At 37.4% G+C, this 922,476-nt stretch overlaps 3 protein-coding genes and 1 long non-coding RNA gene across 4 annotated transcripts; 3 read left to right on the forward strand and 1 right to left on the reverse strand.

Moving 5' to 3' along the window:
* Positions 1-20,161: 20,161 nt before the first annotated feature.
* Positions 20,162-168,321, reverse strand: U3-55K (U3 small nuclear riboprotein factor 55K). The gene is made up of 14 exons (XM_090389983.1): positions 168,137-168,321; positions 163,795-163,886; positions 156,939-157,048; positions 146,494-146,561; positions 140,316-140,357; positions 115,662-115,788; positions 110,869-110,993; positions 95,545-95,637; positions 78,225-78,325; positions 67,126-67,260; positions 41,715-41,777; positions 33,085-33,224; positions 31,595-31,674; positions 20,162-20,314 (listed from the first exon to the last, which is right to left on the reverse strand). Exons 1-14 carry the CDS (start codon positions 168,224-168,226, stop codon positions 20,162-20,164), a joined length of 1,419 nt encoding a protein of 472 aa, XP_090246109.1. The 5' UTR covers positions 168,227-168,321.
* A 37,140-nt stretch (positions 168,322-205,461) lies between these two features.
* LOC150089444 (uncharacterized) lies at positions 205,462-279,234 on the forward strand. The gene is made up of 4 exons (XM_090389984.1): positions 205,462-205,495; positions 254,946-255,139; positions 278,697-279,162; positions 279,194-279,234. The coding sequence occupies exons 1-4, from the start codon at positions 205,483-205,485 to the stop codon at positions 279,232-279,234; spliced, it is 714 nt and encodes a 237-aa protein (XP_090246110.1). The 5' UTR covers positions 205,462-205,482.
* A 30-nt stretch (positions 279,235-279,264) lies between these two features.
* On the forward strand, positions 279,265-302,886 carry LOC150089445 (uncharacterized). The gene is made up of 3 exons (XR_016546667.1): positions 279,265-279,355; positions 297,982-298,046; positions 302,780-302,886. It is a non-coding gene; the product is annotated as an uncharacterized LOC150089445 (long non-coding RNA).
* A 34,640-nt stretch (positions 302,887-337,526) lies between these two features.
* Positions 337,527-914,768, forward strand: muskelin (muskelin 1). Its single transcript, XM_090389985.1, has 21 exons — positions 337,527-337,603; positions 428,771-428,840; positions 441,074-441,216; positions 477,490-477,578; positions 551,703-551,812; positions 561,352-561,489; positions 566,891-566,945; positions 587,955-588,035; positions 632,715-632,777; positions 669,394-669,506; positions 696,529-696,642; positions 708,243-708,400; positions 749,439-749,607; positions 765,854-765,974; positions 775,221-775,288; positions 786,137-786,210; positions 821,307-821,424; positions 832,799-832,876; positions 847,406-847,570; positions 867,127-867,184; positions 914,647-914,768. Exons 1-21 carry the CDS (start codon positions 337,527-337,529, stop codon positions 914,766-914,768), a joined length of 2,184 nt encoding a protein of 727 aa, XP_090246111.1.
* The last annotated feature ends 7,708 nt before the right edge of the window (positions 914,769-922,476 follow it).

A 922,476-nucleotide genomic window follows, 5' to 3' on the forward strand; every position in this document is an offset into this window, starting at 1 on the left:
AGAAGCAAAGAATGACTCAACACAGGACCAAAAGAAAGATGCACATATGAAGGATTACAGAAGAAAATTATGGCTACAAACTTTATATTAGGCTTAGGTTTAATGTGTGATGCTCTTCAAGAATTACCAGACTTGAGTTTGGACTTGCAGAGTGTGATATAGATCTGACCAGGGCGAATAAAAATATATAAATTGTTATACAACTTTTTCACAAGAGACAAACAGTTCTGGGACAGTATTACAGAAATGCTGCCAAAGCTGCTGAAAATCTACAATTTCAAGGAGTTTCACTTTGAGACAGTCTACAATAATTCTCCAATTGACCCAGAAGCCTTCTACAGAACTTTGAAATAATCAGTAGAAAGCAGGCTGCTTGATAGTAAATATGCAGATTTGGAAGTGGCGGCGGCACAAGTACTTGATAGGAAACATTGGCCTGGAGATATTAACACTCAAGTGACATTTGGTGAGAATGAACTTAGAAAATTGTCATTTAGGCTTCAGTTAAATGAGAGACTCAATTCATGGATTTCGGGAATACCCAATCGAAAAGACGATTTCGGAAGAATTTAAGCATTTGATGAGTACTCTGAGTATGATATCAATTTAAAGTGAATTTTCACAAATGAATCTGATTGTCAGCCCAACCAGAGCATTGTTGATGATAAAAACAAATTCTTCAGTACTATTTCTTAAAATTGTAGGCCCATCTCTGATATTCTTCGAGCCAGCATAATATGTTGATTCGTGGCTGCTTCAGAAACACCATTTAGCAAAAGACAAAAGAAAAGAAGTCGGCATATTGTGTCCGATGAGAACTTATAAAAATTTGGAATTTTCTATAAAAACTTTATTATGAAACTATACACATTTTACTTATTTTTTTTTAATAAATATATAATAAATTTCTGCTTAATAAACTGTGTTAATATACTTAATTTGTTGTTCTTATTCCAAAAACATTACTACTGAGGTACCAATATCAGGAAATAATATTTTAGTTTACTTTTCATATCCTTTTAATTTTCAGTTTTTCCTGATAGCAAAGAATGAGTACAGGCACTCCCCGACCTACATAAGGGTTGTGTTCCGTGGAACTCTGAGTAAGTCAAAATTTCCCTAAAGGCTTATGTAGCACTTGCAGCTATGCTTGCTGAATTTGATTGAAGCAAAAAAAGAAATGTTTGACAAACATGTAAATAGAATTATTTATTCATTTTTTTTTATCTCATGAGTAGAAATGATTACAAAAGTGTGCAATTATAAAATTACTAAAAAAGGGAGGAGACAGGCATAATGTCAGCAAGTTTTACCTTTTGAGATTCATTGCCAGAATCAACATCTCCAGCTGATAAGTATGCCGCTGCAGAGGTTGAGGACCGTGGAAATTTAGAAGGGGTTTTTCTCAACACATCCCAAAATTTTTTGGCTGCTGCAGAATCTGCACTGGTGATTTCACTGCATATTTTAATGTTGTGGAAACCAGCACGATGCTTGTACCTATAAAACCACCCATTGCTTGCCACAAACTTGACTTGGGGTTCACTGTACTTATCCTTAATATCTTCATAAATACTTGTTTCTTTTGCTTGAATGGGCATTAGGCTCAGGGGCACTTGCTTCTGAATCTGATTTTCCATTCATATTATTAATAGCTTTTCCATCTTCTATATAGCACCTGAATGCTGTTTTGTGATCACTGTTGATCTTAAATGCATTAATCCTTTAATATGTTCTTTTATACGTGACTGTCCTTTGAAATAGCATTCACTGTTGAAGCAGCTTGACTTAATTCCCATGCAATAGATGACAAACTTTACTCTGCTTCTTACTTCTTAATCATTTTCACAGTGCCTCCTTAGCCAGGTGGGCAGGAGCAACAGTGCGTAGCACACGCTTCTTGATTAGACCGGGGTTCGAGCCCGTGACCACCAAATACGGAGGATGCAGAAAGGTCAGGGAATGACCACCGCATATCCCTGGAGAAATATGGCATTAGTTGCTAATGCTCCTAAAAACCAAATAACAAACAAACAATCATTTTCATTTCTACATCAATTTTGTTTGGTTTCCTAGCACTGCCACCACTTGCACTTTCCATTGGTTGCTTTCCATTCATCATTGTAATAAGTAAATAGGAATGAAGAGAAGATTCTGAAAATTGATTTATGTTTCTTATGTGATTGAAGGTTTCAGTGAAGGGGAAACACATTTCACTATAATAACTTAAAAACCCACACAATTCCAATTCTCGGGATTATCAGAAATGCAATAAGATAGAGTGTACTACCCATTTATAATTAGATGGACTAACAGAAAAGCCCAGTAAACCAGATAGTGCAAATTGTTTTTATTGTTTTATGGTAAATTTTCTTTAGAAAAATATCAACAAAGCCGTTCAAAATTGATCCTTATAATGGAACATATGATAATGATGAAAGGGTAGCGCTTCATTATAAAAATTACATTTTAGAGAGATAAATAGCTTAGTTATATAGCGAAATGAATCACCAAAAAAACAATGTGTTAGTGGGTTCACATTGCGATCTTTTCACAATGCCTCTGTTAATCCCTATGGTATACAAAATACGTTTCATAATTTCTTTTAAGTTTACACCCGCCGACAAAAACTTACATAAAGTCGAATTTATGGAAGTTGAGGAGTGCCTGTACTGACACCTATTTTTAAAAAAAAAAAAGCACTGTACGTGTGTGTGTATATATATATATACAGCAGGTCCCCGTTATAACGCGGTTCGCTTTATGCTGATTCGCTATAACGCTGTCACAGATCACTATAATGCTCTTTTACAGATTACATTTTTGACATATTTAACGAAATTGTTTCATTTGATGGAGTCGATAGCTTGAAAATGAATAGCAAAACAACATTAAAACGTTTCCCAAGCCGACTTGAGAAATTTTCCCACGCTCAGTGAAATTTCTCGCACGCTAATTTAATTGCAGTACAGTGACTTGTTACGTAGTTCCAAGATCAACATTTCAAAAAATATATTGCTTGTAATATTTGCATTATTTGCATTTATCCGAAGTCTAGTCATCACTCAGTACCGTATTATACATCGTGCGAAACGGACAGTTTACTTGAACATTGTATCATAATTAATGCAACCAACGCAGTTACATTTTCAAAGAGTTAATAATGGCCGATAAGAATGAAAAAGCAACAACGTCTGAGTGCAGTACGAAGACTATAAATGTAAGAAAAAGACTGAATTTGAAAATTAAATTAGACGTTTTGAAGCGAATCGATTCCGGTCAACGACAAGCGGATGTGTGCCATAATTTAGGACTCGCAAGTTTAACTGTAAGAACAATTATAAAAAATATGAGGAATTAATTTTAGCATCGGGAAAGATAGCTGTTCCACTGCAAGCAACTAGGGCTAGGCCGGCTATTAGGATTGAAATGGAGAGATTAATTTTATTGAAGATAATATTCCAATGCAGAATTCAGTTAAGTTAAATATTAAAAAAAAAAAAAAAAAAAGAGAGAGAAAGAGATTAGCCAATATGGTGATCTGAAGAAAACTCGCCTAAAAAAATGTGGAACCATTTAAAACTGGTAAGGGCTGGTAGAATAGATTTAAAATCCAGGGAGAAGCAGCTAGTGCAGATCAAGGAGCCGAAACTTTCAAAAAAGAACTTGTTAAAATTATTGAAGAGGGGTATTATGTGTTATACTTCTCAACAAGTTTTTAACATAGATGAAGCGGGACTTTTGTGGAAACGAATGCCTAAAAGAAGTTTCATATTGAAAGAAGAAAAAAACATGCCAGGTTTCAAAGCGGTGAAGGATCAGTTGACTTTATTGTTGGGTGGTAACGCTGCGGGCCATTTAAAATTAATAATCCTTTTAGTTTATTTGGAAGAGGGCCAAAGTTCAACTCAAAATCCACACATTTTTCATGATTAAACTGATCCATTAAATTAAATCAATTAAATTCATTATTTTAATTGGAATTTTAAATTTACTTTTGATACGCAAGTAGTTACCACATAATTATACGTATGTAATGCAGAATATTTTATATGTGCAAATATTTGGATATTAAATATTTTGACCGACATTTGTGCATCTTTTCATTACCGTTTATTATTGATTAGGAAATATCCTATGTCACCGACCACAGCTCACAAATACATATGTTACCTTATGGGAAAGCGGCACTCGCTTAGCGCTCTGTTTTTCCTAAACGAAAGATCAGCTTTAAGCGGGGGTCACCTGTATAGAGGAATAACGACTGAATTCAGAATTCTAATGAATTAATAGAAAAATGCATAGAGATGGAGCAGTATAGAACACAAGGTGCCGAGGCTAATAGAAGAAGGAAAGTAAAAAAAAGAAAAGAATAAGATAAAAGGGGAAAGAATTTGAAGAACCTAAAAGGTGCATTAAATTATCTGAAATTATAGGCTAAATCAAAGAGCCAATTAAAAGTAGAGAAGCTGAAAGCAAAAGTAAAATATATGATTAATAAATAAAGAAAAATAGTGAGCAAATTGAAGGTGGGAAGATAATAATAAAAAAAAAAAAAAAAACTAATGGAAATAAAGTTTACGAACTAAAGAGGGTTCGTACATAAATCATGTATTTCATGAGGGGATTACACCTGATTATGTACCAAATAACTGCGTTTCTATACAAACTTATAGTAATAAGGAAGCAGAAAGAAAATATATATATACATATTAAAAAGGAGGGAGAAAATGATAGATCCTCTAAAAACATAAGCATGGTAGCCCCAATGCAATGTACATAATTAAAAAAAAAAAACAATACCTCTCGAATTCACGTATATTACCTAAAGGCACAACGTATTTGTAATAAAAAATACAGGTTGGCCTCGATTAACGTGATTAATTCGTCCCGCAAGCGCATCAAGAAAAATGGAAACTCGTTAATTGAATATAATAATCAATAGGAAAAATTGATTGGTCCTTGACCTTCTGGAATGTCCATAAAGAATTTTAAAAATACCTTTTAAATAACTTTTTAACTGTATACAATGTAAAAGATAATGAAAATAATTATGGAATTAAATGTTTATTGCATAAAACAGTGGTTCCCAAACTGTGCGTCACAGAATATTTAAAATTTTCGAGGGAAACACAATGATACTCGACATCTGTTGGACACGGCGCAAACTACTAGCTCGAGGTAGTTCACAGTTTCAACATTTCTTATTAAGTTGTGTGGACCTAACTACTAAATGGAACTGTTAGGAATTTCTTTTGGTCTGGGTGTGCCGTGAAAAAATTATCGAGCCCTAAGGGCGCCGTGAACCAAGAAAGTTTGGGTCACGGCGTAAAATACACAATGAAGAAATGACCATTGTGGAAATATTTGAACAGTGTTGACTTTCTCTTTTCATCAATCAATTTCCGATAGCCAACAACAATCTTCTCTGGGCCCTGGCGAAATAAACAGCGAGAGAACCTCTGCAATACAAAAGATTTCATCTAGTTCTTTTATCTCCTTCGCAGTAACATTTACATCTGACTTATTTAAAAATCTGAATTTTTAAATGCAAGTTTGCACTGACTTTATTAGCGGGAGACAAACAGGTAAAACGTCTTCTTCCGATGGTTGACGGAACACACCGCAGCAGGCAGAGGGCAACGTTTGTTTACTGCCCATCCGACGCATGCTTGTTTGTTTGTTATTTGGTTTTTAGGAGCATTAGCAACTAAGGCCATATTGCTCCGGAATATGCGGTGGTCATTCCCTGACCTTTCTGCGTCCTCCGTATTTGGTGGTGACGGGCTCGAACCCCGGTCTAATCAAGAAGCGTGTGCTAAGCACTGCTGTTCCTTCCCACCTGGCTACGGAGGCGCCCCGACGCATGTGTAAGCTTAACGCGTGATTTAAATCTTTTTCAACTATTGCATAAAAAAAAAAAAAGATCGTGTTAAGCAAACTCAAGTTATGCGAGGCCTGGCTGTATATATGTGCTAGAAGAGATGAAAGAATAAATAATACAGTAAAAATGTAGTTTTCTATGTCAAAAAAGGAAAGTATTAATTTAGCACCCCAAAACGAAGGCAAGGTGAAAATTCATATTTGAATGAGAAATTTGGTGAAGACGTAAATTTGGAAGTTAAAAATTAATTAAAGATAACAGGAAACAAAGTAGAGTAAGACAAAAGAGGCGAAAACAGCAGAGAAGGAAAATGGGAGTGTCCAAATTGCCCTCATATTACACTAATGGTTGAACAGACAGACGAAGAGTAGAAAGTAAAAAGATATAAAGCAAAGAAAAGAGTTTAAAGGGCAAGTTAGGTGTGTAAATACCAACCTCTTAGAGAGGGCCTTGGCTAAGAGAGAAACCGATACCATAAGCCTGTGATATGTTTTGGAATATTGAAAAATATATGGCCAAAAATAAAAATATTAAAAAGTAAAAAATAATGAAAATAAACAAATACCCATTAATTCAGAAAAGTGGAAATAATGAAAATAAACAAATACCCATTAATTCAGAAAAGTGGAAATAATGAAAATAAACAAATACCCATTAATTCAGAAAAGTGGAAATAATGAAAATAAATAAATACCTGGAATTCCTTAAATTGATTCATATGTCAACAAGGTGGGCATAAATGCAAAGCATTGCAATAACATGGGACGGAAATACAATATAAACAGTAGCAAAGCGCTGTGATAACTGTGGAGTTGCTCAGAGAAGGAAACTGAGTTGCTCAGTATATAAAGTATAATGCAGACCGAAACGAGAGCTATGTAAAAGAGGGAAGAACTAGTGCCCTCTATAGCAATTTTTAGTATAATATGTAAATGAGTTAAGCATTCAAATAAACATGAGCCAGTTAAACCCAGAACAAGTTTTAAAAGGTTTCAAAAAGTGAATGCGAAGAGATAAGAAAGGCTGTCATGGCAAAAACGATCTAGAGCAAAGAAGCGACATACCATAGATGAAAAGAATACATAATTATATTAATTATTGTAAATGATTACTAAATGATGCAAAATAAAAATGAAAATTAACTTAGGGAGTAAAGAAACATTAGCTTCATTCAAATAGAAGTCATATAATGTGATTACTCTCAAAGTAGTGGAACTACCACCATGAAATTTACACACTATACAAATACCAAGTTAGAGCTAGCCAAAATGAAATATATTAAATCCAAATTTATGCTTTATAAATGATGACATATTTTTGATGTTATAATTATTAGCTATATGGTGCAAGGAAGCCTGAGGCTTATGCTGCACCAGCCAAAAAAAAAGTATTCCCGAGTTACCATGTGTGAGAGAGTGAGAGTGTCAAAAGGGAATCACGAAGAAAGAGAAGAATGATGATATCCAGCTCAGGACCCTGGGTGCGTCAAGCCCATACTCACCAGATGTGAGCCCCTGGGGTTAATTAATAAAGTTAATAGGAAAGTTATTGATCAATTTGATACAGAGGCTGTTTAAAGCACTAGTAAATAGTGCTTCATTACTGATTAAGTTGGCAATTCAAATAATCTGTGTACAGATAATATTTTTATGTACTTTAATGGAAATATTAGAATTTGATGGATGCTGTTTGCCTTCCTTGCTGTCTGTGTACACTGCATCATAACTCCCAAATCTTTATTCCTCTACTGTTTTTACTTCAACCCCCACCAAGCGTATAAGTTATTCTGGGGTTGTTCTCCAAGTAAGACAGTGCATTTTTCTGCATTAAAATATAGCTGCCACTTTTCTGATCACCCTTAATGGCTACCTAAGTTGTCCTGAAGCTCTGATAATGGCAAGCATTAACTATTCTACTGGCCTTGACATCATTTACAAATTGTGGCATCATGCTTTGTATTCCTTCATTAATGTCATTTAGGAAAATCAAAAACAGCAGTGATCCCAATACTGATCCCTGGAGGAACCACACTTAAGTTAGCCCAGTCTGGTCTTAACCGTTAACCACAACCCTCAGCCTTGTAGTCACCCTCTGATCCATGTAAGGATCTCCTCTGCAACGTTCCAGGTTATACATTAACCACTTGTGAATAAAATCCTGTGCTGAAATCAAAGTAACAATGGCAAAATTATTTCATACATTCAGCTCATAAATGACTGTCAAAATAGCTAACAAGGTTGGTTAAACATGATTTCCCTTTGCAGTACTATTGTATCTAAATGATCTCGTGTCACACTACTGACTTTCACTGCCTCCACGATTTTCCCTATCAGTGACATCGTACACACTGGTTAGTAGTTATTCACTTCACTCTTCTATCTTTTTCTTTACTCTTCTATTTTTGCATATTGGTGATGCACTGGCACTTCTTCAACCTAAGGGAATCTCTTCTGAGTCCAGTGATGCTCATAATTAACTTTAATGGTTTAATGAACTCTCTTGCTACCTCCCTAAAAATTACTGTGTATATGGCGTCAATTTCCAGAAGCCTTACTTGCCTTTGGGCTAAAAAAAAAAAAAAATTCTAATAAATAATCAATATCGCTAATTTCATGCTTTTCAGCAACAATCACAGTTTCTCCTCCTCATGAAGGAACTCTTATAAATATTAATACAAAGCACATGTTCAGTTCATTTGCAACATCAGTTTAATAAATGCCATCCACACTTGCTGCTCTCTTAAGTAAATTTGTAATTGTTGCAATTACAAATTCAATTGTGCTTTAAATTTGAAAATCAATGCTGTAGCTGATATGGAAGCAAAAGAATTACCAGGAATTTCTGATATCTCATCTGTTAAGAAGATGAGATGTTCTGTTTTTTCTAATTAAGATTGCATGCTAAGATTACTTGCCAGTCAATATCTGAATTAATTTCCATGGCAAACCAGGACTTGAGCTTCTAATGAGTGAATGTAAATATGATCCAAGAATTTTTTTTTTTTGTTGTCTTTCTCCAAATCTGCACCACTTCACACTAAGCTTTTTTAATATTCAATCAATTTAGCTGTAGCTGGATAGTTTTGGCACAAATAGTCCTTGATACATGACAGCATCATTTATAGCAGGGGTGGGCAACTTTTTTCGTCAGCGGGCCGAATGAAATTTTCGTACCATGATGCGGACCGAATGAAATTTTCGCATCATGATGCGGGCCGGAATAGATTGAACGATTTAATAAAAAAAATCAGAACCTAAAAAATGTTATATTACTTGAATTACCAAATTATTAATGTATTTTTAAAAAAATATATCTGAATGTCCAATTCTCATTGAAAATGCGGCATTCGGCATCAATTTTTCTTTTTTTTTAATTGGCTCATTTTATGGGCTATAAATTATATTAAATTAAAAATTGTAATAATTAGAAAAGGCATAAAACATAAAATATCTGGCACCAATATTATTTTTTTCAATAAGAAGTCAAACCCAAAGGAACTTCGTTCGATCGATGCTACAATAATAATTAGGAAATAACTTTGACGCTGCGTAGAATCACTTGGTTACTGTTGTACTGGCCGCGATTCCCGATTGAACCGAATTAAGCAGAACGTTTACGGCGAGTGTAGTCAGGTATGGATTTTCTATATTTATGCATTTACCGAGGGGGCCGGATTCAACATCGTCGTGGGCCGGCTGTTGCCCACCCCTGATTTATAGCATAGGTAGCCAACCTTTTCTTGAAACATGCCACAAATAGTTGGAAATGTCTCGTGCTACCAAGAGGGAGTTCCAAAAGTTACCAGAATTGATATCCTCCACCCCACTGATCTGTATGTGGTGCCACCAAATGTTTTTGGTAATTATGTGAAGGAATTTTATGCTAAGTACTTATAGTAATAAAAAAACATTAAAAAAAAAAGTTATGTTCATAAAATAAATATGGGTTAACGAATAAATATTTGTTTTCACAGAATCAATGTTATGAGAAGCTCACTAGTGCCCCTACTTATTTGCATTAAATTAACACTAAAAGATAGTGGATGGGCCAGTAAACATCTTTCATGACAAAACATGAGTCATGATTTATGGGAATAAAGGTGGAATTAAACTTCAGCAGTTCATTCCAAACTTTTTTCATTGTGATGCACTTTGCTTATAAGTTGGTAATAAGCATGCAACAGTATGCAACTTTCTTTGTTTTGGGCTAAAAACATGTAAACAAGAGGAGGAAATTGCAATTACTAGGCACATGCTTAACTAAATGTCATTTGAAATAGATCATATCAGATATTAGCTTTAAGAGAGAAAGAACATGTCCAAAGTTTGCTGATCTCTAAGTGTGACGCATATGAAGAAATAAATGTAAAATTTTTATGTATTAATCAATCATTACATGAATTAAAGTCAAAGTGAAGAGAATGCTGATATGATGCAAATTTTGTTCGTACCCTTTGGGACACAAAGCAACACACACTGGAAATATCCCAGCACAGATCTTTCTGTGTTGCGATAAATTGATGGGAAATATACAGGTAACTCTCGTATAACACATTAGTTAGGTTTCTATGAAATGTGCTGTGCGAAACTGTGTTATAGGGGACTAAGAAAAAGTACAAAAAGGAGGCTTACATTCCAAAAGCTAACAAAAATAAACCATTCTAGATTTCGTGTATCTTCTACTCTTTAAAAAATCAGTAATCTGGATTTGTTTGCTTTGGCTTGATAAATTTTTGTGAATTTCATCGTATGGAACAAAGAATTTTTTGAAGCTTCCTTTCGAACTTTGGGCTAACTTTATGCCTTCCCATATGCTTTTTAGTGTAAAATTTGGAAGTTTAGAATTTTCATATGCGCTGTCATCCTATGAATTAATTTTACCTCCGATGCCATTTCCACCAAATTCACTTTGCAAGCCTCTTTTTCTACCAGTAATTCTTGAACATCTTCAGTAATCATATCCTTTTTTAATTTTTTTAGGAGCATAGGCAACAAAGGTCATGTTACTCTATGTATAGTCTATAAATTGCATGTGTCCTGAGGTTGATTTTCTGTTTTGCTGGACGAAAAACCCCGAGATTCCGGAATAAAAAAAACCATGCTACCCTTGTCTGAGCCCGACTAACTCAGCCACGTTTTGAAAAAGATCCATAAAACTTCCACCCGTCATCAACAGGAGGAGGGCGATTATATCAACTGTGCTACCCATGACTGCATCAGTAGTTGTATCATAAAAATCTTCCTCTCCTACCGACGTAGCAAGTTCTACTTTCGCACTGATTCTGTTTTCTGCCTGTTTGACTGTATTTCCTGAATGAACTGACTCTGGCCATACATTTTTCCACATGTATTTAACGTTGACGGTTTTACTTCTTTCAGCAATAAAGCTATGATTCTGATACAGTCCACAATTGAGAAATGTTTCCATGCCTCCATTACTTCAATAGATTCAGAATCAATTTTTTCCAAAATCCATTGTAACGATTTTTTGATGGAATGAGTTTTAAAGGTGGATATAATGCCTTGATCTAATGGCTGAACAAAAGTTATATTAACCTAGTAAAACTGTGGTGGTAAGAACAAAACTTCAATGTTTGGATGACTTAAATCTTTTGGATAGCCTTGTGTGCTATCCAATAGTAATAAAACTTTGAATCTAGATTTTTCCACAAGTTCAATAGCACAGAACGTAATACAGGGATTTTCCAAAAAAATAAAATACGGGGATTTCTCAATTTTTTTTTTTTTTTTTTTGACTTGCGAGTCAAGAGTGGGGATTCAAAAAGAGTGCAAATGTTGAAAAATTGCATCCAACATAATAGCAGGCCTTCCCCACACAAAAGCTCAAAAATATTCTGTTATGTGAGATTTACTGAAATTCTCTAACCGTGTTAGAGCAAAACCGAGTTATATAAGTACAGTGTTGTGCGAGGATTTCCGCAATTTATCAATCGTGTTAGAGCAAAACCATGTTATACATGCCTGTAGTCATGAATCTATTGCAGAAGTAGTATTTGTAGACAGACAGAGATGACCCAGTGTTTAATAAACTTCTGTTTTGGTCATCCAAGGTTTCAATTGTGAAGAAAACCCATGTATAAGTTTAATTTTCTGTGTTTCAAATTACAAGTTCAGTTTTCCTGTTTTACCTCGTTCACAAAAAATTGGAAATTGTGAATATTAGGGACAATTACCATGAGAGAATTCATGAAATTAACAGAAGTATATTTTCACAACACGAGGTTACATAAAATGAGAACATTTGTATTCTTTCACTAATTCAACTTAACAGTGGTTTGGATACCATTCTGTAGAAGAGTGGTGTACAATAGAATTATTATACCTTGTATTCTTTGCATAGATTTATAAATTATTAATAGCAAATGACTAGTAGGTTGACTAATAACGAGTATTGTTTCTGCAAAATATCTAACAGAAGAATAAGCATTTGTTTGAAAATCTTGTTTATGCTTTAAATTGTTCTGTGTTTTTTTAATGCTAAATTGGTATACATTAAGTAGATCACTGCATAAATTTAACAATTATTGCTTAGCTTGCCTTTGTTGCACTCTAAATAATATAATTAGTATTATTTAAACTTTATGGCATTTTATTGGGCCTCTTTTTTTTTTTTTTTTTTTTTTTAACTGTTGGACTTCTCCTTTTAACTCAAAGATTGGTTTGGTTTGTTGGTTTTAATGGCACATCAGCAACTAGGGCTATAATGCACCAAAACCACATCCCATATAAAATAACAGTAAAAATTTCAGTGACATAAATTACCTAGGTCAATATGTAACTCCAAATAGCTATGCATGAATGATGTACCATAAGCTTCAAAGCAAAAATTAGTAAAAAAAAAAAAAAAAAAAAATTAAGACATTGCACTAATTGTTACAGTAGGCTAACAAACAATACAGAGAGAGAGAGAGAGAGAGAGAGAGAGAGAGAGAGAGCACTTTCATTACACAAACACATTTTATCTAAAAAGCTAGATAAGTCCCCCCCCCCCAGATACAAAATTAGTCACCTGTGAAATTTTGCAATTAGAGACAGTGCAGTTTGCAAGAATGTATCCTTTTGATCCACAGTACAGATAGGACCTCACTGACATGTTGCCTAACAATGCCAATAATTGCTGACATTTATGTCTTATCACATTTGGTACACAGACAAATTTTGAAAAATTTAAGTAGCCTGCTCTTACTGACTGTGGTAAAGAAGGGGTAATAAAGGTAAGAATTACAAAACATGTAGGAGTGAGAACGCATCTTTTTTTTTATCATTATTCTTGCATGTATCACTTGTTCCTTCAACTCAGATTCTTCCTCTAAAACGGATTTGATCCATTCAGAGCATTAATGTTAACTTAATCTCAGTTGCTAATTCTACAGGTCTTCGTATTTAAAAGCTTCTCTGATTGATGACATTGCAAGGTTTCTATTAAAAGTTCTCTGACCAAAGTGCCTTTGTTCTTCTGAACCAAGAGGGATCATTTCCTGATAGGCAGTCATTAATGAATGTAAAACTTGTTTAGAGAAACTGATTTTTATTATTTTTGCTTAAACATAATTAGGATGTGCATCCTCTAAAGTTGTATTGGAGTCAATCACTACTCGTATATGATTGTTCTTATCCATTTTAGACTCCTTTTAATCCTGAGTTATGTCTTTTCACTCATGTCCAGCCCTGCTTTGTGGAGGAAGGAGTAGTGCTACCAAAGAGATATGTTAATAGGTTAAAAAAAAAGTTACTTTTCAACACTTCCTTATCCTTTAATGTAACACTATATTATAAAAATGAAATGAGAAAAACTTTATTTGCCAGATAAGGTGCAGGGGGGAAGACTACTTGACCTCAAGTTTTGCACTTGGGGTCATTAGTCAAAAGTAGGCTACTTGCAGATAGATAAAATAATCTAAAACTGAGCATCCCAAAACAGATCCAATAAGGGTTACAAATTTCCTGTTACCTCTTATATCAGTGTTTCCCCAACCTTTTTCGAGTTGCAACCCCCTTTTATAATAGCCAAGTAACCTGCGACCCCCGCTGTATTTGCATAAAAAGGCATTTTTAATAAGGTAAAGAAAACACATTAAAAATGGATTTTTCAGAATATAATTCTAACCTAATATTTAATGCGATGGTTGTACTTGCATCTGGGCAACCAGCTTCAAAATTTGCGGCCCAGTGTTTGTTAAAGTCAACCTCAACATTCACTCTGTTTCTTGCCTTTGTTTTGATATGAAGAAGTGTTGAAAATCCACTCTCACAGAGATATGTGGAGGCAAATGGAAATAAAACTCGAAAAGCAAGCATGGTGACATTTGGATATGATTGATACATAACACACCAGAACTGAGTCAGCAATTTTTCATAAAACAAATTACGTGCCAAGGAATTGTTCTGCAGATCCAAGGATTTATCCTGTACTTCATCGGGAATGCTGGGTACATTCAGGGAAGCAGAGAATGGGTTTCGTACCAGTGCAGCTTCTTCTGTAAGCTCAGGGAAGTACCACTGAAATTCCTTTTCAAAGTGCCCAGTAATCTCCTCCTTCAGAATCTCATCCGATTCACCTCAGATTCCTCTACCACACTGCAGAGTTTTTTCAAAAATGGCAATGTTACCAAGATTTACTTTCTGATGCCAGTTTTGCAACTTGGATACAAATGCCTGAAGTTTCAGGTTCAGCTGCTAAGTAAGCAACTCTTTTCTTCCAAGCTTCATCATTAAAGTAAGCCACAAGGTCATGTTTCCCTTGCACTTCCAGGAACAACTTGATTTCATCTTTCAAGTCAAAGACACGACTGACAACATTTCCTTTCACCAATCAGCATACAAAAAAGAAGAACCTCATGATCAGAATTCATGTCTTTACAGAGTTCTTTAAACACACAGGTGTTGAGGGCTCCAGATTTGATGTAATTCACAATTTTGATCAATACTGGAAAGAGCATATTGGTGAATCATGGCAGTGAATGCTCTTTGCTTGGGGAGAAAGTTCTTTCACTTTTGTCTGAAAGCCTGACTTTGACCCTAGCATAGCTAGTGCTCCATCTGTACAAACCCCACAGCCGTTTTTCCACTGTAGTACTTCAGTTCCAAGAAAGGTATTTATCTTCACCTTTTGTAGTAGTTTCAAGTGCACTGCGAAACAGGATCTCTTCTTTGATGTCATCTGAACGAATATGTTTCACGAAGACAAGCAACTGAGAATATGAACTTATGTCTGTTGATTCATCAACTTGAAAAGAAAACAATGGAGAAAGAAACTTTGTTTTCATTCAAAACCCTCTTTCACGTCTGAAATGTGCCTCTGAATAGTGTTATTGGACAGATATTTGCCGCATCTTTATCTCACTGGCTTCCGCAAGAATTAACTTCATCTTCAATATGCAGGGTTTGATGCCTGTTTCTCCAATCGTGTAAGGTTTTCTTATTTGGCAATTTCCAATGCGACTTCATATGATGCTCATACTGCTGCTATGCTCTGTTGCTGAAAACTTCCTGTAAGATCAAGTCTCTGACATCTGAGACCAGTTTCATGGTGTCAAAAGAACTCCAAATTTTTTAGGACATTCTGAATGCTTTGTCTCTAAGTGATGTTTCATAGATTCAGCACTGAGAACGACATTGCACAAAACGCATTGTGACTTCTCTATGCCATTGCTGATCAAGGGGTAAAGCCAAATTTTAGATAAGTCTTTTGAATATTTATGTTTTTTCTCCCTGGGTACATATTTAGCATGGACTGATGATGACCTACTGATGCTCTTTAGATTTTAGAAAGTGCAAGCAGTAGCTAACCCGCGCTCGACAGCGAGTGACTGGTTTCTATCATGGCGTCAATTAAAGGTGGTTGACTACTGCCGAACTAAGTTCGCACTAGATGGCCCATCGCGGACATTATTGAATTACATCATTGCAAACATGGCAGCATCAGCAAAACATATGGGGGTGATCTTCAACTGCATTAAAAGAGCAACTCGTCTTTATTCGACAGCCCATATTCAACAGTCTGTTATTCACACATTGAGAGACAGATTAAAAATGAATTTTGCATCATAGTGAATATTTTTTTAAGTTTACTATTTGTAACATAGAATTTTATTGTAATGATAACACTGCATTTGTATATTTTATTTTTAGGGGGTGAATCAAGGTCTGCCCCGGCGGAAATTTGTTACATAGCAAATAATTAAAATAAAATAATATGTTTAATATGTATGAACACAGCGGCCGTTTAATATTTTTTAAGTAACCGCTGTGGTGTTCCTTAAGTATTCCTTTCATTTATCAAAAATCAGTGTTACAACCACTAGTAAAATATTGCAGTGTAGCCATATGCCATATTGAAATAAGTGTTGAAAACCTTTGTGGTGAAATTTCCTATAAAAATAATTGCAACTAAAAATAACCACGGCGACCCACAGGTTGGGAACCCGGGCTTTATGTGATTTGCAGGCGAATGTGTGAAGTTGCAAGACACCTTTGTGTTAACTTCACAAGTGTAACAGGTATTATTAATTTAAAAAATAATAAATAAATAATAGGATCACCCTATATATATACTGGTGTTCAAAGAAAGCACATCACCCCTTAAAATTGTAATTGTCGTCTGAATAACGTAAGTATATGGCAATATTTCTTACAGATTGCATCAGACAAGATTGACACACATTGGTGACGATGTAATTTTTTTTTGTTATTTGTTGACGCATCGGCTTCGGTGGCCATAATGCACCTCCCAAAGTTTTTGCATTTTTTACTCTGATCCAAGCTCGAAGCGGGATTCAAACTCATAAACTACGGATAAATCCAAGCAAGACTAAAATGATGCCCTTTAAAAATAAGCTGGACCTCAGGCGGCCTCCGCAAGTTAAAGTTTCTGGGGTACAACTTCCCATTGTCACACAGACCACTGTGCTAGGGGTGGTTCTGGATCACAAATTAAGCTTTCACCCCCACCTCATCCTTCTCAGCTCCAAGGTGAAAAAATTTTCAGGCTCAATCATCAGAATCACCAGGAATGAACGGGAACTGTCCAAGCGGTCGCTTCAGCTGTACTATAAAGCCGTCTTCTTTCCGATCATGACGTATGCTGCAAGTGCTTGGTTCCACTGGGCTAGATTGGTTAATATGATAGGCAAATTAGGCCCTATACAACGGACAATGCTTCTGGCTACCCATAGGGTATGCAGGACAGTATCCACCGCTGCTATCCAGGTCTTAGCTGGGACCCTTCCACTGGACTTGTATGTAACCTTCTATGGCTTGACCTTTAGAATCAACAAGAAAATTCCAACCAAGATCTTAGACATTGAGCTAAACCTGAACACTGAGCAGAGAAAACACGCTGTTATAATGAGATGATAAATATCTGGCACACAAGATGGGACACTCCCACCAAGGGAGCAGTTACAAGGAGATTCCTGCCGGATGTGACTTTCTTTTTCTGAGCCACTTCTGGGCTCTAAGTCGGCACAGAAGTGGCTCTCTCTAACTCTTGAGACATCATTCCTAGTCACTGGGCATGGCTCATTGAACGAGAAGCTCTTCCAACTAGGCCTAATACCCATAGACGTTTGTTACTGCGGGGCCAAGGAGAATTGGTTCCACCTTCGCTTCGAGGTTGGTTGGTTGAGTTTTATTGGCGCATCAGCAACTATGGCTATAATGCGCCAAAACCTTGTCATAAAAAGTAAAAAAGTTTCAGTGACCTACTGAATTAGGTCACTACGTCAGGTTATAAAAACAAGTATAAACTGTAACAGACAAATATCAGTAAATAAGTAACAATGGAAAATCTTAAAATAATAAGATTTTTAAATATGATTAAAAAGGTTTACTGATTTTAGGAAATTAAAAATAGCAGACACATGGTCATTGTCGGATAAAATCTGACTGAGTGTATACGGCTCAGTCAGATGGTTAAAAGCGGTAAAACGAGCATTTCTAAGACTGGTTTCGCTTCGAGTGCACTCTCTATGAGGACCTGAGGCAAGACCTAGCAAATACCATCCCTCTCACTGAAAACCAACTGGACATTCTGTTACAGACACCACAGAACCTTGCTGCCTTCCAGAACTTCTTGACACAAGTATTGACGCACAGGAAAGCCTCCTACAGAATAACGCAGGCTACAAATGGGGATCCCCAGACAACAGCTTAAAAATTTTATTTTTAATTTATTTTATTTATTATTTTTTTAAATTATATTATTATTTTTTTTCTTTTCCACTTCCTCTGGAATGGGCCCCCAGAGGAACCTGGTCCACCTTTTGACAACATCAGGTGAGTCAGAGTTTCTCTTGAGACAGTACGTGTATTATTGGGACTGGCCCACCTTCCCGTGGTGTGGATGAGTACCCAGAATCATCTATCCAGGTGACTGATGCTTCTGGGTAGCCAAGAGGCCAGAACAGAACAACAGAACACACAAACCTACGTCATTCACATTCTGGCCCATTTGTAGTGATACTGTTCTTCACAGAGATACGAGGCGGAGTTGAACAGACGTTCTAGGAGCCACCCTTTACAAAACACATGTCCACATAACTTTTGGGTTGCCAGGCAGGCACTTTACTCACCTGGCTAGCCCGGTCAGCTGATGACATAATATTGCATCAGCTGTTACTTTCGGCTATATAAGCATGCTCTCCAAGAGTTGCAGTCATACCTTGCTTGTGTCAGGATAGAGAGTTACGCGCAGTTGATGCCATGAAGAAAGAGTGCTATTGTTGCTTTACGTGAGGGAGGAAGGAAATATGACTGGAAGATTCTTCCCATCATATTTCTTATAGAGTGTCTTGTAATCAGTTGACAGTGAGTAGATTTCTTTCCAAACTTAAGAATACTGGTTCTGCTGATATAGGAAAAAAGGCCAGATGCAAACGAGTCTCTAGCCCAAAACAGGACAGCCTTTTGAAGTGCTTATGGCTTAAAAACCGTAGAGCTTCTTCATCTGGGCTGAAAAGAGAATGGGAAGAACATACAGGAGTGGTAGCAAGTGTAGTAACAGTGAGAAGACGCATCTTCAAAAACAGACTTGTAGGCTGTTGTCCTAAGAAGCCTCTCCTCCCACAAAAAAAGAAAAAGGCCCGATTAATTTGGTGTAAGGAGCATGTCAAATGGACCCCCGAGCAGTGGAAGTCAGTTATTTTCTCGGATGAGAAAAAATTCAACATGCATGGCTCTGATGGCAGACAAACGATTTGCCGTAGATGTGGTGAAGAATACAATCCAGTGTATGGTGTCTACAGTGAAATTCCCTACTAGGGGTGCGTTTCGTATTGCGGAGTAGGTCGCCTGCAGTTTATAAAAGGTTCCGTAAATGCCAATGGATACCTGGCTATATTGGAAGGCAAATTGCTGTCAACCATTAGAGACCATTTCAACCTGCCCAGTAGCTGCATCTTTCAGGACGACTCTGCCCTTTGTCATTGGGCGAAAAATGTTAAGTAGGCACTTCAGTAGTTACTTTAGCTTCATTTCTGCATTAGAGGTTCGACAGTAACGTGTTTACATTTGTTACAGGTGAAAAAATGGTTGGAAGAACAATCCATTACAACTCTTAGCTGGCCAGGAAACAGTCCAGACCCGAATCCTATAGAGAACTGTTGGCATCGTGTGGAATCTGCAGTTCCAGAAAGAAAGCAAAGACCCTTTGTTGAGCTTCAGGAAGCCATAATTCTTGTTTGGAACCACAAACTATCAGTTGATTATCTTCAGAAATTGAACTTGTCAATGCCTCGACGGTGTGCTGCTGTCATCAGGGCCAGAGGCGGTTCAACTAAATATTAGTTTACACCTGGGAATTTTCATTTTGTTTTCCATTTAAAATGATAAACTGAAGCAAATTGAGGGCTTCTGATAACATTTCAGCCCTAATTGTAGTGTTTACCAAAACTGTTGTATAAACGTTGCAAATGCTCATTTTGAAATATTTTGAGAGCATTTGTCAAATATTACTTAGCTTTGCTTAACTATTAATAAATATCTTTTGTTTATATTTCTATTTGTGATGCTAGTCATTAATGTAACATACCATCATGAAAAACGGTTAGAAATGTGAAATTCCTAGGTGGTGCACTTCCTTTGAACACCGGTGTATATACTTAGTTTTGTTTCATTTATGATAATAAAATTACTGGTGTGCATTTCAATTTAGTTTATAATCTGATTTAATATTAAGCAAATAACTCATTTGCCTGGAAGCGCTTGTACGTTAAGAAAACTGCTAATCTAGGTATAAATGTAATCCATCTTCTTTTGGTTATAAACAAGTTTTATTTTGCAATGAAAATACATAAATGATATTTTTGGCTGCTTTGTCATGCCACCAACGACCAAGTCGATGCTCTTGACCAGTACCCACAATTAAGTGATGACCTGAGGAAGAGAATTCCAGAGCATTGATAAATCCTACCTGTTAAAAGAAAAAAAAAAGAAGTTAATTGACATTTTGAATGGAAATACTTTCATTTTACTATCAGGCTGTGTTTTGAAAAAAACACCACTAGTACACTGTGTTGTGTAAAGTTAGGCTTTAAAAAGTTTTTTATAAATTTTGAATTTACAAGGAACTTTTTTTTTAAACAAATTTCATTCAAGTTATGTTTTCAAATCAAATTCCAGTAAAATAAATCCCCAGGTTAGTTGCATATATTGTCTTTCCAATATTTTTTTCAATGGCAAAGATTTGGGAAGGAAATGTTATGAAATCAGATCAAGCATTGTTTTGCAAACAAAACTTTTGGTTGAAGCAAACCAGAACTAAAATCAACAATCATGTAGGCCAAACACACATATGATTGCTTGTAGATTGGTTTGGTTGTTTGCTTCACGAATAAACAGTTTCTCAAGAGATGCATAACTTTTAATTTTCATTTATAGGTCATCTTCTTGTGAATAGTCATTGTTAACTGTTTTTTTACTTCAAATATAAATAAAATTCCAGGTGACCAGAGCAAAAAGCATATTTATTATTATATATTCCTGTAGTTTAAAATCAGAAAAGGAAGTAATTACTTGACTTGGGAGAAGCAACTGTTAGAAATTTTTGGCATTGATATTGTGCCAGTGGAAATAATTTATTAATTTATTTTTACTGTACTGTGCACCTTTTCATTAATTTTATGTACCATTCTCAAGGTACACTACTATGTACAATAAGCATCACATATCAGTGCAGGTTTTTAGTCCAGTTTGTACTATATGCATAAGCACCTGTTGTCTTTACATGTCCATTCCATGTTTATAAGAAAAATAAAAAAGATGGCAATAAAAAATGGGCACATGAAGGAGCATACTGCAATTGTTTTTTTATTTCGGCCATGCACAGAATTTGTAGTGAATGTCATTTCATGTTATTTGTTGTTATGGTGGCTTAATACACAGGCAAATTAATAGAAATTTATATATTTTTTTTTCATTGAATGTTAATTTTGAATTTTTTTTTTTTTTTTTTTTTGTGTGTAAATATTGGCTTAATTTATGTTGGAGTAATGCCAGAGTTTCATGCAATTAACGTTCCACAAACTTTGACAGCGTTAGTGTTTCATATCATATTTCCATTTTATGCTAATATTTTTTTGAAAACTTATGTATAATTAATAAACTTCTTAATTCATTAATCTAATTAGTATTTTTAATGGCAAAATTCTCTATTATTAAAAAATGTGGAACGGAAATTAATAAGCATTGCAATCTACTGCTAAAGAAAGGTGAAAGAAAGTATTAGTATGCAAAAAGCATATTTCAATAAACCAAATACTTTTTTCAAATATTAAAATTAAAATCTTGGCCTGTCAGAGGGAAGGATATCACCTGTATTAAAAAGCGAATGGTACCAAAGGTTAACAGATCCTCCAACTTATTTTTTGTATAGTGGCTTAGATAACTTAAGCTATGCAGTTCATCTTTTAGCATGTATGAAATGAAAAGTATTTTGTTTCTCCAAAGTCAGGTTCACATGTCTTGCTTTTTGGAATTTTATGTGTAGGGCATTTTTCGCTTAATATGTTAGGATATAGATATTTAATAGCAATGGTTAGATGGCATTAAATTTGAAATTGGTCCAGTTCATTTCTTCTTGAAAATGTTCCATCCTCTTTTGACAAATCCCATCCTTTCATGGCAAATAATTAAGCAGCCACCTTTGTTTTCAGGGTTTAGCATTGGCCTGCTGTCAAATGATGGACTAATATTCTCAGTTTTTAGGCATGTTTATACACACACACACACTTCCTGACTATGTATCATATTTTCATCTAATTCAGATTTTGCATATTTGCCATCCCCTGATTCAACCTCTTGCTAAAATTGCCCTCCCATATCTGAATATAGTGTTATTTACTTTATTTATTTTTTGCTTCCTCAGTCCCAGTTCATTTTTGTACTAGGTTTTTCAAATTCTTTCACCTGTATAACCACTACTTCACTTCCACTTTTGACTATCCCTTAAACTTCTCTTAGTTCAGACACCATGTGTACTTTTCATTTCCATTTTCACAGACACTTTATCTATTTTACAAACCACACATGCAAAGTGCCAGTAACTAGAAGGGTGAGGAAAGTAGAAAAAGAATTGTAGTAGATTTATGAAAGGTGAAAGAATGTTAATATCCTAGAGGTTATGATGAATTAAGAAAATTATGGGCTGAATTGCCAAGTCACAAATTCAGTAGAGTAGATAAATCAGGCTTCAACCAAATGAGCAATATATCTACATGATAAAGCAATTTATAGCAGTGAAGTGGACTTGATAGTAAGCTGCGAAGAAATTCAAAATAGCAGGAAAATAGTGACCTTTATAGTCATATTTAGAATACAAGTGCATGGAGATAATTAGCATTGAAAAAGAATAAGTAAGCCATAATATTCCAACCGCATTTCTTACTATCAAGTTCACTTCGCTGCTATAAATTGCTTTATCATGTAGATATATTGCTCATTTGGTTGAAGCCTGCATGCATTCATCTACTCTACTGAATTTGTGCACTTCATCTCCCTGCCATCTCATTTTCGCTTCATATTTCTTGAAATACTCCAGGTATCATACACTTTCACTGTCTTATCATACTTTCGGTTTCATTTTAGATTCGTTTCTCGGCATGTTTCGACACATACTTTTCCTTTCAAGCATTTTTAGCTTCCTTTTATACTAACGCTTACTATAAGGTTGAGCTTCACAACTCCAGCAAGCTTAGTGTTATTTAATAACTTTTTCTATGCTTTTTATCTTTCTGCTCTAATTCTAAAGTTCTTCCTGTTTGTTAAACTATTAGTGTAATAAGAGGGTGACACGAATGTTGCTACTATCCTACTTCTATTTCTCGTCTTTGTTTATTTAAAATACTCCTTTTCCCCATCCTCAATTTAATACCTCACCTTTTCATTTGCTTGTTCTAAATCTATTTTTTAAAATAGATTGATTGATCTATACAAAATTAAATCCTACACTAAATTCTACATATTTATATTAAACATTGATATAAACCATTTTTATCCCAGTGGTCAGGAGAGGGAGTGCAGTAGCACACGCTCCTTTAGTAGACCGGGGTTCAAGCCCCTGACTGCTAAATACGGTTGATCTGCCAACCTGCACTGGTTGGCAGATCAACCGTATTTAGGTCCATTTCCCTCATCATGAATTGCTGAGGAGGCGTCCATCCTGCAGTGGGTTGATAATAGCTGCAGTTTTACCTTTTTTTTTTTTTAATCCCAACTTGATACTTATTTTTACCTATATAAATTACACTACGTTGGGACTACCTTGTCCATACTGTATTAGAAAGTGCTAATTTCATTTTCGTTGCTTTTTTGGCCTTTCACTTTTCTTCTGCTACTATGGACAAGTATAGAAATGCAGTTCCTGAAACATGGTCAGGTGTAGTCCCCTGATGAAATATCTGATCATGTATCAATATTTATTTCAGCTGACATCAAGATCAAGCATTTTTGCATTACCTATATTAGACCATTTACTAAAAATGTTTACCCCATATCTAATGACAGCTACACCATTTTATTTTTATTTTATTAGTATTTTGATGTATTAATCTTACTTTAGTTCTCCCACTTTATATTCGCTTGGCAATTCAGCCCATAATTTTCTTAGTTCATCATAACCTCTAAGATATTAACTTTCTTTCACCTTTCATAAATCTACTACACTTCTTTTTCTGCTTTCCTCACTTCTAGTTAATGACACTTTGTGTAACTTTCACATTCATTTATGCATACTTAATTCAGTATATTAATATAACTTACATATACTCTTGCATCCTGTAATGCTGCTTTGCACTTATTAATCCTGCATTCACTGAAACCATTTAATCAACTGTATACCTCTTTTCATATGTAACACTTTAAACATTACCTTTAAGGGGTTACATTGAATACCCATTTATATATATGAGTAATATGGAAAGAACATTAATAAATTGTAATAAGCTGTAACTAATACTTATGGGCCGATGCAGCTGCTAGAGCAATTATGCATTACGACCATAATGTGTATAAAATATATTGTATAATATTGAAGATAATAATATAGAAGGTAATTCAAGCAGACAATACCAAGTTGGATTTAAAGAAACGCAAGGGATATAAAAAAAATATACTATATACATATACATACAACTCATCGTTGTCTACCCACAATCTAGATGAATTCAACTGGGGCCAACCACCCAGACTGAAGGCAAAAAACGACAAGGAGTTCTCTGTTTCTGTAATGATCAATATCTGCCAAGATATATAAAATATAAAAAATCCAGAGTTAAGTAAAGGTAGTTAAAAATCTTTTGAATCAAAAGGAAGATATTATAAATGTAAGCATATATTGAACAGCGTTGACCCAACAGAGAACATAATTTAATAATTAAAATAAGAATAAATGTAAAATATAAAGCATATCTACTGTATTCAGGACATAATGTAACAACTAGTCGTTATGAAATAATAATCCCTCTAGTGAGAATATACATATTTTATTTTGTGACCCCTATGTGATGGATATGGTAAAAATAAATAAATAATTAAAGTTAAGTTAACGCAAAGAGAAACATGCAGATAGTAAGAAGAATAAAAATTAATAGAGTAGGAATAATAGAACCTGAACTCCAAAAAGGCAAAAATATAGTAGTACAAATAAGGAAGTTTCTCCTACATCCTCGGATTACCCTAATAATTTCAGAGAAATAAGAACAAAGAGTGTAGGACGGCTTAAAGGCAATACAAGATATAAGTTGTAGCTCAGGTATGCCCGGGATCGCAAACCCGTTCCTATAGTAGGACACTGAGCTGAATTTGCATGTCACCTTAGCGTGAACTTAAGTATATACAGTGTGATTATAAAATAAGATAAAATAGAATAAAATAAATGATACATTATAATTTGCAGGCCGGTGGGTACAAGTTTTCTAAGCTGTAAGACACCAAAAAAGCAAAGTGTATCCTATGTACATAATATACATGGCTCTAAATCCATAATTATATTGAAGCAATGGGTTCAGAAAATAAATTTTTGAAATTAATTATATTTATTGCATTCCTGAAGTGGTATTTCAGGTAAGTGAATAATTTTCATGCATATATATATATATAAAATTATATTATTATTTATGTGTAGAATGTAGTAGGTATATATCTATTATTTAACTAATGCTAATAAAGAAAATACGGTGTACCCTGAGAGCGATATATGTTGAATAAAGGGGGAAGAGAGGAAAATAAAAGAGTAACGTTATAAACAAGAAGAAACAAAGTGCGAATTTTGAAAAAACGAAATGCAAATTTTGAAAAGAACGACCAAGGTAGAAATAGCATTGCAGTATCTTTCATAATTTATGTGTCTTCTTCAGAGGTCATCCACCCAAATTATGAAAAAGAACAGCAATACTCTTACTTCTGTTTCTGACATGTTCTGTATGTCAAAAAACAATAAATAAATTAAACAACTGTTATTGATAACATCAGAATATTGTACAGAAAACTGACCAAAAATCTTTTTCCTATTACATACCTGCGTCATCATATCAATAAAGCCCTTAACATATTAAGGCACAAGAACTTAATAGATATCAATATAAACAGCATTATTAGTTTATAATTAATATTTATTCCCATACGCATCAAGTTTGTATATAGTGTAAATACAATACACTAGGCCTCTTTGGTGTCTTACGGTCTGGAAAACTTGTACCCACCGATTGGCCTGACATAGTGTATTTACCTTGTAATTAATTTTAAACCAATCTTGATTTATTTATTTATTTAATTGTTAATTGTAACTTAAATGTACATGTTACACTTTAAACACAACTGACTTAAGTACATGATGCGCCAACTCTCGGACATTCGTTCAGGGTCCTATCTATAGGAACGGGTCTGCAACCCCGAACTACCCTAGCCCAACTACATATCCCTAATTTAATCATCTTTTTACTTTACTAATTTCTACTTTTTATGCTCTGTGCGCCATTAGTTTATCGACCGCAATATCAGAGTACTATTTTCTTACTATACCCAATCTATTTTTTCGCCTTAACAAAGTTTAGCTGCTTTCTATTGCTACTTTGTAAGCAATTATATTTCTTTGCTATCCTGGGTGTTTGTACATCATGTACTTAACTTTAACCTAGCGTAGCTCCACCGCATACATAAATTACATAATATACAGACACCTAAATTCGTCTAACGCTAGGCGCTGCTAGCGTTTCTACGCACATATATACATGGGTTAGCCTCCGGCTCTGTCTTTTCTGTCAACCCGTCAAGTAGCGGTAAGTTCTTGTCATTTGACACTCCCTTCCTTTGTCTTCACTTTTTGGCGGGCTACTTACTTCTGTAAGGTCATCCATGTTCTGTATGTTATACTTTAGTGGCACATAATAGTTTTGCTTTACTTATATTTTATTTTTTCAAAATTTATTTTTAATTTCTACCACGTGGCTACTTACACATGTTTTTTGACATACAGAACATGTCAGAAACAGAAGTAAGAGTATTGCTGTTCTTTTTCATAATTTGGGTGGATGACCTCTGAAGAAGACACATAAATTATGAAAGATACTGCAATGCTATTTCTACCTTGGTCGTTCTTTTCAAAATTTGCATTTCGTTTTTTCAAAATTCGCACTTTGTTTCTTCTTGTTTATAACGTTACTCTTTTATTTTCCTCTCTTCCCCCTTTATTCAACATATATCGCTCTCAGGGTACACCGTATTTTCTTTATTAGCATTAGTTAAATAATAGATATATACCTACTACATTCTACACATAAATAATAATATAATTTTATATATACATTATGGTTGTAGGGTACCTTTGCTCTTGCAGTGTCCCTGATCCATAATTCATATTATCGCTATTCATATTCTATTTCTCTACTAAATTTTAATTTTATTATTCGTAATTATTATTATATATATATATATACAGGGTGTCTCAAAAATATTGGTACAAACGTTTAGGGGAGATAGGTAACATCTAAAGGAATGCGAATCGCATAGGAACCCATAACCGGAAACGTCACCATAAGTCGGTACATGGCGCTGTTCATCAGTTCGCAAGAGGGAAAATTTCTGGTTTACTCATTCAAGTAGTAGTTGCTGCACGAAGAGCATGCATCAATATACGAACTGTTGTGAGCTGGCAGACATGCACCTAGTGTATGGATTAGCAGAGGGCCCACACGGTGTGCGCCCCCATGCGGCACAACATCGCTTCGCAATAAATGTGTGGGCAGGTATGGTCGGTGACTGCTTTGTCGGCTCATACCTATTCCCATCCCGCATGAACTCCGCTAAATATCCGATCTTTCTTGAACAAGTTCTACCAGGTAGTTCTACTACCTTGACCAAGTTCTTGACGACGTTCCAGCAAATGTGAGACGCAATATGATGGGGCGTCTGCCCATTATGGAAGGTGTGTTCGTGACCATTGAACAGGTGTTTGGGCATTGATGGATTGGCCGTGGTGGACCCGTTGCCTGGCCCCCACGCTCACCTGATTTATCGAGCCTCGATTTCTTTCTGTGGGGGGACCTCAAATCTGTCGTGTATGAATTGCCTGTGGAGACGGAAATGGATCTCGTGGCAAGACTCGTCTGCGCTGCTGCTACTGTCAAAGAAACTCCAGGTGTGTTCGACCGTGTCCGCCAATCCATGTTGCGTCGGTGTCACGCATGCATTGTGTCTCATGGTGGAACCTTCGAGCATCTGTTGTAACATCATGAAATGCATCCATCTCGTACTCCATTGTTAATATTATGTCAAATAAATGTTTGCCACTAATTACTGTCTTGTGTCATTTCTGCTTCTTGTGCCTCTGCTACTACTTTCCCCGTGACGTTTCCGGTTATGGGTTCCTATGCGATTCACATTCCTTTAGATGTTACCTACCTCCCCTAAACATTTGTACCAATATTTTTGAGACACTCTGTTTATATGCACGTGTCTATTGTCTTCACCATGTCCATCTGTCTGTCCACAAGTAACAATTCCACTCTCAGTGGACAGGTTTTCGTGAAATTTTATATTTGGGCCTATTAAAAATATTTGTTGAGCTATTCCAAATTTCATTAAAATTGGACAAAGAGAAATCCAACAATTATTTTCTCAATACAATTTGTATCTAAAAAGAAACTCATAGACATAAATGTAGTTTTTTTTCTTTCTTTCAAAGAAAGAGCATGTGGACTGTGTTATACAGTTGTAATTAAACTGAATGGCTAAGTGATATTTTGTTAAGTTTTAAAGTTATAATCTTAGTAATTAATTGATAAAAGGAGGTAACTGTATTTACATTACCTTCTATTAGTCAGAGAAAAAGAAAAAAAAATTCATTTACTTGAAGAAAAAAGATTGGATGTTCTGAAATTTAATGCAATGTGTACATTAACTGACTAATTAATAGTGTGAGAGCTAATAAGCCACTACAAAATTGGTTGTCCACTTTCTCTGTATTGACAAATACATATCTTATTCACCAGCTTACATCACCTTTCCCTTTTAAAATTAGATGAATGGATTTACATTTACTCCAGACTTTTTATAAATTTTCTGAAACTTGTGGCATTCCATTGTTTATAGTTCTACATATTATGCTTTTATAAAATTGTTGATTCAGTTATGGGGTGAATATAGCAATGTTTTTTAGATTTAAAAAAACTCACCAGTTTCACATTTATTATTTGATAAATGTTTTGCTGTAGACAATTCAGTCGCTGCAGAAATCTGTTAAATTGCTTTCCTTTTCACAAAATGATCTTTCTTGACTATGTAAATCTTTAATTGTAACATTTGAAATAATCCCTTTCTCACCTATTTAACTTTAGAAATAAATCGGTGCCAACCAATTTGGTAAGAGATGTCAGAGACAAGTGGCAAAGTGAAAAATGCATGGGATTGCCAGGGGATACAAAAACCTAGAAACTAGTCTGCACACAAGTCACTAATTGAATTAAGTAAGCTGACACAGATTATGGGAAGTCTTTGGCACTAAGAATGCAAACAGAAGAAAATGGGTGAATCACATTGGTTCACTAGATACGAATGGCATCACTATTGCTGATCCGGTTAGGTTGTTGACAAATGAATAAATATCTTGTACCCACATTCATGGGCAAACAAGTTTTTAGGGATGAAAAGGTCAGAAGTATATCAAGTTATTACTGGAGCTAAATAATTTTGTGATAACTTAAGAAAAAAGTGAAAAAAAAAATTGTTGAAGCTATAAGTAAATAAGGCACCTGGAGTTGGCTGAGTCTATCCAATTATATTAAAATAAGCAAAAAAAGTGTTAACAGATTCACTACTGGTTGATCCATATGTATGTGATAGGATTTTAATCCACCTCACTTTAAGAAACATTTCCTTCTAAGTTGCCAGAAGGAAAATTAGATTTTTTTTTGTCAAGCAACTTTCACCAACAACTGACTAATTCAGCCATAGTGAGAAGAAAGCCCAAAAATGTAACAATGCAGTCCAGTTAGAAAGATGTAATACAGGATCGATGGTTGATTCAGCAATTATGGAAAAACAAAATCTGATAGGACAAATTGTGGCAGAAAAATCAAAGTTGACTGAAAGAAACCGTTGAAAAGTATTCTATCCCAAAAACATAAAAGTACTGCCCCAAAAATAACTGCAGAATTTAATGAGAGTCCCAGCAATCCAATTTCTAGCAAAACAGTTCGGCGAGAACTTAACATTGAAAATGTATGACAGAACAGCTATTGCCAAGCCACTTGTTACTGATGGTAATGCAAGAAAGAGGGTGCAATGAATAAAAAAACTGGACACGATGATTGGGAACAAGTCATATTTTCGGACGAATCGTAATTCACACATTTTCCAACATCAGGGAGAGTTTACGTTTGAAGAAGATTATCTTGACAGAAACTGCACAAAAAAAAAAAATTTTTTTTTTGGATTTTAATATTATTCCTTATGAAAGATTATGACTACTGTACAAATTGGACTGGAGTTGTTTGGCACTGGGGCAAGCTAAATGGCAGAAGATAGAAGAGAATGGTTATTAAGCCACTGCTCATCATGGACTAATATGTTATTAGTGGAGTCTCTCAGGATTCAACATTTGGCCCCCTTACTGTTTTCAACATTTATTAATGATATTGATGAAGACATATCAAGTTTAATGCCTAGTTTTCTGAAAGCAAAAAAGGTTAACATGGCAGTTAATGATGGTAATCAGAGCAAGCTATTGAACAAGACCTAGAGAAACTAGGCACACTGAGATGAGAAGTGACAGTTGAGGTTTAATATTGATAAATGCAAGGCAGGTACATATGGGTAGTAGTGACCCCAGAATAACATACCAATTGGGCACTATCACACTGAATTAGTTGAGAATGAAAAAGACCTAAGGGTAATTGTATGGTCCAACTTAAAAGTTCTCTGAGCAGTGCAGACAAGCTACTAGTACAAGTCATGGGGTTAATAATGAGAAGTAGTTTTTTTTTATGCTCTAAGCTTGCTTCCTTGCATCATATGCTAATACTAAATATGAAATGTTGAAAAAGACTGTGAGGACGACGAGAGAAAGCCCATCTCTCTTTTTAAGCAGACACTAACATTTTTTGCACAGTCTAAATCCTGGATCAGAAGAGACATTAAAACATCAAACTGCACCTCATACTGGTGGAAACTGAAGGAGGTTAACATAAGCAACTTTATGTTCAACTCTGAGGTGTTGCTGTAACCAAGGAATCTTTGCAGATTTATTTATGGTACACTGTTTCTTTGAGGAAATTCATAGAGAAAAACAGTTTTATTGTTTTCAGTCACTCCCCCAAACTAGTAGAAATAGATTAGCTATGAGATTAGGTAACCTTATTCTCTCTTTGGTGGCTAAACTTTACAAATCATCAAATCTCATTAAAAAAAAAAAAAAAAAATCAACCGTGTACAAGCCTTTGCCCTGTTGCAGCAAATGTTGTTGAGTGCATCTGTGACCAAGTGCACTTTTTGATAAGTGTGGTTGATATTTCCAGACATGTTTTTCATACATGATTTTAAGTGAAATCAGTTATTTAATAGGAAGTAATACTTAAATGGACAGAAGGGCATTTGTATAAGTTAAAATTACTATAATTTTGGACTTAGAGTACTTATTTGTAACAAAACAATTAAATACCATGCACATTACACTTTAATTTTAATCAAGTTCTCAACTTACCAGTGGGATGGTCTTAATTTGTGATAATCTTCTGTTATCACTATCCCACTTCCAGATTCTCACATTACCATCTTGTGAACCTAGATTTATAAAAGCAAGGAATTTTTACATATTTCACAAAATACTTCACTAAAAAATTTTCATTACACATTTTTGTGATACTAGATACCACTTATTTTCAGTGAACTAAATACATGAATTTTAAAATTTAAAGCATACACTGAGTGGTCAGACTACAAACAGTCTCAAATCATTGGAGCATGAATTCCATGAGGTGCCAAAAGCATTTCACAGTGGTGTTGGCCCACACAGACTTAATCACATACAGCACATTATTAAGTGACACTAGTTTATACCTGCTGCAAACATCTCAATTCACTTTGGGCCCAATGAAGTGTAGTAAAATCACTTGTACTCCTGGAACCATTCTTGATGTCTTATAATATGATGCATTTATCTTGCCGCAAATAGCCATAACATGTGGATTAACTGGAAGTGTGAAGGGATGCACCGTCAGCAAAAATGTTCAAGTAGGCTGTGACATTCTGACATTAATCCATTGGTAATCAGAGTCCCAAACACATGTCATTGAGCCACTCCTGAAAATTCCACTACTAGTCTGCAGTATTGATACCTGGCACAATGGGTCCACTCCTCAAATGTTTAATATCAGTTCATCCACAAGTATGCAACCAAAGTATCCATACATATTTGTTTTTATAGCAGAAAAACTGATATGCAGTTAATACTAGTGCAGTAATTATTTCAAACATATGTTGTCCGATTCGGTTGTGTTGCAAGTGTTTTCCATATTTTATTTTGGTGAGTCAGCAGAATAAAGTGACTTTTTCATGAATAAGACAAAACAAGGTTGTCCAAATCCCAGTGACAAGTGTACAACTAAGCCTCAGGAAAAAAAACTTTTAATATTATTTAATTTGGCTTCATTGCCACACTGAGCTAATTGTGGTAATGTAGTTCCTCAAGGATTAGTGTTATAGCTCTTTCTGTTTCTAGTCTTCTTTAATGGCACTGAGAAAGTTTTTCTGATAATCTGAAGGTAAGAAAGGTAGTTAATGACAACTCTTTTAAATAACTTACACATCAGCTGCAGATATGGTCTTAAAAATGACAACTGAAGTTTAATGCTTCCAATGGTTTTTCGGCTGGATTTCTGGTGGTGCAAATGCTATGGTTAATTTAATTTAAGAGCTATGGCTATATAAAAAAAAGTATATTATTTAGTTCATTCAAAACTGATTAGCTTGAACTTAGCTTCCCCCCCCCCTAAAAACTAGTCAGTCAATTATAACAGGCAGATATATCATTTAATTAAACAGTTACGTTCAATTATCTTTTGTTATTTTATTAGTATCATTATAATTAAAATCTGTTGGCACTACTTCACCTTGATTATTTTTAATTAACGTTAATTATATACAACTTTTTTTTTTTTTTTTTTTTTAAATTTAAACACAATTTAAACTTACCAGATGCTAACAGATCTGTATTATGAAGAGTAGATATTGCAGAAATCCAATGGCAGTTGTTAATGCCTGGATTGGATACATGAGCAGAATGCAATTCTGATATCGGTTTTTTTTTATGAATTGTCCATACTGATAGACGCCTAATTGAAAACAAAAGTTTGTAATCAGAATATGTTCTCAAAAAGAAATATGGCTTTTATAATTTTGTAATACTCATAGGCACGGTTTTCTGTTTTATCAATATATACGATAAAACAGAAAACCGTGCCTATGAGTATTTCAAAATTATAAAATAGCACAATTTGATATTATGCACAGTGCATACAGGTATAAATAATTATTAAAAGACCACTTCACTGCAATAAGTGATGGAGATAAAAGTAAAATGTAACACAGTAATCTCCCAATGCATAAATGATACAAAAAATATGGGTAATTATTTTAAACCATTTTGATAAAATACACAACAGCAGTTCTGTGTTCATGCCGTATTTGAATAAATGGAATTCTTCTGTAATTTTAGTCAAAGTATAGCATAGCTAGTCACAGTCCCCAGCAACTGATAGGAAAATGTAATTTCCTTCCATTATCAATAAATTTATGCTTATACTCTGGGATGATAAAGGCGGCTCCGTAGCCAGGTGGGAAGGAGCAGCAGTGCGTAGCACACACTTCTTGATTAGACCGGGGTTCGAGCCCGTCACCACCAAATACAGAGGATGCGGAAAGGTCAAGGAATGACCACCGCATATCCCGGAGCAATATGGCCTTAGTTGCTAATGCTCCTAAAAACCAAATAACAAACAAACAACAACAAACAACGGGATCAAAAAAATTTACAAGTTGAACTACAAGAATATTGGTATGCATAATTTATAAGAAACTATAGGAATGTGGTATGCATAACTCTATACTTTTACTTGACAATGACTGGGCAACCTGAAGGTTGAGTTAACCAGTCATTGTCAAGAAGTCCAAGTCAAATTTTGGCTGCTAAATAAGTTTAAATATTCTATTCACATTGTTAAAATAAATGATTATAAACTGTGGTTGTGTGGGAGTATAAACTGAAACAAGAAACCAGACTGTTGTAAAGGAGAAAGGTTGAAGCCAGTACTTGTGACAATGTAGTGCTTCAGAAGCGGTCCGTATATCTATAGTAATAAAAATTAGCCCTAAAATTTTGGTCCCGGCTTCAATTTTTGTAGTAGCCAAGAGGGCAGATGTGAGCATGCACATCACAAGTGTTTGAGTAAACTGTGGTTTAAGCCCGTATGGCTGCTAAATATGATTAATGATTATTCGTTATCAAAATTATTGACTGTAAACTCTAATCTAGCGTGAGAGTATAAACAGAACTTTTCCCCCAAGTTATATTAGCCCTAACCAGTAAGCTCCCTTTCTTCTAATGCTTACTTGAAATTTGCCTTTAGCCAGTGTGTAGTTGATTGCTGGAACAAACTTCCATTTTTGTTGTAGAAGTTGACAGCTTAATAAAGTCAAGGCAGAACTAGACAAATATTTGGAGCAAATGGATGGGTGAAATGGGAAGGGTTTTTTTTTTTTTTTTGACTGATGCTGTATAAGCTTGCTTTCTTGCATCACTATGCCTCTACTAATGCTAATGTTCCTTTTACCAACCCCAATAATTTGTAACTCCCATTTCTTGTTGGGAGCAGCAAATATCACAAGCTTGACCTTTCTGGTTTCCTACATTCGTTCCAAGTGGCTAAAGACACCCAATCATGCCTTGTTCAAGTGTCTAACATCTTTCCTTTTGAAAATCATCCTACTCTTTAAATAGCCTACAATACCTGCTAAGATAAAATCTCTTTCAGTACAGCACTTGGACATATTGACGTCGAGTTTTATTTTATTATTATTATTAACTATATGGTGCAAGAAGCCTGAGGCTTATGCTGCATCAGCCAAAAAAAAAAAAAAAAAAAAAAAAAATTACCGAGTTACCCTGAGAGAGAGAGAGAGAGAGAGAGAGAGAGACAAAAGTAGAAGAGAATCACCAAGAGAGAGAGAAGAATGATGATATCCAGCTCAAGACCCTGGGTGTGCCAAGCCCATACTCACCAGATGTGAGCCCCTGGGGACAACCAATATACTCCTTCCAAAATAGCCCTAGAAGATACCATAACACAGAAGTGCATCTGTGTGACTGGTACATTTTATTTTTAATGATTCTTATATATTCAGAATATTGGAAATATACTTTAGCTAACCTAAAGCCTCATTCAAAACAGAACATTATGGATCTGATCAGTCTCATGGTGAGACAGGACTATTTCCAGTTTGAAGAGAAATTATGTACAGAAGAAAGAGCTAGGCATGAGTGACCTGAAGATAGAAGTTTCTAGGAGGTGTTTCAAGTAAAATAAAATATTCATACATAATCCATTCAAAGTGAAAAAAAAAAAAAAAAAAAAAAAAATTCAATCAAGTTTGTGTTGTTTTTCAAATACAGACTGATATGGGCTCAAAGCAGTCATTAATTGTTGTGGCTCTGCTCATAAACAGTATTACAGAGCAGAGCACATGATTGGTGGCACCTCCATAGCCACACTATGCACTGCTGCTCTGGAGCAGCAGTGCGTAGTACACGCTTCTTGATTAGAACGGGGTTCGAACCCGTGACCACTAAATACGGAGGATGTGGAAAGGTCAGGGTATGACCACCGCAAATCCCCGGAGCAATATGGCCTTGGTTGCTAATGCTCCTAAAAACCAAAAAACAAACACGATTGGTATATACACACATCACACACTGTGGTTTTAGTTTGCCCAATTTCTTACTGTGTGGTCCATGCACCAATCAAAAATCAGTAAACCGGCTTGATTTTTTTTTTTTTTTTTTTTTTAAATAAAAGGCTAGATTTATTTATTTTTATAAAAAAATGTTTCTGGTGATATCTATTTGAATCCATGTCAATAACACTTCTGTAATAATAAATTAATATTATTATTTTAATAAAAAACCAAAAGACATATTGGGGGGGGGGGTTAAAGAGGAAAACCTCCCACACCTTCTCTTGGAAGTACTGTTTAATACAGATGTATTAAAAAAAAAATCTTCATTTCATACACGGAAAGTGTTGTGCATTTTCCATTTTATTTATTTTTTTTTTTGTTAAGTAATGAATAATCATCTCTTACTTGTACATGTTTTGACAGGTATATACAAGGTAGGATCAAAAGTTCCAAAAGTGAAGTTTTATTTTAATAAATACAAGGGCAATTGAAAAATAATGCCTCTTAGTTTATAGCCTTGGCATTCGCTGATGCAGCACGTTCACATGGTCTCCACATAGTTAATAGTTTCTAGTTAGTCTATTTGCAAGCAGAATTTTTGTATGGTTGTTCATTTACAAGTTACACTATTTTAAAATGGAAGCAATGTTATAGCTGTCAAAATTCATCTATGATTACTAGCTGTGTATAAGGATGCAACTATTGATGTCAATGCTGTTTGCTAGTGTGTTTTATGACAGTGAAGTTGATAAAGTCATCAGAGTCAAATCAAAGAGTGATGCTGAACGATGAAGTGGATAGAAAGCAGATGAACTTGTATTTGTGATATTCAGATCAATCAGTTATCACTCCAACTTAATGTTTACAAATTTTTAAAGATTATGTTCAAAATATTCTGTGCATGTTAGGAAACCAAAGGTACCCGTTGGATTAATCCCCAAAAGGCTTGCCAAAGAAATGAAAAGAAGACAATGAGTGTAAATGTGTCAATAACTTTTGTCCCATTTCAAATGCATTCATCTGTGAACTACAGATGAATTCTGGATTCATGCTAATTAGAAATCAAACAACATTCCACAGAATTTTGCCATAAAATATCCCCATGTCCAAGTATCTGCCAGCAGGGCTGGATTTTAATGTTTGTAGGCCCTAGGCACTTTCATTCTGAAAAGTGGAGAAAATGGAGTAAAATATTTTTTATAATAAATTATACTGTATTAACACACTGACTGCGAGTTACATCTTTTGGTGTAATGCACGTATGAGCAGTCAATCAGCACAGCAGCGTATGCATGTATGACTGTTGTCTCATGCTTATCTTGTTAAACTGACTTGTTTCATAGAAAGTTAAACTTGCATTCTCCTGTTCAAAACAGTTGTACTCACGAATATGTGCATGTGAGTTATATGTAAAGAGAGCTGTAGTAAATGGTTGAATAAGTTTGTGGTGTGACATTTTAAGAAAATAGTGTAAATTTTAAAAGACTGGCGAGCTGTATTTTCAATTTTTCATATTCTGATCCTAGAATAATTTATGTTGTTAACTGTGTTTGATGTGATTTAAAATGTCTGATGGAAATATGTGAAAACACAAATCTGGTTATGAAAAAAGAAAAAGCTTTGGGTAAAATGAAAAATTCAATTCTGAAATATATAAATGTTCCAAACCACTCCTGCAATGAGCCTACTCTTTCTCAATTTGAAGATTTCAGTGATGGCATTCATAGGCCTACCGATGAAGGAACAAATAAAGGTCAAGTTGATGGAATTAGAATCAGACCAGGTAGATTCCGTGCTGTTGACATCGACAACTGATGTAATTGAAAATAAGGATGAATCAGAGCCTGAGAAAAGTACCCAAAAAACATCTGTACCATTTCACTATCAGATTTCAGTACTGATCCAGCTAAATGGAAAATAAATACTGATCTCATTCATCATGTTGCCCAAAATGTGCCATATCGGAATTTAGAGTGCAATAATCAACGTCTAAAATTTTTAGCGAAAAAATAAGGAAAGAATTGTTTTATAGGAAAATGGGAAATGGCGAGGTCGTTAAAAGAGACTAGCTAATATTCTCAGAATCTACTGTTATGTGTGTATGTTATTTAAAGATGGACTTAATGAGATATGTAATTAATTTCAAACTGGATTCAACGACTGGAAAAATGCACATGCAAGAATCACAATGCATGAAAAATCAAAAGAGCATTTCGCTTCTATATTTAATATGTTGCAGTTCCTAAAGTCTACCCAGATTGACACAAAATTGTAAATCAAGAAGGAAAAAGCAACTAAATACTGGACTGAAGTTTTAAGAAGAGTAGTTGCAGTAGTAAAATTTTTGGCAGAAAGAGGTATAGCTTTTCATGGTGATAATGAGCAACACTATAATCCTAACAATGCCAACTTCCTTGGGTGTATTGATCTTCTATTTGAGTTTAATCCTTTTCTAAAAAAGCATATAAGAAAATACAGAAATCCAGGAAGTGGAAATGTTTCGTATCTGTCTTTAACCACACAAGAAGAATTTATCAATTTGTTAAGGTTAAAAGTGTTGCCACACATCACAACTGAAATTAAAGAAGTCAAATATTAAGTATCAGCATAGATTCAATTCCTGATATAAGTCACACACGTCAGTTGTCGTTGATTATTCGTTATGTATCAAAAGATGGCAAAGTACATGAGTGTTTCTTGATGTTTGTTTCCATTGAAAAGCATGATGCAAAATATCTTTTTAACATGGTGGCATCTGTTCTTGATAAACATGGAATAGATGTAGAAAATTACAGATCTCAGTCATATAAGGATGCTAATATGAATGGGATGTATTCTGGCATCCAAGCCAGATTCAAGGAAGTCAACAAATAGCAGTATGGGTTCCATGTGTTTCACACAGTCTTAATTTAGTAGGGACCACATCTGCATAAAGCTGTTTGGCTGCCGTTAAATTTTTTCGGAATTTTACAGTTGCTCTACACATTCTTTGCAGCCTCACCATAAAGATGGTCTAAATTGAGTACGATGGAGAATACAATCTTGGTCAAAAATCTATCAGACACAAGATGGTCATCACATTGCAATGCTGCAAGATCATTGAAAAAAAAAATTTACAGTAAAATTCATGCAGAACTCGTTGAAATCTCAGAATGTGAAGAACAAAAACCGACAGTGGTTCATGAAGCAAAAGCTTTGATAAATAAACTGAACAGGTTAGAAATAGTATTAATGTCTGTCATTTGGGAAAATCTTCTAAAAAACTTAGAGCAAACAAAGCAATTCAAGAACCTGGAATTGAGTTATGTGTAATTGTGAAATTATATGATGCTCTTTTGGATTATTTGATTGATGTTCGAGACGAAGACGAATTGAAAAAATGACAACAGAATTTGTTCCAAATTCTGATTACAGACAATATGAAGAAATCAAGTGGCTCTAAGCAAGGAAGCCAGTGGTCCGTATCCCGTTAACCCCAAACCACTTCAGAGCTTTCGAAACTGGTACCACGAGCACGTGATTCGGAGCCCTGAGAAATGAGGTACAGTTCTGTCCTCTGATGAGTTCCAGTTTAGCCTACAAATAGATTCTAGACATTTCATCTGGAGACAACGAGGAATGCAGTACTATCCCACCAACAGTAGAAAGGGGCACTTATGGTGGAGGTGGTATTCTTGTGTAGAGCAGAATAATGATCAATGGCCACACCCCTTCATGTGTTTGAAGGAGTATTGTAACTACGCAGAGGTACTGAGAACAGATCCTCAAACCCTATGTGTGACTTCTAAGGGGTGTGGTTGTCTCAGATTTTATTTTCATGCACGACCTCACCAATGCTCATAGAGCTCAAGTGGTGGAGAAATATCTTGAAACTGAAGATGTCCAATGGCTGCTATGGAAAACAATTACCAGACTTAAATCTGATCAAATGTGTGGGACATCCTTGGATTTTGCATTGCATGCTGACAGCCAACTCCTTGGTCACTTGGTGAGCTACACTAAAAATATCGGCATTTACTAACATAAGATTTTTTGCCATAGAATCTTATAGACACCCTTATATCAAGCACTGTTCACTGCTGTCATGCCCGTTTAACTGTTGGAAGGATCATGTGCCATGCTGATGTCATGTGACCATATTTTTGAGAATACTGTAACAAATTCTGTAATATGACCTTTTTCGTAATTCCTATAAATGTCCCTTATATCTGTCCAAAGTTTCTTGCTGTCTTCTCATTTCATTATTCCATACCAAATTTTGTCCTGCTTCACTGCAAGCTGCATGGGTTACACCACGTTCTCTGTGTGTTCTGTTAATTTTGTCAAGCAGTGTAATCTGTGTCTGAGTGCATTTCAATTTGTACCAGTGAACTAGCACTAGAGATTCAGAAATGTGCTCTGAATTTTTAAATTAAGATATATACTATATTGCCCAAAGTATATGGACATCCGTGCAATTTTGGAAAAATTTAACCATGTGTCAAGAATAAATATAACGAGTGGTTGCATTCATGCTAAAAGTAAGCAGGTCAATGAAATACAGTAGATAAGCTGGGCCACTGAGCTTAGTGACTTCCAAAGGGAATCATCATAGAAATGACATATTAGCAATCAATTGATCTGTTTGTACAATTTTAGCAGAACTGCAACACCCTAGAACAACAATGGCTAATGTAATCGCCATATGAGTGGTACATAAATCTCATTAAATATACTCTGAACCAAGAGTTCAGAGAGGCCACGGAATTTAATAATATTAAATAGAACAATATATAGCATTATATTTTATGGAAAAGCTGTGTTATGGAGTGACAAATCACAGCACTCAGTAGTGTAAAGTGTACTTTCCCGATCTAGACCCAAACATGATAGCCATGTTTGGGTCTAGTGGATGTCAAGAACATTATTTACCAAAGTGTATCATCCCAATGTTGTTTCAGATGCTGTCACTGTATGGGCTGTTTCTCATGGATTGTGACTGGACCATTGGTTGTTGTTCCCAAAACAATGAATTCCAAGTAGCAGAGTAGTTCTGAACATTTCTGTTCTTTTTACATTTTTGCAGAAGTACGGGGAAGGCCATTTTCTGTTTGAGCATATCATACAGTGCTTATTATAGTGACTTGGTTTGAAGATTTGGCAATGAAAAAATTTCACTGACTTGCCTAGAGTCCCAATTTAAGCCCCATTAAACACCTTTGTGATGAGTTGGAAAGAGAAATGGAACAAAACAGCTGATGTAATCAAAAATCGGTTCTGAGTATACCAATCTGATAAAGCACTGTATAATTAAGGTGGGCCAAAATGTTATTAAATAACATATCAGTAGAGTTTTTTGGAACATGTAAGTGTTTTGTTAAGTTTGCAATACAGCATATACGGTATACAGGTACTTTCTTTCTGTGACAACGTTTGAAAATCAACTGTAAAATGTCTTAGGGGTAGAGGTCCACATTAATTAATTAATAAGTAACATTACAACATATCTTATAAGAAATCTTTTTAAACTCTATATATACACACACACACGTAAAAGAAAAAAGAGAGAGAGAAAGAGCAAGCAGGAGAAATTGTTAGTATCTATTAATACCTGCATTCTTTTCATGATATCATGTACCTATGGTCTCTTATGCTAATATACCAATGATGGTGAGCATTTTCCGTCCTACAGGCTAAATGCAAGTTAAAATAAAAAATATGCCATTTGTATTCTACTAGGGAGGGGAGGGGATTAAAATTAGCATATAGATTTTACTAATATACTACCTAATGGCATGCATGCTATTATTGGTCTGTCATCATCACTGATATATGTTACAATTATTAATTCTAATAATCAACTATAAGAAATGAAGAAATATTTCACTCACCCATCATCACCACCTGAGAAAAATTCCTTTTCATTTATAAGCCGCACACAATCAATGGAAAACCTAGGTAGTGTCATTATATATCAGACATATGATTTGTCAAAATATGACATGAATTGCAAAATCCATCACACTTGAATTTTGTTTTATATTAATGTGAAAAATTCAGAACTAAATTTATCTAAAATTATATCAAGTGTTATGTTTAACAATTTTTTGACTAAAAACAATTATTTCAGTGCTCCTCTCGAGATGTTTTATTTTACTGCATATATGCTTTCAGGGCGTGTGTGTGTGTTTTTTTTCTCTTTTTGTGGAAAATTTTTACTTTCCATCAAATGGCAACAGCATTACTAGGCTTACACTAGCTGATCTACTTCTAAATTAATCTAAAAATAAACATGTTTAATTTAGTTTAGTGTTTGCTAAAGAAAAGACTCTTCAAACAAAGACTACTGTTGTGCACAACTCGTATTTCCAGAGAGCAAACTCAAATGTCCATTACCATCACAAATCCAAGTTAGTTAATGTACACATAGTGCATTACATTTCAGGTGCATTGGCAAATAGTAATGATTCATGATTTATAACAAAAAAAAAAAGACGTGTAAACCAAGAAAATTTCACTTCTGTGCATCTTCCACATTACCCTCTAATCAGTGCATGGTAATAAACATCATATCCAGGGCTACAGCTACAACACATGGTATATATATGGACAGCCTATGTGATATGTATAAAAAAAATAATAAGTAATAATTGCCAGATTTCTGTTGATTCAATTTTAATAAAATTTGGGAAGGATCAACAAATCATTCCAACAGAGTGAAATACAAAATTTCATGAAACTCATCCATAGTTGAGTTATTGCATGTGAACAGAAGGAGAGAGGAACAAAGAAATAATAATTGTTGGATTTCGATTGGCCCATTAATGTGGACCTCTACATCCATAGTTGAGTTATTGCATGTGAACAGTAGAAAGGAACAAATAAATACAGGTAATTCTCGACTTTACGAGTTAATTCGTTCCTAACGCACACTCGTAAAGCTGGAATTAAATCCCATAGACATAATGTTAAAAATAGGGGTTACGTTCTCAACAATGAAATTAGTTAGCTAATTAGTTTATTTTTAAACAATGATTGATTTATTGAAAGAAATGAAAATGTAACCTGTAAAATCAAGCAAATTATAACAATAAGGAAATTATTTACGACTTCCAAATTTTAAAGAATGGTTATTCTTCATCATCGACTAAATGCACACTCGTTGATCACTCATTATTGGCTCGGCACTCGTTGGTTTGTTGCACAAGGAGTAGTCTTCTTCAGAAATGCTTCAAGAGGCATTTGTTTCCATGATAATCTTCTCTTTTAATTATAAATTTCATGATTGCATGCAAGAAGCATTTTTTAACGGCACACACACAAATTGCAACTACCACGATTTGCGTGGAGTAACAAGTTTACGAAGCCTTAAAAAAAAAAAAAGGAATGAAGAGAAGATTCTGAAATTTTTTTTAATGTTTTTTATATGATTGAAGATTTCAATAAAAGAGAAACACATTTCGCCATAATAACGTAAAAACCCACACAATTCTAGCTATTGGTATTTTCGCGAATGCAATAACACGGAAATTACTACCTGTTTATAATTGCTTGAGTAACAGAAAAGCCCAATAAACCGGAAAGTGCAAATTGTTTTTATGTTTTATGGTCATGACCTCCAGAAAAATGCTTTAGAAAAATATCACAAAGGTGATATTATCACAAAATCGATTCTTATAATGAAACATATGATAAAGATGAAAGTGTAGTGCATTTTAATGATTTGAATTGGTAACTAATACAATTTACAAACCACACTCACGACCTTTTATATAGCCTCAAGGTCACGTTCATGACCTTAAAAATTACATTTTAGAGAGATAAATAGCTTAGTTAAACAGCGAAAATTTCAACTTCCGAGATCTTGAAATTACCAAAAAAACAGTGTGTTGCTGGGTTCACATTACGATATTTTAACAATATGATGGAACTGATTAATATCGTAAAGCGGGGTACACTGGATTGTATAGCTTAGCATGTGGTTTGGAATGCAATATTTATGAATGCTTAACATTCATTTTTTGTTATTTATTTGGTTTTTTTTTTAGGAGCATTATCAACTAAGACCACATTGCTCTGGGGATATGTGGTGGTCATTCCCTGACCTTTCCGCATCCTCCGTATTTGGTGGGATCACGGGCTTGAACCCCAGTCTAATCAAGAAGCGTGTGCTACGTACTGCTGCTCCTGCCCACCTGGCTACGGAGGCGCCATTCATTTTTTTTTTTTTTTTTTGCAATTAATGTTCATATTTTTTTATTTTGTTGATACTTAGGAAAAAAACTTGTAAACCCGGGAACTCATAAAGCAAAAACTGCCTGTAATAATTGTTGGATTTCGATTTGCCCAGTTAATTGCATGAAAACACATTTATTGGTAATCAAGTTACATGTGGATGGGATGGATAAAGAAAAAATAAGTCTGATTTCTGCTGGCCTGATTTTAATGAAATTTCACAAAATTTGAATTCGGAAATCTGAACTCAGTGAAATTTGAAAAATTGTTGTAACACAGAATAAATAAAATTTCATGAAAATCCACCCACTAGAAGTAGAGTATTGCATGTGAACAGAAAAAATAAAATAAAATAAAATAATAATAACTGCCAGATTTCTACTGGTTACTACATGTGGATGAACAGAAATAATAATAATTGTCTGATTCGTATCAGTCCAATTTTAATGAAATTTAGATGGCTCTACAAATCTTTCTAAAAGATCCAAATATACAATTTCATGAAAATTCATACACTGGGAGTGGAGTTTTTCATGTGGATTTACATGGTAAAGATAATAAGACAATAGGTGTATTATGCATAAAATGTGGTTTTTTTTTTTTTTTTTGTTAATCACAGAAAAAATGCATAAAATTACTTTTTTTTTGTTAATTATAGAACTTCTGGAATTTGGATAGGTAAATATTATATGTAAAAACTTGTTCAAAAATTACATAAAGATAACTACCTGAGTGTATAAGTAGAACAGTTGACACTCAATGTGTTAACTGTTCTACTCCAAGGCTCAAGTGTATTAAATATAACAAAGTGCTTACAAGAAGCATATTCTGATTTTAAGATATCAAGTAGAGTAAAATCTCATGAATCTAACTTGTAAATATTCTCAAAAATCCAGTACTTTCGAAAATTTTATATTAAAAGAAAAATAATAATCTAAGAAAAAAAACTTTACAAAAGTCCCACAGTTCATTAAGCACTATTGTGCACTACAGTGAAAAGACTACAAAAAATGTGGTGACTAAAGTTCCATTGAGTATGATCTGAAGAAATAAAAAAGTGAATTAAAGATATTTTAAGCAGACAGTAACTTGTTTAAACTCGTGAGTAGGTGTAAAATATTGCTGTATATATCTTGACCTTTGAAGCAAGTAAAAATCATCATCTAAAAAAAATAAAAACTTACATAAATATAAGGTTGACTTGTATGCCAAATATAAAATCCTCAACTTGAATTAAAGGCATGTGCTCACGTTGAGAAAGACATGAATTAATAATAATATATTTATAATTTATTATGCATATAATTTTACACAAATAAACAGTTGCTCATCTTTTTTAAAATCATATCATTTGTTTTTCTTTGTCAGACAAAAACAATTCATGGGATTCATCAGGAGTTATGTTTTTAGGTTTATTTGAAAAGTTAACTTCTGAGATTGTCAATTTCTTATAACAAACATGCTTCCATATTAAGGCACTGTTTGCAGAGAAAACAATGTAAAAACAATAATGTACTGAAAACAATGTTTTCAGTACACTATCAAAAGACAACAAGGAATTGCTTTGTTACAAAAAAGTCTCACAAGTACACATGTAGTACTTCCTTGTGTAGACAAGCTGTGCTGTCTACACAAGGAAGTACTGGATAAGCTTTCTTTCGGTTTATTGTACAGTGTAATAAAATTTTGCAATGAAAGCTTTTAAAATGGTAGAAATAATTGAATTAAAAAAGTAGACAGTGATTCTTAATGTAGATTTTATTGACATACAAGTTAGTGCAAACACATTATGTCTATATGAAGTAAATTAACCAAAGTTATTATAGTGGCATCGTTTCATTATGCAGATTTCACTGCAATACACCACTACTCAAGATGGCTAAAAAATTTACTAAAAAAGTGGGTGACCCCCGCTGGGAACTTAGTCAGCATCACAATCTGCACTTAGCATTAGTAGAGGCATATGATGCATCCAGTTATATTAAAGGAGGCAGCAAGAAAGCAAGCTTATGTAGCATCAGGCACAAAAAAAAAACCCTTCCACTTCACCCCTCCGTTCATTCGAAATACCTGTCCAGCTGAGCCTTAAATTTATTTAGGCTATCAACTTCCACAACAAGGGATGGAAGTCTGTTCCACCAACCAACTACCCGCTGGCTAAATGCAAATTTCCGCACATCTATCCGACATCTGTCTTTCCTCAATTTAAATAAATTTGATGAATTTGAGTTGAGGTATTGCTCAAAGCATCAAAGGCGGATATTGTTGGGATATCAGAGACGTGGTGTCACACATATATAAGTAATGCAGAACTGGAATTTGGGGAGTACAACGTCTACAGAAAGGATAGGAAGGGAGGAGGGGTTATGCTATTAGTTAAGAAACACATAAAATCCAAGGAAGTGAAGCCAGTCGACATCGCTGGACAGTGCAGTGCAGTGTCGAGTCAGTTTGGTGTGTCATAAGCATTGGGAGATCAAAATTGAGAGTAGGAGTGTGCTATAGGCCTAATGACTCTGATGAGTATAATAAGAAACTGTACAGGGAAATAGAGTGGGCCAGTAAATCAGAGAGTCTTATAATGGGGGATTTTAATTTCCCAGATACTGACTGGAATTTGTGGGTTGGTCACTCACACACTAGCAAGGCTTTTGTGGATTTATTGGATGATTGTTTTCTAAATCAGCATGTTCGGGAGGCAACTAGAGGGAGCAATACTCTTGATTTGATTATCAGTAGTGATTCATCATGCATTAAGAATCTGCAGATACAGGAACCACTAGGTGGCAGTGATCACAGTGTGCTGAAGTGAAATTTACTCAAAGAGGTAACTACCATTAGGGGTAAAGGGAAGGGTTATTGCTTTCGTAAAGGCGACTACGATGGTCTAAGACAGTATTTAAATTCTATACAGTGGGACCAACTGATGATGTTACGAACAGAAAACTCAAAATGGGAAGCATTCAAAGAACTTATCTTGGAAGCTACTAGGCTTTACATACCAACTAAGAAATATTGTTCAAGGTTCAGGCCTAAATGGATGTCAGAATAACTAATGAGACATATGGCGGAGAAGAAAAATGCATGGGACACATATAAATTAACATGTGACACAGAAGCCTATGATAGATATAAGTTGATCTGTAACCAAGTTACAAAGGAAGTTAGGCAGGCGAAGGCAGATTATGAGAAATCTTTGGCAAGGGATGCAAAGAAAAACAGCAAGGAGTTCTTTACTTATGTAAACTCTAGAAGGAAGGGGATAAATCAGATTGGTCCACTTGATATCGATGGTTCAACTGTTCATGATCCTGCTTAGGTAGCTAACAAACTAAATCAATATTTTGCATTTACATTCACACATGAGGAGTTATTCAGGAAGGGGAATTCCATAGAAGAAGTAAACACTGGCAGTGAGCTAGATGATCTTGTAATAATTGAGAGTAAAGTGGAGGAGAAATTGTTGAAGATAAATACAAGAAAGGCACCTGGGGTGGACTGGATCTATCCAGTTATATTATAGGAGGCAGCAAAGGAAGTAAGCAATCCATTAGCCATAATTATGAGAGCTTCCTTGGACTCAGGGGAGGTACCCACAGACTGGAAATGTGCAAATATAACCCCAATTCACAAAGGAGGATCAAAGGCTGACAGAAGTAATTATAGACCTGTGAGTTTAACTTCTGTTCCAGGAAAATTAATGGAAGCACTGCAGGATCATCTTGACAAGAATTCAGTTATAGATCAGACACAGCATGGTTTTGTTAAAGGAAGGTCTTGCCTGACCAATTTGATTGGATACTATGATGTAGTCACAAAAGAATTGGATGCAGGGAATAACTTTGATATTATATATTTGGATCTTAGAAAGGCTTTTGATACTGTTGCACATGGAAGACTGATGCACAAATTGGAGCAGTGTGGCACTGGTGGCAAATTGTTGCTATGGATAAAGGGGATGGTTGAGTGGCAGAATACAGAGAGTGGTAATTAATGGACACTGCTCATCGTGGACTAATGTTATTAGTGGAGTCCCTCAGGGTTCAGTGTTGGGTCCATTGTTGTTTTCTGTATTTATAAATAATATTGATGATGGTATATCAAGCTTAATGTCCAAGTTTGCAGACGATACAAAGGTTGGCAGGGTTGTTAAGGACGCTACTGATGCTATGCTACTGCAACAGAATCTGGAAAGGTTGAGCAGATGGGTGGAGAGGTGGCAAATGAAGTTTAACATTGACAAATGTAAAGTACTACATATGGGAAACAGCAATCCCAGAGCAACGTATCAACTCTGTGGTACTACACTGACAGTAGTAGAGAATGAAAAGGACCTGGGGGTAATTGTGCAAGCAGATATGAAGTTCTCTGAGCAGTGCAGACGGGCTGCAAGAATAGCTCATGGGTTTTTGTCTTTTCAGAAGGTTCTGTAATATACAGATGCTTCAAAAATGTTTTTTTGTTTTTCTATGGCCAGTGTTAATAGCCTCTTTTCAAGACGCCAATTATCTGCATCAGTAGATAAAATTAGTGTTTTGTGAAGTATTTTTTTAATTCTTTGATACCACTGTATTTATACTTTTGTTGCATAAAACTTGTTTGGAGAGGTCTAAGTTCAACTCTTGTCAACAATTGAAGGAATTTCTTAAGTCCTCATAAATCAAGACTGAGACTAACCAATACCAATCTCAGGTGGGGGGGGAGAAGAAGGGTTCTCTGCCACTGCTTATTGTAGGTTTTTCAACCTGTGAATATAAACTCCTACAGGCAAAATATACAATATGGATATGAGCAACAAACTCCGGTGCTATTAAAATTATAATTCGAATTTTTGTAATAAAAGTGGGTCAACTGAAAAGGTGTGATCAAAAAGTTCAGAAACTGACTTTGTACCTTGAAATTATAGCATCAAAAAAAAAAGAAGTGAGTTGTCACTTGTCACAACACATTCAGTAACTCAGCTATATGCAATCACACAAATCACCCATTTATCTACAGTCAGTCTGAATTAGTATACACTGTTTAAGAGATATTTAAAGTATTTGGTTAGGTCGCACTATAAAATAAGTGATCTTACTGAGCCACAAATTTGTATAAAACTTTTCCAAATTAGAGAAATAGTATTATTACCAGCCATATGGTGCAGGGAAGCCCAATACTTTGGCTGCACAAGAAAAAAAATAACTAATAAAATAAAATACTATTTAACTCCCTCATTGTAGAATTCATTGAGCATCATAGCTCTGTAAATATTTACCTTAAGTTGACATTCAATATTCCTTTGACTTCGGAACCACTTCTATTATACCCTCTTAAATTTATCAATCATGAGAGATTTTTTAGGCATCTCGGTGCATAATTACTTAAAAATTACGTTAAAATGTTCAGTCCAAAAACACTATGTATTAATTTTAAAAATATTGTCTTCATAAAAATATAATTTCGAAATTCACCAAAGTTAATTTTAATCACAAAATTCCTGTATAATAAAATTGGCTACTAATACGTCTCGCAATATTTAATTAGCTTTGAAATCTCGGTATTCTGTTAAACAGAGATATCTTGCCCAGGTTAAACAGGTTCACACTAGGCTAAAAAAAATTTTACACCCTAATGATTGGTTATCATTGAAGACTACTATTAATGTATGCTGCAAAGCTTTAGCTGCCGAAATCAGAAACCATCATATTAATAACTTGAATGCATTATTACTTACATCTATGTTCAAGCAAGATTCACAACATACTCTAATAACAGTTATAATGATTACTTCATTATAACTGTTATTAGAGTATGTTGTGAATTTTGATGTATTATTGCATAGTCCCGACTAGACTCACACTATAATTCCGAATGAACTAGTTCATCCACTACTCCCTTTCAAACTGGTAACACAGCTACATGTCAACAGGATCAGATTTCAATTCTTTCTAAGGGCTTGAACTATAACCTACCACCTCAATTTTTACCCAAGAAACAATGTGCAATTGATATTGAATTTGGACTACGAAATATTAACCAAAAATACTTAATTGTACAGCAGGTAAACCAGGTGATTAACAACTTAAGAAGTCAGAGGCTACCAAAATTAAGCAGGCACAAAAGTAAGACCTTATATCACCTACGGAAGAACAAGGATACAGCAGGCCCTCGTTATAATGCAGTTCGCTTTATGCCAATTCGCTATAATGCTGTTCTTATATTATAACCCGTATCTGACTATAACGCTGTCACAAATCACTATATATGCTCTTTTACAGATTGCATTTTTGGCATATTTAATGAAATCGTTTCATTTGATGGAGTCGATAGCTTGAAAATGAATAGCAAAACAGCATTAAAACGTTTCCCACGCCGACTTGAGAAATTTTCTCGCACGCTATTTTAATTGCAGTACAGTGACTTGTTATATAGTTCAAAGATCAACATTTTTAAAAATGACCAAGTATATTGCTTGTAATATTTGCATTATATACGTTTATCCGAAGTCTAGTCATCACTCAGTACAGTATTAGACATCGTGCATAACGGACAGTTTACTCGAACATTGTATCATAATTAATGCAACCAACACAGTTACATTTTCGAAGAGTTAATAATGGCAGATAAGAATGAAAAAGCAACATCTGGACGCAGTACGAAGACTACACATGTAAGAAAAAGACTGAATTTGAAAATTAAATTACACGTTTTGACGCGAATCGATTCCTGTCAACGACAAGTGGATGTGTGCCATAATTTAGGACTGCCAAGTTTAACTGTAAGAACAATTATAAAAAATAAAGAATTAATTTTAGCAGCGGGAAAGACAGCCGTTCCACTGCAAGCAACTAGGGCTAGGTTGGCTAATAGGATTGAAATGGAGAGACTTTAACTAATTTTATTGAAGATAATATCTAATGCAGAATTCAGTTAAGTTAAATATTATATATATATATATATATATATACACAGTGAAACTTCCCTTTAACGGACAGCCATGGGGAACGAAAATACGTCCGTTAGAGAGAGGTGTCCGCTAACAAGAAGTCTGAGGGAGAAAAAAAAAAAAAGCAAGAAAGAAAAATCGTTAAACGTTTAATGTAAAATTAAATTAAATTATATACAGATTTTGCACAATATTTTTTAAAATAATATACATACAATTGTGCTATGCATATTATGACTTTATCTTAAGAAAAATACATACAGTAATCACTTATTTTCTTCTGCACCTTCTTCCGGCTGATAATTTTGTTTTCAACATTTGTTTGGAGTGAAGAAACCATCGAAAGTCCATCAGTATCTTCTTCAGCGGAGAAAAACATTTTTAAACGATTGATTTGTATGAGCGCTTCTTCTATTTTCATCGGTGGTTCGTCGTTAATATGTTCTTCGACAGAATGACCTCCTTCCATTTCTTCATCCTCATGAGGAACTTCTTGAAAAATATCGATGATAATGTCGTTGATATCTAGAGCACCATCTTCTGTAGCGAGGTTCGAGTCTATATCTTTGTAGCCAGGGTCACTTGTAGCTGAAGTGTCGTACATTATCAATAGATGTTGAAGTTCTTGTTCTTCTTGGTGCTCCACATTGCTGTTCACAACTTCAATTTTTGCGTTTGAGAAGCCAGACTTTACAAAACAGTTCACGGCAGTTTGTTTTCTAATTGCATTTACTGAAGAGGAAATCCATTGAATCGCATCTAGGATGCTGATTTTCTTTGCAAGGTCACTCGCACATGTTACATCGTTCATGTTTGCAATGAGATGTCTTAAAACACGTTTTCTGTAGTGAAGTTTAAAATTTTTTATTATCCCTTGATCCAAGGGCTGACACTCTGCAGATGTGTTTTGTGGCAGAAAAACGATTTGAATGTTGGACAATTCAATGTGCGGGTGAAATGCAGCATTATCCCTGGAAAGAATAATTTTTCTGTTTTGACGAATCATGTTTTGGTTAAAGTGACTTATCCATTCGCTCATGATATCTCGTGTCATTCATGCTTTTTTATTAGTCTTCCAATCAACATTCAAAAGATTCAACTTTATGCCCTTGAAACAACGAGGATTTTGTGGTTTTCCTATAACAAGAGGTTGTTCAAAGTCTCCCAGCATATTTGTACACAATAGTACAGTCAAGCGTTCCTTAGAAATTTTCCGCCCTGGCACTTTTCGTTTTTTAGACTCATTGTTTTTTCAGGAAGAGCTTTAAAAAACAACCCTGTTTCGTCACAGTTGTAAATATCCTTAGCTTCAAAATCACGACATAACTCTTCCAATTTGACGGTCCACTCTGTTACAACCCCAGTATCAACAGAAAACCACTTACGGTTTTCCAATAAATTTTATGCCGAGTTTTGAACTTGTCTAACCATCCCACAGAAGCTTTGAACTCATTTACTCCCATAGATTTTGCAACCTCCAAAGCCTTTTCCCTAATAATAGGCCCATTAATGGGAATTTTTTTAGCACGTTCGCGACAAAACCACTCATACGTAACATTGTCAATTTGAAGTCCAACAGTTTTCGGAAATGGTTTTTGAACCTGATCATTTCCGTGTTGCCAAAATTGTTTGAGCAGTTCATTTTTTTCCTTTAGGATGTCGCTTACCTGCGTCTTCCCGATTTTGAATTTTGCAGCGAGATTGCGAACACTATTTTTTTGCCGATCATACGCATTAATGAGTTCGACTTTTATCTTTTAAAGTTAAATGTTTACGAGAAGACATTGTGCACTTCACACGACACTGAACAAAACTGAAAACTGAAACTCAAAAGACGAAAGGCCGGCCAAATTCACCCCGCCCCCTGCACACACACCGAATTCATCAGAAGTTTTACACGTGCCTTAAAAATTCTTGAAAAACGGTTTACAACCGCGACGTAAACCTTGATAAAATTCAGAGAATCGGAAATAGAAAATAGATTGAGGCAATATGTGGAAGAAAAGTTCCTAGAAAAAGGGCCGTGAGCTCTCCCGCAGTCCGTTATGGGGAGATCAAATTAAGTGCTAATCTAAACGAAAGAGTGTAGATTGCCTGTCCGCGTCCGTTACAGAGAATGTCCGCTAGACAGAAGCTGCAAACACGTTAAAACCAATGGAGGTGAGTTGGGGAATTTGAAAATGTCCGTTGTAGAGAGATGTCCGTTAACGAGAGGTGTCCGTTAGGAGAAGTTTCACTGTATATAAAAGAGAGAGAGAGATTAGCCTATTTGATGATCTGAAGAAAACACCTAAAAAAAAAAAAAAAAAAAAAAAATGTGGAACCATTTAAAACTAGAAGGACTGGTTGAATAGATTTAAACTCCAGGGAGAAGCCACAAGTGCAGATCAAGGAACCAAAACTTTCAAAAAATAACTTGCTAAAATTATTGAAGAGGGGTATTATGTGTCATACTTCTGAACAAATTTTTAACATAGATGAAGCAGGACTTTTGGAAGTGAATGCCTAAAAGAAATTTCATATTGAAAGAAGAAAAAAAAACATGCCAGGTTTCAAAGCGGCAAAGGATCGGTTGACTTTATTGTTGGGTGGTAATGTTGCGGGGGATTTAAAATTAAAACCCCTTTTAGATTACCAGGAAGAGAGCCAAAATACAACCCAAAATCGACACATTTTTTATGATTAAATTCATCAATTAAATTAAATCAATTTAGATCAATTAAATTCATGATTTTAATTGGAATTTTAAGTTTAATTTTGATACATAAGTAATTACCACATAATTATATACGTATGTAATGCAGAATATTTTATATGTACAAATATTTGAATACAGTAAAACCCCGCTATTCGCGGTCGCTGATTTAACATAAAATGAAACCTAAAAAAATTTGAATTTTAAAGCGCCATGAACATTTTCCGCCATAAAAAAGCATGGGCGTGGCTAAAATGATCTTTCCCAGTCAAAACAGCACTCAGTGGTGGGGGAGAAAGGGGTGACAAAATCGTGAGCGTGGATGTTTCTCGCTAATCCTTGTTCAATATGTGTTATGCGCTTGTCATGGAAGGTTTCGTCGTTTGCTTTTAATTTATATGCTTATAAATTGAATAAATTTATCCATTTATAAATTGATATGTTTACAAAAGTGATAAATCTACCGTTTTGCAGTGCAAAACACTTTTTCGAATGTGTTAACGGAAGAAAGTGACTTTATTGTGGACAAGTTCTTTCTAACCTGTATTCGTAGCCATAAAAATATGGCTACGAATAACAATGGAAATGTGAAAATATCAAAGATGATGACATTAGCGAATAAAATTGAGTTAGACAAAATTTCTAATAGTGAAAGTGTCTCCTCAGTGGCAAAACATAAAATCAATGAGTCAACGGTATGATCAATCAAGAAATCAGAAGAAAAAATCTGCCGTAGTGTCCGTGAAAACACGCTAATTGGTTCAAAAGTTTGTTCTGTAACTCGTGATGTTAAATTAGAAAAAATAGAAAAAACTTTAAATCTGTGGATAGAAGACCGAACTCAAAATAAAATTCCATTAAGTTCACTCATCATTCGTGAAAGGGCAAAACTCCTTTATCAACACTTGAGCAAAACTGGTGATAACACTGGCGGGATAAGTTTTAGCTAGCAAAGGCACTGGTTTGAAAGATTTGTTTAAAATTTCTAATAAATATTACATTTAATATTAAATTGTTTCTTATTTTTATTTCGATGCCATATGCTTGCATTTCACTATGTGCTTTCTATGTACATAGTCATATTATGAAGGTACATATAATACATACATAAATAAAATTTTAGATTAGTTTTTCTTATATATTTCATACTTTGGAACGGAACCCCTTTATTACTATGAGAGCCATAACTCAGTATTCGCGTTTTTGGTATTCATGGCATTTCTCAGGAACGTAACCCCCGCGAATAGTGGGGGTTTACTGTATTAAATATTTTGACGGACATTACTTATCGAAAAAATGATTTTATCACTGTCCCAAGTAAAAGACTTGAAAGCCAGAACTTTTAATATTCCCACTCTTTTTGGTCAAGTAAAGCTTCACAAAACAGGATTTCTCGTTCACCCTATTGTTTCCTACAGAAATTCTGCTTTCGCATCACTAGCCACCCACCTATACAATATTATCAAACCTTTTGGAAAGACGATTAAATTTGGTATTAAGAATTATGATAAGTTATTTAATAACCTGAAGGATAGTAATTTACATAACAATGATAACCTGTTCTCCCTAGATGTCACATCTTTATACACAAATGTAAACATTGGGTTTACTTTAGACTTAGTGTGCGATATGTTAAGCAATAATACCATACCTATAACCATATAAAATTGCCCATTAAAGAGATTTTTCACCTGATTAGACTCCTAATAGAAGCAAATTTTATTAAGTTATGCGATAAAGTATATAAACAAAATTTTGGATTGCCCATGGGCTTATATCTCAGCAGTCTCATATCAGAAATTTACTTTTCCACTACTGAGCACATATATCGCACTTTTTTTTTTTTTTTTTTTACCTCAAATTAGATATTATGGGAGATACCTAGACCAGTGGTCTCCAAACTCTTTTGGTCATGCATGCTTATTTTAGTTAAAAGGGCTAACATGCACCCCTGAATAAAAAATTAAATATATAAGTTTAATGTTTTCTTTATTTATAAATATTTGCATGGAAGGCATTATATCTAAAATAACATATAATTTTAAAAGATCACAAATATAAAAATACAAAACAAAATTAAATTGAAGTTAAAGTACAAAATGCATGTACTTGAACGTGCATGATCAAATAAAGCCGAGTGATCAAAGCTGCATAATGAAGTATAAAAAATATATATATATTTATTTATAATTTTTATTTTCAATTATGTTTCTAAAAACTAAAGTTTTCATAATTAATAAATATTGATTTATTGCAGATTATCTCGCGCATCGCACTTTGGAGACCATTGATCTAGACGATGTTCTCTGTATCACTGTCAGTAGTACTGTTTATGATATTTCACATTCATTCAATAATATTCAACCCAGACTGAGTTTCAGACTGAGTTGTATATCAAATAATACAAAGCATTATTTGATTTATTCTGTTATCAATCAACATGCATGTAAATATTTACTTACACATAACAGAATACTCATCTGTTATATTGCAAATTGCCTATTCATTTCCTATGTCTAAATTTGATAATAGAGAGCTATTAAATGCTCAATAATTCCTATATTCTATTATATTATAAATCAACAGGGATTACCTTTGTTTTTGATATAGGAAGCTTCTTTTCCAACTCTCCTAGTCCAACTCACTAATAATTCTTGAGGATGGCGATATCTATTTTGTAAAGTAGGTGGGACATCTTCCCCACTATCAGTACCTTAGTGTTCAGACCGTGCGGTCTCAACGATGAGCGCTCGTGGCTGCTGTCTACAAACACCATACTTCTGGCAGCATGGAAACCATTATTTGGATTGGCATAAAATTAGATTTTGAGGTCTAAACTGTTTAATAAATATATAGACCGATTATTTCTTGTAGTCCTATAACTGGACTTTAGAGTTTGATTTAGGGTTCTAATAAAATTGGATATGGGGGGGGGGGGATTATTCTCTACTTCCTTAATTTTACTATACACAGATTAGGACAAAAAGTAAATTTCAGCATATATAGAAAACCCACTAATAAGGGGATGCTTTTGCATTTCCACAGTTATCATCCCCAACCATACAAAAATCGGTCATGCTGAACCAATTTCTTAACGCCTTTAAATATTCTTCCACCCAAAATTCTCTAACCACTGAAATAAATGAATTAACTACAAGATTCGCAAATAGGGGTTACCCGCTAACCTATATAAACAAAGTCAAAACAATAGCCCGTGATAAAATAAATAACAACAACCTCGCAACAAACGTTGCACAAAAATCTGACAAGACCAAAATACATTTATCACAATTCCATATGTCGAGCACTGGTACAATAAACTTAATCAAATATGCAAGGGAACCGACATGAAAATCATAGCAAAACCCATGAACAAATTATACACATTCTTCAGAAACCGACCTTCAAACACCACATTCCAATCACAGCATGACCTTGTATACAGCATCCCATGCAAAAATTGCAACGCTGTCTACGTAGGATCTACCATGGGAGTGGCACAGCTTCGAGCAAAACAACACAAAGCTTCTGTGCGGGCGGGCCGTTCAAATGCATCGGAACTTTCGTTCCACGCAATAAATGAACGACATTCATTCAGCTTTAATGAAACAAAAATTATAAATATTCAACACAACTATCACAAACTACTTATTGCAGAAACCTTAGAGATGAAACTACATGAAACTTCAATCAATATCCGTAGGCCATTCCTATTGTCCGACGATTGGTCACTTATACGCATGCGTGAAGAACAAACACTCCAACATAAGACAAAAGTTTCGAATTAATTGTGAGTAGCTCCGTTCCTGTGAACACGATGCCTGAAAAGTTCTAGTCCGACTTAAGGAATGTAGAGAATAATCCCCCCTCCCATATCCAATTTTATTAGAACCCTAAATCAAACTCTAAAGTCCAGTTATAGGACCACAAGAAATAATTGGTCTATATATTTATTAAACAGTTTAGACCTCAAAATCTAATTTTATGCCAATCCAAGTAATGGTTTCCATGCTGCCAGAAGTATGGTGTTTGTAGACAGCAGCCATGAGCGCTCATTGTTGAGACCGCACGGTCTGAACACTAAGGTTCTGACAGTGGGGAAGATGTCCCACCTACTTTACAAAATAGATATCGCCATCCTCAAGAATTATTAGTGAGTTGGACTAGGAGAGTTGGAAAAGAAGCTTCCTATATCAAAAACAAAGGTAATCCCTGTTGATTTATAATTTCCTATGTCTATATAAAGTTGCTGATAGATTAGGTTTCCAATAGGTATGAAACCCACTGTATTTTCATAACCTAACTTCTACAAATGTAATGGGAAGATTAGGAAAATGAGTTAGGTTTTGTAATGAATATCTAAAATGTTTATTAGTGTACACATTATTATTTAAGTGCACTTAGATAATGATGATGTGCATTATCTAAGTGCACATCATCATTGCACAAGTTGCACATTTTGTTAGGTTGTGATTTGTAGGAGAATCGCCCCCTTTGGTTCTTCTCTGAGCCACAGCACTCCCACTGCTTTGCTGCTCTGGCCTGGAGCATGGAAATCATGCTCCAGCTTTAATTTCCAGCAATGAAAATTAACAAAATGAATTGATTAACTCAAAACTACACTAAGCTAATAGACTCCTAAATGCAGTGATACTTATTACACTATCAAGTTTTTTGTTATACCTTACACTATCAAATTGAAGATATACGTTATGCTATACTATTATGATTGCAGTTTTAAATTAGTTATATCCTTACTAAAAAGTAAAATTTCTTAGCTGCTAAAAAAAAAAAAAAAAAAAAGCCTAACAAGTGATTAAATAAGTTAACAAACATGACTAAGACTATTAAACTATTTGTCAAATAATTTATTTAATATGTTAATTAATCAAAAAGCTGATAAAATTTCCAAAAAACTCATCTGTTCCATTATTCAACAAGGCTTAAAACTGTTTCCTTACAAAATGCAGACAACAATCCCCAACTGATACTAACAAAGAAAGTCAGTTCACCTTTACTAATTAATTTCTATAATTATTTGAAAAAAAAAAAAAAAAAAAAAAAAAAACATAATATTTAATTGCCACACAGGTTCAATAACAAAGCATACTTCTACCTAGTAGATATGTCAGTAAACAGAATATGTATTTACGGATCAATAAAAATCTCCAAGCACAGTTATAGAGATGACTTTGCTAGTTAATGCATGCATGTGTGTGCGTGGTTCACAATTTCATTACTTGAATCATCAGAACAGTCTTCCTGGAAGACTTTTGTTTAGAACTTTACCTGAACTCCCTTTCAAGATCAATTTGCAGTGAACACGAAGAAATATTTTCCCAACAAATTCTGGCATTTATTAATAGGGTCATCTTATAGAAATCCCTGATAACCCAGTTCCTCTGTCAGAATATTTTGTACCCATTCATATAAGATGCGTAGAGCCTTCATTATTTTGTTGGCTGATAACTACTTGACTTCCATCACAATATCATAGATTTCAATGTTTTCTTGGCAATTGGCAACTGTTGACAGCCCACTGTGAAGGTCATCTTTGATACATCTCCCCCTCCCCCAATTCTGCTCAATTTTAATCAAAGTAGGTACCATTCATTGTCGGTTATTTTTTTTTTTTGGAATTAAACCTGCCTGCAAGTGTTTTATTAAGGCACAATGTTCAATTTTGTCTGTTATCTGTGAAGATAAAAAAAAAAAAAAAAAAGAGTACAAAAGAAAGAAAAAGAAAAAATATAATAAACTTATGGATCTATATTTTTCCATTTATTTATGCAAAGGGCAAAAAATAATCAACAAGATCATACTTATAATTTTATTGTCATTATTTCTATATGAGACTACTAACTTCAGTTCTTGTAATTTTATTACAAGAACTGAAACAAAATGAACAGGCCAAGCACTTAATTATTTTAATATTCACCTGGACTCTTCAACTTCAAAGATAGTATCAGAAGTGAAAACTACTCAATGCCCAGCTGAATCCACCAATACACTTTTTTTTTATTATGAAATTTAAAACTTTCTTATGATATTTTGCTGGGTGACACCAAAGCATATGACAGTTGTTACTGATAATCAGTATTTGAGCCCAAGAAACTGTGCACAAATACAAAATGCCAGAATAGTATATTTTCAAAGTGCAGGAAATAAATTCTAGCCCAAACTTATCTGGTTATTGTTGCATTTTATGTTGTTTTTGTGGTTTCATTTGAATGACTTATGTAGAAAAGTCAGGGTGCATAACAAACAAATGTATTTGAGAATTTTATTTCTTGAAGTTCCTAGAAATCTGTTCATTCAAATTTAAGAATAATATGGCAAAAATGACTTATTTTAAACAGGAATAAAAAGTCTGTATAAGGATGATAAATTAGATTATTATTATTATTACATGTGGATTACACTGAGCTATTACATAATAGCTTGTGAGATTGCCAAGAATCTCTGAATAAATTATATAAAGGTTGTAGACAAATTAGCACAAAAATTAATTATTAAAAAAAAAAAAGTTACAAAAGTTGGAAGGGGCAAAGAAAATTCAGATTGAAAACCAAAATCACAACTGGAAGGAGTTACGAATTTTTTACATCCAGGAGGAACAGTTTTTGATGAAGATGGATGATTAGACATGGAAATAAACTAAAGAATAAGCAAAGCAGGAAGTATAGAAATTGATTAAGTAAATTTATTTGGAACAGAAGATTAATTATCCAAAAGGCAAACTGAGCTATTTTAAGTCTAAACCTATGGATCTGAGACCTAGGTAAGAAATAAAGCAACTCATCAAAAATCATAATCTTTAAAAATGAGTTTTTTAAAAAATAAATGGAAGTAACGACAGGATGATATTACAACAAAGAATCATGGGATAACAGGTAATCATCAAAGCACATTTAAGGTGGCATTGGCATGGGGGGAAGGGGAAGAGAGATTTGGTTGGTTGGTTGTGTTACGGTTTAATGGCGCATGGACTACGCTGGTAATAATGTACCAGTTCATAGGGTATGAGGTGTTTCAGAGGTGCTTGCTTCGAATTTCTGTTGCTCCTTTTATTCTGATTCATACTTCATTCAGTTAGTCTGTTGCTTTTGCTTACTTCCTTAGAGGAGATTGTATAAGTTAATATCTTTAAGGAAGGTGTTGTTGTTTTGGTTTTTAGGAGCATTAGCAATTAAGGCCATATTGCTCCGGGATATGTGGTGGTCATTCTCTGACCTTTCCGCATCCTCCGTATTTGGTGGTGATGGGCTCGAACCCCGGTCTAATCAAGAAGCATGTGCTATGCACTGCTGCTCCTTCCCACCTGGCTGCAGAGGCGCCCGCTTTAAGGAAGGTGAAAACATCTGTAAGGTAGGTCATCTGTATCATTCAGATCTGCTAGGGTAATGGTGTGATGTGTCCTATAAACATTTTTGAAGGCTTGTTTGCATTCATTTGCATATTTAGGACAGTCTTAATATATGCTTTACTGTCTGGATACTATCACAAGTCTGGCATCATGGTGGTTCTTCTGCTCGCAATAAGAAAGAATGCGTAAAATAGGTATACCCGATTCTTAGTCTGGCCAGTACTGTTTCTTCTTTTCTTGACTTTCGTATGCTAGGAACCCAGTTTTCAATTTTATACTTCATTTGGTACAGTTTGTAGATTCCAAGTTTGTTGCCACTGGACCAGGCAAGTATGCCGTATCACGGCCTACTTGCCTGGTGCAGTGGCAACAAACCAGTGGTAATTGAAATAAGGGACTGGGATCTCTTCTCCTGTCTGCAGTATGGCTTCTTTTGTTGATCTGTCCGCTGCTTCATTTCTAGTAATCCCTGTATGTCCTGGGATCCAACAAAAATGTATCTCCTGTTCATTTATGGTACAGTCAGTCAGTATTTGTTGTATGTGCCAGAGGATTGGGTGTACCTCTGCTCTGCATGGCTTGTAATGAACTTAAGGAATCTGTGTATATTACACTTCATTTGTAATGTATATTTCGTATATGAGTTAAGGCTGTTTTTTGTGCGTACAATTCTGCTGTGTATACACTGCACTCTTTCGGTAGTTGTTGCGTTAATGTTATATCTGGGAAAACAGCTGCTGCTGCTCCCACTAAAGAGTTTGTTTTTGAGCCATCTGTGTATATTGGAATACAGTCAGAAAATTGAAGTCTGTGTGCTGCATGTAAATGTTGAAAGGTTGTTGCAGGTATTACATTTCTGAAAGGAGAAATCACATAATGGGATAGGTGAATCCCATGGTGGAGGGGGATGAACTGGCAAGTGTGCTACCCTGTCCACATTAAGGTTATGTACTGCTAAAAATTCTTGCATTCTGGTCCCCAGGGGTCGATTTGCTTGTTGACGATTCTGATAAATATTTCTGCAACGTGGATCAAGGGACATCTCCTAAGTGGGATGTCTAGGCATAGATTTCATTTTAAATGCATAATCCAACCCCAGTTGTTGTTGCTTAAGTGTTAGGGATGGTTCATTGGCATTGGCATAGAGACTATATATGGGAGAGGTGCCACAGGCACCAGTGGCTGTATGCAGTGCATTGTGATGAACTGGATTGATCCATTTCAGAGCTGTTTTCTGTGCTGAATCGTACACTGGGGCTCCACAGTCGAACTTTGATCTAATTAATGCTTTCTATAGGTTTAATAAGGAATATCTGTCTGCTCCCAATGTTGTTGATGAGAGGATTTTAAGTATGTTAAGATGTTTTGTACAGCTTTTTCGTAGTTGCCGGAATGTGAGTTTCTTATCTAAGATTAGCCAAAGAAATTTTACTTTTGGCTGCATTGGTATATTCTGGCCTTCTAGTTTTAATTCTGGATCAGGATGGAGATTTCTTTTGCAGCAGAAATGTACACATTGTTTTTTGTGTTGACAGCCTGAATCCGTTATCTAGTGCCCACTTACTTATATTGTTGATTGCGCATTGTAACTGCCTCTCAATTGTTCTTATGTATTGGGACTGACTAGAGATACTAACGTCGTCGACATAAAGTGCATGTGAGACTGAAGGAGGGAGTTGGTTTGTGATTGAATTAATCTTTAAGGCAAACAAAGTGGCACTTAAGACTGAGCCCTGTGGGATGCCTTTTTCTTGTAGGTAGATTTAGGAGAAAGATGTTTGCATTTTGACTTGGAAGGTTCTGTTCATAAAAAAATTCTGGATAGACATAGGAAGATTGCCTCTGAGTCCAGCATGATGCATGTCTCGTAGGATCCCATATCTTCATGTGGTATCATATGCTTTTTCAATGTCAAAAAATACGGTTACCATATGCTGCGATCTTATGAATGCAGTTCTGATGTTGGCTTCTATGCTAACCAGGTGATGTCTAAAACCACATTGCAGGTTGTGTGTAGATGTTATTTTCCTCTAAATACAATACCAATCTCATATTTATCATTTTTTCCAGTAATTTTCCTAAACAACTGGTGAGAGCTATTGGTCGATAGTTACATGGATTTGTTAGGTCTTTGTCAGGTTTAGAGAAGGCTAGTACTATTACAATGGCACCATGTGTTTGGAAATACATTTTCTTGGAATATTCTGTTATACGGTTTCAATAGCTTTTCTAATTCAGTCTTGTTTAGGTGCTTGATCGTATCGTAATGTATATCGTCTGGTCCGACTGTACTCGATCTGGGTAAGGACAAATTTCACGCAGTTCATTTATTGTAAATGGTTGATTGTAGGACTCTTTTCCCTATGATTTAAAATTGATCTTATTTTTTTCTGTTTTTTCTTTTTTTATCAGAAATTCTGGAGGGCAAGAGGTTTTTGCTGATACTTTTGCAAAGGTTTCGCCTAATGTATTTGCTATAATGGTAGGGTCAGTCAGACTAGTATTGGCGATGGCCTACTTCTATATTTACCTGTCACTTTTCTTATTTTATTCCAGACTACGTGAGCATTTGTTGACTTGTTTATTGTAGATGTGAATTGTATCCATGCTCTTCTTCGACTCTGCTTCCTAGTGAATCGTGCTATAGCTCGCATTCTTTTGTACTGATTCAGATTCTCTGTAGTTGGGTATCTACAGAATCAATTCCAAGCTCTATTTTGTTATTTTCTTGTTTCTGTACAATCGGCATTCCACCATGTCTTCAGATGGTTTGGAAAACGTGATGAAGTCTTCGGGATTGTGAGCTTGCCTGCATTTTGTATGATTTCTGTGACGTGCTAGCGCAACATCTAATGTTTCGTTCTCAATTATATTGGCATTGAAAACTGCTTTCCTCCTAAACTCTTCCCAATTAGCTTTATCTATTTTCCAGGCAGGAGCCCTGCTTGTATGATATGGATAGTCACCCACCAGTGTAGAAATTACTGGGTAATGATCACTACTAAGAGGGTCCTCAAATATTTTCCAATTAAATTTTGTATAAAGCGTAGGTGCACATATGGTGAGGTCTATTGCTGTAGTGGTCCGAGTTGGAAAGTGGAAGTAAGTGTGGTTGCCCCTGTTCACAAGCAAGAGGTTGTGGTTATCCAGTAGATGTTCAATGGCACGTCCTCTTCTATTGTAGTCTGAACATCCCCACAGGGGATTGTGACCATTCATATCTCCCATCAAACAGAAAGGGGGAGGTAGTTGTTGTTGTTGTAATAATGCATCTAAGTCTTCATAAGAGACATCTTCTCTTGGTGGAATATATACCTACTGAACATATGGTTAATAGGGACCCTGCTGCTATACAAATTGCTACCATCTCTAATCGGCTATTTACATGCACTTTTTGTGTTGGTATGCTGTCATTTACTAACATAGCAACTCCTGCATGGGTTATACCTTCAGTTATTCGGTCTCTTCTTATTCGGTTCCAGTACTTCCTCATCTAACTTTTCTGTTTTCTCAAATTCCATAAATTTGGAAGTAGGTTCATGATTATGTGGTCCTTCATTACTCTTACACTGTTGTAAGGTTGGAGAATCTGAAGAGATTACGGTCAGTGTGTTTACAGTTTTCTCATGTTTATCTTGTTTTGCTTGGAGTAAGTGTTTGACTTGTGGTGGGAAAGATTCATTTGGGGGGAACTGAGATTTCAGTTTGACATTCAACTGATTTAAACCTAGTTGCTACTTGTGCATACGTTGGTTATAGTTGGCTGGACCATTTTTCTTGCTTCTTGTTATGTAATATTGTGGTATGTTTTGTATTTTTGTATTTCTTTTTCTTTTTTCCATCTTTCACATGTTCTGGAGTAGGCAGGATGTTCTCCTTTACAATTTGGACACTTTGGAGTTGGAGCTTGGCAACCTTTGATCTGATGTTCTTTGGATCAACATTTGGCACATATTGGTATATTTCTACATGCAGTCTGTGAGTGTCCATATTTTTGACATTTGAAACAGTGCAAGGGATTTGGGATATAAACTTTTACTTGGCAATTCAAATATCCTGCTTTTACAGTTGGTGGGACATTTGGTGTGTTAAACGTCAGAATTAGGGTTTTGGTTGGTATTATATTCCCATCTCTCCGAATAGAAATTCGTCTTACATTCGTCACTTCTTGATTTTGGAGTTTGTCGCTGATTTCCTCTTCAGTAACGTGTAAGAGATCCCATTCAGAGATTACTCCCCGCGAAGAGTTTACGGTGTTATGGGGGTAACCACTACTGGTATACGTCCAAAGCTCAATACATTCAGTAACTTTTTTGAATATTTGGTACTGGACATTTCAACAAACAAATCCCCGATCAGAGTCGCCTGACCGTTTTTGGTGTTCCGACTAGTCCTTCCAAGACTTTTTGGATAAAAAAAATGGGGATTTCTTTCCTAATGTCTCCTCTCCTGTGGGAGTGAATAATTAGGAATAAGTTGGTAATGGTTTGGAACTGTCTGTCCTTTGCCTTTTGGCAGTATTTTCTGGTTATTCAGCAGTTCGATTTAGTGGGGTCTTCTCTGAAGTCCCTTGGGAAGTAGTGGCTTTACTGCTCATGTTTTGCTCTTTTTAGCCCTGGGAGTGTAGCTTCCAACTCCCAGTTTCCGGCTCTGCCATGAGGAGGCAAGAGCGGTGCCACCAAGTGACCAAGCAGTGGCTATAAATTAGTAGGGTTGGTGGTTAGTTTGATAATAAAAAAAGAAAGGTGACTTTCCTTTCTGATAATTTGCTAGGTCCTTTTCGCAAAACCTACTTATTAAGTACTGAAAAATAAAGATCGCTATAAATGTAATAAACTAAATATAATCGAGAAGCGCCCTATATAATCACTTTAAACCACTTGGAAAATGCTTGGCACTCAGGGCTGGGGGAAGAGAGAGGGAGAGATTTGAAACAAGTAGTAATCAGATTGGAGAAAAGCCAAAAGGCGGAAGACAGATCAACAGTGTTAAAAAAGCATGAAAAAAGAAGGCTTACTCTGACTAGAGCTAAAGATATAAACAGGAAATAAAATAACATCTTAAAAAATAGTGAATGGAAGGCAAATAATCCAGGACTTTGTACTACCCAAATCTGGGTATAACAGATCTGGATTATGTGATGACTGTTTAACTATACCCATATATGGGACTTGACAATTCTGGTTGCCTATTGACATTAGCAATTAAGGAGTCTGGTCTAGTGACTAGCATTGTGGCTGTGGTGTTGAACTGCATGTTTTTTTTTTTTTTTTTTTTTTTTTTTATGCTCTGTATCTTGCCAAGAACTGGCATTACTTTCAGTAAACGTTACAGCAAAATGGACTTTTGTTATGGATGCTGAACTGTTGGCAGCATTTACCTATTTGTATTGGATCAAGACAAAAATAAATATTCAAAGATTGTTCATTTGAAAAAACTTTATACTGTTTACCTCGTGGAGCTTTTTTCTACATGTATGATGACCAAAAGTTGTTTGTTCATAACTCAAAAAGAACACAGCAATTTACCATCTCCAGGGTTATTCAATGTTGCTTCAATATGTTTGTAGTAATTAATTTCCCACTGATAATTAATTTAACATACAGATCAGTAATTCACATGAAGAAATTTACAACCTTTTAATTTTCAGTTTAATTATCAACAGACTATCTAATATCATAGCATGAATTTGATTAATTTGTTATTTGGTTTTTAGGAGCATTAGCAACTAAGGCCATATTGCTCCGGGGATATGCGGTGGTCATTCCCTGACCTTTCCGCATCCTCCGTATTTGGTGGTCACAGGAATTTGATTAATAGTGACTGCTTTGGCAAGTGAATGTTCCAGAATCCCTGCTCCTTTAGTATGCTACCCCTACCCGGCAGTTATATCTTGAAAAAATTTACAGAGGCCTACCTAACCAAATATATTTGCTTTCAGATTAGCAACAAGATATTACTTTATTCTAGAAATTCATCCAATTAACAATATAGAATTGTTGCAATTAGCAAATTTCAATAATAAAACAAGTATCACATTAAAATAATAAAACTGGGTAACACTGAAAAGGAACTAACCCATCACCTTGAAAAACTAACTGAGATTCTTCAGCAATCTTCCATATCCTTATTGTTCTGTCTCTTCCACCCGCTGTGATTGCTATTTCTCTTGTAAGACTATCAATTGCAGTGATCTGATCCTGGTGGCCAAACCTGCAATTAAATACCAAATTATTTTTTCTCCTCTATTTAGGAATTTTTTTAAAGGACTAGAGAGAGAGAGAGAGAGAGAGAGAACACAGAGAAGCAAAAAGATATTAAAGATTATATTTTGTTGTTTCTATGGCAGCTGCTAAATGTTGTTTTATTTAAAATTACCATCTATTTTATAGTAATTTATTGCAGAAACAATCCAATAGTTTTATTTGTAAAAGTGCAATAAAACTTAAACTAATGTATTACCAAGTGCTGCACAACAAAACAAATTTTGCCTATAGCCCAATAAAATGAAATAAGATCAGGGTATCTTTGGGGGGGGGGGGGGGAAATCATCCAGTACGTCATTCAATTACTTGGTGCCACCAGTGATGTTATATGCTTCACCTACTTTAGACCTATAAAACATCCACAAATATAGCAAAATGAATCTGGAGATAACTTACACCTTCGTAACCACAGAAAACCGTAAAATAAATAAAAGAAATGACATTATTATTATTATTATTATTATTATTATTATTATTATTATCATCATTACTATTCCAAAGGCTATCCTGGAATGGATATCTCCAGGAAAAGAAGAGGAAGACCTAGGAGGACATGTATGGAAGGAGTACGGGAGTGCATGACAGCCAAAGGTTTAACTGACCAAGACATCTTGAACTGCACATTTTGGTAATTCTTTTTTCTTAGGTCTAGTGACATATTTCTTTGGCTTAGTAAAGAGATTTTACCTCTAAATGCTTGTTTTGCCATTGAAATTCTTGAACCGATTTCACTGTGGCAAGATGAATCTTATATTATAATTAGCATTAGTAGAGGCATTTGATGCAAGAAAGCAAGCTTATGCAGCATCAGCCAAAAAAAAAAAAAACCACTTCCACTGTTCGTTCAAAATACCTGTCCAGCTGAGCCTTAAACTTATTTAGGCTATCAACTTCAACAACAAGTGATGGAAGTCTGTTCCACCAACCAACCACCCGCTGGCTAAAGGCAAATTTCCGCACGTCTATCCTACATCTGTCTTTCCTCAATTTGAATTTATGCCCTCTCAGGTGATTATTCTGAGCTAGAGGAAGAATCCCATCAGCATTGAGCATGCTCAAACCATTCAAGGCTTTATACACCTCTATCAGATCACCTCGCTGGTGCCTAGTCTCCAGACACTGTAATTTGCAAAACTTAAGCCTTTCTTCGTAAGAGCACCTCTTTGTTCCATTCACTAATCTTGTTGCCCTTCTCTGTACTCGTTCCAGCAGCTCTACATCCTTCTTGAAATGAGGCCTCCAGGCCTGTATACAGTACTATAGGTGTGGCCTGACCATCGCCTTATACAATGGAATAATCACCTCCTTATCCCTGCTAGAAAAATTATATTTAAGTGCACAAATACTGTGACATATAAAAGCTGTGGTGTTAATATAATAATAATAATAATCTTCTTCTTCAAGAGGAGTGTTTCCATTTACAGTGGGTTTCCTCAGCCTATGAGTTATTTTTTGGTAGGAATTTTTCCTACCAAAATGGGTGCCTCCATAGCCAGGTGGGCAGGAGCAGCAATGCGTAGCACGCTTCTTAATTAGACTTCGGTTCGAGCCCGGTAGATTGTTGTTGTTGTTGTTTGGTTTTTAGGAGCATTAGCAACTAAGGCCATATTTCTCCGGGGATATGCGTTGGTCATTCCCCGACCTTTCCGCATCCTCCATATTTGGTGGCTCACAGGCTCGAACCCCGGTCTAATCAAGAAGCGTGCTACGCATTGCTGCTCCTGCCCACCTGGCTATGGAGGCACCCATTTTGGTAGGAAAAATTCCTACCAAAAAATAACTCATAGGCTGAGGAAACCCACTGTAAATGGAAACACTCCTCTTGAAGAAGAAGATTATTATTATATTAACACCACAGCTTTTATATGTCACAGTATTGGTGCACTTAAATATAAATATTGTGTATATAAATACATATAAATATTGTAAAAACAGAAACTTCAACTGATGCCAAAATACTCATGTTAGAGAAAAATCAGTGACACCATTCAGCATGTGAAATATGGAATGGTTAAATATAGACAAACCTTTTTTTGTTATACAATGTTATACATAAGAGTCTTGAAATCAACCCTTCCTATTTTCCCTTTAAAAAAAATTTTGAAAGTATCACTAACATTGTTTAAACTGTAACATATGTACCACAACCATTCAATGGTGGGTGATACACAGAAGCTATACTATTTATTGCAATGATGCTTGTAAATTTCACATGAAGAAATTTACAAGCTTTTAATTTTCAGTTTAATTATCAACAGACTATCTAATATCACAGCATGAATTTGATTAATTTGTTATTTGGTTTTTAGGAGCATTAGCAACTAAGGCCATATTGCTCCGGGGATATGCTCAAAAGACAAAGAAACTTGCCCTTTGAGCTAAAGTACAGTTTTTTGAACTTGTTGAAGCATGCTGAATAGGAATGTCATTAAATTTCATAATTAAATCTCTGTTTTGATGCTGTTTTAAGCAGAAACTGCAACAAATGTGCGATTTAGAGGAGTGTTATATTTTAATGTTTTTGACTTCCTTTCTTGGTGCGGTATAATGTTGAACATATTGTTCTGAAGAACAAGTGGGAATAAGTGAATTTTCCTGAACAGACTTACCTGTAAAGGACCGATTCTCAGGCTTCAGTTCTGGCTAAAACTGTTAGGAAACAGAGTCTAACTTGATGTTCTTAGAGACATCTGCTCTAAGAAAGATAAATCTGACCTTTGTAGAATTGACCACACTGGCATGTCAGTTTAGTATTAATATTAATAAAATGATGTGAGGAAGCTTATGTAGCACCAGCCAAATAATAAATAAACAAAACAAAGTAATCAATATCAACTTCTCTCCTTTCATGTACCTTTAATCTACCTTCAATCCTCTCTTAAGTTTAGATAAACTTTCCACATCTACAAGAGCAGGTGGGTATTAATTCCAAGTCTATCACACATAGATTAAAGGAAAATATTTGGGCACCAATCTACAATTACCTTCTCTCATTTTGAATTTATGCCCCTTGTGTATATCAAGTGAGTAAGTTAAAAATTCTCTTGCATTTAGTTTACTCAAACCTTTCAAGGACTTGAACACCTCAATCAGGTGAGCCACAGATAACTAGTTTCCAAACACTATAGCTTGCAAAACTGAAACCACTCTTAGCAAAAATAATTTGTGCTCTTAACATGTTTCCTGCCAGAATGCAAACTTGCATCAAAACAAAATACAATTTTTGTGCCTTGACACAACTATGCGTCAATTCAATTGCAGTAAATAAATGAGCACAGTAAATGGAAAGGCAAATGAAATAAACAACCATTTGACAGTGGCACACTGTTTGAACCATGGACTATTTGTATTATGGCTAGGATACTTAGCATCAATTGCACTGGCTAGAGAGTACTATAAAAGCTTTGTTCACAGTTTCATATATCCTTTGCTTACATTGAAATTATTTTATCTAGTTTAGTATTTATCACAAAAAGAAAAGGTAAAATTTTTCGCAGATTATGCTTGCTCAATTTTAATTCTTTAGTTTATGAGGGAAAAAAACATCATCCTTGGTATCTCTGTGTGTGTCTACTGATAAAATTTTGTGTAAAAAGTGTTTTCCTATTAAAATTTTCCCCAAAGGTTTGTTATAATGGATCCACAGCCTGGGACACCAGGACTGAAAAAGGAACGGAGATAGACAATATGTTGAAGCTGATGACACATTGAATTTGCTCTTCATAATATGTCATCTGATACTGAAATAGAATTCTATTCCAGTGATATGGATTCTGAATCTTGTTTAAATGCATCTGTTGATGTAAGAATGCTACAAACAACAAATGCTGGTGTTATTTGGAGTGATGATTCTTCATAAATGAAATTCCTTCCATTTACTAAAAAGCAGTGCCTACCTGTTCAAGTGCCCCAGAGAAGCACCCTAAGAAACAAGTTAACCAATATCATCATTCTTCTCTGTACCTTTCTCAACATGTCCACATCTTTCATAAAATGGAAAAATGTAAACTTCATAAATCAAACCCAATAACAATGCCCTCCACAAAAAAAATATATTTGAAATCTGTGTATGCTGAGTTTTTATCAAAACATGACAACTTTGTGATTAAAGTTTTGGAAAAATTAAATGACAGTAAATTTGGAATCTTGATTGGAATAGGTTTATAAGTTTCTGGAATTAAATGATGGTATCCTCTATAAGAAAGATCAAAAATAAAATATGTAATTTAATTTATAGGTTTTCTATAACCCAATGTAACAATGCTTCTCTCTCTCTCTCTCTCTCTCTCTCTCTCTCTCTCTCTCTCTCTCTCTCTCTCTCTCCCCCCTTCTTAAAGAACACAATATCTAGATAGACAAATTGCTATTCTTTTTCAGGGCTGATTGATGATTAGGTTATGATAGATACATAAATTATCAACCCTACTGTTCTGGCTTAAGTCCTGGACAGAACATCAAATTCTCTTCACTTCTACTCTCAACAAGTGGTGGTTGTCTGTCCCTTTTTCGACCATTCCCACCACACCTTCAGTATGGTAACCCTCAAAACAATGCCTGTGGTTGCTGAGATTCTGTCCTTATTTCCCGGCACTACAAATAATTCTCTGTTCAATCTTTGTCAGGTCCTTCCTTTTCCCCATTGCACAAACTTTATAACGATGAACTGACAGGCACTATTCTTGCTGTCACTATATTCTGTGCTGTCAGTGCCGTCATTCCTAGGTGCTGTGGGATGCATTCACTTGTGGAGACAAGGGGGTAAGCAGGTTTTGGCTCATAAGTGTGTATATAAATATATTAGATACCATTAATCCTTTCCATTTAAATTTTTTTCCTTCCAAAATTTGAATATTACACGTTTGTTAATTCTATACTGCGAGTGAATATTGTCTGTGTTTGTTTATTATTCAAAAATAATAATGACCCTTTCAGAAATACCTTATGTATACTGTTAAAACCAAGTAAAAATTTGTCTATATTTAGGAAGGTATAGAAAAATTTCAGATTTTTACCTTCAATCAACAGCTACTGTGGGCTCATTATTTTCATCAACGGGATCAACATTGCTAAGGTTAATTAAGAACGTCTTTGAGATGATAAGATATAACTCTGATGAAGAAGTTAAATCGGCCACGAAGAGATGGTTGGCATCCCAAAACTTAAGAGATGGATATAATGTAACTAGTTGGTGTGTATATATAGGGAAATAGTGAAAGAGAAATTTCTTTAATTTAAAATTAGCGCAGCATTTTTTGTAAATAGTCCTTAAACAATAAACAATTAAGGGCTATATACATATATTAATTATGCAACAATTGCACAATTATAATTTAAAAAATAATGCAGCATTCTTTTCACAACTAGAGTCTTCACATATTTTACAATTTATTTTTCTTTCCCCATTTAAAAATAGTGTAGTATTTGATGTAACTACTTCTTTCAACTGCTTTATCCCTTCTTCTCTTCACAACAATATCCACAATAATTTTAAAATATTATCAAAACTGGTCTATACAGTGGTTGAGTTATTAGAATGAATTCATGTGAGCAAACAAAATATACCCCATCATTTATATAAGGAATGCAGAACTGGAATTTGGGGAGTACAATGTGTACAGGAAAAATAGACAAAATAGGAAGGGAGGAGGGGTTATACTATTAGTTAAGAAACATAAAATCCAAGGAAGTGAAGCCAGTCGACATCGCTGGACAGTGCAGTGTCGAGTCAGTCTGGTGTGACATAAGCATTGGGAGATCAAAATAGAGTGTAGGAGTGTGTTATAGGCCTAATGACTCTGATGAGTATAATAAGGAACTGTACAGGGAAATAGCGTGGGCCAGTAAATCAGAGTCTTATAATGGGGGATTTTAATTTCCCAGATATTGACTGGAATTTGTGGGTTGGTCACTCACACACTAGCAAGGCTTTTGTGGATTTATTGGATGATTGTTTTCTACATCAGCATGTTCGGGAGGCAACTAGAGGGAGTAATACTCTTGATCTGATTATCAGTAGTGATTCTTCATGCATTAAGAATCTGCAGATAAAGGAACCACTAGGTGGTAGTGATCACAGTGTGCTGAAGTGGAATTTACTCAAAGAGGTAACTACCATCAGGGGTAAAGGGAAGGGTTTTTGCTTTCGCAAAGGCGACTACAGTGGTCTGAGATAGTATTTAAATTCTATACGGTGGGAGCAACTGATGATGTTATCAACAGCAAATTCAAAATGGGAAGCATTCAAAGAACTTATCTTGGAAGCTACTAGGCTTTACATACCAACTAAGAAATATTGTCCAAGGTTTAGGCCTAAATGGACGTCAGATGAACTAATGAGACATGTGGCAGAGAAGCAAAATGCATGGGATACATATCAATTAGCAGGTGCCATGGAAGCCTATGATAGATATAAGCTAGTATGTAACCAAGTCGCAAAGGAGGTTAGACGGGCAAAGGCAGATTATGAGAAATATAAAGCAAAGGATGCAAAGAAAAACAGCAAAGAGTTCTTTACTTATGTAAACTCTAGAAGGAAGGGGATGAATCAGATTAGTCCACTCGATATCAATGGTTCGCTTGTTGATGATCCTGCTCAGGTAGTTAACAAACTAAATGAGTATTTTGCATCTACATTCGCCCATGAGGAGTTATTCAGGGAGGGGAATGCCAGACATGAGTTAAACTTTGGCAGTGAGCTGGATGATTTTGTAATAACTGAGAGGAAAGTGGAGGAGAAATTGTTGAAGATAAATATAAAAAAGGCACCAGTGGTGGATGGGATCTATCCAGTTATATTGAGGGAGGCAGCAAAGGAAGTAAGTAGACCCTTAGCCATAATTATGAGAGCTTCTTTGGACTCAGGGGAAGTACCCATGGACTGGAGTTGTGCAAATGTGACCCCAATTCACAAAGGAGGATCAAAGGGCAACACAAGTAATTATAGACATGTTAGTTTGACTTCTGTTCCAGGAAAATTAATGGAGGCACTGGTTAAAGAAGCACTGCAGGATCATCTAGACAAGACTTCAGTTATAGCTCCGACAAAGCATGGTTTTGTTAAGGGAAAGTCTTGCCTGACCAATCTGATTGGATACTATGATGTGGTCACAAAGGAACTGGATGCAGGGAATAACTTTGATATCATATATTTGGATCTTAGAAAGGCTTTTGATACTGTTGCACATGGAAGACTGCTGCACAAATTGGAGCAATGTGGCATTGGAGGCAAATTTCTGCTATGGATAAAGGGATGGTTGAGTGGGAGAAGACAGAGAGTGGTAATCAATGGACACTGCTCATTGTGGACTAATGTTATTAGTGGAGTCCCTCAAGTCCCTCAAGGTATTGGGTCCATTGTTGTTTTCTGTATTTATAAATGATATTGATGATGGTATATCAAGCTTAATGTCCAAGTTTGCAGACGATTCGAATTGGCAGGGTTGTTAAGGACACTAATGACAGTACGCTGCTGCAACAAGATCTAGAAAAGTTGAGCAGATGGGCTGAGAGGTGGCAAATGAAGTTTAACATTGACAAATTAAATAAAGTACTACATATGGGAAGCAGCAACCCCAGAGTGATATATCAACTCTGTGGTACTATACTGACAGTGGTAGAGAACAAAAAATACCTGGGGGTAATTGTGCAGGCAGATATGAAGTTTTCTGAGCAGTGCAGACAGTCTGTAAGAGTAGCTCGCAGTGTCTTGTCAATGATATACAGGAATTTTTCTAGCAGGGATAAGGAGGTGATTATCCCCTTATATAAGGCAATGGTCAGGTCACACCTTGAGTACTGTATACAGGTCTGGAGGCCTCATTTTAAGAAGGATGTAGACCTGTTGGAACGAGTACAGAGAAGGGCAACAAGATTAGTGAATAGACACTGTAATTGCCTAGTCACGTAATGCCTAGTCTCCAGACACTGTAATTTTTCAAATTACAGTGTCTGGAGATTAGGCACCAGCGAGGTGATCTGATTGAGGTGTATAAAGCCTGAAATGGTTTGAGCATGCTCAATGCTGATGGAATTCTTCTTCTTGCTCAGAATAATCATTTAGAGGGCATAAATTCAAATTGAGGAAAGACAGATGTAGGATAGATGTGTGGAAGTTTGCCTTTAGCCAGTGGGTGGTTGGTTGGTGGAACAGACTTCCATCCTTTGTTGTGAGGGTTGATGGCCTAAATAAATTTAAGACTGAGCTGGACAGGTACTTGGAATGAACGGAGGAGTGAGATGGGAGCGTGTTTTTTTTTTTTTTTTTTTTTTTGGCTGATGCTGCATAAGCTTGCTTTCTTGCATCGTATACCTCTACTAATGCTAATCACATTGAAACACAGTAAAAGAACAAATTATCAAAACAATCAATAATATTACAAAATAAATATAATGAAACTTAATTATTAAATACAATTTTATATTTTTTAATTTGTTTCAACACATGTCAATTTTAATGAAACAAAACTTTTTAATGAAAAAGAGAAAAACATTATAAAAATGACACAATCAATCTATACCATTTTCAAATTTATTTATAAAACCTAATAAATGTAACTCAGCTGATACACTGTAAACAACTGTACTATTTAACCCAAGACTGCAACCAAACATAATTTTAATGCTTATACTCATCTACCAGCATGTTTCATTAAATTTATAACTTTATGTAAATCCCTGTCACTTCCAAAATTACTCAAGTTAGACAGATGAAAAGCCACCAATCTCAAACTTAACTGTTTAGTTAATAAATCATTGCAGCTTTGCCAGATACTAAAGATCAAATATCAAGTATCAAGGATATTTTCTTTTAACAAATTTCATTATAATTATATTTTTTCTGAGCAGGATGAAATTTAATTGCACTTAAACTGATGTTTTCATTACAGATATTTGTTAAAATGAAAAATATTTAAATAAAGATACTTTTGTAAACTGGCAGGGGAATGAGAAGTGATTTCATTGTAATGAACATGTCATTATTCTAACATTCTTTGCAATTGACATTTTACTGTAATAAGTTTTTCATTTGATGGATTTGTAAGCTGGAAAATGTACTCTAATTTCTATAAGATCAAAATTGAATTTTCTCAGCTTGATCTGCATGCTAATTTCTTAGCATTTTAGAATGAGTCAGGATCGACAGAATAACCTAGTATACTCTCCACCCTCTAACCAGATTAGTGTTCGAAAGGGATGGACATGCATTTCATGCTTAGTCTGCACTAAGCTGACAGCACTTACAAGAGTCTGAACAGATTACCTAATGTGTGCTGGTTTGGGAATAAAGTTCTCAAATGATAGAGAAACAGCACATAGTTCTCCAGAAAAGTTGCTACTTACCATTTAAAGTAAGACTGAAAAGTGATTGATTGATTTTGATTTGGTAGTTGTTGGCGCATCGGCTTCTGTGGCCATATTGCACCTCCCAAGGTTTTTGCAGTACTTTGATCCAAGCCCGAGGCGGGAATCGAACCCGCGACCTTTGGGTTGCCGGGCAGGTGCTTTACCCACTCGGCTAGCCTGGTCGGCGACTGAAAAGTGCAATGACACAAAAATTATGCAGCAACAGCTCGACCACTGTACATAATTTGGAATTGGCAACAGGAAATTCTTATATTTAGTTCTGCCAGGGAATACTTATTAATTAGGAGAGGAACAAAATACAGGGTGGGCAAAATTATCTATTTACACTTTAACAATCCATAATTCTTGAATTAGATGACCAATTTGTAATACTTCTGTTTTCAAATTGGCTGAAACCCATAGAAAAAGCTGAGAACACACAATTAAGTTTTGATGAGGAAAGGCGATTTTTAAATGGTACTGAAAATGTCATAAACACTTCATTCATGGGAAAGACAATAGGGAACAAGGGCACCTACTCATTCAACAATAACATGCCTGCATGATAAATCTGAGAAACATGGAACTGTACATATCAATAAGACAAGCAGTGGTAGGAAAAAGACATCAAGTACTACTGCATGCAATACAGGAATATGATCCAATTCAACAGATACAATTTTGTACTGTCATAAAAAAAGGTGGAATCAGCACTTGTGAGGATGCAATTGTATGGTCAAATGAAGACATGTTCAAATTAAATGGACATTTGAATCATCATATCAGTGTTCACTGAGCCAGTGAAAATCCTCACCTCACCTTGCAAAAATATGTTATCTTGCCAGGAAAAACTCTGTGAATGGGAATCTCCTCTCATAGGATTATTGGACCTTATGGATTCAGTAATACCATTACTGGAGAGAATTATCTTGAAATGTTAAGGAATTATGCAATAATTCTTTAACATTTTAAATTAAAGTAAAACATTTTTCTGATTTTGAGCTGAAGAAGTTTGAAGATGATTCTGAAGAAATTCCATGATGATTAAGAAAGAGTGCCAGTACACTCTTTCTGAGAGTCACAGACCAGAGCACCAATCAAGACGAGGTCTGATCACAGTTCAGTAGTGACAAAGTAGGTTTGAATTGAGGAAAGACAGTTGTAGAATAGATGTGTGGAAATGTTCCTTTGGCCAGTGGGTAGTTGATTGCTGGAACAAACTTCCACTTGTCATTGTGGAAGTTGATAGCTAAATAAATTCAAGGAAGAACTAGACAAACTTTTACAGTGAATGGATGTGTGAAATGAGATTTTTTTATTTTTTTTTGGCTGACGGTGTATAAGCTTGCTTTCTTGTATCATATGCCTCTATTAGTGTTAATGTCAATATGCAATTATTCATAAATGTTACATCTGCTTAAATAAAAATTCAGGAAAATTTTGATTCTACCTTATTGTAAATGCAAATTAAAAAAATCAAAATACAGATTAGTTTTCCAGATTTTTTAATAGCCATTTTAATTCCAATAAAAAATTTAATAATAAAAGAAATAAAGGACTTATACTCACAGAGTTTCAACATATGCCATCTCATCCAAATTCCACACCTTCACTGACCTGTCATGTGAAGAACTGAACAACTGATGGGTGCCTTTACGAAATGCTAAACCCTAAAGAATGAAATTTCAATAAAAAATATGAATAATATATGGAGTTATCAATTCAAGTTTCTCCATTACTCTGACATAACTATATCAAAGAAGTACACACATTGGCCAAAAAAAAAAAAAACACGAACCTTTATTCAGTATTGAATCGGGTCGCCTTTGTTTCGAATAACAGCAAGTGTGCAGCATGCCATGGATTCTATAAAGTGTTTTAGTTGAATTGTAACTATTCTTTCGGGAAAATATTGCTTAGCTGCAACAAAGTTGAAGAGGACTTTGTTGCCGAATAGCTCTCACCAGTATATCCCACACATTCTCAATATGATTGAGATCAGGTGAATTTGGGGATCAGGGAAGATGGTGGAAACCCCTGTCAAGTTCTCTGAAACATTTCTGCACAAATTTGGCACAATGTGCTGTAGTATTGTCATCCATAAAGTCCATCACCTCCTGCACTTTTATCCTGAAGGTGGTGGCCACTTTATGTCATCCATAAAGAGGCCATCACCTTCGGGATAAAAGTGTAACATTGCAGGATGCAGTAGATCTGATACAAAATTCAGTTACTCCCTGGATGACATTTGACCTTCCACCAGTATCAATAGACCAAGCCTATGCCAACAAAACATTTTCATACTACGATACCATTTCCAGATGCTCAGGGTGTCTTAACAAGGCAAGCAAAGTCTACTGCTTTGTGAGGTTCTTGCCATGCTATCAGTGCAAAACAAGGTGTATTGTGATTTGTCTGACCACATAACTTTCTTCCATTGTTCCACTGTCTAATCACGACATTCTCGGCACACTGCAAGAAAATTTCTGTTTTTCTCTGAAAAAAGTGGCTTCTAAATAGGCAGGTAACTGGCAATACCCAATTTCTTTAATTTCTTGTACATGATACTGTGTCTACGGGTTGAAATAGGACAGTTCTGGGCTTGGTTGAATTCAGATGTTATTTGTTGCACATCCTATTTTTCCATACAGTCCTCTTTGGAGTATGACGGCTTTGCTCCTTAAGTATAATTTTTCTGCCACATTTACACCTTTGAAATATGGAAGAACTGCTTAATTTCCAGTCATTAAAAACCTTTGAGACAGGTACTTTTGAGAAACCAGTTATGTCTTTTGTTTCTTGAATTGTGACTCGGGCTAAACACGTGCAACCACAATAAGACCTTTTTCAAAGTCTGACAGACCACACACTTCCCCATTCTGGCTTCTGATTACTGCAGTTGAACAGGCTTTGAAATCTTTATACTCAATTAGGAAACAAGTGATCACTCCACATCAGTTTTCTTTGCATCTATTTGCATTTCTTCTGTCTGTGACTATCTTAGTACAAAGATTCGTATTTTTTTTGGCCAATGTGCATATAAAATATTCTTCTTTTGTGCTAACATAATTTAACAAACTCCTAAACTGTTTTTACTCATTTCTCTAAAATTAAATTAATGTGAAACAGCACGATGCCTGCATAAAAACAATTTCTAAATTCATCCAGATAAATGAAGTGCATACTCGACAAAACATTTGGAATGAGGAGAAAATTCTAGTCTGGAAATGACAAACTGAACTAGTATCCACTGCATTCATGTATAGTTCAATTTGGTTTGAAAGTAGTGGAATCATGATTTATCCAATGATTATTTCTAGTAATACAAAGGTTGAAAATTATATACATTACTAGTTATGACAAGTGTATAAATGTACAGATGTATAAATGATTACACTGACAAATAAATGCTATACGTGAATGACTTTCCTACAAACTGCTTTTCTTTTCTCTCTCTCTTTTGTTGTATCACTTACTGACTTTCCCTTGTAATTTTGAGAACATACATAAAGGATCCAATATTTTGAGGTGTATAAGGCCTTGAATGGTTCAAGCAAGCTCAAGGCTGATGGGATTCTTCGTCTTGCTCAGATTATGCACACCTGAGGGAGCATAAAAACAAATTGAGGAAAGACAGTTGCAAAATAGATGTGTAGAAACTTGCCTTTTGCCAGCAGGTGGTTGATTTCTGGAACAAACTACCATCTGTCGTTGTGGAAGTTGATAGCTTAAATAAATTCAAAGAATAACTAGACAAACTCTTGGAGTGAATGGATGGGTGAAATGGGAAGGGTTTTTTGTTTTTTTTTTTGGCTGATGCTGCTTTCTTACATCTATTAATGTTAATATACTGTCAAAACATTTTAGACAGCACAAAAAAAAAAACCATCTTCAGTGAAAATGCATAAATGAATATATAAATTTCAATCATATTTAAGAAGAAATAATTTCTGGTGGATTTAACAAAAACAAGTAAATGATCTGTATTATTCTCAAGTTCAGATTTTCTGAACTTGAGATCAAACTACACTGAAATTGACACCGGATTATTTAATCATGATTTCTTTGATATTTGCTTGCCACTCACAATTCTAATATAACAGATACTGTGGACACCAGCATTTTTCTGTCTATTATTGGACTAAACTGGAAACTGCTAGTTATTTAGGACTTTAAGGTTTCAATAGCTAAAAAGAAAAGAATAATAGTATCTCATTTAGCTGCACATTAATTGGATTATGAAATATTTTTTACCATCACTACATACTTAAATTAGCATTAACTGGATTGCAATACCACCAGTAAAACTGGGACAAGAAAAGAGTCCAAAACCCTGTAATCTGAGCCAATTCACAGGCTTTCTTAGTCCTTTGGGAATGGTCCAAAAATGTTATATATTAAAATTTTAATTTTAATATACAGGTGAAGCATGTATCATGCTCCATCATATTCTTAAAAATGCCTTGCACCTCAGATGTACATCATACACACTTCAAGCTTCAGCTCAACTTATATACAGAGAAATTTCACAAGCACTCTTTTTGAACCACTAGCTCTGACAAGTTATGTGAGAGAGAGGAAAATATAAAATATGATAGTAAGGAAGCACTACCTCATTCCCACATACAAATGCAAAAAATATTGCCACAAAATCTTGCTTTTCTAGAAACTCCAGGGTCGTTGCAACCTTTTTGTACTCATATAACAGAAACCTGCAAAAAATACAAATTGTATCTGTTTCCAAAAAATATTAGTTATGCTTGCCACTCATTTTGTTAGATATAGAACAACTGACTGATCTGAAATGGAAATGTACGCAAATTTTTGGCTGCCCATTCCATTATAAAGAGGGAACCTGATGATGGTGTTGGCTGTACATTGATGGCTTGAAGGCACTTATTTTGAATTAAAAGTTGTAAAATTAACAAAACCGCCTTCTTTAAACAAAACAAGAAACTTTTCTAAATCAATCCAGTTTATACTGTAGCAAAGGGGTTAGGGGGTAGGTTGTGAACAAAATCAGAGAAATATCAATTCAATTCAATTAATACAAACAAGTCAAAGCATGTTAAAGGAATTGTGCACATAATTCAACACAATTCATAGAATTAAATGTGCTATCTCTCTTCAGAGAAAGATCTTTCACAATACACATTCCATCAAAAACAAGTTCTTGATTTAATGTTAACCAACTCTCATTTACTTCTCTAACTCAGTCACACTTCCTATTTCATTCATTATACAGAAGTATCCAAACTTTTTTGGCTAGCAGCCAAAATAGATAAAATGCTGAAGGTTAACAGGCTGCACAGGTAGTGGAGTCAAGGGTTGTAAGAATAGGAACTTACTACTAATTACACATTTTTCAAAATAGAATTTAATTTGTGTTATCAACTTTTGTATGTAAAGTTCCACTGAGTAATTAGAATACAAAAATCCAAGGTAGCAAAAATTAAAAAAATCCAAGTCACACTGTATTGAAAGCATAAATGTATAGACCTGACAGTACTCTCTAACAAGCTGTTGAGAGCGGAGGAGATTGGCACCAAACAGTTTCTAGCATCTTGTTACCCCCTAAAATCAATTCTGAAGTCAGAGCACATTACACAGATTTTTTAAACATCATCCTTCTGGCTATACCCCAAAACATGATCAAAAGTCATAGAAATATTGACAGGAACTGCTTTAGTTTCCCATCAAAGGCTTTTCATTTTCAGGGGAACAAGAAGTTTGTATAAAAGATAGAAAATCTGAAGTGAGGATCGAAAGAAGCATTACAAAAAGTTTGCACTTAAGACTGACGCATGTCTGTATTTATCACCACTACTTTTTTTTAATTTTCCTGGACCCTTTAATAAAAGGATGCAAGTTACTGACAAATATTAATAGATGATATTTTGCTGTTGAACAGTAGCTTGAGAAATCTTTTAAGAACCTACAATAACGATTGTAAAGAATTTGGCCTTAAAATTAAATACACAAAAAAGATTTGAAACTTGTTTGTAGTAGTAGAGGCATGTGATGCAAGAGAGCAGGCAAATGAGTTTATGTAGAATCAGCCAAAAAATAAACAATTTGACACAACCATTCCCCTCTAAAAGTTTGTCCAGTTCCTCTTTGAATTTATTTAAGCTATCCACTTCCACAACAACAGATGGAAGTTTGTTGCAGCAATTAACCACCTGCTAGCTAAAGGCAAATTTCCACACAGCTATTCTACAACTGTCTTTAGTCAATTTGAATTTATACCCCCTCAAGTGCGTAATCCGTGCAAGTGGAAGAATCCCATAAAAATTTAGCATGCTCAACTCAAATCAAAGCCTTATACACCTCAATCAGATCACCTCGCAAGTGCCTAGTCTCAAACCGCTGCAATTTACAGAACTTAAGCCTTTCTGGGCAAGACCCCCCCTTCACTCCCCTCACCAATCTTGTTGCCCTTCTCTGTACATGCTCAAGCAACTCTACATCCTTCCTAAAATGAGGCCTCCAGATCTGTATGCAGTACTCAAGGCGTGGCCTGACCACTGCTTTATACAAAGGGATAATCAACTCCTTTTCCCTACTAGCAAAATTCCAGTATATCATTAACAATATCCCATGACTTGCTCTGCAGCCTGTCTGCATTACTCAGAAAACTTCATATCTGATTGCACAATCACTCCCAACTCTTTTTTATTTTCTACCACCCTAAGTGAAGTACCACACGGTCGGCACGATCCTCTGGGGTTACTTCTACCCATATGCAGTAATTTGCATTTGTCAATGTTAAACTTCATCTACCACCTCTCAGCCCATCTGTCTAACTTTTCCAGATGCTGTTGCAGCAGCATACTGTCATTAACAACCCTGTCAACATTTGTATCATCTGCAAACTTTGACATTAAGCTTGATATACATTCATCAATATCATTGGTAAATATACAAAACAACAATGGGCCCAACACCGAAATCTGTGGGACTCTACTAATAACATTAGTCCACAAAGAGCAGCATTAATTGATTACCACTCACTGTTGTCTCCCACTCATTGTAGCAACTTACCCTTAATACCATACTACTAAAATTTTTACAGTAATCTTCCATGCGCAACAGTGTCAAAAGCTTTCCTGAAATCCAAGTATATGATATCAAAATTATATTTTTGCATCCAGTTCCTTTGTAACAACATCATAGTATCCAATCAAATCTGTCAGAATTATTGCTGCAGTCTTGTCTAGATGATCCTGCAATGCATCTTTAACCAGTGACTCCATTTTCCGGAACTGAAGTTAAACTAACTGGTCTGTAATTAATTGTGTTACCCTTAGATCCCTCTTTGTGAATTGGGGATACAATTGCACATCTCCAGTCGGTGGGAACTTTCCTTGAGTCCAAGGATGTAATTAAAATAATTATTATGGCTAAGGGTTTGCTTAGTTCCTTTGCCGCCTCTAATATAACTGAATAGATCCCAACCACCCCAGGCGCCTTTCTTATGTTTAACTTCAAAAATTTCTCCAACACTTTACTCTTAGTTAAGAGAAAATCATTCAGCACCCTGTTACAGTTTGATAAACTTCTGGCATTTTCCTCCCTTAATAACTCATGTGTGAATGTAGATGCAAAATATTCATTCTGATTTTCAGCTATCTGAGCAGGATCATCAACAGTCAAACCATCGATTTCAAGTGGACCAATCTGATTCATTCCCTTCCTTTTAGAGTTTATATAAATAAAGAAGTCCTTTCGGTTTTTTTTTTTTTTTTATTTGAACCCCAAACACGAGAGGTATTAGAACCTATAGTACTTAGTACCTTGCTTGGGTTGGAGGTTGAGAAGACGACAGAAGATATTTGTTGACATTGGACTTGAACTTCTGTAGACTGTAATTTTCAGGAAATATGTATGAAGGAAGGTTGTTCCAGAAAACGGCAGTTGAATGAATAAATGAGGAAGATGAAAAGTTGTTTCTGTGTGTTTGAAGTTGGACAGTAAATGGATGTTGGCTGGTGGCTGCACGTGTTCGGACTGTTTTGAAGGAGAGAGTGGGAATTATAGAAGCCAATTCAGAAGAACAGTGCCCATGGAAGTATCTGTAGATGAGGCATGCAGCAGAAACAGTGCGTCTGTGAGACAGTGAGTGGAGAGACTCTGTTAGAGATGAATCATTAATTAACCTAACTGCCCTCTTCTGAATGGAATCAAGAAGCCTGAGAGAGGTTTTGGTGGCACCACCCCAGATGTGGGAACAATATTCCATGGCAGGGCGGATTTGCGATTTATACAGAGTGAACAGCTGTTTGGAAGAAAAGTAACGCCGAGAGGGAAAGAGAAAACCAAGTTTTTTTAGATGCAGAGGAAGCAATATTTGTAATGTGCTTGTGCCAAGAGAGATTAGAAGTCAGGGTAACCCCCAAAAGAGATTTATCATTTTGCCTAGAAATCGGAGTGTCACCAAAGATAAGCATAGGATCAGAAGAATCCTTTTTGCGAGATATAAGACAAGACTGAGTTTTAGAAGGGTTGAAATCAACTAAGTTGTCTTTGCCCCACTGAAGAATTACCTGAAGATCGGCATTTAAGGAATCAGCAGCAGATTTTCGAGAAGTTGAAGCTGATTGAGCAGGTCAAGGTTTCTCAAAATGGAAAGTTGAATGCAATGTGCTATCATCGGCAAAACTATGGATAGGATTTCCAGTCAATGGAAGAAGGTCATTGATATACAAGAGGAAGAGTGGGGGAAAGAACTGAACCTTGGGGGACACTGGCATTAGTGGAGAAGTTAGAAGACAGAGCCATCTGCCATCACCCTCAGTGAGCGATCAGAGAGAAAACTGGATAACCAATTACTAAAAACAGTTGGCAAAGCATAAGATGGAAGCTTGTTTAGAAGACCTTTATGCCAAACACGATCAAAAGCCTTTGAGATGTCAAGAGCAACTACTTGTGTTTCACCAAACCTTTCCATTGTATTAGTCCATAAATGGGTAACATAAGCCAGAATATCACCAGTAGATCGACACTGACGGAATCCATACTGGTGATCGTTGATCAGACAGAAGGTTTCTAGGTAGTTTAAGAGTTGGCGGTTAATTGACTTCTCCATTACTTTAGAAAGAGTAGAAGTAATTGCAATGGGACAATAATTGAATGGTAGGGATTTGTCACCCTTTTTAGGAACTGTCTGGATATGAGCAAATTTCCAAGCAGAAGGAAAAACACCTTTGGAATAAGAAAGTGAAAAAAGGCAGCAAAAAATAGGAGTAAGTTCAGGAGCACAGGTTTTGAGAACAAGTGGAGAAATACCATCAGGACCTGGAGCTTTCTTAGCATCAAGATTCATCAAAATCCTTCTGAAATACTTTTGACGGAAGACCACAGGAGGCATTGAATGGAGCGTGTTGGGAATGGTGGGAGGTGTTTTACCAAGATCATTAATACATGAGCTGGAAGAAAAATGGGATGCTAGCAGGTCAGCTTTATCCTTGGCTGAAGTGACAACAGAACCATCTGGTTCGGACAGAGGTGGGAGCAGAGATGGGCAAAAGTTGCGGCCAATAGCTTTGGTAAGAGACCAGAATGCTCGGCTACCATTAGGGCAAGAAGCAAGTTTTCTACTCTTAGCCTGTTCAAACTCTATTGGACTGATTAATAACTGCTTTACAATTGTTGCGAGCTTTGGTGTAGGCAGAAAATGAAACCGAAGAATTAGAAACAAGCGAATTACGATATGCAACATTCTTCTCTTGGACAGCCTTAGCACATTTATTGGAAAACCAGGGTTTAGATAAAGGACGAGATTTTAAAGTGGAGTGTGGGATAAAGGATTCCATTCCTGCAAGAATAATTTCACTGACATGATCTGAGCAAACGTTGACATCAGAAGTTTTGAAACGGTAATCCGACCGAGGAAAAGAAGAAAAGAAGTCTCGCAGGTCATCCCATTTTGCATTCTTGTAATGCCAAACAACACGAGGTTGGGAATAGCCATGAGATAAAGGTTCCATTGGAGAAGAGACAATCACCAAGTTGTGATCTGAAGTGCCTAAAGGACCCCTCACTTCAACCGTGTACTTAGAAGGGTTGTTTGTGAGAAAAAGATCAAGCGTATTGGCTGTATGATTAGGATTGTCCGGTATTCTTGTAGGTAAATGAACAATCTGTGCTAGGTCATTAGTAATTGCAAAAGCTTCAGCATCTCCACCTGCTGGGTCGGTGTGACTAGAAAACGGAAGCCAGCTGGAGTTGTGAATATTAAAATCACCAAGGAAAACTACCTCACTGTTAGAAAAGTTGGACTGGAGAAAGTCAAGTTGCAATGAGAGGAAGTCAAAGAGCTCCAAGTAATTAGTGGAGTTGGGAGAACGGTAGAGACAACAGATGAATTTGACACAATAAGGTAGAGAAATTTTAAGCCAGAGAAGATCAAAGAGAGGAGATTCCAAATTGCCAAGTCCCTGACAGGGAATATTAGAACGGACATATGCACAAATACCACCTTTGAGGCGAAAGGAATCTTACAGCGAATAATTTGAGCATCTGAGATGAGCAGTAGTTGAATCAACCGATAACTGAGATTCTGTCAGAAAAAGTACATGGGGTTTGGCAGACTGCAAGTGGAAATGGACATTGTTGAGATTAGAATTGAGACACCACGTATATTTATGAAATGAATTAGGAAGTCCTTGGGAGGTTTAGATCTTTTCGCAGATAAGCTTGCTCTATTAGTTTGACAATTCATGGTGTATTCAATAGTAAGAAAAAGTGGGTGGGACATGCTGTATGAAGTAATGAAATTTTTGGATATGGCGTACATGTAGTAAGATATACCCAGATCCTTGACATAACGTGGCCTCGACAATGCTCCCCACATACACACTACTCGGACTCCCTCCAGTCACTATCTGGCAGAGTAGAGGTAGCAAGATTATACACCAGCTGATCCGGAAGCCTCCTAGAGAGTTACCAATAGGTTCGGTCCGGTGTACTAACTAGCTTCCGGCCTGCAAACACCGTTTTAGAGCTGTACCTTCGAAATGTAAGGAATATTAGATCTCGCCACGACGTTCATCATAACCTCAAAAGTCATCAATTTTACTGCATGATGGAAGAGATAGGGAAGGGTTGACCGGAACTTAGCTCTAGAGACTAAACATGGGTTCCACCACTTCAAGCCTCCAATAAGCAAAGTGGTGGTATTTCACCGGTTGATGAGAGTCATCTACCACCTAGTACTGCCTGGTAACATAGAGGGGCGGCGTTCCTTCATGTGGTATGGGCACCACACCTCGACCCCTGCTTACGTTGGTTCACACCTGGGTGGTCACCCACCATGTACTTGTGCATGGAGGTTATACCCAAGATTACTAACAGTCCCACCATCGTGAAGGTGCAAGCAGAGGATTTGGCTGTCACAGACAGTCTGGACTTCGCCGAAATTGGGTCCACCTGACTTGAGTGTCACTTGAATATCAGTTCCATCAGCGTTTTAGACTCCCAGTTAGCAAGTACAGCTTGTCTGGCATGTCTGAGAGAATGTCTGTGACAACCTCAAGGACCATCCTTTGCCAAACATTTCTCGTAATCTGCCTTTACTTGACTAATCTCCTTTGTGACTTGATTACAGACTAGTTTATATATGCTACAGGCATATATAAACTAGTCTGTAATCAAGTGGAATGCATGCCTCCCATGCATTTCACCTGATAATTTATATGCATTCCATGCATTTTTCTTCTCTGCCACGAGTCTAATTAGTTCATCTCACATCCATTTAGGCCTAAACCTTGAACAATATTTCTTAATCAGTATGCAAAGCCTAATAGCTTCCACAATTAATTCCTGGAATGCTTCCCGCTTAGAATTTGCTGTTGGTAACATTATCAGTTGATCCCACTGTACAGAATTTAAAAACTGTCTGAGACCACAGTAGTCACCTTTACAGAAGCAAAAACCCTTCCCTTTACCCCTGAAGGTAATTATATCTTTAAGCAAAACCCACATCAGTACACTGTGACCACTGCCACCAGTGGTTCCTTTATCTGCAAATTCTTAATGCATGAAGAATCACTGCTGATAATCAGGTCAAGAGTGTTACTCCTCCTTGTTGCCTCTCTAACATGCTGCTGTAGAAAACAATCATCCAATAAACCAAAAAAGCCTTGCTAGTGTGAAAGTGACCAACCCACAAAGTTCCAGTCTATATATCTGGGAAGTTGAAATCCCGCATTATAAGACACTGATTTACTGGCCCACTCTATATCTCTGTACAATTGTTCATTGTACTCATTAGAGTCATTAGGCCTATAACACACTCCTACTCTCATTTTTGCTTTCCCAGTGCTTATATCGCACCAAACTGACTCAACATTGCACTGTCAATCTATGTAAACTGGGTGCACTTCCTTAGATTTTATGTTTTTCTTAATTAACAGCATAATCGCTCCTCCCTTCCTATCCTGTCTATTCTTTCTGTACACATTGTAGCTCCCGAATTCCAATTCTGCATTCCTAATATCTGTATGTTACCACATCTCTGATATCGCAACAATATCCGCCTTTGATGTCTTGACCAGCACTTCAAATTTATTTACTATACTTCTAGCATTGGTGTACATATAAGTATACATGCACCTATTCTCATTCTTAGTTACCCTAACACAGCCCATGTATTTATTTGTTTCATGATAACTGCCATCAGTCCCTGAAACTCCCAACAACCCACCCTCCAGGCCGCTGCTCATTATAATAGAAGTAGTGCAAGAATCACCTTCACCTCTGCCTGCGGCTACCTTTAACCTTTTAGTCTGCGAATCCTCCCCCAAGCTAGCAGTTTTCAGCCCCACCTAACACTGCCTCAATAGCATTAGCAAACACTCTTGCACCCCTTCTATTTAAGTGTATCCCATCCTTATAGATGCAGTCTCTCCTGTTAACAAGCACAGATCATGCTGAGAAAAATTCTACCCCATTAGCCTTGCACAATCCCTCCTCGGCCGAATTGATTCACAAGGCTCCACCATATACTTCCTCCTATCGCGTCTGGGCAGAATTGCAGACACTTTCAAATTTAACCTTAACTCAAGACTTTTTTTCAACATTGACCTGTACTTGTTAAGTAAATTTGAAGACCTCCTACTCTTAATGTTAGTGCCAACGTGTACAACAATATCACCCTTTGTGCCCTTAAAAGATTTCTGCTCTACAACATCAACTTTTGCCCCTGGCAGACATACCTGGTCCTATTGTTCAAAGCCGATAAGCAGATTTTCTTATTTATTGATTTGAAATTATTGTTTTTCTAAAACTTTTGATTTAAATTTAGTAGTATAGCATTATTTTGTGATTTTCTGTTAATCTGGTGTATTTATTCTTTACTCGGCCTTGTAATTGCATTATTAAAGTATCGGTAAGGGTATCAAATCCACGTGTTACAAGTTGCAGCTCCGCTGAACGAGAAGTTTTTTAGCCATATTTAGCAGCTTTATTGACCAATTGTTACATCAAATTATTTTCTATAAGTAGCTTATAGACCTAGACAGGATCCTTAGTTTATTCTGAATTGCGACAGCGAGATTTGGAAGTTAATTAATACTTAAATGTCCGTAGATTTACCGTTCGTAACTTGCCACCATTGTTATACGACACAACGTTATATCCCAAACTAGACAGCGTAAGCTTAGTATAGTACAGTATATAATATAATATTGTCAATTAATCAGTAAAATCTATTAATTTTGTTAAACTTCATTGTCAATTAAATTGTACTTTTAACTAAATATATATAAAGACTTAGATTACAGATTACAAACATAACATAATTAATTAATACATAACCTGATATGGAAGTTATATAAACGGAACTCGTAGATAATACTCGATACTGAAAAATATATATAGCGTTATAACTGTGTTGGGATACAAGTTTAGGATTATAATTTTGTACTGAAATTGAAATTTTATCGAAATTAAATTGAAATCATACCAACTAAGAAATATTGTTCAAGGTTTAAGCCTAAATGGATGTCGGATGAACTAATGAGACATATGGCAGAAAAGAAAAATGCATGGGATACATATAAATTAACATGTGACACAGAAGCCTATGATAGATATAAATTAATCTGTAACCAAGTTACAAAGGAGGTTAGGCAGGCGAAGGCAGATTACGAGAAATCTTTGGCAAAGGATGCAAATAAAAACAGCAAAGAGTTCTTTACTTATGTAAACTCTAGAAGGAAGATGTAAACTCTAGATCATCAACTGCTGATGATCCTGTTCAGGTAGCTAACAAACTAAATGAATATTTTGCATCGACATTCACACATAAGGAGTTATTCAGCGAGGGGAATGCCAGAGGTGTATTCAACTCTGGCAGTAAGCCATATAATCTTGTAATAACTGAGAGTAAAGTGGAGGAGAAATTGTTGAAGATAAACACAAGAAAGGCACCTGGAGTGGATGGGATCTATCCAGTTATATTAAAGGAGGCAGCAAAGGAAGTAAGCAAACCCTTAGCCATAATTATGAGAGCTTCCTTGGACTCAGGGGAGGTACCCATAGACTGGAGATGTGCAAATGTGACCCCAATTCACAAAGGAGGATCAAAGGCTGACACAAGTAATTATAGAGCTGTGAGTTTAACTTCTGTTCCAGGAAAATTAATGGAGGCACTGGTTAAAGAAGCACTGCAGGATCATCTAAACAAGACTTCAGTTATAGCTTGGACACAGCATGGTTTTGTTAAGGGAAAGTCTTGCCTGACCAATTTGATTGGATACTATGATGCAGTCACAAAAGAACTGGATGCAGGGAATAACTTTGATATTACATATTTGGATCTTAGAAAGGCTTTTGATACTGTTGCACATGGAAGACTGCTGCACAAATTAGAGCAGTGTGGCATTGGAGGAAATTGCTGCTATGGATAAAGGGATGGTTGAGTGGGAGAAGACAGAGTGGTAATCAATGGACACTGCTCATCGTGGACTAATGTTATTAGTGGAGTCCCTCAGGGTTTAGTGTTGGGTCCAGTTTTCTGTATTTATAAATAATATTGATGATAGTATATCAAGCTTAATGTCCAAGTTTGCAGACGATACAAAGGTTGGCAGGGTTGTTAAGGACACTACTGATGCTATGCTGCAACAGGATCTGAAAAGGTTGAGCAGATGGGCTGAGAGGTGGCAAATGAAGTTTAACATTGACAAATGTAAAGTAGTACATATGGGGAAACAGCAACCCCAGAGCAACGTATCAACTCTGTGGTACTACATGACAGTGGTACAGAATGAAAAGGACCTGGGGGTAATTGTGCAGGCAGATATGAAGTTCTCTGAGCAATGCAGATGGCTGCAAGAGTAGCTCATTGCATCTTGTCAATGATATACAGGAATTTTTCTAGCAGGGATAAGCAGGTGATTATTCCCTTGTATAAGGCAATGGTCAGGCCACACCTTAAGTACTGTATACAGGTCTGGAGGCCTCATTTCAAGAATGATGTAGAGCTGCTGGAACAAGTACAGAGAAGGGCAACAAGATTAGTGAATGGAACAAAGGGTTGCTCTTACGAAGAAATGCTTAAGTTTTGCAAATTACAGTGTCTGGAGACTAGGCACCAGCGAGTTGATCTGATAGAGGTGTATAAAGCCTTGAATGGCTTGAGCATGCTCAATGCTGATGGGATTCTTCCTCTTGCTCAGAATAATCACCTGAGAGGGTATAAATTCAAATTCAGGAAAGACAGATGTAGGATAGATGTGCGGAAATTTTTCTTTAGCCAGCGGGTAGTTGGTTGGTGGAACAGACTTCCATCCCTTATTGTGGAAGCTGATAGCCTAAATAAATTTTAAGGCTCAGCTGGACAGGTATTTCGAACGAACGAAGGGGTGAAGTGGAAGTGTGTGTTGTTGGTTTTTTTTTTTTTTTTTTTTTTTTTGGCTGATGCTGCATAAACTTGCTTTCTTGCATCATATGCCTCTGCTAATTCTAATGCTATTCCATCTATCTTACACAATATATTGCTGTCTTCCTGACAATAGAGTCACCGACAATAACTAACTTCTGTGGGACCAGCACATTCTGCCTTTGAGACTGCCACTGTGTTGCCTGATGCACAAGACTGAGCACTGGTGTTGAGCTGGGCAGCTGAGAGCCCAATGGACCCCTCATATTAATTTCTTCAAGGGCATCTACCCTACACATCAAGCTCATATAGATGCCCGTCAGAACACTGAGTTGGCATCTAATTTCTAGACACTCTCTGCACCTAAATTATTTCCAAAAATGGAAATAATTTAGTAATTTTGTATATCTAGGAATAGTTTATAATGAAGATGAAAGATTACACATGGAAGCAAGCAGCAGAATAAGTAAAACAGGTGGTTTAGAAAGTTGAGTAAAGAGTAAGAGCAAATGAGTAATTATCCAATACACAAAATTAGCCTCTCATGGTACAGTTTTCATAATCTATTCTCCTGAGAGCTGGATAAGAAATAAAGGAACTGATCAAATTTTACTATCTTTAAAAATGAGTTTTCAAGGAATATAAATGGAACTAACAGATGGAAGGAATGGCAAGCACATATTAGATGTGAGGAAATAAAAAGAAAAATCTTAGATTAGGAATCAAAGATAACTGAAGACAACTTAAGATAGTACAGGCATGTAAAAAGGATGATTAGCTTAAGAGATAGTGAAAAAAAAATGAATGGATCTAGGATAGCTTTAAAGGAAGAAAAATTTGCATTATCACAGTGACTTGAACAAAGTATAACAGATTTGGATGATTAAATAATATTCTCATAGGATAAAGAAAGATAGCTTATAAACATTCAATAAAATTATAAGAAAAGAGAAAAAGTTCAATAAAAAATTTCTGATTGTAAATTAACTCTTTCCAGTATGTTTTCAGGCTTATGAATAAATTAAACAAAACTTATCAAGAAGAAAGGGCGGCTTATCTGTATTCTTTGTTTTATTTTTATGAAAAGATTCCTATTACAATCCTAGCTAATTGAGCCTTCACAGTCCTTCCATACCTTAACTTTATCTATTTTGAGTCAGCTTTTTTGAGTCCTATGGCCATTCCTTCCTACCTTGTATTGTCTCCTCTGACTCCATGATTCCCTACATCCCTTGCCAAGACTTTCCTTGTCCTGTTATGCCATCACTGCCCTTGCTTACCTTCCACCCACAAAATCCAGGATCCTATTTACAAGTTCATCCTTACTCATTATCCTTACATATCCAAACCCATGTCACTCTCCCTTCTTTTATTTTATCCCAACTGGTGACCCTTAGGCCTCCTCAACACTTTTCTCACTTTATCCTTTCTGATAACTCTACTCATTCATCATAATGTCCATGTTTCTACCATATATAATCTTTGTTCTTGTCTCTTTTTTAATGCCCAACCTTCTGACCCATATAACATAGTCTCACCACTGATGTATAAAACTTACTCTTCAGTCTGATTGGAACTCTTCAGTCACATAACATCCCACTTGCCTGTCTCCATTTCATTCACCATGTATTTTTTTTTGATGGTCACATTCTCATCAATATCCCAATCCTGTTGCATTACTGAACCCTGATATTCAAATGAATTTCCCTCCTTTACCACTGTTCACCTACCAATCCTTTCTACTCTACCTTCCTCTCTATTCCAATCTCCAAAATTGCATTTCAGGTATTATGTTTATGTCCCATTAATCCTCAATCCACTCTCTTCCAATACCTTTGTCCAATCCTCCAGTCTTCCATTCACTCCATCTCTTGATTGATCACCCAGTACACAGCAAAGGTCAGACCCTATGGCATATTCCCACTGATTGTTATCTATCAATTCATCTAAAAACAATCCAATTCAACAATTCTGTTCAGCAGTAATACAGTTCCACAAAGTTTTTTTTATGAAATTGACTATTAAATAATGAGGTAGGATGGCTGTCAAAAATTATCTTCAAGATCAAATTGAAGCGCATTGTAAAGCCTTTCATTCTGTGTTTGAAAAAAAAAAAAAAAAAAAACACAAAAGCTAATTAGTGAAGTTGTCTGAAGGAAGTTTCAACCCACCCAGGGGTAAATGGTTGAACAGATCCTTAATGATTTTTTTTTTTTTTTTTTTTGTATATATTCTGTTAATATCCATTTTCTGGAAAATGTTACAAACCTTGTCCTTACAGAGGACATTTTTGGCACACTGGCCACTCAAGCATTATATCTTATGATACTCCAGTTTTAGCATATTATATTTGTGTTCATAGATCAATTGTGCAAAAGATGTGCAACATCTGCAACATTTTGCATGCAGCTTTACAATTTAAATCTCCTTTATTGTAAGGTGCATGGTACCGTTCCTAAGTTTAAATTATTCTGAAATAATAAGAATAAGACTATAAACTATTTTTTTTACAAAAATACTTGTACATATTTATATCAACATTTATTCAAAATAGTTTTCTTACTTATGGATCACCCTGTATTTACACAATAATAAGTAGAAATATATGTGCATGTGCACATTTTAAATTGTGTTTGACAGTTTTTAAACTGGAAAATGAAAGAAGCTAATAGCTTCATCTTTATATTTTATGCCTATAACGTTTTTCTTTAAATGTTCAAATGAATAAATTTTTTAAAAATTTATTCATTATTCATAAATTTATTCATAAATTTTGTAAAAATTTATACAAGTACTGAAATCCATTAAGAAAAGTTTAAATATTAGTATTCTTCATGCAGAGTTCAAAAAAACCCATAATTTTTTCTGGAAACTAAAGAAAAAGTTTATACAGGTGTAGTAGGACCATAACAAGTAATAACAATTATGAGTGCCACTACTCCTAATTGTTATAAATGTAGTTAAATGTGTAGCCGAATCAAAATATATTTTATGATTACTTACTGACACAGAATTTTTATGTCCTTTGAACGTATGAATTAACTCTAGTGTCTCAGGATTCCAAATATGAATAATCTTGTTCTGACATCCAGTAGCCTATAATACAAGGAAGAATATAATGATCAGGAGAGTTTCTAAAGCACATTTTAATGTCCAGATTAAGATTATTATTATTATTAGTTTTTTTTTTTAGGAGCATTAGCAACTAAGGCCACATTGCTACGGGGATATGCAATGGTAATTTCCTGATCTTTCAGCATCCTCCGTATTTGGTGGGCACGGGCTCGAACCCCGGTCTAATCAAGAAGTGTGTGCTACGCACTGCTGCTCCTGCCCACCTGGCTACAGAAGCGCCTCCAGATTAAGAGAGAAAACAACTAAGAATATTGCTATAATATATAAATAGAACACTCTATTTAACCCTACCCCTCATTAACTTTCTTTTCTGGACACACACACTTCCTCAAGATTATGATTGACATTCAGGTTTAAAATGAATCTGCAAATCATCCATTAGATAGCAGACTAGACCAAACCTAATGGTAGCACTACAGAAGTCTCCAAGATTGCAAGATCAGTTAGTAAATAATTTTGTTAATGCTAATGATCATCTTCTGGGGGGGGGAGTTTTTTTTTTAAATGAGTTGTGTATACTCTGTGTGCTCAGCCTTTACACAAATTTCATTACCACCTCCACTCCCCATAAATTTTTTCTTTGTTTCCAAATAAGCCTGCTGCTTGTTGGGTAAGAATAGATCATCTTTCTATCTTCTTCTTCTTCTTGGCCTTCCTCTATTTTATTCATAAATTTATATTTATTAAACCACAACTTTAACTAGAATAAATTATAGCTAAACCAATAGAAAATTAGATAACCGGAGGAAGCAAAAAAAAAAAAAAAATTCATATCAGCCATGAGATATGCAGAAAAAAGACATGACATTATGACAATGTGTTGAATTAATCTGATTTTGTTCATTCATCTATCTATCATTCTCCTCACCTAATGTTATCAAAAATTACATTTCCAATCAACTTCGACAGATAATCTTTTTTGTCTTATTATGTAGTAGAGGCATGTGAAGCAAGAAAGCAAGCTTATATAGTATCAGCAAAAAAAAAAAAAAAAACATTTCACACATCTAATCGACAACTGTCTTTCCTCAATTTGAATTTATGCCCCCTCAGGTACGTAATCTGAGCAAAAGAAAGAATCCATCAGAATTGAGCCTGCTCAACTGTTTCAAGGCTTTATACATCTCAATCAGATCACCTTACAGGTGCCTAGTCTCCAGATGCTGCAATTTTCAGAACTTAAGGTCCTCTTTCTTGGTAAGAGGACCCTTTCGTTTCCCTCACCAATCTTGTAGCCTTTCTCTGTTCTCACCCAAGCAACTCACATCCTTCCTAAAATGGAGCCTCTAGACCTGTATGCAGTACTCAAGGCGTGGCCTGAGAATTGCCTTATACAAAGGGATAATCACCTCCTTATCCCTACTAAAACAATTCCTGTATATCATTGACAACAACCCGTGATCTGTTCTGACAGCCTGTCTGCACTACACAATTACTCCCAGGTCTTTTTTATTTTCTACCACCCTAAGTGTAGTACCACACAGTTGGTACATTTCTGTTTTTCTTTCCAGTCAAATTCATTTCCTGTCTGCAGAGATCTCCTAATTGCACTTACAAGGAAGAAAGAAAGCAAAAGAACCCTTTTCTTTTTTAAAATGCTCATATTCTTCAACCTAACTTGGAAGAAAATTTTCCTTGACCATAATGTTCATTACTCAAATGGCTTAATGCAAAGAAAGATGCTAATCCATGTGAAAATGCTAAGTTTTACTGAAATGGGGCTAAAAAAAAAACTAAATAACTACCACATTACAAGTACTTAACATGAAGGTGATATTTCAAACTCAACTGAGTAATGACATCAGGCCCATTTTTGTTACTTCTTTCACTAATAAATATTAGCATTTTTATTTGTTTTATCAGAGTTGTAATAAAAATAGGCCTATTGACATTACTCAGTTGATTGTCAAAATGTTACCACGATGTTAAGTACTTGTATTGTTGTGACTTGACTATAGAGATCAATGTGGTAATATCACTAAGACTTATGAAAAAATATAAAAACACTAAACCATGCAACGAATACAGCAAATTAATGTTGCAGTTAGGGTTGAAATTAGCTGGGTGGTTCAATTCTGCTCCTATGTACCAAGCCACTTAATATTCAAAACAAATAAAAAATAAAACATAGCAGTCAATGACTGAAATACAATCCTCAGAGTTCAAAAGTACCAATGTCCCTTGGAAGAGGCAGTGCATATGAATCCCAGTTTCTATTTACCTAATTATTATAAGAGTGACACTCATTCTTTGGTGGTTGTATGTCTCCTTAGGTGGAGGGTAGTGTATTGACATCACTGAAGGTGGATGTGGTTTTGTCTTCTCTTATTTATAATGTTTTTTATTTTAATTTTAAATTGAATTGATTTTGAATATTGGGTGGCTTGGTAAATAGCATAATTACACATTGCCAAATTTAACCATCACTGCAGCATTAATGTGTTATGCAATTCAGTGTGTTCTTGTAAATGTTTCAATAAATTTACTCTTAACATTTACACATGTTTAATAATAGCATCTTTCCTTAGTGGTAGAGCATGGCATTTCCTATCATTCATGAACTAACAAAAATTTAATTATATGCTAGGTGGTTCAATAATCTTGGCCATATCTTTAAAAAAAGTTTAAGTTTATAGGAGTATAAAACTCTAAAGTAAAGTAAGAGATAAAAATTTTATTTCTATGAGAATGAAACAAGTGATAAATTCAGAGTAAATGTTATTAATTACATATAGTGCAACCTTGATATAATGCATCTCTTCATACCACAGTTTCAGATATACTGTGGGTACGATTATGTCCCTCAAAATGAATTAGGAAAAAAAGTAGCATATTCAAAAAACTAGCAATTTCACAATGGAAACTGAAAAAGTGAATACTGTATATACTCATATCTACTGTACACCCTACCACTGTATTTTCAAGAGGGGAAATTAGCTAAACATTTGCTGTATATTCATTCAATATATTCAGCAACAAAGTAATTTTTGTAAACAACGACTCAGAGATTAATTACCCTAGACACTCAGTTTTTCCCCTCACTAGAAATGCAACAAAAGAGTATATCAGTGGAATTACAGACAGGTACCACTGCAGAGGAATATGGCTACCATTCATCAACTGCATTACATTAGTTACGAAGTAAATTTTTGTAAACAACAGCAAATGACATCCTTTCTTCAACTAGAAGTTAAAAATATGATAGCAAAAAACTGCTAGGGGCTAAACTAGACAAAAATATACATGAACTAGCAAGTCATTTGTGGAGAAATCCCGTGACTTCACTCCGGCACTATGATAGATTAGACAGTCTGGTTTGATTTAGCCTTGTCAAAACATGGTAAATTCTAGGGCAATAGAAATATATTCATGGCAAATCAGTAAGGCTAAAGTAATGGCCACCAAAATAAAAAATTATACACTTTAAGAAAAGTTAAATCTAGACTTTGTGAAAACAGTGATGTGGTCCAGTGCTTATACACGTAGTTTTTTGAAGTGTAGTGAATGAGTACCAATAAATGGGGTAATTAGGAAAGCAAAGGCACTTAAATTTCATAAACTACATTGGGTAGATGATGACACATTTAAAGCTTTTGAAGGGTGACTTTGAAGATGGAATTCATCATGGGATATCACAGTCTTGTAGACAAATCTGCATTTTGTAATATTACAGCACCAGCAGAAGCATTTCCTACATTTCTCCTGTGTAAGGTGATTCAAGCTGGTGAATTAACAGATGAAGAGTTGTACAACTGTGACCAAACAGTGCTGAACTATAAACTTCTCCCTGACAAGTCACTAGATATTAAAAAGGCACCCAACAAAGTGGACATGAACACTAACAAAGGGAGAATTACTGTGCAAGCATGACTGGAAATTGCAAGCTAAACCTACTGTGCACTGGTAAAACGAGGTCCCGGTGTTTTAAGCATGTGAACATGAACTCTCTACCTGTGATTTACAAAAATAACTCCAACACATTGGATGACGAGTGATATTTTTGCTTCATGGTTTAAAAGTTAGTTTGTACCATTAGCGAGATGCTATTTGCTTTCCAAAAAATTTTAAAATTCCGTTACTGTTGAATCACAGCCCAGCTCATCCTTCAGCTGATGTCCTGAAATCAAAAGATGGCAAGATCAGAGTTGTGTTTTTGCAACTGATGATATTACCGGCAGCAAATTCTAAATGGGAAGCATTCAAAGAAGTAATCGTGGAAGCTAATAGGCTTTTCATACTAATTAAGAAATACTGTTCAAGGTTAAGGCCTAATTGGATGTGAGATGAACTAATGAGACTTGTGGCAGAGAAGAAAAATACACAGATGCATATAAATTATCAGGCGACACAGAAGCCCATGCCAGATATAAGCTAGTCTGTAATCAAGTCACAAAGGAGATTAGGCAAGCAAAGGCAGATCACGAGGAATCTTTGTCGAAGGATGCTAAGAAAAACAGCAAAGACTTCTTTATTTATATAAACTCTAAAAGGAAGGGGATGAATCAAATAGCTGATAATCTGAATGAGTATTTTGCATCTACATTCATATATGGAGTTATTAAGGGAGGAAAATGCCAGAAGTTTATCAACTGTAAAAGGTGCTTAATGATTTTGTAATAACTGAGAGCAAAGTGGAGGAGAAATTGTTGAATTTAAACATAAGAAAGGCACTGGATTGGATGGGATCTATCTAGTTATATTAAAGGAAGTAAGCAAAGCCTTAGCCATAATTATGAGAGCATCCTTGAACTCAGGGGAAGTCCCCACAGATTAGAGATGTGTAAACGTATTCCTAATTCACAAAGGGGGTGGGGGTATCTAAGTGTGTCACGAGTAATTACCGACCAGTTAGTTTAACTTCTATTCAGGGTAAAATAATGGAGTCACTGGTTAAAGACACATTGCAGGATCATCTAGACAAGAGTGCAGTAATAATTCACACACGGCATGGGTTTGTTAAGGGAAAGTCTTGTCTGACAGATTTGATTGGATACGATGATGTGGTTACAGAGGAACTGGATGCAAAAAATTATTTTGATATCATATACTTGGATTTCAGGAAAGCTTTTAACACTGTTGCACATGGAAGACTATTGTACAAATTGGAGCAGTATGGTATTAAGGGTAAGTTGCTACAATGGATAAAAGGGTGGTTGAATGGGAGAAGACAGAGTGGTAATCAATGGACACTGCTCTTCGTGGACTAATGTTATTAGTGGAGTCCCCTTGGGTTCAGTGTTAGGCCCACTGTTGTTTTGTATATTTAACAATGATTTTGATGAAGGTATATCAAGCTTAATGTTGAAGTTTGCAGATGATACAAAGATTGGCAAGGTTGTTAATGACAATAATGGTAGTTGTTGTTGTTTGGTTTTTAGGAGCATTAGCAACTAAGGCCATATTGCTCCGGGAATATGCGGTAGTCATTCCCCTGACCTTTCCGCATCCTCCGTATTTGGTGGTGACGGGCTCGAACCCCGGTCTAATCGAGAAGCGTGTGCTACGCACTGCTGCTCCTTCCCACCTGGCTACGGAGGCGCCTACAATAATGGGAGTGTGCTACTGCAACAGGATCTAGATAATTTGGGCAGATGGGCTAAGAAGTGGCAACTGAAGTTTAACCTTGACAAATGCAAAGTACTGCATATGGGTAGAAGTAATCACAGAGGAATGTGCCAACTGTGTGGTACAACACTTAGGGTGGTAGAAAATGAAAAAGACTTTTTTCATATCTCACTGCAAAAGAGTAATTTTGCAGTGAGATATGAAATTTTCTGAGCAATGCAGACTGTGTGCCAAAGCAGGTCATGGGGTATTGTCAATGATATACTGGAATTTTGCTAGGAGGGAAAAGGAAGTGATTATCCCTTTGTATAAGGCAGTGGTCAGGCCACAACTCGAGTGCTGCGTACAGGTCTGGAGATCTTATTTTAGGAAGGATGCAGAGTTGCCTGAGAAAGTACAGAGAAGGGCAACAAGATTGGTGAGGGGGAATGAAAGGGGTCCTCTTACCAAGAAAGACTTATGCAAATTGCAGTGTCTGGAGACTAAGCACCTGCGAGGTGATCTCACTGAGGTGTATAAGACCTTGAATGGGTTGAGCAGCTCAATTCTGATGGGATTCTTCCTCTTGCTCAGATTAAGAACCTGAGGGGGCACAGATTCAAATTGAGGAAAGACAGTTGGAGAATAGATGTGTGGAAGAAATTTGCCTTTTGCCAGTGGGTAGTTGATTGCTGGAATAAACTTACATCTGGTTGTTGTGGAAGTTGATAGCTTAAATAAATTGAAGGAGAAATTGGACAAACTTTTAGAGGGAATGGATGTGTGAAATGGTTTTTTTTTTTTTTTTTCCTTTTGGCTGACGCTACATAAGCTTGCTTTCTTGCATCTACTACTACTACTACTACTACTACTAACACTGATCTCGGAGAATAACTGCACTAATTCAGCCCATGGATCAAGGCATTATTCAAGGCTTCAAAACCTACTATTGTGGTGAGCAATTTCTTGCTTGTGTTGTGAACTCAGGAATTTAAGTTCTAGAATTTCTGAAAACAATAATACTAAAAGATATTGCATACAACATTGGACTAGAGTGGTAGAAAGTAAGCTCAACAGAACTGAAAACTGCTGGAAAAAATGTATTAGAAAAAGAAGAGATTACTAATAATAAACTTGAATTAGCATCATTTTCAAAACAAGAATTTCAAAACAAGCTTGGTGCAACAGCTTGAGTACTGTATACAGTACTCAAGATTTTGCATACTGTTACAAGTCTGGAGGCCTCTCTTTAGGAACGATGTAGATCTGCTAGAATTAGTGCAGAAAAGAGCAACCAGAGTGGCAAAGGGAACAAAAGGGTGCTCTCATCTAGAAAGAGTTTCAGTTCTGCAAATTACAGTGTCTTGAGACCAGGCACCTGCAGGAAGATCTGACTGGTGTGTTAATGCTTTGACTGGATTGAGTAAACTGAATGTTAATGGTATTCTTCCACTTGCTGAGAGACTATGTACAAGAAGGGGGACATAAATTCAAATTGAGAAAGGATGGTTACAGGATAGATGTACAGAAGTTTGCCTTCAGCTAGAGGGTGGTGACAAATGCTTTGAGGGTACAGTAAGCTTGCTTTCTTTCTTTCTTTCTTTTTTTTTTTTTTTTGTTAGTATGTAAGCTTGCTTTCTTTCTTTCTTTCTTTTTTTTTTTTTTTTGTTAGTTGTTAGCACATCGGCTTCTGTGGCCATAATGCACCTCCCAAAGTTTTTGCATTTTACTCTGATCCAAGCCCGAGGTGGGATTCAAACCCACGACCTTTGGGTTGCCAGGCAGGCACTTTACCCACCTGGCTAGCTTGGTCGGCGCTTGCTTTCGTGCTCCATCATTTGCTTTTTATTACTACAAATGACCTGGCTGTCTGGATTGAAGTGGATGTAGAAGCTCCAGTTATGCATTACTTGAGTAAGGAAGAAATTGCAGCCTCCATGAACAGTGGGAAGAGAGTTGACAAACAGAAGGCACCCAGAAGATAACGTGGATGACTTGTTTAAGGAAAAAAGCACCGAAATTAAAAAAAAATTGAAAACATTAATGAGGTTAGAATGTCAGAATGAACATCTTCATTTATTGCATCTGACCAATGTTAAGAATTATGTAGTGAAAAAAAAAAAAAAAAAAAAAAAAAATGTTCAGTTCTGGCAAACTAAATTACATGACTATTTCAGAACGGATGCATAAAATCTAAGTCCATAACAGCATTGTGTATTAGTAGAATGTAAAGAGAATGATATAACCTTTTAATATGTTATGTCTTTTACTCTGTATACTCATAAAACATTAGTAAATAAAGTTTTTATTTACTAAGTAAAGTGTATTTATGTTAAAAAAAACTGGGAAAAAAATTTTTTCAGCTATTATGCACTTCGCTGTAATGCAGGTACTAAAGTTGTTGCTTGACACCCACATTATATCGAGCTTGAACTGTATTTAAAATATACCAACCAAGCAAAAGAATTTAAATTACACAGATTATTACATTTTAAATTATCTTAATCAACAATGCCAAGTAGAGAATGGTTAGGAGAAAGGAACTCTATCAAGGAAAACAACTAATTTGAAATATTTCCGCAATAAATAACTATTTTCAGTGAATGAAGTACAGAATTATCTGTACTTCATTCACTAAATGAAGTACAGTAAATAAATTCACTAAATAAATCATTCACAGAATTATCTGTACTTCAATCACGCATGAACACGGAGAAGTATAAAGACTTTGTGAAGTTCGTCTCTCTCTGAGGTAGTATCCATAACAACCTTAATATATGTTAATACAGTTTTTGTTCTCGGAAGTTTGTCATGGACATTCTTCAAAGAGGATAGCCACGGATGCCACTAATGAATCTAAAATGCTGATGAAACTAAGCTGATATTTAGGTTGCACTCGAGTCAAGCACATTCAATCCTGGCCAAGTTTGGTCATTCTCTGACAATTAAATCCTTTACTTATGCAAACACTTTCACACTGGTGGGGATATTAATACTCTAGATTATTAATATCTTCCCCAAATGCAAGATCTAAAAATATCATGAATTTCTTAGTATGCTGGAGGTGACTATCCACATACAAATGTAAGCTGTGGTCAAAGCATTACAGCCACCACTTATGGAGGAATAATTAAGCTTCTATGATGCAAGGCATATACATGAAGTAATCATCTTTGTCTTAAGAACATCTCTTTTATCCCACACAGTGAATAATCTTTTGAGATTAAGTGTGACATTGTGGCAAAATTCATGAACCTACATTTCAAGGGTACAGCTTTAAAATGGTTTTTGCAGGCTGCTGCAGGATCCACTGAACTAGACTAGCTGATAAGAGGTATTTAGATCAGCTAGAAATAATCTTGCTCTTCTATATCATCACCTGTGACTGCAGGAAATCTCAATCTTGTGTATGGAAGGAAGGGTTGGTGTGAAGGGTTGATACACTGTTGAAGCCGTGTCAAGGATATGCATACATCTTGCTCTATGTTGTAATAAAATTTTCAGCAATTAATGGGAAAAATTTATCTGAAGAATTATACCACATATTAGTGTAAATTTAAAGTTTTTTTTTTTACTTTTCTTTAAATTGCTTTCAGAAATTTAGAATCTTTATTTAAGGTCATGCCTGTATTCTGCAGATGCTAAAATAGCCACTATTTAAAAAAGCCATCTTACCAAATATGGATATATATGTAAATGTGCTGGCATATATTTACATGTTCACATTTTTGTATGCACCTACTTTTTTTTTTTTTTTTTTGTTAGTTGTTGGTACATTGGCTTCTGTGGCCATATTGCACCTCCCAAGGTTTTTGCATTTTTCTACTCTGATCCGAGCCCGAGGCGGGATTCGAACCCACAACCTTTGGGTTGCCAGGCAGGCACTTTACCCACCTGGCTAGCCTGGTCGGCATGCTCCTATTCATGCAAAAGATGGCTCTAACGAGATGTAAATATTAAACTCACATGAGTAATTGTATTAACCTGTAAGGTTGAATGCCTTATACTAATTAAAAGGCATTCGATCTTATGTTCAGTTTTATACATATTCAAGATATTCAAGCCATTCCAATTGAATATCTTTTATTTCGATGTATTGGGCTAACAATGGGTTTAGTGCCATTAAACACACAGGATATATTTTTTTTTCCACTGCTTAGTGATGCACCCCTAGTGAGAAAATTCAGATAGAATATACTACTGAGTAGCATGTTTTTGTTGTTTGGATTTTAGGAGCATTAGCAACTAAGGCCATATTGCTCCGGGATATGCGGTGGTCATTCCGTGACCTTTCCGCATCCTCCGTATTTGGTGGTGACGGGCTCGAACCCCGGTCTAATCAAGAAGCATGTGCTTTGCACTGCTGCTCCTTCCCACCTGGCTATGGAGGCGCCACTGAGCAGCATGGTTTATGTGTGAAAAGGTTTTATCAAACTGGAAGATTTGTTATAACATGCAGAGATAGAAGTTTATGACTTGGAGATCAAGTGATTGTAAACAAGCTGCAGTTAAAGTAATTGTAAACAGGAGTTTTACAGCCAAAAAAGATAAAAATAGCAGATTTTTTTACAAAATTCAGGAGATTATTTTAAAGTACACACTGCACTTTACATTCAAATACAGACATAGGATTGTTTATCAGTACAGCATGCTTTCAAACATCACTGGATTTCTGTTTATATTTGTTAGACTACAAATGATCCTGATTTGCTTCAAGAAAGATACTGTTGCAGGCTTTGCTTTCTTCAGAAATGTAAAGTCAAAGTCTTGTTCAAAACAATGGCCCTGCTGTCTAAACTTGGCTGTCAAAAGAATTTCCAGGACTTCACCAGAAAGAGAAGATCTGAACTCAGTTTTTGTTTTTCTCACCTGAGTAAATATTCTTTCCTACTCAGAATTGTTAAATGCCAAGCATGACTTGGGATAATTTGTTATATTTCAAGCTTCTTTGTACACTTGTGCAGTTCCCCAACAAAGGAACACTGCTGTTTATCAATTCTTCTTTCATAATAGCATCTGGTAAGTTCTCACACTGAACTAACATAAAGGATACTGAAAAACATCTATTTCTTTATCTTTAATGACACCAAGCACTACTGGAAACTTATCCACAAAAAAAATGTGAATTTGAAAATGGTGCACTGCCAACTGAAGAACTCATGGTACTACCTCAGCATTTATAAGAACACAATTTTTTCATGGGAACTTTTCCATGTAGTCACATGTACTTGTGCTATAAAGAAATTCCTCACTGAGCAAAGAACAGAATCTTCTTCCCTTGCTTTATGAAACTCTCTACAACCCTGGGAAAAGAAATGCCCATGAATAAGTCAGAATAATCCTTCTAGTCTGCTATTGTAATCAATTTCCAAACAGAAGTGGAAGATTTTAAAATCATTGTTAAATTTCCACATAACACTCATCAACATATCTAAAGTAACAACCTCAGTATATGGATGTGCGATGCATTGGAATGAAGAGTTATGTTCGGATTTCCAAATTTTGGCATAACATCTAAAAGAAACTAGCAAACTACTTTATTTAAGCCAGAAGAAAGAAACATAAACAGTTTCTGCACAAGTGAGAATAGCATGCCTAGAGTTTTCAGCCCACTTGGCCTGTTGAGGATTGAATTTACCAGGTTTGAAATTCAGTGGTGCTTTTTATTGAGTTTAATGTTTTCTTTCAAAAATTTTGGACTACAAACTTGTTTTGAATCTGAGTCAGGGTCACTCACTTTTCTCTTCTAACCCTTTTCTCTTCTACCAATCTAATATACACCTAACCAAAGATAGCCAACGTGCGCACACATTCTACAAAATCTTTTTTCTTTTACTTCAGTGGTATGCATTACCTGAAATTGTTTAAATCTATCTTTCAGAAGTTCTTCCTAGATAGTAGTAAATTTCCTCCAAACATTCATTCACTTTCACAGGAGAGTAAGGAGATCCTTCTCAGCACACAAATTAACAAGATAACAAGGCCAGCCTATTACCACCACCAAGTACTTAATTCTCATATTTTTTTTAACCTTGCTACTCTATTTTTAGGACTATCATAGCAAGCACCTTATCTTGCTATGAGAGTCCTAATCTTATCTACATTAGAGTTCTGCAGAGATCCACTGTATCAGACCCACACCTGCAGGTGCAGGTCTAATACATTGGACCAACTGGCATAGTTTGTACCCATAAGCCACAAAAAAAAAAAAAAAAAAAAAATTGGAATGTTGTATTAAGAAAATTTTATATTAAAATTTCTACATGTAATAAATAATAATTATATTTTTATTATTTACCTTGTTAAAATTAAAATCAATCAATAATATTAATATTTTACTATATTGTATGTAATACATAAATATAACAAAAAAAATTAAAGAATGAAACATTCATAATTAATTTTATAAATTTTTAATAAATTGCTGTATTGAAAGAGAACATCAACAGTTTCCAGCTTTACCTGTATTCGTTACTACTATTTCTGCATCTAGATAGATCAGTGGTTCTCAAAGTGGGCAATACCACTCCCTGGTTGATGGTGGGATTGATTAGAGTCAAGGGGGCAGCAGGGGTGCATTGGAGAAGCCCCCCCTCCAAGCAGATTGATCATTTATTTATGATTGAGAAGGCCTGGGGCAAAATACCTTCCTTGCTTCGTATTTAAAGTTTTATTACTCTTATTGCTTTCTAAGCTTTCCTTCGGCCAATTTGTTTGTATTTACAATTCAGAGTTGTCACAAGAGAGCAAACTATTAGTAAAAGCTATTGATTTTCTTATAAATTAGTTACCATACATCTGAGGTCAGTGAAGGCTTGTGAATGTTTGGCAAGTAGTTATATATAAATATATTATGCTGGTTTCAGTGTGGTCATTAACTTCTCTCCAAGCAAAGAAATCCAGATTACTAAACATGGTGATTTAAGACTCCTGCGAAGTGAATTTAAACTAGTCATTGGGAAACTGGTATCACTTCATTAAGCCCATCCATCGCATTAAGAATTTATTGAATAGTAAAGTAGTTACTAAATGTGGTATCGAAGACTTGCTAAATGACTATCAGACTTCGAAAGGATAGTATCGATGGATAAATTTCATCAATTTTGTTGAATTAATTAAACTAAAAAGATTTGATGTGCAATTAATTGTTACGGTTTTGAATTTTATTGTGTTATTATCTTCCTTAGTGGGTCATGCAAACCACTAGTCTGAATAATGCTTTTTATAGAGTAGGGTAGGGAGCACTGGAGATGAGTTTATGGAACCAAGGGGGGGAGTGGCTGAAAAAGTTTGGGAACCACTGATTGAGATGCTGATGACCTGGGCCTCTCTCTCAGGTGGGCATTTGCTAATGATGATTTGTCATGGGTATGTTCCTTCTCTCTCTCTCTCTCTCTCTCTCTCTCTCTCTCTCTCTCTCTCTCTCTCTCTCTCTCTCTCTCTCTCTCTCTCTCTCTCTCTCTCTGTCTGTCTGTCTGTTGTTGAGAGCTTCCAAACTACAAGTTGTTACAGTGACATTATCTCTAGGTTTTGTCATTCCCTGCCTGGGTATGTACAACTGTATCATGCTCTATTTGCTAAGTCATGGAACTTCCAGGAGTGAGAACAATGCTGACACTAAGGAATCACCTTCTTGGTATAGGATCATTCAGAAATGGGATATTTTTCCTATCATGGAATTGTTCTCTATGAGCTGAGTGCCCTTGCAGCCAATTCAATTCTGACCTTCACTTTATCTAACCATTCAGCCCTCTGAGGGTTGTCCATTCCACTCTCCTATAGCATCTCCCACTTCCTTTAGGTTCCTAATAATCACTTGCCTTGGAGATGATTTCCTGATCTATCCCTTCCTTTCTTCCCTGCTCTCAACTATTTTGTACTATCCATTCAGTTGCTGAACTGCCTTTGCTCTTGTTCTGGCCAGAACACTGGTGGTCCACAAGTTTTCCTATCTACTATAATCAGTTCAGCATCCCCATGGTGTGGATGAATGTTGGAGATCCCTTCCTGGTGACTGTGTTTCCCAGTAACTAGGTGACCTGTGGAACAACACACTACCCACAGACTGGCTTTGTGTAACATCACAAAGTAATTAACATGGATTTCTGGGGGACTACAGGAACTGATTAACAATCATATTAAGTCCAATATGTTGACCCCCCCCCAACTCAACAAGATACCATCCATCTAGAGCCCTACACCTGAACAGATGGCCATGATGTGCCAAGAGGATCACCTAACAAAAAACTAGAGTACTGCAGTTATCCAATGCCTAGTGACCTCTGCTCAGTCAAACACAAAGAAACCCAAGATACTGTATATGAGGTTAGCTGCAATATGGGAGTCATAATGAAAACTGTAAGAACCAGTAAACATGCCAGTGATATCAGACCAGGGAAAATATGTCCGATCAGAGAAGAGAATTCAAGGAGGTTTGGGCCATACAATACAGTACAAATAACAAAATAAATCAAATAGGGGAAATTACCTATTCCTATTGTTGGCCCTGTTCAACAACTTCAATACCAAACCCAGGCTGAGTAAAAATTAAACCAGATTCATTGCTGGAGGAGATGTTCCTAGTGTACATAACTCTGTTTGCACACATGCATACACACAACAGCTCTGACAATGATGGGTGATGCAGTTCCATAACACTGACCACTTCTTTGGCTCATAGAGATAAACATTAGCACTAACATGTGCTAATGTTACCGAACAACTTCTTAAAGTTAAATAAAAATCAGAGAGGACTGTGGAAAAAAAAAAAAAAATTCCAACCGATTGTACCCAAATGCTGTTAAGTCAACAACAGAGCCTACTTTTAGGTCTGTAATGAACGTAGGAATAACATATAATCCAGATGATAATATGATGTCGTTCCCTATTGAATCTGCCATTTGAAGCAAGTGGTGATATGCAGCATTAAGGTTTTATTATGAGTTTCCAGAACTTTATTTTAATATTTGCACAGCAGACTGAGGTGCCTGGCCGACCAAATTATAGTAAAAAGATGCATTTTTTGAGATTGTGATGCTATCTTTATCTAAAATTCTTTTCAATTATTTTTACATGGAAGTTCCTTTGAGCAGTTAATATCCTGAATAAAAGAAAAGCATACATGCATTTCAAACTGAGTAATATATTTCACTGAACCACCAGTATATTCCAGCATCTTGCTAAGGACATCCCCTAGGTGGGGTTGGAATGTTGATATATTGAAGTCCCTATGGAGTTTATACAGTGTTCCTTAAAGTAATATATATTTTCATTCTCCATGATATCACTTTCTTCAATTTTCTCTTTCTTGCCTTCATTTGTTTTCTTCACATTTAAAAAAATTTCAAAAAATTTTTTTTCCAGCTGGTAAATTTCATAAAAAAAAAATCAAGAGGTCATAACCATAAGTATAACTCAGTTTATTAGCATTATTCACTGCATTTCAAAAGAATATGGGTATTTATGAGAGGAAAGACACGTGTAATGGTTTTTTTTTTTTTTTTTTTACAAATGGTGCATATTAGTTTTCTTAAAAATTGCTAAAACCAAGACATTTATACAATAAAAAGGGTGAAATAAATTTTCGAAACAAGTCTCGCCCACACCCCCCTTTTTTTTTTTGTTAGAGAACACATAATAAATACTTACTAAAAACTTATTATCACATGAAAGTGCCATAGAGAGTATATGTGCAGTATGTCCTTTATGAGTTAACTCGGTTCCTTTTCTTCCTCCACTTACAACTTTTAACTTCTTTCCAGTCTCAAGTGACCCTATGAAATGAAAATAAAATCTACAATAAGAACTACAAGTTGTTTAATGTTAAGAATTTTTTTTCTTTCTTTAAATCCAAAGAGCATAGCAGAATGGCAAATTTAAGAATGTAAAGAGAAAGTAATCAGATAAGTATTACAGGTGTTAAAAAAATATAAAACTGCTTGTCAGCAGTGACATGCAGCCTTGTAGGGCCTACATTAAAGATATTTATTGCTCATTAAATGCCATTTCAAGATTAGTGAATTCCTTTGTCTAGCTTCAAACTGTAGATCGGAGCTTTACTTCAATAGTTTTGAAAGTGATTTTTGTTGTTTGGAGTGCAGAGTTAGAAAGTAAAACTGGTAAAGCATAGTAATATACACAAGTGTATCAGTTGGAAATTTTGAATGCTAATCTGTTAACACACTTTCATGTTTATTTTACCAAGCAGAATTAACAAAATTTCTATGATACTGAAAATAACAAGTGTAAAACACATTAACTTTTCTTTTTTTTGCAATTAGGCATCCATTGTCTCTCTGACCACTCACTAAAGAATGTGCAATGAATACTTAAAAACTTATTATCACATGAAAATGCCACAGAGTATATGACATGCACTATGTCTTTTATGAGTTGATGATGGTAGAGGGCTGACCTATCATACTGATCTACAAATTAGATGGCTGTCTGTCTTCTAACTTCTCTACTAATGCTGGTGATCTCCAAGGCTTGGTTCTTTCTCCTCTCCTCTCATACTGTATATTAATGACCTAATCCACTGAATGGAAATTCTATCCGTAGTTTTGCTGATGACAGCATACTACATTTCATCTTCTCGAAACTACCAATTTTTTAAATGCTGATCTCCAGATAATTCTCTAATGGGGCAAAGAAAACTTAGTTAACCTCAATCCTGTCTTATTTCTCACAAAAAAGAGTCTACTGCCCATCTTCAGTGACACTCAAATTTCTAACGAAGAGCATACACTTCTATTAAGGATTATCCTGACTTCTTAATTATCTTGACACACACACATTTTTTCCTCTGCATCAACAAAACTGAATTTTTCTTTTCTCTCTCAGTGATATTTTTCTTCTAAAAAAAATACTCACTCTGTACAAATCTAAAATCTAAAATGCTAAATTATTGTAAAAAAATTAAACATTAAATATTATTTAAAAATACTTTATCTGGAGATATTTTTAATGTGTGTAAAAAATAAAGATTTTCCATGTCTTATCAAAAACATTAGCAAGATTTTAAATAAAACACAGAAAATAAGAATTAAAAATGTTTTTGCATTTAGTTAGAAATAGATAGTAGGATGACTTTAAGGCAGGAGGAAGAGGATTGTGATAAATGCTTATTCCTCAGATTGAATTGATGTAAGAAGTGGGGTTCTCCAAGGATCAGTATTGGGATCACTGTTGTTTTTGATTTTCTTAAATGAGATCAATGAAGGGATATAGGATGTGATGTCTAAATTTGCACATGATGTAAAGACTGGTAGATTAGTCAATGATCACTGCCAAGCAGAGCTTCTTCAGAGATGGTGAGAAAACTGGCAGCTATGCTTTAATTCAACAAAATGTCTTACACCTGGAGCAGTAACCCCAAAATAACTTAAACAGTTGGTGGAGTTGAACTAAAGTCAGTAGCGGAAGAAAGAGACTTGGGAGGTATGATACAGTCAGACATTAAGTTCTTCGGGCATTGCAGACAGGTTGCAAAGAAAGCCCATGGTGTCCTATTGATGATTCAGAAACATTTTCTAGTAGAGATAAGGACATCATAATCCCTTTATATAAGGCTATTGTTTGACCACACTTGGAATACGGTGTTCAAATATGGAGACCACGCCTAAAAAAAAAGACACAGAGCTTCTTGAAAGGGTCCAAAGATGGGTAACTTACCTGGTGAGATTGGCAAAAGGGCATCTATATGAGGAAAAACTTCAAATAAGTGGGTTGCACAGCTTGGAAACTAGGCACCTTAGAGGGGACTTGATTAAGGTGCTTAAGGCTCTGAGAGGCAAAAGTAAAATGAATGAGGACGAAATTTTCACAGTTATGATTCTAGAACTGGGGGCCATAAATTCAAGTTATGGTAGGAGATGTTTAGACTGCATTGCTGGAAGTTTTATTTTAGCCAGCAAGTTATAAATTACTGGAATAAGTTACTTACTTGGGTGGTTGAGGCTGACAGTTTGGGGAAATTCAAAGGTCAGCTGGATAGTTACCTATGGGAGGAGGGAAACACATGGGTTATCATTTCTTTTAATTATTTATTTTTTTTAAATTTTCTTGTTATTTTATTCTTTTTTTTTTTCCCAATGTGAAAACATCTTTGGCGGCATCTACTAAATTTCGGACTGTAGTAAAACCAATTCGTCATGATTTTGCGATGCAGAAATGTTGTCATTCCAGTGTCACTTACTGGATCAAAGTTAGTTATGTCATATCCGGATATGATGTACCGAATCAAAGTTAGTGTGTTATCCTCATTATCCGATATATGTACAGCAGAAAGGTCTACCAATTCAAGGTTAGTGCATGATTAGCATGATTAGCTGATATATCTACAGCGGAAATGACGTCATTTTCGGAAATTACGTACCTATGAGAGGAGGGAAATGCATATGTTGTCTATTTCCTTTGCTTTTATTATTTATTAATTAATGACAGATATAATTTTGCAGCTAGGGCTTGGAGTACTGTTCGTTTATTCATCAAATCTTCCAGCAAAAGCTTATTATTTCAGTACTTACCTCTAACATCTGTGTTTAGGGTTTAAAATTCATAAAAAGCAAAAGTGAAGGTAGCGGATTAATTACATTAAATTAAATAAGAACATGCCCTGAGGAAGAAGTGCACTGCTTCCCCACCCCCTGGATGTCATCTATAAAAGAAACTGCATAAAAAGGACTAGGGTGGAGTGTCAATAACTAAGAGCCTACATAAGACTTTCAATGCTATCATTGTAAGTTGGTTATTTTGTTATTAAACCAACTTACAATGCTATCATTGTAAGTTGGTTTACTTCCCAGGATGCGTCACGTTAAACACGTGGAAATTTGAGATGTGTCAGATGCCATATCAGTGAAAGGTTTGCCAGTAATTTAGGATTTTGTGTGATGTATTCTGTGAGAACCTCTGTAGCAAGGGCTTCACACTGGAGTATTTTGTAATTACAATTTCACTTGATTAAGGTGATTGTGGAGTCTATTAATGGATTGTGCATGTTGACTGAGTTCAGTACCAGACTAGTTAGATTTCAAACTATTATTATCATTATAATATTTTAGCATATTATCATTATAATAGTTTAAAATGTAATCAGTCTGGTTAGATTTTAAACTATTATCCTGCTAATCACGTGTTTAACTCAGTGGATTTTGCTGTTCTTGATACTGCTGAAAAGGATGTGCTATTGTTTACAAAAATATATAACTGAATTACAACTGCTGCAATTAGTTGGTAGGTGGTTCTACTTTAAAGGACTAATGTTTACTTTTGTGAGTTTCCTGCATACAATTGTTTAACTGATGTACTTTTTTTATGCACCTCAAAATTAAATACAATAAAAATTAAACATTAATTGTAGGCTTTAATGTAGGAATCTAAGTCTGTGCACTTCTTACACTAATCACTGATTTTGAAAATTCATTCAATTTAAAATATTGGTAAATATAAAAGTAATTACTCTGAGATAAGTCCTCTTGTTCATAAAATTTAATGGTCTAAATTAAGAAATAATATACCACAAAGAGCACACAACGGCTCAGTGGGCTATACTTTGGAAATAAGAGGACCACATTTGTTTGATATATCTGTGATAGTTATTGTGTTTTTACATGAAATTTTTGTGTGTAAATGCTTGTAAACTTAATCTTAACTTGGGGACAGAATGTGCACACTATAGTCATGACCTTGTTATAACCAAATTCGACTGGACACTTAGTTACTAACAAAATTTCCAAATTGAGAAAAATTTTTATATGCTTTAATATAGCAATCTATGTCACACTAATCACTGATCTGAAACATTAATATAATTTAAAATATTGGTAAATATAAAAATGAAATGCAATTTACTCTTTCATAATGAAGTAAAATTGCTTTTAATCCAAAAGCAAAATAAAAAATAATCACCTGTCCAGCTATCGCTGAACATAGCTGTAAGTACCAAATCATGCAGTAGCCTATTTTATCTGAGAGGGCTGAGAGATATACAACACTAATCAAAAGAAGCAATACTGCCTGCATGTTAGGAACAATGCTCAATGAACGAATTCAAGCTCCATGAATTTGATTTAACATCTGAATAGACTAACTTGATGCTTACCTAAACTCAACATAAATTTGATATTAGTTCATTTTGTTCTGAAAATGCCTTATTTTAACATCATAAATAAAGTTACATTTTCCTAATGCATAAATATACTTGCAAAATGCTCCACTCTCCACTTTTCTGGTTAGCAGGATACCAATCCAAATCTTGCATAATTAAGGTTAACAGCTGACCAAAGTATGTCATAAATATTTTTATTAATATGTTCCAAACAGGTGATATGCTCAATCACCTGATACACAATAAAATCAGTTTTTTTATTTGGTATCACACCTTGTATACTGTAAATATACAATTATAAATAATAAACTGAAGAAAAGTGAATACTTACACTTAATAATGGAACAATCCTTAGAACCGCTAAACAGGTATTTATTATCTGCTGATAATGTCATACAAGTAACAGAAAGTTTGTGCCCTTTGAGTCTATAAATCTCTTTAACTTGAACACCTGAAAGCTAAATATGTTCTGGTGTCATATCTGTCAATTTCATAATGTTAAGTGAAATAGCTGAGTTTCATATGCTTTAATGTTTTATCCATAATAACAAAATATTAAAAAAAAAGTAACAAGTTGTAAATGACAGTTTTAATTGCCATTTTTCCAGTTAACATTTATTTATATCATTGAGTCTATTTTTATTTTATTATACCTATAAAAAATGTAACTCAAATACATAATTACTTTTGTTATTTTAGCTTATTAAATTTATTTAGAATATCGATTGCAAATTATCACAAATTATCTGGCATCATATCTTGTTTATCACAAGATATGATGCCAGATAAAATTCATTTGCAGCAAAAAATTAATTTGCCAAAAGACAAAATTAGCTGTTCATAACAGTTTTAAATTCTATTAAATTTAACCTACGGAGTAGAGCTGACAGTTGGGTAAGATAAAAAAGAATGATCAAAATTATAATCTTCTGAAATGAGAATTAAAATAAATGGAATTAATAGGAGAGGAGAGGGAGAAAAAAGAAAAGCGAAGTAATATAAATATGTTCCACTGATTGAACTAAAGAAGAAAGAATTTTTACTACAGTGGAAGTCACTTGAATCAGGAACTATAATTACAGGACAGGCAGTTCTCACTTTACGAGTTCCCGGGTTTACGAGTTTTTTCCCCCAAGTATCAACAAACTCGAAAATATGAACATTAATTGCAAAAAATGAATGTTAAACATTCATAAATACCGCATTCCAAACCACGTGCATAGCTATACAATACAATACAGTGTACCCCACTTTAGGATATTAATCAGTTCCAGACAATGTATCGTTAAAATATCGTAATGTGAACCCAATAACACATTTTTTTTTTTTTTTTTGTAATTCGTTTCAAGATCTTGGAAGTTGAAATTTTTGCCGTATAACTAAGCTATTTCTCTCTCTAAAATGCCATTTTTAAGGTCATGAGCGTGACCTTAAGGCCATAAAAAAGGTTGTGTGCATGGTTTTTAAACTGTATTAGTTACCAATTGAAATCATTAAAATGCACTACACTTTCATCGTTATGATATGTTCCGTTATAAGAATAAATTTTAAAAGCCTTTGTGATATTTTTCTAAAGCATATTTCTGGAGGTCACAACCATAAAACAATAAAAACAATTTGCACTTTCCAGTTTACTGGGCTTTTCTGTTACTGCAAGCAATTATAAACGGGTAGTAAACACCATGTTATTGCATTTGTGAAAATACCAATGGCTGGAATTGTGTGGGTTTTTACGCTATTATGGTGAAATGTGTTTCGCTTCACTGAAATCTTCAATCATATAAAAAACATAAATAAATTTTTAGAATCTTCTCTTCTTTCCTTTTTTTTAATCTTCATAAACTTGTCACTCCACGCAAATTGTGTTAGTTACAATTTGTGTGTGCCATTAAAAAATGCTTGTGCATGTAATCGTGAAATTTATAATTAAAAGAGAAGATTATCTTGGAAACAAATGCCTCTTGAAACATTTCTGAAGAAGACAACTCCTTGTGCAACAAACCAAGGAGTGCTGAGCCAATAATGAGTGATCAACGAGTGTGCATTTAGTCGATGATGATGATGAAGAATAAACATCTTGAACCTTTTGGAAGTCATAAATAATATCTTTATTATTATAAATGCTTGATTTTACAGGCTACGTTTTCATTTCTTTGGATAAATCAATTATTGTTTAATTAAACAAAATAATTAGCTGAGACTGAACTAATTTCATTGCTGAGAACGTAACCCCTATTTTTAACCTTATGTCTATGGGAAATAAATTCCCGCTTTACGAGTGCACGCTACGAACGAATTAACTCGTAAAGTCAAGAACTACCAGTATATCAAAAATGTCAGTGTTTTCAGATTATAAAAGATGGTATCTGATTTTGTAATGATATTAGTGGTCATCTGAATGAACTTGGCATTAAAATATTGCAGAACTTGGCAGAAAAAATATGAAAGTATGTCCAAGATGCTGAGTACAATAAAGTACCATGACTGTGCTTGGAATGTCTGTTGTGTTGTTAAGGTAACTGGATTACTCATTGGTCTACAGGGAAGTTTCACAAAAATACTGTTGTTTTCTATGTTTGTGGGCCAGTCAAGCAACAGAAAACAATATATTACACAGCAGCAGTTATAGAGAGAGTAATTGTTTCCTGGGAGAAGCGACATAAAATACTGTTCCACTGGGAGTGCTGTGGCTATGGAGAGAACTGAAAAAGGGCAACTCTCCTCTGAATCATGGCCTTATGAGATGTACAGCTTGTTTGATGTTTGCTGTGTTATCAGGAATGGGATATGATATTGCCAAGAGGGCTGTCTTTGTGTGTGCTTGATGTAAGGAGTGTGAGGATATTAGGTGCCAACTAAGCATTGTTATCAGCCTTTATGACAGCTTGAAGAACAGGGTGGATGTGCACAAAGAAATTAAAATGGGGGCCCCATCAAGCTCTCAGCTGCTCCCATCAATGCCAGAGCTTGAACATTAGGCAACAGAGCGGCAACCCCCAAAGCAGAATGCGCAGGTCCCAGAGAAGCTAGTTTCGTCAGTGACTCTATTATCCAGGAAATGGGAAATATACTGTGCAAAAAGGATAAGTGGAATACGACAAGATTGTATCTCTTACAGAGCAAAAGTTGACGATATTGTACAGCAGATATCTTTTAAGGACACAAAACGTGATGTTGTTCTACACGCTGGCACTAATGACATTAAGAGTATGAGATCTGAAGATTTACTTAACAAGTAAAGGGCTGTGTTGAAAAAAAGTCCAGAGTTAGGGTTAAATTTGAGTGTCTGCAATTCTGCCCAGACACGATAGGAGAGAGTATATGATGAGAGCCCTGTCAATACACTTAAATTTATTTATTTTTACACTTAAATAGAAAGTGTTGCAAGAATTTTTTTTTTTTTTTTTTTTATGAAAACCCCAAACGAGAGGCATTAGAACCTATAGTACTTAGCACCATGCATGAGTTGGAGGGTGAGAAGAAGAAAGAAGATTTTTGTTGACATTAGACTTTAACTTCTGTAGACTGTAATTTTCAGGAAATACATATGAAGGAAGGTTGTTCCAGAAAATGGCAGTTGAATGAATAAACGAGGAAGATGAAAAGTTGGTTCTGTGAGTTTGAAGATGGACAGTAAATAGATGTTGGCTGGTAGTGGCATGTGTTCGGACAGTTTTGAAGAGAGAGAGAGAGAGAGAGAGAGAGAGAGAGAGAGAGAGAGAGAGAGAGAGAGAGAGAGAGAGAGAGAGAGAGAGAGAGAGAGAGAGCAGGAATTATAGATACCAATTCAGAAGAGTAGTGCCCATGGAAGTATCTGTAGAAAAGGCATGCAGCAGAAACAGCACATCTATGAGTGAGAGAGAGACTCTGTTAGAGATGAGTCGTTAATTAACCTAACTGCCCTCTTCTGAATGGAATCTAGAATCCTGAGAGAGGTTTTGGGAGCACCGCCTCAGATGTGGGAACAATATTCCATGGTAGGGAGGATTTGCGATTTGTACAGAGTGAACAGCTGTTTGGAAGAAACGTAACGACGAGAGCAAAAGAGAAAACCAAGTTTTTTCAATACAGAGGAAGCAATATTTGTAATGTGCTTGTGCCAAGAGAGATTAGAAGTCAGGGTAATCCCCAAAAGAGATATATCATCTTGCATAGAAATCCAAGTGCCACCAAATATAATCATAGGAGCAGAACAATCCTTTTTGCGAGATATAAGACAGGACTGAGTTTTAGAAGGACTGAAATCAACTAAGTTGTCTTTGCCCCACTAGAAAATTACCCGGAGATCGGCACTTAAAGAATTGGTAGCAGATATTCGAGAAGTTGAAGCTGTTTGAGCAGGGCAAGGTTTCTCAAACTGGAAAGTGGAATGCATGTGCATTCATCAGCAAAACTATGGATAGGATTTCAGGTCAATGGAAGAAGGTCATTAATATACAACAGGAAAAGAGTGGGGGAAAGAACTGAACCTCAGGGGATACCAGCATTAGTGGAGAAATTAGAAGACAGAGAGCCATCTACCATTACCCTCAGTGAGTAGTCAGAGAGAAAACTGAATAACCAATTACAAAAAACAGTTGGCAAACCGTAAGGTGGAAGCTTGTTTAGAAGACCTTTATGCCAAACACGATCAAAAGCCTTTGCAATGTCGAGCAACTGCTTGTGTTTCACTGAACTTTTCCACTGAATTTGTCCATAAATGGGTAACATAAGTCAGAATATCACCAGTGGATCTACACTGACGGAATCCAGACTGACAACTGTTGATCAGACAGAAGGTTCCTAGAGAGTTTAAGAGTTGGCAGTTAATTGATTTCTCCATTACTTTAGAAAGAGTAATGGATAAAGAGTAATTGCAATGGGATGATAATTGGATGGGAGGGATATTACCCTTTTTAGGAACTGGCTGGATATGAGCAAATTTCCAAGCAGAAGGAAAAACACCTTTGGAATAAGAAAGTGAAAAAAGGCAGCAAAGAACAGGAATAAGTTCAGGAGTACAGATTTTGAAAACAAGTGGAGAAACACCACCAGGACCTGGAGCTTTCTTAGCATTGAGATTTGTCAAAATCTTTCTGAGATTCTTTTGGTGGAAGACCACAGGAGGCATTGAATGGGACATGCTGGGAATGGTGAGAGGTGTTTTTACCAAGATCATTAATACATGAGTTGGAAGAAAAATGGGATGCTAACAGGTCAGCTTTATCCTTGGCTGAAATGACAATAGAACAATCTGGTTTTGAATATTTCCTGATGCTACTGAGGCAGTGCAAAGTGGGTCAGAAAACTTGTATCGTGGGGGAGGATACACAGACTAATAAATTAACAGATGCAGGGAGAGGTGAAAGTGATTCTTACCCAGCTTCTATTGGAATAAGCAGCAGCCTTGAAAGCAAGATGCTGGGGATTTCAAGAAATACTGGGCGTCATCATGAAACAAATAAATACATCAGCCGTTTTAGGGGAACTAAGAGTGAGAACAGGTGCATGTACACCAATGCTAGGAGTATAGAAAATAAAATTGATATATTTGAATATGTAGAGTAGAATGTATACAGAAAGGACACACAAAATGGAGACACAAAACACAAAAGGACACACAAAATCTCCTTGAGGCTGCCGCAAACATTCTCCCAGATATGCTATGCTGTGCTGTGCTTGCAACCAGTGAGTCTAAAACTCTGATGGAACTGATATTCGGGTGACACTCAAGTCAAGTGGACCTAATTTCGACAAAGTCCAGTCAGTCTGTGATAGCCATATCCTCTGCTTGCACCTTCATAATGGTGGGACTGTTAGTTGTTGTTGTTGTTTTGGTTTTTAGGAGCATTAGCAACTAAGGCCATATTGCTCCAGGATATGCGGTGGTCATTCCTTAACCTTTCCGCATCCTCCGTATTTGGTGGTGATGGGCTCGAACCCCGGTCTAATCAAGAAGCGTGTGCTACGCACTGCTGCTCCTTCCCACCTGGCTACGGAGGCGCCGGGACTGTTAGTAACCCCGGGTATAATCCCAATGTGCAAGTCCTGAAATCCAGCACCTAGCACACTGTAGGTGACCACTGAGGTGGTCACCTATATTAGCAGGGGTTGAGGTGTGGCACCCACACCTCAAGAGGAATGCCGTCCCTCTGTTTTACCAGGCAAAACTAGGTGGTAGATGATTCTCATCAACTGGTGCAATAACACCACTTGGCTTATTAGAGGCTTGAAGTGGTGGAACCCATGTTTAGGGCAAGAGACAGGATTGTGATAAATGGTTATTCCTCAGATTGGGTTGATGTAAGAAATGGAGTTCCCCAAGGATCACTATTAGAATTACTGTTGTTTTTGATTTTCATAAATGACATTGACGAAGGGATAGAGATCACGATGTCTACACATGCCGATGCTGTAAAGATTGGTAGAGTAGTTAATGATCATCGCCAAGCAGAGCTTCTTCAGAGTAACCTAGATAGACTTCAGAGATGGTCAGAAAAGGGGCAGCTGCACTTTAATTCAATAAAATTGCAAGGTCTTACAGCTGGGGAACAGTAACCCCAAAATAACTTATACAGTTGGTGGAGTTGAACTTAAGTCAGTAGCGGAAGAAAGAGACTTGGGAGTTATGATACAGTCAGACATTAAGTTGTCCGAGCATTGTTGTTGTTATTTGGGTTTTAGGAGCATTAGCAACTAAGGCCATATTGCTCAGGGAATATGCGGTGGTCATTTCCTGACCTTTCCGCATCCTCCGTATTTGGTGGTCAGGGGCTCGAACCCCAGTCTAATCAAGAAGCCGGTGCTATGCACTGCTGCTCCTGCCCACCTGGCTACGGAGGCGCCCGTCCGAGCATTGTAGACAGGTTGCAAGGAAGGCCCATGGTGTCCTAAAGATGATTTATCAAGCAATTGCTAGTAGAGATAAGGAGATCATATTCCCATTATATAAGGCTATTTTAGACCACACTTAGAATACTGTGTTCAAGTATGGAGACCACACCTAAAGAAAGACATTGTGCTTCTTGAAAGGGTCCAAAGACAGGTAACTCACCTGGTGAGATTGACAAAAGGGCATCCACACCAGGAAAGACTTTGAATATGTGGGTTGCAGAGCTTGAAAACTAGGCGCCACAGAGGGGACTTCATTGAAGTGTTTAAGGCTCTGAGAGGCATAAGTAAAATGAATGAGGACAAAATTTTCAGTTATAAATAATTCTAGAACTACATTCCATAATTTCAAGTTACGGGGAGGGGGCTGGATAGCTGGAAGTTTTATTTCAGCGAACGACTGGAATAAGTTACCTACATGGGTGGGTGGCAGAGGCTGGCAGTTTGGGAAAATTCAAAGGTCAGCTGGATAATTACATGTGGGAAAAGGGAAATGCATACGTTGTTTATTTCCTTTTATTATTTATAAAAAAATATATAATTTTTTATATATATTTTATAAAATATCATAAATATTTTATATAAATTAAAAATTAAATTTATATAAATTAAAAATATATAATTATAACTTAAATTTTTCTTCTCATTATTATTTTATTTTTATTTATTTTATTATTTTTTATATTATTTTATTTATTTTATTATTTTTTTTTATATTATTATATTACATTATTTTTTATATTATTTTATTTATTTATTTTTTGGCTGGTGCAGCATAAGCAGCATGTGGCCATTGCTAATACTAATCTCTTCCACCAGTATGATTGATGAGGTTAGGACAGATGGACATCACACCAAGATCCTATCTTCCTTAAATTTTGAGAGTACAGCACTAAAATGGTGGCGCCTCCGTAACCAGGTGGGCAGGAGCAGCAGTGCGTAGCACACACTTCTTGATTAGACCGGGGTTCGAACCCGTGACCACCAAATATGGAGGATGCGGAAAGGTCAGGGAATGACCACCGCATATCCCAGAGAAATATGGCCTTAGTTGCTAATGCTCCTAAAAACCAAACAACAACAACAACTAAAATGGTGTTCACAGGCTGGCTGCTAAATAGTCCACAGTACTGAACCTATTGGTAACTCTCTAGGAGGCTTCTGGATCAGCTAATGTATAATCTCACTGCCTCTACTATGGCAGACAGTGACTGGAAGGAATTTGAGAACACAGGGAGACTTGACTTTGTTATTTGTATATGCAGGGAGCACTGTCAAGGCCATATTATGTCAGGAGCTGGGTACATTCTTACTATGTGTATACCATATCCAAAAATTTCATTACTTCATAAAGCATGTCCCCACCCCCAAACATTTTCTTACTACTGAAGCGTCATGAATTGTCAAACGAATGGAACAAACTTATCTGCCAAAAGATCTAAACTTCAGAAACACTTTCTTGTTCATTTCACAAATATATGTGGTCTCAGTTGTAATCTCAATGATGTCCATTTCCATTTGCAGTCTGCCAAACTTCATGTACATTTTCTGACAGAATCCCAGTTATCGGTTGATTCAACCACTGCTCATCTCGATTATTCAAATTATTGGATGCATGATTACTTTTGCGTCATAAGTAGTACTTGTGCATATGTCCGTTCTGATATTCCCTATCAGAGACGTAGTAATTTGGAATCTCCTCTTTTTGATCTTCTCTGGCTTAAAATCTCTCTACCACATTGTGTCAAATCCATCTGTTGCCTGTATCATTCTCCCAACCCCACTAATCACTTAGAACCTTTTGACTTCTCTTTGAAACAGGACTTTTTCCATTCCAACTTTCCTAACGGTGAGGTAATTTTCCTTGGTGATATTAATGTTCAGGACTCCAGCTTGCTTCCATTTTCTAGTCAGAGAGAGACCGAGCAGGTTGACATCCAGAAGCCTTTGCAATTACTAATGACCTTGCACAGATTGTTCGTTTACCTACTACTGGCGTCTCCGTAGCCAGGTGGGAAGGAGCAGCAGTGCGTAGCACACGCTTCTTGATTAGACCGGGGTTCTAGCCCGTCACCACCAAATACGGATGATGCGGAAAGGTCAAGGGAATGACCACCGCATATTCCCGGAGGATTATGGCCTTAGTTGCTAATGCTCCTAAAAACCAAACAAACAAACAAAACCAAACAAACAATCGTTTACCTACCAGAATAAAAGACAATCCTAACCGTGCAGCCAACATGCTTGATCTTTTTCTCACACACAAACAACAGATGAACTAATGAGACATGTGGCAGAGAAGAAAAATGCATGGGATACATATAAATTAACAGATGACAGAGAGCCTATGATAGATATAAGCTGGTCTGTAACCAAGTCACAAAGGAGGTTACGAGAAATTTTTGGCAAAGGATGCAAAGAAAAACAGCAAAGAGTTCTTTACTTATGTAAACTCTAGAAGGAAGGGGATGAATCAGATTGGTCCACTTGGTATCGATGGATCAACTGCTGATGAACCATCAATAGATAACAAACTAAATGAGTATTTTGCAGCTGCATTCACACATGAGGAGTTATTCAGGGAGGGGAATGCCAGAAGTGAAATAAAATCTAGCAGTGGGCTAGATAATTTTGTAATAACTGAGAGCAAATGGGAGAAGTTGTTGAAGATAAACAAGAAAGGCACCTGGGGTGGATAGGATCTATCCAGTTATATTGAAGGAGGCAGCTGTTTGTTTGTTTGTTATTTGGTTTTTAGGAGCATTAGCAACTAAGGGCATATTGTTCCAGGGATATGCGGTGGTCAATCCCTGACCTTTCCGCGTCCTCCATATTTGGTGGACAAGGGCTCGGAAACCCGGTCTAATCAAGAAGCATGTGCTATGCACTGCTGCTCCTACCCGCCAGGCTACGGAGGCACCAAAGGAAGTAAGCAAGCAAACCCTTAGCCATAATTATGAGAGCTTCCTTGGATTCAGGGGAGGTACCCATGGACTGAAGATGTGCAAATGTGATCCCAATTCACAAAGGGTGACAAGTATTACAGACCTGTTAGTTTAACTTCTGTTCCAAGGATATTAATGGAGACACTGCAGGATAATCTAGACAAGACTTTAGTTATAGCTCGGACACAGCATGGGTTTGTTAATGAAAAGTCTTGTCTGACCAATTTTATTGGATACTATGATGTGGTCACAAAGGAACTGGACGCAAAGAATAATTTTGATACCATATATTTGGACCTTAGAAAGGCTTTTGATACTGTTGCACATGGAAGACTGCTGCACAAATTGGAGCAGTGTGGCATTGGAGGCAAATTGCTGCTATGGATAAAGGGATGGTTGAGTGGGAGAAAACAAAGAGTGGTAAATGGACACTGCTCTTCGTTGACTAAAGTTATTAGTGGAGGTCCTCAGGGTTTAGTGTTGGGTCCATTGTTGTTTTCTGTATTTATTAATGATGGTATATCAGGCTTAATGTCCAAGTTTGCAGACGATACGAAGATCGGCAGGGTTGTTAATGACACTAATGACAATAAATTCCTGCAACAGGATCTAGAAAAGTTGAGCAGATGGGCTGAGAGGTGGCAACTGAAGTTTAACATTGACAAATGTAAAGTACTGCCTATGGGAAGCAGAGTAACATATCAACTGTGTGGTACTACACTGACAGTAGTAGAGAATGAAAAGGACCTGAGGGTAATTGTGCAGGTAGATATGAAGTTTTCTGAGCAGTGCAGATGGTCTGCAAGAGTAGCTCATGGTGTCTTGTCAATGATATACAGGAATTTTTCTAGCAGAGGTGATTATCCCCTTGTTTGTTTGTTGTTTGGTTTTTAGGAGCATTAGCAACTAAGGCCATATTGCTCCGGGAATATGCGGTGATCATTCCCTGACCTTTCCACATCCTACGTATTTGGTGGTCACGGGCTCGAACCCCGGTCTAATCAAGAAGCATGTGCTATGCACTGCCACTCTTGCCCACCTGGCTATGGAGGCACCTTATCCCCTTGTATAAGGCAATGGTCAGGCCACACCTTGAGTACTGTATACAGGTCTGGAGGTCTCATTTTAAGAAGGATGTAAAGCTGCTGGAATGAGTACAGAGAAGGGCAACAAGGTTAGTGAATGAAACAAAGGGTTGTGAAGATAGGCTTAAGTTTTGCAAATTACAGTGCTTGGAGACTAGACACCTATGAAGTTTTTTTTTTTTTTTTTTTTTTGTTAGTTGTTGGCACATAGGCTTCTGTGGCCATAATGCACCTCCCAAGGTTTTTGCATTTACTCTGATCCAAGCCTGAGGCGGTATTTGAACCCGCGACTTTGGATTGCCAGGCAGGCACTTTACCCACCCGGCTAGCCCAGTCCGCACCTGCGAAGTGATCTGATTGATATGTATAGAGCCTTGAATGGTTTGAGCATGCTGAATGCTGATGGGATTCTTCCTCTTGCTCAGAATAATCACCTGAGAGGACATAAATTCAAATTGAGGAAAGACAGTTGTATGATAGTTGTGCAGAAGTTTGCCTTTAGCCAGCAGGTTTTTGACTGCTGGAACAAACTTCCATTTGTCGTTGCAGAAGTTTGCCTTTAGCCAGCAAATTGTTGACTGCTGGAACATTCCATTTGTCGTTGCAGAAGTTGATAGCTTAAATAGATTCAAGGCAGAACTAAACAAACATTTGTAATGATGGATGGGTGAAATGAGAAGGTGTGTTTTTTTTGGCTGATGCTATATAAGCTTGATTTCTTGCATCATGTGCCTTTACTAATGCTAAACTCTTCTAAATGCACGTTCGAGGTGAGTGGTCCTCTACGCACCTCATATCACAATTTGGTAATGGTCTCTTCTTCAATGGAGCCTTTTTCTCGTGGCCATTCTCAACCACTTCGTGTTGTTTGACATTACAAGAATGCAAAATGAGATGATCTGCAATATTCTTTTCTTCTTTTTCTTGGTCAGATTACTGTTTCAAATCATCTGTTGCCAACGTTTACTCAGAACGTGTCAGTGAAGTTATTTTTATAGGGATGAAATCCTTTATTCCACACTCCACCTTAAAATCTTGTTCTTTATCTAAACCCTGATTTCCAATGAATGCACTAAGGTTGTTTAAGAGAAGAATGTTGCATATCATAATTGGCTTGTATTCAAATCTCCATGTTCATTTTCTGCCTACGCCAAAGCTTGCAACAACTGTAAAGCAGTTATTAGTCAGTCCAAACTAGATTTCGAACATGCTAAGAGTAGAAATCTTGCTTCTTGTCCAAATGGTAGTCGAGAATTCTGCTCTCTTGCCAAAGCTATTGGCCATCTTTTGCCCATCTCTTTTCCCACTTCCTTCAAAACCAGATGGTTCTATCGCCACTTTAGCCAAAGAAAAAAGCTGCATGCTAGCATCCTATTTTTTATGATCTTGGTGAACCACCTCTCACCATTCCCAGGTACACTCCATTCAATGCCTCCTGCTGTCTTCCATCAAAAGGATGTCAGAAGATATAAATTGTTATATTTTGCATTTCCTTGTGCATCTATTCAGTTCACACCGTACATCAATTCTTTCTTCTTTAGTAATAGTGTCTGGTTCTCTTGATAAAGCTGATAGAACCGATACTGAAATCATCCACTGCTTCATCTATTTCTTTATCTCCAATTATATTATTGAGAATTACTGAAAACCTTTTCCCCGAGTACTATTGGATGATGCATTGGTTTTTCTTTTGTTCTCAGTGCTGACTGGTTTGTTTGAGGTTCTGTATTTTTATTTGCTGAAGTATGACATTTAATTAATGTAGTGTTCATAGTTATGCTCTTAGATGCCTTTTGCTGCATTGCACTTTTTTTTTCTGAACACTGAAATGATTTCCTATTGTAAAGATTGGCTTCTCTCTCTCTCTCTCTCTCTCTCTCTCTCTCTCTCTCTCTCTCTCGCTCTCTCTCTTCGACTGAGCAACAAAGGATGTCTGCTCCCATGGTTAAGCTTAATGCTGTCTAAGGTAGTTGTGCTGTTTCATCTAACTACTGATGCATAGCATATTAAAATAAAAGAAGAAATTGTCCGTGAACTCCCATTTTCACTTCAGGCCTACCTCGAATGCACGTTTCATTTCTCCACAAATTAATGTGTGTGCTTGTCAATCCAAGATCTCAAAGCAGATGGCACCTCTCCCTTTGAATATGTCTTGTTCAGGCCAACAACACTATGGTCAATTCAAAGAGAGAAGCAATGAAATCAAAACTTTGTTATATACAATGGCTTCATGAGTTTAACTTTTGATAGGCTAAAAACTAAGTTCTCCATTATAAAAAAATTCATCTCTCAGTGCTCATTTTCATGTTATCTATTTAAAAGAAACTTGTCTATCTGATGATAATGGTGATTTATTAGCATTAGCATTAGTAGAGGCATTTGATGCAAGAAAGCAAGCTTATGCAGCATCAGCCAAAAAAAAAAAAAAAACAAACCACTTCCACTTTACCCCTCTGTTCGTTCAAAATACCTGTCCAGCTGAGCCTTAAACTTATTTAGGCTATCAACCTCCACCACAAGGGATGGAAGTCTGTTCCACCAACCAACCACCCGCTGGCTAAAGGCAAATTTCCGCACGTCTATCCTACATCTGTCTTTCCTCAATTTGAATTTATGCCCTCTCAGGTGATTATTCTGAGCTAGAGGAAGAATCCCATCAGCATTGAGCATGCTTAAACCATTCAAGGCTTTATACACCTCTATCAGATCACCTCGCTGGTGCCTAGTCTCCAGACACTGTAATTTGCAAAACTTAAGCCTTTCTTCGTAAGAGCACCCCTTTGTTCCATTCATTAATCTTGTTGCGCTTCTCTGTACTCGTTCCAGCAGCTCTACATCCTTCTTGAAATGAGGCCTCCAGACCTGTATACAGTACTCTAGGTGTGGCCTGACCATCGCCTTATACAATGGAATAATCACCTCCTTATCCCTGCTGGAAAAATTCCTGTATATCATTGACAATACTCCATGAGCTACTCTTGCAGCCCGTCTGCACTGCTCAGAGAACTTCATATCTGCCTGCACAACCACCCCCAAGTCCCTTTCATTCTCTACCACTGTCAGTGTTGTACCACAGAGTTGATACGTTGCTCTGGGGTTGCTGTTTCCCATGTGTAGTACTTTACATTTGTCAATGTTAAACTTCATTTGCCACCTCTCAGCCCATCTGCTCAACCTTTCCAGATCCTGTTGCAGCAGCATAGTGTCAGTAGTGTCCTTGACAACCCTGCCAACCTTTGTATCGTCTGCAAACTTGGACATTAATCCCGATATACCATCATCAATATCATTTATAAATACAGAAAACAATAATGGACCCAACACTGAGCCCTGAGGGACTCCACTAATAACATCAGTCCACGATGAGCAGTGTCCATTGATTACCACTCTCTGTCTTCTCCCCTTCAACCACCCCTTTATCCATAGCAGCAATTTGCCTCCAATGTCACACTGCTCCAATTTGTGTAGCAGTCTTCCATGTGCAACAGTATCAAAAGCCTTTCTAAGATCCAAGTATATAATATCAAAGTTATTCCCTGCATCCAGTTCTTTTGTGACTGCATCATAGTATCCAATCAAGTTGGTCAGGCAAGACTTCCCCTTAACAAAACCATGCTGTGTCTGAGCTATAACTGAAGTCTTGTCTAAATGATCCTGCAGTGCTTCTTTAACCAGTGCCTCCATTAATTTTCCTGGAACAGAAGTTAAGCTCACAGGTCTATAATAACTTGTGTCAGCCTTTGATCCTCCTTTGTGAATTGAGGTCACATTTGCACATTTCCAGTCTATGGGTACCTCCCCTGAGTCCAAGGAAGCTCTCATAATTATGGCTAAGGGTTTGCTTACTTCCTTTGCTGCCTCCTTTAATATAACTGGATAGATCCCATCCACCCCGGGTGCCTTTCTTGTGTTTATCTTCAACAGTTTCTCCTCCACTTTACTCCCAGTTATTTCAAGATTCTGTAACTTACTGCTAGAGTTGAGTACACCTCTGGCATTCCCCTCGCTGAATAACTCCTCATGTGTGAATGTCGATGCAAAATATTCATTTAGTTTGTTAGCTACCTGAGCAGGATCATCAACACTTGACCCATCAATATCAAGTGGACCAATCTGATTCATCCCCTTCCTTCTAGAGTTTACATAAGTAAAGAACTCTTTGCTGTTTTTCTTTGCATCCCTTGCCAAGGATTTCTCGTAATCTGCCTTCGCCTGCCTAACCTCCTTTGTAACTTGGTTGCATATCAACTTGTATCTATCATAGGCTTCTGTGTCATGTGTTATTGGTGCCTTCTCTTTCTGTTCCTTCAATTGCAGGTCTTGTGCTAGAAATAGAGGAGTAGCTACTTTGAGGTAATTTGCATTGAGACAAAGCAAGAATTGTTTGCTGCAATTTAATTAATGTATACTTTCCTTTCAACATGAATCCTGAAGTGTATAACAAGTTTATAATGTGGATTATTCCTTATGAGTTTATAAAGTGAATTATTCCTTATAATGAGTTCATAAAATGAATTATTTCTTGTAATTTAAAACTTCCTATATTGTACTGCCCATTATTAGCTTTCCCATTAGAAATAATCAATCTCTAGATTCACAAACATTAAAATATGTCACTGTGTTGTCAATGATATTTATCCTCTGACTCTGATCACTTTTCCATTATTTTAAGTTTTGGCATCGAAAAATTCACTTCTCTTTTTTGTGTATCTGAGAAGCCCTTAAACATGTTCACTGTCCAAATGCAAATGTGCTTCAAACAAACTGAGATTTTTGTGACTGCAAATATCAGTCCATTGAATTGCAGTCAATAAATGAGCTGCAGAAGGAAAAGCACATGAAATGAACAGCTGCGCAATATTGGCAAACTGGTTGAACCATGGACTATTACATTAAGGCTGGGATTTTGCTTAGCATAAATTGCACTGTCTAGAGAGTGCTATAAAAGCTATATATTTGGTTCAGAGTTTCATATGTTTTTTGCTTATTATGAAGTTATTTTATCTAGTTTCATATTTTCCACAAGAAGAAAAGGTAAAATTTTTTGAAGATTATGCTTGCTGAATATTTTAATTCTTTTTTTTTTGTGAAAAACAAACATCATCCTTAGTATGTGTCTACTGATAAAATTTTGTTTAAAAAGTATTTTCCTAGAATTTACCCTAAAGGATTGATATAATGGATCTATAGTCTAGGGCAGGGGTTCTTAACCATGCAAGCACCACTTATTATAATATAAATTTTTTTGCTTAAAGATTAAAAATGAATTTTTTCAAATAATTTTTAGCCGTATTATGCATACAAGAATTATATTTCTCAATTAAAAATTTTGGGTGCTAATATTTATTACCTTATCAGTGTGAACCTTGACTTTGAGAGATGATGCCAAACCTCTGAAATTAATTTATCCATTATGAAGAGATAATCGCAAATTTTCTTCCAAATGTGATGTCAACAATCTCGTCCTTTTTTTGTTTTTGATATTGTTCATTAATGAAAAAGCACTTTCACATGTGTATGTTGATTCCAACATAGAAAGTACTTTGACTGCTTCTCTTTGTAATAAAGGAAATTTTTTGCAGTCTGAAAACCCCCAGAATTTTAAAATAGTTTTGTGTTGGAAAATAGATTTCAGAGCTAAATACGAATATGACTGCATATCAACAAGTTCTAACTCAGCAGCTGCTACTTCATTTTGATTGAAAATTTATTCCAAGTTACTGATTTCAAAATTTCTGTAATTTATCGTTAATTCAAATTTTGAGAGGTGCTCTTTCAAGTATTCAATTCTTTCTTGGAATTGGTCACTAAGGTCTTTGATTACATTCATTACAAACATTGGGCACTCTCCAGCAGTCTCCTCCAGACATTTTTTAAGGGAAGGAAAATGAAGCAAATTTCCTTTTAAAACTTGATTCTGAAACACGAAGTTTTTTCTCAAATTCAATAATCTCCTAGTATAAAACCATCACAAATTTATCTTTTCCCTGTAGCCTCAAATTTAACTCATTTAAATGCTGAAGATGTCAACCATGAATGAAAGTGTAATCTTGAAATCTTCAGTAAAAATTTCGTTAAAAATGTTTTCTTTATTGCTTTTATTAGAAAAGCTTTGTTCTTCAAACACCTCCCAACTTCTGGAGAGTGTCTTTCCACAACTGAGCCAACGAACCCCTGTATGGGTAATAAGATCAGAATGCGGTGCTCGAAGATCTTCCAAAAATATTTTTAGAAATCGCTTATTTAGGGATTTAGCAATAACATTTTTTTTTTTTTTTTTTTGTTAGCGCATGGCTTCTGTGGTCATAATACACCTCCAAAGTTTTTGCATTTTACTCTGATCCAAGCCTGAGGCGGGATTCGAACCCATGACCTTTTGGTTGCCAGGCAGGCACTTTATCCACCTGGCTAGTCCGGTCAGCAGCAGCAATAACATGATTGATGATTTTAAATGACTTCGAGGCATCCTATAATTTCTTTTTGATCTTTCATTCATGAATACAAGGTCTCAATATGAATTAAACAGTGATAATGCACAAAATCAGGTATCCTTTCATCTCTATTAAGATAAGCAATAAGGCCTTAGTTTTTACCTATCATGGAAGGCGCATCATCAGAAACAATTGATACAAATTTACTCAATCAATTTTGTGCACTGTGAAGAATTTCATAAGTGCGTCATATACATCTTTCCCAATTGTATGGCCAGTAAGTGGCAAAATAGCCAAAAAATCTTCTTCACAGCTGCCATCATGTTAAATCAAACGAACAAAGCATATGAGTTGAGATATCCCCAAAATATCACTCGACTCATTAAGTGCCAGTGAAAAAAAATAATACACAACTTTTGATTCTACATTATAATTCATTGAATATTACATCTGCCATTTTATGAACTCTATTTGAAACTGTAACATTACTCAAAGAAATATTTTTGGTGGAGCTAATCAAGGTAGCTTTCTGTTTTTCATTAGCAAGCACTTCTAATGATGGCACTACACAATTTTTTTTTTATTTTTCCACTAATGTAAGGCAATGAATTCTTTGCAATTATATTTGATAAAATAAATGAAAATTCATTTGCTAACACTTTACTACTATTAGCTTGACCTAAATTTAAAATATTTTTCTGTCTTTCAAGTTTCTTTTTTTCTTCTTGAAGTTTAGCTTTTCTAATATCACTAAATTTGGGAAAAGCTTCGTGAATATTCCTATGGCTTATTTGGTAATGCCTTTCACAATTCGACTTCCGATAGCCAGCCTGACATAATAAGCAAATTACAGTAGTTCCACTACTATTATCTATTACCAAATAATCATATTTCCAAGAGGACTGAAATGCATACTTTTTAATTTTTTGATTCTTTGCATTTGAAATTTGAAATGTGTAGGTCTAAATTAGACGACTGTGAAGGTAGTGTTAATACATCATGTTCATTTCAGTTTCTTTTTAAAAACTTATCCATTTTGAAAGGGTTTAGTAACTTTAGTTAAATCTGTTAAAAGAAAATACATTTAAACATTTGCACACAAAATCAAAAGATTTCTTACTATAACACTTTCATCACCTTTAAACTCAGCACTATACATATACAGTAGCTACTGCAGCAGCACAAATGAGTGAAACCCAGAAGAAACCTGTTCTAACCTGTTAAAACTAGAAACTGATAATCGAATGAGACAATATCCTTGGTCTGTAGCGATGCTACGGCAAAACTGATCATACTCTCAACAGAGTATATTGTAAAAATTTTTCTTACTAAATAAATGTCAAATTAACAATAATTAATAAGAAAAAATTTTAAGAATAATGTCAAAGTGTCCAACTTTGACCGCTTTTGAGATTAAAACGTCGCGAAATATATAATTTTCCTCCAATCACTCACAAAAGAAAGGATTTTCAAGCAAAAAATGGCATGGATTTTTACAGATTATCACAGATAATCTGTAAAACTTTTTTAAACACAAAGATTTATATATAAATTTTTTAGATTAAGCGAAGGTACTCGCAAGCACCGATTTTATGATCAGTCGCAAGCAAAATTTATTTTTTAAATGGCACAATGGTGCTCATGAGCACCAGGTTAAGAACCCCTGGTCTAGGGCATCAGAGCTGAAAAAGGCACAGGAATGGACAATATGTTGAAGCTGATGACGCTGAATCAGCTCTATGTAATCTGATACCGAAACAGAATTCTATTCAAGTGATGTGGATTCTGAATCTCATTCAAATGCATTTAATGATATTAGAATGCTACAAACAACAGATGCTGGCATTATTTGGAGTTATTTGGGATTAATTCTTCATTATTTGGCATTAATTCTTCACAGATGAAATCTATTTACTAAAAAGCAGTGCTTACTTTAGCATTAGCATTAGTAGAGGCATTTGATGCAAGAAAGCAAGCTTATGCAGCATCAGCCAAAAAAAAAAAAAAAACCCACTTCCACTTCACCCCTCTGTTCGTTCAAAATACCTGTCCAGCTGAGCCTTAAACTTATTTAGGCTATCAACCTCCACCACAAGGGATGGAAGTTACTTGTTCCAGAACCCCCCCAATGCAAACAAAGGACCGAGAAAATATGAGGCAACAAATGTATTAAGCAAGAAAGCTTTGTCTTGCAGGAGGCTCTCTCCCCTAAATTCACAAATATCAGTTTGAATCTAGACTTATCCAAACTGCCCCTCCCTCAGATCTGCTTTCTTCTGCTCCTGTTGAATTCACAACTGAATCATTAAGCATGTGCTAAACTATGGCAGGACTCTGAACTTGACAAGACTTTCAAAATAAAACAAAAGTCCTTTAGGAAAAAAGTAAAAGCTTGCTACAAGGTTAAAAAAAAATTAAAATTTGTAATGTTTTTAATTTACAGTTCCCCTACAACAAAAAAATACTGCCATTAAAGAATCTTTAAGCATGGTTTGAATTTATCCATTGCACTGAACAGAATGTTAATGAGACTATGCCAATATGGTAACAAAGTTTTTCTTCTCTTTCTTAACTTTCCACGATACTTCTGAAATGTTTACGGCAGCCATTAACAGCCTTCCATTGAGCAAAGCTTCTGGGACTGACACAATTCTTATTTTTACATTAAAAGTTGTCAGCCCTTTCATCTATGAAATGTTTGCTGTTATGTTTAACAAATGTTTGGAAAAGAAACATTTTCCTGAATACATCTTTCCTGTAAAGAAAATTCCTAATTCTATACAACTCAAAGATTGGTGATCTATTTCCATTTTGTCATCCCCATTAAAACTTCTTTGGATAATTCTTCCCAGCCTAACCTGCCAAATCTTGTAATTCAACACTGATCACATCCACTATGGTAAAAAAAAAGGCATCTCCACAACTTTCAGTTTCCTTTCTACTACTTTTCTTACTACTCAAACAATTAATAGTAATACACAGTTGGATGTAGTCAATCTCTATGTATTGGCTGCCTTTGTTTATTTCCTGCACAAACTACTATATTCCATTTCTGGCCATCTTATCTCCTTTTTTTCAGAATGCTACATTTAAGAGGAAATTTGTCCTTTGCTCTGGGAAAATAATATGGTTTTAACCACATTATTTTCCCAGAGCAAAGAACATTGTATAATTTAACCACAATATTTTCGGGAGTATATCTGCTCTGCTTTCTCTTATTTAATCCACCCTACTAATTCAGAATAACTCCTCCATAATTGCCTATGCAAATTATCCAATACACTGATCTACTTCACATTCAGTGGAAGAAGTTATAGATATGTTTCTATAAATCAACATTTAGATATCATTTGAAATTTCTTTCTGTCTTTTGGCCTTGCCCTCAGTCCTCACAAGTCAAGTTAGCTTATCTCTCAATAACTAAGAAATCTTTTCCACTTTCTCTTGTTTTCTCTGTCACCGGCAGTACTGTAATTCAAAAGGTTCCAATACATAAAGATCTTGGTATATATTTTGATCTAAAGTCACTTTTAAAATTAAACTTTTTAAACCTTAAAATTAAATCTTTTAAGTGTGCTTGAAGCCTTAAGCAAAATCCATTTCATATTTCTGATTGAGCTATAATAGTGAAGAACAAAAAACTGATCTGCATCCACTGTGCTTTATGGCACTGCCATTTTGTCTACTACTGCAAAATCCAATTTTCTCTTCTATGTGCAAAATTTCACATTCTCAAATGTGACAAATATTAAAGCTGGCAATTTGTTTACCTGGTCCAGATCAGAAATGCATAACTTGCTTACCTGTACTCCTATTTCCAAATTCATTTTGCTTGACTCTCTAAAGGTCTTCTCTAAAATGTATATTTAAATTCTTCTGCTTCCATCCACATAGAATAAAGCTGGTATCAGGGTCCTTAAAAATACTACATCTAGATGTTCTCTATATCTGTTACAAAACACTGGACAGATTTTTCCTGTACCCAACTCTGAAGATTGTAAATGATAACAAAATAGATGTGTTTGTTTGTTACCAATAAAGCTTATCATTCTAGCATTGTTACCAACATTCTGAACAATAACATATACAGACCCAAATATAAAGATTTTTCTAATTTATTCTGCTGCCTACTTTGTATATTTAAATTTGAACTAATATTTATCCATTAGTGTATAAGAAAATTTGTAAATTTCAAATAATAACATTATATAATACAGTATTATGGAACTGATATTCAGGTGACGCCCAATTTCAGTAAAGTCCAGACAGTCTGTGACAGCCAAATCCTTTACTGGGCACCTTCACGATGGTGGGACTGTTACTAATACTAAGTATAACCCTGCCCCAGCGCAAGCACACTGTGGGTGACCACCCAGGTGTGAATCACAGTAAGCAGGGGTAGATGTGTGATGTCCACACCACATGGAGGAATGCCGCCCCCTCTGTGTTACCCAGCAATACCAGGTGATAGATGACTCTCATCAACCCATGCAACTCTGTGTCTCAAAGATGTGCTGTTTCTACTGCATGCCTTTTCTACGGATACTTCCGTGGGCACTGTTCTTCTGAATCGGCTTCTATAATTCCCGCTCTCTCTTTCAAAAGTCCGAATACGTGCCGCCACCAGCCAACATCTATTTACTGTCCATCTTCACACTCACAGAACCAACTTTTCATCTTCCTTGTTTATTCATTCAACTGCCATTTTCTGGAACAACCTTCCTTCATATGTGTTTCCTGAAAATTACAGTCTATGGAAGTTCAAGTCTAATGTCAACAAATATCTTCTTTCTTCTTCTCAACCTCCAACCCATGCATGGTGCTAAGTACTATAGGTTCTAATACCTCTCGTGTTTGGGGTTTTCATAAAAAAAAAAATTATTTACGTTTGTTACATTCATTTTAACAGAAGTACCTTGGCCAAGTGATGTCTTGGATGGGTTACTCTTCATTGTGAACATAATTTCTTTGATGAGTGACTAATAAATTGATATTTATTAATGTATTTATTTTTAAAACTCAGTTGGCAACTTACTATCTGTGAATTCTATTTGGAGCCAGCAGACTTTTGGCTGCCATAAGGAAACATGCTTTGGCCTTCGGAATTCAACAGGAAGTCAGCTGGCTCCCAAACTAAGTCCATAATTAATTTACTAAATTTATTTATGAAATCATACAACTTTGGCTATGACTATATTAAATATCTGAAGTGGTAACACTTGGTTGGACCATATCAACACATAAGTGGGCAAACTTGTGGTCTCACCAGATCTACACGACATCTGCACTCTGCTCCAACCAGCAATACACACTCACAGTCCACAGAGCCCATGTGCTAAAAATAAAGGTATTCCTTCATCTGTGCTCATCCAAGCATGATCACATCAACATCTCGAACATGGTTGGTTCGCGTTTGGCAGGAAGACATCTCCGTAGTATCCCTTCCTTGTGCTCAGGGCTCCAGAGGTTACAGAATATCAAGACATTTCCCAAATGTGACTCTGGACATTCTCAACTCGCACAACATCGACATCGACCTGTGGTCTATTAACAAGGCATATCGCAATAATATCTTTCTGTTTGTAAAGGACAACTGTATAAGTGCCAGTCCTAGTTAGCTGATGTCATTTTATATTCTGCTCAACTAGTAGTCCTTTTTCATTTTAATTACTATAACTTTTTTTTTTTTGTTTTGTATTTTTAATCTTTATTCGTTATTTTACATAACTTCTCAATATAGCTTAACTCTGTATATCTGTGTTCACTTGTATAGACAATGTATTGTAAGATTCCTTTGGTTTTCTGTGTAAAGAATCACTAATGTATACAATTTATGTTAATAAAGAATCTTATTATTATTATAAATCACCTAGATAGCACTAATATTTTTTTTCCCCTATCTCATTTATAAAAAACTTATGGTAAAGTTTGCCATGAATGTTGTGGTGTAATCAATTTATCATCATCAATTTGGGGCAATTTGAAAATGTTCCAATGGTTGCAGAACTTTGAAGAAAAATCCAAAATACTTTCTTGGTTCTGAGGTTACTAATTTTCAGACATTAAACTTATGTCATGTTCACTGCAAAATGATATAACTTTGTAGTAGTGCATGCTGTTTCTTTCTAGCAGTGCATGCTGTTTTTACACTTATTTGTTTGTGAATGTCTGATTATTATTATTATTAGTGTTTATCACCAATTAAAAATTATATCTACATACTCAAAACAAATGTTACTTTTTCCATACATGGAAAAATCTTACAAATGTTTTCTGAATTTTACTGAAGAACATTGTTAATTAACTTCCAGCCACACACACACACACACACACACACACACACACACACACACACACACACACACACACACACACACACACACACAAAGTGGCCACTTTATTAGCTACACCTACCTAATAGTGAAAAGTTACTACCTGGATTCACCATGGCATGGAATTGACAAGATTCATGTAAAAAAAACACCAGAGATGCCAGTCCATGTTAGCTCAACTGCTTCCCACAGTTGTTCTAATTTGGATGGTTGTAGTTCGCTACTCTGAGGAGCTTGTTCCACCACTGCACATATATGGCTTCCTACAGGCTGAATTCAAGTTCTGTACAATTCTGCCTTTGTGGCAAGGTCCATTTATCCTGTTGTTTTCTCCTTTGGAATGACTGTTATTTTTCTTTAATTCTAGGGCAATTTGAAAATGTTCCAATAGTTGCAGAACTTACAACTTTGAAGAAAAATCCACAATACTTTCCAGGTCTCTCTCTCTCTCTCTCTCTCTCTCTCTCTCTCTCTCTCTCTCTCACACACACACACACACACACACACACACACACACACACACACACACACACACACACACGGACGGACTGATCATGGGTGATATACTTTATCCATGAAAGGACAGGCCCAGTCAGAAACAATTTCCAAAAAACCTGTAGCATCAACATGCATCAAAATCACTACCCACAACGTCAAACCACCAGTTTTGTTTTACTGACAGGAGTGGAGCCTGGTTGTTCTGCATATCTCGTCAACTTCTGTTTGCCTCACATCAAGAAGCTGAGAGAGACCATTCAGCCAATGGCTGGATATTATTTCATTATTGAACCAATCTCAATACACCCAAGGCTCAGTAGAATGTAAAAATCCCAGCAGGGTTGCAGGTTCTGAGATACTGAAACTGGCATATCTAGCACTGATTACTATGCAATGTTGAAATTTGTCTTGCCTATTCCCACACTGAGTTGAACATATAAAACATCTCTATTTGGATGCCTGCCTGCTTTACATCATATGGCAAAACTAGTAATGTTGTTACTGAAGGAGCACTACATTTCATAGAGGGTGGGTAAACATAATAAAGTGGCCATTTAGTGAATGCAAGATAAATGATGCAGTCAAACAAAACAATGTTAAGTGTTTCCTCACATTCTGTGAATCGGCCAAGGATCATGTCAGCCAATTCGTGGAACTGGCTATCACATTAAGTGTAAAGGCCAATTTATTATCGAAATTATTATTAAAATTCTGAATTTAATTTAATTTTACGATTTTCTTGTGAAAAAAGGCAAAATTAAACCATGTTACAACAGTGAGACAGAAAATGCATTTATTTACCAAATAACAGAGGAGATACTTACATTATCTGCAATTTTCTTCAGTAATTTTCCTGCCTGTTCTAGCTTTGGGATTAAAAAAGATTATTAAAGATTAATGTAATAACAATTCAGCAGAAATAAAAACTACACACACACACACACACACACACACACACACGATAGGACTGATCATGGGACAGAGAATAAAATCTCATTATATCACTTTTCTTCTAGTCTCATAATCATCCTATCATGTGTTATGAATTTCTTAAAGGGACACTAAAATTAAATGCTTTTATGGTTATATTGTTTTTTTTTTTTGAAATCCTAAGAATTCTTATGTTATCTGTTTACTTAATATAAAGGATAAGAATTTTTATTTATTTATTTCATATTTGAACTCAAACGAAGTTAGATGGGTTGCTCTTTACACTCTATTTAGCTATTCATCATTGCATTTGCATGTTGTGATAATTTCGGAAAGCAGATGAATAACGTTGAATTTAAAAAATTCAACATTATTGGTATAAAAAAAATAGCCTTATCTGTGTGTGTAATAATAGTAATAGAGGCATGTGATGCAAGAAAGCAAGCATATGAGCTTCTAGAGATCGAAAGAATTGAATTCTATAGAGAGAGAGATTGAAATCAACTAAGTTATTTTTGTCCCACTGGAAAATTACCTGCAGCAGATCAGTGTTTAAGGAATTGGTAGTGGATATTTGAGAAGTTGAAGCCATTTGTGCAGGGCAAGATTTGTCAAACTAAAAGATGGAATGCAATGTGTTATCATCAGCAAAACTATGGATAGGATTTCTGGTCAAGGTAAGAAGGTCATTAATATACAATGAGGAAAAGAGTGGGAAAAAGAAATGAAACTTGGGGAACGCCGGAATTAGTGGAGAAGTTAGAAGACAGAGAGCCATCTACCATCGCCTGCAATGAGTGGTCAGAGAGAAAACTGAATACCCAATTACAAAAGACAGTTGGCAAACAATAATATGGAAGCTTATTTATAAGACCTTTATACCAAACACAATCAAAAGGCTTTGAAATGATTGAGTTTCACCAAAATTTTCCATTGAATTTGCCCATAGATGAGTAACATAAGCCAGAATATCACACCAGTGAATCGACACTGAAGGAATCAATACTGATGACCATTGATCAGTTGGAAGTTTTCTAGATAGTTTCTAAGAGTTGGTGGTTAATTGATTTCTCCATTACAATAGAAAGAGTAGAAATGCAATGGGACAATAACTGGATGGGAGGAACTGGCTGGATATGAGCAAATTTCCAAGCAGAAGGGAAAACACCTTTGGAATAAGAAAGTAAAAGAGATGACACAGAATATGAAAAGAAATCTCGCAGCTCATCCCATTTTGCATTCTTGTAATCCCAAAGATTCAGAAGCACAGATTTTGAGAACAAGAAAAATACCATCAGAAACTGGAGCTTTCTTAGCATCAAGATTAATCAAAATCCTTTTGAGGGAAGACCACAGGAGGCATTGAATGGAGAGTACTGGGAATGGTGGGAGGTGGTTTGCCAAGATCATCAATACACAAGTTGGAAGAAAAATATGATGCTAGATGGTTAGCATGATCTTTGGATGAGGTCGGAATAAAACCATCTAGTTTTGACAGAGATAGGAGCAGAGATGGGCAAAAGTTGTTGCCAATATCTTTGACAAGAGTTTAGAATACTCGACTACCATTTGGACAAGAAGCAAGTTTTCCACTCTTAGTCTGTTTGAAATCTAGTTTGAACTGATTAATAACTTCTTTATGATTGTTCGAGCTTTGATGTAGGCAGAAAATGACCCTGGAGATCTGGAACAAGCCAATTACAATATGCAGCATTCTTCCCTTGAACAGCCTTAGCAGATTAATTGGAAAACCAAGGTTTAAATAAAGGACTAGATTTTAAGGTGGAGTGTGGAATAAATGATTCCATCCCAATAAGAATAATTTCACTGACACGATCTGAGCAAACGTTGACATCAGAAGATTTGAAACAGTAATCCGACCAAGGAAAATATGAAAAGAAATCTCACAGCTCATCCCATTTTGCATTCTTGTAATCCAAAACAACATGACATTGAGACATAAAGGAGAAGAGACAATCACCAAGTTGTGATCTGAGGTGCCTAAAGGACCACTCACTTCGACCGTGTACTTAGAAGGGTTATTTATGAGAAAAAGATCAAGTGTGTTGGCTGTGTGGTTAGGACTGTTCGGTATTCTGGTATGTAAATGAACAATCTGTGCAAGGTCATTAGTAACTGCAAAAGTCTCAGCATCTTGACCAGCTAGGTCCGTGTGACTAAAAAATGGAAGCCAGATGGAACTGTGAACATTAAAATCACCAAGTTTCAAAGAGAGGAAGTCAAAGAGTTCCAAGTGATTAGTGGAGTTGGAAGAACTATCGTTCTCCCGTTATCACTAAATTTGACAGAATGTGGGATAGAGATTTTAAGCCAGAGAAGAGACTCCAAATTACTAAGCCTCTAACAGGGAATATCGGAATGGACATATGCACAAGTACCAACTATGACGCAAAAGGAATCACACATCAAATAATTCAAACAACTCAGATGAACAGTGGTTGAATCAACTGATAACTGGGATTCTGTGAAAATGTACATCATCGAGATTACAACCGAGACCACATATATTTGTGAAATGAATGAGGAGGTGATTGGGAAGTTCAGATCTTTTTGCAGATAATTTTTTTAGTTTGGCTATTCCTGATGTATTCAGTAGTAAAACAAGGTGGGGAGGCCATGTATGAACTAATGAAACTTTTAGATATGGTGTACACATTATAAGAATATATCCAGCTTCTTGACATAATATGGCCTTGACAATGCCCCCTCCCCACTACTTGGACTCCCTACAGTCACTATCTGGCAGAGTAAAAGCAGCGAGATTATGCATTAGCTGATCCAGAAGTCTCCTAGAGAGTTACCAATTGGTTCGGTCTGGTGGACTATCTAGTGGCCGGCCTGCAAACACTGTTTTAGAGCTGTACCCTCAAAATTTAAGGAATACTGGATCTTGCCATGATGTCCATCACAGCCTTAAAAGAGAATCATACTGCGTGATGGAAGAGCTTTGCTCTCGAGATTAAACAGGGGTTCACCACTTCAAGCCTCCAATAAGCAAAGGTGATAGATGATGACAGGTGCAATACCACCAGTCATCATCTATCACCTAGTGTTGCCTAGTAACACAGAGGAAAGGCATTTCTCTGTGTGGTGTGGGTGCCACACCTCGACCCTGCTTACGTTGTTTCACACCTCGGTGGTCACCTACAGTTTGCTAGGTGCCAGATTTCAGGACTTACACATAGCGATAATACCCAGGGCTACTAACAGTTCCACCATCGTGAAGGTGCAACTCTTTAATATAGCTTTACATAACTTTTTTGTGAAAAGAACAAGATGGAGAAACCCTAAGTTTTTTCAAAAAAATGGAAATTCTTTATCATCAATTATATTCAACAATAAGATCAAGTGAAAAAAGGCTTCTCTGTCATAAATCCGGAGTTGCCAGGATTTCTTTCAGCATAGAGTCCCTCAATTATGCCTTCATATTCAGACCTACCTCAAAACATTTTTTTGGCACTGTCCTATATTAATCCAACAAATCATCAGTTTGAATGATTTTACATCTTATTTTACACATTAATAATAATAATGCTCCCTTAAAATCTATCAATCTGTTGGTAACACCAACAATTATCAATTTTTGGAGATATAACTTCGCTGTAGCTTTCCTTATTAAAAAGCCTTGCTTATTTTTGCTCCAGCTTTGCTTATTAAAAAAAAAATGTTCCATTTCCCTGGCAATGGAATTTCCTAATGAAACCAATTTTTCTTGAATCGGAGCAGTATGCTCTTAATTATTATGTTGTAGGATCCTGAATCACAGGTGCATTACCGGGAAGGTCACTACATATAAGTCCTGGCTTGCTCCCAGTTTTGTCTTTAGAGCAAGCACCCATTTCTTCAGTGACTCAAAGCCATCTAGTATTATGTGGATATTTTATAATAATGTTATTCAATTTCTTGGCACATACTTATCAACCTTAAATACCACATAGTAGCAAGTAAACTATATATATATACACAAGGTGTGGCAATAAAGTTCACAGAATAGTATAATAAAAATAACATAAAGTGAAGGAGTTCAAATATGCAAGTAATCACCACATGCTAGAATGCAGTTATTATACCATTCTAAAAGTTTCTGAAAAGTCAGTGAAGGTGTCCAAAGAGATGATGCTCGGTTTGGCAGTTATGTTTTTCTTTATGTCTTCAACATCCTTTTGGCATGTACAGATCAACCAACAATAGATGGTTGAGCTATACATACCATGTTTTGTCAGAAATGTCTTGCAACAAGAATGACAGTGGGACTGAAGTGAAACAACCTGACTTTCTCTCGAAACTGCGACCATCACCTGAGAAATGCACTTCAATAGTTATTAAAGCATCTGTATGTAGAACACAGCACTGACTCTCTCCCCCCTTTTGTGCAACAAGAACCAGCTGCCTTTTGCTCAAAATTGTGGCCTCACTGGGAAATGCTCTTCAATAGTCACTGAAGCACTTGTACGTAGAGCAAAGCATTGCTTTTCCCCTTCAGGTACAAATTGCTTGTGAATTACAAAGTTTGTCATAAAAACTAGATCAGCATCGTCTTAATTCTGGACTTTCGTAAACAAAATGTTTTGGACCTTGGTGATTTTGAAGTCCACTACATGCTCTGATGCTTCATCTCATGATTTTACTGAAGCATCCAATATCCACATCCAGTAACAATACAGTCGAGGAAATTAGGATTGTCTTGACATGACGAAACTCTTTTACTTCTCATCGGTGAGGCTGTGCAGCATAAATTTTGCGCAGACTTTCCTTTTCCCTAAATCTTCATGCAGAATTTAACAAATTGTCTCCTCCCTGTCCAACTTATCAGCCATCATTCTAAGGATCAAATGACAATTTCCGAACTTTTGCATTTGAAAAGGTCGATGGCCATCCACTTCTTGGATCATCAAGAACATCTTCATGTCAGTCTTGTTTGTTATTTGGTTTTCAGGAGCATTAGCAACTGAGGCCATATTGCTCCGGGGAAATGTGGTGGTCATTCCCTGACTTTTCCATATCCTCCGTATTTGGTGGTCACGGGCTCGAACCCCGGTCTAATCAAGAAGCGTGTTCTACTCACAGCTGCTCCTGCCCACCTGGCTACGGAGGAGCCCATTTTAGTCTTATATCATTATACTTTCCATTCAAACACACACTGGTACAACTTAATGTTTTATCACCATACACAGTTTTTAATATTTCATTCATTTCTGCTGCAGAATTTCCCAGTTTAAAGCAAAGTCTGATAATCATCCATTGCTTTATTGCAAAATCATGACATGGAATATCAATACTATTAACAAAACTGGTTGCTACATGCAAGTCAGCCTACAGGGCAATCTCTGTACCAACATCTGCTGGAGGATGTTTAAACTACAACATACTACTTCTGTTTATTTTCAAATTTATTGAACACAATCACAATAGCAGTTTGGGGAACTTTATACTTAATTGCCAAGTCTCTCTCTCTCTCTCTCTCTCTCTCTCTCTCTCTCTCTCTCTCTCTCTCTCTCTCTCTCTCTCTCTCTCTCTCTCTCTCTCTCTCTCTCTCTCTCTCTCTCTCTCTCTCTGTGTGTGTGTGTGTGTGTGTGTGTGTGTGTGTGTGTGTGTGTGTGTGTGTGTGTGTGTGTGTGTGTGTGTGTGTGTGTGTGTGTGTTTTTTAAATTTCCCTACTGACAAAAAGCAACTTGCCAATTAAGCCTAACATACAAAATCTGTAGATGATTCTTATTAAAATTTGCTTATTACAAAAAATTTTTTCACCTTGTTTCTATTTTCAGCTAAAAGCTGATGTGTATAAAAACATTTGATTTCTAAGAATTGACAGATATGTATATGTGATCTGTTCACTCAAACAAACTTACTACAAATCTTTTTATCAGAGGTTTTATCATATTACTTTAAATTTCAACATCTTTATATAATCTCTATATTTTAGTAATTTTTGTTCTTTTTTAGAGATAATATTAATTTACTGTCTAACCAGGAAAACTTACAGAAGTTGGTACAACCAAAATCAAGTTTAATGTAAAAGAAAATTTTATCTTTAAAATGTGGAAAACTTACTGCATTCTGTTTTAATCTGTGAGCAATTGCACTTTGGTCAATATCTTCCGTTTCTGCATCCTCTTGCTCTATAAAATTCAAAGTTTATTTGACAATGGATTAATGCACATGATAACTGATAATTGTACAAAAAAAAAATAAATAAATAAATAATAAAAATCTATTACCACAGAAAATACAAAAGATCTGCCATCCCTAATACTAATTCCAAAGAGATAATTACAACGATGGTTAAGTGATCAAATCCATGTTTCCACAAAAAAGTGCACGAGCCATTGAAAGCTGTTGGAAATTATGTACATTGGCTGCTGTAAAAACAGTTACAATGAAGTTGTAAATTACACATGCCATTGGTCCCATATTAGGGTATAAAATGAAACTTTTCATAACTAATTTTAACGGTCTAAGAGGAGCATCAAAAAAGTTATGCCCAGTATAGTACAATACAGTAAGCCCTCAATTTCAGGGAACTTGATTTAATGGACACTTTTTTAGCATTAGCAGAGGCATACGATGCAAAAAAGCAAGCTTACACAGCATCAGCCAAAAAAAAAAAATTTCCACTTCACTTCTCCATTTACTCCAAAAGTTTGTCCAGTTCTACCTTCAATTTATTTAAGCTCTACTTCCAACAATGACCAGACACTATTGTAGCATTAGCAGAGGCATATGATGCAAGAAAGCAAGCTTATACAGCATCAGCCAAAAAAAAAAACTTTCCACTTCACTTCCCCATTTACTCCAAACATTTGTCCAGTTCTACCTTGAATTTATTTAAGCTCTACTTCCAACAACGACCGATGGAAGTTTGTTCCAGCAATCAACCACCTGCAGGCTAAAGGGAAATTTCTGCACATCTATTCTACAACTTTTTCCTCAATTTGAATTATGCCCCCTTAGGTGTGTAACTTCAGTGAGAGAAAGAATCTCATTAGTACTGAGCTTGCTTAAACCATTCAAGGCCCTATACACCTCAAGCATATCGCCATGAAGATGCCTAGTTACCAGATGCTGCAATTTGTAGAAATTAAGCCTTTCTTGGTAAGAGCAACCTTTTGTTCACTCTCACAATCTAGTTGCCCTTCTCTGTACTCATTCCAAAAACTCTACGTCCTTCCTAAAATGAGGCCTCCACACCTGTAATCAAGGTGCTTCTTGACCACTAACTTATACAAGGGGATAATCACCTCCTTATCCCTGTAGCAAAATTCCTGTATCGCCCATGAGCTGCTTTGGCAGCCTGATTGCATTGCTCAGAAAACTTCACATCTGCCTGCACAATTACCCCTAGGCCTTTTTCTTTCTCCACTTCCTTATCTGATTGTCAAGCTGTGTTGTCTACCCAGAAATTTCATCGCATTTACAGAAGTTGGATTTAGTGACAGAGAGGCTTATTTTTCTTTGCTTACCGTTCGTGCAAATAAAGTGCCTGAGATATGCATACGGACAAATTGGCATTCTGGGCCAAGTGATCGATGTGCCTGTTTCAGTCAACATAATGGTCCATCGCTTCCCAAGGAAGATCGACAAAGATCATTGTATAAACGTGCACATAAAATGCAAGAAAATACACAAGCCGAGCTATTCGATCGGGTTAGTAAGAAAGCAAGCGTTTAAAGCCTGGCTTCTATATGTGGTTGACTCTTCCCTATTGATTGTATCAAATCACAATAGATCAGTCGTTCTTTGATGAGTCACATGGAAATTAATTTGGCTAAAGATGACTTAAGCAAAGCAGTTCCGATCAAGGAAAATCTCATTGCGCAAAAGCAAATGTTTTTGTGGTGCGATGAAAAATATCTTAGAATTGCCCCATGAGAAACTAAAGTACCGTAGAGCCTACAGTTTGATGAGCACACAGAGGAACTGTCCTTTTCCAATTCAGAATGTTCAGAAAATTTACAAGTGACTGTTCATGATGGCAACGAGCAAGCTCTGATGATCTGACTGATGCTGTGTTACTCCATATGATTTCCTTTACGCAGCAATCAAGATAATGAGATTGAGAATAAGAGACTCTTTGATGGTGGCTTTCAAATACATAGGTAAAGATACAAAACTGACCCGTGAGCAAGATCAATCCAAAGAATACATTAATAGCTGTATCGAAAACAATTTGGCCTTCCTAAGGACAATCCCTAACTCAACCTAATACCGGGTTCAACATAAGCACGATCTATTTGCTATGATTAGGCAGTTTGGTAAACCTACAATGTTTACAAAGTGCCAATGTGCCTACAATGTGCCAATGAAATCAGCTAATGATGCCAACTCACTAAATTTGATTTTGTACGTCATTTCCGAAAATGAACGTCATTTCCGCTGTAGATATATCAGCTAATCATGCTAATGCACTAACTTTGAATTGGTAGGCCTTTCTGCTGTACATATATCAGCTAATGAGGATAACACACTAACTTTGATTCGGTACATCATATCCGGATTGACATAACTAACTTTGATCCAGTAAGTCACACTGGAATGACGACATTTCTGCGTCGCAAAATCATGACAAATTGGTTTTACTACAGTCCGAAATTTAGTAGGTGCTGCCAAAGATGTTTTCACATTGGAAAAAAAAAAGAATAAAATAATAAGAAAATTTTAAAAAATAAATAATTAATAAAAGAAATAGATGACCCATGTGTTTCCCTCCTCCCATAGGTAACTATCCAGCTGACTTTTGAATTTCCCCAAAGTGTCAACCTCTGCCACCCATGTAGGTAACTTATTCCAGAATTTTTTTATAACTCGCTGGCTAAAATAAAACTTCCTACAATCCAGTCTAAACATTTCCCTTGGTAACTTGAAATTATGGCCTCTTGTTCTAGAATGATTTATAACCATGAAAATTTCGTCCTCATTCATATTACTTATGCTTCTCAGAGCCTTAAACACCTCAATTAAGTCTCCTCTAAGATGCCTAGTTTCCAAGCTGTTGTTGTTGTTGTATTTGGGTTTTCTGGCACAAGGGCCTCTTGGGCCATATTGTGCCTGTTCGATATTTGCTTATCACAAATTTCTCATGTTATTGTGATCATAGGCTATTATAGAGATTTATCTGTTTCAAATAAGTAAACAGTTCCTCCAAATTTGCATCATTGCCAAGAATCTGCAATAAGGTTATCGGTTCCTTCAAATGGGATAGGGAGGTAAAGGTTGATTTTCTGATAGTTGAAAGTTGGGGACATTCAATGAGAATATGATATATTGTCAACTGCGACTGGCACAACAAACACTGAGGAGGGTTCTCTCCCATAAGCAAATACAGATGAGTTGGATGTGAGTGTCCGATGCGGAGCCTTGCTAGAATTACTTCTTGTCGCCTGCTTTTCCTGATACTAGATGTCCACAATTTTGGCTCTTTTTTTTATCTGCACCAGTTTATTATTTATTTGAGCTTTCCAGAGGTCAGCCATTGCTTCCTACTTGATGTTTCAATGATGGATTTGTAGTCGGTGTAGGGCACTGTTTGTTGCCTGGAAGTGCTTGAGTCAGGGTGTTTAGCGGCGGCGTCCACTTGTTCATTACCTGGAATGCCTGCATGACCAGGTATCCAGCAGAAGGTAACCTTTTGGTTGGCTTTTTTACAGTAAAATAACTTGGACCGTATCTCTTTAAGAATCGGATGAGAGGGCGACATGGTAGTTTGAATGGCAGTGATTGCGCTTAAGGAGTCTGTGTATATCAGAGATTGCTTTATACAGCTGTTGTGTATTCTATCTAGAGCTAGTTTAATTGCAAATAATTCTGCAGTATAGCTAGTGCATTCCGTAGGAAGAGACACAGCAACTGAGAAGGCAGAAGAAACTGCTGCAGCACCAACGGCTGCGTCTGTTTTGGAGCCATCAGTATAGATAGGTACTTTATCTGAGTTTTCCAACAAATGAGTTTTATGGAGCTGTTGATAGTTTATATTTGCCAGAAAGGATTTTCCCCATCTTGAAAAGAAATTGTCGCAGAGAGGTGAGAGTTCAGTCCAGGGAGTTTCAGGAGTAGCAAGGTCTTGGAATATGTTGTGAAATTTAAGATCCCAACTGATCGTGAGTTCTTGCAGTCGAATCCCTGAGGGGCGGTTTTCATTAGGCTTATTGTGATATAATTCAACATATTGAGGATCAAACAGGTACTGCCAGCTAGGGTGGAATGGCATGCTTTTAATTTTTGCTGCATAATTACACAATAAGGATTTTCTCCTGAGATGCAAGAGGGTTCATTTGCCTCAATATACAGGCTGTGGACCGGAGATGTTCTGAAGGCTCCCACAGCTATCCTAAGAGCACTATGCTGTATGGTGTTTAGACGTAATAGTGAACTTTTCCTAGCGGAGTCATAGACAGGTGATCCATAATCTAATCGTGATCTTATTAAAGCTCTATACAGATGAAGGAGAGAGCTTCTGTCAGCACCCCAGGACTTAGCAGAGACTGCTCTCAGGATGTTCAGTTTTTTAAGACATGTAGTTCGAAGGAAAGCAATATGGGAAGCAAAATTAAGTTTGTTATCTAAATATAACCCCAACAGACGGAAATTGTTAGTGACAGGAATCAGGTTGTTTTTTAAAAATATTTCTGGATCCGGGTGAAGTTTGCGTTTTTTACAAAAATGAATTGCACTAGATTTCTTTTCTAATAGGGAATAGCCATTCCGCAATGTCCATGATTCAATTTTAGCGATGGAAATTTGAAGTTGTCTTTCAATAGTGTTCATGGTTTGGGATTGACAAGAAACAACGAGGTCATCAGCGAACATATACGATTCTACTGTATTAGGTACATCCTGTGTCATGTTTGTAATTCTTATTGAAAATAACGTCGGACTAAGAATGGACCCCTGAGGAATACCCTCCTCTTGTTCAAATGATTTAGATAAATTGTTCATGTATCTAACCTGAAATGTTCTGTGGCATAGGAAGTTTTGTATAAAGTGGGGTAAATGACCTCTCAAGCCAAAAGAATGAAGATCTTGAAGTACACCGTATCGCCAGGTGTTATCAAAGGCTTTCTCAATATCAAGATTGATCATGACCAGATGTTTTCCCCATATGAAGGCATTTCGGATGTTTGCTTCTGCTTTTATCATTACATCTAACGTGGACCGGTTCTTTCGAAACCCGTACTGGTTGTGATTTTGCAAGTTGTTAGTTTCCAGGAACCACGTTAGCCGCCTGTGAACCATTTTTTCCAGGACTTTGCCTAAGCAGCTGGTCAGTGAAATCGGCCTGTAATTATGTGGAAAGCTGCAATCCTTTCCTGGCTTTGGAAAGGCTAGTATAATTGAGTGACGTCAGGAGTTTGGGTAAGTATTTTCCAGAAATATTCGATTGTAATATTTTAACAATGCCCTTTTTGTTCTGTTGTTTAGTTGGCTTATCATGACGTAGTAGATCCCATCTGGACCAGCAGCACTACTGGAAGTTTTATTGAGCGCCCCTAAAAGTTCTGTTAATGTAAATGGCTGGTTGTACAGGTGTGAAACTCTAGTGGAGAAATTGATCTTATGCTGCTCTGATGATTTTTTAATTTTCTGAAAGATTGGGTTGTAGGTGGATACGCCTGATATACTGGCAAATGATTCGGCTAAGGCATTTGCAATTTCTGCCGGAGAGGACAACTCCTTTCCTTTCCAGTTTAATATTGAGGCCGGGGACTGGACATATTTGCCATCAATTGTTTGTATTTTCTTCCAGATGAGTCTGATATCTGTGTCCTTGTTTATACTAGAGGAAAAGCTAATCCATGCTTCTCTTTTTGCTTTCCTTCTTATTTGGCGGAACTTAGCTTTCAATCTTTTAAAACTAATTAGGTTACTGGTTGTGGGGAATTTGTGGAACAAATTCCAAGCCCTATTTTTTTCCTGTTTAGCGAATGTGCAATCCGGATTCCACCAGTAATTATTGTGTTTGCGTTTCCCAGGCAAGGACTTTGGTATTGTAGAGTTGGCAGCTTGTAATATTTGATTAGTTATATGTTCTGTGACATAATCTATGGGTTGAAGTTGAATTATTTCATCATCTAACTGAACATTTGAAGCATATTCATTCCAGTGTGCCCTACGAAATTTCCATTTGCAGCGACCCGGCAAAGGGGAGTTTACCCGTGTTTACAGCTTGCAGAGAATTGGTAGATGATCACTATTTAGTGGATTTTCAAGAACAGACCACTCCGTATTAGTACATATGGAGGGAGAGCAGATTGAAAGGTCTATTGCACTCATGGATCCTGTAGAAAAAATGTATATAGGTAGGCTCTCCAGTATTCAAAAGGGTAAGTTGGCACACATCGAGAAGATTTTCTATTTGTTTACCTCTTTTGTCGATTGTTGGAGATCCCCACAGCGAGTGATGAGCATTGAAGTCTCCGAGTAAATAGAAAGGAGGTGGTAGCTGGTCTATTAAATTTTCTAGATTTTCTGAGGAGATTGAGGAATTTGGGGGAATATATATTGATGCTATTGTAATAGTCATGCCAATTTCTGTGCGCGTTGCCACTACCTCAAAAGGAGTCTGAAGAGCAACAGGTTTAGATGGAATATTATTTCTAACAAGAACCGCCACGCCTCCACGGGCCGGTGAGTCGATACTCCTATCTCTTCTGAACATGGTATAATTTTTAATGGCAGGACACACTTGTGGATTTAAATAGGTTTCTTGTAGGGATATACATGCTGGTTCATAGCGGTTTACGAGATCATGCAAGTCATCTTTTGCATTACGAAAGCCTCTACAATTCCACTGAAGAATTTTTTCCATTATGCGTTCTTGTTAGTTGTTTTTGCTTCTGACAGTTTTTTGGTTGTAGCTTGTTTATACCTCTCTATTTTTACTTTGTCTTTCTTAGGAAAGAAAGGACGTGTTGTGTCCATCTCGTCAGTTGCGTGGAGTTCTAAAATTCCATCATCTGAATTTTTCTCCTGATCAATATCCATTTCCGTTGAAATCCGTGGATGCACCATTGGGGTTTCTGTAGCTTTTGGTTTCATTGTTGACGCATCGGCTGGAATGGAGATTGGAGTATTGCTGGCTTGTTCAGTTGTTTGTTGTGAAGGACACTGTTTGGGAGAAGTGAGTATGGATCGTGCCCAATTCGCGATAGACGTATTAGGAGGAACTGTAACGTCCGTTTGGATACTTACTGATTGCACCTGTTTGGCAACTGTGGCATACGTACGCTTTGGCTCCATTTTGATTATTTCTCTTCTCGCCTCTGAATAAGTGACTTTGTTTTCCACTTTATATTTCTGTATTTTTTTCCCTTGCTTCCATAGTTCGCATATTTTGGAGAAAGCTGGGTGATTACCTTTACAATTTGGGCAATTAGGAGTGGTAGCATTGCAATCGGATTGGTTGTGGTCTTTCGATCCGCAGTTAGGACATATTGCCTCACCTCTACATGCAGTCTGAGAGTGTCCATATTTTTGGCACTTATAGCACCTGATTGGGTTTGGGATGTAGGGTCGGACACGGCAATGGAGATAGCCTGCTTTGACAGATGTTGGTAAGATGGGAGAGCTAAAAGTGAGGATTATGCTCCTTGTTGGAATGAGAGTACCATCTTTATGAGTCATGATTCTCCTGGCTTGGATGACTCTTTGTTCTCGTAGCTCTTTGACTATTTCCTCCTCTGATACGGTTAATAAGTCCCATTCTGCAATTACTCCCTTGGAGGAATTTAAGGTGGCATGGGGAGTGACTTTTATTGGATGTCCGCCAAAAGTTGTCAGATTTAATAACTTTGCAGAATGCTGGGATTTCATGGTCTCTACCAGAAGATCCCCAGACTGGAGTCGCCTTACTGATTTTGGTGAACCTGCCACAGCCTCTAAGCATTTTTGCACAAGGAATGGGGACAATTTACTCAAAGGCTGGTCTGATGTAGAGTGCAGTATGAGAAATGCTGGTATCTCCTCTTGAGGATTTGTTTTCAACCTCTTGGGTTGGGAGAAGTCATCATCATCAGTGTGTTTTGTCGCTAGTTTTGAGCTCGGAGGCTCTAAAGGTGGGAACGTATTATTATCCATCTTTGCTCCTTTCAGCCCCGGGAGAGTGGATTTCTTCTCCCAGGTTACCGGCCCCGCCACGGGGAGGCAGGAGCAGTGCCACTAGAGTGACCAAGCGGTATAAAAGTTAGTATATTAGTTTAAAAGGAAAAAAGAAAGGTGATTTGCCTTTCTGAAACTTAGTTACAGATCGTAAGTCTAAGTTTACTAGTATTTAATGAAAACGTAAGAAAACTTTTTTAACTGAACAAAAACTGCAGCTTCGAGAAAAACGCTCTAGAAATCACTGAGAATCGCTTGATCACTATAACGCTTGGCACCCGGGGCTAGTTTCCAAGCTCTGCAACCCACATATTCAAAGTCTTTCCTCATATGGACGCCCTTCTGCCAAACTCACCAGGTGAGTTACCTCTCTTTGGACCCTTTCAAGAAGCTTAGTCTTCCTTTAGGTGCAGTCTCCATACTTTAACACAGAATTCCAAGTGTGGTCTAACAATAGCCTTATATAATGGGATTATGATGTCTTTATCTCTACTAGCAAATGTTCGATAAATTAACAATGGGACACCATGGGCCTTCCTTGCAACCTGTCTATAATGCTCGAAGAACATTTCTGACTGTATCATAACACCAAAGTCCCTTTGCTCCACCACTGGCCTTAGTTCAGATCCATCAAGTGTGTAAATTATTTTGGGGTTACTGTTCCCCAGGTGTAATACCTTACACTTTGCTAGATTAAAGCATAGCTGCCATTTTTTTGACCATCCCTGAAATCTATCTAGGTTTCTCTGAAGCTCTGCTTGGCAGTGATCATTAATTACTCTATCAATCTTTTCACATCTGAAAATTTAGACATCACTCCCTCTATCGATTTCATTTATGAAAATCAAAAACAATAGTGATCCTAATACTGATCCTTGGGGGACTCCACTCCTTACATCAACCCAATCTGAGGAATAACCATTTATCACAACCCTCTGCCTCCTGCCCTGAAGCAATCCTGCTATCCATCCGAGGTTCCCTGTGATTCCAACCTGTTGCAGCTTATAAAGTAATCGCTCATGTGGGACTGAGTCAAATGCTTTGCTGAAATCCAAATAAACATTGTCGAAATTATTCTAAAATCGAGCTCATAAGTGACCCTTTCAAAATAGTTAACCAGATTTGTTAAACTTTTTCCATTTACAAAACCACACTGAGTATCCTCCAGAATTCCATTTCTATCTAAATAATCCTGAATTCCACCTTTGATCATTGCCTCCATGATTTTCTCTATTACTGAAGTTATTTTTTATTTTCATCATTCCAACTTTAATGGCAGTGGTAGCCTACATAAATACACCTTCAAAAACTACTATAGCGGGTTCTCGCACCACAATAGTCATTTGCTGGTACCCGCCAGCAGCCAAGGGTACCATGCAACACACAGAGAGTTGTTGTTATTTGGTTTTTAGGAGCATTAGCAACTAAGGCCATATTGCTCCGGGATATGCGGTGGTCATTCCTTGACCTTTCCGCATACTCCGTATTTGGTGGTGACGGGCTCGAACCCCGGTCTAATCAAGAAGCATGTGCTACGCACTGCTGCTCCTTCCCACCTGGCTACGGAGGCGCCCACAACACAGAGAGAGAGATCATTTTCAATTCACTTCTGGATAATCTCAGATGCTGTAAATGGAAACGTCTAGCAGAGGTCTGACAGCAGACTCCTCTGTAGTTTAGAGTAATTGTGGAAACTAAAGGCATAGTTGCAAACTCATTATTGGTATGCTGGGTAAGACTGATGTTTCCATTGTACTTTCTCTTCTTTATGTGATGAGATGCCTCTAGTGAATACCCAGAACCAACTACTTGGGCATCTAAGAGGTATGAGACACCATCCTTTACACAGAGGAGATCCAGCTTTCTCAAACCCTCTGTAGTGGTATATTCCACAAGAGTCAACTAACCTTTTTGACACAACCAGCTATTTACAAGACTTACAACTGCATCATGCCTTTTAATCCTTTTAATGCCCATACCATAGGACCGGTGCGCGCAAGGCAACATGAGCTACAGTTTCAATAGCATTACACTCTACAAGATCAAGTAATGATCTTCCTCTATGTTCTGGAGAAAGTAGGGAAGGTGTTTATACAGGTCTTGGCCAGATCAACAAAAGTGTGACCAGCCAAGAGCTGGGGGCCCATCTCCAACCAACTGATTCTGAGCCGGAATTTTCGTTGACTTTGCCAGCACCTGTCCATCAAAGGAATTGTAAAAGAGTGTCTTCTAACGTTCTCTCAAAATACCTCTACAATGATTCCATGCAGGTGGAGAGAGAGTGACACAACCATTTAGAGTGACAAATAGACATATAGGTTAATATGCATCTGAAATGTCTCCATTTCAGATGCATATTATTCTAAATAATTAGGAAGTAATTAATAAAATTAGAAATTTATTACCTTGCTTCTTTATTTCTTCAAGATACTCCCTTGTTATACGAAGTTTCTTCTCTTGCTGAGTTTCTTCTTCCTCGCTGGTGACACTGCTATATTCTTGAAATTCTCCATTACTAAACAAGTTAAACCAATTTAATTAAAAATGCATGCATTATACATAAAAAATAATAAAATTTAATTTATTCCTATATCATAAAGATTTTTTAAGTACAGTCTGTCCCTGACATACGATAAGAGATACACTCCAGGACTTCTTACATAAGTCGATTTTTACATAACTCGGGAATTACTAATAAAATATTGCTAATATATCCCTCATATACCAAAGTCACAAAAACTACATAATATCGTCAGAAGAATGACAAACAATAGTTATATACAATAACTATCTGTAAAGAACTTCGCAGGGTTTAGTTACAAGATATGCTGTCACATCTTACGACATGTGAACGAAGTGTGCACTACACAATGATAGTTTGACACAAAGTCGTTGAAAATGGTAGGACGTTGTGAATTTCAACTTCATCACAATAACCCTCCATGTGTAACAAATATTACAAAATGCAAATGAAAGCTCTCACTTCACTCTCAAACAAAACTGAACTCGCTCTACAATCCAGAAAGGAAGGAAGGAAGGAAGGGATGTAGAGACAAAGGCTAGATTATAATTCTCTGAAGAAATAGCTGATGGTACACAGTCCATGTGGCTTGAATGTTGTGGGGGGTTTCTCTGAAGCACTTTGACATAGTTCACCCATCTCAAACATGTTGAATATTTCTTCAGAATTCTTAAAAGCATTCTGAAGTGTTAACTCTAGTTACTTACCTAAATTCTAGTTATGCCGCAGGTTATTATCCAACGTAGTTTGTATGAGAACAAAAATAAAAACTTATACTTATTGTTCCTTCATTCAATTTCATTCTTAAAAATTATACAGAAAGTAGCTCTACGATTTATCAAAAAAAATTTACGTAAGTCCGAAGTTATGCTTACATAAGTGAACTCGGGCTTACATAAGTCGGGGACTATTTGTATTCTGCCATTATCTAGTCTGCCTCACTAGTACTGTAAAAACCACTTCAGCTAATATTAACAGGTTTTAACCAGCAACCTTTTAACATGACCGTGATGGCATCTGATTGTAATAAGCATGGTGGCACTTGAACTAGCGCCTACAAATTTTTTTCTGGGGGGGGGGGAGTTTTTTTTGTTTTTTTTATTCTTCTTGGAGTAAACCAATACTTGACCTTTTCTTAAAGAAATACATACTTATTAAATGCATTTTTTTGTTTACTCTTGTTATTCCTTTATTAATTCTGTTGAAAACATTAAAAAAAATGAAACCATTAATCGCTACAATTTGAGTTTATAAAACCTTTAATCAGGCTAAAATTCTAACTATTGCAAGCCTACACATTAGTACATTCTATCCATTAAATATAGTAACACAAATGTTGTCATCTCAAGATGTTTCACTTAACTCTATGTAAATCAGAAGTATCAAACTGGCAACCTGGACAATCACATTAGGCCATCAGAAATTTGTTGTGCAACTGCAACCTTTTAAGTGTTAGTCAACTCACAGTTTAACCTACTGAAAGGAACCCCAATTTCATTCCTGCAAATAGCAGTGTCCTTGAATAAATTATGCTATTTTATAAAATAAAAATATGAAAAGAAATAATTCAGAACTGTTGACTTTTTTGATGTCATCTTTTATTTTAAGATTACAGTGGACATAGCTAATGCATTTTTTATATCAAAAGTGTATATTTTTAAATTTAGACACTGACTGAATATATACATAGGTGTGCTGCTGTTCACACAATAGAACTAGTTTTGATACATAAAGTGGGCATTGCTATGGAAACAGTGAAACCTGCATGGATCAACAAATAGGGCCAGGGGATGCTGCTATTTTTCCCAAAGCATTCACAATTTTTTTTATGAGAAAAGTCTGTTGTTTGAGCAGAGAACTTTTTTTTTTATAAAGTATGCCAAAATGAAATTAAGCCCTTTATTTTAGTTTTTTATGGCCAAACTGTTTACATTCCAACACAATTAATGATGTAGATCACAAAAGGAAACACAATAACTAAAGATTAATAATAAAATTTACATTATATGATTCTATATATATATATATATATATATATATATATATATATATATAGAATCAAATTACTAAAGCGTAGAACTGGGATATTATAAGATTATATTAACCAATCAGATTAATGCCATCTGAGATAGAACATTACATCCGTCGTTAAATATATGCAGGAATGAAATAATGTTAAATTGTAAAAATGTAGAAATGTAGAAGCCGTCCTGTAGTTTAAAATACCCGAAGCAAACCAAGAACAAACCGGACCCTAGGCAACAATGGTTAAACATAAATATTGAATTCAATAAAAAATATACATAATTAGCCAACCATGGGAAAAGATACTTTGCAAGGGACTTTGTCGAGGGCTATGTTTAGCAGATTATTTGGTTCTCAGCTTTGCTTATTTACTATTTTGTTACAGCTATCGGTCGGGCTAAATGTCATCCAGCCTGTCTTCTGGAAATTTACTATTAATAAGCTACTTAATCTCTATTTTATTATATCAATTTATTTTAATACCTAACTTATGTGTCAATTTCGACATCTTTCGGTCCTAGTTATACAGGCAGATGACAACAGAAACTGATGGCACTGCCAGCTATGGGTTACGTATTTTGTAGGGGTTTAGCCCTCGACAAAGTCCCTTGCAAAGTATCTTTTCCCATGGTTGGCTAATTATGTATATTTTTTATTGAATTTAATATTTATGTTTAACCATTGTTGCCTAGGGTCCGGTTTGTTCTTGGATTGCTTCAGGTATTTTCAACTACAGGACGGCTTCTACATTTTTACAATTTAACATTATTTCATTCCTGCATATATATATATATAAGTAAATTAAATTATAATTAAAAAAAATAATAAATAAATAATGCCAGTAGCATGGCAAGACACCATGCTACTGTAATTATTATATGATGCAATTAAATTTCTATTTAATTGGCATTCAAAATTTAATTGATTATTATCTTTGCATTTAGATTTTCTAAATTATCTTGAAGAGTTTCTGCTGCAATATTTTTACTCTTGTTACCCTTCTCTTCCCTCCCTGTTGGTTTGATCGTTATGTTTAATTTTAACTATTTTCACTCTTCTGTCTTGCCATGCTACTGGCATTATTTATTTATTTTTTTTTAATTATCATTTAATTTACTTTTATATTTCAAGCATCATGTAGAGGAATATGCTTTTTGCTGCCTCTGAAGTTTGCTTTACCTTTTTATTTTTTATTATGAAAGATTCAGTTTCAAACATTATTCAAATTTATGTGTGTGTATATATATATATATATATATATATATATATATATATATATATATACATACAGACAAAAAGGTAATTATCAGTGTATTTGTGTATTTGGCAGGGGAGTTGAGCTATCAAGTGTAATAACCATGGAAGAATTGAGAGAACTTGTATGCTAAAAAACAAATTACCTGAAATAAAATGCAGTTAACATAAGCATAATTATTGTAAGTACCTAAAGTTGTGGGTCTTATGACTTTAACTACTTCGTCTGGGGTTCAGTAGCGAAAATTGTAGGAGCCACTGCAATAAGCCAGGTCTCTGTTACTGTTATGATGCACACATAAAAGGTATACGTATACATTATAGCCGACCCGACAACCTAGATTTCTGCCTCTAATGATAGCTTCATATTCATATTTATTTATTTTTATTACTTTTGCCTAACTTTTACATCACATTATATAAATTCGATGTAATGCATTACATCGAATGGGCCGTCAATCCACTCAAAGCCCCCGATGAAGTAGGGGATTGACGTCCACGTGATGTAATATAAAAATGTATAAATAATATTATATAGTTATAAAATAGTATTGATAATTGCTTATTGTTACAGATATAAAAAAAAAAAAAAAAAAAAAAAAAAAAAATTTTTCATCAATAATTATCATGAAAATTTCTTTAGCAATACGCAATAAGCTTCTAAATCCTAAATGTATAGGCCATGGGAAATTAAGATAAAGGAGATAAGGCTAGCTTAAAGACCAGTATTGTATTAACAATGATACCTATATGTAAAAAACACCAGTATTTAAGAAAATCGAACTATTGGAAACGAATATACACTGGCACGTATAATGTTCAATTGGCCAACATGGCGAAAAACAATGGCATTAACGATGCACAAAAGACGGATTAAACCACAATAGAATGATAATACAAAAGAATAATAATAATAATAATATATATATACACACACACACACATTTTTTTAAACCTATATGAAAATAATAGCAAATTGTACTTCAGTTAATGAAGTACAATAATAATAAATAAACAAAATTTATGATGCTAACCATAAATGTTGATCGTTGTGAGACTGCATGAATATGTGAAACTATTTAATTTATTTCTTTTAATGACACCAGTGTGTTTGCTGCTTGCTCAAAATCACTGCAAGAATTGTTTCTTTACTGTCTGTGCAACTAACAAGCGCTTCTAGTTTCACCCTCCCCCAGCATAAACAATATTCTCTTTCATACCATTAATACCTAAACACAGGAATATCTACAAATAACTTTTATTTACAAGAAAACTAATGTGTTTTGAAAACATTAGCCTTTATATGACAGCATCTATTCTCTGTAGAACATTCTCCATCATTTTTTTGTGCAAATATCTTCCAACGTTTTCCACTATTTGGCCTTCAAAGCGGTGGCCAGTTCAGTTCTGTTATTTGGACATTCTCTCTGCATATGTACCTGATTCATCCCTGAAGTTCTATATAGGATTGACGGGTCAGGACTCTAGGCTGGCCAATCTACCTTTATGACACTCGCATCCTCAAACCAGTCTGTCAAAAAACAAGCAGTATGACAGGGGGGGGCAACATTCCACTAGTGCAGGTAAATGAGTCTATAAATCAGTGATTACTAGCTTCCACAATCTCCTCCATTTAATGCAACAGCAGATTTATTTCCACACAGCCACAGTTTTTGCTCCCATTATAACTATTCACACAGCTATCAGCTGCATCAAGGTTTGGTGGGAACAAAAACAAAACTTGCTACCTATATTATTATCATGAGAAATTGATTGAATTTCTCCACAGTGCTGGAGGAAATAATGTTATTTTAATATTATTAAAATCAAAATGTCATGCATATCTCTCCTCATAATTAGAAAATAGTATTTTTTTTTTTTTTTTATTCTCTAATGCAAAAGAATTCTTTCTCTGATGCATACATTAATTGATATTTGCTATTTGAGTCCATACTAGGTATGCATTTAAAATTGGCATCACATTGTTTATTGTCATTTGTTTTAATTTCACAAACTGAAGTGTTCATTCTATTTGTACTACTAGCATTACCTTATAGTGATTATAAATGACTACAGTTGTAAATAAGTTCAATTGCTAGTGCTTATTCGCTGAAATGTGCTTTTCCAAAACAGCCCCAATCACCAATATAGTTAATAATCCCCAAGGGCTTAAAATCCCCAGATTTTAAGGAATGTATGGTAATTAGTTGTGAACAATTAACATTTGCCACTACTAACTACATAATAAATAATGTATTTAGACTAAGGCGCATTTAGGGCTAGAGCCTCAAGCTGCGAACAAATTTAGACTATGTATATAAAGTGCTTAGCATCATAATACACAGCCATTTCTGAATAAACAGAAAATTTTTAAGGTGGCATCGTTTTAGGTTATATCTCATATTGTGAATGCCTTCACAACGAGTTGCCATGATATTGCACTACTTCGAATAAGTAACAAATGGGTTCTAAGTTCAACACGTATAAAGAGACAAGTATTCGGGGCAAGACTTTAATAATATCATATATTTGATAAGATTCCAATCCGACTGTACAGCATCTTACATAGGAAGTACTACCGCAAAATTCGGCACTTCCAAGACATCTAATACATGTGCGTATTATCACTTCAACAGTTTTAAAACCAACCAAATGCATACAGAACTCACACACAACATGTCCATTCCTGTAATCACGATCTGTTAATTGATTCAGCAATTACAGTTATTAAATTGAATTCCAATTACAAAATCCTTCAACACGAAGCTCTCGTTATCGAATGGTTTTGGCGATACACTTCAATAAATGCGTTAAACCTGTCCCCTATTTGGAACTTAACACACGTGAAATTTCGACAAGTACTGAACTGCATCACAGGAAATAAACTTCCTTTAAATACTTTGTGTTCTCTACTACACAATGCTAACTGAAGAAGTTCGAAAGTCGCCCGTTTATGACTATTAGCTTTTTTCATCAACTACTTACCTTATCGGGGTTAACACACAGGTCTTATATATGACAACCAAAAAACGGGATGTGCATTTCCCTTTTTTTGAGGAAGCATCTCGATTCTTTTAAATTGTAATCATAATTACAACCACGCAATAGCCATGTTCCATTCATATTATTTAAGTTTCTAATTCCCACAACCATACTTCTTTAATTTTCATCACACCAAAACGAATCATATGAGGTGAGTACTGCAAATTAAGCTTTCTGCTATTTTAAAATTAAGTCTTCAAATTACAGTACATAAGGATTTCCTAAATTCACCAAAGTTTATAACCGATGCCAATGTTAAACAGATACAATTCAGAAAGTTGATACACTCAGTAATTCACTTCATAATTATTCACATGGTTTATTAGTGTTTTTCCTCTTGTTAATTACTAATATTTAAGGGTAACAGCAAATCTTTGTTTAGAAAGAGAATTTTTAAAAGAATTTTAAACTGTACTTACTTAATGTCATCATCACTTGGTATGTCATCAGAATCTATGTCATCATCAAGAGATCTCTGTTTATCAGCTTTTTCTCCTCTCTTACTAATAACCTAAAAAAAAATTATTATAAATTTTATTTTAATTTATTCTGTTTTATATACACATTACATTCTCTGAAAGCAACTGAGACTAGGAAGTATGCATGCACGCACCTGTACTGTATCACAAAAATATATATATTCAACAGTTTTCCATTTTTGAGTGTGGATATACTTGAGACATGTAGTAAAAGTACCTAAGGTATCAATATTGCCCTTCCTTCTCTCTCTCCCCCCTCCCCCCCAAAGAATAATTTTATCTATAAAAGCGTAGTGTTTTACATTGTATACCTGTACTCAATTTGAATCTATGCACCCTCAGGTTCTTAGTCTTAGCAAGCAGAAGTATCCTGTCAGCATTAAGCCTGCTCAAACCATTCAAGGCCTTATATACCTCAATCAGATCCCTCCGCAGGTGACTAGCCTCCAGATGCTTCAACTCACAGAACTTTTCTTCGTAAGTGCACCCCTTTGTCCTCTCACCAATCTTGTTGCCCTTCCTCTGTACTCATTCTAGCAACTACATCTTTCCTAAAATGAGGCCTCCAGATCTGTACGCAGTACTCAAGATGTGGATTGTCTGACCATTGTCTTATACAAAGGGATAATCACCTACTCGTCTCTGCTAGCAAAATTCCTATACATCATTGATAAAACTCCATGACCTGCTCTGGCAGCCCGTATGCACTGCTCAGAGAACTTCATATCTGACTGCACAATTACCCCCAGGCCTTTTTCATTCTCCATTTCCCTGAGCGTAATACCACACAGTTGGTACATTTCTCTTGGGTTACTGCTACCCATATGCAGTACTTTGCATTTGTCAATGTTAAACTTGAGTTGCCACTTCTCAGCCCATTTACCTAACTTTTCTAGATCCTGTTGCAGTAACATACTGTATTTATTGTCATTAACAACCCTGCCGAACTTTGTATAATATGTAAACTTGGATATTAAGTCTGATATACCTTCATCGATAACGTTGAAAAAAAAAAAAAAAAAAAAACAATAATGGGCCCAGCACTGAACCCTGGAGACTCCACTAATAACATTAGTCCAATTAGAGCAGTGTCCATTTATTACCACTCTCTGCCATCTCCCTCAACCATCCCTTTATCCTTTGCAGCAACTTGTCCTTAATGCCATGCCGCTCCAATTTGTAAAGCAGTCTTCCACATGCAACAGTATAAAAAGCTTTCTGAAATCCCAGTATATGATATCAAAATTATTTTTTGCATCCGGTTCACATCGTAGTATCCAATCAAATTGGTCAGGCAAGATTTCCCCTTAACAAATACCCATGCTATTTCTGAACTATTACTGCATTCTTGTCAAGGTGATCCTGTATCACCTATTTAAGCAATGACTCCATTATTTTCCCCAGAACAGAAGTTAAACTAACAGGTCTATAATTATTTGTCACCCTTTGAACCCCCCCCCCCTTTGTGAATTGGGAATACATTTGCAAATCTCTAGTCCATGGGGACCTCCCCTGAATCTCTAAGGATGCTCTCATAATTATGGCTAAGAGTTTGTTAACTTCGCTTGCTGCCTCCTTCAATATAACTGGATAGATTCCATCCACCCCAGGTGCCTTAAGCAATTCCTCCTCCACTTTGCTCTCAGTTATTACAAAACCACTTAGCTCCCTGTTAGAGTTTGATACACTTCTGGCATGTAGATGCAAAATACTCATTCAGTCTATCAGCTACTAGAGCAGGATCATCGATAGTCGAACCATCTATGTTAAGTGGATCAATCTGATTCATCCCTTTCCTTCTAGAGTTTAAATAAGTAAAGAACTCTTGCTGTTTTTCTTTGCATCCTTTGCCAAAGATTTCTCATAATCTGCCTTTGCTTGCCTAACCTCCTTTGTGATTTGATTACAGACTAGCTTATATCTGCCCCAGACTTCTGTGTCGCCTGATAATTTATATGCATTTTTCTTCTCTGCCACGAGACAACACATTAATTCATCTGACATCCATTTAGGTCAGAACCTTACCTTGAACAGTATTTCTTAGTTGTTATGAAAAGCCTAGTAGCTTCCAAGATTAAGTCTCTGAAGGCTCCCTATTTAGAATTCACCATTGGTAATATCAGATGATCCCACTGTATAGAATTTAAAAACTATCTGAGACCACTTAGTCACCTTTATGAAAACAAAAACCCTTCCCTTTACCCTTGATGGTAGTTAATCCCACATTAGTATACTATGATCACTGTCACCTTTATCTGCAAATCTACATTTGCAGCTAAAGGAACCTAGTGATTCCTTTACCTGAAAATTCTTAATGCATGAATAATCACTGCTGATAATCAGATCAAGAGTATTACTCCCTCTGGTTGCCTCTCAAACATGTTGCTATAGAAAACAATTCTCCAATAAATCCACAAAAGTGACCACACCACAAGTTCCAGTCAATATCTGGAAAGCTAAAATCCCCCATTACAAGACATTCTGATTTACTGGCCCATTCTATTTCTCTGCACAACTGTTCATTGTACTAGTCAGCATCATTAGGCCTATAACACACTCCTACTCTCATTTTCCTTTTCCCAGTGTTTATGTCACACAAAACAGACTCAACGTTGCACTGTCTGCCCATGTCAACTGAATGCACATCCTTAGATTTTGTTTCTTAACTAACAACATAACCCCCTCTTCTCTTCCTACCCTGTCTACCGTTTCTATACACACTGAACTCCCCAAATTCCAATTCTGCACTGCTTATATCTGTGTGACATGGACACCATATCTCTGATATCCCACCAATATCTGACTTTGATGCCTTGATCAGCACTTCAGATTCATTAAATTTATTTACTATACTTCTAGAATTGGTGTACATGCAAGTATACATGCACCTGTTCTTACTCTTAGTTACTCTAACACAGCCCATGTATTTTCTTGTTCCATGATGACTTCCAGCAGCTCTTGAAATTCCCAGCAACTTGTTCTCTAGGCTGCTGCTCATTACAATAGAAGCGGTGCAAGAATCACGTTCGCCTCTGCCCGCGGCTACTGTTAATCTTTTAGGTCTGTGAATCCCCCCAAGCTAGCAGTTTTCTGACCCCCCTAACACTGCCTCAATAGCATCGGTGAATATTTTATCGAGTTATTTAAGCTATGAACTTGCACAACAGATGGAAGTCTGTTCCAGCAATCGACTACCCACTGGCTAAAGGCAAACTTCTGCACATCTAACTGATTCCTCAATTTGAATCTATGCCCTCTCATAGATATAGATCCTAATACTATGTTTGGGGGTTATCATTTAAATAAAAAAAAAAAAAAAGTCTTTCCTGTTAACAAGCACACACCATGCTGAGAAAAATTCATTCCCCGTGTGCCTTGCACAGTCTCTACAGGGCCAAACTGATTAACAAGGACAAGGATCTCAACAAGTACTCCCACTATCGTGTCTGGTCAGGATTGCAGACACTTTCAAATTTAACCATAACTAATGTCTCTTTTTCTGAACATTATCCTATACTTATTAAATAAATCCTAAGTCTTCTCCTCTTAATACATCATTAGTGCCAATGTGTGCAACAGTATCACCTTTTGTGTTCTTTAAAGATGATATCTGCTCTATGGAGTCAGCTGCTTTTGACCCTGCCAGACATACACTGGTCTTATGTTAAACCTCAACTGTCAATTTTCACACGTTATTACACATTGGGATAGACAGCTAAAAAAATCACAGGTATTTTTAATTTGTAGTTATGTACCTCTTTCCACGTGCAGATTTAATTAAAGCTAGACATAAAAAAAAAAAAAAAAAACCGCAGAAGGCCAAACTTATGATAACGCACGGAATATATGGCTGGAAGTCATTCAAGGCTACAATAAGCATTAGAAAACACAAATAATCAGTTTTAGTTATATTTTGTGCAATCCAGATTTATTTGGCATCATAACTGAGTAGTGTTTATACCCAGTTACGATTTTTTCTTAATCCCCCCCACCCATCACATATAGTTATAATATAGTAGGACATGGTTTAAATCTTCTTATCCCGAAAAATATAAAACATGGATAGTTTTATTTCTTTTTAAATACGCTACTTATTTTTCTAATAGGAGACCATCACCAAGTTGCTATACTAATTATATTTTTAAAGCCACTTCAAAATAAAAAGTAATATGCATGCCAAAGTAAAATTAAAATACAGTAACTGGTTATATTAATATCAAATATAGGTCAATATAAAGCATGGACGAATATTTAGAATTTAAACAGTTCATAACAAGCTTACATTAACGTGCTGCTTCGCATTCTTCTTCTTCTTCTTCTCTATCTGCCGTTTACGTTTTAAGTTCCTTAACGAAAAAGAAACAGCAGACATCACTAAGAAATAAATACAAAATTGCAAGCTTTAAAAAACAATTTTGCTTATCTCTATTACCAACATTCACAAACTCAAAATGCTATACAGCATATGTAAACACGTGCAGAAATCAATTAACACCTAGCGACACCTTTTAAGATCAGAGTATCCATAGATTAAATTTTACATCAAATATCTCTATCTAAATTTTTTTTTTAATAAGCAAGTTTAACAGTTCCACGAAAAACAATATATTTAACATTTTTCATTGCGTAATAAGTAATACAAAAATAAACTAAGTTTGTGAACAAAGGACAAATAAAGCGAAGAACAGATTATTTTACACACTGTTGTTGTTGTAATTAGCACAACATTAGCATTTGTTCAGGTACATCATGCAGAAAGCAACCTTATACAGAATCAGCCAAAAGAAAAAAAAAAACAAAACTTCCCATTTCGCCCATCCGGTCAGTCCAAATGTTTGTCTAGTTCAGCCTTAAATTTCTTTAAGCTATCAACTTCCACAACAACAGATGGAAGTCTGTTCCAGCATTCAACTACCCCCTGGCTAAAGGCAAACTTCCGCACATCTATTCTACAACTGTCTTTCCTCAATTTGAAACTATGCCCCCTCAGGTTCCAAATCTGAGCAAGCGGAAGTATCCCGTCAGAATTGAGCCTGCTCAAACGATTCAAGGCCTTATACACCTCGATCAGATCACCTCGCAGGTGCCTAGTCTCGAGATGCTGCAACTTGCAAAACTTAAGCCTTTCTTCGTAAGCGCACCCCTTTGTTCCTCTCACCAATCTTGTTGACTTTCTCTGTACTCGTTCTAGGAACTCTACATCCTTGTTAAAATGAGGCCTCTAGATCTGTACTGTAACTCTTTTAGTCACAGACTAACAGATTAGCAGTAGTTACAGGCAGAGGGGAAAGTGATTCTTGCACGGGGATTTCAAGATCTGCTTGAAGTCATCATGGAACAAGAAAAATACATATGTTGTATTAGAGTAACTGAGAGTACGAACAGGTGCATGTATATTTGCAAGTACACCAATGCCAGAAGTATAGTAAATAAATTTGATGAATTTGAAGTGCTAATCAAAGCATCAAAGGCAGATATTTTTGGGACATCAGAGACATGATGTCACACAGAAATAAGCAGTGCAAAATTGGAATTTGGGGAGTTCATTGTGTACAGAAGTGATTGACAGGGTAGGAAGGGAGGAGGTGGTTATGCTGTTAGTTAAGAAACACAAAATCTAAGGACATGCATCCAATTGACAAGGGTGGACAGTGCAATGTTGAGTCTGTTTGGTGTGACATAAACACTGGGAAAGTAAAAATGAGAGTAGGAGTGTGTTATAGGCTTAATGACTCTGATGAGTACAACGAACAGATGTGCAGAGAAATAGAGTGGGCCAGTAAATCAGAATGTCTTGTGGGGTAGAACAGTTGGTAGGATCGCTGTCCTCCCAAAACCGGGTGGAAAAGACCTGAGTTCGACTGTTGTCGAAGAGGGTCCTGAGCTGGATATCATCATTATTCTCTCTCTCTCTCTCTCTCTCTCTCTCTCTCTCTCTCTCTCTCTCTCTCTCTCTCTCTCTCTCTCTCTCAGGGTAACTCGGAAATTTTTTTTCGCTTGTGCAGCATAAGCCTCAGGCTTCCTTGCACCATACGGCTAATAATAATAATAATAATATGAAAAATTTTACTCGTCTTTTTCACAACTTGTCTGAGTTCTTCGGTCACAGGCGAGGGTACCATGGTTTCTCCTCCAGGAAACTCGGTTTTTTTTTGTCCAGCAAAACGAAAGCTTCAGAACACACGAAATTTACCCAAAAAAAAAAAAAAAAAATTACTTTAGGCACAACCTGGTAAGTTAATACACATATACATATATGTGTATGTGTATGTGTATTAACTTACGGACGAAGGGATGAAATGCGAATGGTTTTTTTTTTTTTTTTTTTTTTTTTGGCTGATGCTGCATAAGCTTGCTTTCTTGCATCATATGCCTCTATTAATGCTAATGCTAATGCTAAAATCGCGAAGACTCCATCGTTCCCAATTGGCTGCAACAGCTGTAGCTGTTGCCTCAATACTTCTAAAGTTTCTTCTTAAATACGCTACTTATTTTTCTAATAGGAGACCATCACCAAGTTGCTATACTCATTATATTTTTAAAGCCACTTCAAAATAAAAAGTAATATGCATGCCAAAGTAAAATTAAAATACAGTAACTGGTTATATTACTAAAGTGCACAACAAATAAGAATAAATTATGGGAACTCTCCCAAAAAGGTACAATAACAACTGTATCAAATTTCTTCAACTGAATGCGCAGCGGGCTATTGCCGTAGCTGGTCAAATTAGACAAAAAGCTGAAGAAGAGAACCTGGACATCCTTCTGCTGCAGGAGCCCTACACCTGCGCGGGTGCTGTCCGGGGTTACCCACTCAGCTACAAAATTGTTCAGGTAGAGGGAGCCACCCCCTGGGCTGCGGTGGCTGTCAGGAATCCCGACATAACTGTGACAATAATAACACACCTGTGCTTGGAGTGGGCGGCCTGCGCTCACATTGTTACTCCACTGGGAGAGCTATATATCATCTCTCTGTACTGCCGCCCAGGAGCAGACATCCAACCAGCCATCCAATACCTAAATCAAGTACAAACAGAACTTGTGGGTTCTAGGATCCTCGTATCTGCGGGCCTAAACTGTCGATCGCCATTGTGGCATAGTGGGACTCCTGAACGTCGAGGAACTAGGAATGGCCAATATATGGAGGAATTCCTGGCTAACAGCAGCTTCGTTGTCCTAAATCGACCAAACAATCTCCCCACATTTAGTGCCACTCTCTGGGAGGTCACTATAGATGCAACAATGGCTACCAGATCCCTTGCTGGGCACCTAAATGATTGGAAGGTACAGGAAGACTGGACCTCCTCAGACCATAGGGCTATCACCTTCACGATGCACAGATCGCTTCACCGGGCTCCAACAAACAGCTACAAACTCAACAGATATGCCGTTGATAAGGCCAACTGGAACAACTTTAAAGAAGCCATAATTAGGAACACAGAGAGAACCTGTCTTCCAATAACCTCCACAACCAAACCCCCGATCAACACCAGCGTGCTGTCACTAATGCCATCCTACAAGCAGCGGACCAGTCGATCCGGAGAAGTGCCCCCCGGCCAGGCGCTGTGCCGTGGTGGTCGCAGGAACTTGACCTACTTAGGAGAGATATGAACAGGAAAAGACGTGCCTTCCAAAGAGCCAGACGGTCCTGGCCTCCTCCTGAGGTTGAACCCCTCAGACAACAATACAGGGAGGCCAGGAATAACTACACTGCGATGATCAGGCAGCGGAAAAAAACTGTCCTGGGAGCATCTGGTTTCCACAGTCGGCAATACAGACCCATGGAGCATCATATATAGAATAACCACAAACAAGTTACCAAGGGGAGAGGTCACTCCCTCCACCATCACCCCACAAGGCACCATGACAAAAAACTGGCACAACACCGTCAACAACATTCTCAATGCCACCTTCAAACCCATCGAAGAGGACAACACACCTCAACAGCATCAGCTGTGCCACGCCAACAAAACCTACCAATCGGCCCGAGTGGAACAACCATTCACCCTGCAAGATTTACAAACTGCCATACAAAAAATAAAAAACAAAAGAACCCCAGGACTGGACATGCTTGAACCAGAACTGGTAAAAAAGGTGGCCGAGTGTCCCGAACTTGCTGTTAGACTTATATAACCACTGTTTTCGTCAGGGCTGGTTCCCCTCGGACTGGAAGGTAGCCAGCATAAAATTAATCATAAAAAACCCATCAAAGCAGCAACATATACCGGAGTCCTACCGACCTATATCCCTCTTGTCTGTACTCATCAAAGTCCTGGAACAACTTCTTAGACAGAGGCTTGAAGTACATTACACCGCAGCAAATTTAACAACAGACAAACAATTCGGATTCAAAACGGGGAAATCCACTCTGGATGCACTAGAATATATCATGAATGCCGCGTCAAACTGCCAACGAAAGTACCTTCTTCTCATCTCTGTGGATTTTGCAGGGGCGTTCGACGCCCTCTGGTGGCAGAGCATCCGCGCAAGACTAAGAGCTGCCAACCTGCCATCAAACCTATATGGATGCATTCAGAGCTACCTGAACAATAGGAAGGTCCTAGTGCAGGCTCCCTACTGCAAGGTTAAACGTCAGGTACACAGGGGCTGCCCTCAGGGCTCTATACTGGGTCCCCTCCTTTGGAACTACGTGCTGGATGAGTTCCTCTCCCTGGAACTGGGGGGGGGGGTGCAAGCGCTCGCATACGCAGATGACCTCTCCCTAATCCTCTCTGCTGATTCAAGAGCACAACTGGAAACGCTTGCCAACTCAGCACTTTCTACACTAAGAGAGTGGACCGAAACTCATCACCTTAATATCTCTGCCACTAAAACTCAATCTATCCTACTAAAGGGATATCTAACTCCTACTAGACCACCGCAGATAAAAATCTACAACAGAACGATCAAGTTGGCCACAGAACTCAAGTACCTAGGAGTGATCCTGGACTGAAATTTATCATTTACACCCCACTTAAAATACATCCAGAAGAAAATGAAAAACTATGCTGCCATGCTTGCCAGGATTACCCGCCGCGACTGGGGGCTGAAAAGAAGAACCCTTGCAATACTTTACAAAGCAGCCATCATCCCTGTGATTGCATATGCTTCTGGTGTCTGGCACCATAAGGCCTCTACGGCGGTAAATCGTCGGCTACTCAACATCATTCACCGACCGATTTTATTAACCCTCACCAGAGCGTGCCGCACTGTATCTACTCATGCGCTGCAAGTACTCACTGGGACCCTCCCTCTTGATCTTGAAGTGATTCGCCTAGGCATGTTACAGCAGCTTAGACGCGGAAATCCAACTACCTTCCAGGATCACACCACAGACCCAACTGCAAATCGGACAGTGGAGAAGAAAAGACTCCAGATCTATTTGCAATCGATATGACAGCAGCGCTGGACGACCTCCACAAAAGGGGAAGTCACGCGGAGGTTCCTCCCCGATCTACAACAAATATACCCACAGTATCCGGTATGGCTTTGCCCTGAATTGTACAGCACGTATCTCCTAACAGGACATGGAGCGATCCCCCACAAATTACACCTTCTCGGACTCGAAAACAACCCAATGTGTGCATGTGGCTCTGTGGAGACCTGAAGATCTTAAGACCTGAAGAATTTTATGAAGATCTTCGTGTTGAATTAATCATCCAAGTGCGCCTTAATCCCAAAAACCGGGAACACTACTTACTGGAAGATGAAGCCTCATATATAGCGTTCACCAAGTTTGCCCAGAACCTGTATGCTAGACGCTTGACCATTCCTCTGCCTGCAAACTTCGAATAGATGTGTCAAACAAAGCTTCTCAGAGACCCCCAACCAGATGTCCGGTTTAACTGCTTGATCCTTCATGCAAGACAAAACTGGAACTCTTATGAGAAGTGAGAAAACTCCACTTCCCAGAACATTGACTACCGGACGGGACAACAGTCCCATGAATGACTCCCAACTGTGGCATTTTGCACAACCTGTTCAGCCAAACCAACATTGGATCGCCTCTGCTGGGCCTCAAGTTTTTCTGGATGGTGCAGACTTGACCCTGCGGTCCGGTTTGCTCCCACCCATGCACACAGGCCACATTGGCAACCTGAGCCAGCTCTCTTGTCTGGCTCACTGTCTCACCTCTTCCTGGCAGGTGGGGAGGGGACAGTAAACTGTCCCTTCCCCACCCTGCCACCCTATTTCTTCCCTCTGGTGGGGCATGGACATGCCCCACTGTAAACTGGAGTTGCCTTCCCTTTCGGCTCCATATTTCTGTCTATTTGCCCCCCAGTCTTCAGCCTTCACCCCATTCTATCTGATAGCAACGTGAACACGCCACACACAATCTAAAATCAGCAATCTAAATTAATTTTGCCCAACATTTTGGACTTCTAGCGCTGCCCGCGACGTGTACCCGATTTTTTTTTTAAGGTCCTAGCCACTGAAATCTTAGGAAATTAGGTGGCAGGACCTGCCAGAGTGAACTATATACTAGTGAGTACCTGGTCTGCCTCCACGGGGCTAAAGTGGGACAATCTCGGGCCTCAGTAGGGGTCTGGCGGCTAAATGACCAGATGAACAACGGTACAAGGCATCAAATATATACAAAGTCCATACGCATTTAAATCTCTGGCTTCTCCAGTCAACTGGTTCACCCACAATGTAAACTACGCGGAGATGGGGGAAACGCCTGGTGCCGCTTGACCCTAAACACACTTTACACTTTACACTTTACTTCTAAAGTGATTTGAAAAACGTTGAGCCAGTCCTCACCGAGCAGATTTTTGCAGATAAGCGTTCCCAAGTTCATTGCGCTCTTTCACTCGATAACTTACTTAGATATACAAGCTGCGTTTGATGCTGTGAATGTCCCTTTCTATTCTGGCTTTTAGAATCATACTATCACATCAAGGGAGACATGCTTTCCCTGGGCTCTCCTCGGCAAGAACTTGTTGTGATTTGACACGAGGAAGATGCTCTTTCAGGATTGTTACCGCCGGATACCCCAAAGCCAGCATCCTCTCTCAAATCTTATTCACGACAATTATAGCTCGAATGGTACGGAACAGCCAACAAATCATCTCCTACGACGAAGACTAAGATTTTCATCCCAACTGTGCCCAGTCCCAACCTCATCCTCAATGCTAACTACTTTCAGGGCCGAACCAAAGTATTTTTGCGACCCGGGCAGAAAGCTTTTTCGCATCCCCTTTACTAAGGATATATATATACAGGTGTCTCGAAAATATTGGTACAAACGGTTAGGAGAGGTAGGTAACATCTAAAGGAATGTGAATCGCATAGGAACCCATAACCGGAAACGTCACAGGAAAGTAGTAGCAGAGGCAGGAACAAGACGGTAATTAGCGGCAAACATTTATTTGACTTTATATTAACAATGGAGTACGAGATGGATGCATTTCATGATGTTACTACAGATGCTCGAAGTTTCCACAATGAGACGCGATGCATGCGTGACACCGGCGCAGCATGGCTTGGCGGACACAGTCGAACACACCTGGAGTTTCTTTGACAGTAGCAGCAGCGCAGACGAGTCTCGCCACGAGATCCATTTCCGTCTCCACAGGCGATTCATACATGATAGATTTGAGGGCCCCCACAGAAAGAAATCAAGGCTCGATAATTCAGGTGAGCGTGGCGGCCAGGCAACGGGTCCACCACGGCCAATCCATCGACGCCCAAATCGCCTGTTCGAATGGTCAGGAACACACCTTCCATAATGGGCAGGCGCCCCGTCATGTTAAAACCAAATATTGCGTCTCACAATTGCTGGAACGTCGTCAAGTAACCCTGGTAGAAGAAAGTTCAAGATCTTGTCCGATATTTAGCGGAGTTCATGCGGGATGGAAACAAGTATGGGCCGACTACGCAGTCACCGACCATACCTGCCTACACGTTTATTGCGAAGCGATGTTGTGCCGTATGGGGGCGCACACCGTGTGGGCTCTCTGCACCATACACTAGGTGCAGGTCTGCCAGCTCACAGTTCGTATATCGATGCATGCTCTTCGTGTGGCAACTACTGCTTCAATGAGTAAACCAGAAATTTTCCCCTCTTGAGAACTGATGAACAGCGTCGTGTACCGACTTACGGTGACGTTTCCGGTTATGGGTTCCTATGCGATTCACATTCCTTTAGATGTTACCTAGATCCCCTAAACGTTTGTACCAATATTTTTGAGACACCCTGTATATATATATATATTTTTTTTTTTCATGATTTGTAAAATTTGGCACCCCTTAAAGACTGGTGTCCCGAGCACGAACACTGCTATATCGTACCTTAATCCAGCACTGTTTCAGTTAAAGTTCCCCACTTGAACTGAAAATTATAGTTTGAGTTGGAGAAAAGATGAAAATGAAGGAATAGAAAGTTGTGGGTTCCTTTCTCAAGTGATGAAAATAAGATAACGTCATAGGAAGATTATAAGAGAAAAGGGGCAAGGTAAACGTACAGCATGCATTCACAAATTCATAGGTGGAGATGGTAAGCCTTACACTTGAGCGAGTGCACAGAGAAGGAGCACCGTGGGCTATAACAATTACGTTCATATTACGTATGATAGATGCTTATATATTTTTAAAATAACTGCCAAATTTTTTCTGATTGAAAGGTGTCAATATACTGTATATACGTGGGTAATTCAAAAAATAGGTTACACTTGACCATTGTAGCCCAAGAGACATTTATTGAGGTATTTCTATTATGCAATAGAAAGCACATACCTTGCACTACTTTTCCACATAGTCATCGGGTTGGTGTAAACACTTCTCGGAACATGTGACTTAACGTTCGATTCCTTGACGACAGATCTCCACTCCTTGGTCATTCAGTCATCGTCGTACTGCTGTTTGCATCTGCTCATCGCTTACAAATCGTTGGCCTCCTAGATGTTTTTTCAGCTTTCCGAAGATGTGATCGTCACAGGGCAAATGATCGGGACTGCACGACGGATGTTGCCATACTTCCCATGCAAAACTTTGGAGCCTTCCTTTTCGATCAGCATTAAGATTAAGATTAAGTACATGCATAAAATTCGGACAAATGGAGTTTTGATTGAGACGGCAACATCTCAAGATTTGGAAAAAGATTAAAAACTATACTAGATTACAGGAATGTGGGTTTAAGTTTGAAGCCCCCAGGAAATTGCGCCCAACTGTGGTGATATACGATATTCATACCTCAGGGGCTCACATCTGGTGAGTATCTCGACCCACTGGTGAGACATTGGAGCGAGTGGTGCTGTCCCCCGTATGGCTACCACAAGAGAAGGGCAAGACCATCCAGCACCACCAACTGGAAGTGCTTCCTGCACAACTGCCCTAGTGACCACCCAGGAAGGGAGAAAACACCAACGCAAGACGTGGAGCACCGAAATGAATACGTACATCATGCAAGCATACTAGGAAATAATGAAGCTGGAGACCGATATTAAAACTTACAGGGGAGACAACATACCAAGTGGTTGGAACGATTCCCGGATGTTCAGGTCACCAAGCAGCGAATAGCGGACCAGAGAAGGACCATCGTCACGAAGAACCTGATAGATCCTGCAATCTTGGAAAAAATCAAGCAGGACGAGAGCGATCAACTACAAAGGATAAAGAAAAATGGAACCAGAGGAGGAAGAACATCCCACCACCGAACCACAGGAGGAAGAGCAAGACGAAATACAACCCACAGCAGCTGAAGTGGAAAGAGGCGAGATCATGATATTCAGAATAGAGGACGAGTGGAAGAAGGCCCTAACAGAATTCGAAGGAATGGATCCCACAAAGACTCGTATGATACCGAAGCAGAGGCAGAAACCTTGTGAGAACTCACAGACCACGTGAATAGGCACATAATACCGCATTACCTAGACAGCAATGGTGCGACACTGGAAGCCATCCACACAGCCACGAGGATTAATGGAAGAAAAGCGGGAGACCAGCAGCAGAAGAACCGAAGACAGAAGGAACCACCAGCTTGGGAAAGAAGACTTCAGCAGAAGATAGAGGAATTAAGTGTCAAGATAGGCCAATTGACCCAGTGCCAATGGGGCAATAGGAGTAAGAAATTAATTGGAAAAGTGAAGAGCATCCTCAAGAGAGACACCGTCCACAGCAAACATGAGACAAAAAAATCAGAGAACTTTGACACATTGAAGCAGAACTTCCTTGCATTCAGCAACAGACTACGCCGATACAAAGAGAGGGTTCCAGACAGAGGAAAATAAACAACCGAATCTTTGATGAGGACCAAGGGGGCTTCTACAGGAGTTCAGAGAAAGATGGGAAAGAAGGGAATGGAGCACCTGAGAAGAAGACGATTGAAGAGTTCTGGGAAAACATATGGAATAGGGAATTAAGACATAACAGCCGAGCCAACTGGATAGAACTAGAACTAGAAGAAAACCAAGGATGTACAAGAAATGAGAAGGTGGGAGATTCGGGAAGAAGTAAAACAGACGATCAAGAACTCTCACAACTGGCAAACTCCAGGAATAGATAACGTCCAAAACTACTGGTACAAGAAGCTCACTTGCACACACACACAAGCACCTGGCAGAGCAGTTCACCCGAATGATAAGGCACCCACAGACAATCCCGAAGTTTCTAACACAAGGAATCACATATCTCAAGCCTAAATACAAAGATACAAGAAACCCGGAGAAATATAGGCCAACCACCTGCCTCCCAACAATGTACAAGATCCTGACCAGCTGCATAGCCACGAAGATATCAGACCACTTGGAGAGCCAGAACATTACGGCTGAACATCAGAAAGGATGCAAGCGGTTGAGCAAATGATGCAGGGAGCAATTAACCATATATGCCGCGGTTATGGAGCAAGCCTACAAGAAGCGCCGCATGTATACTGCCTACATCGATTACCACAAGGCCTTCGATTCCGTGCCTCATAGCTGGCTAATAGAGGCGCTGAACATCTATAAAGTCAATCCGATAGTGACAAACTTCCTAGGAGAAACAATGGCGAAATGGAATACCACTATTAAGGTCGAAAACATCACAACCAGGCCAATCTCCATCAGGAGAGGAATCTTTCAGGGAGATACCCTCAGTCCATTGTGGTTCTGTATAGCACTTAACCCACTATCTACCATGCTCAACAGAAGCAAATACGGAAATAACCTGATAGAAGGAAGGAAGAACCTGTACACCCTCACCCACCTGATGTATATGGATGACACAGGAATGCGTCATCCATGTACATCAGGTACTTCTCGGTTCCCACTCTACGCGGGAACTGAGAAGCACCTTCAGCAACTACTCCAGATCACCGAAGAATTCAGCGATGATATTAGAATGGAATTTGTTGTAGACAAATGCAAGACCCACGGATTGCGCCAGGGAAGATTAGTCAACCGAAACTACCAGCTGCAGAGTGGTAAAGAGATCGAAGCCATGTCAGAGGGAGAGGCCTACAAATACTTGTGGATGATGCAGACTCAGCAGTTACAGCAGAACGAAATTAAGGCCTGCCTGGCCGAAAAATACCATCAGAGACTCAGAAGCCTGCTGAAAGCAAAGCTGAACGGAGGAAACACAGTTAAAGCCATAATATGAAAAACATTTTCATTGTTTGTTTTTTTTTTTGCCCTTAAGAGGTATTCAGTACCACAAGACGCTGTTTACTTTTGCCACAGCCCTACATACTTAAGTGTCACTACGACGGAGCTTAAACTTTTACTTTCGTTTTCAATCACCCCAGGGGTGCGGTTGCCATAATAATACACTAGAGTGACGTCACCTGTTCTCCTGTGAGCGGACAAGAGCGTCGATCACGCTAGGTCCTAAGAACAGAGTAGATTATTATACGAGTAGAAATTAGCAGGACAAGACACAGCACATCTTGCGTAACGAGACCTTTATAAACATATTAGCTGTCACTTCGACACTCCGTGCATGGTACAATATCCATTTATTCCCCCCCCCACATAGTTGACTCGTGAGATCAGAATAATTCTTAGGGAGCTCAGAGAGGGGATGCAGAGATATATATTTTGGAAAGGGGGAAAGCAGGGAGACACAGATTAACAATTAACTTTGGGTGAAACATGAGAGGAAGATGAGAGCAGTGAGAGTCTTGGCCGATTTTTGTCATTGTGTGAAGAAGAAGTAAAATAATATTACTACGAAAAGATGAGAAAAGAACCATATTGACGTCTGGGTACAGATTCGCCCCCCCCCCCCCACCGAGGCGGTGCAGAATATTTTCGGGTAAGTCAACCCTTATTGTTTAAAACAAACTGTATTAAATTGCCCAAAGCCGAACCTACCATCTGCATACGTTTTAGTGCATTTATAAGACATCTTTCCTCACATGTATATATATATATATATATATATATATATACCCAGATAATTGTTGTATCATTTTCTTAGTACTTAGTTTTAATAGATAATGCGACTTATTAATTTAGTTGTCAAAATACTAATTACACTATTAAGTTAATATAATTCCCTGTTCTTGTTTTGAACAGTTATGTGTGTTGACAAACACCAATCATTTTGTACTTGCTAGAGAATTAGTGGAAAAGCCACATGAAGAACATTACAGAACTATAATATTGCTAACAACAAGATAATGCTTGTATTCAGTTAATTTACCTAACAATCACATACCATTTAATTCAAACTATGTACCAGTTCTATTGTGCTCATTTGTATACTTATATGTTTAACTTGTTTTGTTTGTTACTGTTTTGCATCCTGACCATTCCTGCTAGTTACATGCAATTCACTGAACAAACTAGTAGAAGAACCATTAATTGTGGTCACTCCAGGGACCCCTTATCTAAGAGGTTCTCTGGGTGAAAATCACAGCGCATCTAGATGTTGCAATTTGCTCTTTACTTCTCAGAGTAAATTTAGAACACTAGATTTTTGTCCTAATTTAACTGCTAGAAGATCATTCGAAACCCAGGGTTTTCTGGATTCACATGGTATTGTGCGGTCTTGCTGGAAGCCGAGTGATTCACGAGTACATTGATAGGCAAGCGCATAATATGACGGAAAACGCTGTGGAACAATAAACACCTATGCAGTCTCAGTGCTAACATGCTCCTTCGGGGTCATAGATTGGACAAAAACTGAGCTGGAGGATATCATGAGAAAGAGAAGGAAAATGATGACCAAGAGCCGCCAACACCACACGAAATCTGACGTGGAAAGACTGACAATTGCCCGAGAAGAAGGAGGAAGGGGCCTGATAGACCTCATTGAGCAACCGAAGACAACGATAGTTAACCTGAAGTATTACTTCCAGAAAAACACAGCAACACTCCATCAGGCCATAAGGAAGATAGACTAATGGTATACCCCACTCAACCTAAGCGAGGAGTTCCCCCCCCACCAACCAGGAGGTACAAACGAAGCTAGAAAGATGGGCAGAGAAGACACTCCATGGCAGCCTCTTTCTTCTGCTTATCTTCTTTCTTCTCCTCAATCTCTCACCCCTTCTCCTATTTCAAAAAAATAAAAAAAAAAATTTTTATTTATTTATTTTTTTTATTATTTTTTTTATTTATTTTTTTTTTATTTTAATTTTTTTTTTTTTGCCCTCCCTGGGAAGCTCAGGCTAACCCCAGGGTCGTCCAGCCAGAGTTCTCTTCCCACTTACCTGGTTTGGCTCCCAGTGCCAGTGACAGTAACTAGCAGTCTGTGGTGTTCCATAGACCCTAGGCTAAGCGACCAGATGAACAACATAACCCGCACTAAGCAAACAAGAACATACACTAACATATGCTATCTGGCCTTGACAGTACTGTCTTACTTCACAACAGATTCAAATGCGGAGTTGTGCGAAAGCACCGGTGCTGCCTGTCAAAAACACTATGTCACTATGTCACTCCATGGCAGGCACTGCTATGATCTCCATCAAGATCACATAGATAAAATTGCTTCCAATGCATGGCTCACGAGCGGGACGCTCTTCCCCGAGACTGAAGGATTCATGCTCGCCATCCAAGACCAGATAATCAACACCAGGAACTATAGAAAATGCATCACCAAGGAGCCCGGGGTGTACGATGACACATGTTGATGAGGCCACCTGGCCTCAGAAACGATCCAACACATTACCGCTGGATGCAAGGTGATAACCCAGACTGAGTACACTTATAGACACGACCAGGTAACCAGGGTAATACATCAGAAGCTAGCAAGGAAATAAAAGTTGATTGAAGAAAGTGTACCATACTACAAGTACGAACCCCAGGAAGTACTAGAGACCCCAACCCATAAGATGTACTGGGACCACGCCATAATAACGGATAGGATAATCCCGCACAACAGACGGGACATAACCCTGGTGGACAAGAAGGAAAAGGCTACCTATCTGATTGACATAGCGGTACCCAACACTGGCAACCTGCAGAAAACCCATGGGGAAAAAATCAGGAAGTACACGAACCTAAGACAGGTTATTGTTGTTGGTTTAGGGATTTATTAGGCACATCGGCAACTATGGGCATAGTGTGCCACCTAAGACAGGAGATCAAAGAGATGTGGCATATGCAACAAGTAACGGCCGTCCTGTTCATCGTGTCAACCACAGATATGATGCCAAAGACCCTACATTACAGCCTAGCAGCAAGAGGTCTCCCAATGAACACCTACAAGGAACTCCAGAAAGTCGCAATCAACACTTGTAGGACAGTCAGAAAGTTCCTCGACCAACAGTAACATCAGACATAACAACAATCGCCCTGTGTACTTGGTAGCAATATCCGTCACGAGGTGGAACCCCCAATCAGGGAGAAATAATATTAGAGCAATAATAATAATAATAATAATAATAATAATAATAATAATGTCAAGATTGATGAAATACTAGCGGATATCTACCAAAAGAATTTATTTGAAGGACCTTGATTTTACACTCGAGGAAATTAGTGATCAGGTTAAACAACGATTCTGAACGAAGCCTAAATCTAACAAGTCCAGTGTGAACTGGATTCTTGAAGTTACAGGTGCAATTCGTAAGATTTTTCTAACAGCACGTAGGATTTATTTGGGATGGACATCTCATACAGTTAAAGATTACGCAAATGTACCCAGGTATTTTAAATGCCTTGGATATGGTCATTCGGCAAGAGTATGCATTCAAGAATCACAAACATGTGGGCATTGTGGAAATATAGGGCATAATCTAGCTGATTGCTCGAACAAAGATAAACCGTCCGAGTGTCAAAATTGTAGGGGAAAAAAAAAGAAACTGTACATTCTTTTAAGGTCTCAAAATGCCAGAAATATCTAAAAGCCAATGAAGCGATTCGTTCCAAGACCTTTTATGCATAATAGAACACCTGCAAGTAATGATTCAGAAAGTATATAAAATTTAAATTTTAAATTTTTACAATTAAATTGTCAGTGGTGTAAAACAGTAACAAATGATCTGACTATGATCACTCAGGAGCACTCAATCCAGGTTCTTGCCCTACAGGAGCCTTATTCTTATAAGGGACTTGTTAAGGGGCTTCCGATCCGTTATCGCATTATCCAGTCTAATCCCACTACAGCTCGAACTGGTGGAAATGCTCAGTGTGGAATCTGGGCTGCAATTGACATTTTGGACCCAGCCTTAACCGTTTCAAAAATTTCTGGTCTTTTTACTACACATGCTGTGTAGTAAAAGTGTTTGTTTGGAAGGCTGGTTTGGCCAGATTTATGTAGTTTCCCCTGTATTATCAGTGTTCTCAATGTGGGGATTCTATACAGCCTTTTGTTGATTATCTTGACACAACTTTGCGATCACTTAACGAGAAACACATCATCATAATGATGGATGCTAATGCTGAATCTACGCTCTGGAATAGTGCTCACACAAATGAAAAAGGTGAATTGCTTGAAGATATTATTCTGTCTCATCGATTAACTATCTTAAACACATCAGGCCATTCTCCAACTTGTGTGACGCCATTAGGTCATTCGTATATTGATGTCACTCTGGCAACTGCAAGTGTTGCTCCCAGACTCAGCAATTGGAATTTGCATACAGGCTGGTCGACTAGTGACCATAACGTCATAACATTTCATTTTGGAGGTGATGTCGTGCGATCAAGATTGGATTCTACAGATATCCAGATTTTATACGAAAAATGCAAAATGATAGATCTTTGATGGCTACCTTAGGGAGTCTTTTACACATTAACTCTATGAAATCTCTACCTGTCGATGATCAAGTGGATTTTTTACAAACGAAAATCTCAACAGCTTGTAAAATGTCAATGCATTATAGAAAAAGGAACCTTATCATATATCCTGATGGTCCCCTGTTCTATCTCAGTTGAAATCGTTGACCAGGCAAAAAAGGCGAGAGTATCAAAGAGCAAAAAGAGATGGATCTCCTTCTTCCCTAGATGTAACTGTGGTACAGAATAGGTATAAACAGGCAAGAAGGAAATATCATCAGGAGATTTCTAAACAGAAGAAAGCCTCTTGGGAAACCTTGGTGAGTACTCAGGGAAATTCTGATCTCTGGAGACTTATCTAAAAGCTTTTGAACAATAAGATTCCACCTGGAAAGGTATTTACTTTGGTCAGAGCGGCAGATGATCAGAATACTTTGTCTTGAGCACCCACTATTAATAGGTTCCTTTCTTGATGTTATTATCCATCAGGATAATGAGGATTGTGTTCATCCCATGTAAGCAGAAATCAAAATGAAAAATTCTACCTATGCCGATTCTCCTGATGAATCCCCTTTCTCAATAGAGGAGATTTATTCTGCTATCGAATCAATGCCCTCTGGAAAATGCCTGGGTAATGATGGCTTGGAGGTTGGTGTGATTAAACGGGTTTGAAAGATTATTCCTGTTGTTATCCTTGCTTTGTTTAACTGTTGCCTTTTGCAGAGCATTTTTTCTAGGGCATGGAAGATTGCTAATTTTAAGATCTTACTAAAAATAACAGAAAAGCCTGAGTCTGATCCATCCTATTACAGGCCTATTGCCTTGCACCCTGTTTTGGGCAAGGTACTTGAGAAGGTTATTGCTGGATGTGTTTTGATTGCTTACACTAATAAAAGACTTCTGTCTCCAGTGCAATATGGATTTACACGTGGCAAGGGTACTGGGGATTCAAGGGCTTATCTGGATTAAACTTTCCCAAACAGATGAATTGGACGAAGAGGCAGTATTGAATTCCCTCCGCCTTCTTCAGATCTAACGCCATTAGTTTTTTATTTATGGGGATACCTCAAAAATAGGGAAAAACTACACTATTGACTTCGACAAAGATAACTGATGACCATGATTTTGACATATCGGTCTACGTTAACAAAAAATTTAGGTGATCAGAAAATAAATTTAATTGAAAAATTCTGGAAACTGACGGAAGATTCATTCCTATTAATATATGCTGGGAATAATAAGGGAAAGAAGATTTAACTACAAGTGACTTGTTCATTATTCTTGGCAGCTTATTAGGAAACTTCTCTAAGAGGACAATTACTGTTGATAAATTCAACACTCACCATAATGCGGAGTATCACTAAAGCGAAAAGAATGCTCTATATTCACTGAGTGATCCCTGAATTATGACAACCACTATGAAAATTGAATGCGACCCGTTGACCACGTGATGTACGCGATGTTGTTATTTGGTTTTTAGGAGCATTAGCAACTTAAGGTCATATTGTTCCGGGGATATGCGGTAGTCATTCCCTGACCTTTCCGCATCCTCCGTATTTGGTGGTGACGGGCTCGAACCCCGGTCTAATCGAGAAGCGTGTGCTATGCACTGCTGCTCCTGCCCACCTGGCTACGGAGGCACGCCAATGTACGCGAGTGCGAAGTTAATCGACCTACGTAGCATAGATAAGGTGTCAGTGGTTCAATAAGTAGTAAAATTCTGAGCGTAATGGGTAAAAGGATAGATTTATCGGACTTCTTTTTATAGTGTGCATAGTGTTGGGGGAAAGACGCCTCCGGTGGTTTCCCACATCTGCGCTGTATAAACTCTGTGGAGACAAACAGTATCACTGTGAAAGCCAGAAAAATTTTTTGTGTTGTAAATGAAGTATTGTGCTGGGTTCTGTTGGGTGTCCTGGCTTTTGGCGCAGGGCCCCTGGTTGGACCCCACGTTGCCTGCACACACCACTAGGAGGTAGCCAGGCTCCCCATAATTCTCTGGCTAGTCTCCTCAAGGTCGCCTGAGCTTCCTGGAAAGAGACAAAGTAAAAAAAAAAAAAATAGGGTATAGGGAGTACAGGATGTACCGGAGGGGGTTAAGGAAAGGAGGTATAGACAGAGCGAAGGAGGATGTAAGGGAAGGCATCCTCCGCAGGTTGAGTGGGAATTCTCCCACCTAAGCGGAAGTGGAAGAAGAGGGCCCTCGAGAGGGTGGGAAGACAATCACGTATAAAGAGAGAGACACGGATGAAACAATTCAAGCGACCCGAGTGTCAAGTTCAGTAGCTAGAAGTGGTCCCAATCTAGGTGAAGATGTTCAGTATATCAAAAAAGGGTGTTGATCAATGTGCATCAGTTCCAGGACGTTGTACCTGTGATCTTCTTCTGGTGAAGAGATCATGGGCGAAGGCAGAGAAAGCGTGGTACTGGTCTTCCTCATTGATCAGAAAATGTTCATTTCCTCGAGGCAAGGCATGTATTTTCGATGTAAGCAAAGTTCGCAGGTCCTCGTAGAGCGGGCAAACATAGAATAGGTGATCCCAGTCTTCTTTTCATCACAAAGTCAGCGAGTGTCATCCACGATGTTCATAGAGGCAAGTTTGTGATTTATGGATCCATGGCCTGTAATCAGGAAAGTGGTATATAACCCTGGGCTGTACCATGCTGGGGCTTTAGGGTAGATCTGGGCTATTTCAGGTAAGAATTTTTTAGTGATGGAACCTTTGGGGGTGGAATTCCATCTGTTTTTCCAGGTGTTAAGAAGATAGACTGCAAGGCGCTTTTTTTCTTCTTTGATAGTGTTTGCTGTGTTTGTAGTGAAATCCAGGATGGTGGTAGGCAATCCCCTTGCGAGCCGGTAGTGCACGCATTTGCGAATTATCTGCAGGTCCAGAGCGAGAACTCCTGTGAAGACTTGGAGCGCTGGGTTGCTTACTGTGCAGCAGGCACGGGTGATAGTGAGAAGGATAATACGCTGGATGGAGGTGAGCTTCCTTTGGTTACGAACAATGAGTGTACGATGATATAGTGGGAATGAATACAGCTTTGTATAGCATTTGCAGTGAGCGGCGATTTAGGCCCCAGTCATACGTGTTGATCTTCTTGATTAGACCGCGGTTCGAGCCCGTGCCCACCAAATACGGAGGATGCGGAAAGGTCAGGGAATGACCACCGCATATTCCCGGAGCAATATGGCCTTAGTTGCTAATGCTCCTAAAAACCAAATAACAACAACAACAACAACAACAACCTGCTGATCCTCACTACCATTGCCGTGTAGTTCCTGACTTTGCGATTAAGGTACTCTATATGCGGGTAAAACGTGAGCTTGGGATCGAGAATTATCCCAAGATACTTCAACTCAGTTGTCAGTTTGATGGTTCTACCAGCAATTTTAATGTGCGGCGGCCTGCTTATTTGAAGGGTTCCTCTGAGTAGAATTGAAGTAGTTTTCTCAGGGGGATATATGAGTTTATGGAGGCTGGCCCATTCTTGTAGCTTTGAAGGGCTCTGTTGGCTGTTGTTTCCAGAGAAGCTCTGGAGTTTCCAGTGACTCTCAGTAGCAAGTCGTCTGCGAAGGCTTGGGTGGAAACATCCCCCAGGTCTAGGTTCAGGAACTCGTCCATGACCACATTCCATAGGAAAGGGCCATGGACAGGGCCCTGAGGGCATTCTCTGGAGACTTGTCTATAGGCATTTCTGACTGTAACACTTCTGTTGTGAAGATAATCCTGTATGCAGCTGTAAAGATTTTCTGGAACGCTAGCTTCTCTGAGTCTTCGTAGTATACTTGACCACCAGATGAAGTCAAAGGCCCCTGCGAAATCCACTGCTATTACTAAGAACTATTTGGTGGCTGAATTTTTATCCCGTTGCTCGCACTAAGCCCCGAGGAGGCAGGTCAGGCATAGAGAATCGCATTAGAAGTAGTAAATACTCTGGAAGGCCCTGCCATCTAATTTCCTAAGATTTCAGTGGCAAGGGCTTTAAAAAAAAAATAAAATAAAAATAATAATAATAATAAAAAAAATAAATAAATAAAATGCATATTCGGTGTTAGAGTAGGGGTGAAGACTGAAGAAGGGGGGACAGATAGAAATATGGGGGTGATAGGGAAGGCAACCCCAGAAAGGTCAGTGGGGACTGGCCCTACCAGGAGAAAAAGGAGGTGGCAGGGAGAGGGAGGGGACAGACACCCGTCCCCTCCCTCTCCCTACCAGGGGAGAGGGGGTTAAAATGAACCAAGTTAGGTATCCGGTTCAGAATGCTAGTTGGCCAAGAAAAGCTGTTGACATCTAATGGCACGCCGGTGGCGTTGTCAATCTTCATCTAGGAGATTGTCTTATTGGTCACATCCGTGAGAGTCAAGTCCAGTAGTATACGAACCTTTTGTCTTTCTTAGATTGTCGTAATTTGTGGGTTGTATTCAAAGGTTCTTCACTTGGTAGTTTGGTGGGTGACATCTTTGGAGAATGTATGGTAGTTCACACCAATGATGGTGATGCTGGTCAAGTTTTGCTGCCTTGTTCCAGTACCATCAGGGTCCCTGGGTTCATTTAGTAGAGGGTTATCACGTTGCTGCGATTAGTTGTCTTCTCCTCAAGAAAATCTGCTGTGTGTAGTTGGTGAGAGCTTGATACTCTTCCTTAGTATCCAGTAGGTGGTTTTCTTTGCCCATTTGTATATAAGTCAGCTTTGTGATAATCTGGCAGCGGAGGTCACCGTAGAGGGGGCACTGAGGTGATCCCAGTCCTCATTTCCTCCACAGGAGCATGTTGGGTCCTCTTCTAGGCCAAAGGTTGTTAGTTATGCCTTTAATGCACCATGACCAGTAAGCAAATACGTGGCATACAGGCCTGGAGAAAACCATATTGGGGACTTTGGATAGACTTTGCTAATATCTTCTTCTTGGTGATTCCCTTCTACTTTTGACTCTCTCTCTCTCTCTCTCTCTCTCTCTCTCTCTCTCTCTCTCTCTCTCTCTCTCTCTCTCTCTCTCAGCGTAATTCGGGAACTTTTTTTTTCCTGGTGCAGCATAAGCCTCAGGCTTCCTTGCACCAAAAGGCTATTAATAATAATAATAATAATAATAATAATAATAATAATAATAATAATTTTTGACTGAATCCGTGAGCTATCCAAGAGCACCTTCTGCTGAACGGCCTGCCCGAAAACCAAACTGGTTTGGGGACTGGAGATTTGCATTTTTATAGTGTTTTCCAATCTGGATAAGAGAAGACGTTCAAATATTTTGCTTAAAACGGGAAGGAGTGCTATGGGTCTGTATGACCTTGGCTGCTCTGGTGGTTTACTTGGGTTCTTCAAAATTAGGCGTAGATTGGCCTCTTTCCAGTCATCTGGGAAGAGTCCAACTTCCAGACAATGGTTGTACAGGCTGAGAAGGAGATTTGATTGCGTCTCTGCAAGCTTCTTAATTACTTCTGCTTCAATGAAGTCTAACCCTGGGCTTCTTTTGTTTTTTGTCTTGCCAATGGCAAATTTTAATTCATCTAAGTTGAAAGGCTGTTCTATAGAAGTGGTTCTGTAGGATGCGTTTTCAGTACAGATTTCTTGTTTGCTGGCTGGATTGAGGATCTGTGTTTAGTGGGAACAGGGTGTCCAACTTGTGGTCTCGTTCGTAACAATGCGATACACAACTCCCCAGGGGGTGCTGTTTCCAGTCGTGGAGACCAGGTGCTCCCAAGACTGTTTCTTCTTGGCTCAAATTAAACTAGTGCAGTTATTTCTTAGCTTACGATAGTTATTGCGTAGGGCATCAACTTCATGAGGGGGCCAGGTACGTAGAGCACGTTGAAATGATTTCCGTGCAGTATGAACCTGAGTGCAGAGATGATCCAGTTGGTTGCACCACCATGGGACAGCACTCGGGAAAGGGTGTTTCTTCTTGATTGTTTTGTCACAGACATTGGCTATGATTGATGCTATTTTCCTCTGATGCTGGTTGTGGTTGAGGTTGGTGAGATTGGTGTTTCCAGGAATTTGAAGGGAAGCTTCGACCGTTAAATTAAAGAGGTTCCAGTCTGCTTTGTTAATTGTATAACGGATGATATGATATTGTTTCTAGGCGGAGGTGCTGATTCTATTAAGCTTTGTAGATTAACGTAATCACCCTATTGGTCGAAAGTTGTCCAAGCCTCGCGGACTTTCCAGTCAGTGATCTTAGTGGCAATGGATCTTGTGGCTGCTGAGATGTCTATTGTGGACTCCCATAGGGTATTACTTAAGGTAGGCATGTTGTTTGGCTTGTTAAGGGTTACAAGAGAGGACGTAGCGAGAAAGTTCTCGAGTTGCCGGCCGTTGTAATTGCACGGGCGGTCTTTCGAGTTGCTGTGCCACATTGCAAAACGGCAGCTGACGTCGGCACAGAGAATAATCTTCCAATCTGGGAGCAAGGCTTGGACTGCTTGCAGATACCTGATGGCAGGGGCTATGTCTTCGCCTGGACCACAATAAAATGAGATGACGTGGAACGATCCCATAGGTCCTATAAGCTGGGCACACATCGCCCATGGGGTACAAAGGGTGTGGATTTTGGTGGCAGTTATGTGCGGGTTCCTAACAAGGATAACCGTCCCCGGAGTGTCTTCTTCTGATTGTATAATTTTCTATAGGCGGATATTCCCTGACTTTTCTTGCATTTGTATAGGGCTCTTGGATGAACAGGACGTCTGTATTGTTTTCGTCAGAATTTATTCTTATTTGGTCCACGACAGCACGCGCTTGCTGAGCATTTAGCTCCATAAATTTCATGATTGTGCAGTTATATGTCTTATATGGGGCCATAATTGATTCTTGCTTTCAAATAAACCGGGAACTTGTTCTCCCTTATCGAATGCTTGTAATCCATTTTTGCTAGTTTACAGTTGGCGCAAACCGGTTCTTCAGTTTTGTTAGGGCAGGTGTAAAGTTATGCCCTTTCTGGGCACAGTGCCCGCACGTGGAATCGACCTGTGTACATGTGTGTGTAGGTGTTTCGACATGTGCGGTGACTGTGTCTGTCTAGTTATTTTGTGCTCCTATATTTACTTAAAATTCAAGTATAATTAAACAACGAAGTATAAAGTATTTGGGATATTCTGAAAGCTAAAGATGTCATCTACACAACAGAGACAACTATTGGACTCGAATCTTTGAGGTAAATTTACTTTTGATAACTTTAGATTGACATAATTATATGCTTTAGCAGTAGTGATCGGTAGCACTTGGAACATACCACTTAGAGTGAATACCAACCTAAAGCAGCTAAGTGGTTAATCCCTGCCTCAATCAACAAGGCACCAACCCTCTGCCTTTTGTTCTCTGAGAAGAGCAAGTAGTTAAAGCCGTTTACTGTATACTTGTTCGAGTTCCACACGGTCAAGCTAAATGGGATTGTCCACGCATACAATATGGAAATCTATTTACAGCGCGCTTACAAACTCACCCCACTTGATCAGTGTTCATATAATTTTCGAAAACATTTAAGTCAACCTGCAAAGTAATCAAAATCTCCTGCGATTCTCTAAAAGACTATAGTTGTGGAATCCCGAAAAATTGTATTGCCCTTTTCTGGAATTTTGCGCTGAACTACAACCATGTCAGATTCCGACGTTGAATATATGAACAGAGAGCGCGCAGACGCTGACAGACGCACTAGAAATGCAAATCTCCTTCATGAGAATGATGAAGCTATGAGAGAACTAAAGAGGCAACAAAGCACGCGGAAAGCTAGAAGGACAAGACATAGATATGGCACAGAGTCCACCCCCCACTGTAAGGGATATACCTGGGGACCCAGGTAGGGATACATCCAGCGGATCGGATACAGATAACACTGGTGACAAGGAAGAACCACTACAGGGGACCCCAATTGACCAATTCTTAAAACTGAGCGACATCCTCGAGAAATATATGGCCAAGAAGACCAACAGAATCACAGCTGTCACTCGCACAGGACAAGCATTATTAAAATATGGTCGAAAATGGAGGGCATTGTTTACCATCTGCATACAGATAACGAGAAAATGTCGGCCAAATTAGACTTACTCACACAAGAACGGGAAAACAAAATGCTACAACGCCCCCGTTCTTTTGCCGAGGCGTTGAGGAATGGCACTTCCTCGCTCAACGAAGAGGCCCCTGTGCAAAAAAATACAATCAGGAAATCTGACAAAAGAACAGCTAAATCGCACGTTATCCTGGTGAAGCCCACAGAGGATGCGCAACTAACAACTAGCGACGCAGTTAAGGATGTCTTAACTAGTAATCTCAAGGAGCAGATGAAAACCCAGAAGATTAAATGCATAAAAAAAAACCAGGATGCCTAGTGTTATCATTGAAACGGATACTAGGGAGGAGGCACTCACTATACTAAAGAGTTCAGAAATCTCCAACATAGGACTGAAGGCGGAAACGCCAAAACAAAAAGGACCTTCCATTATCCTCTTCGGTCTGGACAAGAGTACTACTCCTCAAGAGCTAAAGGAGGAAATATACTACAAAAACCTTAGCGCGCATAAAGCAGAGGAAGACGTTGATGCTGACATTATACCGAAACATATCACGAAGTCCAAGTCAGCTGCTACAGTTAACTGGGTAGTCTAACTTTCCCCCAGAGCGTAGAAGGTTATTAGCCAACATGAGAGAATCTACATTGGATGGGGAAGCCACCGATTCAAGGAGTACCAGTTCCCAAATGTTTGAGGTATCTGCAATTTGGGCACACATCGCACACCTGCAACCAACTGGTCCCAACGTGTTGTCACTGTGCCCAGCTGGGACATGAATTTAAAGACTGCCCTAAAAGGGAGGAACCAGCAGCTTGTGCAAACTGCAAACGGTCTAAAATACCCCACCTGCACTCCGTCAGGGATGCAAACTGCCCTGTATATATAAAATTTAAGGGAATATGCCAAGATAGAACCAATTATGGATAGACGGTCCACCCAACCACCAACACAGAAGAAGAAGAAGCTGAATTTCTTGCAGATTAATGCACAGCATGCCAGAGCAGTGGTTGAACAAATTAAATTAAAAACAGAGGAAGAAAATATTGACATAATTATGCTCCAGGAGCCTTATGCCTACAAGGGTAAGGTCACAGGTTATCCAGCTTCATACAAAATCATTCAAAGTACTACAGATGGACCACGGGTCGCAATCCTAATCAGTAACACTGAAATCTCTGTAACTAAAGTAGCTCCACTTTGTACATCCCTTAGTGCCTGTGCTCAAGTTCTTACTGCCACGGGATCCTGACATCTGCTCTCACTCTATAGCAGACCTGGTGAAGACATAGTGACATAGTGTTTTTTTGACAAGCGGCACCGGTGCTTTCGCACAACTCCGCATTTGAATCTCTTGTGAAGTAAGACAGTACTGTCAAGGCCAGATAGCATATGTTAGTGTATGTTCATGTTTGCTTAGTGCGGGTTATGTTGTTCATCTGGCCGCTTAGCCTAGGGTCTGTGGAACACCACAGACTGCTAGTTACCGTCACTGGCACTGGGAGCCGGACCAGGTATGTGGAAAGAGAACTCTGGCTGGCCGACCCTGGGGTTAGCCTGAACTTCCCAGGGAGGGCCGAAAAAAAAAAAAAAATAAATAAATAAATAAATAATAATAAATAATATAAAATAAAATAAATAAATAAATAAATAAAAAAAAAAACTTAATAATAAAAAAATAAATAAAAAAAACATCTCAATTGCGATCGCCATAATACAAACAGCACTTGATCTTCTCCCAGGGGGGTAAGCTACTCATAGCCATTGACGCGAATTGTCGCTCCCCCTTGTGTCATAGTCAAACACCTGATCGTACGGTCACTCGAAATGGGGAGGAACTTGAAAACTTCATCCTTGCCTCCAGACTACAAGTACTCAACCAGCCTGGAAATCTCCCCACATACAGTAGCACCCTCTGGGAAAGTACCATCGACATCACCCTGACCACGCCAACTATTTCTGGAAAGTTCAGCAAGTGGAAGGTTAATGAAGCATGGACCACTTCTGACCACAGAGCGATCACCTATTCTCTTGGCCGCTCTGTGGATCGCGTTCCGCCAATACCAAGGGATGTAGTGCAATTCTGCACAAAGAAAGCTGACTGGCCAGGCTTTCAAGCCGAACTTGTAAGAAGACTTCATGAAGATTCTTCACAACTGAATCACATCACCTCTGAGGACTGTGCAGTTTCTCTCTCCAAGACCATCAAAGAAGCCTGTGCTGTAACAATCCCCAAGAGAAGGCCCTTCAAAAACGCAGCCCCTTGGTGGAATGCTGAACTACAAGATATGAGGAAGAGAGTCCACCAAGCTCGTAAAACGTTTCAGAGAGCCCGTGCTCACCTACCACTCTTGGAGTTCGAAGCCGCAAAAGACAGTTACCGATTCTTTAGGAAAAGTTACACTACCATGATTAGACGCTGCAAAAAAGCCTAATGGCAGAATTTGGTCTCAATCACAGGAAATGATAACCCCTGGGGAGTTGTCTATCGTATCGTTGTGAACAAACTCCCTAGAGGTGAAGTCCTCAATACAACTGTAAACCCTGACGGTTCTTCCACCTTCACATGGGAGGACTCTGTCCACAACATGCTAAATGCCCTCTTTCCAACAGATGATGCACAGCTAACTGAAGAGCAACTACAGATTGTTAGCGCTAACGATTCTTACGCAACAGAAAATACTGAAGAACCTTTTAAAAATGACGATCTAAAAGCTGCACTGCACAAAACTAAAGAAAATAAAATTCCTGGCAATGACCTCCTCGAGGTGGATGTTATCAAGAAATTTGCAACCTACTTACCTAACACCATGCTCGCCACTTTCAACAGATGCCTAATGGAAGGCCACTTTCCTGCTATCTGGAAGGAGGAATGCCTTAAACTCATCTTGAAGAACCCAGACAAACCACCTGAAGAGCCAAAATCTTACAGGCCAATTGCTCTCTTTCCAGTCCTCGGCAAACTTCTGGAAAGGCTTCTACTCAGCAGGTTGTCAAAATGCTACTCTAAATAAAACCTCATTTCTCCACTTCAGTATGGTTTCAAAGCTGGTTGCAGCACTGAAGATGCTCTTCTTAAACTCAAAGCAAGTATGCTCTAGCCATCACAGTTGACTTTGCTGGAGCGTTTGATCGGCTGTGGTGGCCAAATATTCTCAGAAGACTCTGACAAGCCAAAGCACCACTCAACCTATATAGTTGTGTCAAGGAGTACCTGAGACACTGCACTGTCCATGGTAGTACCAGGTACAAGTCTATCACTAGCCAGGTCTCCCGAGGCTGTCCCCAGGGCTCGGTCCTGGGGCCTTTCTTTTGGTCCATCGTTCTGGACGAGTTCCTTGGGATGGACTTGGGGATGACTCAACCCCTTGCGTTTGCTCACGATTTGGTTTTGGTGGTGCATGGTGACACAAGAGCTGATCTAGAAGAACGAGCAAATTGCGCACTAACTAAGCTCCAGGATTGGGCAGCCATTCACCGACTAAAGAACTCGGGAGAGAAAACCAAATCTATATTGCTCAAGGGAACGCTCCAACTACGAAGACCACCAGTTATCAAAATTTACAACACCTCCATAAGATTATACCCAGAAATCAAGTATTTAGGAATCGTCTTAGATATGAAGTTAAATTTCCATCCTCACTTGAAATATATGTCACAGAAAATAAAACAATACTCGGCCATGATCATCCGTATAAGCGTTGCAGACTGGGGCCTTAAGCCCCGGGCTCTGGCCCTCATCTTTAATGCCATATTTTTCCCAATAGCTTGCTATGAAGCCTCAGTATGGTGTACTAGGGCCTCCCTCGACCGAAATCGCCGTAAACTAGACTCCATACAGCGTTCTATGCTCCTTGCCGTAACAAGGGCGTGCCGGAGTGTAAGCCCCAGCTCTACAGATTCTAGCTGGATGTATACCCCTACACCTAGAGGTAATAAGAAGAGGATTGTCTCAACGATTTAAGAAGAGTATTCCAACCGAAACAGCAGGCATCACTCTTAACCTTGATAACAACCCCAAACAGGAAAGGAAGAGAATCTCTGAAATTATGTACAGGACCTGGCAAGAGACATGGGACACCACCAACAAAGGATTGATAACCAAAAAGTTCATTCCCTCTGTGAACCTCATCAGTCCAAAGCCGCCTCCCTGGTACTCACCAGGCCTCCATACTACATTTCTATTGACAGGCCACGGACCCTTTAAAGCAAAGCTAAAATCCCTAGGCATTGAAGATGATCCACTGTGTCACTGGGGGGGGGGCTGAAGAAACGTGAGATCACATAATGTATGATTGCCATGAATGACGAATTCTGGCTAAGATTTGCCACTAAAATGCAAGAAAATCCCCGGCATTGTGAGCACCTGATTATGATGGACGAGCAGCACTACGCCGCCTTTACAGAGTTTGCGCAGTCTGTCTTCACTGCTAGACGGGTTCGGCACCCAAACACCACCCATTGAAGAACAAAGTAAGAAACTTCCTGGATATGACAGTCCTCTCAGGAGAAGGAAAAAAAAACCCCTCCTTCCTTCCTTCATCCCAGGAGTGACAGAACCCACCAGCACAGCTCAGCTGCGCTGCCATTAGGCCTCCCTAACCACGCTCCCTTGCGTGCTCCTTTGCCTCCACTCCCCCGGCAGGAAGGGGAGTTCATCCCTGGTGTCCTCCCCCTTCACCACCCCTCTTTTTCACTCTGGTGGGCCATGGGCCTGCTCCACTGACTTGGGGTCATCTTCCCTATGGACCCCATATCTTTTCCCCCCAGTCTTCAGTCTCCCTTCCCTTCTCTAACTTAAACCAGCGTCCAAATCAACTCCAAATTGCTTGAGTCCTACACCCAAAAACTTAACAACATCAAATCGCCAATCTAGTACTCCCTTTGTTTTGGCTTACCCTTATCTATAGCGTTTTTTTTTTTTAGGTCCTTGCCACTGAAATCTCAGGAAATTAGCTGGCAGGACCTGCCAGAGTAAATAACTATAATAGTGGTGTACCTGGTCTGCCTCCACGGGGTGGAGTGGGGCAACGTTGGGTCCCAGCGGCTAAACGACCAGATGAACAACGGTACACGACACTACACAAATACAAAATCCATATACTTTTAAACCTCTGGCATTGACAGTGTTCTGTTTCACACCCACAATGTATAGCATGCGGAGATGGGGGGAACCCCTGGTGCCGTTTGACAATAAACACACTCTACACTCTACATGTGTGTGTGTGTGTAGTATGGCCGAACTTGCAACAGCGAAAGAACTTTGGGACGACTATGTGTTCTTTCAACCTATGGCAGGTCCACTCGAGGTACACCCTGTCCTGCTGCTTAATTAGGCGCCTCCGTAGCCAGGTGGGCCGGAACGGCAGTGCGTAGCACACGCTTCTTGATTAAACTGGGGTTCGAGCCCGTGCTTACCAAATACGGAGGATGCGGAAAGGCCAGGGAATGACCACCGCATATCCCCGGAGCAATATGGCCTTAGTTGCTAATGCTCCTAAAAACCAAATAACAACAAATAACAACAGCTGCTTAATTACTTGCCAAGCTTGTGCCGAGAGGTCAATGATCCACTTTCCATTCTGGGAGGATTTTCCTTTGGTCTGGTACTTTGGTTGTATCGCTTCTTCTATGTTGGTAAATTCACTTTCACCTTGAAGGTTTCTATAATAGATTTCTTCAGCCACTTGTTCCGGTTTGAGGTTTTTATTGATGCCCATTTATCGGACTTTTAATAAAGGACAGATTGTCGGTGTTCGACGAGCTGGTGCCTCGATTTCCCAAACGACTGGACTGTGGGGTGTTCGAGAGCCGCCGTAGTTAAAGTGTACCAGGACTGGCGTCAAAATGGTCAAACAACGACCCGACGGCAAATCTGAAAGGTCAGCGAAAGGTTCATGTTAGAGATGAGCGTCGGGTCCGACAACTCGTACAGGCGAACAGGCGCAGCACTATTGAAGAGTTCACTATCCAATACAAATGGGCCAACCCGAAACAACTGGCATGACCATGCATCGCACATATGGGCTATACCAGCAGTCGACCCCTACGGCATCCTCTCCTAACCAATGTTCATCGGCGTAAAAGACTCGCCTGGTATAAAGAGCATGCAAGTTGGACGTTAGAAGACTGGAAGAAGGTGTGCTGGTCGGATGAGTCACGTTATTTTCTCCACACCGTGGATGGTCGTGTACGGATTTAGCGTCAATAACATGAGGCTCTTGATCCATCATGCATGGTATCAAAAGTGCAGGCCGGTGGAGGCGGTTGTGCGGTGCAAAGCATGTTTCACGGGCAGGAATGACCCCTGCCCGTGAAACATGTTTCACATGGACCCCTGGTGCATGTGGAACAACGTATCAGTGGTCTCCGCTATCGTCAACTGCTTGCTGACTGTGTACACCCCGCTATGTTGCACTTTTTCCTGAATGGCGATGGTGTCTTCCAAGATGACAATGCGCCAAGTCATCAGAAACTTGTTGCGCAGGAATGGTTTGAAGAACACAGTTCTGACTTCCAGCATATCGATTGGCCTCCGAATTCCCCCGATATAAATCCCACAGAACACTTGTGGGACACAATGGAAAGGCATATCAGGCGTCTGGATACACCCATCATCTCCATACCTGCATTGCTGTGCACTACACACAGCTCGGTTGGCCCTACCTCCCGAACGCTTCCGACATCTTGTTGAATCAATGCCACGTCGGATAGCTACTGTACTGAGGGCAAAAGGAGGACCTACGATGTATTAGTCATAATTCAGTGATCGCTCAGTGTACCTTAGGTGATATATGCACTTCAGTTTCTCCTCGATGTCAACAATGACTGGATAAGAAAGGAGGACAATTTGAACACTTGAGTTAATGCGTATTTTTTTCTCACATTTTTTCTTCATTATAAAATTATAAAATTGAATTTATAAAACTAAACATAGAAGTTATTAACAATCAAAGTGTGTATACATTTTTGGACGACCTGTGTATATATACATTTTTTTTTCGCTCCCTCTCTTACGATTTTCCTCATCAAGTACCAATCCAAACAGTGTTAAATGCTTCAGTACGTATAATTATGAAAAGTCCGGATGGTCTGTGACAGCCATATCCTCTACTTTTACTTCACGATGGTGGGATCGTTAGTAATCCTGGGTATAACCTCTATGTACAAGTATATGGTGGGTGACCACCCAGGTATGAACCAACTTAAGCAGGGGTCGAGGTGTGGCGCCCACACCACATGGAGGAATGCCGCCCCTCTATGTTACTGTGCAGTACTACGTGGTAGATGACTCTCATCAACCGGTGCAATACCACCACTTTGCTTATTGAAGGCTTGAAGTGGTGGAATCCATGTTTAGTCTAAAGAGCTAAGTTCCGGTCAACCTTCCATCTCTTCCATCATGCAGTATGATTGATGACTTTTGAGGTTATGATGAACATCGTGGAGAGATCCATTATTCCTTACATTTCGAGGATACAGCTCTAAAACGGTGTTCGCAGTCAGGCCGCCAGTTAGTACACCGGACTGAACCTATTGGGAAACTCTCTAGGAGGCTTCTGGATCAGCTAGTGTATAATCTTGTTACCTCTACTCTTCCAGATAGTGACTAGAGGGAGTCAGAGTAGTGTTTATGCAGGAGTCATTGTCGAGGCCACATTATGTCAAGTATCTGGGTATATTATTACCATGTGTACACCATATCTAAAAATTTCATTACTTCATACAACATCTCCCACCCACTTTTTCTTACTATTAAATACTCCATTAATTGTCAAACTAATAGAGCAAGCTTATCTGCGAAAAGATCTAAACCTCCCAAAACACTTCCTAATTCATTTCACAAATATACATGGTCTCAATTCTAATCCCAACGATGTCCATTTCCACTTGCAGTCTGCCAAAACCCTGTGTACTTTTTCTGACAGAATCTCAGTTATCAGTTGATTCAACTACTGTTCATCTCAGGTGCCCAAATTATTCGCTGTAGGATTCCTTTCGCCTCAAAGGTGATACTTGTGCATATGTCCGTTCTGATGTTCCCTGTCAGAGACTTGGTAATTTGGAATCTCCTCTCTTCGATGTTCTCTGGCTTAAAATCTCTGTACCTCATTGTGTCAAATTCATCTGTTGTCTCTACCGTTCTCCCAACTCCACTAATAACTTGGAGCTCTTTGACTTCCTCTCTTTGCAACTTGACTTTCTCCAGTCCAACTTTCCTAACAGTGAGGTAATTTTCCTTGGTAATTTTAATGTTCACAACTCCAGCTGGCTTCCGTTTTCTAGTCACACCGACCCAGCTGGTCGAAATTCTAAGGGTTTTGCAATTACTAATGATCTTGCACAGATTGTTCATTTACCTACAAGAATACCGGACAATCCTAATCATACAGCCAACACGCTTGATCTGTTTCTCACAAACAACCCTTCTAAGTACACGGTTGAAGTGAGAGGTCCTTTAGGCACTTCAGACCACAACTTGGTGATTGTCTCTTCTCCAATGGAGCCTTTATCTCATGGCTATTCCCAACCTCGTGTTGTTTGGCATTACAAGAATGCAAAATGGGATGACCTGCGAGATTTCCTTTCTTCTTTTCCTTGGTCGGATTACTGTTTCAAAACGTTTGATGTCAACGTTTGCTCAGATCGTGTCAGTGAAATTATTCTTGCAGGAATGGAATCCCTTATCCCACACTCGACTTTAAAATCTCGTTCTTTACCTAAACCTTGGTTATTCCAATAAATGTGCTAAGGCTGTTCAAGAGAAGAACGCTGCATATTGTAATTGGCTTGTTTCTAATTCTTCAGTTTCATTTTCTGCCTACACCAAAGCTCGCAACAATTGTAAAGCAGTTACAGTAAAGCAGTTTGGTGTAGGCAGAAAATTATATTAATCAGTCCAAATTAGAGTTTGAGCAGGCTAAGAGTAGAAAACTTGCTTCTTGCCCTAATGGTAGCCGAGTATTCTGGTATCTTGCCAAAGCTATTGGGCGCAACTTTTGCCCATCTCTGCTCCCACCTCTGTCCAAACCACATGGTTCTGTTGTCACTCTAGCCAAGGATAAAGCTGATCTGCTAGCATCCCATTTTTCTTACAACTCATGTATTAATGAGTTGTAAGAAAAATGGGATGCCTCCTGTGGTCTTCCGTCAAAAGGATGTCAGAAGAATTTTGACGAATCTTGATGCTAAGAAAGCTCCAGGTCCCAATGGTATTTCTTCACTTGTTCTCAAAACCTGTGCTCCTGAACTTACTCCTATTCTTTGCCGCCTTTTTTCACTTTCTTATACCAAAGGTGTTTTTCCTTCTGCCTTGGAAATTTGCTCATATCCAGCCAGTTCCTAAAAAGGGTGACAAATCCCTCTCATCCAATTATCGTCCCATTGCAATTACTTCTACTTTTTCTAAATTAATGTAGAAATCAATTAACCGCCAACTCTTAAACTACCTAGAAGTCTTCCGTCTGATCAACGATCGCCAGTACGATTCCGCCAGTGTCGATCCGCTGGTGATATTCTGGCTTATGTTACCCATTTATGGACTAATTCAATGGAATGGTTCGGTGAAACGTAAGTAGTTGCTCTTGACATCTCAAAAGCTTTCGATCGTGTTTGTCATTAAGGTCTTCTAAACAAACTTCCATCTTATGGTTTGCCAACGGTTTTTTGTAATTGGTTATCCAGTTTTCTCTCTGATCGCTCACTGAGGGTGATGGTAGATGGCTCTCTGTCTTCTAACTTCTCCACTAATGCCGGTGTCCCCCAAGGTTCAGTTCTCTCCCCCACTCTTTTCCTCTTGTATATTAATGACCTTCTTCCATTGACTGGAAATCCTATCCATAGATAGGATTTCCAGTCTATGGAAGCACATTGCATTCCACTTTCCATTTTGAGAAACCTTGCCCTGCTCAATGAGCTTCAACTTCTCGAAAATCTGCTACCAATTCCTTAAATGCTGATCTTCAGGTAATTCTCCAGTGGGGCAAAGACAACTTAGTTGATTTATGTCCTTATAAAACTCAGTCTTGTCTTATATCTCGCAAAAGGATTCTTCTGCTCCTGTGCTTATCTTTGGTGACACTCCGATTCCTAGGCAATATGATATGATATATCTTGCCAAATACCCCAAAAGACATATGTCTTTTGGGGATTACCCTGACTTCTAATCTCTCTTAGTGCAAGCACATTAGAAATATTGCTTCCTCTGCATCTAAAAAACTTGGTTTTCTCTTTCGCTCTCGGCGTTACTTTTCTTTCAAACAGCTGCTCACTCTGTATAAATAGCAAATCCGCCCTACCATGGAATATTGTTCCGACATTTGGGGTGGTGCCCCCAAAACCTCTCTCAGGCTTCTTGATTTCATTCAGAAGGGGTATTAAGCAATATTTCTAATGTGCTTGCACTCTTAGTGCAAGCACATTAGAAATATTGCTTCCTCTGCATCTAAAAAACTTGGTTTTCTCTTTCGCTCTCGGCGTTACTTTTCTTTCAAACAGCTGCTCACTCTGTATAAATAGCAAATCCGCCCTACCATGGAATATTGTTCCGACATTTGGGGTGGTGCCCCCAAAACCTCTCTCAGGCTTCTTGATTTCATTCAGAAGGGGGCAGTTGGATTAATTAATGATTATCTCTAACAGAATATCTTCACTCGCTGTCTCATAGACGTACTGTTTCTGCTGCATGCAGAAACTGTCTCTTCTACAGATATTTCCATGTGAACTGTTCTTCTGAATTGGCTTCTATAATTCCCACTCTCTCCTTCAAAACAGTCCGAACACGTGCAGCCACCAGCCAACATCCATTTACTGTCCAACTTCAAACACACAGAAACAACTTTTCATCTTCCTCATTTATTCATTCAACTGCCGTTTTCTGGAACAACCTTCCTTCATACGTATTTCCTGAAAATTACAGTCTACAGAAGTTCAAGTCCAATATCAACAAATATCTTCTTTCGTCTTCTCAACCTCCAACCCAAGCACGATACTAAGTACTATAGGTTCTAATACCTCTCGTGTTTGGGGTTTACATAAAAAAAAAAAAAAAAAAAAAGTCCTCTAAATTTCTTGCGCCACCTTAATGCTCTGAATAGATACTACAGCCTGGAACTCGGCAAGCAGTCTGAGAAAATAACAGTTCCGCTTTGCGCAGAAAACTTGCGTATATGTTATAAGCTTAAACCTTGGTTATTCCAATAAATGTGCTAAGGCTGTTCAAGAGAAGAACGCTGCATATTGTAATTGGCTTGTTTCTAATTCTTCAGTTTCATTTTCTGCCTACACCAAAGCTCGCAACAATTGTAAAGCAGTTACAGTAAAGCAGTTTGGTGTAGGCAGAAAATTATATTAATCAGTCCAAATTAGAGTTTGAGCAGGCTAAGAGTAGAAAACTTGCTTCTTGCCCTAATGGTAGCCGAGTATTCTGGTATCTTGCCAAAGCTATTGGGCGCAACTTTTGCCCATCTCTGCTCCCACCTCTGTCCAAACCACATGGTTCTGTTGTCACTCTAGCCAAGGATAAAGCTGATCTGCTAGCATCCCATTTTTCTTACAACTCATGTATTAATGAGTTGTAAGAAAAATGGGATGCCTCCTGTGGTCTTCCGTCAAAAGGATGTCAGAAGAATTTTGACGAATCTTGATGCTAAGAAAGCTCCAGGTCCCAATGGTATTTCTTCACTTGTTCTCAAAACCTGTGCTCCTGAACTTACTCCTATTCTTTGCCGCCTTTTTTCACTTTCTTATACCAAAGGTGTTTTTCCTTCTGCCTTGGAAATTTGCTCATATCCAGCCAGTTCCTAAAAAGGGTGACAAATCCCTCTCATCCAATTATCGTCCCATTGCAATTACTTCTACTTTTTCTAAATTAATGTAGAAATCAATTAACCGCCAACTCTTAAACTACCTAGAAGTCTTCCGTCTGATCAACGATCGCCAGTACGATTCCGCCAGTGTCGATCCGCTGGTGATATTCTGGCTTATGTTACCCATTTATGGACTAATTCAATGGAATGGTTCGGTGAAACGTAAGTAGTTGCTCTTGACATCTCAAAAGCTTTCGATCGTGTTTGTCATTAAGGTCTTCTAAACAAACTTCCATCTTATGGTTTGCCAACGGTTTTTTGTAATTGGTTATCCAGTTTTCTCTCTGATCGCTCACTGAGGGTGATGGTAGATGGCTCTCTGTCTTCTAACTTCTCCACTAATGCCGGTGTCCCCCAAGGTTCAGTTCTCTCCCCCACTCTTTTCCTCTTGTATATTAATGACCTTCTTCCATTGACTGGAAATCCTATCCATAGATAGGATTTCCAGTCTATGGAAGCACATTGCATTCCACTTTCCATTTTGAGAAACCTTGCCCTGCTCAATGAGCTTCAACTTCTCGAAAATCTGCTACCAATTCCTTAAATGCTGATCTTCAGGTAATTCTCCAGTGGGGCAAAGACAACTTAGTTGATTTATGTCCTTATAAAACTCAGTCTTGTCTTATATCTCGCAAAAGGATTCTTCTGCTCCTGTGCTTATCTTTGGTGACACTCCGATTCCTAGGCAATATGATATGATATATCTTGCCAAATACCCCAAAAGACATATGTCTTTTGGGGATTACCCTGACTTCTAATCTCTCTTAGTGCAAGCACATTAGAAATATTGCTTCCTCTGCATCTAAAAAACTTGGTTTTCTCTTTCGCTCTCGGCGTTACTTTTCTTTCAAACAGCTGCTCACTCTGTATAAATAGCAAATCCGCCCTACCATGGAATATTGTTCCGACATTTGGGGTGGTGCCCCCAAAACCTCTCTCAGGCTTCTTGATTTCATTCAGAAGGGGGCAGTTGGATTAATTAATGATTATCTCTAACAGAATATCTTCACTCGCTGTCTCATAGACGTACTGTTTCTGCTGCATGCAGAAACTGTCTCTTCTACAGATATTTCCATGTGAACTGTTCTTCTGAATTGGCTTCTATAATTCCCACTCTCTCCTTCAAAACAGTCCGAACACGTGCAGCCACCAGCCAACATCCATTTACTGTCCAACTTCAAACACACAGAAACAACTTTTCATCTTCCTCATTTATTCATTCAACTGCCGTTTTCTGGAACAACCTTCCTTCATACGTATTTCCTGAAAATTACAGTCTACAGAAGTTCAAGTCCAATATCAACAAATATCTTCTTTCGTCTTCTCAACCTCCAACCCAAGCACGATACTAAGTACTATAGGTTCTAATACCTCTCGTGTTTGGGGTTTACATAAAAAAAAAAAAAAAAAAAAAAGTCCTCTAAATTTCTTGCGCCACCTTAATGCTCTGAATAGATACTACAGCCTGGAACTCGGCAAGCAGTCTGAGAAAATAACAGTTCCGCTTTGCGCAGAAAACTTGCGTATATGTTATAAGCAGCTTTGAATATACAGTAAGTTTATTAGCTTTTATTCTGTCTCATCCGAGTCTAACGTTGGTGGACTATGGCGTTGTCTGGTAAGTGCGATGAGTAGACCCTTGTTATAGTGTTCACATCGTTTCGCGAATTTTTCCCACGAAAGTTGTGTATTTATTTTTTAAATGTAATGATTAATTCACTGCCTGCAATAAAGATATTAATTAAACTCCGTTAACCTCAGTAATAACTTCACGAATTTTATTATTAACCTACTGCCAGCTTAATATGGTGGTCTTGGCGCAATATAGCCTAAGTTGCTAATGCGCCAATAAAATCCAAATCAAGCTTAATATGATGTGGAAAGAACAACATTCGTACAATATCATTGAAGTCTTACATACTTCAATTTTCGTCACTATGCAGATGCTTAGTTTTCGTGGGCTGCAATTTACAGAACTCCAGTGCTATTTTTTGGAAAAATAGCATTTTGTACCGTGAACTAATATTGCTAGCGGCACAGATATATATACTTTTTAAAATGAGGTTCCAATTTCATCAGGCCTGGTCGTAGCGTTATGTATGTCTCCGCGTAAATTGAAAATGCACCTTTGAAACAGTGAACGAAAAACAAAGCGTACATTTTCTCATAATTTTAAAATAGCTGGAAGCATACGAAGAAATGCACGAAATACAATTCATGAAAAGCATGTAATTTGTAAGTGATTTTAATGTTAGTTATTCGTGTTTTAGTTTTGGAAATTTTTACGTTCATATCAGTGCTTTCCAAAATATTTAAATTGTATTATTGCAAGATCACGAAGTTCTCTTCAACAACAGTGATCTAAATCTTATTAGAGTTTAAAAAGACCTTCGGTTATAACAGAAAGAGGAAGAATAAAAAACATCACAATTCAATTGTAAATGTAGTACTGCATTTATTAAAACACTTACTGGTTTTAACAACTCTTTTCGAGCATATGTTTCGCCTTTTCAACAAATTTTTCTTCTTTCACTCAATAACATATATGTTAATTTTGCATTCTAATTACTATAATGCATTTAAGATCGGTGTACTTTTTCGTAACTGGAGTGTATCACCGTCCCTTACATTATAATCGCGCGTTAAATTTAAAAAATAAAGTCCCACGCTGTGATAAGTACTCTGGAGGGAATTCTGTTAACAAATAATTGTTCCCAGTTTGTTTTTGTTGGTATACTGTATTTTATTTCATATGTACGTGTTTTGTTTAGTACATTTTACTGTTTTCAAATGTTAGTTCGACATCCGCAACACAATTTTAAAAAATTTTTTTAGTGCTTGACTTATAAATAAAACATAACTTTATCGGCTTTATTATTTTCCAGCCGCCGCCTTTTCTGTTCAGTTTCAGTGCTTTCTGTAGTTCATCAAGCAACGAGCCCTACATAAACACGTCCTACTGTAACCAATATATTTTAACTGAATGCATAAACCACCTGTAAACGCTTTTATGGTTCTTTCTAGGCAAATTACTTCTTAAATTAGTGAATAAGTGCAAAAATTTTGAAACAATTGTTGTTCACGCCCTATTAAACAGAAAATTTTCAGAAAAAGTTAAGTTTGCCATCGCCAATTTTAAAATTGTCATGTATTAGTTAGGGGCATTCACTCACTGCAGTTAAGTTTAAAAGTTCGCTTATTCCTAGTGAGACTTTTCACAACTAAATAAATCAGACACAGTACAGTACAAACTAATTGTGTAGTTTTCGTGGAAGCGTGTCCATAAACGAAAACAGGTAACCTGTACCTGTCCAATAGGTACTGGTACCCCATATGCTTTGTCCCTAATATGGCCTGCATTAAGCCACCTAATGGCTGTATCTCATGCTACTGTTGTCTGACGTTTCCAACAGATGACAGTAACAGTATATCGAGAGCACTCTAACAATTGTGTTCATGTGAAGTCCAACTGTGCCTTCTGACCTGGCTGTGTAGATAGTCGTATTTTGTTTGAGATTAATTACGTTGACCTGATGCTTTTAATTTCAGAAAAGCAAGTAACTTATTGTTGTTGCATGTTAAATTGAATGATAATTTTGACCTTAAACGCTCTAAAGATAAATTTCTCTATTTGTTAGGAGTGTAACTGGTTTTCCAGTTCACTGTTATTTTTACTGGTTTCTTGGAAAAGTTTCGAGTTCAAGTGTACCCAATAAGGTCTAAATAAACTATTCGGAATATTGGAATATGCGACTGACATTAAACAAAGATGACATAAATTGATATTAACTTATTGTACGTTTAATAAAATTACATAAAATCTTTTTTTTGCGTTCAGAATTAAAAATATTGGAAGCTTATGTTCCTAATATCGCCTAACAGTATTGTTTTAGGAAAACTCCCAGCACATCTGACAGGGCAATAAAACTGGAAAAAACAAGCAAATTTATTTACTCAAATACATTGTCTAAGAATACATTGTTAGTTTGGCGCATCATGGCCTTAGTCGCCTATGCGCCATAAAAACCAAACATTGTTAGTTTTATATTTATCATTTAAGAAAGGGGGTTTCAAAAATTAACAAAGCTTAATTAGGTCATAAAGAATACAAATACCTTACCTTACTAATCTTATTAATTCAGTGGTTTCGCGTGCAGCTCAATATACAATGATTTTAAATACATAAACCAAAAAGTGTAAAACCTTGATTATTTCAAGGTGCTACACTAATCTAAAATCAAACACAAATCACTTGAGATTTTAATATTCTGGAGCTCTATCAATTAAATTCGAAACAGTAAAGATGTGCATGTTTTATACAGTACAACAAATGGGGCAGCCGTTCCCTCTGATTATAAAAAGAATAACCTGTGAAATTCTTGAATTAGGTATATTGAGCAACCAAAGATAAATCTAATAAAAAATAAATAAAATAAATAAATTCATTGGTACGGATTGAATTTATTTTATTAATAAAATTGTCTTTTGGTTGCTAAATATAGTTCATTTAAGAATTTAATGCCGCACTCCTTTGCTAGTCAGATCAAACGTATTCTCGATCATTTAAATGCAAAAAAATTAACAGTAATGAACTGCAATTTCTTAACTCCAGTCTGAGTGCACGCCACGCATAAACATATCTTTATGGCCCCAACTAATCCAAACATGCTACTGATAAAAGTTGTTAGTTGAGGATTGCATAATCTCCCCTCCCCTTTCGGAAAAGCGAGTTTTTCGTCCAGCAAACCGACCGAAAATACCTGAAATTACAGACGCAATATATTGATGCTTCTTACTCTAACTTGCTTTGGTGTTAACATACCTAACCTTCCCCCCCCCCCACACACACACACACCTATAAAACGTTATACATGTATTATTGATGTCAAAATGACAACCTAAGTGAATCAAGGATCCCTATGTTTAAGTGACAAATGAAAAAATAATGGTGTGTGTAATGGCTTTTACAATTAATGTTATGGATGAAAATCGCTAACACTATATACAGGGTGTCTCAAAAATATTGGTACATGTACAAATGTTTAGGGGAGGTAGGTAACATCTAAAGGAATGTGAATCGTATAGGAACCCATAACCGGAAACGTCACCGTAAGTCGGCAGACGGCGCTGCTCATCAGTTCGCGAGAGGGAAAATGACCTTCACCTAGTGTATGGATTAGGAGAGGGCAATGGACGAACCGCTCAACGAATTTATGGAGAACGCTTCCCAGACAGACATGTGCCGGACCACCATTTGTTTGCGCGTGTGCATCAAAATTTGTGCGATTATGGGTCATTTATAGGTAACAGGAGTAGTGCAGGCAGACCACGTTCGACGCGAACTCCCGCCATGGAAGAAAGTGTGTTTAATGCCGTCCAGAATAATCCTACTACCAGCACACGTGCCGTTGTGCGCAGTGGTTTCTCCAAGAAAGTGTTTAAGACTTGAATTTTCCAACCTATGTTTTGTTCACGGATGAGGCTTATTTCACTCGGGAAGGCTTATTCAATCAGCACAATGCTCATGTGTGGGCTCACGACAACCCACACGATGTGCGCACCCATGCGGCACAACATCGCTTCGCAATAAATGTGTGGACAGGTATGGTTGGTGACTGCTTAGTTGGCCCATACCTGTTACCATCCCGCATGAAATCCGCTAAATATCGGATCTTTCTTGAACAAGTTCTACCAGGCTTACTTGACGATGTTCCAGCAAATGTGAGAAGCACCATTTGGTTTCAACATGACGGGACGCCTGCCAATTATGGAAGGTGTGTTCGTCACCATTCGAACAGGCGTTTTGGGCGTCGATGGATTGGCCGTAGTGGACCCGTTTCCTGGCCCCCACGCTCACCTGATTTATCGAGCCTTGATTTCTTTCTGTGGGGGGTTCTCAAATCTATCGTGTATGAATCGCCTGTGGAGACAGATGGATCTCGTGGCGAGACTAGTCTGCACTGCTGTACTGTCAAAGAAACTCCAGGTGTGTTCGACCGCGTCCGCCAATCCATGCTGCGTCGGTGTCACGCATGCATCGCGTCTCATGGTGGAACCTTCGAGCATCTGTTGTAACATCATGAAATGCATCCATCTCGTACTCCATTGTTAATATTATGTGAAATAAATGTTTTCCACTAATTACTGTCTTGTCATTTCTGCTTCTTGTGCCTCTGCTACTACTTTCCCGTGACGTTTCCGGTTATGGGTTCCTATGCGATTCACATTCCTTTAGATGTTACCTACTTCCCCTAAACGTTTGTACCGATACTTTTGAGATACCCTGTATATTATTGCAGATGTGTATTAACCTGTTTGTTTGATTTCTAATAGTGTTGCCATGGATATGCTTAGCTAGATTGCTCTCCCAGTTGATAAGCTGGGAAGCTAAAATGGTCTCTTATCATAGTGTTGAGTGTAGACATTGTCTTTCGTGATGGTGATTTCGCTGTCGAGATAGTAAGCTGCTATCCGGGTTAGTGCGTTCTATGGTTAAATCTGTGGGATAAATTTCCTGGGCTATAATTTCGAAATTGATGACAAGGACATCAATATATCTGTAGAATATAATTTCTTCTTTGATGTTGTTTTCGAAATAATTTAGGTAAAAGTTGGCTATGGAGCAGGAACTGCTAGACCCCATGGCTACCTCCCTAGTCTATACGTAAATACTATCTCCCATAAGCACGTAATTGTTTGACATTAAGATTAATAAGGTTGTGCTAATACTGTTTATTACATTCCAGGGCTCCCACTCCTGGGTTTTTTGATTGTCATCTGGGTTGATAGGTTTTTTTCACAAAAATATCTCATTATCTGGGTTTTTTCGGTGATTTTTAATTTTAAGTCAATTTATTTTTATTTCTTGTAAATACAATAAAATTTAATACATTTAATAACAGTTTACAATTTTCTTAATTTTATATTCTAACAATACTGATCATAATTTGTAATATCTCAAGTGCTTGTACAAAATACTACAAATGTAAAAGGATTTCAAAGTTTTCACAGGGTTCTACACTATGAAATTACGCTTAGATGTTCATACATGTAAGCATACATGATCGTGTTACTAACATGTATGCGCAGCCTATTGAGCAGGCGGAAGGCGGTCTTTACTGCACAGTCTTTCGTGATCGTTCGTGGTATTATTGCATTATTTGGTGTGATTTTTACATTTATGCGTGTACTACATACAGTGATATAATAAATTTAAATTGTAGTGACTATTTCTATTTTATGTTAATGGATTAGTGATTTATTTTTTATTTTATAGAACATTTTAAATAAGATAACTGCTAATTAGTCATACCCACAAATTGCCCACAATGTCTGAAACTTGTTCCCCACAGAGAAAGATGAGTAAACGGTGGTATACTCAAAATTTTAGAAATGAATGGTTAGAAGATCCGGAATTAAAGGATTGGCTGAAAGAAGACAGTAATGAAAAAGGTGCGTCTTACTGTATTTGTTGTGAAATGAAATTAAAGAATGCCAATAAATCGATGTTACTAGCGCATAAAAATACAGTTAAACATAAAAAAAGTGCAAATGTTGCTAAGACAAGTTCAACGTTATACACGTTCTTCACAAAACGTAAACCTACGGAGAATGAAGAAGTAGCAAAGGCAGAGTTAACAATTGCTGCACTCATTTCTGAGCATAATATTCCATTTGCCCAATGTGATTACCTTATAGAAGCATGTAAGAAAGAATTTCATGATAACAATATTGCAAAACAAGTTCAGATGAAGGCGACTAAAGTCTCTTATCTTATACAAGATGGCATAGGCTATCATGAAAAAATATACATTTCTAACATATGCAGAAACAAGTTTTCAATGATAATAGATGAAAGTACAGATTTATCTTTATCGCAAGTTCTAGCTGTTGTTAGATATTTTGATATTCAAAAACTTGATGTTGTAGATGTGTTACTTGACACTGTTTGTGTCGAAAATGGTACTTCAGAAGGGCTTTATCAATCTGTAAAAGATCTTTTCATAGAAAAAAAAACATTCAAATAAGTAATCTCGTTGGCTTCGATAGTGATAATTGTGCCACTATGATGGGTACTAAGAGTGGGTTCCAGTCATTGCTAAAAAAGGATGTACCATCAGTATTTATAATGGGATGTGTTTGCCATTCTTTTGCATTATGTGCTAGTCATTCAGTCACGATACTACCATCATATCTAGAAATATTTATAAAAGATATCTCTTGTTATAAAGAGTTCTTATTTTTCCCGTAGTAGTAAAATATTAAACGAGTTCCAAATGATTCAAGATGTTGTAGATACTGCTAAGCATAGAATCCCCAAATTAGCATAAACACGTTGGTTATCCCGTGGCAATGTAATAAAAATTATTATTGAGCAGTGGGATGCGTTAGTTCTTTATTTTCAGTCTCAATCAAAAATTGACAAAATCGATGGTGCAGGGAATATTTACAATACTATGATCACCAAAGGAACTAAGCATATGTTGTTGTTTTTAGGATATGTACTGGAGAAAATAAACTGCCTGAATATTGAATTTCAATCTGAGCATTTCAGATTGCACTTGGTTGAAATTGATCCAAGCAATGCAATAAATCATAAGCCTCTGAATAAAATATATTTGGGAGGCCTTTGTATGGCCTTATTAAATTCAACACCGCTTGGTGACCGTGAAAGCAGGTTTAAAAATGATTGTTTAAAATTTCTTGTTGAATTTTGTATGGAAATCAGAAAAAGATTTCCTCTAAATGATGATGGAATTATCGCCAGTCTCAATGTTCTTGACTCAGCAGTGATACATGATCGTGCCAATTCGCCATCCATAATTTTCCATTTAGCAATGCAGTTCCCTCACCTTGTTTCTGAAGACAAACTAGATCTTCTAGATGATGAATGGAGATCATTTCGTTTAAATCAAGATTTAGATTTCTCTTACAAAACCATCCCTGAGTTTTGGTATCTCTTACATAATGTAAAAGATGGCTTTAATAATTCTAAATATGAGATTTCATCTAACTTTATGACCAGTTTAACTATTTTACCTCACTCTTCAGCAAGCGTAGAAAGAATCTTCTCCCAAGTAAACCATGTAAATACAAAAGCCACAAACTCCCTTAAACTAGAAACGGTGAAAAATCGACTAATGCCAAAATAGGCGATAAATAGATCTAATCAAAATTGCTATACATGGAAACCTAAATCAGAATTGGTAAAAGAAGTCATACAAGGAACTTGTCATAAAAGATACGAAGAACGTTTGAAAAATGAAAGAACTTCAAAAAATAAATATGGAGGGAACTGAATGGGATGAAAATTCTGATTACAATTAAATAAAAGATATTTTTGCATGGTAAGTTTCATCTTATTTGTGTTGCTATACTATATGATGAAAACTAGGTTTTTTTTGGGTTTATTTAAGTTGCAATCTAAGTTTTTTTAAAATTTGTGAGTGGGAGCCCTGTTACATTCCATTATATTTTGGTGATTTTCGTAGTAGTGTAAAAGGACTTTAATTAAATTGTCGTGGGATATAATGGTGAAAAGGTTTTTAAAATCGTAAGTGTATAGACTTCTGATACTATTGTTTTTGATGTATTCTAAATATTTTTTGTTATTGAAAATAATTTTAGTATTAGTGATTTGGTTGGCTATACTATTTAATTTGTCCATTAAATTACTGGATGGTTTCCTGTAGCTGTTTTTGCCTGAGGTGATGAACCTTTTTCCAATCGGGACTTTATGGAATTTGGGGATCCAATAAATGAATGGGTATCTTGTATTATCTATTTTTAATTTGAGTTTTTTGTGCATGGCTATAATTTTTTTGGTAATGCTGTTAGGTGTGGAGTTCATAAGCTTGTATGTATCGCAGTGGTTCATCTCTTCTTTAAGCGTGTCAATGTAGAACTTTTTCCTAATAACGCTGAAGTTGTTATTGGCCTTATCTGTATTTGTAACGACGAATTTATTTTGTAATTATTTCGTGTTGTAATTAATTCTTTTTAGGTTGTATCGCTTAACGCATTTTTGTAGGGTATGATTTCTTTGAATATTTTAGCATAAATCAGCTCATACACCAACCATGAGAAATAAAATAAATATTTACAAAAAAAACTGCTATTATATTAAATTAAATTATATACATGTGAAAAACATTAAAACTGTGATAAAATCCTTAAAATAAAAGACACTAAAATAAACCAGATTAAAAGTGATAAAAACGATAATCTCTGGAGCTTTCGGAAGCATCGGCTTCCTTCCTCAGCAGTAACAAAACTTCCTGCAGCACGTCCATATATAGATTTCTTTGAATCTAGCCAGAATACGTTCGGTGGAAGTGTTTATCCGACTTTGAAAGGCTTCTACTGGTGTGTTGAATTTGTATGCGGTTTAAAGGCAAACTGTAGTAGATCAATGTAAATAGATTTGCGTGTGTTTTTTAGGGTGGCTTGGGTGTTGGGTCTGAATTTGGTTCCGTTTTCCATAATCTCTCTTAGGGTGTGATCCTGTATAATGCTAAGGTCGCCTGTGATGACATGGTTGTAATGTGGTTCTACGTATTTTTTGTTTTCCTGGCAGAAGCAGGGTTGATCTGTGGTGTTCATATTAGCAATGGTATTTTTATAGTTACAAATGGCCATACCTATTGGTTTGTTGTTTCTGATTTTTATGTTGTTGTTTTTTATAGGAAGGTATGTCTTGGTTTTATTTATGATATCTGTGATGTTGACTTGGTCAAATGAACAATTAAGGAATTTAATAATGCAGTATTCTTTTTTGTTCTATCTGGGTAATCAATTCCGATTCTGAATTTAAAAAATATCTTCTAGAGCAGGGGTGGGCAACTTTTTTCGTCAGCGGGCCGAATGAAATTTTCGTATCATGATGCGGGCCGGAATAGATTGAACGATTTAATAAAAAAAAAAAATCAGAACCTAAAAAATGTTATATTATTTGAATTACCAAATTATTAATATATTTTTAAAAAAAATATCTGAATGTCCAATTATCATTGAAAATGCGGCATTCGGCATCAGTTTTTCTTTTTTTTTTAATTGGCTCATTTTATGGGCTATAAATTATTAAATTAAAAATTGTAATAATTAGAAAAGGCATAAAACATAAAATATCTCGCACCAATATTATTTTTTTCAATAAGAAGTCAAACCCAAAGGAACTTCGTTCGATCGATGCTACAATAATAATTAGGAAATAACTCATTGACGCTGCGTAGAATCACTTGGTTACTGTTGTACTGGCCGCGATTCCCGATTGAACCGAATTAAGCCGAACGTTTACGGCGAGTGTAGTCAGGTATGGATTTTCTATATTTATGCATTTACCGAGGGGGCCGGATTCAACATCGTCGCGGGCCGGCTGTTGCCCACCCCTGTTCTAGAGTATGGTTGAGATGTATGTTCTGGATATTGGGTTTTTGGTGTATCTTGCTTAATGCTTTTAGTTTGCTGATTTCAAGAGCAAAAAGGGTATTGTGGATGTTTTTTACATTGATGGATCCCCATCCCATTCTGTGATAAGTTTATCAAAGTCGTTAAGGTTTTGTGGCCTACTCCTGTTGCCGTCGCTGTGTTGAGCAGATGGGCTGAGAGGTGGCAAATGAAGTTTAACATTGACAAATGTAAAGTACTACACATGGGAAACAGCAACCCCAGAGCAACGTATCAACTCTGTGGTACTACACTGACAGTGGTAGAGAATGAAAGGGACTTGGGGGTGGTTGTGCAGGCAGATATGAAGTTCTCTGAGCAGTGCAGACGGGCTGCAAGAGTAGCTCATGGAGTATTGTCAATGATATACAGGAATTCTTCCAGCAGGGATAAGGAGGTGATTATTCCATTGTATAAGGCGATGGTCAGGCCACACCTAGAGTACTGTATACAGGCCTGGAGGCCTCATTTCAAGAAGGATGTAGAGCTGCTGGAACGAGTACAGAGAAGGGCAACAAGATTAGTGAATGGAACAAAGGGGTGCTCTTACGAAGAAAGGCTTAAGTTTAGCAAATTACAGTGTCTGGAGACTAGGCACCAGCGAGGTGATCTGATAGAGGTGTATAAAGCCTTGAATGGTTTAAGCATGCTCAATGCTGATGGGATTCTTCCTCTCGCTCAGAATAATCACCTGAGAGGGCATAAATTCAAATTGAGGAAAGACAGATGTAGGATAGACGTGCGGAAATTTGCCTTTAGCCAGCGGGTGGTTGGTTGGTGGAACAGACTTCCATCCCTTGTGGTGGAGGTTGATAGCCTAAATAAGTTTAAGGCTCAGCTGGACAGGTATTTTGAACGAACAGAGGGGTGAAGTGGAAGTGGGTTTTTTTTTTGGCTGATGCTGCATAAGCTTGCTTTCTTGCATCAAATGCCTCAACTAATGCTAATTTTACCATATTTTATCCCATTAATACGCAAGCTTTTAGTTAGTTGAAAGATAGTACATATGTATTCTCGACAGCGAAATCACCATCACCAAAGACAATGTCTACACTCAACACTATACGAGAGACCATTTAGCTTCCCAGCTATAAAGCTTATCAATTTGGGAGAGCAATCTAGCTTAGCATATCCATGGCAACACTATTAGAAATCAAACAAACAGGTTAATCACATCTACAATAATATAGATAACATGACGGAAGCAATTAAAAAACTTATAAATACTCTCATCAAGAATAATATACCTACCAACTACAGCAGACACCATATTAAAGCGACCATACTTACGAACCTCAACATACACCACCCTAACGCCAATCCCTATACACTTACTGAAAATACACCGAAACAGTTTAGAACTATAAATGGCCCGTAGCGTTCCATTACTAGGTTGTCTAAAAATCTGGGTCCATTATCAAAAGATAAACTTCCCTATTTTGATCCCCGGGTTTATTGTGCTCAGAAGAGGCTTGTCGTCTGACCCGACATACCAAACTTCCCCCCCCCTCTCCCTAAATCAGATAATCTAAATAATGGGAAATTATCACCGGCAACAAACTCCCAACAAAATAATTGTGACTAAGGTATACTATACACAATGTTTTATATCCCTTCATTTAAATACAGTACAAAACCTAGTGACACAGGGTGAAAATTCACATTGAAGGAGGCTGTAAATATGTACAAGCTGTCCCTCCCCCCGGACAAACAGGGTCGTTATGCCTTAGAAAAGCTATACCGGCCCTGTTCAGGGGACAGTATCCCCTATTTATTAACATACTACTTATACCAACACATTTTGGTATAATTAAACATATAAACACACCATTTCATTTATATAGGGTTCTTCCGACATCAGAAGCAACCCCCCCCCCAGGCACAAACCCTCATGGTTTTCAAAACACTCCCATTGACACAGGATATTGCCTACAGCAATTTCACAATCACACCATAATCTATGAAAGGCGTGACTGCGCAGTATAATCTAATCAACACAAAACAACCAGAAGGCGGGAATTGACCCCCTTTTCAGTCTGACCACCACAGAACATGTAGGAAGTAAGAACTTTTCTCATTTATATACTTAAACTTAAATATTTTACGAAAATTAAAACATTATCTATTCTCATTTAATTTCTATTAATTTTAGTACTATCACTTAAAAATTAATAACTGGCAAAACTGGTATGGGGACAACAGTAACGGGTAGGTATGAGACATTCCTTTAGTCTGGCTATCGTTCTGCTCAAAGCCCCCGATGAAGTAGCAGACCGATGGCCATGTGAGGGAATGTTATTTGCAATTTTCATTGTTTATTATCATTTTTATTGTTTATTTTCTTTGTTTAGCATAATTTTATTTTTATTTCCATTTCATTAATATAACGTTATATAGGCCTCCCAGGCTAAAGCTAGTTTAATTTTACTAACTTGGTAGCTTGGTCCATATACACCTAATTGCCTACAGATAAATACCATTTAATTAAATAAAATCGACCAATATAATTTCATGCACGTATGTCTAATTGCCCAATGTACAATAGCATTAACGTTTCACAACTGACAAATATCTAATACTGTAAACTTTACCAGATATCATTATTATAATTGTTAAAATGTCTTCATTTTACTTTTTATTCGCATCTAAGAACAGTTACCGCTCCAAGTCACCCTATACTTTTGCCACTGCTATATTTGTAGAACAACATCCACTTTCTGTGAAGGCTGTTTTTCTTTCGCTCTAGCATGCGCTTGTCGACGCGACGCCGCACTAGAGAAAGCAGCAGTTGAAACACTATTCCAACATAATGAGTCCGCCTGGATCACAGCAAGAGATCGTCACTCGATCGGGTCGGTCGGACGAACGTCGTGAACGTGATATTTACAAAAACGGTGAGAAAGTATGCGACTTTTGTCGGGAAAGAAAAGTAACGTTAGAAAGGAACACACTTTTAGTGTAATCTGCACCAGGTACCAACGGGGTGTTTGTTGTTTGGGAATTCCTTGTGGAGGAGCAGGCGAATTTTATGTCCAGTAACCTCTGCTAGGCAGTCTGGAGAAGCAACCCTATATAAATATGGAGTTCCTCTTACTCCTCATAAATCCGATTTTTATTGTGTCAGGTGCCCTAAATGACAGTCCCTGGCTTTTTCCCTCTTCCCGCAGAATTGACCTGTGGGCCAGTACAAGTTCGGGGAAACCAAAAAGGGGGGACATATATATGGGGACAAGGGGAAAAGAAAAGGGAAGTCTTCGTGGTGGCAGTAGTCATTGTTGAGGCTGAGTGTGGGTGATATCTTTTTTATAGGAGGAGGAGAGAAGGAAGAGAAAGCGAGAAGTAAGAAAAGACGTTCCTTAAAAACCGTAATTGATGGACTGCTGTCCTGAATTATCAACCCCTGACGATACCCAGGAATCTAATGGTAAGTCCACCCTAGTTTTGAATAGTTAACTGGGTGAAATTGTCCTACAAGGAGACTTACCCCTTTTTCCTACTGATGTCACTAGCCAACATCCCTCCTCCTAGAAACAAATCTATGATAAATGTCTATATCACGCCTAGATTCTAGAATGTTGTGTCAATATGATCCTCTGTTAATCGAAGTACTAAGTCATTATCCAGTTTACATGTCAATTTTGCACTAATACCTAAACACTTGGACAGTGAGATGTTCATCGATTCCGTAGAGTACGAGCAATGTGTCTGCCAAAGGCTACACGAAGAACGTAAACCAAATAACACACTTGTAACCTAGACACCTTAATCGACAGCTATGTTGCAAGAGAATATCTTGTTTTACTTTCTTTTACTATTAACAAAGTTACCATTCCTAATTATTCTGTAAGATGTATGCTTAAGTTTAATAAATCATGTTTTGTTTTCTCACCTGTGCCTCTAAGCCATTCTCTTGCCACACACTATCCATAGCACGAGTTTCATAAGTAAAAGAACCTTAATTTTTGTGGCACTCTGAGGCCTAACTTCAGGGAGGGTTTCAGAGTGAAAATCACAGCGCTATCTTGATGTTGCGAGGCTATTCTCTACGCCTCAGGATAGATCTTGAGAATCCTAAATTTAAACCACTAGTCGATCATAAAAATATAGGCGTCTTCTGAAACATTAATATTAGTGATTGAACTTGCTGGAAAACCTCATAGTACACATTGAACGCCGAATGATAGTAAGAGATGATTGTCTTGTGAAGAAGGTTATAACAAGCACACTATAACGGAAAAGGCCTGTGGAACATCTTCAATAAGAACCCTATATATGTATATGTTCTAGATATGTATATATGTTCTAGATATGATAGAATATGGTAAAGTAAAAATTTATCGGATTGACAATGAGGTAGCAGGTTGAGTGAGATTAGGTGCAGTCTGTGAAAGACCTGTGCGTCAAAAACGCCCCAGTAACGTGCAAAGGCCCAACGCCGGCACATGGCAAAAACCTAGAAGTACAATATGTAATATAAAGTGAGAGTAAAACAAAATGAGATAAAATGTAAAGCAAAAAAAAAAAAGGTAGTAGTGGTAGTAGCATAAATGGAAATATGATAGAGCAAAAATATATAAAAGAATAATGATCTCTATGTTAAAATTTACAAATAATTCTTCGCTTAATATATATATATATATATATATATATATATATATATATATATATATATATATATATATATATATGTCTGCAATTCTGCCCAGACACGATAGGAGGGAGTATATGATGAGAGCCTTGTCGATCAATTCGGCCCTGGAGGGATTGTGCAAGGCCCAAGGGGTAGAATTTTTTTCAGCCTGGACTGTACTTGTTAACAGGAGAGATTGTTTCTACAGGGATGGGATACACTTAAATAGAAAGGGTGCAAGAATTTTTGCTGATGCTGTCGAGGCAGTGTTAGGTGGGCCGGAAAACTGCTAGTTGGGAGGGATACAAGGACTAATAGATTAACAGTAGCCACTGGCAGAGGTGGAAGTGATTCTTGCACTGCTTCTATTGAAATGAGCAGAAGCCTGAAAAACAAGATGCAGGATATTTCAGAGACTGCTGGGAGCCATTGCGGTACAAGTAAACACATGGGTTGTGTTAGGGTAGCTAAGAATAGAAACAGGTGCATGTATACCTGCGTGTACACCAATGCTAGGAGTTTGGTAAATAAATTTGATGAATTTGAGGTATTGCTCAAAACATCAAAGGCAGATATTGTTGGGATATCAGAGACGTGGTGTCACACAGATATAAGTAATGCAGAACTGGAATTTGGGGAATACAATGTGTATAGAAAGGATAGACAGGACAGGAGGGGAGGAGGGGTTATGCTATTAATTAAGAAACACAAAGTCCAAGGAAGTGAAGCCAGTTGACATCGATGGACAGGGCAGTGTCGAGTCAGTTTGGTGTGACATAAGCATAGGGAAATCAAAATTGAGAGTAGGAGTGTGCTATAGGCCTAATGACTCTGATGAGTATAATAAGATATTGTACAAGGAAATAGAGTGGGCCAGTAAATCAGAGAGTCTTATAATGGGGGATTTTAATTTCCCAGATATTGACTGGAATTTGTGGATTGGTCACTCGCACACTAGCAAGGCTTTTGTGGATTTATTGGATGATTGTTTTCTACATCAGCATGTTCGTGTGGCAACAAGAGGGAGCAATACTCTTGATCTGATTATCAGTAGTGATTCTTCATGCATTAAGAATCTGCAGGTAAATGAACCACTAGGTGGCAGTGATCACAGTGTGTTGAAGTGGGATTTACTCAAGGAGGTAACTACCATCAGAGGTAAAGGGAAGGGTTATTGTTTTCGTAAAGGCGACTATGATGGTCTGAGACAGTATTTAAATTCTATACAGTGGGACCAACTGATGATGTTACCAACAGCAAACTTAAAATGGGAGGCATTCAAGGAACTAATCTTGGAGGCTACCAGGCTTTACATACCAACTAAGAAATATTGTTCAAGGTTTAGGCCTAAATGGTTGTCAGATGAACTAATGAGACATGCGGCAGAGAAGAAAAATGCATGGGATACATACAAATTAATGGGTGACATGGAAGCCTATGATAGATATGTTGGTCTGTAACCAAGTCACAAAGGAGATTAGGCAGGCAAAGGCAGACTACGAAAAATCCTTGGCAAAGGATGCAAAGAAAAACAGAAAAGAGTTCTTTACATATTTAAACTCAAGAAGGAAAGGGATGAATCAGATTGGTCCACTGGATATTGATGGTTCAACAGTTGAGGATCCTGCTCAGGTGGCTAACAATTTAAACGAGTATTTTGCATCTACATTCACGCATGAGGAGTTATTCAGGAAGGAGAATGATGTAGGTAAAGTAAACATTGGCAGTGAGCTGGATGATTTTGTAATAACTGAGAGGAAGAAAGATTGTTGAGGATAAACATAAAAAAGGCACCTGGGGTGGATGGGATCTATCCAGTTATATTAAAGGAGGCAGCAAAGGAAGTAAGCAAGCCCTTAGCCATAATTATGAGAGCTTCTTTGGACTCAGGGGAGGTACCCATAGACTGGAGATGTGCAAATGTAACCCCAATTCACAAAGGAGGATCAAAGGCTGACACAAGTAATTATAGACCTGTTAGTTTAACTTCTGTTCCAGGTAAATTAATGGAGGCACTGGTTAAAGAAGCACTGCAGGATCATCTAGACAAGAATTCAGTTATAGCTCAGACGCAGCATGGTTTTGTTAAGGGCAGGTCTTGCCTGACCAATTTGATTGGATACTATGATGTAGTCACAAAAGAACTGGATGCAGGGAATAACTTTGATATTATATATTTGGATCTTAGAAAGGCTTTTGATACTGTTGCACATGGAAGACTGCTGCACAAATTGGAGCAGTGTGGCATTGGAGGCAAATTGCTGCTATGGATAAGGGGATGGTTGAGTGGCAGAAGACAGAGAGTGGTAATCAATGGACACTGCTCAACGTGGACTAATGTTATTAGTGGAGTTCCTCAGGGTTCATTGTTGGGTCCGTTGTTGTTTTCGGTGTTTATGAATGATATTGATGATGGGATATCAAGTTTAATGTCCAAGTTTGCAGATGATACAAAGGTTGGCAGGGTTGTTAAGGACACTACTGACGCTATGCTGCTGCAACAGGATCTGGAAAGGTTGAACAGATGGGCTGAGAGGTGGCAAATGAAGTTTAACATTGACAAATGTAAAGTACTACATATGGGAAACAGTAACCCCAGAGCAACGTATCAACTCTGCGGTACTACACTGACAGTGGTGGAGAAAGAAAAGGACCTGGGGATAATTGTGCAGGCAGATATGAAGTTCTCTGAGCAGTGCAGACGAGCTGCAAGAGTAGCTCATGGTGTCTTGTCAATGATAAAGAGGAATTTTTCTAGCAGGGATAAGGAGGTGATTATTCCCTTGTATAAGGCAATGGTTAGGCCACATCTTGAGTACTGTATACAGGTCTGGAGGCCTCATTTCAGGAAGGATGTGGAGCTGCTGGAACGGGTACAGAGAAGGGCAACAAGATTAGTGAATGGAACAAAGGGTTGCTCTTACGAAGAAAGGCTTAAGTTTTGCAAATTACAGAGTCTGGAGACTAGGCACCGGAGAGGTGATCTGATAGAGGTGTATAAGGCTTTGAATGGTTTGAGCATGCTCAATGCCAATGGGATTCTTCATCTTGCTCAGAATAATCAGCTCAGAGGGCATAAATTCAAATTGAGGAAGGACGGATGTCGGATAGATGTGCGGAAATTTGCCTTTGGCCAGCGGGTGGTTGGTTGGTGGAACCGACTTCCATCACTTGTTGTTGAAGTTGATAGCCTAAACAAATTTAAAGCTCAACTGGACAGGTATTTCGAACGAACGGAGGGGTGAAATGGGAGTGGTGTGTGTGTTTTTTTTTTTTTTTTTTTTTTTTTTTGGCTGATGCTGAATAAGCTTGCTTTCTTGCATCATATGCCTCTACTAATGCTAATGCTAAACTACAGTAACACCTTTTTCAGCAATGGGCATGCGCATTAGTACTCTTTGGATTTTAATCTCCACGTTAGTTCAAGGGTCTGATACTCGTGGCGCTGGGAGTAAGTGAGCAAGTGTCCACTCTGTATCTTACTACTCTGTGACTGTGTGGAGAGAGACGGAACATACATTAAATTGTTTTGTGTGTTGTCGGTATTGTTGAGTCGGACGGATGTTATTGCTTATATCGCTTCATTTGCGTACTTAATACGTATTAGTGTGCATAGTATTATTGTCAGGTGCCACCTGTGGTTTCCCACATCTCCGCCATATGTTCGCTGTGAAGGAATACAGTACTACTGTAAATGCCAGAAAAGTTTTGTGTGTGTTGTATATGACATATTGCATTAGGTTCTGTTGTGTGTCCTGGCATTTGGCTGCAGGGCCCCTAGTGAGACTCCACGTTGCCCATTGTGGCACCCAGAGCGATCAGTGGTCAGGCTGTACCAGGTAGGAGAGCTACAATTTACATCTGCCCCAAGGATACACTTGCTGTTGGGAAGTGTAGCAAGGACTGTACGTAGATAATTTATTGTTGGAGTGATATCTTGGCCAAGTCTGCAGTAAGGATGGGGTAGAAGGCTCCCAAGGGGCAAATTACATGGGCACACGCTGCCCATGCAATGCATAGGGAGGAAATCCTTGTAACCATGATGTTAGGGTTACGGACAACTATGGCAGCCCAGGGTGTGTCGGGGGTATTCCCTGACTAGCTTTGAATGGGTATATGGTTCCTGTAGAATTAATATATCAGCATTTTCCTCTTTGGCTCTGATTCTAATCTGGGCACTTACTGCACGGGCTCACTGGGTGTTTAGTTGGATAAACTTTATGATATTGCTGTTGAATGATTTAGGGTGTGCTGCCATAATCGGTCTTTATTTGTTGGTTCTTCTTAGCTTTTAGATAAACAGGGCACTTACTGTCCCTGAGAGAATGTGCTGCATCAAGCTTTGCTGTTTGCGCAAACTGCATCTGTGGACCTGTTTGGGCAAGAATTATAGTCATGCACTTTTTGGGCACAGTGCCCACAGGTAGACACTGTTTGCATGCACGTGTGGGTGGTGTGCCCAAAACAGCAGCATCGGAAGCACTTCGGAACAACACGTGCTCCTTGAAGTGGTGACTGCTCCAACCCATAAAGACTGTCCTGTAGTTTGAGGATGTTCCATGCCTGTGGAGAAAGCTCCACCACCCAATTGTATAGCTGGGGAGACTTGGAGCTAGTGTGATTTTTGGTTTGATGTGTTCCTCGGCATTACTTATGTCATTTAATTCTTGGACGTTTCTGTTGAAGAGTTCATCTGTGATGTTCTCTGGAGTGATATCCTTGCCCACATCAAATATACGTATGGATGGCCTCTCTTTTAGGGATTTCTGCTGGGGGACCTAGGGTGCTGACTGTCGGATTGGTGGTGAGCCTCTTGCTTGGTTGTTGTTTCAATGATTACTCCATTTCTTGTTTTTCGGATGAACTTTATTCTTGTGGTTTTAAAGTCCATGGCCAATTTCTGGACAACGGTAGTTTTTACTGCTTCGGTACTGTTTATAGTCGAGTTTTCCACTGGCTTTATTATGACCAGATATAGTGTACTGAGTAGTGATTTCTTCTTTGTTGCTGGTGGCTTGCGGTTGTATCTGGAGTTGTCCTCAGCGCTTGGGTGTAGAATAGGGGGCGTTGTGGCATTTCTTTTCCTCTTCCTTCAAGGTAAGCTTCTAGCTTACCTTGGTTCTCATCTTCTACATGAAGATTTACCAGAACATGCTCCATTCGTGACCATACTTCAATGATTTCTCCTCTTACAATGATAGTGATTTTATTGCTGTATTCTGTCATTATCGCCTCCAGGTTTAGGTGCAGTGAATGAATTTGTTCTGTTATAGATCCATCTAGTGACTGTATGGTGTTAGCATCTGTATTCAGTGATGTAGAGCCTTTGGAGGCGTTATTCTGCTCTGCCAGCATATTAACTTCTGTGTCGGCCCTCGGGGAAGGTTTGCACTGACATTGGGCACAAACGTAACGCTCTTTAGCTACCTTTGTCATTTTAGAAATTAGTGACCGTCCCGAGCAATTTCCGCACAGAGATCGGCCGCTGGCGCCATTGCAGATTATTATTATGTAGTAGTAGTGGCATGTGATACAAGAAAGCAAGTGTATGAGCTTATGCAGCATCAGCCAAAAAAAATCACACCATTCCCTCCAAATGCCTGTCCAGTTCCTCTTTAAATTTATTCAACCTATAAACTTCCACAACGACAGATGGAAGTTTGTTCCAGCAATTAACCACCCGCTGGCTAAAGGCAAATTTCCGCACATCTATTCTACATCTGTCTTTTCTTAATTTGAATTTATGCCCACTTAGGTTCGTAATCTGAACAAGTGCAAGGACCCCATCAGAATTCAGTGTGCTCAACCCATTCAAGGCCTTATACACTTGTAAGATTCAAAATCTTACAGAATAAAAATAATAAGAAATTTGTTTTTATTAATTAAGGAATAGGAATTCTTGCTGCTAGTGAATAAGAAAGTAATATCGTCTGAGTTCAATAATAGGATTTTTCAGCATGGAATATAAATTTAATGAGTAGTAAGTAATAAAAGCAGAGCCATTAGCCATCTACTTCCGTTATAAGCGGGGAAAAACTACTGTAAAGCAGCATGGTCCAACAACAACAGACAAATTAAGCTTTATGCGGGGTCGAACCTAGTAGGTCGTCAACAGGAAGTGGGTTCTTAAAGAGCACACAAGTTTCCAAAGATAGATGCTGTGGTCACTAATGTCATTTTTGTGGTTTTGGAACGCTATGGAGACAAGCCGTTATATGAGAGGAGAAGAGTTGTTTTCTGGATGTTCGGCAAACATCAAAGGGCACACCGGATGGCAGCAGATCCAGCAGGTTGTAAAAAGGGGAGTATTGATCACTTGCTACTGGGCTGGCGGAATAAGAGTTTTCCAACAAATGGAATGAAAAAAAATCCTAAAGTAGATATAGGATTGGAAGGAGTCACCGAGAATAGGTGTGGCGAAATCGGGAGTAAGATGAAGGAAAAAGGCAGTGAAAGGATTGGAAAGGGGCACAAAGTTGAGATTTTTGTGGATGTGAGTGAAAATGGTTTTGGAGGACACAAAGTTGAGATTTTTGTGGGTGTGAGTGAAAATGGTTTAGGAGGACACAAAGTTGAGATTTTGACGGTGTGAGTGAAAATGGTTTAGGAGGACACAAAGTTGAGATTTTGACGGTGTGAGTGAAAATGGTTTAGGAGGACACAAAGTTGAGATTTTGACGGTGTGAGTGAAAATGGTTTAGGAGGACACAAAGTTGAGATTTTGACGGTGTGAGTGAAAATGGTTTAGGAGGACACAAAGTTGAGATTTTGACGGTGTGAGTGAAAATGGTTTAGGAGGACACAAAGTTGAGATTTTGACGGTGTGAGTGAAAATGGTTTAGGAGGACACAAAGTTGAGATTTTGACGGTGTGAGTGAAAATGGTTTAGGAGGGCACAAAGTTGAGATTTTGGCGGTGTGAGTGAAAATGGTTTAGGAGGGCACAAAGTTGAGATTTTAGTCGGTGTTTCTGAAGATGAGTTAGTGAAAGACACAAAGTTGAGAAGGAATTTTTTTTCCTTGAGTGAAGAAGTGGGTAGAGAGGGAGAGCGATGATTTTAAGAAAGTAAGTCGGGCAGTCCAGATGTGTAAAGAAGTGTACAAAAGTATAGGACAGTGTAGTACTGTAGCGTAGTGTAGTGTACTGGGAATCGAGTAGTAAGAAAAAATGAAGGGGAAAGAAGTGTCGATAGCAAGTGCCTGTGACAAGAAAGTGGAACATATTCAATGTTAGCTCTTTGGAAAGTCTAGGAGTTGGGAAGAAATAGTGAAAGACAAAACGAGTCTCTCACAAGAAAAAGGTAAATCAAATCTGCCGTTAAAGATCAAGATTCCTGAAATCTTGGAAGGCAAAGTGCTGAACCGGATGGAATCGGAACACCGACCGACATGAGAGTAGCCATTCTGGAACAGAAGTGCATCAAGCGGGCTGAATAAATGAAGCCGAAATCTACCTGGCAGCCCTACTACCCGTGCCAAATTCTTCGAAGATAGCAAGACGCCGCCCCAGACAGTGAAGATAAGCAGTACCTAACCGGAAAGACGAAAGGTGACGCCCCGCAGAGTTCTACAAGTAAGTGGCTATATTGTAGTAGTACCTTCACACACACAAAGAACTGTAAGAACCCCGAAATTTGATTAGCAGGACTTAAAAAAAAAAATACTGAGATATGTACTAGAAATACCTAATTGTAAAGATAGTTTAGAGAAGAATCAGGAAGGAAAGACATTAACAAAAGGGGAAATTTATTATATATATGTGATATTTTGGAAGGGATCGATATTTGTTATTTTGTTTTTAATATACTAGGATTAAACATATGTAGAAAGGAATAGAATGGAATTGATATTTCTTGTTAATGGTATTTAATTGACGCGGTATTAAATATATGTAGGAAGGAATAGGGTGGAATTGATGTTTCTTATTAATGTATTTAGATGATGCAGTATTAAACATATGTAGAAAGAGATAGAATGGAATTGATATTTCTTACTAATGGTATTTAAATGATGCAGGATGATCGCGGGTTCGATTCCTGCCTCGGGCTTGGATCAAAGTACTGCAAAAACCTTGGGAGGTGCAATATGGCCACAGAAGCCGATGCGCCAACAACTACCAAATCAAAAAAAAAAAAAAAAAAAAAAATATATATATATATATATATATGTAGGTGAGACTAAATCATGTCTTATGTATCAGTTAATTATTTTGGGTTTTAATACTCATGTAAATATGTATAATAAACTGAATTTTATATACAACATTGTGTTTTTTTTTTGTTGTTCTGAGCACAATTTGATCTTAGTGGTTGGGAAAGAAGTTATGGCCGCCGCCGATGTACGTAATTATTTCAACGAAATCATCATGAGTACCTATTTCATTAATGACAAATCCAATCTTTCTAAGAATTAAATATAACTAAATCTTAGTGAAGCGGCTTGAATCGCGCATAATGTCACACATCTAAATAGACAATAAAGTTAAACTCCTTAATAAAAAACATGTTGAATAAGGTGGACCTATATGGCGTCGCCATGCTGTGTGCCGTCATACGCTGCAAGTCAATTTTTAAATGGTCATAAGTTCTCATTACCTTTGCCGATCTTGACTCTGAAACCATCAACAGATAGATCTTGACGAATAGAACTTGCTGAACACAAAATAAATCCACTTTATATAATTATGGGTTCTCAAGAATTGAAAAGTAGAATAAAATTTAACAAACTCAAAGTGATAGAACAATTTTAAAATGGTGTTCCTGGAAAAAAAAAATTGCTGAAGAATTTGGTATTGGCCGACAGACTGTCAGATATTAAAAAACAAAACGAATCTATAAAGACATTTGTTTAAAATTCGATGTGGGAAGTGATAAAAGCATTGTATCAAATAGACAGACATGAAAAAAGCCAAAAGAAGTGTTGTTGGAAGAAGTTGTATTTAAGTCAGCGTTTCTCAAAGTTTCTGAGCCCACGCCTCCCTTGAACTGTAAAATTTTCCCGGCGCCTCCCTTGAAGTAAAACATCCATAATTATGCAATTTCTAGTTCTCTGGAAAAACTAGGTTCTCCTATTGTGTGTGGTTTTTTACATTTCGCGGTTCTGTAAGAAACTTGGTACGACGCTAGCAATGCATTTGATGGAATAGAAACTATTTTTTTTGAACGTTTGCTTTTGTTTATTAAACTCATCTAATTTTCTTTGAAAAATTCTATGGGCTTACCAACGTATTCAGAATGCATAGTTTAAGTTGCCGTTTTAATTTGCCTGGTTTCATTCTATCTGCAGCCAAAACTTTCGTACAAAACAAACACATTGGTTTTTCCAAGCCATCTATAATAACACTTGTGAATCCTAATGATAAATAGGATGAATCGTGTTTTCTTGTCTTGGGAATTCTACCTCCTTGTTCCCTGTTGCTTTGTGTTCCCACTACCTTTACTTGCATCAGTATCTTTATTATTAGTGGATTTTCTCTTGTAACCAGTCAAAAATTTATCCATTCGTCTAAAAATATTAGGATGAAATTTATATTCTTAAAAAATACAACTTTTAAATTACTAACGATAATTATCAGTAAGTAATCACGACAAAAACAATAAAAAAACACAATCACACACCGCTGAAACCATATTTTCAACCATGCAGCTAATGCTATACTATGCAATCTATCTATATATGTCATACATAGTACGCACTAAATTATATATATTACATTACATATCAATCATTCATTAATCCATTTCAGCAAAATATTTTTTCCAAATGTTTATATCAAAGTTAGAGTGAGATAGGTGGCGGTAAATGCTTTAAAAAATAGGTTATAAAATTTAATGTTATGTTATGAAAGTTTATTTATATGTATATATTTTTTTATTTATATATGTTATGAAAATTACATTTCTGTTAAACTTTTCGCGCCTACTTTTGCACTAGTTCGCGCCTCCCAGTTTGGAAATCGCTGATTTAAGTGGTATTCACTGCGTAGTAGACAACAGAGTAGTAACTTGGTTGTTGCTAAGAGATAACTTACTTCTCTGGGCAAGTGCCGTTGTCGTGCGACGCCAGTGCCACCTGATAAATGTATAAAAAGACAATACATTTATCCACAGTGTAACATATCTCACTTCTGTGTGCATTTATCCCTCTATCGGTGGATAAATGTACAGTATTGTCTTTTTAGTGTTTAAATAAAGGCTCTACAGTGATATTTCATTTATTTTCATCAGCACTACATATATTTCATTTGTGTTCTAAGTTTTTATTCTTTTAAGGCTATCTTTTGCTTTACTAATCCGGATTAGCGAGGGTTTACTGTATTAAGAAAGATATTAAAAATACTGCAAGGTGTGCATTGATCATCGTTGACCTGATAGGGAACGAATGATATGAGTTTCGAAATTAAAGTAGGAATAAGGCATATTTATCATGTCTAAGCCGACGAACCACACACACACACACACACACACACACAGATGCTTTAGCTGTTGTTTACTCTATAGTAATATAAGAAATTATGGGGATTCAGGACGGTGAACAGTTATGGTTTCAGTACAGTGAGACAACCAGTGCACTTGCTTCAATGTAAAGAACTATGGAATAAGGTCAGCAAGGCCTATAAGAGGGCTTTCTACGAAATTATTTATTTTTATTTCTGGGAAAACAAAAGGATGGCTAACGTGGAACGTTAAGAAAATATATTGCGAATATGTAGAACGTATAATACTCGAGCTTCGACCAGAGCTAAGCAGGTATGGCAATAAGGAGCAGTAAAATGAAATACATGTACACTCAGAGAATAATAAGTTGAGTAAACACAGTCAGTTAAGTAAAAACTATAAGGTATGATACTGTATATATCTAGTAATAAATTTTAATGACAAGAAAGTAGCTTTTAGGTGGCCATGGGAGTAGAGGCAGGCATAGCCATCCTCCATGAAGAAGCTGCTAATGAGATCCACTTCAAAACGGCCTCTGACGCATACGGCCCTCCTGCTCCAACTTCAACCATCGGCAGCACGCTGCTCTTTCCTCCATCACAAAGTTTAACACAATCGTCGTACTCCTCGCAGACAATGACGTCGCAGTGTCATATTAGACTGGTCAAAGTCTATGGAGAAAGCCCTCGCCCTCCTACAGAACCCCGATGTCTATGAACCTGTGACCGATCCACCCATCAATCTTCGGAAGCCTAGAGTCAAACGTCAAACTAGTTTCCACATTGTTCAAATCTGGGAAAATTTCGGAATCGACTCGGTGGCTACTGCATGCCACGGACTGCCAACTACCACAGTTTTATGGTCTACCTAAGATTCACAAGCCAGGCGTTCCTCTCCGGCCCATTGTGTCCTGCTGCAACGGGCCTACATATGAGCTGTCTAAGTACATTGCGCGACTGCTTACACCTCTAGTGGAAAATACGGCCCACACTGTCACTAGCAGCGGCGAGTTCAGTCACCTAATTGAAAAACTTTCAATCTCAGAGATCGAAAGTTTTTCTCTTCGAGATTATGGTGTCGTTCGATGTCCCTGTTTATATCGATTCCAGTCCAGCAGGCTGTAAACTGCAACAAGTGACTTCTGGAGAACGACTCAGATCTACTGAGCAGAACATCGCTATCCACAGAGGACATCTGTACTGCCCTCAACCTATGCTTCTCAGGCATCGTCATTACCTTCGGGGATTCCCTGTACAAGCAGGTGCACGCTACTGCTATGGATGCCCCTGTTAGCTCCGTCGCAGCCAACATCGCCATGGAGGAATTGATATTCATGAGCCCGCCTGTACCTATTACAATTTGGTGCAGATACGTCGATGACATCTTCACCGTCATTCCACGTGGTTCGGAGGCAAACACTGCTGGAGTACCTCAATTCTTTATCAGTATTCATCCAGTTCACTTTGGAATTAGAAGCAGATGGGTCCTTCCATTCTTAGATGTTCTGATAAAGCATGTGGGCCCATGCCTGGAGACCTCATTATACATTAAGCCAATGTGGTGCGTGCAGTTTACCAACTACAGATTGGACCCCTAGCCATCTCAACAGCACCGCCCGCACTCTATTCTCCCGAGCTTGGAACTATTCCAGCTCAGAGGAAACTAGGCACACTGAGATTCCCGGGGTAAAAACTGACCTGGTCAATTGTGGTTATCCATCCCACATATTAGACAAGTGCTTGCTACAAGCGCAAGAGGTCGCAATCCGCCCGAGACCATCACCACCACCACATGACAAGACCATCACTACCTCCTATATTCCTACTATTCGGGCATGTCGAACCAGATTTCGAAAATCCTCCGGGAATAGCATAAAATGCGTACAACTACCTGGTAGGAGCTTACGTACTCTGGTTTCTAATGTGAAAACTTCGATCGCCCCTCTTTTGCGTAGCGGAGTGGTATACCGCGTAACTTGCAAAGATTCTGGGGTTACTACACAGGAGAGAGCTCGAGAGACCTTCTAGACCGCCTTGCGGAGCATGACAGATCAATTCTCCTTGGTGATACTGACCACTACGCAATCATTGAACATTTGTCTACTCACTACGACCTTAGCGCTAAATGCCGTTAAAGTGATCGCAAATCTAGTAGTTTAATGCTCGATCTCGCTGCCATGCACGCATCACAGCGCACAAAACTAACTCTATCTATTAAATGTCTCTAACGTCATTATTCCGCTAGAATCTGTATATTGCTGATGAAGGTGTCCATTTTACCCTGAAAGCTACATTCTTTCATTTGTCATTAAAATTTATTACTGGAAATATACAGTGTCATTAATCTCCTTACACAATGGAATCCAGTACAACAGACCCATTTGTATTTATAAGTAAAAACTATGTAATGATATGAGGATAAATGAATTACAACTAATAGCTCAAGAAAGATAGGAAGAATATATAAAATAATCATAAACCAATGTACATATCTTATCAAGAAGCCACAATACGATCATGGTTTATAGCAGCACAAAGTATGCCGATTAGACAGATAAATGCAAATTTTTTTTAATAAATTATTTTATTTTAAATTTGGTAACTTTTTATATTTAAAATTTTATACACCTAAATTGCCACTTCCATTCAGTTTAGATGAACAAAATTTAAAGGGAATACCAGAAGTTTGGTAAACTAAAGAATTTCTCATGTGTGAATTTAGATGTAGAATACCTATTCAGTTTGTCAGCAACCAGAGCAGGATCATCAACTGTTAAACCATCAGTACCCAGTGTATCTTTAATCTAAATCCCACACTGTGATCACTGCCACCAGTGGTTTTTTAACAGCAGATTCTTAATACGTGTAGATTCACTTTGATACTCACATCAAGAATATTACTTTTTCTTGTTGCTTCTCTAACATGCTGCTGTTTAGAACAGTCATCTAAAAAATCTACAAATATCTTGCTAGTGTGTGCTTGACCAATCCACAAAGCCTTTCTCGAAAGTGAAAATACCCCATTATAAGACATTCTGATTTATTGGCCCAGTCTATTTCTCTGATAGTTATCCTCTTCACAGTCATTAGACCTCTAACACACTCCTACTCCAAAATTAAAATTTGTTTTCACAATCTTATATCACGCCAAACTGCCTGAACGTTGCACTGGCCACCCATATCAGCTGGATTACACTGCCTTAGAGTTGGTGCTTCTTAAATCAGAGCATAACCGGCTCCTGTCCTTTCTGTACACATTGTTCTCGTCAATTCTCCTTGGTGATATTAATGGATAACTACGTCATCCATTAATCTAAGTGATAGCACATCTCTGATATCCCCACAATGTCTGGATTTGATGACTTAACCATTACTCCAAATTCGTCAAATTTATTTACTTTGCAGCTAGCATTGGTGTACATGCAACTATACATGCACCTGTCATTACCCTTAGTTACCCTAACAGCCCATGTTATTACTGTTCTGTGATCACTCAGAGAGGGGCTTAATATCCTAGACCTTGCTTTCTGGGCTATTGAATGATGTGTCAATAGAAGCAGTGGATGTATCACTGTCACCTCTGACTGCAGCTATTGTTAATTTTTAGTTTGTGTATCTCCCAACCCACTTAACACTGCCTTGATAGCTTCATCAAATATGCTCACAAGCTTTTTATTTAAGTGTAACCCATTCTTTAAGAAGCAGCGTCTCCTGTTGATGCTGAGAAAAATTCTATCCCACGAGTCTTACACAATCTCTTCAGAGTTGAATTGATTGATAATGCTCTCATCATGCACTCTCTTCTATCTTGTGTATGTAGAATTGCAGACACTTTCAAGTTTAACTCGTGACATTTTTTCTAAACTTGTCCTAGACTTGTTAAATAAGTCAGATCTCCTACCCTTAATGTAATTAGAGCCAATGTGTACAATAGTATTGCCCTTTGTGCCCTTAAAAGATATCTGATCTACGTTATTAACTTTTGCTCCTAGCATACATACCCTGGTCCTATTTCACCTATCTTTCTGGCACAACATATCCCCGTTTTCTTCACAACAGAGTCATCAACAGTAACCACCTCCTGTAGAATTAGCGTATCCTGCCTTGGGGGTTTGCTTTCTGTTCTCTGTTTCTCAAGTGAAAGTTCCGACTTTCAGGTGGCAGCTGAAGCTTGGTGAATTCCCCAACTTATTTCCTTGAGGACATCGACTGTTCTTCAAACTTTCATAAACGTCTATCAGAACGCAGTTTATCCTTGATATCCTCACACTGTGTTCGTCGAACACACACAAAGACATCCATCTTGCCCATATGTCCATTTTTAGAATTCAAACATTAAACGAGGAGTAATTTCGCAAGTCCGTGATTCTTAAAACCCCCTCTCCTCCCGAAGCTACACCATTCCTACTGCTTTGAGCCCTTTGCTTTGCTGCTCTAGGCTCAAGCATTATTTCTGTTCAAATTCACTAAACTTTTTTTTTTTTTTTTTTTTTTTGTTAGTTGTTGGCGCATCGGCTTCTGCAGCCATAATGCACCTCCCAAAGATTTTGCATTTTATTCTGGCCCGAGGCGGGATTCGAACCCGCGACCTTTGGGTTGCCAGGCAGGCACTTTACCCACCTGGCTAGCCCAGTCGGCTTCACTAAACTAATGTCCTTATATACAATAATAATAGTCTGCGCGGGTAGCACAGTGGTATCGTCACCGTCCTCCTCACACCGGGTGGAAAAGGCCTGGGTTCGAATCCCGTCGATGACGCCAGGAACTTTAATGGGCTTTTTTCACTCCGTGGCTGAGTTAGTCGGTCTCAAGCGTAGATAGCAAGGTTTTTCGTCCAGCAAAACAGGCAAATCGAACCATAGAACATACGCAATTTACAGACACAAATACGGGTTAATGTATTTAATTACGGGCAACCCTAAAATAATAATTTGATTTTTTTTATATTCAATAATAGGACTATGCACTGGTTATGATGCAAATATGTGTTACATTGTGTTACGTTATTGCTATACCGATACCCTTCTAAATTTATATGTTAATTATAATTGATGATAAACTAACCATTAACGACACAACCTACGTGATTCGAACTTTGAGTTATCTATTTACTACAATTAAAACACCAGAAAACTAGAATTTCCCACATCAGACATTTTCAATCCACTGCAGGATGAAGGCATCTCCAGCAACTTTTCAGTTCCTTCTCTTTTGTGCAATGGCTATCCACTTATGGCCATAAGTTACCCACAAACTCATTAATTTCATCTGTCCATCTCTGTTGTTGTCTTCCAGATTTTCTTCTAGCTCCTCTTGGGTACCATTCTGTTATTTTCTTAGTCCATCTGTCATAATGTCTTCGTGCTACGTGTCCTGCCCAAGACCATTTTAGTTCTTTAGTTTTGATAAGAATGTTCTTTACTTCAGTTTTCTGCCTAATCCATGTTTCTCCCTCTTATCTAACAGTCTGATTCCCAATATAATTCGTTCCATTCTTCGCTGGTCGTTCTGTTTCTCTTCCATTCTTTCGGTGAGTGCCCAAGTTTCACTTCCATAAGTCATGGTGGGGAGTATACATTGGTTCATTATTTAACGTTTCAGACAAATTGGGATATTGCTGCTCAGTATGTTACTGTTTCCTGAATGCTGTCCATCCAAAATTTATCCTTCTCTTGACTTCCAGCCATTTATCATTATTCACTTCACCTTCTCAGTTACTGCTCCTTCAATGATTATGTCCCTTTCTGTGGCATACTTGTTTAGCCATATTCATCTTTAGTCCAAAATCCTTACTAACTCTGCATAACTGATTCAGGTTTTCCTCTAATTCTTTGGGATCATGGCTTTTGACCACAATGTCATCTGCAAATCGTAAACGGTTTAGCTACCCTCCATTCACACTGACACCTTTCTGTGACCAGTGTAATCTTCTGAAAGCTTCTTCAAGGGCAGCTGTAAACAACTTCGGAGATATTGTCTCCTTGTCGAACTCCTTTCCAATTTTAAATTTCATAGTCTTTGTCTAGTCTAATAAAGGAGGTAGCGTTCTCATATATTTTCTTCAAAACCATAATATATGGGGTATGTATGCCTTGTCTTTCTAGTGCCCGAAACATTGCCTTATGCTGTGCGGAATCAAATGTCTTTTCATAATTCACAATTGCCAGGCATAATGGTGTTTTATATTCATTTGCTTTCCATTAGCTGTGATATTACGTGAAGGTAATGCATAGTTCAGAATCCTGTCCTAAAGCCAGTTTGCTCTTTCGGTTGATTCTCATCAAGTATTCTTTCTAATCTGTTAGTAATGACCCTTGTGAACAACTTGTAGATGTGGGATAAGAAGCTAATATGGTCTAATTTCCAATTTCTGATTTATCTTCTTCCTTATGCAGCAAAACTATGATTGCATTATTCCACTCCTAAGGAGGCACACCTTTTCTAATGTATTTTGTGAAGAGTCTTGCCAGTTTTTGTGTCATGTCTCTTTCTCCCAATTTTAACAACTCTACAGTAACTTCATCTTCCCCGGGGCTTTCTGATTCTTCATTTTCTTCAACGCATGTTCTACCTCAACAGGAGGGATATCAGGTATATCGTATGCGTTACTAATTTGCGATCCATCTTCCCCACTGCTGGCATCATTCCTTCACTCCTTGTATAATTCTCTCTAGAGTAGTCTTCTGCTATTTGAATTACCGTATTTCCCCATGCATAAGACGCACCTTAATTTTGGTCCCTGAAATTTGAAAAAAAAAATGTATTACATAAAGTTATTGAACTCAAGTTTTATTCTATATAAAATTCATACAACTCATCACTGTCAAAAGTCCCATCCATTAGCTTGTCCTCATCTGTGTCTGATGACGAATCACTGTCTTCCTCAGTTCCATTTATGGCATTTGAAATGCCACACTTCTTAAATGACTTGACAACGACCTCAATCTTGATATTATCCCAGGATCTTTTCACCCAGGTACAAACTTCTTCTATAGTTGGTTTCTTCACTCTTCCTGCTGGTGTCAAATTGTCCCCAGAAGATTTCATCCATTGGTTCCATTCGTCTCTCATGTCTACTTCGAAGGGTTTGTTAATGCTGACATCAAGTGGTTGGAGCTGGGATGTCAAGGTATGACGGCAAGTTTTGTTTTTTGCTCTACAGCAATCTTCTTTGTATTTTTTTTATGTATGCCCCGAACTGATCAAGCACCAATAGGGAAGGTTTGTGTAAGAGCCTACCTGGTCTCCTGCTTCAAACTTGCTCAAACCAGATCTTCCTCCCATCCTGATCCATCCAACCCTTGTCATGAATGTGGACAACCAAGTTCATGACAGAACTGTATAATGGCTCTTTTCATATCCACTTGTCTTCACAGTTACACTTTTCACCCCCTTCTTATCACCAGTTCGGTTTCTTGGGACATCAAATTGAAGGGGGACTTTGTCCGTATTTGCAATCTGTCCCAACTCAAACTGATGTCTTCCGACATTGAATGACAAAACGATGAAATTCAAGGACCTTCTGCTCATAGCTTTCAGGCATCTTTTGGGCAAGTCTGGTTTGTGTATGCATTCTTAGTCCATTCCGTTTCATGAACCTGAAGCACTAATTGTGTCCTCCTTTGAAATCAGTAACTTTTTTCATCAGCAATTCTTCTTGCCTCATGCTGACCCATCTTTGTGGACACAGGAATTCTAATCGCTCTTTGCTGCTCAATCCATATCTTCAATTCCGGCCATTTTGCTGACTTGCCTCTAATGGCCTTCTGTCGTGGCGTTTTCAGTAGGGTTTCTTCTTCCCGTAGACAGTCTCGGATTGTTTTCTCAGTTGGATGAGGACCAAACTTCCGTTCACCAGCACGATTTCCATTCACTTTTGTAAACTGGATCACTTAACTTGAATTCAGCACTGTACGAAAATCTTTTCTGGGCAGAACGTGGCAAAACGTAACCTAATATACCGGAAACAATGAGCGCAAAGAAAACAATCGCGAAAAAGCGGGAAATGCAAGTAAAAAAATCTACAACCACTGTATAAGAAGCACCCAGTTTTTATACCCCAAATTTTTCGAAAAAAGGTGAGTCTTATACATGGGGAAATAGGGTATGCCTTCTCTGCTATTTATAAGTACACCATCGGTATTCTTCAGTTTCAGTATCATTTTTCGTTCTGTGTTACTGCTGATTTAAATCTTTTTTGTTTTCCCTTAATGCTTGTTCTACTTGTGTTAAATTTTCTTATGTCCTCTCTGAGTCTCTTGTTAATGGTTTGCATAACTCAGTATACTCATTTTTATCCTTGTCAGTGTTTATCTTTCTCTTCATTTGTCATCTTCGGTTCATCATAAGTGTTTCTTGATAAATTTTTTCTTTGGATTTATTTTTACTTATAAGTTTCTTGGGCTTTATCGCTTTCAGAAAATAATATTCCTCGTCGATATCTTGGTGATGAGCAGTCTGCAGAAGCTCAAACTTGTTCTTAAGTTCCAGTACATAGTGCTTTTTCTCCTCTTCTGTTATCTCAAAGACATTCGTATTATTTACTCAAGTCAGTTTTTCCTGTGAATGATGTTACCGTCCTGAACTAGGACGTCCTAGTTTAGGACGGTAACATCATTCACAATATCTTCTGTCCCAAAGGTCGCGGGTTCGATTCCCGCCTCGGGCTTGGATCAAAGTACTGCAAAAACCTTGGGAGGTGCAATATGGCCACAGAAGCCGATGCGCCAACAACTACCAAATCAAAAAAAAAAAAAAAAAATCTTCTGTTAGTGAGGATGAAATCGATTTCATTAGTTGTTAATGCATTTGGGCTCTTCCATGTCCACTTTCTGTTCGCCCTTTTCTTGAAAAAAGTGTTAATTAGTGACGTTCCTCTAGATTCTGCAAATTCCATAAGTCTTTCACCTCTTTCATCAATTCCAAAATTTCCTGTAATTCCCCTTTCTGCGCTGTTTTGTCTCTTTCCAACCTTAGCATTGAAGTCCCCCATAATCATAGTGCAGTGAGTTTTCTATGCATCTAGAAGACACTCAATTTCGGTGTACATTTCCTCAACTCTTCATCATGGCTCGATGTTTGTGCATAAACCATTATAAGCTTTAGCTTATACCTCTTAGAAATCATGAGTAGTAGTCTCGACACCCTTGGTGATGTACTTTTGAATTCTAAAATGTTTTTTTTTAATATCATTATGGACCAGAAAGCCAACTCCACCTTCGCTCCTTTCACTGTTTCCATTGGTATACAGCAGATTCTCTACTTGATAGACTTATAAGCGATTCATTTCTTCTCGTTTCCGCTAGACCGATGATATTTCAATTCACATTTTCTAATTCTTTTTCCAGTTCTAATATCCTGTCTTCACCGATGAGCGATCTTACGTTGTAACAGGCCATGTTCAGTTTTCGTGCACGGCATCCTGCTCTTACCCAGAGATTCTTAGCACAAATGCTTCCACTCTGATCCTCTAGCTGCCGTAAGAGGTGGATTGAAAGCTACTGGAGACTGAGGGCCATTTGTTTCGTGCTGTCATGTGCTGGAGGGTTTGGTCTTTTCCTCTTCACGCTCACCAGGCGTGTTGAAGATAACTACTCCACACGTTCGTTGCCACCTAAGTGACGTAACTTAAGAAATCCCCTACAACGTACTAACTAAAAGTTGGAATTCGATAAGCACGGCAAATCATCGATAGAACGGTTCTACGAGTATTAAATCATAACTTACAAAATCTCTAGCTAAAATTAAAAAGAAACTAACAAACGTGACTAGGCTTACAAAGCTATATATAGAATACACTTTAAAATGCTAATTAAATCAATAAAACCCGAAAAGTTTTTAAATTAACCCCGGGGGCTCACATCTGGTGAGTATGGGCTTGGCACACCCAGGGAACTGAGCTGGATATCATCATTCTTCTCTTTTTTGGTGATTCCCTCCTAGTTTTCTCTCTCTCTCTCTGAGTATTCAAATTTTTTTTCTGGCTGGTTCAGCATAAGCCTCAGGCTTCCCTGCACCATACGGCTAATAATAATAATCTCTCCCTTCCTAAAATTCTACTTTCTAGTTCATAGTCTTCAATCCAATAGTTTTCAATGGATTTCGGAAACAAAAATAAGTTGAGCACAATCAGTACGGAGCATTAGCAAAGGCACATGATGCAGGAAAGCAAGCTTATATAGCATCAGCCAAAACAACAACAAAAAAAAAAAAAACGCTTATTTCAACCATCCATTCGCTCCAAATGTTTATCAAGTTCTACCTTGAATCTATTCAGGCTATCAACTTCTACAATGACAGAGGGAAGTTTGTTCTGCCAATCAACCACTCGCTGGCTAAAGGCAAACTTCCACACATGTATCATACAACCATCTTTGCTCAAATTTGAATTTATGCTCTCTCAGGCGATTACTCTGAGCAAGAGGAAGAATCCCATCGGCATTGGCGCCTCCGTAACCAGGAGCAGCAGTGCGTAGCACACGCTTCTTGGTTAGACAGGGGTTCGAGCCCTTGACCACCAAATACTGAGGATGCGGAAATGTGAGGGAATGACCACAGCATATTCCCGGAGCAATATGGCTTTAGTTGCTAATGCTTCTAAAAACCAAATAACACAAACCATCCGCATTGAGCATGCTCAAACCGTTCAAGGTTTTATACACCTCAATCAGATTACCTCGCAGGTGCCTAGTCTCCAGACACTGTAATTTGCAAAACTTAAATCTTTCTTCGTAAGAGCAACCCTTTGTTCCATTTACTAATCTTGTTGCCCTTCTCTGTACTCATTCCAACAGCTCTACATCCATCTTAAAATGAGGCCTCCAGACCTGTATACAGTACTCACCCCGTGGCCTGATCATTGCCTTATACGAGAGGATAATCACTCCCTTATCCCTGCTAGAAAAATTGCTGTATATCGTTGACAAGATACTGTGAGCTACTCTTACAGACTGTCTGCACTGCTCAGAGAACTTCATATCTGCCTGCACAATTACCCCCAGGTCCTTTTTTGTTCTCTACCACTGTCAGTATAGTACCACAGAGTTGCTACGTCACTCTTGGGTTGCTGCTTCCCATAAATAGTACTTAACATTTTTTCAAAGTTAAACTTCATTTTCCACCTCTTAGCCCATCTGCTCAACTTTTCTAGATCTTGTTGCAGCAGCGTTCTGTCATTAGTGTCCTTAACAACCCTGCCAACCTTCGAATCGTCTGCAAACTTGGACATTAAGCTTGATATACCATCATCAATATTATTTATAAATACAGAAAACAATAATGGACCCAACACCACTAATAACATTAGTCCACGAAGAGCAGTGTCTATTGATTACAACTGTCTTCTCCCACTCAACCATCCCTTTATCTATAGCAGCAATTTGCCTCCAATGCCACACTGCTCCAGTTTGTGCAGCAGTCTTCCATGTGCAACACTATCAAAGGCTTTTCTAAGATCCAAATATATGATATCAAAGTTATGCTTTGCATCCAGTTCGTTTGTGGCTATCTCATAGTATCCAATCAAATTAGTCAGATATATCTTCCCCTTAACAAACCCATGCTGTGTCCGAGCTATAACTGAAGTCTGACTAGATGATCCTGCAATGCTTCTTTAACCAGTGCCACCATTAATTTTCCTGGAACAGAAATTAAACTAACAGGTCTGTAATTACCTCTGTCTCCCTTTGTGGATTGGGGTCACATTTGCACATCTCCAGTCCATGGGTACCTCCCCTGAGTCTAGGGTCATAATTATGGCTAAGGATTTGCTTACTTCCTTTGCTGCCTCCTTTAATATAACTGAGACGATTCCATCCACCCCAGGTGCCATTCTTGTGTTTATCTTCTTCTCCACTTTACTCTCAGGTATTACAAGATTATCTGGCTTACTGCCAGAGTTGAATACACCTCTGGGAATCCCCTCCCTGAATAACTCCTCAGGTGTGAATGTCGATGCAAAATATTCATTTAGTTTGTTAGCTACCTGAGCAGTATCATCAACAGTTGAACCATCGATATCAAGTGGACCAATCTGATTCATCCCCTTCCTTCTAGTTTACATAAATAAATAAACTTTGCTGTTTTTCTTTGCATCCTTTGCCAAAGATTTCTCGTAATCTGCCTTTGCCTGCCTAACCTCCTTTGTAACTTGGTTACAGACAAGCTTATATCTATCATAGGCTTCTGTGTCACATGTTAATTTATATGTATCCCATGCATTTTTCTCCTCTGTCAGATGTCTAATGATTTCATATGACATCCATTTAGGCCTAAATTTTGACAATATTTCTTAGCTGGTATGAAAAGCTTAGTAGCTTCCAAGATTAATTCTTTGAATGCTTTCCATTTTGACTTTGCTGTTGGTAACATCATCAGTTGGTTCCACCGTACAGAATTTAAATACTGTCGCAGTTTTACGAAAGCAAAAACCCTTCCCTTTACCCTTGATGGTAGTTATCTCTATGAGTAAGTGCCACTTGAGCCAACTGTGGTCACTGCCACCTAGTGGTTCCTTTTTTCTGCAGATTCTTAATGCATGAAGAATCACTACTGATAATCAGGTCAAGCGCATTACTCCCTCTGTTTGCCTCCCAAACATGCCGCTGCTGTAGAAAACAATCATCCAATAAATCCACAAAAGCGTTGCTATTGTGGGAGTGACCAACCCACATATTCCAGTCAATATCCAGAAAATTAAAATCCATTATAAGACTCTAATTTACTGGCCCTCTCTATTTCTCTGCACAATTGCTCATTATACCCACCAGATTCATTAGGCCTATAACAAAATCCTACTCATTTTTCCTTTCCAAGTGCTTATGTCACATCAGACAGACTCAACGTTGCATTGTCCACCCATGTCAATTGGATGCACTTCCTTAGATTTTGTTTCTTAACTAACAGCATAACCTCTTGTCCTCTCTATCCCTTCTGTACACATTGTATTCCCCAAATTCCAGTTCTGCACTGCTTATGTCTGTGTGACACCATGTTTCTGATACCCCAACAATATCTGCCTTTGATGTCTTGACTAGCACTTCAAGCTCATCGAATTTATTAACTATACTCCTAGCACTGGTGCACATGCAAGTATACATGCACCTGTTTCTACTCTTAGTTACCCTAACACAGCCCATGCATTTACTTGTTTCACTATGACTCGCAGCCATCCTGGAAATTCCCATTGACTTGCTTTCCAGGCTGCTGCTCAATTGTATTTCAATAGAGGTAGTGCAAGAATTACTTTTTCCCTGCCAGTGGCTACTGTTAATCTATTAGTTCGTGTATCCTCCCCCCCAAGCTGGCAGTTTTCCGACCCACCTAACTCTGTCTCGGTAGCATCAGCAAATATTCTTGCACCCTTTCTATTTAAGTGTATCCCATCCCTGTAGAAGCAGTCGCTCCTGTTAACAAGCACAGACCAGGCTGAGAAAAATTCTGCCCCTTGAGCCTTGCACAATCTCTCCAGGGCCGAATTGATTGACAAGGCTCTTATCATATCGTGTCTGGGCAGAATTGCAGACACTTTAAAATTCAATCCTAACTCTCGGCTTTTTTTTCAGCATTGTCTTGTACTTGCTAAGTAATTCTGCTGGTCTCCTACTCTTAATATCATTAGTGCCAACATGTACAACAATATCACCCTTTGTGCTCTTAGAGGATGATATCTGCCCTACAACGTCATCAACATTTGCCCTTGGCAGACATACCTTGGTCCTGTTCCACATATCCTTTTTTTTTTTTTTTTGTGCAATATTTTTCCTGTTTCCCTGACAATAGTCACCTACAACAACTAGTTCCTTTGGGACCAGCGCATTCTGCCTTGGGGATTGCAGCTGTGTTGCATGATGTTCAAGTGCAAGGTCTAGCATTGATGTGGGCAGCTGAGAGCTTGATGCTCCCTTCAATTTAAATCCTTCGAGGGCATCCACCCTGTCCTTTAAGTTCTCATATAAGCCCATAACAATGCCGAGTTGGCCCCTGATTTCCTCGAACTCCTTACATCGCGCACACACAAAGACATTCCCCTTGGCAATATGTCCTGTTCCTGATTGCTCCACAAGCATCAAACGAGTGGTGCATTTCAATAGACTGTGATTCGAGGACAACCGTCCCCCCCTCAATTCTCCCCTGAGCCACAGCAATTGGACTAGTTTGAGCTTTTTGCTTTGCTTCTGTGGCCTGAGTCATGATTTCTATTCAAGTTCAAATTATAACCCTAAACCTATATCCCAATGCAGTTAACACTATATATGTATTTCGGTATCGAATATTATCTCCGAGTTATGTTATACGACTTTCTTATCCCCTGTCAACTTAGATGTATTAATTTATGATGTTACGTTTTTAATAACTAGGTCACTATATTTATTTAATGAAAAAAGTACAATTCAATTGACAATGAATTTAATAAGATTAATAAATTTTACTGATTAACTGATACTACTATGCTCGCTATCTAGTTTTGCGTTAAACCTTACGCTAGCACACGTATCGTATATCAATGGCGACAAGTTATGAACGTTTAATCTAGGGACACGAGGTATTATTTAGAATCTAAATTCAAAATAAACCACGGAGCTTGACTAGGTCTATAAGCTACTTATAGAAAATAATTTAATCTAATAATTAAGTCAATAAAGCGGCTAAGTATAATTAAACTTTTCGTTCGCGGGAGCTGCAAAACGTGGATTTGATACCCTTACCGATACTAAGTAATAACCTACAAAATCTATCTAAATTCAATTTAAACTAAAGTATTGTTAGTAGGAATATAAAGCAACTCAAAAAAAAAAATTAATATGCCAATTTAAGTCAATAAAAAAGCAAAAACTTTCCTATTTGCTGGAGCCGTAAAAACTTTGCCTATTCACATGTACTCTCGCACTCAATGTCAAAGCAGTAAGATATCTTATAGTCAGCACAGAGTACTGTGTCAGTCAGAGTAGTGGCATATCTCTTACTATTGTGTTACCAGTACTCTCCCGCTGGTACTGGAAGTAACGCGTGTACTGTACGTACTTCAAAATAGACGTGCATGCCCGATGCCGATAAAGCTTTTCTTTTGAATAGAGTAATATTTAGACTGTACGTTTAATTTTAATGATATATTATTTCTTAGTTGACGAAGCAATTTTCGTTGTTTTGTAAACTGTAGAAAGTGTTATACGATAGGTATGACGTATCATTGTACCAATTTTCAATGGATCATTCAAGGTAATGTAAACCATAAGCGATACAAACTGAGAACAACAAAAGCAGTAAATGTATTGAAAACTAGTCAAAGTATTTTAAATAATATATAGCAATTAATATTAGCATGGATTGATATTATTTATTATTATTTGCAGGGTGATCAGATTTTCTGGGATGAAAACTGGTACACGATTAGGGATATACCCTGAAAAAAAAATTGGGAGCACATGTGTAAAAATAAACATGTCTTTATATATTTCTGTTTACTGTGTTATACATACATTTACAGTACATATACCTATTCGGTAAAAACAAATATGGAACAGTATTATATTAAACATGAAAAGAAAAGATACCTGGTCTTTCATGGTTGACTGGCTTAGCTATTCTGATTTTTTTTTTTTTTTTTTTTTCTCTCTTTTGATTTGGCACAACAATCTCTTATCCTTTGCCAAATTGTATAACTCTCATGGATTGCCCAAAAATTTGGGAATTCACGGCACGGAAAATTCCTAGGATATCTTCAAGATCTAAACTTCCCTTCCCCTTTATTAACTAGCCTCCGTTCGACAAAAAAGCACTTTTCCTTCAATGCCCTTTTCTTTATCAACTCATTGAACTTAGACCTTGTCTTAATAGTTCAAAACAGAACTCTTCTACCCCAGGCAGCTAAACTAATAATACTAAAGAATCTCATAACATACTAACATGATCAAAAAATAACCATGTTGCATCTTTTCTCTTTCCACCCTGACTTTATAGCTTATATTGGTTTAGTAACTTAACTTTTTCATTTTTTGTCTCTTGATATTTAAGGAGTCCTTATGTGCTGTAATGTAATAATTAGATCGCATGTATTGCTTAGCTTAATTTTCAGCACTCACAAGAGTCAATGTAACACAAATCCTTTAACTATATATTACACCTCTTCCGCATGCATCATTTTAAGAGGTGAGTGCTGAAAATTAAGCTAAGCTATATATACAATCTAGTTTGTCTTTTTGTTTAATCTATCTTTAATTACATTTAATTTTTAATAAAATTTTAAACCAATTTTTTTTTTTAAGTATCTTGAATTTTTTTTGTTTTAGTTACCTCTTTTCATTATTATTTACTTGTATTATGATTATTACTATCATTTTATTATTATATTTTAGGTTTGTTTTCTATTATCTTGTAAGTCCCAATAGCCAGTTTCATTGGTTGGCCTGGGGCATGCTTGTCATTGTCAGAGTAATTATGATTATAGGTGGTACATAGGGACAAGGCTACATAGGTCTCACTTTGACCAGTATGTTTCTGGACAAACCTACGACCAGTGACCGGTTTGTCTTTGTTGCCTCTGTATTGAATTGTACTCCTGTAGAATTTATTTTACATTTTAATAGAAATGATCAATAAATTAATACAGAAGAAAAAGTTATTGATGCATAAATACTTGTACTGTCTACTGAATTTGTCTTAGTTAAAAATTTGTTTTGCACTGTAAAATCATACATTCCAGAGCAGTTGTAATCAATTTATAACACATTCAAGAATACTTTCAATGCTTTTGTTGGTAAGGCAATTTATTTCATTGAACCACTGTATTTCCATCAATGAAAATATTCTCTTAACATTCCATTGTGTGTCCAGGAATGGAAAAAATATATTCACATATTTTAAAAATGTCTTTGTACTGTTCTGGAAATTCTGTTTCTGTTTTTAAAAATACTTATTCCCATTTTGCCGATGCTATTTTTTCTTTCCGAGCTAATGAATTTTTGAAAATTTTTTAAAATTTTTATTTTGTTTTTGACTATGATCATTTGGTAGAAAAGAAAGGTTATTTATATCAATATTTGTACTTTTAAGATATATAAACATTTTTGCTACTTCCTCATACTGGCTTCTTGGTTAAGCTCATCCAAGAAAAAAATTTTTTTATCAATTCTGTCCACTTGTCTAAATAAAGAGTCAGTTTCATAAAATTGAGCACCTTGATTATGAAATATTTCACTTTTTGAGAGATTCCCTAATGATTCCAATTTAAGCTCCTAGGCTGTATTTGAAAGAGGATAGTGAAGTTAATTAATGACTTGTTTCCTACAAAGTCTTTGCACTCTGTCTCTATTCAGTTTCTGTTGCATGCTTTTTCTGTAGATACTTTAAGGCAGTATTTTTCTGAATTTGGGATCTGCATTTATCCCACTCTTCCAAATGTGCCACAACTATTTAGCAACCATTCATCATCTAACTGTGAACTACAGAAGTATCTTTTCCTCTTCTTGATTTGTTCCTTCTTTTGCATGTATTTCCTGAAAATTACAATATACGGAAGTTGTAGTCTAATGTTAACAAGTAACTTCTATTTTTGCCTTCAACCCATGCACAGTACTAAGTGCTATAGGTTTTACTGCTTCTTGTATTTGGGGTTTTCATTAAAAAAAAAAAAAAAAAACAACCCCATTATTAATATCATTTAACTATGCAAACTGATTTTAATCAGTTTGCATAGTTAAAATGATAAAATTTTGTAATTAAAATGATAAAATTTAAACAAAAGTTTAAATGATAAAATTTTGAAACTGCACTTGGTGACACTGTGAAGGTGCAAAACTCTGCAAAGCCAGATGAGTGAGAGTTATGTTAAGCACTGTGAGTTGTGTTGTTCATCTGGCCACTTAGTTACTAGGAGGTGCAATCACCGAGGAAGGCATCTCACAGCATGAGGAGCCAGGCCAGAACAGTAACAGTAGGAGGGACATCTAATGGAGTCTCCCCTCCAGCAAACAAGGAAGGAGAGAACCCAGGAAAAGAAATGGGGGAGGAAGAGAGTTGGACGTAAAGTGGAAGGAAAGGAGGAGACATACAGGGGATGTCCCCAAGCAAGTGGGAGTGCAAAACCACCAGTGGGGAAAATAGTAGGGTAGTTAACTTAAAAAAAAGGGGGGGGGCAGTTGCCAAGTGACTCCGCAATCCTTTCCCAGAAAAGGGTTAGCAGGGGCTGGGTCAAAGACCCAATAATTCCATGCTGCAAAAATCCAGCATCAGCAGTCTAGTCCAAGGCACAGTCCTAGCAGCTGTGTGATACAATATTCACTCCAAATCACTAATACAAAAGCTCTTCAAATATTAAGTGGAAAACAAACATGAGTGGTGGCAGCAGCCAATAGCAATCTTCTCTTAAAAAGATTTGGGTTGAAGTGGAGGAGGGAAGTGAATGCCTCTTTACTTTTGATGAGGTTATGGTAGGGCTCAAGTGAAGTAAGCTGGTTTCTGAGATCAAGATAAATATTACAGTTCTGTGATGGATTCAATCCTCTGACTTTCTGTAAAAACATTGTCATTATCATCCAGTCTTTAACTTGGTCCTAATTGAACCGTGGCCATTTATAATGTAGGTGGTTGGCAAGTATGACAGAAGAGGGACCACAATGATGGTGCTTGAATGGAACATTCTGAATGTGTAGGGGCATTATGATGCGAATACCAATTTCCCAAATCCCACTTTTTTGGCTATTTTCTTCAAACAGCATTGTGCAATTATGGTTGAGCTATTTGTAGTATTCCTTGTTCACTGTTTGACCATATGGACAAATTCATAATGAAAAGTGCTGTGTGAGTCAAAAAAATATAAGCATGATCTTTATTTTTGGTTGACGTTGTCTTTCTTTTTTGGGCTATGAAGAAGACTGGCCTGATGGAAGACTGAACCTTGATGTAATAAACAGTGGATTTGTGGCTGCAAGCTGGAGGAGATGTTGTATGAGAATTTGCTGTTCTGTTAGTTAATCATTGAGAATCACAGAGGGCAGTTGACAATTCTTTTGTTAAAATTGATTGTCATGTATCATAAATACCAATTTCATTTGCAACTTAACTGTAGTTTAATGTGGATCAACTCCTGATCAGGTTACAAGTGATTCAATCATTAGCTGAAGGGTAGCCATAGTGCATATCACTTCAATGGACCAGCAACCTTATTTTTGAACCACTGAAATGTCTCTGAACAACATGTAGTATCTTCTGTTTTTTAATGTTTTGTGGGTTTCTATTGTATTTTTTCATAATTTTGATATAAATTTGCTGCTCAGTAAAATCACTCATTTTAAAATATGATAAAACATATAAAACACCTGATCAATGCTTGTCAATTCAGATTGACAGATGAATGGGTGATTCATGTATGCCATGTCTCTAGAGTAGCCAAGCATGTTGTGCAATCTGCAACTCTGTAATTACTTTGCAGTTTCTAGATAGTCAGTTCTTGAAACTTTGATCACACCTCATTTTAAATGTAGATGGTAATTAAAAACTACAATTCTTAGCTAAATTGCTTGTGAAATGTGCTACCACTGTGTTTTTTTTTTTTAATTTTTTATTTTTACTTCTAACTCTACTTTAGTACTGATCTTGAATTTTGAAAGCATTTTCAACTTTTGAAGCAACTTAGCCAAATGTATTTTGATTATATAACCAAGCACATTGTCAGCAGTTTGATTATGTAACCAAAGACTGCTTAGTGATCTTAAAGCGACAAAGGCAGGGCTGTAGTGGCAGGTATACCCAATTGATTTTTTTTTAGGTGAATACCTTCTGGTTTTTGAAAGACTTGAAAAAATATTTACTGAAAATTAAAAAATAAATTTATTAGCATTAGTTGAGGCATTTGATGCAAGAAAGCAAGCTTATGCAGCATCAGCCAAAAAACAACTTCCACTTCACCCCTCTATTCGTTGGAAATACCTGTCCAGCTGAGCCTTAAACTTATTTAGGCTATCAACTTCCACGAAAGGGATGGAAGTCTGTTCCACCAACCAACCAACTACCCGCTCGTTAAAGGCAAATTTCCGCACATCTATCCTACATCTGTCTTGCCTCAATTTGAATTTATGCCCTCTCAGGTGATTATTTTGAGCAAAGAGGCAATATGCCATCAGCATTGAGCATGCTCAAACCATTCACAGCTTTGTACACCTCTATCAGATCACCTCGCCGGTGCCTAGTCTCCAGACACTAATTTGCAAAACTTAAGCCTTTCTTCGTAAGAGCAACTCTTTGTTCCATTCACTAATCTTGTTGCCCTTCTCTGTACTCGTTACAACAGTTCTACATCCTTCTTGAAATGAGGCCTCCAGACCTGTATACAGTACTGTACTCAAGGTGTGACCTGACTATTACCTTATATAAGGGGATAATCACCTCCTTATCCCTGCTAGAAAAATTCCTGTATATCATTGACAAGACACTGAACTACTCTTGCAGACTGTCTGCACTGCTCAGAAAACTTCATATCTGCCTGCACAATTACCCCAGGTCTTTTTTGTTCTCTACCACTGTCAGTATAGTACCACAGAGTTGATACATCACTCTGGGGTTGCTGCTTCCCATATGTAGTACTTTATTTACATTTGTCAATGTTAAACTTCATTTGCCACCTCTCAGCCCATCTGCTCAACTTTTCTAGATCTTGTTGCAGCAGCGTACTGTCATTGGTGTCCTTAACAACCCTGCCAACCTTCGAATCGTCTGAAAACTTGGACATTAAGCTTGATATACCATCATCAATATCATTTATAAATATAGTTGGCTTCCACAACAAAAGATGGGAGCCTGTTCCACCAATCAACTACCCATTGGCTAAAGGCAAATTTCTGCACATCTATTCTACAACTATCTTTCCTCAGTTTGAAACTGTCTCCTCAGGTTCTTAGTCAGAGCAAGAGGAAGAATCCCATCAGCATTCAGCTTGCTCAATCCATTCAAGGCCTTATATGCCTCAATCAGATTGCCTCTCAGGTGCCCACTCTCCAGGCACTGCAATTTGCAGAACTTAAGTCTCTCCCTCTAAGAACTTAAGAGCACCCTCTTTGTTCCCCTCACCAATCTTGTTGCTGTACTTTGTACTCATTCTAGCAACTCTACATCCTTCCTAAAATGAGGCCTCCAGACCTGTACACAGTACTCTAGGTGTGGCCTGACCATGTCCTTGTATAATGGGACAATCACCTCCCTGTCCCTGCTAGCAAAATTCCTATACAGTGGTACCTTGGTTTGCGAGCATAATTCGTTCGGGAAACGTGCTCGTAATCCAAAGCACTCGTATATCAAAGCGAATTTCCCCTTAAGAAATAATGGAAACCCAGATGATTTGTTCCAAAACTCAAAAATATTCATATACTGTAAAAATGATTAATACAAAATATATACCTTTTTTATATTTTTAATATTTAAATTTAATATACATAAAGCAATCGAATTTATTAATTATTGGGTAGGACTACTTTCACTTTCTCTAATGGAATCACTGCTATCTGTTGACTTTTTCTTTTTGTGCGACTTTAACAAGGAATCTTTCCAGTGACACTTGCTTTTGCCTCCTTTTGAGGATTTCACCGAAATCAGATTCATTGCTCGCACAATTACAAAATGAAGAGGCACGCTTGATACACAAACAAAGCTGCGCGCATGTAGTAACTGAATAAACAACACCGTAAAGGCAGAGATACACTATTAACACCTCACATTTTACTAAAGCACATTTCTAGGGGTTACCACCATAAAACAATAAAAACAATTTCAGTTGCGCTCCTGCTAGTGGAATCTGTTATAAACTGGTAGTAAACTTGATCTAATTGCATTTGCGATTATACTAGCTAGAATTGTTGGTTTTTACGTTATTATGGTGAAATGTGTTTCCCCTTCACTGATATAAAAACAAATACATTTTCAAAATCTTCTCTTCATTCCTATCGTGTTGCGTTCGGTTGGGGTGATTCCGCGTTCCACTGCCATTTCTTGTAAACACAAAGGCGAATCGTGCATAAGCGAATTCGGTTCGTGTTATATAAGATATCGTTCCCATATTTATAAATCGTGTATGATCAAATTCGTGTAGCGTAAACACGTGTTATACGAGGACTGACTGTACTCGTATTGCAAGACCTTTCTCGTTTATAAAGTTAAATTTATTAAAAATTTTTGCTCGTCTTGCAAAACGCTCGCATACCAAGTCACTCGTAATCCAAGGTACCACTGTATATCATTGACAAGACTCCATGACCTGCCCTGGCAGCCCATCTGCACTGCTAAGCAAACTTCATATTTGACTGCATAATTACCCCTATGTCTTTTTGACTTTCTACTTCCCTGAGTGTAGTACCATACAGTTGGTACGTTTCTCTTTGGTTATTGCTACCCATATGCAGCACTTTGCATTTGTCAATGTTAAACTTCAGTTGCCACTTCTCAGCCCATTTTCCCAACTTATCTAGATCCAGTTGGAAGCATACTGTTGTTACTGTCATTTACAACCCTGCCAACCTTTGTATCATCTGCAAACTTGGACATTAAACCTGATATACCTTTATCAATATCATTGATAAATATACAAAACAACAATGGGCCCAACACTGAACCCTGGAAACTCCACTAATAACATTTGTCCATGAAGAGCATTGTTCAATTATTACTACTCTGTCATCTCCCACTCAACTATCCCTTTATCCAACTTACCCTTAATGACATACCTCTCCAATTTGTACAACAGTCTTCCATGTGCAACGGTATCAAAAGCTTTCCTGAAATCCAAGTATGTGATATCAAAATTATTTTTGTCATTCAGTTCCTTTGTGATCATATCATAGTATCCAATCAAACTGGTCAGACAAGACCTCCCTTTAACAAACCCATGCTGTCTTAACTATTATTGCAGTCTTGTCTAGATGATCCTGCAATGCTTCTTTAACCAGTGATTCCATTATTTTCCCCAGAACACAAGTTAAACTAACAGGTCTGTAGTTACTTGTCACCTTTTCAACCTCCTTTGTGAATTGGTGATACATTTGCATGCCTCCAGTCCAAGGAAGCTCTCATAATTATGACTAAGGGTTTGCTTACTTTTTTTGCTGCCTCCTTTAATATAGCTGGATAGATCTTGTACACCCCAGGTGCCTTTTTTATGTTTAACTTCAACAATTTCTCCTCCACTTAGCTCCCTGTTAGTGTTTGATAAACTTCTGGCACTCTCCCTCATTGAATAACTCCTGATGCATTTTCCCATATGCATTAGATATTTTGATCCTTCTAAAGGTATAGAAAATAAATTGTTAGGTGTTATTGAAAGGGCTGATGAAACAGCTATTTCTATATCTGAAATGTTAGAAAAGCTTGAGCCTTTTCACCTTAAGCCAAAATATATTTCTGCATACAGTGCTGTTAATGCAAATGTAAGTTTTGGAAAATATCACTGTTTTTCAGTTGTTAATTGGTATTAGTAATGCCCACATGGTGCAAGGAAGCCTATGGCTTATGCTGCACCAGCCAAAAAATAATAATAATAAAAATTGAATAAAACAAATTAATAATAATAAAAAAATTTAAAAAGTAATAAGGAAATTATAATAATACTAATTAATAAGAGAAAAGGAAATGGACAACCTATGCATTTCCCTCTTCCCTTAGGTAATTATCCAGCTGACCTTTTGAATTTCCTCAGACTATCAGCCTCTACTGCTCATGTAGGTAACTTATTCCAGTTATTTCTAACTCTCTGGCTAAAATAAAACTTCCTGTAATCCAGTCTAAACATCTTCCCTGGTAATTTGAAATTATGGCCTCTTGTTCTAGAATTATTTATAACCATGAAAATTTCGTCCTCATTGATTTTACTCATGCTTCTCAGAGCCTTAAACACCCCTCAATCAAGTCTCCTCTAAGGTGCCTAGTTTCCAAGCTCTGCAACCCATATATTCAAAGTCAATATGGATGCCCTTTTGCCAAACTCACCAGGCAAGTTACCTGTCTTTGGACCCTCTCAAGAAGCTCAATGTATTTCTTTAGATGCAGTCTCCATACTTGAACACAGAATTCCAAGTATGGTCTAACTATAGCCATATATAATGGGATTATGATATCCTTATCATTATGCTATTACATTTCTAATCAATTCTATTGATTTTCTAATTGGGTAGCTAAATACAAAAATAAGCTATGTGATTAGGACACAAACTATTTATTACAACTTAAAACACTGCTGTTAACTGCTATGATGTACTACACTACAATTTATAAGTTGAGATACGTTGTGCCAAAATTGCTGATAACAACGGCTCTACAAATATTAAATTGTAATTTATGAAATCCTTAGCTAAATTCACAAATAAGCTGATGTATGTGATTCCAAGAACACAAATTTTTAGCAGCTGCAGGCAGTCTTGTGTTATAGATCCTTCATGTTTTAAATTAAGGGGGCAATTAGTAGGTATGATTCAATATTAATATGTGATATATCCAAAATAGTCACTTGGTAAAAATCTATATGCCATAAAAAGATATTTAATAGAATTATCAGTATGATTCATTGAATTCTTTTCACTCATAGGACATTCAGCCCTCATGGATGTGGATGCCGAATTGCAGCCGTTTGCTATTTCTGCTAAATTTGAAATCCAAAAACACAAAGAGAAGGCATTACCCTTAAAATGTTGGACTCGTGGAGGGGAACGCCCACCTCTAAACACAGTTTTATCAAAATTTGTTCAGAATGCTACTGATGACAACGTTTTTACTACGGTTGTAAGTACAGTTGTTGAATTTATGCTATCATTAAAAAAAATAATTTATATTTATAGTTGGTGTCTTTGTATCATGGTTAATGAAATTCTACAAATATACCAAGCTTATTAATTATTAATATGTATTATTAACCACTCTTTTACCACATGGAGTTTTTAATATATTTTATTAAGCATAGCCTAAACTAATATATACAATAGTGTCTATATACACACTAATATATATACAGTAGTATATATTGTGTATACACTATTGTATATATTAGTTTAGGCTATACTTAATAAAATATATATTAAACTTCACATGGTAAAAGAGTGGTTACTTATACATATTAATAATTCTTAATGGATAACAACCATGTAACGTCCTTCCCCAATTATATTATACCTAGCTTAATCAAGTGCATAACAGCCTATCCTTGTCATCTACTATTGCTGTGATCAAAATCAGTTTCAACGTAATTTTTTATGATTAAGTTAATAACAGAGCTTTGGAAATATTAGTTGATCAGTATATTTTATGAATAGAGGTATTTATTTGTTGTAGTTTATTATTAGTTTTATCTTTAAAAAAATGCACTTATTGAAACTATTTGGACACTGAGAAAAGAAAAAGACAACAGTTGTTTACACATCAAATCAGAATACGGTGTAGAGGCAGCTGCTTTGACCTGTAATAAAGCATGTCTTCACAGTGCACCTTCAACTAATTTATGATTTTTTGTTGAACATCTAGAATAGTTGCTCAAACTTGAAGCTCTGAGAGGCCCAACATATCAGTGTTCTATTCTTCTCTCAAAATTAGACCATTTCATGCTTATTTGAATATCATTATCAAGGATGTTGTACTATATGATTTACTAGTGTTATTGAAAAAAAAAAAAAAAAACAATAAATAAAGAAAACCAAGTCCAAATACCATACCTGAAAAAAGTAGCTTACGCCATCAAACTTCACCACAGTTACTTCAGTTCAAATGTGTCTATATGCTGAATTGGGGAATGCTCAAGTTTTTGTGTTTTTCTGATTTCCAACTCATTTATTGGAACCTACAGTAGTAAAAGTAGTATACTGCTTGTATTTCAGTGCTCTAGTAACATGTGGATTGAGAAAACAAAGTATTTATCAGTCTTGAATTCCTGTGGATTGTAATTTTCAGGAAATAAGAAGGAAGGTAGTTGAGTATTAATGCAAACAGAAATAGAAAGGATAAATGAAGAAAGGTTAGTTTGAGTTTGGAGTCTAATTGTGAATGAATGTTGATTATCTGATGCCATTGTTTGAACTGGTTGGAAATAGGATGCAAAATATTATAGGTGCATGTTCCAGACAGTGTCCCTTAAAATATCTGTAAGGAAATTATGCAAGGAAGATTAGACATCCATGTGATAAGGAATGGATAGTTCTGTAATTGGAGAATTCTCATTTGGGTAGTGTAGGAGTTCAAGGGAGTTGAGTATTAATGCAAGCCAAAAGATGCTATAAAAACCAAACCAGGCCAAAAGAACCTGTTATATTTGCTGCATCTGTAAAATCTATCTACCCTTTAAATTTTGTGAGATCAACCTATACCAGTGTTTCCCAACTTTTTTTGCTGTGTGTCCCAACTGGCTTTTGGCTTGACATATCATGGCCTAGTGGGGATCACAACTGAGCAATTTTTTGAAACCAAAGAAATGCCAATAACAACCACAACTTAGTTCAATTTAAAAGTACAGTGGATTCTGGTTATTTGGGCCACCGATTAATCGGGTTAACAGTTTTATTTGGGGCAAATCTTAAAAAATAGCCAGGGTTTACTTCACTTAATTGGGACAACATGCCACTTAATCGGGGCAGGAGACCACAGCACTAGAGATTACCCTACGATTGTGTCTGACTGTACCACATGGTTTGGTCTGATTTCTAGAGGTCACAACCATAAAACAAAATACAATTAGTAGTCACCTGTTTATTGGGCTTTTCTATTAGTGAAATCTATCATAAACGGATAGTAAACTCAGTCTTATTGAATTTGCGATAATACAGACAGCTAGAATTCTGGGTTTTATGGTGAAATGTGTTTACACTTCCATGAAATCTTCAATCATATAAAAAATTAATTTTCATAATCTTCTCTTCATTCCTATTTTTAAAGCTTTGTAACGTGTCACTCCGTTCTCATTGCGTGTATCGTGTTACTTGCAATCTGTGTGTGTGCTGTTTTCTTTGTTATTGATTGCTTATCTTTTTACTGTTTTAAATTTTAACCCCCACCCACAAATGTCAGTAAACAGAAATGTCAACTAGTTAGTATGTACATATTACAGTATGTATTAATTATTCCAATTATCACATATTCCAATTTTCATGTATCATTTAATTTTTTAATTGGTAAGATAATAAAGGGTAAATTTGTGCTTAATATATCTTTACTTTTATAGCCTGTGGATAATATTCCTCCTATTTTTGCTCCTTAGAATCACAGTTTAATTGAATTAAAATTCAATTCACAAACGTGATTACAATGACCGGCACTTACTACACATCGTACAGTGAACGGTACTTTACTATGGTGAGTCCATTGTAATGTGATTTGATTGTACAGTGAACGAATTGTAAAGCGGGGGGGGGGGTCCATTGTATTTTTAACTATTTATGTGAAACTACGGATAATTGGGGCAGCCACTTAATCGGGCCAAAATGCACTAGTCCCTATGTGTCCCAAATAACTGGAATCGACTATTTAATGGAACAATGTTTCTCATTTGAACAATTTCTATGTGAAAAGAAACATTGCAGGTATCTGCTGAATGAAAACAAAACTCAAACCAGTATAAGCTGAAGCTACTTTAATGAGAGATGTTCTGAATTTTCTGCACCACCAGTTTCCCAATCTTAGATGTACAATTTCTGTAGGAAGTGTACATCTAAGATCTGCTTCACATTTAAGAAGGTTCTGAGCCTTTGTCTTTGGGTGCACCAACATTGAGAAGCCTGATTCACAAAGATAAGTTGTTGCAAAGGGCAAAGCTCCTGCCCAAAAGATGATGGGAAGCTACTGCAACATTTGCAATGTTGGGGTAGCTTCCCATCATTTTTGGCCAAAACTCACAGATAGAAGAAGCTTCAAAGACATCTCTGCATCCAAAATCATTTTGAAGTTCAATCAGTTCATCTTGCAGGTCATCCTGGACGTCACTGACTTTAACAAGAAAAGGATTCCACATGAGCACCAGTCCTTCTCTCCCAATTTCTGGAAAGTACTGCAGAAATTCTTCTCAGAGACAGCTGAGGTGTGTTGCAACATCCTTTGCAACGCCAGGATCCAATGGATCATTAATAGTGACTGCTGAAAGCGATTCGAACATGGCAAAGTTCCCTTCTTCATCCCTTTTGTTTCTAGTTTTCAAGCTTCTGTTTAAATGCACAGAGTGTCAATGAACTGAATGATATTTGTTCCTTTTCCTTGCAGCTTTAGATTCAGTCTATTTGGTTGATCAAAAATATCCACAAGGTATGTGGATATTTTTGTGAAAGAAGTATTTCAGCGAAAGATCCACAGCTTTTAATGGAAGGAAGCTTCAAATTTGTGCTTTTTCTTACATCTGTAAGGAACTCTGCAACTCTTCCTGGAGTTCAAACACTCTTGCCACAATGTTGTGTTTTGATAGCCAATGCACCTTGCTGTAGTAGAGCAGGTTCTTATGCTCTGAATCCATTTCTGTGCTCACTTGCTTGAACAGCCAGGAATTCAAAGCACTGCTTTTCACGTAGCTCACAATTTTGACTTATTGAAGATGAGATGGAAGAGTTTTTTTTTTTTAATCAAGAGCTTGCCGAGGTATCAGACAGTGAACACCAATGATGTCTGGAGATTGATCTCAAACAAGCGTTTGGAAGCCACTTTTTTGCTCCTAGCATAGCTGGCATGCCATCTTTGCACACTTCATATAGATTGTGCCAGTTCAGTCCCTCGTGATCAAAGAACTCTGATACTATTTCCATCACATCCACATCTCTGGTATTTCTTTCGAGAGAATGGCAGAATAAGAATTCTTCCTTGATGGAATCGCCCTTCACATACTGAACAAAGACAAGAAGCTAGGAACTGTATGAAACATCTGTGGATTCGTCTAACTGAATTGAGAACATTCCAAATGTAGTGTCTTTGATTTCAGCAATCACCTGTTCTTTTATGTCGCTAGACAAGTCAGCAATTGTCCTTTGAACCATATGATTTGATAAAGAAATTGTTGATCTGCTCACTCGTGACTAGTGCGACTCCTCCGTATGCAGGACAGGTGGTCGGTTAGGTTTTATCAGGTACCACTAAGTTGTAGAGTGCTTTAGCTCTCTTAATTCGTGCAGCCGCACTAATGGCCTGAAGGCCAGAAATGCAAACAGTGGGTACAGAGTTAATTCTCTTCTATCCGTTCGCTATATAAAAATTTTCTTTGCCCAATGGAAAGTATTTTAATTGTAACTTCCAAGGGGAATTCAAAATAATTTGCTGTAAAAGGACCTTTGTTAAACAGAGGTCTGACTGTGTAATTTAGAATTATAAAAATGGTTATACAGTTTTACGTAGACAATATCTTAACAATAAGCAGTGAAAAATGCAAATTTAGTGAAATAATTTTAAGCTTATTTGAATAGTATGTAAACATGTGAAAAAAATTACGGAATATTACAAATTTCGAAGTGCACTGCATCCAAATATCACTCGTCACTGTTAATAAAGGTGCCGTACTGTCCCAAAAAAAAAAAGCACTGGTACTATTAATTTGTCTGATGCTCTTTCTGCTAATTTTTTTGATAATCTCAACCTCTGAGGTCAAAACCTGGGCATTTATTGTTTTTGGTTTTAGATAGTGCTGTTTCTAAGTCTTGTATAGTAAACAGAGGTTTAATATTGGCATTGTCATATTCACTGTTTTCTTTTATAATGTCTAACTGGGTGGGGGAATGATCCCCGGTTTCAGTCTGAATAATACTGTCTAGGATGTTATTTACAGAATCCGCCCAACACAGGGTTGGAGTTCCATCTGGTTTGACAGTAGTTTCCAAGACATCTCCTCTTGGCATCTTGTTGTAGACAACTCCCCAAAGGTTATTGTTTCAGTAGTTCCCACCAGTTGCCTCCAGCATTCCTTTTTCTTGTCTCTTATGAGGGCTGTATACTGATTCCTTAGAGATTCTATAAGAATGTCTCAGTGCATCCACCTCATTTTGTGGCCTAGATGTTCTGGCTCTTTGAAAATTTCTCCTCGCCTGGTGCACCCTTCTCCTGAGTATAGTCAGTTCAGGGCACCACCTGCTTCCTCGGCTTTTTCCATGGGATAGACAGGTTTGCTGTTTTTGTTAAAATGTTTGTCATAGTCAGTGCCTGCTCGTCCATGCTGCAGTTGTCTGATCTAGATCACTCATTTTCCTGTTTTTGCAGCTCAGCTGCTGTATGTTCTGTGAAAATCTGCCAGTTTGTCTTTTTGAGGTTATACTTTTTTTTTTGGTATCCAACAAGGAGTGTTGGGTTATTTGTAATTGCCTGTTTAGTTTGAAGGAAATTGGCTCTATGATCTGATATGGTCCAGGCTGACTGGACACACCAGTCTGTAATTTTATAAGCTATTGAATTGGTGGCAAGAGTGACATCAATGTCACTCTCCCACATGGTACGTCTAAAAGTTGGTAAGTTATTAGGTTGATTTATCACTTGAAAGGGTGAGGTGGCTATGAAATCAGATAATATCTGATAATTGTGTGTGCCTGATCTGTCTTCTGCACGGCTATGCCATAAGACTGACCGGCAGTTGACATCAACACATACTATATTTGCTGTAGTGACTGCTTGTAAATATTCTATTGTAGGATTTATATCTTTGCTAGGTCTGGAATAAAGTGAGATAACATGGAACTGTCCCGCAGCACTAGTAATATGAGCACACACTGCTGTTGGGGAGCAGAGGTGACTTACCTTTGTGTCTGTAAGGTCGGTGTTTTTCACTACTATTGCTGTAGAAGGGACACCCGAGGTGCATTCTATGATTTTGTAGTTTCTTGGGTATCCTTGAATGCTACTCATGTGTAGGTGTGTATAGTTCTTGGAGTACCAATATGTCTGTCATTTTCTTCTAATTTGAGCTTGATCTGATCTACAACAGCTCTTGCTCTTTGAGCATTCAATTGGACGAGATTTAGAGCCCTAGTGATGTTTATATTTTCAATCTGGCCCATAATTGGTCCTAGATTATATAAGTTTTACCTTTTTTTTTTATAGCAGGGGCGTTTGTCATCCCTGATGCTGTGTGCATAGTCAGTCAGCTGTGCTGCCTTGCAGGTAGCACAATTTGGCTGCTGAGACTATTTTTGCAGCTTTTGTAATCGTGGCTGGTGACTGCATAGTGATCACAGACAGGTTCTTTCTGACTGCAGTCCCTTACAGTATGACCATACTTATGACATTTAAAACACTTTTGTGTGGGGAGATGTTCCCTGAATCTATGGCTGGTCCAGCCATAGATTCAGGTGGTAGATGACTTTCATCAACCGGTGAAATACCACCACTTTGCTTATTGGAGGCTTGAAGTGGTGAAATCCATGTTTAGTCTCTAGAGCAAAGTTTCCGGTATCCCCCTCCCCCCATACTTCTCCTTCAACCCATGCACGGTACTATGTACTATAGGGTTTGATACCTTTCGTGTTTGGGGTTTTCATAAAAAAAAAAAAGCATAGATTCTCTTTTGTTCTTGCAGTGCTTCCATATTTTAGGTGTAATTTCTGCTATTATGTTAAATAATCTATTTCTTTTGCTTTTGGTTCCTCTTTTTAGAAGGAATTCAGCAGCAAATTGATCTATTGTCATTATGCTACTGAAGTTTTTATAGTATATATCCATCATTAGGTCTTTTTCTAATGTTGCCTCTGGTACATCAAAAATTAAGATGTGGGGATTTTTTCCTTTTGGCTTTTCTCTTTTAAGCCCAAGTTTTGTGACTTCAGGTATTGCCCCCACCCTTTTTAAATCCTCTTTATTTGCTACTTCCAGTAGCATCCCATTTTCTTTCACTTTTCTCATACTGTTAATTTTTGTCCTTTAAGTAGGGCTTTAGATGTGTCATCACTGTTTCTTTGACAGCCTCACTGGATTTGTGGGCTGAGTCAGACATTGCTTTTAGTATGGCAATGTTTGTTTCTTTATTTCTGGATGTTTGCTTTGTCTTGTTAACCTCTTTTGGCTGTGTAGCCACTGTTTTATTTGCCCTTGCTACTTGGGCATAACTTAATGTGTTGATCTCTTTTATAATTATTTTTTTCTTCTGTCACAGGTTTCCACTTTGGTTATTAAAACTCTGTTTTCTGTGTTCAACTCTAACTCTCTGCTCCAAGACTGTCCAGCAGTTGACTATCTGTAGTCTTGTTGCAGATGTTATTCTATTTTAGCATTAGCATTAGTAGAGGCATTTGATGCAAGAAAGCAAGCTTATGCAGCATCAGCCAAAAAAAAAAAAAAAACCACTTCCACTTCACCCCTCTGTTCGTTCAAAATACCTGTCCAGCTGAGCCTTAAACTTATTTAGGCTATCAACCTCCACCACAAGGGATGGAAGTTTGTTTCACCAACCAACCACTCGCTGGCTAAAGGCAAATTTCCGCACGTCTATCCTACATCTGTCTTTCCTCAATTTGAATTTATGCCCTCTCAGGTGATTATTCTGAGCTAGAGGAAGAATCCCATCAGCATTGAGCATGCTTAAACCATTCAAGGCTTTATACACCTCTATCAGATCACCTCGCTGGTGCCTAGTGTCCAGACACTGTAATTTGCAAAACTTAAGCCTTTCTTCGTAAGAGCACCCCTTTGTTCCATTCACTAATCTTGTTGCCCTTCTCTGTACTCGTTCCAGCAGCTCTACATCCTTCTTGAAATGAGGCCTCCAGACCTGTATACAGTACTCTAGGTGTGGCCTGACCATCGCCTTATACAATGGAATAATCACCTCCTTATCCCTGCTGGAAAAATTCCTGTATATCATTGACAATACTCCATGAGCTACTCTTGCAGCCCGTCTGCACTGCTCAGAGAACTTCATATCTGCCTGCACAACCACCCCCAAGTCCCTTTCATTCTCTACCACTGTCAGTGTTGTACCACAGAGTTGATACGTTGCTCTGGGGTTGCTGTTTCCCATGTGTAGTACTTTACATTTGTCAATGTTAAACTTCATTTGCCACCTCTCAGCCCATCTGCTCAACCTTTCCAGATCCTGTTGCAGCAGCATAGTGTCAGTAGTGTCCTTGACAACCCTGTCAACCTTTGTATCGTCTGCAAACTTGGACATTAATCCCGATATACCATCATCAATATCATTTATAAATACAGAAAACAATAATGGACCCAACACTGAGCCCTGAGGGACTCCACTAATAACATCAGTCCACGATGAGCAGTGTCCATTGATTACCACTCTGTCTTCTCCCCTCAACCACCCCTTTATCCATAGCAGCAATTTGCCTCCAATGTCACACTGCTCCAATTTGTGTAGCAGTCTTCCATGTGCAACAGTATCAAAAGCCTTTCTAAGATCCAAGTATATAATATCAAAGTTATTCCCTGCATCCAGTTCTTTTGTGACTGCATCATAGTATCCAATCAAGTTGGTCAGGCAAGACTTCCCCTTAACAAAACCATGCTGTGTCTGAGCTATAACTGAAGTCTTGTCTAAATGATCCTGCAGTGCTTCTTTAACCAGTGCCTCCATTAATTTTCCTGGAACAGAAGTTAAGCTCACAGGTCTATAATTACTTGTGTCAGCCTTTGATCCTCCTTTGTGAATTGGGGTCACATTTGCACATTTCCAGTCTATGGGTACCTCCCCTGAGTCCAAGGAAGCTCTCATAATTATGGCTAAGGGTTTGCTTACTTCCTTTGCTGCCTCCTTTAATATAACTGGATAGATCCCATCCACCCCGGGTGCCTTTCTTGTGTTTATCTTCAACAGTTTCTCCTCCACTTTACTCCCAGTTATTTCAAGATTCTGTAGCTTACTGCTAGAGTTGAATACACCTCTGGCATTCCCCTCGCTGAATAACTCCTCATGTGTGAATGTCGATGCAAAATATTCATTTAGTTTGTTAGCTACCTGAGCAGGATCATCAACACTTGACCCATCAATATCAAGTGGACCAATCTGATTCATCCCTTTCCTTCGAGAGTTTACATAAGTAAAGAACTCTTTGCTGTTTTTCTTTGCATCCCTTGCCAAGGATTTCTCGTAATCTGCCTTCGCCTGCCTAACCTCCTTTGTAACTTGGTTGCATATCAACTTGTATCTATCATAGGCTTCTGTGTCATGTGTTAATTTGTATGTATCCCATGCATTTTTCTTCTCTGCCATATGCCTCATTAGTTCATCTGACATCCATTTTGGCCTAAACCTTGACAATATTTCTTAGTTGGTATGTAAAGCCTAGTAGCTTCCAAGATAAGTTCTTTGAATGCTTCCCATTTTGAATTTGCTGTTGGTAACATCATCAGTTGGTCCCACTGTATAGAATTTAAATACTGTCTCAGTCCATCGTAGTCGCCTTTATGGAAGCAATAACCCTTCCCTTTACCCCTAATGGTAGTTACCTCTTTGAGTAAATCCCACTTCAGCACACTGTGATCACTGCCACCTAGTGGTTCATTTATCTGCAGATTCTTAATGCATGAAGAATCACTGCTGATAATCAAATCAAGAGTATTACTCCCTCTAGTTGCCTCCCGAACATGCTGATGTAGAAAACAATCATCCAATAAATCCACAAAAGCCCTGCTAGTGTGTGAGTGACCAGCTCCCAAATTCCAGTCAATATCTGGGAAATTAAAATCTCCCATTATAAGACACTCTGATTTACTGGCCCACTCTATTTCCCTGTATAGTTCCTTATTATACTCATCAGAGCCATTAGGCCTATAGCACACTCCTACTCTCAATTTTGATCTCCCAATGTTTATGTCACACCAAACTGACTCCACACTGCACTGTCCAGCGATGTCGACTGGCTTCACTTCCTTGGTTTTTATGTGTTTCTTAACTAATAGCATAACACCTCCCCCCTTCCTATCCTTTCTGTAGACGTTGTACTCCCCAAATTGCAGTTCCGCATCCCTTATATCTGTGTGACACCACGTCTCTGATATCCCAACAATATCTGCCCAACAATATCTGTTAATGGTTTCAAACCTTATTTCCTTTTCTGTTTTGTTCTTTGTATTTTCATTGCTATCTTTTTCTTTGTACTCTTATTTTCTGTTTGATTTCTCCCTTTTTTGCCCTTTTCATACCAAGGGGGCCTGAGGGACATGCTTCAGTGTCTTTATTTATTTGCTTATTATTGTTGGGGGGTTCTTTCCCTTAAAACTGATATCTGAGACTGCGATATCCTCTATATTTAAGTCAGTGTTGTCTCCTGATTTCTTAATTTTTTTTGTCCATATTTAGATCCTTTTCAGTTGTTCTGTCCATATTATATTGTTTCTTCCGTTGGGAGAAATAATTTGATGTGTCTGTTCAAAATTAGACCTGTTACAACCCAAGTAATGGGATTTCCCGGTTTTGGAGGGAAAATCGCCTTGAACAAAGGAAACTATCTTAAATCTATTACTAGATCTAAGTTCCCCATTAAAGATAACCTTGATATAACCTGTTTTCTGTCTAATATAGTTAAATTTTGGGCCCCTGGAGGTGTAGGCAAGTCAAGGGTTCTGACAGTAAGATCATTACTGCTAGTGCTATAGCGATCACACCGTGCAGAAATACGCTCAAAAACACAAAAATATATAGAAACTATAAAGAACTAACAGATTGTTGATGTGAGAGGCCACCAGAGGCTGGTAAGACTTGTGCAGGGTAACCAAAAGGCTCCAGTCAAATAATAATCCAGTAAAACAGTGGTAGCCAAAGAGGCATTTCAGAGTGGCCATCTCATACATTGTAACAGATGGGGTATTGCAGCTGACGATCAAACCAGGTTCCATTCCTGTCAACCAAAAACAAGAGGGTATAGTTACAGTGGACTTGAACACCAATGCTGGTGAGTGAAAGATTGGAGGAATGTCGCTTGGTTTGACAATTCCCAATTCCTGTTTTTTCACCAATTTGGATTTCTTTCTAATATATTTTCAGTTGTTGCTAACTTTAGATAAATATGAAGCTAGAGACTTAACAATGACAAATCCAATTGTAATATGGTGGTTTTTTTTTTTTTTTTTTTATATATCCCAAACAACATTGACATATTTTTGGAAATGTGTTATTTACAGAGAAGCTTGGTTAGATTGGGGAATAAAAGGATTTAATTCTTACAAGTATAATTTCAACAGCATTTACTGAGCAACTATTGGATCAAGAGACTTAAAGCAGGTCAGCCAAAGAAAAGAGAAATAAATCATATAGCTCATTTTATTTGCCATTCCTGCTAGTGAAGCAAGAAAACTTTTTTCACTAGTAGGAATGTTTAACTGCAGAAAGCTGACTTTCAAGGAAAGTCAAAACGTTAAGTGATTTGTCAAGTTGGAATTGCATTGGAGGAAAATAAATTCAATGGATATTGGAATTGCATTGGAGGAAAATAAATTCAATGGATATATGTATGTGGAAATGTGTACTTGCAAACCAATGACTCCACAAGGGCATTGCCACACCACACAGTGACTTGTTTACACAATACTTCCTGTTTCTTCCTTATTCTTTCTAACTGTTCTAATTTCTTCTGCCCAAAATTTGGTATTCTGCTTTTTCACATTGTGCATCAGTTTGAAATGAGCTTCATTTGAAATTAGTTTTTCAGTAGGTTTTGTCACCTTCCTTAAACATGCATAGAAATAAATGTGTTGCAAACTTCCAACCTTCTTTTATCATCTTCACTACAATTTTGAACCACTTGAATTTAGTAGGAAAGTTGTGGAAATCCAATGTTCAGTATGGTTTGAATATTTTATTGATGTTTAATGCTTCTGGCAGTTTTCTGAATAAATGGTGTGGAATCACTAAAAATAGCCACACACAAATGCAATATTTTTGAGTATAAGACTGCTTCAGTGTCCTTCTGGTGGAGGTGTGGCTTGTAAGATTTACTAATGTTAATTAATTTACTAATTAACCTGGAGCAGTATTTCAAGATTTGAAATACTGCTCCAGGATTCTTGCTCTCATTATTTGTCCACTCAAATTAGTAAATTTTACAAAAATTCTTTATACAAATTTAAATAAAAAAAAAAAAAAATTACTATTAACCTTTTTTAAAATTTTACACAAGTTCAAAATGTGTTCAGATCTTTCTTATCTGGCCTGTAATGTGAATTTGAATACAGACATTTTTTATTTTAAATATTAACAAAATTTTCATAAGATTTGTAGAACTTTGGTTTTTATATAAAATTAACTAAAAAGGCTTAACTTGCTGATAATCAGTCAGGCATATTAATGCTTTTAAGAACATTGAATTTTTATTGAAGAGTTTGCCTTTCTGAATTGAAGAAAGAGAAAAAAAAATGCTTTAAAGTACATCCCTGGTTCTGGGAAGCTCACAATGAATCAAGTTGTATGTAGAACTAATAGAGCCTGCTTTTGATTTTTTTTTTAACATGGTAAATAATGGACCTATTTACAAAAAAAATTTGTAAATTATAAACAAAAGAATTTGTTTATAATTTACAGTTCTGCCATTCTCTTATACATATATTTGATTGTTTGTAATATAGTTTGTGCTATACTATTCTGGGCTTAGAGGGGAACAGGTATCCTGTGTGTTATCAGACACTCAGCCTAAAACACTGATGGATCCAATATCTCTCTGTTACAGAAGATTTAGGAGAAGTCCGGTTGGCCTGCCTCCCTAAAATCCACTCATGCACACCTTCTCGATGGTAAGCCCTGTTACGTCACTTAGGTGGGAACGAACGTGTAGAGTGGTTCTCTTCAAGACGCCTGGTCAGCGTGAAGAGGAAAAGACCCTCCAGCAATGAGAGCACAACAATACAAATGGCCCTCAGTCCCCAGCAGCTTTCACTCTCCCTCTTACGGCAGCGAGAGGATCAGAGTGGAAGCAGAGGGTGCTAAGAATCTCTGGGTACGACCAGGCTGCCATGCACGGAAATTGAACTTGGCCTGTTATAACGTACGATCACTCATCGGTGAAGACAGGATATTAGAGCTGGAAAAGGAATTAGAAAATGTGAATTGGAATATCATCGGTTTGGCTGAAACAAGAAGAAGAAATGAATCACTTATAAGTTTATCAAGTGGAAATCTGCTGTACGCCAATGGAAACAGTGAAAGGAGTGAAGGTGGAGTTGGGTTTCTGGTCCATAAAGATTTTAAAAACAACATTTTGGAATTCAAAAGTACATCACCAAGGGTGTCAAGACTAATATTCAAGATTTCTAAGAGGTACAAGCTAAAGATTATAATGATTTATGCACCAACATCGAGCCATGATGATGAAGAGGTTGAAGAAATGTACACTGAAATTGAGAGTCTTCTAGATGAGCAGAAAACCCACTACACTATTATTATGGGGGACTTCAATGCTAAGGTTGGAAAAAGGCAAAACAGCGCAGAAAGAGGAACTATAGGAAATTTTGGAATTGGTGAAAGAAATAAGAGGTGAAAGACTTGTGGAATTTGCAGAATCTCAAGGAATGTCAGTAATGAACCCTTTTTTTCAAGAAAAGGGTGAACAGAAAGTGGACATGGAAGAGTCCAAATGGATTAACAACTAATGAAATCGACTTCATCCTCACTAACAGAAGATATATTGTGAATGATGTTACTGTCCTGAATAAGGTAAATGTTGGAAGTGATCACAGAATGGTAAGATGTACACTTGATATAGATGTAGGAAAGGAAAGGAAAAAACTGACTCAAGTAAATAATACAAAGGTCTTTGAGATAATAGAAGAGGAGAAAAAGCAGTATGTACTGGAACTTAAGAACAAGTTTGAGCTTCTGCAGACTGCTCAAGACCGAGATGTCGACGAGGAATATTACAACTTTCTGAAAGTGATAAAGCCCAAGAAACCTATAGGGAAACAGAAATCCAAAGAAGAAAAAATTAGTCAAGAAACACTTGTCATGATGAACCAAAGACGACAAATGAAGAGCAAGAAAAACACTGACATGGAGAAAATTGAGTATACTGAGTTATGCAAAGCCATTAGAAAGAGACTCAGAGAGGACATAAGAAGATTTAACACAAGAAAAGTAGAACAAGCATTAAGGGAAAACCAAGGATTTAAATCAGCAGCCATGAGCAGTAATACAGAAAGACAAATGATACTGAAACTGAAGAATACCGATGGTGTACTTATAAACAGCAGAGAAGGCATAATTCAAATAGCAGAAGACTACTATAGAGAATTATACAAGGAGCGAGGGAATGATACCAGCAGTGGGGAACATGGATTGCAAAGTAGCAACACATACAACATATCCGATATTCTTCCTGATGAGGTAGAACATGCATTGAAGAAAATGAAGAATCGAAAAGCCCCGGGGGAAGATGAAGTTACTGTAGAGTTGTTAAAATTGGGAGGAAGAGACATAACACAAAAACTGGCAAGGCTCTTCACAAAGTGCATTAGAAAAGGTGTGATGCCTAAGCAGTGGAATAATGAAATCATAGTTTTGCTGCATAAGAAAGGAGATAAATCAGAAATTGGAAATTATAGACCAATTAGCTTGTTATCCCATATCTACAAGTTGTTCACAAGGGTCATTACTAACAGATTAGAAAGAATACTTGATGAGAATCAACCGAAAGAGCAAGCTGGCTTTAGGACAGGATTCTCAACTATGGATCACCTTCACGTAATATCACAGCTAATGGAGAAAGCAAATGAATATAAAACACCATTATGCCTGGCATTTGTGGATTATGAAAAGGCATTTGACTCCATACAGCATACGGCAATGTTTCGGGCGCTGGAAAGACAAGGCATAGATACTCCATATATTATGATTTTGAAGAAAATATATGAGAGTGCTACATCCTTTATTAGACTAGACAAAGACAGTAGCAAATTTAAAATCGAGAAAGGAGTTCGACAAGGAGACACAATATCTCCGAAGCTATTTACTGCTGCCCTTGAGGAAGCTTACAGAAGATGAGGCTGGTCGCAGAAAGGAGTCAATGTGAACGGAGAGTACCTAAACCATTTACGATTTGCAGATGACATTGTGGTCATAAGCCACGATCCCAAAGAATTAGAGGAAAATGCACAGTTAATAAGGATTTTGGACTAAAGATGAATATGGCTAAAACAAAAGTAATGATGAACAAGTATGCCACGGAAAGGGAAATAATGATTGAAGGAGCAGTAATTGAAAAGGTGGAGTCATATACTTATCTGGGACAAGTTATTAGCTGTAAATGGCTGGAAGTCAAGAGAAGAATAAATTTTGGATGGATAGCATTCAGGAAATATAGTCACATACTGAAGAGCAATATCCCAGTTTGTCTGAAACGTAAAATAATGAATCAATGTATACTCCCCACCATGACTTATGGAAGTGAAACTTGGGCACTCACCAAAAGAATGGAAGAGAAGCTAAGAACTACACAGCGAAGAATGGAACGAATTATATTGGGAATCAGACTGTTAGATAAGAAGAGAAACACATGGATTATGCAGCAAACTCAAGTAAAGGACATTCTTATCAAAACTAAAGAACTAAAATGGTCTTGGGCAGGACACATAGCTCGAAGACGTGATGACAGATGGACTAAGAAAATAACAGAATGGTACCCAAGAGGAGCTAGAAGAAAACCTGGAAGACAAAGGAGGAGATGGATAGATGAAATTCATGAGTTTTTGAGTAGTAAATGGATGGCCAGTGCTCAAAACAGAAGGAACTGGAAAGTTGCTGGAGAGGCCTTCATCCTGCAGTGGATTGAAAATGGCTGATGATGATGATACTATTCTGTACTGCTACTTTGCATTACCCTATTTTTTCACTAGTCCAGTACTATTTTGCATGCATTCATTAATTTCACATGCCGTTTGAATTTTTTTTTTTTGAATATCTATTGTGCAGCTTTCAATCATTTTCAGACAATAAAAATACAGTTCTCAAGGTATGAGCAGTTAAAGGATTCAGAGATTGAACATATCTTGATAGATAAATAAGTAGTATCCATAATATCTGGAATGAAATAACTCATCTAATTCCTGTTTTCATGTTTTGTCACTGAAGGTGCTCTGCTATAGTATTTGTCACTATTCATTAAAATTCTATTAACTTTAACTAGATGTATATACAAGGTATGATCAGAAGGTTCAGGGACTGACTTCATCTTGAAATTGCAGTATCATAGTGAGGTGAGATTTGTTGCAACATGTTTGGTGACACATAAAAGCACAAGTTACCTATTTACCTTCAGTCTAACTCAGATTCTCAATGGGGACAAAAAAATCATGGGTATTACATTCCTGACAACATCTTATTCCTTACTATTTAATTTCTCTCATTGAGTTTTCTTTTCTCCTGAGACAACTGGTTTTTAACATACAGGTATATTATATTAGGAGTGAGTGAGAAATTGATAAAAGGAAGATAGTGGATGTGATTTAATTCAACCACCTTTGCTTTTCATAAGCATTAGATGCCTAAGTGCTTTCAGAGGTAATGTCTCCGAATTCCTTGCTGGTTTGCACCTTTTCAACAGCTGTGATTATTGGTGGCAGTGTGGTGGGTATGGTTTGTTTTATTTATTCTTTTGTTTCATTCATCAATATATGAGGCCTAGATGGGATGAGGAAATGTTTGTCTATTGTTTCTACTTTCTAAGTGACAGTTAGTATTGATTTATTGTTTCCTTGTGGAAGTTTATTTTTGATTCACAGTGCTTTTGTGGGTGACATAGGCTATGAGAGTTAAATAAAAATAGTTTATATTTTATTATTTAATTCTTTGTAGTTTTTTAACCCATCACAATCATGTCAAGTGCTGAAAAAAGTGTCGACAGTATCTGGATGAATATCTAGCTTATGGTTTTATTGAAAGTCCATTTGACTCAAGACAGCCCATGTGCCTTATGTGTAATAGTTCTTTTTCAAATGAGGCTATGAAACCAATAAAGACTTCTAGATCATTTAAAAAGGAAACATCCTGATAACATTGGTAAACATATTGAATATTTTAAAAATTTTAAGCAGAATTTTACTTCCTGTTTCTTCCTTATTTGAGAAGAACACACAAACAAATGACGATGGAATGATTGTCTTATAAAATTGCAGAAATCATTTGAAAAACTGATAGTTCTTGTAAGTTTCTGAGACTGTTATAAGACCTGCATTAGAGACTGTAATTTCAACATTGATGCATCAAAATCCTTCCAGTATTTTAAAAGCATTGCCATTGTGCAATGATTAAATTCGAAAACGAATTTGAGATGTCAGTTAACATTGAAGAGCAGCTAATTAACAAACTAAAAAAGAGAAAAATTTTCTATTAAATTGACGAATCCACAGTTACTAAAAATAAGGCCCTTCTAATGGCATATTATTTTGATGATGATTGTAAATTGCAAGAAGAGATGTTGTTTGTGAAATCTATAGAAACTGACTGTAATACTGTAATTGAGCATCCATTTTTGCTGCTGTAAAAACATGGTTTGATGAAAAAGAAGTACCATTGGAAAATTATGTATCCTGTTACACTGATGATGCTACCTCCATGGTTGGAAGACAAAGGTTTTATAGCCCACCTAAAGGAAGTATGTCCCAAAGTGAGGTTCCTGCAATCCACTGCATTGTGCAACGACGTCATCTGGTTGCAAAAAATATTAGTCCAGTTCTTTATCAATCACTCAGTATAGTATATTTTTTAATAACTATACTGAGAGATCACATTTTCAGAAATTAAAATATGAAATAGAAAATTGTGTTTATGAAGAACAGTATGTGAGGTTTATTTTACATACAGAAGTCAGATGGCTTTCTAAAGGAAACTGTCTAACAAGATGTAAACCTTTTTTGATACAATAATTAGTTTTTTAGAAAGCAAAGGAGACACAGATTTAGCAAAGGAGATCAGCAAACACAAAAACAACTTATACTATATGGCTTGGATTTTTTGAAAACTTAATGAAGTGTCACTTCAAGGGAAATTAATTACACTGATAGACTACAGATGTGTATTAAATGCCTTCACTGAAAAACTGGAAATATTTGAAAGTGAGCACACTTTCAAATATTTCCAGTCCCTCAAATACTTGATGTACTTCGATCCTGAACCTCGTAATGTAATGTGAGCGCAATGTTCATTACGACAGTTTGCTGAAGTGTGTTCATAGCTTAGTACTGTACTGTATTTCACTTTACACAATCTCTATGCCATTAGGAGGGCACATCTAAATTAAAGTTATTTTCAAACTATTTGGGAGGGCTGGCGTTCACATAACTATCACTCAATATTATTTAGAGATGCATAGTCATCTGCAATAATCTTAATCCTTCTTTAGTTTAACCCGCTATTCCTTATTCAATTTAATGAGAAAACAATTTCATGGTATGCAAGAGTTAGCTGAAATCAATGAACCTCTCACTGAGAATGATCTTAAGAATTATTCAGATCATTTGTGTTCTTTAAAAGGTGAAATGAAATAATTTTCAGATTCATTTTCTTTTGAAGCGAAGCCAGGATGTGATTTTGAGTCTACTGGTGAAGAAATTCAAGAAGAACTCATTGAATTAAAATGTAATGAAGAATGCAAATATCAATTCGAAAAAAGTGGAATGGCCAAGTTGTGGATCAAAAACAACTAAACTTCTTTATCCAACAATGTGGTCTGAAATGGCCAAAGTACTTTGTTTTCCAACGTGTTATATGGTTGAAAGTGGATTTAGATAGTAAATAAGATATTAACAAAGAAAAGAAACAGAATTGATGCATGTTCAAGAGGAGACATTAGAATTAAGCTTACTAATATCATACTGAACATTGAAGCTAAGAAGCATCAGGCTCAAAGGATCCCATTGAATAAAAGGAGTAAGTAATAAAGTATTTTCTTATTTAAAATTTCATGGGGGCAATTAGGAAAAAAAAAAAAAGTTGTCTAAAAAAACCATTTAGGGGTGATAATTAAAGGTTGAAAAACACTGGTCTAACTGAATTAGCACCCGTTTAATGTGTCTTTTGTATTTTGTTGCATTTTAAAATGAGTAATTTTACTGAACATCAGATTTTGTTTCAAAAAGAAAGTGCAAAAAGAAACCCACAAGATGTTAAAAACAACTTTTAGTGAAGATGCTGTGTATTATTTGAAGAGCCTTTCACTGGTTTTCAGTTTAAAGAGGGCCATCTCTGTCGAAGATGATTGTTGCTCTGGCTGCCCCTGTCTTCCTCAATTTGAAAAAACCAGTGATTCCATGTTCAGGAGCAATCAACGTTTAACTATAGTGAAGTTGCTAGTGAAATTTGTATTTATTAGGTCACTGTTGAACAAAATCCGAGAATTAGGGTTGAATTTGAAAGTGTCTGCAATTCTGCCCAGACACGATAGAAGGGAGTATATGATGAGAGCCTTGTCGATCAATTCGGCCCTGGAAAGAATGTTCAAGACTTAAGGGGTAGAATTTATTTCAGCCTGGACTGTACTTGTTAACAGGAGAAACTGCTTCTATAGGGATGGGATACACTTAAATAGAAAGGGTGCAAGAATATTTGCTGATGCTATCGAGGCAGTGTTAGGTGGGTCGGAAAACTGATAGCTTGGGGGGATACAAGGACTAATAGTTTAACAGTAGCCGTAGGCAGAGGTGAAGGTGATTCTTGCACAACTTCTATTAGAATAAGTAGCTACCTGGAGCGTGGGATGTTGGGGGTTTCAGGGAAGGATGGCAGTCATCCTGAAATAGGTGGGTAACTAGGAATAGGAGTAGGAGCATGTATGCTTGCATGTATACCAATGCTAGAAGTATAGTAAATAAATTTGATGAATTTCAAGTGTTGGTCAAGACATCAAAGGCAGATATTGTTGGGATAGCAGAGACGTGGTGTCACTCAGATATAAGGAATGCTGAACTGGAATTTGGGGAGTACAATGTGTACAGAAAGGATAGAAAGGGAGGAGGTGTTATGCTGTTAATTAAGAAAAACATAAAATCAAAAGAAGTGTATCCAGTTGATATAGATGAACAGTGCACTGTTGAGTCAGTTTGGTGTTACATAAGCACTGCAAAAGCAAAAATAAGAGTAGGAGTGTGTTATAGGCCTAATGACTTGAATGAGTACAATGAACAATTGTACAGAGAAATAGTGGGCTAGTAAATCGGAATGTCTTATAATGGGGATTTTAACTTCCCAGATATTGACTGGAACTTGTGGGTTGGTCACTGACACACTAGTCAGACTTGTGGATTTATTGGTTGATTGTTTTCTGCAGCAGCATGTTCGAGAGGCAACCAGAGAAAGTAATACTCTTGATCTGGTTATAAGCAGTGATCATTTGTGTATTAAGAATTTGCAGATAAAGGAACCACTAGATGGTAGTGATCACAGTGTACTGATGTGGGATTTAATTACCATCAGGGGTAAAGGAAAGGGTTTTTGCTTCCGTAAAGGTGAGTACAGCGGTCTCAGACAGTTTTTAAATTCTGTACAGTGGGATCAACTGATGATGTTACCGACAGTAAATTCTAAGTGGGAAGCATTCAAGGAATTAATCGTGGATGCTACTAAAAGTTTCATACCTATTAAGAAATATTGTTCAAGGTTTAGGCCTAAATGGTTATCTAATGAGACTCGTAACAGAAGAAAAATGCATGGGATGATTATAAATTATCAAGCGACTCAGAAGCCTATGGCAGATATAAGCTAGTCTGTAATCAGGTCACAAAGGAGGTTAGGCAGGTGAAGGCAGATTTACGAGAAATCCTTGGCAAAAGATGCTAAGAAAAACAGCAAGGATTTCTTTACTTATATAAACTCTAAAAGGAAGGGGATGAATCTGAGTGGTCCACTTGACATTGCTGGTTCGACTGTTGATGATCCTGCTCAGATAGCAAACAAACTGAATGAGGAATTATTAAGGTTTGAAAATGGCAGAAGGTTATCAAATTGTAGCAGGATACTTAATGATTTTGTAATAACTGAAAGCAAAGTGGAGGAGAAATTGTTGAAGTTAAACATAAGAAAAGCACCTGGGGTGGATGGGATCTATCCAGTTATATTAAAGGAGGTGGCAAAGCAACTAAGCAAACCCTTAGCCATAATTATGAGAGCATCCTTAGATTCAGGGGAGGGCCCCACGGACTGGAGATGTGCAAATGTATCCCCAATTCACAAATGAGGATCGAAGAGTAATTACAGACCAGTTAGTTTAACTTCTGTTCCGGGTAAAATAATGGAGTCACTGGTTAAAGATGCATTGCAGGATCATCTAGTCACTGGTTAAAGATGCATTGCAGTGATCTAGACAAGACTGCAGCAATAATTCAGACACAGCATGGGCTTGTTCAGGGGAGGTCCCCACAGACTGGAGATGTGCAAATGTATCCCCAATTCACAAATGGGGATCGAAGGGTGACACGAGTAATTACAGACCAGTTAGTTTAACTTCTGTTCCGGGTAAAATAATCGAGTCACTGGTTAAAGATGCATTGCAGGATCATCTAGACAAGACTGCAGCAATAATTCAGACACAGCATGGGCTTGTTAAGGGAAAGTCTTGTCTGACAAATTTGATAGGATATTATGATGTGGTTACAAAGGAACTGGATGCAAAGACAGAGGGTGGTAATCAATGGGTGCTGCTCTTCGTGGACTAATGTTATTAGTGGAGTCCCACAGGGTTCGGTGTTAGGTCCACTGTTGTTTTGTATATTTATCAATGATATTGATGAAGGTATATCAGGCTTAATGTCGAAGTTTGCAGATGATACAAAGGTTGGCAGGGTTGTTAATGACAGTAATGAGTGTGCTACTGCAGCAGGATCTAGATAATTTGGGCAGATGGGCTAAGAAGTGGCAACTGAAGTTTAACTTTGACAAATGCAAAGTACTGCATATGGGTAGAAGTAACCCCAGAGAAATGTATCAACTGTGTGGTACTACACTTAAGATGGTAGAAAATGAAAAAGACCTGGGAGTAATTGTGCAGTTCAGAGATGAAGTTTTCTGAGCAATGCAGACAGGCTGACAGTGAAGGTCATTGGGTTTTGTCAATGATATATAGGAATTTTGCTAGCAGGGAGAAGGTGATTGTCCCTCTGTATAAGGCAATGGTCAGGCCACACCTTGAGTACTGCGTACAGGTCTGGAGGCCTCATTTTAGGAAGGATGTAGATTTACTTGAGCATGTACAGAGAAGGGCAACAAGATTGGTGAGGGGAAATGAAGGGATCCTCTTACCAAGAGGCTTAAGTTCTGCAAATTGCAGTGGCTGGAGACTAGGCACCTGCGCAGTGATCTGATTGAGGTATATAAAGCCTTGAATGGGTTGAGCACACTGAATTCTGATGGGATCCTTCCACTTGTTCAGATTACGAACCTAAGGGGGCATAAATTCAAATTAAGAAAAGACAGATGTAGAATAGACGTGCAGAAATTTGCCTTTAGCCAGCGGGTGGTTAATTGCTGGAACAAACTTCCATCTGTCGTTGTGGAAGTTGACAGGTTAAATAAATTTAAGGAGGAACTGGACAGGCATTTGGAGGGAATGGTGTGATTTTTTTTTTTTTTGGCTGATGCTGCATAAGCTCATACACTTGCTTTCTTGCATCACATGCCACTACTACTACATGGCAATTATATTTGGAAATGCAACTTATTTCTCCCAAGTTTGTACCTTGCACTCTCACTGATGGTCACTGAGTGTTGAGCTCTTGCATGTCGGACTCCTTGTTGGGGTGTTGCTACTGACCACACTTTGTTTTTTCCACCATTACTGGTGACAAACTGAGTGTGTGTCTATGACCTGAAAACAAAAGCTTGCTCCTATCAGCAGAAGACTAATCTTCTCACAGGCCCAGAAAAGCAACAGTCTTGATCAAATGTGCAGATTGTGCGTATCATTTTTGATTCCCAGTGAACTGGGAATACCATGAAACAATTCTTGCAGTGATTGAGCAATATTTTTCAGGTAAAATGTCTGGAAAAGTTTCTGGGAATTGACACTTGCATCATGACACTTGATGCTTTAAATTCAATAATTTCTTTTCAGCACTCAATCATTGTGGTCTCCCACCTGCCTTATTTATTGGATGTAGCTTTCTCTGATTATTTTTTTTGTTTTTCAAGCTTAGCACATCTATGAAAGATTGTAAATTTGCAAAGACTGAGGAATTCAGCATAGCAACTGCTAGTAATTCCAAAAGAAGCTTATTAGGAATGATTTCAAGTTGCAGCATTGGAATAGATGTATACAGTCTGTCACTTCAAAGGAGTTTCATCTGAATAGCTACTAAGGTTCACTTCCAAAATTTTAATTCAGTCCCCTGAACTTTTTGATCACACCTTGTATACTTCTTTCTCTTAGTAAAAATTTCTGTAATAAAGATAACTGATATGTTTTTTTTCCTTTCTTCCAAGCTAATGAACCAGGATATTAAGAAGGAAACACCAGAGGAGGCGATACGAAGTTCACATGAGTATATGAAAAAACAGTACTGTCCTCTACTCAGTAAGGTAAATTATCCTAATAAACACTTAAAAAGAACAAAATCAAACCTTAGTGAAATAAGCACTCATATGACAAGTGAAGCTTCACCTCAGAATTTGAGTAGTTTTCTTTTGCACAAAGGTGGAACACAGTTGCAGTATGAGGACAAATTATTGCATGAGTTGCAGTCTTCTCAGATAGATAAAGAAAAAAATGGCTGGTGTGATGGCCCAGCAGTTGAAATAAATAGTAGAGAAGAATTTCCAGATTTGCCACCAAAATATGTAGATGTTAATAAATCCTTGAATACCAAGCCGTCAATACAAACTTGCTATGTACCAGAATTAAAGGATGTTGCAAAATTTTTATTGGAAACTTCCATGCCTCAGCATACCAGTGATATAGGACTTGGTAGTGATATATTCAGTACTAGGAGTCAGTCTTCTGAAAATGATTGTATTGAAATAGAAATATTTAATATACCATTGTCTGTAGATTGCAACATGTTAAGTGAACTGCTGAGCCAGTATGGAAATATTATCTATTTGAGCATGAGAACTATAGGAAATATGAAATCTGCGATTATCAGGTAAGCTTGCATTACAGTTGAAATAAGTATTGAGATTTTACATAATTAAGTAAATATTTTCATTTATTTTAATTATCTTGAAGAAATTACACAATTGTAAAAGAAATTAAATGACAAAAAAAAAAAAAAAATTAAATCACACCATTAAAAAATCTGACACTTAACAGTACAGTTTAAAATTTGAAGTATTTTTTTTCATAAAAAATTGTCATATCTTTGCAAGGTAGGAATGTGCAAATGAGGATAGGTGTTACAAGACAAATGACTTTGCATATAATGAACAATTGTGCAGAAAAATAGTGGGCCAGTAAATCAGTACGTCTTATAATGGGGATCTTAAATTTCCAGACATTGACTGGAACTTGTGGGTTCCAGTCAATGACTCGCACACTAGCAAGACTTTTGTGGATTTACTGGATGATTGTTTTCTACAGCAGCATGTTTGAGAGGTAACCAGAGGGATTAATACTCTTCATCTGATTATCAGCAGTGATTATTCATGTATTAAGAATTTACAGATAAAGGAACCACTAGGTGGCAGTGATCAGTGTACTGATGTGGGATTTACTTAAAGATGTAACTACCATTAGGGGTAAAAGGAAGGGTTTTTTTCTTTCGTAAAGCTGACTGCAGTGGTCTGTTTTTAAATTCTATTCAGTGGGACCAATTGCTGTGCTACCAACAGCAAATTCTAAATGGGAAGCATTCAAGGAATTAGCCTTGGAAGCTACTAGGCTTTTCATACCAACTAAGAAATACTGTTCAGGGTTTATTATTAGCCATATGGTACAAGGAAGCCGGAGGCTTATGCTGCACTAGCCAAAAAAAAAAAAAATTCTGAATTACTGAGAGAGAGAGAGAGAGAGAGAGAGAGAGAGAGAGAGAGAGAGAGAGAGAGAGAGAGATGCCAAGCCCATATGCACCAGATGGATGTCAAATGAACTAATGGGACTTGTGGCAGAGAAGAAAAATGCATATAAATTATCAGGCAACACAAAGCCTATGGTAGATATAAGCTAGTCTGTAATCAGGTCACAAAGGAGGTTAGGCAAGCGAAGGCAGATTTCGAGAAATCTTTGGCAGAGGATGCAAAGAAAACCAGCAAAGGCTATTTTACTTAAACTCTAGAAGGAAGGGAATGAATTAGATTGGTCCACTTGGTATCGATGGTTCGACTTTGATGATCCTGCTCAGATAGCTAACAAATGAGTATTTTGCATCTACATTCACACATTGGAAATTCTGTAGGGAAGTGGAGAATAGAAGCTTGTTAAATTATAACGGGGAGGTGAATAATTTTGTAATAACTGAGAGCAAATTGAGAAGACTGAAGTTAAACATAAGAAGGCACCTGGGGTGGATGGGATCTATCTAGTTATTAAAGGAGGCAGCAAAGGAAGTAAGTACCTCCTTAGCCATAATTATAAGAGCATCATTGGACTTGGAGGAAGTCCCCATAGACTGGAGATTCCAAATGTATCTCGAATTCACAAAGGGGATTAAAGGGTGACAGTGACAAAAGTAATTAGAGATGTGTTAGTTTAACTTCTGTTCCAGGGAAAATAATGAACTACTGGTTAAAGAAGCATTGCAGGATCATCTGGACCAGTGGTTCCCAACCTTTTTTTTTTTTGACTCGCAAATCCCTTTGAATGTAACATTTTTATCACAAATCACTAAGCGTGTATCTTCTGAAATCATATAATAGTTCTGAATTTTTATTATTATTTCCAGTACTACGTTTTTATAAGTGATGTTGTGTAATATTTAAAATTATTAAGTACCTATACATAACAATGATCTTTCTGAGTGAAAAAATTTAGTATGGAAAACACATTTATTTAACACTATATACTGTAAGATAATGAACTAATTATAAGGAATTGTGGCAGATATGATTTCTTTCGTTGGCAGTTCTTTACTTTATTTAATTTTATTTTACCTTATTGTTTATTATTAGTTATATTTTGTAGTTTATGAAAATATACCTATGTAAATCTAAGCAGACGCCATTACAGGATGTTTAGTGCAAATTACTGGTTGGGAACTGCTGATCTAGACAAGACTGCAGTAATAATTCATACACAGCATGGGTTTGTTAAGGAGAAATCTTGTCTAATCAATTTGATTGGATACTATGTGGTTGCAAAGGAACTGGATGAAAAAAAATAATTTTGATATCATATACTTGGATTTCCTGAAGGCTTTTGATACTGTTATACATGGAAGACTACTGTACAAATTGGAGCAGTATGGTAATAAGGGCAAGTTGCTACAATGGATAAAAGGATGATCGAGTGGGAGAAGAGAGAGAGTGGTAATTAGTGGACATTGCTCTTTGTGGACTAATATTATTAGTTCAGTCCCCTAGGTTTCAGTGTTGGGTCCATTGTTGTTTTGTATATTTATTAATGATATTGATGAAGGTGCATCAGGCTTAAATGTCGAAGTTTGCAGATGATACAAAAGTTGGCAGGGTAATGACAGTATGCGACCATAACACGATCTAGAAAAGTTGGGTAAATGGGCTGAGAAGTGGCAACCGAAGTTGTACATTGACAAATGCAAAGTACTGCACATGGGTAGCAGAAACCCCAGAGAAATGTACCAACTGTGTGAGGGTTACACTCAGGGTAGTGGAGAATAAAAAAAAAAAACCTGGGGGTAATTGTACAGTCAGTTTTCTGAGCAGTGCAAACAGACTGCCAGAGCAGGTAATGGGGTCTTCTCAATGATATATAGAGGCACCTCCGTAGCCAGGTGGGAAGGAGCAGCAGTGCATAACACATGCTTCTTGATTAGACCGGGGTTCGAGCCAGTCACCACCAAATACGGAGTATGCGGAAAGGTCAGGGAATTACCACCGCATATCCCCGGAGCAATATGGCCTTAGTTGCTAATGCTCCTAAAAACCAAATAACTAACTAACTCTATGATATATAGGAATTCTGCTAGCAGAGACAAGGAGGTGATTGTCCCCTTTGTGTAAGGCAATGGTCAGGCCACATTTTGAGTACTCCGTTCATGTCTGGTGGCCTCATTTTAGGAAGAATGTGGAGTTGTTAGAATGAGTACAGAGAAGGGCAGCAAGATTGTTGAGATTAATAAAGGGATGCTGTTACCAAGAAAGGCTTAAGCTCTGCAAATTTCAGCATCTGGAGACTAGGCACCTGAGAGGTGGTCTGATTTGAGGTTTATAAGGCATTGAATGGTTTGAGCAGGCTCAATGCTTGTGGGATTCTTTCTCTTGCTCAAATTACAAACCCTAAGGGGGCATGAACTCAAATTAAGAAATACAGTTGTAGAACAGATGTGCAGAAATTTGCCTTTAGCCTGCAGGTAGTTGACTGCTGGAACAAACTTCCATCTGTCATTGTGAAAGTTGATAGCTTAAATAAATTCAAGGAAGAAGTGGACAGGCTTGTAGAGCAAATGGATTGGGGAAATGGGAAGGGTTTTTTTTTTCTTTTTTGGCTGATGCTGTATAAGCTTGCTTTCTTCCTTCATATGACTATTGTTATTGGCCATATAGTGCAAGGAAGCCCAAGGCTTATGCTTCACCAGCCAAAAAAAAAAAAAAAAAAAATTCCGAGAGAGAGAGAGAGAAGAATGATGATATCCAGCTCAGAACCTTGGGTGTGGCAAGCCCATACTCCCCAGATGTTAGCCCCTGGGGTTATGCTAATGCCAAAGCTATTTAAATTTGCAAGCCCAGTTTGGTGCCGACCGGGCTAGCCAAGTGGGTAAAGTACCTGCCCGGCAACCCAAAGGTTACGGGTTCGATTCCCACCTCGGGCTTGGATCAAAGTACTGCAAAAACCTTGGGAGGTGCAATATGGCCACAGAAGCCGATGTGCCAACAACTACCAAATCAATCAATCAATCAACCCAGTTTGGCAATAATCTAAATACCTTGAGATCAAATATATCACTGATTATTCATCATAGCTTGTTTATATGCAGTTATCCACTAGTTATGCAACCATTAGTTAGTGGTGTGTACTAAGTTAACTCTGACAACAGTGCATATGATATCATTGGATATGGAATAAGATGTTTAATGAAATTGCAGAAGGCAGTTTCATAATGACAACACTGGTATCTGAGGAACTGTACAGAGTTGTGGTGTGACATCCTTTTGCAAAGAAAAATACTGGATCTGTCATCTCCCAGATTTTTAACCCTGGGAGAACACTGAATAATAGGATTAATAAATAATCCCCATTCTGGATGAACTGAAGCAAAGTATTGAACTGCATTCATGCCATTGGACAGATTTTAATTAACTTTAATTAAAATACATCAATAAATTTTTATTGTAAAGGGGGTTGTATTTTTATTGAATAATCTTTGTAAGTCTTAGTATAGTGATTACATTGGGATCATTACTCTGAAAAATTGATTCTGTTATTTGGGTCATTTATTGACCCAAAATTTGCATTGTGAAGTAATTTGTGCCAAATATTTCAATTTTAAAGATGTGTAGGTAGTATCAAATCCTGCCTGAAATTTTTCATGATTCTTTATGGGGAAGTTCCTTACGTGGAAAGCTTCTACCTTCATCAGTAACAAAGAATATGATTATTAAATTCTAATTAAAACATTGGTTGGGACATGGCTATTTAGTACATGAATGGAAGTGTGTCAGATACCTCTTTTCCCCTGTGTGAAGTTGTAGAGATTGTTAGGAGTTCTTGGACTCCATATTAATGGAGTCTGCAAAATAGTATGTGCATTATGGAGACTACCTTTCCAGAAGGGAGGACCAATAATAGAATAAATTTTGGTTAATTACTGGAATAAATTGCCTAAAGAAAATATCCTGAAAAAGGCCTGAGGTTGGGAAAATTCATATTTTAGCATTAATCAGCTCACACACCAACCGTAAGAATAAGTATTTACTGTAACTAAAATATTTACTTAATAAAATAAAATAACTATTTACAAAAACTACTATTATATTAAATTAAATTATATACATGTAAAAACATTAAAACTGTGCATGCAAACATTAAAACATGTGCATGCAAATGCTATAAAAACCGCTGATTACAATAAGTCTGCTGTGGCCGAACATTTTTGGGAGAAGCAGCATCAAATTTCCCCAGAGGATGCGGTTATCGTGGATCGAGCGCATGGGTTCTGGAACCGTAAATGGCTCGAGAGCCTACGAATCTGTTCATCCAACCACAATATTATGAATAGGGACAGAGGTATGCGTATGCATCCTCTGTTTGAAACTATCATCCTAAGTACGGATGAACGGTTCTGCTTAACACGTTCCCGAGCTATTTCTGCTTCCAGTCCAGACCATGCGCCGACTGCACCACGTGTATAGGTACCGTGAGCCTGTTATATATGGACGTGCTGCAGGAAGTTTTGTTACTGCTGAGGAAGGAAGCCGATGCTTCCGAAAGCTCCAGAGACCTTTTATTGTTTTTATCGCTTTTAATCCGGTTTATTTTAGTGTATTTTATCTTAAGGATTTTATCACAGTTTTAATGTTTTTACATGTATATAATTTAATATAATAGTAGTTTTTGTAAATAGTTATTTTATTTTATGTAAATATTTTAGTTACAATAAATACTTATTCTTACGGTTGGTGTGTGAGCTGATTTAATGCTAAAATATGCCTAAAGAAAATCTCCAAAGGGTTAATAATGATCTTTATCTTAAACTGGAGAAATCTGCTTGGAGTGAGTTCCTTCCCTCCCTCTTGCTCAAAATAAACTACACAAGACTTTCCATGTGCAAGAAGCCAAATTCATTTATACACAAATTTTATAAAAAATTGCAAATGGAATCTTGGATAAAAAATTTTCACATAATGTAAACTATTGTGTATCACTCTTTCAAAGTATGTAGTGACTAGTCATACTAATAACCCTATTGGTACGTGATTTTTTTTTTTTTATGAAAACTCCAAACAGGAGAGGTATTAGAACATATAGTATTTAGTACTGTGCATGAGGTGACGGTTGAGAAGATGAAAAAAGATACTTGTTGACATTAGACTTTAACTTCTGTAGATTTTAGTTTTCGGGAAATACATATGAACGAAGGTTGTTCCAGAAAGTGAAAGTTGAATGAACGAATCAGGAAGAAGAAAAGTTGGTTCTGTGAGTTTGAAGTTGGACAGTAAAAGGATGTTGATTAGTTGACACTTGTTCTGACTGATTTGGAAGAGGGGTAATTATAGAACCCAATTCCGATGAACAGTGCCCATGGAGGTATCTATAGAAAGGGCATGCAGCAAAAACTGAAAATCGGTAAGATAGAGGAGAGAATGTTAGAAATGAGTCATTAATTAACCTAACTGCTGTTTAGAATGTAATCTAGAAGCCCGATAGTGGTTTTGGGGGTACCACACCAATGTGGGAAGAATATTCCATGGTAGGGTGGATCTGTGATTTGTACAGAGTGAATAGCTGTTTGAAGGAAAAGTAAAGACGAGCGTAAAAGAGGAAACCCAGTTTTTTAGATGCAGAGTAAGCAATATTTGTAATGTGCTTATGCCAAGGGAGATTAGAAGTCAGGTTATCCCTAATAGAGATACATTATCTTACCTAGAAATCAGAGTATTATCAAAGATAAGCATAGGAGCAGAAGAATCCTTTTTCTGAGATATTAGTATTAGCAATGTCCACATGGTGTAAGGAAGTCTATAGCTTATTCTGCACCAGCCAAATAAAATAAATAATAACAATAAAATAATAATAAGAAAAAATTAAACTAAATAACCAAATTAATAAGAGAAAAGGAAATAAACAACCTATACATTTCTTTCCTCCCAAAGGTAACTATCCAGCTGAACTTTGAATTTCCCCAAACTGTCAGTGTCTACCACCTATGTAGATAATTGATTCCAGTAATTTATAACTTGCTGGCTAAAGTAAAACTTCCTGCAATCCAGTCTAAACATCTCCCTATGTAACATGAATTTATGATCCCCTAGTTCTAGTATCATTTATAACCATGACAATTTTGTCCTCATTCATTTTACTTTTGCCTCTCAGAGCCTTAAACACCTCAATCAAGTTTCCTCTTTCAAGTTTCCAAGCTCTGCAACCCACATATTTATTCTTTCCTTGTATGGATGTCCTTTTGCCGATCTCACCAGGCAAATTATCTGTCTTTGGACCCTTTAAAGAAGCACAATGTCTTTCTTTAGGTTTAAGTCTCCATACTTGAACACAGTATTCCAAATGTGGTCTAACAATAGCCTTATATGATGTGATTATGACATCCTTATCTCTACTAGCAATTGTTCGATAAATCGTCGATAGGATACCATGGGCGTGCCTTTGCAACCTGTCTGCAATGCTCGGAGAGCTTCATGTCTGACCATATCATAACATCCAAGTCCCTTTCCTCCACTACCGGCTTTAGTTCAACTCCACCAAGTGTATAAGTTATTTTTGGGTTACTGTTCCCCAGGTGCAATACTTTATTTTTTGCTGGATTAAAGCATAGTTGCCATTTTTCTGACCATCCTTGAAGTCTATATAGGTCACTCTGAAGAAGCCGGTGATCATTAACCACTCTACCAATCTTTATATTATGTGCAAATTTAGACATCTATCCCTTCATCGATGTCATTTATGAAATCAAAAACAAGTGGTCCTAATACTGATCCTTGTGGGACCCCACTTCTTACATCCACTCAATCTGAGGAATAAGCATTTATCACAACCCTCTGCCTCCTGCCCTGAAGCCATCCAGCTATCTAAGGATTTTTCCCTGTGATTCCAACCTGTTCCAGCTTATAAAGTAACTACTCATGTGGGGCTCAGTCAAATGCTTTGCTGAAATCCAAATAAACAATGTCGAAATTATTTCCGGAAGTCCAGCTCTTGAGTGACCCTGTCAAAATAGCTAACCAGATTAGTTAAACATGATTTTCCCTTTCCAAACCATGCGTATCCTTCAGATTTCCATTTATATGTAAATGATCCAGAATTCCACCCTTGATCATTGTCTCCATGATTTTCCCTACTACTGAAGTTAGACTGACTGACTGGCTGCTAATTTAAGCAGTTGAAGCTGTTTGTTCAGGGTGAGTTTCTAAAACCGGAAGGTGGAATGCAATATGCTGTCAACAGCAAAACTGCGGATAGGATATCTGGTCAATGGAAGAAGGTCATTAATATAAAAGAGGAAAAGAGTGGGAGAACTGAACTTGGGGGAACACCAGCATTAGTGGAGAAGTTAAGACAGAGTGCAATATACCATCACTTGCAGTGAGCAGTCAGAGAGAAAACTGGATATCCAATTACAAAGGACAGTTGGCAAACCATAAGCTGGAAGCTTATTTAGAAGACCTTTATGCCAAACATGATCAAAAGCCTTTCAAATGTCAAGAACAACTGCTTGAGTTTCATCGAACTTTTACATGAGCCAGGATATTACCAGTAGATCAACACTGATGGAAGCCATACTGACGATCTTTGATCAGATGGAAGGTTTGTAGATAGTCTAAGAGTTGGCAGTTAATTGATTTCTCCATTACTTTGGAAAGAGTATAAGTAAGTGCAATGAGACTACATTTGGATGGAAGGGATTTGTCACCATTTTTAGGAACTGGCTGAATACGAACAAATTTACAAGCAAAAGGGAAAACACACTTGTGGAATTAGTGAAAAGGCAACACAGAACAGGAGCACAGTTTTGAGAACAGGTGGAGAAATGCCACTGGACCTGGAACTTTCTTTGTCCGTTGGTTCATTATTTTGTTTCTGACAAACTGGTATATTGCTACTCAAAGTGACAAGAAATTTATTCTTCTCTTGACTTCCAGCCATTTATAATTATTACAGCTAATGGCTTGTCCAAGATAAGTATATAAATCCACCTTTTCAATTTCTGCTCCTACTCTTAACCTGTTCGAAATCTAGTTTGCACTGATGAATAACTGCTTTACAGTTGTTGCAAGCATTGGTGTAGGCAGAAAATGAATCTGGAGATTTGGATATAGAAGCCAATTACGATATGCAGCATTCTTCTCTTGAACAGCTTTAGCACAATTATTGGAAAACCAAGGCTTAGATAAAGGATGAGATTTTAAGGTGGAGTGTGGAATAAAGCATTTCATCTCTACAAGAATAATTTCACTGACATGATCTGAGCAAATGTTGACATTAGAAGATTTGAAACAGTAATCTGACCAAGGAAAAGCAGAAAAGAAATCTCACAGATCATCATATTTTGCATTCTTGTAATGTCAAACAACACGAGGTTGAAAATGGCTATAAGAGAAAGGCTCCATTGGAGAAGAGACTATTACCAAATTGTGATCTGATGTGCCTAGAGGGCCACTCACCTGGACTGTGTACTTAGAAGAATTGTTTGTGAAAATTATTGTGACTTGGCTGCATGGTTAGAATTATCTGGTATTCTGGTAGGTAAATGAACAATCTGTGCAAGGTCATTAGTGATTGCAAAAAGCTTCACCATCTCAACTAGCTGGGTCAGTGTGACTAGAAATCGGAAGCCAGATGGAGATGTAAACATTAAAATCGCCAAAGAAAATTTACTCACCATTAGAAAAGTTGAATGGAGAAAGTCAAGTTTCAAAGAGAAGTCAGAGTTCCAAGTGATTAGTGGGATTGGGAGAATGATAGATGCAACAGATGAATTTGACAGAATGTGTTGGAGAGATTTTAATCCAGAGAAGATAAAAAAAAAATGGAGATTTCAAATTACTAAGTCTCTGATGGTTTCTTTATGCTGATCTGCTATAATGCTGTTCTTATATTATAACCCATATCTCTCTCTATAGTACTGTCACAAAATAACACTCTTTTACTAGTGTAAAAGAGATTAATTTTTGGCACGTTTAACAAAAACATTTAATCTAATGTAGTCAATAGCATGAGAATGAATAGCATTAGCAAAGGCACATGATGCAAGAAAGCAAGCTTATATAGCATCAGCCAAAAAAAAAACAAAACCACCCGTATTTCACCCATCCACTTGCTCCAAATGTTTGTCAAGTTCTGCCTTGATTCTATTTAAGCTATCAACTTCTACAACAACAGATGTAAGTTTGTTCCAGCAATCAACCACCCGCTGGCTAAAGGCAAACTTCCGCACATCTATCCTACAACCGTCTTTCCTCAGTTGGAACTTATGCCCTCTCAGGCAATTATTCTTTTCTGACTGGGAATATCAGAACAGACATATGCACAAATACTTGAAAGCAAAATTAATTATACTGTGAATAATTCGGACAACTGAGATGAGCAGTGGTTGAATCAAACGATAACTGGAAATCTCTCAGAAAAGGTACATGGGGTTTGGCAGACCAAGTAGAAATAGACATTGAGATTAGAACTGAAACCATGTATATTTGTGAAACGAACAAAGAAGTGTTTTTGAGGTTTAGATCTTTTCTCAGGTAAGTTTGTTCTATTAGGTTAACAATTCATAATATATTCAGGAGTAAAAAAAGGTGGTGAGGGAATGCTGTATGAAGTAATGAAATTTTTGGATATGGCTTGCACATGACAAGAATATATGTGGCTCCTCAACATAATATGGACTGACAATGTCCCCCTTCCCCCATATACACTACTCAGACTTCCTCCAGTCACTGTTTGGCAGAGTAGAGGCAGTGAGATTATATACTAGCTGATCCAGAAGCTCTTTAGAGTGTTACCAATAGGTGCAGTGTGGTAGACTATCTAACTGCCGGCCTGCAAACACAGTTTTGGAACTGGTACCTTCGAAATATCTCCACCTGTGATGTTCTCTTCTCGCTTGTCCTCAAACTTTAGCTTCTATTTCTTTGCAACTGGTTTTCAGTCAGAAGAGTGAAGTAATGGTTCTAAAGGAGTGGCGAGCCTGACGGATACGTTATAGTAGCGAAAGAGCTAAAAATGGTTAACTTAAAGTATCTAGGAAACACCATTACAAAGACTGGAGTGATAGATGAAATAAGTAGAAGTATACAGGCGGGTGGGAATTTCTATAGGCAGACCAGAGATCTGATCTGGAACAGGAACACCACTGAAGTGTAAGAAAGCTATATATCAGACCTATTATGTACCAGTTGTGACATATGCACCTGAAACTTGGACTATAAGGAAAAAGGATGAAAGCAGAATGTAGGGACAGAATTGAGATTTGTGAGGAGCATAGCTGGAAAGACAAGACATGACAAAATCAAGAATGAAGTGATTAGGGAGAGAATTCAGGTTAAACTCCAGAATAGGATTGAAGAGGATGAACAAGAGATGTTTGTCAAGGTTTGATTTACAATTAAGGGACAAAAGACAAAGGGGAACACCAAGAATAAAGCATTAGCATTAGTAGAGGCACATGATGCAAGAAAGCAAGCTTATACAGCATCATCCAAAAAAAAAAAAAAACCTTCCCATACTGATCCATTCATTCCAAATGTTTTCTAGTTCTGCCTTGAATTTATTTAAGTTATTAACTTCCACAACAGATGGAAGTTTGTTCCAGCAATCAACTACCCACTTGCTAAAGGCAAACTTCCACATGTCTATTCTACAACTTTCTTTCCTCAGTTTGCATCTATACCCCCTCAGGTTTGTAATCTGAGCAAGAGGAAGAATCCCATCAGTATTGAGTCTGCTCAATCCATTCAAGGCCTTATACACCTCAATCAGATCACTTTGCATGTGCCTAGTCTAAAGAAGCTGCAATTTGCAGAACTTCATTCTCCACTACCTTGAGTGTAACACCACCCAGTTGGTACATTTCTCTGGGGTTACTGCTACCCATATTCAGTACTTTGCATTTGTCAATGTTTAACTTCAGTTGCCACTTCTCAGCCCATATACCCAACTTTTCCAGATCCTGTTGCAGCAGCATACTGTCATTACTGTTATTAACAACCCTGCCAACCTTTGTATCATCTACAAACTTTGACATTAAGCTTGATATACCTTCATCAATATCATTGATAAAGGTGGCAGGATATGATAAAGACTAATATCATTAAGAGAGGAGGAAACTGAAGTGAAATCAACGACGGAAGAAGTACACAGATGGAATAGTGGCGAGGCTCATACATCACCCTGTGGAATAGTGGAACGATGATGATGGTGACCCTTGAAATCTAAGGAAGATTGGTTCTTGTCATGATGTCCATCCTAACCTCAAAAGACATCAAGCACACTGTATGATGGAAGAGATGGGGGGGGGGTTTGCCACAGCTTTGCTCTGGAAACTAAACATAGGTTTCGTCACTTCAAGCCTCCAGTAAGCAAAGTAGTGTTGCTCCAGTTGATGAGATTTATGTACCACCTAGTATTGCCTGGTAACACAGGGGGCAGCATTCCTCAGGGTGATGCGAGTGCTACACTTTGACACCAGCTTACGTTGGTTCACACCTATTTGGTCACCTTCAGTGTGCTTAGTACCATATTTCAAGACTTGTACATGGAGAATATACCCAAGGTTACTAAACAGTCCCACCATTGCGAAGGTGCAAGCAGAGGAGTTGGCTGTCACAGACTGACCAGACTTTGCCAAAATTAGGTCCACTTGACTTGTACAGCACCCAAATATCAGTTCTGTCAGTGTTTTAGACTCCCAGGTAGCAAGCCCTGCTTGGTATATCCGAGAGAATGTCTGTGATAGCCTTATGTACCAAGTCTCAACCTTGAGACTTGGTACTTGCTTTGTCTGCTGGTTTACAAGCAATGTCGGTAGTCATTAAAAACATCATGGAGGGTCTGGTCGGGCATCTCTATCATAATCATTTTGTCATCATCCCGTGTGTACTGTTTAAAATTGTTCTACATAATTTCTGCATCTAGAAAAATTGCAAAAGTGCAACTATGCCTGGATCCATGAAGGAAAAAAAGGTGATGAGCTTGGAGAAGCTTGAAATTATCTTAATGGTTGAAGCCGGAGAAAGTGTCAGTTATAGGACGTGCATTTGGAATCAATGAATCTACAGTTTGCACCAATCATGCAAAGGATGCCATAAAGTCATCTGTGCAGCATTCAAGACTTCTGGCTGCAGGACTTCTTTTGCATTAAATATCTGCAAAACCTGTTGTTGATGTGTATGCAATTGCTTTTGGTGGCATGGATCAAAAACACATCCCAGTTGATGTGTTATAAATTATAAAATTCCATAAATATCCTAGTAGTTTGAAGCTGAAGAAGTCCTGGAGTTTTTGGCAATTAAGGGATGGTTGGACAAGTTTCACAAGTGCCATAACATGTACAGTATTATGTTTAGCAGCAAAGCTGCAAGTACCCATATCTAGAAGTCATGGTCACTGTCCTCTGTAACTTAAATAAGCAAATATAGCAAATCAAACTGATATCCTGCAGAATTATTAAATTTAATCCAGAGGGACAGCTGCCCACCGAAGTAGGTATTTAACAGATAAGACAGGTCTGTACTGGAAGAGTATGTTAACAAGGACCTTTATTTCTAAGGAAGACATAAAGGTGCCACGATTCAAGGTCTCTAAAGATCGGTTAACTCTGCTATTCTATGGAAACGCAGGAGATTTTAACTGCCAGCCCCTTTTAATTTATAAATCAGAACTCAGATCTTTGAAGAAAAAAAAGAAAGTAGCCTGGGGGATCAATAACTGAGTGTTGCTGACAGTTTGAAATGTTTGTCAACTGGTTTGTAAAATACTTCTGCCTGAAAGTTAAACAATATTGTAAAAGGCAGAATTTTCAATACAAGGCACTGATGTTAATTGATAATTCCCCAAGTCATTTACAACACCTGGAAATCTTGAACGAAACATTTTAAAGTTGTCTTTGTCCCTGAACACAACTTTTTTTTTTTTGATTCAGCCAATGGATCTAGGCATCATTTCCACATTTAAAAAATTCTATCTAAAGAAAAATCTTTTAAAGCATCGTTTGAAGCCTGGGAAAATCCAGAGGTAAATTTATGACTTTTTAAAGTCATGAAGCCACTGATTGGATAAGATGGGTGAACACTAATTACAAGAAAGCACCAGCGAAGAGAGCTAGAATGGGGATTGGAATTCCTCTCGTGTGAATATCATAGAGTAAATCGAATAGGCTCCTTACCTAGACATTAAGGGGAGATCTGATTGAATTTTTATAAGGTGCTGATGGGGTTGAGTAAATTGAATGAAGGTCTGTTCTTCCTTGTAGGCACTCATAAAATATCATGGAATAGCAGGAGATTGGATCTTGTGAAGTTCACTATGGGAAGTGTGTTGTTGAATATTGGAATAAGTTGCCTCCAAACGTAAAGACAGTGAGTGAATAAATTCAAAGTAAAACTAGATCGTACTTTGGAATGGTAATAGTATGAAATTCTGTTTTATTTTACTTTTTGGCTGATGCAGAAAGTCTTCTTCCTTGAATCATCTGGTCTTGATAAAATAAAATGAGGGAGACAAAAAAAAAAAAAAAAAAGCAACAAGAATGCAATCTTAAATAAGAAGTCATGGTCGCTGTCCTCTGTAGCTTAAATAAGCAAACATAACAAACCAAAATGCAAATTAACATTGTGCTAAATCATAATAAACAGATTTAACATAAATAACCAAATTGAAATGATTGATTAACATTAAAACAATGAAGAAACTAATTGGTGGTCATGAACATTCAAATAAAATAAAAAGATGTTGGGATAGGGAAAAACTTAAAGGAATGTTGTGGGTGAGAATTAATATAATGTATTGTTTGGTGTTGGTTGCTGTCTTGCTTAATATAGTCAGTAGTATATTCTCGGCGCCTCCGTAGCCAGGTGGGAAGGAGCAGCAGTGCGCAGCACACGCTTCTTGATTAGACCGGGGTTCGAGCCCGTCACCACCAAATACGGAGGATGCGGAAAGGTCAAGGAATGACCACCGCATATCCCGGAGCAATATGGCCTTAGTTGCTAATGCTCCTAAAAACCAACCAAAACAAACAAAAACAAATTAGTATATTCTTGTTTGTCAGAATTCTTTGACTATCTTAATGTCCATATGGTAATTTTGTTAAAAATAGGCTTTTCAGTATTTCTTGTAATGACCTTCATGTTTATTAAGAGAAGGTTTCTTGAACCAGATTGTCATTGCTATGGGTTGGATTAGTATTAAGGCATCAGATACCCATGGTACCCATGTTTAGTCTCCACAGCTAAGTTCTGGTCAACCCTTCTCAATCTCTTCCATCATGCAGTAAGACTGACTTTTCTGGTTATGATGGACATCATGGTGAGATCCAATCTTCCTTACATTTCATGGGTACAGCTCTAAAATGGCATTCGCAGGCCAGCCGCTAGTTAGTACACCGGACCGAACCTAGTAATTCTAGGGGGCTTCCGGATCAGCTAATCTATAATCTTTCTGCCTCTACTCTGCCAGATAGTGACTGGAGGGAGTCCAAGTAGTGTGTATATGGGGGGGGACATTGTTGTGGCCACGTTATGTCGAGGATCTGGGTATATTCTTACCATGTGTATGCCATATCCAAAAATTTCATTACTTCATACAGCATGTCCTTCCCCCCCCCACATTTTCTTACTATTGAATACACCATGAATTGCCAAACTAACAAAGTAAGCTTATCTGCAAAAGGATCTAAGCCTTCCAAACACTTCCTAGTTCATTTCACAAATATATGTGGTCTCAGTTCTAATCCAAACTATGTCCATTTCCACTTGCAGTCTGCCAAACCCCATGTACTTTTCTTTTTCTGACAGAATCTCAGTTATTGGTGATTCAACTACTGCTCATCTCAGTTGCCCAAATTATTTGCTGTATGATTCCTTTTGCCTCAAAGGTGGTATTGTGCCTATGTCCATTCCGATATTCCAGGTCAGAGACTTGGTAATTTCGAATCCTCTTTTCAATCTTCTCTGGCTCAAAACCTCTCTACCACATTCTGTCTGTCAAATTCAACTGTTGTCTCTACCATTCTCCCAGCTCCACCAATCACTTGGAGTTCTTTGACTTCCTCTCTTTGCAACTTTACTTTCTCCAGTATAACTTTCCTAACAGTGAGGTAATTTTACTTGGTGAAATTAATGTTCACAACTCCAGCTGGCTTTCATTTTCTGGTCACACCGACCCAGCTGGCCAAGATGCTGAGGCTTTTGCAATTACTAATGACCTTGCACAGATTGTTCATTTACCTACTAGAATACTGGACAATCCTAACCATACAGCCAACACACTTTATCTTTTTCTCACAAACAACCCTTCTAAGTACACGGTCGAAGTGAGTGGTCCTTTAGGCACGTGCTATCACAAATTGGTGATTGTCTCTTCTCCAATGGAGCCTTTAACTCATGGCTATTCCCAACCTCGTGTTGTATGGCATTACAAGAATGCAAAATGGAATGACCTGCGAGATTTCTTTTCTTTTACTTGGTCAGATTACTGTTTTAAAACTTCTGATGTCAATGTTTGCTCAGATCGTGTCAGTGAAATTATTCTTATAGCAATGGAATCCTTTATTCCCTATCCCATTTTAAAATCTCTTCCTTTATCTAAACTTTGGTTTTCCAATAAATGTGTTAAGGCTGTTCAAGAGAAGAATGTTGCATATCGTAATTTGCTTGTTTCTAATTCTTCAGTTTCATTTTCTGCCTACATTAAAGCTCGCAACAACTGTAAAGCAGTTATTAATAAGTCCAAACTAGATTTTGAACAAGCTAAGAGTAGAAAACTTGCTTCTTACCCTAATGGTAGCCGAGCATTCTGGTCTCTTGCCAAAGCTATTGACAGCAACTTTTGCCCATCTCTGTTTCCGCCTCTGTCAAAAACAGATGGTTCTGTTGTCACTTCAGCCATGGTTAAAGCTGACCTGCTAGCATCCCATTTTTTTCCAACTCTTGTATTAATGATCTTGGTAAAACACTTCCGACCATTCCCAGCATGCCCCAGTCAGTGCCTCCTGTGGTCTTCCGTCAAAAGGATGTCAGAAGGATTTTGACGAATCTTGATGCTAAGAAAGCTTCAGGTCCTGATGGTATGTCTCCATTTGTTCTCATAACCTACGTTCCTTAACTTACTCTTGTTCCTTGCCACCTTTTTTCACTTTCTTATTCCACAGGTGTTTTTCTTTCTGCTTGGAAATTTGCTCCTATCCAGCCAGTTCCTAAAAAGTGTGACAAATCCCTCCCATCCAGTTATCGTCCCATTGCAATTACTTCTCTTTCTAAAGTAATGGAGAAATCAATTAACCGCCAATTCTTAAACTACCTAGAAACCTTCCGTCTCATCAAGGATTGCCGGTATGATCCACTGGTTGTGTTGATCCACTGGTGATATTCTGGCTTATGTTATCCATTCATGGACAAATTCAATGGAAAAATTTGGTGAAACACAAGCAGTTGCTCTTGACATCTCAAAGGCTTTCAATTGTGTTTGGCATAAAGGTCTTCTAAACAAGCTTCCATCTTATGGTTTTCCAACTGTTTTTTGTAATTGGCTATCCAGTTTTCTTTCTGACCGCTCACTGAGGGTGATGGTAGATGGCTCTCTGTCTTCTAATTCCTCCACTAATACTGGCGTTCCCCAAGGTTCAGTTCTTTTCCCCACTCTTTTCCTCTTGTATATTAATGACCTTCTTCCATTGACTGGAAATCCTATCCATAGTTTTGCTGATGATAGCACATTGCATTCCACTTTCCAGTTTGAGAAACCATGCCCTGCTCAATCAGCTTCAACTTCTTGAATATCCACTACCAATTCCTTAAATGCCGATCTCCAGGTAATTCTGCAGTGGGGCAAAGACAACTCTGTTGATTTCAATCCTAAAACTCAGTCTTGTCTTATGTCTTGCAAAAAGGATTCTTCTGCTCCTATGCTTACCTTTGGTGACACTCCAATATCTAGGCAAGATGATATATCTCTTTTGGGGATTACCATGACTTCTAATCTCTCTTGGCACAAGCACATTACAAATATTGCTTCCTCTGCATCTAAAAAACTTGGTTTTCTCTTTCGCTCTTGGCGTTACTTTTCTTCCAAACAGCTGTTCACTCTGTACAAATCTCAAATCTGCCCTACCGTGGAATATTGTTTCCACATCTGGGACAGTGCCTCCAAAACCTCTCCCAGGCTTCTAGATTCCATTCATATGAGGATAGTTAGGTTAATTAATGACTCATCTGTAACAAATTTCTCCACTCGCTGTCTCATAGATGTACTGTTTCTGCTGCATGCCTCTTCTACAGATACTTCCATGGGCACTGTTCTTCTGAATTGGCTTCTATAATTCTTGCTCTTTCTTTCAAAACAGTCCGAACACATGCAGCCAACATCTATTTACTATCCAACTTCAAACTCACAGAAGAAACTTTTCATCTTCATTTATTCATTCAACTGCTGTTTTCTGGAACAACCTTCTTTCATACTTTTTTTTTTTTTTTTTCTGAAAATTAGTCTACAGAAGTTCATGTCTAATGTCAACAAATATCTTCTTTTGTCTTCTCAACTTCCAACCCAAGCATGGTACTAAGTAATATAGGTTCTAATGCCTCTTGTGTTTGGGGTTTTCATAAAAGTAAAAAAAAAAAAAAAATCCCCCCCCCCCCCAGCTTGTTACCTGTTATAAAATTTTGCATATTAATCAATATAGGTTAGATTACATTTTCAGATTAGACAAGCCTTTCTTAGGCATTATAAGCATTACATCCTCTTCCCCTATAGAATGCCAAATGATACAGAATTTGAATGGATTATATCTTGTATTGATGGAAGCCAGCCATTTGGAGGTAAGAGTTACTATCTGTCATTTACTGTTTACTCTTATTACTATCAGAAGATAATATAAACTTCCATGTATTAGTATTTCTACAATATAGCACTGTCAATGTGGGCTATCTGCTTAAAAATTTAGTTACATATTTCTGAACATGGTAACATTTTTACCATGAAGTTTTCTATGGTTAGCATTCCTTGGGATAAATCTAGTGCTAGGGCAGCTAGCACTATTTATCCCAACTAACAAGCAATAATGGCAACAATTAGCAGTGCTATGATGACTTTAAAAAAAGGGATTCTTATTAAACTTATTTTTGACAGGAATAAAGCTGAGAACATTAAATATACTAAATGAAAAAGAGGCTTACTGGATTGTCTTTGGCTATCTAACCACAAACCACACATGCCCACCCACCCACCTAAAGTTGGCTTATGGAGAGTTGAATGGGGTCCAAATGAATATTCGTTCCTCACCTTCTCTTAGTACGAACTGTAGTAGGGAGCTACTTGCACAGGAGGGTGCACTGCTAACATTGAATTAAGCTGAACAAATTGGATAAGTTAACAAAACCATCAAGACTTATACTGGCTTGGATACTTCCTGGGTGAACAAGTTTTGCATTTCAAGGAAACAAGACAGTACCAAATATGCTATTGAACAACAATGAAGATAGAAACATTGATGTCAAAGGCTTAAATGGCAGAGAAGTGGAACTAGCAGAATTAGGTTAATGTGATAATGGAATATCAGATATCACAAATCAAGAGGATGACTACAGGAGTGTTGCAGCTAAACAATAATTACAAACTGAGTTATTCTAGAATTAAGATATAGGCAAAGAAGTGTAGTACTACCTTTTTAGAACAGGTCTGGAAGAATATGTAATTGGCTGGGAAACATCCACCAGATAGAAAGCTTTTTAATTTTCTTGTGTGCATGCTGCCTAGTTAAAGATTCAAGAAAAGATGAAATAGCTCTTCAATATCTGTGTGTCCTGAAATAAATGGATGGCTGAAGAGAAGTTTGGAAGAGAAAATGGCTTTAAGATATCAACATGGAGTGAAAATAGGTGTACTTAACAAGTTAAATGCAATTAAAGAAATTACCAAGAATAATAATATCTAACATTAGTAAAATGTTTGATTAAGTGAATAAATCTGTTATTGACACATGGCTTGCTGATCACATCCTTAACTACTCCATTGTTGATATTCAATTTGTTGACTTCTTGCACTACTACCTCCATGACTCAAGGCTCATGCTGGCTGCACTATGAATTGCAGTAGGGGACTCGCACCACTCTATGGAGTCTTATTCTGTAATGTGATGAGTGCTGGTGTGTACGTCATACATGTAATTTTACATCACTGATGTCAGATTACTAGTTTTTGTGATCCTGCCCAGTCATTCTTGCCTGTAATAATTGTGTGTCATATGTGTTGATGTAATGCCAGTATGCTGTGCATTTTTTTTTTTTAAGCTGAAGAAGAGGTACCTTGCATTAAAAAACTTGCTGTATTAGTTCTTTGTTGGGGGCAGGTTCATGCAGGTCAGGTTGTTTTAAGTATAAAAATTAAATTTATAAACACCAGAGTAACAATATCAACTGTGTGGCACCACACTTATATTCAAAGATTGTTTTTATATATGGTCATTATACATAAATAGTTTTTGGTGCTATTTGTATACTATTATTTATATATTCTTTAGGCTTTATTTCATTTATGAGTTAATATATTAACTAATAAATGAAATGATAGACATTAAGCAATGAAATAACTGGTTTAAGTAATATTATTTGCTTAATTATCAGATGTAGCTATTTTTATTGTATAATTTAAATTACACATAACACTGCTCCACTGTTATATTTTTAATAAATTACACATTTCCTATTTTTATTTTATATATATGAAGTTATGTAAAAGAATATAATAAAGAAAGAGTGCAGAACAGATTAATGCCATCAAATTTATGATTGTACATTACATCTGTCTGTATATAACAGTATTTTAGTTAATTATAATACCAACTAGATAAATTGGACAAAAGTATTAGGGGTGATGGTGAAAACTATACTCATTAGCTCAAAGTGCCAAATTTAATTAACCCAAGTTGGACTTCTTTGTTGACCCTATAAACAAACACATGAAATAGTAAAATAATAATATAGCTAATTATAGATATATGGTTACATTGAATGGAACGTTAACTCCACTCAATATATCCCATCAATAATTAGCTGAAGCTACCTGTTTCTGTTTACCATTTGCCGGTTTTTCTATGTTTCAAATATACTGAGAATTTACTGTAAATATATAATCAAATTGGCAAGTTGGTAATTAAGCTAATTTGATTATACAGGTAACCCTCGCTATTCGCGGGGGTTACGTTCCTGAGAAATGCCGCGAATACCGAAAACGCGAATACTGAGTTATGGCTCCCATAGTAATAAAGGGGTTCCGTTCCAAAGTATGAAATATATAAGAAAAACTAGTCTAAAATTTTGTCTATGTATGTATTATATGTACCTTCATAATGACTATATACATAGACAGTACATAGTGAAATGCAAGCATATGGCATCGAAACGAAAATAAGAAACAATTTAATATTAAATGTAATGTTTATTAGAAATTTCAAACAAATCTTTCAAACCAGCGTCTTTGCTAGCTAAAAAACGTATCCCGCCAGTGCTATCACCAGTTTCGCTAAAGTGTTGATAAGGAGTTTTGCGTTTTCACGAATGATGAGTGAATTTAACGGAATTTTATTTTGAGTTCGGTCTTCTATCTACAGATTTAAAGCCTTTTCCGTTTTTTCCAATTTAACATCACGAGTTACAGAGCAAATTTTTGAAGCAATTAGCGCATTTTCACGGACGCTACGGCGGATTTTTTCTTCCGATTTTTTGATTGATCGTACCGTTGACTCATTGATTTTATAATGTTTTGCCACTGAGGAATTAGAAATTTTATTCGCTAATGTCATCACCTTCTTTGATATTTTCACATTTTTCTTGTTATTCGTAGTGATATTTTTGTAGGGGTTAGAAAGAACTTGTCCACAACAAAGTCACTTTCTTCCGTTAACACACTCGAAAAAGTCTGTTTATCACCGCAAAACGGTAGATTTATCACTTTTGTAAGCATATCAATTTATAAATTGATAAATTTATTCAATTTATAAGCATATAAATTAAAAGCAAACGACGAAACCTTCCATAACAAGCGCATAACACATATTGAACAAGGATTAGCGAGAAACATTCACGCTCGCGATTTTGTCACCCCTCTCCCCCCACCCACTGAGCGCTGTTTTGACCGGGAAAGATAATTTTAGCCACTCCCATGTTTTTTTATGGCGGAAAATATTCACGGCGCTTTAAAATTCACATTTTTTAGGTTTCATTTTATATTAAATCGTCGATCGCGAATACGCGAAACCGCGAATACAGATACCGCGAATAGCGGGGGTTTACTGTATATTTATAATCAAATTCTCTATATTTGAACATAGAAAAACTGGCAAATGGCAAACAGAAACAGATAGCTTCAGCTAATTGATGGGATATAATGAGTGGAGCTAACCCTTCTTTTAACCTTCCATTCAATGTAACCATATATCTATAATTAGCTATATTATCATTTTATTTTTACTATTTTATTTTGTTTGTTTATTTATAAGGTACAACAAAGAAGTCCAACTTGGGTTAATTAAATTTGGCACTTTGAGCTAATGAATATAGTATTTTACCCCTAATACTTTTGTCCAATTTATCTAGTTGGTATTATAATTAACTAAAGAGTGTGTGCATGCGCAGTGCCCTACCATTAATATTTTATGATGGCCTTCAATCTTCGTGGCATACTCTCAATCAGCATTTTTATAAATGTCATTTTGTTGTCAAAATGTCATAACATTGTTTAGTGCAATGTTTGGTGATATGTTCCTCCACTTGGCCATTAACGCAGTCACCAGTTCGGCCTTGTTCTTTGGGCGATCTCACCGTGCACGTACCCGACAAACCAGTACATCCCAAAGATGCTCGATAGGGTTCAGATAAGAACTCTGGGCTGGCTAATCCAACTTTTCCACACCCATATCCTCAAACCACTGTGTTATGACCCGATCAGTATGGCATGGCACATTGTCTTGCTGATATGGGTATGGGCCTTCTCCAAAGTATTGCCATAATGTTGGAAGCGCATAATTGTCCCAGATGGCCTGGTATTGCACAGCATTCATGATTTTGTTGATAACGACTAAGGAGCCCAAGCCAAACAATGAAAAGAGCCCCATGCCATGACACTGCCTCCACCAAATTTCCCTGGCAGGAATGGCCATTGGACTGGTAGAGTGTGAACCTCGACTCGTCTGTCCGTAGGACTGTTTTCCACTGCTCTACAGCCCAAGATTCATGCTCCTTACACCATGTTAGTCGGCATCTAGCATTTGTTGAGGTAATCAATGGCTTGTGAACAGCTGCACGATTTTGGTTCTTCCTCCATCCCCTAATTAACAGGCATTTATAGCTTAGTTTGTTGTGGTGTTTCTTTTTCTCTCAATCTTGAAACTTAACTTGCTCTCAGAACACTCAGTCTGCAGATTTTATGCTTGTACATAATGGCTTTTGTGTCAATCAAAATATGTTAAATTAATTTTTCAGTTGTGTGTGTAATGTTTAAAATATTAATTTTAATAAAATGTAACTTTTTTTTTTTTCCTCCCCTTTTTATGTAGATTGCCATCTTCCTCTTGTCTGCCAGGCAAATAGTGCTGGTATAAGTTGACTGCTGATGGATTAAAATGTGTGAATTATATAATTTAATGTTTACATGCATGTGAAAAAAAAAAAAAAAAAACTCTTTATAGGTATATTAACCTGGCAGTGGCTTAATGTTTTATAATATTGGGTGGTCGTAGGGTTATTTGAGATAGCCACATTTTTTAAAAGCTTGTGTGGCCGTACATGAAAATTTTATGATTCTTCCTCCCTGTCATTAAATATTTAAAACTATTTATGAACTATCTAAAAATATTTCGTGACTAAATGCACTTCCGTCATTTCTACTACCCAGGTAGTATTGCATGTATTGTTTAATTATCTCATATTGTGAATACCTTCACAACGAGTTGCTGAGGTATTCCACTGCTTTGAATAAGTACACTTCACCAGTGGAGAAGACTAATGTTACTTATTCTCGGCAGATAGCATCGTTTCGAAGCTTGTTGGCTTACTGAAGCTTCAAAATGATGCTGTCTGGGTGGTGGTGGTGGTATCCGCGAAGAATAAGTAACATTAGTCTTTTCCACTGGTAAAGTGTTACTTATTCAAAGCAGTGCAATACCTCGGCAATTCGTTATGAAGGTATTTGCAATATGAGATATAATTAAATGATGCATGCCCTACTACCTGGGTAGTAGAAATGATGGAAGTGCATTAGCCATCCATAAGCAACCTTTTTTATTTATGAACTAGTTATATGTAACTTAATATGCTTATACATATATTAAAAAAATCTTTTTAAGAATATTTAACCTGGCAGTGGCTTGCCACATTTTATAGTGGTCACAGGGTTGATTTAGATAGCCACATTTTTAGAAGCTTATGTGTCTCTGTACATGAATATTTTGTGATTTTTCTTTTCCTGGTCATTAAATACTTAAGCCATATCATATTTCATTGTAGGTAGTTTTAAAAAAAAAAAAAAAAAAAGTTCAGATCAGATTTTTATAACCTTACCTTTTGATATAGTATGGAGGTAGAATACACTGAATTATTTTTCAATAATTGGGTGTCTTCTGCTTTTCTGATTTCAGTTTCTTCCAGTTTTTAATTATTGCTTATTTCTCATATATGTGAATAAGTTTTTCCAGTTACAGATCAGTAATTAATGATGTTAGGGGGCTCTGCTCATGTTCAGTCTTAGTTACATTAAACCTTTATTCATAGGACTAAAGAAATAAGAACTGAATTAGCCTTTTCACTCATACAGGACTTATTGTTTTGACTGAGGTATTTACCATCCGTTAATATACTTCTGTTTATCAATACATTATAGAAAAACTGGAATATTGTATGAAGCATTTTTGTACTCTTTTATGACCATTGAAGTAACTTGTTGAAATACTCTACCTATCTAAGTGCTACTATTATAAATGCTATACATAAAACCAAACTTGGGTGACATATACACCCTGTACAAGATGAACATTGTAGCATGTGCAAAGGAGCTAGGGCTTTTTTAATCATCACCTTTCATCAGCCTGCTAAGCATATCAGATATCAGTAAAGTCATCTGAACTTCTAGCAAGGTAGTGAAGTTCTTTAGACTGTGAATACACTTTGGTCTGAATTTCCATGGGTGCTATATGTCATAGCAAAATTTTGACATCTGCTTCATGACTGGTAACTATATTAGAATACAATACATTTAATGTTTATTTCATAGCATTAAATCTATTTATCTTTCCTCTGAAAAAAGTTTAACTGCATAAGAGCCTAGATAGGTATACACCTATTTTTACATTCTTTACGATTATTATACAGTCTTTATAGATGACGATTGTGTACAATTTTATTTTTACAATATGTAAAGATTTTAAAATTAGATAAAAATACATTTATTTACTCATGGATATAGGGAGCACTACTTTATCTTAAAATTCTAGAAACTTCAGAAAAATATGCATTTCTTTCATATTTAATGTTCAGTTGGATTTAGTTGACAGGCCTTACCTCCAAGTCTTAAATTGAGACTCTGATAAAATAAATGTTTTACTGTAGCAGCCAAGTTCCAGTATGAATGCATTTACAAAACATCCAGGTGACAATGTATATAAATACAGTAAGTCCCCAACATAAGTAAGAGATATGTTCCAGGAATTCTTATGTAAGTAGAGTTTTACGTAACTTGGGAATGAAATATATCTTTCATATGCCAAAATTACAAAAACCACATATCCTTTAGAAAGGGTGCAAGAATATTTGCTGATGCTATCGAGGTGGTATGTTAGGTGGGTCGGAAAACTGCTAGCTGGGGTGATACAGTCTAAAAGGTTAACAGTGACCGCAGGCAGAGGCAAAAGTGATTCTTGCACTGTTTCTATTAGAATGAGCAGCAGCCTGGAAGCAAGGCAATGGAGATTTTCAGGACTGCTGGGAGCAATAGTGGAACAAATAAAAACATTGGCTGTGTTTAGGGTAACTAAGAGTAGAAACAGGTGCATGTATACTTATATGTACACGAGTGCTAGGTGTTATGGGTAATAAATTTGCTGAGCTTGAAGTGCTAGTCAAGACATTCAGGGCAGATATTGTTGGGATATAAGAAATGTGGTGTCACACAGAAATAAGCAGTGCAGAATTTGAATTTGGGGAGTACAATGTGTACAGAAAGGGAGGAGGGGTTATACAATGTTGAGTCTGTTTATAGATTGTGAAAGGAAAAATGAGAGTAGATGTGTGTTATAGGTGTAATGAATCAGATGAGTACTCAGCAGTTGTGCAGAGAAATAGTGGGCCAGTAAATCTGAATGTCTTATAATAGGGGATTTTAACTTTCCAGATATCGACTGGAACTTGTGGGTTGGTCACTCGCACACTAGCAAGACTTTTGTGGATTTATTGGATGACTGTTTTCTACAGCAACATGTTCAAGAGGCAACCAGAAGGAGTAATATTCTTGATCTGATTATCAACAGTGATTATTCATGCATTAAGAATTTGCAGATAAAAGAACCACTGGGTGACAGTCATCACAATGTTCTGATGTGGGAATTACTTAAAGATGTAACTACCATCGAGGCTCAGGGGAATAGCTATTGCTATCATAAAGGTGACTTGGGGGGATCTCAGACAGTTTTTAAATTCTGTACAGTGGGATCAACTGATGATGTTACCAACATTGAATTCTAAATGGGAAGCACAGCAAAGAGTTCTTTCTTATGTAAACTCTAGAAGGAAAGGGATGAATCAGATTGGACCAGTTAACATAGATGGGTTGACTATAGATGATCATGCTCAAGTAATTGATAAACTGAATGAGTATTTACATCTACATTCACACATGAGGAGTTATTCAATGAGGGGAGTGCCAAAAGTTTATGAAACTCTAACAGGGAACTAAGTGATTTTGTAATAACTGAGAGCAAAGTGGAAGAGAAATTGTTGGAGTTAATAGATCCCATCCATCCTGGGATGGATGGGATCTATCCAGTTAGATTAAAGAAGGCAGCAAAAGAAGTAAGCAAACCCTTGGCCATATTTATGAGAGCTTCTTTGAAAGCATGGGAGGTCCCCATGGACTGGGGCTGTGCAGATGTGTCACCAATTCACAAAGTAGGTTCAATAGGTGACACAACTAATTATAGACCTGTTAGTTTAACTTGTGTTTTGGGGAAAATAATGGAATCGCTGGTTAAAGAAGCATTGCAGGATCATCTAGACAAGACTGCAGTAATAGTTAAGACACAGCATGATTTTGTTAAAGAGAAGTCTAGTCTGACCAATTTGATTGGATACTATGATGTGGTCACAAAGGAACTGAATGCCAAAAATAATTTTGATATCATATATTTGGATTTCAGGAAAGCTTTTGATACTGTTGCACATGGAAGATTGCTGTACAAATTGGAGAGATATGGTATTAAGGGTAAGTTGCTACAATGGATAAAGGAATGGTTGAGTGGGAGACGACAGAAAGTGGTAATCAATGGACACTGCTCTTCATGGACAAATGTTATTAGTGGAGTTCCCCAGGGTTCGGTGTTTGGCCCATTGTTATTTTGTATATTTATCAGTGATACTGATGAAGGTATACCAGGTTTAATGTCCAAGTTTGCAGATGATACAAAGGTTGGCAAAGGTTGTTAACAACAGTAAAGACAGTATGCCACTCCAACTGGATCTAGATAAGTTGGGCAAATGGGCTGAGAATTGGCAACTGCAGTTTAATATTGACAAATGGAAAGTACTGCATATAGTTAGCAATAACCAAAAAGAAATGTACTAACTGTGTGGTACTAAACTCAGGGAAGTGGAAAGTGAAAAAGACCTGGGGGTAATTTTGCAGTCAAATATGAGGTTCACTGAGCAGTGCAGGTGGGCTGCCATGGCAGGTCATGGAATCTTGTCAACGATATGTAGGAATTTTGCTAGCAGGGACAGGGAGGTGATCCTGTTATAGAAGGCAATGGTCGGGCCACACCTAGAATACTGTTTACAGGTCTGGAAGCCTCATTTTAGGAAGGATGTAGAGTTGCTAGAAAGAGTACAAAGAAGGGCAACAAGATTGGTGAGGGGAACAAAGGGGCTGCTCTTACCAAAAAGGCTTAAGTCTGCAAATTGCAGCACCTGGAGAGTAGGCACCTGCAAGGTGATCTAATTGAGGTGTATAAGGCCTTGAATGGATTGAGCAAGCTGAATGCTGATGGGATTCTTCCTCTTGCACACATTAATAACCTGAGAGGGCACAGATTCAAATTGAGGAAAGACAGTTGTAGAATAGATGTGCAGAAATTTGCATTTAGCCAGCATAATTGATTGGAGTTATTCAAGGAGGAGAAGTCCAGATGTTTATTATTATCAATAGCCATATGGTGCAAGGAAACCTGAGGCTTATGCTGCACCAGGAAAAAAAAAAAAAGTTACAGAGAGAGAGAGAGAGAGAGAGAGAGAGAGAGAGTCAAAAGTAGTGGGGAATCACCAAGAAAGAGAAGAATGATGATATTCAGCTCAGGACCCTGGGTGCCAAGCCCATACTCACCAGATGTGAGCCACTGGGTTTGCTCTAACAGGGAGTTAAATAATTTTGTAATAACTGAGAAGAAAGTGGAGGTGAAATTGAAGTTAAACTTAAGGCACCTGGGGTGGATGGGATTTATCCAATTATATTAAAGGAGGTGGCAAAGAAATAAGCAGACCCTTTGCCATAATTATGAGAGTATTCTTGGACTCGGGAAGTCCCTACAAACTGGAAATGTGCAAATGTATCTCCAATTGACAAAGGTGACAAAAGTAATTAGACCTGTTAGTTTGACTTCTGTTCCAGGGAAAATAATGGATTCACTAGTTAAAGAAGCAATGCAGGATCATCTAGACAAGTCTGCTGTAATAATTCAGACCCATAATGGGTTTGTTAAGGGGAAGTCTTGTCTGTCAAGTTTAATTGGATAATATGACGAGGTCACAAAGGAATTGGATGCAAAATATAATTTTCATATCATATACTTGGATTTTAGGAAAGCTTTTAATACTGTTGCACCTGGAAGACTACTGTACAAATTGGAGCAGTATGGCATTAAGGGCAAGTTGCTACAATCAATAAAAGGATAGTTGAGTGGGAGAAGAGAGAGAATGGTAATCAATGGACATTGCTCTTTGTGGACTAATGTTATTAGTGGTGTACCCCAGTGTTCAGTGTTGGCCCATTTTTGTTTTGTATATTTATCAACGATATTGATGAAGGTATATCAGGCTTAATGTTTAAGTTTGCGGATGAAAGAAAGGTTGGCAGGGTTGTTAATGACAGTATGCTGCTGCAACAGGTTCTGGAAAAGTTGGGCAGATGGGCTGAGAAGTAGCAACTAAAGCTTAACATTAACAAATGCAAAGTACTGCATTTGGATATCAGTAACACAGAGAAATGTACCAACTGGGTGGCGTTACACTCAGGGTAGTGGAGAACAAAAGAGACCTGGGGTAATTGTGCAGTCAGATATGAAGTTTTCTGGGCAGTGCAGACAGGCTGCAAGAGTAGGTCATGGGGTCTTGTCAATGATATACAGGAATTTTGCTAGCAGGGATAAGGAGGTGATTATCCCCTTGTGTAATGAAATCATCAGGCCCACCTTGATTACTGCATACAGGTCTGGGTGCTTCATTTTAGAAAGGATGTAGAGTTGCTAGAATGAGTATAGAGAAGGGCAACAAGACTGGTGAAGGGAACAAAGGGGTGCTCTTATGAAGAAAGGCTTAAATTCTGCAAATTGCAGCATCTGGAGACTAGGCACCTGTGAGGTGATCTGATTGAAATGTATAAGACATTGAATGAATTGAGCAGGCTCAGTGCTGAGGGCATTTTTCCTTTTGCTCAAATTACAAACCTGAGGGGGCATAAACTGAAATTGAGGAAAAACAGTTGTTGAATAGATGTGCAAAAATTTGCACTTTAGCCAGTGGGTAGTTGATTGATGGAACAAATTTCCATGTGTCGTTGTGGAAGTTGATAACTTAAATAAATTCAAGGAAGAAGTGGACAAACTTTTGGAGCGAGTTGATGGGTGAACTGGGAAGGTTTTTTTTTTTTTTTTTTTGCTGATGCTGTACAAGCTTACTTTCTTGCATCATATGCCTCTGCTAATACAGTCCATTCCGGTTATTTGGGACACATCGGGACTAGTGCATTTTGGCCTGATTAAGTGGCTGCCCAATTATCCGAAGTTTCACGTAAATAGTTAAAAATACAAAGTACCCCCCCCTCCCCTTTACAATTGGTTCACTGTACAATCAAATCACGTTATGATGACAAACTTACCATAGTAAAGTTCCATTCACTATACAATGTGTAGTAAGTGCCGGCCATTGTGATCATGTTTGTGAATTGAATTTTAATTCTATTAAACAGCAATTCTAATTAGAGAAAATATGAGGAATATTATCGACAGGCTATAAAAGCCAAGATATATTAAGCACAAATTTACCCTTTATTATCTTACCAATTGAAAAATTAAATGATACCTGAAAATCGGAATAATTAATACGTACTGCAATATGTACATACGAACTAGTTGAAATTTCTGTTCACTGACATTTGTGGGTGGGAATTAAAATTTAAAACAGTATAAAGATAAGCAATCAATAACAAAGAACACGGCACACACATTGCAAGCAACAGAATACTTGCAAGTGAGAACGGAGTAACGAGTTACAAAACTTTAAAAATAGGAATGAAGAGAAGATCTGAAAATTAATGTTTTTATATGATTGAAGATTCCATGGGAGTGTAAACACATCTAACATTCCAGCAGCTCTACATCCTTAAAATGAGGCCTCCAGACCTGTATACAGTACTCAAGGTGTGATCTGACCATTGCCTTATATAAGGGGATAATCACCTCCTTATCCCTGCCAGAAAAATTCCTGTTTATCATTGACAAGACACTATTCTTGCAGACAGTCTGCACTGCTCAGAAAACTTCGTATCTGCCTGCACAATTACCCCCAGCACCTTTTCGTTCATTACCACTGTCACTGTAGTACCAGAGTTGATATGTCACGCTGGCGTTGCTGCTTCCCATATGTAGTACTTTACATTTGTCAATGTTAAACTTCATTTGCCACCTCTCAGCCCATCTGCTCAACCTTTCCAGATCCTGTTGCAGCAGTGTACTGTCATTAGTGTCCTTAACAACCCTACCAACCTTCGTATTGTCTGCAAACTTGGACATTAAGCTTGATATACCATCATCAATATCATTTATAAATACAGAAAACAACAATGGACCAAATACTGAACCCTGAGGGACTCCACTAATAACATTAGTCCACGAAGAGCAGTGTCCATTGATTACCACTCTGTGTTCTCCCACTCAACCATCCCTTTATCAATAGCAGCAATTTGTCTACAGTGCCACACTGCTCCAATTTGTGCAGCAGTCTTCCATGTGCAACAGTATCAAAAGCCTTTCTAAGATCCAAATATGATATCAAAGTTATTCCCTGCATCCAGTTCCTTTGTGACCACATCATAGTATCCAATCAAATTGGTCAGGCAAGACTTTCTTTCCCTTAACAAAACCATGCTGGGTCCGAGCTGTAACTGAAGTCTTGTCTAGATGATCCTGCAGTGCTTCTTTAACCAGTGCCTCCATTAATTTTCCTGGAACAGAAGTTAAACTAACAGGTCAATAACTAGTAACTGGTGTTAGATTCCAGTGAACTTTTTAAAGAAGTCCTCTCTGCATATGGATTGCAGATAGTGTGGGGTTTTTATAAGGCTGGACAGAGTATTAAATATTCTTATTTAATAATAATAATAATAATGTATTAATACTTGGTACTATACAGGTGTTGTTAAAAATATTATTCTGTTAAACTCGTATTTTATGATACTTGCATTTAATTATGTTCTATGAATAAATTATTTTGGCAATATGAAATTTTTGTTGTCATACTTTATCAATAAATAAGTTCAGGGGACTGAATGGTTTTCTGCCTTGGTCCTTGACACTCATAAGTATGGCCCTGTTTACCAGGCAGATTTATTTCTGGAGATGTGTCAATTAGTAATGTTGACATGAGCTGTAATTCAATAACTACATCCCTCACAGGTAGCCAATGGATATAATCACTGTCCTCCCCACACCACTAATTGCAAAAGGCCCACGTTTGAATCCCATCAACGATGCAAGGATTTATGGGATTTTTTTCGCACTGGTTGATTTCTAAGGTGAGTGTTACTTGGTTTTCATTGAGCAAACAGGAAAATTGACTACAGAATACAAGCAATTTTCAGACAATATACTGATGCCTCATAGCTGTAGTTGCATTGTGTGCCTAACATGCACACACACACACACACACACACACACACACACACACACACAGCCCTAATTACAACTTTATAAAAAAAAAAAAAAAGTAACATTTCACCTTTAATGGTGTGTGTTTTACAACTCTCATAAATAAACATTTCAGTCACAACATTGATTCAGTTTTTCAGATCAAACTTAACACACTCTTTCACTCGCATATATTTGTATTCTTAGATAACATAATAGACATCAATCCAGGAATAACACTGAGGCCATATCTGCCTAATAAATCACTATACAAAGGGTACTAGGAAAGTTTTGCAATATGACGCAACAATGAATCACAGGAAGCTGCTTGTTGCTGCATGTTGAGACATGTTCATACGTGCATAGTAGCTGCCGCGCCAAGTCGATGGGCTCAGTTATTCATTAGTAGTGAGAGTGTAAAGTGCTTGCGATAGCATCGTGGTCACGAAATGAGATAAGGACAGTTTTGCGGTATAATTTCGTGCGTGGTTTAACCATAGACCAGTGCTTAGAAGAAATGACTCTTGCACTAGATGATGATTGTCCACATCATACAACGATATTCGGGTGGTATAGAGAATTCCAAAGGGGAAATTTCACTCTGGAGGATTCTGAGAGGCCGGGAAGACCACGAACGTCAGTTACGGAGGAAAACGTTACTGCTGTGAGGAAAATTCTTGAAGAAAACAGGCGAGTGACCTACCAACAGATAGAGGATACTTTGGGCCTAAATGCACCAGCAATTCGTTCAATTCTGCAAGATCATTTGCACGTGAAGAAACTTTGTTCTCTCTGGGTGCCGCATCAACTGACTGAAGAGCAGATGACACGACGTGTGACTTGGTGCCGGGAGATGTTAAAAAAGTTTGATAAGGGACAATCTCGGTATGTGAACAACATCGTGACAGGTGACGAGACTTGGCTGTACTATTACGATCTGCCGACCAATGCTCAAAACAAAGTTTGGGTCTTTGATGATGACGACACACCCGTAATTGTCAGAAAATCCCGATCTGTAAAGAAGAAAATGATAGCTGTATTTTTCAAATCGAGTGGAATTGTGGAACGTGTCGTTTTGGACACGCAGAAGACAGTCACAGCTAAGTGGTATACTGAACAATGCCTGCCTAAAGTCATTGGATCTATGAAGAACCTGCGGCCAAAGTCAAGAATGGACACCTGGTACCTCCATCACGAAAATGCTCCACCTCACCGCGCCAAAGCCTGCACCGAATATTTGACCACGACAGGACTGAAACTTCTCGAGCACCCTCCCTACAGTCCAGACCTTGCTCCCTGCGACTTTGCACTGTTCCCGCATGTGAAAATGAAGCTAAAAGGGAGGCGGTTTTCCAGTGATGAGGACCTTCTACGGGCTTGGGACAACGAGTGTGCTTTACTCCCTAGTGAAACTTGGCAGAACTGGTTTAAAGATTGGTTTCGGAGGATGGAGAGGTGTATTGAATGTAGAGGAAATTACTTTGAAAAAATTAAATAAACTAAGCTGTATTGCAAAACTTTCCTAGTACCCTTTGTACATAGATGGAATCTTTAAAAAAATATTTTTTTTCAGTACAGCAGTTGAAGGAAACTTCAGCTGTTGTATTAAAACAAAGGGCTTACCTTGTTTTAGTAGTAGAGGCATATGATGCAACAAAGCAAGCTTATGTATCATCAGCCAAAAAAAATTTTCACATATACATTCCCTCTAAAAGTTTCTCCAGTTCCTCCTTGAATTTATTTAAGCTATCAACTTCCACAGTTTTTTCCAGTCATCAACTACCCACTGACTAAAGGCAAATTTCAGCACATCTATTCTGCAACTATCATTCCTCAATTTGAATTTGTCTCCTCAGGTTTGTAATCTGAGCAAGAGGAAGAATCCCATCAGCATTGAGCCTGCTCAACCCATTCAATACCTTATACACTTAAATCAGATGTCTAGTCTCCAGATGCTGAAAATTACAGAACTTTAGTCTTTCTTGGTAAGAGGGCCCCTTCGTTCCCCTCATCAATTTTGTTGCCCTTCTCTGAACTCGTTCTAGCAGCTCCACATCCTTTCTAAAATGAGGCCTCCAGACTTGTATGCAGTATTCAAGGTGTGGCATAACCATTGCCTTATACAGGGGACGATAATCACCTTGTCCCTACTAGCAAAATTCCTGTATATCATTGACAATGCCCCCATGACCTGCTCTTAACAGCCTTTCTGCACTGCCCAGAAAACTTATTGGTTGCACAATTACTGCAGGTCTTTTTTATTCTCTACTCCCGATAAGTGTAGTACCACACGGTACATTTCTCTAGGGTTACTTCTATCCATATACATTACTTTGCATTTGTCAATGTTAAATTCAATTGCCACTTCAACTTCACGCAGAAGTCCCAAGGACCAATAGGTAGGAAGATTGTTCATTGTCTGACAAGACGGGCCCCGTTTGTTAAGGTTCTATGCCTTTTCACTTTCAAGCATCTCTGTTTCTGGTAAGTGTGGAACCACGAGGTAGGCAATCTATCAGGATAACCCCTGTTCTGTGCCAAAACACGGACAACACCTCCGTAGATGGAGTGGTCATTGAATTTTTGGGAGGTGGGGAGGACGTGTGCTTCCACCGTTTTGACATGTCTTTTGTCTCCAATTCATACTGGTACATCCAGCATTTGCCATTTCTCACCAACCGATCAAAAAACTTCCCAATATCCACATTGGGAAGTTTTTTGATCCATGAATCCAACAGTTTGCGAGAAAATTCCATTCGACACTGCTTCGGCAAAGACCAACAATCTTGGAACCCATCGAGCGGAGACCTTGGACAAGTGCAAATGGTCATGTAAAATGAGTCTGCGTGGTAACATAGTGGTATCGTAACAATCCTTCCCATACTGAGTGGAAAAGGCCCGGCTTCGAATCCCGTCGATGACTCAAAGAAATTTAATGGGCTTTTTTTCACTACATGGTTGAGTTAGTCTGTCTCAGGCATAGTTAGCAAGGTTGTTTTCCCCATAAATTGGTTTTTTGTCCAACAAAACAGACAAATCAAGACACAACACTCAATTAACAGACATGACAGCATGGCAGATGAATTTAATTATTTGGTTGGCCTAAAATTAAGTTTTTTTTTTTTTTTTTGGTCATGTAAAATGCTCTGGGCAGACCCATAACCAATTCCTACTGCTTTTGCATTGAAATGAATTGTCACACATCTGTCACTTAGCACCAGCTGCTCAACCTTTGCAACTGTTTGTGGATGTTGATGGCCTTGCCTTGGCTCATCAAAGACTTGTGCAACCTTACTGGAACTCCCCTTTTTCACTTTCTAACTGTCATAGACAATTCTGCCCATACACAGCTTTAATTTCTTTGTCAATTTCCGAGTTTCCTTCTGCAAATGCCAGAACCTGATCACAGTTCGACACTCCACTTTGTCAACCATAAAATCATCAGATCCGGGCTCCACCTCTGGTGTACAATCACCTATGGGAGTGAAATTTCAATGTTAAACATGCTGAATTATGTACACAACTTGTATTAAAAACCACTTCCTACTGATATTTTATCTACACCAGGGTACGATCTTTTAGATATCCCCTAGTACCTCAGCTAATGGTGATTACTTGATGAACGCAATGATGGTAGAGCCAATTTTGAATGTCATTGAACGGTTTGTAGGTGTTATGGAGTGGGGAGCAATAAGTTTTGATCGGTCTTTGTTAACGGTAATATGACTTCTTTGCTATATCTCGAAGAACCCGTTTTTCTCCCCATTTTTACTGGAGTCACTCAAATAATTTTTCAGGAGGTCAACTTCCGAATGCACCTCTGGGTTTCCTCTCAGTGTGGTCGTGGTATGGACGCTCAATTTTGGCCATCGAAGTTCACAGATTTCTTACCTATCAAATGTGTGTGCCTTGATTGGACATGCTATCTGCAGCCAGCACAGTGGATGTTCCCATCACAAGGTGCAAGAGATGGAAAATATCGAGGCCATTGGACGCCTGTACGATTCAGTGCTGAGTGTATCTGCAATGTTGAAGATTAAAGCATTGGCGATCTTTTAGATGAATAATGCTAGGTCAACCCCTAGCATTGTCACTGTTATGGGTATTATTGCATCAGGCAATCATGTAACCATTCACTGCCTGCAATAAAGATATTAATAAAGTGATTAAGATTGAAGGCGAGTGAAGATAAACTATTGCTGCTGATCCTAAAGAAATAGGATGGAATTCCTATAGGATGTCAACCTATGAATGGAGAAGCATGTTCCACTAACTTTCTTTCTTCTTTACTCTTGCTTTGACATATTATATATTCTAAGGCGGTTGCCTCTTTTCTGTCCTTCCCTCCCATACAAACCCCAGGGGCTCACATCTGGTGAATATGGGCTTGGCATATTCGGGTCCTGAGCTGGATATCATTCTTCTCTTTCTTGGTGATTCCCTTCTACTTCTCTCTCAGGGTAATTCAAAAATTTTTTTTGCTGGTGCAGCATAAGCCTCAGGCTTCCTTGCACCATATAGTTAATAATAATAATAATAATCATCCTAGTTCCCAAACTGTAACCCTCTCATTGCTCTTATTTGGGCTCTCTTGGGATTTTGCCCCAAGTTTGCCTAGCAAATGATAGCAGATCCTGGAATGCCACCAGAGAATAGCTTGGGACATGGTGACCAGTTGTGGCCGCTTCCTGCTTGCTAAGATGCCAGGCGCCAGTTATACAACAGAACATTACGCAAAACTTATACACAATGACAATGAACTACATACACGTGACGAATTGTGCGAAAATCTGTTCACAAGGTGTACAAAAGCCGGTAATTAGGGAAACAGCGACGACAGCAACAACAATTGAATCCTCTTCAAAAAAATCCCCTTGATTGCATCCACAACCCTAGTGAATTTATATTTCATTGATCTATGCACTGTAAGCACCATTTTGTGTCAATAAATGTGTTCTCACATTTATTAGTGCCTGTAGAGTTTAATCATGTGTTCCTTTGCTAATATTGATCTAAGTATCCTTTCTGTTCCTTCAGGTTGCTGCAATTTCAATGTTACCAAGTGTATTTCCATAAATTGCGTGTGTTCTCTGGTCGATTTGCCTATTTACTAGACAATGGTGGTTACTAGTATTGTGCTACGCGTTATTGCCGAAAATGGTATGTGGTTTATACGCAGTGTAATTTGTCTAGCGACCATGGGGCTTTGTTCTACATTCGCGATAGTATCGCTCTGACGCATACAATGCTGCATAAATTTCATATGTGTAATTTGTGGGTTTTGTGTGTGTGTACGTGCGGCTATATTATTCGTGTGGCTTTTTAATCTATGGAACACCACCTGGCTCTAGTTACCATCAAGGGGAGCCATACCTGGGAAACAGGGTGGTAAACTCTGGCATGGCCAACCTCCTATTCGCCTGAGCTTTCTGGAGAGAGCCCATAGTGAAAAAATAAAATAAATTTCAAAAGGATTTCAGGATGGAGAGGTGCCAATTTGGGTGCAGACAGATGACGAGTACAGTGCCAGGTGTACATCGGAAGCACCTGCCACAGGGAGTAAATAAACGGGGGAATGAGGGATATTCATGATGGGTTGGGATGCCCAAACTTTTTTCCCCATGCGGAAAAAGGGAGACAAACGGTTACCCAAGATTGAAGGAGACATCCACTCTTCCTGAGCTGGAGAGGAGAATGAAAGTCGTTGTGAAACTATGCAAGGAAGATATAATAGGGGGATGGAATATATGAAGAATAAGTGGTGGATGTGTGTAGGAGGCGCCCACCAAATGAATAAGAGATAATATAGGTTACTCCAACGAGGAAAAAAGTGAAAGTAGTAGGGGGGGGGGGTAGTACCCTGTGCTGTCATTCCTTGGCGCATTATCCCACACTGTGTACTGCTGGAGCCAGAAAGTCATCCCACACCTTCAAAGTGTCACCAAAACAAGGGTCCAGGATGTCTGTAACCTCTTGGGTCATACTCTCATCCATTAGCATTAGCATTAGTAGAGGCATATGATGCAAGAAAGAAAACTTATACAGCATCAGCAAAAAATAAATAAAATAAAATCATATAAAAATAAAAATACCCTTCCCATTTCATCCAATCATTGGTTCCAAATGTTCGTCTAGTTCTGCCTTGAATCTAAGCTGTCAACTACAACGATAGATAATAAGGGGAATGGAAAATATGAAGAATAAGTGGTGGATGTGTGTAGGAGGGACCCACTAAATGAATGAGAAGAGATAATAGAGGGTACTCGACACATCTCCACTGGATGCCACTGGATTTACTTTTGATTTACAAAGGACTAACTTACTTAATGGGCCGAGGCATACTGCTACTTTTCCGGAGGTTATAATTAATGTAAACATATCGCAAATCTGAAAAACTTAAATGCTGGAATTATTTTCTCTCTCAATGGCAACTTCGTTAGTTTTTCAGTGACAAGGGTTCTGTCGAAACGTGCTGCCCGTAGTACATAAGGCTCTGGACGAAATACTTCTTAAATGGCACCACCCTATACTGGTCGGCGGTAGCTTCGCAGCACTCTGATGACTTTGAACCTAGATATGAAGAATAACTGTTGGCCAATTATCAATAATTTCTGGCTTTTAAAAATTTTGCCAAGGCGGCCTTTACTCTGAGGAAATTTCTGTGCTAGCAGACTCCACTTTGAACAACTATTGAACTTTGCAGCTTATAACTGCAAAAAAAAAAAATGTTTCTTGAGTATGTTTTTGCTTCCGCATGAATTCCAAGGCTGCCATGTTTGGAAATCGAGTATGAACATTTATACGGATACAGTGAAATATAATTCATTTTGATATTGTTTTGATTGTAAATAATTTTAAAAATATCATGGATTATCAGTTAAAATGTATTTTGATTGTAAAGAAATATAATGGTAATGTAGCGTAAACAATTTGTTATCTAAACTAACTTTTGTTTGAAATGCTGAAAATTCGAGGTTACTTCACAAAGTGATACGCGACTCCTTTCGTCTGAGATTACTTTACTATTGCCACCTTCTGCGCTGGTAGCAAAGTGGTTATAATCGCTACACTCCAACACTGGATGGAAAAGGTTCGAATTTTGTCAATGACGTGGGAACTGCCATGGTCTTTTTTACATCCAGTGGCAGAGTTAATCGGTCGAAGGCATGGACAGCAAAGTTTTTTCTAACCGAAATTGGGGTTTTTAGTCCAGCAAATTGACTAGAGAACACACAACATAACACCCATGAGCATATACTCTCATGCACCAAAACTTCATTATTACCTATCTAACAGTGTGTTGGGCTACCTTTTGTTGTGATAACCGCCTGCACCCAGCGCGGCATCGACTCCACTAGACCGCATAAAGTGTTCTCAGATATCCTGGACCACCTTGATGAAAGGACCTGGAATTAACGTTCTGAAGCGCATCATTCGCCGTGGATTGGAATGCTGCGTTCCACCGCATCCCACAAATGTTCGATGGGATTGATGGTAAAGCAATTTGGAGTAATGGTATCACATCAAATGCCAATGTGTCAGTTTCCATTGGTTGCCGAAACCAGGCTTTTAGGAATAATTGTTTGATTCTCAACTTAACTTTATATCTCATTTGAAAAATAGGTTTGGCTTAAATACAAGGTTCATACCCATGGATCTTTTCGACAATCAGTAATAGGCATGTCTTGTAATAGGCCAGTATAGCGGTTCACATTCAGATTCAAACTAATACAAACCATTCCTCAAAACTTCGAGAATGTCACGCATGTCGAGTAAATATTATGATTCAGTAAGGTATATTCAGAGTAAAGTTTATATACACAGGACGTATGGAATCGTAGAGTCAGAGCTCAAATCCTTAGGAGTAATAATAATAACTCATTTTATATTTCATATATGTACATACAATATGGCCTTAGTTGCTAATACATATTTACCGCGCGGACATTATCAGAATTCGTATAAGCTGGAACTTCTAAGAAAGCTCCAGGTCCTGATCTATTTCTCCATTTGTTCTCAAAACCTGTGCTGCTGAACTTACTCCTGTTCTTTGCCATCATTTTTCTCTTTGTTATTCCAAAGCTGTTTTTCCTTCTGGTTGAAAATTTGCTCATATCCAGCCAGTTCCTAAAAAGGATGACAAATCCCACCCATCCAATTATCGTCCCATTGGAATTACTTCTCTTTCAAAGTAATGGAGAAATCAATTAACCGCCAACACTTAAACTACCTAGAAACCTTCTGTCTGATCAACGATCGCCAGTATGGATTCCATCAGTGTCAATCCACTGGTGATATTCTGACTTAAGTTACCCATTTATGGACTAATTCAATGGAAAGGAGAAGCAGCAGTGCGTAGCACACGCTCCTTGATTAGACTGGGGTTCGAGCCCGTGACCACCAAATACGGAGGATGCAGAAAGGTCAGGGAATGACCACCGCATATCCACGGAGCAATATGGCCTTAGTTGCTAATACTCCTAAAAAACCAAATAACAAACTAACATAATTTAGGAACTAATTGAAAGGTTCGGTGAAACAAGAAGTCCCTCTTGACATCTCAAAGGCTTTCGATCATGTTTGGTATAAAGGTCTTTGAAACAAGCTTCCATCTTATGGTTTTCCAACTGTTTTTTATAGTTGGTTACCCAGTTTTCTCTCTGATCGCTCACTTAGGTTGATGGTAGATGGCTCTCTCTGTCTTCTAACTTCTCCACTAATACTGGCATCCCCCAAGGTTCACTTCTTTTCCCCACTCTTTTCCTCTTATATATTAATGACTTTCCATTGACCAGAAATTCTATCCATAGTTTTGCGGGTGGTAGCACATTGCATTCCACTTTCCAGTTCGAGAAACTTTGCCCTGCTCAAACAGCTTCAACTTCTCGAATATATGCTACCAATTCTTTAAATGCCGATCTCCAGGTAATTCTTCAGTTGGGCAAAGAAAACTTAGTTGATTTCAATCCTTCTAAAACTCAGTCTTGTATTATATCTCGGAAAAAAGAATCTTCTGCTCCCATGCATATCTCTGGTGATACTACGATTTCTAGGCAAGTTGATGTTTCTCTTTTGGGGATTACCTTTACTTCTAATCTCTCTTGGCACAAGCAAATTGCAAATATTCCTCTGCATCTAAAAAAGTTGGTTTTCTCTTTCGTTCCGTTTATACTTTTCTTCCAGACGGCTGTTAATTCGGTACAAATCGCTAATCCGCCCTATCATGGAATATTAATAATTTTTGATTCTCTGAACCGTGTCCGGTAATAATGTATGATGTAAAGAGATCCACGGAAAACCAGAGCCTGATTGATTTCTTCAATTAGAAAGGGACGTCAGGTAAAAAAGATCTTCGTAGTTAATCCTAGTGAAGAAGTTTCGCGCCGGTCTTCATTAAATTCATCAGAACGGTCTTCATCAGAACGAGCACGAGTGTAGCCTGTGCGGACGTACATTTTTGCCGCTTTTGGGAACAGAAAAGTTTTTTCTGATTTATTTTTTGTTTTATTAGCTTTAATTGGCATATTAACTTATTTTCTAGAGTAGCTTTATATTCCTATTTACGATACTTAGATTAAAGTAACTTAGATAGAGATTTTGTAGGTATTACTTAGTATCGGAAAGGGTATCAAATCAATGTTTACCGTTCGTAACTTCCCGCCGTAACTTGAGCAGAAAACCCACTACACTATTATTATGGGGGACTTCAATGCTAAGGTTGGAAAAAGGCAAAACAGCGCAGAAAGAGGAACTATAGGAAATTTTGGAATTGGTGAAAGAAATAAGAGGTGAAAGACTTGTGGAATTTGCAGAATCTCAAGGACTGTCAGTAATGAACACTTTTTTCAAGAAAAGGGTGAACAGAAAGTGGACATGGAAAGGTCCAAATGGATTAACAACTAATGAAATCGACTTCATCCTCACTAACAGAAGATATATTGTGAATGATGTTACCGTCCTGAATAAGGTAAATGTTGGAAGTGATCACAGAATGGTAAGATGTACACTTGATGTAGGAAAGGAAAGGAAAAAAACTGACTCGAGTAAATAATACAAAGGTCTTTGAAATAACAGAGGAGGAGAAAAAGCAGTATGTACTGGAACTTAAGAACAAGTTTGAACTTCTGCAGACTGCTCAGGACCGAGATATCGACGAGAAATATTACAACTTTCTGAAAGTGATAAAGCCCAAGAAACCTATAGGGAAACAGAAATCCAAAGAAGAAAAAATTAGTCAAGAAACACTTGTCTTGATGAACCAAAGACGACAAATGAAGAGCAAGAAAAAAACACTGACAGGGAGAAAATTGAGTATACTGAGTTATGCAAAGCCATTAGAAAGAGACTCAGAGAGGACATAAGACGATTTAACACAAGAAAAGTAGAACAAACATTAAGGGAAAACAAAGGATTTAAATCAGCAGCCATGAGCAGTAATACAGAAAGACAAATGATACTGAAACTGAAGAATACCGATGGTGTACTTATAAACAGCAGAGAAGGCATAATTCAAATAGCAGAAGACTACTATAGAGAATTATACAAGGAGCGAGGGAATGATACCAGCAGTGGGGAACATGGATTGCAAAGTAGCAACACATACAACATACCCGATATTCTTCCTGATGAGGTTGAACATGCAGTGAAGAGAATGAAGAATCGGAAAGCCCCGGGGGAAGAAGAAGTTACTGTAGAGTTGTTAAAATTGGGAGGAAGAGACATAACACAAAAACTGGCAAGGCTCTTCACAAAGTGCATTAAAAAAGGTGTGATGCCTAAGCAGTGGAATAATGCAATCATAGTTTTACTGCATAAGAAAGGAGATAAATCAGAAATTGGAAATTATAGACCAATTAGCTTGTTATCCCATATCTACAAGTTGTTCACAAGGGTCTTTACTAACAGATTAGAAAGAATACTTGATGAGAATCAACCGAAAGAGCAAGCTGGCTTTAGGACAGGATTCTTAACTATGGATCACCTTCACGTAATATCACAGCTAATGGAGAAAGCAAATGAATATAAAACACCATTATGCCTGGCATTTGTGGATTATGAAAAGGCATTTGACTCCATACAGCATACGGCAATGTTTCGGGCACTGGAAAGACAAGGCATAGATACTCCATATATTATGATTTTGAAGAAAATATATGAGAGTGCTACATCCTTTATTAGACTAGACAAAGACAGTAGCAAATTTAAAATCGAGAAAGGAGTTCGACAAGGAGACACAATATCTCCGAAGCTGTTTACTGCTGCCCTTGAGGAAGCTTTCAGAAGATTAGACTGGTCGCAGAAAGGAGTCAATGTGAACGGAGAGTACCTAAACCATTTACGATTTGCAGATGACATTGTGGTCATAAGCCACGATCCCAAAGAATTAGAGGAAAATGCACAGTTAATAAGGATTTTGGACTAAAGATGAATATGGCTAAAACAAAAGTAATGATGAACAAGTATGCCACGGAAAGGGAAATAATGATTGAAGGAGCAGTAATTGAAAAGGTGGAGTCATATACTTATCTGGGACAAGTTATTAGCTGTAAATGGCTGGAAGTCAAGAGAAGAATAAATTTTGGATAGATAGCATTCAGGAAATATAGTCACATACTGAAGAGCAATATCCCAGTTTGTCTGAAACGTAAAATAATGAATCAATGTATACTCCCCACCATGACTTATGGAAGTGAAACTTGGGCACTCACCAAAAGAATGGAAGAGAAGCTAAGGACTACACAGCGAAGAATGGACCGAATTATATTGGGAATCAGACTGTTAGATAAGAAGAGAAACACATGGATTATGCAGCAAACTCAAGTAAAGGACATTCTTATCAAAACTAAAGAACTAAAATGGGCTTGGGCAGGACACATAGCTCGAAGACATGATGACAGATGGACTAAGAAAATAACAGAATGGTACCCGAGAGGAGCTAGAAGAAAACCTGGAAGACAAAGGTGGAGATGGATAGATGAAATTCATGAGTTTTTGAGTAGTAAATGGATGGCCAGTGCTCAAAACAGAAGGAACTGGAAAGTTGCTGGAGAGGCCTTCATCCTGCAGTGGATTGAAAATGGCTGATGATGAACTTGCCGCCATTGTTACGCAATACATAATATCTCGAAATAGATAGCATAAGCTTTATATAGTATAGTATAGTAAAGTACATAATATTGTCAATTAATCAGATAATTAATCTTGTTGAACTTCATTGTCAATTAAATTGTACCTTTAACTATACATATAACGATTTGGGTTACGTAACATAAATAGTTAGTAAAAAATAAATAATTAATACTAAAGTTGATACGGAAGTTATATAAAGGCATTTCGTAGATAACACTCGATACTGAAACATAAATATAGCGTTATAACTGTGTTGGGATATAAGTTTAGGGTTTTAATTTTGTACTGAAATTGAAATTTTATTGAAATTAAATCGAAATCATGACTCTGACCAGAGCAGCAAAGCAAAAAGCTCAAGCTAATGGGAGTGCTGTGGCTCAGGGGAGAACTGAGGGGGGCCAGTTGCCTTCTGAATCACAGCCTATTAAAATGCACTACTTGATGTTTATGGAGCAGTCAGGTATGGGACATGACACTGCCATGGGGGATGTCTTTGTGTGTGCGCGATGCAAGGAGTGTAAGGAAATCAGGCGACAACTCAGCATTGTTATGGGCCTATATGAGACCTTGAAGGACAGGGTGGATGCCCTCGAAGGATTAAAAGTGAATGGCCCATCAAGCTCTCAGCTGCCTACACCAATGTCAGAGCTTGCACTTGGTCATCACGCAACACAGCGGCAGCCCCCAAGGCAGAATGCGCTGGTCCCAAAGGAACTAGTAGTTTTTGGTGACTCTATTGTCAGGAAAACGGGAAACTTCCTTGATAAAAAAGGATAGGTGGAACAGGACCAGAGTATGTCTGCCAGGGGCAAAGGTTGTTGACGTTGTAGAGCGGATATCATCTTTTAAGGGCACAAAAGGTGACATAGTTGTACACGTTGGCATTAATGATATTAAGAGTAGGAGACCGGCGGAATTACTTAACAAGTACAGGTCACTGTTGAAAAAAAGCCGTGAATTAGGGTTGAATTTGAAAGTGTCTGCAATTCTGCCCAGACACGATAGGAGGGAGTATATGATAAGAGCCCTGTCGATCAATTCGGCCCTGGAAAGATTGTGCAGGGCTCAAGGGGTAGAATTTTTTTCAGCCTGATCTGTACTTGTTAACAGGAGAGATTGCTTCTACAGGGATGGGATACAATTAAATAGAAAGGATGCAAGAATGTTTGCTGATGCTATCGAGGCAGTGTTAGGTGGGTCGGAAAACTGCTAGCTTGGAGGGGATACAAGGACTAATAGATTAACAGTAGCCACTGTCAGAGGTGAAAGTGATTCTTGCACTGCTTCTATTGGAATGAGCCGCAGCCTGGAAAATAAGATGCAGGATATTTCAGAGACTGCTGGAAATCATTGGGGCACAAGTAAACACATGGGTTGTGTTAGGGTAGCTAAGAATAGAAATAGGTGCATGTATACTTGCGTGTACACCAATGCTAGGAGTTTAGTAAATAAATTTAATGAATTTGAGGTATTGCTAAAAACATCAAAGGCAGATATTGTGGGGATTTCAGAGACGTGGTGTCACAAAGATATAAGGAATGCAGAACTGGAATTTGGGGAGTACAATGTCTCCAGAAAGGATAGGAAGGGAGGAGGGGTTATACTATTATTTATGAAATACATAAAATCCAAGGAAGTGAAGCCAGTCGACATTGCTGGACAGTGCAGTGTCGAGTCAGTTTGGTGTGACATAAGCATTGGGAGATCAAAATTGAGAGGAGGAATGTGCTATAGGCCAAATGACCCTGATGAGTATAATAAGAAACTGTACGGGGAAATATAGTGGGCCAGTAAATCAGAGAGTCTTATAATGGGGGATTTTAATTTCACAGATATTGACTGGAAATTGGGGGCTGGTCACTCACACACTAGCAAGGCTTTTGTGGATTTATTGGATGATTGTTTTCTACATTTGCATGTTCGGGAGGCAACTAGAGGGAGTAATACTCTTGATTTGATTATCAGTAGTGATGCTTCATGCATTAAGAATCTGCAGGTAAATGAACCACTAGGTGGCAGTGAACACAGTGTCCTGAATTGGGATTTACTCAAAGAGATAACTACCATTAGGGGTAAAGGGAAGGGTTATTGCTTTCGTAAAGGCGACTACGATGGACTGAGACAGTATTTAAATTCTATACAGTGGGACCAACTGATGATGTTACCAACAGCAAATTCAAAATGGGAAGCATTCAAAGAACTTATCTTGGAAGCTACTAGGCTTTACATACCAACTAAGAAATATTGTTCAAGGTTTAGGCCTAAGTGGATGTCTGATGAACTAATGGCAGAGAAGAAAAATGCATGGGATACATCCAAATTAACACGTGACACAGAAGCCTATGATAGATACAAGTTGATCTGTAACCAAGTTACAAAGGAGGTTAGGCAGATTACGAGAAATCTTTGGTAAGGGATGCAAAGAAAAACAGCAAAGAGTTCTTTACTTATGTAAATTCTAGAAGGAAGGGGATGAATCAGATTGGTCCACTTGATATCGATGGGTCAACTGTTGATGATCCTGCTTGGGTAGCTAACAAACTGAATGAATGTTTTGAATCACCATTCACACATGAGGAGTTATTCAGCGAAGGGAATGCCAGAGGTGTATTCAACTCTGGCAGTAAGCTAGAGTATCTTGTAATAACTGAGAGTAAAGTGGAGGAGAAATTGTTCAAGATAAATACAAGAAAGGCACCTGGGTTGGATGGGATCTATCCAGTTATATTAAAGGAGGCAGCAAAGGAAATAAGCAAACCCTTAGCCATAATTATGAGAGCTTCCTTGGACTCAGGGGAAGTACCCATGGACTGGAGACGTGCAAATGTGACGCCAATTCACAAAGGAGGATCAAAGGGCGACAAAAGTAATTATAGACCTGTTAGTTTAACTTCTGTTCCTGTAAAATTAATGGAAGCACCTAGGATCATCTAGACAAGACTTCAGTTATAGCTCAGACACAGCATGGTTTTGTTAAGGGGAAGTCTTGCCTGACCAATTCTATTGGATACTATGATGCAGTCACAAAAGAACTGGATGCAAGGAATAACTTTGATATTATATACTTGGATCTTAGAAATACTTGGATCTTAGAAAGGCTTTTGATACTGTTGCACATGGAAAACTGCTGCACAAATTGGAGCAGTGTGGCATTGGAGGCAAATTGCTGCTATGGATAAAGGGGTGGTTGAGCGGGAGAAGACAGAGAGTGGTAATCAATGGACACTGCTCATCGTGGATTAATGTTATTAGTGGAGTCCCTCAGGGTTCAGTATTGGGTCCATTGTTGTTTCCTGTATTTATAAATGATATCGATGATGGTATATCAAGCTTAATGTCCAAGGTTGGAGACGATACGAATGTTGGCAGGGTTGTCAAGGACACTACTGACACTATGCTACTGCAACAGGATCTGGAAAGGTTGGGCAGATGGGCTGAGAGGTGGCAAATGAAGTTGGACATTGACAAATGTAAAGTACTACATATGGGAAACAGCAACCCCAGAGCAACGTATCAACTCTGTAATACTACACTGACAGTGGTAGAGAATGAAAGGAACCTGGGAGTGGTTGTGCAGGCAGATATTACGTTTTCTGAGCAGTGCAGACGGGCTGCAAGAGTAGCTCATGGTGTATTGTCGATGATATATAGGAATTTTTCTAGCAGGGATAAGGAGGTGATTATTTCCTTGTATAAGGCTATGGTCAGGCCACACCTAGAGTACTGTATACAGGTCTGAAGGTCTCATTTTAAGAAGGATGTAGAGATGCTGGAACGAGTACAGAGAAGGGCAACAAGATTAGTGAATGGAACAAAGGGGTGCTCTTACGAAGAAAGGCTTAAGTTTGCAAATTACAGTGTCTGGGGACTAAGCACCAGCGAGGTGATCTGATAGAGGTGTACAAAGCCTTAAATGGTTTGAGCATGCTCAATGCTGATGGGATTCTTCCTCTTGCTCAGAATAATCACCTGAGAGGGCATAAATTCAAATTGAGAAAAGAGAGATGTAGGATAGACGTGAGGAAATTTGCCTTTAGCCAGCGGGTGGTTGGTTGGGGGAATAGACTTCCATCCTTTGTCGTGGAAGTTGATAGCCTAAATGAGTTTAAGGCTCAGCTGGACAGGTATTTCGAACGAACAGAGGGGTGAAGTGGAAGTTGTTATTTTTTATTTATTTATTTATTATTATTAATATTATTATTATTTTTTTTTTTTTTTGGCTGATGCTGCATAAGCTTACTTTCTTGCATCAAATGCCTCTACTAATGCTAATGCTAAATTGATGAACTATTTCATACAACGTCACTGCTCTTTTTTTGATGTTAGTATTCAGATTTATTTCTAAGATCATAAACTGTGTAATCAAGTCACAAAGGAAGTTAGGCAGGCGAAGGCAGATTAAGAGAAATCTTTGGCAAAGGATGAAAAGAATTCTTTACTTTTGTAAACTCTAGTAGGAAGGGGATGAATCAGATTGGTCCACTTAATATAGATGGTTCGACTATTGATAATTCTGCTCAAGTAACTGATAAATTGAATGAGTATTTCGAATCTATACTCACACATGAGCAGTTATTCAAGGAGAGGAATTCCAGAAGTTTATCAAACTCTTACAGGGAGCTAAGTAATTTTTAATAATTGAGAGCAAGTGGAGAAGAAATTGTTGAAATTAAACACAAAAAAGGTACCTGGGGTAGATGGATTCTATCCAGTTATATTGAAGGAGGCAGGAAAGCAAGTAATCAAGCCCTTAGCCATAATTATGAGATCATCCTCAGAGTCAGGGGACGTCTCCATGGACTGAAGATGTTCAAACGTATATCCAATTCACAAAAGGGGTGGAAAGAGTGACACAAATAATTGTACACTTGTTAGTTGAACTTCTGTTTCCGGGAAAATAATGAAAATAATGGATTCACTGGTTAAAGAGTTGTTTCAAGGTCACCTAGAGAACACTGCAGTAATAGTTCAGACACAGCATGGATTTGTTAAATGGAAGTCTTGTCCGACCAATTTGATTGGATACTACGATGTGGCCACAAAGAACTGAATGGAAAAAATAATTTTGATATCATATACTTGGATTTCAGGAAAGCTTTTGATACTGTTGCACATGGAAGAATGCTGTACAAATTGGAGTGGTATGACATTAAGGGCAAGTTGCTGCAATAGATATAAGGTGATGGTTGAGTGGGGGATCGCAGAGAGTGGTAATAAATGGATACTGGTGTACATCGACTAATGTCATTAGTGGAGTTCTCTGGAAGGGTCCTCGGCCTATTGTTTTTTGTATTTATCAATGTTATCGATGAAGGTTTATCAGGCCTAATATCCAAGTTTTCAGATTATTCAAATGTTGGCAGTGTTGTTAATGACGCTAAAGACAGTATGCTACTGCAACAGGATCTAAAAAAGTTAGGTTTATAGGCTTAGAAGTGGCGATTGAAGTTTAAAATTGAGAAATGCAAAGTTCTGCATCTGAGTAGCAGTTAACCAATCGAAACGTAACAACTGTGTGGTACTACTCTCAGGGAAGTGGAGATAATTGTTCAGTCAGATGTGAAGTTCTCTGAGTAGTGCAGACCGGCTGCCAGAGAACTTCATGGAGCACGTAAATGATATACAGGAATTTTGCTATCAGAGACAAGGAGTATAAGGCAATGTTCAGGCCACACCTTGTTTACTGTGTACTGGTCTTTTGGCCTCATTTTAGAAAGGATGTAGATTTTCTAGAACGAGTACAGAGAAGGACAGTAAGATTGATGATAGGAACAAAGGGGGTGCGCTTACGAGGAAACGCTTAAGTTCTGCGAGTTGCAGCATCTGGAGACTAGGCACCTGTGAGGTGATCTGATTGAGGTGTATAAGGCCTTGAATGGTTTCAGCAGGCTGAATGCTGAGGGGATACCTCCCCTTGGCAAGATTAAGAACCCGAAGGGCATAGATTCAAATTCAGGAAGGACAGTTGCAGACTAGATGATTCGAAACTTGCCTTTAGCCAGCCGGTATTTGATTGCTTTAACAGACTTCGATCTGTGTGGAAGTTGATAGTTTAATAAATTTAAGGCTGAACTAGACAAACATTTGGAGTGACCGGATGGGCGAAATGGGTTGGTTTATTTTTTTTATTTTATTTTATTTATTTTTTGGCTGATGCTGTATAAGCTTGCTTTTTTGCATCATATTCCTCGACTAATGCTAATTCTAGTAATAAGTATGACTTCACAGATACGCTGTCTTTTGATGGTTGGGTTGTATATATTTGGCTTGTCTATCTAACTGTAATGTTATAGTATTTTTTCATAATATCAAATACTTTTTATATTGTTTTTATGTTAATGCTGTCAGAATTTTTTATTTATTCTGGTCATTGTCATTATCGATAAAAACGGTCCCCTACATAACGGGAATCTTTTTATGGATTTGTTGTAAATGTTTATATTCTTACGATGTTAATATTTATGCCTGGATATTGCCTGGTTGAATTCCTTGATATTGGTTTTCTGATTCATTTTTCCAGGTGCCACTATTTACTCCTGTGGAAATATTTTTGTTTGTATGTACTTTTGTTATTGTATATGTATTTTACAATACATATATACAATAACAAAATATATCTATTTTGTTATCCAATTTTGTTTACTTACCCTGAATTGGGCCTCCATTCCCTGATATGGCATTCTCTCCTGTGAAAAATAAACTAAAAAACTATTATCTTTGGGTGATCTAGAAAGTGCCTCCAACTACCAATGTGTATTCTGTCTGTTAATTGCGTTTTTTTCTTTCGTAGATTTGTCTTCTTTCCTAGAAGAAAAATGTCTGTTTTTCGGGAAGAAACCTTGCTATATACACCTGAGACCGACTGACTCAGAAACCTTGCTATATACACCTGAGACCGACTGACTCAGCCCAGAGTGAAAAAAGTCCACACAAATTTCTCGCGTCATCGACGAGACTCGAAACAGGGCATTTTCCATCCGGTTTTCTGGGCCGGTGAAGATGCCACTGTGCTCCCTGCCCAGACACTGTCTCCTGTGAAGGTACAACCTCGTCTCTTTTGACCGGCTTGCTAGTAGTAGGATTGACCTATTGTGCTGTAGTTAGGGAAGAGTACCCGGAAGTAGCCGTCCAGGTGTTTTCTGCTTCTGGGTAGTCAAATCACTTCTCGGCCTTTTTGACTAAGATCAAATTGTAGTCAAATACTAATGTTCGCGAATAGCACAGTGGTACCGTTACCGTCCTCACCTCATCGGGTGGAAAAGGCTCGTGTTCGTATCGTCGATGACGCGAGAAACTTTTATTGGCTTTTTTCACTTCATGGCTGAGTTAGCCCATCTCAGGCGTAGATAGCAAGGTTTTCGCCCAAAAAATTAGGGGGGGGGAGGGTTAGTCCAGCAAAGCAGACCAAATTACCAGAGAACACACCCAATTTAGAGACACAATACACATGGGTAAACGAAATAACTTTCTGGGTTACCCTAATAAGCCGACCGGGCTAGCCGGGTGGGTAAACTACCTGCCTAGCAACTCAAAGGCCACGGGTTCGAATCCCGCCTCGGGCTTAGATCAAAGTACTGCAAAAACCTTGGGAGGTGCATTATGGCCACAGAAGCCGATGCGCCAACAACTACAAAAAAAAAAAAAAAAAAAAAATTACCCTAATAAATATTCATATAGTCAGAAAAACATAACAGAGACAACTCACGTAATTCATCACTTAGTCTAGGGTCTGTGTTACTGGCACGAGGAGCTGGGACAGGGTAGTAGGAAGAGAACTTTGGTTGGCCGATCCCAGGAGAAGGGGTAGCAACCTGAGCTTCCCAGGGAGGGCCTATAAAAAATAAAAATAAAATTTAATAGAAGAGTAAGGGGTGACAGCCTGATCAGTCGGAGTTACTGTAAGTGGGCAAACAGTATGCAAAATAATTATTATTAGCCACATGGTGCAAGGGACTTATGCTGCACCAGCCAAAAAAAAAATTTGAATTACCCTGAGAGAGAGAGAGAGGGGAAGGGAATCACCAAGGAAGAGAAGAATGATGATATCCAGCTCAGGACCCTGGGTGTGCCAAGCCCATACTTACCAGATGTGAGTCCCTGAAGTTAATGCAGAACGAAGGCATCCTCCGGATTAAGGGATGTAGGAAGTGTATAAGGATAGGGTTCCTTAGGTGGGGAAGCCACCCAACCTGTGGAAAGGAGAATGGATTGTGAAGTCAGGCGTTCCAAAAAGCCAGGTCACCTAATGGCGTGATCCTGATTTGTCCTGGCCAAATGCCAGCAGTTCCTGCCCCGACCCTGGAGGAGTATTCAGGTAAGAAGATCCTATTCTGATTGTATAAGCGATATTATCCCAGGTCGGTCAACATAGGGATATAAACAGGTCGCCTACTGCATAGACTTACCTGCAATACCGCCCGTTGCGCTGGATAATGTTCTTGGAAGCGTTTCTCTGTGTTCCCTGGTTATAGTCTGCCGTTAATTGAGAGACCATGAAACGTCTGTTCTCTTTGACAGCACGGGCCAACTGCTAATAATCTCGACTGTAAACCAATGTTGTCTACCGGTCCCTTCGTGTGTGCCCATCTTCAGACGATGGGTGACACACCTGTACTACCACCATCCTCGAACAGCAAAGTATGTGTGCGTGTGGACATGTGTTGTGTCTTACGCAAGGCCGCCCCTAAACGTTAGTTTATCTCCGCCATGGTTCTCTGTGATTATATACAAGACTCTATGCATTGGCCAGAAATGAGTGTAGTGTTATGTTTGCATACTGTGTGTTGTGTTGTTTAGCTGTTTCTGGCCGCTTTGGTACCAGGAAGCAGCAATCACCAGGAAGGCTGCTTACCAGTACCCGTCCATGCCTCGAGGAGGCGGGCACAACTATACATGTACTAACTAACTGAAATAAATGTATTATTTCAAGCACCCATAGGAATAAGTGCAAGTCTTATGGGTGCAGCAGTCTCCTTTAATCACATACAGTGGTAAATACAACAATGAATCCCGCATCCACTGAAAAAAGTGTAATAGTAATGGATGCCAGCAGTTCCCGTACCCAGGAAGCCTAACTCTGGGTACAAGTAGTTTAAAATCCCGTCTCTAGTGAACTAGAGCCCAAAGAATCCTTTCCCCTAAGGGGATAACAAAAAAAAAAATAATAATAATAAAATTAATGGACAAAATATTATTACATTACAAAAAAATAAATAAAGAAAATAAAATAACGAAAAAATAATAATAAAAAATGTAATAAATAAAAGATAATAATAATCATAATAAATTGTTGAAATAATAATTATTATTAAAAAAAAGTAGCTTTGTTGAGTGTAGAGGTCAGCTTAGCAATCACGTCATCTGTTGAAAACCTGTGTGGCAAATTCCTGTTGAGCTGAGAAGGCGTTTTGATTTTCAGTGAGACATCTTTCATTTCCAGGAGAGAAATTATGCACTGTAGTAGATAATGTTTGTCTTAAATCTTAGTAAATTGGGCAGAAGAATAAGACATGACTCCAGTCTTCAGATTTGCCGCAGAAACAAGTATCTGTTGTAGATAGATTGAATTGAAGAAGACGAGCATTCAAAGAACCGTGATCAGTTAGTATGCATGATGTAACAAGGCTTGGGTAGAACCAAAACTGATTACTTTTTGAGGTAGTGAATTTAACATCAGGTATAAAACATCTGTTCACTGCTCCTTTGGCCGAGAAATTCCATCTCACTTGCCATCTTTTATGAAGCTCAATCCAACATGTCGCCTTTTTATTCTTTGGATCGGCAGTGGGATCATAGGCCAAATCGGAAAAAGTTAGAGAATATCCTTTAGAATATAGTAAAAAAAAAGTCTTTATACGTAAGATACAGATCCAGAGGTAACAAGCCTGTGATGGCTTGCAAAGATGCAGTTTAAACTGTTCTACAAGTTCTCAGGAGGGCTAGCAAAAAGGTCCGTTGGACACTGTCTAATTTGGTTTGAACTGCAATAAGTTTGGTGCTGTGAAACCATATGCTGGCTGCATATGTAGCGATTGGAATAAACACCATGTAGTGTAGAATTCTGAGGGTTTCCTTTTTTAAACCCCAGTCCGGCAGAGAGATTTTGAATAATATGGCCATAAAAGTTTTCACTTTTTTGGAAAGATTCAGGATGTGTGGTAAGAATGACAGTTTTTCATAAAAAATAATACCAAGATGCTTATGAGTGGTAACAAGTGGCAGAGATACTCCATTAAACTTGACAACTGGAGGTCTATTTTGGTCTAGTTTACCATGAAATATCATCATCTTGGTTTTACTCTCTTAATGGTGACAGTTTTAATTTATTTTTCAGAGTCCAATCCAGCACGTTATCGAGTACAGAGATCAGCTCGTTGTTCCAATTGGGACCTGGAGGTAGCATGTACTAAGATGGAGAGATCGTCGGCAAAGACAATTATTTGCCCATCGGCCATGTTGGAGGCAGAAGACAGTCAATCATCAAGCACGAGGTTCCACACAAGAGGGCCAAGAATGGAACCCTGGGGACACCCTCGAGAAACAGCTTTGGATACCGACTGATGTTTGTTTGGATGTAGACAGTACGTTCAGCAAAGTAACTTTTGAACAAAAGGAAGAGGTGTCTAGAACAACGAGCGATTCTAAGGCGCCGTAAGGCACTCTCCCACCAAACATTGTCGAGGCGCCTTCAAAATCAATAAAAACTGCCAGTGCATATTTGTAAGTAGAACTGTCAATTAACTTTTTCAATTCAAAAAGCTCGTTTTCACAACTACAACCAGGCTTAAATCCATACTTAAGAGAGGAAGATAGATTACTTTCCAAAAGAAGGTGATTACATCTGTATGCCACTAGGTTTTCTACTAATTTGCCTAAGTGGGATCATAAAGCGATAGGCCTCTATTATTTGGGATCACTTGACGGTTTACCTGGTTTTGGGATAATTCTAATGAGAGCAGACTTCCAAATAGCAGGGAAATTCCCAGCTAAAAGACACTTGTTGAAGAGTTTCAATAGATAGTTTGATCTAATAGAGAAGAATCTTTTTATGAAAATGGATTCCTCTAGATCAGTTCCTTGGCATTTGTTATTTCTCATTGAAGAAACTGCATTTTTAAGCTCTTCCATAGAAGTAGAAATGGGAGAATCATATTGCCCATTTTCTTTCCAAACTCCAGAGTGGTAGGCAGAATCAAGAGTTCTATCATCACTGGGAAGAAGCCTCTCAAGCATTTGATTGGCAGTTTGCGTTTAGTTCAGTGTTTCAGTATTATTTGAGATTATTGTATTAAAGAGATCAGCAGGAGTTAATTTATTTCTACAGATTTTTTACATAAGACCCCACGGATCTTCGTTTTCAGTTGTATGTACAAAATTCTGCCAAGATTTGACCTTACTATTATATATTGCGTTAGTATTTATCCTCTTCTCATTTGTATAATATAAATGTAACCTATTGACCTCAAGTAAATGCTGTCTATTCCGTTTTGTTCTTAGATAAAGGCGCCTAGTGTGATGAACCTTTCGACGCAAAGTATGTTGTTGTTATTTGATTTTTAGGAGCATGAGCAACTAAGGCCATATTGCTCCGGGGATATGCGATGGTCATTCCCTGACCTTTCCGCATCCTTCAGATTTGGTGGCTCAGGGGCTCGAACCCCGGTCTAATCAAGAAGCGTGTGCTACGCAATGCTGCTCCTCTCCACCTGGCTACGGAGGCGCCACGCAAAATATGCCTGCAGTTGCTGAGATGCCTAGTCTGCATTGGTAGCACACTGGTATCCCGATCGAATCCCATCGATGACACAAGGAACTTTAATGGGCTTTTTTCACTCCGTGGCTCAGTTGTTCGGTCTCAATCGTTGATAGTAAGTTTTTTTTTCTCCCAGAAACTGGGATTTTTTTCGTCCAGCAAAACAGGCAAACTACCAGAGAACCCACACAATTTAAAAGCAAAACAAATAGATGGGTAGATATAATCATTTACGTGACCCTAATATCATAATCATAATTTGGTTGCTGAGATGCCGGTCCCGCCTTACTAGCGCCGCAAATCAATCCCCAGTAAAACTGCATCTGGTCCTTCCATTTTTTACAGTGTACTGCTGGGCGCCTCCGTAGCCAGGTGGGAAGGAGCAGCAGTGCGTAGCACACGCTTCTTGATTAGACCGGGGTTCGAGCCCGTCACCACCAAATACAGAGGATGCGGAAAGGTCAGGGAATGACCACCGCATATTCCCGGGGCAATATGGCCTTTGTCGCTAATGCTCCTAAAAAAAAACCAAATAACAGTGTACCGCTTCTTATTGACAAACTGACTGTCCCTACGGCACTCTCACTATAAATGCTGCGCCGGTCCGTGGTGTTCTTTCTATGTGTTGTGGGATGTGAAAACTCTTGGAGATAGGGGTGATCATAGTATTTTCCCTCATGAGGTGGCTCTAATATGACAGTTTTTTTTTTTTTTATGAAGTTCTTCTCCTCCTTCCGAGAGTTGCACAGTGGTTATAATCACCGTCCTTCCTACCCCGGGTGGAAAAGGCATTAGTTTGAATCTAATCAATGACGCACAGTATTTTTATGGGCTTCCCCCCCCCCCCCCCCCGAGTCTGTTAGTCTCATGTTAAAGCCTTTCCTCTCGGAAACTCAGGTATTTTATCTCCTGAAAAATCGGAGATAAACACGGAATTGACAGACGTAACACATATGGATAAACGAGGAAAGTTGCGTGGCTTTAATATGATAGTTTTTCTTTTTGAATCTTCCACTGGCTCGTTGTTCTTGAGTCCAGTGTAAATGACTCTTTTTTTTTTTTTTTTTTTGTTGACAGTGTCCGGACTTCAGTTATCAGTTCTGAGGTTATCAAGGTGTGGACTTCAGTTACCACACCTTGACAACGTACGGCGAGTTGTACTTTCTAAAATGCTTCGTTGGTTATCATCATTATATTGGATTGTTATTTGACTGGCTGTATCCTTTCTGTTACTCTGCACACCTCTTATCAGCCTCCATTGGCCTTTCCCTTCAAAGAGTTGTTCTCGACCTAAAGATTGCCATTGCTCGGTTGGTTGCTATTTCGTTATTGAACCAATCTCGAAATCTCTAGTGAAAACCCCAGTGGGTTGCATTTTCCAAGTTACTGTTTCTAGCGAACCTGTTCCTGGCTACTCGGATCATCATCTCCATTACGCACGGCGTTGTTCCTAGGACCTACGAAATAAGAGGAACCCAATATATAATTTAAATAGAATTAAATGAATTTAATTCCAACAATAAAATTCCACAAACTAATTTTCAAACCGATTTTTAAGAGAAATTTTTTGTCCAGCTTTTGTTGTTAGGAAAATCATTTAACATCGTCATCAAAGTTGGAGTTGCGAGTAGTTAGTGTTGGAATTAATTAAAATTATGAAGATGAGTTAAAAACCGAATTTATCTTTCGTATTGCTCATTCGGATTGCATCCGTACAGTATCTTTACAGGTTACCTCACCTGCTCTATATCGCATAGTGGTAGTACCATGCGATGCTATTTCTGAAGTAGTTCTTCACTTCTGTATAAGAGCAGATTCATCTAATAAACTACCTGCTCACTGTATTTAAACGAGTATGGTATTTAAAAATTAGAGAATAAAATTTGCAGGTATACTCTGAGATATCGATAAATTGGATCGTTTAGAAATCGGAAGAACGCCCCACTTTATTTCTGCTAGCTTTTTATTTATTTTTTTGGTATTGGATTGTTTTCTCTTTTGTCGTTCGGTGGCTGTTATTTTTACGTGGCTGTTATATCCAAGATGGCCACCGAAAAGTTGCGTAGGTTGAAGTATTCAATTCATAAGTGTTCCAGTTATTCTTCATGTTATGTTCCCGAGTAAGTTGTCTTGTGATTACTACGTCTGTGCTATAAAGAATGTATACGATTAAATTTATTTTAAGATGGAAAACGTATTTATCAGTTTTTCTCTTAAAATTTTTCGAAATGTGCCGTTTCTGAATGTGCGAAGCTATTTCTGAAGTAAATATTTCTAGTGTGGATTAATAAAGTATTAGTTTTCTAAATTTCTTGTATGCTTGATGGATTGGTGTGTGTGTTGGCACAAGAATACCACTGAAAGCCGAAATGTGGCTGACAATTAAAAACCATCAACTTCTCTGAATTAACTGAAATTTCCTTTGTATTTGAAGTGTTTGTTTGTTGCCGAGGCACATTCATATAGGTGAGGATCCATGCTTTCAATTATAAATGATAAAGTGTAAAGCCAGCTAATCGTTGTGATTGTTCATGAAAGATTATTTTATTTGCTACTTCGATAACCTAGAAGAAGTGGTATGGCTAGTTGGAAAGGTACAGTGTAGTCAAGGCCATTTTCAATTAACAGTGTATTTAGGGTTTTAGTAAGATCACACTTTGAGGTCTGCATGCTCCACTCTCCCTTATGATACGTAATGCTGTATATTAAAAATATTTTTGAAAAAATGTACTTTTAACTGTCACTGTACATGTGACACTTGTTGTTGTTGGCCGTTTGCTTACATCTGATGAAGAACTCAATTGTTTGTCTCCACATGCATTGTCGCTTAAGTTCAAGTTTCTTATTTGCAACTTCATTGACTTCTTGAGGTGTGACTAATTGTACATTTGGAAACTGTTATTGGGACTTGTAAGCATGCTGATAGAAAGTCTGTTAACTGCTGACTGAGTGAGCCAAAATGGTTATTTCAACAAACATGTTTTGTGTGTCACCTAGCATATATATATAATAGGCAAGAAATTGTTTTAAATTATGCACTTTGTAATATTTATTTTAATAAGATGCAGTCACAAATGTTTTTTGAATTGAAAACGTTATTTTTAAATAAATTTTAACAAGACCCATGTAAATACTGTTATAGCACAGGACTGGGCACAGTTTTGTGGCCATAGATTATTTGAAATTAATTTTGGTATTTATCATATAGTAGATAAACGTAATACTTTTTTTTTTTTTTTTTTTTTGTAATGACAGATACTTGTAATAATAACATTAACACAGAGATATACCAAATATATGATTTATATAGATGCAAGTAATGTATATTTTTTTTGAGAATTATACTATCAACTTTGCTTATTGTCAAAATATGTTTAAACATGTCCAGGAGACAGGATGTGTTTAAATATACTTTGTTGCTAAAATTTTCTTTTTTAAAATGTTGATGAAGTCATTTGCATTTTTACCTGATTATTTTTGTGATATACAGGAAATTTGCCAGCTGGTACAATGAGGTGATTATCCATTGTATGAAGGTCATATTTAATATTGCATACGTTTGGAAACCTTATTTTAGGAAGGACATAGATTTGTTGGAAAGGTTTCAGAGAATTGTAGTTGAGATTATTTGGGATACAAAATTATATTCTTACTAGAAAACAGTGAAATCAGTTGTGCAAATTGCTGCATCTAGACATTGGATCTCAGCATAGTGATTTCATTCATGTGTTTAAGGCAGCAGTGACTAATCACTGCTGCCTTAAACACATGAGGCAGCAGTGACTAATCATTATTTTTAGGCAAAATAATTTTTTGGTGAAATTGCATATTACTCTTAGCAGTTACTCATCATGCATTAAGAATATTCAGATAAAGGAACCACTAGGTAGCAGTGATCATAATATATTGATGTGGAAGAGAAATTGTTGAAGCTGAACATAAAAAGAAGGCACCTGGGGTGGATGGAATTTATTCAATTATATTAACCCCTTCCTGGAACATTTTTTTCCTGAAAATGTGCCATAACGGATCGACTTTTTTTATTTTACAGATTAAAAGTATGCATCATGCAAATATTCGTTGTATAGTTTTTGTGTTTTTTATAAATTTTTTAGTAAAAAATACATGGGAGTAATTAACCCATTTGGGCTATCCTGAGTTATCTTGTGTATGCCAAAAAGTATGCAAATTATACAGATTTTTTTAATAAATTTGCACTTGAGCTAAAAGAAAGGAACAGAAAAACACTCTTCACTACTCATTATATAAATAAATTTAAAAAATCAAGTGGAACGCACAAGCAGTATCCTCCTGCTACAAGCGATAATCGTGAACTAACTACATTCAGACACATGGCTGCCCCAAGTGGATAGTTGAAGTAAGTGTCGCTTATGGGCGCAGTTCAGGAGGGTGCCGAAATATTTTTCGATATTGTTTTCTAATTGGTTAACACTTTTCAGTATTCAGCATATAGGACGGTAAATTTTATTTTGCTTACTGGCGGCACGCTACCATTCTGACATTCTGTACAATAAGTAAAATGAAAGCAGTCGTCTGCTGCCAGACATAAGAAAATAAATCTCTGGATTTATCTGTCTAATGCAAAATTAGTCAGATAAATGTCGAAGAAAATACGTTTCAGTTGTAAATTTGGAGGTATTATTGTTTGCTTTGGGTATTATTGTGTCCCGAGATATTTTGTGTAGTTCCAAATAACTTTTAAAACTAAAAACGAGATATCTTGGGATAATCCATGAAGAGGTTAAGGGAGGCAGCAAAGGAGGTTAGCAAACCAAAGTCTTAATTATAAGTATATCTTTGAATTCAGGGGAGATCCCTATGGACGAGATTTGTGAATGTATCCCCAATTCACTGAGGGGGATCGAAGAAGGACTTAAGTAATTACAGACCTGTTACTTAACTTCTGTTCCAGCGAAAATAATGTAGTCATTGGCTAAAGAAGTAATGCAGTACTATCTAGACACAAATGCAGTTATACTGCAGTCAAAGCATGGATTTGTTAAGGTGTCATCTTGTCTGAGCAATCTGACTGAATACTATGATGCAGTAACACAGGAACTAGATGCAAAAAATAATTTTGATATCATATATTTGGATTTCAGGAAAGTTTTTGATATTGTTGTACATAAAAGACTGCTCTACAAATTGGAGTACTATGGTAATAAGGCAAGTTACTGCTGAGTGGGAGAAGACGGAGAGTGGTTATTAATGGACATTGTTCTTCATGGACTATTATTATTGGAGTAACTCAGGGTTCAGTGCTGGGCCCATTGTTTTTTATATTTATTAATGATATTGATGAAGTTATATCAGGTTTAATGTCTAAGTTTGTAGAAGATACAAAGGTTGGCTTGGTGGTTAATGACAGTAATCAAAGTATGCATGCTACTGCAACAAGATCATCTATAAAAATTAAGCAGATGGATTTAGAAAGGGCAGTTGAAGTTCAGTATTGACAAATGCAAGGTACTGCATATGGGTAGTAGTAATCTCAAATTAATGTACCAGTTGTGTGGTACTACACTCAGGGTAGTGGAAAAATGAAAAACACCTGTTGGTAATTGTGTAGTCAGAACGAAGTTCTTTGAGTAATGCAGACAGGCTGTCAGGACAGCTCATTGGGTTTTGTCAATGGAACTTGCCTAGAAGGGATAAGGAGGTGATTATCCCATTGTACCTCGGTTGCATTTTGAGTACTGCATACATGTGTGGAGGCCTAATTTTAGGAAGGATGTAGATCTGCTGGAATGGGTCTAGTGAAGAGATTAGCTCAATGTATAATTATTCAGAAAATGTGGGCATCCCAGGCAGTAGAAAAAGAAAAGGGAAAAGTAATTTAAATTGGTAACACAGAAATAAAATAATATTGACAATCGTGGCTGGAAATTAATATACTTTTTTGGTTGGCTACAGAAATGATGAGATCAGCTTACTCAACCATTTGAGTAAGCCATGGTCTCTGTAGCTGGCTGAAATTGAAAATGTTAGTGTAATATTAGTTAGTGAAAAATACACATTGTTGATAAATATGATATTTCTACAGTGTCTAATGTTAAACTAGTCCCTTCAATAGCTCTAAAATTATTACTCATTTGGTTTTAAATCATCTGTTTTGTCCTTAAATTTAATTATATTGCACGGTCACTATACTGCATCCTGCTATTATATTGCTACCATTTTTGTATTACTATTATTTTTAAATTGAGATAACACGGCTGGATTTCCCATTATACACCATGGCTACAGTGCCCAGAGCCTATGAAGGATGGGAAAAATTAAAAGAAAAACATAATATATACTATAATAATGCAAGTAACACGTAAATTATATTTCAAAAAAATAATTCCACAGTGTCTACGCTGCTTATAACATTTCCTGAGAAAGTTCCATTTTCCAGCATCTGGTTGCAGCAGTCTTTCATAACATGCTCAAAGTCCATATTATGAGTAATATTGCTCTCATGCACAGATAAGCGAAAGGTGATAGGTGATCTTCATTGATAGTTCATCACATACAGTTGTTGATTTGCTTAAACTTAGAAAATTACATTTTGCATTTGATCTAATTATCAATAGATAAATCGTCAAAGCAAATATACACATTTGGAAAAATTCTAATAAGTTATTTTATTTGCGATTTTATCAGTTCTGTTACAGACATTTTGTTCTTGTACAGTGCAGAAAATATTACACATATTAACAGTTTTCTTCCATGTCTGATGAATTGATGTTGATTAACTCTGGCTTTACATTGAACTTCATCTTTTGATAGAGATTTGTGTGCAAGAAAACTGAAGATACCATGTAATGTTCTGTATGCGGCATGCATTTTTGTCATATCAGTGGCTAGTGCATCTACACTAAAATAAAGAATTTGAAATGCATCTTTTGTATTTATTTGTCACCATTTCCTTTAGTGTTTCATCAAATGGTTGTAGGCACCTCCGTAGCCAGGTGGGAAGGAGCAGCAGTGCGTAGAACATGCTTTTTGATTAGACCGGGGTTCGAGCCCGTCACCACCAAATACAGAGAATGCGGAAAGGTCAAGGGAATGACACCGCATATTCCTGGAGCAATATGGCCTTAGTTGCTAATGCTCCTAAAAACCAAAAACAACAACATCAAATGGTCTCTTCCTTTTCTGCTTTTGGTCTTTACATTGACAGTAATCAGAAGAATTTGGAACAAAATTTTTGCCATTTTTTTTCAAAGTCATGAAATTTGTCTTCATCTCGGACATCAACCAAATAATCCAGAAGGGCATCACATAATTTCACATTTACAACTCAGTTCTAGGTTCTTGGAATGCTTTACAGGAATACCTCGCATAGTGCAGTTAATTCGTGCCAAAAATATACCACGCTGTGCGAAACCACGCTGATCGAGATATTATTAGTATGTATTTTAATGCAATGCGTTCCGACAATTTGATTATATGGGTCAAGATGCAAAAATATATGGGTGTTTGTTTACTATAAATTGATGTACACGAAGTTCTTGCAAAAAAAGAAACTAAAATGATAAAAATGAAAAATACTAGTAAGTACAGTAGAAATGATTTTTATTGCAGTATGTACATACCAAAAGAATATAAGTGAAGTATGTACATATTTTTATTTTGAAAAATAACTGATCAGTTTGCACAGTTTTTTTCCTTTTTATCTGCATACATCTCTTTATAACATTGAATGTCATTTTGCAGTGCCTGCCTTACTTTCATACCTCGTTCGATGTTTGGATCTAGAAGAACACTCAACGCCATTACATTTCTTCTTTCCACTCATATTTGCGTATAATGGTGTAATGTTTTTAAAAAATAATCTTTAATAAAAATACACAGCGAAAAATATTTGTACAGCTTATGCACAATCAACGACCTCACTGCAAGGAATCTAGAGTGTTTACTAATGTATGAATGCTAGCAGAGTCCGTATATAATGCGAGTTTCGACACAGTCAGAATGGCCTTGAATCCATAACGCATTGGCCTACGTGCTGGCATTATAATACATACATACATATCAAATGTATTGGTGCGTAATGCAGTTAATTTTTTTTAAATTTGTAAACCGTGCTATAGCGAAACCCACTCTGTTGAAACTGCGCTATGCGAGGTATTCCTGTATTTACTTTATCAGTGTTTTTCAAAAGATCTTCTCAAATGACTGTCATTATTGCCATTTCTGAGTTATTCAGCTTTTTTATTATCAAAGCTTTTGCTTCATGAACCACTCTTAGTTTTTGTTCTTTACATCCAGAGATATTTGCCAGTGCTGCACAGATTTTGTTGTAATTTCTTTTCAGTGATCTTGCAGCATCGTAACATGATTACCATCTTGTCTGATAGACTTCAGACCTAGATTATATTGTCATACTCTGTTTAACCATCTTTGTGGTGAGGCTGCAAAGAATGTGTAAAGTGATGGTAAAATGCCAGAACAATTAACGGCAGCTTTCTGTGGATGTGGTCCTTACTAAATTAAAGCTGTGTGCAGCACGTGGAATTCATACTGTCAATTTATTGAATTTCCTGAATCTTGCTTGGACTCCAGAACACATCCTGCTCATATTAGCAGTATTGTCATATGACTGATTTGCTACTTTTGTTTCATGTTCGTCAAGAAAAGATGCTACCATGTCAAAAAGATATTTTGTATTGTGCTTTTAAATGGGAACAAATGTTAAGGAGCACAGCACAGCACTCATATTCCTCTCTGTCTTTTGATACATAAAGAGTAATGATCGACAACTGATCTGTATGACTTACATCAGGAGTGAAATCTATACTGATGCTGTAATATTTGGCTTCTTTAATTTCAGATGTGATCTGCGCCAACACTTTTGACCCTAATAAATTGATGAATTTTTTCATATGTGGTTAAAGAAAGGTAAGAAACATTTTGGTTTCCCGGATTTCTATATTTTTTTATATGTTATTTCAGAAAAGGATCAAACTTGGACAGATCAGTGCACCTGAGGAAGTTGCCATTGTTAGGCTTATTATGTATTTCATTATCACCACAAAAACCCATACCTTTTTCTGCAAGAAATTTAACTGCTGTAACTACTCTTCTTAAAACTTCAGTCAAGTATTTACTTGTTTTTTCATTCACCATTTGCAATTGTGTTAATTTGGGCAGACATTTGGAACTGTAGCATAGTAGTTATGAAAGTGAAATGTTCTTTTGATTTCTCATGCACCACAGTGATTCTTGCATGTGCATTTTTCCAGTCATCAAATCCGGTTTTAAATTTATGAGATGACTCATTAAGCCTGCCTCTAAATAATATACACACATACCAGTACACTTTTTGCTGAAAATATGAGCCAGTCTCTTTTAATATCCTTGCCATTACTCATTTTTCTATAAAAAAATTCTTTTTGTGCATATCTTACATTTTTGCAAAAATGTTTAGACTTTAATTTCAAATTGTATTCCAGCTTTTCAGATGGCACATTTTGTGCAGAGTAATGAATGAGATCTGCATTTTTATTTTCTATTTAGCAGCATCGTTCCTAATAGTGAAACACTAACAGATGTTTTTTGGTTACTTCACAGACCCTGATTCATCCTGATTTGCATTTATATTAAATATCCACACCATGGAATCTATGTGCATTGATTATAATTATATATTAATGTGATTTTTGCTGTTCCTTCATCGGTAGAGTTAGGCCTATGAATGCCATCACAAAATCTTCTGATTGACAAATAGTACTGCTGGAGGAACATTTATATATTTCAACAATGAACTTTTAATTTTATTTAAAGCCTTTTCTTTTTCTTCTTTATTTTTCCTTTTGACATAATGTGATTCATCTTTTTTGCTTATAGCCATCAGATATTTTAGGTTAGGTCAAGTTCAGTCAACACAGTAAATTATAGGATCTAAATGTGAAAATGTAGATCATCAGTCTTAATTTAAAATGCACACTATTCTTTTAAAATGTGATACACTTGTTCAATCTTTACTACCACTCTTTGTATACATACACAACAGTTTTGAACTGGAGAATGCACACTTCACTTTCTTCACTGTTTAGTGACTAATGAAAAATGAGCTGAGACAACATGTGCGATTGACTCTAGGTGTTTCAATTCAATATCCCCATGTATATTTATTATCCCATTGTATAAGGCAATGGTCAGGCAACACACCTTGAGTACTATATACAGGTCTGGAGGCCTCATAATAGGAAGGATGTAAAGCTGCTTGAATGAGTACAGAGAAGGGCAACAAGATTGGTGAATGGAACAAAGGGTTGCTCTTACAAAGAAAGACTTAAATTCTGAAAATTGCAGTGTCTGGAGACTAGGCACCTGCGAGGTGATCTGATTGAGGCGTATAAGACCTTGAATGATTTGAGCAAGCTCAATGTCGATGGGATTCTTCCTCTTGCTCAGATTAGTTGCCTGAGGGGACATAAATTCATAATGAGGAAAGACAGTTTGTAGAATAGATGTGCAGAAATTTGCCTTTATCCAGGAGATGGTTGATTGCTGGAACAAACTCCCATCTGTCGTAGAAGTTGACAGCTTAAATAAATCCAAGGCAGAACTTGACAAACATTTGGAATTAATGGATGGGTGAAATGGGAAGGTTTTTTTTTTTTTTTTTTGGTGATGCTATATAAGCTTGCTTTCTTGCATCATATGCCTCTGCTAATATGCATACGCTATCTAGCGGCCATTGTAGAAACTAGAAGTATAAAGTAATGGTCTCTTCGTCAGTTGAGGTTGTTTATCCTTTATAATAGTCAAAACTTGCATCACACGTTAATTGATGTGATTTGCAGTCAAAGTGTTGAAACATTTTATCCCCCCCCCTTTTAGCACATTTCAGAATAAAAGTGCCTAGGGCCTACGAACACCAAAATCTGGCTGTGTGTGTGTATACACACACACACGCTTACTGCCCATAATGTAAATAGTGCGATAAATATTGAAGTAAAATTGGAAGTTTTAAAGTTTTGACAAAAATGGTTTCTGACAAGGATCCAGACATTGAAAGAAGCTGATCATTCAAAAGAAAATTGGACAATCTAATGAGTGGTTAAAAATTTTTATTTTAGGGGGGAACAAAAAGCAATTTAGGCAACCGACCTTATATCCATTCTTTAAAAAATACAATTCCCCCTATCTTCCTCCCATTGAAAAATCAGCCATCAAAAACAAATAAATTGCTAATGTATGTTTTACACTAAGTCCATAATGTAATCAATATATTATAGATATTACATTATGGTCTTACATTATGTGTATTATAATAAATAATGCATACATTTTTAAAAAATTTAAATATTCTAGTTGTATGTAACCTTTAGGTCTGATTAATACATATGGTAGTGCCATACTGCATGTTGATTATCACAGAAACAGAGAACCCTGTTATTGTCGTTTTTTCCTTTCAATCTGGATTGTTGACCCCAAAAAAAGTCACCCAGATTGTAGCTATGCAACCATAAGCATATTGTCTTGTATATATTACTGTAAAAAAGTCAAATCCTGGAAATTCTAGAATTTACCAATTTGTATTGACAAAATTCGGATCTTCACCAAAGCAGTTTAGTGAATGTCTGAAATAACAACATATTTCACTTATTTTCCACTATTACCACTCTGATAGACAAATTAGATCCTAGTATTTAACAGTTTGTGTTGGTAAAAGTCGGCTTGATAATTGCATTTGCGAATTCTTTTCCATTATGACTGAAGTACTGTACATTACATGCTCTGATACATTGAATATGTTATCTAAACCAGTGTTTCTCAGCTGAAAACCAGTGGCAAACTGGTAAAGGTTATAAACATTCCACATTGGACTGGTAAAATTTAGCTAACTACATTCAGAATTTAAAATTATAAAATAAAAGAGAAGATTTAAGAATTTTTAATGTAAGTGTTAATAAAATTGACAGAATTTGTCAATCAGTAACCTGCTGACAGGTCATCTGACTTGGAGGATGAAAATGGTGGTTAATTTATTGTTTTGTAAGGATTTTTATTTCTCTTATTTTGAAAGAATTATCTTTTTTTTAATTTCTTTTGAAAAAGTTTTTTATTTATTTGCATTTGGTTGGGGAAGGTAAGAAAGGGATGAGTAAAACTACAAATACATATTCAAAAATTTGTCAAGGGCCAGGTGGGAAGGTTTGGGGGCTTGTGAATGCTGTGGTTAGATGGCAAGAAACAGGAAAATGGTGAAGGGCCGTAGGGCCTTTCTTCATTCTGCTTTAAAGTACAGGACTTCAGAGTTATAGAGCTTTTTTTAAACTTCCCACAGGTTGGAAAGGACCAGACCGGCCACTGATCTAAACAACCTTGTGGAGATAGTAAACTTTTCCCTTATGCCCTTGTTTAAAATCAGAAAAGTGAACAAAGCAGGAAATTATCTTTGCTTTCCTTTTCTCACCGTGTCATTATCTCTTTTCTGATTTTTAAACAAGGATGTAATGAGCGATATTCATTGTATTTGGAATATAGTTAATTTGTTGCCGACCGGGCTAGCCAGGTGGGTAAAGTGCCTGCCTGGCAACCCAAAGGTCGCGGGTTCGAATCCCGCCTCGGGCTTGGATCAGAGTACTGCAAAAACCTTGGGAGATCCAACAACTACCAAAAAAAAAAAAAAAAAAGTTAATTTGTTACCAGACAACCTTGCATTTGTGCAACCATAAGCATATTGTATGGGGATAGTTCCATGTTTAAAAATCAGAAAAGTGAATGAAGCAGAAAATTATCACTGCTTCTCTTTACATAATACAATCATCTGTTTTTGAATTTTTAAATGAGGGTGGGATTTTCAGTATATATTGAGAATATAGTGAATGTGTTACCCAAACAACATTTTGTGGATGGCAGATACTCCTCACAAAGTTGTGTGGGTATACATCCCCTGTGCTTTTGTTTAAATATTGGAAAAGAGATGATCAAGCAGTGTGAATATCTTTTTATGGTTTGTTTCTATGATTTCTGTGCTTCTGTTTCTTTTTAATTTATAAAGAAAACTTTTCTTAAAAAAAAAATAAAGTCAAAAAATGGGTTAAGTAATCAAGTTATGCTTTTATGGAACCTAACCCTGACTCTTATATGAAAATGTGCATTCTATATTGCACATTTTTGCTCCGCACCATTTTTTCAGAACATATCTTGCTTGTTATAGCAGGATCAGCTGTATCTGGTTTCATAGATAACCAATCCATTTTTAATGTGGATATGAATTTGCATTAATGGAATACCTATAAATATTTTATTCACTGTGCATCTAATAAGTTTTATGTTATTGTTGTTTCAAAAGTTGCTGCTGGCATCACATATGCACTCTAAACACTATTCCTTGTAGTTCTCTGTACAAGTATTATTTTTACCAGTAAAATATCTGTTTATTGATAATATGAATAAACAATGCAATTTCCATTCACTGCGAATATGAATCTGAGCGTAATTTATGCCTATACAAATTAGACATTTGTTTAGAGGCTGCAGTTTAGTAAGGCTCACTACAATTTCTACCTAAGGTCTGTTGCATCAGTTAAATTATCTTTTTAAAATAAAAAAAGTCTTTTTTGATAAAAATTTTATATATAATTATTTGAAACTTTCTTCCTGGACTTCTGTAGGGACCAGTATGCGGATTTTTTGTCTAGAGTTTGCAAATTTATAAATGTGTCCCTGCTAATGACAACCTAGAAACCAAATACAAGAATAAGTACGTTAGAAAAGGTATATAACAAGAAAAGTTTAAGAAATACATGTAATGTTAGTTCAACAACAATCTCTGATAATAAGTAAGTCTTAGAAATATGACAATGAAGTTTGCATCTGCCTCCAATGCTAAAAAGACATTGGATAAAAGAAATATGCTACCAAAACCATTGATGGAAAATTTGGATATGGTTTTATATAAATAGTTTAACATTTTCAGATATATATACTTAGATCCAGGGCAAATTTTGTGAAATATAAACTTTTGGAATGCTAAGGAAGTCCTCCTAGGAAAAAGTGTAGTCTGGGGGTTGCAGTGATGAGCTGTGAATATTTTAACAATGGGCCCAGTTTTGCCAACTTTTTATATTCTTTTTTTTTTTTTAACAACTAGGGAAATATAATGGGTAAATTTTTTTCCTGGTAAAATTTTAATACTGCAAATAAAAAATTGCATGAAATATTTCCTATCACAAATAACATAAAAACTATCATGAATAATATAAAAAAACTATCACATAACATTCTAGAATTATAAAAAAAAACTATTCTAGAAAAGGTAAACAAAAATCACAGATCACACGAAAAAAATTATTACACAAATATTCAAGAAAAAATTATTCTGAAAATTGCCATATAGACTTTTACTTCCTTATTAATATTTCTTGTCAACCTTCTGCTTTGCAATAGCTGAGTGATGATTACGGAGGAAAGATTTGATGTAACGATCTGGATCAAGAAGCAGTGGTTTTCTATTTAGATTTATGGTCATCATATCTACAACATGTTTAATTGTCAAAGATGTTATTTTTATTGTTATGATATTATTCATTACACTGAAAGCTCGCTCAGCTTCAGCACTGCTAATTGCGATGGTTTCAAGGATATTTCTGGCGTTTTTAATTTGAAAAGGGAATTTCACTCGATTTTAAAGATAAACTGCCTTCAACAAAATTTCTAAAATCATTAATTTTTATTTCATATTTTATTAGAAAACTTAAATTTCTTATTTGTTTTTTACTCTCTTGCCATAGAAACGAAAGTTATTCCATGTTTCCGGGTTGCATAAGTTTAAAATTTCTTTCAATTCCTCATTGTCAATGATATTATTTTCTTTATTTAATTTAAAATTACTCTGTTGCATTAATAACCGATCCTTTAAGGATAAAACAATGCAGTTTAATAACTTGTAATGAGGTAATTTTTTAAATGTGTTCTTACTTTCAATTTTGATTCCTTCAAATTCTTTCAACTTCAACATGCTCTCAATTTTGCCTTCATAAATTCCTTCAGAATTTTTTAAATTAGCAATAGCATTGATAGTTTGAATAATTAATTTATCTGATTTTACTATAGCGATGCTGCAACTTTGTAAAGCTTCTGAACTCCTGCAGGATGTTGATCATTAGTGCTAAATTGTTAAGAAATTCCAAATTTAAAAGTCGGTTTAATAATCTCGAATATTTAATTTTTGATTCAAAATGTTTGCACAAAGTGGGATAATTCCTTTTAACTGCAATTGCCGTCTGCAAGCTACTTATCGTAGCCTGAACACACGACTGATCTTTATAACTTGTGCATCAATTTCTTTATCAATTATCTTTCAATCATGCTGATTTTTTGAAGATTGGTGGTATAATGCATTCAGTTTTTTTTTTTTTTTTAATTATTGCCTGTATGCCATTATATTTTGGAACGTTTTCTTCACAGTAAAGGCCTGCAGTTTCAAAATCTGCTAACATTTCATCTTCAGAAAGTTTATTTAATATCTTAGTTGCCCTCATCCGTCCCTCCTGAGGTTACTAGTCACTAGTTCTCTGAATACTCTCCAAAGTGTCAGAATCATTCAAATATTTAGCTACTGTGACATATAAACATAGACAGGAGAAACTTACTGAAAGGCATGGATCACCCACTTCTCCGAAAAACAGATGACTGCTTGCCCTTAGTAAAGGGAAACCACAACACAGGTTGACCAGACTATTATCTGTGTCTTGAATATGCCTGACTTCTTGGTATGTGGGATAGATGGCTGCATAGGTTTTACAGGCACCACTAACATTGCGGAACAGTAATCACTTTAATCTTAATTCATGCTTTCTAATTACCTAAAGGCCAGAGGTGGGAACAACAATGCGTACAAAGTTCTCTCGTAATCCAGTCGTTATATGGAAATATCCTTTGTTCTACAGAAACTTATATGATGGGAGCCTTGTCGATCAATTCGGCCCTGGAAAGATTGTGCAAGGCTCAAGGGGTAGAATTTTTTTCAGCCTGGACTGTACTTGTTAACAGGAGAGATTGCTTCTACAGGGATGGGATACACTTAAATAGAAAGGGTGCAAGAATATTTGCTGATGCTATCGAGGCAGTGTTAGGTGGGTCGGAAAACTGCTAGCTTGGGGGGAGACAAAGACCAATAGATTGACAGTAGCCACTGGCAGAGGTGAAAGAGATTCTTGCACTGCTTCTATTAGAATGAGCAGAAGCCTGAAAACCAAGATGCATGGTATTTCAGAGACTGCTGGGAGCCATTGCGGTACAAGTAAACACATGGGTTGTGTTAGGGTAGCTAAGAATAGAAACAGGTGCAGGTATACTTGCGTGTACACCAATGCTAGGAGTTTAGTAAATAAATATGATGAATTTGAGGTATTGCTCAAAACATCGAAGGCGGATATTGTTGGGATATCAGAGACGTGGTGTCACACAGATATAAGGGATGCGGAACTGCAATTTGGGGAGTACAACGTCTACAGAAAGGATAGGAAGGGGGGAGGTGTTATGCTATTAGTTAAGAAACACATAAAAACCAAGGAAGTGAAGCCAGTCGACATCGCTGGACAGTGCAGTGTGGAGTCAGTTTGGTGTGACATAAACATTGGGAGATCAAAATTGAGAGTAGGAGTGTGCTATAGGCCTAATGGCTCTGATGAGTATAATAAGGAACTATACAGGGAAATAGAGTGGGCCAGTAAATCAGAGTGTCTTATAATGGGAGATTTTAATTTCCCAGATATTGACTGGAATTTGGGAGCTGGTCACTCACACACTAGCAGGGCTTTTGTGGATTTATTGGATGATTGTTTTCTACATCAGCATGTTCGGGAGGCAACTAGAGGGAGTAATACTCTTGATTTGATTATCAGCAGTGATTCTTCATGCATTAAGAATCTGCAGATAAATGAACCACTAGGTGGCAGTGATTACAGTGTGCTGAAGTGGGATTTACTCAAAGAGGTAACTACCATTAGGGGTAAAGGGAAGGGTTATTGCTTCAGTAAAGGCGACTACGATGGACTGAGACAGTATTTAGATTCCATACAGTGGGACCAACTGATGATGTTACCAACAGCAAATTCAAAATGGGAAGCATTCAAAGAACTTATCTTGGAAGCTACTAGGCTTTACATACCAACTAAGAAATATTGTTCAAGGTTTAGGCCAAAACGGATGTCAAATGAACTAATGAGGCATATGGCAGAGAAGAAAAATGCATGGGATACTTACAAATTAACACATGACACAGAAGCCTATGATAGATACAAGTTGATATGCAACCAAGTTACAAAGGAGGTTAGGCAGGTGAAGGCAGATTACGAGAAATCGTTGGCAAGGGATGCAAAGAAAAACAGCAAAGAGTTCTTTACTTATGTAAACTCTAGAAGGAAAGGGATGAATCAGATTGGTCCACTTGATATTGGTGGGTCAAGTGTTGATGATCCTGCTCAGGTAGCTAACAAACTAAATGAATATTTTGCATCGACATTCACACATGAGGAGTTATTCAGCGAGGGGAATGCCAGAGGTGTATTCAACTCTAGCAGTAAGTTACAGAATCTTGAAATAACTGGGAGTAAAGTGGAGGAGAAACTGTTGAAGATAAACACAAGAAAGGCACCCGGGGTGGATGGGATCTATCCAGTTATATTAAAGGAGGCAGCAAAGGAAGTAAGCAAACCCTTAGCCATAATTATGAGAGCTTCCTTGGACTCAGGGGAGGTACCCATAGACTGGAAATGTGCAAATGTGACCCCAATTCACAAAGGAGGATCAAAGGCTGACACAAGTAATTATAGACCTGTGAGCTTAACTTCTGTTCCAGGAAAATTAATGGAGGCACTGGTTAAAGAAGCACTGCAGGATCATTTAGACAAGACTTCAGTTATAGCTCAGACACAGCATGGTTTTGTTAAGGGGAAGTCTTGCCTGACCAACTTGATTGGATACTATGATGCAGTCACAAAAGAACTGGATGCAGGGAATAACTTTGATATTATATACTTGGATCTTAGAAAGGCTTTTGATACTGTTGCACATGGAAGACTGCTACACAAATTGGAGCAGTGTGACATTGGAGGAAAATTGCTGCTATGGATAAAGGGGTGGTTGAGGGGGAGAAGACAGAGAGTGGTAATCAATGGACACTGCTCATCGTGGACTGATGTTATTAGTGGAGTCCCTCAGGGCTGGTCCATTATTGTTTTCTGTATTTATAAATGATATTGATGATGGTATATCGGGATTAATGTCCAAGTTTGCAGACGATACAAAGGTTGGCAGGGTTGTCAAGGACACTACTGACACTATGCTGCTGCAACAGGATCTGGAAAGGTTGAGCAGATGGGCTGAGAGGTGGCAAATGAAGTTTAACATTGACAAATGTAAAGTACTACACATGGGAAACAGCAACCCCAGAGCAACGTATCAACTCTGTGGTACAACACTGACACTGGTAGAGAATGAAAGGGACTTGGGGGTGGTTGTGCAGGCAGATATGAAGTTCTCTGAGCAGTGCAGACGGGCTGCAAGAGTAGCTCATGGAGTATTGTCAATGATATACAGGAATATTTCCAGCAGGGATAAGGAGGTGATTATTCCATTGTATAAGGCGATGGTCAGGCCACACCTAGAGTACTGTATACAGTTCTGGAGGCCTCATTTCAAGAAGGATGTAGAGATGCTGGAACGAGTACAGAGAAGGGCAACAAGATTAGTGAATGGAACAAAGGGGTGCTCTTACGAAGAAAGGCTTAAGTTTTGCAAATTACAGTGTCTGGAGACTAGGCACCAGCGAGGTGATCTGATAGAGGTGTATAAAGCCTTGAATGGTTTAAGCATGCTCAATGCTGATGGGATTCTTCCTCTAGCTCAGAATAATCACCTGAGAGGGCATAAATTCAAATTGAGGAAAGACAGATGTAGGATAGACGTGCGGAAATTTGCCTTTAGCCAGCGGGTGGTTGGTTGGTGGAACAGACTTCCATCTCTTGTGGTGGAGGTTGATAGCCTAAATAAGTTTAAGGCTCAGCTGGACAGGTATTTGGAACGAATAGAGGGGTGAAGTGGAAGTGGGTTTTTTTTTTTTTTTTTTTTTGGCTGATGCTGCATAAGCTTGCTTTCTTGCATCAAATGCCTCTACTAATGCTAAAATGCTAATGCTAATGCTAACTATTTTAAATGCAGTTGCTAAGAAGAATTCAAAAAAATTTGCTATAAAGATGTTAATTAAACAGAGGTCTAACTGTAATTAAATCAAAAAAGAAACAACTTTAAAATGCACTCTTAAAATACTGTGCCTGGGGTCCCACTTGGGTCATCTTAGTGTTCTGGCTCTAGATACTCAATAATTGAATTCAGGATATAATTTGTAAAATAAATGATCTTTTCAACAATGGGTTTGCAAATTTTCAAAAAAAAATAACGTGGGCTCTTGCAAGCCCACTATAGATCACCACTTGGGGGTTTATTCCCTGGAAATATTTTTAGAAAATCATGGTTCCAAATGCACTACAAAAAAATGATTGAATTTAGTACAAAGTAATAAACAGTTAGTCTTGAATTTTTTTCCTAAGATCTCAAGAAAAAAATTTGTTCATCATTTTGGCTGCATGTTACTTTTGCTGCTTGTCCTACACTCCCACTTCTTTGTTGTAGTGTGTTTAATAAAGTCACCTTTTCTTTTATTTGATATTTCAATAATATTCTTACACAATATACAGTACCCGTTCTCATTCCCCATTGATGGTTTTAAATAATGGTGTCCTAAGCACTAATTTGACATTTCAAATTACAAGAGTAATTAATAAAGTAATTTAGTAGGTATTATTTATTTATTACTCAACAAATTTTATAAAAATTTCCAGAGTAAAAGCATATTTCTTATTGCTATTTCTTTTTTTATTGATTATGCCCATGATGGCTCTGAATAAGCAATGTTTTTACGTATTTGCTTGCATTAAAAAGTCTTAGTGAGGCCTTACTATTGTTAAAAAGAGTAATGCTGACAGTAAATATCAATATGATTTTTTATTTTTCTTTTTAATTTGGGCAGTTCTGTTACTGCACAAAAAGAAAGCCCTGCTTAGATCTGTAGTTTTTGTGTGTAGGGTCTGAGCGTATGTTTGTTTTCAATGTAGCTTCAAACATTATGTTCCTCTAACATATGAATTGTCTTCAAGTTTTGCAAATGCATCTTCCATGCCTGGAAGATGCATTTGCAAAACCGTAAGCCAAGCAGTCAAGTGCACGAGTGCAGTGGCACATGCTCTTTGAGTGGACTGGGGTAACCCACGACTTCTAAAAACTCCAGCTGGCTTCTGTTCTCTATTCACACAAATCCGGCTGGTTGAGATGCTGAAGCTTGTGCAGTTACTAATGACCTCACACAGATTTTTCATTTACCTACCAGAATACCAGACAGTCCTAACCACACAGCCAACATGCTTGACCTTTTTCTCACAAGCAACCCTTCTAAGTACACGGATGAAGTGAGTGGTCCTTTTAGACACCTCAGATCACAACTTGGTGATTGTCTCTTCTCCAGTGGAGCCTTTATCTCATGGCTATTCCCAACCCAACCTCGTGTTGTTTACCATTACAAGAATGCAAAATGGGATGAGCTGCAAGATTTCTTTTCTGTAGTTGGATTACTGTTTCAAAACTTCTGGTGTCAATGTTTACTCAGATCGTGTCAGTGAAATTATTCTTGCAGGAATGGAATCCTTTATCCCACACTCCACTTTAAAATCTCGTCCTTTATCTAAACCTTGGTTTTCCAATAAATGTGCTAAGGCTGTTCAAGAGAAGACTGCTGCATATCGTAATTGGCTTATTTCTAATTCTTCAGTTTCATTTTCTGCCCACACCAAAGCTCGCAACAATTGTAAAGCAGTTATTAATCAGTCCAAACTAGATTTTGAACAGGTTAAGAGTAGAAAACTTGCTTCTTGCCCTAATTGTAGCCGAGCATTCTGGTCTCTTGCCAAAGTTATAGGCTGTAACTTTTGCAGCTAATAGCTTTGGCATTTCGGCCAATAGCCATCTCTGCTCCCACCTCTGTCAAAACTGGATGGTTCTATTGTCACTTCAGCCAAGGATAAAGCTGACATGCAAGCATCCCATTTTTCATCAAACATCAGAGCCAACTCATGTATTAATGATCTTGGTAAAACACTTCCCACCATTCCCAACACACTCCATTCAATGCCTACTGTGGTCTTCTGTCAAGAGAATGTCAAAAGAATTTATTAATGAATCTTGATGCTAAGAAAGGTCCAGGTCCTAATGGTATTTCTCCACTTGTTCTTAAAACCTGTCCTCCTGAACTTACTCCTGTTCTTTGCTGCCTTTTTTCATTTTCTTATTCCAAAGGTGTTTTTCCTTCTGCTTGAAAATTTGCTCATATCCAGCCAGTTCTTAAAAAGGGTGACAAATCCCTCTCATCCAATTATTGTCCCATTGCAATTACTTCTACTCTTTTTAAAATAATGGAGAAATCAATTAACCGCCAACTCTTAAACTACCTAGAAACCTTCCGTCTCATCAATGATTGCCGGTATGATCCACTGGTTGTGTCGATCCACTGGTGATATTCTGGCTTATGTTATCCATTCATGGACAAATTCAGTGGAAAAATTTGGTGAAACACAAGCAGTTGCTCTTGACATCTCAAAGGCTTTCAATTGTGTTTGGCATAAAGGTCTTCTAAACAAGCTTCCATCTTATGGTTTTCCAACTGTTTTTTGTAATTGGCTATCCAGTTTTCTTTCTGGCCGCTCACTAATGGTGATGGTAGATGGCTCTCTGTCTTCTAACTTCTCCACTAATCCGGCATCCCCCAAGGTTCACTTCTTTCCCCCACTCTTTTCCTCTTGTATATTAATGACCTTCCATTGACCGGAAATTCTATCCATAGTTTTGTCGATGATAGCACATTGCATTCCACTTTCCTGTTTGAGAAATCTTTCCCTGCTCAATCAGCTTCAACTTCTTGAATATCAGCTACCAATTCCTTAAATGCAGATCTCCAGGTAATTCTCCAGTGGGGCAAAGACAACTTAGTTGATTTCAATCCTTCTAAAACTCAGTCTTGTGTTATATCTCACAAAAAGGATTCTTCTGCTCCTATGCTTATCTTTTATGACACTCCGATTTCCAGGCAAGATGATTTATCTCTTTTGGGGATTACCGTGACTTCTAATCTCTCTTTGGCACAAGCACATTACAAATATTGCTTCCTCTGCATCTAAAAAAACTTTCTTTTCTCTTTTGCTCTCGTTTTTACTTTTCTTCCAAACAGCTGTTCGCTCTGTACAAATTGCAAATCCTCGCTACCATGGAATATTGTTCCCACATCTGGGGTGGTGGTGCCGCAATATTCCATTCAGAAGAGAGCAGTTAGGTTAATTAATGACTCATCTCTAACAGAGTCTCTCCACTCTCTGTCTCATAGATGTACTGTTTCTGCTGCATGCCTTTTCTACAGATACTTCCATGGGCATTGAAGCCAATTCTTCTGAATTGGCTTCTACAATTCCCTCTCTCTCTTTCAAAAGAGTCCGAACATGTGATGCCACCAGCCAACATCCATTTACTGTCCAACTTCGAACTCACAGAACCAAGTTTTCATCTTCCTCGTTTATTCATTCAACTGCCATTTTCTGGAACAACCTTCCTTCGTACATTTTTCCTGAAAATTACAGTCTACAGAAGTTCTAGTCTAATGTCAACAAATATCTTTCGTCTTCTCAACCTCCAACCCCAGCACGGTATTAAGTACTATAGGTTCTAATACCTCTCATGTGTGGGGTTTTCATAAAAAAAAAAAAAAACAAACAAAAAAATGATTAACATATGTATTGATTGATTTATTGTAAACTACACTGACCTGCTTGTCCTGCCAGAGTATAAACAACAACATATTTTTACAACTAATGGAGACAATTCTTAATATATTTCAAAACTGGAGATCAACTGTTGGCCCCAGTTGGCTGAAACAGGAATTTCTGTGGAACTTAGATTGAGACTGAAAAAGTACACTGTATCTATTGTATAGTCATTCAAAATTTGTTTCTTATTTTGAGATTACTGTAGACCGGCAGTAGTAATAGTATTAGAAGTAGCCTTAGCATTAGTAGAGGCATATGATGCAAGAAAGTAAGCTTATACGCATCAGCCAAAAAAAAAAAAAAAAAAAAAAACTCCCTTTCCCATTTCACTGATCCATTCATTCTAAATGTTTGTTTAGTTCTGCCTTGAATTTATTTAAGCTATCAACTTCCACAACAACAGATGCAAGTTTGTTCTTGCAATCAACTACCCTCTGGCTATAGGCAAATTTCCACATCTATTCTACAACTGTCTTTCCTCAGTTTGAATCTATGCGTCCTCAGGTTTGTAATCTGAGCACGAGGAAGAATCCCATCATCATTGAGCCTGCTCAATCCATTCAAGGCCTTATACACCTCAATCAGATCGCCTTGCAGGTGCCTAGTGTCCAGAAGCTGCAATTTACAGAACTTAAGCCTTTCTTCATAAGAGCACCTGTACTTGTTACTTCTCTGTACTCGTTCTAGCAACTCTACATCCTTCCTAAAATGAGGCTTCCCGACCTGCACGCAATACTCAAGGTGTGGCCTAACCATTGGCTTATACAAGGGGATAATCACCTCCATATCCCTGCTCGCAAAATTCCTGTATATCATTTACAAGACCCCATGACCTACTCTGGCAACCTGTATGCTCTGTTAGAAAACTTCATATCTGATTGCACAATTACCCCCCAGGTCTCTTTAATTCTCCACTACCCTGAGTGTAACAGCATACATTTGGTACATTTTTCTGGTGTTACTGCTACCCATATGCAGTATTTTGCATTTGTCAATGTTAAACTTCAGTTGCTACTTCACATCCCATCTGCCAAACTTTTGTAGATCTTATTGCAGCAGCATACTGTCATTACTGTTATTAACAACCCTGCCAACCTTTGTATCATCTGCAAATTTTGACCTTAAGCTTGATATACCTTCATGAATATCATTGATAAATATACAAAACAACAATAGGCCCAACACCGAACCCTGAGATACACCGCTAATAACATTAGTCCACATAGAGCAGTATCCATTGATTACCACTCTGTCTTCTCCCACTCAACCATCCTTTTTTCCATTGTAGCAACTGCCCTTAATGCCAAACTCTCCAATTTGTACAGTAGTCTTCTGTGTGCAACAGTATCAAAAGCTTTCCTGAAATTATATGATCTCAAAATTATTTTTTTGCATCCAGTTCCTTTGTGACCATGTCATAGTATCCAATCAAACTGATCAGACAAGACTTCCCCTTAACAAACCCATGCTGTGTCTGAATTATTACTGCTGTTTTGTGTAGATGATCCTGCAGTGCTACTTTAACCAGTGACTCCATTTTTTCCTTGGAACAGAAGTCAAACTAACAGGTCTGTAATTACCCATGTCACCCTTTGTGAATTGGAGATATATTTGCAAATCTCTAGTCAGTGGGGACTTCCACTGAGTCCAATCTGCTCTCATAATTATGTCCCTTAGACATAATGGGCTTGGCACACTTAGATCCCTGAGCTGGATATCATTGCTTTCTACTTCTGACTCTCTCTCTCTCTCTCTCTGAGGGTAACTTGGGAATTTTTTTTTTGGCTGGTTCAGCCTAAGCCTCAGGCATCCTTGCACCATATGGATAATAATAATAATAATAATATAACTGGATAGATCCCATCTATCCCAGGTACTTTTCTTATGTTTAACTACTCTACAGAAATCAATGCAGACGGCGGCATACTAGTGATAGTATTGTGTATGTCAGCCAACATTATAATGAAACCCTGACTGATACTGCTAACAGTGGAAATACTATTGTAAGTGTAAATTTAAATGAATATAACCAAATAAATCACAGCGTGAGTCTAGACGCCCCCAAGTGAAGTATCAAACTCGGCTGCGGAACCTTGCCTAGGAACAAAAGAAAAAGCGGAGTACCAACAACCAGATAATACTACATTCCTTCGCCTAGACGACCAAAAACTGGAACTCATAGCGAACGAAATAAGGCATCTAATAATCAACACTCTAGACACTCAACTAATGTCTCTAGTCAAAGCCAAATTATTAAAACTCTCTGAAGATCACGACAATCAGGGTACGATGGCGAATACCCCCAGGGTCAATTCACACACGTCATATCAACCAAGGGTGAGGTCACTTAATGGTCATGATACTAGAGGCACCCAAAACTGTCAACACATGACGAGTTGTGTTCAATCAGTTCCAGAAGCTAGTGTTATCAACGGTATAAATCCTTCGCTAGAAATTGAAACTCAGAATTGGCAGCATTCTAATCTCTCAGTACCTCATGAGGATAAACTGAGCACAAGCAATTCATGTCATAGAACGGAGAAGTTAAGTCTCACACCTGCATCGAGTGACTGCTGTGTGAATAATATCATTTTTCCCACATTAAATAACCCTAATGCGGTAGGTCCTAAGGCCAGATATCTCTACACAAACCAACCAACTGAGTTTCAGAGAGACCACCTAACTCATATGGGAAAATGCATCGACAGATCCACAACAAATAATCCAGTCGCAAATTGCCTTAATGAAGAAGTTACTGAGTGGCCGTATCAAGAAGCTAATACTTCATGCACCAGTCTGCCGGATTGCCTGCCAATCCAGAATGCTACACACTGTCTCAGTAGCCTTATGCCGAATAGACTGAATAACAAATCATATGGGAACAGAAATGAAATTTTCTTCAAAAGAAAAGTTGTTCAAAGACCTCCCGTCCCCTCCTACACATCTAGTCGTAGCGGGTACAGCCCAAACAACTCCATCCTGGCAGCTGGTACACAATATCCTACCAATAACAATTACGGTAGATTGTCAGGTGCATCATTCTCCTCTCGAATAAAACCCATGATCACAAGACCCATCCAACAATCTAAAGCAATCTTTGTTTCCCGAGTCGACCCTCAGACTACTCCAGACCAAATTGTGTCCGAATGCCTACGACTCATGAACATAACTGTAAGAGTCACCCTACTGAAGAGGGCAGCCACATATGCGTCCTTCAAAATTGAGTGTGAGGAAAAAGATATTAATAATGTTGCCGCCACTTCCTTCTGGCCAGTGGGAGCTCTCATCAGACCTTTTTATCACAACTGCCAGCCGAGATTAAAACTACCTCGCTATGTATATCCCAGTAAGCCAACCACAAACTCACAAGTATGACGCCAAAGGAAGGAAACCAGTCCATCGCAGAATATATGTACCCCGTCAGTTACACAGGATACTGAACCGCTACCGGATCGCCATTCAGATGTCAATCGAATTTCTACAATAGTCACTACCCGACACATGATACAAAGTAAGACTATACCCCGTAGAAGACCTACTAGGACACAGATAAAACCATTATCCATGGGGAAGATTTTTTATCAGAATGTTAGGAGCATACGAAACAAGTTGGACACATTGGAACAAATGCTCTTGTCACGGTCTGCTGATGTTATCTGTCTTACAGAGACCTGGCTCCAGCCACATCAAGAGTCTCTGGTTGCTGCTGACGCTGCTGGATACAATGCCTACTTCAAATCCAGATCTGTAGCGAGGGGTGGAGGAGTAGCCCTGTTTGTACGTGACATAGCACTTCAAATAATCTCGGTCGCCTACTCAGATTCAGAGTTTTATGAGGCATTACTCGTCACTCTAAAAGTCCACTCAGCACTCTTGGATATAGCAGTCATTTACATTCCACCTGTCCCTAGTCTAGAAATGATAAATAATGTAGTAGACTGGCTTCTCAACAAATTACATGTGTCAGCCACCCATATAGTATGTGGAGATTTCAACCTTACACCACAGCTCAACAACCTACTGGACACCATGTTAAATAAACTACAGCCATGTTCCATCTCTCTTATCAATGACCAACCTACAAGAGGTGAAAATAGACTTGACCTAATTCTGTCTTCTGGTAAATGTATAATTGATGTACCCCCCCGAAATGTTCTTTCCATCCGATCATAGCCCAATTGCAATGCTCATAATGCTACCGTATGTGGACTTCAATGTCAAAGAAAAAATTAAGAGCCAGCTTGTCACTTCGCCAGCCTTTCTGGACCCAAATAAATGCTTATTTGCTGCCAGCTGTATCCCGTGGGAATGTCTACTTAAATGTGATGCCTTATTTGCAACAACTCTCTTAACAAGTTGGATCAACTCTATTACAGAATTTGCGGCTTCCAAAGTAGTAAGGATGTCATCAAAATCTAAAACCTGGTGGAACTCTAGCCTATCTACATTGCTTAAACTAAAGCAAACTCTGCACAGAAAATGGAAACTGTCTAATGACACACAAGATAGAAGTAACTACTCGAGGGCCAGAGCAATATTTAATAGGGAAAAATCTAAAGCAATCAACCGCTACATAAAAGACACACTTGACAGGGGAAAGCTACCTCGTTGCACACATAAAAGTGACACAAATCAGAGGCTGGACAAAGAAGCGTGGATGGACCACATCAGCAGATTCTCCAGCATATATCCTGAGTCTCAAGTCAGGGAGTTTGAGTGGGATCAATTAGTTGACAATGAGATGGAGTCTATTCCTATCACTAAAGAAGCACTAATACAGAGTATTAACTCCCTCAGGCTAACTAACACAGCTGGAGTTGATGGAGTCCCCCACTTCATGGTAAAGTGTCTTAGTCCTTACCTAATTGAACCACTCCAAGCAATTTATAGCTCTATCCTTGCTTGCCGAGTTTTCCCTGAGAGCTGGAATAAGTACGCTGTAATTCCAATGCCAAAAATTACAAAGCCTAACCTTGTGGAGCACTATAGGCCAATATCTACTGCATCTACCCTGTGTATTCAGCCACATTCGAACCACAGTGTATTCAGCCATTTTGTATGGCGCTGAATTGTGGGCGTCAGCCACCCCTACCCACATTAGGAGAATATATGCAAGTGAATTCTGGCTGCTGAAGTGGGCAAACCATAAACTGTTAAAAGTACTGGAGAAAGCTCTGTTGCCAAAGTTGTCGAATCAGATACTAGCTGGGCAGCCTCAATAAATGCATTATTCAATGACTGCAAGATCAACAATAACTAACCTCCTCACAGTTCAGGCCACGATACTAAATGCTTTCCAAGCCAGAAAGGAAATTGCAATAATTTATGCCCATATAAAAGCAGCATTCGATAGTCTGGATGTACATGCCTTACTTCATCTGCTCCAACACGCCTTCCAAATAAAAGGAAATTTGCTGAAGTTCCTACAGGCCCTACTTACTTGTCGGTCCATTTATTACCGCACAGATAATCAGATCCTCCAACGCCAACTCCATGCAGGAGTTCCACAGGGTGGAGTTTTATCAGGACTCCTCTTTACCGCCATGATGATCCCGTTCTGCAACGGTAGGGATGATGTATGCACTTATGCAGATGATATTAAGATCCTAACACCTATCCAACCGTCCATGAACAATAGGGCATTATGTGAGCAGATTAATTATAAGCTTCTGAACTTATTCGTGTACTTGGACAAATTTGGCTTGGTCCTAAATCCGCAGAAGACCGTAATCATGGTGTACTCGCTCAAAAAATCGCCTACGCTCGTACACCCGAAACTTCATGGCAAACCTATCCCAGTTGTTGAGACGCATAGAGATCTCGGAGTAACATTTGATACGAAACTCATGTTCAACTCTCATATTGACCTGACTGTAAAGAAAATGAACTACTTACGTTGGGCAACAAAACAGCACCTCTTGCACGTGAAACAGACTGCAACAACCGCACGATATTTAAGAACCACAGTGTATTCAGCCATTTTGTATGGCACTGAATTGTGGGCGTCAGCCACCCCTACCCACATTAGGAGAATATATGCAAGTGAATTCTGGCTGCTGAAGTGGGCAAACCATAAGCACCACCTCCCACAACAGTTAAGGACCACGAAGCTCTCTGAACAGCTTAAACTGCAGCGTTTACCAGACATCATTGCCTGGAAACGATTAATAACCACAATCAAAATGATGACTGGCACGATATCATCACCATGCTTCTGGCAGCTTTGTGAGTGGCACATCCCGCCATCTGCATTAAGAGGTACAAAATCCTTGAGAATGAAGACCAACAGACTGAAGATGGCCGACAGGTTTATACCCGCCAGTGCGTTAGAATCAATTCAGTGCCTAACACATATCGGAATTGACCTACTAAAGCTCATAGAAGACCCGAATTATAGGAAACAAACCGCAGTGTGGCTCGCTGAGGCTACTGTTGCGTAGTAGTTGTGTGAATTTCTGTCAAGAACTGTGTACGCAATTGAATAATGTATATCTCGCACAAGTTGATCAGTGGATGTGATGTTAAGATGAACTTTTGTATTACAATTGCCAGGACTCTAGACAGAAATGTAGTGAAGGGTAATGCAATTTATATGTCATCTTTTCATGTATATTTATTGTATATTTGTTGCCCTTTCTTGTATATTTTAGACATTCTTTTATTCACATTTTATGGTAATCCCCTGGCATTGTCTGCCGTGAAGGGAATTTGTCGCTTACCAATGTACTCATATATTTTAAATTTGGTAGGACAAATAAAGATTTATTTATTTAAATTTCTCCTCCACTTTGCTCTCAGTTATTACAAAATCATTTAACTCCCTGTTAGAGTTTGATAAACATCCGGGCCTATCTTCCTTGAATAACTCGTATGAATGAGATGCAGAATACTCATTTAGTTTGGCAGCTATCAGAGAATGATCATCTACAGTCAAACCATTGATATCAAGTGGACCAATCTCATTCATTCCCTTCCTTTTAGAGTATATATAATGTATATAATACAGTATTATATATATATATATATATTTATACATACAAAGGGTACTAGGAAAGTTTTGCAACATGACGCAACAATGAATCACAGGAAGCTGCTTGTTGCTGCATGTTGAGACATGTTCATACGTGCATAGTAGCCGCCACGGCAAGTCAATGGGCTCAGTTATTCATTAGTAGTGAGAGTGTAAAGTGCTTGCGATGGCATCGTGGTCACGAAATGAGATAAGGACAGTTTTGCGGTATAATTTCGTGCGTGGTTTAACCATAGACCAGTGCTTAGAAGAAATGACTCTTGCACTAGATGATGATTGTCCACATCGTACAACGATATTCAGGTGGTATAGAGAATTTCAAAGGGGAAATTTCACTCTGGAGGATTCTGAGAGGCCTTGAAGGCCACAAACGTCAATTACGGAGGAAAATGTTACTGCTGTGAGGAAAATGCTTGACGAAAACAGGCGAGTGACCTACCAAGAGATAGAGGATACTTTGGGCCTAAATGCACCAGCATTCGTTCGATTCTGCAAGATCATTTGCACGTGAAGAAACTTTGTTCTCTCTGTGTGCCGCATCAACTGACTGAAGAGCAGATGACACGACGTGTGACTTGGTGCCGGGAGATGTTAAAAAAGTTTGATAAGGGACAATCTCGGTATGTGAACAACATCGTGACAGGTGACGAGACTTGGCTGTACTATTATGATCTGCCGACCAAGGCTCAAAACAAAGTTTGGGTCTTTGATGATGACGACACACCCGTAATTGTCAGAAAATCCCGATCTGTAAAGAAGAAAATGATAGCTGTATTTTTCAAATCGAGTGGAATTGTGGAACGTGTCGTGACATTTCGGACACGCAGAAGACAGTCACAGCTAAGTGGTATACTGAACAATGCCTGCATAAAGTCATTGGATCTATGAAGAACCTGCGGCCAAAGTCAAGAATGGACACCTGGTACCTCCATCACGATAATGCTCCAGCTCACCGCACCAAAGCCTGCACCGAATATTTGACCACGACAGGACTGAAACTTCTCGAGCACCCTCCCTACAGTCCAGACCTTGCTCCCTGCGACTTCGCACTGTTCCCGCATGTGAAAATGAAGCTAAAAGGGAGGCGGTTTTCCAGTGATGAGGACCTTCTACGGGCTTGGGACAACGAGTGTGCTTTACTCCCTAGTGAAACTTAGCAGAACTGGTTTAAAGATTGGTTTCGGAGGATGGAGAGGTGTATTGAATGTAGAGGAAATTACTTTGAAAAAATTAAATAAACAAAGCTGTATTGCAAAACTTTCCTAGTACCCTTTGTATATTTGAATAACGTTTAAAATAGTTGAAAACCAAATCTTTCATAATAAAAATAAAATAAAAAGATACAGCAAACATCAGAGGCAGCAAAAAGCATATATTATCTACATGTTGCTTGAAATATAACTCTCATTCTAATTTATTTGTATGGTTATATATATATATATACACACACACACACACAGAGTGGATTCCGGTTATTTGGGCCACAGGTTAATCGGGGTAGCCGATTGACTGGTGGCCCAAATAAATACTTGCATGTACTCCAATGTTAGGAGTATATCAAATAAATTTGATGAATTTGAGGTACTGGTTAAGACATCCTAGGTAGATAATGTTAGGATATCACAGACATGGTGTAACTCAGATATTTTCGGATTTGGGGCAAATATATGATGGGGAGTATATGATGAGAGCCTTGTCGATTAATTCGTCCCTGGAAAGATTGTGCAAGGCTAAAGGGATAGAATTTTTTCAGCCTGGACTGTACTTGTTAACAGGAGAGACTGCTTCTACAGGAATGGGATACACTTAAATAGAAAGGGTGCAAGAATATTTGCTGATGCTATCAAGGCAGTGTTAGGTGGGTCGGAAAACTGCTAGCTTGGGGGGAGACAAAGACTAATAGATTAACAGTAGCCGCTGGCAGAGGTGAAAGAGATTCTTGCACTGCTTCTATTGGAATGAACAGAAGCCTGAAAAACAAGATGCAGGATATTTCAGAGACTGCTGGGAGTCATTGCGGTACAAGTAAACACATGGGTTGTGTTAGGGTAGCTAAGAATAGAAACAGGTGCATGTATACTTGCGTGTACACCAATGCTAGGAGTTTAGTAAATAAATTTGATGAATTTGAGGTTTTTACTCAAAACATCAAAGGCAGATATTGTTGGGATTATCAGAGACATGGTGTCACACAGATATAAGGTATGCAGAACTGGAATTTGGGGAGGACAACGTCTACAGAAAGGATAGACAGGATAGGAAGGGAGGAGGGGTTATGCTATTAGTTAAGAAACACACAAAATCCAAGGAAGTGAAGCCAGTTGACATCACTGGACAGTGCAGTATTGAGTCAGTTTGGTGTGATAAGCATTGGTAGATCAAAATTGAGAGTAGGAGTGTGCTATAGGCCCAATGACTCTGATGAGTATAATAAGAAACTGTACAGGGAAATAGAGTGGTCCAGTAAATCAGAGAGTCTTATAATGGGGGATTTTAATTTCACAGATATTGACTGGAATATGGGGGCTGGTCACTCACACACTAGCAAGGTTTTGTGGATTTATTCGATGATTGTTTAATACATCAGCATGTTCGGGATGCAACTAGAGGGAGTAATACTCTTGATTTGATTATCAGTAGTGTTTCTTCATACATTAAGAATCTGCAGATAAATGAACCACTAGGTGGAAGTGATCACAGTGTGCTGAAGTGGGATTTACTCAAGGAGGTAACTACCATTAGGGGTAAAGGGAAGGGTTATTGCTTTTGTAAAGGCGACTACGATGGACTGAGACAGTATTTAAATTCTATACAGTGGGACCAACTGATGATGTTACCAACAGCAAATTCAAAATGGGAAGCACATTCAAAGAACTTATCTTGGAAGCTACTAGGTTTTACATACCAACTAAGAAATATTGTTCAAGGTTTAGGCCTAAATGGATGTCAGATGAACTAATGAGACATATGGCAGAGAAGAAAAATGCATGGGATACATCCAAATTAACAGTGACACAGAAGCCTATGATAGATACAAGTTGATCTGTAACCAAGTTACAAAGGAGGTTAGGCAGGCGAAGGCAGATTACGAGAAATCTTTGTCAAGGGATGCAAAGAAAAACAGCAAAGAGTTCTTTACTTATGTAAACTCTAGAAGGAAGGGGATGAATCAGATTGGTCCACTTGATATCGATGGGTCAACTGTTGATGATCCTGCTCAGGTAGCTAACAAACTAAATGAATATTTTGCATCGACATTCACACATGAGGAGTTATTCAGCGAGGGAAATGCCAGAGGTGTATTCAACTATGGCAGTAAGCTAGAGAATCTTGTAATAACTGAGAGTAAAGTGGAGGAGAAATTGTTGAAGATAAACACAAGAAAGGCACCTGGGATGGATGGGATCTATCCAGTTATATTAAAGGAGGCAGCAAAGGAAGTAAGCAAACCCTTAGCCATAATTATGACAGTTTCCTTGGACTCAGGGGAGGTACCCATAGACTGGAGATGTGCAAATGTGACCCCAATTCACAAAGGAGGATCAAAGGCTGACACAAGTAATTATAGACTTGTGAGTTGAACTTATGTTCCAGGAAAATTAATGGAGGCACTGGTTAAAGAACCACTGCAGGACCATCTAGACAAGACTTCAGTTATAGCTCTGACACAGCATGGTTTTGTTAAGGGGAAGTCTTGCCTGACCAACTTGATTGGATACTATGATGCAGTCACAAAAGAACTGGATGTAGGGAATAACTTTGATATTATATACTTGAATCTTAGAAAGGCTTTTGATACTGTTGCACATGGAAGACTGCTGCACAAATTGGAGCAGTGTGGCATTGGAGGCAAATTGCTGCTATGGATAAAGGGGTGGTTGAGAGAGAGAGAGAAGACAGAGAGTGGTAATCAATGGACACTGCTCATCGTGGACTAATGTTATCAGTGGCGTCCCTCAGGGTTCAGTGTTGGGTCCATTGTTGTTTTCTGTATTTTTAAATGATATTGCTGATGGTATATCAAGCTTAATGTCCAAGTTTGCAGACGATACGAAGGTTGGCAGGGACACTACTGACACTATGCTGCTGCAACAGGATCTGGAAAGGTTGAGCAGAAGGGCAGATGGGCCCGTCATCTGATTTCAGATTGGGCATTTGGCCCACATGCAATTTGAGTTTGAGACCACTGTCCTAGTGCTTATGTCACACCAAACTGACTCAACATTGCATTGTCCATCTATGTCAACTGGATGCACGTCCTTAGATTTTATGTTTCTTAACTAACAGTGTAACCGTTCCTCCCTTCCTATTCTGTTAATCCTTTTTGTACACGTTGTACACCCCAAATTCAAATTCTGCATCCCATATATCTGAGTTATACTATGTCGGTGGTATCCCAACAATATCTTCCTTGGATGTCTTAATCAGTACCTCAAATTCATCAAATTTATTTGCTATACTCCTAACATTGGGGTAAATGTAAGTATACCTGTACTTACACGGTATACTTGCATACCTGTAGCCTTGGAAGTATACCTGTACCTGTTTTTACTCTTAGTTACTCTAACACAGCCCATGTATTTATTTGTTTTATGACTCTGAGCAGTTACTGAAATCCCCAGTAATTTGCTTTCTGGCCTGATGCTCATTCCAGTAGAAGCAGTGCAAGAATTAGCAAGAAAGGAAGCTTATATGGAATCAGTCTAAAAAAACAAGCTTCCCATTTCATCTATTCATTCCCTCCAATAGTTTGTATAGTTCTTCCTTGAATTTATTCAATCTATCCACTTCCACAACAACAGATGGAAGTTTCCAAGCAATCAGCCACCTATTGGCTAAAGGCAAACTTCCACACATCTTATGTGTAGTCTGATCAAGAGGAAGAATAAGAATCCCATCACCATTGAGCTTGCTTGATTCATTCATTCAAAGCCATAAACAACTAACTCAGATCACCTTATAAGTGCCTAGTGTCCAGATTCTGCAATTTGCAGAACTGAAGCCTTTCTTGGTAAGAGCATCCCTTTTATTGCCCTTCTCTGTACCTGTTCCAGCAGGTTTACATCCTTCCTTAAATGAGGAAAATTCTTAATGCATGAATTACCTGCTGATAATCAGATCAAGAGTTACTCCCTCTTGTTGCCTCTCTAATGTGCTGCAGTAGAAAACAATCATCCAGTAAATCGACGAAAGCCTTGCTAGTGTGAGAGTGACCAACCCACAAGTTCTAGTCTATATTTTCTGGCCCACTCTATTTCTCTGTATAATTGTTTATTGTGCCCATCAGAATCATTAGGCCTATAACAAACGCCTACCGTGATTTTTGCTTTCCTAGCTCTTATGTCACACCAAACTGACTGAACATTGCACTGTCCATCTATGTCAACTGGATGCACTTCCTTAGATTTTGTGTTTCTTAACTAACAGCATAACCCCTCCTTCCTTCCTATCCTTTCTGTACACATTGTATTCCCCAAATCCAATTCTGCATCCCTCCCATATATCTGAGTGACACCATGTCTCTGATATCCCAACAATATCCCCATTGGATGTCTTAACCAGCACCTCAAATTCATCAAATTTATTTGCTATACTCCTAGCATTGGTGTACATGCAAGTATACATGTATGTGTTCTTACTCTTAGTTACTCTAACATGTATTTACTTGTTTCATGACTCCCAGCAGTTCCTAAATCCCCAGCAACTTGCTTTCCAGACTGATGCCCATTCCAGTACAAGGAGTGCAAGAAGTAGCAAGAAAGGAAGCTTATATGGAATCAATAAAAAAAAACAAAAAAAACCTTCCCATTTCATCTATTCATTCCCTTCAATAGTTTGTCTAGTTCTTCCTTGAATTTATTCAAGCTATCCACTTCCAAAATTCAAGCTATCCACTTCCACAAAAACAACGGATAGAAGTTTTCAAGCAATCAGCCACCCGTTGGCTAAAAGCAAACTTCCACACATCTTATGTGTAGTCTGATCAAGAGGAAGAATAAGAATCCCATCACCATTGAGCTTGCTTGAAGCTATAAACAACTAACTTAGACACCTTATAAGTGCCTAGTCTCCAAATGCTGCAATTTGCAGAACTGAAGCCTTTCTTGGTAAGAGCATCCCTTTTATTGCCCTTCTTTGTACCTGTTCCAGCAGATCTACATCCTTCCTAAAATGAGGCTTCCAGACCTGTTTGCAGTGCTCAAGATGTGGCTTGAATGCTGCCTTATACAATGGGATAATCATCTTGTTATCCCTCTTAGCAGAATTCCGTGAGCTGTCCTGGAAGCTTGTCTGCACTGCTCAGAGAACTTCATATCAGACTGCACAGTTACCCCAGATCCCTTTTCATTTTCCATTATGATTTCATTTTCCATTAACTTGAGATTACTGCTACTCATGGAGGAATTTGCATTTGTCAATGTTAAACTTCAGTTGCCATTTCTCAATCCATTTGTCTAATTTTTTAGATCTTGTTGCAGTTACATACTGTTGTTAGTCATTAACCTCTCTCTGTCACTCTGCCAACCTTTGTCTCTTCTTCAAAATTAGATATTAAGTCTAATATATACCTTCATCAATATTATTAATAAATACAGAGAACAACAATGGGCCCAACACCGAATCCTATGGAATCTATTGATAACATTAGTTCACAAAGAGCAGTGTCCATTGGTAACCACCGTGTCTTCTCCCACTCAACCACACCTTTATCCATTGTAGTAACTTGCCCTTAATGCTGCGCTGCTCCAATTTGTGGATGATCTTGCTTAGGTTTCTGAATGTGGATGCAAAATAATCAATGAGTATTTTGCATCTACATTAACACATGATGAATTCTTTAGGTAAGTGGAGGCCAGAAGTTTATCAGACTTTGACAGGGAGCTAAATGATTTTGTAATAACTGATAGGAATTGGAAGAGGAATTGTTGAAGTTAAACATAAGAAAGGCATCTTGAGTGGATGGGATCTATCCAGTTATATAAAGAGGGGCAGCAAAGGGAGTAAGCAAACCCTTAGCCATAATTACAAGAGCACTCTTGGATTCAGGGAGGTCTCTGTATACTGGAGATGGGAGAATGTATCCCCATTTCACAAAGGGCGACACAAGTAATTACAGACCTGTTAGTTTAACTTCTGTTTCAGGGAAAATAATGGAGTCACAAGTCTGCAGTTATACTTCTGTCACAGCATGAGTTTGTTAAAGGGAAATCTTGTCTGGCCAATTTGATTGGATACTACAATGTGATGCAAAGGAATAGGATCAAAAAATAATTTTGAGATCATATACTTGTATTTCAGGGAAATTTTTGATACTGTTGCACATAAAAGACTGCTGTACAAATTGAAGCAGTGTGGCATTAAGGGCAAGTTAGTTCTATGGATAAAGGGATGGTTGAGTGGGACAGGACAGAGAGATAATCAATGAACACTGTTCTTTCCAGGATAATGTTATTAGTGGAGGACCCCATTGTTGTTTTCTGTATTTATCAATGATGAAGGTATATCAGGCTTAATATCCTAGTTTCTAGATGATACAAAGGTTGGTAAGTGGTTAATGACACTAATGGGCCCCGGGTGCCAACGTTATAGTGATCAAGCGATTCTCAGTGATTTCTAGAGCGTTTTTCTCGAAGCTGCAGTTTTTGTTCAGTTAAAAAAGTTTTCTTACGTTTTCATTGAATACTAGTAAACTTAGACTTACAATCTGTAACTAAGTTTCAGAAAGGCAAATCACCTTTCTTTTTTCCATTTATATACTAACTTTTATACCACTTGGTCACTCTAGCGGCACTGCTCCTGCCTCCCCGTGGCGGGGCCGGTAACCTGGGAGAAGAAATCCACTCTCCCGGGGCTGAAAGGAGCAAAGATGGATAACAATACGTTCCCACCTTTAGAGCCTCCGAGCTCAAAACTAGCGACAAAACACACCGATGATGACTTTTCCCAACCCAAGAGGTTGAAAACAAATCCTCAAGAGGAGATACCAGCATTCCTCATACTGCACTCTACATCAGACCAGCCTTTGAGTAAATTGTCCCCATTCCTTGTGCAAAAATGCTTAGAGGCAGTCGCAGGTTCACCAAAATCAGTAAGGCGACTCCAGTCTGGGGATCTTCTGGTAGAGACCATGAAATCCCAGCATTCTGCAAAGTTATTAAATCTGACAACTTTCGGCGGACATCCAATAAAAGTCACTCCCCATGCCACCTTAAATTCCTCCAAGGGAGTAATTGCAGAATGGGACTTATTAACCGTTTCAGAGGAGGAAATAGTCAAAGAGCTACGAGAACAAAGAGTCATCCAAGCCAGAAGAATCATGACTCATAAAGATGGTACTCTCATTCCAACAAGGAGCATAATCCTCACTTTTAGCTCTCCCATCTTACCAACATCTGTCAAAGCAGGCTATCTCCATTGCCATGTCCGACCCTACATCCCAAACCCAATCAGGTGCTATAAGTGCCAAAAATATGGACACTCTCAGACTGCATGTAGAGGTGAGGCAATATGTCCTAACTGCGGATCGATGGACCACAACCAATCCGATTGCAATGCTACCACTCCTCATTGGCCAAATTGTAAAGGTAATCACCCAGCTTTCTCCAAAATATGCGAACTATGGAAGCAAGGGAAAAAAATACAGAAATATAAAGTGGAAAATAAAGTCACTTATTCAGAGGCGAGAAGAGAAATAATCAAAATGGAGCCAAAGCGTACGTATGCCACAGCTGCCAAACAGATGCAATCAGTAAGTATCCAAACAGACGTTACAGTTCCTCCTAATACATCTATCGCGAATTGGGCACAGTCCATACTCACTTCTCCCAAACAGTGTCCTTCACAACAAACAACTGAACAAGCCAGCAATACTCCAATCTCCATTCCAGCCGATGCGTCAACAATGAAACCAAAAGCTACAGAAACCTCAATGGTGCATCCACGGATTTCAACGGAAATGGATATTGATCAGCAGAAAAATTCACTTGATGGAATTTTAGAACTCCACGCAACTGATGAGATGGACACGACACGTCCTTTCTTTCCTAAGAAAGACAAAGTAAAAATAGAGAGGTATAAACAAGCTACAACCAAAAAACTGTCAGAAGCAAAAACAACTAACAAGAACGCATAATGGAAAGAATTCTTCAGTGGAATTGTAGAGGCTTTCGTAATGCAAAAGATGACTTGCATGATCTCGTAAACCGCTATGAACCAGCATGTATATCCCTACAAGAAACTTATTTAAATCCACAAGTGGGTCCTACCATTTATACCATGTTCAGGAGAGATAGGAGTATCGACTCGCCGCCCCGTGGAGGCGTGGCGGTTCTTGTTAGAAATAATGTTCCATCTAAACCTGTTGCTCTTCAGACTCCTTTTGAGGTAGTGGCAATGCGTGCAGAAATTGGCATGATTATTACAATAGCATCTATGTATATTCCCCCAAATTCCTCAATCTCCTCAGAAAATCTAATAGACCAGCTGCCACCTCCTTTCTATTTGCTCGGAGACTTCAATGCTCATCATTCGCTGTGGGGATCTCCAACAATCGACAAAAGAGGTAAACAAATAGAAAATCTTCTCGATGTGTGCCAACTTACCCTTTTGAATACTGGAGAGCCTACCTATATACATTTTTCTACAGGATCCATGAGTGCAATAGACCTTTCAATCTGCTCTCCCTCCATATGTACTAATACGGAGTGGTCTGTTCTTGAAAATCCACTAAATAGTGATCATCTACCAATTTTCTGCAAGCTGCAAACAGGGGTAAACTCCCCTTTGCCGGGTCGCTCCAAATGGAAATTTTGTAGGGCACACTGGAATGAATATGCTTCAAATGTTCAGTTAGATGATGAAATAATTCAACTTCAGCCTATAGATTATGTCACAAAACGTATAACTAATCAAATATTATAAGCTGCCAACTCTACAATACCAAAGTCCTTACCTGGGAAACGCAAACACAATAATTACTGGTGGAATCCGGATTGTACATACGCTAAACAGGAAAAAAATAGGACTTGGAATTTGTTCCGCAAATTTCCCACAACCAGTAACCTAATTAGTTTTAAAAGAATGAAAGCTAAGTTCCGCCAAATAAGAAGGAAAGCAAAAAGAGAAGCATGGATTAGCTTTTCCTCTAGTATAAACAAGGACACAGATATCAGACTCATCTGGAAGAAAATACAAACAATTGATGGCAAATATGTCCAGTCCCTGGCTTCAATATTAAACTGGAAAGGAAAGGAGTTGTTCTCTCCGGCAGAAATTGCAAATGCCTTAGCCGAATCATTTGCCAGTATATCAGGCGTATCCACCTACAACCCAATCTTTCAGAACATTAAAAAATCATCAGAGCAGCATAAGATCAATTTCTCCACTAGAGTTTCACACCCGTACAACCAGCCATTTACATTAACAGAACTTTTAGGGGTGCTCAATAAAACTTCCAGTAGTGCTGCTGGTCCAGATGGGATCTACTACGTCATGATAAGCCAACTAAACAACAGAACAAAAAGGGCATTGTTAAAATATTACAATCGAATATTTTTGGAAAATACTTACCCAAACTCCTGGCGTCACTCAATTATACTAGCCTTTCCAAAGCCAGGAAAGGATCGCAGCTTTCCACATAATTACAGGCCGATTTCACTGACCAGCTGCTTAGGCAAAGTCCTGGAAAAAATGGTTCACAGGCGGCTAAGGTGTTCCCGGAAACTAACAACTTGCAAAATCACAACCAGTACTGGTTTCGAAAGAACCGGTCCATGTTAGATGTAATGATAAAAGCAGAAGCAAACATCCGAAATGCCTTCATAAGGGGACAACATCTGGTCATGATCAATCTCGATATTGAGAAAGCCTTTGATAACACCTGGCGATACGGTGTACTTCAAGATCTTCATTCTTTTGGCTTGAGAGGTCATTTACCCCACTTTATACAAAACTTCCTATGCCACAGAACATTTCAGGTTAGATACATGAACAATTTATCCAAATCATTTGAACAAGAGGAGGGTGTTCCTCAGGGGTCCATTCTTAGTCCGACGTTATTTTCAATAAGAATTACAAACATGACACAGGATGTACCTAATACAGTAGAATCGTACATGTTCGCTGATGACCTCGTTGTTTCTTGTCAATCCCAAACCATGAACACCATTGAAAGACAACTTCAAATTTCCATCGCTAAAATTGAATCATGGGCATTGCGGAATGGCTATTCCCTATTAGAAAAGAAATCTAGTGCAATTCATTTTTGTAAAAAACGCAAACTTCACCCGGATCCAGAAATATTTTTAAAAAACAACCTGATTCCTGTCACTAACAATTTCCGTCTGTTGGGGTTATATTTAGATAACAAACTTAATTTTGCTTCACATATTGCTTTCCTTCGAACTACATGTCTTAAAAAATTGAACATCCTGAGAGCAGTCTCTGCTAAGTCCTGGGGTGCGGACAGAAGCTCTCTCCTTCATCTGTATAGAGCTTTAATAAGATCACGCTTAGATTATGGATCACCTGTCTATGACTCTGCCAGGAAAAGTTCACTATTACTTCTGAACACCATACAGCATAGTGCTCTTAGGATAGCTGTGGGAGCCTTCAGAACATCTCCGGTCCACAGCCTGTATATTGATGCAAATGAACCTCCTTTGCATCTCAGGAGAAAATCCTTATTGTGTAATTATGCAGCAAAAATTAAAAGCATGCCATTCCACCCTAGCTGGCAGTACCTGTTTGATCCTCAATATGCTGAATTATATCACAATAAGCCTAATGAAAACCGCCTCGCAGGGATTCGACTGCAAGAACTCACGATCAGTTGGGATCTTAAATTTCACAACATATTCCAAGACCTTGATACTCCTGAAACTCCCTGGACTGAATTCTCACCTCTCTGCGACAATTTCTTTTCAAGATGGGGAAAATCCTCTCTGGCAAATATAAACTATCAACAGCTCCATAAAACTCATTTGTTGGAAAACTCAGATAAAGTACCTATCTATACTGATGGCTCCAAAACAGATGCAGCCGTTGGTGCTGCAGCAGTTTCTTCTGCCTTCTCAGTTGCTGTGTCTCTTCCTACGGAATGCACTATCTATACTGCAGAATTATTTGCAATTAAACTAGCTCTAGATAGAATACACAACAGCTGTATAAAGCAATCTCTGATATACACAGACTCCTTAAGCACAATCACTGCCATTCAAACTACCATGTCACCCTCTCATCCGATTCATAAAGAGATATGGTCCAAGTTATTTTACTGTAAAAAAGCTAACCTGAAGGTTACCTTCTGCTGGATACCTGGTCATGCAGGCATTCCAGGTAATGAACAAGTGGACGCCGCCGCTAAACACCCTGACTCAAGCACTTCCAGGCAACAAACAGTGCCCTACACCGACTACAAATCCATCATTGAAACATCAAGTAGGAAGCAATGGCTGACCTCTGGAAAGCTCAAATAAATAATAAACTGGTGCAGATAAAAAAAAGAGCCAAAATTGTGGACATCTAGTATCAGGAAAAGCAGGCGACAAGAAGTAATTCTAGCAAGGCTCTGCATCGGACATGCACATCCAACTCATCTGTATTTGCTTATGGGAGAGAACCCTCCTCAGTGTTTGTTGTGCCAGTCGCAGTTGACAATATATCATATTCTCATTGAATGTCCCCAACTTTCAACTATCAGAAAATCAACCTTTACCTCCCTATCCCATTTGAAGGAACCGATAACCTTATTGCAGATTCTTGGCAATGATGCAAATTTGGAGGAACTGTTTACTTATTTGAAACAGATAAATCTCTATAATAGCCTATGATCACAATAACATTAGAAATTTGTGATAAGCAAATATGGAACAGGCACAATATGGCCCAAGAGGCCCTTGTGCCAGAAAACCCAAATACAACAACGACACTAATGACTGTATGCTACTGCCAAAGGATCTGGAGATGTTTGTTTTGAACATGAGCTGAGAAATGGTAACTAAAGTTTAACATTGACAATTGCAGGTTACTGCACATGGTTAGCAGTAATCCCGGTTTCTGTGTGGTCTACACTCAGGGTAGTGTAAAGTGAAAAATAACTGGGCATAATATTGCAGTCAGATATGAAGTCCTCTGAGCATGGGGTTTGTCAATGATATTCAGGAATTTTGAAAATGGATAAGAAGGAGATTATTTCATTGTATGAGGCAACGGTCAGGCCACACCTTGAGTACTGCATACAGGTCTAGAGGCCTCATTTTGAGAAGGATGTAGAGTGATGGAACTGATATTCAGGTGACATTCAAGTCAAGTGGACCTAATTTCGGGGAAATCTGGTCCGTCTACAACCGCCATATTCTCTGCTTAGACTTTTCTGATGGTGGGACGGTTAGTGACCCTGAGTATAACCCCATGTGCAAGTCATGAAATATGGCACCTAACATACTGGTTATTAGGTCTAGAGGGTGCATGTAATATGCATGCACCCGTTTGTGAACTAATACCACATGGATGGGCATAATTGCCTCACACACCCCTATCTATTAATGAATGACAACACTCCTCAATGCACATCATGTCATGTGGAACTGACAATTCATCTTTTATTAGTGGACTGTCTTCACTTTTTTATTTATTTATTGATATATCTTTTATACCTATGTCATTATATATCTTAACATGGTGACCTGATTTATTATGTCACCGTAAGCTTAAATTTTTTATATATGACCTGGTTTTGGTGCATTATAGCCATAGTTGCCAATTTTCCAATAAAATCCAAACCAAACTAGCTTGCCCTTAATGGCACACTACTCCAATTTGTACAGCAATCTTTTATGTGCCACAGTATCAAAGGTTTTCCTGAAATTCAAGTATATGTTATGAAAGTTATTTTTTGCTTTCAATTTCTTTGTAACTGCATCATAGTATCCAATAAAATGGGTTAGACAAGATTTACCCTTAAAAAACCCATGCTGTGACAGAAATATAATTGCACTCCTGTCTAGATGGGCCTGCATTACCGTCTTTAACCAGTGACTATGTTATTTTCCCTGCAACAGTAGTTAAGCTAATCAGGTCTATAATTATTCATGTTTCCCTTTGATCCCTATGTGAATTGTGGGTACATTCACACATCTCCAATCCACGGGAACTTCCTATGAATCCAAGGATGCTCTGATAATTTGTCTAAGGGTTTGCTTACCTCCTTTGTTGCCTCCCTTAATATACTTGGATAGATCCCATCCACCACACGTGCCCTTTGAGGTTTAACTTCAACAATTTGGGTACAAGGTTGTTGGCCAAGATTTTTGCAGTTCTGGCGAATGCCAAGTTATTATTTATATTTAGTCATTTTATTGACTTAATTGTTATACTAAATTATTTTCTATAAGAAGCTTTATAGTTCTAGTCAAGCCCTGTGGTTTTTTTGAATTTAGATAGCGATTTTGAAAGTTAATACTTAGTGTTCGTAGAGTTTACATTCCATCCGAGTTAACTTGCCGTCATTGTTATATGATACGGAATAGCGTAACGTAAATCCTGAATCATAGCGTAAGCTTTAACATAAAACTAGATAGCGAAATACATAGCACTGCATTAGAAATCTGTTAGATTAGTATAGTATTATCAATTAATCATTAAATTTCATTGTTAATTAAATTATACATAAACAGAATCATGACTCAGACTAGAGCAGCAAAGCAACGTGCACAAATTAACAGGAGTGCTGTGGCTTGGGGGAGAATCAAAGGGGGCAATTCTCCAATGCATCACTGTCTAAAAAAATGTGAGAAATGTGAAATGTTTGCAGACCTTTCTAGAACAGGACATGATCTAGCCAAGGAGAACGTCTTTTTTGTGTGTGTGCTAGGTGCAGAGGCTGTGAAGAAATTAGGCACCAATTCAGTGTTCTGATGGGCGTCTATCAGAGTTTGAGGTGTAGGGTAGATGCCCTCCAAGAAATTAATATGTGGGGCCATCAAACTCTCAGCTGTCCAACTTACTGCCAGAACTCACTCCTGTGCATCAGACAACACAGCTGCAATATCCAAGGCAAAATGTGCTGGTCCCATTGGAACTATTTATTGTTGATGACTCTGTTGTCAGGGAGATGGGGAGTATATTATGCAAAAGTGATAGGTGGAACAGGACCAGTGTATGTCTGCCAGGGGAAAAAGTTGATGACGTAGAGCAGAATCATCTATTAAGGGCAAAAAAGGTTATATTGTTGTACACGTTGGCACTAATGACCTTAAGAGTAAGAGATCTGCAGATTTACTTATCAAGTACAGGTCAGTGCTGAAAGAAAGTCACAGCTAAGGTTGAATTTCAAAGTGTCTGCAATACTGTGGAGACACGAAAGGAGGGAGTATATGATGAGAGCCTTGTCGATCAGTTCGGCACTGGAGAGATTGTGCAAAGGCTATGGGGTAGAATTTTTTTCAGCTTGGTCTGTGCTTGCCAACAGGAGAGAATGCTTCTACAGGGATGGGATACACTTAAATTTTTTTTTTTTTTTTTTTTTTTATGAAAACCCCAAACACGAAAGGTATCAAAACCTATAGTACTTAGTACAGTGCATGGGTTGAAGGAGAAGTATGGGGGGGGATGCCGGAAACTTTGCTCTAGAGACTAAACATGGGTTTCACCACTTCAAGCCTCCAATAAGCAAAGTGGTGGTATTTCACCGGTTGATGAAAGTCATCTTCCACTCCTAATAGAAAGAGCGCAAGAATATTTGCTGATGCTATTGAGGCAGTTTGGTGGGTCGGAAAACTGCTAGCTTGGGGGGATTCACAGACTCAGCAGAGGCAAAAGTGATTCTTGCACTGCTTCTATTGTAATGAGCAGCAGCCTGGACAGCAAGTTGGTGGGGATTTCATGAACTTCTGGGAGTCATCATGGAATAAGTAAATAGATGGGCTGTGTTAGGGTAACTAAGAGTAAGAACAGGTGCATGTATACTTGCATATACACCAATGCTAGAAGTATAGTAAATAAATTTGAGTGCTCATCAAGACATCAAAGGCAGATATTGTTGGGATATCAGAGACATTGTGTCACACAGATATAAGCAGTACAGAATTGGAATTTGGGGAGAAAGGACAGACAGAGTAGGAAGGGAGGAGGGGTTATGCTGTTAGGTAAGAAACAAAATCTAAAGAAGTGCATCCAGTTGACACGGGTGGACAATGCAATGTTGAGTCTGACCTAAACCCTGGAAAAGGAAAAATGACAGTAGGAGTATGTTATAGGCCTAATGACGCTGATCAGTACAATGAACAGTTGTGCAGAGAAATAGAATGGGCCAGTAAATCAGAATGTCTTGTAATGGGGGATTTTAACTTTCCAGATATTGACTTGAACTTGTGGTTTGTTCACTCGCATACTAGCAAGACTTTTGTGAATTTTTAGAGGATTGTTTTCTATAGCAACATGTTTGAGGGGCAACAAGAGGGAGTAATACTCTTGATCTGATTATCAACAGTGATTATTCATGCATTAAGAATTTGCAGATAAAGGAACAACTAGGTGACAGTGATCACGGTGTACTGATGTGGGATTTACTTAAAGATGTAACTACCATCAAGGGTATAAAGGAAACAGTTTTTGTTTTCGTAAAGGTGACCACAGTGCTCTCAGAAAGATTTTAAATTCTATACAGTGGGATCAACTGATGATGTTACCAACCATGAATTCTAAATGGGAAGCCTTCAGGGACTTAATCTTTGGAGGCTACTAGGCTTTCCTTACCAACTAAAAAACACTGTTGGGGTTTCAGACATAAATGGATGTCAGATGAATTAATGAGGCTCATGGCAGAGAAGAAAAATGCATAGGATGCATATAAATTATCAGGTGACACAGAAGCCTATGGCAGATATAAACTAGTCTGTAATCAAGTCACAAAGGAGGTTAGGTTGGCGAAGTCAGAGTACGAGAAATCTTTGGAAAAGGATGTAAAGAAAAAACAGCAAAGAATTCTCTACTTATGTAAACTCTAGAAGGAAGGGGATGAATCAGATTGGTCCCCTTAACATAGATGGTTCGATTATTGATGATCCTGTTCAAGTAGCTGATAAACTGAAGGAGTATTTTGCATCTACATTCACACATAAAGAGTTATTCAAGGAGGGGAATGCCAGAGGTTTATCAAACTGAAACAGGGAGCTAAGTGATTTTGTAATAACTGAGAGCAAAGTGGAAGAGAAATTGTCAAAGTGAAACATTAAAAAGGCACCTGGGGCAGATGGAAACTATCCAGTTATATTGAAGGAGGCATCAAGGGAAGTAAGCAAACCCTTAGCCATAATTATCAGAGCATCCTTAGAGTCAGTGATGGTCCCCATGGACTGGAGATGTACAAATGTATCCAAAATTCACAAAGGGGGTGCAAAGGGGTGACACAAATAATTATAGACCTGTTAGTTTAACTTCTGTTCCCGGGAAAATAATGGAGTCACTGGTTAAAGAAGTGTTACAGGATCATCTAGACAACACTGCAGTAATAGCATTAGTAGATGCATATGATGCAAGAAAGCAAATTTATGCAGCATCAGCCAAAAAAAAAAAAAGAAAAAAACCACTTCTGTTTCACCCCTCCGTTCATTCGAAATGCCTATCCAGCTGAGCCTTAAATTTATTTAGGCTATCAACTTCCACAACAAGGGATGGAAGTCTGTTCCACCAACCAACTACCCGCTGGCTAAAGGCAAATTTCTGCACATCTGTCTTTCCTCAATCTGAATTTATGCCCTCTCAGGTGATTATTCTGAGCAAGAGGAAGAATCCCATCAACATTGAGCATGCTCAAACCATTCAAGGCTTTATACACCTCTGTCAGATCACCTCGCCAGTGCCTAGTCTCCGGACTCTGTAATTTGCAAAAAATTTAAGCCTTTCTTTGTAAGAGCAACCCTTTGTTCCATTCACTAATCTTGTTGCCCTTCTCTGTACTCGTTCCAGCAGCTCTACATCCTTCTTGAAATGAGGCCTCCAGACCTGTATACATCAAGGTGTGGCCTGAGCATTACCTTATACAAGGGAATAATCACCTCCTTATCCCTGCTAGAAAATTTCCTGAATATCATTGACAAGACACCATGAGCTACTCTTGCAGCCCATCTTCATTGCTCGGAGAACTTCATATATGTCTGCACAATTACCTTCTCATTCTCTACCACTGTCAGTGTAGTACCACAGAGTTGATATGTTGCTCTGAGAGTTGCTGTTTCCCATATGTAGTACTTTACATTTGTCAATGTTAAACTTCATTTGCCACCTCTCAGCCCATCTGCTCAACCTTTCCAGATCCTGATGCAGCAGCGTAGCGTCGGTAGTATTCTTAACAACCCTGCCAACCTTTGTATCGTCTGCAAATTTGGACATTAAGCTTGATATATATACCATCATCAATATCATTTATAAATACAGAAAACAGTAATGGACTGAACTCTGAGGGACTGCACTAATAACATTAGTCCACAATGAGCAGTGTCCATTGATTATCACTCTCTGTCTTCTTCCCCTCAACCATCCTTTATCCATAGCAGCAATTTGCCTACAATGCCACACTGTTCCAGTTTGTGCAGCAGTCTTCCATGTGCAACAGTATCAAAAGTCTTTCTAAGATCCAAATATATAATATCAAAGTTATTCCTGCATCCAGTTCTTTTGTGACTGCATCATAGTATCCAATCAAATTGGTCAGGCAAGACTTTCCCTTAACAAACCCATGCTGTGTCTGAGCTATAACTGAAGTCTTGTCTAGATGAACCTGCAGTGCTTCTTTAACCAGTGCCTCCATTAATTTTCCTGGAACAGAAGTTAAACTCACAGGTCTATAATTACTTGTGTCAGCCTTTGATCCTCCTCTGTGAATTGGGGGTCACATTTGCACATCTCCAGTCTATGGGTACCTTCCCCGAGTCCAAAGAAGATCTCATAATTATGGCTAAAGGTTTACTTACTTCCTTTGCTTCCTCCTTTAAGATAACTGGATAGACCCCATTCACCAAGGTGCCTTTTTTATGTGTATCATCAACAATCTCTCCCCCACTTTCCTCTCAGTTATTACAAAAACATCTAGCTCACTGCCAGAGTTTATTTCACCTCTGGCATTCCCCTTCCTGAATAACTCCTCATGTGTGAATGTAGATGCAAAATACTCATTTAGTTTGTTAGCCACCTGAGCAGGATCCTCAACTGTTGAACCATCAATATCCAGTGGACCAATCTGATTCATCTGTTTCCTAGAAGGAAAGGGATGAATCAGAGTTCACACACAGCATGGATTTGTTAAATGGAAGTCTTGTCTGACCAGTTTGATTGGATACTATGAGTTAGTCACAAAGGAACTGGATAGAAAAAATAATTTTGATGCCATAGACTTGGATTTCAGGAAAGCTTTCGATTCTGTTGCATATGGAAGACTGCTGTACAAATTTGAGCAGTGTGGCATTAAGGGCAGTTTGCTGGAATGGATAAAGGGATGGTTGAGTGAGAGACGTTAGTGAGTGGTAATAAATGGATGCTGTTCTACATGGACTAATGTTATTAGTGGAGTCCCCCAGGGTTCGGTACTGGCCCATTGTTGTTTTGTGTATTTATCAATGACATTGATGAAGGTATAACAGGCTTAAGGTCCAAGTTTGCATTAGATACAAAGGTAGGCAGGGTTGTTAATGACAATAAGGACAGTATGCTAGTGCAACAGGATCCAGAAAAGTTAGGCAGATGGGCTGAGAAGTGGCAACTGAAGTTTAACATTGACAAATGCAAAATACTGCATATGGGGAGCAGTAACCCAAGAGAAACATACCAACTGTGTGGTATGTGGAGACTGGCATCTGTGAGGTGATCTGATCGAAGTGTATAAGGCGTTGAATGGATTGAGCAGGCTCAGTGCTGACAGGATACTTCTGCTTGCTCAGATTAAGAAACTTGAGGGGCATAGATTCAAATTGAGGAAAGACAATCGTAGAATAGATGTGCAGAAGTTTGCATTTAGCTTGCGGGTAGTTGATTACTGGAACAGACTTCCATCTGTTGTTGTGGAAGTTGATAGCTTAAATGAATTTAAGGCTTTAGCCTTAAATTTATCTAGTTCACTGGATGAGTGAAACGGGAAGTTTTTTTTTTTTTTTTTTATTCTGTATAAGCTTCCTTTCATCATATTCCTGTACTAATAGGTGCGCTATAGCCACAGCAGCTTTTGCACTATTAAACACCCATACCACACACACACACACCTCTACTAATGCTAATGTTTATTTATCTTCCAGTTTTCCCTTCATTATTACAAAATTATTTATCTCTCTGTTAAGAGTTTGATAAACTACTTGCATCCACTTCCCTAAAGAATTCCTTATGTGATTGTAGATGCAAAATACTCATTCAGTTTGTCAGCAACCTGAGTAGGATGATGAACAGTTGAACCATCAATATCAAGTGGATCAATGTGATTTATCCCCGTCTAGTGTTTACATAAGTTAAGAAGTCTTTGCTGTTTCCTTTGCCAAATATTTCTCATAATCTGCCTTAGCAGATTATGTGACTTGATTACAGATTACTTTATTTCTGCCATAGGTTTCTGTATCACCTGATAATTTATATGCATCCCATTCATTTTTATTCTCTGCACGAGTCGCATTAGTTCATCTGACATCCATTTAGGTCTAAGCTTTTAACAGTCTTTCTTAGTTGGTATGAAAAGCTTAGTTTCTATTATTCCCTCGAATGCTTCCCATTTAGAATTTGTTGTTGGTAACATGGTTGTTTGATCACATTATATGCAATTTAAAACTGTCTGAGATTACTTTAGTCACCTTTATGAAGCAAAAACTCTTCCCTTTACCCTTTACATTTGTTATATCTTTAAATTCCACATCAGTGCACTGTGATCACTGCCACCTAGTGGTTATTTTATCTGCAGATTCTTAATGCATGAGTACCTTGCATTTATCAATGTTAATGCTCAATTTAAAGCTTATTAGCCTCATCTTTGAATAATATCTCTTAATTGCCACTTCTCATCCCATCTACTTAAATTTTTCTATTTTTCTATTAGCACCAACCTTGAATAGTATCTTCTAATTGTCACTTCTCAGCCCATCTGCTTAATTTTTATTCTCTTTTTGGTAGCGTGTCATGATTTCTTCCCCAACTATATTAAAACTGATTCCTGTCATTAGTCTCTTATGGCAACCTTTGTATTATGTGCATAGATATTATGCCTGATGAGCCTTTGTCAGGTTTGTTAATAAATATTGAAATCAGTAAGGGGCCTTTGTCTGAATCCCGAGAGACTCACTAATAAGATTATTCTAAGAAGAGCTGTGCCCATTAGTCACCACTCTCAACCATTAATAACTGTCTTCTGTACTTGAACCATTCCTTTATTCACAGCACTGATGAACTTGACCCTAATGCCATACTGCTTAATTTGTTTTGCAGTTTTTCCTGTGAACAGTTTCAGAATCTTGTGTGTGACATCAAAATTATTTTTTTTGCATGTAGTTTCTTGTTACTGCACTGGACCATTGATATGTGAGACATGGCAAATTATCAACTTTCTCATCCTTTTGTTCTACTTTCCTAGGGGGGTTGATTCCTTTCTTCCCCTACCCATCGTTAATGTTTCTTCCTCCCATAACTGTCATTCCTTTTCCATTGATCGCCCTATGATGTCCACATATGGCAACTTAACCAATACTAAAGTTCTTCAGATTTGTTTACTGTACTCCAAGCATTAGTGTAACAAGCAATTATACCTGCACCTCTTTCTGCTGGCGCACTATGGCCATAGATGCCGATGCACCTAAAAAATTCCCAAACAAACTAACCTCTCTCTGCTCAGTAACCCTAATACAACACATTTATTACAGGTCTTGTAATCTCCTGTACCTTGTTTCCAGACTGCTGCTCCCTTACCCTAGTGGGACATGGAGCATCCTGGAAAGTGATTCTTGTGCTGCTTTAATAGAAGGAGCTGAAGAATCACTTTTCCAGTAAGTCCTTTACTTGGTAAGAAATTCTACCCCATCAACTCTCATCTTATATTCTCTCCTATTGTGTCCAGCAGAATTACAAATACTTTCAGATTTAATCTTAACTTAAATTTTAATCATTACCTTTATAACAACAGTATAACCTTCTGTGTCCTTAAAAGATGATAGTTGCACCACAATTTAATCTTTGCCCATAGGCAAACATACCCTAGTCCTATTGCACCTATTCTTTTTACACAATATGTTTTCCCATTATTGGATTTGTGCAATTGTATAGTTTGAGTTTGTGCTACCAGATATACATATCATAAGTGTTTATTAGCATTTTACAAAGACCTAAGCAATCATTACTGCCCCACATTACTACAAAGGTAATAATGTGGGGCAGTAATGCTTTGGTATATGCAATGCTGAAGCTGCATTATAAGAATATTGATGTGTACACAATCTCTGTTGCGTTCCGCTAAAGCTCTGAATAATTTGATAAAGAAATTTGATGAGGCCACAATTTGCATATCCAGTAGAGAAATAAACGAAACTTTGTACCAATATGGAACAAGCTGAAAACAGGAATCCAAAGGATGCACTAGTGCACTGGGTGGTGCCTTTATCCATGATAGAGGAGCCTCCTAGTGAAAAACTTGGCAAGTTTCTGTAAATTTTTTATTATTTTCCCTGGAACAGAAGTCAAACTAACAGGCTTGTAATTACTCCTATTCTATAACACACTCTTACTCTCATTTCCCCCTTCCCAGTGTTTATGTCACACCAAACTGAATGAACATTGCACTGTCCATCTATGTCAACTGGATGCACTTCCTTAGATTTTGTGTTTCTTAACTAACAGCATAACCCCTCCTTCCTTCCTATCCTGTCTATCCTTTCTGTACATATTGTTCTCCCCAAATTCCAATTCTGCATCCCATATATCTGAGTGACACCATGTCTCTGATATCCCAACAATATCCCCATTGGATGTCTTAACTAGTACTTCAAATTCATCAAATTTATTTACTATACTCCTAGCACTGGTTGTACAGGCAAGTATACATGCACCTGTTCTTAATCTTAGTTACTCTAACACATCCCATGTATTTACTTGTTTCATGACTCCCAGCTGTTTCTGAAATCCCCAGAAACTTGCTTTCCAGGCTGCTGCTCATTCCAATAGAAGTAGTGCAAGAATCACTTCCACCTTTGCCTGCAGCTACTGTTAATCTATTAGTCTGTGAATCCCCCCCCCCCCCAAGCTAGCAGTTTTCTTTTTTTCCCACTTCACATTGCCTCCATACTGTCAGCACCCTTTCTTGCACCCATTCTATTTAAGTGTATCCCATCTCTATAGAAGCAATCTCTCCTATTAATATGACCTTCCATTGACCAGGAATTCTGACCAGAAGGATTGATTTCAATCCTTCTAAAAACTTTATCCTATCTGATATAAAAAAAAAAGGATTCTTCTGCTTCTATGCTTATCTTCGATGACACTCCGATTTTTAGGCAATATCATATATCTCTATTGGGGATTACCCTGACTTCTAATCTCGCTTATCATAAACACATTACAAATATTGCTTCCCCTGCATCAAAACTGTGTTTTCTCTTTCACTCTTGTTATTACTTTTCTTCCAAACAGCTGTTCATTCTGTGGAAATCCACCCTATCATAGAATATTGTTTTCACATTTGAGGCTCTGTCCCCAAAACCACTTTCAGGCTTCTAGTTTCCATTCAAAAGAGGACAGTAAGGTTAATTAATGACTTATCTCTAACAAAATCTCTCTATTCTCTGTTTCACAAATGATCTGTTTCTGCTGCATACCTTTTCTATAAATATTTCCATGGGCACCATTCTTCTGAATTGTCTTCTATAATTCTTGCTTTCTCTTCTAAACCTGTGTGAACATGTGCCAAAACCAATCAACATCTTTTTGATGTCCAACTTCAAACTCACCGAACCAACTTTTGTCCTTCCTCATTTATTTATTCAACTTCCGTTTTCTGCAACAACCTAACTTCATACATATTTCCTGAAAATTATAATCTACAAAAATTCAAGTCTAATGTCAACAAGTATATTCTTTCAACTTCTCAACCTCCATGCACAATACTAAGTACTATAGGTTCTAATACCTTTCGTGTTTAGGGTTCTCATTAAATAAAAAAAAAAAAAAAGGCTATTCATTCCACATGATCGTGCCTAACACTGACTCCCTGAGGATACCTCTGTTCTACAACATAAGTTTCCTTTACATATCTGGATCTGGCCAATACACTCCTTTTTGAGAATTCCTTTAGGATAGAAAACAAGTTTCCATCTTTAAAACAGTTCTATTCCTGTGAATTATGCTACACCACCACTTTGCATCAAATGCCTCATTAAAATCTATGAATAAAAAACCAAGAAAACACAATAGAATCAGAGAATACACTTTTAAAGCCAGACTGCTTGCTTGACTTGATCTCAGATTCATATTGTTGAATAAATCAGCTCATAAAAATGCATTTAAAAATTTTAACCATAAAGGGAAATAAAGAAATACAGCAGTATGAACAGGTTCATTCATAGGCTTCTCTGGATTCTTGAGGATTACCCACAGAACAGCTTTCTTCCAAATAGTAACAGCCATATAGTGCAAGGAAGCCATAGGCTTTTGCTGCAGTGTCCGAAGGAGGGGAAGGAAGGAAAAACCTCCTAAATCTCCACAGCCCTCAACTTTCACAGCGGTGTGCTTATTAGCTGGAGAGCTAATTCTGGTAACGATGCTTGAAAGGCAAAACTTGCTGACATGCCTCTCTCCTCTCTCTCTTTGTAATTTTGTAATTTTGTACACTTTTGTAATTTTTCCTGTGCAGGAGATAAAAAAATTGAATAAATAATTCTATTTACATGTTTGTTGAACATTTCTTTTTTACTTCAATCAAATTCAATCAAATTTGTTTCAGTCGAATTTGTGAGTTCTGCATAAGCATTTAGGGAAATTCCTATTTACGTAAAATTCCGACTTAGAATTCCGCGAAAAGCAACACTTACATAAATCAGGAGTGGCTGATTTATGTAAGTGTACAATAAATGAACAATCTGTGCAAGGTCATTAGTAATTGCAAAAGCTTTAGCATCTTGACTAGCTGGGTCTCTCTCCGACTAGAAAATGGAAGCAAGCTGGAGTCATGAACATTAAAATCACCAAGGAAAATTACCTCACTGTTTGGAGAGTATGGCTGGATAAAGTCAAGTTTCAAAGAGAAGAATCAAAGAGTTCCAAGTGTTTAGTGGAGTTGGCAGAATGATACAGGCAACAGACAAATTTGACAGAATGTGGTAGAGAGATTTTAAGCCAGAGAATATCGAAAAGAGGAGATTCCAAATTATTAATTCTCTGACAGGGAATGTCAGAATAGATGTATGCACAAGTACCACCTTATGTATATGTTCGTGCAAAAGGGAAAGGAATCATACAGCGAATAATTTGGACATCTGATATGGGCTGTGGTTGAATCAACTAATAATTGGGATTCTGTCAAAAATAGTACATGGGGTTTGGCAGACTGTACTTGGAAATGACATCATTAGATTAGAACTGAGACCACATATATTTGTGAAATTATTGAGATAGTGTTTGGGAGATTTAGATCTTTTTTCAGATATGTTTGTTCTATTTATTTGACATTTCATGATGTATTCAGTAATAACAAATGTTGGGGGGACGTGCTGTTTGAAGTAATGAAATTTTTGGATATGGTATCTGCAATAAGGCCTCTGAGGTTGGGATTATTCATACTACCAATTTTAAACACACACACCAACGGTTTATGACTGGTTGAATAATAAAATAAAATAAAATGATAGAAAAGACTAAAATAATATTTACATTATTTTAATTTTAACATATAAAATTAATATTTGACCGGGCGCATTGATTCTGGGACCGCAAGTGGCTGGAAAGTCTGTGGATTGGATCCTCTGGTAACAATAGTATAAACAGAGACAGGGGAGTTAGGCTTCACCCCCTTTTTGAGGCGGTGGTTTTGACAAGAGACAAACGTTTTAATTTTCCACGTGTCCAGTCCACTTCCGGTTCCGGTACAAGTGAAAGGAATGCTGAGTATGCGCCTGGTCATCCACGTGTGCCGTGAACCTGGTATTTAAGGATGTGTCATTTAAGTCTCACTATTACTGAGGAAGGAGGAAGGCACCTCCGAAAGCTCTAGTGTTTTTTATCGTCTTTTTATCGCTTTTATATTTATATTTTAATGCATTTTAACTTATTTACTTATTTTACTTTTGTTATAGTTTAGTTTTTTGTAAATGATTAAAAGTTTTTTGTAAATATTATTTTACAGTCTTTTCTATCATTTTATTTTATTTTATTTCATTATTCAACCAGTCATAAACGGTTGGTGTGTGTGTGTGTTTAAAATTGGTAGTTTTGGATATGGTGTACACAGCAAAAATATACCCAGCTCCTTGATGTAATGTGACCCTGACAGTGCTTCATGCAGACACAACTCTCTCTCTCTCTCTCTCTCTCTCTCTCTCTCTCTCTCTCTCTCTCTCTCTCTCTCTCTCTCTCTCTCTCTCTCTCTCTCTCTCTCTCTCTCTCTCTCTCTCTACTCGGACTCCCTTAGTCTTCCAGAGTAGAGCTATAGTGTTGTTTGTAATGTGGCTCTGGGGGGTTTCCCTCAACTTCGTTACAAGCAATGTGATGAATATAAACTCTGTAAGACCAGATTATGTAGGTTAGTGAGTGTTGGTGTGGGTTGTGTTGTTCATCTGCCTGTGGGCATGTGTTTTCATACAAAAACCGCTTAGTTTACATTGTCATGTGATACAGTACACTACAGGCCAGAGATTTAAAAGTGTATGGATGGTGTCGTGTACCGTTATTCTTCTGGCCATTTAGCCGCTGGGACCCTGGCGGGTCCCAACGTTGCCCACACTAAGTCCCGTGGAGGCAGACCAGGTACACTAGTAATTTGTTTTACTCTGGCGGGACCTAATTTACTGAGATTTCAGTGGCTAGGGCCTAAAAAAAAAAAAAAAAAATTGGGGAGATAACTCGAGAATTGGAAAAGCCTGGTGAACGTGGTTTAATTTAAATTTAATTTTGTCAAATTTAAATTTGGACATGTGGGAAGTGCGCTAGTGTACAGACAGAGTAGGGGAGAGAGACTGAAGTCTGGGGGTAAAAGTCAGAAGTATGGGGACAAAAGAGAAGATGACTCCAATGATTTTCAGTGGGGCATGCCCATCCCCCGCCAGGAGAAAGTGGGGGGTCATTCGCACACTAACAAACTTTTGTGAATTTATTGGAGGACTGTTTTCTACAGCAACATGTTTGAGAGGCAACCAGAGGGAGTAATACTCTTGATCTGATTATAAGCAGTGATTATTCATGCATTAAGAATTTACAGATAAAGGAACCACTGGGTGACAGTGATCACAATGTAACTAGATGTCTCAGACAGTTTTTAAATTCTGTACAGTGGGATCAACTGATGATGTTACCAACGTTGAATTCTAAATGGAAAGACTTCAAGGACTTAATTTTTGAGACTACTAGGCTTTTCATTCCAACTAAGAAATATTGTTCAAGGCTTATGCCTAAATGGATGTCAGATGAATTAATGAGGCTCTTGGCAGAGAAGAAGATTGTATGGGATGCATATAAAGTATTAGGTGACACAGAAGCCTATGGCAGGTATAAACTAGGCTGTAATCAAGTCACAAAGGAGGTTAGGCAGGTGAAGGCAGATTACAAGATATCTTTGGCAAAGGATGCAAAGAGTTCTTTACTTATGTAAACTCTAGAAGGAAAGGGATGAATCAGATAGGACCACTTAACACAGATGGGTTGACTATTGATGATCATGCTCAGGAAGCTGATAAACTGAATGAGTATTTTGCATCTACATTCACACATGAGGAGTTATTCAATGAGGGTAGTGCCAGAAGTTTATGAAATGCTAACAGGGAGCTAAGTGATCTTGTAATAACTGAGAGCAAAGTGGAGAAATTGTTGAAGTTAAACATAAGGAAGGCACCTGGGGTGGACGGGATCTGTCCAGTTATATCAAAGGAGGTAGAAAAGGAAGTAAGCAAACCCTTAGCCATAATTATGAGAGCTTCCTTGAACTCAGGGGAGGTCCCCATGGACTGGAGGTGTGAAAATGTATGACCAATTCACAAAGGGTGTTCAAAAGATGATACAAGTAACTACAGACCTGTTAGTTTAACTTGTATTCTGGGGAAAATAATGGAATCACAGGTTAAAGAAGCATTGCAGGATCATCTAGACAAGACTGCATTAATAGTTAAAGACACAGCATGGGTTTGTTAAAGTGAGGTCTTGTCTGACCTATTTGATTGGATACTATGATGTGGTTACAAAGGAACTGAATGGCAAAAATAATTTTGATATCATATACTTGGATCATCATCATCAGCCATTTTCAATCCACTGCAGGATGAAGGCCTCTTCAGCAACTTTCCAGTTCCTTCTGTTTAGTGCAATGGCCCTTCATTTACTACCCACAAACTCATGAATTTCATCTGTCCATCTCTGTCGTTGTCTTCCAGGTTTTCTTCTAGCTCCTCTTGGGTACCATTCTGTTATTTTCTTAGTACAACTGTCATCACATCTTAGAGGTATGTGTCTTGCCCAAGGCCATTTTAGTTCTTTAGTTTTGATAAGAATGTCCTTTACTTGAGTTTGCTGCCTAATCCATGTGTTTCTCTTCTTATCTAACAGTCTGATTCCCAATATAATTCGTTCCATTCTTCGCTGTGTCGTTCTCAGCTTTTCTTCCATTCTTTTGGTGAGTGCCCAAGTTTCACTTCCATAAGTCATGGTGGGGAGTATATATTGGTTCATTATTTTACACACTTAACAAATTGTTTCACAAATTGTGTAACGTTTCACACAAATTGGGATATTGCTCCTCAGTATGTGACTATATTTCCTGAACTATCCATCTTTATTTATTTTATTTTTTTTATTTATTTATCTCTTGACTTCCAGCCATTTATCATTATTACAGACAATGACTTGTCCCAGATAAGTATGACTCCACCTTTTCAATTACTGCTCCTTCAATCATTATATCCCTTTCTGTGACATATTTGTTCATTATTACTTTTGTTTTAGCCATATTGATCTTTAGTCCAAAATCCTTACTAACTCTGCATAACTGATTCAAGTTTTCCTCTAATTCTTTGGAATCATGGCTTATGATCACAGTGTCATCTGAAAATTGTTAATCGTTTAGGTTCTCTCCATTCACATTGACTCCTTTCTGCGACTAGTCTAATCTTCTGAAAGCTTCCTCAAGGGCAGCTGTAAACAACTTCAGAGATATTGTCTCCTTGTCGAACTCCTTTCTCAATTTAAAATTTCCTACTGTCGTTGTCTAGTCTAATAAAGGAGGTAACGTTCTCATATATTTCTTCAAAATCATAATATATGGGGTATCTATGCCTTGTTTTTCCTGTGGTCGAAACATTGCCTTATGCTGCATGGAATCAAATGCCTTTTCATAATCCACAAATGCCAGGCATAATGGTATTTTATATTCATTTGCTTTCTCCATTAGCTGTGATATTATGTGAAGGTGATCCATAGTTGAGAATCCTGTCCTAAAGCCAGCTTGCTCTTTCAGTTGATTCTTTCTAATCTGTTAGTAATGACTCTTGTGAACAAAAGACGCCGAGGTGATCTGATAGAGGTGTACAAGGCTTTGAATGGCTTGAGCATGCTCAATGCCGATGGGATTCTTCCTCTTGCTCAGAATAATCACCTGAGAGGGCATAAATTCAAATTGAGGAAGGACGGATGTCGGATAGATGTGCGGAAATTCGCCTTTAGCCAGCGGGCAGTTGGTTTGTGGAATAGACTTCCATCGCTTGTTGTTGAAGTTGATAGCCTAAACAAATTTAAGGCTCAGCTGGACAGGTATTTCGAACGAATTGAGGGGTGAAATGGGAGTAGTGGTTGTTTTTTTTTTTTTTTTTTTTGGCTGATGCTGAATAAGCTTGCTTTCTTGCATCATATGCCTCTACTAATGCTAATGCTAACTTCTAAATGTCAGATAAGAAGCTAATTGATCTATAATTTCCAATTTCTGATTTATCTCCTTTCTTATGCAGCAAAACTATGATTGCATTATTCCACTCTTTAGGCAATACACCTTTTCTAATGCATTTTGTGAAGAGTCTTGCTGGTTTTTGTGCCACGTCTCTTCCCTCCAATTTTAGCAACTCTGCAGTAACTTCATCTTTCCCCAGGGCTTTCTGATTCTTCATTTTCTTCGATGCATGTTCTACCTCATCAGGCAGGATAGCAGGTATGTCGTATGTGTTACTAATTTGCGATCCATCTTCCCCACTGCTGGCATCATTCCCTGGCTCCTTGTATAATTCTCTATAGTGGTCTTCTGCTATTTGAATTATACCTTCTCTGCTATTTATAAGTACACATCGGTATTCTTCAGTTTCAGTATCATTTGTCTTTCTGTATTACTGCTCATGGTTGCTGATTTAAGTCCTTTGTTTTCCCTTAATGCTTGTTTTACATTTCTTGTGTTAAATTTTATGTACTCTCTGAGTCTCTTTCTAATGGCTTTGCATAACTCAGTATACTCAGTTTTCTTCTTTTCAGTGTTTGTCTTTTGGTTCATCATGATAAGTGAACCGAAGACGACAAATGAAGTATTAAGGATAAGTTGCTACAATGGATAAAGGGATGGTTGAGTGGGAGACGACAGAGAGTGGTAATCAATGGACACTGCTCTTCGTGGACAAATGTTATTAGTGGAGTTCGCGGGGTTCCGTGTTGGGCCCATTGTTGTTTTGTATATTTATCAGTGATATTGATTAAGGTATATATCAGGTTTAATGTCCAAGTTTGCAGTTGATACAAAGGTTGACAGGGTTGTTAATGACAGTAAAGACAGTATGCTGCTCCAACTGGATCTAGATAAGTTGGGAAAATGGGCTGAGAAGTGGCAACTGAAGTTTAACATTGAGATATGCAAAGTACTGCATATGGGTAGCAATAACCGAAGAGAAAAGTACCAACTGTGTGGTACTACACTCAGGGAGGTGGAGAATGAAAAAGACCTGGGGATAATTGTGCAGTCAAATATGAAGTTCGCTGAGCAGTGCAGATGGGCTGCCAAGGCAGGTCATGGAGACTTTTCAATGATGTATAGGAATTTTGCTATCAGGGACAGGGAGGTGATTATCCTATTATACAAGGCAATGGTCTGGCTACACACCTAGAGTACTGTGTACAGGGCTGGAGGCCTCATTTTAGGAAGGATGGAGAGTTGCTGGAATGAGGACAAAGAAGGGCAATATGATTGGTTAGGGGAACAGAGGGTGCTCTTACTAAGAAAGGCCTAAGTTCTGCAAATTGTAGCACCTGGAGAGTTAGGCACCTGCAAGGTGATCTGATTGAAGTGTATATGGCCTTGAATGGGTTGAGCAAGGTGAATGCTGATGGGATTCTTACTCTTGCTCAGACTAAGAACCTGAGGGGACACAGTTTCAAATTAAGGAAAGATAGTTGTAGAATAGAGGTGTGGAAATTTGCCTTTAGCCAGCGTGTAGTTGATTGGTAGAACAGGTTTCCCTCTTTTGTTGTGGAAGCTAATAGCCAAAATAAATTTAAGGCTGAGCTGGACAGGCATTTGGAACTAATGGAGTGGTGAAATAGGATGGGTTTTTTTTAAGGCTGATGCTGCATAAGCTTGCTTTCTTGCATCGTATGCTTCTACTAATGCTAATGCTTCTAATGCTAACCAGAGCCCCTCCACTGAGAAATAATAAAGACTCTTTACAGGCCCAAGAACTAAACAGTAATTTAATTAACACACACACTATGTTCCAACTACTTCATATACTGGCATGCTTACCCAGGGTCTGTCTTGAGATGCCCACGACTTGGATGCACAAAATATCCTCATTACCATTGGCATCCCCCCATTTGCAGTAACTCAGGATGCTATTAAGCTACCAGTATAGATTGCCTTTACTGTCATTCTCTTATTTCTGATTAGACATCTGTCTCCTGGCCAATGACAGCACCTAAACCTTGCCTAATATTAACTGAGAAATTTAACATCTGTTGTTTCCAGCGGAGACAAGATTTTTACCTCCCAGTTTGGATTTGGAGCATGTTCTGATCTATCTGTTAGGAGAATGTTTGTTGATGAGCTTAATTTCTCAGTTGAAGTTAAATGATTTAAGAATTGGAAAAAAGGTTGTCTCATTTCCTTTAATGTGTTCACCTGCTGTCTACCAAAAGGTTTTAGATATTGCTTTTTGCTCCCCAAGGCGTATACATTTCCCGAGGAAAAGAGAGCACTCTTCAACATCCTTCACTAGTCCACTTTCCTTATAGCAGTTGGTGCTTGAAAGGAATAAGAATGTATAAGTCACATCCTGAGTATTCTTTGAAAATGTACATAACACTGTCAACAGTTATGCCATTGGGGACAATCATTGGGAATAATTACTCTACAGGTACTATCAGCCTACAACCATTGGTGATAATCAGTTTTGGGATACCCATCCTACTTGGTTCATGAATCAACAAACTCAAAAACTTGCCCAGAATAGAATCCTGTAATCTCTAGGGGTACTGCCCTAAAAAGGTCCCTAGAGATTACACTGTCAATCTTGTATTAGAACTTTAGAAGCTTTCAGCAACCTTGATGTTGTTAGTTATTATCAAGCCAAGTCTCATTGATACAGAGGATATCGATATCACTGAGCTTGATAATAACCAGGAATTTTTTGTATCCTCTGCTTCAGAAGACTATAATTTTACTTTCATTTCTAGGACTGGGGAAAGAGGTGTGTGCTGCAATATTTTTAAAGAACCTTGAAGCTTCAAGCTTCACTTGTTCCCCAAGTTTCCAGCCAAATGTCAGCATATGAAGCTGTCTTGTACTCTTAGCTGCTGTAAAGTCCTCATGTATGTAATTGTAATGTATCTACCCCAGCACCGCCGACCGGGCCAGCCAGGTGGGTAAAGTGCCTGCCTGGCAACCCAAAGGTCATGGGTTCGATTCCCGCCTCGGGCTTGGATCAAAGTACTGCAAAAACCTTGGGAGGTGCATTATGGCCACAGAAGCCTATGCGCCAACAACTACCAAAAAAAAAAAAAAAAAAACCCCCAGCACCTTCATCTGACACCATCTATAAGATATTGAACTGGATTATTAATCTGCTTTATCCTTCAGCCCCATCTGTGGATATGTTAACTTTCAGCATGTGCTCATCAAACCTAGTGTTACCATAATGTGCTATCAAGCCTAGCTTGCACAGGTTTACATCTGATCAACAATCTCCCATCCAGAGATGAAAACCAACTGGACCTTGTTTTTGTGTCCTTTCCCTGCATGCCTGATTATCCCCCAGTGACTTATTTTAATTCAGACCACGAACCAATGTTCTTTTACCTAATAGCCTCAAACTTCAATGATGTGATTGCTAAATAAATAAAAAAAAAAAAATTGTTCTTGTTTATACCCTGCTACTACCACCAGGTCAGTGGAGTTTACAATAAATCAATCAGTACAAATGTTAATCGTATTTAGCAGTCATGGTCCCTGAACCCTGGTCCACTCAAGGAACATGTGCTACTGTACTTTCACTCCTGACCACTTGGCTATGTCAGGCCTGATGTGTTGAAGCTGCCTTAGCCATACCCTGGTTACTTGGAGAAAACTGATTTCAAGATAAAAAGACTAATTTAAAATTTCAAGATATACGATCTTTAAGTTTTTGTGATTATGTTTAACTGATAATTAATTTGCTTAACACTTAATTATTTAATTGGATTTGCTCCTCCCTGTTCTAACTTCTTCCACATCAGTCTCCTCATGAGCTTGAAGTGCTAGTGAAGACATCAAAGGCAGATATTGTTGGGATATCAGAGAGGTGGTGTCACACAGATAGAAGCAGTGCAGAATTGGAATTTGGGGTAGTACAATGTGTACAGGAAGAATAGACAGGACAGGAAGGGAGGAGGGGTTATGCTGTTAGTTAAGAAACACACAAAATCTAAGGAAGTGCATTCAACGTTAACAGGACAGATAGCTTCTACAGGGATGGGATATACTTAAATAGAAAGGGTGCAAGAATATTTGCTGATGCTATCAAGGCAGAGTAAGGTGGGTCAGAAAACTGCTAGCTTGGGAGGGGATACACAGACTAATAGATCAACAGCTGCTGGCACAGGTGAAAGTGGTTCTTGCATTGCTTCTATTGAAATGCAATTGAGCAGCAGCCTGGAAAGCAAAGCAGTGGGGATTTCCAGGATTGCTGGGAGTCATAGTGGAACAAGTAAATACATGGGCTGTGTTAGGGTAACTAAGAGTAGAAACAGGTGTATGTATACTTGCAAGTACTCCAATGCTAGGAGTATAGTTAATAAATTTGATGAGCTTGAAGTGCTAGTCAAGACATCAAAGGCAGATATTGTTGGGATATCACAGACATGGTGTCACACAGACATAAGCAGTGCAGAATTGGAATTTGGGGAGTACAATGTGTACAGGAAGGGAGAAGCGGTTATGCTGTTAGTTAAGAAACAAATAAAATCTAAGTGCACCCAATTGATGTTGGTGGACAATGCAATGTTGAGTCTGTTTGGTGTGACATAAGCACAGTTTTTTTTTCAATTGTGCAAAGAAATAGAGTGGGCCAGTAAATCAGTGTCTTATAATGGGGGATTTTAATTTCCCAGAGATTGACTGGAATTTTTGGGTTGGTCACTCACACACTAGAAGGCTTTTGTGGATTTATTGGATGATTGTTTTCTACAGCAGCATGATCGCGAGGCAACTAGAGGGAGTAATACTCTTGATCTGATTATCAGTAGTGATACTTCTTGCATTAAGAATCTACAGATAAAGGACCCACTAAGTGGCAGTGATCACAGTGTGCTGAAGTGAGATTTACTCAAAGAGGTAACTACCATCATGGGTAAAGGGAAGGGTTTTTGTTTTCTTAAGTTGACTATGGTGGTCTGAGACAGCATTTAAATTCTATATGGTGGGACCAACTGATGATGTTACCGACAGCAAATTCAAAATGGGAAGCATTCAAAGAATTAATCTTGGAAGCTACTAGGCTTTTCATACCAGCTAAGAAATATTGTTCAAGATTTAGGCCTAAATGGATGTCAGATGAACTAATTAGACATGTGGAAGAGAAAAAAATGCATGGGATACATGTAAATTAACAGGTGACACAGAAGCCTATGATAGATACAAACTAGTCTGTAACCAAGTCACAAATGAGGTTAGGCAGGCAAAGGCAGATTACAAGAAATCTTTGGCAAAGGATGCAAAGAAAAACAGCAAAGAGTTCTTTACTTATGTAAACTCTATAAGGAAGGGGATGAATCAGATTGGTCCACTTGATATCGATGATTCAACTGTTGCTGCTCAGGTAGCTAACAAACTGAATGAATATTTTGCATCTATATTCACACATGAGGAGTTATTCAGGGAGGGGAATGCCAGAGGTTTATTAAACTCTGGCAGTAAGCTAGAATCTTGTAATAACTGAGAGTAAAGTGGAGGAGAAATTGTTGAAGATAAACATATGAAAGGCACCTGGAATCTATCCAGTTATATTAAAGGAGGCAGCAAAGGAAGTAAGCAAACTCTTAGCCATAATTATGAGAGCTTCCTTGAACTCAGGGGAGGCACCCATGGACTGGAGATGTGACCCCTGTCCATAAAGGAGGAACGAAGGCAGACAGGTAATTACAGACCTGTTAGTTTAACTTTTGTTCCAGGGAAATTAATGGAGGCACTGGTTAAAGAAGCATTGCAGGATCAACTAGACAAGACTTCAGTTATAGCTTGGACACAGCATGGGTTTGTTAAGGGGAAGTCGTGTCTGACCAATTTGATTGGATACTATGATGTAGTCACAAAGGAACTGGCTGCAAAGAAAAATTTTGATATCATATATTTGGATCTTAGAAAGACTTTTGATACTGTTGCACATGGAAGACTGCTGCACAAATTGGAGCAGTGTGGCATTGGAGGCAAATTGCTGCTATGGATAAAGGGATGGTTGATTGGGGGAAGACAGAGAGTAGTAATCAATGGACACTGTCCTTCTTGGACTAATGTTATTAGTGGAGTCCCCAAGGGTTCAGTGTTGGGTCCATTGTTGTTTTCTGTATTCATCAGTGATATTGATGATGGTATATTAGGCTTAATGTCCAAGTTTGCAGACGATACAAAGGTTGGCAGGGTTGTTAATGACAGTAATCTGCTGCAACTGGATCTAGAAAATTTGAGCAGATGGGCTGAGAGGTGGCAACTGAAGTTTAATATTGACAAATGGAAAGTACTACATATGGGAAGCAGTAACCCCAGAGTAATGTATGAACTGTGTGGTACTACATTTGGTAGTGGTAGAGAGTTTAAAGGACCTGGGGTAATTGTGCAGGCAGATACGAAGTTTTTTGAGCAGTGCAGATGGTCTGCAAGAGTAGCTCATGGTGTCTTGTCGATGATATACAGGAATTTTTCTAGCAGGGATAAGGATGTGATTATCCCCTTGTATAAGGCAATGGTCAGGCCAAACCTTGAGTACTGTATACAGGTCTGGAGGCCTCATTTTAAGAAGGATGTAGAGCCGTTGGAACAAGTACAAAGAAGGGCAACAACATTAGTGATTGGAAGAAAGGGTTGCTCTTACAAAGAAAGGCTTAAATTTTGCAAATTACAAATGCTCAATTTCATTCTCAATGCTAATGGGATTCTTCCTCTTGCTCAGAATAATCGCATGAGAGGGCATAAATTCAAATTGAAGAAAGACAAGTTGTAGGATAGATGTGCGGAAGTTTGTCTTTAGCCAGCGAGTGGTTGATTGCTGGAACAAACTTCCATCTGTCGTTGTAGTTGATAGCTTAAATAGATTTAAGGCAGAACTAGACAGATTTGGAGCGAGTGGATGTGTGAAATAAGAAGGGTCTGTTTTTTTTTTTTTTTTTTTTCCTGGCTGATGCTATATAAGCTTGCTTTCTTCCCTCTTGTGCCCTGCCAATGTGCATATTCATTATTTTCTACCTCTTAGATCCACTGTAACTAATTTCCTAGCTACTACCAGCTCTATCTTCTCGGCATTTTAATTTGAGTTTTTTTCTTATGAAAACAATGAAAAAACGAAAGGTATAATACTTGGTACTGTGCATAGTTTGAGAAGGTGAAAGAATATAAAAGGTATTTTTAGCATTAGCATTAGTAGAGGCATTTGATGCAAGAAAGCAAGCTTATGCAGCATCAGCCAAAAAAAAAAAAAAAAAAAAAACACCACTTCCACTTCACCCCTCTGTTCGTTCAAAATACCTGTCCAGCTGAGCCTTAAACTTATTTAGACTATCAACCTCCACCACAAGGGATGGAAGTCTGTTCCACCAACCAACCACCCGCTGGCTAAAGGCAAATTTCCGCACGTCTATCCTACATCTGTCTTTCCTCAATTTGAATTTATGCCCTCTCAGGTGATTTTTCTGAGCTAGAGGAAGAATCCCATCAGCATTGAGCATGCTTAAACCATTCAAGGCTTTATACACCTCTATCAGATCACCTCGCTGGTGCCTAGTCTCCAGACACTGTAATTTGCAAAACTTAAGCCTTTCTTCGTAAGAGCACCCCTTTGTTCCATTCACTAATCTTGTTGCCCTTCTCTGTACTCGTTCCAGCAGCTCTACATCCTTCTTGAAATGAGGCTTCCAGACCTGTATACAGTACTCTAGGTGTGGCCTGACCATCGCCTTATACAATGGAATAATCACCTCCTTATCCCTGCTGGAAAAATTCCTGTATATCATTGAGAATACTCCATGAGCTACTCTTGCAGCCTGTCTGCACTGCTCAGAGAACTTCATATCTGCCTGCACAACCACCCCCAAGTCCCTTTCATTCTCTACCACTGTCAGTGTAGTACCACAGAGTTGATACGTTGTTCTGGGGTTGCTGTTTCCCATGTGTAGTACTTTACATTTGTCAATGTTAAACTTCATTTGCCACCTCTCAGCCCATCTGCTCAACCTTTCCAGATCCTGTTGCAGCAGCATAGTGTCAGTAGTGTCCTTGACAACCCTGCCAACCTTTGTATCGTCTGCAAACTTGGACATTAAGCCCGATATACCATCATCAATATCATTTATAAATACAGAAAACAATAATGGACTCAACACTGAGCCCTGAGGGACTCCACTAATAATATCAGTCCACGATGAGCAGTGTCCATTGATTACCACTCTCTGTCTTCTCCCCCTCAACCACCCCTTTATCCATAGCAGCAATTTGCCTCCAATGTCACATGCTCCAATTTGTGTAGCAGTCTTCCATGTGCAACAGTATCAAAAGCCTTTCTAAGATCCAAGTATATAATATCAAAGTTATTCCCTGCCTCCAGTTCTTTTGTGACTGCATCATAGTATCCAATCAAGTTGGTCAGGCAAGACTTCCCCTTAACAAAACCATGCTGTGTCTGAGCTATAACTGAAGTCTTGTCTAAATGATCCTGCAGTGCTTCTTTAACCAGTGCCTCCATTAATTTTCCTGGAACAGAAGTTAAGCTCACAGGTCTATAATAACTTGTGTCAGCCTTTGATCCTCCTTTGTGAATTGGGGTCACATTTGCACATTTCCAGTCTATGGGTACCTCCCCTGAGTCCAAGGAAGCTCTCATAATTATGGCTAAGGGTTTGCTTACTCCCTTTGCTGCCTCCCCCAATATTTGTTGATATTAGACTTCGATTTCTGTAGATTTTAATTTCCAGAAAATGGAAAAGAAGTTTATTCTATTAAACAAGTTTAAAGAATAAATGAGGGAAGAAAAAAAATTGGTTCTGTGAGTTTAGAGTTGCACAATAATTGGTTTTGCCTGTTTTGGAAGGGAGGGAGGTGAATTGCAAAAGCCAATTCAGAAGAACAGTGCCCACGAACATATTTGTAGAAAAGCCATTCAGCAGGAATAAAACATCGAAGAAACAGAGTGGAAAGACTTAATAAGAGATTGGTCATTAATTAACTTAATTGCCCTCTTTTGCATGAAGTCTGGAAACCTGAGAGAGGTTACAGGAGCACATACCAGATGTGAACAATATTCTGTGGTAGGAAAAAAATTTGAGATTTGTACAGAGTGAGCAGCTGTTTAGAAGAAAAGTAATGCTGAGAGAATCCAGTTTTTTAGATGCAGAGGAGGCAGTATATGTGATGTGCTTATCCCAAGGGAGATTCGAAGTCAGGATAATCACTAATGAAGATATATGATAATGTCTAGAAAGCTGAGTGTCATCATAGATAAACACTGGAGCAGAAGAATCAGTTTTGCAAGACAAGATTGAGTTTTAAAAGAATTGAAATTAATTGTTATTTTTGCCCAATTGGGGAATTAAGTGGAGAATAGCATTTAAGGAATTGGTAGTGGATATTTGAAAAGTTGAAGCTGTTTGTTGCAGGGCAAGATTTCTCAAACTTGAAGGTGGAATGCAATGTACTGTTAGCAGCAAAACTATGGATAGGATTTCCAGTCAGTGGAAAGAAAGTCATTAATATATAAGAGGAAGAGAGTGGGAGAAAGAACTAAACCTTGGGGTACACCAGCATTAGTAGAGAAATTAGAAGACAGAGAGCCATCTAGCATAACCTGCAGTCTGCAATCCATAGGATTAAAGTATAACCAGCAGTCTGCAATCCATAGGATTAAAGTATAACCAGCAGTATGCAATCCATAGGATTAAAGCTTATTTAGAAGACCTTCATGTGAAACACAATCAAAAGGCTTCGAAAGCTTCGAAATGTCAAGAGCAGCTGCTTGATTTCACCAAACCTTTTTATTGAATTCGTCCGTAGATGGGTCACGTAAGTAGTGTTACATAATATGGGTCAATATGCAATAGATTCCCAATTATCTTGGGGGCAGTTTGACCAGGTTGCAGATTAACCGGTGATGAAAAAAAATATTTGATTTAAATGCCTTAAAAAATCAATTACAGTACCTACCTACAATAATTTATTTTTAAATTTAACTGTTTTAGAAAAAATACCACTTATGTCCCTAGAAACCATTGATCTGCCACTGGCAGTCTTGTCTTCCTGTACAATCCTGTTCCTTAGCAATTCCTTCAATCCTTAGGCACATGTGCATATAAACAAGTATGCATTCGTTGTTCATCAGCTAGTGCATGTTAAGTGGGTGGGCACACTTAGCGTTTGTTTCAGAAGTTCTAAAGTGTTACAAAGAAAAATAATTGTTCTTTCAATGCAACAAAAACTTCGGCTCATCAATAAACATGAAAAAAGGTGCCAAAGTGACAGCTTTAATGAAAGAATACAACAGTTGGTGAACAAACTGTACAAGGTCTAATAAAGTTAATTGCATTTGTTGGTGATTTGTCAAATGAAAATCGATGAAAACTTTTACATACAGTGAACTGGACAAAGCAATGGTTTCTAGTATAATTTGCACTGCTCAAGGTAAGAATTTTTTGAAGAGTTAAAATTACAGGGGCAATTGAATGCATCTTAGGTTGGTTGACAAAATTTAAACAGTGACAAAGAATTATGCAAATTACTATCTAAAGTGAGAAACTGAGTTCTGATGAACCTGCAGCAAGCACCAATTTCAGCAATTCATTGAAGAGGAAGGTCTTGTGCCAGAACAGATTTTCAACACTGACAAAACAGGTTTGTTTTGGAAGTGTTTATCAAACAAAACATTAGCCTGCGAAACTGAACAGCGTGCTTCTGGTTACAAAGTAGCAAAACAAAGGTTGACTGTTTCATATTGTGGAAATGCTGCTTGAACTATTTTTTTGAAATCCTGTGTAATTGGGATTGCAAAAAAATCTGTATGTTTTCTGGACTTGATGCATCAAATTTACTTGTTCATTACTACAACAATAAATCAGTTTGGATGGACTGTGAAATTTTTTCTACTTACAAAGAAATTCATTCCGAAAATGTGTCAGCATTCAAAATTGTTTAATCTACCAAAAAAAAGAAAAAGCAGTTATACTTTTGGACAAATTTTAAAGTCAGTTAATGGGAAAATTTTTATAAAAAATTGCCACCGAATGTGACAGTGTTAATACAGCCGATGAACCAAGGGGTGATTCAAAATTTTAAAGAAATTTATAAAAAAAAATCTTGTTATCTAAATTAATCAAGGAAGATTATTGGATGTTGATCAAAAGTGCAACATTACAGAAATCGTTTGGGAAAATATTACATATACCTGCAAAATATGAAGAAGTCTTAGTGACAAGACTAATAATGATGTATTATATGATTTAAGACAGACAATGTGTTGAAATTTTAGATGAAGAAGCAGTTGTTGAGTGGTTTCATTTAGATAAAAGTTTATTCTGCCATGAAATGTTATGTGATGATGAAATAGTACATAGCATTATGAATGAAGAAAATCTGATGTTGCATATTACTGATTTGTCTCATGTGGAGTCTCTGCTTGACTGCAGAGAAAGGAGACATTTTTGCTGACAAGATGTTGCATAATTTTTCAAAAAAAAAAAAAAGTGAACATTTTCTGGAATTGTATCAAATTTACCCATTCATTACTACAACAATAAATCTGTTTCAAGGGACTGTGAAATTTTTTCTGTTTACAAAAAAATTTATTCCAACAGTGCCAGGGGTTTGTAATTGTCAGTGACTATTGTCAGGAAAATGGAAAGTATGTTGTGTAAGAAGTGGGTGGAATAGAACCAGGGTATGTCTGGCAAGGGCAAAAGTAGACGACATAGAGCAGATATCTTTTAAGGGGAAAAAAGGTGATATTGTTGCGCACGTTGCTCTAATGTTATTAATAGTAGATCTGAGGATCTACTATTAATAGTTGATCTGAGGATTTACTTAAGTGCAGGGCAGTGGAAAAAATGGCAGGTTAGGATTGAATTTGAAAGTATCAGCAATTCTGCCCAGATGATAGAAGGGAGTAAACTTTTGAGAGCCTTGCCAATCAATTTGGCACTGGAGAGAATGGCCAAGGCTTATGGGGTAGACTTCTTCTCAGCATGGTCTGTGCTTGTTAACAGGAGAGATTGTTTTTACAGGGATGGGATACACGTAAATAGAAGGGCAAGAATATTTGCTGGTGCTATCGAGGCAGTGGTAGGTTGGTCGGAAACTGCTAACTTAGCCCCCTAAGTTAGGGGGCTAAGTTAGCAGTCTGTTCTGATCTATTAATCTGTGTATCCCCTATCAGGGGATACACAGATTAATAGATCAACTAGAACTGCAGATAGGTGAAATTGATTCTTGCTGCTTCTGTTGGAGTATGCAGCATCCTGGAAAGCAAGGTGTCAGGGATTTCAAACCTTGCTGTGGGTCATTATGAAACAAGTGAATACATGGACACTGTTAGGTCCATATATGCACTTAGAGTAAGAACATTTGCACGACACTAATGCTAGGATTATTGTAAATAAATTTTATGAATTTGAGATACTGATTATGTTATTAAATGTAAACATTGTAGGGATAGTGGAGAGACTCAGACACCATGTCTCCGCTATCCCTACAATGGAGACATGGTGTCACTCAGACATCAGCAAAGCTGAATTTGAATATGGGATGTAAAATGTATACAGGAAGGACAGAAGTGCTGGAGGAGTTATGCTCTTAGTTAAGAAGGATATTAAACCTAAGGCAGTGCATTCAGTCAACATGGAAAACAGTGCAATGTTGAGTCAGTTTGGCGCGATATAAGCACTGGGAAAACAGAATTGAGAGTAGGAGTGTGTTATAAGCCTAAAGACTGTGATGACTATACCAAACAGCTGTACAGAGAAATAGTGGGCCAGTAAATCAGAATGTCTTATAATGGGGAATTTTGACTTTTCAGATGGTCAAAGCAAATTAAAAAAACCTGGGCAGCCTAAGTTGCTTTTTTTTTTCCCACCAAACACAGTAGAACTCTTCAATCAACTGAGAATTGAACCAGAAAAGCTCTGTAACAAAAAAGCCTACAGATTGCAAGTCTTTGCCGACTCCTATTGTCTCCTGTAACTAGTGCACAGCCACTCGGTTCAAAAAATTATATATTCTCGGTACTCTAGATGCCAACCTAACATGTCAAAATTTTAAATATTCTATGATGTTCTAAGATGCCAAAAATATAAATATTCTATGATATTCAAAGATGTCAAAAATGTAAATATTCTATTATAAAATCATAATTACTCATGTATTCCAAAATTCTGTATTCAACCTTTCAGGGTGAACGTCCCACAAACTTTGTAACCTTTTGCTCATGGGTCCGCTTCACACCTTAGAATGTAATTCTCACCCTTCTAGCCAATGCTGTCCCAGGGGTGTTTATTTCTCTTCATTTATTTCTTTTCAACAGAGAAATAAATTGATAATAATAATAATTTGTGAGTTGGTCAGTCACATACACTAACAAGACTTTTGGATTACTGTTTTCTACAGCAGCTTGTTAGAGAGAGGCAACAAGAGGAACCAGTACTCTTTGATCTGGTCATTAGCAGTTATTCTTCATGCATTAAGAATCTGCAGGTAAAGGATCCTCTGGGTGGCAGTAATCACAGTGTATTAATGTGGAATTTAATTAAAGATATAACTGCTGTCAAGAGTAATGGGAAAGGCTTTTGTAATGATGACTACAGTGGTTTCAGACAGTTTTTGGATTCTGTATAGTGGGACCAATTGATGAAGTTACCAACAGCTAAATGTAAATGGGAAGCATTCAGGGGAGTAATCATAAAAGCCACTAGCTTTTCATACAGATGAAGAAATACCATTCCAGGCTTAGACCTAAATGGATGTCAAATGAACTGTTTAAGATACTTGGCAGAGAAGAAAAATGCATGAGATGCATATAAATTATCAGATGATACAGAAGCTACGGTGTATATAAATTAGTCTGTAATCAAGTCAGAAAGGAAGTTAGGCTAGCTAAGGCAGATTATGAGAAGTATCTGTCAAAGAACAGCAGCACAGTAAAGACTTCTGTGAACGAAGGGGTAGAATAGAACGAAGGGGTCAAATCACATTGGACCACTTGATGTCAGTGGGTTAGCCACTGATGACTCTGCTCAGGTTGCTGACAAATTGAATTGACAAATTCCTCATGTGTGAATGCAGATATTTTGTATCTGTATTCACACATGAGGAATTCTTTAGGGGAGGGAATGCCAGAAGTTTATTGTGTAGGTAACTTATTTTGTGATAAATAAAAAGAAAGTGAAAGAGAAATTATTGAAGCTAAACATAAAAAAGGCACCTGGGGTGGATGGAGTCTATCCAGTTATTGAGGGAGGCAGCAAAGGATGTAAGCATATCCTTAGCCATAGTTATGGGTATTCTTGGATACAGAGGAGGTACCTATCCAACATCTGCATATGGAGATGCTGGAGATGTGCGAATGCATCCCCAATTCATAAAGGGGGAGGATCAAAGTGTGACATGAGTAATTATGGGCCTGTTAGATAGCTTGTCCTAGGGAAAATAATGGAGTCACTAGTTAAAGAACAGTGCCTCCATAGCCAGGTGGGCAGGAGCAGCAGTGCGTAGCACACGCTTCTTGATTAGGCCGGGGTTCGAGCCCATGACCACGACATACGGAGGATGCAGAAAGGTCAGGTAATGACCACTGCATATTCCCGGAGCAATGTGGCCTTAGTTGCTAATGCTCCTAAAAACCAAATAACAAACAAACAAACTAGTTAAAGAAGTAGTGCTGGACCATCTAGACAGGAATGCAGTTATATTGCTGTCACAGCATGGATTTGGTAAGGGGCATTTTTGTCTAATTGATCTGTTTGGATACTATGATGCAGTGACCAAGGAACTCAATGCAAAAAATAATTTTGATATCATATACTTAGATTTCAGGAAAGTTTTTGATTCTGTTGCACATAAAAGACTGCTGTACAAACTGAGCAATGTGGCGTTAAGGGCAAGTTACTGCTATGGATAAAAGAATGGTTAGAGGAATAGGACAAAGAGTGGTTATCAAATGGCACTTCTCTTCGTGGACTAATGTTATTGGCAGAATTCCTCATTGTTGTTTTCAATATTTATTAATGAAATTGATTTTGATGAAGGTATATCACCCTTAATATCTAAGTTTGCAAATGATACAGATGATGGTTAATGATACGTAATCAACCATCCTGCCACGGTTAATGACAGTAATCAGCAGGGTTAGTTATTGCAACAAGATCTAGGAAAATTGGGTCAATGAGCTGAGAAATGGCAATTGAAGTTCAACATTGATAAATGCAAGGTACTGACTTCATATGGTTAGCAGTAATCCTATAGTAACTTATCAACTGTGTGAGGAATATTGTTCAGGGTAGTGTAAAATGAAAAGGACCTGGTGAAATTGTGCAGTCAGATATGAAATTTTCTGAACAGTTGAGACAGGCTGCCAGGACAGCTCATGGGATTTTGTCAGTGATATATGGAAACTTTGCTAGCAGGGATATAAAGAGCTGATTATCCCTTTGTTCAAAGCCATGGTTAGGCTGCATCTTTAGGAAGGATGTAGATTTGCCTGAACAAGTGAAGAGAAGGGCAACAAGATTGGTGAAGGTAACAGAAGGGTGCTCTTACCAAGAAAGGCATTAATGCAAATTGCATCATTTGGAAATTTGGCAACTGCGGAGAGATCTGATTGAAGTATTTAAGGCTTTGAATGGATTGAGTTGAGCTAAATGTTGATGTCATTCTTCTTCTCTTTGAGACTACATACATGAGGATGAATAAATTCACGTAGAGGAAAGATGGTTGCAGGACAGATGTGTGGAAATTTGCCTTCAGACAGACAACAGGTGGTTGATTGTTGAAACAGACTTTCATCGGTTGTGGAAGTGGGTGGTTTGAATATATTCAAGAAAGAACTAGACAAATTCTTGGAGGGTATGGAAGGGCGAAATGTATAGTTTTTTTTTTTTTTTTTTGCCAATGCTGTATAAGCTTGCTTTCTTGCATAATTTGCCAGTACTGCAATTTGTAGGAAGGTCATGATGCAAAGAAACAAGCTTCTTTACTTTCCTTTTTTAACAATGCCTTTTTTAACAAATAATAGAACTTATGAATGTATATATGTATACAATACGTTTTTTTTTAGTATTTAATGTGTACAGTGTATTGTTTTTTTTTCATATTTTGTTGATTATCTGGGGAAATTAATTTCCCAAGCTACATGGTTAATTGGCAGTCTACTGTGCCACCATTGCATTGACATTGATGGAATTCATATTGAAGATCAGTGATTAGATTCAAGATAGTTTAGGAATTGGTGTTTAATGGATTTCCCCATTATTTTAGAAAGAGAAGAGGTAAGTGCAATGGGACAATAATTGGATGGGTTGGGTTTGTCACCTTTTTCTTCTAGGAACTGGTGGGATATGAATAAATTTCTAAGCAGAAGGAAATATACTAGTGGAATAAGAAAATAGGAAAAGGCAACACAGAAAAGGAGTAAGCTCAGGTTTTGATAACAAGTGGACAAATATCATCAGGATATGGAGCTTTATTGGTATCAAAATTGTTCAGAATTCTTCTGACATTCTTTTGTTATAAGATCATAGGAGGCATTGAATGGAGTGTACTGGAAATGGTAGGAGGTGGTTTATTGAGATCATCAATACAAGAGCTAGAAGAAAAGTATGAAGCTTGTAAATTGGCTTTATCATTAGCTGAATTCTGTAGAACCATCAGGTTTTAACAGGTGGGAGTACAGATGGTTAAAAGTTGTTCATCTGTACTCTCACCGGCCAATAGCTTTGGCAAGAGACTACTGGCCGGCGTTGGCTACTGTTTGGACATGAAGCAAGTTTTCGACTTGTAGCCTGTTTGACGTCTAGTTTGTATTGATTAATAGTTGCTTTGCAATTGTGAGCTTTGGTGTAGGCAGAAAATGAACCTGGAGGTTTGGATGCAAGTCACTTGTGATGTGCAATATTCTTATCTTGAATGGCTTTAGCATGGAATGTCAAATAAAGGATTCCATCCTTACAAGAATAATTTGAACACTAAATTATTCTTCTAGTTATTCTTGAATGATTTCATTGCTGTCACCTATATAGGCCTTGAAGCAGCATTCAGTTTTATAAATGTTCCTGCAATGCCAAAGCTACTTTCAGGCCATTGCTTGATCAAAGGAGACATTGTGCATTTCAGCACATCACTCTCAAAAAGATAATCCAGTTTACTGTTTATAGGCAAACATATGAGGGTGGTTCAATAAAGAATTGCCCTGACCAGCTGCAGAGGCGCTAGCTTGTTGATTCTTGGCATGGGTTTTAGTCCTTCTCTCCATAGCCACCATGCAGATTTACACATTTTCCCCATCGATGGATGAGGCTATGGATGCCGTTTTTGTAGAAGTGGTCAGGATGGTCTTTGAACCATAACTCTGTTGCAGAAATGAGTGTCTGTCATCAGGGAAGTGGGCCCCCCGAAGAAATGATTTGAGGGAAGGAAACAAGAAGTCCGATGGTTTAAGATCGGATGAGCAGGCTGGATGGGACAGTATTTCATATCCACAAGTGTTGTTGCAATTTCAGAAGTGTGAACTGGGGCATTTTCTTGAAGCATTCTCACGTGTTTAGACAGCATGCCATGCCTACATGTTTTGATTTTCTCCATTAATTTTGTGAGTAAGTTGGCATAATAGGCACCTGTAATTGTTCTACATTTCGGCAGGTAATCAGTCATTATTACGCCTTTCTCATTCCAAAACACTGTCAGCAAGACCGTTCCTGCTAATGCTTGGACCCTTGCCTTCTTGGGGGGGGGGGAACCATGATGTCGCCATTCCATGGACTGATTTTTACTTTCAGGGTTGAAATGGTGTATCCAGCTTTCATCCTGGGTGATTAGACGAGAGAAAAAGTCTTCCTCATTTTTTTGGCACAGGACTAACAAATCTTGTAATTTCTGTTGTTGATTGGCCTTCTGGAAGCCAGTCAATAATTGGGGAATCCATCTTGCACTCAATTTCTGTAAACGGAGTTGGTCATGAAGGACTGTTTCAACAGAGCCCACACTAATCTTCACCTCCTGGCACAATTCACACACAGATATCTGGCGATCTTCCATGATTAACGACTTCACTTTTCTGATCGTGCTGTCATCAATGGCTGAATGGGATGACCTGGAATGGGCTCAGATTCTACTGATGTCTGACCACACCTAAACTGTCTATGCCAGTGCTTCACAATGCCATAGGATGTCTGGTGTTACTGTTGGTCGAGGAACTCTCTGACTATCCTACAGGTGTTCAGGATTGCGGCTTTCTGGAGTTCCCTGTAGATGTTCTCTGGGAGACCTATTGCTGCTAGACAGGGATCTTTGGCACCATATTGGTGGTTGACATAATGATAGGGATAGTTGTTTCTGCTTGCATATGCCACATCTCCTTGACCTCACGTCTCAGGTTCGTGTACTTTCTAATTTTTTCCTCATGGGTTTTCTGGACATTGCTAGCATTGGGAACCGCTATGTCAGTCAGGTAGGTAGCCTTTTCCATGTTGTCCACAAGGGTTATGTCCGGTCTATTGTGCAGGATGGTCTTATCTGTTATTATGGTGCTGTCCCAGTACAGCTTGTGGGTTGGGGTTTCTAGTACTGCTTGGGGTTCGTACTTGTAGTATGATACATTTTCTTTGGTCAACAGGTATTTCCTCGCTAGCTTCTGATAAATTATCCTGGCTACGTGATCGTGTCTACGAGTGTACTCAGTCTGGGCGATCACCTTGCATTCCCCTGTGATGTGCTGGATCGTTTCTGAGGACAGGTGGCATCGTTGACATGTGTCATCTGACATTTGTTGGAAAAATACAGGACCATACTGAGGAAATGCCACGAGCTAGGCCACAATGTCTGTGTCTGCAATTCTGCCCAGACACGATAGGAGGGATTATATGTTAAAAGCCTTGTGGATTAACTCAAGACTTGAAGGACTCTTCAAGTCTTGAGTTAAAAGTGTATCCCGTCCTTCAAGTCTTGAAGGACGGGATACACTTTTAAACAAAGGTGGTGCAAAAGGTTTTGCCAGTATTATTGAGGATACCTTAAAGTTCAGGGAAACTACTAGTTAGGGGGGATGTGGGTAATACTGACACGTGTTTATCTGATAATATTGGTCAAAGTAACTCTTGCACATACCTCAAGAGTTCTTATCTGTTTCCCCAACTGGGCATATTATCTAGATCAGTGTTTCCCAACCTTTTTTTCACCATGCCCCACCTAAGTCTTTCTAAAATTCTGATGCCCCCTATGTAACGTTGGGAAACACTGATATACATATTTTTTATATTCAAAAATTGAATTATTCCCTAAATGAAGCCTAATTACAACTTGTTCAGGACACAAGACTTAGGTTTTAGGAAGAAATCATTAGGAAATTATTAAGAAAAAAACAGTAAGTAAATTTTCAAAACCTATAATAGACAACTAAAATTCAAGTACAAAATAATTTATATGAAAGATTTTTCTATAATATTTTAATTTTTAGTAATTATTATTTAATTGTTTAATAATTTCAACATTCCATGTGAAGTCACTTCTAGATAAGTGCACTAAATTTAGTGAGACCCTTGTGCTTGATGCTTGCCGCAGAGAGATTTTATATTGGGCTCCAATTTAGTCAGCTTCAGTCTCAAGTCTCCCCGTTTTGTGATATCCAGTCGATTTCTTTTCTTTAGTAACAAATCATTTATGGCACTAAATCCACATTCAGCTAAATATGAAGATGGAAACGGTAACAATAGCTCTCTTGCAAAGTTGGTTGAATTTGAGTATTTAATTTCTATTTCTTCACAAAGCCATGCCATCGCTCCTTTTATATTGAATAAAGTTTTAACTGACTCAACTCATCATTTTGCATTTCTGAGAGTTCTTCTTGGTACTGCATTGATACATCAGACAAATCCACTAACATTGGTTGCATCATCCAGGTTGGAAAATCAATTTGTTTTAAATCAGAAAACCTTTATTTTAAATCAGCGGACAGAATTTTCAGATGATCGACAATAACAAGTACAGCGGTTTCAGTCACTTCACATATTTTCAGCCAACAAAACTGTTCAAAATATTTGTTACAAATATATTTTTGACAATTCAATAAATGTAATGAAACCAAATATCTTCGCTTTTGCATCAACGAGAGTTTTATTTGTTCCTTGTAGTTGTTTATTTAATATATTTAGTTTTTCAAAGATATCGGCTAAATAACTCACAAATGCTTTACCATCAACTGTTAACAGATGCTTCATTTCAGGTTTGTCACTTAAAAAGTCACTAATAGTATCAAATAGTTCCATAAATCTTTTTAAGCAGTTCCCTTTCGAGAGCCACCTTACTTCAGTGTGAAGTAAAAGTCTCACATGGTCTGCATTTTGTTCTTCACGAAAAAGCTTGAAGAGATGCTCACATTTGGCATTAGCTTTAATAGCATTGACACACTTTATAACAGATTTTAGTACTTCATTAAGAACAGGCAAAATATTTTTAGCTACCAAGTTTTCCCTATGAATAACACAATGCACAAGAAGCATTTCTGGATTCTCATCTTTCATCAATTTTAAACAGCCATTTTTCTTGCCCATCATATTAGGAGCACCATCTGCAGCACAAGATATTATATTTTTCATTGGTATATTATTGTCATCTAAGTAATTTTTTAGCTTATTATATATATCTTTGGAGGTAGTGGTGCTCTCTAATGATTTACAGAATAACATTTCTTCAGCAAAATTACCTTTATCAATATATTTTACATAAGTTATCAGTACGGCTTCACTGTCTCTCAAAGTTGATTCATCCATTTGCAATGAGAATTTTCTTGTTTTCAGCTTTTCAACAAGTTGTATTTCAATATCTTCACTCATTTCATCTATTGTTCTGCTAACGGTATTGTTATTGAGCGGCATAGCTTTTACGTCTTTGTCATATTTTTCCAGAACTGTTTTAAGAAATGCTGATATTGATGGTTTGATTAAATTCTCTCCTATAATATGATTTTTCCCAGATTTAGCAATGAGTAAAGAAATTTCATAACTAGCCTCAAGAGTACGATTGACAGTTGCAGTATGAGCAATAAACAGACTTTAATGTTGCTCTTTTTTCAAAATTCTTTTTTAAAGTTTGAAAGTAATTTAAATCTGAATTTACATGAGCATTATGTTTCGCCTTCGAATGCGCCTCAAGACGACCTCACTTCATTGATTCATTGGTCAAGCATTGTTGGCATAAAAGACAAAAAGGTGACCTTTGATCCTGGACAGCGGGTATGAAACCAAATTTTAAGTATTCCTCTGAATACTGATGAACTTTTTTTTTTACTTGCACTACTCATTTTACTGTGCAACTGAAAGAAATAAATATAAGATAAATCAAAAACTAAAAATAAACTATGCATTAAAGTTAATTTAATTTTATTTTAATATATCAAAATTAATTATTAGTATGCTTTTTGAATGAATAAATCACACAAATTACTGAATTCGGGCTATTAAATATGTGGTTTCTGTGAACAAGCAGATAAGTCTAATTTGTCAAAAATGAGATAAGTGCACTATAATAAAGTATTTATTATTTACTATTATGTGACATGCAGATATCTTCGTTATTGTAGTTTTAGCATGAGTAATAAATATTTGTATATTCAAATATATGCATGTTTTTTTTTGGCTGGTGCAGCATAAGCCATAGGCTTTCTTGCACCATACGGCCGTTACTAATACTAATACTAAATACTAATACTAATATGAGAGTGTGAAGTTTATTTTTCCTCTCCTGCAAATTTGAGTTTTTGGACTTATTTGCTTATTTACTGAGACTACAGAAATATACATATACGACAAATACATACCATTGTGTATCACAGTTCTTCATTAATAATAATTCTGTGCGCAGACAAAGTAATTTTTATTTTAATCTGAGATCGCCAAACCTATCCAAATGTACAGTCACGACGCCCAAATGAGCGTTTAGATGAAAGGAATTACCTATTTTATATAACATGCGGAGTTTGTGGTAGGCTACAGTAGACAACTACTTTGTTTGTGCATTGCGCATGCCATAAGCAATCGTCCAATACAGTACGTACTATTCCTTCACTAGGCATAGTAAGCAATACTCTCCGAGCAAACTGTAGTTGATATTACTCCAAACTTTCAAGTGAAAATACAACATTTAACGAACGCTTATTTCAAATTGAGATACCAACAATTCTTCTTCTTTTGTACAAGTTAAATCATAGTAGGCGGTAGTTTTAAACTCTAGATGAGCAATTTTTGAATTGCACCCCTGAACAATCAAATTTCCCCCATGTGGGGCGTGGGACCCATGTTGGGAAACACCGATCTAGATGTTCTGGGGGCAGAAATGTTTCAGGTGAGCAGGTAGCTAATTCCAGGGAAGAGAGCCTAAAAAACTTCAAGGTTGTGTTAGGGTTGTTAAATATACAAGAACAGTAAGTCTTAATTGTTTATATAGTAATGTTAGAAGTGTATAAATGAAATAAAATGAGTGAATTCGAACTGCTGATTAAAACAAGTAATGTGAACACAATAGGGCTTACGGAAACGTGGTGCCACCTGGAAATAGGGGATGATGAGTTTCAGTACGGCTTGTATAATGTATTTAGGAAGGATAGGGTGGATAGAAGGGGTGATGGAGTAATGCTTCTTATCAGGAGCAGCCTGTGTGCAACGATAGCTTTCCTGGATTTAGACGTTTCACGTTCTAGTATAGAATCTGTATGGTGTGAGATAGTTGGAAACAAAGGTATAATGCGAGTAGGAGTAATCTACAGACCAGGTGATTGTAAAGATTATGACGAAAACCTCTAAATGCAAATGGAATGTGCAAGTAAGTGTCAATGTCTTATTATGGGTGATTTCAATTTGCCTCTAATTGATTGGAGAAAATGGGAAGGAAACTCGACATGGGGAACAAAATTTTTAAATCAACTAGATAACTGTTATTTGTATCAGCATGTCAGGGAAAGTACTAGAGAAAAGAATATCCTAGACCTTATCAACACCCATGAATCAGATGAGATAATAGGGCTGACAGTAGAGGAATCTATGGTGGATGATGAAAAGAGAGGTAGCAGTAGTAAAAGGCAAAGGAATGGGTTATAATTTCAGTAAAGGAAATTACAATCCCTTAAGGTGGTACATGGCCCCTATTAACTGGGTAGATATTGCACAGATAAAGAATACAATTGAACTGTGGTATGCTTTTAAAACACTAATCACAGACACCTTGAATGCATATTTGCCATTAAAAAAATACTCCACGAGGAGGGTTCCAAGTTGGATGAATAGTGAAATTGCCACATTACTTAAGCAGAAAAAGGTGGCATGGAAAAGCTACAGAGCAATAAAAAGTACTGAAGCCTATAACAGTTACAAGGTGATGAGTAATAGAGCCACAGAAAAGATTCGACAGGCAAAGGCAGTTTATGAGAAATCGCTAGCAAACAGAGCAAAGAGGGGGGGGGATAAGGAATTCTTCACATATATATAAACGCTGAGAAGAGCAGGACAAACCAGATCGGACCTTTACTTAAGGGAAAGGGGATAGTATTAAATACACCAGCTGCCATTGCAGATGAACTCAACAGTTATTTTGCATCGATATTTACAGAAGAAAAACCTTTTGTGGCAATGGGAAATTGTGGGAGTGAAGTTGAAAAATATGTAATTAATGATATTGAAATTTCACAAGATTATTTAATGAAAAAACTTTCGAGCCCACAGGCTAGTAAGGCTCCCGGAGTTGATGGAATATACCTTATAATCTTAAGGGAGGTGGCAAGTGAGTGCAATGAACCATTGAGGCTAATTATGTGAGAATCATTAGACTCTGAGGAGATTCCTTAGGATTGGAAAAGTGCCAATGTATTTCCCATACGTAAGGGTGGTTCTAAGAGTGAAGTTGGAAATTATCGACCTGTCAGTCTGACTTCAGTAGTAGGGAAAATCATGGAGGCAATGATCAAGGGTGGAATTCAGGATCATTTGGATAGAATTGAAATTCTCAAAGATACTCAGCATGGTTTTGTAAAGAGAAAATTATGTTTAACAAAACTGGTTCACTATTTTCAAAGGGTCACTCATGAGCTGGATTTAGAGAATAATTTCGATATTGTTTATTTAGATTTCAGCAAATCTTTTGACTCAGTCCCACATGAGAGGTTGCTTTATTAGCTGGAACAGGTTGGAATCAGATGGATATCAGGATGGCTTCAGGGCAGGTGGCAGAGTGTTGTGATAAATGGCTATTCCTCAGGTTGGGTTGATGTAAGAAGTGGATTTCCCCAAGGATCAGTATTAGGACCACTTGTTTTTAATTTTCATAAACGACATTGATGAAGGGATAGAGGGTGTGATGTCTAAATTTGCAGATGATGCTAAAATTGGTAGAGTAGTTAATGATCACTGTCAAGCTGAGCTTCTTCAGAGAAACCTAGATAGACTTCAGGAATGGTCAGAAAAATGGCAGCTATGCTTTAATCCAACAAAGTGTAAGGTATTACACCTGGGAGACAGTAATCCCAAATTAACTTATTACTTGGTGGAGTTCAACTAAACCCAGTACTGGAGGAAAGGGACTTGGGTGTTACGATATGGTCAGACATGAAATTCTCTGAGCATTGTAAACAGGTTGAAAGGAAGGCCCATGGTGTCCTATTGATGATCTATCGAACTTTTGCAAGTAGAGATAGTGACGTGATAATCCCATTATATAAGGCTTTTGTTAGTTAGACCACACTTGGAATACTGTGTTCAAGTATGGAGACCGCACCTAAAGAAACACATCGAGCTTCTTGAAAGGGTGCAAAGACGGATAACTCGCCTGGTGAGATCGTGAAAAGGGTGTCCTTATGAAGAAAGACTTCGAATATGTGGGTTGCAGAGTTTGGAAACTAGACACCTTAGAGGAGATTTGATTGAGGTGTTAAAGGCTCTGAGAGGCATCAGTAAAAAAGGTGCCTCCGTAGCCAGGTGGGCAGGAGCAGCAGTGTATAGCACATGCTTCTTGATTAGACCGGGGTTTGCCTGTGACCATCAAATACGGAGGATGCGGAAAGGTCGGGGAATGACCACTGCATATCCCCGGAACAATATGGCCTTAGTTGCTAATGCTCCTAAAAACCAAATAACAACAGCATCAGTAAAGTGAATGAGGACGAAATTTTCAAGATTATAAATGATGCTAGAACTAGAGGACATAAATTCAAGTTACGGGGGTGTAGATGTTTAGATTGGACTGCAGGAAGTTCTATTTTAGCCAGCGAGTTATAAATTACTGGAATAAATTGCCTACATGGGTGGTAGAGGCTGACAGTTTGGGGAAATTCAAAGGTCATCTGGATAGTACCTTTGGGAGAGGGAAACGCATAGGATGATAGGTTTAATTTCCTTTTCTTTTCTTTTATTAATTATTAGTTGTTTTTTTTTTATCATTGTTTTATTTGTGTTTTTTTTTTTTTTTTTGGCTGGTGCAGCATAAGCCACAGGCTTTCTTGCACCATGTGGCCATTACTAATGCTAATACTAAAAATACTATTCCGGGTTCTTTATGATGTATTTTCTATAGTTTCTGGTGTTGATTACCTGGTCTTGGATGGCGAGCATGAATCGTTTAGTCTAGGGGAAGAGTGTCCCGCTTGTGAGCCTTGCATTGGAAGCAGTGTTATCTATGTGATCTTGATGGAGGTCATTGTAGTGTCTGCCATGGAGTGTCCTCTTTGCCCATCTTTCTAGTTTCTTTTCTTGTGCCGTCTGGGTGGGAGTGGGGCTCTTCGCTTAGGTTGAGTGGGGTATACCACTTATCTATCTTCCTTATGACCTGGTGGAGTGGTGCTGTGTTGTTCTTGAAGTAATCTTTCATGTTAACTATTGCTGTTTTCTGTTGCTCTGTCAGGTCTATCAAGCCCTTTCCTCCCTCTTTCCGAGCTATTGTTAGTCTCTCCACTGCTGATTTCGGTTGGTGTTCGTGGCTCTTGGTCATCATTGTCCTTGTCTTTCGCATGATATCCTCTAGCTCGGTGTTAGTCCAATCTATGACTCCAAAGGAGTATGCTGGAACATTTCTGAGGCCAGGTGGCATCGTCAGCATGTGTCATCTGACATTCCGGGCTCCTTTACGATGTATTTTCTATAGTTTCTGGTGTTGATCAACTGGTCTTGGACGGCGGGCACGAATATTTTAGTCTCGAGGAAGACCGTCCTGCTTGTGAGCCATGCATTGGAAGCAGTGTTATCTGTGTGATCTTGATGGAGGTCATTGTAGTGTCTGCCGTGGAGTGTCTTCTTTGCCCATCTTTCTAGCCTCGTTTCTTGTGCCGTCTGGGTGGAAGGGGCTCCTTGCTTAGGTTGAGTGGAGTATACCATGTATCTATCTTCCTTATGGCTTGGTGGAGTGGTGCTGCGTTGTTCTCGAAGTAATCCTTCAGGTTAACTATCGCTGTTTTCTGTTGCTCTGTCAGGCCCCTTCCTCCCTCTTTCCAGGCTATTGTTAGTCTCTCCACTGCTGACTTTGGTTGGTGTTCGTGGCTCTTGGTCATCATTGTCCTTGTCTTTCACATGATATACTCTAGCTCGGTGTTAGTCCAATGACCCCAAAGGAGTATGTTAGTACTGGAGCTGTATAGGTATTTATGGCTTTAACTGTGTTCCCTCCATTCAATTTTGCTTTCAGCAGGCTTCTGAGTCTGTGATGATATTTTTGAGTCAGGCACTTCTTGATTTCCTTGTGCTCTAACTGCTGAGCCTGCATCATCCCTAGGTATTTGTAGGTCTCTCCTTCTGTCATAGCTTGGATCTCTTTACCAGTCAGCAGCTGGTAGTTTTGGCTGACTAATTTTCCCTTTTGCAGTGCGTGGGTCTTGCAATTGTCTAGACCAAATTCCATCCTGATATCCTTGCTGAATTCTTCTGTGACCCGGAGTAGTTGCTGGAGTTGCTTCTCAGTTGCCACGTAGAGCTTGATTTCATCCATATACATCAGGTAGGTGAGGCTATACAGGTTCTTGAAAGATTCCTCATCTGATGGGGATTGGTCAGGTTGTGATGTTCTTGACCTTAATGATGGTACTCCATTTCACCATTATTGCTCCTATGAGGTTTGTGACTATCGGATTGACCTTGTAGACCTTCAGGGTCTCTATTAACCAGCTATGAGGTACGGAGTCGAAGGCCTTGCGGTTATCGATTTAGGCTGTGTATAGGTTGCAGTGCTTCTTGTGGGCTTGCTCCATAACTGTGGAGCAAGCCATCTGTGGATGATCAAGAAGAAAATAGGCCTGACCTTGCCTGCAAGAAATGCAATAGGGAAACTGCAGCCAAAGCGGATAGTGTTCCCACGATGCCATTAGAGAATAGCATTTCCACAGATATGATAGCCATATCAAATACCGATCAAACTTACCAATACAATCGTGAATCTGAACATCTGTATGCAGAAACTGTAACTGACGAAGTCTTTTCCCTTAGATCCGGCTTGGAAGCTCTCGTGGCCAAGCCGATCAACCGGATTATGTCTGCGACTTGCGGAGATATAATAAAGATATGGAGCCAGATGGAACGCATCCTTTTTGACCTTCACGTCAACAACGAGCGGCTCAAAGCCAAAGTGGAAACCTATTAGGAAGAGCGTGGAAATGAAATGCTACAGCGCACCCGCTCTTATGCAGATGCGCTGAGGAATCCTTCAAAAAAGATTACTGAGGCACACAAGCCAACCCAGATAAAGAAAACGATACTAAAGGAGCAACATCTGGTTGTATTAAAACCAACAGAAGACAGCCCCATGGAATCGAGTGAAGCCGTCAAGATGGCCGTTGTACAAAAATTAGCAAGCGACTTAAAGAACACCCGTATCAAATCAATAAGAAAAACCAGGAACATCGGAGTAATAATTGAGACTGCAACGCGACATGAAGCCCAGACAATACTGGACAACCCAAAAATTTCCACCATGGGACTCACAGCTGAGACACCGAAAAAGAAAGGCCCAGCAATTATTGTTTTCGGCATCAGTAAAAATCTCAAACCGGAACAAGTGGCTGAAGAAATCTATTGTAGAAGCCTTCAAGGTGAAAGCGAATTTACCAGCATAGAAGATGCGATACAACCAAAGTACCAGAACAAAGGAAAATCCTCCCAAAATGTAAACTGGGTTATTGACCTCTCAGCACAAGCTTGGCAAGTAATTTAGCAGCAGGACAGGGTGTACCTTGAGTGGACCTGCCATAGGTTCAAAGAACACATAGTCGTCCCAAAGTGCTTTCGCATTTGCAGGTTCGGCCATACTACACACACACATACACAGGTCGATTCCATGTGTGGGCACTGTGCCCAGAAAGGGCATAACTTTAACACCTGCCCTAACAAAACTGAAGAACCGGTTTGCGCTAACTGTAAACTAGCAAAAATGGATTACAAGCATTCGATAAGGGATAACAAGTGCCTGGTTTATCTGAAAGCAAGAAGCACACAACAGAAGAATCAACTATGGTCCCATATAAGACATAACTGTAACATCATGAAATTTATGCAGCTAAATGCTCAGCGGGCGCATGCTGTCGTGGACCAAATAAGAATAAAGGCTGACAAAGACAATACAGACGTCCTGTTCATCCAAGAGCCCTATACAAATGCAAGAAAAGTCAGGGGATATCCGCTTACGTACAAAATTATACAATCAGAAGAAGACACTCCGGGGGCGGTTATCCTTGTTAGGAACCCGCACATAACTGCCATCAAAATCCACACTCTCTGTACCCCATGGGCGGTGTGCGCCCAGCTTATAAGACCTATGGGATCGTTCCACGTCATCTCATTGCGTTGTCGTCCAGGCGAAGATATAGCCCCTGACATCAGGTATCTGCAAGCAGTCCAAGCCCTCCTCTCAGATGGGGAGATTATTCTCTGTGCTGACGTTAATTGCCATTCTGCAATGTGGCACAGCAACTCAGAAGATCGCCCGGGCAATCACAACGGCCGGCAACTCGAGAACTTTCTCACTACATCCTCTCTTGTAACCCTTAACAAGCCTAACAACATGCCTACCTTCAGTAATACCCTATGGGAGTCCACAATAGACATCTCAGCAGCCACAAGATCCATTGCCACTAAGATCACTGACTGGAAAGTCCGCAAGGCTTGGACAACTTCCGACCATAGTGTGATTACCTTTACCCTTCAACGCTCAATAGAATTAGCACCTCCGCCTAGAAACAATATCATCCGTTATGCAATTAACAAAGCCGACTGGAACCTCTTTAATTTAACAGTCAAAGCTTCCCTTCAAATTCTTGGAAACACCAATCTTACCAACCTCAACCACAACCAGCATCAGAGGGAAATAACATCAATCATAACCAATGTCTGTGACAAAACAATCAAGAAGAAACACCCTTTCCCGAGTGCTGTCCCATGGTGATGCAACCAACTGGATCATCTCTGCCATCAGGTTCATACAGCACGGAAATCATTTCAACGTGCTCGCCGTACCTGGCCCCCTCATGAAGTTGATGCCTTATGCAATAACTATCATAGGCTAAGAAATGATTACACTAGTTTAATTAGAGCCAAGAAGAAACAGTCTTGGGAGCACCTGGTCTCCACGACTGGAAACAGCAACCCCTGGGGAGTTGTGTATCGCATTGTTACGAACAAGCTCCCCAGGGGTGAGGTCATTTCCTCTACAATCACCCCGCAGGGCACCACAACCCATACATGGGAAGAGTCAGTAAACAACATCTTGGACACCCTGTTCCCGCTAAATACAGATCCTCAATCCAGCCAGCAACAAGAAATCTGTACTGAAAACGCATCCTACAGCACCACTTCTATAGAACAGCCTTTCAACTTAGATGAATTAAAACTTTCCATTGGCAAAACAAAAAACAAAAAAAGCCCAGGGTTAGACTTCATTGAAGCAGAAGTAATTGAAGAAGCTTGCAGAGACGCAATGAAATCTCCTTCTCAGCCTGTACAACCATTGTCTGGAAGTTGGACTCTTCCCAGATGACTGGAAAGAGGCCAATCTACGCCTCATTTTGAAGAACCCAAGTAAACCAACAGAGCAGCCAAGGTCATACAGACCCATAGCACTCCTTTCCGTTTTAAGAAAAATATTTGAACGTCTTCTCTTATCCAGATTGGAAAAACACTATAAAAATGCAAATCTCCAGTCCCCAAACCAGTTCGGTTTTCGGGCAGGCATTCAGCAGAAGATGCTCTTCGATAGCTCACGGATTTAGTCAAAAATTCAGCCACCAAATACTTCTTAGTAATATCAATGGATTTCGCCGGGGCCTTTGACTTGCTCTGGTGGCCAAGTATACTACGAAGACTCAGAGAATCTAGTGTTCCAGCAAATCTTTGCAGCTGCATACAGGACTATCTTCACAACAGAAGTGTTACAGTCAGAAATGCCTATCGACAAGTCTCCAGAAATGTCTACAGAGGATGTCCCCTGGGCTCTGTCCTTGGTCCTCTCCTATGGAATGTGGTCATGGACGAGTTCCTGAACCTAGACCTGGGGGATGTTTCCACCCAAGCCTTCGCAGACGACTTGATACTGACAGTCACTGGAAACTCCAGAGCTTCCCTGGAAACAACAGCCAACGGAGCCCTTACAAAGCTACAAGAATGGGCCAGCCTCCATAAATTCCATATATCTGCTGAGAAAACTACTTCAATTCTACTCAGAGGAACCCTTCAAATAAGCAGGCCGCCGCAGATTAAAATTGCTGGTAGAACTATCAAACTGACAACTGAGTTGAAGTACCTTTGGGTAATTCTCGACCCCAAGCTCACGTTTAACCGCATATAGACTACCTTCATCGCAAAGTCAGGAACTACACGGCAATGGTAGTGAGGATCAGCAGGTCTGACTGGGGCTTAAATCGCTGTTCACTGCATATTCTATACAAAGCTGTACTTATTCCCACTATAACCTACTGTGCAGGTGTCTGGTATCATCGTGCACTCATTGTTTGTAACCAAAGGAAGCTCACCTCCATCCAGCGTAATATCCTTCTCACTATCACCCGTGCCTGCTGCACAGTAAGCAACCCAGCGCTCCAAGTCTTGGCAGGAGTTCTCCCTCTGGACCTGCAGATAATTCGCAAAGGCGTGCACTACCGGCTCGCAAAGGGACTCCCTTCCGTCATCCTGGATTTCACTACAAACCCAGCAAACACCATCAAAGAAGAAAAAAAGTGCCTTGCAGTCTACCTTCTTAACGCCTGGCAAAACAGATGGAATACCACCCCCAAAGGTTCCATCACTAAAATATTCTTACCTGAAATAGTCCAGATCTACCCTAAAGCTCCAGCATGGTACAGCCCAGGGTTATATACTACTTTCCTGATTACAGGCCATGGATCCATAAATCACAAACTTGCCTCTATGAAAATCATGGATGACCCTCGCTGGCTTTGTGGTGAAAACGAAGACTGGGATCACCTATTCTATGTTTGCCTGCTCTAGGAGGACCTGCGAACGTTGCTCACATCAAAAATACGTCTTGCCTCGAGGAAATGAACATTTTCTGATCAATGAGGAAGACCAGTACCACGTTTTCTCTGCCTTCGCCCATGATCTCTTCACCAGAAGAAGATCACTGGTACAATGTCCTGGAACTGATGCACATTGATCAACATCCTTTCTCATATACTGAACATCTTCACCTAGATTGTGACCACTTCTGGCTACTGGACTTGACACCCAGGTCGCTTGAATTGTTTCATCCGTGTCTCTCTTGATACGTGATTGTCTTCCCACCCTCTCGAGGGGGCCTCTTCTTCCACTTCCGCTTAGGTAAGAGAATTCCCACCCAACCTGTGGAGGATGCCTTCCCTTACATCCTCCATCACTCTGTCTGTACCTCCTTTCCTTTACCCTCTCCAGCACATCCTGTACTCCCTGAACCCTATTATTTTATTTTATTTTATATATATATATATATATATATATATATATATATTTTTTTTTTACTTGGTCTCTTTCCAGGAAGCTCAGGTGACCTGGAGGAGACTAGCCAGAGAATTATGGGCAGCCTGGCTACCTCCTAGTGGTGTGTGCGGGCAACGTTGGGTCCTATCAGGGGCCCTGCAGCCAAAAGCCAGGACACCCAACAGAACCCAGTATTTCATTTACAACACAAAAAATTTTTCTGGCTTTCACAGTGATACTGTTTGTCTCCACAGAGTATATATGGCGCAGATGTGGGAAACCACCGGAGGTGCCTTTACCCCAACACTATGCACACTATGTACATTGTCATATCGGTCTCTAGCCTGGTTATTTCATAGTATGCTTGCATGATGTACATATTCATTTCAATGCTCCACTTCATGTGTTGGAATCTTCTTTCTTTCTTCCTGGGTGGTCACTAGCACAGTTGCACAAGAAGTACTTCCAGGTGGTGGGGCTGGATGGTCTTTCCCTTCTCTAATGGTAGTCATATGGGGAACAGTGCCATTTGATCCATTGTCTTGCTCGGGAGACCGTCTCCAACTTTTTGAACCGGCCCCTCTGCCTAAAGCCTGAATGCGAGTGACTTTATCCTGCGCCACACTCAATGCAGTATGATTATTATTTCTTTGTGACATCATCCATCTATGGAGGTGGACTTGTTTAGCTTCGGCTAATCCAGTGGCATTTTTTTTTTTAGTTCTCACGAGTGACACCAGATGTTATTATTATTATTATTAGTTTTTTTCCATTCTGCAACAGGTACTGGTACCAGGTGTGTGTGATGGTTGTTATGTCTAGTTGCTATTATTGATCAAGGAACTCTGAAAAGCCTACAGATGTTCATGAGAAGCCTACAGATGTTCACGTTCTTTGTAGGTGTTCTCTGGGAGGCCTATTGCTGCTAAGTTATTATTATTTTAACTTGCATTTCTTTCTTGTATTATGATTGTTAACTCCTGGCTCCGGAGCGCCTCCATAGCCAGGTGGGCAGGAGCAGCAGTGCGTAGCACACGCTTGTTGATTAGACCGGGGTTCGAGCCCGTGACCACCAAATACGGAGAATGTGGAAAGGTCAGGGAATGACCACCGCATATCCCCACAGAGCAATATAGCCTTAGTTGCTAATGCTCCTAAAAACCAAATAACAACAATAATCCTGGCTCCGGCAGCCATAGTGGCAATATTGCAATGTTTTGTACCTATTTATATACTGATCTGTTATTATATATATTGCAATAAAGATTTCTAAAATTATAATGATGTTATTTATTTCTGCTTTACACTTTTTTTTATATATTTTCTTATCTCAGAAATATACTATGTGATAAGCCAAGTGATCAGTCCTCCAGGTGGTCATCAGATTCCAACAATCCTCCTCAGGTAAAGATTTGAAAAGTAAAAATTTCTGAAATTTGGTTAAAATCTTAATTAGCCTAACCTGGTGAACAACTATAAAATTAAAACATTACTATTCAAATATATGATGCTTGGAATAAAATCATATACAGCAGGCCCTTGTTATAATGCTGTTTACTCTACACTAATTATTTACAGCGCTGTTTTTATATTATTACCTATATCTCACTCTAATGCTGTCACAACCCACTATAATGCTCTTTCACCAGCGTACAGATTGAATTTTTGGCATGTTTAACGAAAACGTTTTATCTGATGTAGTCGATAGCTTGAAAATGAATAGCAAAGTTTCCCACGCCCAGTGAAATTTTCTCCCATGCTAATTTAATTGCACTATGGTGACTTGTTACAATCAACATTTTAAAAAATGATAAAGTATATTGCTTGTGATATTTGCATTATATGCATTAGCATTAGCATTAGTAGAGGCATATGATGCAAGAAAGCAAGCTTATTCAGCATCAGAAAAAAAAAAAAAAAAACACACCACTCCCATTTCACCCCTCCGTTCGCTCGAAATACCTGTCCAGTTGAGCCTTAAATTTGTTTAGGCTATCAACTTCAACACCAAGTGATGGAAGTCGGTTCCACCAACCAACCACCCGCTGGCCAAAGGCAAATTTCTGCACATCTATCCGACATCCGTCCTTCCTCAATTTGAATTTATGCCCTCTGAGCTGATTATTCTGAGCAAGATGAAGAATCCCATTGGCATTGAGCATGCTCAAACCATTCAAAGCCTTATACACCTCTATCAGATCACCTCGCCGGTGCCTAGTCTCCAGACTCTGTAATTTGCAAAACTTAAGCCTTTCTTCGTAAGAGCAACCCTTTGTTCCATTCACTAATCTTGTTGCCCTTCTCTGTACCCGTTCCAGCAGCTCTACATCCTTCTTGAAATGAGGCCTCCAGACCTGTATACAGTACTCAAGATGTGGCCTAACCATTGCCTTATACAAGGGAATAATCACTTCCTTATCCCTGCTAGAAAAATTCCTGTATATCATTGACAAGACACCATGAGCTACTCTTGCAGTTCGTCTGCACTGCTCAGAGAACTTCATATCTGCCTGCACAATTACCCCCAGGTTCTTTTCATTCTCCACCACTGTCAGTGTAGTACCGCAGAGTTGATACGTTGCTCTGGGGTTACTGTTTCCCATATGTAGTACTTTACATTTGCCAATGTTAAACTTCATTTGCCACTTCTCAGCCCATCTGTTCAACCTTTCCAGATCCTGTTGCAGCAGCATAGCGTCAGTGGTGTCCTTAACAACCCTGCCAACCTTTGTATCATCTGCAAACTTGGACATTAAACTTGATATCCCAACTGAAGTCTAGTCCTCACTCGGTACAGTATTAGACATTGTCCAAAGCGAACAGTTTACTCGAATATTGTATCATAATTAATTCAATGCAGTTACATTTTCGAAGATTAATAATGGCGGATAAGAATTAAAAAGGAACAACGTCTGGATGCGGTACGAAGCTAAGATTAGAAAAATGCTGAATTTGAATTAGCTTATATGATGATCTGAAGAAAGCTCACCTTAAAAAAAAAAAAAAAATGTGGAACCATTTAAAGCTAGTAAGGGCTGGTAAGATAGATTTAAAATCCAGGGAGAAGCCCCAAATGCAGATTAAGGAGCAGAAACTTTCAAAAATGAACTAAAAATTATTGAAGAGTGGTGTTAAACTTCTCAACAAGTTTTTAACATAGATGAAACAGGGCTTTTTTGGAAATGAATGCCTAAAAGAAGTTTCATATTGAAAGAAGAAAAAAAAAAAAAAAAACATGCCAGGCTTCAAAGCAGTGAAGGATTGGTTGATTTTATTGTTGGGTGGTAACGCTGTGGGGAGGGATTTTAAAGTAAAACCCCTTTTAGTTTACTAGGAAGACGGCCAAAGTACAATCCAAAGTTACGAAAACTCGACAGCCCAGGGCCATCAGATTAATAAATTCATGATTTTAAGTTTAATTTTGATACGTAATGCAGTTACTTACCACGTAATTATATATGTATGTAATGGAGAATATTTTATATGCACAAATTTTTAATATTAAATATTTTGACCGACATTTGTACGTCTTTTCACTACCGTTTATTATTGATTAGGAAATATCCTATGGCATAGACCACGATTCACAAATACATATATTACATTGCGAGAACACGGCGCTCGCTTATCGCCGATTCACTTAGTGCTCTGTTTTTTGGGAACGAATTATCAGCGTTCAGTGGGGGTCACCTGTATAGCACCTGCCATAATAAAGAAAATTCTTTAAATCTTAAAAGGTCATCATGGATATTTTTCCAGTCATGGTGGATGGAGCTGATATTTTGGTCTCTGCAGAACTAACACTCAGTACTATTAGTTACCATGGTTGTGTCTTCCCTATAGACAATGAAATAGGGTTCTACTTATTGATCTTTCCAGAGGTTATGTTCCACATATAGATCCTGATCGAGATCAGTCTCCAGTAAATGCAGGCCAACTAATGTACACAAGTTTTGGTTGAAATGGTCCTGATGACAAAACACACAAGGCCAGTGATGGAAAAACGAGCAAAAAGCCAGAAAAACTGTTCAGGGTCAAAGCATCACAGTGGCAAATTATCTGAGAAGACTGCTCGGTTGGTAGAGTGCAGCTGCTACTCTTCTCTCTCTCTGTTTAAGAACTAGGGCAGGGTCTGATTACAAACTCAAGGGATGCCATGCTGTTTTAATCATGAGAACTGTTCCCTTATCACTAATCAGCTTTGTACATAAATGTGAACTGAAAGGAGCAATCCTTCATTTTAATGCATTCTATTTGGAATCAAGATATTTGATTCCAAATATCTTGATTGGAATCAAATATCATAGTGATGATCCTTCATCCTGTAGGATTATACATTTTTTTCTCCTTGTTTGGAGCATACAAATGCATGCCTTGTTAATTTAATTTTATATTGTAGTTATTCTAGTTTAGCTATTATTCATAGAGTAAAAGGGTGACTTATCAGAATATCATGTGAATTAGCACTCTTGACCTGTGGGTGTTAGCCACACCAAAACATTTACTTCCCACAATTTACCTTATCCAAATGGTTACTTTTTTTTTGCAAATCTGAATTGCAATTCTTTGTTTTTCGAACATCTTAAGATTTAAAAATGACTTGAGCATGTGGTTGGGAGCACCTATGTTTTTGCACTGCTGTGGCTAAATGATTAAGATTGGAATACTCGTACTTATTTCAAACACCTTCCTCTTTAGAGAATAATAAACAAGGCCAACAAAAAAGTCTTGACTACACTTCACATCCAGTTAACCATTCTACTGTATTGTATTGTGAAACAGAGAAATGTCTCATGTACTCAGTTTTTGCATCTTTGTGCATTTGGAAGAGGAGGATTGGGCTTACCTTCTTCGAATATGTTCACATAATCTGCAAAAGCTCTGGCAGAAAATGGGACATTAGTACATTGGCAACACTGTTTCCCATTGTAAATATGGGCAAAAAAAGCTATAAATTATATCTAAAAAAAATTATAAATATACATTTAAATATAAATATAAATGTATATTAAAAACTTGTCTAAATCTAATTCTTTGATATCCATGCCTTCTGGACAGTTTAAAACCACTGGAAGGCTAAGAATTTGACCTGCTGCACCATCTGTATGTCTGTTTAGAGGGCTCAAAGCATGTCCGTATTTGTGATCGCACACCCGGGCTGTTAACATGAATATGATGCGACGTTTACGTGACGAAACTTCTCCTCTTCATGAAACATTGTATATTGGATTTAATTTTAGGAATCACACGAAGATAGCAAACAATTAGTGGAGTCTTTAACAGAAAAAATGCAAAAATATAATTTCAATAATATTGCAATTCCGTGGGCATGCACCGCACACCTAGCACACCCTGAATATATGCCCCTGATACATATATATTGCAATATGAAGCTTATGGTATATGTATTTCATATCTCCTATCAAGTTTACATTATATGTATTTCATATCTCTTATCAAGTGTAAGTTATGTGTATTATGCTATACCACAATGTTTGTAAGTTCTAAATAATTATAACATATAATAAATTTATCTAACTAACACCAACCTAGGTGATTTGAACTTTTACCTACCTATCTGTCACAATTAAAACACTATAATTCCCTTGCCACACACACTCAATACTATAACAATACTAAAATCAATAAAGGGACCGGTATAGATTCCAGAACGTGATGCTTTTTATAAAGATAATTATTGTGGAGTAACAATTATTTAAATTGTGGTTATCTTTATAAAAACAGATTATATTTAATTTGTTTTCATGTGATGTCCTACCACGTGATTTCCTCTCTTCTCTACAACTTTGATCTGGACCAGCCTTCCTTCACCCTGGGCACTTTGTCAGCTTTCCAGCAGTGGACTTCAAACATATGATTCCAGACTTGTTAAGGGATGTACTTCTCAAGATTATTGTCTATTACATTCTGGGTTAGCTGCCTATCCATCATTTTCCTCATTCATTCTTTCTGTTATTCAGGATTCAAATGGAGAAACTCAAGATTCTTACTAACCCGAGCCTGAATAATAAGATTTCTTAATCAAGTTTCTTGATTCCATCCAACCCTGAATCATGTGGAAATAAATTTCCCTCCAAAGAATAATGCATGGGTGTGTCCTCCCCCCATAAAAATGCTCCCACTGTAGATCCCACTGTAGAAGTGAAGCTGCCCCCATCAGGCATGGAAAGCAGATTAGAAATCATTTCTGCAAATGACTGGTGGATCTGTGGGAGCAATGACTCTTCACAATTCAAATCTGCCAATTCACCACTTGTATTTATCACACAAGGATTGACCCAGATACACCCTCACAAGACATTTAGAATTTGATTTTCAGAAAGGCTGGAATGCATAATTTTTGCAAGTGACTGGTCAGTGTCTGAAAGGTGCACCGTCACTCTTATGCATTCCTTGATGTCACCAGCTCGCTGTTTGATTTTGCTTCAGTACCTTTTTCTTCTTGGATGAAGTGTCTGGGAATTTCAGGAAAGTGTACATTCGTTCCCCAAAAGAACTTAAATAACAAGTAAATAAATCAGAGGCCATTTAAACTGAAAGACCCTTTGCACTTTTCACTCAATATCAGAAGCATCTCTAATAAGCTCTATTCCTTAGAAATGCTTGTTTTTTGAAGTTGACATTATTTTCCCTCTTGAAACCTGGCTGGCTTGTTACAAACAGTTTGACATTTTCATCAGAAATTCATCTGACCATGTAGCTTCTAATGGTCATATGGAAAGAACAGGTGGCAATGTTATTATTTACTATTGTTTTTTTTCATTTTCCCATCTGATTAGCAGCAGTTTTAGCACTGTTGATGAAATTAGCACCATTGCTAATCTCATCTGATTTGCAACAGTGTACACAGACACTCCTACAATGGGGCTCTGTGTACACCGTTCTTTGTTGAACCTACGCAATTGAAATGAGTCTGATTTATCTTCCACCTGACCATACACAAGGCTCCAGGTATGAATTTCAATAATGGCCAATGACCCACTTCCTCCAGTATATAGGTTTTTTTTTGGAGACTTCAGTATGCCCAACACCAGACATTCTGAAGCTAGCAGTTACTTTATTTTCTTCACCGAAAATTTGGAGGTTTAATATTTTGTACTACATCCTACAAGTTTCAATCAAGCCTTATACCTGATATTGAATTTATCTCAGGTTAGACCAACACAGGCCCAACTTTAACTTTTTATTCAGGCCATCAACTGATCACCCTCGAATGTATATTCAAGTTAGTGCTAAGAAGAATAATGTTTTAACCAAAACTTCTGTTTTCTTGAACAAGATGTTATAATGAGTTCCCTCAAACAACTGGGACATTTTTGCTAGTGAAGCAAAAATGTCCCAAATGTCCCTCCTGAGTGAAGAAGCTATTAATGGTCTTGCTTCTCATCTTACGGCAGTGGCAACTTGTTCCTCAAAAACTATCAAAATTCCTAAATGGATAAAGTCGCAGTTTTCAGGATATTTAAAGATTGCATTTGGATGAACAGTGAGCTTTCAGGAAAAGTGCTGAACACATGAGTTTACGTACTTAAAAAAGAAATGTTACGTACTTAAAAAAGTTAAGAGGTATAATGCATGCCAAATCCTTTGGCATGCATTATACCTCTTAACACACAAATCCTTTCAGCGAGTGGAGTGGCTAGTACCTTTAGTGTTAGTCATGTAAATGATAAATATAATTGTGTCTTCTCAATTCCATTATGTGATTTGGTTACTTGATTCTCAACTAACATCATGAAGGAGAATGGAAAAACTCACCATTGGGTTAGCAGACAAATCTACCGTTGGACCTGTTGACTTTCTCCTGTTTACGATTAAAATATCTAGTCCCATCATTGTGAATATTCTTTTGTAACTTTAATGATTTTAAGAACAGCTTCTGTTCTTCAAGTTCTGACACACTGCCACTGCATGAAACCTATTCTGCAGAATTCAACACTTATATCAAAGGATTTTCACTCATTCTCAATAGCATGCATTTTCCTTAAGATTTGTGAGGTCATCTAAACTTACTTTATTGATCATTGCTTTCATCGTGGACTTTTCCACCTTCACTCCATTATCTCTGGTTGATCTACCACTGCCAACCTCCTTCAGACTCTCTTCCACATACAGAAAACGTTAAGTTCAAAATCACAGCTTGACAATTTTTCTTGACGTAAAATCTGCATGTGTTAAGGTTTCCATTACAATTTTATTTAAAATTGTAATGTTTTGTAATTCTAGAAAAAGTTACTTCAGAATCTCCACTAATCTCCATACTCAAAAAGGTACTACACTTGTTTGTCACTCACAACGATTCTCATAATCCTTTATTAGCATTAGTTGAGGGCCGCCTCCATAGTCAGGTGGGCAGGAGCAGCAGTGCGTAGCACACGCTTGATTAGACCGAGGTTCGAGCCCGTGACCACCAAATACGGAGGATGTGGAAAGGTCAGGGAATGACCACCGCATATCCCCAGAGCAATATGGCCTTAGTTGCTAATGCTCCTAAAAACCAAATAAACAAACAAACAAACAACAAGCATTAGCTGAGACATATGATGCAAGAAAGCAAGCTTATACAGCATCAGCCAAAAAAAAAAAAAAAAAAAAAAACCCCATTTCACACATCCATTTGCTCTATAAGTATGTCCAATTCTTCCTTGAATTTATTTAAGCTATCAACTTCCTAAATGACAGATGGAAGTTTGTTCCAGCAATCAACTACCCACTGGCTAAAGGCAAATTTCAACACATCTGTTCTACTTCTTCTTCTATGGCGCCTCCATAGCCAGGTGGGAAGGAGCAGCAGTGCGTAGCACACGCTTCTTGATTAGACCGGGGTTTGATACGGGGGAAGCGGGAAAGGTCAGGGAATGACCACTGCATATCCCAGAGCAATATGGCCTTAGTTGCTAATGCTCCTAAAAACCAAAATAACTAACTAACTAACTAACTAACATCTGTTCTTTCCTCAATTTGAATTTATGCCCCCAAATTTGTAATCTGAGCAAGAGAAAGAATCCCATCAACATTGAGCTTGCTCACCCATTCAAGGTCTTATACACCTCAATCAGATCACCTCACAGGTGCCTAGTCTCTAGAAGCTGCAATTTCCAGAACTTAAGCCTTTCTTTGTAAGATCCCTTCGTTCCCCTCACCAATCTTGCCCTTGTTGCCCTTCTCTGTACTCGTTCTGACAACGCTACATCCTTCCTAAAATGAGGCCTGCAGACCTGTATGCAATACTCAAGGTGCAGCCTGACCATTGCCTTATACAAAGGGATAATCGCCTTATCCCTACTAGCAAAATTCCTGTATATCATTGACAAGACCCCCATGATTTGCTCTGACAACCTGTCTGTACTGTTCAGAAAACTTCATATCTGACTGCACAGTTATCCCCAGGTCTTTTTCATTCTATACCACCCTGTGTGTAGTACTGCACAGTTAGCATGTTTCTCTGGGGTTACTTCTACCCATGTGCAGTACTTTGCATTTGTCAATATTAAACTTCAGTTGCCATTTCTGTCCATCTGCCTGACTTTTCTAGATCCTGTTGCAGTAGCACAATGCCATTACTGTCATTAACAACCCTGCCATCTGCAAACTTGGACATTAATCCTGATATACCTTCATCAATATCACTGATAAATATACAAAACAGCAATGGGCCCAACACCGAACCCTGGGGGACTTCACTAATAACATTAGTCCATGAAGAGTAGTGTCCATTGATTACCATTCTGTCTTCTCCTACACATCCATCCTTTCATCAGTTGTAGCAACTTACCCTTAATGCCATTCTGCTCCAATTTGTACAGTAGTCTTCCATGTATGACAGTATCAAAAGCTTTCCTGAAATCCAAGTATATGATATCAAAATTATATTTTGCATCCAATTCCTTTGTGACCACGTCATAGTATCAAATCAAATTGGTCAGACAAGACCTCCTCCTCTTAACAAACGCATGCTGTGTCTGAATTATTACTGCAGTCTTGTCTAGATGATCCTTCAGTACTTCTTTAACTGGTGACTCCATTATTTTCCCTGGAACAGAAGTTAAACTAACAGGTCTGTAATTACTTGTTTCACCCTTTGAGCCCCCTTTGTGAATTTGGGATACATTTGCACGTCTACCACCCTGTGTGTAGGGGACCTCCTCTGAGTCCAAGGATGCTCTCATAATTATGGCTAATGGTTTGCCTACTTCCTTTGCCACCTCCTTTAATATAACTGTTTAGATCCCATCCACCCCAGTGCCTTTCTTATGTTTAACTTCAATAATTTCTCCTCCACTTTGCTCTTAGTTATTACAAAATCATTAAGCTTCCCGTTAGTTTGATAAGCTTCTGCCCTCCACTGCCCTACAGAATTCCTCATGTGTGAATGTAGATTCAAAATACTCATTCAGTTTGTCAGCTATGTGAGTAGGATCACCAACACTCAAACTATCGATATGAAGTGGACCAACTTGATTCATCCCATTCCTTCTAGAGTTTATATAAGTAAAGAAGTCTGCTGTTTTTCTTTGCATTCTTTGACATGGTTTTTGTCTCAAAAGTGGTTCCGCAGGGTGTTGTCTAGTCTACCTCACTATTTATATTGTTATTGTACCTCACCTTGCAATATTCAACAAGAGAATGTTATATTCCAATGATTTAAACTTTTTTTTTGTTCACTCAGATCAGCACCATCAGTCCAAATAGCTGCATTGCAACAAACTGGCACCTCCATAGCCAGGTGGGCAGGAGCAGCAGTGCGTAGCACATGCTTCTTGATCAGACCGCGGTTCGAGCCCATGACCACAAATACGGAGGATGCGGAAAGGTCAGGAAATGACCACCGCATATCCCCGGAGCAATATGGTCTTAGTTGCTAATGCTCCTAAAAACCAAATAACAATAACAGCAACAAATTGTTTATAACAACACATCATTAGTTGGGATTGATTTAAATACTAAAAAATTGGTGTCCAGATAATGTTCATGAAGAGGGAGTAGAGGAGGATAAACTGAGCTCATTAAATGGATTTCAAATTAAAAATGTCACCTGCTGCAAGGATCCCATTTTGTTTTGGGATAGGAAACTCATCATAGGAAAATCACTTCAAGAAACAAATAAGTTATTTACTGCACTTTGGTCAACACAATAGGAACTGTTGGGTTTCAGCAGTAACATGGCACCTTCCTGCACATCTTGTCACTAAATTTGTTCAAACCTTTGTATTACCAGTGGCTGTTTATATGTATCAAGAGATTTGGCCATTTGTACCATCGGCATATGTGTGACAGTTCTTGGGGCTTAAGCACTGGAATCTACAATCTCTCAACCTACGGACATCACCTTACTAACTCTAGGGCTATGCTACACTCACTGTATGGAACAAGCTACTTGAAATATAATTACCTTTTATAAATTTATGTTGGGTAGACTAGATGCTCCTGACAGCAAGCCTAATAATTTACACAAAATTAATAATGGAGTATCTAATCTGTAAACATAGGTGGCTTGACCTGCTTTTAACCAAATCAGCTACCTCAGTCAATGTGTTCCCTGTGAACATGATTGGATTTTTCAGCCAGTTAAACATCAGCCCTGAGACGATTTGTAATGATAAGGCCAACAGATCAGAAGTTTTTGATGCCTTATCCAGTTTTAAACTTTCCAACTTACCTTCACCGCTTATGGGACATGTTATGGAGGAACTTGGTTTGCACCTTTTTTTATGTTTCAGAGCATTTAATTATCTCTTTGGTAGTTTTCCATACTTCTTGGAAGATAGGCTAAATATATTTAATCTTTCTTCCAATATAGAAGCACTCATATTGTAAATATGTGATCATGGCCCATTGTAATTAGTTTTATTGATTTATGTGCCTTTTATATTATCTCTTGCATTCTAGAAATATTCATGATTGTGTTTACCCTCCTATCATTTGGATACTGTCTAGGGTGGATGTAACTTTTTTTTCAACTGAATAAATAATAATTTAAAAGCATTTTTGTACAGATTTATTATTTATTTTTATTTATAAAGCAGTTTTATTTTTTACATATTTTCAGAATTTCATGGAAAAAAGTCTTCATGGTCTGACAGTGTTTATAAACTCACTACTCCCGAAATGGTTAACATTTTTATTATATGGTTATAATATTGTTAAATATTGAAGATATAAAACTTATAAGAAGCAATACAGAAAGAAAGTTAAATATTACAAAAAACTGATATTTTTAAAAAGTCAACATATATTGTGAACTGTTTGAAATACTAGTTCCAAACTTAGATGTGCATAACACTTCAGTTTTGCTTACATGGCTATGGCTGCACAATGTGAAAAAATGGGTCATACATTAGACACTCTCCCCTGCAATAAAAGTATTTACTCTTTTAGAGCTGCCTCCGTAGCCAGTTGGGCAGGAGCAGCAGTGCGTAGCACACACTTCTTGATTAGACTGAGGTTCGAGCCTGTGACCACCAAATATGGAGGATGCGGAAAGGTCAGGGAATGACCACCGCATATCCCCGGAGCAATATGGCCTTAGTTGCTAATGCTCCTAAAAACCAAATAAACAAACTCTTTTAGAGTCAGTGATTACTGATCTAAGTGGATGAAATATATAATTTTATATATTCAGTCCGTTACAATTATGTAGGAGGCCATGTAAGGGTTCTTATGGAAGATTGTGAGAGATCTATGACACTGGGCCTCAAAATCAGTCCGAAGCACTAACAGAAGCTGGCTATAATTATTCAAATATTTTCTCATGTAAAAGCTTTTATTTGCTTGTCACGGATTCACTTGGTTCTCTATTTTTTCACTGAACATAAAGAGCACCAAGCTATACTGTATTTCCAGCAATGTGTTTTTTGACTATCAGCCTGCATCATTAATTTCATGTTAAAATTGGTAATTGTGGCTGTAGTTTTATGAGATAATTGGTCTGCTCTCGGTTGATGCACACATGATAATAAAATTTTCAATCATGTGTCATGTCTATTTCATTTTTATGAAATTCACTTTAACCATTCTGATTTCTTGTATTGCTATTTATTTCAGACCATATGAAAATAAATTGGATTTTTTTCAGGACCAAATGAGGCAGAGGAGGAGCCTTTTGGGAATTCTTCTTGAATAGAAGGCATGAAGAACATTGGTAACTATTTCTTGCCTTTTATCTAAACTCAGTGAAAGACATGCAGAGTGCACTGTCTGTCTGCCCATGTCAATGTTTTGAATGTACTTATTTAATGGTAGGATTGGTAATTTTTGCAGCAGTTACCAAAAGCACAAGCTAAATCTATAACAATCGAGATGTATATGAATTTTGAATTTTAATGCAAAAAATTTATTCATCACATCGATTTATCAGTTTAGGATCATCAGTGATATTGGTGGTGCTGTTCTAAGCTGGCTAGATGGGTCTTTTCTTCCTTTTGGTTTTCACACATTCAGAGCATTTCTTGCTATTCTTGCTCCTTTGTGATATTCTTGCTTAGTTTGCTGTATATACAGGATTGTTGCTAAGGCAGACCAAAGAACTTCTTGTATGCATTTTAATTAATTATTAAGAAAAATATTTATCTTGAAGTGCATCCCTTTTATGATTATTTATTTTTTTTTTTTTTCAGTATTTAATTTTAAAGTTGGAACACCCTTCTGTTATAGAAGCCATTACATTTGGAAAATATGAAAAGACCCATGTTTGCAATCTAAAAAAGTTTAAAGTATTTGGTGGACTAAGTGATGAGAATATGATTGAACTTTTAGACAGGTAAGCTTTTATTTTATGTGCAGCTATGACAGTCATACACCCACCTACTAAGGCATTATAATATTGTGGGGGAAACAAATGCAGCTTTTACTGAGACAGATTTTTTTAATTTTATTTTTTTTATTGTAATAAAGTTAAGAAAACTGATTATTTCTCTGCGGGGAAATAATCAGTTAGTATTGCCTATAGTTTGCCATTCTGTCAGAAAAAAACTTAATTGTTGTATCGTGAATTTTTTTTTTTTCATTGAAATTTTTGTATTAAGAAATTTGAAAAATATTCTTTTTAATTTTTAAAATTTTTATGGAATCGCCTCTTGTGTTTTTGGATTGTTGTAGTCTTGCATTACTCATGAATATTATTCCAATTCAGTGTCTCTTAACCAGAGGGTTCAATTGCCACTTCTTCTTTGGGTTTAAGCATGTCATGGAATGGAATCTCTCCATTCATGGAGAGATTCCATTCCATTTAAAAATTTTTACATTTTATTAAAGTTTCAGTTTTCAAAAACTTTTGTGGCCTAAGTGACCTTTTCACCTTTAAAGTTTCAAGTTTCAAAAAATTGATAACATCCGAAAAATCACATCATGACCTCTCATGATGTGATTTTTCCATTTCCAAAAATGAAACAAGTTTACAAGACAGGCACTTCTGCAGTGACCAAGAGGCTTTTGATGCATCACGAGATGCTTTCTGTGCTATCCGGCCAGAACAGTTTGAGGATTGCTACTAGCAATTGTGCCAACAGTGGAAAAAGTGGATTAATTGAAGGCAATTAAGATGTGTCTAGTAGACATATTTTTTTTTAAATTTAATTTCTGTAATTTTGTAATTTTACGAGAGGCATTTTAAAAGTTTATGGCCTGAGTATGAATGGTTTATTTGAGAAGTCTGGTAACACATTACTTTTTAGCATAGTTCCTTTTGTAGTCAATACACTCTTGTGAATAATTCTGCAATGTGTTGATTCCAGCTGCAAAGAAAGTTATCTCGTGCACTTCCAGGAATGCATTCACTTCAGAAATAACATCATTGTCTGTGGGAAAATGGATGCCAGCCAGGGTGTTTTTTTGAAATAGGTGGAGGATGATGCTAGATCAGTTGAATGTGGGAGGATGGCCCATGATTTTAGAGCCACACCTGTATGAGCAGGCACATTGTTTTGGTGGAACTGGACTCCTTTGCTGAGTTTTCCTTGGCATTTGTCTTCGGTGTTTTCAATTAGTAATATACCACAAGGTATATTACTAATACCTTGTGGTGTAAGTGCCCCACAAGTATTAGTAATATGCCCCTGTGACAGTGTGGCCTTTTTGAAGGTAATCTATTAGCAATGGCCATTAGCATCCGAAAAATCCGAAGCCATCACCTTGTCAGTGGAAGGAATCGACTTTGCTTTCTTTGGAGCTGCATTTCCACTGATTGTACTGCTACTTTGTCTCTGGCTGAAAGTGATGGACTCATGTCTCATCCTTAGTCACAAACCTTGCAAGAAAATTTGCTGGATCTGCTCAAAAATGATGGAAATGTTCACATGACAACCCTAGTGTGTTTTTGATCTGCTGTTAACAACTTTGGGAACCATCATACTAACACCGTTTCATAGTGGGAACCTCTGTTATTATGTGGTATACATGTTCAGATGAGATGCCCAAGTTTTAGAAATGTACTGAACTGTCACCCACCAATCACTAATCATCATGTCATGCACACAACTTCTGGATTGATCAATATTTCAGGTTTTCCACAACGTGGGTCATCTCCAAACAGTCTGGATCCCCCATGTTCCTGAGGATTTGTGCCACTGTCACTCTCCGGTTGGCTGAAACAATGCAAAAGAGACGTCTATGGCCACGTTCATCCACCACATCCAGGCTCTCCCTGCCCTCGTTTAAATTCTGCTTCCCACTTTTGTACTATGGAATGGGAAGAGGCATCCTCCCCAATGTTGTAACCATATCCTCAAGAATAACCTTTGTCATTAGTCCCTTTCCCCCCAAATATTGTATGAATACATGATGATTGATTTTGTCCATCTTTCGTCATTCACATAACTTTGTTGACTTCAGGATCTGTAATTAAAAAAGACACGACTGAAACTGTTTGAAACTTGGTGGGATACTATTTGAAATGTTATACATTACATACAGAAATTTATAATGCCGTACCACTAGCCTTTCATATTTAGACCATTAATTTTTCAAACCCTCCTCATATTTCTGGAATTTTGTAAAATTAATTTCTACAGTATTTTGTAAATTTAATTGTTAACTTTTCTAATGCTATTTCTGCTAGGTTACGTTCTCTCCAGTAGCTTTAGTAGTAGATAAAGTTTTGGAAATAGTTTAATTGCTGTAATAATATAATAATTTAAATTCTGTAATATTTTGCAAATTTAGTGCCGCATTAGTTTTGCATGGGGGATTGATTCGATTTTGACAATATTTGAACAATTTGTGCTTCATATACTTTGTCCGCACAACTAAAACTCCTAATATTTGTTATTGAAAATGTTTTTTATTTTATTTTTTTTTATTTTCCATGAATGATTTCAGAAACGTCTGTTAATTTTTGCACAGTTAGAAAAAATTCATTATTAAGTTAAACCTAATTATATGCATGTGTTGATTGATATATGTCATGAAGAGTTTTTGATAGTAAGTTGCTTTACTGCCAGTGCTTTCCTTCAATCAGTAGTGCCCCCTGGCTTTGTCACATTGTTTCATTTCCTGGAGTTAAACTGTTGGTGTGCTTTGTATTTCATGCAGCAATTGCTTTTATTACTGACATGTTCTCATCTAATGAAAATGTAGGCTGAAGGGTATGGTTTTTAAATTTGCATTTGCTGGTGGACATCTCAAGGAAGTTTTAATTTTCAAAAATTAATTGAATATACAGTAGGCCCTATTTAATGGACTAATTGGGGAAAGAGGTGTCCGTTATTGCCGAAAGTCCGTTAAATCGAATGTATTTTAAAAACATATATTAACAACGAACTTACAATATACAGGGTGTATTAAAATATTATTATAATGTATAAGTATGAATAAAATATTATTATAATGTACATTGAGTAATTTATACACTCCACTAAAACATCTAAGCAGTGATCACAGTGCACTGATGGATGTACTTAAAGATATAATTACCATCAGGGGTAAAAGAAAGGGTTTTTGCTTCCATAAAGGTGACTACAGTGGTCTCAGACAGTTTTTAAATTCTGTACAGTGGGACCAACTGATGATGTTACCAACAGCATATTCTAAGTGGGAAGCCTAGGAATTAATCATCGTGGGAGCTACTAAACGTTTCATACCTAATGCGGAGATGGGAGAAATCCCAGGTGCCATCTGACACGAACATACCTATTAAGAAATATTGTTCAAGGTTTAGGCCTAAATGGTTGTCAATTGAATTAATGAGACGTGGCAGAGAAGAAAAATGCATGGGATGTCAGGCAACACAGAAGCCTATGGCAGATATAAGCTAGTCTGTAATCAAGTTACAAAGGAGGTTAGGCAGGCGAAGGCAGATTACGAGAAATATTTGGCAAAGGATGTTAAGAAAAACAGCAAGGATTTCTTTACTTATATAAACTCTAAAAGGAAGGGGATGAATCAGATTGGTCCACTTGATATTGATGGTTTGACTGTTGATGATCCTGCTCAGAGAGCAAACAAACTGAATGAGTATTTTGTATCTACATTCACGCATGAGGAGTTATTAAGGATTGAAAATGCCAGAAGGTTATCAAATTGTCGCAGGGTGCTTAATGATTTTGTAATAACTGAGAGCAAAGTGGAGGAGAAACTGTTTAAGTTAAACATAAGAAAGGCACCTGGGGTGGATGGGTTCTATCCAGTTGTATTAAAGGAGGCAGCAAAGGAACTAAGCAAGTCCTTAGCCATAATTATGAGAGCATCCTTGGACTCAGGGGAGGTTCCCCACAGATTAGAGATGTGCAAATGTATCCGGCGCCTCCGTAGCCAGGTGGGCAGGAGCGGCAGTGCGTAGTACACACTTCTTGATTAGACTGGGGTTCGAGCCCGTGACCACCAAATACGGAGGATGCGGAAAGGTCAGGGAATGACCACCGCATATCCCTGGAGCAATATGGCCTTAGTTGCTAATGCTCCTAAAAACCAAATAACAACAACAGCAAATGTATCCCCAATTCACAAAGGGGGGATCAAAGGGTGACACGATTAATTACAGACCAGTTAGTTTAACTTCTGTTCTGGGTAAAATAATGGAGTCACTGGTTAAAGATGCATTGCGGGATCATCTAGACAAGACTGCAGCATTAATTCAGACACAGCATGGGTTTGTTAAGGGAAAGTCTTGTCTGACAAATTTGATTGGCTATTATGATGTGGTTACAAAAGAACTGGATGCAAAAAATAATTTTATATATACAGGCGGGCCTCGATTAATTCATCCCGCGAGTGCATCGCGCAAAACGGAAACGCGGTAATCGAATATCATAACCAATAGGAAAAATTATAATTGGTCCTTGACCTTCTGGAATGTCCATAAAGAATTTTAAAAATACCTTTTAAATAACTTTTTAACTGTATATAATGTAAAAGATAATGAAAATAATTATGGAATTAAATGTTTATTGCATAAAATAGCAGTTCTTAAACTGTGCACCGTGGAATATTTTAAATTTTCGAGGGAAACACAGCAATACTCACATCTGTCAGACACCGTGCGAACTACTAGCTCGAGGTAGTTCACAGTTTCAACATTTCTTATTAAGTTGTTTGGACCTAACTACTATACGAAACTGTTAGGTGTTTCTTTTGGTCTGGGTGTGACTTGAAAAAATTACTGAGACATTAAAGGCGCCGTGAACCGAGAAAGTTTGGGAACCTCTGACATAAAATACACAGTGAAGAAATTACTGTTGCGGAAATATTTGAACAGTGTTGACTTTCTCTTTTCATTAATCAATTTCCGATAGCCAACAACAATCTTCTCTGTGCCCTGGTGAAATAAATATCGCAGAGAACATCAAACCTTTTGTTTGAGGTTGTATGCGATATGAAAGATTTCATCTAATTCTTTTACCGTTATCTCCTTCGCGGTAACATTTTCATCTGGCTCATTTAAAAATTTGAATTTTCAGATGCAAGTCTGCATTGACTTTATTAGCAGGAGACAAACATGTCTTCTTCTGATGGTTGATGGAACACACCGAGGCGGGCAGCAGGCAAACGTTTGTTTATTGACCGTACGACTCGCGGTAAGCTTAACGTGCGATTCAAATCTTTTTCAACTATCGCATAAAAAAAAAAAAAAGATTGCGTTAACTGGAAACTTGCATCGTGTAAAGTGTAACTGAATATCATGTTAATCGAACTCGCGTTATGTGAGGCTTAGCTGTACTTGGAAAGCTTTTTCAGGAAACCTTTTGGCACTGTTGCGTATGGAAGACTACTGTACAAATTGGAGCAGTATGGTATTAAGGGTAAGTTGCTGCAATGGATAAAAGGATGGTTGAGTGGGAGAAGACAGAGGGTGGAAATCAATAGGTGCTGCTCTTTGTGGACTAATGTTATTAGTGGAGTCCCACAGGGTTTGATGTTGGGTCCACTCTTGTTTTGTATATTTATCAATGATATTGATGAAGGTATATCAGGCTTAGTGTCGAAGTTTGCAGATGATACAAAGGTTGGCAGGGTTGTTAATGACAGTAATGGCAGTCTGCTACTGCAACAGCATCTGGAAAAGTTGGGCAGATGGGCTGAGAAGTGTCAACTGAAATTTAACATTGACAAATGCAAAGTACTGCATATGGGTAGAAGTAATCCCAGAGGAACGTACCATCTGTGTGGTACTACACTTAAGGTGGTAGAAAATGAAAAAGACCTGGGAGTAATTGTGCAGTCAGATATGAAGTTTTCTGAACAATGCAGACAGGCTGCAAGAGCAGGTCATTGGGTTTCGTCAATGATATACAGGAATTTTGCTAGCAGGGAAAAGGAGGTGATTGTCCCTCTATATAAGGCAATGGTCAGGTCACGCCTCGAGTACTGCGTACATGTCTGGAGGCCTCATATGAGGAACGATGTAGATTTGCTTGAGTGTGTACAGAGAAGAGCAACAAGATTGGTGAGGGAAATGAAGGGATTCTCTTACCAAGAGAGGCTTAAGTTCTGCAAATTGCAGCGGCTGGTGACTAGACCTGCGAGGTGATCTGATTGAGGTGTATAAGGCCTTGAATGGGTTGAGCACGCTGAATTCTGATGGGATTCTTCCACTTGTTCAGTTGTTGTTGTTGTTATTTGGTTTTTAGGAGCATTAGCAACTAAGGCCATATTGCTCTGGGGATATGCGGCGGTCATTCCTTGACCTTTCCGCATCCTCCGTATTTGGAGGTCATGGGCTCGAACCCCGGTCTAATCCGTCCTGTAGATAAATCTCCCTCACTTAATGCAGATTCATTTGGTCAAGATAAAATTAGAGCTCTACGTGGGGGTACCTGTATGTTAAACTATTTATATATGTAATAAGCGGGAATATATGAGCACGTCCATGTTTTAAATTTTCTATGTTTAATGTTTTTGTGTTTAAAATGGAGAGTGAAATAGGCTGAGCGCTTGATCTCTATATTTTTTAATTTTCAGAATTTGTTTTTTAAAAATCAAAGTGTGAAAACAGCATTTTTTAAATATTTATTTTTTTAAATTAAAAACTAAAAAATTGCATTATAATATTACCATTCATTATTAAAAAAATTTGAAATATTGGTATACCCCAAACAGAATATAAAAAGCCAAAATCTTTTTCCTGAAATTAAAAAGAAAATTTGTCCCTCTCAGGGATGTCTTTGTTGTATTTTTAATAATTGGGGGTATTACTATTGCAGAGTTAAATTAACTTAGCAGTGCTTTTGCTGCACTTCATAGGCGTTTTCTCCAAGATACGGATTGCATGTTAATTGTTGGTTCAAGGTTCTTAAGTTGGTTTTCTAAATACAGAATACAGATATGTCTAATTAGATAAAAGTAGTAACTCTATTTTCTCTCTCTCTCTCTCTCTCTCTCTCTCTCTCTCTCTCTCTCTCTCTCTCTCTCTCTCTCTCTCTCTCTCTCTCTCACACACACACACACACACACACATGCACATGCACATACACAGACTCTCTTAGAATATGCAAATTAAAATTATGCTCGCAGTGTGGCAAGCCAAGTAAAACAAAAACCCAGTAACTTAACTACAGCAACAGAAAATGAAGGGGGACAAGAATAAGTGTGTTGCAGAAGGAATTTGTTCAAATAATTTAGAGTACAAGCTAGATAATATAATTTAGAAAGCTGACTTAATTTGCATGTCCTACTGTAGGCATAATTTTAATTTGCATATTCTATTTCATATTTCCTAATTCATATTTTTTATGTTCTTATTTAACACATTTTATTTGTCAGTGGTGTGGAATTGCCATGTGAATGCTCTTTGCTGTTGTTGTATTTCTCACTGGATTTGTTCCATTGTGTGTCTGTCAGGTCAGCTGCACTGATTTCTTTAACATTTGAAATTCAGCGATTCCTCGGCCATTGTTTGCACTGGCTTTCCAGTGAAATGGGGCTCAGTGGTCTGTCTATTTTAATATATTTTTGTTTCACAGTACTGGTCAAGTTGTAGTTTTTTTTTTATTAATTTTTTTTTTTATTCTGTTTATAGTGATATTTCACATAATTCAGTCTTGGTGCCATCAAGGGGATGCCACTAAAATTTATGTCAGTTGGCTTTTTAATCTATATTATATTAATTGGTTTATATTGCAATAGAAGTTCAAAAATCTGGCATTTTTTGAATATTTCTAAGAGGGTTAGTTGATGGTACAAGGGCGAAGGGGAAAACAGGCTAGCCAGACTTAAAAAAAAAAAAAAAAAAACCCTTCAGGTGTCAGATTTATTCATTACGTTCCATTCATTTACAAACACCACTTTTTCTGCTTTTTCATATTTCCTAAATTATGTGGTGTAGCAGTAAATTTCCCGGACAGGTGCAATAAAAATAATACAAAGGGAAGATGCTCAAAAATGATTTTATTTTTATTCAAAGTAATCATCACCTGATTGAATGCACTTATTACACCATTCTGAAATGCTGAAAAGAGTCAGTGAAGAAATCCAAAGAGGAGATGTTCAGTTCCGTGGTAAAATTATTCTTTATGGCCTCAACATCCTGAAATCCCTTTCCTTTGAGGGCAATTTTCACCTTGGGAAAGTCTGGTGCTAGATCAAGATAGTAGGGTGGATGGTTGATCTGTACAATGCCATGTTTCATCAGAAATGTCTTCACCACAAATGCGGAAGGGGCAGGAGCATTGTCATGCAACAAGGCTGAGAGAAATTGTGGCTACTCCTGGGAAATCTACCTCAATAGCCTTTGAAGTACATAGAATGCAGCACTGACCCTCTCCTCTTTAGGTAAAAATTCATGCCTCATTTGTCAAAAAACACGAACAGCATTGTCTTCATCCTGACTTCTATAAGCAACCTTTTTGAGCCTTGGTAATGATTTTGAAGTCCACTGCGTGCTCTAACATTTCATCTCTGGGTTGTATTGAAACATTCAACATACTTTTCCAGTGACAATACAGTCAAGGAAATTAGGATTGTCCTGACAAGTCCGGATGAAGTCTTCGCACGATAACACTCTTCATTGCTTCTGCTCATCCATGAAGCTGTGTGGCAAATTTTGCATTGCCTTTCTTTTTCTTAAATCTTCCTGCAGAATTGACAAATTGTCTCCTTATTCACATTAATCTCATCAGCCATCATTCTGAGGGTCAAACAGCTCACTCTTGTCACAATTTCTCGAACTTCTGCAACTTTTTGCCCTCATTTTGAGAGTTTAATTAATGTCCACTTCTTGGGTCATTACAAATTTCCTCATGTTCATCTTTGAACTGCTTATACCACTCAAACACACTTGTATGACCTAACATTTAATCACCATAAACAGTTTTTGACATTTCATATGTTTCTTGCAGATTTTTCCAGTTTAAAGCAAAATCTGATATTCATTCATTGCTCTATTGCAGAATTGTGACATAGAACATTAATGCTACTAATGAAACTGGTTGTTACTTGCAATCTATCAGCCTACTGGAAAATCTCTGTACCACCTTCTGTTGGAAGAAGTTTGAACTACAACATACCACTTTTGTTTATTTTCAAACTCATCGAACATGTAGGTACCAGTCTAGGAACTTTATTGCAACACCTTTTATGTCATTGTTATGTATTTGCGACTTATAAAATCATTCATTTTTGAAGACTTTCACAATACAGTACTTAATAGTAAAGCAGTATGCATTAGAATATGAGTTGATTCGCTTGTTGAAATTATGTTGTGCTATTTATACCTCTCAATAAAAATATTGGATGATTGTAACATGCATACCAGAGGTAACATTTGGACCTACAGTCTTTATTTCTTAGGCAAGTACATTACCCAGTGGACTAATCCAGCAATACGAGCTAATATTTTTGCTTAATGCGGATGACATTCTGTGGAGATTATAGGGTTCATAGCTACTGTATTAGCTGATAAAAATAACAAATTATCCTTGAATACCTAGACTAATATTCAAGATTTCTAAGAGGTACAAGCTAAAGATTATAATGATTTATGCATCAACATCAAGCCATGATGATGAAGAGGTTGAAGAAATGTACACTGAAATGGAGAGTCTTCTAGATGAGCAGAAAACCCACTACACTATTATTATGGGGGGCTTCAATGCTAAGGTTGGAAAAAGGCAAAACAGCGCAGAAAGAGGAACTATAGGAAATTTTGGAATTGGTGAGAAGAATTGGTGAACATGGAAGAGTCCAAATGGATTAACAACTAATGAAATCGACTTCATCCTCACTAACAGAAGATATATTGTGAACGATGTTACCGTTCTGAATAAGGTAAATGTTGGAAGTGATCACAGAATGGTAAGATGTACACTTGATATAGATGTAGGAAAGGAAAGGAAAAAACTGACTCGAGTAAATAATACAAAGGTCTTTGAAATAACAGAGGAGGAGAAAAAGCAGTATGTACTGGAACTTAAGAACAAGTTTGAGCTTCTGCAGACTGCTCAGGACCAAGATATCGACGAGGAATATTACAACTTTCTGAAAGTGATAAAGTCCAAGAAACCTATAGGGAAACAGAAATCCAAAGAAGAAAAATTAGTCAAGAAACACTTGTCATGATGAACCAAAGACGACAAATGAAGAGCAAGAAAAACACTGATAGGGAGAAAATTGAGTATACTGAGTTATGCAAAGCCATTAGAAAGAGACTCAGAGAGGACATAAGAAGATTTAACACAAGAAAAGTAGAACAAGCATTAAGGGAAAACAAAGGATTTAAATCAGCAGCCATGAGCAGTAATACAGAAAGACAAATGATACTGAAACTGAAGAATAGCGATGGTGTACTTATAAACAGCAGAGAAGGCATAATTCAAATAGCAGAAGACTACTATAGAGAATTATACAAGGAGCGAGGGAATGATACCAGCAGTGGGGAACATGGATTGCAAAGTAGCAACACATACGACATACCCGATATTCTTCCTGATGAGGTAGAACATGCAATGAAGAAAATGAAAAATCGGAAAGCCACGGGGGAAGATGAAGTTACTGTAGAGTTGTTAAAATTGGGAGGAAGAGACATAACACAAAAACTGGCAAGGCTCTTCACAAAGTGCATTAGAAAAGGTGTGATGCCTAAGCAGTGGAATAATGCAATCATAGTTTTACTGCATAAGAAAGGAGATAAATCAGAAATTGGAAATTATAGACCAATTAGCTTGTTATCCCATATCTACAAGTTGTTCACAAGGGTCATTACTAACAGATTAGAAAGCATACTTGATGAGAATCAACCGAAAGAGCAAGCTAGCTTTAGGACAGGATTCTCAACTATGGATCACCTTCACGTAATATCACAGCTAATGGAGAAAGCAAATGAATATAAAACACCATTATGCCTGGCATTTGTGGATTATGAAAAGGCGTTCGACTCCATACAGCATAAGGCAATGTTTCGGGCACTGGAAAGACAAGGCATAGATACTTCATATATTATGATTTTGAAGAAAATATATGAGAGTGCTACATCCTTTATTAGACTAGACAAAGACAGTAGCAAATTTAAAATCGAGAAAGGAGTTCGACAAGGAGACACAATATCTCTGAAGCTGTTTACTGCTGCCCTTGAGGAAGCTTTCAGAAGATTAGACTGGTCTCAGAAAGGAATCAATGTGAACGGAGAGTACCTAAACCATTTACGATTTGCAGATGACATTGTGGTCATAAGCCACGATCCCAAAGAATTAGAGGAAAATGCACAGTTAGTAAGGATTTTGGACTAAAGATGAATATGGCTAAAACAAAAGTAATGATGAACAAGTATGCCACGGAAAGGGAAATAATGATTGAAGGAGCAGTAATTGAAAAGGTGGAGTCATATACTTATCTGGGACAAGTTATTAGCTGTAATAATGATAAATGGCTGGAAGTCAAAAGAAGAATAAATTTTGGATGGATAGCATTCAGGAAATATAGTCACATACTGAAGAGCAATATCTCAGTTTGTCTGAATTGTATAATAATGAATCAATGTATACTCCCCACCATGACTTATGGAAGTGAAACTTGGGCACTCACCAAAAGAATGGAAGAGAAGCTAAGAACTACACAGCGAAGAATGGAACGAATTATATTGGGAATCAGACTGTTAGATAAGAAGAGAAACACATGGATTAGGCAGCAAACTCAAATAAAGGACATTCTTATCAAAACTAAAGAACTAAAATGGTCTTGGGCAGGACACATAGCTAGAAGACATGATGACAGATGGACTAAGAAAATAACAGAATGATACCCAAGAGGAGCTAGAAGAAAACCTGGAAGACAAAGGCGGAGATGGATAGATGAAATTCATGAGTTTTTGAGTAGTAAATGGATGGCCAGTGCTCAAAACAGAAGGAACTGGAAAGTTGCTGGAGAGGCCTTCATCCTGCAGTGGATTGAAAATGGCTGATGATGATGATGATGATGTGCATATCCTTCAAAGAAACCAGTATTTTTAAAAATCCAGCATTTGCTGGGTCCCGATGATGGTGCTGGAGGTTCTTCTGTAATTGGCTTGTATTCCAAAATTATTAATTCTTAATTATTTCCCTACCCATTCTATTTTTATTGCTGTAGTTAAGTTACTGGCCTTTGTTTTTTTTATTACTTATCTTGCCATACTTTAATTTTAATTTAATAATTTTAGATCTACATTTTAATTTTAATTTGCATATTCTAATTTTGTTACATGGTAGTAATGCTTTGAAACCACATTTATTTAATTTAATGCTTTGAAACCACAGTCTTATTCTTTTGCCTTATTTTTCTACTTAATTTAAATTAATCTTTTGTTAGTAAATAGGTTAGTGCCATTGCATTATGTTTATATATAGTGAACTACCGAAGTAGATAAAGTAGCATAATTTTAATTATATCTCATATTAGCATTAGCATTAGTTGAAGCATATGATGCAAGAAAGCAAGCTTATACAGCATCACCCCCCCAAAAAAAACCCCTCCCATTTCACCCATCCATTCACTCCAAATGCCTGTCCAGCTTAGCCTTAAATTTATTTAAGTTATCAACTTCCACAACAAGATATGGAAGTCTGTTCCAGCAATCAACTACCCACTAAAAATTTGCTAAAGGCAAATTTCCGCACATCATTCTACAACTGTCTTTCCTCAATATGAATCTATGCCCCCTCAGGTTCTTAATCTGAGCAAGAGGAAGAATCCCATCATCATTGAGCTTGCTCAACCTGTTCAAGGCCTTATACACCTCAATCAGATCACAGGTGCCTAGTCTCCAGCTGCAATTTGCAGAACTTAAGCCTTTCTTGGTAAGGGCACCCCTTTGTTCCACTTGCCAATCTTGTTGCCCTTCTTTGTACTTGTTCTAGCAACTCTACATCCTTCCTAAAATGAGGCCTCCAGATCTGTATGCAATAAAGGTGTGTGGCTTGACCATTGTCTTGTACAATGGGATAATCACTCCTTGTCCCTGCTAGCACAATTTCCCCCAGGTCTTTTTCACTTTCCACCTCCCTGAGTGTAGAATGACACAGTTCATACGTTTCTTTTGGCTGCTACCAATATGCTGTGCAGGTCAACCATCACTAATCCGGTAACGTTGGGACCTGTGGGGTGCTGGATTAGTGAGTTTGCCGAATCACCAATGGTTATTTTAGCACATACATTTTACCCAACAGTTAACCACCTCCTTCTACCTTTAACACGTTGACTGGCAAGCTAGTTTAAGAAAAAAATTTCCCAGGGGCCAAAAAATATTTAGGAAATAATTTGATTAGTAATTCTAAAATAAATATTGTAATGTCAGTGTTGTCGTTTTTTTGCTTAAAATATAAAAAAAAAGTCATTTCTTTTTTATGTCGCACATATGTTTTTGTAATTAAAGTATGTTGGTTACTTTATTTCTTGAGAAGCCATATCGGCTACATACTGTGACGCTATTACGGCATACATATGAAGGTCGTTCATGATTAGTTAATTGCATGCATGGCGAGCGCTGCAATAAAACTAATTACGATAAAATAAACTCTCAAATGTCTCAATAAGTTGGTCAGTATTGTTAGAGATTTTGTGAAAACAAGTTTGTTAGCATGCTGTATTATCCATCATATTGTGTTGTGTTTTTCCGCAAGTTTGTATAAGTGTATTGTAAAAAAAATCTAAAAAGGAATGGCTAAAAGAAAATTACTAAGATAAGAGGAACTTAGAAAAATTGCTGGAATTTACAATTAAGCAGAGTTAAACTTCTCACAGGCACACAGAGTTTTTTCAGAAGTTCAACTTTATCTGTTATGGACAATGTACGGTGTTTGCGCTTTACACCACGAGAGGCACTTCCTTTATGCATTGGAACCATGGCTGGGGCTCAATGTGAGCAGGCTATAATAATAAATGCAGAAAAACAAGTGGGAATGGCTTGCCAGTGTTTATGACTTTGCGCTAACAGCTGATGCTGCAACCAATGCCACCAAAACAGTAGTGGCAAGTCGGTGCCCTGACCCAGGAAATTTGAAATTACATTCATGGAAATTGTGTCTGAATTAGCGGGAACCGGATTAGTGATGGTTGACCTGTACTTTCATTTGTCAGTGTTAAACTTTGCCACTTCTCAACCCATTTGCTTAACTTAACTAGATCCAGTTGCAGTAGCATACTGTCGTTAACAACCCTGTCAACCTTTGTATCATCTGCAGACTTGGACATTAAGCCTGATATACCTTCATCAGTATCATTGATGAATACACAAAACAACAATGGGCCCAGCACAGAACCTTATGGAAATCCACTAATGACATTAGTCCACGAAGAGCAGTGTCCATTGGTTACCACTCACTGGCGTCTCCCACTCAACCATCCCTTATCCATTGTAGCAACTTACCCTTAATGCCATACTGCTCCAATTTGTACAGCAGTCTTTTATATGCAACAGTATCAAAAGCTTTCCTTAAATTCAAGTATATGATATCAAAATTATTTTTTCCATTCACTTCTTTTGTGACCACATCCAATCAAATTGGACAGACAAGACCAATTTAGTATCCAATCAAATTGGACAAGATAGTATCCAATCAAATTGGAAAGACCTCCCTTTAACAAACACATGCTTTGTCTCTTTGTCTTAACTATTACTGCAGTCTTGTTTAGATGATCCTGTATCATCTTGTTAACCAGTGACTCCATTATTTTATCTGGAACACAAGTTAAACTAACAGGTTTGTAGTTACTTCTGTCACCCTTTGAACCCCCTTTATGAATTGGGGATACATTTGCACACCTCCAGTTCATGGGGACTTCCCCCTGAGTCCAAGGAAGCTCTTATAATTATGTCTAAAGTTCTGCTTACTTTCTTTGCTGCCTCCTTTAATATACAGTAATACCCCGAAGTTACGCGATAGATGGGTCTGACGAAAATCGCTTAAGTCAAATTCGCGTAAGTCGGGGTACAACTTTGCATATAAATACATATAAATTTTGTTTAATTGGGACCAAGGACTAACAAAAACACTAGTTTAGAAGAAAAATATTAATAAAATTGCAGTTCTTTATACATATTAATACAAAATATGTATTAAAAAATAAATGACTTAGGCAAAAAAGTTATTTCGATGTCGATGGCTTCATAAAATCTAACAAATTCGTCTGACGACACAGCGCCTTCTTTTTTTCACGCAGAATTTCTTTGTAGCAAGCTAACAATTTTTTTATTCCTTGCTTTGTAGCTATAACGCGTTCTTCGTTGGAGTCTATGTTTTTTAAAATTTTTAAGCCCTTTACAATTGAGCCCTTTTCAATTTTCAACTTGTCAAGTTTGCAATTGTCATGTGCTTTTCGCCATTGCTCCATTTAGGCCTTTAGCACGTGCAATATCACATGGTCTTTCATTTCGCTCAAAGCGTTTCACAATTTCATATTTTTTCTCTATTGACAGAGGCGGACTGGCCATAAGCCTTACCGGGTAAACCCTGGTGGGCCGGTGTGATTTTGGCCATAAACCATAGTATGAGGCCACTATAAATTTTCCCGGGTAAGAATTTTTGACCCAGTCCGCCTCTTATCGATAATTGCTTTTCTTTTTCTCTCTGAATCTTCAGTGTTTTCACCAGTACGCTTCCTTTTTACACCTTTTAAGTATTTTACTCATTTTTAGGGAATAAAGCACAATTACAAAACGAGGAGGCATGCCTGATATGCATAAACAAAGCTGCACGCATGTAGCAACTGAATAAACAACACCATAAAGGCAGAGATACACTATTAACACCTCACATTTCTAGGGGTTACTACCATAAAACAATAAAAATCCAGTTGCGTTTCTGCTAGTGAAATCTGTTATAAACTGGTAGTAAACTCGATCTAATTGCATACCGATAGCTGGAATTGTGTTGGTTTTTACGTTATTATGGTGAAATGTGTTTCCCCTTCACTGATATAAAAAACATAAATACATTTTCTGAATCTGCTCTTCATTCCTATCATGTTGCGTTCGGTTGGGGTGATTCTGCGTTCGACTGCCATTTCTTGTAAACACAAAGGTGAATCGTGCATAAGCCAATTCGGTTCGTGTTATATTATAAGATATCGTTACCATATTTATAAATAGTGTATGATCGAATTCGTGTAGTGTAAACACATGTTATACGAGGACTGACTGTATACGGCTCGACTGACGCGATGCATTTCTCTTGTGAAAGTGATGTAATTTCCGACAAAAGTTGAGCACGAATTCGAACGCACACATATAAATACGACAGTTGGAATACAAATTCTTGTATATATGTGCAGCTCATGCGCAGCAAAGTTGAATTTTGTTCATCTTTCGCTCTCATTCTCCGCCGTCGCACCATATATCGATAACATATGAAAAACGACCTTGAAGATAGTGGGCGGCAGTGTTGCCAAACGAAAAAATCAAGAACCGCGTAACTCCGAGTTCCCGTAAGTCGGGGTAGCGTAAGTCGGGGTATTACTGTAACTGGATAGATCCCATCCACCCCAGGTGCCTTCCTTATGTTTAACTTCAACAATTTCTCCACTTTGCTCTCAGTTATTATAAAATCACTTAGCTCCCTGTTAGAGTTTGATAACCTTCTGGCATTACCCTCCTTGAATAACTCCTTATGTGTAAATGTAGATGTGCAAAATATTTATTCAGTTTATCAGCTACTTGAGCATGATCATGAAGAGTCAAACCATCTATGTTAAGTGGACCAATCTGATTCATTTCTTTCCTTCTAGAGTTTACATAAGTAAAGAACTCTGCCGTTTTTCTTTGCATCCTGTGCCAAAGATTTCTCGTAATCTGCCTAACCTCCTCTGTGACTTGATTACAGACTAGCTTATATCTGCCATATGTTTCTGTGTTGTCTGATAATTTATATGCATCATGTGAATTTTTCTTCTCTGCCACAAGCCTCATTAATTCATCTGACATCTATATAGGCCTAAACCTTGAACAGTATTTCTTAGTTGGTATGAAAAGCCAAGTAGCCTGAAGGCTGAAGGCTTCTCATTTAGAATTCACCATTGGTAACATCATCAGTTGATCCCACTGTATAGAATTTAAAACTGTCTGAGACTACTTTAGCCACCTTTTCAAAAGCAAAAGCCCTTCCCTTTACCCTTGATGGTTGTTACATCTTTAAGTAAATCCCACAGTGTGATCACTGTCACCCAGTTCCTTTATCTGCAAATTCTTAATGCATGAATAATCACTGCTGATAATCAGATCAAGAGTATTACTCCCTCTGGTTGCCTCTGGAACATGTTGCTGTAGAAAACCTGTCCCTTCCTGTACACTACTCCCCAAATTCCAATTCTGCACTGCTTATATCTGTGTGACACCATGTCTCTGATATCCCAACAATGAAAAAGAAGGAGAAGAACTCTTTATTGCAATATATGCCTTTGATGACTAGCACTTCAAGCTCATCAAATTTATTAACTATACTCCTAGCATTGGTGTACATTCAAATATACATGCACTTGTTTCTACTCTTAGTTACCCTAATTATTTATTTGTTTGTTTTTGCCCATGTATTTATTTGTTCCACTATGACTTCCAACAGTCCTAAAAATCTACATTGCCTTGCTTTCCGCCGACCGGGCTAGCCGAGTGGCTAAAGTACCTGCCCGGCAACCCAAAGGTCGCGGGTTCGATTCCCGCCTCGGGCTTGGATCAAAGTACTGCAAAAACCTTGGGAGGTGCAATATGGCCACAGAAGCCGATGCGCCAACAACTACCAAATCAATCAATCAAAAATCAAGCCTTGCTTTCCATGCTGCTGCTCATTCTAATAGAAGCAGTGCAAGAATCACTTTTGCCTCTGCCTGCGGCCATTGTTAACCTTTTAGTTTGTGTATTTCCCCCCAGGCTAGCAGTTTTCCAACCCACCTAACACTGCCTCGATAGCATCAGCAAACATTCTTGCACCCTTTCTATTTAATTGTATCCTATCCCTGTAGAAGCAATCTCTCCTGTCAACAACACAGACCAGGCTGAAAAAAATTCTACCCCTTAAGCCTTGCACAATCTCTCCAGGGCCAAATTGATCTACAAGGCTCTCATCATATACTCCCTCCTATCGTGTCTGGGCTGAATTGCAGATACTTTCACATTTAACCCTAACTCGCAACTTTTTTTCAATTTGTTGAGTAAATCTGCAGATCTCTTACTCTTTATGTCATTAGTTCCAATGTGTACAACAACTTTTGTGCCCTTAAAAAATGATATCTGCTCTACGTCATCAACTTTTGCCCCTGGCAGATACACCCTGGTCCTGTTCCACCTATCCTTCTTGCATATTATAATCCCCATCTCCCTGATAATATAAAGTCACTAACAATAACTAGTTCTTTTGACACCAGCGCATTCTGCCTTGGAGATTGCTTCTGTGTTGCCTGATACACAGGAGTGAGCTCTGGCATTGAGCTGGGCAGCTGAGAGCTTGATGGGCCCCTCATTAATTTCTTTGCGGGCATTTACCCTCAAGCTCTCATAGATGCCCATCAGAATGCTGAGTTGGCGACTAATTTCTTGACACTCTAGGAATCTAGCACACAAAGACATCCTCCTTGGCTAGATCATGCCCTGTTTTAGAAAGTTCAGCAAACATTTCACACTTTGCACATTTTTTTGAGACTGTGATGCATTGGAGAATCGTCCCCTTTGTCCCCCCCCCTCTCCAAATCACAGCAATTCTCGCTATTCTGTGATTTTTGCTTCTCAGCTCCAGTCTGGGCCATGATTTCCGTTTAAATTGAGTTTAGTTAACAATGGAATTTAATAAGATTAATAAATATTTTTGATTATTTGATAATACTATACTAAGCTAACAGATTCCTAATATTGTACTTCGTATTACGTTATCTAGTTATCTACGTTATTACAATATTAAGTTACTAATATTATTACGATATTACAATATCATATTATGTTATTACGATATTACATTATCTTCGTATTATGTTTTTTTTTTTTTTTTTTTTTTGATTTGGTAGTTGTTGGCGCATCGGCTTCTGTGGCCATATTGCACCTCCCAAGGTTTTTGCAGTACTTTGATCCAAGCCCGAGGCGGGAATCGAACCCGCGACCTTTGGGTTGCCGGGCAGGTACTTTACCCACTCGGCTAGCCCGGTCGGCCCGTCTTATGTTAAAATGAATGGATTGACCATGTTTGAGCAGAAATCAGGAAAGGTTTCAATGACAAAGATCATCTACAATACTGACGAAACAGGACTTTTTATAATTTGACACCTGACAACACATTTAAATTCAAGGGCAAAAAATTTGTTGATAGAAAAAATCAAAGGCATGCTTGCTTGACTGATGGTGCTCGTATGCGCAAATATGACTGGAACTGATAAAAAAATCTGTTTGTTATCAGAAAATTGTTAAAACCTTGGTGTTTCAAAAACGTAAGGAAAACTTCCTGTGGATTACACTGCACACACACAGGAAAGTTTGGATGACTGGATATTTTTCAGTAATATGTAAATGATTGGAATAAGGAGCTATTCAAAAAGAAGGAAAATATTTTATTGTTAGTTGATAACTGTCCTGCGCATTCCCAGATTCAAAATTTATGCAACATTAAGCTATTGTTTCTGCCTCCCAATGCGACATCAATTTTATAAAAATGGACATAGGTGTAATCAAGAGTTTGAAAGAATTTTATAAAAGATTTCTTGTTCTACATCTGATCAGTCAAAGAGAACAGAAACTTACTGAGTCTATATCGATATTGGATGCTATAAATTTATTGAATGATGCATGGAACAACATTACTTCGACAATCATATTGAATTGCTTCAAGAAATCAAATGAAATTCAAATGAGATTTCAATTGTAGATGAAGAAGATGGAAATGAAGAAAACAACTTACCATTATCTGAATGGTTGCTATGTAACAACAGTTTAGGTTTTAATGCAGATAACATTGATGAATTTGTACGAGTTGATGACAACTTTACTAGTGGTCTTCCTACAAAGAGTGAAATTGTAGATACTGTGCTGAACAAAGATGATAATGACAGCGGTAAAGACAATAATTGTGATGATGATATGATGACAGTTGTAAGTGAATCAAAATCAGTGCACACTCAAGGTGCAATGGACACATTAGTCAATTTTTTTGAAGGAACTGAGGCAAATAATGAGACTTAATGCATTGAGTGTTTTAAAGGGGAACTTAAGAAATATCAAAATGAAATCTTAAAACAAACATCAATTTCAAGATTCATAAATAGACTAATTGAAATCGTGATTATTATTAAGTACAGTATTGTTTTTAATTACTGAGAAATAAATTGTGTTTAATATTAAGTGTATGGTTTTAAAATTGTAGACAATAAATTGTGTTTAATATTAAGTGTATTGTAGTTTATACAAGCACATTAATGCAAATAATAGGTAGGTATATACTTATATTATTTTTTTCTTTCTAATATTTCTTTTGTTTTTTGTATCTATCTTTTTATCAAGTTATTGAGAATTTAAAAAAAATAAGAGGTAGATTTAATTCATCACTGATGTAAAGTGTTCATTGTGTAACAGCCCCAGGGGTTTCCCCATCTCCGCTATCACTGATATAGCAAGTAATGGTTGTAACGAGGAAATTTTGTCCATCCCCTGATGCTCTTTATAACTAAGTTCGACTGTATTTAAATTTACTGTCAGATCCATAAATTATGGATTGTTAAAGTGGTATACATGAATCTGACTCCCTCTGTACATGAATATAATGATTTCCACCCCCATGGAGTGGGGGGTCACATCTTGATTCATTTTGTCATTACATAGGTTACAATTTAATGAGATCTCATGAAGTATATTCTGTTTGCATGAGATTTGTTACTGTTCACTGGGAGTTAAATAAGTATGGCTAAACAGAATGAATCCAATTTTTGGATAAAAAGATCATTAATGACATTTCCTCCTGAGATGTTATGGTGACTAATGAGTTTCAATATATATCTTTGAACTTTTTTTTTTTTTTCCCCTCTGGAGTGGGCCCCAAAGAAGGAAAACAATTAATTTTTTTATTTTTATTTTAATTTTAATTTTTTTTTTGTCTCATACTCTGAGACCATAGGTGTCCCATCTACTGGAACTGGCCCACCTTCCCGTGGTGTGGACGAGTACCCAGAATCATCTGTCCAGGTGACTGATGCTTCTGGGTAGCCAAGCGGTCAGAACATAACAACAGAACACACACATAATACACACAAACCGACGTCACACATCTGGCCCATTTGTAGTGGTACTATTCTTCACAGAGATACGAGGCGGAGTTGAACTGACATTCTAGGAGCCGCCCCTTACATAAACACATGTCCACATATACCTTTGAACTAGAGAAGTTCAATGGTGATTCTGGAGAAATTTCATGATGATTCTGAAAGAATGCCGGTACACTGTTTCTGACAGTCATAGAGAAATGAAAGCACCAATGAAAGATTTCTGATCAAGACACGATCTGATCAGTGTCCAGTAATGATGAAGTAGAGTAATGTGGTCAGTGTCCTCCCAGCTCTTAGTTGATGATGCTTGAAGAACTTTCAGTCTCTTCAGACAAGTGTTTTGAGTTCTATAATTCATCTATGATATAAAGTGCTTTGTAAGTTCTATGTTCTAGTATAAATCTGATTAATTGAATACTATTAATAAGAGGAATGGTATGATCTTGTAAATGTTATTTCAGTCCGGATACGGGTTATAGGTTTTGCAGAAATGTACAGCTACTTATTTTTACTTTGATAAATGGTGTATTTAGTCTAAACATATTTTTTCACTTCATGTTGTAAACACATACCAGCATGTGATCACTACTGTTAGGCTAAACATAAGAAGAGCCATTTCACATCAACAAGTGCATATTGTTAAACTGGTTATGTCAGTAATGGAAAAGGATTAACATATCTGTGTGCTTACGAATAACAAACTTAACTGAAAACTAGAAGAAAACCAATCATATAAAAAACCAGAAAACATCTGATTATTGGAAAAGTTCCAACTAAATAGAAGTGCATTTAGAAGGAAGAGATCTGATCTGTAGGCAAACAAAGATTAGAAATATCTCCATGATAATATGTAATTATCTATAAATGTTTGATCTGTTTAAATAAAAATTCAGGAAATCTTTGATTAAACAGATCAGACATTTATAGATAATTAATATTATCATGGAGATATTTCAAATTTCAATGAAAAGAATCACTAATAATATATGGATTTATCAATTTAAATTTCTCTATTACTATAACAGCTATATCAAAGACTTATATAAGGTATTGCTCTTTCGCTAACGAAATTTAATGATTCCCTAAACTTTTTTTTATTAATTTCTCAAAAATTAATGTGAAATTAGTATTAGTGTTGGCCGCATGGTGCAAGAAAGCCTATGGCTTATGCTGCACCAGCAAAAAAAAAAAAAAAAAAAAAAATCCGAACAAAAAAATGATAAAATCGAAAAAAAAAAAAAATAATAATAATAATAATTAATAAAAAAAAAGGAAATTATACCTATCATCCTATGCGCTTCCCTTACCCGAAAGTACTATCCAGATGACCTTCGAATTTCCCCAAACTGTCGGCCTCTACCACCCAAGAAGGCAACTTATTCCAGTAATTTATAACTTGCTGGCTAAAATAAAACTTCCTGCAGTCCAGTCTAAACTTTTCCCCCCGTAACTTGAATTTATGTCCCCTAGTTCTAGCATCATTTATAATCTTGAAAATTCCATCCTCATTCATTTTACTGATGCCTCTCAGAGCCTTAAACACCTCAATCAAATCTCCTCCAAGGTGTCTAGTTTCCAAACTCTGCAACCCACATATTCAAAGTCTTTCTTCATAAGGACGCCCTTTTGCCGATCTCACCAGGTGAGTTACCCGTCTTTGCACCCTTTCAAGAAGCTCGCGATGTCTTTCTTTACGTGCGGTCTCCATACTTGAACACAGTATTCCAAATAACACAATGCTGCATATAAAAAACTTTCTAAATGCATCCAGATAAAACAAATTACGTACTTGTCAAAAAATTTGGAATGAAGGGAAAATTCTAGCTTGGAAATGGCAAACTAAACTAATATCTATTGCATTCATGTGTCGTTTGATTTTGTTTGAAAGTAGTAGAATCTCGATTTATTCAGTGATTCTATTTCTGGTGATACAAGGTTGAAAATGATATATAGGCAGTTCGCGCTTTACGAGTTCCCGGGTTTACGAGTTTTTTTCCTCTGAAGTATCAAGTATCAACAAAATCGAAAATATGAACATTAATTGCAAAAAATGAATGTTAAACATTCATAAAAACCGCATTCCAAACCACGTGCATAGCTATACAATACAGTGTACCCCGCTTTATGATATTAATCAGTTCCAGAGACAGCATCGTATCATTAAAATATCGTAATGTGAACCCAAATAATATATTGTTTTTTGGTAATTTGTTTCAAGATCTTGGAAGTTGAAATTTTTGCTGTATAGCTAAGCTATTTACTTCTCTAAAATGTCATTTCATCGTTATCATATGTTCCGTTATAAGAATTAATTTTAAATGCCTTCCTGATATTTTTCTAAATCACATTTCTGGAGTCACAACCATAAAACAATAAAACAATTTGCACTTTCCGGTTTATTGGGCTTTTCTGTTACTTCAAGCAATTATAAACAGGTAGTAAACTCGATCTTCTTGCATTTGCAAAAATACTGATAGCTGGAATCGTGTGGTTTTTTACGTTATTATGGTGAAATGTGTTTCCCCTTTACTGGAATCTTCAATCGTATAAAAAAACAGAAATAAAATTTCAGAATCTTCTCTTCATTCCTTTTTTTTTTTTAAGCTTCGTAAAATTGTTACTCCATTCGAATCGTATTAGTTGCAATTTGTGTATGCCGTTAAAAAATGCTTATGCATGTAATCGTGAAATTTATAATTAAAAGAGAAAATTATCTTGGAAACAAATGCCTCTTGAAACATTTCTGAAGACAATGACTCCTTGTGCAACAAGCCAACGAGCCCCGAGCCAATAATGAGTGATCAACGAGTGTGCATTTTGTCGATGATGATGAAGAATAAACATTCTTTAACATTTGTAAGTCGTAAATAATTTCTCTGTTATTATAATTTGCTTGATTTTACAGGCTATGTTTTCATTTCTTTCGATAAATCGATCATTGTTTAAACATAAACTAATTAGCTAACTAAATTCATTGTTGAGAATGTAACCCCTATTTTTAACCTTATGTCTATGGGAAATAAATTCCCACTTTACGAGTTTTCATTTTACAAGTGTGTGCTAGGAATGAATTAACTCGTGAAGTTGAGAACTACCTGTACATTAAGTGGTTATGACAGCAATCAATGTCTGTTTATACAGCAGGTTATCTAATTTTATAAAGATGGGACAAGTATATAAATGTTTTTAGTGATTGATGACTTTTAAAAATAAATGCTGTGTTTAGATCACTTTCCTGAAAACCTTTGTTTTTTCTTTTCTCTCTCTCTCTCTCTCTCCCTCCCTCCCTCTCTCCATGACCTGCTGACCCTCCTCGTAATTTTGAGAACGTATACAAAGGTTTTTCACTGTCAGAACTTTTTAGTCAACACAAAAACCAAAAAAAAGAGCTGATTAGCTTTTCAGTGAACATATAAATGAATATGTACATTTAAATGAGAATAAAGAAATAATTTCTGGTGGATTTAATTAAACAAGTAAATAATTTGTCTTACGATATTCCCATTTTGGGAGATCTGAACTTGAGACCAAAAATTGAAATTGACACCAGGGTTATTAGCCATGCTTTCTTGGATATTTGCTTACTACTACCAATTCTGATATAATAACAGATACTGTGAATGCCACATTATTCTGTCCATTTGTTATTGGTCTAAACTGGAAGCTGCTAGTTATTTAGGACTATGAATGAGGGTTTCAACAGCTAAAAAGAAAAGAACAATAGCATCTTATTTGGCTGTATATTAATTTGATTATGGAGATTTTTTTCCCTCAGCATTATATGCTTTGATTACTTACTTAGATCAGCATTACTTAGATTGCAATACAATCAGTAAAACTGGGACAAAAAAAAAAGTTGTCCTGTGCAATGGCTCAGTTGTAATCTGAGCCATTGCACAGGCTTTTTTACTCCTTTTGGAATGGTCCAAAAAGCTCGTATATTAAAATTATTGTAAGACAGGGCTTCCATACCAGCAAAGCTAGATACTCTGCTTTGGTATTTTCTTAAAAATACTTTACACCTCAGATATACATCATGCACTTCATGTTTCAGTTCAACTTTTATATAGATAAATTTTACAAGCATTCTATTTGAATGGCAAGATCAAACAAACTATGAGAATCTTTTCTGTGTTCATTTAACAGAAACCTGCAAAAATAAAAATTGTAGCTGTTTCCTGACATACAGCTTTAAAACAATCACAATTTCAATAATTTTCAATTTTTTTTTTAAAAAGTACAATGTACTCAAAAATATCAGTTTTGTTTATGCTTGCCACTCATTTTTGTTAGATGTAGGCCCACTGACTGATCTATATGAATCATTTGATCAGTTGATGATCGATCAAACAACAATTAATCTGAATCTCTCTGCCAGCCTATGATTCTGCATCATATTCTGCATCACATGTGGTAGATGACTCTCATCAACCGGTGAAATACCACTACTTTGCTTATTGGAGGCTTGAAGTGGTGGAACCCATGTTTAGTTTCCAGAGCCAAGTTCTAGTCAACCCTTCCCCATCTCTTCCATCATGCAGTATGACTGATGACTTTTGAGGTTATGATGAACATCATGGCGAGATCCAATCTTCCTTACATTTCGAGGGTACAGCTCTAAAAAAGTGTTTGCAGGCCGGCCGCTAGTTAGTACACTGGACCAAACCTATTGGTAACTCTCTAGAAGGCTTCCAGATCAGCTAGTGTATAATCTTGCTACTTCTACTCTGCAGATAGTGACTGGAGGGAGTCTGAGTAGTGTGTATGCGGGGGCATTGTCGAGGCCACGTTATGTCAAGGATCTGGGTATATTCTTACAATGTGTATGCCATATCCAAAAATTTCATTACTTCATACAGCATGTCCCACTCACTTTTTCTTACTATTGAATACACCATGAATTGTCAAACTAATAGAGTAAACTTATCTCCGAAAAGATCTAAACCCTCAAAACACTTCCTAGTTCATTTCACAAATATACGTGGTCTCAATTTTAATCTCAGCAATGTCCATTTCCACTTCATCATCATCAGCCATTTTCAATCCACTGCAGGATGAAGGCCTCTCCAGCAACTTTCCAATTCCTTCTGTTTTGTGCAATGGCCATCCATTTACTACCCACAAACTCGTGAATTTCATCTATCCATCTCTGCCGTTGTCTTCCAGGTTTTCTTTTAGCTCCTCTTGGGTACCATTCTGTTATTTTCTTAGTCCCTCTGTCATCATGTCTTTGAGCTATGTGTCCTGCCCAAGACCTTTTTAGTTCTTTAGTTTTGATAACAATGTTCTTTACTTGAGTTTGCTGCCTAATCCATGTGTTTCTCTTCTTATCTAACAGTCTGATTCCCAATATAATTCGTTCCATTCTTTGCTGTGTAGTTCTCAGCTTCTCTTCCATTCTTTTGGTGAGTGTCCAAGATTCACTTCCATTAGTCATGGTGGGGAGTATACGTTGGTTCATCATTTTACGTTTCAGACAAACTGGGATATTGCTCCTCAGTATGTGACTATTTCCTGAATGCTATTTTTCAGTTTCAGTATGGTTTGTCTTTCTGTATTACTGCTCATGACTGCTGATTTAAGTCCTTTGTTTTCCCTTAATGCTTTTTTACTTTTCTTGTGTTAAATCTTCTTATGTTCTCTCTGAGTCTCTTTCTGGTATACTTGATTTTGGCCTTGTTAGTTTAACTTGCCCTTCGTTTGTTGTCTTCAGTTCATCATGACAAGTGTTTCTTGAATAATTTTTTCTTCTTTAGATTTCTGATTTCCTTTTACCTATAGGTTTTTTGGGCTTTATCACTTTCAGACAATTGTAGTATTCCTCGTCAATATCTTGGTCCTGAACAGTCTGCAGAAGCTCAAACTTGTTCTTAAGTTCCACTACATACTACTTTTTCTCCTCATGTGTTATCTCAAAGACCTTCCGTATTATTTACTCGAGTCAGTTTTTTCATTTATTTTCTTACATCTATATCAAGTGTGCCTCTTACCATTCTGGGATTACTTCCAACATTTACCTTGTTCAGGACATTAACACTGTTCACAGTATATCTTCTATTAGTGAGGTTGAAGTCAATTTCATTAGTTGTTAATCCATTTGGGCTCTTCCATATTAGCATTAGCATTAGTAGAGTCATTTTATGCAAGAAAGCAAGCTTATGCAGCATCAGCCAAAAAAAAAAAAAAAAAAACCACTTCCACTTCACCCCTCTGTTCATTCAAAATACCTGTCCAGCTGAGCCTTAAACTTATTTAGGCTATCAACTTCCACGACAAGGGATGGAAGTCTGTTCCACCAACCAACCACCCGCTGGCTAAAGGCAAATTTCCGCACATCTATCCTACATCTGTCTTTCCTCAATTTGAATTTATGCCCTCTCAGGTGATTATTCTGAGCAAGAGGAAGAATCCCATCAGCATTCAGCATACTCAAACCATTCAAGGCTTTATACACCTCTATCAGATCACCTCGCTGGTGCCTAGTCTCCAGACACTGTAATTTGCAAAACTTAAGCCTTTCTTCGTAAGAGCACCCCGTTGTTCCATTCACTAATCGTGTTGCCCTTCTCTGTACTCGTTCCAGCAGCTCTACATCCTTCTTGAAATGAAACCTCCAGACCTGTATACAGTACTCTAGGTGTGGCCTGACCATTGCCTTATACAAGGGAATAATCACCTCCATATCCACTTTCTGTTCAGAGATTCTGTTCATTCTTTTCTTGAAAAAGTGTTCATTATTGTCATTCCTCTAGATTCTGCAAATTCCACAAGTCTTTCACTTCTTTTTGTTTTCTTTCACTAATTCCAAAATTTGTTCTATAGTTTCCATTTCTGTGCTGTTTTGTCTCTTTCTAACTTTAGCACTGAAGTCCCCCAATGGCAGCCTGTTCATACCCAAAGATTCTTTGCACTCTCCTCTTCACTCTGATCCTCTCACTGCGATAAGAGGGAGGGTGAAAGCCCCTGGGGACTTGAGGGCCATTTGTTTCGTTTTGTTGTCATATTTAATAAATTGCTGAAGAGTTTCATCTTTTTCTCTTCACGCTGACCAGGCATCTTCAAGAGAACCACTGCACATTCATTGCCACCAAAGTGACATAACAAGGCTTACCAACAAGAAGGTGTGCACGAGTGGATTTTTGGGAGGCAGGCCAACTGGATTAAATCTTCTTAAATAGAAACATTGGATCCATCAGTGTTTTACACTCATTATCTGATAACAGAAGAATGCCTGTTCCTCCCTAAGCCCAAGTTGTCATTATACTTGTCACTATCATTAGTTCTATAAAGCACTCCTGCTCTCATTTTTGTATTCCTAGTGCTTATATCCCAGGGTTTATTCCCACTGAACTGACTGAACATTTCACCGGTCACCTATATCAATTGGATTCATTATCTTAGATTTCATGTGATTCTTAACTTAGATCATCCCCCCCTCCCATCTTGTCTGCCCTTTTTTGTACACATAGTACTCCTACATTCAAATTCTGCATCCCTTATGTTTGAGTGACACCAGTGGTGTATGTGGGCCAGAATGCACCGGAACAATGTTCTGGTACTTTTTTCTAAATGTCATAATAGAAAATCATTTAATTTATACACCTAATATTATGAAACAATGGCATAATCAAAGGGGAGGGAGAAATATATATTTTACCCATTGCTACTAAAAATATATATTAATAGTAATCTTTAAAATTAATAGATTTGTTTAAAAATTTATTTAAAAACAAAAATATAGACTATAAAGTATTTAAGGGCAAAGGTCTCATGCTACGAGGTAGAATGACTAATATGTAGGTTAGTGAAAATGCATCATTTTAACATAGCTATCTACTAAAGTAGTTAAATTAATTAATTAAATTGGCATCATTTTGGTTATTAAACATTAATTAATTTAACTACTTTGGTAGATAGCTATGTTAAAATGATGCATTTCCACTAACTTATATATTATGCCTTTGCCCTTAAATACTTTATAGTCTATATCACTATGCACCATCAGGCATTTCTCATATTGTGAAGTTATACTTCATAACTGGGTTGTCACTATTGCAACACCAGGGTACCTGCCCACCCACTGAAGAGAAGCCAACAAGCTTTGAAACGGTGCCATCTGGGTGGTGGTATCTGCTAAGAATAAATAACAATAGTCTTCTCCACTGGTGAAGTGTTATTTATTCAAGGTAGTACAATTCCATGGCAATTCGTTGTGGAGGCAATCACAATATGAGATATAACCAAAACGGTGCCAATTTAATTAATTAATTTAACTACTTTGGTAGATAGCTATGTTAAAATGATGTATTTGCACTAGTCTACATATTAAACAAAAATATAAATTTTGCAATGAAACTTGAATGTTTCTTACTAAAGTACGATGTGTTAGATAAAGAGATCCAATGAATGAGATATACTGTGATGCATGCAAACGCTGCGTTTTGATTGGCCATGAGCCGAATGCTAGAACTGCTTGTTCTATGAACCATGAGTCTGAACTCTGATTCAGTTACTGTACATTTGATGTGGCATTATCATATAGTCTTCTGAAGAACGAGCGTTCTAGTACTATTTTTTTTTTTAGCAATACACCTCTGAGTGACACCATATTCAGACAATGTCCATATTCAATGACAGAAGCACAGTTTTGGGAATTAATATACTGTCACTGATTATATCAAGCATGAATGTCATACAAGAAAGGTGTTACACAATTTGAGCTTTTTTCAAATCATAAAACCTAACTTTGTATTCTTCAATCAGTTGTAATTTACTTTGAGTTTTCAGTTTCAGGGGATCTATTGTTTAAATGGGTAAGCAATTAAAGTTTTTATGACAAGGTCATTTGAAAAAGCTGAAAGTTGTGTATGAGTGAAATTAGAAATTATTTTATCTTTTTCTTTTAGTATTAACTTAAGAGTTGGTAAATGCTATATTACATCAGTCAAAAACATCAAATCTTGTACACACTTATCTTACATTTGTGGATAGGATTTTTCCCCTTATTTAAGAAAATTGGCAGTGCATCTGCATAAATCATCAGGCCAGTTTAAAACATTTTAGGTTGGTATGCATCTTACAAGGCATTAGCATTAGTAGAGGCATTTGATGCAAGAAAGCAAGCTTATGCAGCATCAGCCAAAAAAAAAAAAAAAAAAAAAACCCACTTCCACTTCACCCCTCTGTTCGTTCAAAAAATCTGTCCAGCTGAGCCTTAAACTTATTTAGGCTATCAACCTCCACCACAAGGGATGGAAGTCTGTTCCACCAACCAACCACCCGCTGGCTAAAGGCAAATTTCCGCACGTCTATCCTACATCTGTCTTTCCTCAATTTGAATTTATGCCCTCTCAGGTGATTTTTCTGAGCTAGAGGAAGAATCCCATCAGCATTGAGCATGCTTAAACCATTCAAGGCTTTATACACCTCTATCAGATCACCTCGCTGGTGCCTAGTCTCCAGACACTGTAATTTGCAAAACTTAAGCCTTTCTTCGTAAGAGCACCCCTTTGTTCCATTCACTAATCTTGTTGCCCTTCTCTGTACTCGTTCCAGCAGCTCTACATCCTTCTTGAAATGAGGCCTCCAGACCTGTATACAGTACTCTAGGTGTGGCCTGACCATTGCCTTATACAATGGAATAATCACCTCCTTATCCCTGCTGGAAAAATTCCTGTATATCATTGACAATACTCCATGAGCTACTCTTGCAGCCCGTCTGCACTGCTCAGAGAACTTCATATCTGCCTGCACAACCACCCCCAAGTCCCTTTCATTCTCTACCACTGTCAGTGTAGTACCACAGAGTTGATACGTTGCTCTGGGGTTGCTGTTTCCCATGTGTAGTACTTTACATTTGTCAATGTTAAACTTCATTTGCCACCTCTCAGCCCATCTGCTCAACCTTTCCAGATCCTGTTGCAGCAGCATAGTGTCAGTAGTGTCCTTGACAACCCTGCCAACCTTTGTATCGTCTGCAAACTTGGACATTAAGCTTGATATACCATCATCAATATTATTATTTATAAATACAGAAAACAATAATGGACCCAACACTGAGCCCTGAGGGACTCCACTAATAACATTAGTCCACGATGAGCAGTGTCCATTGATTACCACTCTCTGTCTTCTCCCCCTCAACCACCCCTTTATCCATAGCAGCAATTTGCCTCCAATGTCACACTGCTCCAATTTGTGTAGCAGTCTTCCATGTGCAACAGTATCAAAAGCCTTTCTAAGATCCAAGTATATAATATCAAAGTTATTCCCTGCATCCAGTTATTTTGTGACTGCATCATAGTATCCAATCAAGTTGGTCAGGCAAGACTTCCCCTTAACAAAACCATGCTGTGTCTGAGCTGTAACTGAATTCTTGTCTAAATGATCCTGCAGTGCTTCTTTAACCAGTGCCTCCATTAATTTTCCTGGAACAGAAGTTAAGCTCACAGGTCTATAATTACTTGTGTCAGCCTTTGATCCTCCTTTGTGAATTGGGGTCACATTTGCACATTTCCAGTCTATGGGTACCTCCCCTGAGTCCAAGGAAGCTCTCATAATTATGGCTAGGGGTTTGCTTACTTCCTTTGCTGCCTCCTTTAATATAACTGGATAGATCCCATCCACCCCGGGTGCCTTTCTTGTGTTTATCTTCAACAGTTTCTCCTCCACTTTACTCCCAGTTATTTCAAGATTCTGTAGCTTACTGCTAGAGTTGAATACACCTCTGGCATTCCCCTTGCTGAATAACTCCTCATGTGTGAATGTCGATGCAAAATATTCATTTAGTTTGTTAGCTACCTGAGCAGGATCATCAACAGTTGACCCATCAATATCAAGTGGACCAATCTGATTCATCCCCTTCCTTCTAGAGTTTACATAAGTAAAGAACTCTTTGCTGTTTTTCTTTGCATCCCTTGCCAAGGATTTCTCGTAATCTGCCTTTGCCTGCCTAACCTCCTTTGTAACTTGGTTGCATATCAACTTGTATCTATCATAGGCTTCTGTGTCATGTGTTAATTTGTAAGTATCCCATGTATTTTTCTTCTCTGCCATATGCCTCATTAGTTCATCTGACATCCATTTTGGCCTAAACCTTGAACAATATTTCTTAGTTGGTATGTAAAGCCTAGTAGCTTCCAAGATAAGTTCTTTGAATGCTTCCCATTTTGAATTTGCTGTTGGTAACATCATCAGTTGGTGTCACTGTATAGAATTTAAATACTGTCTCAGTCCATTGTAGTCGCCTTTACGGAAGCAATAACCGTTCCCTTTACCCCTAATGGTAGTTACCTCTTTGAGTAAATCCCACTTCAGCACACTGTGATCACTGCTACCTAGTGGTTCATTTATCTGCAGATTCTTAATGCATGAAGAATCACTGCTGATAATCAAATCAAGAGTATTACTCCATCTAGTTGCCTCCCGAACATGCTGATGTAGAAAACAATCATCCAATAAATCAACAAAAGCCCTGCTAGTGTGTGAGTAACCAGCCCCCAAATTCCAGTCAATATCTGGGAAATTGAAATCTCCCATTCTAAGACTCTCTGATTTACTGGCCCACTCTATTTCCCTGTACAGTTCCTTATTATACTCATCAGAGTCATTAGGCCTATAGCACACTCCTACTCTCAATTTTGATCTCCCAATGCTTATGTCACACCAAACTGACTCAACACTGCACTGTCCGGCGATGTCGACTGGCTTCACTTCCTTGGTTTTTATGTGTTTCTTAACTAATAGCATAACCCCTCCCCCCTTCCTATCCTGTCAATCCTTTCTGTAGACGTTGTACTCCCCAAATTGCAGTTCTGCATCCCTTATATCTGTGTGACACCACGTCTCTGATATCCCAACAATATCTGCCTTTGATGTTTTGAGCAATACCTCAAATTCATCAAATTTATTTACTAAACTCCTAGCATTGGGGTACACGCAAGTATACCTGCACCTGTTTCTATTCTTAGCTACCCTAACACAACCCATGTGTTTACTTGTACCGCAATGGCTCCCAGCAGTCTCTGAAATACCATGCATCTTGTTTTCCAGGCTTCTGCTCATTCTAATAGAAGCAGTGCAAGAATCTCTTTCACCTCTGCCAGTGGCTAATGTCAATCTATTGGTCTTTGTCTCCCCCCAAGCTAGCAGTTTTCCGACCCACCTAACACTACCTCGATAGCATCAGCAAATATTCTTGCACCCTTTCTATTTAAGTGTATCCCATCCCTGTAGAAGCAATCTCTCCTGTTAACAAGTACAGTCCAGGCTGAAAAAAATTCTACCCCTTGAGCCTTGCACAATCTTTCCAGGGACTAATTGATCGACAAGGCTCTCATCATATACTCCCTCCTATCGTGTCTGGGCAGAATTGCAGACACTTTCAAATTCAACCCTAATTCTCGGCTTTTGTTCAACAGTGACCTGTACTTGTTAAGTAATTCTGCCGGTCTCCTACTCTTAATATTATTAGTGCCAACGTGTATAACTATATCACCTTTTGTGCCCTTAAAAGATGATATTCGCTCTACAACGTCATCAACCTTTGCCCCTGGCAGACATACCCTGGTCCTGTTCCACCTATCTTTTTTACAAAGCATGTTCCCCGTTTCCCTGACAATAGAGTCACCAACAACTACTAGTTCCTTCGGGACCAGCGCATTCTGCCTTGGGGGTTGTCTCTGTGTCACGCGATGCCCAAGTGCAAGCTCTGGCGTTGATGTGGGCAGCTGAGAGCTTGATGGGCCCCTCAATTTAGTTTCTTCGAGGGCATCCACCCTGTCCTTCAAGCTCTCATATAGGCCCACAAGAACGCCGAGTTGTTGCTTGATATCGATACACTCCTTGCATCGCGCACACACAAAGACATCCCCCTTGGCAGTATCATGTCCCGTACCCGATTGCTCTGCAAACATCAAGCAAACAGTGCATTTTATAAGGCTGTGAGTCAGAGGACAACTGCCCCCCTCAGTTGTCCTCTGAGCCACAGCACTTCCATTAGCTTGAGCCTTTTGCTTTGCCGCTCTGGTCTGAGTCATGATTCTCTTAATTTATTAATTAATTATAATTAATTATGTTATATTATTAATTATGTTAAATATAATTAATTATATTACGTTTGTAATCTAAGTCGTTATATGTATTTATTTAAACGTACAATTTAACTGCTAACGAAGTTCAACTAACGCTATCTAGTACGGTATATAACTATCGTATCACAAAGGCGGGAAAATTACGAACGGTACCGGAGTTGAAACACGTGGAAGCCTTTACTGATACTTTTATGCAATTACAAGGCCGAGTAAAGAATAAATACACCAAATTAATCAGAAAATCACAAAATAATGTTATACTACTAGATTTAAATCAAAAGTTTTAGAAAAACAATAATTTCAAATCAATAAATAAGAAAAATCCACTTAGCGGCTTTGAACACGACCCACACGACAAGGCAATAGAAAGATATTTCATTAAGGTCATTAAGGTAGTCTTCAGGGTGCAGCACTTAAAAGAAATATTTGGAGTCACAATGGTCCTTTGCATTTGTGTGGTATAATTGGTAATTTGTAGAACCGTTTTCATAGCATTATAATATTTGAAATTTTCATGGTGAATTATGCAGTGAACAGGCCAGAAAGTCGAACCCTTGGGTTGCTTTTTAAGATACCAACACGACCAATAGTTTTTTACCCAACATTGCAGTTGCTCCAACAGTTGTCACCCAAGGCTTTTTAGTAGTACACTGTCATTTGCCAGTGTTGTATCAAGAGCATGCTTGATATCAACACTGTAAGGTGCTCCTTTAACATTATTTAGTAGCATTTCTTCTTTCACAGTTTTACGGAAACATAAGAAACCAACACAGTTAACCTATGGATTATCTTGAATATCTGTGGATTCTTCAAGAGCTAAAATGAATACTACACAGGTTTTTAAACCATTTTTCAATCTCTTCTCAAAATCTTTTCTGATTTCAGAAATATGCAGCTCTCTTGTGTGAAGTGAAATTGGAATTTGCATTATTAATCTGAAGTTGGACATAAAATTTTAATGACTTCCACCACATTGTTCTTAATGAATCCTCCTTCAGTGTATGGATGTTTAGTGTGAGCAGTCTCTCATGATGTAATGAAACTGGAATTGGTCATCAAATCAGCTTCAATGCTAAAAGATGACAATAATATCTGCTAATTACATATGGCAGATTTTAAAGAATTCAGTTTATTTGTCAGTAGTTCTGAATTGAGAAGATATTGAGTTAAACTATGATTTTTCTCATAATGACATTATTACTAAATTTGTAATGAGCAAGCAGTATGTTGCAGATAAGACACTAGTTTTCCACACTTATTAGTGAATGCAAAATATTCTTTCCATTCAGAGTTAAAACTTTGATTTTCTTTTTTATAACTTTTCTTGTTATATGATGCCATATTTAAAAATAATTTATATATTAGAATAAATATATAAATTATTTAAAAATAATGATAATAATTTTATTAGATTATCTTCAGCTGATTCATAAAATCTGGAAAGAAATAAAAAAATAAGAAAAATTTGTTTAAAAATAATTTGGTGCTTAGAAACAATTTGCAAATGCTAGGTGTACATTGTTATTCAAATCAAGGTGTTAGATCAAGATAGTTTTGTAATGCAGAAGCATGTTAATTTGTCACAAGAAGTCTGATGAGTGGATGGACAACAGCAGTGGAGTATTGTGGTGCAGAATCATCAGGAACTAAAGTAGATAACACATAGCAGTGCAAGCATCATGTTTTATGTGATTTCATTTATTTATAGATTTGTTTCGTATTAGTCTGGCTTGCTTACCTCAGTACACTTTTAATGCTAACACTTATAAGCTTTTTCAAATTTAGTTAATAATATATTAATTGTACTTAATTTATTTCAGTGGATTGAAGAATGATAATTTACCTGAAACCTTTAAAGTAAAGCATTCTATTGGAGGTAATAGGTTTGCATGTCGCTATATCAAAATTGGTGAGTTTGACTTAAAATGATTACTTAATTTCATAAGTTCACGTGTTATATAATCATTGTTCACTTTTTTTTTTTCAATACTACTTGTGTATGCTACATGAAAAGTTTTATCAGCAGAATTGATTAATGTTATCACTCTAATTCTTGAAGTAATAATGTGCACTTTTGAACTTTTGCAATACCTGTTTTTGTCCAAAATGTTCAATGATGCTAACAGAAAGTTAGCATCACTGAACATTTTAAACACATGAGAGACTGTGCTTTGTATAAGCAGATATGACTGAGAAAGCCTTGTGAGTTGAAATTACAAATCAGTCAGATTTTATGCATAGTTAACAAGTTTTTTTTAAGTTAATAAGTTTTTTATACATTTTTTCTTCCTGTGAATTAAATGGGTGTGAATTTATTATTATTTTTTTTGAATTACTATACTTATGTATTGTTTAATACAGAATAGGGTGAAAATGTTCCAGGACCTGAATTTTTATTTAAACAAATATTTTCAGACAATTATATTGCATTTTCCAAAATAATGACCTTTGCGTTTTTTTTAGTTACTTTTATAATTCCAAAAAAAAAAAAAATCTTAAGCGCTTCTTTTGAAAGTTCATAATTGTGTTTGTCATAGCTGCTATAAATTCTACTTTACCAGAATATTGTTTTTCACTGAGTTTTTTTTTGGTTAGGACAGAAATAATAATTGTGTGGTACAAAGGTCAGGTTAATAAGCAGTATGTTGTAAGATATTTACAGATTACCCTTGCATTGTCATGGAATAATTTCGGTTTTTCCTTGACCATCCTTCTGCTTCATTTGATTTAGTATGATTTAGTATTAGTATTAATAGTGGGAAATTATGCAAGAAAGTAAGCTATATAGCATCATCAAAAAAACAAAAAACAAAAAAAAATTCACCTATCCATTTACTTCAATAGTTTGTTTAGTTTTTCCTTGAATTTATTCAAACAATCCACCTCCATAATAACAGATGGAAGCTTGTTCCAGCAATCAACCATCTTTTTGCTGAAGGGAAAACTTCTTCACATATATTATGCTGCCATCCTTATTGCAACCATCCTTTGAATTTTTGCCCCTTCATGTGCATAGCCGTTGAGCACAAGGAACAATCCCAATAGCATTGAGTTTGCTCAAGTCATTCAAAGCCTTTAACTCCTTAATCAGATCACCTTGCAGGTGCCTAGTCTCCAGATGCTGCAGTTTGTAGAACTCGAGCTCTTTCTTGGTAAGAGCACCCCATTGTTCTGCTCATCAATCTCATTGCCCTTCTCTGTACTCATTCCAGCAGCTCCACATCCTTCCTAAAATGCAGCCTCCTGACGCATATACAGTACTCAAGATGTGTGGCCTGACCATTACCCTATACGATGGGATAATCACCTCCTTATACCTGCTAGCAATATTCCTGTATATCTTTGACTAAATCCCATGAGCTAACCTGGCAGCATGTGTGCACTGCTCAGAGCGCTTCATATTCAATCAGTAGTAGTAGTAGTAGTAGTGGCATGTGATGCAAGAAAGCAAATGTATGAGCTTATGCAGCATCAGCCAAAAAAAAAAAAAAAAAAAATCACACCATTCCCTCCAAATGCCTGTCCAGTTCCTCCTTAAATTTATTCAACCTATCAACTTCCACAACGACAGATGGAAGTTTGTTCCAGCAATTAACCACCCGCTGGCTAAAGGAAAATTTCCGCACATCTATTCTACATCTGTCTTTTCTTAATTTGAATTTATGCCCCCTCAGATTCGTAATCTGAACAAGTGGAAGGATCCCATCAGAATTCAACGTGCTCAACCCATTCAAGGCCTTATATACCTCAATCAGATCACCGCGCAGGGGCCTAGTCTCCAGCCACTGCAATTTGCAGAACTTAAGCCTCTCTTGGTAAGAGGATCCCTTCATTCCCCTCACTGATCTTGTTGCCCTTCTCTGTACACGCTCAAGTAAATCTACATCCTTCCTAAAATTAGGCCTCCAGACCTGTACGCAGTACTCAAGGCGTGGCCTGACCATTGCCTTATACAGAGGGATAATCACCTCCTTTTCCCTGCTAGAAAAATTCCTATATATCATTGACAAAACCCCATGACCTGCCCTGGCAGCCTGTCTGCATTGCTCAGAAAACTTCATATCTGCCTGCACAATTACTCCCAGGTCTTTTTCATTTTCTACCACCTTAAGTGTAGTACCACACAGTTGGTACGTTTCTCTGGGGTTACTTCTACCCATATGTAGTACTTTGCATTTGTCAAGGTTAAACTTCAGTTGCCACTTCTTAGCCCATCTGCCCAAATTATCTAGATCCTGTTGCAGTAGCACACTGCCATTACTGTCATTAACAACCCTGCCAACCTTTGTATCATCTGCAAACTTCAACACTCACTAAGCCTGATATACCTTCATCAATATCATTGATAAATATACAAAACAGCAGTGGACCTAACACCGAACCCTGTGGGACTCCACTAATAACATTAGTCCAAGAAGAGCAGCACCCATTGATTACCACCCTCTGTCTTCTAACACTTAACCATCCTTTTATCCATTGTAGCAACTTACCCTTAATACCATTCTGCTCCAATTTGTACAATAGTCTTCCATGCGCAACAGTGTCAAAAGCTTTCCTGAAATCCAAATATATGATATCAAAATTATCTTTTGCATCCAGTTCCTTTGTAACCACATCATAATATCCTATCAAATTTGTCACACAAGACTTTCCCTTAACAAACCCATGCTGTGCCTGAATTATTGCTGCAGTCTTGTCTAGATGATCCTGCAGTGCATCTTTAACCAGCGACTCCATTATTTTACCCGGAACAGAAGTTAAACTAACTGGTCTGTAATTAATCGTGTCACCCTTCGATCCCCCTTTGTGAATTGGGGATACATTTGCACATCTCCAGTCCATGGGAACCTCCCCTGAGTCCAAGGATGCTCTCATAATTATGGCTAAGGGTTTGCTTAGTTGCTTTGCTGTCTCCTTTAATATAACTGGATAGATCCCATCCACCCCAGGTGCTTTTCTTACGTTTAACTTCAACAATTTCTCTTCCACTTTGCTCTCGGTTATTACAAAATCATTAAGTATCTTGGTACAATCTGATAACCTTCTGCCATTTTCAAACCTTAATAATTCCTCACGTGTGAATGTAGATGCAAAATACTCATTCAGTTTGTTTGCTATCTGAGCAGGATCATCAACAGTCGAACCATCGATGTCAAGTGGACCGATCAGATTCATCCCCTTCCTTTTAGAGTTTATATAAGTAAAGAAATCCTTGCTGTTTTTCTTAGCATCTTTTGCCAAGGATTTCTCGTAATCTGCCTTCGCCTGCCGAACCTCCTTTGTGACCTGATTACATATTAACTTATATCTGCCATATGCTTCTGAGTCGCTTGATAATTTATATGCATCCCATGTATTTTTCTTCTCTGTTACGAGTCTCATTAGTTCATTTGACAACCATTTAGGCCTAAACCTTGAACAATATTTCTTAATTGGTATGAACCTTTTAGTAGCTTCCATGATTAATTCCTTGAATGCTTCCCACTTAGAATTTACTGTTGGTAACATCGTCAGTTGATCCCACTGTACAGAATTTAAAAACTGTCGGAGACCTCTGTACTCGCCTTTACGGAAGCAAAAACCCTTTCCTTTACCCCTGATAGTAGTTAAATCTTTAAGTAAATTCCATGTCAGTACACTGTGATCACTGCCACCTAGTGGTTCTTTTATCTGCAAATTCCTAATACACAAATGATCACTGCTGATAACCAGATCAAGAGTATTACTTTCTCTGGTTGCCTCTCGAACATGCTGCTGCAGAAAACAATCATCCAATAAATCCACAAAAGTCTGACTAGTGTGTGAGTGCCCAACCCACAATTTCCAGTCAATATCTGGGAAGTTAAAATCCCCCATTATAAGACATTCTGATTTACTAGCCCACTCTATTTCTCTGTACAATTGTTCATTGTACTCATTCAAGTCATTAGGCCTATAACACACTCCTACTCTTATTTTTGCTTTCGCAGTGCTTATGTCACACCAAACTGACTCAACAGTGCACTGTTCATCTATATCAACTGGATGCACTTCTTTTGATTTTGTTTTTCTTTATTAACAGCATAACACCTCCTCCCTTCCTATCCTGTCTATCCTTTCTGTACATATTGTACTCCCCAAATTCCAGTTCGGCATTCCTTATATCTGTGTGACACCACGTCTCTGATATCCCAACAATATCCGCCTTTGATGTCTTGACCAACACTTCAAATTCATCAAATTTATTTACTATACTTCTAGCATTGGTATACATGCAAGTATACATGCACCTATTCTTATTCTTAATTACTCTAACACATCCCATATACCCACCTGTTTCACGATGACTGCCATCCGTCCCTGAAACCCCCAACACCCCTCGCTCCAGGTCGCTACTTATTCTAATAGAAGTTGTGCAAGAATCACCTTCACCTCTGCCTACGGCTACTGTTAAACTATTAGTCCTTGTATCCCCCCAAGCTATCAGTTTTCCGAGCCACCTAACACTGCCTCGATAGCATCAGCAGATATTCTTGCACCCTTTCTATTTAAGTGTATCCCATCCCTGTAGAAGCAGTCTCTCCTGTTAACAAGTACAGTCCAGGCTGAAAAAAATTCTACCCCTTGAGCCTTGCACAATCTTTCCAGGGCCGAATTGATCGACAAGGCTCTCATCATATACTCCCTCCTATCGTATCTGGGCAGAATTGCAGACACTTTCAAATTCAACCCTATTTCACGGCTTTTTTTCAACAGTGACCTGTACTTGTTAAGTAATTCTGCCGGTCTCCTACTCTTAATATCATTAGTGCCAACGTGTACAACTATATCGCCTTTTGTGCCCCTAAAAGATGATATCTGTTCTACAACGTCATCAACCTTTGCCCCTGGCAGACATAACCTGGTCCTGTTCCACCTATCCTTTTTACAAAGGATGTTCCCCGTTTCCCTGACAATAGAGTCACCAACAACTACTAGTTCCTTTGGGACCAGCGCAATCTGCCTTGGGGGGTTGCCGCTGTGTTGCGTGATGACCAAGTGCAAGCTCTGGCGTTGATGTGGGCAGCTGAGAGCCTGATGGGCCCCTCAATTTAGATCTTTCGAGGGCATCCACCCTGTCCTTCAAACTCTCATATAGGCCCATAACAACGCTGAGTTGTCGCCTGATTTCCTTACACTCCTTACATCGCGCACACACAAAGACATCCCCAATGGCAATATCATGTTCCGTTCCAGATAGTTCGGCAAACATTTCAGAAGTTGCACATTTTTTAAGGCTGTGATGCGTTGGAGAATCGCCCCCCTCAGTTCTCCCACGAGTCACAGCACTCCTGCCACTTTGTGCCCGTTGCTTTGCTGCTCTAGTTTGGGGCATGATATTTTAAATTAATAAGATCAATAAATTAAATTAAATTAAATGTCAATACTATGCTATCTAATAGAAACAGTGAAGCATATTACTATTTCTATAATTATACGTTAGAGCTACCTAGCTACCTCAATTAAAAATTCGAATTCCCTACCACTATAAACAAAAAACAATGCCTGCAAGATTCGAACGGACTAACGGTTTTATAAAGTATTACGTATATCTACAAAAACTGTTTATATAAATTAAAATAAAAATAACCAGCGTAATTATAACTATAAGACTAAGTATTAAGTACAATATAAAATAACAATTATGTAAATAAAAAGCAAACACTTATCGTTTGCTTTTTATTACCACAAACAATTACCTCCAGATCCTCTTCATTTTACGTATCCTGAGTGTTGTACCACATAATTGTTATGTTGCTGTGGGATAACTGTTACCCATAAGCAGTACCTTGCATTTAAAACTTCAAATGTCAACGTTAAAACTTCAAATACCATATCTCAGCTAGATCTTTTTCTAGATCTTGTTGCAGCAGCATACATTCATTACTGTCAGTAACCACCTTGTAACCTTTTTATCATCTGCAAACTTAGACATTAAGCCTGATATACTCTAATCAATATCATTATTATTTTCTGTGTTTATTAATATCATTAATAAACACAGAAAACAACAATGGGCCCAGTACTTAACATATGGGACACCATTAATAACATTAGTCCACGAAAAGCAGAGTCCATTGATAAAAACTCCATCTTCTCCTACTCAACCATCCCTTTATCCAAAAGCAGTAACTTTTCCTTAATGCAACACTGCTCCAGTTTGTAAAGAAGTGTTTTATGCGCAACAGTATCAAAAGCTTTCCTGAAATCCAAGTACAGCCAGTCATCGCATAACATGAGTTCGATTAACGCGATTTTCAGTTAACACTATTTGAAAAATTATACCACTTTACACGATGCAAATTTCCGATCTTTTTTTTCAATGCAATAGTTGAAAAAGATTTGAATCGCGCGTTAAGCTCACCGCGAGTCGTACAGTCAATAAACAAATGTTTGCCTGCTGCCCACCTCGGTGTGTTCCATCAACCATCGGAAGAAGACGTGTTACTTGTTTGTCTCCTGATAATAAAGTCAATGAACACTTGCATAAAAATTCAAATTTTTAAATGAGCCGGATGAAAATGTTACCGCGAAGGAGATAACGGTAAAAGAATTAGATGAAATCTTTCGTATCGCAGAGAACCTCAAACAAAAAGTTTGAGGTTCTCTGCGATATTTATTTCGCCAGGGCCCAGAGAAGATTGTTGTCGGCTATCGGAAATTGATGAAAAGAGAAAGTCAACACTGTTCAAATATTTCCGCAACAGTCATTTCTTCATTGTGTATTTTATGTCAGAGGTTCCCAAACTTTCTCGGTTCACGGCGCCCTTAGTGTCTCAGTAATGTTTTCAAGGTGCACCCAGACCAAAAGAAATACCTAACAGTTCCGTTTAGTAGTTAGGTCCAAACAACTTAATAAGAAATGTTGAAACTGTGAACTACCTCGAGCTAGTAGTTCGCGTGGTGTCAGACAGATGTCGAATATCGCTGTGTTTCCCTCAAAAATTTAAAATATTCTGCGGCGCACAGTTTGGGAATCGCTGTTTTATGCAATAAACATTTAATTCCATAATTATTTTCATTATCTTTTACATTGTATACAGTTAAAAAGTTATTTAAAAGGTATTTTTAAAATTCTTTATGGACATTCCAGAAGGTCAAGGATCAATTGTAATTTTTCCTATTGATTATTATATTCGATTAACGCGTTTCCGTTTTGCGCGATGCGCTCGCGGGACGAATTAATCGCCTTAATCGAGGCCAGCCTGTATATGATATCAAAATTGTTTTTTACTTCAGTTTATTTGTCACTGCATCCTAGCATCCAGTGAAATTGGTCAGACAAGTTTTTCCCTTAACAAACCCATCCTGTAACTGAAATATAACGGCAGTCCTGTCTAGATGGTCTTGCATTACTTCTTTAACCAGTTAGTCTGTTCTTTTCCCTAGAACAGAAGTTAAGCTAACAAGTCTGTCATTTTTCACGTTACCATTTGATCCCCCTTTGTGAACTGGGGATACATTTGTGAAATTTCAGTCTCCAGGGACTTCCTCTGAATTCAGAGATGCTCTCCTGATTATGGCTAATGGTGTGCTTACCTCCTTATTATAAGTGGATAGATCCCATTCACCCAATTTGCCACTTTTATGTTTAACATTGGAACCCTTTGAAAGTCTGTTGGAGGTCAGAAGTGGTGAGAAAAAGCATTATGAACACTTTGAAAAGGTACCAAATTGAAAAAAATACAAGTAATCACTAGTGAATGACACTGATGTTCAAATCCAGTTTATCATACAAAACATTTTCAGGAAAAAAAAAAAAAAAAAAAAAAGATAGATCAAGAAAAAAAACTTCTGATGAAAGCAATCCTAAACAGGCAATGCAAAGCTGATAACTCTAGGCATGTCACCTTCACTTGTGTGGAAAATCTATCCATGTTCTGGTTTGAATGAAGCAGTTTGCTTGTTTCTTTCAAGTTATGCCAACATTTGAAAGTCTGAACATAGCTCTTCAATCCAACTGAGGTCATTACTGCTAGATATTTTGAAGAATGTTATGTGCAGATTTATTTTATGAACATTTTCAAATCTTCCACTTTCATTTTGGAAATTGATTACCATAGCAGACTAAACCAGAAGGATGATTCTGCATTTCTGCCTGCCAAGGTTGTGGAGAGTCTAAAACCAGAGGAGAAGATTCTGTTCATTTGCTCAGTGAGGAAGTACATTTTCAATGTCGCTATATGGTGCACAAGTTCCCATTGAAAAATGTTCTTATAAATGCTGAGATAGCATAGATTTCATTAATTGGCAGTGCATCAGTTTCAGATATGACTTTCACTTGGCATCAATTTCAATTGGAACAGATAAATCAGTAGATGTTTTGCAGATCATTTCTTTGGTTTCAATGTGAGAACCTAACAGATACTATTATATAAGAAGAAAAAATTGATGTAACACTGTCTGGGGGACTAACAAGTGCAGCAGGAACCTTGAAATATAACAAATTATTCCAAGTCATGCTCGGAATTTTAAAAATTTCTCATAGTAGTGTTTGAGTGAATTAAACTAAGTTCAGATCTCTTTATGGCAAAACTTTGGAAATGCTCCTGACAGCCAAATATAGGCAGCCAAGGGCCATTGCAATGAATAAAACTTTGACTCAAATGAAAAGTTTTCAAAAGTATCTTTTTTGAATCAGTCAAAATCCACAGACAAAAAAAAAATCCTAAGTGAGCTGTTTGAACACATGCTGCAGTGGTAAACAATCCTATGTTGGAATTTTCACACAAAATGTGCTCTTTTTCAGCGAAATTTAATCTTTGTGCAATGGGGATTTGAAGTAAACTATCTTGTTTTTTTTTTTTTTTTTTTTTTTTTCCCCCCAGAATTTTTTTTTTTTTTTTGGAAAGAACTCTGCAAGAAATATTTTTTTATGTCTTTAGGCTCAAAAATCTTCAGTTTTGCTCCTTTTCATACTTTCATGATCCTCAGCTTTTTGGACCTCAACATTTAGTAGCAGTGTAATACTTTTATCATAACTGACAGCGTTTTATAACAGTTTTGTGATGGAGAATTTGTTGTTTTGACTCAGTTTAACCCTTCTCTTTTTTGCTGTTGTAAAAGATTTTTCAGACTTTTCACAAAAAAATGATTCTATGTTGTAACATAGTTTTTTTTGGACTAATTATTCACAAAAAAAAAAAGTGTCATAACATAGGTTTTTTGGATTTCCTTTTCACAAAAAAGTGAAATTATATTAAAATCATAATTTTTAAAAAATTCTGTGAATTTCGAATTGGCTATCATATGTTCCAGTCTGTTGTGCAAAATGTCACTTCAGGCTGCTTGTATGGTATCAAACTAATTAAAAATGTCTTTCGTTAAAGTGTTAAAGAAAAACATGTTAAAGAAAGGCAATGTAAAATTTTAGAAGATAAATATATATATATATATATATATACAAGATTTTCCATGTATTGTAAAATCTGGGAAAGGATCTGTTTGCTTTGTGTAATTGAAAAATTGCATCTACTGTATGTAGATGTGATTTTTCAATTTGAAATGGTGGGAAGTTCAATGTAATCAGATATTTACAGCCTATCTGATTTTCAATAATATTGCAAGAAATATGTAAATAGATATAGCATTCATAGTGATGATGATGATATTGTCTTATGTGCCGAATATTTATTTGTATGGTTTATCAGTAGAACATAATCTTTTGAGTTGTACCAATAATGCAAATATTGTTTAGAAGTATGTTTCTCGATATTGAAAGTGCAAGAATATGTGGTTGTGGAAGAATTTATTTATTAACAAAACAGCAGGGATTGTTGAAATTTGCACAGAGAGAAAAGAAAGGATAGTGATGTCTCAGAAAAATGTGCCATTTTCACTTGCTACAGCTGGCAGTAATCAAAGATATTCCAAGCTATATGCCATTGTGATATTGACCTTTGAAATAAAAGGAATTGTCCAATTGAATGAAATCCAAATGAAAGCTTGTTCTCAGTACTAATGTTGGAGATTGACTATAGGATGTAACTGTGGCCATCATCTTCTGAAGAACCAGAAAGCATGTGGGATTCCACTTTCTTGCACTTAGCATTGATAATGTCTTTGATGTTGTAGGATTGAAAACTGGAGTAGCAAGGGAATACTAAAAGAGGAGATTGAGCACTTGATATTAGGAGGCTGTTCCTGTCATCTGATTAATTTATTTGCTGAAGGGGGGGGGGATTAATGCTTTCCTGTGAAAGTGGATGAATATTTGTTGAACTTTTATTACTTGCCAGAAGGACATTGCTAAAAGAAAAATAGATTTAAACACCCAATAATGTATGTCACTGAAGTGTAATAGAGTTTTAGTTTGTGTGTGTGCATGTTTACTATCTTTTGATAAATGTTTAACTAGGTTGGTAGAACAATGGAAACCTCTACCTCTATTTTTAAAAAAAGAGGTTAGAAGTGGTGAGAAAAGCCATATGAACACTTCTGTTATCAATTTGAAAATTGTAATAAGCAATTATTAGTGAGTGGCACTGACTCGTGTCTGTCCAAATCCAGTTCACGATTCAAAAGAAGTTTTAAAAGAAGACAAATGAATGACTTCCCCAAGGAAAGCAATACTAAACAGGCCAAGCAAGCTGATAATTCTATGCACATTCACTTGTGCAGAAAGTCTGTTCACATTCCTCTCTTTGGCTTGCATAAAGTAGTTTTTTGTTTCCTTTCTCTGTTATACCAACATTTGGAAACCTGCATGTAGCTCTTCAATCCAATATACTTCACATCCATGTAAGGATATTGAAAAGTATTATCTGCAAATTTGTTATTGCAACAATTTTCGCTTCTGTTTTGGTAGTTGATTACCATAGCAGACTAAGCCAGGAGGTGATTCTGACATAATGCATTTATAATTTGGAGGTCATACCTAAAAAACAAAAGGGTATGACCACTCTTTTGTTTTTTAGGTATTTGTCAGCGTATTTTTAATAAATAATCAGCAGTGTGTGTGTGTGTGTGTGTGTGCGCGCGCGCGGAATTTTTTCCTATTCAGTATAATTTATATCAAAGTATAAGTTGAAATATCTGTTATTTGAAAGGCTCATAAGGTGATTTGTTTTAAAATATTTTAAGGTGGAAAGAGTGATGAATCCTCAAGGAAAGAAAAAAACTAACTAGCCAATGAACAAAGATAGTGTTCACTGCCGTTTCATAATCCTGAAACTCTGTAATAGATAAAAACTGACAGTGTCAGATGTAGAACTGCAATAACAGAAAATCCAGGGTAAGGAGACAAGCAAATGCAGCCAGAAATTCAAATCAAATAGATTTGATTAAACAGAAATTGAAACAAAAAGCTCAAAATTCTAATGAACCAAATATTGAGCAATATGATTGTGGTCCAGCTATATGTGTGAGTTTTGTGGCTACTAAATAAATTTTCTTGAAGAAAGACCTAGGGGGAAAATAAAAAGTGAACAGTTATTGCCACAAAGGCAGGATAAAATTCGAATTCAAATGAACATTTCTGGACTTTCTTAATAAATATATGTCAAAATCTAAGTTCTTCACGCAATAAAAATTTCTGAGAAAACATTAGAATAATGCTATATGATTTGCTTCACGTCTGTGACAGGTGTAAAAGTTGCTGATACACTTGGCAGCAGGACAGCATTGTTTTAAAGTTCATTGTCAGGTTTAACTTGGCACCTGTCATCTTCATTCAACTGATGAAAACTTAGAAATTTGTGCAATTGTATGTGCTTGGTACCACAGATGTCTGTAATTGTAGTAAAAGGATTTACTTGTAAATTATTTTCTTACTTAAATATTTTTAGTCCTTGTAATGGTAAAATTTCCTCTTGAATGTCATGATTCACTGTTTCTGTTCACATTCCCAATTACAGCTATGCTTTATGGAGAGACTTAAAACATGAGTGCCTAGGCATGCATTAAATTCCTTGGCATCACATTTGGTTAAGTGGATTTAGGAATTGTACAGAGAAATAAAAACCAACTTGAAAGCAGTTAAGTGACACTGTGGTTTTTCATACATGTGGTTGTTTTGCTAGTTTTGATTTAGTTGTGGATTATATATACCGTATTTTGTGCCATGTAAGACATGCCCGTAATTTAGCAAAGATTATTCAGTAAAAAAATAATAAAATTTTATTTTTGATAAATATTTATTTTATTGTGTATATCACATTATTACACACACATGATATTTTTATAATACAATACATACTAAGGTGAACCCAAAATATTTTAATCATCTCAAAATTCATATACAAAAATATTATTCTAATGTATATTTAAAGAACAATAAGAAAATGGCACAATAAAAGAAAAAAATAAATAAATTGGGGTGGGTTGTGTACGGGGACACAACTGCAATCGTTTAAGGCGTGAATCTGTCTTTGTGTTATTAGAGGAAGGGTAAGATGTAAATGAATAAAGTCTTGGTGGTTATAAGTGAAGTATAATTTTATTTATCAAAGGCTGATGATAGGAGAAGTAAGATACATATGGCATAGTATTTACATCGATGTTTCTTACATAGGTTAAAGCTATATGTGTTGCCCAGAGTAGTGGGCGATGTAGCAATGTACTTCGAGTTGAACTTTTGAATTTTTCTTTCCAATGATATACATTTCTTACATTTTTGTTCATTATTTCCTTTGAAATTATTTCAACATTATGAAAATTTTCTTCAACTCAGCACACTTATTGGCTTATAACTATACAAATTTTATTTTATCGGTTATTATTGCTAAATAATATTGTAGATCCTGTTATTCTCTACAAATCGACACCCATTTCAATATCCTATCTCTATGCACTCCAAAGTTACACTGCCCAAACGGTGCATGGCATCAGCATATTCAGTGTTCACACGCAAATGCTACCCCCCATCGCTGCATCCCCCACTATCCACCATTTTAGATACGGACATAAACCCTCTATCCAACAAAATTTAAATCATTAGATTATTTTATAGTTTACGAGATACAAGCACTACAAATCTTGCCATTTTTTTGGTCGCTAGAGTTTTCATAGAGACCCCCCCTATACCGGACTGAATTTAACTGTATTTTTGTATCCTGAGGTCTGGTGGACCCAGTTTTAAGGTCAACCAATAAATTCTATAAATTTTACTCTATGGACACAGCTGAAATTCGCTATAGGTGAGGCCAGAACTGTTTTCTTCGATTTTCCCACTTCAATTTTCAAAAATTTCTATTGAATTTCTATTGAAATTGACAAATGACAAAAATGTGACATCAAGTGTGTATTTTTTTAGGCCTTTTTCTGTTATTTTTCTAAACCCACCCTAATTAACATATGGCTTATGAAACACGATACTTGATTCGTTTGTTTGTTTTGGAGCAGGAGTTTCTGTTTACAGAGCGAAATTGTTTTCGTGGAGTGAGTCGTGAGAAAAACCGTTTGGAGTTACGAGAGAAACTTCCTAGATACAGCTACATCGAGAGAGAGTGCCAACGGTGGTTACGTCACATCAAGAAGGAAAGTAAACATAACACAGTCGGGAGCTAAACTGTTAGTTGACATAAGAAGCAATAAGTGAAACAATAGCAACAACTGTTTTTTTTAAAGGCGAAAAGATCGTATTTCCTTTCTTCAATGTGTAGTTCGCCTACTAACAGAAAATCAGGGAAATTCATCTTTTAGAAATGAGAAAAACTGGTGTAAAACCGATAACATTGCAATGCGCATTTGATAAAATGCGCATTGCAATGTTATCAAATGCGCATTGCAATGTTATCAAATGCGCATTGCAATGTTATCGGAATGCGCATTTGATAAAAAAAAAAAAAAAAAAAGTTGGCTTAATTGTAATTGTTTTTAGGGAACAGCAGTTTCCTGGATATATATTTGATCTTATAACAGAATTTCAAGAAAATATTTCTATTTATAGCTGAGGTATAAACTGAAGAAATCACTACCTCAAAAATGCCAAAGGGGTAAAAAAAAAAAAAAAAAAAATATATATATATATATCCGCTAAGAATAACGGGTTGTTTCTTGAAATGTGTATTGTTCACATGCAATATTTCTAACAATACAAAGCTAACAGATCACGAATCACGGGCTGCTCAAAAAGTATCGTTAGAAGATTTGCTTGTTACGCTTTATGTCATCGCAAAGGGAGAAATTCTGATTTAGTACGGAAGGCGAATAAATTCATGGTCATCTGCTGTTCTGAGCTGTAATAAAAATAAAAACCCTGCTGAAAAATAGATTTTCTCCCCATCACTTCTCTTGTTTTGCTGTGGTTTACGGCGAGCAATTTCACACAATCAAGTCCGTGACTGCATGCGGTGCGGTTTCTTGTATTCTCTCTCTCTATTTTGGGATCTCTGACCGGGGTCGTCCCGGAGTATAAATAGAAAATTTGTTAGTTGGTATGCTGCCCACCAATGACACCAATTATCAACTCTTTTACTGTCCTTCTAATTTTCAATGTGTGCAGATAATCGACTTCGGAAAAATTCACAAGTGCTACTTCAATTAGGAGCAAAAACCGTTTCCCCCAACATAATGAATTACTTTATAGGTATAATAAAGGATGCCAACTAATGATTTTACTGACTGGAAGGAAGTGTCCACAATAAAACATCAATTAGGAGCAAAAACGGTTTCCCACAACATAACGAATTACTTTATAGGTATAAAGACTACTAATGATTTTACTGACTGGAAGGAAGTGTCCACAATAAAACATCTGTACAAGGCGATCACTCAAAGGAAAGTAACCGTAGTCATTTGTATTCAAGGACAAGCTATACAGCAATGTTTGAAATGTATAATGCAGTTCACTGGCTATTTCCAGAGGGATTATTGCGAAATCTTATTCCGTAAAACAATTACAGTAAAGCAAAGAGCATTTTTTTATCGAATGCACACCGGACAAAAATCGGACTAATCCGAACTTAGGCATCCTACGATGATGCTGACTTATTAGAACTTCAGCATCTGTTGTGAAACTGAATGCAATAAAGAAACATACTTAGAACTTTCGAATCCGCGATGAAATTGACTTGCTAGAACTTCAGCATCTCTGATGTGAAAGTTACATATGTGGACCTTTGACAATCTCCTGGCAGCGCCTCCATAGCTAGGTGGGAAGAAGCAGCAGTGCGTAGCACACGCTTCTTGATTAGACCGGGGTTCGAGCCCGTCACCACCAAATACGGAGGATGTGGAAAGGTCAGGGAATGACCACAGCATATCCTGGAGCAATATGGCCTTAGTTGCTAATGCTCCTAAAAATCAAATAACTAACTAACTAACAATCTCCTGGCTTTCCCCCCCCTCATCAAAAGAGTATTTTTATTTCGTTCTCTCTGTCTCTTTCCATTAGGATCGGACTAGAAAGGCGAACTCTCTCCCCTAAGGAGTTTTTTCCTCTAGGTGAATGAAAGGAACTGGAAATTTCAGGAAAATGAACCCTGTTTTCCTTCATTCGACAAACAGCTACTCTTTCAGCGCAAGAGAAGCGAAATTACATTTGCAGCTCAGAATGAAATTCAAGCAAGCAATCATATGACACTTGATGGTGAATTTTTCGGGCGTGTGTGTGAGATAATGAAAATTCAATTTTTCCCTCGAAAATTTTTGATGGTATCAAATGCATATCAAGGAAATATCGAAGTAACGGATTGTTTTCACATTCCGCTACTCGAGTGCATTTTTTTTTTTTTCCCCGGTTTGCACACCAGGTGAGATGAAGGTGAAGTTCCTTTGACATCAGTTTTCGAAGTTTATAACGCAGCTATGAATAGAAATATTTTCTTGAAAGTTCGTAAGAAGATCAAATATACATCCATGAAACTGCTGTTCCAATTTAGTCCTCTAAAAACAATTACAATAAGGCGAACTTTTTTTTTTTTTTTATGAAATGCGCATTGTGGTGATCAGTTTTACGACAGTTTTTATTTTCCTTCCGTTTCCAGTATAGCTTCCAATAGATGAATTTCCTTGATTTTTTTTGTTCGTAGATACAATACATACTGAAGAAAAGAAAGATATTTTTGTTCTTCAAAACCAATTCGTTGCAATTCTTTCGTACAACAATTTGAAAAGCAGTAAAGCAACTGTTGTGAGAGAGCCATGCAAAATAGTGTTTGCAAGTAATGATGCTCAACTGTTGTTTTCCACGAAAGTTGTTTACTTTTTTATTTTCTCCTTGGTAACGCTAATGACGTAAGCTTGACCAGTCAATTATCTCTCTGCATGTGTTGATTCGTTTTAGCCAGAGGCGCCGAGCTGAAGCGCGAATTTTTGAACTAATGCTGTAACGCGTTTTATTTTCAAAGCTTTGATCTTGTTTTGCCGACATCAAAATTTAATAAATTGAAATCGTACATTTTTGCTGTTTTAGAGTGAATTAATAGTTTTTGCTGAGCGCTAAAGGTAGGAAATCAAAATATACTTCTGTTTATGTATATTGAGAGTTTCAATTTTGTAAATTGAGTAGAAATTATGGAAATTATTAGTTTCTCTCGGTGGGGGGCAATTTTCAAGTGAGATTGAAAATTACGGTTTGGGGAAGGGGATAAAAATACAGTTAAAGACGTATTCATATCAAAAAGCAAGTTTTTATTTATCTTCAAAACCTGGAAATTGATCACAGCTGTCATCCTTATGATGATTATCATCACACTCCTCATCTTTATTGGTCATTTCTTCTGTCTGATAATAAACTGTTATTCTTATCAAACAGAATATCATCTTCTGTGCTGCCCAAGGCGTTACTAATGCCACACTACTCAAATGACTTCACAACTGTCTCAGTCTTTACTGCATCCCAAGAATTTTTTATCCATTGGTGTACCTGAGAAATTGTTGATCTCTTTGTATGACCAGTAGGTGTTAAGTTGTGTTGTGCCCTCATCCATTTAGTCCATTCTTCTTTCATGAAAGCTTTAAAAGGCTTGTTAATAGAAACATCTAGTGGTTATAGTTGGCCAGTAAAAAAAAAAGTAAAGTGCAGCCATTATCAACCCACTGCAGGATGGAAGCCTCCTCAACAATTCATGTTGAGGGAAATGGACCATAATCTGCCACGCTGGTCCAGTGCAGGTTGGCAGATCGACCGTATTCAGCAGTCAGGGGCTTGAACCCCGATCTACTCAAAGAGCGTGTGCTACTACACTCCCGCTTCTGCCCACTCGGCTATGGAGGCCGTTAAGTCCACCTGAAATTGCAGCAGGCTGTGTTTTTAACTTTTCCACCCCTTCTTTGTTGCCTCTGTTTTATATGCATGAAATTACTTCTAGTAGCTCGTTTCTTGAGAAGTCCACCAGGATGCAGTAACCACACTTTTTTTCAGTCATAGTTTGACTCCATACATCCAGCCACCCCTTAGGATGAATATGGAAAAAAATGCCTGGTAGAATTTTTTTATTTTGATGAATTTTTCTCTTGAATATGAGGAGAGGTGGAAGTTTTGTTCCATCAGCACAACAAACCAAAATCACTGTGTCTTTTTGTGTCCCGATGTCATCACAGTTTCTGATTTTGTACCTTTAACATCCACATACTTCTATTTGAGGGTAAGTCAAATGTTAAATGTATTTTATCCATATAACCAATTTGGCTCTTACTTTGTGTGCTTCTTAGCATTAACTATAAATTTGTGAAATTCCAGGATGTGGTTTTTGTAATGTTCTGGCATTTAACTTATTAATGTTTGGCATTTAAATTGTTTTGGCATTAAAATTATCAAGTCCTTTTGCTGCTGCCCTTACTTTTTGCCTCAAAAATGATTGTTTTTGTTGACACAGATATACCACAATTCCTCCGCTCTGTTACCCAGCTATTCAGTTCTTTCTCAAGTCCCTCCCATGTAGCTGTTGGTCCATGAAGATTATGCTTGTTTTTGATTGCTATACTAAGTCTATCCGCCTATTTCTGCCATTCCTGCACTCCTGGATTATCTTCTTTGTTAGTGGTGGCCCAGAATGTCTTTTTGCAGCTGTTTTCCGTTGCATAACTGATGACTTATAGTTTTTAGCCAGTTGTGTAAGCAAGTCATTTCTTTGTTGATACCATTGTAATAAGCTACTGGCAATCTGAAATTTGCAGTTAAAGTTGAATAAGTATGTGCATGCTGAGTGGATACTACTACACCAGGAAAACATTCATTACAGCTACAAATTAATTCTGCCAAAGGATAGGGACAGCTGACATAGCTGGACAAGTTTGTGTGCTGTGTATGATAACCAGCCAGAATACTTTGTGCCGGTCCATGGTAATTTTTTCCCTTCCCTAATGGATTCAGAACGTATCACTTTGCAAGCAATATGCAAGTGTTAAAATGCGAAGAAGTCTGTTCATAAGAAGAATAAAAATGATAGCAATAAAAAATGGGCACACAAAGCGATATTGCAATTGTTTTTCTATTTCAGCTATGCAGAATATTCTAGTGAATGTCACAAGAATCTTGGGAACCTTGATATGAATGTTTATAATATGTGCTGCATACACAGGCAAAATTAATGGAAATTTATTATTTTTTTTTATTGAAATCTGTTAATTTGAAAGTGTTTTTTTTTTTTTTTTTTTTTTTGTGTAAATATTGGTTTAATTTGTTGTGCTGGAATAATACCAAAATTTTGTATAATTAATGCCTCTACAAACCTAAATTTGGCAGAGATTAAATATTTCATGTTTCTATTTTATGTTATCAACATCTTTCTGGAAATTTAAGTATAATTAATAAACTTTTTATTTCATTAATACTAATGAGTATTTTTAGTGGCAAAAAAAACACCATTTGCAGAATTTAAAATTATTATTAAACAAATGTAGAACTGAAATTAATAAGCATTGCAGTCTACTGATAAGTCAAACATTAGTACACTAAAAGCACAACTCAAAAATCCAAATACTTTTCAAATATCAAAGCTAAAATCTGTTGCTGCAGAAGATGGGATATAACTTGTGTTAGGTTAAAGCCAGGTGAGCAGCAGATGAAATGAAATGAAAATTATGGGGATTATGAGTATTTAGAATAGGGTGCAAGGTTAATTCATATATCTTCATAATCTTTTTTTTGGATATTAGAATAGCAATATATAGGACTACCTGTAGTCCAGTAGCTGTACATCTTTCATGTACAGCCCATTGTAAAGATGTACAGCCCATTGTAAACTGACATGCCAACAATTTAACTATGTTTAATTTAGTTATTTGTACAGTCACAATGAATGTGAAACTCTTGGTTTCAAGAATAAATGGAAATTTATTTGTCTCTAATTGTGGTCTCATTTCTCTGTGACCTGGAGCCAACTTTGCTTCTTCATTGAGTAGTTTCACGTAGTACAACGTGCAACTTTGCTTCTTTATTGAGTAGTTGCACGTTGTACTACTTTTAAAATGAATTGCACTCCCTGTAGAGGAGTTTACTGCTATTTATTTAAAAAGCTGTTGCCATTCTAACAGTTGTTTTGACATTACCACAGTCTCATTAGAGAATAGGTGAACACCAGATAATGTGGATGGATGAAGTAGTGTATAGAATGTGGTTCTCTTAGAGAGAGAGAGAGAGAGAGAGAGAGAGATCACGTAGTGATAAAAATCTGCTATTATGAAAATTAAAAAGCAAAACTAAAACATTTATCTTTTCAGCTGCATTTTGAGCTATTTGATCTGTGAGATAGTGGTACTGCTGAAACAGCCTTAAAATTGACACATTTTTAATGAAATAGTAATATACTCTATTTAAAGTAAGGGCTGTTTATTTAAAAATTTATTGAAACAGTGCAGCCCTTCAAAAAAAAAACCCAAAGTTGACTCTAATAATAGAACTAAGTCCATTTTGACTTTATTTAAGCATATTCAGTCATTATGCCTATCACCATACTCTTGTTAAAAATTACCTTCACACCCTCAACATGTGGCTATATAACTATTCTGTTTCTTGAGAGTTCTGGAACTCATTATTTATTAATAATTTACAATTATATGTAGTAATTAACAAAGTTACTTTTGTAATGGAAGTTCTTTAAATTGAACTTTTCCTCTCCTCTTCTGAATTGAGTTGAGGTTTTCTTGTGGATTTCAAGAGCATGGCTATAAAACTAGCAATTCTGTTGAATGTGGAAGCAGATTCCCTCCCTCTGCTAACTTTGATATATTATGTTTATCTTGAAACAATTGGGAATTGCAGAATTATTGTTTCTCAAAATACACTGCATAGGAATATAGGGCTTATTATGGCTTATTTAATTGAATTGTAGAGTTATTGTTTCTCAAAATATGCCCTGTGCCTTTATAATGTAGTGCATATTGTTGCTTATTTAATAGTAGTTGAGTTCTACATGATGTCTCTCATAATGGATTGAACTTGCTTTAGATTTAGGAAGGAATTCTTCAACAATATAACTACAAGACAATGTTGCCTCACTTCACATTGTTTTGAAGTTATATTCAAAAATTATATTCAGGCGTTGGTAATTTGTACTATTGTGTTGAAATTCCATAATTTCTGATAAACTTGCCATAGGAACTGGCCAGATTTGAGATATTGTGGCTCCCAGTAATAATAAATATTGACAAATTTTGATGGCTGTGTAGTCTCCCCATTTAATGCTTTTCTCTGGGAGAAAGAAGTTTTTTACATTAAATTGGAGTAAACAGTAAGTAAGAAGTTATATGCTATTTTATGTAATGCCAGAGCCCAAAAATCCTAGGTACTAAGTTGCTATAGCAGCTGAACTATAATGGTGATTAGTTTTTACTGTGGGCATGAAACATTTTGAAATTTGCACCTTGTTTGATGATGGTTCTTCTGACCTTTGTAGCTAGCTGCAATCGGTTGTGGCACAAATCGTATTAGTTGTAATATGAGAATAACATGAAGAATAACAGCTATATAACCCACGCGATTTAGTTTTTGTGATAGTATGAAAATAAAACAATCATCAGAAGAGATATTTTACTTTTATCATGTAGCACATTTGATAAATGGTATTGTGAATTTGTAATTGTCTTTATGATTTTTTCCCTTCTACTACATGAAATGTATATTTTTCAATTACTTAAAACTTGTAAGTGTTGAAGAAGTAACTGTATTGTGTACAGTATTTTCAAAACCAAGATGTAGGACCACCATTAAATGTGATGTCACAAATACTTTAAAAATTACAGTAGATGCTCTGATTAGGTTGAAGGCAGGTGAAATATGCTTAGTTATCAAAATTGACTTCCTGAAATTTAGTACTTTTTCTATTAAAAATAAGTTACTGTATGAACAAAACTGCAAGAATACAATAAGGCTTATTTATATATACATTGTTCTACCATCACTCAAAATGTTTAAATTAAATATTTTATAACTACACTACTCAAAATTTTTAAATATTTTATAACTGTTTTTATATTATAAAGTATATATATGTGCATAAAGAATGAGACTATGAATTAGAAATTCACTAATAAATGGTGTAGATACACAATATTTTGTTTGTAGTGAACTTGAAAATAGTTAAAATGGCATCAGTTTAATTGTATCTCATTCTGACTACTTTCACAACGAGTTGCCATGATATTGCACTATCTCGGATCATTGCACTGTTTTCGGATCATTAAGTAACGCTTCACTAATAGAGAAGACTATTGTTACTTATTCTAAGCGAATACCACCACCACCCAGACAGCACTGTTTCAAGGCTTGTTGGCTTATCATTGGTGGGCGAGTATATACCCACCCACCGATGATAAGCCTGGTGTCGTAATCATGACGATCCAGTTGTGAAGTATATTTCTACAATATGAGAGATGTCTAATGGTGCATACCATCCAAAAAGTTCTCACATTCAAAAATTTCATGTTTGGATTTGTCCATCCACAGTACATTTTTCAACTCTTTAGATGTCCAATGTTGATGGCTCTCAGCCCAAGCCAACTGTTTCTTTTGATTTACTGGTTTTAATAAGGGTTTTCAGACCACTTATGACCATGAAGCCCTGCTTGTTTAAGTCAAAGTTTTATAGTGGATGAAGACATGGGAGCAGGGGCATAGCTACCGTACAGCAAAAAGTAGGCAAAGACTAGGGGTCCTAGTGAATTAGAGGCCCTACTTTGCCAGGGCCCCATAAACCGATGCAGATAGGGCTCCTACTATGCAAGGGCCTATAGATAGACACAACATGTAATGAAAATATTTTTCTCACTGAGCTCTTCAACAATGTGATACATCTAGAATAAGGAAGGAATTCTTCTTATATCTTATTGCTAAAACATAACAAACCCAGGCGGCAGTCTTTATTTTGCTTTTACAAATGCAACTTTGTATAATGATCAGACACCCATTCAGTTAGTGTATGTGTCATATCGTATGATGTTCGGGATTCCCCAACTTGACAAGAGGACAGGGGGAATAGGCCCCACGTATACGAACATTTAGCCATATACGGTTGTCAAAAGTTGTTAGTTAGTTAATTTCAGTTCAAGTCATTATCAAAATAGCAATTGACATACAAATATGTATTTGTCTATTATTGCTATTTGTATTTAAAATATAAAGTTTAAAATTAAATTAATAATATTTTTAGTTAAAAATGGATGAAAAGAAAAAAGGGAAAGAGTGGAGCCCAAAAAAGAATAATGAAGAAAGCAAAAGAACAAGCAGTAATAAATTGCCTAAATTAGATAATTTCTTTACAAAACACAGTATGAACTATGTCAAGAAGAAGGTAAAGAAAAGACCAGTATTGAATCGGAAAATGCAGAAAAGAATGCTGCTGGTGTAAATATATCTGCGGATCATTTAAATCAAGTAGGGTTTGGTTCGGGTTTTTTTTTTTTTTTTTTTAAGGAGCATTAGCAACTAAGGCCATATTGCTCCGGGGATATGCAGTGGTCCTTCTCTGACCTTTCCACATCCTCAGTATTTGGTGGTCACGAGCTCGGTCGGTCTAATCAAAAAGTGTGTGCTACGCATTGCTGCTCCTGCCCACCTGGCTATGGAGGCGCCATCAAGTAGGGTCATCAAACAAAAACAATTCAACAATCATAGATTGTCAAAAAATTAGTGTTGAACGCGCTGCACCATTTGTTCCCTCAAGCGATCTTGGAGAATACGTGGACATCAACATTTCTGATGCCGACCGGGCTAGCCAGGTGGGTAAAGTGCCTGCCTGGCAACCCAAAGGTCGCGGGTTCGATTCCCGCCTCGGGCTTGGATCAAAGTACTGCAAAAACCTTGGGAGGTGCACTATGGCCACAGAAGCCGATGCGCCAACAACTACCAAACCAAAAAAAAAAAAAAACATTTCTGATGAAACAAAAATAAAAGTTATGAGTTTGTCACCTCAGAGACCTAAAGGACCATTTCCAAGGGATCCTGATCAACAAAATAGAAGTTTTAGTGACACATGCTACTATTCTACTTCAACATATGGTCCAGTTCCTCATTTGTGGCTGTGCTACTCACGAATTTTAGATGCTGCATATTGCCAACCATGCTGCCTGTTTTCAAATATTAAAAGTCAATTATGGCAAATGCAACTGAACAAAGTTGCATTTGCCATAGTCTGGCGAACTCGAACGCCAGACTTTGCCAATCTCGTAGTCCAGAACGCCAGACTACAAGATTGGAAAAATATATCTTTTCAGATAAAAACTCGCAGTGTTTCTCAGCATCATATCGAGGCATATGCTAATGTAAAATGTGGCAAAAGAATGCAACAATTGATAAAGATCTTGAGGAACAAGTAAGATACAGATCCTCATTTTTGAAAATGGTACTAGAACTGTTATTTCGGATAATGCTTATGTTGGCTAAAAATTGGGAAGGATTTTCGGAAGATTACAATGGCAATTTTTTATTGCAAGTCCATTTACTTTCCTACTATGATGACATAATGAAACAAATTATTAATAAGCCATCTGGTTCAGTAACTTATTTAAGCCACACTATCCAAAATGAGTGATCGAATGTTTTGGTATCAAATTAAAAGAATTTGCACTCAAAATTAATTCAGCATCATTCTATTCACCAATTTTAGATAATACTCAAGATCTCACCAAAAAAGAGATCAATTAAGTGTTATTATACGACATGTATACATGGTTCATGACAAAAATGAAAAATCCAAAAATTTTGAAATTTGTGAAAGCTTTTTAGGATTCTATGACATTAGCATTGGCATATGATGCAAGAAAGCAAGCTTATGCAGCATCAGCCAAAAAAAAAAAAAAAAAAAATACCCACTTCCATTTCACCCCTCCGTTCATTCGAAATACCTGTCCAGCTGAGCCTTAAATTTATTTAGGCTATCAGCTTCCACAACAAGGGATGGAAGTCTGTTCCACGAACCAACTACCTACTGGCTAAAGGCAAATTTCCACACATCTGTCCCACATCTGTCTTTCCTCAATCTGAATTTATGCCCTCTCAGGTGATTATTCTTAGCAAGATGTAGAATCCCATTGGCATTGAGCATGCTCAAACCATTCAAAGCTTTATACATCTCTATCAGATCACCTCGCTGGTGCCTAGTCCCCAGACACTGTAATTTGCAAAACTTAAGCCTTTCTTCGTAAGAGCAACCCTTTGTACCATTCATTAATCTTGTTGCCTTTCTCTGTACTCTTTCCAGCATCTCTACATCCTTCTTGAAACGAGGCCTCCAGACCTGTGCACAGTACTCAAGGTGTGGCCTGACCATTGCCTTATACAAGGGAATAATCACCTCCTTATCCCTGCTGTTCAAGTATAATCACCTTCTTATCCCTGCTGGTTTTAGCTGTTCAATTTTGAAAATTTAAACGGTTTTGAAAATTGAAAAAAATTTTATGTGAAAACATCTTTGATGTTTTCACATAAAAATAAAACATCTTTTGTGCATACAGGATACATAGGTCACTTTTTTAGCTGTGCTTTAACATACCTGTAACTGCACAACATATGGATCTTTCCATAAAGGAGTCACGGCTTGAGCCAGCCTACTTTTCCCTCTCAATGAATGATCATTCAGTAGAAATGATAACGGATAATACAGGGTCATCGAAAAAGTCTGTGATTTCCCTTTTAATTATCTTTGGAAATATTTGATTGATTGCTGTAATTGTAGTAGCAAACAGTGTCGTACCTCACTAAGTTTTATTTGACATCTCAACAGTGACCTTGGTTGTGCTGTCATTGTGCGCAGAATGACTCCTATGCACCTCAGTCAGTGTTAGTAAGATGTGATGGTTGCACAACAAAAAACACAGTGTGTGTTGTGGTACGCTGAATTTAAATGTCATAATAGTGCAAAGTCAATTCTGATGTACCTCGGTATTGAAATTCAGCGTACAACACACACACACACACACACAAACTGCCCTTTCTGTTGCACACAGCCATCTTACCAACTGACTGAGGCGGTGCATGTAGGAGTCACTCTGCGCACACTCACGGTGCAGCCAAGGTGATTGTTGAGGTGTCAAATAAAACTTTGTGAGTTACCACATTGTTCGCTGCTACGATCACAGCAATCGATCAAATATTTCCTAAGATAATTAAAAGGGAAACCACGGATACCTTTTTCGATGACCTTGTATAATGAAAATATTACGCAAACTTAAATATTCTCATTGAAAATGTTATGGTCAGGGATATGATGTAGCTAATACCATGAGTGGGGTTTATAATGGTGTGCAATCACACATTAAAAGGATCCAATCGAATGCAGAGTACATTCATTGTGCAAGTCACAATTTAAATTTAGTTATTAATGATAGCGTAAATTGTTGTAATAACGTTTCATCATTTTTTGACATTCTTCAAAATTTGTATAATTTTTTTGGAAATAGTACAAAAAGATGGAATCTTCTTTCTAAATTTACTGGGGAATATGAAGTTACATCAAAAAAACTCAACCCTACTAGCTGGTGTGGTAGATTACAGTCTGTAACAGCTGTGAAAGTTCGTTTTGAGGAGATTATAAAAGCGTTGACAGAAATTAATTCTAAATCAACTAAAAAAGCAGATCCAGACAAAACGCTTAGAATAATGAAGCAAATAATGATATTTTATTTTATTTTCATTTGTATATTTTTGAATAATGTGATGTGCAAAATTAATTATCCTTCAAAAACTCTACAGAAGCATGATATATTCCTTGATGAATGTACTTCAGTATTAGATTGAGTCAGTAAAAATTTACAAAACATTTGAAATTCATTCAAACAAATTAAATACAAATCTAAGCACATTGCCAAGGAGTTCGGGATAGATCCCAAAATTGGAAGACAAACGAAGTGTAGAACTAAAAGACAGTACTATGAATTAGCTTCAGATTTTTTGTTCGATAATAGAGGTCAGTTTTTTTGAAGTCAGTGTTTTTTACTGTGTTTTAGACCAAATTATAATACAAATTAAAAATCGTTTCAAAAGTATGAAGTTAATAAAAAATTGTTTTGCAATACTAGAACCAAAAAAAAAATATATATATTAATATTTCAAATGCTGATATATTAAGTAAGTGTGAAAATCTCATAAAAAAGTATTCATCTGTACTCTCTCCCCAACTGCCGATTCAATATTGTAATTTAATCACACTTATTAAACAAGATTTATCAGCAGACTTTTCTATCAGACAATTTTTTTATTTGTTAATTTCAAAATATAGTGCCCTAGAAAGTGACTTTTCAGCAATTTTTACTTTATTTATGTTATTTTTTACGATGCCCCTGTCAGCTGCCTCTGCCGAAAGATCATTTAGTAAATTAAGAATAATAAAAGATAATAAAAGAAATGCTATTGGCCAAAGTAGACTGTGCAATTTTTCAATGTTGGCTATTGAGCATAAATATGCCAGTAAAATGGATTTAAAAGATATTATTAATGATTTTGCAAATGTAAAAGCACGAAAAGTAACATTTTAACTTTTTTCATAAATTTATTAGCTTTAGTATAATTTTCATGTTTTTGATGTTTGTAAAATTAGAAAGAAATTGTAAATAAAATACATATTTATGTTATTAAAATGATTCAACGTTTTTTTTTATAAGATACCAATTAAAATTTATTTTAATAAAAATAAGGGGCCCAAATGATTTTTTGCCTAAGGGTACAAAAAACTTAGCTACGCCACTGCACGGGAGTTTGCTGTTCTTATTGAATTCAGCATGGATTTCAGGTGCATATAACAGTAAGTGCAGTAAGTCATTGATTGATCCAGAAATCAGTGGTTATGGTCTTATCTTATGATTATGTGTGGTCGTCATGATTGTGGCTTGTGTTTTAAACTGCCAGTCTTCTTGAATTGTTGAATTATGGTTTGTACTCCTTTAAGTGAAATATCTAGTTTTTTTGCCAGTACTTCTGATGGAACACCTTTCTTATGCAGAGTTAGAACAGTACTTCTTTTCTTAATACTCAGTTTTTTATTTCTTGCCATGTTTATCATGAAACACACAAATTTGATTTTTTAAATTGCAGCTCTTACTCCCCAGTTTTTATTATTGAAAAATGCTCTAGAACAGGGGTCCCCAACCTTTTTCATCGGAGGGCCACATAGAAAATTCATAACAAATGGCGGGCTGGAGTCAGTGCAATTTTGACGACTAAAAACACTGTAAACCAAAAAATGCAATTTTAGCAACTTCACCAGGTCAAACGGGGTGTACAAGATAGAAAAACTATAAAAAATTATAAACAAGGGATATTTATAATAAATAAAGACATAGTCATATTAAAAATCACAATTTTTATTATAATCACATTTGATATTACAGAAATAGCAAATCAATGAGATGTTTGTAGTTGTTTTGATTTAGCAATAATTGAAATGTTAGGTTTAATAGTAGAAGTTCCCAATCTTAAAAAGTCTTGCAAATGTTCATCTGTCATTCTTGATCGATGTTTGGATTTTATATATTTCATTTTTGAATATGTTTGTTGACATAGGTAAGTGCTACCAAAATTAGAAATTATTCTTCTTGCTGATTTTTTTAATTCTGAAAATTCATTTTCTGTCAAAGTTTTATAAAAGTTAATTAATGTTTCATTTTTCGATAATGTTTTCAGGTTATCGTTACTTTGAAGATCTATGATTTCTAATTGTAGATCTTTATCTATTTGTGAAACATTTACACCAAATGGATTCTGAAATAATGTAAATAATTTTCTATTGTTTTCGAAATCAACAAATGTTTCCATGAATAATTCAAGATTTTGCACAAAATTGTCGGTAGAATAATCACAATTGGGCATATTATTATATAAACTTACACAACACAAAAAATTAGAAAAATTATTTTGTTCAATTTGAATTTTAAATAATTCTAATTTTGTCTGAAATGCTTTAATATTGTAGAACAAGTCATTTACAAGTAGATCGCGACTTTGAAGTTTTTTATTCAATGTATTCAAATGTTCACAAATATCTGTTTAAATGGAAGTTCCCATAACCATTTAGAGTCTGTTAATTCTCGGATTGGTTTTAATTTTTCGTTCATGAATATGTCAATTTCGGTTCTGAGTTGAAAAAATCTTTTTAACACATTATCGCGACTTAACCATCGCACCTCTGTATGACACAACAAATCACTATATTCGTTTTCGATTTCCTCCAAGAAAATTTTAAACTGAAGCTGGTTCAGGCCATTTTTGCATATAAAATTCACAATGCTAATTATAGTCAACATGATTGTCGACAACAAAAATTTACCGCACAACGATTGCTGGTGAATAACACAATGAAATTGCATAGGTCTTTCGATGTTTTTGGAATCAAAATATTTATTAACATGGCCGATGAAACCACTATTTTTTCCAACCATATTCTTTGCACCATCAGTCGTAATTGCTGTCAACAATTCCCAATCAAGCTGCAGGTCTTCTTTTGATATGCCATAAAATATCAAAATATCACCAGAGGTTCTATTCTTTAAGCTTTCAAGCCAGCCAGTTCTTTTGTGACTTCAAAATTTTGATTTATACCACGTATGTAAATGAGTAACTGTGCTGTGTTGGTAATATCTTCACTTTCATCAATTGCAATCGAAAAATTTATAAAATCTGTAACTTTTTGTTTCAGCTGATCTTTAACATTAGCAGACAAGTCTTCGATTCTTCTTGCTAAAGTTGATGCTGATAAACTTATAGCAGCGAAGTGCTTAACTTGATCAGGGCATATTTCTTCTGCAATTGATAGGCACACTCTTTTCACAAACTCGCCATCAGTAAAAGCCCTCTCTCCTTCAGCAATGATTTGAGATGCTCGCAAACTAGCTCTAATTAATTTAAATTCTGATTAGTGAAACATGTCATCTGTTGTTGTTGTTGCCTCTTGAAATCAAAGCTCAGCTCTTGTAATTTCTTGTTTCGCAACTCTCCTTGAAGTTTATCGTAATTTGAGGCATGTTTTGTCGTATAATGCCGTTTCAAATTATATTCTTTCAACACAGAAACTGCTTCCTTACATATAAGGCAGGTACATCGGTTATTGTCCCTTATAAAAAAATAATTAATCGACCAAAGTTCATTGAAGACACGGCATTCGGAATCAATTTTTATTTTCCTTGACATCTTGATTCGCTAAAATTAAAAACAATATGCATTTATACAAATAGCACTAATAAATTGTTGCACATGATAATCGGTGCAGCGGCCCGACGACTACGGTCTGAATGAGAATAGCTGACCGGGAGAAAGATTAATACGTGTACTCGTTTTTTTTTTTTTTTTTTTTGTAGTTATTGGTGCATTGGCTTCTGTGGCCATAATGCACCTCCCAAGGTTTTTGCAGTACTTTGATCCAAGCCCGAGGTGGGATTCGAACCCACGACCTTTGGGTTGCCAGGTAGGCACTTTGCCCACCCGGCTAGCCCGGTCGGTGTACTCGTCTTTACATTGCAAACTGCAAAGAACGCATTGCATACAATTTTTTCACTAATACTTACTTGATTAATATTTAGATTAGTGTTTAGCAATTGTTTTAACAGTCGCTTATTTTAACTTTACTATTTCACTTTTTGACAACTCGTGTTCGCCGGAAATACTCGAGGCTATAAACTTATAGCCTTGGGCACTCGCACTGTTGGCATTTCCAACATCGCAAGAAACACTGCTGCCAAGTGGAAGTGCACAGAGTTGCAATAATGTTACAAAATTATATTTGGATGCATTTACATTATATTTTGATTAAAAATATCCTTATATACGATATGTAGCAACCAAAAAAGATTTCTATAGAATAAATTTCACAAGGCGGATGAAACAGTCTTTCGGGCTGGATGAAATCATCTGGCAGGCCGGATCCGGCCTGCGGGCCATAGGTTGGGGACCCCTGCTCTAGAATAATCTACAATCCTCTATAATATTGGTACAGTATTCCTACTTTCTATAATATTCGGATTCATTTACAACTTTCTACCACATTCCGAAACCTTCTACAATGTTCTACCACATTTAGGAGTATTCTGTAATGTTTTACCACATTCAGGAATTTCTACCTTTTTGGATAATATAGAAATTTCTTAAATATTACTTCAATTTTTTTGATTTTTAAACATAAAAATAATTTAAATTGGTAAAAAAGTTGATGTTATTTTAATAAAAACTTTGAAAATTAAGAAAAATGCAACGTGATTCTAGACTTTTAGGCAGGAGTGTATATATATATGTTTTTTTTTTTTTAAATGTTCTTTTCTAAACAAATTATGATATTTATGAAAATTATAATAATGAATATCAAAAAACAAGCAGTATTGTTTTTGCATTTGGCTGAATCTGTTGTACTCTTTTTGGATGGTCGAGTTTGGTGATTTCCACTGGGATGACTGGAATTTCTTTTTGGGATAATAGCCATACTCTTATCTTGCATGACCGGTAACAAAGAGAACATAAAGGAATACTCTTTTCATGAAGGACTTTGGTTCTGCAAATTGCAGCACTTGGAAACTAGGTACTTGCAAGGAGACCTAATTGAGATGTTTAAGGCTCTAAATGGATTGAGTTAACTTGACAATTGTGGCATATATTCTTGGACAAAATGCGCGCGCGCACACACACACACACACACACACACACACACACACACACACACACACACACACACACACACGGAAGTATCATCTGGTGCTGTGGAAGGTTAGTTTGAATAAATTTAGGGAAGAATAGACATTATTAAGGGATGGACAAGTGGGGTAGATAGTGTATTTTTTTGGCTGATGCTGTGTAAGCTTTCTTCTTTACATCTGCCATTACTACTTCTACTAATAATAATAACAATGCATATGATGAAATTAGGATCATTTCCATCCTTATTTTCAGCACCTCACTTCATCAATTGTTGATGAACCTTTTGGCCATCATTGAACAATCTTGGAACAAATTTTGCTGACACTTGACGCATGGCAAAGTTTTCGGTGAAAGCCACCTGGCGTGGATCTGAATGAGATATTCAGTTTATCACCAATTTCTTGGATGGATATTTGCTTCGGCAGTCATTTCAGCACTGCTTGACAATGATGGCTTAAATTGATTTGAAGATTTGAATTTTGGTTATCTTTGATAGATCCTGTACAGTTTTGGAAATGTTTCATCTGTTGATATACAACAGCTTTACTCAAACATACATCACCAAATGCAGATAATGTCTCAAGGATTTATTGCTCCATTTTTCTTACCCTTTACACAGAATGATGCCTACTTGTTGTTCCACTTTTGCATTCATTAGGATTGTGACAGAGGCATAAGACCTGTCTGAACTCAAAGTACTGCAAAAACCTTGGGAGGTGCAATATGGCCACAGAAGCCGATGCGCCAACAACTACCAAATCAATCAATCAAACCTGTCTGAACTTGATGTACACTGTTCATTACTGGTTTGGTGAACAGGAAGTGGCACAAACAAATAATATAGTAACCCCCTTCCTCTATACTTTTTAGCATCTTATCTTTCTATCTCCATTGCTTATTTTGAGTATTTACTAATTTTTTGCTGTATAAAGTGGAGACTGAAATGGAGGAAAGCTTTCTTAGTTCAGTTATGGTAAACACCAGTTGCTAATACTGTAATCTATTTTTTTATCATTTTGTCATTATTTAAAAATTCACAACTTTCCAACAGGGGAATGTTGCAGTCTTCTGTAAGAGAAAGCTGTAAAATAGCTTAAGCTGCTGTATGGTGAATATGCCTCGCCTGCCACTACTCTTTTTTTTTTATTGTGTGTGTGTGTGTGTGTGTGTGTGTGTCTGTGTGAGAGAGAGAGAGAGCTACTCAAATAAAAAAAAAACAAGAAAAATTAGATATTGGTGGCTCCATATCTTATTATTCCTGATTTTAGTTGTACTATTTTTGTTGGGAGCAGATTATGTGATAAGGCCTTTTGTTTTTACAATTTCAAGTTATTTTTTGAAAAAGTAGACCACTTGTTTGATAAAAAAAAAAAGCTGTAGATTATTTGTTAAATAGTAATGTTATTTAATTTTTGGGCAATGTAAAGTCATATTTTAGATTGCACTGAAATTGAACTTTTATATTAGTTCACAAAAAAATGAAATTGAAGGCAAACATTAACATATTAATACATGATAAATTATAATGGTAAGTTATTAGTAAGCCAGCAGTGGACTGCAGGTAAGATAGTTTGTTTTTAGGTTAATTTTACTAAAAATAATCTGAAAAAGAGGTCAATGTAAATTCACAATGTAGATTTAAGTTTAAAAACTTAAATGTACATTCTGGATTTTCTCTAAATATTAATGCACTTGACTTTTTTATATTATTTTGCACAGTGAAGTCTTTTCTTTCTACAAATATTTGCTCTTGCATCTCAAAGTTCATACCATATTTGCTTAATTCATGGTGAAACTATTTTTATGATTAATTTGTCTAATTTTTTAATATGCCATTATGACTGTGACTAATGAGTAAAAGTTTCTAATGAGTGTGAGTAACAGTTTCTAACAACACATTTTAGATATTATATTTTTGTAGTGAAGTATATAAAATATAAATTAAATTTTCAGCCGTCTGCAAGTTTATCACAGCTATTTAATATTTATTTTTCTGCGTATTTTAGAATATTTTTTAGAAAAACATTGCTTTCAGCATTAGGGCCAAAAAAGGGTTGTGCTGCTTAAAGGGGGATTCCACAAATATATGTAATTTAAAATTTTTTTAAGAGGGAACACCTTTTATATTTTAATGGGAGAGTGGGCAAAAAGCAGTCATGCCTCTGAAACATTCATTTTTCCATGGTTTTGAATTTATCACAGTAATTTCTTTTTCCCCTCTGACACTTTAGGGTTCCCTCTGTGTTGAATGAAAGGGTGCACCACATACATTGCCTACTTAATTTCATTAAGAAGTTGATAAATTAAGCCCTCATGGGTAGCACAGTTGGTAGAGGTCATTAGGAATTTTTATGGGCCTTTTTCACAATGTTAGTTTTTGGCGAGGGTAGCATGGTTTTTCCTCCCGGAAACTTGTGTTTTTTGTCCAGTGAACAGAAAATTGGCCTCAGAACATGCAATTTACACAGAGCAATATGGTCTTAGTTGCTGATGCTCCTAAAACCCTAATACAAACAAACAAGCATAAGATGAAATGCTATCCTTTTCACTTCTATCTATCAGTGTTCCCAGGTGAGAAAAAACTTTGTCCTGAAAACTAATAAAAGTTATAGAAACAGCTAGTGCTGCATATAAACAAACAAACAAATATAATCAAAACACAAAAACACTTTTCATACCTTAAATAAATCATGCAGCAAGAAATTTTGTTACAATTTTTTTCACAAAAGTTACATTTAGAGCAGTAAAGAGCAAATACTAAATTGATCAAATCTGGTGTCACTGTATCTTTTGACAAGTAATGAACCTTTTAAAGGGTTTGTACTGTGAGAATTGATATGGTCCGTTAGGAATAATGAAGGACAAATTGCCGAGACATAATAAGTTCTAATCCAGTACTTTTCCTTTGTTGTTCCAGATGGCAAATTGATTCTTACAATAATAAGACACCAAAAAAACCTTGAAAGATTAATTTTTAGTCCAAACGGTATAGATTTCTCCAAAAGTCACTAATTTCAGAGATATTAAAATGTTATGATACAAACAGACTGCTAACTTGTGCAGTAGTTGGCAACAACTCATGCTTAGAAAAATTCGCAGGATTATTCACAGGACTAACTTGAAGCGTGATCAATGTAATCAATGATAATTTGAAATAATCAAGGTATGTCAGTAATTGTCTATATTTTTTTTTTATTTGAAAAGCATTTTTGCTTGATATGTTCATGGTGTTTTTGAACAGTAGTCAGAGTACACAACTTTCATTTATAACATGTACCAATTGAAAATCTTTTTTGCTGAACATTGTTTTAGGTTCTGTTACATTTTCCAGGAATATATCTGTGTTAGTAATACCCATAAATGTATTCCCCCAAGTTTTTTTGAGGCCTGGCTATCTACCATCTTACACTTGCACTTAAGACTCCATAAGCTTGTGACATCATTCATGTGATGCTACAAAGTATGTTTCATATAATATTGTGCAAGGGAATTGTTTATGATAGTAGTAGTAATTTATTTGCAAATTTTCAATATCAGTAAGCATTATGAATTTATGGCTTTGAACAGTTTTTTAAGTGGCTGCTGTATGCATAATGGGTACAATGGCTGTTTAAATGTTTTTACAGAATATGCTTATGGATGAAGACAGAAATTTTGTAGAAAATGTCCCTCCATTTTGGTGTTCTCTTGATAGTTAAGATGTGAAAAATGTACAATTGCATAAAAAAATAAGTTAGTGTATTTACAGGAATGCAGATCTATTCAGTTGTTAAAAATCCTAGCACATAGTGAATATCTTAGTTACTTTTGGTAGGAAGCATTATTTGGTATTGTGGTTTATATCTTATGAATATTCTATAGCTAGTGTCTATATCATCCTTTAGTTTTTATTGTTCTATAATTTCTGATTGTGTTGATATTTCTGTGATCCTTTGTTTGAATTTACTGTATTGGTGATCTTTAATTAAGGTTTTGGTTAAATGTCGATTTATGTTAGGCTTCTCTTTGATGTCGCAGACTAATTTCGTATTTCAGAAATAGTTGTAGCTTGATTATTAAGCTTTCCAACTTTTCTTTAACAGATCCAAGGAGAACTGCCCATTTACTGCATTGTAACATATTTGGCATAAGATGAAGTAAATGACCTTTCCCTAACAAAAACCTGATATTTATTCTGATTTGATTTGTATTATCCTATGTAATTTAACTATTAACCCCCCCCCCCTAAAAAACACCCAGATATTCTTAATTTAACTTCTGGATATCATGTGGTACCTGTTAATATTTGCACTGATTTTTGAGCTTCCCACACAACCAATGAGGTGTTTGATTCTGAGCTCCCTAGTATCTTCCTTTCATCCTTGTTGTTATCTTCTGTGTAACTGGTTTTGATTTCAGTTTGTTTGTTGTCTTCATAGAGAACAGAACTTGGAAGCCTTGATTGTTTTAGAAACTTCTTTGCTTCGATGAAAAATGTAAGTTGTTTACATGTATATTGCACTTTTCATATTGCTGAATTTTTAAATAGTAATTTTTTATAGTATATTTCAATTATATACACTAATATTTCCAAAATTTTATTATATTTATTTGTATGTATTAATTGGTTATTGATATTTTTACAAGAATTTGATTATTACAGGTTAAAGGCATATTTATTACCCATAAATAATAGCAGGACATGCACCAATTTGCTACCCGTGATTTATAAAGGGAAATAGATTTATTATCAGAAAAAGCAAAAGTTTTTTTTTTCTATAGTAGTCAATGAGGTTTTATATGTAGCACCTTCAATAATGGGTTGCCTTGGTATTCCACCACTGCATATAAACAGCATCCCATGATTGAAAATCATTGCAATTTATTTGCAGTAAACTGCACTGCACTAACAGTTCTTGTTGGTTTCTCAGAGAGTGGTAATTGTCCACTCTTGGAGGATGAGTAGTCACCAAATCAGTGCTAACTTGACAAAACAGTTTCTGTATAAAAGATGGTGTTTTTTAGAAGTGTAAACATTAAAATATGAGCTGAAAAGTTTGATGTCATGGATAATATTGCTTTTATGAAGTCCTGATTAGACAAATAAATACATAAAAAAAACCACTGTGTATCGTTAGTCAGTGCTTCGGTTCATATTATCGCCTTATTGCAGTTTACAGGTGTAGTGTAGTGTAATTAATTACATACCATCCTGATTTGTCCTTGAACTCCACCGTATGTGGCTAGTTACTGATTTCACTTGTACAGTTCATATGGTTAGGTGTCATTACTCTGTGAAAGATATTACTGTATCTGTACTACCAATCTGATTATTTTACAGTTGAGCAATAACCCTTTTCTAATTCTTGATTTTCATATTTTTTTATTTATATTTAATTTAATAGAAACTGTTGAAGATAAACACAAGAAAGGCACCCGGGGTGGATGGGATCTATCCAGTTATATTAAAGGAGGCAGCAAAGGAAATAAGCAAACCCTTAGCCATAATTATGAGAGCTTCCTTGGACTCAGGGGAGGTACCCATAGACTGGAAATGTGCAAATGTGACCCCAATTCACAAAGGAGGATCAAAGGCTGACACAAGTAATTATAGACCTGTGAGCTTAACTTCTGTTCCAGGAAAATTAATGGAGGCACTGGTTAAAGAAGCACTGCAGGATCATTTAGACAAGACTTCAGTTATAGCTCAGACACAGCATGGTTTTGTTAAGGGGAAGTCTTGCCTGACCAACTTGATTGGATACTATGATGCAGTCACAAAAGAACTGGATGCAGGGAATAACTTTGATATTATATACTTGGATCTTAGAAAGGCTTTTGATACTGTTGCACATGGAAGACTGCTACACAAATTGGAGCAGTGTGACATTGGAGGCAAATTGCTGCTATGGATAAAGGGGTGGTTGAGGGGGAGAAGACAGAGAGTGGTAATCAATGGACACTGCTCATCATGGACTAACGTTATTAGTGGAGTCCCTCAGGGCTCAGTGTTGGGTCCATTATTGTTTTCTGTATTTATAAATGATATTGATGAGGGTATATCAAGCTTAATGTCCAAGTTTGCAGATGATACAAAGGTTGGTAGGGTTGTCAAGGACACTACTGACACTATGCTGCTGCAACAGGATCTGGAAAGGTTGAGCAGATGGGCTGAGAGGTGGCAAATGAAGTTTAACATTGACAAATGTAAAGTACTACACATGGGAAACAGCAACCCCCAGAGCAACTTATCAACTCTGTGGTACTACACTGACAGTGGTAGAGAATGAAAGGGACTTGGGGGTGGTTGTGCAGGCAGATATGAAGTTCTCTGAGCAGTGCAGACGGGCTGCAAGAGTAGCTCATGGAGTATTGTCAATGATATACAGGAATTTTTCCAGCAGGGATAAGGAGGTGATTATTCCATTGTATAAGGCAATGGTCAGGCCACACCTAGAGTACTGTATACAGGTCTGGAGGCCTCATTTCAAGAAGGATGTAGAGCTGCTGGAACGAGTACAGAGAAGGGCAACAAGATTAATGAATGGAACAAAGGGGTGCTCTTACGAAGAAAGGCTTAAGTTTTGCAAATTACAGTGTCTGGAGACTAGGCACCAGCGAGGTGATCTGATAGAGGTGTATAAAGCCTTGAATGGTTTAAGCATGCTCAATGCTGATGGGATTCTTCCTCTAGCTCAGAAAAATCACCTGAGAGGGCATAAATTCAAATTGAGGAAAGACAGATGTAGGATAGACGTGCGGAAATTTGCCTTTAGCCAGCGGGTGGTTGGTTGGTGGAACAGACTGCCATCCCTTGTGGTGGAGGTTGATAGCCTAAATAAGTTTAAGGCTCAGCTGGACAGGTATTTTGAACGAACAGAGTGGTGAAGTGGAAGTGGGTTTTTTTTTTTTTTTTTTTTTTTGGCTGATGCTGCATAAGCTTGCTTTCTTGCATCAAATGCCTCTACTAATGCTAATGCTAATGATTTGTATGGATTTACAGAAACATGAGTTTCATTTTTATTGAATTTTCTCAAAGAAATAGTGGACAATCAAATTAAAGTATTTTATATTGCTTGATTTTCATGTTTTCTTTCTGTCCACTTCCACATTTTTATGTACGTTTCCGCTCTGCATCAATAAACAATGCTGAACAGCCATATTCTTGATCTGTTGGTTGTTGTTATCATTTTAGCTGATTCCTGAAGTCATCACAGTAAGTGGCATTCACTATATTAGCATTACCAGTAAAGGTATATTATCTGATTAATTGCAATACACGGAGTTAGGGAAACCATTGGCTTCCAGTGTGCCTCATAGTGCATATAAAAGATCAGTGCATTTATGTGAAAAATAATTATGTTCTCTTGACATAAACTTTAGTTTATAAACTTGGTATACCAAATGGATATGTATATCCTGCTGTTATTGGATGTTCCTGTATATAGGAATTTTTTATTTTTTTAAATTTAAAACCACCAAGGAAATGTAAAGTCAAATGATGAAAGTTATCCACTATATTAAATGAAACATATTGTATCATACAGTTATCTAATATAAATTTATCAGGAAAAGTGGGGGTAAATATTTTGACCCAGATTTCTGTTGGGATATGTGGCAGTCTAGCAAGGCAAGATGTGAAGAATTGCAAGGCCTGCTGGAGATGGGGTCCTCATGAGACAAACAAATATATGTGCTGTGTTAGGGTTACTAAGTACAATATAACAAGCATAATATACTTGATTGTACACTAATGCTAGGACATGGACATGTGTTGTGTGGCAGCATCTAAACGTTAGTTCAATGTTGCCATGGTACACTGTGATGAATACAGAACTTGTAAAATGGTCATATGAGTACGTCTGCAAAGTGTGTGTCTTATTCTGTTGTTTCTGACCACTTAGCTACTAGGGAGCAGTGATCACCAGAATGGCTGCTCCCTAGTACCTGTCCATGCCACAAGCAGGCAGACCACAACAATATGTGTACTGTCAAAAGAAAGTGACAGGCAAGATCCCACATCCACTGGAGGAAAAAGCAATTCCAGTGAATGCCAGCATATCCCATACCACTGGGAGCCCAAACCGGTGTTACCAGCAATAAAAAAAAAATAAAAATAAAAATAATAAAAAAAAAAGGAATAAATAAACAAATAAAAGTAATAAAATAAAGTAATAAATACATACAAATAAAAAAAATTTAAATTGACAAAAAGTAAAATAAATGAACATTGAAAATACATTTAAGAAAAAATGGGGCTATTGAGGAATACTGAGAACAGACATGAGTATGGAACAAAAGATAGATTTATTCAGCAGTTGTCATGTAACCTAGTCAGCAGTGTAGTCATTGGAGAAATCAGGAGGCAAAGCCTAGCAGCCATTGTTGTGTAATAAAATTTCAAGTAGACTTGGCTAGGACGACACATGGAAAAACAAAAGAATCAGTTGGATTGATGCCAGAATCGCATGAGAAGGAAAAAAACATGTATAGTCAATGATGGTAGGTTCTTTACTAAGTAGGGTAAAAACATGAACATTCATCAATAAGTTCTGTTTGGGGCAGGTAGCTATAACATAAGACATTGCAATTGAGTTATAAGGCAGATATCCCATAGTAACGAAGTCAGTTAGCTGGTCCTGTCTGTTAAAGATTTTGTTTTCAAATTCTTTCAAGATTTCAAAAGTTTCCTTATTTGCAATTAAATTGTGTTCATTTCCAGGAGCAAAATGATGAGATGTAGTTGAAATTTGTTGCCGAGGGTCCTGGTAGATTGAACAAAAATAAATCATGTTGCTAGTCCTCGATGCCACCATACAAGCAAGAACATATAGAGGAGAGATTAAACTAGGCGCTTCTCATTCAATGATCCATGTCCTGTTATTAAGTATGATGTGCACAGACTGGGGATGAACCATTTCTGTACAATGTTGGAACATGTATAAATGACTTAGTAACAATACCGTTGGTAGACAAGGACCATCTGGATTGCCAAGTTGGTGAGAAGATTCCAGCACTTCTCTCGTTTTTTCTTTAGGTCAGCAGCTGGAGTGACAGTAATATTTAGAAGGTAATAGGTATCCATTTCCTAATATAATAGCAGAGACCTTTATAAATAACATGACGGTCAGTGGGTGAAGTGCGTGCGATAGCTTGTAGCATCAGTGTGGAGACTGTACGGCATATTCATAGCAATGCCAAACTATACAAGACCTTTGTATAGTTCCAGTTGGTATTTTACAGTAAGAAAGCTGGCCCTTTGAAACCAAATACAGGAGGCATATGATAGAATTGGGATCAAGACAGTATGATACAGAGAGTATTGTTTTTTAGTCCCCATTCATTTCTAGAAATTCTGAATATCATTGCTGTAAAGTTGTTAATCTTTTTAAAGAGATGCTGTAAGTTTTAAGAGCAAGCTAGATGGTCATCTAGAAGATCACCAAAGTGTTTGTGTGTGGCACTAAAGGAAGTGAATTTCTTTGATCTTTAATCGCTGGAGGTCTAGCATAATTTAGTCTTCCCTTAAAGATCATTATTTTTGTTTTTGTTGCTGAAACTATGAGTTTAATTTGAGTGGCCTAGTCAGATAGTCTAGAGAGAACATTGTTTGCAGAAGTTTCTAGATCCATTCTGGAATTTCCATGGACAAGAATGGGTAAGTCATAGCAGTAGCTGTTGTACAGTGGACCCTGCTTTACGATTTAATTCTTTCTAGAGATACCATTGTATCGTGATAATATTGTAATGTGACCCCAATAACACATTGTTTATCAGTAATTCATTCCAAGACCTTTAAAGTTGAAATTTTTGTTATATAAATAAGCTGTTTATCTCTCTAAAATATAATTTTTATAATAGAAATTGCACATATTGATTAAAACTAATATATTGATTAAAGTACAACAAAAAATCACTTCAACTAAAGGATGGACAAAACAAAACATGCTATTGGCTGAGACGAAGGACACATGGTTCGGCAGAGACAATCATAAGCCTATTGTAAAGTGAAATAAGTAGCACAAGTTAACATGATCACTGGTTAGTAGAACCAGCCACTTTATAGAATCAGATTTCATAAAACCGATTCAAATAATTAAAATGCACTAAACTTTCATCATTATCATATGTTCAGTTATAAGAATCAATTTTGAGTGTATCTATGATATTTTTCTAAAGCACATTTCTGGAGGTCACAACCATAAAACAATAAAAACAATTTGCGGTTTCTGGTTTATTGGGCTTTTCTGTTAGTATAATCTATTATAAATGGATAGTAAATATGATCTTACTGCATTTGCGATAATACCGATAGCTGGAATTCTGTGGGTTTTTATGTTATTATGGTGAATTGTTTCCTCTTCCATGAAATCTTCAATCATATAAAAACATAAATAAATTTTCAGAATCTTCTCTTCATTCCTATTTTTTAAGCTTCGCAAACTTATTCCTCTGTATCTTCCCTGCACGTATTGTATTAGTTGCAATTTGTGTAGGCCATGTGCCTTGATTGCTTATCTTTTTTAGTGTTTTAAATTTTACAACCCCCCCCCCCCAAAAAAAAGGAAATAAAAAAAAAAATTCAGTGAACAGATATCAATTAGTTGGTATATACATATTACAATGTTTTAATTAAGCTATGTACATAAGCTTAATTTGGTTTTTATTATGAAAACCTGTTGAAAATATTCTGATTTTTACGCATAATTTAATTTTGTTATTTGGTATGGTAATAAAGTGTAAATTTATATCTTTACTTTTATAGCCTGTGGATAATATTCCTCCTATTTTTGCTTATTAGAATTGAATTAAAATTCAATTCACAAACATGATCACAATGACCAGCACTTGCCATACATTGCTACATTATATGGTGAATGGTATTTTATTATGGAGAGTCCATCGTAAAGCAGGGATCATCATTGAGGAGAAGCCAATCATTTAGGAGTAAGTTCCACATTAGGAGCCCAAGAATAAACCCCTGGGCCAGTCTCGAGTAATATGTCTGGATGTAGATTGGTGTTTAGTTTGTATCAAGACAGAACGATTACTAAAGTAGTCCTTTATGGGAAAGTATAATAATTGAGGGCAATTTGCCACTCTAAGACAATGAAGGACACTTACCCACCATAGTGTATCGAAAGCATCTTTGAAATACATAAATAAAATTAGAGTGTATTCATATATGAGCTTTTTCACTTTAAACAGTGCATCTTTACAGCCATGGCCTGTTTCTTGTTTCTAGTGTAAAGCCATATTTGAAGGAATGAAATTAAATCAGCTTCTGCAAGTAGTGAATTAATTCTGAGACTGATTATACATTCAAGTAATTTTTTTAAGTGTGAAAGCAAGGTAATTGGCCTGTAAGATTTTGGGTCCTGCTGAGGTTCCTTGGTTTTGGTTAAATTTTTAGCAAAGCTGACTTCCAGATAACAAGGAAGGTAGTAAATTCTAAGCATTTATTAAAGAGGAAAAGCATGTGATTTGGTTGTAGCTCATAGAAACCTTTAAGAAAAATATATTCTAGTAGATCTAGTCCGGGATATCTGTCCTTTTTCATTGAATTAACTGCAGATTTTAATTCTTCCGACGAGAAAGGCAATGTTGAAATTGGGAGGGGGGCAGATGAAATGTGATTCATTTAAATTTCTGATTTTAGTCTGCAGAGGGAAGTCAAGAGTTGGATCATCCTGCAGGAAGACTCTGTCTAGTATTTTATTGACAGTATTTTTCCAGTTTAAAGTCTTCAGTATTTGTTATAACTGTATTAAGGATATCTCCTGGATTTTTGTTTCTGTAGGTTTTGTAAATAAAACCACATGGGTCATCGTTACCAGCAGTTTTTAAAAATTTTTCCAGGATTCCAACTTATTTTTTTAAATTGTTTTGAGTTTCTTAGTATTTTTAAATCCTCGATGTAATCTTGAGAGTTCTGATGGTAAGGTATTGTTGTTTCTGTGGGCTTTTTGAAACATTTTACTGATTTGATGAACTTTGTCTTAGTATTGTGAGTTCCTGTGACCACCAAGTTGTGGTTTTGATGGTCAAGAACTTATTCTTTGTTTACCTGGAAATGGCTTTCTGAACTGTCTTTAGAATGAGAAGTGCTAATTCCTCAGGATTAAAGTGAGAAATAGCTTTAATATCATGTGAAGGAAAATCCTGGATTATAGATTTTTACGAAGCAAATACCTCACAAGGTCACTTGGCGGTTGCATGGAAATTTAGCTATTTCTAATAGGAAAGAGGTGACCCTATGGGCAGACGTAGTTAGATCAGTATTTACCTCCCAACCACGAATAAATGAGTAGGTTGTTAGTTACCGTTTTATTGTCCTAAGGAGTTCGAAAAGGTATGATGCTGGCCTGGAAAGCTAACGATTCAGATGATGTTGTTAACCTTCTTGCACTGGACAGACTAATCACAGAACAACTTGATGCCCATGATATCTGTGATCTAATAAAAACTCCCAGTATTGCCGGAAGAAGTCAAGTGGACACAAGGCTCCTGCTGAGTATCAATTTGAGCAGCTTCAAAGGCCTGAGATGCATGTTCCCAGGAAACACAGTTGATTTGATAAACAGTCTAACCATCGACCTGGATAAATTCTGCCAGCAAGAACACCTACAGATGCCAGAAGCTAATGGACACATACACAAATCTACCATTATGACTCGGAGGAATGCCACCAGAAAGAAAATATGGACTGCCTCAACCAAGGAAATACATTTTTGTACATATATTTCATGATTTGTCCTACACTTTTGATGAAATATTATATTGATTAGTTTGGGATACTACTGTATTCCACAATTTTCAAGTATGTAATTAAAGAATTCTGTAAATACTGTTCCTTTCAGGTTAAGCACACGTGGCTCCATGTAACCCTGGACACATATCCCTGTCTTAACCTTTGAATGTAATAATCAACCCCCCACCCAGCTTACTGCTGTCCAGGGGGGGTAGCTCCAGAGCAGAGCAACGAACAGATAATAATAATAATAATGACGTTGAGAAAATTGAGGCCTTCTAAAAGGTATCCTCTTATGCCTGTGGATTTGCTGTGCCATAGAAAAGATTTAGAATTCGCATCCATTAAAACTAATAAGAGGCTCTGGATTAATAGTGTGAATTGTCGATTCTAAATAATGAAGATGAGGAGCAATGTTCATAGATGGCGAGGAGTACAGGAAAATACTGTAAAATGAAAGCATTACTTTAGTAACATTAATGCATGTTGCAAATTGTGTACAAAGACTGGAAACTCTAATTGTATGAAAGATTTTTATTGAAGATAATTATTGCAGACTTAAGATTGTTGTGATTGGGTTGAATTATTTTTGAGGTCATGGGGTAACCCATAACTTTACCATGGGAATGAAATGACTCCTGTAGGCAAATTAGATCAATAGGCAATGCATCTACTAAATGGTGAACCTTGGTTGGCAACCAATCTTGCCTGTTGGGCATTTAACTGTAGCATATTTTAGATACCAAGAGAAGTAGTTCTCTTAAAGATTTCTTAAAGTTCTCTTTGTGATTCTTTACTTTTCAGAGTGAATGGTTTGTGAGCCTACAGTTTCTTAAGCTTTTAAGTATTCTGGGCAAGTAGTATCACGAATGGAATGCCTGTGATCCTTACTTTTGCATTTGCAGTTTGAGCAGACGGATTGGTCTTCCTTGTGACGACTTTGATTAAATGTATGTCCTTGATGAGCACAGTGCCCAGTAATTAGTAGGTGGAAGTAGGCACTTCCCGTTTGTATGTGACCGAATGTTAGACAACGAAAACACGTTGTTATGACAGTGAAATTTTTAACCTTAGGGGATGACCATCCGATATAGATTTGATGTAGTTAAGTAACAGTGGAATGAATCTGAGGAGATAATTCCAGCACCCAGTTTGATGAATTTTTTTTTATCTAGCTTTTGTCTTAAAATGAAAGCTAATTTCTTTTCCTATTTCTTCTCTTTTGATAGCAAAGGCCTTTAGATTTTTATGAAAGGTATCATCCAGAATGTCTCCTTTACTTAAATCGTTGTTCTATATCAAATATTACAATTGTAGAATTTAGTTCTTTTTGTGGCCCAGCTGTTAGCTCAGCCTCAGAGAGAGAGAGAGAGAGATTGATTTTAAGGAAGCAGTGGAGTTTAAATCATCATCTGAGCTCTTTTCAATGATAACTGTTGTTTGTAATCGTATGAATAACTTTTACCTCCAGTAGATCCATTTTCAATGTATTAATAACTTTGTTTTTCACTTTCCTGCTAGTTGAGATTTCTGTTGCACCAGAAGCTCTAACAGTAAGCAAATCTTGTGCTTTTTTCTGGATGGTCGTTTTGGTAGGCACATCATGCTCTGCTGTCGAAGCAGACCGCTGTTTGACAGGAGCAATATACTTCAATGATGAGGAAACCATATCTGTACACATAAGATCCAAGTAAGCAGGCTTCTTTAGAATGGAAGCAAAAGAGTGATCATCAATCAGGGTATATAAGTGCCAGTTCCTTTTGATTCTTCAATACTGACTTGTTGCAAATCCACTTTAACCTTAAGCCTTTCATTTTTTATCAATAGAGCATTTAGTAATTTCTCCAATCTACACTATGATCTCAGAATAATTTCTGTAGCCAAATTAGTAATACTATTATCTTCTTTGAAAATGTATCCTTCTAATTCTTTTTGAAGGAGGATGACTGTGTCCTGTGTGGGTACGTCTGTAATTGATATAGTGTCTTTATTGGGTAGCTTTACCAGTCTAATATGTGACCCATTCACGGATTGATTATTTACAAGGACTGTATAATGGAGCTGTGAGCATCTTGAATATATCTGTAATCAGTAGAGGTTAAACAAGTAATTTCTCTGTCAGTTTTGAGCTTTGTTAGCTCAATACTTGGTGTAGGTTTCGGTTTATTAAAGTTCTTTTTATTTTGTATATCTAAAGGGGGGGGGAGTCATATCCGAGGAGCAATTCTTCTGTATATTCCCATGTTGAAGTCCAGTTCTGAGATGTCAGGTTCGGAGAAAATATGTGCTGGAGTAGAGGCTTTTCGCTGCTCTTCCATGTGGCTGTCACAATTTGAGGTTGTTATATCATTTCGTTTGTTTTCTTCTTTCTCTTGTTTCCTTCTAATTCTTTTTGAAGGATGATGACTGTGTCCTGTGTGGGTACGTCTCTAATTGATATAGTGTCTTTATTGGGTAGCTTTACCAGTCTAATATGTGACCCATTCACGGATTGATTATTTACAAGGACTGTATAATGGAGCTGTGAGCATCTTGAATATATCTGTAATCAGTAGAGGTTGTTTTTGCCTTTTTTTTTTTTTTTTTTTATGTGCCTTTTCTCACATGTTGATAAAGTAGCACTCTGTTGGTCTTTTTCCTCTGTTCTTCAGCATCTAGCTTTAATTTGCTTTGAATTCCATAATTTATGGAAGTATCCGCAGTGGAGTGAACTACATGTGACTCATGGCTATTTTGGTAGGAACAAGAAGACATTGAGAAGTGATAATTTTTTCCTTAGGGCAGAGGGAATAAATATCTATCATGCCTAGTAGCCAGAAAACAAATTTACAACAGCTGCTTGGAAAGAAGTGTCTAGCATACACCCTTCTTAGAACACTTAATTGCCTTGGAGATCAAGAAAGAGCTGAACCATTTCTGGTCAGAAACAAAGAGCAGTAAAAAGTGGCATGCTTTTCTCAGCAGAATCAGGAATTTGAGCATTTTAGGGAAAAACACTTACAAACTGTATTAAATTATATACATCACTTGTGGAAAGAGATGTTCTATTTCCTTTAAAATTTTGTGAATTATGTTATTTCCTAAAGTAATGTGATTTTTCTAAAACATTTGGATGTTCTGAGCCTTTCACACCTTGTATTTTAGAAGCCGAAACTATTCCAATTTGCTCGATCCAGTGTTATTTTTTGTATGAAACTGAATTGGTAGTACAGGTAGTTCTCGACTTTGAGTTAATTTGTTCCTAGCGCATGCTCGTAAAGCGAAAACTCATAAAGCCATCGAAACTTTTGAGTCATTGAAAACTCATAAAGCGGGAAAATATTAGACATAAGGTTAAAAATAGGGGTTAAGTTCTCAACTACGAAATTAGTTAGCTAATTAGTTTATGTTTAAACAATGATTGATTTATCGAAAGAAATGAAAATGTAGCCTGTAAAATCAAGCAAATTATAATAATAGAGAAATCATTTACGACTTATAAATGTTAAAGAATGTTTATTCTTCATCATCGACTAAATGCACATTCGTTGATCACTCATTATTGGCTCGTCACTCTCTGGTTTGTTGTGCAAGGAGTCGTCTTCTTCATAAAGGTTTCAAGAGGCATTTGTTTCCAAGATAATCTTCTCTTTTAATTATAAATTTCACGATTGCATGCATAAGCATTTTTTAATGGCACACACAAATTGCAACTAACAAGATTTGCGTGGAATAACAAGTTTACGAAGCTTAAAAAAAAAGGAATGAAGAGAAGATTCTGAAAATTTATTTATGTTTTTTATACAACTGAAGATTTCAGTAAAGGGGAAACACATTTCACAACATAATAACGCAAAAAACCACACAATTCCAGCTATCGGTATTTTCGCAAATGCAAGATCGAATTTACTACCTGTTTATAATTGCTTGTAGCAACAGAAAAGCCCAATAAATTGGAAAGCGAAAATTGTTTTCATTTTTTTATGGTCGTGACCACCTAACCTAACCGATATAAAATTTAAAACAATGCCAATTATAATATAATTTAGCGGTACCCCCCCTTCGAAGGTACCAGTTCCGAAAAACGTAAAATATCACCAAAAAGGGGTTAAAAGAACTACTAAGAGAAAAACAAAATATCAAAATAATAGACTGACCATTATGCCCCATATCGACAGAGGACTACGAGGCCAATAATGGTCATGGAATCGCTGCATTTCATGATATTTCACGTTTTTCGGAATTGGTACCTTCGAGGGGGGGTAACTGCTAAATTATATTATAATTGGCATTATTTTAAATTTTATATTGGTTTTATTAATTGGATTTAAAGTGCTAAATTATATAGGGACTATCGGCTACTGTTAATGTCTTATTACCTTTACTTCCCCCCCCTCCCTGTTGGTTTATTTTATTTTACGTTATTTTTATGTTAATTTTCGCTGTACGGTTTTTGCCATACTACTGGCTTATGTTTTATTTTATTTTGTTTTATTTTGACTTATTGGATATTTATATATATATATATATATATATATATATAATGTTGGGTCAGTGATAATTATCAAACTCGTTATATAATCAGTGTGCATTATGGCACCTCCGTAGCCAGGTGGGAAGGAGCAGCAGTGTGTAGCACACGCTCCTTGATTATGCCGGGGTTCGAGCCCGTCACCACCAAATACGGAGGATGCGGAAAGGTCAGGGAATGACCACCGCATATCCCGGAGCAATATGGCCTTAGTTGCTAATGCTCCTAAAAACCAAATAACAAACAACAAACAAACAGTGTGCATTATGCATACATTTTATAATGTTTAAAAAGACATTATGTTGTAAATAACCTTTAGGCATGATTAATACACTTGATAACAACTATACTGCATATTAATTATCACACAGAACCTCTTATGGTTGTTTTTCCTATCAGTATGGTTGGTACACCCCTGAAAAAGTTACCCAGATTGTTAATATACAACGATAGGGATTTTGCATATTATCTTTTATGTACATTGTGAAAATCTCTAACATGAATTTACTTATGTGTACTCCATGGTAAACTGCAGCCATTATCAATCCACTGCAGGATGGAAGCTGCCTCAACAATTTATTTTGAGGTAAATGGACCATAATCTGCCACACTGATCCGGTGCAGTTGGCAGATTGACCTTAATTAGCAGTCAGGGGCTTGAACCACGGTTAGAGCATGTACTACAGCACTCCTACTCCTGACCACTTGGCTACGAGTGTTTTTTTTTTTTTTTTTTTAACTCTATGGGTTTAACTAGGTACGTCTGTCCATAATTAGATTTGTTATTCACTACTTCTAATACATATAGTTTAACATAACATACTGTATATATTACATTGCAGTCTTAGTGTAGATATTGCTATGGCAAGGCACTAGCCCATAAATCCATTTACTAAATTTAAAAACTGAGTTAATCTTTATCATATCACCATACCAGCTATACCTACACTTATCGTATATATAGATGTGTATAAAACATGTTTATAGATAGATAGTATATATGTAATCATGACATTGCATCAAAAAAGTTTTTGGAATTCCTTTTTTCCAGATGGATAAACATTTGTCTTCAATTTTGGATGAGAATGCATTTGTTATAACTTTTAAGATTTTTTTTAAGATGTGCATTTTGACAATGTATCCTAACCAGCTAAAGTGAATATGGAATTAAAATATTTGCTTTAATTGATAATAAAATATTTGCCATGTCTACACAACCAGAGAAGCACTCTTTCATAGTAAGCAGTAGCTTATCAGGTGTTAAGTTTTTTGCACAGAATTGTTTGTGTATATTGAAATACATTTTGTGTATATTAAAATGTCTTCAAGTGAGTGATTCACCTGTATTGAACTAATGAAAGATCTCCCTGTGAAAAAAACAGAAGTTACAATATAGAAAAATGAAAAGTAGTTGTGACCTTTTATTAGTATTAAAAATCAACCATCAACAGTATTTTTGGCTTCCACGAAGATTTCAGTTTAGCCTTATAACAATCAACAGTGCCTAAAAAACAGTTTCAGTATTATCTCCTATGTACTGGGAAACAAAACTTCAGTAATCACTTGGTGACTAAATAAACTTTGCTGAAATATCTACTAGTCATAGTTGTTGTTGTTGTTTGTTATTTGGTTTTTAGGAGCATTAGCAACTAAGGCTCTATTGCTCTGGGGATATGCGGTGGTCATTCCCTGACCTTTCCGCATCCTCCGTATTTGGTAGTCACGGACTCGAACCCTGGTCTAATCAAGAAGCGTGTGCTACGCTCTGCTGCTCCTGCTCACCTGGCTACGGAGGTGCCTTAGTCATATTTGTGTGTACAAAGACTTTTCTATTAGTCCTTACTAGTTTCGAATATAGTGTTAACTGTAGCAGTCTGAAATAAATTTATTCAAGTAGAATAGTTAAGTATGTCAATCAGAGGCAGTTTCTGAAAATATCAACTTAGGAGCTAAGCTCTGAAATTTAGAAATGAGAAAATACTGTATTTTTCTCCTTAAAAATCAAAATAAAACATAAACATATTGAAGTTGGAAGAGAAATGGAGAGTAACAGATGGAATAAGTCGGGAACAAGTAAATGAGCACCACAGGTCATTGAAAATGGGCCAGTGATACTCTCTGGAGCAGTGCTTTTCAAACTATCTATTGTGAAGGACCAGTTCCTTTTATCATCGAGGACTAGTAACATCCATGACAAATTTCAAATTTGTCGTGGACCAGTAACAAACAAGTTTGCGGGCGTCGGCCCGCAAACTTGTTTGTTACTGGTCCACTGTTCTTCAGACCACACTTTAAGTAGCATTGCTCTAGAGCACAGAATACAATAATAATAATAATGTGAAACACTCCTTTAAGCTTATTTCGAGTATTTGGAATGTGAAAATGAAATGAAAACCTAGAAGCAGCACAAATGAGATTTTTAAGACCATTATTAAGCTTTACAAAACTAGATCATCAAAGAAATTTAGATATTTGTGAGAAATTAAAAGTAGATAACATAGTAAATGACGTAAAACAGTATCAGAAAAAATGGATCAGCCACATAGAAAGAATGAACCCAAACCGGATCCCAAAATTAGCCATTAACTACAAACCTAAGGTAAGAGAGATGTGGGTCGACCAAGAGAACAATGGCGAGATCAAGACCACCTCCAAGAGCTACAATGGAACAGGTTTTAAAAGAGTTAAGCCAGATCAAGTTTATGATGATGATGAAACATTCATCATCATTGAGCCTTCATATATACCATATGAAGAATTTTTGTACAACGAGTTATTTAAAAGATGAAGGCTATGAATGTAAATAAATTTCTAATATATGTGAATAAAACATAACTAAGTTAATTTAAATGCATTATAATTAAATTGAACTGAATATTTGTAAATAAATAAATAGTGATAAATAAATAAAAGAAATAAATTTTAAAAAATTCAAAATTTCTCACAAATATCTAAATTTCTTTGATGTCCCATCAATACTATATACAACCCTTTCTGCTTTGTGATAGCATGATATGTGAAAGGTTAAAGATGTCCTTGATAGAGGTTTATCTATCAAGGATACTAAAAATAACTACTTATATGAAATGTAAAGTTCCCAACCTGGCTCCTTAACAAAGGGTAGACTTTGGTCATTGGTTGGTGTTGTCTCCTTGATTTTCAAAGTACTCCCTTCAGAGTTCACACACTCGCCAGCTTTTTCTTAAAAGAAAAGATCTAGCAGTGCTGGATTTTTTCTTTTAAGATCACTACTGTACAGTGATCTTCTGGATTGAGCTTATAAATATGGTCTAACTGCTGTCCTTTGAATTGCAGTTTCACCCTGGGGAACCAAAGAAGTTGCTGTAAGCCAGGTCAGGGGAGTATGGAAGTGGAGAACCACAGCTAAGTTATTTTTGGATAACAGCACAGCACAGCAAAGATATGTGTACATGAGTGCATTGTACTGGCATAGTAACTACCCTCGTTGTGCCACTTTTCTGGCACTTCTTGAAGTAGTACTGTCCTAGACAGTTTGTCTTGCAAGAATGAATTCTTGATGAGCAGTTCTTTCATTATAAAAAAAAAAAAAACACAGCAACACATGTGTTTCATATTTGAACCTGAACTGCCTCACTTTTTTTTTCATACATGCAGAAGATGGTGTTCTACTAATGGATGACTACTGTTCTCTTTCTGTGTTAAAACATAACTCCCTCTCCCATTATGACCTTGGAAAGGAAGGTTTCTCTTTTCTGTCATGACCAAGCAGGCCCTGGTGCACAGATTAACTATATATATATATTTTTTTTTTCTGCTTTGGCTGAGGAGCCAAGACACATTTTTTCAGGTCAGTTCAGTGTCTGCTGAAATCTTTCATTAAAATGTGTTGGCATTTCCATATGACAGGGCTACCACCTTGCCACATCACTACAGCAATTAATGGTCCATCATCTCTCTTCATGGGTGAGTTTGACACACTTTTTTCCATCTTGTTGTTCATCCAGCTTAGTGATGGATAATCTAAATCTTCCAAACCTTCAACAAACATTTTGATCACTTTTGAAGCTGAAAAACCATTTTATCTCTCTGATATGCTAGAGGAATAGCATTATCTTATTGATGATGCTATTCCTGTAGCATCATCAATGTGACCTTTTTTTTTTTTAGAGTTTAAAGCAAAACTTTATACAAACTCTTTGCTGTTCCATGTCAGTAATTTCACTAATCAGAGAAGATACATAAATTAAATAATCACTTAATACATAAATTAAATAATCACTTAATACATAAATTAAATAATCAAATAATCACTTAATACATAAATTAAATAATCACTTAATACATAAATTAAATAATCACTTAAATAATGGTTAATACTGAGCACACTATAAATGCAAAAATTATCAGACTAACTTGAAGCAATACAAAAGTGTTTGTTGTTCTTTAGTACATTTGTACTCCTAGCCATTCATCCAGGGGCATTTAGCTTGCACTTCGTACCTCACAAATTAGGTGCACCAACAACTTTGATTATATTGTGCTGTTGTATGTTATCTCTGTAAAGTGTGTGTTAATGAGTTGATTTGCATGTTGTGCAGGTCAAAAAACTAGTTAACTCATGGGGATACCCTACTTTCCTCTGCTTGAGATTGGCCAACCCAGACTTGATTGAAAAGGGCTTTAGACTCCCAATCATCAAGAAAATTGAACCTAGATGTCTCCAGAAGAGTGCATGATGAAACCACTGTACACTAATGGCAGATCCTCTGTTATTGGAGAGGAAATAAAGCTCATCACAGACATTCACTTTTTCATTTTTTACGTTTCCTGCAGTTATTTCGATTACCACTGTTACTGTGGACTGGCACCTATAAATTGTTTTCCCTTTTCTTCTAAAGCTTTTAGTATATATTCATGGTACAATTCCAGGCTCATGAAATTAACTTTTCTTTTTGATTAATCCCTTTTACTTCTGTTGTTATTTCTTAGAGTTCTTCTGGATGGGTTCTGCAGAGAAAATTACAGTAATGGGGTTAAAAAGTGCTGTCATTACTACATGGCTCTTATTTTGTGAATTTTTGGTTTTGATTGACTTCTTCATGTAAATTTAAAAATAGTGATTGTTCGACGCCTATCAGCTTTCATTTCATTACAAATCAGTAACTTGTGGATTAATTTGTTTAGAAAAATCTTGATTATTTTATTCCATTTTCTTTTGCTTCATTTTTTTGTAACTAGACTTTTGTTTTTACCTTTTTCTTATAAAATAGAGTAAAATCCTGATACAATGAATTTCTTAGGAAAACATGAGTCATTTTGTTCTACTGAAATTGATTAATGAAATTCACTCAGAACAATTTTAAAAAAAATCATTCGTTCCACTAAGAACATACAGAAATAGCAATTTATTCTTTATTTTTCTTAAATATTGACTATAAAATCAATAACAAATAAAATATATAAAACAAAAAGTAAAATTTAGTGCAATCTGAAATGTGTGCTTTAAGATGAAGTTAAATTAGGTTAGTAATTCTAGTGCATTTTCTCCCCTCATAAGAGTTTATAAGAATTATTCTAGTAGTTGCATATATCTGCTTTTTGTTAGTTTTCTTTAATTGAAACATTCTTCAGTTTTTTGGGAGGGGGGAATGAGGTGCACTATTGCATTCATGCCTTCTTTTTGTGTTGGTGTGTCATTTCAGTGAAATATTAAAAGCACTAGATTCAAGCACACATTTGGATGTGCTTGAAGGCATGATACTGAATTTTTTATCCATGTCATCCAAATCTTACATATTCTCTTCAAGTAGATACTGTTTGTTCCCAAGGCATATTTACAAGATGGCGTACCTTCAACATGGGGATTTAGGTAATAAAATTTGTAAACCAAATTGGTGTTTATTCATTACTGTACCAACCATTTATGATTTTCATATAGTACTTTTTTCTTTGTATATAAAAACATTTTTTTTGCAGCAGACTTCAAAATGAATACGTTCTATGAATGTTTCATCAGAATGGTTTCATTCAAATCAGACTTTTAGTACACTAAAAATAAGTGAGGTCATGTGTGGTCTGGGAATATTTTTGTTGTGAAATATTCATTGAAATAATATTTTGTCTTAATGGGATTTTACTGTATTTTTATTTTAATTTTATATTATTATTCTCCTATATCTGGACATAGTTAAGTCTAGGGCAAAAGGCCGAATCTGTGAAAACTATGTAGAGATACTGTATGTCTTGGGCATAGCCTCTCTTTGTACATGGCTATGAACAAATTAGGTTTGCTGCTTATTGCACCAACTCATGCTGTGTGTGAAGGCACTTCACCATAAGTTTCCGTGGTGTTGCCCTACTCAAAATAAAAGATACTGCTCCAATGGAGAAGTATATTGCTTTTCATTTAAAGTGTATTATGCCACTACCTGAATCTGGGTTTCAATTCCAATTGAAATCTCATCAGTGAGCAGGTAGGCTTTGTGAAGACTCGAGAGCAGCTCAAGTGTTCACAGTGACTACCTGCCCACCAGTTGTATAAATTGATTGTTTTCTCGACTTCTGATCTGAATTCCATAGAATTTTGGAACAGGTTTTAAAAGAGTTAAGCCAGATCAAGTTTATGATGATGATGAAACATTCATCATCATTGAGCCTTCATATATACCATATGAAGAATTTTTCAAAGCTGTTTTCTTGCTACCATCTATTAAAACCATTTCTGCTATTAGTTGAAGGCACTAATATCCCAACTAATAGCACATGTCTACTATTAGTTGGGATGAAGAGATTATTATTATTAGCCATATGGTGCAAGGAAGCCTGTGGCTTATGCTGCACCAGCCAAAAAAAAATTCCGGAGTTACCCTGTGTGTGTGTGTGTGTGTGTGTGTGTGTGTGTGTGTGTGTGTGTGTGTGTGTGTGTGTGTGTGTGTGTGTGTGTGTGAAGGGAATTGCCTCCCCCCCCCTTGTTAGTTGTTGGCACATCGGCTTCTGTGGCCATAATGCACTTCCCAAAGTTTTTGCATTTTACTCTGATGGAATCACCAAGAAAGAGAAGAATGATGATATCCAGCTCAGGACCCTGGGTGTGCCAAGCCCATGCTCACCAGATGTGAGTCCCTCAGGTAATTGAAGAAATTGGGTATTGGCAGTTCTGTCTATTCGGAAGCCACTTGTTTCAGAGAAAATGAGAAAAATTCATTTTCAATGGTGCTAAGAATGCTGTGATTGTACAATGGAACGATGGAAGAAAATCATGTGGTCCTACGAAACAAGATACACTTTGTTTTGCACTGATGAGAAAGAGAGTGTGGCAAGAATTTCACGAAGGGATGGACCCTGTTTGCCTTGTCAAAACAATCCAAGCATCTGGAGGTGAGTGATATCACCTCCAGGAGAATGTTTTGTTGGCACGGGCTGGATCCGTTAATACCAGTGAAAGGTTGAATGCCATCCTCCAGGGAAAACCTGAATTTTCTATCAGACCTACTGCACCCTGCAATATTACACCTTTATCCAGAAGGTGATTGCTACTTTATGGATGACAATGCCATAGCACATCGTGCCGAAATGTGCAAAAATGGTTCTGAGAACATGACACGGATTTCCACCATCTTCCCTCTCCTCCACATTTAACCGAACTCAATCCTATTGAGAATGTGTGGGATATGCTGAAGAGAGCTATTCGGCAAAAAAGTTGGCTTCCTTCTACTTTGTAGCAGCTGCGCAATATTTTGCTGGAAGAATGGTTACAATTAGAACAAAACACAATAAACGCAATCCGTGTACAATACAGTAAACCCCCGCGAATATCGGGGGTTACGTTCCTGAGAAATGTCGCGAATACTGAAAGCGCGAATACTGAGTTATGGCTCCCATAGTAATAAAGGGGTTCCGTTCCAAAGTATGAAATATATAAGAAAAACTAGTCTAAAATTTTGTCTATGTATGTGTTATATGTACCTTCATAATATGACTATGTACATAGACATTACATAGTGAAATGCAAGCATATGGCATCGAAATGAAAATAAGAAACAATTTAATATTAAATGTAATATTTATTAGAAATTTTGAACAAATCTTTCAAACTAGTGCCTTTGCTAGCAAAAAAACTTATCCCGTCTGGTTCTATCACCAGTTTTGCTAAAGTGCTGATAAAGGAGTTTTGCTTTTTCACGAATGATGAGTGAACTTAACGGAATTTTATTTTAAGTTCGGTCTTCTATCCACAGATTTAAAGCCTTTTCCATTTTTTTCTAATTTAACATCACAAGTTACTTAAGCAATTAGTGTGTTTTCTCTGACACTACGGCGGATTTTTTCTTCCGATTTTTTGATTGATCGTACCGTTGACTCATTGATTTTATAATGTTTTGCCACTGAGGAGACACTTTCACCATTAGAAATTTTGTCTAATAACTCAATTTTATTCGCTAATGTCATCACCTTCTTTGATATTTTCACATTTCCCTTGTTATTCATAGCCATATTTTTTGTACGGGTTCTTCCGTTAACACACTCGAAAAAGTCTGTTTTACACACTGCAAAATGGTAGATTTATCACTTTTGTAAGCATATCAATTTATTCAATTTATAAGCATATAAATTAAAAGCGAAACCTTCCATGACAAGCACATAACACATACTGAACAAGGATTAGCGAGAAACGTCCACGCTTGCGATTTTGTCACCCCTCTCCCCCCCCACCCACTGAGCGCTGTTTTGACCAGGAAAGATAATTTTAGCCACGCCCATGTTTTTTATGGCAGAAAATATTCACGGCGCTTTAAAATTCACATTTTTTTAGGTTTCATTTTATATTAAATCAGCGATCGCGAAACCCCGAATAGCGGGGTTTACTGTATTTATAATACAGTATTTATCGAAATAATAATAATAAATACAAAGGCTATGTAGTTTTTGTAGATCGAAAAGAAAAAAAAAACTTCCCAATATGTCCAGGCAGAGAGAGGTAAGCTTTGACTACTTAGACTAAGTAGTCGAAGGCACCTAGGGTGGATGGGATCTATCCAGTTATACTAAAGAAGGCGGCAAAGCAACCAAGCAAACCCTCAGCCATAATCATGAGAGAATCCTTGGACTCAGGGGAGGTCCCCACGGACCGGAGATGTGCAAATGTATCCCCAATTCACAAAGGGGGACCGAAGGGTGACATGAGTAACTACAGACCAGTTAGTTTAACCTCCACTCCGGGCAAAATAATGAAGTCACTTTTAAGATGACAGTATACTGGAAACATTTCAATATAGCTCAGTGTATAAGCAGATACAGTATTTGAAATACATAAAAAAATCCCAGAGCCTGCACATTAAAACACAGATGATTATCTTTCTACATCTGTCTTTTAAGAAAAGACAGATGTAGAATAGATGTGTGGAAATTTGCCTTTAGCCAGCGGGTGGTTAATTGCTGGAACAAACTTCCATCTGTCGTTGTGGAAGTTGATAGGTTGAATAAATTTAAGGAGGAACTGGACAGGCATTTGGAGGGAATGGTGTGATTTTTTTTTTTTTTTTTTTTGGCTGATGCTGCATAAGCGCATACACTTGCTTTCTTGCATCACATGCCACTACTACTATCCTCTGTCTTAATGTTTACAAAAATTTTTTTGTATACAATGTATACAATCAATTTTTAATGTATACGATACAATTTAAATTTTAATCTTTTAATGTATACAACACAATCAATTTACAATCATCTGTGGTTTACTGTGGAATTGATGTGTTGTGAATTTGAAAAAAAAAAAAAAAAAAAAAAATCACTTTGTTCTTTCTATGCATTTATCAAATTAGAAGTTCTAGACATTTATTTAATTAGAAGTTTTATTCCAGTTTTATAGCATTTTGAACTTTTTCTTATGTACATGTACATGTGTGTGTGTAATAATAACAGTTAAACAGATTAAAAAGGAAATAATGACATTAAAGACCTTGTATGAGAAATAAAAAAACTATATGAGGTAAACTTATAGGGCCCAAAAGTTTGAAATGAGCAGGTAGCTAATGCCAGGAAAGGGTTTTTGCTTCCGTAAAGGCGAGTACAGTGGTCTCCGACAGTTTTTAAATTCTGTACAGTGGGATCAACTGACGATGTTACCAACAGTAAATTCTAAGTGGGAAGCATTCAAGGAATTAATCGTGGAAGCTACTAAAAGTTTCATACCTATTAAGAAATATTGTTCAAGGTTTAGGCCTAAATGGTTGTCAAATGAACTAATGAGACTCGTAACAGAGAAGAAAAATGCATGGGATGCATATAAATTATCAAGCGACTCAGAAGCCTATGGCAGATATAAGTTAATCTGTAATCAGGTCACAAAGGAGGTTTGGCAGGCGAAGGCAGATTACGAGAAATCCTTGGCAAAAGATGCTAAGAAAAACAGCAAGGATTTCTTTACTTATATAAATTCTAAAAGGAAGGGGATGAATCTGATTGGTCCACTTGACATCGATGGTTCAACTGTTGATGATCCTGCTCAGATAGCACTGAATGAGTATTTTGCATCTACATTCACACGTGAGGAATTATTAAGGTTTGAAAATGGCAGAAGGTTATCAAATTGTAGCAGGGTGCTTAATGATCTTGTAATAACTGAGAGCAAAGTGGAAGAGAAATTGTTGAAGTTAAACGTAAGAAAAGCACCTGGGGTGGATGGGATCTATCCAGTTATATTAAAGGAGGCGGCAAGGCAACTAAGCAAACCCTTAGCCATAATTATGAGAGCATCCTTGGACTCAGGGGAGCTTCCCACGGACTGGAGATGTGCAAATGTATCCCCAATTCACAAAGGGGTATCGAAGGGTGACACGAGTAATTACAGACCAGTTAGTTTAACTTCTGTTCCGGGTAAAATAATGGAGTCGCTGGTTAAAGATGCATTGCAGGATCATCTAGACAAGACTGCAGCAATAATTCAGACACAGCATGGGTTTGTTAAGGGAAAGTCTTGTCTGACAAATTTGATAGGATATTATGATGTGGTTACAAAGGAACTGGATGCAAAAAACAATTTTGATATCATATATTTGGATTTCAGGAAAGCTTTTGACACTGTTGCGCATGGAAGACTATTGTACAAATTGGAGCAGAATGGTATTAGGGGTAAGTTGCTACAAATGATAAAAGGATGGTTAAGTGCGAGAAGACAGAGGGTGGTAATCAATGGGTGCTGCTCTTCTTGGACTAATGTTATTAGTGGAGTCCCACAGGGTTCGGTGTTAGGTCCACTGTTGTTTTGTATATTTATCAATGATATTGGTGAAGGTATATCAGGCTTAATGTCGAAGTTTGCAGATGATACAAAGGTTGGCAGGGTTGTTAATAACAGTAATGGCAGTCTGCTACTACAACAGGATCTAGATAATTTGGGCAAATGGGCTAAGAAGTGGCAACTGAAGTTTAACCTTGACAAATGCAAAGTACTGCATATGGGTAGAAATAACCCCAGAGAAACGTACCAACTGTGTGGTACTACACTTAAGGTGGTAGAAAATGAAAAAGACCCGAGAGTAATTGTGCAGTCAGATATGAAGTTCTCTGAGCAATGCAGACAGGCTGCCAGGGCAGGTCATGGGGTTTTGTCAATGATATATAGGAATTTTGCTAGCAGGGAAAAGGAGGTGATTATCCCTCTGTATAAGGCAATGGTCAGGCCACGCCTTGAGTACTGCGTACAGGTCTGGAGACCTCATTTTAGGAAGGATGTAGATTTACTTGAGCAGGTACAGAGAAGGGCAACAAGATTGGTGAGGGGAATGAAGGGATCCTCTTACCAAGAGAGGCTTAAGTTCTGCAAATTGCAGTGGCTGGTGACTAGGCACCTGCGCGGTGATCTGATTGAGGTATATAAGGCCTTGAATGGATTGAGCACGCTGAAATCTGATGGGATCCTTCCACTTGTTCAGATTACGAACCTAAGGGGGCATAAATTCAAATTAAGAAAAGACAGATGTAGAATAGATGTGCGGAAATTTGCCTTTAGCCAGTGGGTGGTTAATTGCTGGAACAAACTTCCATCTGTCGCTGTGGAAGTTGATAGCTTGAATAAATTTAAGGAGGAACTGGACAGGCATTTGGAGGGAATGGTGTGATTTTTTTTTTTTTTGGCTGATGCTGCATAAGCTCATACATTTGCTTTCTTGCATCACATGCTACTACTACTACTACTTCAAGGGGGGTGTGTCAGAATAGTTAACTATACAAGAACACTAAGTCTTAATTGTCTATACAATAATGTCAGAAAAGTCGTAAATAAAATTAGTGAATTTGAGCTGTTGGTTAGTACAACTAATGCTGACATAATACAGATTACGGAAATGTGGTGCGCCCAAAGATAGGGGATGATGAGTTTCAGTATGGTAAGCATAATGTATTTTGGAAGGATAAAGTAAATAGAATGAATGATGGAGTCATGCTTCTTATCAAAAGCAAACTGAGCGCAACAAAACCTTAACTGGGTTTGGACGTTCCATATACTAGTATGAATCTGTATGGTGTGAGATAGTTGGAAGCAAAGATATAATGAGAGTGGGAGTAATCTACAGGCCAGGTGATTATGATGAGAACCTCTACATGCAAATGGAATGGACAAGTAAGCATGAATGTCTTATTATGGGTGATTTTAATTTGTCTCTAATTGATTGGAGAAAACGGTATCAACATGTCAGGGAAAATAATTATAAATTAACTTTATTAACACTAAAAGGCATTTCAAGTTTCTGCACGTGTGTACCTTCTTTTTGAGATGAAAAGTTAAAACTTCAGATTTATAGATTACCTGGTGACATCCTGGACTACGTCCTGTTAACAAAGAATGGTAAAATTAAAAATAAAACAAATTCTCTATGTGGGAAATTGGCGATCTTGGTTGGCTCCCCGCTATTTGGTTTGGAGGATGGCTGGCCTTCTTTTGCCTGGCGGATCCTGGCAGTCCTTCTAAACTTGATGAGGTTAGCTGGGCATTGCTGGTCTATGCCTGATGGTGGAGGATATCTCTTTTATTTGATGGCTCTTGGAGAATTGATAGGAATTTAGTGGCTGTAAATTGGCAGGATTACTTTTGCATTGAGAAATCCTCGAAGACCTGAGCATAATGACAGATAATTATTGATGGTTTGTCTGATTTTGGAAGGTTGTATTGTTGACTGTTATAGCAATTAAGGTGGTGTAGATGTCTGACTTTTGTATACCATTTCTCCAGCTTTACCTTTCATTCCAGTAATAAAGTGCTAGGGTGCCACAGATAAAGCTGGAAAAAGGGTGATCACCTAGAAAGGGTGTAATTATTCTTCTGTTCCTGAGTGTTTTTAATGGAGGTTGTTAAAATGATAAATGGCTTCTTATAGTTTTTTTCTCCTGAAATGGGAATGAAGAATGCAAGTGGCCTTTTTTATTGTTTGGTCTGAGATTATAAGCAAGCATGTTTCTTCAGGCAAGCATGAACGGGGGGAACATTAGCAACCCCTGGGTGTTAACTCTTTCCCATCTTCATTATAACCAGCAGTCTACCAGAGACCCTATCATCCAGCATTATAAGGAATCCTCCAACACGAAGCAAACATTAGTTTATCAGCGTTGGCAATTGCAAAAATCACTCCTGCTAACCCATGTCTACGAATTTGGTGACTGATTCACAAGAAGCCACCCAATCAGAGGAGACAGTGCCATGAAGGACAAACTTTTTCTGCCTTTACTTTTATTATTAGCAGACCTGTAGTATCTGGGCGAAACCTATGAATCTAAAAATTTATAAGTTTAGTTTTTATTGCAGAAAAAGGCATGCAGTCACATGCTGAAATGTAAAATGTCATTTAGTGTTATTATTAATTCTTAAAGTTCCTGAAACTTGTATATATAATTTTTTAATTTCTTTAACTCTAGGTGGTAAAAGTTTAATGTATAAAAAGTATTAAAATCATTATATACTACACAACCTTTTCTGTTTGTTTTGGAACTGTAAGTGCATCATAAATTAGTCATACAGATGTAATCCATAAGAAAAATTCCTGAATTACCTAACAGAAGACAAATTCCTTAATCAGGGTGCTAAAAGAAAAGCAAAATCTTAATGTATTTAGATACAGCAGCATTTTGTGCTAAAGGACTTGCTGACAAGTATTGATGCAGTTGAGTACTTGAATACAAAATACAAAATCTAACCTGAATCGCTGTTATACTTCCCTATTGCACCTTAATGGATATGTATCGAGCAAATCTATTGAAGAGATTTACATGATTTATTTTAATAGGAAAGGAACTATTAAGAGAATCACACGAAACAGATTTTGAACTAGCAGTTAGAGACAAATGAAAGAGAAAACAATTAAGAAAAGTTCTTTGATGAATCGAATTGTGTGGAAAATGATCTTGATTTTCCAAGACATGTATTCCGCTATGCAAGCAATCATTTACTATAAAACAGTTAGATATTTTGAGTGTAAGTCCCAATGAACATAGTGAAAATTACACATTAATTAATTAATTAATTAAACAAGTTTCAATAGGTGTTTCGTAAAATTTATGGGGATAACGTTGATGAAAATTTTTTTTGAGTGAATGAAAGAAGAATTAGTGTAGGTTAACTTTATCAAGTGAAATGATACAGGGATGTATCATTTCACTTGATAAGTTTGATTTCATTTCATTGTAGCTAATCTCAGAGAATCACAATTATTTCCAAATATTGAGACTGTATTAATGTATTTAACCCAGGGGCTCACATCTGGTGAGTATGGGCATGGCACACCCAGGGTCCTGAGCTGGATATCATCATTCTTCTCTTTCTTGGTGATTCCCTTTCTCTCTCAGGGTGGCTCAGGAATTTTATTTTTTTGGCTGGTGCAGCATAAGCCTCTGGCTTCCTTGCACCATATAGCTAATAATAATAATAATAATAATAATAATAATTTTATACCTGTGTGTGATGCAGAAGAAAGGTCATTTTCAGATCTGAAAAAAGACCCTCAAACCTTGCATTGCTTAGTGTTGAGGTCAGTACAAATTCATAAAAAGGCAAGTGTTTGCCTTCTTCTGAGATGAAAAGTTAAAACTTCAGAAGTTTTAGACATAGATTTGTATGTATGAGAATTTTTTTTTTTTTTTATCTTTACTGGTACCTAGCAAGCAAAAACATCTATCTTTGTTATCGGAAACTTCCATTTCCACTTGGTGTGTGTGAGATAGCTGTGAGAGTTGTCTAATCTTGCTATGGAACTTTTGTTTTTCTGCCAAATGTGAACAGCTGATGAAACTACAGACACTCACATTGCATCTGTCAGAAGCTGCACGAGTTTCTGTATCTCAATTTGAAGATGGGTGACTTTGAAAATTCTAAAAAATACAATAAACAATTTATTTTATTATTATTATTTTTTTGTTTATTTTTGTTCAGTATTTTGTAATTGAGTTTTGCAGATCATAATAGAAAACTGCTTCTAATTCAGTAAATAAGCTCAAAGATGCTGTGAACATATTTGTTCCATTCAGGGGTACAAATAATGGAGGATAAAGTGAACATCAGAATTTACTGACATCATTTGTATAATTTATCCCCAGGGGCTCACATCCGCTGAGTATGGGCTTGGCACACCCAGGGTCCTGAGCCGGATATTATCTTTCTTGGTGTGATTCCCTTCTATTTCTCTCTCTCTCTCTCTCTCAGGGGTAACTCAGAATTTTTTTTTTTTTTTTGGTGGTGCAGCAAAAGCCTCAGGCTTCCTTGCACCATATGGCTAATTATAATAATAATAATTACTTTGTCCTTCAGTCAATGACATCATTGTCTGGTCACTTTTCTTTCGTAGTGTATATCCTCAATATCTGAATGTTAAACACCTGACTGAAGTGCTAAACTGCCATGCTTGCAATTGAGAAACAATTGCCTAGTATAAATGATATTTCCTAATTACAGTAAGACCACCGTATCCACGGGGATACATTCCAAGACCTACCATGGATATAAGTGAACACCTGTTGATCCCATGCATAACATGATTTTCTTGAACATACATACGTATAATAAAGTTTAATTGATAAATTAAACACACAATAAGACATTACCAACATTAAATATGGTAATAATAAAGTACAGCAGACTCAGTTTACCGGGGGAAGCAGATTAACTGGGACCCTCCAAATTAAAAAAAAAAAAAAAAAAAAAAATCAACCAGAAATCATAAAATTCAAGTATTAATTATAATAGTTATAAACAGATATTTTGCAAGTCGTAAATAAACGACAAGAACTGACGTTATAAGTTGTCATTGGGAGATTAGTGTACCTATTATCTTGCAATCCCCGCTGTCTTCACACCTACCACTCAAAAAGAAAAAAAAAAAAAAAAAAAGACGACCAAATGTTTAGTTTGATTTAGTGCATCGTGTTGATTGTTATGTTCATTCGCACCACAAAAGGACAAATTTTGTCTCGTTATTTATGTCAGGGATGTCGAATTTATTTTATTTTATTTTTTTTTTGTTTGTTTGTTTAGAAATCATGAAAATGATGGGCAAATGCAAGGATTGTGCTTTCAACTTAAACAAAAACTTGAAATTATTCAAAAGTTTGAAAATGGTGCATCTGTTAAATCTCTAAAGAACCATTATAATGTTGGTGACCAAACCATACGAGACATTGTAAAAAATAAAGGGAAGCTATTCTATTTAAAATTGACATTGTAAAAAATAAAGGTAAGCATCGTATTGGACACGTGAGTAGTACTTGTTAGGTAAGTTTCCCCCCCCCCCCCCCCCCCCCCCCGTGGGTAACCGCAGGAAGCCGACCGGGCTAGCCAGGTGAGTCGCGGGTTCGAATCCCTACTCGGGCTTGGATCAAAATACTGCAAAAACCTTGGGAGGTGCATTATGGCCACAGATGCTGATGCGCCAGCAACTACCAAAAAAAAAAAAAAAAAAAAAAAAAACTGAATCAGCGGATACCGAATCGGCAGATACGGGGCACAACTGTATATTGTGTTCCAGCAAGGTTCCTGAAACAAGTATTACTGCATAATTGACAAACAGTTGTGTGCAGTAATGCTATTGAAGTGATTTTTCGGCATTGCCTAAAATAAATAATAATAACAATGACAACTGTATGTTTTCCAAATTTATATGTCATACAGTGTGAATGAGTAGCTACAAGTACTGGACCCTTATCTGATATTCCTGAAACATTTAAAAATTAAAAAAAAAAAAAAAAAATTTTTTTTTTTTTGAAAAATTGATTGATATTAATTTGATTCAAAACTTGTTCTCTGAATAGCACTGTTAGATGCTGAATTAGTTTGTCAGTGTGATTATATTTAAACTAAATAATATTTAACATGGTGCTTCAGAAAAAAAGTTTGTAGCACTTATTGAACTGTGCATTTGTGTTTGCTGGCCAGCTGACTTGCTACCATAAGAAAATGCCGTTGTCTTATGAACTTGTGATAGAAAAACTGGTCTGCTAGCTGTAAAATGTAGTTTCCATTATCAGATTTATTCTAAAGTGATACAGCTTACACAAAGTATGTTAAACAGCTCACCGATAATTGAAAATTATCGGTGAGCTGATATAATTGAAAAATTGATATAATTGAAAAAGGAAAGGTAACAAATGCAGTGTAAAAGTAGTTGAGTTTTTTGTCTCCAACACAGTGCAAATGATATGACCCAGGGATGATACCCTTTTTCAGTATAGAAAGAAATATGATTTTATTTTCAAAGAAGTTAAATGTGTGGGACAGCAACTCAATTAAATAAGCTTCAGTAAAGAAATCACTTTACTTGAACAGGAGGAAAAGTAACCTTCTTTCTTTTTTCCTTTTATTTTGCATATTACTACTAACCCACTACCGCTTGGTCACAAAGGTGGCACTGGTCCTGCCTCCACGTGGCAGGGCTGGTAATTTGGAGGTGAAAGGTCTCCCTTCCAGGGTGAAATAGAGCAAGAAATTCATAAAACTCAGAAAAACACTGGGTGCCCAGAAGAAACTCTGACAATGCAAGAACAAGAGGAGTCTGTGGTTCTGTCGCAGCAAAACGTCAAAAGACTGACGTAGGCAGAATCCGAACTCCAACTTTCTTGATTATTCATTCAACTCAAGAACAACCAGTTGGAAAACTCTCTACATTCCTAGTGCAGAAATGCCTAGAAAGCACAATAGGTACTCCCAAGACAGTTCGTCGTCTAAGATCAGGAGACCTACTAGTTGAAATTGCCACTGCTCGGCAGTCTGAACAACTACAAAAACTGAAAACTTTTGGTGGAACTTCTGTCACCATTTCACCACACGTTTCCCTGAACACGTCAAGAGGTGTCATCACTGAATGGGACTTCATGAGCGTGTCAGACGAAGAACTAAAACAAGAATAACACACACCAAGGAGTCATTAATGTCAGAAGAATTATGACAAAGAAAGACGGCATACTAGTTCCTACGTGGAACATAATACTTAATTTTGACAACCCCAAGCCACCAACAGTGATAAAAGCAGGCTATCTTAACTGCCGAGTTAAACCGTACATCCCAAACTCATTGCGCTGCTATAAGTGCCAGAAGTTTGGGCACTCACAGAAAGTTTGCAGAGGAGTAGCTGCCTGTGCCACATTTGGATCCACTGCACACATTAGTACTGATTGCACAGCCACAACACCAATCTGTCTTAACTGTAAAGAGGCATATCGAGCATATTCCAAGGAGTGTTCCCTTTGGAAACGTGAAAAAAAGATACAGCGTTACAAAACTGAACATAATGTAACCAAGAGGCTAAAAAATCCCTACCAGTTCCAAATACTAATAAGCCCACTTATGCACAAATAACCACAATATATCAATTTCTACCCAAATGGAGGTAGAAATCACCAAGTAACTATATCACCAAGTAAATCACTAGCTGAATGGGTTGTTTGTTTGTTATTTGGAGAATTAACAACTAAGGCCATATTGCTCCGGGGATTTGCGATGGTCATTCCATGACCTTTCCGCATCCTCTGTATTTGGTGGTCACGGGCTCGAACCCTGATCTAATCAAGAAGCGTGTGTTATGCACTGCTGCTCCTGCCTACCTGGCTACGGAGACGCCGGCTGAATGGGCAAGGTTACTGTTGTCCCCAGTACCAATGCACCAAATGAAAAACAAACAAAAAGCAAAGCCATAAATACACCAATCATAGTACAACCAGATGCCATTCAACAGCAGAATACCACGGTATCTACCATTCCTGACTCAAACCAAACAGAATACATGGACTCAGAAGACAATTTAAATCAAGACAAATAGGTTCTAGAACTGTTCACCAATGAGGATATGGATACAGGGAAACCTTATTTCCCAAAGAAGGGGAAAGGTAAACTTGAGCGATGTAAACCTTCTCTCCCTCGAAAAGAAGTCGAGGGTTCCACTAAACCCAAATAATGCTTAGCTTCTTATGGTGGAATTGCGGAGGCTATCGTAGTAATTTGTCCGACATCTGAGATCTCCTTTCACAATATGACCCTATTGCCTTTTGCTTACAGGAAACCAATTATAAATGTTTCCCTTCGGAAATACATAATACAACGTCAAGATCATGTTGCACAAAATCCGAACAATCTTGCCCATGGAGGAGTAGCACTGATCATCAATCCCCAGATACCTTCAAAGCCACTCCTGCTAAAAACAAACCTTGAGGCATTTGGTGCACAAGTTAATATTAACTTTGATTTAACCATAGTCTCGTTATACTTGCCACCTAACCAAAATATAAGCTATGCCGACTTAGAGGAATTAGTGATACAACTTCCCAAACCCTACTGCATCTTAGGAGACCTCAACAGTCACCATCCACAGTGGGGAAACCATAATCTGGACAAGCGTGGACAAACCATTAAAAAACTACTTGATCAACATAATCTGATAACTCTCAATAATGGGGCTCACACCTATACACATCTTTCCATTCAATCTACATCAGCTATTGATGTCTCTCTATGCACAGCAACCATATATCTTCTAGTTGGATGGACTATTCACAGTAATCTGCCGGGCAGTGATCATTATCCTGTGATATGCCACATTGACACAAGCATTCCCCACCTTTCTTATCAAATCCGCAAATGGAACTTTTCCAAAGCTGAATGGGACGTATATAAGCAGCTAGCAACACTAGAAGAAAACCAGATCCAACAAACATCCATAAACCTGGCAGTAGAATATATCTCTAATCAAATACTGCAGGCAGCAGACAAAACAATTCCAAAATAATCCACAAAAATATCAGCTAGCTCAAAAGTGTGGTGGATGATGAATGTAGGTGCAGCTAAAAAACAGAAGAACAGAGCATGGAATATCTTCAGGAAGTTCCCAACAACAGAAAACCTTATCCGCTTTAAACATGCAAGAGCAAAGGCAAAACGAGTCAGGCAGACTAGCAAAAGGGAAGCATAGAGATGCTTCGCTTCCACAGTCACAAGAACAACAAAAACTCAAACAATATGGGCAAAAATACAGCGGATGTATGCAAAACACCCACGGGTAAACTGCCCCATGTTCACTGTCAGTGACCATGATATCACAAAACCAAAGGAGATTGCAAACATCCTGGGTAGATCTTTCATGGAAATATCAACTACCCTATATTTTCAGGGACACAAAGCACAAGTTGAAAAAAAACCATATCAATTTTGAATCACCATCAATTTCTGTGTATAATCTTCCCTTCACAATGTCAGAGTTGCATCATGCTCTATTGTCAACTAAACTCAGTGCAGCAGGGCCAGATGGAATCAATTACATCATGATAGCAAAACTCACCTAGCCAGCCCTCAAGACTCTGTACTTTGGAGATATGGTATTATGCGAACTCTATACGATCTGGGATTACACGGACACCTACCACAATTTATCAGAAACTTCCTGCACTGCCGCTCATTTCAAGTTAGAGTTCACAACCACTTCATAATTCATCCAGGAAGAAGGAGTACCACAAGGGTCACTGTTAAATGCCACTCTCTTTAGTATAATAATGAATTCAATAACACATGACCTACCACAAACAATATCCCTGTATGCTGATGACTTCAGTATCGCCTGCCATTCGCCTAATATGCGAATGATAGAAAGACTGTTACAATGTGCCATCAACAAAACCGTATCTCAAAATGCCACTCACTAAATGGTCCTAAAACAATGGATTTCATCTCTCACGCCAAAAAACAGTTGGGATACACTTCTGTAGGAAGCGTAACCTACACCTACATCCAGAACTTAGACTAGAAAATCAAGTCATACCAGTGGTCCCTAGTGTGATATTCGACCAAAAACTCACTTTCCTTGTCATATAAAAATGCTCCAGATTAACTGTCTAAAAAGCTTAACATCTTAAGAGTTCTATCAGGCAGCACAGTGTGGGGAGCTGACCGTTACACGCTACTACATCTCTACCATGCATTAATACAGTCACGCCTGGACTATGGTTCTGTAGCATATAGCTCTGCTAGACCAAGCGCTTTACATTGGCTTGATCCTGTACACCACAGCGCTCTTCATCTTGCTCTGGGGTCGCACCGTACATCACCGGTTCAGAGCCTGTATGCTGAAGTGCATGAAACACCCTTGCAGTTACGCAGACAGATGCTTTTATTAAATTATGCCGCAAAACTCAAAGAGCATTCAAAATACCCAATTTGGGACGGTGTTTTCTCTCCTAAATGAGAAAACCTTTATAGAGCTTACCCATCTATAAATCCACCAACCGGGATACGTCTTCGCTCACTACAAGCTGACTGGCAAATTGACTTCAGTAAGATACAGCCTACTGCCTCTCATGCAATCCCACCATGGATGTCTCTTATACCGCCGTGTGACTTTTCATTTCATAGCCTGGGAAAAACATACCAAGTCCCAACAGAACATGCTACAAATGCATGCCACACTAAGAACCCAGCATGGCCAGTACACACCGATCTACACAGATGGATCTAAAAATGAAAAGCATGTTGGTGCAGCAGCAGCAGTATTTCCTAACGTCACCATGTCCAAAAAACTCCCCACTGAATGTAGCACCAATACTGCAGAACTCTGTGCTATCCACATAGCCTTAAACTACACACTCCTAAGAACCAGACTGCACAGCGTTATTTATACCGACTCCACTAGTGCAATCCAAGCTATACAACACAATACAAAAAAATGATAATCCTTACTTAGACAGATCTGGAATACTCTAAATTAAACCAGAAGAAACAAGTCCTCTTTTGCTGGATCCCTGGTCACACTGCAATTTCTGGAAATGAACAGGCCGTCCTAGCTGCCAAAACTGCTACTGATCCTATAGACCAATCATTCACTACACATGTATCTGACTGCAAGTACATCATAAAGAAATAATGCCTTGAACGATGGCAACATATCTGGCAGAATCAAGGCAACAATAAGCTACTTGGCATAAAAAAAAAGATCTAAAACCATGGAGATCTAGTATACGTGAGATTATTAACCTGATTATGGATGGGTCACATACACCTGACACATCTTTATTTGCTTGCGGCCACTGACCGACCACTGTGTACAAACTGCAACACTCAGCTCACTGTCCAACACGTACTCATTGGTTGTCCCAAATACAATAGTGACCGACAAGCTCTGTTTACCTCTTTTTCCAGGACGAACGTTCCTTTCAGTATTGCTGAAAGAAATGTTCTGCCAGTATTGCCTGGCAGATATGCCACATGTGGCCAAAATTTTTTCATTTCTTAAACGAGTACAACACAGTATGAACTTCAACATTTATATACATAAACTATGTATTCAATATCACCATAGTTAGGTGCATTATGGCCTTTGCTTCTCTTGCGCCATAAAGCCTACAAACAAAACAGTAAACTCAATAATGTAATATATATACCCTGGCCAACATTGTCCTTTCCAGTTAATATAAATGAATGTAGCAAAAAAATGCAAATATAAATCCGGCCAATATGTAAATATGCAAATTAACCTTAAACTAAGTCATAATATATAGGATTAACATAAATTAAATCAGTTGTGATGTAAGGTAAGGAAAACCAAATGGCAGAATAAATTAAAATATAATGAAGAGGACAAGAGATGGTCATAGACATTCAAACTATAGAGGAAAGAGTGGAACAGAAGAAACATACAAATCAAACAGGGGTGGAGAAATAAAGAAATGCAATGGACTCTGTTATGCCTGTATCAAAAGTAAAAGGATCTTTACTAAAAGACATGGTTATGTTTCCAAGACTGTTGTAGAAAAAGAACATGAATTATTATAAAATTAGTAGAAAATTAACAACAATCAGGCTTATAACCCTGATGCTAGTAATTACCACAGAAGATTAATCTAAAATCAAGGTTATCAAACCTGATTGTAGGCTTAAATTATATTCATTAAGTTTTGTGGTAAATAGTGTTCTGTTCTCTCCAGTAGCCTTGGAGAAATAACTTTTCTTTGTAGTAAAGTCAAATGTTATAAGTAAAGTTACTACTGATGTAGTTGTAACATGATCCCCTATATTTTCTTTGGCCTTCATTCCCGTTTAATTTTTGTTTCTTTTGGTCCACTCTTTCCGGAAATCTTTAGTTTGAATGCACCTGACCACTCCTTGTCTTCTTCTTCATTACGTTTTCATTTATTCTGTCATTTGATTTTCCCTTAATGACCTTATCAAAATTTATTTTATTTATTTATGTTAATCTTATTTATTATGACTTTGACTCATTTTCATTTAGTTTACTCCTGAGTCACTATTTTGCAATAGATGGTGGTGGCCATGGCATATGTTAGATTATTGAGTTAGATTATTAAGTTTTTCATTATTTTTCATTTTGTATTCAGATCTTGTAGGGAAACCTTTTAACTCTTGACTCAGTAGCTGTCAATGATTTGACTGTTGGTGGTCTTTGGGGAGTTGGTGCTGGCCGTCTCAAATTTTTTTTTTTAAATTTAATTTATTGTGGAAGCCCCACATCTTCCTTTGGTGGATATGAGCATGTACCTCTTGGAGGCACATACTGACACCGATCAAAGTAAAAGTACATTTTCGCTGCCAGGAATGAATGCTACTTTCTTTCTTATTTTTAAGATTTTATTTTGAATATAAGGGCATCGTGGTTCTCAGTTAGCAGAATTATACCTTTCCAAGAATAGCCCTGACTGTACCATTAATTGACCATTATTGATTAGCGCTAAGTCCACCTTAGTTTTGTAGTAATTGCAGTTCCTTTTTCATACAGTTGTCTAGGATTTACTATACAGTACTGTATTTTTAAATATGATGATTTTGTTATGCTTATTTTAAAACAAAGATATCATAAACAGTTGTTAGTGTGGACAATAATTAGTGTGCGTGTGTTCTATTCTTGACCCACAAAGATTATTTCATAATTTGTTCACCCTTGCAACAAATAATGTTTTGTTTTTCGAGATTGCAAGAAAACTCGCTCCATGTAGATAGGAGTTCTATTATCAACATTAAGAGCACATTGCATAAAGTTAAATAGTAAAGCTCATCTGTATTGAAATTGTTGCAGATGGATGACCATTATTGTTTTTTTAGCCACTTCATTTGTTTTGGGCATATGTAAATTTAATGGAAATTTTGAAAACAAAATTTAAAATTAAATATCTATATTCTCGAAATATCTTTTGTTCATTTTTCATGCTAAAAATAGATAAAACATGGTACACTTAATTTTTTCATTTTAATTTTTCTTATGTTTATTTTCTATTTTACATATGTTTAGTTTTTTTTGGCTACTGAAGAAAGCCTTGAAACATATGCTATGTAAATTTAACTTTTGATTTTAATTGTGGTTGTTTGATGACTTCAACTGAAGTGTCCATTAAATGGTTAAACTTGTAATTGTCTAGTAGATGTGCCATATTCAAATTTTACAATGGGCACTTTGATGTATTTTCTTCATCAAAATACATCATTGAAGTTCTTTGTGGGGGGGGGGGGGAGGTAAGAAATAGTTTAAAATTGGGAACTTGAAAAGTTTATTCTTAATTTTGACACTATTTTGGATAATATGAACAGATAATATCTAGTAATATCACTTTTGGTATCCAAAAGATAATGTTTTGCAACTGTCTTCATTACCAAAATAACTTCAACCAAAGTGTTCATTAAATGGTTAAATCTATAATTGTCTAGTAGATGTGGCATATTCAAATTTCAGAATGGACACTTATGTATTTTCTTCACTAATAAGTATTTGGGGGGGGGGGGGGCAAAAATAGATTAAAATTGGAAACTTTTAAAAGTTTATTCTGAATTTGGACAATACGAACAAATAATATCTTTAGTAACATCACTTTTGTTATCCAAAAAATAATGTTTCCCAACTGTTTTGGAGCCATTTCTTATAGTAGTGATTCCGGAAAAATAGAAACTAAAACAAAAGCACTGTTGCACAATTAACACAAGAAGGCATGAGATGTGCATTTTGCATGAGCACAGAGCCAAACAAATTTTTAGTTACATTTTTCCAATTAAAAAATAATCAACAAGGCAAATCAAATATGAATACCATATTTGAGAAGTATAAAATTTGCACTTGTAATTCTAATAGATATTTAAATTTCTGTGTTTCCGTGCTTTTGGTGTTCAGAATATATTAGGTGATCACTAGATGGCTAGTAATGTTACATAATTTATTATTAATGTTGATAACTGCTACCAACCACACTGAGTTAGTTATTTTTTTGATATTCTGACATTGTGCTATATATTTTTAATCATTGCATTTTACATTTGTATATTTAACTTTTATTTCTTTAGTACCTATCCAGTCATGGGGACCAAGCTTTAACTTCAGTATCTGGCATGTGGAACTTAGAGGGATTGATGATTGGGATGTGGTAAAATCTTGTATGAATTGGTTCAGTTATGTAAGTTTTATTAAATTGACATCATTTGTTAATGATTATAAACTTTTTAGGAAAACATTTTCATGATTATAAAATTTAGACAATTTTCCTATGAAAGAAATGTTTATTCCATTTGTGAGTTGATTTAATGCAAGTAATCACAATCTGTAAATACATTAATGGAGAATAACCACACACATCAGCTGCTCATTGTGGGTATTCCCTAAGTGGATAGATTGAGTAAAGGACTGGATTAAGCTGAAAATTACTATATACTTGTATAACAGTTATTAGGTAATAGCAAACATATTTGAGATCCGTCACGTATCACAGTGAAAGTGTAAAATTGTTTTATAGTCTTAAATAGTTCTATGTTTCATCCAAATTTTGGATGAAACTAATGCAATATGGAAGAAGGAGATAGTACCTACTAGTGACATGACAGTTGTGTTGTCAGGTAAACACTGTGTAGACCTACTGATTATGAGGCATTTGGTAGTTTATGTGGTAACATCTTACTACTAATAATTATCATGTTTTTTTTTATTTTTCATGTTTCTTCAAACTTACTCTAAAATTATCTTCCACTTTATCTAATTACCATTTCCAAAACAACACATTTCAGAGGACTTACCTTCCTTCTCTTGCATGGTGGGATTCCTTTGTGTAGGTTCTTCCACGGAGTGCGGTGATGTCTTTCTCTCTCTCTTCTTAGTTGAACTCTGCATCTCTGCTGTATATCTCTTTCAGTACTGTCTTATTTCAGGATTTTGAGAACAGTTCTCTGTTAATGCTGAAGGAAATTACCACAGCAGTAGTAGAAACCAGGGCACTATCTGACTGGCTTGCTATTCAACTTCTGGATTAACTTCTAGCACAGGAACATGCCCACCGGAACCCTTCACTATACAGCTGGACACACAGAGTAGTAAGTAACATACTTCTCTGTGGCTGGGAACTATCACTGGAAGTCTCTGACCCCTCCGAACAACCACAAACCCCTCTTTTGGTGCAAGCACCTTATTTATTTCCTTCTTACTTAATTTATTTATTGAATTGATTGCAAGTTACAATTGCCCCTTGTACTACTTTTTTATACGCAAGCTTATGTGCAAACCCCCAGAGGGGTTTGCATGCATTTACGTATCTCCCCCTATCTAATTTACCTGAGCCAATCACGGTGTTATTCTTTAAACTCGCTCTTCTTCCTTTGATGGGAAAAACAGAATATTTTTCCCACACAACAAAATGCTTTCATCTTTTGCCTCTAGATCATCTGTTCACAATACCTTTGAACTGCTCCATACTGACACCCTTTCTCAAAATGCACTAAGTGTTGCCTCCTCAAATAGCGGTGCAATAGAGGGATTATAGCGGTGCAATAGAGGGATTAATAAACTATTGTTCAGAAGCTTTTAATTTTAACTCTTCTGCAACCACCATACTATTGTTAGCCATATTCCTTAATTGCACTACCAGGCCTACTGCCACTATTGGAAATATTTCCATAATGATGTTTTCGTTATTCCTTAAGTGCTTTACTTCCACACACTATATTTACTAAGAGAAATATATTTGTAAGATTTTGTCTTACAGTTTCATGACGTTTTCAGGTTTCTGTTGCATTTGTATTGTGTATAACAATCTCTCATTTGCAAATGCAGTAGTATTAATGATTTATTGTTGTCGATTTTAAAACCTTTATGTGAATAAATCAATGCATAATTATTTTTTAAATTAGTACCGAAAATGCGGGATTCCAGTATTCAGGATCCTGGAATCTCGGTATTGTATGCCCTAGCTAGGAGTCACTGCGGAACAAATAAATACATGAGCTGTATTAGGGTAGCTAAGAATAGCAACAGGTGCATGCACACCAATGCTAGGAGTTTGGTAAATAAATTTGATGAATTTGAGCTATTGGTCAAAACATCAAAGGCAGATATTATTGGGATATCAGAGATGTGGAGTCACACAGAGATAAGGAATGCAGAACTGGAATTTGGGGAGTACAATGTGTACAGGAAGGATAGACGGGATAGGAATGGAGGCAGGGTTATGTTATTAATAAAGAAACAAAATCCAAGGAAGTACTGCCAGTCCACAAGGCTGGACAATGCAGTGTCGAGTTAATTTGGTGTGACCTAAGCACTGGGAAAGCAAAATTGAGAGTAGGAGTGTGTTATAAGCTTAATGACTTTAATGAGTATAATAAACAACTGTACAAAGAAATAGAGTCGGACAGTAAATCAGAGTGTCTTATAATGGGGGATTTTAATTTCTCAGATATTGACTATAATTTGTGGGTTGGTCACTCACACATTAGAAAGGCTTTTGTGGATTTATTGGATAATTAGTATTAGTATTATTGACGGCCGCATGGTGCAAGAAAGCCTATGGCTTATGCTGCACCAGCCAAAAAAAAAAATCCGAACGAAACAATGATAAAAACAACAAAAAAAAAAATAAATAAATAAAATAAAATAAAATAAATAACTAAATAATAATAATTAATAAAAAAAAAAAAAAAAGGAAAATTAAACATATCATCCTATGCGCTTCTCTTACCCGAAAGTACTATCCAGATGACCTATGAATTTCCCCAAACTGTCGGCCTCTACCACCCATGTAGGCAACTTATTCCAGTAATTTATAACTCGCTGGCTAAAATAAAACGTCCTGCAGTCCAATCTAAATATTTCCCCCCGTAACTTGAATTTATGTCCCCTAGTTCTAGCATCATTTATAATCTTGAAAATTTCGTCCTCATTCATTTTACTGATGCCTCTCAGAGCCTTAAACACCTCAATCAAATCTCCTCTAAGGTGTCTAGTTTCCAAACTGCAACCCACATATTCGAAGTCTTTCTTCATAAGGATGCCCTTTTGCCAGTCTCACCAGGCGAGTTACCCGTCTTTGCACCCTTTCAAGAAGCTTGATGTCTTTCTTTAGGTGCGGTCTCCATAGTTGAACACAGTATTCCAAGTGTGGTCTAACATAAGCCTTATATAATGGGATTATCACATCCCTATCTCTACTTGCAAAAGTTCGATAGATCATCGATAGGACACCATGGGCCTTCCTTGCAACCTGTTTACAATGCTCAGAGAATTTCATGCCTGACCGTATCGTAACACCCAAGTCCCTCTCCTCCAGTACTGGGTTTAGTTGAACCCCACCAAGTGAATAAGATTTTTTGGGATTACTGTTTCCCAGGTGTAATACCTTACACTTTGTTGGATTAAAGCATAGCTACCATTTTTCTGACCATTCCTGAAGTCTATCTAGGTCTCTCTGAAGAAGCTCAGCTTGACAGTGATCATTAACTACTCTACCAATTTTAACATCATCTGCAAATTTAGACATCACCCCCCTCTATCCCTTCATCAATGTCGTTTATGAAAATTAAAAACAACAGTGGTCCTAATACTGATCCTTGGGGAACCCCACTTCTTACATCAACCCAATCTGAGGAAGAACCATTTATCACAACCCTCTACCTCCTCCCCTGAATGATTCCAACCTGTTCCAGCTTATAAAGCAACCGCTGATGTGAGACTGAATCAAAAGCTTTGCTGAAATCTAAATAAACAATGTCGAAATTATTCCCTAAATCCAGCTCGTGAGTGACCCTTTCGAAATAGCGAACCAGATTTGTTAAACATGATTTTCCCTTTACAAAACCATGCTGAGTATCCTTGAGAATTTCAATTCGATCCAAATGATCCTGAATTCCACCCTTGATCATTGCCTCCATGATTTTCCCTACTACTGAAGTCAGACTGACAGGTCGATAATTTCCAACTTCACTTTTAGAGCCACCCTTATTCAATTATTTTCTATAGCAGCATGTTCGGGAGGTAATTAGAGGGAGTAATACTCTTGATCTGATTACCAGTAGTGATTCTTCATGCATTAAGAATCTGCAGATAAAGGAACCATTAGGTGGCAGTGATCATAGTGTGCTGAAGTGGGATTTACTCAAAGAGGTAACTACCATCATGGGTAAAGGGAAGGGTTTTGGTTTTCGTAAAGGAGACTACAATGGTCTGAGACAGTATTTAAATTCTATACGGTGGGACCAACTGATGATGTTACCAACAGCAAATTCAAAATGGGAAGCATTCAAAGAATTAATCTTGGAAGCTACTGGGCTTTTCATACCCACTAAGAAATATTGTTCAAGGTTTAGGCCTAAATCGATGTCAGATGAACTAATGAGACATGTGGCAGAAAAGAAAAATGCATGGGATATATATAAAATAACAGGTGACAATGAAGCCTATGATAGATATAAGCTAATTTGTAACCAAGTTACAAAGGAGATTAAGCAGGCAAAGGCAGATTACAAGAAATCCTTGGCAAAGGATGCAAAGAAAAACGGCAAAAAGTTCTTTACTTATGTAAACTCTGGAAGGAATTGTATGAATTAGATTGGTCCACTTAATATCGATGGTTCAACTGTTGATGATCCTGCTCAGGTTGTTAACAAACTAAATGAGTATTTTGCATCTACATTCACACATGAGAAGTTATTCAGGTAGGGGAATGCCAGAGGTGAATTAAACTCTGGCAGTGAACTAGATGATTTTGTAAAAATTGAGAGCAAAGTGGAGGAGAAATCGTTGAAGATAAAACATAAGAAAGGCACTTAGGGTGGATGGAATCTATCCGGTTATATTAAAGGAGGCAAGGAAGGAAATAAGCAAACATTTAGCCATAATTATGAGAGCGTCCTTGGGCTCAGGGGAGATACCCATGGACTGGTGATGTGCATATGTGACTCCAATTCACAATGGAGGATCAAAGGGGAGTACAAGTAATTACAGTCCTCTTAGTTTAACTTCTGTTCCAGGGAAATTATTGGAGGCACTAGTTAAAGAATCCCTTCAGAATCATATAGACAAGACCTCGGACACAACATGGGTTTGTTATATGAAAAGTACACAAGGTGTACTTTACACATATACAGGGTGTCTCAAAAATATTGGTACAAATGTTTAAGTGAGGTAGGTAACATCTAAAGGAATGTGAATCACATAGGAACCCATAACCGGAAACGTCGCGAGAAAGTAGTAGCAGAAATGGCAAAAGACAGTAATTAGTGGCAAACATTTATTTGACATAATATTAACAATGGAGTACGAGATGGATGCATTTCATGATGTTACAACAGATTCTCAAAGGTTCCACCATGAGAAGCGATGCATGTGTGACACCGACGCAGCATGGATTGGTGGATACGGTCAAACACACGTGGAGTTTCTTTGACAGTAGCAGCAGCGCAGATGAGTCTTTCCACGAGATCCATTCCTGTCTCCACAGGCGATTCATACACGATAGATTTGAGGGCCTCCCCACAGAAAGAAATCGAGGCTCGATAAATCAGGTGAGCGTGGGGGGCCAGGCAATGGGTCCACTATGGCCAATCCATCGACTCCCAAAACGTCTGTTCAAATGGTCACGAACCCACTTTCCATAATGGGCAGGCACCCAGTCATATTGAAACCAAATGTTGTGTCTCACATTTGCTGGAACATCGTCAAGTAACCCTGGTAGAACTTGTTCAAGAAGGATCCGATATTTAGCGGAGTTCATGCAGAATGGTAACAGGTATGGGCCGACTAAGCAGTCACCGACCATACCTGCCCACACATTTATTGCGAAGCAATGTTGTGCCGTATGGGGGCACACACCGTGTGAGTTGTCTTGAGCCCACACATGAGCATTGTGCTGATTGAATAAGCCTTCCCGAGTGAAATAAGCCTCATCCGTTAACAAAACATAGGCTGGAAAATTTAAGTCTTGAACACATTCTTGGAGAAACCACTGTGCAAAAGCCACACGTGCAGGATGATCTTGGGAGAGCAGTAACTGAAAGTCGTGTAAGGAATTGTCATGGCAGACATGCTGTACACTGCAACGAGACACTCCTAAGGCAGAGACAACGGCACATGTGCTGGTAGTAGGATTATTCTGGACGGCATTCAACACACTTTCTTCCATGACGGGAGTTCGCGTCGAACGCGGTCTGCCCACACTACTCCTGTTACCTCTAAATGACCCATAATTGCACAAATTTTGATGCACACGCGCAAACAAACGGTGGTCCAGTACATGTTTGTAAGGGAAGCATTCTCCATAAATTCGTTGAGCGGCTCGTCCATTGCCCTCTGCTAATCCATACACTAGGTGCATGTTTGCCAGCTCACAGTTCGTATATCGATGTATGCTCTTCGTGCGGCGACTACTGCTTGAATGAGTAAACCAGAAATTTTCCCTCTCTCGAACTGATGAACAGCGCTGTCTACCGATTTACGGTGACGTTTCTGGTTATGGGTTCCTATGCGATTCACATTCCTTTAGATGTTACCTACCTCCCCTAAACGTTTGTACCAATATTTTTGAGACACCCTGTATATATATGTATATATATATATATATATATATATATATATATATATATATGTACACAAAACATATATCCAATTTATTTACATATATATACAACAATCATATGATTTGTGATTTTGCTATATACAAAATTATTTATGGACTTACACCTTAATGGAATTATACCTTAAGGCATTCACATTTGCACATTTATAATCATATTTATATACTACATATTTACAATACATATTTACAATCTGTTAAAAGAATATATATTCATTTATAAATCTAAAACTCAAAATTCAAGATATATTAATTCAAACCGTATTATTTAAAATCCGTATAATATTTCCATAAAAATATAGTGTACTTTATATAATAAATACACACACTGTATAAACCACATATATTGTACCAAAATTCATAAGATATTCACATACAGGTAACCTCCGCTTAACACCGATAATCTGTTCTGGAAAAACAGAGCGCTAAGTGAATCCACGCTAAGCGAGCGCCGCATTCCCATAAGTTAACATATGTATTTGTAAGTTGCGGTCGGTGCTATAGGATATTTCTTAATCAATAATAAACGGTACTGAAAAGATGCCCAAATGTCGGTCAAAATATTTAATATTCAAATATTTGTACATATAAAATATTCTGCATTACATACGTATATAATTATTTGGTAACTACTTACGTATCAAAATTGAACTTAAAATTCCAATTAAAATCATGAATTTCATTGATTTAATTTAATTTATAAATTTAATCATGAAAAATGTGTTGATTTTGGGTTGAACTTTGGCCCTCTTCCAAATAAACTAAAAGGGGTATTAATTTTAAATCACCCGCAGCGTTTACCACCCAATAAAAATCAAACCGGCCTCCGTAGCCGAGTGGGCAGGAGCGGGAGTGCGGTAGCGCACGCTCTTTGAGCAGACCATGGTTCAAGCCCCTGACTGCTGAATACGGTCGATCTGCCAACCCGCACTGGACCAGCGTGGCAGATTATGGTCCATTTCCCTCAGCATGAATTGTTGAGGAGGCTTCCATCCTGCAGTGGGTTGATAATGGCTGCACTTTACTTTTTTTTTAATAAAGTCAACCGATCCTTCCCCACTTTGAAACCTGGCATGTTTTTTCTTTTCTTTCAATATGAAACTTCTTTTAGGCATTAATTTCCACAAAAGTCCTGCTTCATCTATGTTAAAAACTTGTTGAGAAGTGTAACACATAATACCTCTTGTCAATAATTTTAACAAGTTCTTTTTTTGAAAGTTTCGCCTTCTTCATTTGCACTTGCAGCTTCTCCCTGGATTTTAAATCTATTCAACCAGCCCTTACCAGTTTTAAATGGTTCCACATTTTTTTTTTTAAGTGAGTTTTCTTCAGATCATCATATTGGCTAATCTCTCTCTCTCTCTCTCTCTCTCTCTCTCTCTCTCTCTCTCTCTCTCTCTCTCTCTCTCTTTTATAATATTTAACTTAACTGAATTCTGCATTGGATATTATCTTCAATAAAATTAGTTAGTCTTTCCATTTCAATCCTAATAGTCGGCCTAGCCCTAGTTGCTTGCAGTGGAACAACTATCTTTCCTGCAGCTAAAATTAATTCTTTATTTTTTTATAATTGTTCTTATAGTTAAACTTGCAAGTCCTAAATTATGGCACACATCCGCTTGTCGTTGACTAGAATCGATTTGCTTCAAAACGTCTAATTTAATTTTCAAATTTATAGTCTTCGTACTGCGCCCAGATGTTGTTGCTTTTTCATCCTTATCGGCCATTATTAACTTTTCGAAAATGTAACTGCATTGGTTGCATTAATTACGATACAGTGTTCAAGTAAACTGTCCTTTACGCACGATGTCTAATACTGTACTGAGTAATGACTAGACTTTGGATAAATGCATATAATGCAAATATTACAAGCAATATACTTGATCATTTTTTAAAATGTTGATCTCGGAACTACGTAACAAGTCACTGTACTGCAATTAATTTAGTGCGAGAAAATTTCACTGAGCGTATGAAATTTCTCAAGTTGGCATGGGAAACGTTTTAATGTTGTTTTGGTATTCATTTTCAAGTTATCGACTCCATCAAATGAAACGATTTCGTTAAATATGCCAAAGATGCAATCTGTAAAAGAGCGTTATAGTGATCTGTGACAGTGTTATAGTCAGATACGGGTTATAATATAAGAACAGCATTATAGCGAATCAGCGTAAAGTGAACCGCGTTATAACGGGGGCCCACTGTATTTATATTAATTTCATGATCTCGCCATTATAAGCCTTCATTTTTCAAAAACATCTTTCACAAAGAGCTTGGTGCCTCCGTAGCCAGGTGGGAAGGAGCAGCAGTGTGTAGCATACGCTTCTTGATTAGACCGGGGTTCGAGCCTGTCACCACCGAATACGGAGGATGCGGAAAGGTCAGGGAATGACCACCGCATATTCCCGGAGCAATATGGCCTTAGTTGCTAATGCTCCTAAAAAAAAAAAACCAAATAAATAATAACACAAAGAGCTTAAAAATTTTATAGGAGTGAATACTTGCAAATACTTTGCATGGGTGCAGAAACTGCACTTCTAATTCTTCGAACATGTTCCTATGTGATATCTGATAATATCTACAGTGCCACAGTATGTATTCTGAAGTTTCCAATTCCCCACAGAGATATAAGCCAGCAGGTACTAATCCCATTTCACTTAATCTAGCTCTTAGCCCATGACCAGCTACCACCATGGTCTCGTGCAAACCCATATCCGACCATTCTTTAGAAGAATATATTCATATTGAGGAAGGATAGTTGCAAGATAAATATGCCAAAGTTTAACTTCTGCCAGCTGGTATTTGATTGTTGGAACACACCTTCCAACAATCAACCGTAGGGTGTTTAATTCTGTCTTAAATAAATTCAAGGAAGAATTAAACAACCTGTTAGAGGGCATGGACAGTGTTATTGAAATATTTTTTTTTTTTTTGCTGACGCTGTACAGCTTACTTTGTTGAATTTTTTTTTATCACTGTTAATACTAATAAACAGTGTGAATGAAGTATATTTTCCATAAACATAGTGCCTAATGATCTCTTAGTGTACTCCTGTGTGATTTTTAAAAATTATGTTATTAATATCATTTTATCATTCTTATTTCTAGTATCGTGAACGTGAAGCAATCAGGTTATGCCTGAAACACTTCCGTCAACATAACTATATCGAAGCTTTTGAGTCCTTACAAAAACGGACTAGAGTTCAGCTGGAGGATGCTCTTTTAACTAATCTCCATAAACTCTTGGTAAGTATTCTTACCACAGACATACATTTTGAATAATTTATTTATTTATTAATTTGTTTGTTAAATTAATAAACAAATTAGATTTATTAATCTAATTTGTTTATTAATTTAAGAACTCAGATATTCTGTGCATGCAATGCACAGAATATTTGGAAAAAAAATTGAAATTTTTGGTGTCAGTTATCTGATTAATGACTATTTTCAGCAGCCTGATATTTAAACTTTGAGAACATTCTTAGAAATTTAGAAATTTATGTGAGGATATTATATGAAAGGGGCACTATTACTACAATAACTGTTTCTAGTTATTAGAAACAACTGTTTCTAAATAGCTATTAGTTTAGCTATTATTGTACATACTTTTTTTGATCTGTAGACTAATTTCTTTGTTCAGATTCACATCAACTGTCATAATTAGTTTATCCATAAGCATTAAAATCTCCTTCAAAGGGCCTGAGTACCAAGCAAATTTCAAGATCAGTAGCCTGCTCTTTCGAGATATAAAGTGCTCTTTCAAATTGATTTAGGTCGGTTTATTTCTAATGTCTTTCCCTACTCAGTTCCTTCCAGGTGGTTCTGAGAAGATGTAATTGTAGTGTTTATGGTCTTAAATGGCTTGAATAAGCTAAATTCTATTGACATCCTTCCTCTTTCTCAGATAACATAGATAATGAGACATCATTTTAATTTGATCAATTTGAATGATTTCAACAAATAAAAAGTATCTTGAAGTGTGTGTGTGTGTGTGTGTGTGTGTGTACGTACGTACGTACATGGGTTGTCTTTTGATAAATGTTTAACTAGACTAGAACTGCAGCAGCAAAATTTATCAAATCTGTTTAAAGAAAAGATTACATGTGGTGAAAAAAGCCTTGGTCACTTTTCAGCATTAGTGAATTGATAAGTCCAAGAAGCAATCACTAGTGAGTGGAACTGACTCATATCAGATTCCTGTTCGTGGTTCACAAAGCATTAGATGACAGAGAAAGATGACAAATTAATGAAGAAAAACAACTTCTTAATTGCAAACTTCTATTGAAAACAATCTTGAACATGCCAATATATAGATAATTCTAGGAATATATTATTATCTGCTTATGGTCATTTCTTTTTTGGCTTGACCAAAGCAATTCGCTTGTTTCCTTTAAATATTATGTTAACAATTTGAAAACTGCAACTACTCTTCAATTCAGTGTAACTCACTTTTACATACTGAGGGGCTCATATCTGGTGAGTATGGGCTTGGCACACCCAGGGTCCTGAGCTGAATATTATCATTCTTCTCTTTTTTGGTGATTCCCTTCTACTTCTCTCTCTCTCTCTCTCTCTCTCTCTCTCTCTCACAGGGTAATTCAGAAATTTTTTTTTTTGGCTGGTGCAGCATAAGCCTGAGGCTTCCTCGCACCATATGGTTAATAATAATAATAATAACTCCTCCTAGATATGTTTAAGAATGTATATGCAAATTTATTATATCGCTCTTTCCCAGATAACATTTAAAAAGTTTTTAAATCTTCCTCTTCTATTTTTTTAAGTTTGTATTAGCACAGCAAACAAAAAGGTAATTCTGATTCAGTCTTATGCATTTCTGCTGCCAAAGTTGGCAACGTTTAAGACAAGAGGAGAAGATTCTGTTTTTTTTGTTTAGTGAGAGGTCCTTTATGTGAGTACATGATTTATGAAATTGTTTCATTAAAAAAAAAAATGATGTGCTTATAAATGCACGAATTTCATCATTTCGCACTGCATTATTTTCAAATTTGAAATTTTTTGTGGAGAGGTTTCATGTACTTCCCGGTGTCGTGGAAGATAAAGAACATAAATATGTTGCAGCGTCAGTTCTCTCAGTTTCAGTGTGAGAACATATTTGAAAAGAGAAATAATGATGTAGTGTCATTTGTTACTGTACGTCGGTTACTGTTACTGACAAGTGCACAAGGAAGCCAAAACTATAAAAAGTTATCCCATCATTAATGGCATTTTAATAATTTCTCATTGCACTGCTGAGTGCAGGAGTGCATTCACCCTGTCCTAGAACTTGCATTTTCCCTAAAATTCAGTTACTGATTATGGAGTTGGTAAACGGCCTTGCCAAAATGAATGTAAATAATGTGATGGAGATGCCAGAATTGCTTGATGCTGAGCTGCACCGAGCAACAAAGATATGACTAAGTTTGGAGCAACAATGGGTAAAAGTGCAGGATGAATTAGCTGTCATACTTAGTGGGTGTTACAGGTCAGTATGATAGTACAAATCATACTTTCAATACTGTTGGCCTTTCATTCAATATTTTCCTCTATGTTATCTTATTTCCTGTTGATCTTTATCCCCAGCAATAACACATCCACTTTTTAGGAGCCTGCCTTCAGTCATGTTGACTGAAGGCAGGCTTACCATTCATTTTTTGCATCCAATATCTGTTTAACAATGCTCTCTTTACCCATCTTATCTTTTTGAATATTTATGTCATTATAGGTTTGTAGCACTTACTTTGATTGGATATCTGTTACCCCTCCCTATCCCCCAGATTTTTTTCTTATGTCCTTATTTTCAATATGATTTTGCGATTTATTTTATCTGTGAGTTCTATTTATTTTTCGGAAACTCATCTCTAAGAGTTTAAATGTTTTTCTTCATAAATGTTTAAATACAGGTAGCCTTCATATAACACAGTAGTTAGGTTCCTATAGAACCTCGAGTAGTGAAAAACGTGTTATATGAGACTAAGAATCAGTACAAAAAGGAAGTTCATTCCAAAAGCTAACGAAAATACACCATTTTTTAAATAACTATTAGAAACTTAATTTTTATTAAAAAATAGTAATAACTGAAACAAAAACATCTTACAAACTGTGATACATATATGTCAGATAAATATCGAAATATTGAAGCATCAAACGAGAACATTTTCTGTGTTGCAGAATATCTTCATCTTCTGAACTTTTTTCTGTAGCATCTAGATTTCATGTCTCTTCTGTTCTCTTTAAAAAAAATGAGTAATCTGGATTTGTTTGCTTTTGCTTGATAGATCTTTGTAAATTTCATGGTATGGAGCTAAGCATTTTTGAAGCTCTCTTTTGAACTTTGTACTCCTTCCAGTCAAATGATCTGCATTCAAAAAAAATAAGATTCTAATTGCTCTACTGAGTTTATCCCTTCCTGTATGCTTTTTAGTATAAAATCTGGAAATTCAGAATTTTTATCTGTGCTTATCATCCTCTGAATTGATTCGGTTTACCTCTGATGCCATTTCCACCAAATCCGCTTCACCAGCCTCTTTTTTCTACCAGTAATTCTTGTATGTATTCAGTAGTCATATCATCAAAACCTTTCCCTCCTACCAACTTATACTATCGCATTTCCCTCCTACCACTCATACTATCGCACCGATTCCATTTTCTTCCAGTTTTTCCTGAATTAACTGACTCTGGCCATACATTTTTCCAACATGCATTTAATGCTGACGGATTTACTTCTTTCAGAGATAAAGCTATGATTCCAATACAGTCCACAATTGAAAAATGTTTCCATGCCTCCATCACTTTAATAGATTTGGAATCAATTTTTTTCGAAATCCATTGTAGTGATTTTCTGATGTAATGAGTTTTAAAGGTAGATATAATGCCTTGATCTAATGACTGAATTAAAGAAGTTGTATTAGGTGGGAGGAACATTACTTCAATGTTTGGATGACTTAAATCTTTTGGATGACCTGGCACATTATCCAATAGTAATAAAACTTTGAAATCTAGATTTTTCAGCTTTAAATACTTTTCCACAACTAGCACAAAACAATTTTGAGACCATACTTTAAACAAATCGGTAGTTTATACAAGCTTTTTTGTTTGCTTTCCATTATATCGGTAATGCATTTTTATTTCCACCTTTCATTACACGAGGATTTATAAACCACCATAGTATCATGTAATCTTCTGATGCTTTACTGCACATTAGTAATATTACACAATCTTTTGATGCCTTAAAACCTGGTGCAGTTTTCTCTTTTTTTGAAATAAACATTCTGTTGGGCATTTTTTTCTGCCAAAGACCTCATCAATGTTGAAAACTTGATGTGGCATGTATACATGCTCTTCAATAATTTTTTGAAATTGCTCTGCATACTTCTTGACAGCTTGATTATCAGCCGATGCACTTTCCCCTTGAATTGTTATATTATGTAACGAGAAGCGGTTTTTAAATCACTCAAACCAACCTTTACTGGCAACAAACTCTGGGTAACAGAAGGTTCTCCATTTTCTTTTGAATGATTATAAATTTGTAGTGTCTTTTGTTTAATTACATTGCCATCTAATGGAATTCTTTTTGTACTGCTATTGTCAATCCAGATACTGAGTACCTTTTCTATTTTCTCAATTATTGATGCTCAGGGACAAGTTGTCATATTTGCTGAAATGAAAGGTTCTGCAGCAAAAGCAGTTCTAATTTTCTGTTCATTTTTCTTTACTGTCTGGATTGTTACTTCATTTAAATTTAAACTTTTTGCAATGTATGATACCTTCCCCCTTTTTTAAGATGATCCAAAATTTGTATCTTTGATTCTAAAGGAAAAAATTTTCTTTTGAGTGGTGCTTTTTTGCTTTCCTTAGGCATAATTTAGGGCTGGAATTTAATTCACGACGAAAGAAGTTATTTCAATATGGTTCTTAGGAACAAAGATTTGTAGTACTTATCCGGAAAAATTTATAAACAATCAAATAAAAATCAAAATAACCTTACAAGAACCTTAAAAGTCACAAACTGCACTTTTTGAAGTCACAGTTTGTTATGGTCTCAAGCACAAAATTTATGTTTCACAATTTTTTATGTTACAAGCACAAAATCAATAGCACAGAACCTAACAGGGAGAGTTCCCAACAAAATACAAGAAAATACTGGGATTTCCTAGTAATTTTTTTTGCATAATGACTAGCAAGTCAACTGCAATTTATGAAAAAGAATAGAAATGTTGAAAAATTGCATCCAACATAATAGCAGGGTTTTCCCCATAAAAAAGCTCAAAAATACTGTGTTATGTGAGGCTCTGCAATTTTCTAACTGTGTTAGAGTGAAACTTATTATATAAGTATCATGTTATGTGAGGATTGCTGCATCGTGTTAGAGCTAAACCACGTTGCAGAAGTACTGTATTATATGGGGGGGGGGGGATGCCTGTAAGATGTTTTTAGAGTAAAGCTTTAAATCCTTAAATTAATTTAGAACATTTACTGAATAATATATTTTGAAGCTACTGTTTTCTTTTGGCTCTGGATTGATTTATTAACTTTTTGATTTTAGATTGATTAATTTTAATTAATTTTAAAAATTTTAATTTTTTGACTATAGATGTATTTTATATTACAGATTTCTTAACATTAATATAGATTTATACTTTATTTACAGGTAGTTGAAGGAGATTTTATTGCATGTGAACGGCTATTAGAGAAGGCTGCTGATAGTAAGTATCTTGATATCTATAACTCCATATGGATGCTATCACATGTACTCACAATTTAAGCATGTGTAGGAAGACTGAAATGGTACAATTGTGGGTCATCATCAGCCATTTTCAATCCACTGCAGGATGAAGGCCTCTCCAGCAACTTTCCAGTTCCTTCTCTTTTGTGCAATGGCCATCCATTTACTACCCACAAACTCGTGAATTTCATCTCTCCATCTCCGCCATTGCCTTCCAGGTTTTCTTCTAGCTCCTCTTGGGTACCATTCTGTCATTTTCTTAGCCCATCTGTCATCATGTCTTCGAGCTATGTGTCCTGCCTAAAACCATTTTAGTTCTTTAGTATTGATAACAATGTCCTTTGCTTGAGTTTGCAGTCTAATCCATGTGTTTCTCTTCCTATCTAACAGTCTGATTCCCAATATAATTCATTCCATTCTTCACTGTGTAGTTCTCAGCTTCTCTTCCATTCTTTTGGTGAGTGCCCAAGTTTCACTTCCATGTCATGGTGGGGAGTATACATTGTTTCATTATTTTAAGGTTCAGACAAACTGGGATATTGCTCCTCAGTATGTGACTACATTTCCTGAATGCTATCCATCCAAAAAGTTATTCTTCTCTTGACTTCCAGCCATTTATCATTATTACAGCTAATAACTTGTTCCAGATAATTATATGACTCCACCTTTTCAATTACTGCTCCTTCAATCTTTTCTGTGGCATACTTGTTCATCATTACTTTTGTTTTAGCCATATTCATCTTTAGTCCAAAATCCTTACTAACTGTGCATAGCTGATTAAGATTTTCCTCTAATTCTTTGGGATCGTGGTTTATGACCACAATGTTCTGCAAGTCGTGAATGGTTTAGGTTCTCTCCATTCACATTGGTTCCTTTCTGCGACAGTCTAATCTGAAAGCTTCCTCAAGGGCAGCAGTAAACAGCTTCGGAGATATTGTGTCTCATTGTTGACCTCCTTTCTTGATTTTAAATTCAAAATCATAATATATGGCATATCTATGCCTTGTCTTTCCAGTGCCCGAAACATCGCCTTCTGCTGTATGGAGTCAAATGCCTTTTCATAATCCACAAATGCCAGGCATAATGGCGTTTTATATTCATTTGCTTTCTCCATTAGCTGTGACATTATGTGAAGGTGATCCATAGTTGAGAATCCTGTCCTAAAGCCAGCTTGCTCTTTCGGTTGATTCTCATCAAGTATTCTTTCTAATCTGTTAGTAATGACCCTTGTGAACAACTTGTAGATGTGGGATAACAAGCTAATTGGTCTATAATTTCCAATTTCTGATTTATCTCTTTTCTTATGCAGCAAAACTATGATTGCATTATTCCACTCCTTAGGCGCGCACCTTTTCTAATGCATTTTGTGAAGAGCCTTGCCAGTTTTTGTATTATGCTCTTCCTCCCAATTTTAACAACTCTACAGTAACTTCATCTTCCCCCGGGGCTTTCTGATTCTTCAATTTTTTTCAAAGCATGTTCTACCTCATCAGGAAGAATAACAGGTATGTCGTATGTGTTACTAATTTGTGATCCATCTTCCCCACTGCCGGCATCATTCCCTCGCTCTTTTGTATAATTCTCTATAGTAGTCTTCTGCTATTTGAATTATGCCTTCTCTGCTATTTATAAGTACACCATAAGAGGGGGAGTCCTCAGCCCTGGGGACTGAGGGCCATTTGTTTTGTCGTGGTGTCATGTGCTGAAGGGTTTGGTCTTTTCCACTTCACGCTGACCGGGCATCTTAAAGAGAACCACTCTACATGTTCGTTGCCACCTAAATGACGTAACAGGGCTTACTATCGAGAAGGGTGTGCATGAGTGGATTTTTGGGAGGCAGGCCAACCGGGCTTCTACTAAATCTTCTGTAATAGAAAGATATTGGATCCATCAGTGTTTTAGACTGATTGTCTGATAACACACAGAATACCTGTTACCCTCTAAGTCCCTATTATGGATAGTTAATTGAATTTATGAAAACTGGTTTCTTATTGTTCAGTATTACAGTGTGAAACCAGTTAGGATGGTGAACTGGTAAAGGATTTGATTGCTTCAAAAAAAAAAAAAAAAAAAAAAAAAAAAAAAAAAGGAAATTAGTTTGTTTTTTTATGATTTTTTAATGATTTTTTTTTTTTATGTTTTTTGATTATTAATAGTAATTTTACCCTGATTTTGATGTTAAGTCAAAATAAGATGAAATTAATATTTAGAGTATTATTATTATTTTTTTAATGAAAAGATAGTAGAACTATAGTACTTTATACTGTGTACTGGTAAAAGCTAAGAAGACAGAAGATACTTGTTCATATTAGATCTGAATTTAGAAATACATGTGAAAAAAGGTTGTTCCAGAGAACAGAAGTATATGGGATAAATATGAGATAACAGAAGTATATGGGATAAATGGGGAAGAAGAAAGGTTGGTTCTGTGAGTTTGGAGTTGGACAGTAGAAGGATGCTTGCTGTATGTGACACATGCTCGGACTGGCTTAGAAGCGAGTGGTAGAATTCCAGATGCCAATTCAGAAGAACATTGCCCATTGAATTATCTCTTGAAAAGGCACATAGCAGAAAATGAACATCAGTGAGAGAAATTGTGGGGATTCTTTGTGACAGACATTTAGGTATTTAATTAACCTGACTATCTTCTTTTGAATAGAGTCTAGATGCTTGAAAGAGCTTTGTTGGGGTGCAGTCTGAGAAAAATATTCCATGGTAAGGTGGATTTTAGATTTGTGAAGAGTGAGTAGCAATTTAGAAGAAAAGTAAAGCTGAGAGCAAAAAAAGAAAACCAGGAAGCAATATTTGTGATATGCCTATGTCAAAAGAGATATGAAGTCAGGATAATTTTTAATAGAAATCTGAGTGTAATCAAAAATGAGAATACAAGCAATAGACTCTTTTAAGACAGGTTTGTGTTTTAGAAGTATTGAGGTTAACTAAATTTTCTTCACTCCATTTGAGAATTACTTGGGGATCAGCATTTAAATGTTTAAGGATTTGGTGGAGTTATTTGAGAAGTTGAATGTTTGTTCAGGTTTCTCAAATTGGAAGGTGGAATGTAGTGTGCTATCATCAGTGAACCTATTGATAGGATTTTCACTCACTGAAATTAGGTCATTAATATATAAATAGAAAAGACTGGGAGAAAGAATTGAGGCTTGGGGAACACTAACATTAGAGAAGAAGACAGAAGCAGTCTACAGTCATTCACATTGTGCATTCACCAAGAAAACTGGATATACAGTTGAAAAACACTCTTTAATTCATGATGGATACTTGTTTAGAAGATTTCTACATTAAATCAACCATTTGAACCCCATAAAAACTTTTATGTTGAATTTTTCCAAAGATGAGTAACATAAGTTAATATGTTGCCAGTGGATTAACACTGATCAAATTCATATTTGTGATCATCAATCAAATGGAAGGATTTCAGATGATGTTTAAGAGTTGGCTATTGACGGATTTCTCCATTACTTTGGAAAGAGTGGAGACAAGTGAAATGGGACAATAATTGGAAGGGAGGATCACCCTTTTTAGGAACTGCCTGGATATGAATGAATTTCCAAGTAGGAGGAAAGACAACATTGGAATAAGAAAGAATAAGAAAGCAGAACAGGAGCACCAGATTTGAGGATAAATGTCATCAGGATCTGGAGTGCTCTTGGAATCAAGATTATTTAGAATTCTTCTCACATCCTTCTGTTGGAAGACCATAGGAGGCATGAGTGAGTGTTTTACTATGGTAGGAGGTGATACTGGCTGGATATGAACAAATTTCCAAGATGGAGGAAAAACACCAGTGGAATAAGAAAGTGTAAGAAGGTAACACAGAATAGGAGCAAATGTTTTGAGCATAAATGGATAAATGCCATCAAAACCTAGAGTGTTCCTGGAATCAAGAATTGTTTAGAATTCTCCGACATCTTTCTGTTGAAAGACCATGAGAGGCATTGAGTTAGTATTAGTTCTGTTAGGAGGTGATTTACCAAGGTCATCAATGTAGGAGTTGGAAGAAAAGTAGAATGCTGCTAAGTCAGCTTTACCTTTAGTTGAGGATGCAATGGAGCCATCAGATTATAACAGAGGTAGGAATATAGAGGATAGAAGTTGTGGCCAATAGCTTTGACAAACGACCAGAATGTTCAGCTACCATTTGGACTAGAAGCAAATTTTATTCTCTTAGTCTGTTTAAAAATTGAGTTTCGATTAATTAATATTTATTTTACAGTTGTTGAGCTTTAGTGTGGGTAAAAAACAAAGCCGGAGATTTGGATACAAATCATTTGTGACAATCTACATTCTTATCTTGAGCAACTTTAGCTCATTTATTGGAAAACCAATGTTTAGATAAATGACAATATTTTTGGGTGGTGGAATAAAGGATATGGATATCATCCCTGTCTGAAGAAACATTGGGATCAGAAGGTTTAAAAGAATAATCCAATGAAGGAAAAAAATAGAAATTATGCATATCCCATTTCGCATCCTTGTAATGCCAGATGACACAAGGATGAAAATGGCTACGAGAGAGCGGCTGTATCGGAGAACAGACCTGACCTCACCAGGTTGTGATCTGAGGGATGTGGAGGACCACTTACATCGAATATGTACTTCAAATGGAAGTTGCCGAGGAAAAGATTGAAGGTGTGTGTGTGTGTGTGTGTGAGAGAGAGAGAGAGAGAGAGAGAGAGAGAGAGAGAGAGAGATATTAGGATTGTCTGTTTATTATATTAGGTGAATGAAAAAAGTTGTGAGGTCACAGTAATTGCAAAAGACTCGACGTCTCGACCAGCTGGAATCATGAACCTTTAAATCACCAAGGAAACTTGCCTGACTGTTAGGAATGTTAGACTGGATAAAGCTGAGTTTCAAAGAAAGAAGCTGAAGAGGTCCAAGTGATTAGTAGAGTTGAGAAGTGATATAGGCAAGGTCCATGTCCACCTTGTCCGTACTGTAAGAGAATGTGCTAATTTTATTATTTTTATTTTTTTTTTTGGCTTTTTTTCACCTCTCTTCCACTGTTATGGACAAGTATAGAAACACAGTTCCTGATACATGATCAGGTGTAGTCCCCTGATGAAATACCTGACCATGTATCAATATTGACTTCAGCTGACATCAGATTTTGCATTTTTGCTATCCCTGTTTTCAACCTATAACTTAATTTGCCCACCCATATCTGATGACAGCTTTAACACCTTTTATTTTTTATTATTATTTTATTATTGTTATTTTTTAAAATTTGTTTAATCATTTGGTATTAATCATTTTACTTTACAGTTCTCTCACCTCTAATTGACTTTACAATTCAGTTCATAATTGCCTTCATTCATTCTTTGCCTTTTACAAATCTATAATACTTCTTTTTTCTACTATCCTAACCCTTCTAGTCCTTGTACTTTTCACCTCCATCTGTGCAAACTTTATCAGATTTATCTATTCTTACATACTTAATATGCCTAAAACTAAATACAGTCGGACCTCTCTTTAACGAACTTTCATATAACAAAATTTTTTGATTTCTCATTGGTCATTACATTGAAAATAATTTCTGTATAACAAAGAAAATTTCCTTATAAAAAACTGATTTCGACAGACCTGGGTATGCAATATTCACACCTTGGCCCTTAGGCAATAGAGCTGATGCGTAGAAAGCACAAATTAAGAGATAAATGGATTAAGAATTAATTCCTTTAGCTTTTAAGACTAAAGGGATGAATTCTTAAGATCATGAATTAAGAGCTAAAACGTTCAACAATTTAGTGGTGCCCATAACACCTATACAACTGCCTCTACTGTACCAAGAAATCATGTTGGTCAACTGCTATCTATCCATTTGGCAAAGATTACGGCATATTCCTGATGCGGACATTGGACTCTGGTCAACCTGTTTTCTACTGTAAGCACCCTATTTTAGAAAATTAGGAGAGAGTGATTTTCCTTTATCCCAGAAATTCATCTGCTGTTTCACAGAAATGAGCCATCCATCCACACTTTCACTAAATTTCACCTGTCTGTTTACATGGTAGGTACAAGTGGTCCTTAAATCAATTTTGTTTAGCTGCTGTGCAAGTAACCTTACAATGTCTGAGAGGGAATCTTTGAGTGTAGTGATAAAAGTGGAAGTTCTTAATAGCGTAGATTGGGGCATTAAAAAAATAATTGCTTTGGAATTTAATATCCCTGCCAGTAGTTTGTCAATCATTCTGAAAAACCATGGTTTTGATTCTCGAACAGTTCGGGAAAACATGACCCAATCAGAAGGGTGCGAAATTATGCCAGTATGAAGATATAGATGAAGCCATTTTTAAGTTGGTGAATTTGGTTCGAGACCAAAACTTGCCAATATCAGGACCATTAATAAAAGAAAAGGCCATGGCATGAAATATTCCAAGCCAGTTCTGGTTGACTGGACAAATTTAAAAAGCGCAATGGCTTACTCGAAAAAGTTATTCCTTGTGAAAGTGGAGTTGTAATCAAAGAAGACTGTACCCATTGGAAAAAACAGTTTTAAAAAAAAATTATGGACGACTACAAGCCCAAAGACAAATTCAACGTTGATGAAACAGGTCTATTTTTTAAATGTTTGCTGAATGTGACACTGACTTTTAAAGGTGATAAATGTTTAGTTAGTAAAAATAGTAAGGAGAAAATTACAGTCTTGGTTGGTGCAAATGTGGCTGGTAATGAAAAACTGAAACTTGGTAACAGGCAAAAGTAAACAACCCCAATGTTTCACAGCAGTAAAGTTGTTACAGTTGGACTACAGCTACAACAAAAAATCTTGGATGACAAGTGAAATTTTTGAACAGTGGATTTTTAATTTTGGTTGAAAGATGACGAAAGAAAACAGAAAAATCGCATTGATTGTTGACAACTGCCCTGCCCACCTTCACTTTGTAATTTTGAAACCTACAAGTGAGAAGCTTGTTTTCTTCCCTTCAAATACCTCACAGGGAAGAAAATGTTAATTCTTCACATTCTGAAGCTTTTCAGTGTTTAGAGGGTTACTATGAAATGGTTTGAAAGACAGGACAAATGTGACATAAGAAAAGTTTTATGTTTAAAAAGAGTTTGTGATTTTGCAGCTACAAAAAAGGAGAGCAACTTTTAAACAGTTGTCAATAAGTGACTTTTTTTTAAGAAACAATAATTTTCTTTATGTACATGTGTATATATAATACTATTATGTAATTATTTATTTATTTTATTATGTAGTTTTAAATATTTTTCAATAAAACATATGTATTAAAATTACATGTAAAATGAATTTTTCTTTATTCGATTATATGGATTTTTCATTATCTTTACATCATACATCCCTGTTTAATCTGGATAATCGAGTTTCTACTATACTTCAAATAAATAAAAATCTTCCCATTAGAGAAGACTACTGTTGCTTATTTTGAGTTGAGTACCACCACATAGTTTTCGGCTTTCTGCCATCAAATGTTATTAATGTAATAAGCACACCTTTGGCATCTCGCTTATTGTGTAAATAAGTCATAACTGGGTTATCAACCCTTATACCTCTGGGTACCTACCCACTTACTGATGAGAAGCCAGGCAGTTTTGATACAGTGCTGTCTGAATGGTGGTACTCAACTGAAAATAAGTTACAATAGTCTTCTCTGATGGGAAGCATTACTTATTTGTAGTATAAGGAGGTCAACCCATTGTGATTGTGGATTGCACAATATGATATGTCACAATAATAATGCCAATGTACAAACCTTTTTGTCTTAAAAAGTTTGCATATATAGTAATGATACAAATGCCCTAACTAATTTTATAGTTTGAGTCTTCCTATTAGGAGGCACAGAAAGCAGTAAGCCAACATATGCTGAGAAAGTTGCTGGAAAGCACATTCCTTTTGGGATGCGAACTGAAATGAGTTTCCAGTTCCACCAAAAGATTCCTTTGCCTCAATTGCATGCTGTTTATTGAGCTCACAAAAACCCACTCAAAAAAACATTTAACTGCCACTTCTATATCAGTACCTCCTAATGCTCCACCACTACCAAAACAAAATGGGAAAGAACAACCAAAAAACACTGGGAGTAGTCACCAGCTATACAAGAAATAATAGATGTGGTGGTTAAGGAGGTACTGGATGACTCAGTCCTGCAACTGCTTCCAAAGAAGAAGAAGAAGAAGATATGGACACAGACCAGCCCACTTTCTTTACAAAAAAAAGGACAAATACAGTCAGTCCTCATATAACATGTGTTTACACCACGCTAATTCGACCATATCCTATTTATAAATCGTACATAACCCGAACCGAATTCGCTTATGCACGATTCGCCTTTGTGTTTACAAGAAATGGCAGTCGAACGCAGAATCACCCCACGAATGAAGAGAAGATTCTGAAAATGTATTTGTTTTTTTATATCAGTGAAGGGGAAACACATTTCACCATAATTACATAAAAACTCACAATTCAGCTATTGTATTATCGCAAATGCAATTAAATCGAATTTAATACCTGTTTATAACAGATTCCACTAGCAGAAATGCAACTGGAAATTGTTTTTATTTTTTATGGTAGTGACCTCCAGAAATGTGCATTAGTAAAATGTGAGCTAGTGAGGTGTTAATTGTGTCTCTGCCTTTATGGTGTTGTTTATTCAGTTGCTTGCTGGCGCATTATAGTCAAAGCTGCTAATGCGCCAATAAAATCTAAATCAATCAACTTATTCAGTTGCTACATGTGTGCAACTTTGTTTACGTGTATCAAGCATGCCTCCTCACTTTGTAATTGTGCTTTTCTCTAAAAATGAGTAAAATACTTAAAAGGTGTGAAAAGGAAGCATCCTGGTGAAGACACTACAGATTGAGAGAGAAAAAGAAAAGCAATATCAATAGACAGAGGCAGACTGAGTCAAAAATTCTTACCCAGATTTGTAGCGGCCTCGTACTAGCGTTTATGGCCCAAATCACACCGGCCTCCATCGTCTTCTGGCCTCCGGCCCACCGGGGTTTCCTCGGTAAGGCTTATGGCCAGTTCGCCTCTGTTGATAGAGAAAAAAATATGAAATTGTGAAACGCTTTTAGCGAAATGAAAGATGATGTGATTTTGCACATGCTACAGGCCTAAATGAGGCAACGCTGAGAATTATAAATAATGCAGAGAAAATAAAAACAATTTTCACAGCTGTAACAACTCAGTGTGTTTTTTTTTTTTTTTTTTGCTGATGCTATATAAGCTTGCTTTCTTGCATCATGTTCCTTTGCCAATGTTAAAAATCCATTAGATCAAGACACAAAGAATTGGAAGAGATGGAACTGCTGTCGTCTGTTTGGATAGAAGATCAAACAAAGAACAAGTTTGCTTATGATAGAAGCAAAAGCATAGCAATATTTTATTATGTAATAGCTGTAATAAAATACATAAGTGTTTTATTATGATTATTTATTGTGTTTGGTAATGTTTTGGTTAAAAATGTGTATTCAATCTTGTGTGGTCAGCACCTAACCCTATTTTTTCCATAAGACCTGTTATTTATATTGCATGATTTTGCATTGCATGTGGGTTTCTAGGAACACAACTATCGTGCTGTACAAGGGCTGACTGTACAGGAAAACTAAACCCTCAGCTCTTCGGAAGCCATCAGAAGAATCCAGCAAATCTAAATAATGACCACATTCAAATTCTTACCATGGAATTGTTGTGGGTTCTGTCGAAATAGACATGACATCAAGGCATTTCTGGGTAAGCATGAGTTAACTTGCTTTTGCTTACAGAAAACATATTTAAAGGCAAATTGAGGACCCTTACTTGCATATGTGTTCAATTATGCACAAAGACCGAGCTGGGGACGGACTTGCCCACAAAGGGGTTGCCATTCTTGTGGTTACCATGCCCCCTTTTAAAGCATTTACCACCAACTCAGAGGCAGTAGTAGTTTGTCTTACAGTAGGGCTTCTCCTAACTTTGTTATTTGCCCTCTGGGAACGACATCCTCCAGGAAAGCTTTGATGATCTCATTAAGCAGTTGCCACCTCCTTTTCTATTACTAGGAGATTTCAATGGATGTAATATTCTGTGTTATAATTCTGAATTATAATATTCTGTGTTGTAGTGTTGACATCAGTGGAAGTGATCGATCTATTGAGTGTATACTCAAAAACAATGCCCCGGCTCTTCTAAATGTGGGTTCTAACACCTTTCCACATTCCTCCCCATATAATTACTGTGATTGACCTTTCTACATGCTCCCCTTCTCTCTTCCCTCTATGTACATCATGGGAGATTGATAACATTTATGGTGGATATCACTTCCCCATGATATCCACCCTTTGTAAAGTTACATCATGCCACCCATGTAGGACACCATGTGGAAGATTGATTATGATGACTGGAATGCCTTCACAGATCTAGCATCATTTAATATCACCACAGTCAGCATAGAGCTGACTGTGGTGATATTAAATGATACAGTAGAGACCATTGGTAATTCCAATTCTGAAGATATCAACCATGTTTTCCACCATTTCCAAAACCATAATGGAATGCAGAATGCACAGCAACAAGAAAGTCTCAAATTAAAGTGTGATGGATATTTCATTATTATCACAGATAATCTAATAGTCTTCAAATGCACATGCACCAAAGCCCATGATGCTACACGTCAGAGTCGGATGTAATTTTGGATCCGTTTCGTATGGGTTCAAGTTTTCATCCCAGAAGACCATTATGCATGCACTTTTGTCCTAAATGGGACCTTCACTCCAAACAAGGAATAAAGTTGGGATAAAACATCATTCCAGTAGCATGTCACATAACTGTCAACTGTGAACAAAGTGCACAACGGAACTGAACCTCATATGTTTCATCTCCTCTAATAATCAGGGAGCAGACTGCTGCAATCTATTCCGCCTCTATCGTGCACTTGTTCGATCCAAATTTGATTATGAGTACACTTGGTCCCAAGTGTAACAGCATGCTATGATGGCTAGAATCAGTTTACCATCAACTATCTGCAATGCTACTGGAGCATTTACAACATCCACTGTTCAGAGTTTATATGTCGAAGCAAATGAACCACCTTTGGTGCCTCCACGAAAGCAATTTTACTAAAACATCCGTTTAAACTGAAATCCCCGACAGCTGTACGTGGGCATCCATTTTCGAACCACTGTTGGAAAATCGTCATAATGTCCATCAGACTACCTATGACCTCTTTAGTATTCGTGTCTGAGAGTTTCTCAGGGAGCTTACCGTCATGGTACACAGTGTTGCCTAGTCATCAAGGCATCCTCTTCTGCCTTGGCATTCCCACTTTAGCCATGCAATTTCTCCCTTACTAATGGGGAAAAAGACAAGCCCTTCACCGTCTGTATGCCTACACTTCTGTGGCTACCTATCATTCCTGCTCTGATTTCCTGCTGGTCTTCAATGATGGCTCAAAAGCAGTCATCTGTAGGATTTGCTTTAGTCTTCCCAGATAGCACAGCATCTGAAAAGATTCCCTGGAGTGTAGTATATACACTGCAGGGTTGTATGTTATAGCACTAGATTTTGGATAAACTTAAAATCAATAATTACAGAGAGCTGTGGTTTACACAGATTCTTTGAGTGCTTTATAAATGATGAGATCTAATCTTCATCCAGCCCTGTCTGGGTTCAGCAGAAATTACATTCTCTCTCTCTCTCTCTCTCTCTCTCTAAATCTACCTTTGACACACCTTTTCTGGATCCTGAGCCATACTGGGATCATTGGTAATGATCTGGCAGATGCTGCTCCTAGATCAGCACAATCTCAGAGGAATCACACCTGATGGTTCCCTCTATAGGCAAGTGATATGAAATGTATTACACTCGCAGTGGGTCTTGATCACCTCTGCAGGACATAATCATCTTATACATTCCATTCTGCGGAGGGCTGATAACCATCTCATGTGCAAGGATTGTGACACCTTTTTAACAGATAGACATTAGCATTAGTAGAGGCATATGATGCAAGAAAGCAAGCTTATGCAGCATCAGCCAAAAAAAACTTCTCTCATTTCACCCCTCCTTTCGTTCCAAATACCTGTCCAGCTCAGCCTTAAATTTATTTAGGCTATCAACTTCCACAACAAAAGATGGAAGTCTGTTCCACCAATCGTCTACCCACTGGCTAAAGGCAAACTTCTGCACATCTATTCTACAACTGTCTTTCTGCAATTTGAATTTATTCTCTCTCTCTCTCTCAGGTCATTATTCTGAGCAAGAGGAAGAATCCCATTAGCATTGAGCATGCTCAAACCATTCAAGGCTTTATACATCTGAATCAGATGACCTCGCAGGTGCCTAGTCTCCAGACACTGTAATTTGCAAAACTTAAGCCTTCCTTCGTTCCATTCACTAATCTTGTTGCCCTTCTCTGTACTCATTCCAACAGCTCTAAATCCTTCTTAAAGTGAGGCCTCCAGACCTGTATACAGTACTCAACAATGGCCTGACCATTGCCTTATACAAGGGGATAATTACATCCTTATCCCTGCTAGAAAAATTCCTGTATGTCATTGACAAGACACTAAGAGCTACTCTTGCAGACTGTCTGCACTGCTCAGAAAACTTCATATATCTGCCTGCACAATTACCTCCAGGTCCTTTTCATTCTATACTACTGTCAGGGTACTATACTACTGTTAAACTTCATTTGCCACATCTCAGCCCATCTGCTCAACTTTTCTAGATCCTGTTGCAGCAGTGTACTGTCATTAGTGTCCTTAACAACCCTGCTAACCTTCGTATCGTCTGCATACTTGGACATTAAGCCTGATATACCATCATCAATATATCCTTTATAAATACAGAAAACAACAATGGACCCAACACTGAACCCTGAGGGACTCTACTAATAACATTAGTCCATGAAGAGCAATGTCCATTGATTACCACTCTCTGTCTTTTCCCACTCAGCCATCCCTTTATCCATAACAGCAATTTGCCTCCAATGCCACACTGCTCCAATTTGTGCAGCAGTCTTCCATGTGCAACAGTATCAAAAGCCTTTCTAAGATCCAAATATATGATATCAAAGTTTTTCCCTGCATCCAGTTCCTTTGTGACCACATCATAGTATACAATCAAACTGGTCAGACATGACTTCCCCTTAACAAAATCATGCTGTGTCCGAGCTATAACTGAAGTCTTGTCTAGATGATCCTGCAGTGCTTCTTTAACCAGTGCCTCCATTAATTTCCCTAGAACAGAAGTTAAACTAACAGGTCTATAATTACTTGTGTCGCCCTTTGATCCTCCTTTGTGAATTGGGGTCACATTTACACATCTCCAGTCCATGGGTACCTCCCCTTCAAAGGAAGCCCTCATAATTATGGCTAAGGGTTTGCTTACTTCCTTTGCTGCCTCCTTAAATATAACTGGATAGATCCCATCCACACCGTGTGCCTTTTTTATGTTTATCTTCAACAATTTCTTCTCCACTTTTCTCTCAGTTATTACAAAATCAACTAGCTCACTGCCAGACATTTTAACCCCATGTACACGTTTTAGATATGAACAGTGCATATCTTTTACCAGATACTCCTTGACAATGACTATCCGTTGACTATTATTAACTATTTAAGTTCTCGAATGCCAAACGTTATAGCGATCAATTGATTTTCTGAGTGATTCATAGAGCTTTTACCCAAAGCCACAGTTCTTTAGTCTAAAAAAGTTTTTTATGTTTTCTTTAATCAATAACTTAGTCTTACAAATTGTAAGAAAGGAAATCCACCTCTCATTTCTTTTTTTTCTTCCTTAAACTAACGTATTAACCCTTATACTGCTTGGTCACTCTAGCGGCACTGCTCCTGCCTCTAGAAATTTCTCTCAGTTCGTCTTATTTTTGTAATTTTCTTTTAGTCATTCCTTTTTAGATTTTTTTTTTTTTTTTACAATACACTTGTATAAACTTGCAGAAAAACACAACACAATATGATAGATAATATAGTGCACTAAAAAACATGTTTTCACAAAACCTCTAACAATACTGACAAACTTATAGCAACGTTTGGGAGTTTATTTTATTACAATTAGTTTTGTTGCAGCGCTCACTGCGCGTGCAATAAACTAATCACAAATGACCTTCATATGATGCCATAAAAGCGTCACAGGAATGTGGCTGACATGGCTTCTGAAGAAATAAAGTAACCTACTGGGTCACATCGGCCACATATATGCAACACAAAAAAAAGACACTTTTTTTTTTTGATATTTTAAGCGAAAAAGCGACAAAACTGACATTACAATATTTATTTTAGAATTTCTAATCAAATTATTTGCTAAATATTTTTTGGCCCATGGGGAATTTTTTTCTTAAATTCTAGCTTGACAGTCAAGAATGAGGTGGTTAACTGTTGGGTAAACTGTATCTGCGAATTTAAACACTGGTGATCTGGCAAACTCACTAATCCAGCACCCACAGGTCCCAACGCTGCCGGATTAGTGACGATCGACATGTATATTAGAGTTTAGCTTTGAAGCAGTTGAGCTTTTTTGGAGCTTTTTTGTGTAAATTTATTATTACTATTCCTGTTTCCCAATCTTTGGGTATCTGTTGCTTATGCCATGTGATGTTACCACAGATTCATCTTCCAATTTCCTAGTACCATAGTTTGGAATAGTGTTGCTTCCATTCTGCTTGAGAGATGGAGTTTGTTTTTATTTGATAATTTGTGTCTAGTTGTAATTTCTTAAAACTTTTGAAACCTCTTCTCTGTGGGCCCGTGATATCACATTCTAAGGATTTAACAAATTTATCCCAGTCATCTCGTCAGATTCTTCTGGTTAGTTTTCTGACTTCTGCTTTAAGTTTTTTATATTTTATGTGTAGATGTAGGTGTTTAGTTTGTAGGAACAGTTTATAGGCTTTTTTTTTTTTTTATTCTCATTGATTGTTTATTTCAATTCTTCATTCCAGGTTCCTAGCCAGTTTTTAATTTTTATAGGTTTATATCCAAGACTTTGTTCAGCATCTCCCAGAATTGACTTTTTCATGTTTGACCAGATTTTCTCAACATTATCACTCTCATCTGATTTGAGTTTATCATTCAATCGACTTTCATACAGGAATTTAGTGCTTTCATCTTCCAACAAATCTATTTTTAATTTCTTAATAGTTTTTATTGGTATTTTCTTCTTTTTATTAAGATAATTTCTTTTTATTTTGATGGTGATTTCTAGTAGGTAGTGATCACTGTCAATTTCACTGCCTCTGAATACTCTAGTGTCTCTAATTTTATTTAAATTTTCATTAATGATAACATAATCTATTATAGATATTGTTGTGTCTGAAAAAAATATTTGTAATTTTAAGTTTATTAAAAATGCAGAAGTCTATCAAGCATCTTCCATTATTGTTGACCAAGGGTTCACCTTCTGATCCTATACATTTGTCTGTTCGTCTTGCATTAAAATCTCCTGCTAGTATGAGATATTCATTTTTGTTAGTTTGGTTTATGATATCTTGTAATTTCATCATAACATTTTGTGGTTTCATCAACGTTGCCTTCTGCTGGTGCATAGATGCCAATGATTGTTATTGTACATATATATGATAGAATTTTAGTCTAATATTTTGTTTTTCCATTCTTTCCTCATTATAACAGCAACTCCCGATGATGTCCACACTTCACTTAGTACGCCTGAATATATCGTAACGAAGTTACCTATTTCTTTGTATCCTTTCTTCTTCTTTTTTGTTTCAGTAATGACTGCTATGTCAATATTTCTATTTTCTAATTCCCTGGTCAATTCATCCAATTTATGATTTATTCCCCTAATGTTCGAAGTTGCTACTTTAATTTTCTTAATTGTAGTCCTATATCCATTGCCTATGTCACTACCCTTGATCCGTCCAGTTTTTTCCTTTGAGCATATTCCAAGTACAGTATTTGGAATGTCCCCCGGATAGATTACCAGCCTTTTGCGGGGTGTCTAGTGGTGTGGCTGCCACCTTATAGCCTCTAGACAGGCTTGAGGTACGGCATTTCCTCTGTATGCGATGGGACAGTTATACCACTGTGAATCAGTTGTCAGAGCCTCCTCTGTGGAAACTGGTCAGTTCACCATGAGGAGGTGAGGTTGTAATGAGAAAATGGCATCTATTGTGCTTCTCCCTTTTCTGAACCCACATTGTTCTTCTTCTTCTTCTGAGAATTGTTCACTGTATTTATTAAGTTTATTCTTTAGTATATTAGAGTATAGCTTTGAAGCAGCAGAAATTATAAATATAATTTTTATAAAAATTATATTTATAATTATTAAAAATAATTGTTGGGAAGAATATCTAGAAATAGTATTTGCTTGTTTTCTTCCATTTCTTTTTTAAATTTTATATTTTTTGTGGCTGTTGTTGAGCTCCATGAAAAAGAATTTAGGTTATAACATGACTCCATGCTATTAGAATGACATTAATATATTTAAGTCATATTTTAGGCTGGAGATGATGCTCAGAAATGAAGATTATCCATTTTCATTGAAGAGTTTTTTTTTTTTTTTTTTTTTTGAGAAAGAGCTGAAGACATGTTAGTACTAGTATTTAACAGACAAAAAGAAAACAGCCTTCAGTCAATTTCAATTTACCCATCATGAAGTAACTTCTCTAATATTTTCTTGAGCTTTGTAAGAATTAACTCATCAATTCTGCTGTGAACTTATTCCAGTAATCAAAAACATGCTGGCCACAGGCGAACTTCATGAGACTTAATTTTGTCTTGCATTCCAAAATTTTATGTTTGGGGAACACCCTGCTCTAGTTTCATCCTGCGAGTAAAGCTGTGTACATATTTCATTAATTTTGCTTACTCCTTTAAAGCATTTGATCAGGTCAGCCCTTAAGGAGTCTATTCTAGGCAAGTCTAATATCTCCTAACTCTAGTCTGCATCTTTTGTGCTACTCCCAGTTGGGACAACCCTTAGCACCCAAAACCAATCTAGTTTGTTCACATTTGAATCCTCTCTACCTGTTTCAATCCCCCCCCCCACTTTTTTTTTTATGATGCCTACAGATCTGAAATACAGTATTCCAAATGTAGTTTCATCATTATTATCTTATAAAGAAGAATATTATGTCTTTCTCCCTACTTACATAAGTCCTATTGATCTTTGATAACAAACCCTGAGCCCTCCTGGCCACCTGCTTACACTTCTGGATACTCTAGTGCTGAGAATTCCAGTAATCAAATGTTTCTCCTGTGATTTTATAGGAAAGTTGATTGAACTACAGCCATTTTTTGAAAGCTGCTAAGTAGACTTTTTTTATTACATAAAAATTATTAATTTTTCTTTCAAATTTGTAATATAGTTACTATTTGTCTTTATCTGATAAAGTAGGTGAAATTGTTTCTTACTTTACCTTGGAAATTGCTTGTTGTTCATTGCATCAATATAAGAACAATGTAAATGTTATTTAATATTATTTTATGTAATTCCATAGGAGTATAATTAATATTATAAGTGCTTTTATTAAGTCTGCAAACTCAAAATTTATAACAGAACAAATGTGATTTGATAACATAACTGTATAACATAATACTTAATGTAGTTTTGTAGCATACTATTATTACTGTTCACATAACCTGGAAATAGTGTAGATTTATTATTGTACTTACTTATTTATTATTGTATTTATTATTGTACTTACTTATTTATTATTGTACAATTATTATTGTACTTATCTTTTAGTTTAGTGTGGTATTTTTAATTTAAACTTAAGCTAAAATCACACTAAAGAATAAAGCAGCAGAGCATGTAGATCACAGTAGTGAGAATGAACTTGCTCAGGTGACAACTACTGAAGCTAGTTCTGTGTAATTTTTCTAGAAATTGTTGTAGCAGCATACTCTTATTACTGTCATTAACCACCCTTCCAATTTTTGTACTTTATGCAAACTTAGATATCAAGCCTGATACATTCATCATCAATATCATTAACAAATATAGAAAACAACAATGGGCACAGCACTGAACCCTGTGGGACTCCACTGATAACGTTACTCCATGAAGAGCGGTATCCATTGATAACCACTCTCTGTCTTTACCCCCTCAGCCATCCCTTTATCCATAGGAATAACTTTCCCTTAATGTCACACTGCTCCAGTTTGTATAGCAGTCTTTTATGTGAAATGATATCAAAAGCCTTCATGTTAACTAAGTATATGATATCAAAATTATTTTTTGCATCCAGTTCCTTTTTTGTGGCTGCTTTATAGTATGCAGTCAGATTGATTGGAGAAGGTCTCTTCTTAATAATTCCGTGCTTTGACTGCGGTATCATTGAATTCCTGTCTAGATTGTCCTGCATTACTTCTTTAATGCAGAAGTGACCCCATTATTTTCTTAGCAACAGAAGTTAAGTTAACAGATCTACAATTACTCATGTTCCCTTTTGATCCCCCATTTTGAATTAAGGATACATTTACACACGTTCATAGGGACTTGAATCCGAAGGTGCCCTATAATTATGGCTAATGTTTTGCTTACCTCTTTTACTGCCTTTGTTAATATAATCCACCAACGGCACCTTTTTTATTTTTAGCTTCAACAATTTTTTTCCATTATTCTCTCAGTTATCACAAAATCACTTAGCTCCATGTTAGAATTTGATAACCTTCGCTTCCCTAAAGAATTCCTCATAAGGGAATGTGAATGCAAAGTACCAATTCAGCCAATCAGTAACCTGAGCAGGATCATCCATGGTTAACCCTTTGACATCAAGTGGACCAATGTGATTTAGTTCATTCCTTCTACTGTTAATATAAGTAACAGTAGTCATTGCTGCATTTCTTGGCATTCTTTCCCAGAGACTTCTTGTAATCTGCCTTGGCTTGCTTAACCTCCTTTGTGACTTGATTGCAGACTAGTTTATATCTACCATAAGCAACTGTATCAGCTGATAATTTATATGCATCCCATGCATTTTTCTTCTCTACCACGTGTCTCAACAATTCAGCTGACCTCAATTGTGGTCCAAGCCTCGAATTGTATTTCTTAGTTGGTATGAAAAGCCTAGTTGCTTCTTTGGTTATTTCCCTGAATGCTTCATATTTAGAATTTGTTGTTGGTAACAACATTAGTTGGTCCCACTGTATTGAATTTTTAAAAACTATCTGAGACCACTGTAGTTTCCTTTATGAAAGCAAAAACCCTTACCCTTGTTGGTAATTACATATTTAAGTAAATCCCACATCAGTTCACTATGATCACTGTGGTTCTTTTATCTGCAGATTCTTAATGCATGAAGGATTACTGCTGATAATCAGATCAAAAATATTGTTCTCTCTCTCTCTCTCTCTCTCTCTCTCTCTCTCTCTTGTTGCTTTTCTAATGTGCCAATAAATCCTCAAAAGTCTTATTAGTGTGTGGGTTACCAATCCACAAATCGCAGTCAAGATAGGTCCCTCATTATAAAACATTCAGATTTACTAGTCTACTCTGTTTCTCTGTACAGTTGTTCACTTCTCACAGTGTATTATCGGTGGACTAACATTATTAGTGGAATCCCTCAGGGTTTGCTGGGCCCACTGTCATTTTATATATTTTTTAATGATTTGATGAAGGTATATCAGGTGTAACAAGAGGTTGGAAGGGTAGTTAATGACAGTAATGATGGTATGTTACTGCAACGGGATCTAGATAAATTAGGCAGATGGGTTGAGAAATGGCACTTGAAGTTTAACATTGACAAATGCAATATATGGGTAGTGGTAATCCCAGAGTAATGTACTTGCTGTGTGGTACTACACTCAGGGTAGCGGAAAATGAAAACAGACTTGAGGATAATTGTTCAGTCAGATATGAAGATCTCCGAGCACTGCAGACAGACTGCTAGGACATCTCATGGAGTCCCGTCAATGATATATAGGAATTTTGCTAGCAGAAATAAGGAGGTGATTATTCCATTATATAATGCAATGGTCAGGTGACATCTTGAGTACAGCATATGGGTGTGGAAGGATGCAAAGCGGGAATAATGAGATTGTTGAGTGGAAATGAAAGGGTGCTCTTACAAAGAAAGGCTTTAGTTCCATAAATTGGAGTGTTTGGACATTACGCACCTGCCAGGTGATCTGAATGTGGTGTTTAAAGCTTTGAATAGCTTGAGCAAATACAGTGCTGATAATATTCTTTCTCTTGCTAAGACTACTGACATGAGAGGGCATAAATTCAAATCGAAGAAGAATGGTTTTAGAATAGATGTGCAGAAGTTTTCATTTGGCGAGTAGGTTGTTGATTTCTGGAACAAACTTCCACCTTTTTCATTGAAGTGAATGGCTTAAATGAATTGAAGGAAGAACTAGGTGAAATGGGAAGGTTTTTTTTTTTTTTTGCTGCTGCTGTATAAGCTTGCTTTCTTACTTTATTTGCTAATGCTAATTGCTCTAAAAGTGTTACCATTATACTATGATATTTCAGTATATTAAAACACAGTCTGAAATGCATGTTGCATTTCATGTTCTCTTGATTGAAGAACCATTGTAAAATGTGGAGTGAATAGTAAATCAGGAGGTATGTGTATTCTGAAGTGAAAACAATTACTTTTATATATTATTAGTTGATAGTAATTAAGTTGATAGCAAGACAATTAGTCATTTACATTTTCTTCTTTTTATCACAGAAAAAGAAAATTTATTTATTTAAGAAATAAAAATCGAATGCACCTGACATGTAATGCACTGTATATATTAACTTGTTGACAATAATTTCACTCTAATATTGGGCAGTCAAGTGAAAAATAATAACAAATTAATAATTTAACATTTATCAATGTACAAAGTTTTATTTTTAAAAATACTTAAATTCCATTACCAAATTCAACCCCAGACTACACTTCAGTAAACTCACCCCTAAATATTAGAAAATATTAAAAATATTAGAAAATGGTGGAATTTTAATGTGGTGTTTACTGGGATTCATTTTATTCAATTATATAAGTGCTTTTTGTTTATTTTTTAGATATTTGATACAGCTTTACTATAATTTCAGGTGGCAGCTTTAGCCACTATCTTAAACAGCAGCAGTATAAACCTAAATGGACTCCAATTATACCTCCTCCAAAATCTTCTGGTAAGTATTGCTTCAGTTTTTATTTAATTGGATTTTTATTAATTTCATACACATGAAAGGAAGCTCAGAAATAGTGATTGTTTAGTTTCATACATAATGAAATGTCACAAGTCAGTTAACAAGAAATAAGAGGTATAATGTCTGATAGTTTTAAAATAATTTGAATCATAGTGTGTCTTGCTCATTAGAAATTAGTTTTCATCTAAAATAGTGGAAAAGTTTATTTCATTGTCATGCCACTATTCTCTTATATACTGGTCATTGAAATGAAACACTTTTTTTATAAAGTTCAGAGAGACATTTCATATAAAGTAAGCAAATGTGTCATTGGTATTGATATGGTCTCCTTCGTCTTATCATATGACTGCCTTTACACCACTTTCAGGAGGAAAGTTTTCAAGGAATTCATAAGTTTGTAAAAATTGAAAAAGTGTGCACATAAATGCTTTTAAATGCTAATTTTTTATAGGAAAAAATCATTCCACTGCCATGGGGATGGCTTGCCCAAGACCAATTGTTTAGTGGAGTCACTTGTGAGGATCAGCCATGGTGAAGCTAAGTCCCTTCTGTTCTAGTCCAAGGGACAGAATTCAGGCTTGTGGATGAGCAAGTATGGTGCTTCACTAGCCCTGGTATTTTCCTGAGCACATATTTTGATTTTCAGGTAGTGGGAGTTCCTTTGGACTCTGTGGTGGCTGGGAAGCACAAGCATTGAATCATACCAAGTTCTAATAATGTAAATTTTTTTCTGGGACCCCAGGAGGCTCCTACCAGAAATTATGTCAATGATGAAGATAACAGCAACTCAGCAAGAAGACTCAAAACCAAAGAAATAATATCAGGTCCAGCACCTCAGTACCTGATAGAACATTCCACCCACCAACAAAAAAAAAAAAAAAAACACACAGAAAAATAAATAAATAATAAATAAATAAATTCTTTATTGCTAATAAGTACAGGACATGTACTAGAGACAATAATACTCAACACGGCGACATGGCCAGGAGTTTTACATTATAAATGAAATTATAAATTAAATTAATTGGCAAAAAGGAAAAAAATTACCGTTACATGGAAATTAAGAGTTACAAACATGTAAATTATGAGTTACAAACATGTAAATTGTAATAATGAAAAATGAGGACTAAACGTCATATGGAGGAAATTATCCCAGTTCCACAGATGGAATCCACTCGAAGAGCATGTGACGGTATTTGTAGTCGGTAGCTAATTTCTGAAGGTCGACTCCAAGACGGAGCAGTGCCTGAATTTTGGGGAGTGCCTGGGCAGGTAGGAACCGACTACACAGTTTCAACCGGTTGTATTTGAGGATTAGTGTGGGCTCTGACCTCAAGGATGGCGTAGGATTGTGTCACTGACAGAAATCCCAGATGTTTGGGGCGTTTATTACTCCTGTGTACATTTTTACTGAAGTCATTAAACGCCTGCTGTCAATTAACCTCGGGATCCTGGGTACATTTAGCTGCTCAGCCATGTCAGTTGTTCTCAATTGAGGGGGTCGGCAATGCTTATTTGTGACCCATTTCAGGGTCCAGTATTCACACGAGAACACCGGTTTTTGAAGTGAAGGCGACGCAGATGCCCAAATTTCAGCAGCATATAAAATAGCCGGATAAACGGTGGCTTGAAGATATCTGGTAGTGGTTGCGGCATCGTTGGAATGAAGTAAGCGTTGTTTTGCGCTCCAGCGTAGGGTGTTAAAACGCTTCCGGAGGTATTCTGTGTGATCATTAAATTTCAGCTTCGGATCAAAATATACCCCGAGATCTTTATGGCAGGTAACCACTGGAATGAGAGTACCTAAAACTGAAGGTTGAATTATTGTTGGTTGCTGTTTCAATGAGTAAGTCATTATTGCAGATTTTGACGGGTTAAGGTTCAATCCAAACATCTTCAAAAAATGTTCCTATCTTCACCAGAAGGGGTTTAAAGGATTGGCAAGCTTCTCAAAATCAGTCAAGTGACTTTGTTTTGGAGAAATTCTAGTAGATAACAGAAATGGTAAGCAGTTAGAACAGGTCTACCAAGCTACACCTATTGGTGGAAATAAATACCAATTGTGGTATTTCCCCCACAAGAAACTGAATCATCCTGAGGTGTCATCTTGGGATGAAATCTTCTTGAAGTTGCTGTTGAAGCTGCTTCTTGCTGTAGAAAAAGGAATACAGACTTCAGGCAGAGATGAACGTATCACACCATGAGGTGAAAAAAGCAGTGAAACCAGTAATCACAATGAGCCAACATATTCTGAAACAGATGCAAGGAAAAGTTCCACTGGGACACAAACAAAATTGAGTATACTACCAGAAGAGTAATTTATTCCCATTGCCATCTATTTACTGACTCCTCAGAAACCTGCACAGAAAACTTAGACAGGTTGCATTACAATATCAGTATTTCATAATGCTCCAGCACTGCTGAAATCCAGTGGTAAAGAAAAATTACAGAAAAGTAAAGCCGCAATAGTAGTACAATTAAAAATGGATTGTAGAAGCTAAAGAGGTACCTGATGAATCAGCCTCGGAACACTCAGCACTTGGTAAGTCCATTGACAGATCAACCAAGTCCAAATAATGGTTAAATTCCTACAGTGGAACTGTCATGGATTCTGATGAAAATACTGATGATATCAAGGTCCTCCTGCAAAAAGTATGAACCTGTGCTTTTGCTTACAGGAGCATACTTAAAGGCAAATGAAGCTCTTTCCTTGCATAACATTACTATCATCCGTAAAAGATTGAAGAGGGGATGGAACTACCCATGGAGGAATTGTTATCCCTGTGGGCAACTTGACCCCCCTCCCCCTCTTTCAGCTTTTATTACTCAAAACAAACACAGAGACAGTAGAAATTGGGCTTGCAGTTAGGTTTTCACTAATAGTGTATTTTATGATGATATTATTATACAATTGCTTTCCCCTGTCTTTCTTCTTGGGGATTTCAGTGACCCATAACATCCTATGGGTCAGTGCTGACATTAACAAAAGGGGTTTACCTTAGAACATACACTCTATGATAGTGACCTCTCCCTTCTAAATGTGACACATTCTTTCACGTTTAGACAGGTGGCAAAGGAAGTAAGCAAATTCTTAGCCATAATTACGAGAGCATCCTTGGACCCAGGGGAAGTCCCCACAGACTGGAGATGTGCAAATGTATCCCCAATTCACAAAGGGGATCTAAGGATGACACAAGTAATTACAGACCAGTTAGTTTAACTTCTGTTCATGGAAAATAATGGAGTCACTGGTTAAAGATGCATTGCAAGATCATCTAGACAAGACTGAAGTAATAATTCAAACACAGCATGGGTTTGTTAAGGGAAAGTCTAGTCTGACAATTTTGATTGGATACTATGATGTGGTTACAAAAAGAACTGAATGCAAAAAATAATTTTGGTATCATATACTTGGATTTCAGGAAAGCTTTTGACACTGTTGCACATGGAAGTGCCCTGAGTGCCATGCGATAGTGATAAGCGATTTCCTCTGAGATATACAGTGTGCTCTTTCTAAGTGACAAAGTTTAATTTTCTTTCCAGTGTCGTTTTCTCTTTTGTTTATCTAAAGTGGTTCTGTGCTTCAAGTGTTAAAGTAAGAGCCAAGAAAGGAAAACTATCTTTCTATTTTTCAGAGTATATATATTAATTACTAACAAGCTACTAAACTTTACAACCGCTTGGTCACTGGTGGCACCTCTCCTGCCTCCACATGGCGGAGCCGGTAACCTGGGAGAAGAAAGCCACTCTCACAGGGTTAAAAGGAGCAAACATGGAATTTGACAATTTCCCTCCAATTGAGCCTTGCCGCTCATCATGTCCTAAATCAAATGATAATGACCATGACACATCACAGTTGAAGAGACTGAGGACTGACACAGAGCAAAAGGAATGTCCATCTTTCCTTATCTTCCACTCCTTGTCAAACAAATGCATGAGTACACTCCCCTCCCCCCATTTCTGATACAGAAATGTTTGGAAAGCTCAGCAGGTTCACCTAAAATGGCAAAAAGACTTAGATCAGGTGATTTACTAATTGAAAGTGTGAGTCATAAGCAATCAGAGTCTCTGCTGAACTTCTCAACCTTTGGTGGTATTTCCGTGCAAGTTACTCCCCCACACGTTATACTAAATGCCTCCAAAGGGGTCATCACTGAGTTGGATTTGATCAAAGTCACAAGATTGAATTAGTCCTAGAATTAAAAGAACAAAAAGTCACACATACTAAGCGGATTATGATCAGAAAAGATGGTCAGCTTGTTCCCACGCGGAACATCATCCTTATGTTTGGCACACCCAAATTTACCTTTGAGTGTTAAAGCTGGCTATCTCAATTGCCGTATAAGACCCTACATTCCTAATCCCATCAGGTGTTATAAGTGTCAAAAGTTTGGGCACTCTCAGACCATCTGTTGAGGGGATGCAGTTTGCCCAAATTATGGTTCAAAATCCCATGCACAAACGGAATGTGATGCTGAATCACCACATTATCCAAACTGTCAAGGCGACACCCTGCTTATTCAAAGTGCTCTGAACTGTGGAAAACAGGAAAAAAGATCCAAAAATACAAAGTACGAGTGGAAAGTGAATTAGTATTAGTAATGGCCGCATGGTGCAAGAAAGCCTATGGCTTATGCTGCACCAGCCAAAAAAAAAAAAAAATCCGAACAAAACAATGATAAAAACAAAAAAAATAATAATAATAATTATTAAAAAAAAAGGAAATTAAACCTATCATCCTATGCGCTTCCCTTACCTGAAAATACTATCCAGATGACCTTTGAATTTCCCCAAACTGCCGGCCTCTACCACCCACGAAGGCAACTTATTCCAGTAATTTATAACTTGCTGGCTAAAATAAAACTTCCTGCAGTCCAATCTAAACATTTCCCCCCCGTAACTTGAATTTATGTCCCCTAGTTCTAGCATCATTTATAATCTTGAAAATTTCATCCTCCTTCATTTTACTGATGCCTCTCAGAGCCTTAAACACCTCAATCAAATCTCCTCTAAGATGTCTAGTTTCCAAACTCTGCAACCCACATATTCGAAGTCTTTCTTCATAAGGACGCCCTTTTGCCGATCTCACCAGGCAAGTTACCCGTCTTTGCACCCTTTCAAGAAGCTCGATGTCTTTCTTTAGGTACGGTCTCCATACTTGAACACAGTATTCCAAGTGTGGTCTAACATAAGCCTTATATAATGGGATTATCACGTCCCTATCTCTACTTGCAAAAGTTCAATAGATCATCGATAGGACACCATGGGCCTTCCTTTGCAACCTATTTACAATGTTCAGAGAATTTCATGTCTGACCGTATCGTCACACCCAAGTCCCTCTCCTCCAGTACTGGGTTTAGTTCAACTCCACCAAGTGAATAAGTTATTTTGGGATTACTGTTTCCCAGGTGTAATACCTTACACTTTGTTGGATTAAAGCATAGCTGCCATTTTTCTGACCATTCCTGAAGTCTATCTAGGTCTCTCTGAAGAAGCTCAGCTTGACAGTGATCATTAACTACTCTACCAATTTTAACATCATCTGCAAATTTAGACATCATGCCCTCTAACCCTTCATCAATGTCGTTTATGAAAATTAAAAAAACAGTGGTCCTAATACTGATCCTTGGGGAACCCCACTTCTTACATCAACCCAATCTGAGGAATAGCCATTTATCACAACCCTCTGCCTCCTGCCCTGAAGCCATCCTTCTATCCATCTAAGGATTTTCCCAGTGATTCCAACCTGTTCCAGCTTATAAAGCAACCGCTCATGTGGGACTGAGTCAAAAGCTTTGCTGAAATCTAAATAAACAATGTCGAAATTTTTCCCTAAATCCAGCTCGTGAGTGACCCTTTCAAAATAGCGAACCAGATTTGTTAAACATGATTTTCCCTTTACAAAACCATGCTGAGTATCCATGAGAATTTCAATTCGATCCAAATGATCCTGAATTCCACCCTTGATCATTGCCTCCATGATTTTCCCTACTACTGAAGTCAGACTGACAGGTCAATAATTTTCAACTTCTTTTAGTGCCACCTTTATGTATGGGAGATACATTTGCACTTTTCCAATCCAAGGGAATCTCCCCAGAATCTAGTGATGCTCGCATAATTAGCCTCAATGGTTCAATGCACTCGCTTGCCGCCTCCCTTAAGATTATAGGGTATATTCCATCAACTCCAGGAGCCTTACTGGTCTGTAGGCTCGAAGACTTACCAAGAGGCAAAGAAGCAAATTTTGCTTACTACACCTAAACACACCTACGCAGCAGCAACAAAGAAATATCAGTCAGCAGCTACTTAAACTGACATATCAGTTCCCCCATCCATGTCTATTGCAGACTGGGCCAGAGAAATACTCTCAACCTCACAGCAATCTACTAAGGAACTGCACCCCAATTACAGTACTGCCATCTGCTTTGCAGCCTTCCTTAGAAACCATAAAAACTAAAACAGCAGTCCCAATGCAGAAAGGTTGGCAAAATGTAACAAATATGGATACAAATGAAAACATCAACCAGGATGAGCCAATCTTAGATCTGTACACAGAAGGCGACATGGACACAGCACGTCCTATCTTCTTGAAAAAAGAAAGAATAAAATTGGAGAGACAAAAGCCAACTGGACCTAAACAGCAGACTGAATCAAACACAACTGCTAAAAACAAATAATGGATCACATCCTACAGTGGAACTGTAGAGGTCTACATAGCAACATTGATGATATCCATGACCTAATTTAACAGTATAGTCCGGTAAGCATATGTTTACAAGAAACTAATCTACCACCACAAGTAATTCCAAAATTCAGGAACTACTGTATATCAGCATAATAGAAATAACAGTACCACTGTGCGTGGAGGTGTGGCCATTCTAGTAAACTCAAGAGTCCCTACTAAACACATTCCACTGCAAACTTCCTTAGAAGCAGTAGCAGTACGTGTCTCCTTAGGAATCATGTTAACAGTAGTTTCAATCTACCTATCACCAAACAAAGAATATACTTATAATGACCTAGAAGTACTTCTGCTACAGATCCCTCCTCCATTTTGTTTATATGGAGATTTTATTTGTATTTGTATTTGTATTTCTTTTTGCATTTGTAATCTGTATTTTGTAGCCTTTTGTATGTGTTCGCTATATTTTGTAGCCATTTGAATTTGTACTTATGTTATCTATATGTGAACCCCTGGCGCTCGTCGCCGTGATGGGATATTGTGCTGTAAATCTACTTCACAATAAAGATTTATTTATTTATTTTATTTATTTATTTTAATGCACACCACCCAATCTGGGGCTCACCACATACAGACAGACAGACGAGGAAAAGTTCTGGAATCGCTGCTTGACAAACATAATCTAACGCTGTTGAATACTGGTACTGATACTTACATTCATTTCTCCACTAGAACAACTACAGCTATAGACTTAACAGTCTGCTCTCCAACATTGTATCCACTCATCTGCTGGACAATTCTGGACAATCCACTAAACAGTGACCATTATCTGATAATTTGTGAAATCCAAACAACTAGAATCCCTCAGGGAAATAATTCCTGCTTAAAATGGAAATTTTCCAAGGCCGATTGGAAGTTATTTGCTTCAAGTATCTCATTCAGTGATGAAATTATCAAATTCCAATCCATTGATGATGCCACACAGCATATCACATCTCAGATTCTAAATGCCGCAACCAAGGCCGTACCAAAAATCAATACTGGTTCGTTTAAACATGACAATCTTTGGTGGAGTGATGCATGCCAACTTGCCAAAAAAGAGAAAAACAGGGCATGGAACCTGTTTCGTAAACACCCAACTACTGAGAACCTTATAAATTTCAAAAAAACTGAAATCAAAAGTGCGATTCATAAGGAAAAAGGCAAAAAAAAAAGATTCTTGGATCCAGTTTGCCTCTCTCCCAGCATCCTCTCCAATACTGCGATGGAATGGACAAGACTTATTATCTTCAGTTGAAATAGCTAATGCTCTGGCAGAAAACTTTGCCAAAATCTCAGATATAGTTGCATATCAACCATCTTTTGAACAACATAAAAGAAGGACTGAGCAAAGCAAATTAAATTTCAGCACAAGAATAGCACTCCTATATAATCAACCCTTCAACCCTTTACAATGTTGGAGCTACAGGATGCTCTAAACAAATCAACAAATGGGGCATCAGGACCTGATGGTCTTTATTACCTCATGTTGCAACACCTAGACAAAAAGGCATTAAATTCCCTATTGCTTTTTCTGAATCGGGTCTTCTCCGAAAGCTACTATCCTCGCTCACGGTGTCATTCAACAGTGCTAGCTTTTCCAAAACCTGGAAAAGATCAGACGAATCCATGCAACTATAGACCGATATCTCTTACCAGCTGCTTGGGCAAGACATTGGAAAAGATGGTACACAATAAACTTGTATGGTACATAGAATCCCACTCATTCATCAGTTCTAATCAATACAGCTTCCGTGAAAACCAATCCACATTAGACCTTACGGTGAAAGCTGAGTGTAACATAATATACGGAACGCCTTTATTCGAAAAGAACATCTTGTGCCTGGATATTGGAAAAGCCTTTGATACCACCTGGCACTATGGTATTCTGCAAGACCTGTATGCCATAGGACTCAGAGGTCAACTCCCAATGATCATAGAGAGTTACCTTAAAAATAGAACTTTTCAAGTGAGTTATCGTAATGCTGTTTCGCAAGCTCTTATCCAAAGAAAAGGTGTACCACAGGGATCGGTACTCAGTGCTACACTCTTTGCTCTTAGGATAAATAATTTAGCCCAGAGCATTTTGGGTAACGCAGTAATCTATCTTTATGCTGATGATCTTGCAATATTTTGCCATTCACAGAATATGTGTTCTATTGAACGACATTTGCAGCTTGCAATAAACAAAATAGTGTCGTGGACTTCACGTAATGGTTATCGTCTGTCGACAACAAAACTGCAGCCATTCACTTTTGTAAAAAATGCCAACTACATCCAGCACCTGAATTATCACTGGGAAATCAACTGATACCAATTACCAGCAATATCCAATTCTTGAGCAGGACCCTTGACACTAAACTGACATTCCAGAAACACATACTACAAGCACGAACTGTCTGTATGAAAAAAGCTGAATATACTTAAAGTCATCTCATCTATGACATGTGGAGCTGATTGCTATACTCTACTCCACCTATACCAGGCCTTAATCAGATCTCAATTAGATTATGGTGTCCCTGTGTATGATTTTGCCCGAAAGAATCTGTTAGCCTGTCTCAACACAATACAACATAGAGCTCTCAGGATTGCTTTTGGGGCGTTCAGGACTTCGCCAGTCCAAAGCTTATATATAGAGGCCACTGAACCTCCACTCCACCTACGGAGAAAGATGCTACTCCTCAATTATGCAGTTAAAATATATGGCCTTCCAACTCATCCTATCAGGTCATACCTCTATGATCCACAATAGATAAACCTTTTCAGAAATAAGCCTCTTGAAAACAAACCTACAGGAATCCGTCTACGAGAACTGATACAGCAGTGGAATATGCAGCTGACAATTTACATCAAGACAGAGAAATTGTAAAACTTCCATGGAAAGTGTGTATACCTTCATATGACGACTACTCCGACTTTGGGGGGGGGACACTCCCTGAACAATCAAACCATTCAAAAACTACATGCAGCTCACTCTTTGGCAAATGCAGACACCCTGCAAATTTATATTGATGGCTCCAAAAGTGAAGCTATGGGAGCTGATGTGTCAACAGTCTGTTTCATTACCACAAGAATGCAGCGTTTTCACTACAGCACTCTATGCCATTAAGATGGGTTTGACCTTACTTGCTCATTATTTCACTCCAAAGATTATAATCTCTACAGACTCTTTGAGTCTGGAGGGCAGTGACATTGCCTTGGAGGGCAGTTACAGCCCTCCAAGGCAATTCTCGCTCTCCACATCCATTTATAAATCAAATAAGAACTCAAATATCCGAATTTCATAACAATAGGCAGACTGTCACATTTTGTTGGATTCCAGGGCACACTGGATACCAGGAAATAAGAGTGCAGATAAAGCAGCAAGAAATCCCACGGATAATAACCACATCCAGATTCCATACACAGACTATAAATCAATCATACGCCGAATTTGCAATGAAAAATGGAAAGAAATTTGGCATAATCAGGTAAATAACAAGTTACAAAATTTAAAACAGAATCCACAGCTATGGAGATCTAGTTTCCACTCAAACAGACACGAAGAGGTTGTGCTTACCAGAGCACGTATAGGTCATACCCATCTTACACATCTATATTTATTGCAAGGAAATAATTCACCACTAACTGTAAAGCATATTCTTATAAAGTGTACTCACTATCAGTATGCCAGAACCACATCATTCCGATCCCTATCTAATTTAAACGAACCTCTTCAAATTAGACATATTATTGGGGACAACTCCAATTTACCTGAGTTTTTCCACTGTCTAAAGCAGATTAATATATTCATGCTCGTATAAACCTTTTTTTTTTATTAATCTGTACAGTGTCCGTCCACAGGAACAGGCACAATATGGCCAAAGTAGCTCTTACACCAAAAAACCCAACAAACAACAGCACATGGAAGACTACTGTACAAATTGGAGTAGTATGGCATTAAGGCTAAGTTTTTGCAATGGATAAAAGGGTGGTTAAGTGGAAGAAGACAGAGAGCGATAATCAGTAGACATTGCTCTTTGTGGACTAATGTTATTAGTGAAGTCTTCCAGGGTTTGGGGTTGGGCCCGGGCCCAATTGTTGTTTTTGTATATTTATCAATGATATTGATAAAGGGATATCAGGCTTAGTGTCGAAGTTTTCAGATGATACAAAGGTTGACAGGTTGTTGATGACAATAGAAATGAAACACTGCGGCAACAGGATCTAGAAAATTTGGGCAGATGGGCTGAGAAGGGCAACTGAAGTTTAACATTGACAAATGCAAAGTACTGCATGTGGTCCTTGAGGTTGTCACTGACATTCTCTGAGATAGGCCAGACATTCAAGTCAAGTGGATCCAATTTTGGCGAAGTCCAGTCGGTTTGTGACCGCCAAATCCTCTGCTTTCTAACAGTCCCACCTTCACGATGGTGGGACTGTTAGTAATCCTGAGTATAACCCCCATGTGCAAGCACACTGTGGGTGACCACCCAGGTGTGAACCAACGTAAGCCGGGGTCGAGGTGTAATTCCCCTCCACATGGAGAATTTTGCCCCTCTGTGTTACCAGGCAATACTAGGTGGTAGATAACTCTCATCAACCACAAATTTGCTTATTGGAGGCTTGAAGTGGTAGAAATCATGTTTTTAGAACCCATGTCGAGGCCATGTTATATCAAGGATCTGAGTATATTCTTACCCTGTGTACGCCATATCCAAAAATTCATTACTTCATACACCATATCCCTCCCACTTTTCTTACTATCGAATACACCATGAATTGGCAAACTAATAGAGTCAGCATATCTGCGAAAACGTCCCAAACACTTCCTAGTCCATTTCACAAATATACGTGGTCTCAGTTCTAATCTCAACGATGTCCATTTCCACTTGCAGTCTGCCAAACCCCATGTACTTTTTCTAACAGAATCTCAGTTATCAGTTGATTCAACTACTGCTCATCTCAGATGCCCAAATTATTTGCTGTATGATTCCTTTTGCATCAAAGGTGGTACTTGTGCATATGTCCGCTCTGATATTCCCTGTCAGAGACTTGGCAATTTGGAATCTCCTCTCTTTGATCTTCTCTGGCTTAAAATCTCTCTACCTCACTGTGTCCAATTGATCTGTTGTCTCTACCGTTCTCCCAACTCCACTAATCACTAGGAGCTCTTTGACTTCCTCTCTTTGCAACTTGACTTTCTCCGGTACAACTTTCCTAACAGTGAGGTAATTTTCCTTGGTGATTTTAATGTTCACATCTCCAGCTGGTTTCCGTTTTCTAGTCACACAGACTCAGCTGGTCGAGATTCTGAGGCTTTTGCAATTACTAATGACCTTGCACAGATTGTTCATTTACCTACAAGAATACCATACAGCCAACACACTTGATCTTTTTATCACAAACAACCCTTCTAAGTACACAGTCAAAGTGAGTGGTCCTTTAGGCACCTCAGATCACAACTTGGTGATTCTCTTCTCCAATGAACCCCTTATCTCATGGCTATTCCCAACCTCATGTTGTTTGGCATTACAAGAATGCAAAATGGGATGTCCTGCGAGGTTTCTTTTCCTTGATCGGATTACTGTTTCAAATCTTCTGATGTCAACTTTTGCTCAGATCGTGTTAGTGAAATTATTCTTTTGGAATGGAATCTTTCATTCCTCACTCTACTTTCTCTACTTCAAAATCTCATTCTTTATCTAAACCTTGGTTTTCCAATAAATGTGCTAAGGCTGTTCAAGAGAAGACTATTGCATATTGTAATTGGCTTGTTTCCAATTCTTCAGTTTCATTTTCTGTTTACACCAAAGCTCGCAACGATTGTAAAGCAGTTATTAATCAGTCCAAACTAGATTTTGAACAGGTTAAGATTAGAAAACATGCTTCTTGCCCTAATGGTAGCTGAGCATTCTGGTCTCTTGCTAAAGCTATGGACTGCAACTTTTGTGCATCTCAGCTCCCACCTCTGTCCAAACCAGATGGTTCTGTTGTCATTTCAGGCAAGGATAAAGCTGACCTGCTAGCATTCCATTTTACTTTCCAAGTCATGTATTAATGATCTTGGTAAAACTCCTCCCACCATTCCCAAATGCTCTATTCAATTCCTCCTGTGGTCTTCCGTTAAAAGGATGTCAGAAGGATTTTGCCGAATCTTGATGCTAAGAAAGCTCCAAGTCCCAATGGTATTTGTCCACTTCTCAAAACATGTGCTCCAGAAATTACTCCTATTCTTTGCCGCCTTTTTTCACTTTCTTATTCTAAAGCTGTTTTTCCTTCTGCTTGGAAATTTGCTAATATCCGGCCACTTCCTAAAAAAAAAGGTGACAAATCCCTCCCATCCAATTATTGTCCCATTGCAATTACTTCTACTCTTTCTAAAGTAATAGAGAAATCAATTAATGGAGAAATCAATTTTGTCAGTGTCGATTCACTGGTGATATTCTGGCTTATGTTACCCATTTATGGACAAATTCAATGGAAAAGTTCGTTGAAACACAAGCAGTTGCTCTTGGCATCTCAAAGGCTTTTGACCGTGTTTGGCATAAAGGTCTTCTAAACAAGCTTCCGTCTTATGGTTTGCCAACTGTTTTTTGTAATTGGTTATCTAGTTTTCTCTCTGACTGCTAACTGAGTGTGATGGTAGATGGCTCTCTGTCTTCTAACTTCTCCACTAATGCTGGTATCCCCCAAACATTCAGTTCTTTCCCTCACTCTTTTACTCTTATATATTAATGACCTTCTTCCATTGACTGGAAATGCCATCCATAGTTTTGCTGATGACAGTACATTGCATTTCACTTTCCAATTTGAGCAACCTTGCCTTACTCAGTGAACTTCAGCTTCCCAAATGTCCACTACCAATTCCTTAAATGCTGATCTCCAAGTAATTCTACAGTGGAGCAAAGACAACTTAGTTGATGTCAGTCCTTCTAAAACTCAGTCCTCTCTTATATCAGCTCCTGTGGTTATCTTTGATGACACTCTGATTTCTAAGCAAGATGGTATATCTCTTTGGAGATTACCCTGACTTCGAATCTTTCTTGGCACAAGCACATTACAAATATTGTTTCATCTGCTTCTAAAAAACTTGATTTTCTCTTTCCAACTTGGAATATTGTTCCCACATCTAGGGCAGTGCCCCCAAAACCTCTCTCAGGCTTCTTCTAGATTCCACTCAGAAGAGTACAGTTAGGTTAATTAATGACTCATCTCTAACAGAGATCTCTCTACTCATTGTCTCATAGATGTGCTGCTTCTGCTGCTTGCCTTTTCTACAGATACTTCCATGGGCACTGTTCTTCTGAATTGGCTTCTATAATTCCTGCTCTCTCTTTTAAAACAGTCCGAACACATGCCGTCACCAGCCAACATCGATTTACTGTCCAACTTCAAACTCAGAGGAGGCGCCTCCATAGCCAGGTGGGAAGGAGCAGCAGTGCGTAGCACACGCTTCTTGATTAGACCGGGGTTCGAGCCTGTCACCACCAAATACGGAGGATGCGGAAAGGTCATTGAGGGAATGACCACCGCATATCCCGGAGCAATATGGCCTTAGTTGCTAATGCTCCTAAAAACCAAATAACAAACAAACAAACAACAACAAACTCAGAGAACCAACTTTTCGTCTTCCTCGTTTATTCATTAAACTGCTGTTTTCTGGAACAACCTTCCTTCATACGTATTTCCTGAAAATTTCAGTCTATAGAAGTTCAAATCTAATGTCAACAAATATCTTCTTTTGTCTTCTCAACCTCCAACCCAAGCACGGTACTAAGTACTATAGGTTCTAATACCTCTCATGTTTAATAAAAAATTTAAAAAATATAGGTAGAAGTAATACATATCAGCTGCGTGGTACTAAACTTAGGGTGGTAGAAAATGAAAAAGATCTGGGAGTAATTGTGCAGTCAGATATGAAGTTTTCTGAGCAATGCAGACAGGCTGCAAGAGCAGGTAATGGGGTATTGTCAATGATATACAGGAATTTTTCTAGTAGAGAAAAGGAGGTGATTATCCCTTTGTATAAGGCAATGGTCAGGCCATGCCTTGAGTACTGAGTACAGGTCTGGAGGCCTCATTTTAGGAAGGATGTTGAGTTGCCTGAGCGTGTACAGAGAAGGGTTACACGATTGGTAAGGGGAATGAAGGGGTCCCCTTACCAAGATAGGATAAGTTCTGAAATTGCAGATGCTGAAGAGTAGGCACCTGCGAAGTGATCTGATTGAGGTGTATAAGGCTTTAAATGGGTTGAGCACACTGAATTCTGATGGGATTCTTCCACTTGCTCAGATTACAAACCTGAGGGGGCATAAATTCAAATTGAGGAAATGCAGTTGTAGAATAGATGTACAGAAATTTGCCTTTAGCCAGTGGGTGGTTAATTGCTGGAACAAACTTCCATCTGTCATTGTGGAAGTTGATAGCTTAAAATATCCAAGGAGGAATGGGACAAACATTTAGAAGGAATGGATGTGTGAAATTGTTGTGTGTTTTTTTTTTTTTTTTTCTTTTTGTGGCTGATGCTGCATAAGCTTATATGCTTGCTTTTTTGCATCTCATGCCTTGATTACTCCTACATGCATACCTGGACATTCTCAGTAGATTGGTCTTTTCTGTCTGCTGCTCTCCTTCCCTTCTCCTTTCACTTATGCGATGTGGTGGAGGAGAACTTTGTTATATATTGGGAGACCATGTCTTCCTTTTAGGTTATCCAGGTGGAAGACTGATCAGGCTGACTGCTGTGCCTTTAAACATTTGGTTCCTGGCTAACTATAGTTTGACCTCACTACAGTTAGTCAGTAGCCTCTCTGTAATGCAGTAATGTCCATCACAGAAAATATTGTTTATGCAGCTGCAATTGCAAAAAACATCTACTTAATTTCCACTATTTACTATTTCCAAAACCATGATGGAATATAGAATGCACAGCAGTATAAAAGGCAGAAAACAGAGTTTGAGAGAATATTCTGATGATATTCCACCTCTACCAATCTCATAGTCTTTAATAAACCTGTATGTGGCAAAGCACATTACATTTGATGCCAGAGCCAAAAGGAATCATGGATCTGTTTTACATCCACTATTACTCAGTCAACCAGCACCAAGAAAGTCTGGGTTAAAGTCCAGAAAATTAAGGAAAAAATACACATTGCATTTTTGCTGATCATTGATTATAATGGATGTGCTATTCCCGATTCAACAATAATTATTGTTCTTTAGGAAACATATTCTGGCGTCTCTGCAACATCAGACTACTACTCAGAGTTCCTGGCCCTAAAGGAGAGAAATGAAAAGCAGGCACTTAACTTCAACTCAAAAGACTTTTACTTTTTCAATGGTCCCTTTACTATGCACAAGTTAAATCAGACATAACACTTACCATATGAAATGATGTGATAAGTTTTAGGGCCACAGTAGATGTCATCAGATCAACTGGCATCCACTCTGAAATGACTAAACACACTTTCCACCAAAATCTATGGATCGTCTGCTCTTTCTGTATAACAGAATCTTTCTTGAAGAGCAGTTTGTTTTCTGACTCCTGGGAATATCATTCTTGCTTTTGCTAAGCTTGAAAAGGTTCCTAAATTTTCAACTAATGATTGACCTGGCACGCTTACTAGCTGTTTGCAAAATTCTGGAGAGAATGTTCAACGTTTGTCTTATATGGTGTTCACAAGCAAATGACCTACTTTTCTGTATACAGTGTAGCTTCCAAAGAAATAGATCCACATTTGACCATCTGATTAGACGAAATATCTATCCAAGGTTTTTACTAAAAAGAGAGTACCTCGTGTCCATCTTTTTTAATCTGAAAAAAGCATATAATACTTTTGAGATTTATTATTTACAAAGGACTTTATAGTGGAGAGGTGACTTCTAAGCCAAGTCTTACAGGTCACCTCCCTGTTTTTATTAAAACATTTTCATTCCATTTGTCTTTCCAAGTTCATCTAGGATCCACCCTTTATTGGTCCTTTTGACAAGAGGATGGAGTAGTTTAAAGATCAGTTTTAAGTGTTATATTTTTTTGCCATCAAAGTGATTTCCATCAGAGAACAAATTTCTCCAATCTTAAATATTGCCCCGTGTTGATGACTTTGACATATTTTCCTAGTTATGCAGCGTGAGGATCATTGAAAGACAACTGCAGTAAGTCACTGATTGCCTCAACTCCTGGACATTGGCTAATGGCTTCTGGTTCTCACTACAAAAGACCATTTGGATACATTTTTTTCACAAGCATAACCTTCATACTGAACCACAACTTATGCTTGAGAGAAATCTTACTCCTCTGGTACCAAACAAATTTTTGGGGTTCATGTTTGATAACAATTTAACTTTCCTTCAACGTATATGTCAGTTGGGAACAAAGTTCACAACAGGTTTGAATATCCTCCATGTTGTTTCTTCTGCCTCATGGTGTGCAGACTGTTACACCTTATTATGCCTTTCCATGTGCAGTCTAAATTAGGTTATGGGTCTTGCATATGCATTGAAAGAAACACTGTACTTCAGTAGCTGGATCCAATTCACCATCAGGCAATTTGTTTGTTACTGGAGCATTTTGAAATCTTCTGTACAGAGCTTGTACATGGAATCAAATGAGCTGGCATTATTGCTTTGACAGAAGCAGTTATATTCAAAGTATGCTTTCAAATTTAAATCCCTACCAGACCATACTATGCGAACTTCCATTTTTGAGCCATGTTGGAAAATCTTTAAATTTTGTGGACTGCTAGCTATCCATTCAGTATTCATATCCAAGAGCTCCTCAGAGATCTATATATCATGATAGACATAATTGCGACTTCACCAAAATAACTTCTTCCACCCTGGCATGCTCATGCAACTTCTCCCTTAATAACTGGAGAAAGGCTTTACCCCAACTCCTGTCTACTTACAGTTCTCTTTGGGACAGTGAGTCGAACCTTCTGACCTCCCAGTTCATACAGATGACTTGAAGTCAGATCAGCCACTTTCCCCCAAATATAGCACATATACTGCAGAGTTGCATGCTGTAGGTTAGCCTTGCATTACAAAGGAAACTGCCACAAAAATGGTATTAAAAATACTGATTATTTTTGTTCATTGTAGGCCTTATCAGTGATGAAGTATAATCCTCATCTAATTCTGGCCTTGTACAGCATAGGCTACATTACCTTTTGGAATTTGATTCTGATATTTTGATTTCATTTGGGACTTTGAATAACTCCTTCTTGCTAGTCTCTTGTACAGGCTACTGGCATGTAATATGAAAAAGACTGTTTTCTAATGGCAACGTTCATGGCATGTACAAATTTCAAACAAGTTTTACCAGATTAAGCATGCATTGAACTATGGTAGTTTAGTCTGCACAGGAATTTTCAAGAGGAAGTTGTTTTAGTTCAGCTCCATGTTACCAAAGCAACTTATTGTTCCTACACATTCATTTCTACCGAAGGCCAATGACTCTCATATGTGCGAGTAGTATGACATTTTAACAGTCAAACACGTCTATAACATTTTATGAATGTATTCTATTTATGTTTTAGTGCTTTTAATCATTTGACTGTCTTATGCATACTTAGTCGGATTTTATCTCACAAAGACAGTATAGTATGTCTGAAGTTTTTCAATTTTTGCAAATAATTTGTAATTTATAAATTGTAAAAATTGTAAATTTGTTTAAAAATATATAAATGTGTTTTTAATAATTATCACATAAACCCCATGTATCTTTCCTTGTTTTTTTGAATTGTTACTCTGTTTTGATTTTTATATCTTTTTGAGATTTTATCTTATTTTTAGGTTACTTTTAATGTATTTTGTATTTGGACTTGGAACATAATGGCTTAAGTTGTCCATGAGCCATAAAAAATCAAAAAAATTAATCAGTCAGTATGCAGAAAATTAAATTTTTACTCTGGTCTAGATCTAAAATTGGGAACCACACAATTCCTGTTGTGTGATTATTTCAGCCTAGCCAAAAAGCAGAATTTTTTAGATCATATCAAACACTGCGTACCTCTTCCTTAAAGAAAAATTAAACGTTCTGAGACTTATTGACCACATCATAGAGGATTGATTGTCACATGCTAGATTAGTTAGATTTTCATTAAATTTAATTAAAAGTGGGTTTTATTTTCTGCATACTGGCTGATTGATTTTTCATGGCTCATGGACAACTTAAAACATTATGTTCCAAGTCTAAATATAAAATACATTAAAAGTAACGTAAAAATAAGATAACAACTCAAAAGGTATAAAAATGTACATCAGAAATGTAAAATTTTAAAAGGAAAAATTTGTGAACAGAGCATGAACTTGGAATTTCTGATCAGAGTGAGGAGAACTCTGGCCAAAAGCTACAAATTATTACAGGTTTAATGCAGTGTGCATTGTGGATGGGATGATTTTGTTTAAGTGGCACAATTTTCTGAAGGAAGAAGAATTATCCACAATGCCTCTGATCTTGCCATCTGACTGCACAGGAATTATATACCAATTGAAGAATGGCTATTAAAATGATAGAACAATTAAGGATGAATAAAGTGGGTGTCCCTTAAATTTTAACCATCCGTCTTGAAATAAAGAAAGTCTATGCAAAGATGAAAGATGATGCTAGAACTTAACTGAGGAAACATAGACATGTTTATAGCAGATTTGTACTGACTTTTTGGTTAAAATACCATCTGATCAAAAAGCGCAAAAAAACTTTTCATCATTGAACCAAACAAGCTTATTTCAGTTTGATTCCAAGGTGAAAAGACAGGGACAACAATGGAAGATAGTAAGTTCTTCAGGTATCGATAAAAATAAAATTATTGCCCACTCACAATTCACTACATATGATTTCACTTTTAGGTGCATTGGTAAATACATAATACATTTCTTCGCTTAAATTTGTCCATCTGTGAATGTGTAACAACTCAAATGGATTTTCATGAAATTTTAGATTTGACTCTTTTAGACAGAGTTGTCAAACCATACCAAATTTCATTAAAATTGAATAAACATATATATATATATATATATATATATATATAAAGTTTTGAATTATCGATCTGTCAATATACAGGGTATTTTATTTAAAACACACCCCTCATATGTAATGGAGGGGATCTCCTAGTGTTGCCGCTGGGCCTCCAGATTTGCATCCCTGGGATCCAGTGCCCCCACCCAGCCTTGGTTTTAGGCTACCACTGGAGGAATCCGGTGTGTTTGCTGTGCACTGTGATCCATGGAAACTTGGACAGGGGATCCTGGTGGTTGAGGGGGGAGGCTCAGCTGCAATATGCCACTTTTGCCCCTATTTTGACAAGATGGGTGGTCCTGGGATAGTTCTCTCCAAATTAATCAGCTAGTAGGTTTGCTTGCAAGGGTCAGCCATGTCAGTGCCATGCCTCTAATCTTATTGTCTGAGGGACAGGATTCAGGCTGGTGGCATGTGGGTTTGTTTTCTGGGTAGCCCTGGTGACCCACTTCCAAGTGTATTTATTGCTTGCTGGGTAGTGCGCACCCCATTGGGCTCCATGGTGGGTGGGGAACCTGGGCACTGAAACAAAATAAATAACTCATGAATCCTGATAATATAAACTTTTTAGGATCCCAATCAGAACCGGCCCCAGGTCTATCAGTGCCCTGTGTAAGATTTTTTGGTGCACCCTTTCGAACTTCCTATTACGTTTATGCATTATATTTTTACTATTAACTGAAAAATTAACTGAAAGCTGTGGCCTGCACAGCCACGGGCCCCCTGGAAACGCCAGTGGCCCATTTTTAGCAAGTTGAGCGGCATGTTTATTCATTCGAAAGCCCGATAACTGAAATCCGAATTGCCTGAATCGGAACGTAAGATTGACTTCATATTGTGACTTGAGATTTACAGCAAATCAGTGAATTTGCGGGGCATTTTGCACCCTATAAATTTTTGTACTCTGTGCAGCTGCACTGCTCAATTGAAGCTGCTCAATTGACCTGAAGCTGGTCCTGAACCCAATGTGCATTCCTACCAGATAACAATAACATTGTCAATAATGCTACCACAGCAACAAAAAAGACCCAGAACAGAGAAGGTATCAGGAAGCACGGCGTGCATCCTGATAATTTACTTGACTTGAAAAAAAGCCCATAGCAACGATGTTGTCCTTCTTTATACAGAAGTGGTTAGATGGCTGGGCAGTCTTTCTTAAATTGATAAAACAGAATCATATTAATTTTTTGTAGGACAATTCATTGTACAGTTGTTAGGTGCATGACAGTTTGGTGTACGAGACAAATCAGTGCATGATAGTTCAGTGTACGAGCCAGTTTGGTGAATGACATTTCACTGTGTGAAAATTTGGTGAAAGGCACTTAATGGTGATGATTTGGTGAATTCTTTTGGAGAATTCAATGTATGGTAGAACAAGGCAGAAAATGCAAACTTTTAACATGCTGTGCTATAAATGTTGAATTTAGTGATCATATTACCATTCTTGATATTTTATATTTTTATGGAGTGTGCTATATCCACCTTCGTTTTTTAGTACGCATTATACATTTTTTAGGAGATCCTGTGTAAAAAAGTGCCATGAACAGGTTAAAGCAGCTTTTCCCAAACTTTTTTAGTCACCCAACACTTTTCATCTCACATTATATTTGCAGAACACTTACGAGGCACAATTTTAGCTTGAGCTAAAGAACTGTTTGCTAATATTTTATTACACACTGTGCATTAGGAGCATTTTTATTTACAACACATGTAAAGCCTAAATTATAGTAACTGTCAGCATACTTCCTTTTTGGTTTTTTATTAGTCGGGTCCTCTTTTTTTCACTTCAGCTTTCAAAAGGCTGCGACTGTTCATCCTCAGTTTGAAATGTGACAACATTGTGTTCGTTTTCATCAACCACAGTTGCAATACTAGAAGTTACCATCAGCATTAGTAGATGCATATGTTGCAAGAAAGCAGGTTATACAGCATCAGCCAAAAAAAAAAAAAAAAACTTCCCATTTAACCCATTCATTTACTCCAACAGTTTTTGTCCACTTTTTCCTTGAATTTACTTAAGTTATCAACTTCCACAACAACAGATGGAAGTTTGTTCCAGCAATCAATTACCTGCTGGCAAAAGGCAAATTTCCACACATCTATACGACAACTGTCTTTCCTCAATTTCATTTTATTGCCCCCTCAGGTTTTTAATCGGAGCAAGAGGAAGAATCCCATCAACATTGATCCTGCTCGATCCATTCAAGATCTTATACACCTCACTCAAATCACTTTGCAGGTGCCTAGCCTCTAGATAATTCAATTTGTAGAACGTAAGCCTTTCTTTGTAAGAGCACCACTTTTTTTATCCTCACCTGTCTTGTTGCTATTCTCAGTACTTGTTCCAGCAACTCTACATCCTACTTAAAATGGTCCTTGAGGTTGTCACAGACATTCTCTCAGATATGCCAGACCAGCTGTACTTGCTACCTGGGAGTCTAAAACGCTGATGGAACTGATATTCAGGTGACACTCAAGTCAAGTGGACCCAATTTCGGGGAAGTCTGGATGGTCTGTGACAGCCAAATCCTCTGCTTGCACCTTCACGATGGTGGGACTGTTAGTAATCCTGGGTATAACCTCCATGCACAATTACATGGTGGGTGACCATCCAGGTGTGAACCAACGTAAGCAGGGGTTGAGGTGTGGCGCCCACACCACATGGAGGAACGCCACCCCTCTATGTTACCAGGCAGTACTAGGTGGTAGATGACTCTCATCAACCGGTGAAATACCACCACTTTGCTTATTGGAGGCTTGAAGTGGTGGAACCCATGTTTAGTATCTAGAGCTAAGTTCTGGTCAACCCTTCCCTATCTCTTCCATCATGCAGCATGATTGATGACTTTTGAGGTTATGATGAACGTTGTGGTGAGATCCAATATTCCTTACATTTCGAGGGTACAGCTCTAAAATGGTGTTCGCAGGCCGGCCACTAGTTAGTACACCGGACCAAACCTATTGGTAACTCTCTAGGAGGCTTCCGGATCAGCTAGTGTATAATCTTGCTACCTCTACTCTGCCAGATAGTGACTGGAGGGAGTCCGAGTAGTGTGTATGCGGGGAGCATTGTCGAGGCCACGTTATGTCAAGGATCTGGTTATATTCTTACCACATGTACGCCATATCCAAAAATTTCATTACTTCATACAGCATGTCCCACCCACTTTTTCTTACTATTGAATACACCATGAATTGTCAAACTAATAGAGCAAGCTTATCTGTGAAAAGATCTAAACCTCCCAAGGACTTCCTAATTCATTTCACAAATATACGTGGTCTCAGTTCTAATCTCAACGATGTCCATTTCCACTAGCAGTCTACCAAACCCCATGTACTTTTTCTGACAGAATCTCAGTTATCGGTTGATTCAACTACTGCTCATCTCAGATGCCCAAATTATTCACTGTATGATTCCTTTCGCCTCAAAGGTGGTACTTGTGCATATGTCCATTCTGATATTCCCTGTCAGAGACTTGGCAATTTGGAATCTCCTCTCTTTGATCTTCTCTGGCTTAAAATCTCTCTACCTCATTGTGTCAAATTCATCTGTTGTCTCTACCGTTCTCCCAACTCCACTAATCACTTGGAGCTCTTTGACTTCCTCTCTTTGCAACTTTACTTTCTCCAGTCCAACTTTCCTAACAGTGAGGTAATTTTCTTGCTGATTTTAATGTTCACAACTCCAGCTGGCTCCCGTTTTCTAGTCACACTGACCCAGCAGGTCGAGATGCTGAGGCTTTTGCAATTACTAATGACCTAGCACAGATTGTTCATTTACCTACAAGAATACCGGACAATCCTAATCATACAGCCAATACCCTTGATCTTTTTCTCACAAACAACCCTTCTAAGTACACGGTTGAAGTGAGAGGTCCTTTAGGCACTTCAGATCACAACTTGGTGATTGTCTCTTCTCCAATGGAACCTTTATCTCATGGCTATTCCCAATCTCGTGTTGTTTGACATTACAAGAATGCAAAATGGGATGACCTGCGAGACTTCTTTTCTTTTTTTCCTTGGTCGGATTACTGTTTTGAAACTTCTGATGTCAACATCTGCTCAGATCATGTCAGTGAAATTATTCTTGCAAGAATGGAATCCTTTATCCCACACTCCACTTTAAAATCTCATCCTTTATCTGAACCTTGGTTTTCCAATAAATGTGCTAAGGCTGTCCAAGAGAAGAATGTTGAATATCGTAATTGGCTTGTTTCTAATTCTTCAGTTTCATTTTCTGCCTACACCAAAGCTCATAACAATTGTAAAGCAGTTATTAATCAGTCCAAACTAGAGTTTGAACAGGCTAAGAGTAGAAAACTTGCTTTTTGCTCTAATGGTAGCTGAGCATTCTGATCTCTTGCCAAAGTTATTGGCTGCAACTTTTGCCCATCTCTGCTCCCACCTCTGTCCAAACCAGATGGTTCTGTTGTCACTTCAGCCAAGGATAAAGCTGACCTGCTAGCATCCCATTTTTCTTCCAGCTCATGTATTAATGATCTTGATAAAACACCTCCCACCATTCCCAACACGCTCCATTCAATGCCTCCTGTGGTCTTCCTCCAAAAGGATATCAGAAGGATTTTGTTGAATTTCGATCCTAAGAAAGCTCCAGGTCCTGATGGTATTTCTCCACTTGTTCTCAAAACCTGTGCTCCTGAACTTACTCCTATTCTTTGCCACCTTTTTTCACTTTCTTATTCCAACAGTGTTTTTCCTTCTGCTTGAAATTTGCTCATATCCAGCCAGTTCCTAAAAAAAAAGGGTGACAAATCCCTCCCATCCAATTATCATCCCATTGCAATTACTTCTACTCTTTCTAAAGTAATGGAGAAATCAATTAACCGCCATCTCTTAAACTACCTAGAATCCTTCCGTCTGGTCAATGATCGCCAGTATGGATTCCGTCAGTGTCGATCCACTGGTGATATTCTGGCTTATGTTACCCATTTATGGACTAATTCAATGGAAAGGTTCGGTGAAACACAAGTAGTTGCTCTTGACATTTCAAAGGCTTTTGATCGTGTTTGGCATAAAGGTCTTCTAAACAAGCTTCCATCTTATGGTTTGCCAACTCTTTTTAGTAATTGGTTATCCAGTTTTCTCTCTGATCGCTCACTGATGGTAATGGTAGATGGCTCTCTGTCTTCTAACTGCTCCACTAATGCAGGTGTCCCGCAAGGTTCAGTTCTTTCCCCCACTCTTTTCCTCTTGTATATATCAATGACCTTCTTCCATTGACTGGAAATCCTATCCATAGTTTTGCCGATGATAGCACATTGCATTCAACTTTCCATTTTGAGAAACCTTGTCCTGCTCAATCAGCTTCAACTTTTCAAAAATCTGCTACCAATTCCTTAAATGCCGATTTTCAGGTAATTCTCCAGTGGGGAAAGACAACTTCGTTGATTTCAACCCTTCTAAAACTCAGTCTTGTCTTATATCTCGCAAAAAGGATTCTTCTGCTCCCATGCTTATGTTTAGTGACCCTCCGATTTCTAGGCAAAATGATATATCTCTTTTGGCGATTACCCTGTCTTCTAATCTCTCTTGGCACAAGCACATTACAAATATTGCTTCCTCTGCATCTAAAAAACTTGGTTTTCTCTTTCGCTCTCACCATCACTTTTCTTCCAAACAGATGCTCACTCTGTATAAATCGCAAATCCGCCCTGCCATGGAATATTGTTCCTGCATCTGGGGTTGTGCCCCCAAAACCTCTCTCAGGCTTCTTGATTCCATTCAGAAGAGGGCAGTTAGGTTAATTAATGATTCATCTCTAACAGAGTCTCTCCACTCGCTTTCTCATAGACACACTGTTTCTGCTGCATGCCTCTTCTACAGATACTTCCATGGGCACTGTTCTTCTGAATTGGCTTCTATAATTCCCGCTCTCTCTCTTTGAAAACAGTCCGAACACGTGCCGCCACCAGCCAACATCCATTTACTGTCCAACTTCAAACCCACAGAACCAACTTTTCATCTTGCTCATTTATTCATTCAACTGCCGTTTTCTGGAACAACCTTCCTTCAAAGTACCGCTAGGTGGCGGTGAACAGTGAGTTATTGAATTCAGTGCTCCGTTAAAATATTCAAATATCAAAGTAAACCTAAAAGGATTATACACGAATTACATATTGACAGAGAGCTTATGATGACCGGAATCTGGATATAGAGTCGGCTAAAGGAATCCTGGACAGGTAATATGTTAATATTTAATTTTTAGGCATGTGTGCTTCGGTGTTTAGTTGAAATGAACAGTCAGTCTCTTGTTGACTCAGCAGCGAAATGCAGCAATAGTCGCTTGTAAGACAATACGGTGCTTACAAGGTCAAGGACTACGTCACGTGGCGACAAAGTTAGGGATTAAACCCTCCCCACCCCCACTGAACTTTGCTTCTATTATTCTCACAGGCAATAAGTTGCTTTGCTGTGAGATATTTTAGGAATCTGTGGCCTTTTGTGTGCCTTAAGGGACAGACTTTAGCTGGAAGACATCTGAAGCGGATATAATTAAACTGCATTTAGTTCGTGTGTTTTCTTTAACCCACTTAAACCTATACATGGATGACAAACAACTTCCTAATACTGAGGAGTTTCTCCCGCCAGTATCTACGGCTGAAAATTCTGGGTTATTAAATCCACAAGTTGCCCTCGAGGGATCGGATGATTCTGAGTCTTCGCAAGATGAAACTTTTCGTCGGAAATCTCTTTCCACTGAGCAGATGGAATTGGATGGCTCATTGCAGGACTCTGCAACGCAAAAAACACTGGCTAAAAATATACAGTCAGAGTTGGATAGTGATATCGCAAAGGGGGAGCCAACGAATTACAAGTTGGATACAGGCTCCGAAGATGAATTGAACTTACAAACAAAGCTAAATGAAATGGACGCACCTGGCATTCTGGGTACCATATCGAAACTGCATAATGATTTTTCTGGGTTTCTCTCCCAAGAGGGAAACAAGATTACTAAAACAGCTGGTAACATCCTAAGAGAAAAGTGGCATAATTTGGAAACCGTGACAATGTCACTTCTCATTGAAAACGAAAAACTAAAGGCGCTTAATCAGGAGGTACAAAACAGAACAGATCTCCTTGATAGAATTATAAATACCTGCCCGGCATTCGTGATGAATTCAGATACGGCCAGACAAGAGAAATCAAAGGATCTGATGGGATCCGAGGTTATTGATTCTCAGCTGATAAGGGAGCCACACTTGTCATGTCCAGAACCTAATCATTCTGAGTTACTACCTGCTTCTCCTGTTCCTAGATCATATGCAGACACTGTTCGAATATCGGTACAAAAGACTGGACAACCGAAAGTTAAAACTGATAATGTTATTATTCTTCGAGCTTCAGACACCAGTGGGTGCAAAACAAGTGGCGATGTTAAAAATCTCGTTACTAAGACCCTCAAGTCTGATCTTAAAACTGTTAAAATTAAGTCCCTACGCATGATACGAAATAAAGGAGTTATTGTAGAAACTGCTACCAAGACAGACTTAGAAAATTTATCTGCTTCTGAGTCTCTTACTTCGGCTGGCGTCTCTCTCGGTCGCCCTCGCATGGGAAACCCGTCTTTGCTTCTTTACGACATTCCAAAAGATTTAACTAAAGAAGATATAATCGAAAATCTTCATGTGAAAAACTTGGCTGACAATGGATTTTCCTTAGAGGAATGTAAACAGGAAATTGCTCTCAGATTTACTACACGTGCAAGATCGTCGTCACTTGTGAATTGGGTAATAAGCTTCCCGCCAAGAATGTACAAACACCTTCTGTCCTAAGAAAGGATTTTCTTATCTTGGAGTTCTCACAAATTCCGTCGGTTTACAATTGTAACCAAGTGTTACCTCTGCTTAGGATATGGGCACACTACACAGTTTTGTTCCCACGAATCCCCTTCGTGCGGTCACTGTGCCCGCAGTGGTCATGTTTTCTCTGAGTGCCCTCATAAGGAAGAGGCGGCTTGCTGCGTAAACTGCAAGCGACGTAAACGGAAGTACAGCCATTCTGTAAAGGACAGTGAATGTCCTGAATATAAAAGAGCATTAGAAACCGCAAGAATAAGGACCGCTTATGAGTAATTTGACTCATTACTCTGTACATAATGTAAACAACACTACCTCTCTAAACGGTTCTACGCCAGTTTCGTCTGTGAGGGAGAAAGACCGTCTGAGGATTATGCAGATAAATGGGCAGCGATCTCGGGCAGTAGCTGACGAGATTAGGCTTTCTGCCGAGACAAATTGTATTGACATTGTCGCTATACAAGAGCCTTATTTTGCACGCGTCCAGTCTGGACCACAGTCTAAAATCCTGGGTTACTCGTTAAAAATGAGAATAATACAACCCGTTGACCAGAATCCCAAATCTTGTATATTAATTCTTAATGACTCTTTAGACATCACGGTTCTTCATGGTTTTTGCACTCAGTTCTCTACCTGCGTTCTTGTCACACACTCTGTAATGAATTTTTACTTAATTTCTCTCTACTGCCCTCCATCGGAGGACTTTAATCACTCTCTTGCTTACCTAGAGACTGTCATAAATACTTTGGGACCGAACAGCAATATATTGATCTCATCGGACGTCAACGCAAAATCAAACTTTTGGCACAGCTCTTCTACAGATGCACGTGGCCTTCTCTTGGAGGAGTTCATAATTAATCATTGTGTTTCAATTCACAACAAGCCAAATCACCCTCATACTTTCTCAAGTTATGCAGGAGAATCTAATATAGATATAACGATGACAAACTCTCACTTCGATTTGCGGCTTACTGACTGGACCGTGTATACGGACTGGTGCACCAGTGACCATAGAGTCATCTACTATATGCTTACCCCTGATTCTACCGTTCCATCTTCACACACTTTCTCACAGCCAGAATTAATAAGATTTTCCATCAGAAACATTGACTGGAATACTTTTGACTCTTCCATTCTTCTGGACCTTGACGAACAGAAACTTGCTTCTTTTGAAACCTCACCTATTTCTCATCAAGTGAACTATATTCAAAATGCTATAATAAAAGCGTCATATAAGTCTTCTAGGAAAAAGAGGGTTAACCAGAAGACGTGCTCATGGTGGACGCAGGAGTTATCGCAGTTAAGAAGGGAAGTTCATCGAGCCCGTAGGTACTACCAAAGGCATAGAGACTGGCCCCAAGCCGACGTTAATCGTTTTTACCAGCAGTATTCTTCTTTGAGGAAAAGCTACGTGAAGGCCATTGCCTCTCGAAAGCGTGAAACGTGGATGAATTTCGTTCACACCTCTGGAAATGCTAACCCTTGGGGTCTTCTATACAAGATTGTAAGAGGAAAAACCTCTAGTTCTAACATATTTGGCTCAATTGTGGTAGACTCCGTGGAAACACTGAACTGGCATGATTCTACAAATGCAATCTTAGATGCTCTTTTTCCGTTGGATGATCCTACCTCAGACTTACCTATTCACTCTAAAATCCGATCAGACAATGAATTTTATGTGTCCTCAACAACCACCGAACCTTTTACGTTGGATGAACTGCAGGCTGTCTCCCATAAAGTTAATGTTCAGAAGTGCCCAGGACTAGATCTTATAGAAAACATTTTTATCATCAGAGTCTTGAAATTAAAACCTTACGTTCTTCTAAACTTATTCAACAGATGCCTTCAGGAAGAAACTTTTCCGGAAATTTGGAAGGTCGCTCTAGTTAAGTTGATCAGAAAGCCGTATAAGCCTCCTGGAACGGCTAGATCGTACAGGCCGATCGCTCTGCTGGCTAACTTGGGTAAATTGCTAGAGCGACTAATGGCCATTAGATTGAATACCCTACTGGTAGAACAGGATCTGCTTTCAAGAAGTCAATATGGGTTCTGTCCCGGACGTTCCTGCGAGGATGCTCTTGTGGACTTTGTCTCTTCAGTTCAAAACTCGGTACATAAATATACCCTGGCTGTTTTCATCGACTTCGAGGGTGCCTTCGACTCCCTTTGGTGGGAGAGCGTCCTGGAGCGTCTGCGATCGGCTAGGTGCTCCAACCACCTTTACCTTTTAATCTGCAATTACTTTGCTAAGAGAACCATAATAGTCAAGGCTAAACATATCCAAGTATCAAGATCAGTATCTAGAGGGTGCCCACAAGGCTCTATATTGGGTCCTTTTACATGGAACATGGTGCTGCAGCAGTGGCTCTCCCGATCTTTCGGTAACGTCAAAATAATAGCGTATGCAGACGATCTCACCATCTTGGTAAATGGTAACTCTAGGGCCGATCTGGAAAATACCGCAAATTTTGTTCTCCGGGATCTCTACGATTGGACTGTGGCCAATAAGCTTAAAATCAGCTTGTCAAAAACAAAGATTATGATTCTTGGATCAAAGTTGGATATCACTCGTCCTCCGTTGGTCAAGATCAACAACATTCGTCTCCCCATAGTTAAAGAGTACAAGGTTCTAGGAGTGGTAATTGATTCCAGTCTCAATTTTATTCCTCATTTGACAAACTTATCATCTAAAATACGTAGATTTACTGGTGCAATTGTTAGGGTGTCCCGTGTTGAATGGGGGCTCTCCAGAAAAACTTTAAGGATTTATTACAATGCAGTTTTCCTCCCTCTAATCACGTATGCTGCCGGTGCATGGTTTCACAGGGCACGGCTCAAACACTTCATTACAAAACTCGCCTCATTGCAGAGAACCATTTTGCGGTGTTTAGTTAAGGCATGCAGGACAGTCTCGACGCAAGCTCTGCAAGTACTAGCCGGAACATTACCTTTAGACTTGCAAGTTACTTATAGAGGCTTTTTATACAGACTGAAAAGGCAGATTGAGGCCGAATTTCTTGGAATAACCATCAACCTTCAAGAAGATGCTAAAAGAGAAAGAAGGAGACTGTGGAACGAGTTAGTAAACATTTGGCAGTCTCGATGGGATACAGCTCCCGTTGGTGCAACAACAAGAAAATTTATACCACAAGTTTCATTTCTCCTTGATAAACGTGTTCGATTGTGGTTCTGTATGGACATATTCACGTCGTACCTGTTGACAGGACATGGATCGATGAACCAGAGTCTTCTTAGGTTCAATTTATCACAAACAGACCTCTGTTCATGTGGATCACCAGAGAGTTGGGATCACATCTTGTTTCATTGCTCCCTGTATGACGATCTCAGACTTCCTCTTCAAGCACTTACTAATTTTCAATCAGGACAGGAGTCATCTCTGCTTCAAAGCTTGGAGTCATTTCAGATTCTTCAGGCTTTCGCTCAAGGCGTATTTCTTCGAAGGCGTTCAGTGTCGACAGATCTCAACAGGATGCAGCACAACGGTCCTGCTGATGCATAGCTGGTTAGATCTCCTTTAATAATACATAAACTCAAATCCTCAAGAAATGAAATTTTCCTCAGCCTGCAGACAATTAAGTGCTTTCTTCCTTTTTTTTTTTTTTTTTTTTTATTTTATTTATTTTATTATTTAGTTACATAAATGTTTTATTTTAATAATTTTGGTTCCAAATCCAGCACCACGGGTGATCTTTTTTTTTTTTTTTTTTTCCCCTCTGGAATGGGCCCCCAGAGGATCCTGGCCTACCTTCTGACAACATTAGGTGGGTCAGAGTCTCTCTTGAGACAGTACGTGCTTTATATGGACTGGCCCACCTTCCCGTGGTGTGGACGAGTACCCAGAATCATCTGTCCAGGTGACTGATGCTTCTGGGTAGCCAAGCGGCCAGAACAGAACAACAAAACACACACATAATACACACAAACCGACGTCACACACAATCTACAGAAGTTCAAGTCCAATGTCAACAAATATCTTCTTTCGTCTTCTCAACCTTCAACCCAAGCACGGTACTAAGTACTATAGGTTCTAATACCTCTCGTGTTTGGGGTTCACATAAAAAAAAAAAAAAAAAACCTTAAAATATTGCTTCCAGACCTGACCATTGCTTTATACAAGGGGATAATTATTCCTGCTCGCAAAATTCCTATATATCATTGACAAGACCCCCATGACCAACTCTCACAGCTTTCCTGCACTGCTCAGAAAACTTCATACCTGACTGCACAATTACCCCAGGTTTCCTTCATTGTCCACTACCCTGAGTGTACCACCACCCTGTTTGGTACATTTCTCTGCGGTTACTGCTATCCATATGCAGTACGTTGCATTTGTCAACGTTAAACTTCAGTTACCCCTTCTCAGCCCATTTGATCAACCTTTCCAGATCCTGTTGCAACAGCATACTGTCATTACTGTTATTAACAACCCTGCCAACCTTTGTTATCATCTGCAAACTTTGACAGTAAGCTTGATATACCTTCCTCATTATCATTGATAAATATACAAAACAACAATTGGGCCTAACACTGAACCCCAGGGGACAACAGTAATAATATTAGTCCGCGAAGAGCAGTGTCCATTGATTACCACTCTGTTTTCTCACACTCAACTGTCCTTTTATCCATTCTACAACCTGCCCTTAATGCCATACTGCTCCAATTTGTACAGTAGTCTTCCATGTGCATCAGTATCAAAAGCTTTCCTGAAATCCAATTATATGTTATCAAAATTATTTTTTGCATCCAGTTCCTTTGTGACCACATCATAGTAGCGATCAAATCGGTCAGACCAGACTTCCCCTTAATAAACCTGTACTGTGTCTGAATTATTACTACTGTCTTGTCTAGATGATCCTGCAATGCTGCTTTAACCAGTGACTCCATTATTTGCCCATGAACAGAAATCAAACTAACTGGTCTGTAATTACTCGTTATCCCCTTTGTGAATTGGAGATACATTTGCACATCTCCAGTCCGTGAGGATTTCCTCTGAGTCCAACTGAGCTTTCATAATTATGGCTAAGGGTTTGCTTACTTCCTTTGCCACCTACTTTAATATAACTGGATATATCCCATCCACTCCAGGTAGCTTTCTTAAGTACTTGCTTCTCTTTCTAAAGTTCCTTTTTCAACCACAGATCTATGATCATTTATTTTAATACTAATATTTCGAAATAACGATAACTATCAAAAAAAAAATTTATACAAGTAAGTGAGTTTAGTTATAATATCAGTTTGCTTTCCCCCTCTCCTTCAACCTGTGTGCTACAAGCTAAATAGCATACGAATGGCAATTAGATGCTGCTGTAGAAAACAATCATCAAATAAACACCCCTCTCTGGAACAGATATGCTGTGAGGCCACACCCTAAATGCCAATCTGCAACCCTCATTAAACAGTTCAGGCCAATCTCTCATTCTTCCAGCCTCTTGAAGCTCATGGAGAAGACATTACATTCCACCATCACCAATCAAATCATGCCTCACAAACCCCCACAGATTCACTATGGCATTCCAGGTAGATCCACAGTCACCAATTTAACATCGATAATCAACACCATTCTCAGTGCACTAAAAGCTAAAGCAGAGCTTTCATCACCTACATCGACCTGGAAGCTGCTTTCGACTCCATCAGTATCCCCTCACTTGTTCACCTCCTAGAAAACTACTTCTACATAAAAGGTGACATGTTGTGGTTTATCACAGCCCTGCTCTCTGAGAGAACCATTCTTCTTAAAGCGGATCAACACACAATCTGGAGAAAGATCACTGCAGGAGTTCCCCAAGGCGGAGTTCTCTCCGGAGCATTATTCACCGCAGTTATTCTTCCGTTTGTGCAACAGAGAGAAGACATACTCTGCTATGCCGATGATATTAAGATATATACTCAGATTAACCCCGGCGAACATCTCTCAAACATCAATAAAAAGATCTGTGAAAAGTTACGTAATCCTATAATCCTATCTCCATCAATTTGGCCTCATTAACCCTGTCAAATCAGCCCAAATTGTCTTTTCTCTGAAGCGCCAACACGCTGAAATCCAAGCTTCTCTAGACAGCATTCCCTTCCCAGTGGGCAAGATGCATACAGACTTGGGAGTCTTCTTCAACTATAAACTGAGCTTCAACCCCCACATTGACAAGCTCACAGCAAAATTCTGTTAAATGCACTGGACCACAAAACAACAACTGCTCCACGTTAGGGATCTGGATGTGACTCGTCGGTACTTATACACCTCAGTATACTCCGTCGTACTGTATGCCTCGGAAATTTGGGGGTCCACGGCCCCTACCAACATCAAGCGCGTGTAGTCCGCCGAATACTGGCTCTTTCATTGCATCATGCAAAAACATCATCGTCCACCCCAGCAAAGAACAACTGCGATGATGATGTCACTTCATTTTGCTCGACTTCCAGATCTTGTGTTTGAAAAACACCTTGTTCTCACTGTCAAGATGACAACCGGAATGGTCTCAGAGCCAAGCATCTGGGAACTGTGTGGCTGGAGGATCCCTCTACCCGGACTGAGGTCAGCTCCCACGATTTCTCCCCAGGGAGATGTTCCCCACAATCCTTTCAATTGATGGTGACCTCTGTAGGTTTGTGAAGGATCGGAGGTACCAAAGACAGATCCTTAAGAGCCTGAACTTGGCCAGGCAAAGTGCAGATTGATAAGGGCAGCATAATAATGCCCAATATATTGTAAATAATGTTCAAAGCACGATGTCTTTATGAATGTGTTGTAAATAAAGTGAAGAATATCTTTATGAATATAAATATTAATATAACATAATGTAAATATGAATATCTTTATTATTTCATTGTAAATACTGTCAAAAGTATATATCCTGTAAATAATCTGACACTGATTCTATTTTATTGTTGGCTCTGGGGGATGAGCCCAAACTTCGATGTGGGCCCCGTCTCCCCAAGGCTATTGTCCACCAACCAATGTAAAACCCCTGGAATTGCTGCTGTGAAGGGTCTATTGTATATACCATGTTTGTATACAATAAAGATTATATATATATATATATATATAAATCTACGAAAGCCTTGCTTTTTGAATTTATTGGATGATTGTTTTGTACAGCAGCTTGTTACAGAGGCAACACTCTGTAACAAGCTGCTGTAGCTGCTGATCAAGAGGGAGTAACACTCTTGATCTGATTATTCATGCATTAAGGATATGCAGATAAAGGAACCACTAGGTGGCAGTGATCACAGTGTACTCATGTAGGATTTACTTAAAGATGTAACTACCAACAGGGGTAAAGGGAAGGGTTTTTGCTTTTTTAAGTTCTGTCCAGTAGGACCAACAGATGACATTACTCATAGCAAATTCTAAATGGGAAGAACTCAAGGAAGTAATTTTGGAAGCTACCAGGCTTTTTGTTCCATCTAAGAAATACTGTTCTAGTTTTAGGCCTAAATGGATGTCAGATGAACTAATGAGACTCGTGGCAGAAAAGAAAATTGCATGGGATGCACATAAATTGTCAGACAACACAAAAGCCTATGATAGATACAAGCTAGTCTGTTTGTTGTTTGTTTGTTATTTGGAGCATTAGCAACAAAGGCCATATTGCTCCGGGGATATGCGGTGGTCATTCCTTGACCTTTCTGCATCCTCCGTATTTGTTGGGCACAGGCTCGAACCCCGGTCTAATCAAGAAGCGCGTGCTATGCACTGCTGCTCCTGCCCACCTAGCTACAGAGGTGCCAGCTAGTCTGTAATCAAGTCACAAAGGAGGTTAGGCAAGCAAAGGCAGATTATGAGAAATCTTTAACAAAGGATGCAAAGAAAAATAGCAAAGACTTTACTTATATAAACTCTAAAAGTAAGGGGATAAATCAGATTGGTCCACTTGATATCAGTGCTTTGAGTGTAGATGATCATTCTCAGATAGCTGCCAAACTAAATGAGTATTTTGCATACACATGAGGAGTTATTCAAAGAGGAGGAGGCCAGATGTTTATCAAACTCTAACAGGGAGTTAAATGATTTTGTAATAACTGAGAGAAAGGTGGAAGAGAATTTGTTGAAGTTAAACATAAGAAAGGCATCTGGGGTAGATAGGATTTATCCAGTTATATTAAAGGAAGTGGCAAAGGAAGTAAGCAAACCCTTAGCCATAATTATGAAAGCATCTTAGGACTCAGGGGAAGTCCCCACGTAGTGGAGATGTGCAAATGTATCTCCAATTCACAAAGGGGGACACAAGTAATTACAGACTTGTTAGTTTTACTTCTGTTCTCAGGAAAATTGAGTCACTGGTTAGAGAAGCATTGCAGTGTTATCTTTTTTTTTTTTTTTTTTTTTTTATATATATATGTGAACCCCAAACATGAGAGGTATTAGAACCTATAGTACTTAGTACCGTGCTTGGGTTGAAGGTTGAGAAGACGAAAGAAGATATTTGTTGACATTGGACTTGAACTTCTGTAGATTGTAATTTTCAGGAAATACATATGAAGGAAGGTTGTTCCAGAAAACGGCAGTTGAATGAATAAATGAGCAAGATGAAAAGTTGGTTCTGTGGGTTTGAAGTTGGACAGTAAATGAATGTTGGCTGGTGGTAGCACGTGTTCGGACTGTTTTGAAAGAGAGAGCGGGAATTAAAGAAGCCAATTCAGAAGAACAGTGCCCATGGAAGTATCTGTAGAAGGGGCATGCAGCAGAAACAGTACGTCTGTGAGAAAGTGAATGGAGAGACTCTGTTAGAGATGAATCATTAATTAACCTAACTGCCCTCTTCTGAATGGAATCAAGAAGCCTGAGAGAGGTTTTGAGGGCACTGCCCCAGATGTGGGAACAATATTCCATGGTAGGGAGGATTTGCAATTTGTACAGAATGAACAGCTGTTTGGAAGAAAAGTAATGTCGAAAGCGAAAGAAAAAACCAAGTTTTTTAGATGCAGAGGAAGCAATATTTGTAATGTGCTTGTACCAAGAGGGATTAGAAGCAGGGTAATAACAAAAAGAGATATATCATCTTGCCTAGAAATAGGAGTATCACCAAAGATAAGCATAGGAGCAGAAGAATCATTTTTGCGAGATATAAGACAAGACTGAGTTTTAGAAGGGTTGAAATCAACTAAGTTGTCTTTGCTCCACTGGAGAATTACCTGGAGATCAGCATTTAAGGAATTGGTAGTAGATATTCGAGAAGTTTAAGCTGTTTGAGCTTCAACTTCTCGAATATCTTGTATATTAATGACCTTCTTCCATTGACTGGATAGGATTTCCAGTCAATGGAAGAAGGTCATTAATATGCAAGGGGAAAAGAGTGGGGGAAAGAACTGAACCTTGGGGGGACACCAGCATTAGTGGAGAAGTTAGAAGACCGAGAGCCATCTACCATCACCCTCAGTGAGCGATCAGAGAGAAAACTGGATAACCAATTAATAAAAACAGTTGGCAAACCATAAGATGTAAGCTTGTTTAGAAGACCTTTATGCCAAACACGATCAAAAGCCTTTGAGATGTCAGGAGCAACTACTTGTGTTTCTCCGAACGTTTCCATTGAATTAGTCCATAAATGGGTAACATAAGCCAGAATATCACCAGTGGATCGACACTGACGGAATCCATACTGGCGATCGTTGATCAGACGGAAGGTTTCTAGGTAGTTTAAGAGTTGGCGGTTAATTGATTTCTCCATTACTTTAGAAAGAGTAGAAGTAATTGCAAAGGGACGATAATTGCATGGGAGGGATTTGTCACCCTTTTTAGGAACTGGCTGGATATGAGCAAATTTCCAAGCAGAAGGACAAACCTATTGATGAAGGTATCATCTGCAAACTGTCAAAGTTTGCAGATGAAAGAAAGGTTGGCAGGGTTGTTAACAACAGTAATGACAGTATGCCGTTGCAACAGGATCTGATAAAGTTGGGCAAATGGCTGAGAAGTGGCAACTGAAGTTTAACATTGACAAATGCAAAGTACTGTATGTGGGTAGCAGTAACTGCAGAGAAATATACCAGTTGGGTGGTGTTGCATTCTCAAGGTAGTGGAAAAAGAAATGGACCTGGGGTAATTGCGCAGTCAGATATGAAGTTTTCTGAGCAGTGCAGGCAGGCTGCAAGAGTAGGTCATGGGGGGTCTTTTCAATGATATACAGGAATTTTGCGAGTAGGGATATGGAGATGACTATCCCCTTGTAGAAGGCAGTGGTTCGGCCACACCTCGAGTACTACATACGGGTCTGGAAGCCTCATTTTAGGGAAGATGTGGAGTTTCTAGAATGACAGAGAAGGGCACTGCGACGTGAGAGCAACAGACGGGGTGCTCTTATGAAGAAAGGCTTAATTTCTGCAAATTGCAGCTTCTGGAGACTGGCACCTATGAGGAGATCTGATTGAGGTGTATAAGGTCTTGAATGCGCTGAGCAAGCTCAATGCTGATGTGATTCTTCCTCTTGGCCAGATTACAAACCTGAGGGAGGCATAACCTGAAATAAAAAAAAGAAAGACAGTTGTAGAATAGATGTGTGAAAATTTGCCTTTAACCAGCGGGTAGTTGCCAACCGGGCTAGCCGGGTGAGTAAAGTGCCTGCCTGGCAACCCAAAGGTCGTGGGTTCGAATCCCGCCTTGGGCTTGGATCACAGTACTGCAAAAACCTTGGGAGGTTCATTATGGCCACAGAAGCCGATGCACCAACAACTACAAAAAAAAAAAAAAAAAAAAAAAAAGCGGGTAGTTGATTGCTGGAACAAACTTCCATCTGTTGTTTTGGAAGTTAATAGCTTAAATAAATTCAAGGTAGAACGATATAAACATTCGGAATGAATGGATTGGTGAAATGAGAAGGTTTCTTTTTGGCTGATGCTGTTTCAACTTGCTTTCTTGCATCATATGCTTCTACTAATGCTAATGCTAGATCACTACCTTGCTACTTTTTCATAGATGTCACTACATCTGCACATACTTCTCTATGCAAAGCCTCCCAAAATAAATTGTTCTGCATTCTATTTGATTATTAGTCTTTGCCAGTATATTTATAACCAGGAAAAAAAAAAAAAAAAGTTAAAAATTACAATGATACAAATGTGGTGTATGCTACAAATATGCAAAATTTATTTATTTAATTTTTTAATTATTGATTACGATTTTTCACGGAACACATGTTTTTTGGGAAACGCTGGGTTAATGAATGGGATATAAGAGAACCTCATTCACACTTTGCTTTCACTTCTGAAAGTTGCATTTTTTAGGAAATACACATGGAGGGGAGAATTGTTCCAGAGACCAAAAATGGAGATCATTAATGAATGCCATTTGGGTAATGTGCAATCTGCATTATAGTTTTTATTGAAATAAAGTAGTAGGCTGATATCATGGGATGCATTAAGGGTAGGTGAGTAAAATTCTCTGGATATTGTGTAGGGATTGGAATTGGAGTTTGAGTCCCCTGTATGGAAAAGCAATCTGGCCAAGTGAGGCATTTTCACCAATGCCCATGGTGATTCTTGACACTCCTGACTAAGGGATGCCATGCCAAAAGACACTTAGCATTAAAGGTGTTACAACACAGACAAAGTAATGGTGAAATGGGGATGTAAAAAATATATTCTTTTTTTTTTTTTCCAAATTTCTGCATTCCTCCTTTCTAAGTCACCAAAATTTTTATTGTTTCCTAAAACCTTTGTTAAAAACTTCATTGACTTTGTTAATCTGTGATCTCTGTGTGATACACCAAATTATACACTGAACTGTTGTGCGCACACTAGTTGTCATTCTCACTGAATTGTCATAGCCACCAATTGTTTCTCACCAAATTGTCACATACAACAAAATGTCATTCACCAAATAGTCTCGTATACCGATCTTACGACAAATTGTCTTGCAATGAATTGACATGGGCAACACAAATTCGTCTTGTGGCATGGAATCTTATGGAAGTATCAGAGGACTAAATTTGTTCTGAACTTAGAAACCTCATCCTTACTTTCAGCTTGCCTAATTCCATCACAGCTAGCTACCTGTGCTGCCCAGTAAGGCCACGTGTACCAAATCCCTTAAGATGCTTCGCGTGCAAAAAATAAGGAGCCTGTCGCAGTGCCCAGCTCAGCCCAAATTGAGTGATTTGGGTATCACTTGAAAAGGAAAAGTCTAATCAACACCAGATTTTCAGTATGTGTTCCCTAGGAAGCTTTTATGATAAATTATAATTCAGTAATCCTTCTCCAAAAGAGAAATTGTACACAGATTCCAAAAGAAATCTGTGTACACTTTCAGATGTTCAAACATTACTTAAGAAGGTAAAGTCAGATCAGCACTAAATTTTTAGTATATGTTCCAGTGACCCCTAGAGGAAGCACGAAAGCCAAGCTGTGTTTCTATAGCCCACCACCCACAGTTTCACTCTATGAAATCTAATTATATATAAATTAAAACTCGTTTCTTTACGAGGGAAAAGTCAATCAACACCATATTTTCAGCATGTTTTTTTGGTCACTGGGAAGGTTTTAGGACCAATCTTAATTCCACCACCCTTCCCCCACTCCCAATCAGTAGAAACATTACTAAAAATTTGTAAAAGCAGCTCAGATCATTTTCGGAATATTAGGACTTAATTTAAAATATTCATAGTGGCCTTTGTACCAAATTCCATACCTGCAGGTTTACCTATTTTCTTTTTCAGCAGCTACATAAAGCACATTCCTTCTCTATTTTCCTGATTTTTATTCATTAACCATTTGTTATAGATTATTTTCTTTTCTTTCACCAAACTCGCTACCTCCTCATTCCACCAATACTGTTGCTTATATTTGTGATCAATTAGGCCTAGTTCTTCATTAGCAGCCTTGTGTATGGCAGTTTTAATGCTGTTATAAAATTTTCACCTCTTCTATTTTTCCAGTGTGAGATAGGTGGTTCTAGAGTCTTTTCTGGTAAAGATCTTTAATACTGTCATGAGATAGTAGTTCCAGTTTATAGGCAATATTTTCTTGTACTACCCTATTTTCTTTACTGACCGTTGTTCCTTATTCTGATATATTGAATAATATATCTGCAATCAGGTAATGATCCACAGTTGGCACATTCAACTCTCTGAAAATCCAGCTTCAGCTCTTTGTCCAACTTGCAGGAATTCTTAACTTTAGCACATATTCTTGGAAATTATGCAAATTTCGAAGAACTATTTATCTATTTAAAATGCATAAATTTGTATAATAGTCTGATCATAATAACATGGAATTTGTGATAAATAAATTATACCTTGTACCAAAAAATCCCAAATACAAAACAACTTATTTTTCTTTTTGCTCCTGATTGCAAAGGTATGATAGTGCATGCTATACTTTAAGGCAGTGTTTCCCAAACTTTTTTCATCACAGAACACTTTTCATCTCACAATAGATTTACGGAATACTTACAAAACACAAGTTTAACGGGAGTCAAAGAACTGTTTGCTAATATTTTATTACATACAGCACACTGTACATCTTTATTTCTAACACATGTAAAGCTGAAATTCAAATAACTGTCATCATACTTTTGTTTTGGTCTTTTATTAGTCGGTTCCTGTTTTTTCACTTTGGATTTTTTGAGAATGAAAAGCTGCGATTGTTCGTCCTCACTTTGAAGTGTGACAACATTGTGTTCGTTTTCATTGACCACAGTTGCAATACTAGAAGTACTTTCTTCTCATTTTAGAGTTACTTTTTTGAACCACAAATCCATGGTAATTTAGCCGAGTGGGTAAAGTACCTGCCCGCCAACCCAAAGGTCGCGGGTTCGATTCCCGCCTCGGGCTTGGATCAAAGTACTGCAAAAACCTTGGGAGGTGCAATATGGACACAGAAGCCGATGCGCCAACAACTACCAAATCAAAAAAACCATGGTAATTTATTTTAATAATAATTTTGAAACACTGATAATTATCAAAAAATATTTAAACAAGGAAGTGAGTTTAGTTATAATATCAGTTCGCTTCCCCTCTCCTTCAACCTGTGCACTCCAGGCTAAATCGCTTACGAATGGCATATTAAATCATAGGTGTCAAACTCCAGGCTAAATTGCTTACGAATGGCATATTAAATCATAGGTGTCAAACTCCAGGCTAAATTGCTTACGAATGGCATATTAAATCATAGGTGTCAAACTCAAATAGGAACAGGAGCCACTAAACCCAGGGGCTCACACCTGGTTAGTATGGGCTTGGCATACCCAGGGTCTCGAACTGGATATCATCATTCTTCTATTTCTTGGTGATTCACTTCTACTTCTGACTCCTGTTTTCTGTCTCTCTCTCTCTCTCACTCTCTCAGAGTAATTCAGAAATTTTTTTTTGGCTGGTGCAGCATAAGCCTCAGGCTTTCTTGCACCATATAGCTAATAATAATAATAATAAACCTTATATGAGTATCAGTGCAGGCCACATATTGACTTGAAAACGCATTGGTTTTAAATATTTATATTGGTAATAGAGAGCTATTAAGTGCTCAATAATTCCTATATTCTATTATATTATGAAATCAACAGGGATTACCTTCATTTTTGATATAGGATGTTTCCAGCACAAGTAGGAGAGTTGGTTGGAAAAGAAACATCCTATATCAAAAATAAAGGTAATCTCTGTAGATTTCATAAATATTTATATGTATTTATTTTTTATTTATTAACACATACATGCATACAAATCAGATAGGAACTACAACAGAGGTTCCCAAACTTTCTTAGTTTACGGCACTCTTAGTGCCTTAGGCGTCTCCGTAGCCAGGTGGGAAGGAGCAGCAGTGTGTAACACATGCTTCTTGATTAGACCAGGGTTCGATCCCATCACCACCAAATACGGAGGATGCGGAAAGGTCAGGGAATGACCACCGCATATTCCCGGAGCAATATGGCCTTAGTTGCTAATGCTCCTAAAAACCAAATAACAAACAAATACATGGTAACTCGTTGTGAAGGATGAGCACAATATGAGATACAGATGAAAAGATGCTCTTTACACTACTATTGTAGTTTTGTCTTTAAGAGTTGTCTATGGTGTCTTTTATATAATATCAGTGTATTTTACACTGATATTATATAAAAGCTTTATTGTAGTCATTCATAAACGTTACAATCTGATTTCGATCCTGAAGTTTTAAGTTCAATTCATTTAAATGCCCCGTAATATCTACAACAAAAGCCAAATGCCGAAACCAGTTCTTATCATTAAGTTGTTATGGTGACTCTCCTTTCATTTCTAAAAACATTTTGATTTCTTGGCATAGTACCCAAAATCGCTTCAAAACCTTATGAATTTTAGTTTTAAAATGAAATATTATCAGTGTTTTATTATTTTGTTGAATATTTTCAAATTAAATTTTAATCTGATTCGGGCTGCACTAGAGTGTTGTGGGCCGCATGTTTGACATGGCGTCTCTGTAGCCAGGTGGGAAGGAGCAGCAGTGCGTAGCATAAGCTTCTTGATTAGACTGGGGTTCGAACCCGTCACCACCAAATACGGAGGATGCGGAAAGGTCAGGGAATGACCATCGCATATCCCAGAGCAATATGACCTTAGTTGCTAATTCTCCTAAAAACCAAAAAACAAACAAACAAGCATGTTTGACACCTCTGTATTAGATCACTACATTGCTATTTTTTCATAGATGTCATTACCTGTACACATACAGGTAATGACATCTACGAAAACAGAGAAAAAATGCAAAAAATAAAGGGAGTAAATCGAGAAAATAGTGTTCCACGGTCTATTTCATTAATAGTCAATGCCAGTATATTAATAACCGAAAAAAAAAATATATTAAAAATTATAACGATACAAAAGTGGTGTATTTTACAAATACACAAAATTTATTTATTTTATTAATTATTAATTAAGATTTTTCACAGAACACAGTTTGGGAAACGCTGTGCTATGGTATATGCTATTTGATAATTAAACATGCCTAAAATGTGATGAAAGTGTACATTGTCTTATCTGTTAATCTTGTTTTAACCAGTGGTTCTGAGATTTATAAGAAATAAAGGGAGTAATCAAAAATTAGAATCTTTGTCAAGTAGAACACTGTGAAGGAAAAAAAAAGATAAATAATAAAACATTACTAAATTTGCACATAAATATATAATTTTTCTAAACTTTGATTCCCAACTCCATTATTACATAAAGGTTTTTCCATCTAATGACCCCACTTTTGCTTACTGTTCATTGTATCATTTATTTTGAGGTTGAACTCAATGTTTCCGCAAAAAAATGCAATTTACATTGTTAACCATTGAACACTGTCTTATCTGCTGCAAAAAAAAAATAGTTAAATGTGATTGTAATTTCATTTGGCTGCCATACAGAGTATAAACAAAAAGTTCATTTATTTATCTATTATTGTGATCACTGTATATGTATCAATGGTTATATTTTTGCGATCATCATCAAAAATATAAATACATGTACAGTGGAATTCCAATTATCTGAATACCAGTTATTAAAAATTTTAATTATGTAATTTTTTTTCTTTAATTTTTCTCCTAATTCCATTAAAAAAAATAACATTTAATATTGAACTCAAAGGAAATGACATATTTAACATAAAATAATAACATGTATATAATAAAATCATGTTCACTTGTATAAATCATTATGAATGAAGTAAAGCAGAATTTTTATACAGGATATCAGTGTGATTGGCCTGTTTGATGTGGCTAATAGACCATAAAACAACTTTGTCTTCAAAGAATTTTTTTTTAATAAATAAAATATAATATGAGTTTTATATGCAAGCATATATTTTTTTGTGCTTGACACTCATGGTACTTGTGTCATAAGTTCCCATTACTGGTCTAGTCCCTACGTAATGTCTGAGAATATTTATTTTGAATGATGTGATCTTTAATGATGTTAATGGTTAGCCTTGACTTTACTAGTTTAGCACTATATTGTCTCTTTAATTGTAATTATATAATTTTGTTTTTGCACAAGTCACTAATTATAGATTATTAAGCACATACAGCTTTGATATATAAGACAATATCTGTGAAGGTATAGTGTTGTCATTGTGTGTGAAAATTTTTTATTTAATATTAATATATCATAGCGGTATCATTAAATTTGTTTTAAATGAAATTTTTTCCCCAATTTGTTTTGCAGGTGAGGTGGATAATAGACCTGGAATGCGTGGAGGTCATCAGATGTGCATCGATGTCTATACAGGTAGGGCTGGCTTGTTATTTATGGACATTTTATATGAAATCAAAACCTATAGGGAAATCTTGTTGCTAAATTATAAAATTATATATAACTTTCTTCTGTTTTGGTTTAGGTTACAATTAATGAAAATTATTTACATAGAGAAACCTAAGAAATTGCTTCAAACCAAAGACAGATCCATTCTTGAATGAATTTTAAATTTGAAATTGAAAAATTTATTATGTGTTGTCTGAGAGTTCTAATTACCTAAACAGTAACCCTTTATACAGAATAAAATTCACTCAATAACAATTTACTTAGCTTAATTTATGTTATTTGTATTTCACATTAACCTTTTACCCAAGTTTGTGTATTTAGTGTTGCATAAACTTTTGATAATTCACCACAGTTATACAATAATAACATTCACTAGTAGTGTAATATTTTCTCTTAAGGGTTATTTAGCTTTCAATGCTCAGTAATGTTATACAAAATACCCTGTTTAAATTTGGCATAAAGCACATTCAACTTTGCACATGTAATTTTGAAGTGCAGTTAACCTTTCTTCCAATTCTCCTTTAATATTCTTTTCTTTTTTAAATGCTACTTTTATTTATCAGTATTCTTTTTTTTCCATGAGTTTTGCATTGAATTGAACTACAAAAATCATAGAAAAAAAAAAAAATTGATATAATGCTCATACTGGAGTCATAGACAGATAATACAACATATATGTTGTATTATATGTTGGATAAAATTGTGACTAAAATAGTACAGTGAAACCCATTAAAATGGGATTTGTTAGACTGCAATTCCGCTTATAATGCTATGCAAGTATGGCTCCCATATTTTATTGATTGAAACGTGTTTTTAGTCACTGAAGATCAACAATTTGGATTCCTTATGAACATGTGGCGATATTTTCAGTTTAACGTGAATCTGCGACACGCATTATCCTTTGATTTCTCTAAGAATAATAATAAATGACTTGTAACTTTACCGCGAAGTGTTTGAACATACAATATATTTTAAAAAGTTCAAGACACAAAGTCTCTGGACAACAATTGTGTGTGAAAATAAAACAATTTTACAAACAAAGAAAACATTTCAGAAATATTTCAGTTACTGGGAGTGGACTTGTCGGAACAATTAAAGACTGTGGATTTAAAGGGTGCTCAGGGAGGTAATCAACATCAATTTAATCCCTCTATCATACTGCCACTTATGACATGCCATTTAGTCATTTTTGGGAAAGGTGGCTTGGCATAGTTCAAAAGTAGTATAATCAGAAGGAGGTCTAACGATAGGAGATGAAGAGTAAGGGAAAGGGAAAGTTCTGTGGTAAGGGAAACAAAGTTGGTGTTAGTAACGTATGAGAAGAATAAGTTTAAGAAATAACATAGTGATTGGGTCTGTATGAATTAGTAAGGGGGAGATAATAAGAGGGAAATAAGTGGGGTTTTCATGCAGAAAAAACCCTTCCCAAAAGTTCAATTGCCAACTGTCAATTTTTTTTTTGTTCTCAAATTGTAAGTTTTATTTTTAAAATACAGTATAAATTTAAAGAAATGTCTGAAACTTCAAAAAATGGAAGAAGTTTACTATAGAAAAATTTACTATAGTTTGCTGGACTCCAGATTTGATCCTGCTCTTGACAGACAGGATCAAATCTGGAGTCCAGCAAACTCAAGTGGCTAGAGACCTTGGAGTGAATTAATCATTAGCATTAGCATTAGTAGAGGCATTTGATGCAAGAAAGCAAGCTTATGCAGCATCAGCCAAAAAAAAAAAAAAAAAAAAAAAAAACCCCTATATATATAAACCCCCCTAATCTATAGTGCATGGATAGAAGAAAGAAGAGGAGAAACTTTGTGATGCAGCCAAGTCGGAAACAAGCGATGGATTGGAACGAAAATGCTTGCGGAAAGACAAACAATTGGATAATGCCGTGTTTCAGTGGTTTGTTCAAGAACAATCTGAAGGCACACCTCTATCTGGATCCCATCTGCAAAACCAAGCTAAAAAAAATTCCACAATGACCTTCGTGGAAATGAGTCCACAGCATTCACTACAAGTAATGGATGGCTAACACGTTTTAAAAGTGGCATGGAATAACCAAAAAGGCGGATGGTGGAGCTGCATGCTCTTACCTTGCTCAACTTCAGAAAATAATTGAAAATGGTGGTTATACTGCAGAACAGGTATATAGCTGTGATGAGATTGGACTTTGTTATAAAATGTTACCCAATTCCACTTTGGCTTGTAGGAACAACTCTTAAAGAACACAAAGGCTTCAAGCAATGAAAGATACAGTGACCTTACTTTTCTGTGTAAACCAAACAGGAAATCACAAACTGAAGCCACTTTGCGTAGGAAGGTTTAAATCGCTACGGTGCTTCCATCATGTGAACATTGCTTCTATGCCATTTGCCTATGACTTTAGCAAAAATGCATGGATGACTTCTAATATTTTTTAAAACTGGTTCCATAAGCAATTTATACCTAATATACGTAAACACTTATATCAGGGTGTGATATCAAATCTCTCTTCTTGGACAACAAGGGCTGGATACCAAAGCTCTTGCTGCTGGATAACTGCCCTATCCATCTTCCTGCTGATTACCTAATAAGCAGTGCAATATGGCCTGAGCAGCCATTGCGCCAAAAATAACAATAACAACAATAAGCAGAAATCATAAAATCCGAGTGAGCTACTTACCGAAAAACACCACATCACAGATACAGCCTCTAGATCAAGGAATTCTATCAATGTTTAAAATGAACTTCCACATGACTCAGATACAGTGAATAATCACTAGTGAGGATTTTGTTACCTCATTTTTAAAAAAAACTGAACTTGAAGTTTTTTATATTGGTGGCAGAGCGTGGGAAACCATGATGAAAAGGTGTATATCAAAATTTTGGAGAAACATATTGGGTGTAGGTCTGATCCTGGATAATGCCCAAGTAGCCAGTGACAGTGATACAGAGAATGACTTTGAGAGTTTTATAGAGGAAGATGTCACTGCTGCTGATCATTTCTTGGAAAGGTATACTAATGAAGCCCTTGAGAGAAAATGACGCGGCCAATGCCGAGCGAGTACTGGCACAGTTTGTCGATATAGAAAGAGGGGCCCACAATAGAACGTTGGGTAGATCACGACAACAACTGTCCTACCTATAAGCACATGACTGACTCAGAAATAATCGAAAACATTACTGGCAAAAGTCATTATCCAGATGCAACCGAAGACGAGGAGCCAGAGCCACCACCTAAGATTGTGAAGGCACTCGCTGGTTTCCAAACTGGACTTAAATTTCTTGAAACAGAAAAAGTAGATTCCCTTTCAATTTTACAGTTAAAACGCCTTAATGAAATTGTTAAAAAAGAAACAGAGTTGTAATGAAACAGGCAACCTTGTTTGTTTTTTAAAAAATTAAAGACTTGAAAGTAACAATATAAATGTGCAAAAGTATGTTTGCTAATGTCTACTTAATTGAAAGAGCAGTTAGTGCATTAAGTTTTCCTTTTTCTCCTCAATTTCAACCATTAGTTAATTTCGAAACACGAACGTAACAGTAAATACAACCACATGGAAAAGCAGATTTTGTGAGTATTGATTTGTTTTTATGACAAAAAGTTGTGTTTATGTACATTTAACAACATGAATATTGGTTTTTTTAAAATACTTTATTCAATAAAAGATTGAAACAGCACAATTGCATATTATTTCCATTATTATTCTTTGCGTAATTTTTCTTAGGCGTAATATTGCAATTATCGTACAAAAAAAGAGACAATTATAATTGATTAATTGATATTACGTATGAAGTCAAAAAATGGCTAGAATTTACTAACGTGACCCTATTAGCATTAGTAAAGGCACATGATGCAAGAAAGCAAGCTTATATAGCATCAGCCAAAAAAAAATATTCTAATTTCACCCATCCACTCGCTCCAAATGTTTCTGTAGTTCTGCCTTGAATCTATTTAAGCTATCAACTTCTACAATCACAGATGGAAGTTTGTTCCGGCAATCAACCACACACTGGCTAATGGCAGACTTCCGCACGTCTATCAAAACAACTGTCTTTCCTCAATTTGAATTTATGCCCTCTCAGGCGATTATTCTGAGAGAGGAAGAATCCCATTAGCAATGAGCGTGCTCAAACCATTCAAGGCTTTATACACCTCAATCAGATCACCTCGCAGGTGCCTAGTCTCCAGACACTGTACTTTGCAAAACTTAAGCTTTTCTTCGTGACAGCAACTCTTTGTTCCGTTCACTAATCTTGTTGCCCTTCTCAGCACTCGCTCCAGCAGTTCTACATACTTCCTAAAATGAAACCTCCAGACCTGTTGTTGTTATTTGGTTTTTAGGAGCATTAGCAACTAAGGCCATATTGCTCCGGGGATGTGCGGTGGTCATTCCCTGACCTTTCTGCATCCTCCGTATTTGGTGGTGACGGGCTCGAACCCCGGTCTAATCAAGAAGCGTGTGCTACACACTACCTCCAGACCTGTATGCAGTACTCTAGACTATAAATGAAGAAGAGTAGGACAAATGAGATTGTACCCTTATATAATGGATGTGGGATTGTATTAGATACCCCAGCTGATGCTGCAGATGAACTCAACAATTATTTTGCATCGATATTTACAGAAAAAAAAAAACCTTTATGTCAGTGGGAAATTATGGGAATGAAGTTGAAAAATATGAAATTGATGATATTGAAATTTCACATGACTATCTAATGAAAAAACTCTCTAGCCTACAGGTGAGCAAGGCTCCTGGCATTGATGGCATATACCCTATAATTTTAAGGGAGGTGGCAAGTGAGTGCATTGAACCATTGAGGCTAATTATGAAATCATCACTGGATTCAGGAGAGATTCCATTGGAATGAAAAAGTGCCAGTGTAATGCCAATACATAAAGGCTGTTCCAAGAGTGTAGGGGGAAATTACAACTGGTCAGTCTAAGTTTAGCAGTAGGGAAAATCATGGAGTCAGTGATCAGGGGTGGAATTCAGGATCATTTAGATAGAAATGGAATTCTGAAGAATACATAGCATGGTTTTGTAAGTAGAAAATCATTAGAAACCAGTCATTAAAAACCAGATTTAACAAATCTGGCTAGCTATTTGGACAGGTTCACTCATGGGTTGGATGTAAGTAATAATTTTAACATAGTTTATTTAGATTTCAGCAAATCATTTGGCTCAGTCCGACATGAACAGTTATTTTATAAGCTGGAACAGATTGGAATCTCAGGGAAAATTTTTAGATGGATAGCAGGATGGCTTTGGGGTAGGATGCAGAGGGTTGTGATAAATGGTTCTTCTTCAGATTGGGTTAACGTTAGAAGTGGGGTTTCCCAAGGATCAGTATTGGGATATTGTTGTTTTTGATTTTCTTAATTGACTTCGATGAAGGGATAGAGGGCATGATGTCTAAATTTGCAGATGATGGAAAGATCAGTAGAGTAGTTAATGATCACTGCCCAGCAGAGTTTCTTCAGAGTAACCTGGATACACTTCAGGGAGGGTCAGAAAGTAGCAGCTTTGCTTTAATTCAGCAAAAGCAGGGTCTTACACCTGGGCAACAGCAACCCCAAAATAGCTTATACGCTTGGTGGAGTTGAACTAAAGTCAGTAGTGGAAGAAAAGAAAGGGACTTGGGAATTACGATACGGTCATACATAAAGTTCTCCAAGCATGGTAGACAGGTTGCAAGGAAGGCATCTTAGAGGAGATTTGATTGACGTGTTTAAGGCTCTGAGAGACAGAAGTAAAATGAATGAGGATGAAATTTTCATGGTTATAAATTAGTCTAGAACTAGGGGCCATAAATTCAAGTTACTGGTGGAGATATTTAGACTGGATTGCAGGAAGTTTTATTTTAGCCAGCGAGTTATAAATTACTGGAATAAGTTACCTACATGAGTAGTAGAGGCTGACTAATTCAGAAAATTCAAAGGTCAGCCAGATACCTATGGGAGGAGGGAAATGCATAAGTTGTCTATTTCTTTTTCCTTTATCATTTATTAATTTTTTTTAATTTAATTTTATTATTATTCGCAACTTTTTCTCAACATTCCTCTGTTCTTGTCAGTTAAATCCTCAGATCCCATACTCAGTATCATTAGTGCCAACGTGTACAACAATTTACAAAATCAACAACCTTTTATGTCCTTAAAAGATGATGGCTACTCTTCATCATCGTCTATTTTGCCTAGGTAGGCATATCCTGATCCTATGTCATCTGTCCTTTTTGCACAATATATTTCCCACTTCTCTGATGATCAAGTCATCAACTATAGTTACTTCCTCAAGCATTAGGCTGGATGGCTGAGTGCTCGATGGGTCTCTCTCTTTATCTTTTAATCTTTCGAGGCCATCAGCCCTGTTCTTTAAACCGTCATAAAATCACTCCTTCACAGTGTTGGCCCCTCGACGTGGGCACCTGTACGTGGTGAGGGGACCTCCCAGTGATGCTGCTGGTTTTCCAGATTAGCATCACTGGGATCCAATGCCCATACCTTGGTTCCAGGGTTACAACATTGGAATCCGGCGTGTGCAGCCGTGCGCCGCGACCCGTGGAAGCGGAAAGGGGGATCCTGGTGGTTGAGGGGCCCAGCCTTAATACACCACTTTGGCCCCTGCTTCGACGAGACGGGTGGTCCCGGACCGGCTCGACTGGGATCAATCGGCGGGTGGTTCTATACTGCTAGGGTCAACTGCGTTCCAATAAGTCTCCCTCCCTATGGTCCTGGGACGGGATAAAGACTTATTGGTAACGTGGGTATGGTGCTCTAAGCGAACTCGGCGTCCCATTCGTGTACGCAGTACCTGCTAGTTCACGAGTGGGCGTCCCCTTGTTGGGCTCGGTGGTGGGTGAGGTACTTAGGCATCAGACATTTTCTCTTTACTCTTATGAGTAATTTAAATCTTTCAAACCCCTCTGGGGCCTCTACGAGGTCCCTACCTGAAATTGATGAAGATAATGTGTCATCAAAAAAGAAACACCGAACAGAAGCTGCACCACCTCCTGTACCTCGATTCCTTATCATACACTCTACCGGTGAAAAGGAAATAGGTAAAATGTCGCCCTTCTTCATTCAGAAGGGTCTCGAAGGGCTGGCAGGGTCCCCGAAGTCGGTAAAACGACTTAGATCGGGTGACCTTTTAGTAGAAACGTCTTCAGTGCGACATTCAGAATTGCTTCTCCAAGCAACATCTCTTGGGGGCATTCCAATTAAGACATCACCACACAGGACATTGAATACATCGCGTGGCGTAATTGCCGAGTGGGATCTCCTTGAAACATCTGAAGAGGAGATATGCACCGAACTGAGAGATCAAGGTGTAACAGCCGTTAAGAGGATATTTATGCGTAAGGAGGGAAAATTAGTCCCAACTAGGGTTCTTATCCTTACATTTAATACACCTAAACCGCCTACTTCCATCAAGGCTGGTTATCTGAACTGTCCTGTAAGGCTATACATTCCAAACCCGTTGCGATGTTTCAAATGCCAAAAATATGGCCACTCTCAGATGTCATGTCGTGGATCTCCTGCTTGTGCCCGCTGTGGAGCAAAAGAACATGACACAAAGGAATGTTCTGCCTCGAAACCAGTATGCTTGAATTGTGGCGGTGAACACCCTGCATATTCAAGAGCATGCCAAAGATGGAAAGACGAAAAACAAATTCAAAAAATCAAGACGGAACAGAACATACCATATATGGAAGCAAAGAAACAGTTAACACCAGCAAACACTGGAAAATCTTATGCACAAGCAGTCTTGAGGAAGGTTTCAATTTCGACGCAAACTGATATATCAATATCGCCATGTGATTCTTTTGCACCCCAAGCTAGATACTTGTTGACACAAGCACAGCAAGATAAAGCAGTCGCTACTCCCATTTCAATACCAACTAAGGAAGTAGCACCTAAAGGAAAATCACCTCAAACAAAAACCCCACCTGTTATTAGTGAGGTACAGGAGGAAATGGAGGTAAATGAAGAAGCTGAAAGTGTGGAAGAATCTATTCTAGATCTTCATCCGGAGGAAGAAATGGATATTGGGCGCCCTCAATTTCCCAAAGGCAGAATAAAACCCAAAGCGGGTCAATCTAAACCCGCATCACTTCGGAAGCCAGTCAACGGTCCCACTAATTCCAAGTAATAATGGCTAAACTACTGCAATGGAATTGTCGTGGATTCCAACGAAATATGGAGGATGTCAAAATGCTAATGCGCAAATATGAACCTGTTTGCTTTTGCTTGCAGGAAACGTACCTAAAGCCAAATGATGACCCCATATTGCGAAATTTTACTGCTGTTCGTAAAGACAGAAACGGGGATGGCCCGGCCCATGGAGGAGTCGCAATCCTCGTGGGCAACCATACCCCTTTCTCACAAGTTCAATTGAACACTAACTTAGAAGCAGTAGCCATTCGTTTAGCAATAGGGTCTTTACTTACAATATGTTCTATATATTTGCCTCCTGGGACACACATTTCCCAGGTAGATCTCGACGATCTTATTACGCAACTGCCCTCTCCTTTTTGCCTTCTTGGAGACTTTAATGGACATAGTACCCTGTGGGGTAGTGCAGAAACTAATGAACGAGGTCGTATTGTTGAACGTTTTCTCGACAATAACGGCCTGTCGTTACTAAATATGGGAATAAACACCTATTTCCATATGCCTACCCGTACTTTCTCTGCCATCGATCTTTCCATCTGTTCGCCTTCTCTGCTACCTTTGCTTTCCTGGGAAGTGGAACAGAATCCTTATGGAAGCGACCATTTCCCCGTAATATCTACCATTGTGAATGGACAACCTTGTCATCCATTTAGAATTCCACGCTGGAAGTATGATGAAGCAGATTGGAGTAAATTTTCACTACTCACTGAATTTGATCCTGTACAAATTCAGCAAGAATCAATTGATGAAGCAGTGAAGTATATCACAGAGTGTATTATCCACGCAGCGGCAACTGCAATCCCAAAAACATCCTCCCGATTTCCACGCTTTCCAAAGCCATGGTGGAACCAAGATTGTAAAGAAGCAAGAAAGTTACAAAATCAGTCATGGGGAAAATTCCGACGTTACCCCACCACCGCAAATCTTATAGCTTTTAAACGTGCCCGTGCTAAAGCACGATTTATACGCCGACAGAGCCAAAAGGAATGCTGGGTCAAGTTTACATCTTCAATTAACCAGATGACCAGTACCAAAGTTGTCTGGGATAAAATTCGGAAGATGAAGGGTAAATACAAATCAGCTCCTTCATCTATGTTACAACATAATGGTTGTACATTAGCAAACCCAACTGCTATTGCCAACGCTCTAGGAGAAGTATTCTCCACTATATCTGCTGAAACTTCATACTCTGCTGAGTTTCTAGTGTTAAAGAAGAAAGCGGAGAAACAAAAACTTAACTTCCCTTCAAGCAAAGCCGAAACTTATAACCTGCCTTTTAGTGAAGTGGAATTAACCATTGCACTTGCTACCTCGAAAGTGAGTGCCGCAGGGCCAGATGAAATTCAGTATGAGATGATAAAACATCTTTCATCTCACTCTCTAGAGCTGTTGCTACATCTCTACAACCGAATTTATTTGGAGGATCAATTTCCTGTTTCTTGGCGTAGAGCAACCGTTCTCGCTTTCCCAAAGCCAGGAAAAGACCCCAAAATTCCCAGCAACTATCGTCCAATTGCACTGACCAGTTGCCTATGTAAGATTTTGGAAAAAATGGTGAATGCCCGCCTCATATATTACCTCGAGGCAAACAACCATTTGAACAAGATTCAGTGCGGCTTCCGAAGGAATCGCTCCACTTTGGACCATTTAATCCGACTGGAAACAGCGATTCGCGATGCTTTTTTAAAGCGTGAACACTTGGTATCAGTCTTCTTTGACATGGAAAAAGCTTATGACACAACCTGGAGGTATGGTATTTTAAAAGACCTCTATTCTTTTGGTTTGAGAGGCCACCTCCCTGTTTTTATAAGGAATTTTTTATCTAAACGACTCTTCCAGGTTCGTGTTAAATCCAGTGTGTCCCGCCTTTTTTGTCAAGAGGAAGGAGTTCCCCAAGGCTCTGTCCTCAGTGTTACGCTGTTTGCAGTCAAAGTTAACTCCATTACAAAACAGCTTCCTCCATCAGTAAATAGTGCCTTGTACGTTGATGATTTTAGTATTTTCTGTTATTCCTGTAGCATGAGAGTTATTGAACGACAATTGCAACAAGCAGTCAATTACCTTAGTTCCTGGGCTTTAACTAATGGGTTTAAGTTTTCTTCCCAAAAGACCGTTTTTGTGCATTTCTGCCGCAAACGGAATCTACATCCTGACCCGGAACTCAGACTTGGACAAAATCCAATTCCTGTGGTAGCAGAAACAAAATTTTTGGGACTTATCTTTGATAAAAAACTGACATTCCTACACCATATTCGTCAGCTTAGAGCAAAATGCATGAGGGGTTTGAACATGCTCAGTGCTATCTCCTCCAACTTTTGGGGAGCAGATAGAAGCACATTATTGCGTTTATACCGAGCACTTGTTCGCTCTAAACTTGACTATGGTTCCCAAGCTTACTCTTCTGCTAGAATTTCTGTACTCCGGTGGCTTGACCCAATCCACCATAAAGCCATTCGGATTGCCACAGGGGCTTTCCGTACTTCGCCTGTCCAAAGTCTATACGTTGAAGCCAATGAACCACCATTGATGCTTCGACGTCAGCAATTGTCGCTACAATATGCTATAAAAATAAAATCCCTGCCTGACCATCCCACGTGGACATCTATTTATATGCCACGGTGGGAAAATCTATATAATACGCGTAAAACTGCCAGTCGGCCTTTTGGTATCAGGATTCAAGAGCTGGTTCATGATATTGGCTTCACGTTGGACAATATATCAACGTCAGTCAAGCAAGATCTTCCCCCTTGGAATATACGATCTCCGTCTTGTGACTTCAGTTTTAGGAGTTGGCTGAAAGCTAACACATCGCCATGTATATATCGGCAACTCTTTGCAACACACCTTGCCGAACACTCTGATTTCTTGCCGGTATATACAGATGGCTCGAAATCTGAAGAGTTTGTGGGATCTGCTTGTGTCTTTCCAAGTAAACCAATCTGTAGTCGTATTCCAAGTGAATGTAGCATATACACTGCAGAGCTACACGCAGTAGAACTGGCCTTGGATCATATAAAAACCCACCACTACCAAAAGTGCATGCTATATATGGACTCTCTAAGCGTATTACAGGCCTTATCCAATGTAAAAAGCACTCACCCAGTGTTATGTCGGGTGCAGCAACTATTACACTCCCTTTTAGAGTTAAATTTCGATATTCGCTTTTGTTGGATCCCTAGCCATGTTGGTATCAGAGGCAATGACTTAGCTGATGCAGCAGCAAAATCAGCAACGCCACAAAGTCGCATCCGCTTGTCAGTCCCCTATACAGACTGCAAGCAACTGATCTACAAAAAATTATGCGCGCGTTGGCAAGAATCTTGGAATGGGTGCCCTACCAACAAGCTGAATGAAATTAAGCCTGAAATAATGCTTTGGCATTCTAGTCAGCGCAGGGTCCGACGGGAGGAAGTAATTCTTGCTAGGCTACGCATAGGACATTCTCACCTGACGCATTCGTATTTGCTGAGGGCTGATGATTGTCCTGTGTGTAGACATTGTAAAGCAATTTTAACTATCCGTCATATTTTAGTCGAATGTACATATTTTAGTAATGAACGCGTTCGTGTTTTAACCATCTGTCTGAGCCCTATACACTCAGGCAGATTTTATCAGACGATGACAATGTGTCAGATGTATTTAGATTTTTACAACTGATTAATCTACATAGTTTTATTTAGGTTGCCCTAATATTTAACATATTGTAAATGTTTTATGCCATATTTCTGTGCATAATATATTAACTAGATACGCTATTTTATATTTTTACGTATTTATATTTTATTACCTTAGACTTGGCGCATGATAGCCTTAGATGCTGATGCGCCATTAAACTTCTAATAACCAACCAACCATCACAGTGTTGGAACTAAAGGAAGCCCTAAACAAATTAAGAAGTGGTGCACCAGGTCCTGATGGGAATATACTGTCTCACGTTGCAACATCTAGATCACTAGCCCCTAAACTCTTTGTTGCTATTTCTGAATTTGGTCTTCTCTATCCTAGCTCGTGGTATCATTCAACAGCCTTAGCTTCCCTTAAAGCTGAGAAAGATCGGTGAGATCCACATAATTACAGACCAATACCTTTTACCAACTGCTTAGGCAAAACATTAGAAAAGATGTTCTTCAATAGACTAGTATGGAATGTGGAATCCCACACAATCATCAATGAAAATCAAAATGGCTTCTGGAAAAATTGATCCACATTGGACCTTATGGTGAAAGCTTGAGTCCAACGTATAGAGTGCATATATACATTTTTTTTTTTCCCCAGAAAGAACATCTTGTTATGGTATGCTTGGTTGTGAAAAAGCATTTGGCATCACCTGACACTACAATCCAATGAGATTTATATGCCATAGGATTTCGAGGTTGGCTACTGATGATCATATAGAGCCTTCTTAAAAACAGAACCTTCCAGGTGCATTATTACAATGCTGTTTCATAAACTCTTGTCCAGAATGAAGAAATGCTGCAGGAATTGGTATTCAGTGCTACTCTCTTTATGCTCAGAATAAACAACATGATACAGAAATTTCTGTCTAATGTTAACTTTCATCTCTAAGCAGACAACCTCACAGCATATTGCTTCACATAATGGTCACCATCTGTCAGCTTCAAAAACTACTGCTATTCACTTCTGCAAAAAACATCAGCTACATCCAGAACTTGAATTTCTTCTTAGAAATCAGCCAATATAACATTAATCATTGACATCTGATTCATAGGTCTAATACTTGATACTAAACTAACATTTCCTGAAACATATTCTCTGTATGAAAAAGCTGCATATACTTAAAATTATCTCATCTACATGGTAGGGTGGATCACTATATGCTTCTTCATCTGTATTGAGCTGTGATCAGGTCTTGATTAGATTATGGAGCCCCATTTTTTGACTGAGCATGAAAGACTGTTAGAAGGTCTCAACCAGTACGAGACAACACAGTGCTCTCAGGATTGCTCCTGGGGTATTCAGCAGATCACCAGTTCCGAGTCTATATATAGGTGCCAGTGAACCTCCACTTCACCTTTGGAGAAAGCTCATGCTCTTCTTAATTATGCAGTCAAATTCTGTAGTCTACCTTCCACTCCATCTTGATATACTTCTATGATCCTCCATGGATACACCTTTACAGATCTTAAATATTCTTATAGTGGCATGGTGCACAGATATATCAAGAACTGGAAATTGGTGAAATAATGAGCACTTTAACCTGTGTGGAGATGTTTTGTGGTACTTCCTGTAACAATCGTTGATCAATACAACCTTCTCCAGTTTTCAAAGTTCTTTCATGCTACCATATGTTATAAACTTCAATAATTATTTTGTGGTTGACCTTAAGTTCTAGGAATGAATTTACAGGAAGAATTGGAATATCGTAGCATGTAATTCTAGTGCAGTAGAATTATAGGGTTTTAATTGTGATAAATAAGTAGCTTGAAGGTACTTATCACATAGTTTGTCATATATTTTTTTTGTTTCTAGCTAAGAAATTTACTTTTAGTAAGGATATAACTAATTTAAAGCTCTGCACACATAACGGTATAGCATAATGTATAAGTTAAACTTGATAGCGTAAGATATAATGTACGCGTGATAATGTAATATGTATAATTGTATTTAGGAATCTATTAAATTAGTGTAGTATTAGAAATTAATTAATTAAATTGACAATTGATTTAATTTAACTAATTAAATTAACAATGAAAATTGATTTTATTAATTTCCATTGTTCTATAGCTCTGGAAAGAATAGAAGGGGAGGATTCTCCTACAAATCATGACCTAACAAAATGTGAAACTTTGTTTTTTGTGGATCTTTATAGAAAGGACATGATACAGCTAAGGGGATGTCTTTGTGTATGTTTAGTGCAGAGAATGTTAAGAAATTAGGTGCCAACTCAGCATTCTGATGAGCGTTTATGAGAGCTTGAAGAGGAAGGTGGATGCCTTCAAAAGAATTAAAATGCATCCCCCCCATCAAGCTCAGTTTCCCAACTCAATGCCAGAGTTTGAGTAAGTCATCAAATGCAGACATTATAGGAGTAGTAGAGACATGTGTCACTCAGACAAGACATAAGTGGTGCTAAATTGAAATATGGGGAGCACAATTTACAGGCAGGACAGACGGGGCAGGCAGGACAGACGGGGCAGGAGGCGTAAAGGGGTAATGCTATTAGTTAAGAAGCATAACCCCGTGCTCTTAATTAAGAGGAGAAGCATATTAAATCTAAGGCAGTGAATCCAGTTTACATGGGTGATCAATGCAATGTTGAGTCAGTTTGGTGTGACATAAGCCTGGGACTACAAAAATGAGAGTAGGAGTGCTATAGGCCTGATTGATGATTATACCAAACTGTACAGAGAAATAGTGGGCCAGATAACCAGAATGTCTTATAAAGGGGATTTTAACATTCCAGATGAAGACTGGAATTTGTGGGTTGATTACATATACACACTAGTAATACTTTTGTAGATTTGTCGGGTGACTGTTTTTTACAGCAGCGCCATGTTAGAAAAGTGACTAGAGGAAGCAGTACCCTTGATCGGTTATCAGCAGCGATTCTTCAAGAATTTGTGTTAAGAATCTGCCACCTAGTAGGTAAAAGCCCCACTAGGTGGCGGTAATCACAGTGTACTAATACAGAATTTAATTAAAAACATTACTCTCAAGGGTAAAGAGAAAGACTTTTGCTTTCATAAGGTTGAGTACAGTGATCGCAGACAGTTTTTAAATTGTATACAGTGGTACGGATGATGTTGCTAACAGCAAATTCTAAATGGGAAGCATTCAGGGAAGTAAACTTGGAAGCTACTAGGCTTTTCATCCCAACTAAGAAATAATTTTAAAGGCTTCGATGTAAATGGATGTCAGATGAACTGAATGAGACTTGTGGTAGATAAAAAAAATGTGTGGGATGCATATAAATTATCAGGTGATACAGAAGCCTATGGTATATATAAATTTGTCTTAAATCAAGTCACAAAGGAGGTTAAGCAAGCTCAGGCAGATTATAAGAAGTCTCTGGGAAAGAATGCAAAGAACTGCTGCAAAGACTTCTATGCTTATTTTAACAGTAGAAGGAAGGAAGGGATTAAATTACATTGTGCCACTTGATGTCAGTGGATTAATTGATAATGACCCTGCTCAGGTTGCTGACAAATGGAATAGGTATTTTGCATCTACATTGACACATGTGGAATTCTTTACGGAAGGGGTTGCCAGAAGCTTATTAAACTCTTACTGGGAGCTAAATGATTTTGTGATAACTGAAAGAAAAGTGGAAGAGAAATTGTTGAAGCTAAACATAAAAAAAAGGGACCAGGGGTGGATGGAATTTATCGAGTTATATTAAGGAAAGCAGCAAAGGAGGTAGCAAACCTTTAGCCACAATTATGAGAGTATCTTTGGATTCAAGGGAAGTCCCTATGGATTGGAGATGTGTAAATGTATCCAGATTCATAATGGGAGATCAAATGGTGACATCAGTAATTACAGACCTGTTAGCTTAACATCTGCTCCCAGAAAATATGAAGTCACTGATTAAAGAAGTAATGCAGGATCATCTAGACAGGAATGTATACCAGAGTCTAAGTTCGCAGATGGTATGAAGGTTGGCAGGGTGGTTAATGGTGGTTATGATGGTATGCTACTACAGCAAGGTCCTAAAAAGGATGGTATGCTGTTGCAGCAAGGTCCTCAATTGCCAATTAAAAATGCAAAGTACTGCATATGGGTTGCAGTAATCTCAGATTAATGTACCAACTGTGTTGTACTACACTGAGGGTTGTGGAAAATGAAAAAGACCTGTGAATAATTGTGCTCAGATATGAATTGCTCTGAGCAGTGGAGACAGGCCTCCAGGACAGCACATGGGGGTTTTGTCAATGATATACGTCAATTTTCCTAGCATGGATAAGGAGGTTATTATTCAATTCTATATGCAATGGTCAGGCCAAGTCTTGAGTACTGCTTTCAGGTTTGGAGGCCTCACTTCAAGAATGATATATATCTGCTGGAACAGGTTCAGAGAAGGGCAACTCGATTAGTGAGAAAACAAAAGGGTGCTGTTACCAAGGGTGGCTTCAGTTCTGCATATTGGCATCTGGAGCTAACCACCTGTGGGTTGATCTCATTGAAGTGTTTAAGGTGTAGAATGGTTACTGAATAATTAGCTTACCCAAATAGAGTAAGCTAATTATCAGTGGCAGTCGTTTTCTTTCTTACATTACACAAATGAGTGGGCCTAAATTCATGTTGAGGAAGGATGGTTGTAAGTTAATATGCAGAAGTTTGCCTTTAGTCTGTGAGTGGTTGATAAGTTGGAACAAACTTCCATTTGTTGTTGGGAAGTGAGCGGCTTGAATAAATTTAAGGAAGAACTAGAAAAATTCTTAGCATTTTAGTGGCATCCCTTCTCTTCTCCACGAGTAGTAATTATAGTTTGCACTATCACATGAGGTGAGAAATCAACATTTCATTCTTTTTATTGTAGAATAAAAAGAATAAAATTATACATAATTGTCTGTCAAAGAAAAGAATGATACATAATTGACTATAAAATAATTTGACATTTTTAAATGTAAATAAAATTAATAAAATTACATCGTTATGAACATTAAAAACAGAAATTTTAATTCAAATTATTGCAGTAAGCATAGTGCATATCATAATATTGTTTAACATGACAAATGAAATATCTATTGTAGGTTAGTATCATGACACTATCTGAGTGTACAGTGCTGATAGCATGTCAAGTTTATTAGGTAAATTGCAAAAGTCATGTAATATATTTCCAAAGCAAAATAAAAAGCAAATATAAACAATTTGTTAACACATAAATATAAACACTCACAAATAATTTCTTTTCCAACGGGATTTCTGAGCTTGCTGCTTCTTCAATTACAATGATTCTTGGACAGATCACGGATAGACAAGGTGCCTCCGTAGCACTGTGGGAAGGAGCAGCAGTGCGTAACACACGCTTCTAGATTAGACCGGGGTTCGAGCCTGTAACCACCAAATACCAAGGATGCGGAAAGGTCAGGGAATGACCACCGCATATTCCCGGAGAAATATGGCCTTAGTTGCTAATGCTCCTAAAAACCAAATAAATAACAAACACAGATAGACAAATTCTCAGTTCCTCAACAACAGAAATAAATTAATCTCTTTTTTGTTTTTATATTTGCCAAAGGAGAAAAGCCAAATATACACATATATACAATTTGGAATATTGCAGCAAGATGGCAAGTGCTTTTCATCCTAAATTTTAGTACTCCTTGGAAGCCTGACCCCAAAAGTCATTCAGTGGGACTTCTTTATGCTTCATGTTTAGGGATCTATTATTATGCATTTAAACAAATTTGTTTTCCTCTTGAGTATTGAATTCTTGAGTTTCCACTGAACAGATTTCTAACCCAATTGTAATTTTCAAAGTCTAAATCTGGAAAATAGAGCCCTAAGTTACTTTTTAGCATTTTTAAATGGTCTGATATCAGTGGACATATTTCTGCTCTATTTAACTGAACTGTAAGTGAAAAAATTTCTAGTTGACTATTGCTAACATGCTCTATTTAGCTGTTAATTTTTTCTAATATTGCTGAAAGTTTTCTAACCCAATTGTAATTTTCAAAGTCTAAATCTGGAAAATAGAGCCCTAAGTTACTTTTTAGCATTTTTAAATTGTCTGATATCAGTGGACATATTTCTGCTCTATTTAACTGAACTGTAAGTGAAAAAATTTCTAGTTGACTATTGCTAACATGCTCTATTTAGCTGTTAATTTTTTCTAATATTGCTGAAAGTTTATTGCAAAAGGTTAATACATTTTTAACCTGCTCTTGCATAGCTGTATTAGCCTTGTTCCAATGTGCAAATATGTCCCAAAGATAAGCTATTTTAATTCACCTTTTGTGTCACTATGTAATAAATCACAAATGATATGCATATTTTAATTGATTAAAAAAAAAAAGTTCCTTAACTTGCAAACTCTCTTCTGAATCTTATGAGACTCTTGTATTCAAATTCCATTGACTTACATAAGTTTAAAAAAATCCGAGAAGACTTTACTGGCCTACTTTCAATGTAATTAAAACCCTGTATTTAAGAATATTGAGAGGATTTTCAATTTTTGAAGTATCGTTTCGAAAAATATCTGTATAAGATTGTATCTCGTCAAAGAGTTTCATGGCATTTGTATCTTTATTGTTACCATCTTTTAAAAGAATTTCTAAGTCGTCGCAGTTTTTTCTTAACTCTTCATTATTAATTTGGAAAAGTATGATAGGATCGGTAAAGGGTTTTGTTTCACATGTTACCATAACAAGAATGTAATTTTGACTCAGTTTTCTTCACCATGAAGCTCTTTTAACCACTTCATGAAGAAAAGATTTCAATTATGAACTAGAGTTTGGCTACAAGAGCTTCATGATGAAGGAAACTGAGTCAAAATTACATTCTTGTTATGGTCATAAGTGAAACAAAACCCTTTACCGATCCTATCATACTGGGAACACCGTCGGTGCAAATTCCAACACACCTCAAGACAAATCCAAACTCTTAATATAGGATTCCATCAATTTGAATATGTCTTCACCTTTGGTGGATTCTTTGAGCTCTTTGCAGCAAAGGAACTGGTGTAATTTTTTATTGTCTACAAAGCGAATAAAAGCTAGGAGTTGACATTTTCCACCCACATCTTTGAACTCATCCATCCGAAGACTAACTGCAGTAGCTTCCATTACTCTTATATTGACATATCCTGTATTCGTGTTTTGATAGTATTATTAGAAAGGGGAATTTTCTTGATTTCTTTTTCAGCATTAGTGCTCAGCATAATTTTTGCCATTTCTGAGCAAGCTGGAAGAATCAGTGACTCACCTATTGTATGGGATTTCATTTGCCTAACAATCAGTTCTGAGACCACTTAACAAGCTTCAAGTGCTCTTTCAGGCACATCTTTAAACTTCTTAACAAATAATGAAGGTTGATTTACTCGTGTGTCTAATAGTTGTTTGAAGTACTCAACACTCTTTGCCAACTAAATGTGTATATTTACTATGCATATGGCATTTTAATTTACTCCGTACCATTGTTTGGTACGGAGTAAATTAAAATGCACTTAAAATTAAGAATCCCCCCCCCAATGATGCATTCAGGTTGATGACAATTTTGATCAAGGCCAGCGCTAGGCTGGACGTCGCCTGCCTGCAAAGCTGAAATGGGTGACCCCAAACAAATGGCAATTTATTTATTTATTTTTATTTTTGTCATAATCATGTGGAAAGAATTTACAAGAAAGAAATTAAATTACACATTTGTTCTTGAAAACATTTTATTAATTAAAATTTAAGTTTCCTAGTTTTGATATTAACAAAATTATCTAATTTTCTTAATGTCTAAGTTTTCACATATATCATTTTCAATAGCTATTAATGCTAGACTTTCAAGCCTTGTTTGTGACATACTTGTTCTTAGTCTTAATTAATTTAAGTTTTTAAAACGAATGCTCACTGTCTACTACACTAACAGGCATAGTTAATAATATTCTTAAAACAATTGCAAAATATGGAAAAGATAAATTATTCGACACTATATATTTAAGAATATCGAGAGATTTTCAATTTTTGAAGTATCGTTTTGAAAAATATCTGTATAAGATTGTATCTCGTTAAAGAGTTCAATGGCATTTATATCTTTATTGTTACCATCTTTCAAAAGAATTTCTAAGTGGTTGCAGTTTTTTCTTAACTCTTCATTATTAATTTGGAAAAGTCTATACAAAAAACTAAAATTATCAACGTGAGTTTTAAGTTGTTCAAAACATTCGTTTAACGAAGTCTATGCAGTATCCAAAAGCATATAAAATACGTTGACTTTAAATTTATCTTCTGGTGTTTGTGGCTGTTCATCAGGATGTTCGTATTGAAACTGACGTTTTTCATCTGTTTTTGAACTTCTAATACAGATTTAAACTCTGTTTCTCCATCCACATCTTCACTTAGTTGTTTTGCTATTTCAAGAACTTTTTTATAATTTGTATCTGATCAATATTCTGATATGAATTTTTTTAAAATTTCCAATGGATCTTAAGACTAGTGATATATTCATATTTTTATCCTGAAGAGCTTTACTAACTGGATTTATTCTGTTAAGCAAATTGTGCCAAATTAATAAAGAGCAGATGAATTTATAGTCTTTGATTTTAAGACATAAAACTTGTGCTTCATTTTGAATTTCTTTATTGAAGTTGTCATTATTTAAAAATTCAAAAAGGGCTTCATAAATTTCTCCTAATTGATAACGTAGAGGGCGAATTGCTTTAATTTTGCTTTCCCAACGAGTTTCTGATGGCTGTTTTAACGTTATATTTGATATAAATTTCAAAAGAATTGTCCAACGCTTTGGAGATGATGAAAAAAAATTATATTTCTTGTACAGTTGCAAAAACACTAATTGTATCTGCATTTACTTTTGCTGTATCGTTGATCATTAAATTGAGTGTGTGTGCGCAGCACGCGGAACATAAAAAGCCTGAGGATTTTTAGTTAAAAGTAAATTTTGAAGCCCATTTTTCTTTCCCTTCATAATTGCTCCATTATCATAACCCTGGCCTCGCATGTCCTCAAAAGGAATGTTCCATTTGGTCAGTTGTGCAGTTATTGTCTCGAATAAACCGTGGCCTGTAGAATCATCAACACTTACAAAACCTAAAAAGTTTTCATTGATTTCGACTATTTCATTAGTACAGGAAGCAAAGCGTATAATAATAGTCATCTGTTCTGTTTTACTAGTATCAGGTGTGCAGTCCAAAATTATCGAATAATATTTGGATTCTCGAATTGATAATAAGATTTTATTCCTTTCCTTATTGCATTATCCAACATTTCTATTATTTCACTTTGACTATCCTTACTGAAATAGTGTATGCTGTTATTTTTTCGAAGGACTCTTTCAATATGATTTTCCATAACAGGATCAAATTTAGCAAATAATTCCACTAATTTTAAAAAGTTACCATTATTTTTGTTATATAATTTATTTGATGATCCTCAAAATGCTAAATTTTGACCACCAAGGAATTTCATTATTTCTATTAACCTTATTAAAACATTTATCCCATGTTTCTTCTCCATATCGTACATAACTTGCTCCTGACAGTCGATAGTACTTTTGTTTTTTAAATTTTTATTTAATTCTTTCCATTTTAAGAAGTTTTTCATATGAATTGAACTTGTTTCATGTCTATGTAAAGTTTTAGATAAATTTCCCCAATCTTTGTACCCTTCTACAAGACTGCTAGATTCAATAGACGCAAAAAGCTTACAACAAAAGCAGAAAACAGAATTTAAAGATTCAGAATAAATTAGCCATGTTCTCGAAATGGCTCTCCATTTTCCATTCTTCTGTTGTAATAAACATACTAAATTTACGTCCATTGATATCTCTTGGATATTGTATATTTTTCTTTTGAGTAGGTCCCATTTGAGTAAAAACTACTCGTAATTTATCATTAATTTTTGGCCATTTGCCTATATCTTCTAAATTTTCAGAAATTAACGACTTGTCTCTCTTGTCAGTTACTTGTTCCAAGTGTTTCTCATTTAATTCCTGCGTTTGACTTTCTTTTCACCAATTACATCATTATAAGAGCTTGTTGATGACCTGGGTTAGTCAACATCGATTTCTGGTTTGTTTTGCTGGTCTGTATCATCAGAAGAATTTTTACATTTTTTAAAGAAAAGTATTAAGAACTCCAGCTTGTTTTACAGCCAGTGCTTCTTTTGCAGTTTTTTGTTTTCGATTTTTTGCACTGGATAACTTTTTCTTCATATCCATTTGTTTAATTTATTTTTGAAAATAAACTGAAATTTAAGAAATTAGATTTAAAATTTTTATAGTAATAAATAATATAATAATTTTTTGGGTTACAAAATAACTTTTGAAAAAAAATAATAATAATGGTCAGCTCTATATTTGAAGTTATTAGAAGAAAAAAAAAAAGAAACTTTATAAAAACTCCGTAATTACAACAGGTAATCAATGATATAATTAATAATAATACTTACCAAGAGGAACTGTTTACAAGTACAAATATGCAGATTTTAAACGCCAAATTTAAGAACACTCCAAGTCTTTATTTCACCACTGTCTTATGAATACTGTTCGATTAACGAGAGTGAGTGAATCATACTCTGAGTCACAGGAATGAAATGGACCATTATAGTTGTCAATCTTAAAATCCTATTCTGCTGACAAGGGCCAAATAGGACTTCCAGCGGCGAAATGAGCATGGTAGTAAATGATATCTACTACTTATCAACAGTAACCAAAGCAAATGTAACTGAATTTTATTGTTTTCATTTCAAAATAGAAACCATCCCTGTGAAACGGGCCGTTATAGTCGTCAATCTTAAAATCCTATATCACATTACACCTGGTTACGTTAGAATCATTAGAATTACTTACATTGCCGACATGACGATTTCACAGAGTTCTACACCAGTTGAACTGGTCCAGACGACTACTAGTGCCTCAGCAGAATGAGACTCTAAGGTCCCATAGAAAATACATTACGGGATAGGGTCGTTGCACGGGGCTGCTCTGAGCCGAGCGAAGCAGTACACTTGCTGCCTAAGAAGGCACATTCGTGACAACCTTAGTGGGAGAAAATCTGCTATATTTTTATGCAGAATATGTAAATTTGCAGCAGTTATATTGACTTACCTAATTATTATTACTTAATTCGTTTACAAAAAATGTAAAGAAAGAGTGAAACTTCATACTAACACTTCGAAACGGCTCCCACCTTGTAGTGACCTGCCTGCAATGCAGACCCGCTTCTGCCAGCCCTGGTTTTGATAACAAAACCAAGTGAAAGCCAATGCTAGATAATCATCACCGCATAGTCTTACTTTACCTCTAATGATTTTTTAGCCTTAACACACTTGAACTAGTGTTTACTTTTTATAATTCATCCTCAACTCCTGAAGATAATTGTGCACTTTTCACCCTGGTTCTGCTACACTGTGCAATTTTTTGCTTTTTAATAACAATATTTATCCATTTTTACTATGGGTCCTTCAAAAGATTAAATTAAATAATGTTAAGCACCTTTAAATGATAATTAAAAACATAATAATATATTTTTTTAAAAAAGTGTACACTTCAAACATTCATGAAGTGTAATATGATGACTAATGCAAGAGAATCATATGAGCAACCTGCCACTTCACAAGTAAAAGTAAAACATTAACGTTTTACCAAGATTTACCACTTTTATTTTAAGCATGAATTAGAAGAAACAATGTGAGCACCCACCTGCTTACTGTGACTGAAGTTAGCCCTGTAGTCTTGTGCAGAATATTGAAATACTCTGAGTTCATTCACTCACAATGTAGTTACAATAAAATCAAACACACTTAAAGATGAAAATAATTGAGTTAAATACACAATAAATACAAGTATTAAGTACATATAATGTATTTAATCCCTCGCCACCAAGAATGTAACACATGTTATATAGGCATTACCACTGTTAAATATGGCACTCTAACATATCTAATAGTACAGCTTATTATCATCAAGCCAGTTTGCATACACAATACCATGGAACTGAACTTAGCCACCATGCCCTATCAACTTCAACCAACCTCAGATTAATACCACTATAACATTACTTAAATTGTCTCTCAGCTATAAATTAACCACTTATGTAGCATTAGCAATATAATGATTCAAACATTACACAACTTTCAGTTCTTAATACTAAACTATATACAACCTTTTCAGTAATATGGAACTTGAATACATAAAATTTCCAATGTGCATATGTGATATGCACCGCTGAAATTAAGACTCATATATTTATAACATTCCTTCTTCCACTCAAGAAACGATTTAAGATATTCGAAAGTTCACATTTGAACCCTTGACCCCACAGTATAATTTTAATATCGAGCAAAATCTCTGTGACAAACATTAGAGAAAAGTATACACTGCTCTATGAGATCTCATTTTAATAACTTTTTAATGCCCATAATTCTTTCTAGTTGATCTCATTCTGACGTAATGTAAACGGTAAGGAGATAATTCCTGTTAAATAAACTGTTCCATTTCTTCCTGACTGTCTACAATTAGTTGGCAGCATGTAATAGAAAAAATTCAAACAAGTTCATATGTTAAATAAACTTACTGTTTGAAGCAACTTTCAAAACTGATCTGTGTGCATACTGCCTGAGTCAACACATGAAAAACAGATTTATGCAAGTACAACTGAAAAAGTTAATGCAAGATTTACTGGAATACAGCACTATATGAGATGTGAAAGATGACTGTAAACAAAAGGAGGCCAACTTATAGAGTAAATTTATGATTCTGTATGAATTTTAAAAGCAAAAAGTAGAAGTTACCTTAAGTTAATCTTGGAATATGTGGTATTTAAAAGAGGCCACCTGATATTTTATGGGGGTTGAGTAAGTCCTTAAACTGTTTGGCAGTATCTCATCTTTTAATTAAATTGCAGATTAACCTTTTGGCAATGTCATTTGTTATACCATTTTATATAAAAAGCTGAAGAACTTTTAGATGAACAATCTTTAGTAGCAGAAATTGTCCATATTTATTGGATGATGGTTTCCTAAAGCAGCATGTTAGAAAGGAACAAGAGACAGCAATACTCTTGATCTGATTATCAGCAGTAACTCAATGCATTAAGAATATCCAGATAAAGTAACCACTGGATGGCAGTAATTATATACTAATGTGGAACCTACTTAAGGATATAATTACTAGGATGCATTAAGGGCTTAAGCCTCAGGCTGCAAGAGAATTACACTACGTACAAGTTAGTGCAAATGCATCATATTAGTAAACAGCTAAACTCTGAATTAGCAAATTTTTGCAAAAGCGGCATAATTTAAGTTATATCTCATTGTGAATACCTTCACGAGTTGCCATGATATGGCACTACTTCAAATAAGTAACACTGCATCAAAGGAGAAGACTATTGTTATTTATTCTCAGCGGATACCACCACCCAGATGGCACCGTTTCAGGGATATTTGGCCCTTCTTCAGTGAGTGCGTAGGTACCCTAGTGATGTAATGATGGAAAACAGTTATGAAGTATAACTCTACAATATGAGAGATGCCAACTAGGATGCATTAAGGGCTTAGGCCTCAGGCTGCAAGAGAATCACACTACGTACAAGTTAGTGCAAATGCATCATATTAGTACACAGCTAAACTCTGAATTAGCAAATTTTTGCAGAAACGTTTTGTGGAGTTATGCTTCATAACTGTTTTGCCATCATTACAACACTACCTACCCACCCACCGAAGAAGGACCAACCAAATAGCCCTTTTTTTTTTTTTTTTTTTTGATTTGGTAGTTGTTGGCGCATCGGCTTCTGTGGCCATATTGCACCTCCCAAGGTTTTTGCAATACTTTGATCCAAGCCCGAGGCGGGAATCAAACCCGCGACCTTTAGGTTGCCGGGCAAATAGCCCTGAAATGGTGCCGTCTGGGTGGTTGTATCTGCTGAGAATAAGTAACAATAGTCTTCTCCTTTGGTGAAGCGTTACTTATTCGAAGTAGTGCAATATCATGGCAACTCATTGTGAAGATATTTACAATATGAGATATAACTTAAACGATGCCGCTTTTGCAAAATTTTGCTAATTCAGAGTTTAGCTGTGTACTAATATGATGTATTTGCACTAACTTGTACATAAGATATAACTACTGTCAAGGGTAAAGGGAAAAGGCTTTGCTTTCGTAACGACAAGCACAGTGGTCTTATATAGTTTTTAAATTCCTTTCAGTGGAACCAACTTATGTTACCAATTGCAAATTCTAAATGGATGGCATTCCGTAAAGTAATCATAGAAGCTACTAAGCTTTTATACCAACATAGAGATACTATTCAAGGTTTAGAGTTAAATGGATGTGTGATGAACTGAGGAGACTGGTGACAGAGAAGAAAAATGTGTGGGATAATTATAAATCAGCAGGTAAATGGATATTTACAGTAAGTACAAAATATCTGTAATCAAGTCATTAAGAGGGTTAGGCAAGCTGTAAGAATCCCTTGGATAAGGATGTCAAGAATTTTCTGCTTATGCCAACACTAGATTGTTGTTGTTATTTGGTTTTTAGGAGCATTAGCAACTAAGGCCATATTGCTCCGGGGATATGCGGTGGTCATTCCCTGACCTTTCTGCATCCTCCGTATTTGGTGGTCACGGGCTCGAACTCCGGTTTAATCAAGAGGCATGTGCTATGCTCTGCTGCTCCTGCCCACCTGGCTACGGAGGTGCCTGCCAACATTAGAAGGAAAGAGATAAACAATATTGGTTTGTTACAGTTGAGATCATGTCAGCACATGGGACAAAATTTCTAAAGCACACATTGAGCTGGCTCAAAAAACAGATCACAGAACTTAGATGAGTGTAGGACCAACAACCCTCAACAAAACACTTTACAGAATTATTTACCTTGGTCACACAGCCGCTTGTAAGCCAAAGATATCCCTCAGCAATAGATGTCACTGCCTATCCTGGTGCAAAGTTGGAAGGTGGAGATGTCTTCTGATCTAAGGTAATTCTGGTTGCATATTTATATTAGTTGGACTTTTAAAAATTCTGTGTTATTCAGCATTATGGAACTGAAATACAGTAGGCCCTCGATTTAACGGAATAATTGGGGGAAGGGTGAAGGTATTTACAATATGAGATATAACTTAAATGATGCTGCTTTTGCAAAAATTTGCTAATTCAGAGTTTAGCTGAAAGTCCGTTAAATCAAATCTATTTTAAAAACTTAATAACGAACTTACAATGTACAAGATGTATTAAAATGTTATTATAATATATGAGTATGAATAAAATATTATTATAATTTATATTGAGTAATTCATACATGCCGCTAAAACATCTGTTAAATAAAAATAAATTTACTAGAGGAACCAAGCTTTATTTTAATTGAACACATCAAAAACTATACAATGTAATTAATGAAGTGTTTCCACCACCTTTTTTTATTTGTTTTTTTCTTAAAGCTCACACAAAGTTGTTTTCAATGTGAACATTAGTTTTTTCATTTAAATCCATTTTAGAGGGAAAAATATTTTAAAATTCTTAAACTCAATTGAATAAAAAACATACAAAAAAAAAATGTTAAAAAAAGATACATAATATTCAATATTAATATTAACTTAATTTGAAAGAATTACAATTTTCAGAGTCAGAAACAGCTGTCATATGGAGGGAGAGGTGTCAATTCCTTGCTGGTAGAGGGTTCTGGTGAAATAGGTCCAGTTGATGAAGTGGTCTTGAAGAAATCATCAAGCTTCAGTTGCCTTATACCTTGGTGCTGCTTCCTTATTACTGTAGATCGAAATTCTCTAAAATGTTCATAATAAGGAAGCACATCAGGTTCTGATGACAATTCAATATAATGTAGGATGTCATCCATATGTTGTCTTATAACAGAAAATTAAGGATGAGGTGCAACTGATTCTTTGTCATCATCATCATCCTCTTGTTCTCCACGAAGAACATTTTCTGCAATCTCTACCTCAGAAAACATTTGATAGCCGTGATCACCTAAATCATTTTCTAGCCACTGTTCCACATCATTCTTAGTTGCATTTTTTGTTGCTGGCCCTCAGAAGAGTGTCCCGAAAATTAGATGCCTCAAAGTCCATTTCAGGTTCTACTTTGTACAACTTCTTCCAAGCATTGGCCAAAGTAGTAAGTAATCTTCATATCTTTCCATTCAGCTGCTAAGTTGACGATAGCAGATCTGATGTTGTATGCATAAATTTTGCAGTGTCCTGGAGCTTCTTGTATCTTCTTCTTCTGCATCTTCTGTTTCTTCCCAGACAATCATCACCTCTTCCAAAAATGTCTTATACAACCTCGTACATGCAATGATTACACCCTGATCCATCGGCTGTATCAGTGAAGTAGTGTTAGGAGGCAGAAAAACACATTTAATTCTCCCATCCCTGCTAACTAACCTCTCAGGATTAGGGTGAGTAGGCACATTATCTAGCAGTAAAACAGCCATTTCATGAGAAGGAATTTTCAGCATATCTGTCTGGTAGCATCACACATCAGGAATAAAATGGTAAAAGAACCAGTGACAGAAAATATCCAATGTAAACGAGAGATTTTTCGAGTGGGAATATATCACTGGTAACTGGTTCATTAAATCCTTTAAAGCACAAAGTTTTTTGCCTAGAAAAAAGGTTTTAAATTTTTCCTTTACTACAGAAATTTGTTGTCCGTTAGATCGAGGGCCAACTGTATGTCTGTATTTAAAGCTTGAAAATGATTAAAAAGGTGATCACTGTTAAGTGGGTTAACAAGAATTGACCACTGAAAGTTGATATACATGGAAGAAAAGATCTACGACAGTGTTGGTTCCTGTAGCCAATGAATATAGGTACACGCACCATAAACTGGAGGAGGAGAATGACACTGTCAATCCGGTTTTTTGGTTTCAAACTGAGAATTCATTTTTTTCTTTGCAGTGCTTGAATGAAGTGAAGAGTCTTAATGGATAAAGTGGAATACAGATCAGTGATTTGCTTCCTCTTTCTGCAAAGGAAAACACCCAAAACAATATATGAAGAAATGGTCACTGTTTATAGAAAAGACTGCCGAGATTACAGTATTTTTGCACATTTGTATAAACAGATGTAATGTGGAAGAACCTCAGTGAATAATGGAGAAATCTCATGAGGTCCAGCAACTGTTGTAACAGATAACAGTGTTGTAAAAATTGAGTCATTAATCCTGGGAGATCGCTATATTAGCATCAAAGAACAAGTCTGAAGAGCTCCAAATTAGTGTATGGTCATGGAGAATGTCATTCATCAACAATTGAATATGAGTGAAGTATCTACTAGTGGGGTTCTGGTAAGAGGTCAGACTTCTGACCCTTTACAAAGAGGCAAAGGTCATAATGTGCACATCAAATGTTGTCAATGTGCCAGGAAGAACAAGAGGAGCTTTTTTCACAGCTAATCACCATCGATGAAACTTGGATCCATCACCAATGTCCTGAAACTAAACAAATGTCAAAACAATTGAAGAATGCAGAATCATCCCCCCCCCCCCAAATGCAAAGATGCAACCAAGTGCTGGTAGGGTGATGCTGTCAGTTTTTTGGGGTTAGTATTACACCATGCTGATCCTTGCTGGTAGAGGTTTCTGGTGAAATAGGTCCAGTTGAAAGTGGTCTTGAAGAAATCATCAAGCTTCAGTTGCCTTATACCTTAGTGCTGCTTCCTTATTACTGTAGATCGAAATTCTCTAAAATGTTTATAATAAGGAAGCACAAAAGGGCTGTACTGCGATGACAAAATATTATTCCAACCTTCTCATAAAGCTTCATGCAGCTATAAAAGCAAAAAGACAAGGAAAACTCTCAAATGGTGTGCACCTACTCCACAATAATGCTCCTTCACATTTCTCACATGTTGCACTGAGGTGTGCCCATGAATATGGGTTTGGAATACTGCCACATCCTACTTATTCCCCCAACCTTGCACCCTCAGATTTCTTCCTCTTTTCTGCCCTGAAGTCCTTTCTTCATGGTAAACACTATTCTGCTGATAAGTTGATTTCTGCTGCCAAGTTGTGATTTGAAGGACAGTCAGAGCACTTCTACAAAACTGGTCTGCGGAATTGTATTCAGAAGTGACCAAAATGTGTCATTTTGTCTGGTGACCAGATTGAAAAATTGTAATACATAGTGTCTGTTTCAACGTCCTATCACAATTACTTCTGGGTGAATACAAATCTTTTTTGAATCCTCCCCCTTTTTATTTTAATGGGGTGTTACTGCTAACAAGGATTGCCACTCCTCGATAGGCTAACACCTCAGTGTTTCTATCATATCTCTTGATGGTATAATTTTATCATGTCTCTTGATTGTATAATTTGCATAAGCCTCAATTTCCACAGTAGTATTGGCATTATTAGGTTTTATAAAGAAAGATGAGATCTGACTGTTTTAGCCCTGGATGCCAAGTGTATTTTGAGGCCAAGCAATATTTCTGCAATTTATAGTGTGCTCTTCAAAGGCAATTAAAATTATTTTTAAGTTCTTACCTTTCTCTAAAGTCTTGTTTTCAAAACCATTCTATACTCGAAATGCCACAAGTTAGAACACAGAAAGGAAACCCACCTTTCTTTCTTTATCCATATTTCTAGGTGACTAACCAACTAATGCTTTAACCACTTGGCCTCATAGGGGCACTGCTCTTGCCTCCCTGTGGCGGGGCCGGAAACCTTAGCAGATAAGTCCTCTTGCTAAGAGCTAAAAGGAGCAAACACAGACCGTCAGGATACTGAGAACGATAATCCAAAGAGACAAAATACTGATTGGATGGAGCAACCTTGCCCATCGTTCTTAATCATCCTTTCACTTACTAGGCCACCTACGAATAAATTGTCTCCCTTTGTCCTTAAAAAACATCTGGAGGGTATTGCAGGATTTCCCAAGACGGTTAAGAGATTGCAGTCAGGAGGTACCTACTAGTAGTGTGGTTTCTACTAGAACTTACTAGTAGAAACCACAGACATTCACATTTCGAGAAGCTGTTACAACTCACAAACTTTGCTGGCATTCCAGTAAAAATATCTCTGCATGCAACCCTAAATTCATCTAAGGGTGTGATATCAAGTTGGGATCTATTAAATGTCACCGAGGAAGAAATAACTTGAGCTGCATGGACAGCACGTAATTGAAGCAAGACGAATAATGATTGAAAAAATAATCAACTTACACCTACCAGAAATATTCTCACCTTCAATACACCCAACTTGCCCTCCTCTGTAAAAGCAGGTTATTTACTTTTCTGCATCCATCCCTACATTCCAAACCCTTTAAGATGTTATAAATGCCAAAAGTATAGCCACTTGCAAACTGTATGCAGATGAGTTCCTGTCTGCCCCAATTATGGGCCCTCAGATCACATACAAAGTGACTGTATAGCTACAAAAATGACCTGCCCAAATTGCAAAGGTGACCATCCTGCATATTCTAAGACATGTGAAAAGTGGAAAACAGAGAAAAAAAATAGTAAAATACAAGGTTGAGAGCAAAGTTAGTTACTAGGAAGTGAGAAAACTAATTGCACCTGTTATAACCAAAAATATGACCTATGCCAATGCTGTAAAAAAGTATTAGCATTAGCATTAGTAGAGGCATTTGATGCAAGAAAGCAAGCTTATGCAGCATCAGCCAAAAAAAAAAAAAAAAAACCCACTTCCACTTCACCCCTCTGTTCGTTCAAAATACCTGTCCAGCTGAGCCTTAAACTTATTTAGGCTATCAACCTCCACCACAAGGGATGGAAGTCTGTTCCACCAACCAACCACCCGCTGGCTAAAGGCAAATTTCCGCACGTCTATCCTACATCTGTCTTTCCTCAATTTGAATTTATGCCCTCTCAGGTGATTTTTCTGAGCTAGAAGAAGAATCCCATCAGCATTGAGCATGCTTAAACCATTCAAGGCTTTAAGCATCAGATCTATCAGATCACCTCGCTGGTGCCTAGTCTCCAGACACTGTAATTTGCAAAATTTAAGCCTTTCTTCGTAAGAGCACCCCTTTGTTCCATTCACTAATCTTGTTGCCCTTCTCTGTACTCGTTCCAGCAGCTCTACATCCTTCTTGAAATGAGGCCTCCAGACCTGTATACAGTACTCTAGGTGTGGCCTGACCATTGCCTTATACAATGGAATAATCACCTCCTTATCCCTGCTGGAAAAATTCCTGTATATCATTGACAATACTCCATGAGCTACTCTTGCAGCCCGTCTGCACTGCTCAGAGAACTTCATATCTGCCTGCACAACCACCCCCAAGTCCCTTTCAGTCTCTACCACTGTCAGTGTAGTACCACAGAGTTGATACGTTGCTCTGGGGTTGCTGTTTCCCATGTGTAGTACTTTACATTTGTCAATGTTAAACTTCATTTGCCACCTCTCAGCCCATCTGCTCAACCTTTCCAGATCCTGTTGCAGCAGCATAGTGTCAGTAGTGTCCTTGACAACCCTGCCAACCTTTGTATCGTCTGCAAACTTGGACATTAAGCTTGATATACCATCATCAATATCATTTATAAATACAGAAAACAATAATGGACCCAACACTGAGCCCTGAGGGACTCCACTAATAACATTAGTCCACGATGAGCAGTGTCCATTGATTACCACTCTCTGTCTTCTCCCCCTCAACCACCCCTTTATCCATAGCAGCAATTTGCCTCCAGTGTCACACTGCTCCAATTTATGTAGCAGTCTTCCATGTGCAACAGTATCAAAAGCCTTTCTAAGATCCAAGTATATAATATCAAAGTTATTCCCTGCATCCAGTTATTTTGTGACTGCATCATAGTATCCAATCAAGTTGGTCAGGCAAGACTTCCCCTTAACAAAACCATGCTGTGTCTGAGCTATAACTGAAGTCTTGTCTAAATGATCCTGCAGTGCTTCTTTAACCAGTGCCTCCATTAATTTTCCTGGAACAGAAGTTAAGCTCACAGGTCTATAATTACTTGTGTCAGCCTTTGATCCTCCTTTGTGAATTGGGGTCACATTTGCACATTTCCAGTCTATGGGTACCTCCCCTGAGTCCAAGGAAGCTCTCATAATTATGGCTAAGGGTTTGCTTACTTCCTTTGCTGCCTCCTTTAATATAACTGGATAGATCCCATCCACCCCGTGTGCCTTTCTTGTGTTTATCTTCAACAGTTTCTCCTCCACTTTACTCCCAGTTATTTCAAGATTCTGTAGCTTACTGCTAGAGTTGAATACACCTCTGGCATTCCCCTTGCTGAATAACTCCTCATGTGTGAATGTCGATGCAAAATATTCATTTAGTTTGTTAGCTACCTGAGCAGGATCATCAACAGTTGACCCATCAATATCAAGTGGACCAATCTGATTCATCCCCTTCCTTCTAGAGTTTACATAAGTAAAGAACTCTTTGCTGTTTTTCTTTGCATCCCTTGCCAAGGATTTCTCGTAATCTGCCTTCGCCTGCCTAACCTCCTTTGTAACTTGGTTGCATATCAACTTGTATCTATCATAGGCTTCTGTGTCATGTGTTAATTTGTAAGTATCCCATGCATTTTTCTTCTCTGCCATATGCCTCATTAGTTCATTTGACATCCGTTTTGGCCTAAACCTTGAACAATATTTCTTAGTTGGTATGTAAAGCCTAGTAGCTTCCAAGATAAGTTCTTTGAATGCTTCCCATTTTGAATTTGCTGTTGGTAACATCATCAGTTGGTCCCACTGTATAGAATTTAAATACTGTCTCAGTCCATCGTAGTCGCCTTTACGGAAGCAATAACCCTTCCCTTTACCCCTAATGGTAGTTACCTCTTTGAGTAAATCCCACTTCAGCACACTGTGATCACTGCCACCTAGTGGTTCATTTATCTGCAGATTCTTAATGCATGAAGAATCACTGCTGATAATCAAATCAAGAGTATTACTCCCTCTAGTTGCCTCCCGAACATGCTGATGTAGAAAACAATCATCCAATAAATCCACAAAAGCCCTGCTAGTGCGTGAGTAACCAGCCCCCAAATTCCAGTCAATATCTGGGAAATTAAAATCTCCCATTATAAGACTCTCTGATTTACTGGCCCACTCTATTTCCCTGTACAGTTCCTTATTATACTCATCAGAGTCATTAGGCCTATAGCACACTCCTACTCTCAATTTTGATCTCCCAATGCTTATGTCACACCAAACTGACTCAACACTGCACTGTCCAGCGATGTCGACTGGCTTCACTTCCTTGGTTTTTATGTGTTTCTTAACTAATAGCATAACCCCTCCCCCCTTCCTATCCTGTCTATCCTTTCTGTAGACATTGTACTCCCCAAATTGCAGTTCTGCATCCCTTATATCTGTGTGACACCACGTCTCTGATATCCCAACAATATCTGCCTTTGATGTTTTGAGCAATACCTCAAATTCATCAAATTTATTTACTAAACTCCTAGCATTGGTGTACACGCAAGTATACCTGCACCTGTTTCTATTCTTAGCTACCCTAACACAACCCACGTGTTTACTTGTACCGCAATGGCTCCCAGCAGTCTCTGAAATACCATGCATCTTGTTTTTCAGGCTTCTGCTCATTCTAATAGAAGCAGTGCAAGAATCTCTTTTACCTCTGCCAGTGGCTACTGTCAATCTATTAGTCTTTGTCTCCCCCCAAGCTAGCAGTTTTCCGACCCACCTAACACTGCCTCGTTAGCATCAGCAAATATTCTTGCACCCTTTCTATTTAAGTGTATCCCATCCCTGTAGAAGCAATCTCTCCTGTTAACAAGTACAGCCAGGCTGAAAAAAATTCTACCCCTAGAGCCTTGCACAATCTTTCCAGGGCCGAATTGATCGACAAGGCTCTCATTATATACTCCCTCCTATCGTGTCTGGGCAGAATTACAGACACTTTGAAATTCAACCCTAATTCACGGCTTTTGTTCAGCAGTGACCTGTACTTGTTAAGTAATTCTGCCGGTCTCCTACTCTTAATATTATTAGTGCCAACGTGTACAACTATATCACCTTTTGTGCCCTTAAAAGATGATATTCGCTCTACAACGTCATCAACCTTTGCCCCTGGCAGACATACCCTGGTCCTGTTCCACCTATCTTTTTTACAAAGCATGTTCCCCGTTTCCCTGACAATAGAGTCACCAACAACTACTAGTTCCTTCGGGACCAGCGCATTCTGCCTTGGGGGTTGCCTCTGTGTCACGCGATGCCCAAGTGCAAGCTCTGGCGTTGATGTGGGCAGCTGAGAGCTTGATGGGCCCCTCAAATTAGTTTCTTCGAGGGCATCCACCCTGTCCTTCAAGCTCTCATATAGGCCCACAAGAACACCGAGTTGTTGCCTGATATCGATACACTCCTTGCATCGCGCACACACAAAGACATCCCCCATGGCAGTATCATGTCCCGTACCCGATTGCTCTGCAAACATCAAGCAAACAGTGCATTTTATAAGGCTGTGAGTCAGAGGACAACTGCCCCCCTCAGTTCTGCTCTGAGCCACAGCACTTCCATTAGCTTGAGCCTTTTGCTTTCAAACAAAAGTATCAAACAGTCTCCACTCAAACTGATGTCACAGTTCCTGCTAACAAATCAATTTCTGATTGTGTTAGAAATGTCTGATTGGGTTAGAAATGTCTGATTGGGCTAGAAATGTTGTTTACAACCTCTCTGAGGTTGTAAACAACAACCCAAACTCTTAGACCAAGCAAATAATACTCTGACAATACTAGTGGCATCTCCTCCTCCAATGAGTGCTATCACATCCCATATTACAAACTCAAATGTAAGGAAAAATATTCAGGATACAACCATGGACACGGATGGCACATCCATACAGGAAGATCCCCTTCTAGAAATCTATGCAGAAGAAGAAATGGACACTGGTCGGCCAGTTTTCTCCAAAAAAGATAAACCAAAATTGGAACATCATAAGCCAGTAACCTTCAAAAAGCAGTCAGATACAGCTCCATCAATTAAACACAAATAATGCCTTGTATTGTAAAGTGGAACTGCAGTTGCTTTTGTTGCAACACAGGTGATATCCATGATCTAATTAACCCATATTCTTCAGTTTCCCTTTGTCTTCAAGAAACTTACCTAACCTCACAAATTTCTTCTTCGTTAAAGAACTACAGTTGTTCCCCCATATCTGCTGATTCAGTTACCTGCGGGTAACCACGGAAAAAAATTAAAAAACTTAACATGTACTACTCACGTGTCCAATACGATGCTTCCCTTTATTTTTATAATGTTGCATACCGTGTTATACGGGGGTTGCCTATATTGTGCATGCAATATTAAAGAACCTCATTGTTTAGGCAAATTTTTCTGCACTGAGTTATAATATCTAAGATTGCAGATGACACTTAGCAGGAATTCCATAATAATATACAAACTATGTGGTACTACATGCAGGGTAGTGGAGAACAAAAAAATATTTGGGTGGGGAGAGGGGATTATGCAGTCAGACTTGAAGTTGTCTTAACATTGCAGACAGACTGATAGGACAGCTTATTGGGTTTTATCAGTGGTATACAGGAATTTTGCCAGCTGGGATATGGAGGTAATTACGTGGTTGTTATAAGGCAACATTTTGGTTTAAGATTAGTGAGGGTGGAACAAAAGTGACTGTCATTATCCTGAAGTTTTTTTCATTGTAAATGTTCTTTAACTCTACGACACACACACACACACACACACACACACACACACACACACACACACACACACACACACACACACACACACACACACACACACACAAAATGTTGATAATAAATGCATCTTGGCATTTATGAAATGCTTACTTCTTTCACATTTTCAGAAACTATATATTTATTTGGTGGATGGGATGGTATGCAAGATCTGGCTGATCTCTGGGCCTATCATATCCCTTCTGGAGAGTGGACATGTCTGTCACGAGACACCCAGCTTCAGGTATGTAGCCATCCATTTTTCACAGATATTCATTGTAAATATCTTTTACAATGAATTGTAAATTAAAATAAATAAATAATTTAATTTATTTAATTAAATAAATAAATAATAAAAGGAAAAGGAAATGGTCAGCATGGTGATATTAAGAATAGGATATCTTAGAATTTACTTAACCAGTGTAGAGCAATATTGAGAAAACATAGATGATTAGGATTAAATATTTAAAGTGCCTGATAGGGAGTACATGATGAGATTCTTATCACTCAATTCATCCCCAGAGAGAAGATTCTTGAGGTAGAAGTTTTCTCAGAATGGTCTGTGCTTGTTAATAGAAGACACTCAAATAGAAGGGGTGCAAGGATATTTGCCGATATTATCAAGACAGTATTAGGGGTGGGTTAAGAAACTACTAGCTTCAGGTGGAAGGGGAGGATACACATAGACTAATAGATTAACAGCAGCTGCAAGCACAGATGAAAGTGCTGCTTTTGTTGGGATGTGCAATGGCCTGAAAAGAAAAGTGTTGATTATTTATGAATTTCAAGGTAAATCATCAAATACAGACATTGTAAGGATATAGGCAATATGGTGCCATGCAGATTTAAGAGATATCAATTTTAATATGGTGAGTATTATGTTTACAGAAAGGACTGAAGGGGGAGGAGTTTATGCTAATTGGTTAAAAAACAGAATATAAGCCAGTGCACCCAGTTCATATGTGAACTAGTGCAACATTAAATCAGTTTGGGGGTGATATAAGCACTGGGGAAAAAAAAAAGAGAGAGAGTAGGAGTGTGTGTGTGTTATAGGTCAGAATGACTGCGATGTGTATAATTAAAATCAGACAAAGTGAGACAGAAAATTAAGAACATATTGACTGGAACTTTTGTGTTGTTATTCATGCAATAGCAAAAATATTTTGGATTTATGGACGACTATTCGAGACTGTGTTAGGTGGGTCAAAAAATTACTAGTTTGGGCAGATTTACAGACTAATAGATTAACAGTAGCTGCAAGCAGAGGTGAAAATGTTCTTGCACTGCTTCTACTGGAATGAGCAACAGCCTGGAAAACAAGGTGTGGGGGATTTCTAGAACTGTTGAGAGTTTAGTAAATAACATGGGCTGTGTTACGGTGACTAAGAGTAAGACCAGGTGCATGTATGCTTGCATGTACACCAATGCTAGGAGTAGATTAAATAAATTTGATGAATTTGAAATGCTAGTCAAGACATCGAAAGTGGATATTGTTGGGATATCAGAGATGTGGTGTCACACAGATATAAGGAATGCATAATTGGAACTGGGGGAGTACAGTGTGTACAGAAAGGATAGGAAGAGAGGAGGGGTTATGCTGTTAGTTAAAAAACAAAATCTAAAGGCAATGCATCCAGTTGACATGCGTGGACAGTGGATTGTTGAGTCAGTTTGGTGTGACATAGGCACTGGGAAAGCAAAATTGAGAGTAGGAGTGTATTATAAGCCTAATGACTCTGATGAGTACAATGAAGAACTGTACAGAGATATAGAAGGGCCAGTACATCAGTGTGTCTTATAATGGGAGATTTTAACTTCCTAGATATTGACTGGAACTTGTGGGTTGGTCACTTGCAAGGCTTTTGTGTATTTATTGGCTGATTGTTTTCTGCAGCAGCATATTCAGCAGGCAACTAGAGGGAGTAATACTCTTGATCTGATTATCAGCAGTGATTCTTCATGCATTAAGAATCTGCAGATGATGGAACAACTAAGTGGCAGTGATCACAGTGCACTGATGTGGAATTTACTTAAAGATGTAACCACCATAAGAGATAAAGGGAAGAATTTTTGCTTTCATAAAGGTGACTACGGTGGTCTCAGACAGTTTTAAATTCTATACAGTGGGATCAACTAATAATGTTACTAATGGTGAATTCTAAATGAGAAGGCTTCAGGGATTTAATCTTGGAGGCCACTTGGCTTTTCATACCAACTAAGAAATGCTGTTCAAGGTCTAGGCCTATATAGATGTCAGATGAATTAATGAGGATTGTGGCAGAGAAGAAAAATGCAAAGGATGCATATAAATTATCAGACAACACAGAAGCCTGTGGCAGATATAAGTTAGTCTGTAATCAAGTCACAAAGGAGGTTAGGCAAATTATGAGAAAAAATTTGGCAAAAGATGCAAAGACTCTTTGCTGTTTTTCACAAAGAGCAAACTGTAGAAGGAAGTGGATGAATCAGATTGGTCCACATGATATGGATGGTTCGCTTGTTTTAATGATAATTTCCTGCTGAGGTAGCTAACAAACTGAATGAGTATTTTGCTTCTTCTTTCACACATGAGAAAGTCTGTAGTGAAGTGGAGGCCAGAAGCTTATCAAACTCTAGCAGGGAGCTAAGTTATTTTGTAATAACTGAGAAAGTTGAAGTTGAACATAACAAGGACACCTGGGGTGGATGGGATTTATCCAGTTATATTAAAGGAAGCAACAAAGGTAGAAAGCAAACTCTTAGCCATAATAAGGAAGGCTTCCTTGGATGCAGGGGAGGTCCCCACTGGAGATATGCATGTGTGTCCCCAATTCAAAAAGGGGGGGATCAAAGGGTGACATGAGTAATTACAGACCTGTTAGTTTAACTTCCGTTCCAGTGGAAATAATGGAGTCACTGGTTAAAGAAGCAGTGCAGGATCATCTAGACAAGACTGAAGTTATAGTTCAGACACAGCGTGGGTTTGTTAAGGAAAAATCTTGTCTCACCAATTTGATTGGATACTACGATGTGGCCACAAAGTAAATGGATGCAAAAAATAATTTTGATATATTGCTTGGATTTTAGAAAGGCTTTTGATGCTGTTGCACATGGAAGACTATTGTACAAATTTTATCAGTATAGCATTAAGGACAAGTTGCTGCTATGGATAATGGGATGTTTGAGTGAGAGAAGACAGAGAATGGTAATCAATGGACACCTCTTCGTGGACTAATGTTATTAGTGGATTCCTCCAGGGTTCGGTGTTGGGCCCCTTGTTGTGTTCTGTATTTATCAATGATATTTATGAAAGTATATCAGGGCTAATGTCCAAGTTTGCAGATGATACGAAGATTGGCAGGGTTGTTAATGACAGTACACTACTGCAACAGGATCTAGAAAAGTTGAGCAGATGGGCTGAGAGGTGGCAACTGAAGTTTAACTTTGACAATTGCAAAATACTGCAAAGTATGGGGTAACCTCTGAGTAATGTACCAACTGTGTGGTACTACACTCAGGGCAGTGGAGAATGAAAAGGACCTGGTGGTAATTGTTCAGTCAGATATGAAGTTTTCTGAGCTGTGCAGACATGCTGCAAGAGAAGCTCATGGTGTCTTCTCAATAATATACAGGAATTTTTCTAGCAGGGATAAAGAAGTGATTGTCACCCTGTATAAGGCAATGGTCAGGCCACACCTTGAGTACTGCAAACAGGTCCTGAGGCCTCATTTTAAGAAGGAATTAGAGCTGATGGAATGAGTATACAGAGAACGGCAAGATTGGTGAATGGGGAACAAAGGGTTGCTATTACCAAGAAAGGCTTAAGTTCTACAAATTCTGGAGATGAGGCACATACAAGATGATCTAATTGAGGTGCATAAGGCCTTGAATGGTTTGAGCAAGCTCAGTGCTGATGAAATTTTTCCTCTTGCCCAGATTACTCACCTGAGGGAACATAAATTCAAATTGAGGAAAGACAATTGTAGAATAGATGTGTAGAAATATGCACATATATTCTACATGAAATTTGCACACCTTATTGCATGTCATAGTGGTGGGCATAGTACTCATGTCAACTACATGATTTTTTTTTTTTTTTTTTTTTTTTTGAGTTCCAAAAATAAGAAATGGTGCCAAGACTGCAAAGTCATCCCAGGAGAAAGCTTATTCAATGAACACACATTTATGTTATGTGATCTGATTATTGAAGGAACTTGCTGAGGCTATCACAAGAAGTTTGTGGAGCACATGAAATGGTTTAGTCTAGAACAGTGGTGGCGAACCTATGACACGTGGGTCAGATACTGACCCATGAAGGCTTTGTGAGTAACCCACGCGCACGCGTTTATTGTAATATTGGCCTACTTTTTTTAATTAGAACAGAGAGAAAAGATAATCAAAAATATTAAACAATTATAAAATATAAATATGTAATGTCAGATTTATAAAAAAAAATAAATAAAAATAAAGAGAATGATTCACAAACAAGTGTTTTAAAAACTTTTTTGACTCCGAAAAATAACATTACAGCTGCTAGTTTTCAAGTAACCCATTGCATTGCTCGCCATGTGAAACCTCTTTCAGAAGGAGTTTGTAAAACAAGCATTTTTAGAATGTAGTTCTACTGTTTTCAGATTTTAAGGAAAAAGACTCGATTATAAAGCGTATAAATGAGTTACCAATAAGTCACAATACTATTAAAGATCGAGTAATAGAATTAGAAATAAATATTTCTTCTCAAATACATAACGACTTAAAGTCTGTAGAAATGTATTCGATTGCTTTAGATGAGAGTACTGATGTAAATGGTTATGCGCAACAGCAGTTTTTGCTCTATATAATGCAGGCAATATAATGAAAGAAGAGTTAATAAAACTAATAACATTGAAAGGAAGGTGTGCCGGTCTTGATATTTTTAAAGAATTTGATAATGCATTTTTAAAAAAATGGAAATTGACCTACAAAAAATTGTTTTTGGAACAACACACGGTGCTCACAATATGGTGGGAAAAAAACATTGGTTTTATTCAGCAGCTTAAGCAAAATATTAGAGACATTCTCTGATAGAATTTCGTTGTATAATACACCAGCAAGTTGTATGTGCGAAGCAAGGTTTAAAAACATTTTCTAATGTAATGCCAGTTGTAATTAAAGTTATTAACTTTATAAATGGTCTTAATAAGCGAGAATTTGCACAATTATTAGAGGAAATTGAGTGCCAATATTCTGGGATTTTGACGTAAAACAATGTTCGATGGCTCAGTTGCAGCCAAGTTCTTAATCGGTTTGTCATTTTATTAGACGAAATAAAGCTCTTTTTGAATGAAAAAAAGAATAGTTATGACGAATTTTCAAATATAAATTGGCTAAATGATTTAACGTTCTTATGTGATATCACTCAGCATTTCAATGAACTGAATAAAAAACTTCAGGGACATGGACAAATTGCATTAATGATGTTTGAAAATATCAAAATATTTATGAAAAAACTTGACATCTTTATTAAAGATTTGGAAATGAGCACCATGAAATATTTTCCTCAATTACAAAAACATTTTCAAAACACTAAAGATTTTGAAAATATTCTTGACATTCAAGAAAATGAAATTAAAATATATTTAACCATTTTGCAAAAAATAAAACAAGCTTTCCATGAGAGATATAATCAATTTAAAAGTTTGGAAAATACATTTCGCTTTATTTTATGTCCACATAAAGCAGAGTACGATACAATGCAGCTAAACGATTTTATGTGGCTAGGTATCACTAACTTAGAAATGGAATTAATTGAATTCCAAAGCAGCATAGTGTGGAAAAATAAATTTGAAAATTTGATTTTCGAAGTAGAAGGAAAAATTTCAGAAAGTAATGCAGCTAGGCCTAATGAAGATCCCACACTAAAAGTTGAAAATATTATATTAAACGTAGTGGTGCCTCCGTAGCCAGGTGGGAAGGAGCAGCAGTGCGTAGCACATGCTTCTTGATTAGACCGGGGTTCGAGCCCGTCACCACCAAATACGGAGGATGCGGAAAGGTCAAGGAATGACCACCGCATATTCCGGAGCAATATGGCCTTAGTTGCTAATGCTCCTAAAAACCAACCAAACAATATATTAAACGCATGGTATTCTTTACCGAACAATTTTTCATGTATGAGGAAACTGGCTAACGCTCTTCTCACAACGTTTGGGTCCACATATTCATGTGAAAAATTGTTTTCCTCAATGAATTTTGTTAAATCTTCCAACAGGAATAAACTTGGAAATGAATTGACTGCAAAATGTATTAAAGTAATGAACAAGAAGTATGTACCTAATATTAATAAACTGTCTGAAAGTAAGCAACAACAAATTTCGCATTAAATATACTTTTATCAACTTTATTACGCATACTGTATCTGTAATTATGTTAATTATTAACGAAGAATATTTCAAAATAAAGGCGTTTTCTTTTATTCCTTGCTCATTCAAATACTTTGTGCAGAGGCAATACTGGTCATGATGTCACCTGGTGCAGTACAAGGTATCAAATCAAGCTTCGATATTTACTTTTTTTTTTAGCTCTTCACTTGCAAAAGTTAAAGTTATAAATCAAAAAGGAAACTAAAACCTTTTTTGGATTATTTCAAAAGTGAGAACCAAAAAGATTCAACTATCAACTTGATCTCTTAACAAATTGTTTGATATTTCCAAATAATTGGCATCCTTTTTACCCCCCCCCCCCTTTCTAATTGAGACCACTACCTTATGACTCACGGGCTAGTATTTTAAAAAAGAAATAAAAATAATTGACCCACTCTTCAAAAAGGTTTGCCATCACTGGTCTAGAAGATCACGAGCCTAAACTGAGACTGCAAGAGCTGCTGCTACAAGCTTTTAGAGAAATCGAGGGGGATCGAAACATGATGACTGTGGACCAAATATGAAACAAGGCTCAGATAGAGATTATGTGGGGATGAGAAGAAATTCTAGGGACGACCAAAGGAGGGAAAAAAATGCATAGAGAGACCTGGTGGTAGAGGGAAGAGATTCATAAGGCATTGAAGGATAAGAAGACAGCTTTTAAAGAACGATGGAGAGACAGAACTGATGAAAACAAGAATAGGGACAAGGGGGGAAAAAAGACAAACTAAACAGGCAGTAGCTAAAGCCTGGGACAGAGCTGTGGAAGGATGGTATAATAGTATCAAGACTAAGGAAGGGGAATTGAAGATATTCAAGATTGCCAGAACACAGTTCAACAAACAGCAGCATATAAGAGCAGTAAAAGATCAGACTGGTAAGGTTGTTACAAAAACAGAGGATGTAAACAGGAAATGGAAAGAGTTTTTCAAAGTGAATAGATTGTGAATAGTGAAACAGTTGCTGGAGAATAACAGGAGCTAGATAGACATGAAGAGCACGTTGAGTATATAAAGGCAGAAGTTCTGCTAACATTGCATAGTATGAAGTCAGGGAAGGCAGCAAGGGCCTGACATGATACCCATTGAAATTTTCAAGGGGTTAGGACAGAGGAGAGTCCCATTTATGATTCGGCTAAGGAATAAAATAATGAGAGAAACCAAGGTACCGGATGCTTGGGGTGAGAGTTTTATAGTACTGATATATAAAAGGAAAGGAGACATGCAATACTGCAACAACTATAGACCTATTAAACTAATGAGCCACACAATGAATTGGTTAGAGAGGGTTGTCGAAACAAGACTGAGAGTTAAACTGCAAGGCCAGATTACCAAGAACCAGCTTGACTTTATGAAAGGGAGAAGCACTACTGATGGAATATTTATAACAAGGGTCCTTCAAATAAAATGTAGGCAGAAAGAACAAGTTCTCCACTTAGCCTTCATAGATGTTGAAAAGGCTTATGACAGAGTACCTAGGAGTCTTCTGTGGAAGTGTCTGAGGAAGAGGTGTGTTCTTATGTCAAGCTTATCCAGGATAGTAGAACTAGAGTACATTGTGCAGCTGGAGTTAGTGATACCTTCACTGTTAAAGTCAGCGTACACCAGGGTTCTGCCCTCGGCTCCTTTCTATTCATCATCATATGGACACACGAATCGGAGACATTCAGAGCAATGACTCTGACAGTTTGCTCTCTGCAGATGATACTTAGTGATGAATCACAAGAGAGAGAGAGAGAGAGTACAGGAGAAGCTAGAGAGATGGGTAACAGTTCTAGAGCAGGAATGTCTAAAAGTTAACAGGAACAAGACAGAATACATGCAGTGTTTTGGCAACCAAGATGGCTCTCTCAGCTTTGGCAACGTAGAGCTTAATAGGGTTAATAATTACAACTACCCTGATCAGTGCTGGAATCAAATGTCAGCAGTGAACAAGATGTACAAAGTCGAATAAAATCTGGATGGGCCAAGTTGTGTGAAATGTCTGGTGTTTTAAAAGACAAGAAGATGCCAACTAAACTGAAATCAAAAATTTATAAACAGGTGGTAAGGCCATGTATGTTATATGGTTCGGAATACTGGGCTGTCAGAAGAAAAGAAGAACAAGCTTTAATGTCAGAAGAAATGAAAAGGCTAAGGTAGTTTGTTAATAGTATGGAATGAAGATGTGTTTGTTTGTTTGTTTGTTTGTTATTTGGTTTTTAGGAGCATTAGCAACTAAGGCCATATTGCTCTGGGATATGCGGTGGTCATTCCCTGACCTTTCTGCATCCTCCGTATTTGGTGGTGACAGGTTCGAACCCCGGTCTAATCAAGAAGCGTGTGCTACGCACTGCTGCTCCTTCCCACCTGGCTACGGAGGCGCCCAATGAAGATGTGAGACAGGAAATGAAAACTACACCCGTCAATTTGAAGGTTAGGGGAACAGACTTAGATGGTGCCACAAGTTTGTGGCACCATCTAAGTCTGTTACCCATTACCAAGCATGTGCTTAGGTGCCAAGTGCCAGGCCGAAGATGACAGTAGAGAACAGTGTGCAGCAGGATATGCAGGAACTAGGGCTCATTCCAACCATACTAAGTGTAAGCATTCCATCCACCTTGCTGACCCCTAACAGGGACAAACAGCATGGATAAAGTATGTGAGGGAATTTGCCTTTAGTTGACAGGTGGTTGATAGTTGGAATAAACTTCCATCTGTCATAGTGGAGGTCGACAACTTAAATAAGTTCAAGGCAGAAACAGACTTAGCATTTGGAGTGAATGGTTGTGTAAAATGGGAAGGCTTTTTTTTTTGGGCTTAATGCTGTATAAACTTGCCAAAAAAAAAAAAAAAAACCCTCCCATTTCCCTGATGGCTCAAAGTAAGAATTGCTTGTTGGATTTGCTGCTCTCTCTCTCTCTCTCTCTCTCTCTCGCTCTCTCTCTCTCTCTCTCTCTCTCTCTCTCTCTCTCTCTCTCTCTCTCTCTCTCTCTCTCTCTCTCTCCTCCAGACATGAGAAGATTCCTCATGAGTGCAGCATATACACGGCAGAGCTGCAAACTATACACTTAGCTTGAATCACATAGTGACTTACCAGTGCCAACTTGTTTATATATAAAGCAGATGTCCTGGATACAGCCCATAAGGCACTCATTAAGTGCCTTATGGGCTGTATCCAGGACATCTGCTGGATCCCTAGTCACATCAGGATTAAGGGAAGTGATTATGCTGATACTGCAGGCAGTCAGCAGCTCCCACAAATAATCTTAGCCTGCCAGTCCCCTTTATAGACTACAGGCAAAAAGGATGCAATAAGATCCAATCCCAAGGAAATGGACAGACTGTAAACAAGTTACATCAGGTAAAGCCTATAGTTAAACCATTGTAATCTAGTGTGTGTGTAGGAATTGCAAAGAGGAAGTTGTTTTAGCTCAACTCAGCATAGGATACAGTAACCTTACTCATTATTTTCTGCTGAGGGCTGATGATGCATCTGTGTGATTTTTTTTTGCACTATTTTATTCTCATTAGATGTGTTCTTACCAAATCTCTGGATTCTATTTGTGCCAGAAATTTATGTTTTAGCATGTTTAACTATGACCGATCGATATCTGACCGATCGGTCATAGTTAAACATATATCTGACCGATAAACATATATCTGACCGATAGGTCATAGTTAAACATAATATCTGACCGATAGCCTTATAGACACAGTTAGATTTTATCCGACGACATACAATATTTTAGAAATTTTTAGATTTTTCAAAGCTATAAATGTATTTCATTGCATATAATTCAGATTTTTACATTATATATAATGTAAAAATCTGAATTACGGGTCACGGGCTCGAACCCTGATTAGACCAGGGTTCGAGCCCGTGACCACCAAATATGGAGGATGCGGAACGGTCAGGGAATGACCACCGCATATCCCCGGAGCAATATGGCCTTAGTTGCCAATGCTCCTAAAAAAAAAAAAAAAGAAAAAAAAAAAAAACCAAAACATTATATATACATATACAGTAATACCCCGACTTATGCAAACTCGGAGTTACGCGGTTCTTGATTTTTTCGTTTGGTGTATATCTAAAATTACCTTACCAGTGATTTGGAAGTCAAATCATAAATCTTGAGTGACAGCTTCCATTTTTGAGGACTGGTTTGGTCACCACTTCATACCCGAAGTCGAACGTTATTGCAAGTCTAAAGAGATTCCATTTAAAGTGATGCTTCTTATTGACAATGCACCCGGTCACCCTCCTGCCACTCTAATTAATTTCGACCCATGTGTGAAAGTTGTGTTTTTGCCTCCAAACACAACCAGCTTGCTTCAACCGATGGACCAGGAAGTCATCAAAACATTCAAGGCTTACTACACGAGACGTTCGTTTGCACATCTGAATGAAGCTATGAGACAAAATAGTGAGATATCTGTTAAAGACATTTGGAAACAATTCAATGTTTTAGATGCCGTAAGAATCATTGAAGAATCTTGGGATGAAATACACAAAAAAACATTGAATGGTGTCTGGAAGTAATTTTGTCCATTTTTGTTCAAAACTGAGACGAAAACAACGCCAGAAACTGGTAATGTCGCTCATGTGAAGAAGAAGTTAATCAACATAGAAGAAGTTGTTAATCTTGCCAGGCAATTAGATTTGGAAGTCAATGGTGATGATGTCAACAAGCTGTTGGATTCTCATAGTCAGGAGCTGACAATGAATGAGCTCATAGAGATGCATGAGCAAAACGTCACTGAAGTATCTGACACTTCAGACCCAGTTCCACCAGAAAAGCACATGACAATTGCAAGCTTGACAGAAGGTCTCAGCTCAATTGAAAAGGGATTAAAAATTTTAGAAAACATAGACTCCAACGAAGAACACATTATAGCTACAAAGCAAGGGGAAAAAAAAATTATTAGCTTGCTACGAAGAAATTCTGCGTGAAAAAAAGAAGGCGCTGTGTCGTCAGACGAATTTGTTAGATTTTATGAAGCCATTGACATCGAAATAACTTTTTTACGTAAGTCATTTATTTTTTTAATACATATTTTGTATTAATATGTATAAAGAACTGCAATTTTATTAAATATTTTTCTTCTAAACTAGTGTTTTTTTTCAGTCTTTGGTCCCAATTAAACAAAATTTATATGTATTTATGTGCAAAGTTTTACTCCGACGCGTGAATTCGACTTAAGCGATTTTCGTCGGACCCACCTATCGTGTAACTTCCGGGTATTACTGTACAGTTTTTTACTTAGTCATATTTTTATTGATATGCACCACTTTTGGTTATATTTTATTGATGTCCAGACCCTGCTAAGGTAGATATCCTTAATGGTTAAAAGTTGTTATTGATAATATAAAGTATTGATAATATGAAGTTGAATAAGAATACTGATGTTTATTGACGATGTTGTGTATAAGTTATGAAAAAGTCAGGATGTGGTGACTTAGTTTTAGATCACCTATAATCTTTTGCTGAGTTAAACTTGGTCTTGGCACATCTTGGCCTAAGTTGCCATTGCACCATAAATCATCGTCGTCATTATCATCACCTGCCCAATCACACCTCTTTCTTGTTACAAATTACACGTAATTATTATATGAATCTGAGCTAAACATCTATGTAATTTTCTTCTTCTGTGAGTTTTGATAAATCCATTTTTATCTTGGCATCCTACTTGTGTAGTATTTCTTTAATGGAATGGAATGGATACCCTTAATGCTTCGATGATGTATTGAAAATAAGGAATGCAGAACTGGAATTTGGGGAGTACAATGTCTACAGAAAGGATAGACAGGATAGGAAGGGAGGAGAGGTTATGCTATTAGTTAAGAAACACATAAAATCCAAGGAAGTGAAGCCAGTCGACATCGCTGGACAGTGCAGTGTCGAGTCAGTTTGGTGTGACATAAGCATTGGGAGATCAAAATTGAGAGTAGGAGTGTGCTATAGGCCTAATGACTATGATGAGTATAATAAGAAACTGTACAGAGAAATAGAGTGGGCCAGTAAATCAGAAAGTCTTATAATGGGGGATTTTAATTTCCCAGATATTGACTGGAATTTAGGGGCTGGTCACTCACACACTAGCAAGGCTTTTGTGGATTTATTGGATGATTGTTTTCTACATCAGCATGTTCGGGAGGCAAATAGAGGGAGTAATACTCTTGATTTGATTATCAGTAGTCATTCTTCATGCATTAAGAATCTGCAGATAAATGAACCACTAGGTGGCAGTGATCACAGTGTTCTGAAGTGGGAGTTACTCAAAGAGGTAACTACCATTAGGGGTAAAGGGAAGGGGTATTGCTTTCGTAAAGGCGACTGCAATGGACTGAGACAGTATTTAAATTCTATACAGTGGGATCAACTGATGATGTTACCAACAGCAAATTCAAAATGGGTAGCATTCAAAGAATTTATCTTGGAAGCTACTAGGCTTTACATACCAACTAAGAAATATTGTTCAAGGTTTAGGCCTAAATGGATGTCAGATGAACTAATGAGGCATATGGCAGAGAAGAAAAATGCATGGGATACATACAAATTAACACGTGACACAGAAGCCTATGATAGATACAAGTTGATCTGTAACCAAGTTACAAAGGAGGTTAGGCAGGCGAAGGCAGATTACGAGAGATCCTTGGCAAGGGATGCGAAGAAAAACAGCAAAGAGTTCTTTACTTATGTAAACTCTAGAAGGAAGGGGATGAATCAGATTGGTCCACTTGATATCGATGGGTCAACTGTTGATGACCCTGCTCAGGTAGCTAACAAACTAAATGAATATTTTGTATCGACATTCACACATGAGGAGTTATTCAGCGAGGGGAATGCCAGAGGTGTATTCAACTCTAGCAGTAAGCTAGAGAATCTTGTAATAACTGAAAGTAAAGTGAAGGAGAAATTGTTGAAGATAAACACAAGAAAGGCACCTGGGGTGGATGGGATCTATCCAGTTATATTAAAGGAGGCAGCAAAGGAAGTAAGCAAACCCTTAGCCATAATTATGAGAGCTTCCTTGGACTCAGGGGAGGTACCCATGGACTGAAGATGTGCAAATGTGACCCCAATTCACAAGGGAGGATCAAAGGCTGACACAAGTAATTATAGACCTGTGAGTTTAACTTCTGTTTCTGGAAAATTAATGGAGGCACTGGTTAAAGAAGCACTGCAGGATCATCTAGACAAGACTTCAGTTATAGCTCAGACACAGCATGGTTTTGTTAAGGGGAAGTCTTGCCTGACCAATTTGATTGGATACTATGATGCAGTCACAAAAGAACTGGATGCAGGGAATAACTTTGATATTATATACTTGGATCTTAAAAGGCTTTTGATACTGTTGCACATGGAAGACTGCTGCACAAATTGGAGCAGTGTGGCATTGGAGGCAAATTGCTGCTATGGAAAGGGTGGTTGAGGGGGAGAAGACAGAGAGTGGTAATTAATGGACACTGCTCATCGTGGACTAATGTTATTAGTGGAGTCCCTCAGGGTTCAGTATTGGGTCCTTTATTGTTTTCTGTATTTATAAATGATATTGATGATGGTATATCAAGCTTAATGTCCAAGTTTGCAGACGATACGAAGGTTGGCAGGGTTGTCAAGGACACTACTGACACTATGCTGCTGCAACAGGATCTGGAAAGGTTGAGCAGATGGACTGAGAGGTGGCAAATGAAGTTTAACATTGACAAATGTAAAGTATTACATATGGGAAACAGCAACCCCAGAGCAACGTATCAACTCTATGGTACTACACTGACAGTGGTAGAAAATGAAAGGGACCTGGGGGTGGTTGTGCAGGCAGATATGAAGTTCTCTGAGCAGTGTAGACGGGCTGCAAGAGTAGCTCATGGTGTATTGTCAATGATATATAGGAATTTTTCTAGCAGGGATAAGGAGGTGATTATTCCCTTGTATAAGGCAATGGTCAGGCCACACCTAGAGTACTGTATACAGGCCTGGAGGCCTCATTTCAAGAAGGATGTAGAGCTGCTGGAATGAGTACAGAGAAGGGGAACAAGAATAGTGAATGGAACAAAGATGTGCTCTTACGAAGAAAGGCTTAAGTTTTGCGAATTACAGTGTCTGGAGACTAGGCACCAGCGAGGTGATCTGATAGAGGTGTACAAAGCCTTGAATGGTTTGAGCATGCTCAATGCTGATGGGATTCTTCCTCTTGCTCAGAATAATCACCTGAGAGGGCATTAATTCAAATTGAGGAAAGACAGATGTAGGATAGATGTGCGGAAATTTGCCTTTAGCCAGCGGGTGGTTGGTAGGTGGAACAGACTTCCATCTCTTGTCGTGGAAGTTGATAGCCTAAATAAGTTTAAGGCTCAGCTGGACAGGTATTTCGAACGAACAGATGGGTGAAGTGGAAGTGGTTATTTTTTATTTATTTATTTTACTTTATTTATTTTTTTTTTTTTTGGCTGATGCTGCATAAGCTTGCTTTCTTGCATCAAATGCCTCTACTAATGCTAATGCTAATAACCAATTGTTCTTTTATGTATTTTGTCCCAGGTCCAAAATCTCCCTTAGCCCACAGTAAACCCCCTCTCTTGAAATTAAAACTCATGCCCTACCTTTGTCTTCTTAAATCTTATTTTCATTGCCCACTTTAGGAACTGTGATCTCTTGCTTTTAGCGGTTGTTGTACCATCATATTTGTGGTGATATTCATATTATTGGTAATGATAAAAACGAAGAATATTGTTGCCTCTTATACTCTGTGTGACAGGTTGATACAGGTAACTGTCATCGAGTTCATTCAAATTTACCCCGTTGGCGGATTTGCCCATTCATGATTTTCAGTGAACAAGTATTAAGTTTACGTTTTCCAAAATATGGTACTTGAACTTCGTTGCCCAGTCAAGTTCCATATAGATATTCTTATCGTGCTTATCACTGTTTTGGTTGTAGAACACTCCATTCTCAATTTTCTTTTCTGATTACTTACCTTGAACTGTACAGACTCTATGCTTCTCTGAAATTGCACTGAGTCAGGGTATGATCTTATTGCATTCAGCCAGCATTTGGTCAGAAGCATAATGCCACCCTTCCCCATCATTCCTCTGAGTACATTTTTATACAAAATGTACATTTCAGAATCATTGATATATGGTTGATGAATTCCATTTAGCCTCATTATCCTCTGTGTTGGGATAACATTAAGTCTCAGCTAACCATATAATATCAGCATGTGTGCATAGTCGAATCAGTAGCTCAATTTCATCCCTTTTGTTGACAAAAATTGTCACTTTACTGTATAAAATGAAACGTTTTATCAACGAAATTCATGAAAAGTGGTTATCCTCAGTCATTTGAGATGATTCTCTTTGGATTTTGAGTCCTTTAAATTCAAACCCTTCGGGAAAGTGCACATAGTACCTTGAGCTATACCCTTTCAATTATATTGGCCAGGACCCTTACATCTCTCCTGCTCAAATGTATTCCATCCTTGAAAAATAAATTTCTGTTACCAACTGGAGTGGGCCATGCTGATTCCGCAATGCCCAAACAGTCCCCCAAATCTTGAATTAATTGGCAAGACCAAAGCTTGCATAGTAAAATCTCTCCTGTCATGTCTTGGAAGGATTGTACACATGATATCATTTTGCTCTTGCTTATAACTTTTTTTCAGCATAACTTATACTCTTCAACAGAGTTCTCAGTTTATTTGTTTAATATCATTATATAGCTGCTGGGAGTCATCATGGAAAAAGTAAATACATGGGCTGTGTTAGGGTAACTAAGAGTAAGAACAAGTGCATGTATACTTGCATGTACACCGTTGCTAGAAGTATAGTATAGTGGTCTTGGCGCATTATAGCCTCCGTAGCTAATGCGCCAATAAAAACAAAACCAACCAAGCTAGAAGTATAGTAAATAAATTTGATGAATTTGAAGTGCTAATCTAGACATCAAAGGCAGATATTGTTGGGATATCATAGACATGGCGTCACCAGATATAAGCAGTGCAGAATTGGAATTTGGGGAGTGCAATGCATACAAAAAGGATAGACAGGGTAGTAAGGGAGGAGGAGTTATGCTGATAGTTATGAAACACATAAAATCTAAGGAAGTGCATTCAGTTGACATGGGTGGACAGTGCAATGTTGAGTTCGTTTTGTGTGACATTAACACTGGGAAAGGGAAAATGAGAGTAGGAGTGTGTTATAGGTCTAATGACTCTGATGATTACAACAGACAGTTCTGCAAAGAAATAGAGTGGTCCAGTAAATCAGAATGTCTTGTAATGGGGGATTTTAACTTTCCATATATTGACTGGAACTTGTGAGTTGGTCATTTGCATAGCAAGACTTTTCTGGATTTATTGGAGGATTGTTTTCTACAGCAACATGTTTGAGGGGCAACCAGACGGATTAATTCTCTTGGTCTGATTATCAGCAGTGATTATTCATGCATTAAGAATTTGCAGATAAAGGAACCACTAGGTCACGGTGATGACAGTGTACTGATTTGGAATTTACTTAAAAATGTAACTACCATTAAGGGTAAAGGGAAGGATTTTTGTTTTCGTAAAGGTGACTACTGTGGTCTCAGAGAGTTTTTAAATTCTATACAGTGGGATCAGCTGATGATGTTGCCAGTGGTGAATTCTAAATGGAAAACCTTTAGGGACTTAATCTTGGAGGCTACCAGGCTTCTCATACCAACTAAGAAATGCTATTCAAGGTTCAGGCCTAAATGGATGTTAGATCAATTAATGAAGCTTGTGGCAGAGAAGAAATATGCATGGGATGCATATAAATTAAATTATCAGGCAACACAGAAGCCTACTGCAGATATAAGCTAGTCTGTTATCAAGTCACAAAGGAGGTTAGGCAGGCAAAGACAGATTACAAGAAATCTTTGGCAAAAGATGCAAAGAAAAACAGCACAGAGTTCTTTACTTATGTAAACTCTAGAAGGAAAAGGATGAATCAGATTGGTTCTCTTAACATAGATGGTTCGACTCTTGATGGTCCTGCTTAAGTAGCTGATAAACTGAATGAGTATAGTATTTTGCATCTAAATTCACACATGAGGAGTTATTCAAAGAAGGGAATGCCAGACGTTTATCAAACTCTAACAGGGCACTAAGTGATTTTGTAAGAACTGAGAGAAAAGTGGAGGAGAAATTGTTGAAGTTAAATGTAAAAAAGGCAACTTTTTTATGGAATGATGATGGATGGAATCTATCCAATTATATTAAAGGAAGCAGCAAAGGTACTAAGCCCACTCTCAGCCATAATTATGAAAGCTTCCTTAGGTGCATGGGAGGTCCCTATGTACTAGAGATGTACAAATGTATCCCCAATTCAAAAAGGGCAATCAATGGTGAGTAATTACAGACCTGTTAGTTTAACTTCTGTTTCAGGGAAAATAACGGAGTACTGGTTAAAGCGGTGATGGAGGATCACCTAGACAAGACTGCAATAATAGTTCAGACAGCATAGGTTTGTTAAAGGGAAGTCTTGTCTGACCAATTTGATTGGTTACTACAATGTGGTCACAAAGCAACTGGATGCAAAAAATAATTTTGATATCATATACTTGGATTTCAGGAAAGCTTCTGATACTGTTGCATCTGGAAGACTGTTGTACAAATTGGAGCGGTATGGCATTAAGGGAAAGTTGCTGCAATGGATAAAGGGATGGTTGAGTGGGAGATGACAGAGAGCGGCAATAAATGGTTATTGCTCTACATGGACTAATGTTATTAGTGGAGTCCTCTGGGAGGGACCACGGCCCATCGTGTTGTGCATTTATCAGTGAAGGTATATCAGGCTTAATGTCCAAGTTTGCAGATGATATAAAGGCTGGCAGGGTTGTTAATGATGGTAAAGACAGTATGCTACTGCAACAGGATCTAGAAAAGTTAGGCAGATGGGCTGAGAAATGGCAACTGAAATTTAACATTGAAAATTCAAAGTACTGCATATGGGTAGCAGTAACCTAAGAGATATATATACCAACTCTGTGGTACTATACTAAGGGAGGTGGTGAATGAAAAAGATATGGGGGAAATTGTGCAGTCAGATACGCAGTTCTCTGAGCAGAGTAGATGGGCTGCCAAAGCAGGTCATGCAGTTTTGTCAATGATATAGAGGAGTTTTGCTAGCAGAGAAAAGGAGGTGATTATCCCTTTGTATAAGGCAAAGGTCAGGCCACACCTTGAGTACTGCGTACAAGTTGGAGTCTTCGTTTTAGGAAAGCATGTAGAGTTGCTAGAACGAGTACAGAGGACAACAAGATTGGTAAAGGAACAAAGGGGGTGTGCTTACAAAGAAAGGCTTAAGTTTTGCAAGTTGCAGCATCTGACTACTAGGCACCTGCAAGGTGATTCGATTGAGGTGTATAAGGCCTTGAATGGTTTGAGCATGCTTAATGCTGATGGGATAGTTCCGTTTGCTCAGATTAAGAACCAGAGCTGGCATGGATTCAAATTGAGAAAAGACAGTTGTTGAATAGATGTGCAGAAGTTTGCCTTTTTCCCGCGGGTAGTTGATTGGTGGAACAGACTTCCATCTGCTGTTGTGGAAGTTGATAACTTAAATAAATTTAAGGCTGAACTAGACAAACACAAACATTTGGAGTGACCATGTGATGACCAGTGACCATGACATCAACTGTTGTGGAAGTTGATAACTTAAATAAATTTAAGGCTGAACTAGACAAACACAAACATTTGGAGTGACCATGTGAGTAAAATAAAATGTTTTTTTTTTTTTTTTTTTTTGCTGATTCTGTATAAGCTTGCTTTCTTGCATCATATGCCTCTACTAATGCTATCATTAGCACACACACAAGCACGCACGCACACACACGCGCGCATGCATAACTAAAACCCTTAGTTCCCTTAAGAACTTACAACTGGTTGGTTGCATTATCATTTGTACCAGGCAGACATAATGTTGCTTTGTTTCACCTATCTTTATTGCAAAATGTTCTTATTTTCCTTACAATTAATAAAGTCATAATAAAATTACTGTTGAAACAGAATAGTCTGCTCTTGATTCCTACCTGGAGCCTGTACAGGATTGCATCTCCTGGCATGTGCCACTTTTAGTCTACTACGTGGTATTAACTTGTTTTCTCAGTGACTCAGTTTTGTCTATTAATGCATAAAGTTTTAATTTAGATCTTCACACTCCTTTCATCCAGTGCACAAAAATGATTATATAGTACAGGTTTAACAAGCAATAAGGCTGTTTCTCACAGCAGACTCACCCACAGAATTTTCATTCATGGCTTAGTCATTGCCACACCATTCTAGGATAAATTTAGAATATTAGAGAAATTGAATTTAAAAAATCAGAATTAATCAAAAAGTATTACTTTTAGAAAATTACTACATTAAAATAACTTCATATTCGGTAAAATATCCTACACTATAAAATAAAAGTTAGAATGTGAAACTACTAGCTAGACTCATATATTACACCCCTAATAAAATTGGAAACTCCTACTAATGATTATTGTAACTTAACACTAATTACTAGGATTCAACCATTGTAAGTACTGCTAAACTAAAGTAGTAAGTAAATGTTGTACTACCAATCCTAGCACATTGTATTCCACTTTCCATTTTGAGAAACTTGCCCTGCTCAATCAGCTTCAACTTCTCAAATATCTGTTACCAATTCCTTAAATGCCAATCTCCAGGTAATTCCCCAGTGGGGCAAAGACAACTTAGTTGATTTCAATCCTTCTAAAACTTGTCTTATATCTCGCAAAAAGGATTCTTCTGCTCCTATGCTTATCTTTGGTGACACTCCAATTTCTAGGCAACATGATATATCTCTTTTGGGGATTACCCCAACTTCTAATCTCTGTTGGCACAAGCACATTACAAATATTGCTCCATCTACATCTAAAAAATTTGGTTTTCTCTTTCGCTCTTGGCATTACTTTTCTTCCAAACAGCTGTTCGCTCTGTGCAAATCGCAAATCTGCCCTACCATGGAATATTCTTCCCACATCTGGGGCAGTGCCCCCAAACCTCTCTCGGCTTCTAGATTCCATTCAGAAGAGGGCAGTTAGGTTAATTAATGACTCCTCTCTAACAGAGACATCCACTCGCTGTCTCATGGACAGCGAGTGGAGAGAGTGTTTCTGCTGCATGCCTTTTCTACAGATACTTCCATGGGCACTGTTCTTCTTAATTGACTTCTATAATTCCCACTCTCTCTTTCAAAACAGTCCGAACATGTGCCGCCAATATCCATTTACTGTCCAACTTCAAACTCACAGAACCAACTTTTCATCTTCCTCGTTTATTCATTGAACTGCCATTTCTGGGACAACCTTCCTTTATACGTATTTCCTGAAAATTACAGTCAACAAATGTTCAAGTCTAATGTCAACAAATATCTTCTTTCATCCTCTCAACCTCCAACCCAAGTATGGTACTAAGTGCTATTGGTTCTAATACCTCTCGTGTTTGAGGTTTTCATAAAAAAAACAAAAAAACACTGTACAGTAGATTATGGTACTGTGTTAGTGCCAGACTGCAATGCATAATTTATTTTCTGTGCTATGTACTTAGAATCGTTTGATTCATTCAGTTACTTCTTCTGCCATTCATGATCTGCCTGGTGATTTTATCTTCTAAATGTGGCCATTTTCTCTAAATTAGTTATACCAATGAGGAATAATTTGTGGTTTATGGTGAAAATTACATTGCACTGTCACAAAAAATTTGTGTTCTGCATATCATAACATGCACTGAGCTTTCTCTCTTATATAGTCATCACCTTACTGATCCTAGTGTCCCACCATGATAAACAAGGAAACTCTGAAAGTTTCCTGACATCTTGTGACAACAATTACTGTTGTAGTGAATAATATGCACTTTAGTCAAGGCTTAATAAAACTGGCACTCACCTCATGATCTGTTTAGTTGTATGAATTATATAAAAAAGAGGGTATGGGAAAGCCTCAGATTAAAAATTAAAATAAACTCAGAGGAGGAAGAGGTGCACCGTGTCATCCTCTAGTTGTCAGTTTTAAAAGGCAAAACTGTAAAGGTTATGATTAAATTAGAATCAAGCCAATAATCATGAACGATGGACTTTCGTTAAAAACATCTTCAGTTAGCACTATGGAAATGAAGGATAGAGAATCGGCGCAACTTTAACTACTCGAAATGTTCTATTGAACATGTATTTTAATGTGCATGAGATTCTCAATTGGGGAAAGGGAAGCCGGAAGGTTGGTGTTAAGCCGGCACCATTCTATTATGAGAGTTTCGTATTGAAGGAGCTTGTAGCTTGAATTTAATTAAATAATGGTAATTGCATCATCAACTGAGGAGTTATGGTTGTGAATATGCACGTGTTGAAAGAGCTCAGTGTTTTCTTGATGTGTTCAGAAACTATTAATGTGGTAGTATGCACATGTATTTGCAGAAGTGCAACAAATTATCCAAATTTGTTGGTAGTACTCCCGATGTAACATGCATTGCAATCTGATTGGCACATCATGGAAACACCGAGCTCTCTCAACTCGTGCATGCTTACAACCATAATCCAGTGGCTGCTCGTGACTGTTTGGGGGTGCTGTATCTTAAAGTTACATTAAATTGACTTGGTTATAATATATAACCATATATATTATTACTGTGCATGTCTTGGTAGACATACACAGTAATAATAATAAGCAAGTTAAAAATACTACAAAACATTAACTAGACATTTACCCATAACAGACTTGAACTTTTATCCATTTATTTATTTTATTTTATCTATTTATTTTAAATCCATTCTTTGGTTTTTATTTGTTGAAAACAGATTATTAAGTTTTTCATTCAAGTTTGGTGCACTGTTGACTAAGCTTTTCTCTATTGAAAGCATTGCTTGAGGAATTTGCCCTTCCCGATTCATAGTGCTCCTTAAAAATGTTTTTATTCTTTTTAATGTCGAATGGCAGCGTTCGGGCTCAGAAGTAGTCATCGGAATAGTCAAAAGAACTTTTATGAGTTTTGTAAGTTTGCTGGGAACTTCAGCTAGATTATTTTCTAAGATAAATTTGAACAAGTCAGTTAATTTGCAATAATTGTGTAGATCATGTCTGCTATAGAAAACTTGTAATTCCTTAAGATGTTTTTCTCTTTCAATCATGGGATATGCCTCAGTAGTCTCCCGTACCTCTTCCATGGGCATTTTCTTATGTAAAATAAAGTTGTCCTTGTTAAACAATTTACATCAATTAATTGCTTTGTAAAAGAATATATCTCAACTTATATAGTCACATACTTCCTTTGCTTCAATCATGAGTGTTTTTGAAGGATTTTCACTACATTGAATTCCTGATTTTTAGAATGGTCTTCTTAAAGTTTCCTATATATTCATGTATTTTAACTGCCTCAATTTCTCAAGATTGCATTTGATTATAAATAACTTCCACATGAGGCATTATCTGATGGAAAAGTTCTAACCAGAACTCAAAATTCCAGTTACTTCTGAAATCATCTTATCTGCATTTGCTGTCGCTTGTCGCTTTTTAAGGATTCAAAATTTTCATAAATGCTGTTCACGGTGCATATATTGCAGTTCCATCTTGTAGGGGAAGATCGGGCAACAAGACTGTCTGTATGCTTTCTGAGAACAGAGAGACGCTGTTATGATCTCGAGAAAAATGTTGGTATTGACACGAGGTTCGAAAAGAATATTCTTGAATCTTGGGTACTACTTGCTGCATTTCTCATCATCAGATTCAGTTGGTGTGCATGGCAGTGAATAAAATGTGCATTTTTGTATACTTCTTTTATTTTAGCCTGAACTCCCCCTTTTTTGCCTTTCATCACACTTGTGCCATCAAATAATCATAGCACCAAACAGAACAAACAGAACACATGCATTATCCTACCCTACCACAGCAATCTCGCCAGACAGTTTCTCCAAGTGTTCACCAACACAGATATCACATTAATATTTTCTTCTTACAGTAAATTAGGGACTATGTTTAATACATATAAAGAGACACACGAATATCCAATAAGTGACATCAACAATGTAATATATTTAATTATATGTCAATCCGGTTGTAACGCATGCTACATCGGGTGCACCACTTCGAAAACTTCCAATACATGTGCTTATTACCATCATAATAGCTTCAGAACCAATCAAACCAGCACTAAACTTACACAACATGTACATTCTCACAACCACAACCTCCTAGTCGATTCAGCCATTGCAGTTATTAAATTAGGATCTAGGTACAAAATCTTCCAACACGAGGCACTTGTCATAGAATGGTGTCGCCATAACACTAAATTTAACATTCTAAATACGAAACTGCCAACCAACCTTTCTCCAGTCTGGAATCTTATGCACATAAGATTCCCACATGTCTCGAAATGCATTACGGGAACATAAGAATTCTTTAAATATACGATTTCTTTTTCTCCTATCATTGCCAATCAAAGACATTTAACACGAAAGTCGCTCGTTGTGACTATTGGCTTCACTTGTTTCATATTAATATTTTTTCAAATGACAACCAGGGACGAGGTAGTGCACTTCTACTTCCTTGAGCAAATTTTAATTACAGGTTTTAATAATTCCGTATTTATTCAATTTAACTTATTTTAAACTTCAATTTAAACTTCATTTCCATTTCAACTCCGTGTAACTAAGCAGATCAATTGAGGTGAGTACCGTCTATTAAGCTTATTGCTATTTACATTATTAAAATGTATTAGTTAAAAAATTTTATATGGTATAATAGTGTTATTTTATTATTATATACAATAGAACCTGGATAAGAAATTCCTACATAAAAAGTTTTTTCCTGTTAGGTTTGGTTTCTTAAGTCCCAATTTCAACTCTATATGTTGTAATGTATTATGTTCCCACTTAAGAAGTTTACCGGATAAAAAGTTCATAATAAAGAATACAGAGTGTATTATTATAATGACGTTTTCCCACTTAATACATTTTTTAAATATAGAAATAATTTATTTTTAATTTTAAAAAATATTAAACAATATAAACATTTGGTAATCGAACAAGTTAGTGCCAATCATCATTTTAGTTTATGGTAAACCACCGAAGTAGGCGAAATGGCATTGTTTTTGATATACATGTATCTTATATTGTGAATGCTTTCACAACAAGTTGTCCTGATATTGCACTACCTCCAATAAGAAATGCTTCGTAAATGGAGAAGACTAGTGTTACTTATTCTTGGCGGATACCACCACTAGGGGACCTGATTAAAAATTTGATCTTGGGGTACTCATGATATGTTTGGGGTATTCATTCCTCGTTTTGGGGAATATTTTATTTCTATATTTTGTTGATTTTTCAAGTTCATGAAAATTACAAGGAATGCAGAATTAGTCAAATTTTAATAAAATTAATCGAATTATAGCCTGTGCTTTAATTCGTTAATTCAGAAAATTTTATTGCAAGAGTTATAACCGCTAAAGGAAACTTTTATAAAAATGTTAACATCAAATGTTTTGTATAATTATTTACAATACATATTCAGTAAACCTGTTTTATTTTATCAAAATGAAAATATTTTTATTGCTATATTTATTGTTAAGCGATTTGAACGAATTTCTTTAACAGTTTTTCCTTTTTTAGTGCATATGCGTAAAATTCTTGGCATGACATATTGTGATTGGGTTTCACCAACAGTTCTCCTTCAACATTCTTTAGGTCTAATTTATTTCTATCCTCTTTACATGCGTTAAACATTAAGCTAAATACTCTCTCTCTCACTCATTGCATTTGAGTGAGGCAAAGCAAAAAACAAAATTAATAATTTTTTCTGTATTACGTACTTCGTATGCATTTAAAGATTTTATCCAAATATCTCTGGTATTTTTGAGGACTTTTGTCTCAATATTTTTATGGAATGATTTCAACAGAACATATTCTTCATACAGCAAATCGATATTGATATTGGGAATTTTAAATAAAAAAGTTTGTTACCCGAGCCTTAAAACATTACAATGAAATAAAAAAGAAGTCAAGTAGAATGTAAAAGGTTACAAAGTAAGGATAATATAAAGTTTCTTTAACCCTCTTTGTAAATAGGATAGAATGTGATTTTTTGAGTCTTTAAGAGTGCATTTCAACAACTTTATCGTCGGTTAATTCTTTCTTCCTAAATAATCATCGGAACAGGGTGTTTTATGATTTCTCTCTTTTTTTTCAAATACCCCATTTCAAATTTTAAAAAGGGGGTATCTTAGAAATATAATTTCAAAAAAAAAAGGGGGTATTATACCCTGAAATGAGATACATTTGGCAACCCTAACCACCACCCTGGGTAGTGGTATCCGCCAAGAATAAGTGATATTAGCCTTCTCCATTGGTGGGTGGTGGTATCTGCCAAGAATAAGTAACATTAGTTTTCTCTGTTGGTGGGTGAGTATCTGCTGAGAATAAGTAACATTAGTCTTTTCCATTGGTGAAACATTGCTTATTGAAGATAGTGCATAACAGAAACGATGCCATTTCACCTACTCCGGTGGTTTACTACGAACTAAAATGATTCTTGGCACTAACTTATTCTATTAGTGAATTTTCCATAGTCTGAGGCTTTCACCGCTAAAACCTTTTTAGTATAAACATTTTGATATAATGGAAGTGACATATTGCATCGATATCCATAATTGGATACGTCGACCACATTAAGAGTTAAGTTATGATGTTTGTGAACAATTCTGAATTACTTAGTGGACTGTTGCTCTGTCTTATTATAATTGTGACCTTTTATGGTGTGTTGAAACTTCAAAGGTGCTTATTCTTCCAACTTGGTAATGAGTTTAATGAGCAGAATGTTAAGCGATTAGAAATCCTCAGTTTAAAAATGTTTCCCATAGGCAGATTAAAATATTAAATTCTGAAATGGTACTTAAAAATCATCTTTAACTTATGTATGTGTATCTTTTCATTTTTATTTGTGTAGTTAATATTTCATACCCTTAGGTCATTTTCCCTTCTAAGAAGTTTTCCCACCTAAGAAGTTATAAACCTCCAGTCCCTTGGAAAACTTCTTATCTGGAATGTATATATAATATATAGTATAAATTTAACCATAGAATGGCATTCTCATCAGACTTCCCTGCAAAACATTAGCCAGGAGTTTAAGTTGTCACCATGGGTTGAAGTTGTATAAACACATTAGTGCATAAGTCAAGCATCACTAGTTGCAAATCAACAGCCTTGTCTTGGGTGGTGCAACAAATGCGATAATTAATGAGTAATGTAGTGATAAAACTGACTAAACATTAGTTGTGCCAGTAATGAAGTTTAGAGGAGGTGTAGTTATTTGGGAAACCATGAATACCTTAATGTTTTGGACAATCTCTCTATCATGTAGCACTTCTTTGGTACACACCATATTTGTTTCAACAGGATAATGCCCTGTGCCATACCATTAGTGATGTTAGAGAATGGTTCATGGTTATGAATACACAAAAATTGGAATGGCTGCTGCATAGTCCCAATTTGAACCCTATTGAATCCCTGTTAGATGAACTGCAACATCATTTAAGAGCCAGACCAGTACATCCCACATTACTAGCTCAATTGATCACTGTTCTACAGAAAGAATAGAGGATTATACCCAGTTCAGTTTATTGTTTGTTGATTGGAGTGTGTCATATCAACTGGGGGGGGGGGCTATAGAAGTGATTGGCAGTGACATCACTGTGAAACTACACGTGTCTTGGTACTTTTTGGAGGGTAGTGTATATGGCACATTCTGTTAATGTTGATTATCTGTCTGTCAGTCATAACTCTTAATCTTCATTCTGATGAAAAACAATTGAAATTACTGTCATCATCATCACTCTGAAAAATATTATTGCATAAAATCCCTGCACTTCTTTTAATGATTTAATTTGAATTTTGTAGGGTGGGCCAAGTCCTAGGTCCTGTCACAAAATGTGCCTTGATCCTGAAAGGAAAAAGATATTTACTTTAGGAAGGTACCTTGATTCTTCTATGCGATCCATGGAGAATCTTAAGGTATGTTTGTATCTTTTATGAAATTTCTTTAGGAAAATAAATTTTTGTTAATATTATGCACTAACATTTTGATATGTAATGTTTGTAGGCAAGTCTGTCTACTATATATTAATTTGGCATTCAAGTTGTTGGCTGTGCCTTGTGGTTAAGGGAAAAAAAATTAAAATTGACTTTTCCTTAATCTTTATGGTTAAGGAAAAATCATAATTTTGGGATCTCACCTGGATAAAAAATCTCTTCCATTAATCTTAAGTGGTGATTGATGTCTTGATTAAGTTTTAGTCTAAATATCCCACTCATTCCAGGATTCCTAAGGCCATGTAAGATGCTTACTCTAATACTAGGCAGTTTCATAAATCTTTTGACTGCAGATTACTTAAAAGTGCATGTCTCCTGAAATAAGATCATAGATAAAGAAAGCAAAACTATATCATTCCAAACAATAAGTCATTTGAATGTTATTGCATTGATATTTGTGTCAGCATAATAATAATACATAATTAAGAAATTATTCATTTGATATAGTATGATCAGTTTGAATATTTACATATTTTAATGCATGTTTTTCTATTTACTAATAAATAAACACCGTCAGAAGTGATGATGAACTTCTAACTGTAATAGAAATTGAAAGTCTCAGAGATAACTGTAGCTGTTCCTATTTTAAAAATTCTCCTACTCCACACATTTTATAGTAATTGCTTAACTGTGTGGAAAAGCATATTAATGATATTCACTAATAAGTAACAAGAAAACAAATAGAGTGCAACCTCCATATACACCGCACTGCCTCATACCATAGTTCCGGATATACTGTGGGTATGATCACATCCCCAAAACAAATTATGAAAAAATTAAAATAATATTCAAATATTATTTTAAATTCAAATATTATTATAGTTTGAATTAAATAATTCAAACTACTAGCAATTTCATATTGGAAATTCAAAAACGTTAATACTGTATGTACTCATATCTATTGTACATCCTAGAACCATATTTCCAAGAGAGAAAATTAGCTACTGTATTCAATTCCACATAGTTAGTATTCAATTGCAGAGTAATTTTTGTAAACTGGACTCATCAGAGACTAATTGGAATGGACACCCAGTTTCTCCTCTCAGCTAGAGGTACATTAAACAAGTATATCAATAGAATGCTAATTACAAGCAGTGATTTCTGGAGCAGAATATGGCTACCATTTGCCAAGTGCATTACATTCAGTTACAAAGTTAATTTTTGTAAACATGACATTCTTTCTTTAATTAGAAGTTAAAATCAGGATAGCAAAAACTGCTGAAGGCTTTCCCCAGACAAACATATACAGGCTGGCCTCGATTAATTCATCCGACAAGCGAATTACACAAAACGGAAACGCTTTAATCAAATATAATAATCAATAGGAAAAATTATTGGTCCTTGACCTTCTGGAATGTCCATAAAGAATTTTAAAAATACCTTTTAAATAACTTTTTAACTGTATACAATGTAAAAGATAAAGAAAATAATTATGGAATTAAATTTTTATTGCATAAAACAACAGTTCCCAAACTGTGAGCCGTGGAATATTTTAAATTTTCAAGGGAAACACAGCGATACTCGACATCTATCGGACACCATGTGAACTACTAGCTCGAGGTAATTCGCAGTTTCAGCATTTCTTATTAAGTTGTTTGGACCTAACTACTAAACGGAACTGTTAGGTATTTCTTTTGGTCTGGGTGCGCCATGAAAAAATTACTGAGACACTAAGGGTGCCTTGAACTGAGAGGCACCTCCGTAGCCAGGTGGGCAGGAGCAGCAGTGCATAGCACATGCTTCTTGATTAGACCAGGGTTCGTGCACGTGACCACCAAATACGGAGGATGCAGAAAGGTCAGGGAATGACCACCACATATCCCCAGAGCAATATGGCCTTAGTTGCTAATGCTCCTAAAAACCAAATGACAACAACAACAACTTGAACCGAGAAAGTTTGGGAACTTCTGACATATAAAATACACAATGACGAAACAACTGTTGTGGAAATATTTGAACAGTATTGACTTTCTCTTTTCATCATTCAATTTCTGATAGCTGACAACAATCTTTTTTGGCCCTGGTGAAATAAATATCGCAGAGAACCTCAAACAAAATGTTTGGGATTCTGTGATACGAAAGATTTCATCTAGTTCTTTTACTGTTATCTCCTTCGCGGTAACATTTTCATTTGACTCATTTAAAAATTAGACTTTTTAAATGCAAGTCTGCATTGACTTTATTAGTGGGAGGCAAATGAGTAACACATCTTCCGATGGTTGAGAGAACACACCGAGGTGGGCAGCAGGCAAACGTTTGTTTATTGCCCGTCCGACGTGAAGTAAGGTTGACGCGCGATTCAGATCTTTTTCAACTATTGCATATATAAAAAAAAAAAAAAAAAAAAAGGTAGCATTAACTGGAAATTTGCATCGTGTAAAGTGAAAATGGTATAATTTTTTCAAATAAGGGTAACTGAAAAACGCGTTAATCAAACTCACGTTATGCGAGGCATGGCTGTACATGAAACGACAAGTGATTTATGGAGAAATCATGTGACTTCACTTTGGCCCTATGATCAGCTAGACAGTTAGGTTTTGATTTAGTTTTCCTAAAACACCTTAAATTCTGAACATCAGAAAATAAAAACATGACAAAATTAGTAAATCAGTAGGAATGAAGTAATGACCATCAAAATAAAAAAAATATACAGTTAAGGAATATTAAAGATTATCAAAAGAGTTAAGAGTGGCAAAAAAAAAAAAAAAAAAAAAATATTTTGCATGTGCAATTTCAGAAAGAATCATCTACGGTGATGAAAGAGAATGAAAAATTGAGTTCATTTGTAGACTCCATAGAAAATGAAGTAGGCCTGCAAAGAAAAAACACTAGGCTTTGTGAAAACAGTGATGTAGATCAATGCTTACACAAGTGGTTTCTACAGAAATGTAGTGAAGGAATGCTGATAAATGGGGTAATTTTGAAAGCACACAGGTAAATTTCATAATTTACCTGGAACCCACAAGTTCCACTCAATATCTGGAACATTAAAATCCCCCATTATAAGACATACTGATTTACTGGCCCACTCTATTTCTCTGCACAATTGCTCATTATACTCATCAGATTCATTAGGCCTATAATACACACCTACTTTCAATTTTCATTTCCCAGTGCTTATGTCACACCAAACAGACTCAACATTGCATTGTCCACCAACATCAATTGGATGCACTTCGTTAGATTTTATATGTTTCTTAACTGACAGCATAATCCCTCCTCCTTCCTGTCCTGGCTATCCTTTCTGTACACATTGTACTCCCCAAATTCCAATTCTGCGCTGCTGCTATCTGTGTGACACCACATCTCTGAAATCCCAACAGTATTTGCCTTTACCAATGTTAAACCTCAATTGTCACTACTCAACCTATCTGCCTAATTTATCTACATGTTGTTGCAGTGGTATGCCTTGATTGTTGTCATTAACCACCCTGCTCAACTTTTTTCTGTTTATACTCCGGGACGACCACACAGTCAGAGGAGTTCACGAGATAAAGAGAGAGAATACAAGAAACAGTGCCATATTTGGCAGTCTCAAGCTTGAACCCCCCCCCTCCCCAGTCACTCAAGGTGTGTATTTATGCACCTGACCACTTGGCACAGCAGGCCTTAGCCTGAAGGCCATATTGCTCCGGCGGTATGCGGTGGTCATTTCCTGACCTTTCCGCATCCTCTGTATTTGGTGGATCATGGGCTCGAACCCCAATCTGATCAAGAAGCATTTACTACACACTGCTGCTCCTGCCCATCTGGCTAGAGAGGCACCTTACACCTTGAACTTGAATATCAATTGTTAACTTATCATAACCTTTATCAAAGAAGAAAGAAATTATATGTAATTCTTTGTTATGGAATTTAAAAATGCAAATGGAAATTTGAAATATAAGTCAATTTTTCTAAACCCCTATTGTGTGTAATTTATGAAAATAGTCCTCAGGACTTGACATTAACAGATCTCTTTTTGTAGCTTATTATCCTGTTAACAGTGATAGGAAATACCTGTATAACAATTATGTTATATATTACTGTATGTTCACAGTATATAAATTCTTTATATACTGTCAGTTCCCTTTTACAGTTCCCTTTCTTAAGTTAAAAGGTCATAAAATGCAGAATAGCTACATAGTAGGGAATCATCAGCTATTATGCTAAGTCATTCGCTGATGAACACCCAAGCAACTTAAAGTACTTTGCAGTGCCCGCAATACTAGTATTTTAAGGTCAGAAACAGTCAATCTCATATAAAGGAGCAAAGGTGCAGAAAGTTTACACCAGACTCCTCTGTATGAGATTGTCACTGACGATACTATAGGACAATAATTATATTCCATTTCTATTAGTCTTTTAAAGCTGACATTGGAATGATAATAATCAGATTTTATACGATGAGCATGCTCAAGGTCCAAGCTAGTGCCAATGACTTGAACATTAAGAAGATAGACGAAGTGATCTCGAGCTCACAGGAGGTCAGGTTTCCTTTACCCATCATCAGTTTGAAACCTGGGTTCCTTTTTGACCTCCCATCCACTCTGGCGCAATCGATTCTCAACCAGATTTACAATTGCATCATGTTGCTTCACTCTTAAACCGTGTGTTCTGTGACAATATTGTGTGATGTCGGTGAGCGACTCGACCGCATTGCATCCAGCCCTTCATTGCCTATCCATACAGAGTCCTCTAGATGACCTGGAGAGGGTAGGAAAGGCGTTGATCCTAGTTTTAACTAGATCAACAAAAGTATGGCCGGATAGAAATTTAGTTCCGTCACCACCAGTGTTGTGAGTGAACCTGATTGGAATTCCTAAAACAGCAGCTGCCATATGAGCCATGTAGGAGATCCCTCCATCTCTTCCTAATGGATGCCCTGTGTCAAAGATATTTCCTTCTTTCAATAAGTTCTTGGCTGAGTTAACTCTTTCTTGATGGATGGCCTATCAATTAAATAACATATCAGGTCAGACGCAGAGTTCAATTGCTTCTCCTAATCCACCATCAACGATATCCGCATAAAAATGTGCATTCAATACATCTTTTGGAAGTCAAAGCCATTTCTTTAAAGCAAGTCTCACCTGGTTGTCCCAGGCATTCAGCCTGGAAGCTGTTATCCTCCCCAACACTAAACAATGATAAAATCTAGGTAAAGGATAAGTACGGAGGATAAACAGCCTCTGCTGGGGTTTAAAGGTGCAAATACAGTAGAATACGACTTCACAGAAACATCAGTGCCTATTCCTAAGTATTTCCACGACCACGAAATGTCACCCGAAGGCAATTTAATTTTTCCGATTAGGAACTTCTTGGACTCAACCTTGACCTTCTTTTATTTTCCTGAGGCCACCTAAGATAGTGTCCAGCTTTTCTCTATATTAATTTGGAGACCTCTAGCATTAAAGGTGCTTGCCCAATCTAGAAGGCATTGCAAACCTTGATTATGTGGGAGCCACCAGGATGAGGTCATTAGCGAATGCCAGAGCATCGACATGAAATTTTCCTAACTTAAAACCAATATAATCGGGGATTTTACAAAATAGTTGATCCAAAACAAGGTTAAAAATCAAGGGTGACAAAGGGTCACCCTGTCTTACTCCATCAGTTGGACACAATTGGAAGCATTCACCTTTAAACCTCATCAATGTTATACATGAGCAGTGCATCTTAAAGATGTGTTGTGTAAAAGTCGCAGGCAGTCTTTTTGGAGGGCCTCAATGATGGCATGAAAAGAAACACTTCGAATGCTTTACACAGGTCTAGGGTGATCATATATTTTTTCGAGAAACTAGGACATTCCCATTTTTAAAAAGAGGACAAAACTAGGACATTATAAACTTTTTTATTAACGAAAAATTATGAACGTTATATGATTTATTGATAAAACAGAAATGTCTTCTGATAAAATAAAACAGACATTCTTTTAAAAATACACTTAATACTTTTAAAAAATTTATATTTTCGGATGTTTAGTTATTTGATCTTAAAATTCTTGGCATTTCTTTTTTATATTATGTGTAGTAAACAATATGCCTTTATTTACTTCAAACTGTAACAGATTTCTTCCCTTTTGATCATTGAATGTTCATCAATGAGGACCGAATATAGAAGGAATAAATACTATAATTTTTAATAATTCAGAACTTAATTCTAAAGTTTGACAAAAAACACATTCCTTATGCAGTAGTTCATCAATTTTTTATTTTTTCCATGAATTTTATACCATGAAATTAACTGAACAGCCTTGAAGAATGGATAGGGTGACTATATATTTTTTATGAAAACTAGGCTAGCAGAGGAAGAAATTAATTTTAGGAAGAATACAAAAATAGGACTATAAATTTTTTTATTGCAAAAGATAAAAAACATAAAATAGTGGCAAAATAAAATACATCTTGTTGACATAAAAATTAAATAGGTATTCTTTTAAAAAAACATTTAATAATTCATTGAAATTAATATTTACTTGAAGATAAAATTTCTGCTAAAACTTTTGGTTCATTAATTATGTGGTTGTAAAATTCTTCACATGTCATTTGCATATTATATATAGTAAATAATATTCCTTTAACAGCTTCAATTTTTAATTGGTTTCTTTCCTTTGTCCACTGACTATTTATCACTGAAAATACACATTCAACATTTGCATTGTGGCCAAATACACAAAAGACGAATTGTACAATTTTTAGTAACTCTGAAGTTAATTCAGAAGTTTTACATTGTTTAAAAAACATCACCCATTTCTCATTTGCAGTTAATGTATTCCATTTCTCATTTTCTTGTTGTGTTTCCATGAATAACTTTAAATTATGCCATTGATCAAACAGTTTTACATCATTAACTGTGACTCCCTTCTCACAAAGATATTCTAAGCAGGAATGAACATTGTCCCAAGAAGGAATTTCTGCCAAATCGATCCATTCTAAGATTTGAAACTCATCTAATGGTTTTAACCATGAATTCAATATATTTTAAAGTACGGCCATACAAATTCTCGATTTAAACTCTAAACTGTGTGATTTCATTTTCCTTACCCTTTTCTGTTGCAATTTTTAGTATTGAGCACACTTTTAACGGAAGAAATTTATTGGTTTTCCTCTCCTTGAGCAAATGAAAAACAGTATTAAGGATTTTCCGCACTTCAATTATTGAAATACAGTCTCTTTCAATACGTTTTATATTTTCTTGAAAGACTGATATGAATGAATGAGCGAATGAAAGGTATGCCTCATTCATATCATCTTCAAAAAATGTTTGCAATATTACTGGTGAATCTTCCAGCGACAGAAAATAGGATTTAAACCCTTCATAAAGTTCTAAAATGCGATTTATAGCTGGAAAGAGAGATAACCATCACGTTTTAGTATAGTATAAAGGTTGGTTATACTCTGTCTCTACAAAATTGCAAAAGTCCTTTAGTGATTCAACTCTCACAGTATAAATAGAGAAATGATTGTAGATTACCCTAACCAGCATTTCTATATTGACTTGTAGCCCATCAAAACTATAATGCACAGTATTATTTAAAACGTGTGCTGGACAACCAATTCCAATTAATTTATCATTAAATTTTTCTTTTAGTTTAAAATACACATTATTTCTTCCAGCTCTTTTGATACCACCGAAGTTAGAGATACATTTAGTTATAATGTTCTTTTTGGTTAAAACATCACATATCATATTTGCAACTGTGTGTGATTGCTCATTGGGTTGATTAATTATATCTAATAATTTACATTTAGTTCCACTGTTTTGATAGTCAAAGTACTGAATTAAAATGGAGAATATTTTCAGTGAACCATGATTGCTAGCATCTGTTGAAATGCTTATATATGGTATGTTCTTTAAATAATTCATTACAAGATCAATTGTATGTGGTCCAAAAATATTATTTATGATTGCCTCAGCCTTAGTCCTGCCACACAGCATTTTTTGACAAATATGTGAATCAGGAAACATTCTTTTCATTAGCGGAATCCAACAATCCAGCAAGCGGTATGATTGGTGATGCATTACTGTATGATATGCTGCCACGCTTTCAGAAGCTCTGATGAGTTTAACATCCTTGTTAGATACAATAAATTTTTCCAAAACATTTGATGAAGCCGATGCACGCTTGGTGTTACGCTTATGTTTTTCAGTGTTCAGTTTTTTTTTTTTTTTTTTTATGAAACCCCAAACACGAAAGGTATCAAAACCTATAGTACTTAGTACCGTGCATGGGTTGAAGGAGAAGTATGGGGGGAGGGGGATGCCGGAAACTTTGCTCTAGAGAATAAACATGGGTTTCGCCACTTCAAGCCTCCAATAAGCAAAGTGGTGGTATTTCACCGGTTGATGAAAGTCATCTACCACCTATAAACGTTCTTTCAAATCAAGTTTTCCTTTATTTGCAACAGAAATAACACTATTGCAAATGATACAGATTACATCATGTTTAGTTTTACCTTTCTTGCATGAAGGATGTTCTTGAAGCATTTCATTAGTTACTATGCACTTCCTTTTTCCCATGTTTTTGCAGCAATACTGCATACCATACATAGCTTTCTTTTGAAAAACAGTAGCAACTACTTGCCAGGGACAAAAACATAAAACGATACTTTGATATTATCAATGTTTTTGCTGCGATAGTGCATACTGCGGCACTTTTTTGTTGTAGCCACCATAACTTCTGCGCTATCTATTGGCAGCCGCCTAAGCTATAACACTCTCCATTGATGTAGATATGACAGCAGGTGTGGTCTGTGATATTTAATGAAAACCCAACGATAACGCAGCAGTTATGGTGGATATAACAGAAAAGTACCCATACTGTATGTACCATAATTTGTTTGGGTATCACTCACATTCTTATAAGTGATGCTTAAATGAATACAGAGGGTGTAAAAATTTAAAGTGAATGTAAATCTCGAGTTGTAAATAGAAAAGCTAGGACAAACGAGGACAAATTTTAAAAATCCGCGAGGACGTCCGAGGACACCGTAAAAAAGAGGACATGTCCTCGGAAACCCGGACATATGGTCACCCTACACTGGTCTATAGAAGCAATATGAATAGTCTTGAACTCCTTTCTCGCAGCATCAATTAACGATTGAAGAATTGTTGTATTTTCAGCTGCTCCATTGATGCGAAGAAAAGCTTTCTGCCTATTATCCAAATGGATCATAGATGCTAATCTATTCACCAGGATCTTATGGAAAGTCCTCAAGATGACAGAGGAAACTGTAATAGATCTAAACTCAAATACAAAGGGTACTAGGAAAGTTTTGCAATATGACGCAACAATGAATCACAGGAAGCTGCTTGTTGCTGCATGTTGAGACATGTTCATACGTGCATAGTAGCCGCCGCGCCAAGTCGATGGGCTCAGTTATTCATTAGTAGTGAGAGTGTAAAGTGCTTGCGATGGCATCGTGGTCACGAAATGAGATAAGGACAGTTTTGCGGTATAATTTCGTGCATGATTTAATCATAGACCAGTGCTTAGAAGAAATGACTCTTGCACTAGATGATGATTATCTACATCGTACAACGATATTCAGGTGGTATAGAGAATTCCAAATGGGGAAATTTCACTCTGGAGGATTCTGAGAGGCCGGGAAGGCCACGAACGTCAGTTACGGAGGAAAACGTTACTGCTGTGAGGAAAATGCGTGAAGAAAACAGGCGAGTGACCTACCAACAGATAGAGGATACTTTGTGCCTAAATGCACCAGCAATTCGTTCGATTCTGCAAGATCATTTGCACGTGAAGAAACTTTGTTCTCTCTGGGTGCCGCATCAACTGACTGAAGAGCAGATGACACGACGTGTGACTTGGTGCCGGGAGATGTTAAAAAAGTTTGATAAGGGACAATCTCGGTATGTGAACAACATCGTGACAGGTGACGAGACTTGGCTGTACTATTACGATCTGCCGACCAAGGCTCAAAACAAAGTTTGGGTCTTTGATGATGACGACACACCCGTAATTGTCAGAAAATCCCGATCTGTAAAGAAGAAAATGATAGCTGTATTTTTCAAATCGAGTGGAATTGTGGAACGTGTCGTTTTGGACACGCAGAAGACAGTCACAGCTAAGTGGTATACTGAACAATGCCTGCCCAAAGTCATTGGATCTATGAAGAACCTGTGGCCAAAGTCAAGAATGGACACCTGGTACCTCCATCACGATAATGCTCCAGCTCACCGCGCCAAAGCCTGCATTGAATATTTGACCACGACAGGACTGAAACTTCTCGAGCACCCTCCCTACAGTCCAGACCTTGCTCCCTGCGACTTTGCACTGTTCCCCCATGTGAAAATAAAGCTAAAAGGGAGGCGGTTTTCCAGTGATGAGGACCTTCTACGGGCTTGGGACAACGAGTGTGCTTTACTCCCTAGTGAAACTTGGCAGAACTGGTTTAAAGATTGGTTTCGGAGGATGGAGAGGTGTATTGAATGTAGAGGAAATTACTTTGAAAAAATTAAATAAAAAAAGCTGTATTGCAAAACTTTCCTAGTACCCTTTGTAGTTGCTTAGATTCAACCTTTTTGAGTAAAAAGATAGTGTATGCATCATATAAACATTGAGAAATATAATCAACCCATAAAAATATGTGCATAAGTTCGATCAGCAATTTTTTTTTTGGATAGATCTTAATTGCACCAGAGTAACACCATCTGGACCCAACTAGATGATAATGCTGGGAATGCAGCTCTTAATTCCAAACTAGAGATGGTTTATAAAGATTTTTTCTCTGATAACAGGATCTTCATCATATCCATCTGGAATATACAGGTCCTCTGCCAAACTATCCTTGTAGAAGATATCTTTCCAGAAGTCATGAAATACAGATGATTCAATCACCTCATCAGAAGTCTTGATTGGATCTAAAATATTTTGAGCGCAGAGAGAATCCATTATTCATAGTTTATTCAAACTATCCACTTCCACAAAAACAACAGATGAAAGTTTGTTCCTACAATCAACCACCCCCTGGCTTAAGGCAAACCTCTGCACATCTATTCTGCAACCTTCCTTCCTCTAATAAGGAGGAAGGAGGGTTGAATTTATGTTTGAATTTATGCCCCTTCATGTGTATAGTCTGTGGAAGAATCACATCAGCATCGAGCTTGCTCAATCCATTCAAAAACCTTAAACACCATGATCAGACCATCTTGCAGAGTGCAGTGTCCATATGCTGGTATTTTTAGGTATTAAAAAAAATAAAAAGCTGTCTGTTAAAAGATATTTTATGTTTACTGTGTATTGCCATTTCCCTTCATTAACTGTCTCTATTTGGCAGGCATTTTGGATCTCTCTCTCTCTTGTGTAGTAAGAACTATAAAGCAAATAATGCACACTGTGAGCCCATGAAATATTTCAGTTTTTCAGAGCACTCTAAAATATAAGTAGATAGCTTTGAAATTTATAAGAGTTTGATGCTACAGGATGTGCATGTTGTACAGAGTTCAATAAATAATATATTTTCTCCCCATTAAATAACTTAATAATACTGAGCATTTAATTTTGATTTAAATATTTCTTACAGAGTGACTTTCATGTTTATGACATTGATACCAACAAATGGACTCAGATAACCGATGATACAGCAGCAATGGGAGGTCCCCGCCTCATATTTGATCACCAGATGTGTATGGATGTAGAAAAAAACACAATCTATGTTTTTGGTGGGAGAATACTAAATAGGTAATTATATATATATATATATATATAGATATATAGATATATATAATAATTACGAATAATAAAATTAAAATTTAGTAGAGAAATAGGATATGAATAGCGATAATATGAATTATGGATTAGGGACACTGCAAGAGCAAAGGTACCCTACAACCATAATGTATATATAAAATTATATTATTATTTATGTGTAGAATGTAGTAGGTATATATCTATTATTTAACTATTGCTAATAAAGAAAATACGGTGTACCCTGAGAGCGATATATGTTGAATAAAGGGGGAAGAGAGAAAAATAAAAGAGTAACGTTATAAACAAGAAGAAACAAAGTGCGAATTTTGAAAAAACGAAATGCAAATTTTGAAAAGAACGACCAAGGTAGAAATAGCATTGCAGTATCTTTCATAATTTATGTGTCTTCTGATATAAAGAAGACACATAAATTATGAAAGATACTGCAATGCTATTTCTACCTTGGTCGTTCTTTTCAAAATTTGCATTTCGTTTTTTCAAAATTCGCACTTTGTTTCTTCTTGTTTATAACGTTACTCTTTTATTTTCCTCTCTTCCCCCTTTATTCAACATATATCGCTCTCAGGGTACACCGTATTTTCTTTATTAGCATTAGTTAAATAATAGATATATACCTACTACATTCTACACATAAATAATAATATAATTTTATATATATATATATATATATATATATATATATATATAAACAGGGTATCTGTTCTGTTGTTTTATTAATCATAATGCATAAGTTTTTGATATTTTCAATAATATTCTATCATTTGGAAAATACTATTACCATAACTGCCAACCCTATTGATTTTCAACAGGAATCCATCTTTTTTTAATCAGCTTGACTCCTGTATCTCACCATTGTAATATAGTTGGTGACAGAGTTTCTCTGTCTGTTTACAAAACTTAGTTTTTCTCCATATTTTACTTTCATAAAAAAATGCAAAACTACCTTAAAATTATAATTAAAAAAAGATTCCTTTTGTTTACTTTAAATAAATGGAGAAATGAAGAGACTTTCTGTGTATGCTTAAATTGAAAGAGTTTTCCTACATCTGTACATTGAGAAATGCATCAAACTTTACCTATGAGACAAATTGAAATGTATGTAAAAACTTGTTTCAATTTATCCAACTTTGTCTTCTGCTTTTGGAAGGGAAACATAAATCATTAATTTCTTTGACTTTGGAGTAATCCATTAATAATCTTAACAGTATTAAACTCAGCAAAATTACTTCCTCTCTCTCTCTGAAATTTAAGACTTTTCACTTGAATTAAAAAACCTTGGGTAAGAACTACAGGCTTATGGTTATCATAAAATATTTATGCTTCAAAAATTTCCCTTTAAAAGACCTTACATACACTTTAACCCCCCCCAATTTCTTACCAACAGTAGCACTAAACAGCTATAGTGGGATTACTAAAGACTCTCATGCTCATGTGTATTCATTGTTGCAGCTTATGATAACATTCATACATATGTTTATTTTGATCAGTTTGTTTAAAAGGTAAGCTTATTCTACAATATAGTAAAAATTTGTGGGAGCTTAACAGCACCTAAAAATTTCTTTAAACTAAACAGTAAAGAGGTCACATATTCAATCAGGTCTTTACAGTTCTTATAATGGAAAGAATGAGGTGATTATTTTTAATCTTCTTACTTCACTTCTCAGTTCAAAGAATAATTTTTTTATAAAACAACTGAATGACTATTACAATGAAAAATAATGGTTCTTGGAGAAGTACTATCATAACACAATATAATTCTTGTTTCCCTGATAGTAGAGTCACCAACAATAGCTACTTATTGTGGAACCAGACCTCTCTGCCAGTTGAGATGGTTGTTGCCTGATGCCTACAGGCAACGTACACTGAGTGGCACAACTCTAGCATTGAGTTGTGCAGCTTTGTGCTATTTTGATCTCTTGTCTTAATTCCTTTGAGGGTATCAACCCTGTTCTTCAACTCCTGATCCGGGTCCTTTGGAACACTGAATTTGAGCTTAATCTCCTCACGCTCTTTGCTTCAAAAGCACACTAAGAAATTGTCTTTGGCCTTGTCATGTTCCTCTACAGATGACAAGGCAAGCAAGTCACAAGCAGTGCACTGTATATATCCTTGATTCATAAGAGAACTGCCATCGACAGTCCCCCCCCCCTCCGAAATTAAAGCATTTCTGCTCTGGTCTGAGGCACTATTTTAGTCTCAATTTAATATAATCATACCACATGACACTAAGAGAAACGACCACATTAACACTACACTATTCCTAAGTTATAAGACAGCAGCACAAATGATGCTTTTTGTTATGTTACTTTATTAACAATACAAAATGACATTTGTATTGTTGTTAATTGACACTTTATAAATACTAGAAGGATTTATACAGAAATACATAAATGTATAATGTATAATATAAATGCTATTTATACAGAATATGTAAATAGCATTTATATTGTTGTTATATCAATATTGAACAGTGATGGCAGAATTGGTATACATATTTTAAACAATTTTGAAGTCTAAATAAGAAACAATTACACCTATTATATTACACAAATGCAAATAATAACTGTATTAGTAATTTTAAACAAATAGATAATAGACACAAATAATTTTTAGGAAATACAAAAGTCTACTTAGCATTGTTCAAAATTTGCTCCCTCCTTGCTATGCATGCATGGTCATAAATGAAACTTGTGTAAGTTCTAGAGATTCTATACTTCTTACATATGAGAAAAAAGTCTTAGATTAAGAATTAGTTTTGAAGCAAAATATGATTTCTTTGTCTGTTCCTTCTTTGCAAAGCCAAAATTGCCAAAATTTGTGGAACATAGCTTCCTTAATTTAAGTTAATTGTTATCCGTGTTGTAAACAAAGATTGAAGGGTAAAGTTCCTTAGGGGACTTAAGGTAAATTTAAGTCAGATAAGAATTTAGATGATGTAACAGATTTTAAATTGTCGTCCTTTGAATTAATTTCAATAATAATCCCATTATTTGTCTTAATGTGCCTTTATTTTGGTTACCTTAAAAAATTGTTTTTGACCTCTTAACTACTTGTTTTTTCACCTCTTTGTCAGAAGCCAATTATGATTGTTCAGGGCCTTTATAATTACTTCATGTTCTTGTCTTTTAGGAGAAACAGTTTATGAATGTTTTATTTTTAAAGGCTCACTTTGAGGAGTAGATTGATCATTCCCTCCAGGGGGAACTGTTGGGGAAACTCTCTCTCTCTCTCTCTCTCTCTCTCTCTCTCTCTCTCTCCCCCCCCCCAAGACATTATGGTTTTAGACTCAATGATAGGAGAAGCAAATGATTTAAATTCTCGATTCTAACATCAGAGTCAGGTTGGAAAAACTCATATTGTACTGATCATACAGATGCATTGTTTTTCTCCATCTTATGTGTCACAAAATTATAATAAAATTGGTGAAAATTATTTTATTATTATTTTTTTAATTTTGTGAATTTCTTCTTTATTTCATTAATGAATTAACTATCAGGTGTGATGTGATAATCTTTGTTGCATTTGTTTAATAGGACAATAGACTCTTTCATAACTGGCCTCTGCCTAACTAACTCATTAGATTAATTGATGCTCTCCCTTAAAAACATGGCTGGTTCCTACATCACACTGCAATCTTTTTTGACCTCCTTTGCTTCTCAGTTGTGAGACTCAAAGAAGGGGACATATAAAGACCATGTATTTACTACTGAATGTAACATCCTTGATCCAGCCTATGTATTAAAAGATTCTAGAATGTCTAAACAGATGACATATGAAGATGATTATGTAGAATATGAACAAAAGATGATGATGAACAGTTTATTAACTGATTTCATTAAATGTAGTTTCCAAAGTTTTACAGTAAGAAGACATACAAAAATAGATTCAATAATGTTTAACCATAACTTGATGATGATTTGTTGGAAAAATAAAACTATGGATGATGCAGAAATTACCACACCATGACAGAAACAGGAGATTTAATCAAATTTAGGACCAAAAGTGCTCAAGATACAGCTTTACATTTTGTTGAACAAAAGCCTGATTCAACAGTTAACAAAGTGATATTTATAAAAAAAAAAAAAAAAAAAAGGTGGATGGATTATGCTGCAGAATGTTACATTTCTCCATCCAAACAAATGAAAATTACTGATTTTATGTAAATAAATGTACACATTTTAAGAGAAAATAAAATTCTTAAGAATTAAGAATTTTATTCATAATTCTTATATATGTGTATACTTTTTTACGGTTCCCTGCTTTAAGCAACTTTTCCAATTAACTGACCAACTAATTTTGTATTTCCTAAAAATTATTGGTTTCTGTTATCCATTTGTTTAAAATTGCTAGTACAACTACTTGGTGCTAGTCATGTTGGAAAAGAGGGATTCTACTGTACTTGTGTAGCGTGAAGTAACTTAATAATGTCTCAGTAAGATTCCAAAGAAATATGACATAAAATTTCAGAAGACAAATGCGCAAGACTTTCCTTGTATTGCAAAATCTGAAGAAGGTAACACATTCTCCTTGTGTACCATATGTGGATTTGACTTTGCAATTTCAAGTGGCAGAATGAGAAACACAATGTAATCTGACATTTGCAAAGAAATAAACATACCAGTTTATATGGTATGTTTATTTAAGAAAGAAATTGAAAAATGGACAATGTATTTCATGTGATGATGATGATTGTTTATTTGTAACTTTTTGTGATTGAATATAATTTTCCTCTGAGTTGTTCAGAAATATGTTTTCTGACAGTGAAATAGCAAAAATGATATGTTTGGGGGGGGGGGGGGTGGAAGCCGTTTTTAGTGAAATTGCATGGATAGGGAAAAAGAGGTAGTGATGTCTGAAAAATGGGCCAGTTTCAATGTTTGCCTTAAGACAGGTGGTTGATTGTTGGGAAAAAAAAACTTTCATCTATTGTTGTAAGTGGATAATTTGAATAAATTCAAAGAACTAGACAGTTTTTTTTATTAGTGGTCTGAGCAGGTGATGCTTGTGTTTTTATTTTTGCTGATGTTGTATGAGCTTGCATTTGTACAGGTGGCAGTAATGAAAGTGATTCCAAGTTATATCCCATTGTGGGGATATAGCTTGACATTTTGTAATAAAAAAAATCATCAAATCAAGAGCAGAGTGCTCTCAGTGCCAGCATTGGATGGTGACTCTACAGGCTACAACAATGGACATCTGAATTATCTGAAATCATCATATGAGATTCCTTCAAAAAACTGTCTGGCACTTAGCATTGTTAATGCACTGTTCTGCTAGACCTGAAATCAAGTAGCAAGGGAATTAAAAGAGTAGATTAATCGCTTGGTAGCTATAGGTTGTCCTTGTCATCTTATTAATTGTGCTGAAAAGAGAGCTGCATATACCTTCCTGTGAAAGTGGATGAATACTTTTTAGAAATTTATACCATCTAGAAAGAAGTGCTAAAAGGAAAGTAGATTTAAACAATTTCAGTTGATGCATGCCACTGAAATAAAAAAGATTTTGAAGCACGTGTGTACATGTTGGCTGACTTTGGTCAAATGTGTAACTAGATTGCAACTAGATTAGGAGAACCTTTGGTCACCTTTGTCAAGTCTGTTAAAAAGAAGAGGTTAGAAGCAGTGAAAAAAGCAATATGATCAAATTTATAAAATTTGCTTGTATTTCAAATCGTGTTTTCAGAATTACCAAATTGAAAAGTAAGTAATCATTATTGAGTGGCACTGACTTGTGGATCAAGTTTCTGATCCAAAAGTTTTTAAAGGAGACAAAATGAACCCCCCCCACAACAAAAAGAAAACTGTGTGAGCATCTGGTAAAAGTCTTTTAAATGGTATATTAACATTTTAAATTTCAAACATACTCCTCTTTGATCCAGTGTACCTTGCATTTATGTTCTGAAGTCATTGCTCCTAGATAAGTTTAAGAATGTTATGTGCCAATTTATTTGCCAACAGTTTTCAAATCTTCCATTTTGGAAGTTGATTACTACAGTAGATTAAACCAGAATAATGATTCTGATTTAGTCATAGGCAAGTCCAAGTGTCTAAAATAAGAGAAGTTTCTGTTCTTTCTGCTCACTAAGGAAGTACGTTATGGTTGCATGTGACTATCTGGTGCTCAGGTTCACACTTAAAAATGTTCTCATAAATGCTGAGGTAACACAAATTTCAGGAGCTTAGAGGGGAACAGGTATCCTGTGTGTTATCAGACACTCAGCCTAAAACACTGATGGATCCAATATCTCTCTATTACAGAAGATTTAGGAGAAGTCAGGTTGGCCTGCCTCCCGAAAATTCACTCATCCACACCTTCTTGATGGTAAGCCCTGTTACGTCACTTAGGTGGCAACAAACGTGTAGAATGGTTCTCTTCAAGATGCCTGGTCAGCGTGAAGAGGAAAAGATCAAACCCTCCAGCATATGACAGCACGACAAAACAAATGGCCCCTCAGTCCCTAGCAGCTTTCACTCCCCCTCTTATGGGATCAGAGTGGAAGCAGAGGGTGCTAAGAATCTCTGGGTACAACCAGGCTGCCATGCACGGAAACTGAACTTGGCCTGTTATAACGTACGATCACTCATCGGTGAAGACAGGATATTAGAGCTGGAAAAGGAATTAGAAAATGTGAATTAGAATATCATCGGTTTGCCTGAAACAAGAAAAAGAAATGAATCACTTATAAGTTTATCAAGTGGAAATCTGCTGTACACCAATGGAAACAGTGAAAGGAGTGAAGGTGGAGTTGGGTTTCTGGTCCATAAAGATTTTAAAAACAACATTTTGGAATTCAAAAGTATTTCACCAAAGGTGTCAAGACTAATATTCAAGATTTCTAAGAGGTACAAGCTAAAGGTTATAATGATTTATGCACCAACATTGAGCCATGATGATGAAGAGGTTGAAGAAATGTACACCAAAATTGAGAGTCTTCTAGATGAGCAGAAAACCCACTACACTATTATTATGGGGGACTTCAATGCTAAGGTTGGAAAAAGACAAAACAGCGCAGAAAGGGGAACAATAGGAAATTTTGGAATTGGTGAAAGAAATGAAAGAGGTGAAAGAGTTGTGGAATTTGCAGAATCTCAAGGATTGTCAGTAATGAACACTTTTTTCGAGAAAAGGGTGAACAGAAAGTGGACATGGAAGAGTCGAAATGGATTAACAACTAATGAAATCGACTTCATCCTCACCAACAGAAGATATATTGTGAGTGATGTTACCATCCTGAATAAAGTAAATGTTGGAAGTGGTCACAGAATGGTAAGATGTACACTTGATATAGATGTAGGAAAGGAAAGGAAAAAACTGACTCGAGTAAATAATACAAAGGTCTTTGAGATAACAGAAGAGGAGAAAAAAAAGCAGTATGTACTGGAACTTAAGAACAAGTTTGAGCTTCTGCAGACTGCTCAGGACCGAGATATCGACGAGGAGTATTACAACTTTCTGAAAGTGATAAAGCCCAAGAAACCTATAGGGCAAAAGAAATCCAAAGAGAAAAAAATTAGTCATGAAACACTTGTCATGATGAACCGAAGACGACAAATGAAGAGAAAGAAAAACACTGACAGGGAGAAAATTGAGTATACTGAGTTATGCAAAGCCATTAGAAAGAGACTCAGAGAGGACGTAAGAAGATTTAACACAAGAAAAGTAGAACAAGCATTAAGGGAAAATAAAGGATTTAAATCAGCAGCCATGAGCAGTAATACAGAAAGACAAATGAGACTAAAACTGAAGAATAGCGATGGTGTACTTATAAATAGCAAAGAAGGCATAATTCAAATAGCAGAAGACTACTATAAAGAATTATACAAGAATGATGCCAGCAGTGGGGAAGATGGATTGCAAAGTAGCAAGACATACGGCATACCCGATATTCTTCCTGATGAGGTAGAACATGCATTGAAGAAAATGAAGAATCAGAAAGCCCTGGGGGAAGATGAAGTTACCGTAGAGTTAAAATTGGGAGGAAGAGACATAACACAAAAACTGACAAGGCTCTTCACAAAGTGCATTAGAAAAGGTGTGACGCCTAAGCAGTGGGTATAATGCAATCATAGTTTTGCTGCATAAGAAAGGAGATAAATCAGAAATTGGAAATTATAGACCAATTATCTTGTTATCCCACATCTACAAGTTGTTCACAAGGGTCATTACTAACAGATTAGAAAGAATACTTGATGAGAATCAACCGAAAGAGCAAGCTGGCTTTAGGACTGGATTCTCAACTATGGATCACCTTCATTTAATATCACAGCTAATGGAGAAAGCAAATGAATATAAAACACCATTATGCCTGGCATTTGTGGATTATGAAAAGGCATTTGACTCCATACAGCATAAAGCAATGTTTCGGGCACTGGAAAGACAAGGCATAGATACCCCACATATTATGATTTTGAAGAAAATATATGAGAGTGCCACCTCCTTTATTAGACTAGACAAAGACAGTAGCAAATTTAAAATTGAGAAAGGAGTTCGACAAGGAGACACAATATCTCCGAAGCTGTTTACTGCTGCCCTTGAGAAAGCTTTCAGAAGATTGGACTGGTTGCAGAAAGGAGTCAATGTGAATGGAGAGTACCTAAACCATTTAAGATTTGCAGATGACATTGTGGTCATAAGCCACATCCCAAAGAATTAGAGGAAAATCTTAATCAGTTATGCACAGTTAGTAAGGATTTTGGACTAAAGATGAATATGGCTAAAACAAAAGTAATGATGAACAAGTATGCCACAGAAAGGGATATAATGATTGAAGGAGCAGTAATTGAAAAGGTGGAGTCATATACTTATCTGGGAGGACAAGTTATTAGCTGTAATAATGATATATGGCTGGAAGTCAAGAGAAGAATAAATTTTGGATGGATAGCATTCAGGAAATATAGTCAGATACTGAAGAACAATATCCCAGTTTGTCTGAAACGTAAAATAATGAATCAATGTATACTCCCCACCATGACTTATGGAAGTGAAACTTGGGCACTCACCAAAAGAATGGAAGAGAAGCTGAGAACTACACAGCGAAGAATGGAACGAATTATATTGGGAATCACACTGTTAGATAAAAAGAGAAACACATGGATTAGGCAGCAAACTCAAGTAAAGGACATTCTTATCAAAACTAAAGAACTAAAATGGTCTTGGGCAGGACACATATCTTGAAGACATGATGACAGATGGACTAAGAAAATAACAGAATGGTATCCAAGAGGAGCAAGAAGAAAACCTGGAAGACAAAGGCGGAGATGGATAGATGAAATTCATGAGTTTATGGGTAGTAAATGGATGGCCAGTGCTCAAAACAGAAGGAACTGGAAAGTTGCTGGAGAGGCCTTCATCCTGCAGTGGATTGAAAATGGCTGATGATGATGAACACAAATTTCTTCAATTGGCAGCGCATTATTTTCAAATTTTAAATTTTTTGAGGACATGTTTCCAGTACTCCTTGGCTTTATTAAAGATAAGGGAATAGGTGAAACAACAAATGTTTTATAGCATCAGCTCTTTCAGTTACAGTGTGATAACTGCATACACTATTGTGCAAAAAGAAAGAATTGATGTATAGTGAGCCTTGGTTGGGGAACTGACAAGTGAACAAGGAAGCATTCAATATATCAAATTATCCTAAGTCATTCTTGCCATTGTAATATTTCCTCATCGGAATGCTGAGTGTCAGAGATTATATAATCAGGGTAAAAAAAATTTGAATACTGAATTCAAATTTTTCTCTATAGAGAAGATGCTTTCGATAATCTAGTCTGAACAGCAGTGCCATTCTTATAAATAAAACATTGACTGTGCATTTTTGGTGAAAGGTGCAAAATCTGATACAGTGTCTTTCTTAAAATCCCAGGAGCTCACATCTGGTGAGTGTGGGCTTTGCACACCCAGGGCCCTGAGCTGGATATCATTATTCTTCTCTTTCTTGGTGATTCCCATCTCTTCTCTCTCTCTCTCTCCTCTCTCTCTCTCTCTCTCTCTCTCTCTCTCTCTCTCTCTCTCTCTCTCTCTCTCTCTCTCTCTCTCTCTCTCTCTCTCTCTCTCTCTCTCTCTCTCTCTCTCTCTCTCTCTCTCCTCTCTCTCTCTCTCTCTCTCTCTCTCTCTCTCTCTCTCTCTCTCTCTCTCTCTCTCTCTCTCTCTCTCTCTCTCTCTCTCTCTCTCTCTCTCTCTCTCTCTCTCTCTCTCTCTCTCTCTCTCTCTCTCGGTAACTCACCTCGGAAATTTTTTTTTGGCTGGTGCAGCATAAGCCCCAGGCTTCCTTGCACTATGTGGCTAGTAATAATAATAAAGTAGTCATAATCAGTTGATGTTTAACAGACAATCCAAAGACAGAAAAATCCTAGACAAGTTAAGGTTTGAAAACATACTTTAGTAGTTAACAATCCTGTGGCTGTATTTTAATGTGAAATGTTGTCTTTCATCAGTGAAATTTAATTTCTAGTGCATAGCGGCATAGTATTTAGGGTCAGTCACCACTGGTGGTTTTCCACATCTGTGCCGCATGTACTCTGTGTGGAATGCAGAACAACTGCAAAAGCAAGGAAAAAGTGTCGTGTCTGGTTTATGTAGTACATGTGCATATAACACAGTAGTTTGGTTCCTACAAAATCTCGTTTAATGCGAAACATCTTATACAGGACTGAGACCCAGTACAAAAAGGGGGGGGGGGTTACATTCCAAAAGCTAATAAAAATACACCATTTTTTTTATAACTATCGGAAACTTAATTTTTATAGCAGTAATAACTTAATATTTCAACTTTATTTTTATAATAGTAGTAGTTTAAATAGTAATAATTGAACAAGCGTATTACCTCACAAACTGTGATACTTATATGTCAGATAATGTACATTCATTTAATTTTCTTCCTCTTACATCACTGCTAAGCACAGTCTCTTCTGCAGCATCTAGATTTTGTGTAACTTCTGCTCTCTTTAAAAGTTGTCCTTGTGCCATAAAGCCCTTAAGCAACAACTCTTTAAAAGTCATGAACTGCATGCTTCGAAGTCATAATTTTTTATGGTCTCAAACAAGCACAAGTTTAATTGCACAGAACCTAACCCAGGGATCTCCCAACAAAATACTGCAGACCCTGCTTTAACCCAAATAGCGATAGGAAGCACAAGATATAAAGCACAAATTCAACTTTATTACCTTACCAATTCACAAAGTTAAATGATATGTGAAAATGAGAATATTTTCCAGTTAGCAAAATAAAAATAAATTTATGCTTACATACATAGCTTAATTAATACATACTATAATATATACATACCAATTGATATTTCTGTTCACTGAACTTATTTTTTTTTTGTTGTAAAATTTAAACATGGCGCACACACGAAATTCATTACACTCTGTATCTCACACAAGTGAGATACGGAGTAATAAATTTCTGAAAATTTCTTTTTTTTATATATGATTAGAAGAGGAAATAGAAGGGGAAATACATTTCACCATAATAACACAAAAATCCACAGAATTCCAGCTATTGGTACAATAGCAAATGCAAGAAGATCGAGTTTACTACCCATTTATAATTGATTACACTAACAGAAAAGACCAATAAACCGGAAACTGCAAATTGTTTTTATTGTTTTATTATTATTATTGCTCTTATATTATTTCTCCCTGAATGGGGGTTCCACCTCGTGACGGGTATTGCTACCAAGTACGAGGAACTCTCCGACAATCCTACAGGTGTTCAGGATTGCAACTTTCTGAAGTTCCTTGTAGGTGATCGTGGGCGACCTATTGCTGCTAGGCTGTTATGTAGGGTCTTTGGCACCATACCTGTGGTTGACAGGATAATCAGGATGATCATAACTTGCTGCATATGCCACATCTCTTTGATCTCCTGTCTTAGGTTCGTGTACTTCCTGATTTTTTCCCCATTAGTTTTCTGCAGGTTGGCAGTGTTGGGTACCGCCATGTCAGACAGATAGGTAGCCTTTTCCTTCTTGTCTACAAGGGTTATGTCTGGTCTGTTGTGTGGGATTGTCTTATCTGTTATTATGGCATAGTCCGAATGCAGTTTGTGGGTTGGGGTCTCTAGTACTGCCTGGGATTCGTACTTGTAGTACGGTACACTTTCTTTGATCAACTGGTATTTCCTTGCTAGCTTCTGATGTATTATCTTGGCTACCTGGTCGTGTCTACGAGTGTACTCAAGTCTGGGTGATCTTCTTGCACCCCACGGTGATGTGTTGGATTGTTTCTAAGGCCAGGTGGCATTGTTGACGTGTGTCATTGGACGCTCCGGGTTCCTTGGTGATGTATTTTCTATAATTTCTGGTATTGATTACCTGGTCTTGGATGGCGAGTGTGAATCCTTCAGTCCTGCTCGTTGGAAGCAATTTTATCTATGTGATCTTGATGGAGCTCATTGTAGTGTGTGTACCATGGAGTGTCTTCTCTGCCCGTTTTTCTAGCTACGTTTGTGCCTCCTGGTTGGGAGGGGACTCCTTGCTTAGGTTGAGTGGGGTCACTTGCCTATCTTCCTTGTGGCCTGGTGGAGCACTGTAGTGTGTTTCTGGAAGTAATCCTTCAGATTAGCAATCACTGTTTTCTGCTGCTCGATGAGGTCTATGAGGCCCCTTCCTCCTTCTTTTCAAGAAATTGTCATTCTCTCCGTGGCTGACTTTGGGTGGTTATCTTTGTCCTTGTCTTTCTCATGATGTATAGTGAGGTGTTAGTTTGGTGTTAGTTTGTGTTAGTTCAGCTTGGTGTTAGTTCCGTCTATGAACTTCGAAGGAGTATGTTAGCATTTGGACTACACAGGTGTTTATGGCTTTAACTGTGTTCCCTCCGTTCAGGTTTGCTTTCAGCAGGCTGCTGAGTCTGCATTATCCCCAAGTATTTGTAGGCCTCTCCCTCTGCCATGGCTTCAATCTCTTTACCAGTCTGCAGCCAGTAGTGTCAGTTGACTAATTTTCCCTGGTGCATTCCATGGGTCTTGCATTTGTCTAGACCAAATTCCATCCTAATATCATTGCTGAATTATTTGGTGATCCGGAGTAGCTGCTGGAGTTGCTTCTCGGTTCCCGCGTAAAGCTTGATGTCAACCATGTACATCAGGTGGGTGAGGGTATAAGTTCTTCCTTCCTTCTTTGAGGTTATATCCATGCTTGCTACTGTTGAGCATGGTGGGTGCTAGACAGAACCACAGTGGGCTCAGCATCTCCCTGAAATTTTCGTGGAAACGTTGAAAATTACATCTAACATAATAGCAGGGTTTCCCAGCCCAAAAGCTGAAAAAATCCTTGTTATGCGAGATTTCCTGCAATTCTTAAACCGCATTAGAGCTAAACCATGTTATATAAGTACAGGTCGGCCATCACTAATCTGGCCACCGGTAATCTGGTTCCACTGCTAATTCGGACATAATTTCCGCGAACGTAATTTCAAATTTCCCGAGTCAGCGCACGGACCTGCCGTCACTGTTTTGGTGGCGTTGATTGAAGCATCAGCTGTTGACGCAAACTCATAAACACTGGAAAGCCATTCCCACTTGTTTTTCTGTATTTATTATTATTATAACCTGCTCGCATTTAGCCCCACCCATGGTTCCAATGAATAAAGGAAGTGCCTCTTGTGGTGTAAAGCGCAAACACCGTACACTGTCCATAACTAACTGATAAAGTTGAACTTCTGAAGAAACTCGATAGCGGTGATCTTGTGAGAAGTTTAACTCTGCTTAATTGTAAATTCCAGTAATTTCTCTCTCTCTGGTCCTCTTATTTTAGTAATTTTCTTTTAGCCATTCCTTTTTAGATTTTTTTTACAACACACTTGTACAAACTTGCGGAAAAACACAACACAATATGACGGATATTGAATACAGCGCACTAGCGAACTTGTTTTCACAAAATCTCTAACAATGCTGACAAAATTATTGCAACGCTTGACACAATTAGTTTTATTGCAGCACATGCAATAAACTAATCACAAACGACCTTCATATGTATGCCGTAATAGCACCACACGTATGTGGCCGATATGGCTTCTCAGGAAATAAAGTAACCTACTGGACCACATCGGCCACATATATGCAACATAAAAAAAAAAGTTGCTCTCTCTCTTTTTTTTTTTATATATATATATATATATTTTTTTTTTAATTGAAAAAATGACAACACTGACATTACAATATTTATTTTAGAATTACTGATCAAATTATTTGCTAAATATTTTTTGATTCCTGGGGAATTTTTTTCTTAAACTGGCTTGGCAGTCAATGTGTCAAAGGTAGGAGGAGGTGGTTAGCTGTTGGGTAAATTGTATGTGCTAAAATAACCACAGTGATATGGCAAACTCACTAATCCGGCACCCCCACAGGTCCCAATGCTGCCAGATTCGTGACGGTCGACATGTTCTGTGTTGTGCAAGGATTTCCACAATTTATCAATTGTGTTAGAGCAAAACCATGTTGAAGAAGTACCATGTTATACGGGGGTTGCCTGTATTGTGTTTTGTTCTGTTGTTATGTCTCTGACTGCTTGCCGCTGGGCTCCTATTGGAACCCTACATTGCGGCCACCACCACCACCACTGTCCCTTAGTTCTCTGGCTTGTCTCTGTCAGGGTTCCCTAAGCTTCTGACAGAGACCACAAAAAAAAAAAAAAAAAAAAAGGCAGCGAAGTTTGAGTGTGGGGGTAGAGAGTCAAGAGAGGGAGGGAAGATAGAAGTATGGGGGTGATAGGAAAGGCACCCCAGGACAATGGATTAAAAGTTATCATGCAAGGTAGCATAGTATTGTCTGAGTTAGTATTTGTCAGTGGTCTTCTAGAGCAGTGGGGTGCGCACACCCCTAGGGGTGCACAAGATGATCGATGGAGTGCGCAAGATAATCCGCAATAAATCAATATTTGTTAATTATGAAAACTTTAGTTTTTCGAAATGTAATTGAAAATAAATATTATAAATAAATGTTTTTTTAATACTTCAATATGCGGTTTTTTGTTTTATCTAAAATTAACTGGTGAAGCAGCCAGTGCAGATACAGAAGCTGTTTCTTTGAATCTGAAAACTTTCAAGGATGTTATTGCAACTGAGGGCTATCTAGCAAGTCAAGTGTTTAATGCTAATGAGATTGGCTTATTTTGGAAGTGTATGCTAATCTGAACATTCATTTCAAAAGAAGAGAAAACTGCCCCAGATTTCAAAGCTGCAAAAGAAAAGATAGGTTAACACGTTTGTTATGTGGCAATGCAGAGGGTGACTTTAAGTGTAAACCGCTTCTAATTTATATGTCAGAAAATCCTTACATTTTTAAAGGAATATCAAAAAGCTTCTTACCAGTTCATGGGAAATCAAGCAAAAAAGCCTGGATGACAGCTAAAATCTTCGAGGACTGGTTTTTAAATTGCTTTTGTGTCGAAACAAAAAGATATTGCCTGAAGAAGAACATAGCATTCAAGACATTGCTCATTCTTCTTGACAATGCCCAGTCATCCGGCACATTTGTCAGATCTGCACCCAAATGTGAAAGTTATCTTTCTTCCAGCTAATACAACTTCGTTAATTCAGCCAATGGACCAAGGTGTTATAGCTTCCTTTAAACTTTATTACCTAAGAAGATTTTTTTTACAGTAGAAGCTACTGATGGAACGGGATTTTCAATTTCAATTCGAGATTATTGGCTGAATTATAACATTTTGATGCTGTAAAAAATATTGAATTAGTGTGGGGTGAAGTTAAGAACTCAACAATGAATGCAGTGTGGAAAAAAGCTGTGGCCATAAAGCTGCACTAAAGAAGCCACTGTCGAAATGCCGGAGGTAGTTGAGATTGTGAGAATTGGCAAAATGATTAGCGGAGAGCGATTTGAAGAACTGGAACAAGCAGATATGTATTACAGAAGTCCTTGAATTTCATAGAGAACAATTGCCAGTGGATGATATTTTTTCGCATTGAGAAGAAGAAGAAGATAACAAAAATGACAACAATTATAAAACCGAAAAAAAGATGCACACAAAAATTTGACCATGAAGAGATTAGTTGAGTTTTTAAGACTTGCAAATCAGCTTAGCCAAGAAGTTCTGGATATGGATCCTAATATGGAGAGGAGTTTAAATTTTTGCACAACTTTATCATTAGCTTTAGTTCCTTATGAAGAAATTTATAGAGAAAAACAGAGTGCTTCTAAGCAAACAATTTTAACTAATTTTTATCAAAAAGTGCTGGATGCTGTTGCAAGTTTATCCTAGGAAAACAGGGATGAAGATGCAATGAATTTAGATAAAAAAAATCTAAGTATTAGCAAGATTAATTTTATAGAAATTTTTCTAATTTTTTTTCTTTTTTTCTTACTGAATGAAGCCAGTTTTTTTCAACTTAATTTCTTTTTGCGCTTTTTTTTTTTTTTTTTTTGTACAGATATGGGACCCTCATTATGTAATATAAACTATGTTTCACATTGTGCAGTTTTGGATTGTGTGGTGTTTTCCCTGAACGTAACCCCTGCACACATCGGGGAATGGCTGTACTTTTTAGTAACTTATATACTTTTTATTTTCAGTTATTTAAAATTAAAGATAATTTTGAAAAAAATATTTATTATCTTTTAGGGAAAAAAGTATTTAAGGTACTTAAAGTATTTTAAATACTTATATACTTTAAGTACAGTACTTAGAGAGTATCTAAAATACTTTTTGAAAAAAGTTTTTGTTTTTAGTATTTTAAAATATATTTGAAAACAGTATCTTGTATCTCGTATTTAAAATATATTTGAAAACAGTATCTTGTATCTCATATTTAAAATATATTTGAAAACAGTATCTTATATCTCCTATTTAAAATACTTTTAATAAATATCTTCACCAGTTCTGCTTATAACACGTTAATACACTAATTAAAAATATTTCTCATTAAATACCACCACAAAATGGACAGCTGGCTTATAAAAAGTGCTAAGAAACCTCGAATTGATGCTGCCGCAAACGTCTAGGAAATAAGTGAGCTCATAGACAAACCATTAGATAAATTTTACTGTAACAAAAGTTTTTACAAATAAACATCAAAAAACAATTTATATAATTTACTATAATTTACAGTAAACTGATGGCTGTATATTGCGGAATGCTAAAACTATAATAAAATATTTACTATAAAATATGCTAAAATATAAAAATTAAAAGCGTTAAAAAACCTGCAGCTTTCGAGATCGTCAGCTCCCTTCCTCAACAGTAATAAGACTTCCTGCAACATCTCCTTATATAACAGGCTCACGGTATCTCCACGTGATTCCCTCGGCGCATCGGCAGAACCGGAAGCAGGCCTGGCTCGGGTATGTGGCAAACAAAATTGTTCATCCGTACTGCAGACAACTGCTTCAAAAATAGGATGTATGCGTATACCTCTGTCTCTATTCATGGTATTCTTACTGGATTCTTACTATCCCTATTAATTTAAATAAAATAAATATATTTTAAGAACAATATTATGGAACACTGGATTTGAAGTGCAAATCTGGTGAAAGTTGTGAAGAGAATAGTGAAAAAAATATGCAAAATAGTGGGGATGCAATGAACAGTCAAGATAAATATGCACAAAACAGTGAGAATACAATAAACAGTCAAGACAAAAAATGTGCTTAATGTATATGATTATTATCGTATTTGCGAAAATGATGACTTTGAAAAAAAATTCTCAACGTGGGTGTTGCAATGAACAATGATCAACAAGACAATAAAACGCCATTTGGAACGAAAAACAAAAAGGTAAAGAGAAAATATAACACTGATTTTTTAAAATTGGGATTTTCCTGGATAGGAGATAAAGGAGATCCCAGCCCACACTGTGTTTTGTGTTACGAAACTCTTTCCACTGAGGTAATGAAATTTTCCAAATTAAAGCGTCATTTTGAAGCTAAACACAAGGAGTACATTGAAAAGCCTCTGCAATTTTTTTTCAGAACAAATGCAAAGAGCTAAACTTCAATAAGAAGCTAATGCATTTTATTGCTGCTGGTGAAGAAAATACCAACACTACGGAGGCTTCATACAGAGTATCGCCACTAGGTGCTTGAAAGATCACGCTCTAGCCGAAAACTTGATAAAACCTGCTGCAAAAGTAATGGCAAAGTTTATGCTTGGGGAAAAAGCAAAGAATGCTATTTTGAAATTTCTTTCTAATGATACAATTAAATGTCAAATAACATGCATGACTGAAAATGTGAAATGTCAGCTGTTATCATGATTACATCAGAGTATGTACTTTTCGCTTCAACTTGATGAGTCTACTGATTTTGTTGGCGAAGCTCATCTCTTTGCATATGTTACATATGAATATTTAGGGAAAGTACACGATGAATTTTTATTCTGCCGAACCCTGCCTGTTAGGGCTACAGGAGCAGATATTTTCAAAGCATTAAACAATTTTCTGATAAGTAATAAAGTCGATTGGACACAATGTGTCAGTCTTTGCCCTGACAGCGCTGCTACAGTGACTGGCAAAAGGAAGGGCCTCTCTGCATGTGTTAAATCTGTTGCGCTATTGATAACAGCAGTTCACTGCAGCATTCATTGTGAACAACTTGCTAAGAATATGCCAAATGGCCTTAAAACAGTTATAAATGAAGCAGTAAAAATTATAAACCACATCAAAGGTCACACTTTGAATGCACATATTTTTAAAAGATTATGTGAAAAATGGGTATCAAACACATGCAACTTCTATTTCATACTGAAGTTCGCTGGCTTTCGCGTGGAAAAGTTCTTACCCGTTTCTTTGAATTGCAAGACAAGATCAAAATCTACCTCCATGATAGTAGTGAATGTTAAGTGTTTCACCTTTCCGATCGCATGCATAATATCTCCTGGCTTGCTCAACTGGCATACTTAGTCGATATATTCCACATCTTGAATGGTTTGAACCTTACTTTGCAAGGAAAAGATATCACCATCTTTAATGTTCAAGATAAAGTAAGAGCAATATGTATGAAAATGGAAACTATGGCAGAAATGCCTCAACAAACAAGAATTTGAGAGCTTTACTATGCTGAATGATTTCTTGATAATGTCTAGCAAAAAAAATTTCTGATATGTTCATCAAAGACTTGAATGAAAGAGCACTTACGAGGCCTTTGCAACCAGTTCAAAAATTATTTTCCAGAACCAGAAACAGGATTTGAGTGGATCAGGAATCCTTTTACAGGCATGGAATACATAAAAAAACATCAAGGGGAAGCTTTCATCAAAAGAGATAAACAATCTTGTTGAACTAGCTTCAGATATGTCATTGAAGTTTGTGTTTAGGGAAAAAAAATTGACGGACTTTTGGTTTCACATACAGTCGGAATATCTTGGACTCACCGATGTAGCACTGAAGTACTTACTGCCATTTCCCTCAACTTATAACTATGAAGTTGGTTTTTCAAAACTTGTGAGTCTGAGAACAGAATTTGGCTAACCGTGGAGCCGGATATGAGATTAAAACTCTCCAGCTTGGAATCAGATATACGATTACTGGTTTCTGAAAGTAAGCAGTGCCAGACATTCTTTGCATTCATTTATATAGTATATTTTGTTCTTTTTTTATATGTACCCACTTAATTCGTTGAATAAATAATTATATACTTTACAATTGTATCACTTCTTGGTATTATTCACAGTATATTCAAAAGGCCTCCGTAGCCGAGTGGTCAGGAGGGGGAGTGCAGTAGCACACACACACTCTTTGAGTAGACCGGGGCCCATGACTTCTTTTGGAGTGGGTGTACAGCTTGTATGAGGAGTACATATATGTTTTCTCCATCTGCTTTAATCCATAGTTGGTCAACCACAGCTGTGGCCCATTGCGCATTTATCTGGATAAATTTAAACATCTTGGTGTTGTATCGATTAGGCAGAGTCTCCATAATCAATGCAAGTCTTGTGGTTACTTTTAGCTTTCAAATACACGCGACACTTGTTGTCTCTAATTGAATGATCTGACTGAATTTTGGCTGCTTTACAATTTGCACAAACGGAACCAGAAGCCTTATTCAGGCACAAGTTAAACTCATGACCTTTGGCAACACGGTGCCCACACATTGGCTTGGCCTTGGAACATGTTTGAGGTGGTTTCCCCAGTTTATATAAATCCTATTTTGCTTCTTGATTGCCTGCCATGTGATTGGGGTAGTTCAGCTACTCAGTTAGTGCCACTGCCATTTTTCGGTCTTGTTGGTATTTGGGGGGTGGATTGTATTGCCCATGTTTTCATCCGGGAAGTCACTTTGAAAGTTTCTGTAGAAGATTTCTTCTTTGATCTTCTCTTGGGTGAGCTCCTTATCCATATCAAAAATAACAATTGGCAGGAATTCTTTATGAGGGTTTAGCAGGAAGCTCCAGTGTTTGCATTTTTTGGTTATTGATAATTTTGTTAGCTTCTTCCTGGGTTTCGGTTTCAATCAGCACCCCAGTGTTTTTGGTTTTGTAGATGGATTTGATTCTACTACTTTGCTCTCAAGGTTTTCCATGACTGATTTCTTTATTCCTCACTGGTTTGTGGTGCATCCGTTGAGGTTAGTTTAACAAGTACCAGGTTTGCTCATGGTGTTCTTCCTCGGTGTGTCAGCATACAAATGGATGCACTGTTGCATTTGGATTTCCCTTTCCTCTATAAGCACCTCTACTTTAGGTGCTTATAGAGGAAAATTTTCCAACCGATTTGCAAAATTTCCTTTATTTTTTGTTTGTTTACAGTTTTGGTGAAATATTCACCAAGAATGATATAAGATGATATAGTCATATGTAAAAAGTTATCAAATTGCATTTTTAGTCATGTTTTTAAATATATTTTATTACTTGGGTTTTTTCCCACAGACACCTAGCTAGCATTTAAGGGAGTCAAGGGAAAGATTTTTCTTATGTTATGTTAATTATATCAATATTAACCTTTACTTCTTCTTTGAAACAGTTTGACAAAATATTCACCATGGGTATTCTTGTTGCTTTATATCCTGCTGTATGAAAATTTTGGATGCTGTGCAATTTCTTAGTCTTTTTCTGGTCTATACATCTTAATATGCTTTGTAAAAGCCTCATAAATACTGTAAGTTACTTTTTTGGTAATATTTTTCAAATAAGCGCCCAGGAGACTGTTTTAAATGGCTGTAGCTCTCAACAGTATCTCTTTCAAAGCAGTAGTCATAACAGTTAGAGAAGATCTAAAACAGGAATGTTTATTCCTACTTATATCAAAAACATTACTACTTTCATCTTACTTAGCAACCTACATTTCTTGCTTAGCAATTAATATTGGTCAGTATATTAGTATTTTCAGCTTACAATTTTCAAATAGATATGACCAATATCCTTATGAATATAACTATAATTTCCAGGACCTTCACTAAATCAAGTGGGAAGGTATGCTCCTGTATGCTTTTAACTTTCTGTTGCCTGTTATTTCAAGACTAGCTATCAGGATATTCTGAAATCTTTACCTAAACTTGTCTTCATTCAGGAAATCTCTTGGGCATTTACCTTTAACCCATGCATAATTATATCTAAGCAAAATGAATAAATAGAATATGAATATGCCTACATGATACCCTGTCTTTGCTGAACTATGCAAGATAGGCATAGTAGTCTCTGACACTAAATTTATACAGAGCGCACATAATTTAGATCTATACATACATACTCATATGTGTGTGTGTGCATACATGTGTGAGAAACTCCTGCTGTACCATTCTGAATTATCCCACTTTTAGTGTTCTTTTCTTCTGTTCCCCGGCCCCGAGTGCCAAGCGTTTCTAGTGATCAGGCGATATCTCTGCGATCATAAAGTGATTTCTAAAGTGATAGTGATACACATTTATAGAGTTTAAAGAAAATTCTCTATTATATATATATATATATAGTTGCTGAAAAGTATCAGCACAAAGGATCCTAAGAAAGGAAAGACACCTTTCTTTTATTTATTTTCTAGTTCTACTAACTACTAATCAACTTCCGCATGGTCACTAGGTGGCACCACTCCTGCCTCCCCGTGGCGGGGCCGGAAAGCTGGGAGGAAAAGCTCTCACTCCTAGGGCTAAAAGGAGCAAACATGAATGGTCCAAATATCACAACCACAGATCCTAAAGATCCAACTCCTTTGAGTCAGAAAAATGAGGATAATGAGACAAATGTTACCAAAAGACAAAAAAAGGACATAACATGGCTTCATGCACCTACCTTTCTAGTCTTTCATTCAACATCAGAACAGCCATTGGGAAAACTGTCACCATTTGTAATCCAAAAATGTCTAGAAAGTGTAGGTGGAACACCAAAAAATGTCAAGAGACTGAAATCAGGCGACATTTTAGTCGAGACAGCCAATGCAAAACATGCAGAAAGACTTCTTCAGATGAGAACTTTTGGAGGGATCCCAGTAGCAGTCTCTCCCCATAACAGCCTAAATACATCAAAAGGAGTAATTTCTGAATGGGACTTTATTAGTGTCTCAGAAGAAGAAATTAAAAGTGAGCTAGAAGATCAAGGTGTCATTGCTGTGAGAAGGATTAATGTTACTAGAGATGGTATACTTACTCCAACTAGAAATTTGATACTGACCTTTAACACTCCCAAACCACCTACATCGGTAAAGGCCGGATATCTAAATTGTAACATCAGACCATACATTCCGAATCCTCTCTGCTGCTTTAAATGCCAAAAGTATGGTCATTCACAAATGGCATGCCGTGGAGTTCCTATCTGTTCCAACTGTGGATCTCAAGATCATACCAATTTCCAAACTGTAAGGGGGATCATTCCACCTATTCTAAGAACTGCGAATTCTGGAAAAGAGAAAAGCAGATTCAACGATATAAAGTAGAACACTCCGTCACATACCAGGAAGCTAAGAGAACTGTACTCCCGACTATTTTAAACAGATCTTCCTATGCACAGGTCATAAAGAATCGGTGTACAATAGAGACGCAAACAGATTTCAGGATTCCCCCAAAGAAGTCTATTTCGGACTGGGCACGAGATCTACTTATCACATCCTAGCCAAAACAAAAAGAGAAAGTCACAAACACACCACTATCTGTACCTCCCAATGCAAAACACTCAGAAACAAAAGCCACAGAAAAACGTAATATCATAAGCCAGAAGCCAACGGAACAAATGGATACAGAATTGACCAATCAAGCAGAAGAATCAGTACTAGAGATTTTTGCGGAAGAAGAGATGGATACCGGCAAACCATATTTTTCAAAGGAAAAACATAAACTTGAAAAGCTTAAAGCAACAGCTAAGAAACAGTCTGACACTTTCTCCAAAACCAAATGATGGGGATTATAATCCAATGAAACTGCAGAGGTTTCCGCACTAATATACATGATATATATGATCTGATTGCACAGCATACCCCGCTGTGTCTTTGCCTGCAAGAAACATATCTCAGACCTCAAGACTCTCCTACAGTAAAGAACTATATCACATAGCGTAAAGACAGAGTAACAGGCGGCACGACCCATGGTGGTGTGGCAATTTTGGTAAATTCACACATTCTTTCCCAAGTTCTTCCACTGAACACAACCCTTGAGGCGGTTGCAGTATGCATAGCCATTAAATCTCTCATAACCATTATAACAATTTACGTTCCCCCAAACCAAGAATTACAACAACAAGACTTAGAAGATATATTAACTCAGTTACCTCCACCCTTCTGTATACTGGGAGACCTCAACGGACACAGTCCTGTGTGGGGAAACACAGCCGTAGACCGGAGAGGAAAACAGATCGAAAAATGGATAGAACAGAATGACTTAACCCTGTTGAATGATGGCACACATACATACATGCATCTTCCATCGGGAAACAGCACAGCTATCGACCTATCATTTTGCTCTCCAACATTATTTCCAATATTTGATTGGTCTGTACACAGAGATCCTCTCAGCAGCGATCACTATCCAATAATCATTTCCATGATATCAGGAACCACATGTCAGTCACGTAGAAATCCCAAATGGAAAGTAAATGAAGCGGATTGGGAAAAGTATAAATCCATTGCAAAATTAGGTGCAGATATTATCAAGCAAAAACCGTTAGATGCAACAGTACAATATGTAACAAATAAACTAATCCAAGCTGCTGAGCAGACTATTCCAAAAATATCACCACACTGTCCAACACATCCAAAATCATGGTGGAATGAAGAATGTTTACACGGTAAAAGAGAGAGAAATAAAACCTGGAATAATTTCCGAAAATGTCCCACTACAGAGAACCTAGTATTATTCAAAAAGGCACGAGCGCGAGCCAGGTATGTTAGAAGATCCAGTAGCAAAGCATCCTGGATAAAATTTGTATCCACTTTAACAAGTTCCACACCATCTCAAACTGTCTGGAATAAAATCAGCAAAATGAATGGCAAATACCAGATTAAGCCACCTCCAATTCTAAACTGGAATGGACAAATCACCGCACAGCCTTCAGAAATAGCCAATGCACTGGGTGAAACCTTTGCCAAAACATCAGCAACCACATCGTATACTCCTAGTTTTCAAATATACAAGGCAAGAATAGAAAAACACAAACTGAATTTTTCCACAAGAAATGACGAACAGTACAACCTTCCGTTAACTTTCCATGAATTAAAAACAGCTCTGTCGCAGACAAAGCAAAGTGCTGTAGGACCAGACCAAATTCACTACATGATGATAAAGGAACTTGACCATCAATCCCAAATGGCATTACTTGAACTGTTCAACAAAATCTTTCTAGAAAACCAGTTTCCAGATAGTTGGCATCATGCAATAATTCTGGCTTTCCCAAAACCGGGAAAGGATCTTTCTAATCCACGCAACTACCGTCCAATTGCTTTAACAAGTTGCCTAGGCAAAGTTATGGAAAAAATCATCAACGCTCGTTTAATGTGGTATTTGAACAGTAATAATCTTCTCGACCCGGCACAGCATGGTTTCAGGAAAAATCGCTCAACACTAGACCTACTTATAAAATTAGAAAACAGTATACGGAATGCCTTCATCCGAAAGGAACGTCACGTCATGATTTGCTTTGATATAGAAAAGGCTTACGATACGGCATGGCGTTATGGAATCCTTCAAAACCTATACCTCCTTGGTTTACATGGACATCTTCCTAAATATACCAAAATTTCTTGCAACACAGGACATTCCAAGTTAGGCTGCAGACAATCCTTTCAAAGGTTTTCATCCAAGTGGAAGGTGTGCCTCAGGGGTCTGTGCTTAGCACTACCCTGTTCACTATTAAAATAAATACAATAACCGAGCACATTCCAAGAATCGTTGACGATTTCAGCATTTCCTATCACTCTCAGAATATGCAAAGTATAGAACGGCAGCTACAAGGAACAATAAACAAAATAAGCAAATGGGCTCAAACAACTGGCTTCCGGATTTCCACACAAAAAACTGCGTGTATACACTTCTGTAGAAAATGAAACCTACACCCTGATCCTGAATTGAAACTTGACGGACATATTATCCCAGTAGTACCAAGCATAAGATTCTTAGGACTTCTTTTGGATAAGAAACTAACATTCTTTGATCACATTAAACAACTCAGGCTTTCTTGCTTAAAGAAATTAAACATTCTCAAAGTTCTTTCTGCAAAAAATTGGGGAGCAGATCGATATACACTTCTCAAACTTTATTGATCTATAGTTCGTGCCAAACTAGATTATGGAGCAGCTGTTTACGACTCGGCTAAACCAAGTGCTTTGAGATGGTTAGACCCCATACACAACAGTGCACTCCGTATAGCACTCGGAGCTTTTCGAACTTCACCCATACAAAGCCTTTATGCAGAAGCCCATGAACCTTCATTACAGCTTAGACGACAGAACTTGTTATTGCACTATGCTGTCAAGATAAAATCTATCAGTGATCATCCAAATAGAGATTTTCTGTTTTCATATAACTGGGAAAGCATATACCAAGCCCATCCACGAATGAATCGACCTGCCAACATCCGTCTGAAAGATTTACTACTAAGCCCCGAGAGCTTGATTATAACAACGTAGCTACTGCAGTTGCACAGACCATTCCACCATGCTGCATAGTTCAACCTATATATGATATGTATTTTCAAACCTGGGGGGAAAACACTCTATCCACAAAAAAACTACCAGCGGTTATATGCAGCATACAAAGAACAATATCCACATCACACTTTCATATATACAGATGGGTCTAAATCAGAGACTTGTGTAGGAGCTGCAATTCATTTTGAGGATCATACCTTCATCCAACAACTCCTGCCGCCTCTGTAGCCAGGTGGGAAGGAGCAACAGTGCGTAGCACACGCTTCTTGATTAGACCAGGGTTCAAGCCCGTCACCACCAAATACGGAGGATGCAGAAAGGTCAGGGAATGACCACCGCATATCCCGGAGCAATATGGCCTTAGTTGCTAATGCTCCTAAAACCCAAAAAACAAATAACCAACAACTCCCAAAAGAATGCAGTATTTATACTGCTGAATTACAAGCCATTTCAATGGCTATAAACCAAATCAATCAAAAAGCAAACAGCATTATTTTCATGGACTCGCTTAGCTCTGTTACTGCCTTGCAGAACGCAAATACCAAAGGACACCCAATCCTACAACATATCCAATTTTCAGTATCAAAGCTATAACAAAAAAATCACAATATCAGATTCTGCTGGATCCCAGGCCACACAGGAATAATTGGAAACGAAAGAGCAGACAAAGCAGCAAAAGAAGCTTCCACATCTGATTATGCCTTTCACACAATGCCATATACAGATTACAAGTCCTTGATCCACCAAAGCAGTATAAAACAATAGGAACAACACTGGCTAGTTCAGACTAACAACAAAGTTCGTCTAATAAAAGAAACACTTTGACCATGGCCTACTAGCTTCCGATCAAATAGACAGGAAGAAGTGATCTTCGCTCGATTGCGAATTGGGCATACACATATGACTCAATCTTACCTACTCAGAGGTGAAGACCCCCCTCAATGCCAAAACTATCAAGTTCCACTGACTATACATCACATCATGGTGAACTGTCCAAAATTTCATAGAGAACATCAAAGAGCCTTTCAATCAATAATGAATAAACAAAACAACCTAATGCTTAAAACAATTTTAGATGACCGGCCAGATATTACCGAAGTTTTCTCCTTCCTTAAGTTAACTGGATACTTTCAAAACATATAAAATTAATAATACACCTTTTATAGAGAAGCTACACAAATATATATATATATATATATAGCAAAGTCTTGGTTCTGCCATAAACCACAAGGAAAGTGAAAAAATGCTGATTTACGAAACTTATCTAGGCTAGGCACATTATAGCCTAAGCTGCTCTTGCGCCAATAGCTTTCAAATAACAACAACAACAACAACAATCTTCTGTTCCCATAGTCAGTGAGATCAGAAGACTTCCGAAGTGCCATGCATTTTTTTAATGTCCATTGAACTCTTGTTTAAAATGCTTTCCCACTTATATAACTTATATTGTTTTAAATTCAACATCATTCATCCCATTTGCTTACTGGATAATAATTAGTATCTTCTGTGAGTGTGCACATATTCAATATGGTATCAGTAATTTTTGTTTGTGACAGTATTATACAAGTTAATGCAAATGCATCATGTTAGTACACAGCTAATCTCTGAATTAGCAGATCTTTGCAAAGGCAACATCATTTAAGTTATATCTCATATTGTGAATACCGTCACAACGAGTTGTCGTGATATTGCATTACTTCGAATAAGTAGCGCTTCACCAAAGGAGAAGACTGTTGTTACTTATTCTCAGCGGATACCACCACCCAGACGTCACTGTTTCAGGGCTATTTGGCCCTCCTTTGGTTTAGGTACCCTAGTGATATAATGATGGCAAAACAGTTATGAAGTATAGCTCCACAATGTGAGAGATGTCTGATGGTGTATAAGATGAATTAAGACTAAGATGCATTAAGGGCTTATTCCTCAGGCTGCATGACGTAGCCCAGTGGTCAAGAGCGACAGTGCATAGCACGCGTTCCTTGAGTGGACCGGGGTTCAAGCCCATGACTACTAAATACGATAAATATTTGTATTGACGATTTATTGTAAACTGTACTGACTTGGTTGTCGTGCCGGAGTATAAACAGAAAATTTATTTATTTATTTAGAATTAGACTATAGTCTAATTCTCTTGCAGCCTGATGCATAAGCCCTTAATTCATCTTAGTCTTACTACATTTATCATATTTAAGCAGTAATCATTAGTTGAAAAATGTTTAGTGCAATATGGTAAAAACTTACATTCTTTTTAACAACTTGAAAAAACAAGCTAGTTAATGTATGCAATGTGTTACATTTCAAGCATATTAGCAAATGGTAATAATTTGTTTTGCTCACATCTGGTGAGTATGGGCTTGGCACACCCAGGGTCCTGAGCTGGATATCATCATTCTTCTCTTTCTTGGTGATTCCCTTTTACTTTTGACTCTCTCTCTCTCTCTCTCTCTCTCTCTCTCTCTCTCTCTCTCTCAGGGTAACTCGGATTTTTTTCTTTTTTTTTCTTTTTTTTTTTTTTTTTGGCTGGTGCAGCATAAGCTTCAGGCTTCCTTGTACCCTGTAGCTAATAATAAAGAGCAAAATGAAAATGACTTCTATGATGTGAACCGAGAAAAATTCATTCTGTACATCTGTCATATTTCCCATTCATTGCTCCCACCAGTGCGTAGCGACAAACATAATATCCATAATACTGTTGCATAATAATGTGCTTCAGCTGCAATATATGGTATTTGGATAGCCTATGTGACGTAGTAGTAGTAGTAGTGGCATGTGATGCAAGAAAGCAAATGTATGAGCTTATGCAGCATCAGCCAAAAAAAAAAAAAAAAAAATCACACCATTCCCTCCAAATGCCTGTCCAGTTCCTCCTTAAATTTATTCAACCTATCAACTTCCACAACAACAGATGGAAGTTTGTTCCGCCAATTAACCACACGCTGGCTAAAGGCAAATTTCCGCACATCTATTCTACATCTGTCCTTTCGTAATTTGAATTTATGCCCCCTTAGGTTCGTAATCTGAACAAGTGGAAGGATCCCATCAGAATTCAGCGTGTTGAACCCATTGAAGGCCTTATACACCTCAATCAGATCACCGCGCAGGTGCCTAGTCTCCAGCCACTGCAATTTGCAGAACTTAAGCCTCTCTTGATAAGAGGATCCCTTCATTCCCCTCACCAATCTTGTTGCCCTTCTCTGTACACGCTCAAGTAAATCTACATCCTTCCTAAAATGAGGCCTCCAGACCTGTACGCAATACTCAAGGCGTGGCCTGTCCATTGCCTTATATAGAGGGATAATCACCTCCTTTTCCCTGCTAGCAAAATTCCTATATATCATTGACAAAACCCCATGACCTGCCCTGGCAGCCTGTCTGCATTGCTCAGAAAACTTCATATCTGCCTGCACAATTACTCCCAGGTCTTTTTCATTTTCTACCACCTTAAGTGTAGTACCACACAGTTGGTACGTTTCTCTGGGGTTACTTCTACCCATATGCAGTACTTTGCATTTGTCAAGGTTAAACTTCAGTTGCCACTTCTTAGCCCATCTGCCCAAATTATCTAGATCCTGTTGCAGTAGCACACGCCATTACTGTAATTAACAACCCTGCCAACCTTTGTATTATGTGCAAACTTCGACATTAAGCCTGATATACCTTCATCAATATCATTGATAAATATACAAAACAACAGTGGACCTAACACCGAACCCTGTGGGACTCCACTAATAACATTAGTCCAAGAAGAGCAGCACCCATTGATTACCACCCTCTGTCTTCTCGCACTTAACCATCCTTTTATCAATTGTAGCAACTTACCCTTAATACCATTCTGCTCCAATTTGTACAATAGTCTTCCATGCGCAACAGTGTCAAAAGCTTTCCTGAAATCCAAATATATGATATCAAAATTATTTTTTGCATCCAGTTCCTTTGTAACCACATCATAATGTCCTACGAAATTTGTCAGACAAGACTTTCCCTTAACAAACCCATGCTGTGTCTGAATTATTGCTCCAGTCCTGTCTAGATGATCCTGCAATGCATCTTTAACCAGCGACTCCATTATTTTACCCAGAACAGAAGTTAAACTAACTGGTCTGTAATTACTCGTGTCACCCTTCGATCCCCATTTGTGAATTGGGGATACATTTGCATATCTCCAGTCCGTGGGAACCTCCCCTGAGTCCAAGGATGCTCTCATAATTATGGCTAAGGGTTTGCTTAGTTGCTTTTCCGCCTCCTTTAATATAACTGGATAGATCCCATCCACCCCAGGTACTTTTCTTACGTTTAACTTCAACAATTTCTCTTCCACTTTGCTCTCAGTTATTACAAAATCATTAAGTATCCTGTACAATTTGATAACCTTCTGCCATTTTCAAACCTTAATAATTCTTCACATGTGAATGTAGATGCAAAATACTCATTCAGTTTGTTTGCTATCTGAGCAGGATCATCAACAGTCGAACCATCGATGTCAAGTGGACCAATCAGATTCATCCCCTTCCTTTTAGAGTTTATATAAGTAAAGAAATCCTTGCTGTTTTTCTTAGCATCTTTTTCCAAGAATTTCTCGTAATCTGCCTTCGCCTGCCGAACCTCCTTTGTGACCTGATTACAGATTAACTTATATCTGCCATAGGCTTCTGAGTTGCTTGATAATTTATATGCATCCCATGCATTTTTCTTCTCTGTTACGAGTCTCATTAGTTCATTTGACAACCATTTAGGCCTAAACCTTGAACAATATTTCTTAATAGGTATGAAACTTTTAGTAGCATCCACGATTAATTCCTTGAATGCTTCCCACTTAGAATTTACTGTTGGTAACATCGTCAGTTGATCCCACTGTACAGAATTTAAAAACTGTCGGTGACCACTGTACTCGCCTTTACGGAAGCAAAAAGCCTTTCCTTTACCCCTGATGGTAATTAAATCTTTAAGTAAATCCTACGTCAGTACACTGTGATCACTGCCACCTAGTGGTTCTTTTATCTGCAAATTCCTAATACATGAATGATCACTGCTGATAACCAGATCAAGAGTATTACTTTCTCTGGTTGCCTCTCGAACATGCTGCTGCAGAAAACAATCATCCAATAAATTCACAAAAGTCTGACTAGTGTGTGAGTGCCCAACCCACAAATTTCAGTCAATATCTGGGAAGTTAAAATCCCCCATTATAAGACATTCCGATTTACTAGCCCACTCTATTTCTCTGTACAATTGTTCATTGTACTCATTCAAGTCATTAGGCCTATAACACACTCCTACTCTTATTTTTGCTTTCGCAGTGCTTATGTCACACCAAACTGACTCAACAGTGCACTGTTCATCTATATCAACTGGATGCACTTCTTTTGATTTTATGTTTTTCTTTATTAACTGCATAACACCTCCTCCCTTCCTATCCTGTCTATCCTTTCTGTACACATTGTACTCCCCAAATTCCAGTTCGGCATTCCTTATATCTGTGTGACACCACGTCTCCGATATCCCAACAGTATCCGCCTTTGATGTCTTGACCAACACTTCAAATTCATCAAATTTATTTACTATACTTCTATCATTGGTGTACATGCAATTATACATGCACGTATTCTTATTCTTAGTTACTCTAACACATCCGATATACCCACCTGTTTCACGATGACTGCCATCCGTCCCTGAAACCCCCAACACCCCTTGCTCCAGGTCGCTACTTATTCTAATAGAAGTTGTGCAAGAATCACCTTCACCTCTGCCTACGGCTACTGTTAAACTATTAGTCCTTGTATCCCCCCAAGCTATCAGTTTTCCGACCCACCCAAGACTACCTCAATAGCATCAGCAAATATTCTTGCACCCTTTCTATTTAAGTGTATCCCATCCCTGTAGAAGCAGTCTCTCCTGTTAACAAGTACAGTCCAGGCTGAAAAAAATTCTATCCCTTGAGCCTTGCGCAATCTTTCCAGGGCCGAATTGATCGACAAAGCTCTCATCATATACTCCCTCCTATCGTGTCTGGGCAGAATTGCAGACACTTTCAAATTCAACCCTAATTCACGGCTTTTTTTCATCAGTGACCTGTACTTGTTAAGTAATTCTGCCGGTCTCCTACTCTTAATATCATTAGTGGCAACGTGTACAACTATATCACCTTTTGTGCCCCTAAAAGATGATATCTGCTCTACAACGTCATCAACCTTTGCCCCTGGCAGACATACCCTGGTCCTGTTCCACCTATCCTTTTACAAAACATGTTTCCCGTTTCCCTGACAATAGAGTCACCAACAACTACTAGTTCCTGTGGGACCAGCGCATTCTGCCTTGGGGGTTGCTGCTGTGTTGCGTGATGACCAAGTGCAAGCTCTGGCGTTGATGTGGGCAGCTGAGAGCCTGATGGGCCCCTCAATTTAGATCTTTCGAGGGCATCCACCCTGTCCTTCAAACTCTCATATAGGCCCATAACAACGCTGAGTTGTCGCCTGATTTCCTTACACTCCTTACATCGCGCGCGCACACACACACAAAGACATCCCCCATGGCAAATCACGTTCCAGATAGTTCGGCAAACATTTCACACGCTGCACATTTTTTTAGGCTGTGATGCGTTGGAAAATCGCCCCCCTCAGTTCTCCCCCGAGTCACAGCACTCCTGCCACTTTGTGCTCGTTGCTTTGCTGCTCTAGTTTGGGGCATGATATTTTAAATTAATAAGATCAATAAATTAAATTAATTAAATGTCAATACTACGCTATCATAGAAACAGTGAAGTGTATTACTGTTTCTATAATTATACGTTAGAGCTACCTAGCTACCTCAATTAAAAATTTGAATTCCCTATCACTATATACAAAAACAATGCCTGCAAGATTCGAACAAAATAATGGTTTTATAAAGTATTACGTATATCTACAAAAACTGTTTATATAAATAAAAATAAAAATAACCGGCGTAATTATAACTATAAGACTACGTATTAAGTACAATATAAAATAACAATTATGTAAATAAAAAGCAAACACTTATCGTTTTTTTCGGAGCCTGTAACTCGCAGCTGTATTTTCTAAAGAGAGTCAATTATTATTATTATTAAAATAATAATAATAATTGCCAGATTATGTGGGTCCTATTTTAATAAAATTTAGAGAGGATATCATTATATTAAAACCACTCTTATACCATGTGAAAATTAATAATATAGTTTATTAGGCTGTTTGCCTACATTACTATTCATTAGGGTGACATTTCGGGTATCTTACCGATAGCCATCATCAGACCAAGCTGTTAGGGGAACAGAAAATAGAAAGAGTTACACATTTGAATGAATTAGAATATTACAATTATCGATATTACAATTACCAATTTACAATTATCAATATTATAATTACAATTTGCCAGTTATGATTCTAAAGTATTAAGTTTTGAATTGCTGTTACAATAGAAAACAGGAAATCTAAGGTAAATTACAAAGAGATTAAATTCTTGCCTGCTGACAGACTTCGCCTGCTGATGCTCCAGAAACCTGATGTGCATACAAGCAAGAGGCTGCCAGCCATTAATTTATAGGTTGGTCTGATGCTGGGTATTGGTAAGATACCTGAAATGTCACCCTAATGTATAGTAATGTAGGTGAACTGCCTAATAAACTATATTATTTATTTTCAAGTGGTATGAGTGGTTTTAATATAATAATAACCTTAATGGAAAACAACCATGTAGCGTCCTTCCCAAACTATATTGGATCTAGGTACTGACCAACTACAGTCAGTCTCATTCACGACTTCTTCATGCTACTTCTTCACAAAATTGTTCAGAACCTCAGAAAGCAATAGGAAACAACAAATTCAAATAGAAAGAAGGAATGAACAACCAGGAAAAGAAAATAGACTAGATCCTTCTCTCTCCAGTCCACCTGAACCAGAATCAAGGTCTGATGATGGGTATCAGCAAGGTCCCGAACCAGCCTGCACACCAACCCAGATGTCCAGAGTATGGGAGTAAAGGTTGCCCGAGGGTTCCACTACACAAGTACCCCAGATCCAAGATAAAAGCTTGGCACCAGAAGCACGATCTGATGATAGGTATCTGTGAGATCCTGAACTAGCCTGCACGCCAACCCTGATGTGAAGAGTATGGGAGCAGAGGTGACATCTCACTTCTAAGAACCCTGGATCCAGGATAAAAACTTGACACTGTCCTATTGGCTGTTGGAGTTAATCCCTCTCCTATATTTCACAATATTTCTCTATCTGTATATCCAAACAATAATTGGCAAATTGTAATTGTAATATGGATAATTTTAATTGTAAATTGGTAATTGTAATTGTATTATTGGTTTTCCCATGGTATGAGAGTGGTTTTAATATAATAATAACCTTAATGGAAAACAACCATGTAGCTTCCTTCTCAAACTGTATTAGGAAAGATAGACAAATCTTTTTAGAAGGCTAAAATATAAAATTTCATGAAAATCGTCTGCTACGAGTTGAGTTTCTAACATATGCAGATGAAAAAAAGGCTTGACAAATCTTTTTAAAAAGCCGAAATATAAATTTCATTAAAATCCATCCACTGGGAGCCCAGTTGTAACATACAGACAGTTGGATGGTTATGGTAAAGATAATCGGTGTATTGTGCATATATGCTAACATGTCTAAAAAAGTTGAAAGTGCCAAAAAAAAAAATAAAAAGAAAAGAAAAAGAAAAAAGAAAGAAAATTAGCATATGGTTTTACCAGTAAGGTCCTGAACTAGCCTGCATGACAAACCTGATATCAAGAGTGTTAGCATTCGTAGAGGCATACGGTGCAAGAAAGCAAGCGTATGCAGCATCAGCCAAAAAAAAAAAACCTCCCATTTCATCCTCCCATTCGTTCCAAATGCCTGTCCAGCTCAGCCTTAAATTAATTTAGGCTATTAGCTTCCACAACAAAAGATGGAAGCCTGTTCTACCAATGAACTACCAGCTGGCTAAAGGCAAATTTCCGCACATTTATTCTACAACTATCTTTCCACAATTTGAAACTGTGCTTCCTCAGGTTCTTACTCTGAGCAAGACGAAGAATCCCATCAGCATTCAGCTTGCTCAACCCATTCAAGGCCTTATACACCTCAATCAGATCACCTTGCAGGTGCCTACTCTACAGGCATTGCAATTTGCAGAACTTAAGCCTTTCTTGGTAAGAGCACCCCTTTGATCCCCCTCATCAATCTTGTTGCCCTTCTTTGTACTCGTTCTAGCAACTCTACATCCTTCCTAAAATGAGGCATCCAGACCTGTACACAGTACTCCAGGTGTGGCCTGGCCATACCCTTGTATAACGGGATTATCACCTCCGTGTCCCTGCTAGCAAAATTCCTATATATCATTGAAAAGACTCCATGACCTGCCCTGGCAGCCCATCTGCACTGCTCAGCGAATTTCATATTTGGCTGCGCAATTACTCCCTGGTTTTTTTCACTTTCCACTTCCCTGAGTGTAGTACCACACACTTGGTATGTTTCTCTTCAGTTATTGCTACCCAGATTATGAATGAAATAAATGTGTCTCTCCAATCCCCTTGCCTGGTGGGTTCCCCACTGCCAGCTAACATAACCCACCCCCGGAGCGGGATGGGCAGTTTGACCTTCATACCGGATTTGACACTGCTTGGACATGACACTGACAAAGACATTCTGTGGCTTTGCTGCCAACACGCCATTGGCGATCTGAACTGGGTACTCTAACCTGGTCCCTTTAAAACCCCATCCTCAGGCAGGGGGGAAGACGGATCTGTTTCCTGTCCTCTCTGCCTACCCCCCATACTTCGCCTGGTGGGGCTCGTCTCCACCACTCGTCTTCCATCTGTTTTCCCCCAGTCTTCAGTCTCCCCCCCCCTCACTGAACCGACCAAGGTACACCCTTAACAATGCCGCCAAATTTTAATCAACGTCTAAATTCCACTGGTTTCGTCTAAATCTCTAAGACAACAACCACTATTAGCTTTTATCTAGCGTATAGCCTCACGTCTAAATTTAATAACATCAAAATTTTGCCCGACCTATTAGGCCTTTAACACATCTCTTTAGTGTTCAACCCCAACCAGCGATTTCCAAACAGCAATCCCATTAAGCACTAATGTCAAATGCGTAATTTTTTTTTTTTTAAGGTCCTAGCCACTGAAATCCCAGGAAAATAGGTGGCAGGGTCTGCCAGAGCAATTTGTTGTGATACTAGATACACCCAGCTAGCCTCCACATTTTTTTTTTTTTATGTGAATCCCAAACACGAGAGGTATTAGAACCTATAGTACTCAGTACCGTGCTTGGGTTGGAGGTTGAGAAGACGAAAGAAGATATTTGTTGACATTGGACTTGAACTTCTGTAGATTGTAATTTTCAGGAAATACGTATGAAGGAAGGTTGTTCCAGAAAACAGCAGTTGAGTGAATAAATGAGGAAGATGAAAAGTTGGTTCTGTGGGTTTTAAGTTGGACAGTAAATGGATGTTGGCTGGTGGCGGAACGTGTTCGGACTGTTTTGAAAGAGAGAGCGGGAATTATAGAAGCCAATTCAGAAGAACAGTGCCCATAGAAGTATCTGTAGAAGAGGCATGCAAGCAGAAACAGTACTTCTGTGAGAAAGCGAGTGGATAGACTCTTTTAGAGATGAATCATTAATTAATTAACCTAACTGCCCTCTTCTGAATGGAATCAAGAAGCCTGAGAGAGGTTTTGGGGGCACCCCCCCCCACCCAGATGTAGGAACAATATTACATGGCAGGACGGATTTGTGATTTATACAGAGTGAGCAGCTGTTTGGAAGAAAAGTAACGCCGAAAGCGAAAGAGAAAACCAAGTTTTTTAGATGCAGAGGAAGCAATATTTATAATGTGCTTGTGCCAAGAGAGATTAGAAGTGAGGATAATCCCCAAAAGAGATATATCATTTTGCCTAGAAATCAGAGTGCCACTAAAGAGAGATGGGCAAAAGTTGCGTCCAATAGCTTTGGCAAGAGATCAGAATGCTCAGCTACCATTAGGGCAAGAAGCAGGTTTTCTACTCTTAGCCTGTTCAAACTCTAGTTTGGACTGATTAATAACTGCTTTACAATTGTTGCAAGCTTTGGTGTAGGCAGAAAATGAAACTGAAGAATTAGAAACAAACCAATTACAATTTGCAACATTCTTCTCTTGAACAGCCTTAGCACATTTATTGCAAAAACCAAGGTTTAGATAAAGGACGAGATTTTAAAGTGGAGTGTGGGATAAAGGATTCCATTCCTGCAAGAATAATTTCACTGACACGATCTGAGCAAACGTTGACATCAGAAGTTTTGAAACAGTAATCCGACCAAGGAAAAGACGAAAAGAAGTCTCGCAGGTCATCCCATTTTGCATTCTTGTAATGCCAAACAACACGAGGTTGGGAATAGCCATGAAATAAAGGTTCCATTGGAGAAGAGACAATCACCAAGTTGTGATCTGAAGTGCCTAAAGGACCTCTCACTTCGACCGTGTACTTAGAAGGGTTGTTTGTGAGAAAAAGATCAAGCGTATCGGCTGTATGATTAGGATTGTCCGGTATTCTTGTAGGTAAATGAACAATCTGTGCTAGGTCATTAGTAATTGCAAAAGCCTCAGCATCTCGACCTGCTGGGTCGGTGTGACTAGAAAACGGAAGCCAGCTGGAGTTGTGAACATTAAAATCACCAAGGAAAATTACCTCACTGTTAGGAAAGTTGGACTGGAGAAAGTCAAGTTGCAAAGAAAGGAAGTCAAAGAGCTCCAAGTGATTAGTGGAGTTGGGAGAATGGTAGAGACAACAGATGAATTTGACACAGTGAGGTAGAGAGATTTTAAGCCAGAGAAGATCAAAGAGAGGAGATTCCAAATTGCCAAGTCTCTGACAGGGAATATCAGAACAGACATATGCACAAGTACCACCTTTGAGGCGAAAGGAATCATATGGCGAATAATTTGGGCATCTGGATGAGCAGTAGTTGAATCAACCGATAACTGAGATTCTGTCAGGAAAAAGTACATGGGGTTTGGCAGACTGCAAGTGGAAATGGACATCGTTGAGATTAGAATTGAGACCATGTATATTTGTGAAATGAATTAGGAAGTGCTTGGGAGGTTTAGATCTTTTCGCAGATAAGCTTGCTCTATTAGTTTGACAATTCATGGTGTATTCAATAGTAAGAAAAAGTGGGTGGAACATGCTGTATGAAGTAATGAAATTTTTGGATATGGCGTACACGTGGTAAGAATATAACCAGATCCTTGACATAATGTGGCCTCGACAATGCTCCCCGCATACACACTACTTGGACTCCCTCCAGTCACTATCTGGCAGAGTAGAGGTAGCAAGATTATACACTAGCTGATCCGGAAGGCTCCTAGAGAGTTATCAATAGGTTCGGTCCAGTGTACTAACTAGCGGCCAGCCTGCGAACACCGTTTTAGAGCTGTACCCTCGAAATGTAAGGAATATTGGATCTCGCCACGATGTTCATCATAACCTCAAAAGTCATCAATCGTACTGCATGATGGAAGAGATAGGGAAGGGTTGACCGGAACTTAGCTCTAGAGACTAAACATGGGTTCCACCACTTCAAGCCTCCAATAAGCAAAGTGGTAGTATTTCACCGGTTGATGAGAGTCATCTACCACCTAGTACTGCCTGGTAACATAGAAGGGCGGCATTCCTCTATGTGGTGTGGGCACCACACCTCGACCCCTGATTACGTTGGTTCACACCTGGGTGGTCACCCACCATGTACTTGTGCATGGAGGTTATAACCAGGATTACTAACAGTCCCACCATCGTGAAGGTGCAAGCAGAGGATTTGGCTGTCACAGACTGTCCGGACTTCGCTGAAATTGGGTCCACTTGACTTGAGTGTCACCCGAATATCATGGCATGGTATGGGCAAAGTCAGGCCCCCACTAGGGGGCTGGCGGCCAGTAAGCCGGTCAAACAATGGGCACAACATATCACACTGGTGCCATTTGACATGAACATACCTTATACCTTACTCATAGGCAGTACTTTGTCAATGTTAAACTCCATTTGCCACTTGTCAGCCCATTTTCCCAACTTATCTAGATCCAGTTGGAGTAGCATACTTCATTACTGTCGTTAACAATCTTGCCAACCTTTGTATCATCTGCAAACTTCAACATTAAACCTGATATACCTTCATCAATATCATTGATAAATATACAAAACAACAATTGGCCCAACACCGAACCCTGGAGAACTCCACTAATAACATTTATCCATGAAGAGTAGTGTCCATTGATTACCACTCTCTGTTATCTTGCACTCAACCATCCCTTTATCCATTGTAGCAGCTTTCCCTTGATGCCATACCTCTCCAATTTATATAGCAGTCTTCCATGTGCAACAGTATCAAAAGCTTTCCTGAAATGAAATCAAAATATATGATATCAAAATTATTTTGGGCATTCAGTTCCTTTGTGACCACATCATAGTAATCAATCAAATTGGTCAGACAAGACCTCCCTTTGACAAAACCATGGTGTGTGTGTGTCAACTATTACTACAGTCTTGTCTAGATGATCCTGCAGTTCTTCTTTAACAGTGATTCCATTATTTTCCCCGGAACTAGTTACTTGTGTCACCTTTTGAACCTCCTTTGTGAATTGGTGATACATTTGCACACCTCCAGTCCATGGGGACCTCCCCTGAGTCCAAGGAAGCTCTCATAATTATGGCTAAGGGTTTGCTTACTTCCTTTGCTGCCTCCTTTAATATAACTGGATAGATCCTGTCCACACCAGGTGCCTTCCTTATGTTTAACTTCAACAATTTCTCCTCCACTTTGCTCTCAGTTATTACAAAATCACTTAGCTCCCTGTTAGCGTTTGATAAACTTCTGGCACTCCCCTCATTGAATAACTCCTCATGTGTGATTGTCGATGCAAAATATTCATTCAGTTTATTAGCTACCTCAGCATGATCATCAATGGTCAACCCATCTATGTTAAGTGGTCCAATCTGATTCATCCCTTTCCTTCTAGAGTTTACATAAGTAAAGAACTCCTTGCTCGTTTTCTTTGCATCCTTTGCTAAAGATTTCTCATAATCTGCCTTTGCCTGCCTAACCTCCTTTGTGACTTGATTACAGACTGGTTTATACCTTCCATAGGCTTCTGTATCACCTGATATGCATCCCATATATTCTTCTTCACTGCCACTAGTCTCTTTAATTCATCTGACATTCATTTAGGCCTAAACCTTGAACAATATTTCTTAGTTGTAATGAAAAGCCTAGTAGCCTCCAAAATTAAGTCCCTGAGGGCTTCTCATTTAGAATTCACTGTTGGTAACATCATCAGTTGATCCCACTGTACAGAATTTAAAAACTGTCTGAGACCTCTGTAGTCACCTTTACAAAAGCAAAAGCTTTTGTAAAGGTGTCTTTAGTCTTGATGGTAGTTACATCTTTAAATAATTCACACATCAATACATTGTGATCACTGTTGCCCAGTGGTCTGCAGATTCTTAATGCATGAAATATTTTTCATATTGATGAAAAATAGCCTCCAGAAAGGAGATCCCACCTGTAACACATTTTTTCTTAGCTTATTGTTATTGCTATTGTTGTTATTTAGTTTTTAGGAGCATTAGCAACTAAGGCCAAACCGGGTATATGCGGTGGTCATTCCCTGACCTTTCCGCATCCTCCATATTTAGTGGTCATGGGCTTGAACCCCGGTCTAATCAAGAAATGTGTGCGCTATGCACTGCCGCTCCTGGCTACAGAGGTGCTTTAGCTTATTGTGCTTGTCAAGGAAGTTGTGTGTTTGTGTGTTCACAGAAAAAGGTAAGTACGTAAGAAACAAATTATTTCTGAGTAAAATTATTTACTTTTGTTAATTGTGTGTCATAATTTATCTGATTTATATTTATTTTTCTCTCTCTCTCTCTCTCTCTCTCTCTCTCTCTCTCTCTCTCTCTCTCTCTCTCTCTCTCTCTTTCTTTCTCTTTCAGCAGTAGTTCGGCTACAGCAGATGAAAGAATGTGCTCAGAACCATCTTTCAGTGGCTTGTATGCTTATCATGTGCCTACTAATACATGGCATAAACTTCGAGATGATTCGCCAACTCCTAGTCCGGGACTTCAAGAAATTAGATCTCGTATTGGTCACTCCATGCTCTTTCATGAAGTATGTTGTATATATTTCTGCTAACTTGTTATTTTTGAAAGTTTCAGAAAATTTATTATGCACTTAGTGAATCGTATCTCCTGAAAATAGGGACTGGGCATGACACAGTTTATTAGTATTTTAATGATGTTCCAATAATGCAGTGGTTTTCAAGCTTTTTGCCACAGCAGAACCATACTGATTAAATTTATATCCTGCAGAACTCTGATGATAATAACTCATTTAATAGAGATTATTGAGTCCTGCTGATGTAAAATTAATTTTAAAATATAACATTTTATGTGATTATTATTATTATTAGCCATATGGTGTAAGGAAGCCTGAGGCGTTTGCTGACAGCAAAAACAAATTTCTGAGTTACTCTGAGAGAGAGAGAGAGAGAGAGAGAGAGAGAGAGAGAGAGAGAGAGAGAGAGAGAGAGAGAGAGAACAAGGGTCAGAAGTAGAAGGGAATCACCAAGAAAGAGAAGAATGATGATATCTGGCTCAGGACCCTGGGTGTGCCAAGCCCATATGTACTTGCCATATGTTAGACCCTGGGGGTTTTTTCAGTGTACAGAAATTAAAAAGTATAGACAAACACACAATATTTCTCTATCTGTATATCCAAACAAATTTCATCTTTATTGTGGGACTTGTACTATTTTCAAACAGGTGGTATTGCTTAAAGGCTATTCTACGGTTTTTCAAAGAGAGAAGACTTTTTGAAGACAGGTCTTATTTTCAGGACCTGACATTATTTCATCAAATGGCAGGTGATATTAATTCCAGTATAGAACAGTGAAAAAATTGTTTCATATAATAGCCCATTGAACAACTTATTTTTGACTGTTCTGTCTGGGAATTGTTGCTGGAGACCACAACTTGTTATGTGATGAAGGACCAGTAAGTCCTGAACCAGGCTGTCATGGTACCTTCTCATATTTTAAACAAATTAAGAATAAACTTTTGGTGATGTCATTTGTTTGAACATAATGAAACTCTCAAGCAACTCATCAGAAAAGCAAACTTTCTTTTGCCATGAGATATGGCCATAATTTTTCCTGTATAGTACTGTGCTTTTCACTTTTCAACTATCAGATAGTTGAAAGTACAGTCCACTGTATGGATATGAAAAATAAATTTTTTTTTCAAACTAACAAATTAAAGTCACATCTCTACACAGCTTTCCTTTAAATTAATTTGAAATTAAACTGATCATATTGTAGTCACCTGTGATTTGGGGGAAAAAAAAAACAGAAAAAACTAATGTCTATTTTTGTTCTGGGTCAATGTATAGCATCAACCCAGAACAGAAAAGGTTGTTCTCTATTAGTTGTATCTGGTGCCCTTATCTTCAGACATTGAGAGAGAAAACTCCAAATGAAACACTGACCCAGGAAAGAAAATGATCTTATAAACCCTTCTTTAATGTATTTTCTTTCTTTTAAGCATATTGTTTGGCTGTACATTCATGGGACTTCTTGTGAAAGTATGGCCAATTTAATTTATATCATGTTCTAGTTCACCCCCTTATTTCTTAAATTATTGCTAGTTTTTACAGAAACATCAGTTGATTGTGATTTTCCGTCTTAATGTGCAGAGAATCTGTGATTCATATTCATTTTTCAGCAAGTTCTTCAAAAAGATGGAGAGATAAAAATGGAATTATACCCACTTTACTACGAAGTTTAATAATATCTATAGTTCATACAGCATGGTCAGGTCAATAATAATTTATCTTTATCAAGATTGTTAAGAGATATGAATTTATTTTTCACATTGTAAATGAAGTATAAGAAATTCATTTGTTCCCTCTTGTCTCTTAGCATTATGTTTCCAGTTTATGATACTCTACTTTAGCTCTTTCAATGCTCCTTAAGATGTGCAACACAGACACATTATTGCATTTATCCAAAAAAAAAATTGTTCTAGCCTTGATTTTAAGAGTTTCAGCATTTTTTTTTTTTTTCTGATCTTCTCACTGACATGATAATATAGCAGATTACTGGCTGCAGTTCAGAAAAATTGCAAGTGGAGTACTGATCTTATCTGAATTTGTTATCAATTTGTTTATTTCAGGAATATTAGCAAAAAAAGTTTCAAAAAGTTGTTCAAACATTGCTTGTTTCATTATCTGAACTGTTTTATTGTTTGATAATTCATTTAGAATATTTAGCAATGATTTTAGTCATGGCTGATCTTAATGTTATTATCGTTGGCTTTATCTTTTGCTAACATGCAAACTTTCATAAGCTGTTTTCATTGAATAAAATTTCTTATAATTCATTGTTGATGGAGAGTAAGAATAGTTACTCCAATGGAGAGTAAGAATAGTTACTCCATTATTCAGATTAATGGTCAGAGAGCGATTAGTGTGGCCTCGCAGTTGACACGAGTTATAGAGGAGGAGCAAGCTGATCTGGTGTTACTTCAAGAACCTTATGTGCTTAGAGATAAGGTGGTCTGTTACCCATCTGGATACAGAATTATAGCTGCTTCCAGATCTCCCTGTGCTGCAATAATAATAGCTGACCCACAGTTGACAGTAACTGTTGTGTCTACCTTGACTACGCCATGTGGTGTATGTGTGGAGGTTATAGGGGGATTTGGACGAGTATATTTTGGGTCCTTATATTGTAGGCCATCAGAACTTATGGCGGTTCATAAGATATCTTGAGCAGGTTGTAAGTACACTAGGATCGGTTCATTTAATTGTTGGTATGGATTCGAATGCTGGATCCACTCTGTGGAGTGGCCAAAGCTCTGATGACAGAGGTATAGAGCTGGAAGAGTTTCTGGTTGCTGCAGGCATGGATGTGATTAATGATTCAGAACAACTGCCAACTTTCTCCTCTATAATTGGTGAGTCCTATATAGATGTCACTCCTTGCTCTCGATCCATCTTGAGGATGGTTAAAAATTGGAGAGTGCGAGAACATCTGACGACCAGTGATCACAGAGTGATCACATTTAATATTACTACCAGGGAGCCTATGAGGCACTGGAGTGATATAGGTAGATATTCGGTGCGTGGTGTAAACTGGATCAGGTTTCTTGCTCTATAGCACTCCAATATTGATCAATTAGATATGTGGCATGATCTGACTGCGTCGGATAAAGCCAGGAATTTAACTTATTTATTGCAGGACATAAGTAAACAGTGTTTTCGGAAGAAAAGGAGACCGCAAAGATCGGTACCTTGGTGGACACCAGAACTTATGCGCATGCGAAAAGATCTACAAAGTGCGCGTAAGAGGTATCAATATGAGAGGAGGTGTTACTCTCAAGAATCGTCTGAGCTTTGTACAGGAGAGGGGCTCTGCTGATCCCTGGTCTTCTGTGTATAAATTAGTCACTGATAAAATCTGTGGTGGTGAAATTATGTCCACGTTTGTGACTACTGACAGAGTGACTTTGGGATGGGCTGACTCCGTCTCCTGTTTGATCAATTCAATTTTAGTTGAAGATTCTCCTGATATTTTTCTGCAGAGTCAGATTGTTCAGGAGAATTTTGATTATGTAACTAGTGGAAGCGAGCCTCCCTTTGTTCCCGCTGAGCTCGAGTTAGCTTTACAGCAGACCAGAGAAGGTCGTGCTCCGGGATTGGACAATATTGAAACGGCTGTGGTGAGGAAAACGTGTCAGGCGAGTCCTGACATGTACCTGGACCTTTTCAACACATGTCTTCGTGAGGGAGTATTCCCGGCAATATGGAAGACGGCTAATTTGAGGGTTATTCTCAAGAGTCCTGAGAAGCCCATGGACGAGCCTCGTTCATATCGCCCAATAGCGTTGTTGTCGGTTATCGGAAAGTTGTTGGAGTGACTGGTCCTTCGGCGGCTGATGGTTCATTATGCTGCTCAGGGGCTGGTGGCCAACAATCAGTACGGTTTCAAGGCAGGCTCTTCTGCGGAGGATGCCATTTATAACTTGATTAACAGTGTTAATGAGCTGCCTGGTTGATATGTCCTGGGTTTGTTCATGGACTTTAGGGGGGGCGTTCGATGCTTTGTGGTGGGCAGTGTCCTACGCAGGGCTAGGGTTTCCCTCTGTCCGGGCAATTTATACCGTCTTCTTGAGGACTATCTCCAAGAGAGATATGTGCTCATTTGTACTCCTTTCATGAAGTGTGAGAGAAGAGTTTACAGAGGATGCCCACAGGGTTCGGTTCTGGGGCCGACTCTCTGGAATTGGGTTCTTGATGAGTTCCTCCAAATGCAAGATGTGAAAGGCACGACCAGCATAGCTTATGCTGATGATTTAGTTATTTTGGTGAGTGGGGAATCCCACCGGATGCTTGAGGAGCGTACAACTGCTTCTTTGAACCAATTGATGAATTGGTCAACTCAGCATAAACTGGAGGTCTCTGCAGAGAAATCTGTTGCAGTTCTTCTGAGGGGACGCCTCAGCGGGACTCGCCCTCCTTTGTGTCATTCTGGTGATCTCTCGCTTAGAGTGGTTAAGAAAACTAGGTACCTGGGTGTTGTCCTGGGGGAGAACTTTCTATGGTAGCACATGCTGCCTATGTCAGGGACAAGGTGAAACGATTATATGCCAAGCTCCAGCGAGTGACGCGTGTCGATTGGGGTATAAAGGGGGGTGCCCTCCACATCCTTTATGATAACATCTTTACCCCGATTTTGACTTACGCTGCTGGGGCTTGGGGAGGGTATGTAGAACACTCTCATGTTCGCAGAATCTTGTCTTCGGCACAGAGGTTTGCTCTCCTAGGTATAACCAGAGCATGCAGAACTGTGTCTACGGATGCTTTGTGCATCCTTGCGGGGAAGATGCCTGCAGAGTTGGTTGTGGCTCAGTTTGCATTACTATATGCCCTTAAGCGGGGGATTACCAGAGCGATTTTTGGCGTTAGGTCGTGCCCGGTGGGGCAGTTGGCTGTCTCCCCTGGTATAACAGCAGAGCGGGGACGAATCAATGATGAGTTGAGTACCATATGGCAATTCCAATGGACAAACTCTGAGAAAGGTCGTCATTTATACACCTTTATGCCCTCGGTCCATACTGTGAGTAGGGAGCGACGTTCCTGGCTCCAGTTTGGGTTGGCGGCTGCTGCTGTCCTTACGGGGCATGGCCTGAGGTCAAGGCTGTTTCATTTGGGGTTGACCCTTACGGAGTTCTGTGAGTGTGGAGAGACTGAGACTGGCCTTCACATCTTGCTGTATTGTCCTTTGTATGAGGATTTGAGAGGGAGGGTCGACTTTGGGACGCTCGCTCTCACTGAAATAAATATAGGTATTATTTTTGAAAATTATGAACTTTTTTGTTCTTTCTCAGTGTTTGTAAAACAGGCTTATGGTCACTGCCGGGCGATGCCTGGGTGGTAGTAGAGACCTACCTTCTCGTGGTGGGGACGGCAACTTGTGGTGTGTGGTGTGATTGCCCATCCCCACCACAAGGCTGAATGGTCGAATAATTTAAGATTTTGTTTTGATTTTGAGTTGACCATTTGGTCTTTAATATTTAGTTTTAACATTTCAGTTGAGATTAATATATTGAATGAGAATCGGTTGCATATGGATGAAAATCCGGGTGGCAATTGAGATGGAAGCTCACTCAAATGAAATGAAATTCATTGTTGAAAAATTCCTCTGGTGAAAGTTGGAACTTGTCCTATTACTTACCAACTATATTAGCATTAGCATTAGTAGAGGCATATGATGCAAGAAAGCAAGCTTATGCAGCATCAGCCAAAAAAAATAAAAAATAAAAAAACCACTCCCATTTCACCCCTCCGTTCGTTCGAAATACCTGTACAGCTGAGCCTTAAATTTATTTAGGCTATCAACTTCCACAACAAGGGATGGAAGTCTGTTCCACCAACCAATTACCCGCTGGCTAAAGGCAAATTTCCGCACATCTATCTTACATCTGTCTTTCCTCAATTTGAATTTATGCCCTCTCAGGTGATTATTCTGAGCAAGAGGAAGAATCCCATTGGCATTGAGCATGCTCAAACCATTCAAGGTTTTATACACCTCTATCAGATCACCTTGCCGGTGCCTAGTTTCCAGACACTGTAATTTGCAAAATTTAAGACTTTCCTCGTAAGAGCAACCCTTTGTTCCATTCACTAATCTTGTTGCCCTTCTCTATACTCGTTCCAACAGCTCTACATCCTTCTTGAAATGAGGCCTCCAGAGTGAGGCCTCCTTGAGTACTGTATGCAGTACTCAAGGTGTGGCCTGACAATTGCCTTATACAAAGGAATAATCACTTCCTTATCCTGCTAGAAAACTTCCTCTATATCATTGACAGGACACCATGAGCTACTCTTGCAGCCTGTCTGCACTGCTCAGAGAACTTCATATCTGCCTGCACAATTACCCCAAGGTCTTTCTCATTCTCTACCACTGTCAGTGTTGTACCACAGAGTTGATACGTTGCTCCGGGGTTGCTGTTTCCCATATGTAGTACTTTACATTTGTCAATGTTAAACTTCATTTGCCACCTCTCAGCCCATCTACTCAACCTTTCCAGATCCTGTTGCAGTAGCATAGCGTTGATGGTGTCCTAACAACCCTGCCAACCTTTGTATCGTCTGCAAACTTGGACATTAAGCTTGATATACCATCATTAATATCATTTAAAAATACAGGAAACAAATGGACCCAACACTGAACCTTGAGGGACTCCACTAATAACATTACGCCATGATGAGCAGTGTCCATTGATTACCACTCTTTGTCTTCTCCCACTCAACCATCCCTTTATCCATAGCAGCAGTTTCCCTCCAATGCCACACTGCTCCAATTTGTGAAGCAGTCTTCAATGTGCAACAGTATCAAAAGCCTTTCTAATATATAATATCCAAAAGATCCATATATATAATATCAAGTTATTCCCAGCATTCCAGTTCTTTTGTGACTGAATCATAGTATCCAATCAAATTGGTCAGGCAAGACTTTCCCTTAACAAAATCATGCTGTGTCCGAGCTATAACCGAAGTCTTGTCTAGATGATCCTGCAGTGCTTCTTTAGCCAGTGCCTCCGTTAATTTTCTTGGAACAGAAGTTAAACTTACAGGTATATAATTACTTGTGTCAGCCTTTGATCCTCCTTTGTGAATTGGAATCACCTCCCCTGAGTCCAAAGAAGCTCTCATAATTATGGCTAAGGGTTCGCTTACTTCCTTTGCTGCCTCCTTTAATATAACTGGATAGATCCCATCCACCCCGGGTGCCTTTTTTATGTTTATCCTCAACAATTTCTCCTCCACTTTACTCTCAGTTATTACAAAATCATCTAGCTCACTACCAGAGTTTAATTCACCTCTGGCATTCCCCTTCCCGAATAACTCATCATGTATGAATGTAGATGCAAAATACTCATTTAGTTTGTTAGCCACCTGAGCAGTATCCTCAATATTGAACCTTCAATATCCAGTGGACCAATCTGATTCATCCCTTTCCTTCTAGAGTTTACATAAGTAAAGAACTCTTTTCTGTTTTTCTTAGCATCCTTTGCCAAGGATTTCTCATAATCTGCCTTTGCCTGCCTAATCTCCTTTGTGACTTCATTACAGACCAGCTTATATCTATCATAGGCTTCCATGTCACCCATTAATTTACATGTATCCCATGCATTTTTCTTCTCTGCCATATGTCTCATTAGTTCATCTGACATCCATTTGAACAATATTTCTTAGTTGCTATGTAAAGCCTAGTAGCTTTCAAGATAAGTTCTTTGAATGCTTCCCATTTTGAATTTGCTGTTAATAACATCATCAGTTGGTCCCAATGTATAGAATTTAAATACTGTCTCAGACGTCATAGTCGTCTTTACGAAAGCAAAATCCCTTCCCTTTACCCACTTCAGCACACTGTGAATACTGCCACCTAGTGGTTCCTTTATCTGCAGATTCTTAATGCATGAAGAATCACTACTGATAATCAAATCAAGAGTATTATTCCCTCTATTTGCCTCCCGAACATGCTGATGTAGAAAACAATCATCCAATAAATCCACAAAAGCCTTGCTAGTGTGTACCAACTTCTGTACCAACCCACAAATTCCAGTCAATATCTGGGAAATTAAAATCTCCCATTATAAGACTCTCTGATTTACTGGCCTACTCTATTTCCTTGCACAGTTTCTTATTATACTCATCAGAATCATTAGGCCTATAGCACACTCCTACTGTCAATTTTGACCTGCCGGTGCTTATATCACGCCAAACTGACTTGACACTGCACTTGTCCAGTGATGTCGACTAGCTTCACTTCCTTGTATTTTATGTTTCTTAACTAATAGCATAACTCCTCCTCCCTTCTTATCCTGTCTATCCTTTTTGTACACATTGTACTCCCCAAATTCCAGTTCTGCATTCCTTATATCTGGGACACCACCATATCTCTGATATCCCAACAATATCTACCTTTGATGTTTTGCGCAATACCTCAAATTCATCAAATTTATTTACCGAACTCCTAGCATTGGTGTACCCGCAAGTATACATGCACCTGTTCCTATTCTTAGCTACCCTAACACAACCCATGTGTTTACTTGTACCGCAATGACTCCCAGCAGTCTCTGAAATATCCTGCATCTTGTTTTCTAGGCTGCCGCTCATTCCAATAGGAGCAGTGCAAGAATCACTTTCACCTCTGCCAGTGGCTACTGTTAATCTATTAGTCCTTGTATCCCCCCAAGCTAGCAGGTTTCCGACTCACCAACACTGCCTCGATAGCATCAGCAAATATTCTTCCCCCCTTTCTATTTAAGTGCATCCCATCCCTGTAGAAGCAGTCTCTCCTGTTAACAAGTACAGACCAGGCTGAAAAAAATTCTATCCCTCAAACCTTGCACAATCTTTCCAGGGCCGAATTGATCGATAAGGCTCTCATCATATTCTCCCTCCTATCATGTCTGGGCAGAATTGCAGACACTTTCAAATTCAGCCCTAATGCATGATTTTTTTTCAGTATGATGAAACTATAAAAACAGGCTGAAATTTCTTGCATTTATGAACAGTTAATGTTGTTATAATTAACAGTAATAAAAAAATGGATGTTTGCAAAAAATCCAAATGTACACCTGAACTGAATTGTTTGAAAGGTTTCAGATGTTAAGCAGGGATCAAAATAACTTATGTCATTTTGCATATTAGATATTTTATAATGTCTGGTGATGCAAATTCAGTGGAAAAACAAATTTCATAATCAGAAATGTCGATTTTTGTGACACCACAACTTCCGACTGTAAGAGGACTAAAAAATATAATGCCACCTGCACTTAATTGAATATAAACATCAATAAATTGTTTATATGAAATGTAAATAGATGGTAGTACAGTGGAAAATGAAATTCTGTTATTGGAAGCACCAGCTGGCTCACTACATATGGGACATCTTAGTGTATGCAGATGACCTTATTTCATGTCCACAAACTCTGAGTGCCATAGAGAGACAGCTTCAACTTTCTATAGCCAAAAATAATTATGAGCTCTATAGAATGGCTGTAGCATGACTGCAAATCTACAACCATCCACTTTGGTGAAAAATGTTATGCTCTGATCCACAAATATATTTAAAAATAGCAACTTGATGGATCTTACCAACAGTTTTTTTTTTTTTTTTTTTTTTTTTTATTGAGCTCAGTACTAGATAATACAACTTGTATAACTTACTCTGGGCTTAGTTTTTTTTTAACAGATACATTTAACAGATGTCTCTGCGATATCCCTCTTGCTGATAGAAAGTCCATATTAAACAGGAATAGATATAATTTTGTTCCACTTGGGTTTTGGATTACCAATCTGTAGCTGTGGTGATGAGAAGAATCCCATTAGCATTGAGTTTGCTCAATACACCCAAAGCCTTAAACACCTCAAACAGATCACCTTGCAGGTGGCTAGTCTCCAGACACTTCAGTTTGCAGAATTGAAGTGTTTATTGGTAAGAGCACCCCTTTGTTCTCCTCAGCAATCTTGTTGCCCTTCTCTGTACCCATTCAAGCAGCTCCACATCCTTCCTAAAATGCAGCCTCCAGACCAGCATACATTACTCAAGATATGGCCTGACCATTGCCTTATAGAAAGGAATAATCACCTCCTTATTCCTTCTGGCAAAATTCAGTATGTCATTCAGTAATAAATAAATTCAGTATATCTTTGACAAGTTTGCAGACTATACAAATGTTGGCAGGGTTGTTAAGGACACTACTGATGATATGCTGCTGCAACAGGATTTGGAAAGGTTGAGAGCTGAGAGGTGGCAAATGAAGTTTAATATTGACAAATGTAAAGTACTACATATGGGTAACAGCAACCCCAGAGCAACGTATCAACTCTGTGGTACTACACTGACAGTGGTAGAGAATGAAAACGACCTGGGGGTAATTGTGCAGGCAGATATGAAGTTCTCTGAGCAGTGCAGACGGGCTGCAAGAGTAGCTCACAGTGTCTTGTCAATGATATACAGGAATTTTTCTAGCAGGGATAAGGAGGTGATTATTCCCTTGTATAAGGCAATGGTCAGGCCACACCTTGAGTGCTGTATACAGGTCTGGAGGCCTCATTTCAAGAAAGATGTAGAGCTGCTGGAATGAGTACAGAGAAGGGCAACAAGATTAGTGAATGGAACAAAGGGCTGCTCTTATGAAGAAAGGCTTAAGTTTTCCAAATTACAGTGTCTGGAGACTAGGCACTGGTGAGGTGATCTGATAGAGGTGTTTAAAGCCTTGAATGGTTTGAGCATGCTGAATGCCGATGGGATTCTTCCTCTTGCTCAGAATAATCACCTGAGAGGGCATAAATTCAGATTGAGGAAGGTCAGATGTAGGATAGATGTGTGGAAATTTGCCTTTAGCCAGCGGATAGTTGGTTGGTGAAACAGACTTCCATCCCTTGTTGTGGAAGTTGATAGCCTAAATAAATTTAAGGCTCACCTGGACAGGTATTTCGAACGAACGGAGGAGTGAAATGGAAGTGGTTTTTTTTTTTTTTTTTTTGGTTGATGCTGCATAAGCTTGCTTTCTTGCATCATATCCCTCTACTAATGCTAATGCTAAAACCCCATGAACTGTCATGGCACCCTGTCTGTACTGATCAGAGAACTTTGACTGCACAGTTACCCGAGATCTTTTTCATTTTTCACTAATGTTAGTGTAGTATCGCACAGTCAGTACATTACTCTGAGGTTACTGCTAACCAAATGCAGTACTTTGCATTCACCAAGGTTGAACTTGAATTGCCATTTCTCAGCCTGTCTGCCCAGTTTTTATACATTCTGTTGCAGTTGCATACCATTACTGTCATTAACCTCCCTGCCAGCCTTTGTATCATCTGCAAACTTGGACATATACCTTCATCAATATCAATAATAAATATGGAAAACAACAATGAGCCCAGCACCAAACCCTGGAGGATTCCATGATAACATTGGTCAACCAAGAGCAGTGTCCATTGTTAACCACTCTCTGTCTTCTCCCACTCAGCCATTCTTTTTTCCTTAGCAGTAACTTTCCCTTAATGCCACACTGCTCCAATTTGTACAGCAGTCTTTTATGTGCAACAGTATCAACAGTTTTCCTGAAATCCAAGTATATGATATGAAAGTTATTTTTTGCTTTCAGTGTCTTTGTAACTGCATCATAGTATCCAGTCATATTGGTCAGACAAGATATCCCCTTAAGAAATCCATGCTGTGTCTGAAGTATAACTGCGGTCCTATCTAAATGGTCCTGCATTACTTCTTTAACCAGTGACTCCAATGTTTTCCCTGGAACGGAAGTTAAGCTAACAGGTTTGTAATTGCTCGTGCCACCACCCTTTGATTCCTCCCCCCCCCCCTGTGAATTTGGATGCATTTGCACATCTCCAGTCTGTAGGGACTTCCCCTGAATCCAAGGATGCTCTCATAATTATGGCTATTGCTGGCTCCCTTGATAAATGTCCCATCCACCCTAGGTGCCTTTCTTATGTTTAACTGGAATAATTTCCCTTCCACTTTCCTCTCACTTATTATAACTGATTTAGCTTTCTGTTAGAGTTTGATATACTTCTTGCATCTACTTCCCCAAAGAATTCATCGTGTGAATGTAGAATGCAAAATACCTGTTCAGTTTGTCAGCAGCCTGAGCACGATCACTGACCATTAATCAATCAATATCAAGTGGAACAGCATGATTCATCCCATTCTTCTAAGGTTTACATGAGTAAAGAAGTCATTACTGTTTTTTTTTTTTTTTTCTTTGCTAAAGATTTATCATTAACTGCCTTTTCTTGCCTGACCTTTGTGACTTGCTTGCAGATTAGTTATATATACCTTAGGCTTCTATATCACCTGATAATTTATTTGGATTCCATGCATTTTTCTTCTCTGCCACATGCCTTGTTAGTTTATCTCATATTTTTTTAGGTCTAAGCCTTGAATGGTATTGCTTAGGTGGTATGAAAATCCTAGTAGCATCTGTAATTATTTCCTGAATGCTTCCCATTTAGAATTTTCTGTTGGCAATATCATTATTTGGTCCCACTGTATCGAATTTAGAAACTGTCTGAGACCACTGTAGTCATCTTTACGAAAGCAAATACTCTTCCCTTTTACCCCTAATGGTAGTTACATCTTCAAGTAAATCCCGCATCAGTACACTAATCACTGCCACCTAGTGGTTATTTTATCTTCAGATTCTCAATGCATGAAGAATCACTGCTGATCAGATCAAGAGTATTGCTCTCTCTTGTTGTCGCTCTGATATGCTGCTGTAAAAAATAGTCATCCAATAAATCCATAAAAGTCTTGCTAATATGTGAATGACTAACCCACAAGTTCCAATCAATATGTGGAAAGTTAAAATCCCCCATTATAAGACATTCTGATTTATTGGCCCAGTCTATTTCTCAGTACAGTTGTTCATTGTTCTCATCAGAGACATTAGGCCTATAACACATGTCTACTCTCATTTTTGCCTTCCTGGTGCTTATGTCACACCAAACTAACTCAACATTGCACTGTTCATCTATGTCAACTGAATTCACTGCCTTAGATTTTATGCTTCTTAACTAACAGCATAACTGCTCCTCTCTTCCTATCCTGTCTGTCCTTTCCATACACATTGTACTCCCCGAAATCCAAATTCTGCATTCTTTTCATCTGTGTGACACCAATCTCTGTTATCCCAATAATATCTGCCTTGGATGTCATCACCAGCAGTTCAAATTCATCAAATTTATTTACTGTACTCCTAGCATTGGTGTATATGCAAGTATACATGCACCTGGTCTTACTCTTAGTTATCCCAACACAGCCCATTTACTTACTTGTTCTGTGGCGATTCTCAGCAGGCCTTGAAATCCCTGGCACCTTGCTTTCCAGGCTGCTGCACATTCCATTAGAAGCAGTGTAAGAATCACTTTCACCTCTGCATGTGACTATTGTTATTATCTTACTCTGTCTATCTTTCCAAGCTAGTAGTTTTCTGACCTACCAAACACTGTCTGTTGCATCATCATCAACAAATATTCTTGCACCCTTACTATTTAATTGTATCCCATCCCTGTCTTCTTCTAACAAGCACAGACTGCACTGAGAAATATTCTAACCCATGTGCCTTGCACAATCTCTCCAGGGGCAAATTCATTGATATGGCTCTCATCATATACTTCCTCGTATCATGTCTGGGCAAATTGTAAACACTTTCAAATTTAATCCTAACTTGCGACTTTTGTTCAGCTTTGCCTTGTACTTATTAAGTCTGCAGACCTTCTCTTCTTGCACCGTTACTATTTAATTGTATCCCATGTGCCAACATGTGCAACAATATCACGTTTTATGTTCTTATAAGATATCTGCTTTGCAATGGCATCAACCTTCCCCCCCCCCCAGGCTGATATCCTGGTCTTATTCCAGGGTATAAGCTAATGACACAAAAGCTAATGACATTCTTTTTATGCCCAGTTGAAATATTGGTTTCCAAGATGCTGTTAACTCCAAAGCCCCCTACTCTGGTTTCTACTTCTTGTAATGTTTTTTTTTTTTATCAAGGGAGAAAAATGCTCCTAATATAGAACAAATTTTCATCAGTTAGATGCAGCATATGCTTTAGAAAACCCATATCTACACCAGTGGCTCAGAAGTGATGCAGCTGTGAGTTCTGCATGTAACATAGACAATATAAGCAATTGCCATATCCAAGAAGCTCTAAGTAAATGCACTAAGGCACACAGGTGCCTTAGTGCATTTACTGCCATTCAGTCTGATTTTTCTTCTCATTCAGTTTCGAAATGGATTCAACTAGGATATATGTCACTTTCAAATGTAACAAGATGATGACTTTCTGCTAGATACTGGTTTATACGGATATCTCAGCGAACGAACATGCAGAATGTGGTACTGAACAACCAGAAACTAGACCTTTCTAATACCTGCAAATTCCTTACACAAATTATGAGACCTTATGAAAACAGCATTTAACAATCACTGGTCTCAAAGGTGCAAAGTAAAATCATCAATAAACTCCAGAAGATAAAAAAATAAGCTAACATGAGCTAACCTGAAAATTGGCTATGAACATATCCATCTCCTGCAATGCAATGACAGAATACTTAAATTTGGTTCCACTATAGAAGTTGTTTCACAATAATCTTTACAGGCAGTTTCTAAACTGTTCTCAGTGCTTGGCAGGCTCCTTCTATTTGGGATGAGGTTGACTGGCACAGTCTACCCCAGGAGTACTAGACAGAAACCATCATTAATTCCTCTAATCAAATCTTTTTGCTTGATTGGTTCTTTCCTTAAGTGTTGCCCAAATTTTTTCAGCAGTTCAGTGTTGGTAGATTCTTATTCCCTGTAGACCACTATTACCAAAAGGAAACCGTTGATGCCATCCTATGGTTTTTATTATTATCTTCTTTCTTCTCCTTATGGGTTTTCTCTCTCCTCATGATAGGTATGGTACCAGGTGCATGGGGTGGTTATGTCTGGCTATTATTATTAGTTGAGAACACTTTGTCTACTATGCATATTCAGGATTGTGGCTTTCTGGAGGTTCCATGTAGGTGTTCTGTGGGAGGCCTGTTGCTGCTAGACTCTTATATAGGCTCTCTGGCACCATGCTGGTTGCTGACATGGTGATTGGGATGATCATTTCTTGTTCCATATGTCACATCGCTTTGACTTCCTAAAGCTTGTACTTAAAGCAATACTTTAGAAAACTCCTGCTTTTTCTGAAAAATTCCTTTCTCCTGTTTTTCCTCCTACTTACACATGCCTCATCTCCAGCTTTTTGAAAGTCAAAAATTGGCAGCTGTCCATGTTCATTTCTTTTCCCTGCTTTCTTTTGTTGCTAATTATAACATCCATATATGCTATTATCAAACATAAGATAATAATATAGGATATAATATAAAATAACAGTATAGTAATATAAGATATAGAATTTGAAATGGGGTGGGGAGTAATTCAACACAGAGATAAAAATAAAAATTTGGGATGCATGTATTAGGTATAAAGACGTGGTGAACATTCTTTTCCCTCAGTAGATCGATACCAAGAACTCTACAGTAAGGCTTTGGTCTCACGTCCATTCTAGAGGCACTTCAAACCGTTATCTATGGTTTTTATAACTTGCTAATATCTTTTTAAATTTTATATCATTGACAGAACAGGAATATCCACTATGCATTTAAAAATCTGAGACACTGCCAAGAGCTGTTTCAAAGCTTATTGGCATCTTATCAGCCAATTGCTGGCATCTACTAGTGAACGTATGCCAAATGTGAATAAAGTATTTTGTGTAAGTGAACAGCCAATCAGTGTAAGGAAGAAAAACTTCCATACTCTGATTGGATGTTCACAAATTTGCTGATAGAGGCCACCTGATGAGAAGCTGGTGAGTTTCAAAACATTTGTCCTGGCAGTGTCAAGGATTTTTAAGAACCGTGGATAATGGTATTTGTTGCTAAGTTGCACCAAGTTTTTTGCATCATTCTTTTGAGGGTGCAGAATTTTTCCCAGGATTTTATTCCTAATTAGTAATGCATCCCAAATTTGTTTAGTTTAACTACTCTCTCTTTTTCATGGAAACATTTTATATGGCAGAGTTTGGGAAGGTTTGAATTTTTTTATATAAATAAATGGGAAGTATTAGATGCTTTAAAGAGAATGTTAAGTTCACTTTTATGGAGACCAAATAGTAATAATTGAATTACAGACCATATTTTATTAATTTTTTTCTTCTTTAAAGTTTGAAACTACTCTTTAGAGATTATATATATACGATTTTTTTCCTCCTTAATTGCTTGACAGAGGTCACGCCTTCTTTATATATTTGCTGGGCAGAGGTCAAAGGAATATCTTAGTGACTTCTTCACTTACAGTGTAGATATGGATGAAGTTCAAATTATTTGTGATGGCTCTCATACAGAAGGTAAATACATTGGAATAATATTTTATTTATATATGAATGTTTTATTTTTTATTTGTCTGAGACAGAGAGAGAGGTTGGGGCGGGGGAGGTGGTACATTAGGGTTGAATTTGAAAGTGTCTGTAATTCTGCCCAGACATGATAGGAGGGAGTATATGATGAGAGCCTTGTCGATCAATTCGGCCCTGGAAAGATTGTACAAGGCTCATGGGGTAGAATTTTTTTCATCCTGGACTGTACTTGTTAACAGGAGAGACTGCTTCTACAGGGATGAGATACACTTAAATAGAAAGGGTGCAAGAATATTTGCTGATGCTATTCGGGCAGTGTTAAGTGGGTCGGAAAACTGCTAGCTTGGGGGGATACAAAGACTAATAGATTAACAGTAGCCACTGGCAGAGGTGAAAGTGATTCTTGCGCTGCTTCTATTGGAATGAGCAGAAGCCTGAAAAACAAGATGCAGGATATTTCAGAGACTGCTGGGAGTCATTGCGGTAGAAGTAAACACATGGGTTGTGTTAGGGTAGCTAAGAATAGAAACAGGTGCATGTATACTGGCATGTACACCAATGCTAGGAGTTTAGTAAATAAATTTAATGAATTTGAGGTATTGCTCAAAACATCAAAGGCAGATATTTTTGGGATACCAGAGACGTGGTGTCACACAGATATAAGGAATGCAGAACTGGAATTTGGGGAGTACAACGTCTACAGAACGGATAAACAGGATAGGAAGGGAGGAGGGGTTATGCTACTAGTTAAGAAACACATAAAATCCAAGGAAGTGAGGCCAGTCGACATCGCTGGACAGTGCAGTGTCAAGTCTGTTTGATGTGACATAAGCATTGGGAGATCAAAATTGAGAGTAGGAGTGTGCTATAGGCCTAATGATTCTGATGAGTATAATTAGAAACTGTACAGGGAAATAGAGTGGGCCAGTCAGATCAGAGAGACAAATCAGAGAGTCTTATAATGGGGGATTTTAATTTCCCACATATTGACTGCAATTTGTGGGTATGTCACTCACACACTAGCAAGGCTTTTGTGGATTTATTGGATGATTGTTTTCTACATCAACATGTTCGGGAGGCAAATAGAGGGAGTAATACTCTTGATTTGATTATCAGTAGTGATTCTTCTTGCATTAAGAATCTGCAGATAAATGAACCACTAGGTGGAAGTGATCACAGTGTGCTGAAGTGGGACTTACTCAAAGAGGTAACTACCATTAGGGGTAAAGGGAAGGGTTATTGCTTTCGTAAAGGCAACTACAATGGTCTGAGACAGTACTTATATTCTATACGGTGGGACCAACTGATGATGTTACCAACAGCAAATTCAAAATGGTAAGCATTCAAAGAACTTATCTTGGAAGCTACTAGGCTTTACATACCAACTAAGAAATATTGTTCAAGGTTTAGGCCTAAATGGATGTCAGATGAACTAATGAGACATATGGCAGAGAAGAAAAATGCATGGGATACATACATATTAACACGTGACACAGAAGCCTATGATAGATACAAGTTGATCTGTAACCAAGTTACAAAGGAGGTCAGGCAGGCGAAGGCAGATTACGAGAAATCTTTGGCAAGGGATGCAAAGAAAAACAGCAAGGAGTTCTTTACTTATGTAAACTCTAGAAGGAAGGGGATGAATCAGATTAGTCCACTTGATATCGATGGGTAACCTGTTGATGATCCTGCTCAGGTAGCTAACAAACTAAATCAATATTTTGACTCGACATTCACAGATGAGGAGTTATTCAGTGAGTGGAATGCCAGAGGTGTATTCAACTCTGGCAGTAAGCTAGAGAATCTTGTAATAACTGAGAGTAAAGTTGAGGAGAAATTGTTGAAGATAAACACAAGAAAAGCACCTGGGGTGGATGGGATCTATCCAGTTATATTAAAGGAGGCAGCAAAGGAAGTAAGCAAACCCTTAGCCATAATTATGAGAGCTTCCTTGGACTCAGGGGAGGTACCCACAGACTGGAGATGTGCAAATGGGACCTCAATTCACAAAGGAGGATCAAAGGCTGACACAAGTAATTATAGACCTGTGAGTTTAACTTCTGTTCCAGGAAAATTAATGGAGGCACTGGTTAAAGAAGCACTGCAGGATCATCTAGACAAGACTTCAGTTATAGCTCGGACACAGCATGGTTTTGTTAAGGGGAAGTCTTTCCTGACCAATTTGATTGGATACTGTGATGCAGTCACAAAAGAACTGAATGCAGGGAATAACTTTGATATTATATACTTGGATCTTAGAAAGGCTTTTGATACTGTTGCACATGGAAGGCTGCTGCACAAATTGGAGCAGTGTGGCATTGGAGGCAAATTGCTGCTATGGATAAAGGGGTGGTTGAGGGGGAGAAGACAGAGAGTGGTAATCAATGGACACTGCTCATCGTGGACTAATGTTATTAGTGGAGTCCCTCAGGGTTCAGTGTTGGGTCCATTATTGTTTTCTGTATTTATAAATGATATTGATGATGGTATATCAAGCTTAATGTCCAAGTTTGCAAACGATACAAAGGTTCGCAGGGTTGTCAAGGACACTACTGACACTATGCTGCTGCAACGGGATCTGGAAAGGTTGCGCAAATGAAGTTTAACATTGACAAATGTAAAGTACTACATATGGGAAACAGCAACCCCAGAGCAACATATCACTCTGTGGTACTACACTGACAGTGGTAGAGAATGAAAAGGACCTGGAGGTAATTGTGCAGGCAGATATGAAGTTCTCTGAGCAGTGGAGCTGGGCTACAAGAGTAGCTTATGGTGTATTGTCAATGATATACAGGAATTTTTCTAGCAGGGATAAGGAGGTGATTATTCCCTTGTATAAGGCAATTGTCAGGCCACACCTAGAGTACTGTATACAGGTCTGGAGGTCTCATTTCAAGAAGGATGTAGAGCTGCTGGAACGAGTACTGAGAGGTGCCTCCGTAGCCAGGTGGGAAGGAGCAGCAGTGCGTAGCACACGCTTCTTGATTAGACTGGGTTTCGAGCCCGTCACCACCAAATACGGACGGAGGATGCGGAAAGGTCAGGGAATGACCACCGCATATCCCGGAGCAGTATGGCCTTAGTTGCTAATGCTCCTAAAAACCAAATAACAACAACAACAACAACAACGAGTACTGAGAAGGGCAACAAGATTAGTGAATGGAACAAAGGGGGTGCTCTTACGAAGAAAAGCTTAAGTTTTGCAAATTACAGCGTCTGGAGACTAGGCACCAGAAAGGTGATCTGATAGAGGTGTATAAAGACTTGAATGGTTTGAGCTCAATGCTGATGGGATTCTTCCTCTTGCTCAGAATAATCACCTGAGAGGGCATAAATTCAAATTGAGAAAAGACAGATGTAGGATAGATGTGCGGAAATTTGCCTTTAGCCAGCGGGTAGTTGGTTGGTGGAACAGACTTCCATCCCTTGTCGTGGCAGTTGATAGCCTAAATAAATTTAAGGCTCAGCTGGACAGGCATTTTGAACGAACAGAGGGGTGAAGTGGAAGTGGTTTTTTTTTTTTTTTTTGGCTGATGCTGCATAGCCTTGCTTTCTTGCATCAAATGCCTCTACTAATGCTAATATGAAAATATGAAAAATAGCACATCCACTACTTGCTTCTTCCTTCATCCATCCATACTTGATAAAAATATAAATGAGTTTTGAAATGCTAATTTGAAAAATGTAGTTGGAATATTTTAATTTGTATCAAGATTTTTTTTGTCATCAGTGGATAAGTATAGTACCATACCAGTGTTTACTGAAAAAATCATTAGGATAATTTATGAAGTTGTCACGTTCGAACAATTTTCTACCTACATAACTATGATTTATATTACAAAGCTATACACAAAGTAAAAATTGTATTTAATGAAATTTGCATATCAAGATTCATCAGTCTAGGATGCTTTCATTGAAAGTATCCATATATTCTCACTGAAAATCTAAAATTTTAAATTCATAGCTGCAATAGTTATTTTGACCAAATTCAAGAAGAGGAAATCAAACTGCACTTAAGCAGAGTGTGTTGCGTGATGATGAGCTCACTGCCAACACATTCTATATGTAGTTACTGCAGTGTGCTACAAACTTTGCTGCAGTGCAGTTTGTTTTCCTCTTATATTTAGTCATTATGTTTTTTTAGAAGTTTTTTGTGAAATCATCCAAATTTTTTTATTTTTTAATAAAATTAATCTAGCACTCCCTCAACTTTGTGAAGGATGAGTTTTTACATAAGCAAATTAATAAAAAGAATTTTTCTGTTTTCATAATCTCCCTTGCTCTCCATGAGATTGTAGAAACGGAGTAAACAAATGATCAGATATATTGTCACGTGAGGAAGCAAGCCATGTTGACTGCCACCTCAACCAAAGGACAGTTGTTGAATAGTCAGGCCAGTAGATGATAGTTGAACAACCAGGCCAACAGCCGTGATAAGCCACCGCTTGCATGTCACATGTCATGCAATGGCTTGTCACAATTGTGTTATTGGCTCTTGAAAAGGTGCAGAAGTTAAATAATGGCTTCCTTCCAAGCTACTAGGACTAATCAGAACTGTGCATTAATTATTTTTGATTGTTTTTTTCTGTACAGTGACAGCAGAGATAAAGAGATTGTATTATCACCAAAAATTTTACCTTAGTGTTACTTTAAGCTGCTTAGGTTCTTATCAGGCTACAGCTATTCTCTGTTTTCAAAACCTCTAAAAACATTGGAGCTTGCCTCAATCCTCACTGGGCACCTCTGGAGCTTTAACAAAGCACTCCACTGCTGATCAGCCTGCAGGGGTGATTATTACCATTTATTATACAAAAGAGTTATGGTGGTATAACTAGAACACTCAGTCAGTCAAATTGTTTAGGTCAGGTCACTGATAGAATTTGCATATATTAAGCATTCTGAAAGACTATTAAAAATAACTAATTTTGGAGGGCTTCTAGTCATGATAATACCCCTGACAATACTCAACAAATTTAAAGGATAATTTTCTAATTATGACCCCTCCCCCATGTCTCTCAGAGGAAAAATTCTAGAGAAATTGAAATGACAAGTAAAAATAAGAATAAAAAGGATCTCCATTTAAAATGACAGCAACACTGTCCCTGCAAGAATTCTTATCCTGAATTTTAATACAGCAAAACCTCCCACATCCATCAAAGCGTAGTTACCTAAAATGTCATATAAAACATTTATTCCAAATCGGTTGCATCGTCATAAATGTCAGAAACTTGGGAACACTCATATTTGCAAAAAAAAAAAAAAAAAAAAAAAAAAGGTCAAAAGACCATAATGTTCATGGACAAAATTTGTACATTTGAACAGCTTCCCAGTTTAAATTAACAAATTTCAGTGCAAGATAAACATCCTGCATACTTCAGAAAGACAAATGATACTGAAACTGAAGAATAGTGATGGTGTACGTATAAATAGCAGAAGACTACTATAGAGAATTATACAAGGAGGTGCCAGCAGTGGGGAAGATGGATCGCAAATTAGTAACACATATGACATACACGATATTCTTCCTGATGAGGTAGAACATACATTGAAGAAAATGAAGAATCAGAAATCCCCAGGGGAAGATGAAGTTACTGTAGAGTTGTTAAAATTGGGAGGAAGAGACATGACACAAAAACTGGCAAGACTCTTCACAAAATGCATTAGAAAAGGTGTGGAATAATGCAATACCCAAGGAGTGGAATAATGCAATCATAGTTTTGCTGCATAAGAAAGGAAATAAATCAGAAATTGGAAATTATAGACCAATTATCTTGTTATCCCACATCTACAAGTTGTTCACAAGGGTCATTACTAACAGATTAGAAAGAATACTTGATGAGAATCAACCGAAAGAGCAAGCTGGCTTTAGGACAGGATTCTCAACTATGGATCACCTTCACGTAATATCACAGCTAATGGAGAAAGCAAATTAATATAAAACACCATTATGCCTGGCATTTGTGGATTATGAAAAGGCATTTGACTCCATACAGCATAAGGCAATGTTTCGTGCACTGGAAAAACAAGGCATAGATACCCCATATATTATGATTTTGAAGAAAATATATGAGAACGCTACCTCCTTTATTAGACTAGACAAAGACAGTAGCAAATTTAAAATTGAGAAAGGAGTTCGACAAGGAGACACAATATCTCTGAAGTTGTTTACTGCTGCCCTTGAGGAAGCTTTCAGAAGATTGGACTGGTTGCAGAAAGGAGTCAATGTGAATGGAGAATACCTAAACCATTTATGATTTGCAGATGACATTGTGGTCATAAGCCACGATCCCAAAGAATTTCTGCTGCGCTTCCCTCCTGTCTGTGTGTACATGGGAGGTCGAAGAAAACCTTTATGGTAGTGAACACTTCCCCATATTATCTACCATTTCTAATGGAGACAATGCCATCCATCTAGGATACCACAATGGAAGTTCGATCACACTGACTGGAATGCCTTTAGACATTTGGCAATATTTAATACCATTAATTTACTGCTTTACTGCCTCATTAATTGACTCCTGGCTGACACAGTCAGCCAGGAGTCAATTAATGAGGCAGTAAAGCACATCACAGAAAGTACTCTTAAAGCGGGAATTTATATCCCATAGACGTAATGTTAAATAAAAGTTAACAAAACAATAGTTTATGCTTAAACAATGATTTATTTATCCATAAATAAAGAAAGAAATAATAAAGAAATTATTTATGTCATACAAATGTTAAAGAATGTGTATGCTTCATCATCATCCACTAAATGCATTTGTTGATGGTTCATCATTCATCATTGGTCTGGAAGCACAAGGAGTCATCTTCAGAAATTCTTCAAGATTCGTTTGTTTCCAAGACAGATTTGTAGCAACTTTTCTAGTATGCTCGAAATTTGAATCTTGTGAATCGAAAATCTCTATTGTTTTTTCTGTGTTGAAAAGCTTCATCAAGTCCTTTGAGAATGAAGGAATGAACAGGAGTTCAGCTGTTAAACCTTCTTCCTCCTCGGCTTGTTCACATTTTTCCATTTCAATGAGGTCTTCATTTGCAAACTCCCCATTGTTTGTTTGAAGCAGATTAGCAATGTCAGTTGTACAAACCTCAAGCTGCAATTGGTTAGCAAAATTTACAACCACTTCTGTTTCATTTTGTATGGTCTCTTCTGGTTCTTGAAATCCAACATTATCAATAAACTGATGACAGAGTTTGTTCCAAACACTTCATGTTCTTTTCTGTAATTTTGTCCCACCCTCGTTTTGTAATTTTGATTGCATCTAAAATGTGGAATTCTTTAAGAGTTGGACCTCCCTCCTTATCTCTGCCTGAACAAACACACAAACAAACGCACGCACAGTAGTACTCTATTGTTATAGCTATGTGCGCGGTTTGAAATGCTGTATTTATGAATGTTTAATATTTATTTATTGCAATTACTGTTCATATTTTCGATTTTGTTGACACTTGAAAAAAAGAACTTGTAAAGCAGGAACTGCCTGTATTTTAATGTTTTTACTCGTCTGAGTGAGCCTTTTACACTCAGTCAGATTTTATCTGACAACGATAAAATCTGACTGAGTGTAAAAGCAGCTGTTTTTAGTTTTTTTAGTTTTTAGTTTTTTTTAAAATCAATAAACCTTTTCTGTTATATTTTTATTATATACCTTTTTATATATTTATATTAGTATACTTTTTTATATATATATTTATATTAGTATACTTTTTTATATATATATTTATATTAGTATACCTTTTTACATATTTATATTTATAAATATATTGACTTAGTGACCTACATAATTAGGTCACTGAAATTCCCACTGTTATTTTGTATGGAACGTGGTGTTGGCACATTATATCCCTAATTGCTGATGTGCCATTAAAACCCAAACAACCAACCAACCAGTTGGGCATGCTGCAGTCAACAGTTATAGAATAATTGCATTTTTTCAACTTCTTTACAATACTTTTCTTAATAGCAATGTTTAAGAGGTCTATAATTTCATTTGGAATGTTTTTACTCAAATAATGTTTGGGTGGTCAAGATGTCTGGAAACAACGGCTGATGACCCATTTGTCTGTAGTAAAGTGTTGCCTTAGCAATCTTTGGCCACAACGGTGGATGTGGAGTGGTTCATCATCTTGCATGAATATGGTATCCTGAAAGCACCCACGTTGTTGTAGCTCTGGTATTGCAAAATTTGCGAGCATTTCATAATATCGCTGTCCAGTGACGGAACAGGTGCGAGGTCCAGTCGGTGTTACCTGTTCAAAAAAAATATGGCCCAATCATGAATCTGGCCATAAATCCACACCACACTCTCACTTTTGGAGAATGCAACGGGACGGTTGCCCAAATGCGACAGTTGTGTGTACTTACTTGTCCATTTAAGCAGTAGTGGGCTTCATCACTCCAAAGGATGTTCGATGGCCAAGTGATATCCACTGTAATTTGCGCCAGAAACTGAAGTGCATATGTGAAACGAATATCTACATCACCATGCTTTAGCTTCAGTAGCATTTGCATCTTGTAAGGATAGTACCAAAACACCTGATGCATTACTAGCCTTACAGTGGAATATGACATGTCCACTTCACGAGAAACAGCTGCCACACTTGCGCTACCACATGGAGATTGATAAATCCATGACACCCATAGCCACATCTTCAACACGAGAGAAGTCCACTTGTTTTTGACCTCCACTTGGTTGAACACCAAGATGTCCCGTCGTTTCTAATTTTGCAATCATTTTGCAGACAGCACAAAAAAGTCATAGGTCCACACCTTATGCGCTTCTGATACCGGAATTCTCTGTGGTTGTAATGGCATGGTGTTCATCAGAGTAATGTAGGATATGGTATCACTGATTCAGAGAGTATTAGAAGTGAAGCAGATATATTGCTAGACTCATCACTCTCTTTATGATGAATTTTTAGTGTATGAAATAACTTTCTTTAGACAGTGATCACTTCAGGCACCTACATTCTCTCTTTAGCAAGCTAGAGGTGTGAATAAAACACACCACAATGGTAGACAACTTGTAGTAAGTATATGTAGCCAATAAAGCTTGATGAGTTACAACAAAATCATAATTTTGTTGTAGTGCAAATATTGTGCATTGAATGAACCCTGTTGGTGACATTTTCATTTCAGCTTTGTTCTCTGAAATGTGTGAGATCAACTCACAAAGAAAATAACTTAAAAATGCTGTGTTTAATTTTTTTTTTTTTCCTTTTTTCTTTTAGTACCTCCAGCCGGCTTTACGCAAAGAGCTACTATTGACCCAGATTCAAATGAAATTCATGTTTTATCTGTAAGTATTTAAGAATCCATTTTTACTTCTGAACATTTATGACAATCTAAAATGTGTGGTTAACCTCAAAGCAATTTACCTCAAAACTTGTTTCAGGTTCTTTTCTCTCATTTTCAGTACTACTTTGCCAAACCAATTTTAAAAGACAGTGGATATTAAGACCTCCATGTTTGAACTGAACAGTTCTGAAGACGCGAAAGTCAGTTTTTTATATAGTATTTTCCTTTCGCTCAGCTTCCATGGTTAATGTTTTCTATAAATAGTGATTTATTTACTTGCACAAAAAAAAAAAAAAAAAAAAATGCATTTAATTCCACAAAAATCTTTTTCACTGCAATCAAACAATTTTTTCAATTGAATAAGACACTGGACACCTTCTTTCTACCACTCTGAGCATTGTATAGTGACATCAAGCTGGTCGCTGCCTTGCATAGCAAGAGCACCTTGTGCTTAGTGCTATGAAGTTTATTGCTGACAATCATAATTGCAAACTGAGAGAAAGATGTCACACATGTTTACATAGATTACAAATATTAAAACAGCAAATAATATTCCAAAATATGGACTCCCACTCTGAGCATTGTATAGTGACATCAAGCTGGTCGCTGCCTTGCATAGCAAGAGCACCTTGTGCTTAGTGCTATGAAGTTTATTGCTGACAATCATAATTGCAAACCGAGAGAAAGATGTCACACATGTTTACATAGATTACAAATATTAAAACAGCAAATAATATTCCAAAATATGGACTCTCTCTCTCTCTCTTTCAAAGGTGTACATCTGTATATAATAAACAGTGGAGTACTTTTGTACTTTTATATACTGCCTTGCATAGCAAGAGCACATTGTGCTTAGTGCTATGAATTTTATTGCTGACAGTCGTAATTGCAAACCGAGAGTTTGCAATTATGACTGTAGTACAAAGTAGTACTGAAAATGCACTCATTTTCAGTACTACTTTGCTAAACCAATTTTAAAAGACAGATATTAAGACTTCCATGTTTGAACTGAACAGTTCTAAGGGTGTGAAAGTCAGTTTTTTATGTAGTATTTTCCTTTCGCTCAGCTTCCATGGTTAATCTTTTCTATAAATAGTGATTTATTTACATGTTCAAATAAAAAAAAAATGCATTTAATTCCACAAAAAATTTTTCACTGCAATCAAACAATATTTTCAATTGAATAAGACACTGGGCATTTTTTCTTTCTACCACTCTGAGCATTGTATGGTGACATCAAGCTGGTCGCTGCCTTCCATAGCAAGAGCACCTTGTGCTTAGTGCTATGAAGTTTATTGCTGACAATCATAATTGCAAACCGAGAGAAAGATGACACACACATGTTTGCATAGATTATAAATATTAAAACAGCAAATAATATTCCAAAATATGGACTCCCTCTCTTTCAAAGGCGCCTCCGTAGCCAGGTGGGAAGGAGCAGCAGTGCGTAGCACACGCTTCTTGATTAGACCGGGGTTCGAGCCCGTCACCACCAAATACGAAGGATGTGGCAAGGTCAGGGAATGACCACCGCATATTCCCGGAGCAATATGGCCTTAGTTGCTAATGCTCCTCAAAACCAAATAACAACAACAACAACAACCCTCTCTTTCAAAGGTGTACATCTGTATATAATAAACAATGGCGTACGTTTGTGCTTTTATATACTGCCTTGCATAGCAAGAGCACATTGTGCTTAGTGCTATAAAGTTTAGTGCTGTTATCCCAGTCATAATTGCAAACCGAGAGAAAGATGTTACACATGTTTGCATAGATTACAAATATTAAAACAGCAAATAATATTCCAAAATATAGACTCTCTTTCAAAGGTATACATCTGTATATAATAAACACAGAGTACTTTTGCACTTTTATATATATAGCTCATATACATCAACTGCATGACAATTATGGCAAAAAAACAAAACTTAGAAATCTTGTTATCAGCCACAAGTAATTAACTGAATTTCTTCATTAACATTTTAAATGAGAATTATGAAAATTTTGCACAGTATTAATGAGTATCCAACTAAAAATTTCTTGATTTATTAACACCAATATGTTCTGAACTTGTATGGATACTTGGAACTTATTTAAATTAAAATGGATCTATTTTGTTCCCACGAACTTTGAATAATCAAGATTTTACTGTAATTGTGTTATTTGCAGTCAGCATATAAAATTTATAGCTGTCTTTTTGGATAGACAATTGAAAACACTCACTGTCGAAAATTTTCTGCTGTTGAAATTCAATTTAAGGAAGGTAAATGGGGCTAATGTAGGTGACCATATATTTCATATATCCAATGAAATATATGGTCATTCCATATCAAATTGATTTAATTTCACTAAATTTAAAATTTTTGGCCTTTCAGCTGATTTATAAATTAGACCAGATGGACATGTGACAGTTTGTAGTGTGCCGTCTGTCTCGTTCTTGTCTCCTTTCATCAAAGGCTTGTGAAACAGTAGATTCTCAGTGAACTGTGCCACTATCCTTATTAAAACTCTTAATATTGACCTGGATTTCTGATACTTCGTTTGTACTACTATGGGTAATCAAAATTTAACATTAGGCTGCATTTGCCTTGTAGACTCCTGCAGATCCAATACTACAGGATCAATAGGATCAGTAGGTAACTGTCAGGGATTAGATGATTATCCCATTGTATAAGGAAGTGGTCAAGCCACACCTTGAATACTGCATACAGGTCTGTAAGCCTCATTTTAGAAAGGATGGGAAGATGCTGGAATGGGTACAAAAAAGAGCAACAAGAGTAGTGAGGAGGGAAAAAAAGGGTGGTCTTACAAGGAAAAGCTCCAGTGCTGAAAACTGCAGAGCCTCAGGGGCATTCCTAGGGTATGTGACACCTGAGTGCCAATTGAAATTTTGCATCCCCTATGGTCATATGGTCAAATACTTGACCTCTTATTAAGAGCAGAATGTCTCTCTGTGACCAAAACAGAATACAGGTACTACACAAATCTTGATTTGATTTCAGCTACTGCATTGAAATAACTTTGCAAGCCCACTAAAATGTTTTGCTGCATCTTTTGTAATTTAATTTTTTTTCCCCCTTTCAATCAAAGCTATCAGTATCTGTATTCACAATATGAAGGTCATGCACAGTGTCATTCATAATTTTCACATATGTCAACCAATATATTTTAAGCATGGATAGACTGAAAATAATTAATTATATTGATTTTTTTCATCAGAAATATTTTACCAAAACAAGGTTTACAGTATACAGTATGGCAATTGGAAAATGAGACTGATGTTATGAAACAAGTGCCGATGTTCCCATCTGCTAGAAGTAAACATGAAATGAAAGAGTAATTGTTCCTTGAGCACTGCAGTTAGGGTCAGCAGAACACTAAATGAAAGAGTGGTTTTTCCTTCAGCACTGCAGTTAGAGTCAGCAGAAATTGCCATCATTTCAGAATGTAGTGAGAGCTGAAACTGCCCGTCTCTGCTGGGTCTGTGTTGTGGAGGGACAATAGAATAAAAAGTAAACATCAAGCTTTCTGTTCAGCTGGGCAAAAGTGCCATGGAAATGTTTCAGATGATGAACAAAGTGTATGGAGAGACTTGTCCTCTTGCCCATGCGTTTGACTGGCATAAACCTTTCACCCATAGAAGATAATCACTGGAAGATGATGAACATCTGGTCCCAGCAAAAAAGACTTCGAATGCCAGAGTTGATTGAAAAGATGTGAAAAATCATTACCAATGACTGATGTGCTATGCTTTGGATGATATCAGAAGATCTGTGTGTTAATGAGGAAATCATTTAGCAAATAATAACCCAGGATTTGAAGAAAATGAAGGTCTGTGCGTTGTTTGTTCCACATCCATTAACAACAGCATGAGATGAATGCTGCAGAGAACTCAGTGAGTCAGCTAAAAACAAACCCACCTTCCTAAATTTGATCATTATGGTTAATAAGACATGGTGTTTTCAATACAACCATGCAATGAAGTGACAAAGTGTGGAGTGGAAGTCGGCAAACTCTCAAAGCCAAAACAATTTCTCAAGAAAGAACAAAAATCGAAGCAATGCTCATCACTTTCTAAAGTATCAAGGGAATTGTGCACAAAGAGTTTTGCCCGATGATCAGAGTGTTCTGCTGCCTACTATCTGGAGTTCCAAAATGTTTGTTGCAGAGAATCCGTCATGTGTGGCCTCAGTATGGAGAAAACTGCAGTTGGTTCCTCTTGCACTATAGTGCACCAAGACAGTGGTGTGCAAACTGTGGGGTGCGACCCCCAGAGGAGTTGCGGGATAAATTGAAGGGGGTTTCAGAAATTTTTAAATAAATTTATTTTTTGTGTACATAAAAACTAAAAACCTGTTGTTAAAATTACTTTTTCAATACCGTAGTTGTAGAGCCATTGCTACTCGAACTTAGTCTGAGATACAAATGAACCCTACTACCTACGGGATACACCTTAATTTGCTCACAGGCTATGGACTTAAAGAAAATGGCTGACTAGTGTGACTTCTCAGTATGTATGAATAGTTCTCAGTACTACTCAAATGCTGAGTTGTACTGAGAAGTACTATTCAATTAATCCCTCTTTAGCTCTTAATTTGTGCTTTCTAACACAAATTATTAAATTACCTGTGCTGTATTGCCTAAAGGCCAGAGGTGCAAATGTGCGGTAGCAGTATATAGCGAGTTTTTTTTTTTTTATGAAAATCCCAAACACGAGAGGTATTAGAACCTATAGTACTTAGTACCGTGCTTGGGTTGGAGGTTGAGAAGACGAAAGAAGATATTTGTTGACATTGGACTTGAACTTCTGTAGACTGCAATTTTCTGGAATGCAATAGGCTATCATCAGCAAAACTATGGATAGGATTTCCAGTCAATGGAAGAAGGTCATTAATATACAAGAGGAAAAGAGTGGGGGAAAGAACTGAACTTTGGGGGACACCAGCATTAGTGGAAAAGTTAGAAGACAGAAAGCCATCTACCATCACCCTCAATGAGCTATCAGAGAGAAAACTGGATAACCAATTACAAAAAACAGTTGGCAAACCATAAGATGGAAGCTTGTTTAGAAGGCCTTTATGCCCAACAGGATCGAAAGCATTTGTGATGTCAAGAGCAACTGCTTGTGTTTCACCTAACTTTTGCATTGAATTTGTCCATAAATGGGTAACATAAGCCAGAATATCACCAGTGGATCGCCACTGACGGAATCCATACTGGTGATCGATGATCAGACAGAAAGTTTCTAGGTAGTTTAAGAGTTGGCGGTTAATTGATTTCTCCATTACTTTAGAAAGAGAGAAGTAATTGCAATTTGAAGATAATTGAATGGGAGGGATTTGTCACCCTTTTTAGGAACTGGCTGGATATGAGCAAATTTCCAAGCAGAAGGAAAAACACCTTTGGAATAAGAAAGTGAAAAAAGTAGCAAAGAACAGGAGCACAGGTTTTGAGAACAAGTGGAGAAATACCATCAGGACCTGGAGCTTTCTTAGCATCAAGATTCGTCAAAATCCTTCTGACATCCTTTTGATGGAAGACCACAGGAGGCATTGAATGGAGTGTGATAGGAATGGTGAGATGTGTTTTACAAAGATCATTAATACATGAGTTGGAAGAAAAATGGGATGCTAGCAGGTCAGCTTTATCCTTGGCCAAAGTGACAACAGAACCATCTGGTTTTGACAGAGGTGGGAGCAGAGAGGGCAAAAGTTGCAGCCAATAGCTTTGGCAAGAGATCAGAATGCTCGACTACCTAAGTTTTCTACTCTTAGTCTGTTCAAAATCTAGTTTGGCCTGATATTATTAAAGTGCCTGTACTGTATTGTCTAGAGGCCAGAGGTGCAAATGTGCAGTAGCAGTAAATATATATAGCAAGTGTTGCACACAAGCTTTATTCTGCTTCATAATTTGTTGAATTCTCCCTGCCACATTAAAAATTATTTCAATTATGCATGGAGAAGAGTACAGCAAATGATCATGCAAGTTTACTTTTTATAGTTTTTTCTTACACTTTCTATTTTCTTTTATATATTAGAATAGTATGCTATTGCTCTATTCAGAGACAAAGTCTCATGGCATATTACATTTATCGCAGACAACATAAAATTCAATTTATTAAATCAGCTGATGACAGAAAGTCCAATTTTTGCAATACAGTTAGATGAATCCACAGATATTTCAAACCTTGCTCAGCTTATTGTACATGTCGGATACTGCTACGAAGGGGCTATTTTGGAGAATTTTCTATTTTCAAAGCTTTGTGAGGAAGAATGACTGGTAAGAAGATTTTTGATGTTTTAAATATTTTCTTTCAAATATATAATCTAATGTGGAACCACTATGTTGCGATTTGTCCTGATGGCTCCATTAACAGGAGAAAATAAAGGTTTAAAAGACAAAATAAAGGAAATTGCTCTGTTATAGTTTTTAATCATTGCATTATACATAGGGAAGCATTAGCAGCAAAGGAAATGCAAACTGATTTGCACAAAGTTCGAAAGATGCAGTTATCATCATCATCATCAGCCATTTTCAAACCACTGCAGGATGAAGACCTCTCCAGCAACTTTCCAGTTCCTTCTGTTTTGTGCAATGGCCATCCATTTACTACCCACAAACCCATGAATTTCATCTGTCCATCTCCATTGTTGTCTTCCAGGTTTTCTTCTAGCTCCTGTTATTTTCTTAGTCCATCTGTCATCGTGTTTTTGAGCTGTGTCCTGCCCAAGACCATTTTAGTTCTTTAGTTTTGATAAGAATGCCCTTTACTTGTGTTTTCTGCCTAATCCACATGTTTCTCTTCTTATCTAACAGTCTGATTCCCAATATAATTCATTCCATTCTTTGCTGTGTCATTCTTTTGGTGAGTGCCCAAGTTTCACTTCCATAAGTCATGGTGGGGAGTATACATTGGTTCATTATTTTACAATTCAAGCAAATTGGGATATTGCTCCTCAGTATGTGACTATATTTCCTGAATGCTGTCCATCCAAAATTTATTCTTCTCCTGACTTCCAGCCATTTATCATTTACAGCCAGTGACTTGTTCCAGATAAGAATATGACTCCACCTTTTCAATTACTGCTCCTTCAATCATTATATCCCTTTCTGTGGCATACTTGTTCATCATTACTTTTGTTTTAGCCATATTCATCTTTAGTCCAAAATCCTTACTAAAAGATGCAGTAAGTGTGATCAACTTTATTAGAAGTAGAAGCTTGAATAGCAGACTTTTCACTATACTTTTTAATGAAATGGGATCCACTTATGAAACACTTCTTTTATATATGAAAGTGAGGTGGTCGTCCAGTGGTAACTATTGTGATGCTTTTTTGGCCTCAAACATGAAGTTTTATTGTTTTTATCAGATACAGATCAGAACCTTGCTCAATTGTTTACAAATCAAAAATGGCTTGGAAAACTTGGCTACTTTTTATATATTTGAAAAACTTAACGATTTAAATTTAAGTCTTCAAGGACAGGGAACAAATATATTAATACTCATAAGATTTAAAAAATAAAAATAACTTTTGGAAAACTGAATTTGTACATAATGATACTGAAATGTTTCCATGTTCTTCTGATTTTGTTAACAGCAGTATTATTGACATTTTACAATTTAGACATATCCTTGCTTCCCACCTAACAATGCCAATTAAGAATTTTTCCAAACGATTTACTGTATCTCCAGATAAAAATTTGCATTGGATTCTTGATCCCTTTGCTTTTGAAATTTCTTTGTGTCCCGAAATTACCATTGATCTTATCGACCTGTCATCTGACGAAGCATTACATGCTCGTTTCAAGACTACTTGTGAAAAAATTTGGCTTTCTCCACGAGATAAGTATCCAGAATTATCAAAAATGGTGATACAAAGATAGCTGCCTTTCAGATCTACATATTTATATAAAATTAACAGCAATAAAAACAAAACAGTGTTCCAGACATGATTCAGAAGATGACATGAGATTAGTAATTTCAAATATTTCATCCAAATATGGACCAAATATTATTTCTTTTCCAGGCTCATCCTTCTCATTAATTGTTTTGTTTTGTAATTGTTCATTTTTTATTGTTTGGTAATCTTAATTGAAGAATAAGAATTTGATTTGTTGTTTTTGCTGTAATCAATTAAAATATTAAACAATTATTTTAATGTGTAAATTAAAAAGGAAACAATTTTTTAATTCCTTTCTCAGTACTCATTACAGTTTTAACTATGGCCACATAATTAATATACTTGTAAATCTGTAGTATAATATTTATAAAAATCTGATATTGGTATACAAATTGCAAAGTATCAGTTATGCCAAGAAGACTACAGCTTCCTTTTTAAATTCAAAATTATTTGCAAAAATATCTTCATTTAAGTTACTGGTAAGCCATTTTGCTCTTGTAAAACTGAAAACCTGTAGCTGGCCTAGATTATTTTATTTGAAAATGTTTATGCTCCCTGAGCAGCACTATAGAGCATTTAATATTCACCAGACTTAGCAGACACAATTTGGCCTCAGTAGCCCTTGTATCGTTAAACCCAATACTGACGGGACAGAATGGATGAATACGGAGCTGGCCAGTCTAATAGAGAAGAAAAAGACAGCATAGTACTGAAAAAGTCATAAAAGTACTGAAGCCTACAACAGCTACAAGTTGATCTGTAATAGTACTACAGATAAAGTTAGAAAGGCCAAAGCTGAGTATGAGAAAGCATTGGCTAAAAGAACAAAGAATGGAGACAAGGACTTTTTCAGTATATATGAATACAAAGAAGAAGAAACCGTATCAGATCAGACTCCTTGTGCACTGGGTGTGGGAAAGTCATCAATAACCTAGGTGATGCTACTGATGTACTGAATAGGTACTTTACTGACAAAAGACCCTTTATGCTAGGGAGCGAACTATGCAAGTGAGGCTGAGCCATGTGAATGTAGTGATTTAGAAATTACAGCTGACTGTTTATTAGAAAAATCTTCAAGCCTAATGTCAAATAATGCTCCTGGAATTTATGCCATATACCCAGAAATTTTGAGGGAGGTGGTCAGAGAGTGTATTGAGCCATTGAGGTTAATTATAGGGTCATCTTTAGATGTGGGGGGGGATTATTTTCGGTCAGAGAAGTGCCAGTGTATTGCCAACACATAAAGGCAGTTCTCAGAGTAAGAGTGAAGTCAGTAACTACAGACTGCTCATTGGTAGGAAAAATCTTAGTGTCAATGATTAAGAGTGAAATACAGAGATATTTAGATAGAAATGGCATTCTGAAGGACACAAAACATGGTTTTGTTGAGAGAAGATCATGTTTAAGTAATCTGCTAAGCTAGATATAGGGAACAATTTCGACATTGTTTATTTGGATTTTAGCAAGGCATTTGTCTCAGTTTTTTCATGAGAGGTTACTATATAAGCTGGAGCACAGTAGAATTACTCCAAAGATTCTAAGCTCCATTCCAGTCTGACTGTAGGGCAGAAGGCAGAGGGTTGTGATTAATGGATATTCTTCAAATTGGTAATGTCAGAAGTGGAGTTCCTCAAGGATCACTTCTTGCAACACTCTTGTTTCAGATTTCCAAAAATAAAATAAACAGAGAGATAAAAAGCATGATGTCAAAATTTGCAGATGAAGTAAAGATTAGAAGAGTAATGGTCAGTGCCAAGAAACACTCCTTCAGGGTGATTTGAACAGGCTTCAAGAATGGCCAGAAAAGTGGCAGCTATGTTTTAATGCAACAAAATGCGAGGTCTCATCATTGGGAAATAGTAACCCCAAAATAACTTATTCACTTAGTGGGGTTGAATTAAAAACAGTGTAGGAAGAAAGGGATGTGGGAGTTATGACATGGGCAGATATGAAGTTATCTGAACAGTGTAAACAGGCAGCCAGGTAAGTTCATGGTGTCCTTTGAATGATTTATCTAATAATATCCTGTGGAGTTAGGGAGGTCATAATTCCACTGTACAAGGCAATTGTGAGACCACATTTGGAATAATACTGTGTTTAAGTTTTGAGACTTTCAAGAAGGGCAGCTTGCATGAGCGAGATGTAGGGAATGTTTGAGGAAAGACTTTGATTAGGCTACAGACCTTGGCAGCCAGGCACCTTAGAGGGACCTGATTGAGATTGATAAGGCCCTGAGAGGGGTTAGTAAAATGAATGAAGGTGAAATTTTCACTGTTATAAAGAATTCTAGAACCAGGGGAAGAGGTTTAGACTAGTTTGTAGGAGGTTTTCTTTAAGTTAGTGAGTTGTTGATTACTGGAACAAGTTGCCTTCACAGGTAGTTGAGGCTGGCTGACCGAAGAAATTCAAGGGGCAACTGGATAGTTACTTAAGTAAGGAGGGAAGTGCATAATTTCTATTTTCTCATCTACTTTTTTTTTTTTTTTTTTTTGGCTTGTGCAGCAAAATCCTTTGGCTTCCTTGTACTGTATGGCTAATACTAACAACAATGCACTTAGCAAATAAGACTCCCTTGTTTCATCCCTAATAACATTATTCAGAATTTGGGGTTAGCATTTTAAATGTCAATAATGTATTGAATATTACACAGGCTGGGTTATAAATGTAACTAAGTCATTAATAGGTTGCTTACACAAAGTTAATTATTATGTAGAATTTAAGTTTTTTCAAGATTTGCATAACATTATTGAATTGAAGCCTTCTGAAATTTTCTTATTAACATCTTGATTGGAATGAATCTATAACAGAATTTCAAGCCTTTAAATATGAATAATAAGACATTAAAACTTTGAGATATATAATTCCTTCTTCCCTTTCAGTTTCTGTTTATTTCCAGAAATATATAATAGTGATGATTAAAAATTGTTTATTCACTGTTTACTTTAAAGGGTTCCAATAAGGACAAAAGAGAGGAAAATGTGAAAAATTCCTTTTGGGTGTATGACATAGCTCATAACAAATGGTAAGACACTGTTTTTAGATATCTCTTTAACAGTTAGTTGTTAAGTAAAACATTAGAATAAAACAACATTTCATAAATAAACTCTTTGGTACATATATGCATTTAGGAAAGTTAAGTAGAATTTAAATAAGGAAAGGAAAGTCAACAGATCTCTAAACTAGTGGCAGTTATGGAATTTTTCTTTCAGGTTATTGTATCTGGGTTATTTCTGCTCAAAACAGCTTTGGTGCTTAACAGTTCAATGAAATGCATTTGTTTATTTTTATTGAATTTGTTTATGTTTATTAGTTCTTAAATGATTTTAAATTTGAAGTACTAAGAAACCACAATAGTAGAGAGAAATTGTAAGATTTATTATGATCTATGACCTAGTATACTTTACCTAGATGCCTTTGACAACCCGATTGATATGTTATTTAATTTGTATTTTGTAAAATACATGTATATTCAGAAAGCATACAGTTTTGCCTCTATTGAAGATGCAGAGGAAGCAATATTTGTAATGAGTTTGTGCCAAGAGAGATTAGAAGTCAGAGTAATCCCCAAAAGAGATATATCATCTTGCCTAGAAATTGGAGTGTCACCAAAGATGAGCATAGGAGCAGAAGTATCCTTTTTGCGAGATATAAGACAAGACTGAGGTTTAGAAAGATAGAAATCAAGTAAGTTTTCTTTGCCTCACTGGAGAATTACCTGGAGATCAGCATTTAAGGAACTGGTAGCGGATATTCGAGAAGTTGAAGCTGATTGAGCAGGGCGCAGTTTCTCAAACTGGAAAGTGGAATGCGATGTGCTATCTACAGAAAAACTATGGATAGCATTTCCGGTCAATGGAAGAAGGTCATTAATATACAAGAGGAAAAGAGTGGGGGAAAGAACTGAATCTTGCGGGACATTGGGGGCACCTCCGTAGCCAGGTGGGCAGGCGCAGCAGTGCGTAGCACACGCTTCTTGATTAAACCGGGGTTCGAGCCCGTGCCCACCAAATACAGAGGATGCAGAAAGATCAGAGAATGACCACCGCATATCCCCTGAGCAATATGGCCTTAGTTGCTAATGCTCCTAAAAATCAAATGACAAACAACAACAAGCGGGACATCGGCATTAGTGGAGAAGTTAGAAGACAGAGCCATCTGCCATCACCCTCAGTGAGCGATCAGAGAGAAAACTGGATAACCAATTACAAAAAACATTTGGCAAACCATAAGATGGAAGCTTGTTTAGAAGTCCTTTAGGCTCAACAGGATTGAAAGCATTTGAGATATCAAGAGCAACTGCTTGTGTTGCACCGAACTTTTCCATTGAATTTGCCCGTAAATGGGTAACATAAGCCAGAATTTCACCAGTGGATTGACACTGACGGAAATAATACTGGTGATCGATGATCAGATGGAAGGTTTCTAGGTAGTTTAAGAGGTGGTGGTTAATTGATTTCTCCATTACATTAGAAAGATAGAAGTAATTGCAATGGAACGATAATTGGATGGGAGGAATTTGTCAATCTTTTTAGGAACTGGATGGATATGTGCACATTTCCAAGCAGAAGGAAAAACACCTTTGGAATTAGAAAGTGAAAAAAGGCAGCAAAGAACAGGAGTAAGTTCAGGAGCACACGTTTTGAGAACAAGTGGAGAAATAACATCGGGACCTGGACCTTTCTTAGCATCAAGATTCGTCAAAATCCTTCTGTGACATCCTTTTGATGGAAGACCACAGGAGGCATTGAATAGAGCGTGTTGTGAATGGTGGGAGGTGTTTTGCCAAGATCATTAATACATGAATTGGAAGAAATATGGGATGCTAGCAGGTCAGCTTTATCCTTGGCTGAAGTGACAACAGACCATCTGGTTTGGACAGAAGTGGGAGCAGAGATGGGCAAAAGTTGCAGTCAATAGCTTTGGCAAGAGACCAGAATGCTCAGCTACCATTAGGTCAAGAAGCAAGTTTTCTACTCTTAGCCTGTTCAAACTCTAGTTTGGACTGATTAATAACTGCTTTACAATTGCGAGCTTTGGTGTAGGCAGAAAATGAAACTGAAGATTTGGAAACAAGCCAGTTACGATATACAACATTCTTCTCTTGAACAGCCTTAGCACATTTATTGGAAAACCAAGGTTTAGATAAAGGACGAGATTTTAAAGTGGAATGTGGAACATAGGATTCCATTCCTACAAGAATAATTTCACTGACATGATCTGAGCAAACGTTGACATCAGAAGTTTTGAAACAGTAATCTGACCGAGGAAAAAGAAGAAAACATATCTCGCAGGTTATCCCATTTTGCATTCTTGTAATGTCAAACAATATGAGGTTGGGAATAGCCATGAAATAAAGGCTCCATTGGAGAAGAGACAATCACCAAGTTGTGATCTGAAGTGCCTAAAGGACCTCTCATTTCGACTGTGTACATAGAAGGGTTGTTTGTAAGAAAACGATCACGAGTGTTGGCTGTATATTAGGATTGTCTGTTATTCTTGTAGGTAAATGAACAATCTGTGCAAGGTCATTAGTAATTGCAAAAGCCTCAGCATCTCGACCAGCTGGGTCGGTGTGACTAGAAAACGGAAGCCAGCTTGAGTTGTGAACATTAAAATCACCAAGGAAAATTACCTCACTGTTAGGAAAGTTGGACTGGAGAAAGTCAAGTTGCAAAGAGAGCAAGTCAAAGAGCTCCAAGTGATTAGTGGAGTTGGGAGAATGGTAGAGACAACAGATGAATTTGACACAGTGAGGTAGAGAGATTTTAAGCCAGAGAAGATCAAAGAGAGGAGATTCCAAATGACTAAGTCTCTGACAGGGAATATCAGAACAGACATATGCACAAGTACCACCTTTGAGGCGAAAGGAATCATACAACAAATAATTTGGGCATCTGAAATGAGAAATAGTTGAATCAACCGATAACTGAGATTCTGTCAGAAAAAGTACATGGGGTTTGGCAGACTGCAAGTGGAAATGGACATCGTTGAGATTAGAATTGAGACCACTTATATTTGTGAAATGAATTAGGAAGTGCTTGGGAGGTTTAGATCTTTTCGCAGATAAGCTTGCTCTATTAGTTTGACAATTCATGGTGTATTCAATAGTAAGAAAAAGTGGGTGGGACATGCTGTATGAAGTAATGAAATTTTTGGATAGGGCGTACACATGGTAAGAATATACCCAGATCCTTGACATAACGTGGCCTCGACAATGCCCCCTGCGTACACACTACTTGGACTCCCTCCAGTCACTATCTGGCAGAGTAGAGGTAGCAAGATTATACACTAGCTGATCCAGAAGCCTCCTAGAGAGTTACCAATAGATTCGGTCCGGTGTACTAACTAGCGGCCGGCCTGCGAACACCGTTTTAGAGCTGTACCTTCGAAATGTAAGGAATATTGGATGTCGCCACGATGTTCATCATAACCTCAAAAGTCATCAATCATACTGCATGATGGAAGACATGGGGAAGGGTTGACCGGAACTTAGCTCTAGAGACTAAACATGAGTTCTACCACTTCAATGGCGCCTCCGTAGCCATGTGGGCGGGAGCAGCAGTGCGTAGCATACACTTCTTGATCAGACCGGGGTTTGAGCCTGTGACCACCAAATACGGAGGATGCGGAAAGGTCATAAATGACCACCACATATCCCCGGAGCAATATGGCCTTAGTTGCTAATGCTACTAAACACCAAATAACAACAACAACCACCACTTCAAGCCTCCAATAAGTAAAGTGATGGTATTGCACTCATTGATGAGAGTCATCTACCACCTAGTACTGCCTGGTAACATAGAGGGGGCGGCATTCCTCCATGTGTTGTGGGCGCCACACCTCGACCCCTGCTTACGTTGGTTCACATCTGGGTGGTCACCTACCATGTATTTGTGCATGGAGGTTGTACCCAGGATTACTAACAGTCGAACCCTCATGAAGGTGGAAGCAGAGGATTTGGCTGTCACAGACCTTCCGGACTTTGCCAAAATTGGGTCCACTTGACTTGAGTGTCACCCGAATATCAGTTCCATCAGCGTTTTAGACTCTGAGGTAGCAAGTACAGCTTGTCTGGCATATCTGAGAGAATGTCTGTGACCACCTCAAGAACCTCAAGTTTATTTGTGGATTGAATGCCATCTACAATTGGCCGGGTTTTTTTTTTTTTTTTTTGGAGGGCATTTTTGATTCAGAACTCATTACATCACACATTCCCAAAGTTACTAGTTTTTTTTTTATCTAAAAAATCAGTAATTTAAAATATATGGCCTACAGACATGATATGTAAAATACATCACAGTTCTGGTTGTCTTCATGAAAATCTAAATTGTTAACTCCTGAAAAAAATGATAGTGCACTTCGGTGGTTAGATCCAATCCACCATCAAGCCATCCGGACAGCCACTGGAGCATTTCGCACATCTCCTGTCCAAAGCCTTTATGTTGAAGTAAATGAACCATCTCTGTCTATTCGACGTAAGCAGTTGTCCTTACAGTATGCCTTCAAATTAAAATCCCTGCCCGATCATCCCACATGGCCATCCGTTTTTGAGCCACGCTGGGAAAACCTCTACAACACGCGTCGGACTGCTAACAAACCTTTTGGTATTCGCATTCAAGGGCTGCTGAATGAGCTGAACTTGACGGTAGACCACGTTGCCCAGTCACCAAGGCAATTCTTTCCACCCTGGCATGCTTATTTTCCAACTTGCGACTTCTCCCTTAAGATCTGGGAGAAGGCTACTACACCGCCATCTATCTACCAGCAACTCTTTGCATCACATAGACAGCAGTATTCTGACTTTCTGCCAATCTATACAGATGGCTCAAAGTTAGAATGTCATGTGGGATCTGCTGTTGTGTTCCCTCGCAAAACATTATCCTATAAGATCCCACAAGAAACTAGCATTTATACTGCAGAGTTGCATGCAATACAAACAGCCCTAGATCAAATTAAAAATCGCGACTACCAGAGGTATATGATTTATTGCGATTCATCGAGCGTGTTACAGGCTCTGGTCTCGGTGAGTTTTAACCCTCATCCGATCCTGTCCAGGATCCAGCAGATTCTTTTTTCTCTCAAGAAATTAGAATTCGATATTCGCTTTTGCTGGATCCCAAGCCACATTGGGATCCGGGGAAATGAATCGGCTGATGCCACTGCCAAATCAGCCATTTCCCTGGATAATCATTGCCTGTCAGTCTCCTATACAGACTACAGGCAAATAATACGTTCTAAATTACTTTCCCAATGGCAAGATTCTTGGCATGGACAGGCCACAAATAAATTACATCACATCAAGCCTGTAATTATGCAATGGCAGTCCAGTCTACGCAGGGTCCGAAGAGAGGAAGTTGTTCTTGCTCGGCTCCGCATAGGTCATAGTCATCTAACCCATTCCTACTTGCTGAGGGCGGATGACCCACCTATGTGCGAGATGTGCAATGTTATTTTAACCGTCCATCATATTTTAATAGAATTTCCTGTTTTTATAGAAGCACGACGCTTGTATTTTACCGCTTTTAATAATTTGACTGAGCCATTTACACTCAGTCAGATTATAGGTGACAGACACAATATGTCTGACGTTTTTAACTTTTTACAATTTATTAATTTTTATACAAAGATCTAAGTTTTATGCTTTTACTTTTATACCTTTTTAACATAATAATTAATTGTTTGACGTGGTAGCCTTGGCTACCAAATGTTTAATAGCATTTTAAATTTGACTTGGTGCATTATGGCCTTAGCTGCCAATGCACCATTAAAAACCAAACCAAACCTGAAAAAATTTGCTACCCTTCTCTTGAAATGCACTTGTAGCCATTTATAAACTTTTCAATCTGCTCTTTATGGTTTCCAGTTGAGAGGTGGTTGGTGGTTTGATTTTTTATGGCCCTTTGGCAGCTTAGGCCATAATGTCTGATGTCCACCAGTTTGGGAGGACTGGCTGAAATCGCCATTTCTTAGAAAACCAATCGCTGCAAGCCTAGATTCCTTCTAGGTATTCTTTTCAGCCAGAGTTTTGTCTTCCAACTCCTTAGATACTAGCATCTACTTAACTTGTGGACTAATGAATAAGTATTTCATATTAGGGTTACCCGAGAGAACAAATTCATCATGTGTTATTATACCCATATATTTCGAGTGTATTCCTAATCTGTTTGGTAGGATGAAAAAACCTGAGATTTTTAGAGAAAAACCTTGCTATCCTTGCATGAAACTGACCAACTCACCTATGGTGGGAAAAAAGCCCATAAGTTCCCCATATCATTGACAATAAGATTTGAACCCAGATCATTTCCATGCAGAGTGGGAAGGGGAGTGATAATAACCACTATGCTACATGTGAGAACTGTAAGGACAAATGAATATGCCATATTTGGTTTTCATTTTCAACAGAATTAAGAATTTAAATGAGTTTAAAAAAAATGTTGATGACATCCTGTCTTTACTCTTCTCCGGGCAACAGACATAATCAAACTTAAAATTAAGAAGGATGGTTGCAGTATAGATGTGCGAAAATTTGCTCTCAGCCAGAGAGTCACTGATGTTAACAAACATTGTATAGATTGAAGGAAGAATTACTCAAGTTGTTGTAAAGTATGTACCGATGAGTTTTTATATAGGAAATAAAAAAAGAAATAAAATATATGTATAATTACTACTATAGGAGTATAATTGGTACTATACAGGTTGTCTCAAAAATATTGGTAAAAACATTTAGGGGAGGTAGGTAACATCTAAAGGAATATGAATCGCATAGGAACCCATAACCGGAAATTTCACCGTAAGTAGGTATATGGCGCTGTTCATCAGTTCGCGAGAGGGAAAATTTCTGGTTTACTCATTCAGGCAGTAGTCGCCGCACGAAGATCATGCATCAATATACGAACTGTGAGCTGGCAGACATGCACCTAGTGTATGCATTAGCAGTGGACAATGGATGAGCCGCTCAACAAATTTATGGCGAACGCTTCCCAGATAGATATGTACCAGACCACCATTTGTTCGCGCTTGTGCATCAAAATTCATGCGATTATGGGTCATTTAGAGGTAACAGAAGTAGTGTGGGCAGACCACGTTCGACGCGAACTCCTGTCATGGAAGAAAGTGTGTTGAATGTCATCCAGAATAATCCTACTACCAGCACATGTACCATTGCCTTAGGAGTGTCTTGTTGCAGTGTCTGGCACGACAATTCCTTACACCCCTTTCATCTCCAAAGGGTTCAGTTACTGCTCCCCCAAGATCATCCTGCACGTGTGGCTTTTGCGCAGTGGTTTCTCCAAGAAAGTGTTCAAGACTTGAATTTTCCAGCCTATGTTTTGTTCAGGGATGAGGCTTATTTCACTCAGGAAGGCATTATTCAATCAGAACAATGCTCATGTGTGGGCTCACACAGTGTGCGCCCCCAATGCAGCACAACATCCCTTCACAATAAATGTGTGGGCAGGTATAGTCGGTGACTGCTTAGTCGGCCCATACCTGTTACCATCGCGCATGAATTCCGCTAAATATCGGATCTTTCTTGAACAAGTTCTACCAGGATTACTTGACGATGTTCCAGCAAATGTGAGACGCAACATTTGGTTTCAACATGATGGGGCGCCTGCCCATTATGGAAGGTGTGTTCGTGACCATTTGAACAGGCGTCGATGCATTGGCTGTGGTGGATCCATTGCCTGGCCCCCATGCTCACCTGATTTATCGAGCCTTGATTTCTTTCTGTGGGCGTCCTGAAATCTATTGTGTATGAATCACCTGTGGACACGGAAATGGATCTCTTGGCAAGACTTGTCTGCGCTGTTGCTACTGTCAAAGAAACTCCAGATGTGTTTGACCGTGTCCGCCAATCCATGCTGCGTCGGTGTCACGCATGCATCGCGTCTCATGGTGGAACCTTCAAGCATCTGTTGTAACATCATGAAATGAATGAAATGCATACTCCATTGTTAATATTATGTCAAATAAATGTTTGCCACTAATTACTTGTGTCATTTCTGCTTGTTGTGCCTCTGCTACTACTTTCCCGTGATGTTTCCAGTTATGGATTCCTATGCGATTCACATTTCTTTAGATGTTACCTACCTCCACTAAATGTTTGTACCAATATTTTTGAGACACCCTGTATAGGTACTCAAAGAGTATTAAAACTTTGGCATAAAAGCATAATAGTAAGGCCTAAAAAACCTATAAAGACTAACATAGCCTGTGTTAATTTATGTTCCTATACCCTATAAATAAACATATAATTAGCAATAAAATAAAAATATAAAATAGAATAAAATAAAAATATAAAATAGAATAAAATAATGATTATGTAGCTAATTATTGATAATTGGATACATTGAATGCCACTTTTCTAGGACTAACACCATTCAATATATCCCACCAAAAATTAGCAAGGCTATCTGTTTCTGATTGTTATCTGCCTGTTTAACTAGGTCCAAATTATAAACATAAAGGCAATCTATGCTAAACTTTAAATTTAACAGAAAACAGGCAAGATAACAGCTAGCCCGACAGATAGCTTTGAAACAAATAATATAGAAAATAATACAGAAAAAGATTATCAACCATAATTTCACTTCAGTTGTGGTGTTTTTTATGTTTATTTAATACGTATGCGAAAGAAAGCTTATGCTATCAGTAAGGGTACCCAATCCACATGTTTTTCAAGTTTTGCAGCTCAGGCGAACGGAAAGCTTTTAGCTATATTTGGCCGCTTTATTAAATTAATTGTTATATTAAGTATCGGTAAGGGTATCCAATCCACATGTTTTACAAGTTTTGCAGCTCCGGTGAATGGGACGTTTTTAGCTATATTTAACTGCTTTATTGACTAAATTGTTATATTAAATTATTTTCTATAAATAGCTTATAGACCTAGTCAAGATCCTTGGTTCTGAAATTAGATAGCGAGATTTTGGAAGTTATTTAATACTTAGTGTCCATAGATTTACCATTCGTAACTTGCTGGCATTGTTCTACGATACAACGTTACATCCTGTACTACAAAGCGTTACCTTAGTATAGTATATAATATTATCAATTAATCAGTAAAATTTTTTGATCTTGTTCAACTTCATTGTCAATTAAATTGTACTTTTTGTAACTAAATATATATAACAACTTACATTTTACAATCATAACATTATTAATTAATACATAACTTGATATGGAAGTTATATAACATAACTCATAGATAATACTCAATACTGAAAAAAAATATATAAAGATATATAGTGTTATAACTGCATTGTGATGTAAGTTTATGGTTATAATTTTGTACTGAAATTGAAATTTTATTGAAATTGAATCGAAATCATGACTCAGACAAGAGCAGCAAAGCAAAAGGCTCAAGTTAATGGGAATGCTGTGGCTCAGGGGAGAACTGAGGTGGGCAGTTCCCTTTGAATCACAGCCTTTTAAAATGCACTTCTTTAGCATTAGTAGAGGCATATGATGCAAGAAAGCAAGGTTATGGAGCATCACCGAAAAAAAAAAAAAAAAAAGCTACTCCCATTTCACCCCTCCGTTCGTTGGAAATACCTGTCCAGCTGAGCCTTAAATTTATTTTGTCTATCAACTTCCACAACAAGGGATGGAATTCTGTTCCACCAACCAACTACCTGCTGGCTAAAGGCAAATTTCCACACATCTATCCTACATCTGTCTTTCCTCAATTTGAATTTATGCCCTCTCAGGTAATTATTCTGAGCAAGAGGAAGAATCCCATCAGTATTGAGCATGCTCAAATCATTCAAGGCTTTATACACCTCTATCAGATCACCTCACCGATGCCTAGTCTCCAGACACTGTAATTTGCAAAATTTAAGCCTTTCTTCGTAAGAGCAGCCCTTTGTTCCATTAACTAATCTTGTTGCCCTTTTCTGTACTCATTCCAGCAGCTCTACATACTTCTTGAAATTAGGCCTCCAGACTTGTATACAGTACATAAGGGAATAATCACCTCCTTATTTCTGCTAGAAAAATTCCTATATATCATTGCCAAGACACCATGAGCTACTTTTGCACCCGTCTGCACTGCTCAGAAAACTTCATATCTGCCTGCACAATTACCCCTAGGTCCTTCTCATTCTCTACCACTGTCAGTGTAGTATAACAGTGTTGATACGTTATTCTGGGGTTACTGTTTCCCATATGTAGTACTTAACATTTGTCAGTGTTAAACTTCATTTGCCACCTCTCATCCCATCTGCTCAACCTTTCCAGATCCTGTTGCAGCAGCATACTGTCAGCAGTATCCTTAACAACCCTGCCGAACTTTGTATCGTCTGCAAACTTGGACACTAAGCTTGATGTATCATCATCAATATCATTTATAAATAGAGAAAACAACAATGGACCCAACACTGAAACCTGAGGGACTCCACTAATAAAATTAGTCCAAGAAGAGCAGTGTCCATTGATTACCACCCTCCGTCTTTTCCCACTCAACCATCCCTTTGTCCATAGCAGCAATTTGCCTCTGATGCCACACTGCTCGAATTTGTGCAGCAGCCTTCCATGTGCAACAGTATCAAAAGCCTTTTTAAGATCCAAATATATAATATCAAAATTATTCCCTGCATCCAGTTCTTTTGTGACTGTGTCATAGTATCCAATCAAATTGGTCAGGCAAAACTTTGCAATAACAAAACCATGCTGTGTCCAAGCTATAACTGAAGTCTTGTCTAGATGATCCTGCAGCGCTTCTTTAACCAGTGCCTCCATTAATTTTCCTGGAACAGAAGTTAAACTCACAGGTGTATAATTACTTGTGTCAGCCTTTGATTCTCCTTTGTGAGTTGGGGTCACATTTGCACATCTCCAGTCTATGGTACCTCCCCACAGTCCAAAAAAGCTCTCATAATTATGGCTAAGGGTTTGCTTACTTCCTTTGCTGCCTCCTTTAATATAACTGGATAGATCCCATCCACCCTGGGTGCCTTTTTTATGCTTTTCCTGAACAATTTCTCCTCCACTTTAATCTCAGTTATTAGAAAATCATCTAGCTCACTGCCAGAGTTTACTTCACTTCTGGCATTCGCTTTCCTGAATAACTCCTCATGTGTGAATGTAGATACAAAATACTCGTTTAGTTTGTTAGCCACCTCAGCAGGATCATCAACAGTTGAACCACCAATATTCAGTGGACCAATCTGATTCATCCCTTTCCTTCTAGAGTTTACATAGGTAAAGAACTCTTTTCTGTTTTTCTTTGCATCCTTTGCAAAGGATTTCTCATAATCTGCCTTTGCCTGCCTAATCTTCTTTGGACTTTGTTACAGACCAGCTTATATCTATCATAGAATTCCGTGTCGCCCATTAATTTATATGTATCCCATGCATTTTTCTTCTCTGCCACATGTCTCATTAGTTCATCTGACATCCATTTAGGCCTAAACCTTGAACAATATTTTTTAGTTGGTATGTAAAGCCTAGTAGCTTCCAAGATAAATTCTTTGAATGCTTCCCATTTTGAATTTGCTGTTGGTAACATCATCAGTTATTCCCACTGTATAGTATTTAAATACCGTCTCAGACCATCGTAGTTGCCTTTACGAAAGCAAAAACCTTTCCCTTTACCCCTGATGGTAGTTACCTCTTTGAGTAAATCCCACTTCAGCACATTGTGATCACTGCCAACTAGTGGTTCCTTTATCAGCCGATTCTTAATGCATGAAGAATCACTACTGATAATCAGATCAAGAGTATTACTCCCTCTAGTTGCCTCCCGAACATGCTGATGTAGAAAACAATCATCCAATAAATCCACAAAAGCTTTGCTAGTCTGTGAGTGACCAACACTCAAATTCCAGTCAATCTCTGGGAAATTAAAATCCCCCATTATAAAAGACTCTCTCATTTACTGGCCCACTCTATTTCCATGTACAGTTTCTTATTATACTCATCAGAGTCATTAGGCCTATAGCACACTCCTACTGTCAATTTTGATCTCCCAATGCTTATGTCAAACCAAACTAACTCGACACTGCACTGTCCAGCGATGTCGACTGGCTTCACTTTCTTGGATTTTATGTGTTTCTTAACTAATGGCATAACCCCTCCTCCCTTCCTATCCTGTCTATCCTTTCTGTACACATTGTACTCCCCAAATTCAGTTCTGCATTCCTTATATCTGTGTGACACTACATCTCTGATATCCCAACAATATCTGCCTTTGATGTTTCGAGCAATACCTCAAATTAATGAAATTTATTTACCAAACTCATAGCATTGGTGTACACGCAAGTATGCATGCAGGTGTTCCTATTCTTAACTACCCTAACACAACCCATGTGTTTACTTGTACTGCAATGACTCCCAGCAGTCTCTGAAATACCCTGCATCTTGTTTTCCAAGCTGCTGCTCATTCCAATAGAAGCAGTGCAAGAATCACTTTCACCTCTGCCAGTGGCTGCTGTTAATCTATTAGTCCTTGTATCCCCCATGCTAGCAGTTTTCTGACCTACCTAACACTGCCTCGATAGCATCAGCAAAGATTCTTGCACCTTTTCTATTTAAGCGTATCCCATCCCTGTAGAAGCAGTTTCTCCTGTTAACAAGTACAGACCAGGCTGAAAATAATTCTACCCCTTGAGATGTGCACAATCTTTCAAGGGCTGAATTGATCAACAAGGCTCTTATCATATACTCTCTCCTATCATGTCTCGGCAGAATTGCAGACACTTTCAAATTCAACCGTAATTCATGGTTTTTTTTTTTTTTTTTTTCAACAGTGACCTGCACTTGTTAAGTTAATTCCGCCGGTCTCCTACTCTTAATGTAATTAGTGCCAACGTGTACAACAATATCACCTTTTGCCCCCTTAAAAAATGATATCCGCTCTACAACGTCATAAACCTTTGCCCCTGGTCCTGTTCCAGCTATCCTTTTTACATACCATGTTCCCCGTTTCCCTGACAATAGAGTCAGACAACTAGTAGTTCCTCTGGGACCAGCACATTCTGCCTTGGGGGTTGCCACTGTGTTGCATGATGATCAAGTGCAGGCTCTGGCATTGATGTGGGCAGCTGAGAGCTTGATGGGCCCCTCAATTTAGATCCTTTGAGGGCATCCACCCTGTCCTTCAAGCTCTCATATAAGCCCATATAAACGCTGAGTTGTCGCCTGATTTCCTTACACTCCTTACATCGCACACACACCGAGACATCCTCCATGGCGATATCATGTCCTGTACCCAATTGCTCCACAAACATCAAGCAAGCAGTGCATTTTAAAAGGCTGTGATTCAGAGGGCAGCTGTTTCCCTCAGTTCTCCCCTGAGCCACAGCACTCCCATTAGCTTGAGCCTTTTGCTTTGCTTCTCTGGTCTGAGTCATGATTTCGATTTAATTTCAATGAAATTTCAATTTCAGTACAAAATTATAACCCTAAGCTTGTATCCCAACCCACTTTATAACACTATATATCTATATATATTTTTCAGTATCGAGTATAATCTACGTGTTCCGTTTATATAACTTCCACATCAAGCTATGTATTAATTAATTATGTTACATTTGTAAAATCTAAGTCGTTGTATGTATTTAGTTAAAAAGTACAACTTAATTGACAATGAAGTTTAACAAGATTAACAGATTTTACTGATTAATTGACAATATTATATAATATAATATACTATACTATACTATACTAAGCTAACGCTATCTAGTTTGGGGTATAATGTATCGTATAACAGTGGCAGCACATTATGAATGGTAATTCTACGGACGCTTAAGTATTAATTAACTTCCAAAATCTCGCTGTCTCAATTCAGAATACACCAAGGATCTTGACTAGGTGTATAAGCTACTTATAGAAAATAATTTAATATAAAAATTGGTCAATATAGCATCTAAATATGGCTAAAAAACTTCTCTGGTTCATCGGAGCTGCAAAACTTGTAACACGTGGATTGCATACCCTTACAAATACTAAGTAATAACCTAAAAAATCTCTATGTACGTTAATATGCCAATTTAAGCTAATAAAACAGAAAAAAAAAGCTTCTATGGGACATGATATTGCCAAGCGGAATGTCTTTGTGTTTGTGCGATGTAAGGAGTGTGAGGAAGTCAGGCGACAACTCGCCTGACTTCCTCACACTCGTGTTGTTATGGGCCTATATGAGAGATTGAAGGACAGGGTGGATGACCTTGAAGGATCTAAATTGAGGGCCCATCAAGCTCTCAGCAACTCCCAAGGCAAGATGTGCCGGTCCCACAGGAACTAGTAGTTGTCAGTGACTCTATTGTCAAGGAAACGGGGAACATGTTTTGTAAAAAGGATACATGGAACAGGCCCAGGGTTTGTCTGCCAGGGGCAAAGGTTGATGACGTTGTAGAGCGGATGTCATCTTTTAAGGGCACAAAAGGTGATATAGTTGTACATGTTGGCACCAATGATATTAAGAGTAGGAGACCGGCAGAATTACTTAACAAGTAGAGGTCACTGTTGAAAAAAAAGCCGCGAATTAGGGTTGAATTTGAAAGTGTCTGCAATTCTGCCAAGACACGATGGGAGGGAATATATGATAAGAGCCTTTTTGATCAATTCAGTTCTTGGAATATTGTGCAAGGCTCAAGGGGTTGAATTTTTTTCAGCCTGGTCTGTACTAGTTAACAGGAGAGACTTCTGCAGGGATGGGATACACTTAAACAGAAAGGTTGCAAGAATATGTGCTGATGCTATCGGGGCAGTGTGTTAGGTGGGTCGGAAAACTGCTAGCTTGGGGGGATACAAGGATTAATAGATTAAGAGTAGCTACTGGCAGAGGTGAAAGTGAGTCTTGTGCCGCTTCTATTGGAATGAACAGCAGCCTGGAAAACAAGATGTGGGTTTTTCAGAGACTGCTGGGAGTCATTGCGGTACAAGTAATCACAAGGGTTTTGTTAGGGTGACTAAGAATAGGAACAGGTGCACCAATGCTAGGATTTTGGTAAATAAATTTGATGAGTTTGAGGTGTTAGTCAAAACATCAAAGGAAGATATTGTTGGGATATCAGAGATGTGGTGTCACACAGATACAGAACTGGAATTTGGGGAGTACAATGTGTACAGGAAGGATAGACAGGATACGAAGGGAGGAGGGGTTATGCTATTAGTTAAGAAAAACATAAAATCCAAGGAAGTACAGACAGTCAACAGTTTGTATGACATAAGCACTGGGAGATCAAAATTGAGAGTAGGAGTGTGTTATAGGCCTAATGACTCTGATGAGTATAATAAGAAACTGTACAGGGAAATAGAGTGGGCCAGTAAATCAAAGTGTCTTATAATGGGGGATTTTAATTTTCAATATATTGACTGCAATTTGTGGGTTGGTCACACACACTAGCAAAGCTTTTGTGGATTTTTTGGATGATTGTTTTCTACATAAGCATATTTGGGAGGCAACTAGGGAGAGTAATACTCTTGATCTGATTATCAGTTGTGATTCTTCATGCATTAAGAATCTGCAGATAAAGGAACCGCTAGGTGGCAGTGATTACAGTGTGCTGAAGTGGAATTTACTCAAAGAGGTAACTACCATCAGGGGTAAAGGGAAGGGTTATTGCTTTCGTAAAGGTGACTACGGTGGTCTGAGTATTTAAATTCTATATGGTGGATCCAACTGATGATGTTACGAACAGCAAATTCAAAATGGGAGGCATTCAAAGAATTAATCTTGGAAGCTGCTAGGCTTTACATACCAACTAAGAAATATTGTTCATTGTTTTGGCCTAAATGGATGTCAGTTGAACTAATGAGACATGTGGCAGAGAAGAAAAATGCATGGAATACATAAATTAATGGGGGACATGGAAGCCTATGATAGATATAAGCTGGTCTGTAACCAAGTCACAAGGGAGATTAGGCAGGCAAAGGCAGATTATGAGAAGTCTTTGGCAAAGGATGCAAAGAAAAACAGCAAAGAGTTCTTTAGCTGTGTAAACTCTAGAAGGAAAGGGGTGAATCAGATGGGATCCGGAAAAGTTACCCCCCCCCCCGCATTTTGCCCCTCGCATTTCACCCCCGGCACATTTCTTTCCCGGCGAATTCACCCCCCCCCCCCCGGCACGCTTTTTGTCTCTCACATTTCACCCCCAGTAGATAATGAATTGGCTATAGAAATGTAAATAATACATCTATTTTTTTATTAATTCTAATTTATTTTGTTTTAATAGAATGAATCAATCAAAAGTAAAGGTAATCAACAATAGAATAAATGCACATTATTATTGTTTAAAACTCGAAGTTGTATGAATGCCTCTAAGGTAATCAATCACATTACGATTTTGAAAATCTTGGACTATTCTTTTGATTCTAGCAAAAATTCCAGCATACTTCTTGTTCCGTCAGAAAACCACTCCTGGCTACTTGCCAATAACTGAAGATTGTTACTAGTGCAAAAAATAAGCATGCGACCCGGGAGCAGTTTGGTCTGAGAATCATACATTAAAAACTGTTTAATAGATTTAATAATTGAGAGCTATTAAGTGCTCGATAATTCCTATATTCGATTATATTATAAATCAACAGGGATTACCTTTATTTTAGATATAGGAAGCTTCGTTTCCAACTCGCTAATAATTCTTGAGGATAGTGATATCAATTTTGCAAAACAGGTTGGACATCTTCCCCACTGTCAGAACCATAGTGTTTAGACCGTGCGGTCTCAACAAGTGCTCAAGACTTCTGTCTTTAAACACCATACATCTGGCAGCACGGAAACCATTACATGGATTGTCATAAAATTAGATTTTTGAAGGTCTAAACTGTTTAATAAATATGGACCGATTATTTCTTTTGGTCCTGTAGCTGGACTTTAAAGTTAAATTTAGGGGTCTAATAAAATTGGATATGGGGGGGGGATTATTCTCTACATACCTTAAGTTGGACTAGAACTTTTCGGGCGTCATGTTCACAGGAATAGAGCAACTCACAATTAATCATTGATATTGCCATCCTCAAGAATTATTAGTGATTTGGACTAGGAGAGTTGGAAAAGAAGCTATCTATATCTAAAATAAACGTAATCCCTGTTGATTTATAATATAATTAAAAACTGTTGTACATTGCCATTGATAATAATTTCTTGATAATTTTGAGGAATTACTGGGTCCTGGAGATTGTTCGGTAAAGCAGGAGTACCATTGTTGCATCGAACATGACGAATGGTTCGTTTAAGTGAATCCTTTTTTAGGCAGTAATGCCGTGACATTGGCATGAGCCTCTGCAATAACTGATGCAACAATTTGCTGTGGCTATTCATTCGTGGTTGTTGCATGTTGCCGTATTTGACCAATCAATTGCAATGCTTCAGACCTTGCAGCTTGAGCTGCATGGTTATGTTTAGTTGCAACTTTCACAACTGGGCCTTCCAAAGCCTCTATCCAAACACGCCCTTTGCAGGTTTTTTTTTTTTTTTTAATGTGAACTCCAAACATGAGAGGTATTAGAACCTATAGTACTTAGTACCATGCTTGGGTTGGAGGTTGAGAAGACAAAAGAAGATATTTGTTGACATTGGACTTGAAATACGTATGAAGGAAGGTTGTTCCAGAAAACGGCAGTTGAATGAATAAATGAGAAAGATGAAAAGTTGGTTCTGTGGGTTTTAAGTTGGACAGTAAATGGATGTTGGCTGGTGGCGGCACGTGTTCGGACTGTTTTGAAAGAGAGAGCGGGAATTATAGAAGCCAATTCAGAAGAACAGTGTTCATGGAAGTATCTGTAGAAGAGGCCTGCAGCAGAAACAGTACGTCTATGAGAAAGAGAGTGGAGAGACTCTGTTAGAGATGAATCATTAATTACCCTAACTGCCCTCTTCTGATGAAATCAAGAAGCCTGAGAGAGGTTTTGGGGGCACCACCCTAGATGTGGGAACAATATTCCATGGCAGGGCGGATTTGCGATTTATACAGAGTGAGCAGCTGTTTGGAAGAAAAGTAACATCGAGAGCGAAAGAGAAAACCAAGATTTTTAGATGCAGAGGAAGCAATATTTGTAATGTGCTTGTGCCAAGAGAGATTAGAAGTCAGGGTAATCCCCCAAAAGAGATATGTCATTTTGCATAGAAATCGGAGTGTCACTAAAGATAAGCATCGGAGCAGAAGAATCCTTTTTGCGAGATATAAGACAAGACTGAGTTTTAGAAAGGTTGAAATCAACTAAGTTGTCTTTGCCCCACTGGAGAATTACCTGAAGATCGGCATTTAAGGAATCTGTAGCAGATTTTCCAGAAGTTGAAGCTAATTGAGCAGGACAAGGTTTCTCAAAATGGAAAGTGGAATGCAATGTGCTATCATCGGCAAAACTATGGATAGGATTTCCAGTCAATGGAAGAAGGTCATTGATATACAAGAGGAAAAGAGTGGGGGAAAGAACTGAACCTTGGGGGACACTGGCATTAGTGGAGAAATTAGAAGACAGAGAGCCATCTACCATCACCCTCAGTGAGCGATCAGAGAGAAAACTGAATAACCAATTACTAAAAACAGTTGGCAAACCATAAGATGGAAGCTTGTTTAGAAGACCTTTAGGCCAAACATGATCAAAAGCCTTGGAGATGTCAAGAGCAACTACTTGTGTTTCACCGAACCTTTCCATTGAATTAGTCCATAAATGGGTAACATAAGCCAGAATATCACCAGTGGATCGACACTGACGGAATCCATACTGGCGATCGTTGATCAGACGCAAGGTTTCTAGGTAGTTTAAGAGTTGGCGGTTAATTGATTTCTCCATTACTTTAGAAAGAGTAGAAGTAATTGCATGGGACAATAATTGGATGGGAGGGATTTGTCACCCTTTTTTAGGAACTGGCTGGATATGAGACGAGCAAATTTCCAAGCAGAAGGAAAAACACCTTTGGAATAAGAAAGTGAAAAAAGGCCGCAAAGAATAGGAGTAAGTTCTGGAGCACAGGTTTTGAGAACAAGTGGAGAAATACCATCAGGACCTGGAGCTTTCTTAGCATCAAGATTCATCAAAATCCTTCTGATATCCTTTTGACGGAAGACCACAGGAGGCATTGAATGGAGTGTATTGGGAATTGTGAGAGGTGTTTTACCAAGATCATTAATACATGAGCTGGAAGAAAAATGGGATGCTAGCAGGTCAGCTTTATCCTTGGCTGAAGTGACAACAGAACCATCTGGTTTGGGCAGAGGTGGGAGCAGAGATGGGTAAAAGTTGCGGCCAATAGCTTTGGCAAGAGACCAGTTGTTGTTGTTTGTTGTTAGGAGCATTAGCAACTAAGGCCATATTGCTCCGGGATATGCGGTGTTCATTCCCTGACCTTTCCGCATCCTCCGTATTTGGTGGTGACGGGCTCGAACCCCGGTCTAATCAAGAAGCGTGTGCTACGCACTGCTGCTCCTTCCCACCTGGCTACGGAGGCGCCTTGCAAGAGACCAGAATGCATCCGCTACCATTAGGGCAAGAAGCAAGTTTTCTACTCTTAGCCTGTTCAAACTCTAGTTTGGACTGATTAATAACTGCTTTACAATTGTTGCGAGCTTTGGTGTAGGCAGAAAATGACACTGAAGAATTAGAAACAAGCCAATTACGATATTCAACATTCTTCTCTTGAACAGCCTTAGCATATTTATTGGAAAACTAAGGTTTAGATAAAGGACGAGATTTTAAAGTGGAGTGTGGGATAAAGGATTCCATTCCTGCAAGAATAATTTCACTGACACGATCTGAGCAAATGTTGACATCAGAAGTTTTGAAACAGTAATCCGACCAAGGAGAAGAAGAAACAAAGTCTCGCAGGTCATCCCATTTTGCATTCTTGTAATGCCAAACAACACGAGGTTGGGAATAGCCATGAGATAAAGGTTCCATTGGAGAAGAGACATTCACCAAGTTGTGATCTGAAGTGCCTAAAGGAGCTCTCACTTCGACCGTGTACTTAGAAGGTGTTTGTGAGAAAAAGATCAAGCATATTGGCTGTATGATTAGGATTGTCTGGTATTCTTGTAGGTAAATGAACAGTCTGTGCTAGGTCATTAATAATTGCAAAAGCGTCAGCATCTCGACCTGCTGCGTCGGTGTGACTAGAAAATGGAAGCCAGCTGGAGTTGTGAACATTAAAATCACCAAGGAAAATTATCTCACTGTAAGGAAAGTTGGACTGGAGAAAGTCAAGTTGCAAAGAGAGGAAGTCAAAGAGCTCCAAGTGATTAGTGGAGTTGGGAGAATGGTAGAGACAACAGATGAATTTGACACAGTGAGGTAGAGAGATTTTAAGCCAGAGAAGATCAAAGAGAGGAGATTCTAAATTGCCAAGTCTCTGACAGGGAATATCAGAACGGACATATGCACAAGTACCACCTTTGAGGCAAAAGGAATCATACAGCGAATAATTTGGGCATCTGAGATGAGCAGTAGTTGAATCAACCGATAACTGAGATTCTGTCAGAAAAAGTACATGGGGTTTGGCAGACTGCAAGTGGAAATGGACATCGTCAATGCTTCCCGCATACACACTACTTGGACTCCCTCCTGTCACTATCTGGCAGAGTAGAGGTAGCAAGATTATACACTAGCTGATCCAGAAGCCTCCTAGAGAGTTACCAATAGGTTCGGTCCGGTGTACTAACTAGCGGCCGACCTGCGAACACCGTTTTAGAGCTGTGCCCTCGAAATGTAAGGAATATTGGATCTCGCCACGATGTTCATCATAACCTCAAAAGTCATCAATCGTACTGCATGATGGAAGAGATGGGAAAGGGTTGACCGGAACTTAGCTCTAGAGACTAAACATGGGTTCCACCACTTCAAGCCTCTAATAAGCAAAGTGGTGGTATTTCACCGGTTGATGAGAGTCATCTACCACCTAGTACTGCCTTGTAACCTAGAGGGTCGGCATTCCTCCATGTGGTGTTGTGTGTGCGCCACACCTCGACCCCTGTTTACGTTGGTTCACACCTGGGTGGTCACCCACCATGTACTTGTGCATGGAAGTTATACTCAGGATTACTAACAGTCCCACCATCGTGAAGGTGCAAGCAAAGGATTTGGCTGTCACAGACCATCCGGACTTCGCCAAAATTGGGTCCACTTGACTTGAGTGTCACCCGAATATCAGTTTCATCAGCGTTTTAGACTCCTATGTAGTAAGTGCAGCTTGTCTGCCATATCTGAGAGAATGTCTGTGACAACCTCAAGGTGGAATGTTTTTGAATTGAGCAAGGGTCCATTCTGTATCTTACTTCTCTGTGGAGTCGGCAAAAACAGCAAACGTGTTCTGTCGACTGCGCCAGAAGTGTGAGGAGAGCCAGTTGCAGGAACTTTTATTGTTTGAATTTAGACAAATTAGAACAAGATTCACTTGTTACTGAAAAGACTCCTATAAGATTAGTCACTGATCTCTCCCCCATGTCCTACACTAACCACGTGACTATCGCCCTCGTGGTCGAGTATGTATTCTTTCCATTGTGAAAGGATTAACAGTTTCAGTTAATCCTTTCACAATGGAAAGAGAACCCTGAAGACTTACAATAGGGGAGAAATTATTTTAAAAGTTTTGTGACAATTTGGACACGAATGTAATTTTGAAAATTTGTTCGGAAAAGTTAGAGGAATCAGAAGTTCAGTTCGAGTAATCGAGAGAGTTTAACATGGCATCTGCACTAAAGGGGCTGGGACTTCAATAAAAATTCGAGTTATCGAGAGTTGACTGTACAGTATTTACATTTCTGTAGCCTACTCATTATCTACTGAGGGCAAAATGTGCTGGGGGCGAAATGCAGAGGGCCACTTTTCCGTAAACCGAATCAGATTGGTCTACTGGATATTGATGGTTCAACTGTTGATGATCCTGCTGAGGTGGCTAACAAACTAAATAAGTATTTTTCAACTACATTCACACATGATGAGTTATTTGGGGAGGGGAATGCCAGAGGTGAATTACACTCTGGCAGTGAGCTAGATGATTTTGTAATAACTGAGAGGAAAGGCGCCCAGGGTGGATGGGATCTATCCAGTTATATTAAAGGAGGTAAGAAAACTCTTAGCCATAATTATAGCTTCCTTGGACTCAGGAGAGGTACTCATGGACTAGAGATGTGCAAATGTGACCCCTAACGAGGATCAAAGGCGACACAAGAATTATAGACCTGTGAGTTTAACTTCTGTTCCAGGAAAATTAATGGAGGCACTGGTTAAAGAAGCACTGAAGGATCAAAAGACAAGACTTCAGTTATAGCTCGGACACAGCATGGTTTCGTTAAGGGGAAGTCTTGTCTGACCAATTTGATTGGATACTGTGATGTGGTCACAAAGGAACTTAATGCAGGGAATACCTTTGATATCATGTACTTGGATCTTAGAAAGGCTTTTGATACTGTTGCACATGGAAGACTGCTGCACAAATTGGAGCAGTGTGGCATTGGAGGCAAATTGCTGCTATGGATAAAGGGATGGTTGAGTGGGAGAAGACAGGGAGTGGTAATCAATGGACACTGCTCTTCTTGGACTAATTTTATTAGTGGAGTCCTTCAGGTTTCAGTGTTGGCTCCATTGTTGTTTTCTCTATTTATAAATGATATTGATATATTGATTGTATATCAGGCTTAATGTGTCCAAGTTTGCAGATGATACGAAGGTTGGCAGGGTTGTTAAGGACACTAATGACAGTACGCTGCTGCAACAGGATCTAGAAACGTTGAGCAGATGGACTGAGAGGTAGCAAATGAAGTTTAACATTGTTTGTTTGTTTTTATTTGGTTTTTAGGAGCATTACAACTAAGGCCATATTGCTCTGGGAATATGCGGTTGTCATTCCCTTGACCTTTCCGCATCCTCCGTATTTGGTGGTGACGGGCTCGAACCCTGGTCTAATCAAGTAGCATGTGCTACGCACTGCTGTTCCTTCCCACCTGGCTACGGAGGCGCCTTCATTTAACGTTGACAAATGTAAAGTACTACGCATGGGAAGCAGTAACCCCAGAGTAATGTATCAGCTCTGTGGCACTATACTGACAGTGGTGGAGGATAAAAAGGGCCTAGGGGTAATTGTGCAGGCAGATATGAAGTTTTCTGAATAGTGCAAATAGTCTGCAAGAGTAGCTCGTGGTGTCTTGACAGTGATATACAGAAATTTTTCTAAAAGGGATGAGGAGGTGATTATCCCCTTGTATGATGCGGTGGACAGGCCACACCCTGAGGACTGTATACAGGTCTGGCGGCCTCATTTTAGGAAGGATGTAGAGCTATTGGAACGAGTACAGAAAAGAGCAACAAGATTAATGAATGGAACAAAGGGTTGCTCTTAAAAAGAAAGGCTTAAGTTTTGCAAATTACATTGTCTGGAGACTAGGCACCTATGAGGTGTATAAAGCTTTGAATGGTTTGAGCATGCTCAATGCTGATGGGATTCTTTCTCAGAATAATCACCTGAGAGGGCATAAATTCAAATTGAGGAAAGACCATTATAGGATAGATGTGCGGAAGTTTGACTTTAGCCAGCGGGTAGTTGATTGGTGGAACAGACTTCCACCCTTTGTTGTGGAAGTTGATAGCCTAAATAAATTTAAAGCTGACCTGGACAGGTATTTGTAACAAACGGAGGAGTGAACTTGGAGGTTTTTTTTTTTTTTTTTACTTATGCTGCATAAGCTTGCTTTCTTGCATCGTATGCCTCTTCTAATGCTAACGCTAACATACGGAGAAAGGAGTTAAGGATAAGTATAGTAATAATACCTCAGTTTCTCTCGAATTACTCTAACATTATTACTACTATTACTATACTTATCCTTATCTCCTTTCTCCTTTTTGTTACCATAAGCTTTCTTTTGCACATGTATAAAATAAATAAAAAACACCGCAACTGAAGTGAAACACTCTGTTTCTGTATTATTTGTTTCAAAGCTATCCCTCGGGTTAGCTGTTATCTTGCCTTTTTGCTGTTAAATTTAAAGTTTAGCATAGATTGCCTTTATGTTTATAGTTTGGACCTAGTTAAACAGGCAGATAACAATCATAAACAGATAGCCTTGCTAATTATTCATGGGATAAATTGAATGGCATTAGCCCTAGAAAAAGTGCCATTCAATGTATCTGATTATCAATAATTAGCTACATAATCATTATTTAATTCTATTTTATATTTTCATTTTATTGCTAATTATATGTTTATTTATAGGGTATAGCAAAGTAAACCAACACAGGCTATATTAGTCTTTATAGGTTCTTTTGGCCTTATGGCCCGCTTAGTACTTTTATCGCAATGTTTTAATATTTTTTTGAGTACCTATATAGTACCAGTTATACTCCTACAGTAGTAATTAGATTACAGACTGATGTAATGTTTAATCTACATTTGATGGCGTTAGTCTGACCTGATATACATTGTACATCTATTCTTATATCTCATAATAGATACATATATATAGACAAATGTATTGGGGAGGGGGTGCTGACCTGTGAAGTGTAATTACCGTGGAAAAAATTGAGAATGCCTGCAAGGTAAAAGCAGATTACCTAAAATTAAATGAAATTAAGTGTAACATAAAAATAATGATAACAACAATGGTACCTAAAGCAGTGGGTCCTAGGACTTTAACTACTTTATCATGGGGTCAGCAGCAAAAATTGTAGGAGCCACTGCAATAAGCTGGATCTCTGTTTTTGTTATGCTGTCCACATAGGAAACATATACATCATAGCCAACCCGATAGAGACCAAAAGGAAAGAATAAAATTCAAATATACATAAAAATAAAGTAGAGTTAAAATGCTAAAATAATGCCAATTAAATCCTGTTAATGGAAAAATGAATGAAAGTTTGAATTAAAAAAGAAGGCAAATTTATGAAATATGAAATTTGAAACAAAGTAACTTAAGATAAAGGAATAAAGTTGGGTTTATGATAACTTACTGTGTGCTTAGAATGGAATTGGTAAAATTAGCTGAGTGGCAAATACAGAGCTACATCTGAGACCAAAGTAGTAGCTCTGTATTCACCACACTCAGCTAATTTCACCGATTGTCATAAAACTGAGTTTATTCCTTTATCTTAAGTTACTTTGTTTAAATTTCACACTGAATTTTGCCTTCTTTTTTCATTCAAACTTTCATGAATTTTTCCTATAACAGGATTTAATTGGCATTATTTTAGCTTTTTAACTCTACTTTATTTACTTTATTTTGTAAAAGAATTAGATAAGTTTACCTCAATGTGATACGTAGAACACTTCCGTATGATACTCTCCAGAAATTAAAAAGAAAACAATTTAAAAAAATTAAAAATCAAATGAACACAATTAGAAATCAATTTAATGCAATTAAATATTAAATAAAAAAATTAATTTAACGAAAAAAATTGCAAAATGATTTTCCTTCCTGAAGCTAACAATGCTTTTCGACCGTATGTCATGATCACAGGAATGAAAATTACCGAATAGGGGTGAGCATGGAACTTAAATAGGCATTATTTTCTTCGCGCATGCGCGTAAAGGACCACGAGTTGGAGATTAGATATGGCCAGCAAACATTAACAGAATTCTCATGTAATTTAATTTCAACATTTTCTGCAGTTAATAGTTTCATATAATTATGTTGGACACTAAGTATTTTGGTCTCATTAAATAAAAAAGTATGTTTTTCATTTAATGGCATTAAAGGCTAATTCTCACTCTGCTGAACGAGAAGCACGAACTAAGGCCGCGTGTTGATTAACACGAAAATCCAGAGGAAACCGTGTAGAACCCTGATAAGACAAGTCGCAAATCACCTCAAGAAATGTTGTATACTAGGTCACGTGTTTGTGTTGCAAATGAGGAAAGGACTGAACAATCGTTCAGTATAGGCCTGGCTACAATTTTAAATTCGGTATCTTTAAAGAATCTGTTAAGTTGTTTGTGCCACTGTTCAGGCGCCTCCGTAGCCAGGTGGGAAGGAGCAGCAGCAGTGCGTAGTACATGCTTCTTGATTAGACCGGGGTTCGAGCTCGTCACCACCAAATACGGAAGATGCGGAAAGTTCAAGGAATGACCACCGCATATCCCGGAGCAATATGGCCTTAGTTGCTAATGCTCCTAAAAACCAAATAACAAAAAAAGAAACAGACAGTGCCACTGTTCAACATATGGGACAGAAATAAAGTATTTTTTGTTATTACTATTTTTTTGTATTCTATCCTTAGGTTGTACCCTAATTCTGTCTATTGTAGCAATTCAGTAACCCCTGTTTAAGAATCTGCTGGTTAATATTTGTATTTCTGACCCAAAGCAATTAGGGTACACTCTAAAAGCAAACTTTTGTGCTGTGCTGGGCTGTCAATCAGAGGGCTATAATACACTCCTACCCTCAAGCAAAAATGAGGGTAGGAGTGTATTATAGGCCACAAGTTCCAGATATTGACTGGAACTTGTGGGTTGGTCACTCACACACTAGTCAGACTTTTGTGGATTTATTGGATGATTGTTTTCTGCAGCAGCATGTTCGAGAGGCAACCAGAGAAAGTAACACTCTTGATCTGGTTATCAGCAGTGATCATTCGTGTATTAAGAATTTGCAGATAAAGGAACCACTAGGTGGCAGTGATCACAGTGTGCTGAAGTGGGATTTACTCAAAGAGGTAACTACCGTCAGGGGTAAAGGAAAGGGTTTTTGCTTCCGTAAAGGGGAGTACAGTGGTCTCAGACAGTTTTTAAATTCTGTACAGTGGGATCAACTGACGATGTTACAAACAGTAAATTCTAAGTGGGAAGCATTCAAAGAATTAATCGTGGAAGCTACTAGACTTTATATACCGATTAAGAAATATCGTTCAAGGTTTAGGCCTAAATGGTTATCAAATGAACTAATGAGACTCGTGACAGAGAAGAAAAATGCATGGGATGCATATAAATTATCAGGTGACGCAGAAGCCTGTGGCAGATATAAGCTAGTCTGTAATCAGGTCACAAAGGAGGTTCGGCAGGCGAAGGCGGATTACGAGAAATCTTTGGCAAAAGATGCTAAGAAAAACAGCAAGGATTTCTTTACTTATATAAAATCTAAAAGGAAGGGGATGAATATGATTGGTCCACTTGACATCGATGGTTCGACTGTTGATGATCCTGCTCAGATAGCAAACAAACTGAATGAGTATTTTGCATCTACATTCACACGTGAGGAATTATTACAATTTGAAAATGGAAGAAGGTTATCAAATTGTAGCAGTGTGCTTAATGATTTTGTAATAACTGAGAGCAAAGTGGAGGAGAAATTGTTGAAGTTAAACATAAGAAAGGCACCTGGGGTGGATGGGATCTATCCAGTTATTTTAAAGGAGGCGGCAAAGCAACTAAGCAAACCCTTAGCCATAATTATGAGAGCATCCTTGGACTCAGGGGAGGGTCCCACGGACTGGAGATGTGCAAATGTGTCCCCAATTCACAAAGGTGGATCGAAGGGTGACACGAGTAATTACAGACCAGTTAGTTTAACTTCTGTTCCGGGTAAAATAATGGAGTCGCTGGTTTAAAGATGCATTGCAGGATCATCTAGACAAGACTGCAGCAATAATTCAAACACAGCATGGGTTTGTTAAGGGAAAGTCTTGTCTGACAAATTTGATTGGTTATTATGATGTAGTCACAAAGGAACTGGATGCAAAAAATAATTTTGATATCATATACTTGGATTTCAGGAAAGCTTTTGACACTGTTGCGCATGGAAGACTACTGTACAAATTGGAGCAGAATGGTATTAAGGGTAAGTTGCTACAATGGATAAAAGGATGGTTAAGTGGGAGAAGGCAGAGGGTGGTAATCAATGGGTGCTGCTCTTCGTGGACTAATGTTATTAGTGGAGTCCCACAGGGTTCGGTGTTGGGTCCACTGTTGTTTTGTGTATTTATCAATGATATTGATGAAGGTATATCAGGCTTAATGTCGAAGTTTGCAGATGACACAAAGGTTGGCAGGGTTGTTAATGACAGTAATGGCAGTGTGCTACTGCAACAGGATCTAGATAATTTGGGCAGATGGGCTAAGAAGTGGCTACTGAAGTTCAACCTTGACAAATGCAAAGTACTGCATATGGGTAGAAGTAACCCCAGAGAAACGTACCAACTGTGTGGTACTACACTTAAGGTGGTAGAAAATGAAAAAGACCTGGGAGTAATTGTGCAGTCAGATATGAAGTTTTCTGAGCAGTGCAGACAGGCTGCTAGGACGGGTCATGGGGTTTTGTCAATGATATATAGGAATTTTGCTAGCAGGGAAAAGGAGGTGATTGTCCCTCTGTATAAGGCAATGGTCAGGCCACGCCTTGAGTACTGCGTACAGGTCTGGAGGCCTCATTTTAGGAAGGATGTAGATTTGCTTGAGCGTGTACAGAGAAGAGCAACACGATTGGTGAGGGGAATGAAGGGATTCTCTTACCAAGAGAGGCTTAAGTTCTGCAAATGGCAGTGGCTGGAGACTAGGCACCTGCGCGGTGATCTGATTGAGGTCTATAAGGCCTTGAATGGGTTGAGCATGCTGAATTCTGATGGGATCCTTCCACTTGTTCAGATTACCAACCTTCGGGGACATAAGTTCAAATTAAGAAAGGACAGATGTAGAATAGATGTGCGGAAATTTGCCTTTAGCCAGCGGGTGGTTAATTGCTGGAACAAACTTCCATCTGTCGTTGTGGAAGTTGATAGGTTAAATAAATTTAAGGAGGAACTGGACAGGCATTTGGAGGGAATGATGTGATTTTTTTTTTTTTTTTTGGCTGATGCTGCATAAGCTCCTATACTTGCTTTCTTGCATCATGTGCCACTACTACTACTACTACTAATGACTCTGATGAGTACAACGAACAACTATACAGAGAAATAAATGGGCCAGTAAATTAAAATATCTTATAATGAGGAATTTTAACTTCCCAGATATTGACTAGAACTTGTGGATTGGTCACTAGCACACTAGCAAGACTTTGGTGGATTTATTGGATGATTGTTTTCTATAGCAGCATGTTTGAGAGGCAACCAGAGGGAGTAACACTCTTGATCTGATTATTCATGCATTCAGAATTTGCTGATAGAGGAACCACCAGGTGGCAGTGATCACAGTGTACTGATGTGGGATTTATTCAAAGATGAAACTACCATTGGGGTAAAGGGAAGGGTTTGCGTTTGTAAAGGTGACTACAGTGGTCTCAGTTTCTGTTCTCAGGGGGATACCTCCACCAGGATGGCATTGTTTCAAGGCTTGTAGGCCTATCGTGAGAATAAGTAACAATAGCCTTCTCCATTGGTGAAGAGTTACTTATTTGAAGTAGTGCAATACATGGTAATGCATTGTGAAGGTAGTCACAATATGAGATACAATTAAATTGATGCCATTTGCACTACTTCTGTAGTATTTTACTACTATGTAAAAATACGGTGATATATCACTGATATTCTTATAGTGAATTACCAATCTGTAGCCTATTACGCCTTGTGCATTTATTCTTTTTTAGTATAAAATGACTGACTCAAAATTGCACTGTCTATCCACCAATGTCAACTGGATGCACTGTCTTGGATATTGTGTTTCTTAACTAATGGCATAACCCCCTCCTCCCTTTCTAGCCTGCCTATCCTTTCAGTACACATTGTACTCCCCAAATTCAAATTCTGCACTGCTTATATCTGTGTAACTCCATGTCTCTGATATCCCAACAATATCTGCCTTTGATGCCTTGACCATCACTTCAAATTCATCAAATTTATTTACTCTACTCCTAGCATTGGTATACATGCAAGTATACATTCACCTGTTCTTACTCTTAGTTACTATAATGCAATCCATGTATTTACTTCTTCCCTGATGACACACAGCAGGCCTTGAAATTTCTGGCACCTTTGTTTCCAGGCTGCTGCACGTTCCAATAGAAGCAATGCAAGGATCACTTCCACCTCTGCCTGCAGCTACCATTAATCTATTAGTGTGAATCCCACTCCAAGCTAGCAGTTTTCCAACCCACCTAACACTGCCTCAATAGCATCAGCAAATATTCTTGTTCTCTTTATATTTAAGTGTATCCCATCTCTGTAGAATCAGTCTCTTCTGTTAACAGGCACAGACCATGTTGGAAAAAATTATACCCCATGAACCATACACAATCTCTCCAGGGCTGAATTGATCGACAAGACTCTCATCATATACTCCCTCCTATATGTCTGGGCAGAATTGCAGACACTTTACATTCAACCCTAATTTGCGACTTTTTTTCAACATTGACCTGTACTTGAGTAAATCTGCAGATCTCTTACTCTTAATGTCATTAGTTCCAATGTGTACAACATATCAACTTTTGCCCAATATATTTTCCGTTTCCCTGACAATTGAATCACTGACAACAGTTAGTTCTGTGCAGCCAGTGCATTCTGCCTTGGGGATTGCCACTGTGTTACCAGATGATTAAGTGCAAGCTCTGACATTGATGTGAGCATCAAAGAGCTTGATGGGACCTCCCCAATTTGAATCCTTCGAGGGCATCCACCCTGTTCTTCAAGCTCTCGTAAAGGCCCATAACTAGGCAGAGTTAGCACTTAACTTCCTCATACTTGGATAATTGGATAGATCCCATGGATAATTAGATAGATCTCATCCATCCCAGCTGCCTTCTTTATTCTTAGTTTCAAAAATTTCTTCTGCACTTAACTTTCATTTACTGCAAACTCATTCAGAATTTGATACTCTTCTGGAATCTGCATCCCAAAGAAATTCCTCATGTGTGAATGGGGATGCAAAATACCCATTCAGTGTGTCACAAACTGAGGAGGATCCTGAACAGTTAATCCATTCATATTTTCCAGGAAACAAACTACACAAAATAAAACCAAAACCAAAGCTGTGGTTCTCTTGCTTCTGGGACCATAGATAAGAAATCATTTTAGGAAGGCTTAAGAATTGGGCATACACACCTCTATATGTTAATGAATGACAATGCTCCCCAGTTTCAAAATATCCGGTTAACACCTTTAAATCAATTGCTAATACAGTCCTCAATAAATTTATTGCAGATTATTGGAGATGATCCTAATAAAACAGAATTATTTACTTTGCTAAATTTTATAGGAATATATCATAAAATATAGTTTATGATATATTTCATATTCACCATTAGAAAGACACAATATAGTCCTAGCAGCATATGTATTGTTAAACTCAACAACAACAACCATTCATATTTAGTGGACCAATGTGATTCACCCCCTTTCTTCTACTGTTTCCCTACTTAAAGAAGTTTTTACTGCTTTTCTTTTCATTCTTTGCCAGAGACTTGTCATAATGTGCTTTAGCTTGCCCAGCCTCCTTTGTGACATGATTGCAGACTTATTTGTATCTATTGCATGCTTCTGTATCTCCTGATAATTTATATGCATCCCATGCATTTTTTTCTCTGCCATGAGTCTCATCAGTTTATCTGACAACTAATTCAGTCTGTGCCTTGAACTATATCTCCTAGTTGGTATAAAGAACCTATTAGTTTCTACAATAATATCCCCTAATACCTCCCATTTAGAATTTTCTATTCATTATTTCATCATTTTATCCTGGTGCACTGTAGTCATCTTTACAAAAGCAAAATCCCTTTCCCTTGCCTTTGACAATAGTTTGATCTTTAAGTAAATCCCACATCAGTACATTGCAATGACTGCCACCCTACTTGATCTTTTATCTCCAGATTTTTAATGTATGAAGGGTCACTGCTAATAATCAGATCAAGAGTAATGCTTTCTGCTGTTGCCTCTCTAACATGCAGGTGTAAGAAAGAAACATCCAATAAATCCACAAAAGTCTTGCTGCTATGTGAGTGACCTAGAATAAGACAGGGTATGGTGTGGCTATTGCGATACTCAGTTCTTCAAACACCCATACTACCACCCCCACTATGTGGGAGATGATATGGGAATTGCAATCATAACTTTATCTTACCTTCCATGGAACTGACAAAAGGTACCATTTGAAGGTGAGATGGAGCTATGATGTAAAGATGTATAATAAAGACATTCAAGTGTACACTTTTAAGGAAAATTTTTTTGAATAACCAAAGGAGGCTTTCTACTTTTTAATTTGTAGTTTTTATTAGTTTTTTGGTTGCCTGTAGCAAAGATTACTCTTTTATGTATAGAAATTAAACCTTGTTAATAATTCTGATTTAATTTTATTTCATATTTCTTTTTGTTTCATTTATGAGCAAACCATTTTATCTATGCAAAAACTAAGGCTATATTTGTAATCAGAATACCCAAATTTATAAATATCGAGAAATGCAGCTAAGCAATATGGTTTTGAAAATTTTTTATATGCCATGATCAAGACTTGAATGTTAAAAAAGAAAAGGAGAAATACATACTGTTCTTCAGTCTAATTCCTGCAGTGGGGGTATTCCTCTTGTTAATTAAACTTTTGTAAACAGGTAATAAAATTTCATTAACAAAGAGATGCCTCCCCCACAGGAATTTACACAATAGGATTGAAGAATAGCATTTTAAAATTTCAATGTCTTTTTCTTCACTCAACCATGACAACAACAGCAAGAAATTTTTTTCGAATTCCTCTCCTGTTCTGAAAATATAATTAAATCAGTACAGAAGAAACCAGATTGCCTGGAGAAAAAATTTTTGTAAATACCCTTAACAGATAAATCACAATGTTATTATCCTACAGAAGATTTAAGAATCTACGGAGGAAACAATTCAAAAAAAGACAACATCAAAGGTGGCTCAATCATAACCAAACCACATTAAAACTGCTTAAAACATGATAATATTTCTTACAGAATACAATTTAAAGTTTAGCACTTAGAAACCAAGAGCTAACAGCTGCAACAACTTAGATTAGTGTTGCCTTCCACTAGATGCTCCATTTAAGAATTATTAGTATTAGTAACGGCCGCATGGTGCAAGAAAGCCTATGGCTTATGCTGCACCAGCCAAAAAAAACAAACAAAAAAAAAAAATCCAAACAAAACAATGATAAAAACAAAAAAATAAATAAAATAAAATAAAATAAATAACTAAATAATAATAATTACTAAAAAAAAAAAAAGGAAATTAAACCTATCATCCTATGCGCTTCCCTTACCCGAAAGTACTATCCAGATGACCTTTGAATTTCCCCAAACTGCCGGCCTCTACCACCCATGAAGGCAACGCAACTTATTCCAGTAATTTATAACTCGCTGGCTAAAATAAAACTTCCTGCAGTCCAATCTAAACATTTCCCCCCGTAACTTGAATTTATGTCCCCTAGTTCTAGCATCATTTATAATCTTGAAAATTTTGTCCTCATTCATTTTACTGATGCCTCTCAGAGTCTTAAACACCTCAATCAAATCTCTTCTAAGGTGGCTAGTTTCCAAACTCTGCAACCCACATATTCGAAGTCTTTCTTCATAAGGACGCCCTTTTGCCAATCTCACCAGGCGAGTTACCCGTCTTTGCACCCTTTCAAGAAGCTCGATGTCTTTCTTTAGGTGCGGTCTCCATACTTGAACACAGTATTCCAAGTGTGGTCTAACATAAGCCTTATATAATGGGATTATCACATCCCTATCTCTACTTGCAAAAGTTCGATAGATCATCGATAGGACACCATGGGCCTTCCTTGCAACCTGTTTACAATGCTCAGAGAATTTCATGCCTGACCGTATCGTAACACCCAAGTCCCTCTCCTCCAGTACTGGGTTTAGTTCAACTCCACCAAGTGAATAAGTTTTTTTGGGATTACTGTTTCCCAGGTGTAATACCTTACACTTTGTTGGATTAAAGCACAGCTGCCATTTTTCTGACCATTCCTGAAGTCTATCTAGGTCTCTCTGAAGAAGCTCAGCTTGACAGTGATCATTTACTACTCTACCAATTTTAACATCATCTGCAAATTTAGACATCATGCCCTCTATCCCTTCATCAATGTCGTTTATGAAAATTAAAAACAACAGTGGTCCTAATACTGATCCTTGGGGAACCCCACTTCTTACATCAACCCAATCTGAGGAATAGCCATTTATCACAACCCTCTGCCTCCTGCCCTGAAGCCATCCTTCTCTCCATATAAGGATTTTCCCAGTGATTCCAACCTGTTGCAGCTTATAAAGCAACCGCTCATGTGGGACTGAGTCAAGAACTTTGCTGAAATCTAAATAAACAATGTTGAAATTATTCCCTAAATCCAGTTCGTGAGTGACCCTTTCGAAATAGCGAACCAGATTTGTTAAACATGATTTTCCCTTTACAAAACCATGCTGAGTATCCTTGAGAATTTCAATTCTATCCAAATGATCCTGAATTCCACCCTTGATCATTGCCTCCATGATTTTCCCTACTACTGAAGTCAGACTGAAAGGTCAATAATTTCCAACTTCACTTTTAGAGCCACCCTTATGTATGGGAGATACATTTGCATTTTTCCAATCCAAGGGAATCTCCCCAGAGTCTAGTGATGCTCACATAATTTGCCTCAATGGTTTAATGCACTCGCTTGCTGCCTCTCTTAAGATTATAGGGTATATTCCATCAACTCCAGGAGCCTTACTGGTCTGTAGGCTCGAAAGTTTTTTCATTAAATAATGTTGCGAAATTTCAATATCATTAATTACATATTTTTTTAACTTCGCTCCCACAATTTCCCATTGCCACAAGAGTCTTTTCATTTGTAAATATCGATGTAAATAACTGTTGAGTTCATCTGCAACGGCAGCTGGTGTATTTATTACTATCCCCTTTCCCTTACGTAAAGGTCCGATCTGGTTTGTCCTGCTCTTCTTGGCATTTATATATGTGAAGAATTCTTTATCCTCCCTCTTTGCTCTGTTTGCTAGTGATTTCTCATAAACTGCCTTTGCCTGTCGAACCTTTTCTGTGGCTCTATTACACATCACCTTGTAGCTGTTATTTTTTACAATTATTTTTACAATTATACAGTTAGTGATATAAGCTCTTTTTAACTAGTTCCTAATTGTGAAAGACAAGAATTTGAAAAAGATTTGAAAATAATTGTTTTGATAAAGTGCAGAATAACTTTTTTTTCCAGACTGATCAGACTTTGAAGAATAATATTTAAATGCCCAAATTAATTTCAGCAGTGTCAGTTATTTAGATTTTTTTTTTTTCCATCTTTTCTCTCGCTCTTATTTTTTTTAGGTCTTGTGTGTATCAGACAGAATATGGTGGACAGCATAATGGTAGCAGCAAAGGACATCAGACTGTTGAACCTTGTCCTCGTTTTGCTCATCAACTAGTTTATGATCACATAAGAAAGGTATTTTCTGAATTTTCAAAACTCTTCTGTTTTATTAAAAACAAAAGAAAAGTTTTTATTTGAAATCGGAATAAAACAATTTTTTAGTTTGTACAGCAGACTCTCGATTTACTGGGATCGGATTAACTGGGACACTTTAAGACTCCAAATTTAAAAAAAAAAAAAAAATCAACCGGAAATCATAAAATTCAAGTAATAAGTAGAATAGATATAAACAGATGTTTTACAAGTTGTAAATAAGCAACAAGACTCAGCGTTATAAGTCATCAATCAGAGATTAGTGTACCTATTATCTTTAGTTTAGTAAGTCGTGTCGATTGTTGTGTTTCGTCACACCGCAAAAGGACAAATTTTGTTTCCTTGTTTATATCAGGGATGTCCGTATTTTTTTTTTTTTTTTTGTTTAGAAATCACAAAAATCATGGGCAAACGCAAGAGTTGTGCTTTCAATAAAACAATAACTTGAAGTTATTCAAAAGTTTGAAAATGGTGTATCCGTTAAATCTCTAATGAACCATTATAATGTTGGTGACCAAACCATACGCGACACCATAAAAAATAAAGGGAAGCTATTCGATTTAAAATGGACATCGTAAAAAATAAAGGGAAGCATCGTATTGGACACGCGAGTAGTGCATTGTAAGTTTTTTTTGTTAATGAACAAATTGTAATAAATAAGATATAAATAAAAATGCCTAACTGGTAAGGGAATTTACTAATTAAATAAAGCAATGATCAACAGTATGTAGGTTGCTGAACATTTTTCGATACAGTAAGTCCAAGTCTTACGTTACTTTAGACAGAATACAAGAAGTGGCGAAAGGATCAGCACCAATGAAGTCAACTATAATAACCAAGGCTACGAAACACATATCAGTTTTTACAGTACAATAACATGCGTTTTTTTCTTCCTTTTATGTTTTCTTTTCTTATATGTCACTCCAGCTACTTCACTGCTGTCCCCAGATAATTTAATTGAACTAATTAAAAATATATAACTATTTTTCTTCATTCTTCTGAGGATATTATGTGGTTTTTGTAATTTTGTCATATCAGGTATATAGTAGCAATATTATATTAGTCATTCTCCAGTTCGTAAAACTCGACTTACATAAGAAGTCCTGTAACATACTCTTATGTATGTAGAGGACTTGGTGTATTTTTGGATTAACCGGGAAATTTTTTTTTACCATCTATCCCAGAAAATCAAGTGTCTACTGTCCTTGGGTTAACCAGATATAGAGTTGGAGGATTTTATGACTGCAATGGAGTGCATAATATTGATGTGCTTGTAGAATCATTATGCATATATGAAAATTAATATTAGTATTGTAATGGCTAAATGATGCAAGGAACAATCTTTGCATCTTCCAAAAAAACGAAAAAAAAAAAAAAAAAAAATTCTATCATTCATACCTTCTCCATTGCCAAAAAGTAGTATAAAAGTAGTATCCAATTCTGCTTTGCACTTTACAAAAGTAGCAACATTGATCACTGGTGCAGGTAATTCATTCTAGTGGTCTACAATATGCTGCCCAAAAGTAAACTTCATGGAATCCATCCTTCTGTTACTCCTCAATATGTTATATTTGAACTCCTAGTTCTCCTCTCTTTTGCTAGTGAAAATATACCACCCCTCTTCATTTTACTGATTCCCTCAGGGACTTATATACCTCTATCTTGTCTTCCCGCCCTTAATTTATCTAGTTGTCAAGCTTTATAGTCTGCACTCTCTGAGCTGTTCTTCATATGGACATTTATTATTGTCTTTTGCCAACTGGTGAGAGGCACCAATTAGACCAGCATAAAAAAACATGCAGTTCTTATCTTATGACCAGAAGTAAGATTTTACAATTTATCCTTATGACATATGGAATGTTTCTCAGAAAAATTGATTTTGCCATTTTTATCATAAGTTGGGCACAATAGCAAAAATAAAAAACAGGAAAAGAAAGAAAAAGTTGTTAGACCACGGTAATGATTTTTTCTTTAATATTATGGCAGTTAATTTGTTACAGAGGTACCACACCAGGAGGATGCCAAGATAGATTTAAAATTCAGTGTTCAGCTGGCCAGTCAGGTTAATTAATGACCCATCTCTTACAAAGTTTTTCCACTCTATCTCATAGACATTTAGTTTCTGCTGTATGCCTTCTCTTTGGCTACTTCCACGGACATTATTTTGAATTGGTATCTGTAATCCCTCTGCTCTCTTCCAAATGAGTCTGAACACATGCAGCAACCAGCTAGCATCCAATTGCTGTCCTTTATATCACTATATATATGATGTTGGAATATATGCACATGAATGATGAATGAAATTTCATTGTGTTTGTCTATACTGAGGTCCATACATGATTTTTATCTTTGCACACAACAAGTCAAATCAGTTTTGGATATAGCCTTTGATTTTTAACTTTGGATTTTATTTCATTTGTTCTCTGTTGGGTCTATGATCAATGTGCACTGTATATTTTATAATATATAAAAAAAAAGTTATAAAATTAATATCTTATACTGGTACATAACCTTTAGGCCCTATTAACATATTGGCAACGTAATACTGCCATATTGATTATCACAAAAACAGAGAACTCCTTATTTTTCACACTTTCAGTCTAAGTGATTAACCCCTGTAAAAGTTGTCCAGATTGTAAATATGCAAAAATAAGTATATTTTCTTGTATTTGAAGATTAAATGCACAAGGCATAATATGATATGGGTTTAAATTAACTATATAATATCGGTGTAGATACATCATAGTTTACCTATAAATTAAACTATGTATGTAGTTTAATTTATAGTGGTTACCTTCACAACGGTTACCTTCATACTTAATTTATATTGTGGTTACCTTCACAACGAGATACCAGGTATTGCACTACTTCGAATTCTGACTGGGATGTTCTGAATTAAGATGGTTGATTGATCATTCTGCTGAGCCCAGTCTGTTATGATCTTTGGCTGAATCAGTGAAGTAAATGGTTTTCCCTCTTGGGTACCTGGGATGGTGCTGTTTTCAGTGAGCTGCTTTGTGACATTGGTCAGCTCTTTCTCTTTGGCTCAATGTTAGAATTGGGCTAGTTTTCTTTTTGGGCAAAGGGGACTAGGTTATGCATGTCATAAAATTGCCCAATAAGTTTTCTTTGTGTGCCAGAAGGAAGGATATGGTGACCTTCTAGAAGGAAGGTCATTGTATTTTCAGGTACTCATCAGTTTGGCATGCAATTTTAAAGGACGGATAAGATGGCTGTTTCGTTGTGGTTGCTTTTATATGTTGGTATTTCTGGATGGCAGCTTCAATTTGTTATGTATTTATCTGAGGTGACTGATGTTCCATTCGTACTGCTTTTCTAACCTGGTAGTGTTGTGGGGATTTTGACCCAGCATTCTACTTGGCAGGCCAGTCTGGTTTTAAGAGGCTGTAATTGTCATTAGTGTCTGAAATGAGTTATGATTTCTGCCCAGGAATGTTGTTTTGAATGGGTTTGTTCAGATCTAGAAGTGATTTCACTGGATTCGGCATATGCTGCTGGTGATTCTGGCAGTTGGAATGTGACATCAGTGATTGAGGCTTCAACACAGTTCTTATTCAGACCTGTGCATTCTGTTGAGTTGGGTGAAAATTTATCTAGAGAGTTTGTTTTCCCCCTGTCTGAGTTAAGTATAAATTCTGATTGTCAGCATCTGTAGACTCAAATACGGCTTGGGTGCAGATCCTCCCCTGTTGCCTGAAGGTCTACCTTGGCTGCCAAGGCATGATAGTGGATATGAGAACCTTTTGGCCTGCCGCTCTGGTTTATCTATTATTGATTGAAGTTGTTCTAAGGTTTTTACCAAGGTAGTAGTGCTAGTAGTGGCATGTGATGCAAGAAAGCAAGTGTATGAGCTTATGCAGCATCAGCCAAAAAAAAAAAAAAAAAATTACAAAACAGTTCCCTCTAAATGTTTATCCAGTTCCTCCTTAAATTTATTTAACCCATCAACTTCCACAACGACAGATGGAAGTTTGTTCCAGCAATTAACCACCGCTGGATAAAGGCAAATTTCCACAAATCTATTCTACAGCTGTCTTTCCTCAATTTGAATTTATGCTTCCTTAGGTTTGTAATCTGAACAAGTGGAAGAATCCCATCAGAATTCAGCATGCTCAACACATTCAAAGTCTTATACACCTCAATCAGATCACCTCACAGGTGCCTAGTCTCCAGCTTTTGCAATTTGCAGAACTTAAGCCTCTCGTGGGGGGTTACACAGACTAAAAGGTTAACAGTGGCCACAGGCAGAGACAAACATGATTCTTGCACTGCTTCTATTAGAATGGGCAGCAGACTGGAAAGCAAGGTAATAGAGATTTCCAGGACTGCTGGGAGTCATAGTGGAACAGTAAATACATGGGTTGTGTTAGAGTGGCCAGGAGCAGGAACAGGTGCATGTATACTTGCATGTACACCAATGCTAGGCGTATAGTTAATAAATTTGATGAGCTTGAAGTGCTAGTGAAGACATCAAAGGCAGATATTGTTGAGATATCAGAGACATGGTGTCACACAGATATAGGCAGTGCAGAGTTGGAATTTGGGGAGTACAATGTGTATAGGAAGGATAGACAGGTAGGAAGGGAGGAGGGGTTATGCTGTTAGTTAAGAAACACATAAAATCTAAGGAAGTGCATCCAATTGATGTTTGTAGACAATGCAGGGAGTCTGTTTGGTGTGAAATAAGCACTGGGAAAGGAAAAATGAGAATAGGTGTGTGTTATAGGCCTACTGAATCTGATGAGTATAATGAGCAATTGTGCAGAGAAATAGAGTGGGCCAGTAAAATCAGAATGTCTTATAATGGGAGATTTTAACTTTCCACATATTGACTGGAACTTGTGGTTGGTCACTTGCACACTAGCAAGACTTTGGTGGATTTATTGGATGACTGTTTTCAACAGCAACATGTTCGAGAAACAACCAGAGGGAGTAACACCCTTGATCTGATTATCAGTAGTGATTCTTCATGCATTAAGAATCTGCAGATAAAGGAACCACTGGGCGACAGTGATCACAATGTATTGATGTGGGAATTATATAAAGATGTTACTACCGTCAAGGCTAAAGGGAAGGGCTTCTGCTTTCTTAAAGGTGACTACAGAGGTCTTAAACAGTTTTTCAATTCTGTACAGTGGGATCATCTGATGATGTTAGCAACAGTGAATTCGAAGTGAAGCCTTCAGAGACTTAATTTTGGAAGCTACTAGGCTTTTCATTCCACCTAAGAAATACTGTTCAAGATTTAGGCCTAAATGGATGTCAGATGAATTAATGAAGCTAGTGGCAGAGAAGAAGAATGTATGGGATGCATATCAGGCGATACAGAAGCCTGTGGCAGGTATAAACTAGTCTATAATCAAATCACAAAGGAGATTAGGCAGGCGAAGGCAGATTATGAGAAATCTTTGGCAAAGGATGCAAAGAAAAACAGCATGGAGTTCTTTACTTATGTAAACTCTAGAAGGAAAGGGATGAATCAGATTGGACCACTTAACATAGATGGGTTGACTATTGATGATCATGCTCAGGTAGCTGATAAACTGAATGAGTATTTTGTATCTACATTCACACATGAGGGGAGTGCCAGAAGTTTATCAAACACTCAGGGAAGTGGAAAGTGAAAAAGACCTGGGGGTAATTGTGCAGCCAAATATTAAGTTCGCTGAGCAGTGCAGATGGGCTTCCAGGGTAGCCCATCTGCACTTCTCTTCTGTTCCAGGTAAAATAATGTTTTTACCCGGAACATTATTTTAAAATAATGCTCTCAGTTCTTACAAAATCATTAGGCACCCTGCTACAATTTGATAACCTTCTGGCATTTTCAAACCTTAATAACTACTCATGTATGAATGTAGATGCAAAATACTCATTCAGTTTGTTTGCTATCTGATCATCAACAGTCGAACCATCAATATCAAGTGGACCAATCAGATTCATTCCCTTCCTTTTAGAGTTTATATAAATAAAGAAATCCTTGCTGTTTTTCTTAGCATCCTTTGCCAAAGATTTCTCGTAATCTGCCTTCGCCTGCCTAACCTCTTTTGTGACTTGATTACGGACTAGCTTGTATCTGCCATAGGCTTCTGTGTCACCTGATAATTTATATGAATCCCATGCATATTTCTTCTCTGCCACGGGTCTCATTAGTTCATTTGACAACCATTTAGGCCTAAACCTTGACCAATATTTTTTAATAGATATGAAACTTTTAGTAGCTTCCACGATTAATTCCTTGAATGCTTCCCACTTATAATTTGCTGTTGGTAACATCATCAGTTGATCCCACTGTACAGAATTTAAAAATTGTCTGAGATCACCGTAGTCACCTTTACGGAAGCAAAAACCCTTTACTTTACTCCTGATGGTAATTATATCTTTAAGTAAATCCCACATCAGTACACTGTGATCACTGCTGATAACCAGATCAAGAGTGTTACCCTCTCTGATTTCGTCTCGAACATGCTGCTGCAGAAAACAATCATCCAATAGATCCACAAAAGTCTTACTAGAGTGCAAATGACCAACCCACAAGTTCCAGTCAATATCTGGGAAGTTAAAATCCCCCATTATAAGACATTCTGATTTAATAACCCACTCTTTCTCTGTACAATTGTTCATTGTAGTCGTTCGAGTCATTAGGCCCATAACACACTCCTACTCTTATTTTTGCTTTCACAGTGCTTATGTCACACCAAACTGACTCAACAGTGCACTGTTCATCTATATCAACTGGATGTAGTTCTTTTGATTTTATGTGTTTCTTAATTAACAGCATAACACCTCCTCCCTTCCAAATTTCAATTCAGCACTGCTTTTATCTGTGTACACCATGTTTTTGATATCCCAATAGTATCTGCCTTTGATGTCTTAACCAACACTTCATATTCATCAAATTTATTTACTATACTTCTAGCATTGGTATACATGCTAGTGAGTATACATACACCTATTCTTATTCTTAGTTACCCTAACACATCCCATGTATTTGTTTATTTCATGATGATTGCCATCAGTCCCTGGAACCCATAGCACCTCTTGCTGCAAGCCGCTACTCATTCTAATAAAAGTAGTGCAAGAATCACCTTCACCTCTGCCTGCAGCTATTTTTATTCAGTGAATCCCCCAAGCTAGCAGTTTTCCAACCCACCTAACACTGCCTCGATAGCATCAGCAAATATTCTTGCACCCTTTCTATTTAAGTGTATCCCATCCCTGTAGAAGCAGTCTCTCCTGTTAACAAGCACAGACCACACTGAAAAAAAATTCCTCCCCTTGAGCCTTGCACATTCACTCCAGGGCCAAATTGATCGACAAAGCTCTCATCATGTACTCCCTCCTATCGTGTCTGGGCAGAAATGCAGACACTCAAATTTAACCCTAACTCACGACTTTTTTTGCAACATTGACCTGTACTTGGTAAGTAAATCTGTTGATCTCCTACTCTTAATGTGCCAACGTGTATAACAATATCACCCTTTGTGCCCTTAAAAGATATATGCTTCACAATGTCATCAACTTTTGCCCCTGGCAGACATACCCTAGTCCTGTTCCACCTATCCTTTTTACACAATATATTCCCCATCTCCCTAACAATAGAGTTGCCACTGTGTTGCCTAATGCCCAGGAGTGAGCTCTGGCATTGAATTGGGCAGCTGAGAGCTTGACGGGCCCCTCATATTAATTTCTTCTAGAGCACCTCAAGTTCTCATATATGCCCATTAGAATGCTGAGTTGACGCCTAATTTGTATACACTACACCTGGCACACACAAAGACATCCTCCTTGGCTAGATCATGTTCTGTTCCAGAGAGTTTGGCAAACATTGCACATGTTGCACATTTTTTTAGGCTGTGATGCATTGGAGAATTGCCCCCCTCAGTTCTCCCCCGAGTCACAGCACTCCTGCCATTTTGTGCCATTGTTTTGCTGCTCTAGTCTGGGGCATGATATTTTAAATTAATAAGATCCATAAATTTAATTAATTAATTGTCAATGCCATACTATCTAATAGAATCCTAAATGCAATGATGCATATTACACTATATATTTTTACGTTAGAGCTACCTAGTTACCACAATTAAAAATTTGAATTCCTTACCTCTCTATACAAAGACAATGGTTGCAAAATTCAAACGAAACAATGGTTTTATGTATATTAAGTAGTAATTTACAAAAACTCTTTTATATAAATTAAAAATAAAAATAACCAGCATAACTAGAACTATAAGGCTACTTATAAAGTACAATATAAAATAACAATTAGGTAAATAAAATGGCAAACACATCGCTTTTTCAGTGCCTGTAATTCACAGCTGTTATTTTTAAAGAGAGTCAGCACCCTCTCTGTTGGTTTGCAGCTAAATTGTGTGGATTTTAGAATATTTAGGAGACTTTCTTCATGTATTGTTTCACCTCATAGCTTGATGTTTGTGGAATGGAGCATAGTTAGTGTAGATCTTCATTTAGTTTGAGTTGCTACATCATACATAGTTATGCTATTTAATCCAGTAACACTGAGAGGATCTAAATCAGCTCTCTCTGAAGACTTGCAGTTGTCTATGGCTTGATCATTAATATGATTGGCAGTCCCTGGATCTGTATTATTAGTATGCTGTTCAGCTTCCATGTGGATTGTGGGTGAATACTGGGTGACTAGTCAGTTCCCCGTTTAGTTCAGGATAGAGCATGTGATCATTACATTAGGTATGCTCAGAACATTTTTTTTTTTTTTTAGTCAGCTGACACTGACAGTAAGTCAATATTGACAGTGTTTATGTATTTCTACTGTTTTGTTTTCACATGACAATGTACACTATATGGAGATGGGGGAACACCTGGTGCCGTTTGACACGAACACACTTTACACTTATTCAAGGTTATTTACAACCTAAGAAATGCAAGTAGCTAGTCACCAATGGCAGGATTAGAATGACTGTCAATGAAGAATGGCAATGACTTGCTGAATATTGTTTATGCATACAGAAATTAGAATAAAAATAGATATATTTATCATAGGAAACTTGATATCATTTAGCTTTTTGCCATGATTTCCAGATGTTAAGCAACTGCTGTGAAATATTAGCTGATAGGTCGGGGTGCAGTAAACCACTGTTTTAGGCAAAAAATGTTGGGCACAAAAGTCACACAACTGTTTAGAGTCAGTTATGATATTTCTTTGAAACTCCAATATGGCCTAAACACTTTTCACCAGACAGCTAACTGAAAAGTAGTGTTTTTTTTTTTTTTTTTTTTTTTAGTGTAGTGTTTCAAATCAGTCTTTTGGGAGTTGACAGCACAGCTTTAGCCATTAGAGAATACAATAATCTAAATCTCTAAAAACTACATGAATTGCATGCATGTAAGACATTGCTTCCATTTAATATATGCTGAATTAATCCACAGGTCAAAACAAGTTGACTCTCTCTCACTCATTTGTTTTTCCATAATTGCCATTTTACAATCTAATATGCATAGTGATATTATTATTACAAAAGCGTTCAAAATTCAAAATGCTTATCAGATTAAGTTTAAACATATGTTCAGTATTGTTAATGTAATTTTTTAAAAAAATGGGAATATCAAAGACAAATTTGCAAATTTTCTAATGTTTTATGCATTTCTATGAGAATATTTGGAGATGAGACATAGAAAACAATGCTAGTTTATTAACTGAGAAATGATGCTCGCTCTCTGTTCTTTATTTCCATCTATACTGCCAGAAAACCCAGGTACCTCTCCTGTAACTCTGACAGAGCCTGGACTTGGTTTCTTTAGAAACAGCTGCTTTATTCACAAATCAACACAAAGAAATTAATATCATTTTTAATCAAATAACATTACCCAGTACATGAATCTATTATGATATTAAAACTGAAAGCCACTGTTGTGATTGGTTTCAGAACTATTCGGTTCCATTATCAGATAACAGGTAGCTTCAGTTAAGCAACCTTGTGCCAAGCAGAGAATAAATTTACGAAATCTGAATGAGCAGCCCAGCTGTGTTTGGAAAACAAACTTCCAATTGAAAACATAACTTTCATTACATTATAATAAAACTCCTGTTGGTAAGCAATATAGGCCCAGTATGTTAATCATGTAAATATGTGGGGTACCATTACAATGCAGATATTGAAATAATTTGATAAATGACACTCACACTGCATTCCTCATTTCTATGGGAGTTTTATTGTCACGTAAGGAAAGTTATATTTTCAGTCAGAATATTTCTTCTAAATGCTACTTGGCTGGCCATTTAGATTCAACACATTCACTGTTTGGCACAAGGTAACTAATTGAGGCTACCTATTATTATGATGATGAAACAAAATAGTTCCAAAACTAGTCACAATAGTGCCTGTGAGTTTTTAATGAATGATAAATTCACCTGTTGGGTGATGTTATTTGATTAAAGCTGATATTAGTTAGGTTGAACTTGTGGATGGTGTAGACTTTCTAAGGAGTCTAAGCCTGAGCTCTGTCACTGTCACAGGAGGGGCAACATGGTCCCCTGACAGTATAAACATAAATACGGAATGCAGTGTGAGTGTTATTTTTCATACTATTTCAATACCTGCATTAAAATAGCACTCCACTTCTTTACTTGATTAATGGTAATTCACCATTTACTGAAAGTTTTTAACTTTCTTTTGAAACGTTTTTTGAATAATTTATTCACACACTCGTGAATCACTGAATTATGACCACTACCTAATATCATTGTTGGGCCACCATTTGCACAAATAACAGATGCTATTGCCTAGGCATTGACTCCACTAGAGGTCTGAAGATGTCCATGGGGATCTACAGCCATGATGCCTGCAGAGCTTTCCACACTGTCGGTATAGATGACAGTTGCATGTCCGTACACTTTACTTCCAATTTTAAAACATCCCACAGGTGTTCAGTTGGATTGGGGTCAGGCAAATTTGAAAGCCAAGCAAGATGGCTGATATCTTCACTGTGTTCCTTGAACCACTTGTGCCACAGTGTAGGCCTGATGACATGGCACATTATTGCCTTGGAAGATCCTGTTTCTGTCCGAGAAAGCATGCATTGCAACAGAGTACACATGGTTTCCTAAGAGCTGCCAGCAGACCTCACCACTGAAACATTGGTCCATACATGCCACGAGTCCTAGTTCTTGCCAGCAAAACATGATCTATGTTAAGCAACCACTGCACTGCCACTTGCAGTGGTTGCTTAACATAGTAGCATGTAAAACAAGTAATATTTTTGAAAAATATTAAGATTGAAACTTAATTTTATTGCTTTTTGTTTTTTTATCATATAAAATTAAAATTGGTGACTGTTTAGATTCATTTTATCTCTTTAGGTACACTATCTTTTTGGTGGAAATCCTGGCAGATCCAATCTTCCAAAAATGAGACTAGATGATTTTTGGTCATTACAGGTAATTTGGCTTATAAATTAAAGTTCATTTTAGGGCAGATCAGTTTATAGTAAAATTTGTATGTTATCTTTCTATACATTAAAATAAATTTCCTCCTAATGATATTTATTCAGCAATGGGAGATGCCACAGCCAATGTTTTACTGTGGTAAAACAAACTTCTGTTTAAGCGTGGTCACACGCTATGTTTATCTAACATGACCACATGGTACCGTCCTTGATTTCCATATTAACGTATTTATTTAAATAAACTATGCTGGTGTTCAAAGAAAGTGCATCACCCCTTACAATTGTTTGTTATTTGTTATTTTTTAGGAGCATTAGCAACTAAGGCCATATTGCTCCGAGGATATGCGGTGGTCATTCCCTGACCTTTCCGCATCCTCTGTATTTGGTGGTCACGGGCTCGAACCCCGGTCTAATCAAGAAGCGTGTGCTACACACTGCTGCTCCTGGCTACAGAGGCAGCTTCGTATAGTTGTAATTGTCATCTGAATAACATAAGTATATGGCAATATTTCTTACAGATTGCATCAGATAAGATTGACACGCGTAGATGATGACGTGATATTGCATCAGCTGTTACTTTCAGCTATATAAGCACTCTCTGCAAGAGTTGCAGTCATTCCTTGCTTGTGTCAGGATGGCGAGTTACATGCAGTTAACACCTCAAATAAAGAGTGCTATTGTTGCTTTACGTGAGAAAGGATGATCTTCCCATCATATTGCGTATAGAGTGTCTTGTAATCAGTCGACAGTGATTTCTTTCCAAACTCAAGAATACTGGTTCTGCTGATAGGAAAAAAGGAACCAGATGCAAAAGAGTCTCTACACAACAGGAGTGCGTTTTGAAGCACTTATGCCTTAAAAGCTGTAAAGCTTCTTCATCTGAGCTGAAAAGAGAATGGGAAGAACATACAGGAGTGGTAGCAAGTGCAGTAACAGTCAGCAGACACCTCTTTAAAAATGGACTTGTAGCCCGTTGTTCTAAGAAGAAGCCCCTCCTCACAAAAAAATGAAAAGGCCTGATTAATTTGGTAAGGAGCATGGCAAATGGACCCCTGAGTGGTGGAAATCAGTTATTTTCTTGGATGAGAAGGAATTCAACCTGCATGGCTCTGATGGAAGACAAACGATTTGCCATAGATGTGGTGAAGAATACCATCCAGACTGTATTGTATAGTGAGTACAGTGAAATTCCCTACCAGCCAAATGATATGGGGGTGCATTTCATATTGCAGACTAGGTCACCTGTAGTTTATAAAAGGTTCCGTAAATGCCAATGGATACCTGGCTATATTGGAAAGCAAATTGCTGCCAACCGTTAGAGACCATTTCAACCTGCCAAGTAACTGCATCTTTCAGGACGACTCTGCTCCTTGTCATCGGGCGAAAAGTGTAAGTAGGCACTTCTGTAGTTACTTTAGATTCGTTCTGCATTAGAGGTTCGACAGTAATGTGTTTACATTTGTTACAGGTGAAAAAATGGTTGGAGAACAGTCCATAACAACTCTTAGCTGGCCAGGAAACAGCCCAGACCTGAATCCTATAGAGAACTGTTGGCATCGTGTGGAATCTGCAGTTGCCAGAAAGAAACCAAAGACCCTTCTTGAACTTCAGGAAGCCATAATTCGTGTTTGGAACCACGAACCATCAGTTGTTTATGTTCAGAAATTGATCTTTTCAATGCCTAGATAGTGTTGTTGTTGTTGTTTGGTTTTTAGGAGAATTAGCAACTAAGGCCATATTGCTCCGGGGATATGCGGTGGTCATTTTCTAACCTTTCCGCATCCTCCGTATTTGGTGGTGACGGGCTCGAACCCCAGTCTGATCAAGAAGCGTGTGCTACGCACTGCTGCTCCTTCCCACCTGGCTACGGAGGCACCATCCTAGATGGTGTGCTGCTGTCATCAGGGCCACAGGTGGCTAAACTAAATATTTGCACCTGGTGAACTTTTCATTTTGTTTTCCATTTGAAATGATAAACTGAAGCAACTTGAGGGTTTCTGATAACATTTCAGCCATAATTGTCGTGTTTAGCAAAACTGTTGTATAAAGGTTACAAATGCTCATTTTGGAATATTTTAAGAGCACCTGTCAGATATTACTTAGCTTTGCCTTAACTATTAATAAATATCTTTTGTTTATATTTCTATTTGTGATGCTAGTCATTAATGTAACATACCATTGAAAAAAGGGGTTAGAAATGTGAAATTCCTTGGTGATGCACTTTCTTTGAACACCAGTGTAAATGCAACAAGGAATGAGATTTTAAGAGTTTAAGTTTCTATATCTATATAATATCGGTGTAGACACATCATAGACAATTCTTAAAGAAAAACTACGATCATAGTGTGAAAGACACCCACAGATGAAAAGCCAGCCAGCTTTGAAATGGTGCTGTCTGGGTGTGATTGTGCCTACCGAGAATAAGTGACAATAGTCTTCTCTATTAGTGAAGCATTACTTATTGAAGTTAACTCGTTACAATACATGGTAACTCATTATGAAGGATGAACACAATATGAGGTACAGATGAAATTATGCTTTTCACATTACTATCGTAGTTTTTCTTTAAGAATTGTCTATGGTGTATCTACAACAATATTATATAGATATAGTAACATATTTATGTATTCATAGCTGAGGAAGAGACACACACAGAATTGAACGCTTCTGGAAGTATTTTATCAAAAGAAGCGAGGGCAGCGAGCAGGGGACGAAGTCCCTAGTTATTTTTAAAATGATATTTTCCTCTTTTACAGATTACCTATCAGTCCTTTGTGCAGTATTTAAATGTATAATCAGTTATTGGTTAGCGAGAAGTGACTTTTCTTAACTGTTTCTTTTCATTTATATTAATGAAATTTGGTTCGTGGTAAATTGAAAAGACATTTATTAGTTGGGGAAAGGGAGGAATTTAATTAAATTCGGGGCTAAGGCCAAGGAAAGGGAATGAAATTCACTGTGACAAAGCTGTAATGTGCTTCGGTAGTTGGTTGGTAGGTAGTACCGCCTACTCGGTGACAGTATCACATGACCCTCCTGTCTGTTTTTTTTTTTTTTTTAATGTGAACCCCAAACACGAGAGGTATTAGAATCTATAGTACTTAGTACCGTGCTTGGGTTGGAGGTTGAGAGGACGAAAGAAGATATTTGTTGACATTGGACTTGAACTTCTGTAGATTGTAATTTTCAGGAAATACGTATGAAGGCAGGTTGTTCCAGAAAACGGCAGTTGAATGAATAAATGAGGAAGATGAAAAGTTGGTTCTGTGGGTTTGAAGTTGGACAGTAAATGGATGTTGGCTGGTGGTGGCACGTGTTCGGACTGTTTTGAAAGAGAGAGCGGGAATTATAGAAGCCAATTCAGAAGAACAGTGCCCATAGAAGTACACTTGGTCGTCGACTTACGACCTATGCGACTTACGACCGGCCGCACTTACGACCACAAAAAAAATAATAATAATAAATTAATTAATCGATGACGGGAGGCCTGAAGACAGCACCAGGCACATACACTCAGTCACTCTCTCTTACATACACCCAGTCGCTTTCAAGTATCTGTTGCGTGTGGTGTATTAATTAAAATTCTACTGAAATACGCATAAAATGTTTAGTAAAAGGAAAATGACTTCATCTACATATACGCCAGCTAAAAAGTCAAGGAAAACTATTGATTTAGAGTGTAAAATGAAAATTATCCAGCAGTATGAAGGTGGAAAGAAAGTGAATACGATAGCATGTGACTTGAAGTTATCACATTCCACGGTATTGAAGATACTTAGGGACAAAGAAAGAATTCGGGAAGCTGTGAAAGGTTCTGCACTTATTAAGTCTACAATTTTAACCAAACAACGACAGGAACCCATCCATGAAATGGAGAAATTGTTGTTTATATGGATGGAAGATTTAATACAAAAAAATACACCCATGAGCCTTCACACAGTGCAAGCAAAGGCTAGAAGTTTGTTTCAGTTTAAAATCACGCGCCGGAGACGATTACACAGAAGATTTTCAGGCTAGTACTGGGTGGTTTAAGCGTTTTTAAAAAAAGATTTTCTTTGCATAATGTTTCTATAAATAAACATTTCCTACCTCAACCCAAGAACATGGCCCTAACGATGCACAACCCAGCACAAGCAAAGATTGAAAATTGATTTTGTAAATTTCATTTGTATTAATTTTTACATTAATTTTAGATTGTATTTTTGTGTTTACAGTACATTATGTACAATATAATTATAGATTGTAGTTTTGATTTTTTATAAACAGTATGAATAATAAACTAATTAAAATGTAGAGAACGTTTGAATTTAACCTCATAGAGAGAGAGAGATAGCCTAGGCGTAGAAACGAAGGTATTTTCAGTATCGCTAAGTAAAAGATAAAAACATTACTGTATTTAAAATGAAAAATAAAAGATTATAAAAATAAATCATAAAGATGATAAAAAGATTAGAAAGGTTAAAAAATACTGTTAATAAATATATGGCCGACATACGACCAGATCGACTTACGACCTGTCAGTCAGAACGGAAGTCGGTCGTAAGTCGACGACCAACTGTATCTGTAGAAGAGGCATGCAGCAGAAACAGTGCATCTATGAGAAAGCGAGTGGAGAAACTCTGTTAGAGATGAATCATTAATTAACCTAACTGCCCTCTTCTGAATGGAATCAAGAAGCCTGAGAGAGGTTTTGGGGGCACCACCCTAGATGTGGAAACAATATTCCATGGCAGGACGGATTTGCGATTTATACAGAGTGAGCAGCTGTTTGGAAGAAAAGTAACACCGAGAGCGAAAGAGAAAACCAAGTTTTTTAGATGTAGAGGAAGCAATATTTGTAATGTGCTTGTGCCAAGAGAGATTAGAAGTCAGGGTAATCCCCAAAAAAGATATATCATTTTGCTTAGAAATCGGAGTGTCACTAAAAATAAGCATAGGAGCAGAAGAATCCTTTTTGTGAGATATAAGACAAGACTGAGTTTTAGAAGGGTTGAAATCAACTAAGTTGTCTTTGCCCCACTGGAGAATTACCTGAAGATCGGCATTTAAGGAATTGGTAGCAGATTTTCGAGAAGTTGAAGCTGATTGAGCAGGACAAGGTTTCTCAAAATGGAAAGTTGAATGCAATGTGCTATCATCAGCAAAACTATGGATAGGATTTCCAGTCAATGGAAGAAGGTCATTGATATACAAGAGGAAAAGAGTGGGGGAAAGAACTGAACCTTGGGGGACACCGGCATTAGTGGAGCAGTTAGAAGACAGAGAGCCATCTACCATCACCCTCAGTGAGCGATCAGAGAGAAAACTGGATAACCAATTACTAAAAACAGTTGGCAAACCATAAGATGGAAGCTTGTGTAGAAGACTTTTATGCCAAACACGATCAAAAGCCTTTGAGATGTCAAGAGCAACTACTTGTGTTTCACTGAACCTTTCCATTGAATTAGTCCATAAATGGGTAACATAAGCTAGAATATCACCAGTGGATCGACACTGACGGAATCCATACTGGCGATCGTTGATCAGGCGGAAGGTTTCTAGGTGGTTTAAGAGTTGGCAGTTAATTGATTTCTCCATTACTTTAGAAAGGGCCATTACTTTAGAAAGGGTAGAAGTAATTGCAATGGGACGATAATTGGATGGGAAGGATTTGTCACCCTTTTTAGGAACTGGCTTGGATATGAGCAAATTTCCAAGCAGAAGGAAAAACACCTTTGGAATAAGAAAGTGAAAAAAGGCGGCAAAGAATAGGAGTAAGTTCAGGAGCACAGGTTTTGAGAACAAGTGGAGAAATACCATTGGGACCTGGAGCTTTCTTAGCATCAAGATTCATCAAAATCCTTCTAATATCCTTTTGACGGAAGACCACAGAAGGCATTGAATGGAGCGTGTTGGGAATGGTGGGAGGTGTTTTACCAAGATCATTAATACATGAGCTGGAAGAAAAATTGGATACTAGCAGGTCAGCTTTATCCTTGGCTGAAGTGACAACAGAACTATCTGGTTTGGACAGAGGTGGGAGCAGAGATGGGCAAAAGTTGCGGCCAATGGCTTTGGCAAGAGACCAGAATGCTCGGCTACCATTAGGGCAAGAAGCAAGTTTTCTACTCTTATCCTGTTCAAACTCTAGTTTGGACTGATTAATAACTGCTTTACAATTGTTGCGAGCTTTGGTGTAGGCAGAAAATGAAACTGAAGAATTGGAAACAAGCCAATTATGATATGCAACGTTCTTCTCTTGGACAGCCTTAACACATTTATTGGAAAACCAAGGTTTAGATAAAGGACGAGATTTTAAAGTGGAGTGTGGGATAAAGGATTCTATTCCTGCAAGAATAATTTCACTGACACGATCTGAGCAAACGTTGACATCAGAAGTTTTGAAACAGTGATCCGACCAAGGAAAAGAAGTCTCGCAGGTCATCCCATTTTGCATTCTTGTAATGCCAAACAACACGAGGTTGGGAATAGCCATGAGATAAAGATTCCATTGGAGAAGAGACAATCACCAAGTTGTGATCTGAAGTGCCTAAAGGACCTCTCACTTCGACCGTTTACTTGGAACGGTTGTTTGTGAGAAAAAGATCCAGCGTATTGGCTGTATGATTAGGATTGTCCGGTATTCTTATAGGTAAATGAACAATCTGTGCTAGGTCATTAGTTCACATGTATACCACTGTATTTGTGAAAGAAATACAAATCAAAATGTATTTGTGTATGTATTTTTATATTGTGTATTTGTTTCTTTGTAAATACAAATTTTTTATAAATGTATATACAAATAAATAGATATTGGTATATACACGTCTTCATCTGAAATTTTATATTTCGGATGAAGAACTCTCTTAGAACATTTTAGCATTTCAAAATTTAATTCCAAATAATTAGAAATCATTCAATTATTATTTCCATTTTTTATACAGAACATATAGGTTATGCACGTATTTGAAACGAACGGAGGGTTGAAATGGGTGCTTTTTTTTTTTTTTTTTTTTTTTTTTGGCTGATGCTGCATAAGTTTGCTTTCTTGCATCATATGCCTCTACTAAATCTAATGCACCGTATATTGTTACTGAAGCACTGGATATTATGTTTTATGTTTGCTGCCATGGAGTGGTTGTAGGAATAGGCAGCATAGTGAAATTTTCTAGTTCATGCCTAACATTTGTTGCTTTTTTCAAATTTCATTATGTTTTTTGATGGTTTTGATGATGGTTTATATATATTTTCTTTTGTCTATAAATTTCTGTTTTCATAATATAAGAGCGATGAAGCCCAATTCTTCCTACTTTAAGTAATATTGTTAAAATATAAGATAGATTATCATACCTTTTTGTAGGAAATTTCTTCACCCAATGCTCACATCAAACTGATCCGGTTAATATAATATAAAACATCTAAGTTTATGACGTGAAAATATCCAAGATTAGTTCAGCGGAACAAGGTTATCTTCATTAACCAATGTGAATCGCGCTATTCACACATGCGTGTAAAGGCCCATGAGTCTGAAATAGTGTATGGTCTCTGCACATTTATAGAATAAGTATAGTTTCATTTCAAGTATTTCAGCTATTAACAATTTTATGCATTCATTTTGTGTATTAATTACTTTAGCCTGTGTATTAATTACTCTTTAAAAAAGAAAAACACGGTTCTCCTGGATGGCATGAAAGTTCAGATGCGCCTGTCCTTTTCGCCTTTACAGATGCCTGGTTTTAAATCCATCGGAAGATAATAGAACCGATGTAAAAGGAGTTGCATTCCCCACAAGCAATGTTATAGACTATATTGGCTTGCTCCATGTTAGAGACTGAAGTTAGTTTCCTCACTCTCAATATTGTCTGGAGTTTACTTATCGGTTGTGTAACTATTTTGAATTCTGTATTTTTGAAAATGTTAATAAACTGTTGTTTATTAACATCGTTATACATAACATCATTGTACATAAGGAACTTTAATAAAATATTTATGTGTAGTGTTTTACTAAGCAGAACTGATTTGGATTTTTGTTTCGCCTGTCGCTGAATGTTCCTAATTATACCTAGTATATATTCTCTGTTTAAAAATCTTGTTGTAAGTTCCCTGAGTTCGTCATCGAGAGTTTCTTGTGTAGAACTATATCTGTATGCATTATACAGTTGGTTAAAAATGATACTCCTTTTACACGTAAAAGGGTGGTAGCTCGAATAATGCAAAAATTTCCCTGTATTAGTAGGTTTACGGTATATTTTAAAGGGTATGTCATCATTGACCCCTGTTAACATAAAGTTAAGAAAATTTATAGAGTTCTCACCTGGTTTTTCCTTTTCCAAAGTGAATTTAAGTCTTGTGTGTATATTATTAAAAAAACACATAAGATTATTTACGTTTATTTTATTTATTTCGTATGATGTGATCAATACACGAAGGAACCAGTTTTTTCTTGCTTCCTTCGTGTATCGTGGCTGGGATATCCAACCAACCGGTTGGTTCGGCACCATTGTGACATCCAGCCCGAGGCGGGAATCGAACTCGCGACCTTTGGGTTGCCAGGCAGGCACTTTACCTACCTGTCTAGCCCAGTCGGCATTATTTACGTTGTCTTCATGTGAAATAACAAGGATATCATCTAAGTATCTACCATAAAATGATAACTTGGGAATATACTAATTTAAGTGTAATTGCTCAATAGAGTTAAGATAAATTTCAGCTACTAAACCACTCAGGCTAAGTCCCATCGGAAGGCCAAAAATTTGTAAATGTCCGATTGAAAATCATTGTAATTAGTCTCTATAAGAAATCTGATTAAATGAAGTATTTCAGCTATAGGTAACTTGGTTTTATTTAGCGTTATGGCATTACCGTTAGTCAAATCCCATAGTGTGTCGAGTGAATATATTTAACATCTACATTAGTATACAATGAGACAACATCAAGGGAAAACAATTTATCATCATTATCTTAATTAAAAGATAATGATGATAAATTCATCATCAAAAGGACTTAATTGCAACCTGCCACCTACACGACTCCCGAAAAAACAAACAGTAGTTGAATTTGAATATGGTTTAAAAAATATTAAGAATAGGGAAAGCATTATCAGCTGATAAATAATGTTATCAATAATTCAAAGGATCCTAATATACCCAAACTATCAAAACAAGAAAGAATCAGATTACAAAAATTAAAGAAAAATTATAATACAAAATTTGTATTGTAATACAACGAGCAGATAAAGGGACACAGTGGTTGTCTTAAATGGGGAGGATTACGTACGTTCAGAAATTGAAAAATATCATATCCGATAATTCCACCTATCGATTGGAAAATAGAAGTACATTCGACGACCTGATAAAACAGTTCAATAATACTTTAACGCAATACAGAAGAAAAGAGTATATTACAATGGTGACACTAAAGAATCTTAAAGCAAGAACTAACAATGTTAGTTCTTGCTTTAGACTGATTGTCTCCTATAAAAATTCAGCTTTTGCATCTCTAGCATCTTATTTATATGAAATCATAAAACCGCTATGTCTTACGTTAAAATTCAGTATAAAAAATTCCGATTCACTTTTTAATGTATTAAAAAATAAAAAGTTAGATAATGATGATAAATTGTTTTCCCTTGATGTTGTCTCATTGTATACTAATATAGATGTTAAATATTCGCTCAACACATTATGGGATTTGATTAATAGTAATGCCATAATGCTAAATAAAACCAAGTTACCTATAGCTGAAATATTTCATTTAATCAGATTTCTTATAGAGTCTAATTACATTGATTTTCAATCGGACATTTATAGACAAATTTTTAGCCTTCCGATGAGACTTAGCCTGAGTGGTTTAGTAGCTGAAATTTATCTTAACTCTATTGAGCAATTACACTTAAATCCATATATTCCCAGGTTAACATTTTATGCTAGGTACTTAGATGATATCTTTGTTATTTCACATGAAGACAACGTAGATATTCTTATGTGTTCTTTTAATGATATACACACAAGACTTAAATACACTTTGGAAAAGGAAAAACCAGGTGAGAATTCTATAAATTTTCTTAACTTTACGTTAACAAGGGTCAATGATGACATACACATTAAAATATACTGTAAACCTACTAATTCCGGGAATTTTTGCATTATTTGAGCTACCACCCTTTTATGTGTAAAAGGAGTATCATTTTTAACCAATTCTCTAATGCGTATAGATATAGTTCTACACAAGAAACTCTTGATGACGAACTCAGGGAACTTACAACAAGATTTTTAAATGGGATATATACTAGGTATAATTAGGAACATTCAGCGACAGGCGAAACAAAAATCCAAATCGGTTCCGCTTAGTAAGAACACTACACATAAATATTTTATTAAAGTTCCTTATGTATAACAATGGAATGAACAGTTTATTAACATTTTTAAAAATACAGAATTCAAAATAGTTGCACAACTGACAAGTAAACTCCAGACAATATTGAGGGCAAGGAAACTAACTTCAGTCTCTAACGTGGAAAGAACCAATATAGTCTATAACATTGCTTGTGGGGAATGCAACTCCTTTGACATCAGTTCTATCCAAAATTATCTTCCGGTGCGTTTAAAACAACACCAGGCATCTGTGAGGGTGAAAAGGCAGGGGCATCTGTGAGAGTGAAAAGGCAGGTGCATCTGAACTTTCCTTTCATGTCATCCAGAACCATGTTTTTATTTTTAACGAGGCTAAAGTAATTAATACACAAAATCAATGCATGAAACTGTTAATAGTTTAAACACTTGAAATGAAACTAAACTAATTCTATAAATATGCGGAGACCATACACTATTTCAGACTCATGGGCCTTTATGAGCATGTGTGAATAGAGTGATTCACATTGGTTAACGAAGATAATCTTGTCCGACTGCACTAATTTTAAAGTATATGAGAGTGGACATTGTTTAAATTATCACTTACTTCTTGTGAGCACGGTTCATAACCAAAATACCTCATCATGTATATAGAAGTCTAGTCAAAAATATTTTAATATAGTTTGACAATTGTCTTCTGTTTCTAGTCTATCATTGCTGTTGGGGTAGATTGATGTACATTGGCTACGCTTTGCTCTTCCTTGTAGCAGTAAGTAGACAATTGGAATTGAAGACAAGATTAGTTTCATAAAAAACTGCATAATTTTACAATCTTTTAATAAGGATATTTTCGCGTCATAAACTTAGATCTTTTATTTTATATTATATATATTAACCGGATTAGTTTGATGTGAGCGTCGGGTGAAGAAATTTCCTACAAAAAGGTATGACAATATATTTTTGTAGTCTTTATTTTATTTTTTTTTTTTTTTAAATAACAGTTGCTACTGAATTTAAAATGCATTTTATTAAATAAAATTTTGCTATAAAAACATGAATGAGAAATTAAAACTGAACACATGAAAAAGCCAATAACATCAAAATGGATTTCTGTATTTTATTTGGCTTATAATGCATCACCTAAACTGTATCTGTACCTTTGATATGGCCTGGAATCAGTCTTTTCAAAATGCCATTTATTCTTTTCATGCAAGACTTTAGGTATTTCCATCGTCTTTCAACGTTGTTTGTGTGCGTTCCCAAAACCTGATCTATGAAGTGTTCCTTGTATTTCACTGTTAAATGGTCTTTATTTTCCAGTGTATGATTTCCAACAAACATTTGTAATTTTAATTTTCAACAAATGAGAAATGCAACAATATTGATTCTCATTCATACATACCGAAAAGCCACCTCTTCTTCTTCTTCTTCACTACATTGCATCCTCTGTTTTATGTGGACAGTTCTGTCTATTTCTACAGTTTTTCCAATTCCTCCCAACCGAATAAGTTCTTCTGAAAACTTCCAAGTACATATGTCCAATAATTTTTCATAAAATTTCAGTTGTATTTTTGCTAATTCCAACATGGAATGTTGTTGATGTCACCGGAGTTTGTACTGACCGAAAGTAAATCAAGTATCGTTAATTGCATTAGGGTCAGTTTGCTTTTTCGAAAGAACTATGCTTTAGAACTGATACAGTTTTGTGGCACTTTATACATGGTCAGTTATACCCCACACAGTGCCTCTTGTTTTTACTCAGTTCAAAATTTTCATTGCAATTGAAACAAATGACTCTCCTTAAAAGATTCTTTTCCATGAAAAAAACTAGACACAGTTTTTTCTTCTTTGCAAATCAACTGTAAATCAAAGAGATTCATAACACTAACAACTAAAGCACAAGAACCACAGCAACAACTAAAATACAAGAACTACACTAACACTAACAATTAATATATGTCCAGTGCAGTTAAGTTGATGGCAGAGTATGGTGAATGCATCGGCAGTGAGCTACAGACTGTTCAGTCTGTTGCGACAGGGTTTCATTTTCCTCTTCGTGGCCCTAGCCAGTTTCAGTTATTACACTCTCAAGATTGTAAAAGTATGGTACAATGTTATAATAAGCAAACATTTTTTCTTACTTTTTTTAAATTGTTTTCAGCTGTTATTTATAGTTTATTGTCACTTCTATGTGCTTTTTTTTATGCCTTGATAAATCAAATCAAGCATTGTTTCAGATGAGTCCTTAGACTACTCACCTTCCCAAGAAGAGCAGCTTAAATCTCATCTCTCTCTCATCAAAATTACTCTATTTCATATACAGTAAACCCCCGCTATTCGCGGTATCTGTATTCGCGGTTTCGCGTATTCGCGATCGCCGATTTAATATAAAATGAAACCTAAAAAATGCGGATTTTAAAGCGCCGTGAATATTTTCCGCCATAAAAAAAAAACATGGGCGTGGCTAAAATGATCTTTCCCGGTCAAAACAGCGCTCAGTGGGTGGGGGAGAGGGGTGACAAAATCGCGAGCGTGAATGTTTCTCGCTAATCCTTGTTCAGTATGTGTTATGCGCTTGTTATGGAAGGTTTCGTCGTTTGCTTTTAATTTATATGCTTATAAATTGAATAAATTTATAAATTGATATGCTTACAAAAGTAATAAATCTACCGTTTTGCAGTGTAAAACAGACTTTTTCGAGTGTGTTAACGGAAGAATGTGACTTTATTGTGGACAAGTTCTTTCTAACCCCTACAAAAATATGACTACGAATAGCAAGAGAAATGTGAAAATATCAAAGAAGGTGATGACATTATCGAATAAAATTGAGTTATTAGATAAAATTTCTAATGGTGAAAGTGTCTCCTCAGTGGCAAAACATAAAATCAATGAGTCAACGGTACGATCAATCAAAAAATCGGAAGAAAAAATCCGCCGTAGTGTCCGTGAAAACGCGCTAATTGCTTCAAATATTTGCTCTGTAACTCGTGATGTTAAATTAGAAAAAATGGAAAAAGCTTTAAATCTGTGGATAGAAGACAGAACTCAAAATAAAATTCCGTTAAATTCACTCATCATTCGTGAAAACGCAAAACTCCTTATCAACGCTTTAGAGAAACTGGTGATAGCACTGGAGGGATAAGTTTTTTAGCTAGCAAAGACGCTGGTTTGAAAGATTTCTTTGAAATTTCTAATAAATATTACATTTAATATTAAATTGTTTCTTATTTTCATTTCGATGCCATATGCTTGCATTTCACTATGTACTGTCTATGTACATAGTCATATTATGAAGGTACATATAATACATAAATAGACAAAATTTTAGACTAGTTTTTCTTATATATTTCATACTTTGGAACGGAACCCCTTTATTACTATGGGAGCCATAACTCAGTATTCGCGTTTTCGGTATTCGCGGCATTTCTCAGGAACGTAACTCCCGCGAATAGCGGGGGTTTACTGTATAGAGAAAGTGGGCTTTTGTCCTCCCCCCCCAAGTGTTCTGTGACACTTGGTAAAATGCAAGTTACTATAGCTATTGCATTATCTATGTTGCTACTGCTAAGTGGCAAAAAATATTATTTTTAAGAATAGGCTAGAGTAAAATTTGGATCATCCACATTGTGTATGGATCATGCTTCTGCAACATGATCTAAATAATTTTTGCAGATGAGCTGAGAAATGGTAATTGAAGTTTTTAATGCAAGGTACTTTATATAGGTAGCAGTAATTTCAGATTAACGTGCCAGCTGTGTGATAGTTGTGATACCATGCTGTATGATAATTGGGGTACCATGCTCAGGGTAGTGGAGAATGAAAACGATCTGTGTGTAATTTTTCAGTCTGATTAAAAATTCTCCAGTGTAGATCACATATGAGTTGGAGGAGATAATTTGAAATTGGCTTTTTTTTTTTTTTTTTTTTTACCTCAACCTGTAAATTGGCATGTAGGATGTGCTTAACCCCACCGTCTATATAGACTCATTTCACTAAAATAGCTTTCAGGAAACTTTTTTACTTGCCATAAAAAAGATCACTTACGACTAGAACACACACTTATTTTGGGTTAATGAGAAATTAATTTTTTCTTGTATTGAAATACCTAGTTGGAACACATTCCAGAAATTTGCTGTTATCATTTTTAAATTTTATTTTTATTCAAAAACTATTATTATTATTTATGTATTTAGTTGTGCCGTCCAACAAGAGAGCAGCTTCTTCGCCAATGTCGCCGTCTGATTCGCCAACATCAATTTCAGGAGATCACTCGTAAAGATCCTTTAGCTGCTTTACAATACCTACAGACAGAATTAGCAGTAACTGTAGATCACAGTGATCCTGATGAAACTAGAGAGGTGACTATTATATGTAAAAAATTGAGTTTTTCACACTTTACTTAATCAAAAATTCTTCTATATTCATTGCTCAAAACAGTTGTACAATAATGTACTGTCAGTTACAGCTCTTGTAATATCAACAGTTTTGTATTTCTATAAAAAAAATTATAACAAAAAATAGTTATATGCACAGTCCTCATAACAGATATTATTCATGTTATCGGCCACCGGTTCTCTTATTCTCCCAAATTTACCACAAGATGGTCGATTTGTAACGATTATTATTGAATAACCCTCTCTTCTCCAAATGCGATTGATCCAAACCCATAAACGAACCACCTTACTCTCCTTAGAGTAACTGAATTAAGCATGCTTAGGCAGACTTATTGCCACTTGCTGATATTCTCCAGGAGATAGGTCTTTCCTCCTGAGGAGTAGTAAAGAATCCTAGGGTCAGTTGGGTAACCTGTTTGGCTTACTATTACAGAATTCTTGTCTAGCAGTGGCAGGAGATCATACACCATACTAGGGATCCGCTTTGACAGTGTTTATGATAGTTACAATGAATACATGGTTTGTGTTTTTCTTCACTTTTTCATTTACCTTATACATACAGATATACAGTATATCATGTATCTTATTTAAGCAGAGAAAAAATTTTAAACTCTTAGTTAAGGTAGATAAATCACATCATACCACATATTTCTTATAGTATCAAATTAAAAGTAGATTTTTATATATTTTGCAAAAATAGCAAATCACAAAAAAAGATTAAAATTTTGTAGTATTGTAAAAACATTTGAAAATTGCAGAAATCGTATTCTGAAACTATAATGGGCATAATTGCATTACAATTACAACCAGTACTCTACATAAAGAAACAATCAAGTGTTGTATGGGTGGGGTCAGGACTAAATTAAGAATATGGGTGTTGCAGAAGCAATAAATACTTAATAATAATAATTTAGAGCTGTAATTGAAAGAGCCAATATGGCAAAAATTACATTACATGTCAGTTATAAATAAATTTAGGCCAGCATTTTGAATAGCACCGAAGTCAAATGTCGAAATATCACAATCAACAATATTAAACACTAACCATAACAATGTGACCAATATTTGGTGTGTGTGGTGGTGGTGGTGGTGTGTGTGGGGGGGGGGGGGGAAATAAATTAAACACAGAAACAAAGCACTTATTCACTCCCATCTGGGCAGAAGGCCCCAAGATGATAAATTTCACACAACCACGGCACCACCACAGCTGACAGATAAGCTAATCGGCATACTTTTGTAATAGATATGAATAACAGTGGTTCTTATACAGTGAGAAATTAAAACATAACAGCTAAGAGCCTTCACAGTGCAGTACCCAACTGCTATCAAAAACGGAAGTGAAATAAGGAGAAATTGCAACATGCAGAAATTTCTTTCCATTTCAGATCACTGCTACCATGTTGGTAATAGTGGATTGGTTCACTTCATATTGATGGTTTGACTGTTGACGATCCTGCTCAGATAGCTGAAAAACTGAATGAATATTTTGCATCTACATTCACACATGAGGAGTTATTCAGGGAGGAAAATGCCAGAAGTTTATCAAACTGTGACATGGTTCTTAATGATTTTGTAATAACTCAGAGCAAAGTGGAGAAGAAATTGTTGAAGTTAAACATAAGAAAGGCACCTGGGGGTTTATGGGATCTATCCAATTATATTAAAGGAGGCAGCAAAGAAACTAAGCAAGCCCTTAGCCATAATTATGAAAGCATCCTTGGACTCAGGGGAGGTCCCCACGGACTGGAGATGTGCAAATGTATCCAAAAGATGTGCAAATGTCTAGATGATCCTGCATTGCAGGATCATCTAGACAAGGCTGCAGCAATAATTCAGACACAGCATGGGTTTGTTAAGGGAAAGTCTTATCTCACAAATTTAATAGGATATTATGATGTGGTTACAATGGAACTGGATGCAAAAAATAATTTTGATATCATATATTTGGATTTCAGGAAAGCTTTTGACACTGTTGCGCATGGAAGACTACTGTACAAATTGGAGCAGAATGGTATTAAGGGTAAGTTGCTACAATGGATAAAAGGATGGTTAAGTGGGAGAAGACAGAGGGTGGTAATCAATGGGTGCTGCTCTTCATGGACTAATGTTATTAGAGTCCCACAGGGTTTGGTGTTGGGTTCACTGCTGTTTTGTATATTTATCAATGATATTGATGAAGGTATATCAGGCTTAATGTCGAAGTTTGCAGATGATACAAAGGTTGGCAGGGTTGTTAATGACAGTAATGGCAGTGTGCTACTGCAACAGGATCTAGATAATTTGGGCAGATGGCTAAGAAGTGACAACTGAAGTTTAACCTTGACAAATGCAAAGTACTTCATATGGGTAGAAGTAACCCCAGAGAAACGTACCAACTGTGTGGTACTACACTTAAGGTGATAGAAAATGAAAAAGACCTTGGAGTAATTGTGCAGTCATATCTGACTGCACAATTACTCCAAGGTCTTTTTCAGCAGTCAGATATGAAATTTTCTGAGCAATGCAGACAGGCTGCAAGGGCAGGTCAAGGGGTTTTGTCAATGATATATAGAAATTTTGCTAGCAGGGAAAAGGAGGTGATTATCCCTCTGTATAAGGCAATGGTCAGGCCACGCCTTGAGTACTGCATACAGGTCTGGAGGCCTAATTTTAGGAAGGATGTAGGTTTACTTGAGCGTGTACAGAGAAGGGCAACAAGATTGGTGAAGGGAATGAAGGGATCCTCTTACCAAGAGAGGCTGAAGTTGTGTAAATTGCAGTGGCTGGAGATTAGGCACCTGCCTGGTGATCTGATTGAGGTGTATAAGGCCTTGAATGGGTTGAGCATGCTGAATTCTGATGGGAAAATTCCACTTGTTCAGATTACGAACATAAGGGGGCACAAATTCAAATTGAAAAGGACAGATGTAGAATAGATGTGCAGAAATTTGCCTTTAATTGCTGGAACAAACGTCCATCTGTCGTTGTGGAGGTTGATGGGTTGAATAAATTTAAGGAGGAACTGGACAGGCATTTGGAGGGAATGGTGTGATTTTTTTTTTTTTTTTTTTTTTTTTGGCTGATGCTGCATAAGCTCATACACTTGCTTTCTTGCATCACATGCCACTACTACTACTACAAGTAATTACAGACCAGTTAGTTTAACTTCTGTTCCGGGTAAAATAATGGAGTCACTGGTTAAAGATGTAATGCAGGATCATCTAGACAAGACGGCAGCAATAATTCAGGGAAAGCCTTGTCTCACAAATTCGATTGGATATTATGATGCGGTTAAAAAGGAACTGGATGCAAAAAATAATTTTAATATCATATACTTGGATTTCAGGAAAGCTTTTGACACTGTTTCGCATGGAAGACTGCTATATAAATTGGAGCAGAATGGTATTAAGGGTAAGTTGCTACAGTGGATAAAAGGATGGTTGAGTGGGAGAAGACAGAGGATGGTACTCAATGGGTGTTGCTCTCCGTGGACTAATGTTATTGGCGGAATACCCCAGGGTTCGGTGTTGGGCACACTATTGTTTTTTTATATTTATCAATGATATTGATGAAGGTATATGAGGCTTAATGTCAAAGTTCGCAGATGATACAAAGGTTGGCAAGGTTGTAAATGACAGTAGGGATGATACACTACTGCAAGAGGATCTAGAAAATTTGGGCAGATGTGCTGAGAAGTGGCAACTGATGTTTTAACATTGACAAAGGGTGGTAGAAAATGAAAAAGACCTGGGAGTAATTGTGCAGATAGATATGAAGTTTTCTGAACAATGCAGACAAGCTGCAAGAGCAGGTCATGGGGTTTTGTCAATGATATGCAGGAATTTTGCTAGCGGGGAAAAGGAGGTGATTGTCCCTCTTTATAAGGAAGTTCAGGCCACGCCTTGAGTACTACGTACAGGTTTGGAGACCTCATTTTAGGATGGATGTAGATTTGCTTGAGCATCTACAGAGAAGGACAAGATTGGTGAGGGGGAATGAAGGGATCCTCTTACCAAGAGAAGCTTAAACAAAATTGATTTAGAAATTAAGATTATTAATTAAGAAGTCCAGAGCAGGACAAATTTGGTCATCTGCAGCAGCATGTTCGAGAGGCAACCAGAGAAAATAATACTCTTGATCTGGTTATCAGCAGTGATCATTCATGTATTAGGAATTTGCAGATAAAAGAACCACTAGGTGGCAGTGATCACAGTGTACTGACGTAGGATTTACTTAAAGATTTAATTACCATCAGGGGTAAAGGAAAGGGTTTTTGCTTCTGTACAGTGGGATCAACTGACGATGTTACCAACAGTAAATTCTAAGTGGGAAGCTACTAAAAGTTTCATACCTATTAAGAAATATTGTTCAAGGTTTAGGCCTAAATGGTTGTCAAATGAACTAATGAGACTCGTAACAGAGAAGAAAAATGCATGGGATCCATATAAATTATCAAGGGACTCAGAAGCCTATGGCAGATATAAGTTAATCTGTAGTCAGGTCACAAAGGAGGTTCAGCAGGCGAAGGCAGATTACGAGAAATCCTTGGCAAAAGATGCTAAGAAAAACAGCAAAGATTTCTTTACTTCTATAAACTCTAAAAGGAAGGGGATGAATCTGATTGGTCCACTTGACATCGATGGTTCGACTGTTGATGATCCTGCTCAGATAGCAAACAAACTGAATGAGTATTTTGCATCTACATTCACACATGAGGAATTATTAAGGTTTGAAAATGGCAGAAGGTTATCAAATTGCAGCAGGATACTTAATGATTTTGTAATAACTGAGAGCAAAGTGGAAGAGAAATTGTTGAAGTTAAACGTAAGAAAAGCACCTTGGGTGGATGGGATCTATCCAGTTATATTAAAGGAGGCGGCAAAGCAACTAAGCAAACCCTTAGCCATGATTGTGAGAGCATCCTTGGACTCAGGGGAGGTTCCCACGGACTGGAGATGTGCAAATGTATCCCCAATTCACAAAGAGGGATCGAAGGGTGACACGAATAATTACAGACCAGTTAGTTTAACTTATGTTCCGGGTAAAATAATGGAGTCGCTGGTTAAAGATGCATTGCAGGATCATCTAGACAAGACTGCAGCAATAATTCAGACACAGCATGGGTTTGTTAAGGGAAAGTCTTGCCTGACAAATTTGATAGGGTATTATGATGTGGTTACAAAGGAACTGGATGCAAAAAATAATTTTGATATCATATATTTGGATTTCAGGAAAGCTTTTGACACTGTTGCACGTGGAAGATTATTGTACAAATTGGAGCAGAATGGTATTAAGGGTAAGTTGCTACAATGGATAAAAGGATGGTTAAGTGGGAGAAGACAGAGGGTGGTAATCAATGGGTGCTGCTCTTCTTGGACTGATGTTAATAGTGGAGTCCCACAGGGTTCGGTGTTAGGTCCATTGTTGTTGTTTTGTATATTTATCAATGATATTGATGAAGTTATATCAGGCTTAATGTCGAAGTTTGCAGATTATACAAAGTTTGGCAGGGTTGTTAATGACAGTAATGACAGTGTGCTACTGCAACAGGATCTAGATAATTTCGGAAGATGGGCTAAGAAGTGGCAACTGAAGTTTAACCTTGACAAATGCAAAGTACTGCATATGGGTAGAAGTAACCCCAGAGAAACGTACCAACTGTGTGGTACTACACTTAAGGTGGTAGAAAATGAAAAAGACCTGGGTGTAATTGTGCAGGCAGATATGAAGTTTTCTGAGTAATGCATACAGGCTGCCAGGGCAGGTCATGGGGTTTTGTCAATGATATATAGGAATTTTGCTAGCAGGGAAAAGGAGGTGATTATCCCTCTGTATAAGGCAATGGTCAGGCCACGCCTTGAGTACTGCGTACAGGTCTGGAGGTCTCATTTTAGGAAGGATGTAGATTTACTTGAGCGTGTACAGAGAAGGGCAACAAGATTGGTGAGGGAAATGAAGGGATCCTCTTATCAAGAGAGGCTTAAGTTCTGCAAATTGCAGTGGCTGGAGACTAGGCACCTGCGCGGTGATCTGATTGAGGTGTATAAGGCCTTCAATGGGTTCAGCACGCTGAATTCTGATGGGATCCTTCCACTTGTTCAGATTACGAACCTAAGGGGGCATAAATTCCAATTACGAAAGGACAGATGTAGAATAGATGTGCGGAAATTTGCCTTTAGCCAGCGGGTGGTTAATTGCTGGAACAAACTTCCATCTGTCGTTGTGGAAGTTGATAAGTTGAATAAATTTAAGGAGGAACTGGACAGGCATTTGGAGGGAATGGTGTGATTTTTTTTTTTTTTTTTTTTTTTTTTTTTGGCTGATGCTGCATAAGCTCATACATTTGCTTTCTTGCATCACATGCCACTACTACTACTACTACTACTACTACTGTCTATTGCACAGAATTAGATCTCGCTGCTTCAACAGTGAATACTATTTTAAGAGACAGTGCTTGTATAAAAGAACATGTTAAAGGATCAATGCATTTAAGATCACAGTGATCACAAAACAGTGTTCAGGTGCTATATCGAAGATGGAAAATCAGATTCAGAAGCGAGTGCCCCTGAGTCTAATGACCATTCAAGCAAAAGCAACAAGTATTTATAAAGATATTAAGGATAAGTATGGCGAACCCCAACCCAAGTTTGTGGCAAAAAGCGGGTGGTTTAATAAGTTTAAGCATTGCACTGGTTTCCACAACGTTAAAGTTTTTCCAAAGGAAAAAATACGATGCCAGGTTTCAAGGAATCAAAAGATAGGGCCACAGTCTTGCTTGAGGCTAATGCAGCAGGAGATTGTATATTAAAACCATTGCTTGTGTACCATTCTGGAAATCCTCGTGCATTTAAGGGCATCAATAAAGCCACCCTACCCATGCATTTCCGATCGAACCAGAGAGCATGGATAACAATATCTCTCTTTGAAGATTGGTTTAAATGCTGCTTCATTCCCGAGTTTGAAAAATATTGTAAAGTCAACGACATTCCTTTCAAGATTTTGCTTCTATTAGATAATGCTCCTGGCCATCCTATGCATCTAGATAATTTCATTTCGAATGTGAGAGTCATATTTCTACCGCCAAACACGACTTAACTCATTCAAGCTATGGATTAGGGTGTTATTTTGTGTATAAAAGCATACTATTTATGCACAAAATTTGCTCAGGTGTTGTCTGCAATAGACAATGAGAAAATTTTTCATGAAGAGACTTTTGGAAATCTTGCGATATTTACCATGCCATCTTAAACATTAATAAGACCCGGGCAGAAAGTACCAAAAGTTACTTAAATGGTGCATGGAAGAAAATATGCCCATGGCATGTAAAAGGTTTTGAAGGATTTGAAAACGACGTATCATATGAAGAGGTTACAGATAAGATTTTTGTTGTTATTTGGTTTTTAGGAGCATTAGCAACTAAGGCCATATTGCTCCGGACATATGCGGTGGTCATTCCCTGACCTTTCCGCATCCTCCATATTTGGTGGTCACAGGCTTGAACCCCGGTCTAATCAAGAAGCGTGTGGTACGTCCTCCTGCCCACCTGGCTACGGAAGCGGCAGATAAGATTGTAAAGGTTGCAGAGCTACTTCAGTTGGAGGTTGATGCCAAAGACTTGGAGGAGTTAATAGACGAAGAAGAGAAGGAATTATCTAACAAAGAACTTATTGACTTGCAGGCAGCAATAGTGAAAGAAGAAAATGCTGACGAAGCTCAAGATGAACCAAATGAGGAGCTGAGATGCTTCATCACCAGAGAGATGGCAATGGCAAGGTTTGAGAAGATGGATCCTGACAGCAAACGATTCTTAAAAGTTAACAAAGGGATGAATGATATGCTTGCTTGCTACAAAAAAAAGCTATGATGAAAAGAAAAAAGTCACTGTCTAGTCATCTATTAATATGTTCTTTCGTAAGGTTGAGCGGCCGACCCTTTCTAAATCACCACAGCCCCCAACCTCCGCAGTGGTGTACTTATCAGCTGAAGACGTCAATGCTGGCAACGATGCTCGAGAGGTAAAACTTACTGATGTTATGCCTGTCTCCAATAAATAACTCTATTTACATGTTTGTCGAACATTTCTTTTTTGATTCAATCAATTCAGCGAGCACAGTTGTGAGTGCTGCTGAAGCATGGGGGAAATTCTGAGTTACGTAGCGCTCCGTGGAACGCAACCCTTACGTAACTCGGGGAGTTCCTCTAATAACATGGTCTTACAAAGTGTAGGAAAAGATAGACAATTGCTAAGAAGAATCAGAAGACTATGACTACGATGGATCAGACGCACCATGAGGCATAGAGGGATATTACTAGATGCACTGGAAGGTAAAATACCAGGAAAAAGAAAACAAGGAATACCAAGAAACACCATCATAAATACAATTCTGAAGGAAACTGAGCTTCAGAGCCATGTAGAAATGAAACACCTAGCACAAGACCCTGAGAAATGGAGACAGCTCATCAAAAGGACAAACTATTTGAAAGACTGATACACTGAAGGAAAAAGAAGAGATCCAGCTTATGAGTAACTGTGTCAAAATAGCTTACTAAGTTAGTTAAGCATGATTTACCCTTAACAATGTTGTGTCCTTCAGAATGACATCTATCTAAATGTCCCTGGATTGAACTCCTAATCATTGCCTCCAAGATTTTTCCTACCACTGAATTCATGCTAATCAGTCTGTAGTTACCAACTTCACTTTTAGAAGGGCCTTTATTGGGTTGGCAATACGCTGGCACTTCTTCAGTCGAAAGGAATCTTCCCTGAGTGCAAAGATGCCCTTGTAATTAACCTCAGTGGTTCAGTACACTCCCCCCCTCAAAACTACAGGGGATATACAACCAACTCCAGGAGCCTTACTTGCCTTTATGCTCAAAAGTTTTTCTATTAAAAAATCTATGCAGTCTTCGTATGCTCTGTTCGTAATTTTCCTCTAAATTTTATTCTCCAAAGTTTAATTTCTAGTGATTTATTTTTTAGACTTGTGTCTACATATTATGTTAATATGTTTTTCTGGGAATTATTTTATCCAAATATAGTAGTTTATTGTTTGCAAATTGAAAGATCATTTTGTAAGCTGATTTTGAAAATATTTTTTCTGAATTGCATTCCTTCAACATTTAAACAGCAACTGTTCTGACAGTTATAGCATCCTGCAACTACAAGATGCTATAACGCTCAGAAAAGTTGCTGTTTAAATTGTTATTGTGTAAACATTTGCATTATTTTTTTTAACATAATTTATCTTCAGCTTCACAAGTCCTTTTCTTGCACTTTTTTTTTTTTTCTTTTACGAAAACTGCAAACACGAGAGGTATTAGAACCTATAGTACTTAGTACTGTGCTTGGGTTGGAGGTTGAAAAGACGAAAGAAGATATTTGTGGTATTAGAACCTATATTACTTAGTACTGTGCTTGGGTTGGAGGTTGAAAAGACGAAAGAAGATATTTGTGGTATTAGAAGCTATAGTACTTAGTACTGTGCTTGGGTTGGAGGTTGAAAAGATGAAAGAAGATATTTGGACATTAGACTTGAGCTTCAATAGACTAATTTTCAGGAAATACATATGAAGGAAGGTTGTTCCAGAAAATGGCAGTTGAATGAATAAACGAGGAAGATGAAAAGTTGGTTCTGTGAGTTTGAAGTTGGACAGTAAATGGATGTTGGCTGGTGGCAGCATGTGTTCGGACTGTATTTAAAGAGAGAGCAGGAATTATAGAAGCCAATTCAGAAGAAGTGCTCATGGAAGTATCTGTAGAAAAGGCATGCAGCAGAAACAGTACGTCTATGAGACAGCAAGTGGAGAGACTCTGTTAGAGACAAGTTGTTAATTAACCTAACTGCCCTCTTCTGAATGGAATCTAGTAGCCTGAGAGAGATTTTTTGGGGGCACCACCCTAAATGTGGGAACAATATTCAATGTTAGGATGGATTTGTGATTTCTACAGAGTGAACAGCTGTTTGGAAGAAAAGTAATGCTGAGCGTGAAAGAGAAAACCAAATTTTTTAGATGCAGAGGAAGCAATATTTGTAATGTGCTTGTGCCAAGAGAGATTAGAAGTTAGGGTAATCCCCAAAAGAGATATCTCATTTTGCCTAGAAATTGGAGTGTCACCAAAGATAAGCATAGGAGCAGAAGAATCCTTTTTACGAGATATAAGAGAAGACTGAGTTTTAGAAGGATTGAAATCAACTAAGTTGTCTTTGCCCCACTGGAGAATTATCTGGAGATTGGCATTTAAGGAATTGGTAGCGGATATTCGAGAAGTTGAAGCTGATTGAGCAGGACAAGATTTCTCAAAATGGAAAGTGGAATGCAATGTGCTATCATGGGCAAAACTATGGATAGAATTTCCAGTCAATGGAAGAAGGTCATTAATATACAAGAGGAAAAGAGTGGGAGAAAGATCTGAACCTTGGGGAACACTGGCATTAGTGGGGAAGTTAGAAGACAGAGAGCCATCTACCATCACCCTCAGTGAGAGATCAGAGAGAAAACTGGATAACCAATTACAAAAAACAGTTGGCAGACCATAAGATGGAAGCTTGTTTAGAAGACCTTTATGCCAAACACAATTGAAGGCCTTTGAGATGTCAAGAGAACTGCTTCTGTTTCACCAAACTTTTCCATTGGATTGTCCAGAAATGAGTAACATGCGCCAGAATATCACCAGTGAATCGACACTGACAGAAAACGTACTGGCGATAGTTGATCAGATGGAAGGTTTCTAGGTAGTTTAAGAGGTGACGGTTAATTGATTTCTCCATTACATTAGAAAGATAGAAGTAATTGCAATGTAACGATAATTGGATGGGAGGGATTTGTCACCCTTTTTAGGAACTGGCTGGATATGTGCAAATTTCCGAGCAGAAGGAAAAACACCTTTGGAATAAGAAAGTGAAAAAAGGCAGCAAAGAACAGGACTAAGTTCAGGAGCACAGATTTTGAGAACAAGTGGAGAAATGCCATCAGGATCTGGAGCTTTCTTAGCATCAAAATTCATCAAAATCCTTCTGACATCCTTTTGACAGAAGACCACAAGAGGCATTGAATGGAGCGTGATAGGAATGGTGGGAGGTGTTTTACCAAGATCATTAATACGTGAGTTGTAAGAATAATGGGATGTTAACAGGTCAGTTTTATCCTTGGGCGAAGTGACAACAGAACCATCCGGTTTTGACAGATGTGGGAGCAGAGAAGGGCAAAAGTTGTGGCCAATAGCTTTGGCAAGAGAATCTGCTACTCGGCAAGAAGCAAGTTTTCTGCTCTTAGCCTGTTCAAAAAACTAGTTTGGACTGATTAATAACTGCTTTACAATTGTTGCGAGCTTTGGTGTAGAAAAAAAATGAAGCTGAAGAATTGGAAATAAGCCAATTACGACATGCAACGTTCTTCTCTTGAACAGCCTTAGCACATTTATTGGAAAAACAAGGTTTAGAGAAAGGACGAGATTTTAAAGGATTACATTCCTACAAGAATAATTTCACTGACGCGATCTAAGCAAACGTTTACATCAGAAGTTTTGAAACAGTAATCCGACCAAGGAAAAGAAGAAAAGAAATGTTGCAGGTAATCCCATTTTGCATTCTTGTAATGCCAAACAATAAGAGGTTGGGCATAGCCATGAGATAAAGGCTCCATTGGAGAAGAGCCAATCAAAAACTTGTGATCTGAGGTGCCTAAAGGACCACTGACTTCGACCGTGCACTTAGAAGGGTTGTTTGTGAGAAAAAGATCAAGCGTGTTGGCTGTATGGTTAGGATTGTCCGGTATTCTTGTAGGTAAATGAACAATTTGTGCAAGGTCTTTAGTAATTACAAAAGCCTCAGCATCTTGACCAGCTGGGTCAGTGTGACTAGAAAACGGAAGCCAGCTCTAATTGTGAACATTAAAATTGCCCCACTGTTAGGAAAGTTGGACTGGAGAAATTCAAGTTGCAAAGGGAGGAAGTCAAAGAGCTTAGTGATTAGTGGAGTTGGGAGAATGGTAGAGACAACAGATGAATTTGACACAGTGAGGTAGAGAGATTTTAAACTAGAGAAGATTCCAAATTACCATGTCTCTGACAGGGAATATTGGAACGGACATATGCACAAATACCACCTTTGAGGTGAAAGGAATCATACAGTGAATAATTTGGGCTACTGAGATGAGGAGTAGTTGAATCTACCGACAACTGAAAAATTGTCAGAAAAAGTACATGGGGTTTTGCAGACTGCAAGTGGAAATGGACGTCGTTGAGATTAGAATTGAGACCACATATATTTGTGAAATGAACTAGAAAGTGTTTGGGAGGTTTAGATTTTTTTGCAGATAAGCTTACTCTATTAGGTTGACAATTCATGGTGTATTCAATAGTAAAAAAGAAAGTAGGGGGGTGGACATGCTGTATGAAGTAATGAAATTTTTCGATATGGCATACACATGGTAAGAATATACCCAGATCCTTGACATAACATGGCCGTGACAATTTCCCCAACATACACACTACTCGGACTCCTTCCATTCACTCTCTGTCAGAGTAGAGGTAGCAGGATTATACACTAGCTGATCCAGAAGCCTCCTAAAGAGTTACCAATAGGTTTAGTCCAGTGTACTAACTTGCGACCGGCCTGCAAACACTGTTTTAGATTTGTACCCTCGAAATGTAAGGAAGATTGGATCTCGCCATGAAAACGAATTTCATGATAACCTCAAAGTCATCAGTCATACTGCATGATGGAAGAGATGGGGAACGGTTGATCAGAACGTAGCTCTGGAGACTAGACATGGTTCCACCATTTCAAGCCTCCAATAAGCAATGTAGTGATATTGCAGCAGTTGATGAGAGTCATCTACCACCTAGTATTGCCTGGTAACACAGAGAGATGGCATTCCTCCATGTGGTGTGGGCACCACACCTTAACCTCTGCTTATGTTGGTTATACCCATGATTACTGATATTCCCAACATCGTGAAGGTGCAAACAGAGGATTTGGCTGTCACAGACCGTCCGGACTTTGCTGAAATTGAGTCCCTTTACTTGAATGTCACCTGAATGTCAGTTCTATCAGCAATTTAGACTTCAAGGTAGCAAGTACAGCTTGTCTGGCATATCTGAGAGATTGTCTGTGACAGCCTCAAGGACCAATAATTAAAACAACACTTGTTGTGTTGTTTTAATTATTTGGTCCAGGATGGGAATGCTGGACCAAAACCATTTAAGTGCATTTAAATTCTCATTTTTTAAAAAATAATCTTTTATAACATTGTTATGTTAAATTGAGGAATTTGTTTAGTCTGCACCTTTCCTAATATGGTATTAGGTTCAAGCATACAGTTTCCTTTGTAGCAGTTACTAATTTATCTACAGTTAGGAAATATTTGTTTCTATCCTTCATTCCACATTTTTTAGGATAAAAAATAGGGTTTATATGACTTTCACCCCTCCTCCCTTTTGTTTGTGCACTGTTACATTAGGATGGCATTATTTAGACCACGTTATGCAATATGTTTTAGTTTGATAATCAATTATTTTCATAGTGCAGAGGTGGGTAACCTCCGGCCTGTGGTTGTTTTCAAAGTATTTATTGTAATTTTTATTATACTTATGGCATTAAATTGTTTTTAACATTTTCATTGCTCGACATCTAATGAATCATTCGAATTTGTGCCATATATCATGACTCAAGTAAGTAGCAGTGTTGCCAAACAGTAAGCAACCATAGTTTCTGGCAACACTGGTAAGGAGGCATAGACTTGCACACAGTCGGTAGTGGTTTCTGGACTCTCAGCTCTGCAGAATGTGATTGCAGCGCAAGTGTAACTTACATTTCAACAGCAAAGGTCAGCAAATAATCAGTGGATAAAAGTAAATAATTTGAAGAGACTTTACCATTTTATTTTTATGAAGGTATTTATTTAAACCTATCGCAAAGCATAATTGAAAATCTAAGATTATTAATGTTTTATAAAATCTTTGAAATTATTATAATTTTCGATTTAATTTTTTTTTATAATTGTACTTTTGTAATTTTATTTTGAATTTATATTTCATTTTTCTTATTAATAAAATTAATTAATGTATGAGTATGTGTAAATATTACAACATAAAACTGTTTACGAAATTTTTTTCATTATGCACAATTTTAATAATCCCAAAAATTGTAGAAACCTAAAAATAATTTCACCCACGTTTAACACACAGATATTTTATTTGGCCTGTAATTTTAAAAGGTTGCCCACCCCTGTTATAGTACATTCATTTAGTACATTTATTGTTTTCGTAATCAGTCTGTCTCTGTTATTGTTTATTTTCGGTACGAGTGTTATATGTGTATTGTTTGTTTTTATGTTGAGTACAAAAGTTGAGTATGGGGTTATCCACACGTTGGACAAGGTTTTGTAGCTCCGGCGAACGCTAAGTTTTTATTTACATTTAGCAGTTTTATTGACTTAATTTTTATATTAAATTATTTTCTATAAGTAGCTTTATAGTCCTAGTTAAGGTCTATGGCCTCAAAGTTAATAGTTAGTGTCCATAGATTTTGCAGTTCGTAACTTGCCGCCATTGTTATACAGAATAGTGTAACATATATCCCAAACTTGATAGCGTAAGGTTTAACATAAAACTAGATAGCAAAATATGTAGCACCATTTAGAAATCTGTTAGCTTAGTATAGTATTATCAATTAATCAGTAAAATTTATTAATCTTATTAAATTGTACTTAAACGGAATCATGACCCAGACTAGAGCAGTAAATCAATGACCAAAAAGTAACGGTAGTACTGTGGCTTGGAGAAGAACTGAAGGGGCCAATTCTCCAACAGATCTCAGTTTAAAAAAAATGAGTAAAATGTGAAAGGTTTGCAGACATTTCTAGAACAGGAAATGATCTAGCCAAGGAGGATGTCTTTCTATGTGCCAGGTGCAGAGACTGTGAAGAAATTAGGCACCAACTCAGAATTCTGATGGGCATCTATGAGAGTTTGAAGTGTAGTGTAGTGTAGTGTAGATGCCCTCGAAGAAATTAATATGAGCGGCCCCATCAATCTCTCAGCTGCCCAATTCAACCCCGGAGCTCACCCTTGTGCATCAGGAAACACAGCAGCAATCTCCAAGGCAGAATGCACTGATTCCACAGGAGCTAGTTATTGTCAGGGAGATAGGGAATATATTATGCAAAAAGGATAGGTAGAACAAGAACAGGATATGTCTGCCAGGGGCAAATCATCTTTTAAGGCCACAAAAGGTGATATTTTTGTACACTTTGGGACTAATGACCTTAAGAGTAAGAGATCTGCAGATTTATTTAACAAGTACAGGTCAATGTTGTGTTGCAAGTTAGGGTTAAATTTGAAAGTATCTGCAATTCTGCTCAGACATGATAGGAGGAAGTACATGATGAGAGCCTTGTCAATCAATTTGGCCCTGGAGAGATTGTGCAAGGCTCATGGGGTAGAAATTTTCTCAGCATATTCTGTGCTTGTTAACAGGAGAGATTTCTTCTACAGGGATGGGACACACTTAAATAGAAGGGGATACAAGAGTGTTTACTGATGCTATCGAGGCAGTGTTATGTGCATCGTTAACTACTAGCTTGGGGAGATTCACAGACTAAAGAATTAACAGTACCCACAGGCAGAGATGAAAGTGATTCTTGCACTGCTTCTATTAGAATGAGCAGCGGCCTGAAGAACAGGGTGCTGGGAATTTCAGGGTCTGTGGGAATCATCATGGAACAAATAAATACATAAGCTATGTTAGGGTAACTAAGAGTTAGAAAAGGATGCATGTATATTTGCATGTACACCAATGCTAGGAGTATAGTAAATAAATTCGATGAATTTGAGTGCAGATCAAGACATCAAAGGCAGATATTGTTGGGATATCGGAGACGTGGTGTTACACAGATATAAGTAGTGCAGAATTGGAATTTCGGGGAGTACAATGTGTACTGAAAGGATAGACAGGGTAGGAAGGGAGGATGGGGTTATACTGTTAGTTAAGAAACAAATAAAATCTAAGGGTGGTATGGGTGGACAGTGCAATGTTGAGTCAGTTTGGTGTGACATAAGCACTGGGAAAGGGAAAAATGAGAGTAGGAGTGTGTTATAAGCCTAATGACTCTGGTGAGTACAATGAACAATTGTGCAGAGAAATAGAGTGGGTGGGTAAATTAGGATGTTTTGTAATGGGGGGTTTCAACTTTCCAGATATTGACTGGAACTTGTGGTTTGGTCACTCATACTCTAGCAAGACTTTTGTAAATTTATTGGGGGATTATTTTCTACAGCAACTTGTTTGAGGGGCAACCAGACGGAGTAATACTCTTGTTCTGATTATCACTAGTGATTATTCATGCATTAAGAATTTGTAGATAAAGGAACTAGTAGGTGACTGTGATCACAGTGTACTGATGTGGGATTTACTTAAAAATGTAACTGCCATCAAGGCTAAAGGTTAGGGTTTTTGTTTTCGTAAAGGTGATTGCAGTGGTCTCAGACAGTTTTTAAATTCTATACAGTGGGATCAACTAATGATGTTAAAACAGTGAATTCTAAATGAGTAGCCTTCGGGAAATTAATCTTCGAAGCTACTAGGCTTTTCATACCAACTAAGAAATACAAGAAATGCTGTTCAATATTTAGACCTAAATGGAAGTCAAATCACCTAATGAGGCTTGTGGCAGAGAAGAAAAATGTGTGAGATGCATATAAATTATCAAGTGACAGAGAAGCCTAAGGCAGATATAAGCTAATCTGTAATCAATTCAGAAAGGAGGTTAGGCAAGCGAAGGCTGTTTACAAGAAATCTATGGCAAAAGGATGCAAAGAAAAACAACAAAGACTTCTTTACTTATGTAAACTCTAGAAGGAAGGGGATGAATCAGATTGGTCCACTTGATGTTGCTGGTTCAACTGTTAATGATCTTGCTCAGATAGCTGATGAACTGAATGAGTATTTTGCATCTACATTCACACACGAGGAATTCAGTAAGGAAGGGAAGGACAGAAGTTTACTAAACTGTAACAGGGAGGTAAATGATTTTGTAATAACAGAGAGCAAAGTGGAGGAGAAATTGTTGAAGTTAAACATAAAAAAGGCACCTGGGGCAGGTGGAATCTATCCAGCTACATTGAAGGAGGCAGTGAGGGAAGTAAGCCAACCCTAAGCCATAATTATGAGAGCATCCTTAGATTCAAGGGAGGTCCCCCATGGACTGGTGATGTGCAAATGTATCCCTAATTCACAAAGTGGGTTCAAAGGGTGACACAAATAATTATAGACCTGTTAGTTCAATTCTGTTCCGGGGAAAATAATAGGGTCACTAGTTAAAAAAGTGATGCAGGATCACCTAGACAAGACTGCAGTAATAGTTCAGAAACAGCATGGGTTAGTTAAGGGGAAGTCTTGTCTGATCAATTTGATTGGGTATTGAATTCTACAATGTGGTCACAAAAGAAGTGGATGCAGAAAATAATTTGATATCATATACTTGGATTTCAAGAAAGCTTTTGATACTTTTGAACATGGAAGGAAGACTGCTATACAGATTGGAGCGGTATGGCATTAGGGGCAGGTTGCTGCAGTGGATAAAGGGATGGTTGGGTGGGAGACGGTAGAGAGTGGTAATAAATGGGCACAGCTCTATGTGAACTAATTATTTGTGGAGTACTCCAGGGTTCGGTGCTGCGCCCATTGTTGTTTTGTGTATTTATCAATGATATCGATGAGGGTATATCAGGCTTAATGTCCAAGTTTGCAGATGATACAAAGGTTGGCAAGGTTGTTAATGACAGTAAAGACAGTATGCTACTGCAACAGGATCTAGAAAAGTTAGGCAGATGGGCTGAGAAGTGGCAACTGAAGCTTAACATTGACAAATGCAAAGTACTGCATATGGGTAGCAGTAACCCAAGAGAAACGTACCAACTGTGTGATACTACACTCAGCGAGGTGGAGGATGAAAAAGACCTGGAGGAAATTGGGCAGTCTAATATGAAGTTCTCTGAGCAGTGCAGACAGGCTGCCAGAGCAGGTCATGGAAGGTTGTCAATGATATATAGGAATTTTGCTAGCAGAGACAAGGAGGTACTTATCCCTTTGTATAGGGCAATGGTCAGGCCACACCTTGAATACTGCATACAGATCTGGAGGCCTCATTTAGAAAGGATGTATAGTTGCTAGAACAAGTACTGAGAATGGCAACGAGATTGGTAAGAGGAACAAAGGGTGCTCTTACCAAGAGAGGCTTGAGTTCTGCAAGTTGCAGCATCTGGAGGCTAGACACCTGCAAGGTGATATGGATATGATTGAGGTGTATAAGGCCTTAAATGGTTTGAGCTGGCTCAATGCTGATGGGATACTTCCGCTTGCTCAGATTAAGAACCTGGGGAGGCATAGATTGAGATTAAGGAAGACTGTTGTAGAATAGATGTGCAGAAGTTTGCCTTTAGGCAGCGGGTATCTGATTGCTGGAACAGACTTCCATCTGTTGATTTGAAAGTTGATAGCTTAAATAAACTTAAAGCTGATCTAGACAATCATTTGGAGTTATCGGATCCGTGATATGTGAAGGGTTTTTTTTTTTGGCTAATGCTATATAACCTTGCTTTCTTGTCATATGCCTCAACTAATGCTTATATCCAGTGGATATTTTAAGGATCATACGCCAGATGGCATTGCTTGACCATTGCAGGGATGTAGTTCTATACCTTTTCATTGTTATTTTTCAAGTTGACCTTGATTCAATTGCATGTGACCATTAAATATGATAATAATACTCCTGTCTATTAACTAATAGTTCCTCTGTCGTATTGTGGTCATGCTGAGTATAAACATTAATTAGCATTTGTGTTATTTTACCTTTGTTCTGAATACAGAGTGTGTTCCATAGTGGGATCTGTGATGCAATCACAAAAGAGTACAACATAACTTTAAGTAGTCCTTTATTTCTCTACACTTATGACTTGTTTCATATTTTTATTTAGTATGTCACAGCTGCAGATGGAAATTTCAAGATATTTATAACTTGTAGTTCTCTTTTGGCATTGTCTCTAATGATATCAAAGTTACGTTTCTGATCTATCCATATCTTTGCTAATGTTAATGAAAGACATTATTGAAACGTAAGGTATATACTAAAGCGTGTTTTCTTGTGTATCCTGTATATTTGAAACAAGTTCAATATTTCATTTATATAATGTTTTTGTATTTGATGTAATTTTAATCTTTTGAACCTAATTGATGCTATATAATATTTATTTAGGGGAAATGTGGTAAGAATTTTTTATCCATATTTTATCCCTGTTCTTTCTGTGCATATCTATAGATATGCACTGTTTTTCTACAAGTTTGTTACATTTTAATCATAAGGATGGTAGAAGTAATGCATAATCCATATTGCAGTTTATTTACAAGTTACCTAATCTTATATGATCTCTTGAAAGTTATATTAATTTCATTAAAATTGTTTAAACATTGTTATTTTATTTATATTAAATGAAGTGTGATAAAATTTCATTTGTGTACTTTTTTTCTATTATCTGTTTTTAGTTCCAATTGCTGGCTTCTAAGTTATTTAAACAAGCTGAACAAGAGGAATATGAGGAAAGTAAGAAGAATGTATAATATTTGTAATTTTTCTTAGTGTTCACTTTCCCTGCTGTTTATCTGCCTTTAATTTTAAGATATATTTATGCCATGATTACCCTCATATTTAATTTTTCAGAAGTTGTTTTATGATTTAGTTTTCTATAATAAAGTACAGTAAACTCCCGCTATTCGCAGTATATGTATTCGCGGTTTCGCGTATTCACGATCGCTGATTTAATATAAAATGAAACCTAAAAAAATGTGAATTTTAAAGCGCCGTGAATATTTTCCACCATAAAAAAAATTGGGCGTGGCTAAAATTATCTTTCCCAGTCAAAACAGCACTCAGTGGGTGGGGGGAGAGGGGTGACAAAATTGCGAGCGTGGATGTTTCTCGCTAATCCTTGTTCAGTATGTGTTATGCGCTTGTCATGGAAGGTTTCGTCGTTTGCTTTTAATTTATATGCTTATAAATTGAATAAATTTATAAATTGATATGCTTACAAAAGTAATAAATCTACCGTTTTGCAGTGTAAAACAGACTTTTTTGAGTGTGTTAACGGAAGAAAGTGACTTTATTTGGACAAGTTCTTTCTAACCCATACAAAAATATGGCTACGAATAACAAGGGAATGTGAAATGTGAAAATATCAAAGAAGGTGATGACATTAGTGAATAAAATTGAGTTATTAGACAAAATTTCTAATGGTGAAAGTGTCTCCTCAGTGGCAAAACATTATAAAATCAATAAGTCAACGGTACGATCAATCAAAAAATCGGAAGAAAAAATCCGCCGTAGTGTCCGTGAAAACGCGCTAATTGCTTAAAAATTTTTTTTATTTTCATTTCGATGCCATATGCTTTTATTCACTATGTACTGTTTATGTACATAGTCATATTATGAAGGTACATATACACACATAGACAAAATTCTAGACTAGTTTTTCTTATATATTTCATACTTTGGAACGGAACCCCTTTATTACTATGGGAGCCATAACTCACTATTCGCGTTTTCGGTATTCGCGACATTTCTCAGGAACATAACCCCCGCGAAAAGCGGGAGTTTACTGTATTTTCATTATTTCCATTATAACGAATTGCTTTTATAACAGTATGCGCAGTAAATTTCTTACTTATGGAAATGTTACAAAAAAGCTTTTGCATTAGAAATTAAATAGAAGAGTTGTTATATGTTGCATTTTTAAAAAAAAAATCACATGTTAATGATTCTGACAGCTTGTTTGTGTCATCATTACTTAAAAAAGCTGACGTTTTCTTTGAAACTATATATGTGGATTCTTAGTAATTCTCCACTAACCATAATGAAGATTAATATTTACTGAAACTCAAAAATAAACTCCCTCCTTGAATGTAAAAGTGGTTAGATAAAACTGTTAAAATATTCTAATTTCAAGTACAAAAATGAAAATTCCACTGTACAAGGTAATTTTGTAAGAGTGCATTTGAAATTCTGTGTGTGGCGGTGGAGATGTCATCTGAAAAAAAAGACTGAGATTCTTAAAAGGATCCAAAGTTGGGTAATCACGTGGTGAGATTGGCAAAAGGGTGACTGTATGAAGATATACTTCAGTTATGTGGGCTACAGAGCTTGGCAACCAGGCACCTTAGAGGGGGCCTGATTGAAGTTTATAAAGCTCTGAAAGGGATTGATAAAATGAATAAAGGAAGAATTTTTGCTTTTATTAAGAATTCCAGAGCTGGGGACCATAAATATAAAATGCAGGAGAAGAGCATTTAGACTATAAAGTTTTCTTTTAGCAAGTGATTTGTTGATTGGTGGAACAACTTGCCTTTGCAGATAGTTCAGGTTGATAGTTTGAAGAAATTCAAATCTGAACTGGATAGTTGAGTGAAGAAGGAAGTGCATAATTTGTATTTTCTTATCTACTTTTTTATTTATTTTGTTTATTTTTTTTGAAGGGAATAAAGTGTGCTGTGCATGGGTGTATATGTGTGTTGTGCAGGGATGTATATGTGTGTATGTGTATATAAAAATAGCATTAGCATTAGTAGAGGCATATATGATGCAAGAAAGCAAGCTTATATATTATGAGCCAAAAAAAAATTTCAATCCCATTTCAACCATTCATTCACTCTAAATGCTTCTGCCTTGAACTTATTTAAGTTTTTGACCTCCACTACAACAGATGGAAGTTTGTTCCAACAACAAACCACCTGGTAAAAGCAAATTTCTGTACATCTATTCTAGAACTGTCTTTCCTCAGTTTGAATTTATGTCTCCTCAGGGGAGTAATCTGAGCAAGAGAAAGAATCCCATCAGCATTGAAAAAGAATCCTGCCATCCTCATACACCTCAATCAGATCACCTCGCAGAAGCCTAATCTCCAGAGCTGCAATTTGCACATAAGCCTCTCTTTGTAAGAGGATCCCTTCATTCCCCTCACCAATCTTGTTGCCCTTCTCTGTACACGCTCAAGCAAATCTACATCCTTCCTAAAATGAGGCCCCCAGACCTGTACGCAGTACTCAAGGCTTGGCCTGGCCATTGCCTTATACAGAGGGATAATCACTTCCTTATCCCTGCTAGCAAAATTCCCGTATATCATTGACAAGACTCCATGATCTGCTCTGGCAGCTTATCTGCACTGCTCAGAAAACTTTATATCTGACTGCACAATTACCCACAGATCTTTTTCTTTCTCTACCAACCTGATTGTAGTACCACACAGTTGATATGTTACTCTGGAGTTACTGCCTCCCATATGCAATACTTTACATTTGTCAATGTTAAACTTCAACTGCTACCTCTCAGCCCATCTGTTCAACTTTTCTAGATCCTGTTGCAGTACTGTACTGTCATTAACAGCCTTGCCAACCTTCATATTGTCTTCAAACTTGAAATTTGAAAAGTTGGGTAGATGCCCTTGAAGGAATTGAAATGGGGGCCCCAACAAGATCTTAGCTGCCCAACTTAATGGCAGAGCTCACTCTGTGCACCAGGCAACACAGTGGCAATCTTCAGGGCAAAATGCACTGGTCTGACAGCAGCTAGTTATTGTCGGTGACTCCATTGTTAGGTAGAGAGCTAATATAGGTAGACTAGCTTGTATCTACCATAGGCTTCTGTGTCTACTATTGTGACAATTTTTGTGTATCCCATGCATTTTTCTTCTCTTCACGAATCTCATTAGTTCATCTGACATCCATTTGGGCCTGAACTTATATCAGCAGTATTTCTTAGTTGGAACAAAAAGCCTCGTAGCTTCCAAGATTACTTCCTTGAATGCTTCCCATTTAGAATTTGCTGTTGGTAACATCATCAGTTGGTCCCACTGTATAGAACCTTAAAAAATCTCTGAGACCACTGTAGTTGCCTTTACAAAAGCAAAAACCCTTCCCTTTACCCCTAATGGTAGTTACATCTTTAAGTAAATCCCACATCAGTAAGCTGTGATCACTGCTACCTAGTGTTTCCTTTATCTGTGAATAATCACTGCTGATAATCAGATCAAGAGTGTTACTCCCTGTTGTTGCCTATCTAACGTGGTGCTGTAGAAAACAATCCTCCAATAAATTCACCAAATAACACACTCTGATTTACTGGCCCACTCTATTTCTCTGTATAATTGTTCAATGTACTCATCAGAGTCATTAGGCCTATAACGAAATCCTACCCTCGTTTTTGCTTTCCCAGTACTTATGTCACACCAAACTGACTCAACATTGCACTGCCCATCTATGTCAGCTGGATGCACTTCCTTAGATTTTATGTTTCTTAACTAACAGCATAACCACTCCTCCTTTCCTATCCTGTGTATTCTTTCTGTACACATTGTACTCCCCAAATTCCAATTCTGCGTCCCTTATATCTGAGTGGCACCAGGTCTCTGAAATCCCAATAATATCCACCTTGGATGTCTTAACTAGCACTTCAAATTCATCAAATTTGTTTACTATACTCCTAGCATTGGTGTACATGCAAGTATAATGCTCCTGTTCTTACTCTTAGTTACTCTAACACAGCCTATGTATTTACTTGTTTCGTAACCCCCAACAATTCCTGAAATCCGCAACAACTGGCTTTCTGTGCTGCTGCTGCTCATTCCAGTAGAAGCAGTGCAAGAATCATTTCCACTTCTGCCTGCTGCTATTGTTAACCTATTAGTCTGTGAATCCCCCCCAAGCTAGCAGTTTTCCGACCCACCTAACATTTCCTCGATAGCATCAGCAAATATTCTTGCACCCTTTCTATTTAAGTTTATCCCATCCCTGTAGAAGCAATCTCTCCTGTTAACAAGCACGACCAGGCTGAGAAAAATTCTACCCCATGAGCCCTGCACAATCTCTCCAGAGCCAAATTGATTGACAAGGCTCTCATCATATACTCTCTCCTTTGGGCAGGATTGCAGACACTTTCAAATTTAACCCTAACTCGAGTTCGGGTTATACAGGGTGTCTTAAAAATACACGGCATAACTTCAGGAATGAGTTCCTCATATGTAGACAATAAAAAAATTTTATATCAACATAGTCCAGGAAATGCTTTGTTCCCGAGTTATTAACTGGAATGTCTTATCTCCCGCAGGTGATTTCCTTCATCACAAGGTACTTTTTTTTTTTTTTTTTTTATTAACGCACAACTGTATATACATTCTCTAATATACATTAATCAATTTATATACAATATTTATATACAGATTTTATATACATACTCTTATATATACTGTAGTCTTTCTGTACATTTGATTGTGTGTGTCCTGATAAGAAGGGGGGCTCCTAGACATAAGCCCATCTCCACCTTTTACTCCTGTAAAATCTCAGAACATCTGCAAAACAGGCCTGAAAAAGAGTGTTATTTCAGGCCATTTCGCCACCAGGGATTAACCAACACCTGGATCAGCCATTCTCGGAGTGTGCCATAATGCACAAATCCTGCACCTACCGGAAGTAGTGCTATACTGGTAGGTGCCAACAATCCTGCCCCCAAGGCTGCCCAAACTTGGAGGCCAGCGAAAAAAAAAAAAAAAAATTTCCAACTAAGAACAATGTATACTTGTTGAGACAAAAGCAACATTATACAAATATTTACATGTAAATAGCAAATACATACACTTAGAATGACATTAACTTAACAATAACACTTAGAAACATTAACAGGTCTGAGGCTCCCAAGCCCAGATGCAATCAAGCAAAACTCCCAACATACACTGCCAGTTCATTTTCTGATAGGTTCCTTATAATTGATCTCTTAGAGAACACTGCAGCAGCAAAAACCTGTAATGCCTGGAAATTAGACACTCCGTTCACAAACTCCTGCACATTGTTTTCAGCTAGATCGGGAATCAGTTCGAAAAGACAACGCCTCTCAACATTATAAAATGGGCAATGAAACAGTGTATGCATCCAAGTTTCCGCCTCACCACAAGAACACCACGGATCTGGCTCCAGACCCCATGAACATAATTTGTCTCGAAAGGACCCATGTCCTGTCAGCACATAGTTGGTGAACATTGAAGGACAAAACCATGACGAAACTGTTTTAGAAGTAGCAAAGTCCACAGCAGGAATAATATTCCTAGTTATTACTCCCACCTCCGACGAAATCCACCGATTCCTCCGAATCTCTATTAGTTAATTCCAGATTCTAAGTTTCTCCTCCTTAACACTGGCATCCAGGTTGATGGAAGTGTCCAAATAATTAGCAGGGATTTCCTTTCTCATAGCATATAACATTCCACGATATGCAATGTAGAGATCAAGGGGAATAGATCCAGCAATTACCTGTAGCACAGCCGTAGATACCGTCCTCGGGGCATGCAATAGGGCCAACAACATAGATCTTTGTAATGACATGAGTTTGTTTTTTATTTTTACTTTAATCACTGATCCCGACCACACACCAGCCGCATAAGCAACAATTGGCAGGAAGATAGTTTTGTAATACAGTGACATCGTTCGTTTGTTAAGTCCCCATTCTTTTTTGGAGATTCTAATCACCGAAGACGTGAATTTCTTGATTTTATCATTGAGGTGTGATACGTGCAAATGGAATCCCAACCTATTATCCAGAATAACTCCAAGGTATTTAATGCTAGACACAAAAGGAATTTGTCTTCCATTTAACAATACTCTTGGCGGACGGTTATAATCAAAATGTTTTTTAAACACCATGAAGTTTTCTTAGATGAAATTTTTAATTTGTTTAAGGAGGCCCACTCAGAAAGGTCCTCCAGAACATCTCGTATTCTCTGCTCCAGCATCAATCTAGACCCACCAGGAACTCCAACAACCAGGTCATCCGCGTACGCCACCTGCAGGCATCTTGAGGCACTAGGCCTATTCAGCCACTGATCCAAAACTGTGTTCCAAAATATAGGACCCAAAACAGATCCCTGCGGGCACCCTCGACTGATATATTTTCGAAACATCAGATGTTTTGCACAGACCCTCACCTGCCTATCACAGAAGTAAGAACGAATTACTCCATATATGTATCTGTCACATCGAGACGTTCTTAAGGATGTTAACACACTCTCCCACCACACAGAATCAAAAGCACCCTCAAAGTCCACAAACACAACCAAGACCTACTTCTCAGGAGAGGATTTTATGTAATTGATTAATGTCAAAATAGCTTCCTCAGTTGAGTGACCCCGTTTAAAACCAAATTGACAATCCGAGGTAACATGACCTTCATTCAGCATATCAACAATTCGAGGAGCCAGCAACCTTTCAAACAATTTGCCAAGATTAGCCAAAAGAGAAATAGGTCTGTATGATCGAGGATCCCCCTTAGGCTTACCAGGCTTATGCAGGATCTTAAGCAGAGCAATCTTCCAAGATCTCGGAAACTTTCTCTCGATCAGACATTTGTTATACATTTTTAACAATATATGCGGACAAAGGTCAAAAAATTTTATCAAAACTTTGTTTTCTATCAAGTCAAGACCTGGGCATTTCTTAACATTCAATTTCCCTCCTGGAACTTGGAGTAGCAATGGCTACTCCAAGTTCCGGAAAGGAAAAAAGACATATTTCCGACGAACCGACATACTCAGCATTATCCAGCCGGATTGTAGATTGATCTTCTGTGTCCAACTCTGACCTGTCCTTGGGAAAAAGTTCCCTGACGATGTGCTCAACGGTATCATACCAGTTGTCAGTTTCCTCCCCATTGGCCACAACAGTGTTATAAATTTCTCCATGTAGAAGTTTATCACGAGATATTCTATAAATCAGTCCCCAAGGATCTGAATTACCCACCTCTTTGACCAGACTCTGCCAACTCTCAATTTTAGCACGGACGATTTCCCTATGGTACTCTCTACGCAATGATTTATAATTTTCACTGAGCAATTGTACATCCTCCACTGACAAATGTCTACTTCGCTGCAGCACTCTCCTGGCCCTGCTTACCTGAGATCTTCGCTCAGTCAAAACCGGAGACCAAGGAACCGGGGCCACTCTAAATTGTTTTCTGAATGTAGTCTGTAGTGTTGCCTGATAAAGATAATATTCAACATGAGCTACCAATTCCTCAGCGTTAAAATCGTTCAAAGATATTGCATTGTCATCATTGTAAATAGATTTCAAGTAATTTCCAAATTTTTCCCAGTTTATCTTGTCCATAGAAAATCTTTTTAAATTTCCAATACTAAAATTCCTTCGTACCGGCTCAGGGGCAACATAAAATGAAATGGCGTTATGATCGCTGTTTACCATGTCCGGATTTACATCCCAACTCAGAATCCTCCCATCATACCCCGAGGAAACAAGAGTTACATCAATGTTTGACTCTCCATTGCATGTAGAAAATGTATAAGGTTTACCAGGTAGATTCTGAACACTGAGATTATGTAGCAAAATCATATCCTCCAAGAGAGAACCCCGAGAACCTACCACCCCGCTGTGCCAAAAACCAGATTTAGCATTCAAATCAGCCGCCAGAATCAATCCACGCTCCGCAAACCTCGAGCAAATTTTATCTATATGATGTAATGAAACTTGAAAATCTTCCGCAGGAGAGCAGTATGCAGAAACCAGGCAAAAGGAAAATTCCATCAATGACACTGAAACACAAACAACGTTCGCGGAACACTCCCCAGTAACGGCGGTCAACACAATATCCTGATTGAATACCACTATCGCAGACTTGGGAGGGGCATCCGAAGCAGCAACCATTCTACATGAAGTTGGATATCGAATGACTTTAAAGACAAGTCCTCCCACTTGAACAGAATAATATGGCTCCTGAATGCACACCAAATCAAAGCACTTTTCAATAGCAGCCACTCGGATTTCGTCAGCCACAGCTCTAGACCTTTGTGCATTAATCTGTAAAATTTTTAGACACTTGATTTGCAAAATTATCTGTGGTAAATTCCCGATTATTTTTCCTATTCATTGTAAGTTCTCCTGTCCGTCATTTCCACAGCTCTAATGTACTCCGGACATTCGCTGTCTCGTACCGAGTGATCACAACCTCGACCTCTCCTCTTGCAGTTAATACATTGAGGGGAACTATCCTTGTTAGGACATTCAGCATAAACATGACCACTGTTAGCACAATGACCACAGGACACCGAATTGCGAGAACATGTCTGAGAAGAGTGACCATACCCAAGACAGCGAAAGCACTTATTAACTACTGTAAATTTTCGGAAGCGATGTGATCCAAAGCCCAGAAAAATCCTGTCATTATTAAATAAACATTTGTATAGACATGGATTAAATCCGATAATCCAATTTGTTACCTTAGAGCGTGAACCCGAATTAAACCTAAAGGAAACTCCCTGGTTTACATCTTCTTGAGTAATGTTATAATCGTGGAAGTTTTTATAAAATAAATCCTCCAAGATGTCTTCTTTAGTAAGCTCTTTGGGGACTCCATAAATCAGAATGGTTGGGTTCGAAAATTTAGGCTTCTCAACAGACAATCCTGCCTGCTTTAAAGATAGAGTGTCAGATATTTTACTGGCATCATCCTAGCAAGTTGTCTCAATTAAAACTGCTTTGTTTCTTAAAAGTCGAATGTTTTTGATCTTCATATTTTTATGTTCCTTGTTGATCGCCTCCGTCACAGTAGATTTCACGTCCTGGCTCGAGGCAATCTCAGAGCCCTTAGAAAGACGAAAGATGACAATATTATTTGGATCGGATTGACCTCCAAGGACCCTCCGAACAGGCCTGCCAGCGCTCTCCCGACCCTCCGGGGATTTCAATACATCTGGTTCATTGACTTTAGAAGAGCCTCCCTTGACAATGTCTGCAAACGATTTAGAACTAGGAGCCAAACTCCTAGACCATGACTGTTTTTTCATCAAGCTGTCGAAGTGTCCAGCACGAATCTCAAGCTCCGCTGAACGAACTTTCAGGCGTTCATTATCTATGAGTAGTGCTGTGGCTACAGCCTCCAAGTCCGTCCACAGACCATAGATGTGATTTGAATCTGTTTTTGTAATTTTGCTGGAATCAGATGACATAAACTCTGTAAGGGCCTTTCTCATCCTAGATGCAGCCGAGTATACCACGTGTGCCTCCAACGATCCTCCCAAATTTAATCCTTCAGTAAATGAGGAACCCAAAACTGAGTCACCTCCCTGGTTTACACATGCATTCTGATTATTATCTCTGCTTACCCCCTTTGAAGGAGCCTCAACTACAACAACCGCAACTTCCCCAGAAGTGGAAGGCTCTACAGGAAGAACTAGGGGGCTAGCTACTCTGTTCTTAGTTGAACCAAGCTCAGGTGTTTGTTTTTTTGCTTCTATCCTTGTCCCCATAAGACCCAAGCTTAGGGGTCAGAGGAATCTTACGACTTTTCAATGTTTTGAACACTTCTGGAGATTTAACCACAGGGGACTCAGAGTCAGAAGATGTACCCCCTTCAGAATCTTCTCTTACTTCTGTTACCTTATCAGCTGTTTTATTTGAGTTGTCCTTATCATATTTATCTGATACAACAGGTTTTTTATTTTTATGCTTGTGACCCTTAGTACTGCCCTTAAGTGTTTTAACAGTACTTTTTCCCTTGTGTTTTTTGAGGGGTTCCGGCTTATCCCCAGACTCGCCAGAAGACACTCCCTCCACTTCAGAATCCTGTGTTAGTTCCTTGTTAGGTTCTGTATCCATTTTTGTGTGTATGTGTCTTAAATGAGACAAAGACCAAGCTACTTAAAATCTAAGTGTCCTCTTCCTCCTGAAATAAAATATCTTATTTTATATGATCCTCTTCTTCTTGACCCTCCTGTTAACAAATTCACTTACCTCTCTCCTAAAATAAAAACTAATCCAATTTAAATATATATTTCCTCTAGTATTTGCTGGGTGAAAATCAGCATGGAAGTTTTGGATTTTACAAAACTCAGGTTTTATAACTCAGCTCCTAATCACTAGATGGAGCTGAAAAATATCAAAAAAAATAAGTAATTGGCCAAAGATTTGACCCTCCAAAGATGAGTTCCTGGATCCCAATAGATAAGGAGATATTCAATTTTAAAGTTTCGCCAATTTCAGCCCAAAACAAGCCCACAGTAAATCCTATGTTAACCTATGGGAAAAAAAATTCCTCCATAGGAAAACATTAAAAATTCAAATATTTTTGTCAAAATTCCACTTAATATTGTGTAAATGCCACAAGTAGATGTCACTATTCCTGTTATGGGGTACCCCTGGACACATAAAAAAGAATTAAAGCCAGGCAGCCATCTTTTCCCATATAAAGTCTATGGGACAATGCTATTCCTATGGGAAAATTCACTATAGGATTTTCACAATGTTATTTCTGTGAGGTAATGTTTCTCTATGTGTGATGACAGAATAAATTATTGAAAATTTTTAAACAGTTATTTCTGGGTAAATGCACAACCTCAACTGCCAAAACTTAACCTCTAGACTCACCACTAGTATATATTTTCTCAAACATATATTTTCTAATGTTGGGGGTTGCTAAAGACACACTTTTAAATCCAAAATGCAGGAGCACATTTTAACGGCACTATTACACATTAACGCATGGGCAGCTGTCATCACAAGGTACTGACAGAATCTGATAGTGTTCCATTCCGACCATGTACTCAAATCAGGAGGAAGCGGATATGCACTTAATGCTCTGGAGGCTCGTCGTTTGTACCACGAATGGTTCCCAGAATGAAGTTGTCCAGACAGGAAAACGTTTGAAGGTATCCATCGCTGCCTTTGTAGATCTTGGTCATCCTCTGTGGGCAGCATGAGGTGTAAAGGTCCCATGTTCACAAAGGCGGCAATGGATACCGTCAAACATTTTCCTGTCTGGAGATCTTCATTCTGCGAACTTTTCGTGGTACAAACGACGCGCCTCCAGAGCATTGCTGTCTGCCAAACCGTACATAAAGTGCATATCCGCTTGCTCCTGATTTAAGTACATGGTTGGAATGGAAAAACTACCTGATTCTGTCAGTACCATGTGATGAAGGAAATCACTTGTCGGAGATAAGACATTCCGGTTAATAACTCAGGAACAAAGTATTTCCGGACCTATGTTGATATAAAATATTTTTATTGTCTCCATATGAGGAACTCATTCCTGAAGTTATGCTGTGTATTTTTGAGACACCCTGTATATGCGTACTATTTGATATTTCTGTTTACTGATTTTTTTTTTTTTATTGTAAAATTTAAAACTAAAAAAAATAAGCAATCAATAGCGACAAACATGGCACGCACAAAATGCACAAGTGAGATACAGAGTAACAAGCTTATGAAGCTTAAAAAATATGAATTAAAAGAAGATTCAAAAAATTTATTTAAGTTTTTTTATATGATTGATGATTTCATTGAAGGGGAATCACATTTCACCATAATAACGTAAAAACCCAAGGAATTCCAGCTATCGGTTTTATCGCAAATGCAATAAGATCAAGTTTGTTTATCATAGATTGAACTAACAGAAAGCCCAATAAACCGGGAACTGCAAATTGTTTTTGTTTTGTGGTAGTGACCTCTAGAAATGTTCGAGCAGAAAAATGTCAGCTCCTGAAAACATGAGTCTCCGTACAGTATCACGTGTTATCTTGTGAATACAACAAATGGCAACAGTGTGTCTCTGACCAATACAACTACAGTGAATGGGAAATATAGCTCTCACATATTTGCCATTTTTAAGCTTCGTAAACTTGTATGTATTGCTGCGCAGGTTGCCACGCTCAGCTTGGTGCCAGGTTTTTTGTTCATCTGGTGTTACTCGCAGACAAAATTGCACACAAGCCAATGTAAATATTGTGATATACTCACATTGTTCCCTAATATATCAGTCGCGTTGGAGCTGTAATGAATGGGGCATTGTAATGTTTGTTTATACTCCGGCACGACCACCAGGTCAGTAGAGTTTACAATAAATCAATCAATACAAATTTTAATCGTATTTAGTAGTCACGGGATTGAACCCTGGTCCACTCAAAAAACGTGTGCTACTGCACTCGCGCTCTTGACCACTCGGCTACGTCAGGCCTACACTTTGGAGCAAATTCGCAATGTGAAAATATGCATTAGGGCAGAACTGACTGTACAGGTTGAAAAAAAGTCGCAAGTCAGGGTTAAATTTGAAAGTGTCTGTAATTCTGCCCACATACAATAGGAGGGAGTTCATGATGAGAGCCTTGTCAATCGATTCAGTCTTGGAGATTTTGTGCAAGGCTCATGAGGTAGAATTTTTCTTAGCATAGGCTGTGCTTGTTACCAGGAGAGACTGCTTCTACAGGGATGGGATACACTTAAATAGAAGGGGTGCAAGAGTTTTTATTGATGTTATTGAGGCAGTGTTAGGTGCATCGGAAAACTGCTAGCTTGGGGCGATTCACAGACTAAAAAATTAATAGTACCCGCAGGCAGAGGTTGAAAGTGATTCTTGCACTGCTTCTATTAGAATAAGCAGCAGCCTGAAGGGCTGGGTGCTGGGGATTTCATGGTCTTGTGAGAGTCATCATGGAACTAATAAATACTTGGTCTGTGTTAGGGTAACTAAGAGTAAGAACAGGATGCATGTACACCAATGCTAGGAGAATAGTAAATAGGTTTGATGAATTTGAAGTGCTGTTCAATACATCAAAGACTGGTATTGTTGGGATATCAGAGATGTGACATTACACAGATATAATCAATGCAGAATTGGAATTTTGAGTGTACAGAAATGATAGACAGGATAGGAAGGGAGGAGGGTATTATGCTGTTAGTTAAGAAACACATAAAATCTAAGGATGTGGATCCAATTGACATAATGGACAGTGCAATGTTGAGTCTGGTGTGATAGTAGTAGAGGCATGTGATGCAAGAAGGAAGCTTATGTAGCATCAGCCAAAAAAAAAAAACATTTCACGCATCCACTCCCTCTAAACTTTTGTCCGGTTCCTCCTTGAATTTATTTAAGCTATCAACTTCCACAACGACAGAAGGAAGTTTGTTCTAGCAATCAACTATCCTCTGGCTACAGGCAAATTTCCGCACATGTATTCTATAGCTGTCTTTCCTCAATTTGAATTTATGCCCACTCAGGTTTGTAAACTGAGCAAGAGGAAGAATCCCATCAGCATTGAGCCTGCTCAACCCATTCAAGGCCTTATACACCTCAATCAGATCAACTCGCTGGTGCCTAGTCTCCAGCAGCAAAAATTTCAGAACTTAAGCCAATCTTGGTAAGAGGACTCCTTTGTTCCCCTCACCAATCTTGTTGCCCTTCTCTGTACACACTCAAGCAACTCAACATCCTTCCTAAAATCAGTCCTCCAGACCTGTACGCAGTAATCAAGGCATGACCTGACCATTGCCTTATACAAAGGAATAATCATCTCCTTTTTCCTACTTGCAAAATTCCTGTATATCATACCCCGTGACCTGCTCTGGCAGCCTGTCTGCATTGCTCAGAAAACTTCGTATTTGACTTCACAATTACTAACAGATCTTTTTCATTTTCTACCACCCTAAGTGTAGTACTACCCACTTGATATATATTACTTCTACCCATATGCAGTACTTTGCATTTGTCAATGTTAAACTTCAGTTGCCACTTCTCAGCCCATCTCCCCAAATTTTCTTGATCCTCTTGCAATAGTGTATCATCCCTACTGTCATTTACAACCCTGCCAACCTTTGTATCATCTACGAACTTTGACATTAAGCCTGATATACCTTCATCATTATCATTGATAAATATAAAAAAACAACAGTGTGCCCAACACCAAACCCTGGGAGACTCCACCAATAACATTTGTCAAACTCTTTTTCTTCTCCCACTCAACCACTCTTTTTTCCATCATAGAAACTTACCCTTAATACCATACTCCTCCAATTTATATAGTAGTCTTCCATGCGCAACAGTGTCAAAAGCTTTCATGAAATCCGAGTATATGACATTAAAATTATTTTTTTGCATCCATTTCCTTTGTAACCACATCATAATATCCAATAATATTTGTCAGACAAGACTTTCCCTTAACAAACCCATGCTGTGTCTGAATTATTACCACAGTCTTGGGTACCTCCATAGCCTGGTGGGCAGGAGCAGCAGTGCATAGCACACGCTTCTTGATTAGACCGGAGTTCGAGCCCATGACCACCAAATACGGAGGATGCAGAAAGGTCAGGGAATGACCACCGCATATGCCCGGTGCAATATGGCCTTAGTTGCTAATGCTCCTAAAAACCAAATAACAACAACAACAACTACAGTCTTGTCTAGACGATCCTGCAATGCATCTTTAAGCATTGATTCCATTATTTTCACAAGAACAGAAGTTAAACTAACTGGTCTGTAATTACTTGTATCATTCTTAGATCCCCTTTGTAAATTTTGGATACATTTGCACATCTCCTCTCCATAGGAACTTTCTGTGAGTCCAAGGATGCTCTCATAATTGTGGCTAAGGGTTTGCTTTCTTCTTTTGCCACCTCCTTTAATATAACTAGATAGATCCCATCAACCCCAGATACCTTTCTTGTGTTTAATTTCAACAATTTCTCCTCCACTTTGCTCTCAGTTATTGATAAACTTTGGCATTCCCCTTCTTGAATAACTCCTCATGTGTGAATGTAGATACAAAATACTCATTCAATTTATCAGCTACCTGAGCATGATCATCAATAGTTAAACCATCTATGTTAAGTGGGCCAATCTGATTCAGCCCTTTCCTTCTAGAATTTACATAAGTAAAGAACTCTTTTCTGATTTTATTTGCATCCTTTGCCAAAGATTTCTCGTAAACTGACTTCGCTTGCCGAATCTCCTTTGTGACTTGATTACAGACTAGCTTATATCTTTCTTAGACTTCTCTGTCAACTGATAATTTTTATGCACCCCATGCATTTTTCTTCTCTGCCACCAGTCTCATTAGTTCACTTGACATTCATTTAGGCCTAAATCTTGAGCAGTATATCTTAATCGACGTGAAAAGCCTGGTATCCTCCACGATTACTTCCTTGAATGCTTTACATTTAGAATTTTCTGCTGGTAACAGCATAAGTTGGTACCACTGTATACAATTTAAAAATGGTCTGAGACCACTGTAGTCACCTTTAGCATTAGTAGAGGCATTTGATGCAAGAAAGCAAGCTTATGCAGCATCAGCCAAAAAAATAATAATAATAATAATAATAATAATAAATAAATAAATAAAAAATAACCACTTCCACTTCACCCCTCTGTTCGTTCGAAATACCTGTCCAGCTGAGCCTTAAACTTATTTAGGCTATCAACTTCCATGACAAGGGATGGAAGTCTATTCCACCAACCAAACACCCACTGGCTAAAGGCAAATATCCTCACATCTATCCTACATCTGTCTTTTCTCAATTTGAATTTATGCCCTCTCAGGTGATTATTCTGAGCAAGAGGAAGAATCCCATCAGCATTGAGCATGCTCAAACCATTCAAGTCTCTATACACCTCTATCAGATCACCTTGCCGGTGTCTAGTATCCAGACACTGCAATTTGCAAAACTTAAGCCTTTCTTCGTAAGAGCAACCCTTTGTTCCATTCATTAATCTTGTTGCCCTTCTCTGTACACGTTCCAGCAGCTCTACATCCTTCTTGAAATGAGGCCTCCAGACCTGTATACAGTACTCTAGGTGTGGCCCGACCACTGCCTTATACAAGGGAATAATCACCTCCTTATCCCTGCTATAAAAATTCCTATATATCATCGACAATACACCATGAGCAGCCCGTCTGCACTCCTCAGAAAACTTCATATCTGCCCGCACAACCACCCCAAGGTCCCTTTCATTCTCTACCACTGTCAGTGTAGTACCACAGAGTTGATACGTTGCTCTGGGGTTCCTGTTTCTCATATGTAGTACTTTACATTTGTCAATGTTAAACTTCATTTGCCACCTCTCAGCCCATCTGCTCAAACTTTCCAGATCCTGTTGCAGTAGCATAGTGTCAGTAGTGTCCTTGACAACCCTGCCAACCTTCGTATCGTCTGCAAACTTCGACATTAAGCTTGATATACCATCATCATTATCGTTTATAAATACAGAAAACAATAATGAACCCAATACTGAACCCTGAGGGACTCCACTAATAACATTAGTCCATGATGAGCAGTGACCATTGATTACCACTCTCTGTCTTCTCCCCCTCAACCACCCCTTTATCCATAGCAGCAATTTGCCTCCAATGCCACACTGCTCCAATTTGTGCAGCAGTCTTCCATGTGCAACAGTATCAAAAGCCTTTCTAAGATCCAAGTATATAATATTAAAGTTATTCCCTGCATCCAGTTCTTTTGTGACTGCATCGTAGTATCCAATCAAATTGGTTAGGCAAGACTTCCCCTTAACAAAACCCTGCTTTGTCTGAGCTATAACTGAAGTCTTGTCTAGATGATCCTGCAGTGCTTCTTTAACCAGTGCCTCCATTAATTTTCCAGGAACAGAAGTTAAACTAACAGGTCTATAATTACTTGTGTCGCCCTTTGATCCTCCTTTGTGAATTGGGGTTACATTTGCACATCTCCAGCCCATGGGTACCTCCCCTGAGTCCAAGGAAGCTCTCATAATTATGGCTAAGGGTTTGCTTACTTCCTTTGCTGCCTCCTTTAATATAACTGGATAGATCCCATCCACCTCAGGTGCCTTTCTTGTATTTATCTTCAACAATTTCTCCTCCACTTTACTCTCAGTTATTACAAGATTCTCTAGCTTACTGCCAGAGGTGAATACACCTCTGGCATTCCCCTCGCTGAATAACTCCTCATGTGTGAATGTCGATGCAAAATATTCATTCAGTTTCTTAGCTACCTGAGCAGGATCATCAACAGTTGACCCATCAATATCAAGTGGACCAATCTGATTCATCCCCTTCCTTCTAGAGTTTACATAAGTAAAGAACTCTTTGCTGTTTTTCTTTGCATCCCTTGCCAAGGATTTCTCGTAATCTGCCTTCGCCTGCCTAACCTCCTTTGTAACTTGGTTACAGATCAACTTGTATCTATCATAGGCTTCTGTGTCACGTGTTAACTTGTATGTATCCCATGCATTTTTCTTCTCTGTCGTATGTCTCATTAGTTCATCTGACATCCACTTAGGCCTAAACCTTGAACAATATTTCTTAGTTGGTATATAAAGCCTAGTAGCTTCCAAGATATGTTCTTTGAATGCTTCCCATTTTGAATTGCTGTTGGTAACATCATCAGTTGGTCCCACTGTATAGAATTTAAATACTGTCTCAGACCATCGTAGTCGCCTTTACGAAAGCAATAACCCTTCCCTTTACCCCTAATGGTAGTTACCGCTTTGAGTAAATCTCACTTCAGCACACTGTGATCACTCCCACCTAGTGGTTCATTTACCTGCAGATTCTTAATGCATGAAGAATCACTACTGATAATCAAATCAAGAGTATTACTCTCTCTAGTTGCCTCCCGAACATGCTGATGTAGAAAACAGTCGTCCAATAAATCCACAAAAGCGTTGCTAGTGTGTGAGTGACCGGCCTCCAAATTCCAGTCAATATCTGGGAAATTAAAATCCCCCATTAGAAGACTCTCTGATTTACTGGCCCACTCTATTTCCCTGTACAGTTTCTTATTATACTCATCAGAGTCATTAGGTCTATAGCACACTCCTACTCTCAATTTTGATCTCCCAATGCTTATGTCACACCAAACTGACTCGATACTGCACTGTCCAGCAATGTCAACTGGCTTCACTTCCTTGGATTTTATGTTTTTCTTAACTAATAGCATAACCCCTCCTAGCTTCTTATTCTGTCTATCCTTTCTGTACACATTGTACTCCCCAAATTCCAGTTCTGCATTCCTTATATCTGTGTGACACCACGTCTCTGAAATCCCCACAATATCTGCCTTTGATGTTTTTAGCAATACCTCAAATTCATCAAATTTATTTACTAAACTCCTAGCATTGGGGTACACGCAAGTATACATGCACCTGTTTCTATTCTTAGCTACCCTAACACAACCCATGTGTTTAATTGTACCCCAATGATTTCCAGCAGTCTCTGAAATATCCTGCATCTTATTTTCCAGGCTACGGCTCATTCCAATAGAAGCAGTGCAAGAATCACTTTTACCTCTGCCAGTGGCTACTGTTAATCTATTAGTCCTTGTATCCCCCAATCTAGCAGTTTTCCGACCCACCTAACACTGCCTCGATTGCATCAGCAAACATTCTTGCACCCTTTCTATTTAAGTGTATCCCATCCCTGTAGAAGCAGTCTCTGTTGTTAACAAGTACCGACCAGGCTGGAAAAAAATTCTACCCCTTGAGCCTTGCACAATCTTTCCAGGGCTGAATTGATCGACAAGGCTCTCATCATATACTCCCTCCTATCGTGTCTGGGCAGAATTGCAGACACTTTCAAATTCAACCCTAATTCACGGCTTTTTTTCAACGGTGACCTGTACTTGTTAAGTAATTCTGCTGATCTCCTACTTTATGGAAGGAAAAACCCTTCCTTTTACTCCTGATGGTAGTAATATCTTTAAGTATATCCCACATCGGTACACTGTGATTACTGCCACCCCGTGGTTCCTTTGTCTGCAAATTCTTATTGTTATAGGCGTAATGACTCTAATTAGTACAACAAACAATTGTACAGAGAAATACAGTGGTCTAGTAATTCAGAATGTTTAATAATGAGGGATTTAACTTCTGAGATATTGACCGAAACTGTGTGTTGGTCACTTGCACACTAGCAAGACTTCGGTTGGTTTATTGGATTATTGTTTTCTGCATCATCGTGTTCGAGGGGCAACCAGAGCAAGTAATACTCTTGGTCTAGTTATCAGCTGTGATTATTCAGGGATTAAGAATTTGCAGATAAAGCAATCACTGAATGACAATCTTCACAGTGTACTGATGTGGGATTTACTTAATGATATTACTACCATCATGGGTAAAAGGAAGGGTTTTTGCTTCTATAAAGATGGGCTCAGACTGTTTTTAAATTCTATACAGTGGGACCAACTGATGATGTTACCAACAGCAAGTTCTAAATGGAAAGCATTTAAAGAATCAATTGTGGAAGCGTCTAGGCTTTTCATACCAATTAAGAAATACTGTTCAAGGTTTAGTGCTAAATGGATGTCACATGAACTAATGAGACTCATGCCAGAGAAGAAAAATGCATGCGATGCATATAAATTATCAGTTGAGAAACCTATGGTTGATATATGCTAGTCTGTAATCAAGTCACGAAGGAGGTTGGGAAAGTGGCGGCAGATTACAAGAAATATTTGGCAAAGAATGCTAAAAAAAACAGCAAGGACATCTTTACTTATATAAACTCTAGAAGGAAGGAGATGAATCCTGTTCAGATAGCAGACGAACTAAATGAGTATTTGCATCTCATTCATGCATGAGGAATTCTGTAGGGACGTGATAGACAGAAGCTTATTGAATTCTAACAGGGAGCTTAATGATTTTGTAATAACTGAGAGCAAAGTTGAGGAGAAATTGTTGAAGTTAAACATAAGAAAGGCAGTTGGGGTGAATGGGATCTATCCAGTTATATTAAAGGAGGCGACAAGAGAAGTAAGCAAACTCTTAGCCATAATTATGTGAGCATCCTTGGACTCGGGTGAAGTCTCCACGGACTGGAGATGTGCAGATGTATCCCCAATTCACAAAGGGGGATCAAAGGGTGATAAGAGTAATTACAGACCTGTTAGTTTTACTTCTGTTTCTGTTAAAATAATGGAGTCACTGGTTAAAGAAGCATTAGTGGATCATCTAGACAAGACTGCAGTAATAATTCAGACACATTGTGGGTTTGTGTAAGGGAAAGTCTTGTCTGACAAATTTAATTGATTACAAAGATGTATTTTCAAAGGAACTGGATGCAAAAATAATTTTGATATGATATACTTCGATTTCAGGAAAGCTTTTGTTACTGTTGCACATGGAAGACTACTGTACAAATTGGAGCAGTATGGTATTAAGGTCAAGTTTCTACAGTGGATAAAAGGGTGTTGAAGGGAAGAAGACAGAGAATGGTAATCACTGGATGCTGCTCTTTGTGGACTAATGTTATTAGTGGAGTTTCCCAGGGTTTGGTGTTGGGCCCTGTTGTTTTGTATCTTTATCAATGATATTAATGAAGTTATATCAGGCTTAATATCCAAGTTTGCAGATGATACTAAGGTTGACAGGGTTGTTAATGACAGTACACTTCTGCAACAGGATATAGAAAAGTTGAGAAGATGGGCTGAGAACACAAAAATGTACTTTTGAAATGACCTCAGTACTAATTTATATATTATTTAATCTAATTTTTTCCAATGTAGCATCAATGTCTACTGAGGACGACAGGCAAGTGCTGCCATCAAGTGGGTGTGTGGCAACTGAAGTTTAACATTGACAAATATAAGGTACTGCATATGGGTGGAAGTAACCCCAGAGAAACTTGCCAACTGTTTTGTATTACACTTAGACGTACCCACTGTTTTGTATTACACTTAGACGTACCAGCTGCTTTGTATTACACTTCGGGTGGTAGAAAATGAAAAAGAAGTGGTAGTAATTGTGTATTCAGATATGAAATTTTCTAAGTAGTGCTGACAGGCTGCCAGATCAAGCCATGGGGTGTTGTCAGTTATATACAGGAATGTTCATAGTAGAGGAAAAGATGTGATTATCTCTTTCTATAAGGCAATGGTCAGGCCCTGCTTTGAGTATTTCATACAGGTCTGGAGGCCTCATTTTAGGAAGGATGTAGAGTTGCTCAAACGAGTTCAGAGAAGGGCCACAAGATTGGTGATGGGAATAAAGGGGTCCTGTTATCAAGGAGGGCTTAAGTTCTGCAAATTGCTGCATCTGGAGACTAGGCACCTGGGAGGTAATCTTATTGAGGTGAATTAGTCCTTGAATGTGTTGAGCAGGCTCAATTCTAATGGGATTCTTCCACTTTCTCAGATTAGGAACCTAGGGGGCCATCATTTCAAATTGAGGAATGGCAATTGTAGAATAGATGTGCAGAAAATGGCTTTAGCCAGCTGGTAGTTGATAGTGTAGTGTTTGTTCCAGCTGGAACAAACTTTCATATGTCGTTGTCGAAGTTAATAGCTTGAATAAAATCATGGAGGAACTGTAGAAACTGTTAGAGGGAATGAATGTGTGAAATGTTTTTTTTTTTGGCTAATTCTACAGAAGCTTGCTTTCTTGTATCACATGTCTCTAGTATTACCCTGATATAAGGAACTGTAGAAACTGTTAGAGGGAATGAATGTGTGAAATGGGTTTTTTTTTTTTTTTTTTTTGACTAATTCTGCATAAGCTTGCTTTCTTGCATCATATGTGTCTACTATTACTACTATTAGTATTATCCTTATATGCCTTCATCAATATCATTGCCAAATAAAGAGAAAAGCAATGGGTCCAACACAACCCTGGGGGACTCCACTAATAACATTAGTTCATGAAGAGCAGTGCCCATTGATTGCTACTCTGGCTTCTCCCACTCAACCAACCTTTTATCCATTGTAGTAACTTGCTCTAAATTCCATACTGCTCCAACTTGTACAGTAGTCCTCCATGATGCAACAGTATCAAACTCTTTCCTAAAATCCAAGTATATGATATCAAAATTATTTTTGCATCCAGTTCCTTTGTATCCAATTAAATTTGTCAATTAAGACTTCTCCTTAAGAAACCAATGCTGTGTCTGAACTATAACTGCAGTCTTTTCTAGATGAACCTCCAGTGCTTCTTTAACCAGTGACTCCATTATTTTCCCTGGAGCAGAAATTAAACTAACAGGTCTATAATTACTCGTGACACCTTTCAACCCCCTTTGTGAATTGGTGATACGTTTGCACATCTTCAATCCGTGGCAACCTCATAGGAGGTTGCCACGGACTGGAGATGTGCAAGTCCACTTTCATAATTATGGCTAAGGATGCTCTCATAATTATGGCTAAGGGTTTGCTTACTTCCTTTGCCTCCTCCATTAATATACAGGAAACCCTTGATTAATGCGGTTTTGAACAATGCGGTTTTAATTAGTGCGCAAACGGCGCCTAAAGCGGCAAATACGTGATACGCACTCACCAGGGTCTTCTAACTTAAATGAATGGGAATCGACTCCAAAATGCTCGACAGCAGCACCCCATACCACTCTGAAATTGAAATTTGCTCTGGTAACTCATATTCTTTTATTCTTTTATTATTAATATTAAACTTCTTTAATATTATGATATTAAAGAAGCAGTTGAGAACATACACAAATCGTGGGAAGAAATGACGAACAGCTGCATGAGAGCTGTCTGGCAGAATCTTTTGCCTGAATGCGCAAATGATTTTTGCGGTTTCATTAATCCTGTCAACAAAGTTATTGATAAAATTACTACAATTGGAAAAGACCTCGGCTTTGAGGAAGTAGATTCAGAAAACGTTAGAGAATTATTGGAATCGCATTCAAAAGACTTAAGTAACGACGATCTTCTTGAAATTGAGCATCAACATGCATACGAGGAAGAAGACGAAAATGAAGCAGAAGAAAAGCAATTTGCTCCCAAAGAAATTTCATTCAAAAAACTTGAACTATTTAATACACTTTAAAAAGCAAAAGAACTCATACTAGAGATTGATCCAGATGCAGAGAGAAGCATGAACGTTCGTTGAGGGTTAGATAAGCAAATTGATTGTTATCGCAAGATCATGGAGGAAAGGAAGAAAGCTACCACTGTTCAATTGAAGTTAGATAAGTTTTTTTTGCAAAAAATAAAATTTAAATCATACTATCTTTTTTTAAATTTATTCCTTAATAATTTAAGAACTATGCAGTGCATTATAGGTACGTATTGAGTAAGAAAAAATATATTTTTACAATTTCATAATTTTCAAGGATTCATTATAATTATTCCCATTGTTTCTTAAGTTTGATTAGTGCAGTTTTAATATGTGCGGTATATTTCAAGGATTCATTAACCGCACTAATCAAGGGTTTCCTGTAACTGGATAGGTCCCATCCACTCCAGGTGCCTTTCTTATGTTTAACTTCAACAATTTCTCCTCCACTTTGCTCTCAGTTATTACAAATCATTAAGTTCCCTGTTAGAGTTTAATAAGTTTTTGTCTTCCACTTCCCTAGATGCAAAATACTTATTCTTACTTCCTTTCTCCTTAAGTCAGCATAAGCTTTCTTTTGCACATGTATAAAATAAATAAAAAACATCACATCTGAAGCGAAAATTATGGTTGGCACTCTTTTTCTGTATTATAAACTGTATATTCATTTCAAAGCTGTCTGTTGGGCTATCTGTTATCTTGCTTGTTTGCCGCTAAGTTTAATGTCTAGCATAGATTGCCTTTATGTTTAATTATTTGGACTTAGTTAAACAGACAGATAACAATCGGAAACAGATAGCCTTGCTAATTATTGGTGGGATAAATTAAATGATGTTAGCCCTAGAAAAAGTGCCATTCAATGTATCTGATTATAATTATCAATAATTAGCTGAATAATCATTTTATTTTATTTTATTGCTAATTATATATTTATTTCTAGGGTATAACAATGGAAACCAACATGGGCTATCTTAGTCTTTATAGGTTCTTTTGGCCATATGGCCCACTGAATGCTTTTATGCCAATGTTTTAATACACTTTGAATACCTTATAGTACCAATTATACCCTTACAATAGTAATTAGATTACAGACTGATATAATGTTCAATCTACAATTGATAGCATTAATCTGATCTGACATACCTTTCACATCTATTCCACTATTTCATAATAGATTAAATATATATATATATATTAGTTGCTCTAAAAGTGAATATAAAACTTGTGAATGTAGTTATGAATGTTGATAAAGAATGGATAATTCAAAAGTTCTGGAATCTTATCAATTTTATCCTATTTCATAAAAATGAAATTGGATAAATGGTTGTTCCCTGCTGCAGTTCAATCAGTACTGTTTTCTATTTTCCCTCAGAATTGCAGTCTCTTCCCTTGAAATAGTATTGCTGACATCAAGAACTTTGGCAGTTAAACTATCGATAGGTGCTTGGGAATATGACTAGTCCCTATTTAAAAAAAAAAAAAAAACCTTTGTCAATCTTCAAGGTGTATTGTGTTATTTTTCTAATTAAAATTTGATATTTAACAAATAATTTTGCATCCCATCCATATAGAAACCCTAACTTCTGCAATCACAGCTGATATAGTAGCTGTAATTGCAATTGATGCAAGAAAGCAAGCTTATATAACATCAGCCAAAAAAAATCTAAACAGCTCCCCAATCCATACTCTCCAACAATTTGTCTATTTCTTCCCTGAATTTATTCAACCCATTGCACTTCCACAACAACAGATGGGAAGCCTGTTCCAACAATCAACCCCCCCCCCCTCTGGCTGAAGGCAAACCTCTGCACATCTATGCTGCAACTGTTCTTTTTCAGCAAGTGGAAGAATGCCAGTAGCATTCAGCTTACTTAATCCATTCAAGGCTTTAAACATCTTAATCCATTCAAGGCTTTAAACATCTTAATCCATTCAAGGCTTTAAACAGCTATTCAGTTCTGCAATTTGTAGAACTGAAGCCTTTCTAGGTAAGAGCACCCTTTTGTTCCCTTCACTAGTCTGGTTGCCTTTCTCTGCACCCATTCCAGCAGATCTACATCCTTCCTAAAGTAAGGCCTCTAGACCTGTATACAGTGCTCAAGATGCAGGCTAAGGCAGTGTTTACCAAACCGGGGCCCGCAAAACGGACCCCATTTTGGGGTCCGTTCCTCTGGAACTGGTGAAATTGTTTGTTCTATGTGTTGCAACACACACACACACACACACACACACACACACACACACACACACACACACACACACACACACACACACACACACACACACACAGTGTATATATATATATATATATATATAGGGGTCTGCAAACATTTTTTGATTTTTGAAAGGGTGCATAGATCTCAGTAGTTTGGGAACCACTGAAGAAAGGGATAATCATATCCTTATCCCTACTAGCAAAGTTGGTGTATAACATTGACAAAACCCCCATGAGCTGTCCTGGCAGCATGCATGCACTTCTCAGAGAATTTCATGTCTGACAGTACAATCTGTACCAATCTGTCTTCTTCCATGTAATCATCCCTTTATCCATAGCAGTAACTTGCCCTTAATGCCACATTTCTCCAGTTTGTACAGCAGTCTTGTGCAACAATATCAAAAGCCTTCCTGAAATCCAAGTAGATGATGTCAAAATTATTTTTTACACCCAGTTCCTTGGTCACTGCATTATAGTAACCTATCAAATTGGCTAGACAAGACTGCCCATTAACAGATCTAAGCTGTGATTGCAGTATAACTGGCGCCTCCGTAGCCAGGTGGGAAGGAGCGGCAGTGCGTAGAACACGCTTCTTGATTAGACCGGGGTTCGAGCCCGTCACCACCAAATACGGAGGATGCGGAAAGGTCAGGGAATGACCACCGCATATCCCGGAGCAATATGGCCTTAGTTGCTAATGCTCCTAAAAACCAAATAACAAACAAATAACAATAACAAGCAGTATAACTGCATTCCTGTCCGGATGGTCCTGCGTTACTGTCTTTAACGAGTGATTCCATTATTTTCCCTAGAACAGACGTTAAGCTAACAGGTTTGTAATTAGTCAAGTCACCTTTTGATCCCCCTTTATGAATTGGCAATATATTTGCACATTTCCATTCCATAGGGACCTACCCTGAATCCAAGATGCTCTCATAATTATGGGTAAGGGTTTGCTTACCTCCTTTGCTCTCTCCCTTAATATAATTCCATAGATTCTGTCCACCCAGGAGCTCTTTTTATTTCCATATTCAACAATTTTTCCTCCACTTTCCTTTCAGTTATCACAAAGTCATTTACCTTCTCATTAGAGTTTAATAAACTTCTGGCATCCCCTTCCCTAAAGAAGTTCTCATGTTTGAATGTAGATGCAAAATACTTATTTAATTTGTCCTCAACCTGAACAGGCTCATCAACATTTAACCCATAGACATCAGGTTGCCCAATGTGATTCAATCCCTTCCTTCTATTGTTAATATAACCATAGAAGTCTTTGCTGTTTTTCTTTGCATTATTCGCAAGAGACTTCTCATAACCTGTGTTAGCTTTTCTAACCTAATTTGTGACTCGACTGCACACTAATTTATATCTACCATAGTCTTCTGTATCATCTGATAATTTATTTGCATATCATGCACTTTTGTTCTGTGTGACAATTCTCATCAGCTCATCTGCCATCCAGTTAAGCCTAGTAGCTTAGAATTCAAGCATTCAAGGAACCTAGTTCCTTGAATGCTTCCTATTTAGAATTTGCTGCTAGTAACATTATCAGTTGGTCCCTCTGTACAGAATTTAAAACTGTCTGAGACCACTATAGTCACCCTTGACAGCTGTTATGTCTTTAATTAAATTCCACATTAGTGACCATAAAAGAGTTAGCAAAAGCTTAAGATGCTGAAGTTCATGACAAGAAATATGCATTTAGTCAAAGCTTAATAAAGAGACTGCACTCACCTCAATAATCTGTTGTGGTTATATGATTCATAAAACAGTAGTGTGAGAAATCATTGGTTAAACTAAAAACAGTGTTTAAAAACCGCCATAAGGAAAGCGTGGTTTAAAAAAAAGAGTAATTGAAAAACAGCCTAGAGGAGGAGGAGTGCACCATATCATCCTCTAGTTTCTGAAATTAAAATTAAGAAAGGATTAAGGCCAATAGTCAAGAACGATGGACTTTCGATAGGTTCATCTTTAGTTGGCAATAAAAAGAAGAGCGAAAGGGTTGATGTAGATCTTAAGTACCCGAAATGTTAAGCTGGACACGTGGTAATTTAATTTGTGCGAGATTCCAAATGGTAGACAAAGTGACCTGAAGTTTTGTGTTTAAGACGTCAAGATCGGTGTTGAGATGATACCATTCTATTACGAGGGTTTCGTATAGAAGGAGTTTATAATTTGAATAATCCAACCATCGTCAAATGGTTGGATTCATAAAAAATCCAACCATTTGACGATGGTTGGATTTTTTATAACTGGATTTAGAAACGCTTAAACTACTAATCTTACTTTTAACAGTTGAAATAATTTGTTGGATTAGTTTGATGGGATATTTTCTGGCTGTAAATTTTTCAGTGAGATATTTTAGCTTGAAAGATAGATCATCCTGTGATTGGCAGTACATGAAGACATTAAAACTTGGTTGTAAAGAACTGATTTCTATACACTAAGGGGGTGATGTAAGAGAAAATGTAGATATTGGCCTGTGTTTGTTTTTTTCCTGTAGATTTTCGTCTTAAGCTTGTTATTTTGTTTATATATGGTTAAATTAAGAAAATTGATTGCGTTATTTGTTTCTTGTTCTAAGCTGTATTTTACTCTTGGGTGTACCGAATTAAAACTGGTAAAAAGATCATTGATGGTGTTTTGGTCTACGAGTATTAGAACGTCGTCTGCATAACGGATGTAAAGTTTAATATCTGGGAGAAAAGGTTGAAGGGTCTGATGTTCGACCGTGGCAAGGTATATTTCAGATAAGGGTGCTGAGATACCTAGGCCCATAGGGTGTCCGAAATTCTGTTCACATACTTGGTCTTGAAAATGGAAGTGTCTACCTTTAATTAGTACAGTAATGAGTTCCAGAATGCTGTTAATGTTGAGAGAAGCCCGATTCGCTAAGGTATTGTCCAAGGTTAAACAGTTGCAGAGGGCCTGTAAAGTGAAATCAAGGGCTACATTAATGTATAGGGACACTACATCAAAGGAAGCCAGTAAATCGCTCTGGGATAACGTGATAGGGCTTATGTGTTCAAATTAGCGTTAGTAGAGGCATATGACGCAAGAAAGCAAGCTTATGCAGCATCAGCCAAAAAAAAAAAAAAAAAACCACTTCCACTTCACCCCTCTGTTCGTTCAAAATACCTGTCCAGCTGAGCCTTAAATTTATTTAGGCTATCCACTTCCACAACAAGGGATGGAAGTCTGTTCCACCAACCAACTACCCGATCGCTAAAGGCAAATTTCCGCACATCTACCCTACATCTGTCTTTCCTCAATTTGAATTTATGCCCTCTCAGGTGATTATTCTGAGCAAGAGGCAGAATCCCATTAGCATTGAGCATGCTCAAACCATTCAAGGCTTTATACACCTCTATCAGATCACCTCGCCGGTGCCTAGTCTCCAGACACTTTAATTTGCAAAACTTAAGCAGGCGCCTCGGTAGCTAGGTGGGAAGGAGCAGCAGTGCGCAGCACACGCTTCTTGATTAGACCGGGGTTTGAGCCCGTCACCACCAAATACGGAGGATGCGGAAAGGTCAGGGAATGACCACCGCATATCCCGGAGCAATATGGCCTTAGTTGCTAATGCTCCTAAAAACCAAATAACAAACAACAAAACTTAAGCCTTTCTTCGTAAGAGCGACGACCCTTTGTTCCATTCACTAATCTTGTTGCCCTTCTCTGTGCTCGTTCCAGCAGCTCTACATCCTTCTTGAAATGAGACCTCCAGACCTGTATACAGTACTCAAGGTGTGGCCTGACCATTGCCTTATACGAGGGAATAATCACCTTCTTATCCCTGCTAGAAAAATTCCTGTATATCATTGATAAGACACCATAAGCTACTCTTGCAGCCCTTCTGCACTGCTCAGAGAACTTCATATCTGCCTGCACAGTTACCCCAAGGTCCTTTTCATTCTCTACCACTGTCAGTGTAGTACCACAGAGTTGATACATTGCCCTGGGGTTGCTGTTTCCCATATGTAGTAATTTACATTTGTCACTGTTAAACTTCATTTGCCATCTCTCAGCGGCGCCTCCGTAGCCAGGTGGGAAGGAGCAGCAGTGCGTAGCACACGCTTCTTGATTAGACCGGGGTTCAAGCCCGTCACCACCAAATACGGAAAATGTGGAAAGGTCAGGGAATGACCACCGCATATCCCAGAGTGATATGGCCTTAGTTGCTAATGCTCCTAAAAAAAAAAAAAAACAACCAAAAACCATTTCTCAGCCCATCTGCTCAACCTTCCCAGATCCTGTTGCAGCAGCATAGCATCAGTAGTGTCCTTAACAACCCTGCCAACCTTTGTATCATCTGCAAACTTGGACATTAAGCTTGATATACCATCATCAATATTATTTATAAATACAGAAAACAATAATGGACCCAACGCTGAACCCTGAGGGACTCCACTAATAACATTAGTCCACGATGAGCAGTGTCCATTGATTACTACTCTCTGTCTTCTCCCCCACAACCACCCTTTATCCATAGCAGCAGTTTGCCTCCAATGCCACACTGCTCCATTTTGTGCAGCGGTCTTCCCTGTGCAACAGTATCAAAAGCCTTTCTAAGATCCAAGTATATAATATCAAAGTTATTCCCTGCATCCAGTTCTTTTGTGACTGCATCATAGTATCCAATAAAATCAGTCAGGCAAGACTTCCCCTTAACAAAACCATGCTTTGTCTGAGCTATAACTGAAGTCTTGTCTAGATGATCCTGCAGTGCTTCTTTAACCAGTGCCTCATTTAATTTTCCAGGAACAGAAGTTAAACTAACAGGTCTATAATTACTTGTGTCGCCCTTTGATCCTCCTTTGTGAATTTGGGTCACATTTGCACATCTCCAGTCCGTGGGTACTTCCTTTGCTGCCTCCTTTAATATAACTGGATAGATCCCATCCACCCCTGGTGCCTTTCTTGTATTTATCTTCAACAATTTCTTCTCCACTTTACTCTCAGTTATTACAAGATTCTCTAGCTTACTGCCAGAGGTGAATACACCTCTGGCATTCCCCTCGCTGAATAACTCCTCATAGGTGAATGTCGATGCAAAATATTGATTTAGTTTGTTAGCTACCTGAGCAGGATCATCAACAGTTGAACCATCAATATCAAATGGACCAATCTGATTCATTCTCTTCCTTCTAGAGTTTACATAAGTAAAGAACTCTTTGCTGTTTTTCTTTGGATCCCTTGCATGTATCCCATGCAAGGGATCCAAAGAAAAACTTGTATGTATCCCATGCATTTTTCTTCTCTGCCATGTCTCATTAGTTCATCTGACATCCACTTAGGCCTAAACCCTTTAACAGTATTTCTTAGTTGGTATATAAAGCCTAGTAGCTTCCAAGATAAGTTCTTTGAATGCTTCCCATTTTGAATTTGCTGTTGGTAACATCATCAGTTGGTCCCACTGTATAGAATTTAAATACTGTCTCAGACCATCGTAGTCGCCTTTACGAAAGCAATAACCCTTCCCTTTACCCCTGATGGTAGTTACCTCTTTTAGTAAATCCCAATTCAGCACACTATGATCACTGCCACCTAGTGGTTCCTCTATCTGCAGATTCTTAATGCATGAAGAATCACTACCGATAATCAAATCAAGAGTATTACTCCCTCTAGTTGCCTCCCGAACATGCTGATGTAGAAAACAATCATCCAGTAAATCCACAAAAGCCTTGCTAGTGTTTGAGTGACCAACAAACAAATTCCAGTCATTATCTGGGAAATTAAAATCCCCAATTATAAGTCTCTCTGATTTACTGGCCCACTCTATTTCCCTGTACAGTTTCTTATTATACTCATCAGAGTCATTCGGCCTATAGCACACTCCTACTCTCAATTTTGATCTCCCGATGCTTGTGTCACACCAAAGTGACTCGACACTGCACTGCCCAGCGATGTCGACTGACTTCACTTCCTTTGATTTTATGTGTTTCTTAACTAATAGCATAACCCCTCCTCCCTTCCTATCCTGTCTATCTTTTCTGTACACGTACTCCCCAAATTCCAGTTCTGCATTCCTTATATCTGTGTGACACCACGTCTCTGATATCCCAACAATATCCGCCTTTGGTGCTTTGCGCAAAACTCAAATTCATCAAATGTATTTACCAAACTCCTAGCATTGGTGTACACACACGTATACATGCACCTGCTCTTTTTCTTAGCTACCCTAACACGACCCATGTGTTTACTTGTACCACAATGACTCCCAGCAATCTCTGAAATATCTTGCATCTTGTTTTCCAGGCTTCTATTCATTCCAATAGAAGCAGTGCAAGAATCACTTTCACCTCTGCCAGTGGCTACTATTAATCTATTAGTCCTTGTATCCCCCCCCCCAAGCTAGCAGTTTTCCGACCCACCTAACACTGCCTCGATAGCATCAGCACATATTCTTGCAACCTTTCTATTTAAGTATATTCCATCCCTGCAGAAGTCTCTCCTGTTAACTAGTACAGACCAGGCTGAAAAAAATTCTACCCCTTGAGCCTTGCACAATATTTCAAGAACTGAATTGATCAAAAAGGCTCTCATCATATATTCCCTCCTATCGTGTCTGGGCATAATTGCAGACACTTTCAAATTCAACCCTAATTCAGACCTGTTTTTTTCAACAGTGACCTGTACTTGTTAAGTAATTCTGCCGGTCTCCTACTCTTAATATCATTGGCGCCAACATGTACAACTATATCACCTTTATGCCTTTAAAAGATGATATCCGCTCTACAACGTCATCAACCTTTGCCCCTGGCAGACAAACCCCTGTCCTGTTCCACGTATCCTTTTTACAAAGCATGTTCCCCGTTTCCCTGACAATAGAGTCACCACCAACTACTAGTTCCTGCGGGACCAGTGCATTCTGCCTTGTTGGTTGCCGTTGTGTTGTGCGATGACTAAGTGCAAGCTCTGGCATTGATGTGGGCATCTGAGAGCTTGATGGGTCCTCACTTTAGATCCTTCAAGGGCATCCACCCTGTCCTTCAAGCTCTCATAAGGCCCATAACAACACTGAGTTGTCGCCTGATTTCATTACATTCCTTGCATCGCGCACACACACACACACAAAGACATCCCCCATGGCAATATCATGTCCCATACCTGATTGCTCCACAAACATCATGCAAGCAGTGCATTTTAAAAGGCTGTGATTCAGAGGGCAACTGCCCCCCCTCAGTTCTCCTCTGAACCACAGCACTCCCATTAGCTTGAGCCTGTTTCTTTGCTGCTCTGGTCTGAGTCATGATTTCGATTTAATTTCAATTTCAGTACAAAATTATAACCCTAAACTTGTATACCAACATAGTTATAACGCTCAGTATCAAATATTATCTACGGAGTTCCGTTTATATAACTTCCATATCAAGTTATGTATTAATTAATTATGTTATGTTTGTATTCTAAGTCGTTATATGTATTTAGTTAAAAGTATAATTCAGTTGACAACGAAGTTTAACAAAATTAATAGATTTTGCTGATTAATTGATAATATTATATTATATACTATACTATGCTAATGCTATCTGGTTCGGGATATAACGTTGTATCATATAACAATGGCGCAAGTTACGAACGGTAAATCTACAGACACTTAAGTATTAATTAACTTCCAAATCTCGCTGTCTCAATTCAGAATAAACTAACGATCCTGACTAGGTCTATAAGCTACTTATAGAAAATAATTTGATATATCAATTGGAGAATAAAGTGGCTAAATATGGCTAAAAACTTCTCGTTCAGCGGAGCTGCAACTTATAACACATGGATATTATACCCTTACCGATACTTTTATGCAATTACAAGGCCGAGTAAAGAATAAATACACCAGATTAATCAGAAAATCATAAAATAATGCTATACTATTAAATTTAAATCAAAAGTTTTAGAAAAACAATAATTTCAGATCAATAAATAAGAAAATCCACTTAGCAGCTTTGAACACGTCTGGCCCTGGATCTGTTGTAGATCCGGAATTTAGAAAATTTCATGAGGGAAGAAGTGATCTTGACCAGGAAGGAAGATAAATTTGTGAAGGTGGATTTGCTATAGGAAACAATCAGGCATAAAGGGTGGTAAGATGTTGTTACAGATACCTATTTGTTGTAAGGTGTGTAAGTTTATTTTATGATTTGCTCTGTAGCCTTCTAAGCAGGGAATCTAACTTGTTTTTAAGCTTTGAATTGGTGTAATTATTATCAATTTTATAAGTTTGGGAGTCAGACAGAACTTGTATTTTATTAACATAGTATGCTTATCCAGAATAACGAAGGTGTCGGCTTTTTGGATAATAACATTGGAATTATTTCTTAACTTACGTATATTAATTTGTTGCTGTTTAGACTGTGATGTAAGACGAGTGTTTATGACAGCGTTTTTGTTTCATGGAAAATGCAGTTTTTATCTGGGTGATTTCCGAGTTTAGTTTGTAGTTCTATTATACAATTTTCTATAGGGTAGTGTTTACTTTTAACTGCGAAATTGAAACCATACTTGAGGCCGGAGAGTTCAGAGGGAGAGAACATTTGGGATGAAACATTAACAACGGAAGGTGTGCAAGGCGTGTGGTGTACTTGAGTAAGCTTATTGATACATATATGTTGTTTAAATCAACAAACTCAATCCACTCAGTTGGGGTCGTGCTCCTTTTTAAATTATATTTTAGGTAATGTATGTGGTATAGCAGTTTGTTTGTTGTGAAACCTGTAATGTAATTCTTCTTTAATGATAGCTAAAGAAAATTGATGAGTAAGGTGAAGATATTTACTACAAACATGCTTGGAGCATACGTGGGCGAATGCTCCAAGTATTCACAAAATGAATACTTGTTGTTGGTTGTTGATACTGCAACAACCATCGTCAAATTAAATTCAAATTATAAACTTCTTCTATATGAAACCCTCGTAATAGAATGGTATCATCTCAACACCGATCTTGACGTCTTAAACACAAAACTTCCGGTTACCTTGCCTACCATTTGGAATCTCACGCGAATTAAATTACCACGAGTCCAGCATAATATTTTGGGTATTTAAGATCTACAGCAACCCTTTCGCTCTTCTTTTTATTGCCAACTGAAGATGAACCTATCGAAAGTCCATCGTTCTTGACTATTGGCCTTAATCCTTTCTTAATTTTAATTTCAGAAACTAGAGGATGATATGGTGCACTCCTCCTCCTCCTCTAGGCTGTTTTTCAATTACTCTTCTTTTTAAACCACGCTTTCCTTATCGCGGTTTTTAAACACTGTTTTTAGTTTAACCAATGATTTCTCACACTACTGTTTTATGAATCATATAACCACAACGGATTAATGAGGTGAGTGCCATCTCTTTATTAAGCTTAACTAAATGCATATTCCACATTAGTACATTGTGATCACTGCCACCCAGTGGGTCTTTTATCTACAGATTATTAATGCATAAAGAATCACTGCTGATAACCAGATCAAGAGTGTTCCTTCCTCTTGTTGCCCCTCTAACATGCTGCTGTAAAAAGCAGTCATCCAAGAAATCCACAAAAGTCTTGTTAGTTGTGTGTGGCCAACTCACAAATTCCAGTCAACACTGGAAGTTAAAATCCCCCATTATGAGACCTTCTGATTTGCTGGCCCACTCTATTTCACTGTATAGCTGTTTGGCAACATAAAGTACAGAGTAAAGCTTTCTGGTGTTGTTTACCTTGATTGTATGGCCAAACCCAGATTGATGCACCTTACATAACAATCGGCACAAAGATACAATCATAAATCAAATGGAATGCTTTCCCCTTTAATCCCCATTCAACCCACATTATTCTTGAAATCCTTGCAATAAATTTCTTCATCTTCTCTGATATATAGTTACCGTATTTCCCCATGTATAAGATGCACCTTAATTTTGGGGCCCGAAATTTGAAAAAAAAATGTATTACATAAAGTTATTGAACTCAAGTTTTATTCATCGTAAAATTCATACAACTCCTCATTACTTGAATTCAGTACTGTACGAAAATCTTTTCTGAGCCATTTCTGGGCAGAACGTGGCAAAATTTAACCTAATATACTGGTAACAAGTGCAAAACAATGAGCGCGAAAAATGCAAGTAAAAAAATCTACAACCACTGTATAAGATGCACCCAGTTTTTAGATCCCAAATTTTTCGAAAAAAGGTGCATCTTATACATGGGGAAATACAGTAATATGTGAGATAAAGTTCAAGCCACTAGCAATACTTATTCCCAATTATTTAATCATTAACATCTGCCGTAAGGAAATATCATTTTACAAGACCCTATGAGAAGTGGTCTACTAAGAACCAGTTTATCCTTCAACATTATGGTTTTGGATGTACAGCTTGTTAGCCTATGTAAACCACACCATTTGCATAATTCTTTCAATATGCAATCAGATCTCATTTCAAGTTCCTTTGTAGAATTTCCAAGCACAAGTATTACCTATATAATATTAGTGTAAATACACCATAGTTAACCCATAAATTTGAACTACATAAGTAGTATAGAGGGCATCATTTTAACTGTATCTCATATTGTAGTTGCCTTCACAGCGAGATAGCAGTATTGCTCTGCTTCAAATAAATAACGCTTCTCTAGTAGAGAAGACTACTGTTATTTATTTTCAGAGGATATCACAACCCAGATGATCGTTTCAAAGCTATTGTGAATTTAATGTGAAAAAAAACACATTGGACCAGATCTATTAAACCAAACAAATGAATTATAAAATCCAAACCTAAATCATGAAAAATCTTAATTCAGACGATCATTTCAAAGCTTTTTGTGAATTTAATGTGAAAAATAATCCATTGGACCAGGTCTATTAAACCAAACAAATGAGTTATAACATTTAAACCTATATCATGGAACTGTTTTGATGAGAGCCTAAGAGGTCTACATTTTCATCAAGAAAACTGAATTTTGCAATAAATGAAAAAAAAAAAAAAACACAGGTGTGTTTTTTTTTTTTTTTTCTTCTCCAAATAACTAAAACCAGTACTTAAGATGAATCTCATCTCCAACCAAACTACACAGAAGAGGTGGCTCTCCCCACCTTTTCAGAAACTTATCAGACCCTAAATGCCATTTTTCCAACTATTAAAACCTTTTCATGGAAGCAGACATTGTTTGTTTCAAGTCCCAAAGATATCCCCTAAAGGTCCCAAACCTTTTCTGTTTTCGAAGCTTCCACACATGATATTTTGCCTCTGTAATTAAAAATATCGTGAACATTTTTTTCTTGCCCAAGGGTGATCTAATTGCAAGTAAATTACCTCCTCTAGTGTGAACGGTCTTATCCTCAAAAATCTACAAATTCTTTTCCAAACTTCCTGCGCGAACCGACAGTAATAAAATAAATGGTACACTGTTTCAATTTTGGTACAAAATTCATATAATCTGTTGCCTGTCTGACTAAATCTATACGTAATATCGTTCACTGGTATATTTCCGTAACCAACCCTCCATGAAAAATCAATACGTGATGGGTAGTTTCCGCTAATTTTTAGATTTTTAAAAAACAATTGCGCATTATGGTTTCCTAAATTTGGATTTTCTGAGTGAAACAGTGTCCAGTAGAGTTGTTTTAAACCACCCTTAAAAGGATCTATATCTTTCTCCCTTAACTGCGTGCACATATCCCGAATTTTTTTTCTAATATATAGGAATTGTCTCTGCTTTTGGTCCTAGATAATTGCCGCCTTTAATTAAGGCTGTATTAAATCCCATAAAATATTTTATCAGTACCGCTACTAAATGGTTAGATTGCACCATATTAGCCACATCCAGCAGTCTCTTACAGCTACACCTCAAATTAATTTTTGGAATACTTATTCCCCCATCTTCCCATGGTAAAAATAAAAATTTCTGCACTATCTCTTGCCGTTTTCCTCCCCATAGAAACTGAAATGTTGGAACATTTAGTTGCTAATGCGCCAATAAAAACCAAACAAACAAACAAGTTGGAACATAAAATCGTCTCATTGTCCTAGCTGTGATTCCTGTTATAAACACCGTGTATAAGATCATAGGAAGAATTACGGTTCTGACAATAATGGATTTGTTCTCAAAAGAAAATTGTCCCACTTCCCACTCTTTTAAACTTTCCTGTATTTTAGTGGTGAGCTCTCCTATGGGTAGCATGGGACTCTCTCTAAACGGAACTCCCAATATTTGGATCGATTTATCCGACTCCACTTCTCGTTGTGGTAAAGGCCGATGTACCCATTCCCCTAGCAATTTGATCCTAGTCTTGTCTTCGTTTATGTTTAACCCCGACTTCTTACCAAAAGAAGTAACCAGTGACATAAATTCTTCCACAGCATAACTCATAGTGAGAGTGGCGGTAACATCATCCGCATACACTATACATTTACACTGCTCTGCCGGCTTTGGCAACGGTATCCTCTGAATGGCCTCAGTTCTGTCTATTCTTCCCAGTAGTGGTTCTAATGCTAACGTAAATAACAAAGGACTAAGTGGACATCCTTGTTTTACCCCCCTATCAATTTTAATATTTTTCGAAATTTCTCCATTTATCAAAAGTCGTGTGCTACTACATGTATATAGATGTCTCAGGAGTGTAAACAACTTAGATCCTATGTTCGTATCTTTAATTATAGAGAAAAGGTCGTCGTGGTCGATTCTATCGAAAGCCTTTTCTAGGTCGATTGCCACTAACGCTAAATTGTAACTCTTTCTTTTCCGATATTCTAATATATCTTTTAATAGCCAAAGGTTATATTCTATCCACCTCCCCGGTATACTGTAGCACTGTGTGCTTCTAACTACCTGGGTTACGCCGCGTTTTAGCTTAGTTGTCAAAATCTTTGCAAATATTTTGTAGTCACAATTAGCCAACGTTATAGGTCTCCAGTTAGCAATTTTTGTTAAATCCCGTCCATGCTTCGGAATGAAAGTAGTATAGGCATTTAAAAAGCCTTCGGGTACAACCCCTTCCTGAAAAAATTTGTTAAAGACGGCCAGAAGAATAGGCGCTAAGAAGTTCCAAAATTTCTTATAAAATTCAACCCCCAAACCATCCGGTCCCGGCATGCGTCGTAATTTACATGATTTTAGAGCCACAGTTAGATCCCCCATAATTATTTCCCTGTCCTGTAATGCTTTTTGCTCGGGTGTGAATTGTCCAATCGTCCAAATGGAGTTGTCTCTCTCTTTTTTGTGCAAAGCAAGCTCTTTTTCATAGTAATTTACAAAACTATTCATAATAGTTAGCGTTGTTGAATGTGTGTTGTCATCGTCATTAATTTCCTGAACCGTTTTGGCTAAATTATTTAGCCTTAGTCTTCTTTGGTAAAACGCAGCTGAAGGACTAACAGCCTCCCTAAATTTCAGCTGTATTTTTCACGCCTTTTCTTTCTCTTCTTCCAATATTATACCATCAATAATCGCTTGTACTTCCGCTGTTGCCCTTCCATCCCCGCACCGTTGGTAAATTCTTTTTTCTTGTAAGAGATCTTTCAGTCTATTTCTGCATTGTTCGTTTCTTTCCTTAATTTTGGAGTAATAAAATGATTTAGCACTTTCTTTAATTTTCGCCAACATTTCCCACCTTGCTCTACTATCTCTTTAATAACTGTTGTAAAGTCCCAGACCTCTCTCTCCAGAACTGCTGGGTTGAGCTTCCAATAGCCTTTACCCAGACTAACGTTCGTAAATAAATCTCCCTTCCACATTACTGCCATGTGATCTGAAACTTGTCGACCTCCCGCAAATTTCACATGCCGTATCATTGTTATCTTATCCTTCAACTGACTTGTTGCATAAATGCTATCTATCCTAGTTCCTATATTATTGGCTATTCTCGTGGCCGCTCGTTTCCTCGGATTTTTTTCCCTCCAGACGTCTACCAAGTCCAATTTAGTACAAACCTCGATCAATTCACGAACCCCCCCCTGTACCATGATGCGGGGTACCCGCCAGAATTTTGTCCATAATGGGGTCAGGAACGCAGTTCCAGTCCCCTGCCATTATAACCCACTGCACCTCCCCTCATATAGTTGCCCAGCCCCTGAAACAGAGTTTTCCTTCCTAAAGTGGAATTTGGACTATAGACACAGATTAGTCTAATTGTGCGCCCCCCATAACTCCAATCCACTGCCACAACCCGACCTTCTGTATCCCTACCCGCCAGTCGTACAGTCCCTAAAATTGGAGGAACCACTACTATTCCCATCCCTGTGGATCGATTTGTCCCAAAACTCCAAAATCCTAACAACCGGTATCTGTTTTGAAACTGCTGGATGTCTGCTACACTTGTGAAGTGGGTTTCTTGTAGAAACCAAATCCTTAACCCCATGTTCATCATAATTTGCCATATCATCCTTTGTTTGTTAATCGCTCTCAGACCCTGTACATTTAACGACATAAATGTTATTCCGGACATTATGAGCAGAACTTTACTAGAACTTCTGCTAAGATATTCCTATGTTCGGCATTTAACTTTAACTTGTTACTGGTGAGCAACACAGTGAGATCTCCAACATTCTTGTTTTTAATATTGGAAATAACGAAATCGCCCCAATTGAACTGAATATTAACTACTTGACCCTCCTCGTTTTCATTCCAAATAAAATTCGGTTCTCCTCGAGTTTTAACAATTTCCGCCAAGCTTCGCCTATATTCCCTGTATTCTTTTGTGTTTCCTACTACATTTACCCATTCTATTCCTTCGTTTGTATGCCATCTGAATCCGAATCAGACCCCGAAAGTGTTTTGCAATCTTTCTTACCGCCTGACAAAATTGATACCTCTTCCCCCTCTATTTGTTTTGTTTCGGTCTCTTCTTGAATTTCCTCTGTTCCCCCTTTTGCTCTTTTAGTTTTACCACTTATTTCTTCCTTCTCCCCCCGCTTATGTATATTTTGTATTGTATTTTCCGCTTGCGTATCCTCGGTTAGTTCTGCGTGTTCCGATTGTGTTACCGACATATCGTACGCTATTGTAAACTTTGGTGTGATTTCTTTAATCTGCATCTCACCCCTCTGCGCTACTATAGTTTCCGCGCTCTCAGCGTTAGGCATATCTTTTGGCGGCTCACTTGCTTTCTGCTGTCCTCCCCCACCAGCAACTCTTTCGGCAAACGTGCGTTCCGGGCATTGAATGAATTTATGTGTGGAAGCTCCGCATTTTTTACAATTATTAAGGCAGTTGGCTGTAATATGACCGGTGCCATTACAATTAAAACAACGTGATTTTTGGCATTCTGCTCCCAAATGGTCTTTACCGCCACACCTCAAGCAAACTTTCTGAACTCCTGGGTAATTTATTAATAACCTATGACCCATCAAATCGATGATGTTTGACAATATGAATTTCAATTTTCATGTCAATATGAATTTGCACCGTACCTGTTTCTACGCCTGGCCATTCTTCATATTCTTTCCTGTGAATCTTTACAACCTTACCAAACTTGTTAAAAAAACTCTCTCGACAGGATTATTAGACATTTCTACTGGAAACCTGTCAATAATAACCACTTTGCGTATGTTACCAATTTGCACAGGTTTGATCATTACGTTTCTAATAGAAAACCCTTTCGAAACCTTTTCTCTTGCCTCTGTTGTTTTCAAGACCAACTGATATTTCTGCCTCGGTAATGGAGTTAATCCTTTTATCTCATGAACCGAAACAACCTGATTCACTCCCCGCATTACCTCTCTAATTGGACAAACCTCTGTAGTCTGAAACTCCACTGTTCTTTCTCTAAAAAAGAACTGTGCCATAATTAATCTCGGTTCCTTAAGGAAAATGAATAGTTAAAAAATACCGTGTCCTGCCTGACACCAGCAAAACAAAAATAGCTAACTTGGCAGAAATAAATTTCAAAGAAATGTAAAACAAAAGAAACTCAATCACTTACTACCCTCCTAAAGGAGGTTTGCCACAACAGGGTAACCTCAGCTGAAAGGACTGCCGTAAACCTCTTGATACGATCGGACACTTTCCTCAACCTTCAGAACGAGTAGAACACAAATGAACGAAACAATTCACAAACTAGCCTCTAGACATGTTTCAAGGCTATTGGCCTATCATCAGTGGGTGGGCAGGTACCCAGATGATCGTTTCAAAGCTATTGGGCTTCATCATCAGTGGGCGGGCAGGTACCCTGGTAATGCAACATGCCATCACAGTTGTGAAGTTATATCCACAATATGAGAGATGCCAAAGGGTGTTGGTAAAAATGTAATTTGAAAATGAAATGCACAAGGCATAATTCTTATGGGTTTTGGTATTTAACTATATAATACTGGTGTAAATACACCATAGTTAACCCATAAATTTGAACTACATAAGTAATACTACTTATGTAGTTCAAATTTATCGTTTTGATTGTATCTCATATTCTGGTAAGAATTATGCTTTGTGCATTTCATTTTCAAATTACATTTTTTACCAACACCCTTTGGCATCTCTCATATTGTGGATATAACTTCGCAACTGTGATGGCATATTCCATTACCAGGGTACCTGCGCGCCCAATAGCTTCGAAACGATCATCTGTGTGGTGGTATCCTCTGAAAATAAATAACGGTAATCTTCTCTACTAGAGAAGCATTATTTATTTGAAGTAGTGCAATACCACTATCTCGTTGCGGAGGCAACCAAAATATGAGATACAATTAAAACGATGCCTTCTATACTACTTATGTAGTTCAAATTTATGGGTTAACTATGGTGTATTTACACCAATATTACATAGTTAAATACCAAAACCCATAAGAATTATGCCTTGTGCATTTCACTTTCAAATTACAAGTATTACCATACCATCTGCATAAGCTATTGTATGTGAGTGATCAAAATCTCTCCTGAGCCAATCTTCCAAAACCAAGTTCCACATTAAAAAAACATGGGAACATGTTGTTTTTAATTGTTTGGAATATGCTGATTTACGTTTGAATTTACTGAATAATGTTGTTAATGTAACTCATCTGGTGAATAGGATTGAGCCATTACTTATTAAAACAAGGAAAAATTTTATTGCCTTCCAAAATTTAGCAAATTTCAGTTCTTGCTAGGAATATTCTTTTGCAATTGGAAGAGTTTAGATTAATAATAGATGAATTGGGGGACTGTACCCTTTTATTTACATGGAATAGTATGTTATTTTTTTTCTAGGAACAGAGAAATTTCTTTGCAAGAGTGGGCAGGACGTTGGTACTCTCTTTCCTTCATGGGTGGGTATCCACTTCTGCTCCTGCAAATGCTGTTGGCAAGAAGCCTTAGTTGTCGGTTTTTTTTGACCCCGCATATTATTCCAGCCTGGTTATGCTGGTTAATATGAGTAACTTCTGTTGAGCTCTCTGGCTGCTGGTGGATTGCTGTTCCTTAAACTGTTTATCTTTCTGGAGATTACTGTGTGCTCCTGCAATGCATTATAGCAATGCGCTGATCAGTCTCTAGGAAGTGATGCCCATCTGTGGACAGTGTCTCTTCAGAAATTTCTGTTTTGGCCTGCTTGTCTGGCTCATGATGTAGCTGAGTTCTGGATGACCATTGCACAGTATATTTGGTTCATTGTGTGCTAATTGAATTAATTGAGGATGTATAGTGTTTCATGTATATAAGATATTGTTAATATTTATATATTGTACCTTGTCTATATGTATAGTGGATTTGCCAGATTTTTGGCTGGGGGCCGCTTTACTCAATAAATGAGGGGGAAAAAAAAAAAAAAACAATTTATAGCTGTTTGGTATACTCATCACAGTCAATAGGCCTGTAAAGTACAGTATTCCTATTCTCAATTTTGTTTTCCCAATGCTTATATCACACCAGACTCAACATTACAAATGTCACCCATGTCAACTTGATGCAGTGCCTTAAATTTAATACACTTCTTAACTAACAGCATAACCCCTCCAACTCTCCTGTCTTGTCTGTCCTTCCTGTGTACATTGTATATACCTGTAAATAGAGAAAAACAGGTTAACCATAACTCTGATTTCAGTGCTGTGGGCAACACAAGCTTTAGAAGATATGCACACTCAATTTGTTATATGCCCTAATACTGCAATTTTGTGCAGGTTTGAAATGCTGTGCTTAATGAATTTATGAACTTGAAAATGGCAAGGACTAATAGTTCCATATTTACATTTTATTTTTATAACATTTTTATTTTAATTTTTGTGTCACTGGAAATTATATGTGTAAAAAAAGCACATTTCAATTTTCAAATTTTGTATCAAAAAAATATAAATTTTTTATATTTAATTCAATCCTTAGTTAAACAGCCACACATTAATATACTTTAGAAATAATTTTCAAAAATACTTTAGAAATAAATAAAATTGTACACCTTACAGCATGAGGACACAACCACTGCTAGATTAAATTACAACAGAAATGTAATGGCAAGGAAAGAGGGCGCCTCCATAGCCAGGTGGGCAGGAGCAGCAGTGCGCAGCACACGCTTCTTGATTAGACCGGGGTTCAAGCCTGTGACCACCAAATACGGAGGATGCGGAAAGGTCAGGGAATGACCACCGCATATTCTCAGAGCAATATGGCCTTAGTTGCTAATGCTCCTAAAAACCAAATAACACAAGCAAGGAAAGAGAAAATTCAGCATAACTTAAAGCTGTGTTAGGGAAAGGGGATACAAAGCATAGAGTTCTGAATAAGTGGAACCCTAATACAATTAGAAAGCAAAAAAGAAATGAAAGTGCACTATTCATGATTCTGGGATAATAATTTCATCCTGTTCCTACAAGGAAACTTGGAGAAATAATTATTATTGATTACAAATTTATCTTAATTTATAGTGAGTAGCCAAGTTTCTCCCCCACCCTCCAAATACCTGGCTGCTCATTGATGATGAGTTTCCAATTAGCAAATGGCAAGCCAGAAATTTAACAGAAACAGAAATTTAGGCATTTTGAGGAAATAGTCATCTGGATATTAGTGTTTTGAATGTATTTGTAGGTGTCAAAATAGAGCTTTGTGTTCAATTAGATTCTTTGGCAGTCCTTATGTATAAAATAATGGCATGTGTATTACTCATAATTCTGCATTTAATTTAAATGAAAATTGAGTGTTTTAAATGTTTGCTAGTTGTTGTTGTTATTTGGTGTTCTAGGAGCATTAGCAACTAAGGCCATATTGCTCCAGGATATACGGTGGTCATTCCCTGACCTTTCCGCATCCTCCGTATTTGGTGAATCACGGGCTCGAACCCCGGTCTAATCAAGAAGCGTGTGCTACGCACTGCTGCTCCTGCCCACCTGGCTACGGAGGCGCTAAAATGTTTGCTAGTATTATAACATCTAATAGTAGTAGTAGTAGTAGTAGTGGCATGTGATGCAAGAAAGCAAATGTATGAGCTTATGCAGCATCAGCCAAAAAAAAAAAAATCACACCATTCCCTCCAAATGCCTGTCCAGTTCCTCCTTAAATTTATTCAACCTATCAACTTCCACAACGACAGATGGAAGTTTGTTCCAGCAATTAACCACCTGCTGGCTAAAGGCAAATTTCCGCACATCTATTCTACATCTGTCCTTTCGTAATTTGAATTTATGCCCCCTTAGGTTCGTAATCTGAACAAGTGGAAGGATCCCATCAGAATTCAGCGTGCTGAACCCATTCAAGGCCTTATACACCTCAATCAGATCACCGCGCAGGTGCCTAGTCTCCAGCCACTGCAATTTGCAGAACTTAAGCCTCTCTTGATAAGAGGATTCCTTCATTCCCCTCACCAATCTTGTTGCCCTTCTCTGTACATGCTCAAGTAAATTTACATCCTTCCTAAAATGAGGCCGTCAGACCTGTACGCAGTACTCAAGGCGTGGCCTGACCATTGCCTTATACAGAGGGATAATCACCTCCTTTTCCCTGCTAGCAAAATTCCTATATATCATTGACAAAACCCCATGACCTGCCCTGGCAGCCTGTCTGCATTGCTCAGAAAACTTCATATCTGCCTGCACAATTACCCCCCAGGTCTCTTTCATTTTCTACCACCTTAAGTGTAGTACCACACAGTTGGTACGTTTCTCTGGGGTTACTTCTACCCATATGCAGTACTTTGCATTTGTCAAGGTTAAACTTCAGTTGCCACTTCTTAGCCCATCTTCCGAAATTATCTAGATCCTGTTGCAGTAGCACACTGCCATTACTCTCATTAACAACCCTGCCAACCTTTGTATCTGCAAACTTCGACATTTGATAATGTAACACATAATCAAATTATTAATTTGCACTTAATAATCTTTTCAAGTTACTTAATTATCTTTTTAATTTCTGTGTTTAATTTTATAATTTTTATAAAATTTCAAATAAATTTTGTAAACAGTGATAATTATTCTTTAAGGCCCTCACTAGTAGGATAGGATGAAATTATATTCCCAGAATACTGAATTGTGCACTTTTTTTTTTCTTTTTCTTTTTTTTTTTTTTTCTTTTTTTTTTTTTTTCTTTTTTTTTTTCACTAGTAAGTGAAACATAAATAATTCTCACTATTTACACTTCCCTCACTATTAAGGCTAGGATGTGTATCCCTAACCTCTTTCTTTACCTTTGCCTAAACAATTTAAGTTTCATCTTTGTACTCTTCCTCCATCCTCCTTGATGGCCGTTATTTGGATTCTTTTTTTCTTGAGTTCTAATGGGGTACCAGTTAGCACCATGTTATTATTCAGATACTTTGTATAAGTACATAGCCAAACTAAGTGACACACAATCAGACTGTTCTGTTTAAAACCATTACATATCAGAATGATGAGTATATGTTCTCATTTGTAACAGTTACAGTTTTGGTTTGATTCACAGACAATAAGTGAGGAGTTCAAAGCTGACTGTATCTTCGCTTCTGTATTCTTGGTTGATTCTTTCTGGGTTTCAACCGAAATTCGCTGCTTTTACTAGCTTATGCAATGGCTACAACTGCTGTTTTACAGTGATATAAAAAAAAAGATTACATTATTTGAAGGCATTGCTGCTATGAATAAAGGGATGGTTGAGTGGGAGAAGACGGAGAGTGGTAATCAATGGACACTGCTCTTCATGGACTAATATTATTAGTGGATTCCCCCAGGGTTCAGTGTTGGGTCCATTGTTGTTTTCTGTATTCATCAGTGATATTGATGATGGTATATCAGGCTTAATGTCCAAGTTTGCAGACGATATAATGGTACAAAGTAATGACACTAATGACAGTACGCTACTGCAACAGAAAAGTTGAGTAGATGGGCTGAGAGGTGGCAACTGAAGTTTAACATTGACAAATGTAAAGTACTGCATACGGGAAGCAGTAACCCCAGAGTAACTTATCAACTGTGTGGTACTACACTGACAGTGGTGGAGGTTGAAAAGGACCTGGAGGTAATTGTGCAGGCAGATATGAAGTTTTCTGAGCAGTGCAGATGGTCTGCAAAAGTAGCTCATGGTGTCTTGTCAATGATATACAGGAATTTTTCTAGCAGGGATAAGGAGGTGATTATCCCCTTGTATAAGGCAATGGTCAGGCCACACCTCGAGTACTCTATACAGGTCTGGAGGCCTCATTTTAAGAAGAATGTGGAACTGTTGGAACGAGTACAGAGAAGGGCAACAAGATTAGTGAATGGAACAAAGGGTTGCTCTTACGAAGAAAGGCTTAAGTTTTGCAAATTGCAGTGTCTGGAGACTGGGAACCTGCAAGATGATCTGATTGAGGTGTATAAAGCCTTGAATGGTTTGAGCATTTTCAGTGCGGATGGGATTCTTCCTCTTGCTCAGAATAATCGCCTGAGAGGGCATAAATTCAAATTGAGGAAAGACGGTTATAGGATAGATGTACAGATGTTTGCCTTTAGCGAGCGGGTGGTTGATTGCTGGAACAAACTTCCATCTGTCGTTGTAGAAGTTGATAACTTAAACAGATTCAGGGCAGAACTAGACAAACATTTGGAGCGAGTGGATGGGTAAAATGAGAAGGGTGCATGTGTTTTTTTTTTTTGGGTGATACTATATAAGCTTGCTTTCTTGCATCATGTGCCCTTGCTAACATACAACCCTTTTTTAAGTCTGCCTGAGTAAGGGTTACATAACTTTTTTTTTTTTTTTTTTTTTCATTCAGAAAATTCAGGTTTTTTATCTATCAGACAGGAAACGACCATAGAACACAAATAAATGAAAACACTTAAATAATTGTATTTTATGTCTACTTGTAATTGTGAATAATATAGTAAATGTAAACTGTATTTTTATTTAATTTCAGGGGAGTTTGATGTAGACGAAGACTTTCGTTGTAGGAGTCAGCTTTTTGATAAGTTAGTAGAATTTTTTCCAGAACATATGACTCAACCTAAAGGTAATCTGGTTGATCTGATTACTTTCTGATTTGAAATGAAACCAGTTCATCTAGAATCTCACCATTGTCTAATGACCTGATATGTCATCAAATTAAAATTACCAAACACACACATGCACTGTTATATCAGTATTGGAAAAAACGAAACTGCAGCTGCATTTTGAGTCATACTTAAGGTGAACTATAAGTTTGGGTTTTTTTTTTTTTTTTTCTTTCCTCTGTAAATATATACAATTACATAATTTTTAGAAGTTGCAACTTAATATTGTTTGAGGAATAGCTTGGCATCTTCTGTGTTGTTGAGTAGGGAATAAAGTTTATAAATTTTAATACTTATTAGCCAGTTTAACTGGTTTTGATAGAATTTAACTTATCTTCAAGTTCCTCAGATGCTTAATGTTGGAACTGCTAAAACTATTAATGAAATACATTGTCAGTGTGTAAATGGAGTGCCATTTCACAAAATAAGTTGAAAGAAGTAGCTTCAAGATAATGTGTTTCTTTTTTAAAGCTTTATCCTGATCAAGCTAATAATGCATTATTTATAATTCAAATGCGGATTTAGTATTCATCATCACAAACATATTTGTTTTTTGCAATTATATAAACTCTGCTGAAGAATATCAAACTTAATTAAATTATCTCCTTCCTTTTACCAAGCTTTTTTTTTTTTAATGCCGCTTGATATCATTTACCCCTACCAGTAAATAAAAAACTGTGTATAATGAAACCATTATACAAAGTTTCTTCCTGGTAAGAAAGAACTCATGTAAAAAGGAGCCATTATGAACAAAGTTAAATGTATATACTGTACATGTATCTAAAAATGAATGTACAGGATGTAATTGTAATACTGCCATTTTGTCCCAGCAGTATATTGTGTTTGGAGTTGTCTTTGTTGTATAAGAATGCTAACTCTTCTCTTCTAGAAAATATGGATTGTGATTCTTATAGTTAGTTCTCAAAATGTTAAGGTGTGAATTATTGTAATTGAAGTAAAACTAGTTTTATTTAAAATATAAATTCTCCAAATATTGACCAATTCTGTGGTATCCTTTTTCATGTTTGTTTGTTTTGTTTTTTTTTTTTCGGCATTTTAAAATTTTGCTTATAAATGTGTTAATTTTTTTAACTTTATAAAAGTAAAAAAATTTTTAAAAAAATGTATTTTCAAAAATAATCCAAGAGCAGAAAGAAGATTAAGAAACTGAAGAGTTATTTTGTAATGCAGAATATGAACACAACAAAATAATTTATTACAAATTTAATGTTTAATTCTATGTCAGGGTTATTATTGCAGTTTTTTTAAAGGTTGCAATGGCAAATTTATTACATTTTAGAAATACATGCTTTGGGAGTTGGGGATGAATAAATAATGTTATTCATAATAATTAAATTTTTTATGCATAATAATAGCTTGCTACATACTTGGATATAATAGAACTGTAATCATGATATTAAGCTCATAATGTTTTATACAGCTATATGTTCACAACATGTATACAAAATGCAAGTAATCAGATTATAGTCCCTTTTATATACATCACCAGATGGAATTAGGGTGTGAGAACATTGTGTATATCAAAACCTACTGAGACAAAAGCTAGGTTTCCTCTATTTCAAATGGCTAAGCTAAAATCAAATAATTCAGCCATTGATATACTAATTTGTTTGATAGTGAAATAAAACAGAAGGGACTTGTGGTTTTCAAATGTATATATTTCTGTATTAACCTCTTATGAGTCTAAGTCTGCTGCCTTTGAAAGAAACAACAATTAACATGAAAAAACAAATGTGCTGATAAAGATGCATAAGCCTCGTGTTGATTTCTTTCCTAAGACATATAAAACCAAAAAGCTCTTCTTTCATTGAGCTTAACCTTTTACTTACCATTTTGTGTTTTTGTTACTGCTTTTATTTCTGGAAGAAAAACTAGTAAGAATCTTCTTCTAGACTGACTAAATCCATATTTTTTACTACAAAAGAGATAACAAGAAGAAGAATGTGCATGACATTTTCAACATGCTTAAATTTGCCACTGGAAATCAATAATATTGTGTTGCCTCCATTACTGGTAATGGAAATTGCAGTTTTTTTTTTTTAATAATTTTTTTCTTCTTTTTTTTTTTTTTTTTTTTTTTTTTTGTATTGTATCGTATGTATGTCATGTTTCTTCAGTATTATGCCAACAAGTAGGTAACATTATACAATATCAAGCAAGCTATGAGAATAGATGAAAAAATAGATGAAAAAGCATCTATTTTTTCCATGTTTAGGGACAATAAAATAATGGAAATTAAATGCTGAAACTTTTCTTTCAGCAGTACATTTGTTCTATAGGGATGAATTAAAAGATATCTAACATTCATATCAATTTTATATGACAGTTAACAAATGTTATGTAAATCAGTAATATTTAGAGATTATATATAGTCTGCTATTTGTTTTTCCACTCTTATCAGCCTGCCCTTAATCTCTTTTTTTTTCTTTTTTTTTTTTTAAGAATATATCAATTAAGGCTACTTAAAAGAAAGACAAATGTCTAGTATTAGCTAATTTTCACTACAGTGGAATGTTTTAAATATATTTTAGATTTGATAACAATTAATCAGTTTAGTTTGGTATTCCAAATAGAATGTTTGTTCAAAAAATTCAAATACTTAAATTTTTGATTCATGTTACTTCTTTTTTTTTTTTTCCTTTAAAGTATTTTAGTGTGGCTGTCTCAAAATTTTGAAACTCATTTATTTATTTGTTTATTTTCCTTGTCTGTAGTATTTCAAACAATATTAATGCGTAATAATTAAAATGCACATATTTTAATATTTAATATTATGCTGATAAAGGTTTTAAAATTATTCGATGACTATACATTGCCTTTTAAGTTAATATTCGGTCACACCTTCGGTTATTATTTACACATGTGTATAACTGTGAAACACTTATTTCTCTAAAGTCCACTCTTGGTGAGAGACATCTACAGGTATGTTTATATGCCAGAGAGCGTTTAACAGTTATCCTGTACTGTTACTTAATAAGGATTAAATATTTTGAATAGCAAAGTCATGATAACCTCAGCTGGTAATGCTTGACTAAGCAGCTTAGTCATTGATCTGCAAAATGCATTTTTAAAAAAAGGAATCTAGCATTCTTGGAGTTAAATTAATTGATCCTTTAATTATTAAATATGTTAATATAGTATAATGCTTATTAAATATTATCGGTCCTGCATTAGAATTTAAGGTATACAATTCCAGGTAAATGAAACATTCTGCTACCTATTTTAAGCTGAATATTTTTTATTTTATTTATATATTTGTATTTGACTAAATTTTATGGAAAGTAGGATTTTAAAATATATAACAGTTTTATTCATAAATAAAAAAAGAATTTTGTTCTGAAATATGACTTGAATTAAATTTTCTACATTCACTATCTCAAAATATATTCTGAAATCAGAAATTTATTTCCATTGAAAGATAGTTAAACCAACTTTTGTATAATACTAAATTTTTTGAATCTTATGTTAATATGCATATAAAGTTTTTTTTTTTGTTTTTTTTAATTGAAAGTATTTTTATCGGAAATGTTTTGTAAGAACTAGAATGAAATTATCTAGCCATATTTTGTATTAGGATTAGGAAAAAATCCAAAAAAGAATGTGGTTACCATGTATTATCCTATAAGAGTATATGTGTTAGAATTTTGAAAGTATCAATGAAATTGGGAAAAAAGATTAAAAAATCCACAATTGCCAAGTGCTTATGAAGGCTTTTTAAATTTGTAGCAATACTGAGGTAAGAACACTGAATTACAATGGGAATCAACAGGGTTAGAAGAAAGAGCAAATAAAATTTTGATAAAGTTAACCATGATTAATGTTGGTAACACAGCAGGAATCAAATTGTATCCACATGACTTGCGTGACTTTCTTCCTTCCTTTCAGTGGAAGTAAATACAAATAAAGACCAAAAAGATATGCTCTATATATAGTGAATATACATAAATGTAATCTCATTACAAGCTGTCCCTTAGGTAATCATGTCAATGGATCAAGGATATATATAAGTATATAAATAAAAGTAGTAGGGATAACAGAAGTAAGTAGAGAAAAGTTGTAGAGGTAAAGGATAAGTAAAAAGTCCTAAAGAAGCAAGAATAGAAGGGAAAACTTAATACATATATAAAGAAATAAATCAATAATATTAATCTATATATATATAGTCATCTGTCACACAATTCTGGTGTCGTTTTTAAGTGTCAACCACCAGAATTGTCTGACAAAACAACAATAGAGTGTCCTCTGTTTCTAACATAAGTACATGCCATGGCAAAATAGCAAATTACATCAAAATATAATATAGGGCGGGGGGAATACATTAAGGTAAAAATGTAAAATATGAGCTATAAGGAAGGATATAAATATTGCCAGCATGTAATTTAAGGTTGACACAACAGAGGACAAGACAATGGTATGAACAATGAAACTAAAGTTAGAGCCGAAGCTAAAACAAAAATGAACAAAAACTCAAGCTAGAGCTAAAGCTAAAATAAAAATGGACAATGGCTTAAGAGTAGGCAAAGGCTGTTGTTGAGAATAGACAAAGGTTAAAGGCAGAAATGCACATAAATAAATAAAACCCTTTTATAAGTAATATTATAGCCATTTAGCTAACCGGAGACGAAGCAAAGTAGGTAATTAGGATAGAAATAGAGACTCCTGCCCTCGTATTACACTAATAGCTCAGAATGTGGAAAAATGGTAGTTTTAGTAAAGTAGACAGTATATGAGTGAAGAAAATATAGTTAGGGGCTCAGGTTATCTGGGAGAGCAAGTTCCTGTCCGTGCTTGTCACGGCTCTGGACCTATATATGACTAGTAAGTTGAAAGTAGTGGGAAGCTAAAGAACTAAATTCTAAATAAGGTGTTTTGTCTTGTCTTGTAACCAAAATTACAATTGGTATTGTCTGCACATAAAACAATTAATTTTTCAGTATTTTCATATCTGTCCAGCAATTCGTTGATGCAGGCTGTTATTATGTCAGAATTTTCACCTGGTAGTTGCTTTAACACAAAAACTTAACACCTCGGTTTGGTAAAAAAATACCTTACAAGAATCGAGCACAACTTTATATTACCATGATTAGAACAGTCTGAATAAATGGTAACACAATTTACTTTAGATAAATCAGCTTTGACTAGAGTAACAGAGTATGGACAAAAAACATTTCGAACAGTAACTTCCTTTTTTGTCCTACCACTAGAATACTTTTCATCAGAACACTTTTTGATTAATCTTGAAATGCAGTCATTTGAACGAAATGAATGGTTATATTGCACTGAGTGATAACACCAAGTTGCGTCTTTAAAGGCCAAGTGTTTCATTTTGTCATCAAAAGTTTCATTTCTGTAGAATGAGGTTATCAGTTTACTTGATGAAGCCCTAACATCAACTGCTTTATGTTTTGTTGTCTGTAAATGCTGTGTAATTGCTGCTTTGCCACTATTTCCAATACTAAAAATTAGCTGAACATTTCTCACACCTGACATCACTTTTCGTACTAGCTTTTTTAATGAAAGGAAACTCTTCCTGCAACTTTTCATTGAAAATACATTTTCTTTTAGGTGCCATGGGGCTAAAAAATAAAAATTCATTTAATCAAATCTCATGATACGAGTATCAGATTCCAAAAGAACTTAATGATACGTTAACAGCACTATTACTCCCATATCCTAATTGTGTAAGCCTTGTATGGACTTTTTACAATAGCAAAAGTGGAATAGATATTTTCAGCAGCAGATAACTAGTGCAAAATTAATGATACTAGTACACCGCACAAGCCTTTTTCATGTGAAGCATACTGGCTACATCGGGTCTTCCCCAAAACACTTGCATAATGCTATAAAACACTAACCCATTTTAAGTGAGCTATGATGTTATAAGAAGCAACTATTAGAAAAGGATTTTGTGCAATCAGACCATGTATTAAGTGGTTCCATTTATTTTTCAAAAACCCAAAAGTGGGTTTTTGAAAAACGAATAAATCTAAAGGATAGTTTCCTGAAATAAAGGACTGTCCTTTATAATAAAGGATATATGGTCACCGTACCTATACTATATTTTGATGTAATGCTATTTTGCCATGGCGTGTACCTTATGTTAGAAACAGAGGACACTATTGTTGTCTTCTTGTCAGACAATTCTGGTGGTTGACACTTGAAAACGACACCAGAATTGTGCCATATACAACAATATATTCATATATACATATAGATTAATATTATGACATTTCTTTATATATGTATCAATTTTTTTCCCTTATTTAGGTCTTTTTACTTAATTCTTTCTTACTTACCCTTTATCTCTACAATTTTTCTTTACTTCTCTTATCCCCACTACTTTTATTTATATACTTATACTATTATGGTCATGAGGTCGTGTCTGGCTATCAGTTACCTTGGGCCATAATCAACTTCTTTTTTTTTTTTTTTTTTTTTCATACTCTTACTTCTCCCTTTTATCTATACAATACACACACACATAGTGGCATAGTGTTTTATGAAAGGCGCCACCTGTGATTTCCCTCATCTGCATGATGGTACTTTGTGAAGAAGTACAGAATCTCTGTAAAAGTCAGAAAAAGTGTAATGTCTGGTTTCCGTCAGAGTAGTGTTATGTTTTGTTGTTGTGTCTCTGGCTGCTTGGCTGCAAAGCCCCTAGTGGGACTCCACATTGCCTGCTGCCACCACCACTGGGAGGTGAGCCGGGGTGCCCATTATACTCTGGCTGGCCTTTGCCAGGGTTGCCTGTGCTTCCTGACAGAGGCCAAGTTTAAAAAAAAAAAAAAACATAGAACAAGGGTACAGGTTAGAAGGGACATAAAGAGGGGAAAGGATGGCAGATTGAAAGTTGAGGAGTCCACTCTTTGTGAGGCAAAAAAAATAGGGGTCTGGGAGTGGGAGTTAAAGTTGCAGGGAACAGGTGCCCCTGCATGATCACCAGAGGCCAGTGGACTCTGTATCCCAAACTCAGAGAGTGCCAGCAATCCCGCATTCAGGAGTTCTCCAGAGTGCCAGCAGTCCCACACTCCATATATATACATATACAGTGGGATGGGTGAAAATTTCATAAGTTTACACAAAGAAACATTAGTAACAGGAAATCTAGAGACAAAGACTTTCAAGAGAACAAAAGCCAATGTGGACAGCACTCTGTATTATGAACTTGTACTAATTTGGATACCAGTAGTCCATATAGGAAGACTGTAGACAAGCTGGCATTTTACTGGTCATAAAAGCCAATCATTACTTAAAATAGGCTTGTAGCAGTAGAGAGGCATGATTAGGAATAGTCATGTCATCAGAATGCTAGAAGATTATCAGAAGGTTGTCAGATAAACAAATCGTAGAAAATGTTACAAAAATTGTTAATGCCATATTAGCAGATAGATTTGAAATAAAGCATATTTGAAGCTAGTGAGGTAAAAAGTTTTGAAGTTTGGGTTGGGAGGATGACAGGAAAGTGTATCATGTTTTCATGTTTTTTGATTTTGCATTTGACATGTTAACCAGAAAACTCATAAAGGCAGTTAATGCCTTTATGAGTATTTTAGTCAATGGAAGGATTGTAAACTAATGTAAAAAGCCCTTCAAGTGTCCCTTTTATTCTAATGTTTATCAGGGAAAATGAAGAGGCAGCAATAGAAGTGGTAAAAGAAAAACCATTTGATATAAAA

Source organism: Mastigoproctus giganteus, chromosome 2, assembly GCF_048544385.1.
Source record: "Mastigoproctus giganteus isolate SK-2022 chromosome 2, ASM4854438v1, whole genome shotgun sequence".
In the NCBI taxonomy this organism is placed as follows: domain Eukaryota; kingdom Metazoa; phylum Arthropoda; class Arachnida; order Uropygi; family Thelyphonidae; genus Mastigoproctus; species Mastigoproctus giganteus.

Excerpts from the sequence above, each read along its gene's own strand:
- LOC150089444 (XM_090389984.1), top strand. Across the intron at positions 255,140-278,696 it reads ACAACGTTTTTACTACGGTT|CTAATGAACCAGGATATTAA; the intron begins GTAAGTACAGTT and ends CTTTCTTCCAAG. Across the intron at positions 279,163-279,193 it reads TTCCATGCCTCAGCATACCA|TACTAGGAGTCAGTCTTCTG; the intron begins GTGATATAGGAC and ends TGATATATTCAG.
- muskelin (XM_090389985.1), top strand. The coding sequence starts at position 337,527 with ATGGCCACCGAAAAGTTGCGTAGGTTGAAGTATTCAATTCATAAGTGT. Across the intron at positions 551,813-561,351 it reads GTATGAATTGGTTCAGTTAT|TATCGTGAACGTGAAGCAAT; the intron begins GTAAGTTTTATT and ends TCTTATTTCTAG. Across the intron at positions 561,490-566,890 it reads CTAATCTCCATAAACTCTTG|GTAGTTGAAGGAGATTTTAT; the intron begins GTAAGTATTCTT and ends CTTTATTTACAG.
- U3-55K (XM_090389983.1), bottom strand. The coding sequence starts at position 168,226 with ATGTCTGCTGTTTCTTTTTCGTTAAGGAACTTAAAACGTAAACGGCAG. Across the intron at positions 157,049-163,794 it reads CCAAGTGATGATGACATTAA|TAATGGAGAATTTCAAGAAT; the intron begins GTAAGTACAGTT and ends TAACTTGTTTAG. Across the intron at positions 140,358-146,493 it reads ACAGATTAAAACAGAATGCA|CTAGAACAGGCAGGAAAATT; the intron begins GTAAGTTTTCCA and ends TTAATCCCAAAG.